Raw genomic sequence first — 1153433 nt, 5'->3', positions numbered from 1 at the left:
CGCAGCGACTGGCAGGAGCCCGCGGGCTCGGCGGCGCCTTCGCCAGGCTCCCTGCTACGGGCTCGCGGTCGCCCGCGCTGCGGCAGCGGCGGCGGCGGCGGCGGCGGCGGACTGCTGCGGCGGCGGACTGCTGCGGCAGCGGCGGCGCTGCTGCGGTGACTGGGCATCGCGCGGTGCGGGCGCAGCCGCCGCCGCCGCCGCCGCCCCCGGAGCGGGAGGCGGGGATGTGGGAGCCGAGGCGCTGGAAGGAGGGAGGGACAGGCGCACCGAGGGAGGGCGGGGGCCTCCCCGGCTAGTGTTTCGCAGCCGCCTCGGGGGATAGAGTTGTCCCCTGTCTCGAGTTCCGTACCATCCCCCTTCCTCGGGCCGCAGTAGCCCGAGCTAGCCCCTAAATGATTGATGTGGGGGCAAAGGCAGCGCCAGCGACTCGGCTGAGCGCACCAAGGGCCAGGGTCGACGCCCGGGTTCGAAACCCGACAGCCACTCCGGCGTTCCAGAGGACACTGGGGAGCAGTGTTCTCGGGGGGTGGGGGGGAGCTGGGGCCGCGGGGTTGGGGGGAGGGTGCCTGGAGTTCCAGAGCCTGGGGTGGGCGGAGAGATGCGCTAACAGTAATCTTCGGAGGTGGCGGGGGCAGGGAGCTCCGGAAATCGGGGGCCTTTGAGACCGTGTCTCGATCAGAGCCGTGTCATTGTCAGATACCTGAGACTGCCCCTCTCTTTTCTTGTATGTGGCGTGTGTGCGCGCGCGCTTGCGCGCGGGCGCGCGGGTCCCTTAATCTACACGATAAAAGCCTTAGTTTATTCCTTTTCGTCTAGCGGACTTATTCAGGTGCGTCACTAACCTCCTTTCCTTCGTCCGCATCCTGTCCAAACGAACCGTTCCTAAACCGGCCTCCGGTCGCGCTCACCAACCCTCCGGGGCCGCGGCTCACCCAACCTCGTGTTCTTGTGTCTTTAACTGGGAGTCTGGTTTGGAGCCAAAGTCCAACAACTCAGGGCGGGCTGCTCAAACTCCACGTTTTATTGAAAAATTTCAGATGAAGACCTGCCGATTCAGAAAGCCTCTAACCATCTGAAGCATTTATTGAACAAGGGTTCCCAAGCAGAGCTGTGCCCGAGTCAAGGGCTGATCATAGCATAGCGGAGGGTGTTGATGAGGCAGGACTTAAAGAGAGGAGGTGCGTTCTAGCGCGAAATGGAAAGAGAACTAAGACGAATTCGTAGAGACTGGCAGGGGGTGGCTTGGAAAAAGCTGATGCATAATTAACCAGAAGTACCTGGCAGGCTAGGTTGGGTGGATGGAGGCCAGAAGAAAGGAAGTCTGAAGAATCGAAAGACGGTTGTGATGCACTGCGGTGTGAAAGAAAATTTGCCCTTGAGTTTTGTAAAAAGGGGCTTTAAAGCCTGTCTGCTGTAAAATGTTTACCATTTCACAGAAGTTTCTCTTAGTGATGCCTTGGGGGTGTGACTGAGTCTAACTTGAATCACTGACCTGCAATATAGTGTTATGGCAACAAGAGCTAATTTTAAAGGGACCACCCACTGTTCTAAGTGCTTTACGGTTTTCAAATCTTTTAGGTGTTATTTTTCCCCCCTTTGCAGCCTGGGAAATGGAGGCACCACGACCGTAAATAACATGCCCAATTGGTAAAAGGGAGATTTGAACCCAGGCAATCTGCTTCTAGATCTCATGCACTTAAACCAGAACATCCGACGACTTGCTTTGCGCAAAGAAAACTAGGAGGGAAGGACAGTTTGATTTAGGAAAAGGCTTTCATTTTCATTTTATAAATGAAAGGCTACCTTCATGGTTACAGCAAATCCTTTAAGTAGGTCAAGGAAGATTTACTTAGTGGCTCAAGAAGAACTTAAATTATTGATAAGAATTATTTATAACTGAGATATCATTCAATGCTTTAAATTTCTAAAATTACTTAAAGGTATTAGAACATTCTCTATAGAAGTTTCAGCCTTCTCTCTTTTTAAAAAAATGTTTTCTGCTAGTAACTGACTTAGCAAACTCTTACACAACTAGGCTAAAGGTACATTTTGGTCTTGTATCTTTATTGAGCAATCACCAATTCCTGATTAATGAATTTCAAATAAATGAGATTTTGCTGTAGTTACTCAACTAGTGTTTTGTTTTAGTATTTTTTATTTTTCCACTGTAGTCTTATTGTTTTAAAGCAAATTTAAATTTAAAACAATTTAAAGCAAATTTCCTTTAACATCTGGACTAAAGACCCATGCTAATTTGTAAAAGGGATTAAGATTTAGACATTTATAAATCAATCCTGGGATTATAATTCAATCCTGGGAATGAATAACTTGAATCTGGGGCAGGGTAGGAAAAATAATTTCATACTTTCTTTGTACTCCACAAACAACCTAAGCTGTTACCAATCTTTTAGTTGCATAATCAGCTCACTTAATTGGGGAAAATATAATAGTTCACACTGAGTGAAATAATGGAATTGACTATAAATGAATGTGTGAAAACTCTAGTTAGAGAAAATCATATTTATTTTATGAGTGAGGGTGGTGAGACTGGCTATAATAAACTATGATATTCACTAAAACACTCAGTTTTACAAAGTCAAAACATCTGAAACCTAACTTTCAGAAAGCCTTTATGATTTCTGCTTTTCTCTTTTCTCTTCCGTCTTCGACTCCACATGAGGCACAAGATCAACTGATGCCATGGACTGGTGTCATCAAAGCTCTTTGGTTCCAACCCAGACATCTGTCTTTGCTATACCTTGACAAAGTCAAGTAAAAAAGATCTAAGGAGTCAGCAAAACTGACCTAACTTATTAAAAAAAACAAACCGAACCAAACCCAGTATAATGACTTTTCCGTAATTACTACCAATCTTTAGAAATAATTTTCCATAAGTTTTTTTTTTGAGATATCAAAATGTGTACCCCAAACCCTACCCAGGCTAGGTTTTGTGGTTTAACTCCAGTCAGCTAACTGCCTCTTGTCAGTGAGAACCACTCTCACACCCCATGGGCTTGGCTAAACAGATAGAAGCAGCCGGCTGACTGCCATTCCCTAAAGGTTCACTGGGAGATAAGGCATCTCTAAGGTAACCAGAACTGACTACCGAGTTCTTGATGAGAGGAATCACCAAGTATTACATTGGAATGCCAGTGCCAGCGTTTAGAGGCAGAACACAGCCAGTTCTCCCAACTGAAAGCTTATCAAACCAAGACCACAAATGTTTTTTTGTAGTTCTGTAGAGGCTATGTACATTTGGGTGCTGAGTGGTCCCCACTGCAGAATGCAATCATATACAGGAACTGTAGCAAACTGGACAACTGTTTTTTCCCCATGTGGTTGCTTTGGTGATGTTTTTAAAGACCAATTTATAGGCTTATTTGTGTTTCTCTCTACAGTCATAAGATGAAGCATATATAAAAAAATCCACAGCAAATTTGATGTTCCCTAGTAGGGACAGTGAGCTTTTTGTAAAGCCTGCAGAAAAACAACAACAACAACAACAACAACAACAACAACCATATGCTATGATATTTGCTAATTATATATCTGTTTTTGCAGGAAATAATTTTTTTCCTAGTCTAATTTTTAACCCAAACTAATCAACTGACCAAACAAAACCCACTGTGGACCCAGTACCCAGGATTCTGTATAAAAAGAACTCTGTAAAGTTCAGTCCTTCTCCTCATAATATACAGTCTAAGCAAAGTGCTTCCCTTCCCTCAAATTGAAAATAGTCATAGTGTTGTCATCCAAACTCATCCAGGTCAGATACAGTCACTACCAGATTATAGAGTCTGAACTTCCTAATGGTGGAAAACCTTCTGGCAGTGGCATCAGATGTAACTATGGCAACCTTGGAAGAAAAGTGCAATCTGCAGGCCAGGCAGAAGTCTGGAAGCTAGAGTGAGAGTGGTGGGGACACTGAGTTCTTATCTGGCACTATTCCTGCCTATTCACTGACATGGTGACAAAGTTCTCTTTTGAAGAAAAGCGGTGGGAGACTTGTAGAGGGTGTGTTTCCCCTTTGAGCTTCTATGCAGGGAATGACAACTCCATACTCCCCTTTCTCCCACAAGTTCACCTGTTCTGTATTACTGGTCTCCAAAGTGGGATGCCCAAGAAGACTGATTAAGGTGAAGAATAAAATATTACAACTTCTGTTTCAAAATCCTTTTCAATGTCTCTACTCTGTGAAGGTTTATGATATACTTACTATGTCGTACATGGAAGTGATTTGTAAATAACATGTTGGGGCAGGTGGACAAGTCAAGACACTTTGGCCAATAAGGGTACGCCATCCATGCTATTGACCCCACACTGTAGAGTCCATGCCTCTTGTTTGTCTAACTTGCTTCCATCCATTCTCCCAGGTCTAGGATGGACTCCCTTTTCTTGCCTCTCAGGTCACTGGAAAAGGTGTTTGGAGGTCCTCATCTGTCACCCAGTAGCCCCTAAGCTGTGAACAGACCTACCCAAGCCTTCATTCAGCCCTCCCACAGCTTCCCTAAGCTAGGATGGCAGTCTCCATTTGAGGGTTATTTCTCCCAATTCTGCCCTTCCTGTTTCCTTGTCTTTCTATAAAGGCATTATATTTACACGTTCTATTCATCTAAATTCAGAGTTATCCTTTGGGTAGGAGACTAACATAGGCTGTTGGCTTGCTTTTGATAGGGCCTTTTAGGTAGCATTCATTAATTTAACCTTAGAAGCAGTTATACAAGTGTGTAAGATAGATCATTGAGTTCCTGCTCCTAATAACTTATGAACAGTTTTCTTTGAAACACAGTGCTTTGCACATGCTAAGCACACACCACATATTTGTAGGTGGAGAAATTATTGTCAGTACTGTAAGCCTTTAAAAGATTAGAATTTAGGGTCCTAGAATCTTAGAATAGGGATGTCACATATCCTTGTGAGTCATCTAGTCCAACTGTCTTCCCATTTATAATAGTCTGAATACAGTATTCAGATTATCTTTAAAATTTTCAGAATACACTTTGCAAGGTGAATATGAACTACTTCCATTTTCAGACAAGAACTGAGAGGCTCAGAGATGTTCAGCAGCTGGGTAGCAAAGCCAGAGTCAAACTTTACTAATTCCAAACTCCCCACTCTTTCCTTTACAGGGCACCTCTTCCTGAGTGGTTATTGTATAGCTAGGCTTGAACGTCTCCAGTAAAGGTGACTTATTATTTCATATAGTCTCTCCTTCTACTTTCAGTTTTTTAACTTGTTTGAAAACGTTGCAAATAATTAAATGAGCACAACTGATGAGAATAAAGCACAGTTGTATCGCGGCTCAAAGCTCAACCATAATTATTATTGAATGTGGTTACCAATTGGATCTGGTTAGAAAGTCCCTGAAAAGAATGATGCCAAATAAAGCATGTGTGCATGCACTGTGTGACAGCTGGATATTGATCAGGCATGGCTGGAAGGTACATTTCATATAAAGAGCATTTTCCTGTAAACAAATAACATCTGATGTTACCAGGGGGCTTGCCATACCCTAGATCTCTGCAAAGAGGCAAATAGCCAGTTCCATGATTCATAGATGATCCCTGCATTTAGCACAATAGTATTGATTACAGCAATATGTTAATATGGAAAGGAAAATATTCTGCTATATTACTGCATACTTAACATCAAAGAGAAAGCATCTCAATCATTGGACTCTGGGCCTTGAGCTCACCCGCCATTAGGTTCCATTTTGGTTTTGTTCCTCTTAAAAACTAAAACAAAATTTTTATTGACGTATAACTGATATTAGTTTCAGGTGTAAAATATAATGATTTGTTATTTGTACATATTGGGAAATAAATCTTCTTAACATTTGTCATCATATATAGTTATAAAATTTTTTTTTCTTGTGATGAGGACTTTTAAGATTGACTCTTAGAAACTTGCAGATATGCAATACAGTATTCACTATAGTTACCATACTGCATATTACATCCCCATGACTTATTTATTTTACAACTGAAAGTTTGTACCTTGGACCCTCTTTACCCATTTTGCCCACCCTCTACCTCCTGCCTCTGTCAACCACCAATTCGTTCTTTGTATCTGTGAGCTTGGTTTTTGTTTGGCTTGGTTTGGTTTTAAATTCCACATATAAGTGAGGGCTTATCCTATTTGCCTTCCTCTGTCTGACTTATTTCACTCAGCATCATGCCCTTAACTTCTATCCATCTTGTTGTAAATGGCAAGATTTCATTCTTTTTTATGACTGAGTAGTATTTCATATATATATATATACCACATTTTATTTATCCATTCATCTGTCAGTGGACACTTAGGTTATTCACATGTCTTGGTTATTGTCAATAATGCTGCAATGAATATGGGAGTGCAGGTAACTTTTCAAGTTAGTGTTTTTGTTTTCTTCAGATAAATAGGCAGAAATGGAATTGCTGAAACATACAACATTTCTATTTTTAATTTCTTTAAAATTTATTTATTTATTTGTTTGTTTTTTTATTTGTTTATTTATTTATTTTAATTTACATCCAAATTAGTTAGCATATAGTGCAACACTGATTGCAGGGGTAGATTCTTTAATGCCCCTTACCCATTTAGCCCATTCCCCCTCCTGCACCCTCGCCTGTAACCCTCTGTTTGTTCTCCCTGTTTAAGAGTCTCTTCTATTTTGTCCCCCTCCCTGTTTTTATATTATTTTTGCTTCCTTTCCCTTATGTTCATCTGTTCTGTGTCTTAAAGTCCTCATATGAGTGAAGTTATATGATGTTTGTCTTTCTCTGACTAATTTTGCTTAGCATAATACCCTCTAGTTCCATCCACGTAGTTGCAAATGGCAAGATTTAATTCTTTTTGATTGCTGAGTAGTATTCCATTGTGTGTGTATATATATATATATATATATATATATATATATATATATATACCACATCTTCTTTATCCATTCATCCATTGATGGACATTTGGGCTCTTTCCATACTTTGGCTATTGTGGATAGTGCTGCTATAAACATTGGGGTGCATGTGTCCCTTCGAAACAGCATACCTGTATCCCTTGAATAAATACCTAGTAGTGCAATTGCTGGGTCATAGTGTAGTTCTATTTTTAGTTTTTTGAGGAACCTCCATACTGTTTTCCACAGTGGCTGCACCAGCTTGCATTCCCATCTATTTTTAATTTTTTGAGGAACTTCCATATAGTTTTCCACAGTGGTTGCACCAATTTACATTCCCACCAACAGAACATAAGCGTTGCTTTTTCTCCCAGCGTCACCATTATTTGTTATTTCTTATCTTTTTGATAACAGGTGTGAGATAATATCTCATTGTGGTTTTGATTTGCATTTCCCTGATGATGAGTGATGTTGATATCTTTTCATATACATGTACATTTAGTTTTTTAATGTAATGATTTTTATTTTCTTTGAGGTATAATTTCTTTTTGTTGAAAATATTTATCAGCATAATGTTCCAGGTGCCAAACACTAAACTGATTGAAGGATATCATACATATATATATATGATATATATATCTAAGAGAGACAGAGAGAGGGAGAAAGGGAGATCATATATATGATATATATCAGATATATATCATATATATACAGAGAGAGAGAGAGATAATTTCAGTGATCTTATGTCCATTCTTGTACCTCAGTCATGTGAAAACCACAAGAATTAAACTATGTGGGTCCACTTATAGGTGGGTTTTTTTGGATACAGTTCAGAACTGTGAATGCATTTCTCTTACAATTTTCTTAATAACATTTTCTTTTCTTTAGCTTAGTTTATTGTAAGAATACAATATATAATATGGAGTTATCAATAGATTCTTTTCAGCACACTTAATTTATTTCTAAAAAGTGAACAAGGAGCATTGTCTAGGAACATGGTTATTCTCATGGTCACCCATTGGCACGTTTCCTTTGAGCCTTGTGTTCTGAGAGTTCCATGGTCAAAATGCATTAGTTTTGTTTTATTCTTGATCCCTGCCTGGCTCCTCCAACCTCCATCCTTCCTCCCAAGAGTCTCAATTCTGTATTTTCACACACACTTAGCTCACTGTCTAGAGAGACTTCCCAGTACTGCATAAGGATTATTGAATACATCTACAGTGAGCATTCTGGAGACACTCCTGAATATATATTTAACCAGCAGTAATAAACATCACCTATGTACAAAGCTGGTACTAGATGCACAGGGCATGGAAGAGCAGAGGAGCAAGTTGGAGCACAACAAAGGGAAATCAGAATCATCCCTGCTTTCAGTTACTTGGGAAATATGTCTACAATGTTTTACAAGGAACATTTCAAAGCTGTTTCAAACACCATTAAGCTTTCAGTGTTTTTACTTCTGAGTAATGTGTTAGACACCTGCACCCCAGCCTTGATCCCCATCCCACCGAGGTCAGGGCTGGAGGGAGGGTTAGGCACCATCTGGCAAGCAAACCATGTAAAACTAAGAGTCTTGGGTCAACCACACTTGTTCATCTCAAAGAGAACTGTCGATCCTGCATTATTTGTTGTCTGTCCCTTGGCTTGCATCACACTTTCCTGATTTCTTCTTTACCATAACAATGCCCATGATCTTTTACTTTTAATTAACAAAAAGGTTTGAGTGCTGGATAGAATGGAACTTCTTTTGTTTTCCATTGTAAATCATATGAATGGCTACTCATGTATTTTGGAGGCTTCCTGATTATACTGACCTTGTTTAATTGGGTCTATGTTGGGAAGGAAGTGGAGTGGGAATGGAATGGCTTTGCGGGCTACAATTCTATCTCATATTCCCAGCTCCAGACTGCATTGGAAAGTCTCAAATTAACATTTCTAATAGGTCCTTCAGCAATGTATAAACATTTTATCTCTTGTCCTCAAACTTCATTGTAATAGCCACTTAGGGGAGACAGGCTAATCTGGGTCTAGCAGATGTCAACACAATACAACACAACACTTTTTTTTCTCAAATAGTTAAGAAAAATTAAAACAACATCGAGTATAATCAGATATGGGCTTGTCAAACAATAGATTTGTAAAGCATTTTATAAACAATTTAGAAATAAAGTAGAAAATGAACGTCTCCCATAAGGGAGTTAGAGATGGAAGAAGGGGTGAAGAAAGTCTATTTTACTTGTTTGTTTTTTATGTAATTTAAAGAATATTCGTGACTTACACTTATGCCAAGGCTCTTTTGACTTTGCTGTGCAAAATGTCTTGCCTCAAAGAAGACAAGAATGATACAAATGCTGTAAAGACAGGAATAAAAAGAGGGGAGGGAGGAGAGAATTTCTCTGTCTGAGATGGGCATGGAAAGAGCCAGCTTTAATTTCCAAATTGGAATGGTATTTTCTTTAGGTCTGATGTGGTTCTTAAATTCTGCATCAGCCTCATTGTTGATGGCAAAAAATCATCACCGCAACAGGAGATGAAGAAGTGCCCAGTGAAAGAGCTGCTCCCAAATCCTATCCCATGTAGTTGTGGTTAGTTCACATAACCAAGGGATTTTTATCCTAAATCATTAATCTTTTAAGACTGAGGTTGCTAGTTATCATTCTCCCTTATGATACCCTTTCTCCTCTCCAACTTGACCAGCCTTCCTGCTGTTCCTCTAAGTCCCAAGCATGTACCAGTGGGAGAGTCTCCGTGTGGCTTCTCTGCACAACAATGACCTGTCTCGGGGGGTAGGGAGGTCTGAGAAGCAGCCCATGATCTGGCTCCCATGTTCTAAGCCTGGGCATGGACTGTTTGCTCAGAAGAAGAGGTGTCTTTTCCTGATTCACTGGTGGGCTGACACCTGCCCCTGGGCCCTTGCACTTGTTTCTTTCTACCTGCCTCTGCCTCAAATTCTTCCCACCCTGACACTCTCCATTCAGTTCTCTGTTCAACATCACCACTTCTCAGAAAACTCTGTCACCCATCGTATCTAAAATGACACCCTCCCCATCACTCTCTGCCTCCTCACCGTGCTTTATTTTCTTCATATTTTATTATTGGACATTATATAATATATGGCATAATATATACTTCTTCATTTTTTTCTTCCCTACTGAAATATGAGCTCTGTGAGGGCAGGGGCTTTGGTCACTGCTCTATCCCCAGTCCTATGAGAGTGCCTGGCACACAGTAGGCACTTAAACATTTGTGGAATGTTTAAAAAATACCCATCCCCAAGGCTTTCTAAGCCCAGCGTTAGGCTCAACTCCGAATATTTGTATTGACCCTGCTCAGGCAGAATCTTCTCCAATTAACTGGCCTCCACAACCTAGAAAAGCTAAACCAAAAATAGAAAACACAAAAGCTGTTGGCTGTGAACTTCAGTGACCAGGGCAGTGGTTTCTGCACTTCAGAATCAATCACCCAGGGATCTTAAACAACAAAACAACACCAAAAAGTGACACGTAGCGCCCCACCCCCCCACCCCCACTCGGCTGAGCTTCTAGAAGTTTGACTTGGTGGACAAGTAATTTATTGGGAAAGAAACAACATGGGCTATTATGATAGGAAAGATTTACAATGCTTTGAATTTTAAAGGTCAATTCTAACAAAGTAGTTTCTATCAAAGAGAATTCCTCAAATCTCTTCTATTAATAGCATCATTTAGCACCCCTGCAGCTCAGCAGAGACTGCTTGGGACTCTGTCTCACCATGGTTTCACCTTAACTGAGAGCGAAGCAAATGTCAGTGTGGATATAGTGCCGTAGAGGTATAAAAAATTTACACCCTCTTTGGCTACGGCTTAAGCTTTTAGAACCTAACGGATCCTCCTCCTGAAAGTCTGGTTTAAAAATACTTGGAGTTTTGCAAATGTCATAAGAGCTTTTGAGACTGCCGCACACGAATTTCTGACCCACCACTGAGAGCACGGCCAAGCAGGCAGCTGCAGAGAGGAACAGGTTTACACCGAAGCCCCAGCCCCAGCCCCGGCACTGGCACCCAGGTGACCTGTCTCACTGGCACACACATGGCCCCACAGCCAGCTCCCTTTGGGAAGAACAGGGGCAGCAGTCAAGCTTCGCTGCCTGCCATCTGGTTTGTTGAGCGCCTTCTCCATGTGCCCTCTTCTGGACATGGCAGCTCCTGCAGGGGCCAAGTGCCCTAACAGCCTCCTGCGGAGATTGAGGCTAACAGCCCAGCGCTGGCTGCAGAAGGAAAACAACTCTGGGACATCAGTGCATGAGAGGTGGATGAGGATTGGAGTTCAACATTAATCCCTGATGGGTTGAAGCTGAACTTGAAATGCCTTCCAGCTTGACTGAGGTTGGCTTTCATTTCATCTGATGTGCTTAATAAGACACTGAGGAAACTTAGGAAAGTATAGCCTTGTATTTTCAAGAGGGGTGATTATATATTTGTATATGATGGCCCAGGAAGGTTGCACCTGGTGATAGCTCCTGGGAAAAGAACAGTTTTGTACCCTATTGCCTGACATTTTCAGGGGGAGGGGGATTCCTATTGTAATGCTTCTTCTCGTTTGTATTCTGTATGTTTTCTTCGATGACAGAGCCTGTGATGATGCTATTACTTAGCCCTGAGTGCAAATAACACAGCTGCCTGTACTTCTTCCTTCCAAACCCCTTTCTGCAATTTAAGAGTGTGTCCCAAGAGGACTTCCTCACTGCTAATCCTGCACCCGGGTGGTGTCAGTAACATTTCCACCAGGACTTTCCCCCACTTATATGGGAAACTATTTATATTCCAGGGCTTAAAATTGCCAGCTAAGAGCGCCCTGTCAGAAAAGATTCTCTTTCGAAATGTGTAAGGAGTCCTGTGTTTGTTTCTTCACGTGACAGCTGAGGAAAATTCGACTGTGGTGACCACCCTTGGCCCTTTCTCCTCTTCTCCCCAGTGCTTGGATAGCTGCTTGGAATCGTGAATCTACGACAATCTACGGTGGTCTCAGGGGTGAAATGGGAAAGATGGGCCTTTGGAGACCCTTTTGGCCATTTTCCTAGCCCCTTCTTTTCCTTCCTACTGGGCAGCTTTTTAAGCCCAGCTCCCTCATTTTACAGATGAGGGAACCAGAGCCTAGAGAAATGGAGTCTTGCACAAGTCCACACAGCTAGGTTTTGGACTCTCAGCCCTGTCTGTGCTTTCTCTGACACTACTTCGGGTACACACCGTGAGGTGGTTGAAAGACCCCTGGCTTTCGAGTCAGATGGGCCTAAGAGCTTGAAGTCCGACTTTATCATGGATCAGCAGTGTGAGCTTGGACAAGCTGTTTAACCTCTCTGATTTGCAAACGGAAACCATAATGCTTTCCTGCAAGGTTGTTGTGAAGATTGATGTATAAAAAGTGCTAGATACAAACAGATGTGCCAATAGAAGGTAGTTGTTAGTGTTATTCCTATCCCCCCGCCTCACTCAAAAGAAAATCAAACCCAGCCACGATATTACACAACACTGGCTTAAGATAGTACAACTTTCAAGGATATTTATCTTTTAGTAGAGATTCTTGAAAATGAAAAGCCATTGAGATACATAGCAATGAACTTTAGTAATAGGACATTTGGGCACAATGCAGCTACATGCAGTGTGTTGGATAAGTGATACAGGAACAGCTCCACTGAAGATGCTGGGAAGCAGCCCATGTGAGGAGGACACAAGAGGTGTGGAGACAGACATGATGGTGTTCCAGGAAGGCGGCCTCAGGGGAGGTAGCCAAATGCAGGTAATGCTACCTAATTAGACTGATGAGGGACAGAGTACAGCAGCCAGAAACCCAGAGGAGTTGAGATGCATGCTCTAGGTCTGAGCAGCTGACATCAGGGTGATCTGTTAGGAGGTGGTGGGGTCTCAGAACCTGGTCTTCTGTTCAGGATCTGGAGAGGTTGGAGGTGGGACAGACGAGCAAATCCTAACATGCAGACAACTGCTTCTGCTCTTCCCCTTTAAGCCTGGCCTGAATAGCTTGTGTCTATTGATATCTCAGTTGCCATTCGTTCTAATTTGCATAAAAGAATGGTTGTTGTTGTTTTTTAAATAGAGAATTCTAGGGAAAAAACTAATTAAATTCTAAGCCATTGGCAATATTCAAAATTCTCTTCTAATCTTCTCTGATATATATACAGATGTTTCATATAATTATAATCTATGTGTGAATTCCATCTTATGTTCTGTTCTAAATGTAGATATTTCCATGAATTAACTTAGTATACATCCTTTCCGTTTTTAATGCCTCTGTAATGTTTCATCCAGATTATATTATAGTTCTCTGATGGCAGTATTTGGGATGCTAAGAATTTATCATGATTACCAATTGCAATTATGAAAATATCTTGGGACTTTTTTTCTCTTAGATCATTTCCTTGCCGTAAATTCCCCAAAATAGAATTATGAGATCAAAATATATGGACGGTTTGGTGGCTCCTGTTATGATCAACAAATTTCTTACTTAAAAAAAAAAAAAGAGATGTTTCCACTCACTACTTTGTCAACCCAAATCCCACCTGGGTCTCACACCCCATATTCCGCAGAGAGGTGCCCACCTTTGTCCTGGACCTTGGATACACACACTGCATGTGTGTATCAAGGTTTTAGCAAGGCCATCCTAGAGGCAGAGGTGCAAGTCTGTGCTGTCCAAGTTGACTTTTGCTGGACTCTACCCCAGGCTGACTTCAGCCCCAGAGAGGAGATGCTGTTGCCCCTTCTGCCCTTCTGCTTAGAGAGAGCACATGGGGGGGGGGGGGGGAAGGGAGGCAGGAGAGGCAGGAGACGGGAGCAGGGTAGAGAACTGCACTGGCAAAGGGCTTTCCTATGTGTGGCATTCAGAGTCACTGTGGTGTACTGATGTCAGGTCTTTTCATAATGAAAGACACAATTTGTTCAGTTAGAAGTGGAGATAACCAATTCTTAATTCACCCATTGCTCTCCATTTTCCTGTTCTAGAGGAAAGCGGTGGGTCAGGAACAACTTCTGTGGAGCACCATCCTCAGCCCACTAATCGGTCAGGTCCTTGAGGGAAGGGACCTGTCTGGTTGTGCTGCCTGCCACTCTACCCCCAGCACCTGGTACAGCACCTGGCATGTAGTAAATATTTGGGATAGCCGTTAATGAGTGCATGTATTCCTAGAAATAGGAAACTTCCAATAAAACGGACAACCCAGTGCTTTCTCTCCAGGGACTTTCTGTCCACACTACACGTGACAGTTTTGCGTTTTATTAATAGTTAACACTGACAAAACAATGCTTAGCTGACTTAAAGTGAACATCAGCCGTGCCCTTGATGTAAAGACCAACCCAAACAAAAGGAAATTAATTTTAGAAATTCTCACAGTAATTTTCAGGGAAACTCCAGGATTATTTTGAATTCGGTCGGTGCACTTGTTCTCTTTGAGGGAATGAAGATCTGATGAGTCAGACAAGCCTTTGGTGCTTTATCTCCAAATGGTCTGGCATGAATTAATCATTAGAAACCATGCAGGGTTCCACCCATGTTTACTTTCCATTTTCAAGATTATGTTTCACAAATCCCCAAATAACACGGAAAATAATTTTTTCGGGGCCTCTGGGCAGCTCAGTCAGTTGAGCCTCTGACTTAAGCGCAGGTCATGATCTGGCAGTTTGTGAGTTTGAGCCCTGCATCAGGCTCACTGCTGTCAGTGCAGAGCCTGCTTTGGATCTTCTGTCCCTCTCTCTCTCTGCCCCTTCCCTGCTCATGTGCACTCTCTCTCTCTCTCAAAAATAAATAAACATTAAAAAAAGGAAATTTTTTCCAAAAATTCTGTTAAAAAATAGAACTATGGTATGAGTAGGATATTTTTCTTTCATTTTCAGTTCTAACTGGTTGTTGTGAGTGTATAGGAAAACTATTATTAATGTTTGATATTATTGGTTTGTGATGTGCAGCCATTTTTTTCAAATTCCTTTAGTATTTTTGTTGTTGTTGAATCTCTTGGGACTTCTAACTATACCCTCATATCATTTGCTATCATTCTTTTATTTAAAAAAAATTTTTTTTAACGTTTATTTATTTTTGAGACAGAGAGAGACAGAGCATGAATGGGGGAGGGTCACAGAGAGAGGGAGACACAGGATCCGAAGCAGGCTCCAGGCTCTGAGCTGTCAGCACAGAGCCCGACGTGGGGCTCGAACTCACGGACTGTGAGATCATGACCTGAGCTGAAGTCGGAGGCTCAACCAACGGGGCCACCCAGGCGCCCCGTTAACTAAGTTTTCTAATAAAAATTACAAATGTCATAGGAACAGAAGGAAACTACTTACTTGCTAAAGACTAAGGATTGCAATCAGTAACATCATATTATTGAGTGAAAAATTAAAGCTACAGCCATTAAAATCAGGAACAAAGCTGGGATATCCACTCTTACCACTATTCAATATGGTTTTTGTTTGTTTGTTTTTGTTTTTGTTTTTGTTTTTGTTTTTGTTTTAGAGAGAGAAAGAGAGCATGAGTCAGGAGAGAGGCAGAGGGAGAGAGAGAGAGAAAATCTTAATCAGGTGCCATACTCAGCATGGAGCCAGACTCAGGGCTCGATCCCATGACCCTGGGATCACGACCTGAGCCGAAATTGAGAGTTGGGTGCTCAACCGACTGAGTCACCCAGGAGTCCCTATTTTTTTTTTAAGTTTTAACTAATGCAATAAGACTCTTCTTCCATAAATTTAGCAAGTGGTATAAATATTGGAAAAGAGGAATATATTATTTTACAGTGGCGTGACTTTATATCTAGAAAGTGAAAGAACTCAATTAAAAAAGAATTAGAACAATTGGAGAGTATAGCTCAATTGCTCAGTACCCGATGAATATGCCCAAATCATTGGTTTCTTACATATTACAACTGCCTGTTAGATATGGGAAAAAAATATTCCATTCACACCAGTGACAAAAATTATAAAATAACTGAGAACAGATTCAATAATAAAGGTACAAGAATTATATTTTTAAAAAGTCTAACATTTTATAGAAGTACCTAAATAAACAGAGCATTATAGCATATTCATGGATAGATTCAATATATAAATATCAATTCCTAAATTAATAGGCACACTTAATGCAATCCAAATCAAATGTGAAGACATATTTGCTTTGAAATTGGACAAATGATTTAAATGTTTGTATGGAGTAAAAATATTTTAAAGTTTATGGATAAATTTGGAAGAATAGTGAGGGAGCACTTGCCTCTATATCAGAGGGGGAGAACTTAATAGTAAGTTAAAAACTTACTATAAACTACTAAACTCAAAACAATATAGTTGTGATAAAACTACAATAGAATCCGGACATAGATCTACTGTATTTGAAAACTTGTATCATGAAAATTTTTTCTATTAAGTGGGAAAGTATGTTTATTAAATAGGGTTGGCATAATTAGCTGTTCATATGGATATTTAGCATATAAGGTTCTGAGTGAGATTGCTTGAGTTCTAGCCCCAGCTTTATGTCTTAGTAGCCATATAAACTTGACTGGTTCCTTAACTTTTCTACTCCTCAGTTTTCTTATCTATGTGAAATGCACAAGATGCTTACAGAGCATCTGGCATGTAGAAATTGTTCATTAAATTATGTTATTGTTACTCTTATTATTTTTTTTTCACACTATATAAAAATAAATCCCAAGCAGTTAGACAACAAAAAGAAATAAAATAAATCCAAATCAGTAAGGAAGAAGTAAAACTTTCACTATTTGCAGATGACATGTTACTATATATAGAAAACCTGAAAGACTTCACCAAAAAAACTGCTAGAACTGGTAAACAAATTCAATAAAGTTGCAGGATATAAAATCAATGTACAAAAATCTGTTACATATCTATACACTAATAAGGAAGCAGCAGAAAAAGAAATTAAGAAAACAACCTCATTTATAATTGCACCCCAAAATAATAAGATACCTAGCAATAAAACTAACCAAAGAGGTGAAAGACTTATATGCTAAAAACTATAAAACATTGATGAAAGTAATTGAAGACAACACAGAGAAATGGAAAGACAGTCCATGCCCATAGACTGGAATAACAAATATTGTTAAAATGTCTATACTACCCAAAGCATTCTACATATTTATTGCAGTTCCTACCAAAATACCAACAGCGCTTTTCACAGAACTAGAACAAAGAATCCTAAGATTTGTCTGGAACTACAAAAGACCCCAAATAGCCAGAGCTATCTTGAAAAGGAAAGTAAAGCTGGAGGCATCACAATTCTGCACTTTAAGTCATATTACAAAGCTGTAATAATCAAAACAGTATGGGACTGGCACAAAAAATAGACACATAGATCAATGGAATAGAAATGAAAACCCAGAAATAAACCCACAAGTATTTGGTCAATTAACCTGTGACAAAGCAGAAAAGAATATCAAATGGAAAAAGGACAGTCTCTTCAACAAATGGTGTTGGGGAAAAATGGACAGCAACATGCAGAAGAATAAAACTGGACCACTGTCTTACACCATACACAAAAATAAATTCAAAATAGATTAAAAACCTAAATGTGAGATTTGAAACCATAAAAATTCTAGAAGAGAACACAGCAACTCCTTTGACATCAGCCATAGCAACATTTTTATAGATATCTCCTGAGGAAAGGGAAACAAAAGCAAAAATAAACTATTGAGACTACATCAAAATAAAAAGCTTCTGCACAACAAGGAAACAATCCACAAAACTAAAAAGCAACTGATGGAATGGGAGAAGATATTTGGAAACCACATATCTGATAAAGAACCCTAGGCAACTCAACACCCAGAAAACAAAAGTCCAATTAAAAACTGGACAGAAGGGGTGCCTGGGTGGCTCAGTTGTTTGAGCGTCGGGCTTCAGCTCAGGTCATGATCTCACGGTTTGTGAGTTCAAGCCCCGCATTGGGCTCTGTGCTGACAGCTCAGAGCCTGGAGCCTGTTTCAGATTCTGTGTCTCCCTCTCTGCCCCTCCCCTGCTTGTGCTCTGTCTGTCTGTCTCTCTCTCTCAAAAATAAATAAACATTAAAAAAACAACTGGACAGAAGACATGAACAGGCATTTCTCCAAGGAAGACATATAGATGGCCAGCAAACACATGAAAAGATGCTCAATATCACTGATCATCATGGAAATGCAAATCAAAACTATAATGAGATATCACTTCACACCTGTCACAGTGGCTAAATCAACAACACAAGAAACAGCAGATGTTGGCAAGGATGTGGAGAAAAAGGAACCCTTGTGCACTGTTGGTGGGAATGCAAACTTGTGCAGCCACTGTGGAAAGCAGTATGAAGGTTCCTCAAAATGTTAAAAATAGAACTACCCTATGATCCAGCAATTGCACTACTGGGTATTTACCAAAAGAATACAAGAACACTAATTCAAAGAGATACATCCACTCCCATGTTCATAGTAGCATTATTTACAATAGCCAAGATATGGCAGCAGCCTAAGTGTTCATCAATAGATGAATGGATTAAGAAGATGTGATAGTATGTGTGTGTGTGTGTGTGTGTGTACACACACACACACACACACATAAATATATATATATATATACATATAAATATAATTCAGTCATAAAAATCAATAAAATCTTGCTGTTTGCAACTACATGGATGGAGCTAAAGAGTATAATGCTAAGCAAAATAGGTCAGTCAGAGAAAGACAAATAGCATACGATTTCACTCATATGTGGAATTTAAGAAACAAAACAAGCAAAGAGAAAAAATGAGAGAGAGAGAGAGAGAGAGAGAGAGAGAGAGAGAGAGAAATCAAGAAACAGAGCAAACTGATGGTTACCAGAGGGGAGGTGGATGGGGGAATGGGGAAATGAGTGATGGGGATTAAGGAGTGCACTTGTTGTGATAAGCACAAGGTGACATATGGAAGTGTTGAATATTGTACACCTGAAACTAATATAAGTCTGTATGTTAACTAACTGGGATTAAAATAAAAACTTAAAAAAATTTTAATTAAAAAAATGAGAATGTCATAAAAAATAAAAATAAATAAATAAAAATAATTCCCAGATGGATTAAAGAACTAAATTTGAAACCTGAAATGGTAAAAATAACATAAGGATATATAGTAGACTATTTGTATAATCTCAGTTTGAAGGAGACCTAGCCTATAGCAAGAAAAGAAACTCAGCAACCATAAAAGAAAAATCTGGTGAGTTCAGCAACATAAAAATTAGAAACTTCTGCCTAGCAAACAATGGTAATCACAGTCAGTATACAACAGACAAGAAATTAATGTCTTTAAAATACAAAGAACTCTTACAATCTGATAAGACAGAAAAAGAAAAATGGGCAGAGAATATGAATAATTATCTTACAAGTGAAGAACTTCAAATAGCTTAAAGATGTATAACAAGATGTTCAACTATACTAGGCCAGGGAAAAGCAAATTACAATAGTAGTGAACTATCCTTTTCTTAATTCATCAGACTGACAACAATTTATAAATTTATTGATTTATAAGACTGATAATATCCAACTTTGGCTGAAGAATAAAGAAATAGGCAGGTCCTTAGCATTGCTGGTCAGAGTTCATCTGCTACAATCCTTAAAAATTTCAATCAGTTGGTGAATCAATTAAAATTAAACTTGCACTTACCTTTTCATCCAGCAAAGTCATTTTTGAAAATTTAACATATAGAAATAAAAACTTCAATAATTAAAGGATAAGTGTATAAAGAAATTTCTTGCATCATTTTTGGTAGACCACTCAATCAAAAAACCCCACAAAAACCTGAAAATAATCTGAAGGTTTCTTTTGTTTTCTTTTTTTAAATTTTCATGTAAATTATAGTTAACATACAGTGCAATCTTAGATTCAGGAGTAGAATTCAGTGATTCATCACTTACATACAACACCCAGTGCTCATCACAAGTGCCCTCCTTAATACCCATCATCCATCTAGCTCATCCCCCACCCACCTCCCTCCATCACCCCTCAGTTTGTCCTCTATTGTTAAAAGTCTCTTGTGATTTGTTTCCCTCTCTCCTCTTCCCCCAACTCCCATATGTTCACCTGTTTTGTTTCTTAAATTCCACATATGAGTGAAATCATATGGTATTTGTCATTCTCTGATTGGAATATTTTTTTTAGTATAATACATTCTAGCACTATCCACATCATTGCAAATGGCAAGATTTCATTCTTTTTGATGGCTGAGTAATATTCCACTGTGTATATATGTATATATCTCTCTCACATTTTTATTCATTCATCAGTCAATGAACATTTGGGCTGTCTCCATAGTTTGCCTATGTTGATAATGCTGCTATAAATATTGGGGTGTGTGTACCCCTTCGAATTTGTACTTTTGTGCAAATGACCTTTGGGTCAATACCTGTAGTGCAATTGCTAGATTGTAAGGTAGTTCTATTTTTAGTTTTTTGAGGAAACTCCACACTGTTTTCCAGAGTGGTTGCACCAGTTTGCATTTCCCCCAACAGTGCAAGAGGGTTCCCCTTTCTCCACATCTTGCCAATACATGCTGTTTCTTCTGTTGTTAATTTTAGCCATTCTGACAGGTGTGAAATGGTATCCCATTGTGGTTCTGATTTGTATTTCCTTGAGGATGAGTGATGTTGAGCATCTTTTCATGTGTCTGTTAGCTATCTGGATGTCTTCTTTGGAAAAGTGTCCATTCATGTCTTCTGCCTATTTCCTAACCAGGTATTTGTTTTTTGGGTGTTGAGTTTGATAAGTTCTTTATAGATGTTGGATACTCTTTATCAGATATGTCATTTGCAAATGTCTTCTCCCATTCTGTAGGTAGCCTTTTAGTTTTATTGATTGTTTCCTTCACTGTGCAGAAGCTTTTTATTTTGATGAAGTCCCTATAGTTTATTTTTGCTTTTATTTCCCTTGCCTCTGGTGATGTGTCTAGTAAGAAGTTGCTATGGCTGAGGTCAAAGAGGTTGCTGCCTGTGTTCTCCTCTAGGATTTTTATGGTTTCAAATCTCACATTTAGGTCTTTAATCCATTTTGAATTTATTTTTGTGTAGGATGTAAGAAAGTAGTCCAGTTTTCACAAAAACATGCACACAGACCAATAGAATAGAATAGAGAATGCAGAATTGGACCCACAAATGTATGGCCAACTAATCTTTGACAAAGCAGGAAAGAGTATCCAATAGAAAAAAGACAGTCTTTTTAGCAGATGATGCCAGGAGAACTGGCATGCAGAAGAATGAAACTGGACCACTTGCTTACACCATATGCAAAAATAAACTCAAAATGGATGAAACACCTAAATGTGAGACAGGAAACCATCAAAACCCTAGAGGAGAAAAAAGGCAACAACTTCTTTGACCTCAGCCACAGCAACAGGAGGGCACTTGTTGGGATGGGCACTGGGTGTTGTATGTAAGCAATGAATCATGGGAAAACTCCATTCTTTGGCTATTCCCAAAGCCAACAGCACACTGTATACACTGTATGTTAGCTAACTTGATAATAAATAATTATATTTAAATATATATATATATTTTTTTTTCCACCTCTTTGGTTAGGTTTGTTCTAGGTATTTTATGTTTTTTGGTGCAATTGTAAATGGGATCGATTCCTTGATTTCTCTTTCTGCTGCTTCATTATTGGTGTATAGAAATGTCACAGATTTCTGCATGTTGATTTTATATCCTGCAACTTTGCTGAATTCATGTATTAGTTCTAACAATTTTTTGGTGGAGTCTTTCAGGTTTTATGCATAGAGTATCATGTCGTCTGCAAATAATGAAAGTTTGGCTTCTTCCTTCCTGGTTTTTTTTAAAAAAATTTTTTTAACATTTTTTTATTTTTGAGACAGAGAAGACAGAGCATGAACAGGGGAGGGGCAGAGAGAGAGACACACACAGAATCTGAAACAGGCTCCAGGCTCTGAGCTGTCAGCACAGAGCCCCACATGGGGCTTGAACTCGCGGACCACGAGATCATAACCTGAGCCAAAGTCGGATGCTTAACCGACCAAGCCACCCAGGCACCCCATCTTCCTTCCTGATTTTGATGCCTTTTATTTCTTTTTGTTGCCTAATTGCTGAGGCTAAGACTTCCAGGACTACGTTAAATAGCAATGGTGAGAGTGGACATCCTTGTCTTGTTCCTAATTGTAGGGGAAAGACTCTCAGTTTTTCCCAATTGAGCAGGATTTTAGCTGTGGGGCTTTCATATATGGCCTTTACGATGTTGAGGTGTGTTCCATTTATCCCTACTTTGTTGAGGATTTTTATCAAGAATGGATGCTATATTTTGCAAATGCTTTTTCTGCATCCATTGACAGGATCATATGGTTCTTATCCTTTCTTTTATTAACATGGTGTATCACATTGATTGATTTGCGAATATTGAACCAGCCCTGCAAGCCCAGGAATAAATTCCACTTGATCATGGTGAATAATACTTTTAATGTACAGTTAAATGTGATTTGCTAGTATTTTATTGAGAATTTTTGCATCCATGTTCATCAGGGATATTGGCCTGTAATTCTCCTTTTTGGTGGGGTCTTTGGTGCTGGAATCAAGGTAAGCTGGCTTCATAGAATGAGTTTGGAAGCTTTCCTTCCATTTCTATGTTTTGGAACAGTTTGAGAAAAATAGGTATTAACTCTTTTTTAAATGTCTAGTAGAATTCCCGTGACAAGTTATCTGGCCCAGGACTCTTGTTTGTTGGGAGATTTTTGATTACTGATTCAATTTCCTTGCTGTATGGATCTGTTAAAATTTTCTATTTCTTCCTGTTTCAGTTTTGGTAGTTTATAAGTTTCTAGGAATTTGTTCATTTCTTCCAGATTGCCCTTTGTTGGCATATAATTTTTCATAATATTCCTTGTATTTCTGTGATCTCTCCTCTTTCATTTGCAATTTTATCTACTTGGGTCCTTTGTCTTTTGTTTATGATAAGCTTGACTAGGGGGCTATCAATTTTTTTTTAATTCTTCAAAGAACCAACTCTTAGTATCATTTATCTGTTCTGGGTTTTTTTGTTTGTTTCTATATCATTTATTTCTGCTCTAATCTTTATTATTTCCCTTCTTATTCTGGTTTTAGGCTTTATTTGCTATTCCTTTTCTAGCTCCTTTAGGTTGTATATTTGAGACCTTTCTTGCTTCTTGAGATAGGCCTGTATCTAAATAAGAAAACAGATGAATAAGTTATAGAATATTATTTACTTCTACAAAATAATAAGTTACATGTAGATGTATTGATCTGGACTAACAAAAGCAAGTTCTGCAGTAATGATATAATAGTTAACATTTTATTGATCACTTACAATGTGCTAAGCCATTTACATGGGATAAAACATTAAACATCATTGCTAAGGGGATCGCTCAGGATTCGTCTGCATCCTCCTTCCTGTTGTATTTTGTCTGTTGGGTTTTGTCTTTTTCTGCTTTGTTTCACCTGATTTGTCTTCCAGAGATGATCATCTATTTGTGACTTCCTCACCTGTTCTCCCATTTAATATTACTTCCCCCCCAACCCCATTAAAAGTTTTGTATACAGTGATGGTCTCTGGAACAAGAGGAGGCAAATGTGTATGTGTGGTCCACTCTCTTGAATCAGAGGCCTTTAATTTCATGTTTTCAAACAAGAAATGGGGGTGGGGGAGAACTGGCTTGCATATGTATGCGTTGATTTGTAAAGATTGGTATGAGGGCAGTGGAAAGCATGAGAACGTACACACAAGAGTTAACATTTGGTTTGAAACCTTAGCAATCTATTTTCCTTGAGTGGAAAGGTCCACTGATTTTGTAAATAACATCATTTCATTTTGAAACTGTGAATATGACCTGGATTAACAAGGTACTATATCTATTATCATCATGTTACTTCGTGGGTTTAGAATTATTTACTCATAAAGAAGGAATACCCAGTAACTGCCAAAACAAATCATCTTAAGTAAGTCTTCCAAGCCAAAGAAAGTCCTCCAATAGCCAGGAATAACTCATATTGTTTCAGAATTTAAGAGCAATATCCATTAGATTTCTATTTTAAATGTGAAAAAAATCTATAGAGAAAAACTTATAGGAACAGGAAATTATATTTAAGAGCAACTCTGTGATATGTTCTGAGAACATAAGGAGATTTAAAAACTGCCTTAGTCTTTTTAACATGTATGCATTTGTAAAATTATTTTCTTTGCCTTTCTGCTAGACAGTGGAGTATGCTCATTAAAAGTCACTGGAACAGCATGTTCCATTATCAGTGCACTAAACCACAGGATTAACGAATATTCTAGTAAAAGCAATCACATTTATTAATGTCCCCATGGAACTGTGGTTTAAAACAATAAACTTAACTATAATAATTTGGTATCCATTAACCAAATAAATTAATTCCTCCATCTATTGTTTCTAGTATATTTTAAACTCCCTGATAATAAAAGGGGGTAGAGGGAAAAATATTTTATTTATTTTTAAACAGGATAACTTTGGAAAAAGAATAAACCCAAAGCAGTGCAAACAATTCATTTGCATTACTTAGAAGTTTATGATTCTGACAAATCCATGTGCAAAGAGTTAATGAGCTGTATTGACTCCACTGGTAAGCACATTCTGTAGTTGGAAGGGACGGCAGGAATTTAGAACCAAGATGATTGCCTGGAAAGGCCGACAGGGGCACAGGAAGACAGATGGCAGAGAAAGGGGAATGTTTTTTTCCATTCATTCACCAAATATAATTAAGTACCTCCTTTTCCAGTGTTAGGTGCTTTTCAAAACTGATCTCATTCAATCCTCGCACTAAGCCTTAGAGATGAAGAAATCAGATAAGAGAGAGAGAGAGACTTCAACAAAGTAAGAGCTAATAAGTGGGAAAGCAGAATTTCCATTGAATACAGAGCCAACTGACATTCAAAGCCACTGCTCTATTTTCTATCGGACTGTTGTCCACACATGAAATTATTTGCTTCATCTCCATAAGAAGAAGCTCCTTGAGGGCAGAAGCTGTGGCTACCTTGTGGCTCTCTGTGTCCCTCATCACACTTTAGAGATTGCACTGTTGTGAGCAGGACACTTCCTATTCCGTATACTTCCCGTTTGTTGCAACTTGCTAAGGATTTATTCCATTCACTTGGCCAGGACTCTGGTGCCCATTCTTACATTCATCATTGCCTGGTCTCTTGCTTCTACTCTTTCCCTCAAAACCATTTCCAAGCAGCAGCCAGAATGAGCTTTTAAAATGTTCATCATATCATCTTGATCTCAGAATAGAATCCAAAGCCTTACCAATGGCTTCCATGGCCCTATTACAGCTGCTGCCCACATCTGCCCTGAGGTCTCCACCGTGGCCCTTGTGCTCCAGCCACGCAGGCTCTCTCCCTATTTCTTACACTCTGAGCTCCCTTCTACCTTGGATCCTTGACACAACTGCTTCTTTTGGTCTGTTTTTTCTTTAATTATCCTAGATATATATATATATATATATATATATATATATATATATATATTCAAAGAAGCACATGCAAGGATGTTTATTGCAGCATTTTTGTAATACAACCATTGAAAACAACCTGATGTCCTGCATCAGTAGGCAGGACCTAACACTATGATGTATAGCCTTTGAAATATTATGCAGCAGTTAAAAACTCTGAGCTGTGCACTGATGGGAGTACGAGTTGGCATAGTGTCTGTGGAAGGCAATTTGGCAATATTTATCAAAATTAGCAATTCAAATACCATTTGTGCAATTTCCCTTTTGGAAATTCAGTTCATCCTACAGATATATTTCCACACATGGAAAGTGACATAAGTACAAAGTTCTTTATTGTAGCACTGGTTGTAATAGTAATTATTGAAGACAATCCAAGGCCTCATCAACAGGGACCTGCTTAATTATTGTATAGCCATATAATAGAATAATACCACAGCATGGACAAACGAATGAAGGTGCTCTCTGTGTACTGATATGGAAAGGCACTTCATGGTACAGAGCAGTGTATAAAATATGCATCAAATGGGAGTAAAATGGGAGGGAAATAAGATTCCATATCTTAGAAATAAGATGCATATTTCTACGCATGAACAATAGCTAGTTGCAATAAGAAATTATCAGTAGTTATCTATGAAATAGATGGTTTCATAGTTATTTATTAAACTGGTGTAAGAATGGTATAGAAGAAGGACAAGAATGGGGAGGGAGACTTCATTTGTACCTCTTTTTTGTACTTCTTGGGCCTTAACTATGTGAATATAGTACCTCTCCCCTGCCCTCATATGCACATAACAAGGAAGATATGGATCTATGTGTTCTGACATGAAAAGATCCACAAGACATATTATTAAGAAAAAAAAGCAAGTTGCAGAACAGTATGCACACACTTCCCAAGTTTAGAAATACAAGAGAGAGGAGGTTGGGAGAAAGGCTCAAGAAGAAACCCGAAATCAGGAGTGGGCTGGCCAATGGGGACTTTCCCTTTAGCTGTATGGTTCAGTTGTTGCTGTTTTCCAGGAAAAGTGTAGTATGTATCACTTGTTCATTAATTATAAATAAAGGAACAAAAAATCTTTCTGGGGTAGAGTAGTGCTAGGTGAAGCATGTTCTGGGAGTAGGTGACTGAAATAGAGTGAAGGTGAGGTTGGAGTTAAGAAGGTACAAGAACTGTTCAACAAAGCTATTACCTAGAGGTACACAGATGCTACGAAGCCCACGTAATACTGGGAGCTGGGGTAGAGCACCATGGGGCATTCTAAAGGCTATGAAGAATGAGAACCCTCAAAATGTCTTAATCAAGAGAGGCAGTTCTGTGACTTCACCGAGGGCATGGCTGGAGGTTAGAGCTGCATGGCAAAAGTCTCCATGGAGAGGGGGCTTTATTCAATGATGGAAGAGAAATAGTCTAGGCCTCTGATGTGCAACACAATGACCAATGGCCACGTGTGGCTACTGAGCACTTGAAATGTGGTTAGTACAACTGAGAAATTGAAATTATTTAAATTAATTTAAATTTACATAGCTACGTGTTTATTTATGTTTATCATATTGGACAGCAGAGATCTGGAGTGAAGCTTGAATGAGGAGCTGGTTCTGGTGGTTTGGGAGACAGAAGAGTAAGTGGGCTCCACTAGAAATGCCCAAGGTGGTGCAGTGACCTTGGAGAGTCTGGACAAGGGAAAAAGTGCTCTGGAGAATGAAATGACTATGTAGGAGGGTAAAGGGTATTTATGCGAACAAGGATCTAACATTTCTATTATTGCATAAAGTTCTATTTGGCAATGCTGGTCAAGCCACATGCTGCTATTGAGCCCTAGAAATGTGGCTGGTCCCAAATGAGATGTGGTGTGAGTGTAAATACACACTGGATTACAAAGACTTAGTACAAAAAGAAGAATGTGAAATATTAATAGTTTTTCATATTGATTATACATGTTGAAATGATAATGCTTTGGATATATTATATTAAATAAAAATATTAGTGCAAGCCATTACAACTATTTCTACATTTTTAAAATGTAGCTCCTAGAAAAATTTTAAGTTACATACGAAGTTTGAATTATATTTCAATTGGACAGTTAGTCTAAAAAGTGCAAGGGAAAAGGTTGAACAGGGGAATAGGCCAGAGCAGTGCTGAGGATTATGAAGATGAGAGGCATTTGGTTCATTTTGGTCCCAAGTGGTGTCTGATCTGATCTCGGTTTGATGGGAAGGGCTCCTATGAGATATGCAGAAGGGCTAGGGTCCCTGCATAGTACAGGCCTGAGTAGAGGGGGTTGCAGGGTGATGCTGAGGGTTTTCTTTTTAGGGCCAGTTCAGGACTTTCCCAGATTCTCTTTTCCCTATGAAAATGTACTCCCCTCTGGTCTTAACTTGCCTGATAATACCCCAACATGCTACTTCTTTATATAGTAGATAGTGCCCTGTTTAAGACCAGCCTTTCTCTTAAATATGCAAAAAGATGCTCAACTCACTTATATTAAGAGAAACACAAAGCCAAATACAAGGAGATACTGTCTTTCACCTAACAGATTGGCCGAAAGGAAAAAATAAGTAAATACAAACTCTGTGGGCAAGGTAGGGGAAAACAGGATGGTGGTGGGAATTTGGCTAGCCTGCCTTCGTAGAAGACACACTGACAGTGACTACCAAAACTTTAATTATGCACATCCTCTGACTCAATCCTAGTATTTATTCAACATACATAAAAATGGCATACATAAAAGGGTATTCCTTGCAGTAGTGTTAATTTTAAAAAGTTCTTTGCAGTAGTTAGTGTTCATTTAAGAAAGAACCTAAATGTCTATTAATAGAGAGTGATTAAATAAATGATGGGTATAATTTAAACAAAATTATAAAGTAATAATGTAACTTCAATAGCAGGCAGCCACTAAAAATAAGACAGAAATAAGGCAGATCTATATGTACAGAGATGTATCCCTGAGATAAGTTAAAAAAAAAAAAAGGAAGCAAAGTCATGATGTAATGAACGGTGACTATAGTTAATAATACTGTATTGCATATTTGAAAGTAGCTAGGATCTTGACAGTTCTTTTTTCTTTAATTTTCTTAATGTTTATTTATTTTTGAGAGAGAGAGAGAGTGTGAGCAGGGAAGGGGAAGAGAGAGAGGGAAACACAGAATCCGAAGCAGGATCCAGGCTCTGAGCTGTCACCACAGAAGGCGATCCAGAGCTTGAACCCACAAACTGCAAGATGATGACCTGAGCCCAACTCAGATGCTTAACCCAGGTGCCCCAGTTCTTTTTTGTTTGTTTGTTTGTTATTTATTTTGAGAGAGAGAGAGATCACGAGCAGGGCAGGGACAGAGAGATGGAGAAAGAGAGAATCCCAAGCAGGCTCTGCACTGTCAGTGCAGAGCCTGATTGAGGGCTCGAACTCACCCACTGTGAGATTATGACCTGAGCCATAAATCAGGAGTTGGACACTTAACCAACTAAGCCACCCAGGTGCTCTTTTTTTTTTTTTTTAATTTCTTTCTCTCTTTCTTTCTTTCTTTCTTTCTTTCTTTCTTTCTTTCTTTCACAGTTCTTATCACAGGAATAACCCCTGTAACTATGTATGTGGTGGATGTTAACCAAACTTATTTTGGTGATCATTTTACAATATATACAAAATCAAATCCTTATGTTGTAATGTTGTATGCCTGAAACTGATAAATCAATTATGCCTCAAAAAATGTAAAATTAAAAAAAAAAATGAAGCAAAGTGAGAACAGTGTATGTACCACACTGTCATTTCTATGCAGGTAAAAACTCAATATATTTGCTCAGTTGTATGCTTGTAAATGTATACATTTGTTTTTGAAGGATATATAAAAGCCAGTAGTAATGGTGGCCTCCAAGGAGAGCAACTGTGTATTGTGGGAAGGGAGACTTTTCCTTTCACTCTACATATTCTGTACCTTTAAATTTTTTAATGATATACATATATTGCCTATTCAATAATACTAAATACAACATCTGATGACTTCTGTTGAAGTACAGAATTTCCTCTCTTCACAGCCCATAGGGCATCTTTTGTGTACACTTCATACCATAGTTCTTCTCTCGTGCTGCAACTCTCTCTTTGTCTCCCTAGAGAGCCAGAGTTATCCACTTTTCACTTAAGAACTGAAGAGAACAATTTGTGTATTTATTCATTTGATTGTCAATTACAGTATCTGGATTTATCAGTTTTTAAGTTTTAAGGATTTTGATTTTTTCCCCTCTATTTTGTCCCTGTCTTCATACTTAGTCATTTATTATTTAGTGAATGAAGGTTTTTAAAAAATCATTTACATTGAAAAATCAAAGTTCTCTTATCCTTTCTCTTATTCGTTGATATTCTTTTAAAATACACATTTAAGGGGCGCCTGGGTGGCTCAGTTGGTTGAGCGTCTGACTTCGGCTCAGGTCAGGATCTCGCGGTCCGTGAGTTTGAGCTCCGCGTCAGGCTCTGGGCTGATGGCTCAGAGCCTGGAGCCTGCTTCCGATTCTGTGTCTCCCTCTCTCTCTGCCCCTCCCCCGTTCATGCTCTGTCTCTCTCTGTCTCAAAAATAAATAAATGTTAAAAAAAAAAATTTTTTTTTAAATACACATTTAAGTGGTGCCTGGGTGGTCAGTTGGTTGAGCATTGCGCTTGGGCTCAGGTCATGATTCATGGTTTTCACAAACCCATTTGAGCCCTGTGTCAGGTTCTCTGCTGTCAGCTCACCTAGAGCCTGCTTTGGATTCTATGTCTCCCCCTCTCTCTGCCCCTCTCTCATTTGTGTGCGCATGCACTCTCTCTCTCTCTCTCTCTCTCTCAAAAATAAATAAATAAATAAATAAATAAATAAATAAATAAATAAACTTAAAAAGAAAAGACATTCAAATTATATAGAATTGGGACAAAAAAAATCCAAAATATCTGTTGCAATGTGCCCTCTAGTGGTTAAAGAAAACAAACTATTCTTTTACCAGCCCCCCTTTTTTTTAAAAAATCAAGGACTTCTGTGTTTTACAAATCTGAGTGAAAACTCTAAGTGCTAATGTAAAAAGCAAAAAGCCATGAGAAACATAAACGTTCAGACTGCTATAACACAAACACCAGTGACTGGGCGGCTTAAACAAAAATCATTTATTTTTCACAGTTTTGGAAGCTGGAAAGCTGTGGGACCCAAGGAATTTAACAAAAACCCCCTACCCCTGGACAAGCAGAGCAAGACTAACTCCATTTTGTGCTACACCCACCATCTCATGTATAACCCCCACATGACCTACTTATTGCTTAAGACACTCCCCCACCCTAGTCAAGCCGCTGAGCACACCCTACTGGAAACCGGCTCATATAGCAATGTGGAACCCCTAACCGCCAAAGAATGTAAACCCCCCCTTTTGCCCGCCAAACTTGTGCGCCAATTCTGACCAGAGTGATAGGCTAGTTCAAACAGTTACTATAGGGTAAATTGTAATTCAATTGGCCACCTGTGTGTGGACTGACATGAGTATGCAACTTTATGTGTGTGTTACAATCTCATTGGCCACTGGCCCCTATAAAACTGCTATGCCTCTTAACCTAGGGGTCCAAGTCCCTGCTCCACTGTGTCGGGTATACTTGGGCCCAAGCTCGAGCTTGCAAATAAACCCTTGTGCGTTTGCATCGGTATTGGCTCCTTGGTGGTCTCTTGGATTCGAAATTGGGGGCATTACAAAGCAAGATCAGGGTGCTGGCAGATTTGGTGTCTGGTGAAAACTTGCTTCCTGGTTCATAGATAGCTGTTTTGTCACTGTGTCCTCATATGGCAGAAGGGGTAAGAGAGATCTCTGGGGCCTCTTCTATAAGGGCGCTAATTCCATTCATAAGGGCTTCACACTCATGCCCTAATCATCTCCCAAAGGCCCCACTTCCTGATACCATTGCACTGAGAGTTGGGATTTCAACATATGAATTTGGGCTGGGGTGGGGGTTGGGTGGAGGGAGCACAAACATTCAGCCCATTACAACGGATACCTTTCTTAAGCCAGAAATAAATAGTCACTAACAAAGAGAATGATTGAAAACGTATTTAATTTGCTTTAATATCCAATTTTCTGAAGCCAAATACACAGCTCAAATGTGACTTTCAAAGTCTAGATTTAGTTATATGGATAATTGAATTGGAAGTAAAAAACTAAAGTGACCATAGCTTTAATTTACCCATGAAAGGCACTTGTACCCCAATGTTTATAGCAGCACTCTCAACAATAGCCAAATTGTGGAAAAAGCCTAAATGTCCATCAACTGATGAATGGATAAAGAAATTGTGGTTTATATACACAATGGAATACTACTTGGCAATGAGAAAGAATGAAATATGACCCTTTGTAGCAACGTGGATGGAACTGGAGAGTGTGATGCTAAGTGAAATAAGCCATACAGAGAAAGACAGATACCGTATGTTTTCATTCTTATGTGGATCCTGAGAAACTTAACAGGAACCCATGGGGGAGGGGAAGGAAAAAAAAAAAAAGAGAGAGAGAGGTTAGAGTGGGAGAGAGCCAAAGCATAAGGGACTCTTAAAAACTGAGAACAAACTGAGGGTTGATGGGGGGTAGGAGGGAAGGGAGGGTAGGTGATGGGCATTGAAGAGGGCATCTTTTGGGATGAGCACTGGGTGTTGTATGGAAACTAATTTGACAATAAATTTCATAAAATAATAAAAAAAATTTACCCATGAAAGAAACAAAGGATGCAGCATTAAGTAAATAGTCACTGGAATTGGTAAATGAAAGAATGTTTGACTTCTAGTGAATGATCTAAAAACAAAATTCATAGACATTTTTAAGAGTGTGATGGTCAATGTCCTTTGTTTGCAAAGTGCCCTTGGGCCTGGTCATAGTAAACCAGGACCTCTTTGAAGAGGCCTGGAAGCCTATGGAGAGTTGGCGTTTGGTTTTCTGAAAGTACTTTTTTCCAACAGGGAGTTCAGCTCAGAGTAGTTGTGGCCATCCTGATGAAGGTGACCAATAATTCCCCTCAGGTCAGTGGTAGGAAAACAGAATAGGCACTGAGTACTTTTCAAGGAAGAACATCCAGTTTCTGTGCCTGTTGCCCTCGGACTCTAGCAAAAATGCCCAGGATATTACCAGGCCACATTTTCTTGAATTTACCACCTGTGAAAGTGGCCCTTACACAGAGATGTGACCCTTACGTAGGACTTTGTCCCTGGGCCAGCCCTTCCCCTTCGTTGGCTCTTGTTATTTCTGAGGTTGACAATTCTTTAATGTTTTATGATGAAAAGGAACTCTTGTGCAAGAAGGGATGGAAGAGATGAAGCAGCCATCTGCTCTTTTTCTTCCTGGACCTCCTATGCAGAGGTTTCAAATTTCAGGGTACAATTGTCATTGTTGGTCTGCTGGGCAGGGCTCCTCTTGTCATTGATTTATTAATTAAATAATTTATTATCTTCCTTTCCCTTATCTGCTTCCCTTTAAGACTTCCCCCAAAGGCAACCATTATAATGTGTTTAATGTGTATCTGCATGTTTCTTGCAAAATGTATATTGTTTTGTGTACATGTATTTTTAGTTGAATGGTACTGTACTATATATCTCATTCTGTTTGTTTTCTTTTCCTTTAGCATATATCTTTGAGATCTCTGTATATTGCTATGTATACTTTTAATGTATTGTTTTTAATTGTTGCGTAATACTCCTTGGTGTATATCCACCACTTTAACAATTTACTCACCAAGTGATGTATATCTGATTATCTCTAACTCCCTGCTACCACAATTAATGTAGTCTTTTAATGAACTTGAGTGAGAATATATCTTTGGAATATGTATTCAGGGAGGAAATTGCCGGGCTATAGAATATAAATGTATTTAGGGGTGCCTGGGTAGCTCAGTTGGTTAAGTGTCCGACTCTTTTTTTTTTAATATTTATTTACTTTTGAGAGAAAGAGAGGGAGAGACAGAGGCGTGAGCAGGGGAAAGGCAGAGAGAGGGAGACACAGAATCGGAAGCAGGCTCCAGGCTCTGAGCTGTCAGCACAGAGCCCAATGTGGGGCTCGAACTCACAGACTGAGGGACCATGACTTGAGCTGAAGTCGGACGCTCACCCAGCGGAGCCACCCAGAGGCCCCAGTGTCTGACTCCTGATTTTGGCTCAGGTCATGATGTCATGGTTTATGGGCTTGAGCCCTGCATGGGGCTCTATGCTGTCAGTGTGGGGGTTTCTCTCTCCCTCTCTCATACCCCTTCCCCTCTCTCTCTCAAAATAAATAAATAAACTTAAAAAAAAAGAATATAAATATTTAATTTGACTGTAACGCCAGATTGTTCTCCAGAATGTATGAACTAATGCACACATCCTATACCAGAGGGCAAAACAAACAAACAAACAAACAAACCTTCACACATTCTTTTTACCAACTCCCATCAAAAGGTAGAACCTACTCTCCTCTCCCTTGAATCTGGTTTGACCTTGTGATTTGCTTAGTAGAAGGTGGCAGAAAATGTTTGTGTTCTGACCCTAGACCTCAAGAGATCCCACAAATCCTGCTGTTGAGCTGAGAGCCTTTCAATCATCATACCATCAAGCCCAGGCTAGCCTGCTGGAGGATGAGACCATGTGGAGAGAGGACCCAGGTCCTCAGCCACCTTAGCTGAGGCCCCAGACATGTAAATGAGTGGAGAACATTTGGACCAGAAGACTTGGCTACCTAGTAGAACCCGGTCCAAATTGAAAACCCATAGAATTGCTAGCTAAATAAAGTAGTTGTTGTTTTAAGCCACTAAGTTTTGGATGTTTTGTTATGCACTTAATAGATAAGTGGGAAAAAACATAGATAAGTGCTGACTCCTGATCACAGGGCATGATACATCTCACATCCCCACCAACACTTTGTATCATTCAGCTTTCTAATTTTTGCCTTATAGATATAAAATATCTTGTTTTATTTGGATTTCTTTAGGATTACTAATAAAATTGAATACTTCTTTATGCGTTTGGTAGACTTTGGGCTTCCTTTTCTTAAATTGCCTGTTCGTATCCTTTGCCCATTTTTCTTACGAAGTTGGTGTTTTTTCTTGATGATTGGTAGTTCTTGTATACTCTAGATATTAATACCTTTTAATTTTTATGCAACAAAAATATTTTCTAATATTCTGTACTCCATTATTTTTATTTATGATGGCCTTTGTTGATTCCAATTCCTTAATTTTTTTATGTAATCAAATGCATCCTTTTTTTTTTTTTTTTTAAGTAGGCTGCATGCCCATTGTGGGGCTTGAACTCACAACCCTGAGATTGAGAGTTGCATGCTCCACCAACTGAGCCAGCCAGGCACCCCTTTTAAAGATTTTATTTTTTTTAAGTGATCTTGACACCCACCATGGGGCTAGAACTTATAGCATAGAGATCAAGAGTCACAATCTCTACCAACTGAGCCAATCAGGCACCCCTTAAATGCATCAGCTTTTTGTCTTACAGTATGTGCTTGGGAAATTTTGTTTAGGAAGTGATTCCCAACTCCTAGGGTTAAAAAGACACCCTACTATACTTTCTTCCATCAACATTAGAGTTATTTCTTAGACAATTAGGTCCTTTATTCATCTTGAAACCATACTGCTAGTTTGGAAAGTGAAAAGGAACTTTTGCACTAGAGTCCCATGAACCTGCTTTGAGGCATGGTGTTAGATGGGGACCACATTTTCCTTTTCTTCATAGTGAGTCACTTTTCCCACCACCATTTGCTGGGAAATTCATCCTTTCCCCCATTGATTTGTGGTGACACCTTTGTTGTATATTCATTTCCCTTGTGGAAATGGGTCTATGTTAGAGATCTCTCTTCTATTCCATTTTGTTAGTTACAATTTGTTAGTTCTTGTGCTATGATAACACTGTTTTTTGTTCGTTTTGTTTTTCCTATAATAGGTTTGATATTTTTATTCTTATGTTCTAGGCATTCTGCCATATGCTTTTTATTTCAGATATTTACTTAATCCTTTCAGAAACCTGCAAGGTTTGTATTATTATCTCTGTTTTACACAAAAGGAAAGAGAGGAATAGAGAAAATGTAATGTCATTGCCTAAATTTCATGTGATATTAAGTAGTGGAGCTAGGATTTAAACTAAGTCAGTCCAGCTAGAGAGCCTGTGTGTCCTATTCTATAACATGCCCAGTTTGTCAGCTCCTGGTCTGGTTGCTCTTTAAGCTCTCCAAAGAGTTCTGGCCAATTTGGAAAGGGAGAAAAAGTCATCATCTCAGTCCCTTGGCAAACACCAGCATGGTCCTAGGTTTAACTGCCCCACTTTTCTCACTCAGACCCCATTGTATCTTTCCCAAACAGTAAGACTAGTAGGACCAATGCTAAAGTTTAAAAAATCCATATTTTGGGCTGGATTTAGGTCATATGTGTGGTACTTTTAAAAATAGATCTCCAGGTGCTGGGCGTGATGAAGTGTTTTCTAATTATAATAAATGCAATTTAGCACAATAGTGAAAAAAAAAAAAACCAGGTCCTCACAATATAGAAGACAGCGTTGTTGTTACCCACCCCCTTCCTTCTTTTTAGCAGAACCCAGATTTTATGCAGATAACGCATGGCCTAGTCAGCCAGGTACTCCATGTAAACTGATCATGATCATCTATCTTACTCCCCTTGCCATCAGATAGATAAGACAGGGGTGTCAACTCTTTTATGGCCAATGAAACATGGAGGACAAGTCTGCTGGAGTGGCTTCTAGGATTTTTTTCCCTCAGTCTTAAAACAAAAGAGCTACCCATGCTTTCAGGAAGAAAGGAACACTTCTGGTGTGATGTTGGGAGCTGTGGTAGCCATCCTGTGAATAGAGGGGGGAATTAGCCTGAGGTACAGGCTTACCCACTGAAGATGGCAGAGCAGAAAGATGGAAAGGACCTGGGTCTTTGATGAGACTGAGCTGCTAAACTAATAAATCCTGGGGCAGTCTCACCTCTGAACTTCTTGATAGGTGAAATAAAATCTCCTTACAGTTTAAGCTACATAAGTGAAGAAGCTTCTGTCAACTGCAACTAAAGGTATTCTATACATGCATCTTAAGGGTTAGATGCATGTGTACGTCTTCAAATATGTCTTGTGAATTTGTGTCAGGAATGTAAGCAACCTCTATGTGAGCTAAACATATCCACTTCTACTTCTCTAGTTTGGATTATGCACTGGGAATGGATAAGTAAAAAGGGCATGTTGTACCACAGTTCCCATATCCCTGCCTTCTATAACTTGCCTTCCCATCTCCATGGAGCTTACCAACTAGTAGGCAAGACAGAAAAATGACAGTACATGGGTGAATAGCTATCTTGGACTATGTAAAATAAGGGACAGCCAAAGGAGTGAGGGACCAATGCATCTGGGGAGCATAGCCAGAAACACAATTGCTGGATGAGGGAGTTGGCAAGAGCTGGGGTGGGACAGGAGTGGGCTGTGGGTGTGAGAGGAGGAGCCTGGAGTTGAGTCTTGTATTTTGTATAGTAATTAGTCAGGGAAGGGGCCTTGGAGGAAAAGTATTCCAAATTGAGAGGAGGTGTGAGTTAAGGGAGAGAGACTGGGAAAAACAGAGCCTAATGCAGGAACCAGAATCTTAGTGTGGCTGGAGCACAGGGGAGTCAGGCCAGGAGGGGCTGACAAGGAGGTTGAAAAGAAGGCATTTTCCCCATGACTCCAAAAAAGTGTGAAAGGAAAGAGTCTCTTTTTAATGTGACGTGATGTGATATGTGCCCAGGTTAAAGAAGTATGAACAACGTCTTTGTGAGTATCTAATGTATGTAGATATAGGAAAAAAAAATTTGTATGAGAATTTTTGAAATGGGCCTTTGGAATTATCACTTATTGGAGGATATTAAGTGTTATCATTTGTCTCTGTTTGTTGAATAAACAGTATATTCAAATATACTAAAGGGCATACGGTAAAAAGTAAGTTTCCTCCTACCTTTTATCCCCAGAATTTTACATTTCCTCCACAGGGGCAAGTGCAGCGGCCAATTTTTTTTAAGTTAATTTATTTATTTTGAGGTGGGGGAGGGAGAGAGAAAGAGAGAGAGAGAGAGAATCCCAAGTAGGCTCTGCACTGTTAGCACAGAACCCGACACAGGGTTCAAACTCACGAGCAATGAGATCATGACCTGAGCTGAAATCAAGAGTTGGAGGCTTAATTGACTGAGCTACCCAGGCACTCCCACAGTGGCCAATTTTTATTTTATTATTTATTTATTTATTTATTTATTTATTTTTAACGTTTATTTATTTTTGAGACAGAGAGAAACACAGCATGAACGGGGGAGGGGCAGAGAGAGAGGGAGACACAGAATCGGAAGCAGGCTCCAGGCTCTGAGCCATCAGCCCAGAGCCCGATGCGGGGCTCGAACTCGTGGACCGTGAGATCGTGACCTGAGCTGAAGTCGGACGCCCAACCGACTGAGCCACCCAGGCGCCCCCAGTGGCCAATTTTTAAAGAAATATATTGTATATATGCTTGAACCCACATTACATCTTGTATTAGTTATCTACTGCTGTGCAACAAATTACCCCCAAACTTAGTGGATTCAAACAATGAACATTTATTATACCACATAATCTGTGGTCAGGAATCCTGTGGCTTAGCGGGGCCTCTGGCTCAGGGTCTCTTACAAGCTCGTGGCTGAGCTGTTAGGGGGGCCTGTAGTCATGTCATAGCTCCACTCAGGAGGATCTGCTTTCAAGTTCATTCAAAGGGTTGTTGGCAGGATTGAGTTTGTCAGAGGCTGTTGGGCTGATGGCCTGATTTCTTCACTAGTTTTTGGCCTGAGGCTTCCCTCAGTTTCTTGCCCCATGGGCTTCTTCTGCAGAGGGCACCTTACAGCATGGCAGTTGGCTTGATCAGAGCAAACAGCTAAGAAGAAGCAGAAAAGTCTATGAAGACAAGAAGCCAAAGTTTTTGTTTATAACCAAGCGTCAGCAGTGACATCCTCTCACTTTTGCTGTTCATTAGAAGCACATCACTCACTAGGTTGAACCCAATCTCATGGGAAGGGGATTACATAGGGAGGTCATTGTTACTGGGGGTTGGAGATCATTAGGGTCAACTTAGAAGCTGCTTAGGCACATGTGTGTACTATATTTCTACCTAAAGAAGTCTTTGTTTTTAAGCACAAAAATGTTTCCTGCCTTGCTTTTGTCATGCAATAGTGTATTTGAAGCAATTTCCAAGTCAGTCCATAAAGATCTCCTTCATTCTAGCAACGGCATAGCATTTCAGTCCTGACTCTATACTGAATATATTTTGGATGTACCATACTTTTATTAAACAACCCTTTATTGATGGGCTGTCTTTGATCTTTTGCTGCACACATTCTTTACCAGTGTGAGAATGCATCTGGAGGTAAATTCCTAGAAGTGGAATTGCTGGGTCAAAGGGGATGTACATTTCACGTTGATAACTATGGCCAAATTGCCCTCCAGGGGAGCTTGTACCTATTTATTCTCCAGCCCCGAAGTATGAGAATTGCCTACTTCTCCCCAGCTTCTTGAGGCATTTTTCCCACAAGTTTTTTTTTTTTAATGTTTTATTTATTTTTGAGAGAGTGAAAGCGGGGGAGGGGCAGAGAGAGGCAGACAGAGGATCTGAAGTGGGCTCTGCACTGACAGCAGTGAGCCCAATGTGGGGCTCGAACTCATGAACTGTGAGATCATGACCTGAGCAGAAGTCAGATGCCCAACCAACGGAGCCACCCAGGTGCCCACCCCCCCCCCCCACAAGTTTTAATGAAAACCAAAAAGAGAAATCATGGAAGAAAAACTAAAAACCGATGTTTAATGAACAGAACAAATTGGAGTCACTGATTTTTATTGAATGAAAATGTAACAAGGCTCTGCTATTTGTTTAATTTGATCTGGATTTACCACGGTATTTTCCCAGTATATTATACAAAAAGGGCAGGGACTCCTGGTTTAGGTCTCAGTGTCCCTGATAATCTGTTCTGGCTCCTGTCACTATAATCTCAGATAATGTCCTCCTCAAAGATTATGTGGATTTCTGAAAGCACTCAACAGTTAGCTTATCAGATTCAAACTTCATCTGGAGGACATGACACCAATAACTATCAAACCAAGTATACAGTGAATAATTATTTACTTTGGCAACTCCACAGCTTTGGTCACTTTCGTCTTTTCTGCTGATGTTTCAAGCATTAGAAAGACAGAGAATGTAGGGGTATTAAGATGCCTTAGAGCCCAGATATAACTCTCCTTCAACCTCCTCCTCCTTTCTACAATCGATCAGCTTCTGTCTGTGTATTTTCACAGAGAAATGTTTGTTATTTCATTAAGGTAGATTGTTCCATTGTTCAACAGTTATAGAAATTAAAGATTATTTTGAACACGGAGTTGGAAGTCAGAAATCTTTTGTTCTGTGCCTCTCTGTTCAGTGCTTCCTTATCTGCCTTAAGGAGCAAAGGGGAAAAGTCTTTGTTCATTGTAAACAGTTCTGATAGCTTCCTTAAGTCTGCTCTTCTCCTGGCTGGTGACTGTTTTGCATCATTCCTTCTTCTCTGCAGTTGCTTTTCAGATGTACCACCACACTGATTCCTCTCCTCTTTACATACTCCTGCTCTAAGATTCTAAAGTTATCAAGCATGAATATACTCACAGTGCCAGTTTTTCTGCTGATCCCCACATGGTAGTCCGTGTACTTTTAGGACCACTGATTGAGAGTAAGCATAATGACAAAGAGCTGTTGTGAATTTAAGAATGCTTTGACAATCTTTATAGCAGCATTATACACGATACCCAAACACTGGAAACAATCCAAATGTCCCTCAACGGATGAACGGCCAAATTGTTGTCTAGACATATAATGGAATATTATTCAGCCTTGAGAAGGAAGGAACTTCTGACACATGCTACATCACAGATGAACCTTGAAGACATTGTGCTAAGTGAAATAAGCCTGTCACAAAAGGACCAGTACTGTATGATTTCACTTCTATGAGGTACCTAGAGTAGTCAAATTTATAGAGACAGAAATAGAATGGTGGTTTCCTGCGGTACGGGGAGGAATGATTGTGGAGTTATTATTTAATGGATACAGAGTTTCAGTTTGGGAAGATGAAAACGTTCTGAAGATGGATGGTGGTGATAGTTTGCCCACTGTGAATGTACTTAATGCCACTAAATTGTACACTTAAAAATGGTTAAATTGGCAAGTTTTATGTTATGTGTATTTGACCACAGTAAAGCAAATTGTGTCCTGTCAATTACAGCAGCATCTCCAAACACCTGAAAAATAATTGTGTATTTATTTGACACCTATTATTCATACACAGTAAACTTTGGCTCACACATCCCCCCCCCCCCCCCGCCAACCTCCAGATCTTTTTTTAAAAAATATTTATTTATTTATTTACTTATTTACTTATTTATTTCGAGAGAGATAGCATGCACTCAAAGGGAAGGGGCAGAGAGAGAGGAGAGTGAGAATCCAAAGCAAGCTCTGTGCTGTCAGTCTAGAGCCCGATGCAGGGCTTGATCTCACCTACTGTGAGATCATGACCTGAGCTGAAATAAAGATTCAGGATGCGGGGCACCTGGGTGGCTCAGTCAGCTGGGTGACTGACTTCACTCAGGTCATGATCTCACAGATCGTGATTTTGAGCCCAGCGTTGGGTTCTGTGCTGACAGCTTGGAGCCTGGAGCCTGCTTCGGATTCTGTCTCCCTTTCTCTGCCCTTTCCCTGCTCACGTTCTGTCTCTCTTTATCTCCCTCAAAAATAAACATTAAAAAAATAATTAAAAAAAAAAGTCAGGATGCTCAACTGACTGAGCCATCCAGGTGCTCCTCTCTCCTCCAAATCTTCATTCATCCCATGGTAAGTCTCTGGGAGCCATTTGTCTTTTGTGGCATGATTTTCCTTAGCATAGTTGATTAACCAAAATGAGCAGCTAACCTGAGCTGAACTATTCAGAAACTCATTGCTGTAATTTTAGAATTTGGTTTCAGGAACTTTTTGTTGGTATCTATGCAGGGGTAAAACTGAGAGGATGGATATGGGGTTGGGAGCTATATAAGGTGGCCATCTTTCATGTTTATTTATTATTTATTCGACAAATATATATTGTTTGCCTACTGTGTGCCAAGCATGAAAATAGGTGTTGGGATTCAGCCCTGCTCCTGCCTTCCTAGAGAAGCAGAGCAAACCTCACTGTAAAGATATTATCTCTAATGTTGTCTCTAATATTTTTGTTATCTCTAATATCTAGTGAACGGTTCTCCCCCAAATAACACAGTATACCATGGTTTTATCACATTTAACTTCCCCTTCTAAATTATTTTTTAGCACATTTTTTAGCAACAGCACTAGCACAATTGTTCAGTGAAAGCTTGGTGGACCACAACAGGGTATTAGAAAGATTTTTCATTGTAACAACAAATGTGACAAGAACACCAATATTACAGAGGTTCCCTATATGTTCACGGGATACCTACAAAGGATGGTGGGTATTTTGTTTATCGGCTGCAGCAGCGCCACCAGGTGGCAAAACAGTAAATGATGTTCATAGTCCATTGAGCCTGCCTGTGTAGAAATCACACAATTCTTGAAAATTGTTTTTCAATTGGGGATGAGAGGAGAGTTGTATTATTTCAAAATTTGTACATGAAGGGAGACTTTTAAGTCTGATCAAATAATAAAATTTTCATTTTCTTAAAATAAGACAACATTGGGGCGCCTGGGTGGCTCAGTCGGTTAAGCGGCCAACTTCGGCTCAGGTCATGATCTCACGGTCTGTGAGTTCGAGCCCCGCGTGGGGCTCTGTGCTGACAGCTCAGAGCCTGGAGCCTGTTTCAGATTCTGTGTCTCCGTCTCTCTGATCCTCCCCCGTTCATGCTCTGTCTCTCTCTGTCTCAAAAATAAGTAAACGTTAAAAAAAATTAAAAAAAAAAAATAAGACAACATTTTGTTAAGGTCCTCATTCTCCTCTCTGAGCAACTTCTAGTTAACTCCTGGGAGTTTGTCCCAGAGTTGAAGTGTTGAAATTGAGACAGATGCACCCAAAAGTGTACAGCACCCTTCATGAGGTCTTCCCTCTCCTTTTCTGCAGTGCCAATCTTCTAAGCTCTCCTAAACCACCTCTGATAAAGATTTCATTCATTAACAAATACTCAGTGAGTACCTGCATGGTGCTTACTCTGTTCTAGGCACTGCAGATATAGCAGCAAATACAACAGGGTAAAATTTCAGTCCTCACGTATGACATTCCTATTGTGACACATTTGTCCCCTTTATGCCCTGTTAAGTCCTTGACAATAGAGACCTGTCTTACCCTTCTTCGCTGGAACCATACCCACTGAATTCCCCAGTAACAATTTCAGAACTCAGTTGGTTTGAGATGACTGTATTTATTATGACCCTTCCCATGGGATCTGATGGAATCAAAGCTGTGCCTGCCAGCCAGGGGACAAAATACAGAAGCAGAAAGTTCACTTTAGATCCTGTGGTGGACTGAATAATAACCCTCCAAAGAGGGTTGCATCCTAATTCCCAGAATCTGCAAAAGCATGTTAAATTACATGGTAAACGGACTTGTGGATGTGATCAAGTTAAGGCTGTTGAGATGGGGAGATTATACTGGATTGTCATCGCAGGCCCAGAGTGATCACAAGGGACCTTATAACAGGGAGGCAGTAGAATTAGAGTCGGACAGAAGATAACAAGGATGGAAGCAGAGGTCAGAGAGGAGAAAAGATGTTATGCTGCTGGCTTTGAAGATGGAGAAGAAGGCCAGGGAATGTAGGTGAAGTCTAGAAGCTGGAAAAGGCAAGGAAAAGGATTCTCTAGAGTCTCCAAATGAACACAGGCCTACAGGCACATTTTAGACTTCTGACCTCCAGAACCATAAGATAATACATTTGTGTTGCTGCTATAAGCCACTAAATTTGTGGTAATTTGTTACATCAGCAACAGGAAACTAACATAGATTTCTACATGTCCTCCCTCCAGTTTGCCCTCCTGGCTGCTCATTCTTTCTGCTGCACAGAGCAGAACATTTCTACTTTGTTCCCTTATTTTTCTAAGTCATTGAGATGTGCTGGATTTTCTTAACACAAGCCTATAAGTGTTTCTCTAACCATCTTGTCTCACCATTGGCATTGTTTAGCATATCCTCAGAGTCCTCAGCTTTTCTATGAGAATTTAAAATTCTGTATTTTCAGTTCCATGGTTAGCTAAAAAAATTGTATAGAATTCAACTCACAACCCAAAAGTTAGCCTCTTCCTGATAAGAACACTAAAAGCATTCTCATTAAAGTCAGGAACCAGACAAGGATATCCATTAGCGCCACTCTTACCTTATTATTCTGGAGGTACTGGCTGTTATTACACAAGAGAAAAACAAAAAGATGGGGGGAGGGAAGGGACAAGAGGAGGTAAACTTGCAATTATTTACAAATGATATGATTGTATACCTAAAAGAGTAAGACAGAAAAACTATACAAATAATAAAGGAATTCAGCAAAGTGACTGGACACAACATTTATGTATGGTAATCACCATATGAATAACGATTACTTAGGACATATATACATAATGGAAAAACAATCTATTTGCAGTAACAACAGAAAAGATAAAACAAATTAGAATAAAATAATAAGAAATATACAAAGCGGGTATGAAGGAAACAGAACAAAACTTGAAAAAGAAGAAAAGTATGCCATATTCTTTGATAGAAGACTTACCATGGTAACAATAAAGCCTTTCGTGTTTAAGACCACTACAGTTGGACTTCTGTTATTGGCAATCAAGTGAAATTGATAAGGGAAATAATCTTGTTTCATTTTCTCTTCATAACTTCATTCTTCACTCAATCTTTATATTACTTGGTGTTGTCTTTAGGATTTCAGTCTTCGTGGGGATATGTAGGCTTCCCCCCAGCAGAAGGCAGGTCATAAGTTGAAGCCTGATCTCCCTGTGTTCCAAGCCAACGCCACCTTTAGACTACCAGGTCATAGTCAGTGAGGACTCCCTGGAGATGTTGCCCTTTGCTAGTTGTCTCAACTTGCCATGGGCACCGTCAGTACAGTTTTGCCACAAACACCCATGTACACACATATGCAGTCACTCACTGAGGAACACCATTTCCAAGATACCCCATCTAGATCATCTTAGGTTTTCTTGTTGATAAAACAATTGTCACATGGTAGCATGCTAATGGTAATCTTCTCACCAGGATCATAGCTAAAATAGCAATTTTTATTATCTTGTAAGTGTCACGAGCCCATTCTTGGGCTGTATGCTTGTTGACACCATTTATACATATCTCTTATTTCTTAGGCATTTTTAGTTAAAAAAAAATTTTTTTTTTGATGTTTATTTATTTTTGAGAGAAAGAGAGTGCATGAGCAAGGGGCAGAGAGAGATGGAGACACAGAATCTGAACAGCCTTCAAGCTCTAAGCTGTCAGCAGAACCTGATGCGGGGCTCAAACTCACAAACTCACCCAGGCGCCCCAGGCATTTTTAGTTTAAAAAAACATGCCACTGCTAAAAAAAAAAAAAAAAAAAAAAAAAAAGCCACTGCTAATTACTATTGTCAAAAGAATTCTAGATACCATCAGTAAGTAAGTTGGTGGGGGAGGGTAGAAAAGGGAGAACCTGCTATTACCACTGAAATCTTGTCAGGCTAGCATGCTCAAGTGGGGCAGACAATCAAGTTTATCAGAAAGAATCTTTAATTTCACACAGAACACACCCTCCTTGAAGGCTATTCCCTGACTATTCCTAGAAGCAGCTGGGATGTCTCTTAACAGAAGAGCTACGTCTGATTTTAGCTGTTCTTTTCTCCCTCTTATCTTCTTTTTTCAAAGCCTGGCACATGCTGGAAATTCAATAACTGCCAAATAAACAAATGGATGGGATTGTGTTTTCATCCGACTCTATCCTGAAGTCTAGACAGGAGGGAGAAGCTGCTTGAAAAATTCCGGAGAATGAAAGTGCCACTAAGTAGGAGCAGTCCACTGGCACCCTACGGCAGATTTTGGCTTTGGGGCAATCGTTTGTAAGATCTCTGTCTTTCATTGTGTGCAGTGGTAAATGCTGCTTTTGTTTCAGCCTCTCCAATCTACGCCACACCCCCCCTTGTTTTAAAAGAAATTTAACATTTGGGAGGTCCTAGGCACTGAGCCTTTTGTACTTAATGGATAAGTCATTCTCATTGGTGCTGGGGGAGGGAGTATTAAATGTTTTGTTTATCACCACTAGTAAGACTTAAATTGTGCATGAGGATTAGAAAACTCAAATGCCTACAAGCAGGTCAGGTGTGGGGCATTTGTCTACAGTGTGTGTGTGTGTGCGCGTGTGTATATGTGTGTGTGTGTGGTGAAGGCATGGTGAATTACAGTGTGCAGCTCCCTTCCCAGAAGGCCCTTGTGGCTCACCTCCACTGAATTGTTGCCAGACTCCCATTTTTCAAGAAAAGCCGGAAACCCTGAGTATAAAAGAATAAAATCTCCCAATTTGAAAATGCTAGCTCAAATTTCAAAGAAAAAATCTCCTTGGTTGAACCAAATAAAACACCTCTGTGGATGGCATCTGGCACTATTTTGGAATCTCTGTTGAACACAGCTGCAGGGAGAACAGATGACAGGTGTGGGACTAGAGACCCAACACAACAGCCAGAGACAAAGAGCCTGGTTTTAGTGTGATTGTAAAAAAGTAGTACTAATTGTAGTAAATTCTATGATTTTCTTACCAGTTATGTGTTGTCCCTTGGCAATAGTAATTGTGAATCTAAAAATTTCAGATTCTGTAAAATTCTATTTGTATGATTCATGCTGTCATCCTCTTTAATTTGTGGTTTGAGTAATAGGGCCAATTTCATGACGTATATGTGTGGAGGACAACTTTGCTCATAACCATGATTGTGAGTTTTTTAAAGTGTACTTAATTAGGCCTTAATAAAGGCCTATGTATTACTTCCTGTCAGGTCACATTTGTCTGGCTTCCTCTGGGATCTTACTGTATGAAAAAGAAGAGAAGGAGGAGGTCTGTGTTCCCTTACTTCTAACTCTTTAGGAGTAGAAATTTGGCAAAAATTATTTTTGTGAGAAGTAGAACTTTGAGGATTTTAATGAACAGCATGCAGTTATTCACTTTATAGTGATAAAGTCAGCCTGCAGCATGTCAGAACATGATGAGGTACAGCCAATTCCAATCCTTCTTTCATTTCAGCTGATTTCACTTTCTAACCCTAGACTGTAACCAATTAAGTGTGATGAGCATTTGGGGTGGGAAAGTATAGATTCCTATGGAAACAGAAGCAGAGTCTCTATCTTAGGCTTGATGGGGAAGGGAGGTCTGTGAGACTTCTTGGAGGAAGTGACATCTTTAGTAAGAGTGTAAAATTGATTCACTTTCAATTAGAGGCCAGGGTGAGGGTGGGGGAAGTAGAAGCCCAGAATTAAAAAAGTGTGACAAAACCCGAGATTGGAAATAAATTCAATTGGACTGGAGGTTGCAAATCATTCCAATTTAATTTCAAGGCATAGCACTTTTCACTTTCTGATCATGTCTTGTTTGCTCATTTATTTACTGTGTGTTCTGCCACCCCCATTCACCCACCCAGAACAGGAGCTCTAGCCTGCTGATCCCTCAGTGCCCAGCTATACGACAGTTAATCTTTCCTGAGGCCTGCCATGGGTCAGATCCTGTTCTCAGTGCTTCCCTCATGCACCCTACCAACCTCCCTTCCCTCTCCCCCCAACACCAACCAGCAGACAAAATTTTACTTCTTCAGAGTTGGCTCAAATGTTCCCTTCTTTGTGAAACCTCCCCATCTCTTTACAGCACCCTTACTCTCAGAATTACTGCTTTCAAAGTTCCCACAACTATTGATCCTTCCTTGTGGCATCAGTTTAATTCTGCTCTTTCTCTCTCCCATTCGTCATTAAGTTTTAAAATCATATGAAGACAGTGATTTTTACTTGTCTCTTTAAACCTCTCAAAACTTTGGGCAGGATTTTGTACACAAAATTGGGCTCAAAAGTATTTCAAGTAAATGAATTAAGGAGAGAAAGTGATGACTCCTTCCCTTCCTGCAGTCCTAAGAGCAATTTTTTAAAACTAAAAATCTGACACCACAGCCCTACCTAACCCTATTGAAGCCCACTCTTCATCTTCAGACTAGAATTCTAACTCCTAAGCATGCTGCTCGCTTCAGGGCCCTATGTGAAATTGCTCCCACCCATCTCTCCAGCCACAACCCTCTCTATACCTCTTCTAATAAAACTTGACTGCTTATGGTGGCTACACAACAGGCTGTACTGATTCATGTCACCAGGCTTTTATTTCAACTACTCCCTCTGCCTGGAATGCCCTTTCCATTTTTCTTGACTGGCTGGGTTCAGGCATGACCTTCTCAAGCAAGTTTTCCTTCTTTGAATACAGATCCTATTAAGAACTTAAAGAAAGGAGGCGCGTGGGTGGTGGAGTCCGTTAAGCATCCTACTCTTGATTTCTGTTCAGGTCATGATCTCACGGTTTGTGAGTTCGAGGCCCGCATCAGCTTCCGTGCTAATGGTGTAGAGCCTGCTTGGGAGTCTCTCTTTCTCTTTCTCTCTCTCTCCCCCTTCCCCGCTTGTGCACACACGCTCTTTCAAAGTAAATAAATAAACTTAAAAAAAAAAAAAGAACTTTAAAAAGATATTAAGTACAGAAAAGTTTATGGTCTCCTCTCCATTTGTGATTAAAAAGGAAAAGAATACTAAACCATGAAATATTTTATTTTTAATTTTTTTTGAAGTTTATTTATTTTGAGGGGGGCAGAGAGAGTGGGAGACAGAGAATCCCAAGCAGGCTCTTGCTGTCAGCGCAGAGCTACTCGGGCTTGAACTTGCAAAACCCCCAAATCATGACCTGAGCCAAAGAAACCAAGTCGTGTCCTTAACGGACTGAACCACCCAGGCGCCCCCATGAAATGTAATTTTAAATGACACACAGCTTACATGTATGCTAGATTTAGAATACTGTCTACTTATGCTTTTCTCTCACTTTGCCTTTGTCTGCATGTACCCAATTGTAGATACCTCCAACAGTCTATGGGATAACTCCACTGTCAGATTCTCAGTTTGAGTCAAATGCTCTTTTTCTTCGCTTTCCAGGCACCGTTCTATCTGAACGCAACGTGCAAATTCCAAGTTTGCCTTTCGCACTGTGGTGTAAGCTCCAGAGGTGGCGCAAACACCGTCTTTGGCCAAGGAATGCGAGACCCCCCTGGCCCCCCAGTCAGCTCCCTAGCTGACCAGTGCACATCTTCTTTAAGGAGCCGTTCCCTCCTCACCCACGAAATTCAACTGGCTCGCACCTACTAAGGGCTGGCGCCTGGAAGACAAATGAAATATCAGCCAGCCCTGAAAGTTAAAAAAAGGAGATTCTCTAGATTCCTGGACCGTGATATACAACAGGCAACCGAAACTCACAAAATTCAGCGGAGTGGGCGGGGCCGGGGAAATTACTGACACCGGAAGTCAGGTGGCACAGCTCCGCCCGAATTCCCTATCTCGGCAGTCGACTATTCAGCCTTGAAGGCGCCTCTGGCGGGCTCCGCTGAGATCCACTGTTTCGGCGTTCGACTCGCCCGTGCTGCTGCGGCCGCCGAAGGAGGGGCAAAACTCAAGATGGCGGACAAAACGCCAGGCGGATCTCAGAAGGCCAGTTCGAAGGTAATTTCTTAGAGGACTTCATAAGTCAGTGAGTTTATCACTGTCATCTGGGGCCTACAGACTCTTCTGGCCAGCGGGAGGAGATTGGGGTGGGAGTCCGCGTTCTGGTCACTACGGTAGGCCCGGGCGCCGACGCACTGTGGTGCGCAGGTTGAGAGGCCTGGTGTCTCCCCTTAGTCCTAGCCTGGATTTGGTTGGAGGCTGGCGGGCCCACGGCGGGTGGCGTGAGTAGTTCGGCCTGCGTTTGGCACTGGAGGGAAATCCGGGATTGAAACTGAGGTCTGAAGCCGTGAAAAAGCGCCCCTGTATCCCTGTTTGTGGCGCTCTAAGGCCGCCGGACAGCACCTGGGAGAGGCGGGAATCTCTTCCCGGTGCTTAAGTGTTTGCCTCTCTGTCCTCGGTTCTTTGGTCCTAGATTTCACACGCTTCCGGCTTCCTTCAGTTTACCTCAAACCCTCTCCAGGGAATAAATAACATCTAGGGCTGCAAGTTGTGAGGGGAGGACCAATGGTGGAAGGACGCGGGGTGGGAAGTGCAGAGGCGGGAGCAGTTCTCCTTTGCAGAGCTGCCTCACCAAGGTTAACGCTACGCTCTACACGTGGTCTTGTATCACTTACGAGGAAGTATAAAATGAGCGCTCCTTTTGAGGGTTCACTTTCAAGAGCTCGGGATCCCCTGCATCTCCATGTTGTGTGTTCTTCCTTCCATAGACTTGGAAGCCACTTTAGATTATTAAATTGATTTTGAGTTAACAGGGAAACGTGTGCACATACTGTGAAACCATTGAGCTGTACAAGTAGTTTAGCAGCAGTTAGGTGGTGGTTACCATCAGGTCTTAGTTGCCGTCTTGGGCCGATCACTGATTGTTTTTTTGCTTTGAGTTTCTCAAGTCCAACACGATATTAAAAGTAGTAAGTACTGCCTGAAGTAGTTCTTAAGCTTTTGATGCCAATACAATAAGTTGTGTAACAACACTTAAAGGTTCTAGGGACTGTTAAATCTTGCAGACGTGTATGATTATAAGTTGGTTATTAGGAAATTAAATTTACGGTAGACGGGGCGAGCCTTAGTTCTGAGAAACATAACCAGCACATTTTATACCTGCTTTATCAGTTTCTAATAAATAGAATCTTTGTGCCATTTTGTGGATGATGTTTGTAATTAGCTCGTAACTAGTAATGGCTTTAACGGTCAGCCTTTAATTTTGTAGAAACTATGGTTAGAGGGCCAGTTTTGGCTGTTTTACATCCCACTTTTACTCCTTGTCAGTTTCTTCCTTCCCAGTACGTTTCCTGTCGGTGTGGAGGGGAATAGTTGGGTACATCACTCGGGCCACTTAACAGATTCACAAAAACAGGCCTGCTGTTAGGGAACTATTGGGATAGTTCGAGCATAAGCTTCATGATTTTAGTTTGTTTTCAAAGTCGTATTTTAAGTATCTCCTATTTGAGGTTTTGGATACATTGAAAACATTTTAATGTGTATGTTCAGGCTTCCTCCTAAAATAGCACTTCTCATGGTTGTGAGGGAGTAGCTGTTTCTATAAGTAAATTGTTGGATCTTCCAGTAATAAATCTTTTCAGTTTATATATTGCTTTAGGTTATCATTAGTTCATGCTATTACGAGATTCTCTACCAATGTCTGTGAAAGGAATCAGGGTATCTCAGGACTCAAAGTATATCGGTGTAAATTTCCCCATTAGTATGGAGGGCTGTACGATGCAGTTAAAGATTATGGATTTTGATGACAAGCAAAAGACCTTTGGGTTCAAATCATGACTTCGTAATTAATTGTACTTGTCTTATTAAGGCAAATTGCTTAAACTCTTGCACTTCATTTTTCTCATTTGTAATATGGATGTAAATCTATTTTTTACAGAGTTGATGTAAGGATTAAGTGAATTACTGTCAATAAAGTACATAATAAACCTTAGTTCCTTTTTCCCCTCTCCTTTTTGTCCTTAGAGGAAATAGAAAGTACTTACTTTTCAAAATGTTGTATAAATTCGAATCCTAAGATTTTAGAATCTAAGTCATCAACTATCATATAATGATGCCCAGATTGCTGCTTTCTATTTCTCACACAAGTGCTGAATTTATTGGAGAGAGTATCAGATCATTTTGGCTAATACTATAGTATTTGGAATTTCTAGTCTTGATCTCTGTGGTTTGGTTTTCCTTCCTCTGGCAGAGCAGATGAGTGACCCATTCTACAGTACAAATGGAACGTACAGCTTCTTCTGTTTCTTGCTCATTCTTTGGTAGTTAAATTCCCATTGATATAGTTCAGGATGCCTGTTAATCATGTTTCTACACATCGAGGAGAGTGTTAATTCAGATATGTACAAGGGAACGGAATGTACAGCATGGTAACTATGGTTAATACTGTATTGCATATTTGAAAGTTTCTAAGAGTAGATCTTGAAAGTTCTCATCACAAGAAAAATTATGCATGGTAACATGTTAACTAGGCTTATTGTGGTTATTAAGTTGTATATCTGAAAATAATATGATGCATGTCAATTGTACTTTAATAAAAATAAATTAAAATGTACGATATGCAGGATTTTGATGGCAAATTATTTGATGTATCTTAATTGTTTCCTATGCATTTATTTCTGTTTATCACCAGATGAAAATACTGCTTTAAAGGAGAGGGGTGTTGGTGCCATGTTGTAGCTTGATTTTGGGAGGAGAGACCATAATCGTTTCCTTAGAAAATTGTTAGACGCGTTTCCTAGGACTTTAGTTTACAAAAATTAGTGTATTATTTTGATTTTAAGGATTTTGTTTGCTTGTTCAGCAAAATGAGGATAGGCAGAGAATGCGGTATTTTCTTTCCTTCTGCATTTCCTGTGCTGGTTACACTTGCTAATATAGTGCAATTATGCACCCTTTTATTTCCCTCTGTGACAGGTTTTTTTTTTTTTTTTTTTTTTTTTTTTGCCATAGTGTAAAAAATTGGGTTAGGTAAATTGAGCAGGTAGAGCATACTTCCTTGGACTTCCTTGGCTTCCTTCGACGTTTACTGCTGAATTGTTTAGAAAACTGTTAGGATTGCTGATTAACAAAAGTATTTTACTTCTTTTTTTTTTTAAACTTCTTTTTTTTCTTTAATTTTTTTAAAAATTTATTTATTTATTTTGAGAGAGACAGACCACATGAGTGGTGGATGGCTAGAGAGAGAGAGAGACGGGGAGAGAGAGTCCCAAGCAAGTGTCCACACTGTCAGAGCAGAGCCCGATGTAGGCTCGAACTCACAACTCACAAAACAGTGAAATCATGACCTGAGCCGAAATCGAGAGTTCGACACTTAACCAACTGAGCCTCCCAGGTGCCCCAAAAGTATTTTGCTTCTAAGAAATGAGTAAAATGAGGTTACATTCAAGGCTTGTGACCCTTAGATATTTATTACTGTCTGTGTTCCTTTTTTTTTTTTTTTTTTTTTAACACTCTTTTTGAGAGAGAGAGTACACGTGCGAGCCAGGGAGGGGCAGAGAGAGAGGGAGACAGAATCCCAAGGAGGCTCCAGGCTCTGAGCTGTCAGCACAGAGCCCGACATGGGGCTTGAACTTGTGAAGGGTGAGATCATGACCTGAGCCAAAGTCGGATGCTTAACTGACTGGGGCGCCCCATGTGTACATTCTTTTGATGGTATCTGAAAATATGTAAGGTTTCGATATGGTGAAACATTCTAAACAAAACACAAACCTTGAAAATTATGTTCTTCATGGTTTGCCATTTTTAGTTTAGAGTGAAACTTTATTATGTTATGATTGTAACTTTATCTTAAAATATAAGGTGGATAGTTCAGTGAGTGGAAGGTTGTCTTTTTGAGGGGAGAGTGGAATTATGAACTTCCATTTTCTTGGTTGGTGCTCTTTAGAAACTTGAGTATTTGCAGCTCTGGTGCTTGAATATGACTCGATATGGCTTTTAAAAATTCTCATCGGATTGATTTCTGAAAGTCCAGTTTTAATTTTCTTTTGGTTTTTATTCCTGAAGCTTTATTCTTCCTGGAATGTAAACTTATGGAAGATACTCATTTGCCTTAGAAAGAGAGGCTCATTTGGTATGCAAGTTGAAGACTCCTGCCTCTCTACCACTTTTTTACAAAGAGCATCATTTTTTAAAAATAAAAACAAAAACTTGCTACAGGATATTAAACTTGAAAACACTAATGTTATAGATAACTTGTCTCTTATACTATCATTAAGCTTTAACATTTTATTGCAGACCAGCCGTGTGTTAGATATTTTGCTGAAATAACTTTTCAAAAAGGAAGATGGTATTTGCCAGTAGCATTTGATGCTGTTTGGTCCTGTTAGATGTCTCTTCCTTGAGGAGTTAAAATTTTTTACTGGCCTTTCCTCAGTTTGGCCTGATTACAGGACATTCAAAATGTTCTTAAAACTTTTCATGTATTGATATGGTTTTGGATGTAATTTTAAAGATCATTTCATGGGGTACCTAAGTGATCCAATCCGTTAAGCCTCTGACTTCAGCTCAGGTCATGATATCACGGTTTGTGGGTTCAAGCCCTGTGTCAGGCTCTGCGCTGACAGCTCAGAGCCTAGAGCCTGCTTCTGATTCTGGGTCTCCCTGTCTCTCTGTCCCTCCCCCACTTGCGCTCTGTCTCTCTCAAAAGTAAATAAACATTAAAAAAATTGTTTTTTTTAAATAGAGATAATTTCAGGTTTGTTATTTAACTTTATCATATGTGGTACATGTCTCAGTGATCTTATAAAGTGTTTTTTGAGAGGTAGACCTTAGTTTAGTTAGCCTTGGGAGAGTGATATTAAAATAGGTACTTGCTACACTTGTTAGTGAGTGGACAGCATAGTATGTTGACAGTGGAGTGTAACTTAATTTTGTTGGGTACGTACTTGTTCCTGCAGGTTAGGTCAACAGGTATATTGAGGCTCTGTCACTTGGCAGATCTTGTGCTTGACTTTGAGGAAGAAAACTTTAAGTAAGACTATACAAACTGGGGAGCATGCTGTTTAGTGAAAAAAAGTCAACACATAATAGTACAAAGCAGAAGTACCTAAAAGTTTAGAGACAGAAGTGACTGCTGGTTAAATGGAGGGTGGCAAGGAGGAGACTTGAAGAATAGAAGAATTTGTGTTCTTTTGAACAATAAGCAGAGGTTATAAAGAGATGGGTAAGGTAAAGAAAAATCCAGGAAATAGATTCGTAAATAGTCTCTTATTTAGCCAGTGCATAGGGCACTTGCATAGGGAATAAAAGTTGCTGAGATGCAAAGGTAGGTTTGAGATAAATAGTGGAGATTTTGAATGCTATGAGTAAAATTGGAAAGCCATGGAAAATTTGAGGCAGGAAAGAGATTATTGGGACAGACTTTAACAAGGATCTGGGAGTGAGGAGGACCAGTTTAAAGATTATTGCAGTGCTCCTGATAAATTTTGAGGATTGTTTCAGAAATCTCACCTCAGATCTTCTCTGGGAAGCTTTTCCTAACAACTTCGCCACTCCCATTAAGATTTACCTTGCCCCCCTGTGCTTTTGTGGCCATTGTTTTACTTGACTCTTTTATTAGCTCCTTAAGACAGGAAGTATGTCTTATTTTACTTTATAATATCTCTACTGTAAGACATAGTACCAGGAGATAGTTGAATTAAGGGAAGATCTAGACCATAATGGTGTGTTTAGAAAAGAAGAGTCCCCATGGGAGAGCTGTATTAGAAGTGGGATGAACAGAATTTGACTCACGTGATTATGAGGGGATAAAGGAGTCCAGGATGATTCTGTTATAGGGCTGTTGCTGGCCAACACTTATTGAACAGTTATGCACCAGGCACTGTTCTAAGTATGTACTTTACCTGTTTTTGTCCTTCACAACAATCCTGTGAGGCAGGGTGCTCCTCATTTTACAGATGAAGGAAGTAGGGCCAAGGTTACAAAACTGGTAAGTGTTAAAACCAGGAAGTCTTATTCCAGAAACTGCTCTTAAAAACATTTTACTACTTCCATATTATGAGTGATTGAGAGATACAATCCAGTATCAGACATAAGGCTGATAGGAGAAGCTAGTTTGGAAGGAATTTTAAATATATTGGGTTTGAGGAGCTTGCAGACATTCAGGTGAAAATAACCAGGAGGTAGTTTGAGAACAGATTGGAATCCACCCGAGGTACTAAGGTCAAAAATAAGGAATTAGAAGTCATCTCAGTGCAATAAAGGTGTTGATATGCCACCTATGGAGAGATTGTTAAACTTGTGGAGATGCAAGTTGTTGCTTTAGAAGATGAGAGGAGAAAAGACATTTTAGGAGTCAGTAAAGGGAATGGAAAGCTCAAGGGGCAGAATGGCAGTGTTGGAGGAGTGTTGCTGTGGCTAGCCTGCTGAGTTGAACCAAGTTTTTATTCTCAGCCACTAGGATGTAGTGCCATATGGTATAGAATAGTTAGTTTCACCTTTTAACTCCTTAGCAATCATGAGAACAAATGATCCTTTTTACTTTTGGGTGTTCTTGCTGTCTTTCATCACATCTGTACTATCTGCTTTCTCTATCCTGAGATAAATTTCTCCTGTGTCTGCTTCTTTATTGTCTCAAGCTTCCCTTATTCCCTTTGATTTCTTGCTTTTGGGTCTTTTTCATTTGGATGAAGAATTGTGCTGTAGACCTCGGAAGATCTTGAAGCATCATTAATTTGTTGTTTTTCAGTTAAAAAACATAAAAACCAAACTCAGGACAAATGGTAGTCAGTTCTAGGTTAGGAAGAGGGAAGGTCAGCTTCTGTAGTAGCATTACATTTACTGTTTACTAGGACCATTAGCTTTAGAAGTTGGTTATTCTTTTTAAAATCTTATTAAGTACTGTTTGTATATCTCTAACTCTTCTTAAGTCTAAAGAAGTTCCATTCTGAATGCAGTGTAGTTATAGCTCCATATCAGTGGGAAATATCTGGTTTGCAGTAAATGTGACCAATGCCATCTTAGGTTAATTGAAATCAGCTAATGCATCTTCCTAAGCCATGCTGTTATTTTTAAGTCCTAGAAATGATTTGAATATGGTGGCATAGAAGTTTAAATAGCGCTGTCTTATAAGGTCTTGAGTGTTTACTTATGTGGGTGAACTTTAGAATTATTTTTGGTAACTTTGTCCCAATGCAAAGATTTCCCTTTGGGGTATTGAGCTGTTGAAATTGCATTGAATATATAAATAAATTTGGTTATAATTGACATTGTCTTAATAATGTTTATTCCCATCCAGGAATATAATGAGTCTTTTCAAAAGGTAACTTGAATAATTGAAGCCTTCTATAAAGTTTGTGTTTTCTTCACCTGGGTTGTGTACATTTCTTTAGTTGGTTTCTAGGCGTTTTCTGCTTATTGTTACTATTGTGATTAGGATACTATTTTTGTTACCTACTAGGTTAATATAGTATATTGGCAAGCAGTTAAATTTTTTTTTTAAATGTTTATTTATTTTGAGAGAGAGAGAGAGGGAGAGCTAACATGCATGCTCTCACATACCCTTCTGACTCTGCAAGGGCCAGAGAGAGGGAGAGGGAGTCCCAGACAGGCTCCTACTCAGCACAGAGCCTGATGTGGGGTGTGATCTCATGACCATGAGATCGTGACCTGAGCCAAAATCAAGAGTCAGATGCTTAACTGACTGAGCCACCCAGGTGCCCCTCTTGGTTTCACTTTAAGCGTTTAAATATATATAGAAATAAGTCAAATCTCATTACCTAATACCTCGCAAAATAAAAACAGCTCAGTGACAGAGTTAAATTCTGGGACTCCTAGTAAAAATTTCAGACAGATATCACATGTTATTTAGTTAATAGTCTTGCAGCTTGGCTTTTTTGTCTTTAGATGCATAGTGGAAAAAAATAATATTGTATGCTGTATATAATTTGATCTGTAGATCAGTTAGGAAAAATATGAAATTTTACCAGTTGCCATTGTCAGGAAGTGCCATTATTTGAAGACTGAACTCCTGTGCAACAATCAGCAACAGTGGCATGCCGAATTAGGAGCAGCCCCCATAAAACAAGTTGTAAATGGTGGCCAATTGTGGATTTGATAATAGGGTTTTCTTTTTCTTGAACTATTTGTGCAGTAGCATTTGTACCTTTTACATTCAGGGTTTATGTGTGGATTTTCTTGTTATTAGAATCTGCTCCTTAAATGACTGGGTAGTTGGAAGGAGGGGAAGTTTCTTTGCTGTATAGCAAGATGTTGCTGTTCTGTCAGTGTTGTGGCAGTAAACAGTGTATCTTATGACTTGGGAAGAGCTTTTACACAAAAATTCTGTTGTAAAATAGTGGTTAGTTTTCCAGTCTACAGTTTAAAAGGTTTAACTATGCTTCAGAGATATCCCACTCTCATTTACATATTTTGGCCTATATGCTTCCTCAATTTTAAAGAATTGACTTGCACATTCATTTTGGGTCACAACCTTTTTATAAGTCATAGATTGCCTTTGGTTTTATTAGCTGAGGAGAAATTGCTACAAGTTTGGGAAGATTAAGTCTGTATAACCTGAGGCACCCTTGTTTTGTTAGCATAATATATTTTAGGATCATTTAAATACTGACTTTCTTTTGTAATAATTGCAGACCAGATCATCAGATGTTCATTCATCTGGATCTTCAGATGCACACGTAAGTGTAAAAGGTGATCTTTGTCTTCTTTCTCTTTTCCTTCCTTCCTCCCTTCTTTTTTTCTCTTCCTCCTTTCTTCCTTCCTTCCAGCTCTATACCCAATGTGGGGCTCAAACTCATGACCCCCAGATTAAGAGGTACATGCTCCACCAGCTGAGCTAGCCAGGTGCCCCTTGTCTTTTTTGTTAACATTTAATTTCTCTCTGTGTATATTCCTACGTTTATGATTTTTTTTGATAAATAGATAACAATTATATTCTATGTGTCCTTTTCTATCATGTTTTTAGCTAGGTGCACTCTTTTTTGTGTGTTCTATTTGCACAAGTTGGCCCCCACAGACCATGTTAGAAACCAAGTATATATTGCACAAGTATGTATATGTGCTTATAAAGTTCTGTACATATACAAATGTGTGTACTTGTACATTGACTATGGTTTGCATTATACACACTTGTTCTTTTCTCACTGCACAATAAATATACCTATTGGAAATCCCCGCAAGTCAGCAGTCACAGCTCTAATCTGCTGGCATCATTCCATAGGGGAAGGTACAAATTATTAAGCTGTTTCTCTATTGATGAGCATATACCTGTTGAAAAGCTTTTTGATATTTTGAATAATTCCTCAGTAAACATTCCTTTACATGTTATTACAGCAGTGCTCAAAATCTGGTTTCAGACCCTTGGGGGTTACTGAGAATTTTCCAGGGGCTTTGTGAGTTCAACTATTTTAAATAATACAAAGATAATATTTGCCTTTTTCATCATGTTGACATTTGCATTAATGGTACAAAAGCAATTGATGGATAAACTGTTGGCATCTTAGCATGAATCAAGCCAGTGTTGTCAAAGTGGACCAGTAGTCATTGTATTCTTCCCCACCTGGCACAGTAAAAGTAGAAATATGCTAGTTTCACTTAAGAATGTTCTTGATGAAGCAGTAAAAATTATTAATATTTTGTCCTTGCCTATGGGTCTCTGTAATGTTCTGTATGATGAAATGGGAAGTACGTATAAGGCACTACTGCTTATCAGAGTGTGATGTTTGTCTTGAGGAAAAGATAATTGCCAGATTATTTAAGTTGAGAAATGAAAACTGGCTCCTTTTTTCATGGAATACCGTTTTTACTTGAAGGAACAACTGACAAACTGGTTAATCAGACTTGGGGGTTTGGCAGATATTTTCTTGAAAACTTAAGGGAACAGATCTGTTACTTCAAAGAAAATAATTATTTGTTGCTGATACAAAATTTGAGCTTTTGGGTCTAAGTTAGAATTTTTGGAAACTTTTAAGGACTTTTCTGATAAAATCAATAGTGATATTAAGGGATGAGAGTTTTGATAGTGTATAGTGAAATTTGTCACTATTTGGACATTTGGGTTATTTGTACTTTTAGTACTACATATGTGATTTTTAAAAACTCGTTTTACTTTTCCTGAAGATGGATGCATCGGGACCCTCAGATAGTGACATGCCAAGTCGCACACGACCTAAGAGTCCAAGAAAACATAATTATAGGAATGAGAGTGCCCGTGAAAGCCTTTGTGATTCTCCTCATCAGAATCTCTCAAGAGTAAGTGTTGATAAAGATGAGAAAAGATTAATGATTTTAATCTGTCTTGATCAAATTTGGTAGTTGAATATTTTGGTACTGGTTGTTTCATCTTGCACTATTTGGAAATAGCATTCTTTGTTGTGTTTGGGTTAATGATAAACAAGTTCATGTAAGGAAATGTTTTTTGTAGCTAATATGTGAGCTAGATTTCACTTAAAATTTAAAATTTTATTGAAAAAACCAAGGAGTGTTTTTGATATAAAATGGTTAATAGTCAGATTTATTGTTCCTCCCTTATAACATTTACTGAACCAAGTGCCACATGACAGTCACTGGAAATAAACAGATGATTAAAACACAGTTCTTGCTCTTGGAGAGCAAATAGTCTTGCCCTGGGAAGTAAACAGGAACAGGTACTGTTCACTCTGGTTAGTGTAGTGCCCAGGGCAATATGAGAACCCAGAGAAGGAACTTCTTTACCATATGTATCTGCAAAGTGTTCTCACGCTCTTAGTCTTTTCTATTTCAAATAATTTTTCTTGTGATTAAATTTGGGATGCTAATATATTAATAAAAATAAAATTTGGAAATATAATAAGACAGTTATCACCAGCCAATATTAAAATTCGTAACACTTAATTTTTCTTGTTTAATGTTTCTAAGCATAAATATATTTTCATGGATGATTGTATTTCTTTGTGTAAACATTCCATAATTTCCTTAACTATTTTTCTGTTAAGTGTGTAAATTTAGCTCTTAGGATATAAATAAAATTGGAACCCTTCCAATTTTTTTTTTTGTAAAATTATGGTTTTCATTGAATTTGTATGTAATTTTGCTGTTTGAACTTCTTTTTAAATGTTTATTTATTTTGAGGGGAGTGAGAGAGCGTGAGCAGGGGAGGGGCAGAGAGAGAAGGAGATAGAGAATCCCAAGCAGGCTCACTATTGTCAGTGCAGAGTCTGATGTGGGTCATGAACTATGAGATCATGACCTGAGCTGAAATCAAGAGTTGGACACACTTAACTGACTGAGCCACCCATGCACCCAGCCATTTTGTGTAAACTTTTGAAGTTAAAACCATAGATGCTGGGGTACCTGGTTGGCTCAGTTGGTTCAGTATCCAACTCCTGATTTTGGCCCAGATCATGATCCTAGGATCCTGGGATCAAGTCCTGTGTCAGGCTCCACACTGAGCATGGAGCCTGCTATGGATTCTCTCTCTCCCTCCCTCCCTCCTGTCCTCCCTCCCTCTCTCTCCCTGTCTCTCCTTGTCTCTCCCTCTCTCTCTCTTCCCCCTGCCAAAAAATTAATAAATTTTTAAAAAGTGCCAAAAAGTCCCCAAACAAATCCAGAGATGTTGAATGATGAGCAAACATTTTTCTTTCTACTTTGGGGAAAAAAATTAGTTTGAATCTATTACTGAAACCTCATTTTGACTTTGGGGTTATAAACGGTTTTATTTTTTTCAGTGACTTTAACTTTAAAATAGTTTATAACATTTTACTCTTCCATTTTGCTTCTCTCAAGGTCAAGCCTATTTAATAATCAGGAATTTGATAAAGTCTAATTTGTTATTGGTTAACTTGTCATTTTGGTAGGCAAGAGTGAAACCTTTGGATTTTAGTTACAGATTGATATTTTAGGTTGTATTTAATAGACATTCCTCTTAAGTTCATGAATCAAAGTCTAACATTCAAATGAATAACTGAACAGCTAAAGGTCAACAACAGTTTTACTTCTGAAATCTGAAATTCTGTGATTATGTTTATAAAAACAGTGTTGTTGATGAAGAATGAGTTAATTTACTGAATTATAAAAGGAAGTGATGTGATGTAGTACCTGAAATGGGGGTTATGGATGGTATTTAGATTCTTGCTACTGAACTTTGGAAATACATGCTGCCTTCTCCCTATTTGAATGTCTGTTTTCCATCACTACTTCTTTTCCTCAGAATCATCTGTACTTTTTCTCAAGTGCTTTTCCAGCAAGTAGGTTGACTGAGTAGTAAGCCTTGGCGTCTCCCTCTCTGCTTTATTTTACCTTTTTAAAAGAAAATGGCTTTTGTGTGTTACTGACCTTGAGTTAGCCAATGAAGACATACTTTAAGGAATACTTTACATCAGAATCTAGCCCAATGGAGCCACTTGATGCTTAAGAGTAGCCTCAGCTTTTCTGCTTTACGGTGAAATTTCTTTTTTAAAAGTCATCTAATCTGAAGACTTGATTACCACTTGAGAGCTGTATCAGTTGAGTTATAGGTAGCATTAAGAAATGTGTATGTAGTAAATGTATGCTTTTTACTTCTTTTCACAGCCTCTTCTAGAAAACAAACTTAAAGCATTCAGTATTGGAAAAATGAGTACAGCTAAGAGAACTTTAAGTAAGAAGGAGCAAGAAGAATTAAAGAAAAAGGTAATGTTTAAATTGCATTTTGAGTTATCCTTGGAAATGTGTCTAAATAAGTGCATGTACAAATAGAGAAATGCTTTTGAAAGTTTCTTGACCTCAGGGTATTCTCAGTTCCCACCACCAAGTCAAGTCTGTAACACAGGGTACATTCAGAGGAGTCTAGTTTGTATCCCTGTCCCCTCCACCATTTCTTATATGTAAGTTTTGGTTATTCTCTGGTCTGTTCTTTTTGTATAAGTAACTCTGTATAAATATATACTGTACTCCTCTTTCCTAGACGATCAATAATATGCTATATACAGTGTACTTTCTGCATTTTGCTTTTTTCACTTAACATATCTCAGAGGTTACTGCAGGTATATTGAAATAACCTTTTTAAAAAAAATTGTTTTTAATGTTTTTATTTATTTTTTGAGAGAGAGACAGAGTGTGAGTGGGGGAGGGCATAGAAAGAGAGGGAGGCACAGAATCCCAAGCAGGCTCCAGGCTCCGAGCTGTCAGCACAGAACCCGATGCGGGGCTCAAACTCAAAAGCTGTGAGATCATGACCTGAGCCAAAGTCAGATGCTTAACTGACTGAGCCATCCAGGTACACGCCCCACCCCCCACCCCCCCCTTTTTTTAATAATACCTGTGTAGACATACATTAGTTTATTCATTAAAATTCTGTTGAGGGCATTTTTATTTTGGTCTTTTGCCATTACAAATAGTGCTGTTAATGGATACTGTTATGCATGTGGTTTTTTTTTGCTAGTTTATCTTTGGGGTATATACGTTTAAAGTTCATATATTTTGAGAGAGAGAGAGGGAGCGTGCGCATGCACACTGAATGGGAAGGGGCAGAGAGAGAGGGAGAGAGAATCCCAAGCGGGCTCTCTGCTGTCAGCATGGACTCTGTGGGGCTTGATCTCATGAACCATGACATCATGACCTGAGCCAAAATCAAGTGTCTAACACGTAACCAGCTGAGCCACCCAGGCGCCCCATTGGGATATATTTCTATAAGTGAGGTTACTGGGTTGAATGGTAAATGCCTAAATGTAGCTCTGTTGGGTATTGTCAGATTGCTCTCTCTAAGGGCAGAGCCATTTTGCATCTCTGTCCGTAATGTATGAGAGGTTGTGTCCCTATAGCCTTGCCAACAGAGGATGTTTTTGAAATTTTGCCAATCTGCTAGGTGAAAAATGTTATCTCAGTGTAGTTTTAAATTTTTATTTCTCTTGTGTAAGTAAGGTTGAACAGCTTTTGTGTTTGTATCTGTGAACTATCTGCCTGTATCTCAACCAGTCTTTCCAGAGATTTGTAGGTCATCTCTGTTTTAAAAACTTCACATATTGAGTATATTAACAGTTCGTGACACAGGTGCAGTGTTTTTTTTCCCAGTCAATTGTCTCTTTATTTTGTTTCTGGTGTTTTTCGGTGTAGAAACTGTTTATTGTTAGGTAATCAGATTTATCAATCTTCCCTTATGATTTCTAGTATTCCATTATTGTTCTCACTCCTAGCTTATAAAGGAATTTCCTCATTTTTTAAATACTGTATATATAGTTTCATTAAAAAAACTTAAATCTGATTCATTTGCAGTTTCTCCTAGTATGTGTTGTGAAGAATTGGCTCATTTTTATCTTTCTTTTTCAAATAGTTATCAAGTTATCCCAATATCATTCATTGAAAAGTCCATCTGTTCTCCCTTGAGTTGAGCTATTCCTTTTATTGAATACTAAATTTCCGACTGTTATTGGATTTATTTCTTTGTTTTCTATTCTCTGCCATTGGCCTTTGATGCATACATATTTTGGGGACATTGTGAAGAGTAATAACTGCAATTGTCAAGGTTCTTTTGAGATTTTTTTTTTAAATGCCGGCTATGGAGATATTGCTACTTCAGCTTGTAATACTCATGTCTTTGGTGGTTTGTAAAGGAAATCTTTATAATCACTGAATTAAATCATCGTGCTTTGGAAATGTTAAAAACATTAATAGAGTAATATATTTTATATAGTTGTCATACAGTTTGAGTCCTGCTGTCTCTTTTTTAATTTTTTTTTTTTAACATTCATTTATTTTTGAGACAGAGAGACAAAGCATGAACAGGGGAGGGGCAGAGAGAGAGGGAGACACAGAATCTGAAACTGGCTCCAGGCTCTGAGCTGTCAGCACAGAGCCCAACGCAGGGCTCGAACTCACGGACCGTGAGATCATGACCTAAGCTGAAGTCGGACGCTTAACCGACCGAGCCACCCAGGCGCCCCTGACTCCTGCTGTCTCTAAACAGATTTACTTAGGGGGTCTTTTTCTGGTTCCACAAATTGCCAGTAAAGGATCAAAGTCTCTTTCAGTTTCAATGTTAATATCTAATACCTACTAAAGATTAGTAGGTGTTATTACTTATTGGGACTGCCTAACCTGCTTTTCCCAGTGAAGGGAAAGGTTTTGTTTACATTATTACTTGATGAGTCTTACCCTGTGTACAATAATTTTCATATTAAGTGATACTATTTTCATGTATATTTAGGAAGATGAAAAGGCAGCAGCTGAGATTTATGAGGAATTTCTTGCTGCTTTTGAAGGAAGTGATGGTAATAAAGTGAAGACATTTGTGCGTGGAGGTGTTGTTAATGCAGCTAAAGGTTAGTATGAATATTACAGTCCTTGAGCAAATCCAAAATGTCCTAGTAGAATGACTGTAGGTAATTATGAAAGATGTTTGTTGTCTTTAGAATTTCACATTTTCTTTCTATCAGCACCCTCTAGTGTTGATATTAATCGTTAATTAGCAAAATAAATGGCCAGATATGGGTTAGAGAAATTGGAGCCAGAGAAGTTTTAAAAATATTTAGTGCCTTTCAAGGTTGAAGACAGCAGTGCACTTTGCAAAAATTTTAATGTATTTCATAGTTTCACTATAAAATGATTAAATTAGTATTTTGTTGGAGAGTAAGGTGGTAATAAGAACTTAACTTCATATTTTGTCACTAGTATATCAGTGCTAAACACATTTTCCTAATTTTTGTTTATTTTTAACTAAAAATAATAAAAGATCAAATAATATGAAATTATTTTTGAAAATTAGTTTTGAAGCTTAGTATTTTAAATTTCAGAAGAACATGAAACAGATGAAAAAAGAGGTAAAATCTATAAGCCGTCTTCAAGATTTGCAGATCAAAAAAATCCTCCAAATCAGTCATCCAATGAAAGACCACCATCTCTTCTTGTCATAGAAACCAAAAAACCTGTAAGTCATAATCAAATAAGTGGCTTTATATGTTCAGAGATGACACTGCCAATGATATTTCAGTACTTCCATTGTAAGCAGGACTTTGGTTTCTTGTTTATAATTATTTTTGGAATAGATGTTGAGTTTTGTTGCTTAATCTTTCTAGAGAAGAGATAATAAATTAGAGTAGGACATTTAGACGATATTCTTATGTTCTTTGAGCGATAAACATTTGGTGTTACTGTACTCATTGCATACTGCAAGTAAAAAGTTGACTGTATTTTATTTATTTTTAAAATTTTTTTAATGTTTATTTATTTTTGATAGAGACAGAGCATGAATGGGGGAGAGGTAGAGAGAGAGGGAGACACAGAATCTGGAACAGGCTCCAGGTTCTGAGCTGTCAGCACAGAGCCCGACGCGGGTCTCGAACTCACGGAGTGAGAGATCATGACCTGAGCTGAAGTCAGACGCTCAACCGACTGAGCCACCCAGGCACCCCAAAAGTTGACTGTATTTTAAATAAAAAGTAATGGGATTTTTGTTTTTAAACAGTTCTAAACTGAGGTATTTAAATAATACCAGCATGTGTAGTGGCAGTTAACTTTGGAAAACTTACGTATTCCAATAATGTATCTTTTGCCTAGAACATTTTTGGTATTTATTTGGAAATACTGTCAACCTAGTGGCACTTTCTTTTAAGTATTCTTGGTATTAGAAAAATTTTTATTTTTCGATGAATTTTTCATGGTAGTTGGTATATAGATATGGGTCACGTCATTTGGAACCATACTTGGTGCAGAAATATGATTACATTGAAAGGTGACACTGACTTTCCTTGCATGACTAAAATAGCTCTGGATGCAAAGGAAAAAAAGCAGTTTAATTGAGATATAATTCACATACCATAAAATTTACCCTTTTAAATTATTGTTTTTTTTTAAATTATATTCACAATTGTGCAAAAATCACTAATTTCTAATTGCAGAACATTTTTATTATCCCAGAAAGAAACCTTATACCTATTTTAGTCATCCCCAACCCCTGGCAATTACTAATCTCCTTTTTATCTGTTTGGATTTGCCTGTTTAAGACATTTCATGCAGATGGAATCATACAACATGTAGCCTTTTGTTTCTGGCTTCTTAGCATAATATTTCAAGGTTCATCTGTATGTTCTGGCACATGTTAGTACCTTATTCCTTTTTATGGTTGAATAATATTTTATGGATATAGCACATACTGTTTATGCATCTATCACTTGACATTTGGGTTGTCTCCACTTTTTGGTTATTGTGGATAATGTTGCTATAAACATTTGTGGGTAGGCTTTTTTTGTGGACTTACATATTCAGTTCTCAAGTATATGATATATGTATTTTATATCCCTGCATACACATACACCTAGGAATGGAATTCTGGGTTGTATGGTAACTATTTGTTTAATCTTTTGAGAAACTGCCAAAACTGTTTTCCAGATTAGCTGTATCATTTTATAATCCCATCAGCAATGTATGAGGGTTCTAATTTTTCCACATCTTTACCAACGCTTGTTAAAATTGTCTATTTTTAAAATTTATTTTAGTCATCTTAGTGGGTGTGAAGTTGTAGCTAATTGTGATTTTGATTTTCACTTCCCTGATGATGAACATCTTTTTATGTGTTTATCATCCATTTGTAGTCTTCTGTGGAGAAATGTCTTTTTAGCTCCTTGGCCCATTTTGTAATTGGGCTTCTTGTTGTCTTTTTACTGTTAAGTTGTAAGAGTATTTTACACTTCCTGGAGTCCAGTCTCTTATCAGCTATTTGAATTGCACATGTTTTCTCCCATTCTGTGAGTTGTCTTTGCATTTTATTGATAGTGTCCTTTGAAGCCCAAAGTTTTTAATTTTGATGAAGTTTAGTTTATCTGTTTGTTTTGTATGTTGCTTTTGCTTTCGATGTCATATCTAAGAAATCATTGCCTTATTCAAAGTCATGAAGTCATGAAGATTTATTCCTATGTTTTTCTCTTAGAGTTTTATAGTTTTAGTGCTTCAGTTTAGTTTCTGTGAGTCATTTGAGTGAATTTTTGTGTATGGCATGAAGAAGTTCAACTTCACTTTTTCTTGCATATGGATATTCTAGCACTATTTGTGAAAAAAGGCTATTTTTCTCCATTGTGTTATTTTGGCACTTCTAAGAGAGGGATTTCAAAAGCAGTTTTAAAAGAGGAATTCCAAAGATGTTACTCATTGTTTTACTAATTCATAGTCCTCCTACAGTGATTGTTTTGAAGAAGGGCATATTTTTGGTAGTTGTTCATGGTACTTTAGTTGGCAGTTCAGTTACTTTATGTTCATTAGTTTTGCTTCCTGTTATTCTCTAACAATATTCAGGCCTAATTATCCCAGGCTTTTAGGGGATAAAGTTAGCGAGTCCTTTACTTTAAGACTGTAGTTTGTTATTTTCTTTAATTGCTTTAATAATTGTTAAATTCTTAGTTCAAGAGAACAGGAAGGAAGTGCAGTGAAAACAGAAGTAATTTAAATAATTAGAACATAATTGGCACTAAAATAAAAATTATTTAAAACGATCTGATTATTGAACCATTCGTTTTGTTTAATCTTGTTTTGTATGAAGTATAACTTGTTATATCCTTCATAGCCACTGAAGAAAGGGGAGAAAGAAAAGAAAAAAAGCAATTTGGAACTCTTCAAAGAAGAATTGAAACAGTAAGTTTTATAGTGTGGAGAACAGCTATCATAGGTATTTTGCATTATTGGCTTAGAGATGCAGGTATGAAGAATGTAGTTTACTGATTAGTTACCACTAAACTGGCTTACCTACTATGAGGTTGTTTTAGATACTATAGTGATTTTTTTTAGGATATGTTTGAAAGTGAATTAGCATTTCATCCAGCACCTGGGCTGGTTACATCATGTAGATGCAGTTCAATTGATAGTATCTAAGTATTTAATGTCCAGAGTCCTGTTTGCAGTGGAAACAATGTAGTCACTGAGATATGGGTGAGGAGTGAGCAAACTTAACCAAGAAAGAACAAATTCTGTGGTCTTGATGTTGAATTTCCACCTTGGAAGTGGGCTTTGTATTCTAATGCTTGTTTGACATAGCAGAAATTTGCTCATGGCTTATAGCTATGGGACTCACTGATCTCGGTTGTTAGTACTGGCATTTAATTATTCACAAATATTTCAAGTTCTGTGAACATGGTACCTGGGTAAGTTGTATTCTTAACAGATGTGAACGAACAAATTTTGGCTCATTGTTAGTGATTATAAATGTTTTCAACAGAATTCAGGAAGAGCGTGATGAGAGACATAAAACAAAAGGCAGGTTAAGCCGATTTGAGCCTCCTCAGTCAGATTCTGATGGTCAGCGTCGTTCTAGTAAGTGACATTTTTTTTAATGTTTATAGTTGTGATTAACTATTCTAAAAACTAAGAATTGTTTTCTTTTCCCCTTTTAAAGTGGATGCGCCTTCAAGAAGAAATAGATCATCTGGTGGTAATACAGTTTTTTGCTTTTTTTAACTAATAAAAATTGTCCATACTTTGTATTTTGCAGGTTATAATTTTTTTTTCCTCTTTGTCCTAGTTCTTGATGATTATGCACCTGGCTCACATGATGTAGGAGATCCAAGCACTACTAATTTATACCTTGGAAACATTAATCCACAGGTAATATTAGAAAGTTAGATGAATGTTGACTTGTATTCTTTATAATTATGGAAGAAAACTGCTTTATCAATAAAATAAAGTCAAGAATCTAAAATAAGAAAATTTGATGGACCTTAGGGACTATTGAAGTCTCTAAAATTACCTTATAAAATTAAGTCTTAACTGGTATGGGCTGAATTATCTTGCTGCAGTTCTTAAGGGTTTACCTCGTACTCTTTCTGTAACTGGACTATCTGAATTTGAAATGTCTTACTATGTGCTGATTTTATTATTTATCAAAATAGGATATGACCAGTGCTAGACAATGTTCTTTTGAGACTACCCCCTTCTGATGCATAGCTTGCTTCCTTAATAATGTATTTCCTTTTTCTTTCTTCATAATAGCAAACTAGTGATTTGTGCCTGTCTTTTATATTTTAATTCTTTTCCTCATTTTAGTGTTACTTGTGTTATGAGGAATGTAGTGGTTGTAATAAATAACATGCTCTTTTTAAAAGTTACATCTGTTTGGACCTCATTGTGTATTTACCATTTTCTCTTTTCTCTAGCAATTACATAGGGTGCTGGAAAAAGAAAAAGTGATTAGATTTTTTTTTTTCTTTTATCACCAACATATATTTTCTCCTTTTCTTAAATGCGATAATCACTGCTGCCTGAAAAACATTGCTAAATGCCTAAAGAAATCACTGCCGAAAAACAGCTTATTTTATTTTATTTTTTTATTTATTTTTTAACGTTTATTTATTTTTTGAGACAGAGAGAGACAGAGCATGAACCGGGGAGGGTCAGAGAGAAAGAGGGAGACACAGAATCTGAAACAGGCCCCAGGCTCTGAGCTGTCAGCACAGAGCCCGACACGGGGCTCGAACCCACGAACCGCAAGATCATGACCTAAGCCGAAGTCAGACGCTTAACTGACTGAGCCACCCAGGCGCACCCCCCCCCCTTTTTTTTTTAAATTTTAAAACAGCTTATTTTAGATGCAGGATCTTAAAAGGAGCAAGAGGGGATGTAGAGGTGTACTTCTGATTTCTTTAGCCATCGGCCTCTTCACCCTGACCACTTATTTGTGTTTCTGGTATGAAAAGATTTGTGAATGTCCCATGAGGGCAAGATTTTACCTGTATAGATAGAGGTCCTAGTACTTGAATGGAAAATTGTAGCATTAAAATGTCTTTTTGTTAAGTTTGCAACGATTACTTTGCTTTCTGTTGCATAGAATTTCCCTTTTTTCGCATACCAAAAAACTCTCAATCTTTTTAATAGATGAATGAAGAAATGCTGTGTCAAGAATTTGGAAGATTTGGACCATTAGCCAGTGTGAAAATTATGTGGCCTAGAACTGATGAAGAAAGAGCAAGAGAGAGAAACTGTGGCTTTGTGGCCTTTATGAATAGAAGAGATGCTGAAAGAGCTTTAAAAAATTTAAATGGTAAGAAAGTTTTTATTGTCTCTTAATAGAATTCAGACTTTTTCTCGTTCTGGAAATACTTACGAAAACTCTAGGGGAAAAATAGACCAGAAATGGAAAGGTTAAAATTAATTCAAATTATCAGTCATCTTTTATTTTCTTTTGAGAGTTACCAGGGTGACCTTTCTTTTCTTTTTTTGTAGGAAAGATGATTATGTCTTTTGAAATGAAGCTAGGTTGGGGTAAAGCTGTGCCTATTCCTCCACATCCAATATACATTCCGCCTTCTATGATGGAACATACGCTTCCCCCACCTCCATCAGGACTGCCTTTTAATGCGCAGCCTAGAGAGAGGTTAAAAAACCCCAATGCTCCAATGTTACCGCCACCTAAAAACAAGGAGGATTTTGAGAAGGTAATTTAAAAAATGTACATAGGGCCGCATCTAATTTGTAAATACTAAATCTGTGGTAGTATTTCTTTTCAATAATTTTATAGAAAATGTGTGTGTAATTTTGTTTGGCAACTCTTAAAGAAATAAGTAGATGTGTTCCCTGCCTTAGCCCATGGAAACCCTGTATTGAAATACTAGGTCATATTTTTATTTGTGGCTACCATTCCTTTTTTGACCACTTAAGTTTTTTTTTCCTTTGTCCACTATTGTATCCAGGTTTGCTTAAGTGCAATATCTAAATTAACTTTGTTCTGAGAAAGTGATACTTTGTATTTGGTTAAGTGACTTTTCAATTAGAAAGACCTAAATAGTTAAACTGTTTGGATGGCTGCTAGCTAATTTAATTCTCAAGGTCTGAGGCATTAGAGTATTTGAGAGCATATGTGGTTTTTTTTTAAAAAAACAGTTAACTACTCTAGTAAAAGCAAAGGGTGAGTATTTTCTTTTTATTAAACATAAAACCAACTTAATTTCAAGTTTATAAGAATTTGTTGGTTCTATTATGAAATAATTACACTTAAAATGACAGGGCTGGTTTTAAAGGCTTGGGAACAAAGTAGCAAACTGTATGGTCAGAGGCAAACAGTTAATTATTTCACAAATTAAAATCTTTATCTGATAATTCTCAGTGTAGTACCTATTTCAGTGCATTGATGTGCATTCTGGCAGGAATGTTCTGATTCTTTGCATTTGGTGAACATTTATTGTTCACTGAACACATCCATTTGCATTTATGTAATTGCTTAGTGTATAATTACTTCAAATGCAGTCATTGCCTGCAAAACTTGTGATTAGATGTGTAGTGTTTTCAATGCATTATGTATATTTTTGCTTGTTACTTGTTAACAATACTCACATATTCTATGTTTATTATCTGATGTGACTTCATATACAGACTCTGTCGCAAGCCATAGTCAAAGTGGTTATCCCAACAGAAAGGTACATGTTTTTCTTTATTATTACTGATCTAAATATAGACAATATCCCCTTCTGAATTAAAAAAAAATGGTGTTGAGGAAAAGGTAATATCTTGACTGAGCAATGGTTCCTTCCCAGTACTTTTTTGGGGGGGATATGTGACTAACTTTAGTGTACTTTGCAATTTTATGTCCTTATCTTTTTGTTTTTATTGTTACCAATGTAGGGGATTTTATAGCTTTAGTAGTTAGAAGGTGTTCAATAGATTTAATATGGAGTTGTTAGTCTAATAATATTAGACTATTGTGATGGGAAAATAGTATTTTAAATGTATCTTAAATTGTGTATAATGTTACATTTTGACCCATCTGTTTTTTTTTCTCTTTGTTCCTGAATGATCTGTGTTTACGCAACTTTAGTTTGAGTTCTCCTTACTGAAGGGCATAGCTTTGGTTTTTTTCTAATTGATTAGGAATTACTACCAATTCATTTCATGAACACTGAACATACTAGAAACTTTTTTTCATGGTAACAAAGGTATTTGGAATTCTTTTATTTTCCTTTCTTCCTTTTTTTCATTTTCAACATAATGATAAAGCAGAAGAATTCATGCTCTAGGTATGCTCTTGCTCAGTCAAGCTAAGCCTTTTCCCAAACACAGGAACACAACACTGGTTGAATAATAAATGAACACAAAAGAATACCAAATTCTCTTTGACATTGGCCTTGGTGAGCAACACCAGCTGAACTGTCTGCGGCAGCGGGGGACCAGGAAAACATCATGGGATGGATTGGGAAAGTATACAGTTTTTGACCAGACATTGGTACGATCGACTCCAATAAATGTGGTTTTATTATAACTGAGAGACAATTTTTTGGTTTTTTTTTTTTTTTTTTTGGTTGTTATTGCCCAGAGTAAGATAATTGCCATTTTAAAATAAAATAATGCACTTTAAAATATATCCTCTTTTTGTACTACACTGTTTCATTCTGATAGAAAAGTCACCCTTTTAAAAATGATGTTAAATACACAATCTTTAAGGAAAAAGCTGTGTGATTACAATTCTTTAATAATCTCGAATTCGGGTTAGCAACAAACTAATTGTCAGATTTTGATTTTAAATAATCACATGAAATGTTTAAATATTTTTAAACTTTAAATTTTCTAAAATAGATTTTATCAGTTTACAAGCCTATTTAAAACTATAGTGGGTTTTTTTTCCACTGATAAAAAAGCACTCACAGGAAAGTATTTTTGTAGCATTTAAAAAGCATATATCCAGTAGTAGCTTTACATGTGGCTCAGCTTATTTCAAAACTAAATTTTGAGGAAATATTTTGTTGAAAAGTCTTAACTCACCATTACAGTGAATCCTTTGTTTTAAACTTGCTAAACCATTTTTCATCTATAATATTCAAGTCAAGTTGCATTTGACTTAATTCGTATAAGTTTCTGGATGTATAGCATTTGTCCCCCTAGTAATTGATTTTATATATTATGATATTCACATAAAATTTCCCTCCACTTCAATTTGGCACATACCAGTGGGAGTTTTGGAACTGAATCATAACTTTACATTATCTCCCTTCCCTCAAAATGATATCATTAGCTGTATGGATGCCAAGAATACATTCTTATTTGGATGTCAAGAACGGCATATTTGCAGAACTATTAATACTAGTTTTTAGATTTAAAATTGATGCTTTTGGTTTTTTGTTTTAACAATTTTGAGGTTGAATGAATAGTTTTAAATATAGTTTCCCCTTTATTAAAGATTTAAACTTTCATATAATTTTTTTGATCTAAAAAGGTCAAAAAAATTAATTTTTTTCACTATGTTGAAATTTTAGTGTCCATTTAAGTAGTTTTGTTTGAAAACTGTAAGAAAATAATTATAATGACCATGAGATAAATTATTTTACTGTTTATGTACTCTGAAGCAGTGCTTTATAGAGCCAAAAAAATCTGTCTTATTCTATAACTCTATTCATATTCTAGCAATTATATGAACTTAATTTGAGCTGGGAATGCTAAAGGTGTAATTTAGTGTGTGCCTTGTACCAAGAGCCAATATCCTTTTGCTTTTCCCAATTATTATTTGCCAACTCTGTATGTTTGGGGGACTGGTGAAGTGAGAAATCAAAAGCAGCTTATAATAAGCTGAGTCATTTTTGCTTGATGCTGTAATCAATGTCTAAAATAGTGTTATATATCACATGATTTTAGGACCTAGAGTTTGAAAATAAAGATTTTCTATGAGCCCAACCAATAAAATGTACTAAAAAGTTACAAGTTTCTTTTTGGCTTAGATATTGGAAAGTAATTGTTTTGAAAAGTGGGAAAAGCATCTCACCATGTCCCTGTTTTTGGAATATTTTGGAAAGCGGACTCCATTTAAGTCTTTGGCAATATAATTGCTTCATTGAGTCATAATATGCAGGCAGAATTATACATGTCATGAGTGGTGTGAACTAGTTTAAAGTGTGATCCAAAGGGATGTTGCCTCATTAAAGGTCAGATTCAATAAAAACTCCATCTGCTATATGTGTACCAGAAAAGCACAGGAGTTGGATGGATTTTTTATTAAATCAGGCCTTAAACTTGTTAAATAGTTCTGCTTTTTTATAAATTATAGTTATGTATATAACGTTTCAATACCACCACAAAAGTGCTTGGTTTAGGAATATTTTCTTTTAAAACTGAGATAGTATGTAAGTTTTTAGATGGCTATGATAACATGTAAGCTCTGAGTTTACTGATTTTATATATTTGCAGCTTTCCAATTAGTTGTGATTCATAATTTAATGTTTTGCATTTTGAAAATAAAATTAAGTGGCATTTAAAAAATTAAAACTTTATTGCTAAGAAGCTGTGTTGTGGTTTCCCACCCTCCCTTCTCCTTTCCTTCCCCTCCAACTCCCCTGTCCCCATTATCCCGCTCCCTCTTAATGCACAAGGAAGGCATTAACATATGCTCCAGGTTATTTTTTTGGTATAAAATTTTGTATTAGTCAGCAGAATAATCTTTTTCTGCACAATTATAGTAACTTAGGACAAGTATAGTTTTATGTAGTGGTAGGTCTGAATCCATTTTCTTTAACTGTGTTGTTGTTGTAGGAATTTACTCGCCCTGATACATCGAATGATAGAGTTTGTTGTACGTGAAGGGCCAATGTTTGAAGCTATGATTATGAACAGAGAAATCAACAATCCTATGTTCAGGTGTGCTTTTTTTCTTTTAAAAAAATTTTTTTTACTGTGGTAAAATATACATATAACAAAATGTATCATTTTTGCCATTTTTACGTGTATAGTTGAATGGCGTTAAGTACATTCATATTGTGCAGACTACCTTGTATAAGTGGAATCATTCAGTATTTGTTGAGACTTGCTTATTTCATTTAGCATAATGTCTTCAAGGTTCATTCATGTTGTAGCATGTGTCAGAATTTCCTTACCTTTAAAGCTGAATAATAGTCCATTGCCTGTATAAACCACATTTTGTTTGTCCTCAGGTGTGCGTTTAAAAAAAAACTTTTAGGGGCACCTGGGTGGCTCAGTCGGTTAAGCGGCTGACTTCAGCTCAGGTCATGATATCGCAGTCTGTGAGTTTGAGCCCCGCATTGGTCTATGTACTGACAGCTGAGAGCCTGGAGCCTACTTCAGATTCTGTGTCTCCCTCTCTCTCTGCCCTTCCCCTGCTCATGCTCTGTCTCTCTCTCCCTCTCCCTCTCTCTCAAAAGTAAACATTTAAAAAAAAAAAAACAAAAAACCTTTGTTTTTTGGAATTAAAAATATTTCCAAGAATAAAGTTCTAGAAGTTTGGGGTTATTTTTGTCGTAGGATGAGAAGACAGTTATAGTGAATAGGATGCACTTGGATCAGTTTTCCATCTGATTTTGATTTAGTTAACTGCGTAACATTGTTTTTTAGCAGTCTCTAGGAGGAAAATACTCTGTGCTTTTCAATGAAAGTCCTTCATAAGTGAGATATAGTAGAATAATGAAGATTTATAGAAAATTGCTTATCTTCTGAATAGCTGTGGTATCTAAGGCATTCATTTAACACTCTTAAGTCTTTAAAATACACTGCTTTTGAAATTTCTGTTTTTGGAAAATCTCTCCACTGCCAGATACAATAGCCTACATGTAAGCGTTCAATAAAATTGATTGTAAGATGTATACATACCTTCTGAGTACTAACATTAGTCACAAAGGCTGTCTGGGGGCTAGGGTGAGGAAGGGGATAGATGGCAGAAGGCAATGGGTAAGTATTTTTCTTCAGGGATCTTTGCTTTTGGTTTTTATTTTAAATGAAATAGGCAAGTAGTAGTTCTGATTTGTTTATATTTACTTGACACTTAATATGATTAATTTTTGTTTTTTGTGTTTGTTTTGTTTTAGATTCTTATTTGAAAACCAGACACCAGCCCATGTTTACTATAGGTGGAAGCTTTATTCTATTCTGCAGGCAAGTGGAATCAATCGCTTTGTTAATTTTGACTCTGAATATTTCACCGTTCTAATAACATTCTGTACATTTATTAGGGAGATTCTCCGACTAAGTGGCGGACGGAAGATTTTCGTATGTTCAAAAATGGATCTTTTTGGAGGCCACCACCATTAAATCCATACCTGCATGGGATGTCAGAAGAACAAGAAACAGAAGCTTTTGTAGAGGAGCCTAGTAAAAAGGGAGCACTTAAGGAAGAGTAAGAATTTTTTTCCTTTTCTGTTAACATATTCAGAAAAGTCACTTTAATAATTGCTTTAATTTATATCTTATTAAGATGTTAACTCTAAAATGTGAATTGTTTCTTTTACTTGTGAATGTTTAGAATACCAACATTGTATTGCTTTGTAATTTTAAATATCTCGGTAAGTATAAGTATGTATTCTATTGACCTTTGTCTCTTCCTACTGATGAAGAGTAGTGATGGTCTCTTAAGCAATGATTCTCTAGCAATGGAATACTTGTGGTTTTTAGAGAAATTATATTGGGACCCTTAGAATTCTTGCCTCTCTGAATGCAACATTAAAGAGGAAAAATTACTGTAGAGCTTTGTGAAATCATATGGTTGACTATTCAAAGCCTTTCCACAAGAGTTTACAATGTGTGGCCACCATGGAAACATATTTATCAGTGCTCAGTCATTATGGGTACAGTGAAGTTAGACTGGTTTAAGAAGCAGAAACAAATACAGCTATTAAATATTAAGAGGAGGTCCTCATGGAAGAAAATTGGCTAAGAGGTTATGGCATATAGGAGTATATACTCAACTGTGTAGAGTAAATCTTAATGCTAGCTGCATTGATTCATTGTTTGTGAAAGCATTTGCTAATGGAGAGCTATATATTTTTGAAGCCTATTTGCTTCTTAAGATGTATTTTCATCATTTTTTCCAGGGATCTGCAAACTCAGCCTATAGGCTAAATCTGGCTGCCTCCTGTTTTTGTAAATAAAGTTTTATTAGAACACAATCATGCCCTCTCCCCTCCTTTTTTTTTTTCTTTTTATTTCATTTTAACTTGTTGTCTATGGTTGCTTTGGTGTTAATAGCAGTGGAGTCGAGTAACTACTAGAGAGACTATATGATCTGCATTGCCTGAAATATTTATTATCTGATCCTTTACAGACAGTTTGTCATCCCCTGCTTTTAGCCTATTGTGATCTGATGCAGAAGTGCTAAAGTAACTGACTTCCTTCAAAAGAAAGTGAAGAACATGAAGGCTTTTTTCCATTGTAATGGGATAATGGGACTGGGACACTCACAAACACTTCTTGCAAATAAATGCCCATAATTTAAAATTTACTTTATTTGAAAACTAAAAATCACTGAATTATTTATTTATGAGAAAGTATTCTTCCCCCATGTAAGTTCTTCAAAGAAATGTAATGTATTTGGGGGACTCAAATCAGACTTAACACAATTTAGTCTTCAGAATTTTATCTGAGTGGGTTTTAAAGAAATTAGTTTGTGAGCAGAAACTATAATGGCATTTGAAATTTATGTCTATAAATATTTATGTTAAAAACATTTGTATTCAGACAGAGGGACAAATTAGAAGAAATCCTGAGGGGGTTAACTCCAAGGAAAAATGATATTGGAGATGCAATGGTTTTTTGTCTTAATAATGCTGAAGCTGCTGAAGAAATAGTGGATTGCATTACTGAGTCATTGTCCATCTTAAAAACACCCCTCCCTAAAAAGGTATGGGCATAATTTCTCTTTATGGAACATTAAGTAAAAGAGAAATAATAGTTGACTTCATTTTGGATTGAAATTGGTTTCCTTTTTACATGAAGAACTTGACTGAAGAAATCTTTCCTATGCAGTCTTATTTTCCTTCTGTCTGGGAAACTTGTTATGTTAATTGATGTGCAGATTATCAACCGGTTGAAATAGAAATGAGTTACATATTTTATCCCTGCCAAAGTAGTGGCTTCAGGAATGTTGAATTTCTTATAACCCTTCTAATTAGCTGTGAGTGTTATAGCTAAACATTAGCCTTATGCCACTAATTGCAAAAAATTTCAATATGGATTTTTTTCTAGCTATATTATTTGCTGCTCGTTTTTATTTTTAATCTCATTTATGTTATCTTTTGGTATTCTAGATTGCCAGATTATATTTGGTTTCTGATGTTTTGTATAACTCTTCAGCCAAAGTTGCCAATGCTTCATATTATAGAAAATTGTAAGTATAATGTTGTAAGCTGATATTCCTGAAATAATATTTAAGGGTAAGGAATTCAGAAGAGAGAATTATTTTGTTAATGTTAATTAATTTGAATTTCTTTATAGTTCATAGAATTTTCTAAAAAATCAGGTTGCATTCATTAATCCACTTTAAGCTAAGTGTTTTCAAAGTTTTCATATTTTTTGATAAATTACACTAGAACAAATAAGCGTTAAAAAATAACTTTATATTTCTATTGCATATTTAGCCAGTTGTGTAGTAAATAAACAGAAACAATAGAAATAATGGAAGGCATAAAGGAAGAGACCAAAGACAGAACATGAACTGTTTTAATCTAGCTGTTCAATCTAACAGTTTTTTTTTGCCTTGGACAAGTCACTTAACTTTTCCTAATATAAAACAGAGGTCAGTTTAGGTAACTTAATGTATCATAAATGTAAAGTTCCTTGTTTATCAAGGAAACTAATTCTTGCCATAACCATACAGAATAAGGAGTTCAGTGTTAAGAGTTTAGACATCTAGTTATTGATTTTTGAAGAGTTACTTGATTAATCTATGAGGTTTTTTTTTCTTTTTTTGAGTTTAAGAGTTTTTTTCATTTGCTAGCATGCTGAAGTAGAATGGGGGTTTTTAAATAAATTCTATCATAAATCTATATTCTTTGAATTTCAGTTTTGAAACAAAGTTATGTCAGATATTTTCAGACCTCAATGCTACCTATCGTACAATTCAAGGCCATTTACAGTCTGAAAACTTTAAGGTATGTTTATTTTATTTTTTTCCCTAGTGTTAAGCAGGGGGTAGGGGCTGGCAAGCACATTGGAGGGCTAGAGAAGTACATAGGACAAGTATAGGACATGATGTGCATCTTTCAGAAATTATTGTTTTAAGATTTACTGCCATTTTATCTTCAGTATCAGAAATATCTGAAATTTTGAAATATTTTATCTAGTGTTGTTTTGTTCGGTATTAAGTTTGAAGTATTTTATTTAAATGTTTTACATATTAGTCTTTCCACAAAAAATTCAGAATATCACTTGTTTTAGAATGGTATATATAATTTGGCTGGAATAGGAACATAATTTTGGTTATTCATGCTTAGAAAATGTATTCAGTTACTTTTTATAACCTCTTTCTTTGTAGGTCAGTGTTAAGAAAGCCAAACAAAAAATCTTGCTTATAATGGAATAAATAGATATTACTTTCATGGGAGGAAGACTTTTCATGGAATGAAATTTTTAGCTCTGGGAGGGTGCCTGGGTGTGGCTCAGTAGGTTAAGTGTCTGACTCTTGATTTCAGCTCAGGTCATGATCTCACAGGTGTGTGGATTCCAGCCCCGTGTTGGGCTCTGCGCTGACAGTTTGGAGCCTGCTTGGAATTCTTTCTCTCCTTCTCTCTCTGCCCCTCCCTGGTGCTCTCTCTCAAAATAAATGAACTTAAAAAAAAAACCAACTTTTTTTTTTCTTTCCTTTTTGTTTTTAGGAAATTTTTAACTTGGGAAGATGCCCAGTGACCCTACCAATTAGGGAATTTAAACAACTACATTTAAAAATTTTGACTATAAATTAGAGCTTGTAGAAAGGTTTAGGGATGGGAAGAGAAAAGTATATCCAGAATCAAGAAAGTACTTCATTGGACCATAAAGGAATTCGGGTCAAAACTTGGCTACCCTGGTATCTAACTGTCATAAATTTCTAAGTTATTCCCAGATTGTGGCCTCGTGTACCACTTGTGGTATGGGGCATTGATCTTAGATGGTCAAGAACAAAATAGTTACTGTTTCTTTTTCATTATTTTTATTTCTAATTCCCTTTTAGTTAGAAGGTGACATTGATTTTTTAAAGATATAATGATAGTTAAATTATTTTTTATCAAGAATCTTGGTTTAAAGGAAATACAGCAAATCGTGATGGTCATTTTCATGAGATGAAGTTTGAGACATTGCCCTAAAATAATAATTTGTTGTCTTTTTCCTGTTTATTTAGCAACGGGTAATGACCTGTTTCAGAGCATGGGAGGATTGGGCAATTTATCCAGAACCATTTTTGATCAAACTACAAAATATTTTCTTAGGACTTGTAAATATTATTGAAGAAAAGGAAACAGAGGTAGGTACTCAATGTATTTGTCTGATTATTTTAGAATTGATTTCTGGGGATGCTGTATGTTACAGATGTGAATAGTATTTCTTTGTGAAAAATACCTAGTATTTACCACTAACTTGTGGATTTTTGTTCCTGGAATTGCTGGAGCCCAGGAGAGGAAATTATGTATAATAGTAATTCTCTGTTTTGTTTCCTTATGTGAAAATTGGGTAACTGGGCACCTCCACATTTTTTTTTTTTTTTTTTTTGGTAATTATTGAGTATAGTTGACATACAATGTTATATTAGTTTCAGGTGTACAGTATAGTGATTCAGCAATTCTATACATTACTTGATGCTCACCATGATAAGTGTAGTTACCATACAATGTTATTACGATATTATGATGTTCCTCATGCTATACTTTTCATCTCTGTGACTTATTTATTTTATAATTGGAAGTTTGTACATCTTAATCTCTTTTTGCTTCCTTTTTGCAACTACCAGTTCTCTGTGTTTAAGAGTCTATTTTGTTTTTGTTTTTTCATTCCGTATATAAATGAAATCGTATGGTATTTGTGTTTCTCTGAATTATTTCACTTAGCATAATACTCTCTAGGTCTATCTCTGTTGTCACAAATGGCAAGAATCCATTCTTTTTATGAGTAGTGTGTGTGTACATGTGTATACCACATCCATTCATTTGTCAGTAGATACTTTGGTTATTTCCATATCTTGGCTATTGTAAATAATGCTGAAATAAAAATAGGGGTGCATATATGTTTTTGAATTAGTGTTTTTGGGGTTTTTTGGGTAAATATCCAGCAGTGGAGTTACTGGATCATACGGTATTTGTTTTTAATTTTTTGGGGCATCTTCATACTGTTTTCTACAGTAGTTTCACCAGTTTACATTCCTACCAGTAGTACATTATGGTTCCCTTTTCTCCACATCCTTGCCAACACTTGTTATTTCTTGTCCTTTTGATACCTGCCATTCTTACTGGTGTGAGGTGATATGTCTCCTTGTGGTTTTGATTTGCATTTCCCTGATGCTTAATGATCTACTTTCATGTTGAGCCTACTTTCATGTGTCTGTTGAGCAATTTGTATATCTTTTTTTTTTTTTTTTTTTTTTTTAAGTGTATGTCAGGTTCTTTTTTGCCCACTTACCGGATTGTTTCATTTTGGTGTTGAGTTGTATAAGTTCTTTATATATTTTGGATATTAATACCTTATTGAATATATCATGTGGAAACACCACCTCCCTCTGGTAGGTTGCCTGTTTGATTTGTTGAGTTTCCTTTTCTGTGCAAAAGCTTTTTGTTTTAGTGTAGTTCCAGTAGTTGATTTTTGCTTTTGTTTTCCTTGCCTGAGACCTATCTGTAAATACGTTGCTAAGGCCAGTGCCCAAGAGATTACTGCCTGTTTTATGGAGTTTTATGGTTTTGGGTCTCATATTTAGGTCTCTAATCCATCTTGAATTGATTTTGTGTATGATGTAAGAAAGTGGTCCATTTTGGTTTTTTCATGTAGCTGTTCAGTTTTTCCAGCATTTATTGAAGAGACCGTCTTTTCTTCATTAAATATTCTTGCCTCCTTTGTTGTAGATTAACTCTGTAGGTGTGGGTTTATTTTTGGGTATTCTGTTCTGTTGATCATGTGTTTATTTTTGGACCAGTACCATGGTTTTGATTACTGTAGCTTTGTAGGTATCTTGAAATTTGGGATCGTCCTACCTCTGTCTTGTTCTTATTTTATTTGGCTGTTTGAGGTCTTTTGTGGTTGCATACAAATTTTAGGATTATTTGTTCTAGTTCTATGAAAAATGCTATTGGTTATTTTGATAGGGATTGCACTGAATCCATAGACTGCTTTGGGTAGTATGGATATTTTAACAATATTAATTCTTCCAGTCCGTGAGTACGGAATATCTTTTCATTGGTTTTTGTCATCTTTGGTTTTTTCCATCAGTTTTTATAGATTCCAGAATATAAGTATTTTACCTCCTTGGTTAAATTTATTCCTAGGTAGTTTTTGCTTTTGGTGCAGTTGTAATTGGGAATGTTTTTGTAAGCACTCTTTCTACTACTTTGTAATTAGTGTATAGACATGTAACAGATTTCTGTATATTTTATATCCTACAACTTTACTGCATTCATTTATTCTAAGAGTTTTTTTCGTGGAGTCTTTAAGGTTTTCTATGTATAGTATTGTGTCATCTGCAAATAGTTTTATTTTTCCCTACCTATTGAGATGCCTTTTATTTCTTACCTCATTGCTGTGGCTAGGATTTCCAGTGCTATGTTGAATAGAAGTGTTGAGAGTGAACATCCTTGTCTTATTCCTGTTCTTAGAGGAAAAGCTTTCAGTTTTTCACTATTGAATATGATGTTAGCCTGTGGGTTTTCATATATGTCCTTCATTATGTTAAGGTATGTTCCCTCTAAAACCCACTTTGCTGAGTTTTTATCACGAATGAATATAGTATTTTGTTAGATGCTTCTTCTGCCCCCGCTGAGATGATCATGTGGTTTTTGTCCTTTTTTGAATGTGATGTATCACATTGATTGATGAGTGTTGAACAATCCTGACATCCCAGGAGTAAATCCCACTTGATTATGGTGAATGATTGTTTTAATGTATTGTTGGATTTGGTTTGCTAATACTTTGTTGAGGTTTTTTGCATCTGTGTTCAACAGGGTTATTGGCCTGTAGTTTTCTTTTTTTAATGTCTTTATCCGATTTTGGTGTCAGAATAATGCTGGTCTTACAGAATGAATTTGAAAGTTTTCCTTCTTCTATTTTTTGGGATAGTTTGAGAAGAATAGGTTTTGACTCTTTTAATTGTTTGGTAGAATTCACCTGGAAAGCCATCTGGTCCTGGATTTTAATTTGGATTTTTATTTTGATTACTGATTCCAGTTTTGGAGATTGAATGTTTTTGGGAAGTTATCCATTTCTTCTATGTTGTTCAGTTTGTTGGCATATGATTTTTTTCATACTATTTTCTTATAATTCTTTGTATTTCTGGGGTATTGGTTGTTATTTCTCCTTCATTTTTTATTTTATTTATTTGAATCTTCTTTTTTCTAGATGAGTCTGGCTAAAGGTTTATCAATTTTATTTATCTTTTCAAAGAACCAGCACTTGGTTTCATTGATTTTTAAAAAAAAAATTTTTTAGTTTCTATTTTGTTTGTGTCTGCTCATCTGTTTTAGTCCTACTAGCTTTGACCTTTGTTCTTTTTTTAATTCCTTTACATGTAAGGTTAGAGTGTTTGATATTTTTCTTGTTTCTTGAGGTAGGCCTATATTGATATAAACTTCCCTCTTAGAACTGCTTTTGCTATGTCCCATAGATTTTGGACTTTTTTTTTTTTTTTTTTCCATTTTCATTTGTCTCCATGTGGTTTTTGATTTCTGATGACTTTTTAAAAATGCTTATTTATTTATTTTGAAAGAGAGAAACCACAGGGAGGGGCAGAGAGAGGGAGAGAGAGAGAATCCCAAGTGGGCTCCGTGCTGTCAACGCAGAGCTCAATGTGGGGTTTGATATCATGAACCATGAGGTCATGACCTGAGCCAAAATCAATAGTTAGGCGCTTAACTGAGCCACCTAGGTGCCCCCTGATCACTGTTGTTTTGGTTTTTTTTTTAATTTGATGACATGAAAAGATACATGATGCATTAGTTGAAAAAAGGAACTAATAAAGCAATATATATTGCATGATTTAATTTTATTAAACTAAAGTAGCTATATAAGTAAATATGCACATGAAGAGATGCACCACAATGGTAGCAGATTCTGTTCATCACGATTCTGTTGCTTTTCACCTCATCATTGTTTCATGAATCCTTTGTCTCAGTTCTACCATCCTCATCCAGTTATCTTTTCACTTTCATTCCTATGAGATTCTAATTAGCCCCCCTGTTCCAAGCACATGGTCCTTGTTTCAGTTTCTTAAGTATACGTTTCCTTCTACCATAAACCTTTGTAAATATTCTTGCCTCTCTCTGAAACATCTCCTGTTTACCTGAGATCCTTCAGATGTCAATTTAAGACTCAGTATCATTGAGTCTTCTCAGACCGCTTTAGGTGAAACCTACTTATACATTTGAATAGTATGATATGCCTCTTTGTTGTAGCAGTCATTATAGTCACAGTTCTTTGAATATTGTGATTTTATGATTGCCTGCTTCCTCCTACCCCCTGGTCTCCCAGAAAATTCTAGTAAGACCTATTACTTGAGGGACCAAAGGAACAAACTTGTTTTTGTTTATTATTGTATCCTCAGTGCCTTACATGGTACCTGGCATCAAGAAATACTTGGTAGATATTTCTTAAATAATGAAAGAATGACTGCTTCTTTGTCAGACAGGAGGATGAAGTATATCCTAGTTATAGCAATATGACTTTAGTAAAGGAAAATGTTACAGCAAGTACGTATGTTTCTGTAGGATGTACCAGATGACCTCGATGGTGCCCCCATTGAGGAAGAGCTTGATGGTGCACCTCTAGAAGATGTGGATGGAATTCCTATTGATGCTACTCCCATTGATGATCTTGACGGAGTCCCTATAAAGAGTCTTGATGATGATCTTGATGGAGTGCCTTGTAAGTTCAAATTTCAAACTGATGAGCTAATAAGTTTGATTCCAAAACTTTAATTTCCACACATGTGGATATGGAAAAAGTTTAAGGTATCAGTCTTTAATTTGTCTTTTATTTCTGACTTTTCAAAATTCAAATACCAATAATACATTTGACTCTGCCAAGAAAAAGGTTTTCTTTCTAGTCACATATCTTTATTGGGATAGTCTCGTATAAGTAAGTTTCTCTTTTTGTCTTAATTGTCATGAAAACTATAGGCACAATCTTGTTCTCAGTTATATTCATAATCCTAGATGCCTTGTTTTGTCAGTTCTGTTTTTATTCATAATTTATGGGTTCATGTTTCTTAGATGCCTAAAGTCACTTTTGGCCATAGGATGTATACAGAATCTGTAGTATATTTGAATTGTATGAAAATATTAAACAGTATAAGAATTGTATAGTTTAAATAGTGATTAGGTAAAGACCTTAAAGATTTTTTTACTGCCCCAACTTCTCCATTTGCTTGAAATCATAATAACTTGTATATTTTGTATTGATGTATTTGTGTTTAAACATCGGACCTCAGGTGTAGAGAATTAGATTAGTCATAATCCTTGTTCTTGACACTAGCATTATTAGTCCATATGTGGCCTTATTTTACTTTTTAATAATAGAATGAATACCCGTGAACTCTTTAAGTCATCTAGTAGTAGGGGTTAATGGCTTATCCTTCCTCATTAGTGGATGCAACTGAAGACTCCAAGAAGAATGAGCCCATATTTAAAGTTGCCCCATCAAAATGGGAAGCTGTAGATGAATCTGAATTAGAAGCACAGGGTGAGTAAAAGTACAATAAATATTAAGCTTTAGAAAATTGAGTACTTAAAATCAATTATTGGTGTGTGTGTGTGTATGTTTTCTTTTTATGTTTTACAACATTTCAACTTTAAGACCCGGAGTTACTATATTTTATGTCTAGTGGCTAAGTTTTCATTATGGTTGTTGTTACAATTTTCGTACATCTTTCAGTTTGGATGCTTTGCGAGTAATCAAAGAAATCACTAATACCTTTCAGGGTAAGGCATTTCAGTAGAAAATGTAGATGGAAGTTACACCTATTTGGAAATCTACTTAGAGGTCAGTTTCAGAGAAACCAGGCTTTGATCCTCCCATAATGCTTGACTTTTTAGACGCAGTTTAGACCTGCCTTTCATACTTACTTGGATTCGTGTCCTTAAGTGCTTATAATATGTAATTGTTAATATTTGTAGGTTCTAATGAATAAATCTTAACCATTCAGCACACAAATAAAAATGATAACATTATTTGTCACCTCATGAATTTGAATAAAATTATAGCATAGGTGTGAGGAAAGAAATATAGCACATAGAAATGGTTTTCAAAGAAGAGATAATTGGCAGATAATTTCTGTAATATAAACTTTGAATTCTAGAGCTGGGCTTCTACTATACTACTGCAAATGCTAATTTACCTTAATGGAATTACATCCTTTTCCTTCCCTTTAGCTGTAACAACTTCTAAATGGGAGTTATTTGACCAGCATGAAGAATCAGAAGAAGAAGAAAATCAAAAGTAAGAATCTAAGTTTTGAACTTACTCAGTTTCTTATTACATATAAGCTCCCTTTTTCATTAAGAGGTATGCTTGAAATAATAGTGAAGAGGAAAATTTCACTCTTTAAAACCTTGTTGGGAGGATCATTTTTAGTTCTTCATTGTTTTTCCAGTGAATAAAGAGCTTTTGGTTTCTGGTCTGATGTACCTCATTTCACTTTGCTTCTGAGTTGATTTTTCAATGCTAGGTTTATATATTCTCACTTGGTAGTTACTAAATGGTCAGCTGCATTTATTTCAAATCTTTGTCATGAAATACTGTTTTGGCTTTACAGAAAGTGATTTTTAAAATGTGAATGGGAAGTTATGCTGCTTTTTATTTGGATTGTACATTGCTAAGAAAAGCAGTGCATTATGGCTATTCTGTTATGTTATTTAAGTGTAAACAGGGGTGCCTGGGTGGCTTATTTGGTTAAAAGTTCCACTCTTGGTTTTGGCTCAGGTCGTGATCTCACTGTCCTGAGATCAAGCCCCGAGTCCTGTGTTGGCTCTGCACTGGGTGTGGAGCCTGCTTGGGATTCTCTTCTTTTCTCTCTCTGCCCCTCCCCTGGTTGCATGAGCTTTCTCGTTCTCTCTCCTAAAATAAATAAACATAAAAAAAAAAAAAATGTAAACATCTCAGAAGAACTAAGAATGAATTAAAAAAAGCTTTCCTTTAACATGTAGAGAAATTATAATTTCAAATTTTGCTTTTTGGTAATCACCTCAAGATTGTTTTTGCATACTGAATGCGATTATAGGAATCTTGCTCCCATATTCTCCAGCAAGTTTGTATTGGTAGATTTTAGGTAGAACCTGACAGCTTTTTAAATCATTGCAAAGGAAATTAATTCTTTTTAAATAGGAGAACAGATGACCTCAAGAACACAAAGCAGAGGTTTCTGCTTAAAAAAAACAAAAAAGAAAGAAAAAAATCTTTGTTCTTTTATCCTTCTCAAATGGAAGAGTGAACAAAGGGAAAAAGTCCCTTTTGTGTCCCAGCACAGTTTGGGCATTGTATGGATTCAGTAAATGGATATTAGTAGCATTTAGATTGTTGTTAAAGAAATGTGATTGTGGGAACACAGTTTGATATACTGAGGAAAACTTCGCATCAGTGATGTCTTTCCAGAAACATTGGTGTGATCAGAACAAGTCAGCAATGATGATGATGGAATATTAACAAAATATAGATGTGGTTTGCTGATGGAAATACCTCTCCAAGGCTGTTGAAGAATACAGGAATTGGGATAGTCCAGTTTGCTTTAAAATAGTGCTTTAACCTTTTTAATGTCTACAGTACCACATTATTAACATCTCTGACTATTGTAGCATCACTGGCTTAAAATACATGTGTTAATTCATGAGATAATTAATTTAGGGGAAAGGAAGGGTATAAAAGGCCATTGCAGAACTCAAATGTTTCTTCAGTTTGTTTTGTTTCTATAGGTATTAACTTGTTTTGTGTAAATTTGATATTAGTGTTAATGTTTGGATTATGACTGCATTTCAGTGTTGAAAGTAAAATAATCAGTGAGAATAGAGTCAGTAGAATACAGTGAGGCATGGATCACTGGAAATGTAATTTTTATTTTCCTTAAGAGCTCTAAATAAATCACGGTAACATAAAAATAGCTTTATGGAAGTATAAAGCAAGGCAAAGATAATTTTCACATACAACTTTCTGGTCCTTGAAATTTTTTTATGCCTCACTACTGCTCTCTAGTGGCTGAATCCAAAATGCTTTTTTGAAACTAGTAATTACTTTTTATGGCAGAAAAGTGATTAAAAAAATACATAGCACTACTCTTTGTAGAAAACTTCCAAATAGTAATTTAATTTCATTTATGATGAATTCTGTATGGTTTTATAGACTTGAATTTCCATTTCTTTAAAAGAATAAGTCCTGGTTACCTAGAACTGGTAACTAAGAGCTAAAATCAAAACCAGTTAGAATGGACTGCTCAGGGACTGCAAAATTAAAATAGAAATCATAAAATAAATATGTGTCTCAAATTATCAAGTATAACTTATTTTAAAAGTAAATAATATGGTTAATGTTTGGTATCTAGTCATCTAGATCCTTTCTCTATATATAGAAAACATATAAACAAGACCAACTTTTACAATAGTTGCCTGCCTCTTTGTACTGTATTGCTCTGGAAGGATAGGAGAATTTTTCCTCTTTGTATCCTTACCATGGTAGTCCCTTAGTTTTTCATTTTCTTCTTATCTGACATAGATTCTAACAGTATAATTTTCAGAATCAACTATGATATTGAGTACTAATATATGATAATATTTAAAATTTACACATTTATTCCTGGGATTATGTACTAATCAGATAAGGTCTTTACCTACTACCTTGTTTCTTAACTATGTATGACACAGACTCATGTATTTTCTAGTGTATAGGCTCTGCTGAAAAAAGGGTAAACATTTGGCCTTTTTAACATGAAGTGTTCTGAAATCACTCTGAACTGGAAAGTATGGGGAATCATTGATTATTCATTTGACTTAACACTGCAAGGAAAGTTGTAGAATGTTGTAGGTAACATAGAAGTTGTTTTTAAATGATTATGTTGAAGCTCAAACTTTTTATGTGGAAGAAACAGAAGAGTTTTATAGAATTCTCTATTTGATAAAATATTTTATAAAAACGTTTTAGTGATGAATTGTCCTGTTTTGTTAACACTATTTACAGACTAAGACAGTGAAAAATAAAAAAAGCCAAACTGTAAAATGTAACATTTTTTTCTGTCTTGACATACGATATATTCTGCTTATTTCCAAAGTCAAGAAGAAGAAAGTGAGGATGAAGAAGATACTCAGAGTTCCAAATCAGAAGAACATCATTTGTACTCTAATCCAATCAAAGAAGAAATGACGGAGTCTAAGTTTTCTAAGTACTCTGAAATGAGTGAGGAAAAACGAGCTAAACTTCGTGAAATTGAGGTCAGTATTTCAGTGAAGTTGAAACTATTTCACTGGCCTTCTTTCACTTTTCCGCTGACCTAGGCTCCCTCTTGGCATCATTCCTTTGTGCATTTTCTCGGTGCCTAGAAACCTTCATACCAGCTGACTTCCTACAGACCTCTTAGTTCAAGCATTTCTTCTCTCCTGCTATCCTTTTCTTACACTTGTGCATTTGCTTACTTCTCCCTATTTACCTCTCTCGTTATTTTACATGTACTGTGGTGTGTGTTTTATTTTGTTTTAGCTTGCTTGTTTAATGTTTCGAGTCCCTACTAGGTGCTGATTTACATGAGGGGAAAGAACCATGTCTGTTGTCTGTTCATCATCATAAATCCAGTGCCTGGCACATGGGAGATCTTTTGAAGATATTGATTTTAAGAATAGATTACACTGGCATTATAAAATTATTACATTTGAGTGTACATAGTATGTAACGAGGAAAAGCGAGCTATTTTCTGGCACCTTTAGGTTATATCTGCATTTTATTTCAGTGGGGAGAGCAGACATTAAGTGAGACTTAGCAGTAAGAAGGGGGAAAAACTTATGGGAATGAGTCCAAACTGTCTCAACCTGACTTTTCCCTCCCTCGGTCCCCTGTCCTTTTTAATACCTTTTTTTTTTTTTTTTTTTTTTTAATTACCAAAAGGAGACCTATCAGAGGGAAGGGTATTGTTGTAATGGGAACCTTCCTTATTCCTTGTTGCAAAGTGATGAAACATTCCCAGTAGTAAATGTTAGTGTAGCAGTCAGTCCAGAGTCTCAGAAGTATATCTGAGAGTGTATTTTAATACTTTGTCCATTGATTTAACAGTATTTTGGATGTCTGCTATGTATCAGCACTGTTCCTCTTACTAATTTATAATTCCCACCATAGTAATTACCTTATTTCCAGTTCTCTCATCACTGTTGGGCTGGTACAAGTTTTTGCCCAACTCTTTCTCAGATATCATTAAGCCAAAGTAACTGTTAACAGGGAAAGTATTTCATTTTAACCTTACACAGAATCAGTATACTGTCTGTAATAAGTGAAGAGGAGGGATTTTCAGAGTTAACGTGTTGGATATATTTTTTTATATACAATCCTTACCAATTAAAAAAAATTATTTCTTTTACTCAGGGGATGGTGGGGAGTTCAAGCAGGGGAGAGACAGAGGAAGGGAGAGAATCCCAAGTAGGCACTGCACTGTCATTGTGGAGCCCAGTGTGGGGCTTGAACTCATGAACTGTGAGCCGAAATGAAGAGCTGGATGTTTAACCAATTGAGTCAGCTAGGGCGCCCTTGTTGACAAATTTTTTAGGGGACTATATCAGTGACCTCACTCCACCTGTGGATTTTTTTTTTCCAAGTTGCACATGCCCCTTCTTAACTCTCAGAACTCCTCCCAAGCTTACTGAACTCTGCCTGTCTGGAGTTAAATAAAAATATATTTTCTTGATAATGAAGTTATACCGTTTAAATGCCAAAACAGACTACTGGATAGTTTTAAGATGTTCTATTTACCCTGATAGAAAAAGGGCAAAAATTGGGGAATTTATGAGAAATGTTCATGAAGTCAAAAATAGTGAAAATAATACTTTGAGTGGAAGAAAGTTTTTGTAGTTTGTTCCCATTCTATGGGAAAGCCTCATAATATTTATAGTAGTATTTAGTTCATTTAAAGGACCTATCAGTGCTCAGTAAAATAGGTTAAGATGTTTGCATATACAATAATCCTGTCAGGCCGGAGTGTTTTCTTCCCTTCTTCGGATGACATAGGGTGGGCAGGTTTGACGCTGCAACGGGTGGATCCATGTGCTTTCCATTTCCCCCTCCAACAGCCTGAGTCCTCATGTGTTTCATCTTACTTGTTCTCCCTTCATTTAATAAGGTTATATATAGATATCTTTATGTAATAAAACATTTTTATATATGTGTACATACAAATATATATGTATTACTGTATAACTGTATTAACATAATTAAAGTGTGGAATATATATTATACGTACACACAATGCTGTATTGGATGTTTTATACAAATGGTTTTCTGCTTGTGTATAAATTAAAAGAAATGGAAGTGTTTCTGAGTTTTTTTATTAGTACATATTCTTACTACCTTAAGTATATTCTGATATGATTTAACCTTTCCTTGATGTCTTGATATTCAGTGATTACATTGTACTATAAATAGAGTGAAACATTCAAATTCTGTAGTTCTGTGTTTGGTCCTACATGAACTGTAAAGAATGCTTTAAAAAAAATATCTTGTGTCCTGCTGGCTGTCATATCTTGTTGGAAGTATGCTTGCCTGTATAGCACCCTTGCCTCTCACATTTGGGGAGCCAGATAGCAAATTCATTATCGTTGTGTTGAGATAATAAGTAAGTTCTTAAGGGTCTGAACTATATATAGTTCATGGTTTTTGAGTCCTCTCATGTGGCTGTGCAGAGAGCCTGTGGGCCCATGCCTGATTGCTTGAATCCTGCATGGTTGGGCTTGTCTGCCAAATGGTCTTCAGATAAGGGGGAGCTTTATGTTGATGTTATATTTTGACTGAGTCCCAATCAGATATTGCTTTGCTGTGTTTATATTTTTCCTTTTTACACATTTATTTCAAAGGAAAAAGGAATTTTTTAAAGGACCAAAGCACTGCTTGAAAGCTATAATGATGAAAAGATTTATTTTTAAAATGTCTTATTTCACAGCTCAAAGTTATGAAGTTTCAGGATGAATTGGAATCTGGAAAAAGACCTAAAAAACCAGGCCAGAGCTTTCAGGAGCAAGTAGAACACTACAGAGATAAACTTCTTCAACGAGTAAGGAATAAGTGTACTCAATAATGCGTATTTTCCGAAGTAATTTGTTTGACTACCTAGAATTTTGGTATATTAGTACACTAAAGGAAAAGTATATCTCAAATTATATCCTTTGATGTGCAAATGCTGAATACTGGTAGACAGGAACATTAGAAATTTGATGTTTTACAATCATTTCAACTTGGGAAAGGGTCTGAAAGCAATAGCGCACCATTTTATTCTGGATATACTTTCTACCTGTGGACTAGAAATTCCATGCTTTCAAAGCTGGAAGACTTTATATGAAGTGCCAACATTTGTGACAGTAAAACACCAACAACCCCCTGAGAAGTGGCACAGAGATAAAGATGGACTTAGAATTTGGGACGTTCATTTAGGACTCCTTTTCCATTGTTTACAAAGAAGGACACCAAGGGGTAACATACTTCATTGGTGAACTCGAGTACATAAAAAATTTGTGGCGATATACAGAGAATTTAGAACAAGAAAGCCCATTTGTTAATTGTTGAAAGAACCCAGGAATTTTATTGGGACTGCTATTAAGTTTTACCTTGATTGTCATTGTAGAAAAGACTATATAGAGAGAAAGAAAAGAAAAGGCTAGACTAGAACACTAGAACTTAGACTCACTAAAGCTATTAATGGTGTAGAACCAGTGAGAGGAGCAGCACTATGGTAAAGTAGCTTCGGTGCCACACAGACCTGTGCACTCCTGGGGCTGCCTTTTGCCGTGTGCTCCCAGGCAAGTCCCGGAGGCCTGCTTTTCTCTGTGAAACTAGGTTGATAGTCCCAATTTTGCAGGACTGTGAGATAATCGCTACTTTTTAAATTGGATTTTAATTACTTTTTTATTGGATTAAATTGTTCAAAATATTTTAAGTATTTCAATCAGGAAAATATATCCTACAGATTACCAGATGAAGACAGTGTCCTTGGCATCGCTATCTATCTATTTATTCATTTTCTAATTTTTTAAAATCTTTATTTATTTTTGAGAGAGAGAGAGACAGAGAGAGAGAGAGAGACAGAGTGCAGGTAGGGGAGGAACAGAGAGAGAGAGAGACACACACAGAATCCAAAGCAGGCTCCAGGTCTCAGCTGTCAACACAGAGCCCGACGTGGGGCTCGAACCCATGAACTGTGAGTTCATGATCTGAGCTGAAGGTGGATGCTTTACCAACTGAGCCACCCAGGCTCCCCCTCAGCATCACTTTTTAAATCTGTACTCTAGTTGTATTTTGAAAAAAGAAAAATGAGATTTTTAAAAAGATGTATCTGTACCCCAAGAGTCCCTTTGGAGTTGGTGGCAGGGATTTGATCTGCATTTAAGACTATACTTTGAGATACTCACTGGTCCTGATGGTAGTAATACCTGTATTACATTTTACTCTCTGCATTCTATGATTGTAATTGGAGAGAAGGATGTGTTTCTTGAAGGTATATACTGAGGGTCAGCAGACTCATCACCTCATCATAAATCAGCTTGTTGGAACACATCCATGCCCCTTCAAGCTTTTGGACTATCATGACAGAGTTGAATACTTGGGTCAGAGATCCTGTGTGGCCCATAGAGCAGAAAATACTCACTCTATGACTCTTTACAGAAAATGTTTGCAACATCTGGTATAGGCATTTTATCAGTTACCAGGTAGCTTTCTTGATGCATACAAATCGTAGAGAGATTCAATTCCTGGTAATGAAGACCTAAGTTGGCTTTGTGGGTTCATTGTTTGTAGCCACTCCCTTAATTATTTTATCAACAGAAGTCATAATTTCAAGTAAGAAGTGGCAGTAGTAGCAGTGGGGATAAGCAGATAGGTCATCTTTCTGGTTTATATAAAGTCATATAGTCATTTTGTACTTGTAGAAGTTAGGATTTAAAATTTCCAATACAAATGGTACTTGTTACTAATTAAGATTTTTTGATGGATGATTATTGTGAATAGCTGTATTTCCTTTTAAGCCTTTTGCTTGGAAAGAGCTCTCCTTTGATTAAATCAACTTGCTGTAGGAATGCTGCTGACTATTGTAGTCTAAGATAGAAAGGCCAGTCTCTTTTTCCTTGTTTTTTTTGTTTTTTGTTTTTTTTTTAAGTGGAGGGACAGAGGGAGTAGTTAAGAGCACTGGCTGTAGAGCTTAGACTCAGATCCTGACTTCTCCATCCATTATGACTATGAGCATGGTACTTAACCTTTCTGAGTGTCATTTTTCATCTCTAGAATGAGGGTAATAGCAAATTTCTATTTTCTGTTTTGAAGTGTTACATGAAATGGTATATGGCAAGTTGTTTAGTAATTGGTCTGTGGTAGGGATTCAACCGTTTAGCTGCTGTCACTGGTATTAGTATTTTCACTCAGTGTAAGAAGAAATGACTACTTTTCCTGGAAGAGTAGGTATTTTTTAAAAAATGGCATTGTACCTTCAGTAGTGATTTTAAAAAGTGGTTAAAATATTGTTGCATAAATGAGATTAACCCAGATTGGTATTTTTTAATGACTATTCTTTCTTTAAAAAAAAATAAAACAGGAGAAAGAGAAAGAATTAGAAAGAGAACGAGAAAGAGATAAAAAGGATAAAGAAAAATTGGAATCTCGATCCAAAGACAAGAAGGAGAAAGATGAATGTACTCCAACAAGGAAAGAAAGGTATAACATTTCTCACTCAGTTCCTATGCTGGTTTCAAGTTTTGAAATGATGTTTCATTTTGTAATGTTTTCATCACTGATGCCAACAAACTAGAAAAGTATTTTTTCATGATAGATGTGTTTGGCTCCTGCCTGCAGGAGGTGGAATTAGCTGAGAAATGGGGCAGTTAGCTGGCACTTGGCTTAGCTAACTGGGACATCATCCCTCTACGTGGGTCGTATGGTACCTTAGCCTTAGTTAAGTGCAAGAATTCAGTTACCGTATTAGGTATCAGACCTGAGGCTTAAATAACTAAACAGCTTGCTATATCTTGCTTGTTGTCTCTGGTATAAGCATTTCTTCTGAGTTGAGGCTGCTGCCTTTGAAAACTTGAATCTCCCAATCCTATCTAAAAGGAGTTTGTATACATGGACCATAGGGACTTGCTCCTCATTTTAAGTCTTCATTCTAATCAAAATCACTTCTTTTTTAGTTTTTATTTTACTTTCAGTTCCTAAATGTCTCATTTAATAGAGAAAATTGCTTTAGTAACAGAACTGAGATTTTCCTAATAAAAACCAAGTGAATGCAAATTAAAAAAATTCTGGCTTAGTTACTCTACAGATAGTTACAAATAACATAGGTATACTAATTGGTTAAATGCTAAATTTACCATTTGTTTGTCTTGTATTTATTTTTTTGATACATTTTTTGATTCATAGAAAAGTTGCAAGGATAGTATAAAGAATTCCCAGATATCCTTCACGCACACTCTCCAAATGTTGAAATATTTCTACTTTTGCTTTATTTTTTTTCCCCTTCCTTTCCCCTCCTCCCAACCATTTAAGAGTAACTTGCCGGGGTTCCTGGATGGCTCAGTCGGTTGAACATCCAACTTCGGCTCAGGTCATGATCTTGCGGCTTGTGAGTTCGAGCCCCACATCCGTCTCTGTGCTGACAGCTCAGAGCCTGGAGCCTGCTTTGGATTCTGTGTCTCCCTCTCTCTGCCCCTTCCCCAGCTCTTGCTCTGTCTCTGTCTCTCTCTCTCTCTGTCTCTCTCTCTCAAAAATAAATTAACATTTAAAAAAAAAAGTAACTTGCCAACATGATGCCCCATTTTCTTACATAACCATAATAAGTTTCAAGATTGGAGAACTAACATTAAAAACAAAACAAAACACTATTATTTGGGGCACCTGGTGGCTCATTCGGTTAAGTGTCTGATTCTTAGTTTTGGCTCAGGTAATGATCTCATGGTTTGTGGGTTCAAGCCCTGCTCAAAATAAATAAACTTTAAAAATGAATGAATGAATAAATAAGTAAAGTGTTTAAAAAACACCTCATCAGAGACCTTAATGAAATTTTATTCATTGTTCCAGTGTCTCATAGAAAAAGAAAATTGAACTTAGTTGAGTTCAGTATGTTTTGATCAACCTATATTTAATTAATTATTTTATAATTTTATTTAAATCTACGCTGATTAACATATAGTGCAATAATGGTTTCAGGAGCAGAATTTAGTGATTCATCCCTTATATCTAACACCCAGGGTTCATCCCAACAAGTGCCCTCCTTAATGCTCATCACCCATTTTAGCCCATCTGCCCCCACCTCCCCTCTAGCAACCCTCAGTTCTCTGTATTTAAGAGTCTCTTATGATTTGCCTCCCTCTCTGTTTTTATCTTGTTTTTCCTTCCTTTCCCCAATGTTCATCTGTTTTGTTTCTTAAATTCCACATGAGTGAAATCACATGACATTTATCTTTCTCTGACTGATTTTGCTTAGCATAATACACCCTAGTTCCATCCATGTTGATGAATCTATCTTTAAGATATTCTTGGGGCGCCTGGGTGGCGCAGTCGGTTAAGCGTCCGACTTCAGCCAGGTCACGATCTCGCGGTCCGTGAGTTCGAGCCCCGCATCAGGCTCTGGGCTGATGGCTCGGAGCCTGGAGCCTGTTTCCGATTCTGTGTCTCCCTCTCTCTCTGCCCCTCCCCCATTCATGCTCTGTCTCTCTCTGTCCCAAAAATAAAAAAATAAAAAAAATAAAAAAAAAAAAATAAGATATTCTTTATAAAGGGCTTTGAATGTTGTTGGAAAATAATAAGGTTAAGTGAAAATAAAGTTAGTATAAACTGATAGGAATAAATCGCTAATTCAGTAGAAGGAAAATGAATACTTGATCCTTTGCTCACTTATGTAATGTTTTGGGGGCTTTGTTCCATAGGAAGAGGCGACACAGCACATCCCCTAGCCCATCTCGAAGTAGCAGTGGTAGACGAGTGAAATCCCCTTCACCCAAATCGGAGCGATCAGAGCGTTCAGAAAGATCTCATAAAGAGAGCTCACGGTCCAGGTCATCTCACAAAGATTCTCCTAGAGATGTTAGCAAAAAGGCCAAAAGGTAAATGCAGTTATTTTTTTGGTAATATTTCAAATGCCAGTTTCCTTGTCATTTTACCAGCTTTTGAAAATAATTTGGCTGGCAGCCATTTTTTTAAAGGGTGTTAGAGAACCAGAGAAGTATACTTTCATTTTAGATTATTCCTTCCCACCTCCCCACCCCAGTCTCAGAATGACTTAAAGCATAAGAAGGCTTCCAACAAGTAAAGACCAGCCAAGAATTTTAAACATTACATCCAGTGTTCTCTGTGGACTAGGGATAGCTGCTTTACTTTTCATTTTGTTCTTCAGTTTCTATAGAATATTCTTTGGTTTTGTCAAGGCTGAAAGAAAAATACATTACCCCCTTCCTCCTGCCCCTGCATCTTATTAGCAAGTTCTTGGGTAGAGACTTGTGGAATTAAATACCATTCTTCAGTGTGTAGTTTTAGTGTGTTACATACTTCTTTTCCTTGTAGTTCTAGAAAAATGGTTAAGAAATGTTTTATTCATCTGGTGTTACATAGTGGAATTTTCCTGTGAACTAAAACTGCTTTATGTCCTAAAACTTTATTATTGTAACCATTTTTAGTAAATTCTTTATAAAAGAGAGATGTTTCTCCTTTTCTAAGTGGTACTTAGATATATATATATATAAAGTATATTTATTAGTTTTGGTAATCTTCATGAACTGCGTGCGTACAGAATTATGGTGTCTTAAATGATTTCCTTAACGATATGCAGTAGTTGGTGCTTTTCCTTCAAGAAGATAGGCTGCAGAGCTGCTATGCTTTAAAAATCATGTGAATGATTTTAGATGCCATTTTGAACTTTATCTTGTAGATTTAGAGTTTCAGACTTTGGGGGTATATTAGTAACCTGGGGAGCTTGTTAAAAATGCAAATTCCCAGTCCTTACCTCTTGGGATTTTGATTAAATAGAACAGTGGTGGGGCTCAAGATTTTGTCTTCGTAAGCAAGCGCACCACTGATAATCATGGGTGCTGCACACCGGAGGTGCAAACTTGTGTGTATGTGTGTTTCTGTAAAGTAGGCAAAGTGTAAATTTGGGAAGTTTACAACCTGTTTTATTTCTGACTTTGTGCTCTGTTAAAGATTTTAGGTAATTGAAGGATGGTCCATTTTGATCACATGAGTACTTTGATAAATTGTTTTCATTTGTTTCCACAGATCACCATCTGGTTCCAGGACACCTAAACGGTCTAGGCGATCACGGTCTAGATCCCCTAAAAAGTCAGGGAAGAAATCCAGATCTCAGTCCCGATCTCCACACAGGTCTCATAAAAAGTCAAAGAAAAACAAACACTGACATAAATCTTTAAGATGCTGTCACTTATCGGAAATGCAATTTTGTTTTGTGCCTGAATGGTCTGTTTTTTTAAAAAAAAAAAAACAAAAAATCAAATGAAAGAGCATTCCTGGATTTTTTGTTTATTTGTTTGTGAATGCATGTGTAAACTCATGAGTAACTACATCTGTAGACCTGTCATTGTTTTATATTGTATAAATTACTTTCATTGTGGCTGTTTCTCAAGATGAAATTTTTATTGTGCTAATGAATTTCATCAGAAATGTGTATAATGGATCTGCTGGCAGTAGTAGTATTTTGTTTTAGGATGTTGTGACTTAGCAAAAATAATACAGATGTCTTCCCCCCTTTTGTAGCTTTGACAATTTGAATTAGATTTCAAATAAAATCTGAACAGAAAACTATAATGTTGTTTTTTTGCCCCATTGGTGACATCAAGTCCCTTAAAGTCCTACTGAGTTTAGCACTTCTGTTGTGTTTCTTATACTTAATGCACTTTATAAGCTCCATTGTTCAAGTAGCTAAAGTTTTATATTTACTAAGATGACTATGAAAATTAAGGGACCTGAGACTCCTATTTGGTAGGGTGCCAACCAACTTTGATGAGGTTATCTTGGATAATACTAGTACCCAGAGATCAAAAGACTAGGTAAAGGTGGCATGGTCTTTTTTGTTAATGGAATGCCTGGCTACAATATTTTTTCTGTTTTCAAAGAAGCAATACGATTTCAGTATACTCAGCCTATGTCCTGAGCAACTACTTATTTTTAGGGGAAAATTAAATCTCCGTCTTTTGACTCATCTTCTATCATGAAAGAAGTTTATTTATAAAAGAAATTTTCTAACAAGAGTTGGCCATAGAAGTTTTTTGTATGATAAATGCCCTTTTATATAGCCCTCTGTAGATTACCTTTCAAACGCTTGTATTCATGTACTTCTACAAAGTTCTGTTTAAAGCACCTTAGTTTTTTGTTTTGTTTTTTTAAGAATTGAATTTTAGGTTTTAGCTTTAGGTAAAACTTAAAAGTAAAATAGTTTTCAGGAAACTTAACATCCAATAGTTTGTAAATTCATTGTGCAAAGTTGATTTAAGCAATTTGCAGAGTTAAAATCTATATACAATGGGAATAATTGCTGCAGTATGAGGAAGAAATAAGGAAACTTGTGTAATGTTGATCATAATATTGCTATAAATATGTAATAAAGGGTTATGTAGACTTGAACTGACACTACTACAATTTGTGAATTTTTCAGTTTTTTATTTAGACACTTTATGCAGTGGTTTGATATTTTCCCCCCTTCATAGAGTAGAAAACTGTTCTAATAATGGATTGTTTTGAGTTAGATTTTAAAACTGTATTTTCCAGTTGTTTTACTTACTGTTGCCTAGTTATAAAATAAGCTATACCAATGGTTTGAGGAGTAGGTATATTAGCTGAGCAGTGAGGTATGCTGTTTCCAAACTGGGCAACCTTAAAATACAGCTTTAGAAAAGAGCCAATCACATTGTTTTACTTAATGGTTCTTGTCAACATGCAATATTGCTTGAAAGTTACTCCCTTACTGTTCACTTCACTCTTTTGTTTGTCCATAATGTTAGGGAGTGTTAATTCCTAAATGTTGCTCAGAATAATTAAACATGAACATTTGGTGCTGGTTTTTAAAAACCTACAAATATAGCCATTTTAAAAGCAACACATTTTTTCTCCTCTGTTCATTGCCTGGGAGAAGGGAAATTTATATATTGCTTTTTTCTGCAAATATAACAATAATGTTGAGTTGCTAGTGATTTGGGCATTCCATTATTAGTTGGTATCTAGTATAGTTTTATAAGTAATTGGTCAGGTTATGATTTTCCCAGCCAAGTTACAAGGAGTGCTTATTTTTTTCTATTTAAAAAAAAAAATACCCTGGGGAAGGAGGAGTGAGTAGAAATTGTTACGTCAGTTTTGGGTGCTTATTTGTAGTAGTTTTCCTACTGCAATGGAAGTTTGCAGTCCCTTTAATTTGGATCCAGATACAGCAGATATTCTTTTGGGTGTGTTGGGGGAGGGGATTGCTTAGGCTTGATAGAATATGTATTCTGTAAGTTAGCTAAATGTGTGTATTGGATTGGATTGGATTTTTTTTTCCTGGAATTGCAAATGGTATTGTTACATAGGTTATTTCCAATTTTACTTAATGAGAAAATATCTAGAGTAAGCCTGTTTAATTCTTCATGGATTCTATGAAAGTTTAATAGGATCATAAATTGGTAAATTCTTAGTGGGGGAGATAGTTTACCATTTTTTAAATAGCATATTATTCATCTGTTTCCTATCTAAAGAACACTCTTCATTAGACAGCAAAATTTCCACAGGTTAACTAAAATGTTTGTAGGGTGGCTTTCTATACAAGTTACAGGAAATACACTGTTCCCACTCTGTAATAGATGGTTATGATGCTCTGTCATCGCTACAAGTAAGAGTTACCTACTCTTTTTATAAAGAAGATCCTACTCTTCTTATAAAGGCTTAATCTCTTTACCTTCGATCCTAATAACATTTATACACGGGGATTTCTTACCAGTTTAATACCATTTAATCTCCTTCTCCTACCCTGAGAGAAAACACACAAATAAATGGTGGTCTGTTTCTTACCAAAGAGAGACCTATGATTGAAAAGTATCATGTTTGTGAATCTTTTCTTTGACATTGTATTTCCTTATTACCATTAGCAAGCATATGGGCATTTCTAAACTGTAAATGTTGAGAAGTTAGAGATTAAAGACTAAAACAACAAAAAGCTCTTTTATGATGCTTAGAATGTTTTTGGCTTTTCTGCTAAAGTTTGCAGAGATTACGCTGACCTAATTTTTCTTTGTTACAGACCATTCGTGAGCTAACCCTGAGATTTTTATCCCAATTAAAGAATCTTAGAAGAAATACTTGCTTATGACTTCTGTATTTTATCCCCAAAATTTAATATTCTTGAAAATATTTTTAAGAAGTTCCAATCGATTTAAGTATATTAGACATGTTCTCTACACATTTGCCTTCATGATCATATAGATTATGAAAAGTTTTATGGCCATAATAGTCTATCATTATGATTCTTAAAAAAATGAGAGCAAATAAATCGCTGTATTGCCAGAGTGACCTCGGCTATTCTGATGACCACATCAGTGTGATTTCTTCAACAGAGAAGGTTGTTTTAAAAATAAATAGTAACGCTATTCTAAGACTGTACATTTACAAAATAAGAGCTTTTTTTCTTTGTTGTTTTCCTCTTTCACTTTAATGGAAAAACTAATTACAGGAAATTCAGCACAGATACTAATGAAGACACTAGTACAAGTTTAAAAGAACACGTGACTAAAAACTCACAAAGTGCTTGATTTCTTCATATTTCACATGTAGATTTTAGGCAAAGTTTAGGGGGTATTTCATTTCTTGTCATTTTGCTTTTTTTCTTTATTTTTGTTGTGAACTTCCCGGGACTCAGAAAATACACAGATACAAATCCCAGGGGAAGTGTTGTGATGCTAGACTAAAAGGTGGGAATGTGCTGCTGTTCAGAGTGAGCCATGTTCCATTGTTGAAAATTCAACGCCTCAGTGTTTATTCAGTACCACCTCATGGAGCTTCAGTGTAAATGGGTTATGTGTATAACTGATTATTTATATAGTTTTGTAGATCTATAGATAAAATGCCCTCATTCATTTTCACATGTAATTGTGCTTGGAATATTTGTTTTATCCTTTTACTTCAACAGGCTCTTGTACGTTACATCTCTGCTGATTTGAAATATCAGGAAAGACAATTTTTCAGGAATGAGAATAATCTAGTTGAAATCAGCTCAGCTGAAATATTTTATAGCAAGACCTTTTCTTTTGGGTGAACTGATTCCATAATTTAGTTACTCTTGATGTAAGGATTAAGTTTATTGTGGAGCTGCTTTCCAGACTGTCACTTTATAGTTTTTCTACATAAAGATTATATAGTTGCAAAGGTTGTGGAATTTCCCTTTGTTGTTGTTTTTTGACTTTTAATTACTTTAATAAAAAAACATTGTTTTCATAGCAAACATTAGCCTGTTCATGTAATTTTCTCCATGTAGTTTTTCTAATGCAAGCTCAGTAAACCATAGCTGGTTTTCAGCAGCTTTCTTTCAAGTGAAATAAGTGATGTGTCACATTTATCAGTTGTAGCTAAAATGTTACATCTTACATGTTTAAACTATAATAAAATATTTTTATGATAGATGATTCTCTTGATTAGGAAATTTTATTGTTCCCCTTCTTTGAAGAGTTATTTTGTTGATTTTATTTCACGGGGGGGGAAAGGTTTCAAACATACAAAATTGTAGAATGAACATCCCAAGTATCACCTTGTTAGTATGTATCTCTGACTGAATGTTTTGTTTTTAAAACAACGTAGTCACAATATCATCATTACACTAAAAATAATCCATTGGTTTCTTTTAAGACTTAAAAATGTTTTAATTGTGGTAAAATACTCATAACAAAATTTACCATCTTAACTATTTTTAGGTGTATAATCCAGTCGTGTTCAGTGTATTCACATTGTGCAAGCAGTCTCCATAACTTCATTTTACAAAATTGAAAATCGAACAATTAACTCATGTCCTCCCCATCCCCTATTTTCTTTTTATTTCTGGGAGTATCACTAACTACTCCAGATACCTCAAATAAGTGGAATCATAACAGTATTTGTCTTTCTGTGACTGGCATAATTCACTTAGTATAATGTCCTCAAGGTTCATCCATGTGGTAGCTTGTGCATTGGTTCTTTTTTTAAAACCTACTTTTTCTTTAAAGTTTCTCTATTTCCTTACAGAATTTGAAAAGGATTTTCCCCAAATGGCACATTAGCATTTTCTATTTTGAGTAAAAACTTCAAAAGAAAACAAGTAATACCAAGTATATATGCCAGCTATTTCCGTATCACTTTCTTTACCATTTTTACCACTTTTTGTGCTGTGTTCTCTTTAATGGTTATGTATAATTTCACATCAACATTTCATAGCATGGGGTACAAAGTATGCTTTCAAAGCAAGCCATGTGATTTTGAAATTGTAGTGTATTAATAGTAATTACCATACTCAAATGCTTTTTTTTTTTTCTTACTGCCTGCTGAAAAGGAAACTAAAACTTTGGCATGTAGTAAACGCAGTTTTTGGATTGGATATTCATTTGCCACAAAGGAAAGAAGAAAAACTCTATTCTCATTTCTTTTATTTGGCCCTAAGAAAATGCAGAGCTTCAAACTGTTTACAGTAAGGAACTTGCTTTTTGATTTTTAAATGAGATGTGGCAAGGCCTAGTGTGGAAGGGGAGGAAGAGCCTGGGCTGTGGAGTCCTATTTGGACTGGAATTCCCAGCTATTCACCATTACTAGCTGTGTGATATTTCGGAATCTAATTTTCTCACAAAATGGGTACTGACCTTGGGTGTTTATTGTAAACGTGAAATCACATGTAAATCACTGACACATAGTTATACAGTGGTATTTAAAATTAATAACCGTATTTGAAAACTAATGATGGGAACATCTTTTAACTAAAAATAGAGTTATACTATAATTCCATAGCACTGTAATACGTTTTATAAACTTACATTGGGGGTATACATTGTTTTATTGCACACTGAATATCCGTATATATTCTGTCCCAGTCTTACAGGTGGCATTTAATTCTTAATATTTTTATTTTTATTTTATTTTTTTCTGTTACAGCAGCTTTTTTTTTTTTTAGTTTAATTTAACTTTTTAAATTTACATCCAAGTTAGTTAGCTAGCACATGGTGCACAATGATTTCAGTAGATTTCTTAATGCCCCTTACCCATTAAGCCAATTCCCCCTCCTACAACCCCTCCAGTAACCCTCTGTTTGTTCTCCATGTTTAAGAGTCTCTTATGTTTTGTCCGCCTCCCTGTTTTTATATTATTTTTGCTTCCCTGTCCTTATGCTCACCTGTTCTGTCTTAAAGTCCTCATATGAGCGAAGTCATAGGATATTTGTCTTTATCTGACTAATTTTGCATAGCATAATACCCTCTAGTTCCATCCACGTAGTTGCAAATGGTAAGATTTCATTCTTTTTGATTGCCGAGTACTACTCCATTAGGTATATATACCACATCTCTTTATCCATTCATCCATCAATGGACATTTGGGCTCTTTGCATACTTTGGCTACTGTTGATAGTGCTGCTATAAACATTGGGGTGCATGTGCCCCTTCAAAACAGCATACCTGTATCTCTTGGATAAATGCCTAGTAGTGCAATTGCTGGGTCATAGGGTAGTTCTATTTTTAATTTTTTGAGGAAGCTCCATACTGTTTTCCACAGTGACTGCACCAGCTTGCATTCCCACCAGCAATGCAAGAGATCCTCTTTGTCCACATCCTCACCAACACCTGTTGTTGCCTGAGTTGTTAATGTTAGCTATTGTGACAGGTGTGAGGTGGTATCTCTTTGTGGTTTTGATTTGTATTTCCCTGATGAGTGATGCTGCACATTTTTTCATGTGTCAGTTGGCCATCTGGATGTCTCCTTTGGAGAAGTGTCTATTCATGTCTTTTGCCCATTTTTTCACTGGTTTACTTGTTTTTTGGGTGTTGAGTTTGATAAGTTCTTTACAGATTTTGGATACTAACCCTTTATCTAATTTGTCGTTTACAAATATCTTCTCCCATTCTGTCGGTTGCCTTTTAGTTTTCCTGATTGTTTCCTTCACTGTGCAGAAGCTTTTTATTTTGATGAGGTCCCAATAGTTCATTTTTGCTTTTGTTTCCCTTGCCTCTGGAGATGTGTTGAGTAAGAAGTTGCTGCGGCCAAGATCAAAGAGTTTTTTGCCTGCTTTCTCCTCGAGGATTTTGATGGCTTACTGTCTTACATTGAGGTGTTCATCCATTTTGAGTTTATTTTTGTGTATGGTGTAAGAAAGTGGTCCAGTTTCATTCTTCTGCATGTTGCTGTCCAGTTTTCCCAGAACCCCTTGCTGAAGAGACTCTTCATTCCATTGGGTAGTCTTTCCTGCTTTGTCAAAGATTAGTTGGCCATATATTTGTGGGTCCATTTCTGGGTTCTCTATTGTGTTCCACTGATCTGAGTATCTGTTTTTGTGCCAGTACCATATTGTCTTGCTGATTACAGCTTTTTTAAAAAAATTTTTTTAATTTTTAATTTTTTTTTTTAACGTTTATTTATTTTTGAGACAGAGACAGAGCATGAACGGGGGAGGGTCAGAGAGAGGGAGACACAGAATCTGAAACAGGCTCCAGGGTCTGAGCTGTCAGCACAGAGCCCGACACGGGGCTGGATCACGACCTGAGCCGAAGTCGGATGCTTAACCGACTGAGCCACCCAGGTGCCCCAGATTACAGCTTTGTAGTACAGTTTGAAGTCCGGGATTGTGATGCCTTCCGCTTTGGTTTTCTTTTTTCAAGATTGCTTTGGCTATTCGGGGTCTTTTCTGGTTCCATACAAATTTTAGGATTATTTGTTCTAGCTCTGTGAAGAATGCTGGTGTTACTTTGATAGGGATTGCATTGAATATGTAGATTGCTTTGGATAGTATTGACATTTTAACAATATTTGTTCTTCCTATCCAGGTGCATGGAATATTTTTCCACTTTTTTGTGTCTTCAATTTCTTTTATAAGCTTTCTAAAGTTTTCAGTGTATAGATTTTTTACCTCTTTGGTTAGATTTATTCCTGGATATCTTACGGTTTTTGGTGCAATTGTAAATGGGATCGATTCCTTGATTTCTCTTTCTGTGGCTTCATTGTTGGTGTATAGGAATGCAACTGATTCCTGTGCGTTGATTTTATGTCCTGCAACTTTGCTGAATTCATGACTCAGTTCTAGCAGTTTTTTTGTGGAATCTTTTGGAGTTTCCATATAGACTATCGTGTCATCTACGAAGAGTGAAAGTTTGACCTCGTCCTGGCTGATTTGGATGCCTTTTATTTCTTTGTGTTGTCAGATTGCAGAGGCTAAGACTTCCAATACTATGTTGAATAATGTGACAAGAGTGGACATCCCTGTCTTGTTCCTGACCTTAGGGGAAAGCTCTCAGTTTTTCCCCATTGAGGATGATATTGGTGTTGGGTCATTCATATATGGCTTTTATGATCTTGAGGTATGCTCCTTCTATCCCCACTTTCTTGAGAGTTTTTATCAAGAAAGGATGCTGTATTTTGTCAAGTGCTTTCTCTGCATCTACTGAGAGGATCATATGGTTCTTGTCCTTTCTTTTATTGATGTGGTGAATCACGCTGATTGTTTTGCAGATATTGAAGCAGCCCTGCATCCCAGGTATAAATCCCACTTCGTTGTGGTGAAATAATTTTTTAAATGTATTGTTGGATCCGGTTGGTTAATATCTTATTGAGGATTTTTGCATCCATGTTCATCAGGGAAATTGGTCTATAGTTCTCCTTTTTAGTGGGGTCTCTGTCTGGTTTTGGAATCAAGGTAATGCTGGCTTCATAGAAAGATTTTGGAAGTTTTCCTTCCATTTCTACTTTTTGGAACAGCTTCAAGAGAATAGGTGTTAAGTCTTCCTGAAATGTTTGGTAGAATTCCCCTGGAAAGCCACCTGGCCCTGGACTCTTGTTTTTTGGGAGATTTTTGATTACTAATTCAATTTCCTTACTGGTTATGGGTCTGTTCAAATTTTCTATTTCTTCCTGTTTCAGTTTTGGTAGTGTATGTGTTTCTAGGAATTTTTCCATTTCTTCCAGATTACCCATTTTGTTGGCATATAATTGCTCATAATATTCTCTTATTATTGTTTTTACTTCTGCTGTGTTGGTTGTGATCTCTCCTCTTTCATTCTTCATTTTATTTATTTGGGTCCTTTCCTTTTTCTTTTTGATCACACTGACTAGTGGCTTATCAATTTTGTTAATTCTTTCAAAGAACCAGCTTCTGGTTTCATTGATCTGTTCTGTTTTTGTTTTTTTTTTTTTTTTTTTTTTTTTTTATGATTTCAATAGCATTAATTTCTGCCCTACTCTTTATTACTTTTTGTCTTCTGGTTTTGGGTTTTATTTGCTATTCTTTTACCAGCTCCTTAAGGCGTAAGATTAGGTTGTGTATCAGATCTTTCTTCCTTCTTTAGGAAGGCCTGAAAGACCTCCTTTGCTGCGTCCCAGAGGTTTTGGGTTGTGGTGTTATCATTTTCATTGGCTTCCATGAACTTTTTAATTTCCTCTTTAACTTTTTGGTTAGCCCATTCATTCTTTAGTAGGATGTTCTTCAGTCTCCAAGTATTTGTTACCTTTCCAAATTTTTTCTTGTGGTTGATTTTGAGTTTCATAGCGTTGTGGGCTGAAAATATGCACGGTAAGATCTCGACCTTTTTGTACTCATTGAGGGCTGATTTGTGGCCCAGTATGTGGCCTGTTCTGGAGAACGTACCATGTGCACTGGAGAAGAATGTATATTCCGCTGCTTTAGGGTGAAATGTTCTGAATATATCTGTTAAGTCCATCTGGTCCAGTGTGTCATTCAAAGCCATTGTTTCCTTGTTGATTAGTTGATTAGATGATCTGTCCATTGCTGTGAGTGGGGTGGTGAAGTCCGCTACTATTATGGTATTACTATTGATGAGTTTCTTTATGTTTGTGATTAATTGATTTACATATTTGGGTGCTGTCACATTTGGTGCATAAACGTTTCCAATTGTTAGGTCTTCTTGGTAGATAGACCCCTTAATATTGATACAATGCCCTTCTTCATCTCGTTAACAGTCTTTATTTTAAAGTCTAGATTGTCTGATACAAGTATGGCTACTTGGCTTTGTTGGCCGATAGCATGATAGATGGTTCTCCATCCCCTTACTTTCAATCTGAAGTTGTCGTTAGGTCTAAAGTGGGTCTCTTGTAAACAGCATATAGGTGGATCTTGTTTTCTTATCCATTCTGTTACCCTAGGTCTTTTGATAGGAGCATTGAGTCCATTGACGATTAAAGTAAGTACTAAAAGATACGAATTTATTGCCGTTATGTTGCTTGCAGAGTTGGAGTTTCTGGTGGTATTTCTCTTCCTTTCTAGTCTTTGTTGCTTTTGGTCTTTATTTGTTTGTTTGTTTTTTTCTTTCATCTTTTCTCCCCTCAGAGAGTCCCCCTTAAAATTTCTTGCAGGGTTCGTTTAGTGATCATAAACTCCTTTAATTTTTGTTTGTCTGGGAAACTTTTTCTCTCTCCTTCTATTTTGAATGACAGCCTTGCTGGAGAAAGAATTCTTGGTTACATATTTTTCTGATTCAGCACATTGAATATATCCTGCCACTCCTTTCTGGCCTGCCAAGTTTCTGTGCATGGGTCTGCTGCAAACCTGATCTGTCTTCCCTTGTAGGTTAGGGACTTTTTTTCCCTTGCTGCTTTCATGACTCTCTCCTTGCCTGAGTATTTTGTGAATTTGACTATGATATGCCTTGTTGATGGTCAGTTTTTGTTGAACCTAATGGGGGTCCTCTGTGCTTCCTGGATTTTGATGTCTGTGTCTTTCCCCAGGTTAGGAAAGTTTTCTGCTATGATTTATTCACATAACCCTCTACCCCTATTTCTCTCTCTTCCTCTTCTGGGACCCCTATGATTCTGATGTTCCTTTTTAATGAGTCACTGATTTCTCTAATTCTTAAATCGTGCTCTTTTGCCTTCATCTCCCTCTTTTTTTGTGCTTCATTATTCTCTATAAGTTTGTCCTCTGTATTACTGATTGTCTGTTCCACCTCATCCATCCTTGCTGCCACGGCATCCATCCGTGATTGCAGCTCAGTTACAGCATTTTTAATTTCATTCTATTTTTTACTTCTTTTATCTCTGCAGAAAGGGATTCTAATCTATTTTCGACTCCAGCTAGTATTCTTATTATCGTGATTCTAAATTCTGGTTCAGACATCTTGCTTGTATCTGTGTTGGTTACGTCCCTGGCTGTCATTTCTTCCTGCTCTTTCTTTTGGGGTGAATTCCTTCATTTCATCATTTTGAAGGGAGAGAAGGAATTAATGAGGTAAAAAAAATTAAAATTAAAAAAATACTAAAATTAAAAAATTAAAAACACACACACATAAATTATGCTAGATCCTAGGTGTGTTTTGGTCTGGGTGTTGAAAGGGGCTTGATAGATTAGAGAAAAAAGAGGAAAGAAAAAAACGGAAATTGTCTGAAAATTTGAAAAAATGAGTACACCAAAGTAGAATAAAATGAAATGATGGAAGTAAAATAGTATTTGAAAAAATTTACACAAAAGTAAAAAAAATATATAGTAGAAAAATATTTAAAAATATTTTTAATACAAATTGAAAATAAAAATGAGTTTTTTATCTTTCTGTATTCATGGAAACAAAAAGAAACAAAAAAGAAAAAAGAAAAAAGAAAAACTGAATATATGGACTGGCAAACAGATTGAAATATGACTGAAATTACTTCGTTTTCCCCTAGAAGTCAAACTGGGAAACGCTTTATAGTCCATAAACTAAGCAGGTGGAGAGACTTGTGTTCCTGAAGAGCGAGGTTAGCCCAGTTGGGTGGGGCTTAGTGTAATGGCTCCATTCTCCACTAGATGGCGCTGCCTAGCTTATTGGGGTGGATTATTGCGGTGCTCGTTGGTGTCTGTGCGCGCACGCGCGTGCGCGTGTACGGCGAAAATGGAGTCACCCAGCTGTTCAAACTCTAGTATCAGAACTCTGTTCTTCCCAATCAGCAATCGCGTACCAGTCCTTTGTCTTCGGCTTCTGTCCACTCCCCGCTTTTACACTGTCTGTGACCAAGCGCCAGGCAGAACCTCCCTCCTGAGTTTTATCTCAGATGTGGCTGTTTTTCCTGACCCCTTATTTCTGAGGGACTATGGCTTTGACCCTTTCTGTCCCTCTGCTGGAAATGACCGGGTGCTGGCTGCGCCCAGGAACGTTTGCGAGACTATGCTGCTGCTGATGCCCAGAGCCTGAGACTGGGTGCCAGCCCGCCCCAGAAGAAGTTTACGCGGTCATGTAGCAGCAGCGTTTCAGAGATTATGGAAAATCACAACACGCATCTGGCACCAGGCTTCACCCTTAACGACCTTGTTCCAGCACCAGTGCATGTGGTTGTTCTCCCGGGTCCACTGGGGCCTTTGTCTTTGCGGGAATCACACAGCCTCTACCAGCTGTCCTCCCAGCAGGGGAACTGGCTCTCCCCGCAGCCCCAAGACCTCCAGACTTCACTCTGCTCCTGGGGATTCACCCTTGTCACCAGAGCACCGCCAGGTATCGAGCTATGGAGTTTCAGACTCTGTGATCCCCCTATTTATAGAGTCTTAATGGAATTTAAACCCTCTTCTTTCTCCTTTCTCCCTTTTTTGTTCAGTCCCTGCGGCTGTTTCCGCTTTTCCACTTTCTCTCAGCTGCTTTTGGGGGGGGGTGCTTTTCCCATTTCCCCACTTCCCCCCCATCTCAATCCTCTCTCTGCACGCAAAAACAGCTCCTTGCCCTCTGTGGCTTCTCTCTCCCCCAGTTCACATCTCCGTCCCGCGTACCTGCTGAATTGTGTGATTCAGGTGGTACAGATTGTCGTGTTAATCCTCAGATCAGTTTTCTAGTTGTGCAGGACGGTTTAGTGTTGGTCTGGCTGTATTTCATGGATGGGAGACATACAAAAAACTTCCATGCTATTCTGCCATGTTGGCTCCTCCCACCTTAATATTTTTATTAACTAGATTTTTAAAAATACTTTTTATTAGTTGTCATTTATTATTGTAGAGTTCCATGACAAAAGTTTCTGAGAGAAAGCCCATAAAGGAACATTTAATTGTGAACAACTTAAATAGGGTATATGGTGAAGGAACATAGAGAACAGTATGAAATATGATGAAGCACTAGAATTTTTGCCCAAGTTCAAAGTAAAAAAAAAAAAAAAATCACATTAACAGAACTGAGCTGCAATGTGGGAATTTTCACAAGATGAATGGGCAGAGAAGAGTATCCTGAGAGAAGACTAAGGTTAGTGATGTGAGGAGAATTGAACTCCTGTATTTTGTGTATATGTGTATGTTACAGTTGGTATTTTCAGATTATGCAGAAATAAGTAATGTACCCTAAAAATACCCTTTAGACTGGAGAACTGAAATGATAAAGAATTTGAAAAGGAAATGACACTTTAAATTCTGCTCAGAAATAATGGCTTTGTAGTAATGTCCTCAGGACATTTGTAAAACTCTTCAGAGTTCTTGCGACTTACACAAACATGAAGCCGGAAGAGCAAAACTTTGATTCAAAACACTGTTTGATCCTCCATAAAGCGGAAGCATTGAAATTGAAAAGAATAAGCACCTCACTATATGTTGGCTACCTTAGCAGCTAAATAGTCCTATTCCATGAAGTGCTATTAGATGATTTTTCTTGTTTCAGCATATTTTGTTTTATGGCATTGCAATAGCCAACGGGTGTGAGCGGTTTATTAAGAGCATTTAGGAAAATGAGTTTCAGATGGTTTTTGGCCATGCTAGCATTGTAGTAAAAGATCTGTCAAACTGTTCACTTACTTCTGGAAAAGTAAACTATTTGGGTCTAATATAGGTCTTCCTCACAGGGTATAGTGAGGTATCAAAACTCAAATGGTGATCTAAGTAGATTTTTTATCTATATTCTCCAATCACAACATTCAGCTAATGTGAATGTCAACTCTAAATTTCAAAATCACGTATTATGTGTACCCTCAGGTGCTATTTCATCGGGTGCTTAGCCACAACTTCTTATATATACCATCTTATTTTAAGAATGTGTCCTCCCTAGAAAAATCTACAGCATGTTCAGCTCTGTGCCAAGTACTGTATATGTGTAAGTGCCACCAAGCAGAAATATCACTCATCAAGTACTTCTTAAGAGGCATCAACTTCTAAAAATACTGGTTTAATTCTGCATTGATCTCTCTAAAAGCATGTTTTATTTTATTTAAATAGCAGGTGTACGTTAGAGAAAGTCTTTAAGCAGGGAATGATCTGTTTACCTGTTTGTTCTCCTGACTCAATGTAGAAATTGTCAAAACCTCTCAGAATATCCTTTATTTGCATATACTTTGTAATGAAACCTAGTATATTCTTAACTTTGTTGTATAATAAAGCCATGACTAACAATGTATGAAGGAGAGAAAGTTTTGGTGCTAAGATAAATAATTACTCTGTCTACTATATATTTCAGAGCTTATAATACTATTAGTGGTAAGGTGCAGAATTCACCTATCTAGATCTGTTTAGAACAGTTTATCATCTTATGTGGCACATACACTGATAATTGTCCTATCCAGTGAAGAGTGCAAATGATTCTCTTTAAGTGCCGTAGCCTATCACAGTGGAATTCAAAGTACTGAGCTACACAGATCACCACCTCCTCATAGCTTTGCTTGAACCTCATACAACCTTATATAACTTGGATTGTAGAAAAAAAAACCTTCAAGCTATTTTTAGTGCCTGAGTACACTAATGCCTACACCTCTTTGTGTCCTTACATGCACCCATTGGGGGTCCAAAGGTCCTTGACTTTGCAAAGCTTCTTGTGTCTGTGTGGCAGATGGTTTACCTCTATTGAAACAGGACCCCCCCCCCCATTAAAAAAAAAAAAAACTGTTTATTTTGAGAGAGAGAGAGAGAGAGAGAGCGCTAGCAGGGGAGGGACAGAGGAGAGAGAGAATCCCAAGCAGGCTCCTTAGGGCTTGAACTCATGAGCTGTGAGATCATGACCTGAGCAAAAGTCAAGAGTAAAATGCTTAACCGACTGAGCCACCTAGGTGCCCCAGAAACAGAACATTTTGATGAAAATGGAGGAGAATATAATATGCTTTTGGCAGAAATAGAGGACTTCCCCTGCCCTCCTTACCTCCTCTGATTGACCTCCCCACTTTCTGTGAAGCTTTTAGTTCTTTCCTTGCAGAATGTGTTGCAGACAACAAAGTAAATATGACAACATGCCTGATTTGGGCTAAAGTGACTTCTCTCTGATTAATTTGTACAGATCCTTACCTTTGACCAAACCACTGCCCAATACAAGAAGAAAGACTGGAGCAAGGGCATGAAATATTAGATGTAATCACTTCCATAATCTCCTGTATGAATGTGTCCAGTTGTCAAACCTTAGGACCTTAGAGTTCTTTGGATATTTTGGGTAGAATATGATTTCTAAAAATGAATTTCTAACCTTGATCATCTTTTTTTTATTTTTTAATTTTTTAAATTTTTTTATGTTTATTTATTTTTGAGGGACAGACAGAGACAGTGGATGAGCAGGGGAGGGACAAACTGAGGGTAAGACACAGAATCTGAAGCAGGCTCCAGGCTCTGAGCTGTCAGCACATAGCCCCATGTGGGGCTTGAACCCACAAACCATGAGACCATGACCCGAGCTGAAGTCGGACGCTCAACCAATTGAGCCACCCAGGCGCCCCTAACCTTGATCATATTTAATAAATCTAGATTATTTCCTATAGGGCTTGACAGGCACAAAGTTCACAGAAGGTGAGTGCTTCCTGGAAAACCTAGTTCTTTGTATTGTGTGGCCCAGCAGGACTTGGCCAGCCATACAACATAATAACTGGACTCCAAAGACTCTTTTCAGGCTACCGTCATTGCAAAGCATGGGTTCTGATCACTTTCCAGCTGTGTGGCCTTGGTCAAGATGCTTAACCAGGGCATTTTGAGCCCATTTCCTCATCTGCAGCATGAGTATGCCATCCAGGTTACAAGGGTCATCAACACACTGAGCATTTACTATGCACCAGGCACTGTTCTAGGTCCTGGGAATATAAGGTGATGAATAGCACAGACAAGGTCTTTTGGAATTTACATACTAGTGGGAGAGTCAGACCAAAAAAAAAAAAAAAAAAAGATAATTTCAGATGGTAAAATGGACTGAAAAACACAGTGGTGAGATAGAAAGTGGGTGAGAGGTACTTTCATAGATAGGGTAGTCAAAGAGGGCCTCCCAATGGCACTAACATTGGGAGCTGAGCTGAATAATAACATGGAGCTAGCTATGTGAAGATAAGGCACTGAGTGCTCTGGGCCAAGGGAGCTGCCAGTATGGAACTTTTAAGCGGGAACAATGTTGGTGTGTTGAGGAATGGAAAAGCACTTGAGGAAAGCAGTCAGCGTGGCTTGAGGGCAGTGAGGAAAGGAAGGTGTGGCATGAGATGAGGTTCAGTGGAACTTGACAGTTTAAGCAAGGGGGTGACCTGATGTCGTTTCAGAAGCTCACTCTGGTCACTGAGCAGGGAGAATGGGAGAGGAGCAAGGGGAGAAGCAGGGAGACCAGTTAGGAGGTTCTTGGCTGTGGAGATTAAATGGTCTTATAAGTAAAGTATCCAGCATCGCCCCAAGCAAACAGCAGCTCCCTGATAAATAATTCAGCCTCTCCTCTCATCATGTTCTTGGATCTTTGATTTCTTTTCCCCCAACAGAGGCTCAGTATTCACCGTAAGATTAACTTCACTTGGCCTCTCTTAAACCAAGCTGGCTACATCACAACAGAGCATCCCTGTCGCTCTTGGGCTGGTAGATGAGGAACTGATAACTTGTGAAGACTGCATAAGCATTCTTTCATATATTCGGTGTGCTGCCGGCCACTGCTCCTGCTACCTACTGCCCTGCACAGTGAAACTAGGTGTTACTTAGAAAAAAAGAGTCATGTGGTCAAGTAAATTGGAAACACTAGGCTAATAGGCTTTTTCAGCAGAACTTCTCATAAAGGACTGAGACTATGTACTCTGTATCCCCAGGCAGGAGACATTATGTCATATTTCCCTAACTTATCTGATCTCGGAAGGCTAAAGTTTTACTGGAAAGACTCTGGAAAACACTTTCAAGCTGTGATTGGGCAACTATTTTTCAGAGTCTGATGATCTGATTAATGGGTTAGTTAGATATGTCAGTGTCCTTTGGCACAAACAACAGAGGACATCTCTAGCGAAGTTAAGCAAAAAGGAATTCAGTGGAAGCCTATGGAATCTCTGAGAATTGACAGTGTAGCTGGTGAGCCAAATGTGGGAATCAGCAGGACAGGAGAAAGCAGTGGGCTGAGGGAGCCAGAATCCAGCGGTGGGCAATCTGGCCAGGCTACCCACCCAGACGATCACAGCTCCAGTGTTCTGCAGCTGCTTGGTGTTTCGGTTGGAGGTGTACATTCCAGGAAGGGAGCACCACATGGACCTTGCTTTGCAGGTTATCAACTTTTAGAAAATATGACTTTAGTGGCCACAAACAATCCTTTACTGTAGTTTGCCAAGGCCCTGTTGTTAGAAACTTGAGTTGTTGCTTTTTCTATTCTCAGTAATGCTGTGATGAATATCACTATGCATAATACTTTTGTTTTCATTCCTTCAAAATTTTTTTGGATTATTCTCAGATATGGAATTATTGGGTCAGAGAACATAAACACTTTAAAGCTCATATTGCCAACTGTCTTTCCAAAAATGTACCATTATAGAGTTTCTGTGATGTGGGGGATGGGTATGTCACCACACCTTTGCCAACACTGGGAGTTTGTGACATACTACTTTAAAAAGAAATTCAAATTGGATGAAATTACTTGCTCCCAGCTGGGGAGATTTCTGGAATCTATAAAACAGAGGGTGATTTTGGCAGGCTGTATAGATGAGTGAGGTAACTAGTCTAGTCATCTGAAGAAATGTGTGGGTCTAAAGCAATCCTACTTGCATCAACCATACTGAGTGATAGCTATGTCCTTAGATCCACACTGATTTCCTCTGACAGGTCAGGCAAAAGGCCAAAGACTCCCAATATGAATCTATCGATTATAACTTAGTTTTTTAAAAAAATCACTATTTTTATACTATGTTTAGAAGAGAGAAATTATTTAATAACTCAAATGTAAGTTTTTTGGGTGATGTTAGCTGTTTTCATTTTTTTACATGTGATTTTTCAGGTTAGTTTTTCACGTGTGTAAGTGTATGAGTGTGGTCCTGTGTTGTGTGATGAGGATTGGGGGTGATAGAGAGGAGTATATTTCTGGTACATTAAAAGATCAAGCCAAGCAATGCTGTCTCCTTCCACCCGCCCTCCCCCCGCCCCCCAAACAAGGGACACCTAGATGGGTATCTTTTTTTTCCCTACTATATCTTGACATATTTAGTTAGGGGAAACCTTCTCCTCCCTGATGATTTTTGAGATGGAATGCTGTAAAGTCTTCCTGCACTAAGAGTTAAAAAATTGGACCTGCATGTTCTTAATACTCCAAATCTTATCTTGTGTTTGATTAGAACAGTAGCAATATTGAACATCCAATATGGTAGCAAGGTAGGGGAGTGAGACATATCTCCCCTAAACTTCCTACCCTACATCATCAGGGGTGATGAGACGTCTCCAGCTTCTGCACCAGGGAGAACCCAGCACTTTTGGTGTGGGTTTGCCCCTTTAACAACAGAGGTCAGATTAGGAGTGAACCTCCCTTAAGCCTCTGCCCCCCAACAGCAAAGGTCAAGAAGAAGTCCTCATTTTGGGGTCAGTTGGTTAAGTGTCTGACTCTTGATCTTGGCTCAAGTCATGGTCTCATGGTTGGTGAGATCGAGCCCCAAGTTGGGCTCTGTGCTGACAGCATGGAGCCTGCTTGGGATTCTCTGTCTCCCTCTCTCCCTGACCCTCTTCTGAACACTCTCTCTTTCTCTCTCAAAATAAATAAATATACATTAAAAAAAAGAAGTCCTCACATTAAACAGTGGTCAGGAGAAGACCACAGACACCTCTCCTTTCCCTCCTCACAACTTCTCACAACCACTCCTACCATTATTTTTCCTTAACCTGCCAAGACTGAATTTATCCAATTCCTTATCCCAGGTTAGGTCAGCTATCATGAGAAGCCCCAGACTCCTATGCCACCTCTAACATTTAATACCTGTCAGGCTGAATATCTCCCTTTCTGTTCAGGATTCACAGTCCAACAGAAGCAGTATTCCCTATGTCCTCAACCTCCGTTCTGAATGTTCTGTTGCCGTCTGGTTTCCATTTAGAAAAGAGGTTGAAGATAGAGGGGATTTTGCAACTACTGGACTGCGAATCCTGAAGGACAGCAAGGGAAAATTTGTGATCTCCATGTATAATCTCATTCAGAAATAACATTGGAGATCTTAAGTTTGTGTTCCTATGTGCAGGTGTGGCTCAAAAGTCCCCCCTCCATTTTTGTGATAGACACTGAGATCTCATGGATAACCCCATGGGACTATGATTTCAAAGAGATAAAAGATCCTAGGTAACTCCCAGAGTGCCTTCTGAACACAATGTGTTCAAACCAGGCCAAAACATCATGCTGCCCAAGAGGGGAGCACATTCTGGATCTAGGGTATTTGTATTCAAGAGGCTACCTATCATCTTGGAAAGGATCTTGGGCAAGATTTAAGAAACTTGCGTTCTTCCATGAACTAGTTATGTGAGCTTGGGCAAGAAATGTACTGTCATTGTACCTCAGTTTCCTTATGAGTCAAATCACTGTTTCCTAGACACTAGTCCCCAGACCAGCTACGTCAGAATCACATGGGGGCTCTCAGAACTCAGATGCCAGCTTCTTGTATCTGAGATCCTGGTTCAGCAAGTCTGGGGTAGGGCCTAGGACCTGATATATACGTACTTTTTTTTAATTATGGAAAGTTCAAACCTATGCAAAAGTAGAGAAGGTAGTATAATGAACCCTCTTGAATATATCACCGAGCTTTAACAATTATCCTTTAATTAATTATATGTGTTTTAGTAGGTTTCTCTACAAGATACAGACTTTAAAATATTCACAATACCATTGTACACCAGAAAAAAATAGCAGTAGTCTTTTAACATTATCAAAACTCTTGTCAATGTTCACAAATCCACAATTGTCCGATGAAAAATGGTTTCTTTTTGTTTGTTTGAATTGAAATCCAAATAAGGATCGTACAATATGATTGGTTCATATACCTCTTAAGTAACTTTTAATCCATTGGTGTTCCTCAATTTAATTTTTTTCTCCTTTAAACCTTTTGTTGAAAAAAAACTGGGTTGTTTGTCCTGAAGACTTTCCCATAGTCTGGATTTTGCTGATTGCATCCTTACCTCCCATGTTTATTTTCTGTAAAACAGAAATTTGACCTAGAGGTTTGATCTGACTTAGGTTCAAAAGTTTTGGCAAGAATACTTCATAAGAGGTACTGTGCATTTTCATTAGGGTCACATAATGTCTGGTTGTGTCTCTTTTTGTAACATTAGCAGCCATTTATGGTCATTGCCTGTGTCCATTAATTCATTATGGTTGCAAATGATGATATCCTAACCCCAGCATTCCTTTTTCACTTATTAGGTGGAATAATATAGAGAAACTTGCCCTCATCTACTACTTACTGATTTCGCAGTACAGTTCAGTAGGAAACATACCCTAAATTCTTTCATTTTCCAGTTTTCAAAGTCATTTTGATGCTGAGATATTACTATGATCCTCCAAAGTGAGCATTGAAGTTTCATTATTATTTTTAGTATCATTCTAACCTCATGGATTTTTAACATATTTGATGTGATCTGGTCTACTGCAATTCTTATTCTTAGAATTCCTCTCTTTGGCCAGTGGCAGCTTCTTCAAGTTTTCTCTTGAGTGCTTTGGACACATGGCATTGGTCTTTGATAGTTTCCTTGTTTTCTGAAAATGACAAGTTCTCCAGGCTCATCTTGTACATTATTTACTCCAGACTTAAAATATTGCTCAAGCTTTAGTGGAATTCATTAAGACTCTTAATTCATCAATTAAGACTCTTCAGTTAATTCTGATGGGCAGCCAAGTTTGGGAACCACTGGGCTAAATCTGAGTTTCCTTTCAACTCCAAAACACTGCTTTGTTTTATTTTTTCTTATTAAAGTAGCAAAAATTTATTTGGAATGATTTTTAAATATTTATATGAAATAAACATATATTTTGACAACCGATATTCTTAGCTGCACTTTCAAATGTATCTCTCCTGAAATATCTTCATACACTTTGACCCAGAAATGCCACTTTTGGAAATCTGATCTAAGGAAATAATTTTAAAAATGGAAAATGCATTCATCACCAAAGCTTTATTTGCAAACTGTAAAAAGTTAGACATAGCTCAAACATCCAAAAATAGGAGAGTAGTTAGGTAGATTGCAGAGAATTTACTGGAAGGGATATCATGAGGCCATTAAATGATGCCTAGGAGGACTATGCAGCCAGATGCAAAATTGTATTTATGACATTATGTTAAAATATGCATATGAAAGTGTTTAAAATGGAATATGCCAAAATGATAGCAGTTGGTTAGTAACCTAATGGGTGATTTCTCTCTACCCTCCCCCTTTTCCGATTTTTTCCCCCAACTTAGTTATACATGTATTTGGAAATTCTACAAGTCTGTGATATTACATGATTGACTGACATGCAGTCCCTTATCATTTAGAAACAACAGGTTTAGGGAAAAGGAGCACAAAACGTAAGATAGAACCCAGAGTTTGGGGCGTTATCTGGGGAGTGGTGGGGGAGATATGAGCACCAGGCTGAGAAGGGCCAGGGTTGGGGGGTGACAGTGGACATGACAGTGCCCCCCCTTTAGTCTTACCTGATCATTGTCTTCATTAAGCTCACAAATAGTTCACCTATGAGCATGAGGAATCTTTAAAAGCTCTTTAGTCTCCCTGTTGACTATCTCTGGCATGTCTTCATTGGAGAGCACTGTGGATAGTTTTCATACCAAGGGCTTCGAAGAACGTGGCTTGATGGTGAGGATGACTGTCCAGCCTGTCTGGACAGTCTGTCCAACATGACTGGCATGTTGATGAATTTGGCTTCAACATATTCAGGTAACCAAGGGAGTATCCATCAAAGTTTGTTTGGGGCTTGCCCTCTTCATTGCTTGGCCTTCTGACAAGCTCCTTTAGGTTGTATGTATTGATAGGTGAGGCATATTTTCTCAACTCCTACCTCCCCAGCACCTGGAAGGTCCTGCCCTGGCTTTCTCTCTCTTGACAGGAGGTGGAAGCTGAGGGTGAGGAAGCGGATAAGAGCCGGCTAACCAGGCTTCTTTAACCCCCATCTCTTGACATCTACTCACGGGCACTTATCAGTACTTCCCCCGCCTGGGAGAGGAGACCTTGTGAGGGAAAAGGTGGAAAGGCAGGTAGGAGCCACATTACAGAGGACTTGGAGGGCTGGGCTGAGAAATTTAGATTTTCTCCTTTAGAAATTACAGGGGTTTTTGAGCAAGGGAGTGATGCCATCTGACCTATAATTCAAGAGAACCACTCTGGCGGCTGCGTAGGAGAGGGCATGAGGTAAAATCATTGGGAGGGCAGCCAAAACCACACAGGTCAGGTGAAGAAAGGCCACAGGAGCTTGAACAGAGGTGGCAGCGGCAGGAAGGATGGATTTACCTACCCATGAAAAAGATTCTGTCGCCTTTTCCTCCTTAGCACACAGCACACTTGTATTTGTCCCATTGCCACTATAACGAATTGCCACAAACTAGGTGGCTTAAAACAATACAAACTGGTTCTCTTGTAATCCGGGATGTCAGAACGGTGTTGGCAGGGCTTTGTTCCATCTGCGGGTTTCTGGGGAGAATGTATTTACTTGCCTTTTCCAGCTCCTAGAGGCCACCTGTGTTCCTTGGCTTGGGCTCCTCCCTCAGTCTTCAAGGACATCACTCCAAGCTGCTTGCACCCTTGCAGCCCTTTTTCCGACTTTGGCCCTCTGCCTCTCTCTTATGAGGACACTGGGATTACATTGGTCCCACCCATATAATCCAGGGCAGCCTCCTCATCTCAGGATTCTTAATGACATCTGCAAAGTCCTTTTTGGCTAGGAACATATAACACAAGTTCTAGGGACATCTTTGGGGGCCATTCTTCTGTCTGCCACATTGCTCATGCTGGTCTCCCACACGGTTAAAAGAGTTATGAAGCCAAATTCTGGCCAATGGAATGTGACCAGAGAAATATGATTTTTACTCTTCCCTCCCAGGCCTGGCCCATAAAATCTCCCTTGTATTCCTCATGCTCTGTCCCTTTCCCTGCACTGGGGACACAAAGGAGGGCAGAGTCAGAAGGTGGAAGCACCTGGGACCCTCGAGGATGAACCAGAATGCTGTCTGCCACTGGAGCATCCATAATGAGCGGAGTGAAAAACAAACCTCTGTGTTAAGCCACCAAACTTGGGAGTTTGTTGTTAGCTAGCATTGCTTACCCTAGTATCTCAACTAAACTGATTATTGTTCGAGACTGAGAGTGAGGAACAGGATGGTTTAGAGCCTCAGGAAGTGGGCAGGCTGGAGGCTATTAGTCAAGATACAAATTCAACTTGGAAATAAGAATAAATAAGAATCCATTACCTCAGAGTAAAAACGAAGTAAGGCAATAGATCTAAAGATGTTTCATAAATGCTTCTCTTTTCTATATTTTTATTAGGATTTCACAGGAGCCCGTTCTGGGGAGGACTGAATATATTTAGATGAGCAGATTCATTTGTGGTCTTGCTTTGATCAGATACCTGAGAGGCTTCATAGCAACAGGGATGAAGAGTTACAGGAATGGGCCATGTCCCAGTGCAGGAGGGACAGGGCTGGAAGGACAAGGGGCTGGGGGAGAGATAGTAGCCCTGGCCGGTGGTCAAGGTTTCTGGCTGAGACCAGTTTTGGTGGAAGTCTTAAGCATTTTTTTTTGTTCTACGTATACTTAGAAGTAATAAAAGAAATAATAAAACATTTTAAAATTTAAAGTGAATATGCTATAAAGTGAACATTTCCAGTGGTAATAGCTAACAACTTGTTTAGATTACCTGGGTGTTTCTCTATTCTTGCGCTAACACACACACACACACACACACACACACACACACACACTTTCAACTTTCTTTTTATACTTGGTATATCTTGAATAGACTTCCTAATCATTACCTATAAATATTCCTTATGCTGTAACTATTATTGATAGACATTAAGTTGTTTCCATTTTTTTTCTGATTACAAATACTGTTTCAGTGAACATCCTTTGAGCACTTTAAGAGCACTTTACAGAGTCTATCCACTGGAGGACAAATAAATTCCTGGGAGTGGAATTGCTGTATTAAAGAGTAAGAATATTTTATAATTTTTAAAAGTTTATTTATTTATTTTTGAAAGAGAGAGCACAAGTAAAGGAGGGGCAGAGGGAGAGAAGGAGAGATGATCCCAAGCAGGCTCCACGCTGGCAGTGCAGACCCCCATGTGGGGCTTGAACCCACAAACCGTGAGATAATGAGCTGGGTTGAGATCAAGAGCCAGATGCTTAAGCAACTGAGCCACCCGGGTGCCCCAGGAATCTTTCATAATCTTGACAGGGATTTAAATTTCCCTCCAAACATATACCAATGCCCTCGTTTTGAGGGACTGAAGTTGTGGAGTCAAGGAGGTGGGGTCTGGTGCAGAGGAAGGATGGATTCTTGTGTGAAGACATGATGAGGACAGGAGGGTGGGGTGAGCAAGAGTCGTAACTCTCTGGTCTGAATCGTGCGGGGCCAGAGACAAGGCCTTGGGAAGAAAGGCACATGCTGAGCTTAATGCTCTTCTGTCAGTGTATTAATACTATTATTATTAAGTCTTACTACTATTTAAGCAAAGGGCCCCAAATTTCCATTTCCATTAGACCCCACAAATTATGTAGCCGGTTCCCACAGGGGGAAAACTTGTCCCTGTGGTGAGGGAGTTGCTACGTGGGTAGCACTTGGCCCTGAAATCGAAGGGAACAGGCCTGGCGCCAGTCCAGGGAGATCTGGACCTCTGAGGAGAGGGGTCACAGGGGCCTGAAAGCCAGGGGCCTGAAGAGCAGCTGGATTGGGGCATCCATGAAAGCCTGTGTTCACTGGCTCCCTTAGAGTGTCCTAAAGCAGTGCCCCATCTTGTATCTCCAGTGATCCTAGAGTGTGGTCCCCACAGCAGCAGCAGCAGCTCTGGGAACTGGTTAGAAATGCAGATTCTTGGCCCCCCTTTCCCCCCCGAGCCCCAAACATCAGCACAGCCAGAAATTCTGGTGGGGCCCAGCAATCTGTGCTTCAGCCAGTCTTCCAGGTGATTCTGACAGGTGCTCAAGTCTGAGAACGGCTGTCTAAACCAACTCTGAATCCACAGGAGACCTCTCAGAGTTGTTTTCCAGAAGAGTGTACACCATCTGGCCTCTCGAGGGCAGAAGTGAGCCCTACGAGAGAAGACCCTGGAGCCTGCCGGTTTCCTTGCCCAGGCTGGGGCTTCTTCCTCCCGTTTCAGCTTGACAGAAATGCTTAGGACCATTATAAGTCTCTTGGGGGTGTTAACTTACTTTTTCTCCGTCTCTATCATGACTATAATCTACTGGGCTAATAAAATGCCATGCAGGCTTCATTTCTGTGGTCCCCTGGTGGATCCAGCATATAATCTATAATAAGTCCTCCTCACCTTGGGGGATAAAAGAAAGCTTGGCAAAGATGGATATCCTAAAAGACTTATTAATGATGTGAGTTCTGTTTTGAAGAAGCTAAAAGTCACCGTGTTAGCAAATGCTTTATGATCATAGTTTGGACTCCTGGAAGCCACACATATCTAAGGTAAACATCTTTGTCAGGGAAGGGCCCTCTTGGGATGCACAGAATATGAGAATATTAGAATTGGAAAGGGCAGCTAGAGATGGTAATAAAGCTGTATCTTATCTAGCAATAATATTGAAAAATGCTAACAAATTGTTTAAACACCCTGAAGAGTCGGTTCTTTGTGCTGTGGCCAGTAAAATGGGTTGTGGATACACTGTAGAATGGATATTACAGGGACCTGTTGGGCACTGTGGTTGAGTCCAGGTCTACACCACTGTCCTCCACTTCCCTGCAGTCTGGGACTAGAAAAGGATGAAGCCACTTGAACTTGCAGTGGCTGAAACTCAAAGTGCATACACTTTGGAACCGTGCAAAGGAAATGTCCATCTCTGATTGAGTGTCCTGGGTGAGGGGCATGGCAGCCTGAGGGCAAGCCTGGGGTGCCCAATGTCCCCTACCCTGGGAGCTGGATGGAGCATCCCAGCCCTTCCCCTCCCGCCCCCCCTCCTCCCCCCCAAGTCCTGAACCTAACCTGTGGGACCCAGATCTGTCTGGTCACTTGTGTGCTGTAGGGAGGGATCAGAGCTGGTACTTTGTGAGTGCCTCTGTATTTGGGCTTGCCCTTTGGGAGGGCGAAAGGATGAAAGAACTCAGCCTCAAGAGCTGGAGAGCAGTCATCCTCTCCCTGCCCTCTGGGGCCATATAAGCGGCATTTGGTTCTGTGGAGACAGCAGAAGTCTGCAGGTCTCCCTTATGTGCACCCAGACTTTGACATTCTCTTGGTAGCACCTTCCCCTAAAAGGAATCTCTGTGTTTGCCTTAGGCCAGCTGGCTGCAGCCGGATCTGCGCCTGTTGGAGACATGCCGAGGGCGGCCTGGTGACAGACTGATTCATAGAATTTTCTCTAAGCTGCAGGTGTGAAAAGAAGATGGGTTTAGGGTGTCATAACTGATGAAAAGGCTCAGTGGAATAGAATTGACTTTCCAAGTCGTTGACACCGGCAGGAAAATGTTAACTCGTCCAAGCCGCTTGTTCTGGTCTGATACCCCGCAGTCCCCGGAGGCTCTGCTCTTTCCCATGGTGGTCGCCCAGGGGCTGACTGTTGTTCATCTTCTCCAGCATGTTTGTAGTGAGAGGGGACACGATGCTGTTGGCTGGATTTGCAAACAAGAGTGTGTGATATTCTCTAAAGGGTGTGGTGCCCTGACTTTATAGGATTAAAAAGTAAGTCTTAATGCAGGAATATTCATCAGATGCTCTGCTTTCAATTTTCTTTTTTCTTTTCCCTTGTAAGTGACCTTTTGTTCTAAGAATGGGCTTCTGACTAGCAGGGTTTCCTTGTGTTGGCTGCTTTTTCCCTTTCTGGGCTCATTCTTTGTGACACGATTACCATGTCCCTAGCCTCTATGTTGGATGCTACGATTGGAGGTTACACTGGTGAGAAGAAAAAGGCTCAAATAGATGAATTCTTAGGAGACCAAGGTCTTGTATTTATCTCGTTGCTTGAAAAAGATACAGAGTAGAGAAACACACAGAAGCTGTGACACACAGGTGGAATTATGGCTACATGGAATGCTTTTCAAAGCGTTAGATGGCATTGTTAGGTCCGTGAAGAAACTCTTCTCCTGGGAGGCTCCATAAATTCTGAAATTCAGTCAGGCCGCCGTGCAGGCTGGATTTCCACTCATTGCCTGAAGGAACTGGAATTTGTATATGGAACAGCATTTCCGCACAGTCTTCTCTCTCTCTCTCTCTCTCTCTCTCTCTCTGTCTCTGTCTCTCTCACTCTCTCTCTTCTGGCTTTGAAATTTGCATTCCTTTTAGTAAAATTTGTTGGTTCCAAAACATGTACACATACTTGTTTGTCCATGCCACTTAATCCCTAAGAAATTTGGAATTTTACAAGCTTTTCTTGCTAAGAATTCAGTGAAACAGAAGCTGCTGTTGGCAGCTCCCTATTTTAGGTGAGAAACTGAGGCACATTTGAGGTCTGGCACCTTGTGCAACCACAGTGTCCCCACATTCCTGATTTGGTACTGAAAGAGTCAGGGTTCTTAGCTGCATGAGGTCACAAGCCTGGATGCTTCATGTAGAGTCTGGGAATGCATGTGTTAGCCCTTTTGGCTTCTCTATGGGGATGGAGTCATGCTGGGGAAGTTTCCAAATTTAGGAAAGGGATTTGATTGCCAGTGAAGTGTCTGTTCATATCTTTTGCTCATTTCTTTATTGAGTTGATAACTCATCAAAACATTCTTTCTGGGAAGCCTGCGTGGCTCAGTTGGTTGAGCATCCAACTCTTGATTTCAGCTCAGGTCATGATTCCAGGGCCGTGGGATCGAGCTCCCTGTCGGGCTCCGTGCTGAGTGTGGAGCCTGCTTATGATCCTCTCTCTCTCTCTCTCTGCCTCTCTCCCTGGCTTATGCACTCTGTCTCTAAAATTGAGTTAAATTAAATTAAAATAAAATAAGTTAAAAAAAATTAAAACATTCTTTCTGAAAAGCCCTTCTTTAACATCTGTATTTGGGAAAAGTCTGGGAAACAATAAAACGCTTAGAGGCTGAGAACCGGCTTATCCCTAAACCATAAATTTAAAATTAAATGTATTTATTTCTCAGATTAAAATACTTATTGTTAGCAGTGTATTATATAGGGTTATTTGGGAATGTTTGGTGGGCAGAATTAATAAGGAGCCCTGGGATACTTTGATCTCTCATTTTTATAGCTATCAGGCATATGACCAGAGCTGAATGTTTAAAATAATTAAACAAGTGAAGAAAAAAATCGTATTTGTTGTGTTTTTGATTATCAGAAAAGGTAATTCCCTAAAGCCATAACCTCAGAAAACCTAGGAACAATTTATTTTGAGCCCATTATTTGAATACCTTAGTTCTTCCATAACTATAATAAGACATTTAACCCAGAGTACATTGATCTGCTAGAATTTCATACCACTTGCTTTAAATTGTACAATCCATTCTTCCTACCACATCTATTAACATGTATTGAACACTCAGTACAACCTATCATTTAGGAGATGTAGAACTAATCTTGAAGCATTTACCAATTAGGAGAAGTGGGTCTGTTCCCTGTGAGAGCACTGCATTTAGCTACTACATTTCGTGAAGGAGCAGGGCTGCTTAACCTCCCAACCTCCGGGGAAGTCAGGCAAGGACACTTCACCACCTGATTTCTGACTTGATGATCTTGATGGTCAGGATATTTTACAGGCCTTGCTAAGATTTACATCTTGGGATCTCCCTGCTGCCTGGGTCCACACCTTTCTGGGGCTCCATTTTCTCCTCTATCTAGATCCTTTCCAGAGGTACACATACTTGACACATACCTGTAACACATACCTGCCAGTCACAGGGCAGTGGCCTCTGTCAGCAAATTTTATGAGAAAAGGGAAGGAGTTCTCCAGACCTTACCTCCACAGACCAATGCAAAACAAGGGAAATCTTGGAGAGCTCCTAGATCAAGAAAACAAAATCCAAAGACCCTTAGGGAGAGTTGAGGCATCTGGGTAGAGTGGCGTTCTGCTAGATTTAGAACAGTTCTATGGTCCAATAGCAGGTAAAAGCTTTCATTTACTTTGGCGATAAGGTTTCTTATGGAAATCATGTAGACTGGCATGCAGGGATCCAGGACTAACACTGTGTAAAGAATTGATCCCTATGATCTAAAGTCTGAGTGTTAAGACTGAGTTTATGGAACTGATGTGTTCCAAGACTAGGAGTCCTGAGCACTCACAAGAAACACTTACTCTCCCCTCTTGTCTTTGGTTCCATACAACCTCTCTCTCCCTTCACTTCTCCCCATAGAAGCGGGGGGGGGGGGGGGGGAGGAAAATGTTCTCATTTTGCTAAAGGCTTTTTCTAGAACCTCTTCACCTCAATCCTTAAAACCTTTGAGATGGTATGGAGCCAAGGACTGTAATTTTGGAGCCCCTCTTTTGAGTCTATGTGGATGGCGTAGTACTAATGTGTGACATGTGGGAATACCTGACACCTATTGATTTGTTTGTGGCCATGTGGAGTTTTGACCACAACAGAGCCTGAAAGAGGCTCACCTTAACAGCCTGGGGTGTGTGTGTGTGTGTGTGTGTGTGTGTGTGTGTGTGTGTTCTTCCTCCTCATCATTACATCTCCCAACTTGTTATCCATCATATTTAAGGTCTCTTTCACGGATATAAAAAACAAACAAAACTGGCACGCCTGGGTGGCTCAGTTGGTTAAGCATTCGACTTAGGCTCAGGTCCTGATCTCATGGTTTGTGAGTTCTAGCCCTGTGTTGGGCTCTGTGCTGACAGCTTGGAGCCTGAAGCCTGCTTTGGATTCTGTATCTCCCTCTCTCTCTGCCCCTCCCCCACTCGTGCTGTCTCTCTCCCTCTCTCTCAAAAAAAAAAAAAAAACATTAAAAAAAATCAAAACCCCAATACTCATAAAAGAAAGTAGGTGGAGCTGAGAAGGGGTGATGGAAAAAGAAAAATAAGTATAAATATGGAGGGTGGCTAAAAACCACGCATTTTACTATCAGTGGGCCAGCAGTTGGTTTAGAGCTTTCTAGTCGATCTAGGAGAAGCCCAGCTGGTCTTAGATTATGAGCCAGAAGGAATTTCTTTTGGGTCAAGTTAATCAGTAGATAACAATGATTAAAGTACTTTTAATCCATTTAAATCAGATTTACTTTTAAAAGCCAGACAATTTGGGGGTGGCTAGGTGGCTCAGTTGGTTGGGCATCTTGATTTCTGCTCAGGTCATGATCCCAGGGTCATGGGATCAGGCCCCGAGTTGGGCTGAGCATGGAGCCTACTTGGCATTCTCTCTCTCTCTCCTCTCTCTTTGTCCCTCTCCCCCACTCATGCTCTCTTTCTCTAAAAAAAAAAATAAATGAAAATAAAAGCTAGACGGTTTTAGTGCTATCAATATCCTTTGCCCACCCTTCCTCCTAAAAAGCTCCAACATCAAACAAGTTAATGAGATAAAAATCCCTGAAAGGAACCAAATCTGATTAAAAGACACAACATTATTTCTACCTTCAGTGAGAAGCTGGGGAAATACTCTGCCCACGAATAATGTGGCAGAGTCAGTTTTCAGTGAAGAAGGAAATGAGCAGAGAGCGGTCTTTGGGTGTGGCAGCATCCACTGTATAGTTGCACCTGAGCCAATAGCCATGAGGTGAGCAAGAGACCCAAGTAGGCCCATGGGAATTCCCTTCCTGGGGATTTGACTCACAGCATGACTTAGAGGCTGAAGATGCTTGGTTGTCATTCACTATGATGTGGGTGTCTGGATGGGGCTTGAGCCCAGTTTCCTGGATATCCCACCCCTGACGAGACCTACTGGTCCAGTCCTTTGTGAGACTCTTCACATCCCCGCCCTCTGATGTCCCCAAAGATTCCAATAAAATATATTTTAATTTATGGTGGTCAGACTCAGTTCCTGTTTCTTGCAACCCAAGTATTCTGACATACTGTCAATATGGCTCCAGAGTGAAATACAGTCAGTGGGATCATTTGAGGTGGTACCAAGGAGCATTTAGAATTTTCAGTTATGTGATTATTTTAATGCATATTGGGGAAAATGGTAAACAGCACATCAAACCCACAATGTTATGGGTATTACTGCTTAGAGTGAGGATACAATTATTTAGGTCAGGAAGTGAGTTGTTCTAAAGACAAGCACTAAGTGATAGCATAGGTGTCTGTGGCTATGGGAAACAAAATTCTAAAAGGTGGTGTCTGAATCGCTGGTGGAGGCCATGGGGACCTGTCACATTTTTTCAGGAAAGGGGACACCAGATCTGTGTTTTGAAAAGTTCCCTCTGTGCCATTGTGGCGGCAGAGAGAGGAGAGGCCAGAGACAGCGAGAAGTCTTGTACCAAGGGCCCAGGGAGAGGGCCCCAGGGGTAGCAGCACACATGGCCAAGTGGGGTTGGAGAGGAGGGGCTGAGAAACACTTTGAGACCACCATGTGATCCTTCATCTCCCCTCTTTCTGGTTGCAGGTAGAGAGGTCAGCTGAGACAGACCTCTCTTTCCTCCCTTTTTTCCTCCCCTTGTCATTTCAGTGTGGCCTAACCACCCCCATCCCCAACTCAGACCTGTCTGGCTTCCAGGGCTGCTTGTCTCCAACAAAGGGATGAAGGTAGATCATAACTCCAATTCTGCAACCTCTCAGCTGAGGCTCAGGTCATCAGGAGGGGCCCCTAGATGCTTTCTGCTGTTTCTCCCATTTGCCACTCTCTAAGCTTAGGCTCCACGATTAAGGTGGGAAAACTGCCAGCATCTCAGTTATCTCATCTAAAAAATAGGGATGCTAATAATAACACCTACTTCATAGGATTAGATGGATGTTGAGTAACACATTCATTGAGAATATTTAGACAGTTGCAAAGTAAGTGTGCCATACATGTTAGGTATTCCCATGAAGATTTCCAGTGTCCATTTAGACAATAGTACTTGGAAATCCAGAACCACCACTGGGAATACTTTTTGTCTTACAGTAACTACAGAGGACACTCAGATGTTTTCCCTCACTCCCAACTAAAAGACAACACTGTATTTTTCTACCAAAAATTCTTTTTTTTAAAGTTTATTTATTTTGAGAGAGAGAGAGAGAGCACAGTGGGGAGAGGGGTAGAGAGAGAGAGGGAGAGAGAGAATCCCAAGCAGGTTCCATGCTGTCAATGCAGAGCCCGATGTAAGACTTGATCTCATGAACCATGAGATCATGACCTGAGCCGAATTCAAGAGTTGGACGCTTAACTGAGCAAGCCACCCAGGCACCCCTCTAATAGCAATTCTAACATTGAATTTGTTCTCTCACCACATGTAGACCCATTGTCAAGGGAGTTACTGAGATTTTTAAAAAATTTTCCGATGGATGGTCTGAACCGTATGACTTTCTCCCCAGCTCCAGGTTGCAGCTACCTTCTGATACCATAAATCTGGGTTGGGGAGCAACAGGTATACCTTCAGCTTTTGGGCCAGGACTTCTGTTCCAGAGCTGAGATTTTAAAGGCCTTGAAACTGTCTGACACCAGAGAGAGAAAGAACCTTTCTTATAATGTAGCAAGACAATACATTTTTATTGCTGTTTTACAAAGATGCTGAGGTTTTAATGGTGATCTGAAGAGAGAAACAGTTTCTAATGATTTTAGCAAAAGAAACATGGAAAAGGGACTTCTGATTTTGTTTGCTAAGATCCTAGAAGTCACAGGGGTTTCGGATTTCCTTAGGGCTTCTCCTTAGTCTCCAGCTCTCTCATCCAACCCCATTAAGTGTATCTATCTATCTATCTATCTATCTATATCTATATCTATATCTATATCTATATCTATATCTATATACACACACACACACACTCACATTTATATGTATATATATATATATACACACACATATATATGTATATATATATAAGGATATATATATACACACATATATATGTAAATATATATATGTAAATATATATACATATACATGTAAATATATATATACATATATATGTATATATATGTCATTGTCATCATCACCATCGTCAAGCTTTTGAAGAACTTATTCAGAAGGATAGAAAGAGGAAACATTGCACGTTTTTCCTTAATATTGGCATGAAATATTTGGGGGCAATAGTTTTGGAGCTATAGGTTTATAAATTAGTCTAAAAGTGTGTGTGTGTGTGTGTGTGTGTGTGTGTGTGTGTGTGTGCATGTTTAGAGTTCTCATACAGACAGCTACTCATTTTGTCTCTTAAGAGAAAAAAAGAAAAAAGTATCTTTAACATTCAGCTAAATAAAGTTCTTTAAAGATAAGTGGATTTTGAAATCTTGTGAAAGGCATGAAGCTATTCAATTCAGTATGTTCTTACTAACTGCATGAAGAGCAAAAAAATGGAATTAAAAATCTCCCTCAACCACCAGGGCCCATCCCCAGAGGTAACCACCGTCAATAGTTTCTATCATAAATTCTTCTGGCACTTACTGTCATCACTTTATGTAATATGCTCATCCCCCTATTTCTTGATTTATTATTTTTAAGTGGAATCTTTTAACTTCCTGCCATCTGGAAAGAAGGCTTTAGCTCATTCATGTTTCTGTCCACCTCCTGCCCTCCACACTGGCTACCTGCTGCCTATAATTTTAACTACTTCTTCTAGTGGTTGCCTACATCAGCCAAGAGAATCCCTACAGATGACCCACTTACTCCTCCTTCCATCTTTTCTTGTCTCTCTCTGACCTCTTTCACTACCTCCCATCGTATGCTTGTTACAGTTACAATGTCACTGTTTGACACCTTCTGCATTCTGTTCATGTCAGTACAGATTTTCCTCCACTCAGGATGGGGTTACATCCCGATAAACCCAGGGCAAATTGCAAATACCATTAAGTAGAAAATGCATTTAATACTCCTAATCTACCAAATATCATAGCTTAGCCTAGCCGACCCTAAACGTGCTCAGAACCCTTGTGTCAGCGTACCATTGGGCAAAATCATCTAATACAAAGCCTATTTTATAATACAGTGTTGAACGTCTCACTAATTTATTGAATACTGTACTGAAAGTGAGAAACAGGGTGGTTGTTGGGGAACACAATGGTTGTTTGTGTATCAATTGATCACTCTTGAGATGGCGTGGCTGCCTGGGAGCTGTGGCTGCTGCTCAGCGACACGAGAGGGGACCGCACCACATATTGCTGGCCTGGGAGGAGATCCAAATTCAAAATCTGAAGTATGGTTTCTACTGAAAGGTGTATCATTTTCACACCATCATAAAGTCAAAAGGTCCTAAGTTGAACCATTGTGAGTCTGGACCATCTCTGTATAACTAAGGCTCCCATCCTGTCTTTAGGTTAATTCTAAAAACTGAAAACCTATTAACAGCATTTACAATAATGTCAGTAGGTAGGTGTTGGTCATTGTAGAGCCAACTATGATTTGAGCCATATAGTTGAAATTGTAATCCTTTTTTTAAGGTTTATTTATTTTAAGAGAGAGAGAGAGAGAGAGAGGTTTGTTTATTTATTTTAAGAGAGAGCGCGAGAGAGAGCATGCAGCAGGGAAGGGATAGAGAGAGGGGGAGACAGAGAATCCCCAGGCTCTGCATTATTGGTGTGGCTTGAAGTCACAAACCATGAGATCATGACCTGAGCTGAAATCAAGAGTCGGTCACTCAATCAACTGAGTCGCCCAAGTGCCCTGTAATCCTTTTTTTTTTTTTTTTTTTAATCTTTGCTCATCGAAAAATTTTGTAAGCATCTCATCCCAGTGGATTTTCCCTTAAATTTTTCTACTTTCCTTCACTTCTATGAAATCATTATTGCCTAATATAGATTTATTTTGCTTCATTTAATCTTGCTTTAGTTTTTTCCTATAGGGTATGTGTGTGATAAATCTTTTGGTAATTGTTTGGTACTTACTTTACTGGAAATATTTTTTTTTTTTGATTGGGAATATTTTTCTTTTACTCTAATGTTTAATTCAATTTGTGAGGGCATAAAATTCTTCGTAGAAACTGACTTTTTTTAATTTAATTTTTTATTTTTTAAAATTTACATCCAAGTTAGTTAGCATATAGTGCAACAATGATTTCAGGAGTAGATTCCTTAGTGCCCCTTACCCATTGAGCCCATCCGCCCTCCCACAACCCCTCCAGTAACCCTCCATTTGTTCTCCATATTTAAGACTCTCTTATGTTTTTGTCCCCCTCTCTGTTTTTATATTATTTTTGTTTCCCTTCCTTTATGTTCATCTGTTTTGTCTCTTAAAGTCCTCATATGAGTGAAGTCACATGATTTTTGTCTTTCTCTGACTAATTTCACTTAACATAATCCCCTTCAGTTCCATCCACATAGTTGCAAATGGCAAGATTTCATTCTTTTTGATTGCCGAGTAATACTCCATTGTATATATATACATATACATGTATATGTATATATATACCACATCTTCTTTATCCATTCATCCATCGATGGACATTTGGGCTCTTTCCATACTGTGGCTATTGTCGATAGTGCTGCTATAAACATGGGGGTGCATGTGTCTCTTCGAAACAGCACACCTGTATCCCTTGGATGAATGGCTAGTAGTGCAATTGCTGGGTTGTAGGGTAGTTCTGTTTTTAGTTTTTTGAGGAACCTCCATACTGTTTTCCAGAGTGGCTGCACCAGCTTGCATTCCCACCAACAATGCAAAAGAGATCCTCTTTCTCCACATCCTCGCCAACATCTGTTGTTGCCTGAGTTGTTAATGTAAGGGAAACTGATTTTTCGACTATTAAATATATTGCACGACTGTCCTCAGAATCCAATGTTGCTTAAGGAAAGTCTGATTTATGTTCCTTTTTGGTAATCTCATTTTTTTTTTCCTGGAAGCTTTTAAGATTTTTCTCTTTATCCTTGGGGTCAGGAGATGTTAGCAGAATATGTCTTGATGAGGATCATTTAATCTTGTTTGGAACTTGGTGAGCCCTTTTGGTCTGAAAAGTCACATCTTTCTTCAGGGGCATCTTTTTTTTTTTTAATGTTTATTTTTGAAAGAGAGAGAGAGAGAGAGAGAGAGAGAGAGAGAGAGAGAGTGAGAACATGAGTGGGGGAAGGGCAGAGAGAGGGGGAGACACAGAATCTGAAGCAGGCTCCAGGCTCCAAGCTGCCAGCACAGAGCCCGATGCAGGGTTCGAACTCACAAACCGTGATTCATGACCTGAGCTAAAGTCAGATGCTTAACTGGCTGAGCCACCCAGACATCCCAGAGTCATCTTCTTTTAATATAATTTTGATTATTTTTTCTCTTCAGCTATGAGTGTACACTCTTACTGGAATTACTGTTAGATGTAAATCAAACTGCCTGAATATATTCTCCTTCTCCACTCTTCTGTCATATTTTCTATTTCTTTGCCTTTTTACTCTGTATATTCTGGGAGAGTCTGACTTTGCCTTTAAAATCATCAACTCATTCTTCTATCTTTCCCTCTCTTCCTTCATTTTTTATATCGAAGATTACATTTTTTAATTAATCAAAATCTTTGCATTTTTTTTTTCAAATTGACCATTTTCCATAGCCCCCAGCAGCTGACATGAATTTCCTTTAGAGGTGTGTGGGTCTGAGTTTTCCCGGAGCAGGAGCCTGGTGCTTTTGTCTAAGTGGGTGGGGCACGTTGAAAGGCCCACCGTGTAGGTATGTTGCCAAGTCAAGTTGGCGGGTGGCCGTGGGACACGCACACTTGCCCGCATCAGGAGGTCTCCTCTTTGAGTGGAGTGCTTCAGTGTGGCGGGCTTGCTGTGGCTCCGTATCCTCAGTGCCTTCCTTCTCTGCAACCCCGTGATTTGCTCCAGGACAGTCCTTTGTGTCTGGTGGAACCTGCTACCTCTCCAGGCCTCCCTTGGGCAGACCTGCACCCTATACTCTTGTCTACTATCTGGCGGTGCCTTTTTCTCTGCTCTGTCTCCCTCAGTCCCAGGCCATTTGTCAGGGATTCCTTAAGACTTCCGTCTGCTGATGCCACCTTTCCTGGTGGCTGGGGAGGGAGATGAGATAGCCCTGGGCCCTCAGCCCAGGCAACACCAGGAGCCAGAAGCTGCAAAGTTTTTATCTTGAGTTGTTCAAAATTCTGCTCTAAAAGCCCCCCACATGGAATGCACAAAGAATCTATCAAGTTTATCTGTATGCTAGATTTCTGAGGTAGCTAATATGCCTTGCGTCTGTATGCCCAATTAGCAACAAGAAGATGAGTTCCTGCACATTCTTTGGTTAATTAGATTGGCTATGAAATCACTCATTTGATGACCACCCTAATGAAGCTAATAAAAGCCTCTTCTGAAGCAGTCTATTCTTCGTACCTTAAGTACTGTACCTCGCTCAGCTACACTGTCTATTTTCACGCTCCGTTGATTTCATTAGATACAAAATAAAATCACTACCTATTAAAATTGCATTAAAGTACTAACTTAAACTGACAAAGGCTTAGAAACTTAGAGCCTGAGCTGTTGTTCAGCCTCCTGTATATGGGAAATTCCTGCATTAGGCAGACAGTGGATTGGGCATGGTCCCGTGCTTTATCACCTAAACATTCTGCATTTCCCCAGGCTGGGTGGGGAGTCAGGAGTGCAAGCTGCCAATGAAATTACTTGGTTTCTCATCAATCAGTGGTTCAACAGCATTTTAATGGTTCAGTGGTTATTTTCTGATTTCCAGAATCAGATGCGGCAAATGTGATGATGAGAAGAGAGACACTTTTTACATGGCCAGCGTAGTGCCTTCAGAAAAGATCACCCATGGAGACATTTTCACTGTTGATGGTTTGGAGCTGCTAATGCAGAGGCCAAGGCCAGTAGAATGGCTATATACTTCCAGCATCACATGTAATCAGTGTTACCTGATTTTTAAAAAACAAAAATTATCAAAAAAACCCCACCTTGGTTCTTACAAAAATAGGAACAGATAGCTTCCCAAAACCAATATGTGACCTGACTATATCCAGGGAGAGTGAGGCAGAATGGGAATCTGGGGGCAGGTTTTGGAAGTACGTAGCTGGCAGGTGCACAGAGAAAAAGGTATTGGCTGAGAAAAGAACTCTGTTCCTGGCCCAGATCTGGGTTAACTTGTGACCTTCAGCGCGTTACTTCGTGGACTTCAGCTTCCTCATCTGTAAAATGAGGCTGTCATGCCATATATTACTATTGCTCTCACCAAGCAATTCAGTGTGTGTGTGTGTGTGTGTGTGTGTGTGTGTGTGCACGCGCATGCACGTGCGTATGCGTGTTGGTGCAAGCCTGTGTGTGAGATTTTTAAAAACTGCCCTCAAAAAATTGCCCCTCTCCAAATTGAGTGCCACTGTTCTAATCCAAGCTTCCTGCTGCTGCCAGGTAATGTTCCCTTTGGGCCCCACATTAAGAATTTTGTTCTGATCACTTTGAGACTGTAGTTCTGACAGCTTCTGAATCTGTGCTCAGGAGAATGGGATGGTCTGTGCTCACAGCCTTCAGAGGAGGGAAGACTCTGCCATTTCTTTCCTTCCATCTTCCCACACTTCCTCACCCCCTCTATGGACTCTTATTAGCTGACCCCTGAGGTCGGGTCCTCAAGGCAGGAATCCAGAAGGTGACAGGACACTGTCCCTGACGCACATACTGAGATCCTAGCACTTGCACAGCAGCTTTCTAGGTGCCACAGCATTCTAAAGAAAGCGTCATGTAGATGAAGAGTATGACACAAAGATGTAAGGAAAAACTGACATAAAAATCAGTTTATTAACTACTTGCTCTGTATAAGGCATTGTGCAAAATCCCTAAATAATTGTCTTGAATCCTTACAACAGTCTAGTAAAGTAAACATTATTCTCCCATATTACAGATGAGAACACTGAGACCCAAGTGGTTAAGTAATTTGCCTAGGGCCTCAGAGCTCCTTAAGTGGCTGATCCAGGACTGGAGATAAGCAGAGCTCCCTGCCACATGGCCAGACAAGGAAGAATCATGGAGCAGACTGCTTTTTGGACTGTGGGTTGTAAACCATTAATGGGATATGAAAATCAGTGTGAAATCAGGGTTTAAGAACAGCATGAAGAAAATAGAACAGACTAGAGAGTATCAATTACATCTCATGTTTTGTGAATTGTGTATGAGTGTGTACATGGTTATAACATAAAATCAGTTTCCTGTGTTGTGATTAGAAATAGTTCTAAAACTCTGGCTTGGAGAAGTTAATGAATGAGAGGGAGTGAGAAGGGCTCTGCTTTGGGGAGCCTAGGCTTTTCCCTCCAGAAATCGACCATGACCTGGTTTTGTCATTTTAAACACCCTCTTTACATCCTGATCTCCTTTCCTCATGGTTCTTTCCAGCTCTGAAATTCTGTGATTGTTTGAGAAGCACAGACAATTTGTGTCCTAGGAATTTAGGGGACAACAAGGTTGCTGGCACTGAGGAGCTTCATGGGGATGTTGTCGCCTGAATGGAGACAGGAGGCTGGTGTTTCTGGGCAGGGGGACCAGCCTGAGCAAAAACATGGAAGTGGACTCCAGGGGTACAGGAGTGGAGGGGTAACTCGCAAGTGGGGTGGGAATGCAGCACTTCCCATGCTGGGCTGAAGAGGCTGGGCAAGGTCTTGTTGGCCGTGGGGAGTGAATGAAATCTTTGGGTCAGAAGAATGGGTTGATACAAGTGCATTGAATTCTGGAGTTGCAAATTCCTCAGACGCCAGTCAGATGCCATGAGAGAATGCAGTGGACCAGGTGGGGACTCGGGAGCTATCCATCTCATGGCCCCTCTGAGGGGGCAGCTACCAATGATCTCTGGAAGATCATCTTACAAGATTCAGGTCCAGTGTTGCTAAAATTCAGATTTTTCAACAGAAATCTGAATTTTTAAAATTATTTATTTATTTGGAGAGAGACAGAGGGAATGTGAGCAGGGGAGGGGCAGAGAGAGAGAGAGAGAGAGAGAGAGAGAGAGAAAGAGAGATAAGGGGGAATCCTAAGCAGGCTCCGTGCAGTCTGCACAAAGCCTAAGGAGGGGCTTAGACCCACAAACTGTGAGACCATGACCTGAGCTGAAGCTGGATGCTTAACCGGAAGTCAGATGCTTAACTGACTGAGCCACCCAGGCGCCCCCAGAAATCTGAATTTTTATGTGAAACTCCTGAATTGTAATGTAGGTAACTAAAAGGCAAGACTGCTGTAACAAATACACTTGAAGATGCAGTGCCTTTAAGAAGATGGACCGTGGTTGGTTTGGGGGGGCCAGCTGTGCTCCACCTGGTCACTGAGGGACCAATGCTCCCTCCATCTTGCACTGCTCCGCTTTACGGTATTGTACGCTGGGTCACAGGCCCGTCCCTGCTCCAGCGGCTATTTGCAGCTGAGGCCAACCTCAGAGTAGCTGGAGGCTGGGGGAAGTCTGCCAGCCACACTCCCTATAGCTGGGTGGCAAGTCCTTCCACAAACCGGTATTTGGGCAGAGCGTCTCCATATTTACCACATGCCATGATCCACCACGGCAGTGAATATATTTCTGTAACACTATTTGTTAAGTTACATGGACTTTGATAATGCCAATATATTGTATCATATGGGGACACACACATCTGATTCCTCATTTTGGGACTTTTAGACTGTTTCCCATATTTGAAATTAGAAACAATGTCATAATGAACATTCTTAACTAAAACTTTAGACACATCCTCAGTATTTTTAATGCCCGAATTTCTAAAGTAAGATGTCAGTCAGAGAGTGTGTATTGATCTTTCTGCCTCCGATCTCATTTCCTCCCTCCCTCACTCCTACTTTCCTTTCTTCCTTCCTTTGTTCTTTCCTGGATTTGTCTTCCTTCATTCTCCTTTTATTTACTTTTATCTTATAAAATACACCACACCTAAGGAAAGTACATAGATGTACATTATAATTAATATGGAAAAGATGAATATTCATACCACCAAGTCAAGAAATATAGTGTCACGAGTCTCCCTATAGCACTTCCATATGCCTTCTCCACAGAGGTGACCCCATCTGACTTTTGTGAAGGCAGTTCCTTGATTTTTAAAAAACATAATTTTGTCACCTATGTATATACTACAGTGTAATTTCACCTGCTCTTGGACAGGTATTATAGTATTATATGGTATAGTATTACAAATAATGTAGGCCTTGCTCCTTTTACTCAGCAGTGTATATAAGATTCATCATGTTTTTGTTTATACCCTGGTTCATCTCTTTTCATTTAATATTCCATTGTTTGACAATGCAACTTATTTGTCTCTTTTGGTGTTTTGGATTTTATAAACAGTGTTGTTTTGAAGACTCTGGTCTCCTGGTGGCCATGTCCACAGATTCTTCAGTACATAGGCCCTATGAGTAGAATTGCTGGGTCACAAGGTTGAGCATTTCAAGTTTAGTAGATAATGCCAAGACCTTTTTCATACAGTATCAATAATTGGTGATTTTCACTAGCAGTAGATGAGAGTTCCCCTCCTTACCAACAGTTGATGTTGCCAGATTTTTTTATTTCTTTAGCAATTTGGGGTTGTGTTTCATTGTGGTTTGTGGTTTAAAAAATTTTTTTTAATGTTTATTTATTTTTGAGAGAGAGAGGAGAGAGAGACAGAGCGTGAGCTGGGGAGGGGCAGAGAGACTGGGAGACACAGAATCTGAACCAGTTCTGGCTCCAAGCTGTCGGTATAGATCCTGACATGGGGCTTGAACTCACAAACCATGAGATCAGTTTCATTGTGGTTTTTAATCGCATCTCCTTGATTACTAATGAGACCGAGCACCTTTTCATGTATATTAGTAATTTCAATTTATTCCTTTGTGAAGAGCCTAAATAAAATCTTCTGGAGTTTTTTTCTATTAGGTTACCTGCCTTTTTCTTACTGATCTGTGGAAAGTCTTTGTCATGTGGTTAGAAGTCCTTTGTCACTTATGTGTGTTGCCATATCTTCTCCCATTCCATTTGTTTTTTAGTTTATGTTCTTTTTTGATGAACAGAAGCCCTTATTTTTTAAAAAAAATTTTTAATATTTATTCATTTTTGAGAGACACAGAGAGTGAATGGGGGAAGGGCAGAGAAAGAGGGAGGCACAGAATCCAAAACAGGATCCAAAACAGGATCCAGGCACTGAGCTATCAGTGCAGAGCCCAGTGTGGGGCTTGAACTCATGTACCGTGAGTTCATGACCTGAGCCAAAGTCATATGCTTAACCAACTGAGCCACCCAGGCACTCACAGAAGCCCCTATTTTTAATGTAGTTACATACATATATTTTTTTTTCTTTCATGGTTAGGGCTTTTGTGTTATATTCCACCCCCCCCCCCAACCTCCTCCCCCCCCCCCCCCCGGGATCATTAAGCTGTTCTACATTATTTCTAAAAGCATTACTGTGTTTACCTTTAACATTCAGAATTGTAATTGAGCTGGACTTGAGTTTTATATATAGTATGAGGTAGGTGTCTTTCCATTGTCATTTTTTCCCCATATGAACATCTACTTGTCCAAGCATCATTTATTGAAAGACTATCTCTGTCTTATCCTTTTGCAATGGCAGCTTGTCACAGCTCAGGGTCCATAAATGCATGAGTCTGTGATGGAGTCTGTGATGGTCTATTCTGGTCCATGGTCTATTTTTCTGTCCCTGTACTAATATCATACTGTCTTCATAATGAGAGATTTCTACCAAGTTTTTAATATCTGTAAGAGGAAGTCTTCCTATTTGTTCTCCTCTGAGCTTTTGTTGGCTTTTTCTTGACCCTCCACGTTATATATCCATCAATTTTTGTAGTTAGTTAGTGGGGGTGTTGATCTGAATAACCACAATTGTTATTAGCAGAAGCAGTACTTTCTGGGTAGAACATTTGAATTTGGATTTATATATGTCACAGAGATATGTCACTCTGCAAAAGGTGAGATACTAATGTACACTCCCACAAGTGGGTCATAACAAGATTTGGAATGAAAAAAATGCTATCTATAAGGTTTGAGATTTAATTTGGGTGGGGATATAGTGTTGACATCATGCCTCTTGTAGCTGCTCAAAAAGTCTGTGCTGAACATATGAATCTTTTGGATGATAAAAATGCCAGTTGTAAAGAGAAGCAGTATGGGTTTTCCCTTATCATTGTAACTGCATGTGTGGTACCCATGTTTGAAAATGATTGATTATATACTATCCTGAAAAGAAGGCCTAGAGACACTTACAGGCAAAGTGAGTGTTTTAAAAAACCCTTTGTTACCTAATAACCTTAACGGCAAGCGCAAACTATGTGTATGTATATAGTTTACAGAAGCATTCGGAAGACTTCGCAGATCTTGGGTGCGTGGAATTGGCTAGCACCTTTGCAGTGCTCTTGAGCCAGCAATGAAAATATTTACCATTGAGTTAATCAGGAAATAGCATGACGAGGTTGTTCAGTGAGCTGGATCCAGGGCTGCAGGTTGAGTGAGACCGCTTTAGGTGCACGGGCATGATCATAAACCCCTAGCAACAGGGAAGCTGGCAACTAAAGGGTTAATATTAGACACCCACTCCTGAACCAAAATCCAAACATAAAAACCAACCCATGGCTCCAATAAACTGTGTGGTTCATGACCTAACATAGATGAAAGGGGTGATAGGGCACACAAGATGGAAAGTGTAATAAACAAACAAACACACAAGCAAAAAAGCCTCCGTTAATGAGCATTCTGACCACGATCAAATCACATGCAAATTGGGAGCTGTCTATTTGAATTGTGTAATTGGAACTCATCACATGGGGGAAGAAATTCATAGGGTAGAATTTGGATTGTACTAGGGAGACACTGAACTGAACCACTAAAGGTTAATGGAGCAGTTAAGCTGAGGAAAGTTGCAAAATCAATTTTACAGCCAGGATGTTTGTACATTCTTTCATTCATTCACTCAACAAATATTTGCTCAGTGTGCTCAGTGTACTCCATATGCAAAGCACTCATACTAAGTCCTAAAGCAGTTTTAAAGATGGGCATGACAGTAGTATAAAACGTTCACACTGATTTCTTTAAGTGGCAACATGTCTGCCTTTGAGTTGTTATGTTTCCCACAAATTATGGTCTTTGTCTTAAGAAACTTATTTTCTGGGACGTTTCTGAAAGACTGGAACCCTACCATTCATGGTATGTCAGATAGTTTTCTTTATTTTGTTTTTTTATTTGAGAGAGAGAGAGAGAGAGACAGACAGGGAGGGAGAGGGGCAGAGGAAAAAGAGAATCTTAAGCAGGCTCCACACTCAGTGCAGAGCCCAATATGGGGCTTGATTCCATGACCCTGGAATCATGACCTGAGCCAAAATCAAGAGTTGGTGCCCAATAGTTTTCAGAAGAATGAAGGATGATTTTTAATTTTAGTCTGGGATTGGTCTGTCTTTAACACTTTTTAATACTTGCTAATCTTCCTCTCCTTTAAAAACAAAACAAAACAGAGATCACGTCTAAACCTTTTATAGGCGATAATCTAACTAGAATTTAATAACTTTCTTTTGGTTTTTGGTTACCTTTCAGTTTTGGAACATGATGGTTTTCCATACCATTTTTATTTATATAATTTTTATTTAAAATAAACACAGGTCAGGTCTGGAGCAAGGAGTCAGATGAAAGAAAATAGTGGATAAATAATAGAACAATATGTGCATGTGGCAAGAAAGAGGGGAAGTAGCAGTGGAAAGAGCGAAATTTGGGAACCTTACGAGGAGAAGTGAGGCGTGCTTCGCTCAGCTAACTCAGTGGTTCAAGCAGGAGCCGCAGAACACGCTAGGCATTGGCTGCCTCTTCCTTCTGTGGTAATTATGGAAGCTCCCAGAAGGAGGCTTTTCTGCCTGTCGTTCTGTGGATGGAGACTGGCATTGGAGCAAGGGGCCTTCCAAGTGGGGAAATGACTGTGGAAGCCTGAGAGTCAAGGTGTGTGCTACAGTTGACGGTGGTGCCCCAACTGAAGTATGCATCAGAATCAGCAGGAGGGCTTTTCCAGGTACTGTTGGAAATGCTGGAGGTAATATCCAGTGACTGGGGGAAAGGGAGTGTTTAAACCTCACCTGGAGAAGGTTGTTGAAGGCCATGTGAAAAGGCCTGTGAATCTGGAGAATAAACACAGAACTGGAGGTCTGGCCGCTGAGCTTGGAGTGTGCATCCTTTTGTGGTTATGGACTTGCAATACCACCAGGTGCTTCTGTTTCCTCAGTTCTTCCCAGCAGTCAGTGACTAAACTCTGTTTTAGCACATTTATGTATCTCTCCCATTGCCCATGAGACCTCCTTGCATATTAGCCCCAGTTGGGTGTACTTTCGTGGGAGAGATTGGGAGGAGAATGCTTGGATGTGGGAGGACGGAGAGATCTTCTGATCTGGATTCTCTGTTCTTGCTTTGTATCGAAGCTGAGTACCGGGTTAGGCTTTCAGTAATCCTTGGGGGACACCATGAAGTCAGGAAGCTAAAATTCTACTGGAACTAGTTATTCATGGGCAAAATTAGTGCCTCATTTCCAGTCCTCTTGAAATATCTATCCTTCTCTGGTGAGCGATTATAAGGATGAACATCTGTAAATTGCTTTGAAAGTGAACCATGGTTGTGCCAGGAGATGACATTATCTACCTTCTCTTGACGGCAAGAAACAGCAATATGGGGGGTCTTGTAGGTAAATAAAGACTTTTTGAATCAGGAGGAATCATGGGATTAAACTAAATGTGAGCCCCAAATGCACACAGTGCATATTCAGCACTTTGCCTTGAACTACCAGATGGATAATAATCTGTTAGGGGATATTCTGTGTGGGTTATTTAAAAGGATATAAAAGATTGCTGACCCTGACTGGGACTGTATGCAAGCTGTGGGCTCATCTGCAGCGATTGTACACATATTTCTAAGGGTTTCCAGCAAAACATAAGTAAACAATTGCCTGCCTGAGTGATATGGGAGTTTCATAAGGGCCATAAACACCCAAGCTGATGGCCAACATGGTTGGACAAATCCAGCTGTTTACAGAAACAAGGCCATTCAGCCAAAAACATACCAAATGGCACCATCTTTCATGGGTTCTTTTCCAACATGCCATGCCAAGCAGAAGGGTAAAATCTGAGAGATGGATGCCCAAGTGTTCTGACCTGGTGACACCAGCAAAAATGCTGCAAACATGTGAAGATATCGTGGCCTTCACATCATTATGGACAGAATTAAACAAGCCAGGGATCCAAAAGCCTCCAGAGCAGTGCCATGCATATTAATTGAGAACAATTAGTTTTCACTGGAGAGGCCTTCTTTCTGTCATTAGTGACTGTTATTCCCACTTTGTCGGCACTGCTATTCTGTCAAACCCGATATTATGTGTTACGATGCTGCACATCCAATCTTCATTCTCTAGGTTCAGAGTCCAGGCCATGGCAATGGCTGAACATTGGTTTTCCATAATAGGTGTTAAGGGATGAACTGAACCAGTAGGGCTAAAGCCCAACAGTCTCTTATGTTCTGTGCAGAGGAGGTTTGGGGGAAAAAACCCAAAATATCCACCATTAAAATAACAGTGGAAAAATAAATTTGAATGAACCCAGGTATTTGTCATAAAAATCACAGCAAATATCTCAGTACAATAAATTCCTAATTTCTTATGTTTTCCTGGAATTTCATCAACTCGATTAGATCCTGAAATAAATGACAAATGGGGCATTGGCTGGAAATGAAGAAAGCAATGCATTTTCATATAAAGGCTAGGAGTTTAGATATGTATTGGATTGGAATTTGACCTATGGCATTAAAATGCAGATTGTCTCCCAAAAACTGTAAGTGGGACACAGACCTGCAGATGAGACTTTTTTGCATAATAAGTTGTGTCCTAACAATGAAATCTTGCATAAAAATAGACAGCTAACAAGGCAAAGGAAAAGAAACAGTTCAACAAATCAACAAAACATTTTGTGCTCTAGAAATGAGTGTGACAGAAACCGAGCTCAAGCCGAAAGGTTGCTCCTTTGAAGTGAGTCAAACCACATGTTGTGTCGTGACTGAGAAAAGAGGAATCTGAAGAAGGACAAGGATATATCATCTGAAAACTAATGAGACGTTACATTTTAAGCCAAAGTTGCATCCAACTTTTTAGCATGTAACTAGGCAAGATCTGAGTCAGAGGATAAAGAGTTGACATAAAACTTTGGGGATTCAGAATTCAGACACTACCACAGAAAAGGAAAGGGGGAAAGGACAATCTATAGAGCTGAGAAGATGCAGAATGAAACAATCCAGGCTGAGAACTACTTTCTATCTCCAATTTTTCCCTCTGAGGGATTTGCTATCTTGTGACTGCCAAAACAATGCATGTATGAGACCGTACATTCCACTTTGTTCACCAATACATTTTAGAAATTATGCAGCATACATTAAGCACAGAGGTCACCTAAGGAAAGTTGCTGTTTCTGCATAACAGTTTGTCTATAAGTTACAAGAATAGAGAGATAGCATTGCCTAGAATGGAATCTGCTTTTGTGTGTGGCAACGTGTACCATGAGACTCATGACATGCCCCAAACACTCATTCTTCTGCAGAAAGAACCGATGTGACAGTATGTTGCTATTGTAATTAAGTGCTGCCACGATTTCTTTTTCTTTCTGTTTAATGCAAGCAAAGGAGGTATTTCTGTTGCTTTCGGCAAATACAAAAGTTGAGAATAATGGACTAGTTCTGGGAATTGTGAGCATTATTTTACTTATTTTTGTGCTAAGAACAAAATATTCTTATATGGTTGTGCAAGTTGTGTACTGCACAAAGGCTCCAGCATCTGCTCATTAGCTGTGAACCCTGACAAGGGGCTGTACCTGGGGCAGGGAAGAGGGTAGGGAGGCATCTCTTTTTAATTTGCACTGCTCCAGGAGAATCCTCTATGAACCACCTGGTAATCTTATGTAGCCCAGAGGCAGGAATGGAGGGGACCAGTCCACCCACCTGCATGGCCCTGAGTAATTTATTGTAGGTGTTTACCCATCATTAAACATCAAAGTGGCTGCTACTTTGCTTCTTACACTCTAATGTGTGGACCAGTCACACAGGAATCTTGCTAAACGGCAGACACTGATGCAAGATGTCTTGGGCCTGAGATTTTGCATTCTAACAAGCTCTCAAGTGACCTCGTTCAGCTGATCCACTGACCACACTTTGGGTAGCAAGGCCCAGGGGACATCAAGGCCATCAAGACACACAGGTCAACTCCAGCTGTGATGGGCTCCATCCTCCCTGCTGTTTGAATACTTCTCCCCATCTTTCTGCACCCTTCCAATGTCAACCAGAACCCTTCCTGCCTGAAAAGAAGCCCTCACCAAACCAAATCCCCAAATATCCCTAACAGAAGAGGAGGAAAGAAAGTGATAGGACATCCTTCTTTCTTGTAGATCCTAAGTTCTTTCAACTTGCTTCATTCCTCCCTTAAGAGAAAAGACCCTTCATGTGGGGTGGGGGCAGGAATTACTAAGGGCTCCATGCCATGCTGTGTGCTTTACCTCTGAACCCTCCCTGGCCTTTTCTGTCTATTCTAGGAGACAGATATTATTATCCTATTTACAGATGGGAAACTGAAGCTCAAAGAGATTTCATATCTTGGCTAAGAACATTGAACTTGTAAGTAAACTTGTAGGGAATTAAATCCAGAGCTGATTCCAAATTCTGTACATGGGCCACTATCTGTTTTTAAATCTCAAAGAACTTAATTCTTTCTGTTAATAAAGAGACGGTTTTCCAATTGACCGCCTATTATCAGATACTGTGGTACCTGAGGTAGAAGTCACATTGAAGGCCTGAGGGTGTTACAGCAGACATCCCTTTATTTGTTTTAAACAGAATTCTATTAGTGCAGAGGCGTGTGGATGTCCCATGGAATTTCTGCCAATGTGATGTTATCTCTTCATCCTCATGACTGTTGATTTGGGTGACTGCTTAATTGTTTTTAAAGCATTTCTGATCAGGGACTGAAACTTCAGTGTCAAAGCTTCTCATCTTTTCAAATGTCATATTTCAAAATACTCTTGAGAGTTATCTCTCCTGACTGATCAGGATGGATGGGGGCGGGGGGGCAGAGATGGGCCTAGATGGTCCACAGAGAGGGGGATGGCTGCCTCTCAGCAGATACAGGGAGGCCTGGCCTCTGAGCATCTGTTAGGGTACAGACCTTCTGTGGAGAGAACAGGCTTACTCCAAGGAGGGATTCCTGTGAACTGGAGCTCCACACTGGGGATGAGAGGCAATAATCAGAGCAAAGCACTCTGCACACTCCCAGCTTCAACCCTGTTCAGTGTGTTCATAACTCGCAAGTCCTGACCAACTGAGGGAGAAAGCCAGGGAAATGAAATGATTTTCAAAGTGCTTCAAGACCACTGTCTAGCTGAGGATAGCAGAAGACACAGCTTTTACTGCCACTGGGCGATGTTTGGCATGGAGATGTGGAAAGAGATGACAGAAGCCGGGTCTCTTGTTTCCAGGTAATAGTTTCTCCAAGAAGCCTTGTCCTAGAAGTTATTCATCCTTACATGCTTCAGCATGATAAATAGCTTCATTCAGCACGCTGAGATGACCCAGCAGCCTAGCGCATCAGAGGGGTAGATGTGGCCCACACTAAATTGCCTTTAGTGAACTGAGCATTGACATTATGCCATTGGATTGCATTGACTGGTCTTATAAGAACCAGCACTTTCTGCCCCAACTCTATAGTCGTTTTTATTGTAGATTACAGAGACACATTTAAGGACTTAGTCTACTTTCTATACTGCATAATTCTTTTATGAGGACCCACAGCAAATCGACCAATAAGCATTTATCGAACACTTACATGCCAGATACTATGCTAGTATTGGGAAAAGAGTAGTAAACAAAGAAATCACATAAATGAGGCTTACAATAGAGGGAAGATAGAAAATTTTTTTCTTAGTTTTCTGTGTCAGGTAAGGCTGTTGGTCTCCTGACCAATTTTCTTTCTTTACACTGGCTACTGGGAAGCTCAGAACCAATTTTTTTTTTTTTTTTTTTTGGCTCACCTCTAATAATTGAATAAGACCTCATGGAATGAATCGCTATATAGAAGCACACCCTTGGCTTCATGTTATTTTCCATTTGATCACTTTTCTTGTATTTATCTTTGTGGGCAATCTCACATCCCTACTATCTCTCTCTCTCTCTCTCTCTCTCTCTCTTTTTTATAGGGGGCTGTAATTAAATAATAATCAAAGAGCCCAGTAGGTCCTTGGAAGCAGAGGTCAGGAAATACTGATGATTAGATGTGGTTTCTGGGAGTAAATCTGACTAAAAAGGCATGCTAATTAGTGTGATAGCAGTCCTGGCTGTGTGGCTGAGGGGGCAGGGATTACAAGTGCGCAGCCCAGCCAGTGTTGGTGATAAATAAGGCCAGGGGAAGGTGTGAGTGGTGAGGTCACTGATGCCCATGTGGGGGCTGGGCTGCATGGAGATCCTATGATCACTGTCTGGCTAGATACTGGAATGTAAATGTGGGAACTCAGAAGAGAAAGCACTGCTTTAAGGGCAGGTGGAGAATAAGGCACAAAGATGAAGCATGAATGAAACCAAAGCTGCAATTAGGCAGTAAGCCATCACGTTGATTAGGAGTTTTTGGTTGTAAGTAACAAAAATGGACTCTGACAAACTTAATGGGGAGGAGGGAGAATTTGTGGATGCATTTGGAGTAGCTCACAGGATCTAAAAAATAAATCCTCCAGGTTAATAGGCTTAAAGACAGGGCCCCTCTGAAAGGTTAATGGAGCATCTCTCTAGGGCCCCACTGATGGGAGGAGGAGGCTGCAACTGTTTTCTGTTTTTCAGTCTGTCTGATGAAGATTCAGACTGTCTGGCACGTACAAGGAGTTCAATACACATAGATTGAATGAATGAATGGAACTTTCATGAAGAGAACACTTAACTTGCTAAGTCTGGGTCCCACATATGCCCCTTGGGAGGAGAAGAGGAGTGCTTCGGCCAAAGTTCCCATCAAAGCCACAGTCAATGGGGTGGGGTGGTTCAGACACTGTGCCTGAAGAGAGGAAGAACGGAAGGGCAGGCCAACCCCAGAAGGGTGCCTGATGCAGGCAGCAGAGAAATGGCTGGTGGACTAGTTGTGGCAGGGGGACATCTCCTTGTCCAGTTAGCTTGTCCCTAATGTCTGGTAGGAAAAACTGTGCAAAGAGACTCCAAGGCTTTGTTCCCAATCTTCTGTCTTTATTCCCACACTCAGATGTGTCTTGCTAGTATTTATTTAAGAGTTTTGTGTGTATATTAACCAACGCAAAGGACCTATTTCCTCCTCTGAAATCCTCCTCTAGTTATTATCCCCTTAGAATGAGTTGGGGTAAGTATTCACTCTTCTTCTGTTCTCTGGAAGAGTTTGTAGAAGATAGGAATTATTTACCCCTTGAAAGTCTGGTAGAAAGCCTGATAAAGCCCTCTGGGCCTGTTGTTTTTCTTTTGGAAATATTTTAAATGACTGCTTCATTTCCTTATAATCATAAGACTGTACAGGCTATTTCTTTGTTTGACAATTAAGGCAAGTTTTTTTTTTTCCTCTTGGAACAACCATTTCATTAAAAAATTTTAAGTAAATTAAGTAGAGCGTTTATCTCTGGAGGTTTTTGGGCTCTGTAAAGGGCTCGTGAGTATTCATTATCTTATTTAAAATCATACGAAATAGAAGAGAGCCACCCTTGGACTGATGATGGTGTGTTTTAAATCAAGGATTATGATTAATCCAATTCTGTGCATTTAAGTTCCACTGAAAATGCGTATTTGTTGCAAATATGAGTGAGCCAATCTATCTTGGTGTCCAGGGGTGAATCTGGCAGGCCCCCACTGACACTGACAAGCTTGGCTGGAAATTGTCCAGATACCCTTGACTTACATTTTTTTCCAAATCCTGATCATGGAGGAAGGTCTTGGAAGATTTTGATGCCATGGGCTGGGGTACTGGGCTGACAGCACCCCGGAATGTTAGGCCGCTATTTGTCAGGGATTAGGCAAAGGTCACAGCCAATGTCCAACAGCGTTCCTTTTCCCCATCACAGGGGTCCAAGAAGAGATACTGAAGGAGCATCCTGGAAAAGGATGTTCTATGCATTGCATGAACTGAATTGCAATGAACTAAACAGTGAGCTGAAATTAAGGACAGCCTATGGCATGACTGGCTCCTCTGCCAATGAAATTATTAGGTGACTTATTATATGTCTGGGTCATTACCATGCTAGAAGAATAAGTGGATTCAAATGAAAAGAATTTCTGAACACATGTGGGAAGAAAGGCATTGTTAGCAAGTCTTTGGAGGTCATGACTTGTGACAAAGTTTGGAATTAATAATGACACCATGCAAAATGGTAAAATTTTTGCCAGCAAGGAGAGGGTGGAGATGCCGGAACCTGTAAATTTATGCCAGCTGAGCACTCGCTGTGGGGGCGTGTGGCAAATGGATTTACTATTTTGCCGACTCTAGTGAAGTGTTAGAAAATTGCAACAAAATTTTTCCTATGCAAACAATTGTTTAAAAAAGGGTCTTCCCTCAAATAACTGCAATTCATGGTGCTTTCTGAGTAACCACAAAGCCAGAGACTAAATTAAAAATACTAGAAATTATTTTTCTTGGAATCATGCTGAATATGAAAATGGAGATTTTCTTTCCTCCACAACACCCTCTCTCTTTAATCAGGCTTTCAGTGAGCCAATATAACTTATTTATTTTTATGGGGAAAAGGTAGAGGGAAGAGGGAACAGGGACTTTTGAGACAGCAGCGGAAGAGAGGTGGGTGGGTCCAGAAATGGAGAGATGAGAAGTCACACAATTAAACTCTACCGCCTTCCTCTGTAAACAGGGATTAAGGGCGTCTGTCCTGACCCGTTCCTAGAGGGGATGCTTGCTACTTGAGAAAGCTGCACACAAAACTCTACTCTGTCCTAGAAACGTCTCATCCTTACACTTTATCAGAACGACAGGGGGAAAAGTTATTTGAACTCACTCAGGGCGTTATGGGTTTTTCTGGAAAACGGGGGAAAGTCTAGTTCTTTGAACATTTTTCTATCCTGAAAACCCACGTGAATTAGGTCACTTTTCAAGAGTCCTTGCACTCCTGAGATTCTATAAAACTCACTGAAGAATAATGGCGCAAACAGCAACATTTTAAATTTAGAACAGTCCTTTGGCTGAGAGAGGCTACCCAAAATAGCACAAATGTAATTCTGCAGTAACTGTCAAACTTCCAAAAACTTCATCGGGCAGGAGGTAACAGAACACCTCCAGCAGATCCGCGCTCTGTTTACCCGCAGCCCGTGAGCTTCAAGACTCCTAGTGATTCGCTGCTACTCAGGCAAGGCCTCCAGTAGGGTTCGATCATCTGGGCATCTAACACCCAATCACCGCTGAATTACTGGATGCTATTATAAGTGTCCCCATTTTACGGATGCAATTGAGGGTATGGCTTAGTCGTCTCTCTTACTCTCAGGAGCGAGCGATTTTTCATCTTTTTGAAAAGAAAGCAACTCAAAATGACTTCTTCCAACGACCGTGTTTCCTTTAGTCGAATCATTTGAGCTCCTCTGTAAAAGCAAGAAGCAAGGCAAGTTGTTTTGTCTTTTTTTTTTTTTTTCTTTTTTTTAACTGCAAACTACAACAACAAAGAGGCACTACTCCCCGACCCTCCACCACCCCGGTTCCCGAGGATGTCAGTCACCCTGGAAGCGTCACCGAAAGCGGAGGTCGGGAGAGCATTTTCGGGCGGCAGCCCGAGCGGCCCTGTCCGTAGGTGGAGTAAAGCGGGAGGCAAGACGCCCCGCCTGCACACTCCTCCCGAAAACTGATGCGTCTTCTTTGACCCGGGGGTCAGAAAGATTTATTACTTCCTCAGTGAGGGAGAAACCCCAGACCAGCTGGAATGCGTGAGCCGGGAGTAGAAAGCCTGCAAGCGGCGCTCGGCGTCCTCGGAGCGCTCCCGGGAGCGGCTGTGTCCCCGGTTCCCGGAGGAGCCGGGCGGTGCAGACGCCGAGGGAAGAGCAGAGTGGGCGGCCGCTGAGGGATTTCTGTTCAAACTTTATCACCAACTCTTTCTGAGAGCAAAAATATGCGGCTGAGCCTGGCAGCGGCAAGGAGACTCCCAAGTTTCTCAGAGCCCCCGACGCCCGATCGCTCCGAACCCCGCGCTCGCGCCCAGGCTTTATGCGCACGGATTGTTACGGCCTCTGCCGTGCGGCTGGCGGCCCGGGCTGCGTCGCCGTGAATCGAGTCCCGCATCTCCAGCCCCCAAGGCGGCGGCGGCTGGAGCCCGACTCTGGGAGGAGGGCGGGCGCGGGACGGGCGGAGGAGGAGGGCAGCGCGGCGAAGGGGAGGAGCCGCAGCGACAGACGGCGGCGCGCACCAACCCGGCGCCGGCTGGCAGGAGCCGCGCAGAGGCTGGCCCGAGCGTGTTGCAGCCGCTCCGCGTAGGGGGAGTCGGGTAGCAGCATCCTCCCGGGCGCCGCTTTCGCGCGGCGGCAGCGGCGGGGGCTTTCTCTGCCCGGATACCTCTTTGGCCAGAACTGGTCGGTGCCAGGGGGCGGGCCGACAAGAGAGCGCTGCAGACTCGGGCCCCTTGGCCGATTGTTGTGTGTGTAGGGTCCTCCCCGGCCAGTCGGAGGCTGCGGAGCGGCGGGCGCTGCCGGCAATGCCGGCCCGGGCATCCTCCGAGTGATGGAAGAAGCAGCTGCTGCCGCTGCAGGGTCTCGCTGCGCCCCATCCACCGCCGCCAGAGAGATGGGAAGGTTCGGGGCGCGGAGGCCGAGAGCGAGAAAGGCGGAGCCGCTTTGCCGGGAGCTGGGTCCTGTATAAGCCCCCTCCCCCAGCCGGCTTCGCCCCCCAAAGCGAGGAAGGAAGCTGCGGTCTCGAGAGGGCGGCGGAGACGCCGCTGGAGCTGGGCACGCCGGCCTCAGCGGAGCGCAGAGCAGGGTTCCAGGCCCGGTGAAAGTTTCCCTTCCCAAGCCGCAGGGCGCCTGCCGCCCGGAAACTGCCCAGGGCTTGCGGTGCTGAGTCCCGCGGACCCCTCTGAGGCGCGGGGACTCCCGCGGAAGACAGAGAAATCGAGGAACGAGTGACAGCAGGACAGACCGCCCGGCCGTGAACCCGGGCGGCTCTGGGGTGCGCCCGCGGCTCCAGGTGAGCGGGGGAGCCTGGCAGACCCGAGGGTGGGCGTTACTTAGGTGGAGGAGGCGGATGGGGAGGAGGATTGGGGCGCATCGGCTTACTCTGCTTCCCCTCGCAGGTCTTTCTCGGAGCCGCTGCCATGGGAGAGCCAGCTTTGGGCGTCGGGGACCAGCCGCCGCTGCTGCCGCGCCTGCCTCGGAGCCGCGGCCCCAGTCCCCGCGCCCGAAGTCGGCCCGCTGCGTCCCCCTCTCGGGCTGCAGGGCCGCCTCCGCCGCGTCGCCGGCCCCGGCTGTGCCTGTGATGAGCCGCAGCCCGCTGCGAGCCCTGCCCCCGGGCGCGCTCCCCCGGTTGCTCCCGGCCGCGCCTGCCGCCGCGCCGCGCGCCCTGCTCCCGCCGTGGCCCCGGCGCCCGGGCCGTCGTTGGCCCGCGTCCCCGCTCGGAATGAAGGTGTTCCGCAGGAAGGCGCTGGTGCTGTGCGCGGGCTACGCGCTGCTGCTGGTGCTCACCATGCTCAACCTCCTGGACTACAAGTGGCACAAGGAGCCGCTGCAGCAGTGCAGCCCCGACGGGCAGCTGGGTGCCGCGGCGGGGGCGGCTGGCGGCGGCTGGGGGCGCCCGGGGCCGCCGCCAGCAGTGCCGCCCCGCGTACACACCCGCCTGGACCCCCGCACGCCGTACCGCCCTCCCGCCGCCGCCGCCGCCGCAGCCGCCGCCGCCGTCGTTGGGGCGGCCCCCGCCGCCGCAGCAGGGGTGGCGGGGGCCGTAGCCACTCCCCGCAATGGCACTCGGGGCACCGGGGGTAGCGGAGAGAAGCGGCAGTTGGTGTATGTGTTCACCACGTGGCGCTCGGGCTCATCTTTCTTCGGTGAGCTCTTCAACCAGAACCCCGAGGTGTTCTTTCTGTACGAGCCAGTGTGGCACGTGTGGCAAAAACTGTACCCAGGGGACGCTGTTTCCCTGCAAGGGGCTGCGCGGGACATGCTGAGCGCTCTGTATCGCTGCGACCTCTCCGTCTTCCAGCTGTACAGCCCCGCGGGCAGCGGGGGGCGCAACCTCACCACGCTGGGCATTTTTGGTGCGGCCACCAACAAAGTGGTGTGCTCCTCGCCACTCTGCCCCGCCTACCGCAAGGAGGTCGTGGGGCTGGTGGACGATCGTGTGTGCAAGAAGTGCCCACCGCAGCGCCTGGCGCGCTTTGAGGAGGAGTGCCGCAAGTATCGCACGCTGGTCATCAAGGGCGTGCGTGTCTTCGACGTGGCCGTGTTGGCGCCGCTGCTGCGCGACCCCGCCCTGGACCTCAAGGTCATCCACCTAGTGCGCGATCCTCGTGCTGTGGCCAGCTCACGCATCCGCTCGCGCCACGGTCTCATCCGCGAGAGCCTGCAGGTAGTGCGCAGCCGGGACCCGAGAGCCCACCGCATGCCCTTCCTGGAGGCCGCTGGCCACAAGCTCGGTGTCAAGAAGGAGGGTGTGGGCGGCCCGGCAGACTACCACGCGCTTGGCGCTATGGAGGTCATTTGCAACAGCATGGCCAAGACACTGCAGACGGCCCTGCAGCCCCCGGACTGGCTGCAAGGCCACTACCTGGTGGTGCGGTACGAGGACCTGGTGGGAGACCCCGTCAAGACCCTACGGAGGGTGTACGACTTTGTGGGGCTGCTAGTGAGCCCCGAAATGGAACAGTTTGCCCTCAACATGACCAGTGGCTCAGGCTCCTCCTCTAAGCCTTTTGTGGTGTCCGCTCGCAACGCCACGCAGGCCGCCAACGCCTGGCGGACGGCCCTCACCTTCCAGCAGATCAAACAGGTGGAGGAGTTTTGCTACCAGCCCATGGCCGTGCTGGGCTATGAGCGGGTCAATAGCCCCGAAGAGGTCAAAGACCTCAGTAAGACCCTGCTCCGGAAGCCCCGGCTCTGAGAGGGTTTTCTGGGAGACTTGATTCCTTGTAGAGACACCCACGGGAGGATTGTGGTGTATTTAAACAAAAACAGCCCAGACCCAAACTGAGGAAGCCCACGTATTCTATTATAGATATATAATATAAATAACCACACAGGCACTTGCTGTCAATGTTTTGAGTCATTGAATTTCAAGGAACAGCCACAATACACACACGTCTCAGAAAAGGCAAGACTTGAAAGCTCTGACCAGCTCCCTTCCTCTCCTCTCCCCTACCTTTTTTCTCCCTTCCTTTTTCTCCCAGTTCTTACCCTCTCTCCTACCTGCCTTGTGTTTTGAAGTGGGATGTTGATTAAATCAAGGTCCAGTATCTTAAATCTTGTTTACAAAATTTTCGTCGCATCTGTGAACACGTAAAAGAGTCATTTGGATGTGGGGTGGGGTGGGGTGGAGAAAGGGGAAGTTGTCCAGGAGCACAAAGCTCTGTTGGACAAACCAAGGAGGCATTCTTCTAAAAGTAGACTTGTGTAAAAGGCAAAGGTTATAAAGTGAGTATTAATTAAAAAAAGGTAATAAATAATATTCTTTTTAATATCTGCCTCCATTACTTTGGATTTACCTGTGCTACTTGTCCTGTGTAGCTTCGGACGGAATTTGCTTCCCCTCCCCCCACCCCATTTTCCCAGTCTGTTTCCTAGAAAACTGCTAGGACGGGTGGCAGCAGCTTCTGACTCCTTGATAAGAACCTTGGAGTTGTTTTCTCACACGTAAATCACAGCCTGTCAGGTGCCCAGGAATGGGAACAAACCTTGAAATTCTAAAGGCAAAAACCAAGCAAGGCACTGGAGGAGAAGGCCCACTCTACTTTCCTGTTCCACTGTGGGCACAGAAAGGAAGAAGCAACCCCGTGAGGATTTGACGGCATTCGGTTTTGATTATTGTTGGGTTAAGACTGGGGAAACTTGACGCAGAGACGTGTTTTGGTGCTGAGGTTAGTTCAGAAAAAGGATTTTGTTTTTTGAAGAAAAGTGTGTAATTAAAATTTCTGAGGATTAAAACATAGACCTCGAAAATTAGTGTGAACACATTGTTGACAATGGTAGCAACTTCTTTAGAAAAATGAAAGAAGTATATGTGTCTGGAGTGTTTTTCTGCCTGTGACATAGTACATGGAGGCATTTGAAAAGGGGAAGTTTTTATCTGAGAACCATAAGGGTACGCACAGGCTTTTCCTTTTCTTTCTTGGTTCCTATTTAAATTAGTGCAAACAATATGAATTTATAATGGCTTACTTGGGATGCCCATGAGGCTACATGGCTTTTCCTTACTGTGTTTCCTAAAAGTAAAATTGCAAAGAAGTTATAACATGTTGCAGACAGTATAAGGCTTCAGCCAAGAGCTTCTTTTAGATATGAAAATGAATTATGGGAAAGAGGAAATGAAATGAATTATGAGTAAGCGTGTTGGATTTTGAGATTTGGTATTTTCCAGGGAGAAAACCATTCCAATTTTCCTGCAATGGTAATGGTGTTGCTGCTGTTCTGAGCCCATTTGTACTGAAACATTCTACAGAATGTCATATTACAATAAGAAGTTATGAAGCCTGAATAGGAACAAGAGACAGTGTAGTTCTGTGTTTCATTAAATACGGTACAAGTTCAATATCATCATGACTTTATTTTCTGTAATTTATTGTGAAATCTCTGCAGGCCAAGCTGTGTTGGTTAAATGCCGAGGATTTTAAGGAAAATGTGATGAAAAATAATACATACATGGGAAATATTTAACACAAGATGATTCTTAAGTATAATTTTCATTACAAGGTGAAATCTCACCACGCTGTTAAGCATTCAAGATAAAGAAGCACAGAAGTTAAAAAGAAAAGTTGTATTTAGCAGTGGATTTTATAACATATTCTAGAATGATTAGTTCCTGACTTACTAAAATAGTTTATAGTGTTGTGTTTATTAAACCAGATTGTAGCTATAACATATCGATCCTGTTTTCTATGGTGTTTTCATGGTAGCGCCTATGCTGAAGTATCATGGCCAATAGTGGAATATTTGCAATAGCTTTAATTTAAGAAGACTTTAAAATTAAATGAACAAAATTAATATGAATGTGGGATGACTATAGATGACACAGGTTTAACAGGAAATCAAGGCAGCATCATTAAAAAGCAACCATTCTGAATAAAATAACCACTTAAAAACAAATTTCATACGGCATGAGAATCAGCTGTCGCTTAATCACAGTAGGATTCATGCTTGGTTTTTGAGTGAAGGAGTTTTAAACAGTTGAATTCATTCTCCTCTCAGTATATCTAAGGACTTTGTGTTGAAGTGGAATTATGCTGTTTTTGGATTTTGTATTAAAAAAAATATTAGATGCTGTATAGAGCCTTTGCAGCCTGCAGAGCATTGTGGCCTCTGCTCAGATGAAATTTTAAGCGTAAACACAGAACATTTGTCCCCTGTGCTGTGTCTGAACGTGGTTTCCGCCCGAAATACCCTTGTTTTGTAGCAATGCATTCTCTCCACTCTGCCACTCTGTAATTTGAAAGGTGAATTGTCGCTCCTGGAGATTTGTTCCTAGCTGCATTCTAGGAAAGCAAGACAAGTGTAGTTCCCACTCACGGCCGACATAGTCATATCAGTGGCATCCAGCTTCCACGGGTTTGAGAAGGAGAGACGCATTTTTTTGGTGTTAATAAGCTTCTGTCAGCCCCTGGTGCAAGCAGACCTGTGTCCCAACAAATTGCAACAGAACCTGTGACGATTTCTGAGGCAGCAAACGTAAAAGAGATCCTTTCACATTTCCCAACTTGGCAGGATATCCATCAGCAGGAGGAAATATTCTTCAGAGCAGGTTATCTGAGTGATTTTTATTTTCAGATTCTGCTTAGCTGATAGCACGCCTGACTTACTCCTTTGACTTTGGAATGCCTTTGTTAATTAGAAAGCTCTATTTAGAAAATGTAGCCTACCCAGTGCATTTAGTCAACAAATATGAGTTTAGAACAAGGCAGCGGCACTGGCTGGGTGCTTGAATTTCAGGGAGCTCAGAGGCACTCAAAGGCCTGATTCAGTCTGACCTGTGGGCACCTTGCAGGCAGGGACTGGGGCAAATCCTGTACCCTTCAGTGTCCATAGAGTGAGTACTTGACAAACACTTGCTAAGTACCTCCACGAAATCTAGAACTATCAAAATTTGAAAGTCCTCAGAAGGGCAAGAGTGGAAGAATGTGTTACCTGTTTGGAGAAACTGCCAAGCTGTTCACCAAAGTTTGCTGAAGGAAAGGGGGCCTTAGGCTCCTATGTTGATGTGGGGAATGGGCAATAGGAACATCTTCAGGATTTCCAGGGTGACTGTACATAGGCTAGTATTTCCCACAGATGAAGTAGAAACAAAAACTCAGAATTTCTGAATGTGGACAAGTAAAAATTTCCAAATGAGGAATTTGATGTTTATTCTTTGTTTTCCCAATTGCATTAACAAGATAAAGGCAGAACTCAAAACATCCCTGCAGAAGAAATGAACTCTCTGAGGGAGAGCTATGAGGTTGTTCATTATTGCAGAAGCCATGTAATATTTATTTATTATTTTGAGTGCTTTGGATGTGCAGTTTAAAGGACTTTGAGGTGGATTTCACCCAGGCATAGGAATAGTTACTTTCGGGAAGTTTGGCCTATTGTGGATGCTGAATGAGACAATGGCTGCCTGTTCCCATGCATCTCTGCCTGGCCATGGCCAGTTCTGTCCAGGATTTCTGTTGCACACAGTATAGTTGCGGCTGGATTATGCTATCGGTTTGAAATTAATGTGAATCTGAGTGAGGCTGTTAATTAACATTCCCTGGGTCTGAGCAATGAAATAAAGATCATGTTTGAAACCTCGTCTCTAGAGATGACTTCAGAAAGACCAAGAGGGAAATAAAAAGGCATGTTTTATCTGTAGTTGCGAATAAGGATGAGGTGTCACTTTACCACCCTCCCCCAACTTTCTTCCCTCCCCACACATGACACCCATGCGCGTCTGCACATGCATTTGAGTTCCTGTGTTGTCTTCAGTCTGGAAAAGAGAACGTTTTGACACCAGCTAACAGGTATGTGGGGAGGGGTACTTTCGATTTCAGGTGAAATTGGGAGAGTGAGTGGCCAATGATTCTATCAGAACCTATGACTGTTCTGTGTCAGGATCCAGTGTGGACAGGTAGAAAATGACAGTTGCAAAGTGAGGAATGGCTTGAACTGTGTAATGGGCTGTCTTGAGGTAAATGCACACGTTACAGACCCCTCTTGTCATTCACCTTGAGGAGGGCCCCTTCAAATCTGTCACGGTGAAGAACGTAATTTGTTTATGTCCTTCCCCCCCTTTCTGGACTTGAGCTGCTACTTTTGCGGTTCAAATGCATGCCACTGAGCCGGCTCAGGTACAGGCTCTCGTACGAGTGTTTAATAATTTAAATTACAGGGCTTGACTTTTATTACATCTGATGCAATTCTGCACACAAGTATGCTGAGGAAATTGTTAAATTCTGAATAACACATTAAGCTTATAGAATGGGAAACTTTATGAACCAGTGCTTGGATGTGGTATTGTTTGTAAACTTGAAGGGGCCTTGAGGGAGTAGGAGCCTATCCTATACTTGGCAGGATGGTAAAGGATGATCAAGTGTGGCTAAGGCCAAAGCTTAACTTTTGGTTGAACCAGTTACTTGTAATCAGAGATCAAAAAGTGTTTGGGGACTGCTTGAACTTGCAGGTTTGTGATAGTCACCCTGCCAAGTGAATAGCGGTGAAAACGATCACCAAAGTGGCTCCCATCCCAAAGTGCACAGGCAGGGCTTGGCAGAAATTCACCTTGAAGCAGTTAATCCTCTAGACAGGACCAGCTAAATAATTTGTGGAGCGCAGTACAGAATGAAGGTGTGGAACCCCTTGTTAAAAAAAATTATGAAGCATTTCAGTTGAGCAACAGCAAAGAGTTAAACCAAACGTGGTGTCCTTCTGGCTGCGGGGCCTGCAAACTGCACAGGCTGTGTGCCGTGGAGGCAGTCCTGCATCGGATGCAGGGACTGAAATGCCTGACTATAGGAGAGAGCAAATAATGGTGGCATTCAAGTTCCTGGGAAATCAGTGCAAAGGTAGAAGCTATTGTGTGCAACTATAATTAAAGCAAAGACATACCAGTGAGACAAATGTACTTTGCATGATGGAATTCTAAGGAGGTGGATGTGCACATGACAAATAATCCTTAGTAATTGCAGCCAGTGATTGACAAGGCCTTCTGAGTCATCAGTTGGGCTTGAGGGCACTTGGGACTGAGTGTTCTGAGGACTGGTCGGACAGAGACAGCCTATGCTGTTGCAGGAATCCTCACAAGAACAGGATAGACGTCTTCCAGGAGGACAGAGAGCACACTCTCCTTGTCCTCAGCAAGTGGATCCTGGTGCGTGCCGCTAATGATAAAGTTACCTTCCTTCTGGAACTACTGTGGGGCTCTGCGTTTGCTTCTTGTGTAATAGAGAGGGAAAGTCTATGTATGGAAGAGCAAAAGGTCAAGTGACAATAAACTCAAGGAGTAAAGGTGCAAGATGTACTAAGCCGACTGGTGTGTCTCTTCATTGTGCTAAGTATAGTTGGCTCGGTCTATTTTTATTGCAGGTGTGATATGTCCCATTTTCCTCCAGGTAGCAGTTCTCCACCCTCTGTCCCTGTCTCCTGCCTCCCATTTCTTCTCTGCTTTGTGGATTCCTACTCATTAGTGAAGATCCTGGATCCTTCGGAAGGTTTCATTTATTGGCCCTGCTCCAAGATGCGGAACTGTCTTTCTGTTCCCTACTTCCCCTTGTTCCTTTTGCATTGATCTATTGGTGTCAGTCACTGCAGATTGAGCTTCTTTGTTCACAGCCTCCTTCCTTTCCTAGTCTGGGCGCTTCAGGAAGGGTGGGACTGGATCCATGTGTGTATCTCCCCCACGCTGAAGCAGTGTCTCGCTCACAGGTCTTTAATAAGTGAGTGATAAATAAAAGATGTAGCCCAAGAAGACATTTGCTGAAGAGCCTTTAGAGTTAGTATGCTACATTCCATAGTGTCTTGGGCTTTGTACGTGTGGCAGACAGGAGCTGAGAAAGAAGGCGAATGAATGTGGACGAAAGGAATACCAAATAATGCCGGTGGAAGGCCTCAGATGTGATCCTTCCATATTAATGCCACCCCCCACCCCCCACCCCGCAATAAAAGTAACAAATGAACTTCAGTCAAACAGAAATGATGCAAGTTTTTAAGAGCCCAGAAGGAAAATGTATTATTGTAAAGGAGGCAGAGGCTGTGTATTTGTTTTTCACACATGGATCTCACCTCCACTGTGATTCTCTTTCAACCTCTCTGGGGACTAGAAATTTTCAAGAAGCAACATGGAGGTCTAAATATTACATTTCCATTTTCAGGTGTCCCAGTTACTCTGGCAAACTCTTCTTCTCTCTAGGGCTGAATGAGCTCCTGGGAGGAATTAAAATATTTGATGTTCTTATATTGGTGCTCAGTATCTTTAGATGAAGGACGGTGTTACGTTATTCTTTTTTAAAAGAAAAATATAAATGAAACACATTTTCTTTCTGAAATAATGGCCCTCACATTTATAGTTTTTAGTCCTGTTATTTAACCAGCCCTACTTGCTGGTGAGACCAGTAACCTTCCCAGGACGTGAGTTCCAAGTGTACTTTATTTAGGGTAAGTCTCAGTTGCACATAGTTTTTCATTTGTATTTCCACATTTCCCAAGTGACTTCTTGATGTGCTGTGCTCTTTATAACTTGCTATCACCATTTTCATTTCACTTGCAAGTGCCCTAAGTGGCAGTAATGATGGTAATAATCGTAATACTATCATTTACCCTTTGTAAATCATTTGTTTTGTGCCGGTCACTGTGCAAAGCACTTTGAATTATGATCCTATTTTATTCTCGCAACAATCCTATGGATAAGTATTATTATTGTCCCCATTTTACAGAAGAACAATTTAGGTTTAGATGGGTAATTTTCCGAAGATCCCATAGCTAGGACGTGGCAAAGCCTCTTTCTTTTTGCTTGGTAGATCAGAGATCACACTGTTTCCACTAAGGGATACCAACAAGGCAGCAAATCTTTTTGTCCCAGCCAAGTGCTTTCTGAGAAATTCTTGAATGCTTGTTTCTGAATGCTTGAGGCATGATGCCTTCAGCCAAAGAGGAGGTGTTACCTATATCTTTAGAGATGCATTTTTATGCAGCAGGAAGAAAAAGGTCACTGTTGGTTTGAGTGCTGTTGGATGAAATTCCTCTTGGAATGACCCCTGTTAGCCAAACAAGTCACGGGGCCATTTGGGTGGTGGGAAGAAGCTCTTTGTGACACCTGGACAGGAAATTTGGGAGTTGGGAGAAAGAGAGTGAAAGGAGAGGGGTGTGGTAAAGGGAGGAATAACAGGGGACAAGTAATAGGACAGGGGGCTCAGGATGCTGGGGCCCGAGGAGGGGACACTGACGTGGTGCTCCCCAGAAGAGAATGGCCAGTGGCAGGAAGACTGATGTTCAGCTGGGCATTGTTTGCCCTACTGAGCTGCACTATAGTTGCCATTGTTGCCCAAACCTCCAGTAAAGGCTGTTACATGCCTCACATTGGGTGGGTGGTGCTTTGCAGGTGGAAGGGATCAGAGTAGTGTCAGCCAGGAAGACGTGGAACAAGAAACCAGGAGAGGTGAAATGCATTGAAGCAAATGCAAATTCTGTAGTTGACCTTGGAACTGTTGGTTTAGCCCTTGAGTCCCTGGGGGAGTTTGAGAGGGAGGGGAATTTCTCTCCTACTGTGAGCTGGGGCTTCTAGGCAATCTTATTTGAATTATAAAGGACAAGGTAGCCTGAGTGAAGCTCAAGGAGGGGGCTTGTCAGCAGGCTTATATTTGTTCCAGGGTTAGGAACTCACTGAGCAAGTGGAGACCTAGCAAAGTCAGGAAGTGTTGGTATGTCATAAAAACTGAAGTGACAGAGTCAGCTCAGGCATTTGCAAGTGTCAAGTGAGGTGCAGAAAGGCTGTGAGATGTACTCTGTGTCCCTAGTTTAGAGGAGGAGCACAAACTAGAAATCCCAGCTCCTGATTCCCTGTTGGAGTCTCTCTGACATTTTCTCATCCTAGGACTTTTTATTTTCTTGGTTCCTACCAGTCTTTTGGCCACTCCAGTATTGCTCAATGTCTCTATACTATGTCTGGGGATCAGAAGAGTGCCCTTTGGGATTCTGGTTAAGCTTTAGTAAGAGATGAGGTTGAAACCAAAGCAGACAGCTGAGTTTCTGTTCTGGGTGGTCTGAAAATGTCATTCTGTTGGGCATCTGTCAAGGTTTTTTGGTTGCAAATCTGACTCAATTACAATGAGAAAAATAAGTAATGAACTAGAAAGGTTGTGGGGAGCCACAGAATTGAAGAATAGCTAAGGAGCAACGCTGGACACCTGGCTTTCTTCTCTTCCCAGCCCTGCCCTCCCTTCCCCTCTCTCCCTTTACCTTCCCCTCTCCTCTCTTTTTCTCGAACTCTCCTTCTCTTCTCTTCTCTTCTCTTCTCTTCTCTTCTCTTCTCTTCTCTTCTCTTCCCTTCCCTTCTCTTCTCTCCCTCCCTGCTTCCTTCCTTCCTTCCTTCCTTCCTTTCTTTTTTCCTCTCTTCCTCTGCCATCTCTCTCTCCCTCTCTCCCTTCATCCCTCCCTCCTTCCCTCCTTCCCTCCTTTCTTTGCCTTGCTTCACACATTCAAAATTCAAAGTGCTGGATGAGAGAGTTGCATTGGCTGAGGTTGGGTCAGGTATCTGTTCCTTGGCACCTGAGCAGAACACCTTGCCACCAGTGGGTGCCACCAGTCCCACCCACCAGCATCGATGTGGGGAAGTAGTTTCCCCGTAACAAAATCAGAATGCAATTATCAAAAGTAGGGGGATGAATGCCAGGTGGCCTTAAACTAATAAATATCTTTTATAGTCATTTACACACTTATTATTCTCCTGTTATCTTGAATAGTTGGAGGCTATTTAGAGGCCACTGCACACAAGGTGGTTAACTCCACATTGTTATGTTAAAATGAGGCAGAGATGTGCCTCATTAGTTAATTGGGCCACCATGCCTGTTGGACATAAAGAAGATCATCCACTTATTTACCCTTAAGTAATGTGGATGAAGGAGACTCCAGATGGAATGAGTGTGGTGAAATTCATGTAAATGCCATATTTTGTGACGTGTTTTCCTTCAGGTTTTAATTATAATGCCACCCTATACTGCCATAATGCTTTGTAATCTGCCAAGGGTGGCAGATATTACCGGTTTCCCACCCACTAACCATTCTTGTGTCTTACTCCCAGAACCTTACTTTTGTTCAAGGAGGCAGTATGCTCCGCTAAAAATATTTCCCAGTCTCCTTGGTAGGTAGGAATGATCATGTGATAGTCGATGAGTTGTAAATGGAAATCTGCTAGGGGTTTTGGGGCAAGTGTTATGTTTCTGATAGACAGTTTTTTGTTTTTTGTTTTTTGTTTTTCTTGCCTGTTTTGTTTTCTTCCTCCCTCCCCTTCTTTCTGTCTTTCCTGCAGATTGAGTCTGGGAGTGGGGCCTCTATTTCAGAACTGAAAGGCAGCCATGAAGGTAAAAGCAGCTTGCAGAAAGACAGAAGCTGGGGACACTGAAGCTGGGGATACTGATGACATTGTGCAGCCACTGCATAGCCTTGGACAACCAGCCTTCAAAATGTCCTGTGATGTGGGAAAAATAAACACCTAATTGTTTAAACGGTTGCTGCCAATTTTAATTGGCATAATCTTAATGAATACACCAAATACTTTCACTAAGGCAGATACAAGATTATGATCCACCTTTTACAGGAGAAGAACCTGGTAGTCAGGCTGAGTTGTTTGCTCAAGGTCTCAAAGTGTAGGAAGTGACAATTTTGATGTTCAAATTAGTGCTCTTTTCACTCAGCCAGGGGCACTCAGCTGGGTGTGGAACTGTTCCTGCAATCTGGCTGGGGGCGGGGGGTGGATTGGGGGCCGTGTGTGTGTGTGTGTGTGTGTGTGTGTGTGTGTGTGTGTTTTGCCATGACTGGGGAGTAATGGTGAATGTTTTACTATGCACAGGACAGGCCTATGTAATGAACAATTGTTCTGCTAGAAATGCCAAGAGTGGTTCCATTGAAAAACACTGAGCTAAATTAAGCCAAAGAGAATTATGTACTTACTGACTCAAAATCAACAATAAGGTTGGTTCATAATGATATTCAATAAATGTTAAATGATAATGATATCACTATTGTCATAGCATCATTATCATCGCTATTCTGGGATTTGTGGCTATCATGAATTTAAAAGTTGCATGTGTCTCTAGCTACATTCTGCTGTTTTAGGTGAGATGTGGAGAAGATCGCTGACTGGATGATGGGTAATGGATAGGGAAAAATAGGAGAAATACTGGCTTGAGGCTGTCAATGAGATCAAAGATTTGAGATTTTCTATAAATAAAAATAAAATCAAATAATATAAATAATTCTGGCAGAATAAAATATAGAACGTTGGTCAGGAATTCTTGAAAACTACATGTCTGCAGTTGTTACTAGTCAAGGGCTAAGGTATTTGGTATTTGTGTTGGATTGGAGGGGGAGATGTTGAGAAGCTGAAGGGCTGAGATGTTAGATGGGTTTCCAACACAAATACTGAAGTCACGGATAATGGTGGTGGAGACCATGGTGGACAGGAGGTCATGGATCTGGGTGCTCATATCTTGCAGGTATCTCTGGTTTCTTTCTTTCTTTTTTAAAATTAATTAATTAGTTTAGTTTTTAATTTATATCCAAGTTAGTGTATAGTGCAACAATGATTTCAGGAGTGTATTCCTTAATGCCCCTTACCCATTTAGCCCATCCACCTTCCCACATCCCCTCCAGCAACCCTCTATTTGTTCTCCATATTTAAGAATCTCTTATGTTTTGTCTCCCTCCCTGTTTTTATATTGTTTTTGTTCCCCTTCCCTTATGCTCATCTGTTTTGTATCTTAAATTCCTCATATGAGTGAAGTCATATGATTTTTGTCTTTCTTTGACTGACTAATTTTGCTTAGCATAATAACTTCCAGTTCCATCCACATAGTGGCAAATGGCGAAGATTTCATTCTTTTTGATTGCCAAGTAATAGTCCATTGTATATATTCATTCATACATCGATGGACATTTGGCTATTGTCGATACTTTGGCTATTGGCTATTGTCGATAGCACTGCTATAAACATTGGGGTGCATGTGTCCCTTTGAAACAGCACACCTGTATCCCTTGGATAAATACCTAGTAGGGCAATTGCTGGGTTGGAGGGTAGTTCTATTTTTAATTTTTTGAGGAACCTCCATACTGTTTTCCAGAGTGTCTGCACCAGCTTTCATTGCCACCAGCAATGCAAGAGATCCTCTTTGTCCACATCCTCACCAACACCTGTTGTTGCCTGAGTTGTTAATGTTAGCCATTCTGACAGGTGTGAGGTGGTATCTCGTTGTGGTTTTGATTTGTATTTCCCTGATGATGAGTGATGTTGAGCATTTTTTCATGTGTCGGTTGGCCATCTGGGTGTCTTCTTTGGAAAAGTCTATTCGTGTCTTTTGCCCATTTCTTCACTGGATTACTTGTTTTTTGGGTGCTGAGTTTGATAGCAGGTATACCTGGTTTCTGAAGATGACACTGTCTTTGCCCACTACTTGTTTGGTCTCATCACATTCCAATGCACAAACCAGCATCTGCATATTTGTGCCTTGTGGAAACTTCTGTTCCGGTTCACACAAATGCCTTTTTCCTTTGATCACAAATTAGCACTCATCTGCATAATATTTATACTGGCTTTAAAATGTGATGTGTTTCAATCTAGTCTACAGTCCAACTTAATCCTAATCTCAGGAGCAATTTAACCACACTTTTTGTTTCTTGTCCCCTGCACAGAAAGTAGTGTAATGAAATATTTCTGGAGTGACTGAATCACACCACAGCTGAGGCAGAGGTGGGGCAGTATTGTGTCAAAGACCTCCAAAGCCAATCAGTGCCCAGTCCTTTCCAAACTTTGTGTGCTTTGCACTGTGGCTGGTCCATCTGCCTCCCTCCACATGGTTGTTGATAGTATTTATCAAGTGTCAGTGCTTTTCTCCATGCTTTCACTGTCCCCTGTATGTGCTTCTATCATGTATTTGGAGTGGTAACTGTGGGCTTTTGGCTCCTTAGCATCCAACCCTTGATTTTCTTTTGGGAATCCATGTGTCCTGCTCCCTTGGTACACGGGGTTCTGCTGGAGCTGACTCTACCCCAAACTCCAGGGTTTGCCAGGAGCAAAGTCTGACTTCTTAGCACACAGTGATAGGTTAAGGGCTGAACACATGACCCAGTTAGGACCAATAGGATACCTTGAATTTTTCCTGAGACATCTGGGATTGGCAGGCACTCTTATTAAGAGAGGGCATATGGATGGGGCGCCTGGGTGGCGCAGTCCGTTAAGCGTCCGATTTCAGCCAGGTCATGATCTCGCGGTGCGTGAGTTCGAGCCCCGCGACGATCTCGCGGTACGTGAGTTCGAGCCCCGCGTCAGGCTCTGGGCTGATGGCTCGGAGCCTGGAGCCTGTTTCAGATTCTGTGTCTCCCTCTCTCTCTGACCCTCCCCCGTTCATGCTCTGTCTCTCTCTGTCCCAAAAATAAATAAAAAACGTTGAAAAAAAAAATTAAAAAAAAAAAAAAAAAAAGAGAGGGCATATGGGAGGTTCAGTCGGTTAAGTGTGGGACTTCAGCTCAGGTCATGATGTCACTCTTGGTGAGGTGAGCCCCGTATCTGGCTCTGTGCTGACAGCTCAGAGCTTGCTTCAGATTCTCTTTCTGTCTCTTTTTCTCTCTCTGTCCCCTACCCTGGCTCTCTCTCTCAAAAATAAACATTAAGAGAGAGAGAGAGAGAGAGAAAGAGGACATATGGACTGGCCAACCCATGTTGCCTCCAGGAGAAAGAAGTCAAATCACAGAAAGCAGAGCAAAGAGATGGAGAGAGAGAAACTACGTATTGGAGGAGAAAGGGGAACTAGGTATTGGTGACATCATTTTAGCCCTGCTTTGAAGTGGACCTGAAGTTGGCCTTACCAGGGTTTTGCAAACACAGGAGTCAATTACATTCCTTTTTTGACTTGAGCCATTTTGGATGAGCTTTTTCTTTCTTGTAATACAAAGAATCTCAATGAATACTGAATTTACCCGGGGTGTTATAAGCTGTCTCTCCTATTACATGGCCTGTCCCTCTAAGGCAGAGCCCTTGTCTTATCATCTTTGTGTTTTCTGTAGAAGGCACAGTGCTTGGCACCTGGGATGCCTCCAAATTATGTTTATTTAATTGTGAATGGAATGATCTTGAGCTCACTTTACAACTTTGCTGCTCAAAGTGGGGTCCTCAGACCAGCAGCACCAGTGCCTCATTATCCTGCCATATGGAGTCTGCATTTTAATAGGATCCCCACACGATCAATGTGCATGTTAAGGTTTGGGAAGGGCTGCCCTGCAGACCTATAGACAACTTCGGTTTGCAAACATCCAGCTCGGAGTGGCTGTACACACAAAGCAGCACCTCTGCCAATTCTGGCTGCATTTCCGGCCTCTTCAGTGGGCATCTTGCCCATGGGGCTCCATAAACGTATAGATAAAGATGCTCAGAAAGCCAGCAGTGGCATCCACAGCTGGTCCAGTCCCACAGGGTGAGGGAAGTGAACGACCCTCATGGCTTCCCCATAGATGCCTGGATCCCTCCCTGGCACCACGTCCTGGCAGCCTGCCAAGAGACTGAGCATTTGTTTATTTATGAATATGTTAACAACCCACTAGATTCTTTTTGGTTTGGGGAGCCTGGAGAAGGCTAATTGAAACCTGAATTCTGTCACAGTCTAGAGAATACCATACATTAAAATGAATTCTGGGCTCCCATCCTGCAGCATTTTAGCCATGAGGCTGACTCAAGAATGTGATTTTTAGGAGTCTTTTTGAGCATACATTATCAGGAGAGGTAAAGGCAAATGAGCATCATGTAAATAGAAAAGACGAGGATCACTCTCATTTCTTATCTTCAGGTGGTGGGAAAGTTTGGTTGCCACACCCCTAAAAATCGAACGTTTGCCTTAAAGGACAATGTTGATTCCTGCCCACACCCTGACTTCTGCTCACTCCGTTTGCGAATACATTTTACCATAGGAGTTTTACACCCAGCCATAACACATGAAGTCTGAACCAGTTTAGAAAAACAGAGTCTCATGGAAGGATCACATTTGCATGTATTTATACATATGTACATGTGACCTAAATGATCTGCACAATGTTTGAATAACACAGGGCAGAAGGAATGAGTCATTTCTCTTCTGTAACTTAAGAATTTGTTTAAAAATGGCTGTTAGGAGACTTGAAGCTGGGGGCAGAAGAGGGACACACTCACATCCTCTAACTGTGGTTTGCTGTTCTGCAAGTGGGACCTGGACTGACTCAGCATTGTCCCCACGGGGACGTGGTTCTGGTGTGGCCATTGGCAATTGCTCTTCCAGGCTTCTCAAAACACCTGAAGTAATTCAGAACTTTGGCCATCATTTCTTCCAGCCTCCAGTCCACAACTGTGGGTCAGTTGTGGATCAGCCCTGTGGGTTGCAGTCATTTTCTGATGATGCTGTCAGAGGACTTCTGTGAGCTCTTAATTGTTAATAGGTTGTGACCTTACCACTCTGATAAAAATATCCCAGTGTGGGATACTTGCATTTTAATATCCAGCATGTTACTCATCCTTTGTTTCTAAGTGCCTTCATGTACACAAGTTTTGACAACCAACATAGTTTGCAATTCCAGTAAGTGGGAGAAAGCAAAACCACACTGACGAAACAAGACACATAGTGGAGCACATTCAACTAGGGGTAGCCTGGAGAAGCACTCCTTGGGCAAGAGTTCTGTACAGCCAGCCAAGCTGACTCTCACCAGCAAAGGCTCAGGACAGCCCTGAGTGTAGGGCAAAATCAAGAGGGTGGCAATACATGGTTCTGTATACATTGTATCCCTCTATCTGTGTAGATAGTATGGATTTTAAAGGAAACGATTTTATAGACAAATAGCGTTTTAACATATCAGAGCTGAAAAAGGTGGGGCTAAACACCCCACTTTGGGCTTGAGTGCATCTAACAGGTGGTATCTAATCTAACAGGTCCCTAACCTAACAGCCAGCTGGTGCAGATAATGCCTTCTTCCTCCAGAACAGATGCCAGCCCTGTTAGATTTGCCAAGCTAGTGGTTGGTTAACTTTTCAAACGCAGTTTATATTTGCAAAGAATGGGTACAAAAGATTCTTCTTCCTTTGACTTCAGGAATTACTATCAGAGGATGATAACAATTTGCCTACCTTGATTGAGGGTACTGTTCTAGCCACTGTGCTGTGAATATATTTAATCCTCACTCTGACCCTCTGAGGCAGCCACTACTCATACCCGTTTACAGATGTGGCTGAAAGAGGTGGAGATGGGGCACCTGGGTGACTCTTGATTTCAGCTCAGGTCATGATCCTGTGGTTCATGAGTTCGAGCCCACATCGGGCCCTGTGCTGACAGCATGGAGCCTGCTTGTGATTCTCTCTCTTCCTCTCTCTCTCTGCCCCTCCTCCAACTGGCTTCATGCTTAGAAGAGGTGGAGTAACCTGCCGGGTGTTGCACATTTATAATCACAGGGCCATCCCCCTCAGCCCAGAGCCCAAGCCCTTACTAGTCAAATTCCCCCCCCCCCACCCCCCAGTTAAAGTGTTTGTAATTGTTCTCATCCCAGACTAACATGGCTACTTCTGTCAAGTTAAAACCCTAGACTAGGCCTGACTGTTTGCCAACAAGAGGAAAACATCACACAACTCCTTCCTCACCTGGGCGTAATGACTGAGGAATTTTTGTTTTTCATTTTTTCAGGTTTTTATTTTTTTAAGAAAACTTTTAAATTTTATATAAAACTATCTAATCCAGAGTCCCAATTAGGATCCAATTTCTGATTTGAATCATCATCATGTATTACCCATATTTTGAATTGAATGGTTTTAATGCGAAGTCCAATCTGGGTGCACGAGGAGAGCAATTATTTCTGTTTTGGTGTTATATAGAGTCAGCCAACATGAAATGATTTAGGAGGACTTATTTATGTGTTTTCTTAATCAGAATTGCAAGCAGGGGACCTCAGTGACCTCACTGTTAATAAAGATGCACATGTAAAACATAGTCACACGTGGATATTGTTTTTTTCAGGACTGGGTCCTCAAGGCGTTATGAAGATATCGTATGATGTTCTGAGTAGGCTGAAAACAAAATCCATGGGGTGCCTGGGCGGCTCAGTTGGTTAAGTGTCCGACTTCAGCTCAGGTCATGATCTCATGGTTCGTGAGTTTGAGTTCAGTGCTGACAGCTTAGAGCCTGGAGCCTGCTTCAGATTCTATGTCTCCCTATCTCCCTGTCCCTCCCTCCACTCACACTCTGTCTCTCTCTTAAGACTAAATAAACATTAAAAAAAAAAAAAGAACAGGAAAGAAAATCCACAGTATTTTGTGCTTAAAAATAAGGATAAAGACATTATGTGTGTGTGTGTATGTATGTGTATGTATGTGTGTGTATGTGTAGGTGTGTGTGTCTGTGTGTATATGTGTATGTGTGTGTGTGTATGTGTGTATATGTGTATTTGTGTGTGTGTGTGTGTGTGTGTGTGACAACCACTATTATTTCATGTCATAGCTCTTTGCTCACTGACACAGGAGGCAGCTGCAGAGCACAGATTTAGTTATCCAGAAAATACACACAAATCACTCTGGACCAGTAAACAACCAGTAAGAGGCAAAAAGTCAGGGATTGACTAAAAGTGATGTTATCAACTGATAACATCACAGACTAGTTTGGGCAAAGGACCCAGAATGATCCATGCTTTTTTACTTTGTCATGAAAGAGTTCTGGGATTCCCCTTAACTTTCCCTGAATATTCAGAGAAACATTGTATCTTTGCTTTCTTTTTCCAGGTGGTGGTCTCTGATAAAAAGATACTGTCCTTTCATTGTCTGGGGACCATGCTAAACCCTGTTTTATTACTGATTTTATATAGTTGGCAAGAAAGTTAGGTGAGATGAAACTCCTAGCAGAGCACAACACTTTGAGTGCTTGATGGTCTGATATTGAAGGAATGCTTCCTTAAACAAAAGCAAACCCTCAATCTTGACAGTTATGTTTAAAACTCTGATTTGGAAGTGAGGGAAGGGTGAGGCAGGAATTCTAAACACAGTAATAGTGAGTTAGGGTTAAGTTTCAAATTAGGTTTCATTGAGGGGCACCTGAGTGGCTCAGTCAGTTAAGCGTCTGACTTCAGCTCAGTCATGATCTCCCGGTTTGTGAGTTCAAGCCCTGCTTCAGGCTCTGTGCTGACAGCTCAGAGCCTGGAGCCTGCTTCGGATTCTGTGTCTCCCTCTCTCTCTGCCCCTCTCCTGCTTGTGCTCCCTGTCTCTCTCTCTCTTAAAAATAAATAGATATAAAAAAAAAATTAGGTGTCGTTGATATGGCATCTTTAGCAATGGTAACTTCTCTTTGTTCTTCCATCTGAGCTTGGTATTTTTCTGTCTTCCCCTTTATTGAAAACTTGGGCAACAAAACAGCCTAAAACCATTCCTTCGCCTCCCTTCCTCAAACAAACAAAACTAACCCAGGATCCACAAACATATATTTAAGACTCTGACTTGGAACTCACGGAAATGGTATTAAGCAAGGAAATTTAGTGTTTTGGTTGAAATGCCCCTTCTCCTTGGCTCATATACTTTTGCTTACAGCTTGCAGGGCTCTGAAAGAATTCATCTGGAAAAAAAAAATCAAAGGCTTTTAACATTAAACAGCCTTTTCATGTTCATAAGCCATCTGTGCTGTGACTTCAACCAGCATAGTGTCGATGTTGCCACACTAAGTCTCCTTGCCCAGGAAGTGAGCATGTGCTGTCTCGAGTCCAAAGACAGCCCCCAGTCCAGCTGATTTCACTTAGGGAGGCATTGGCGACGGGTCTCTGTCCTACTCCAGCTCAGTCGGATGTAAACATAAGTGAGGAATATGACAGGCATCCCCAGGGTCCTGTGGAGCCCACAGCATCTGGATTCCCTTCTGTCTTAAGCAGTGGGTCTGATTTCACTCATACATTCTCTACAACCTGCCTGGGTCTGGGGTGGGTTGGTCATATTTATGCCAAGAATATTTTTCCATAGGGCAAAACAACAGTAGGTTGGAAATTGCCATGTCGATTCTCAAAAGTATGTACTTAATAATTCAGCAGAAATTTAAAGAATTGTAAGGTGCAAGGGACACAGGTGGTCATATTCTCTCTCCTCTTGGAGTGTATCCTGGAGTAGGAGAGATGGACACTGCCAGTGTAGGACAAGTGCAGGGAAGAAGGAAAACTTCCTTGGATGGAGGAAGAGCTAATCCATACTGGGTGGTGGTGGTGGTCTTGCTCAGAAAGGTTTCAAAGAGGAAGTAATGCCTCTCCAGGGGTCTGGGAGGCGAAATAGGAATTCTCTGGAGGGGTGGGGTTAAGGCCAGGTTAGGGTATCTGGCAGAGGGAGCAGAGCCTGGGAGAAGAGCGGTGGGGTTGGCGTCGGAGAATATGAATGATGAGCTGGAGAGACAGGCAGGACTGCTGGTTGCTTCCCAACAGCATTATCCCTCCACCTATCCTCTTCATCAGAACCACCACATTTTATGGAGGCACCCAGTATAAAGACTACATTTCCCTGCCCCCTTTGCAGGGGTGTGGTCCCTGTCTAAGTTCTGTGAGGAGGAAATAGAGTGATGTGTATATCCTCTTGGCTGTGCCCTTAAAGAGTGTGTCCTTCCTCCTTGCCTTTCCTGCTTCCTGAGGGCTGGAATGTGGATGAGATCAGAAATGTTCTGGGGATGGCCCTGCCCTAAGAAAGGGTCTGGGACCTTACAGTCATGGACTGCTCATGCTCAGATGGTTATATGAAAGAAAAATAAACTTCTGTCTTATTTAAGTTACTGGTAATTGGGGTTTCTCTTATAGCCGCTATATTTATGTTCATAATGATTCAAGAGGTAAGGGGCCAGATGTTTCTTTCCTCCATCTGAATAGCATGCTCACCGAGTGCCTCTTCTCTGGAGGACTGTGTGACAGGCGGGGGTTATAGTGGTGACCAGGCTGGGTGGAGTGCCCACTCCCATGCAGCTAGAGTCTAGTGAGCCAGTGTGTAGGGCTTTGTAAGCAAAGGGATAATAATAATGATGATGAAAAAGATGATGATGATTAGAGCAGCTGACATTTATCAAGAGCTTTCTCTTGGCTACACGTCATGTGGAGTACTTGTCACATTACTTCATGTAGTACTTACAGCAGCCCAGTGACTTTACTTTTGTGTCCCCATTTTATAGAAGAAGAATGAAGAGATTAAGTAATTCGTCTCAAGTCCCATGAAGAAGTTTATTCTTCATTTTTTATTTTATTATATTATTTCTTAATTTATTTTGAGAGAGACAGAGAGAGACAGAGAGAGACAGAGAGAGACAGAGAGAGGGAGGGAGAGAATCTCAACCAAGCAGGCTCTGTGCTGTCAGCTCATGAACCGTGAGATCATGACCTGAGCTGAAATCAAGAGTTGGACACTTAACCCACCGAGCCACCGAGGCCACCCAAGAAGTTTGTTCTCATTTTCGCAGCAGCTGGAAGCAGGGTGGGGTCTAAAACACCTGTGGGTATAAATAGGTAGGCGTGGCCAAAAAATGGGCTAAGGTTAGTGTAGGGTTTGTTTGAACTTTTGCACTTTCAGGTCACTGCTGCCACCTGTTGTTGGCTGACTTCTTAGTTCTCTGACAGACCACACAATCTGGTTTCTACAAAGCTGGTTCTAATCACACCCTGCCCCCTCCTTGCTAACTCCAGCCACTCCCCAACCAGAACCATCAGAAACGTTTTATTTTTTTAATGCTTGATTTTGAAATAATTTCAGATTTACAAAATATCGCAGGAATAGTACAGAAGACGTTCGGAGCCCCTTCACCCAGATTCCTCACATGTTAACGAATCTCACACACACACACAGCTGCAGTGAAATGATAAAAATCAGAAATTGAACATTGATGTGATACTGTTGTATAACCTAGAGACCTTATTCACATTTCTCCCATTGTCCACCTAACATCCCTTTTCTGGTCCAGGATCCTGAGGTTAACACGTTGCATTTAGTTGTTACGGCTCCTTAGTTTCCTTTAATTTGTGACAACTTGCTCCTCAGTCTTTGTACTTCATGACCTTGATGTTTTTTAAGAGTATTGGCCAATTATTTTGTGGAATGTCCCTTAAATAGGGTTTGTCCAGTTTTCATGATGATTAAGTTCACATTATGCTTTTTTGACAAGAACGCCACAGAAATGATAATTGTGTTCTTGTGCAACATATCAGGAGGCACATGAGATTGACCTGTTCCATAACTGGTGACATTAACTTTGATAGCTTGGCTAAAGTGACGACTGACAGATCCTTCCAATGGGCAGTTACTATTTTCCCCTTTGCAATTAATAATGACTTTATGGAAGATACTCTGAGACCCGTGTAAATATCTTGTTTCTTATGGCATATGTCAAATGGTAATTCAGATAGGAGCTTTCCATTCCCTCTCATTTATTTGTTTAGTCAATTATTTACATTGGTATGGGTTAATGAATTTTGTTTTATTCTATGGGCAATTACCTATTACTACCACTGTTTATCTTATTGCTATAATTGTCCCACATTTGGTCAATTGGTTTCTGTGTCATTTTGACATATCCCCATCATTTTTTGAGCATGTCTTACTTTTGCTCTAAATGTAGAGCTTGAACTCACGACCCCAAGATCAAGAGTCACATACTCTACTGACTGAGCCAGCCAGGCACCTCTGAGCATGTCTTACTTTTTGGCATCATAAGATGACATAGCCTCACCTTTTATTTTTCTTCCCTGGGCTGGAATCAGCCATTTCTCCAAGGTTCCTCTTTATTGAAGAATGCTGTTTAGAAATTAAGATCTGGGTGCTAGATCTGGTCATAAACCAGAATAATTTAAGCCTCAATGCAAAGGGGCTTGGCTGTGTGTTGCCATTTTTCATTCTTTCCTGCTCAGTCACTTCTTTATCATCCACTTATTTTTGACCTGTGAGGTGTCATAATATAAGCTATTGTTCTGATAGTGACAGAAATATCAGTGTAGATATTTATTTTTATTTACTATGTTTCAGCAAATATTTATGGAACACTTACTATTCTAACAATTCATCTTTTTACTTGTGAGCACCAAAATTTATTGCTACTATAGCCAAAAAGAGAGCAGATTACGGATAATCTAAGTCTGATCATATACTTATGCTTTGGTGTGAATAGATTGTATCTATTTAACTCCTAATCAGTTGGTTAACTCGAACCATTTGCTCAAGCTACTGTTCAATTTAGTGGAGCAAAGTCATCTTGACTAGCTGTTTGGCATTGTTAGATACTAATTAACTAACACATTTTTCATTTTTTTAAAACAATTGTGCTGTGGTGTAGATATGACGCTGGTTAGAAATTCAATTTCCCAGTTTGTAATGCATTTGTCAAAATGGTTGAATCATATCAAACCTCAGCATAGCTGATATGCTGGAACACCTATTTCCCTGAAGGATATCAGAGAATTATATACGTAGTCAACAGGTAATTTATGAACTCCAAGGCCAAATATCCCAGTGCAAAAGCTAATCTATTCTGTTTTGGTGAAGGATGTCTCTATTTCATTTGCTATGGATTCCTCATCAAATTCACTCTATCGCTCAAACAAGAGTGCAGCGAGCAAACCCTCAGAACATGATTTAATCATGTTGATTTAGTCCACAATTTCCCACATGGGTAATGCAGTTAGAGCAATCATATAAATCAAAATACCTGATTCTTCTCTAGAAAGTCAAAGACTTTTCTACATTGTATTTGATGTATCTGGTGCCAAATGATAGATTAAGAAGGAAAGATGCAAGATTTGAAGAGAGAAGTTAGAAGGGATTCTATATATTCTTTTTATAAAAATGCATTTTTGTTGTTGCTGTTGCCAGAGCCAGTCCCCCCAAAACTTGAGCAGTTCCTGGTATGATCACACATGGGTTGTCATTGTAAAAGTCATCGCTGTTCAAGATATGCATCTGAGTATAGGATGTTTACCAGACTTGATGATGGCACTGTCCTTGCAAAGAGAAGAGGATCCCCAACCATCTTGGAAAGGTCATCCAGATATCTCTACTACTTCCTAGGTGCCTCAAGAGACTAGTTCAACAGAAGGTGCTTCATCTGAGTAGTTCTTCCCTTATCATTGTTTTCTGAAAAACTAAGGTCCATTCAACCTCCATCCTAGCCTCTCAAGACATAATATGACACCATTTTGAAGCCACTTGGGAGCATCATTTCTTCATCCAGAGCTCCTGATGTAGAAATAGTCAATGTCTCTCTTCTCAGCACACAGAGACTCATCTTCCTGCTGCCCAGCTGATAATCCTCGATTTCAATTCTCCTTCGCAGACTATCCCTAGCAGCAGGTATTGTTGTCATCATGAGAATTGTGGGACAGAGGAAAACTCATGACTGACCCAGATCAGCCAACTTGGCAACAGAGTATGTTATCCCTCAGTATTTGTTAAAAACCTAACAAACGGCCTGGTGTTTGCCAAACACCTTTTCAGCATCCCCATTCTCCCCACTCTATCCCAGGCCTTTTGATTCCGTGTGTTGTTGCTGCTGGTAATTGCCATAGAGGGTTCAGAGGGAGTTCTGTAAACTAGTTCTTGCACCCAGAAAACAGCAATTATATTTTCCTACTCTCTTGGGATTCTGTATTGATCCCCTATTACTACATTCATTCTTTCAATAAGGTGGTCATTTTCTGTATGAGAATGTTCTACCTGTTCTACCTTGGAGTGATAGGCCAATCTGTTTAAGACATGCTGCAGTGAGAAGATCTGACCTAACATGACTTGCTTTGATGGTGAAAGAAAGAGAACATAGTGCAGACTCACCCCAGGGCCTTTGTACTCGCAGTACCTTCAGTTTGGAATGTTATTTCCTGAGATCTTTGCATGGCTGTTCCTCTCTTGCCATTCAGGTCTCAGCTTAAATATGCTTTCCTCAGAGAGACTCCCCTTACCACACAAGGCACTCTCTTTCCTGTCTTCCAGTTTTATTTTCTTCATAGCACTTATCATCTGATATCATTTTGTTGGTTGATTTGTTTACTTGACACCCAGGGGCTAGAATGGGAACCCCTTGAAAGCAGTGACCTTGTCTGTTCTGGTTGTAAGCGTATCCCCAGAGTTTAGAACAGGAAAGGTGAAATCTCTCTTATAACAGGTCCGGGACGCCTGTGTCAGCTCATAGGTAGAGCTATCAACGTCACCCAGAAGAAACAAGTCCTTGCACCTCCTTCATTGGTATGCTGTGTCTCAGGTATATCACCAAATTGTAACTCCGCCTGCTCCCGTAGCTGTCTGTCTCTTGGAATTTCATGATTATGATTGCCTTCTTTGTAGAGATTAGAAAAGATGGATTTTGGTGGCAAGTGAGGAGTCATTTGCCTCTTACTTACTTTCAAGCCTTCTTCCCCAGCTGAAAATTACATAAATTAAGCGGTTGTGGTGTCCAAGCCAGCGAGCTGTCAACTGTGTGTGGAGTATAGTTCACACTGTAAGTCATTTCATAAGCAGGGGTGCAGATAGGATTTGCTTCGCCATGACATTTGGGGCTGGCTGCTGCTTCTGAGGGGCCGAGGGGAGACTGTGCCACCAGGCCACCTGACCGTGCGCGCCAGGACTGAGTCCTGCCGTCTGACGTCTCTCCCCTAGCTCGCCTCTCCCCACGCCAATTAATATTACGAAAGGGCAATGTTTATGCAAAACCACATGCCGAGAGGCCTTTTGCTCCTAATTTAAACTATTAAAATGCCATTAAGAATTGCACAGCACATTTCGGCACTGTTTTCCTTCATTATTTCTTGTTGAAGAACAACCATGTGGAAAGGAATGCATTTTGTTTCTGTGCAAAGTGGAGCTCATTTTTTCAGGAGGGTTTATGGTGCCCGTTGGTGGAATTCATCTCCCCAGACCCAACCCCTCTATCTGGACATAGAGTTGGCAGATACGATTTCTGTCAGTGAAAATAAGCACAGTTCATACAAACATACCAAGGCATTTATTTTAAACATTTGGCTGAATAAAACATTGTGGCCACTGCACTGGAGACAACCTTCATTTCAACCATGGAATGTTTTGGAGGCCATGATATTTCTATTGTTTGCTTGTTCCTTTTCGATAAAGCATCAACATTGATTGTACCATGGCTAATACCTCATCAGAAGTTACATCTGCTGCTCAGAGGCAAAACTGGTTATCGGAAGACCAGTTCATATGTCATGGGAAACTTTTCGTGAATATATAGTCTACCTGCAGGGCTTGTTATTTTTGAAATTTTTGCCCAATTTACATTTTTTTGGAGATTAAAACACACTCAGTTTGATCCCAGCTTTGACCTTTTAAATTGCTACAAGTTAATCTTTGGCTAAAAGCATGGAGAGCAGGAGTAATTATATTTTGTGAAAGAAGCAGGTTATGTGCACAGAGGGTGACCGCAGTTATGGTAATGTGTCTCTTAGACAACGTTTCGTTGCTAGAAATGGTATAAACAAAGAAAAACAGTATTTTCATGCATTTTTATTGAAAAAGTGTACCTAGATTCTGGATGGTTGCTTTGCAAACAAGCTGCTCCTGGGTATTTTCCTTCGCCTTGCTTTTCTCCATGAGCGATGGTGTTCCTTGGCAAACATTGCCCACGGACTGCCATGACATGGGGTGGGGATGCTTCCTGGCTCACGCATGCTGAGTGATTCATTTGGGGAAGCCAGTGTGGTTCAGTCTGAAGTCTGAGTCCCCTTAGGCAATGTCCTGTTGACCTTTGAAGAAAGAGTAGTTTTTGCTTTTTGCCTCCTCTGCCCTGTTAACCTCCCACAGCTGGCCACAGAAGTGGCTCCTCTGGGCCCCTCTACTTCCTGCCGGAAGGAACAGAAAAAATAACGGAACTTGTTCAGTGTCAACATTATCAGCATTATGGTCAAGGCTTGGCATCCATGAACTTTTCTAGCCCTCACGCCCACCCCTGGAGAATGTACCATCTAACCCCATTTTATTGGTGGGAGAAACTGAAGTTATTCACCTGGGAGGTGGCAGAGATGGGAGTTGGATCCAGGAGTCAGACTGCAGAGCCCTTGGAAGGCTCTAAACCATCACAACAGGTGGCCTGCCATCTAAAGGGCCCAGAAGTCCTTCAATCATACCATTTGCTTGACTGAGGAAATGAGCAGAAATTCTAGAAATCTCCAAGCCCCAATGTCTAGGGGAATACATTTTACACAGAGAGCCTGATGCTGTTGTCTCTGTGGGGACAAGTACCACCAAGGCTTCACATAATGAGATCGTGTGAGTTGGGACTCAACACATGTAGATACAATGTCCTCCAAAGTCAAAATCTAAGCCAGATTGGCTTATTCCAAAGATGCTTATTCCAACATGTTCTGTTCCTCTTTCTCCTTGTCCTCTATATCCTGTGCTGGACAATGAAGCTCCTCTTAGAAATGGAGGAAAAGCACAGGGTTTAGTGTCATCCATTGGAAGTTCAAGCCTGGGCTGCACTGACAACAAAATAAATGACCTCAATTTACTCAATTTACTCAAACTCTTGACTCTTGACTTCCTCCTTTGTAAAATGGAGATAATTACAACCTCATCATCATCTCCAGGGATGCACCAGTCTTTATCCTTTGAGTATTGGTTTGATCTTTGGAATAAAGCCAAAAAAACCTTTGCAGGAAGGAGCTGTGAATAGGTGGGCTCTCTGGGAATAGCTGTGCAGAGAAGATGAGACTGCCCTGCCATGATGCTCCTTTCCTCAGGTGACCTGTGAACTGACTCTGAGGTAATTTCAGAAATGGCGTCCTCTTGGCACAATTGTGGGAAGAAGAGTAGCACCTTCCTCCCGTTGGGATGGAAAAGTTCAGTTTGCTAAACTCACTTGTGGATCATATGATGCCTTATGGATCTTTATTTCCTTAGAGACCATGGTTGAATGTTTACCGCTTCATAAATTTTCTTTGCGAGGACCTCAGGCCTGGGTAGGTACTTAATTCTTTCACAAAATGGTGAAACCTGGTGAGTGGGAATAGCCATCTACCACTTATTCTTTATGACACAAACTTAGACAATTAATTGAAACTCTTGAAGCTTCTGTTTCTCAACTCAAAAATGGGACATTGTTGTGTCTTTGAAGGATTGTTGAAAGGATTAGAAATAATGTATGAAAAGCATTAGCATACTGCTGGTGTGAAGTAGGTACTCAATAAATTATATCTGCCATCACTGAAATTCCTTGAGCAGAAAAGGATAATCATATTCACAGCTGGCTTTAAAATGTATGTTACTTCCAACAAACTATGGCTCTCCCAAGTATTTAAGGACCTTAATACTGGTTTTAATACACATTTACCAGTGCCTATGTTTGTGCCCAATTAATGAAGTATTAACGGAGATCTGGGGTCACCTCAAGTGTGGGGAAAGCGACAACAGAGAAGGGAGAAAAAACCCTGCAGAACTGAATGAGGTCCCCATGTTACTGTGTTGGCCACGGTGGACAGGTGCTGCTATAGCCCAGCCTGCTGTGTTGTGGAGCCACGATGTGGAGGCAGAATAGGGTAGTGGCTAACATCATGGCTCTGCAGTCACCATCTGTCTTTGAATCTCAGTTCTGCCGTTTACTGTGCAACCTTAACCTCTCTGAGCTGCAGTGTTCTCATCTGAAAAATGGGATGACAGCATTTACTTTATAGGGTTGTATAAAGTTTAAATGAATTAGTATATGTAGAACACTTAAAATCATGGCTAGGCATACTCAATAAATGTTTGCTTCCAGATTATTGCACTGACACTTATTGAGCACCTCCTCTATGCCAGGCACTGCTCTAGGTGCAGGAGAGAGTATGGGCAGAGTGCGTGCCCTCATGGAGCTCTTAGACAAGTAAGCAACATAGGTAGACTAGAAGCACTGTGAGGGAAAGTGAAGGAGAGCAAGGAAATACCTCATGAGTTAGGGAGGGTGGCCAGGGAAGGCCTCTCTGAGAGGAAGACATTTGACATGAAGATGGTGGATGCCTGGTGAGTTTAGAGCCTATATGAAGAGTTGAAGGTAGAGAAACACTAACTTTCAAGAGGGTTTCAGAGCTGTGACGTGGTCCTGTGGTCAGGAACTCCCTGAGAGATATTATGTTGTTCCATGACCCCATGAGCCGGCAGTGGCCTCACAGCAGGGTCATCCACACAGAGTGGAGTGCATTCAACCAGGAATTCTCCGGAAGATGCCACAATGCACAGTGGCAGCCCATGCCCTCCCTGTCAGAGGGCTCATTGTCTTCGGGAGGTGTAGATGGAGGAAGTGGCGCCCAGAGAGAGACCATGGCTGAGAAACTTTGATTCTCCAGGTCACTCCATAGCTGATAACAGGTCCAACGTGAGCAGCCCTCCGGCCTGGTGTCGCCCCCTAGCGACCAAGAGCCTCTCTGGGGAGCCCTGGCTGCGGGACCTGGGCCCAGAGAGGCTTCTGTCTCCTCTCTCCATCACCCACCCTCTGCCCTCGCTGTCCTCTCTTCCCTCCACCTCTGCCTGGAAATGCCCAGAGCTGGCAGCAGTAGAGGTGGGGATTCAGGAATTCTGACAATATGACCCGAAGATCTACGTGATCCATGCCCCCTCTCTTAACAGCAGCAATTATAAAGGCAGACTTTCATTAAGCAGCTTAGGGGCTTTTAATGGAATTGGAAATTGGGTAATTATGAAAACAAATAATCACAAATGGAAGATTCTATGCAGCTGAGCAGAAAACTAAATCAAATGCACGTTTCACACCAGGTAATTCCAACGTGCTTAGACCCACTTTATAGATGTGGAAAAGCGAGCTATTAAGACTACTCCATATCCAAACTTCTCAGCATTATACATTTGTACATTAATATAAAACGCAAGTGTTCTTCACATCTGAACTCAGCAGATTACAATACTTGCACTAAATGACAGACCTGCTAATTATCTGGGCTCGTGCTTGTGGTTGTGCAAGATACACTTAGCCCAACTGTTGCGGTGGCCCTGCTGGTTGCCTATCCAACGTATACTTTCACTTTTACCAGGATGGTAATTTTGATAGGGGTTGGTGATATGTCCAGTAAAATGCACACCTCTCAGACTCCCTTGCTGCTATGAGCGGCTATGCGAATGTCATGATGACACTCATTGCTTACACTGAGTTGTAAGCAACATGCTGCTAAGTGATTTTTGGGAAAACATGTGCTTTCTGGATGCAAATTCTTCCCGTTTCTATTTCTTTATCTCCTTCCTGCTGGAATGTAGATGTGATGATTGAAGGTACTGCAGCTATTTTGGAACCATGAGGCAACAAGCATGAGGGATAGAAGGCTTGTGGGGCAGAAGAAGAACAGAGCCTGGGATCCTGATGCCGGTGTTACCTTTCTGAGCTATTGCTAGGCTGCTGACCCCCCGGACTGCTTCTCGAAGAAGACCTATAAATCCTTATCTATTTAAGTCCTTGGTAGTCAGGTTTTCTGTTGTTTGCAACTGCACACATTTCTAACTGGTACAAATAGCTTCCATAACAATGGGCTAGCAGACATAAATAAATTTCCCCTTTCTGAAATGGGCACTAGATTTTGTGTGAAAACAGAGGGCATATGAATGGATAATGGAAACAATAGATAGTTTAGTTCTCTGCAGGAGAATTGGCCTATCTAGCTATTGCTTTGTCTTAAATTATGGCATCTGGCCTCCTATGTCTTTTGTTCCTTAAAAAAATTTAAATGGAAGCATTCCTTTGTGAAGACACTGACAGGCCACTGGGTTTCCAGATCTGGCTGGACTTTGTTCTGTTCCTGTTTAGCCTGCTCCATTTACCGCACGAATACTGCTCTCCCTGCAGTTGTGATTTCAGAGTTCTTGCCCTTTCATGTTGACCAGGAGTGACTTGATGTAAAGCCAAAAGAAGGGCCAGGGAGACACCAGCCTTGGTCCCATTTGCTTTTCTTGGCCCTTTAGAAAAAAATTCAACAACATTCCTAGTTAATTGTATCTTCTCTCCCTTTTATTTTGGCCACTGGTCCACTGGATGAGAAAGAGAAATGTGGTTTTAGGCAAGGGGCTTCCGGTGTGCAGTTACAGTTTGGAGTCTGGTGCTCCCCCTCACTCCTCCGTGTGGCTTAGTAAAAGCAAGAGAGTGCTGGAAACATTTGCACGTTCCTTCAAGCCATCGGCACACAGGGGACTCTGATGCATGCCAAGATGTGGCCTAGCCTCCAGACCCTTCTTTGTTTGTGTCCACATCTGCCCAGGGATTTCCCAGAGAGAAAAAAATTCACATACTTCCTTTCTCAGAATGCTGAGGGTCATGTAGAGAGCCTGGGGTGAAAAGCAGAAGCGAGCATGGCATTTATGGTTCTTACATGTGGGAAATAATCACCCTCTGAGCCCTTCCTTTTCCAGCAAACATATAATTGCATCCCAAATCGAGAAGTGCCAATACCACATACCTGCGAATGCCAAAACTGGTAAAAAAGATTAAAATGAAATGGGCGTCTCCAAAGAGGCTTTGCTCTCCTGTGTGCTCTGGCAACTACCACCTGCTGCAGGCTGGCTCCTCATCCAAACTCCTTGTTGTGCAAAAGAGGTGTTTTGTTTTGTTTTGCTTTGTCCTACTGTCTAATTTCATTTCCCTTACCCCTTTGTCCTTGTGTTATTTATGGGACAAGGCTGAGGAGTGAGTTGCTGAGGCACTTTTCAGCATATGCTTCATAAGTTTTATGAACCTCAATTGGATTTGCTTTTTTGTCTCCATGTCTAGGCTGAATGACTTCTTTCTGGAATATAACCTATCAGCCTGCTAAAGGCCATGAGTACAACGCCCCTCCCCCCACCCGGTGCCGCCCCGAACCTTCCCAGCCAGCCAGCCTAGACTCTTTCCAATCATTTGCTTCATTTCCTGATGCGATGGGGCACCTGAAATGGGGCACACAGCTTCAGCTGTGGCCTGTGGGACAGGCCATCAGTCACCTCCCCTGCTCCTCGGCTCAATAAATATACGTCTCATGGATGCTGTTAACTGATGCACATTTCAGAAGTGAGGCTCCCTTTTCTCTGTGGAACCTTCTTCCTTCATGTGGTTTGTAAAGTGCTAAGCTAACTCGAAGTGCTCAGAAGTCAGAAGCAAATGAATTTGCTAGACCTAGGCACTTGAATAGGCAGGTGGGGTCTCAGATCAATAATCAGGCAAAATTTTCAGTCAAACGTGGCTGACACCTATCACTGTCGGCCTTCTCAGCATCAGAGCATCCTTCTTACTGGAGACTCATCTTTCCTTGAGGGGTCTTAGAGAGGGCGAGGACCCAGATGCCCTCAATAAAACCAAGGAGGGTGACAGATACTCCTTGTTTGCTTGGCAAATAAGACACTTCCTCTGAACTTGGCATTTTCAGGGAGTGATGCAGAGGATGAAGAGGCCATTGGAGATAAGTTGTAGCAGGTGGAGTGGGGTGGCGTTGGCTCTGGTTGGGGCCGGCCTGACAGCACCCTGCCTGGATCGGAGCTTGTCTGTGTTCCTGGGATGCTCGGCTTCCCCTCTTCTATTTTCCAAGCCTAGATCTCCAGTCTTCCCAATGACTCAGCATGCCCCTATTCTTTCAATATGTTGCTTTTCATACAGCCTAACTGGCATCCAATGGAAACATGAACTTTCCCACCCCTCTGCGCACCTCACAAGCCACTAGAGAAAAATCAGGAGACACTGGCTTGACCCTCCATTTCGGTCATCGTTTTTACTGGAGATGGACCACAGTTCATTTTTATCTAAGAGGAATGACCCTACTCACCCACCCCTATCATGATCTGAATTAAGGCCAGGCTTGTTTGCTTTATTGCATTTTAGGGAGAAGTTCAGAGGAGGTGACCAATGACTGGTGTTTTTAGCACACAGGTAGTGCACCAATGTGTGCTTTTCATAAAAGGTTCAAAGAATGCCAGAATATTTAGAGGAAAACACCATAGCCTTCTTGGCCGGTGCCCCAATCGCTCTTGCCTCCTCCTGTCCCACATGGCAGGAATGGTGAACACTGCTTTGCATTTGTTTGGTCCATATACCTTAAAACACAGAATTGGGACATACTATGAGTTTTGCTTTGTTACTTGTTACAGATAATAACTTGTCTGGGATATCTATTTTTAAAAAAATGTTTATTTGTTTACTTTTGAGAGAGAGAGAGAGAGAGAGAGACAGTGGGGGAGGGGCAGAGAGAGAGAGAGAGAGAGAGAGAGGGAGGGAGACAGAGAATCCCAAGCCTGATGTGGGGCTCGAACTCATGAACCATGAGATCATGGCCTGAGCCGAAACCAAGAGTCAGATGCTTAACCAACTGAGCCACCCAGGAGCCCCTGGGATATCTTTTTATAAAGTTTCCATATATTCTTTTAACACACACACACACATACACACACACACACAATATTCTATATCATACTTTATTTACCCTTTCCCATTTAGGAGTTTCTAATTTTTCACTAGTAGAAAAAAATGCTCCCATGAACAGTCTTGTGTATTTATCTTTGTGTTCATATGTAAATATCTTTTCCAGAATAGATTTTTCTGGAATTGAATTTTTTCTACAATGGCATTCCTGGCTCAAACATTATATATATTTAGTTTTGATAGGTGCCATCCAACAGCTTTCCAAAAAGCCTCCACTGATTTGCGGTGCCTCTTATAGAACAGCCCAGAGCTCAGTCCTCTAGCTCTTTCAGATTCTATAGGCGCTTAATTCTCTCTCCACTTAACATTGCCACGGTGGTTTTGATTTCCTGCAACAGAATCCTGCCTGAGATCCCATGCTATGATCACACGTCTCCTCTGCTTTAAACACTTCTGTGGCTACCAAATACAGTTCAAACTAAAACATTATATGCTTCCCTTGAGCCCCACTTTTACTCATGGCCCAGTCACAGCTTCTCTTGCCTCTGGCATCAAGAACAGCCCGCCTTTCAGGTTCCCCAGAATCCGACTCCATTCCCTCATTAGTCAATATGGTTTTGCTGTTTTCCTACAACTCACCCTGTGCTCTCGATGTTTTGAATGAGTGTATCTCCTACTGGTCTGCTTTAATCTGCAAGGTGGAAATAAATACCTGGCACCCACTCAGAGGGACTCCTGTCTTTAGGCTTTTGCTTTTTCCCTCTAGGCTCAATTGTCGTTCCCAGCTTTCCCTTATCTGTGCACACCACTCAGGACAATCCCATCCTCTTGAAAACTGCCAGGGGGATGATGCTTGCTTTTGTGTGGGTTCTGCTCTGGTGCACAACCCCTCCCCCCACCCTCCCCACCCCCCACCAATTGAACTCAACATTCGATTTTATCAGGGTGTAAAGCTGTTCTTTGGTAATTGGTGCACACATGTGTATGTTTTGTCTCAGTTTAGATGGTAAGGCCTCCATGTAACAGCTACCGCATCTTGTTTTCCTTTTGTATTCCAAAATGTTCAAAACAAGAGAAAAGAAAGGATTTTTACTGACTACCAATTATGGATAAAATGCTTTCTTTGCATGACCTCATTCAATTTCCACAATAACCCTGGAAAGATATTTTTACCTTTTGGAGATATGAAGCAACTTTCCCCAGGCAAATTCCCCAAATTTAAATTTAGATCTGTCTCACCACAGCACCATAGTGCTCCTAAATCTGTTGCCTGACCAAGTGCCCCCTAGTTTTTTATACTCCTGGGGAGGGGGAGGGATGGTGACTCCTACTATGAGTAACCAATTCATGGAACATGAAAATGGGCCTTCTTTGTCTAGACAGTGTTTCAGGATTTTCAAAGTATTTACTCTGTGTGCTTTTATTTTCTTCTAGATATTTAAAAAACTTTTTATTTTGAGATAATTTACTTACAAGGAAGTTGCCAAAACAGCACAGGGAATTCTCCAGTATACCCTTTACGAAGCTCTCCCTAATGTTAAACCCTTATATAAATATAATTACAATAACTAAGAAATTAACATTGGCCCAGTGTTAGTAATTACGGATGATGGTAGAATTTTTCCAGTTTTCCTACCGATGTTCTGTTCCAGAATCCAATCCAGGAAGCCACATTGCATATAAGCATCATGTCTCCTCGGCCCCCTCCGTTCTAGGACAGTTCCTCAGTCTTTCCTTGCTTTTCATGACTTTGATAGTTTTGAAGAATACTGATCAGGTATTTTGTAGAATGCTCTTCAATTTGGGTTTGTCTGGATTTCTCAGGATTATATGAGTTATGGATTTGGGGGAGGAATACCACAGTGGTGACTTGTCTGCCCTTCTCAGTGGATCAGATCAGGTGGTACGTGCCATCATAACATCACTAGCAATGTTGGCCCTCATCAGTTGGCATGGGTGATTTCTCTGCTGTAAAATAACCATTTCTTACCTTTAAATGAATAGATACTTATTGGGGGGGAGGATAATAGTTTGAGATTATGGAAATATCTTGTTTCTTCTTACATTTTATCCACTAATTTCAATATCTCTCTGTGGGTTATGCCTCCAAAAGGTGTTACTGTGGTGTTCTAATAGTGATTTTCTATTTTTCTCATTCCATCCACATTTATAAATTGGAATTCTTGTGTAAGGAAGTGTTGTACTTTTTCTCCTATGTATGTATGTATATATGTATGTATGTATGTATTCAATTGTTTGTTTACCCACTGTGGACTCAGGGATATTTACTTTATTTTTTGGGTTATAATCCAATAGGATTGCTATTTATTTTATTGCCCAGATTTCTCCAGCTTCAGTCATTGGGAGCTCTTTCAGGTTGAACCCTGTGCCTTTTAACATGTTTCTTTTTTCTTATTTTTAATAATGTCTTCTTTTTTATAGTCGTCTTTTTACTTTTTACCACCATGAGACACTTCCAATTCCTCTTGGATTTTTCCTGCTCCAGCCCTGGGGTCAACTATTTCTCCAAGGAGCACTGGTTCCTTTCATTGGAGCGTGGTATTAGAAACCAAGATCAGGGCACTAGGTGTATTCATTGCTACCGGGCTATTACTACTTCTAGGCTCTCAGTGGACAGACTGAGTTAGAACACACATGTGTGTATCTTTACATATCTATCTATCTATCTATCTATCTATCATCTGTTTATCTATCTATTATCTATCATCATCTACCTATTGCCTAAAATAACCATGAGACTTGATATCAAAGCCAAAGACTATGATATCAGAACAGTGGGACAATGAGGAGTTATTGTTTAATGGGTACAGAGTTTCAGTTTGGGACAATGGAAAAGTTGTGGAGATGAATAGTGGCAATGGTTGCACCACAATGTGAATGTACTTAAGGACACTGACTTACCCATCTAAAAAGGGTTAAAATATTAAGATTTTATGTTACATATATTTGATCACAATAAAAAAAAGTAGCCATAAGTTCACGCTGCTCCCTCCCATACCCATAAAGCCCTGCAGGGTTTCTACTAGTTTTCCTCTTGCCTTATTTGTAACTTCTTTCTCTAACAGTAAGAAACTTGGTTCTCATTATCCACAATATATTTTCTTATATGTTCCGTACTGGCATACATATAAAGTAATTTCAGAATTGTTAACCAATACCCTTGTGAGAAATAAATTTACCAACTAGAGTACAGTGTTTATGTACTTTCTTTTTTGTCCCTAGCCTTAGAGTACCCAGTCAAGATACTGTTTTCCAAAGTTACTTAGCTCAGTTCCTTTCCTCCTCATCCTCTTCGATGTGGTCATGTCACTCATTTGTAATACACTTGGATTCATTTGTCACAAGTGCTTGCTTGATGGCCAATGAGATAATGCATGCAAAGTGCCTAATGCACTACCTGGCATGAAACAGAGTCTTGAGAAATATGAGCTGAACCTGAATTTGTGGCAGTGATTAGTGTTGTCCATCAGCTTCATTACTCCAGCCCTACGAAATGTCAAAAGAGCTTGCATCAGGTTTCAAGGGCCATTCTTGTCTGTGACTCAGAACCAGGGTAACCAGCCCACAGAAATTGAGTCAGAAGAGCTGCCCTCGTTAACATCGTGCTTTACACGGCTGAGCTGCTTCTCCCAGGACAGTAAGTCTGTAGGTTTAAATGATGAGTAACAGTGAAAGGTGTGAATCATGTAAGGCATAGAAGACTCCACGAGTGTAAAACTATACAGAAACACAACAGAATGTCTCAAAACAGCCCTCATTTCACCTCTCATTCACTTTTCCATATCAGCCAGTCACCTCTATATCTCGGCAGAGGAATCTCAGAGATTCCAGTCTCCCCTTGGTCAGCTGGAGATGAAGTCAGGATTTTAGAGTTGCAGGCAACAGAAACCAGCTAACTTGAGCAGAACAGGAATGTGTGGGAGGATATATGGTGGATGACAGGACTGAAGAGAAACCTGCTGGACCTTGTTTCAGAACAACAGGGACTCAGAAACTCTGGGAAGCTTGGTGGCAGGAGCCAATTGTCAGTGTGCCCTCATGGCTGCCAGAATGAACCAATTGCAGAATTCTCTCTGCATCTTTCCACTCAAGACTCGATTTAGGGGAGGGTTCCATGGATCTAGCCTGGGTCACATGCCCACTCCTGGCTTGAGGGAAGGCAGAGAACCTTGCATAGAGACCCACTAATGGGGACAAGGTGGTAGATGGCAGGCAGCAGATGTCCACTACTTTCTGGGATGTACGCATCTTCCTTCCATCTGTTGTGAGCTCTGAGTTAATTTACCAATAAAAAAAAAATCAAAGAAATAAGCTCCTTTTCTGCACATTCCCTACATGTATTTACTTAAATTTTAAATAGTTACATACCCACTGCCAGGGCAGGTGTGAATTAGGCTGTGACATGTGGTTGGCTCTGCTATTGTCCAAGTGGTTAGTGTTCTAGGCCATCCTTCAGGTCAGTGCGAAGTTCATGGTCAGGACAGGTCACTCAGACTTCTATCCAGCTTCTTTTGAGACAGCTCTTTACTGTGGAGTTTGGGTATTGGTTTGAAGCCCATGGAGTTTCCCTGATTTCACATTGTATGAAATCCTCAAATAAAATCCAAAAAGAAGTTACGTTGGGTGTGCAAGTCAATTTAATACAACATCAAGTTTAAAAGCATGGAAACTTGGAATTAGAAAGACTGGAATTCTGGGGCACCTGGGTGGCTCAGTCAGTTAAACGTCCCACTCTTGGTTTCGGCTCAGGTCATGATCTCAGTGTTCGTGAGTTCAAGCCCCGCATCAGGCTCTGCACTGATGGCATGGAGTCTGCTTGGGATTCTCTCTCTCCACCTGTCTCTGCCCTTCCCCTGCTCTCTCTCTCTCTCTCTCTCTCTCTCTCTCTCAATAAACGTTTTTTTTTTTTGTTTTTTTTTAAAGAAAGACTGGAATTCAAATTCTGATGTGACCGCTCATCTTCTGTGTGTTCTTTGGTGGTATCAACTTCCTTAGGGCTCAGTTTCCCCTTCTGTAAAATGTATAAAGGGTCTAGTTGGTAAAGATACAAGCAATGAGATGAGACCCTTGAGTTGATTCTCCAGTCCAGACTCAATAGCTGCATGACCATGGGAAAGTCACTTGATGTCTTTCATATCTTTTCTTATCTGTAAAATAGAAATAATGGTAGTGCTTCCCTCCAAGGCTTGATCTGAGAACTAAATGAAATAATTTACAGAAGTCACCAATGTTATTACTGGCACAGAGTTTTCTTGAAGATTAAATTCCTATAGGTGAGGTCCATGGTGTAGGGCCTGCCCTACCGTGGTAAACCTTCAATAATGGTGACCATTGATAATCCATGTCTTAGTGGCCGTTTGTGAATTTTCTGTGCTTCCTTTTATTTGTGTGGGTAATTGAGTTTCTGTGTATGTACCTATATTTTCAGCAAATTGCCTTATATCTGGTGAGAGACTTGCTGTTGCTGTTTTTATCTTCAGAGAATTCTAAAAGATTGCAAAGACCCGAGGAGGCTTTGGAAAAGTGTTTAATAAACTGATTTGACTCAACACTCTAACTTCCTCTTGAGTTACTGAGGTGGTGAGACTCATCCTTAACTGCAAGTTTCTATTTGTAGAGCTCTAAAGGTAGAGCTGAAAATATATTCTAAATGTAGTCAAATATAGATGAAGAAAACAACAGGCAGTCCTATTTCAAAAAGTCTGAATTCTTTGTCCCCAGTTTCCTGGAGATTTGCTGAATTCTCTACTTAACTTTGTGGAGACTGAAATGTCTGACTGTGTCCCAATATTAGGGGAGGCCCACAGATCCCATGGAAGGGGCTTTAAAGCTAAATTTCTTGCTGGCTTCTGCATGAAGAGTGTTTTCCTTTCTACGACCTAGATTTCATATCTTTATCACGAGTTCTACTATTCTGCTTTTCCATTCCTTTTGAATTCTTGGACACTGCCCTTCTGTCTTCATGATTTATCACCTCTCTGTTTCTCTAGAGGCTGCCTGATTTCTTCCCTGGAGACCTCAGTGTCTGTCACAGTCATCCCGTGATTTCATGCTGACAATGTTCTTGGGATGGAAACCACTCCATCAACTCCTCTAAGGGACAGGCTGTTCTGAAAAATTAATTTAACTTCTCAGTAACCACGTCACCCCTGGATCAGCCCCTGACCCATGGCTTCTCTGACTCCCAGACACCCCTGCCTATGAGGGGGCTGCTTTTTAGTTGGGTTTCTTGGTGTCCTTTGAGTTTCCAGCGTGGGCCTCTGGGGACTACAGCTCCGCTCAATAACCTGGCATCTTCTGGTGAGATGTGTCTTTTAAATTCTTCAAAACAACTTTCTCAGGATGGCTCCCAAGCCCCTCCATCCCACAGTGACCATGATTCAGTCTTCAATCCCTTTTGTGATTCCTTTGCATCTAGTAGCACAGACAAGAGTCACATTTATGACAAAGCTATGGTTTTGGGGGGACTTTGAAGGGGGTTGCACTATTACTTTCAAAGTCTCGCTTTATTTAATTGCTAATTTCCCGTTTCTTAATTTCCAAGTTCTACATAGGTGAGTTCTCCCACTACAACTGTAAATTTTGCAAGATAAGTTCAGGGTTAGACTTCTATCCGGGATCTCTCCGAATAGTAAACTGTGAATGGGCTTTGGGAAAGAAATGTGTTGTGGTGAAAAGTCATTGTATTCATCAAAATATTAAGAACTTTAGTTTTGCTTATGAATTTTTTTGGGGCATTTAGAAAACTTTTGAAATGAATTCGTGTTTAATTTCAAAACCCATCATTCTTTTGCTAATCTGTAGCATCATCACCCGCTTAACTGGAGGCATAAATAACTCGGGGGGGAGACTTGGGGAGTGAGCCAATGAGGAGTCTTCCCTGCTGCCTCTTCTGAATCTCTGCATGTGAGGTGTGAGGGCAGCGACACCATTTGTGTCTGGGTGAACTGATGCAGGATCTGGTGACATCATATGAAATTCAAAGTGTCTTGAACAAGGTAGGATGGGCACAGGGCTCCACTTTTCAAATGAACTCATTTTTCCACTTTGGGAAAGTATTTATTGAGCACTTACTATATACCCAACATCGTGCTTGGCAATATAGGAGGCATAATCAAATTAAAGACCTGGCTTCTGCTAACTTCAAAACACTATTGGTGGAAAGAGGGGCACCTGGGTGGCTCAGTCAGTTAAGCATCCAACTCTTGATCTTGGCTCAGGTCATGATTTCCTGGTTTGTGGGATCGAGCTCTGTGTCGGGCTCTTTGCTAACAGTGCAGAGCCTGCTTGGGGTTCTCTCTCTCTCCCTCTTCCTCTGCCCCTCCCCCGCTCTCTCTCTCTCTCTCAATAAATAAATAAACTTAAACAATATTGTTAGAAAAAGAGGTACAGATTTTGGGAACTGACATAGATATCAATTAGAAAATGGTGCACATCAGTAGAACAACTACCATGAGTGTAATTAAATTCATACGCTAAGTGCAACTGGAGTTTACAAACGTGAGAGAGATTACAACTGTTGGGAGGTCTTCCTGGGGGAAGTGGGCTTTGAGTGGGTCTTTGAAGGAAGGAGGCTATATCTGCTGGTGTCCAGATATGTTGCCTTATAGACAGGCAGAAATGGGTATGAATCACATGCCTCATTTCAGAGGTTGTGTGACATTGGGTAAGTTATCTCATCTTTCTGAGCTTCAGTTTCCTAATCTGTAAAATACAGAAAACACATCACAGTGTTATGAAGATTATATATGATAACGTGGTAATTGATAGAGGGGCAAAGTTGTTTCAATGGGAGAAAAGAAAAACTTTTCAACAAATGGTGCAGGAAAAATGGATATCCATATGGGGAGAAAATGAGCTTAGGCCCCTACAATGATCCATGTAAAAAAGTTAATTTGAGATTGTTGATAAATGCAATACATAAAATCAGATCCACAAATCTAAAAGAAAGCATAGGAGACTATCTTAGTCACCTTGAGGGTAGGCAAAGACTTCTATGTCAGGACATGGAGAGCACTCATCATAAAAGATAAATTCATAAATTAGACTATATCAGAATTAAGAATTTCTACTTTTTGAAAGATATTGTTAAGAAAATAAAGACAAGACACAGACTGGGAGAAAATATTTATAATACATATACCTGACAAAATACATATCCAGAAAATACCAAGCACTCTTACAACTCAACAATAAGAAGACAACTCAATAAAAACATGGGCAAAAGATTTGAACAGAACATTCAAAAAAGAAGATATATAGGTAATAAATACATGAAGAAGATAATCAATATTTTTACCCATTCAGAAGATGCAGTGTAAAGCCAGAATAAGATACCACTAGATATCTATTAAAATGAGTAAAATTAAAACAAGTATAATACCAAGTTGTAGAAGAACTGCAACATTCACACCCTGCTGAGGAATTTAAGTGCATAACACCACGGAGAATGTTTGCCAATTTCTTACAAAGTTAAACGTACATGTATGCTATGACTTAGCAATTAAACGTACAGATATTTATCCAAGAGATGTTGAAACTTATGTCCACACATACAAAAAAAAGATTTGTGCCAGAATGTTCAGAGCAGTCTCATTCATAAGAGCCAGAAATTAGAAACCTACATGTTCATCACTATGAAAAGATAAGAAAACTATGGGATATCCATTGTAATTGAATACTACTCAGCAATAAGAACAATGACTAACACATAACAACGTGGGTAAACCTCATTATGCTGAGTGAAAGAAATCAGACACAAAGGAGTATTTACAGCATGATTCCATTTATGCTAAATTCTATAACAGACAAGATGAATCTATAGTAATAGAAATCAAACAATTGCTGTTTTTGTGGGAGGGAACTGAATGGAAAGTGGCACAAAGGAATGTTGTAAGATAATGGACATGATCTCTATCTCTACTGGACTCATGGTTACACAAATGTGTACAATTGTCAAAACTCATTGTATAATCATCAAAACTCTAATGTATGGAATTGTTGAATCATTATATTGTATACTTGAAACTAATACAACATTTTATGTTAGTTATACTTCAATGAAAAATAAACATTAAAATACCCTCATTGAGCTGAACATTTAAGACCTGTGCATTTTACTGTACACAAATTATTCCTAAATACAAAAGGACAGCATGGTAAAGTGCTCAGTATGTGGTAATTCTCAGGAATGGTGGCTATGAGTATTACAGGTGTGGACAACAATATCAGGGGTTTTAGTTTTGATCTCCTGCCCAATAAGCCAGTGGCTTGGTCAGCCATCTGCTTTGCCAGCAGGGTCTTGTGGGACTCAGATGAAACTCTTGGCAGATGCTAGAATGTTCTTACTGTACCCATAAAAATGCACCTGAATTCTGTGTGAACACAGATACTCCTTCTCTCTCCTCAATGCTCTCTCTCTCTCTCTCTCTCTCACACAAACACAAAATTATGGACCTTCCTTCCTTCTTTCCTTCCTTTCCTCCTTCCTTCCTTCCCTCCCTTCCCTCCCTTCCCTTCCTTTCTTCTTTTCCTTCCTTCCTTCCTTCCTTCCTTCCTTCCTTCCTTCCTTCCCTCCCTCCTATCATCTATCATCTTTATGCCACCTCATTCCAAAGTCACTTTAATGTGGATTATAAAATACATGTCAGGGGCACCTGGGTGACTCAGTCGGTTGAGCGTCCAACTTTGCCTCAGGTCATGATCTCACGATCTGTGAGTTTGAGCCCTGCATGGGGCTCTGTGCTGACAGCTCAGAGCCCGGAGCCTGCTTCAGATTCTGTGTCTCCCTCTCTCTCTCTGCCCCTCCCCCACTCGTGCTGTGTCTCTGTCTCTCTCTGTCAAAAATAAATAAACGTTAAAAAAAAATTTTAAAATACATGTCAGCCACTGGATAAATGGTGTAGGAAATAAATGAAAAACCAAAGCCACAAAGAAATAGACACCATTTGGTCCTGAACCCCTGCTAGAAGCAGGTTACAGATAGATTTGACTCTGAGCTTCCTAGTCAGAACAACAAGAAGAGAAACATGATTAGTTACTAAACAGCCCACAGAGCAGATTAACTTGATCATAAAGCAGCGTCTTGGGCTGAGGTCTGTTGTTCAGAGCCCCAGGTTTCCAATTTGTTTGCCTGAGTGGTGGATTAGTGGTGAGGGGAGAAGGAACCAGAGAGTTTTTCACTCTTGGCTCGATTTTCCTGGCAGGGAGACGCTCAGAGTTTCCTTTTGGAAGTGAGTGGAGCTGGGGCACTCCCTGCAGTGGAGACAGCATGATTTGTATTCCTAGTCTCTGTGGTCATCGTCTGTGTGCTCAGCCTGTCCTCACTGCACAGTTCATCCTCACGCTGTTTTTCTGTGATTTCAGTTTTGATGTTGACACCTTTTCTCGAGTTAAATTCTGGCAAGACAAACTTGTTGCTGAATGGTGCATCCCAGCAGTGGTCCCTTTCATTCATCTTAGCTGTGTTTCTTTGATTACGGTAGACTTCTATTTTTCCTTCCCCTTCTCAGAGTCATTTTAGACTTTAAAACCTCTTAGGGCTTTGGCTGGAGCTATCAAGTGCATGGATACAGGCATTTTTTAGATGGAGAGCACTCTTCCATTGACCCTCTTAAGAATGAGCTTCCTAAGTGGAGGCAGTCATTGGTCTTGCAATAGAGTAAAATCCATCTTCCTCTTGTCCTAAAATGTTACTACCCCTAAGAATCTGCCATTTGGTTGCTTGAAATGAGATTTTCAGGCTGGTCTCTGGACTTAAATCTTGATTTCCAAGAATGGGGAGCTTGTAAGTGTCAAGCCACCAGACTGGGTGTTGGGGGATATAGATTTTAGGTTAACTTCTGGGGCTGATGTTAGGCAGGTGACATAACCTTTCCAGAAATGCTTTCCTCAAAGTGCAGTGGAGGAAATAGGCTCAGAAAGTTGTTCTAAAGGTCAAGTAAGATATAACTCTTGAAAGTGCTTTGAAAATCTGAGTGTTTTAAATTCTCAGTCTGGGGGTGCCTGGGTGGCTCTAATGTACTGGTTAAGCATCCAACTTTGGCTCAGGTCATGATCTCATGGTTTGTGAGTTCGAGCTCCGCGTTGGGTTCTGTGCTGACAACTCAGAGCCTGGAATTTGCTTTGGATTCTGTCTGTCTGTCTGTCTGTCTCTCTCTGCCCCTCCCCCACTAGTGCTCTGTCTCTCAAAAATAAAAAAAATGTAAAAAAAAATTAAATTTTAAAAAAAATTCTCAGTCTGTAAGGGAGAAGAAAAGAAGGAAATATATTTTCACCAGGATTGAATTTGCAGGTTGTATTCAGTGCCTTGGCAGGAGGACAAAAGAATTAGGAAGCATATTTCCTGTCCTGAAGAGTTTTAGAGTTTGAAGGATGTACATAAAATGCAAAACATTTACTCTTGAAACTCTGTCTGAAGTCTTTTTTTTTTTTTTTTTTGTCTGAAGATTTTGGGGCCAGACTTGTTTCTTTTTGTTTCCTTCTTTAAATATTTAACTTCTTCCTCCTGACATTGATATTTAGGTATCACAAGAATATCTCTTACTTCTCTTGAGAGGTATGTTTCAGATAATGAGAGTTTCATAATGCATCTTGTTTCTCTTATTGCTTTGGCTACCAGGAACCTCAAGGCTACAATTATTGCTTAATCTAAATAACCATGATATCCAATGTGCTTGAGCCATTTCCTTTTGCTTCCTCTTTTTCTTACCTGATGTCTTATTTTTCTTTTGCATTTGAATAGTCTTACTGAATATCTCTCTGCTGGTGCAAGTTGTTGCAGATATTTTTTGGAATTAGAAATAATTTATATAAATTAATTTGGAAGTATAAATAATGCCAATACATAACAACACCTAACAAACACTGTTCTATGAGAAAAATGCATTCTGAGTTCTAATTCAACATCTTTCCTCCAGTCTTAGTGGTTGAAGAGCAGCCTGTGTTGAATTCTAAAGCAGCTCTAACAGCCAATGGCCACCATTGAAGAAATTAAGTACCAGGTGTGAGGCACTGACCACTTGAGAATTCTCTAGATTGGTGGAGGAACAGGACAACTTCAGGCCAGTTCTTTCTCAGCAGCTCTTAAAAGGGTCTGCTCAAGCAGATCTCCTTCCTGGTCCCCATTTGCACATTTACATATAGTCAGTGCTTGATACTCAGAATATTTTTCTCATACTTTAACATGCTTGTGAGGGGAGCCTGGGTGGCTCAGTCGGTTAAGCGTCCGACTTCAGCTCAGGTCATGATCTCACGGTCCGTGAGTTCAAGCCCTGCATCGGGCTCTGTGCTGACAGCTCAGAGCCTGGAGCCTGTTTCTGATTCTGTGTCTCCCTCTCTGTCTGACCCTCCCCCGTTCATGCTCTGTCTCTCTCTGTCTCAAAAATAAATAAATGTTAAAAAAAAATTAAAAAAAAAACATGCTTGTGAGTCCCCTGGACATCTTGTTAAAATTCAGGTTCTGATTCAGTATTTGTTGGATGGGGCATGAAAGTCTGCATTTTTAATGAGTTCTCAGGTGATACTGATATTGTTAGTCTGGGGAACATGCTTTGAGTATGGAGGACTTAGAAGTCATTTAAACCTGATCTGTTGAATGGACAAATCTGCCTTGTGTATGAAACATACTTCCCAACATTAGAACTGGCTATATTGCTAGACATGCTTTCTTTTAAGAATCCTAATTCTTCATAGTTCCTAGTTTTTATCAGTTGAGCATCTTCTGTTAGAAATTTATTATCTCTTCCACCTCTTGGTGAGTTTCTTCTTTCTTCCTTCACCTCCTGACCCACATCACACTCTGAAGTCCATACCTAAAGAAAATATGTTGTGAGCTGTAGTGTCACTGGATAAAGGTCCAGGCTCTCTGGTCTCAGGGGTAGACTGGCTTGTAATTTTTTCTCAGAACTGGGGGTCCTGCAGGGCCTCGCACCTAGTCGGTCCTTCTTAGATGTTTGTTGCTTGATTGGCCTGCGATTCTAAATATTTTTGATAACTGAGGAGAAAAGATCAACAGAAAAATTTATCAACATCTCTCTGCGCATCAAAAGCAGAGGCTAATGCACACTGCATTGGTTTCAGAAATTACCGGGAAGATGATGGCCCTACTCTGCAAAATTAGGAATGATGATGGGTATTGGTGTCCATGTACTGGTTGCATTTGCTCAGGTTTTCAGACAGCTCCTATAATGCTGGTTCACTTCACATCAGGCCACAGAGACCAAAGGTATTCACAAACCAGTGGCTAGAAAACTCTACAAAGTATGCTGTGGAGGCTGCATGTATGCATCTATGCCACATGCTCTCTGCCATGTTCCTTCTCCATTCTTGATTCTCCATCACTTTCCTCCTTGCCTCAGTCAGAGAGGTGAATCAGGGATGCCAAGTGACATCTCAGAACTTATACATCTGCATAAACACACCTTTTTCTACTGAGTTCCTCACCTTGGAATAAGCTTGTAGTTGCCCCAGTAAAGGAAGGGTTCCATTCATGTTGCAAAACATCAATCATGCTGTGTGTCAAAACAAATTTTTTATTGGCTATGCTTAAAGCATCCAAGTTTGTTCATAAAATATATAAAAAATAAATTAGGGTGTATTAAGGAGTTACTGTTTAATAATTTAATTCTCACTGATTTGCATTGATATGATTTTGTGAGTGGAAGAAGAATGTTTTGTTACAATTAGTGAGTGGTAAGTCGCATACACATCAGATATTGAATGGCACTTCTGCTATCTTGAAAAATTTAGCTAAAGTCCCAAAGCCAATAATTGGATAATAATTCCTAAGGAATTGCTGCTAGACGTGTTCTTGCAGCACCTTTAATGAAGTGGCCACACCAGCCCAGTGATCTTCAGCCTAATAACCACCTGCAGCCTACATGAGGAGAACACTCGAAGTTCAAGGGGGATCATTAAGGAAATGAATCACGGGTCTTTGGCTTTTCCTTACAAGCCTGGGGCAGGGGTGGGTCCTCCAGGGCACCAACAATGTATCACAAAAGCATCAATGAGGGAGAACGTAAGTCCACTTTGTACCGTCTCCTTTTTCCCTGCTCTTACACTGGAAGAGAGATGGGTAGAGATGGAGAAGGTGTGGAAGGGCAGGGAAGTACAGACCACTCTCCACCCACATGCAGATCAGGACTAAGGTGGAAGAGAGGGTGATCAAGTTGTTCAGGGAGAGGTGGTTAAGATCAATATTTTGACTGAGATTGGACCAAGCCAGAGAGAGCCTTGATTATCAAAATGAGGCTTGTTCTTAGACATGGCAGTGATTGCAAAGTTATGAGATCTGTCAAGTGTGGTCAAGGGATAGAAAAGGGAGATCTGACAGGGCAGGTGTGAAGGCAGTGGCTGAGGAAAACAAAGCTGTTTCCCTTTTCTTTTTTAATTTTTAAAAAGTTATTTATTTATTTATTTAAATTTTATTTAAATCCAAGTTAGTTAACATAGAGTATAATAATGGTTTCAGAAGTAGAATTTAGTGACTCATAAGCTGTTTCCTATTTGAACCCCACTTGATCCAGGCCAGTCAAAGCCCGTGTTTCACATAAGCCTGGGGGCACCCAAGGGAGTACATCATGTCAGTGATCATTGTCTGTCCTGGGTGTTTCAGGGAAGAAAGGGTAGAGAACCTTTGAGTTATACTTTATATTTTAGCCTCAAGAAATACCATCCTGGTGCTCAAGGGGTGAGGCCCTGTCCCATGCTGCATTCCTTGTAGATATTATCTCATTTGGCTTCTATTTCTTTGGATTAACAAACACTTTTTTTTGCCTTTAAAAAGTTTTTAATTGAAATATAAATATTTCAGGTGGCACAGTCAGCACAATATTTCTGGGTGGCTCAGTTGGTTAAGTGTCCAACTCTTGATTTCGGCTCAGGTATGATCTCACAGTTTGTGAGTTTGAGCCCCACGTCAGGCTCTGTGCTGACAGTGCAGAGCCTGCTTGGGATCCTCTCTTTCCCTCTCTCTCTGCCCCTATCCCACTGGTGCTCTCTCTGTGTCTTTCAAAATAAATAAATAAACTTAAAAAAATAGAAATATCTCTAGGAGGGCAGCACCTGAAGTAGTATTAGTCAGTGACTTTGGTGGAATGTCTGATGGGATCAAGTCCCCATCCCTGCTCAGGAACCTTCAGTGGCTCCCCAAGGCCTGTGTAATTGAGCCTGAACAATCTAGCCTGGCACACAGTCCCTCCAGGAACTGGTTTCAGACTGCTCTTCTGGATTGGATTCCTAAATCCTCCCATCTTTTCCCACAGGTTGATATAACTCTACTGGATTCCATGCCTCCTCTTGAACATGCTACTGCCTTTTCTCCCTTATCCCCATCATAGGGAATAATTCTCTCCATCATTGTCTTTAAAAAGTCTACCCACCTGGCTGGGTTAAGAGGCCACCTTCTATATAAAGACCTCCTCTTACCTCTCAATTGATTTCTCTCTCCCTTAGTGACCCTTAATGCAGAAACCAGCCCCTGCTTTGATAAGAGGATGTTATACATCAGGAGTTAGAGAAAGAGAGCTACAGTTTCAGCAAAATGACAACTTATGGTAACTTTGTTGGGCAGACACTGGGACTTCCTTCAAGCATATGTCATCAGTACCCCTCCTTCTTTTTAGATTTATTTTTAATTTTTTTACAGCTCTAAGGTTTACTCTTCTCTCTCATATTGAATCTTTTATTTTAAATATAATTTATTGTCTGGGGCGCCTGGGTGGCTCAGTCGGTTAAGCGTCCGACTTCGACTCAGGTCATGATCTCACGGTCCGTGAGTTCGAGCCCCACGTCGGGCTCTGTGCTGACAGCTCAGAGCCTGGAGCCTGTTTCAGATTCTGTGTCTCCCTCTCTCTCTGCCCCTCCCCCGTTCATGCTCTGTCTCTCTCTGTCTCAAAAATAAATAAACGTTAAAAAAAAAGTTAAAAAAAATAAACAAATATAATTTATTGTCAAATTGACTAACATACAGTGTATACAGTGTGCTCTTGGTTTTGGGGGTAGATTCCCTTGATTCATCGCTTCCATACAACACTCAGTGCTCATCCCAATCTCATATTGAATCTAATGAGACCTCCTCTCCCTCAAGGGTCATCCAGGTTCCTTCCCCTGCTGATCACATGGCAATTCTCAGAGGAGTTCCTTGTAAATTCTATGTGTTAAGGAACTGACTGATGAATACTCCCCTCCTATCTACCATGCAGCTCTTAGTGGAGGACAAATCTTTAAAAAGTTTTCTGTATCCAGGGGCACTTGTGTGGCTCAGTCAGTTAAGCATCCAACTCTTGAGGTCGGCTTAAGTGATGATCTCAGGGTTCTTGTGATGGAGCCCCCACGTGTGGCTCTGCAGTGACAGCACAGACCTTGCTTGGGATTCTCTCTCTCTCTGGCCCTCCCCCACTTGCTCTCTTTCTCAAAATAAATAAGTAAACATTAAAAATTTTCTGTATCTGTAGATTTATTGTTTACATCATCCTATAGTGTTGTCTGTACACAAAGTCCTTAACTATATTGTCTTGCTATTTTTAGTTTCTTTAATAACTTGTCTTTTATTTGCTTCAGAGCTCATCTCTACCATTGCTTCCTTGCTTCTTGTCACATGAGGCAGTTGAACACGTAGGAAGAAGTCGGTGATTGTTAATTGTTTTACTCTCTAATTAGACCCACTAGGGAGTAGATACTACAGGGTATTGATTTTTAGGGGTGTAGGAAAGTAATTTGGGACAGTCATTTCTAAAGACCAAATGTGTAAATATTAACTGAGTTTGCCTCTCTCTAGTCCTCAGGGGACTTGAAGCAGATCAACAGACTTTTCAAGAAATAAACCACAAGTAGCTGAAAAACACCGAAGTTCAAACTGTATCCGGTGTAAGTCTGTGAGAGAGTTTCTGCAGCAGAAGGAAGTTTGTTGTTCTTGACCTGAACCTTAATATTCTATGATACTACTGGGGCTGCAAAAATGCTTCTAATCTCACTGACAAAGTTACGTTCTTATCCATAAATCATATCTGGAATTAGAGGAACTGACTGACTGATAGAGAAAAATTTCCCCAGTGACAGTAGACAATGTATGTGTGTGTGTATATATATATATGTATTTAAATAAATGTAATTGGTTAATATTATGAAAATATTATTTCAGTTTTAAGTGGTGTTTTTCTGAATTTGATGTGTGTTATTTTAAAAATACGATACAGACATAGCTTTTAAACCACCCCCCATCCCATGCCTCTGACATTATTCATACTGAAGCTTTCAACCAGCCAACTTGGAAAGCACTTTCAACTACAACTCACATCATTAGTGTTTTTGCTGTCTAAGCAGAAAAAATTGGGATGCAGCTTAGCAAAGGCTGAGGAAAACATAAAAGAAGACGGGTAATAGATCTGTTTCTCAAATAGTTTTCCTGTGTAATGAGCATCCTAATGATGTTTTTCAATTAATATATTTTCATTTATCTCAAGATGAGAAACCCAAGAATATTTTGTTAGGATAATCTGTATTTACCAAGATGTGTGCACTTTGGAGTCATTGGTCTTTACTCAGCTCTTGCTCTGCCAGACTTCCCCTTCTGGGCCCTCACAGCTTGGTGTCAGCTCCTGATCTTGCTTCTGGGCTCCAGGCTGGACTTTCCAACTCCTTGATAAACATTTGAGAGAAGTATGATTGATATTTCTAACTAAACAGGCTAAGGTAACCTTACAATATATCCCCTAGCAATATTTGCATTTATGCCATTGATATCCCTCTGCACACCTGAATCACCTTCGACTTATTTTTTTGGTTTCCTGTAATCAATGGCAGCCAATTCCTGTTGATTCAGACTTTAAAATATTTAGAGAGTACTTTCTCAGGTTTCTATTTCTATTTCTTCTGTCCTAGTTCAGGTCACATCCTCTTGTGCTTGCCTAGGTCATGGCAACTAATGATGGTCTAATTGGTCTCATGAGCTACTGTGATTCTCTCTCAAAAACACACTTCATGTTACCTCCACAGTGCTCTTCTTAAGGAATTACTTAGATGACGCCCTTCTCCTGCTACAAGCCTTGTGGTGGATCCCCACTGCCGACTGAATCTGCTTCTTTTTTTTTTTTTTCCTTTTAATGATTTTTAAATTTATTTTTGAAAGAGAGAGATAGAGCATGAGCAGGGGAGGAGCAGAAAGAGAGGGAGACACAGAATCTGAAGCAGGCTCCAGGCTCAGAGCTGTCAGCACAGAGCCCAATGTAGGTCTTTTTTTTCAACGTTTTTTATTTATTTTTGGGACAGAGAGAGACAGAGCATGAACGGGGGAGGGGCAGAGAGAGAGGGAGACACAGAATCGGAAACAGGCTCCAGGCTCCGAGCCATCAGCCCAGAGCCTGACGCGGGGCTCGAACTCACGGACCGCGAGATCGTGACCTGGCTGAAGTCGGACGCTTAACCGACTGCGCCATCCAGGCGCCCCCCAATGTAGGTCTTGAACCCACAAACCATGAGATCATGACCTGAGTGGAAGTCCGACGCTTCACCAACTGAGCCACCCAGACACCCTGACTGAATCTGTTCCTAATCTAACTTTCCAGCTTCATTTTCTGTAACTCCCTCCCATCTCCCTGCTCTGAACTGCAAGCAAACAGCCCACTATTGTTCAACGAGATACTTAATCACGTTCACCCCCTGTTCTTTGCTTGGGTTGTTTTCACCCCTAGATCCTCCAGCAAGACAACATACACTGTCCTGCAACTTCCCCTAGTCCCTCACCCCTGCCTGTCCCAAGCATTACTCTTCTTTTCAGGTTGAGAAAAACAATCCTTCCTGGTAGGTTTTATGGAGACCATGTTTACATTTCTGTCTCTTCTGCACATCAACTTGAGCTTCTGGAAAGTAGGGACTGTGTTTTATTTTATTTTATTTTTAAAAAATCATTATTATTATTATTATTATTATTATTATTTTTAAGATTCAACTTAGTTATGTTATTAAGTGCTCAGTGAATTCTTCTTGTTGATAAATGAATTGTTGCCCTCTTTACGAATCTTTATCTGATCCCTGGAAGCAAGATTATTCTCTTCTTTATGTAACTATACTAATTTGTATATACCTCCAAGGTTTTTCTCTTTGCATTTGGTTTTTAATGATGTGGGTTAGTATGTTTTTCTTTGTATTTATCCTGCTTGGGGCTTGAGGGACTTTCTGAATCTGTGGCTTGACGTATTCTGTCAGCTTTGGAAAATTCTTGGTCATTATTTCTTCATATATTGTTCTGCCTCCCTTTTTTTCCTGCTTCTCTTTGGGACTCTACGTCCATATAATTCTGCTGGGCCTCCTGTGTTTCTTTCTGTATTTTACATCCCCCTTCTCAGTGCTTCACTCTGGATAATTCCCACTCTTCTATCTTCCAGATTACTAGTCCCTTTTCCAGCTGTGTCTAATTTTCTATCAAATCTATTTGTTGAGTTCTCAATTTCTGATATGAGTTTTATAATTTATATGTGATTCTTTTTTATAGATTATAATTATCTTACTTTTTATTTTCATTAATCTATACATCATAGGGGTTTTAAAGTATTTAAATAAATCTCTGGAGGGTCTGTTTCTATTGTCTTTTTTTTTTGTGCCTCTTTTTCATCTCTTTTGGATATCTGGTAACATTTTATTAAATTCTGGACAGGTATATGAAAAACCACAGAGGTTATAGATGGTACTTTCTTCCTCCAGCACCGAGACGCTGCGGGCAGCTCTGCTCAGCTTCCCGTGGTCTTAGAGGCCATTGTCTACCTCTTCATAGCTGCTCCTTCTGAACCAGCAAATGCCACAAAGGGAAATGCTGCTCCGATTGTTGGGTTCCTCCCTCTGGGGTCCCTTCTTTTCCTGGATCTTGGCCCTTTAATTCCTGGTTGTCTTGCTGGCTCTGAACTCCAAGTTTTGTCTCCATATTTCTGTGAGGAGATGAAAGTGCTGCTTAGCTCTTTTGCCCCTTAGCAGTTGCTTTCTGCTTGGCTTCTCCACCTTTCTGTATATGCCATGCCCTGAGGAGATACGAGGTATGGAATGCTGGGCTCACCTCAGTGAGTTTCTCTTTTCTCTGGGCTCCTGGCCATACAAAGCCTGACTTTCCTGAAAATTCCCAGTGTCTTCAAACAGATGTATCACACTTTTGTAGCTTGTTCAGTGGGATGATTGCTCTGCTATATGATAGTCTGCTATAGCTGAAAGCAGGGCTCTATGTTCTATTACAGCACTTTCTTCTACTATAAATTTCTAGGTGTGTTTCTTTCCCTCATTTATAAGTTACTTGAGAGCAGGAACCACATCTTATTCCATTTATCTCTGGTAAAATGCCAATTCATTCATTAATTCATTCGATAGTATTTTTTGAGCACCCACTATGGGCTAAGTGTGGAAAGATTCATCAGTGAATAAAACAGACAAGGTCTCAGCCTGTAGTCCTTGTAGTGGAGCTTATTTGCTAGTGGGAGAGAAGGCACACGAACAAAGAAAATGCAAAAATACCAAATAGTAACATGTGTTAGTGTAGTATTAAATTAGAATGCTGGAATGGAAGGCGGGTGGCCACTTAAAGCACTCTCTACGTGGGTCATCATTAGGTTGAGGTCTAAATGACAAAAAAAAAAAAAAAAAAAATCAGGCATGAAGAGCCCTGGAGTAGATCCAGGTATAGGGAGGAACAGTGGCAAGGGACCTGGGGTGTTTGCTAAAGTGGATTAATGTGTGAGATTCTAAATTCAAAATGTCAATGTAAACTTTTTTTTTTTTTCTTAAGAGAACATTACATGTCTTGAAATGGCTTCTAATTATAAGTTGTAAATGTATCTGAGGTACTTCAGTCATTTAGGAATCTTGAATATTACTTATGGCTCCTGGAAGAACTAAGACATCTGTAACAGGCATACTTCACTGCAGGAGGGTCCCTTGCCCGCCAGGGTGGCAAAGCTGAGTGGAAACAATAACTGATTTTTCCTTACCTTTGAGGCTATCTGAATTTGAAATATGCTATTTTTGTTTAACAATCATATTAATAATTATTTATATATGGGGCGCCTGGGTGGCTCAGTCGGTTAAGCGTCCGACTTCAGCTCAGGTCATGATCTCGAGGTCTGTGAGTTCGAGCCCTGCGTTGGGCTCTGTGCTGACCTCTCAGAGCCTGGAGCCTATTTCAGATTCTGTGTCTCCCTCTCTCTCTGACCCTCCCCCGTTCATGCTCTGTCTCTCTCTGTCTCAAAAATAAATAAACGTTAAAAAAAATAATTATTTACATAAAACAATTATATTTTTATCAGGGCTCTCTATCAGTCAGGAGCTTAGCAACCAACAAATTCCGATTCATATAGTTCAAGAGACTGCAAATAAGAGGCTGCTTACAGGGGTGTAGACAGGGCGAAGGGAACAAGCAGGGATGGTGAGGGATTAGCAATGGTGGGAGCCAATACTGTCCTAGGCCTGAAGGGACAAGGGGTGCCACAAAGTCCATTACTTCAGTCCAGTGTAAGCTGAAGTCAGGGAAGGGTGCAGCTCAAAAAATATGGCCCAGAGCAGGAAAGGAGCAGGAAAGAAATGCCCTGTCTTCTCTTTCCTTCTGCCTCATCTTGAGGTGCCTCCTTTGGCCAAACCCACCCAAGAGCCAGCTGGCAGTGGAGCCTGGTTGATGCAATGCGGCCCGCAGAAGTTGGTCCCCAGAGCTCAGAGCTGCATGGACAGAGGCCAAGGATGGACCCAGGGCGAGGAAGAAAATAAGCCACAATGCACACATCCTCACTTTTGAAATAACAAGCAATAATAGGTCTGAAGAGAGTTTGTAGGTTTCTTTTGGAGCTTCAGCCTCACTAGGACCTGTGTGATACAAAGTGCCTTTCCCCAGCTAAGGATAGAGAACCTGAGGGGTTTTCAGTCATGTCTTTAAGCATAGGAAATTATTTGAAAAGAAGTTGAAATTAGCTCGGGGGACTCTGAGAATGGAATTCGCAGTGGAGTTTTTAAGGCTTGTTTTAAGGCCAAGTCTTGTGTTTGTGCTTGTGGGAGAAAGGGATAGACCAGGAAAGAGTAGGTATGAAGGTGCAGGATTAGGGGTCTGGGAAGAAGAGCCCTGTGGCCGACATGGATTTCTCAATGTATAATCATTGATACCCACAGAAATTCTTGAAATCTAATCATATGCTGAAAATGTGTTGGCTAATGAAAGGTTCTTGACATTGATACGAGCATAGTTTTATGACGCACAAATACTTACATTTTCAATTCAGCAATTTAAAGTAGCCAAAATCTTCAACTGTCATTGCTCGGCATATACAAAATGCCCGTGCATACTTGTCTGTGTATTCTCCTACATAAAATATCAATGCTCCCAGGCTCAGATACTTGGTGGATTTAGGCTAAGTCATATTTAGACCATATCTGATATTTTGTCTAAAATTTCCCGAACTGAACAACCTCTTATTCTACATCCAAATATTGTGTAATATTTCAGTCAATAATTTTTTGTTAATGTCGAACTTAGATTTCCATTGTTTCTCTTTCATGTGGAAAATAGAACAGTTCCTAGATGGGGAAGGCCATGGGATATAACTTATTGGATCAAAGGGTATGCATACCGTTTTGTTCTTGAGCACTTGAAATGATTTATGTCACATATTCCCTTCCAAAAGCTTAGTATTTACCATTCTAACTATTTTATAAATTGTTTACTCATTAAATTTCAAGCATTTCTGTGAAGTAGGTACTATTATTATTATGATGCTCATTACACATATGGGGGAGCTGAGAATGGTGGCATGGAGGGGTTAAGTACCTAACACAAGGCTGCACGGTTAATAAATGGAATTAAAACTGAGATTTAAACAGGAAATCTGGCTCCACAGTCTGTGGCCTGCACTGCTATACCAGGCTGTCTGCATTCAATGGTGGCTTGAGTTTTATGATAATTCCACTATTGTAGGGTTGAGATTTCCATATTATGAATCGAAGTGTGTACCAAACATTTAAACCAACATTTTCAAAAGCACCCAGTACATCAGCCCTCACATTAAAAATACTGCTAATTAGAATATTACCATAGCATCTTAAATACAGAGAACAAACTGAGGGTTTCTGGAGGGGAGGTGGGTAGGGAGATGGGCTAAATGGGTGAGGGATATTAAGAAGGGCACTTGTTGAGATGAGCACTGGGTGTTAATATGTAAGTGATGAATCACTGGGTTCTACTCCTGAAAGCAATACCATGCTGTATGTTAACAAACTTGAATTTAAATAAATAAATTAAAAAAAAGGATATTACCAAAATAGAATCCATTAATGTTTCTTTGGGCCAATAAAAGGAAAAGATTTAACAAGCATTCCTTAAAATTCACTGCAGGAATGCCGCTATAGGATGTCCCCCGTAGAAAGGTTTCTCTCAACGAGTAAGTTTGGAGAACATCATGTGTTATATCCATGTATTTGAGATTCACGACCCACATAGTAAAAGTTCAATGAAGTCCTCACTAAAGACACCTGTTTAACTTTTTTTTAGCCCAGAATTTACCAAGTTAAGTTGACAAAAATTATTTTTTCACAAAACACTTATTATCAGACCGAAGGGCCAGTGTTGTACAATTTTGAGCTGGTCCCTTAAAATTAAAGCCTTGGCTCTGAGATTTCTTGAAGGCAAGCAAAAAGTGGGGAGGGGCTGAAGAAAATGACCAGCAAGCGAAATGATTCAGGCTGGCATCTTTGTGTCAGCACTGTCCAAATTCTCCTGTTAAGGTCTACAACAATGTGCTAAAAGGGTATTTCCTATCACTGAATAGCGTCGTCTGTTAGATTTCTTTCTGATCTGAGGCAGCTCTTGCTGCAAATTTGGGAAGAGTAGCGGTGAATCTCACTTGCCTTTCCTGTGTGTGCTGTAGATATCTCCTCAAATAGCCTTGCTTTGTTTGACATTTTAGAGTGATTTCTGAATGTTCAAAAAGGGCAGATTCTAAATCCAGATCTGGTGAGAAATGCTGTTACTTATCTGAGAAGAGCAGCAATGGAGTGCACACACAGATGTGAAAGGAGATCTTTTTAAAACAGAAATAAGAGAGGAGAGAGATAGAGAAGAACTTGATGTAGGAATTTGATATTATTGAAGGCCCTGCAGTTATGGTAGGCACCTCATGCTGTAATTTCTCTTCATTTGGGCTGGGATTCCCAGCCACATTCTAAGAATATGATTAAGAACATTGTATTCTCTGTACTGTAACTCTCTCTCCCTCTCTCACTCTCGCTTTCTCTCGATTTCTCAACACCAGTCAGGTTTGGGCTTATTGTATTTTTGGACAACTGGTTCTGACTCTGGCTTTGTCCTCTCTTCCCATGTCTTCCCCATGGTAGTGACCCCCCCCCCCCCATCTTTTGGTCCCTCTGGACAAGTCAACACTCCCCAGGGCAAGATGGAGAACAACTTCGCTTTCTTACAGTCATCATTGCTTTTCCTGTTTCTCCCCATCAACTGGCTCCCAAGGCCCAGGACTATCGGGAACCACTGTTGTGTGGACCCTCCACGCTGCGCTTCTATTTTCCATTAGTCTTGGGCCTACGCCGGCAGGGAGGAAACTGCTCTCTGGAAGTAAACTTGTGACCTGTGCAAAATGAATTCACTTTTCGATGGCACCAGAGGACCATTTAGTAAATTACTTTCATTGTACAGAATACCACCCTGGTGTCCTGGAAGATGGAATTGGTGTCACATGGGTGAGCTATTTTCTCCCTGAGAAAAAGTATACTTCCATAAAGGGCTCTGGCAGGTGTGTGATGAGTCTGGTCGGGGGACGGTGGGAGGGGGGTCTGGCAGGACAGGGCAAGCATGGCGATAGAGTTTGGTCCCTAACACTTCTAGAAGTGGGTCAGGAGGGTTTTCTGGGGACACTAAAAATAATTCTTCACTGCAGTTTGTGGCAGTAACGTTGACTGATGGAAACAACAACAATGGCAACAAGTGTTTACTTAGCTCCTGTCAAACTCCGGCACAGTGGAAGATACTTCACGCATATTATGTCATTTAATTTAGCAAAAACAGTAAGAGATAGGTATTTTGATATCGCTGTTTCATGGAAATGAGACTATAGAGAATTTAAGCCTCATATTAAGGTCAGGCACATAGAATGTGTTGACATGAGAGTACAAATTCATTCATTCATTCAACAAATATTTATGTTACAGAGACCCTTCTGGGTGCCAGGGATATAGCAGGCAACAAACCCCCCAAATGAGAATATAGTATATTAGACAATGAAAAGTGTAATGGAGAAAAATAAAGCAGGATAAGGAGATGGAAAGCCTTTGTGTGGATGACTGTTCTATGTTATGTGAGCAGGGGTCAAGGAAGTTGTCTCTGATAAGGTGACATTTAAGTAGAATTGAAAGGAAGGCAGAAGTGAGTCATGTACATACTTCAGAGAGCAGGAAACAGTAGGAGCAAGGGCCCTGTGATGAAAATGTGCTTGGCGTGGGCAAAGACAGGAGATCAATGTGACTGGAGCAGAAAGGGGGAGGGGCAGGGGTAAGAAATGAGGGTAAATGCCCTTATCAAAGAGACCTCTGAGAGCTTCCTCGCCTCTTTTGCCACGTGAGTACACAGTGAGGACTGCGGCTATCTACAAACCAGGAAGTAATCTTTCATCAGACACTGAATCTATTGGTGCCTTCATCTGGGATTTCCCAGCCTCCAGAACTGCGAGAAAGTTTTTTTTTTAATTTTAATTTTTTAATGTTTATTTATATGAAAGAGAGAGAGAAAGAGAGAGAAATTGAGCGGGGGAGGGGCAGAGAGACAGAGACAGAATCTGAAGCAGGCTTCAGGCTCTGAGCTGTTAGTACAGAGCCTGATGTGGGGCTCGAACTCACGAACCATGAGATCATGACCTGAGCTGAAGTTGGACACTTAACCGACTGAGCTACCCAGGATCCCCAGAGAAATAAATGTTTTTAAGCCACCCAGTCTATGGTATTTTTGTTAGAGGAGCTCAAATGGGCTAATTCACACTATAAAGGCTAGTAAGGGTTCTTCCTTTTGCCGTGGGAGATGTCAAGCCCCTGGTACTCTTTAATTGCCCAGAGTCAGGAGGCCCAGCCTCTATGCCCCAGGAGAGGATAGTCACCCTTTGGGGTTCCATGAATGGATCACAGATGGATGCTGTAATTCTTCACTCTTCCAGCTAGGTATAGAGGAGAACAATACCCTTTTCACCTTCACCATCTCTGTACTTTTCGAAACTTGCATGGGGAAGTGAGTTGCCCAGCAGAACAACTCTGAGGAGGCCCCTGCCACCCTCTAGACCCACATACCACTTTGAGTCACAAGAATGGACAAATAGCTTCGGGTTTTCCCACATTTCTTCCTGAGAGATTTCCTGGGCCAACTCCATGCTGAATATGTCGTGAATATATTTTCTTTAATCCCTAATCGCCATCCGATAAGCCCTCCCTGAATGTTCCCCTATCCCCACGCTACTCTGTACATGCTGAAATCTGACCCTTCTTCCATTTCTCTTCATCTGTCCAACCCTCCCTCTATGCCCTTTGGAGCTTTTGGTTGTCATTCTGTCATCAGCACACACATTCTCATCCTCTTCCCTGGATGTGCCCTTTACCCTCTCACTCCAGCTGGACCCTGGCTCTCCCTGAGGACACTGCTTCTTCTGCAGTCTTCTCAAGGAGAGACTTTTGATTTCATACCCCATGGACCTTAAAGCCTGGAAAAAAGGGAAAGTCTCTTCCTGACTTGCCTTTGCTACTTCTAATTAATCATTGCTCTTGCTTCCAACTTCAAAGCTCTCAGCCCCTTTGAAGCACATCATCTGATGTTACCACCTGCTACCCCACCTTGTTGTCATTCACTGACCTTAGTCCTTGTGCCTCCAGCACCTGCTTTGCTGTCTTTATCTCTACTGCCAACGATAATGATAGTGACAGCGCTCACTGAGTTTTCTCTCTTCTCCTGGAACTCTTCTAAACACCCCAAAAGCTTTATCTTATTTAATTCCTTTAATGCTATGAGATAGCTATTGTTACCACCCTCATTGTATAGATGAGCAAATTGAGGTGCAGAGAGTAATACACTTTACCTAGCATCACACACAGTTAGTGACAGAGTCAGGACTGGAAATGCAGTCTGGCTCCTGAGCATGCGCACTTAAACACTATATAAAGCTGTTTCCTTGTCAATGTTCTTGGCAAACTTAACAGCTATGCAGATGACCCGTTTGACACCCTGGTCTCTCCGTTCCTTGATCTCCTTGGTTCCTCTACTCTACCACAACTACCCACACCTACAGTCACATCCATGGCCTTGTCATCAGTGATAACAGCATTACCTCAAAATGTTGATTTTGAGTTTTGCACTCTTTGTGTCTTTCTAACCCTCTACAGTAGTAGTCCCAATTCAGAAATCCCTCAACCTTGGGAAAGCCTCAATTCCAACAAATGGTATTAATATATCCCGTACCCCCTGCCCCAAATCTTCATATCCTTTCAGTGGACTATGGCAACAAGTTGAGGGAGCACTTCCTGATTTATCTAAGGCTGTATAACAAATCACCACAGAGCTTAGTGGCTCAAGACAGCAAACTTTATTTGCTCACAATTCTGTAGGCCAGAAATTTGAGCAACACTTGACTGGATGGCTCTTCTGTTCCATGTGGCTTCAGCTGGAGTCCCTCATGAGGCTGGAGTCAGATGACAGCTGAGATTGGAGTGTCCACGACAGCCTATCTCAGGTCTGGAACCTCGGTGGTGATGGCTGGGATCTCTCTCTTGCTCTCTCTCACTCACTCTCAGTTCATGCAGGGCTGCCTCCAGGGTCTGTCTTGGGCTTCCTTACATGACAGCTGGATGGCAAGAGTGAGTATTTTAATTGGCAAAGCTCGAAGCTGCAGAAACTTTGCACACAGCACACAGCACTTTGGCTGCATTCTCTTAGTCAAAACAAAATATACAGTGAGCCCCAATCCAAAGGGAGGGGAAATAGACTCCCCCTTTTGGTGGGTGAGTGGCAGGATCATACCGCAAAAGAGCATGTGCATGGGGGGTATTGTTGTAGCCGTCTTTGGAAATACATTTTAACCGTGACATAGCACTTCAATTTCCTATTACCTGTCTCATCCTCTCCCCTTTCCTCCTTGCCTGACAATATTCCTGACCTGGTCAAACCCAACTATCAATCCACTCCATGCTTGCATTTGAGTAGATGAATGTTTCTGGAGAAAAATCATGCAACTTTCTGAATTTTTAATAGAAACGTTCTAACTTTCTAACTTTGCTTCCAACCAGCTGGCCTTCTTTCAAATTTGCATGCCATGCTCCTTCCAGTCTCTGGCCCCTGAATGTGACACTCCCCCAAACATTTGCATGGCTGTTGTCAACCATTCACATCTCATCTCCTCCCAGAGGCCTCTGAACACCTTAGTCAGGAAGATTTCACTTGCCCTCTTGTAGACACCCCATATCACATTACTTCATTTTCTTCATAGCAGTCACCCTCTAAAATTTGCTTATTCATCAGATGGTTTCTGTGTTTAGTGTTAATTCCCTCACCAGAATGCTAGCTTTTTGAGGGCAAGACTTTATCTTGTGATTCATAGAGTCTAGACAAGGCCTAGCACAGAGTATGTTCTCTGTGGATATTTATTAACTCGCTGAACCAATGTTTTTTGATTTACTGAATCATATAAGTAATTCAAGCATATGAGAAAAATTTCAAATAACATCAAGGCATAAAATAAAAAGTAAAATTATCCTTCTGCCTTCTCCAGGTCCTGCTCCTAAAAAGTAAGTTGGTTTGGGAAGTTGTGGAATTTAGCACATGAACATCATCCCTCTCTCTCTTTTTTTTTTGAAAGTTATATTGTTGTTTAGAATGTCTTCTTTTGTTTCCTTTGTAACTATATACCTTCTTTTGGTTATACTTTATCACTATTTCTTGGGTCCCCTTTATGTGATAAGAGAAAATGTACCATAGCCTCTCCCTTCCCCTTGTCTCTATCCCCTCTGCCCTCAACATGGGTTATTACTGTTATGTGATCAAGGTTTATTACATTTATATTCTGATCTGTAATATAATTACGTCTTCTGTGCTTTTACGATAGGTTAGTTTCTTAAAATCAAAAACCATTATATGGCAATTGGAAATTATAATTATGTAAATATTATTCAGTGGAGAACCAAGTAGTTTGATTAGAGTTGTAGAGAAAGAAAAATAATCCTAAATTACCAAACTTATGGCACTCAAAGGAGAAAAGACCCAATCTTCAAGGTCAAATGAGTTCTCTGTTTTCCACTTCATATTACTTTACTTGCTAAAATCATGCTGCAGTTTAATTTGCTTTGATTTGACATATGACATTTCTTGACAGCTTTCTTTATCTTTTCTAAAATCTCTAATTGCCTCTCTTTTTTTCTTGTTGATATGAATATTATAATAATAAAATAAATCTTTTATAGCAGTTACTCAAGGTCAGGCACTAAATACTGTGCATGCATTATTTCATTTAATACCCACAATGACCCTAGGAAGTAGAAATTATTTTTATACCCATTTTTAAACCAGAAAAGTGAGCCAAGGGGAATTTAAGTAATTGCTCAAGGTCACATACTTAGTTTGTAATTTGAACCAAGCAGTCTGATTTTGGAGATGGAGATTTTAATCACGTGATTTATTCATCTAATTAGTAGGTATATCAAGCTTCTATAATTACACTGTTGTCGAAATAAATCGATTTTTTTAATTGATGGACTTTATGGGGTGCAGGGGGCATTCCCAACTTCCTGTTTCAGTGTGAGTTTTAGGTTTTAGTATTGCTGCATAGCCGTCATCTTGACATTTTTTTTGTTGCACTTCTGGTTTGATCCACACATCTTCCTGTTTCTTTCGTTTCATTTAAATTTTTGCTGGCATACATATAAGTCTTTCAGAAAGTGTAACTAGAAAGCCAAATTTCTGAATCCTTGCATGTTTAAAAAGTTCTCGCACTTGATTGATGGTTTGCTTAGCTATAGAATTTAGGTTGAAAATAATCTACCAGAACTTTGCTGGGATTGTGCCACTATCTCCCAGGATCCAGAATAATTGATAAGAAGTCTGATGCCCATTCTTTTGTAGATATTTCCCCCATCCCCCCCCTTAAGGTTTTTGTTCTTCTCCTTAACTTTGATGTTTCAAAATTTCATAATTAGGTGTGGGCCTTTTTGTTCAGTAATTGGTGCATCCAAGACTTGTGTTTCCTTCTGCTCTAGGAAATTTTCTTCAATGATTTATTTAATTTTCTTCCTTCCAGTTCTTATTTTTTTCTCTCCTGGAACTCCTGTGGGATTGGTGGTAGAATTCCTAGATGGAAGTTAGAGCTACCATTTTGCTTAAGTTTTTCTCCTCTTTTCCTTTAAAAATTTCCTCCTTTCCTTTCTTCTTTCTTCCTTCTTTTAAATCTCAGTCTTTTCTGTGACTTTGTCTTCTGGCCCTTCTATTGATTTTTCTTTTGACAATTATGTACTTAATTTCCAAAGCATTGCAGTTGTTCTCTGTACTATGTTCAAGTATCCTGTTCAATTTTGATGGATACAGTCTCTTTTCAAACCTGTACATGCACTTGAGTAATCAGTTCCTTTGTTTACCTTCGAGATTCTTTCATGCTGTTGGTTTTCTTAAAATGTTTGCTGAGACTTGGTGGCTTGTTCCTGTTTGTAATAGAAAGATTAGATTTTTAAATGTGGGCCACTAAGGTAAATTCCTTTTGGAGCCGAGGAGATCTCTTTTTACAGCAGATATCACCATCCTTCTTTTCCAAAAAGATGTCTCTGGGCTATTCATACTCTGGGGGCAGTTCACACTGCTTGCTCCCCATATATAACCTGGTATGTTTTTATCCAACTAAAACCAGAATAAAGTGAGTGCCATGGGAAGGCTTAGGGAGAAAGAAGGGGAGTCTGTCTTATAGGTGGTGGTTCTGCCACAGGTTAGTATTTTAAGTGGCTCATTGTGTACAATGGAACCCTAGAAGGTTTTTGTTTTTGTTTTATTATTATTGTTATTGTTATTATTTTATTTTATTTTTTTTAGCAAGAGCAGGGGAGAGGGCAGAGGAGAGAGTGAATCTTAAGCAAGCTCCATGCCCAGTGTGGAGCCTCATATGGGGCTTGGTCCCACGACCATGAGATCATGACCTGAGCTGAAATCAAGACTCAGATGCTTAACTGACTGAGCCACCCCGGAGTCCCTGTTTTTGTTTTTTTAAAATGAAGACTTTATTTTTGTAGAGCAGTTTAAGGTTCATAGTGAAGTTAAAAGGGAGGTACAGAGGTTTCCCTTATACCCCCTTCTTCCACACACGCATAGCCTCCCCCACAATGGATATTCCACAACAGAGGGGTACATTTGTTACAACTGATGAACCTACACTGACACATCCTGATTACCCCAAGTCTATAGTTTACATTAAGGTTCACTCTTGATGTACAAACGTATGATGACACGTATCCATTACTATATTATGCAAAGCATTTTCACTGCTCAAAAAGTCCTCTGTGCACTTCCTGTTGCCCCTTCCCTCCCCCTGCCCCCAACCCCTGGCAACCATGGATCTTTTTATTGTCTCCATAGTTTTGCCTTTTCTAAAATGTCATATCCAGAATGTCATATTATTGGAATCGTATAATATGCAGCCTTTTCAGATTTGCTTCTTTCACTTAGTAATATGCATTTAAGTTTTCTCTCCAAGTCCTGATAGTTCACTTCTTTTTATTGCTAAATAATATTCCTTTGTCTGGATGGACCACAGTTTATTTACCCATTCATCTACTGAAGGACATCTTGGTTGCTTCCAATTTAAAGTGTTTTTTAATGGTGGTGAGTTTTTTGTCCTTGTCTCAAAACCCATTGATCAGAACGATCTCCTCCAGCCCCGCATTATCTTACAAAGTCACTGCCCTGCTGTAACCACTGGCAACACAGCCAACTTCCAGGACTCAGAATATGGAGCAACTGTTTAAATCTCTGTTGTCTAAGAAGGGGCTCGGTAGGTTACCCTTGGGCCAGCCCTGGCCTCTTCCTAACTTCTTATTTCGTGCCTATTTTACCACGAATATATCTTTTTTTCCCTCGTGAATATGAGATCATTGTGAAAATTCGAAAAGTTCTTAAGTTGGAATATTAACTATCACTCAATATTATACCACTCAGTAAACAGGTGAAAAGGTAAGTAGCACATGATGTATACAGTTTTTAGTTGACTTAAAAAATTTTATAGCTCGTGTTTTTTTTGGTAAGTTTATTTATTTTTGAGAGAGACAGAGACAGTGTGAGTGGGGGGAGGGGCAGAGAGAGAGAGAGAGAGAGAGAGGGAGAGGGAATCCCAAGCAGGCTCCGTGCAGTCAGCACAGAGCCGGATGCAGGGCTCAAACTGAGGAAACTGTAAGATCATGACCTGAGCCGAAACCCAAAGTCGGATCCCTAACCAACTGAGTCACTCAGGCGCCCCTATAGCTCGTGTTTTTAAACATTCTTCAAAACATGATCCCTGATTGTTGCATGGTATTTATCACATGGGTATACTACAGTTCAATTTTTCTCTACTTTTGAAGTTTGGGATATTTCTAGTTTTTTGTTTTTGTTTTTGTTTTTATCATGAATGCTACTATGAGAAATAAACTCATTCGTAAGGTTTTGCTTTGTTTTGTTTTCACACATTTCTTAGTTCCTTGGATTAATTCTTAGAATGCAGATAATAGACAAAAGTGTCTCAACACATTCTAGAGCTTTTGTTACATACTGCCCAATTGTCCATCTGATGGTGAAAAATGGCTATCCTTTTTGCTAGTATGTAAAAATTCCCTTTTGACTGAACTAACATCTAAACTTGATATCGTTTTAAAAAAGAGAGACACTGGGGAAACAAAGAGTTTCTATCAGTATGATAAGAGAAAATATTTTTAGGCGTTTTTTTCTCTTGCATTTTTAAAAAATCCTTAGTGAGATTAAATATGTCTGGTATCCCATTTGCATTTCTTCTTTAGCAATTTTTCCTTTCAGATCTTTTGCCTTTTATTGTGCTAGTGTGCTTCTCTTTTATTAATTTATTTGTAAGCCTTTTATAAATTAAGAATTTTTCACACATTTATATGGACGTATGCATATCTATATCTACAAAATCAAACAATTTACTTAAATATTGTTTATTTAAATCTTGCTATTGTTGCGTTTCTATAGCAGGGGTGAGATGTGAGCCCTCCATGGAAGGGTTGGGCCTCCTCTCGGAGGCACAGAGCCCACAGAGCCGTCAGCGCTGTTACCATTTTGCAAAGCTCCAGGGAAGCAAAACAAAAGAAACAGGGCAGCTTTGAAGGTCCCTGCCAAACTCTTTAGAGCAACAGGATTAGGAGGAAAATGAGGCTTCTAAGAGCATGACTAAACATTTAATACCCCCTCGGAACCCACAAAACAAAAACACAATCATCTTCATCTCACAATTAGAAAGAAATCACGAAGGACAGTGGCTTTGCTGATCTCCTTAAATGCATTATAAACCTTAGATGGAAATTTTTTTTTTTTTTTTGCAACAAAGTGGCCAAAGCTTTATGGCCAGGACAGGATAACTCAGAGCAGATCTTCAGGTACCCAAGACTTTTCATCCCTAGAAACATGGGGCTTAATTTCTACATCATACGTGGTTTTAGTCTGCATAAATTTACTACTGCTTTTGAAATAATTCAATTTCAAGAACAATGGAAGCTCGAAACCACTTTGGTGGTAGCCATTAATAGCTCTTGTTTGATGAATAATTCTGAAAACTCTTTTTTTCTTGTTGTCACAAAAAATGAACTGGTGATGCATATGCTAGCATTAAGAAAGAGCTTAATATATTGGCAGATAAAAACACAGCACACACTGAAGGAATGTATTATGGACATAAGCCATAAAAATGTTTTCAATTTCTTTTGGTGTTAAGATACAGCGTAAGAAACTAGTCAATTTCTGGAGAGTCACTTGAGGCAATTTGCATATAGAATGTTTATGGCAGATGTGACTGAATAAATGGAGCCAGTTCCTGTGAATTTTGCCTCCCATCTTTGTCCAGGCTACCAGCATCTGGAAATTGTGGCCATGCTGCATTAAGAAAAATGATTACAGGGATCGAAGACAATATTAGGTCTTCCCAAAAAAGTTTATATGATTTTAACTGAATTTGCAGCTAACTGATGTAGTACTATTAGAGGTTTCTGTGAAGTGAGCAACTTAAGGAACTCTTTCAACGGCAAGAGAAATAAATATTTTTCTCCCAGTCCCCAAAACTTTTTTCTTTTCTTTTCTTTCCTTTCGTTTTCTTTTCTTTTCTCTTTTCTTTTCTTTTCTCTTTTCTTTTCTTTTTTTTCTTTTTCTTTCCTTTCCTTTCCTTTCCTTTCCTTTCCTTTCCTTTCCTTTTCTTCCCTCCCCTCCCCTCCCCTCCTCTCTCTCCTCTCTCTCCTCTCCTCCTCTCCTCTCCTCTCCTCTCCTCTCCTCTCCTCTCCTCTTTCCTCTCCTCTCCCCTCTCCTCTCCTCTCCTCTCCTCTCCTCTCCTCTCCTCTCCTCTCCTCTCCCCTCTCCTCTCTTCTTTCTCTCCTCTCCTGTCCTCTCCTCTTTTCTCTCCTTTCCTCTCCTCTCCTCTCTTCTCCTCTCTTCTCTTCTCTTCTCCTCTCTTCCCCTCCCCTCCCCTCCCCTCTCCCTCCCTTTTTCTCTTCTCTTCTCTTCTTTTTTTCAATGGTGTAACATGAATTCACTCTGTTTGTACGCACTGACATCCTTTTGCATTTCATCCTGGAAGAGAGCTTACTGCAAAGCCTCCTTTACCGCCAGATTCTGGGGAAGCATTTATTTACCTACCAAGGGAGGGGCACTTCATGTGGATAAAAAGTGATGAAAAGGCTATGAAAAGTGACACCACTGAAAGAGAGGATCATTCGCCAAATTACAAAATGCAACAGACAATTTTCTTTGACTCCATTCCAGATGTGAGAAACAGGTAACGTAAGGCAATCATCCTGCCAACAGGACCGGTTTCCTTGGGGCCCTGGCAGAGACAAGGAGGGGCACAGTGAGTGCCACAGATTGCAGCTCATCATGGACTTCTCAGCCCAGATGCAATGGTGAAAATAGATAGCCTCCACTTTCTGTTTGGTTACCTTCAGGGGTCAGGTCCCAGTGCATGTCACAAGTTCTGCTGGCCCGCCTCTTTCCCAGCCACCCTCCACTGGCTCCAGGGTCTTCTCAAGAGCAAATGTCACCAACTCAGGTTGGTCTTCCGTGACCTGCCCATTTAAGTTACATCTCACAGTCACAGACACTCATGGCCTCCTGTGGTGTTCCTTCATGGCTCCCACCGTCATCTGTAAATGCTCATTCAATTGTGTGCTTACCGGTTTCTCCGGCCAGGCTGTGGTCAGGGCTCTCTGCTGCTCCCCTGCACCTGTAGAAAAGGTGCCCAGTAAACCTTGGTGGCAAACGTGGGAGATTTGTGGTTTTCTGAGGGTGACTGGTGTCCATTCTCCTGCCTTGTCCAGGCAAAATTCTCCAACAGCTTGATTTCCATCTGTTTCCTTTTTCACTTTCTCTTTCCTTTTCTCTGTCCTCCCCCCTTTCCCCCTGTTCATTTGTAACAACTTTATTGGTTTCCTTGTTTTTTTCTCCTGTGTTTCTCTAGAAGGAAGCAGATGGGTAGAGGATTTCAGATGAATACTGAATATCACATCCCCATTGATGAGATCATTTCAGAATATTCTAAAATTATTCTTCATGGTTCCATGGCCGGGGAGAAAATATCCCTGGGTTTTTGAGAGTCAGGATGCTGCTGCTGCCAGGTTTAAATCATTATTAAAGAGACAAAGGCTCACCAGGATAAAGCTGCTGGAAAGTTTTCTTCAGCAGTAGAGTATATTCAATAAATACCACTCACCTGGAGGTGTGCTGGGTGAGAGCTCCTTCTTTTGTGTGTATGTACATAATTACTTGTTACTGTACCTAAATGCCACATCTGGGGGGAGCTTACCTTTCTTTAGAACTTTAAGATAGCATCCACCCCGGGACTACCGATAGGAGATGGCTTGGCCCTGGAAAGAATTTTTTTTTTAATTTAATTTAATTTTTTTTTCAATATATGAAATTTATTGTCAAATTGGTGGAAAGAATTTTTAAAAAATTTTTTAATGTTTACATTTGAGAGAGAGAAGGAGAGGGAGAGAGTGCAATCGGGGGAGGGGCAGAGAGAGAGGGAGACACAGAATCCAAAGCAGGCTCCAGGTTCCGAGCTGTCAGCACAGAGCCCACCGCAGGGCTTGAACCCATGAACTGTGAGATCATGACCTGAGCCATAGTCAGACGCTCAACCGACTGAGCCACTGAGGTGCCCCTGGAAAGAATATTTAAAAAAAAAATTTTTTTTTGCATTTATTTATTTTTGAGAGACAGAGTGAGACAGAGCACGAGCAGGGGAGGGGCAGAGAGAGAGGGAGACACAGAATCCAAAGCAGGCTCCAGGCTCCAAGCTGTCAGCAGAGCCCGCTGCGGGGCTCGAACTAATGAACCATGAGATCATGACCTGCGCCGAAGTCGGTCGCTCAACCGACTAAGCCACCGAGGCGCCCCTGGAAAGAATATTTTTAATGGTACTATATTAATGGCCTGAAATTTCCCACCCCTCCTCTTATAAAAGCAATGTGGGCAACTGTGTCAGAAGGGCGATGTCATGCCTTGAGACATGAGAATATGACACGTGTTCCAGGTAGTAGTGCCTACTTGCCACATTTGATCATCTCACTCCTTACTCTCTGGAAAATAAAGGACACATGGACGTGGCTCCTTTAGAGAAGCAATCTGAACTTTGTAAGGATTAAGCCCATCAGTTGGGTGTTGAGCCATCTCTAGCTGAGTCGTTGGATTCCAAGAGCAAGCAGACCCAGCCATGTTACCTGAAAGGTAAACACCCTCCCTGCCCAGCGGTGTCCACGACAGTTGACTCAGGTCAACTGCCTCTTTCTCTCACCTTCAGCTCAGTCCGGGAAAGGCTGCCCTGGTGCAAAGCTCTAGAAAGGCTCAACATCTCATGCAGGCAGGCAGATCTGTCAGTAACCTAGCAACGTGGCAACAAAAGCATTCTCATGCTGTTCAGCTTTTCAAATAATGAAATGATAGTCACAACATTTTGCATTTAAACTGCATCGTCTCCAAGGATCTTAAAATCTGTTGTGAATAGAGAAAAGGAGTCCCAGGAACTTGCTCCTCCCGGGATGGCTAGCTCCATTTTACAGATGGCTAAACCAGGGCAAACAGAGCAAGGAGGTCCATTTCACACGAGTGGCAGAACTAGCTGGGCATCCTACAGAAAGGACTTCTAACCAATAGAAAAAAACTGAAGAAAAGGAGCTGTAAACCAGCCCATTTTTTCTCATTAAACTTTACAACTCCTACGGAGCAGAGAATATGTTGATCATATATTTTGAAAAGTCTCAGCTTTACTGATTGCTAAATTATAGATGAAATCAATGGGTAGGTGGTCTGTCTTACAGCCACACTGCTGAATAGAGAATCAGCTCTAGGAAAAGTTTGCAAGACATGGTTAGTTTTCTAAAAATGTGATTATACCGTGATTGTTTTCTCAAGATGTAGTTCATTTCTGATCTGAAGGCAGATACTGTTGTTTGTCTCTGCCTTCTTTTTTGTTAGCAATGGTGGTTTGAAAAACATCGCTACAAATTTTTTGATATTCCTTCCAGTGAGAGATAGGGTCTTTGTAATCTCCCCTGAGTCTGGGTGGGTTTATGACTGATCCAATCAACAGAGTATTGTAGAAGTTATGTTATATAGCTTCCTAGGCTGAATCCTATAAGGTAATACAGTTTCTTCCTTACTCACTGACATTGGGAGCCCCAGGAGGCCATGTAAGGAGTCTGACTACCGTGAGGCTGGCACGCTGTGTAGAAATCCAAGCCACACTGTCAGGCTATGTGTGGGTACTCTAGTTAACCATCCCAGCTGAGCTCAGCCTTTGAGTCATTCCCACCCAGGCACCAGACATTTGAGTGAAGAAGTCTCTAGATAATCATTCTGCCCCCCGCCCACCGCCCAGTCATTCTAAATGTCCCACCTGAATCCTCTGACATCATGAAACAGATACTAGCTATCCTTTCTGTGCCGTTTTCCAAATTATCTGCAAGAATCATTAAATCGTTGTTTGATGCCACTAAGTTTTGTAACCAAACCCATTTGTACGCCCAATGTGCGGTGCGGTCAGTCACTGAGGCATTGAGTATGCGTCAAGGAAAGGGTTTATTTGAGAGATAGCCAACCAACGAGGGCAAGGCAAGCCTCAAATCCACCTCCCCAAGGGTTGGGGTTGTATTTATTTAAGGGTGACTGCTCAGGATGTCATGGGGGATGTAGGCTGAATGCAATATGCTTATTAGATATAGGGACAAAGGAGTGTGTCCTCCTTTCTGAGCATGAGCAGTCAGGAATCCTGTCTCTTCATGGGACATGTGTTCATTAAATGGCAGCATACGCATGACAAACAGGGGAACATCCCGGGTGTGTCCTCACAGAGTTTACTTTCGTTTCCTCTTCTGTGCATCTGCAAGAATTCTTCCTGGTTTGATCTAATCTTAACTAGTCTCATTGGTGGTCGGTAGGCTTCTGCAAGACAAGCTCGTAAATCAGTCAGATCAGCCAGTGTTTCCTCAGGGTAGGATGGTAAAGCATTTGTTAATGTGTTGGTTTCAGTTTAAGGACATTTCTTGACTAGCAACAATAACTAGAACACTAACAAAACCCCAGTGGTTCACCCTCCTCTGCATATTTATGTTCTGGAGGAGAGGCTGTGGCCCTTTGTCAACCGCTGAGGATGAATATTTATTTGTCTAAGAGAATTATGGTCATTTCGTTTCTTTTACTACATGTTTAGATTGAGTATGGCCCAGAGATTCAATCCTGGCCAATAAGGAGAGTGGAGAAGTTTGCTGGGGCTCTGCTCTCAGGACATTTCCCTTTCTTCTCAATGAGATTTGCAGGGCAGAGTGGTTCTCAGTGCTACCTTTGGGTGCTGTTGTCTGTACATGATGCCTACTCCTGTGCTACCCGTCCTGGGACTAGGAGGAGAACCGAGAGCCCACGAGGACGAGCCACACGCTGAAGGTGATAGGTCAAAGAGACAAGGATGGAGAAGCTATGTCCTTGGTTAAGCACCACATTGGTGATGCTCGATCCTGGAACCACCACCACCACCATTTCCTCATTGTTTAAGCCTGTGTGTGTTGGGCCTTCTGAGACCTGCAGCCAAAGCTTCCTAGTGGCTCCCTGATATTTCAGAGCATAGGTTTTGATCCTAAAGCTCTAGGTTCAAATCTCAGCTCTGTCACTTACTTGCTGTGAAACTTTCAGTTGTTCTGACTCTGTTTCTTCATCTGTAAAATGAGGATAAACACGTTTTCATCACTGAATTTTTATGAAGATATAATGATTCACTCAGTAAATACTTATCGAGTGCCTGACTCCCAGATCAAAGAGGCAGAGAAATTCTTTCCAAAGACGGCCTGCTTCGAATCCCCATCATCGACAGAACCTCGTCGCCCTTTTTTTTTTTGCACTTTTATTTCTCTATGAACACATCCAACTACTCTTTTCTTGTTTTCTGCCTCCCTAATATTCATGGCCTGTCAATGAAGATCGTGCTTAAGAGCGGTCTTGATGTCCACTCACACCTGCAGCTGAGAGACGTGGTTGAGGGGCTCTTTCCTGTGTGGCTGGAAGCATCACATATGCTGTGTGCTGCCTTGCCCCTGTTTATCCCGAGGAATTGCCCCGTCTCACATTTTAGCTCTCTGGGCCTGGTTGGAATTCTGTCTGCCTGGCTGCCTAGGCAGCCCTTCAACCCTGAGTGAGGTCTTCAAGTGCTGCTGTCAAGCCCCTGGGGGAGAGAAACAAGTCACGTCCGCCCAGCCTGGCTCTGGGCTGCTGGGCCCCGGAAAACTGCAGCCGTAGAGCCATCGTGTCATGAGTGATGGGCCATGACCTCTCAGCTGTGCAGAACCTCCCCTCCAAAAATGCACATGCGTCCCTTTCCTTTTTCTGTGCACTTGCATCTGCTCACTGAGGCATCTCCCTGGAGCTCAGGATGCTGCATGGTTTTTAGGGTTTTTATGGGTTTGTCAGTTCCAAGTTCTTCTTGCAGTCTTGCAAAGGAAACCTGCTGAATCACCACGGGTGGCCAAATACTGTGGCCAGAACTGGCATTTGATGGGGTTTCTGAGGAGGAGGCCACTGGCCGTTCAATCCTTACGGATTTGTGAGGGGGTGTGGTGGTCTCATTAGGAAGGGAGCAGGAAAGTAGTTGCCTTTTGGGGTCCTACCTCTCATCCCGACTTTTTTACCTCCTTCTTTTGGTTATAGAGAAAACACCTCGCCTCTTAAGTCAGACAGATCTAGACTTGAAAGCTGAACTTGCTGATTAGACACTATTTGTTCTTAGGTAAGTTACTTAACCTCTCTGAGTCTGTTTTTTTTTGAAAAAAGATAATGCTTAACTCATAGGGTTGTTGGAAGGATTAGATGAGCTCACTATGCTTAGTGTAGGGCTCAAGAAATGTCTCATTTTAGATGTCCTTTTTGAAAACACAAGTGCACATCGAGGATTCCTATAATACAGTAAGTGCTTACCAATGAGCACTCCTTCATCACTTAATGATAATTAAAGCAAGGATCAACAGGAGTTAAGTAGAGAGGGTCAAAGGAGAGAGACAGAATCTTGTAGGAAATGGGTGATAGTACCAAAGACATTGATTTTCTCACCTTGTGGCTTTCCCTGGAGTTGGGCCTTTTAGGGGAAATGACTATATATATATATATATATATATATATATATATATATATATATATATATTTTTTTTTTTTTTTTAACGTTTATTTATTTTTGAGACAGAGAGAGACAGAGCATGAGCAGGGGAGGGGCAGAGAGAGAGAGAGACACAGAATCCGAAACAGGCTCCAGGCTCTGAGCTGTCAGCACAGAGCCTGACGCGGGGCTCGAACTCACGGACCGTGAGATCACGACCTGAGCCGAAGTCGGATGCTCAACCGACCGAGCCACCCAGGTGCCCCTATATATATATATTTTTAAATTAGTTCTAAGGTATATACTTTTTTCACAGTTTAACATCTCTGAATTTTGAATTCATCTGACAGTTTGTGGCATTTATAATTACAACTTTTTAAATGATACATGAAGTAAGCTATAATTGAGGGCATCTTAGTTTTGATGAATATGGTAATACTTTTTATAAACAACAATAGTGCCAGGGATCTGGGGCTTTCACTGGGATCTCTTAGAACTGCACCTCCAGACAAAGTAGCCACTATCACCATGTGGATTTTCAGAACTTGAAATGTGGTGAGTCCCCCCACCGTGACATGGTGTAGTGCAAAACACTTACCAGATTCTGAAGATGTAGTATGGAAAAAAATAATGCTAAAATATCTCCTGAACACTTTTTTTTTTAACTGATTACATGTCAAAATAATTATACTTTGGATATAGTGGGTTACCTAAACTACATGACTAAAATTGATTTCATCTTTTTACTTTTTTAAATGAAATTTTTAAAAATGTTTACTCATTTTTGAGAGAGGGAGGGAGAGAGAGAGAGAGGGAGAGAGAGGGAGAGAGAGAGAGAGAGAGAGAGAGACAGAGCATGAGCAGGGGAGGGGCAGAGAGAGAGGGAGACACAGAATCTGAGGCAGGCTCCAGGCTCTGAGCTGTCAGCACAAAGCCTGACATGTGGCTCAGACTTACAAATCTTTGAAATCATGGCCTGAGTGGAAGTTGGCTGCTTAAATGACTGAGCCACCCAGGCACCTCTCATCTTTTTACTTTTTTAAAGTGGCTACTAGAAAGTTTAAATTCCCACGTGCAGCTCGCATTACATTTCTCCTGGACAGCATTACTTTGGAAAAAGACCAGACATTGTCTGTTGTGACCACCCTATAGACGCTGGATGGACTATAGCCCCAAATTTGGTTTAGATTATAGCATATATCAAAAGGATAGGAAAAGGCTTATTATCACATAATGATGCTTTTTAGGGGAGGGTGGAGTGGATCCCAGGCAGGTCCAAAGATGGCTGGAGAGAGGAGGGAAAGGAGACTGGTTAGAGGATGGGACTGAGGTTAGCGTTCCCACCCCCAGAGATTTATCTGACCTAAAACTCCCTCAAGGGAACACCTGGGCTTCCCCCCCCGCCCCCCGCCCCCAGCTTTCCCAGATGTGGGACAGAAAGGGAAGATGAAAGGGGAAGGTCAAAAGTGTCAGTTCCAAGTGCTGATAATAAAGGAGCCATTAGCGAGGGAGAGAGGGAAGATGGCGGCGTAGGAGGATGCTGGGCTCATCGCGGGTCCTGCTGATCACTTAGATTCCACCTACACCTGCCTAAAGAACCCAGAAAACCACCAGAGGATTAGCAGAACGGAGTCTCTGGAGCCAAGCGCAGACGAGAGGCCCACGGAAGAGGGTAGGAAGGGCGGCGAGGTGGTGCGCGCTCCACGGACTGGCGGGAGGGAACCGGGGCGGAGGGGCGGCTCGCCGGCCAAGCAGAGCCCCCGAGTCTGGCTGGCAAAAGCGGAGGGGCCGGAGGGACTGTGTTCCGACAGCAAGCGCGACTTAGCATCTGGGAGGTCATAAGTTAACAGCTCTGCTCAGAAAGCGGGAAGGCTGGAGGACAAAGGGAGGGAGAGCTGCTGAGCCCCCGGAGGGCAGAGCTCAGCTTGGTGGGGAACAAAGGAGCTCACCAGCGCCATCTCCCCCGCCCATCCCCCAGCCAAAATCCCAAAGGGAACAAGTTCCCGCCAGGGAACTTTCTCGCTCCGCGCAAACACCCAACTCTGTGCTCCTGCGGAGCCAAACCTCCGGCAGCGGATCTGACTCCCTCGCTGCCACAGGGCCCCTCCTGAAGTGGATCACCTAAGGAGAAGCGAGCTAAGCCTACCCCTCCTGCCCCCGTGCACCTCGCCTACCCACCCCAGCTAATACGCCAGATCCCCAGCACCACAAGCCTGGCAGTGTGCACGTAGCCCAGACGGGCCACGCCACCCCACAGTGAATCCCGCCCCTAGGAGAGGGGAAGAGAAGGCACACACCAGTCTGACTGTGTCCCCAGCGGTGGGCTGGGGGCAGACATCAGGTCGGACTGTGGCCCCGCCCACCAACTCCAGTTATACACCACAGCACAGGGGAAGTGCCCTGCAGGTCCTCACCACTCCAGGGACTATCCAAAATGACCAAACGGAAGAATTCCCCCCAGAAGAATCTCCAGGAAATAACAACAGCTAATGAACTGATCAAAAAGGATTTAAATAATATAACAGAAAGTGAATTTAGAATAATAGTCATAAAATTAATCGCTGGGCTTGAAAACAGTATAGAGGACAGCAGAGAATCTCTTGCTACAGAGATCAAGGGACTAAGGAACAGTCACGAGGAGCTGAAAAGCGCTTTAAACGAAATGCAAAACAAAATGGAAACGACGACAGCTCGGATTGAAGAGGCAGAGGAGAGAATAGGTGAACTAGAAGATAAAGTTATGGAAAAAGAGGAAGCTGAGAGAAAGAGAGATAAAAAAATCCAGGAGTATGAGGGGAAAATTAGAGAACTAAGTGATACACTAAAAAGAAATAATATACGCATAATTGGTATCCCAGAGGAGGAAGAGAGAGGGAAAGGTGCTGAAGGGGTACTTGAAGAAATTATAGCTGAGAACTTCCCTGAACTGGGGAAGGAAAAAGGCATTGAAATCCAAGAGGCACAGAGAACTCCCTTCAGACGTAACTTGAATCGATCTTCTGCACGACATATCATAGTGAAACTGGCAAAATACAAGGATAAAGAGAAAATTCTGAAAGCAGCAAGGGATAAACGTGCCCTCACATATAAAGGGAGACCTATAAGACTCGTGACTGATCTCTCTTTTGAAACTTGGCAGGCCAGAAAGGCTTGGCACGAGATCTTCAGTGTGCTAAACAGAAAAAATATGCAGCTGAGAATCCTTTATCCAGCAAGTCTGTCATTTAGAATAGAAGGAGAGATAAAGGTCTTCCCAAACAAACAAAAACTGAAGGAATTTGTCACCACTAAACCAGCCCTACAAGAGATCCTAAGGGGGATCCTGTGAGACAAAATACCAGAGACATCACTACAAGCATAAAACATACAGACATCACAATGACTCTAAACCCGTATCTTTCTATAATAACACTGAATGTAAATGGATTAAATGCGCCAACCAAAAGACATAGGCTATCAGAATGGATAAAAAAAACAAGACCCATCTATTTGCTGTCTACAAGAGACTCATTTTAGATCTGAGGACACCTTTAGATTGAGAGTGAGGGGATGGAGAACTATTTATCATGCTATTGGAAGCCAAAAGAAAGCTGGAGTAGCCATACTTATATCAGACAAACTAGACTTTAAATTAAAGGCTGTAACAAGAGATGAAGAAGGGCATTATATAATAATTACAGGGTCTATCCATCAGGAAGAGCTAACAATTACAAATGTATGCGCCAAATACAGGAGCCCCCAAATATATAAAACAATTACTCATAAACATAAGCAACCTTATTGATAAGAATGTGGTAATTGCAGGGGACTTTAACATCCCACTTACAGAAATGGATAGATCATCTAGACACACGGTCAATAAAGAAACAAGGGCCCTGAATGATACATTGGATCAGATGGACTTAACAGATCTATTTAGAACTCTGCATCCCAAAGCAACAGAATATACTTTCTTCTCGAGTGCACATGGAACATTCTCCAAGATAGATCATATACTGGGTCACAAAACAGCCCTTCATAAGTTTACAAGAATTGAAATTATACCATGCATACTTTCAGACCACAGTGTTATGAAGCTTGAAATCAACCACAGGAAAAAGTCTGGAAAACCTCCAAAAGCATGGAGGTTAAAGAACACCCTACTAACGAATGAGTGGGTCAACCAGGCAATTAGAGAAGAAATTAAAACATATATGGAAACAAACGAAAATGAAAATACAACAATCCAAACGCTTTGGGACGCAGCGAAGGCAGTCCTGAGAGGAAAATACATTGCAATCCAGGCCTATCTCAAGAAACAAGAAAAATCCCAAATACAAAATCTAACAGCACACCTAAAGGAAATAGAAGCAGAACAGCAAAGGCAGCCTAAACCCAGCAGAAGAAGAGAAATAATAAAGATCAGAGCAGAAATAAACAATATAGAATCTAAAAAAACTGTAGAGCAGATCAACGAAACCAAGAGTTGGTTTTTTGAAAAAATAAACAAAATTGACAAACCTCTAGCCAGGCTTCTCAAAAAGAAAAGGGAGATGACCCAAATAGGTAAAATCATGAATGAAAATGGAATTATTACAACCAATCCCTCAGAGATACAAGCAATTATCAGGGAATACTATGAAAAATTATATGCCAACAAATTGGACAACCTGGAAGAAATGGACAAATTCCTAAACACCCACACTCTTCCAAAACTCAATCAGGAGGAAATAGAAAGCTTGAACAGACCCATAACCAGTGAAGAAATTGAATCGGTTATCAAAAATCTCCCAACAAATAAGAGTCCAGGACCAGATGGCTTCCCAGGGGAGTTCTACCAGACGTTTAAAGCAGAGATAATACCTATCCTTCTCAAGCTATTCCAAGAAATAGAAAGGGAAGGAAAACTTCCAGACTCATTCTATGAAGCCAGTATTACTTTGATTCCTAAACCAGACAGAGACCCAGTAAAAAAAGAGAACTACAGGCCAATATCCCTGATGAATATGGATGCAAAAATTCTCAATAAGATACCAGCAAATCGAATTCAACGGCATATAAAAAGAATTATTCACCATGATCGAGTGGGATTCATTCCTGGGATGCAGGGCTGGCTCAACATTTGCAAATCAATCAACGTGATACATCACATTAACAAAAAAAAAGAGAAGAACCATATGATCCTGCCAATCGATGCAGAAAAGGCCTTTGACAAAATCCAGCACCCTTTCTTAATAAAAACCCTTGAGAAAGTCGGGATAGAAGGAACATACTTAAAGATCATAAAAGCCATTTATGAAAAGCCCACAGCTAACATCATCCTCAATGGGGAAAAACTGAGAGCTTTTTCCCTGAGATCAGGAACACGACAGGGATGCCCACTCTCACTGCTGTTGTTTAACATAGTGCTGGAAGTTCTAGCTTCAGCAGTCAGACAACAAAAGGAAATCAAAGGCATCCAAATTGGCAAAGATGAAGTCAAGCTTTCGCTTTTTGCAGATGACATGATATTATACGTGGAAAATCCGATAGACTTCACCAAAAGTCTGCTAGAACTGATACATGAATTCAGCAAAGTTGCAGGATACAAAATCAATGTACAGAAATCAGTTGCATTCTTATACACTAACAACGAAGCAACAGAAAGACAAATAAAGAAACTGATCCCATTCACAATTGCACCAAGAAGCATAAAATACCTACAGATAAATCTAACCAAAGATGTAAAAGATCTGTATGCTGAAAACTATAGAAAGCTTATGAAGGAAATTGAAGAAGATATAAAGAAATGGAAAGACATTCTCTGCTCATGGATTGGAAGAATAAATATTGTCAAAATGTCAATACTACCCAAAGCTATCTACACATTCAATGCAATCCCAATCAAAATTGCACCAGCATTCTTCTCGAAACTAGAACAAGCAATCCTAAAATTCATATGGAACCACAAAAGGCCCCAAATAGCCAAAGTAATTTTGAAGAAGAAGACCAAAGCAGGAGGCATCACAATCCCAGACTTTAGCCTCTACTACAAAGCTGTCATCATCAAGACAGCATGGTATTGGCACAAAAACAGACACATAGACCAATGGAATAGAATAGAAACCCCAGAAATAGACCCACAAACGTATGGCCAACTCATCTTTGACAAAGCAGGAAAGAACATCCAATGGAAAAAAGACAGTCTCTTTAACAAATGGTGCTGGGAGAACTGGACAGCAACATGCAGAAGGTTGAAACTAGACCACTTTCTCACACCATTCACAAAAATAAACTCAAAATGGATAAAGGACCTGAATGTGAGACAGGAAACCATCAAAACCCTAGAGGAGAAAGCAGGAAAAGACCTCTCTGACCTCAGCCGTAGCAATCTCTTACTCGGCACATCCCCAAAGGCAAGGGAATTAAAAGCAAAAGTGAATTACTGGGACCTTATGAAGATAAAAAGCTTCTGCACAGCAAAGGAAACAACGAACAAAACTAAAAGGCAACCAACGGAATGGGAAAAGATATTTGCAAATGACATATTGGACAAAGGGCTAGTATCCAAAATCTATAAAGAGCTCACCAAACTCCACACCCGAAAAACAAATAACCCAGTGAAGAAATGGGCAGAAAACATGAATAGACACTTCTCTAAAGAAGACATCTGGATGGCCAACAGGCACATGAAAAGATGTTCAACGTCGCTCCTTATCAGGGAAATACAAATCAAAACCACACTCAGATATCACCTCACGCCAGTCAGAGTGACCAAAATGAACAAATCAGGACACTGTAGATGCTGGAGAGGATGTGGAGAAACGGGAACCCTCTTGCACTGTTGGTGGGAATGCAAATTGGTGCAGCCAGTCTGGAAAGCAGTGTGGAGGTTCCTCAGAAAATTAAAAATAGACCTACCCTATGACCCAGCAATAGCACTGCTAGGAATTTATCCAAGGGATACAGGAGTACTGATGCATAGGGGCACTTGTACCCCAATGTTTATAGCAGCACTCTCAACAATAGCCAAATTATGGAAAGAGCCTAAATGTCCATCAACTGATGAATGGATAAAGAAATTGTGGTTTATATACACAATGGAATACTACGTGGCAATGAGAAAGAATGAAATATGGCCTTTTGTAGCAACGTGGATGGAACTGGAGAGTGTGATGCTAAGTGAAATAAGCCATACAGAGAAAGACAGATACCATATGGTTTCACTCTTATGTGGATCCTGAGAAACGTAGCAGAAACCCATGGGGGAGGGGAAGGAAAAAAAAAAAAAAAGAGGTTAGAGTGGGAGGGAGCCAAAGCATAAGAGACTGTTAAAAACTGAGAACAAACTGAGGGTTGATGGGGGGTGGGAGGGAGGGTAGGGTGGGTGATGGGTATTGAGGAGGGCACCTTTTGGGATGAGCACTGGGTGTTGTATGGAAACCAATTTGACAATAAATTTCATATATTAAAAAAAAATAAATTAAAAAAAAATAAACGAGCCATTAGCTAATCCTGCACCCTCATTTTACCAGTGAAGACTCAGACGTAGAAAGGGGAGGTGACTTGCCCGATGTCACACAGCCAGCTAGTGGCAGTGCTGTCACTGGGGAGACCAGAGATGTTTTCCCTTCTGTTTCACGGCTCCTCTTGGAAAGCTACCTTGGAGGACAAGAGAATCCTTTGTCCAGGGATGGTCTCCATGTTTTGTGGCTCTGTTGGGAAGGAGGAGAGGCTGAAGGGTAGTGGTCAGGCGTGGCAACAGCCCCCAGGAACTCTCTTGCCAGGGCAGAGGGAGGCCAATTTGGCTGATGTTTGCTGACAGGCTGGCTCAGGAAAATGATTTGAAAAGTTAATACTCACCATAAAATGAAAAGGAAATCAAGAATCCTGAAAAAAACAAACAAAAAACAAAAAATCCCAAACACAAATAAATCCATGAGGATGGCGTGGGCATTGTGTGTACACTTTTTCTCAACATTAAAGTGGCTTTGAATCAGACCAGGAAGCCCTCACACCTACATTTTGCTTGAGGATTAAAAACTTCCAAGAGAGGTTACTAGTCCAGGGACAGAGGTCTCCCCTTGCAGGTGCACGGCTTAAATGCTTTGCAAAGAAAAGAAAATAAACTCATCGGGATTTGTTTTAAAACTTCCAGGAGAGTTGTCTTGACTGTACAGCATGAATTTTGGAAGCCCAGGTACTTAAAAAGATACTTGTGAAGAGACTGATTTTAAAATCTGAAACTTTGCCTAGTTCTTGGCTTCCCTGAAGTGCTTAGTGGCACTTCGGTGTTTTCTGTTGATTGTAGCATGCACAAATGCATCTGCATTTGTTTTGACTTGTCTGATTTTCTTCCATCCTGGAAGTAGAGCAGACTTCTCTTGGAAATGACATGGGGTAAAGTCTCAAATAATTACCAATTCCAGCTGACACTTGGTGGGACCCTGGAGCATGCTTCTATCTCCTACCTTCTTGAAAGAATATAGGATAGAAGAAATTGATTGAGAACCAGACAAAGAGCTCCTTGTAGACTGTGGCCAGTCAAGAGAATTTCAAGAATATTTGCACGTCGAGTCAGTCCACGGTTGCCTGGTGAGTGGGACGTGATGGATATAAACAGGTAAAAGCTGTGGTCAATACCCAATTAACTATATTTAGCTTTGAAATGTCTTTTGTTTGGTACTGTCTTCTGAATATGAGGGATTTTATGTTTGAAACAATACCCACCTATACCAAGTATATATTCTGTGCCAAACCTGGGGTAAAGCGATTTCACACTGGGGATAGCCTGTCTATTGACTCTATGATTTACTGTCTGAGGGGCTCTTTTCCTTGGAGAGGAACATTCACTACTATCTATCTTTTTACTGATGCTCAATTTGTTAATTTTTTAGATTTTATGAAACAGTAGACAGCTTTTTAATAATTAAACAGTTAATACTCCTCAGAATATTTGTACCTACTTACCATGACTAATCAGTCAAAATTTAGGAGTTTGATATTTTCCCACTCAAACTCAGAAACTTATTTGATTAAACTATTTTAAACAGTTAACTTTCCCAAGTCCAAGGTATCAGAGTCTTTTAAATGCTCTAAAAACCTTAAGAAGGAGATAAAACATGTGGAATACTATGAAGATTACAGACCTTATTCTTGCAATTACAGTACAGATTCCAATGTTTTATTGTTTCTATCCATACCTGTACCCTCATTATCACTCTAATTTCTTATGCCTTCCCAAGGTAGCAGTAATTTTACCAGAGAAACTTACATGGCAGAATAAACCAGCAGAATTTTGGGTCTGGGCATGGTACCCATTTTCCAAGTTCAGGATGCTTTAAACCAGAGTCTGGTCAGTGGCCCTGACTGTGTCTGCTTTTTTTTTTTTTTTTAATTGTTAAAAAAGTTTTGAGAGAGAGAGAGAGACAGAGCAGGAGTGGGGGAGGAGCGGAGAGAGAGAGGGAGACACAGAATCTGAAGCAGGCTCCAGGCTCCACGCTGTCAGCACAGAGCCTGACGTGGGGTTCGAACTCACGAACTGTGAGATCATGACCTGAGCCGAAGTTGGACGCTCAACTGACTGAGCCACCCAGGCACCCCTGCATCTGCTTTTTAATTTGTTTCTCTCACTAATCATGAGATTGTAGGATTTTAAGGCTTTCAGACTTTTGATGTATGCTGTTTTTTCACTGTCGTGGTGTATATTGGCCTGGCCAAGTCTTTAAGTAAACATGGAAATATAGTTACAATTTCCTAACATCTCATTATTATTAATAAGTGCATGGAGATGGTTAGCTTCATGTTGTACATTCTCCTCTTTGGGCTACAAGGTGGATGCTGAGATATATACCTTCTAGGTCCCTCCCTGAGGACTCAGGCACTCATTCCCCCAGAGGGCAGGCATGTTGCCTGCTGATGGCTCATAGCAAGGTCCACCCTCAGAAACTGATCTTAGACAAAGGAAGCTGCCTTTCTCCAAGGACATGTTGACGTGGTGGTGCAAATGATTGTGCCCCTTGCCTCAGTATGGGATATGTCTGAAAAGCCATTCCAGTTTGAGAGCTCCCCACGGGATTGGCTTAGACTTTGGCTGCCACCGCATCACATTTCAACACTCCCCTCTGCCCCTTCCTGCCCACTTGCTTTCAGCAGTTGTTCCCAACAGGACACCCCAATAAACTTCCATCTCAAAGTTTGTTTCCGTGAAGCCCATCTGTGAAGGTTGGTGCCAGGTGTAGTCCTAGGAAATAGGATCTGGGTGATGATGCCACCAACCAAGTGGCAGTGAGGACCCCATCACCAGTTGTGGCCCCCTGGTGTGCGATATGGTGCAATTGCTAAAATATGGTGGACTGAGATGGGATACTGGCAGAGTGGAATTTACCAGCAGATGCAATATTTCAGTATTTGAGACGTCAGGAAAAGTAAACATTTTTAGGATTATGAAATTGGATGGTAGTTGGTTGGGGGTACCAAGGCACTGAGAAAATGAAAGACTGAGGGTGATTAATCACCAATTTAAGGTGAAGTGTGAAACGCAGAGGGCCTCCTTGGCAGCACATAAAGAGACTCTCATTTCCTGTAGCCAAAGGGCAGAAAATGCTCAGCATTAGGTTTAGGACTTAATTATAAGGGTGATGGACCTCCAGAAGAGGTTGAATTCTCAAACCTGGCAAGTCTGCTACTCCAAGGTCAGGGTCCTGATGAGAAAGGTGTGGGACTCTGAGACTTGAGATGGGGTCATCTGGGTTAATGTAATTGAAAATTTTAATTCCTACAGTCCCCTGAGCCCTCTAGGCCTGTGGAATGCCATAGTTCTCACTAATAAAGGCTAGTTCACCCTTTTCTTGAAGACCAGACAGAGGTACTCATCCTGGCCCCCTCCAGGATCCATCTGTATCTCTTCCCCAGACCAATGACTAGAGTTGAGTCACAACGTAACCTGGCCAGAGAAGTGCTGGGCCTGTAAAGGAAAAAAGGAAGTAGCAGTCCTTAGTGAATATGTGGTATCCTGATCGGGAAGAGCTGGGTGGGATGCTGGATCGAGTGGTGGTGAAAGTGAAGGGAAATAGAGTGTTGCCTAAAGGAGAGGTTACTGATATGGGGACACTCTCCCAGGACACATAATCTGACACCTTGGAAAGAACCTTGGGGGATGGTGCCGATATGCTGCTGGCACATTGCTCTTATACGTTTGAAAAAGTAATGGTCTGTGCTAACTGAAGGAGAAATGCCACAACTGTGTAGCAGATGGTATAGGGATCAAAGAGTCAGAAAAGTGAATGTGCTAGAGATAATATACCAAGTAAGGGTAAAACAAAACAGAACAAAACAAAACAACACTCCCCGCCCCCCCAAACAACTAACTGCATTCCAAGGGAAAGCCAGAAGAATCATCTACTTCACACACACACACACACACGCGCGCACGCACACACACACACACACACACACACACACACACACACACGGCAATGAGCTGGCAAGAAGGACGTTCACATCATTGAGAAGTTTGGAGGTGGTGGTGTTCTGCAGGTGCCAGGGCTGACAGCAGACAATGCTGTTAGAGCAATGAGTTCAGCAATGGGGCTGCTAGGATTCACGTGCTGGCACTCAGCTATCAGGAAAAAGTGGAGCACCATCTTCATAATTAATGGCAAGGTCAAGGTGTCAGCCGGAAACCTTGACCCACCGAGAGCTGGAGAGATGGTTAGTAAAATACAGTATCCCTACAGGTGAGAGAGAGTGGCAGCCATCAAAGGATTGCTCCATCCATGCAACCAAAAGGTATTGAGGATAGATTATCAGGAGTTTGAGGGAACTACTCCGGTAAAAATTCATGATGTCTCGTGTCCAGTTTCCAGACCTGAGACAGTTTTGGACTCGAAACCTGTTTACTGAAGGAGAGGCAGAGTAATCAGGAGGAAGAAATCTGCAACACCATGGCAGGTGAATATGGTGATAATTCCTCTGGGTAATAATTCATCCAAGGGCCTCCAGTGGTTTTCTCAGCCAACTGTGCACTGGATAAGGGGGCATACCCAAACATTTCAGATACTGTTGGCCGCAGAGTCTGAATTGATGTTAATACCTGGGATCCCTCCCTCTTAGGCAGTCCAGGCCCAACTCACAGTATACACTGGGCTCATCCAGAGGTCATTTTCCTGGAACAGCCATACTTGGTAGTTTGCAGAAGTGTCATACTTGTTCCTTAGCCTCTAAGCTAAGAGATAGTGCGGTGGAAAAAGCCAAGTGGAAGCCTTTGGAGCTGCTGTCCTCCAAATGACCAAATAGACAGTAACTCTGGTGACCCTCAATGAACTATGCCTCCCAATGTTTACACCTTTGTGTAGTCCCCTCCAACATTGACTCTGAACTTGGGAAAATGGATATGAGTAGGCATGGTACAAGCAAAGGCTTAATAAGAGGTTGCACAGAGGGGCTTGTCCTGGAATGCTTGCTCTTAGAATCCGGCTGCCATATGGAGAAGCTCTAGGTAGCTGCATGACGAGACTACATGGGAAGAGAGGCTCCAGCCTGCCAGCCATCTCTGCCAAGGTGCCAGCCATGTGAGTGTGGCTATCTTGACATTCCAGTTCCAGCTGCCTTCTGACTGCATTTGCATGAGATGCTCCAAGCAAGAACAACAGAAGAATGATCCAATTAAGCCCCTGAATCATGCTAAATAATAAAATAGTTGCTGTATTAAGCCACCACATTTTGTGGTAATTTGTTATTCAGCAACGAGTAAACATAAAGAATATAATGGGGAATGGCGGAGGTTAGTATAACTGATAAAGACCTAAAGCCTCTCAAAGTGCAGAATTTTGAGTGGTGCATTTACTTGTATACTCTCATGGGAAGACAAGTGGTTCAAGGTAAGAATATGAATGAACTCTAGGTGCTTGTGAATGGGTTGACTGGTTGGTCAGAAGCCTGGCAGGAGAAAGATCAGAATGCTGGGGGTAGGAAGGCCTGGGAAAGAGACATGTGGATGGATCTATGGGAGTGGCCACAAAGTGTATCCTGTGAATACTGGAGAACATTTTATTTCCCTGTTCTCACTGGTTCACCTCCATGCTGTATGCGGGAAGTACCATTCTTAAATTTAATGTTGCTCTCTTTTCCTGAGCTTGTTTTTGTCCTGGCTTATACCTTCCTAGGAGCAGGTAAACCATTTATGTCTAAGATGGAAATGACTTTCCTGGTAGCGGGTCTGAGTGTGGTGAGAAAACCCCAAACCTCCCTTCCTATGGGCTGGGGTAGTGTTCAGATGATTACGCAATACATTTTCTGATGTATTGGTTCAAATGCTAAGGTTTGCACATATTGTTGACAAGACTGCTGCAGTCATTAGAATCAATCCTTAACTGTGAAATCTGAACCTTTAATCTAGGAAACATATCCAGAGATGGCCATGGCAGTTCGTATTATTTGAGGTAGAATATCTTATCCTTCCTTTATTAAGAGACTTGAGTAGGTACTTGATGTTGTCTTTAACTGGATTAGGTACTTGGCTGTCTTCCCAGTCCACAATAACATGCTTTCTTAGAGAAGTACACCTTCATTCCCACGGATGCGGTTCTAGAAGCCAGGTTTGTGCTACCTGACGCCTGCCTCTCTGGTCACAGCGGTTTGGACCAGAGGTGGGCACCTGACCCAAGTTGAACCAACCAGACTTTTCTCCTGGGGACTTGGAATTGAGAGTATGGCCCAGGCAGTTTGTGCTGGTCTTTTGCTGAGAGAGGACAGAATCTCGGGAGCTGGGGCACACTCACCTTCTGCTCACACGTGCATGGGGAAGCATCAAAGGCTTGTCTTCAGAGGGAAAAGAGAAACAGATGTTAACAGCTCCAGAGAGCTTTCTTCTTTTGGGGCTTCCACCCTTTTCTGATCCTACCTTTCTTTTGCCTTCTGAGATACTCCTATCTCTTTATAAAGCCTCCTCCTCCCTTTAAGCTAACTTGAGTTATTTTATGTTACTTACAACCGAAGAGACTTAATCAACAGAGGCCGTTTTGCCTGAACATTCTGCTGGTGCCTGCACATTGCTGCACAGCTCTTCCTGTCTCCTTCTTCCCCTCTCTCCATCCTGCCTCCACTCTCTTTTTGTTTTTGCTTTTAATTCTTCCCCCCAATTTTACTTCCCCCCAAATTTACTGCATTATGATTGTAAATTAAGGTTACAGAGGATCCCTGTTCCAACCCAAAGCCATTTTCTTGCCAGGAATCCCAGAGCTACAAACCCTCAGCTTTGAAGGGTAAATTAAGCTGAAGGGTATACCTCTCAGAATATAGTTCACAATCTCTTATCTAAAGAAAATATGCAAGGTCATTGTCTTCCCTAAAGGCAGCCTCCTCCTAGTTAAGTACCTATGTCTGGTTCTGTTTGTGTGATCACCAACAGCTCCTTTCAGTGAGAAGGAATAATGGGCACCCAGCAGACAAGGGAAGACAAGAGGGTGTTGTGGCCTTTTACATGAGTTTTTTCATCTTTCTTTATGATTGTTTGATATAAAAGAAGAGAGACTTCATAGTCCCTCCACCTGTCAGTCAATGAAAATCAAAATGTGACTCATTTGTTTAAATATATTTGATAAGTTTCCTCCAAATTCAAGTACTCTTGCTTGTGTGGCAGAGGGAAAACAACAAAAACCTAGAAATAACAATGATTTTCAGAAATAGGAGAGTGGTTGGATAACTATAACATAGCCACCTTTCAGAAAATTGAGTATTTATTTAAAAAAAAATGATTCAGAGCAGCATGTATAATAGTAAGAGCTCTATCTGGGGCAAAGGCTGCTAGTTCCTACCACCATCCTCCAAATAAGTCTACCCCTTTCTGAGACTTTTTAGCTTGGACACATAGTTGCCCAGGGGAAGACTACACTTCCCGGCTTCCCTTGCAGCAAAGTATAGCCGTGTGACCAAGTCCTGGTTAATAAGAAGTGAGGGGATGTTAGGTGGCCAACTTCTGTGTTGTTCTGAAAAGAAGGAAGGGGGTGGGAAAGATCCTTTTTTCCCCTCTTTCCTCCACCATATTTCCTGGAATGTGGCCATTTTCTGGAATGTGGCTATTTCCTGGAATGTGGCTATTTCCTGGAATGTGGTTAACAGGCCATGTGGATGAATGATACTGCTTGGGGAGGACAGACAACAAGATAGAAAAGGCTTGAATGCCTGGCTCACTGTGTGCAGCAGAGTTCCAGAAGGCCCCTGGACCATCTACCTAGGGACTCTGAAGGCAGGAAGAAATGTCTGTCTTCTTAATTTGGATCTGTTATCTGCAGCCAGACTTATAGCCCAATTAATATCTTATCTAAGTAGGAAAATAAATTCAGTTATAATGTGCACAGCATGATGTCATTTAAAAGTGTGAGTGAAAGACTCTATCTTGTACACAGATGCATATATGCTTGTAAATGTTTAAATGATTATAAAGAAAGGTGGGAAAGTAAGTGGCCAAGCTTCTAACTTTGATTTCCTAAGAGGTGGGGTGGGGAGAAAGTATTTAAACTTTTCTTTAACATCTTTTTTTTTTAACTTATAACAAAAAAATTTTTTTAATCTACAGAAGAAATTATTTCAAGTTTTCCTGAAATCAGCATGGCTAATGCGGAAGTATTTATTTAAACCATGCAGTTGAAGGCTTTTGTGGTAAAGGCTCAGGGTCAGAAGCCCAGCCTGTCCTTCTGCTATGGTAGGGCACTCTATCTGAGTGAGAGATTTATGGTTGTGGGTCATTCTTACAAACTTGTTTCTAGGTAGAGGTGCTGCCAGCTCTTTTTATGTATTCGAAAAGGGGAAATGTTGTGTTTTGTATACAGTTGTCTCTCGATTTGCTGCCACTGTGGAGCACTTAGAGGAAGAGATGGACAGAATGAGTGAGGAAAATAATTAAGCTGTGGAAAGTCATGTCCCTAGTAACTTCTAACCAGCTGACCACATGGTCAAAGCTCAGGGTGAGAAGGGGAGTCAGATAGCCCCGAGTTACTGCTTACAACGTACCTACAACAAGTAGTGAGATTTATACATTTGCTGATATGGGCTCAGTTGGAAATGAAAATTGGGAAATCACACGCTTCAGAGTCAGTAACCAACAGCAAAAGCTTTCAAATACCTTTTCCAAGCATTTGTTTAAAAAAAAGAATTGGTTTTTTTTGTATTCCACCAAACCTTCCTATTTCTCTAAGCGTGAATGCCACAAGACTACATACAGTTTGACAAAGGTTGAAACTCTGCTATTTATTGAGCATAGGAGCTAATTAAATTTTTCCACTTGGGGGACCTAGGTGCCTCAGTCGGTTAAGTGGCTAACTTCAGCTCGGGTCTTGATCTCATGGTTCATGAGTGTAAGCCCCACATTGGGCTCTCTGCTGTCAGTCTGGAGCCTGCTTTGGATCCTCTGTTCTTCTCTCTCTCTCGCCTCTCTCCACTCTCTCTTTCTCAAAAATAAATAAACATTAAAAAAAAATTTTTTTTTTCCATTTGACCAAGGACAGGGAAACCAAGGGTTTTTCATCCCTTGGTAAAGTGGAAAAAAAAAATCAGTGAAAACAGAAGGATGTGATGTACATACATTCGGAAAGGCATCTTTTCCAGGACAAAAATGAAGACTATCAAAAAAGTACTAAATAAATTCCAAATGGCATAAACTTAAAAGGCATAAAATTCTTAATTAGACATAGGTGAAGGTTGCCTGGCATAGTAGGAAGAACATGGACTTTGGAATCAGGTAGGTGTGTATTCAAATCATTGATTTTACACTTATATCAGTGTCATAAGATATTAAAATAAAACACTTTTGGTGAGGCTTCAAGACCACGGGATTAACTTATATTTCAAGGTAAGGAGACCATCGTGATGACCTGCAATAAAGTGTTTGAAACCAGTTTTGGGTCCCTTATCCCCTCAGCCATCAAGGGTTTGAAAAGGTTGAATAGAGATTTAAAAAAGATTTTTGTTTGGAAGGGTGGAGCACTGTTCTTTTACCTCAAGCCTGGGGAGAAGGTCTTCAATGGAACCACCAGTGAGTTCGATGTTTGTCCCAATGAACCAATGTCTGAGTCATGCCTGAGACAGCAGAAAGGTAGACTGTTGTGGCTTTGCTTTGCTGAGAGAGGAGTGAAAAGGTATTGCTGCAAAGAAGGGGAATTTCACTCCCAAGTTGTCTGGGGCAAAGAATATATGTTTTCTTTTCACCAGGTATTGTTCAGGGCTATTAGAAGACTGGGGAGGGTTGTCTTCGATACCAATCAAGAAGACTGCCTTGAAGGGCAAGGTGACCCAAACAGAGAGTGGTGTTGGGTATCACCGGACCAAGTTTGATGGGAGAAACCAGGGTTGGCGGGGGGCGGGGGGGGGGGTCCTCTGAAGAACCCACAAAAGTGCTCCTCAGAAGAAAGAGTCAGTTGTATACAGCTGCCAGTCCTAGGAAGCACTGGTGTCAGGTGCACCAATGGTGGCAGGTGGGGTATAATTGCTAAAGAAGACTCAAGGTCACCAATGTCAGTGCTGACAAATCTATAGTTTATTGCAAGAGAGGATAAAATATAGCACCAGCATTAAAGCAGATATATACATTTCAGCCACAGGTTGTGTCACAGTAAGGAATCAGGAGAGACCAGGAGCAAGCTCTAACTGTCTTCCTTCTGTAAAGGCCATGGCAAGATGCGCTAACTCTCTCAGAGAGGAACCACTATTGTATGCACAGAATACATAGGAATCGGGGAGCCCAAAGTAGTCTCAACCAGAATTTCTTTTCTTTTTTGTGTGTTTTTTTATTTTCATTTTTTAAAATTTACATTAGTTAGCATATAGTGCAACAATGATTTCAGGAGTAGATTCCTTAGTGCGCCTTACCCATTTAGCCCATCCTCCCTCCCTCAACCTCTCCAGTAACCCTCTGTTTGTTCTCCATATTTAAGAGCCTCTTATGTTTTGTCCCCTTCCCTGTTTTTGTATTATTTCTGCTTCTCTTCCCTATGTTCACCTGTTTTGTATCTTAAAGTCCTTATATGGGTGAAGTCATATGATATTTGTCTTTCTCTGACTAATTTCGCTTACCATAATACCCTCTAGTTCCATCCACATAGTTGCAAATGGCAAGATTTCATTCTTTTTGATTGCTGAGTTATACTCCATTGTATATATATACCACATCTTCTTTATCCATTCATCTATCGATGGACATTTGGGCTCTTTCCATACTTTGGCTATTGTGGATAGTGCTGCTATAAACATAGGGGTGCATGTGCCCCTTCAAAACAGCATACCTGTATCCCTTGGATAAATGCCTAGTAGTGCAATTGCTGGGTCATAGGGTGGTTCTATTTTTAATTTTTTGAGGAATTTCCATACTGTTTTCCAGAGTGGCTGCACCAGCTTGCATTCCCACCAACAATGCAGAAGAGATCTCTTTCTCTGCATCCTTGCCAACATCTGTTGTTGCCTGAATTGTTAATGTTAACCATTCTGACTGGTGTGAGATGGTAGCTCATTATGGTTTTGATTTGTATTTCCCTGATGATGAGTGATGCTGTGCATTTTTTCATGTGTCGGTTGGCCATCTGAATGTCTTCTTTGGAGAAGTGTCTATTCATATCTGTTGCCCGTTTCTTCACCAGATTATTTGTTTTTTGGGTGTTGAGTTTGATAAGTTCTTTATAGATTTTGGATACTAACCCTTTATCTGATATGTCATTTGCAAATATCTTCTCCCATTCTGTCAGTTGCCTTTTAGTTTTGCTGATTGTTTCCTTCGTTGTGCAGAAGCTTTTTATTTTGATGAGGTCCCAATAGTTCATTTTTTCTTTTGTTTCCCTTGCCTCTGGAGATGTGTTGAGTAAGAAGTTGCTGCGGCCAAGATCAAAGAGGTTTTTGCCTGCTTTCTCCTCGAGGATTTTGATGGCTTCCTGTCTTACATTGAGGTCTTTCATCCATTTTGAGTTTATCTTTGTGTCTGGTGTAAGAAAGTGGTCCAGTTTCATTCTTCTGCATGTCGCTGTCCAGTTTTCTCAGCACCACTTGCTGAAGAGACTGTCTTTATTCCATTGGATATTCTTCCCTGCTTTGTCAAATATTAGGTGGCCATACATTTGTGGGTCCATTTCTGAGTTCTCTATTCTGTTCCATTGATCTGAGTGTCTGTTTTTGTACCAGTACCATACTGTCTTGATGATTACAGCTTTGTAGTATAGCTTGAAGTCTGGGATTGTGATGCCTCCTGCTTTGGTTTCCTTTTTCAAGATTGCTTTGGCTATTCGGTTGGCCATAGTTTCTTATAATCTGCTGGTCATGTAGGTATATTTTGGTATGCAACCAGCTCCAATGGCTGAGACTTTTGGGGGTCTCACTAGGACCAGGTGCAAATCATCAACCTCATTCTTATTAAACAATGCTGACAAGTTGGTACCAACCAGCCCAAAACTTGGACACATGGCTATAAAGTGACTATTAACTGTGCCTTGACCAGGATTCAATGCCATGCTGGTGTATATTTCTTTTTTGAGTAAAACAGCTCAGGTGTATTCCAGGCTTGCTGGAATTAATCTTTGTTGTGCACCAACTCATGACAGTACCTGTCTAGTAAGAATGTTTCCACTGCTTATCTCTCCCTACACGCTAAGCCTAGAAGAGGTAGAGAATAGCGGAGGAGAACAGAAGCCCAAGATGAAGAAATAGAAAGAGTAGATCACACCTATTTCCTTCTCAAAGCATGTCTGTCTAAGGGACAGGTAAAAGAGTTCATTCTAAATGGAGTTGAATATTACAACTATTACCTAGGACTAGATATTTTAATTATTGAACTGAGAACATTTTCATGACTACAAGTACCTAAAACGCTTTTTTTTTTAAATTGGTGATGATTGACCATAAACCCATGAGACTTGCCTTAAATTTCATCTTGTGGGCAGGGAAAAAAATTAGCCCCTCAGAATGGGTTTGAATAAGTAGGAGGAGAAAATGATCAAGCCATTTGTTATTATATCACATGAGTTTGGTTCTTTTAACATATTGGTTATATGGGAATATCAGGGGTGCCTGAGTGGCTCAGTCGGTTAAGCCTCCAACTTTGGCTCAGGTCATGATCTCACGGTTCATGAGTTTGAGCCCCACGTCGGGCTCTGGGCTGACAGCTCAGAGCCTGGAGCCTGCTTCGGATTCTGTGTCTCCCTCTGTCTGCCCCTCTGCTGCTTGCACTCTGTCTCTTGCATTGTCTCAAAAATAAGTAAACATTAAAAAGTTTTTTAAAAAATATGGGAATATCAAAGGTAAAATTGGACAAGTGCCAAGGAATGTCCAAGAAAAATAATCAAATAGATACGTATTTCCCACTCCAAACCCAACTAGAGACAAGGAGTGGAGTGTTTTTGCTTTCCTTATGAAGCACAAGGTTTACTTACATCATTTGGTTTTGTGATGAAGATAAAGGTACCAGTTTTGAGTTTAAGAGCTTGGTTTGCAGGATTAAGAGATATCTGGAACAGCTGGGAAGGTTGCAGGGTTGGTGTGTGAAACTGCTCTTCTAGGCTGTTAAGGCATGTGGCCAGAAGCAAAATGAAAGTGCCTTTTCCCTGCCCTCCCCCCTTCCCTGCCTTAGGGTTGGTTTGATTGGGTTCTGTGACTGGATTCTGGTCATCTGATGAGGGCAGAAGTGATATACTACTTGCAGAGCTGGCTCTTAAAAACCAAGTGGATGCTCCAGATTTCTCTTTCTCTGCTGCTGTGATGTTTAAAGATAATGCTTTCTAGATGGAGACAGGACAGAGGAAGTTTTCCTGACCTGTTCAGGGCTTTGTGGGAGCAAGTTCAGCCACAGAAATGTTGGGTTAAACCATAGGTTAAATTATCCTGACTAATACATGGGAAAAGAACTGTGAAGAAAGGAAGGAGCGGATACGTGAAGCAGTTTTCACAGACAGAGATCTAAAGGTGGAATCAATATTTCTTTTAGATCAATATTTGTTGAAGAGAACAGGGAATAAGGAAAGAAGAAATGACACAAAATAACTCTATCTCGTGGTTGCATTAAAAAAACTTAAAATATATACAGAAATGTACAAACATCATACAGTTTTTGCAAACTGAATGTGCCTGGCATATGAATACAAACAACCCCAAACATCCAGAGCATTACCAGGATCCCAGAAGCTTTCCTCCTGGACCTTCTCAGTCACAAGCTCGCAGGAGCACCTGCAGGCCTGACCTCTAATGCTGTGGCTACACCTTGACTTCCACTTCACCATGTGACCTGAAAAGGATCTCCCGCCCCAGCCTACTTAAGTTTCCATATTACCCAGAAACTCTAGGCTTCTTGAAATTTCTTAATTTTCTAGTTTTCATAACTACTAGAAAAAAAATAAAGACAATGGGGAATTGAATGAAAAAAATTATCAAACTGATTTTAATTCTTGGTGGACTTTAGTTTAATTAATATCAGTTTAATTTTCTTCAAATGAGTATTATACATTTTTGTATGTCCATACAAACTTAAAAAATTAGCTACATATGTTACAAAAAGGATACCTTTTTACATTTTATTTCTTCTTCTTATTTTTTAAATGCTTATTTATATTTTGAGAGAGTGAGTGTGAGTAGGGGAGGGACAGAGAAAAAGGGATACAGAGAATCCAAAGCAGGCTCCACATTGTCAGCACAGAGTCTGATGTGGGGCTCGAACCCATGAACCATGGGATCATGACCTGAGCCAAAGTCAGACGCTCAACGGACTGAGCCACCTAGGCACCCTTCCTTATTATATTTTAAAAGAGATTTTACAACACAAGTTGTATAGTCATAATCCAGTATAATTAAAAATAAATACTGGTGAAAACAAAACAACACAAGAAAGCAAATACTGGAGAGTAACCAAAATATTGCTACGTGGAGAATAAGAATAAACAGAAAATACTTGGTGCAATCAAAAGTAAAAACTGTAATTTACAATCTATGTAAAAGCAAAAAAAAAAAATAGCTTTATACTTAGACCTCATTTCAAAAGATGTTTTCATAGAAAAAGTCACAGCCTCAAGTATCTTCATTAATACAGAAGGACTAAAAATAAACATATTACCTCTCTTTAAAAAGGGGGAACCCCCCCAATTAACCTAAATAAACCAGGAAGTGAGAATTACCATATTTCATGGTTTCTAAGACCCATTTTATTTTTTCTTTTGACATCTTGGAAATCAGAGTGCGTCCTCAATTTCTGTTGACCATGTAGCAGGGTGACCTTGTTATTGCTCGTGCATGTAAGAACTTGGCTGTTCTTTCTGGTAGCATGATGGCAATCCCTTGGTGTGTCAGTCAAAAAACCATTTAAACACTATTTGAGGAAGGGATATGAATACTGTTTCATGACTGAATATTTTGAATGACACTTTCAGTAACAGAGAACTACAGCAAAACTTGTAGAACAAGTATCAGCAATTTGGGAGATCACTCTTTTAAAAAATGCAGTGTCATCAGCACAGAGGACAGTATTGTATGGGAAAATGGTAACATTAATGAGTGAGTGGATAGTGATTTAAAAGAGTTGGGTTCTCGGGGAGAAGACATCTTAGAAATCTCTTAAGCAATTCTGTATTTTCCTTTTATGGATACACAAGAGAAATATGATTAAAATTTATGCCTCATGAGTTTCAAAAACTCTTCCAATAAGTACGAAATAATATTCTAAGTGATAAGAAGGCCTTATGTCCTAAATTATGTGAAAGTGTTTTATTTTTCTTAGTGGTGTCCAAAATAATGATGAAATGTGGTAACACAGCCAATAGAAAATCAAAAGAGTAGAATGTACAAATAAATATAAAAACTAGATTTTTGGGCGCCTGGGTGGCTCAGTCAGTTAAGTGTCAGACTTTGGCTCAGTCATGATCTCAATGGTTTGTGAGTTTGAGTCCTGCATTGGGCTCTGTGCTGACAGCTCAGTGCCTGGAGCCTGCTTCGGATTCTGTGTCTCCCTCTCTCTCTCTGCCCCTCCCTCACTCATGCACTGTCTCTCTCTCTCAAGAATAATAAACATTAAAAAAAAATTAAAAAGACTAGATTTTTGAAAAGATTAATAATGTTTACATAAACTCTTCATGAGCCTGATTAAGAAAAAAAGTGTGAGAGCAAAAATATATAAGATCAGGAGTAAGAAAAGGGACAGGGTTACAGACAATGCAGATTAAAACGGTAAGAGAATGGCATATGCAACTCATCAGCAAACAATGTGAAAATCAAGAAAAGGGGCTGGTGAACTTTTTCTACAGAAGGCTAGGCAGTAAATATTTTAGGCTTTCCAAGTGAAGAGGTAAATCAAGGGTATTATGTAGGTATTTAAATAACCATTTAAAAATTTATAAACCATTCTTAGCTCAATGACTGTAGAAAAATAGATGGCGGGCCAGATTTGGCCCATGAACATTATTTGCTGACCTGAACTAGAAGAAAATGATGGTTTCCCAGACAAATACAATTTCCAAATACGACCCAAAAAAGATTGGGTAATTTGAACAGAACAATTATTGTGGAAGAAATTAGAACAACACTTAAAGATCTACTAATATAAAAGACACCAGGGTCGGATGATTTCAACAGTTGAAAAATATTTAACCTTTAAAGAACAATAATGCCAAGGTTATTTCTGACCATAGAAAACTGTTACAGATCATACATAGAAAAGAGATGGAAATCTCCCAAATTCATTTAGTGAAGTCACCATAGTGGTAATATCAAACTCAGTTTTTTAAAAATTTTACTTATTTTTTATTTAAAAATTTTTTTTTTAATGTTTATTTACTTTTGAGAGAGAGAAAGAGAGAGCGTGAGTTAGGGAGGGGCAGAGAGAGAGAGGGAGACACAGAATCTGAAGCAGGCTCCAGGCTCTGAGTTGTCAGCACAGAGTCCCATGCAGGACACCAACCTATGAACCGTGAGATCATGACCTAAGCCGAAGTGTGATGCTTAACCAACTGAGCCACCCAGGCACCCAGAAACTCAGTTGTTGCGCAGCTAGTATGCAAAACATATAGACAAACAGTACTTACAGATATAGCTGAGAAAATCAAAAATGAAATATTAGCAAAAGAATACAGCAAAGTATCAAATGAATGGCATATTTCAACCAAGTAGGAAAGGCAAGGGTAGTTAGATATCAGGAAATCTATCAGTATAATTTATCAGATCAACAAATTAAGAGGAAAACCATGTGATCAGAGCAATAGATGCTAAAAGGACATTTTCTAAAGAGTATTTTAAAAGGGTTTCCAAAAAAAGAAAAAAAAAACCCACCAAAAACCAAAAAAACAAAACAAACCAGCAGTTATTCCTACAAAAACACTCTAAATAAATGGCAATAAAAGGAGGATTTTATCATTTAGTTATGATTAAGACTATTTTTCAAACCAAGATAGGAAATGGGGCACCTGGGTGGCTCAGTTGGTTAAACGTCTGACTCTTGATTTCAGCTCAGGTCATGATCTCAGGGTTCAAGAGATCAAGCCCTGTGTGGGGCTGCCTGCTGAGTGTGGAGCCTGCTTGGGATGCTCTCTCTCCCTCTCTCTGCCCCTCCCCATGCTTGGACTCTCTGAAAACAAACAAAAAAAATAAACATTTAGAATTATATTTCTAAAAAACAGAAACAAAAGAAAACAAAAACAAAAGAGGAAACATCGTTCTAAGTCCCGAAATGATAAAGCCAAGTCAATGAAATTCAGAAACAAGATGCCAAATCTTACCTTTATTATTGAATATTATTTTGGAAATTGTATTGGATGTACTAAGATAAAATAATATGTTTAAATATTGGAGAAAAAAGAACTAAATTGATCATATTATTTCAAACCTAAAAAACTAAGAAATTCTAGTTTTAAAAATTTCTAGAACAAATAAGAGCATTTGGTAATGCTGGACACAAGCTTTTTTTTATTCCAGAAATAAGAACCTAGAAATGGAAATGAGAAAACATTCTGTTTATAACACTAACAAAAAATTTAAAATATGGATAAGAAAAGGACAGAATCTATGTACATGGAATAAATGACAATGTGAGATGGAAGGATATAAATTAGCTGAATAAATGAAAAAACACATCATGTTCTTGGATGGAAGAGTTAGTATCATATAAAATCAATTATGTCACTATTAATATATCAGTGCAATTCGAATTAGAATTCCAATGAAGGCTTTTGGGAGGAAAATTGATTACAATGATCTTAAATTTCATATGGAGGAAAAAAGTGCCTATGAATAGCCAATAAAAGTGTACAGGGAAGCAGAGCAGGGCGGCATCTATTTTACTAGGTATTAAAACACGAAAAAGCCACCATAATAAATCAATATGATACAAGCAACAGGACAGCTGTATAGATCAGAGCACAGATGGACAATTCAGAAATAGATCCTATTTTAAATGAGAATTTTATATATGAAAATGTGGTATTTCAACATAGTGGAAGAAGAGAGATTGATTTAATAAATAACGTGAGCACAACAGGCTATCTGTCTGGAAGAAAATTAAAGAGGACTCTCATCTAGTATCTTTTATAAAAATAAATTCCAAATAGGTTAAAGGAATGAGGTTTGTAGGGTCTCTTTAAACTGATGGATCTCACTGTTGGAAATCATGCTTTGGCTACCCCATCTCTGTCGCCCTGTCCAAAATCCTCTCAGGATGAAGGGAAGCTGGGGGCCGAGGTGGGGCCTCTGTTGCAGCTGCCTTGTTGCGAGGGAGCTTGGAGGTGAGGCTTTAGACACGATGCAGGAAGACAAGGAGAACAGATATTGAGTTGGAGCTAGTGTGTCTGTCCACTTAAGAAAACCAGTTGGGGGAGTGGAGAGAGAGAGAGCGCGCAAGAGAGTGTTAGTTTATGTTGGTGTGTGTAACCCTCCAAGCTTTCTAGAATAGCTTTTACACAGGAAGAAAAAAAACGTAATTACTGCTGCCTCTTTCTTCATACTTAAGTACTTTGGAAAAAATAAGGAATGAAAGCCAGAAAAGTAAGCAGAAGGCTGACTGCTTTCTTCACTCATTAAAAAAAAAAATTTTTTTTAATGTTTATTTTTGAAGGAGAGCGAGAGAGGGGTGGGGAGGAGAGAGAGGGAGACACAGAATCTGAAGCAGGCTCCAGGCTCTGAGCTGTTAGCACACAGCTTGGTGTGGGACTCGAACTCAACAACTGTGAGATCATGACCTGAGCCGAAACCAAAAGTTGCACACTTAACCGACTGAGCCACCGAGGCACCCCTCTTCACTCATTTTTAAGGGACACCAAAGACAGGTGTGGGGGTCATTCAGCATTTCCCCAGCAGCCTGCAGAGGAGGACCCTTGGGTAGGGGTGCTTGGAAGTAAGCATTTAAGGCCCAGTGGATAATTGCTCTTGAAGGAAATCCTATTCCCAGTGCTTCTGGCATCCCGGCCTGAGAGACAGCCAGGCACAGAGGTCACCTTAGAAAAGCAGTGGGCTTAGGGAGGAGAGAGGACAAGACGCTGCCTGAGCAACACCATCAGGGAGAGGCCGGTTGTGGCCCCTGATGACACAGAGGGAGGAAAGACTTCTCTGCTGTGCTGGCCAGGGATGTGAAGGACATTTAAGCTTGGAGCCCAAGGTGAAGCACTGTTGTAGCCACAGCTATCGTCTGAAGGACTTGGAGGGGTTGGGGAGGACAGGGATAGGAGGGGTCCCCAGATTCCAGATAACTCTACCCTAGGCCAGAGAGGTGTTTATGTAAGGGCTGGTACGTGAACACAGAGACAAAGCACATTTAGCACTGTCGGGGTTCTCTGCCAAAGCCAGTGCCTGGGTGGGGACCCTGTCCCCAGGTAGTGACAGAGAGGCAGAGCATGAACAGCACAGCCCCTTGTCTCTGGCTCTCACCTACCATGCCATCTTGGAGAGCTTCCCAAATATGAAGTGGTCAGGGCTAGCAGGCCCCCAGGAATGGTATCAGAAGGAAGGGGTATGGTTTTGGGCTTGAATCCCAAGTGACCTGCTCTCTAACTGGCCATCTGGTCATGGGCAGGTGGCCAGGTGCTCTGAGCCTTGGTTTCATTGCTGTTAACATGAGAACTAAGGGACATGATGGGGCTGTCAGGAGGTTCAACAGAAATGAATTAGATAGCACTTTGCATAGTCTGCCATAAAGTAGGCACTTAATAAGAATTTTCTTCATTCTCTCTGAGGAAGCAATCGTGGCCTCCCATGGTATGATGGAGGCCTCTCTTTAGTCAGGTCGCCTGGCCCTGCCTCAGAAGGGTGGGGTGAGTGTGGTTTAGTGAGCTGTTTCAAGGTATATTGTTATCTGCTGGTTTATCTAACTTGTTTGCTATTGCATCCCTTTGTCTAGAACAGTGCCTGGCACATGGTGGATGGTCAATACAAGTGTTCAGTGAGCGAATTAATTTGTTTCTTTTATCATTAGGCTACTTTGAACGAAACCCTAGAAATTCCATAATTTTCACCCAGACCATTTTTGTCGCCTGGGGATCTATCTTCCTTTCAGTTAGTTTTTCACAAAGAACTGACACTTTCTTTTTTAAAAAATGTTTTATTTATCTTTGAGAGAGAGCGAGAGACCACAAGCAGGGGAGGAGCAGGGAGAGACGAGAGAGAGAGAGAGGGAGAGAGAAAGAAAGAGACAGAGGATACGAAGTGGGCTCTGTGCTGACAGGAGCAAGCCCAATGCGGGGCTCAAACTTATGAACTGTGAGATCATGACCTGAGCTAATGGATGCTCAGTCGACTGAGCCACCCATGCGCCCCAGAACTGACACTTTCTATGGTCAGTACCAGGTCTCAGATCTCACATAACATTACATGTATTAATATATACCCCAACCAAAGTCTGCATTAAAAAATAAATATTTTACTGGTATATTAATAAAAAGATTTCTGCCTGATGTTTTAGAAATTACTGGGTACTGGAAACATACTTAATTTACTAGGATTTCTTTGCAATCATTATGCCTACTCAGGAGTTTTTGCAAGGTGAGCAAAACTCACTTACAAGTGGTTTTTTGATGTGATGAAATTTTTATGAATGCTAGACTCAACAATTAATGAGATTAAAATAATATTGTATTTTGGCAATAAACATTTATTTATTTATATTTTGCTGGCTTCTTTTCATATTTGGGAGCCCGTGATTTTACATTCTGGCCTCAAACATTTTTGTAGATCTCTGAAGAACTTACAGGACACAGGCCCTGGACCTAGAGTGCCTGATGGAGAAGATGGTCTCATAGGATCATAGACTCTGCACATTTGTAACTTATCAGGAGTGGGTCTAGGTGCTGTCTGAAAGAGACAAAGGACATTTTAGGAGATTGTCTTTTAGCTCTGGCCTCCACTCCATTCAGCCCTGATTCTCCTTTTAATGTCTCATCCCCCCTACCCGCCCCATCTTCTTTTGGTTTTCACTGTCTGCACTCATTGAAACCTGTCAGTTGCATCACCTGCCCTCAAGGCCACAATTCCTGGCTAATTGGGCACAATGATCTGCATTATTTTTTTAATGTTTTTTTTTTTTTAATTTATTTTTGAGACAGGGAGAGACAGAACATGAACAGGGGAGGGTCAGAGAGAGGGAGACACAGAATCTGAAACAGGCTCCAGGCTCTGAGCTGTCAGCACAGAGCCTGACGCGGGGCTCGAACTCACGGACCTCAAGATCATGACCTGAGCCGAAGTCGGCCGCTTAACCGACTGAGCCACCCAGGTGCCCCAATGATCTGCATTATTAAATAGTTGCAGTGCTGGGCTAAGTCATTCATTTTTGTACTCCTTCACAAAGGAGGGTTAGCAAATGTGAGTTGAAGGTAAGAAATGGTGGATGGGTTCTTTGCAGTAACTAGAAGGCATCTTCCCTTCCCAGGTAACATGGCTAGTTACAAGGCCTTCTGGTGAAGGTGCTCCTGTATGGAAATTCCTTCAGTGTCTCTCCTCCAGTCTTGTCCCTATTCAGAGAGTGGACAATAGAATGAGGGGGAGAGGAATGAAGATCACACATCTGAGATCTGATTATACAACTGCCTTTTCAGTCTTGCCACTCAGATTATGCTTTGAGGATAAGCAGCATCTGTATCACCCGGGGGCTTGTTTGAAATACAGAACCCCAGGCTCCACCACAGGCCTGCTGAGTCAGAAGCTGCATTTGAACAGTCTCTAGGTAAGTTTGTGTGAACATTAAGGTTTGAGAAGCCCTGTACCAGACATCATCACCTGGATGTCCCTTAAGTACTCAGTGTCCACTGGTATGAATCGAACCCGCTCATCTGCCCCCACAACTTGTCTTGCTCTTGACGTTTCTTTCTTTATCTGGCTTTATGGGGTATCTTAAATATAATTTCATCACAGGACTTGTGTATTGTGTATTATGTTTTATTTTTACTGCATTCTCCCTGTTATATTATAAGCTTCTTGAAGACAGGTATTAAGTCTATTCAGTTTCTATCACCAGCAACTTTCAGTGAGACTGAAGCAAGCATTGACTTCTCTATACCTCAGTTTCCTCATCTGTATGCAGGGTCTTCATCTCAAAGAGTCCTTCCAACCCTAACATTCTGTGATTGCATGATGTGCCTAAAAGAATCAGAAGTGCGAGGTTGAAGCACCTTGAAAGTCACCTAACTCAACAACTTCCTTTCCCTATCTTGCCCCATGATACTCTTGCTAAAGGTAAGCCCCTCAGCCACATCTGCCTCAAGAGATGGTCCAGCTTAAGCATAGCCATCTCTAGTAACAGAGAATTTAGGACCTCCGCATCAGTATATTCTATTTTCAGAAGACTCTACATTTTTAGAAACGTATTCTTATATTTTTGACACTTCATAGTTAAACTAAAAGAGAATGGATATTGGGATAAGATAGAACTGGTCTCCAGTTCCATGAGAGCCACTAACTAACCGTGTAAGTTGGACAGACTCTAAGATGACTTTGTGACCTCTGCCTTCTGGTGTTCATGTCCCTGTGTAATTCTCTTCCCTTGAGTATAGGTGAGTCCTGTGACTTAGTTCTAGCCAATAGAATACAATAGAATTACACTATGTGGCAAAGGTGATGTCACTCCCACAATTATAAAAGATTCCATGTCCCTAACAGACTGTCTTGCTATCTCCAAGGCTGGCTTTGAAGAAGCAAGCTGTCATTAATTTTATAGCCAAGGAAACAAATTCTGCCATCAGCCTGAGGGAAATTGGAAGGGGAAACTTCTCCAGTTGAGCCTCTACATGAGAACCCACCTCTGACTGACACCTTGATTTTAGCTTTGCAGCGGACCCAGTAGGCCTTTCTTGGCCTCTTGACTCTCAGAAGATGTGCAATAATAAATATGTGTTGCTTTAAGCTGTTATTCATATTTCAAGAAGTGTGGAAGGGAGGGAGGTATCATGGCAGTAGTAGGGAAGTAGGGGTGGATCAATTATGTGACTTTGGGTGCAAGTGATAGAAGATTCAACTACTGACAGTGGATTGAATAATAAAGATGTTTAATATCCCATATAAGCAGTGAAACTAGACAGAAACCAGTCTTTAGGCTTGCTTAAGAAAGTAGTTCAGTGATGTCATCAAGGATTTATGCCGTCTCCATCTTCTGTCTCTGTCATCTTCAGTGTGTGTCTTTGTCTCTCAGTTGCTTCCTCATGGTTGCAAGATGGCTGCAGTAGTTCCAGGCATCACCAAGCCCAGAGTTGGAAAAGACACCTTATTTTTTCCTTCTCATGCATCTTTGTTTTTAAGATCCCACCCTCCCTCTTCCCTTCCTTCATACCTCATTGGCCGAAACTGTATTACATGCCACCCCTAAAATAACCAATGGGAAAGAGAAGAGACCATCATGTTGTGATTGGTTAATGAAAATTCTCTGGGGTAGAGGAGAACCAGGTCTCCTCTGAAGTACAAGTCTCCCTAATCCTTGAATCAACTCAGGGTTCTGTTAGCAGGGGAAATAGGGTATGAGATGGCAACTGATGACATCTGCAATAGGGTGGGTGATGCCTTTGGGTACTGAGGCCTAGCTCTGTTTCAAATCCAAGTCTGAAAGTGGCTACTGTTTCTTGGATGTAGACTGACCCTTTACAAATTCTCAGGCACTTTAATGGGTAGCTGTGGGTTTTATTGGTTGAAAGTTATTCTGGACATACTAGATTTCATCAGACCTAAGAAACCACACAGTATAAGATTCACCATTATTTTATGAATTTCTAAGATTAAAAAAGTGGTTTTAAACTCTGACATAATGTCCTAGAAGTAGTTGTATGTGGCCCTTGCATCTGTAACACTAGCCCTTTGCTACTCTGAAATTTCTTTAGTCTCTTCCAAGGGATTCTGCTGTTACTACTGCTTTCAGTTGCATTGTTGGTGTGGGGCAAATATAACTGCTTCATTTCTCGTGGATTTCTTCTTTTTTTAGGTCTTGAAAGCAGTTGGTTGTTGCTTTGGGAGAAAGTATGGAATTGCAGTTGTTCCTATAACAACAAATATTTGCTTCACAAATGTCAATTTACACCCCACTCCTCTGTTTCTTTATGCACACACAATAGCTCATTATTTGAATGCCAAAATGTAGGATAATCTTTTGAGAGACTTTTAAATGGCATTGAACCTCAACACCCGTCCTTGCAACCACATATTGAACTCAGCTGAAATTCAGATGACAATATAAACAGCTGTGACCAAGTTTGCCATGCAGAGGCAATGACAACTATACCATGATTGCCTTGATTCTGAGGCACATTTTGATTTGAAAGATGCTAAAACGTGGGAGGAAAAAGGCATGTCTTAGAATGGATGAAATATGGTACATCTAAATAGTGCAATAGTCTTTGGCTTAATCAAAACTATTGATGGCTTCATGTTCCTCATTAACGTCCAAGAGAGTGCAGGCTCTGCAATATACTAAAAATGCAGGGAAAAGCTGGTCAGTCGTGGCTTGAATGGTTCTAATTACATCGGAGAGATGTGGAGCAAGGCTCTTTGCTGAGCTGGCTGTTCAACATGAGTGGTCACCACCGGTGCTTATGATTTTCTCATTGCTAATTGGACAAATGCTTGTGTCGTCTGTCACTTCCTGAATCTGTTTTCTGCTTCACTGCACTCTTCACCAAGGCAATAAGATACTGCTAGAAATGAAGAGTGAAGAGGCGTATGTGTGCACGGACACACACACACACACACACACACACACACAAGAGTGACAGAGACAGACGAGAGAGGCAGAGAAAGAGACAGAGAGAGGAGCTTGCCAGTCTTGAGTTTAGTGAAGAAAATCACTCGCTGTAAAAGGTTGGTTCCTGAAATGCCGAGACCCAGTCAGCCATGTGAAATCAGAAAGAAACCACAGCCCTTAGTGGGACTCTGTGGATGGGGCTTCTGGGCATAGTCTCCCTCAAGGACCCTCTCTCGAGATGAGTGTGGGCTCCTGCTGTGCCTGCATCTGAACGCTGCAAATCCTGGAAAACAAAACCAGGTTCAAGACCAGACTGCTCTGCGTGCAGATACAGGTTTCCAGAGGAAAAACAAAGAAAGAAGAAAAAAAAAAGTGTGAGAACCATCTTATCTGATGTCAAACAAGTGAACAGCACTTTCTTTTTTGTTGGTTTGCTGCAGAAAAGAACACTTTTTTGGCAAAACTCCACTCTGCCTTGAAGTTGGCTGTTCTTCAGAATCCTGGTCCCTGGCCCACCCACCCTGCATGACTATTTGCTGCATTGCACGAACTATACTAAAATGGCAGCATGTGCTTGTCAGATGCAGGAAGGGAGGACTGGAGTCACAAACATCTCTCTGATCCCCGTGGTCCCCTTTTGTCCCCAGCACAGGCAAGTTGAGGCTGAGGCAGTGGTGATGTGATTTTAGTAAACCCCATCTTTCTTCATGCTTCTCCTAGCCCTGAAATCATTGCTTATTCTTCTAACGTTTGTGCTTTTTAAATTTTACCTCTTGCCTTGGTAGAGTGGAGGAAAAGAAAACTTCTTTTTTGCGAATAGTGTGTGGTATTAGACCACCACACATTAGTGAGAGGTTCGAATCTGAGAACGAGGTTCAAAACCTGGCTCCTTCACATACTGATGTATTACCCAGGGTGAGATTGTTAACTTCTATAAATCCAGGCCTGCTTATCTGAAAAATGAAGGTCATAATGCGAAACACCTCCCTGATTGTTTGAGGATGAAATGAGATCCCTCGTGCACAGTCATGGCTGCCTGGCACCTGCTAAGTGTCCGAGAAATGGTAGCCAACACTGCTGTGTTCTGTTTATGCATTTTGAGGGGGTTTAAGTTCATTATTAGCCTTTACCAATTCCATTACTGTCAACCCCTATGTTCCCAAAGGGAGGATCTGGCCCTTGACCTTGTTTGGTTCTCACAACACTCTTTCTATGGGCGATTGATTGCACCTCCCTCCATCTTGTGTCTTCTAGTTCTCTGTTTCTCCTGTTGGTCAAGCCTCTCTTCCCAGCCCCAGATGTCCCCAGTCTCCGGCTGGCAAGACCCAGCTTGCAACTAATACTGAAACTGAACTCAGTGTCTTCTCCCCAAATGTGCTTTTCCTCTGAGGTTTCTCTCTCCCACTGGCTCCCAGGCGCCCCACACAGAACTGCAGCTCATCCCAGCCCCACTTTCTCTCTGACTCTTCACTTCCAGGGATTCACCAACACTCCTCTGCCCCCTATGCTCCGTCCCCTCATTCTTGTCCCAGTGCCCGTGGACTTCTGTAGTTTTACTGTGATAAGCATTCCTAACAGGCCTTGTTTCCATTTTCTCCATCTACCAATCCATCCTTCCCTCTGTTGCTCTTATCTATTTACATTCCTCTTTAAAAACCTTTTGTGGTTCCACGCCATCCTCGGTGTAAAATCCAAACTCCTTAACAGGGCCTGCAAAACCCTTCCTGATTTGATCCACCCCTCTTATTCCTACAAAGGGACTTTTCCCTTTGTTTTCAAATTCCTCACACTCCAGCCATATGGGAATGCTTGGAACACTCTTCCTTTTTTTTTTTTTTTTTTTTTAAGTTTATTTATTTATTTTGAGAGAGAGACAGAGACTGTGTGTGCATGCTTGCCTGAGAGCAGGGGAGAGGCAGAGGGAGAGAGAATCTTAAGCAGGCTCCATCCAAGCCCAGCACAGAGCCCGACATGGGGCTCGACCCCATGAACCCTGAGATCATGACCTGAGCTGAAACTAAGAATTGGACACTTAGACTCAGCCACCCAGGCACCCCTTGAATAATTTTTCTGATCAATGGGAATCTCCTGAACTTTGCATAAATTCTTCCCTCTGTCTGGAATGCAATCTTCCTAATTTTTTCTTTGGGTTATTAATTTCATTGGGTGATTCATTTCAGCTCAGTTGACTCCCATAAAGCCCTTCTTGACTGTACTCTCAAATATGGGTTAGGTTCCCTTCCATTGCACTTCATTCCTTATGCATTCCTTAATCGTAACTCTTACCACACTCCTTAAATGAAGGGAATTTATTTTTAAGCTCTGTATCCACCATACTTAGCATTAAGCCTAGCACATGATAGAAATACAGTATGTTTTCTGAAAGAGTGAATAGAAGAAGGAAGGAAGGAATAGATCATTTTGATGGTAATAAATCTAGAAAGTACACGGTCCTTTGAGACTCGATGCAACATCTCAGTACTTGCCACAGAAGACTTTATATTGGGATATAAATTGCCTGTGTTCCCTCTCAGTTGTCTGCACATGAACAGAACCCCACTGTGCTCTCCAGAATCAAATATCATTACCTTCTAGGGCCAGGTTCCGGGCGTGGGAGGGATGAATCAGCCGGCTTGCAAGTTCTGTCCTTCTGACAATGGAGGTCACATAAAGAGTTTAAGTCCACCTTAGCCACTTGACCTAGAAGTACTGAAGACTCTGAGAGAATAAATGCCAAGATGCATCAGTACATCAGTCCTGATTCCAGCCTTTCTCATTGGATACTGTTCAGTTTTTATTTTCAAGCGGCCTTCTAATGGTTAATAACCTCTCTTCTGTCTCACTTTCTATCATTATTTCCTGTTTCTCTGTAACAAAAGAGAGATTTTGACAACACATGAATATATCTGTAGATCTGGGGTGCTCTTTTAAAGCTTGTGGGTTTTTATGTTTTTCATCAGATTGTCGAGACTTCTGAATCTCTAATTTACCCTGAATGTATGCCAGTTCTGAGCGGCTCTGATCAACTTAATTTTCAAAGCGTTTATCTTCCACACACGGAAGGGGTTTGAACAGTTCCGTTACTGGTCTGTGCACTTTTGGTACTTTTGTCCCTTATTTCTGGGAATAGTGGACTAAAGGGATAGGGAGCCGGCAAAGTTGCAATTTATTAGGAGGACTTGCCCCTCTCTAGATCATTAACAACTTCTATGAAAAAGAAGTCATTAAACGAAAAACTTCCTGTTTTTTTTTTTGTTGTTGTTCAGCCATTACAGATCAAAAGCTGATTTCAGATGAGGGCTAATGCCTTTTATTTCTATATAAAGGATCTTTTAAGTGCCAAGAAGGCCATGCCCATTCCTCAAGTGGGTAAACTTGACAAGGGAGGTTACTAGATTGAGCCAAGGTCACACAGCAAGTTAAGTGTCAGAGTCTGGGAAGAATAAACACCCAGGCCCTGACATGCTGTCACTGCAAAATTTTGCCAAGTATACCCTAATGGTCTGATATTTTATAGCTTAGGTGACAAACTTCCTTTATCAGTTACTGTCTTCCTTTGTGACTAGACAGTTTTTTTTTTTTTTTTCTCATAAGCCCAGGAGATTTGGCCTCCTTTAAAGCTGACCTCAGGATCCTTTAATTCACAAGCTTGTCATCCTCAGGTACTCAAGACACAATGAATGGGACACACAGTTCCTAGGAGGCTTGCAGACGTCTTTTCCCAGGTGACACCAGCCTGCGGACGAATCAGAAATGATGTCCTGGACTGATGCCCTGAGAATCCCACCATCCTCCCTGCTGTATAGTTCTTGGCTGCACGTTTAAAAGACAATCCCAGAACGTAGGCCCCAACCTCAGAGATTTGTATTTAATTGGTTTGGGATGAGGCTCAGGCATGGTTATTTAAAAAAGAAATCTCTTTGAATGATTTTAATGTATGACCAGGGTGAAGAACCAATATTCTTGTCTACCTTGCTGATTTGGTGCAGAATCACTTCATCCTTAAAAGCAGGCTTTGTAGAGCCATGGCCAAACAGGTCAGAACTACACTCTATTTTTAATTTAAGCCACATTTACTGTACTCTGCAGATGCTGAAGAAAGCTGGCTTATCCTAGCGAGTCACAGGCTAATGATATAACTTCTCTGTAAGGCGGCCCAGACAAATGAAGCAAACTCAATCTCTCATCTTCTAAAGCAGCTGGATGGGTAGAGCATGAATGGAACAGGCTGGCATGCCTTTGGAGTGAGGAAAATTGTGTCTCTTGAACCTGTCAGAAGTTCTTGAAATAAAGCAGTGGATAAAAGGGACCAGTGGCTATAATTTATTTAGTGTTTTTTTTTTTTTTTTTTTTTTTTTTTCTTCAGAAGCCTTTGATAAGTTCTTCATAAGAAGAACTTACAGCTTGTTCTGGTAACTGGGGAGCTTGTAACTGGGGAGGAAACTAGAAAACTGCCAGGGACTGAGGACTGATCAGGAGATGAGACAGCCCAAATTAGGAACAAATGGCCATTTTTCAGTGTAGCCAACTTTGGCAGGAACCTGCACAGTGATCTGATGAACAAACCTTGTGAGTTTTAAAGTTCTTTTTTGTTTTCATTACCCAATTTCATAGAACCCTTTGAGAAACAAGGCTCCTTAAGCAAATGGGGTTAATAAACCAGCTTTCTGCCCTCCTTCTTGTCCATGACGGCTTGTCCAAAACAGAGCAGCAAGGTTGGGTGGCTATTTGCCTGGCTTTAACCTCAGTTCTTGGTTTATATTATGAAAATGTAAGATCTTCTAAAATGTTGTAAAGAAAATGAATCATAGTCATTCTAGAGACTGTCTTGAAAGGCTAATGTAATGGGTTGTGGTAATCACTTGGTGATAAGCAGATAGGGCTAGAGCTCTAAGAGGGTGATTTACTTAGACTTTACACACCAGTTCCTCCCATTTTTAGGGCCTGCTACACTGGCCTGGAGACCTCCTGTTGCCCAGGTGACCGAGGCCTTCCTATCTTGGATCCTGTGGAAGATTTTGCTTCTCTACCATCTACTCCTGCCTTTTAAAAAAATCTTAGCACTGTGTTTTTGTTGTTGTTGTTGTTGTTGTTGATAAACTACTTATCACTCACTCAATTCATGGAATTCAGGTGGGACCTGTTACTGACCTGCCTGCCCAGCATCCATATATCTTAGCTCCAAGGTGGATATGTCCCCTTGGCCTGGCCAGTTAGCACCCTCCATCCCTTTGTCCTCAGCGACTGAGTGTTGGTCACCTTGCTCAAGTTGGTCTAATGAACTCTGGCCAAGGGATTTTCTTGGAGCTATTGAGAAAGAAGTTCCTTCTGTCTGTTGCATTTGTGAAGCTGGTTACCAAGGGTCACCACGAAGAGCCAAGAGATGGAACATGACACATTTCCTGACAATGTCTTTTGAGTATCTGGATCCAGTCATATTCACCAGATATGCCCACTGGACTTTTCTGTTATATTAGTCAACAAATACCCCCTCCAATGTGTCTTTCCTCCAGTTGGTTAAAGCTGTGTCTCTTTCATTCATACGATCCTTTCCTAAGAGGTTCCTAGTGAATACTTTCCTATACACACTAGTGTCCCATCCAATTAAAATGAGTCTGTCTCATCTCCTTGGGGCAGTCGTGCATGGTGAGCTTACCTAAGAAATGAGTCTGTGCTCCTGAGCCATTGGGAGGGGGATGTGGGGGAGGGTGTTGTCTCAGGAAAAAGTTGACATTCTCCAGTTTTCTGGAGCCAACAGTTCTTCTTTTTTGGTGAACCCAACAGAATAGATATGAGGAAGGAGGGGTTAGGAATGAATCGTTACTGATTCAGTTCTCTGTGCTGGGTATGGTGTCAGCCGCTTCACACACATTACCTCAATTCTTATACAGATCTTATGTATATTAGTATCCCTGTTTTACAGATCAGAAAATAATATCAATAGCAATAATAGCTACTATTTATTGAGTGCTATGTTCTTTTTTTAATTTTATTTTTAATTTAAAAAAATTTACATCCAAATTAGTTAGCATATATTGCAACAATGATTTCAGGGATAGATTCCTTAGTGCCCCTTACCCATTTAGCCCATCCCATCGCCCACAACCCCTCTAGTAACCCCCTGTTTGTTCTCCATATTTAAGAGCCTCTTATGTTTTGTCCCCCTCCCCGTTTTTATATTATTTTTGCTTCCCTTCCCTTATGTTCATCTGTTTTGTCTCTTAAAGTCCTCATGTGAGTGAAGTCAAATGATATTTGTCTTTCTCTGACTAATTTCACTTAGCATAATACCCTCTAGTTCCATCCACATAGTTGCAAATGGCAAGATTTCATTCTTTTTGATTGCTGAGTTATACTCCATTGTATATATATATGCCACGTCTTCTTTATCCATTCATCCATCGATGGACATTTGGGCTCTTTCCATACTTTGGCTATTGTGGATAGTGATGCTATAAACATGGGGGTGCATGTGTCCCTTTGAAACAGCATACCTGTATCCCTTAGATAAATGCCTAGTAGTGCAATTGCTGGGTCGTAGGGTAGTTCTATTTGTAGTTTTTTGAGGAACCTCCATACTATTTTCCAGAGTGGCTGCACCAGCTTGCATTCCCACCAACAATGCAAAAGAGACCCTCTTTCTCTGCATCCCTGCCAACATCTATTGTTGCCTGAATTGTTAATGTTAGCCATTTTGACAGGTTTAAGGTGGTATCTTATTGTGGTTTTGATTTGTATTTCCCTGATGATGAGTGATGTTGAGCATTTTTTCATGTGTCGGTTGGCCATCTGGATGCCTTCTTTGGAGAGTGTCTATTCATGTCTTTTGCCCATTTCTTCACTGGATAATTTGTTTTTTGGGTGTTGAGTTTGATAAGTTCTTTATAGATTTTGGATACTAACCCTTTGTCTGATATGTCATTTGCAAATATCTTCTCCTATTCTGTTGGTTGCCTTTTAGTTTTGCTGATTGTTTCCTTTGCTGTGCAGAAGCTTTTTATTTTGATGAGGTCCCAGTAGTTCATTTTTGCCTTTGTTTCCCTTGCCTCGGGAGATGTGTTGAGTAAGAAGTTGCTGTGGCCAAGATCAAAGAAGTTTTTGCCTGCTTTCTCCTCGAGGATTTTGATGGCTTCCTATCTTACATTGAGGTCTTTCATCCATTTTGAGTTTATCTTTGTGTCTGGTGTAAGAAAGTGGTCCAGGTTCATTCTTTGGCATGTCGCTGTCTAGTTCCCAGAACCACTTGCTGAAGAGACTGTCTTTATTCCATTGGATATTCTTTCCTGCTTTGTCAAAGGTTAGGTGGCCATACATTTGTGGGTCCATTTCTGAGTTCTCTAGTCTGTTTCATTGATCTGAGTGTCTGTTCTTGTGCCAGTACCATACTGTCTTGATGATTATAGCTTTGTAGTATAGCTTGAAGTCAGATTGTGATGCCTTCTGCTTTGGTTTCCTTTTTCAAGATTGCTTTGGCTATTCAGGGTCTTTTCTGGTTCCATACAAATTTTAGGATTATTCTAGCTCTGTGAAGAATGCTGGTGTTATTTTGATAGGGATTGCATTGAATATGTAGATTGCTTTGGGTAGTATTGACATTTTAACAATATTTGTTCTTCCTACCCAGGAGCATGGAATCTTTTTCCATTTTTTTTGTGTCTTCTTCAATTTCTTTCATAAGCTTTCTATAGTTTTCAGTGTATAGATTTCTCACCTCTTTGGTTAGAGTTATTCCTAGGTATTGTATGGTTTTTTGTGCAACTGTAAATGGGATCAATTCCTTGATTGCTCTTTCTGTCGCTTCATTGTTAGTTTATAGGAATGCAACCGATTTCTGTGCGTTGATTTTATATCCTGCAACTTTGTTGAATTCATGAATCAATTCTAGCAGTTTTTTGTGGAATCTTTTGGGTTTTCCATACAGAGTATTATGTCATCTGCGAAGAGTGAAAGTTTGAACTCCTCCTGGCCATTTTGGATGCCTTTTATTTCTTTGTGTTGTCTGACTGCAGAGGCTAAGACTTCCAATACTATGTTGAATAACAGTGGTGAGAGTGGACATCCCTGTCTTGTTCCTGACCTTAGGGGGAAAGCTCTCAGTTTTTCCCCATTGAGGATGATATTGGTGTTGGGTTGTTCATATATGGTTTTAAGATCATGAGGTATGCTCCTTCTATCCCTACTTTTTTGAGGCTTTTTGTCAAGAAAGGATGGTGTATTTTGTCAAATTCTTTCTCTGCACCTATCGAGAAGATCGTATGGTTCTTGTCCTTTCTTTTATTGATGTGATGGATCATGTTAATTGTTTTGCGGATATTGAAGCAGCCCCGCATCCCAGGTATAAACCCCACTTAGTCGTGGTGAATAATTTTTTTAATGTATTGTTGGATCCGGTTGGCTAATATCTTGTTGAGGATATTTGCATCTATGTTCATCAGGGAAATTGGTCTATAGTTCTCCTTTTTAGTGGGGTCTCTGCCTGGTTTTGGAATCAAAGTAATGCTGGCTTCATAGAAAGAGTTTGGAATTTTTCCTTCCATTTGTATTTTTTGGAACACCTTCAAGAGAATGGGTGTTAACTCTTCCTTAAATATTTGGTAGAATTCCCCTGGAAAGCCATCTGGCCCTGGACTCTTGTTTTTTGGGAGATTTTTGATTATTAATTCAATTTACTTACTGGTTATGGTTCAAATTTTCTATTTCTTCCTGTTTCAGTTTTGGTAGTGTATGTGTTTCTAGGAATTTGTCAATTTCTTCCAGATTGCCCATTTTATTGGCATATAATTGCTTATAATATTCTCTTATTTTTGTTTTTATTTCTGCTGTGTTGGTTGTGATCTCTCCTCTTTCATTCTTGATTTTATTTATTTGGGTCCTTCCCTTTTTCCTTTTGATCAAACTGTTAACTCTTTCAAAGAACCAGCTTCTGGTTTCATTGACCTGTTCTACCAGTTTGTTTGTTTGTTTGGTTTTGATAGCTTTAATTTCTGCTCTGATCTTTATTATTTCCTGTCTTCTTTTGGTTTTTGGTTTTATTTGCTGTTATTTTTCCAGCTTCTTAAGGCATAAGGTTAGGTTGTGTATGTGAGATCTTTCTTCCTTCTTTAGGGAGGCCTGGATTGCTATATACTTTCCTCTTATGATCGCCTTTCCTATGTCCCAGAGGTTTTGGGTTGTGGTGTTATCATTTTCATTGGTTTCCATATACTTTTTAATTTCCTCTTTAACTTCTTGGTTAGCCCATTCATTCTTTAGTAGGATGTTCTTCAGTCTCCAAGTATTTGTTACCTTTCCAAATTTTTTCTTGTGGTTGATTTTGAGTTTCATAGCGTTGTGATCTGAAAATATGCACAGTATGATCTCGACCTTTTTGTACTCATTGAGGGATGATTTGTGTCCCAGTGTATGGTCTATTCTGGAGAACGTTCCATGTGCACTGGATAAGAATGTATATTCTGCTGCTTTAGGATGAAATGTTCTGAATATATCTGTTAAGTCCATCTGGTCCAGTGTGTCATTCAAAGCCATTGTTTCCTTGTTGGTTTTTTGATTACATGATCTCTCCATTGCTGTGAGTGGGGTGTTGAAGTCGGCTACTATTATGGCATTACTATTGATGAGTCTCTTTATGTTTGTGATTAATTGATTTACATATTTGGGTGTTGTCACATTTGGTGCATAAATGTTTCCAATTGTTAGGTCTTCTTGGTGGATAGACCCTTTGATTATGATATAATGCCCTTCTGCATCTCTTGATACAGTCTTTATTTTAAAGTCTAGATTGTCTGACTTTCTAATGTCAGAGTATGGCTGCTCTGGCTTTCTTTGGTTGACCATTAGCACGATAGATGGTTCTCCATTCCCTTACTTTCAACCTGAAGGTGTCTTTAGGTCTAAAGTGGGTCTCTTGTAAACAGCATATCGATGGATCTCGTTTTCTTATCTATTCTGTTACCCCATGTCTTTTGATTGGAGCATTGAGTCCATTGATGTTTAGAGTGAATACTGAAAGATATGAATTTATTGTCATTATGATTCTTGTAGAGTTGGAATTTCTGGTGGTGTTCTCTGGTCCTTTCTAATCTTTGTTGCTTTTGGTATTTTTTTGTTTGTTTGTTTATTTATTTATGTATGTATTTATTTATTTATTTATATTTTAATCTTTTCTCCCCTCAGAGAGTCCCCCTCAAAATTTCTTGCAGGGCTGCTTTAGTGGTCACAAACTCCTTTAATTTTTGTTTATCTGGGAAACTTTTTATCTCTCCTTCTATTTTGAATGACAGCCTTGCTGGAGAAAGAATTCTTGGCTGCATATTTTTCTGATTCAGCACACTGAATATATCCTGCCACTCCTTTCTGGTCTGCCAAGTTTCTGTGCATGGGTCTGCTGCAAACCTGATCTGTCTTCCCTTGTAGGTTAGGGACTTTTTTTCCCTTGCTGCTTTCATGATTCTCTCCTTGCCTGAGTATTTTGTGAATTTGACTATGATATGCCTTGTTGATGGTCAGTTTTTGTTGAATCTAATGGGGGTCCTCTGTGCTTCCTGGATTTTGATGTCTGTGTCTTTCCCCAGGTTAGGAAAGTTTTCTGTTATGATTTGTTCACATAACCCTTCTACCTCTATTTCTCTCTCTTCCTTTTCTGGGACCTCTATGATTCTGATGTTGTTCCTTTTTAATGAGTTTTGATTTCTGTAATTCTTAAATAATGCTCTTTTGCCTTAATCTCCCTCTTTTTTTCTGCTTCATTATTCTCCATAAGTTTGTCCTCTATATTGCTGATTGTTCTGCCTCATCCATCCTTGCCGCTGCTGCATCCATCCGTGATTGCACCTCAGTTATAGCATTTTTAATATCATTCTGGTTATTTTTTACTTCTTTTATCTTTGCAGAAAGGGATTCTAATCTATTTTCAACTCCAGCTAGTATTCTTATTATCGTGATTCTGAATTCTGGTTCAGACATCTTGCTTGTATCTGTGTTGGTTAAATCCCTGGCTGTCATTTCTTTGTGCTCGTTTCTTTTTTGGGTGAATTCCTTCATTTTGTCATTTTGAAGGGAGAAAAGGAATTAATGAAGTAGAAAAATTGAAATTAAAAAAATTAAAATTAAAAAATATTAAAATTAAAAAATTAAACACACACACACATCAAATAAATGATGCTAGATCCTAGGTGTGTTTTGGTCTGGGTGTTGAAAGTGGTTTGACAGATTAGAGAAAAAAAGGGGGGAAGGAAAAAAAAAGGAAACGTTTGAGAATTTGAAAAAATGAATACACTGAAGTAGACTTAAATGAGATGATGGGAGTAAAATAGAATTTGAAAAAATATACATAAAAGTAAAGGATATAGTAGAAAAATATTAAAGAAAAATATTTTTAATAAAAATTAAAAATAAATATGAATTTTTCTGTGTTCAAGAAAAAGAGAAGAAATGAAAAAGAGAAAAAAGATAAAAAAAGGAAATCGTTTGAAAATATGAAAAAGTGAATACAGTGTAGTAGACTAAAATAAAATGCAAGTAAAACAGAATTTGAAAAAATTTACATAAAACCAAAAAATATATTAAAAAATTTAAACAAAAACATTTTTAATAGAAATTGAAAGTAAAAATGAAGTTTTTCTCTTTCTGCATTCAAGAAAAAGAAAAGAAATGAAAAAGAGAAAAAAAGAAAAAAGAAAGGAAAAAATGGAAATTGTTTTAAAATTTGAAAAGGTGAATACACTGAAGTAGACTAAAATAAAATTATGGAAGTAAAATAGAATTTGAAAAAATTTACACAAAAGTAAAAAATATAGTAATAAAAATTAAAGAAAAATATTTTTAATAAAAATTGAAAATAAATATGAAAAATGAATTAATTTAAATAAAAATAAAATGAATTTTTTCTCTTGCTGTATTCAAGAAAAAGAAAAGAAATGTAAAACAGGAAAAAAAAGAGAGAAAATTGAATAGCTGGCCTGCTAACTGATTGAAGTAGGACTGAAATTACTTCGTTTCCCCTAGAAGTCAGGCTATGAAGCGCTTCATAGTCTGTAAACTAAGTAGGCGGTGAGACTTGTGTTCTAGAAGAGCGAGGTTGGCCCAGGTGGGCGGGGCTCAGTGTAACGGCCCTGCTCTCCACTAGATGGCGCTGCTAGCCATTGGGGTGGATTGTTGCAGCGCTCGTAGGTCCATATGCGCCTGCGCAGGAGCGGTGAAAATGCGCCACCCAGCTACCCAGTCTGTTTTCCCCTATCAGCAATCATGCGCCTGTCCTCTGTCTTCAGCTTTTGTCCACTCCTCGTTTTTCACTCTTTGTGACCAGGACCCAGGCAGTACCTCTCTCCTGAGTTTTGTCTCAGATGCGGCTACTTTCCCCGGCCGCTTACTTCTGAAGGACGGCAGCTTTGACCTGTTCCACCCCTCTGCGGGAGGGTCTCAGCGAGCAATGGCTGAATGAGCAATGGCCGAACGTCGGCTGCACCCAGGAGTTCTTGCTGGACCTTGCTGCTGTCGGTGCCCGGAGACTGCGGCCAGGTGCCTGCCCGCCCCAGAAAAAGTTCGCGAGATAGTGTAGCAGCACCTTTTCAGGGATTACGGAAAATCACAACACACATCTAGCACCAGGCTTCACCCTTAAGGACCTTGTTCCAGCACCAGCGAATGTGGCCGCTTTCTGGGGTCTGCGGGGACCAGGTGGCTTCAACAGTCTCTACCAAATGTCCTTCCAGCAGTGAAACCGCTTTTCCCTGTGTGGCCTGAGAACCTCCCGGACCCCACTCTGTTCCTGGGGATTCACCCTTCCCACCAGAGCACTGCCAGGTATGGAGCTGCGGAGTTGCAGCCTTTGCACTCCCCTTGTTTACAGTCTTAATGGAATTTAAACCCTCTCCTTTCTCCTTTCTCCCTTTTTAGTTTAGTCCCTGCGGCTGTTTCCAATTTTCTGCTTTCTCTCCAACTGCTTTGGGGGAGGGGTGCCTTTCCCGTATTCTCCCCCCACCATCTGTCTCCGTCCTCTCTCCGCCTGCAAAAGCACCTCCCTTCCCGCGACTTCTCGCTCCCCAAGTTCGCCTCTCCGCGCCGCATACCTGCTGAATTCTGTGGTTCAGGTGGTGCAGATTGTTGTGTTAATCCTCAGATCAGTTTTCTAGGTGTGCAGGATGGTTTAGTGTTGGTCTGACTGTATTTCACAGACGCGAGACACACAAAAAACTTCCATGCTGTTCCGCCATCTTGGCTCCTCAAGTGCTATGTTCTAATGTTGACTACAATTCTACTCTATCCATTAGAATCATAATAACCTGCAAGGTAGAGATTATAATCTATATTTTATAGATGATGAAACCAAGGTTCAGAAAGGTTAAGTTCACCATTATGCAGCTAAAATGAGGAGAAATCTGCATTCAGGCAGACCTAATTTGAAAGCCAAGCTTGTTGTGAAACAGATCTTCATTAATAGGTTTGTGATGGGTCTGATCAGGTATATACTTAGGGCTAAGGAGGGCCTCTCAGCATGCCTGATATTGGAAGGGAAGAAGAGTCAATAGGAATAAATCACATATGGTGCTGCCCACCTTGGGCCCTGGCATAGTGACCACCAGTTTTAGTTGGGACCTCTGGTCAGGTTACTTGCTTAACAAGATCTAAAGGAGATCTCCAATAAAAAGGAAAAAAATGGGGAGTGCCTGCATGGCTCAGTTAAGTGTCTGACTCTCGATTTCGGCTCAGGTCATGATCTCATAATTCATGGGTTCGAGTCCTGCGTCGGGCTCTGTGTTGACATGGGCAAAGCCTGCTTGGGATTCTCTTTCTCCCTCTCTCTCTGCATCTTGCCTGCATGCGTGTGCGTGCTCTCTCTTAAGATAAATAAATAAACATTAAAGAAAAATAAAGGGAGTTCTTTACCCAGGACTTTAGAAAGACAACAAGAAGGAATAATTAAGACCACAATGTAGATCACAGCTCTCATCCAGCCTATATGTTGTAAAATAAACCCACACAGATCCAACACATACTGGATGCTCCTTATATTTGAGCATCTGGTGTTAATTACTAGTTGATAAAATGTGGAGCTGGCTGGGATTAGGGGTTGTTTGCCAGGGCCTATTAGTATTCTTCCCTTATGTTGTGCCAGTCCTGTTGATCTGTGCTAATGTCCTGTGGTGATTTGTGTCCCACATTGGTCCATGCCAGCCCACTTCAGATGCGTACTCTTCTTTTTGGGTCAGAGTCCAGATCCAAGTTACAAAGTGTTCTTTTTTAGAACGCACACCCTTGGAGCACAGTGTTAAAGGTTTATCAATTGCATTTTAGTTGTGCCATGTACTCCTGTTCCAATTGTTAAATTAATTAAACAAAAAGGTCATTAGACTGAGGTGTCTCTAATGCTATGGCTGCCTATGTAAGGAAACCAAAATCTAAGCCTGTAAATGCTTCAAGATTATAAAATCGAAATGCTAAAGATGACCAATCACAGCCAACTAGGCTTTAAGCTGTAGCCAATCAAATACTTTCTTGGTTTTCATACCTTCTCCTTATAGGTCTTTTCTCTTAGCACTTATCAGCAGAGTGCTCTTAACCACTTCTGGTTTGGGGTGGCTCAGTAGAATAGATTTTTGTTCAAATAAAATAAAAAATTTTAATATGTCGCAGTTTATCTTTTAGCTGTATGCTAAAATATGGCTGTATGCTTATGGTACACTGAAAATGGCTGCCAGAGACGTTCATGTTCTAGTCCCTGAAACCTGTGAATATGTAACCTTACATGGTGAAAGGTACTTTGCAGATGTGATTAAGTTCAGGATTTTGAGAGGGGGAGATTATCCGGATTATCCAAGTGGACCCAATGTAATTACAAGGTCTTTATAAGAGGGAGGATCAGGAGGATCAGGCGGCTCAGCGTCAGTAGAAGGAAATACGATAGCGGAAGCAAGGAAGTGGTGATGAGCCCTGCTCTGCAGCAGCCTCCAAAAGCAGAAAAAGGCAAGCGGCCTCTCCCCATGAGCCTCCAGGAGGAGCTTCTATCCTGACACCTGGACTTTAGACCAATGGGCCTGATTTGAATTTCTGACCTCTAGCACTGCAAGATAATAAATGTGTGTTGTCTTAAGCAACTAAATTTGTGGTGATTTGTGACAGCAGCAATGCTCCAGACCAAAGCTGAGGTGTTGGAAGGATTTTTTTTTCCCTCCAGCAAATGCCTTCTGCCAATATATGCCACATGGTACTTTAGTGATGTGCTTATGAAGGTGTACACATGACTTCCCCCGATCCTTCTAGATGGGTTTCGTGAGTTCCTCTGGCTTTAAGAGGGAAAAGAGTAACTTCTGATTTGTGTGCATCCTGAAAAACATTCCCCCTCCTTGGCAAGGCCCTTATTCTCCACTTACTTCCTGTGTCCCACTAGCAATCGGTCCCCTTGCCACAGCAGCAGCCAGTAAAAACTGTCTACTTGCTCTGTCACTGGGTTTACTGTGATAGAACAGTGCTTGTCAGTTAACTAATACAAAGTTAACCATTTAATTCACACTTGGATGTTGTAATTTGAAGACTGCAGTGGAATGCCAGTTTCCACTGGGTTACTGAGGGACTTGAGGATGGTGACTGCATCCCTGGACTGGACTCAGCTGGATAGGAGGATGACTCAACTTGGAATAGGACTTATGGGCTGTGTGAGCCAGTTAAACTCAGAAGATACTGGGGACTAAACTTGTTTTTATACATCCATCTTCTCTTTAGTAGGGAACAATGATTATCAGAAGCTTGCTTAGCATCTACGAAGTCACCGCAAAGGGAAGTGTTAATATATGAAAGTTTTGAGGATATTTAATTCAGGAGAGCTGTTTAAAAGCAGGGAATTAAAAAAAAATGCTTGGTGAAGTCTAATATGTGAAAGTATCAAGGGAGAGCTATTCTGGGTGCGTCGGGGTGGGAGTTCCTCCTCTGTGGTGGCCCCTGAAGGTCCTTGGAGAGCCACCGTGGACCTGCCAGCGAGAGGCCTGGTACATCAGCCCTGTGCCATGCAGAATACACCTTGTTGATGCCAGCTGTGGAATCTCTCCCATCCAAACTGATGGGGCAGGACAAATGCTCCATGATGGGGTCTCCAAGCTTCCCCCTGTGTGCTCCAGGCCAACCACACCCCCTTGTGTGCCAGAGTCTGTTCTTAAACTGGGTACAATACAATTGATTAGGATTTATTTTTCTAAATTACAATTACAGTTCAGTTTTGTTTCTTTGAAATAACACCCTGGTTCCCTTGATTGGTGTTTTGAATGTTCCCAATCTCTTCAGTCATACATTTACAATCTTTTGGCTTATTTCTACAGATGGCTAAATTCATGCATTATGTATGGGTTTTACAGGTGGTGTCTCAGAGGGCAAATTTATTCCTGAATATTTGTTGAGTATTATGGTCACTCTGTGTGCCACATAGGTGGTGATGGTCTCAGTTTGAGCGGAGCTGTCTACTCTCCTCATGGGAAGCCCGCTCACTAGCATGGCAAAGAATGCCTGTGAGGGGGTTGGACAGAGAACATGTTTCCTTCTTTCCCCCCAAATTTCTGAATGCGGAGGGTATCCTAAGTGTGGAAGTTGGATTAGAACTGTCAAAATTGTATAAACTCAGCTTTAAAGCTTGAGAACCTCAAGTCATGGTTCTCTTTGTTCTACAATAATGCAAAATCCCTGTTTGTCACCAGTCTAGAACAGAATGACAGTTTGAACAATCAGGCAGAAACAACTCAACTGATAATGACACTTCAGTCCCAGCATCCCTATCTTCACTGAGACTGTGCTAACTCAGCTCTGCTTGGTTTAGGACTCATAGCTTTACTCTCCTTTAATGAATTAGTATCTCAGTTGAGGTTGGTTGTGACTTCTTTCTTATAATTGTGTCTAATTAACATTGAAGTCAAAACAATAGCTTTCTTCCCCCACCCGGCATCCTTCAGCGGCTTATATAGGAGCTTCTGGTCTTCCTCTCTGCTCTAGCTTTCTCTCACTGCTGCCAGCTCAGCTCTCACCCAGCTCTGAATTTCTGTGAAAGTTGGAAGAGGGGGGACGATGACCCTGGCGCATACCAATCATATGCTTCCTGTCCTCTCCACCCCCAACACTTCCGTCACATGCCAGCCATATGGTTCAACTATTGTCCTGTCTCCAGGGGCATCAGTATTTTTGTTCAGAGACCCTCAGGCCCCATCTCATCTCCACAGAGGGCTTTCTCATGTTACACAGCTGTGCTATGTGTCTTCATCACTTGAACTTGACCCACTAATGCCGCTCTCCAGGGGATCCACACAGTGTGGGAGATGCATCACTGAGATAATTACATGAGATGGAGAAAAGTTTATCCCTCAGAGCAGGAACTCTTTTGAGGTTAAAGCCACCATAAGTGCTTGTGAAAGTGCTGATGCCTGGAGAGAAAGAGCTCATAATTGCCATGTGGTTCCAGGCCACCCGAGAAAGCCAAGCCTAGTGGGTATTGGAGGGAGGATGTGTCACTGTAACAAGTGTGATGGCTAGAGGTCGTCTTAATTGAGCTGCTAAATGGAGTTGTGTGTATTTTTTCCTTTTAAATGTGGACGGGTCACAGTTTTTATGGCTGCACTTGTTTCATCTTTCTTATAACTGGCTTGGCTTTATTGGCACAGCTGGGTGTTGTGGACTGAAAATTATTAGGAGTAATTACTTTTCCCTTCAAATGGAAAGCCTTCTTTACCTCTTCCTAGGTTATCTGTCAAAAGTACTTAGTATAACCTGACCTGTGGTAGGTGACTGAATCGGATTTGCTTGCAGCTTCTTGGCATGTGTTTCTCAAAACGTTAGCATATGATGATACTAGCAGGCATTTGATACACCTACAGGCCACCATTTTCATAGGAAAAAAAAAAAAAGATGTAACACAATTTTTAACAAAGTAAAATGAAAACTGCATTCAGAATTGAAAACAACAGTTTTGTTTTGTTTCTGTGAGAGACACGATAGAGTTTACCATCCTTCACTAACGAATCCATATGTGTATACAGACCCTATAATCTCTGTCTGGTGGTGGAGAGTCTGAGCCACAGATGAATTTCTCTATCTAGCCTATTGCTTTTTAGTTTGAATTTCTCCCAAATTTTAAAAATCTGAATTCATAATTTGTCTTCGGTAATGGAGGGACATGTAGGGTGTCTCTGTCAGATAGTTCTGGGTATCTGAATATAAACCCCAAATTACTGAGTGCTTTCTCGTTATTGTCTTGGTGCCCAGAAGCCCCTCTTTCAATTAGCATGTCTGACTGTGGAAATAGAAATGTTTCAACAAGGAAGATGATAGTGAATGGAGACCTTATTTATTTTTTGGCTGTATTTGTAAGTCTTCTCCATATTCTTTTGTAGCATTTAGATATGGCTTTTAAAGTACTTATTAAATATTTGTTGAATAAATAAAGGTCAAGAGATATATTGGTGACCACTGAGGTTCTCTCTGAATAATGCAGTGTGTGGATGGACATTTTTATTTGCCTCTCAAAGGGCTCCCTGGGTACCCTAACAGTATTTTGTCAGTATGACCCTAACACACCTTTTCTAGTCTACCTGATGAGGCATGAAACAATCATTGTCAAAATGGAAAGTCTTTTCTGTAGCAAGGGCTTTCAAGTAACAAAGGAAACGAAAAGTTATAGGGCATTTCATTTATTTATCTCACATAAGCCAAGAGTTGATTTATACTCGATTCATAGGTGGTATTGTCCACCTGAAACGTGAAATACCAACTAACAAACATACATGATCATAAAGGCTTTTCACCTTGAAAATTGTGGGCTAAAGTTTACTCTTGTTTCTCCTGTAAGCATATTTATAATGAAACTGGTTTAACAAACATTTTGACAAAAGCATAGCCTGACCCATTTTGCTGTTAGGCATTCAACTTTGAATGAGGTGCCTGTGGCTTATGACTCTTCAACTTTGGGCCAGATCTATCAATTTTGTACAGGAATGTATTATTTTGTACTTGTTTTGGACAGATTCAAGGGTCTTATTACAGAAAAGAAGAGCTCTTTGAGCTCTAAGGATGAAGGGAAAGCTTTTTACCCTCCTCTGACAAGTTTCGTACCAAATGATGTCCTGCAAGGGGTCAGCGGTGAGGTGATTGCTGCTGAGCCACAGCCCATGTTCTCACTCGAGTCTTGTTTGCTACCTATGTGCATACCATTTTGAATCATAGTATTTCCATTACTGTTTCTGTCTCTGCTTTAACACTCCATTGAGCTCCTTTTGAATCACTGATCCATTTTTATCAATTGTGATGACATGATACTAACAACCAAAATGCATATTTGCCTAATGTAGAGACTTATGCCCAAATAAGGAGTAAACATGTTATTCCAGATAAGCTGCATCCTGTTAACTGAAGACTAGCTAACTGGAGAGCTGCTGGGGCAAACTACCCAATACGATGCTCATCTGTCATGGACCGACTTTAAAAGTAGAAGGATTTTTGTGAAAAATCACAGTTAATATTACATTTAAAGTGAGTGATCTGGCTGTGAAATAAATGGTTCTGTCCCTTTATTTTTAAAACTGCCAACCTGCCTGTACACCCCTTGAAAGATAGTTAAAGACCACCTGTTAACCAAGTCCCAAGCCTGAGAAACACAGCTCTGGCCTCAGCTACTCAAAGTGTGGTCCAGGGACCAGCCGGTCAGCATCACCCGAGAGCTGGCTAGAAATGCAGAAGCTTGGGTCCTGACCCAGACCTTCGAATCAGAATCTGTGTTTTAATAAGGTCCTCATGGCATTCAAATGCACATTAAAGTCTGAGAAGCTATTCTAGACCTCTCTTTCTAAGATGGGTGTCAGGAGGGTGTATTTACCCTCTTAATAAAGAACGGCAGCATCGCAGCCTTTAAGGATGTCAATCCACACCCACTGAATTGTCAATTGAAGAGGAGCAGAATATGCCACCCCCGGAATGTGCCACTTTGGCCATATGGATCATTTTGAGTGGAAAACTCTGGGCTCTTCAGACTCAAGAAGAGCTTTTTACCTCCCTCTTAACTGCCTAAAAGAATTGACATAGCCTCTTCTTGCTCCCCACCCCCCCAAGAGAACTACCACCAGAGATAACTTTTTATATCACAAGGACATTTCTGTATGGCATAGAAAAGTTTATCAACATTTGCTCTTCCCATCTTGCTGTGAATTGCCTTCCTTCCCTTTGAAGCCCCAGAGACACTACCCCTTCCTCCTTAGCTCAGGATGGTGTATCAGCCTCAATGACCTGACTGCCGGGGAGTCTCATATTTTTATGGGGCTCCTGTATGTACAGAATTTGTTTTTCTCTTGTTAATCTGTCTTATATCAATTTAATTATTAAATCATCCAAAGAACCTAGAAGGGAAGAATGAAAATATTTTTCACCTCTATGCAATCCCTGACTGACCCAATAATCATCTCTTCATTTCTGGCTGGTGCATACTGTGGGGTGAGGGGGGTGCATGGGTGGCTCTTGGTCAAGGTTTCACCAGGGAAAGGATGCACTTGGAGACCCATAGCCAAAGTTGAGTGAGCCAAGGTTGGGCCAAATTCTGATGCAGTTCTCATCTTTGGAGCCAGTGTTATGAAAAGGAGCAATTTGAAGTGATTTGGCAGATGATGTTGCATGGTCACGGCTTGGAGGGAGCAGTTATTTTTTCCTCTTTTGTTCAGGCAGCAGCTGTGGCTCCCTATAAATGATATCCCAAATGTGTTGTATGCCAGGGATTTAGAACTTGATGATTCACAGGTTTTGTGAGTTGGTGCTTTTGTAGCTGGACAGTGGTCTCAGAAATACATGTAGTTATAGTCTGAGGGTTGAGAATTGGCATCCTCAGCACCTCTCAGTTACTTTCTAGCCAATGAGCTCCTTGCTCAAGGAAATGTGATACCACTGGACAGGCCCTCTGCCCCTCCCGACACAGCTTCCTCCCATCCTTATTTTTCGTTAGATTGTCCTCACCACGTTCCTAGCTTTTGCAGCCCATTCTAACCACCACTTCCTCTAGGAAGCCTTTGATGACTTTCTGCAACTGGATCATGTCTCTCCTTCCTAGAAAGTCCTTGTAATCTAGTGGTTCTCAACCTTGGATGCAAATTTGAGTCATCTGGGAAGCTTCAAGAACTCTTGTTGTTCAGGCCAAAGCCCAGACCAGTGAAGTCAGAACCACTGGGCTTGAGACTCAGGCACCAGTAGATTGTAAATCTCTCCCAGTCAGTCCAGTGTGAAGCTAGAGTGGAGGAGCAGGACCATAATTCTTTTTCCTTTAAAGTTCCTCTTTAAATTTTTATTTAACTTTTTTTTAAGTAGGCTTCACACCCAACACAGAGCCTAACACAGGGCTTGAAATCACGACTCTGAGATCAAGGTCTGAGCTTAGATCAAGAGTCAGATGCTTTACAGGTGTGCTGTGTCGAAGGGACATCGACCCAATGTTTATAGCGGCACTATCCACAATAGCCCAAGTATGGAAAGAGCCCAAATGTCCATCGACGGATAAATGGATACAGAGATGTGGTATATACATATATACAATGGAGTGTTACTCAGCAATCAAAAAGAATGAAATCTTGCCATTTATAACTACATAGATGGAACTAGAGGGTATTATGCTAAGTGAAATTTCTCAGTCAGAGAAAGACAAAAATCGTATGACTTCACTCATGAGGACTTTACGAGACAAAGCAGATGAACATAAGGGAAGCAAAAACAATATAAAAACAGGGAGGGGGACAAAACATAAGAGACTCTTAAATATGGAGGACAAACAGAGGGTTACTGGAGGAGTTGTCGGAGGGGGGATGGGCTAAAATGGGAAGGGGCACTAAAGAATCTACTCCTGAAATCATTGTTGCACTATATGCTAACTTACTTAGATGTGAATTAAAAAAATAAAAAGATAAAAAAAATAGAGTCAGATGCTTAATTGACTGAGCCACTTAGGCGCTCCCTCTCCCCCCTTTAAAGTTCTTCTTAAACCTCATTCTGCTATGGATCATACAAGAGACCACTGTTTTCACTTTATTCCTGTGCCCAGATTAGAAGCTCCCAGAAATCAGGGGCAGAGTTTTCTCATCTCTGTGTCCCTTGATAGCATCTAGCACATAGCTCAGTGAACTTGCACATTGTTTCTCCTGCTAGTCATTCACCCTGCCTTGGGTGACCACTGACCATGATCAGAGAGGGTGTGGGTACTGTGATTTCTGTGGTCATCATCACTTCCATTTCTGGATTCAAGGTTTGGAGGTGGGGAAGTCAGATATGTGTGTGCTGAGATATGCCAAAAGTTCTGGTATTCCAGGACCTTTATCCATTAAACAAAGAATTATATTCTGCTAGAAAAAAATGTGCTTAAAGGTGTAGATGACTAGACTTCTTTCTGTCTGCTCAGAGTCATCTCTGAGATGCTCATTTGAGTCATCTTTGCAGCATAACAAACTAGTGGCTTAAAACCACAGTAAACATTTACTGTCTTACATAGTCTCTGTGGACCAGGAATCTGAGAGTGGCTTAACTGGGGCGGGGTTCTGGCTTAGGGTTTCTCATGAAGTTGCAGTCAAGTTGTCAACTAGAGCTTTGGTCATATGAAGGCCCGAATGGGGTGAAGGATTCACTTCTAAGGTGGCTCATGCATATGACTGACAAGTTGGTGCCAATTGTTGGCAAGAGGCCTCAATTCCTTGCCACATGTTTTCCACAGGACTACTTGAGTATCTTTAGAACATGGTAATTTATTTCCCCTCAGAGTGTTCCAAGAGAACAAGGCATAAGCTGAAATGCCTTCTTTAATTATGTACTATTATGTCCACAATATCATATTGGATATACAGGTCAATGTGGGTGGGGACAACACAAAGGACTTTGCTTTTTCTTTAGGCAGGAGCAGTCATTTAAATGATTCTGCTTGATCCTGTATAGGATGAGCATATGATGTAGGCTGGCCAACTGGATAACTCTGTCCCTTTGGTGATAGGATGAGCATATGATGTAGGCTGGCCAACTGGATAACTCTATCCCTTGGGTGAATATTATTGGTATAAAGGTGGGCATGTGTAGACACAAACTAGGCCAACCACTGTCATTCCTAGGATTTTGCTAGAGCATTTGAGCGAAAAGATGTCCTCTTGGTTTGGAGCTGCTGGCAGACATCTTTGCAGCTGTTGGTCCTGGCGAGAACAAGGTAAAAATGGAGAAGACCAGAGTAAGGAGAGAGAGAGAAAGGAAGCATGTTGATGGCCTGGTTTGTGCCCCAATATTTAGCTAACTTCCTCTCCTGGGCTTCTAAGTTATACAAGTGAAGACATTTTTTCTTCAGCTAGATTGACCTAGATTGTGACCTCTTGGTACCAAATCAGTTCCGACTAATCCAGGGTCTGGAAGCCTGGGGCCTCCCAGCTTGTTCTGGTTCACTCTGCCCTTTACGTGGTCATTCTCCAGTCTCTGGTCTCTCTACTGCTTTTTTTAAATTATTAAATATTTTATTTATTTTTGAGAGAGAGAGACAGAGACAGAGACAGAGCATGAGTGGGGGAGGGGCAGAGAAAGAGGGAGAGAGACACAGAATCTGAAGTAGGCTCCAGGCTCTGAGCTGTCAGCACAGAGCCGGATGCAGGACTCAAACTCATGAACAGTGAGATCATGACCTGGGCTGAAGTCAGATGTTTAACCAACTGAGCCACCCAGGTGCCCCTGGTCTTTCCACTGTAAACCCCAGGAAGCTGAGGTATATTTGTGTAGTCTCCTGTCTCCAGTGTTGGGGCATCAAAGGTTCCTAGTGCATACCGACAGACTTGTGCTAATTCCTTCTGCAGCCTGGTATATGGGAAATAATCATGATCTTTGAAGCTATACAGTTCTGGATTCAAAACTCCCATCTGCCCTTAATCAACTGTGTGATCTTAGGCCAAGGGCTTACCATCTCTGTCTCCAAGGTCCCTGCACATAAAGCAGGGCTTGAAATGTGATGTTCCCAGGGCTCTCATGAGGATGAAATGAGATATCACACATGGAAAAGTGAGGCCCATATCAAAGGGCCATTTTTTTCTTTTTTCCTTCTAGACATAGTGCCAGGTACAATAGAGCCCTACCTAGCCAGGATTTAATTCAGTTCAGTTCTGTTAAATTAGCATATCCTGAATGCTTGCATCAGCAAGATGATGAGTGGACAATGAGGTTTCAGGAGAGTGACCTGGTAATTTTGCTTAACTGAGGGCTGAGTTTCACTGTATGATCACATTGCCTTAGGCCACGTTATGAAGTAGAGGGTATTTGAATCTGATCTCTTGCACTAAATCCTTGCTGAAGCACTCCCCTCCCACTGACCAGGATGGGGAGTATTAGGGAGGATGCTGGCATTCAGAGAAGCTGATCCCTGTGGTGTGGTTCAGATGGTCCATTCCCCTCCTTCACCTACAGGCTGGCTTGTTGGAGCTCCCCTCTCCTCCCCATTCATCGCTAAAACTAATCAATCTGTGTGATGAGGTGAGCCAAGATGTCTCTGAATTGATGTGCTTCCTGGACTCTATCATTGCTCATCTGTTCCATCTTTATTTATCCCATTAATGATGCTGACATTGGCAATTCCTAACCTTGATTATCAGCAGTACATTGTAAAGGTTTAATAAATGTTTGTCAAACTGAATGAGTGACAGGTTGATGGACAATATTTGGGAGATATATGGAACCTTCCACAGGTAAGTTTCTTACTCCTTGCAACCTCCCCCACACCTAGTCTAACAGCTGCCCTGCTCTGAATAACAAACATCTGAAAGCTTCTTTGCTAATCTCACAAGTACTTTAAGATTTTGCTTCAGGGCCATCTTATGAACATTAGTTATCCTTGAACTGTGGTACAGATGGAGAAGGGGTAGGAGACCAGATCAACACTCTGAGTAAATCAGAATATAGCAGGTAATGTATATTTTAGAAACAAATCCCTAAAGTGCTCCTTTCAAACACATTTGAATTCAGCAAATAATCTACCTGTTTCCTTAATTTTGTGTGAGCATTCCTCTTACAACCTTTGTCCTTCTGTTCCAGTCAAGAGGGAGATGGAGAGGGAGGGGAGGGAGATTAGATGAGGGAAGTAAAATCTCAGCTCAGGGCAGACCTTCAGAATGGGCAGTCTGGAGGTCTCTGGTATGAGCTGAAACTACAGTTCAAAGGCAGAATTTCTCCTTCTTCCCAGAAGCCTCAATTCTGCTCTTACAGCCTTTCAGTGGATTCAATCAGGCACACCCAGATTATCTAACATAATCTCCTTTACTTAAAGTCAACCAATTATGAATGTTAATTACACCTACAACACACACATGCATAGGAACACCTAGATTAGTATTTGATTGAATAATTGGGGATTATATGCCAGCCAAGTAGACAGGTGAAATTGGCCATTACAGTTGAGGAGAGGTAGGGCAGTTGTATAAGGCCAAAAACACAGTAACAGTAGAAATCAACATTTTTTCTGCATCTAACCCTTGTCCCATGGGAATGCCAGATCTCCCTATAAGGGATTCTCCAAGGTTTATTTCACAGGTGCATACTCTGTCCACCCACTGGATTTTGCACTCCTCAGTTCTCCATTCTGTTCCCTCTTTCTTCTTCTTGTCAGTGGTTTACCCAGGGTTTGAATGAAAATAATCTATGATGCCTTTTGAAGAAAAATATGCTCATCCACGCAGAGATTCTGGCATCGTCTTTTCGTGGGGAGGGCATACTGGAATTTCTTTGCAGGAATTAGAGAAAGGTGAGGAAGTTGTGGCATTTGAAAAACTCTTTGGTAAAGCTGTGATGCAAACCTCATCCTTCCAAATACACATCTTTAGGCTAGACCTTTTCCTTAAACTTCAGATCTGTGTAAACAACATCTGGACATTTCCATGCAGCTCTCCCTAAGAACCTCAGGCTCAACATGTCCAGAGTTGAATCTGTTGGCTTTTCCCCAAATCTGTTCCTCTTCCCAATACCCTCAATGACTGGAACCATCCACCTGCCGTCATGTAAGCCTTAAACTTGGGGTCATTCTGGGCTCTTCCAGCTTCCTCACTTTCCATGTCCAATCAGTTATCAACATTGTAGATTCTAGCTCTGAAACTTACCTGGAACCTCTCCTTTAGTCCGTTCTTCCTGATTCTGCCTTATTTAAGTTTCTCATCGTCTCTCTCCTGGGCTATTGAAATAGCCTCTTGACTGGGCTATTATGCCTTCCCTAGGCTTACTTGTACTCCATATCCCCACAATCTATGTAATTATCTTTCCTGTTTAAAATATTTCAATAGCTCCCCATTCTCACAGGATCATGGCTCAGACTCCTTAGTTTGATCCGTACCTCCAGAATTATCTCTTATACTCCCATTCCTACCTGCAAACAAAAACAACCTATATGGTAGCCATGTGGACTAAATTATATGTAGTTCCTCTAATGTGCCAGGCTGCCTCACGCCCCTTTGTCCATGCTGTTTCTTTTAACTGGCAGGTTCTTCCCATATTCTAGTGATCAGTCTTACCTCCTGCCCCACAGACCAGCACCAATCATATCTGCTTGGTCAAACCCTCTCATCTTTCAAGATCTCACATGTAACTTCTTCTTTAAAGCCTTTCTTGACCATGCCCCCTCCCACACCCCTATCTTGAAGCCACTTTCAGAACTGACCATACGTGAATATGGTATCATTATAAAAACTAAAAATAAGGTGGATAAACCAAAGGCTCTCTTGATTCAGCCCTTGTAATTGCACTCCCCTCTTGGTTATCAGTCTGTCATGGATCTTTCCAGACTGTTTTTCACTAACAATTTATCTTGGAAATATTTCCATGTGAGTGCATGCATATGGACCCATTCTACACAGAGTGTAATTGCTGCAGAGAATTCCCTAGTATGAGAATATTGTGGTTCCCTTATGCTATTGATGGATATTCTCCTCCCCAATATTTTGCAATAACAGTGCCACAATGAATATCATTTTGTCTGCTTCTTTATGCATAAATGCTAAGTATTTGTTTTCTACACAGATGCCTAAAAGTAGAAGTCTGGATAGAAGGTATACATATTTGATTCTGCATATTCTTCCCATATTTTTATGTCTGGTTGAATGTTTTAATTTTTCATGCATTGGTAAGAGTTCTTTGTGTATTTTGAACAATAATCCTTAGTCTGATATACACATAGACACACACACAAACGAAAGTATGTGCGCATGTGTGTGTGTGTATTTTTCCAAGTTTGTTTCAAATTTTGCTTATTGTCTTTGTCATAAGAAATTTTGTGTTTTTATGCAAATTTATCACTCTTTGTTTTGGGTTTGTGTCTTTCTCATGAAAACTGTTCATATGCCAAGGTTATTTACATATTCTTTTTTAATTTTGTTATCCTATAGGTTTTTTTTTTTTTTTAACACTTAGCTGTTTAAATTACTTGCAATTTAGTTTTTTATGTTGTAGGGTATTACCTGATATTTTTCTTTTTCCAAATTGAAAGTCAATTTGTCTGCATTACTTACTGTGTAATAGCCCATTTATTCTCAGCCCAAATTTAAATGCCATTTTTTAGTAACTAAATTTCTAACTATATTCATGAACCTGCTTCTGTACTTTGTAGTAGATTTTCTTGACCTCTTTCCTTATTTCTAGGTCATTACCACACAGTTTTGGCTACCGTAGCTTTATTGTATGTTTTGGTATCTTATAAGGAACCTATCATTTTTTAGCAGTCTGTCTTCTCCTACCAGATGTTTGATGGATGGGATGGAGTCATATTTGTCTTTGAATTTTAAGGACCTTTTATGTAGTTTGCATCCATGTTTGTTGGATCGTGCAAATGACTAAACCCAGAAGCTGTTGGTACTATTGATGCTACACTTTATATTCTCAAGGTCTCAAAGATCATGGTGAGAAATAACAAATTTTTTAGTTTTTATTCCACTTCCTATTGTAGTTCAGTACTTCGATGAGTTATTCATAGGACTCTTATTATTATTTAATTTGTTTTTGAATAAATAATTCGTCCATAGTGTACAAAACCCCAAAGGCACAAAAGTGATAAATTAAGTCTCCCCTCAGTTCTTAAGAGGAAATTATACTACCAATTTCTTCTTTAACCTTCCAAAATGGCAGCATACCATCTACTCTGTTCTGCACTTTGCTATTTTCATTTAACAATACATCCTAGAGATCATTCCATACCAGTACATGTGATACTGTCTCATGAGATGGCTGTGCTGTGTTTTATTTAACCAGCAATTCATTTGTTCCAATAAATATCCTTTGTATGTATAATATTCTCAAATATCTAGAATAAAAGATCTGCACATGAAATCGGTGGGTCGAATGGTATTTGAATTTTCAGCTTTGATTTATACCATTAAATTGCTCTCCAAACAGTTTCTAGAAACTTCATGAATGAAGACCTTAATGACACTTCCCATCAGGCTTCTGACTTGCTCAGGCGTGTACTGAGTACCACGGGGACCCTACAGAGGGTCTAGCTGGGAGACTGACAGTGAGTGGAACTGTGTGTGTGTGTGTGTGATGTATACTTGGTAAGAAGCTCAAGGAAAAACCATAAATCAATTAATTAATTAGAGTCCTGTTTAAAGCTCTAATAATGAGTGCAAGCATTAGTGGTTTGAATAAATCTCCTTTGCCTTTATTATTCATTAGAAACTGGCAGTAAATAATAGGTTTGAATTTCACAGTCCTCATACTGCTAATCAAAGCACAGAGATCTTAAGATCATAAATTATTATCCCTCACAACAGGACAATAAAGGAAATTTGGTTTTATGAATTTCTAACTGGGACACTGGCTAGCCTCTCTCTGGGTCTTGGGCTGATTCAGAGGGAAGGAGGCTGGTAATCACATCTTGAAACTGGAACACTGTCTTATAGATCAGGTGGGGCACAATTTCCTCAAACTCATGATATTTTACTTACCTGGAGTCAGGGGGACGAGTGGTCTGACCCAGATTAAACAGCCCCTTATTCTCCTTGTTGGCCGTGGTTCATGATGGTCAGCTGGAAAGGGTATTTTTCTAAGCAGGAAGAAGGCTTTCCTGTGGGCAGGAGGCTGTTTTTGCTGTGCCCTCTTAGGGAGTTGGTGCTGGGTTTAGATTGCGTGCCTTCCTCTCCCCACTCCTTCTCATTTCCATCTCATATGTCATTTTTCTCTCTACTCCTGCCTCCACTAATGTTAGTCTGTTTTGAGAGGATCTTCTCTTTCCCTGGTGTGTCTTTCTCCATGCAAAGCAGCAAAACACCAGGTTCTTATCTCTTCTTTTCATAGGATGAGGACAGAAAGAAGATGAATCCTTATCTTCTGACTTGCCTTTTTATTCCTCCCCCCATTTTTGAGGCTTTTCACGATTGTGTGTGTATGAAAGTGTGAAAGGAGGAGGCTGTTCCACTCTGCCTGCCTTAGCTCTCCCTTCTCTGGCTGGCACACCCTCCCAGCCCACCAGTGTTCTCTTCTTTCTTTCAGTGGCTTGTGTGCCAGTTCCTATGGCTTTTCCTGGGCCACAGGACCCTTGCATCTCCCTTACGTTACCTTTCAGTGCCTACTTCACCTGGCATTTCAAGTATAAAGGCTTAGAACTGCCAATTAGCATGAGCAGAGAAAATGTCTTTATCTATCATGTATCTATCTATCTATCTATCTATCTACCATCTATAATCTATTTTAGGGGGGGGAGAGAGAGAGAGAGAGAGAGAGAAAGAGAAAGAACACTAGAAAGTGAGCATGTGAGTGGGAGAGGGGCAGAGGAAGAGAGACAGAATCTCAAGCAGGTTCCACATTCAGTGCACAGCCTGTTAGAGGGCTCAATCCCATGACCCTGGGATCATGACCTGAGCCAAAATCAAGAGTCAGAAGCTCAGCTGACTGAGCCACCAGGTGCCCGAAAATGTCTTTAAATAAAGCATTGGCCAACACAATCATACTTTATAACAAAAGTTTATTAGGATTAGGTCAAATAGAAAACTTCATGCTTTGCCATTTGCATATTTACCCGGAATGACCAGATTATACTTAGCTGAGTATAAAACAGTTTGTGCCCCTGGATCCTACTGTTTGGAAGAAAATCAATATATGTAGCCGTGTGTCTGACACCACCATGGTTAATAGCCTAACAACTGGTTAGCAAAGCATATGCTATTTTCAAGCTTTGGGCCTGAGGAAGACATCATTCCCTACCTCCTTCAGAAACAGACCCATCATAGCCTGGGCACCTAAGACTAGAGCCTGCTTTTTCGGAGTCTAATATTACCATCTGTATTTCAAGAGAAGCTAGGCTTGAGGTATCTTTATGGCTTAAAAGGCACAGATCATGCAGCTGAATTAAAAGCTATTGTGTTGGTCTGTCTGTCATGGGCTATGAGCCATATCTTGTAAGAGGAGTCCCTAGGCTGCATCCTTGAGTCTTCAGTATGGTCTATGCATCATTGGCTCTGCTCCTCTAGCTTCTGCTCTTGCTAATCAGCTGTGGGTGTTGGGTTTGGAGGACGGGTTGGGACTCCTGCACTGTCTCCTGCCACGTGGAGAACAACCTGTGCTGTGGAATCTCATTACCCAGCGTACAGAGGGGACCTGCCACAGGGCTAAGGAGTGACTCAAATGCAAGCAAGGACAGGGAGCCTTGTTCTTCAGGTAAAATATAGTATGGAGAAAAGAAAACTGCTCTTCCTGGAAGGGTCCTACCAAGTTGGAAAACAGAGCTGCATTTAGCGCAGGGTGCACCCAGCTGGAACTAACCCTTTGATTCATTCCATGGGAGAAGCAGCTTGACAAGAATGCCCATGAGAACAGTGGGTGGCCACACGGCACAGCTTCTGTGAGGCCATCAGCAGTGGTATCGATCCCTTGTCTGGGCTTTGCAAATAGCCCTGAGGTCATTAAGGGCACGTGGGAGTCTAGGTCTTTATAATATACAAATGATCAGGTACTAAATAACTTAGCATAACCTCCAGCTTAGGAGCCAGATCTTTATGCTCAGAAACTTTTTTCCTTATTTTTAAACTCTCCCTAATGAAGGGAATGAAATCCAAAATTGAAGCGAAGGCCTGGAGAGCTGCCTACTGAACGGAAACCCCTCAGACACAAGGGTATCTGTTCCTCCCTTAACAGCAGCGAGACTCCTGACTCCCTCGCTTCTCTGCCCTTCCCACCCCACCCAAGTCGCTAATAAAAATGGCTGCTGTCAAAAACTTAAATTCAGTTGCATAATAGAGAGGGGTGATAATAAATTCTCATTTCTTTAGGCACTAGAGGATACTTGTGACAAGGTTTTGGTTCTCTTCAATTTGTGCTCTTACTGCATTTTCCAGCTTCTATTCCCCATGCTGCCTCCCCAGCTTGGCTTGTATCTCTCAGTGAGCCTGGCATTACTTGTGATTACGTCTGCACTGTTCACCACTAATTCAGCTGGGACTGACCCGGAGTCTGCTCAAGCTTGAGTTCGTAGCCTCCTAGGCCGAGATCCCCCTCGTAAATGTTGTCTTTGCTTGGAGTCTGCGGTGAACTCCCTGCAGGAGGACTGCAGGGCGAGGTGGCTTGCTCCTGGTAACTCATGGCCAGTTCGTCCTGATTCACAATGCATTCTACATCTTCCTCTTTTAGCTGCTCCTGGATTTTGGGAAGAGAGAGGAGTCACTTCATGATGAAGAAAGCAAGAGCAGTCCGACAGTGTTAGAAAGTAGGGTGTTTGTTTTCCTTTCTTAATGGCCCTGTCTTGCCTTGGCTGAGGTACCTGCTGCAGGCAGGTGTCGCGTTTCCATGTCCGTGGGCATGGTGGAGCATTTCCCCTGGAAGGCCTGGAGGCATAACGCAGTCATATGGGGCCTCCAGGCCTAAGGTGAGAATTGGTAGAGAGCGCGTGCTAACCGAGTGCTCCTTGGGTTAAGGGAGTTAAAATAAAATTCAGTGGATTTCTTGAACTGGTACATAACTAGGTTGAGAGGAGTCAGGAGTTAGGAGAATCTTGGCACCTCAGAGTACGGAACGATTCTCAGTGTTGGTTTTGGAACACTCCTGCCTATCACGAAATTCTCAAAAGGCAGTTTCTGTTACATTTTATTTGAAAAGTGTGTCCTCACAGCATGCTTCTTGGGATGAGTATCACAAAGCTAAAGATGGTTGGAAGTCACCATAGTAGATAATGGCAGAAACTAACTAGATCTGACCAACGTAGTTTTCCTCAGACAGAGCTTTCCTTGAAGGAAAGAATTAAGATTTCAACTCTTCCTTCATTGGCTTTGGGAAGACCATACAAAATCACTCATAGAATGAGCCCTGGCTAGGTGACTGAGGTCAGTGGTTTCCAACGTTAGGCCGCTGAATCCCTTGGAAGGCTCATGGAAGCACAGATACTGGGCCCCAAGCTCAGAGTTCTGAGGTGGGGGGGGTTGCTAATAATTTGTATTTCTAGCAAGTTCCCAAGTGATACTGAGGCTGCTGGTCTGGGGACACACTTTGAGAACCACTGCCTTAGGCCATTGTGTCCTGAGCACATCTGAGACACATTTTTCTCTGTTTATGCAAGGGAGTGCATAAACCTCCAGCTGGACAACCTCCAGGGGTGCCACACACTCCAAGGCTTTGCTCCTCTCCAATCCCTGATGCTGGTTTGTTTGTAATGATTCTAATTGCTTTTCAGCATTTTTTATTCCACTCCCTTGAGCTATAAAGCACAGGCCTAATATTCAAAACCTCAAAACACAGCAGTTTGTGGGGACATGTTACTTCTTTTATGTTTTCTAAATTCATTTTATGGTTAAAAATATTGATAAAAAAAATTGTATTCTTAAAAGAAGAATGAGCCCACATCAGCAACATCTGAAAGGAAAAGAGAAATGCTTCTTGGTGCAGTGAATTTTAAAACGCTTTTAAACGCTGGGAAGTAATAGCCCTGAGGTTCCTGGGCTCATCGGTATTCACCAAGCCCGGCCCACTCCGGGCAGTTACTCACCCCATAGGCCTGCGGACTGGTGAGCAGCCGGGAAATTGGCCCGCACCATTCAGGTAACGTGGTGGTCAATGGAGGACCAGAGTGGGTTAAAATTGGTTTCAGATATCTGTAAGGCCTGTTAAGGAATACTTGCCAAAAGGAAGTTAGAATTTAGTTTCTCACACAGCACAAACCTTTGCATGCAGTGAAAGAGACAGTTATGTTCACCTTTAAATCCCCTACTCCCTCATTTAGGAGGCAATTTGGCCTGCAAAAATTGCTGTTTATAATCTTTGCTCCACACACTTTTCCAGCCCTCCTGGAGGTCTTTAATCATGAAGAAATGGGGACTGGGCCAGCCAACATCAGAGAGAGGGGTGAATGTTCCTCTTCTCCTCCCCTCCCCCCACCAATGTCTCATCTGCTTAGAGAATGCATTCTTAAGAATTATCTTAAAACAATAGCATAAAAGATTGTGTTTTCTTAAAACTGCACACATAGCTTAAACCGCCAGTAATTTTCACAAAGAAGCAAGAGGTATTTCATAAAATGTTCAGTCACTTTAGGACTGGGTAGTGAACATTGATTGTTTTCCAAAATACTTTATTTTCACTATTCAACACAGGCACTTTATACTTCATACATCAATGCGCTTCTATACAAAATTATGTAAATAAGCTGGTGCCAAGTTCATTCTATTGTCTAGCACCTGTCTTTCTTATCTCTTCATCCCAAAGTGCTCTAACAAGTTAAAAGAAAACCCTGTTCATCTAAAGCTATTATATTTCCCTCCAATCTAGCAATAGTAAAACCCCTAGAGGCTGCCTCAGGTTGCCTTATTATTTCTTTTTTTTGCTCAAAGGAAAGTAGTGGAATTATTTCCCCATTCCATCAGACACAACTTTTAAGCTTTATATTATTTCCTCTGCTGGAGAATATTTCACCTCATCAACTTTCTGAAAAGCTATAATAAATAGAGAAAAGGAAAAAATGGAAAGCGGTTAACTTCGTTTGGCTTGTGAAAATCTGAAGTCATCCCCAGGCACTAAGGATGTGAGAGGACCTTGGAGATGGCTCTCCTGGAACCCATCTATATCTGGACACCACTCTGTCCTTCCTGTGATGCCTGAGCATGTGACAGCAGAGGGAGATGCAGCCTACAGAGGCCAGGAATCTTGTTGCCTCTGGCTTCAAATCCTTCCCCATCAAAGTGGTGATGAAACAGGAGATACTCATGAACACAGTCTAGTTATGATGCAAGGAGAGCTGCTTAAGAGCATCTATAATTCCAACTGAAAATGGAAAACTTGACAATTCCTTTCACACGGGCAGCTGTTGTGCTCAGTGAAGGACCAGGGAAGATGTCAAAGTTCAGAGCCTGGCATTCCCTGTAACATTTTTTGAGTATGTCTGTGACTCTGGAAAGCCTGTGATGGTCTTCCATTAATTTTCATTACAAATTGTTATTTCCTTCATTGTATGGATGAATGAATGGAAGCCTAGAGATATAATGATATTAAGTAATCCAAAAGCTCCCATTGCTATTTGAATCTGCCACCATCATCACTAGCAAAAGATAAATGAGCAGGGCAGAATCATGCATGTGACCAGCTGGTTCTCTAGAGAGAAACGCTTGCAGACCTTATCCCTGCTGATGAGCTGTAGACCTTCTCACATAGGGGCACGTGAGGATACATGGTCTTATTAGGGTTTATGGTGTGAACAGGTGAGCAAAAAATACTTTTGTAGGGAGGTGAGATGGGTAAGATAGATGTATAACTGTAATGTAAATCAGGGAAAATCCAGCCAATTTTATTTCAAGATGGAAAAGTGACAGTAAGTATGCAACATTTTTAGAGATGTCATATTAAAAACAAAAACAAAGGGGCGCCTGGGTGGCTCAGTCGGTTGAGCGGCTGACTTCGGCTCAGGTCATGATCTCATGGTCCGTGAGTTTGAGCCCCACCTAGGGCTCTGTGCTGACAGCTTGGAGCCTGGAGCCTGTTTTGGATTCTGTCTCCCTTTCTTGACCCTCCCCCGTTCATGCTCTGTCTCTCTCTGTCTCAAAAATAAATAAACGTTAAAAAAAATTTAAAAACAAAAACAAAAAAAACCTGAAGAGATTTGTCAAGGCTTTAATTGTTTCAGAGGCCTGGGCAACTTTCTCTATTTGAGGTTCTCAGAATATTGAAAAATTAAATTATATAACACCAAAATAATGTTACAAAAGTAAGGCACAAATTTAGAATTGTGTAATGGACATTTTCTTCTTTTAATCCTGATGAGGTATCTCTTTAAGTCTATGGGTAATGTTACTGGAGCTAACACTTACAGGTGAAATTTTAGCTTTTTGTGAATGTGAGGCCTGGACCCCAGGGGGTACCATTTGGCCTCTTTTGGATAGGTTCTGGGATTTTTGACTCTCAATGCCTTGGCATAACTGTCGTCTCTGCCACTTTCTGACTGTGTGAACTGTGGTCTAGTTATTTACCTCTGTGAGCCTCAAGTATTGTTGTGAATATTAATGGGAAATAACATTATGCAAAAATGTTTTTAAACTCTATGTGCTATTCACATGCTATTTATTTTGTTTTAAGTAATTATTTTCTAAGCAATGCTTCTGAGAAACTTTTGTCTTGATCATTGTTCAGATAATAGTGGGGAGATGGAACTGAGGGTAGAGAGGAGAAAATGGCACTCCAGGCATTTGGTGTGGCCTTGGGGGTCACAGGCTAGTTAGCAGGTGGGACATTTAAGGTACCCCTGCATCAAAAATGTCTATTTGGGTCAAATTTTGTTGTATAGTGTGAGGTGGTAGGTGACAGGTGGGCAGAATTTATTGATGTATGACTCTTCTAGGAAACTGATGATGTTGTTTTTGCTGCTCTGATGTCTCAGTAGCTGTGAGTTCAAAGGAATGAGGCATACCCTGTGTGGCAGTGAGCGGAATGTGCAAAGCACCACCCCTAGCCATGGTGCACGTGCAGCAGAATCTATGTCAAACATCTTGGTTTGCCCAGTGCTTATCATATATCCTGTGCTCAGTGGATGTTTGTTGAATTTCTGATATAGGAAACTATTCTGGGGTGGTATGAGTGATGGAAGTAGATCCTGGGTAACTGTGACAAGAGAAGATGAAGGGGGCAGATAATAGCCAACGAACGAGGTTTTTCTGAGGATAAGAGGCTAAGAAAGGTTACGTTGAAGTTGGACCTCTTGGGCCTGAGTTATTAGACTGAGGGGACCATGAAAAAAGACTGGTAATGGCATGAACTGAAGTGGTTAAAAAATAATCTGGTTTCTTACTCATTCATTTGCTCCTTCATACGCTCACGTTTTTGTTTTATGTGCCAAACTGGTGAGGCATCCACACAAGGACATGGACAATTAATTGCATTATAAAATGGAAAGCTCCCTGGTGTCCACACTGTGGTTTCCTTGAGGGCAGGCCTGTTCTGTTCACCTGGATACAGTGCTTCGCACATTTTAGATGTTCAAGAAATAGCTGTTGAATTAATGAAGACAACAGGCTCAGAGAGGGGAAAAGAATTGCTCAATGGAACCCAGCCAGATAGTTAATGGCAGCGCTGGGCCTGTGATCAAGGACATTTCCATCATACAGGGCATCTTTCTTCTGCTACAGAGACACTGAATGACAGGTCTCATCTGATTGGACAGCTGATTTGGAATTGAGGAATCCATGATTTTCCGAGTTCTTTATTGCTGAGCACTGTCTGGAAAGTGGCTGGATCTCCAGGGTTACCTTAATTATTAAAGAGTAAGAAAACTCTTCTGATCTACAAAAAAAAACCCATGCTGCTGATTTCGCAAAATGTGTTATTTTTTTCATCAAGTTCTAGTATATGTTTGGGGAGGGAGATTCCCTGTTGGGTATTTTTGGTACAGCTAGTTTTGCTTCTCTAATAAGCTAGAAATGTATCGAGATGAAATGTGAAGCTCTGGGGGGAAGAAAACAATGACTTTTCCCATCTAAAGGGCATAGGTTTGGGAATAGCAGTTTGGTTCAGGAGATGTAAGTAAAAGCTGGAATTCCATCCAGAGTTAACACACATGCAATAAGGAAGACAATTAACAGATGCCCTTTTCTTTTTTGGCCTGAGCTATCAGAAGGTCCAGAGCTAAATTTAATGCTTAACTGAACTAACATCTAAAATACCCGGCAACACTGATTTCTTTCTCTTTTTTGTTTGTTTGTTTTTAATTATTTTAAATCCTCATGTTTTACCCATTGTAAGTTGCCAAAACTAATGAGTGTACAGCCTGCTCATATGCTTCATATGACATGGTCTTACCTAGACTAGTGAGATGCAAAACCCCAAGCAAAGATGCAGCTCTACAAATGAGTATCTGCCCCTTTGAGGAGACTAAGCCCCGTTGCCCCCTACCATGGACTGAATGTCTGCATTCTTCCCAAATCCATATGTTGAAGTCCTAACCTTCAATGTGATTGTTTTTGGAGATGTTCTTTAGGAAGTAACTAGGGTTAGATGAGGCCATGAGGGTGGCCTCCATGATGGGATTACTGCCCTAATAAGAAGAAATACCAGCGTTTATTTGCTCTCACTCTAAATGTCCACAAAGAAGAGGTCATGTGAGCATAAGTGAGATGGTGACCATCTGCAAGCCCAGAAGAGAGTTCTTACCAGAACCTAATCATGCTGGCACCCTGATCTCAGACTTCTAGCCTCTAGAACTGTGAGAAAATAAATGTCTGTTGTGTAAGCCACCCAGTCTATGGTATGTTGTTATGACAGCCTGGGCAGACTAACACACTCCCTCTCTCTGGACCTCTTTAAAAATCTCTGAGAGTCCTGAAGACCTATGTTCTATCCTGGCTTTCTCTAAACTTGCCTCATCATGAAGATCATCTTGGACATTTGTTAAGAATTCAGATATCCCAGGGGCACCTGGATGGCTCATTTGGTTAAGCGTCCGACTTTGGTTCAGGTCATGATCTCACAGTTTGTGAGTTTGACCCCTGCATCAGGCTTTGTGCTGACAGCTCAGAGCCTAGAGCCTGCTTTGGATTCTGTGTCTCCCTCTCTTTCTGCTCCTCCCCAACTCATTCTCTCTCTCTCTCTCTCTCTCTCTCTCTCTCTCTCTCTCTCTCTCTCTCAAAAATAAATAAACATTAAAAAAAATTTAAGAGTTCAGGTTTCCAAGTCCTGCCCTGGAGATTCTGATTTGTCAGGTCTAGGAAGTGGCCTGGGACTCTGTATTTTACAGATAGTCTATATTTTAAGCGCCCCAGATGACTGGTGATTAGGCAAGGTTGGAACGCGATTCTCTCTGGAGTGTTACCCTCCATAGGAGATTCAAATTTTAAATAGGAAGAAAAAGAACATAGTGTCTTACATCTACAAAGCCATCATTTTTAGGGTGAAGATAGTTATGAGGTAAGCCCATTTGGCCCAGAACCCAGGCTTACCTAATGTAATGACCTTTGCCATTTGTTCCATCTTGTCTGGGGGATGGGTCGGATAGTTGGCTCAAAAAGATGAAGACTTGATGATGTTACACCTGAGACTGAATTAATGAAGTGTCATGTCTGAGCTTGTGTAGGAAGACTTTGTGTATATTGGGAGCATTTGCATGTGCTTGTATGTATAAGTTTGACAAATGGTCTTGCTATCTGAATAAAATACTCATCACTGCACAGCTGTGTCAAGAACAAAAGCGCATTTAGCTCTCTATAGGCTTTTCAAGAATATACTCTGTGCTCTTTCATTTATAAAACATTTCCATATGTCTTATTTTCTCCTTACAACTGTAGGTAGGAGCTGTAGTCCCATTTTACAGATCAAGAAATGTATAAACAGATGGTTTTTCAATTCTCTTCTAATCTATTCTTACCTCCTTTTCCAGGGTGCATTTAGCTTCCAGTTCTGGCTTGCCATCAGATAGTCAGGGATCAATGACAGGTGGGTGGGGAAAGATAAGTACATCCTGTAGTGGAAGCCAACCTTGCCCTCTAAGCCCATACATGCCTGCAGAAAACCAGGTCCTACTTACTATTGACTTTCTGAGTCCCACACTGTTATTTGAGTCCCACGCAGCATCCATGAACAAAGCTAGTAGAGGATACACAAAATTTTACATATCCTATCACTCTTTGCTTCTAATATACAAATTACACCCCTTCTGCTTTGTTTCCCAGGAAATATGGCCTAACAAATTGACTGTGTTTTCCTTCTTTCCTTTGCATATATCACATTTCACAATTGAACACTCACTGTCTTGCCATTTTGGGTGAGTCTGCGATGAGCCATTCTGCAGAGAGCTGGCTGGAGGTTCAGGTTGGAGGAAGGCTCTAAGAGCCCAAAAAAGAAGACTTCTTCTCTGAGCTATTTCATCTCTCTGTTCTCTCTACCTCGAGGGAGGACTTCCAATTTTGTACCAGGCACTTTCAGAGAACATAGGAGTAAGATCCTGTCTTTGCAGCAGTCACTCTATTTCAAGAACAAGCTATCAAGATGGCACCTTCTACTAGGCTATTCATGAAGTTATGGTTTTAAAATAAAAGGCAGAAACCCTCTTTCTCTACACAGATGAACATATACTTCTTTGGTTGACAATTCTAACCTTTACCATCTTAAAGGAAATTGCTCTAGACAACTGCTGGGGCAGAAAGAAAGCAGCAAATGCTAGAATAAACACCTGATGCATAAGCAGAATTGCCTGCAAGAAGCCAGCAAGGAGTGACTGTATCCCCCTTCGGCCTGGTCTCTGAGCTCTGCTACTCATATGTCTAATTGGTGAATGGCTCTCCTTTCAAGGCCAAGCTGGTATGTCCCTTTCTCCCAGCAACTTTCTCAGACATGCCATGCTGAGCTGCCTCAGTTCCATGGCTGTTCTGTAGCACTGTGTATCTATCTCTCTGGGAGCATTTATCACATTGTCTGGAAGCTAATTGTTTACATCTCCATCTTCCTCTAAGCTCCTTGAGGGCAGGAACTTTATTATTATGTAACAAAATATTTATATTGTAGAATGGAAAAGGGATACATCAAACCTCACCAATCCAATATATAGCCTAATGGATCATTATAAAGCAAGGAAATCACCCAGACCAGGAAACAGAATTTTGTTACCCAGACCTGAGGCCCCTTCCAGGTATCTCATCCTAATGCAAACTCCATTCTCTCCCTACAAAGAACTACAATCCTGATTTGTACACTAATCACTTCCTTGAGCTTTTTTTCCCCTTTAATGTTTATTTATTTTTGAGAGAGAGGGAGAGACAGAGCATGAGCAGGGGAGGGGCAGAGAGAGAGGGAGACACAGAATCCAAAGTAGGCTCCAGGCTCTGAGCTGTCAGCACAGAGCCCGATGCGGGACTCGAACTCACGAACCGAGAGATCATGACCTGAGCTGAAGTCAGACACTCAGCCGACTGAGCCACCCAGGCGCCCCATTAAATGTGTTATTTCTTTTAATCTGTAGATTCCTCCTCCACCCTTTTAACTTCTTTAAAATGTATCTGCTGAAGAACCTAGGCAATTTGACCTGTGGACTTCCCATAGTCTGAATTTTGCTGATTGCAAACTCAGGTGCTGCCCAGCATGTTCCTCTGCCATTGGTACTTCCTGTAAGTTCCTAGCTGGATCCAGAGATTGGATTCAGATTCTCTTCCATCCCGTTGGCAAGACTAAGAAAGGCACCTCATATCTGGTTGTGCCTCTTTGTGTGATTTGAGCAGCCTCTAATGTGTAATACCTATATCTATTTGCTCACTGGGGATTGCAAATAGTGAAATTCTAATTATATATTTTTTATTATTTTATTAGTAGAATCCTTTTATAAAGAGACATTTTTCATTTATTCTATTCAGATATTCAGTGAATAGTCAAAATAGGAAAGACAAGATAAATGCTTGATTTATTCCATCTATTTATCAGTTTTCCAGATGTTTGGTTATCATCCTCTGAAAAGGACTGATTCTTTGTTTAAATATCATTATAAAGTAATGAATTTAAATGAATTTGATTGCAATTATTATCATTGTTGAAATGCAAACTGACCCATAGTTGGTCAATGGGAGTCTTTTCAAACTGACTGCTGAGTCCTATTGACATGATGCCAGTATCTTTGATAGATAGCTTCTTTCTCATCTGTATGACAACTTGTTCTAGGCTCATCTTGAACATTGCTTGTTTCTGACCTCAAACCAACCATTTCTCCAAAATTCTCTGATTTCTTTTAGTGAGAAATGGTATTTTAACAGCAAAATCTGGGTGCCAAGGGTTACAATTTATAGTGAGGTACTGTTAAGTGTTCAACAACTGACTCTTTTTTTTTTAAAGCTAGATTTGTAGCATTTCCCAGTTTCCATGGTATAAACACTCCCATTATGGCTGATTTCAATATGTCAACATGAAGTCCCTGAATGTGGAGTTGGGACAAGATGTGTACAATCTGTTCTCACCAGTTAGTGCAGACCAGCTTCAACATGCCACTGGTTATATATCTCATGAGTTACTATGGATACGTCCAATTCCAGTTCAAGATTCAAGTTCTGATTGTCAAGGACATAAGGAATGGTAGAATTAGAATAGTCCTCAATTACTCATTTGTTTTATCCTTTATTAAATATATAGTAGTCTCAGAATAATAATAATATTGATAGAACCACCATAAAAATTACATGATACTTTAAAAAACTTCTGCATATCCTCCCTATATTCTAACCTCTCATTTAAAAAAAAAAAACCCTATTGTGCAACTATTATGTAGTTATACTATATCTACATTCTCAGATCATATAGCCATTACATCTACACCCTCTCTCTTAGCTCTTGTTTAGTCCTAGCTCCCTGGGTAACTATATACTTAATGCTCACCTTCCTGCCTTATGTCAATGTTTTTCTAGTCATTTTGATTGTTTGAAGCTTGTTTTTTATTAGATTCCTCAGGAAGAACTCATGGAAAAATTCTTGAGTTCTTGAATACTGATACCAAATTGTGCCTTTTATATTTTGAAACTCTGTTTTTCTGGAAACAAAATGATTGGCTTATCACTTTCCTTATTTGATTATCTTACATATGTTTCTAGTTTTTTTTTTTTTTTTTGACATAAGTAGTTGCTACTGAAAAACATAATGCAAATACAATTTTCTTTTCTTTATAAACCACACGGGCTTTTTTCTAGATGCCAAAAAGACATTTAATTTAAAGTTCATTAATTTTAGTAAATTTTTTCTGATGTTGGTTGTTCTAGGTTGATAGTCTCAGGTACATGGTGTGATCTTTAAAATAGGTAGTTCCAAATGTTTTAAATGTGTTGTATTTCAGCAAAGTTATCCTGCATTAATACTTGTTCTGTTTCTTTGCTTTGCTTTTTTTTCCTCAGAGACTCCTATTTTCTGGATGTTTAATCTTTGGCTATCTTCGATATTTGTCACTTTCCCTTGAATCCTTTTTACCTTTTTCTTCATTTCTGTTTGATGTAAAATTTTTTTCTTTCTTTTAACCTACTATTAAGGTATTATCTGTTTTGTTTATTTACTTTTTTATTTCTTCTAATTTACTATTCATTTCTGATATGAGCTTTTTCTTCATTTTAAATTACTTTCAGGGTTTTTTTCTAATTCTGATTCATGTTGTTCCTTTATGTCATCATTTTCTTAATGTTTTAACTTGTTTTATTATAGCATATTATAGTTTTGATCTAGTTGTGGCATGTCCCTCTGGCATGCTTTGACTGTCAATAGGGATATTATTCTGTTATCTCCTTTTTTTCTTACAATAACTCTCTATGGGATTTGACTTCTGTACTTTTTTGTTGTTGTTTTTTTTAATCTAAAATTAGTTTTCCTTAACTTATAGAAGGAGGCAGTATTCAGGAAAGCTTTTTCAACTTCATAGGGCTCTCTCCTCTGTTGTTCTTATATAGTGGTAAGCATGAGATTTTCTCATCTGTTTTCCTCCTCAGCTGATCTGGACCTTGTCTTTCCTTCGTCACTATTGTCTTTGTCCAGCTCAATTTTGATTTTACTCCGGGTAGCTACTCTTGAGTGCAGGACCCTGATCTTGAAGGGCACCCTGGTGGATCCATTTTGAGAGCTCCTGACTGCTCCAGCCCTTCAGTCCTTCTTACTGGGACCTTTCATTTACTCCTGGTAGAGAGGGCAATACCCCCACCCCCACTCCCACTCCAGTTTCAGAGATGTTTATCAAATTAGCCCAGCTACCCTCTTCAGGAAATACTATTGACTATTTAGGAGTTCTTCTGTTTTCAGGTCCATCACATACTACCCTAATTGCTTCCTTTTCCCCATTTCACAGACACTTGTGTTAATGGTGGTTTGTCTCTACTCACTTGTAACTTGGGCTTTGTGAGAAAACTTGTTTTCTCAAAACTAGTTTTGATTTGAATGTGTCCATGGATTTTTGGTTTTATTATCTAATTATTCTGCCTATTTTTATGTAGGCATTTGGAGGGATTGAAAGACTGCTGTTGATGCTTCCCAGAATGGAGAAGTGGTTCTTCACCTTCCTGGCCTTGGACTGAGAGCTTTGAAAATTTGCCCACATGCTCATCATTTGCATACAATTTCACATGACATTTCAAAGTGTTCCCAGAGGTCTTGAAATGCATCCATGCTCCCCTAGAGGTCCTGAGCTAGGAAACTCTGGTCAGGAGCAATTAAGTATTAAGAATGAGGACAGACTAAAGGCTGATAAAGTGGGGTACTTTTCACACTATTTGTATTGGAAGTTGGTTTTCTCAGTGATATCTCTAAGATCTACCTATCAAATGTTAAGATAATTCTATTTGGTTCTTTGGTTCCAGACAGACAATCCAGAGACAGAAAAAGGGCGGTGGAGTTTGTGGAAAGTTTAAAGGAAAGACAAGAGTGGTAGGATGCCGAAGCAACCAACATAAGTAGGGCAAGTGGACATCAGATAAACAAGGGGAATGTTGGAATCATGAGGCTGGAGATAAACCTGAGAGCTCATTTGATCCACAGTCTTAGTTCTTAATAGAAAAGAAAAGTCTAAACCTGGGGTTTCTCCAAGTGTGGTTACTTGACCATTTGCACCGGAATTTCCTATTTTGCTTGTTAAAATGCAGATTCCCAGGTCCTTGAATATGACCTGCTTGGGTGGGAGTTCTACTAATCTGCATTTTACCAATCCCCTAAAAACCACTGGTCTAAGTGATGCAGAGAAGAATGGCATCTGGTCTCATGAAGGACTCTGGATGTGGAGGTGCCACATCTATGAACTGCACAGTATAATAATAGTAATAATAATAATAATAATAATAATATTTATATCACCTTTACTCTATTATTGTTTTTTTCCCCTACTATTGTGTCCTCAAGAATTTTCTCTTTGGACACAGGAGATCAACAGAATTCAGTGATTTTTTCTGACTGTCACATGCATTTGAAATCCACTGTGCCACACGGAATGCTACATTTGGCTCAAGTTGTTTTGAGAGAAAAGAGTTCTGGAGTAAAATGTTGCTGCTATTCACATGGAGTAGGTCTTGGCTTTTAGTGGCCTCTGGTTAAAGGAACTGCCACCCAGATCCAGACCCCCTCTGTCAGCTCACAATGATTTGACAACAGACCTTTATGGGTCACCTCCCTGGCGGTGTGTCAGAGAACTGGGCTTTGAGAAGTAATTCTACTCCAGCATTCCAAGTCTTCACTCTGGTTTGGAGGGAAATTTCTACTTGATTTCTTCCTCCAGCATTGATTGCATATGGTTTTATGAATGTTGGAGCCTCAGCTGGCTACCCCAGAATTCACATTTAAGACATAGGTGGCCAGTCCCGCCCTAGCCCTCTCTCAAGTCCCAGAAGAGTGTGTGTCTGAGGGGGACTGGTCTCCATGTAAGCATGGACAGGGATTCCTTGGGAATGCATAACTGTTCTCATCTTCTACCCCTGGGGAAATAGGAACAGTCCATTCTGTATCGGCAAGTGGAGCCTATGGGTCACGACTCTCAGAGCATGAAGTTAAAGTAAAAACTACCTTCAATACTTTCATGGAAAGGGAGATAGCAGACACCAAATACAGATGGCTGAGGTTCTGGCTGCTGTGATTGTTTCTCAATTCGAGCAAAAGTCTCCAACTCTTTATGCCTTGATTTTCTCATTTCTAATAAGACACATGGTGCTATGTTAGGTGTTGGTTGGGTAACTATTTAGCGATTGCAATTACCTTGTGTATTTGTTTCCCAGGATGCCATAGCAAAATACCACAAACCACGTGGCTTAAACAACAGAAATGTATTGTTTCACAGTTCTGGAGGCTGGAAGTCTGAGATCAAGGTATTGGCAGGCTTGGTGCTGTCTGAGGGCTCTGTCCCATGCCTCTCTCCCTGGTTAGGGCCAGCAATTCTTGGTGCTTGTTGGCTTGTAGATGGGTTACTCCCATCTCTAACTTCATCTTCCCATGTTGTTTTCCCTGTCACTTCGCATGATTGAAGTTTTCTTATAAGCAAACTGGACCCATCCCATTCCAGTATGACTTCACCTTAATTAATTACATCTACAATAAACCTATTTCCAAATTAGGTTACATTTCAAGGTACGAGGGGTTAGGACTTCAATATATCTTTTTTTTTTTAGGAGTAATTTGGCCCATAACATCCTGCTTCTTCTGAAAAATCCCAAGTCTTCGGTTCATTTTTAATTTTTTTCATAGTAGTTAAAAAGACAGGCTGGGTGTGAATCAGAGCTTTGCTACTTATTATCTATGAGTGGGAAAATTTCCTAAACTCTTTGAGCCTCATTTTTGTCATCCCTAAAATGAAAATAGCTTACAATAGTGACCTCACAGGGAAGAAGATTAAGTGAGATGAAAATAGATACAATTTTTAGCACAGTTTAGGGCACATAATAAGCACTCAATAAATATTAGTTAACATTATTGTTATTCTTTCACTGTATCCCTTAAGGAGTTTTGTGAGTATTAGTAATATATTTCAAACATCCCCAAGTCAATTTACTCATGAAACACCCACCACATATCCTGCAGAGTTCATAATATTTCTTGTGCTGGCTGCTGGAGCCCTGAGACAAATATTGCAAACTTTCTCTCAGAAGATTCCCTTCTATTCTTGGAGCAGTGCCCCCACACAGGGTGCCCAGGGAGGCATTGCTCGTTGTTTCCTGACAGCAGGATTTCTGTGGAGCATTTACATTGTGAGGGTCCTAATAGGACCCTAACAGTACAGGAATGACCTGTCTGTAAGAACGAGGCGCTTGCTCAGAATGTGCTTGCTTTAAGATCACCTTAGAGAAGCTCTTTCTCATCATCACATTTGTTTCTCTGGGCCCTGGTTGTCCTTGAGGCCATTCTAACCTTCCCATACTCTAAGGACACCTTCTCTGACCTTTTAGCCGACTCAGTAGAATGCATGTCCTGTGGAAGGTACTTTGGGTTACCTAAAGTACCTAGTACTTTGAGGAAGACAAAACCTTTTCTTTCTCTCTCCCTCCCTCTCCCATCCCTACCCCAGAAATTCTGGCTGCTGTAACCCACTGAGTTTGTTATAGGTATGGGCATCAGGGTATGTGACATTAGGTTATTTTTGAGCTATAAAATGAAGCCCGTTCAGGAGACATTAGAAGCTTTATTTCCTTTGACTGAGGAGATACAAGAGGATAGCTCTTTGTTGTTACAGGGTCACGTGTCATAAATAATCTCATTCTCCTCTCCAGGCACATTTTTCTCTCAGATGCAATCACTTTCAATTTTTTTTTTTCTTTACCTCCACCCCCTACCTGGAAATACATTTTACAATTGCCACTCAGTACATGCCCTAACATCTGCTCAATCATACATATATAGCACTAAAAATACTTCTACGATGCACTTGGATCTATTCCTATTCCTTATCCAATCCTATCCCCTACCCTGTTCTATCCTACCCCATTCCATTCCATCTGTCTTCTGTTATGCTTATACTAGATATGGCTAGTGTGCACCAATATCCAATCCTCCTCCTTTTTCAGGTACCTGAAGTAGGTATATCAGCTTCCTTGAAGGAGGGGTGGGGGTAGCTATAGGACTAATTTTAGCCGATGTGTATGGTTCTAAGTGACTAGTGTCACTTTTACATGGAAACATAGACTGAAGACCTCTATTTCGATCAAGCCATAATTCTGTAGGGCCTGCATGCAACCTTGTTGACTTCTTCCCTGCTACCATGACCCAAGGAGGCCTCAGGCTGAGATAGTGGAGCCACAGATCAAAGCTGCTTGGATCACTGAATTGTCATGTGGAGGATAGTGGCTGTAAAGAGTCATCCACATCCTTCGTGGCCTTTAAGTGAGAGAGAAATAAACTGCTTGATGGGCCACTGAGATTTGGAAAATGTTTGTTACCATGGTATAGTCTATCCTGTTCTGACTAATACACTGCTTCTCTTCCATTTCATTTGTTGTTTAGAAATGCTGGTTCCAACCCGTTACGGGTAGCCTTGTACAGTTTGCAAATCATTTTCCCAAAGCATCTGCCACATCGATAACCCCAAAATAGAGACGGAGAGAGGGCTCTCCATAGTGGAGGGAGAACATAGACGACCACTGTCTGTCCTCAGGGTCCTAATTTCTGGAGTTGGTGGACTTCAGGAATAAGGGCTAAGTGGTTGTGTGACTAGGGTCCTAGAGAGTTAGGTTACAGTTGCTTCGGTGGGGGAGGCACCAGAGACTAGGTCCAAAGGTGACTGAGTAATGGACTTACCTTTTCTGTGTGATTTTGCCTTTGAGATGTACATGGCTCCAGACTCAGGTCTCATATATTCTTGACGCTTGAACTTCATTGCCCTCTGTTGATCTCATCCCACTTACTTTTCCAATCTTATTCCCCACACTCTTTCACAAACCTTAGCTCCTGATAAATAAAATAAAGCAACGATTCCCATTTATGTATCACTATGTTTCTGGGCCTTTGCATATGCTGTTCCCTCCATTTGAACAACTTTTCTTTTCAGCTGGCACTTGGAAATCTTAAATCCGTTCTGACACAGCTCAACTGTCACTGCCTCTGAAATCCCATTTATCTTTTATTTACGTCTCTTCTAGCATTTACCATTCTCTCCCCTATGGTTATTATAGTTCTCCTCCGATCTCATCTTGAGCTAAGCTGCTTCTCTTTTAGTTTTTCCACAGAAGTCCATCCAGATAAAAGGGTTCCTATGAACAATAACCACAGTACATACCCAAAATTAGAAAATCCACTGACTTAAAAAAACAACAACAACGAAACAAGGTTGATTTACTAAGGTTGACACGGAAGGCCTTTCTAGGCTGCCACAATTCCCATATCCACCAAATACTTTACAGATTTTTATCTTTGAATGTTCTACTTCCACTACTGAGGATGTCCTTCCTTACTTTGTCTTTCAGGGAGACCTGTTTATTCTTTAAATCCTGTGGAATAGATTGCTAGTATTTGCCTAGCCAATATCCAGTCTCCCTTTCCTCCTTACAACAGAAGGAGGTTCTATTTCCTCAGCAGATTGAATGGCCAATGAAATGGAAAAAGTTTGTTGGGTAGAATTTCTAGAGAAGCTCCTTAAAGACAGCATGAAATTTGATGTTTCTCCATTCTTGCCTGGAACTTAAATGAGCTGTCTGGAGTTCCAGCAGCCATATAGAAGCTATAAGGTACACTTGAGGGCAGAAGCTGTATACTCAGGACTATAAAGGAGAAGGATAGAAGGACCAGAGAAATACTGATGACATCATGGAAATCTATTACCAGCTTTATATTGTTTAATGCTGGACTTCTTTTACATGAGATGAAAACTTCTATTTTGATTAAGCCATGGTTATTTAGATTTTTCTGTTATATGCAGCCAAACACAGTCCTAATGGGCATACAGCTCAATGCAAATAGTTCCTCTTTGTGTATATCCCTGTATTCTAACTAGAGGATTTTTTTCACTGGGGCTCCCACAGGCTTTCACTCAGACCTCTCTGATTACATTGATGATAATATATCAGGATTTTTTGACTATACATCTCCTCTCCTGTTAGACTGTGAGCTCCTTGAGGGAGGAACATTTTCTCATTCCTTTTTGTATCTGCAGTGATTAATGCCCCATAAGCAGAAATGAGCCTTCCTAATCGATGTTTACTGAATTTTACTGAGACTTGAAAAGCCTTTAGAGTTTTCCGTTAACATGTAAATTATTTTGGGAAAGGTATTATCTAAAGCCTAAACTTTATTTGGGATTTAGTTGGCAAGAAATAAAGTCATGGGAAATGACACTGGATGGGAGTCCTAGGGATGGGGTGAGAGAGATGAGTAGGGTTGGACTGGCCCCTGGAAGGAAAGGTGGGAAAAACTGCAGCCAGAGATTCCAGTCTGCCTGGATCTCCCAAGGCGGCTCTCCTTTGCTGTTATGTTTTCCAGTATACAAAACCTCACTCCCCTGGAAAGCCCTGAGAGGAGACGGCCTGCCTTAGGAATGCTTTACATTACCCCTCCTGCCTCTCTGAAAGGCAAAGCTTCTCTCCTGAGACTGGGTATCACAGATAACTGGCTCCTTGGGCATACTTGCAAGTCCCTTCTGTGTGCCCCAACTCTGTCCCTTTGGTCTTCCTGAACCACTTTGGAAGGGTCCGTCACTCTTGAGTTGCAAGATTAAATGAATGCATGTTTGGATAAGATGCTTTTGGGCCCTAGATCAAAGTCTTCACTGTTCAGGATCTAGACCTCTTTCAGAGCAAGTATAAAACCTGCCTTCCCCTTCTAGTGAATTATGGGTGCAAAAGGAAAGAAGTACTGCCCATATCTGCCATATCAATACATCTTCTCGGGAGTGGAGCTCAGATGGCGTACTCAGAAACCAATGTACTGAGAAAATGGAAAGACATACTTTCTATTAAAACCACTCAGAAATTTTATTGGCCTGGACAAATATGATCCTTTGGCTAGGAAAATCCACTGGAGAGCAAGTTAAACCATGTCTCATAATATGGTTATTCTCCCCTTGTAAAAATAATAAAAAATGTTTTGGTAGGTTTGTTCTGTGTGTTTGTGTGTCTGCTTTAACAAACAGTTCCAGGGCCTTTTTTTTTTTTTTTTTTTTTTTTTGTAAGTCACAGATCTGGATGTATGCCAAACCGGTGGCAGGCGCTGTCCCGCTTGCCACAGAAAAGGAAGAGAAAGCACTGAGTCGTTATACAATCTCACTCTCCTAAATCAAACCTTCCATTTGCCATGATTATTTACCATTGCTTTGTAATTGTGAGCAGACAGCTGAGTGGAGCTGGAAGTCTATTCATTCTTTAAAGTGACATAAAGTGGCACTTGGAGTCCCAAACGATAATTGTTCTTTTCTCCTTGTTAATATCTAACCGCTGCTAGGAGTTCTGTGCAAGATTCATTTAATGCCAGCTCCAGAAATTTCTGTGGGATTTGGCTCTTGGCCTCTTTTTGAAACCCAATTTGAAATCACCCCGAGGAACTGGGAAGGCTGAATTGATTGTGACCTTCAGCCAGAATTCCTCTCTAAATATTTTAGCAGTATGGAGAGTTTTCCCTCATTTACATTCCTCTGCTACTCAGTAGTGGTCATGGGTAGGAAGTATTGGCTGTTTCTCAGAAATGCGATTACTTTGAGGGCATTTCCAGCTCAACCTGAATCTTAGGAATCAGAATCTGGTAAGGAAACTAGGTCTTTGGAGATTTCCATCTTAGTGTTTAGACAAAAATTTGAAGCCCATGAAAACCACTCTGCAATGGTGGACGGGTCCTTGCTTTCAGGGCTTCCCCCACCCCACACTGAAGTGATCATTTGTGGGTGAGCTGCCAAACCTACTAAAACTTTCTGTTGATCACATGAGTGAGATACAGACAGTCACATCCTTTGGCTGTATGTGAGGTTTCAAATATCCTTGCAATCCCTGCTGATTAACTACAAAAAGGGATAGGAAAATAAATATATGCTGATGTTAATGGGCCTTTCTTTTTTTTCAAGCTTTTATTTATTTTTGAGAGAGACAGAGCGTGCGAATGCGGGAGGGGTTAAGACAGAAGGAGACAGAGAATCCCCAGCAGGCCCCACGCTGCCAGCACAGAGCCTGATGCAGGGCATGAAACTGAGATCATGACCTGAGCTGAAACCAAGAGTCGGACGCTCAACTGATTGAGCCACGCAGGCGCTCCTCAATGGGCCTTTCTATAGTATAGAGGAGTACCTGCTATTCTTACCTCCTGATTTCAAATTCTATGTAACGTAGTTGAGTTTCTGACCTGAGCTAGAATAAAAAGCAGTAAATTTACCCCTCTTTGACCCTCTGGCTCAGAATTGCAGTGTTAATGGTGTCTAGCATTTATTAAACACTAAGTATGTTGAAAGTTCTGTGTTAAGCACTTTACATGAATGATCTCCTTTAATCCTAGGGGGTACCTCTTTCATTATTCCCATTTTATGGGTGAGGAAACTGAGGCACAGGGAGACAAAGGAGCCATCCCACGGCCACACAGCTAGGTAGTGGTAAAGCCAGGAGGTGAACTCAGGCTGCTGTACTGCCAGCTTGACTCTCTATCTCTTTGATTCTGGAGCTCAATGGACTTGAAAAGAGTCATGAGAGGTGACTCGTAGGAGGTCTTAGAAAAGACCTGCACTTTTCTGAATTCTCTGAGGCTTCTTCGGCACCATTCACACCTGAGGCCATCACGCCAATAGGTGACTGTAGCCCAGAAACTTTGTGCCAAGACTCACGGGCTTGGGTTGGGAGAATTGCCCACCATTTGGTATTTGCCATGAGAGAATTTCCTGGAGATTTCTATTTGCAAAGGTTGGATTTTTAACATTTTGTCCCATGTATCACTGGTTGTTTGAGGAAAAGGAAAGGAAAATAGGGATGCTGTAGAAGAGGAACTGAGGTCTCTCACCATCCCCAGTTTCTCTTATAGTTTTGAGTTTCCATTCATAAGCAGTAGTGTTTCAAGCATTTTAGGAATTGGATACACAGTTGAGAGAGTATGAGATGTGGCTTGTAGCCCAGAACCCAGGAGAGTTTCGAATATAGAGGTTAGTAATGCAAGCAGAACTGAAAGATTCTTTTCTCTTTCATCCAACAAAAGAGAGGTCAAGGGCTTTCAAAATTGGTGACTGTGGAAGCTTGGAGAATTTTCATATTACACATGCCATCTGCTGACTGAATAACAGTTGTAATTTTCTCCTAATTGAATTTCTTTTTTTGTTGCCAATTTTAAGAGTGTTTGCAAAGAAAGGTGTGTGTGTGTACTCTGGAGGTGGTCGTGGTAGAGAAGGCGTGAGGGTCTCAATAAACCTTCCTAGCACCTGCCTGGGAGCTAAGGCAAGGCCCTGGGCCCATGTGCACGGCGCCGCCAGACATAGAAGCTCTGTGGCCTTCTTGAGAATTTGGAGGAGGCCAATCCAAGCGTTCCAGGACTCTTTCTGTTGATTTCTGTGGGGCCGCGGGACTCCTGACACCATTCAGAGCCCTCTGAGTAAATCTAAAATTTTGAAAGGAAGCTAAGGCGTTGTCAGTACAGGCCGTGCCCAAGGTCCCCACTGATCACTGAAGTTTACCACTTGGTAACATCCCCTCCAGCTCCCAAACTTCCTTTCAGCTGGAGACTCACAGAGTGTTCTTGCTCAGGGTAAGGTTATATTGTTTTGCAGTGTGGAGTGATATTCTTTATCTCCCATTGGTATTTCTCAGTTTAGGGATGCAGTTCTAGATTTAAGTGGAGCTGGAAAGCCACCACAGCAGATTTCAATGACTGCATATAACCATCAGAATGGTATCTTCTGGTGTCCCCCCGTGCTCCCCGCCCCCCCCACATCAGGAAGCAAATAACTCAGATTAACTCCAAACTCTTCAGAATCAAACTGCATAGTGTCTGACAGACTGTGAAAGCCGGGGCCAGTGCAGGTCACCTTTGAGTCATTATAACCCACATCATTAGAAGTCTTAAAGCAAAATGTGGCTCCCCTATTTCTGGACCTCACAAGGTGTGGGTCACCATCTCCATCTCTCAGGTCCTTCTCTGTCCTGATAGCTGGGCTGGCGTGAGATGGGGATAATTGCTGGCAAGCAGGGAAGGCCCTAGAACTCACAGCAAGGTAGCTCTCGATGGGCAGTTGGTGTTGACTCGGAAGAGGTGGCAAGGCTGACATTTCTTCTTCGGTGCTTGACCTTTGACTTGGCCAGCTCATACTTCGGGCACAAAATTTTTCTTTGCCGATTTAGGAGACTGCTAATAAAGCAAACTGATTTATTTGAGGACTAAAAAAATAGCCTTTCAAGGGGCAGACATCAAAGGGTGCTACAGATTGAGAGGAAAAATTCTTTCACCCCTTCTTTATACTCTGGGAATTCTTTTCCTGTGCTTCCCATTGCTAGCTTCTGGTGTGAGTTTTGTGTTTCATTTTTATGATTCACAGGTTCCTGAAGTTGAAAGAACCTGGAGCAGATTGTCCATTGTTTTGAGTTATCCTTGCAAATTTTCTCTCTTGGCCTACACAATGAAGGAACTGACTCTATAGCTGTTCCCTCAGGGTTTGGAATAATTCCCATTGCTGCTATTCCTACAGGCCAGTACAATCATTTCCTCATTTTCTGTTCAGCACCTTGTCCCTCAGTGGTAATGGAATAATAGTGAGTTTATAGAATCATTGCATTTATGGACGTTTGCACTTTAATTAGAAATGGCCTGGGTTAAGAGAATTGCATGACGGGGACCCCAAAGGGGATTTTAGAGATTAAAACATTCCAAGAGAAAACAATTTGGGTTTTCCAGGAGGGCTCAAAATTATATGAAGTGCTTACTTTTAAGTATAACTAGGATGGTGTTCACAAGTAGATTTTTGCCTGTACCAAAAAAATGCCTTCTTGGAAGAAAAACAAATTTAGGCTTTTGATCGATTTGTTTTTATTCAGAAAATCTGAAATGGAATTAATTTTATGTGTGGAGAACTGGTCATTGCTTCTACTGTGGACAGTACTACAATAGGAAAAAAAGGAACATTTCCTTCTGAAGAGAATTGTAGTGAATTGAGAACTAAAGAGCTTATGGAAAATAGCTTTCAAATGATTATTTTTGTTTGCTTAAATGCTTGATTATGATGATTGTAATTCCAGCTATACACAGAGAGAGCATGGACTAAAAAGCTAAGCCTAGACTCCCATTATAACAAAACCCAAAGAACACATCACACTTTATAAAATCCAAATGCCCACAGGTTTCCTGGGTCTGCTGAATGAAATAGAAATACACAGTTCAGGTCCTACTGATGTGCATTTTCAGGGCCAGGAATTCTTTCCAGGCGTCCTTTAAAGGATGTTCCTTGGCCCTGGGTCACTGTAACAACTTAAGAAATGAGACCTGAATTCGGAATTTTCTTGCTTGCATGCAAAGGTTGGCCCTCTGGATTCCGGCAGGAAGCCTCTGGGGTGGGGGTGGGGGGTGAGTAATACATCTGCAGATGGCTCAGGGTTCCAGACAATAAGCTCATTCCAGTCCCTGAACCAGACGGTTTTGAGTGAGATGATTTCATCACTGCTCTAGACGGGATGCCTCCTGCTACTGCGTCACTGCTGAGCAGAGTCCTGTTGCCAGTGACGTTCCATGAAGCAATTCTTGTTCTTTGTGTGGAAAGAGTAGAATCATTACACACATGCAGTCATTTTAACTTCTCAGACCATAACCCACATGACTAATACCAATACACTTTGAGCCAAGAGCCTAAAGCCACAATGGCGAGACAATCAAGTAGAGAATTTTAAATGACTTTGGAAGATCCAAGGGCTGTCATGGCAATTTAAAGCTCTGATCCTTTCTGGCCAAAAGCAAACCAAATACCCTTGCTTCTGCCCTCATCCAACTTGCATCATGCCCCCAGAGATGGCGAGGATGTGGTTGCAAGAGAACTGCCACTGCTGGTGGAAGGCTCAGAGGTCTGGTAAATGGCTTGGAGAGCGTTCCATTGTCAGAATGTGAGCCTGCCTCAGCCTGAAGAAGGACTAGGGCCACTTGATAGCTGCTGGTCTGCTCAGCTGGGTTGTCAGTGGTAGCACAGGCTGGAGGCAGAGGGTTCTGTATGAAGGGTGGATGGAGGGATGCTTCTACACCTGCTCTGTTGTAGGGCCAAACAGAAGAGCTTGGTGTTGGAGGCTTAATTTTACTGCCTCCCAAACAACAGCAGCCAGTGATATGTCGTGCCAGTAACAAGGCTGCTCTGGTACCCTTTGACTTGGCTTTTTGTTTTATTCAGTTTCAAGAATGTTTCTGAATATTTTTAAAAAATGTTCCTTTGTCTTCACCCTATCAGCTCTGAAGCTCTGGAAAAAAAGGCCAAGACACAGCAAGGGCACCTCACATTTGTTCTGACCGAAATTGACTTCCTTGTCTCCATCTCCCCAAGACCTGTTCTTCCCCCCATGCTCCCTGTCTCATTAAAAGCTCCATCATGCACTGTCATGCTCAAGCTCAAGCATGGGTCTGACCTTCAACTCTGTTTTCTCACTTCTACATCACAATTGATCAATCAGTTACCAAGTTCTGTCTATTCCACCTGCCAAAGACTTCCCTGTCCGTCCGTCCATCCATCCATCCATCCATCCATCCACTTCTCTCTAGCCCACAACTTGCTGCTGTCACCCAGGCTGTCAGCCCCTCTCTTCTCAGTGGCTGCAACAGTCTCCTCACTGGTATTGGGGTTCTGCTGAGCAGCCCCAGCTCACTGCCTGCCTCCATTCGCAGCCAGAGTGGTTCTTCTGCAATGTTAACTAGATTATGGTACTTCCCTACCTACAACCCTATTGAAAGCTTCCTGTGGCCCTGAGGAGTCTAAACTGGACCCTTTGAGACCCATCTCCTGCCTCTTGAAATGTAATTGCATGTGCTGAGTCCTGTCTTCTCTTATTCTTTGCACTTCTGTTTCCTCCACCTGAGTGCTGAGTCTTCCACTGTCCCTGGCTAGTTCTTCCTCCTCAGTTACTCAGGACTCAACTCAGGTGTCAAGGCCTCTGAGAAGCTCACTGTGACTCTCCCTCCTCTGGACTTCTACATCCTGAACCCACTATAACTAGGGGGGCTGTGTAATCTATTGTCAAAGCTAGGACACTCATGGGAGTAAAAGGGGGCACCTGTACATATTATGCATGGACAACAGGTGTAAATTGGGACTCACCCAGGCAAACCAGGATGTATGGTCACCCTGATTATGGCATTTATCACACCTTCAAATTGCCTGTCAACTGGTCAGTCCTCCCCTCCCCCTACCAGGTAGTCTGCAAGTTCTCAGATGACAGAGAATACACAGTTTCAATGTAGTTACTTCCATAAAAGGTTCTCAGTACATATATTTTTTTTGTTAAATGAGCAAAGGGACAAATATGGCTGAAACAAGTTGGAGTCTAGTCACCCGGTCCCAGTCTCCAGAGTCAGATGGGAAAACATTAGTCCTCAAACCCTGCTGGCAGGCATGGATGTCTAATGGAGCTAGATATTCTCTGTTTCCTCTCTGAAGAAGTCTTCAGTCATCACAAATTGCATAGAGAGGGGGGTGTACTAGTTTACCTTGATAACACCCCCAAATTCTGAATTCTAAGGCACATCTAGCTGAAACGAAGCAGATGGGTTGGGTCCCAAAGTATGTTTCATGGCAGATTAAGCACCTTATGATGTTAAGACACATTACATGATAAATGGATTCTGGGTCTAAATAAGTCACGAAATTAAGCACATCTCTTTATGGCTGAGACCCTTCTACACTGTAAAGTAAGCAGTGTTTCTCAAATTTAGATAGGACCTATCCTCCTTACCTCTTCTCTCTCCTAGACTTCTGTCTCCTAGACTCCTAGACCCACTTTGGGAATTAATAAAATCATATTGCCCAGACATCTTTAGGCAGGTGAAAGCTTTGAGTCCCTCAGGGTAAGGGCTGTGCTTTATTTATGTCTTCCCATTGCCTAGACTGGGACCTGACACAAAATCAATGCTCAAAAAATGTTTGTTGCATGTGGACTAGAATGCCATGGATTCAACTGAGGACACAAGAGCTTGGGGTTGAGGGAATCCGGGTAACCCTGCCCTGCAGCATCACAGGTACCTTAGCAATAGGGAGGGTGCTGACTTGCCTAAAGATGACCAGTGAGGCTGGTGGAGCTTATCTTTCGCTCCCTGTCACCCTCCTTTTGAGCAGTGCCCTCCTTGGCCTCACACCCTGTTTCCATCACACCCTCCCAGCGTCCACTCCCACAGGATTTGACTGTCAGTGTCTGTTCACCAAAATGCTAAGCTGATGAGGCTTAGTCTTACTTGGTGATGTTTGCTTAGATGGTTCCTGCTGACTAACACTCTCCTGGTCTCAAAGCGATGCAGCTTGTGTGGCAGAAGCCCAGGTGGCAGGGCTTACGTTGAGCAGGACCTTGCCCCCTCTACTACACATTATATTTCTCACTGGACTCACTCGTGAGCTGTCCTCGATGGTGTACCAAAGCCAGGTGTTCTCTCCAGCACTGGAAGGAAACCTTATGGGTCAGCATTCAGAAAGGAAAAGGCTGAGGATCTTGGCTTTGAGACATCAGGAAAGAAAAGCACAAACTAACTTAAAACTACCCAGTAATGGAGAGAAAAATACAGCAATCACAAGTTCACAAGTGCAACCCAGCTCCCACAGCACAGGTTTAAAAAGTCTCTCTTGAAGCGTTTTTTTGCAGTGTAACTTTGATTTTTTTTTTCTTTTGAGATACTATTCCTTCTTTCAAATTTATTATTTATTACAGAATGAAAAAATTCCATGAAGCTACAAGCCTCTTTTTCCACTTTCCTTTCTGAAAGGGGGAAAAAAAAATCAAGAAATGCCACAGTGAAATTTTGTAGTTGAGCCAGTATGAGCTGCAAAGCGAGTCCAGCTGAAGAGACTGTCACCCGCACCTCTGCTCTGAGCCAGGGAGGGTAGGGCTTGAGGGGACTCTCACATAGGTTCCTTTGCTCTCACAAACAAGGGTCATCCTCTGGGCTCCTTCCTGGCCTAACCTGCTATTCCAACTGGAACAGCAGGCAAGAGCCAGGAGTTTCAAAGCAGCAGAAGCCCCTCCATTGAGCACACGGAGAACACAGAGCCAGAGGCCTTCTGTTTGGCTTAGAATCCCCTGTACCAGGCCCTGGCATGGTGCTTGGCTGCCATGGAATAAATAAGGATGATATGTAGCCTTGTCACTTTAGGTTAGATTTTACCTCTGATTAAGTTCAGTCTCGGCTGACTTTGCTATCACATGGATTAGGAAGCACTTTGGATTTCAGGGCAGTTTGGATTTCTGAACTACTGGTGACAACTGGTAGACTTACACTGTCATTTCCATGTATAGCTGAGTAAACCAGATCAGAAAGGTTAGGGAATTTGGCTTAATGCCTTCATCTGTGACTGGAACCCAACTTGGCCTAGTTCCAGAGCCCCTGTGCTTTCTGCTATATCCTGCCTCCTCCTGGCCACACGAAGATCCTCTGTGCTTTCCTGTGTTTGTGGAACAGCCCTTGTAGCTGGAGGACATCCTAGAGCTGTAAGATGAGGGGTGTGGATTAGATGATCTTGAAGGTTCTTCCTGACCTCACATTTTGTGATGAAGCAAATGTATGTTCCACTGTCTCAAATGGGGTTCACACCTAAGTAAACACCTAGGAAGAGAAATCTGTCCCCTTCAGGATCCTTTTCCCAAATTGCAAGACCCTGGTGCCTTTTGGACCAAGTGGCATATGTGAGTCCCCAGATCCCTCTGTGCTTGAGGTCACTGCTGTGGCTACAGCAAAGGTGATCTTAACTGAGACAGGAGCCTGGGGCTGGTTAATGTTACATCTCCTGGGGGACAAAATAGAAGCCACTAACCACATTATAGGCCCCAGAGCTGTAATTAGAGCTCTGATTTCTTTCTTTCCTTTATGGTTTTTTTTTTTTTTTTGGAGGGGTTGGAGATGGAGAACCTCCCCCCCCCCCCCCATTAAATTGGTGAATGTGTGGGTATGCATTTCTCTTCTCATCTGTCTTTATTTTGGAGTGTGTTTAAGGATACATATTATGTGCATTCCTCTCCCCATATATCTCTATGCTTATATCAATTCATAAATAAAATATATAGCTGCTTGGCTAAAATGTATCACTTGTCTGCAAGATTCCTCCTGCAGGTTAATGTCTCCTGCCAGGGGAGCTGCCCCGGTTTGCATTGACTTTCAATGACCTACTTGTATGCACTGGTTCAGGCAGAGTTTAACAAGTGGCCTGGCAGATATGTGTATCTGCATGTATTCCTCATTCTTATACTTGTTTTAGTATTATTTGACTTCATTCTGCCAAAAATCAATAGTATGTGCATAAAGTTAGCTTTGCCATCACACCTTTAGATAGGTCATGAATAGATATTTTTAGAAATGGCTGAGAAGGGGAGGCTAATTCATGCTGTTTATAATTCTATGGCTGTTCTGTTATTGGCATAATTGACATTTTCCTGATAATTGCCTTCAGTATCCTCAGTGCTTATGGGAAAAAGGATCTTCAAGATGGAATCCACCTGAGGACTGGGCATCGTGCAAGTTCGCTTTGTGTTGTTGAATGTGATCTGAGACCGAGGTTGGTGGTTGTGAATTTTAGTAGGTTAGTGTCAATCACGAGAGCTTATCTGAGTCATATTTGGCCTGGAATTGTAAATTCCTGAACAATGTGACACTCAAGCACTGGGTAGTCTCAGAATTGGAAGTTGGTTTAATCCCCATGATCAGATTTTAAAATACGATTCCTACAGTATTTACTCATACTGAAGAATTTTATCTTTTAGCAAAAGTCAATGTCTTAAATTTCTCTGTTACCCTTGCAGGAGGTATTTATTGTTCAAATCAAGCATTCAACTGGGACCGGAGTAAAAAAAAAAAAAAAAAAATTTTATAAACTTATTTGCTTATACACATGTGTAAAAACAAACAGAACAAATAAGATGGGATGATAAAACATAAATTCCTATAAAATATTGTAGAATACACTCAGCCAAGTCAAGTTCTTGGTGTATTGAGAATAATTGTTTCTTGTAAACTAAATCACAAAGTTGGATAAAAAAATCAATGGACTATTATTTATATTTCATTTAATCTAGATGCTTTAATAATGTCTATTTGGCCAAATACAGTATTGATTTTTCATTGCTGTGGGATTCACTTAACCTCAGGTAAAACTAAAAAAAAAACTAAACCCAAATTGCCTACCTTCTCTTGTAATTGTTGGTGTTTACAGTGGGAAAGAACACGCTGAATGTAGGCAACTGATGGAGGAAGGGGGAGAGAATGTAGGAGTTTGGTTTTCTGCCTGCTTTCAACTGGCAAATGCCTATAGTAGGTGTGAGATAATAGAAAATATGTACGTTGGTCTCTGTCTCCTCCCCACTCCTCACTGGGCTCCTGACCCAGGGCTCCTGATACTTTGTATCTTCCTAAGTGATCAGAGTTGTAGGAGTACCACTTGTCCTAATATTTGTCTTTGCCCTGGCCCTGACCCAGGGCTCCTAAAACTCTTGTAAATTCCTAAGTGATAAGAGTGCTAGGAACATTTCTTGTTCTAATGAGGCAACTCTGGGTAGGCTCCCTGATGGGGGCTGGTCACCAGAAAGACCAAGCCATGATTAGAAGCTTGGAATTTTCAGCTCCACCCTTCACTCTCCAGAGTGGGGAGAGGGGCTCAAAATGGAGCTAATAATTGGTCATGTCTATGTGAGGAAGCCTCCATAAAATCCCAATAGCAGGGGGTTTGGAGAGCTTCCAAGTTGGTGAACACATCCACATGGGGAGGGTGACGTACCCCAGCTCCACGGGAATAAAAGCTTCTGTGCTCGGGTTCTGTGCTCCAAGAACTCGCCCTATGTACCTTTCATCTGTCTATTCATCTGTATCCTTTACCAAAACCTTTAACAAACTGGTAAACCTATGTTAAGTGTTTTCCTGAGTTCTGTGAACCTTTCTAGCAAATGCATTGAACCTGAGGAGGGGTCATTGGAATCTCTGATCTGTAGCTGGTTGGTTAGAAACGCGGGTGACTGCTTGGACTTGTGACTGGTGTCTGAAGGTGGGGGGCAGTCTTGTGGGACTGAGCCCTTCCCTGTGGGATCTGATGCTATCTCTGGGTACATAGTGTCATTTTAACTGTCGGATATCCAGCTGGTGTCTGAGACTTGCTTGTTGTTGTGGAAAAACCAGCACACATGTGGTGACCAGAAGTATCAGAAGTGGTGTGCTATGTGAGTAGTAAAAGGGGCTCACAAGAATGAAACACAGTAGGGAAGAACTGGGTTTTTCCCACTCAGGAAAGAAAACAATCTGGGTTTTTCCTCTAGAGTCAGGTAAGCCTCACTCACATCCTTACAGTGCATTTTCGAATCTTGACAAGGCAAGACTATTGCCCAACAAGGTACTTAGTAAGTGTGTGACAAGGAAGCAGAGAAATCTAGTGGAGGAGTCTGTATCAGATAAAATTAGAAATTCCAGCTTCTATTTTACATGAACTTTATAAGGAAATTGGCTGGATTCTAAATGGGCTGTCCAAATACTAAAAGAAAAGAAATTCAGAGACAAGGCTGGGTGGAGGGGAGAAGGATGGGCAGTAGCAATCGTGAAGGCCTTGACCAACAGGCCTTATATACTATAACTTCTAATAATTGCCTTATTTTATTATTTTTAAATTTTATTTGAGAGGCAGAGAGAGAGAGAGAGAGAGAGAGAGAGAGAGAGAGAACGTGAGCAGGGGAGAGGGGCAGAGGGAGAGAGAATCTCAAGCAGGCTCCACACTCAGGGTGGAGCTCTACGTGGGGGGCTCGATCCTACTACCTTGGGATCATGACCTGAGCCAAAATTAACAGTTGAATGCTCAACCCACTGAGCCACCCAGGCACCCCTAATAATTGCCTTAATTAATTCTTATGGATTTGTAATTTACATGCCATGTTTCCATTTTGCACATGAAGAAATTGGGTGCTCAGAGCAGTTAAGTTACTTGTGTAAGGTCACACAGCTCCTATTTAGCAGGACTGGATTCCAGGCTTTGTGGGACAACATGCTGTGCTCTTTCTGCACATGGCCCATGTGGGAAATGGAATTATGTCTAAAATAACATTATCATTAAGATTATTATTTACAATTTCAGTTTGTGCTTATGACTTGTAACATTTTCATCTGCACAGTAGAGGAGCTGATCAGAAGATCACTGAGGTCCTACGTATGCCAAAATTTAATGATTTGATATTATTGGTTTAGAAAAAGCTTGAGATTACCTCTGGCAGTCCAGGAGCTGAATTTGGTTTGCAGATAGGTTTTGTTTTTCCTGTTGATGGAACAGGCAAACGTCTGATGTTTAAGATTTTTTTGAGCTAACATTAAAACAAACAAAAGCTTATCTAAAAATCTGACTTCCAGCTTTTCTTGAACAATCAGCAGATCTGGCAGTTGAGTCTGCACTCCTGAAAGGTAACAGTCCCTTGCTTCTGAGTCCCAGCTGTTCACTTTAGATGTTGTCTATATTTCTCCACTTTGCCATAGCCCCCACCAACCTGATGAAGCCACATATCGATTGCTTTTACTTCCCCCCCCCCCAAATCTGGTAGCTCCCCTTATCTGTACTGCCTGCCTTGTCCCTGTAGGCACCTTTAGGTGGGTTTCATGATACAGAGAACAGTAGCAGCTCGAAGAGTACAGACTTGCATTCAAGAAACTACCATGTCACTGATCAGTTCTGTGATCTCCGGCTAGCCCATTAACCATTCTGAACCTCAGATTCCTCTTCTGTTGTGTGGGAATGATGAATGGTTTGGGGAAGGTTAAATAAAATAGTCCATGATATTATGCTCTATATATGTTAACTGACCCTAAGGCAGTGTTGAAAACCTTCTTTAAAGAAATTCTGCTTCCCCCTACCACTCCACAGAGGATGCTATAACAGACAATGTAGCCACAACCTCTCATATCCATCTTCACAGCTAACCTAGCCACCTATACCCTTTTCTAGACCATTTCCCCCTCCCTTTCATGCTTTCTTTAGCCAAGTGATTTTTGATTGTGCTTCAGACCATTTCCAACACTATTATAATTACATAGCAACGTCTTTTCATAATGTGAAGAGGAACAATTGAGCAAAATTTGCAAGGGCTCCTGTCCTCCACCCCCAACACTCCTTCTCGCAGCTGCTGTTGGCACCTTTCTTTCCCTACTGAGAAGTGAGGCCCCTGGCTTTCAGGCATTTGGCTACTATTGTGGGTCATTCCATTGTCCCTCCGGTTTCAAGGGCCTGAAATAATATGGCATTGCCCATCATGTCTGAATCACTTTTTTCTTGATTTTAATCAAGTGTCAGCTATGGTGGCGGTACATGCACTTGGAATGGGAAATGAGGAGTGGATCCTGGAGTCCCAATAGTGGCAAGTAAATAGTAACCTTTGGGCTTTGAAAACCTTTGGTTTTCAAAGAGTCCCAGGCCTGACTCAGCCTCAAACAAGAGGGAACGCGGTCCGTGGGGGCCTTTATAGAAGTAACCTGCATTTCAGCAAAAGCATGAAGTTCAATCAAAATTACTCAGAGTGGAGAATGGCTTTCTCCTTGCATGAATGAGAAAGGTGAGACACAACTTTTGTTTTGCCTGCTGAGTTCTCTGCAGGGTTTATCTGTTTGGACCAAGTGTTGAAGCCTCATCGCACTGTGTGTCCACCTTGTGGATGAACAGGACTAGAAAGTGGGTGTTTAGAGCTTATGCTGGGCAGGTACTGGGCAAACAGGGAAGGGAGTCTGTATGGATTTACAGCCCAACGCTGGTCCTTCCCCAGGTGTCTGTTTGCTTCTGTGCTTGAGTTAGTCAGTGTCCTTTTTGCTCTACTTATTGGATTATAGCTCCGAGCCTTGTTGCATTTCGTAGCAGGAACATGAGCTCTTACTGGGGAGGTGGAGAGGATGTGGCTCACTAGCACTATCTTCGTGTGTTTCTTTCTCTTGGGGATTCATTTCCCAAGTTCAGGATGTGGCAAAGAGCTTCCCTGGCCTTCTGAAGAGCCAAACTCAAGGCTGCTAGCAGGGCATTGGCAACAGAGGACCTGCTGCCTTGGGACAGATGCTGCCAGTTAGGAATAAATTTCTTTTCTTTTTAAAAATAAGTTAATGTTTATTTATTTTTGAGAGAGAGACAGAGAGAGAGAGAAAGAGAGAGAAAACACAAGTAGGGGAAGGGCAGAGAGAGGGAGACAGAATCCTAAGCAGGCTCCAGGTTCTGAAGTATCATTACAGAGCCCGAAGTGGGGTTTGAACCCACAAACCGTGAGATCGTGACCTGAGCCAAAGTAGGAGGCTCGATGACTGAGCCACACAGGTGTCCTGAGGAATAAATTTCTAAGTGTTTCAGGGTGCTCAAGCACGGCTGAATGAATTCCTTGGCTGGTTTATTCTTACACTTTGAGAGCAGCTTCCATAGTGCAGTGAAAACACAGAATGCAGGAAAATGCTGTTAAGTTAGGCATCCTGGGGGGCTCTGAGTAGATGGATCCGTTTTGGGAGCTTGCTCTGAGAAATTTGGAAACCAATTGTTGCAGGTAATGCGTGTGTCCTAAACTCTTTACCTTTCTTGCTGGAGGGCAAGAACACAGGAGCATGGGCAGTGAGACAAACCCTGGGGCTGCCATTGCTACTTTATAATCTTAGGCAAGTCACTTCATCTCTCTGAGCCTCAGTTTCCCTATTTTTTTTAGACAGGGATCACTGCATTCATTGAGATGATGCATGCTTGTATCACTGTATGCCTGATGCTTAGCACACAGTATGTGTTCAAGGAATGTCAGTTTCATTCTCCGTTTCCGATGGCCATGTATTTGCTGTCCTAGCAGAAAGTGGGTTGAAGGCATGGAAAGAGTGTTTAATATTTTATCTGTTATCCATCATTTACTTTCTCTTTTCTAAAGCATTACAGCTCTTTTCTGAGAGGTAAAGAAGGCCCTAAGAAGATTAAATCAGCATGTAAATTTCAGCTTAGTTCAAAGCTAAGCCCCTTTCGAAATCTTTATTTTGCAGAGAAGCTGCAGCTGTAGCAGGGACTCAAGCACAGGAGCTGCAAGCCCGCACACTGGCAAGGCCATCGGGGCTGCTTGCCTTAGCACACTGGTTCTCAAACAGGCAGACAGCAGGATCGCCTGGAGGGCTTACTAAGACAGCTTGCTGTGTGGGACCTGAACTTTTGCATTTCTTATGATTCCCAGAAGATGGTGACGTTCCTGGTCTGGGGACCACAGCTGAAGAAGAAACACCACTTAGTGGGAGGAGGCATGCAGGCAGTGGAGACTCCTGGGCCCTGGGCCTGTAGTGTTTTTAAGTAGCTGCATGACCGTAGGCAAGTCAGTTACTTGAGCCCTAGGAGACACAGCTTCTTTGTTGGACAAGACACAAAAAGTATAATTTGGAAAAAGTGTAATTTAGAGCAGAGTTTCCTAATCTTTTTTCTCTAGTGGGTGGCCACCCCAGGCCCTGCTGGGCTGATAGGGGCCGCTGAGGGGATCAATATCATGGTACATCTGTAACATATCCAGAGTGTTTGGCATACAGGCTGGGAAAGTCTGACCAAGTGGTTAAGAGCATGTGCTTTCGTGTTCCGGAAATCTTGGGTTAAGTACTCCTTCTGCCTTTCCATGTGGTCTTGCAGCTGTTCACTAAGGAGTCAGCCTCAGTTTGGTCAGCTGTGAAATTGGCACAGGGCTTGTATCTATATCATAGTTTTGTGGTGGATATCAAATGAATGCATTATTATTTCCATCTCTAAAATTCTGCGATTCACTCTTTGGGCCTATCCTGTACCTTATTGGAAGAAGGGGATAAACCTTCCCTGTTTAGAAATGTAAAAAGTTAAAAAAAAATTTTTTTTGAAGTGGGGAGCGCTCTAAAAGCATGCTTCTCAATCTCTAATATGCATCCAGATCACCTGAGGGAGGACCTTGTTAAAATGCAGACTCTATTTCCTCTGGTCTGGGCTGGGGCCTGAGATTCTGCATTTCTTTTCTTTTTAATTTTTTAATGTTTATTTATTTTTGAGAGAGCATGTGTGTGCATGTGCAGTGTGGGGAGAGGGCAGGGAGAGAGGGAGAGAAAGTATCTAAACTGGTGCTGTGCTGACAGCACAGAGCCCAATGCAGAGCCTGGGCTCGTGAGCTGAAGTTGTATATGTAACCGACTGAGCCACCCCCGAGATTTTGCATTTCTAGACAGCTCTCAAATGATACCTGGTCCACAGAGCTACACTCTGAGTAGCAGGACTCTTGAACAGCCGTTCCCGAACTGGTTTGCATATTGGAACCATTCGGTGATCTTTCAACAACCCCAGGCCATTCTCCAAAGCAATTAAACCACAGTCTCTGGGGACAGGGTACAATGGTTGAGGCTTCCCAGGTGATCCCAAGGTGCAGCTTCTCAAAGTTGGCTGTGTATTGGAGAATTAAAAAAAAAATGATGTTTGGGTCCTGCTTCCAGAGATTCTGACTTGGTCTGGATGAAGTCTGAGCATTAGGGTTTTTAAAAGCTCTCATCTTATAAGCAGCAAAGTTTGAGAACCTCTCTCTGAAGTCTAAAGCACTCTTTAGTAAGGCACAGGGAGAAATGGGAGTGATTCATATTCCAGAAGCTTCAAATAATTAATTTCCCTTCACATGGATCCCCCTCTTCCCTAGGAGATTTGCACTGAAATATGGCCAAAATAAGAACATGTTTTACTCTTATTTTAAAGGCAAAAACCTGTTTAACATCTGCATTCAGGAAGCTGTGTTGTCTAGTAGCTCAGAAATAGGCCCGAGAGAGCATTCAGCTCCTAATCCCTTTCACCACTGCCTTCAGTGTGACCTTGGGAAATCTTTTCATGTTCATTTTCCATATTTCCTCCTTTGCAAAACCTGGCTAATCCCACACAGTGACCACAGGACCGGTTTATGGTCAGATGTGACTTCAAAAACATTCCTGCTGCACGTCTCCTAAATTGTTGTGATTTGCTGACTAACTTTGGACATTTATGCAAATGCACATTTGTGAGTCTTGAAAAATCTGTCCCATTTGAACTATAGTTTTCTATGTGTTCCCTCTTTTAATGGTACCAACTACTTCCTGTTCTATTCACACAAGGTTTAGGCTTAACATACCCCAGAAATTCATAGAAATCAGCAAGAAAGCAGAAATGGTTTTTTAAAGCTATGCTGAGAAGGCTGGCTGTACCCAGTTAGTGTTCTTCTCAATCCCCCAGTGAAAACGTCCCTCACTTGTCTGCGTGGTCCACCTGGTGGCCCAGCCCATGCTTCTGGATGATTGTCTGAACTCCGGCTTAATGAAATGGGCTCATGAATCGTTGTTTCATCAGCACTTAGTGCACTGCCCTTACGTGCTTAAGAGGTGCCTTTCGGACAAGTGAATGAAGCAGTAGAAAGAAAGAAAATAAGATAGTACAGAAGGGCCAACGGCTTCCAGAAAACAGGAAGAAAACAATATTAAAGGCAAAAAGGAGAAAATAAGGAATTGATACTAATAAAGAGTAAAGGGAATGAAGTAAAGGGCTGAAAAAGCCCAATGAAGGAGATGTGGGAAAGGCCTGGATGTCTGAGGGAGGTGTGTGTAGAGTGGGGAGAGTAAGAAGGCCCCTGAAACAGCCAGAGAAAGAGTGAAAAATGACAGAGAGAAAGAAATAAGGATAGTGAGAGGAGGGCCTAAGGGAAGCTGAAGGTAGAGGGACAGGAGCAGAAGCTGGGAAGAAGGGGTGGGGAGAGAGGGAGTGCTGTCACAGGGGACAGGACCTCCAGGGGACAGGAGTCTTTCTCTGTACTGAGGACAGCCCACTGTGGCTCTGGCCTGAGAGAGGCCTGGAGGGAAAAGCCAAACTGGTACAAGTGAAGTGGGTCACTATCAGGGATTATCACGTTTTCTGGAATTGGATGTTCAAATTGCATAATACTCCTTGTTCTCAATTATCCTCCACAAGAGAGCAGAGTCCCTCCCATGGTACAAATGCACCTCAGCTGAGCCCCAGACAGCCACTACTAACACCACAGACAACCCCTTGGCAGCCTTTCCTGCCCTTCCTTTCTACCATATCCTGCCCTTCCCCCACAGAGCCACAACTGCATATCCAGGCATTTCCCTTCCTGACTTCTGCGCACGGCCATCTAGGCTACCTTCCTGTTCCTCCAGGGCCTCTGCCAGCCCATTCACAGCCTTTGTGCAGATTAGAAAAAGGGGCCCATGAGGGTCATGGGCAGATGAATTAGAGAAGGGTACAGGTAAGAGCAAACAAGACAAGTATCACAGAGCCCGAGATTCCAAGGAGAAGCTCTCTGTGTGTGCTGGGGGTGGGTGTGTGGGTAGAGCAGTGTTTGGGGAAAGTTTTTCATAGAAAGTGATATTGGAACTGACTTTTCAAAGATGAGCAAAATTTCCCCTGTTCCAGGTGTTCTTTTTAGGCGGGGAAAAGTGGAATGAAGGGAGAGGCCTTCTGCAGGGACGGGAATAGCAGGTGCAAAGGAGCAGAGGTGGGGAAAGTTAAGATACACAGTATTTTTGGAATGCTTGTGTAAAAGGCAGTCAAGAGGGGCTGAGTGATGGAAATAAGGTTAGAACAGGTAAGAAGGGCCATGTCATGAAGGAACTTGAATGCCAGGCTCAGAACCAGATGTCACCTTCTATGAAATAGGGAGTGTCTGGTTTTAAGCAGGGATAAGACATGAGCTCTGAATTTGAGAACGATTACTCTGGAAAGGTATGATTCATTGCTTTTTATATATGAGCAAACTCATCCTCAAAGGTGTATTTATAACTGAACTGTTCTGTGTCCCACAGTTAATGACAGAACCAGAATTTGACTCCATTTTGTTGTGTTAAACCACACCTCAGGTCTGAGTGACCTCCGTGAGATTCTCCTTACAGAACTTGCGAGGCTCATCTCACCTCACTCAGAAGCCAAAAAGGACTAGATTCAAGGCTAGCCTTGATAGTGCTCTTTGGGCTTCCAAAAATATGATTTAAAAAAAACCTAGTTCTTTCATTTCTTAGCAGAAGGACTTTATTCATGTCAGATTAGTCTTTAGAAAGCTAAACCAAAATGCTCCATTGGGCATTTATTGGCACTGAGTTCCAGAAAACATGTCTATTGTCAGCTGAAAGGAGAAAAGGGGGAAAATCGGGGGGAAGAGGGCTGAACTGTCTCTAAGATCCCCATGGGAAGACCGTAGCCACGTCAATTCTTAGTGGCCCACTGCTATGGCAGACTTGGAAGCCAAGTTGTATCTACTTGTTTTGGTCTGTTCCTTCAACATAACTTCATACCAGGTTTGTTTATGATAACAAAATCGACATTCTTCAATGTTTTTATCCTTTTCTTGTCTCATACACAAGTGAAAATTCTACTAAACTGAGATGGCCTCAGGGAGAAAAGAGAAAGGGCCTTGAAAATCCCTTTGATGAGGTTGATCTTGTGAATCTCTGGTTGCTGGAGCCATTCAAGGAAACAGCTTCCCCATCCCCCTTTTAATGCCCATACCTGGGAAGTGACTTTGTTTTAACTCCAGCAGCAAGAAACACTTGGGTGAACAGGGGATGTACCATGAGTCTAAGCCACAAAACCGAGAGGAACCCAAAGTCTGCTAATCATCTGGAGTTTTATAAGAGAGGCACTTGGGATAAGGGGATGTTGGTGCCTTTTGCACTTGGCTTCAATTTGAAGACATGCAGGCCTCAGTCAAGAACTTGGTTTCAAGTTGATAGACTTGATAGAAGTCCAGCCAAGGCTGTCTCATAATGAGATATCCAACGTCTGTCTTCAGAGAAGCCAATAAATTACTCTTATCACTGCTGATAAGGCTGAGACTCTTTGAGGCTTCTCTCAATAAAGAAAATGTGAATAATAATGACTCTTCCCCAAATGTTCCCTGAGACATTTAAAATCCATTGTCTATTAGTAATTTTTAAAAAGGTTGGTTTAATATCCTCCCCTTCTTTAAGTCTGGTGGCTTAAACACCTTAGTTTTAACACACAGATCTTTCCAAAGGTTGACTGTGTACCTGCAAGCCAAAGTGAAAATTATCCCCACCCTTAGGTCACAATTCCAGCCCCACAAATTCCCCCTTACACACACACACACACACACACACACACACACACACACACACACACACACACACACACACACACTGGCCTTCTAGCTCCTCCTGCTGGTGACTGCTCAGCTCTGCTTTTAACTTTATAACTGGGTCAACTAATTGATTTATGTCTGTGAATAATAACTTTCAAGAATATTTTATATTTTGATATCTGATCCTGGACCAGATGTCAAAATTAAAATCTGGGGATTAGGAAAAATATTCCCCTTTCCTTCGCACAGGCAGTGACCAGGCAAAATCACAGCTTTTATATCAATATCTACGTGCTTGCGATTCCTAAGTGCCAACTGATGTGTGCCCTTTGGGTAGGGTGGGAAAGGGAGAGATCTGAGGGCAATTGTTTGAGAAGCTCCATGAGGCATTTCTCCTGCTGCTTCTCACCATGTTCTAGAAGGTGGTGTCTGGTCCTTCTCCTAAACCTCTTATTGAATCACAATTATTTTGTGAGGCTGCAGCAGCGACTGGTGGTGATGATGACAACACTAGAAGTACTGAGTGCTAAGCACTTTATATTCTTTACCTCATGTATTCCTCTTGACAACCATATGAGGTAGGCAACACCATTTTACAGCTGAGAAACTGAGGTTCAGAGAAGTTAAGTATATCTCATAAGTGCTGAAACGAGAATCTGAACCAGGTCTATGTGATCTTAAAGTACTGAAGGCAATTTTTGTTGCTTTGGTAAAAGTTCACAACTGCTTGGGTTTCACTCTCTTTACGACAGGGGTGCTGGGGGAGAGCAAACTGATAGGAAGAGAAAGTCTAGGGAAGAGGCAGCCAATGAAAATATAAATACTCTACATAGGGTAGAAAGCTCTCAAGGAAATGCTTTGGCAAATTTGACACAACTGGTTAGTGAAGGTCAATTCTATTTTAAAGCCCCTGATCAAAACTAACTGCCCATCACCTCATTAAAAAATAAATATGTGAAGATAAAAAGTATGTCTTTAACCAGAAGTGGGCTGGCAGGAGTCACAGTTCAAGTCACACAAGTGCCTCCTCATCTCTTTTCCTGGCCTGTCTCACTTTCTCAGATGTCAAGTGCTGGAGAAGAATGTTTGCTGTTTGTCAAATTCATATTTATCTGAGAATAGACAAAGCAGTCTCAGAAAACCTCCTTTTGTGCTATATTCTAATCAGCAATTTAATCAGATTATGAACATTTGTTTTTTTTCTCTTTGTGCATATGATCAAAAAATCATAAAAATGGAATTCCTTAGAATAACATCCTAAAATGTGACCATGAGAAATATGGACATTGTTTTCCTTACTGTCTCACTCTAGCCTCACTTTCTTCCTGAAGGATTCAAATGCACCTTGGAAGCACCACGGGGGGTTTTGGGGTCATAGTAGGAGCGCTGAACAGGAAAGCAGTGGTTTGTTGGCAGAAGGCTGAGGGCTCCCCAGAGGACCTGGCCCCCTTTTGCCATCACGTCAGCATCCACCTGCTTCCAGCTAAAAAACCTCAGGACACCAGCATCTTCTGCTTGGGGTATTGCCATGGCCTGCTCTGCCTGCTTGCCCTTTGTCCCTCAACACATTCCCTACACTTCAGTCAGAGTGATGATTCTCAAGTATGGCTTCCTTAGCATAAAACCCAGCACTGGAACCTGGTGAACTTGGCTCCTACACTGTCTGGTCTCTGCTCCTCCCCACCTTGTCTTTCCCTGTTCCAGACCTTTCTCAAATATGCTTGCCTCTTTCTTCCTCTCTTTTCTCCTGACCTGCAAGCATCCTGACTCCTTCCCCTGGTTATATCTCAGAAGGAATCTTACTTCCTCAAGGGGGTCCTCCCTACTCTCTATCCAAAGTTATGTTGACCTGCTTCCCCCTTTCCTCTTCTATAATAATTATGGGTAGTTTGTTCTTTATAATAACAAGTAACTCAGGGCTCTGCTGGGACAGGCTCCCTAGAGCAGATTAAGCACTCTTCCCAACTCTGTATTCAGTGACCTCACGTTAGTAGACTGACATCAACCAACGGTGGGAGGATTTTTACCTTATAAATTAGCATATGCTATAAAGCAGTTTTTAACTTTTCCCCCAGAGAGCTGGTTGTTAAACATTTATGAGCACACCACTGGTTATTCCCATAAGAACTGAAGGTATCCCAGTTCTGCCCACAGAGCCTGGCTCATAATAGGGTTCTATAAATATTTATGAAATTAAACAAACATAAATTGAGACTTTCAGTGTGGCCATACTGAATTGTATTTTATAAATATATATAAATATATATATGTGTGTGTGTATATATATATACATACATATATATAAAATCTCTATCTTGACAATGATCTCATGAAGCTAGTATTGCGTCCCTTATGTTTTGAATGAGGACATTTATATTCAGCAAAGTAAGTGATGTGCCCATTGTCATAGAGTGAGTTAGCTGACGATCCCTTGAGCCTGTACCCTGGGGCATTGCTCCAGCCCATTGCCTTCTGCTCTTGGCTGTCTGCACCCATGCTGTCTTCAGCCTGGCTTGGGTCTCTAAATACAAACTGCAGCTTGTCTTTTCCCGAGCGGACTTGTCTTTCTGTATTCATTTGCCTGGTCCCAGTCTCACCATCATAGCCAGTTGACTGCCCACACTCTGCCTGATCAAGGTCTCTAGTCTGTCCTCCGGATGGGCCCTGCCTTTGGACACCTGCATGTGGCCCAGAAGGCACAGGACATGGCATAACAGATGAAGGCTGGGAAGCTTCTGGAGCCCCATGCCTGGGACTCAGCAGTAGGGTAATCAACTCATCCTGGTTTACCCAAAACTTTCCCAATTTTAGCACTGAAAATCCCACGTCCTGGAAATCCCCCAGCTGGTATGGTTGGTCACCCTGCTCAGAGCACAGAGAGATCTGAGGCCATTAGAGGAAGGGAAATCCCAAAAGAGTTCTGAAAGCACAGCATCCATATAGACTTCCTTAGGTCCACCTTCATACTGCCTGCTGACTTTATGTGTCTGCATCCCCATCTTTGAGAGTGACTAGCACCAAGAGCAAGTCATTTAATTTCTCTAAGCCTCTGTTGGTTGATGTATCTACAACATAGAGATAATGAAGACTAGCTACATAATTTGTGGGACTCAGTATAAAATGAAAATGTGGGGTCCCTTGTTCAAAAATTACTAAGAATTTCAAGATGGTGTACACAGAGCACGGAGCCCTTCTGAATGGGGGTCTCTCTGTGGCTCCAATCCTCTCAAGCCTGTGAAGCTGGGCCTGGAAGTAGATGATCACACCTCTCATTCAAAGTTGTGAGGATTCAATGGCCCAAAGCATCAACAGCACTGGGCACGATGCCTGTTTCAGGAATAATGTTCAGAAGATGGTGGTAATTGTTTCTGAGGTCTGATCCTGTTTCCCACTCACTTGCTCAGCCTCTCCCAGAACAGACACCTGAATTCTTACCTTGACAGTAACGTGAATTCAGTAATCTTTTGTAAGTCACTTCAGCTTCTCTAGGCTCAGAGTTTTCCCTCTATAAAACATGGGGATTGCGGGAAATCTCTAAAGAGCTTACCAGCTCTAAATTTGTTTCGGCCAACTCCGTGACATTTATACATATGAGCAAGGTCTTAATGTTCTTTGGAAAGCAGTTTCTTCCTCCCTGGGTTTTCTGAGATTCTATTTGGCCTTCAAGTTCCATTCTTATCAAAGAATCTCTCTCCCTCCAACCCTGAATAAATCAAGGGTTCTTAGAATATTTCTAAAGTTCTTTTAATTCAAAAGTCAACCCATTTTATACCTGAGCAGTCTAAGGCTTGGGGCAGCTGAACACCTCACTTGAAGCCATAATGAGTTGGAGAAGTGTGGGAATCAAACCCAGATCCTCCACAGTAATATACTGTTTCTATCTTGCCTAGGGAAACACCAGAGAGTACCTTTATAATTGTACTTTGCAATTATTCTTTCCTAAAAATTTTCTTATAAAAATAAAGAGGAAGTAGAAAAGAAAAAAAAAACCTTTCCATTTGGGCTCACTCGATGAATTTTTTTTTTCAAGTATGTCCCCATTTTCCTCAAACCTTAGGACATCTGACCTAGTTCATGATTTCTCTAGTATTTTCTATTTACTAAGGACAAGGGTTTCCTCTCTTCCCATTTGAGTGTAGGATTCTCAGACCCTCTCAGCATGTTTCTGTGCTCTAGAGAGAATTAGCAGATGTTCCTTTAATGGCACATCTTCTTAACCTTTTGTTACCTCCTATCACAACTGGTCTCTAGGGGATATCTAATTCCCATAAAATAAAAGGTTGGACAGAGGGAAAGAATGTTCTCAGCCATTTCTTGGGCCTGGTCCATGTGAACTCCTACTAGACCTCTCCATGGGCATCTGGTCATGTGCCTGGTGGTTGGAAATTTTTGAGCTTTTCCCAAGGATAAGAATTAAAAAAAAGTCTCTGTCTCTGAAAATCCTGTTGCTTCCTAAAATCATGCCTACCCTTGTCTGTGCTGGTCCTTTCACCAAGGATCCTCAGCTGGACAATGGATCCAGCTTGCTTTTTGAGTAATTTATTTTTTAATATAATTTGTACTTTTCACACAAATTGGCTGAGGGCCAGACAAAACATGTATTGTTTTAATGGGAGTGAAGACTGTAATTTTATGTTCTTCTCTTAGTTTAATCCAACCTTCTTCTGCTGCAATGTTACTGAACTGACAGATGTTCCAAAGCAACTGGAAGGAGTTTTTTGGTGCCACCCTTGGCATTCATTAAGATTTAGGGCAATATGCCATTTTCTCCATTTCAAACAGCTTAGAAAGGAAGTCCAAAGGCTTAAATTCTAAGGAACTATGATTTGCCAACCAATGCCTGAGAATAATGTTTGTAAACTAAGAACAATTTCCAGTGAGTACTTTCTTCCTTTTCCATAAGGTTGTGTAATAATCTCTTTTCTAGAATAAATTCACATATATCTGGGGTTGCTATGAATTTTCAATAGGTATCAGGTCAACATGAGAGCTTCAAGAAGCTTGGAGTGAAATGCAGGGGTGGAGAGGCCTTTACAAATAAAACCAGAAAGTCTTACGCTTCAAAAAAAATCTCAGTTTAGAATCTGGGTTTGCATCTACTTCAGAATTGGATACTTTCTGCTTCTTGCCCACTATCCTGGCACGGGGATGCTTCCTAGAGACTGCAGAGACTGTAGAGTTGCAGAGATGGAGTTGTAGTTGTGTAGGTGGATGGAACATTCCTTAGAAGGCCAAGAAAGCTAGTGGGCATAATCCTGTGTGTGCAGAGAGGGCAGTGATGAGAATTGGTATATCCAGAAGAATTTGTGCCATGGGGACCCTCATATGCTCATGAGATTGTGTGAACACTAATAACACAGGCGACCATAATTTTCATGGATAGAAAATCAGAATGAAAATTTAAGTTCTAGAGAAAATTTTCTGGGCCTAAAATTCTTCAGGGCTAAGAACATCCTTAAGTCAAACTGGATTGTTTATTCGGGAGGATGTCGGATGTCCTTAGGCCTCTTATTTTAGAGATCAGGAAATGGGTGCCCAGAAAGGTTAAGTGAGCTGCCGAGGTTGTAAAAGGGAAGACTCTCTGTATAAACAACTTGATATCCAGAGAACCTTTCCCATCCAGTTCAGCCAAGACTGAAAGTGGCTTCTTACCTGCCCCATAAAGTCAGTGGGAAATGGTGGTCTTTTCTTTAAAAACAAGTCTCTCTTCTTAGCTGCCCAGCATCTTTGTCTTGTGTAGGAGGGTTTATACTTTCTCCAGAAAGGGAAGAATGTCTCAGTGAGCAGAAAAGACAGTGAAGTACCCCTGATAGCCAGAAACCAAAATGAATATGCCTTGACAGTCCATGTTTTGATAATTTGGGTCCATCTAGGGAAGACCTTACATGACTGGTGAAATATCACGGCATATTATTTTTGGCATGGGATCAAATATATTCTGCATTAATAAACTAATGTGTTTGCGTTTCCTAGTGGTTATGACCCTCTGTTTTGGTTAGCCTGGAACTTTAATGGAATAAAACCATTGAAATATCATGCTTTATCATACATTTGTGTAGCACTTAGTTACTGAGAACACATCACCTCATCTATCGCAAATGTCTGCTGTGTGAGGCATGTGTTCTTATTTTTACAGATAGAGAAATTAAAAGCACTGGGAAGAATGACCTTCTCAAGGGCAGACAAAGAAGTGGCAGGTGTAAGGGCTTGACCCTGGGACTTCTTATTCTGATTCAAAATTCTCTTTCTACCATATCATAATTAAATTTTTTCAGGTGGTGATAAATTCTTCTGTAGGACTCAGGTGAAAGCAGACTTTACTCCCGGGCAGGTTAAGTGCTTCTTGTACCGATAACTACACATGTTACCTTGCAGAACTAAACAACAGTAATGAGGAGGATTAGGACTAAGTAAAGTTGTATTAGAAGCAGGTGACATGGCAGATCTGATTACATAAAATAAAAATAATGGGAAAAATGTCTTTTCTGATTGTGTTGACAATGGCGGGGAAAGAAACAATGTTCTGAATGTTCTTTTGTCTCTACCTATGGCTCTGGATGAGTTTGCTCCCCTGTGTACTGAATACCATCCCTGAACATTGTGAGACTGAAAAGTGACGATCGCCATTCCATATTTTCGTTTCTTTGAGATCTTTCCAAGTTCGGCTTTTGAAAATATGTTGAAAATATATCACACTTCTTTACCTGATGGGGAAAAACTAAATGAGCTAGTACTTTTGAGGGATGAGACATATTCTATTTGTCTACCGGAAGGTGAAACAAAGTATTAAGTTCCAATCTTTCTTTTTTTAAGCTCCAATCTTCAGCGGGGAACAAAGTCTGAATACTGACACTTTGGTCTGTTAAATCTTTTTTAAGTTACAGAGAATCACACCCCAGGAAAATACTCAATTGCCCTCTCACAATGTCAGAGGATATGGTGTAATCTACTTCTGTCATTTGCTGAACAAGAAGTGATGTGTCGATGCGTGGGTATGGGGATGGTGGATGGTTGAAAATGCAGTGTAGCAAGGCTCCATCAAGTAGCAAATCAAAGGAGCAGGAATAAACTTTGGAGGAAAACTGAAGTGGTTGCCAAAAAGTTGACCCTCAGTTGTAATGTCACCAAAGCACTCCTACAAAAGGTCTGGCCTCACCGTTTCCAGCAACATGAGCACTTGTCTGGAAAGAGGCTCTCCTTAAATCTTTGCTCCAGTCTCCATGTGACTATCTCTGAATCTGTCCCAAAGACAAGAAGCAGGTAAGCTGCTTGATGTCACACCAGTACAGTAAGCGTGGCCTTTCCAAATTGGACACTAGCTCACCAGCCCAAAGAAGTCATCTGTTCCCTCATCCTGCTTTTCTTTCTAGTAGGTGAAAACCCATCCTGTCTTACACAGCTGACAGAGAAGTATATTCTACACCTTCCTTTGGACAATTCATTCTTTGGAATAGCAACCCCAGGTTCCTAGAAATTTTTCTCAGTCTTGAAACTGAGTCCTTCATATTGCATCTTACTTCAGTGTAGCTGGTCACTACTTTCTAATAATATCAGGCATTTGGAGACTGACATCCTCCTCCTCATACTTCTGACCATTGCTCAGACCAAGATGGCAGCTCACACTCTGTGATAACCCCTGCTGTATGATGCTGACTCAAAGACTTTCCCAATCTTCTGTCCCAGAGAACATGCTTTCTTCAAATACCCTCCTTTGGGTCATTCTCTGGGCAAGAGAGCTAACTAATTCATCTTATTCTTTGATGAAGCTAGTGATATTACCCAAGAAACAGAACAAAGGCCAAGGAGGTTAAAAAAACTAAAAAGCTATAATTAATTAAGCTTCTACTGTGGACCAAGCACCATACCAAAGTCTTCTACATGAACCCTCACAGGTGAGCCTCAGGAAGGCCCTTCAAGGTAGGTTTGGGTGTTGCTGCTTTTGTAGTTGAGGAATTGGAGCCTTGGATCCATTGTGAATGGAAGAACTGCAGTTCAGTGTCTTGCTGATTCTAAGGCCACACAGCTTCTCACAGAGGACAGGGGCTCATTGATGGTGAAGGGTTCCAACCCAAAGCTTAAATCCTATCCGTACTTCTTTTTTTTCTTTTAATGTTTGTTGCTCCCCCTACAGCCATAGGAAAATAGCTCCACATGTGATTCACAGAACACACCCAGTAAGCAGCTAGTTTGAGATTGAAAAAGTCATCTAAGCCATAGCCCTGCTCAATCCTGGCAGCCACAATGATCAGAAATCAGGAGCACCTGCGTGGCTCAGTCAGTTGAGCATCGGACTTCGGCTCAGGTCACAGCTCATAGGTTCTAGCCTCGCATCAGGCTCTGTGCTGATGGCTCGGAGCCTGGAGCCTGCCTGGGATTCTCTGTCTCCCTCTTTCTCTGCCCCTCTCTAATTTGCACTCTTTCTCTCTCTCTCAAATAAATGAATGAATGAATTAAAACAAACAAACACAACAACAATGGCCAGAAACCATAAGATTTCTTCAGGCTGTCTCACCAGCATGTCAATAGTTCTATTTTCTCCCTGGATTCTCCCAAAATGTTCCAAGTGTTATTCCCATTCTACAGATAGAGAAACCCTCGTCCTGAGAGCAATGAAGTAGTGAAAGTTCACAATTTTTTGACTGCTTGGCTTTTAGGGAACACGTGGGTCTTTCTTCTTGTTCCCTTCTGGGTAGAGAGGCAAGACAGCATGTCTCTCTTCCCCTAGACTGTCCTACAGAAAGGCCTTGGCTGCTATGGTGGCTTTCAAAGTGGGAAGTGCTGCAGCACAGAGCAGGGGGGCAGAGGGGAGCACATTCCCCCTTGATTCCACATGGGCGGAGCCCATCCCCAGGGGGTGACCAGGCCAGGCCCAGGTGTGGAGCTGACAATGCTGCCAGGACCTGCCTCTTTGTGGGACCAAGAATGGGGGGTGTGCATGGGTGGAGTGGAGGGGGAATTCAGTCATCTTGTCCTTATGCCCACTTCCATCATAGCAATTAATTCCCTCAGTTATGACTTTGAAAGTCTCTGTCTCCCCACTGGACCATGAGCTTCTTGAGAACAGGGTCTGCCTCTTCCCATTTCCATCCTTAGCAGGCAGCATAGTTTGTTAGCACAGAGTAACTTTTCAGTAAGGATATATTGGACAAATGGAGGGAGAAACGTGGCTATCATATGAAGATCACCCTTCTTTCCCCTGCTGCTGAGATCATGAATTGCTCTATTTCACTATATGTTGGGATCCCACGCTCCCTCCTGCTCACCAGCCTCTCCTCACATTGTGCTGGCCCTTCTCCCTCTGGCCTGTCCCCACACAGGGCTGACCCCAGGGAATAGAAATAAGGAACCTGGCAGACGGAGCCATATGAATGAGCATTATGAGTTAGTTTGGGGGTGGGGAGAGACTGGTTTGAATTATAGTTTTCCGGGGCTGGAAGTGGGGACTGTGTGAGTGACACACAGCAGCTGTTTCCACTTAAAACTGATTAGCAAGTATCACTACAAATGAACTCAGAATTTAAAACAAAACACCATGGAAATGAATCATTCTAAATCATTCTAAACTGGTCGAAGGAAAGACTTTCTCCAGCTGAAGACCAAAAAGATCTCCTTTAGTTCTGCTTTTCCCCACTGGCCAGCCCTCCTGGAAGCTATAGTTCCCCACATCACTGAGATGAAATGCATACCAATTCTTTCCTGCTGGCTGCTTGTCACTAGTTTTAACTGGCCTCGAGCAAATGCCCTGGCACTGTCTGCAAAACTGGAAGTAAAATGCCGCCCGAGACAGAGGCAGCCAGGCTAGCTTTCCCCTGCTTTCGGGCAGGAGCCACATTCTCAGAGCAGCCCTGGGGGCTCTCAGAACTGGTCTATTATGACACTCAAAAGTGAGTAGCTGATAGGCTCGTGGACAGTGCTATTTCCATTAGCCTTAAAAGGTGCTAAAGCACCTGGAAAGTTAAACATAAAGTACTGTTTGGTTTTCCAAAATGTTCTCATTAGAGAATTAAGAGTTTAATTCGCAGAAACAAATAACCCCAAGGTGTGATACTCAAGGAAATTTCAGAGAGTCCTGTGGTTATTAATGACCATACAATGAGCAGTCTTAGTAGAAAGCCTGATAGGGGAGGCAAATCAAATAAAGAAAATCAATTTCTGAGAATAAATTAAATTTAAAATGCGTCAGCTATAGGCCTCAGCAAAGACAAGTTATAGTACATCTTCTGGTCATCTAACTAATGGAAGTCACATTTTATTCCCATTATACTGGGCACATATTACCAAGCTCTGATCTCTCTAAAATTAGATCTTTGCAAAGATATAGTTGGCTCATCCTGACAGGGCTGATGGGTGGTGAGAGCCTCTAGCAGCAGCACACTCCATCTGGGAAGATTCTGTTCTGTTCAGCTCTATAAAGCATCTTTGTGTTTCAAGAGTTGATGGATTGCTACATGGCACAAAACAAACCTTAGTGGCCCGTTGTCTTTCCACTGCTGCTTAGCACACAGAGTAAGTACATGGCTGGCCCTAGCCAAACATCCATGTCACTCCCCGACAAGAATTGGAAGATGCCACTTAGTCACTTTCCTACCTAGTTTTGTTTAAAACCATGTGTAAGAATCATGGTTCGGGAACCGTAAGATAAAAAAGACCTAGGGGTTGCCTGTCCTTTGGCCAAGGAGACATGATGACACTTACTTATTGTCTATACCAAGTTTAGGCTTTTACATTATCTTTTTTAATTGGAAGAATTCCCACTTGAGCAGAGTTAAACTGAGTGTTTAATGCTTCCCTGGGGTAATGCTAAAGTATGTATTAATTGTGCACTGGTAGAATGAACGTGATCCCTTGGCCCTGTTTTGTGGAAGGTACTGGAAGAGATGGAGTGTGGGATCTAGACAGAGAGAAAAGACCTCCAAATAGTAGCCAGGAAGGGTCTTCAACTGGTGAAAAGAAATCAGGAGGCAGAAAGGGGAAGATAACACCGAGATGTCCCCTTGCCCAAAGCTTCATCTAGAGGGTTCTAAAATATGTATTTGAGTTTCTGAGTAGACAAGGTTGGATTATTCTTGGCTGAGGAAGTCAAGATAGAGGGGTATTGGGTTTGGGGAGTTGGAGGGTTTACAGTTAAGATATGAGGAGGAAATGATGAAATCACACAGGTGAAAACATCCCTCCCCCAACCCCCAATCTTTAGATATTGAAAACCACTTGCCACTCACAAGATGGCAAATTTGACCACACGGGAAAATTTTATTTTGTTTCATTGTTTCAACCACCCAACATTTATGATGTGCAATTACTACATGTCAAGAAGTCTGTTAGCCAATGGGGATATAACCTTAATTATAACATAGTCTTTGCCTTCAAACTTGCTCCTATTCTAGTGTGGGAGACAGAAAGTAAACAGGCAACTTTGTTCACCTTGTTCAGAGCCCCTTGTGTTCAGTGCTCTGAGGGGGGCTAATGAGAATCTCTGGGAGTGTACGGGATGGGCAGTTATTACTAAACTTGGTGGCAAAAGGACCTCGCCTACATTGCGGGACTTCTGAGAAGAGCTGGTCTGCAACAAAGTGCCAAGCAGACAATATCCATGCAGTGACTGCCTTGGAGGTGTACTTTTAAACCTGCACTGACACTGATAGGCACAGTGCTAAGAAAATACTTGGTTTCCCTCCTCTGCCCACGTAACCCTGTCTTCTCTCTGCCTCAGCCTTATATCCAGGCAGTAGGTCTGGGTTCCCTCCCTGGGTCGCTGAGAGAGGTGTCTTTCTTCAGAAAACCTTTGGGATTTGGATTTTCTCAGGAAGATGGAGGAATGAACACCCACTCTTGGGTCTAATCCTTCCCCTTGATCCAAAACTTCCCAGAAAAATGTCTCAAAAAAGCCTTCCTGAGACTTAAGCCTTCTGCCCTACCCACTAATTGCCACTTCTCCAAGACTGGAGTAGGGCAAATAATGGGGCATATTCGAGGGGGCATTTTTTATCAGACATATATGGAGTCAGGAGATAGCCACCTTCATGTACCGCTCTGTGCAAAGAGGAATAAAATAGATTTCTTTTCCAAAAAAAAAAAAAAAAGAAAAAAGAAAATAACTGGTTGACCCCATATCAGGCTTATAAATATATAGTGATGCATTCCAGACATTTGCTAAAATCCTGACTATCTCATAAGGATCAAAAATAGAAGAGTTGAGGAAAATCAGTTCTGCTGGAATCAGCAACACAGAATGGACACACCAGGGAAGGAGTAGAGAAGGATGATATTGACAATATTAAGACAAAATTCATGTTGAGCACTTAAAACTGTTTGCAAATGTTACTTCATGTGATTCCCCCAACAACCCTCCCAGGAAGGAGCTATCATTATATCCATTTCACAGATGAGCAAACTGAGGCTCAGAGAGATTAAGTAGCTTGCATGGGCACAGTAACACAGAAATACTAAATGGTGGGTACAGGATTCAATCTTAGTTCTGATCCTAGGATTGTTGTGAGGACTAAATAAGTTAATACCTGCAAAGTGCCAGCAACAGGGCCTGAAACAGAGCCAACATTCAATAAGCATTCACCATTATAACTAATGCAGATAAATCTCTCCTGCAGATTTCTTCCAAGAGAAAAACAAATGATCTCCCTTCAAATTACCAACCTAATGCAGATCCCTCAGTGATTAAAGTCACTAATTATCTGCCTCTGAAGGAGAAAAGAAATAAGGCAGGAATTTGCCCACTCCCTCTGTCCAGTCAGGTATTGGGCATGCAGTGAGATGAGAACACGGTGTGCATTGCTCGGGCAGCCCTTCTCAGAGCTGGGCTCCCGCCTGAGGAGCTTGCTGCCCATGCACATGTCAGTGAGGCTCTTCCTGAGCCCGTGGCAGGGAGAACTCCTACCCCATTTGCCTTTTGCTTTTCTCTCAGATTGGGTATCTCAGTGTTACCCAGATCAAAAGACTTTCCTTAGTCACAATCCTCCTGATTCCCATACCAGCAGGAGGGTGTGAGGTCTTTTAGGGGGTTGATAGATGAGATTTGCTGAACCACACTTCCCACCAGTTTTTTTCCAAGATATAACACTCTGGGAACTGGAGAAAACAGACATCTATTTTCCTTCTTTGAAAGAAAGCAGTATGTACAAAATTTATTATTTATTTCTAGAGATTTGAAATGTTCTGTGTTCCATTTTCTTCCTTCTTGCTCCATCCCAGTATCTTTGTAGGTCTTTGCCACCCAAAGGGATTTGTAAGATTGTTACAACCATCAGCAGTGCAGTGAGATGTTGATATATAGTTGCCTGTTTTTTTTGTTTGTTTTTATTTTTGTTTTTTTACTTTTTCTCAATCTACTTTCAAAAACTATACCTAAGGTTGTTTCGCCATTAACTAATAAATGCTCCTAATGAATTTCACCCTTCTTTCAACAAATCAAGACTGGGTTTTTCAAAGGGAACATGAGAAATAAATTAAAACTGTATTAGGAAGAAGCTGTCATCACTGTAATTTTTAGAATAAGATAAGCAAGCAATTTTGTGTTATTTCTTTGAGGAACTCAAAGTAACAATCAATTAACCCTGTGAAGTAAATATGAGAGAAATGTGATTAGGTACATTTTTCTCATGAGAAAACAAACATGGAGAGGAAAAGCAGTTTGCTAGTTCAGAATTCACAGTGCAGTCAAGCAGGACTTGTAACTACACCCAGACCTTAGCCAGTAAGTGTTAAGAGTCAACCATCTAGAAGTAGCCATTGGATCAAATAAAACAAAACAATTGTCAGTTGCAAGCAGCTGCCCTTCATGGGGTACAAACTCTGGACTTGCCAGAGTCCCCGCCAGTTCTCCCTGAAAAGGGGTAGCATCTCAGTTGTCATTCCTGTCTTTATTCAGCCTGCGATACTCAGTTATGCCATCTGCCTGAGGATAAGGTATAAGACGCCCCATCTACCCAAGTGCAGTTGTCACCATAATTGTTTTTAAAGTTTATTTATTTTGAGAGAGAGAGGAGCAGAGAGATAGGGAGAGAGAATTCCAAACAGGCCCACTGTTAGCGCAGAGCCCAATGCAGAGCTTGAATTCATGAACCAAAGATCATCACCTGAGCCGAGATCAAGAGTTGGACTCTTAACCAACTGAGCCATCCAGGCACCCCTATTCTTGCCAGGATTCTTGAAACTAGTTGCATAGGACAGAGGCAGGACAAAGGGAGTTAGAGACACGGGGAGATGCTAATGTGAATTGAAGTCTTTTTGGGAGAGAGGGACATGATTTTGACCTTGCTAGAGAGGGACTGGCAAGCTAGAGAAGGGAGTGGGAAGGTGGGGGAGAAGGCATAGATTGTGATGCCACTAAATAAAGGAGTTAGTACAGTAAGGCTGGTTTTCAGTTGTCTTCTGGTTTCATATGTCACTTGCTCTGGGTCTCTGGGAAGGTCTCTTATCTTGACCTCAGTTTCTTATAATACATAAATTTGATTTCTTATAATTGTCAAACTAAAATAAAGTATCCACTATGTAAAGGTAATGGAAATTGTCATAAATTGGTCCTCCTGAAATGGCACCTGATAAAACGGGAGCTTACTCATTGCAGACCCGATCGATGCCTAGGCATGCTGGAACTCACGTGCCTTTTACATGAATTGATGGAGAAGATGAGGGGCAGTTTAATAGCAGTTTGAGAATGTATGCAAAACAGAGGCTCTGGTCCCCGGGGTGGGTTCTGGGCAGCCCAGGGCAGAGGCTTCCTTGGATCTCACTTCAGGTGTCCCACAAATTCTCTTTTTGACCTTGTCAAAACCACTTTGGCTGTTGCCTCATGTTTCCCATCTACAAACAGTAGCTAATGAATGATACCTACCCACAGGTTGTAGGTAGATTAATTAGTTAACGTTTGCCAAGTACCTTGAAGATCAGAGCTCTACCTATTGTAAAAGCTTTTTCCTGCTTGTCCTGAGAAGTCTAATCCCTTAGAAAAAGAGGCCATTTCACAGGGCAGTGGCTGCCCTGATCTAACTGATGGGATAAGATCTTCCCCCATGTTTTTATCTGTCAGAAGAAAGGAGTTTGTTTAATTAGCAGGCAATGCTTTTCTGGAAACAGCTTCTGTGAATTCGCAAAGAGGCTACAACTCCCAGTGTATTATTATCACTTATCTTTCCCCCCCAGCTGACATTTGCAGCCTGTTGCAAGTCACAAATTCCTAAAGGATGGACGTAGTGGAGAGAAAGCTAAGTGGCAACGGTGACAAGCCACTAAGGATTTCTGCTGAAATCGAAATTTGAAACCTTGCAAGAAATATCTGCAAGATTCTCAGGGCAAAATGGTAGCAGAGAGAGTGTAGGCCTAGAGGGACTATGGGCAAATGCCTTCCCATTTTGTGATTCTATTTTCCTGACTCTGAAATGGGTTGGAAGTCCTTGGCTATTCCTTTGCTTTTCTGGCATATTGTATGGGCTGGTGCTGTCACCTGGGTCCAGTGCTTCAAGATTTTTACCACAGCATGCCCTATACACATGAGCTATTTGTCTATTGGAGGTCCACTTAGTTCTCTGCTACCCGGATGGCCACATTGGAGCAGCTGGGATGACGGTTCTCATCACTCTCCAAATTTATTCTGCTTCTTTGTTAGTTCATACTCTGCTTCTCTCCACTGCACTGTGAGCTCCAGGAGGCCAGCCAGGCACCTTGTTCCCCTTATTCAGTGCGGTATCCTCAGTGCCTGGGACTGGCCTGGTGCACAGTAGTTGCTCAGTGAATATTGCTTGAGCGACTTATTGCCCATCCTCTATACACTACCACTCCATGGCAACAAACACCTGTTTGGAAGAAGAGGAAGTTTCACAATTCACAACCTGAATTGTTGTGGGTTTAATTGTGTCCCCCCCAAAAGATACATTCAAGTTCTAACCCCTGGTACTTGTGAATGTGACCTTATCTGGAAATAGGTTCTTTGCAGATGTCATCAAGTTAAGATGAGGTCATACTGGATTAGGGTGGGCCCTAATTATGACGACTGACATGTCTGTAAGAAGAGGGATGTTTGTACACAGAGACACAGGCAAACAGGGCAAAGATGACGTGAAGACAAAGACAGAGACTGGAGTGAAGCATCTGCAAGTCAAAGAATACCAAAGATTATCTGACAGTAACCACCAGAAGCTAGAAGAGGCAAGGAAGAATTTTTCCTTGGAGCCTTTGGAGGGAGCATGACCCTGCTGATGCCTTGTTTTCAAACACTGGGCTTTCAGAACTGTGAAAGAATACACTTTTGTTGTTTTAAGCCACCCAGTTTGTGGTACTTTGTTACAAAAACCCTAGGAAGCTAATGTGTGAATGTTATTACAGATCAAAGAGACCCTTTAGGGAATGAGATGAGAAGACTTCTTACCTTTGCTTAAAAGTTTAGTTTACTTATGGCTTCCACAGAAGAGCAAAGCAGTGTGTTTTTAATCATAGCAGATTTGTCAGAGAGGTAACGGATAAAGATGGGAAGAGAGGGAAGTGTGTGCAATCTACAGAGGCTTTCCCTTTGTGCCAAAGAGCCTCCTGATCCTTGTCTGTCTATCTGGTCTTCGAATATGGCCACCCAAAGTCCTTCACATCCCACGGTTAGCTTCACTCAGCAGGTCTAACTCTTTGTTCTTTGGTTGCCCTTCACTTTGGAGCTTTAAGTTCTTACTTTGTGTGCCCTAGATTTTCTGTTTCCAGAGAGACAAAGGGGTCTGCCAGAGGTACTGTGGTCTGTGTGTCAGGTATGTGTTAGGACAATTCCCCTCACATTAATTTTAATCACTAAGGCCCAAAGAGTCAGCTGAAATAGTACATACATTGTTCTGAAGTATATTTCTTCTTGTAAGGAATATTTACAAATTCAATTCAAATATTTTTGGAATGTCAATGGTTCTTGATTCTGAATTTTAGATCCTTAATAAGACTCTACTCACTCTGGAGCAGTGATTCTTAGACTTGTTTAGGTGACAGATCCTTTGATGGTCTGATGATGTTATGGAGTCTCTCCCCAGGCAGGTGAACATCCACACAACATCTTGATGATGCCTTTAGGCCCTGGATTCCACATTAGGAAACTATGCTCTGCTCTAGGTGGATCAACTTCTCCCCCATCCCAGCTGTCAAAAGGGAAATCCACTTGATCCTTCCACTGACTTCTCAGAAGAGAAAGGGGGTGCAAAGGAGTCCTGGCCTCCAGCTTTTGGGAACACAGTAGATCTGACCTTTTGGTAGATCTCATCTGACTCTTTTTCCTTAATTTACATAGTTTACCAGTGTGATGGTTAATTTTATGTGTCAACTTGACTGGGCTATAAGGTGTTGTGTTATCTGGTCAAACATGATATTGGGTATGTCCGTGAGAGTGTTTCTGGATGACATTAACATTTGAATATGTAGAATGAATAAAGTAGAATGCCCTACCCAATGTGGATGGGCTCCAACCAACCAGTTGAAAGCCTAAATAGGACAAAAAGCTGAACCTCCCAGAAATAAGAGGGAATTCCTCCTGCCTGGCTGGCTTTGAGCTGGCCTTTTGGTGACTTTGGACTTGAACTGAAACATTGACTCTTCCTGCGTCTTGATCCTAGTGGCCTCCAGACTGGAATTTATACCATCATCTCTCCTGGGTCTCCAGCATGCTGACTGTGGATTTTGAGACTTCTCAACCTCCATAACCATGTGAGCCAATACCTTAAAATAATTTTTTTTTTTTTTTTTTTTTTAGCGTTTATTTATTTTTGAGACAGAGAGAGACAAAGCATGAACGGGGGAGGGTCAGAGAGAGGGAGACACAGAATCTGAAACAGGCTCCAGGCTCTGAGCTGTCAGCACAGAGCCCGACATGGGGCTCGAACTCACGGACCGCGAGATCGTGACCTGGGCCGAAGTCGGCTGCTTAACCGAGCCACCCAGGCGTCCCAAATATTTTTATATATAGTCTATTTATTCTGTTTCTCTGAAGATCCTTGACTAATACAGCCAGGGAAAGAGGAGGCAAGACCTGTACCTCTTTTTGCTTGTGAACTAGTTCTTCCTCAGTGGATCTAGGCCTTCCTTTTTTTGTGTGTCTTCAAGCCAGAAATTCTAAGGGTTACTTTTAAGGTGTTTATTAGGACAAAATAGAATACCTATAGATTAAAAGAAAAAAAGTCAATCAGACCAGTGTCTGGCATGTTGTATACAATGGTAATCATAAAAGACGGTTACATTTGCTTTGTTTCTGGCATATGGCTCCATTTGTAATACATATATACACCTTGAGCATACGAATATTTTAAAAATGGTTTCTTGAAGTTGGCTTATGTCAGTCTTCAGTTTGTCAGGCTAAGAAAATGAATGGTTACCTAATTTTCTAATTATTTAATTAGAAAATATACTTGGTCCCGATGTCTCCATTTTTCTTTGCATTACATTTATCAGTCTGCTCTTGCTGGTAGAGGTGACAATCCAGGTGAAAGCTACTTCCCTTTGCTGTCCTTTGTTGTTATCATCACCTTTCTCCCTTGCTCAACTTAAAACTCCTGCTCTCCTGGGTGGGGGCAGAGATGAGGGCAGGAGAACAGCATCAGTCTTCCTTGAATAAGACCTAACAAGTGGGAGCACCATAGGTTCACTGCACTGCTTCTCAGGCAACATGTAAACCTGGTCTAAATCTTCCTTCCCATCCTCACGGCCTGCTTGGGTCCTTGAAGCTCCAACAACACAGCCCCTGAGAAAGCACTGTCCAGGCAGACCAACCTGGGCTCCAGCTGCATTCAGGGGCCTTCCTCTTACTGGTGTGTGACTCCCATTGGGTGGGTTCCTCCACTTCTGGAAGCAATACCTGCATATCACGGTTTCGAGGAGTGCATAGATGTAAAGGACTAGGGCTGTGATGATACAGTGTGGATGCTCGGTAAATGGTAGCTGCATCTCTGTTAGTCTGCATTAAGACTCTCACTGTAGCCTCTGAAAGGCTGTTTTTCCCACCTTGTCCACTACTGTCAGCTTAATCTTAAACTAATGTCACTTCTTCCATTAAAAACCTTTGGAAAATAAGCAAAAATTCCCCAGATCTTTTACTCTGGTTGGTCAGATTATAGGCGACTTGCTATTTTCTTTCTTGTGTATTTCTGTCTCTTCTCACTGACCAGTAAAAGAAATAAAAAACAAGCCTCCATTTTATCCACAATGGTGAGAACAGTTCTGAGCCTGCTCTCCATCGGCTCTGGTTAAATTTGTCCTCATTGGTCATGTCATTGTGTCAATTAACCTGCCCCAACTCCAGATTCTCCTCACCTATAAGAAGTACTTTGTGTAAGGATTAAATGGGAAAATACATGTGAAATAACTAACACAGTGCTTAAGTAATCAGAGCTTTGAGTTCCAGAAAATACCTGAAATACTGGCTTTGGTAGGTATTTGTTAATAGATCTGTGGAACATAGTCAACCATGTCTCTGATTTCCTCACCCTCTATAACCTAAAACCTTGTCCTTGGCCTCAGTTCAGGCAGAGCTTACTGTCAGGTCAGGTTTTCCTCTGGCAAGGTCAACCTGGCTGTCCTTTTGATCTTCTGTCTCAGACCGCAGGCTCCCAAGGCTGGACCCTGTCTTACATGTCACATATGCAAGTCAGCATAAAAGTCTTCCTTAACTTTGCTAAGGGCAGAGATGCCATGGGCAGGAGAAATGGAGCAGCACAGACACTCCTGGAAGGTCTTGGCCAGTTCCATAAGACACAACATGCCCTTGGGCTCTGTGGTGGTTTCAAACCTTTGGAAGCCCACAGCCTAATGGCAGTGCCATCTGTGGCAGCACTAAAAGGGACAGTTGCAGAAGATCTATTGGTGCCTTGTCAGTAACTGTTTAAAGTGAATCCTGCAGACCTGATCTCTGCCTATAGGATCAGCTTGGGGCAAACAAACACAGGACATATCAGCCATCACTTGTGCATGTTCTGGAATGTACAGATATGCCCTCAATCAGTTCTTAGGAGTCAAAATGCATTTTGGTTTAATGTATTGCTTTAAGAAGGAATAATCTGTTTTCTTTTTTCTTTTTTTTTTTTAATTTTTTTTTAACGTTTATTTATTTTTGAGACAGAGAGAGACGGAGCATGAATGGGGGAGGGTCAGAGACAGAGGGAGACACAGAGTCCGAAACAGGCTCCAGGCTCTGAGCCGTCAGCCCAGAGCCCGACGCGGGGCTCGAACTCACGGACCGCGAGATCGTGACCTGAGCCGAAGTCGGACGCTTAACCGACCAAGCCACCCAGGCGCCCCAGGAATAATCTGTTTTCTTATGGTTGAAGCCCTGATACCACTTGGTATTGGTTTTTCTGTTCGTGTGTGCAACTTCTCTGTGTGCCTTTATGTATGTGTATGTGAATATTCACAAAAATTCAATAAAAAGTTGTTAGCAATAATGGAAAGAAAAAAATGTATAAATCTTGGATGTGTAGTGAAAGGAGATTTTGACTATGTTTGGACTCAATTATTGGAGAAATGACTACTTTGAAGGGTATAGGGAAAAAAAAAAAGAAATCCCTCCCTACATGTGTTTCATATTCTATCAGCACTTGCTGGCTATCTCTTATTCCCAGGCACCTGTGTAGTGTTTGGGTTTCATTTCAGGGAGAGATTCTAGTCCTGGTAGGCATTGCTGAAGCCACCTAATGTTAGCGCCTGAACAGGGACACATTTTCTGGCAAGTAAAAGGACTTTTCCTGGAAGAAGCAAGAATGATCCTCTTCTGGACAGCATTGGAGAAAATTGTTCAACTGAGTCATGGTAACAAACCTCAACTGGGTACTTAACCCTGCCAGATACCCAATTATCTGTGTGTGTGTGTGTGTGTGTGTGTGTGTGTGTGTGTGTGTGTGTTTAGAAGACTTGCTTTTCCTCCCTTAAAATGACTTGCTTTTCTCTCCTCTAGTCTGTTCTATCCTTGTTGTCAGCCAATGATCTCACCGCATACTCTATTGCAAAAAAAGGGGAGCCATCAGCTGTAACAGAAGGGAACCACCGCATCTCCCCCTCCCCAACCCCCTATCATACTCCCACCTGTCTGGGCTGCAAGCTCTATTTGTCTTTCTTCCATGTGTTTGACAACACCCCCCACAAAAGCCAGCAACTCCTCATGGGATCTGGATTGTATCCTCTGACACACTTTCAGGGAATTCCTTTTTTATTCACTCTTTATCACTGATATCTTCCTTTCTACTGAATCATTTCCATCAGCTACATACAAACATGATCTAGTATCTCCCGTATTTCACTTCCCTCTTCACCTTGCCCCATCTATTTACTTCCTTTTAGAGCTCCCTCAAAAAGTTAATTTATGTTTATTGTCTCTTTTTCCTCATTTTTATTCACTCCTCAATCTACCCCCACTATCTGTTGCACCTGCCACTCCACTGATTTTGTGAAGATCAATGACATCTGTGTTGCCAAGTCCAAAGGACTCCTCTCTGTATCCCTCAGCCCTACCAGCACACTGTACATTCTTCTCCACACACTTCCCTACCTGACTTCTCAGGACCTTGCTTCCACCTCCCTATTCATGGGCCTCTCCTTTGCAATCTTCTTTGCTGAATCCCATCCCTCTCTCTAGGTCTAAATAGTGGTGTCCCTGGAGGGTCTGTCCTGACAATTTCTCTCTTCCCCAAAACACCATCTCTCTAGCTGATCTCATCCATGGCTTTCAATAGCACCTAGAGGTTAAAAAATCATATGTATGTGTATAGATACATATCCATATATTTTCATATTTTTTTCTGAGCTCTAGACTTATATATCCAACGGGCTACCTACCATCTCCATTGGCTAATCTCAAACTTAACATGTCTGAAATGAATTCTCAAGTCTTCCCTGCCTCCAGCCAGTCCTTCCTATCTCTGTAACTGGGACCACCACGTGGTTGCTCAGGTCAGAAACATGGAAGTCAATCTTTTCCTTTTCCCTCACCCTACTCCCCATACCAAATGCATGAAAGTCCTGTGATTCTACTTCCAGGCTACATCTCAAAGCATCACAATTCCTTGCGTCTAGGCCACCCTTGTCTCTTGCTGCACCAGTGTAAACAGCCTTCTGACCTTCAGATGCCATGCTCACCGTCCTACAATTCTCCATAGCACAACAGGAGTGAGCTGTACAAAAGTAAATTAGATCACATTGCTTCCCTGCTTAAAACCCTTTGATGGATGCCTACTTCACTTAGAATGAAATATATACAACTTAGTCTGGCCGACAGGACCTGCATGATCTATCTTCCCTCACTGGCTTTCCCTGCTTTCGCATATGGTGTTCCTTCTGCCTGGAACCCTCTTCTATCAGTTCAAGCGAGCTCATTTTCAGTTTCAGAAAGCCTTTCCCTGACATGACAAACAATGACCAATTGTGTAATTATTCCACCTGCTTGATTTGATTTTTGTTTTTCACCTTGCTAGATTTTAGGCTGTAAGCTATGTGACAACAGGGGCCATGTGTTCTATCCTCACACCTAGTACAGTGCCTGGCACTTAGTAGGTACTAAATAAATATTGTAGGGTCAATGAGGTAGTATATCTTGGTGCACTTAAAATCAATGGTCACATGTCTCTCCTTCAGGGGCCCATTTTCTCTTGCTTTGTGCTCACAGTTCTTACAAATGGTGATAGAGGCACTCATCTATCTTGCAGTAAAATAAAAATTTTTTTCCTCAGCAGTAACGATCTTCTTGAATCTGTCAGCAGACACACATTCAGAAATAAGTCTTAGGATAATTCCAGTTGAAAAAGCTCAGAAATGGTCCTTGCAAGTATTCTGAGAGTTCAGTGGGGAACTGGAAACATATTCCCCTAGAATTTCAACCAGAACTCAACTTGTGGAGGCTCTTTCAGACAGAACAGAAAGAAGGAAGTTTAAATTCTCCAGAAATGGCAGATGATAAATCCAAATGAGTGCTAAAATTCCTCTCTTAAAAAATCACCGCCTCCTACAGTTAAAGAAAAAAACTCATAAAAGCAGACTTGGGCAATGGTAGTAAAGGAGGGTGAGAAAACTTTTAAAATGTGGGGGGAAAAGCCAACCTAGACACTAGATCAGACAGTGCAAAAGAAGACCTTTAGCATGGTGCCATGTGGGATAAATACGAATTTTAATTCAAGAGGATAAGGAGACATAGCTTTTGTCTGTTTTATTTTCCCATCTCCTCTTATTACTACTAGTGGATTGATTCTATTTTTTGTGCCCTGAGGCATTTATTGTTTCCTATCATTTGAACTTAGAAGTATTTTCTCTGCCCCCCATCCTGTGCCCCCTCTCCCCTTCACTATTCTTAGTTCTTCCACAAACATCTTCCATCTATGGCCAGCTACTCAAGATATAGAAATACCCTCTAACATCTTTCCTGTTCAGTGTACTTGGGGATAATACTCTGATTGTAAATTAGGATGAACAAAACATTCTGACCCCAAAAGTTTGGTGTTCCCACACCGTTCTGCAATGTGGTAGTGACTAGATTTCCCAGGCTACCTAGGGAAAAAATCAAGCACACACAGTAACTTTTGTGGGTAGCCATGTCAATTCTTCTAAATTTGTTCTAAACTCTTTGAGCGCTACCTAGCCCTGTCCCCAACTTACATGTTCCACTAAAAGTTGCAAACCTGGGTGAGCTATTCTTACTGAGAAAAGATGGGTTCTGAAAGCCTCCTCTCTTCTCGTGGAATGCATGTCAACAGGGTGAGTTTTTCTCTTTGAATATTTCTGCTGTATGTACAAGTACTATTTTCCCTGCCTACATGGATCTTAATTAACCAAGAGTAGATAGATACCAAGAAATCTGAGCTTTTGTTAAAAAATAAACTAGTACATATGGTACTATGACATGGTGGATCCATGTCATTATATATTAGTCTAAACCCATAGAGTAAAACCCAAAGACTCTATTTTTTGTGTCCTGAGGCTTTTCCTGTTTCCTATCATTTGAACTGAGAAGTATTTTCCCCTGATCCCCTCATTTGCCTTTGTACAACACAGAGAATGAACCCAATGTAAACTGTAAGCTTTAGTTAATAATAGCGCACCAATATTGGCTCATGAACGGTAACAAATGTACCACACTAACACAAAATGTTAACAATAGGGGAAACTGTGCAGAGATGCAGTATATGCGAACTCTGTACTTTCTGCTCAAAACTCTGTAAACCTAAAACTCTGAAAAATAAAGCCTAGGGGCACCTGGGTGGCTCAGTTGGTTAAGCATCCAACTTCGGCTCAGGTCATGATCACATGGTTTGTGAGTTTGAGCCTTGTTGTTGGGATCTCTGGTGCAGAGCCCACTTCAGACCCTCTGTCTCCCTCTCTCTCTGCCCCTCTCCCACTAGTGCTTTCTTTCTCTGTCAAAAATAAATAAACATTAAAAAAATAAAGTCTGGTAAATTACAAAAAAAAAAATACAAAGTAGTTTATCATCCCTATGGTCTTAAGATATTTGCTGATATTGAAGATTATTCTGCTTAATTATTTTGAACAGCCTGAAAAAATTACAACAGTGAACCATAAAGAAACAGGAGAAATTCTCCTGCCATCTTAATGGGATGCCGATATAACACTGGAGTCTAGATGTCCCTGATCATGCTTCACACATTCCCCTTCCTCCAGCTCCTTGATTCAAAGCCCTACACAGTATTCAAAACCCAGTTCCCTGTGATCTCCTTATCAGAACTTCCAACTCTCCACCTGGAAATAATTTTATCATTCTTGAACCTGGAGGTAATTTGCTTGAACTTTCCTAGCTTCTGGATGTTATACATAGGACCTCTCCATTTTTTGTTGTTGTTGTTCTTGTTTTGTTTTGTTTTTAAATCACAAGTTATCTTTAGCTGCTGGAGCATTTTTGGGTTGTTGTCCCTGATTAACTTGATCCATTCTCCTATCTGCTATGGACACAAAGGATTGCTACAACACTACATGGGTTTCTCCTCTTGGTGACACTGTTCTTGCCTGCCTGACAGTATGTAGGCCTGTTTCATGCTGTTCCATATCTGCATCAACTTTGCTTGACCACATTTGACCCTTTAAGTATATTGTTAAGGAGCCTTGAAAATATAACCTTATTGCCTCATGTAGGCTCCAAACTTTCCACTGAAGTTGACCTTTGCATGTGGCATTTGTTCTAAAAGTGTCAGGTAGACAAACAGCTGACTTTCAAGTATCCAGCCACTTAAGAACAGGGAGCGGTTTCTGAGCCTCAGTGCAGCCATAACCCAAACGGACACTGCTCTATAATACAGTAAATTCTGTGATATGAGGAATGTTCCCTATTTAAGACAGCCTTACAGATCTGGTAATTTACTGTCCCTTGAAAATGTGTGTGTGTGCGTGCGTGCGCGCGCGCTTGCGGTGGAAGTGGTAGTAAGGAAGTTGATGGGTGAATAAGGAAAGGTGAGAACCTGATACCAGGGCCAGAACAGGGAACTCGGTAGAGCCACGAGGAATAAAATAGCCAAAATGAAAAATAAGTAACTTGTAGAAGACGTAAAGGGGGTTTCCTTTATGGGTGTTGGTGGCACAGATCTCTATTGACAGGAAATTTGAAATCACTGATTAGCAAAAGCAGTTTTGATTTCCCATCAAGTTCTTGGCATGTGCGTGTGGATGATATAGGTGAATCTGGCTCGCAACTACCCGTGGCGCTCACACTGCAGGCGTGCTGGACACCTGTGCGTCCATCTCACTCTGCTCCAGTGGACTCACTGGCCTGGCAGGCGGCTCCTCTCGCCTCGGGGTCAACTCGCTTGCCCCTCGGAAGGAGCCCCATTCCCGTTCCATCCCCATTTCTGAGTGCCCAGCCGTCCCCCCTCTTGGAAATGCCCTTCTCTTCGGCAGGGACATTGGGGTCCTCATTGGCAGGGCCTCGGGGCCCCGGTCTCGGTCCCTGGGCTTGGTACCTGCCGGGTCTCAGAGGCTCACTGGTCCCCCAGCTTTTCTTCCACACCTGCACTGCCCGCAGGCCTGGCTCTGTGTTTTTTCTCCAGAATACAGGGGGGAGGGTAATTAAGAGAAAATCCCGAGAAAGAGCCTTCAAAATACTTGTGAAACGCTGTAGGTGCAATTCGTGGGAAGCAGAATGTGGCCAGGCTTTGAACTCCAGGGTGTGGGAGACAGAGACAGTAAAGTGAGACACGGCAAGCCTCTGGACAGGCCAGAATCATCCGCAAGAGCGCTGATGTGCTGGGAACCGCCCAGCTGCATTTTAAACCAACGTGGACTTTAGAGCAGGAGAATAAAAAGATAAAGCTCATAAATGGGAAGTCAAGCCGTTTGTGAATGGAATGCGCTCAGTCTTTTTATTTTAAATTCAGTGCCAAGTGGCAGGGAGGGGACTTTATTAGCTTCAAATCTCACATTCAACACTGGGGACAGCTAGCTTATCAGAAGCTAAGAGGGACAGGCTTCAGGCAGTCTTTGGCCATTTCTGAGGAATGTGCCCAACAGCCAAGTAGTAAGATCCAAAATGTGGAATAAATGGCACTGGGAAATATCTCTTTCTCATTAATTTTCATTTATAAGTAGACAGAGAAGTGGTTGGATATTATTTTGAGAATGTCTCTTTAAGCAAAAATTTATTATTAATGGCAAATATTTTAGGACATGGTTAGTTGCACCTTCTTGGGTGTCAAGCACATGCTGTTTCCTGAAAATCATAAAATATTGTCCTTCTGTTCCTAGCAGGAGGCACATATCCCATTGTCTTGTTTCCACAATGCTTAACTGTGTTACAGCAAATGTCAATAGTGAATTAACTATCCCTTCGAACGTTTCAAAAGTGACTTTTAATTAAGCGTATTAACCTGATGTATCATCATTTGAGCAGCAAGTAAAATAAGATTATAGGCATTTTCAGCTTTTGGATGCCTGCAGAACATGAAAAGCATTTTATGAGGCTTGGATTAATGCATATTTCATTATAATGTAATTCTATATTAGATATTCCATTTATGCATAGAGCTAAAATAGTTTCTGCTCTGTAGCGATGCCGATTTAAATGAGTAAACCACACGGAATGGAGAAAGCTTAACTCTTTGTGCATCTCAGCATTATGCTTACAGAAGAAATCTTTAAGGGCAGAATTTCACCTTCAGTAGAGACAGAGTATAACACTTCTGCTTCAGGTGGGATGGGGCGAGAAAGAACAGACGTAACATTTCTTCTGCACAACATTACCTGATCAGGGATAATTCTGAGCATACCCTGAGCATTTTCCCTTTATTCCACACATAGCCAGCTGATAGGTTTAGATGCACTGAGCAGTCCACAAGACCGAGTTGCACATGAGAGACTTGTGAGGGCTGGTGGGCTGCCTTGACCATTTGGATAAGTAGAGCAAGCACAACATAAATGTAAACAGAAACCCTGGGAACTAGGTGCATGGCCCTCTGCAGGGCTGCCATGAAGTATCCTGCGCAATATTACTAATAGACCTTTTACAATTTTTATAGCTTCCCGAGTTATTTTTGAGTCAGTGCTAGCATTCAATTATTTCCTGTTGAATAAGGAACAAAACAGGCCTAAAGACTGAAAGGAAAGGCTGCTGCAGGGAGCGATCTCTCCAGATGGAAGTTTTCTGGCAGATTGTGATTTGTGACTCAGAATGAGCCCAGATCACTGTGCCATATGGGTGGCAGCAGAGCCTGTAGACACTGACTCAGTGAAGTCACTCAGCAACCCCTGAATTCCTACTATGTGTCAGTTACTAGCAGGGCACCAGGAAACAAACATGAGTAAGTGATAGTATCTGCAGTAAAGGAGTCCATTCGTTCATTCATTCATTCACTCATCAACATTTACTGAACATTAACAACGTGCATCATATATTCAGGGACTTGAATATGTAAACATAGAGTAAATCACCATATGGTATTATGACAAAGTCAGTTATAAAGATAGGAGGAAAATGCTTCACAAGCATGGAGATGGAGAGAGAGACTAATTATATCTGGCATATTCATAGAAATTCTCCCAGAAAAGGTGACATTCAGCCTGAATCTTGAAGAAGGATTAGGGGATTACGTGAGGAGGAAAGAAGGACAAGGCCATTCCTAGCAAAGGAATAGTGCGAGCCAAGTCATGGAGTTAAGGATTCGTGTTTGGGAGGAAAAATAAGAAATCAACTGTGAATATAGCTTGTGGCCTCATAGGCAGGAAATGCAGCTAGAGAAATAGCATGTGCAAGATCTTCTATGCCATGTTAGAGTTGTAGCTGTATTCCATACATTGGGGATGGCAAATCCCAGAATTCTGCATTTTCTATCCTCATGACAGATGTTCTCAATCTGCCATGAATGGTGTTCTTTTCTGCTGAGCCCAGGACAACCCGTACAATCCTTCTCTACAAAAGACCGTGGAAGCCACCACCAACCTACTGGAACTGGTCCGTAAGAGAAGAAATATATTCACCATCTTTGCTACAGGCAAAGGAAGCTAACTAAGGGTTTTAAATATAGGAATGACAAGATTGGATTTGCTTGTTGGAGAGACTCTTTTACTAAGTACACTAGAGCATAAATTGGAGTGGGGAGACTCTTGAATCAGGAAAACTAATAATAAGCTATTTAATAGTTTAAGCCATTGGTTTTCAACCCAGATGCACATTGAAATACTCACGTGCTTGTTAAAAATATCTTTTACTTATTTTGCTTTAAGTCAGTCAGAGAAAGACAGATATGTGATTTCACTCATATGTGGAATTTGAGAAACTCAACAGATGAACAGAGGGGAAGGAAAGAAAAATAAGATAAAAACAGAGAGGGAGGTAAACCGTAAGAGACTCTTAAATGCAGAGAACAAAATGAGGGCTTCTGGAACGGGGGTGGGTAAAGGGATGGGTTAAATGGGTGATGGGCATTAAGGAGGGCACTCTTCAGGATGAGCACTGGGTGTCATATGTAAGAGATGAATCACTGGGTTCTACTCCTGAAGCCAAGACTACACTGTATGCTTAACTCACTTGAATTTAAATAAAAAGATAGATGGGGAAGCAAACCATAAGAGACTCTTGAATTACAGAGAACTAACTGGGGGCTGCTAGAGGGGAGGTGGGAGGGGGGATGGACTAAATGGGTGTTGGGCATTAAGGAGAGCACTTGCTGGGATGAGCACTAGGTGTTGTACGTAAATGATGAATCACTGGGTTCAATTCCTGATACCAATACTACACTGTATGTTAACTAACTTGAATTAAAAAAAATAAATTTATATTAAAAAAAGATATCTGTTGAAAAAAAGGTAAAAAATTCTCTCTCTCCCTCTGCCCCCTCCCCCACTCATGCTCTCTCTCTAAAAAATAAAAAAAAATTTTAAAAATTAATAAAATATCTGATACTTAGGTCCCACCCCAAACCAATGAATCCAAGTGATTCATGTGTGCCCAAGGGTTAAGATATCTTGTCTGGGTATTAGTTAATGAGAATATTTATTAAACAAAAGAGGCTTTATTCTCTTTCAGTATGAGCTTGGACAGGAGAGAAGATGATTTGGGGAAGATAGGAAAGGATTTACCATTGTTTGGTCTTTACTCAAATACTACTAATAAAAACTGTGCTTTCTTGGTGTCTTCTGTCTATTGACTTATATATAGATATATCATTTCCTTTAATCCCCACATTAATCCTCTCAGTATGTGTTTATTATCCTCAATTTACAGCTGAGGTAACCAAGTCTCAGAGACTTTAGGTAACTTAAGATCATAAGGCAATCTGATGCCAAAAGTTATATTCTTTTTACTCCTTCTTATTACTATCAGGTCTTTTATTTAAATCACATATAAAACACAGCAAATATATTAGAAGAAATAATAGCAGTTGGGGAGTGTGTTGTTACTTTTGGGTATGATCAAATTCATGTTCAGAAACTAAAACTTGAGTACTTTTGCTGTGAAGCAGGCTGGGCTGGCCCTTTGGCCCAGGAAATAGGTGATTTTACACCTACTGAAGTCTTGGGGGGAAGACTGTTAGGAACATAAGCATTTCTCTCTGGATCAGGATATGGTCATTCCCACCCATCAGGAAAAGTGCTTTCACTTTGTGTTCTATTTGGCTCAAATTCTACTTGTATACACATCACGTCATAGGCCTGACTAGGTGCATTTGTGTGGTTGTGATTCCTGTGTACAAACAGTACAAAGACACATCTAAAATTAAGAGATATACCCGCCCATTTTAAATGTCCTTTCACAAGTATCTATAAAATTTGGGTTTTACCAATTGTTATTTAGCAACCAAATAATGCTCAATGTCTGCCTAATTATTTGGGTCATTTCAGTACTAAGAAGCAGGAAACTAGTGGTAGTATTCATGGTAAACATTAAGTTCTTACTTGGTTTGAAACTTCAATTCTAGAATCTCTACAAAACCAATGCAGCTATATAGCCAGCACCCATGATGTGTGTCTAATTAAACAATCTGTATCTCATCTACAAGCCGGCAGGCTGCTTCCTGGCTTGGGTGATAAGCCATGAAGGTTGGGCTCAGAGAGGGGCATGTCACTCAGCCAGGCCCATGGCTTGCCTTGATAGTATAGATGCCAGCAGTGGAACGTACGACAGAGTGCAGAATTCCTAACCCCAAGTCTAATGCCTTCATCTGTCAGATCAGACTAATTCATAGCGACGGAGCCAAGGAAGGGGTATTTTATGTATGTGTTATGATTTATTCTGTTGGCAAAATCTTATACATTTCATTAACATTTGCTTTTTTATCATTGGAAGGAGACCCTAGGACCTTGACTTCTCAGCGATGTTCTGTGGATCACCCAGATTCCTTGGTGGGTAAGAGGGGACCTAAGTGGAGGTCATGAGGAGGAGACGAAGATGGAAGAGGGAATTGGACTTTAGACTTTAGGATATTCATTCCATTTTCAACCAGAGAAGTTTTGCTTTTATTAATTTCATTTGAAAAATAAAGGCTATAATTGGTGTGAAGAGCACTAGATCTAAGGAATCTCTGGGTAAAACATTTGCATATGTCAATCATTTGGACTACTTTCAGTTTTAATCAACCAGAAATCCAATTTTGATCCTGCACATGTTTAGAAAAAGTGGCCTGAACATAGCTGAAAAGAGTTGTCACAAAGCCCATGAACTCGATTCTCAGGAGAGGTCTGGATCTACCTGCAGGTCCTTACGTGATGGCCAGTGGACTTCAAATGGCTTTAAAGATAAGGTTTATGATTTAACAATCCTGGTTACTACATTTCAACAGCATATATCAGCAGAGAGCTATTGGAAGCTGACATGCTGCAAAGTCATAGATGCCACGGCAGAGGAACTGTGTTAAGACTTAGTCACCTGCTGCACTGGAAGGACTATCTCATAGTGGGGTGAAATATGGAGTCTAGACTCTGACAGGTTTGGGTTCATGACCGAGTTTGGCCCCTTACTTGCTTTATGACTTTGAGTCTCAGTGTTATTGTCTGTAAAATGGGCATAGTAGTCAAGTTGTACTTAAATCTGACAGGACAGCTCTTTCACAGAACTTCTGGACTTTCCCAGAGCTTTCCTGTCAGCCTGCTACAGAAGAATCCCCTTGGCTGGTGGTTAAACATATAGATCCTTCTACCCCCAGGCTGCCCGAATCTGAATTATCAGGGGAAGGGCCAGTGATATGACCATATAACCGAAGCCCCAGTGGATTCTGAGCTGCCCCCACTTTAGAGGTAGCTTGATAAACCCCAATAAAGGTTCCTGGGGAACTAAAGAATGGGGAATTCCCAGCCTATGGTGACCCTGGCCCCATGTCCCTTTCTTCCTAAACCTGTGTCCTCTCTATTGGTAGAGGAGCATCTTCCTTGGTGCTTTGAAAGTCACAACTCATTACTGCTTCTTGTCAGGGCCAGAGTGCAACGAGTCAAAACCCCGTGAAGGTGAGTCACATGGTTTTTTTTTTTTTCTTTCCGTACTTAAGGGAAAGGCTAAAAGAAGCAACTGAATGCCAATTAAGTGACTTTTATATCTAAGAGACCAGCATGGATGTCCCTTTAAATAAATAGTTTTATTAAAATGTACACTCATGTGTATTTGAAGATGAGTGATTGTGTACTTCTTGCACCAGGCTGAAAAGGGGCTACGTTATCTTAGTGGTCTTGGAGGGCTTCAAAGAAGAAAAGAGCTCTCATTTTGATTGCAGTGTCAAAGTGTTATGGCTGTCAACCCAGTTATGCCTAAATACATTTTAACAGGCTTCATTATCGATAAAACTGAATCCTGTTTTCTGTAATATTTCTGTTTGCAGAAGGCATGTGGCATAGAGAAGGCTATTGTAAACATCTTTGACCCCATTTGGCCTGTGTGTTTTTCTGCATCAGACTGAAAATCCTGACTGGCAGACAGGGCAGTGTCATATTTAACAAACACTTTTGTGAAACCCATAGAGAGAGGGAGAAAGGAAGCAAGTAGGAGCCAGTCAACTCTGTTTAATCGTTTCTTTTTGGTTTAACTCATTTCCAGCCCGAATTGTGTGTGTAAATCTTGGGACATACATACATATATTTTTAAAGAGGTCTTTAAAAATAATGATACACCAGACTACATCTCAAAACCAGATGATGGTTTTACAGGTGCCTGCTTCCACTCACAGCAACCATGGGGTAGAAGACAAGAATTAGAAAGGCCCAGGGCAATCAGTCACCTTTATGTTTAAAAAAAAACAGTCTGAGGGTTGCATGTCTAGTCTTCCAAGTTATTAAAATAATCACGAATGAGGGCATGGTGCTTGGCACTTTACCATTATAACAACAGCTTCGTCCAATTTTGAAGATTAGGAAGCAGAGATTTGAAAAAGTTAAGTGACTTGCCCAGGTGACTCAGTTGTAAGTGAAAGAGACTGGGGTCTGAACCCATTGTTTTAAATCCAAAGACCTAAGTTCTGCAATGTTACACCACCTCTACTTTATACCATAAAATAAGGCCATGTGATCTGAAAATGTCCTCACCTCTCTTCTCAATTCTTGGCTGGAATTATAGCCAAGGAGTGGTTGAGAATGCTGGAAACCTTCAGACTCCATGATTTGAGTCTTACTGATGCCTCCCACATGAGACAGCCGAAGGGATGGAATTTTGGCTTCCCCATGCCACTATCTGCCACCAGTGGTTTCACTGTTAATCATCATGAATAATCATTTGTGAGTCACTTGGAATTCCACCTTGCTCTATCTCACAGCCTTCTCAGGGCTCCCTCCTGGTGTGAAGGTTCATCACGAGGCTCCTTGGACAGGTGCCCTCAGCCTCCTTCACTGTTCGTATATATCGGCTGCCATCTCTCTCTTCTGTGATTAATTACAATTAGCACAGCTGCATATGAGCAGAGCGTTTGGGGGAAAGAAATGCAGTTTCTAGCTCTCTTGCTCACCTATTCAGTTCAAGCCCTGGGTGAGGATCTTCTGTTTGAGTCCCCAGTTGCTTAATTTTTGCTCAATGCACGTTTTCCTTTTTCGTCTTTCTTTATGTCCACTCCCCCCTTCTACACTGACATAGGACTCTGTTTCTAACATGAATAAATTACTCTTCAGATCCTTTTTACTGATGTCTTAAGACTTTCCATCACATGATATTGCCACATTGTTGAAAGCTGTTGCTGTGCCTGGTGAACAATAGTTATTAGTAAAAGTGCAGATTGTTGAGGTGCACTCTGGAGTTCTCAGCAATCACATCTACTCTGATGATTTCTATTCCTGTTCCAAAGCTGATCTTCAGTGTATTCAGTTCTGATCATTAGGTTCGGGTTAACGACTGTTGCTCAATTCACTGTTCTTACAATTACGATTATGAATCCGGGACTGACAACTTCTTCTGTCAAGGGATGTGCTGCCTGAATTAGGGACTGTGCTACATACAATTATAGCTCCCAAAAAGGTGTTAACTGACATGGAAAAAAACCCAACCATGTCAAAGACTAATACATAGGCGAAATCTCAAAAGCATTAAGGATACAACATGAAAACTTTTGCATCATGACATTGTAAACAAAATAATAAGTGACCTGGAATCATGGTTGATTAAATTCATGTTAGAAGCCCTCAGTACTATTGTATCATGCTTAGTCTCTTGGGCACCCTGGCGCATTGTCAGCCACAAACTATAATTTCATGCTTGACTAGCCTAATACGGTCTTAGGTTCCAGATTCTGTGCACAACCACAGCGAGCCACAAAAATTAAGTGAAAAGCAAATCAATGAATAAAAGAGTGGGCAGAAATCAAAAGACAGTGCTGAACACCAACCTGAAATAGAGCAAACTTCTCAGTGGAATACATCAGTGTTTTTACTATCATTTAACTAAAGGGCCTTTTTGATTACCTGATGATTCAACATTTACTAGACATATACTAGAACACCTGCTATGTGCCAGGTGCTGTGGTAAGCCTTGGGTGGTCGGAATTTTTCAATGGAAAGCCAGAGGAGCCCCCATCTCAACTACTCTCTAGCTAGTCAAGTCTTCAAAGAGACTCTCTCAAAAGGGTTTTGGTTTGTGTCTTTGGCAGCTTTCCCAGTGCTCCCTGTTTGCATCTTCAAGATTTCTGCAGGAAAGGGGGCATCGATCCTTTCTCAGATGCAATTTATAATAATTATTGACTTGACGCTTAATGTATTCATCTGTTTACGTTTCAGAACATACTCAGAAAAGGTCTTCTGCTCAGACCTTCCTTCATTCACTAAAGATTCTCATAAGGTCCAAAAACCTGTTAGCAGGCATCCCTTCATTTCTTCTTTCCTAGATGGTACTATGAATGGATCAGTATGAGGAAAGTAAAAAAGAGATGGAAAGTTTATTGTAACTTGTTAGTCATCAGCACAAAAGTTTGTGTTAATTTCTATATGTTTTGTGCAGTTAAGTTCATTTGAATGTTATCATTCTTGCTGGTAGCAGAATCATAATTAAAGCTGAAAAGGGTACTGAATTCTAGGGAAATTCTTTAAGAAATCCCTAAAAAAATTCTACAAACTAACCCTCCCATCATCTTCCTTTAGGCTGAATAAAATCTGTCCAAATGTCTTTTGGAACTTACATTGAATACAATCAGTTCTTTTCTCTGAGTTTATCTCAGGGTAGCATTAATTTGGTATCATTGGGAGGGGATTTTCCTTAATTAGGATTAACTAGGATTTTTTTCACTGTTCTTTTATGCTTCTGTTATGCAGGCCTTTTGGAGCTGAGGGCTTACAGGTGCCTAGTTCCCATGAACTTGGTTATGAGAATGTACATCTGAGATGTGACCAGTTTGGGAGCCTTCAATGCCTAAAGTTAAAGACTTTAAAGGGCGGTTTGGTGGCTGCAGAATAGGGTTTAAAAGCAATCATCAATCCATAACTGCACTGTGTTGCAAAGGAGGGCAAGAGAATCATTCTAGGTCAGTCGTAGCTGTGCAATACAAATTTGTATTGAAGAATTAAAGGTATTGGAGGATATCCTGTAAAAACCATTATTGGGCATCTGTGAATTAAACACACTTTTCAGGAGGTGGCAAGTTTCTTGCCATGGTATTATGAGCAGGAGAAATGGTGCAAAATGGTTGGGAAGAGATGTGGAGAGGAATAACATCTTCAGGTACCAAATTGAAAATTAAACTTCTTGAGGAATTTTTGAATCCTGGTCAAGTAAATTAACAATATATTCTTTTACTAGAACTAATCCAATAAGCAAATGCAGAAAATGGTGCCATATGAATGCTAGAGATTGAAATCTTTCACAGTGATATAATATATTGTAATACTTAATATTACCGTGAGACCATATATTCATCATGTTTTCTTTATCATGCTTATCCACATAGACAGGACTGGATCCAGATTTTGTATAGCCTGAAGGATACCCACCCCTTCTTAATATAAAGGATATAAACTTCCGAAAATAAAATCAGGACAAATCTTTTACAAAGGGGCTCCTTTAAGTGAAGGACCCTGAAAACTCAGTGATATTAATTCCTGGTGAATCTACTTCTGAATGTTTAGAGCTATGTTATGGGAACCTATGTCATGGGCAGGGCCTAGCTCTCCTGTCATCTCGGAAGAAGGCAGGCAAAGGTAAATATGAAAACTATATTTCCAAGGTTCACACTTAGTACATTTGAGTGCTTTGCTGACCATCTTTGAAGCTGCTGTTGACCCCTTTGGAAGGGACCGCTCAATGAAACAAACACCAGGACTTCTGCTTCTTTATGACCAGTGGGCCCTGATCCAGTATTTACTGGATTTTCTTCTCATGAGGCCACTTACCAAGTTATTGCTGATGTATTTCTGTTTATTAGATTTAAAATACCCCACCCAATGCTACTGCCTATGTAGCAACCAGAGCAATATCTACAAATAAAATAATTTTCAAGGCCAAACAAGTGCCAGGACCTAGATTTGTCAAGATTAACTCAAAAAAGTTGTTAAAATCAGGCAATTCTTGTAAATATCATAACACATCACCTTATTTCAAAAAAGCAAGCAAACTGAAAATTAGCTTCCTTTCCTACCTACTGGGTGATCTATTTAATCTCTCAGGCTGGGTAGGGTGTATCTAGCGCATGTTCAAGCACACATGCATGCACACACACACACACACACACACACACACACACACTTGCGCACACGCACACACACACGTTTTTTCTTCGTGAAAAGATAATTTCTTCTTTCTATTTTATCTCTCTTTGAACAAATTGTAAAAAAACAATCTTCAAATATTAGCTAATGTAATCTTCAAATGCTAGTAATATAAAAATGACTGTAATAATAAAGTGGTAGTATTGCCATCCACAGCACTGGCACTTCTGTTTCTCAAATCTGCAACTACCCTATTTTCTAGTCTTTATTCATTTATTCACTGAAATGACTGATGTGGGTAGTCTAGACACCCAGAGGAGGAGATTATGATTTTGACCTTAATAGATGGTTTGACTGTGCAGAGTATCCCTTGGACTTAATACCAAAAGAAGTTATGGCTTTTTTCCCCCCACTTGGCTCTTTTCCTCTTTATTATGAAGGAGACTAATTGTGTGATCATGAGCACATGTGTGACAGGAAATATTAAATTCCTTTTGATTTTAACTTTTTAAAAAGTTTACTTATTTTTGAGAGAGAGAGAGAGCACATGATCAGGGAGAGGAGGGGCAGAGAGAGACAGAGAGAAAGACAGAGAATCCAAAGCAGGCTCTCAGCTGTCAGCGCAGTGGATGTGGGGCTCAAACTTACAAACTGTGAGATTGTGATCTGAGACAAAGTTGGACACTTAACGGACTGAGCCACCCAGGAGCCCCACCTTTTGATTTTTCCTTTTGTGGTGATAGGAACAGAAGGGTATTCTTTTAAAATTCTTTTTTTTTTCTAGGCATAGCGGGGGAATAGACAGCAAGAGTAAGTCAGTTCTCAGAATGAGATATTCTAGCAAGATGTAAAGAATGAAAAGTAATTTTCGAAAGCTAGGAGAGAGCTGCCACAGGTGGTAGTTGATCAAATCAGTGACATGGCTTCATAATGTGGTCTCAGAGTCAGCAAGAAAATGAATTTAGAGGGTCTTCTGGAAGTTGGAGGGCCGTGAAGGTGGCATGTCTACTAAGACGGTATCAAAGGCGATTCATGCTTATGTATAAAAGAAAGCACTTTTGTCTGTATTTTCACCAAGGTCATTTACCCAACAGTGCTGGCTTGGAAGCATGGTTCTACGTCCTATGAGTTCCCATTTAAGGAGTTTGTCTATGATCTGAGCTCTGAGCAAGGTCCTGAGCCAAATACCTGAGCAATATTATATCTAAACTAACAGCCAGGTGTAGTGATCAATGATCTGAACAGCTTGCAAGTTATGGCTAAAAGAATGGCTTACCCATCAAAACCAATAACTCCCAGAATAATTATGATTCTAGCTTTTGGGCTGAAAATTATTTAAATGAAAGAGTATTTACAAAAGGAACAGCAGGGAGAAGAATCATGTAAATTAGATTCACTAAATGGACAGATTCATTCACAGTTCATTTTGGGATAATTTATGCCAGTTTTCTCTGATGTCATCTGTTGTTCAGGTTCATAATTAGTCATGCTCATTATTAACTGATGGAGGTTGTTTTGTATTTTGGCAGAAGGAGGCATATTATCTGGGAAATCTATGGATATTAAGCTTTCAATATAGGTGCAACATTTATTTGCAAAAATGCAACTCTTATATTTTCCCCAATAATTCACTATCCTGATGCATTTATCCTGATGAATTCTGTATCCTTATGAGGCTTTACAGAAGAATCTCTCTCTTTACTAGTATATAATCTAGAATAGGATAAAATGCTCATTCGAACTCTTAGTGTTTTCTACTTAGAATAATTTTAAGATATATTAAGAGACATCTATTTTATAGGCCAAGTTACAGATCTCCTGAAAAATCCAGTAAGATGATGATGCCCATTTACAAGATTTTATGATCAGAAAATTCATTTTAAAGCTGTTTTATAACTCTTCCAAATGTAAGCAATATATGTATCTAAGAGGGTAAGTCACTAATCCATTTAGACCCTTTGAAATTCTTGGTGTAGCTTGCAGTCCTTTATGTGTCTCAGTTCTATGAGTTTAGTGACTCTAACCTTGAGAAAGTAACAAGAATGATGCCCACTGTTAATGTTTCTCTTTTAAAAAACAAAATGTTTCCTAGCATGTGATTGTTTTTTTCAAAAAATAGTTGACTCTGCAGTATTGTACTTAGATCATTTCCCATTTATAATTCTTTCTTGTTTCAGTGTGTCGGACGGAAAAAAAAAGGTGTTATGTAGCTCTTAAAAAATTCAACCAAACGATAACAATCAGAACATTCTAAAGGGTTTATCTTGAGCGTAACTTCTGAAAGTAGTAAAAGTGGTGAAGGATGATTTACATAATAGCTGGATGAAAGAGAGAGTATTCAGGAAAACACTTGAGTTTTTTGTTTCCATTAACAGAATAGAGGAGACACTGGATGGGGATTAGGTTTGGAGGGGATTCTTGAGTTTGGTTTTGGGTATACTGACAGTGATGAGTCTTTAAGGCATACAAATGGAGATATCAAGTAAATTGAATTTATGTGTCTGGAGTTTGACGGTTATAAATCTGTGACTCACCTCTGTTTTCATGTTATTTTAATTTAAGCGTGTAGATGGAATCATTTAGGGATAGAGAAGAGGGCCTTGGATGGAATCTTGATTAACTCCAGTATTAATGAACAGAGAAAGATGAGTCTAGAAATAACTGGCCAGAGAAGTAGGAAAAAAAAACTCAAAGAGAGTGTTGAGTCAGGGAAGACAAGGCAAAGAAAGAGTATTACAATAGGAAGGGAGCGACCAACGGTATCACATGCTGCTAAGAAGACATGTCAAAAGAAAACTGAAAAATATCCATCTAATTTAGGGATATGCTGGTCGTTGTTTATGTAACAAGCTGCTTTAGTAAAGCGGATGAGGTGAAAGCCAGATCTAAGTGGTCTGAGGTGTGAACAGAAGGAGCGCAAAAGGAGACACTGGGTATAGTCAACTTTTCTGAGAAGTTTGACTGTGAAAGGGAAGGTGATAGAAGATCATTGACATAGGGGTTATGGGGTTACTGGAAGCTTTTATTTATGTTGCTGTTAAATGATTAAGACGTAAGCATGCTTAAAAGCCATTTCAAAGGCTTTAGTTGAGAAGGAATTGGTTGATGTTATAAGAAAAGAGAAAGTATAGAAGTAGGTTAGTTTTAATGTTTGATACATGGATGAGAGTTCTCACCTAATGGCGTCTATATTCTCTGTGGAGTAGGGGGTGAGCTCATTTGTTGAGAGATGGGAAGTTGGAGAGTTGAAGTTTGAGGAGAGCAGATTAGGTATGAAAAGTAATTAAAGATAAAAATTATGACAGACGTGAGGTAAAATAGTTGGGCAGTACGGGTCTGTTTGAGGTGGGTGATCAATAATTTATAAGGGAAACAGTCCTCCCAGGTATGTAACTATAACAGGGCTCAGCTACTCATATGTGGTCGCCCCAGAAGCAGAGAGTTGGGTTCATCACTGCTTGGGGTTTTGTCAGATGGATATGCCAAAAAGAATGGGCAGGGGACTCTAGAAGTGCTTGCAAAGGTGTTACTGAAGTGATGGAGCATGGATTCCAATGTAGGAAATATAGAGAAAAGGGAGATCTTTAGTGAACTGGAATCTCTATCATGTCGAAGAAGGAGATTATCTATTCATATGTTCCCTTAATAGTTTGTCTATAGAAGAAGAAAAAATAATGTCTTGTTTAAAGTTATGTATCTTTAAAGTCACTGATTATAAAGAATTTCTTTTTGATTATACCAGAGGGCAAAAGAGAACTAAGTATAATTTAACTGCTTCCCCTCCCCTCAAATTTGTAGGAGGGCCCAAGCACAGACAAAACAAATTTCAAAGACAAGCACAGGCTTGTATATATTCTTATCTGAATATAGATTTCCCCCTATCTGGCAGTTAAAACTCTCTCTGCATAATAAATTTGTGGGAAAAATACTCTCTTCATTTGTTAAAGTTAAAGGAACAATATCGTGTACACAAAGTTGTAGTCCAGATGAGGAAAAAAAAATGGAGAGAGAAGATAAAAACCAGAACTTTACTCAAAGGCGAACCTCATTTAATTTTCCCATTATTTTCAGTAAAATGAATGCTGAGCTAATTGTTAGAGAAAACTGATACGTGGTGTTGTAAAAAATATACTTAAAAATAATCATCCAAAGCCTCATTTTTTTTCTGTACTGTGTGGCTTTTTAAAATATATTGTTTTTATTAAAACCTTTAGATGAAAGGGAAAGAAATAAAACACTAGCTATTAGAACACAAGAGAAACACAGTGAGAAAGAACTTTATATTCAAACTCCACAAAAATGTTCAGATGACTGTTGTCAATTTCCTTCACTACATAATAGGTGATATCACAGCCAAGGGCAAGTCTAACTTTTCGTTTTTTCCAGAAAGGAAAATGACTAGTTATTCCGGAAAAGCAAATGAAAGGAAATGGAATTTTCTCCTCACCTCAAATAAACCTCAAATAAACAAAAAGCATCGAAGAGTTCAAGGACCTGAACTTGGACCTCGTAGAAGACCTATACTGAAGCAATTGCTAGAACTCTAGAATGTGCCAATCTGTGAGCCTAAGAGATGATGGATAAGATTTATCTCAGCAAGGCACACCAAAGGTATATTCTGTCATTGACTTTGGTCATGTACTGGCTTAGGAACTTTCACAAGCATGGCAACCAAAAGTTTAGAGTTTTAATGGAAAAGGGGCTTTATGTATGGTTTAATCAGATGGTAATGTGAGAAAGGAGCAGGAATAGTTTTGTCTGTGTTAACAAATGGAGGTGTGAGAAATCGAAAAGGGGAAATCAAGAAGATCACTCAGATAAGTGAAGGAGTAAAAATAAAATTCCTCCAAAGAAAATTTGCTATAAGAAATTATAGGCTTTTTTGGCTAAACCAAAATCAAATGGAACCTACTTCCAATTGAGGTCTAGAGTTATAAAGCACAAGATAGGGAAGGGGCCCCTGGATGGGGATTTCCCATGCCCTCAACTTTGCCGAGCCTCCGTTTCCCCACCTGAAAAGAGAGAAAAATGCCTCCTGGTCTGTGCTAAAACAAAAAAGGCCACCAGAGTTGTCACCTGCCACCCTTATCTATAGCCACCTTATTTAACTGAGGAGAGCTGGCTTTTCAACACTTCTTCCCAACACTTGGGATGTATTTTATAGATAACCTGTGAGTGAGCAGCTATTTCTAATTGAAAGGATTACTCCAAAACCAGCATGATGAAGAAGATCCAGTTAGAAAAAAATATTTGTAAAGTGACAATTTAAGGAGCCATTTAAAAAAGATGCGTTCATGGCTTGTCAGGAGCAATGTAAGATTGCTTTCTTTGTTTCTGTCAGAAATGAGGTAAAATCAGGCCATTCTGGAAGCTAGATGAGAGGGTAAGCAGCTATTGGCGGTGGCATATTGGATTTTATTCCATTTATCTCTTCCATTTTCATGTATGCTTCCTGTGATTGAATCATAGGAAGTTAATATGTCTATTATTTACTTCCTCAGAGTCTAAGAAAGTACCTTTATTAACCATATGCCATCAAAATGGGCTATTACATTCTGTTGAGTTTGTAAGAAAAAAAACATGACGAGTATGCCCTATTTCTGGAAAACAGATTCCAAGTGTGCAACAGAGAACCAGGCATCTCTTTCCTTTCTTCACACAATACCACGAAAGAATATACACTCTTTTTCATAAAAGTGGCTTTTGTTAGGCCAAATTCTCAATGAAGGATTGTTTTAAGCACTTGCATTGTGCAATATGGTTGAAAGCATAAATAGACATACAAGACTGAAAAGCGAGCTCTAATTTCCAAGCCCATTAAAAAACGTGGAGGATACTCTGTGGGAATTATGAGTGGTCAAGGCCTCAGGGATTCCTGAACTTGTGTGCAGACTGCTATGTATTAGGGGAGTTTTTCTCATTGTTAAAGCATAGGAAGTACATTCCATGTACTGTACAGATGGGGAAACTGAGTCTTGGTGTGGTTTGTTTAAAAAACCCCAGCAAAACCAGGGTCCAAAACCAGGACTTCTGACTCATAATCTTGCTACTTTGTGACCCCTGGGGCCTGACGGCATGCTCACTGAATATGGTTTCTGGCTTAGCTAGAGAATACCTGACTTTTCTCACAAGGAATACTCTATTAACTGAAAGTGATGCTTGAGTGTAATGCTTGCCATCATATTTTATGATGGAAAAACAGGCAATTTCATGGCCAGATGGGATCTCCAACCATCCTCTTGACCATGGGGCAGGAGGAAGCCAGCTGCCCCAGGTCTCAGCTGACTGCAGCCAGGGGACTCCATCTTCCCCTGCTCTGAATGCCTTGCTCCTGGCTACTGGGAGACCAGGGTGAAAACACATGCAGTAGTCCTACCTCCATGTGTTTACTCCCAGTGAGGGACACGTGGCATATTCAGACCAACCACCGTTGAGCTGGAACAAAGTTGTTTTGCCTGAAAAGCCTGTAGGTGGGCTTAAAGGTGTTTACTTGAGAAGAGAGGAGCTGTGAGAGCCTTTTTGCTCCTACAGAGGCAGGCGTTTCAAGGTCACCCTGGAAGCTCCTCTCCTTGGGCAGAACCTGGGCAAGCCTCATCCCCTGGAACTAGGGAAAAGCCATAGTGTGTGATCATGAAGGAGGGTGGAACACATTAATTGATGCCATTAAGTAATAATAATGATAGCAGCCCTTTATTGAGGGCCTATTTTTTTTCTAAGCTCTGTATTAGGTATAATTACTAAGTCTGACGTCACGAATCTTACAACAATCCTGAAAGATAGGTATTATCATGATCATCATCCCCATTTTAAAGATTAGGAAATCAAAGTTCAGAGAGTTCAATAACTTCCTCAGTATCACACAGCTAGTAATTGGCAAAGATTTAAACCTACTTATTTGACTCCATGCTGCTCCAGACCAATAAGTTTGAACTTCACTTGGTTGGATGTAGTATCAGTGATGTATTCATAACATAAGTTAACCTGAAGGTTAATTTAAGCAAAGTCTACAAACAGAAGACAGGTTGATGTGACTGAATTTTTATGAAATACTAAAATAAGCATTCTGCCTCTTTTTGAGTAGGATATTAATGGCAGAGCATCTCACTAAGGGGGAGTAGCTCAGAAGAAAAAATGAGTTCACTCAGAGGTCTAGAGAACTCCATTTATGAGGCAAGGCTGGGTGAGTGGCTTGTTTATCCCAAAGAATAGGCTCAGCAAGAAGACAGAGCAGGCTCATATAAATAAGTTTCCACCTGGGGCGAACGAACTGCTTGTCTTCTCCATTGGAGCAGTCTGCCTGCCTTCACTCTTTCTGTGACTGGCAGAAGCAAATGTACAGTGAGGAGGGCTGGACTACTCCCCCCGCCCCAGCCACTCAGAGCCCCCCACCTCCTTGTAACTACACCTCCCTGGCCCTTCTCTCTGCAGCCTCGATACCCTTAGTAACACAGCATTGGGTTCTGTGAATTTGGGGCTAGAATTTTCTAGAATCTATCTCTTTCCTCTCTAGTCTTATCACAACAACCATCACTTAGGCCTTTGTGACTTCTCCCTAATCAATGCTGTTAGATCAGTCTTTCTAAAACAAGACTCTGTGTCACTCCTATGTCTACAAATCATCAGATTCCCCCTTATCTACGGAATCAAATCCAGACACCTTCATCTGATACTCAAAATCTTTACGGCGTTCCATAAACACGGCTTTTTAGTCCCTTCTCTAATACCCAACGCTAAGTGTACCACGCTGTCATCCTCACTTTATCCCAAGCATACATAATACTTCCCCACATTCTCACCTTTGCTTTGCTTAAAAAACTTATAAGCATTAGCTAGTGTTTGTTTGATACTTCATAGTTTTCAAAATGGTTTCACTTAACCTTTTTCCATTTAAAAATTATGGTTGCTGAGTGGGGTAGATACAATTATACTCATTTCACAGATTAGAAAATGTTGGTTCTGAGCAGGTCTAGAACCTGAGGTTCCATAGCTGAGGGTCCAAAGCAGGTCTAGGGGCCAGATCTTCAAATTTGCTCTATTTTATAGTTCTGTGATGCTTTTCTCTCTCCTGCATCTGGCCTTTCCTTTGCTTCCCTCCAACTGCTACTTGTCAATTCTACCATTTCCTCAAAGTCCAGCTCAGACCCACTGACTCCATGAACTCTTCCAAAATAATCCAGGAGAGTTATGGCTCTCTCTCCTCTGAGCTCTTCACAGCTCCTCCAACCTTGCCTGGCACTTAAAGCAATTAGGTGAGGAGGCCTGGGAGTTCCTGGATAAGGGCCTGAGGTCAGCTTAGATCAAGTAGTAAAACTTTTTGATCATGACTCCAGTTAAGAAACACATTATATATCACAAAGCAGTGCGTACGTCATGCGTGTGTGAGCATGCACACACACACACACACACACATACACACCTATGAAACAAATTTCATGAAATAGTATTAACTTCTAATTTTGCAATACACCCTCAGATTTTCTCTAGTGTGCTTTCGTTTATTAAAAGTGCTGGTTAGGAACCTGCCAAATTGATTTTGAGAACCATTAGTGAGTTCTGATCAGCAGTTTGGGAAACTCTGGTTTAAATCTAATCTGTTTCTTCCAAATGATCTAGACAGCATTTTCAAAGATTTGCAAGAGACTGAGCAAGCAAGAGAGCTATGTTCATCAGGGATTTAATCAGTAATTCCTAACAGGAACACAAAGAGCTCTCACAATGGCCAAGTCAGGAAGGAAGAGCACCAGCTTCTACTTGCTGGAAGGTCAAGGATAGGGATTATTTCCACCGCCCCCCCCCCCCCCCCCAGCTTTACTGAGGTACAGTTGACAAATAAAAATTGTATACATTTAAGATGTACAAAATGATGTTTAGATGTATGAATACATTATGAAATGATTACCACATCAAGCTAAGTAACAAATCCATCACCTTAGATAGTTACTATTTGTGTGTGTGTGTGTGTGTGTGTGTGTGTGTGTGTGTGTGTGTGGTGAGAATATATAAGGCCAACTATCTTATTAGAACATTTTAAGTATATGATTTAGTATTATTAACTATAGTCACCATGCTGCACATTAGATTTTCATAACTGACTCATCCTGCATAAGTGAAACTTAATAACCTTTGACCAACATCTTCCTATTTTCCCTAAATCTCAGCCCCTGGTAACCACCATTATACTTTCTACTTTCATGAGCTTGAACTTTTTAGGTTTCACATGTAAGTGAGGTTTGCAAGATTAGGGATTCTTTTCTTAAATTGTAGTTGACATACAATTTTATATAAATTTCGGGCATATAGTGTAGTGATTCAACATTTCTATTTATTACTCAATGCTCACTACAATAAATGTAGTCACCATACAACATTACTACAATAGTATTGACTATATTCCCTGTGCTGTACTTTTCATCTCCGTTAGTTTGTACCTCTTAATACCCTTTACCTATTTTACCCATCTCATCACCCACCTTCCCTCTGGCAACCACAATTTTTTTTTCTCTGTATTTAAGAGTGGGTTTTTTGTTTGCTCATTTGCTTTGTTTTCTAGATTCCACATTTAAGTGAAATCCTGTAGCATTTGTCTTTCTCTGACTTATTTCACTTATCATATAATACCCTCTAGGTCTATCCATGTCATCACAAATGGCAAAATTTCATTCTTTTTTATGGCTGAGTAATATTCCACTGTATATATATACCACATCTTCCTTATCCACTTATCTATTGATGGACACTTGGATTGCTTCCATATCTTGGCTATTGGAGATAATGATACAGTAAACATTGGGGTGCATATATCTTTCCAAATTAGTGTTTTCACTTTCTGAAGGTAATTACCCAGTAGTGGAATTAATGGATCATATGGTATTTCTATTTCCTTTTTAAAAAAGTTTATTAATTTATTTATTTTGAGAGAGAGAGAGAGAGAGAGAGAGAGAGAGAGAGAGAGATGGATGCAGACAGAGGAGAGAGAGAATCCCAAGCATGCTCCATGCTGTCAGCACAGAGCCCGATGCGGGGCTCAATCTCATGAACCGTGAGACCATGACCTGAGCCAAGATCAAGAGTTGGTTGCTTAATTGACCGAGCCACCAAGGTGCCCCAGTATTTCTATTTTCAATTTTTTGAGGGACCTCTATATTGTTTTCCACAGAGGTTGTACTAATATATGTTCCCTCCAACAGTACATGAGGATTCCCCTTCTTCCACATCCTCACCAACACTTGTTATTTCTTGTCTTTTTGATTCTAGACATTCTGACAGATATGAGGTGATATCTCATTGTGGTTTTGATTTACATTTCCCTGGTGATTAGTGATGTTGAGCATCTTTTCATGTGTCTGTTGGCAATCTACATGTGTTCTTTGGAAAAATGTCTATTCAGGTCCTCTGCTCATTTTTTAATTAGATTTTTTTTTTGGTGTTGAGTTGTACAAGCTCTTTATATATTTTGAATATTAACCCCTTATTGGATATATTATTTGCAAATATTTTCTTCCATTCCGTAAGTTGCTTTTTTGTTTTGTTGATAGTTTCCTTTGTTGTGCAAAAGCTTTTCATTTTGATATAGTCCCAATAGTTTATTTTTGCTTTTGTTTCCTTTGCCTGAGGAGACGTATCCATAAATATGTTGCTAAGGCCAATATCCAAGAGATTACTGCCTATGTTTTCTGTTAGGAATTTTATGGTTTCAGGTTTCACATTTAGGGCTTTAATTCATTTTGAGTTTATTTTTGTATATGGTGTAAAAAAGTGGTCTCGTTTCATTCTTTTGCATGGAGCTGTCATGTTTTCCCAACATCATTTATTGAAGAAGCAATCTTTTCCCCATTGTATATTCTTACCCCTGGTGTTATCGATTCATTGACAATACAGGCATGGGGTTGTTTCTGGACTCTCTATCCTTTTCCATTGATCTATGTGTCTCGTTTGGTGCCAGTACCATACTATTGTTTATTACTACAGCTTTGTAGAACATCTTATAATCCCAAATTATGATACCTCCAGCTTTGTTCTTCTTTCTCAAGATTGCTTTGGTTATTTGAGGTCTTTTGTGGTTCCATACAAATTTTAGGATTGTTTGTTCTAGTTCTGTGAAAAATGCTATTGGTATTTTCATAGGGATTGCATTGAATCTATAGATTGCTTTGGGTAATATGGACATTTAAACAATATTAATTCCTCTGATCCATGAGCATGGTGTATCTTTCCATTTGTTTGTGTCATCTTCAATTTCTATCATTAGTGTCTTAAAGTTTTCAGAGTACAGGTAATTCACCTCCTTGATTAAATTTATTTCTAGATGTGTTACTCTTTTTGGTGCAATTGTAAATGGAATTATTTTCTTAATTTTTCCTTCTACTATTTATTATTAGTGTGTATACACACAACAGATTTCTGTATATTAATTTGGTATCCTGCAACTTTACTGAATTCTTCATTAGTTCTGATAGGTTTTTGTTGGAGTCTTCAGAGTATTCTCTATACAGTATCATGTCATCTGCAAATAATGACAGTTTTACTTATTTCTTACCAATTTGGATGCCTTTTGTTTCCATTTCTTGTATTATGGCTATATAGGGCTAGGAATTCCAGTACTTTGTTGAATAAAAGGGGTGAGAGTGGACATCCTTGTCTTGTTCCTGACCTTATAGGGAATGCTTTCAGTTTTTCACTATTGAGTATGATGTTAGCTGTGAGGTTTTCATACATGGCCTTTATTATGTTATTTGTTTCTTCTAAATGTACTTTGTTGAGAGTTTTTATCATGTTGTATTTTGTCAAATGTTTTTTCTGCATCTACTGAGATGGTCATATGGTTTTTATCTTTCTTCTTTTTTTTTATTTAAAAAAAATTTTTTTAACGTTTATTTTTGAGACAGAGAGAGACAGAGCATGAATGGGGGAGGGTCAGAGAGAGAGAGACACAGAATCTGAAACAGGCTCCAGGCTCTGAGCAGTCAGCACAGAGCCCGACCCGGGGCTCGAACTCACGGACCGCGAGATCGTGACCTGAGCCGAAGTCAGACGCTTAACCGACTGAGCCACCCAGGTGCCCTATCTTTCCTCTTTTTAATGTGATGTATCACACTGATTGATCTGTAAATATTGAACTACCATTACATCCCTAGAATAAATCCCTCTTGATCATGGCAAATGATTCTTTTAATATATTGTTGGATTTGATTGCTAATATTTAGTGAGGATTTTTGCATCTATATTCATCAAGGATATTGTCCTGTAGTTTTCTTTTTTTTGTAATGTCTTTTTCTGTTTCTGGTATCAGGGTATTGCTGACCTCATAGAATGAATTTGAGAAGTTTTCCTTCTTCTTGTATTTATTGGAATAGTTTGAGAAGAATAGGTATTAATTCTTCTTTAAATAATTGGTAGAATTCACCTGTGAAGCCGTCTGGTCCTGGACTTTTGTTTGTTGGGAGTTTTTTGATTACTGATTCAATTTTGTTACTAATAACTGTTTTGTTCAAATTTTTCTACGTCTTCATGGTTGAGTTTGCTTCTAGGAATTTAAAGGATAGAGATTCTTAATGGGCTAATTAATGGAGGCATGGGGTACATTGATTACACAGTGCGTCATCTTCAAGGGATTTGTGGGTGCCAGAGAGTTGGGGAGGAAGATTTCTTAATAAGACATATCTGCAGACTGAGAGGAGACTTATGTGCTCATCATAATCTTGAATATCATAGGAAGTTAGCTAGAATTTAAAAATAATAAAAATGTAATAAAATTGTTTATATCTGCATAGTGGGTCTGAGGGCCTTCAGGCCTATAAACCTGTCATTGAATTTAGTATCATTTCAACTTTATGAAGCACTTGATGTTTGCAAAGTGCTTGTACAATTACCAATTATCATAATGTTCATATTCTAAACATTTTAGTTCAGAGAAGGCCTGAAGACTTCAATCTAATAATTTAAAAAAAAAATGGAAAAATAATTGGTTAAGCTAAAACCTAGGCTTCTGAGCTTGTGCTGCTGAAGCTGTTTCAATGTGGGGCACCTGCTTCTGAACTGGGGTCCCCTCTTCCTTTTGGCACCTGGAGTCTTCAGTGCATGCAGCTAGCCTGGGGCAGCCACTCCTCCTGACAGACACTGGCACGCTGCTTTTGGGAGCTCCAAGCATGGTCTGTGTCCACGTGAAGCGCACCTGCAATCCCAGCACTAGGCACCAGTGCAGGATGTGGGGAGAGGGGTGCTTGCTTTCTGGGAAAGAGCAGTGAGGAAAGGAGAAGCAGTTACCCTCTTTCCTGTTCCTTGTATTAACCACATAATAAATGATTAGAGGTAGACTTGCTTAGGAGCCTGTACATACATACAAGCTGGAAATAAGCTCTGGCCATGTTTACAGTGAACAGGTCAGTGAAACCCAACACACTGGTGGATTTCAAGAAATTCCAAGGAAATGGTTTCAAGAAATATAAAAAGTAATCGTTTGAGGACGTGTCTGTTTCCTTTGGAAAAAGGTTAGCTCTCCCCTGCTGCTTCTCCTACATTTAAAAGCCCATAGCATTGGCTACCACTGGCAAGTAGCTGTCCCAAAAAACTTCTGTCAGAAATTCTCCCATTTCTGACCATGGATTGGTAACTGAAATATGAGAAGCTGAGATGAAAGACTGAGTTGGCTTTTTAAATTAGGAAACATTTAGAGACAAAAAAACCAGACTCTTAAATACATAGAACAAACTAACAAACTGGTGGTTGCCAGAGGGGAGGTGGGTGGGAGGATAGGTGAAATAGATAAATGGGATCAAGAGTACAGTTATCTTGATGAGCACTGAGTAATATATCAAATTGTTGAATCATTATATAATACACCTGAAACTAATATAACACTGTATGTTAGTTAAACTTCAATAAGAAAGAGAAATAAATAAAAATGGTTAAAATGGCACATTTTATGTAATGTGTATTTCGCCACAATAAAAAAATTGCCCAAAGAACTTGATAGAAAATGCAAGATGCTTCCAGGAACCTCTTTAAGGTGCAGCATTCACATATCTTATTACCATTGCAGCGTGGAGTTAATTCTTACAATCCCCGGGGGAAAGTACTGAGATGACCAACTGTCCCATTGTGCCTAGGACGGAGGGGCTTCTCAGGAAGCAGGACTTTCAGTGCCAAAACAGGAAACCAGAAAAAAAGTTGGTCACCTTAACAGTAGCCAGCAAAGGCGCATCTTCAAGAAAGACAAGATGGCAAGATTGCTACTGGTGGAGGACAAGGTGAGGTAGTGCGTAGCGAGGCAGTCTTCAGATGGCAAAGCAGGCCCAATCAAGACTTCTTGCACTTACCACAATGGAAATGTTTTTTGTTTTTTTGTTTTTTGCTTTGCACTTTTATCTAAAACTGGATTGCCTTGGCTTCTTTAATTTACCTTTTTGATGACCAGTGGACAATTTGAATAAGGAAACCGTGCGGACCTGGCCTACATAGGGCTGGAGGTGCTGACAAAGAATACGCTGATGGACATAATGCAGAATGCAGAGACTGTCTGTTCTGTAAGCATTCAAGTTAAGCCCCTTGGGTCTTCTGGAGAATAAACAAACAACTGAAATGGCTTCCTCTGATGAGCCACTTGGCTGCTCAAGGGCAGAATCCCCTGATCGACTTTTTTGCTGGCTGCCAGCTACTCAGCATTGTACCCCAAGTATGAATATCAAAATTTGTGTTCCCAAGTGACTTTTCTTTTGCCTGCTCTACTTCTCTCTCTCATATTTAAATCCTGTTTGATTTTTTTTTTTGCCTTTGTTAGAGGAAATCAGTCTATTATTTCCCCTTACATACAAATCAATAGCTTGTTAATAATTTAAAAAGTAAACCAGAAAATATTTTGGTAGACTCTAACAATTATACCACTGGATCATTTTCGTTAGTGAAACTTAAACACCAATCTCTTACTGAAATAATGTTTATCTTTAAATACATTTGTATTTTGAAACACATCCTCAGTGTTCCAAAGCATCTTTCAAAGAAGAATGAAAACATTCCTGTCCTCATTTTTACCCACATAGGAAACTGGTGGGTGTTTTCATTAGCAACTATCCAGAATCATTTTAATTTTTCTGCTCTCCCCATTGCACCACTTTCCAGATGGCCACGAGTTCTCTTCATTATAATAGATTGGACTGTGTGACTCCGTGCTTAAGGTGCTGCATTGGTTTCCTGCACTCATTAGGATAAAATCCATTTTCTTGACCATCACACAGGTGGTTCTGCCCCATGTGTCCACACGGTAACTCTCCAGTTTTGCTTCCCATTGATCCAGTCACACTGAAACTCTCACCATTTTCCAAACACCTCACACCCTGTTTGTGTCTTTGCCTGAGCTGCTTCCATTGCCAGGAAGTGCCTCACACCCTCAGCCCAGCTCCTTACAGTCTTACTTTTTTCCCCCACCCAGTTCAAAAGTTACTCTGTGTGGCTTCCCTGATTCTCCATAGCTGGTTAGTTGGCTATACCAGCCGCTGGCTTCCACAACACTTTGCTCATAACTTTAATATAGTTCTTACTCATTGCTGCTGTCTCCACCTCATTAGGATGCTGATATCTTGAGGGCAACCAGTATTTCTTACTATCTCACCATTTCTTATTTCGTGACCTCAAAAGATGCTCGAAGACATACTTACATTTGTTCTTAGAGAAGAAGCATTAAAACTAAATTCAGTTAAGACAATGGAAGAATATTTAAACAAAATACTTATTTTTTTTTTTTCAGGAGGAATAAATATTAAAACCAAATCTAATTCTGGAAGCATTAAATGTGTAGGTACCCTATCAATGACTGTCACACAGATGAATCAGATTTGTGACAGAAAGGAAACTTCAAGGCCCTTCAGCCTATGATACATTGCTCTACCCTTAGCTACCTGATTTGTTAAACAAAAATATAAAATTAATACTAATAAGAGAGAATTCTGATAACACAAAGTGTAGGGTATAAGAGTGTCATCCTCTACTTCAAAGGCTGAAAGCACTGTTCTCTGGAGACTACCTCCTTTCTCGTCTTTCTTCCAATTCTGTGCCTTGCAGGCAGATCCATTCAGGCTCCTTTCGGCTACGCATGCCACACCTACACGAGTTCTCCACAGCATTCCCTTTGCCCAGTATGCTCTTCCTCCCTTCCCATTGTTTCATTTCATGTTAGGAAATCCCAATTCCCCACAGACTCTTTGCCACATGATTAAAAGAACAGTATTTGTTTCTCCAACAATCTCTTCATCCTCTAACCACCAGGACACTGATCTCTTTGCCCACTTTTATTTATGAGTTGATTTGACGTACGTCGAGAATCTGTCATCATCATCTACCTGGGGAAGTGAACTTTAATTAGGCAGAGCCATGTCTGCCCACATGCATTGTGTTGTGTCTATCACAACTTCACACGCAGACAAGGGCTGAATAGTGTGGTCCCCAGAACAGACCCGGTCTCTGTCTCCCTGTCAGGTGAGAATATGTGAGGCTGGTGGCAATGGCTCATCCTAATAATGTGTTTCTGGTAGCTCATGAATGTGTTGGCAGCCTGTAAATGCGTTGGCTCCTACAGTTGAGAAGGAGTGAGCAAGTAACAGTTGAAGAAAATTTAAGCAAAATACTCTTTCCCATAGGGAAGAAATATTAAACCTAAATTCAAATCTGGCAACATTAAGGTAATACATATACTTTTGTCAGTCTCAACATTTTTCCTTCTTCTTTTTTTTCCAAATAAAATGATTCAATGCTGACCCAGAAATCTTCAAATATAACATCTTATAGCTAATGACAAAACACCACCTGAAAGGTGCAATTGAAAGATTTTATCATGAGAAGGTACAAGAGGAATAATTATCATCAAAGGCTTGTATTGCTTTCATTGTGGAACAGCAAAATTGCTGCCCTTCTCTATCAAGTCAAAATTGTTATCTATGTTGTAATTTCCAGAAAAATAACTATGGGACGATGGACTATAACTTAGAAAAATCATAAATGAAGCAATTGCATGTGCAGAACAGAGGACACAAGGAAACTGCCTAACACCACTATATCCATTGACTCAAGATCAAATAAGAAGAATTTTATATGATTTATAGTGTAAGTGGAAGCTTTCGTTTACGTGGCAACTGAAGACTTTCCTATGGTAGTAAAATATGGCTGTTGCAACTGAAACTTGCAAGCATACAAAATAATGGATACTTTGGTCACTCAGAGATAATAAATGATGGTGAATATGAAGCAATTACATGACGTCTCCATTTAAGGGATGTAGCCATCAACAGGTAGTCATGATAATATAATGAAGCTAACATTATTAAGTACTTATCTAAGTGCTTTGTGTTAACTCATTTAATTCCCAAAACAATTCTTGGAGGTGGGAACTTCCAGTATTTCCACTTTGCAATTTAGAGACTGGGCACGGAGATGGTGCCCAGTCTTTCCCAAATTTACACAGCTAGTAAGCAGGCAGGTTACAACAGCAAATCAATATATCCTGATCTGTGAGCCAGACTTTCCTCAATTTGATAAAAACCAAGAGTGGAATGTCTAAGTGTATCTTTCTTTATACCACAGTCATGTTCCTGCAAAGACATCTGTAAATCAGAAATTTAAAAACAGAGCCAGAGTAGAATGTAAACTTTGTGAGAATTTGTCAGTGGCTGTGTTCCTAGTGCCAGGATAGTGCCTGAGTCATGGTAGGCTCTTGGTAAACATGTAACAAGTAAGTGAATAAACAGCGAAATGAGGAGAATCTAATAGGGTACTTTGCAATGAGAAAGTGTTCAATAGATTTGTTTTTAATGGGATTTAAAGGAATTTACTTTATGAATTCATTCGAGAAGAGGAGTCTGATTTTTTATATGCATAAATCCAGATTTTCATATCATTTGCTTAAAGATGAAATGGGAAAGCATTTTCATTTAATAGAATATTCTTAAAATTTTTATAGAAGGCAAAAAAAAATCAAGGATGTCAAAATTCTTGTAGAGTCCTAAGATTATTGTAGAAAGCTCAGTTATCATCTCAGGACCTATAACTTTTCACATTCACGGTGGGAGATCCAACATTTTCAGCCAACAATTCACAAAGTCATACTTGTAGTCACTTCTCAGGCCTCCAGAAGAGTTTTTAGTCCAACTATGGAATACTGCAACGTATTTAGGCTATAGAATCTTGAGAAACCTGCACCCACTTAACTGTCTTAATCATGTTTTGGCTCTGAGAGGTAAATGAAAAAGTTTCCAGTAGTAAAGAAAAAAAAAACAAAATCAAAACTAATAACTCACCAACTTTTCTCATAGATTTAGCCAAAATAGAGGACAGTAATGAGAATACCCATTATATGGAATAAGAAATCATGGAAGCCCTAAGTCAGGACCTGGACAAAAGACAGTCTGTGTTTCCATCCAGGTACCATTAACATTCCCCTACATTGGTTCTTACCAACAAGTTGTGGGAACACAAGGGCCCAGTAACCTAGTGGTTTTTTATTTATTTGTTTTTTATCTATTTTTTAGTAAATTTTAATTTCATTTCACTTAGGTGCTATATCAAGGGCTATCTATAAGATCTTTCTACACCAGCACCTATGAGGACAAGGTTGACCAAAGTCAAGCTGAATACCCAATGAATTACCCACCTGGATAAGAGTGGTAGCTGCCCTGCTGCCTGGTGCAAACTTAGCTCCTCCCTACATCCAGCTTCTCAGGGGCAAACAGTTACAATGTCCCGTGTACCATATGCAGAGACAGTCTTTACAAAGCTGATTACTATATTTCCAATATTTCAAAATCCACTTTCTGAAACCACTTACGGAGTCACCTGTTTCCATTTTGCAAAGTTAAGGTTATAAATAATTTTAATTTATGGCTTTTCCAGAGAGGTCTCTCCTTCCCCACTCCTCCATTAAACTCTGGAGATGCCAGGGTCTCTCCTTCCTATGCTAAGGACCACCTGCCATTTGAAAGGGTCCTCAGAACCTAGCATATTGCCTGGCGCATAGTAGGCACTAAATAAAATTGAATGAAAGATATCTTCCTTATATCCTCTGCCTGCAAACTAGTGAAGCTTTTGATGAGCCACCAAAGAGGCTATCATATACAACTGCCAACTGTATGCCAGACACACTTGCAAACAATAATGTCACACATATATTTACGCTACCAAAACTCAGTGGATGGACCACCAGAGCCAGGACCCTTGGATTCCTTAGGTGGACACAGCCCGCTCTTTGTTGATTATGAATGCTGGCTCCAAGTCCGTCAGTAACCTTGGATATGCTTTTTCTCTCCTTTGGGCTCTGTTGCCTCATTTATAAAATGGGGATCATAGAGCTAACATTCCTTGCTCCTCTGAGAATTTTTTGTGAAGTAAACTCAAGTCATTCACAAGGCCACAGTACTACCCCAATAAATAATTCATGGATGCTTCTGCTAGTCAGAATAAGTAAAACTGCAATGCAGTGATCATCATTTAAAATGGAAATTGCTGCTCACAATATTCATACCTACGATTTAAAATAAGTACGACTGTGTGGGATATAATGAATCCTGTCAGGTTTTAGGAGGGGAAGGGCTTTTTTTCTCCCTCCTTTTTTTTGTTAAGACTATAATGCAATTACATTTAAATCCATTAAATACTTGGTTCCAAGTGTCATTTTGGATGATCCTGAGGTTTGCCTTGACTTTCCTGGAATGCAGCCCCAGCCTGTCACACTTCAGTAGAGGAGGGGGTCTGGTATCTGCCACTTCTCTTGCCAGACTCTTTAATGGGAAACTCAAGAGCTGCAGCTTCCACACGTCTGCCGTGGGCCTTTCATTTTGTTGGTAATACCTCAGTGCACTCTTCATTCCAAACCAGTGATGGGAAGGAAGTCTCCATCCATGTTGTTTTCTGTCATTCTGTTACTGTGTCAACTTGCCAATCCATTGTTATCTTTGCACTTTCTTACATTTATGTAAAAGGTTGGCAACCACATAATAACTCCTTATTTTCAGCTGATGTCGATATACAGGAAGTGCTAAAAATGATTTTGGCTGCCCTTTTTACTTTGGAAAAGGTCATTCTTATCCTGTGTCATTCACAATTGTAAAACTAATATATACACATGCTTAAGCACTAAAATACACATATCTCTTAAGGAGAGACATGATAAATGATAGAATGGAAAGAGACTGTAGGAAACAGACAGTTGAACAGGATCATTAGTCACCTATGAATAAGGCAACCTAAGATTCCCACTCCGGCTGTAACACTGTGGATCTGAGCAAATCATTTTACCCGATGCCTTAAAGATATGAATAAGGGGGTATTACTTTCTGTTTCTAACCTCCTTGTTATAAGAGATCGTTAGTGAGGATGATAGATGGCTCTAAAATTTTGAGCTCTGTAATCTAATACTAAAATCCACACACAATAGGTGAGATAAGATGTGTTCAAAGTTACCCAGACAGAGAGTGGGTTCTAAGCTTGATCCAGGCTTGCGTGTAGCAGATGAGGTGTACTAATTAAGCCTAAGGAAGGATGAACCAACGATAGGAAGGAGGTCAGTGAGGAAACAAAGATCCATGTCTGCTGTGGTGGCTGTCCCTGCTTGGGGAGAGGGACACTGAGTCTTGGGGGTGTAGATGTTGTTTGGATACCAAATGGAAGTCTGGGTGAAAACCCAAAATTATCTATTCTGCCTTGCCCTGGTTTCAAACTCAGCAACCTACAAATAACTATTTGGGGGCGCCTGGGTGGCTCAGTTGGTTAAGTGTCTGACTTTGGCCCAGGTCATGATCTTGTGGTCCATGGGTTTGAGCCCCATGTCGGGCTCTGTGCTGACAGCTTGGAGCCTGGAGCCTGCTTTGGATTCTGTGTCTCCCTTTCTCTCTACTCGTCCCCCACTCACACTCTGTCTCTCTGTCTCTCTCTCAAAAATAAATATTAAAAAAATAATAATTATTTGGATTTTCCTGCTACATCAATGTCTGTCTAGAATGAAGATGCCCTGAATAGAAAATACTGCTTGCTTGCTTGCTTTATTCATTCATTCATTTATTCATTCATTCCATAAATATTTACTGAGTGTCCACTATGTGGTAGGCACTGTTTTATGCCCTGAGAACACACTAGTGAGTAAGAACAGACCCAAATACCTGTTTCAAGAAAGCACATAACCTGGTTGGAGGAGACTATTGAAACAAATGAATAAAATACATACTGTGTCAGATGGTGATAAGTGTTACGGTGAAAAATGAAACAAATAAGGGATGACGGAGTGCTCCTGTTGGGATTGCTAATTTAAATATGGAGCCAGAAAGTCTCACTGACAATTTGAATGAAAGAGTGAAGGAGGGAAGCATATGAATGTCTGAGGGAAGACTCAGTGCAAAGGCCTGGGAGCAGGAATGTGCTCGATGCATCTCAGGAAGGCCAGAGTGGCTGGAGCATAGTGAGCCAGGGAGCAAGAGTAAGAGGTGGGTCCAGAGGGCCACTAGAAACCAGATTGTGACTTGAACCTTTCCACAGCTGGGAAAGGACATTTCTCCCCATGAGGATACAGATCATGACTTAGCAATTTGGTGTCTGGCTCTTGTACCTCCTTTGAACTTGGCTAAGGTGCATCCATTTCTATGAACCTAAACCATTCTTGGAGTTTTTGGCATATTTAACGTTCTGCCCCTGAAAAGTTGAAGACCTGACCCAGAAACCGGGGGACTCCTTTATGGTGCTGTTCTTAGGGTGACCAATCAAGGTTCCTAACTTTATCATCGCATGTATCTTCAACAGGTATTTGAGATGTGAGCTCTGTACTACATCATGTATTCATCACTTTAATAGTGACTTAATGAACATATTTAGATGGGGTTTTACATGTAAAGTGAGGGATCTAATGGATACAGAGTTGTCAATGAGAAAGTTCACATAAGTATATTGATGGACCTGATGGTGAGAGATCTGGGCTTGAATCATGGAACCAACACTACCTATGGAAGCTTAACAAAGTTTTTTTAAGTTCTCTGAGACTTTGTTTCTTCCACTTCCAAAAGGGTGGTTGTAAGAATGAAATAAAATGAAATGGGTGGTTAGGAGGATTAAATGAAATAATGTACACACTGGCAAATCATCTGTGGTCAGTAACATCCTTTCCTTTTTCATCTCCCCCTTCTCAAATTCTCCTTTGCACTGCGTGATTCAGAATTGCTGCCCACCTTGAATCACAAAGAAATCTTAATTACCCATCAATTTTGGCACCATAGGCTTCCCATAACGCTCTTGAACAAAGGAGCCCAGGTTGTTTCAGTGAAGGCCAACACAATCAGCAATCCATTTGGTTTGCACCATACTCTCTAGACCCTTCCAACCTCCTACAGAGCTGTGGAGGTGGAATGGTATTATAAATGTAAGGCACCCAACACAATGTTTGGCCATTATTTGTCCTCACTCAATGTTAATTTTTATTATTTTTATTCCCCTGTAGTTTTTTTTTGGAAAATGTTATGGAAATGTATATGTGTATGAATTATGCTATGAAAAAGTAAAAATAGAAAACAAAACTATGAGCAACTGGGGCTTGTTTTACTGATACCAATAGTACATTAAGAGGGTCTTTCTAGGGTCTGAATTATGGGTATAAATTGAATGTGAATTGAGTACTGTGATGCTTGGTTTTATTTACTACCCCAAAATTGGTTTTTCTACTACCCAATTATTCAGTGGATATGGGTCACTATCTCAGTCACCGATCAGTTGACTTTAAGGAGATAATCCTCAGTAATGTGAGTGAGCCTCATGTAGACAGTTGGATGACCATAAGAGCAAAACTGAGGCTTCCTTAAGGAACAAAGAATTCTGCCTCAAGACCGCACCATTAGCTCCCACCGGAGAGTTTCCAGACTGAGAGCCTGCCCTACAAATTTTAGACTTGCATCCCCCACATTCACAGTAGCCAATTCCTTGACATAAATCTATGTATGTGTGTGTGTGTGTGTGTGTGTGTGTGTGTGTGTGTGTATGTATGTGTATGTATATGTTTGTATATATTTATATGTATGTGTATGTACATATATATCTATGCATGTGTGTGTGTGCGTGCACATGTGTGTATACTCCTATCGGTTCTGTTTCTGTCTCTCTGGAGAGTCCTGATACAGGTGCATATGAAGGCTTATTTATTCTTCTTTTCCTTTTATCAGTAATTCTTTATGATGCCTAATTTGCATGATGCAATTTTACTGAAATGAAACTCGAGCAACTCTAAACTGCATAGTCAGTTTCTTTCAGCCTGTCAACAATTTCTTTTTGGCCTAGGCCAGGCCACTTGACCCTGGGGTGGGGGATCATCCCTACACTGATGGTGGCTGGCACAGCCTACCTATGAGATTTAAAGGGCACATCACCTGTGTTCTAGGTGAAAAGCAGAAAAAACATAAATGCCAGGTGGATGATTTGTTTCGGAAATACAGATGTCTCAAGAGGTCACGAGGTGGAAACTGGTTGGTTTGCTACTCTCTGGGTATGAATTCAGAGCATAACTAGGATATAAAAACTTTGTTGTCTAAGTGAAAATACATTTGTGCAGTGGTGGTAGCACTGCAATTTGTAGAATGAATGCACAGGAGGACATATTACCATGAGAAGAGATGCTACTGACAGGGTAAATCTGCTTTCAGTTTTTGCAAGTCTGTCCGCAATCATATGGAAATAAACCCCTGGTGAAAAGTGAGATAAAAACTGTGACGTCATCTGAATTTAGTGTCACCGCTCTAAGCTAAAATTTTGGGTGAGTCTCTGCTTTCATTTCTGGTCTCCAAGTTATTTTTCCCACTTTACTCCTTTTCTTCATTATAAAGCATTCCTCACAGCACTGTCAGAATTTGAACAAAAACATCTTATATCTCATTTCCGATTTGTCATTTTGTGTTATTATGATTTATAATAAGACATATATATATATAGCCTTTAAGAATTTATATATAAGACATATATATGTCTTATATATACGAAGAATTTCATATATATAAGACAAATTCATATAAGAATTTATAATAAGACATATATATATTTGGCCTTTAAGAATTTCCTAAGTGATTACAGCAACAATGGTATCCTTTGTTATGTTAATGAGGTGGCATTTGGACCCCACATAAGGATGGGGGCTGCTTGCCAGGAGAACCAATCTGTGATCTGAGGGCTGGATATTTCAGTTTCCCTCTCCTTCACCTCTGGGGGGCGGGGAGAGGGGCTAGAGATGGAGTTCAATCACCAATGGCCAGTGATTTGATCAGTCATGCCTATATAATGAAGCCTCCATAAACACCCAAAGGACAGGGTTCAGAGAGCTTCTGGGTTGGTGAACATGTGGGGATTTGGGGAAAGTGGTGCACTTTGAGAGGGCATGAAAGCTAGGTAACCTTTCCCACATACCTTGCCCTCTGCATCTCTTATCCTTTTATAATAAACTGGTGATACTTACTAGCTAGTAAAATGTTTCTCTAAGTTCCATGAGCCACTCCAGCAAATTAGTTGAACCCAAGGAGGAGGTCATGGGAACCTCCAATCTGTAGCCAGTGAGTCAGAGGCATGACTTGAAAATTGGGTCCAGGAACCCAAAAAGACATTTTCTTACTTTATACGTTTCATAATCAAGCAGCCTTTTGTGTATTCTTTAGTCAAATTTTTATAACTTCCTAAAAATTTGGTTATCAGATACTGTAAACAATGGCAGGGGAAAACTGTATTTCCAGATGAGAAATCAACCTGGAACATAAACCCGCATAACTTGCTAAGAACCAGCTTGCCTGAGAGAGACCAGGAAGGCTTTACGTAGTTAATGAGATTCCAGAACCTCCAAGAGGAAGTTAATGGCCAAGACGAGTGCTTTTAAAGTGGTGGAAACCTACACTGTCCATAAAGGCTCAAGATTGATCAAGGCAAGGTATCTGTCCCGAGAGAGAAGGGCTGTGGGAAAACAAAACTGTAGGCTCAAAAAACCTCTACTTTGCACATGTCCATTTTGTAATTCTTGGAATGTTCTACTTTTGCAGAATTGCTTTTTAAAATCTCACCTGTTTTACTTTTGCTTATATCTGCAATCTTCAATTGGCTTCTCTTCATTCTTACATAATTTTTTTTCTTACATAGCCATTCCTCCAATTTGCCTTCCTTCCCTCCCTGCTGTGAATTTCCTGTATTTCTTTTGCCTCCTCTCCCATTTCCATTTTACCTCTTCTGCACCTTACTCTTTGAATTTCTTTTGGCTGTTCTTAATTCTTCCTCCTCTCCCACTGATCTGTTGTGGTTTTAATCATTGCTTAGGTGCTTTAAAATCACCCAGTGACTGACATTTTCTCCCTGAAAGGAGAAGGATTTGTGACTGTGGAAAACTAACTACAAAGACCCAACACATTCAATTTTCAGTGCAGTTCTTTCCTTTCTTCCGTGGTGCTTTTGCTTGGGATTAGAGATGGACCACTTACTGCAATTCACAATGGCAAAGCCCTTCAGGCCTCACTTCTCAGCCCTGTCAGTCACAAGGCAAGGTGTATTGGAGCCACTATGTTTACACTGATTGATAGAATGTTAAAATTGGCCTTCATGAAGAAAAGCTTACTCAAATCTGCCTGGAAAACAAACTTTTCCATTATTTTATAATGTGGTGATCAGACTCATTCTTCCTCTCAGACCACTCGTTCTCTTTGCCCCCTGCCCCACCCCATGTTTTTGCCTCATGAAACAAGAGCACACAAATGGGTTTCTGGGAGAAGGGTGAAGGATTTTTGTTGTTACTCTGGCCAACTGACAAGAAGTAAGATCTTTGCAAAGGGAAGAAAGTAAAATTAGTTCAACAGATCAGTCCTCAGGACTATACGATTTTATCATCTGGCATTTAGGGAAATATTAGGTTGCCACGAATACACTAAATTCGTTTGACTCTGAGAGATTTCACTTCAGCTCTTTGTAACACTTAAGTATAGACTAATTCAGCTTTTCACTTTTAGATAAATTTGGTCGTGAATTCACTTTACCTTTCTGTGTTTCTTGAAGAGCAGGAACATATATCTCAACGACTAAGTGCTTGAAGTTAATGTCTGGCAGGCAGCAGGATCTGGGAGATCATCATTATCAAAGGATACTTGTGGTCAAAGCTGTACCACATTCTGAAGAGCCAAGCACTCTCTGTTTTGGTTGTGTTTTTATCCAAGTTATTTGCTTCCTGGAGAAAGACAATAGAAAAAGGTATAGGATAAATAATCAATATAAAATATTGACATATACGATCAACATTAATATAGAATATATTCACATATTTTCACTATAAAAATACATGTCAAACAAATTTAACCACATTAAAATTTTTTTCTGGGTTGTGAGCATTTTTTAAAAATATTTTTAATTTTATTTTTTGAGAGAGCACAAGCAGGGGAGGGGCAGAGAGAGAGTGAGACACAGAATCAAAAGCAAGCTCCACGATCTGAGCTGTCAACACAGATTCTGATGCAGGGCTTGAACACAGGAACATGAGATCATGACCTGAGCTGAAGTCAGATACTCAACCAACTGAGCCACCCAGGGGCCCCTGGGCTGTAGGCGTTTTTATCTAAATGGTGAAACAGCTGCCAAGCAAATGAGCTCATAGATCTTGCCATGTGGATGACACTCTTGTGGCATAATTCAACATTTACTTTTCCTCGTAATCCCTACTTTATTAAACATCTAAGAAATGCCACTTTTTTGACATCAATAAAAGTGATATTTCTGTCAGATTGCTGTTGTGTGATTTTTCCAGTTTACTTCTGTCAAATTTGGATGGTATTTATTTATGACTTACCAAAAGGTCAAGTCTAAAGGGATGATAACAATCTAATAATTGTTAAGCTAGTTTTCATTCATTTTCTTTTTGATCATTACCAAATGCTATGGTTAATTTTTGATATCTTTCTATTTTGATTTTAAGAGTTTTGAAGTACATATTCCTTATAGAAAGCCTGTAATAATCGAATGTGCTTGTCTATTTTTTTTTTTTTTTTCAAAATGGTCAAAGTGGGAGGGAAGAAGATAAGGAATTAAAAAGGGAAAGCATTTGGCCTTTCAGACAGCCATGGTCAACCCCACCAAGTTCTTCGACATTGCCGTCGACATTAGCATCTCCTTCTAGTTGTTTACAGACAAAGTTCCAAAGACAGTAGAAAACTTTCATGCTCTGGGGAGAAAGGGATTGGGGAGAAAGGATTTGGTTATAAATGTTCCTGCTTCTACAGGATTCTTTCAGGATTTATGTGCCAGGTGACCTGACTTCATAATCCATAATGGCAAATCCATCTATGGGGAGAAATTTGATGATGAGAATTTCATCCTGAAGCACATGGGTCCTGGCATTTTGTCCATGTCAAATGCTGGACCCAACACAAACAGTTCCCAGTTTTTCATCTGCACTGCCAAGACTGAGTGGTTGGATGTTCGGCATGTGGTCTTTGGCAAAGTGAAAGAAGGCATGAATATTGTGGAAGTATGGATTGCTTTGGGTTCAGGAACGGCAAGACCAGCAAGATCACCATTGCTGACTATGGACAAATAAATTTGACTTGTGTTTTATCTTAACTACCAGACTATTCCTTCTGAGGCTCAGGAGGGCCCCCCTTTACCCCCATTTGCTCAAAATATCCTATAATCTTTGTGCTCTCACTGAAGTTCATGAGTTCCATACTTTCCTTACTCTCCTCCAAGTCTAGCTCAAATGCAGAGGTAAGTTTATGATTATGAAATAAAAACTAAACAACAAAAAAGAAAAAAAGAAGAGAAAGCATTTGATGGGTGTTTATGTGAGACTAGAGGATGAAGTGTGAGAAAAAGGAAAGAAGGTAAAAAATGTGAACCTTAGAGACAGATGATAATGAATATTGCAGTGTGGTAGGAAGGAGATTCAGTGGCATTTTTACTGCTTTTGTGTATCCGATTTTGCATATTAAGAAAAGAGATTTATTTCTAGGCTTCAATCTGTTGTAACTTTCTCCATCAATAAAAGCATTTATATATCTTGACATGGACTTTATTGCTTTGTTCCATTGCTTTGTTCGGACCCACAGTTTTAATCCCCAAATTGTAACATTTGTTCACAGTCCAGTAACGATGTGAATATTCTCAAGAAATGATGATGTGTGGAAGACAATTGCAACCCACGGGCTGTTCCAAAGTCAGCCCATAGATGAACCCAAGTAGATTTGCTTTCATTTATTTTATTTACTTTTTTCCCCATTCCCAGACAGTTCCACTGATAGTGAATGATAAAGAGCTGTGTTCTGCTCTCTGAAACATGTGTAGCAGCAGATGCTATAGTTCCACCCCCACAAATAAAATGGGAATACAAGAAAGCAAAATGTGGTCCATTTCTAGTTCATATCTTTTGTCTAAAATGGTTGAAGCAGAGACTCACAATAAAATTAAAACCCAATCTGGCAGCAAACCTTGTATAAATTCTTGAATGGTGTTCCCTAGAAAGCCACTGTCCTACATGGTGCTGATAGAAATTTTGTGTTAATTGTTTAGGACAAGACAGGTCTGATAGTGTTGGAAAGGTCTCTTATATACGGACTTCTCAGAGGCTTTCATTTATAAATGAGCATTGTAAAATCTTCAAGAGGGAAGTGTTTCTCAAACTTGGAACCGTAGAACCCATTCATCATTCCCAAGCCCCACGGTGAAACATCTATGACCTTTTCAGGGACATTAGGTTTAAAAAATCTGTTTTCTTATAAACCTGAGTTCCATGCCTTGTTATCTAGAGTTAGACTTTATTCATCATATCCCCCTCAAAAGGAAACCAATGTCAATTTAATTTCTGTCCTTCCCCTGAGTCTTTCTATAGCCGTTTCTATCTCAACAAAGGTGTCAGATTTGCAAAATCACAGCTGCACATAGTGTTTTCTTTATTATTTTGTAACATCTGCAAACTGTTTCTGAGTCACCATTTCTCCAACAGGCACAGCTTTTGGAGTTCAGCTGGCAGAGTAAAACTACTCACCCTAAAGCAAATTAGTTAGAAAAATTGGGGGCCAACAGTAGAGAGTTGTCTATCTATCTCTCCATTTTCCTTTTCTTTAAGAACAATAAAGGACTTACAAAATCTTATCCATCAGCAGGCACAGGTAATTTTTGTTAGCTCTAACATCTACTGATGACAAGATAGTCATTGAAGAAAACTGATAGAAATTAGTGTAAGCAAATCACAGTTTGGGTTTGACTGTTCGTTTTTAAGTATAGGTGGTCTGTGTGGTGGTGAGCTCTCCCAGCCTCTAGCACCCTCTCTGCAGCAGTCCCACTGAATGACGTTTGCAACAACGACACTGAATGCTCATTAATTCCTTGGCAGCATGCTAGTCCCATTATTCAGTCATTAACTTTTTTTTTAGTCATTAGTTTTCAGCTTTCAAAACACTCAATCTATCAGGGTAGTTGTGTTTACACCTATTGTATAGGTGAGGACCTAGAGAAGCCCAGAGAAGGGAAGAGATGAGCCCAAAGTCACACAGCAAGCGCAAGCAACAGATCTGGAATTTGATTGTAGGACTGCTGGACTCCAAAGGTGATGTTCTTTTTGCCAGTATCTCACTTAGTCTTTAAGCTTTTAGAAAGTACAAACATTAAATAAGTTATTGGGCTGCAGCTTCCTAGCCTGAAAAACTAATTGAAGAAATTGGATTGGCTGGTCTCCAAGGTCCTAATCATATGGAAAATATTATATTTATATATAAATGACAACAACAACAATCACAGCTGATACTTCTTGAAAACTTACCATATGCCAGACAGTATTCTAAGTGCTCTTCATAGATTAACTCTTTTAATTATTATAGCAGCTGAAGTATGTTCTACTATCATTCCTATTCTACTGATGAGGAAACTGAGGCAACTGAGGCACAGAGAGGCTTCCAAACACATTTGGGACCTCTCAACAGCCAAGATTCCTCTCATCCAGGTGAGGCCCCAAGTTATAAGTGGGGAGTAAACTAGGGCAAAAGAATATTTGAATGGGGGGGCACCTGGGTGGCTCAGTCAGTTAAGCATCTGACTTTGGCTCAGGTCATGATTTCACAATTTGTAGGTTCGAGTCCTGCATCAGGTTCCGTGCTGACAGCTCAGAGCCTAGAGCCTGCTTCAGATTCTGTGTCTCCCTCTCTCTCTGCCCCTTCCGGCTTGCACTCTGTCCCTCTGTCTCTCAAAAATAAATAAACATTAAAAAAAAAAAAGAATATTTGAATAGGGCGATGAGGTCAGGATTCTGGGGTGATCATGTAAGTTAAGACAGAGCTGCTACCTACATCCCCAAACATAATGAAAATGCATGGCTCCCATCAGCTGGGTAAAGTGCTGAAGGCTTTGAAAGTGTCCCTATAGAAATTTAACATCATTGTTAGGAATTTCCCTAGACTCCTAGATACTGGTTTCAAGGGTTTTTCAAGGTCTTAGAAAAACCTTTTCTGGCTTTCTTTCCTCCTTCCCTATCCTTTTTATTTTATTTCCTGAGGGGAATATACTAGAACTCACAAGCACTAGTGAAATATCTTATACTCTATTTCTGGCAAGACTTTCAGAGATTTTTTTTTGACAGTTGATAAGAGCAGCACATATTAGGTAGCACTTTGGAAAATGTTAACAAATGTAAATTTTTTTCAACTTTATTTTACTTGAGAGATTGGAGATGTTATTTATTTTACTAGTTTATAAAGAAATTGACTGGGTTCTAATTAGAATAAAACATAGACCATATTTTCCCAGGTGAGGGAAATGCCACTGATGACCCAGCATTGACTTTTCTGCTGATCACAGATAAAATTTTCAGTGGGTATCTTAAATATCTGTTGGCCCAGTTCTGGATCCATTCATTTATTTTTCTGAAGTTATTGATGACTTAATAACTCGGTTATGAAAGGCCATCAATAAATGAGTAGAAATAAATGAGTTAGTCTACTCTGTGCTCTGCTTGTTCACTGGGGGTTGAAGATAAATGTGCCCAGGGAAGGCCAGCCTTTGCAGTCACCCTGGAACAGGAAAGGTATCTGATGAGGCAGCACTGAGGGCAAGCCTCTGGGAGGGTCCAGATGGGCAGAGGACAGCAGGTAGCATTAATTTACCTAGATTACTCTGAAGCAGAGATCAACTCACACCCAAGGACAATGGATGTGACCAGTCATTAGAAGTAGAATCTGGAATTTGATGGTATTTTCTTTATCACTAGCAGTATTTCTTTTCTTCTGAGTTCCTTGTCTTACAGGGGAAGTGGTGTGCATGTTGGAACACACAGAGGATACAGAAACTGAAAACCAAGATTTGAGTTCTGACTCTCTACCGTTTACCATTTAATAACAATACACTTATCAACTCTGAGCCTCATGTTTCATGGTTGTAAATGGAAACCAGAGATTCAAGAGCATTGAATCCTAACTTTTATTTGCCCTTGATACTTCTAAGAAGCAGAGTGCTTGATATATGTGCAATTTCTGGTTCCTTTATTATCTTCTATTTCTGGGAAAAGGGACATTAGATATCTTTCTTTTTCCTCCTTAGACAAAGGAATAAACCAGAGGTTGGGAAGTGACTGAGCATAGAAGGGAGTGAGTCCTTACCTTTTAAGTGATGCTCTCACCCTTAGCACCACCCCAGAGAGGAAGCAATAGGAAAATTGTGAAGGTGTTCTTTGTTTTTTGCTTATTTAGACCTCTGGGAGAAAACAAAAGGCTCAGGCCAGAAATCTGTGAAATCCAGACAGTGAAGCAAGAAGGGTCTGTTTGTTATATTAACCTTAATGAAAAAGAACTAAGCAAATGCAAATACATTCCTCTATCAATATTCAAATGTGGGGCCTTTGTTAAGTGAACTGGATGAACTCTGCTCTGGGATAATCATGTGGGATTGCTCCTCATTTCAGGGGGATTCCATGGATTAGGAGACAGAGATTTTCCTTTCTATTTTTTGAGATTTCATATCCAATATTAATGTCAGTGGAAGTTGCACAGAATTATAATAAAGACAAATAATTATCATAACAAGCCCGTAGAGCTCCTTATGGGTTCCAGAGCATTTTTACAAGTTGTACCTTTGAATAAAATTTGATAGCAGTACTTTTGATCTGCCATTTCCCCACAATTTGAAATGTATTTATGTAATAATTTCAAGTTTATTGCCTTGATTTTCTAATTTCCAAGGAGAGGGCCAGATTCTGTGCCCCTAAGGAGAAAAAATTCTGGATTTTGAGGAAGGAGCATAATACAATTGAAGGTCAACAGGAAATTTTTCCAAATTTACATTTTGAAATGTATATCATTAATTCTTAGCTTCCACATAGAAACTACTTTATACAAATCTTCTCACCATCCCCATGCCGTGATGAATTCATAAATATTCTCTAGAAGGTATAGTCAGAAAACACATGCTTAGGGAAGAAAAAATGAAGGAAAGAGCTAGTCAAGGATGGATAAAACTGTTATGGTGACATGTAGACAAAGATAAACTACCAGATGGGCTACACTCATGGTTTAGCTACAAAGAAAGGGCTTGTTCAAATAGCTTTTCTGTATAGGAGATCCAAGTTAATCCGGGGGAAAATAAATTATTTGGTTCAGATAAATATAATATAATATTGCAGTGGTTTAAAAATGTATACCCATAGATTCTTTGGCACTTTTTCCTTTAAAAGATGGAGATTGATTTCCCTTCCTACTGAATGTGGATTGTACTTAGTGACTCATTTTTAATCATTAGAATGGAGCAGAAGTGATGGTGTGCCATATCTAAGACTAGGTCATAAAAAGACATTGTGGCTTCCTCCTTGCTATCTGGTGTTAGACCATGTGAAGAAAGTCAGGGGCCATATTGTGAGGACACTCAAGTAGCTCTATGGAGGGAGAGATACATGTGGTAAGGAAATGAGTCTTCTTGACGATAGTCAGCAGTAAACTGGTGGCCTTCTGCCATCATGGAAGTAGATCCCCCAGCCCCAGTCAAGCCTGCAGATGACTGTAGTTCTAGCTGACATTCTGAATGCAACTTCATGAGAGACCTCAAGTTAGAAACATTCAGCTAAGTTGCTTTCAAATTCCTGACCCATAGAAACTGTGAGATAATACATATTTGCTGTTTTAAGCCACTAATTTTTGGGATAATTTGTTATGCATCAATAGAAAGCTAATACAACTATATACTAGAATCATCAGTTCCCAGTGTAAAAGGCATTGGAGTGGGAATTGGGAAGAGATAATAAGATGATACGTCACAACTCTGTAGTTTACAAAGTGTATTCACAAAGGTAACATATTTGGGGTATAGAAGATATATTTCCCCCTTAAGAGTATATCAAAACTTATCCTAGATCTAGTATACCATGTTAGGGATTTAGGACTGAATATAAGGCATAAAATGATGGACGAATTTACAGGCAGGAGGAGATTCACATCATTTCACTATACTTCGTACTATTCTTAACTAATGCCTGATTTATATCGCAATTTAGTTGGTGTGCTCTTTTATATGCATGTACACACACACACACACACACACACACACACACACACACTTACATCCATGTACACACATCATAATGGAAAATGCACCTTGGAGTATCTTACTCATTATGTCCCCCAGTGATGGTGTCCCAAACCACAAACACCAAAGCAAAGAGTCTCATATTGAGACTTGTGATTGGAATATATAGTATTATATATTTGAAAATAAAACAAAACAATGTATTCCCTTATAAACCTACTTCTAAAATATGTAATGGTTGACAATCATAGAATAACTGGTTTCATAAGAATATGTTAGAATTTAGGTATTAGATGACAGGCAGCAAAAGCCTGTGATTCTCAAGAGAAGGACAACGAATGAGGTGAGCCTATATTCTCCTGGACCCTGCCTGGAGGCCCTATTCCCATTGCAGTGCAAGAAGGTAGAGTCCATGCTGAGAACAGTCCAAGCAGAGAGCTGCCATCTCACTGAATCAAGGAACTAAGGACTAGAGTTTGGGTGTTGCTGAAGTGTCTGGAATTTGTTGTTGTGGTGGTGGTCTTGGGAAAGTTCTTTTAATTCTTTGAATTTCAATTTCGTAATTTATAAACTAGGGGTGATAACAGGTGTTTTGATTGGCCACGGTAAAGAAAAGTGGGTATACACATGGCACCTAATATATAAAAAGTGCTCACTAAATGGTAGTTGCCATCTTCTTCCACTTCCTCTTTCTCATTATCATTCCTGCTTTCTAGAATCTGCAATGATTGAATGTATAGGTAAGAGAAATATATGGAATTTAGTCCTATGCAGTAAAAATTAGTTGGAGGAAATACACTTTTGGATGTATAAAACAAAAGTAATTATAACCCAAATAAAGTCAGTATTACCAAGGGAAAACCTAGGATATTTGCTGTGAAAAATCCCTTTTATTTTTCTCAAAATTCTACTAGTTACAATGCAACATAAAAACCCCTCATCTGGGTCAGGTCAATTTTATAGAGCTTAGTATTCTATTTCTGAAATATTTGTGGAGGTATAGTATGGAATTTATATTCTTATGAGGTCAATTCCAACAGTATAGGGGCAAGTTTGGAAAAATGTTAATTGTTAAATCTGGGGTGTGTGTGTGTGTGTGTGTGTGTGTATATATATATATATATATACACACATGGAAATATTTATTCTGTTTTCTATAAGTTTATTAGGACATTTGAAAATATTCACAGGGAAAAATTAATTTTTTCATATATATTTTTCATATATATATGAATATTTATTCTGTTTCCTATATGTTAATTAGGATATTAGATTTGAGAATTCACAGGAAAAAATTAATTTTTATTTCAAGATGAGATGATACCAGCATCTGCTAATTAATCTCTTCTCCTCTTGAACCTACTTATATTTCCAGCCCTTGCAACTCTAGATGACCATGAGAAATAAGCATCAATTGCAGAAGAACATACCCTTTTATTCTTCCTCAAATGAGCTCTTTCAGATTTTAGGGGTATTCCAGGTTACGGTTTTCTGGGAATTGGCAAACAAGACTTCATTCACCTTACTCACACTCTTCATATTTTTATAGATACTTTATTGTATTCCTTCTTAGTGCTAATCTTTCTGCAGGAGAAATAGTAATCCTTTTAATCTCCCTCTGCTAAGTTATTGAAGTTGCCCTTCTCTGGATCTTTCTCAGCTCTGCTCTTTCTTGAGCTGCAGTGACCAGAACTGATCCACACAGGTTACACAGAAGCATAAGTGACAACCAAAACTAGAATTTCAATGAAGAAACTATGGGAACAAAAAAAAAATATTGGAAGTTAGCATTAAGAGAGCACATAGAGAAGCATAGTGTTAAAAAAAATAAAAATTATGTTAGAAAAGATAAAAATTAACCTCATTGTAATAGTTGGCAGAGTACAGATGGGAGAAAAATGAGCTCTTAAAAAGGGTTGATTCCATTACTTCCAAGCTCCAAACCTTTAGGGGTTTTTCCTCCATCACACGTAGAATAAAACCACACTTATCACCTTGGCCAATGATTTGGCTGCTCTCTGTTTCTCCCAGTTCATGTCCATCTCTCCTAACTTGTTCACCAATTCACAGCCACACTGGCCTTCCTGCTACTCATGGAGCACACCATAACCCATTGTGACTCTACAGCTTTCATCCTTGCAGTACCCTTTTTCTGGACTGTTTTTTCTCCAGATCCCACACGGCTCACTTCTGCACATCATTCAGACCTCTGATCAAATGCCACTTCCTTAGAAAGGTCTACCCTGGGGCATCTGGGTGGCTCAATTGGTTAGGTGTCCGACTTCTGCTCAGGTCATGATCTCATGGCTTGTGAGTTCGAGCCCTGTGTTGGCCTCTGTGCTCAGAGCCTGGAGCCTGCTTTGGATTCTCTGTCTCCGTCTTTCTCGGCCCCTCCCTCGCTTGTGCTCTGTCTCTCTGTCTCTCTGTCTCTTTCTCTCTCTCAAAAATAAATAAACATTAAAAAATAAAATAAAATAAAAACAAAGGCCCGCCCTGATGAGGCAATAGCCTCTCCTCCATTGTTCACCATCCTCTTATCTGCTGTACTCACATCATTTACCTTTTTTCTCATCAGCATCGTCCATTAGAACAAAAGCTCTGTGAGTGAAAACTTTGAACTGGTAACTGCTGCATCCTCTTCACATGTAGACTAGTCTCTGACATGGTGGATTGTATGGATGAATGAATGAATGCATGAAAGCATACCATTTCAGAGTGGAAGTTCTGGAACCAGATTGTCTAGATTAACACTCCACCTCTTCTTGCTATGTACCCTTGGACCAGCTATTTAACTTATCTGTATAGAGTTTCCTCATTTGTAATATGGGGATAACAATGGTATCTGCTCATAGGGATAGGGTTATCTTGGAAATTGAATTAATACAGACAAGGTGCTTAGAAGTGTTAACAATAGTCTGCACTCAACAAATGTTAGAATGATTATGAGAAAAATGGCAAAAAGGGAAAAAGAAGCAACAGTGGTGAGCCTTCTTGGGCAGCAGGAATTTCTATTAATATATTAAGGCAAGTGTGATGCTCCAGTGATTCTCAACTTCTGTGCAGTGCTGTGTTTTCTAAAACTCAGCATCAATTATAAGGAAAACCTCTTATGGTGGGAGTAGGGGAGGGGGTGGGAGTCTCAGAGTTCTTTTGTTTTTGCTTTTAAATTTAAGAGACATAAAATTCACAACTGTACTATCTCCCATTTCTCAAAGAAGCACATTTGCATAGAGTACATATTTAAACTTTAATACCTGTATGTAGAACATGCTTTCTAAAGCTTTTGGGTCTGGTACAAGCAGAAGTATAATACCATTCACACTCTAAAGCTGTTGCAAGGCAAAAAGGAAAATCGTGACATTGCTGGTTAGTGACAGTTAGAAGTTCGCATTTCCCAAAGGCTGTTTTACTGTCCACCAACTGAGAAAGAAGAAGTTCCTTAAAAAATATAATAACGTGTGTTTGTTACTGATTTTGAGAGTATACAATCAGTAATTGCCATAACTGTAAAATTTTTAGCTTTTGGTAAAAATAGTCTTCCTCTTTTTCTTCTACTTTTAGAAGTTGACTGGTGCGAAAATCATCTTATTTGTTAACACAAGCCCAACTGAATACATGCAAACCAAGTGGAAACATGCAATCTTCCTAAGAATGAGGGTTTATGCTCTTCAGTCCTCCAGAGCAACAGATGCTGATAATAAGCAAAGAGATGTCAGGCAAAATGAGGGCAAAGAGGTTCTTGACACATGGTTTGGAAAGTACCAAAAAAAACACCAAAAGCAAAAACAAAAAAACTGTCCAGGTCAGGTGGCAGCGGCATGGACACTGTTTTTTTTTTTTGTTTTTTTTTTTAATTTCTAGCTCAATGCCACTGTTTCCTGTACTTGACATGGAAGATAAGAATTATTCCAAGGTTTGGAGAAAATCTCTTTCTGAAATGTAGCTACCTTGGTAGTCAAATATTATTATGAATAGGAACACTTCCAGGACACCTCTTAAAAACAAAATTATTTGAAGGAGCAGAAGTTCAGTAGGAACCGTGTAATTTATAATAAGATTAGTTAGCTAACATTTGTACAGCTCTTTATGTGTCCTGTACAGGAAGCCCCAAGTGAGAAATATCTTTTAAAACGGTGGCCTGCGAAGTTTTGTACTGCTTGAGGAGAGAGTACACTTTTTCCCTCTAATGATAATAATTTAGTATATTAGTGATTATTTTTTCCTCTTTTCCCCCCTTGGCTACCAAAGTTCACTTGTGGCTTGACTAAGCAAGTATATAGGACCTCATGATCTGCTTATTCTTGATTCTCTTTATCCCTCTGGTTTTGACTTTCTGCTGTTAGTAATATTATTTATTGAATTTTAAAATTCTCTTAAAATATTTTACTATTATTTTATTCTATGGGTAAGCTGTCACAAATCCTTCATAAGATGAGAAGGGTTTAACTAAATTAAGTTTTGTAGTTTTCATAAATATAATTTCACTTGATCGTTATACCAATCTGGAGAAGTAGACATTATTATCAACCACACTTTACACATAGGGAAACTGAGACTCAAAGAGGTAAAACAACTGTTGGAGATTCAAATACAATGCAGTTTTCACTGGACCTAGTTGCCCTATCTCATGTCTCTAACAACAACAACAACAACAACAACAACTACTTTCTACTGGTTTAAGTATCTTCAGGTAGGAGTTATTACTGAATTAACAATGGTGTGAATGAGCTAAAATAAAATGTCTAAATTGTAAAAGGAAGGAGTTAGGCTCCTAGGTAATCTTCCTAATAATTATATGTGATTTCAAAATATTAGGCAGCTAGAGAAAGATGAAGAATTTGCTTTGATGCATTTTCTTATTCTATCTCTTTTAAAGAAAAAGATAGAAGAGAAAGATAGAATTTAGATAAAAGTTTTGCTTGAAGGTAGGAGGATGGATTAGTTGACCTATATGAGATGAAAATGCTTTTCAAAAATCAGCCACCATGGCACCTTACTAACTACTCATTACAGCCCATGAGTATAAGGAGATGGGCTTTATTCTCCCTTCTCAGGTCACCAAGCTGGCCCCAATCCCAGTGTGCTGGCACACCTGCTGTGCTCACTCCTGCAGTGAGGTGTGTTTCCTGGGCTATGGAGTCTGAGAAAACAGCACCAGCCTGGCCTTGAAACACATGTACAAAAAAAAATTGAAAGTACAATAAGCCAGGATCATCACCAACTTAATTTTCCAGGCCTTTTTATAGAGCACAGGATCCTTCCTTCTTTATGTCTATGTAAACGAGGAAAGTAGCAACATTTTACCCAGGAGCACTAACCAGCTGTGCCTCATTGATGGCATTATAGAAAAAAAAAAATCACAAAATAAAAGGGATGGATCCTCTTTAAATCCAGGTATGATCATAACACGAGTCATTAAGCAACATCACTTATTTATATTATACTATTGTGTCTATCTGCTTACAATTTCAACAAAAGGTGCAACATTCCTACACAATTGTTTTAAGTACTGAATTAGAAATGGCTAATGCAAAATTGCCAATGGCAGATTCTACTGCGATGTCAGGTTCAAGTTCAGAGTTTGGGGCATACATTTCCTGTACTTGAGGGAACAGCACATTATTTTGAACAAATTTCCCTAAGGATTTTCAGGTCTCTGCAGCGAATGGTTGTGTGGTTAAGTTAGGAATGGATCACCTAGACAGTTTTGCTGTGCTTTTGCAAATTTTCAATATTTCAATATCTCTATACACCTAGACCTGATTAATGAGAAGCTGTGCAGGAGAAACAGGTCCATTTGGGCATGTGTGCCCAACATGCATTGGACATGCACTGAATAAATTTCACTGAGATTACCTAGCTAGCAAGTCCCTAGGCAGAGGATTTGAACTCCAGGCTACCTCATTCCAAGAACCATGCTCTTGCTTCTATACTGTAGAGTTTCCAGCTTCTTGTTGCCACAGAGAGGGTGCAAGTGCATTCTAGTTCTAAGCATTCTAAAGGTTATACAAAGGTTATCGATTCCCAGGTATTTTATAGCCATTGGGTGTGTTTTATCAGTGGAGGCAGTGCCCTTTAGGTTGAGCCCCTTGGCCACATGCTGGACAAGCATGGAAGATTCCATGGAACAGAACATTTTATATTTCTATACTCTATGAATTGGCCTCTTTGACTTGCCTGGTGTGAGGTGGGCTCCTTCAGATCTTCATCCAGATCCACACCAACTCTGTTAAAGAAATGAGAAAACTGGTAAGGGCCTTGCTGCAGATGAGACGCAACAGTTTTGTGTGGCAGATCACTAGAACCAAATATGATACAGATCAAAGGAAAGGTTTGGTAGAAAACCATCCTACCTCTCCCTGAATCAAAAGAACCTCAAATGCATTCGTGTCAAAATGAGAACTTGTACAGCTGGGCCTCAGCACAGCTAGTGAGATTGAGCACCAACTCTTGTTCCTCACTGCTGTCTCTCGATAACAGTAGGAGCCTGAGAATGTCCACAGCCCTGAAAATAGAGATCCTGGAGGAAAGGCCACCTGCTATCCCTGCAGGACTCATGACCAAACTGCTCCCGGAATGTGGGGGCTGGGTTGGAGCAGGCTCCTGGAGACAGAAAAGAACAGGCCTTTGTCCAGATGCTCACCAAAGCTGCCAGTAGAGAGGATTCAGGGTTCTGGGGCCTGAGGCTGAAACAATTTGACCTGGGGGCCTCTTTTTAAAAGAGCCTGTAATACGGTGTGTCTGGGTGGCTCAGTCGGTTGAGCGTCTGACTTCGGCTCAGGTCAAGATCTCATGGTTTGTGGGTTCGAGCCCCATGATGGGTTCTGTGCTGACAGCTTGGAGCCTAGAGCCTACTTTGGATTCTGTGTCTCCCCTTCTCTCTGCCCCTCCCCTGCTCATGCTCTTTCTGTCTCTCAAAATAGATAAACAGTAAAAAAATAAAAAAGAAAAAAAAATTAATACAAAAATATGACCACAAAATTAGGTATGGAAATGACTTTTGGGAAAGAAAAAGTAAATTACAAAACGTTTCATGATTTAAAAATCTGGCAAATGCAACAGATGTTTCGAAATCCATAAAAATAATTAATATTCGAATTAACTGCCTAACACACTTTTAAAATAACTTTTTCCTCTGTAAGTTTTGCCTCCATACTTTGATACTTTCTTTATATGGCAATGATTTTGTACAAGAGAGAATAGGAAGATAAGGTAGTCTTTCCTCTAACAAGATCGATCGAAATTATTGATAATTGGGAGGCACTAAAGCATGCCTGCTTACAGACATGCCAGCTGTGTGCAGTGCTGCTACACATTAATGCCCTGAAAACACAAGATATCTGATAAATTTCATTTTGTGCAATTCCCATAAACAAAGCACAGTGGGCTTGTCAGTGTATATACTGCGTCATCGAATATATTCCTGAATTCTGTTTTGATGGGGGCACCAATGAGAACGGAATCCTCCACTTGGAATTTTACACATCTCATGATTGGAAGAATTTTCCACAGACTAGCTTCAGGCTCAGGACATTTCAAGCCTTGTTTTTCTACAACTGCCCACAGACTTCTGAAGCCTGGCGCTGTAGGACGTATTCAACTTTGATTCAGCCTTGTGGCACTATTCTTATAAGCCATTCCGGCACTGGGATGGCCAGCCATAACTTGCCCATGCACAGAAGTGACTGCAGACCACACAAACATATCCTACTAAATATAAACTAAATGCATTCCCAACTCAGCTTCCCCTGAGTCGGATCCCCCAAATGCCCACTCCAGGGCCAATAGACCAGAGGAGAGGTATGACTGAGGGGAAACTGTAGTGGAAAGAGTCATCAAACCCCACTGTGGTTAAAATATATTCCTTTTGCAAATCTTGCAAAAAACATAGGACCATGGGAACACAATGCTGGGTTTCTTCCCAGGGCCTCAAAAGGGCCAGAGCAGTTGAGGGTCCTGGAGTTTGAACTTCCTCTGCTCCAGAGTGGGCCTCTGTCTGTCTGGAGGCAGGCTGGGAAGACTAGGGGAGGACTAGGAGGAGCAGCTCAGGGCCTCAGACATCCCACCCAAGCTCCACCAGCACCTGTTCTGTGAATGCCTCAATTCCTAGAGCTTTGGGGTCTTCCCTTTAACTCCTACCCCTGCAAACACTTCTTTAGCCCCCTTGCCATTCTGTTCTCCAGGTGGAGGAGGGGAAAGCAGGGTGAGGAGCCAGCAGCTGGCAGGTGTGCTGTCCAGTGAAAGGAAAGCAGCGCAGAGACAGCTTATTTAAAATACTTCTGATGCTTCAAAAAAATCACTGTCTTCTGGCAATGAATAGCCTCTTCTTTCTAAACCAGGGAGCGAAATGGGTAGCTATTTATTGTATGTGAACTGAGAAGAGCCTCTGGTAGGGACTAACCTTTGATTTTCTTAGAGTAGAAAGATCTCTTTTATCTATTTGAAGTCAGATGGAGAGAAGGAATGAGAAAAGAGGGAATGAGAAAGGAGGGAGGGAAAGGGGTCAGGGAGGAGAGACAAGTAGGGATGAGGAAAGAGGAGAGGGAGAGTTACCCTGTGGCCTAATGGGTAAGGCACTGGCTTCCCAAAGAAAGAAGGGAGGAAGGAGGCAGTGCACGGGGAGGGAGGCAGGGGGAGAGAAGTCCTGGGGAGGAGAGGAGCAGGAGAAGGGGCAAGGAGGGTGGAAGGCTAGGAGAGGTGAGAGACAGGGAGGAAATGAGGAAGGGGTAGGGAGAAAGAGTGAAGGGGGAGCTAGGGCCTGGCCTTCCAAGGTGGGTCCAGGCAGTGACGCTGTGGTGCAGATGGCCTGGGTCCAACCTCTTTGACCAGTGAGGGACAGGTGTGGAGACACCCTGGCCCCCCGCCTCATGATGCCGGGCCACATTCAAAGCTCTGATGGCTCTGAGCTCTCTGGCTGATGCTGAGGACCCCTAGGAGGCTTTATTTCTGGGTAAGCCTAGATCCCCCTTCTCCCTGTCCCCCTCCTCAATGGACTACCTGGCACCTATCTAGGCTATGAATTGAACTGGGGGTCCCAAAGTTCCCATTGCCGCATCTATTTAGGGCCTTTTTCTGGTTCCCTGTCTAGAAAACTCAAGAGGACAGAAATCGAATTTCACAAGAAACCGAATAAGGTTTCTTGTTTGAGGCAGTACTAAGGTTTTCCACGAAAACTTAAGTTTTCCTTTCCAGCAGCAATCAAAGCAGACGTTTCTCGTTTCAATTATTCCAGCAGCCAGATGGAGCTGAGGAATGATGGCAGCAGATTAAGTTCTTTGGTTTTATGTGAGACTCAGTGAGAAGCATCTCAGAGGCCTGAGAAATGCTGTTCTACTGGGAGCAAGAACAATGCTTCCTCCCTCCTCCCATTTCATGGAAGGCCAAAGTCTGCTCCTGGGGCCAGGCCTGTGGCCCTTCTTGGCCTTGAGCAGACTAAACATCTCCCGTGGCTTGAGGAGAGAGAAACTCTACGTAAGTTCTTTCTTCCCTCCTGGGGCAGCTGTGGCCCTGTCCTCAGAGAGTGTGCAGTTTGGCAGGTTTAATTAGAAAAATCTAAAACATTTACTATAATTTATGTGTTATGAAGGGAAGTCACATAAGAACAGTATCTTCCTCTCTTGATTTTACCTCATTTGATAAAAACCCTGCTAAAATACATTACCTGGCTCCCTGCCTCCTTAAACAGAATGTGATGGGGATACTTGGATCTTTCCTGGAAGTCCCAGCACCACCACCGGCCCCATAAAGTGTAATACTCGCTGTGTTATGATGATTTCCAAGCACTATATGAACCTCTTTATGCCCACATTAAATGGTCTCTGGCTACTATTCTTTCTCTTTTAAAAATTCTTATATCTGCCAGTTAGATTGCCTAGATTTCCTGCCTGCAACAATATATTAGCAGATGGTCTCTGTGCTCCCTTCTACCTTTTAATTTAGTACGGGACTGATTGCTTGATAGTCAAATTTAATACATTTTTTCAAGTTTACAACACACAGATATGCACACATACACAACAAAACAATAAAACTGAAATGTTATAGAAGCGATTACAGTAAAACACAGTTGTTCCCTGCCCCACTCTCTGCCCTACTTCCACAGACCAAGTCCCCATTGCCTCTGAGGGCAATTTTCTACCTTTTCTCTACTGAGATAAATATACTGATATCAGCACGTGTGGCACGTTCACACAGCATCCCCAGGGTTACACAAACATGCCAGCTGCATCTGTGTCTTTTACTCTCTTGTTCAAGAGAGCAAGTCAGAGTGTGAAAGTGACATTCTGTTAGGGTTAACCTTGAATCCACTCACTTTTAGGTATAAAAGATCATTTACACACTATGGGTTTGAGAAACTAATAGAAAGAAGACACCATAGGGGCGCCTGGGTGGCTCAGTCGGTTGAGCGTCTGACTTCGGCTCAGGTCATGATCTCACGGTCTGTGAGTTCAAGCCCCGCGTCGGGCTCTGTGCTGACAGCTCAGAGCCTGGAGCCTGCTTTGGATTCTGTGTCTCCCTCTCTCTCTCCCCCTGCCCTGCTCATGATTTGTCTCTCTCTGTCTCAAAAATAAATAAAAACATTAAAAAAATTAAAAAAAAAAAGAAAGAAGACACCATGGCACACAGCTTGTAGTGCTATGTGTGTTTATAGCAGCTCCCCAGGTGAGAGATCACAGGTGTATGGCACGCATCTTTCCTGTGGTATTAAGCCCCCTTTCTGTTCATCTGATCCGGATACAGTGCCCCAGGGTTGGTAACCGGACCTGTCCTTATTTCTGAGCATTACCCAAAATGGTCCCTGAGCTGTGGCCCCACCAGATCTGCCAGTGCGTCTCCAATCGATTGAATCCCCTCCCTCTAAACTCCAGCGTGGCAACCACTGGGTACCTGTCATGCACTACCTCCTTTCCTGAATGTTCCACTACAGTCCCTAATCTTCTGATCACCACCATGAACCATCCATCTTGTTGCCCTACCTTGTTTCAGATTCCCCATCACTGTCTGCTTTCACTGACTTGGACTGTAAGTAGCTTTGTACCTCCAACTCTGATCTCTGCTCGCAGACTGAACCCTTTCTGTAGCACCTGTGATCATCTTGCTCTGGCTACTGTAACCCTGGCCCACCTTGTGTTCACCTGTCTGGTTCTACCTGCCAGTGCTCTTCATGATATATCAGCCCTAGCTGGAATCCCAGGAATCACAACTACCCTGTGGTTGCTGAGGTGTCACTGAAGCCTAGCTATTAAGAGCCTCTCACTGCTGTGTGACCTGCATCACTCACTGTGCTCTGGTTTCCTCATTACAATGGGGATAATAACAGAACATGCTCCCCAGAGTTCTGGTGAGGATTCAATGAGAAAATATTTATAAAAGTGGTTAGCTTAGGACCTGGTACCTTAGGACCTGGTACCTGTTCTCAAGAAATGTTAGCAGCTATTGTCCATGTTATTGTTTTCATTATTATCAGTACTTAAAAAAATCCCTGAGGCCAATGCTCACTGCCATGCTCACTGCTCACTAATTTCAAGATCAAACCTTCTAGTCTCCAGCTCTGCAATGGACAACCCTTGAATATATTAGAGTAATACCTACAGTTGAGCCACAGAGATTTCAGAGGAAAATATTATTTTCATTTAAGGGGGGGCCAAACTTCCCAGATTGGAATTTGTTTCAAATTTACTGGTAGGCTGTTGGAGTCAGAGGTCAAAGAAGGAAAGGAAGGTGTCTGAAGAGCAATGAGAAGAGAGGGTATGGGTAGAGCCAAGCAGAAAGAGCAGAGAGAAACAAGGTGAAAAAGGAAGCACAATGTGATTACAAAGATTAGGTACAGGTGGTGGATACCTAACTGTAAAGGTGCATGCAACTGTAGAAAAGGGAAGCCAGGGGTGGATGATGAACAACCACACAGCCCCCAAAACATTTATGAAAATACAGTACAGAAAAATAAAGAACCAATAAGAGATTAAAAAGCAACTAAAAAGACTGACTGGTTAAAATTTTATACAATGTTTTGCATTCTTGATGTACCTTTTAATTTTAAGCAAGTTGAGTGCTGCCTCTATGGCATTCAAATGAAAATGAAAGTGAGCTTTGCACATATTCCCAGCTGTGCTCTCAAACATCTCACTCCGGGTTCCTCATTTTCAATGAGCATCCAGCTCCATTTTCAGAGCAAAACACATCTCTGTACTACCATAATGCACTTCCCCTCCTATCGCGCCTCCATTCTTTGGCGAATTTTATTAGACATATTGAAATCTCAGGATGCTCCCATATCCAATCATGGTCCAAAAGAATGCTCCAAAGTTGGGTTTTTCTTGGAGGGGAAGCAAGGTGAGTAACTAACAAAAGGCTCACTTTTCCCATTAAAGTCAACAAAATCCATTCTGATCCTTATCACTTAGCACCTCCAGAAAGGCAGTGAAATATTACTAGGGCTTAGTCTTATTGTGTGAATCCCAATGGTCCTAGGTGCAGTTTTGGTTCTTTTGAACCTCCTGTTGACAGGGGCTGGGTGGTGGGGGAGGAGATACGATTTTCTCTAAGAATTGTGTTTGATGACTAAGTGTAAAAAATGACATTTTCAGTAAGGGAAGAGTGACTGGGACAATGGAGGAGTCTTCAAGACACCCCCAGAGGTTTGGGGACTATTGTGTAGCTGGAAGAACATCACACAGGGGCCAAAATCTGGTACCACCCAGAATCACCACCCCCATCCTATATCACTTGAGTAAATATTAGTGGAGCTTGTGTATGACCCAAATTAATCTAATTAATCACTCATACATTTTATATTTGTTTTGGGGAAATAAGAAAATGAACTAAAGTAAATGAAAAAACTCACCTTGGTTCATTTTGCTATTTCAATGTGGCACAATAGTTAGGAGTTGGGAGTGTGGAGCCAGGCTATATGAGTTCAAATCTCATTTCTATCATTTACTAATTTATAACTTAGGGACAAATAACCCCTCTAAATCTCAGTTTTCTTGGTTATGGAGATAAGTATATATCTACACTATGGACTAATATAAGGATAAAATGAGTTAATACATATAAAGTGTGTAAAATATTGACTGCTACCTACAAAGCTCTCATGAAACATAAGCTAATGTTCTTATTGTTCTTGTTATTAATAGGAAAAAAATTGATGTATCCTACATTGAATGATAAATATAATATAGGTTAGGGTTGAGAATAGGTATCCTATAAATGACATATGCTAGGATATAAGGGTGAATGACAGGATTCCTGCTATCAGCGGTCCAAGATCTAATAGGGAGACAGACACTGGAAACAAAGAGCTATGGTACAGTGAAATAAGCATTGTACACAGAGTTATTTGAACACACAACAAATAGCCCAACCAAGACAGGATATAGAGAGGTTGGGTACATTTCACAGAAGAGTAGGGTATTGAAAAGTGAATGCTATATAAGTGCCTGACACTAAGCTTTTTGACTGTAGTGTGAGTGACTGACATCAAGCTTTTGTTTGCTGAGGCATCCATTTCAAAGTATATCCATCTTGAATAAACATACTGCCAGCTGTATGATACAGCTACTAGCTAAACAACCAGATAGGGAATTCAGCTGTCCCACTCATAAAATTTCCTCTTTCAGAAAAGCCCTGGGTAACCTAGATGACTGACCACTTGAGTGATCCCACTTGTGATTTCCCACACCCTAATTCCTGCTCTTTGCTTTACATTAGCCACTAAAGAGTGAACAAGTGAACATCTAGATACCCCACCCTTGGACCTTAATAAAGGCAGAGGTCCAGGTCCATGCTCTTTCTCTCTGTGTGCCTACAACCTTGCTGCATGGCCCCAAGCATGCCAAGTATATACTGTCCAGGACTCATGATAATAAATCTCATTCCTCAAAGTTCCCTGATGGTTTTTGCTGAAGTGTAGGCATCTTGTAATCATGATGAAAACCACAAGGGCTGGTCCAGCCACAACATTGGCCCTGGTGGAGAAAATGTCTGTGGGATCTTCTCTATGAGTAATACAGCCAGGTGTGTGCCTCAGGCATTCCTAGCCCATAGCATCACTATCAATAGGCTTGGACCAACACAACAGAAAGGATAAGTTTAATGGTAAGAGAAAAGGAATTTGGGAGAGGGCACTCCAGGCTGAGGGCACAGCATGGACAAAGGCATAGAAGTTTAAAAGTACCAAGTAGGTTTGAGACATGGTAAATAGCACTGTATGGCTACACTACAAGCATTACCTGTGATGAGGTGGGCAGGTGAGGTCAGAAAGTAATTTCAGGACAATTAAAAAGGGCCTTGAATGCTATGCTAAGAAAGTGGTTTGTTGTTGTTGTTGTTTTTGCTTTTGTTTTTGTTTCCTATAGGCAGTAGAGGTTGAAATAGATTCATGTTCTAGAAAAATCACTAGTGGCAAAATTGTGAGATTAAGAAACTGGAGGCATGAAGGTCATTTAGTAGTAGACTACTGAAATAGTCCACCCAAGAGTCCATTAGAGTCTAAAGGGAGAGAGTGTGGTGGAGAAGAGGTAGATTTGACAGATGTGTACTTGGAGGGGTGGTGGTAGCACGTGAAAAACTGTGTAGTGAAGGAGAGGAAAGTATTGAAATATTTCTGAGTTTCCTCTCAGGACACCAGAACTGTTTACCCCTAATGTTAACCATATTACAGGAGAAGTAGGAGAGGGAATTTTCCCTGAGGTGCATCCTGTTAGAAAGTTGAAACAAGCTCAGAGTCAGTAGGGCCTGAGCAGATCTATTGTGAGTGAAGCAAGGTTAGCTCTATATATTGTTACCAGCTCAAAAAAAAAAAAAAAAAAAAAAAAAAAAAAAAAAATAGCCCCTCCCCTTTAAGAGTTTTGGCTGTTTGCTGTCTGAAGTGGAGGTTGAGACCAAACAGTAAAGTCCAAGGAATAAAGGAGGTATAACGGGTTTCAAGGTCAAGATCAGTGGACTAGGAATGTGAATGGAAGCTGGAGAAGGGTGTGTCACGTTTGGTATCTGCAGACAGTTTGGGCATCTTATTTACAGAGAGGCTGGTAGGAAAGAGGCTCAGGAGAGTAATTTATCATAACCTTGGAAAGAAGTGAACACTTTCTGAATGAAGTTTGTGGCAATAGATGTAGAAAATTTCGGTGTGGATTAATATGCACTACATGGGACAGTCCCATATGGGAGATGCCCAAATGTAGTCAATGCGGGCTCAGTATCAGGAAAAATAACAGCCCTTCACTCCTTGTTTGCTTTCAGACAAATTATGAGGAATTATATCAGAGGTGTAATAGAGACTCTCTTGGCCAAAGACTGGGTAGATGATTTTATACATCAGAAGAGTGGTTTTAGAATACAAAGGTTAATGTGTACTGGGAGGCAACTGGAATTTTAAATTTGGGAAGTGACAAGATGACATATCTGCCAGTGAAGTGAAGGAAGAAAAGGAAGTTCCCCAGTTTGGGGACACGAAGCATGTGATATGACTGTGAACCCCTATTGAAGAGTAAGCTTCAAGCCTGGGGATGCTGCTGAGAGCGGAGCTGCCCCTCTGGGTTTCCACCAGTGCATGGACACACTGTCATCTGTTGGTTCCCTGTATGTTCTCCTAGGTTGCATTTTCCCACACCTGGGACATGTCTGATTACCAAATTGAAAATGGCTAGATCAAGGGTTCATGTGACATTGCTGTCTTGGTGTCCAGAGGTTGCCCACATGACTTTTATTTTCTCCCAGAGATTATGGATGGGTCTTTATCAGGCTGACCAGAGTAAAGAAGGGTCTGGTCTCTCTTTAACTTTTTGCTGACACAGTTTACTGAAAATACTGGGTAACAGCTAACTAGAGGCTTATAGCATAATCACCAGGAGTTAGATGCCCTGACTAGCTAGTTCCACCATTTACTCTGTGACTGTAGCCAAGAAGCTATGCCCCAGTTTCCTTTTCCATAAAATGGAATATGAATAGTAACTATTCCAGCGTGCTTGTGAGAAAATGCACTCAAGGGGCTCAGCACAGGACTATAACTAGAAAGTACTCAGGAGCAGTAGCTGCTACTGTTGTTGAGGTAATTGTTGATGTTGTTGTCATTGCTACTTAGGCCCTCTGGATGAAGATGTAACTGAATAACTCCAGCATCACAGTTATGTTTTACCTTTCCTCACCTGAGCTTAAAGTAGGTTTTCCTTGTGATTCGGGTTCCAGTGAAGGCTTATTTACAGTGTAAAGACAGATTAGAGTAGGTGTGCTCTGGATGTGTGGATGAGCTGTGGGGCCAGTGTTTGTAATGTCTGACAATTTAGAAATACATTTGGGAATATGTAAGTATGCTGGAAAAATTATGTTCTTTGAGAAATAAACACCAATAAACAAGTATATGTCACAGACACAAATGCAGATCTACATCCTGTTCTTTAAGTTTGGCAAGACTTCCTCTGAGCTTGGAGTACTTAGTTCTGCCAAGATGTAAGCTAATTTCAGGCTACAGATAACAGTCAACCATAACCTGGATTGAGACTGAATCCTCAGACTAATTTCTTTTGACCTAAACCACAAGCACACTGACATCCTTTGGTGGGAAGATAGATACAATAGCTTATCAAGTCATCTGGACTTCCTGCCCTAAGGCTTCACTTCAGGGTGCCCTGCTTGGGCAATTAGGGATTTATCAGAGCCAAGGGCACATTCCCCAGAAGAGCTATCCTTTCAAGTGGATTAGCTTATTTAAATTCTCATGTGTTACCGGGTGGAGCATCTTCTTGATGTCAAACTGAAGACTATGGGGAAAACAAGACATTTTATTACTGAATATGAGGTTGTTACAGGAGTCTGCTTTCTACGTTGGTGTGAAACTAAAAGTGGTTGAAAATAAATCCCAGACTGTTAAGGGTCTGAATGAGAAGCAGAAAACTTAAAACCTAGAAACTGATGTGGTTTTGGAGTGATGGGGATTTGGAGATGAGGGTCAAGAAAGAATTCTTGAGACATCTTTTGGTGCAAAAAAAGGTGATTTTATTAAAGCACAGTACAGGACCTGTGGGCAGAAAGAGCTGCCCCGGGACTGTGAAGAGAGACTGATCACATACTTGGGAAATGGGAATGGTAAAGTCAAAGGGAAGTTTCCAAAGGGACTTTCATATGCTAAAGAAGACTCAAGGATACTGGAGGCCTAGCTAGCCTCAAGCAGAAGGTTGTTTTTCCACCTAGCAAAGCATTAACATGAAGACAGTAGGAAGTTTTCCTGGAGAAATGTTATACTCAGCCAGCCTCAAGTATTTGTCAGTGGGCTGCAGGTTATAAGGAAATTTAATTTTATCTGCCATCTCCTTGTGCCTCTGTTGCCCACATCATAAACTGTTGTGGTTACTTCTCAAACGGCTCATGTGACAGTATCAAAAGTGCATCTCCTTGTCTCACTCAACACCATCCCAAGCTATTAAGAACTCCAGGTGTTCCCTATCAAAATAACACCAGCATTCTTCACAGAGCTAGAACAAATAATCCTAAAATTTGTATGGAACCAGAAAAGACCCGGAATAGCCAAAGCAATCTTGAAAAAGAAAACCAAAGCAGGAGGCATCACAATCCCAGACTTCAAGCTATACTACAAAGCTGTAATCATCAAGACAGTATGGTACTGGCACAAGAACAGACACTCAGTTCAATGGAACAGAATAGAGAACCCAGAAATGGACCCACGAATGTATGGCCAACTGATCTTTGACAAAGCAGGAAAGAATATCCAATGGAATAAAGACAGTCTCTTCAGCAAGTGGTGCCAGGAAAACTGGACAGTGACATGCCGAAGAATGATCCTGGACCACTTTCTTACACCAGACACAAAGATAAACTCAAAATGGATGAAAGACCTAAATGTAAGACAGGAAGCCATCAAAATCCTCGAGGAGAAAGCAGGCAAAAACCTCTTTGATCTTGGCCGCAGCAACTTCTTACTCAACACGTCTCCGGAGACAAGGGGAAAAAAAAGCAAAAATGAACTATTGGGACCTCATCAAAATAAAAAGCTTTTGCACAGCGAAGGAAACAATCAGCAAAACTAAAAGGCAACCGACAGAATAGGAGAAGATATTTGCAAATGACATATCAGATAAAGGGTTAGTATCCAAAATCTATAAAGAACTGATAAAACTCAATCCCCAAAAAACAAATAACCCAGTGAAGAAATGGGCAACAGACATGCATAGACACCTCTCCAAAGAAGACATCCAGATGGCCAACCGACACATGAAAAAATACTCCACATCACTCATCATCAGGGAAATACAAATCAAAACCACAATAAGATACCACCTTACACCTGTCAGAATGGCTAACATTAACAACTCAGGCAACAACAGATGTTGGCCAGGATGTGGAGAAAGAGGATCTCTTTTGCATTGTTGGTGGCAATGCAAGCTGGTGCAGCCACTCTGGAAAACAGTAGGGAGGTTCCTCAAAAAACTAAAAATAGAACTACCCTATGACCCAGCAATTGCACTACTAGGCATTTATCCAAGGGATACAGGTGTGCTGTTTCAAAGGGACACATGCACCCCCATGTTTATAGCAGCACTATCAACAATAGCCAAAGTATGGAAAGAGCCCAAACGTCCATCGATGGATGAATGGATAATGAAGATGTGGTATATATGTACAATGGAGTATTACTCGGCAATGAAAAAGAATGAAATCTTGCCATTTGTAACTATGTGGATGGAACTGGAAGGCATTATGCTAAGTGAAATTAGTCAGAGAAAGACAAAAATCATATGACTTCACTCATATGAGGACTTTAAGAGACAAAACAGATGAACATAAGGGAAGGGAAACAAAAATAATATAAAAACAGGGTGGGAGACAAAACAGAAGAGACTCATACATATGGAGAACAAACTAAGGGTTACTGGAGGGGTTGTGGGAGGGGGGATGGGCTAAATGGGTAAGGGCACTAAGGAATCTACTCCTGAAAGCATTGTTGCACTGTATGGTAACTAATTTGGATGTAAATTTAAAAAAATAAAAAATTAAATTAAAAAAAAAAAAAAAAGAACTCCAGGTGTAACGGTGGCCTGATCCCAGCTCTCCATTAAAGAGCATCCCTGGTGTGCAATGTTGATCTGAAGTGCCGTCATTTTTTTTTTAATATGAAATTTATTGTCAAACTGGTTTCCATACAACACCCAGTGCTCATCCCAACAGGTGCCCTCCTCAATGCCCATCACCCACCCTTACCTCCCTCCCACGCCCCATCAATCCTCAGTTTATTCTCAGTTTTTTTTAAATTTTTTTTTAACGTTTATTTATTTTTGAGACAGAGAGAGACAGAGCATGAACGGGAGAGGGTCAGAGAGAGAGGGAGACACAGAATCCGAAACAGGTTCGAGGCTCTGAGCTGTCAGCACAGAGCCCGACGCGGGGCTCGAACTCACAGACCGGGAGATCATGACCTGAGCCGAAGTCGGACGCCCAACCGACTGAGCCACCCAGGCGCCCCATCAGTTTTTAAGAGTCTCTTATGGTTTGGCTCTCTCCCTAAATTTTTTTCCCCTTCCCCTTCCCCATGGTCTTCTGTTAAGTTTCTCAGGATCCACATAAGAGTAAAAACATATGGTATCTAGTTTTTCACATGTTCTGGCTTCAGTGGGAAGGGGCCTGGATGGGAATGTGTTATCTGGATGCAAGGAACGTATTCTCTCCATGAGACATCATCTACAAAAACCAAGAATGAACTTTGACAATGAAAGTAAACACATGGAACGTACATTTAAGGAAACATAAAATTCTCTATGCAATCATTCAGGAGCAAAGGCGACTCAGCCAAAGTGAATGATGACTAGGAGACATTTAGGTGGAATAATGTCCTGGAGATAATCCTAAAAGGGTAACAAAACTTTGCAAAACCTATGGATGTTTATCCACAGCACAAGTGATGAGAAAGGTACAATTCCAATAGTTGGTTCTGAACTCTTCATCCCCAAATGACTTTACTTGTTAGTAGGGCAGGTAATCTACAAGTTGTTTTGAGAAGGCTACCTCCCCACATCATGACCTTCTATAATTTCTAATGCCTAAATTTCCTTAGCACTGGATAAAGCTCTTCATTCCCCATCGAAGATTAGACCTAAAGGCAAAAAACTTGGGAGATGTAATATTCAGGGTTGTATTCATACAAGATGCAAGGGAGTAGATCAGATTTATTCCTGAGAACAGAAAGAGGTGAGAACAAAATCCCAATGGCAAAAGGGCACCAAGAGTCTGAGAGAAGGCACCATGGAGCATGGAAGTTAGGGAGGCAGAAGGTAAAAAGGCAGCTGGAGATGTAAAATTATAATAGTAGCAGCCAACATGTAGTGAATGCTTATGGAGTGTTATAATATGCAGTAGGTAATATTCATGTATTATCTAAAGCATATGGAGGTTGGGAAGAAGATCTGAAGTTGTCAATGTAACACTATACATTTTAGTAATTAAAAATAAAAAATATATTACCCATTTGTGTAAGTTAGTCATTAAAAAGCACTTGCAACTGGGTTCTGCAATAATTTTTTACCAGTAAGTCTGTTGCTTCTGGCTATCTATCACCAACATCCTACAGATGGTAGAGAATTATTAACCACGTATACTTAACATGAAAAAATAGCCAAAGAAGATTGTTTCACCAACACTAATAAATCATTAAAATAGAAATTGAAATAGCTTTGGGATAAATAATGGTTGCCCAAACCATTACTTTAGCCCACATTTGGAAATAGATTGTGATCCATAACCTCTACAAACAACTGAAATCTTACTCTCCTTTGGGGTGGGGGTGCTTACTTATCACTTTGGAAGGCCGTGTGATGGCCTTTGGAAGGTTAACATGTGATGCTGTTAACAGTTAGTGCCCAACTTTGTCATAGACACCTATTTACTTTGTAAATAAAAACATCTTTTGTTTATTCCAAGAAAAGTTAAACCAGAAACACTAGTCTTAATGTTGCATTATCTTGCTTTTTGCTAAAAATGAATAAATATCTTATTTTTAAAAGGGAAATTGACAGGGAGAGATAATGGGTAAGCTAGGAAGCTGATATTGCATGACTCATCAAAAGAGAAGAAAATAATTTTAGTTTCTTGCTGAGAGGGATTAAAGTACATCACTAGAAAAATAATGTTCTTTTCTGACCAAACCAGCTGCTATTAACAATGAGGCTGAGGCACAGGCTTGCATTCAGGCCTGTGTTGAAATGAAATTAAATGTTTAAACTCTAAAAAGGAAAAGAATTCATGGTTACTGCTATGCATCGAAAAATTGCACTTTTATTTCACAATGAAAAGGTTAAAATCAGGGGTGTGAGGGAAGAATGAATGAAAGTGCCATTGGGAAGAAGTTGTCTTAGAGCAGATGAGAAAGAGGAAGACTAAAGGAATGGGTAAAGATCTGCTATAAAACTGGTTTTCAAATTACCATGAAGATTGCAGAAAGTGCACAGCATGGGAACAGAATTAGCATCAATTTGGCAGAAAATGAAATAATGAGAGTTAAGTGAATGCTCATGGCCAATGCAACATTCAGGCCTTTCCAGTCTATCATTCTGCAAGATCATGATGACAGCTTAAACAACTATTGCATATGAACTGATATTTTTCTTGACACCACACTCTCTAAGCCCTAAAAGTATGTATCAACTAGGATGGGTGAACCCTTTCATTAACTCCTTTCTTCCCTGACTTCTTTCATTCGTTCATGAAATCATGTTTGAAGATATATCATGACCATTATTACATGCTAGATATTGTGATAGATATAAAAAATGTGTTAAACTGGATACATCCTCAAAGTACTTACACTGAATTTCATCGAATCAAAGGTGCCATCAATTATAAAGCACACTATTACTTTATGTGTTTCTAAGAAGAAACATGCTGCTAATTGTATTTCTGACACCATTGACTACAAGACACATCTTGACTTTAGATATGTTAAGACGTGAAAAAATGTACCGTTGGAATCAATGACACACCTGCACAAAATAATTTAAAAAATCCATCACTCAATAACAGTGCCAGACCATTAAGCACATCAGCCTCTGGGCATTCATGTATGAGTAGGATGTTATCTGCCCCTTCCTTGGAAAAGGCCCAAACAGGTATTTTTAAATCTTTTAACAAAATGTTTTTCTCTGCTTACAGATTAAAAGATAATACATTCCCGTTCTTAATTCTATGGCAAACAACTCCAAGTCTCTAGGTGAAATCAGAGCTGGGACTAGGTGACATGAGGCACCCTCTCTCCATGGGCTATGCAAGGGCTGACTGAGCATTTGTCTGATCTTGAGAGTGTAGATTTTGCATCTTAGGTACTATGTTTGCCTCACCCTCATCCTGACCTTGGGTGAAGTAACCTCACAATTGTTTGGATTGCCCACCTGCCCCCCACCCTGCATCTTTAGGAGTTGTAGGACTTTTTCCATTTGTTCCTCTAGATCTATTCTCCCTCCTTCACTACACTGTTCTGGGCTCCAAGATGCTCAGGGATGTGGATAGCATTTACTGCATTCTCTTGTCCTTCAAACCCTGGATTGGTTTGGGCAGAAGGGGAGCAATGGCAGGATATCAGAAGGAGGGAGGAGAACAAAGACAGGATATTTATTCCTCAGGCTACCTCTCTGCCAGGTCACCATGGTTGTCTGTGTCCCTCTCCCAAAGCTTCAGCTCCTAATTGGCAGCCTTTTTTATACAGCTACTCTCTATGGTTCTGGTCAATACTCCTTCCTGTCCTTTTCAGTATACAGTGGTAACTACCCTCCACAGACTCCAGCTCTGGAGTACTGCACTAACCCTCAATGGTTTCCTAAAACCAGCCTGTGTCTTTGTAAATGTTCCCTTTATGAATTTTCTTTAAATGATGCAGTTTGAATGTACTACTTGTTTCCTTCCCGTATATAGAAAATTTCACATCCATAAGCATGCAGCTACATGAAAGGTCTCACTTGAACTGGGAGCTTTTAAATTTGACATTTCTTAAGAAACTCTTGAATATTATAAATTTAAAGAGTTTTGTTTCTAGCCTTAAAGTTACAATGGTGGTTTTTAACTGTTTCTCTAGGGTGCCTGAATAGTCATGTCCAATTTGGTATACACTGATCCAAAACCTAGGCAGGATCAGGTTTTCACAGGGAATTTATATAGAAGTTGTGGCATCTGCCAGTTGCAGATGTGAGGAGTGCAGATCATACCATAAGGCACAGTAGGACCTAAACAGGAGCGCTGAAAATGTTCCAGAACAGAATCCAGTTATTATACTCAATGGTGAATGTGCTTTATTAAATGTTCCAACTTAAACTACTGAATTCTGTAGAAATGTTAAGCACTCTCAGAAGTCTTTCTAGAAACTGAAATTGTACCCTAGTGAAGAGTGAGGTAGAGCTCTCTAGCTCAGACTGAGCAATCTGGATCCTGCTGACCTTCCTAATGGTGAGCTTGGTGAAAACAGTTCCCATCAGGCTCAGAATTATAAGCGTAAGGGACCTCAGATCATCTCATCCTACCACATTAAAAAAATTGTTTTTTAACATTTTATTTATTTTTGAGAGAGAAAGAGACAGAGTACGAGCAGGGGAGAGGCAGAGAGGGACACAGAATCCACAAAGCAGGTTCCAGGCTCTGAGTTGTCAGCACAGAGTCTGATGCGGGGTTCGTGAACCACAAGATCATGACCTGAGCCGAAGTTGGACATTTAACCGACTGAGCCACCCAGGCACCCCTCATCCTACCACATTTTAAAGATAAAAATGCTAAGATCCACACAGAACACTTGGCAAAAGTTGTGAGGTAGTAAGTAACAGAAGCAAGGCTTTAACCAGTTTTTAAATTTAGGCTGTTTCCTTTCAACTTTGTATGCTGCCTACCTGAAATAAACAAATGAATAAGGATGAAGGAGAATATGAAACCTTTTTTAAACACTTCAGTGAGAAGTGTTTAAACTATTAGGAGAGGGAAAGATTAAACTATTTAGGAGAGGGAAAGATTAAAATGTGTAAATTAGTGGAAGAGACTTATGTCCCAAATGTCAGCATACAACAATACTGAGTGAATTTGAAATTTGCAAGACATATGGCTTGTGTGTTATGATGTGGAATTTCTCAAACTCTAATAATTCACGTAGCAAGTTTGTGATTTTTTATGTAATTGAAAACTATTTCTATCCTTATTTCTTCAATATTTTTCTTTAACTTTTCTTTCTTCTATTCTGCCAGTTTGCTTCATGTAATTTTGGGTCTTCTTGCTATGAACATGTGTTCATAATTATTATATATTTCTGATGCACTGTCATAACATATTATCATTATAAAAGGGTCCTTAGTAACATGTATGTGTGTCACAGTCCATTTTGTCTGCTATTAGCATACTATTCTGGTTCTTCTACAGTTACTGTTTTCACGGTATATCTTTTTCCAACTTTTGCCTTTTAGCCTATTTGTTTCTTTGAATCTAGTTGTATCTTGTTTATTTTTGTATTTTTAAATCTAGTCTGATAATCTTTGCCTTTAATTAGATTGTTTAGTTGATTCACACTTAATGTTTCTATTAATATAGTCAGATTTACTTCTGCCATTTTACTAGTGGTTTTCTATATGTCTCATGTATTTTTTATTCCTCTGCTCTTCCTTTACTGCTTTCTTTCATATTAGATATTTTCTATGTTCTTTTTTAATTCCTCTAACGACTTCCAAGTTATATTTTTTGACTTCTTTTCTGAGTGGTTGCTTAAGGGATTACACTATATATCTTAACTTATCAAATTCTATTTCAGATTTATTCTATGTTAATTCCAGTGAGATATACAAAATTTGCTCCATTCTATTCTCTCCCCCTTCCTTTGTACGTTTAGTGTTATATATATCACATTTATATATGTTACAGATATAACACTATAGTGTTGTAATTGTTGATTTACATAATTTTATACCTTTTTAAGAAACTAAGAAGAAACCAGAAAACTATACAAAGTTTTTGTATTAATCTTCTTATATCATTTTTGGTACTTTTCATTTCTTCCTGTAGACTCAAGTTACCATCTCATGTCACTTCCTTGCTTGCTCCTTTCCTCTTTGTATTATTATTGTCAAATATATGTCTCTATATGCTGTAGGACCCACAATTCAATTTTATAAATATTGCTTTATCCTGTTGTTTTAAAATTAATTTCAAAAAGAAGGGAAAAGACGTATGTAATTATGCTGTCTTTTATAGTTAATGCTTAATTTTCTTTGCCAGCATTTTTTGTTTTTTTCATATGGATTAAATTACAATCTAGTGTCATTTCCTTGCACCTTAAAGAATTCCTTTAGAATTTTTTTTTAAGGTAGGTCTGCTAGCTACACATTCTCTGTCTTTCTTTATCTTAGAGTATCTTTATGTGCTCTTCATTTTTGAAAGATAGTTTTGCTGGTTAGAGTGTTCTTGGCTAACAAATTTTTTTGAAGCACTTTAAATATGTTATCTACTATCATTTGAACTCCATTCTTTCTGATAAGAAGTTAGTTGTTCATGTTATTGGAATTCTCTTCTATGTGATAAATCATTTTTATTCATTACTTTCAAGGTTTTCTCTTTGACTTTCAACAGTTTTACTGTGATATATTTAGATATGACTCTATTTTGGTTTTCCTACTTGGAGTTCATTGAACTTGGGAGATATAGATTAATATTTTCCATATTTGGGAAATTTCAGTCATTATTTCTTGAACACTTTTTCCCCTTTCTTTCCTTTCCTTCTGGTGCTCTCATTATATGCATGTTGGTGTGCTTAATAGTATCTCAGAAGATCTGTTTATTTTTCCTTTTTTTTCATTAGTTCTTCAGATTGAATAATTTTTAATGACTTATCATCAAGTTCATTGATTCTTTCTTCTTCTCATATCTATAGTTGAGCCCCTCTAGTGAATTTTCCATTTTATCTATTGTACTTTTCAACTTCAGAATTTCCATTTTTAATATAATTTTTATCTCCTTATTTATATTCCTTATTTGATGAGTCATTGTCATCATACTTTCCTTTAATTAGTAAGCATGGTTAAGTTAGTTGTTTGAAGATATTTATAATAGCTGCTTTGAAGTCTTTGTTGCCTTCATCTAGGCCATCTAAATGTAGTTTTATTACTTGGTTGTGGTTGTTGTTTTTCTGTACAAGGGTCACACTATCCTGTTTCTGTCCATGTTTCATAATATTTTGTCAAAACTGGACATTATGGATATATATATTGTAACAATTCTGAATTCTGATTAGCCCCCTCTCCCGCCCCCAGGGCAAGTTGATGTTGCCATTTTTGGTTAGTTTAGTTTTTTAGTGGCTTGCCTGGACAAATTATGTGAAGCCATTTCCATTTTGGAAGTCCTGATCAACTGATGTTTTACAAGTTTAATTTATCTTAAATAATATTTATGAAATCATGGTTTGCTATGATAGCTGTATATTTAATATTCTTTAATCCTCAGTATACCATCAGGACTCATTGGACCTAATTTTAGTTTTTGAGTTTATTTTTTGAGTTCTATTTATAAGTATTGATTTTTCATGTCTTTTAAAATTATTTCTTATAAACCTTCCAAAATACAAAGAGAGGTCTTACTTATTTAGGCAAATAAAATACTATTTTTTCCTTATAATTACTACATAGGTCCACTGGATTCTTTTAAAAATCTAAGATATATTATAAACTGATAATGATCTTATTTCCCATCTCTTGAAAAATTTTTCTGTTTTATCATCCAAAAAATTATGTCAGCATTACTCATTATTCTCAGTGATGCTAAACAATACTAGATTAATAAGAAGACAAGAAGACTGATACGATACCTAGATATAATGTGAAATGAGTCATCATTATTTTATTATCTTTCAATTATCTTATTATGTTACATCTGTCAAAAAGGTGTAAAAGAAGACAGGAGACAAGTTCTGGGGAAAATGGCAGAGTAGGAAGATCCTAAGCTCATCTTATCCCACAGATACAACTAGTTAACACTCACATTAGTGTAAATAACCCAGAAAATGACCTGAAGATTAGCAGAACACTCTCCACAGCCAGTACCCTGACCACAGACAAGACCCTTCCCTAGAGAATCAGACTGGGTCTGAGCCATAGGGGTCTCTGAAGTGTGGGGTTTTGAAACACAGCCATGTCTGAAATAAAACTCTGGAGGGAGGTGCCACCTGGCAGGTGGACAGCTGGGAAACAGAGTGAAGGTGGGAAGCTGACTGAAGCCTGAGACACAGGAGGGGTGATTGATCATGTGTTTGTGAAGGTACAAACTTCCTGCTCCAACTAGACAGCAGGGTGATGCCATTTTCACCATTAGCCCACCAACACTCATGGACCCCAGTGAGTCCAGTGAGTAACCAGCGTCACCAAGTGGAAAATGGAGAGTTTACACCAATCCCGGCCCCCCTGTACCTTCTGGGCACATCTCCACTACGGCAAGTCAGCCTGAGAATCAGAGCAATAAGCCCCTCCCACAGAAGACCAGCACAAATCCCTTCCATGCACTTAATCTACTGCTCATAGAGTGCTGCAAATTTTCAGGGTTAGGGGAAACTCGATCTAACTTCATTTATTTATTTGTTTGGTTTTGTTGTTGTTGCTGTTGTTGTTTTATTTTGGGTTTTTTTTTGCTTCTGATTTTGTTGTTTTTTCTTTTTGGATACAGAAAGAGCAAATTTTTTAATTTAATTTTATTATTATTTTTTAAAAAATTTTTAATTCTTTTTTTCTTTTTTCTGTCGAGACTCTCCTTACAAGAAGACCAAAGCACCCCGGTACCTAGCTTCCTTTATTTAATTTTCTTAAATTAAAAAAATTTTATTTAAAGAAAGAAAGAAAGAAAGAACAGGAAGAAATGATGGTCAGAGATTTAATCAATACAGATATAAGTAAGAAGTCTGAACTAGAATTTAATACAACAATTATAAGGATACTAGCAGGAATTAACATAGTATAAATCTGAAACAGCATCTGATAAGTTAAGATATATAGTGTAATCCCTTCAACAACCACTCAGAAAAGAAGTCAAAAAATATAATTTAGAAGGCATTAGAGGAATTAAAAAAGAACATAGAAGATATCTAATATGAAAGAAAGCAGTAAAGGAAGAGCAGAGGAATAAAAAATACACAGATGACATGATATTATATATAGAAAACTCTACATATTCCACCAAAAAGCTACTAGAACTGATAAATGTATTTCATAAGGTCACAGGATACAAGATAATGAGGCAACAGAAAGAGAAGTTAACAGAACAATTATGATTGCACCAAAAATAATAAAACACCTAGGAATAAACTTAACCAAGGAGGTAAAAGACTTGTAATCTAAAAACTGTAAAACATTGTTGAAAGAAGTTTAAGATAACACAAAGAAATGGAAAGATATTCCATGCTCATGGATTGGAAGAAAAAATATTGTTAAAATATTCATAATACCAAAAGCAATTTACAGGTTGAATGCAATCCCTATCAAAACACTAACAGCACTTTTCACAGAACTAGAACAAATAATACTGAAATTTGTGTGGACTCATGAAAGACCCCAAATAGCCAAAGCAATCTTGAGAAAGAAGAACAAAACTAGAGGAGGCATCACAATCCCAGATTTCAAGGTATACTACAAAGCTGTCATGATCAAAACAGTATGACATCAGCACAAAAATAGACATATAGATCAATGGAACAGAACGGAAATCCCAGAAATAAATGCATGCCTAAATGGTCAATTAATCTTTGACAAAGCAGGAAAGAATATGCGATGGGGAAAAGATAGTCTTTTCAGCAAATGGTGCTGGGAAAACTGGACAGCTACATGCAAAAGAACAAAACTGGACCAACTTCTTACACCATATATAAAAATAAATTCAAAATGGATTAAGGACCTTAAAGGACATTAAATGTGAGACTTGAAACCATAAAAGTCCTAGAAGAGAACACACGCAGTAATTTCTCTGACATTGGATGTAGCAATCTTTTTCTTCATATGTCTCCCAAGGCAAGGGAAACAAAAGCAAAAACAAACTATTGGGACTACATCAAAATAAAACCTTCTGTATAGTAAAGGAAACACTTGACAAACCTAAACGACAACATATTGAACGGGAAAAAGATACTTGCAAATGATATATCTGATGAAAGGTTAGTATCCAAAATATATAAAAAATGTATACATTTATATACATAATTTATTGTCAAGTCAGCTAACATAAAAAAATTGGAAAAAAAAGAATGTATACAACTCAATACCAAGTAAACAGATAATCCAATTAAAAATGGGCAGAAGATATGAACAGACATTTCTCTAAAGAAGACATACAGATAGCCACAGACATATGAAAAGACGCTCAGCATCACTAACCATCAGGGAAATGCATATCAAAACCACAATGAGATATCACCTCACACCTGTCAGAATGGCTAAAATCAAAACACAAGAAACAACAAGTGTTGGTGAGGATGTCGAGAAAAAGGAACCCTGGTGCTCTGCTGGTGGGAATATAAACTGGTGCAGCCACTGTGGAAAACAGTATGGAAATTCCACAAAAATTTAAAAGTAGAAGTTAAGTTTAAGAAACAAGACAATGGATAAAGAAAAAAGGAGATAAATCAGGAAATAGACTCTTAATTATAGAGAATAAACTGATGGTTACCAGAGGGGTGGTGGGAGGAAATGGGTGAAATAAGTGAAGGGGATTAAAATTACACTTATAGTGATGAGTCCTGAGTAACGTATAGAATTGTTGAATTGCTATATTGTACACCAGAAACAAATATAACACTGTATGTTAGTTATATTGGAATTAAAATTTAAAAAATTAAAAAAAATAAATAGATATTAAAAAGAGAAGACTGGAGAAATTTTGTCATCTTCTTTTAGCTTTCACTGGATGCAATTGAGAATTGAGAACTTTTCAATTTTTTTCACCCATAATGACAAAAAAATTTACAATGAAAGGTATTTTACAGCTCTTAGACAAATGAGAAGTCAAATGCAAAGGGCTACCCAAAGTCTATACTCTAAGTATGATGGTTGAGTTGACTGTATTAGCAAAATCTTACACCATAACTCTTCAGATAACAATATCCTATATGAATTGTTTTAAACTCAAGAATTCATTAATGATGAATGTAATTCTAAGAGCACAAAGGAAATACGACATTCTCATTCATTTAGTCATTGAACATAAAAAACTTTATCATGTAATATTTTACAACAAGAACTCAGATTATTCCATGTTTCAAAAGGACATATCCATTACTCTTTCATCTTTTATGATGTTTTTATGCCAAAATTACTCGACATGATTTGTAAGTGGACAAATGCTGAATCAGGAATGTATACAAAGATGAGTGGAAGGAAATTAAAATAATTTAATAGATTCATTATTCTAATTGCTGTTTGTAAATCTAAAATGGACATGTTTTGTAGTGTGGAATTTAAAATATGGCCTTCTTCTCTTCAACAAAATTATGATTAACCAAAAGTTCCCCGCAAATCTTTAATTTTTTCACTTTGATAATGTTAAGTACAAGAAAAAGATCCATAAATAATGATAAACTACAACTTCTTAGTTATGTATTTGAAATCTGTAATAAGTATTCACAAATTAAATATTTTCCAGGTGCATGTATGACAGTTGATGAGCAAATAGTTGTACTCAGAGGATGTTGTCCATTTCAGATTTCTCTTTCTCTCTTTCACAAAAAACTGTTTGATGTGTTTATATTCTTTACCAAAATTTCCAATAAAGTTGTTTTTCACTATCCTTTTATTCTTCTGAAAATTATTTGTAAAATGTCTTAAAATGTAAACAATAAAGTGCATTGGATGGCAAATGATGGTGAATATTTCTCCTATGATACTAGTGGTTAATCATAAATGTACAGTTAAAAATATTTAAAGTTCATCTTCTACCACCTAAAATACTGCATTCATGTAAATGACACTTTAGGCACAGGGATGTGCTAGAATACCTAATAGGTTTGGAACCAAAATGACTCAGTTTTAATTTTGGTCCCACATATTTTGGCTGGGTAACCATGGACAAGAATCCTCCCTTCTGTGAATCCTCATTTATTAACTTATAAGAAGAGGGTAATAGAGCTTGCTTTGCAGAATTAGCATCATATTCAGTGATGAAGACAAGGCACCCAGCATACTTAGTAGGAAACAGCAGGTGCTCAATAAATGTTTGCTTCCTCGTTTTTTTTCTCTTTAGTATTGATAATTTTTGTTGAGGCAGATGCATGACTAGATTATGACTAATAGAAAAATAGGTGTGGGTCAAAATAAACATTACAAATAGAGGAATGGCACTTTGTGTGTGTGTGTGTGTGTGTGTGTGTGTAGGCATGTGTGCATATATGCATGAACATGTGTTTAAAGGCATACAATTAAGTGAAAATAAACAAATCTTAGTGGAAAAATGAGATGAAGAGTGTTTATACATGAATGAAAGAGAAGTGGAAGGATTATATTAGGGGAGTATTATACAAATTTCCAGGCCTGATAGAGACCTTGATGTGCTCTCTTAATGTTATGTACACACCAAGAGAGAGAAAGCAAGAGCACCTATTCTTGGGTCTTCAGTGCTCCAGATATCTTTTGAAATGTAACTCTCTCTCTCTCTCTTTAAAATTTTTTTTAACGTTCATTTATTATTGAGAGACAGAAAGAGACAGAGCATGAGCATGGGAGAGGCAGAGAGGGGGGGAGACACAGAATCTGAAGCAGACTCCAGCCTCTGAGCTGTGGGCACAGAGCCCGACGTGGGGCTCGAACTCACAAACTGTGAGATCATGACCTGAGCTGAAGTCAGATACTTAACTGGCTGAGCCACCCAGGCACCCTTCTCTCTCTCTTTTTTAAACGAAGTGAATCTGATTGTTTCTTAGTTTTCCCTGTTGACAATTTCATTACTATTATTCAGAAGAAAATGGAAGCAACAAAAGGGATTGATATTGCTTTCATTATTGACCAAGAAAGCAGAACAGCGATAACAAAGAAGGAATGGGAGGTTGCCATGTCATCTTGGGATTTATTAATGTGAGAAACAGAAATAGTAGACTCAGTCAGGTATATTCTTTGGCATTAGGAAGGCATACCTCATAATATTTAGGAAAAATATGGCAAAACTGTCAGTGATATTAGGAATCACTACATCTCTTTTGGAGAAAAAATTAGGCAATATATAAAAGTCATACACTATTTGGCACCAAAAGTCTATTTCTGGGAAATAATTCTGAAATTAAGCCATCCAACTGGCCATTAAAGTAAAACCCAAATTACAAGCATCATCATGTGTATCTACGGTCCAAAAACCCATCTGAAACAATTAGGATATTTTGTCTCCTCACCTCCATTCCAATTACCCTAGAATAGCAGTCAGCAAATGTTTGATATAAAGGGCCAGTAGTAACTATTTGGGGCCATACTCTATTGCAACTACTCAGCTCTGTGGTTGTAGCACAAAACCATCCATAGACAATATGTAAACAAATGAGCATGGTTATGTTCTAATATTTTATTGTGAACTTTGAAATCTAAATTTCCTACAATTTTTACATATCAAGAAATATTATTCTCTAAAAAAGTTATCTGAAAAATGTTGCTTCACCCATTAAAAATATAAAAATCATGGGGCACCTGGCTGGCTCAGTTGGTTGAGCCTCTGACTCTTGATTTTGGCTCAGATCATGATTGCTTATGGTTGTGAGATTGAGCCCTGCATTGGGCTCTGCAATGAGCTTGGAGCTTGCTTGTGATTCTCTCTCCCTCTCTCTCTGCCCCTCCCCTGCTTGTGCTCACCCTCTCTCTCTCAAAATAAATAAATAACTTTTAAAAAATGTAAAAATCATTATTAGTTCACATACCATACAAAAACAGGTGGCAAACTTGACTTAGGATGTTCTTAGGACCTTTCTTCCCTCTCACTCCACAATTGGGTCTGGATTTTTATAGTATCAGCCCATAGAAAATGTGTATTTCTTCTCTATTTCTCACCTTGGATGCCAATCCCTATTTGTAATGTTCTTTTTAAGACACAGTTTTCCATTAATCGTGTTGTGGTTATGCATCCTACCTCACCAAATATTATTGATACCAAGGAGAAAGGAAAGAAGAAACAAGTATTTATTGATCACCTTCTATGGTGAAAAAACATAGGTTTTCGGAAAGGGAGTAATGGTGTTCCAAACAACATTGTCTTGTAAACTTGATGGAACACCAAATAGATTGAAGAGCAGATTGAAGAGCAGGCCAATGCCACAGATAAAAGTAAATGTGCAACTGGTTTAGTTTTGAACCATTCAATCCCTAGTGACTCTTATAGAATACTCCTGCAAAAGGAGTGTAACTTTCTAGGCTTATAGATGCATAGGGTTTTTCAAGGAGCATCTCTCCCCTCATAACCACAGCCTACGGGTTCTCTCCATTTCAGAGACTGGTTGGCAAATTGAGGCTGACCAGGATCTTTTGAGTCACAGAGTCAGGACCCAACCAAGCCTAAGGCTCATTTAAAAGTCCATCCCAATCCATAGTTCAAGTTCTTTCCACAGAAAAATGACAAATTAAATGAATTTAAATAATGTCATGATCAAGGTTAACTAAAGCAGTGTGTTTCTTATAATATGCATATTTATCACCCAAGGATTTTGTTAGCATGAAGAATCTGATTCAGCAGATGTCTTAGTCAGCTTGGGCTTCCAGGACAAAATACCATAGACTGGGTGGTTCAAACAACAGACATTTATTTCTTCCAGTACTGGAGGCTGGGAAGTCCAAGATCAGAGTGCTGGCTAATTTGCTTACTAGTGAGAGCTCTCAGATTGCAGATGGCTGCCTTCTCACTGTGTGTTCACATGATCTCTTCTTTGTGTGTGTCTGGAGAAATAAAGAGCACTAACTCTCTGGTACATCTTCTTATAAGGACACTAATCCTACTGGATCCAACCCTTGTGACCTCATTTAACCTTAATTACCTCCAAATAGCCTCTATCTCCAAATACAGTCATATTGGGAGTTAGAGCTTCAACATATGAATTTGAGGGGGAGGACACAAAGCAATCTGTAGCAGTAGGTGAGTGTGGCACCTGAGATTCTGCATTTCTAATAACTTCTCAGGTGATGTGGAGGCTGCTGGCCTTTGGACCACATTTTGGGTATCAAGGAATGAAAGTCTAAGGTCCCAAGTCCTGCTTTAGGAAAGAGTGAGGGTGATCAATGATGAATGGGATGACATATAGTTAATCATATTAATAAGGTTTGTTCAGGAATGATGCTGATGACACTAACAGCACTGCATCCTGTTTGTATGTAAGAGGTCATCAAAGAAAGCACAAGACATGAAGAGATGCACGAAGAATGATGGCCTAGTCTTCAACAAATGACTCCAATTAGAATTGTCTTGAACGGTATCTTTGAGATTTCTGGACTTTTCCTAAGACATGTGAAATTCTCCAGATCAAAAGCTTCATGCCTCTAAATCTAAAAGTCTTACCAAAGACTGTGTCTCTGAAACATTATTAAAAGTTCATTCTCAACTAATGTGAAGAGATGAGAAAAAGAGTGCCATATGAGAAAAATAATCTTAGCATATAAAGAGGAAAGAAAACCCTGTCTTAGTTTCCAAACTCATACTTCTATTCACTCTGCAGAGATAGGTGCAGCTTGAAGGAAGATGAAGAAAGAGGCCATTTTGCCATAATTTTATTTGGACCTCCAATTTGTACATCACTGGCCAGGAGAAATGAGGACTGACTTTACAAAAGATCTGATAAAAAGAAAAAGAAAAAGAGAATGCCTTCCCAGACATATTTTGACAATTTCCTACAAATGAGGCTAGTTAATTCTGGGCTCAGGAATACCAGTTTTCTCTAGTGATATGTTGGTGGTTCTCAGAACTATTTTGGATATTTGTGTCATTCTTTCTCTTGAGCATGAAGTGGGCTCATTTGGATGTGAGGTCAGGCCACTGTACCCATGTTCAGTTACTGGTATTAACTGAAAGTAAAACTTTGGAAGCTTCAATTGTAAATGATGTGATGTCCTTCTATTTCTTTTGACTGAAAAGTGACAAGCATAAAAAATAATTATCTGACCTTCCATGGCCTGACTTTGGAAGAACGCTTTTTTGGGATACTGGACATTTCAGACTCTGGTTCATGGCACAAGGACCAACACTGTGAGCATCCCTGGAAGCCTAAAATAATGGTTTAACCTCTCAGTCCTTTTTTTTTTTTTTTTTTTGCACAGCCTTGAACAGAGCAACAGAAAGGTCTGATTAAAATCAGCTGACAGTATTCAACATTCCCATTTCATTCACAGTTTAAACCTTCTCACCAAGGACTAAGTTAACATGGCAGAAATCAGTGGCAAAGGATTAAGCAAATATACTTTGCCTGAAGCTATCCCTCTGCATCAAAGAATCAAGTCAAGCTGGCCTAAGTGGAGGCACAGGATGGAAGAGAGTTTTTCTAGGAGGCTCTCTGCTTGGCTCTTTTTTTTCCAAGTGAAAATCTGGATTGACCTGCTGCTTTTCCTTGAAGCCAGGCATGAAGACTGATTTGGATGGAATCCAGAATATTAACAGATTTGTTTGAAAGAGTTTATCTGAATATTAAGAGATCTTTACCAGCAATTCTTTTGATTCCCCAGATCTAAATTTTTCGGTGATAGGTTGCTGGGGTTCTGGGCTGCAAGGGGTGGAGGGAAGAAAGACAAAAACCATAAATAGAGCTGAAGTGCTAAAGTTGTATCTAATAATCATTGAGTTTACAGTGTGAGGTTGTGTTTAATTACTTTCGGGACAAGTCTTTTAAGAAGCTCACTTGTTTCCTTAATAGGGTGTTTAGGTTGAATAATGGGGTCCAATTGAGGAAATGCTGTCCCCCACCCTTCATTTTCTATCTCCAAGGCAGTCCCTTTGACCTGCAGCAGAAGAGAGTGTTGGAGAGGGTGGAGCCTTCTTCTCCCTCACTTCAGAGCCTGGGCTGGACATTTCTAAGATCAGCCTTTATTAAACATATACTTTTTGGCTTATTTGTCACATTAATATGTTAACTGCAGCCCTGGACTGGTGACAAAGGAATCTGGGGTGAGCAGGGGGTATATGCAGATTTGTAATGAGTATGGTGCCTCATACAGTGCCTTGACCATTTCAGGCACCTCAAACTTTATATATTTGAAATGGAAGTTTGTGTCTTTCCTTTCAAACTTATTCTTCCTTCTCCATTTTCTGCCTTGCTAGTAGTATTTATTACCTTCACCTAGTTACCCAATCTCAAACTCTTACTCATCTTTAACTCTTCTCACTTCCTATTCTCCACTTCCAGATGCCAGCATCTTTCTACTTCCAGAACGGCTTCTCAATTTGGCTCTTCTTTTTGATCCTGCTGCATCTGTATTTTAGGCTTTTATCACTTTACTGTAGAATTATTTTCACCCTTTATCCCAGGGCATTGCTGCTGGAATTGTCTTCTTTTGCACTCTATTCCTTTTCTAATTTTTTAAAGCTGAATAGGCATATTTTATTTATTTTCACTATTTTTTTTTTTAATTTTTCTAATATACTGAAAGCACTTAAAGCTATACATTTTCCTTTGAACACAGCTTTAGCTGTGTCCTATCCTCTTTGGTATGAAGTATTTTCTTTTTTATTAGTCTCTAGATAATGATAAATTTTAGCTAGAGCTTGCCTATTATACCAAAGATAATTCAAAAGAATGTTTCTTAATTTGCAACAAATCAAAAATTTTTGGTAATCATTTATTGTTGATTTACAATGTTACTGGATTATAATTAGAGAATGGAGCCTATCATATTACTCTTTCTTTTCTCTTTTGGATGAATGATACTTTGGCTGGATAGGATTTTAGGATCATGATCTGTTTCTATTAATAATCCTTCTTTCTTTCTATATGTGCTAATTCAGTATTCTTTAGATTCTAGTACTCCAGATGATGTATAATCTGTTCTTTCTGTCAGAAGGTCTGTAAGATTTGCTTCCTACCTTTGAAATGTAGGAATCTCACCAGAGTAAGTCTTAGGATTTTGTTGTTGCTTTCCCTCTTAATTCATCCTCTCTAGGATTCAGCAGGGACTGTAATCTGAAGAACCCAGTATTTTTTCAGTTAGGGAATATTTTCTTCCATTATTTGCTTAGTACTTTCCATGCATTTAGTACTTCCCATGCACTTGTTACTTCATATCCTCTGGCATTTCCATTGTTAACATGGTAAATCCTCTGGATTGGTCTTCTGAGTCTCTTTTCTTGTTCCACATATTTTTACTTTGGGGGGGTAGTTCTCTGTGTCTTGAAATGTTTCTTTAACTTGATCTTCCAGAACACAAATTCTATTCTCAGCAGTGAACATTCATTTTTTCAAATTGTCTAGTGAACTTTTAAAATTCAGAAATATCGTTCTTAGTTCCGGAAAGGCTTTTCTGTGCTCCAATTACATCTTTGTTCTAATTACTTTTATTAATGTCCTCTCTCTCTCTCTCTCTCTCTCTCTGTCTTCTATTAGTTCTACTATAAATGAAGCTGCCAGCTCTACTTGCTCAGTGTAGTCTTTTTCCCTCTAGTTACAGAATCCCCTTAAGTGGGCTGTAATTTTTCATTACCTACTCATTTTGTGTGCTCTCTCAATATCTGTACCGACCAGACTGTTAGGGTGTTCTATCAGTGATGGCAGAACAGGGGGCAGGAGGCATGCCAGTGTCCATTTTTGTGGCCTGGTAGCCAGCAATAAAGCAAACTGATAACTTTTGCTGAGGTGCTGATTGAATCCTTTTTCAAAATAACACACAGATCAGTCTGGCTCATCAGAGAAACCCCATGTAGGTGCAAGAGTGTGAGTATGATCTGGTGATCTCTTTGCATTCCATACCTGTAGTCAGGAGCAACATAGCCCCTCTTCTAAGAGACAGACATCTGCCACATGGGCTTCTTCCGGGAGCCACAAAATGCAAGGCCTTCCCTTTCAGGCTCCTTCTCTGCTGTTGGGCAGCAGGTCTTGCTGAACACCATGGAACCAGAAGTCCCCAATATGCTCTCCCCTTGAAGTGTCCTCTGGACTCTGCCTCTAATCTCACTTTTGACTCCAGAGAAGGGATTGAAAAGGGCAGAGAACAAGGACCATGCTTTTTCTCTGGCAGCCACTTTCTCTGATTCCAAGTTATCTTTTTAAAGTCCAGGCATGATAATCCCAGTACATCCAGAGCCTCCCCATTTCCTGTAGCACAATGTCCAAACCCTAAGTCCTTTGAGCCCTCCTCAAGCTGGATGCATTGAACCAGGCCACGTATCCTATATTCTATGTTTTCTGTCATACTAGACTTCACGTTCTCCAAACCCATGCCATGTATTCTCCTTCTGTGTTGATGTACCTATTCTCTTCATCTGGAAGTCCTTCCACTTTCCCCATCTTTGACTTTTGGCATCCTTCTCATTCTCTAATTCAGGTACCACCTTTTACAAGAAGCTTCAGTTGGAATCTATTCCTCACTCCCCAATGCTCCTGTTTCTCCTATTTGTCCTCAGTGACAGCACTTAACACAGCTTGCCTTTTCTTAGATAATCTGTGTACTTTTCTCCCTCTCCCACCCCAAACCCTAAATAATGTGAAGGCAAGTTCCAGGTCTATTCCATTCTATCTCTTCCTGTAGTGTCTTACATGAAATAAGTGCCCAATCTTTGTAGGGTTGAATTGATAATGGAAAACATTTAAACTGGAAATTGGTAGATCAATCCTGACCTTTTCTTACCATAGGTGAGAGATACAGCTATAAAGATCTGCTGAAGTTTAATGGAAGAAATGAAGCCTGAGCAGCAGTTTACAGGCTTCCAACTTCATAAAAGCCCTCTGAATCCCACAGAAAGGACTTCCAATTATTTTATTCCATCCCATTGAGGCATTACTGTACAAAGAGCAATGGAATGTGGAGTAACAGGGACCATGGTCAGTCATAGCCACTGAATTTCATGCAGAGCCTTATCCTCAAGCACGAAAGGTTAGTCAAGTAAAAGATGGCTGGCTTTAGCAGCACATCCTAGAAGTTTGTGCTTTCCAGAAGGCATGTTGTACATGAACCATTAAAGAGATGAACTTTGAAGGGGAAATGCCTCTGATACTGCAGGAAGTTTGAAAACAAGCATCATGTAAAGAAGTAGAAAGATTAGACAGGCAAGTAAGGGGTAGTCCTATGAAGTGCACAAGAAAAGACTTTTCTTATCAAAGGCATTTTCAAAGGTGACTCATTACAATGAAGCAAGACTCGCCCTACTCGTCCCAGTGGCAAACTCCCACTCAGACAGAAGCTGGACACTCTCCTGAGTAGGAGCCCCTGTGCAGAAGGAGGGTGTGCTATGGAAGGAGAGAAGAACAGGAACTTACCAGACCTCTGTGTGACTTGGGAATGAGCAAAGAAAAGGCTGTTGGATGAGCAACAGTCTAATCTTGACCTAGTCTAACCATTTCTCTGCTTGGGGGCTCCTTGAAGTAGCTAATCTCTGGTGCCATATTTTTGCTGTTGCTCTGGAAGCCATGTTGAAGGCATTAAAATACAGAGACCAGTATTATTAACTGTGTGTCTGTGTGTGTTTATTGTAAAGATGTGTTAGCATGCTCCAAGCAGTTTTCCTTGGGTGAGAATATACTGCAGCTCTTCCTGGAGAGGAGCCTATTGTCCCCTTTAAGAATTCCATTAAAGTACGCTGTTGCTTTAAATAGACCATTTAAAGGTAAGGGCCAGTGCCTTACCCAGGGCCAGACACATAGCAGCCTCTTGAAAAATGTGCTGAAATTGAATAGTCAGTATTCAGTAAAAAGGCAGAGATTCAGTCTGATATTTTCTTCCTTTTGGAACTTCATACCATTTATTTTTACAATTGTATTCCAGTTCTTTTTTTCCTCTTCACAACCCCTTCAAGACTATCTGTGTATTTTTGCATGTGTTTGTATGTGTATGTATATATGTGCTTTTGTGTGAAGCGTGTATGTCTTTATACTTGTGTGTATATGTGTATATCTTTATAGACATCTGTGTATGTGTGAGTATATTTGTGTGTATATCTGTCAATAAGTGTGTTTGCATCTTTTAATTGTGTGTACATGTGTAGCCATGTCTGCTTACGTGTGTACACCCATATGTATATATATTTGTATATGTGTGTATAACTCCATATATATGCATTATGTGTGTGGGTATGTGTGTATATGTGTGCATGTGTAAATTTTATGTGTATATATTAGACACCCACTACAGCCTAGTGATAAAGTAATTTCTTCATAGAAACTAGTTGAAAAGAGTCTAAATGCCATTTTGCTTGGGTTCATTCTCTGAGTCTTGTAGCATTACAAGCAGGATGGGGGAAGGTAATGAAGACAGAGTTACTTTAGTGGAATGGGGTGTGGGAGAACACTTTGGGATGTTGACAGCCATCCAATCTAAAGAGAGATATTGATGGTGCAGGAGATGGGGAGGGGAGAGCTGAGGGAGGAAAAATCTGAGAAATGACAGAGGATGGAATACAGAGCTCAGGGAAGGGTTACCATAGAAAAGAGAAGGGACAAGTCTTTTACTGGGTTAGGAAGCTCTTTCCAAACCAGGTGACCTTGTTTCACTGCTCTCAGGGAAGAAGCAATGATGACAGCAGACTTGAAATACTCCTTGCTATGGACTAGATTATGTTCCCCTAACATTCATATATTGAAGTCCTAACCCCCAATATGATTGTATTTGGAAATAAGACTTTTAGGAGGTAATTAAGACTATGGAGGACATAAGAATGAGGACTTAATCCTATAGCATTGGTGGAAGGAGAAGGAGAAGGAGAAGGAGAGGAAGAGGAAGAGGAGGAAGAAGAAGAAGGAGGAGGAGGAGGAGGAGGAGGAGGAGGAGGAGGAGGAGGAGGAGGAGGAGGAAGGGGAGGGGGAGGAGGAAGGGGAGGGGGAGGAGGAAGAGGAGGAGGAGGAGGAGGAGGAGGAGGAGGAGGAGGAGGAGGAGGAGGAGGAGGAGGAGTGGTGGAAGTGACCTCTCCACTTGCATACACTGAGCAAAAGCCATGTGATGATATAGTCAGAAGAAGGTCATCTGCAAGGCAGTCCTCACCAGGAACTGAATCTGCTGGGACTTCCCAGCTTCCAGAATTGTGAGAAATAAATTTCTAGGGTTAAGGCCATCCAGTCTGTGGTATTTTGTTACAGGAGCCCAAGCGGACTAAGACACCCCTCAAGAACTCTGCATGTGCAGCCACTAACCTGTGGGAGAGTAGCCTCCAAGGCCCAGAGGGACTCTAACTTTGGGAAAAGCACATCCTTGCTTGATGTGATAGTCGCAGAGGCTGGGACAATGGGAGGCCTTCAGAAGAAGGGGTGTTGGGATTCTGTAGTCTCTTCTCAGTCAAAGGAGCTTCATAACATGGTAGAGGTGTGCCTCTACCATGACATTCTATTTGGCTAATTCCTACTCAGTTCCCCCAAGAAGGAAGCTGACCCAGGAGGAGGTCCTGTTCTGAGCATCAAAAGGTCATAAAAATTCATGATTTATTATCTCTTCTTCCCATATCTGCTACCCAGTCTTCTTGGTAAGCCTGTACTGGGTTAAGAATTCAGTGTCTGAATTCTTCACTTACTGGTATTGTGACCTAGGGCAGGTTGTTTAACCACTCTGTGCCTTTGTTATCTAATCCATCTACCTTGTAGGCTTGCTGTGGAGAATCAAGAAAGTTAATGTATGCATTAAAAAAAAATCTTAGCATGGGGTAAAGACTCAATGTTGGCTGTTACTATCTTTTGCCAACCCTCTTCCTCAAATTCAGCACAGGACTTGTGGAAGTTCCTGCAGCAGATGCATGGGCAGCTCAGGCCTAGGCACATACTTCTAAAGGAAAATACTGTTGATTGTATCAGGAGAAGAAGATGGGCGCAAGCAAAGTTGGGATGGCAGGTTTGGTAGTTGAAGGTGAAGGGGTTCATGCCTGTTGGCTTCTGTTTTCTCAATGAAGTGTGAACCAAGGTCATCAGTTGATAAGTGCAGGGCGGAAGGGCTGTGTTGTGTTTGTGAGAGATGGAGAAGGAATGAATTAGATGTCTAAAGGAGGGGGAAAATGAACCTTCTAGAGAAATCTAGTAAGCTTGCTAAGCAATGTTGAGTGCCAATTTGAGTCTTGAGATCATGAATTTAAAGTGAAAACAGAGGCTTGATTGTGTGAATTTCTTCCAACATCCAGCAGCCCGGTGTTGGCAGGGAGAAAGCACGGAGAAAGTAGGGAGTTGCTTTCTGATCGATTGCCCTCATTTGTGGGGGGGTGTGTCCACTGTACACTAAAGTATGCTTTTATAGACAACAATTGTGCCAATTTTTTTTCCCGTAACACATTGTGTTAATGATAAAGGGCAATATATTAGAGTCTTCTCACCTTGGTGCAACTTCATTTTTATTCCCTTGTTCCTTTCCCCTGAGACTACATGTTTAAATTACCAGTTTATGGTAATTTAATTTGTGGAATGCTTTGGACAAAGAACTCATTTTGTTAGTTTATGTGGCTTTGGGTCCTATATTTTCTTTTCATTATCCTTTTGGAGCTTAATTTCTGCCAAAGCAACAAAGGCACAGGGCACTAACAAAGGCTCCTATTTATAAAGCACTTACTAGGTACCAGCCACTGTTCTAAGCACTCTGCATATATGAACTCACTCATTTTTCACAACAGTCCCATTTTACAGATAGGGCATAAATAACTTGCATGGGGTCACACAGTGAGTATGTATCAGAGCTAGTGTTCAATCCAGGCAGCCTTGCTCTGGAGTCCATGCTCTGCACTTCTCTAATGCACCCTTGAAAATAAGTTAGTAAGTTAAATATTTGTGTCTTTCTAAAAGATTGACTTTCTGAAAAATTTATAGATCTACCTGCCTCTAACTGTACCATTTCCTTAGCTTCCTATCATGCTGTATTTATCTTCCCACTCCCCACTCATTAAGGATAAAGTTACGAGTATCATCTGTCAAGCTGGCCAATATATGTTTATGAAAGGCCTACCGCATTTTAGTGCAAATGAGATAAAGATGACCAAAGCACCCGTAGACACAAGAGCTGATTGAAAAACAAGCTATGTAAAGAAAAAGAACAGGTTTATTTTAACCTCAGTGGGAGCCTTTTTAGCTCCTGAGCAGATGCCAACTGGTCTGGTTGTGTTGGAGAATTACTCTGGCAACAAGATGCCAAAGGACTCTAGTCACTGAGCTCTTGAATTTCCGAGTATAGAATGCTAGGAACTAGAGGTGATGTTCTGAGTTCAGTGTTAGCAACTTTAATTTGTCTCTTTGACCAAATGGGATATGGCTGGAGCTCCAAGCATCAACCAGACAAGGTCACATCCTAGTAGTGTTTCTCATGATGGGTAAGGCGACAGTTGGCTGAATGGAGAGAAGGCAAGTTTGGAGCCCCTAATACATAGGACCTAGTCTGGACCCAGTTGTTTACTGGTGGTGCTGCCTCAGGGAGGACATTTAAGCTTTCCAAACTGCAGTTTTCTAATTTACAAAAGGAGGAAGTAATACCTTCCTTGCAGGGATGTTGTAGGGATTAGCAATCAGTTTGTAAACTTCCTAGTATAATATACATTTAATTAACTAAAGCCATCATTATTCATTATTACACAGAGTTAAACATGGCAGTTAAAACTCTCTAGAAGAATTTTCTTAAATATATCCTTCATTGCCTGAGCAGTCACCTATTCCTCCTAGTTCTAGGTCACCTTGGGGATATTCAGAGAGGGTGAAAAGGCCATAAAAATGCAACTTATTATACTCATTTGTTATTTTAGAAAGTTTTCACTAGATGGCACTTAAGAAATTACATGATCATTTTAACTTGTGTTGGGCTTTCTATTACTGTATATATATAATTATGGCATTTATTATTGTTATTATTATTACTTAACACTGTGGTGAGGAGAAAGGTGAAAGAATTATTTATTGTTTCTATTGACCAGGCACTGTGCCAAGTTGTTCTGCATACATTTAAATATCACAACAACTTGGGAAATTTAGTGGCAGCATTATTTACATTAAAGATAAAAAAAAAACAAGGCTCAGAGAAGTTGAGTCACTTTTTGCAAAGTCACACAGCTAGCGAGTGTCAGAGCCAGTTTGGCCCCAGCCTCTCTGCTCTGACCTCCAACCTGTGTGACTTCCTGAAATGGATACTTATGGTCATAGCTGTTTGATGGTAGCAGTTAAGTGACTTGTTCAAGGCCGTACAGCTATTGAAGAGGAGACACAAGACTGAGTCCCAGTTTTTCTCATCTTTAGTCCAGTTTTCCTCTTTTTCCTTGACTGTCTGGGGGTAGATAATATAGAATGTTTGAGAACATGGACTATTAGGTTTCTTACTGTCAAAAATATGGAAAGAGAAAAACTAAAATGGTGTTGGACTAGAACTGAAGGTATTGGTGTGAACTCTCTATGTACAAATGAACATATATAGAAATGAACATTGTGTGTCTCTTTTTTCACACACATATAAGTTCCTAATCCTTTCCACCTATAGAGCCAGACTTGAAGCAGCAATGAGCACACCAAACACCAGATCTTGCTTTCTAAATACCATTGTTCACTAAAAGGATTGAAGAGTCCTTGGAGGAGTGGAGGTTGGAGTAGGGAGGGTGCAAGATAAGCCTGGTATATCTCATTGTGCCAATTCACAAGGAAGTGCTCTAAAAATGATGGAAAAATATCAAAAAGCCAGAGCAGACAGGTTGAAGGGATTCCCAATAGGCAAACTGGAAACAATCTGAGCACAGACATAAATAATAGTAGTAACACATTATAATCCATTGAATAAAATAGAAAAGCACAAGTCATTCGCTGATATAAATAAATGACTTCAAAGTTTGTAAGGTCTGGAATATTTACCAGCTTCAAAGTGCCTTCCCACAGAACACTTATTAATTATGGAGGGCAAAAAGAGTAACTTCACAGTGGAGAAACCTAGTTGACATCATTTCTATTAGGTGATCAAAGTGAGTATCACCAACAATGTGACAAGCCTAAATCATGTGCCCCTTGAGAGCATGTAATGAGAAGAACTCAGGATCACTTCTGAGATATTCATGCTAAACACGCAACACCTGAATCTAATCATGAGGGACTATCGGATACCCCCAAAATGAAAGATCCCTACAAAATATTTGGTTTGAAATCTTCAAAAGTATCAAGGTCATTAAAGCTAAAAGATTGAGGAACTGCTCCCAATTAAAAGGGACCAGTGGGACGTGACAAGTAAACACAACACATGAGTTTGAACTGCAGCCTTCTGCTTCAAAGGGCATTACTAGGAGAATTGGTAAAACTTGAGTGGGGTGTGAGAAATAGATGGAAGAAATGTTTTGAATGTTAAATTCCTGATCTCGGTGTTTGTATTGTGGTTATGTAGGAGAATATTTGGTTTGTTGGAACTATATGCTAATGTACTTCAAGGTGATGATGTATCCGGTGAACAATTTACCCTCAAATGGCTCAGTAAAAAAAGGTATATGTATTGTACTTGCAACTGGTTTTAAGTTTGACATTTTTTAAAAAAAATTATCTTCTGAAACAATAAAAACCTCAAAACAAAAACAATAATAAAAAAGGAACATGGGTGCTGCATGCAGGGTTTATAGTAAAGTGGTTAAAAACACAGCCTCCAGATTTGAATAAGCTTTGCCACTTACTAGCTATGTGAACTTCAGTTATTTGTGACTTACTTTCTTGGTGTGTAAAATGGGGATAATAAAAGCACCAATATTGGATCCTTGTGGATTTAAATGCATTGGGAACTGAAAAGTACTTAATATCAGGGCTTAATACTGTTTGTTGTTTTTATTACATATTGGCAACAACATGATTCTCTGGGATCCATTGTCCCCTCAGGGCACATGCCCGGGAGAAAGATCTGATGTGTCCCTTCTGATTTCTTCAGCTACAAAGATAATTCAGCTAGAAAACATTTGCTTATATGGTCAATTGTATTATTCAGGCAGATGGCTAGAGGTTTTATAGACTGAGGAAATTTAAAATAACACCAATATGTTTATAATCTTTGGATATACACTTAGTTTTGATGTGGGGCCTAATGGGGATTAGGGTTTGTTTGTTTGTTTGTTTGTTTGTTTGTTTTGACTATACATAATCATTGTATCAGGCCCAAATATTGTGTTGGGAATAATATAGGCATTAGTATGAAGACAAAGTGATTATCACATTGACAAGGTGTCTCTTAAGCAATTTAAACATATACATGCATTGCTATTACAAAGGATTAAAGTATATCCACTACTAAAAATGGCTAATTCAATTAAAAATGCAAATTTAAAAACTGAAATGAAAACAATGTTCTGGTTGGAAAGGAAATATAGATAGCGTTTTAATGTTGATTCTTTGAACTTATTTCTTTTCTGCCTTTTGGATATTTAATTTCAAGCCATAATAGTGCAATACAAAGAGTTGAATTTGGGGATGGGGAGTAAGGCTAGTATTTTGCAAGCCTCTTTCGGTGTATATTTTTTGGTTCATCTCCACTAATGAAATTCAGTTTAAGAGCCCTGAGTTCTTTTCCTGTCAGCTTTGGTTGACACGAGAGCAGATGGCCTCTGACAAAGCCTCTTCAATTTCTCATTTAGTAGTCTTTCAAAATGTTACTTTAAAATACTTTAGAAGTTCACAATGACCATTGCTAATATGACAAGATGGGTTCTACTCCACCTCACAGAAAAGAGTGAAAAACTCCAACGGGGCTGAACTCTAACTTTGACCCTGGGATGCCCACTTGAATATGCCCCTGGTCCTAACTAAATAGCCACACTGGATTTTTTTTTCCCCCGAAAAAGGCAGAGCATTTTTGATGCACCTTCAAGATTCCATTTATATCAGTGACATAATGGTGTCAGCTCTTTGAAGGAAGAAAGAACAGGCAGCAATGGGTATTGTATTGTTAAGTGCCCAAGAATCAATTACATCCTTGCTGAGACAAGAGGCAATTTTCCCATTTAAACTTCACAGATGTACGGACTGGCAAATTATTGTTGGGTTGTTGCTTCTTTTATTATAATTAACAATTAAAAAACACACGTTATAACGTAATTAGCTGTTTACTGACTATTACTGGCTCAGGTCGTAGTGGAGACTTTACTTTCAAGGATATGAACTACTAAAAAAGTATTTTAATCAACCCTTTTATATTCACTCACTAGTGTGGAACCACTTTGGCCCCTCCCAATTAAGCCACTGGAAATTTCCAAGCTGATATGGGTTTATAAGAAGCATCTTGTGGAAACCTATCAGTTTCCTTTCTTAAAATAACCTGCTCAGCGTTCATTGATTCTCCATTTCTGGGAAATGTGGCAGCAATATTCTTGCATACCCCCCCATTCCAACCACCCTTGTTGCTCTTATTCATCCCTAAATAAACTATTTTATCTCAGTGTAGGCTCAGATTCTTAATATTTTGCAAACACACACACATGTAGTACGCATAAGAAACTATTTTCACTCAAGGTCAGCTAGACTTTTTGTGATCACCCTTATGTGGACAACCTATTCGAAGGAAGCTAATAATTTAGATAATAAGCAATGCCTTGTTGGAAAAAGGCACTAGAAATGGAAATTATTAAGTTTTAACAATAGATGACTGTTCATAGTTATAAGAGCTAACATTTGTAAGGTACTTATTAGGTACTAGGCACTTTTTTAAGTACTGTCTATGCTGTCCACATAGAAACTCACTTAACTCAGCCAAGAGACTGTACTCAGTCTCTTAGGCCATGGCTACAGAACTTGAAAGTGATGGTGCTGGAATTCAAATCCAGGCAGGTGACCCCAGAGCCTGTGCTTTTATCACTATAGTCTACTTGTATCTACAAAACATGATGACTTTTAAGCAAGGTCAAGTCAATTTTTGATTTAAAGAAAAATCCATAGAAATGAAGTAAAAGAGGCTTGAAAAGCAATTTCTTCATATCCTGATTGACAATCAATGCTGATGAGATTCCTAGTGAATGTTTCATTTGCTAACTCTGTGCCAGACTAAGGCATGAAATGGGTTAAATGCCCAGAAAACATCCATGGAAATAATGGCAAAACTTATGCCTGTGTAATGCATTCATGCATATAACAGATTATTGAAGTTGCCTATATACCTCCTTATGTGGCCTCAGACACTAAATCTAAGAAAAGAAACTGCCATATTTTGCCACATAATTAAATTATGTGGCATAATAATAATTAATAATTATTATTATTTAGATATTTAGGCTACTTTTTAAGTATTTAAAATTATACTTAGAGGGCTCCTGGCTGGCTCAGTTGGAAGAGCATATGACTCTTGATCTTGGGGTCATGGGTTGGCTGTAGAGATTATTAAATAAAAAATAAGGGGCGCCTGCGTGGCTCAGTCGGTTGAGCGTCCAACTTTAGCTCAGGTCATGATGTCACAGTTTGTGGGTTCGAGCCCCGGATCGGGCTCTGTGCTGACAGCTTGGAGCCTGAGTCTGCCTCAGATTCTGCGTCGCCCTCTCTCTCTGCCCCTCCCCTGCTCACACTCTGTCTCTCTCTCTCCTTCAAAAATAAGTAAACATTAAAAAAAATTTAAAAAAATAAAGACAAAATAAACTTAAAAAAATAAAGTAAATCCCTTTAAAATAAAACAAGGTATTCTTGGATCTTCTTCCTGTTGCATCAGGGCATCTTGTGTAGAGGAGTAAATGGCCTTTAGCAATTATCAAGTAAGGTACTTCTTACTTGTACCCTAACCTGTTAGAAAATAGGGCTAGAGGCAACTTAGGATAGTAGGTCAAGTAGCTGAACAGGGACAGGTGCTATGTGATGAAAAGGGAATGGGGTGGTGTGTGAGGGGTGGGTAGAAACGCTGGTTTCAGAAAATTCAGGGCTTAGACGTAGTTATTACAACTGAGCCCAGCACAAGGCAACAGTGGAACAGTGAAATGTGTTTTGGCTTCTGAGATTTCATCTTTTATCCTTGTCCCCTGCCCGGCTGCTGGCACTTAATGCTGATATTTCTCTCAGGCATGTCTCCTGCGGCTCCTTCCCCCCAGGGTCTCTTAGCTGGCTGTCAGCTCATCTCTTAGAAGCCACAGCTTGATATAGGCTTGAGAAACTACCTCTCCCAGGAGAGCTGGGGTAGAATAAATGAGAGGACTTGGAAAACTTGAAAAGGTGTTACAAGTATTTATTGTTATTATTAATGGGACATTTGAAACAGTAATACCTTTAAACTATGAAACTGAATCAAATGATAACTTAGGCAGTTATGTAGATTGTGAAGATGTTTGGATAATGTTTGAGGTGAGGGGCCCAACTTGGGACTCATAATATGACTGTGTGTAAAGACTTTGCCTTGTATGAGGGAGAGAGGAAGGGAGAAAGCAGGTGAAGGTAGAAGGCAAAGCCCCACTGAGTCTATTTGCCAGGAGAGGAGGGGAGGGGAGAGGAGGGGAAGGGAGGGAAGGGAGGGGAGGGGAGGGGAGGGGAGGGGAGGGGAGGGGAGGGGAAGGGAGAGGAGGGGAGGGGAGGGGAGGGGAGGGGAGGGGAGGGGAGGGGAGGGGAGGGGAAGGGAGAGGAGGGGAGGGGAGGGGAGGGGAGGGGAGGGGAGGGGAGGGGAGGGGAGGGGAGGGGAGGGGAGGGGAGGGGAGAGGAGAGGAGAGGAGAGGAGAGGAGGAGAGGAGAGGAGGAGAGGAGAGGAGGAGAGGAGGAGAGGAGAGGAGAGGAGGGGAGGAGGGGAGGAGGAGAGGAGAGGAGAGGAGGGGAGGAGGGGAGGAGGGGAGGAGAGGAGGAGAGGAGGAGAGGAGGAGAGGAGAGGAGAGGAGAGGAGAGGAGAGGAGAGGAGAGGAGAGGAGAGGAGAGGAGAGGAGAGGTCTCCCCTTGCTACCATTCTAAACACAGTGAGAGCACTTCACCTTTACAAACATTTCTTGACTGCCTGCCATGTGCCATCACTGTGCTAGATGCCAGATGAAGTACCATGGTGACCCAGACATGTCCCTACCCTCAATTAGCTGATGGCCCAGTGAATGACACCAACAGGCAGATCCTCTCCATGGCTATCCAAACCCAGACACCCACTTTTAGAAAGTCAGGCAAAGGTCTGGGAGGAAGGATGAGACACCTGGAAAGAGATCGCCTCCACAGAGGGAGAGGCAGAGTGCGTGGCGTCCTGGTCATCACAGAGTGTGTAGGACAAAGCCTCTGTATCAGTTACACCCATGATGGCAGCTAAGTGCCAGCCAAGGCCAGAGTCACAGAGTATCCTATGTTCATGCCAGAATGTATAGATCTTAGAGGTAATCTTTTCCAAATCTGTTATTTTACAGATAAGGAAATTAAAGCCCAAAGATGTGCTGATTCATGAGGCAGTGAGAGGCAGAGCTAGGCACAGAAACCAAGTACTCTCATGCCACACTTAGGCCTGCGCCACAGGGCCTTGGCAGCTATTAAAATGAGGACACACCTAGGGGAGGGGGCATTTTCAGTCTTATGAGTCATTTGCACTTCAGGGTTAATGACTTCATCAGAGCCTTTTGGAGAATGGATTTGGGAAGAGGGTGATGCGAGATGGGAGTAGGCACCTCAGGTGAAGGAGAGCAGATTGAGGCCACCGAATCAAGCTTCGCTGACTCACAATGTGGCTCGATCACACAGCCATGGGTCTCCCCACACATGTGCCTTCATGCTTTATCATTTAGGCTGACAAGGCAGAAACCTCTTATAACAGAAGTGAGCCCTGCAGTCTCAGGGAAGTGCTGAGTGTCATGTACACTCCTGCATCCTTTTTCTCCACAGAGGCAGATTCCAAAGCTGGTGCAGGGGCCGACCCCACTGTTGAATCCGTGATACTCGCAGACATGCACAAAAGGCAGGATACGGACGCCCCAGCTGGCCCACCAAGGGCCCATGTGGAGGAGGCATGGCAATCGCAGCCAAGCTCCAAGAGGTGGGGAGGCCGTGCAACTGCATGTGGCCTTCTGGGGAAGCATCCTGTTTACTTGCATCAGCTGCATTAAGAACTCATGGCAGTCAGTAACTGTCAGTCACTGACATACCTGGTCCACCAGCCCTTCTGTCCAGCCATCTTTCCGGTCGGGATGATCACATGACCCAGCTGGGCCAAAGATAAGGAAGCACAATTCTGTTGGGTAGGGTTTTTAGGAGATTTGCTTTCCTGATTAAAAAAAGGGTGACAGACTTGTGGGTTATGCATGCTCTCTTCCTTCTTCTTCTTCCTGGAACACGGATCTGTGTCAGACTCTTATGACCATGACAAACTAACACAACAAGGATGATGGAAAGAGCCTGTTATCACTGTCATCATTGATTTTCTGTACTCGTTCTGGACTGCTTCCTCCACATATCTTAATGCGTGAGACAAATAAGGCCCTATTTGTTTAAGCTGTATGGTTGAATATTTTCCTGGTTTCATAACAAGCAATGATCCTGAGACTTAAGACCTTTCACAATCTGATACCACAAAACCTCTCCTGTCTCACCTCCCGCCACCTTTCTCCCTTCTCCAAACCACTTTTCTCCAATTCAAAAGTTGTAGCCCTGAGAAGTCTCCCCTGGGAGAACTGCTTGCACACTCTCCCCTGTGTTCTTGCCTTGTACACACCACTAATGACAGCATGTAAAACCATGTATTATTCATTGATTTGCTAAGATTCTTTCCATTGTCTCTGAACTTGATTCCTAGCCTCCATCTTTGCCTCCTACAGTGTATTCTCAAACAGCAGATGGAGGGGCTCCTTTAAAACACCAGTCAGACTCCAACCCTCCTCTCTGCAAAACTGTCCACTGCCTCCTCATTTTTTTCAAAGTAAAAGGTGAAATCCTTATAATGGCCTCTAAGGGCCCGTACGATCTTTTTGTCCCCATTAATTCTCCAACCTCCGCTCCTGCCAGTCTCCTACTCTCTAGCTCTTTGGCCACACTGGCCCACTTTATCTTCCTCCAGTGTGCCAGGCACACTCTCATCTTCCGGTTTTTGCATAAGCTGTTCCCTCTGTTAATACGCTTTTCCTCCTTCCCCACCTTCAAGTCTTTGTTTAAGAGATTCCTTCTTATTAGGCCTCCCTGGATAGTCTAATTCAACTTGCAATCCAACCCAGTTCTCTATACCCAGGCTTCCACTCCCCCTTTATTCCACTCTAATTTTCCTATCTCTATACCCAGGCTTCCACTCCCCCTTTATTCCACTCTAATTTTCCTATAGCACTTATCACCTTCTAATATACTGTATGACTGACTTATTTATTATGTTAATTGCTTATGGTTTATTTCCTCTTACCAGAATACAAACTCCTTGAGGGCAGGAATTTTTGTCTTTTTGTTAGCTAATTTATTTTAAATGCCTAGAATAGTGCTTGACACAGAAATATTTGAGTGTATGAAAAAACTGATTCATGTAAGATCACCAAGGCACTGAGGACTTACTATGCACCAAACCCTCTCAGCTTCTGGGGATGTGGTGGGAATGAGATGTTACCCTGGCCCCCAAAAGTCTGCCGTTACCCCACCTAGACTAGTCTCGTTAATAAGCAGATTATATTTAGCATATAAAGGAAAAACAGGAATTTAAACACTGATTTCTGGAGGGCTACTTGATTACAGCCACATCTATAATTCATACAGAAAAGGGAAACAGATGACTCCAGATTTTGGAGAACTTTATAATGAAAGATGCTACAGTGAGCCAGCTACCCAGGAATCAGTATTTAAAGGGTTCTCTTCCCCTGAGAATGGAGGCCAGCAGGCTGATCTTGCCCACATTGTATCCCAACTGAAGTCACTTCTCACTCTTTTGACTATGACTGAGGAATCAGAATCCAAGACATGACCTGACTGGACCAACAATATCAACCAACTCCCCTGGATATTAAGTTATGGCTCTAGTAACTTTCTTTGAACCTAACAACAACAGGGAGAATTTAAATAGAGCTCTTGAAGGAACCTGGGTGGCTCAGTCGCTTAAAGGTCTAACTTCAGCTCAGGTCATGGTCTCATGGCTTGTGGGTTTGAGCCCCAGGTTGGGTTCTGTGCTAACAGCTCAGAATCTGGATCCTGCTTCAGATTCTGTGTCTCCCTCTCTCTGCCCCTGCTCCACTCACACACATTCCCCCCACCCTCTCAAAAATAAACAGTAAAAAAAAAAAATTAAATACAGCCCTTGGGCCAGCATTCCTTTTCATGAAATCTCACTGGACTCGATCATAAGATTTAAACTTGATAAGTTTGCTCTTGATTTTATGTAAAAATGGACGGTTGATGTAGTAGCTGCAGAGATTTCTTCCTTTTGCTCAAATATGTTAGGGCAATAAGGGCTCCTCTTGATTTTAACTTTTTTGGCTTTTTGTTTAAAGGGATGGTCACTTGGGCCTTTTGAGGAGTCTTCCACAAGCAGCATGGAGATTTATTTACTTTATTCAAAAAAATTGTGGTGAATAATTTTTATTGTGTGTTTCAACTCTCCTTATTCCTTTGATAGAAAAGTACTTTATAACTGATAGGCATTTTAGCAGATCAAGGAGATTCATTACCCTGGCAGTTTTTCATTTTCAGATAGAAATGAGTAAAAATTATCCAATTTCTCTCTTTTATAATAACGTCCAATACATTTAGTGTCCAATTTCACACTGTCCCTTGATTTATAGCGTTTGCCAGATTAATCAAGATCTGCTGATATTATAAAAGTTTGGATGTCTCTTAACTCTACAAACCTCAGGAGGGAGGCACAGAGAACAATACAAAGGATAAATCTGTTTGACTCTCAAACACATTCTAGAAAGTAAAAGAATCTATATTCTATTTATTCATGTGTTTCTATCTTGTCCTACCCTGTCCCAAATCTGGAGGAAATGAACAGATTCTTGGCAGCAGAAGGGATCTCTTGGAAACCTTTGTTAAAATCAACTGGAAAGTAAAGAAAGTGGGAGGTACATATCAAACCTTTAGAGTTTCGATAGTCTACATCTTCTGTATCTTTGCACGTCAAGTTTTCATCTAAGATGCCTTTCTACCTGGTATCTCACTAAAGCGTGATGTGCTGCAGATGACCTTTGGGTTAGACTTTCCCAGGTCTGCCACTAACTGGCTGTGTGACTTTGAACAAGTCACTTAATCTCTCCTGGCTTCATTTTCTTATCTTTAAAATGGGCACAAAAACAAGATAAGAAGTCAAGTATACGGCACATAAAAGCAAGATACTATAATCCCCATCTTCCTCCCCTACACACATCATTTCCCCTAATTTAAGCAACGACTCAAACTCACTTCAAGTCCTAGCACCTTTTTCAAGGTAGCCTTCATTGTGAACTGTGGTATATGATGCCATATATATGTGGATGCAGTTCTATCTCCATAAATACATTGAGAGGCATTTGAAGACAGGGATTAGGTATTGAACTGTGTTCTCCTTGTTTCCTACACAGTGTAACTGCTTCATAGATGTTAGTGACTGATCACAAGAAAGAAAGAAAGAAAGAAAGAAAGAAAGAAAGAAAGAGGAAAGGAAAAAGAGAAAGGGTTATCTCTTTTTGCTTATGTAGAAATCTCATGTTTAGTTTTCTGTGTGCTGACATCTCCTGCAGCTCCTCAGAGCTGAAGACGTCTTCATGAAAGAAAATCCTGTAATTTTCCTTTCCAGCCTCTGCATTGTGCTGTAATTTTCCTTTCCAGCGTTCTATTGCAACTACTAACCACCTTAACCTCTTTTTGTAGGCCCTGTCCAGTTTGAGGGCACAGGTCAAAAGAAAAATCCTCTCTAGTGCTTACTTCTCCAGAAACTGCTGATTTTCCCTCTGAAATGCTTTCTGTGCCTGCCCGGTCTCCCCATCCCTATGGCTCTTGCCCTAGGTCAGGTGCTCTTCTTCTCTCACCTGGATTCAGTTCCATCAATTTCCATCTTCCCCTGTTCGATCCGTAACCTCTGCTGTGGGGCCAATTTGACTCAGGTAGAGCTCCTACCATCTCAGTGGCCCTACCCACAGAATCAAATCCCTCAGCCCCACCCCCAGCATCCTCCATGACCTCTCCACACTTAGCTCTTCCATTTCTTCATGTCCTCTGGGCTTCATTCTAACCACACTCATGTGGTCCATCCCATGAGCCCCTTCTGATCTCTCTGTTACTACTTGTTAATCTTTCCCTGGCCACCCAATGCTGCCCTTGCCTATAGCTCTGGATCCCTGTTTTTTTGTTTTGTTTTGTTTTGTTTTGTTTTTTTAGGCATGGTACCTGTGCCTGTCTGTCATCAAGCCTTCCCATCCCTCAGCTAGAGTAAACCCCTTCTCCTGGAATCCCTTGGACCCTATGAAGACCCGTATAAAACATTTATTCCTCTCAATCCTGTCTTATATTTAATAATATATTTTGTATTACAAAAATTTCTAGTTTTGGATATCTTTTCTCTATTTGATTTTCTTGTAAGCATTTTGAAGAGAGAATGCATGACTGATATGTATTTGCTTTTTAAAGAAGTTTTTTTGTTTTCCCATTATAAATACAATGCACCTTACTTCTCTGAGTTGGAGGAAAGGCATTTGTAGATAGATAGTGAGAGAGCTTGAGTCCAATAGCCTTGTGTTTTCTTGGTGAAGAAGATAGCAAAGTCAAGGTTTTAATGTGAGAATTTCAAGAAAACTTCTTAAAAAACTAATACTATTTTTTAAAAACAATATTTATTTATTTTTGAGAGAGAGAGAGAGAAAGAGACAAAGAGAGAGCACTAGCAGGGGAGGGGCAGAGAGAGAGGGAGAGAGAATCCCAAGCAGGCTCTGGCACTGTCATTGCAGAGTGGGACCCAGGGCTCCAACCCATGAACTGTGAGATCATGACTTGAGCCAAAAATCAAGAGCCAGATGCTTAACTGACTGAGCTGCCCAGGTGCTCTTATTTCTCTAATACTATTAACAATGCTTAGCTTATTTATTTCCACTTCCAAATATAATTTTATAGAAAACTCTATTGTCTAAAAACATTTGCCAACTACAAAATATTTGGAAAATTCAGAAGTTGGAGCAAGGGAGGAGGTCTTCACCTTGAGTCTAACACATTGCCTAGTACATTAGACTTTCTCTAAATTAATTATCTTGAAGGAACAAATCAATGAAATAAAGCTTTTCAGAAGATATGAGACTTTGGAATGAAGATAAGGGCCATGTAAGTCTGGGACAGGTGTCCAGAGCAGCTTGTAGAGTGGCAGGATTTGAGGGGGGAAAGGAAGCCCCATTTAGGTCTTTCCCGAAGGTTCCCCGCTTGAATGTCACTCAGTCCAAAATGGCACATGAGAATACCTCTCTCTGTTCCTCTCAAACCACTAATAGACCTGGAGGGCAAACACAATTATACACAAAATAGGATTACTTGGCACTTTTTACACCCTTTCCTCTTTGGAGGGACCTACTTGGGCCAGAGGTAGGACCAGGAGAACTCGTGTAGAAAGGGAAGTGATATATTATGAGCAATTATATGCTAATAAAATGGGCAATCTGGAAGAAGTGGACAAATTCCTAGAAACATACACACTACCAAAACTGAAACAGGAAGAAATAGAAAATTTGAACAGACCCAGAACCAGTAAGGAAATCAAATTAGTCATAAAAAATCTCCCAAAAAACAAGATTCCAGGGCCAGATGGCTTTCCAGGGGAATTCTACCAAACATTTAAGGAAGAGTTAACACCTATTCTCTTGAAGCTGTTCCAAAAATAGAAATGGAAGGAAAACTTTCAAACTCTGTCTATGAAGCCAGCATTACCTTGATTCCAAAACCAGACAGAGACCCCACTAAAAAGGAGAACTATAGACCATTTTCCCTGATTAACATGGATGCAAAAATCCTCAAGATATTAGCCAACCGGCTCCAACAATACATTAAAAAAATTATTCACCACGACCAAGTGGGATTTATACCTGGGATGCAGGGCTGGTTCAATATCCGCAAAACAATTAACATGATTCATCACATCAAAAAAGAAAGGACAAGAACCATATGATCCTCTCAATAGATGTAGAGAAAGCATTTGACAAAATACAGCATCCTTTTTTGATAAAAAGGGAAGTGATAGACATTGGCAACAAACCTTTAAGATGATTGCACACCTTTTCTTTCTTTTTTCTTTTATTTAATGTTTATTTAATTTTGAGAGGGAGACAGAGCATAAGTGGGAGAGAGGCAGAAAGACACGGAGACACAGAACCTGAAGCAGGCCCCAGGCTCTGAGCTGTCAGCACAGAGCCCGATGTGGGGCTCAAACCCATGAACGGTTAAGATCATTACCTGAGCTGAAGTCTGATGCTTAACTGAATGAGCCACCCAGGTCCCCTGCACCAGCTTTTATCTCTAACCAGTATCCAAGTCCCAACCCACGTGTACTTCCTCTGCTCCTCAGGACAGCACCTTTGTGTTTACCTCCAGTTTCTCTCTCTGCCCTTCTCTTGTGCTAAATTCCTGTCAGTCAGCCCTCACAGTACCTCTCCAAGTACCAGGACTGTGGGGGCTACCCCTGGCATGGGGAGAGGTGGGTTCCAGCCTGCCTGAGGCTCTGGCTCAGTGTCTGTGGGGAGAGTCCTGCTGTCAGGCTCAGCACCCGGCTGCCTTCCCGGTGTGCCCCTCCCTCACTCCAGCTGGCTAATGAGCCAGAGTCTGGCCTGTGAAAATGTATTATGAGAGCATTTAGTATTAGCATGAGGCCCTGTTGCCCATCACTGCTCAAAAAACATTTTGAGGCCTTCAGGTGGAAAGTGCTATAAATGCAAAACAGCTTCAGCTAGGTCTTGTTCAGGCCATCAGCAAATGATAGGTGAGTAACTGTCCTGTTCCAATGAGTCCCTTCCACTTTGTGGATGATGATTTTTGAAAATCACAGCAGAAGCAAGGTCCTCTCCTCTCCCTTGCTTTCTTCATGGTGCAGATGGAAGAGGAAACAGTAAAAGTACAGCTGCCCTGGTTCTTGGTCTAATGCAGCAAAATAAGACATTTCCTCTTCATGGACTGTAATTTGTGGCTAATTAGGTATAAATGCATTCTGGCTTACCATCTCTGATCCAGAGGTCAGCTGGTGTGTTTCCTAATGGATCAACAAGAGAGAAGGCAAATGCTCATCACAGGGAAATGAGCATCCTCAGCTGAGATGTGCTGACCATATCTGTGTGAGCATTGGTTCTCTGTCTGGAGGGAGTCTGCCTGGGGGCCATCTTCCTTCTAGTTAACACATCTTTAATGAGAACACTTAAACATTACTCCCTTCTAAAGGCTTTCCCCCACTCCCTGGATTATACATAGCCAGGCTGGAGCTAGATCTCCCTGTGATGTTTCATGGTACTATGTGCCATTCATGCATAGCTCTTGCCAGAATATTATCATCTCACAATTGATTCAACCTGTTTCTCCCACTAGACTCATAAGGTCCACGATGGCAGGATTAGGTCTGCCTCAGTTCCCCACTACTGCTCCAGCCACAGTGTCTTCCACTTAGCAGCTGCTCACTATGTTTTGAATGAAAGAATCATAGACCATTAGCACTGGAAGGGACACTGAAGCCACCAGACATGACACAATTTGCCCAAAGACACACTGCTCCTTGCAGCAAATCATATTTTCCTGATTCTTAGTCCCACATTCCTTTCTACAGTCACTTGTGAGTCCCCTCCCCTCAGAATGAAACAGTCACTCCAGAACCACTCTGGTCGGTGGCCTCAGCTCAGATTCCAGAATGGTGATCAGTGGATACAGGGTTGTTGGAGGGAAGGGACACCCGGTGACAGCCCTATCATATCCAGCTCCCTCAGACTGTTAATGTATCCTTCTTCCTTTGAGGCACTGGGACATTGTATTGAGTTCAAGATCTAAGACTTAACCCAGAAAACAGCTGATCTCTACTAGAAGAACATTTGAGGCCTGAGGCAGCTCAGTAGGCAGAAAAGTAGGTCAAGTTAAATTGTATAAGCAGGGGAAATCCCTGGTTAAATGATGGGAGGCATGTTGTGATCCCACTGACAGGGTCTTGGGGACAGAAAGATTTCCCACCCCCACCCCCCCCAACTGGAGGTAGAAACAATTAAAGGACTTTACTTACCAGAAACATCTATTCTGTTCAGGGAAGAAAAATAGCTCTTAAGAGTATTCATGAAATAATTGCAATCAAGAGCAAAGCTATAAACATAACAGCATGAATGGTACAGAAAGATATAAAGAGCCAGGTGAACCAGAAAACACACTGTCTTTAAGTTAAATGGCTGAGTTCTCTCTTATGGTCACTATGAAATTATAGAGGGGAGTTGTTAGCTTGGCATTTCCTTTTTCAATAGTAAATCAATGGATCCTTCATTTTCACTAAATTGTTTTCCTGCCCTCCAGGGAAAATATGACACAAGCATAATGCAGATCCGGAAAGGAAAGGCCAGCCTGGGACAAAACATTTAATTAAATCCCCTTTTATAAAACAACCTTCCTTCAGCTTGACAAATGGATGAAGCAAAATGTGCTTATACAGGCAAAACAATTAACCAGGTTCATAACAGTTTATAACTAGCATGGATCAATCGCAGGTGGCAATTCATTCCATTGCACGTCACATGTGTGCTGGGGAAGGGTGAGGGGCAGAGAGGCCCAGTCTCCTCAGAGTGGTAGCTTCTGAGCGACTCACTCCCTCATGGAGCAGAGATTTGTGGGGGGTTGGCAGTGCCCAGGGTTCTGTGTTTAAGGAGCAGGGTAGAAATGGGTTCTATGGAATATGCCCCTGGTGTATGTGCATGTGTGAGTGCAGGGAGTTGTACAAAAGAAGGACAGCCCAGTGGCCCAAGCTGCTGAACTCAGGCCTCTTGGTCTGCCCAGGGCCGTTGCTACAATAAGAGGCTGCTTCCTATGTCCTTACTAAAGTGCATTCATTTGTTAAGTCATTTGTGCAATTGCTCGATTTGTATAGCATGAAACTTGTGTGATTGCCCACTCTGTGCTACTCACAGCTGCAGGTGATGGGGATATAAAGACAAATGATCAGTGTCTGTACCTTGGGGAATCACACAGCCTAACAGCAGTAATAACACATAACACTCATAGAAACTGATCACATGATAGGCACCATTCTAAGCCTTTTCTATTAGTTAATTCCCCACAATAACCCCAAGTGGTAAGTGCTCTTGTTCCCATTCTGCAGATGATGAAACAGAGACGCAGAAAAGGCAAAATAACTTGCCTCAAGTCACACAGCTAAAGAGATCCAGATTAGTACTCCAGTAGGTGGGCCTCTGAACCCACCTTCCTGTACACTACCTCCAGCTGCTTCCTGCTAAGACTGCTATACCTTCAGAGTTCAGTGGGGGCACAGGGACCAAGGGGTCATTTGTCTGTGGGATCAGGAAATGTTCATAGAAGAGAAGTAGCTATGATGCAGCACCAGGTGGAAGATGAGTAAGAAAGAGAATTGCGGCAAGAAAGGCAGCCTGAGCCATGGAGGTTTCAGAGGCAAAGGCTGGAGGGACCTCACAGTAGGTTACCTGTCACACCGTGGCTTGTGGAGTCATGTAGCTTTCACTCTGTCCCCTAGTCAAGGGCCAAATTTTGGGATCATGCCATTCTTTTCTGTGTCCCCCATTCCCTTCCCCAGAGCTCCCGATAAATATGAGGTGAATGGAAAAGAAAGTGTGGGGCAGAGAACACAGAGACTTGGGCTCTGAGAGGAGGCTGAGTGGTCTATTATGGCCCTGGTAGGTGGAGGGGCGGCAGTTCAGGGGGATGTGGCCGCAAGCACAGCACAAAGCTGAAGCTGGTTATGCTGGGGGCAGAGGTGGCTTTTCTAAAGCTCTGTCACCTAAGTCTGGGTTTTAGGGATGCCTGTGTGGCTCAGGCAGTTAAGCATCTGACTCTTGATTTTGGCTCAGGTCATGATTTCATAGTTGTGAGTTTGAGCCCCACATCAGGCTCTGACAGTGTGAAGCCTGCTTAGTATTCTCTCTCTCTCTCTCTCTCTCTTTCTCAATAAACAAACAAACAAACTGAAAAAAAAAGTTAAGCCCACATTGGCTCCAGTTAAGGAGTTCAGAGGCTACCCTGGTGCCAGATTCAGTGTGCTTTGACATTGTGGGCTTTCCAGGGCAGCAGAATTAGCCAATGCAAGTTGCATTGTCTTCATGCTCACTTAAGCCACATTCATACTGTGTTTACAGCAGGAAAGGGACAGTTAAGATGGAGTGAATGGTGCAGGAAACAAGGGAAACACATGCTGATGACAGCTGAGAATGTATTTGACTTTCATTTGCCACTTTCCTCTGCAGGGGAGACCCACCTCAGGATTTTACAAGCTCTGAAAACACGGAATTTCATAATGTTTCCTGTAGGAAATCAAAAGGGCCTTTAAGGCATTCTAATGATTTCTTTAATTGCCACTAAGCTCATGCTGCTTGAATTCTGGGAGTTTTCCCCATTGTTTATTGTTAGCAGAGTGGGAACACACCCCATTGGGTACATGAAGATATTTATGAAATGAGCCATAGGAACCTGGAGGAGTTCTCTGAGGGCCTAAGCAAGACTTTACTTCTCAAGGCAGGGTCTTTACTGAATATAGTGATTCTTTCTTTCTGATGTGAAATTCCAGGGGGCTTTGTGGTAGAAAATCACTTGAACAGTGCACCCTCAAAAGGATTTTGGCTGGCAAAATTGAAGCTGTGTAAGTATGTTCATATAGAAGAGGCTTTAAGACAAGCCTGGCATAACTTTTTTTTTAAGTTTATTTTTAAGTTTATAGAGAGAGAGAGAGAGAGAGAGGGAGGTGCAGGGAGGGGCAGCAAGAGAGGGAGAGAGAATCCCAAGCAGGCTCTGCACTGTCAGTGCAGAGCCTGATGTGGGGCTCAAACTCACAACTGTGAGATCATGACCTGAGCCAAAACCAAAAGTCGGATGCTTAACCAACTGAGCCACCCAGGCACCCTACGCCTGGCATAAATTTTGTGAGTTACTATTTACAGAGCTTGGTCTAGATTTAAAGATGCTGTTCTTGGGAATTCTAGTTACTGAACTGGAATTGCCTCCATTCCGTGCTGTCAGAAGTCTGTCCATTCTTGGGCTGTACCCTTCCAGACAGGCTTACTCTTCTCCAAGATCTTACTCTGCTGATAATAGATATTCTTGCTCATACAGTGTTTTCTTTTTATCTTTCTCATTTTTCTATTCCCTCCCTTATATCAAAACTCACATATGCTAAGTCTCATTTTCTCCGGAGTCTACTTTCTGTTTGCCCAAGTGGTAAACAGTAACTGATAATCTCATCTATATTCATGAGTAAATGGGATATACTAGAATCCCTCTAAATTCTTCTCCTAACCCCTTTTTCCACTCTGTGGTAGAACACCTGTTTAATAAGTGCTCTTTGGGGCTTTAAAGAGTATTGCAGTCCACATGAAAAAGTGTGGAGCGATGCTAGGGAAATTGAAAGGTGTATTTGTACATAAGATGGTACCCTCACAGAAAACCTTGGATGAAAAATTTTAGCATCAAACTATGAGTCCATTCCTACTGTGTCAGATACCTTAGCATATACTCACAGCCACTTTCTTGTAGCCATCGGTTTCTCTAACTTTCCTAAAGAAACCACAAGTTAGTCAAAGGCATCCTGGCAGGTAAACAGGTATATCTCTCAAGCATTTAGGACACCCCAACACTGCAATTGCTAATTTCATGTGGACTAATATCTGTACATTTTATTTTTAAAAGAAAACCTTTCATCTTTCAATGTAAAGAGTTATATTGAAGTGGGCTTTGTGTGTCCAAGATGGCCTGTGCAGAAAGAAAGTCTTTTCTATGCCAGCTTTTTTGTGGGTCCTTTTCCCAGAATTCCTTACCTTGGCCTTCCCAGAATTCCTATACCCTATGTTTAGCTATATATAAAGTGTTCTTTAAAATATCCTGTAGGCAGCAGGTCATTTATTTATCCATCCATCTATCCATCTATCCATCCACCCACCCACCCACCAACCCACCCATCCTTTTATTGAATCAGGTCACTTGTCATTCCCTTGCTCAAAATTTTTCAATAGTTTGCCATCACCCTCATGATAAATCTGACTCCTTGCCATGGCTACCCACCCCTTGCCTATCCTTCCTATGACTGCACATTTCTCCCTTCACAAGCAATACAGACTTCCTCATGTTCCTTGAAGGCCTTTTTGGTCACTATTCCTTCTGCTCAGAACCTGCTTCACTGAGACACTTAACACCATTCAGGTCTCTGATCAAAAGTTACTTTCTCAAAAGGTTTTCCTTTCTACAATAGAGACCCTTGACCCCATAGCGTCCCTTTTCCCTGATTTAGTTTTTATCCCAACACTTACTTAAGATTATCATCATATAAGATCACAGATACTTATTTGTTTTCTACTTGTCACTCTTCCTACACTATAAGCTCCAGGAGAGTAGGATCTTAGTCTTTTCTCCTCTTTGCTCTATACCAAGACACTAGAGAAACACTTAACAATAGTTGGCAGTCCATACGTATTCATTGAATAAACGAATGATTGTCTGAGGTAAGTACTACGTTATCCCCTTTTTAAGGTGGGGCAATTGAGACTTAGGTGACACACAGGAAGTGGTGGATCTAGGATCCAAATCTAGTTTTAAATCCAGGTCCAATTCTCTTTAACCCCTAAACTCAACTGTATGCTATAGCCATACTATTTGTTGGATCCCCAGAGACAAATGGGACATAATTATTGCCTTCTGTGAATTCACAGGTAATAGTAACAGACAGAAATAGATTACATTAAGGAAGAGTGACTACCTGGATAAGCCACAGAAAGGGAAATGTTTAACTCCATACAAATCTAGTTGGAATGGAAAATATTTACTAGTCAAAAGGGAGAGGTCATTATTGGTAGGAAAAACAACATGTTGCAAAAGCACTGAGACTTGAAGTGTTGGGGGGTGAGGGTGAGCACCCTGAGCCGTCTGGCCTTGCTGGAGTGGTAGAGGGTGAGAAGGTGGAGTGAACCAGGGCTTCACAGGCGGGTACTGGCACGACAGAATTCTACCCTGTAAGTCTGATGGCGACACATACATGTAGATGTACATACTGACCAAAATGAGCGTACAGGGACAATTTTATACAAACAAAAACATGCGTGTCCCATACTTTCTTAAAGGATACTTTCTGAAAGGACTCAGTATATTGTTACAGAGCAGCATCTCAGGAAGATATGCCCCCATTTCATACAACAGAGAATATAGTTTCAGCTACCCAGTTCAGAAGGCTCACCAAGCTCTCTATGCTTAAAAACCAGTGCTATCAGCTTCTGTAAATTGCTTGCTACCCGTATAAATTTGAATTTTTAAAACCCACAGGTTTCAAGTAATTTTTATTAACATGATAAAGTGAAACAGAGCTGGTGAGGCCAGTTAGGAGAGACTAACAGAGGCACGTTTAGGTTTGCTACAGGACGGAAGGGTACACATGTAGTATAAAGAAACTATGTGGGTCCATGGGCCTGGTCTGGCTGGATCTGGGGATGAAAGACAAGGATTTTCCTACTTCTTTTGGAAGAATGTTCTCCAGCGTTATGATCCATTGACTGTTTCCAGTACTTCAATATGACTGACGGCCATTTAAGCCATATAAAGTATGACTAAGGACTCTAGTTACAACCTCTGGGAAAGAGAGAGGTTTTTGAATCCTCTGTAACCCTTTCTGACTAAACAAACACAGGAGAGCACGGTATACAACAAGCCATCCCTAGAGGTTAGCAGAGCAGGGCAGAGGTAGGGAAGGTTGGAAAATTATATTTTTGAGGCAAGGTTTAGAGTAATTTGTGTCACATCATGCTTTTCCATGTAGGATTTCTCAAAACTACCACAGAGTCTCCTGCACTACTTATACATGCACCTGCTATACTGATGAGATGGGCATTGTTTTAAGGTTTTAAACATAATAGTATTTTAAGACATAACCTCATTTGCTGCTCTTTTAATTGCTGCTTTGTAATGCTTTATCTATTTTAATTACTGTTTTAATGTACTGCTTGTACCCTGAGGTGCTTTCTGTGAATGGTACCATTTTAAGAAATGAAGAATTAAATAAATAACTTCACAGGTGAGAAATCACATTAGTCAAACCTGTGTCTAAAAGAGCATTTGTTATTTGCCTGATATGGAGTGTTAATAAGCAGTAGTCTCTCTTTCAAGCATAAGGACTGAGCTGTGATGTCCAAGGTCAGACACAGAGCATGGGTAAAACTGGGAATGGAAGGCAAGATTCCCAAGGGTTCGTTTAGTTTCCAATAACTAGAATTCAAGGTATCATGTTTAAGTTTGATCTTATGTTCTCAACAAGTCTTTATGAGTAACAATAGCTCTAATGAAGGCAAAAGTATATATTTTCCACTTAACTCCAGCAGCAATTGAATTGTAGTTCTCTTGGCCAGGAAACAAATTCCATAGACCCAGTTCTTAACCTGAGTCATGTTACCCTTAGTCACACACTCGATAGCATTCCTTGGCTTAATAAAGTAGGAAATGGACCGCTGGCTTGGAGTTTCCTGACTTGAACTAGGTGCTGTAATGACATAACTCCCCTCTACACCCCCACAGCCACACTGAGCTTTTTATTTCCGTATTTAAAGCACAGGCAAGGTCAAAACAATAGATGAAATTTCATAAAACAGTAGTAGTTACGCCTAGATGTTTTTACTAACTTCCTAAAAACACTTTGGAATCAGCTCCAACTGCGTTTATAAATGAAAAAGGAAATGAAGCACAACACCCCAGCCACAAAATTCTTTGGTCTTGAATTGGCCAGATGTCTAGATTTCCTTTACGTAAACAGGGTCAAATGTGAGGCCAACCATTTGTAAACTCCCAGATCCTCATGGGCAAGGATGCTAATGAAGTTGTCTAGTTTCCACAAAACTGTGATGCAACTTCTTAGGATGGAGAAACCAGGCAGATGGATGCAGTCGGCCCAGGGCCTAGCCCGGAGGCCTACATGGAGTAGGCCATTACTCATGGAGTAAATGTGGCTCATGGAGTGCAAAAGAAAAGAACTTTTTCACACCTCCCCTCGGCCCCAACATACACATATGTACACACTTGCTTCTACAGACTCCTATGACTTTTTATTAATCTCAGACAGCTTACAAGAGTCCTCTGGTCACTTGTAATCACAGAAGTGGTCTCAGTTCAGTAATAACTATGTTTAGTTACATGAATAACACCAGAATGTGAATTTCATTCAGAGTGAGACCCCAGTTTGGGCCTGCTGCAAGGGTCAAGTCCTTCTTTCTATCCTCCTTTTATTTCCCACCCTACTCCTACTTACAGGCTGGTCTCTCTCTCCAAGGATAAGGAACATGAGAAGGAGGAGGGGCAAATGGGGAAGAAAGGTTATGTCTGTGTGGCATAACTATGGCATTGTTTCCCTTTGGTTATGGCAGATATCGGAAGCGTTTGTCAGGGCTCTTCAGAGGCCCATCCATGGCTGGGACTAATTTGTGAGTTCCTGACATGGATTGTGTTTCATCCACTTCTTCCTTGGCCCTGAACATCTGACTGTACAGACCTGGCTTTCTTCTGCTGTGACTTCCTCACCTCTCCAGGTGACATTCTAGGGCAGGGTCTAAGAGACAACTCCATATAGGCTTTCTCTATTACATCACACAATTAATAAGAAACGTACTCCTTAGGTATGTTTTTGGTGGGAATGTATCAAATTCCCAAACTGTGGATCTCACTCTGTTCCAGGCTACTTTAGCCAGCTTCTGAATTTCTCAGACCCAGGTCTGCCCCTTGAATCTTTCAGTCTTCTGGGGACATGCAGCAGTCCTGCCGATGGTCTCACTGAACTCCATCTCATGGGCTTATGATGAGGGACAAACCTTCTCTGTGTTATTCCTTTCTCACAGGAAATGGGACTCACAGATCTACCTTGGCCAATGGCATGTGAATAGATATGATACACACCATGAGCAAGTAGAAGTTTTTAGAAACTTTGGGAGTTTCAGCTCCTTGCTCCTTTCCTTTTCCACGAGAGAACAGCATGTTCCAGGTAGGGCTGCTCCCTTAGTCTGGGTCTTAGAATGAGAAAACAGATGGCAGAGCCCCAGCCAACCTACAGTCAAGAGGAGTTGAGCCAACCTGAGCCACAGATGAGAGCCCAGTAGAGATAAGCATCCCTCTAGCTGACCCCTAGCCTTTACACAATTTGAAAAAGAAACATATCTTTGTGAATGCAAATCATTTAGATATTTGGGCTATTATTTTTGCAGTGAAAACTTGACTTACACACTAGCCAAGTATTGGCCAGGAAGGTATTAGGGAAATTAGAGGGAATATGTCCTGGAGTCCAAGTGAAGACTGAGGTTTCAAGTAAGATGGAGAGGCAATTGAATTCAATATTGTTGACAGTCCAATAAAAATTAAAAATGAGGCTTGACCATTGCATTTAGCAATATGGGGGGCATAAAGACTAATAAGAATAGTTTTGGGGGCAGAATGATGGGGGCTACTACCTATTCATAGTAGGTTCAAGAGAGATTGAAAGGAGAGGAGTTGTAGACACTGTGAGCTGAAACTATTTTGAGAGGTTTTGCCTTAAAGGACAGCAAGGAATGAGGCTGTGGCTGGAGAGGGATGTGCAAGCAAGAAAGGTTTTTTATTTTTATTATGAAAGATGAAAGTAATTAAACTAGGTTTTAAAATTGTTCATTGAAGAGGACAAAATGATATGAGAGAGAAGAGAGACAACATTGGAGTGATGTCTTCCAATAAGTGAGGGAGGATGTGACTACCACATGAATAGAAGGATGGGCCTTAACTGGAGTAAGGTCAGTTTGTTCCTCTTGATATAATGGAAGGTGGAACTTAAGGACACTGATGCTGGAAGGTAGGTTTATGGAGAACTTGTGGAAGCTATCTTTTTATTGCTTCTATTCTCTTAGTGAATGGGGGAGATCATCAGCTGAAAGAGAAAGCTGGGGAAAAGGTAACAGGTGCTTGACAGAAGGGGAGGAGACAAGGTGAGAATGAAATTATCTGGTAGAATTGGAATGTTGACGGGCTAGGGAATTTTAGGATAATTGCTGGGCAGCCCCCAAAGTCCCTGAAAGCCTACTGCATATGAAGTGTTATGCTCAGAGCTGGGAGACAAAGGGAAGAAGAGACCCAGACATTGCCCTCAGTGGTCTCACACTCTAAGGTAGAGAGCTGTCATTCAGATATATCAGTGAATCATGAGTTACTTCTGCGAGGTATGGTCTATTAGGAAAGGAAGTATGGCGACTGTGGGGAGCAGGGAAGAACCTAGTTTACCTGGGTGGTAGGATGCTGCTGATGAGACATTCTCATCATTCTCAGAGGGGATGACTGACTCTTAGTCTAAGGCATGAAAGGCACATAGTACTCAATTAGGTAATGAGAGGGGAAGGCTGTCCTGGTAGAGAGAGAAGCCCTATACAGAGGAGGTAGTGTGGCCTGTTTAGGGGAAATAGAAGTATTTCAATATGGCTGAACTCTGTGTGTGTGTGTATGAATGTGCACAAGTACATTGGTGTATGGACTCACATGCATGTATATTTGGAGGAGGGGTGTATTTGTGACCAAGTGACTCCTAGAGATACATGTGTTGAATGTCATGATCAGCAACAGTCTGCCTTCCTATTTCCATTTGATGTGTGTCACTTGAAAGTATCTCCCCCCAAAACCCACCTATTATTGCAAATACTCTTGGAAGAAGCCAAAATTATGATGATGTTTTTTATTTTTATAGCATGTATTAGAAGTAATAGGACACAATGAATAGCACAATGAGAAGTTCGTTGTAAGATATAAATATAGGCCAGATTTCCATTTCACCTTGGTGTCCTGAGTTACACAGACTAGGGATTCGGCTCAGTGACTGAAACAAAACAAAACAAAACAACACAATCCTAGCCAAATGTTTGTGTTGAGGATTGGAGGTAGAAATATTAAGTAAAACAAAAAAATCAAAACTATACTATCAACATACAGCAATACCTCCTACAGCTTTGTGTTTTTTTGTTGCCAACAAAAAAATTCTCCAAAAACCATCACCTCAGAGTTTACCTTGAAAAAGGAAACAGCGAAAGTCATAGTTTACAAATGCCCTGTGTGACTTCTGTTTAAAATGGCTTCCAATTAGTAGTCCCTAATGGTGCCTCTGCTAAATTCCTACTCAAATGCTTTTGAATGCCCAGAAAAGGCAAACAATTCCAATACCATTGAAAACCCAAAATAATGGGCAAGTGAATGTTACAATATCCTAAGAGTTTTTAATAATCATAAGGCTTATAGAGCTATTTTGTGGAAAACAACCAGCATCCTATCCCCACTTCATGGAATATCACATCCTTGCTTGCCTGCAAGACAGCAGAAATATATTTTGTTCTTAGTCCCCCCAAAAACCTATGGCAAAGTGTCATAGGGCAGTAGTAGAAGGTGGGAGTTGAGACTGTTGTGTCAGCTACACAGAGGCAGGGACTTTTGTCTCTTCTGTTCTATGTCTTACTGGTTGCTGGCACAGAGTAGAAGCTCAATAAATATTTGTTGAATGAATGTGAATGAATGAAGGAAAAGATGGGGGACAGAAATCGGTATTTCCAATAGCACATTGCATTCTGTGGAGAGTATATGTCCCATATGTAGAGTTGTAGCCAAGGATGAAGGTAAAGAGATGCCAGGAATACAGTATGCTACATTGGCTCAAAGGGCCTGAAAACCAACAGTGAGGACAACAGAGAATTCTTCACACATATGGCATAGCTTCAAAGATGAATATTTGCTTGATCCTAGGGCCTGGGTTATAAATGTTGCAAATTGACTTGCTAGCTATGGCTCCAAGAAAAGAATGTGATGAACAACCAGATGGACATTGTGGGAGCCAAGGGCAATTCACACACCTGTCTGTTGGCAAATATTGAGTCTAGAGAGATTTCTCCTTATTAAAATACTAGCAAAGACAAGAAAAGTAGCAGTTTATCAAGAAATTCTATACAATAAAGAAAAAGAAACATCTTCCTGAAGACCTAGAAGAAAGGAGTTTCTGGAATTACAACAAAGTTTTAGAAATCTGTTAGGCATCTTCAAAAACATCCAATAATTCTGGACTATAAGAAACAGGACAGAAAGTCACCAAGAAAAGAACAAATTACGTTGCCAGTGTTTAACTCACTCTTACTAGAAAGCAATTAGGCAAAATACATTTTAAACTTTGAAAAATATTCTACCCCTTGACTCTTTAATCCCATGTTTAAGGATCTACTCTAAGAAAATAATCAGAAATACAAACAAGTATATATGTATGTAATAATCATAGTATAATTTATGATAGTTTAAGATAATTCTAATTTAATTCTAATTTAATATATTCTAAAACCAATTTAGATAAATAATTGTGGTATATTCATATGGTTTTATTATTCAGTCATTTAAAATAAAATTTCAACAGATATATAATAAAATTAGAAAGCTATCATGCTGTATTTTTAAGTTAAAAAGTAACAGACCTGAATTTTGTAAAAAAGATCGATTGCCAAAAATGTCTTTGGAAATGTACTAAAATGTTAACAGTAATCATCTCTGTGTAAAAAGACATCAAGTGAATTTTATTTTTTAAACAATTTTTTAGTTTTTAAATTTTATATAGTAAGCACATATTAGTTTATACTCATAAAATTAAACACCTGCTTAAATTTCTGGTATTGGCTAATGAAAAATAAAATTACTATTTTGAACATATTTAGAATAAAACCTTGGTTTCAGAGCATAATTTGTTCTGGAAACATGCTTGTAATCCAAAGTGCTTGTTTATCAAAGCGAATTTCATTTACCATTGGCTCAGTTGTGATCATGTGACATTTGGCATCACGTACTACTCCTATTGCAAGACATCGATCATTTATCAAGTTAAAATTTATTAGAAATGTCCTCTTGTCTTGCAAAACACTCTCAGAACAAGTTACTCATAATTGAAAGTTTTACTGCACTTTCTCCCTTTCTTTGAGAATCCCACCGAAATAACAAGACTGCTGTACAAACATAAATAGACCCATAAAGACAATATATTAAAGAAAGAAAAGGATGAGATTATTTTGATGACTAGACTGTAATAAACTACAACCTGCATGGACAATACTGCAGGCCACACTACTCTGTGGCAGAACCTTGGGAGAGCCACACCGGAGGGGCAGGTGGCCCCAGAATGGGCTGAACATATCCATTTCCAGCATTTCAGCTGCAGTTTTCCAAACTAAGGGATAGTTTGCTTGGTGGGAACTCATGTGTGGGTGCTGTGCTTGAGGAGAAATAGAGATAAAGAGGCTCAAGGGGACATCAGGTGACCCTTAATGTACAAATTGAAGCTTGGAAAATATAAGAAAAAAGTAGCCAGTGTCACTGAAAAGCCAGCTGTTGAGATGCTTTTGTACCATCATCTCCAAATATGGGTGCTGCCTCACTACAGGCCAATTATATTTTACTTTACAAACCCAGCACTAGGTTGGGTGGAACACTCTACCCATTAAAAAAAAAAAAAAAAAAAAAAGCTAATGTTTTTCCAAACATTCCTTGTACTCAGTACAATGAAACCTGCATTGAAGCATATTTTGCCTCTAATGGGCAATTCCCTGTCTTAAGCAATTTCTTCAGAGTGATTCTGTATGATACAATCTGGCAATTATTTTTAAAATCTCCAGCTAAAATCCCATATTTTGGCTATGCAACTGATCTTTAGGGTGGATGCAAAATGGGAGTTTTATTGCAACTCTGGATTGTACACAGTAATTTTTCTTAAACCATTTCATTAAGGTTTAAAATGCATACTAGCAGGTAAAAGATTATAATAGATTAAAAAAAAAAAAAACTAAGACTTTATTTTCTGAAGAGAAGTTAAGGACCCCGGGGAATTAAATTATGTTGATTAAAACATGGAAATCTATTTCAAGCAACACTAGCTCACTGCTCACTTATAACCAAAATAAAATGGGGGGAAAGAGAGGAAGTCCCACTGTTCAGTGCTTATAAAAATGACTTTTCTATATTGCTTTCACTCTTTATTTTAGGATTCTACATTACCAGGACTAGAAGAAAGAAAAGGAGCATGAACATGTTAAGAAGGATATGAGGATTTTAAGTTTTATTTCTGGGATGAGAAAAATATAGCAATTTGAAGATTTTTTTTTATTATTATTTTTTTTTTTTAACGTTTATTTATTTTTGAGACAGAGAGAGACAGAACATGAACGGGGGAGGGTCAGAGAGAGAGAGACACAGAATCCGAAACAGGCTCCAGGCTCTGAGCTGTCAGCACAGAGCCCGATGCGGGGCTCGAACTCACGGACCGCGAGATCATGACCTGAGCCGAAGTCGGACACTCAACCGACCGAGCCACCCAGGCGCCCCAATTTGAAGATTTTTTAACTGTCATAAAATGATATATCACACACATCAGATACACATAAAAGACTAGAGAAAATAAGAATGCAAGACCTTGATTACAAATAAAATTATAGCGGGAAATCTAATTTACCTTATTCAGAATCTGACATCTAGTAAAAATATAGGTAAGATTATAGAGAATTTGAGTAACATAATCAATAAACTCAATTTAATAGACACACGAAATTATACTGGGAAATCTAACGTACCTTATTTGGAATATGACATCTATTAAAAATACAGGTAAGGATATAGAGAATTTGAGTAACATAATCAATAAACTCAATACACACACACACACACACACACACATAAATTTTTTCCTCAAAAGTAGCAAAATACATTTTTTTCATGTCCATGGAACATACACCCCAATCAGTTATGTGCTTGATCACAAAGAAAATCTTATATTTCAAAAGTAGAATCACTACAGTTCACAGCCTCATAATTTGATAAATTAGGAATAAATAAAAAGGTAACCAAAAATTTTAATTGTTGGGTAAACTAAGAAACTTTCAAAAAATTATCTATCAAAGAGAAACAAAAACTGAATCACCTCAAATATAATCATTGATTCGGGCAAGGATCATTGACAGATGTTAAAAACAGTAGGTAAAAGATTGCTGGAAACAAGATATTCACACAGTGGTCAAGTAATACCCCATAGGTTAAAAACTAGTTACAAAGGTAAAACTGTACCTTTACAGTAGACGTTACCACCATAACCATATGAACAAACTTGGTATCACCAATAGTGGGACGGTCTGACCTTATATGTCTGCTGACATGAAATACACACTATTGAGCATGTAACGTCACCCATGAATATTCTTGCCAAAAATGTTCAACCTGAATTTCAGGCCTGAACATAATTTCCAGTTTACGGTAAATGTAGCAGAGAGAAAAATACATTAACTGATGCTATGTAGAAACAAACAAGTCCAGAATGTGGAATAGTGTACATAACAATTGACCTGGTTTCTTCTAAAAATCAATGTCATGAAAAATAAAAAAGAAGCTGATTTAAAGAAACTACAAAAATTTTTTTAACCAAATGCAGTGTATAACTTTGATTGGATCTTGAATTTAAAAATATCTATGCAGTATTTATTTTCTTGCAATAACTGGGGATATCTGAATATATATTGACATGATAAAAACTATTCATTGTTTTTTTTAATAAGTATTTTTAAGCATAGTAATGGTATTTTGGTTAAGAGAATGTCAAATATGTATGCTTCAGTATTTGGGTAAGAGGTGTATGATGGCTGTCCTTACATCCCATTCAGTGAAAAAATAAAAGAATAAATAAAAAGCACTTACATATTTATATATGTGATCTATATGTACATGCAGAGAAGTATGAAAAAACAAGATGGAAAAATTATTAATGTGTAAAACTAGCTGAAAAATATATGGATATTTATTTTACTATTCGTTGAACCATGTAAAATCACCAATACTTTACCATTTTTGAACTACAAAATGATAATTTTACATTTGAATATACCAATTACCAGAGGAGACCCTGGAAACGTGATTATAGACCTACTATTAAAATGACTCCAGGAACCAGATGGTTTTACAGCTGACTCCTAACTAGTCTTTAACGACTTGACCATTTTTGGGGTGCCTGGGTGGCTCAGTTGTTTAAGCCTCCGACTTTGGCTCAGGTCATGATCTCACTGTTCGTGATTTTCAGCCCTGCATCAGGCTCTGTGCTGACAGCTCAGAGCCTGGAGTCTACTTTGGATTCTGTGTCTCCCTCTCTCTCTGCCCCTCCCCTGCTCATGCCCTGTCTCTTTCTCTCAAAAAGAAACAAACATTAAAAAAAATTTTTTTTAAGATTTGATCATTTTAATGTTATTTTAGACCATAAAAAATAGAAAAGTCTTCAGTTAATGTCATAAATATACCACAGTCTTATTAATATCTAAACCTAATAAAGACAGTCTTCTCTCCCCCAAAGAGAAAAACTATAGATTAATTTCAGTAATTATTATAGATATAAAATTGTAGAAAAAACAGCTTTTCTGAGAATATAAGGATTTTTAATTATCAGAATATCTATCAATATGTTTCATCACATCAATAAAATAGAAGAAAAAACTTTGGACAGAATTCGGCAGTTATGCGGCGCGGAGAGGTGAGCTCGGGGAGCGAGAGAAGCTGCGGGAAGGGAGGTGCTTTTGCAGGCAGAGAGAGGATGGAGACGGCGGCGGGGGAAGAATATGGGAAAAGCACCCCTCACCAAAAGCAGCTGGAGAGAAAGTGGAAAATTGGAAACAGCCGCAGGGACCAAACTAAAAAGGGAGAAAGGAGAAAGGAGAGGGTTTAAATTCCATTAAGACGGTAAACAAGGGGAGTGCAAAGTCTGCAACTCCGCAGCTCAATACCTGGCGGTGCTCTGGTGGGAAAGGCGAATCCCCAAGAAGAGTGGGGTCCAGGAGTTTCTCGGCCACATGGGGAAAGCGGTTCCACTGCTGGAAGGACATTTGGTAGAGGCTGTGAGGCAACCTGGGCCCAGCAGACCCCAGAAAATGGCCACATTCGCTGGTGCTGGAACAAGGTCATTAAGGGTGAAGTCTGGTGGCAGATGTGTGTTGTGATTTTCCATAATCCCTGAAAAGCTGCTGCTACACTATCTCGCGAACTTTTTCTGGGGCGGGCAGGCACCTGGCCGCAGTCTCGGAGCACCGACAGCAGCAAGGTCCAGCAAGAACTCCTGGGTGCAGCTGACATTCAGCCATTGCTCATTTGGCCATTGCTCGGTGAGACTCTCCCACAGAGGGGCAGAATGGGTCAAAGAAGCAGTTCTTTAAAAGTAAGGGGCCAGGGAAAATAGCCACATCTGAGGCAAGACTCGGGAAAGAGGTACTGCCTGGGGCCTAGTTACGGAGAGTGAAAAAGCGGGTAGTGGATGAAACCTGAAGACAGAGGACGGGTGCAGGATTGCTGATCGTGGAGAACTGCGATTGCTGATCAGGTAGATGAGTGACGCCATTTTCACCTTTGCTGCGCATGCGTGCGCGCGCACACACACCTACAAGCACCACCACAATCCACCTCAGTAGGCTAGCAGCGCCATCTAGTGGAGAGTGGGGCCGTTACACTGAGCCCCGCCCACCTGGGCCAACCTCCCTCTTCAAGAACACAAGTCTCACCGCCTACTTAGTTTATGGACTATGAAGTGCTTCATAGCCTGACTTCTAGGGGAAAACGAAGTAATTTCAGTCCTATTTCAATCTGATAGCAAGTCCATCTATTCAATTTTCCTTTTTTTCTCTCTTTTTCACTTCTTTTTTCTTGAACACAGAAGAGAAAAAAAATCATTTTTATTTTCAATTTTTATTAAAAATATTTTTATTTAATTTTTTACTATATTTTTTACTTTGGTGTAACTTTTTCAAATATACTTCCATCACTTTATTTTGGTCTACTTAGTGTATTCACTTTTTCAAATTTTAAAACCATTTCCTTTTTTCCTTTTTATTTTTTCTCTTCTTAGTTTCTTTTCTTTTTCTTGAATGCAGAAAGAGAAAAACTTCATTTTTACTTTCCATTTCTATTAAAAATATATTTAATTTTTTTTACTACATATTTTGCTTTTATGTAAATTTTCTCAAATTCTATTTCATGTCCATCATTTTATTTTAGTCTACGACAGTGTATTCACTTATACAAATTTTCAAATGATTTACTTCCTTTTTTCCTCTTTTTTTCTTTTTCATTTCTTTTCTTTTTCTTGAATACAGAAAAATTCATTTTTAGTTTTAATTTTTATTAAAAATATTTTTCTTTAATTTTTTCTACTATATTATTTACTTTTGTATAATTTCTTTCAAATTCTATTTTACTCCCATAACCTTATTTTAGTCTACTTCAGTGTATTCATTTTTTGAAATTTTCAAACAATTTCCTTTTTTTCTCCCTCCCCCTTTTTTTCCTCTGTCAAACCACTTTCAACACCCAGACCAAAACACACCTAGGATCTAGCATCATTTATTTGATTTTGTGTGTGTGTGTGTGTATTTTTCATTTTAATATTTTTTAAATTTTAATTTTTTTTAATTTTAATTTTTCTACCTCATTAATTCCCTTTCTCCCTTCAAAATTACAAAACTAAGGAATTCACTCCAAAAGAAAGAGCACAAGAAACAACAGCCAGGGATTTAACCAATACAGATACAAGCCAGATGTCTGAACCAGAATTTAGAATCACGACATAAGAATACTAGCTGGAGTCAAAAATAGATTAGAATCCCTTTTTTCAGAGATAAAAGAAGTAAAAAAATAGCCAGAATGAAATTAAAAATGCTATAACGGAGATGCAATCATGGATGGATGCCACGGCGGCAAGGATGTATGAGGCAGAACAGAGAATCAGCAATATAGAGGACAAACTTATAGAAAATAATGAAGCACAAAAAAAGAGGGAGATGAAGGCAAAAGAGCATAATTTAAGAATTAAAAAAATCGTGACTTGTTAAAAAGAACAACATCTGAATCATAGGGGTCCCGGAAGAGAGAGAAATAGGGGTAGAAGGGTTATGTGGGCAAATCATAGTGGAAAACTTTCCTAACCTGGGAAAAGACACAGACATCAAAATCCAAGAACCACAGAGGACCCCCATTAGGTTCAACAAAAACTGACCATCAACAAGGCATACCATAGTCAAATTCACAAGATACTCAGGCAAGGAGAGAATCATGAAAGCAGCAAGGGAAAAAAAGTCCCTAACCTACAAAGGAAGACAGATCAGGTTTGCAGCAAACCCATGCACAGAAACTTGGCAGGCCAGAAAGGAGTGGCAGGATATATTCAATGTGCTGAATCAGAAAAATATGCAGCCAAGAATTCTTTCTCCAGCAAGGCTGTCATTCAAAATAGAAGGAGAGATAAAAAGTTTCCCAGACAAACAGAAATTAAAGGAGTTTGTGACCACTGAACCAGCCCTGCAAGAACTTTTAAGGGGGGGCTCTCTGAGGGGAGAAAAGATGAAAATATAAATAACTAACTAAACAAACAAACAAATAAATAAATACCAAAAGCAACAAAGATTAGAAAGGACCAGAGAACACCACCAGAAACTCCAACTCTACATGAATCATTAAGGCAATGATTTCATATCTTTCAGTACTCACTCTAAATGTCAATGGACTCAATGCTCCAATCAAAAGACATAGGGTAACAGAATGGATAAGAAAACAAGATCCATCTATATGCTGTTTACAAGAGACCCACTTGAGACCTAAAGACACCTTCAGATTGAAAATAAGGGGATGGAGAACCATCTATCATGCTAATGGTCAACAAAAGAAAGCCGGAGTAGCCATACTTATATCAGACAATCTAGACTTTAAAATAAAGGCTGTATCAAGAGATGCAGAAGGGCATTATATCATAATCAAGGGGTCTATCCACCAAGAAGACCTAACAATGGGAAACATTTATGCACCAAATGTGAAAGCACCCAAATATATAAATCAAACACAATATATAATCACAAGCATGAAGAAACTCATTGATAGTAATACCATAATAGTAGGAGACTTCAACACCCCACTCACAGCAATGGACAGATCATCTAATCAACAAGGAAACAATGGCTTTGAATGACACACTGGACCAGATGGACTTAACAGATATATTCAGAACATTTCATCCTAAAGCAGCAGAATATACATTCTTATCCAGTGCACATGGTACGTTCTACAGAACAGGCCACATACTGGGACACAAATCAGCCCTCAATGAGTACAAAAAGGTCAAGATCATACTGTGCATATTTTCATACCACAACGCTATGAAACTTGAAATCAGCCACAAGAAAAAATTTGGAAAGGTAACAAATACTTGGAGACTGAAGAACATCCTACTAAAGAATGAACGAGCTAACCAACAGTTAAAGAGGAAATTAAAAAGTATATGGAAGCCAATGAAAATGATAATTCCACAATCCAAAACCTCTGGGATGCAGCAAAGATGGTCATAAGAGGAAAGTATATAGCAATCCAGGCCTTCCTAAAGAAGGAAGAAAGATCTCAGGTACACAACCTAACCTTATGCCTTAAAGAGCTGGAAAAAAAAACAGCAAATAAAACCCCAAAACAGAAGAAGACAGGAAATAATAAAGATTAGGGCAGAAACTAATGCTATCAAAACAAACAAACAAACAAACAAAAACACAGAACAGATCAATGAAACCAGAAGCTGGTTCTTTGAAAGAATTAACAAAATTGATAAGCCACTAGCCAGTGTGATCAAAAAGAAAAAGGAGGGGCGCCTGGGTGGCGCAGTCGGTTAAGCGTCCGACTTCAGCCAGGTCACGATGTCGCGGTCCGTGAGTTCGAGCCCCGCGTCAGGCTCTGGGCTGATGGCTCGGAGCCTGGAGCCTGTTTCCGATTCTGTGTCTCCCTCTCTCTCTGCCCCTCCCCCGTTCATGCTCTGTCTCTCTCTGTCCCAAAAATAAATAAAAAACGTTGAAAAAAAAAAATTAAAAAAAAAAAAAAAAAAAAAAAAAAAAAGAAAAAGGAAAGGACCCAAATAAATAAAATCAAGAATGAAAGAGGAGAGATCACAACCAACACAGCAGAAATAAAAACAATAATAAGAGAATATTATCAGCAATTATATGCCAATAAAATGGGCAATCTGGAAGAAATGGACAAATTCCTAGAAACATACACTACCAAAACTGAAACAGGAAGAAATAGAATATTTGAACAGACCCAGAACCAGTAAGGAAATCGAATTAGTAATCAAACATCTGCCAAAAAAACAAGAGTCCAGGCCCAGATGGCTTTCCAGGGGAATTCTACCAAACACTTAAGGAAGAGTTAACACTAATTCTCTTGAAGCTTGTTCCAAAAAATAGAAATGGAAGGACAACTTCCAAACTCTGTCTATGAAGCCAGCATTACTCTGATTCCAAAACCAGACAGAGACCCCACTAAAAAGGAGAACTATAGACCAATTTCCCTTATGACCATGGATGCAAAAATCTTCAACAAGATATTAGCCAACCAGCTCCAACAATATATTAAAAAAATTATTCACCACAACCAAATGGGATTTATACCTGGGATGCAGGGCTGGTTCAATATCCACAAAAGAATTAATGTGATTCATCCCATCAATAAAAGAAAGGATAAGAACCATATGATCCTCTCAATAGATGCAGAGAAAGCATTTGACAAAATACACCATCCTTTCTTGATAAAAAGCCTCAAGAAAGTAAGGATAGAAGGAGCATACCTCGAGATCATAAAAGCCATATATGAAGGACCCAACTATCCTCAATGGGGAAAAACTCCTCCCCCTAAGGTCAGGAACAAGACAGGGATGTCCACTCTCACCACTGTTATTCACCATAGTATTTGACGTCTTAGCCTCTGCAATCAGACAACACAAAGAAATAAAAAGCATCCAAATCGGCCAGGAGGAGGTCAAACTTTCACTCTTCACGGATGACATGATACTCTGTATGGAAAACCCAAAAGATTTCACCGAAAAACTGCTAGAATTGATTCATAAATTCAGCAAAGTTGCAGGATATAAAATCAACGCACAGAAATCGGTTGCATTCCTATAAACCAACGATGAAGCGACAGCAAGAGAAATCAAGGAATTGATCCCGTTTACAGTTGCACCAAAAACCATAATATACCTAGGAATAAATCTAACCAAAGAGGTGAAAAATCTATACATTGAAAACTACAGAAAGCTTATGAAAGAAATTGAAGGAGACACAAGAAAATGGAAAAAGATTCCATGCTCCTGGATAGGAAGAACAAATATTGTTAAAATGTCAATACTACCCAAAGCAATCTACATATTCAATGCAATCCCTATCAAAATAACACCAGCATTCTTCACAGAGCTAGAATAATCCTAAAATTTGTATGGAACCAGAAAAGACCCTGAATAGCCAAAGCAATCTTGAAAAAGAAAACCAAAGTTGGAGGCATGACAATCCCAGACTTCAAGCTATACTATACAAGCTGTAATCATCAAGACAAAATGGTACTGGCACAAGAACAGACAGTCAGATCAATGGAACAGAATAGAGAAGCCAGAAATGGATCCACAAACAAAGCAGGAAAGAATATACAGTGGAATAAAGACAGTCTCTTCAACAAGTGGTGCTGGAAAAACTGGACAGCGACATGCAGAAGAATGAACCTGGACCACTTTCTTACACCAGACACAAAAAAAACCTCAAAATGTCTGAAAGACCTCAATGTAAGACAAGAAGCCATCAAAATCCTCGAGGAGAAAGCAGGCAAAAACCTCTTTGATCTTGGCCGCAGCAACTTCTTACTCAACACGTCTCCAGAGACAAGGGAAAAAAAAAGCAAAAATGAACTATTGGGACCTCATCAAAATAAAAAGCTTCTGCACAGCAAAGGAAACAATCAGCAAAACTAAAAGGCAACCTACAGAATAGGAGAAGATATTTGCAAATGACATATCAGACAAAGGGTTAGTATCCAAAATCTATAAAGAACTGATAAAACTCAATCCCCAAAAAACAAATAACCCAGTGAAGAAATGGGCAACAGACATGCATAGACACCTCTCCAAAGAAGACATCCAGATGGCCAACCGACACATGAAAAAATACTCCACATCACTCATCATCAGGGAAATACAAATCAAAACCACAACGAGATACCACCTTACACCTGTCAGAACGGCTAACATTAACAACTCAGGCAACAACATATGTTGGCAAGGATGCGGAGAAAGAGGATCTCTCTTGCATTCTTGGTGGCAATGCAAGCTGGTGCAGCCACTCTGGAAAATAGTATGGAGGTTCCTCAAAAAACTAAAAATAGAACTACTCTACAACCCAGCAATGGCACTACTAGGTATTTATCCAAGGGATACAGGTGTGCTGTTTCAAAGGGACACATGCACCCCTGCACCCCCATGTTTATAGCAGCACTATTAACAATAGCCAAAGTATGGAGAGAGCCCAAACGTCCATCGATGGATGAATGGATAAAGAAGAAGTGGTATATATATACAATGGAGTATTACTCGGCAATCAAAAAGAATGAAATCTTGCCATTTGCAACTACGTGGATGGAACTAGAGGGTATTATGCTAAGTGAAATTAGTCAGAGAAAGACAAATACCATATTACTTCACTCACATGAGGACTTTAAGAGACAAAACAGATGAACATAAGGGAATGGAAGCAAAAATAACATAAAAACAGGGAGGGGGACAAAACATAAGAGACTCATAAATATGGAGAACAAACAGGGTTACTAGAGGGGTTCTGGGAGGGGGGATGGGCTAAATGGGTAAGGGGCAGTAAGGAATCTACTCCTGAAATCATTGTTGCACTATATGCTAATTAATTTGGATGTAAATTAAAAAACAAAAAACGGGCGCCTGGGTGGCTCAGTTGGTTAAGCGGCCGACTTCGGCTCAGGTCACGATCTCACGATCCGTGAGTTCGAGCCCCGCGTCGGGCTCTGTGCTGACAGCTCAGAGCCTGGAGCCCGTTTCAGATTCTGTGTCTCCCTCTCTCTCTGCCCCTCCCCTGTTCATGCTCTGTCTCTCTCTGTCTCAAAAATAAATAAACATTAAAAAAAAAAAACCAAAAAAAACAAAAAACAAAAAACTCTTTAAAGCCCCCCCAAAAGCTAATTGGCAGAAGTCAGAATTGAAACTCAGTTGTCTCATCCCCCCCCCAAAAAAACAAAAACAAAAAAACAAAATAAAAGCCTTTGTGATTATTTCAACATATGCTAAAAATGCTATTAAAATTCATCTGACATTTTTAATAAAAGCTGTGATTAAAGCAGGGTTATTCAATGAGTGCTAGGTTCTGCTCAAAGGATATTAGCATGTATTTTGTTATTTAAAGTTCACATATTTAATCTTCGGAGGCAAATGCTGTTATCCCCATTTTATTCTCTAGGGCAAATGTCTAGAAGGGGTATCCTGAGTCATATGGTGATTGTATATTTAACTTTATAAGAATCTGCTGCAGTGATTTACAAGTTGGCCATACCATTTTGCATTCCCACCAGCAATGTTCCAAGTAATGTTCTAGCAATGTCCCACCAGCAATTCTTTTCAAATCTGTAACTTGTATTTTCATTCTCTTAACAATGTCTTTTGCAAAGCAAAATATATTTCAATTCAATGAAGTCAAATTTATCTTTTTCTTTTATGCATGATGTTAGTATTATAGCTAAGAATCCTTTGCCTCATTCAAGGTCATGAAGATTTTCTATTACACCTTCTAGAAGTTTTATATTTTACATTTTGATCTATCGTCCATTTTGAGTTAATTTTTGTATAAAGTTTGAAGGTTAAGTCAAGATTCATTTTTTTAGTGTTTGGATATTATATTAAGTTTCTATTGCTGTGTAACAAATTACCACAACCTTAGAGGCCGAAAATAACACCTATTTATTAGTTCACAGTTCCGTAGATCAGATGTCTGGCACGGTGTGACTGGATCTTCTGCTCAGGGTATCATAAGACTAAAATCAACATATGAGCTGGGCTGAATTCTTGTCTGGAGGCTCTGGAGTAAACTCTGCTTCCAAGTTCATTCTTGGTGGTGGTGGAATTCAGTACTTTGTGGTTGTATGCCTATGGACGTCTTTTTTGTCAGGAATATGCTCAGAACTTAGAGGCTGCCCACATGCCTTGCATTCCTTACTACCATCTTCAAGCAGCAGCAGTGCATCAAATCCTTCTTGTGTTCTAACTCTCTGAATTCCTCTTCTGTGACCAGAGAACATGCTGTACATGTAGAAAGGCTCATGTAAACACTCCCCAGATAATCTACCTATTTTAAAGTCAACTGTAGCATATAATATAAACTAAGCCTAGGAATAAAATCCATCATATTAGCAGTTCCAGTAATTATGCAAGGCATGTACATCAGAGTGAGAAGGGACAGGAAATGTTGGGAGGCATTTTAGAATTCTTCCTACCACAAATACTCAATTACTCCAATACCATGTGTAGAAAATACTATCCCTACTTCATTGAATTGCCTTTGTACTTTGCTAAATCAATGAGTCATATTCGTGTGAGTCTATTTTTGGACGTTTTTCTGTGTAGTTGACTTGCTTGTTTCTTTCATCAGTACCACATTACTTGGTTACAGCAGTTTTATAGTAGGTCTTAAAATCAAGCAGTGGGAGTTTACATCTTAATTCTTCTTTTTCAAATTTGGTTTAGTTATTCTAGTCCCTTTGCCTTTCTTTCTAAACTCAAAAATAATTTATCTGTATCTACAAAATAGTCACCTGGAATTTTGATTAGGTTTGCATTAAATTTATGGACCAATTTATGGGGAATTCATAACTGTATTGAGTCCTTCAATCCATGAACATAGTATGGCTCTCCATTTATTTAGGTCTTTCTTGATTTCTTTCCTTGGCATTTTGTAGTTTTCAGTATACAGATCCTGGATGTGGATTGTTAGCTCTTTTTACTAAATATTTAAAATTTTTAGAGCTATTGTTAGTATTTAAAAAATTTGTTTCCAATTGCTCACACACACACACACATATATATATGTATATATATATGCACATACACATGTATATGTGCATATATATATACATATATATATGCATATATATATATATATATATATATATATATATATATATATATATATTGATACAGAGTTTTTGGGTATTGATCTTGTATCCTAGAACCTTGTTACATACTCGTTTATTATTTCTAAAAGATTTTTTTTTTGCAAATTCTTTCATTCTTCATAGATGATTATACTGTCTGCAACTGGGTGGTTATATTTCTTCCTTTCCAATCTTTATGAATCTTGCTGATTTTTATTGCCTTATTTCATCAAGTAGGATTACCAATATAATGTTGAATAGAAGTGGTGAGTGGATGTTCTTGACACATTCCTGATATTCAGAAGAAAGTATTCAGTCTTTCACTATTAAATATGATGTTAGCTATGAGTTTTGGTAGATGAATCTTAATCAGTTTAAGGATGTTTCCTTCTATTCATAGTTGTCTAGGAATTGTTTTTTTTTTTAACATGAGTGAAAATTGTTTTCTGCCAAATGCTTTGCCTGCATCAATTGATATGATCATGTTTTTCTTTAACCTATTAATATGATAGGTTTCATTGATTGACATTAGAATTTTGGACCTGTTTTTCATTCCTAGGGTCAATCTCATATAGTTGAGATGTTTAGTTTTTTTTTTCACATATTGCTGGATTTGATTTGCTAATATTTTGTTGCAAACTTTCGCATCTATGGTCATGTAAGATTTTGGTCTATAATTTAACTTTCTTGTGATGTTATTGCCTGGCTTTGATATTTGAGTAATCCTGGCCTCTTAAAATAAATTGGAAAAAGTTTCTTCCTCTTCTATCTTGGAAGAGATTATTTAGAATTACTGTTATATCCTCTTCCAAAGAAGAATTTGCCAGTGAAACCATCTGGGCCTGTAGTTTTCTTTTTTAGAAGGTTTTAAACTATGAATTCTATTTCTTTAATGGATACAGGATAGATCAGTGTATTTCTTCCAGAATAGTTTTTGGAAGGTTGTCAATGATTGTTACATTTCACCTATTTTGTTGAATTTATGTTCAGAGAGTTGTTCATAGTATTCTCTAAATATTCTTTAAGGTCTGTCATGATATTCTCCTTTCGTTTTTGATATTGGTGATTTGCATCTTTTCTCTTTCTTTTTGTTAGACTGGCTAAAAATTTATCAATGTTACTTATCTTTTCAAAGAACCAGATTTTGGTTACTGATTTTTCTCTATTCTTCTACTATCAATTTCTTTGATTTCTGCACAAATCTTTTATTATCCTTCCTTTTCCTTGCTTTGGGTTTAGTTTGCTCTCTTAATCTTCTAATTATGAGAGATTAAATTGTTGATTTGAGAACTTCCTTGTCTTCTAATATCAGCATTTAGTGCAACAAATTTATTTTTGAGCACTATTTTAGCTGCATCCCACAAGTTTTGGTATGTTGTATTTTTATTTTCCTTTACTTCAAGATATTTTTTAATTTCCCTTGAGTTTTTGTCTTTGAACCATAGATTGTTTAGAACTGTGTTGTTTAATTTCTAAGTGTTTGAAAACTTCCAGTTATTTTTTTTTTAAATTAATGTTTATTTCTTTATTTTGAGAAAGAGAGAGAGAGAGAACGAGAGGGAGAGGGGCAGAGAGAGAGGGAGACAGAGATTCCCAAGCAGGCTCCGCACCATGTGTCAAGTGCTGTGCACTTGAAAAGAATATGTATTGTTCTGCTGTTGGGTGGAGTGTTCTATAAATGTCAGTTAAATTCAGTGGTTAATGGTATTGTTCAGTTCTTCTATTTTATTGTTGATTATCTACTTGTTATACCAATTACTTAGGGAGGAGTATTGCAGTTTTCAACTAAGTGTGGATTTGCCTATTTTTCCTTTTGGAGGTACTTGCTTTTGCTTCATGTATTTTAAGGCTATGTTATTAGGTGCATACACATTTTATATAGTCATCTTCTTGGTAAGTTGACTCTTTTACGATTTTGTAATGTCTTCTTTATCCTTGAGAAATTTTCTTGTTCTGAAGACAATTTTGTCTGAGATTAATATGACCACTCCAGCTGTAGTTTGGTGTTTGCCTAGTACATATTTTTTAGCATATTTTCCACTTTTTAAATATTTGACCTACTTATATTTTTATACTTAAAGTGTGTTTCCTATAGACAGCATATCAGCATATAGTTGAGCCTAATTTTTATCCACTTTGATGATCTCTTTTTTTTAATTGATGTCTTCATACCATTTAAATTGAATATAATTACTGATATGTGAAGATTTAGATCTACCATCTTATTACTAGTTTTCTTTTTGTTCCTTTTTTCCTTCTTGTTCTCCTGCTTTCTTTGGAGCAACTCAAACAAATTTGAATTTGTTGTGTACGCCACATCATATATTTAATTTTTTACTGTATCTCTTTGTTTAGATTTTTTTAGTGGTTGATCTAGAAATTATAATATAAAATCTTTCACAGTCTACTTTGAACTAATATTTTATTATTTGAGGTGGAATAGAAAAAACTTACCACCTTTCAGGTCCCTGTACCCACTCCCCTTTTTTAAAACTCCGTAAGACAATGTTAAAATTTTTCTTATAACAATCATGTATATTTGAAATATATTAAGAGGAAAAATATTTTCTATTATATTAAAGAGATATTTACCATTTTTGTTGCTCTTTCTTCATTTCTATTGTTCGAAGTTTCCCTCTAATATAATTTCCCTTCCATCTGAAGCAATCTCTTTGGCTTTTTTTGTAAGAGCAAGTCCGGTGGTGAAAAATTTTATTCTCATTTTTGTACAAATTGGATAATTTCTAATAATCTACAAGTTCACAGACTCTTTCATCTGTCATCCTTTATTTTGCTGTTAATCCAATCCAGTGAATGTTTCATTTTGTTATTGTGTTTTCAGGTCTAAAGTTTACATTTCTCTCTTTCCTGTACCTTCTATTTCTCTGCTGATTTTTTTTTCTCCATTTTTCCATTTGTTTCCATTGTGTTTGCTCTTCCTGAAGCCTGGTAGAGTAGCTGCTTTAAAGTCTTGATCCGTTCATTCCAAATTCTGTGTGATCTTGGGATTAGTATCTGTTGATTGTCTTTTCCCTTGTGAGATATTATGATTTTTCTGTTTTACATATGTTGAGTAATTTTGGATTTATCCTGGAAGTTTTGAATATTATGTTAAGTGACCCTGGATCTAGATACGTTACGTGACATAGGATTCTCCTATGGAGAATGTTGATACTGTGTTTTACCAGTCAATGAACCACATTAGGTCCGAGACACAAGCCTTACCAGCCTTCTGTTGCTGGTGCTTTCAATGTCAGTTGTTTCAAAGTCTTTGCAGTGTAATCAGATCTGTCCTGCATGTGCTAGGCACTGGATCTGTGCCATCCAGTGTCCAGTCTGGAATCTGAGTGATTCTCTACGTTGTAGCTCATTTCTCAAAGCCTTTGGTGTGCTATTTAGGGTCAGATATATGCATACACAACTTGGAGATAAGCTCTAAAATTTACACATGATTTTATTGGATCACTTTCTTGTACTCTCTCCACTCTACAATTTCTTCCACAGGGCTTTAATTTCCCTATATTACATGTTTCCCATAATTTTCCCCATAATATTGTGCCTACATCAGAGCTCAAGCAGTGAGAGGATTAAGAGAGAAAAAAATTCAATGGGAATTCTTCCCAAGGTCTCAGTACCTCAGTTTTTCTATTTGGAATTTTAGGGGTCTGTCCAACTGCTACTGTCATCACCACCACTGCTGCTTCAGAATTGCTTGGCATTGGGGTGAGACAGAATGAAATAAACAACAAAAACAAACCCATGGGATTTCCCCCATTCTTCTGACCCACAGGGGTCTCCTTCTCTGTTCCTTGTGCCCAGAAAAGAGCATTTCTCTTGCAGTTCTTCTTCCTTGTTGCATAATTCTTATCTTTGTACTGCTTTTGAGTCTAGGTCAAGATATTCCAGAGAAGAAAAAAAAATAGGAAATTCACTGCTGGTTTGATAGTACATACTCTGAATTCTGTTTGTCTTCCTCAAACTGTCTGCTACTATTTACTTTTAAGAGCCCTTAGATAACTGCTACATGCATTCTGTTCAGGGCTTTTAGTACATTTAGTGAAAGACACATGAGGGAGTAAATATTATTACTCAATCTTGACCAGAACTGGGACCCCCTCCACAGACTTTTGAATAGCAAGATTCATCTATTAAATTTAAAATCACTTTTTTTCAGACTTACTTAAAGTAAGATAACTTTATTGGATCATACTTTATGATAACAGGCTAATAAATTCTTTCCAACAGAGCAGAATGTTCATTGTTTGGTAAACTTAATAAATAGGTGAAGTTTATTGATACTGATGTTCTCAAGAGCATTTGGAAAAGATAAACAAGCACATGTCTAATGGAGGATAGCTGGCAGTGTGACGATAAAGCTGTTATCTCTGGAACCAGGAAGATTCTATACACAGAAAGAAAGCATATTAACCCAGATGATGGGGCGCCTGGGTGGCTCAGTTGGTTAAGCATCTGACTTCGGCTCAGGGCATGATCTCATGGTTTATGGGTTTGAGCCCCACCTCAGGCTTTGTGCTGACAACTCAGAGCCTGGAGCCTTCTTTGGATTCTGTGTCTCCCTCTCTCTCTGACTCTCCCCACTCATGCTCTCTCTCTCTCAAAAATAAATGAACATTAAAAAAATTTTAAAAATTATAAAGAACCCTGACAGCATTTAAAGCAAATTTAGGAGCTTCTAGGAGCTTCTAGTTCATATACTTGTTAGAAACCTAGGATATTTTTAGATCAACAACAATAGGTTGTGACTATTATCCAATATCTTTAATAGAATATGTCAAACTAGATTGATTTGAGCAATAAATATCTGGAGTTGTGGAACAGTTTTTAGAAGAAGCTACAGAAAAAAAGAACATAATTTTAAATGGGGGTTAAGGGTCAGAAATACAAAGTATAAGTCTACATTCAAATGAGTAAATTGGTTTTCCATGTTTCATGAAGGAAGGTATTTCTGAGGTCTGTCATGATGGAAGGTATTTCTGAGGTCTGTCAATTGATACAAATTAATATAAAATATTTAAATTAGTAAAAAATCAATGTAAAATAAATTTTATACAAATTGATAAGACAGTACAAATTAAGTATCAGGTAAGATTGTAAGCAAAGCTTATGTTAAGAAGAAAATAGATGCATGCTCTAGAAATAAACTTTCTGAGCTGTTGGATAATGGTAATGATTTTTGTGAGCATTTTTCTTTAAGAGGTTTATCATTTTGAATGCATAAATAGGAGCTGCCTACAAAATTGATTAATCTAGTTACTACTTAAAATGAACTAAGGTCCTGGGGCGCCTGGGTGGCTCAGTCAATTAAGCATCCATCTTCGGCCCAGGTCATGATCTCACAGTTTGTGAGTTCGAGCCCCGTGTTCTCTGTGCTGACAGCTGGGAGACTAGAGCCTGCTTTGGATTCTGTGTCTCCCTCTCTCTCTGCCCCTCCCCTGGTTGCACTCTGTCACTCTCACAAAAATAAGTAAACATTAAAAATTTTTTTAAAAAACTGAACTAAGTTCTCCAGAGACTATTTTTTTTTTGTTTCCCATGTAAACTATGCTTTCACAAATACAATTAATTAATAATATTTATATGTATGTATGTGTGTGTATACATATGCCACAAGCAGTAAAAGAATGTTTGGATAGTAAAAGGCTCATAGTTGGTCATGTGGGTATTGCTATAGGAACATTTGTTGAGCACTTACTGTGTGCCCTAAATTCTTTATACCTGCATCATTTAATACTTATAACAATCCACAGAGGTAGGTATTCTTATTCCACTTTTACAGATAAAATTGAGGCATAGAGAGGCTGACTCTATTGCTCAGAATCCCACAGCTAGTAAGAGAAGGAGGCAAGGTTGGTACCCACACTGTCTTATCTCCAGTTTATGTGAACTGACTTACTACATTAGTATACCAGTGAGGCAAATTGGTAAACATGCATGAGACTTTGGATACTAGAAAGGAAACCCACCAGAACACAACTAGGTACTGAGGAGACTTAATTATCTGAATTCCTCCATTATATTATATGGACATTTTCTTAACTCAGTAATAAAGAAAGTCTGTGAGCAGGTGTATTTAACTCTGTTATTGTTTAAAATTAAAAAATGCTCCTAAGGATAGTTCTCTCATTATATCTGTGTGTATTCCTACGATAGTTGTTATTAAAAATGTTATAGTCAGTGGGTATAAATGACAAAGAAAGCATTCTAGCATGGCATAAAATGGGATGGGTCATAAACCAAAAATATAAGTTAAAATTTTAACAAAAATAGTAATAGTGGAGACATTGTGCTGTTATTTACTCTGCAAGGGACACAGGTTAGTGTGTTAATTTTTTGTGTGATATGTGGAAGAGGCTGACAAAAGGCTGACTTGGGATCCTCGAATGGGGTTGGGAGATAGGTGACAAATTCCTACAATTCCAAATTCCTATAGTTGAGGAAGACAAGCTTCCTCACTTGGCTACTTTGGACCAGGGTTTAACCTTGTTTACCTTTAACTGTTCTAGGTCAAAGAGAAAATCTGCACCAAGAAGTTTCTGTGCTGCATAAGCAAGTCAACACACTCATGATGGATGAAGATTTCCTGTGTTTGTTTTTAACAGGCCTGTCTTGGTTATAAAAGCACATCTCTTTTTCCCCAGAGGACCTGTTAATCAAGGCAGATTGCAGGCATCAGGAATAAGCTAATTTATTTAGGGCCAGAGAAGAATATGCTACTTGAGCATACAGGCCTTGGGCTTAGGCTGCCTGGCCTGGCGTCTGGCTCTGCAACCCAACAGCCCAACCCTAGGCCAGTTTGCCAGGACTTTCTCACCCTCGGAGGTAGCTACTATTATTATCCCATTTTATACATCAAAAACTGAGCCACAGGGAGGTTATATGACTTGCATTTTGTTAAATAGTATCTGGCACAGATTAAGTACTCAATAAAAGCTGACTATTATTGTTTGGAATGTTAGCAGCCAAAATCTGGAAGCTGTAGAAATCACCTTGCTGAGGGCACTTTCTAATGCTGTCTGGAATACAAGTTCTGTATTGCTCTGGTGTGTAAAGCTTTCTGTACTGTGGTTGAGATATTTTGAAGCATTCTTATATGGGGGGAGCCCAGGAAAGGTTTGCACTGGGGTATAGGTTCCATTATCATGTGCTTTGTTAGTGCCATACCCTAAACCTAGGATGGGGCTACCAATCCAAAACTGTTACTACTGCCAGAGAGTTCTGCCCTGTTGGTCTCCAAGGTTTTATTTGTAAGCTACATGTGTGGTCATTTGGTGGATAATCCTGTTTACTGGCTTCTGTAGGGCAAAGCCTGATACGTTTGATCTCTTTTGTTTCCTGGCTAACAGCAAAGCTAATCCTTGGAGTCTGAGGGTTGGGTTTTCCTCACCACCAATATTAATGTATTCTGCAAAAAGGAGGAGATCTTGATTCTAGTCAAGAAACCATTCTTCTTTCTTTTACATGGAAACCTCCAAAATAATCCTGCAGGAGTCTATTCTTTTTCTCTAGAATTTTGAGAAACAAAGTTCTGTGATTTATTTCAAATACTGCATTAAGAATATTTTATTGTTTTTTAACGGAAAATAAAATAGCTTTAGGACAAGAAGTTTGAATGTGCTTAAGACAAGACTTTATGAAGAATTTGTTTCATATATAAAGATCATTCTGAATTTCTCTAAGCACAGGATCCTTGCTGTTTTAAAGTCATTTCCATCAAAGTGCAATTCATATTAATACTGTCAATTGTTACCTGATATAAAACATTTTATCTGCATCCTACTGTGGTAGTTTGAGGCTAAATGGAAAATTTTATAGGGGTAAAAACTAACTCAAGTACATACCTAATAATTTAAAAGAAAAGATGTAGAATTAAAGGAAATCAAGAGAGAAAGGTAATGTGAAGTGTATAAATACATTATATACCAAATGAGGATGTCTGAGTGTATTCAATATCACATTTGCATTCCTGTTTCTTGGGCTTTCCATTCTTGTCATTTTATTAAAGCTCCAATTTACTTACATTCTGGTATTTTATGGAAAAAGTCTGACATGAAAGTTGGTTAATGAGACGTTGCTCTGTAAACAAGCAAAGCTTTGAAAAATACAGTCTAAATAATGGACCACTATCATTTAAAAGCTATGATGGAACTGAAGATTTCTTTGATAACATTGTAAATCATGACAGGGAAGTGAAGCGTATGATGATGGTATCACTAACACATGACTGAACCAAATCTATGTTATACTTGTGTGTCCATTTGTACACGCATTAACTTATGTTCCTATTCTTTAATGTTTATTCTATTATATTCTATTTCCCTCCCACTAATCAATGCACTGTGACTCTTCCTTCTCAAGTTAGGTCCGGCCTTCCTCCAGTACAGGTGTAAATAGTTTAAACCGAAGGCTTAGGTGTGCCTGGCCCTGGGCAACCCCAGTCAAATCTGGCAATATTTATTATCAGCCTCATCTTCACTTGGGGTTAGGAAGTCTAGACCAGTGGTTCTCAAGATGTGACCTTGGAACCAGCAGCATTAGCATTGCCTAGAATATGGTAAAATGCAAATTCTTAGGCCCTGGTCCAGACATATTAGGTCAGAAATCTGGGGGTTAATGAGTCCTCTGGGTGATTCTGATACTCACTCAAGTTTGAGAGTCTCATCTTGGTCTTGTTGTATCCTGTCCCTGGGTTGACTTCCTGGGTACTCACATATGTATGAATTTCGGTTTTCCTTCTTTGATTTCCTCATGACTGCATCTCTGATCTCTCTGGCTGGATTTCTGCCAATTCCAGATTTAACAGTCTAGTTCCCAGCTGAGATTTCCACCTTGCCTATTATACTGAAGCCCTGCCAGTTTCTTTCCCTAAATACATCACAGCCCTCCCTATAACCCTCTCCACCTGGCCGGTGGCCAAATCTGGCCTTGAATTGGGCCATTTGGAGCTAATTCCCTCTGGGGCCTCTCCATGATCTGACCGCATGCTGTGCCCCTCAGCAGGCCATAATAATGCTGGCTTAAGCTGACCTCCAGACCCCTCACCTGTGGATGCTATGGTTGACATCACGATCCTTCCTTATGAGGCTTTGTTGTATATAACCTCGGTAACCATTCTAACCTGCCTAAAGACCCATTATTAAACTCCCCTCTCCCTGCTGTTCTGGATATCAAGAGAGTGCATAAGCTATGACATCTATTCAAAATCAACGGATACCTTTGGAAAACACTATAGGAGAGTTAGGTAAACACTTTAGGGATAAAACATGCTCCTGATTTAGGGATGATTTCTTCAGGGTAAAGAAAGACAATATTAGAAAATAAGTTACATTTGAATTACTTTAGGAAAATGTTGATATCACTACTTCATGTTCTAATTATTCTAATTTACCTGATGGGGTAGTTAATACTTTTATCTTGTGGAGATTAGTATCCTCTAACTTTTCTTTTCCAAGCCCTAATATTTCCATGCCTGGATCCACCTACTTAAATTTATTTTCTAGAAACCTGAACACACCACTATCTTGATAACAGTTCACAGGGGACCCAGTGCTGTAGAGTTTAATGCAATATGTGTGCTCATCCCTAGGAGCCTACAGGTAGCTACTACTGTGAAGGAAATTGCAGGTCACATTTATATGCCTAGAAAATAATTCAACAAGCATTTCAAAACACTCTCCATTCACCTTTGGTCAAAAGCCCTTTTATGTGTTTAGCAAGAGTCACAGTACTTACTTCAAGGAGTTCTTTATTTCCTTGAATTTGTTTTAATGCATGGCCACTTGGCCCAGTTTAAGCCTAAGCCCTCTTGTACTAAAACTGTGAGTCCTGTTTCTGCTTCCTCTTTGTCAAATGGATAGAAAATTATCAGTAAGTGCTTAACAAAAGGTAATTTACATTGTGGTTATATTCATTTAATGTTTCATGTAGCAATTATTTATTTAATACTGTATTGGTGCTAGAATAAGAATCTTTGAAAGAATCCTCTTGGAAGTCATTTGATAGTCAGATGGATCTTTTCCTATTAGATGTGACTGTATGGAATTGCCTTATAGAGATTGGGTGAGGACCAGGGAGGGGTTGCATGATCATCAAGATATACAGCATTGAGAAATAAAATGTGATTTACCTAAAGCACTGTTACATCCTGGGATATGACAGGATATAACAGAACCTAGGTCAAAAATATACTTAAATAAAGACACTAACATTTTAAAATAGATTTATCATTTTTACAATTGGCACAAGCTATTCATTTTAATCAAATTTCAACCTTGTCTACTATACCAGAGCCCTGTCAGCTCCCTAAATACATCACAGCCCTGCCTTTAACCATCCCTCGCCTCATGGTGGCCAAGTCTGGCCTGGAATCAGTTGTAGTTAATTCCCTCTGGGTCATCTCCATGATCTGACAACCCCATGCTGTGCCACCCAGGAGGCCATAATGATGCTGGGCCTAAGCTGACCTCCAGACTCCTCACCTATCAATGGATGCCACTATCTACTATCAACAAATCAGTGGATGCCACTACCCATCCACTATCTATATACTTTAGGTTTATAGTGATCTTCTTCCAGGCACTTATTGGAGGCTCTGTGACTGAAGCTTCATTGCCTTTTCCTTTGAGAAACCATCTAACTCGTGTCTACATAGGATCCCTCTGACTAAACATATGGTTCACTAATCAAATATATTTAAGTATTTCCTGTGTCCCCAATTCTATCCTAAGTGCTTTGAAGAATTAAAAACAAAACAAATATACTTTCTCCTTGGTATTACAGTTTTTCTGTATAAATCCTATTGAATTATGAATATCTTGAGAACAAGACCTGTGTATTTCTCATTTTTGTACTCCAGAGAATACTACATTGTCTTCAATAAATACTGCTGAATGGAAGAATTCATAGATAAATAAATTCCTTTCTAGAGACAGACTGTAAGCAGACATCACCCTGAGAATTCTAGGCCTCTTAGAAAAGTCAGTTCAGTTGGTAATAGGTCTAGGAGAGGGCAGACTGTTTCACCTTGTGAATGAAAGTCAACTTTACCCTAGGGAAAGTTAACATACAGACCTGCCATTGTACTCCTGACCAAATCAGCAACACCACAAATGAGACAGTGAAGCCATGCCTCGTAGTGACATCCTTTGCTGAATGGAGCCACTCACCTGATCTGAAGCCAAGTCAGCATGGGGGTTGTTCCTCCTCCAAAGACCCAGACTGTGAAGAACACGAGGAGCAGCGTGGTGGTAAACATCATTTGTTTGGGCTGAGATTCTGTGTCCCGAATAGCTAAGGCAAATGCTATTGCTCCTCTCAAACCTTACGGGAGGAACCAAGAAAGCATAAGAGAAAATGAACATCTGCATGAAACTCATTCTCATTTTACTAAATTTATCTTTTTGATTTTCTAACAAACGCAATTACTTTTTTAAATTAAACTTTTTGAGATAACTATAGATTCACATGCTGTCCTGAGAATAGAGACTTATCGTGTGCTCTCTCCCACTTTCTCCCCAATGAAAACATCTTGCTAAACAAGTACAATATCACAACCAGAATTTTGATGTTGATTCGGGTCAAGATAAGGCACATTCCCAGCACACTAACATCCCTCATGTTGCCCTTTTATAACCACATCTACTTCCCTCCCACACACTCCCTCCTTAACTTCTGGCAACCAGTAATCAAATCTCCATTTCTATAACTTTGCCATTTCAAGAATCAAATGGAATCATGAAGTGTGTAGTTTTTTTGGAATTGGCCTTTTTCACTCAGAATAATTCTCTGGATATTCCTCCAGTTTCTGAACATATCAGAAGTTTGTTCCTTTTTATTGTTGAGTAGTATTCCACGGTATGGATGTGCCATAGTTTGTTTAGTCATCTATCTGGGGAAGGACATCTGGGCTGTTTCCAGTTTTATGGCTATTCCAAAAAAGGCTGCTGTATATATAACATAAGTGTTCATTGCTCTGAGGTAAATGCCCAGGAGTGTAATCACTGACTGCATAGTTTTAAAAGAAATTACTAAAATGCTTGCCAGAATGGCTACATACCATTTATATTCCCACCAGAAATGTATAGGTCATGCAGTTTCTCTGCATCCTAACCAGCATTTAATGTTGTCACCATTTTTTAACTTTAGTCATTCTAATAGGTGAGTGGTAGTAGCTTTATTGAGTTTATAATTTGCAGTTTTCTTATTTAAAAATTATTTATTTAGTTTTTTGGAGGGTACAAAATTCTTGTACCCTCCAAAGAGGGGGACAGAGGATCTGAAGTGAGCTCTGTGCTGACATGCTGACAGCAGTGAGACTGCTGTGGGGCTTGAAGCAGTGAGGCTGATGTGGGGCTTGAACTCACGAACGGCGAGATCATGATCTGAGCTGAAGTCGGATGCTCAACCGACTGAGCCACCCAGGTGCCCCAATAATTTGCATTTTGCTAATAACTAATGGTGTTGAATATTTTTTAATGTGCCTAGTTGTTATCTTTATACCCTCTCAGATGAAATGGCTCTTCATGTCTTTATCTCATTTTCTAATTGAGTTGTTGGATTTTTGAGTGTTGAGTTTTGAGAGTTCTTTATATATTCCAGTTTTTTAAAAAAATTTCTTTTTAATGTTTATTTTTGAGAGAGAGACAGAATGCAAGTGAGGGAGGGGCAGAGAGAGAGGGAGACACAGAATCTGAAGCAGGTTCCAGGCTTTGAGCTATCCCCACAGAGTCTGACTCAGGGCTTGAACCCACGAACTGCAAAATCGTGACCTGAGCTGAAGTTGGCCACTTAACCCAATGAGCCACTCAGGTGCCCCTATATATTCTAGATACTATCCTTTGTTGGGTGTATATTTTGCAAATATTTCCTCCCACTTTGTAGCTTTTTACTGATTAAGTCTAATCTGTAGATTTTCCTTTTAGGAATCATGTGTTTGGAGTCAAGTCTAAGACTTCTTTGCTTAGCTCTAGGTCCCAAAGATTTTTCCTTATGTTTTTAAAATTTGTTTGCAAAAGTTGTATAGCTTTACATATTACACTTAAGTCCATGATCATTTGAATCAATTTTTGTATAAGGTATGAAATTTAGGTTGAGGTTTTATTATTATTATTATTATTTTTTGCCTGTGAATGTTTAATTTTTTCATTGAATTGCTTTTGCAATTTTGCTAAAAATCAGCTGGGTATTTTGTGTGGATCAATTCCTGGATTCTCTATTCTGTCCCATTTATCTCTGTATCTTTCCCTTATCTAATAGCACTCCAACTTGATTACTGTAAATATATAGCAGGCCTTAATATTGGGTATAATGATTCTTATATTTTGTTTCTGCAACTGTTTTAACTATTCTAAGTTTTTTGCTTTTCCATAAAGTTTTAGAATAATATTGCCTATATCTACAAAAAAATCTTTCTGGGCACAATTACTTTCAAAAAATCAAATGTGTGAGATAATAAGAAAAACCAAGCCTATGGACCACTGAAATTAATAAATAATTAAAAACTGTTTAAGAATTACGTTAGCCTGAGTACATACTATTATACTGTCTATAATCTAAACAACCTAATAAACCTGCTTTTTCTTGTTTTTTTTCTTCTTTAATAATAGTAAGTTAAGTGAATTTTTATGAATCCACATTAAACATATTTCCAAGAGGTATGTTAAAATTTCAAATCGGAGTATGATGATACAAGTAAAAACAGAGATGAAGGCTTTGAAAAAGAAGTAAAAGCACACATAGTAAAGTAAAAAAGTTAAAATGGAAGATCTCTCTTGGGTAACACAAGACTTGTGAGACATTTATGGGCCTTGTTATATCAAGTAACAGGTCAAATAAACATTTATAAGGACAACAAGAATAAGTCTAACAGGTAGGGATTTGGCTGTTTTTATACGAAGGTTTGAATCACATACATAAGATTTCAATGGTCTATTTATTATAACATTTACTGCATCTAAATTTCCAAATTTTTATTCACACATTAAGAGAATTTTAGAAGTTAGACGCAGTGGGGGTGCCTGGGTGGCTCAGGCGGTTAAGTGCCTGACTCAGGTTTTGGCTTAGGTCATGATCAAACAGTTCATGAGTTTGAGTCCTGCATCGGGCTCTGTGCTGACAGCATGGAGTCTGCTTGAGATTCTCTTTCCCTTTCTCTATGTTCCTCCTCTGTTCACGCTGTCCCTGTGTCTCTCAAAATAAATAAATAAACTTAAAAAAAAAAGAAAAAGAAACCGGACACAGGATAGAATGAAGAAAACTATAGCCTGGTTTATATCCCTGGCTTTCCAACTTAGATATGATGTTCCTTTCTTATCTCCACACCACGAATATACAAGAGACAAGTGGCATAACACAAGATTCAGAGGGTTAGGCTAGAGAGACTTAACATATTTTGCCTGAAACGAGGAAGCCTCAAAAGAGAGAGGAACATGTACTCCGATTATAAAATACCTTCAAGGAACAAAATGTAATGGAGGAAGGAAATTATTCTAAATTTCCATGTAGACAAGGAAATGGCCTGAAGATAAGGGAGATAACATTTGAAGTAGATATTAATATAAAAAATTCTTATACATCAGAAATTCTGAACACTTGAGATGCCTGTACTTGAGAAGAAAAGTCCTCCATTAGAGATGTTCCTGCACTCAGACCCAGCTGGGAACAAAAGAGTAGGGATATTAATAACCCTTAATACTGGGGAATATTTTCATAATGTCCTCTCCAGGAAATACAAATGGTGTCATTAGGGAACAAAAACTAAAAGAAACTCTTGCAACAGACTTCTGTATCAGAGGAGAGAATTTATAGGTCAAGGTAAAGCTCCTCACAGTGTTTAATCACAGTACAAGATTAGAGATAGAAGGTAATCTTTTCATTTTCTCTTCTCTTCAAGCTCGCATTGCTAGAAACAAAGCAGCATTTCCCCAATTAGGTGGTGAGAATTAGAAATATTAAGTGATGACACTTTAAGTATTTCTTATTTTATTGAATATGTGTGTGTGTGTGTGTCTCAACTTTGAATTTTTGTGAGAAAGAAGAGAGTAAAGACTGGAATAACAGAAAAAAATTGTTACATCATGCTTATTGTAAACTCTTTCAAGTTAAGTACCAAGGGCAAGAAAGTATACAATCATTTCTTTTCCTAAATATGTTTAATAATGTGTTATGTTAAACTAGTGTAACTATGCTCTTAAATCTAAATTATCTATACACGAGCTGTTCTTGGTTTAAAACTATACTCAAAAGATAGCTGTTATCTGACTTCATAAGACATATCCTTTATATAAAACTTTCTATTTACAGGAGATTCAGTGTAAAGATCTTTGAAGAAATAAAAAAAGGAAAAGTTCAGCCACTGCCTTTTACTTCTGGCAGGTTTGAGATACATTGCTAAAAGAGCCAAACTCCAAAATGTTGACAAGAGGATGCTTTCTCCATGTGATGATCATCTGACAAACCACAGAAACAGGATATTTTTAGACAGGGGATCATCTGTCTGTAGCCCTGGTCAAATGTGCCACATACGGCACATGCCACTTGTGAGACAGTCTGGCACCATGGGAAGCATGGAACTGAGACAGGTGAGGTTATAAGTGGACAAAGGTAGGCTATTTTAGAACTCCAGATAAAAACTAGTGCCTATATTCCACTCATCCTTTATGATTCTGAAGTAACTTATCACACATTTTCACCCTAGACTATTGCCAAACCAATGGCCATTCATTGCTTCATTCAATATACATGTGTCTTAGTTTGCCATAACAAAATACCAGATGGGCTGCCGTAGCAAAATACCATAGACTGCAGAGCTGCAGTAGCAGAAATTTATTTTTCACAGTTCTGGAGGTGGGGATGGCCAAGATCAGGGTGCCAGCATGGTGGATTCTGGTGAGAGTTCTCTTCCTGGCTTTCAGAAGGCTACCTTCTTGTGCAAAAGCAAGCTCTGTATGGTGTCTCTTCTTATAAGGGCAGTAATGCCATCACAGGAGCCCCACCCTCATAACATCATCTAAACCTAATTATCTCCCACAAACTCCATCCCCAAATACCATCATGTTGGATTAGGACTTCAACATATGAATTTGAGGGGACACAATTCAGTCCATGTGCTTTGTGGAGATTCTGTGTACACCTATCCTATCTACTTACCATGGATTTGGGAAACAGAGGGCTTTAGGATTGAAATAAATTACTTCACCTATCAGCAAAATACTAGAAATGAAAAATTAATTTTGACTTAGGAGTTTCTTTTAGCAAAACACTATTTCTAAAGAATATGTCCATTTTGCTTGGAAACTCAGAAAATCCAGAATTCATTGTCAAAACTTGTGTTTTGTTTTGTCTTATGGGTACACTGACCCTTTGGACTTACCTTTCTTTTTCTCTTTGCTTTCATCAACTAATGGAAATGATTCTATACCTTTGGGGGTTGATAGACTATACTATTACATTTTAGATGGGTTTACTTTGCAGAGATATGACATATTTCACATATTCGGTTGGAAAGTTAGCCTGATTTGGGGAATAAAAGAATTACCTGCAATTAAATGTGGTTTCATTTAAAATTGGCCTCTAAGGGATTCTTATGTTAATTATATTGATGTTCTATTCATAACAATAGAAGACTATTGAACTAAGGAAAGCTTCCTAGCAAGGACCCCTGCTGCAGAAAATATGCAGCTTCCTGTTTATCTTTAAAGAGCAAAACTGAAACTTAATCTGCTATAAATTTGCAAATGCGTTCTGAATGGTTGAAGGTCAGATACAGCTACATTTAAATCACAGGAATATAAGTACTCCCAAAGGCACTTTTACTAAAGGTACAAAACAACAGTCAAAAACTAAATTACTGAGCATTCACTATGTGCTATACATTACCCAAGACACAGTGGGTATATGCAATAGTGAGGAAGTTGGGGCTCCTCTCTTGCAGGGCCCATCGTCCTTCAAATAGGACTCTCTTAACAGGTAAATGGAGATAAGGTACATTAGAGGTGTAAAGTGTATATTTGCATGTACAGTCTGATGAAGAAAAAGATAAGATTTCTAAACCTCATGAGGGTCCAAATCAAAACCATTGTCAACAGATATGTAATGTTTAAGGAGCTGTAATCAATGGTGGGACACAAGAAGTCTTTGCATACATGGTTTTCTATACCTGAGTCATTTTCTCCTATCCAAATTCTCTCCACTTCTTTCTTTTTACAACTCTCACCTAGACTTCACCTAATTCCAACTAATCTTCAGAGCTCAAATGAGCCACTGATTTCTCTATGAAGCCTCCTCAGAGGTCTGGGCCTGGGTTGGACTAATTTATGTGCCTAGTACAACCTGTGCTTCCCTTATCAGGGGACTTATGACATTACATTGCAATTGGCCAGTTATTGTTTATCCACAACACTTATAGCAATGCCAAGCACATAATAGGTGCTCAATAAATATTTATTGATCAATGAATGCATGAATGTTCTCTGTTTTTGATTCCAGATTACATATAGAAAAACAATTGATACCTTCTAGTTTAATGAAATGGTTGAGTAATTGTTTCTGCAAGTTCAGTTTCTGCCCTTTTATTATTTATTGAGACTCTTAAAACCTTATATTGAGAATCAAGAGACCTGGGATCTGTTCTCAGGCCTGCTCCTAATATGTTGTTTGGTCATAGGCAGGTTGCGTTATTGGGATCTGTGTTGTCTCATATCTAAACGGAGGTTTTAAGATGAAACTTACGGTCTTTAAGTAGTAGTACCCATCAGAATCAGCTTGGAACTTAAAAATATATGTAGCTATTGATGCTAGTGTCCTGACTCTAGAGATTTGGATTCAGTGGAGAATGGGTTACATGATATCTCAGGCTCCTCTCACTTCTCACTGTACCACCTAGGTCCAAGGCCCATTACCTTAGACCCTGACTATGCTGCTGGCCAACACTCTGGTACCTTGGCCTCACAGCCTCCATCCTCTCCTCCTTCCAGACTATATTCCTCTGAACAGTTACTTTAAAACCTAGCTTTATCAGGTTCTGATCAGACCCAGCAACTGTAAGTGGCTTCCCACAGCCCACAGAAACCTTTGAATCAGAACCTTACTCCACTTTTCCCTCCTCTTCTCCCACTGAGAATTTTCATACCAACAAGATGCTCTTCATCTCTTCCCATAAACAGTTGCTGTCCTTACCTCTGTGCCATGCCCCCACTGTCAATCCCTTTCACTTCTTTCTGCATATATTCTACCCCATGAAATTTCCCCAGAATACTCCAGTCCACAATGTTCTCTCTTTCCTAGAAATCCTTAGAAATCCTCTTTCTTTCTTAGAAATAAAACATATTGTCATGCCACTTGTATTAGTAAATGATATTCTGAAATGAATCAGTGGTTTAATTTGTCATTTACTCTCAACTCTTAGTCTTTTATAGGTTGGAATTACATCTTCCTTATGCGCACAGTACTCAAAACATGAAACTCAGTATATACTTATAAATTGAATAACTGTGTTTAGGGTGGTTAGGAAAGTCACTCTGGCTGGGTGATTTTTGAGCAGAGACTGTAATAGAATGAGGAGAAAAAAAAAATAGAATGAGGAGAGATCATGTGGGTATCTGGGAAAAAAAGCATTCCATGCTACGGGAACAGTAGATGCAAAGTCCTTGAGGTAAGGATATGTCTGGTATGTTCAAGTAGCAGCAAAGGGGCTGGCATGGCTGGAATGGAATGAATGTGGCAGGGGGTAGGGAGTGGAAAGAGATAATGCCAAAGAGGTAACAGAGCCAGATCATTCTGGGCTCTTGAATAGCAAGGTTTTTGAAATTTTTATTTTCTTAAAATTTATTTTATTTATTTTGAGAGAGAGAGAGGGAGTGTGAGCAGGGGAGGGGCAGAGAGAGTAAGGGAGAGAGAGAATCCCAAGCAAGCTCTGTGCTGCCAGAGCAGATACCAATTGCAGGGATGGATTCCACAAACTGCAAGATCATGACATGGGCTGAAGTCAAAAGTCTGACACTTAACTGACTGCGACACCCAGGCACACTGACTGAATTTTTTTTTTTTTTTTTTGAGATGGAAAATTTCAGGAAGGTTTATGGCAGGGTAATGATATGATCTATTCTACTTAAAAGCATCACTCTGGCCCTGCTATCAAAAACTGATATTGGGGCACCTGGGTGGCTCAGTTGGTTGAGCGTTCGACTTCGCCCCAGGTCATGATCCTGCACTTTGTGGGTTCAAGTCCCGTATCGGGCTCTGTGCTGACAGCTTGGAGCCTGGAGCCTGATTCAGATTCTGTGTCTCCCTCTCTCTCTGCCCCTGCACTGCTTGCACTCTGTCTCTCTGTTTCCCCCAAATAAATAAACATTAAAAAAAAACCTGATATCAAGACTGGAGGTAGGAGGTCAGTCAGGAGGCTGCTGCATTAGTCTGGGTAAGAAATGAAAGAGAATCAGACTAGAGTGGAAGCATGGCAGATGCCTGACTAATTCAAAGGTTGACAATATTTGCTGATGGGTTGGATGAAGGGTATGAGAAGAAGACAGAACTCCAAGAACTTAAGGCCTGAGCCACTAGAAGAATTGGGGAAAACTGTGGGAAATGCATGTTGGTGTAGGAGGGATATCAAGGATACTGATCTGGCTATTTGAAATCCAAGATGCCTGTTGGTCATCCAAATGAAGAGATTGAGTGGGTAGTTGGATCTAAGAGTCTGGAGTTCAAAGGAGAGGTTAGTCTTTTTACTGGGGAGAGTGGGAAGATGGGAGGGAAGTTTGGAGCTTGAAAAGTGTAGGAAGATACAGTTTATTTTAAACCAAGTCTGTTCTTGCCTCAAGGCCTTTGTACTTGCTGCTCCTCCTGCCTCCACCTCCTCCCAGACTGCCCCTTGGCTGTTCTTCCTCATCTCAGTCCTCAGAAAGGCTGCTCTGACCATGCCATCCAAGTATCCTCCAGTTTCACCCAGGTCTTCTTTGCCTGTCTTTTATTGCACTTACCAACATCTGAAATAAATTATCATGCTTATTTTTCAATCTTTAAGATCCATGTCCCTTCACAAGAAAGCAAGCATGGTGAAAGCATATCTAGTGCTACTGGATGAATCCATGAATGAATGGAGGAGGGAAAGGTCATATTTGCATTTGGAACATGCTGGAACCCAAAAGAAAATGAGCAGTAGATGGACACAGAAACTGACCCATCCCTTAAAAGAAAGATCTCTAAGATGAGTTATTCTGCTGATTTTCTTTCCATTTGGGATATAATCAATTGCGATCCTTTTTTTCCTTTCATTTAGAGTACTGTTAGGGGGTTGATTTCAAAGATTTTACACTTTCTTATCATTAATCTGATAAATCAAACCCTACAGTGGACCTACAATTGAATTATGTATTGCTTTTACCCTTGTGGAAGTCCCATGACCTTGCAAAGGGTAAGTAACCACTTTCAGCAAAAATGTCAGTCTGGTTTCAAAATACATTTTCCAGGATAGTACAACCTTGCTACACAGTTCCATTTTCAGTTCAACATCATTTTATCACATGGAAGCGATACCAACAGATTGTTTCAGTGGAAAAGCCTTCCACTGAATTCAAAATAAATGGAGTTTTTTTTTTAAACTAAATCTGTATTAGACAAGCAGAACTTTCTTTCCTTCATCTCTCTTCCTGAACTTGAATCATTTAAACTTAAGGTCACTGAGAAGGAATGCAACATAACTTTGGTATATTTTTGCATAAAATGAAGTTTGTTTTTGGATGCCTTGAGCAGCCAGGAAGGGTACTGTAAATAGGATTAGCTCTGGCTCTGAGTCAACATGCATAGATGCCTCTGGCTTTGGAAGTTTATCTTTATGTAAGTAAGGTGGATGTGGTAGTAAACTGTGGAATAATCCTTGCCACTAGCTGAAATCTTCAACAGAGTTTCAAAAGAAAGGCTAACAGATCAGAAGAAAGCCAATATTTGGTAAGTAGTACCCAGCTTATGGCCAGGTTGCATTTCAAAAGTCAACTTATAAGTTTTCTGTTCAAACAAGTGGTTCTCAACTTCGGTGATTTTTGTCCCCTCAGGGAATATTTGGCAATGTCTGGAGACATTTGTGATTGTCTACAACTAGGGGGCAGAGGACACTACTGTTAATCTTGTAGGTAGAGACCAGGGGTCTCTGCTTAACATCCTATAATGTACAAGACAGCCCCCACAGAAAAGAATGATCTGGCCCCAAATGTCAATAGTTTGCTGGGGTTGAGAAATCCTAGTGTAGACACTGGATTGCTTTTTCCCATAGGAGCAATGTTATAAATGGTGATAGTGTTCCTACTGTGGAAGGCTATTTTGGCAAAGATGGCTATTTAACCTATTCTTATCATTCATGGTATGCTACTGTAACTGCATAAACCACATTTCCTAGCATCTCTTGCAGCTAGGTATAGACAGATGGGAGGTTCTTACAGTGAAACAAGAGCAAAAGTGACAGATGTCACTACCGGGCCAAGGCTTCTATGAAGTGGATGTTCCTACTCCAGTCTCTCTTTCCTCTTTCATTGGCCAGTTATAAATCACAGGGAGTCCCTGTAGCAGTGATTCCCACACTTTAGCTACATCAGAATCACCTGGAAGACTTGTTCAACCTCAGATTGCTGACATTCAGCCCCAGAGTATCTAATTCCGTGGGTCTATGGTGGGGCCCAAGAATGTATATTTCAAATAAGTTCCTAGGTGGTGTTGATACTGCTGGTCCAGGGACCACACTTTTAGAATTCTTGACTTAGGGAATTATGATGCTACAATGTGGAAAGAGCCTGGTGATGTTTGAGTCACCATCTAGAGGAGAGGCATCATTTTCCCTGCTTCCATGTCAATATCAACCCTGGCCTGTAACACGAACCAGAGAGGATTTACTACTATGGTTCAACCAGGGAATTTTGAGAGTCTCTGAATTCCAGCAGCTTAGCTTATCCTAAAGCTCTCTACCTTAACTCTCTCTTTCTCCTACATGTCCCTGTAGCATCACAGAATACTTTTTCAACTGGTGAGAAAATAGAGGCTAGGAGTGGCCAAGGTTACATAATAAATATTTGGCTGGTTATCAATCTGTTTCATCCCCCCTTTTGAATATTTAACTCACAACAAAGATAAAAGAATCATGGTTATCTTAAATTTGAGTTTTAAGGAAAAATGCAAAAAAGAAAATTTTCTTCCCCTCTCCTAAGCAGAAGATCAATCTGAGGTAACATTTTAAAATAGCTATTTTCCCTTTTGCTCCTCCTCCCCTACTCTTTCTGCACGACTTCTTATTTTCTCTTTCTTTCTCTTTCTCCTATTCTCAGCATCAGTCTCCCCTAATCCAGAATGACCCATTTTAGACTCTCCTGTCAAAACCCCCATTTCCTTTTGCAGCCAAAATTAGCTTCCTGCCAGGAAAAAAAAACAATTGAAAACAATCAGAAGGAAGAAATCTGTTGAGGAAGGATAGCACACAATCCTCCTGAATGGCATGCATTTAAAAATACTTGTTAACATGCATACTTTCACGTTTACTTGTGGAATTTAAAAAACAGCTTCAGGAAAGTCCAGTGACACTTTTCAGACGCTAAGGGAAGTGGGTGGTGAGTGGGATGAGGATCCTATAAAGGGAGGGCAAGGCTGTCATTCACAGGCAGGGCACCTGCCTTTGTGTCTGTTTCTTTCCTCGTGTGGAACCATGGGTTTCTAAAGTAGTTCCTGGTGCTTTAGGAAGGAAGATTTCTAGGCAAAAGCAGAGAAGACTGGGCAGTGGGCCTGAGACCCAGCCCTAGTCACAGAGGTTTGGTCTATCTGTGAAAGACTTGGTTGCTCAAATAGCATTTGAATCCTTCTAATATATCAGAGCTAACGCTAAAAATTCCTAAATTACTTAATGGCTCTCTGGACATTTAGCACCGGCATTTTTGAAAGTAACTGCTTCTTTCTCATTTGTGCATATAACTTGAGTCAATCTTTAGTGACTTCTTTCAAACTCTATCCATAGAACCTGAGGGCAGAATTAGAGGGATTGGTGCTTGCCACAGACAGACATACTTTTTGAACTCAGTTCATGTGTGTTGATAGTTTTCTAAGGTTATGCCTACATTATAACCAACAAGCAAGCAGTTAGTAAGCAAATTCAGGCAGAAAATGGGGGAAAATAAAGTAGATTATTTGTTTGCCTCAATGGACAGGTTAATTTGGTTAAAATTATCAGATATTTGTGATATTTCTGAATTCTGGACATCCTGAAAAACTGAAACGTACACAGAAATTTCCTGAATTAAATGATAAAATTATTTCTTTTTCTGTATCCTAGAATCTTATCCTTGAAACAGGGAAAGGTGACAGGCACTCTGGATTGTCTCCTTTCATCACTCAGTGGCTTTCAGGGGCTGGCATGCTCCTGTTGGCTGCACTCTCTCACTAGATAGGATGATTGGGTTACCTACAAGATCTTGCCTCTTTCGCACACTCAATAAATGTCTAAGTAGACTGTGACATTATGCATGGGTCAGTTTGTCCCAGAGTGGGCTACACCACATTTTTCACATAAAAACTGGTACATGGAGTTATAGCATTTGACTTATGTATTTAGTGCCAGGAGTGAGTCACTGCTAGAAAGAAAGGCAGAATGTCAACAACTGTCCTTAAATGAAGGGAAGGAAGGAAAGAGGAGTCCTTGTCTTCCATGAGTGTGTCACTAACACTTCACACTGGCCTGAGATGGTATCTTTGGCAGCGATATGATAGTCAAGCCTATTTTCTGGAATGAAAACCTCAGTCTCTGATAGGAGGTTTTCCAGAGAGCAGTTGTGAGTTTATATGAATCATGTCTCTGTAAAGCACTAATGGCTGTCTCATCTGTGGTAGTTAAAGAAAGTGATAGAAACTCCCACCCGTTGAGTATTTCCTAGGTGGCAGTTCCATGCCAGGCATTTTAAATATATTTTCTAGTTCTATTTTCAACATTGAACATCTAAGGTAAGTATTATTATCCTATTTTACAGCCAAGGGAGCCGAAATTTGGAGAGGGTTAATCATATAGCTCTGTGTGGCTGAGCCTGCTTGAAAGCCTGAGCTCAGTGCACTTCACCAAAACAGCAGTTTATATTCAGAAAATATTGTGGTGTGCCAAATGGCAGAATCTAATTTGTTGCTTAAAATTCAAGAGCTGGTAATTTTTATTATAAATTTATTTTGGAGCTAAGTGAAGAATGATAACGTTTTGACCTAATAATAGGAGAAAACAACTCTATGGGGCTGGCCACAGGTCTAAACTAGTTCTCAGATGTTCTGAATTTATCATAACCAAAATAAACGCTTCTCAGCCTTTGAAGCTATGAGGATTTAATGACATCTGAAATTCATATGGGCCTACTATATCTGTCTACTCTGTCACAGCAATGGTGCTCATGGTTATTTCTTATTCAAGGTGACTTTTTCTGTGACTGCTTGATACACTGGTTAAAACACTTTTCATGTCTCATTTCCTGCATAAGCTGGTTAATTCTGTCCCATTTGAAGACCTCAGAAGACCTATGTCAGTTGTCTACTTTGCTCACTAATGCCTACCCCAGGCCACAGTGAGAGATGAGGGCTCAGTGGAAGTTCATCTCCTCTAATGAAGAAAAAGTTATGAGCCTATGCTGCAGATAGTTAATTCCATACACTGGTAAGGGAGAAATAGTGGCCTAATTAATTGCACAAGAAATGGCCAGGGAAGGAAAGATATATAGCATGGGACGGTGAGAGAACACGACTCTGAGTGAGGGGACTGCAAAGAGGTAGGCCTGGCAAGGAATGCTTGACCACATCCAGTCTGTCTCTCTGGAATTATGAAGAAGGGAAGAGGCAAGGTAAGAAAGAGCCTGTTGCTTAGATGGCTCAGACTCTCAAATAATCCTTGTATACGCATTTAAAGAAATCTTTTCCCAAGCTGAAGTTAGAGTCAGCCTGATCTTGATTCAAATCACCTGGCTCATGTAAGTCTCAGGGTTTTTAATGAGATCTTATTTTATTTTATTTTTCATTTAAAACAATTCTCTTTAAAAAATGTTTATTTTTGAGAAAGAGATAGAGCATGAGCGGGGGAGGGACAGAGAGAGAGGGAGACACAGAATCAGAAGTGGGCTCCAGGCTCCGAGCTGTCGGCACAGAGCCTGATGTGGGACTTGAACTCATGAACTGCAAGATCATGACGTGAGCCAAAGTCCAACTCTCAACTAGCTGAGCCACCCAGGTGTCCTGAAAGATCTAAGTTTTTTAATGGAAAAACAAACACATCCCTCCAACATAAAGCAGGCAAAGATTTGAAAAATACTCTCAGATCCAAACGGTACTTTTGTGAAGTATTAACAATGTTTACTGTTATCAACACTCAGTGAAGGGTGAAAGTATTTTCTTTCATTTAAAAAACGAAACGTTTTAGTTGTTGATCTCGTTGCTTGGCTCCTACCTGTGGAACCAGGTAAGCTTGGTCTGAGAGGTTCCTATGGACCAATTCTGGAATTAGGAGTTCCTAGGGCTGACAGAACAGGAATGGATAGTCCTTAAGTGGTCATTTTAGTGTAATGTACAATTTTAGTTGGGTAGAACATGTTGTAGGTTGTTCATTTATTTGCTTATTTATCTACCAATTATTTGTGGAGGGGTACTCCATTTCATCTAATGTGCTGAGTGCTGATGTGGGTTTATAAACCTTCTAGCATAGAAGGGATTGCAAACAGGCAAGCAAAAATTCATGATAGAATGTGAAGGGTACCAGGAGAGGAGAAGTATTGGGTGCTCTGGAAACAGATGAGAGGGACCAACCCAGATGGAGTTATCGAGGCTTCCTATAGCAAGTGACGTCTAAGTCAAGATCTGAAGAAAAAAAGAAATTAGTTGAATAAAAGAGTGAAGGTGCATGGGTATGGCAAGGGTTTTGAGCAGAGGGAAAGCCTGAGTGAGTAGGGGGAAAGACTTCAGCAAGCTCAAGGAAGTGGAAGAAACTCAGTAACTGGGTAAACATTGTTAATGCTGATCAGACGGCAAAAGGAAGAACGAGAAGACTGGCATCTAGGAGGGTCTAAGGCAAAACAGAATAAGGTAGAAGGAATAGATTGAAGAAAGAGGTTCAGAACAGAAAACCATGAATTGTGATTATGTTCTGGGATGTGCTACTCAAACTTTCACATGCACATGACCTACCTGGAGATCTTATTAGAAGGCAGGTTTGGCCTCAGTATTTCTAAGGAACTCTCTAGTGATGTTAACGCTGGTCTGAGGAGTGCACTTTTGGTTATCAAGGATCAAGAACATGGGAGTGTCCCTTTACACGGTGGCTGTTAATTGTCGTGAGGCAGTCCTGGTAGCTTAATGGAGTTCCATTAGCTCGGGTAGTAACAGACACAGATTCTTGTTCCTAAGCATTGCTGAGACAATGACTTTTGCTCTTTACTTTCATGAATTCCTCTTGTTTTCTTCCTGGCTGCAGTTGATATGTCAGCTGGGTAAGGCCACTTCTGAGTCAGTCTCAAATTGGCTCTGACCATGGCATGACTGACTAATGGTTCACCAAAACGACATGGGGAAAGGTGGTCTTCTCCACCTCGCCAGTGGTTCTTAAGTTGTCCTTCTGTAGAATACTGCTGTTCTGTGAGCTGCTGGCCATAGTGTTCCCTAACACTTGAATAACAGTGGCGGTCTTTTTACCATTGAGGCGGAAAGATGAATGCTAATGGAAAAATTTTCTTAATTTAAGTTTTTCTTCCATGACTTTCTCTTAATCCTTTGATGCCGGCAGCCATTCGGAGGCTAATAAAGAGTGCTGGTGGACAACCAAATGAGCAACAACAACATTAAGCAGCAGAGCCTGGGGATGCTAGTGCTGCTGTCTTCATGGCAGTATGAGCTTATGGAAGAGGTTTTATATTATATCGGTACACTCTGGCCACACTGTCCTGGTTAAAATTCTTCCTAGTTTATGCAGTAACGCACATCAGGGTTCCAACGTCTCTCCCAAGAGGAGCAGAAATGGACAAACGAGAAGCATGTTCTCTGACCTGTTGTCAGGCTCCTTCACCCTGCTCAGGCACTTCCAGGCCTTCCTCCCATTCAGACGAGCACAGCGGCTCTGCACAGAGGCTCTGCAGCCCAGCAGGCCACAGTCTCCAAGTCAGTGGTTTCAGGAGGGCTGCCAGGGCTCACTTGGGCTTGGCATTTCCCCTCCTTCCAGCAACTCCCGGCTCTTATTTAGTTTTAAATTAAATAAAAATTGTAGCACATGGATTTGAATTAAAACAAGAGGCCTGATCTTTGTAATATGCACCACATCAATAGGAAAGCTAATTTGTGCGAAGCACATCTCCTCCTTTAATTTAAACCACAGAACTCTGCCTCTTTGGTTTCAAGGGAACTGAGAGCTGGGGCGGGGCAGCTCACTCCTGGCATTAACTAGGGCTGTGCTCCAGGGCACCAGGAACAGTTTCAGGAGAGCTTAGTGTTCCTCTTAAGCCCTTTGTGCTGGGTGTCACACGATACACCAAAGCAGTTCCGAACTCCTGGCCTTGAATTTAAAGAAGGCCTTAAAAATGTCTCAGGGTAAATTTCCTCCAATTGACTCTAAACTGCAACCTAGCTACCAGAAAGAGAATCTGCATCACTGAAAGCTTTCCAAGGCAGAGAGACCACTACTGAACTTGAGGCTATTCCTCATTTTCAGGTTCCAAGTCTTTGTGTGTGTAGATTACTAGTCTGTGCCAGGTGAGGAATTCAATCTGGGTTCTGACAGTTGTTTCACTCAGTTTCACTGGCTGTAGTGGCAAAAGGTGGAGGCTGGGGTGGAGACGGCAGTAGCACTGTCACCCATGAACAATGTGAGCTTTACTCAAAAACACTGCAATCTACTCGGCACCAAGCCCTTGTTTCAATGCTCACTGCAGGCCCCACTCACTGCCAGGAGATGGGTGATAAATAGTGGGATCCCTTTGTAAACTTTCACCTCCAGGGGAAATTTATATATCTGGGGCACCCTCTTTAAGAAAAATAATACAAAAAAAAAATCTTTTACCAACTTTATATACCATCAGATACACTTCCAGGGCCCCTCCAGGATCTTGGAAGGGGCCCGTGTGAATGAGGAAGCCTGAGGCATAAGCTTCCTTGGCTTTACAAGTGAATCCACTTCTGTTAGGCAGGCATTGCCAGCTATCCTCCTGCCCAGTGCCAAAAGGGTATGCATAAGGTGAGGGTAAAGATGATAGAAGAGATTTATTAGATGATAGGTGTAATCAATTAAGACAAAGTTCTTGTTCTGATCTGACTGGGTTTTGAATATATTTTAAGTTTATTTATTTATTTGGAGAGAGAGAGAGCATGAGCAGGGGTAGGGACAGAGAGAGAGAGAGAGAGAGTAGAGAGAGAGAGAATCCCAAGCAGGCTCTGCGCCGTCAGCACAGAGCTCGATATGGGACTTGAACTCACAAACTGCGAGATCATTACCTGAGGCAAAATCAAGAGTCGGATACTTAATTGACTGAGCCACCCAGGTGCCCCTTGACTGAGTTTTGAACCACCTGAGGTGCACTGTCTTAGTGAACCAAATTTAGTCCACACAAAGCCAAGCTCTCTCTAGGCTGCAAGTCTCTTAAGGGCAGGGTCCATATCTCTGTGTTTGTTCCTAAATACCTACCCAAGAATGTGTCATTGAATGTCTGCTGAATGAATAGTTGGAGACTGTGAATGAGTAAATGTGTAAATAAATCCACACCCCATTTTAGATAAAGGGTCATTGTTTACAATCTCTACAGGACTCTGAAAAATGTTTTGAACTATGTAAAGAAAGGCTCCAAATAAATGTATTTTTGGAGTATGGACAACTGGATTCTGCCAGAGGGCTACTAAAGCCATACTTCTTATTGGGTAACTCAAACTACTCTAGGCATAGTTAAGAACATTAGGCTATATTATAAAGCAAATATTTTTAAATTTTTTTATTATTTTATTTTTTGAGAGAGAGAGAGAGAGAGAGCAGGGGAGGGCAAGAGAGAGAGGGAGTGAGAGATTCCCAAGCAGGCTCCACAATCAGTGTGCAGAGCCTGATGTGGGGCTCAGTCTCACAAACCTTGAGATCATGATCTGAGCTGAAATCAAGAGTCAGATGCTTAACTGACTGAGCCATCCAGGTTCCCCTAAAGCAAATATTCTTTAAAGGGACTGGCTTTTTCTTCTGGTTTCTGGGTGTTGTTGTCATATGCCCCCAAAATGCTAGACAGTGTGTTACATGATCTGCTTCTTTACCTCCTCCTCTGGCTTATGTTACCTTAAGTTGACCTCTTAAATTATTTATTTCCTGGCAAATATATTTAAAATGTTAGATCCTGAGTGAAGGCAGAACATGTCAAAATTCACACAGAAAATCAAAGCTGAGTCTGGAACATTCTTTTCTGAAGACAAATACTGCCCTGCACATGGTGAACTCACCTGATGCTTCCTACACTCCAATGGGGGTCAGTAGGCACAGTGTACAACTTGAACTGATGGTTGGGAAGGGTGTCACCCAAATGTTTGATTTGTTGTAAAATGGTCAATGACTGGGTTTGCATGAGAGACATGTTAGACATGTTGGGATTGGCCTATGTTAGGAAGGGCCTGGTTTCAATTCTCTTGAACTTGAGGGTAAATCTGAAGTAGTGTCATGCGGGTGAGAAGGCTCTAAATTTGAAGTCAAGAGGCTTGGGTTCAAGTCTCATTTTCATCTCTAATTGGTTGTGAGATTGTGGGCAAGATAACCAATCTCTCTATGTCTCACTCACTCTGTCTCTCTCTCTTTTTAATCTGCAAGAGACTAATAATGCCTATCCTACCTTGGTCTATATCTGAGTCTCAACTCATTGCTCCTAAAAGGTCTTAGAAAGGTTAGAGTGACTTTTTAAAAAATGTTTGTATTTATTTTTGAGAGAGAAAGAGAGTGAGAGAAGAGAGAGAAAGACAGCACATGAGTGGGGGAGGGGTGGAGAAAGATGGAGTCAGAGGATCCGAAGCGAGTTATGCACTGAGAGCAGAGAGCCCAATGTGAGGCTCGAACTCACAAACTTGTGAGGTCACGACCTGAATCAAAGTCAGACCTACTAAGCCATCCAGGCACCCTTACAGTGACTTTTGAGTTGAATATCTATGATTCCATTATGTAACCATATAACATTGCAATTTCTTCATTTTAAAGCTAGGAAGATAGCTTTTAGTGGAAAATCCAATGTTTTTCCCATCATATTGGGAATATCATCAATATTATTAACTTATAATTAAAATGGCATTAAAAATAGAATAAGTAACCCAATCTCTTTGTTGTTCAGATTCACTTCAATGTGAACAGCATACAAAACAAAAATCTAGTCAAATTTATAAAAAGAAGCCCACTTTGACTTTGAGGTCAAGCTGCTGAACTGCTAACAGTGAGTGACTGATGCCCAGCAGATGACACAGATGCTCAGTGTGGAAGACAATGGGTGTCAGTCTCTGGATTATAATCATGTACAGTAAGTGTCCTAAAAATTTGGCATGATAGTCTTTTTGATAATTGGAACTAGCTGATTGGCATTCTCCTGAATTAAACTAATAATATCAACTCCCTTTATGTCATGGGGGTTATTGTTGTCCCCCTAGAGGGTGAAGATGCTTTAGAACAAGGCCAGATAGTAAATATTTTATGTTTTGTGGGCCATGCGGTTTCTGTGGCAACAAGTCAACTCTGCCTTTATAATGCAAAAACAGACAAGACAGTATATAAACAAAAAAGTGTAGCTGTGTTTCAACTTTATTTACAAAATTGGTGTGGGCTAGCTTTGGTTCAAAGGTCATAGTTTGCTGACTCCTGGCCTTAGAATATCATAAAGATACCATCAAATTCTGGGCCTCCTAGGAGGGCCTGGGTGGTTCAGTCGGTTAAGTGTCCGACTTTGGCTTAGGTCATGATCTCAAGGTCCATGGGTTCAAGCCCTGCATCAGGCTCTGTGCTGACAGAACAGAGCCTGGAGTTTGCTTTGGATTCTGTGTCTCCCTCTCTCTCTGCCCCTCCCCTGCTCATGCTCTTTCAGGGTATCTATCTCTCTCTCAAAAATAAGCATTAAAAAAATTAAAACAAAAGAGTTTTAAAAAAAATTCTGGGCCTACCCACATCTCTGGGTCATACATACTGCTGGCCTCAGTTTTTAGCACAGCTTTACTCCTGAAGCTAAGCAAACACAGAAGGTACCAAACCCTGGAGGAATCATCAAGCCAGGTGGCCATTTGGGCAGGTGCTTCACACCCTGACATGGCTATCCCAAACCTCACACCTTTCTCAGAAGTGATCTTTGTAAAATAAAGCATTGTTTAAAATATAATACTTGAGATTTAAAAATAAGCCAAAGTAGTTATTCTCTGGAGTAAAACTACGGATGTTTTGATGGGAAGGAAGGAAAAGTGCTTTCCAGCTCCAGAATTGGGTTGCAAAAGTGCAGCTCAGTGCTGACTTCCTATTTACAAATGATCAAACTTGCCTTTGTTTACCCATAATAGAAGTCAACTCATTTCCAAAGTTCATTGCTGTTCTAAGTCAAAGATCACCTGTCAGTTGAACTTATTCTCTTTATGACTCTTTCACTTTGGCATATCTGGAAATGGAGCGAAGCATGGTCAGAGGCCCACACAAGGGCAATTTTAAACTCTGGGTCTTCATTTTTTTTCCATACTTGATTAAATAACTCCTTCTCAACCTGGGAACTACCCACCCCTTACTGTGTGGAACAGGCTACAAGGGAACTGAAGGTGAAACAAGCCTTTTATTCCTAGTACTACTTCTGAAAATGTGGATTTTGAGACACTTGGGTGGGTTCAAAGTGGAGTCTCACAGACCTGGATTTAGGAATGCTTTGTTCCTTGGCCAAGTTACACAACCTGTGTGAGGTTCTGAACTTCAGTTTCTCCATCTACAAAGTGGTTTAATATATACTTCATAGAACTGATCTATAGTGAGCGGCAGATAGTAGATATTCAATAAATGATAGTTTCCCTCAGTTTTTCCATATCCCCTTGTATGCCCCAAATTCTATTTGTTTGCTCTATTCTGAGAGTGTTTATTATACTCTCACATATATTCCCACGAACTGCCTCTGAGGGTAATGTAAGTGTATTCATACATAGAAGGCATGTAAGGAAAAAGCTTTCTGAATAAGGAAAGACTGCTGGTAGGAAAATTGATTGAACAGAAAGAAATCACCATTCCCAGAGTAGTTCAGGGTCAGAAAATTCATTTGGTTTATTTTCTTTTGGAATAAGGTACTTTCAGGTATGGTTTAAATAAGTAGAACATAGCTTTTTGAGAGCAGAGAGCTTGTCAGTTAATACACCCGTGTTTAGAACTGCTCTGGGCAATAGGTAAGTGCACAATTAATACCTGTTTTCTCAACTAATAACTGAACATACTTAGATATGAGTTACTTGTGTATTAACTATGGGAAGTTCCTGGAGTTTTGCATAGGTAAGGAACAGGGATTTTAAGGAGAAGTCTTTTTTTTTTTTTTAATGTTTATTTTTGAGAGAGAGAGAGAGAGCAAGAGAGCAGGGGAGGGAAAGAGACACAGGGAGACACAGAATCCAAAGCAGGTACCAGGCTCTGAGCTGTCAGCACACAGCCAAATGAGGAGCTTGAAGGCACGAACTATGAGATCATGACCTGAGCCGAAGTCAGACACTTAACCTACTGAGCCACCCAGCGACCCTCTAAGGAGAAGTCTTAACACTGGACAAATGTGGCACCATTTACATACTGTTTACCTTCAAGTATGCAATTTGTGAAATGACTATGCAAATTCTCTGATATGAAAATTGATCTGAAATAAGTTAGGGGAATGTCTAATACCCATTCTAGGCCAGTTTCTGGCAGATACTTCAGTTTTATTTTCCTTCTGGAAAGAGAAATCCCCCTGTTGCTCATGGAGTACCAGCATGGCACTAGGTAATGATGGGGTAAAGAGTAGTAGATGCCATGGGGGTAAGAGAATCAGGAGGTCTCTACGTCTCCTGCTTTCCAGGTGCTGCAAAAGTATGAGAAAACAGTAGTGCTAACACACAACAGTTCACATACCTGAAAACATCATCATGTGCTGAAAATTCCAGGGGATCTTCTGTTTTCGGCCCAGATTCAGGAGGAAGGAGAGGGGGTATATGTTGCAGGCTCTGGCCAGAAAAATTGCCAGCTATAGATAAGCACGGAAAAACATTGAGGAAAATGCTACAATTGAGGGTGCCAGTTCTTGAGCTGTCACTGTTACGTTCTTAAGCTTCTCTACTTTATGACCCAGAAAACAGGGACAAATATGTCAATACGTGTTTGTCCAACTTGCTGCCAAAACTCATCTTTAACTGTCAACTCCTTTCCAGAAATAATAGAGAACTCTGCTTTTCTTTGAATATCTACTTGGTTTAGAATTGTTAGCCCCATACCATTTCAGTCACTGGAAATTTTCTCATCACATTTATGTTGCTGATGACTGACTCTTTGCTCAACTCTGCCACCAAATGTGAGGCAGAGACCGTTCAGAGGCTGTGGCATTATCTTCTCAAGCAGCACTTTAGAAAGGATAAATGTACTTCTGCTCATGATTGCCATCTTACTTTCCATCAGTTTATACTCCCTGTATCTAGCAAGCTTCACTTCCGTTTTTCTTTTAGTTGATTTGACTTTAAGAGGAATTGCTTGTCTAGATGTATAATACAGCTGCTGCTTTAGGAGGTATTGTGCTGAAGTCCAAGCTTTGTAGGTTAAAATCTAGGAAAATATTGATGGGAGTCATCTCTCCCCTTTTGTCACCCAGGACTCCTGCCCTGATAGTCTGTCTATCCCAGTTTGTCCTTAAATAGGATGCAGTTATTTGGGAAGAGGGAGCTACCGTCTACGATGTAGGGTTGGATGAGATTGGAGAGTTCAGCTGAATGTTCAGTGAAAAGAGGACAAGAGGCAAACGCAGGTGCTTAGCTGGAGCAGGGCTTACAGAAGTGCGGTCAGCTCTCCTGGCTGTCAAGATCACCTGCCTGTGATCTGATAGGACATCTGCCTCGTTCCTAAGTGGAAAGAAGGACAACAGTTGCTGACTGTCCTTGGAGACACCCCCAGCACCTCACTATCCTTTCAGACAGACATCCATTCCTACTGGGGAATGCTTATTACCCCAGGCCTAGAGCTCCCAAAGTCCTCTGCATTAAAAGTAAGGCCTACATTTTATGTTATTTTACTTATAGGAAAGGGCTATCTTATTAAAATAGACTTACATGTACACAATGATTAAGACATTGAAAGCACATCCATAATGCCAATTTCATCTGATTTTTACTCTGTGTATCCTATTTTCAAAGTCTTCGCTGGAGAAAAGATTTTACCATCTTCTAATGAAAATATTTCTAAAGCTTAGTAATCTTGGCTATATTCTGACACATTCTACTGCAGATTAAGTATATTTCTCTGTAAAGAGTGGATTGACATATTTTTATGTAAATGATTTATAATTTAAAAACATACTCTGAATATTCAGAAAATAAGTATCTTTTGAATATTTATTTTTGAGTATTCTATTCTCCTTTAGTTTTCCTCGTTTATTTCTCTCAGTATTTTCCAAACTTCTTATCTTGAACCATAAGCACTTAATAAAGGTCTGAATTTCTTAGCATCTTTTCTCTCCTAACTAGAAATTACGTATCTGCCAGAAATTTGAGGCTTGCAGTAAACTTGAGGAAATTACTTTAACAATTTAACAGAATGAGTAAAAGTAAGTAGTTTATTCTTTTCCCTCATCACTCCATGTTCTGTATTTCAAAGGATACAAAGGCTCCGAGTATAAAAAGAGCATTAAAGATATGATTCTGGAACGTGAACAGCGCCAGGCCCATGTAACAGAAGATGACATTCTCAGCCAGGAAGTTCATAAATTCAAACAGCTGAAAACAAAACAGAAACCAAAAACCATTAATTATGACTCAGGTTTGAATCCACTTAATATCTTGTGACTGTTTTGGTGAGTGGATGGTTCTCTTTTATCTGTGTGTGCAGCTTCTGGAGGGGTGGGTGCAGGCCCCCTGACTACCCTGTCAGGCCCTCTAACTCTACCCTGGCTCTCTACCCAGGGACAGATGTGGCAGCCATGTCAACATCCCATCTTCCTTTCCAGCTACAAGGCAGCCAGAGATATACCTGGGTATATTAACCATCATGATCCTTCATAGAACAGTTCCTACAAGGATGAAAGACTATTCCTTGCTCTAAAACTGAAACTCAGTGACTGCTTAAGGTGTACTTTAGGAAAGGTTGCAAGGATGGTGTGGCTGCTTCTGACATTACTCAGTAGATGCACTTGAGTTCCTAGGCCCTGAAAACTGTTCAAAAAAAGTTTTAGCTAGATTGCCTTCCTCAGGAAGGCAGGAGGGACAAACTTGGAAAACTTGAAAACTTGGAATAAGAATGAATGTCAGTTATATTTCAATATCAGGATGATCAGTATATTTCAAACCCGAGACAATGAGACTCATTAAATTGACTGATGTAGGTATATCCATTAAATGTCTACAATTTCTAGCTGGTAAAAAGAAAATGATTAATCCCAGGGATCAGTTTATGCAATGAGAACACAATAGATACATCAAATTCAGTCAAAGGAATGGAGTAATAACATGCTATGCAGAAGGATGCTCCCAAGAGTTATTCTTAGATCATTAACTAAACAATTTAAGTTGAACATGAAAAACGTTCTCCAGCTTCCACATTAGATGTAAAAGGGAAATGTGTCCAGAGGCTACAACAAACACATATTTGGAAGAGACTTTAGCTTATGTTCCAGAATTTTCATTTGGAAGTTTCTGAAACTTCATTCTCAGACCTACATAAATCACCGTGTTAGGTAAATGTCTCTGGAGGCATTTCTCTTGACTTTTTAAGGACTCATTATTTTTTCATGTAATGTATTTACGGCCTCACAAATAATGCCCAATACCTGCTTACCGACAGTTGACAGAAAGAAAAGCAGAATCTTGTCAGAAACATTATTTAAAGCCAGTAATAGAAATAAAGGATTAAAAAAGACACAGCTCCTGTGGTACAAGATGGTCTTTCTTCAGTGGTAGTGATCATCAATTATCCTGAGGACTCATTTCACATTCTAGGCCTGCTCATCTTAATAAACACTGTCACCCAAATAACCACCAAAAACTTAAAACCATGGGAGAAAATAAAGGGGATGGGGAGCACTTTGCTACTTCATCATATCTTTACTTTTGCAGAAACTGAGATTTGGCCACTGTCTTCATTTGCTCAGTCTGTCATAGCAAAATACAATACTGGGTGGTTAAAACAACAGAAATTTATTTCTCACAGTTCTGGAGGTTGAAAAGTCCAAGATCAAAGTGCCAGCCAGTTAGGTTCTGGTGAGAACTCTCTCTGGTTTGCAAATAGCAGCCTGCTTGCTGTGTCTTCACATGGTAGAAAAAGAGATCATCTCTCTCATGTCTCTTCTTGTAAGGGCATGCATGAATCTCATTCATGAAGGTTCCACCCTCATGACCTAATCAGCTCCCCAAGCCCCACCAGTACATACCACCACACTAGGGGGTAGGACTTCAACATATGAATTTGGATGGGGGGGGGGCGCAAACATTCAGTTCATAGCAGCTATCCAGTTTCTAACATTAATAAGCACATGCAAGATTAAATTCATAGAGCCTCTTCTCCTGTCCCCATCCCAAGTACTGTAGAGAGGACATTTCGCCATCTAGCATCCATTTGGCTTCTTCTTGGTGGTCACACCCCGATTTCCCTGGGATCCCTCTTCTTCCCCACTCTCAGATCACATGCTGACACTTCCATACTCAGATATAGAATATATGATTTAGGACTAAACCACTCAAATCAACACATTTCTCTAGTCAGCATGTTTGGTGCAGAAATAGGTGTGGTGCATTCAGAGCCAAAGAAGTACAGTGAGATCTTGGCAGGAAATGCTGGGACAAACACCCCCACCTTTTCACTGTGTGAGAAAGTAGGATGCAGGCCAGGAGCTGCTGTTAGTCACCTTGTGATTAAGGGGAAATAGCTCTCTGAAAGAGAAGCCATGTCCTGATGACACTGCTTAATCTGTGTTCGACCTCTCCCAAAGCAAAATCTATCCTTGGACTTTTGAATTAAAAAGACAGATGAACATAGGGGAACAGAAAGAAAAATAAGATAAAAACAGAGAGGGAGTCAAACCATAAGAGACTCTTAAAGACAGAGAACAAACTGAGGGTGGCTGGAGAGGTGTTGGGTGGGGGAATGGGCTAAATGGGTGATGGGCACTATGGAGGACATTTGTTGGGATGAGCACTGGGTGTTATATGCAAGTGATGAATCACTAAATTCTACTCCTCAAATCATTATTACACTATATGTCAACTAGCACTTAAATTTAAAAAAAGATATGACAAATTAATTTGTAGATCAATGTTTAATGAAACAAAAAAATAAAAATTTATTACCAATTTTCTGCAACATGCCAGTTTAAACATGATTTTTTCCCTGTATTTTCAGTACCTGAAGTAGACAATTTTAAGGTTTTCTAAGTAGACAGAGATAACATATACATATAAACAATGAGAATTTGTTTCTTTCTTTCCAGTTCCTATATGTTGTTTCTTTTACTCTTTCAAATTTTACTGGCTAGAACATACATCATAATGAAGTACTGATGGTAAAAAAAAAAAAAAAAACCCCAAAAACAAACAAACAAACAAACAAACAAACAAACAAACAAGGGATGCCTGGGTGACTCAGTTCGTTAAGCATCCGACTCTTGATTTCAGCTCAGGTGATGCATGATCTCAAGGTTTATGAGTTCAACCCTCACATCAGGCTGTGTTGACAGTGCTGAGCCTGTGGGATTCTCTCTCTCTCTCTCTCTTTCTGCCCTTCCCCAACTTGTGCATGCTCTTTCATTCTCAAAAATAAAGAAATAAACTTAAAAAAAAGACCAAGAAATCACTTTTTGGTTTGAGGTAAGGTTTCTATCACTTAAAATGATATGTATATTCCTTTACAATCCCGTACCAGTTTAACAAAACACCTCTCTGACTCAATATACAAAGTAAAGGGTGTGATCAACTTTTTGATTTTTTTCAGATAGCAACAAAATCAGTTATCCCTGCCCACCCCTCCTCCCTGCTCCCACCCCCAACTTTAATCTATTCCTCACATGTAAAGGAAAAAAAAGTATTTGGTAAGTCAGTTTTTTTCTTTTTCTGTTGGTTGTTGAGACATAATGGGAATTTGCCCTATACATTTTACATGGAGACTCATGGTATTAATTGTTTTGGAGATTTGCTTCTGTTGGAAAACTCAGGATTTTAACATGATTTAGTCACTCAGTTTATTGAAATCTAGCACTGACCAAAATTAGAAGTAACTGTTTATATACACATTATACAGAAGTTCCATTTTCCATTTAGGTCCATTTCTAGGTCTGCTCTTTGTTTTTATTGTTATCTATTCCTCTACTAATACCATCTCTTTTTAATTAATGTAGATCCATAATACATTGTAATATTCTATAGATCTAGATTTTTCCCATATTTTACCTTCTTCAGAATCTTCCTGATTATTTTTGCATGTTAAAAAATGTTTTTTATGCTTAATCACTTAGAAGTGTATAAATGACATATTTACAATTTAAGATTAAAGAAGAGAATATTACCAGCACCCCAGAATTACTCAATTCCCTTCCCACTTATACTCCACACCCCAATGCACTGCTATCAGCACTTCTGTCATTGCACATGACCTTTCCTTCAGTTTCACGTGAATGGAATCAGACAATATATATTCTTTTGTATTTGTTTGTCCTCTTTTACTCCACATCACGTCTGTGAGACTCTTCATGTTGTTGCGTATAGAAGTAGCTCATTTTTTTAATGATATGAATATGCCACAGTTTATTTATTCATTCTACTACTGATAGACATGTGGGTTGTTTTCCGTTTCAGGCTATGATGAATTTTGCTGTTGTACATCCATGTTTGCATTCCTATGGGATTGTCAGGACACAGCACCAAGCAGTTTTCCAGGTTGGTAGTTCCAATTTGCACCTCCCATCAGCAGTCCTTGTTGGCTCACGTTCTTGTCAACACCTGGCTTTTGTTGCTTTGTTTTTGAATTAATACTTTTGCCTGCTCACATTGCCATCTGAACTTATTGGGGATCAACTCGTCCATTTCCGCAACAATAACCCACTGGCATTTTAGTTGGAATTGGATTAAATGTATAGAGAAATTTGGAGAGAATGCACATGTTTAGAATATTGAAACCTAAATCCATGAACATCACATATCCTTATAAGCATTTTGTTTTTCTTTCATTTCTCTCAGTAATTTCTGCATAAAGATTTTTACATATTATTGGTTAGATTTATTCCTAGATTTTTTTTGTTACTGTTGTAAATGATACCCCTTTCAAAGTTCATTTTCTAACTGTTGGTTGCTAGATACATGTATACAATTAATTTTTTACCAATCTTGTATTCAGGGCCTTACTAAATTTATTCAATAATTCTCATAGCTTTTTGGTAGATTCTTTTGGATTTCCACAATTATGTTGTTTTCAAATAAGCATATTTTTTTTTCTCCTTTCCATTTGTTATACATTTTGCATCTTTTTTTCTTGTCTGATTATACTTGTCAGGACATCCAGTTCAGTGCAGAATAAAAGTGGTGATGGAACATCTTTGTCTTATTCCCAGTCTTAAAGGAAAAACTTTCAAGATTTCTCTACTAAATTCATAGAAACCCTTTAAACAGATTAAATAAATTCCTTCTATTCTATCTATTAGGAATAGATATTTTTAAAAAATCAAATGCTTTTTCTTCATCTATTAAGATGATCATACAGTATTTTTTTTCATTTTTTAATGTTTATTTATTTATTCTGAGACAGAGAGAAAGAGAATGTGTGAAAGGGGGAAGGGTAGAAGAGGGAGACAGAAGATCTGAAGCAGCACAATATCCCTTTGGGATATGGCTTGGATATGGATTTGGATTGTGCTAATGGCAGCACAATATCCCTTTGTATTTTCCTAACAAATTTTATTTCACTGTACCCATTATTGGACATTCGGTTGTTTCCAGATTGTTCCCCTTTAGACAATGCTGCATTGAGTACCTTTGTACAATAGCTCTCCCCAGTTGAGTGATTACTCCTTTGGTAATTCCTAGACATGAGCTACTTCTGTTGAAGGGTATACGTTAATTTTTCTTTTTCAACGTAATACCAGTCTGCTCTTCAGAAAGAATATACCAGTTTGCATCTCTAATAATGATGCAGAGGGTGCCCTTTCCCCACATACTTGCCAAAAGTAGTTTTTATCAATTTAAAAAAAACCTTGACAATCTAATAGACTCACTTATTTTAAATTGTAGATAGTTATTAGCATTTTTAAAAAGATTCCTTTCATAGCAGTGTAGCAGCATTGATTAGCACTCCTTTGTCTATTTATATCATGTGGCAACATTCCTCTGAATGAACAGGCTTCATAATTTCCTTCTTGGGGCACTTAATGAAAACGTGTGGGTGAATTCAATTTTATTTCACACGAAAAATCTCCTGAAGGCATTTCAAAAGGAGAATCTATGGTAAGACCATGCTGACAGAAGCAACCAATTTGACCATTAGGACATCATTGCCTGAGTCTGGATGGGAGTAGTTAATTATTGAGGAAATAGATTTATTGGTCAATTTTGGAGGGGGAAAAAACCCCCAAAAAACCAAAACCCAAACTCCATTTCCAAACTAACAACAACAACAACAACAACAACAACAACAACAACAGTCAACCTAGTCATTTCATGACTCAGTATTCACTATGAATAACCTCAAATGTACTTTGTCCTCACTCAGGGTCAATGAAAAAACAAAACAAACAAACCTTAACTCAACATTTTATTTATCCAGTACAGTAAACAACATTTGTTTTATTTCCATTAATTCTCAGTTGTGTGCTTTTGGAGAGGATCCAACTTAAGTTAGCTTTGCTTAGGAAAGCTTTTCTTCAGGAAAATAAAAAGCAAGTTAATACCACAAAGACTAGGGAAATATTGAAACTACATAAGAGGGCAATCAGTATTTAAAAACTCTGAAGGTTCATGGTAACCATTCATATGTTAATTAAACAACTTAAAAAATTTAGCAAATGATGTTCTCTGAAGGCTTCCTAGACGTTAAATTTTTTAGTATGAGATACTTACTATACTTAGAAAGTAAAAAAAAAAGTCATACTTATTTTATAAAATCACATCACTAATTCTGATGGGCATTTTTCTCCTATTGGTAAAAGAATGAAACTTTACCATATTACCCTGGTTCGCACAGAGAAATATTACAGTGGTGCCCTGTACCGCATTCTGCTTACCTAATACCAATTAAATTCACATGGATTCCTCAACACAACTTTTATTTGGCATAGTATAGTTTGACACCATTTACTTACTTGCCTCTACTTCTCCACGTAATATGCTGAAATCCATTTTATTTGGGATGTGAAAGGAGCTACAAAACTAATAAAAATGAAAGAGAAGGAAGAACTAAAAATGTCCTTTTATTTTCTCCATAATTTTGGCCCAGGATTAATTTTTTGTTTGTTTGTTTTAAAATTTGTCTTTCTTCCTAACTGGGACCTTTCGTTAGAGAATATCTCAGATTTCATTTTTTATATACTATTGGGTATACCTATATTTTGAACAAGCTGGAGTATAAGCGAATAATTTTTATTCCTGCATTGGAGGATTTGAAAGCAAACATTATAATATATTTTACTGGAATTATAAACTTTTCCTCCTGAGATTCTAATATTTGCTTAGCTCCAGTCCTGAGGAAATTTGTTAATGGTGAACCCAATAATTCCTATGGGCTTTTAGAGGTAGCATAGGAGTTGAATGATACTGAAGACCTGTGATCTTTACCACTAGGATGTAAACGATCTAAAGGGTTTACTTCCAGTCATGGTCTTGGTTCCCAGAGTGTAGCCTCTCTTATGAAGCTAAAGATTTATAATTACATATAAGTACAACTGCAAACCTTTGAGATTCTTCTAAATTTAGGACATTGTAATAAAAGCAGTTTTACTACTTCTAAAATAGTAATAATACTAAGGGACTAATTTTTTTAGGATTTAAATTATGCTAGGGAATGTGTTAAAGACTTTTATGTACTTTAAAATGTTTTAACAGTTTTTTTATAACGACAACAAAACTCATAAAGTGATAATCTTATTTCCATTTCACAGTTGGGGAAGCTGTACTCAATGGCATTAATGTACTTGCCCACATAAAACACAACAAAGGGAAAAATTGAGCTATCTTAAGTTTTCTTCAAGGCCCACACCACTTTTGCCAGACTAGGCTGTCTCTCCATTATGTGAGTTTCAGGTTTGGGGGAAGCAAGATGTTTGTTAACAATAGTATTGGTGAACATTTATAACAGCTTAGAGTTTTCAAAGCATATTTAATATATACTTTTTTCTTGGATCATCAGAGCAACTCTGGGGGTTGGCAAGGAAGGTATCTGTGACTCTGACCACATTTTTTTTAAGTAAAGAAACCTGAAAGGTAAATTTCTTTGTATCCAACTAGTGGAAACAATAGGGGGTAACTTGAGGTGGTGGATACTTATCCTCTCCCAATGTCTACTACCATCCGGTCACCTGAACCAATCCCACCAAAAAAATCAAAAAGTGAAAACAAAACTTTTGCCCTGCAGTTGTAATGTTAAGGCAAAACTCCTTTCCAATCCTAGAGAAATTTGCATGTAATGATTATATATACACATATATACATATATGTATGTATATACACACACATACATATACATACACATATACACATATATGTATGTATATACACACATACATATACATACACATATACACATATATGTATGTATATACACACACATACATATACATACATATATACACATATATGTATGTATACACACATACATATACATACATATATACACATATATGTATGTATATACACACACATACATATACATACATATACATACATATATGTATGTATATATATGTATATATATACATACATATATACATATATATACATGTATGTATATATGTGTGTGTATATATATATATATATTAGTTTTTTTTAAGCTTATTTATTTTTGATAGAGATAGAGAGAGAGCACTTAAGTGGGGTAGGGGCAGAGAGAGAGAGAGAGAGAGAGAGAGGGAAAGAGAGAACCCCAAGCAGGCTCCATATTGTCCGTGCAGAGCCTGATAGGGGGCTCAAACTCATGAACCATGAGATCATGATGTGAGCTGAAGTCAGACGCTTAACCAACTGAGCCACTCAGGTGCCCCTCCAAGATCAGATTCTTTAAGTTTAGGACTATAAAGTCTCTGAAGTGGAGGAGGTATACCACTTAAGTGTTCAGAGAGTTTCTAATTTGTCATAAATTTCTTTGAGAATTCTTGGGCTCCCTTTGCACTCTGGGCTGGTACCCAGCCCTCTCCCATACCCTGAATTTCATTCTTCTTTTAAACTTAATTTGACTTTTTAAAAACATGAGAATTTCAGAAGCACAGCCTATAAAAACACAACAAAACACATTTTAGGAAGATGAATAGGCATCATTAAGTAAGTAAAGTTAATATAGGAAATAAATGTAGTTACAGCTACAAGGAATTCAGCTTCATTAAACTGAATAAATACTGTAGCCAGATTTTCTTGAAATCCTTGAGCTTATAACTTAAGGGGAAGGTTATTTTCTATGAACTTGTTAAATTACTTTAGCCAGTAAATACTGATAATAGTATTCTTATTTCTGGAGGTTTTCCATTTTTGATTCTTTTTCTTTTTTGTGGGGGATGGTAATTAAAGTGAAAGTACTGAGTTTGTAAGGTTTTATTTAAGTCAATACACTACTAAGTTAAGAATAGCTCCTCTAGTATGCAACTTCGCAGAGTGATTATCATGATATTGATCAGAAATACTGGCCCCCAAATAAGATTGGGCTTAGATCTATTTTGATGAATTGCGCACAGGCGCGTGCACGTGCACACACACACACACCCCACAATATAGGATTACAAGATTTCAAGGATAAAGTCACCTTATAATATATGTGCAGACATCTGGCCAATGCTTGATTGCTCCAACATTCTTGTCAAGGGGCTGCTCAGCATGTAACTGAATACTGCCAAAAGCAGAAACCTCACTACTTTCCAAGGAAGCAAATGGCATTTTTAGACATCTATAACTGTTAGAAAATCCTTCCTTATGTTGAGCTGAAATGTGGTTCTCTATCACTTTCAACTACTTCTTCCACTTCTACTTCTTGGGTTCATAGAAAAAAAGTCAAATACAGTATTATTTATTGCATACTGTTTTGCTCTAGCAGCAGAAAGGGGATTTCTATCAGAATCGTTGCAGTGGTAGGCAATTCTACAGTTTAGGCAGCAACTGCCAGTTTTCATTCCACAGTCTTGTTAGTCTTGAAAATAAACATTTTGCTGGGAGTTTGTGGTTGGCATATAGGACCCCGAGTGTAGAATAACTGCAAAGACTGGGCTGGGGGCTACATAACCAGAATTATGTTCAAAGGATCAAAGGAGTGTTCTCTAGAAGGATCGTCTCAGGAAATCTAACAGTACTGGCCCTTAGGAAAAAAAATTAAAATCGTGGCATAACATAATTAGTTTCCCTGTTGTTTTGCCAATAAATACTAGCTAAAGAAAATTAGCTGAAACAATATATTTTCTGGGCAGAAATTAAAACCACGGTGAAAAAATTCTCTTAATGAATAAACCAAGAGAAACATTGCTATTAATATTAGGTACTGGTATGAAAAATTCACACATTATCAACATTTTTTAAAGGTTAATTTCCATTTCTTTAACTTTTTTCATTTAGCTATGATGAATTTCCTTTCTTATTCATCTTGTGTGTCCTTTTATCGTTTGTAATTAGCCAATGCTAATTTTTTTCTTGAGTGGGAGTATGAAGAATGTACACACAAAAAGGGAAGATTTCTAATGATGTCATTTTTTTAGGTCTCTGAGTTGTGTACCAATTTCCCAGGTCTTGCTAGTGATCTAAGCGATAGCCTCCCACGACATGGCTGTGGATACACCTCTGCATCCACCATGAGAACAATGTGCTCTTACTATATGAAGATTTACCACTGGAAGCATACAGAAGGACTACTGAGCCCCACATGTCATGAGCTGTGTTTGATTTTTCCATGCCACTCCATTTTCTTGATGAAAGTGTTGCAAACAAAAATACTTAGGATCAAGGACATTATTAAGTGCTGCTTTTTATCAGCTATTTCAGAGAAAGATGCATTAAAATACTACTAGATATTTATCCAAAAGATACAAAAAATGCTGATTTGAAGGAGCATATGGACCCCAATGTTTTTGGCAGTGCTATCAATAGCCAAATTATGGAAAGAGCCCAAATGTCCATTGACTGATGAATGGATAGAGAGGATGTGGAGTGTGTGTGTGTGTGTGTGTGTGTGTGTGTGTATACATATATATACGTATATACGTGTGTGTGTGTGTGTGTGTATATGTGCATGCAATGGAATCCTACTCAGCAATCAAAAAGAATGAAATCTTGCCATTTGCAACAACATGGATGGAATTAGAATGTATTATGCTAAGTGAAATAAGTTAAGCAGAGAAAGGAGAAATATATGGTTTCACTCATATGTGAATTTAAGAAACAAAACAGATGAACATAGGGGAAGGGAAGGAAAAATAAGATAAAAACAGAGAGGGAGGCAAGTCATAAAAGACTCTTAAATACAGAGAAAAAAGTGGGGGTTGTTAGAAGGGAGGTGGGTGGGGGGATGGGCTAAATGGGAGGTAGGTATTAAGGAGGGTACTTGTTGGGATGAGCACTGGGTTTTTTTTTTTTTTAATTTTTTTTAACGTTTATTTATTTTTGAGACAGAGAGAGACAGAGCATGAATGGGGGAGGGTCAGAGAGAGGGAGACACAGAATCCAAAACAGGCTCCAGGCTCTGAGCTGTCAGCACAGAGCCCAACGCGGGGCTCGAACCCACAGACCGCGAGATCATGACCTGAGCCGAAGTTGGCCGCTTAACTGACTGAGCCACCCAGGCACCCCGAGCACTGGGTGTTTTATGTAAATGATGAATCACTGAGTTCTACTTCTGAAACCAATACCACACTGTATGTTAACTAAGTTGAATTTAAATAAATTAATTAAAAAAAAGAAGAACATCAGGACAAATGCAAAAAGCTAGAATCAAATAAGTATTCATTGAAAAAAGCTTTCCTTCACTATTTTAGAGTCAGAAGTAGAAACGTGCGTTTGGAATAACACTTAGTAGTATCACTAGCTTGAAAGTTTCAAGAGCCTCTTTGCTTCATGGTACGTTTTTCCTAATAAGCACTGTCATTTATACTAGTGCATTGACCACACTCAAATTCCTTTGACAAACTTTCTAAATTAGCTAATTTTGAATATACTACTGTGTGTAAGGGTATAGCAGTAATCATAAGTTTTCAGAAAAATTTTTTACCATCCTTCCCCCATTTCATATTTTTGAGGGAAAATAACTTGAACACTAATTTTTTTTTTTGGAACAATGCATGGGAGTAGATATTTTATTAATTTAGAAGGTAAATAGATACGGATTTTTTACTTGTGTGTTTCAATATGATTTTAAGTCTAATGCATATACAACTAAGGGTTAAAAATCATTTTCATTATGCAAAAGAGTTTGAATTCAATTTTTGAACTATGGTGGAGTAGAATATGGAAAGGCATTCAATAGAAGGCTTTCATTGAATGAAAAGCATTCAATGAAGTTTAGAGTAGAATATTGATTCTGCTGAACATGATGAGAAACTGGAGAGTGTGAAAGGGTCTTTATAAATCAGAGAAATCAATGAAAATGAAAGACAAAAAGCATATGACATTTGAATAATGCCATTCAATTGGATAACAGCTATCAAATGATTTTTATGAAGGCACGAATATCAATAAATCATTATTTGATGAAAATTAAGTTTGCTTGACTTGCTTCTTTGTAATAGACAGTTAAAATATAGTGGATATAGATTGTCAGTACTTACACTGAACTCGAGAAAACTCTTATTGTACACTGATAAACTTCGTTGAGTTTTCTTTTTCAGTAAGATTTATAAAGCCCTTCTCCTTAAAGCCTCTTTGTATTGAAACTATCGCACATCCTTGACAATATAGGTAACGTCAAAAATTATGAATTATCACGGTACAAGAATGCATTTCTCTTTGCTTCAAGGAAGACACTTATATTTTCACATAAAAACCATGCATGCATAAATCAATCTGAATGAGAGCTTTAGCTTTGACTTATTTTGGTGGTTTGGAGCTAAGTTTATTCTTGTTCTGAACTGTTTAGGTACTTCAAAGTAACCCACAAAGATCCCTCAGAAAGTTTTCTTGGGCTATATATGTATTTTTGATGATATTCGGGATGAGTTGCTATGCAAAAAAAAATATACATATATAGAGGGAAAGACTCTATTATAGATGTGCACTAAAAGCTCTTCATCAGTTGCCACTCTGTAGTTTAACCCTCCATTCCTTCTGTAAAGCACAATGATCTATGCCTTCTGCACACTAAGTGCTGATGGCTACTGAGTTACTCTCCAGGATGCCCAGGTCACTTCTATCCCCACCATGTGAATTTTAGGCTTAACAAGGGTCAATCCCACTTATTTCAAAGTCAATTTATCTCTGCTTTAAATGTGTATTTGTATATATGTAATATATATATAAAGTATATATAATTTAACTATATAGATTCATTAAGTATGAATATGAAAGAAAGAGTTGATATTTTTCAAAAAAAACTAAGTTAAATGTGTAGAAAATACTTGGTAAAATTTAGTTGCTTAGAAAACCTTACTAACTGAGTAGGGAGCAGGACAACTGTAAAATGTTGCAAAAATATATATCTAAATATAGAAGGGTTCTTAGCTTATATTGCCTTGCCAATGTTTTTGAATTCTTGCTCTGAACTAAAGACACAGAAATAGAAACTAGAAGTTCTGGTAGGTACATTTTAGGTGTGTGTGTGTGTGTGTGTGTGTGTGTGTGTGCGCGCGCGCGCGCGCGCAAGAAAGACAACCTAGAACTCTCAGATTCAAAGAAAACACATTGACTTTATCAAAAGATTGGCAAACATGCATTTATATCAGTGATAATTAAATGCTGGAGGTATTTGTGTCATTTTTTTATATGATTCCTTTCTTTGACTTTTCCATTAAGTGATACTGGATCAAAGTAGTGTCTTTTCCTTCTCTATTTCAACTTCTTTTTTTATTTAAAAAACCTTTGTTACCATTTATTCATTTTTGAGAGACAGAGACAGAGCATGAGTGCAGAGGGGCAGAGAGAGAAGGAGACATAGAATCTGAAGCATGCTCCAGGCTCCGAGCTGTCAGCACAGAGCCCTTACACAGGGCTCAAATTCATAGACTGCAAGATCATGACCTAAGCTCAAGTTGGACGCTTAACCGACGGAGCCATCTAGGCAACACTCAACTTTTTTTTTTTTTATATTTGGTATTTCCATTTGGTTCTTTCTACAACTTCCTGTGCTTGCTTCATGTTACTAATATCCTTTATCTCTTTAAGGATTCTAATTATGCCTTTTTAAAATTCTTGGTCTGTCCCAATAATTTTGCTTCATGTGGCCTATGTCATCCAGATTTTGGTCTCTGTTTTATAGTAGTTGCATTTATAGGGTATCTTGTTATTTTAGCCTATAATCTCATATCTTCTCAGGGTCAATCTTATTTGCCAACATTATAAAGAAAAGCCCATATGCACACTAGAATGTCCAGTGATTTTTAGGAGATGGGAGGAGATGAGAGGAGATGAGTTCTTGGGTCAAGAACACCCACAGCATCATCAAATTTTAATCACCCCCCAAAATTGATTTGGGTTCACTCCTCTGGCTATTTCTTTGTCAGGGATTTACCCCTAAATCTTTAGAATGAAGCAACACTGGGAAGAGGTGATCTCTCTAGGTTATCTTCAATCAACCTGGGGATTTGGAGACACAGGAGATGGAGAAAAGGATGCCCAAGAGCAGAGCACCTAGTCATCCTGCACTTGCATCAACTTCTTTACTGCCTACATGCTACCCCTGACACTACAGAGGATGCTCTAGATGGTTGCAATGAGGCAACTCTTCAAGAGAAGAGTTGAATGTACAAGTTAAAAATCTCTAACTGATCTTTCTTCCCACTCCTGCTTCTGGCTCTTGTCCAGGTGTGATCATCCTCCATACCACTTCATGACCACCTCTGGCCTCTCCAGGTATTCTTAAAATTTTTGTAACTTGCTCAGGTCTATGTTTCCTCTCTATTATGTAGTTTCTCCAGATTTGACTTGGGACGAAGGAGCCAGCAGTTGAAGCTAGTTTGCTATCTTATTAGCATTGAGTTTTGTATTATTTTTTAAAGTTAAAGTTGCTGGTTGAGAATGATAAATGGTATTGAGGGTTCTCCTCTATAGGGGTTTCTGAGTTTAATTTGAGTCCATTTATAGCCCAGATCAAAATTACTGCAGGGTCTGCTCAAGGAATAACTAGGGAAATGATGTAGTCTGTGGCTTATGCCCTTCAGTCTCTCTGTATATAGCACTTCCTCCACTTTCCATGGGTGAAGAAGTCATATGTTTCAAAGTTTTGGGGACTGACCTATATTCACATGCTTTTTCTTTTGTCCCATCTAAGTACAATTGTGCTTTTCCACCATGTGTTCTATTTTTGATTTGGAAAACAGTTACTCTATGAAAAAGATCTAATTCCTTGAACTCCTTATCCTCCAGATTCTGAATATCCTAGAATCTTGTCTTCCAGTCAGCCAAACCAATTATTTAGAAAAGTGAGTAAAGTCATGCACAGGAAATTTCTTAAAGAAGATGCACAGATGACCCCAAAACTCATCTGTAAGGTCTGGAAGGATACTGACCACATTTGTGGTGTTTGTCACTGAACACCAACTCCCAGCATAGACTTTAGCATATCATAATGCTTAATAAATACCTGTGGAATGAATAAAATCGATAAAAGGGGGGAATTCCCAGTGCTTTGTGTCACTGTAAGTTTGCACATTTTTTTCTACATGAAAATTTAGGGAAGTATAATAAAATTTATGGTTCATAAAACCTTGATTGGAGCAATTCCACTTCTGGGAATTTATCCTAAAGAACTAACATGACAAGTATACATAGATTTATATCAGGATGTTCACTGCTTAAAATAAAAAATATGGAAAACGACCAAAACATATATTCTCTAAAAGGAGAATCTTAAATGATATAAAAGGGATGACACATCTAAAGTTTCACCACCATGTATGATGTTGTCTACAGGTTTTTACAAGGTATGTTCTATCAGATAAAGGAAGTCCTTCCCTTCTATACTTTGCCAAGAATTTTTATAATTAATAAGTGTTGAATCTTTTATATTCAATGTTTTTTCTATATCTACTGAGATTTTTTCCTTTGGTTAACGTGTTAAATTATACTTACAATATTGTAATATTAAGAGTATCCTTGAATTGCTAGGATAAACCCAGTTCAGTCAGAATGTATTTTTTTTCCACACTGATGAATTTGGCTTGATAATATTTTGTTCATAACCTTCATATCTATGTTTATAAGTAAGACTGGCATGTATGTTTCATTTTTTATTACTGCCACTGACAACTTTTGATTTCAGGAATATTATAGTAGTTTCATGAAATGATTTGAGAGACCATTCCTCTGTCTTTTTTCTTGACAGGTTTGTATAAAATCGAGTGATCCATTTCTTGAAAATCAGATAGAACTCACCTATAAAACAATCTGGGCCAGAAACAACCAGATCTACCAAGGATTTCTCTGTGCTACTTTAACCCTGTCCCATGGATCTACCTAAACTATGATACAATCTTGCCACTTCACACCATTATATTCACCATATTAGAAATCTATAAGGATATAAGAAAGGATATGAGGATATAAGAAAGTGTAAGTGGAAATATGCTTAAAATTTCAGTAAAACACCCTTAAACATTGTCCTGAAAAATGGAAAAAAAGGTAAAAGAAGAGGAAGAGTCTGTTTAACTTCTCATTAGGAATATTGCCTTACCCTCATTACACACACCTCCTGATTCTCATTAGGCCTCCTCAGATTTCATTTAGTTTTCATGTCATTGCTTATTTTATATGAGGGCTACATAACAGGTTCTCTTCCAGTCCCAGAATTCCATGGAGAGTAAAAGAGAAGATGGCAATCATTAATGAGCTATCAAGGAGACACATCTTCAGCACCTCCTGAATCATGTAGAAATCCCTAGTCCACAGGTCTTAGGAATGACTAGCAAAAAGCCAGTATTTTAGTTTTCTAAATATATTTCCACAAAATAATGCTCATCTTTGCTTTCAAGGTGCATGATTTTGTGAGGTAGGAAAAAATGACTTGTAAATTGAAATGAAAAATATAGATAAGAGTGTCTTATTTTTACCTTTTATAAAACTTCTAAACTTTGAAGAACTTCATATTTTTCTTAGTTTTTAGAAAAACAAATGAACAGATTTAAAAAGCTATATAATTGATTTTATCAAAACTCAAAGCTAACCCCAGTAATTACCCCTCTTTGTAATATTTAAACCTTCTGGCAAACATGAAGGGCTCAATGAAGGATAACTCTTATTATATTTGTCTATAATCCCCTCGATGTCTAGCATATTCTCAATTGTTAATTGTTGAAAGACAATGAATTATGATAACATTGTGTATACTGAAGGTAAGCAGGTAAGGAGATAGGAATGAAATTTTGGTGGCATACATGTTTATTTTTACTTCTGCCCCATAAGCTATATAAAAAGAAGAAAGACTTGAATGTCTTTTACCCAAGTCAAGCAATGAAATCCAATGGTAATGTTTTATTTTTTTGCTATGCTGAAAGGACATGATTTTGGTGTCCTTTTTGAATGTAAATTTTAATGCTGTAGCAGAACAGATGGAAGACTGAGAAGGGAAGACCAGAAAGTAGGAGGGAGATCAGGAAGGGACTGACTGTCTCAGAGAAACCAAGTGAAGAGGAGGTTTGAAGAATGTATCCATTGTCTACAGTGAAAAACTGGGCTGTGGAAGGGACTGAGCGGTTGAAGATACAAAGGGGAGAGAAGATGACCCAAGTCCTTGCTAACACAGGAGAGGAAAAGGATAGAGGCTGAAATGAGATGGGGGGTCAAGGTTAACAGAGTCCCCATCCAACTGATGGCCTCACTGTCTCAGTCAAGCTTAAGGCAGGGAGGGTGAGATTGCAGAACACACAGAAAGAGGAAAAAGGGATCAGCTTTAATAAGCAGGGAAGAACGTGCAGTGACCATGTAGTTTCTTTACACGTAAATAGTTGTTTTGAAAATGCTTGAGAGGACTAGAAACAGTTTATGCACATATATTTTGAACTAAGTCCCCCAAATTGTATCTACACCAACTGCATGGACTTTCCAGAGTGCCTACCATTATGACCAATTCATGGAATTAGATCTCTTAAGAATCTACCTCTGTACTTGACAGAGATGAACACGTATGCTGAATACCATACAGATGTCAGAAGAAATTGTCAGCCTGGGCAAAATATGGGCTACTTACTTTATAAAGTGCTAGCCAAAAGAGGATGCAGTTAATTAAGGAACTGGTTCTCACATTTGTAAGGCTTTTGGAAATATAATTTTTTTTTATAAACTATCATTTAGATGAACACAGATTCATTATGAAAAGACCTCTTCTTGAATCATAAGGACAGAGTTCTAGCAAGCATCAATGATACGCTAAACAGTGTCCCTGTGTGAGCTAAATATTATTTCTCCCATTTTGCAGATGAGGCCTCTGTGGCTCGGGGAGGTTCACATACTCAAGATGCCACAGCGAACAAGTGACAGGCGAGGACTCTGGCTCTATCAGCTTATTGATAGATGCTTTCTCTAGAATGCTGAAGTAGCATATAAGTCTTATCTTCTAAATCTTCCCACAATCTTCTCTTTGCCCTGTGAGTCTCCTAGGGAAACATTTCTTCATTTACTCTAGGAATTAGAATTCAAATATCAACACATCCTTACAGCATATTTCTGTGTCTGTGACTACTGAGGAATAGTGTACCCCTTTAAAATGTACTTTTTCACTTAGATTGTACAGATGAGTTGTTGTGGAACCAGATTTAAAATGATGCATAAATAAGATAGAATGAAACGATAAAAATCCACAGGTTGTAAGAGAAGTAAAGTTTGGCCAGTTATGACAAAAGAAAGAAGAATTAGAACTGAAGGCAAATGTTGGGGTTACAACTGTCAAGCAAACAGTGCAGGATACAAATTTGTCCACACACAGTTTTATCCTTGACAAAATTAAAATAGCTCAGAAAGATGGAAGGAAAAATGCCAAAATATTAGTAATTACACTGGTTGCTTTTAGGCAGCAGGGTTTTCTATTAGCTCATTATTCTGTTTCATATTTACCAATTTACTACAAAAATTATGCAGTTTTTATAAATAGAAAAAAAATAATGAAGTCATAGCCATCACTGAAACCTTGCAGCAGGTAGCTTTGATGGTTGTTTTAAACCCACGGTGGTGGTGGGGGGGGCTGGGGGGGGGGGACTACACCAAGCCCTCCAAACACAAATCCCTGCTTGTTTGGGGCAGGGAGTAAGTAGGCAAAGCAGTTGCCAGAAACACCACAAGGAAAAGTCTCTTGGGTTTGTTCTCTCATTTCAAGGGAAAAACTGAAATGCACCTCTGCACAGGATTGTTTCAATTCACTTGTGTCATAGCAGTGAGGAGTGGCCGCCCAGGAAGGCTCAGGAGCAGGCTGCTCTGTGGGCATGCGGTAATAAAAGAAAAGAGGCAGTAATTGCCCAGCAATTCCAGTTGTCTTTAATGTAACTCCAAGCTAATATACTTACTTCCTGTATTTTAGCATCCACACCAGGTTTAGAGAAACAGACCTGCCAATAATTTTTAGAGAACAAAGGCCCCTCTCAGCTCGCACATCCCCCTCCCCAGCATTGCACCCTGCCTCCTCACAGCAGCGCTCCCCTCCAGCAATCAATTCCATTTCTAAGGAGACAGAGAACAATTTATTCAGCTTCAATTTGCTGAGAGGAAAACCTCCTATTCTCTAATATTAATTCTTGAAGCAGATTCAAAAACAATTTTTCTTCTTTGCCAGGGTTTGTGGCTTTGAAAGATATTAATGTAGACAGTCTTTGAAATATTAGGACTTGGCAGCCATTGTAAGGATCTTGAACTTATCAAGGCATAAAAGGAAGTCTGAGGGCAAAGTATATGTTATTTTATGTGTTGAAATATATATCAAGCTTCTGGTCAGGGAGGGGCTTGGGCACCCCTGGGGTAGCATGGACATATGCATACATAACTGTTGTATTCACTTAAACACAAATCTTCCTGGTAATAAGGATCAGGATTATTTGAGGCAATATTTTCTTATTTTAAAGTAGGTTTTCTTAAATTTTTTTTAATGTTTATTCATTTTTGAGAGACAGAGACAGAGTGCAAGTGGGGGAGGGGCAGAGAGAGAGACAGACACAGAATCCAAAGCAGGCTCTAGGCTCTGAGCTGTCAGCACAGAGCCTGAGGCGGGGCTCGAACTTACAAACTGTGAGATCATGATCTGAGCCAGAGTGGGATGCTTAACCAAGTGAGCCACCCAGGCACCCCTAAAGTAGGTTTTTATATGTCTAGTTCTGAAACTATGTCCGTGAGATTTTATACAAATCCACAAGCATATAGTGAACAGTGATAAGATAGCTTGATAACAAATTTCAGCACCTGTATTTCTCTTTCATAGATTTAATATTGCCATTTTTAAACCATTTTTCACAGATAACATGTAATGTGTTCCAGCTGCTTCTTTCTAGTCTTTACCATTAGATTAATAAACTATCATTTTAACTAAACACATTTGCTGTATTGGAGTATAGTAAGCTCCAACACATGACTAAAATGTTTAATTGATGGGTGACTGTGTGTGTGTGTGTGTGTGTGTGTGTGTGTGTGTGTGGCTAGAGTTTTCTATTGGTTCATAAAAGTAAAAATCAGAAAACATCACAAAGCTGAAGTAACTAGATTAGGTTGATTTTTTTCCACTTAATTTGAGTAGATGTCTTGGTGCCACACAGTATGTGTTTAGCAGTACTGACTCAGAATTGACAAATATAAGCTCTCATGTAATAAAGACAATCCCATGGACTCCCTGCGTCAGTCCATCTTCCATCTTATCTTTCTAAAACACAGATGTAGTCATGTCACAGCTTATGAACCTTAGCTGGGTTCTTATTGTCTATCAAATAAAAACCAAACCGCTTCCTTCGCGTGACATTCAAGACTCAAGACCTTCTAAGATCTAGCAACATGCCCACCTCCCAATTCTTAACTTTTTGCCTCTCTGGACCTCCAGTGAGGGCAGAACCAAGGAATGGAGGGGGCCATAGATGAAATTGTTTTGTGGGGAGTTGTGGTCCAGGCACCATAGGTCTAGCCTGTGGGACAGGCTTAGCAGGAAAGAGAATGGCACCTCATGTCAAGAGCTGGGCAGTGTGTACCTGGAACAAGGGGAGAGGAATGTCACCAGGCTGGGGCCAGGCTGAGGCATGGCCAAGGCTAACTGGCTACAACAAAGCTAGATACTCAGGGCATGGGAGCAGGAGGAGAAGGAAGAAGACTAAAGCCAGAGAGAGATAGAGAAAACTATTTCCATTTCTTTTCCTTCAGGATCATGTCCATGGGCAGGCTTTGTAGGAAATATAGACACTCAAGGAAGGGGAGAGTTAGTATTCCTCTTTTGACCACTAATTTAGACCCAGGTTCCTTTTGTTCATCTTCCTTCTCTGTGCTGTAGGCTCTGTGACCTTGGTCAGTTTACTTTGCTTTTCTTGCTCCTTTTAATCTCCACTGGTAAAATGGAGACAGATTAGTACCTACCTCATAGAATTAATTATTGGAAGAATTAAACAAATTAATTCAGGTGTCTGCACATGGTAGGTCTTCTATAAATCTTACTAGTTATTATATTATTATGATGTTTAAGACATTTTTTCTTTATGCATTTAAGAAATAATAAAGCATAGAAAGCAGAATTTTACTACCATGTAATTAAGAGGGTGACCAACTAGTATCACTTTTCTGGGATCTTTTTCTGTTTTAGCACTGAAAGTCCCATATCCTAGGATCCCCTTATTACTGGGAAAACTGTTGGCTGATTACCCTACTAACGAGTGTGAGAACTCTTTACAAATAGAACATCCACTGCTTAGCAGCACAATATTGATTTAATCATATGAATTGGCCATTTTTGTAGGCCCAAACCATCAACTAGTAGCAATTTCATACGATCTAACTTTGTAGAAAGTCCTAAATGGCTATAAAGGGGCTAAGTAGTATAAGGCGACTTCTATACTTTAACTTCCCTCTAGATTTTTTTTTTGTCCCTCCAGATCAAAAGAAAGAAAAGACAACAAATATTTCTTAAGCAGACTGTGTACCAGGCATTGGACTATTTCATAAATAAGGAGTTTATTAACTTTACTTTGGTTGATCTTTATGACTCATAAGTCAGGAGAATCAACAAGACAGAAATATGAAGCCAGCAAGAACCTTAACTCTAAAGAAAACGAAAGAAAGAAAAAAAGCCCGAAGGAGAACATATGCGTCTTAAAGATGAGAAGGAGCAAGCCAAGACCATGGAGGGAGGAGACAGACTTTGGAAACGAGGTGCACAGACTCCTGGATAATCTAACTCGTTGAGGTTCAGAGACTCAGCCAAGCTTCTTGAGCAGGAATCACAGCATCTTATTTTAGGGTGGCAAATGCCTTTCTGGAAAGAAGTTAGCATCTTATGGCCTGAACCACAACACTGAGATAGTTAAAAAACAAACAAATACACACACACACACACACACACACACACACATCATAAATGAAAAAATTTTATTGTATAAAAACACAAGAAGGAGATGCAGTCCAAATTCATCTTGGCTTTTGAAAAAGACAGAGAATTTCTTAATTCATCTGAAGCATTTTGGCCCCATTTTTACTAAAAAGAAGTTTTAATTGTTTTTGACATGTCAGCCTCCTCAGAGGTTTAGACAAAACAAGGGCATTATGACCTTTTGTTTGTTTTGTTTAGGGAGTATCATCCTATGACAAGATCTGTGAATGGATTTTGTTAGTATCCAATGCTGTTGTTGGATACTTTTATATTTGGGTGAGATGAACACATTAGAGCAGGGATATTTAACTCCTAAGAAAAGTTAAAGTAAACTTTAACTAAGAGAAGAAGACAGAAGTCATAGCCTTCAATTCCAAGGACTCTGAGACCTACGAATGTTACTGGTTTCTAGGGAGAGACTGAAAAATCATAGCATTTTATAAAGCACTTTATATTCAGATAAAATTGTATGGTATTTATAAAGTACTACACTACATAAAGTTGTTGATATGTAGATTAAAAAGTGAAGACTTCACAAGCAGGAGACTAGAAAGATTGTAAACTATACCTGATGCCGTATTTCTAGGAATTTGGCAAAAGAAAAGTCTGTCCAAGGTGTGCCCTACTTTGTTTTGACTTGCCAATAAGGGGAAAAGATGACTGCCCATCGCCCAACTCCAGGATAGAGGAGTGTAAACCTGGAGTCATGCTTGCCTGCAGTCTAACTGGAACATCACCTAATCTTAGAACTCAGAAAGGCAGCTGCACTTCAGATTTATGGTGCATTGCAGTCTGTGTTTATTGAGTTGGTAACATGAACTGTGTGAGTGGAAGAGAATAAATACCTGCCTTCAAGGAATTGAGAAAGTTGAGGCTAATAAACTACAAGTGGTGAATAAGCTAGTGAATTATCATGATTAGTAAAATATTCAAGTTATATTATCTAGTCAAGCCTTCTCCTTAATGACCAGATGAAAAAGTGCTCACACATTTCCTCAAGTCCACCAAAAATCTCAAAAACGCTATCCAAATAGTTGTTGCAATGCATAAAAAAGGGACAGAAGAATCAGACCAGATAGCTGTCTAAAGGGCAGAGCTGGCTTCTCATTACTCCATTAAGAAGAGTGTTATTCACTATATGTTTTCTCATCTAACCACCTTCAGTTTGGTAGCTACTCTAACTAAATTCATTGAAAAATTACCATAACGTGATTCAGGATTTGCCTAGGTCAACCTGTCTTCTTTTAGCATTTTAAATTTGATTTAATGGAATAAGATAATCCCATTGTAGACCAGAAGCTTAAGCTGCAAGATGTAATTATAAGCCCCAATTCTAGCACTCAAAAACAAAACAAAACAAAACAAAACAAAACAAAACAAAATAAAACAACCAAAACAAAACCTAACATGCATATAGTGCCACAAACACCCTGTAAAAACAAATGGGTACAAGCTAATTTGATCCTCACAACAATCCTATTCATTCATCAATAGCTATTTGGTGAGTACTGTTACGGTATGAGTACTATTATCCCGGTGTTGTGAAGTAGAAGCTAAAATTACCTCCATTCACGAATGAACTTGATTCACCTGAACCTCATGCCTCCCCTTGGGCATCCTGGTCCCACTCAGCTCTTGAGATTTTGAATGCTCTCTTGGCAAGAAAGCAAACCACAATCCCCAAACTTCTTCTTTCCTGGTCTCTGCCCCTAACACTCTAGAGCCTGTAGTGAATTCCGCTGAGTTTTATTTATTTGAGTTATCCTCAAAAGAGTACTAAGAGCACCTGTTCATGCCTTTGGGGACAGGGACTCAGATGAGGATATGCAGGAGCTGAAACCAGAGGATATAGAGGAGCTGAAACCACAAACAGTCCACAGTCCATCCTCTTGCTGGAAGGCGCACTAAACCAGGGAAGACATCATATGTGGGAAGCTTGTCTACACAAACCTTTCTTTACTGAGTCCTTCTCATCTCCTCTTTATAGCCTAACTCTATAAAATACAGTGTGTGGGTGTAAATGATGAGAAATGGTAGGAAAAACAAGACCAAATGATGTAGGTTGTTGTTAGCATATACCAAAGAGTTTCATTTTAATGCAGTATATCTATATCATGGCTTGGAAAATCACCTATGACATAGTAAATTTAAAAAAAAAAGCTTTAAAGGGACGACGGGGTGGCTCAGGCAGTTGAGTGTCTGACTTTGGCTCAGGTCATGATCTCAAGGTTCCTGAGTTCAAGCCCCGTGTCAGGCTCTGTTGACAGCTCTGAGCCTGAAGCCTGTTTTGGATTCTGTGTCTGCCCCTCCCCTACTCATGCTCTCTCTTTCTTTCTCTCTCTCTGTCTGTCTCTCAAAAAAATAAACACTAAAAAGTTTTTTTAATAAAATTAAAAAAAAGCTTTAAAATAGTAAAAAGTAAAAGAGAAGAATCTTTTGTGTAGGAAAACAGCACAAGTGCAGAAGCAGACCGAAGCTGAGAGCCCATGTCCCGTTCTTGTCCACTACCTGCCCTTACTTCCCAGGTGCCAAGGTTGTGTATAGACTGACCTCGAGATACACAGGATAATTTGGCACTTTTATTTTCTCACTTCTGGACAGCATTGTGCCAGGTGTTAATAATTCAAAAAAGTCAGGGATCCAACCCAGCAGAAGATGCTTTGAAAAGGACAAATACACTGAAATCTGGGAAAAGGCAGTGAGTGAGGCTAATCAGATAGAAGTAGATGTATGAGCACACCATATGCAAAACATAGCAAAGCTGACCTTTGTTGTGTTACTGATGCATAACCATGAAGAAAAAACCTTGCATCTTTAAATACCATATATCTTTGAATCTTTTGGAGGTAGAGGCATTTAAAAAATGTATCCAAGAGAGGGAGAAAAAGAATTCAAACAGACCATTTGCAGCAAATGTGCCTCTGTCAGGGAAAGGTCTTTGTAGCTAACGGGAAATGGCATTTCTTTGTTAATGAGGTGAACATTTATGAAGAGCTATTATGCATATTTTTCAAAAATAATAATGTAGATCTCTCCTGCAATGCAATAAATGTCTGGGTTTAGTCCACCTAACCTATTGTCTAAAATATAATGCAATTCCTAACATAAGCAGCTATGAAGAAAGTGAGTCATATACTGCTAGTTGTAACAATTCTCAAAGCTGTGGCAAAAGCTTTTGTTATTAAAGATTTCACACAGTAAAAAGTGAGTGTAATAATTGCCTTGCCCAGATTTCACCTGAAAAAAACAAACAAAACAGTTCTGTTCATGGAGAAAAAAGCCCATATTTTACACATTGAAAATTAAATCAGCTATCAGATAATTTTGAAACACAACACCAAAGCTCATAGTAATTAAAAGATGGTAATATTTCAAGAATCAGGTAAATCTGGAAGTCAAAGGAACACAAAAATTACTTATTGGTGCTTTTAAAGTTTTTAAATTCTAAAATTATTTTTTTTTAAAAAAGTTTATTTATTTTGAGAGAGAGAGAGAGTGAGCCAGCAGGGAAGATACAGAGAGAAGGACAAAGAAAGAATCCCAAGCAGGCTCCTTGCTGTCAGCACAGAGCCCGATGCGGGTCTCAAACCCACCAATGCACCAACTCTGAGCCGAAACTCAGAACTGGACATTTAACAGACTGAGCCACCTAGGCACCCCCTCAAATGATTTTTAAATGGTGTGTAACTTCTGTCCAGCAGAGCCACAAATCAAATCATCTCTATGTTCATCAAGGTCAAAATGTGAAAGGTAAAGTGTGACTTTATGAACTTTGACTATAAAAATGTGAATTGTATATACTGGTTTTCTCAGCACGGCCACCATGAAGTCTCATATTCCTGTGGCAATCACTCTCTCCCAGAGCCTACTGCATTAGGCACTTCTTACAGAACCATGGAAATGCTCCTCCCCAGGGTCAGGCATTGATGCTTTTGAATGCAAGTGGTGGGCCTGATTTAATAGGTAGACCATTGGCTCATGTTAAGCTTCAGGGCATTCAGAGGCCCCAGACTCTTTTGGTCCACAAAGCTTGGGTTTATACTCACAAGGTGGTGGCAGGGCAGAGCTGGGGGGCCTGGCACCCTCCTAAGTCTTGTGTGCTGACCAACATAGTACATATAAGTGTTTTTTTATCGACCCTAGCAGTTGCTTGGCTTGACATCTGGAAATTGGTAGAAGAGTTTGAATGGATCAGAAAATCCATCAGTTTGTATGGATCAGAAAAACATACTTGGCTTATGGTTCTCTTTGAATTGCAACCCGTTTCACTGAGAAACTAACAGTATACCTAACATTTTACTTAAAAAAAAAAAAAAAGCTTATAAATCAGTCATTTTTTGTGTCCTGTAGCATAAGCTGAAGCTTCTGATGTAATTTAAAATCAAGCATTTTCTTTTCAAATAGAATTCCTAGGTTGAGGCCTTTTAAAATAGTGATAAAAAAGTACCTTTGATCACATAAATCATTAGAATATTTGGGTGAACAATAGAAATGAAACTGTGTCTCTTTTCAAAGCAGATCTGAAGCCTAAATCCTGAAGGTTACCACTTAAATCGTAATAATAAATCATAAGCAAGGAAAATATTTAGAAAAGAATAACTTAAAAGCACTTAAAGTGCTGAGAAGGCATATATATATATATATATACATTCAAGTCAAAGTAAAATTAAGCTATTGATAAACATACAGACTGGAGCATTTCTTAGACAGTTGAAAACACTTCAGCATTTTGTTATGGAAATTGGGATACTTTCTACATCACAAAATCCATGAGTACATATTGTTTCTGAACAAAAAGATTCATGTTAAAAGCAGAAACCTAGAGTCTAGTTCAATTCTATCACTTCCTGCCATTGATTCCGGGTGGTATATTTTCATGTCCAGTTGAACACTGTCAGTGAATTTACATCTATTTTTCTGTTTAACTCTGAAAAACATTGCATTACTTGCTTAAAATTAAGTATTAACATATGCTTTTGGATACAGGATTTTCTGTTTTTCTAAGTAGTTGAATATGTTCCTCGTGGTGATGTGAGGTTTTGAAGCACTTATGACTTATGATGCAAATGTGTTCTTTGGGGAGGGATTCAGTGAATAGAATAAGGTGTTCTAAGTTGAAAGCTTTTGAGAATATAAAAGAATCTGAAATTTCTAATACAAACATGTGTAACATTTACACATAGATTATAACTTTACACACATATTTGATTCTTCTCTACACATTTATTATGTAGAAACATTTCACTTTTCTTTTGCACAATTCTGAAAAATTGTCAGAGTGCCTTAGCCATAATTCTGGGGAACAGACATGGTAAGTGTTCTTCTAATTTATACTCAATAGTGTACATTAATTAGAATCATTGACAGTTAAGAAACACCACCTCCTCAGCTGATGAAGTTAGAGATTGATTTTAGACTCTTAGACTCAAGAGCATTGAGTCTAAGAAGATGTTTTTTTATTGGCGCTCCAAACAATTTTAGGTGGAGAAAAAGTGGGAAAAATTTCTCTTTCCTAGAATTACCTGTAGTAGAGGATAGTATAGGTAAGTCCAGATTTATATAGATCCTATACTTAGAAATTTTCCAAATGTATTTTATGAAATTCATCCTATAATAATTGTCATGTGAAACTGAAACTGGTAAATGAGAACTAAGTTGTGAGATACTTTTAAGTCAGTAACTAGAGATGGAAGAAAGGAAGTTTGGAGAGGTGAGAAAGGAACTAGGTTTGAAGTGTGTACCACTCTCATTTTCCCCATCCCTACCTATTTGCTCTGTGATCCCACGTATGTTACTTACCCCCTCTGTGTCCTAGTTTCCTGCTCAGTAAAATAGCTGCTAATAAGACCTAACTCACTAGTTGTTGTCATGAAGATTAAATGTAATCATTTTCACCAAACTGCTTTAGATTGGCAGCTATTAGATATTCAATAAGTACTAATTAACTCTGCATTCTACTAAGTTAAGGATTGAATAAGTGGAAGTAGAAACCCTTAACTCATTCCGGTTGGAGTTCCATTTTTTATGCAGTGTAACAGTTTTATATGCTGTGATTGCTATAATGAGTCTGAATCTTAAAGTGAAACCTCCATTTGTTTGCTTCAGATGGGTGAGCAAGTCACCCTATCAGAGAATCTGTCAGTTGGTCTTTTTAATTTGGGCAGTGTGACTGCCTACTGAGATCTATGAACTGTGGAAACACTTATTTGGGTGACATCTCCAAAACGTCCTACTTGCAAATATGAAGTTATTTATACAGACATACAAATTTTGATGTCCCTAAGCCTCTACATCCTCACACAGAATATAAAATCCCTTCCAGAGTTTCCTTTTCTCTTAAATATTTATGGGAATCCCAAACAGGAGTTTCATGGGTGACTTCAATGTCCCCTAGGTCACTGGTTCTTAAGTATGGCTGCAAATTAGAAGCAGCCAAGGAGGTTTGAACATTTCAGCTGCCCAGGCTGCACCCCATGCCAATTAAGTCATTATCCCTGGGGGAGGCATCATGATTTTGACAACTCCCTGGGTGATTCTAGTGTGCAGCCTGGTTGGAGAATCAGTGCCCCAGGCCCAGCAGCATGTGGTTCACACATGTCGCCACTTGGGTGGCTCCAATCTGCTGGATCAAAACCCTCACCTGTCAAATGACAGAACCTCAGTCCTACTGTATCCAGTATCTTTCCAGGCTCTTAATTTTGGCCACTCATTAGAATCACTTAGGTAGAATTTTAAAAATATTGCAACTCAGGCCCCACCACAGGGTAAGTAAGTCAGAACTCTTGGGCATGGGGATCAGGCATCTGGGATTTTTGAAATCTCCTTAGTGATTCCGATGGGCAACAGAATTGAGAATTACTTCTCTGGGAGCTTCTAACAGGAGGGAGCAGGGGTGGTTCATAGGATCAGAGTCTAGAGCTTACCATGCCTCAGCTCTGGCTGCCCATATGGTTTTTCTACTAAGCCATCCTGACACTACTTACACTGACCTATTCTTGCTTTATTCCAAGCTGCTGACCATTCTCTCCACTGCTGCCCACATTGCACCACCTGTAGTCTGCAAGTCTAGGACTGCCTCACTCCTTGCGGCACCTGACAGTGGTACACCTTAAGCTCTATTCCTGCCTGATTCCTAGTCTCTGCCCCTTACTTCTCTCTCCAATCAGTAGAAGAGGACTTCATTTTCCTATGCCTACTTCTTCTAGAGATGGTCTAGTAGACTTGCTTGGATACCTGCTTAAATTATTTCTAGTTTGCCACTCAACATTCTGAACAAAGAGGAGGATCCCAGCAGTAAAACAGTGTTGCCACCCCCCATTTTACAATTAGTGCTCTCCCCCTCAGAGTGCAGGCATGCCAGCAGGTGAGTGGCTTTGGAGGGCCACGTTTATTTCTACAGGGTTGCACAAGAAGATGCTGACCCTCAGGATATATCAGATGCCTTCTTTATTAAAGGTTTACTTATTTCTCTCTATGTTTAACTTCTTTCTTTATCCTTTTCCTCACATATATATCACTACATGCCTAAATTCCAATTACAGATAAAGTTCAAGCTCCTTCCCTTGGATTGCCTGGATCTTGGGCAAATTAAAACCAGGGCTAAACACGTGTGTTAGTGCCTAAAAACATTCTAGAGCCTTTAATAAAGTGTTTTCTTCCGGGAAAATAGGGAATACCCTCCATGAATGTTTTTGCCTTATTCCACAGGCCCATGTATCTAAGTCCTGGCAATAGTCCAACCATTACATGAAACATTCAGTAAGGCCAAATGGGGAAGAAAGGTTCCCTTTAAAATCAGACTACTTTTCCCTGGAAGGTTAGATGACCTAAAACTCTTTTAGTCTCTAAAATACTTGGATGAAACAAAAGACTCCTGTACACCACCTGTCCCAACTTGGTACTATAAAAGCAAGCCCCAAACCAAACAATAAATCAGCACAAAGGGAATAATAGTGGTGTTTTCCCTAAGAGGGCAGTATAAATTATTAATTTATGCTAGAAATGAGTACAGGCACTGTCATAAAACTGAATTATTATAACACCAGCCTGCAGACCACCATTTGAGAACACCTGCATAAGGACATAAAAAGTTAAGCTATAAGTTTGCTTTGTGGCCCTAGGGAAGACCCTGGGGGGCTACTCACAGAACTTTACATTAACCATCCAGAAACCTGCTGTGTCAGAAGTCAGAATTCTGAAACTCACTGGTTCTGGTTCTTGTCCCGCTCACACTAGCTGCGAGCCCCTCTCTGTCTCTCTGTTTCTGGTTGGCCCAAGAGATCTTCTACCTTGGCTGGCCCTATGTTACCATCAGAATAACATCTTTAGAATGGAAAAATAAGATGCAGGATGATAAATGCTGAGGTATGAAGCCATAGTCCTAGAAACCAAAAATAACATTGTCTCCAGATCTGAGTCCCAACGACCACATTTTCACAGATCTCTGGGAAAGAGAAGAGTTGTGCAAATCCAGTTACCTGCAATGACTGAGAAAAGATTAGATATTCTCTCCCAACAGAATAATTCCTTTAGTTTTGATCAATATCTTTGTCCCTCAAATTTGCCCTTGAAATTTTAATTTGAATGGAGCAAAGCACATAAAAAAAGGGAAAATAAATATGTTATAAAGCATAATTTTTTAACTGCCTGGAACCAGTGGACAAATACATCAGAAATAACTTGTTACCTGGATGTTCACTGCTAAAGCAGGTCCATTATAAGGGACATTCTCTTCTTCCTTAAGAACAGATTGGTCACTGCTGATTCCAATCAAGTTCTTTCTCAATATAACCCAGAACAATTGTGTTAAGTGACTTTCCTAAAACCAAATTCTTATTATCATTTATTAGGTTTCCCTTTCAGGTACCTTAATCAAGGTTCTATATCATATCTCCACTGATGGAATTTTTTTGGATTTTTGAGCTGTGCCTCCAGAAGCAATTCAATTTCTCTTCTGAAGGAATTGCACAAAGACTTAACATTTTATTAAATCCATTTGCTGCATCTTTCAAGACCATCAAGGAAATGGCATCCTTAAATTTGGCAACATTCTTTAGCAAACACACACTCCAGCACACATATTCAGCCTTGATGTTTTCTGTGCTGCATCAATAAAATTTAATTAAAATGAGTAGAAAAATTACAGTAATTTCCATTTATCATCCCAAAATGCCATTATGAGACTGAAACCCTTCATACCTGTACCTATCAAGCAGGGTAATAAAACTATAATGGGCTATTCAAGGGGGTAATGCCATTGCAATCCTTAGAAATTTTAAGGTAATAATGAGCAACCATCTGTCTTGAATGTCATTAAAGCAAGGACCAAGCCAGCTGATCTTTTAAATCCTATTCAGATAAATTTTTCCATGATGCATTGAATCAGACCCATACATAGAAGGACATGGATCATATATATTTATATGTTGATATTTGAGTAATAATGATGGTATTTGGTTTTGTTTTCTAAAGGTAAAAGAATGAGAGAGAAAAAAAGAGTGAGACAAAGAGAAAGAATGAGAACAAGAGAGAGGGAGAGAGGATTATCTCTCTGAGGAGCTAAGCCTCCACATAATGAAAAATAATACAAAGCCATTAGTTTGGGGAAAATGTAATAAAGAAAGTTAAATTTTAGGAAAAAGCTGAATGAAATAAATATATTTTCTTGGAGTTTTGGAAGTTGAGAAAGACAAAGTGTAAGAAAGCTTTGAAATCTTGTTGGCAAGAAATTTAAAGGCAAATTAATATGGCCACAAAGATACTGCCTGTTGGGTAAAGATAAAGATAGTCCTGGTAGATGAATCTAATACAGAGCCTTTCACAATGATGATGAAGAAGCAGAAGAAAATAACTAACAATACCCAATTACTCTTAGCTACATGGAATACTGATGAATCTTTTTTTAAAAATTTTTATTCATTTATGAGAGATAGAGAGAGACAGAGCATGAGCAGAGAGAGGGAGACACAGAATCTGAAACAGGCTCCAGGCTCTGAGCTGTCAGCACAGAGTCTGACACAGGGCTCGAAGTCACGAACTGCAAGATCCTGACCTGAGCCCAAGTCAGACACTCAACTGACTGAGCCACCCAGGTGCCCCCTGATGAATCTTCAAAAAAGAGAAAACCAACAGTAGCAAAATGGCATAAAATATCTGTCACAAGATAAAGAGTAGAATAGGATAGAAGAAGTGATAGCACCAACACTTTGGTGGAAAATGAAAAAACTTTCTTGGTTCTACCTATTAAGACCCTCTCAAGGCAGTGTTAAAGCTGAGAAAGGAAAAGAAGAGCAACGAGAGGAATGGTGGGTCAGCAGGAAAAAGTTTACTTAGGTTCATAGTCCTCTATTAAAGGAAAGAGGGAAGAAGAGAAGCCCAAGGAGAGGCAAGACAATGATAGTGATAAAGGAGAAAAGAATGAATTAGAGGAAACAATAGTGGAATGGATAAGTAAATCCAAGAGCTGTTTCTTAAAATGATTGGTATAATATGCAGTTTCATAAATTAAAAAAGGAGGAAAAAACATACACGTCATTTTCTATAGGAAAGTTACATGATCAGATGTATTAAAACAATATTAAAAAATAATGGGCTATGATGCACAACTCTATTCTTTGCAAAATCTGACTAAGAGTGGTATTTACCCCATGGATCTTTCAGTGAATATTAATTGGGATAATTGATATGAGAAATGTATTTATAGTACCTTGCACAATAGAGTTCAAGAACTGTTATTAACAATTTTGAAAATCTGGAGAGGACAAATGGTTTATTAGGAAAGTAAAGTTGACTGAAGAAGTAGAAAAATTCAGCCACATAAGAAATTGAAACCATTATCAAAATATGGCTTCCAAAAATGTCATCAGGCACCATGGTAGTTTTAAAATATGTCCACAATGCTTTCATACACCTCCCTTCAAGAGGTGGAGCTTACTTCCCCTTCCATTGAGTGTGTACTGGTCTTAGTGACTTGTTTCTAACAAACAGATTATGGTAAAAGTGACAGTGTGTGACTTCGGAGGATAGTTAATCAAAGTCATTTCTACTTTTTGTTCTCTCTCTTCCCCTCTCTCCCCCTCTCTCTATCAGGGAAAAGTAAGCTTCTATATCATGGAGGACACCCAAACAGCCCTCTGGATGACACAGTGAAGAACTGAAACCTTTTACCAACAGCCATGTGAGTAAGCCATCTCATAGTGGGTCCTCCAGACCCAGTCAACTGTTAGATGCTTCAGTTTTGGCCAACAGCTTGTCTACAACCTCATGACAGACTGGTAGCTACAACTACCCAGATAGATGGATGCTCCTGGACTCAGAGCCCTCAGAAACTACATGAAATAATAAAAGTTTGTTGTCCTAAGTTTCTAAATTTTAGGGTGATTTGTTACACAGCAGTAGAAAACTAATACACCAAAAGTTGCTTTTAGAGGTAAGTGCTAGGTATTTTTAGCTTGCAGCGCATGTCCCTTGAGCTCAGATTCATGTCCAGGTTGGCTCCTGGGTTGGAGAACTGACTCTACCTCTCCAAGTCATAGAACTTTCTTGGGATTCAGTTTCCTCTAATAAAATTCTGGGTTTAAAGGCTTATCTTTATAATCTCACCTCACTCTGAACTTCTTGGATTTTATGACTTAAAAAATTCAACTGCAATTATATACCATGATAAACAAACACAGATGTGTGGTTAAAAGAGTTGGTAAGATTTAATTGAGAGGTTACAGTACAATTATAGCTTTATCAAAGAAAAAAAATTACATGAAAGGTTTTCAAGGGAAAGCACAGTTCATGTCTTACTTAGCTTTATTTCTCCCTGAGCCTCAGTACCTGGCATACAGAAGGTACCCACTACTAAAGGTGCCGAATGGTCATTTGTGACCTCTACTATAATGCACATTGATGTGGAGTAAGGCTTCTTAACTAGGGGTTCACAGATAATAATTCTTTCTGGGCACTGAAAGTACAGCGTGTTCTTGCCATGATGTAGGAGCTCCACTCTCATTAGCATTTAAAAAAGAACACTTATTAGCTGAACTACTAAGTGTCCTTTATACAATATAATGAGTTTCATTGAAAAGAATCACCAGCTTAGCTAAGGAGAAATTTAAACACTTTGCCATCATTTATAAATTCAACCCTTCTAGGATGGTATTTTTAAAAGTACTTTGAATGAAGGGAAGAAGAAAAGTGGTAGAAATCTTGACAAAAGAAAGGTAATTAGAGTAAAAAAATAAAAAAGGCAATTCTATGCTTTATGAAGATATCTTTGATCTTACTTCTCAGAAGCCAGGGAAGCAGGGGCATTGTTGCCTATGACATTCTCTCTCTCCCTCTCTCTCCACTGTGACTTGGAACAGGTAACTGGGATGGAACGTGCCTGCTTTTGTTAAAAGTGACGGAGAAAAATTGCATAAAACCATAATCAAAAACCACTGTAATGCAAATCAAAAAGGTGGAGGCACACTCCATGAAATTCACACAAGTAATGGAATTGTACTTGATCTTTCTTTCAATATCTCAGGATTACCCTAGACATTTGCTTTATGCCTACAACTCATTACATTTAAATTAATGCATCATATCAGAATTAAATAAAACCATTAATTAGCATATATTGTTTCCCCTCTTTATTTTTTATCTTGGAATGTTAATGGTCATAATTCATTCATTCATTCATTTATTAATTCGGCAAGAATTTAATGAACTCCTAAGTTCAAAGCAAAAATCAAATGGTAAATTTCCATAATGTTTCATATAGACCACAACATCCGAAGAGGTTAGACGGGACAAAAATATGTCTAGAGCTACAGAAGGTTAAGATAAATTTAGATGTTATATATATAAGCAGTTTATCAAAAGGAAGTGTGGTGAGCAGTGAGATGGATGTCATAGATTGATGTCATGTCCTCCATGATGCTACCTTCATTATCTTTGTAAGGCACAGATCTGATTTTTATCATCATCTCCATGCTTAAAAGCCTTGAGCAATTATTTGCCTTATAGGATATAGTTCTCTTAAATGTAGCACAGACACTAAAAGGTCTGCCTGAAATCACCTCTCCATTTTAATTCTCAGTTCTCTCTCATAACCTTTCCTTTCTGCTCCCTGCCTTATACCAGCAGCCTCAACACACTTCTACCTACTTCCCCAAGGCAACTCCAGTCACAGTGCACTACCTCTTTGTTTCTGGGACTTGTCAAGCTCTTCCTTAAGTTTACGGTTTTGCCTACTCTTTTCTCTTTGCTTTCATACCCCATGAAATCTGCATGATAATCTTCTAATTACCCAAACATCCAACCCACAATCAGCTTCCCATGAACACCTTGCCTCCAGGAAACAATTCCATCCTCTGGTTCCCATGACATGTTGCACATCCCTCTGTGTTAACATTTGTCACATGGAGTTGTTTGTGCATGTGTTTGCTAGCATGTGTACACACACATGTGTACGTGTGCATGTGTGTGTCCCTGCTATATTAGGAACCCCTAAGGATGAGAATTGGGTCTTATCTGCCTTTGTCTCTCTGGTGTCTAGCATGGTGTCTGCCACACAATCATGCGGTGCATAGTTCACTGTCAGTCCATGCTTGAATTGAAAAGCCGGAAAGCCCTTCAGTAAGATCTTGAGACTCAGCAGTAGCAAGGTAAACTCTGTACTCTCCACCTCAGGGATATAGACAGTCTTAAAAAACCCATTACAATCACTTTCCAGGAAAAGATACACAGCCCTCCATGAAACTTTTCACTCCAGTATGAACCAGGGACTTCGGTTTTTGATCACTTCATCCTTGAATTTGATTCAACAATTTATTAAACATGGTCTACCCAATGATTTGTCTTCAAGATCAATGGCAAACTCTGATCTCTCCTCTCATCTCCATGCATTGCAGTCTGTAAGCAAGTGATCTCTGCCCACTCTTAGAAAGAAGGAACAAGATGCATATCTTACGTTCTAGGTCAAGTCACAGAATATTATTAGGTTTAGAGCATGATCCTTAAAACCCAGTCTGGGGCGCCTGGGTGGCTCAGTCGGTTAAGCGTCCGACTTCGGCTCAGGTCATGATCTCGTGGTCCGTGAGTTCGAGCCCCACGTCGGGCTCTGTGCTGACAGCTCAGAGCCTGGAGCCTATTTCAGATTCTGTGTCTCCCTCTCTTTCTGACCTTCCCCCATTCATGCTCTGTCTCTGTCTGTCTCAAAAATGAATAAACGTTAAAAAAAAAATTAAAAAACAATCCCAGTCATATAGTTCAATCATCCATTTTACAAACGAGAAAACTGAAGCTCACAGGTATTCAATTAATTATCCAAAGCCTCCACCATTAGTCATAGAGATGAGGGGCAAACTCCAGCATTCTGGACTCTCAGTCTCCTTTCTACCATATCATCTGGCTTCTCCCACATTCTAAATCTTTTTCTTGAGTTTTCTTACAAAGTCATACACAGCACATCCAATTTGGCATCATTGGTTTTTTTTTTTTTTAATTGGAAATTTAAATTTGGATTTGCATTGCTGCCTTTCCATTCAATGGTGATAAACACTCAAAAGATCATCTGGGGGTAATGGAAATAAAATAAGCATCTGGAAAGAATGTGCTATAATGAATATGTCATTGTTTGCTCATAAATGCTAGACAAAGAATCTGGTTTTCAAAAATAAATGCATGGGAAAATCTATGTCAACCCCAACCTGTACTTTAGTAATAAATAAATAAATAAATAAATAAATAAATAAACAAACAAACAAACAAATAAAAATACACTAAAATTGCTAGATTTACAAAGATTATAGAATTAAATATAAGACTGGGGCACCTGGGTGGCTCAGTTGGTTAGGCGTCCAATTCTTGGTTATGGCTCAGGTCATTATCTCACAGTTTTGTGAGTTTGAGCCCTGCATCAGGCTCTGTGCTGGCAGTGTGGAGGCTGCTTGGGATTTTCTCTCTCCCTCTTTCTCTCTGCCCCTACCCCATTCATGCTGTCTCTGTCTCTCTCAAAAATAAATAAACTTTAAAAAAAATAAAAGAAGAATTAAATATAAATGACTCATTACCTGAATTAGCTGAAAGTGTAATAAAGATTACCAAACATTCATGCATTCATTCATTCATTCATCTATCCATCCATTCAAGGTTTACCGAATAAATGATACTAAGCCCCACAGTTGCTGCTATCACAGCTATTATTCAAAGAATATTTAGTAATAGGCAAAATAGTTTGAACTACAAGTCAAAAGATATAAGTTCAAAGTTTGCCTCTTCCACTCAGTCTTTTCTGTGTTATTCCTTAATTTTTTTTAATGCTTATTTATTTTTGAGAGAGAGAGAGTGAGCAGGGGAGGAGCAGAGAGAGAGGAAGACTCCAGGCTCTGAGCTGTCAGCCCAGAGCCCAGTGTGGGGCTTGAACTGATGAACTGTGAGATCATGACCTGAGCTGAAGTCACAGGCTTAACCAACTGAGCCACCCAGGTGCCCCTTCTGTGTTATTCCTATCAGCATATAAAAGTACTGTATTTTTCCACCTTAAAAATAAAAAGATTTTTCTTTTGGCGTCATGTTTCTCTTCAGGTATCATCTCATTTCTCTGTTCCCTTTCACAGCAAAACTCCTTTGAAAAACAAGTCTGTACATGCAGTTTCCAATTTCTTTCCTTCCATCCTCTTTTGAACCTATTATAATTAGGCTTTCACCCTGACACTCTACCAATATGACTCTTATCAATGTCCTCAATGACATTCATTCTCTTCATCTTAATTGGCCATTCAGCAAAATTTGGCTGAATTCATCATGCTCCTTTTTGAGACACTCTCTTCATCTGATTTCCAGGACACCATACTTTTCTTGATTTTTCCTTCTCCATACTGGCTACTATCTCTCAATCTCCTTTACTGGTTCCCAATGTCTTACCATTGGAGTGCCTCAAGACTTGGTTTCTGATCTTTCCTCTATTTCTCTCTTAGACATCTCATCTAAGAGTTATAACCAGTCTCATGTTTTTAATATCATCTCTATACTGATGACATCGAAAATTATACTTCTCACCCAGACTTCTCTCCCAAACTCCAGAATTCTGGGTCCAACAAGGTACTCAATAGCTCCATTTTATTGACCAATATACATCTCAAATGTAACAAGTCAACATCCAATTGTCTCTCAAACCTGCTATCTTGAAGTGCTCCTTGGCTAATAAATGACACCTCCATTCTTTTAAAATTTAAATATTATCATGCCATGACTTTACTTAACAACCTCCAGTGTTTCCTTGCCTTGTATAGGCTCTCCATGACCTGTTCCTTGTCACTGCTTTGCTACTGTCTTTCATATTTTCCCCTGGTCCACTTTACCTCAGCCACATTGGTCAATTTGACCCAGGTGGCCTTTGTATTTGTTGTTCTCAGTTCCTGGACAGCTCCATTCCAAATGTCCATGTAACTCTCTCTTTTTCTTCTTTCAGGTTTTGCTTTCTTATTGCAACCTTCCCTGACCACCCTATCTAAAATTGCAACCCTGTTTTCCCATACATGCACTCCTAACTCCCTTGTCTGCTTTATTATTGGCCTATGACTTGTCATAAGCACACTATATATTTAGCTTGTTTATTCTGATTATAACAAAATCTCCCCTACTAGAAATTCTTTTTTGTTCACTCTTGTACCCCATCACCTTGAACAGGGGCTGGCACAAAATAGGCCCTCAGAAAATATTACTTGAATGAATGAAGGTAGTCAGTGATAATAAAATAAGCTACCTTTTAGGTAAAAAGGTAAGTAGAAAGTAAATGAGGGAAGTATGTCATACATGTTAATGCATAATACATGTTAATTATTCCAATTAATACTATATCTCTTGTGTATCTGTTGAAAATAATTTTTATGTGGGAACTGCAGGAAAGGAAGGAGAAATTCTAGTTAAAAGGGAGTGGTATGGAAGTATATGGTTTTGCAAGTTAGCCTCAGGCAAAGTAAAGAGAGCTTTGGAAACACCCTGGAGTTTGGCCCAGATCACCAGCTCCCAGGTCTGCTTAGCAAGTGAGGACATGAAGGAGGAAAGGGCTGGGAGGCAGGCTGGGATTTGTATGGGTAGTGTCATAGGGTCTGTACGCAGTCTTCTGGATGGTTCAGGGTGAGACCTCGAGGCTCACAGACTTCTATGTGCTCATGTCCATCTTGAGCATCTCTAGCAGTTTTCAGTTTCTAGGGCAAGAGTCCAGGCTTATAGTATTTGTCTATCTCTAGGGCTAGGTGTGCATACCTTAAAGGAAGTGCTTTGCTATGGAAATATAAATCTTTATGGTGGGTAACAGCAACGATGTCTCTATTATGCTGCTTTGTGCCTAACACATAGAGATGTTACATGTGTTTTTCATAGGTTGGAGTGAAAATTAATTTGCAAAACATATTTTAAAGTGAAAATGCTTAAAAACTGAGAACAAACTGAGGGTTGATGGGGGGTGGGAGGGAGGGGAGGGTGGGTGATGGGTATTGAGGAGGGCACCTTTTGGGATGAGCACTGGGTGTTGTATGGAAACCAATTTGACAATAAACTTCATATATTGAAAAATAAGAAAGAAAATGAAAAAAAAAAATAAAGTGAAAATGCAATTTTAAAAAGGCACTATAATTTTTGAAGCTATAAAGGATATATAATTCTTAAAAGTCTTTGTATCCAGATATAGCTATTTGATTAGCTGATATAGCCACAGTTCATGAATACAATTCCTTTATAAATCATATCACCTTTGCATTTTATAATAAAAAGTTGATTTTCACAGATTGTCCCTAGACTTTACTAATTAACTTCCCTTGTTCCCATTAAACAGTCCTGGGGACAGAGGCACAGAGCCTGTGCAACTTCTATTTTTCCCACTGACAGTGAGAATAGTGTGGGGAGATACAAAGAGATATTATTCTCTGTAACCATGTATTATCATATAATATTTTACAAATTTTTCCCTGTTTCAGAAAGGAAATAGTGGTAACCTCTATAATACCTGCCTCAGCCTTTCTTTACAATTTGTAATTGGTTTCCCACATGGAGTTTGAACTTCGCTTGCTACACTGCTACAGATGTAGCCAAGAACTTCTTATCTGTGAAGTTAATTAAAGAACTTCTTATCTGTGAAGTTAATTTCTTTCAAAGTGGTGACCTCAGACTGTACACTAGGGTGGAGAATATGTGCGCGTGTGCATGCATGTATGTTCAAAATATGTACATATGCTAGATATGCATATATTATGATAGAAAAATAAGTAGAAAATGACAAATCCTGAGAGAAAAGCAATGAAGAAAGGTATGAGAAGGGAAGGGAAGGCATTCATTAAGTTTCTACTATGAATCAGGCACCCAGGAAAGGAGGTAAAGGGGGAAACAAAGATGGAGGGATGCAATTACCTGGATGTTAAAGAATGAACTTGTAAAAATCCCCTTTCTTAAAGAAGAGTACTGTAAGAAAGGATGTTGGCAGTCCATCAGGGAGTGCTTGTCAAGTCATTCAGAGGAGAACAGAAGTCTGTGGGGCACTGATTTTGGCTTTGTCTCCCCTAGGTGCTGGGTTGCTGTCTCGCCATGGGATGAGTTAACTTTGAAGTTCTGCTGAGCAGTCTAGATAGCATGACTTAAAAGTGCGAGTCCCTAACCAGAGTTCAGTTCCCCAGAATACAAATGCTCAGATAACCAGACAAGGTCAGAAAAACCAGCCCAAGGCATTTCCCTTTAAACCCTAGGGAATGCAGTAGTCTCTATAATTAAAAGGATTCCTATACTGGAAGTTTCTAGGTATTGGTATCATTTTTTTTTTTTTCATTTTTAAAAACTGTGGGTCCTTAAAATGTCTCTAATTGTATCTTTATGATTCCTCTGATTGTAAGAGGGGGAAGGGTGACCTTGCAGAGTCCCTGGGGAGGCAGGAGATAGGGTCAGGTCCAGCTGAGCTTGGGACATGAAAAGAGAAAGAGAAGAAAACAATTAACTATTTTTTTTTTTTTTAAATTTTTTTTTCAACGTTTTTTATTTATTTTTGGGACAGAGAGAGACAGAGCATGAATGGGGGAGGGGCAGAGAGAGAGGGAGACACAGAATCGGAAACAGGCTCCAGGCTCCGAGCCATCAGCCCAGAGCCTGATGCGGGGCTCGAACTCACGGACCGCGCGAGATCGTGACCTGGCTGAAGTCGGACGCTTAACCGACTGCGCCACCCAGGCGCCCCAACAATTAACTATTTTAGAGAGCTTTAAGGTAAGTCTTCAAAAACTCCTATTTAGGTTTTGCTAAGATGTCACTTTGGCTTCCCCACTCCCACTGCGCCAATATCACATCAGATATCTTCAGCACTGATGAGCTTATTATAGAAGATTCTCTGCCTCCATTTGCATTTTGGGGTAGATTATACTTTGGTCCAATTCTTCATTATTCTCTATATCCATACTCCTTACCATATAACCTTGCAGTGCTTTCCCACTGTGGGCTGGTGACCTGCTCAGTCTCTTGACCTTGGGCTCAGGCATGTGATTTTCTTTGGCCAGTAGGATGTGGAAATGTGATGCAAGCAGAGGCTTGAAATGAACTTGCACATTGGGGCTTGTTCTTCTGCTAGGAGAAGAATGACAGACAGGTGGCACTGGAACATGCCCCAGCCAAGCCCACCTTAGACTTAAATCCTGCAGATGTGTGCAAAATAAATGTTTCTTTTTGAATGCCACTGAAATTAGGTTGTATGGTTGTTTGTTACACAGCAAAAGGTAACTAATACAAATGCTATTTGATCCATGCTCCTCTTCTTTGCCAGAGTGATGTTTCTAAAATGGAACACCACTTATCCTAAAATTACTTTGCTTAAGATACATTAGTGACTTCTTGTTATGGGCTGAATCCCATCCCCCACCCCCCCAACACCAACTCCCTACCCTTCGTCAAATTCATATGTTGAAGTCCTAACCCCCAATATCTCAGAAAATGACCTTATTTGGAAATAGGGTCATTTAAAATATAATTAGTTGAGTTAAAATGAGGTTATACCAGAATAAAGTGGGCCTCTAATCTAATGTGACTGGTGTCCTTATAAAAAGGGGAAATTTGGAGACAGACATACTCTTAGGAAAAATGTCATGTGAACATGAAGGTAGGGATCAAGATGATGTGTCTACAAGTTAAAGAATAACAAAGATTGCCAGAAAACCACCAGAAGCTAAGAGAGAGGAATAGAACAGATTCTCCTTTACGGCCCTTAGAAGGAAATAATCCTGCTGGCACCTTGATCTTAGACTTCTACATTTCTCAGACAATACTTTTCTGTTGTTTAAGCCACTCCCCATTACCTCTAGGATAAAGTCAAAACACTCTTTCACAAGGTATGAAAGTCCTTTCATAAACTTGTCTCTGGCTTTATCTATGGTTTCAACCCTCACTGTAGCCTTACCCCATTCCCTAGCCACACAGAACTAGTTACAGTGCTTTGATCAGCTGCTTCAGAGATTTTGTCCACCCTCAACTTTGGTTTCAAATGCCCTTCATACTGCCTTCCCACCCCCTACTAGGTTCCACATGATTACCTAATTAACTTCTATCTGTACTTCAAGCTTAAGATCAGATATCATCTCTGGAAACTTTCTCTTCACCTTCCCAATTCTAGCTACAAGACGATGCCCTATTGAATGCTCCCCAAACACACTATACAGATATTTCTATCACAGTCCATATCACACTGTGGATAATTAGTTGTTCATTACACGTCCTTACCCTCATCAACAGACTTGATAATGAACATCTTAAAGACAAGGTCATATCCCACGTCCTTTTATTCCTAGTACCTAGCATAGTGCTTGGCACAGAGGGGCTGTGCAGCACATATTTGTGTAAGGAATCTATATCCAAACACATGTGTTTTTGGCATATGGAAGCTACATTCCGCTAGTGTGACAACTGGCAGCTGAGTTTACGGAGTAGTGAAAGCACCCAATTAAAGACCAAACATTACTTCCTTATTCTTCTTCATTTCCTTCTCTCTGTATAACTACCCAATCTCACATGCTTTATAATGCTTTTAGATGTAAGTGACTGTGAATTATTACCGACTGTGGGCCTTTCATCTTCAAGACTGACAGTCTATGTTCCACATTTCTCAGGAGGGAGAGACTATTATAACTATATTTTTGCTTACCAAGAGAATTGTTAATGGTTATCCTGGAGGAAAAAAAAATCTATAAATATCCAACCTATAATGAAGCCTTAAGCGTACTTTCTTCCTTCGCTAATGAAATTCTTTCCAAGTGCATTGGCAGACTTGCTACATAACCATTACACTGTGAAAAGAGACAAAGCCTGTAGTGAATTTTTTCTTTTACCTGTTTAGTCCTCGTTTTGGAATCCAATGACAGATTGTTGTAGGTATAATGTGCCTGGGTGACTCCACAGAAAAGAACAGCGACTATTCCTGAAATTCAAAAACATACTGGTCAAAATCAATTTTCTCTGCCATCTAAGCCAAAGGGTAGGGCCACCTCAGCTAGACGAAGATGGACTAGGTGTCAGTAGAGCTACTTCTAACAATTACCATGACGTAATAGTCTCTAAAATTAAAAGGATCCTATATTGGGGTATACCTTGCTACTTGTTTTAAACATGGGTCTTACAGGATTAACCTAAAGAAAAGTATTAAGAAGTACCTTCTTCTCTTGTCATGAGTTAAAAAAGTTATGCTTGGAGAAACATGAACAAAAGACTATATAATCAACTCTGGGCTTCTCCTAGCCAGTGCCAACTGCTTTTTTTGCATTTTATACTAAATGCTGGCATATTTGCTCAAACATTGGCTTTTCACTGGGTACCCTGATGAACCTGAAGAGGTTCCCATCATACACAGTATTAAAAACCATGAATCACAGATCTAAGAAATCCACAAGGGTTTTGTTGCTCATGCTGATGCCTCTACTTGCCAAGCACAAGAGAAAGGTCCTTGTTTGCCCCTATGCCTCCTTGACAGAGCTGGGAGTTCTGTTAATGCTGCTGAAGAATCACATGAGCACATCCAAGGCACACACTCCTTGCAGGTAAGCTGGTCTGTTCTTGTGTGTTTCCAATCCACAGTGGGCTCTCAGCTGCTTCTAGGCTAGCGGCAGGATTTATTTCTTAAGCCATCAGTATACCTAGCTTTTTTTTTTTTTTTAATTTTTTAAAATTTATTTTTGAGAGAGAGAGAGAGAGACTGACTGAGCACAAGCAGGGTAGGGGCAGAGAAAGAGGGAGACACAGGATCCAAAGCAGGCCCCAGGCTCTGAGCTGTCAGCACAGAGCCCAAGGCAGGGTTCGAACTCATGAACCATGAGATCATGACCTGAGCCAAAGTCGGCTGTTCAACTGACTGAACCATCCAGGCGCCCCCAGTATACCCAGCTTTAAATGATACATGAAACCATACATACATTAGATGTTTCCTGGGGACAGAGGAGTAGCAACCCTGAGACAGATGTGTCATTTGTCTCTGGGCTGTTATTCTCTGTTATCCCTCCTGAGCTGGGGTATGGAAGTGGTGGGGGTGGCATTCTACTTTGGATTAAATATTCTATTAATTATGGGAAATTGAGCATAGAGGAGGGCTTTGGGAAAAACACAAGATGTAAGTATTCCTCAAGTCAGACCAAGGGGATTGAATTGAATTTCAAGCAGCAGAATCTTTCCAACTAAAAACACTCATAAATTAAATGCTGATGATTCTTAAGAGTATAGAGATATGTGAACTGAATACTGACATCGCAAATGAATCTGCAATAAAGAATTTTAAAGAACCAAGCATTTTTTAAAATGTTTAGACTGGATGCTTCTATTTATACATCGGTTATTTCTTGGATTGGCTTTGGATAAAATATTGCTATGGCACATTTACCTAGTACAAGTGCACAAACATTTATATTACTTATTTTCTTTTAATATGCTTCAAAATTTTAGGCAAAAGGATAAAAATGACTAGGAAATTTTGCCAAGAAATATATATGCAGTAAGCATTCTATAGATTTTTGGGTAACTTTTCAGTTTCTTAGCCTCTCCTCAGAAATACTAAGAAAAGGATGCTTACAAAATATTATATGTCACTCTTCACAAATATTCTATTAAAAAACAACCAATACCAGAGAAACTTTTAGGGTACTGAAGCACTTTAGGTACTTGAGGCACTAGGAAGATTGCCATGCATGTTATTTTGTTATCAAATATTTTTCTTTCTTTATTTAAAAACATAATTTATCTCTCTCTGCTGATTCTGTAGTCTGTTGGAGATTTTTCTGGGTGAGGTTTAGCTGACCCTCCCACTGATGTGGAAATGTTTTGATTATACATATTGATTTGTGGAGAAGTGGTGAATAAAAAGGGTGGGAGTACGTGTGGGTAGTGCCTAAATGTATTCTGAGAACAAGTGGTAACAAAGAAGTGTTATAAAGGATAGGGAGGGGATTTAAGATCTGCTGAATGCCTACAGTGAACCAAGAATGCACCATTTTGTAAAAATCATCTTATTTATTGCATTGATTTATTACCTCCCAACAGGCTTAGTACTATTAATCAGCTCTTCCTACTGTCTTCCCCTTTCCAGTAACAGCATCTCCATCCTTCTTGCTGTTCAGGCCAAAACTCTGGGATCACCCTTTACTTTTCCTCTCTCTGTAAGTCAGTGATTTTGTTGGCTGGTCCTTTGAAACTTACCTGAACCCAGCCACTTCTCAACGCTTCCTCCCCTAATACTCTTTTCCAGGCCACCATCACTTTTTTTTCCCCCCTAGATTACAGATTCCTGATTGGTCCCCCTGTGTCCACTGTTGGACTCTCACAGTCTAGCTTCCACATAGCCAGAGTGATTCTTTGGACAATTCAGATCATGTCAATCCTCTGTTCTAAACTTTGTAATGGATCCCCATGATGAAAAGGCCCTGTAGGATCTAGTCCTGCCTCCTTTTCCCCTTCCTACAGATCTCTGAGCTCATCTCCCACTATCCTCACCCCTTGCTGTACACTATATCCTTGCTAAGCACGTTCTACTGCAGTGTCTTGAGCTTCTGGTTCCCACTGTTTGGAAAGCTGTTCTTCATATATCCACATGGTTCCCTCCCTCCCTTAAGATGTTACATTATCAGACAGGCCTTCTCTATGCATTCTATAAAAATGGTCCTTCTCATCATTCTCTACTTGCCTATCTTGCTTTATTTTTGTATATTATTCACTGCCACCTAACATTTTCTATATTCATGTGTTTATTTTCTGCTTTCCAGCATTGCAAAGGAAAGCTCATGGAGTGCACAGGGATTCATTGGTCCCTAACCCTTTGAGCAAAGCCAGGAACATGGTAGGCATTCAGCCAGTGTTTGTTGAATAAGTTAATGAATATCCCTATTCCCATGTAACAAGTAAGAAACAAAAGTAATTTACTCCAGGTCACCTTGAAAGTGGCAGAGCTGAGATTCACAATTTCACAAACTCCCTGTGCTTTTCTGCCTATATTAGACTATCTGTGAATGTTTTAAGGTAATCTTAAACCATCTGAAAAAATATCATTTCTGATGTCCCAGGGAAATAGAGATATGAGGATTACATATCTGAGGTGGCTGGATATCTTGTTTTCCCTAGTAGCTTCATTGGTTTTCCTTTCTTCGCCTCCATTAGACTACTAACAGGCAGTGTTTCTGCTAATCCTTTTTTTGTTGTTGTTGTTGTTTTTTTTGTTTTTTTTTTTAGCTCTGTGTATAGATACGTCACACAAACAATGAAAAGTGTACCTATCTGACCAGATGCTTGGTGTTGTAATTAAAACAACTGAGTTGATCTTGAACCCTTAGTATTAGCTACATAATCATAATTCTATACCTTAGTAATTAATTAACTCACATAAATTACTGTAATTAGTATGACTTTTACAAGCCAAAACATATTTTGAAAATGTCTCATCTAAATAAACCTATTATCTATAAATTCTCTGCCATGTAAGCAAATTCAGAGTTGAGAGTTTTCTACCTTACAGAAGTATATTTTAATTGTCATTATATTTTTGCATACCTCTGCCTGTTAGCACTAGTTGTACTACTGTTGTGTGGGGCCCTAGACAACTCTCTTACATGCTCTGCAACTCAGATTCTCAGCTGTACGAGGAGAGGGAGGGGCACCAAGTGCTCTTTGTGCGGGTCAGTAAACTAGTGTCTCAGCTCCAAACCCAGTCTCTTGTGCTTGCCCTGTGATATGGGCCTGGGACCATGCAGACCACGTCTTCCTTTGCCACAGCCTGTTGAGCTCTGCTAATATGAGTTCCAGAGGGAGGCTAGGATGTGAGAAGGGGAAAGGCCTTGCTCCCTTCCTGTTTGCTTGCTGCTCCTGTCAGTTGCATCTCAGCCATGGTTCTTCTCAATAGCTTTTTGAAGTTGGTTCAAGCCTCATAGGCCCCACTCAGAAGTCTGGTTCCCAGCTTCAGCAGTTACCTCTTAGGAAATTCTAGATTCTCTTCCCTTTGCTTCTCCTGGCCCAGGGTTTACACTTGCTTCCTGTAATTACTACCTGTGTTGCCTCAGTGCCCCCGTTCTATTTTTTCAGGTCTCTATCATCTGTATACTCAATCTCCTGCATTAAACTCTGGGCATAGCTAGTTGGTTTCTCTTTTCCTGATGAATCCTGACAAGTCCTCACTTGTGGGTCCCTTCTCATTGTAAACTTTGATGGTTCTCTGAAACCAGTGAAGCCATGTCATCTGGAAATAAGATCCAACCTGTATCCTCCTGTTATGACTGGGACAACAGGGGATGTCAATGGCAGCTGTGATGCCATGCCAAGTTCCATTCCTACTTATGGAAGGAATTGACATTTTTAAAAAGTGATGGGAGTTTGAGCCAGTAGATTAGAACAAGAGGCTTGGGGGAAGGGAGTAAGTTAGGCCTAGAACTACTAGAGAGGCATGGGCTATACTTGGACTTGTGTCTTCTGATTTCCAGTCACATGATCTTTCCAAAATATGAGCACTATCCTACAAAGAAGTGACTGCCTTGAAGTGTGAGAAGTTTCCTATGATCTGAAATGTTTGGGTTGAATGATTATCTGCCAGAGCTGCTGTGGAAAAAATTTCTTTTCCTAAAGTTTGGATATCCTCCAATTGTGTGGGTCTGTCATTTTCCTATATATTACTTTATTAATTCACTAGGATTAGCACCTCAATTTAGTCTTTTTTTGTTTTTTGTTTTTGAATTTTTATTTATTTTGAGAGAGTGTGGGGAGGGGTGCACAAGTGGGAGAGGAGCAGAGAAAGGGAGACAGAGAGAATCCCAAGCAGGCTCTGCAGTGCCAGCACAGATCTTGATATGGGGCTCCATGCCATGAACCATGAGATCATGACCTTAGCCAAAACCAAAAGTCAGACACTGAACCTACTGAGCCACCCAGGTGCCCCCCCTGACCCTTTTTTAAAGTTTAGGACAAGGAACTAATACTGATTCCAAATGAATCAGACATTTTTAGTAGAGGCAGCCCAACTTTCTCAAAAGGTAAAGACAAGATAAATTTATAGATTTTCAAATATCCTTTTAAGTTTACACAGGCAATTCTTCTAAAGTAAAATTTTAAAACATATCATTATCATACCTGCTAATCATAAAAATTTTTTCAAGAGCTATGAGGTTTAAAGATAAACTCAGGAAGTCTCCTGGGTATAGAAAAAAAAAGTGTTTCTAAATCTTTAGACCACAAACTTTCAGGTCAAAGGACGCTGAAAATGGTGAATTCCAAAGTCTGTGTCTAAGTGACAGACACAGCTCACCTCAGAGGAACCCACTTCCTTTCTTTTCTCTTACTGCTGTTTCTTAACCCTCTGTTTTGCTTGTCCCTCTCATGCCCAGCCTGTGCTTAATTTACAGCGACCCTACTATCCTTCCCATATATCAGAAGCTTCTTGGGGGAGCCTGGGTGGCTCCCTTGGTTGAGTTTCTGACTCCTAATTTCAGCTCAGATCATGATCCCAGGGTCATGGATGGAGCCCCAAGTCGGACTCTGTGCTGGCAATGTGGAGCCTACTTAAGATTCCCTCTCTTTCTCTCTCTGTCTCTGTCTCTCTCTCCCTAAGCTCCTTTCCCCTACTCACCCTGTCTCTTGCTCTCTCAAAAAAAAAAAAAAAAAGAAAAAGGAAAAAAAAAAGAAAAAAAAAAGAAAGAAAAGAAAAGAAAAGAAAAGAAAAGAAAAAAGAAAAAAGGAGCTTCTTGATCCCACCTGAAAGCTCAGGTGGCCTGAGCATCTGTGGCCTGAAGCATCTGAATTTGGCAAGAGAGATTTCAGAACTTTACCTAATGCCTCTGGAATGTTAATCTACATTTGAATCGCCTGGAAATATTGTTGAAATGCAGATTCTGGGTGTGCCTGGGTGGCTCAGTCCTTAAGTGTCTGATTCTAGATTTCAGCTCAGGTCAGGATCTCACTGTGTCTGAGATCCAGCCGCACATCAGGCTCTGAGCTGACAGTGTGGAGCCTGCTTGGGATTCTCTTCCCCCCACCCTCTCTGCCACTCCCTCACTTGTGTGCACACTCTTTCTCAAAATTAATAAATAAACATTTAAAAAATGCAGATGCTGCTTCAATAGGCTGGGAGTAGAGCCCATGATTCTGCATTTTATACTACCAGGGATGTCTGTGCTACTGGTCCTAGCATTGCATTTTGAGAAGCAAATCTCTGACCAACACTTTGGCATTAAGTATCAATTAATTTACTTTTGTTGTGGCTTGGTTTTGACCTTGTACCATCCAAAATGTCTTTTGCTAACTATAAAAAAAGTTTTAAAATTCCATATCTGTATTTTAGTCTCCATTTTTATTCACATAACTTTCTAGAATTGACATGATTCTATGAAGTAATTTCAGTTTCATGGACATTTGAGGAGTTTAAAATTTTTTCATTTTGGGATTATTTATTTTTAATCCCAGCAATACTAGAATGTGAAAAGAAATTACTTGCATGGAATAAAATTGATAGTATATTTTACTATCAATAGTTCAATAAATCTTCCCCCCTCAAAGAAAAAGCAAACAAATCAAATTCTTTGATCACAATGTTATAAAATTGGAAGTTAACAAAACCATACCTTAAAAAATGTATCCATTAGGGCTTTTTAACTATATTCTCCTAGATGAAATTGAAGATGAAATCAAATTTGAAATTTTAGCTCATGTAAAATAAACAGCAATAAGTGTAGAGTAAATTCTTTATCAACACCAATGAGATAAAACCAGATTACTCAGAGGAAAGTTTACAGTCTTACATGCTTTCCATTAGGAAAAAGAAAAGGAAAGGAAAGGAAAGGAAAGGAAAGGAAAGGAAAGAAAAGAAAAGAAAAGAAAAGGAGAAAAAATGGACTGTTTACCTCAAGAAGCTAGATAAGAGACATAAAAATGGACCCAAAGAAAGTAGAATTAAAAACCTAAAAAAAAAAAAAAAAGAAAAAAAAAGGAAAAAAGAAATAGTCAAAGAGAACATACAAAAACTAGATTTGGTCAGTAAAATTAAGAATTCTAGGGGTGCCTGGGTGGCTCAGTCAGTTAAGTGTCTGACTCTTGATTTTGGCTCAGGTCATGATCTCAAAGTTTTGTGAGTTTGAGCCCAGCATCAGTCTCTATGCTGATGGTGCAGAGCCTGCTTGGGATTCTCTCTCTCCCTCTCTCTCTCTGCCTCTCCCCTACTTGTGCTCTCTCTCTCAAAATAAATAAATAAACTTAAAAAAAAAAGGAGTTTTAAAGTAACAGTATGGTTCATGCCCCTCAGGGCTTGGGGTCCATCAGGGCTTTATCCTGCCCAGGTACCACTCACTCTCTGTTCATGGCTGCAGATAGAAAAAGAGTAATGTTGGCCAATGGCTTCACTCATCTAAGAGACAATTTTTCTTATTTGGATAGCACCCATCTGTCTTACAGGTCTGTTCTGAGTATAAAGCCATATGATGGATATTAACATGCTTCATAAATTAAACATTAATAAGTAAGTACATGTAAGGTTTTACTACAATTACTAGAAGTAGATGAAAGGAAGAAGACATGAAAAGAAGGAATAACTTAGAGAAGCTCATTCCATGGATAGACACAACAATACTTCTGGTTTAATAAACTGCTGGGGGAAGAAGTCCAAAGCCTCTAGTACATGTCTTGCATATTCTATGCCCTTAATCATTATTTATTACCATCTCTTCCACAGTAACTCCTGCATCAAGGAAAAACAAGTGAAAATGCACTCCTTATTCCTAGTAATCCAAACTTAGACAATTCTCAGTAATACTACAGTGAAGGTACCAGATTTTTGCAAGTTACCTTGGGTGTCTGCTATCATCTACTCAAATTCTATTAGTCTACTGAGGTCATTCAATGAGCAAAGCACAGGTTATGGCTACGGGGGACACAAGGATGAATAAACCTGGTCTGACATCCCAAGCAGCTTTTTATCTCCTAACAGAGACAACATGTACACAAAGACATCTAATAGCAGGTATAATGTAGTAGGAGACAGGAAAACAGAAATCCTGAGACGGTGTGATTTCTTTTGGGCTGTGGTAGGTGGAAGAGACATGGGGAAAATTTCCCTAAAAGATGCAGAGGCATTAGGGCTTTGAAAGATAGAAAGAGTTTGATGATGCAGGGTCAGAAGTAAAGAAATCAAGTGAGTGAAGAGGGTGAGGTAGGAGACCGTGGAGCATGTATGAGAAGCATGCAGCTTACCTGCACACTTAGGTTTTACTCCATCATAGGTTAGGAAATAAATACAAATTGAGTTTATTAATTATATTTTTCTAAATAAAAAATACAATAAAAGAAACCGTTATTACACTGTTTTCTTAAAATGGTCAAACTAATTACTATAAGCATAAAAGCATTTCATTTACATGTTTCATTAGTCCTGGCATCCATAAAAATGTGAAGCCTCCAGTATGCCCATCCTGTGCAGGCAAGTATTATTTCATTTTCCTTTGCAACAAAAGTAAAAACAGGTCATTCTATTTCCATCTCTGCTGCAAAAACAAGCAGTCACTAAATGCAACTGCTATGTTGCATGCCTAAGATCTTGGATTCAAGTTCTATTTACGGGGTCCTGTTGCAACGATGAATGGAATTAAGTACATATATCTGGGTCCACAGGGGGTGGAACATGCTCAAAAAATATCTGGGATCTAAAATAAAAAGGAATTCCGAAAGAAATCAAGAAGTGGCCTAGAGAAAATAATAATACTTTCTGACTCATGTGTATACACAAGATTGCCTTTCACTGTCTGCACGGTGAGACTACAGTGGTGTACAAGATCCCTAAAGGGCTGGCTGCAGGGGCTCATTTATGCAATTTTAAACAAGAACTAGAACCAATACTTTATGACACTAGCTAAAAGAGCTGTTTGAGAAACCACTAAGAGGTACACAGTTAAATTCAAATTAATTGGCAAGCAAAGAAATTTAGGGAACAGCATGAGGAGGTCTGTAATTCTCTGGGAAAAATAATGATTCTGCTGGCAAGTAAATTCTTTCCATTGAGATCAGTTTTCATAGGACAATTAACACTTTCTGGTTAATGGAGTGATGTGTACACTGTTCCCCTTGATCCCCACTCTTGGACCCTTTCAGAGAGCATTAGTCCTACTAAATATTGTATATGTATATGTATACATGTACACATAAAACATATGCTCACCTGAGCAAGATTCAGTGTGTGGTTGTAAATCATATAAGGAAAAATGTACTGGGTTGGACATCAAGAGACCTGGGATGTGGTCACAGTTCATCCACTTAACTAGGTGGCTGACTTGTGCAATTTAAATTCATTGCCTGGTCCATTGTCTTCTTCTCAATGAATTCAAGAAGATGGTATTCACCAAATTGGAGTATATAAGAAAACACATTGAAATATGGGAGAAAATATAAAAACTTCATAGTTTTTAATTAGAATTTTTGTGTATTCTCAAGTATGTAAGTACCTTTGTGGGCAAACAATTATGCTTGTGTGCAGACAGGTGCATGATAAAGCTATTTTATTTTATTTTTTTGCCAATAAGGGTCAAGAAACGCTGACAAACTCTGCTCTAGATGACCTCTAAGCACTTTCTGGTCTTAAATATCTGTGATCTGAGTGGTTCAGCTTTTACATTTGCTTCAAGGTCTGTGTATACGGATTGAAGAACTACTGGGGCTCCAGAGCTTCACTGTGACTTCCTGTCAACTAGATTACTGGGTGTCTCCCTAGATCTCAAGAACTCGGTCTACACTCCCTCTTTGTATCACCCCCAAACTCCCATAACAGTGTCCACAGACATCAGGCACAGAAATGTAGCTTGGTCAGAAGAAAGAATCTCTGTTTCAAAAAACATTTATCTGCTTTGAAAAGAGAATCAAGAGAAAGTAGTTTTTGATCCTCACATACAAATAGATGTTTTTCTAGACTTATTAGTGGCAGGTCCATTTTCTTCTAATATTTAAATTTTCTTATTCAAGAGTATCTTCACCTATAGTCTCTGTTACTGATAACATTATTCAGTAGTTCTTTTTTCATTAAAAGTTGATGAAGCCCTCAGACACAAAAGCAGAAAAACAAACGTCTGTCACAAGGAGCACGATTTTCTTTGACATTAAATGCAGACTTGAGGGGTTTCTAAGAGTGAAGAATATTGCATTTTTGGACAGGAAATATTGATTATATTATCAGAACAGAGAAAGAGAGTGAGAGAGAGAAAAAATGTGTCTTGCTCTCAGATGGTACTCTGAGGGGCTTTAAAGTTGATGGGTTATTTTTCCATGCCATACCTTTATTTGTTTTTGATCTAGTAAAAAGAGACATTTCTGACAGGTTTCCTACCACCACTGCTGAATGTGAACCTGGAACTGAGAAGTCAAAGATTTAACGAAATGGAAAACTCCTTCAGGGAATATGAAAGATTCCAAGTTTCCAAAGAGTACGATTACTGTCTAGTTCACCATATTTGGCAACACCACAGTTGGCAGATTAATCATGAGTCTGTGGAATACAAGGACATCAATACAGAAAACAGCACGAATCTACGTTCTTATTTCTGTTTTTTTCCAATGCAGTATAGGCATGCATTTAAGAGTTACTTCCTGTCTATGTTGCAAGGTTTATAAATTTCCATTTAAAACAAAAATATCCTTCAAAATGTAGCAAATTAAACTGAGGTCTGGAGAAGAAGAAAAACACTTTTTCACTTATATCTCTGGCATTCCATCTCAAGCATTGGTGTTCATCAAGCTTACCCTCTTTTCAGTTTTCATTTCCTTCCTTGGAATCAGCTAGCACATTTGCACCAAAGTCACTTATCTCTAATGAACAATGTCACTCAAGATTTCCATGTCCAGTTGCCCACTATACCCTTCTATGTAGTTTCCACATTTCTGTAGCATCTAGGAGACTTTTGAATGAAGTAATTTTTGTTTGTCTCTTTCTGTTGCATGTATATTCCCCATTTTGGTGAAATGAACCATTGATCCAGTTGATTTAGGGACTTGGAGTTATCCTTGACTCTTCTTTCTCCTTCACCTACATGTTACATATTTGTGCCATCTATTTTGTGACAATTTTCTACATGCCTATGAAGAAAATGGGTTTTGTAAAAGAACTTTCTTTTTTTTCCCCTATGCCTCCTGGGGTCATGAGGAGACATTAAACATTGACTGAAAACATTTACAGTGAAGAAAGCAGGGGTAAATTTGTCCACTATTCAAGTTACATGTGCAAGGTTGTTTGAATATTGAAATGATGAGCTATTCAGTTCAAGAAAGTGCAGCTGTGAGTTAATGAGTTATTATGCGAGGAGATGCACTTTACACCTGTGTTTATTGAGATGGCAACATTGCGTGTTTGCCCTTGGTTCAGTGTGGTTAACTAAGCCCCTTGAGAATTTTGGGTGCCTATTACTACAGTTTGAATGCCTAATATTCTGAGCCTCCAGGTTTTATTTTTTGGCTTGGAAAACACTCATTTGTTTTTAGTGCACCTCATTTGTTAGTGAATTGTTGGCTAATTAAATGGATTCATGTGGTTCTGTCAATATGAAAGCATGAGCAGTTTTAAGCAAAGAGATGTCAGCTAATGACATGTCCTTAGAAGCAAAAACTGGCCAGATATGTTTCAAGAAACAATTCACACCAAGTCCCCTCCCAGTGATTTGTTTTATTTACTGAGATCCAGAAATATATTTTCCACCAATTCATGCAATGCATCACTGGCAAGCCAAATGGAACACATCCACCTCTAAGCTAAAGCCTTCTTAAGAGTTTCAGACAAATTTTTGCCAAGCTGAGAGAGGATGGAGGTAAGAAGTAATGAGCCAACTTACTTAGATCAAGTAAAGTCTCAACACGTCCAGTAACAGTCACTTCATTTGGTAATCTTTCTTCCTTGTCTATTGTAAATGAGAAAGACTTTCCCAAGTTCTCCTTTTCCTGACTACTTACCCTATAAAAGCCTTTCAAGAACTGACCTGACAGATAAGCAGAACCTTAGCTTCCAAGCTTCAACTTTTCCTTATCATGACGATGTAATTAGGCCCTTGTCATTTGAGACCAACAAGAGAACATGCCTGGGTGATGGGCTTGAGATGAATTAACTGTTTATGTTGTGCCTGATGTTTTTGTGTGTTGAGTGCTGCCTTCAGACATCCTGGTTAATCCCTTCGTAAATGTGCCAGAGCATCATTTGTTTTCACCCTTCTACATTTAAAAAGTTTTTCAGAGTTTCTTACTCTCTAAAATCAGACTGCAAAGCCCAATAGCATTACTTAGTAATCAGGAGTTGTTTTTTTTTTCTTTCAGATTTTTACATGTTTTTTTTTTGTTTGTTTTTTGTTTTTTTTTGTAGATGGAGATGATTCTAAGGTGAGTAAACAGCAAACTATACCGTTTAACTTTTTGTATGAGAAAATGAGGTGTGCCAGTGGCCTTCCTCCCCCTCCTTTGCCTTCAGTGGATATAAAATATGCCTTAGGAATCTAAAAATGGAACCTGCTTTTATTACAGCAGTGCCTGGAAGCAGAGAAATCATTAGACATGGTGTCAATGTTGCCATTAGAAATCATACTCTTCGTGTGTTTAATGACAGTCCCTGTAAGTTTGCTTCTGGCAAAAACCTGACCCCCAAAGCCTCAGCTGGGAAACAGATTATAAAAATGAATTCTCAAACAACCTGTCCAGCTGTGCTTTTTGGTTATCTTTATAAACTGAAAAGCAGCTTCCATCACAGGATTCAATTCCATTAGAGATTATGCTATAAATAATACTGCCAAATTATTTTCAATATTCAATTTAAAATAATGGCTCAGTAACCTAATGACTTTTAGAAAATAGAACTCTACACAAGAAAAATTCTACCTGATCAGAAATTAGGTATGCATGTGTACCGGGTACCTCATAGAGAGAACACCTTGGGGTCATGTATTTACTCAAAAGCCACATTTTGTACCTGTACAATGTCTTTCCATTACAAAATAATAAAATCCTTTTACTTTAGCAGTAAAGAAAATTGAGATACCAGTGGATAGGATGACTTATCCTAATCCCTCAGCAAGTGAGCCAAAGAGCCAGAAACCAGAGACATATCCCTAAGTGGCTGATTTTGTAAGTTGAGTGGGCACATCCATATACATTCTCTTCTTTCTATGCTCTCCTGGCTTGAAAGAACTCCCTAAAGTCCATTTCTATCTACATACTCTCATCCTCTAGGAAGACTTCTTCCTTGCATTTGACATTTTGCCCAGTCTTCCCAAATAAAAGTTTTCTCAAACTACACTTGTATATTTCCAACAGCAGAGAACCAAACTTCTGGCTAACAGAAATCAGAACATTCATTTGCATGTCTAAAAGCCACTTGTTTCTATAAAACTAAGTTCTTCTATATGACTATTGAACATTTGCAGGTGCAATTTCCAAGTGACTGAGATGAGGCGGCTGCAAATGTGGCCCTTGAAGTAAAAGATAATCAAAATAAATCAAATGATCATCATCAAATTAGTAACAACTGAAAGTGAAAGCAGAAGATGTGGTAATGAGCAAGCTCCCCTCACACTGGAGTGTTCATAATGAATCTTATAAGAAGCTGAATCGAAAATGATAATGAACACTGTGCAAACTGTCTTTAAAAGCTTGATCCTTTTTGTTTGCCTATGACTGTGCATCTGGCATAAGAGGGTCCCAAGTGTCCTAGCCTAGAGGCTGCGCTGTCTTTGAGTCTCTTTCCCTTCTGATCTGTCACCAAGTTATTCAGTTTCTTTTGTGGAAATACATCATGGATAATTCCTTCCCTTGTACCATTTAGGTTTCTTTGTTTGCAAGCAATAAACACTGATTCTGGCTACTGTCATCAGAAAAGAATTTATTGGAGGGAAGAGTGATAGCTCTGAGAAAAAATGTACAAAGGCAGCCCCAGGAATCTTTGTCAGGAATAAATAGGGGGTTTCAACAGGGCTTTGCTGTTGGAAAGAACAGGTGCCAACAATCATACATCCTTCTATCTCCCTTAAAGGATCACATCCTAGGCAGAGAGTGTCTGATTGACCTTGCTTCAGATGTCCCTATTCTCTTTGGTAGGGGAGGCTGGGACACTTTGATCAACAAGATGGTATCTGAGGAAGGAGGGGTAGTTTTCTAAGCAACAACAGGATGCTATTACCAGTGAAGAGGAGAATGGGTGATGGGTAGCCCAAATCAATGTATGTCTATTATATTCCTCTCAACTAGGCTCTTGTTTCCTCAGGTCTATGTATCTGTATTTTAACTTAATAGTGAAGCAAATGAAATTTCTGATTAGTGTGATTTCTGATATATTCTTTAGTTGATGTATAAATCTGCTCTGGAGTATACTGACCAGTGGACATATATAATCTTTAAGAATGTTATCAGGCACAGGTCACTCATTACCTTATAAAGCAATCTGTTATTCAGATTTTGGAAATTTTTCCTCTTGTTGAGCTAAAATCATTCATTCAATTGCTGAAAAGATAGTGAGTGCCCAGAAGGCTTCAGTCATACTTTTGGTGCTAATACAGCCCTCACAGATCTGACAGTCTGATGTAACTTTGGCCTATCAATCCTAATTCTACCCATCAGCTCTAGTTCTAGATTTCAGAACTACAGGGAATAGATTGAATAGCCTATGAAGTCTAGATGCACATAAACAAACAGTAGCCAGTTAAAAACTATAATGGAAGAAGTTTTGATTCATCCGCATACCCTCCAATATAAGATAGTTTAAAAAGTACTTAAGAAGAAATTTGTAGTTGGAGTGTGACGACAACTATAAAAATTTACTAAGGATCATAAAAGATGACTTGAATAAATGGAGAGACGTAACATATTCCTGGGTGGGAAGACTCAGCATTGTAAAAACACCACTTCTCAAATTAATCTAAAAATTTAATGCAACCACAATCATAATCCCAAAGTTATTTTCTGCTTGAAACTTAACAGTTACTTTCAAGTCCATCTGGAATAATAAAGATGTGAGTATAGCAAAGAAGCTCTCGGAAATGAGGAAAGGGGGTGAGGGATGGAGCTACTAGATAGTAAAATGAACAATGAATCTGTAAAGGGTAAATTTTTTAAGTTTCTGTTTTTACGTTTATTTTGAGAGAGCGTGCGCGTGCGAGAGAGAGAGAGAGAGAGAGAGAGAGAGCTTGCACCACTGGGGGAGGGGCAGAGAGAAGGAGACACAAAATCCCAAGCAGGCTTCAGGCCATCAGCACAGAGCCCAATTCAGGGCTTGAACTCACGAACTGTGAGATAATAACCTGAGCCAAGATCTAGAGTTGGACGCTTACCTGACTGAGTCACCCAGGCACCCCTGAAATTATCAAAACAGTGAAGACCAAAATCTCAGTGGTACAATAGAAAGCCCAGAACCTGCATACATATTTATGTAACTACAGACATGGACATTATATCATAAATACATAGGTTACACTTGAAGGGTGTTAGGGTGAATGGATAACCTTCTAGGAAGATGATCAAGTCCCTACTATATCCTGTACTACATATCAAAACAAATTTCAGTTGGATTCCAATGCAAAAATAAAATTATTAAAAGAAAGTACATATTATCATTAGTAAACACTTGGGCTTTCCATGCAAAAATTAATAAAATCTTAGGCTTTCTAAGGAGGAGATAAAATTAACCACATAAACTTAAAAATGTCCATACTATCTTTTTCCTTTACTAAGCAAACAAAATATAACATATTTAAAAGATAAAACCACAAATTGGAGAATATTTATAGCTTATGTGATAGTCAAAAGGTTAATTTTTTAAAGAAATAAAAAGCTTCTAAAATTCAATGTGACAACCATAAGCATCTCAGTAGGAAAAAGGACTAAGGGCAGAAATAGGTAGTTCACCAAAGGAGAAATATAAACTGCCCATGACATGAAACTAAAATGCTTTCTTGGGTACAAATATAATAAATGTAAATCACAATGAAATGGAGGCTGATTATCAAATTAGCAAGGATGGGTAAGATTTCGTATGGTAAAGATGTAAGTAAATGAGGTCTCTTTCATTGTTTGTGGAAGTATAAAGGGTTACAAAATTTCTGGAAGATAATTTGGATGAATTTTTCCAAGACATTAAGATTTTGGCCTTCCTTTTAACCCAGTAATAGAAATGAATACATCAGTCTATAAGGATGATCATGGCAATCATATGTATAATACTGAAAAGTATAAACAATCAAAAGGAGGGGAGAATAACTATGGCAAGTTGATAGGATATCCTATTAAGCATCCATTAAATAATAGAGAAGAATGTCATGAAAAATAGTCACTATAAATTCTTGAGTGTAAAAAGCAAGTTACTTCAAACTTAAAAAGTATAATTATATTATGCATGAATGTATATATTTAATTAAATGTATGTATATGCATATAATTAGATGCATATAATTAGATGTATATTAACCAATAGTTATTGAGTAAGAAAACAGGTAATTCAAATATCATGTCCTTCTGTGAATCTATACTTTCTAAATTTTCTATAATGTTTATGTATTAATTAGGTAGAAAAACAGACATACTTTGTTTAAAGTAACAGAAATCCTTTTTTCAAATGAAATCTTATGTGAAAACCCAATTGATGGAACCAATAAAAGGGATAGTGTAGGGATGGCAAGCCTAGCACCCTGCTCACTTGGTGGGCATCCTTGAGCACCACTTTGAAATGTCAGGGTTGGGGGTATTCTGCTGAGAAACCAGTGCATGTAAGCACCATCCCTAGGACCTACATGATGGGTTGTTCATGAATGCAGACAAGGCCCCAGGATTGCTGGTTACCTCCATGGTTATTCATCAACTGTTTATAATAGCTTATTCCACTTAGTTCCTTATATTTGTTGTCACATATCCATTTGTTATACACTTTTTAGAAAGTTTTCTAGATTTTAGCTTTGCAATATCTTAGTTTACTTGTGGATTAGAACTAAAAGAATTGTATCATTACCAGAAATAACATTAGATAATTATGTTTTTATTATTATTATTTTAATGTTTATTTATTTTTGAGAGAGAGAGAGAGACAGACAAAGCATGAGCAGGGGAGAGGTAGAGAGAGAAGGAGACACAGAATCTGAAGCAGGCTTCAGGCTCCAAGCTGTCAGCACAGAGCCTGGAGTGGGCTCGAACTCACGAACTATGAGATCATGACCTGAGCCAAAGTCAGACACCTAACTGATTGAGCCACCCGGTGCCCACCCTTAGATAATTATAATTTGATGCCACTCTCTCAGATTTTCTTTGAAGTTGATCTGAGAAATTACTACATAAAGAATACATGTTCATCTTCCCTAAACTATTATTAAAAATATTGTCCCCTATGGTGTTCAAAGGTCCCTTATACAGGGATACATGTGATAAATTCTCCTAAAATTTTAGTACTGGAAAAAAGTTTGCCCATTTTTACAAATAAATATGATTTCCTTTTATAATGTTGTATTATTCCTGTATAACTCATCATCTTTCCCTTTTGGCTTTGGCTGCCAGAAGGCTCAGAGTTATTATTTATTGCCAAACCACAGCAATGAACAGCTGTCTAATTTTGCAGAAAAACTCTATCCCAAAGCACTTGAGTATTTACTCTCAACTAAATGGTCCCATGATATGCATGGCTCATGTTATGAACTGTCTCAAATCCAATCTGGAAACAGGCAAGGATTAAATAATAAACAAACAAACAAACAAACAAACAAACAGACAGACACATTAGTAATTTAGACTAACCGGGCTTGGTATTTGGCAGTAGAAAATGCTTACACCTAGAGTTTGGTTTGTATCAAATACTTGTTAGGCACATTGCTTAATCTGGAGTACTTCTCTGACGTGCGTGTGTTCTTGGGTGCAGCTGTGGACATTTGGGTCTTTCCACTACCATGGCCCACACATACATTCACCCATCCCATGAGGTGGTCTGTGTGGCATCCAATAAGGATATCAGGTAGAAAAGGGTGGCAAAAGAGAAATGGACAGGTAAACCAGCAATCTGTACAAGGACTATAATCTTTTAAGTAGTTACTAGAACAAGATCTTGCTGAAATGGATCAGAAACTAGAAAGACAATTTTCACACATAAAAACAAACAATTTTTAGGTATTGGTGTGTGTGTTTATTACAATGTTCAAAAGTAGACTTAAAAATAGCAGGTGAGTTAAGAGATTTCTTTACCTTTCTAGAAGGTCAAATATGTATTCTTATTGTTAACCTTGCTTACCTTTTACAACATGTTGAGTAGTGAAAAGGGCATAGAAACTGGAGAAAAGGGAACCAGAATTATTTTGAATGGCTGATGTAAATTTTTTACCTTCATTATTTTAAGGGACACAATTGATCTTTTTCTCTGGAATGAATAAGCTCTTTAGCAACCTCCCTACCAACAGTGGAAGGCACTAACATAACATTGTGTTGTGATGATTTGGATATAAGGGCCGGTAGGGTGGACTCTGGTAATGTAGCCTTGGTATATAGTACCCTAAGAACTGGCAGGGTGGCTGTCTGCATCAGCAACAGACACCTTCAAAGTTGTGGGGAATAGCTTGGCCCCTGTGACTCTGCAGTAAGTTGGGTCAGCTGTCCAGAACAACAGGTTATCATTACAAGAAAGATGTGCCAAGCATTTCACAGGGGAGCCAAAACCAATCTATGACCAAGTGGACCAGGCAGGCTCCTGAGACACCAAATATCTTCCTTCTCATGAGGGCTTGCCTGATATTCCACAGATGGAATTTCATTCAAGATAGCAACGCTTCATGCCCAAGAGCCTAACTGTGGAATCAAATCTCCTAGTTTTAAATCTCAGCTCCATCACTTACTGTTGGCTGAGTGGCCTGGGTGTAGGCCCTAACTTTGAGTCCTGTGAATGAGCAAGGATGTGCATGAAAGGCAGTTAGCTAGCACTTGGCTCATGGTACACCTTCAGTATATGTCAACTTTTATTATTATTTAGACTTAAACTACCACCTAATAAAATGCAAATAGCCAGAGAGGCATACCTTGTTACCAGCGAATACTTGGAGTGGGGTGAAGAATCTCACCACTTGAATGTCAATTAAGATGACAACAGTAGGGAACAGCAAGGGATCAAGGGCTGAAACCTGGGAGAAGCAGGGAACTAGGCCAAAGGAGAGAAACAGCTTTGACATTTTGCTCAGAGCCACAGCGATTCTTCTACACGGAAAGGCACCCAATGGTTGCAGCTATCCAAGTGCAAATCCTTGCTGTTGCAGAAAGGCAATCTAATTGCCGAATCCAGATCACAGGATCCATGGCCCTTGGGACATTAGGGGCTGCCCCTTTCTCTATTAACTGCTCTGCCTCAGAGGATTCTATATATAAACTTTCTATGGTAAGAGATATTAAATTGTAGAACCGCCACGTTAGCTCTTTGTTTTCTGTATGCAAAGATTCTCAACACTGGCGTGGGTGGAAATGTGCACGCCCTGGGCCGGCTGCCTCTACTGCCTACTTGCTGTTAGCAGCCAATGGAAAACCACCACCCTTTTCTATAAAGCACTTGTGCACCCCTTCACGTTGTGAGTAGACTTCCATTTGTAAAGTCGTCCATCACCTCTATAAATCAGTCATTTGTAGATTTTAACATACCCTCCTGACCAGTGACAGAGAAGAGGAAATAGCAATTTGGAGGCTTTCCGTTAAGTTTTTGCATACAAAATGGATGTTATTATCCTCCCCCCTCCCCCAGGGTACCGAGCAAAGGCTGATTCAGACACAAACCCATCTTGGAGAGAGTCCATCGCACCTCCTGCTGGGTCAGGCAGGCTTACGCATGGGAGCACATACACATATCACACATCCAGTTTGCTGTGCAGAATGCAGCACTGACCTGTCAGGCCGGCAGCCTCAGCAGACAGGAAGGCGCTCCAAGACAGGAGGAAAAACAGGCCTGTTTCCAGCATAGGGAACTCACACAGCTTGGTAAATTTGGTCAAGTGACAAAGACACGTTAAGGGAAACAACAAACGCTTTGAAAGCAAAATCTCCTCCTTGGCTGAGGAAAACTAATCTCATTGTGATCAGTTTCGAAGAAGAGCACTGATTTTCAGACTTGACTGGGAGGCTGTAGGTCTCACTGGGACTGCTTTGAAGGCCAGCATGAGTTTCATGCCTCACTGGGGGCTGAACACTCCAATAAAAATGCAAACCTGTGTTCCAATTTAAAAAAAGGTGTCTTACTAAGAAGATAAAATCACCTAACTGTGGGTACAAAACCTCCTGAATTTGGCCGTGGTCCTTGGGGTGTGCCTCTCGGGAGCCTGCAGCAGATGAGGCGAAACAAAGCCATGGAGAGTAAAGCAGGGTGAGGTGCTTCAAATACGTCAGCACCAAAGGAGGTCACTGCTCCCTGGAGAGCCATAAGCCGTGGACAGATCACCTTAAAGACTCCTCTCCTGGGGATGGAAATAGGATCAGAGCAACATTCACATTCAGTGATAGGGAAGATACCCATGCCATCTTAGTATAAGTAGGCTAGGGGAAAAGGTATATCATTTCTAGGTCAGGCAAGAAGCCCTTTGGCAGGCGATGGTTCATTCTGGCTGAGATGACACTTGGTCAATAAATAGCCTATAAATTACATATAGAGCAAAGGCATAGTGACCCAAATCATGCAGGGAAGGGATTATAGGAAGATGATTAGGAATAGGTGATCGATGGAAAAGGGTCACGTCGCAACTATGCCTACAGTTAGGCAAAAAAAAAAAAAAAAAAAAAAAAAGAGCCCTCACAAATAAGGATATGTTATGTGGCATTTTTATGCTTCAAGAAAAAAAAATCTGAAGAGATTCTACATTAAGAGATGTTTAGCAGTAGGGCAGGGAAGCGAAAAGCATGACCCCTGGGGCAGAAGATCAAGGTCTGAGTCTTGGCTTTGCTAGTTGCTGGCTGTGTGATTTCTGAGCAATATGTTAACCTCTCTGAGCCTCATTTCTATCCTATGTGAATTATCTGCACCAAGTGTGCAGAGTAAAATGAGATGAATATTTAAAATGTTTTTGCAAAGTTTTAGAAAGCACAAAATGCCAAGGATAAGCAAAATAACACCAGGCTGGGAGTGTAGCCTCTGGAAGCCAACTCCACTTCACTGTATCAGCTTCTTCGCCCTGCTCCATAGCCATTTTGTGTCTTGGTTTCCCTGACTGAAAATGGGGATAATCATGCAACCTACCTCCTAGGTGTATAAACCAGCATTATGCGTTAAGAGTGCTTGGTATGCAACAAGGAATATATAAATTTTTCTATTAGTGTGATTTAAATTAATTCGTTCTGTAAAACATCTTTCCTGGAATCAGATTCAGTAAACATCTAGGAGCAATTCTTTATCTGGAAGAAAACATGGGCTGGACCTTTTTCCAGCAATCCTTCTTGTGACTTGGAGGGCAGGCTTTGTTTTTAACGGGGTTTGTTCTTCTGAATTCCCTCTTTTACGTTATTGTAGAGAAGGCTTAGGCCACTTTGAGTAACGGTATATCAAATGGACATAGGACATTCTTCTCTTTCAACCTTGTCCAGAAAGTAATTCAGTTCTGGGTCAAGACCCAAGCTTGCATAGAGCCCAGGGACCTATGCCCTGAGGAGCACTGCCTCATTATGGACAATGTATCAAGTTTATGATGATGGAGGGGATGGTTGCACACCTGTCTCCTCTGCAGCCTGAATTTGTGAGAGGCAAGGCCATTGATGCTGCGTGACAGATCCTCCCACTGAGACTGAGCCCCTGTCCCTTCCATCTCTCCACCATTTTTTCCAGATCTGATCCAATCTCATGGAAGACTCCCAAACTCCAGGAATTTTTTCCCTTCCCTTACCACCTTATTTACTTATGTGTCCATACATTGCCTTCATGCCAGGTGGAGAAGAGTTCCAATTTCAGCTCTTCCACCTAGGGCAGGCTCTGGAGCCAAAAGACATGGGTTTAAATCCTGGCCCTGAAATCTCCTAGCTTCAGACAAGGTGTTTAACCTTTATGTGTCAGTTTCTTTAGCTGTAAAATGGAGATAATAACTGTATCTCCTTCCCAGTGTTATTATAAAAGCTATATGAGAAAATCCATTAGCAAAATGCTAATGACAATGGCTGGCAAATGGTAAAGTTCTCAACAAATGTTACAATAATAATAATAATAATAATAATAATAATTGTGTCCACTATTATTGATATGTGACCCAGAGGAGCTACTTAACCTCCTTGAGCCTCAGTTTCCTCATGTGTAAAATGAGGATAATAACAGCCTATCTTACAGGGTTGATTCAAATGAAGAGAGATATATATATATATATATATAAAGTCCTTGGCACATGCTAGACATTCATTAAATGTTGCTATCACCATTGCCATTACTTATTCAAAACAACATGTGGCCTCCATCATAATTCCACTTAATAATCAAGAGGCAATAGGGATTAGTGATAAAGAGTATGGTCTGTCTCTGGGTCTGTCTCTTGGTTTCAATCTTGGGTTTGAATTTTGTCTCCAATTCTTACAAGCAGCAGGACACTGGGTATTACCTTAACCTTTCTAAGCTTCAGTGTCCAATAAAATTAAAATATCTGCATGATATCATCATTGTCAGGGTAAAGGAGGTATAGTGTGTAAAACAAATAAACGCTTTACATATCATAAGTACTGATATTAATCATTAGATTATTATCATTATTTTTATTAGGAATCAGCCCTACTTTTTCTGAGTTACTTTATTTCTTTGTCAATGGAATTGATACTCTCTAGGATTTCTGGGACAAAACTTGGGAGTGGCCTTTGAGTCTCTCCTCTTCCAATCATTAAGTCCTAGAGACTCTTTTAAACATTAGTCTCCTTCTTGATGATTCTAATCTTCTTTTTCTGATTTGTCCTGTGAACCTGTTTCTTATTTATTGTTTAAAAATGGGACTTTCAATACATCACTCTCCTGAGCAGAAACCTTCAGTGGCTAACTGTAGACTATAGAATGAAGCTCAGATTTCTCTGAATAACACTCCAAGATACTCCACAAGGTGATTCCAACCCATTTATGTATCATCTTCCACTGCTCACCAGCCTGAGCCCTGTGGTCCTCTCAGGCACGTCTGCATGTACCACATTAGCCCCATCCCCATACCTTAATGAATGCTGGTTTTCTCCTGAATCACTTATCACATAGCCTTGTTTATATCCTACCTATATTTCAGGCTCAGCCTACACTGCCATCTGCATGTAAATACTGCTTTTAAAATTATTTTTCAGAATTATAAGGTTGGCCAAGAGTCTTTTGGACTATTCAAGAAACAATGGACCCATCCACATCTGAATTTTTAGCATCCTAATAAGTTGGCTGTGGCTTTGCAACTCACCTTCTAAACAACTCTTATTGCAGCCCTTGTCCTTCCAAGTTTGTTACTAATTGAAGGCAGAGTCTGTATTTTATTCATCTTCTGACTCATGTTAGAAACCCTTAGTAGGACCTAACCTTTTAGCAGCTGCTCAGTGAAACTCTGCTCTGGGTCAGTCCCCGTAAAAAAGAACCTAACATTTTGCTTTCTTTGCTAGAGACTTGACCCTTCTTGCACCCTTCTTCTTTCTCTTTTCCCCAACATCTTTGGTCTTTGATCCTTTGTCCTGCCTCTTTGGATGGCTTCTGCTAGGCCCTCATACTTGACATCAGCTTTCTGGCTTTCTTCCTCAACTCTAACTTACTTTTGTCCCATCCAACTGCTCTGACTGAACCTCTCACTAGACCAGCTTCAATCTCTGGCTCAAGTCCTCTAGGAACTCTACCCATTCTCCTACCTTACTACTGCATAAGAGGGAATGAGACATGACACAATTGCCCATATATGGCAAACATGTCATTTCTGCCTTCCTTGCAGGTCTTCTTCTGTAAAATAGCCAGAAATGCTTCTTTAAATATACAGTGATCTTTGCCTTGGCCAGCCCTGTGATCTACTGATTGACAGAAGTTTGAAAAGGAAGAAGAAGATACCCAGTTAATCACCCCTGGTCAATCCTGTCTTGTTCTTGACTTTGAATTTTCAGCTCTTTCTCTTGGCCCTAATATAGCCAATCCAGATCATGTCCAACTATTTTCCTAGGTGACAGTTTTTTAGGACTGTTGCTATCCTAGGGTCAGACAGTATCAGCGGTGCTAGAACAGGCCTTGGACAAGAAAAGAGCCTGGGCCTCTGTGCTGCTGGTACCAAACTGTGCCTCAAGGATGACTCAGAACTAAGATGGCCCCAGTGGAATTGTATCACACTTGAACCAGACTATCTAGCCATTCATAGCCTAGAGATTGTCCATCCTCAGAAACATTCCAGGGACACTGACAGCTCTTAACAGTCCCCAGCTTTGCACACACACACACAAAGGATATCAGTGCTGTGACAACAGCATACGCAGACCCCATTGCAAACGAGCCGGCGAAGATCCCCAGGAAATTCCCCACGGACTGGAAGAATGCTGCAGCATCAAATGCATTTGGATTCTCCTTGGGACTGTAAATGGATATAGAACTGAAAAGAAAAGAGGGTGAAGATTAGTCAGTGACTTCCCTCTTATAGCCCAAATACCAGAAGTCAGAAGTTATCACCCACATTTCAGGAGGGCACCTTCTTCTGTGAGGTTAGGTGATGGCTGGAAGAGTTCAGAAGAAACAAATGAGAACAGGGAGAGGTGGAGAAAGTAGAAAGCTTTCCTTTTCCTTACAGCCCAATCCCATGGTATCAATATATTGTTGCCAGTCAGTAAACATTTTTATATTGGAAGGGTCATAAAGAATATTGTTTTTGAGCAAACTAGGCATTAAAACATGGTAGGTGTATAAGGAATCTGCTGAGGAGATAGATAACTGTGAATTATTTAGTGGCCATATGTCTTCAGTGCTGTTATATATTCACAAATGCTCCTGATAAAAAGTGCACTTTTATGGCCTGTGCACAAATGGGCAATACAAATCACAGCGTGCACAAAATATTCTGCTGTGATCTTGTCATAAACCACAAAGCATTCCTCCTCTCCAGTGTAACCCTTCAGAAACAGAGCCCAGACGATGCTTAGAGCATCACAGTATTAACCCCTGGGGAGAGACAAAACCCTCATTTTCCCACTGAAACAAATGGCAGCAGCTGCCCGAGGTCATCTTTTAGACCCCAATTCTGGTGGCTGCCGACAGATTTATTTCCATAGAGAAAAATCAATCCGCCAATAGGCAGTCTGCTCACTTAAATATTTTTGAGGATGCTGCATTTGCTATTTTTTTTTTAACCAGGGCCTCAAATCCCAGAGTGTTAATATGAAGGACAAGGTGCATCCTATTTTAGGAAATATGAACTCTGTATTGTAGCATTAAAATGAACAGACGTGCTAGAACCAGTAGTTTTGGGGAGACAAATAAAGTAGTATTTCAGGATTTTTTTACAGTTTTTATTTTAATTATGAGGTCTTTAAAACTAATCAGGAAAATCAAGAGTTTTGCAATAGGTACTGTTAGGGATTTTGTAGCAGTATAGAAAGCAAAAAGTACACTAGACATGCTGACTTGAGATTAGATTGGATTTTACAGAGATGTAACTGACGCTTTATGGTTTGGATGATTAGAACATGTTAACTTTCTGATTTGACTTTTTGTATCTAGAGACTAGCTAAGTGGGGGTGGGGGGTGGGAGGTGTGTGGGGAGGGTGGAATGGATTCCATTTCTTCTACAGGAAGATGTGTGGCTTAAAAAAGGTAGTTTTAAATGTTCTTACTTTTTCCCCCGGATGTCTTTAAAGCATTAAAGTAGGCCAAACACTTCTACTTTGATCATGTAATTGGATAAGGAAGATGAATGTGGATCTCAAATGGAACCCTGAAATGTATGCAAGAAAAGGATTGCCTTTGATGTGTTTTCTTTTTGTAAAGTGTTGTGCTTTGCAGGAAAAAAAAAAATGGAAAAGCAAACCCATATTAAGGTCCTTTGTATCTGACAGTCTAGAGAATGGGTGTAAAACCCCATGACCATTATGAAACTTGGTGGCCAATGCTGCAAAGCTTGATGTGTGAGTTGACATTCACCATATTTCTTCATTCCAATGAAGGAACAATAGTGATGAGAAAACATTCTATTTGCATTCTGCCCTTTCAACAAAGAGCTTTGCATAGTAATACAGTTGTGTAAATAATTCTGTTAATTCCTGGGGCTACCAATAGACCTGGTCCATAAACAGGTACCTCTTCACTCTCATCTCCAGCTCTGCACTCCTAAAAGTATTTGTCTGTCCTTATGCTTCCTAACCTTGGAGCACCATCATCACATCTTTTGGCCATATCGTCTACCATTATTTATGTAATGTTTTTCTTTAAATAAACTCATTTTTATTCACATGCAAGAGCATTTATTAAAGAATGTTTACGAAGTCATAGGTTTGATGTGCTAATTTTATCTCTTCTTACTATATACGAGATTATGTAACTATTACATTTGATAAAAAGTTCACCTTTGTGTCACCTAAAATCATCTGGGTAACCCCACTGTTCTCAGTCTGCATTTTGGGAGACATTATCTTCCTGGGCCCTGATGCTCCACCCAGTACAGGCAAATTTCATATAGTTCCTTGTGATGTTTGATTTAACTTAAAGGTAAAGGCTAACTCCCCTTGACTTATGAAGACTTGTACGTTGAATTTGCTGCCCCTAAAGCTCCACAGGATGTATACATTGGGTACCTACTAAATGCCAGGTGGTGCATTAGGTGCAGGGTGTCAGGGGACAGGCAGGAAAGGGCATAGAGAAGAGAAGCAGAATTTGAGTCAAAAAACATTTTATTGAAGATATACAAGGCATATATATGGAGGCGGAGAGGCTAAGATGTAGATGACCTTAGCTCTAGTCATGGTGCTAAGTGTGATTTTGTGAGAGATACACAACATTTAATGGTGCAGATGAGGCGAGAGTCACTATTTCAGATTAGAGGAGATGGCATTTGATCAAGGAAGCAAGTCAACAGACAGTGATGGGAAGAGGGCACTTGAGGACAAAGAAAAAGTGTAAGCAAAGGCAGGAAGGCAGATGAGATGAGGGCATTTCAAAGCAGAACCGTATAGTTATGGCTGGAACACAGGGACCATGTATGTGGGCACCTACGGAGAGGGACAGATAGGTAGATGGTGTCACTCAGCTTTAAATTTCACGTTACAAATATACAAAAGCCCTCACGTTTACGTAACATTTTGTCCCCCTTATGCCTTAATTACAACTTCATCTGATCCTATAGCATTCCTGCCAAGTAAACATGGCAGATATTGTTATCCCTCCTTTTCTTTCTTTTCTTCTTTTTTTTATAAAGCAAAGAAACTAAGTCAGAGAAATTAAGACCATAGAGCTATTGTGTTCAAAATGTAGATTTTTTTGGTTTCTCCCTTAAAAAAGTGACTTTGGGAGGAAAACATGAACTCACATCAGTATAGTTGAATGAGTGCTGCACTGACTATAAATACAGTAGAAGTTCAAGTACTAGAACCTTTAATTTCATCCCTGTATGGAAGATGGGCAGCCCTTTCCTATATGCAAGGACAGAGCAGAGTGCACTGTATGGGACAATAGTACCCTCTTCCCCATCTAATTAGATGGCAAGACTCGGGGCTTCTCATGGGAACCTGCTTTCAGGCTTGGCTCCTGGACCTAAGCTTTGCTGGGCCTGGCCTGGATCTTTTTCCTCTTTCTATGCCCAGGACACAGACTGGTGCCTGGCACATGGCAGGCCAAAAAAAGGCTAACAGAATAAAGGTAGGATGATTGGAAAGTAGAAAGGAAAGAAAGAAGAAATACAGGAAAGAAGCAGGTTTACAGAAGCTAGTCTTGAAATGAACCATCATCTATGAGATTTGTTTTTATTAAGCAATGACTTTATATAGTTACATTGTGGGTACTTTTACATTCATTAACCCAAACTGAAGATGACACTTGAGACTCTTAAGCCTCAAAGGTCTGACCCTTATTGGCTATATGGTTTGGGGCAAGTTATTTCATCATGCTCAGACTCAGTTTCAAAGTCTGTATAATGGAAATTTAATTATATTATCTCCCAGAAATGCATGAAGATATGAGGTACATTTAAATCCTGTATATTTATCTTGTTGATTGCAGGGCCATTCACTGGGTGCTGATTATGTTCATGAGAAATAAACACTCACTGAATGTTGACTATCATCATCACCATCATCATCATCATTCTGCCAAGAACTTCCACAAGCCTGACAATGACAGAGAAGAGAGTGCTGTGGCTGAACCTGGACTCAGCTCCTACTGCAGGGAGATGGGGTGAGGCTCCCCTCCTGGCATGCTGGGCTTCCAGGTTGTTGCAAGGAACTAGGCACTTTTACATGGGAATAGACAGGTCTCTGGGGGGAAGAAATGGCAGTAGAAGTGAGGCTAAGAAACTGTCATGTTTGTTGCACAGCTTTTCATTCCATGGATCCAAAATGAAGGGAGCATCCTCAGCAGTCTGGGCAGGGATCTGTCTCAGGATAAGAACAGGCGAGGAAACTGAGCTTGAGTTGGGTCACCCCTAGGTAAGTGGCACTCCTGGTGGATTCCTAGTAGACATTCTGCAGGCCCTCTGGCTTCTGGTGAGGAGTGATGTAAAGAAAAGTCAGGGAGGATGCATCTCTCTTGACTGCCAGGATTTTAGGAAGCTGTTCCCCCAGGCTCTAAATCCTGGTGAAGGAGGCATCTCTTTGGGCTCTGGTTTTCAGCTGCAACACTAAGCCTATGGATTGTAGAGCAACAGCTGCAGAAGGTGCATTCTGGAAACAAACAAGGGTTTGGGTAGCATATTCCAACTTCCACCCAAGAGAGGAAGAAATACCATGTTCCAGCAGTTTCAGCCCTTTGGACTTAAAAAGAAAACCATTTCCTCCCCCATACTGAGGGGGCTGCTTGGACAATTCGCCAATGCAAATATTGGAATGGAGAGAGGAGGAGAAGAGGAATTAGACTTTCTGTTAACCTGTGTGTGCTTGTTCTCTGGGGGCACTACTCTGAAGAGGCACTGTTTATAGCACAAGCTGGTGAAGATAGATCTACAATCCCCACATTTCTGGAAAGAATATTTAAGTTAGATGAAACCAATATCCTTGAAAATGATATGAGCAGAAACACATAGTGGTGTTTAAATATTCATCTCATAAATTGGAAATAAGTCCAGGTTATTGATTCATTCTGTTCAGTAATAGATTATTCAGCAAAAACTAGTTTGATGATAGTATATTGTATCCGTTCTCAGAAATAAATGTGTGCAGCATCTTTTATTCACAAATTTTTGAAATGGATGAGATATCCTAAATTCCTTTGATGAAAGCAACATGAATAAGGATCATGTTGCTCACTGTATCATTTAAGATTCACAGACAGCATCACAACTCCAACGACCCATTTTTTTTCCCCATCTTTATGATGTTTCTTCAGGGAACTCACCTGGCAGCTTAGGTAGTGTTAAGAGCATAGAAACTGAATCTGGCATCTGGGTTCAAGTCTCAGCTCTACCACTTACTGCATGTGTGACCTTGAGCAAGTTACTTAAATTACATGCACCTCAGTTTCCTATAAAATGAGGATGATAAGAGTAGTAACTATCATATAAGTTGCTACAAGAATTCAATGAATTAATGTTTATAAGGCACTTAATATGGTACCTGGATCACAGGAAGAACTGGACAAGTATTTCTTAAGTAAATCTTACTTCTTCAAATAACCCATTCCTCCTCCTGCTCCTCCTCCTTCCTTTCTCTCTCTTTTTTCTCTCTTTTGAACTGAGAATTTGCTTTACTTCTAAAAAAAAAAGTATCTCAAATTAGGTGTCCAATTAGCACTTCAACTGAAACAGAACTGAGGTGTCATCACACGTCTCTCTTACACTCTGACTCACTGGTCCCTGGTCTAGGATCTCTGGGTGTCAGGGATCATTTGATCTTAGAAATTGTTTTTTGTGGAATGGTGTATGATATGTATGCTCAATAAATGCTAGTGATGAAGAAGAAGAAGGACAGAGCAAAAAGTAAGAAGAAAAGGAGAAAGAAGAGAAGAAGGTACTACAATTATGCTGGAAGTGAAAATGATAAAATGTAGGGAAAGTAATCTATAAATGGTACCACCATCACTACCACCAGTGCTATCCCCTCTGTGACTCTGGTCTCCTTACCATTCTGGATCCTATTGAATCCTCTCTCTCCTGGTTTTTACAGTCTTTCTTAAGATCACCTGGTTTCTAATACCGTCCACTTTGTTAATTTTCACTGCTACTGCTAAAATATTTTGCCTCACATTGGCTTGCTTAAACTACTCAACAATGCCAAGCTCCTGGGCAGTTATTCTTTCATTATGATACTGTCTTCTGACTGGCCCTCCCAGCTCCCACAGTCTACTCATGGTCCTGGGTGCCTGACGGGGAAAACCTACTTCTCCTAGCCCTAAGTCTAGTCTATTAACATGAGATCAATGTCACTCAAAGACCTTCAAAAGTAAAATATTAAAAAAACACATTGTATCCCTGCCAGAATTTTTATGAACATAATCATTAAAGAAAAAAATGAGAAAATCATTGCTATACCCAAAGATATACAAAGGACTTACCATTTTCTCTGAAAAATCTTTAATCCCTAACAAAAATATTTCTAACTGCTGACACTAGTTTATTATAGAGTTCCTGATTGGTTGGGATACATATATCTATGTGTGTGCACACACACACACACACACACACACACACACACACACGAAGTGGTTTATTATTTTTTTTCAATTATTTATTCCAACTGTACTATATCAAATCCTTCTTTGTGCGGGTATGTAGTTCCATTAATGATGCCTTAGCCAAATTCCACTATTCAGTTTGTTTTAGTTATTAAGACTTGGTACAGTCTAGCTTAAAACCTAAATTGTCAAAGCAGTATTCTTCTCCTCCCTACAGAATGTTCTACAGCAGCAAGCAAGATGACTTGGAAGCAAGGAGAGGCAGAAGAGGTGTTCCTCCAATTCTCTTCTAGGCACCAATGTTCCCTGCTGTTGGAGGCACAGAGGAGGGATGGGGAGCCAAACTTGTTCCTGCTTGATCCCTCTCTTAGAGGCCTCTGCTGACATGGTAGCAACTCCATTTTACTGAGAATCCCCTCACAGGCACCACTTGATCTTCCATCTGTCCTGCCAGCTATGTACATTCCCAGCCCTTTTCTATGGCTTGGATCAGGGACCATTTGGACAGCTTGGTGCCTCTCACCTTTCGTTTGACCTCCAATCCCCTTTAGTGGGCCATGGACTGCTGTGCCAAGTGGGCTCACCTTGCCTACTCCCTAAACACCCCAAACCAGGGAGCCTTCAGGTCCTGCTGACATGGAATGTTCATGCTAACTCCTTTTAGAAATCTCTAGGTCAGTCCCCATGTTTTTGTGTACTCCCATTCCATGAAACCATATCCAAGAAACCCCTTTCTTTGTTCTATTTTGAGAGAGCCTTAGACCTTTTGCAGTTTTCTCCAATGGGGAATGAGCTGGCAAGGCCTCTTCTGGCAGGTAGCCTCAACCTATTGGATGATTCCTTCCAGTGGAGGCCCTTCCACTTGACTTAGGATGGAGGAAGCACCCCCATGGACAGAGCTAACAGCTTCACATCTCAGACACTGCAGTCTCTCCAAGGATGACCCCATCCTTCCCTAACCCTTCATACACCAATTTGAAGCAAAGGAGATGGTGGGGAGATTGAAGGAAATGAGACTGATTCTGTTGCCAATTAAACCAGTTGGGAGGCCTGTGGCCTTAACTGCTGGGGAGAGCTGCTGTTTTTTTTAGTATGGAGCCATTTATTAGCTTTTGTTTTCATCTTTGCTCCCTAAATGCAATTTGGAAAACAGGAAAAGGCCCACAGGAGGATAAAGTTGTGACCTTTATGTCAGGGTGCGCCTAGTTTCTTTTCTCACTATCTTTTGTCATTCTGCTCTTAAAGATTCATGTTAAGGAGAAGCACAACATAGAGGGGCAATGAAAATTTGTAAAAGCTCCTCTGTTTAGTTGGTCCTAAGTGTCACAGGTAAGAAACAAAGTAGAAGAAAAACTAATTACAGTGCTATGTTGTGGTTAAATTTTTTGTCCTTAAAAAAAAAAAGAAACAAGTGGATCCTTATCTATTATTTATCTTTTAATAACTGTACCAACCTGCCCTTTCTCAAGAAGTTGCTTAATTATGAATAAGGAATTGATTTTTATGGGGCCAAGAATTGTGTGTACACATTGGAATTCATTCTGGCATCTGCCTGCCCATTATTCTGGCTTATGTTTTGCCAAAGGCCAATGAAGCTCTGTCAAGAGGACCTGCTGTAAAACATAATGACTTCAGGAATTGGGGGCATTCCAGGCACCCTGGGAGGTTAGAAGAGCTGCCTGTTAATAATAAGAGGCTCTAGCCAGAAGTTTGCTGAGTTTGAGTTAGAACCACTGGGTTTCACCTTCCCAAGGGCCAACAACCCTGTAGGGTGGAAAGCCATATTTGCCGAGGGCACATTAATAACTCTTTCAGCTTCTGGAGGACCATTTAGTTAATGACTGTTCCCTGAGAATCCAAATTCATACCAAGGTGTGATTTTCCAAATCCTTGTCAAATATCATTTTGCCATTTTGACATCTGGCACAAAAGAAAAAGATGAGGGGAATTCTGTGGGAAGTATGAGTTAATGTGTCATAGCTGCCCCCAGAATAATACAGTCTCAAGCTATATCAACTGATTCATTCCATCCATAAATATTTATTAAGCACTTACGTTGTGCAGATATTGTTCTAGGCACTAAAGATCTAGCAGGGAACACAACAAAGCTTCTGACCTCATGTTTCTTACATTCTAGTGGAGAAAACAACATAAAAAGTAGCTAAGCAGATAAACATATGATTTAATGACAGAGGCTGAAGAGCAAAATAAAGTAGCATGAGAGGATGGGATAGAGTGATAGGGAAACTGCTTTAGTTAGGGTGGTAAGGAAAGACTTTTCTGAGAAAGATTATTAAGTGGAGTCCTGAATAAAAAGAAGTGGAGAGAGAGACCTTTCTAAGTCCCTGAAGCAGAGCTTGCTCAGTGGGTCTGAGTTGCCACAAGGAGGCCATGTGGCTGGAAGGAAATGAGTGAGGGGAGAGTGGTGGGAGACCAGGCTGGAGATGGGGCTGGGGCCAGGCCTTGTGGAAACTTTCAGGCCATTTTTAGGTCTTAGGATAGTCTTCTAGGGATTAAAGGGCAGCCACTGGAGGGTTTGGGGTCGGAGAGAGCTACAGTATGGAATATTTCAGATGAAGGCTATGTCAATATCAGAAGAAGTTGGTCCCATTGTACTCCTCAATGGCTGGAGCACACCAGGCCTCTCTTCATCAGTCCAGATGCTGCCGTCATCTGAATGAGACCCCACAAACCACAGCAGACCACAGGAGAAGGAGTAAGGTGGTGAAGAGGAAGATGGAAGGAAGGAGGAGAGCTTAAAGGATAGATGAATTTAGTAGCAACAGCTTCAGTGAACATCTGAAATGTGGTCATGCAGAGGAAGGACTGGACTCATTCTTTGGGTTTCAAGAGGCAAGATACAGTCCAAAAGTAAAAATGTCAAAGGGAGAAAGATTTTAGCTTTATATTCTATTCCCAAATTTCCTAATTCTTATATCTGATGCAAAAGGAAATGGGCTCAATAAAAGGATAGTGAGTTCTCTGTTGTTGCAGATACTTAAACACAGAATGGAAGAGTTACTTGTAGGATGGTATGGAGCAAAATTCATGCACTAGATGTGGGATAATGTGGCCTCTAGGAACCTCTCACCCCCAGAGTTATTGATTCACTATCTATTTTCAAGCTTCTTCCAGGAATACTAGGAGAGGGATGTAGGGTGCTTGGCTTTCTGTGCTAACCCCAATCCCGCCGTTGGAAATGGCTGAGCACTGTACTGCAACAGGGATGCAATGAAGGCACCAATGATTTAGGTTGGAGCTGGGTTGATAATGACATCAAGAACAGTTACAAATTTCAACATGGAATAAAGCCTTTGACAGATTCCTAAGTGGCTCTGCTCCATTAAGTTCCAACTTTAAGGTGACAAAGAGAGCCCTAAGTTTAAAATTGGTTAAAAGGGAAGAAGAGTTAAAGGAGGTTTGTTATGAATTATGTGTGCATTTTCTTTGAAAGGAGATCTTAAATTACTTTGCAATTTAGTCTGAAAAGTCTTGTCAGAATTGAATTATTAGTCTGTGGGCTTTGAGAAATTTTCTCTTACACCTAATATTGAGAGGAAAGTGAATTTGAGATAGTCTTTAAGATAAAAGTAACTTGCAAATACTCTTCTTTTATTTTGTTTTCTTTCTTCCTTTTATGAGGCAGAAACAGGAGTTTGAATCCCACTACTGTGAGCCTATTTAAAAAAGAGAGAGAGGGACTAATTCTTACCATCTAATGGGAATTTCAACCCTTTCTCCTACTTTTCACTTCCTTTAATCCTCACTAATGAAATCTTAGCTCCAAAGAGTACTGTGGTATGTGAAACTTTTAGTCATAATAGATATTAAAAGATATAGAAAAGTAGGTTAATAGCCACTAAAGATGGAAATCTAGTTAAAATTAAAATATAATCATTAACAGGTTGAAGCAGGACCAAGTATTAATCCCCAAGGTTGAAATGGAGAAGGGGGTCAGGTGCTTCAACATTTATTCAGCACTCAAAATACTATTTCTTGTATTCATAGCATGGATCATTCAGCAAGGATCAAGCACTATGGTAAGCATTTTTATAAACATTATCCCATTCAGCCATCACAGGACCCCCTGAAGTAGGTGCCATTGTGATTTCCATTTTACAGATGAGGAAATTATGGCTTAGAGAGATTAAGTAACTTCATATATTTCACCTCATTCAATCCTTCCAACAATCTAATGAAGAAAGCATTGCATTTTAGAGATAAACAGACTCAGGGAAGGTAAATCATTTGCCCACAGCAACTTACTAGTAAATCGAACAGGAGGTATTTAACTCAGATCTCACCAACTGAAAGCCTGTGTACAATGCAGACTAGAAAGAGGTAGCATAGGGATCTGGCACCTGAGTGTGACCACAGATAAATAACTCAACAAATGCTTCACCTTCATAGGAACGAAGAAAAGACCACTCTGGGAGTTTAAGGTTTTAGGACATCTAGTTGTGATTTGTAAGAAAAAGCGTTGCATTAGTTAATATATCCATCTCAATATGAGGAGTCTTTGCTGACAACCTAGTGTTGCTTATAGGCCAGGATTTCCTCATGGAGACCTCTTTTCCATATTGAATGGTTTTAATATCTTGGCGTTCATACCAACATCAACCCACGTTGTTCAGCCTGTGCTTCCACATGGTGATTTCTATCTCTTTATAGTAATTACTTATCTGTGTCTCAGGATCCTCATCTGAAAAATGGTGATGATAACAATTATGCCTCCTACTTAGAGTACTTAGAGTAGGGATTAGCTGTATCAACATGTGTACAGTGCTCCTCCCTGGGACACAGAAAGCACTCCATAAATGTTAGCTGTTATTGTTGTTACTGTTATTTGTATGGATATTATTGGAATGATCGCTATATCTTTCACCATTTGCTCAAAAGAAATCAATAAAAACTGAGCTCTATTTCTAAGAATATGGAGGCATTTAGGAATTCCAATTAATGTGTCAGAATATTATAAGAATCTTCTGGGGGTGAAATGAGCAGTATGTTTAGAGTTAGATCAAATACTGAATTCATCTTTTTCTTAATGAGGCCTGTAGAGCAGAAGGCTACTGGGATAGTATCAAACAAGGAGATGCATATAAATTGTTAACAATACCTAAGCACAAAAGATCCATGGTTGTCTTGCAAATCCAATGGAGCTGAACTTCTAGCAGCTTTGCCGGAGAAGGGGACACAAAGGTAAACATACCACAGAAATCCTGTTGCTTTACCTAAGGCAAAAAGTGTTCATGAACAGAGGGTGTCTAATGAAGTTGTGTGGGATTGCTGATTAGCAACAATCAAGGAAAAATCATGAAACCAATGGAGTTTGCTTTTATGGAGATCACCAATTCACAGCTCACCACATGCTACATAGAGATAAAGAAGAATCTAAAAACAGGCATTTGCTTGCATTTGGGCCTGCAATGTTTCAGACATGCTGTGTGCTGAGGACAGAGATGAGTGGCTGAATGAAATGCTAGTTTCCTCTGGCTGGTCAAAGGACTTTTCATAGACAATGGGCTGCCTTCCTAATGTAAATGCCTTTCATTCCCATATTAGACAAATCCCACTCTCATTATAAGAGATTCCTGAGACAGCCTGAGTTTTACCTGATGACAAGCAAGTTCCTGGAAAATATCTGCACTGATCAGCTCATTCCCCCAGACTCTTTCCCTACTCTTCCATTTATTAACAATTAAGTGAGTATCTGGGCCCCAAATCACAAATTAATTTAATTAAGAATCTGCATCCATCTTTTTAGAGTTGAAGATAATTTCGCTTGAGTTCAAGGTTATCTTTGGGGGCAAAGCACACAGTTATCTTCTTAAGTTAATGTATTTTACCAAGATAGTTGCCTCACTGCCACAGATTTCAATTTTGTGCTTGAAGCATGGGACCTACAGACCAACAAATTATACCAAACAGAGTTTTGCTTCTACATGATGTTTTTATATTACATTATATGTGTCTAGCAGTCATTATCAAGTGGATATTGTAGAATGCTTAAGTTTCACAGAAGAGTCATCTCTGATAGTAGGTCTTGAAGACACAACTTCATCTGGGATAAAAATGTGGACTTTGAGGTATATTTGAATCTCAAGCCAATACATCTTGTAAGAATTACGAGATTCCTCACTCAAGCAATTAATAGGCCTTTCCTACCCCATGCAGTAAAGACAGTTACTAAGATATGGAGGCAGAAGCCAAGCACAAAGATGAACACTTCATTTACTAAGGCCATCGCTGAGCTTTGGAGGAGTACAAGCTACCACTGGGTGCCAGGAGCTAGAGCCCTGGGCCATGAAGCAGTAGAGAATGGATTTTGCACATCTAGGCAGGCAGTAGCTCAGAGGCTGGGGGAACATGCAAGTTGGATGTCTCAGTTGGGGACTGGGGTGGAAGGAGGTCAGTGGAAGGCTTTACATCAGAACCAGGTTAGCAAACCAAAATGAGTACGTAAATAACCAGTGAGGGGGCCAGGAAATCAATGATTCAAGGAGTCCAGGGATGGATGTGAACCCAACATAAATCTACACATGCACGTCTGGGAAGGGGATTCCTTAATTTTCATCACCTTTTCCATTTAGTTCATGACCTCAAAAAGATTAAAAACCACTGAAGCATGGGTACAAGTATACTGATAATAGAACAAGGAGGGAGTGGTTAAAAGCTGAGGCAAACAGTGATCTGCAGAAGGTGAGACAAGAGGTAGAATCAGATAACCACTGCAAGACACAGGAAACAGGAGCACCTTGGTAATGGAGGAAAACTTGTGCCTAAGTCATGACCTTTTTTCACACACATCCTGCTGGGGCAGGGATTGTATGTGGCTGATCTGGGAGAGCAGACAATGTACACAGGAACATAAGTGAATAGTGACAGGTTAGAAAGAGTGGCAATTCCTGACATTTAAGTATATCTGGATAGAAAGTTGAGGTTTTGAGAGTTATATTTGCACAGAAGTAAATGACAGAGTTAGGAAGTATATAGCAGGTAACACCATGAAGCATACATTAACGTGTGGCCTGGGTCAATCCTACTCTCTATACATGGTTTAGCTTATGTCAACTCTATTGATACAACACATCCAAAGACCCATGTCAAGACTTACTATCATCACCACTATTGGACTTGGCTTTCTGTAGGCCAACCAGAACATGTGAGACACAGCAGCTCCCAGGCTTGATTCATTGTGCCCATAACGTGATATTCAAAGGATCTTGTCTTTGTTTATACGTTATGAGAAAAAATAGGCTGATGCTCCCCCCGAAATTTGGAGGGAAATGTCCCTTGAGGGTTACATTATGAAATAAATAGCACAATGGTAATATCATTAGGGATGCAGACATCTATTTCTTTTTTTTTTTTTTTCCAGATGAAATCAAGCATTTTATTTAATTATAGCAAGCAAGCACTCACTTATTTTCTACTAAATGTCATACTTACGCCAAAGTAATATTCTGGCCTATACGGAGACCACCAACTTGATAGCTTACAGATTATTCACCACTCAATATGCAACATGTTGCGATTAAAAAAAATCACGTTTGGCAGTGCACCACAAGATTCTAAGTAAACAGGACTTCACCCATACATTTTGAATTTCTTGATTATCTTGTCATGTTTCCTGTCATCCATTGGAACGATTAGTTCAGCTTCCTCAACCTCGTAACCTAAGCCCGGCGCTTCCCGGATGTAAAAGCCAGACATCTATTTCTTTAATTTTTTTTTTTTTTAACGTTTTATTTATTTTTGAGACAGAGAGAGACAGAGCATGAACGGGGGAGGGGCAGAGACAGAGGGAGACACAGAATCGGAAGCAGGCTCCAGGCTCCGAGCCGTCAGCCCAGAGCCCGATGCGGGGCTCGAACTCACGGACCGCGAGATCATGACCTGAGCCGAAGTCGGATGCTTAACCGACTGAGCCACCCAGGCGCCCCCAGACATCTATTTCTAAAATGGGTTAAAACTAGTGAATTTTTCCTATAATTTGTGAGGGAAGAAGCAGGTGGCCAGGGTGGGTCTGAAGGAGAATAGAATTATTCTTCTATCCATTTAATGGGTATGCTACTAACTGGTGTTGAACTTTACTTCTTGGGATTAAGGTTATATAGAGATTGCAAACTCTTTGAGAGACAGGGCAGAATTCATTGATTATACCACACTGTCTCCTCTGGATTAAGTGCATTCATTAGATTTTTATTCAAACGTATTACCACCTTCTTGGTAAATTCCAGTTTTTAAAAAATGCCTCAGGGCCATTGTTAGAAAGTATCCAAATGAAAACAGAGGTGAGCCAGTGATAGGAGAATGCCATTTAGTTGAAAATAATAAAGGATTGTGGCTGCTTTCATATTCATTAACTGTGCGTGTGTATGTGTGTGTGCATGTGTGTGTGTGTGTGTGTGTGTGTGTGTGAGTGTGAGTGAAAGAGAGAGAGAAGCTCCACAAAAAAATCTTATGCTAAGAAATAGCAAAATCCCTATTTTTGTGTGTGAAAAGTCTGCTTTAGCACTTAATGCTAATGAAACTTTATCAGGAGGAGGTCAGTGCACAATTAGAGATTATAGCACTGTAAATTCTTATGAAATGTGATGGAGAAGGCCTAGGTAACTTCATCACAGGAAAAGTATGATAATCCCTGCAAGCCTAATGCCAGCATTTGGGGTCTATAATGAAATGGAAGGGTAGGAAAACCGGACAAGTGCTTCTGCCATTTTGCCTACTGACTTGGAATTGCATGACAATTCTTGGCTCTGAGACCGAACAGTCTGTGTAGGTGGCAGTGGAAAGGAAGGAGGGCATTGGTTCTGTTAAATTATTTACACTGAAAATGTTCAGGCTTTAAAATTCTGGATTAAAAAAAAAAAGAACTTAAGCTGTAAATTACCAAAATGATGAGATAGAGAAAAAATAATTTCTGGCTTTCAAACCATAATAGAATTAACTAGTAAGATATAAAAAGACAGTTTGTTGGTAAATTGAGTGATCAGTCTGTGCAATGCCAGCTTAATTTTAGAGTCTTAAATACTGAATTTGGAGAGCCTGTATGGTCTGTTTCTGCAATATGTTCCATGTTAAAATTCTTTTGGACTTTGTGCTTTCTACATTGCAATGTTAATAGCTGCCAGTTATTGAGGGTCTCTTGCAAGCCAAACATGCATTTTGTATATACTATTTGTAATCTTCACAATAATCCCATAGGAGACATAACAGTATCTATGTATTAAAAGGAAGAATTGAGGAAATTGAGGAAGGTTAAGCTACGTGACCAAAGTCATGTGGTGAGTAAGTGGTAGGACTGGCATTAGAACCCAGTTCCAAGCCTTCTATGTTGCCCTCTCCCTCTCAGCTACCAATAAACTGTATGTTGGCAAGTTCGTGTATCAACAAAAGATTAGTTATATTTGGTGGTTTCAGTGGGTAAGTGCTTTCTTTAGGTAGTCTCTACTGGTGAGGTCTTTAAATTATCTACTTTAACTTGTATCTGTGTATTTCCTTAGTTCTTTCTTCATGTATTTATTTAATAGTAAACCAGAAAAAAAAAAAAAAACTGGCCCCAAGAGCTACTGAAACTGAAATAGAATAGGGTTGTTCTACTCCAGACTTTCCCCTAGGCTTAACAAAATGTTTATGTTTGAAAGGTAGGATGTTTTGTTTGTGATCTGGCAAGAAGTCACATATCTGTTCTTGGCTGCTACTAAATTTTACAAATGATTAAAACATTATTTTTCTATCACAGTGGAATGTATTACCAAATGGAGACTCCTCTTGGGGCAACATGATGGAAACCTACACCACAAAAGCAAACTTGGAGACATCTGGACTGGATGTCACCAAGAAATGGGAGCCTCAATAAGTTCTCTTTGAGCTTATTTGTTCTTCAAAATACACAAGGGTTTGGGGCAGTAGTCCCTTGCGATGTAGGCATACCAACAAAAGTTTAAAATGGAGCTGGTAGACCTGATGGTTCTTACAAATCCAAGATCCTCCCCAAAGAACCATATTCCTTTGGCTTCAGAGGTGGTTCAGCAAAAATGGAAACATTTTTTAAATGAGAAATTAATTATACTGAGATGCATCCTATACCAGATGATGATCTCTTCTCTACCAACGACTCTTATCAAACATCTGCCTAAGGCTACCATAGCCAGGAAAAGGTACTACTGACTTCTTCTGAAGAGACTGATTATCTCCTTTCTTCATTGCTGCATTCTTTTAGAAGCTTCCCTTCCTGCATCAGAATTTAAATCAGCACATCCTTCATTCTTGCCTAGTTTAGTGAGAATAAAATTGTTAGAATTACTTTCCTTTTGAGTCTCTCAACTAAGATGCAATGCCATACCATGAATAAATTGAATATGGTGGTGTGGCTAACATGTAGAAATGAGAGAGATAGGGGTGCCTGGGTGGCTCAGTCAGTTAAGCATCTGACTTTGGCTCAGGTCATGATCTCATGGTTCATGGGTTCAGGCCCAGCATTTGGCTCTGTGCTGACAGCTCAGAGCCTGGAGCCTGCTTTGGATTCTATATCTTCCTCTCTCTCTGCCCCTCCTCTGCTGGCGTTCTCTGTCTCTCAAAAATGAATAAACGTTAAAAAAATTTAAAAAAAAGAAAAAGAAATGAGAGAGAGAGAGAGAGACACACACAGACATGTCTTATGAGCACTGAACTGAAACTCATACTTGCCCTGATTGCCAAGGCAAGCGATATGTGGAATAAATGTGGGCAATGAAGACTTCTCTGGAAAAATTCCATCAAGTGGTATTCTAATCCCAAATTCTGGCTTATTTGTGTGTAACACTTTCTCGGTTGGCTTAAATGGGAAACAAACCTGGCAGCAGAAAGGAGAGAGATGGGATATACTGCTCACTGTACAATAGATTCTAATATGCTACCTTGTCCTTTAGTAAAAGTAAAACAATCCCTTGTGGCTGAGCTTAAAGGGAGAAGGTTTTTTGTTTTTTGTTTTTTCAGTCATTTTCTGGAATAGGATGAGATGGAGCCTTCTGCAATACCTTCACTGTAGCCCAGATCAAAAACTTTCTCCATGGGCTTCTCTGCTTCTTCTGAGTGATGGGAGGAGAACAAACCAGGGCACAAAATGGTTCGGCAAAGTTGGGATGAAATATAATTTAATTTCATATAATATATAAATATAATTTATAAATTAAATATATATTTAATATATATATATATATAAATATAATTTATAAATTAAATATATATATTTAATATATATATATAATTTATAATTAAAGTACCTCATAGTCAGGTACTTCTTGTTGAGTTATCTGGCTGTTTCCATCAAGGACATGGTTTATGAGATCAATAAAATGATGTGACATCATGCTAAGGGAATATGAAAAACTCATTCAAAACTCAGTGTACAGAAACTCCCCCAACAATGCATAAAGTTTTGAGCACATGTCACGGCAAAATCTTTCTTTGCTTGTCTTCCTATTTACTTTCCTTCTTAAACCTCAGCAAAAAGAAAGTGCCAGAACTTTTAGCATGAGCCCATGAAAGACATGATTAATCTCAGAACTGAGTTAAAAGGAAACTGAAGCTTACTCTTAAACTATTTCACACTTACTGACTGAGATAGAAGCAAATTTAGAGGTTCCTCAAAGCTCAGAGAAAGGTATGGTGCTGAAAGAAGCAGAAGAAAAACGCAGCTTTGATGAATTCTAATCATAACTGTTATTGCTATGAAGCAATTCTATTCAGAGTGGCATATTAGGGGGGGCTAAAAAATGAGTGCTGTCCTCCCTAGAATCCTAGTATTGAGAGCTAGTAACAAACAGTTGGATTTTAACTCAGGGGCCACAGATAAAAGGCTCCATTTCTGCCTATCAACTCCCTGAGCTTTCCAGTCCCCTAGGAAATTTCTTTTGAACATATTCTCATACCTTTTTTTTTTTTTTTAATGGAAATGTTAGTGGGAAAAATCCACTTAATTGTAAGGGACACATTATTCTGAGAGCATAGCTTCCCTCACAAATATCAGCGTCACTTCCACTGCTCTGTAATAAGTGGCTGCAGCTGTTGCCATGGCAATTTTCATTTTTAAAAAACTGTATCCACACAAAGACAAGCAACGCAGCTGTTTCCATGAGGCATCATAAAACAACCCCAGATGTAATGACGCTTGTGCCTTTTGCCAGAATGAAGGGAACATGTCTGTAAATCCAAGCAGAACCAAAGATGGGGCTGTGGCTCTGCTCTGATAGGGTCTTCTTGGAGGGTCACTTAGAGCTGATGAGAGTTCAGCTTCTATCCATTTTTCTCAGGCAGATATTTAGCATCAGGTCATCACTGGTTATGCTGTTTACATAACTTGCTCCAATAGCTGTCTTTGAAAAAGACACCCTCATCCCCTAAATCTCCACATGCTACCCCAGAACATTCCAGAAGCAAGCTCTATTGACAGCACTAGCCCAGGACTTGTTTATCTGAAGTTCCATGCCCCCCTACCTACACGCTATGAAAATGCTACCAGAAAGTCAACACAGCATGTTTAAAATCATTTTCCATTTTCCTGTTAGGAAGGTGGGCTGCCTGCTGTTGTCCTTGCTCCTCAATAGGGAAGGCATTTGGTTTTCTCTGTGTGGGGTCCTGTAGGCACCAATAATACAAAGACAAAAAGATACCTGTGGAGCTGCCATTTCTTGAACAATGGAATTCTCTTAGGGAGCAGGAATCTTTTGTTTGTTTTGTTTTTTTGTTTTCAGGGTCTTGATTTGCTTGGCAAATCTGATGCTGAAAATTATGTGAGGAGAACTCACAGCTTCAAAATGTTGGTGGCCTCAATCCTTTATTTTGAACAAGATTCAAACTAGCTACCCTCCCATTGACCTGGGGCGATAGTTCTTGCTGTCACACAGGTGCAGAGGGACTGTGACAGCAGATTAAGTTGGAAAAGAAAGTCTAGGATGTGCTTCATGGGGAAAGGTTTGAAAAGAAATTATATTCCCTGTCATTCTTCCTCCCCCAGCTCATATTACTATTTAACTCTCAAAAAAACATAATTATGTTTCTGGATTTCTCTACAGTTTATTAAACAGTCAGTTCCAGCTCTTTTGTTGTTATTATGAGCATTGAAATATGAACAGTATAAATCACCAAATGCCCAGGAATCTAATAATAAAAGGACTTTACTTGGAAGGCATAAGTGGTTCTATTATTCCACGAGGAGGGCCTTTGTTTGCAAAGAAATATGGCTGTTCTTAACATTTGAGTAATCAGCAATCTTTGTGGTGGCTGTTGCTATTAAAGGTAAGGTTGAGATGTGGCCTACAAATAAACCTCAGGAAACTGTGGGCTTCATGAGCTAAACAACGGCCTGGCCTGTGTTTGATCCTAACTTGCCACGGACACTCTCTGTGACCCAGCAAAATACGACTTCTCTCTCTCATGCTATTGCAATGCAAATGGCACTACAGGAGAAACAAAGAATCCAAATTCCTTCACAGTGCCTTAGGTGTTAAAATGTCACACATAATAAAGTATATGATGAAATGGAAATAATTAAAAGAAACAAACACCTTATGGATCCCTCCATAAGAAATCGGCCTATCAAAATATTTCATCTGTCTCTTGTCATCTCTCAAAGTAAGAAATCAATCAATGGCTCTTCCCATATTTTTTTTAAACTCAGAAACCAAAGGAAATATGGAGGATGATGTCGCTTGTCTGAGGTCACACAGCTAATCAATAACTGTTCTATTATTTTCTGGCCTCTTCCCTACCAGCCCATTGTTGCTTCCAGATATTCTGTTATCCTGAAAGGCAGCAACAACTGAGAAATTCCCTCTGGGTGGACTATAAGTGTGTGAAAAATATTCAAGAGTAGTACTCAATAATTTATCAGATTTAAATATTAACACGGCTAGGTCAATCCTTAAAGCTAATAACTCTACTATTTTTTAATATTAATGATGTACAAAGATTAGTGACATTCTTGTTCCTCCAATGGGTTTGATATCACCCTCCTGAAACCCAACTCACAGTAATCAGAAAAAGTGATCAGTATGAAAACATCCGTGTTGGTCAGCAACCATGGCTAAGGAAAGAATTGAGAAATTCTCTCCTTAGAGAGGAGCTAAGATAATGAAATATAGGAGATACAGATTGTTAAAAAGACCATAAAGCTGAAATATTTTCTCCACAAATGCTTTAGACTATTTCAAATCCTCTTTTTCACTGTGCCCCAAGGCTGAGAGGAGAGACCCACTGGGCTGCCTGCCTCTCTCCTTCTTGGCAGGGCTTGCTAAAGATCAGAAAACAATGTGGGAAGGAAGCTCTGTGTGATTTATTTTAACTGATCATAAGAAAGTGGCAAAAGAGAATGTAAGCAGAAATGCTGCAAGTGTATTTAAGCACACATTTCATTTCCCTTAAACACAGGAAGCTGAGGGGGAAACAGTCTGAATAATGACAGTAGGCGAGTTATTTTTCCAAAATATATTCTCTTACTCTCAAATATAGAGAACAAACTGAAGGTTGATGGGGTGTGGGGGAGAGGGGAAAGTGGGTAATGGGCATTAAGGAGGGCGCTTGTTGGGATGAGCACTGGGCGTTGTATGGAAGCCAGTTTGACAATAAATTATATTAAAAGAAATATCTTCTCTTTGATGAAATTCCGATATGATTACTTCTATTAGGATTCATATTTATTCATTCAATGACTATTTACCGAGTACCTATTAAGTATCTAGCACTACTATAGATTCTGGGGATATCTAGGTGAATATGGGAGGTGGAAAGGCAGAGACAGTCAACAGATACGTAAACCAACAATCAGTCTTTTGAGATGGGGAATGAGCTGTGATCCTCCCCACACAAAGATTTAAAATAATTTAGATTTAAAAATTAGAAAGTGACTTCATAGACAATATCTGAGTTTTATCATATTCTAATGAAATAAATTTTGTGGTGAGCTCCATTTTGTAGATTTGGGAACTGAATTTCAGCAAAGTTAAGTGATTTGGCCAAATCCATCTCAACAGTAAACGGGGGAGCCAGGATTTAAATTCAGGACATCTTTCTTCAAAATCTCTGCTCTTCACCATATCATATCGCCTTCATAGATTGTTTTTAAAATGTGTGTACCTATGTAGAGTTTCCAGATCCAGCATTAAACAATTCTCCAGATTCACGTTATTTAACCCTTCCACCCTTACTGCTAATTTATAGTACTGCAGAATTCAGATTTAACCACTGTGTTCGAATTTCACTGTGGAGAGGTAGGAGAACTGGTGTTAGACCCTTTGGATCTGAAAGAGTTCTGTCACCCATGGAAGCAGCAATTTACCGGGCAAGTCACTCAATCTCTCTAAGTGTGGTAACTTCCAAGGCTGCTATAAAGATTCAGTGGGTAAGTGGCGATGTAGAGCATACCCAACAGGACAGCCACATATGCAACCCTGAGGAATCACTACTTTGCCTCTGTTGCCCAATTGGTAAAGAAGGAACAAAAATAATGTTAGTTTACCTTATTTATCTCTTAGAGTTGTCATAAGAACAGATGTGAGAAGACACTGTGAATGATGAAGTAAAATTATTACTAAAAGAGTCCTCTAAAACAGATGCTTGATGGAAGACACATAGCTAGACTAGGCTTCTCATTTCACTCACAAAGAGAGCCCAAGTATTCTGCTGCAATTTGGGGTCACTGCCATGGTGTCAGCAGACCTTTAGCTAACAGATCAGGTGGTTCACTTCCTAGGTTCTTGTGCCCAGAGGCCTATGAAGCACACTGTTAGGGGGCTATTTATTGAGCCCATTTTGTAGCTGTTTTGTAGAACCACTCAGAAGGAAGGCCCAGTTCCATATATTTTAATAAGTGCCTATATCACATGGAATATGTCCATATGTTTACACAAGAATTCTGCTCCCTTTCAGACTCTTCTGGAGGAAACACCTTTGCCGGGCCCAAGACCCTCTCAGTCTTCCCTTCCCTGCATCCATGTTTTTCCCCCTTTCTGTGTCAGCTCTCCCTCACTACCCCAAGCCCATCCCTCCTCCAGTGCTCTGTGCCTGCCAAGCCCCCACCATCCCTCCCTGCCTTCACTCTGTCTTGACTAAGACTGAAAGCCCTGCTGTTTTGCATTTTCAGTTTATGTGCCATAGTCTTCCCTTGTCCTCTTCCCTATTTGTTTTAAATTCTTAGGTAATGCCTTTCTTCAACTTTTAAAAACTTATTACTCCTACAGGTTTGATTTGTCATTAACACTATCATATAAAAAATTAACTTTGGGGTTGTATTACTTAATGTTTCAAAGCAGCCAACAGTCAGGGGAGAGAGGAGGTCTATTGGACCATTTTGCTTTGACAAATCTCTGGCTTGCTCACTATGGGACCAGCAGCACGTAGCCGGCCCACAGCCACCAGCCTCCTTCCTGTGAATGCTCCTGACCCAAGCTGGACACTCTGGCTCAGGTCCAAGGACTCTAGGTCAACATGGCTCAAGATCTCAACAGTGAGATCTTAGCTAGAGTCCGCTCTTTCAGAAGTTCTGCCCAAGTGAGGAAAGGCAGCTGTATGAGGTCAGTTGCTCCAAACATTTACTAGAGGCCTATAAAGGGACTTAGTTAAATTTTAGCAATACTTTTACCCTCTAGAAATTCTTAATACTTAAATACATTACTTAATAGCAGTTCTGTGCTTCTTTTAATTAATAGTTCATTCATTTTTAATGTTCTAATATTTCCTTTTAAAAGGCTACAGGAAATACAGAAATGGGTGGGGTAATTCTGCATGTAGTCTAAGATGAGAGAGCCTAAAGTGTTTTTCCACATTGAATATGATATCTTATGCTTAGCTCTGTGATACTGGGTAAATTACTTAATCCAACTGTACAATATAGATGATGGTAGTATCTGACTTTCTCCAAAGGAGTCCCCCCAATATTGTAAGACTATTTCCTTCTTTCAGTTTTAGCTCTGTCCCTGAGGACCATGTAAAATGCAGTAACTACTAAAAGGCATTTGAAATGGCATTTCCCAGACTTGTGGCTGAGAATGCCTCTGACCACATGTGAGTGTAAAGGTTTTAAACACAAGAGCTTCTCTTCTATATTCTATGTGCAGAAATCTATTTAAGTCCTTGAGCACATTCAGATTTCTTTTGAGAAAAATGTTGACTTTATCCCTGCAGAGATGGGAAAAAATATGCACATTAGGCCTGCACATTTTCACACTGTACCAAGTACATTTGTCTTCTGGGATTAGAAGTATATACACATCTGTCATTAATCAATAACATAAACATTGACTTCCAGCCATAGACATAAATGCTGAATAGTGTTCATGCAATACTGAAAAGTGCTCTCATGTCTGAGATTCAAGGAAGACCATCTAAAGTATATGAGCACCAAACAGTTTTCTGGTTACTATGGCAACCATCCTTTGAGATGGCCCCCAATGATCCCTGACACTTGCTATCTGCACCCATGTGTGGTCCCTCTCACACTGTACCAGCATTGGTATGTGTGACCAACAGAATGTAGTTGAAGTGATCGTATGTCACATCCAGGAGTAGATTTAAAAAGTCACTGTGGCTTCCATTTTGGTTGCTTTCTCATTCTCTCATATGCGCTATATCACGATTTTTCTCTTGGACTGCTCTCTCCAGAGTATGCCAAGTTTCGCCCAGCCCTACAGAGCAGTCTGTGTGGCAGGGAAATAGAGCATTCTGCCAACAGCTATGTGAATGAGCTTCAAAGTGTATCCTTCAGTCCCAGTTGAGTTTTCAGAGACTGCAGAGCTGGCTAACAGATTGGCTGTAACCTCATGAGACACCCTGCAGGACAACTCAGCCTAAATAGACCTTCAGAAACTGTGAGATACATGTTTGCCATATTAAACAGCAAAGTTTGAGGTAATTAGTTATACAGAAATATACAACTAATAGTTACTTAGGTTCTAACTTTGTTTCACATCAGATCATCAGTAAACAACTTTAAAGAACTATTATAGTAGCAGTTTTATTCAGCTATAGATTGTTGCTTTACTTTTAGCCTATATAGAGGGTGGATTTTAGAAGACCAACTTGAAAAATACCTCTGTCTTTTATAAGACTAATCAAGGACATTGCCTAATATGCCACTCTATGCCCTATTTTTCGTAGAGTTTAATAACAAAACTACACTGGTGAATGATATGTGTGCTATTTAACTGACTTAGAGAACTACATAAAACTTAAGTATTTCCCTCTCCACTTTGTTGCCAGGAGTCTCTGAATGAAATTTAGTGCTAATTAAGAACCTGATTTGTGCCAGATACCCGTGTTCTTGTTTCTTTTAAGAGATGTCTTATCATCTTTTACATTTACTTATCCTTTTTGAAAATAAACATTCCTTAGCCCTATAAACTAACTCAAGTCCTTTGTGAAAATTAAGTTGAATTCAAAATATTGTAAGTTTTTTGAGTGTTTGTTAGGTGATAAGCAGAGTGCTAGGATCTAGAAATGCAAAGATGAACAAGACAAGAGGTAGGGCTTCCTCTTAAGAAGGTCAAAAGCTAAATGAATGAATGAATGAATGAATGAGTAAATAAATAAATAGGTCAAAACTTAGTGATAAACAGTTATGTGAGGAACCAAGCATAAAACCAGGTGACAGCCATGCTCTTCACGGAGTGAGTAAAGCAGGATGAAGGTGTCAGTGAGAGAAATAACTTCTGACTTGAGAGAGCAACCAGTACTGGCTCTGAGGAAGAAGAGGCTGACATTATGTCTCGGGGAGAATAAGAGTCATTTAGGACATTTAGGACATCTAGAAGTTTAGTATGGCTAAAGCAAGGGATGGAATGGAGATAGAAGTGCATGGGGTACAAATCAAAAGCAATTAATGTGCTTCTCAGTATCTGGGAACACAATTTATATGGAAGAGATTGCAACATAATAAAGGCTATTTTTTCCACATTAGTATGGACCAAATTAATAAATAGCTAACCTACCAAGGAATAATAAAGCTATTTAATAACAATTTACAGTACTCCTACTCAGCTGTGATACTGCTGAGTTCTTGTAGGACTAGAAAGAAGAAATAATTTAGAATTGGAAGCATGTCCAATTCTTCTTAATTACCCACAGATTCTGTCAAGTTTCCAACAAGGGGCCCCCTGGTTGAGACAAGAGTTAGAGAGAGTACTGGAGTCTCTGCTTCCAAAGAAACCCCTAAACCCCACAAAGATACAAATGCACCAATACAAAGCATAAATGAAAGCCTCTTTTCCTCTTGTCTAAACCACACCAGAAGCAATTATGTTCCTATTACTGCAGTTAATGTATATATTTCCTTTACAAGACCTTGGATTTCTCCCCAAAATAAATATGCTTCCATTGGAGCATATCAAAAAAAGCAGGATCAGAGTTCTGACTTTAATGAGTTAAAGGAGTGTCTACACACTAAAGCACTCAGCAGTGAGCTAGCTTAATTAGCCCTTTACACATTTATTAGGATCTAAATGGTAGTTTATTTGATGGCAATCCATGAACTCTTTAGCTTCTTTAGACCAGAAATTGCAAACTCAGGTGCTTGCCAGGCCATGCCTACAATGTAAAGGAACAAAGGAAAGTGGTGAGAACACTAACACTTGAGCCAGTGGCTGTTAGTACTGGCACAGGGATGCAGGAAGAACTGTGTTTTCCTGGTCATTTTTGTTTGCTTGTTTGTTTTTAAGAGACACTAAAAACCTTAACTATTATGCATAATTAGCCAATTTTTAAATATTGGAAACTAACATAAAATATTTAAACATGGCGTGGACAAAACAACAGATGGAATCTGGCTGGAGGACTACATGTTTATAACTTCAGCTTAAGACAATTATATTAGCAGATATTATCTTTGGCACATATTAAAGGAATTTAACAGAAACCACTTTTAAGACCTCTATTTGTTTTCAATGACCTCATGACATCACTGAGTGTTGACAGGAGTAGAGAGCAGTGTTAAGCAAGTTAAGTGTCTTCAGAAAGACATTAATAGGTTGTTCTAGCAACCAGTAGAACTAAACTAATGCAGAATTCCCTCCTGTATTAGTGTACATAAGTTTATATGTAAATTATAACAACATTTTAAACACTTAGCTGAACTCAAAATAAAGAAATGGGAATCGCCAGGAGTAAGAAACAAAGTAAAACTCAAAGCAAGAATGATAAACCCTATGTGATGTTTTTAAAAGAAAAAACTGCAGCAGATGAGTTTGTATGCTTTCTTTAGCTGAACTGAAGAACAATATAAACCAATCTCTCTCTTTTCATTAAAACCTTGTTTCACAAAAAATAAAAGTAAAAAAATATATGCGTAATATAGAAATACCACGATGAGAGGAAGGCAGAAAAAAAAATTAAAGGAAAGAGCTACTACCATAAGAAATGAAAACAACTGCATAATTTAAAAGATTGAAAATGATTAATGATTATGATACCTTAAAAATAAATAAAATGATAATGATTAATGATATCTTAAAAATAAGTATAAAACATTATGAAAGAATATAGCCAATTTGAAAAAGAAACAGACCAAAATTTAAAAAGAAAACCATGGGCAATAAAATTAAAAAGTCAATTGGCACAGCTTAAAAGAGAATTAGAAGAGGATCTGAGGAAATTGTCCAGGACACAGGCAAATAAAGACGGCAAAAATATAAAAGAATATTGAGAGCCATGCACAATAAATTAAAAAAATTCATCAGAGTAATTTACTGCTAAATTCCTACTACTGAGATAAGTCACTAATCACATATCTTTAGTAAAAGAATCACTAAAGGAACAGCTTCAGAAAGAAGAAAACTGGACCCAGAGGAAGAATATGTACATTATGCAATGTGAAGCAAAGAAACTATTAAACATATAGATAAACCAAAATAAGCACTGATTGTAAAAATACCCATGATTATTGAATAGTTAAAAATAAGGTGGAATAAAATGCTAGGCAATTAATTACATGAGTGATGGAAAGAGTGAAGGGATGATGCCAGAGACATTTATTTATTTCAGACTTTGTTGATAATGTATGTTATGTGAATTATGCATTTGGATAATGACTAAAATAATAAAAGGAACTAAAATGAATCACTTCACAGTGGTAAAACAACAACATGAACAAAGAACTCAATAGTCTAAATGAAAGCAGAAAAAGTAAAAACAGGAAGCATACAAAAAGCATTTACACTGAAAGCACAAAATAAGGTATGTGTGCATGTGAATGTGTGATCAGGGATGAAAATGATGTTACCTCTCATCCTATTCTACCGCATATATGCATATATCTCTCGTCCTATTCTACCATACACACACACACACACACACACTATATATATATATATATATATATATATATATATATATATATATATATATATATGATATTATAAAATAAATGCATTGTATGTTATACTATTATGCAACATATATGTATTATATACATAAAATTCTCACAAAGAGACATATACAAGGATATTCACATGGCATTTTTGTAACAATGAAAATGTAGCAACAACTTACAGGTTCATCAACAGGAAAATGCACAAATAAATGGATATATTTATATAACAGAATATTACACAGCAATTAATATTAGTGGATTATATCTTGAATTTTCAATATGGTTAAGTTGCAAAAAATATAATGGCAAATGGAGAAAGGAAGTTGTAAAAGAATAACAGAATATATCATGACCAATAACCTAAAAGTCATTAATAGCCCCATTTTCATAGTGATTTTTTCTACTAAGGAAGCAGAAAAACTAAAATATTCAATATCTTGCCCTGTCTTGCAGCAAGTGGTGTATCAGTTGTAGCAAATGAGATGTAGTAATATCTTTGGGTGTCTTTTCCTTCCCAAATAAAAAGACAAAACTTAAGGAAAAAGGCTTTTGGCCATTTACTCCCCTCTTTTTCCTTCCCGGAATGTGAACTCCTGAGGTTTTGTAGGTCGCAGGTAAAAAGCCACACACCAGGATAGTGCAATAGGATGATAGATAATGTCACTATTGTCTCTGATGACACGGCTAAGCCACTGAATCACCACTGAACCACCTTTCCTTAGATTTTTTGTTATTTAATACTTTGTAGAGGAGTTTTCTGTTACTTGTAGCTGAATTCAATCTAATTGAAACAAGTAAGTACAACACACTACCATTTATGTAAATTTTTTAGAAGAAAGAAAGGTGTTATATGTTGTTTATAGCTACATATAGACATAGGGCATATAAAAATTGTCAGGAAGAATACACACTGACTTCAGGGTAATGGTTACCCTCAAGGGGAAGGGAGTTAGGGAAAGAAAGATAATAGGAAGAGGGCTACAACAGTAGCTGTATTTTTATTCCTGTAAAAAGAATTCTGAAATGATATTCTTTTTAAAAATTCTGGGTGATGAGTACATTTTTTTTTGGCTGTATATTTGTATATAGCTGAATGATTTAAAAAGTTTTCTCTAGAAGAAAAGAAATGTGAAATTATGTAAATTCTCTAGGTACCTATGATGGGTCATGGTCTGTTGTGTCCTTTGTGGGTAGTGTTCTATGACTCCATTACATGATCTATGTCCCCACTCCAGTGAGTTAAAGCAGGGGTGAAGATGAGTCTTTTCTGGGTCAGACTGTTCTAGGCACAGATCTGCTGCAACTATAGCAAATGACCTGGGAGAACAGATATCTGTTCAGCAAGGTAAGTAAATAAAAATTCTGGAGACAGTGATCTAAGAACTTTAGATGACTGGCTCTAAAGCAAGCAAGCAGGAAAACATGATGATAGGCAGTTGGAGTTGGTGAGGGCAAAGATATGGTATGATGACAAGCCTGAAGAAATAAATCCCAGCTCATGGGCCAATTTGCTATGGGGGAGGCCAGCCCAGAATCAATATTTTTTCAATTACATTTAAAAACTATTTCACAATCTAGTATTTGGACAGCAAGCTAGCAATGTTGTAGTTATTAATTTTTAACAAAAGTTTAGCTATATGAGATATGTATTCTCATGGGAAAAAATGAAAAAAAATCAAAGAGTAAAGAGGGCATAAAATGAAATGTAAGAGTCTTTCTCTCCCTTCCCAGTCCCCAATTCCCACTCCCAGGAGTACTATTAATATTTCTTATGCTTCTAGACCTTTTTTATGCATAGATTAGCAAACAGATATCCTCTCTTTTCCAGAACAAATATGAGATAATATCATAAACATTATTCAGCAAATTACTTCTTAAGTCATGTATTAGATGTCTTCCAAAGCAGCCACACAGAACTATTTCATTCTTTTGAACAGTTGCAAATGTTGCATGAAGTTATCATGTTTATTAAACAAGTTCCATATTGGTGAACACTTAGGTTGTTTTTAATTTTTTTGCTTTCATAAACAACATTGCAATGAATATACTGTTATAATTCATCTTTTCCCTACAAGATATAAAAATCCACTTTTATCATATTCAAAATACCCACATGTGTTTATCTGAAATTTTTTTCTGACTCAATCTTCCACAAAGCTGCCAGCCTTTTCCCTCACAAGCACCAAACTTTGATGGCTGAGTTTCAGAATACATTTTAGTATCTGGTAGAGCTCATTCCTCAGCATTACTCAGGACTTTCAGAATTTTACCTGTTATTCTTGAATGTTTTTGTTTCCAGGTAAACTTTAACATTGTTTTGTTAAGTTTAGAATAACCAATCTCTTTCTCTGAGCAGCTTGTCATTATCACATACCCCACTTCATGAGGATTTTCTTTCTTCAGAGACTGAATCAGGAATGCTATGGATTGGGGACAACAGGCACAGAGGAGGAAGAGTGGCATGAAGAACTGAACAGAGGTGGGTTAAGCAAAAGTCCACATAATGACCTGTAAGAACTCTCAGACCCTTTTCCATACTGGGCTCCCAGGATGTTGGCAATTGACTTATACCTCCTGTTAGAGGAATTATTTAGAGAAACTGGTTCACAGATACTTAGATTTGGAGGGGCCCTCGAGTAAACACCAGTTTCCTCAATTACCCTTCAATGAGGCTCACTGGTTGACAGGCCCAGAACTTGCCCGTAGCTCATTTCCAGTGTCTTCTTAGGCCTCCTCTCTCCCCTTTCTCTTAAATATGGGTATTCAGTTAAGCCTCTCTAAAGTGGTGAGGAAAAACAGAACAGAATGAAAAGGTAGAAAAAAAGAATTTGTAGAAAGCGGACCCAATTTAAGGCACTGAAAAAAATATCTTGAAATCTATTATCAATATTCTGAGGCAAGAGAAGATATTGCATTCATGAAATAAGAACAGGGGTCTAGATTAAGAAACAACCTAAAAATAAGAAGAGGATTTTCTAAATAAAAAAAAATACAAGAGTTGAAATGAAAATTTCAAAATTGGAATGAAAGTTGAGTAAATCACCTAGAAAATGTTTATATTAATAGATGGGAAGATGTTTAAATAGATATAAGGTGAAGAATTGAAAAGTAGAAAAGATGAGAAAATGAGATGATCAGGTCAGTGGGTTCAACATCTTATTAAATGGATTCTATAAAAAGAGAAGAGAGAAAAGAGCAGATGAAATTATCAGACAAATGGTATGAGAAAATCTCCCAGACTGCATGATATAAATTTCTAAATTGTAGGGCTCACCAAATATGAAGCACAGCGAATGGAAAAGAACATTATACCAGGCACATTATTGTGCTGTTTGAAACAAAAAAAAAATAAAGAGAAAAAAAATTTAAATAATTCCTTGAGATATAAAAAATAAATCACAAAGGGATGAAAGTCATACACCACTGGACTTTTGAAAGTAGCACTGGAAGCTGGAAGACAAGGAAACATGTCTTGAAATTTTTGAGGTACCCCGATTTCTAACCTAAAGTTCTATAGCAGCCAAAGTATCATTCTAAGCACGAGAGGAGAATAAAGCCATGTTCACCATCCAGTATCTCAAAAGAACTGATCTTTATGTTCTCTTTGTGGAAACCTATATTCATGAAAATATAGGGGCTAGGTGAAATAAGGAGTGGCTTGAAATTATGAGAATAGATAAGTTGTTGAAGGGCATAGAAGTTGAAGGGCCAAGAGAGAAACTCAGGTGAGGACAGATTCTTAAGGCTCATTAACTATAGTGATCAGGAGAGAGATGCAGTTAAGACAAAACAGCAGTGGCTCCAGGGAAAGACAGCTAGAGAGCCAGGTTAGTGCAGTGTAGGGAATGGATGGACACGGGGCGAGTACTCAAAGGCAGGTAGTTGAACAGTTTTTGATGTTTCAGAGAAGAAAAAAGCATGAGTTCTTGGAAACGGCACTTTGAATAGAATAAAAGAAATGGAGAAGCAGGTTTGGTTGAGTCAATGGGAAGAAAGCCAATTTATAGGGCTTAAGGGGGGAGATAAGAAAGCAGAGTAGTAAAACTCATTCACTAGTTTTGGTGATGGAAGAACAATACATTAATAGTAAAAGTAGATAGTAGCGGCAAGCAGAAGTACCGCTTAAGAAGGGGAAAATAGGAGCTTATCTGAAAAGAAATAAAGGTGATGATACAGAAGAAAACATACAACGTAACAGAGGCAGAGATTAATTTAGAAATAAAATCTTAAAATTGACACAAAGGGATGAGGATCTAAGTGAAGGGATTCACTATAACAAGAAAGAAGTATAATTTATCTGAAAGTAGTGAAAAGATTAAGGAGATAAAGGTAGAAACAATTTGTGTTATGCTAAGGTCTGATTGATTGTGTAAGAGTCAATTTAGAAGCAATGATTTGGGTATTCCTGTAAATCAAAACCTTTAGGAGAAACTTAGAAGGATAGTAGAAGAACAGCAGGTTGAAGGGGCAAGAAATAGATCTGAAATATGTTAAATGGATAGAACACCTGGGGCTCAGAAAGTGGTTCTTTCTCACGAGAGCCATATGCTTGAAGCAAAATCTTTAATGGGATCCAATAAAGGGACTTGGTAGTAGATCATAATTAGTTCACAAGAAATTTGTTGGATAAGATTATTTAGTCAGAAGAATAAATTGCTTAAAATAATTATGAACAATACATTTTTTTTCATGAATAGGTAACTTGGGTGCTCAGTCTGATGTTTAGCTTTTAGATATTTTTGTCAATTTCTAGAATAATTTTCTGTACTTTCCTCTCTTAAATTTTCAATTTCTATTTTCACTAATTATTATTATACCTTTTTGTAATAGTAAAAAATTGCCAACACACATACACACAGTAAAATAAAACTAATATCCAACAATAGATGATGGGTTAAATGTTCTCAAACACTTCATGTGGCATCATACAATTTCTAAATATGGTATAGGCATACTTGTTTTATTGTGTTTTACTTTATTATGCTTTGTAGATATTGTAATTTTTTTTTTTTTTTTTTTTTTACAAAGTGAAGGTTTGTGGTAACCCTGTACCCAGCAAGTCTGTTGGCACCATTTTTCCAATAGCATTTGCTTACTCTGTGTCTTTGTGTCACATTTTGGTAATTCTTCCAATAATTCAAACTACTTCATCATTATCATATTTGTTATGGTGGTCTGTGATCAGTGGTCTTTGATGTTACTTTTGTAATTGTTTGGGGGTACCATGAGCCACACCCATATAAAAGAGAGAAATTAATCGATAAATATTGTGTGTGTTCTGACTGCTCCACCAACTAGCCTTTCCCATTTCTTACCCTCTCCTTGGGCCTCCCTATTCTCAGAGACACAACCATATTGGAATTAGGACAATTAATAACCCTGCAGTGGCCTCTAAGTGTTCACGTGAAAGGAAGAGTGCATGTCTCTCATTTTAAATCAAAAGCTAGAAATTATTAACCTTGGTGAAGAAGGCATGTTGAAAGCTGAGATAGGCTGAAAGGTATGCATCTTGTGCCAAATAGTTAGCCAAGTTGTGAATGTAAAGGAAAAGTTCTTGAAGGAAATTAAAAGAGCTACTCCAGTGAACACATGAATGATAAGAACACAAAACAGTCTCATTGCTGATATGGAGAAAGTTTAGCCTGGAGAGAAGATCAAACCAGCCACAACATTCCCTTAAGCCAAACCTAATCCAGAGCAAGGCCCTGACTCTCCTTAATTCTATGAGGACTGAGAGAAGTGAGGATGCTATTTTCAAAAGAAAAGTTTGAAGCCAGCAGAGGTTCGTTCATGAGATTTGAGGAAAGAAGCCATCTCCATCACATAGAAGTACAAAGTGAAGCAACAAGTGATGATGTAGTAGCTTCAGCAAACTCTGCAGAGGATCTAGCTAAGATAATTAATGAAGGTGGCTACACCAAACAGCAGATTTTCAATGCAGACAAAACAGCCTTAATTGGAAGATGCCATCTAGGGCTTTCATAGCTAGAGAGGAGAAGTCAATGCTTGGCCTCAAAGCTTCAAAAGACAGGCTTACCTTCTTGTCAAGGGTTAATGCAACTGGTAACTTTAACTTGAACCTAATATTCACTTCCATTCAAAAAATCTTAGGGTTCTTAAGAATGATGCTATATTTACTCTGCCTGTGTTCTATAAATGCAACAACAAAGCCAGGATGACAGCACATCTGTTTACAACATGGCTTACTGAATATTTTAAGCCCACTGTTGAGACCTATTGCTCAGAAAAAAGATTCCTTTCAAAATATTACTGCTCATTGGCAATGCACCTGGTCACCCAAGAGCTCTGATGGGGATTAATATTATTTTAATGACTGCTAACACAACATCCATTTTGCAGCCCATGGATCAAGGAGTAATTTCAGTTTTCAAGTCTTATTATTTAAGAAATACATTTCATAAGGTTATAGCTGCCACAGACAGTGTGATTCCTCTGATGGATTTGGGCAAAGTAAGTTGAAAACTTCTGGAAAGGATTCATCATTCTATAGATATTTTTTAATGTTTATTTATTTTTGAGAGACAGAGTGTGAGCAGGGGAGGGACAGAGAGAGAGGGAGACACAGAATCTGAAGCAGGCTCCAGGCTCTGAGTGGTCAGCACAGAGCCCCATGTGGGGCTTGAGATCACAAATTGTGAGATCATGACCTGAGCCGAAGTTGGATGCTTAACTGACTGAGCCACCAGGCACGTCAAAGATTCATCATTCTAGATGCTTTTAAGAATATTCATGATTCATGGGAAGAGGTCAAAATACAATATTAACAGGAATTTCTTCAGGAAATTAACAGGAAAGACTTCTTCAGTGGAGGAGATAAATATAGATGTGGAAATAGCAAGAGAACGAGAATTAGAAGTGAAGCCTGAAGATGTGACTGAATTACTACAATTTCATGAGAAAAGTTTAATGAATGAGGAATTGCTTCTATGGATGAGCAAAGAAGCAGTTTCTTGAGATGAAATCTACTGGTGAAGATGCCATGACGATTGTTGAAATGACAACAAAGGATGTGAAGTATTACATAAACTTGCTTGATAAAGTAGCAGCAGGGTTTGAAAGCATTGACTCCAATTTTGAAAGAAGTTCTACTGTGGGTAAAATGCTCTCAAGCAGCATCACATCATGTGCTAGAAACAAAATGTTAATGAAAGGAAGAGTCAACTGCTGTAGCAAACTTCATTGTTGTCTTAAAAAATTGCACAGCCACCCGACCATCAAGCAACCAACCATCTTGATTAGTCAGCAGCCATCAACATCGAGGCATGACCCCCTGATCAGCAAAAACATTATGACTTCTTGAAAGCTCACTTGCTGGTTAGCATTTTTTAACAATATAGTATTTTTAAAAATTAAGATATGTACATTATTTTAGACATAATGCTATTGTACACTTAATAGGCTACCATATAGTATAAATAAACATAACTCTTATACCCACTGGTCATATCCTTTGGTTTTGGGAAACCAAAAAAAAATTTATTTGACTTAACTTTATTGTGATATTCACTCTATTGCAATATTCGCTTTATTGCACAGTCTGGAACCAAATGCACAATATCTCTGAGGTATGCCTGTACATATGTGTATATTATGTATATGTATAAGCAAAGAAATGGTATATATATAATGATGGTTGTCTTTAAGTAGGTTGGATTATGGCAGGGGTTCTAATGTACGTATTTTTGCTTGCCTACAATTTGTTACTTTTTTCTGAAGTATCTAATTTCATTTAAAGGTGGGAAAGCAATAAAAACACACCAAAAAGACAAATACTAAAATTTTTCAGACTTGGGTTTTCAGATTTTTTCTTTAATTAATTAACTAACTTACTTTTGAGAGAGAGAGAGAGAGAGAGAGAGAGCAAGCATGAGGTGAGGAGGGGCTAAAGGAGAGGAAGAGAGGCAATCTTAAGCAGACTCCATGCCCAGTGTGGAGCCCCATACAGGGCTCGATTTCATGATTGTGAGATCATGACTTGAGCTGAAACAGAGTTGGACAGGTTTGCAGGAGGAACCTGGGAGTTAAGATGTTAAACAGCCAACATGAATGCCCAACTGAAAGCAGAGGTAAATAATTGCTTCTTGGATGGTTAACTGACTGAGCCACCCAGGTGCCCCTTTTCTCTTTAATTTATAAAGTTTACGTTAGTCCTTAGTTAAGTTACTTAGTTAAGTATGTCTCTTCAGCTATTAGGTTTGTTCTGTGTTCTCCTTTTATACCACTTCATATCCGTTATATGAAAAGTTATCAAATCATGACACAGTGAAGGGAAACAATCATTTTTAACCAATTTTTACTCTCAATCTGTTAAAAACTTTTCCAAACAATTATAGCAGGCATAGCTCCAAATGTTGATTATTTAGGTTTTTTCAAATGAATACATTTTTTGAACATTTAGTTTCCCTTGTTTTCTGGAGACAGAGATGTGAGTGGGTGGAGGAAACAGCAAAAAACAAACAAACAAAAAAGAGATACTCAAGAAAGAAAACAAAGTAGTATAAACCTGATCTGTGGCACTTCAAAAATCAAAATGATGCATGAAAAAAATGGAAAAAATTTTGAGGGATCACTTTGCAGCCAATTGGTCTCCAAAGTTGTTTTAAATTATATTCTTTCCTGTAAGGTGACTAAGAACTATTCTAGGGCCCGAGAGCATGAGTGAAAAATCACACAGCAAATTAACTTAGAATGGATCTTCAATGGAAAGTCAAGAGGTCAAGGACAATGATATTATAGAGGTCAATGTGAAGCAATTAGAGATCAAAGAAGGGGACACTTTTAAGTTGAAAGTTTGGGTCAATCATTAATGTTAGAAGCATCTAAAAGACAGTGCTGGCCTTTCTCCAAGACAGCATCCCAGCTTGCCCCACAGGGGGTGGGTCACTTCAGAGTTGCACTGGCCTTGTCTCCATGTAGGCAGTAACTGCCATTGGTAGCATCAAGCTTGCAGAGAAGTAGATATCACTGTACATGACAGAACAACAGTTAAACTTTGTTCTTTCAGCCTGTTTCAGAGTCTCAAATCCTGAATCCACATGAAATTGTACACATGCAGCCCTTTTAAATGGGATATTGTCTTCAAAGTAGAACCATGCTCTGTGTGATCCTATTGCCTTCAGACAATCCCTCTCACTCATGAGATAATATTTCGTGAGTAAGCAAGGAGGTGACTTCACTTCCAGTCATAATCGACCTTCAGGGTGGTGCCCTTGTGCTCTGACAGGTTTGCAAGAAGAACCTGAGTCAGGATGCCAGACTGCCAACATGGATGCCCAGTTGAAAGCAGAGGTAAATAATTGCTTCTTTGAGGTGATTTCAAGGTTTCCCAACAGAACTGTGTATTTATCAAACCTCTATTTCATAGTATCCGTTTGTTTGTAGCCAAAAAGACAAAAATACCTACAACAGTCTGAGCTGATTTGAAATGACATGCATGGGAAGTCCCAGCTGATTTGTACCAAGTTACATTTTCATACATCCCTGAGGGCAAACTCTATGACACCTCTCACTGAAATGTTCCAGCCTGCCACATAGAGGGGAGTACTGTTATTTCAACTTGCATATTACACATAAACAAAAGGAATTACCTCAATAGCAACTTACTTAAAGAACTGCCTTAGAAACCCGAAGCACTTTAAGAAAGCTAAATCAGAGCAATATGGATTTTCCCTCCTAATGTAGGGAAAAAAAAACCCAGAAAGAAAACAGCAGGGGCTGAAATATGTGACAAACAATTTGGAAACAGCTGTGCTGATTGCAATAGTCTCCCAATAATATACTGCTTGTATTCTCTTCTCAGTTTGATTCCTTGACTCCAGGAACTACTGAAAAGATACAAAACATTTTCTTATGGCAAGCTGCTTTTACTGTGATCAATTACCTTCCTCCTGTATGCTGTGCTGTAGTTGAGAGTCACATGATTAATGTCTAACTCAGGGGGGTCTGAGGTATATTTGGTTGCTTTTTCTTTTCAAAAACCATCTTAGAGTTGAAAAGTGTAGAAAAGGAATTCCAAGTATCAATAGAAAATGATTAATTTTCTGGCAGTTATCGACCATACTAAAAAGAAAATTAACTATAGAATCATGTAGAATTTGTGAAATGTTCTGTAATTCTAATATGTTTGAAGCCCTGGCAACCAGTTTTCAGAATATATATCAAAACTTCTCAAATTTTGCAGTTAAATCTTTTTCTTTTTTTTTGATCACATCTAATGACCACTAAATCTTTCACAAATACTTATTAAGTGCTACCAGGTAATATTAAGTAGTAGTAGTAACCCTAATTTTTTTTGTGATTTATGAATTTTTTACCTCTAAAAATATCGTCTGGTATTTGTTTTCACATAAGTCATGATGGTGAGGTTAAAACATACTTTCTATTTTGTCTTTTTCTAATTGGCCAGCTAACTGGCCTCACTTCATCTCCTTTCTCATTTTTCACTAAACTGTGATGCTAGTGTAAACATATAACACACATGCATGCATGCCCACTGACACACAGCTATTTATTTCTGGGTGGTGTATTTTATTCATTTGACCTGTCTATTCCTGTACTGCTGCCAACCTGCAATAATTATAGTAATTGTATCATTCTATTATTCTTTTTTTTCTTCAGAATTGCTTTAGACATTATTGTAACTCCCTTATTCTTCCATATGAAATGTTAATAATTTTGTCCAATTTTAGAAAAACAGTGGTCCTATTATTTTGGATAATTGCATTACATTTTAAAATTTATTTGTGGAGAAGTAGCATTTTTAGTATTGAACTTGCCTATGCAAGAATATAGTATATCTCTCCCCTATTAAAATTTTATATTTCCTTTCCTACAGGTTCTGAGCAGTACCTGTGTGTGTGTTTTCAGTTGCCCACCTGCTCCAGAGCAACAATCAGTTGCTTGAATGAGTCTGGGTTCTTCCTTTGTTTCCTATGGGAGTCTTCAACAAGCCATGTGATGAGTACACCATCTCTGAGAGTTAAGATTAGTGTTTCCTGGGCTCAATTTCATGGTCCTGCTTCTGGTTAGCTCTCTAAACAAGTTCCTTTACTCATTTGTGGTATGCCTGTATCAATTTCTGATCCCATTTTCCCCTCTCACCCTTGCTACGCATCGTTTGGTAAGCTGTATATTTAGTTCTTTGATCAGTCTTTCTGGCTCTCAATCATTTCTGCCTCTCTTTTCTAATGAGCCACAAAGCATATTCAGAGATACTTCCAGCCTGGGAGAAAATAGACTGTACAGAGCTCTCTTCCGATTCCAGGCACTTAATTCATAGTCCTCTAACAGACAATAGAGTACATCTTACTGATTGCCTAATAAAATGAGGAGAAATTGCTCTCTGAATGTGCTATAATTGGATCATGTCTTTGCTCACATGGCATTCAATAGGGATCCAGGGCGATTTAAGTTTTTCTGTCTCTTTATTAGAATGAAAAAGATATAAACCATAGTTAGGACATTGGAAACTTGCCACTCCTGTGATGAGTGGTAGAACTATCAATTCAGATTCCACATTTATGGGATCCTTTTACATGTCAGTTGGGGTACTTGGTGTTCTCACAGATACTATCTGACTATATAGCAATCTTAGTTTTTCAAAGAACAGCTATGAACCCAGGAATTTGAAATTAAAAAAAAAAAGCTATGAAAGCTTAAGTCCATGTATTAAAATTATCATAGGAAACCATTCAGAACCAATAATAAAATACATGTAGCAGGCATCATTTGCTGCGTTTTTATGTATTAGGCAATTGTAAACTGTAATTAGGCAAACTGTAAACAATTTATGATTGTTGACCTTTACAACAACTGCATGAGGTATGTATAATTATCCCCATTGTATAGATGAGGAAAACAGGTACTCAGAGCTATTAGGTACCTTTCCCAAGGGTGCACATTGTACTTGACAGAAGTAGAAATTGAATCTTTATCTGACTAAAGTTTGTTTTCTTTTCAGTACAGTATTCTGCCTCCATCCACCCTTACTTTCTATAGAAATCTAAGAAGTTTAGAGAAATTGGTTACCTGGTTTTATAATGTAAAACATATTAGAAATGGCAAAATTGAAAGAGATGAGAGACTTCTAGAGTGCAAAAACTTAGAATTGAAAATTTAGGAGAATAGAAAACTATTTAAAAAAACACATTTCGGGAAGACTGGGTTGCTCAGTCAGTTAAGTGACCAACTCTTGATTGTGGCTCAGATCATGATCTCAGGATCATGAGATCAAACCTTGCGTCAGACTCTGCACTGACCGTGGAGCCTGCTTAACATTCTCTCCCCCTCTTTCTTTGCCCCTCCCCTGCTCTCCTTGCTCTCTGTCTCTCTCTGCCTCTCTGTCTCTCTCTCTCTCAAAAACAAAAACAAACAAACAACAACAGAAAATAACAACAACAAAAAACTCCTGCCCCCCACCAAATGAATAATCTGGGGAAATTTGATGAAGAGAAAAATAATTCTGTATGTCCTCCAATAATTTCTGAAGTTATTACTGGATTATGTTATTACACAGGGTTAAGTTATATTCATTCTATTCTGTAAAAGTGTTGAGAAAATTTCCCAGAGAATTTTAGAGATAGAAGGGACATTTATGGATCATGATGTCAAGCTGACTTTACAGATATAAATAATTGAAGTCCATGAGGTTTTAGAGTTGACTTTGACAAGTCCTGGTCACTGGCAGAGCTAAGCAAAGACTTCAGTTTTCCTAACTCATGGCTCAGGAGGCTGACAATTCCTCCTTGCTTCTGCTCCTAAGAACACTTTGTAATACTTCCTAGGAAGCCTCTCCTAAATATGGATAAAGAAAATAAATCTCTTTGTTTGACATTGTTAAATTAGATGTCTAGCTTTTTCATATCTATTATATAAATTACTACTTTTTTTTAAGTTTATTTATTTATTTTGAGAGATAAAGCACAAGCCGGGGAGGGGCAAAGGGAGAGTGAGAGAGAGAGAGTCCCAAGCAGGCTCCATGCTCAGCTCAGAACCCGATGTGGGGCTTGATCCTATGAACATGATATCATGACCTGAGCCAAAATCAAGAGTCAGAAGCTTAACCGACTGAGCCACCCAGGTGCCCCTCAATCCCCCCTTTTTGTACAATAAATCAGACATTAGACAAATGCTGGCTTAAAAGATGATCATGGTCTCCTTAGACAAAGAAATAAGACAACAGAGAAAGTCAAGTATGGTAGAAAAAAATGTTCAAAGTAAAATGGGAACCCAGAGACCTCTAATGTAGTTGGGATTTAGAAATAATCCAGCATAGTTTCCAAGATAGGTGTTCTTGAGTTCAGTCTTAATGGGCCCCTGGGAGCCAGCCTGGCAGATGAAGGAGGAAATGGCATTCCATTTCAGGCAAAGAAATGTAATCTATCATCACATGGAGTCTGTAGAGAAATATCAGATAGCTTCATTTATTAGGTAGTAGTCAACAAACTACAGACAGCCTATCTAATCCAGCCTACTATTGTTTTTAAATAAAGTTTTATTGGAAGACAGCTATGTTCATTTGTTTACATGGTGTGTTTGGCTGCTTTTGTACTACAATGACAGAGTTAAATAGTTGCTGCAGAGACCATATGGGCTTGTAAAACCTAAAATATTTATCATCTGATGATTTATAGGAAAAAATTGCAGAACCTTGGATTACAATAGATGGAAGCAGAATGGCAGATTATATCCTGATGGCCCATGGGCTTCATCTGATTGCCATGTTTTATTTGGTCTGAACACTGTCCTTTTGTTTATTTAAAAGAAAACATGAAATGCTGTCAACATTTAAAAATTAAGAAATTTCACATAAAAATCCAGATTCCTTGCTTCTCTTGAAAAATCAGAAATGCTAACAATTCTGGACCTACTTGTCTGCATGACAAGAATTAGAGCTGAGTAGGAGCAGCTCCATTCAGATGGCCTGAGCTCCCCATTTTCCCATTGTCCTTTTACTCCCAGCCTACCTCACTCATCTGTCTACCTCAGCCCTTAGCAATCTAAGTTGACAAATTCCAGAAGAAGCTAGAGATAAAGGTAGAGGTGATTTAATGAAGATCTAGGAATGCTTTGTTGTAGAGTTTGGACTTGATCCTGACGTGTCAGGGAATCACTGAAGGGTTTGAAATAGCCCAGTGATCTCACAAGATTGGGCTTTTAAAGAACAAGGCTCTGATAGAAGCAGGAGAAATGGACTAATAGAGAGATCCAAGACAGTGAGGCTAGTTTAGAGGCTTTTAAGAAGTCTAGGAAAAGAGGGAGGAAGGACTTAACTTAGTGTCAGAGGGAAGGTAAAGAATAAATGAATAAATGAATAGGAATATTTGCATGGCAGCCAAGAGCACAACTAGGACTGAAATACAAGTAGTAGATATTAGATTGACAAAAGCTAGCTACTTTTGTTCTTGCTGGAATGGTGTGGGGGAAAAACATTAAATACCATTTCCTGAACCACTTGGATATTTCCAACAGAGTCTTAAAGTCAGGAAGATGTAGGGCCTACTTTGTGTGGCCTACTGATCAATCTGTATCAAGACAGCTTATGCAACTTTAGGAATGATAAATGTTGAAGTGGGGCAGAGAAGCTCTGGAAGAGACTATAAAAAGCATGAGGTCAATGGCCATGGCCTTGCATAATAGGTAGAGGCAGAACATCAGGGTGATTGTAGGGAGAAATAACTTTGTCGAGAGCCTTGGGGTCCAATGTGTATCCCGGATTTGGAAAGTCTGGTATATCGATATATAAAGCTCACAAGGGCTCAAAGACAGTACTGAATCCACATGCCTCCTCCCACTCTTTCATAAATCTGTCTCCATATTGGTGTTTCTGATGGTGAGAGAGAGGCTGCCTCAGGACCAACCTGGCACTGTAACAGGAGACATACCCATCTTAACCGCCTCCCTGAATCACTTCTTGTCTGCTAGAAAGATGCTTATGAGCCTTCCAATAAAGATCTATCCCCATATAATAGTAAGGAGTATCACTATAAGAACTGAAATGCTATTATCACTTATATATGGAAAGATAATCTCAAAACAATTATGTGACAGAAAAAAAACAAACAGAATTTCCTAGAGATTTTGGACTAATGTTCTTTAAATGGAGAATGAAAGACATGGAGGTTTTAGGCCATTTCTCTGATGAAAAGAGAAATGGCAGTTTTCAAAGGGACTCATACCACACTACCCTGCATTTTGAAAAGTATGATAGTTTCTCCGATGAAGTCCATCGTAACAGTGAAAAGAATCTTTACAGGAGGGAAAGGATTTTTCTTCAACAACTCACAAACCTCTATCTAGTTCATTCATCAGAGTTGTTGAGGCAATTTTCTAAGCCCTATATTTTATTAATATTATAGAGAGATGTTGAAGAATGCCCACAAGGAGTAACTGAAAGACAAGAGGAAAAGTAAGGAAATTAAAAAGGAAACCTAGAAAATGTTGTCACTGTAAAGATTATGGTTTCTGAAGCAAAGTCTCAGACAATAGTCAGTATTTGAGAGAACTTGTGATAAATGCTCTAAGGAGAGTAATTTTGTTTGTGTATGAAGAAAAAAGAAAGAAAACACATTTCCAAACAGTAACTAATATTTGGAAAGGAAGCTTACTTGAAGCAAACCAGAACCATTATGCTTGGTCTGATGAAAATGGGATTTTCAAATTAGCAAAAATTTGCATTTTATACATAATGCACATTTTCCATGCACAGTATTCAAATATTAAATTTTTTACAGAATCTTTTATTTAGTGTAATGCATGTATACAATATTTTGCATTGCCCCAGATAAAAATTCATCTCGTGGTGTCATGCTGTGTCAATCCCGAGGAAAGGCATACAAATCCTTATTTTACCAGGACAATAGCTTTGGGTAAGAGGATAAACTACTTCTCCTTAATCTCTACCACCCTCCAGCTGACTCCAGGGGCTACACCCATGGCCAGAGGCTTGGGGAAGAACTGAGGTGAAACACTTCTAAGAATGATCTTCTCTTTCCCAGTATCTCAGCAACCTCTGGTCCCATTAATAGAAGAAGCCAAATAATAAATAGCATTTTCATGGTATTTTACTGTTAACAAGGAGCCCATCTCATTAAGTTTTCACAAAAGTTGCACCTATATTTTGTGGATGACAGCAATGCAGGCCAAATAAGTCAAGTAACTTGTCTAGGATCATTAGGGAGGGGCAGTGGTGGGGCTTCAAACCAGGAAGTCTTTGGGCCACCTTATGCTCATCCCACTGAACCCCTTGCCATAGCTGTGAAACCCTTCTTTTCAGTGGTTCCTGGGTCTAGAATCTGGAAGTCATGACATAATCCTTTGGTTCATTTGCACAGGGATCCTTCTCTTGTAAGGTCTCTTTCTTTAGACATTTATTCTATCCATCTCACTTCAAATTTACCAAATATCTGAGCAGTGGCTCTTTTAGTAAGTACTGCCACTTTCTAGTTGAAGAGTCTTGGGCTAGCATATCTTTCTGAGCATTAGTTTTCTCATCTATTAAATGGGGATAAGAATTGTCTATTAAATAGTATTGTTGGTGGAATTAAATGTAATGGTGTATGTAAATCACTTAGTACATAACATAGTAAACACTCAATAGATATTCAAATTTAAAAAGAAATTAGTTGAAAGTGATAATGCACAAGCTCAGGTGAAGAACATTTACCCCTCCAGTTAAACTGAGCTGTCAGGAGAGCAGGCCATTATTTATTTAATGTATTTGTATTTTATATATTTTATTTATTTTATTTAATGTAGTCTGTATTCTACCCTGGGACTCCCTCGTAATATAGGTTAATCACTTCTACACATTACTTTCTTAGGAAAACACTATTTTCTCACTGTTTATGATACCTTAGAAGTAGCATGTTCTTGTTCACAATGTGAGAAACTAGGAAGAAGATGTTTCCCTAAAAAGATGGATGAGGATGGAAGGTTGAAATGATAAAAGGATAGAGAGAATACCATAATAATTCACTCTTTAATACTCACTGTTAGTGAGATGAACTGTAGAGAGCTATTTGAGTCACTTAAATTGATTATTTCTGTTAGTCCAATCATTTTCTGAACAGTGAAATTATTTTCTGAACTATACTTTGGAGGTAACAGTTACATGACATAAAATAGGAGTCATTTAGTCAACACTAATTTTACAGATGGCATTAATCAGGCCCAGACTATGTTCAAATATGTTGTTGAAATGTCATCGTCAAACTATTTTATTATTTTCCCCAAGATTATTATATTAAAAATTTCTTCTGTGCAATAAATAAATAAATAAATAAATAAAGCTCAGTTAAATGTATTTCTTTTGCCAAACAAGTTAAAACAGACACAAATAGCACCACCACAGGAGATTCACTATAAATATTTTACTAACTAAATATCTTTTGAGTAAATTCATGACTATTTCTGTTTTCCTCTGGATCATCTGCATGTAAAGAGGTCACTTTTTTAGAGATATCATAAAAGGAAAAGGTAATATTCTTTACATGTAACTGACTGCAATCAGTTACTACACGGGGGAAAACACTAAGAAATAAATGATCTGTCCACTCTCCTCATCAATTAATGGACAATCATTAATCAAGCATGGTAGCTCATCTGATCTTGAAACTACTCACTAAATATATATTGAGCATCTACTAGTGCAAGGAACTGTGCTGAATGGTGACAATATGTTGATGAGGAAAACATACATGGTCCCTGTCCCTATGGAGTTTACATAGTAGTAAAAGATAATAGACAATGAATGAGTAAATAAGTGAATATATAATTGCAAAGTATGATAAGTGGGGGTATAATATTAAGAATTGCCAGTATTAAACTGAAATATTCTTTCAAGTTAAATATTCTTATTGATCTAACACTCAGATTTAACTGGGTATTCTACATTTTTATTTGCTAAATCTGGCTACCCTACCAGTAGACCAGTATAGAAGATAACTCTGTGTGTGTGTGTGTGTGTGTGTGTGTGTGTGTGTTATGGGGGGAAGGCGAGAGATATACTAACTAGGATAGTCAGGCAAAGCTCACTTCAGATACTCTGTTTAAGTTGAGATTGGCCAGATGAGAGGGAGCCAGCCAGGAAAGGAAGAAGGCATGCTGGGATGTTGTTGCAGGTGGAGGTGGAGGTAAAGAATTCCAGACAAAAATAATAACATGTGCAAAGGCCCTAAGATGTTCATTCATTCAACAAATATTCACACAGTGTCTATTATAAGCCAGGCACCAGGCACTGAGAATACAATGGCGAACAGGACAGAAGCATTCTCTACCTTCATAGACCTGTAAGTCTAAGAAACCAGTTGAGGATGCTAGGACACAGCAACAGAAAAATCATATTTCACCAGGGGAGGAAAGATAATCCAACTATGTCACTGTTATTCCCTTAGCTGCTAATATGTGGCTCCTGAAAAAACAAAACCATGTATTTTTATTAAATTAAACCACCTTTTACCTTCAACTTGGCCAGGGGAAAAAAAAGAAAAAAAAAAGAAATTGATAAACAACTTTTGTTATTCTTTATAATAACTGTCTTTGGGTTACTCATCAATAAGATGTCTCACAGTCAATGAGAACTAAAATAAACTCTTTAGGGAGATATCAGACTCATTTAAATAACTCCCTAAACCAATCAATTCAAGTGGGGAGAAAAGGCAAAATGCACAAAACAACACAAAACAACCACTTAATTGATCCAGGGTGCCTGAAGAATAGCAGAGATGCTTTGTATGTGAGAAAGGAACAACAAAAAAAGAATAAATTCTAGAAATGTAGCCATCTTCATAAAGGTCCTGGATAACCACAAATACCTTATTCTCCAGGGAATTGTCTTTTTGCTCTGAACATCAGTTAATTTAGGGAAAGGTAGTTATTCTTATGGGTAAGAGCATAGAGCATTCCTCTTATCACAGAAGTTAAGATAAATTCTATCTTGATAATTACCATGAAAATTTTCAGATAACATTCATTGTATTAATTATAACACAGCTCATGGGGACAAATGATCTGAGATCAGCTTTCAGGCCATGAGTTGAGTTCATTATATGAAAATCTTAGAGGAAACAACGAAATTCTGATTTACAGCTCAATTTTTAATTTGGTCGTTGGAACACATTTTAAAAATAAATTCACATTCCAATGTATTTTCTGAATACAGACTTTGCTTTAAGTATATTTCTTTGGAAATGCTCTTACCTAGGTTATTCATCAGTTAATAGCCTAAAACAAAATCTGATAGGATGATTATGATATGATAATTAATAATTCAGAGTCTAGTGGTGTCAAACTAACCTTAACTACATGTGGTAGTCTATTTCTACAGCCTGTTGCTAGCTCCTGGATTCTGAATATTTTATTCAGTGTATTTGTTATACCTCTCTGATTCCTATCAATTGCAAATCTGACAAGCCTGCAATCTGTCCCTAGATCTCAGTCATTAATAAAAGTATTAAACAAAATAAGCTCATAAATAGGCCTCTTTGCCAAGCTACTAGAAATATTGACTTTTATTGCTACTCAAATCAATACCCAATTATTTAATTTTGCTTACATCTAAGTTCTCCATATTAGTCCCAAGTTTCTGATGAGAGGCCAAGTGCCTTGCATAAATCCTAACAAAATTTGGTAGGGATTAAAAATAATCTCCACATTTCGGTCAAAAATTCTAATGCACTTTTGAAAACATAGAAGTAAACTCATTCACAGGAGAGAAACTAGGATGACGAATGGAATCAGAACTAGGTCTTATACAGAACAGAAGTAGGGATTTGCAGAGGAGAAAACAAATTCCATCTGATAGTTTCATTTTTTCTGATATATAAATGGCTTTATTTTTTCTAACATATAAATGAAGAGTGCTCTTCCTCAATACTAAGGGTGGCAAATTTCCACAGAGGTTGGTCAGGCAATGTGAGTGAGAACAGCCTTACTCTTCTACTTTTCCTCCTCTGATAGAGACATAAGTGCAAGAAATAATGCTTTTCTTCTTAATTCTCCTATAAATGGCTACTGTGCAAATTCAGTAACCCATGATCAGTGATCCCTGCGCTCAGTTTAGAGGCAATATGGAGTGTTAGGAACTATGACTAACTGCAAGTGTCATGTCTGGGTTAAAGGGGAGGGGCAGCCATCTTAATGCTAGCTAATTGTTGCCTGGGGAGATGTTATCTATGTTCCCTGATATTAGCACATCTTACAGCTTTTTCAAAAGAAACCAGAAGTCTAGGTTTTTCTGTTACCTCTCTTGATTTTTAAATCTGGGCAATAAATTCAGATTTTTCTAAAAAAGAAAAAAAAAACCACACACACACGCACACACACACACTCACACACACACACAAACCCTTGCCAGTCAACACTGGGGAAGTCCAACAAAACCAGTCTGCTGGTTACTGTTTGATTCCTAGAGATTAGACCAGGACCATGGGCTTAAAGATATAGGGAATCAGGTAAGAGATAAGTAGAAGTAAGAACTCACTGTTCCTCAGAGTTGTCCTGATTTCCCAACAGATCACCACATCTGGGTGGATTGACTTCCTGCTGGTCATGCTGGAAGGCAGTTAGTTCTACTGCTACTGAATTGATTGATCTTTAGTTTTTTTTAAAGTTTATTTATTTATTTTGAGAGAGATAGAGACAGCATGGTCAGGGATGGGCAGAGAGAGAGGGAAAGAGAATTCCAAGCAGGCTCTGCACTGTCAGCATGGAACCTGATGCAGGGCTCGATCTCACGAAACCATGAAATCTTGACCCAAGCTGAAACCAAGAGTTGGGGCTTATCAGATTGAGCCACCCAGGTGCTCCTGATTGAGCCTTAATGCCTGCCTCACTCTGAGAATCCATGGTTTCAAATAAAGCTTTACCTGGGTTCAGGGAAGGGAATCTACGGTTGGAAGATTCCTGAGAATGTTTATTGGAGAGGTAGGATGTGATCTCCATTTTTGCAAAATGATTACCATTCAGAGACAGAAGTCTTGGGAAAGAAGTCCTGACTGATAAAACAATAAACACAAAAGAGTAAAGGTGGAAATGAGGGTGGCCTCAGATGGGGGTGGTAATGATAAGATTCTAATGGAATAGTTGGTCTATGGCAATTAAACCTGGTGTCTCAAACCAACTGCCTTCAGTTATGTTTGGCCATCACATTGTTTAAAATTAAAATTGAACCAAAAGTACTTTTGGAGGGCACCCTCCACTTAGCCACTGGTCCCTCCATTTCTTGTTGTCTTATATCCTGGTCTATCACAAATTCACATTACCTGTCCTGTCCCCAAAGTAGTTAGATCTCCCCCACCTCTCTTCCTCCAGCGATAACTCGTGAATTTTGTAAATATATTTTCCTGAGTCAAATACATGGTGCATAAATCTAATACTTCTTAAAAATTATTATATGGTTAGGAATTTGGAACTTCAAATAAAAAATCTAAATGGAATATAGAGGGTTTGATTTGAAGGTGGAGGAAAATTTCATTTTTATTTTTGGAAGTCCAAACATTGGATAACATATTTTATATTTAGCTGGTTTGATTAAGTTGTCCCCATGGTTTAGGGAACCTGGTGCACCTCTTCCACAAAGCTGGACACAACTCTCAGTATTAGGGCTCTATCAGGTCTGGCTGGGCCTATTCTGTTCTGAAACAGTAGATCAAGTCTCTAATGATCAGTCAAGTGGCTGGTTGGTTGGACAAAGATTTCAATTTTCAATGAATTGCTCTGGCATCAGAGACACACACTAAGGTCTGTCTCATAATTTAAGGTTTACTCTCATAATTTAAAATCAGGCTTTGCTGTGACACAAATACCTGTGATTATATATGCCTTTTATGAACATCCTCCCAATGGATCCTCTCTGCATACCTATTCATTCACTCATTAGACAGAGACCTACTAACAAAAGAAGGACAGCTATTATGCCAGTTGTAGGTGCTCAGAAATCTAGTGGTAAACACAACTTAAAATCTCTATTAGGTAAGCAGAGGAGATACTTTTATTTCTATTAAAAAGGTTTTTATTACTTAAATTATTTTTATTACAGAAGTAAAACAAAAATATACTCTCTGCATTAAAGATTAAGGCAATGCAAAAATATATAGAGTAAAATGCAAAAGACATTCCCTTATATGCATTTATATACAAATGTTATTTTTTGCATAAATGCTAGTATACAATATGTATTTTTCAGAAACATTATTCTGATTTTCAATGTTTATTTATTTTTTGAGAGAGAGAGAGAGAGAAAGAGAGAGACAGAGGTGAGTGAGGGAGGGGCAGAGAGAGAGAGGGAGACACAGAATCTGAAGCAGGCTCCAGGCTCTGAGCTGTCAGCACAGAGTCCCAAGCAGCGCTCAAACCCATGAACCCTGAGATCATGACCTGAGCTGAAGTCAGAAGCTCAACCAAGTGAGCCACACAGACAAGCCCAGATACATTATTTTGTAAATTAAATTGTCTTACAGATTTTTCTATGTCTTCTACTTTTTAAAGGCTCCAAAGTTTCCCCTAGTTTGTATATAGTATAATACATTTAATCTCTTCCCTATCAATCGGCATTTTGGCTGTTTACATTTTTGTCATTCTACTGATGCACTGTCTAGGTATCTTTCTCTGCATAAACAATTGTTTATTGAGGTATATTACTAGAAGTAGTTTTTCTGGGTACATTTAAAATTTTAGGTGATAGTGACAAAAAGTGTGTAAGAATGCTTGATTTTCTTCATTCTTGCCAACACTGATCTGAACACAAACTCTTTAAATCTTGCTAATTGGATGGATGAAAAATATCTCATTTTAATTTGCATTTTCTTATTTATAAATAAACACCATTTTACTTGGCTATATATTTTGCATATGTATATACACACAGAGAGAGATCTGTAAATTATTTTTTCATATTTTATCAAATTTTCTACTGTATTTTCTTTTTCACATCGATTTGTAGTTCTCTGTATTTAAAACTCTAATCATCTGAGGTGCCTGGGTGGCTCAGTTGGTTGAGCGTATTACTCTTGATTTTGGCTCAGGTAATGATGTCACAGTTTGTGAGTTCAAGCCCCTCGTTGGGCTCTGTGCTGACCCTGCCAAGCCTGCTTGGGATTCTCTCTCTTCCTCTCTCTCTGCCCCTCCCCTGCTTGTGCTCCCTCTGTCTCTCTCAAAATAAATAAATAAACTTTAAAAATTATTAAAAAATAAAACTCTAATTGTCACAAATGTTGCCATCATTTGTTTTCTAACTAGTTCTGCTGTTAATTACTTTTAAAATTTCTGTATAGTTAAGTTGGTTAATTTTTTACTTTATTGTTTTAAAATTTTGAACTTTATTTAGGAAGATCATTGACATCCAAAGCTATAGAAATTGCTCCTAATATTTTCATGTTTTTTTCCTAACATTTAACTCCAAAATCCATATACAATTTCTTTTTAGGAATGATGTGAATTAGGCATTTAACTTTTTCTCCCAAAGGAATAGCCCATTGCCCCATACTATTTATAAAAACATCCAGTCTGTTGCCTTTATGTCGGAAGGATAATTTGGCTTGGGTTTCACATTCTTTCCCTCATAAGTGAAAATGTGCTGCTTTTCCATCTTCTGAAATTGAATGTCACTGTGGTCAAGTCCAAGGCCAACCTGATTATTTCTGCTCTTATAAGAGACTTGGATTTTCTGCCTAGATGCCCCCATAATTCTTTCTTTAAACTTGAAATTCAGTAACTCTGCCAAATTATTTCATGGTGTTGATGATTCCAAATGAAATTTTCCTGGCATCCAGTGAGTTCTTTAAGTCTTTTAGTCCACAGATTATATCATTTTGGGAGAATATTGTTTTATCATGTTTTAAAATATTTTCCATGTGTTTTCTTCTTCAAAAACACCCAAATGTCTGCCATCCATTTCTATCATATTCTTTATAGTCATTACTACATCTTTGTTCTATTCTACTTTGTTTTGTGTTATTTCAAGTCTGTTTTTTATGGTTTTGACATGTTTTCAGAGAAGTTCATTCTATTTTTGTTGCTTGTAGAGTGTCTTTTATCTCTTAAGTGATTTTATTTATCTCTCCAGTTTTTCTCCTGAGCTCTGCCAGCACACTTTTAATCTCCCTTGATTATTTTATGTCTCTTCTTTTAAATCTTAAATTATATAATAGATACAGAGAGAATCTATATTGGCCTTTATGATAATGGAGAATTCTTTTGTCTAAGCTTTTCTGTAATTCTTTGGTAAATATATTTGGGGATTGTGGGCTCTTCTTTGGCTTAAATTTAAAAAAAGATTTTGTAGTTCTAATGAACATGGCCTCCTTTTTAGTTATTACTCATCTTGAAAAGAGACTGGATGTTTGTTAAAGAATAGTACAACGATACAAAGTAAGGGATGAAATAAAGTTGAATAAGCTGAGGCTGACTGCAGTTTTAATTTGGGTTTTGTTCTGTTTATCTATTGTTGTGTAACAAATCACCCCATACCTTAGTGGCTTAAGCCAACAATCAGTTATTTTGTTCACAAATTTGCAAATTGGACAGTACTCAGTAGGTTCAGCTTAATTCTGCTGCACCTGATATCAGCTGGGGCAGCTGGAATGGGGTTGGAGGGTCAACTTCAAGGATGGATCACCCACCCATCTGGCTAGTCTTCTTGGCTGTCATTCCCTCTTCAGATAGTACTCTCTGCAGACCTGCTTGACCATCTCACAGCAAGGTGGGTTCCAAGAGGGAGTGTCCCAAGGGACAGGAAGTGGAAGCTGATGGTTTCTTAAGGTCTGGGTTTGGAAACTGGCACAGCATCTCTTCCTCTGCCTTCTTTGAATCCAAGGGAAAGGAACATAGACTTCAACTCTCCATGAGAGGGGAGTCAAAGAATTTGGGGGCCATGTTTTAAAACTGCCATAAGTAACTTGTTTCAAGTATCTGTCACCAAATTTGTTCCCTTTTTCTTAGGAATACATCTTTTTGCAGTCCATGGCATTCAAATTGAGGTGGTATAGAGAAAAGACCCACAAGTTGCAGATAGATTGTTTTGATTTAGAAATCACTGCCCCCCACTCCAATGAAAATAGCCTCTTCAATGTCCAAGCTAGGAAACCAGACTGTGGGTCAGCATGATTTCTACTCATCTTTCATTTTGAAATGTCAGACTATTTCCCCCATTTCTCCCTTGGCCCACCTACCTGATCTTATCTGTTCTCTAAACAACGGAATATTGGCTGGTCCTTTCAGTAAGTGATCTGCTGTCAGATCTGAGAAAAACCAACTTGGCTTGGCATATTTCCATCTCTCATTCAAGATTTCACATTATTGACAGCAATATCTCGTACTTAAATCTTACACAGTTTATGATTTGGAATTGTGGCTATTTCTATTTCATGGGCTATGAAAAACTTCTATTTTTCAATGTTCTTCATCGTTTTAATTTGCTTTGAGGGAGACTTGCAAAATATTTTACCCTGCTATCTTAAGCAAAAGCTCCATGAACTTTAGAATCACCCTAAAAATATCTGTTGGGATTTTAAGAGGGAGATTAAACTGAAGGTATAGATTACTTGGCGGGAGAGTTGACTACTTTACAATATTGAATCTTCCAATCCTATTCATAGTAGGTCTCCTCATTTATTGAGGTGGTCTTTTTTTGTCCTTCACTGAAGTTACTATTTGTCTTCTCAGATATCTTGTAGGTTTATTTATTTAGGGCTATTCTAATGGGTTTAGATTTAAAAATGCTATTGTGAACAAAATAATTTTCCCATTTCATTTTATCATCAGTTATTGCTGATGTCTAGGAAAGCTGTTGGTTTTTGTGTGTCAGTCTTCTGTCCAGCCAAATTTCTGAGCTCTCTAATATTTTGCAATTTGAGTCTCATACTTTTAAGTAGACAATCATAATAGCTCATCTATTGAAAATTTTATTTTGATTTTCATATTTTCAATTTCTCTGATTTTACTTTTTAAATTTCATGTTTTATGGATATAAATAGTCTCTTGTATTAATCTTAGTAAATAATTAACATGTAGGTTTTGGTTTTCTACAGTTTTATTTCTTTATAACATTGGTCTTATCTGCTTTTATAATCTATGTTTTCTGTGCAATCTCACTTCTAAAATCCCAACAAATTTTTATTTTTTAAGATTAGGATAGGGGCGCCTGGGTGGCCCAGTCGGTTAAGCGTCCGACTTCAGCCAGGTCACAATCTCGCGGTCCGTGAGTTCGAGTCCCACGTCAGGCTCTGGGCTGATGGCTCGAAGCCTGGAGCCTGTTTCTGATTTTGTGTCTCCCTCTCTCTCTGCCCCTCCCCCGTTCATGCTCTGTCTCTCTCTGTCCCAAAAATAAATAAAAAACGTTGAAAAAAAAAATTAAAAAAAAAAAAAAGATTAGGATAGATAGGTATACTAAACCAGCCATCTTGATAAAATCAGAAAGTGGACTTAAAGGTGACTGACTTGCTCAACGGTATAAAGACAGCAAATGACAGAGTCATCATCTAGACTCTCACACCAGCTTTCACTCCCCCATAGAAAAGTAAAACACACTATCCACACGAGATATGTTCTAGATTAAAGTTTTCCACTAAAATATTTACCAGAATTACTAATAAAAAGAAAATTGAATAATACATATATATATTTCTCTACTTTTCATCACTTTTTCTTACAGACATGCTAATGAAAAGACTAAAAGTCAAAAGCTATAAGAACAATAGACAATGCCTGAAAATCTAAATGACAATAGTCACATAAGTATGAATTCACTCACCTAAAAAGATATTCTGATGTCCATAAAAACAAAATTAGCAGGTAAAGATGGGGATGAGGTTAAAGATAAAAAAGTATAAATTTCCAAACATATTAGAGTTAAACATTAAATCAAATTTTACCAATTAACTGCCATTCTGACAGTAGGCTATTTGGCACAGGCTTTGAATTTGACTTCCATATATTCAATTTGACTTAAGCACCTTGAGAAAAATCAGATTTAACTACATTATAATTCTGACACTACGGGATGATGCCAGAGAGTATATACTCTGGATTTTATGTGTTTGATTTCATATAAGAATTCCCTGGCACTCATTCCACTATCTTTTGAAATGAGAAACTTGTACTGTTAACCCATGAAAAGCAAACTAAATTGTGAAAAAATTTCTCCCTTTTCCTCTCAACACTGCATGTCATTCTGGCAATGAAAAAAAAAATGATGTATTTGAGGACCTCTGGGTCAGGAAAATTGATAAGAGCTCCCAACTTCTTTCTCATAAACAACCGATATTTTAAAGCTATTAACACAGGAGCTGGGCATTCAAAGACAGTTCATTTATCATCCAATAGCTGGCTAGGGTGTCAGGCCTTGCAGTCAGGCTCTGAAAAATGGGCCCTGAGTTCACCCTCTATAGCTGAACAGCTGCTCCTTCCCAAAGTTTTAATCAGATTCCCTGAGCATTACATGCCCCAGTAAGGCAGAGCCCACATAAAACTTGCAATAAGCCTGCCATGTAAATTCATTATGGAACTCAAGTAATATAAACAGATTATGTTCTTCAGGCCAAGAGAGCACTTTTAATTTAGACCAAAATTATGATTGCATATTGATTTGGCCCATTGTTCTCTGGAAAATTTTTTCTAGGAAAAAATTCAGAAATAATCACCTGAAATAAATGGTATTTTTTTGGTTGCTCAGAATGAAGCCAGGATTGAACACATTGGAAAGAAAATATACCTTAGGACAAAAAAAAAAAAAAAAGTCTCAACCCAGAGCTCCTGAAACTATTTATAAGTTTTGTCTTTTTGTTTAGATGCACTTCCCTCCAATCCCTTAGGTGAGAACCATAGGCTTCTTCAGACACTAAAGGAAGTTTATGACCACCCCACTAAAATTTAATGTGCAGTGTTTTAAATCATATTATTAACAGAAGCCAGTTTAACAACCTTTGGAAATTTAACCTCACCTGAGGCTGAAGTCATGATTGGTTCATGTCATAGACGGCTTCTCACAGATGGCTCTGATATCTAGTTACAAATTATTCTCTGTCACTAGGCTTAGGGATGTATGCCACTGGTCACAACATAGAGAAGAAGAGGGAATCACCATCAATCCCCCACCAGATATTAAAGGACATTAGAATAGAGACAAATGACATTTATGCATAGAGACAAAAGTGTAATGTGTCAATCAGAAGAAGGACTGGCTAGTCATGGAAGAATCTAGAAGAACTGTAGAATCAAACACTGTATGTGACCATCTCAGATTTATGTAAAGAGGAGAGAGAAAATTTCAGATATCCTCACAAACTATGAGTAGTTTTAAGTTATCGTAACTGTTGGTATGGATTCAGTGGGTGGTTTCCAAGCATTTCAAAATTTCAGGTTCCATGGGAAAAAAATACCTTTTGGGTGAAGGATGCATCTATCTGTCATCTTTTTCCATGATCACCATACAACCCTCTGGATATTATTTGCCTTTATATGCAGGTTTGCCTATGGGAAAGACTGCTTTTATCATATGATTTGGGGTACTTGAAATTCTGGTGAAAAGTAATTTCCTGTGGTGAATTAATAAAGCAGATGCTTATTATGATTCTGTTTCCTAAGTAGCTTGACTATGGATCTAAAATGAGCTGATCATGCCAGCATCTATATTCCAGTCATTGGGTCAGTCATTTCTTGGTGTTTATTATATCAGCACCCTGTCCACATCTGCATCAGATGTACTTTGCTTAGTATAAGTCACTGTCTTACTCCATGGGTGGTCATCCTGGGCCCAGACTAAAGAACATTACCAAGTTCTTCAATGTAAACAGCTAAAATTCAAATAGAGTCTAAAAGGATTAAGAAGCTACCCATGACTTAGTGACACTGTACAGCAGAAGACAGAAATAACTTCAACTCTCAAAACTGGTTTGTTGCCTAGAACATCAGTTCAAAGTTACCTGGGCATGTAAAGGACAATTTTTAAAACATCTACATCTTACAGCACATCAACAACCGGTATGGCAGAAAATATCTCCTGCTGTCCACCCATGGAGGTAACCTTTTCCAAGAAATTGGAGAGAACTGAAGAGATGGCTTCCTAATGTGGATCATAAATCTGACAATAAGGAAACATGAGGTAAGCAGATAGACAGTAAGAGAAACTAGGAAGATACGGTAAAGATAAAGGACAGCCTCCAGAGAGAGAATGTTATGAGTTCCACAGCTGGAAACACTACAGCTACAAAGGCGAGAGCCTAAAATCTTGAAGAAAAATGGAGTGACCCTAGGGAAGATACTTTACCAGATAGGAATCCTTTGCATGGTTTGAAATTATTGAAAATTATCTAGAATTTCATATGAATTGATTTCAACATTTCTAAGCCAAATTGAAACCTGTTTTCAGACTCTTGTGCACCATTTTGAGAAATATTTTGATGAACATGGCTACTTGAGTGAAAACTGGATTGTGTTAATAAGTAGGTCTTTTGCCATCTCCACTTTCTCTACATGATATAATATCTCCCTCCTGTATCATTTGGTGTTCACTGTTTTCGAATATTGTAGATGATAACAGAGTGCTTGGTTTTGCCTTCTTTTACATTTCTTCATTAATAATCATTATTGTTATTGTCACAGGCATTCCTAATTAAATTTATGGTTGTTTCAACATTTTTTTGCTCACCACTCCTTGTCTCCCACTTCTTTCTGAGCTGTTTCCTATTTCTATCACTGATTATCTATGAGTGGTAAATTCTGCCTACTTGAACATATCTTTATTCCATCCTTACCCTTGAATGATATTTCAGTTGAATTTAGAGTTTAGGTTTTTGGTTATTTTCTTTTGGCAATTTGTACATATTACTCCACTGTCCTCTGGCAGCTATTATCATTAATGAGAAAACTGGTGCCATCTAAATTGTTTTCGATTGTAAGTAATCCATGTTTCTTCTCTGGTTGCTTTTAAAATTGCCACTTTGTCTTTGATGATCTCATGTCTCTCTACAATGTATTTGGTTGTGAATTAGTTTTAATTTATCCAGCTCAGGTTATAATGTGATGTTTCAATTTCTCTCTTCAATTCTGAAAAATTATCATCTATTATATCATTAAATATTGCCACAGATTGATTTTCTTTAGTGCCCCCTTTAAAAATTCTTATTGATGTATTCTGAATTGTTTCATGTTATCCTCCATGTCTCTTAGCCAACTTTTTATATTTTTCTAATCTGTGCTGCATTCTGGGTCATTTGCCAACTTTATCTTCTGGCTCACCAGCTGGATTTAATATGACATTTGTCTCATTCAGTTTTAAAGCTAGTATCTGCATTTTTCTTTTTGAAAAGTTCCTCTGTTTTCTATTTCACTTATTTTACTATCCCTATTTTCCTTGCTCCTCCATTTATCTCTTCAGTGATTTTTAATATGCCCATTTTATAATTATTCTCAGATTTTTGTAATATTTGTTTAGTTCTTTAGGGTCCTTGTTCTTCTGATTCGCTTTTTTGTTGTTGTTTATCTCCTGGCTTTTCTTCATGATGGATTTTTTTCCCCCCTTTGTGGCCTATAAACTTTTACTGTGAGCTCATTTTCAGGAAAAATTATATATTTTTTTTCTGTGGGATTTCTATGTGCCTGGGTTAAGAAAAGATCAGTTCAGAGTAGTTTAGCATATTTGGAAATAAGGAAAGAGAAATGAGGCTAAGGCAGGCAATTCAATAGTAATGAAAACTTTTATATTAATTTTTTGGCTTCCATTTCTCTTATCACAACTGCCCAGAGCAGGGATTTGATTCAAATCCCAGATAGATGGCAAGTCTCCTCACCATTCCTTAAAGGCTGGTGAAAGAGTCTATGTGACTGAGGGAGCACTTTGGATTAGGCTTTATTCAAAAAGATTTGCTCAAGTTCCATTACCATGAATGAGTCTATCTATAGATAGGACTCTGACTTCCACATGGAAATAGGAATCCAGCCCCAAAACCTCTGGGTCTATATCCTTCACAAAATCCTGTGGCCACTGACTGTGATTTCTCTCTTGTTTCTCACACCTGGGGAATTTCCTTTTCTTTTATTCAGAATCAACTCTACATTTAAAGAAAAATTTTTGCCTTTTCAAACAAAGCATTTATTTCAGTTTGTAATGGCATAGAGCCTATCTGTTTCATTTTAATCTACCAGGTTCTGAATATTTTGTTATCATGAAATATGGTGGTTCTGGGATGCCTATTATACTTGCCCTCCACTTATTTTCTTCTTTAAAAAAAATCAATGTTTATTTATTTTGAGGGGGAAGGGCAGAGAAAGAGAGGGACAGAGGGAATCCCAAGCAGCCTCCATACTCAGTGCAGAGACCAATGAGGGGCTCGATCTTACAACCATGAGATCTTGACCTAGGCTGAGATCAAGAGTCTGTCACTTAACTGATTAAGCCACCCTCATGCCCCTCCACTCAATTTCTTCTGATAATAAGATTCCATGCTACTGGCCACAGGGATGGGGAAATGATTCAGATCTGGCCAATCATCATGTTTAATTCCTTTAAAATACAATGTGATTGGCCTAGGGGTGACCTTCTGATACAAGCATAGCCAATCTGAGTCCTTCTCTGTGTCTGATATATAAATATTGGGAGAATGAAATGTCACTTTGAGTTAGAACAACAGTATAAGCTTGGAGATTGCATTAGCCACTCTCTTCTACTTGTTAGAGTAAGTCATGTATCTGTATGGGAAAGAATGAAGCTAGCCCCAAGAGGAATTCAGAGCCAAGGAAGAACAAGGAAAGAGCAGACAATAGAAAAGAAAAAATAGACATGTGTGAATCTCTGAGTCCTGCCATGCCCAGAGTTAGCCCATCTAAGTTAGCCCAAAGTTTAGCCCTGCTAAAAAGGCCAATGAATTCTTTTTGTCTAAGCTAATTTGATTTAGGTTTCCTTCACTTACATCTGACTGATACACCAATAAATGAAAATACAACAGAATTAAGATAAGAAAGCATCAGTATGGACTTCTTTCATTTATTTATTTTTGGTAGGTCCATTTGTCATGCATGGCTTGACACGGAGAAAAGGAAGTTCTAAGTCACGGGGCTGAGTTCTGGAGAACCAGTGAGTGAACATCAGATCTAATCTGAGAGACCAGGGACAGAGTCACAGGATAAGCCAAGGTCACTTTCCAGTAATCTGAACAGAGACATTAAGAGCTAGGGTAGGGAGATGTCAGAGTCATAGCCAGGAAACAGGAACCAGGGATCATGAATAAGAAAAAACAAACACAGACACAGCAGCAGGCAGAGGTGTGGGCAGCAAGCACTGGGAGTTCTGACTTAAAACTGGAGGTCATCTGAGCTCTGCCTCCTAGCCACTTCTTAAAGATGCCAGGATGCCTTCCCATTCCTGCTAGGTGATGCCACCTGGTGTCCAAAAAATGAAGTTGGCATGGAATTGACTGCCAGGACAAGGAGTTTTTAAGCAAAAAGGCCTATAACTTCTTTCCTTAAATTATATATCACAGCAGTATGTAGAAAGGCATCAAAATAAATGCATTTCATGCTGATTATCAGCTTCCAAGGCAAATATCAAAGTGAATTACCTTCAGAAAAATGTCAAGATATAAGAACCTTGTTTTTAAGTTAAAAAGATTTGTGAGAAATATACTTTCTGGTTGTGATAATAGTTTTGGTTTATTCTTATCAAAAGGAGACACCTCATCACCCCTATGTTTACAACTATGGGTCAAATGAGAGAGGAAGTTGAGCTAATGAAGATAACTAACAAGCTTTTCAAATATTCGGAAGAAGCAGTATGAAGAATATTCAACCTCATCCTCTGGGAAAGATTTTAATGAGAGAATTAGTAAAATGTCTCTGCCTTCATCTGAAAGGCTATATTAAATGGCTCCTTCAGTAATTATTTGAGAACCTTCCAAATAATTAACTGTGTGTTGTGGGGGACAGAGAAAGGTAGAACTTGCTTTCAAGGAGCTTGCAATCTACTTAGAGATAATGGTACCAAGAGAAATAATGAATATCCTTAGTGATATATGTTTATAACCAAACCTACGCAGCTACTTTCTGGGATAATTGTTAGAGCAATGTTTGTGCACACATTAAATCCCATTATAGCTATTGTTTGCCTATTTCAGTGAGGAGTTGTTGAGGACAGGGATGGGTGACTGTACCTTTCCATCTATATCACCAATGTTCAGTGTAACGTTTGGCACATGTAGATCCTCAGTACATTTTTGTTGCATGAATGGATATCTCATTTCCTTAGTCACATGGTTCTTTGAGTCTCACTGCCATCCCATTAACTCCCATGTTAACTTTTCCTTAAGGTGCATGGAATACAAAGAGTGTGGTTTTTCAAAATGTCACTCAATCTAAGTGCCAAGCAATCACCGGCATCACTCTTTAAATGACATTTTCTAGTAAGAACCTCTAAGTAGCATAACACTCTTACTTAAAAAAGGAAAATTAGTATTCCATTTCTCCCTTTTTTTTAATCATCTACATTGAATTTCCTTAGAAGCATTTGCTTAATAGGGAAAAAAGGCACCTAGTACGTATTTATTGTCGTCTAAGAGCCAGCTGTTTAATGGGGTTCTTATTTTATCTCTAAGAAAAGCTGGAGGCATTTGCACACTGTGGAATTATTTCAAAAGTAGATGTTTCAGTACAATACCGGCAATATGTCTGTTTTCCAGATAAATGACTGAGAACACTCAACAACCTCTTTCTGCTCTTTCATGGGTGGAAAAAAAATTTAGACTTTAACCTTTATCGAATTTATATTTTTTAAAAAATTTTTCCTAATGTTTCTTTACTTTTCAGAGAGAGAGCGCGCGCGCAGGAGCCGGGGAGAGGGAGACGCAGAATCCGAAGCAGGCTCCAGGCTCTGAGCTGTCAGCACAGAGTCCTACACAGGGCTGGAACTCAGGAACCATGAGAATAGGACCTGAGCCTAAGCTGGAAGCTCAACCAACTAAGCCACTCGGGCGCTCTGGTAGAATTTGTATTTAAATGAAGATTGCTGGAGCGCCTGGGTGGCTCAGCTGGTTGAGTGTCAGATCAAGTTGTGATCTCAAGGTTCCTGGGTTCTAACCCCGCACTGGGCTCTGTCTGCATTGACAGCTCAGAGCCTGCTTCGGATTCTGTGTCTCCCTCTCTCTTTGCCTCTCCCCAGCTCATGCTCTTTCAGTCTCTCTCTCAAAAATAAATAAATAAACTTAAGAAAATAAAAATGAAGATTGCCTATTATTAAGCATGTTCATGGGGGATTCTTTGGACCAGAGCTGATCATGAGTAGCTTAATCTATTTCCAATAAATATGTATTTAGCCAAAAGAAGAAAATGAAAATCACCTTTGATCCTACCTTACACCTCGATTTTATCTATAAATTATTTTTACATTATAATTATACATGCACACACACACAAATTTGGCTGTGACTTTTTAACCAAAATAGATCTTACTGTATATTCCATTTAAACAGTTTCTTATTTTGTTTAAAAATGTATTGTGAACATCTTTTCACATCAATACATTCTCTCCATATATCATTTTTCTAATGACTGCATAAGGATTACATGATATTAATATATTATAATTTATTCAACCAACTAGTAACTTCTGTACAACTTCTTGCTCAAATCAATGCACTCATTTCCATGGAGAAATTGTTACACAGTCCCTTATTTGTTAAGATAAATTTCTAGAAATGAAATAGGTGGATCAAAGGATTAACAAATTCTAATGATTCTTAATAAATAATGCCAATTGCCTTTGTAAAAGTTCTATCACTTTTCTCTTTCACCAACAATGTAGAAGGGTTTTCACTTCCTCAAACTTCAATTTACCCAAAGTATAATTGTTCTTTCATGAGATCTGAGGATCTGAAGATTTGCTTGTCAAAAAATGATACTTATTATTGGTTTAATTTGCTTTGTTATTAGTGAAGCAGATCTTATTTCATGGTGTTATCAGCCATTTATGTTTCTTCTGTTCATTACCTACTTATGTCTTTTGCCCATTTTTCTATCATGTTTACCTTTTCCTTATTGGTGTTTGACAACAGTAGTAATATCAGCAGCTAATATCTAATGTTTATTGAGTGTTATAAGCCAGGCTCTGTTCTGGTATTCTATGTTTAATCTCATCTAATGAGGTGAGTGCTATTACCAGCCTTGTTTTATAACAAGGCATCTGAGGCACAGAAAGGTTAAGTAGTTTACCTAAAGTCACATAACTAATACATTTGGTACATTAAGGAGATTTACAATTTATCATGTATGTTATGAAGACCACCAACCTATCAACATTGTGTGTTGAAACTGCTTTCATGGTTTATCCTTCATCATTTAATTTTATTTGTGGTGACTCTTGCCTCCTAGAATTGTTCGACTGTATTGCCATCAAATAGATTGCTTTTCTTTCCTAGTTTCTGCTTTTGATACCTTGATCACCTAAAGAATATTTTAAATAAATATAATTCAAACAAATACAAACACTCAAAGAGTTAAATTACATTTGTCCCCTTTGCATAAATCATAGTTCTACATAGCAAAAGTATCTCCTTTTAACCATTTATGGTTTTAGTTCTTCTGATGGTTGCCCTGTGACTCTAAGTGATAGGCAGATACATCCATTTCTTGATTTGTCAACTCTACACAGTGTACATTAATTACTATGAGAGATGTGACATTTTCGTTAACTTATTCCTTCCTTCCCCTCTCCCCTCCTCCAACTAACTCCCATGAGTAATATCAATTTTCGCTGTGAGTGCCTTTATAACTTTAAGTAATATACTTCAACCTCTATTTCTTGATTTATCAACTTTAGACGGCATGCCTTAACTAAGTGGCTCACTCTTAATGGGGTAAACCACATGTGAAAATGGTTATTCTCTATATTCCTTGGATCATAAAATGTCGTATTTATGAAGGAATGCTTCACTAGAAGCAGGTCTATCCTTAGTCATTTTAATGAAATGAAAGAGATCTGTGTAAGTAGAATGAAGGATCTTGATATAAATGGTTATATAAATTATAAGTATATATCTTTATATAGCATCAATTATATAGAATTATAGTCTTTCCAACTATATTGCTTTATCTCTCAGAACAATTTTGTAAAGTATATAGATATAGGCAAGGAAACAAGCATGGAGAGCTCACAGCTGTATGGAGTCACTGTCATGGCTTCTAGTTTTGGTTTTCTTTAGTTTCTGTGCACCATCCACTTCTTTTTTTGTGGCAATATCACTCTGAGCAATAATCCTACCTTTTCCCAGTCTTAGTTTATGTACTTCCTGGTGAAAATGAGCACAGTTTTAAACTCCTGACGCATATGCCTTAGAGCTGAGCCAATAAACGCAGGACATTTCCCTGGCCACAAGAGGGTCTGAAATGGCGTCACAATCTGTCAGGTGTACTAAGATTTGGACTGGGACTAATGGGACAGAGATTCTTGCTCTATTCTCCTGAAGAAAGATATAGTCCTAGGAGATGGTGGCAGCCAACTTGGGACCAGGTGAGGGAGCTAACCCTGAAGAAGCTGAGTGAGGGGAAAAAAAGGAGTCCTGCTCACTTCACTGGCTCCTTTGCTGCCATTGTAGTCTACTCCTGCCATTCAGTCAACACAGCCAACACAAATTCCCTTTTTGCTTACTCCAATTTGGGTTGGTTTCCTGTCAACTGTAATAACTGCACCGCTAATTCATGGCAAGCCTGACATCGGCTCTTTTGACTTTCTATTCTACCATATTGACTCTGAAAGTAATGTCTTTGTTCAAGATTTAAAAACACACGTCCCTCTCCAGTATGTCTTTTGCCTTTCTTCATAGACTATTACACAATCTTTAGAAGTGCAGAACCATCATGTGGAATTCATTTATGAACCAGTCCACATACTACACTTTGGGCACGACACTCCGTACATACTTAAAATGACAGTATGGGTAAGAGAGGCTAATTTCAAAAATTTTTGTTAAATAAAGTTACTTTTATTTTAAGATGAACACTTCTGGACAGCCTCTTTTTGAGCTCTCGGGACACCATCCACCACCTGCTGCTGTGTACAATAGTTGTGGTCATCAAATTTAATTATACATTAGTTGTCTGAAATTCAGAGCACATTTAACCTAAGAAACAGTATTATAATTTGCCACGTGCTTCTTAGACTAGCACAGAAAAGCTGACTTAATCTAAAATGTGGCTAAATTACTATATATTTGAATGAAATGCTAGAGTACAGCACTGTAAATTTTAAAAATTTAAATTTTTAAATTAAAATTTAAAAAATACTAAAACTGAAAAGGATAGTTCTTAAACAAGGACATTTGGTGGTGGGAGATGGGAAAGTAAATGAAAGTATGTGGCCATTCCAAAGGAGCTCTGGAGGTAGTGCCAAGGGCCAAAGTGGTCAATGATTTGAGTTCTTTATTATACTCGACTTCACATCAAAATGTGTAACTTCTCTTCTCGATGGCACAAGAAGAGCTGTATCACTATTCTTAAACTTCAAAACTACACAAAGATGGAACTAAGAAGAGGAAAAAACAAAAGTTTTATTTGTTCTTTTAATATGCATTTCAAGCACATAGATTCACTCTTCCAAAAGTCACTATCTAAAAAGGCAAATATAAGTTCAAACCCAAGATTGCCCTGCTGTGCTGGAAGGGAATTGACCAAGGTTCATGCAGGGCTGGAGTAGGAGCTTAGCATGTGGGCTAGTGGTTCCCGAAGGAGACTGAGGTAAGTGCTGAAAGACTTGATTAGGAAGAAACAGAAGCTGGGAAGGAGTGAACTCTGTGCATGTAAAGGCATGAGTTACCAGCCAGAGAGTTGTGTCAGGGTGCTGTGCACGGTTTAATGTGAAGGAAGAGAAAAGTGAAGAAACAAATGTTTGAACTTCTGGTCTGAAAGTCATGCAAAACTTTTAAATAGGGAGCAGGAAGATAGTTGGAAGAGACAGTGTGGGGATGAGGCATTAAAAGGAAAGGGAATATGTGTGTGTAAGCAGGTATATAAAAAGAGATGGTCATATGTGCTGTAATGTAAGTGTAAAAAGCAAGTAAGCAAGTGAGCAAAGTGAAGAGGACACCACTGTGGAAAACTGCAAAGAGTGGAGGGTGTGGTCAGCAACAGATGGCACTGGTGGCCAAACAGTTTGGATCCCAGGCAGCGTAAGGGCATTCTACTCAGTAGAGCTCAGAAAGAGGCCAGTGGGGTCCAGGTGCACCAGGTAGAAGAGCCTGCAGGTCTGAAAGTGTGGAGGTTTCCATGTCAAGTATTCCTAATTTAGTTTTACTTTTACTTTAAAGGTGGAACTCATTGGGTTCACTCTGCATGACACCTAAATTGCCAAACCTGTGAAACCTAAGATTTTGGCTAGAATGGCAAGTGTCCCGTGCCTAGAAAAAAAAAAGGAAAGAGATCTTGCTACGGTGGGAAACACTTTAGAAGACATGCAACACATGGGTAGATGAGTAGAAAAGGCAGTGCCAGTAATAACCATGTATTGACCTAAAGAGATAATAAATAGATTGTTTCAAATGCCCCTGGGCTTGTGCACAACAGCATCAACATTCATCCCTGGAGTCTGCATTTTAAATGGAAAACTACTGTGAATGGTAGGGCTGAAAGTGGAAAGGCCAAACCTTCCTTTGGTTGTAGCTGCATGGTTCTTTCCCAAGTGCATTTGTGCTTTGGTGGTTTCGCTTCACTTGGCCTTTTACAACTTGGCAGCCCAGGACACAAAAATGAGGAACGCAGCAGATTTAAAAAAAATTATTCCAAATGTTCCTTTAATACTAGTATTTCTTGGACAGAGATTCCTGATGTCCTAATTAATTGTTCTCAGTGTTTCTTTAAAAGCATCCTAATTTAGCATTTGTGAATCTGCCATGGCTTTTGCTCTTAATTTGCACTCACTGGTATTTTCCTTTAATGCAGGAGAGGCACTCTCAATGGCCAGGTGAAATAACAGTTTATCTGGAGACACTTGCTTAAAATTTGCTGAGCTCAGTGACAACTTTGGGTGGTAGCCTTAAGAAATGTCAGCTGGCAGAAGAGTCGTTCTGCTCTGTGATTTCCTACTTCCCTCCGTGAGATCTGACTTTTAAAAATCCTTTGTTACTTCACAATACATTTTCAAATGCATTTGAAGTAATTAACACCCTGAATTGAATCCTGTTGTCACATTTAATTATCAGATAGCTGTTTTCCTTTGGGTTATTTGACAGTCGCCCAAAATGTTGGTCTCAATCGAAAACCAAGAAGAGACCTTTGACATAGTGAAAGCCACCGAAGTGGCATTTACTAAATATAAATGGTAAGTGTCTAAAGGGAAGGTGAGGAAAGAGCACTAGTTTTCATCTCGAATGGAAAATTCTTCCAGGATCAAGGGAAAATTATGTTAGCGCTTAGCTGAAGCTCCATTAGTTTCACATGTGACACGATGATTTTAAGATGTGTGTACTCCTATAACACATTACATTTGCATTGAGAAATAGAGTATTCTGACTCTCAAGTTCTATCTCCAATTTGTCAAACTTACTATAAATACAATAGTTAGCATTAGTCCATTATCTGGAAAATGGCATGTATAAAGAAAAAAAGTAAATGGTGTTGATTTGAAATGAAGGAAGCTCATTTACATGCATTTTAGGAACTCTAAGTGAATCAGCTAAATATAGGCACCTGGGGAAAAAACAGTTACCCTCTGGGTGGTACCTTGTAATAGGTTAGAAACATGAAACTCATTAATAGTGTTAAAAATTAGGTACCTAATGAATTGTACCCATTATTAGAGATCTTCTGTGGTAACAATTCCTTAAAAACTAGAAATTGCCACACCTCTTTGACATAAGAGAAAAGATACTATTAAAGCCACTGGGAATTATCACCAAGCAGAAGCATATTTCACATGATCAAAAAAAAACAGAGGCCCAGTTCTGGTACTTACTATGTAAGGACAATGGCCACTGCATCATTCAACACACTCTCCCCAAACAGGAGTGTGTATAGGTCAGGGTCGACGTGCAGTTCATGGAAAATAGCCAGCACAGTCACTAGGAGGAAACACACACAAATATACAGGGTTAGCTGAAGCATAGCCATGTATTTATCCTTGGGTGTGGTCACCTCTGAAAAGAATTCATTAAATGCTCATTTTCTCAAATCAATCCTCTGTACCCACACTAGATCTTTATTAAAAAAAATAAAAACAACTAATGAGTCATTCCCCCCTTAGAGATTTCTCAGGGCTTCTCACTGCTTATAGAGAAAGTTTGAGCTCCTTGGTACAAGTCTTCTATAATCTGCACCTTGTTTACCTTCCAGCATCTCCCCCTGTATCCCCTGTCAACCCTTTGCTGCCTGCCTCAAGCCATACTGAACTTGCTACAATCTCCCCAGATCATGTAGTTTTTTTAAATTAACTTTGCATTTTGGTTCACTTTACCAAGGCAGAGATTTCTTTCCCATCCATGAGCTACCATTCCCCCCTTCTTTACACACACACACACACACACACACACACACACACACCCCCCTTCTTACTCCAACATAAAGCTTTCTTCAATCTTTAAAAGCCTCTCAAGTGTTCCCCAGGACCCTGATCCCTCAGCAGAAATCTGGCTCACTCCTTTTTGATCCCAGCATTTGAATCAAATCACAAAACCTATCAGAGAAAACACTGTGAGCTCCCTGGGGATAGGGCACATCTTTGCAACACAGGGTACTTGGCAAACTCTCAATAAGTGTTTGATGCATGAATGAGTGAATGAATACATTAATGTATGAATGTTGTTTCATGGCCCACTCCTGTGAAGGGAGAGGTGGCCAGCACCTGGCTCATTCTCTCTTGAGATTATACTTATCTATAAAGATGAACCCGATGTTTCTAAGAGCAAGACCTAAGGACTTGTTTCTGGCAGACTGCTGCATGGCTACTGTATGCCACATATCATACAGAGGCTCTCAGAGTACATCAGGACAGTAAATAATCACTTACTGATTATCTGTGTTCACCAAAACCATTCAGTGTCTTGATACTTTAAACAGTTTTGCAAAGTGTGAACAGCAATCATTAGGAAAATGATCTGCTGAGTTGATGGCCAAAGGGGTAAAGAGGATGGTTGGGAATGCTACTGATGGTAAATTTTTAAGGCAGAGTGGGCATTTTCATTTCTGTTCTTTCCTTTCCTATTTCATGGGCTGTGAGGTTAGTAACTATGTTGTATAAAAGAATAGTGCTATGGGGAACAAAAGCTGAGTTGGAAGGTTTTGTAAGTAGAGTGAAGAAATTTGGCACTTGTTCTGCTGCAGTAGGGAGCCAGGAAAGGAATTTAGTCAGAAGAGTGACAATCTGATTTCAGTTCTGAAAATAAAGCACAGGCAGAAGGGCAGAGGGCAGAATGGACATATGGCTGGAGGCTTTCCCAAATGTTCTAGCAAGAGATGGTTGTACTAGAAGAGTCCTAGATTCAGACTCACAAACTCCTGAACATCCTGCTCCACCCTATACGTCCACCATTCTGGGTTCTGATAGGTCAATGACCACAGTGCTTTGTATTTCACTTATTCATTGATTCTCATCTTCCCTGAATGTCAGTAGCCCTTAGGACAGTGCTACAATATAGTAAGCCTTTAATGAGTGAATAAGTAAAAGGCAATGGCAGAGGGGACACAGCAGAAGACACTGTATGTCCAAGATATTTGGGATAGAGAATTGGTGAGTCTTGGTGTTTGAGAGGCAGCAGGGAGTGATTCTGGGTTTTAATCCTGGACAATTAGTAGATGAGGTTGCATAAGAGAAATTAGTTTGTAGATAGGGGAATCCACTAAGTTTGGTTTTGGACATGCTGACTTAAATAGTCAGGTGGAATTTCAAGTGGCAATTTTAATAAGAAATCTGGAAATAAAAGGTTTGAACTCTACAGAGTTGAGGCAGAAGAAAGAATTTGGGGGTTAATAAACACATAGATAAAACATAAAGCCATAAGAATAACCGAGTCCCTGGGCAAAGTATATAGACAAAGAAGAGAGTTCATAGGAGATTCTTGGGGGACATTTACATTTAAGGGATGAGTGGAGAAAAAGAAACATAAAAAACACCTATGGTATATTTGCCAAACATAACTCTAAGCATGAACAAATCAGCTGGAAACTATCCATCATGAATTTCTGTAAATGGATTTTTATTTACTAAAAATTATCCTAGAGGAAGGAGTATTGAACTCAACAACCAGCTTTGAGGTAGAAGAGACAAGAGAAATAAAATGTCATGAATTGGCATGACAATTAGCCAGATTCCATTTTACCAGGCATATAGTCAATTTCATTATTCTAGCTGCATAGGTCCTTAATTATGACAGGTAAAAGGCAGAGATGTATTCTCTAGTAGTTGGTAGCTATTCACATTTGCTACAACCCTTAGCCTTTTCAGGTAGTGGTAGTAAGGAGAGGTAGCAATTACCTCTGCTAAGAAAAAGTACCTCTTTCTTCTTTTTGGGTAAAGACCCTCATCAAAACAAAGAGGCTTCAGTTAGGGGTTTTAAATAAGAACATTTTCCTTTTGCTAGGATCTTGTGGAACAAAAGTAAAGTTACTCCTAAACTACAAAATTCTATCATGGCAGCTCTGTTGTTGACTTTAGTCTCTGTAGTTATTTGTATTTCTAAGCTCTGAAGATGACTTGCAGCTCATCTACACTCCCACAGCATTTCCTAGGCTCACAAATAGGGACGAAGGTGGGGATTCCACTCCCCACCTCCCCAGTTATAGGGTCTCCTCTGTGCTAACAGGGACTCCTCATCTTTCCAGTGAGAACTTAGGGCATTTGAAGGGAAAGGATTTTAACTGAACATGCAATTTTGTTCAAAACTGTTCTGACATTCCCACAATTCCTTTTGCACAAAGAACTGAACTCTACTTCATAAGCGATATCCCACACAAAAGAGAAAAGCTATTACTTTGCACATTCCTATCAACCCTGTGAAGAAATGGAATAGCTTCGAAATAAAGCCAGGCAGTGTGTCCTACAAGAGGGAATATTTGCTGGGACCACAAGTGAGTTGAATAGGTGAGTCAGGAAATTAGCAACCCACTCTTGCTTCTAAGCTTGGAGCTCTTAAACAACTCATTTAATTAGCTTGCTGGCAGGGCTCAATCTTACACAGAACGTCCAAGACTCGTATGCACCTTCCCAGGAGACCATCTCTTGCAACAATGGAGGACACACTCACACCAGCTCTGCCTACACCTGGCTGGGTTTGTAAGGACAACCTGGGCTCAAGGCTGGCCAAAAACCAATGCCTATTTAGATGAGCCTTCTCGTGATAGTATGAGGAGAACACACTGGACAGACACCATGTAGATAGGAAGGGGAGGAGACACAATCCAATTTCTTAAACCTCTGACTTTGGTCATATTTATCTTGGTCACACTTTAGTTCCACTTATATCTTAGTGGCAAGTTCCAGCACCCCTTTTGGGGTTTGGGGCCACCTTCTCCCTACCTGACCTTTTAGCTAGAGGAAAAACCCACTTTGTCCGTCAAGTAAGGGACATAAATAATAGATATCACACAAGTAAGCACATATAACCTCATGTGTAAATAGATCAACACACACACACACACACACACACACACACACACACACACACACACACACCTATTCCAGGTAAGAGTAGTGGATGATTAAGAAATGTCATTGAACAATTAGAGATATCTGAGAAAATAATTGTAGCAGTCAAACACCAAGGGGTAGCAGGGGGCATGAATGATGAGGAGTGACGTGGAATGCACTTCTCAGAAGCTGGTGATAAGGGATGGAAAGAGAAAAAAATAGTAGCCTATGGAGTATAAAGCCAAGTGAAGATTTCTCTTAGATTTCTAATTCATAGGCTGCGCAGAATAAGCCAGAGGAAAGAGGCTGAAGACAGAGGAAAAAGAAGGGAAATGGCTGGATCAAGGTCTAGAGAAGGCAGAGAACAATTGAGGGGTTGAAATAAAGTTGTCTTCTCAGGAAAGCAAGATCTTGCTAAGAGCAAGGAGACAAAGATATAAATTAGAGGCTAAAAGAGGGTTGAAAATGTCTGCTGGTTGGGGGCGGGATGATTCAAGTTTTATGAAAAACTGTTAAGGTCATATATAATTCTCATTCTTCAAGAGAAAAGCTCTAACAGTGAAGTAATATGATATTTGGATTAATTTCTTCATCATACCAAGAGTCTTGTCTCCTACTACAACCTTATTACCTTATTAGATCATCAAAACTAGTATTTTATCATCTCAAATATAATAAACATACCTGGGAATAAAAATATAGATGGTGACTGCCTGACCCCATCAATGCCTCCGTGTGCTGACTCTTAAAAGATGTTTTGCTTTTTTGCCTTTTTTTTTTTTTTTACTTCTAGCATTTTAACTGACCACTTTTCTAATGCTCTTGCTCTTTCAGTCACTTCGAAGTCTTCAGGGTTATTTAGTGACAGTCCTTTCCCTAGGATCTCCATTAGTAGCTTTCTGACCCATATTTTTTGGTTTTTTTACAAGGAATTTAAATTTCAAATTATATTTTAATGTGGCAGCTCTCAACGACCTGGCACAAGATCTGCCTGGGTCTATGGGCAATTCCACACAATAGTTCCTACCCCTGTTGTTCTAAGTCATCACTCAGCCTTGTCAAAATGCTGGCTTTCCCTGGAGAGTGCTCTCTCTGGTTGTCTGTGCAAATCAGTATGTATGACACTTGTCCCCAACACATGGAGAATCAAATATCTCAGGCTTGTGCAGCTGAATTGCGTCAGGCCTGACAGGTGGAGAACCCTGGAATTCTCATAAACAAGGTAGCATTTTTCCTTTCTAAAAGTGAGTATTGTGAAAATGCGTTTTCTTTTCTCAGAGGGATGATGGAGGAGGAAATTTTCCTGTAACTTTCCCCACTTTTCTGAAATACTGTACATAGTGAGATTATAAGGAGAAGCTTCCAGAAAAATTGAGGTATGAAATACTGGAACTCTTTGAGTCTAATCCTTCTCAGTGGAGAATCAGCAGCAGAATCAGTACACAGATTGGTTTTGCCAGTCAAGCTCTGCTAATCATAACCCAGAAATACAACTAGAAAACCTCACCCTTCTGAAACAGGACAGAGAAGTGATACTAGATCTAGAAAGTTAATCACTAGAAGTTACTTCATTGAAGTAATTCTAAATTAGAAGTTATACAAGACATCATGAATGATTTAGCCTTAAAACATTGTAATCTTATTTTGGCCATCAGTATGATATATCATTTTGGTACAGAGTTAGTAGTGGAGAAAATACTATATGCAACCACACTATTATAGTCTTCTTCATCAGGGATCCTTAGGAGAAATAAGTTCTATTGCCTGAAGGCAATGTCTTCAAAGTATCATCTAGGGACTCCTGGAGCTTCCTGAGACCTACACAGGAAGATCCCCAAGGTCAAAACCATTTTCAGAATAATATGAAAATGTCACTTGCATTTTTCATTCTTAGTCTTTCATCTGTGTACAGTGGAATTTTCCAGGGGCTATATGATGTGGGATAGTGCAAGTGAATGCAGAGGCAGATGTGAGAATCCAGCTGTCTTCTATTACAACACATATTTAAAAATATAAAACAATGTTACTCTTCTCAGTAAATTTTTTTTGTTTTGGAAATTTATTTTTCATAAAAGTATGTTATTTAAGATGTAAATAGTTTATTATTATAATTTTAAATTAATAAAATATGTTTAAAATTTTTTACATTCTAATATGGTACATATTGATAGATATAATACACATAAACTCCTTGAGGTCTTCCCTAATTTTGAAGAGTTATACAGGGGTTGTGACAACAAAAAGCTTGAGAAGCATTGTCCTAAGCCATTTGTTTATTTAATGGATTAGCTTATATTCTATGCATTAAGGGTGATACTAGCTAAGCATCACCTTGTAAAGAAATGAAAAAAAAAGTCCTCAAATCATTTTCTATAGAGCTTAATTCTTTTCTTGGATTCCTATTGAGCAAGGCTCCCTAGATCTTAGTATCTTTTGTCATGCAATAATGAGCTAATTCTTTCAGCATACATGAAGAGGATTTCTAATAACTTTTTTGCAGGGGAAGGGCAGAGGGAGAGAGAAAGAGACTCCTAAGCAGGCTCCATGCTCAGCACGGAGCCAGAGGTAGGACTTAATCTCAAGACCTTGAGATGATGACCTGAGCCAAAATCAAGAGTCGGACGCTTACCTTACTGAGCCACCCAGGCATCCCTCCAATAACTCTTAAACGAGGAAAATTATTCTTTTCACATTAACTCCACTAGCACACTTCTGGAATCACATTTCTGTCATTATTATTTGTATTTGTTTAAGTGCTTTTTTTGGAATGTATGTGCTTTGTGGACAGAGATTGTTTCTTCAATATGTAGATGCATAATAAAAACACTGATAATCACACATCTTTTCCTGGACTTCAAATATGGCTGAATGGTGTTCCAGAATAATCTACTTCCTCTTGTGCTTAAAAGCCAAAAATATGGTCCTTAGAAGTCACTAAGAGTATAAGAGGGTAATCTGAAGATCATGAGGTTTGACATTAAGGAGAGAAAAATAAATAAGACACATAAAAATTGAAAAGACAGAAACATGAGAATAAATCTGGGGTTTGGGGGTGGTGTTTTTTAGATCCTGTATTTGGGAATTTATCGGCTGAAATATGCTGGCACTTTAGCTAGTACTTTAAAATTTTTCCCAAAGGTACCTAAAATGGGAATATTCTATATTTAACATTAGCACAGAACATAAACATTTAACAAAGACCCAATTTTCTCACCAATGGTGTTTAATGAGCCATGGTGCAGTTTAATGGGGAATTTTGCAGTATGCCCAATATCTGAGTGAGGATGACTCATCCTGTTGTACAAGGATTCTCCAATCAGAATTATTACTTAAGCATTTTGCCATTTTAAAAATGAGCATGGTAGGCAAGGGTTTACCTACAAATCATGAAATAAATTCAGAGAAAAGCTCAGTGGAGCCGTAAAGCAGCCAAAATTTGGATGAGTCCCAAGAAATCAACACTTGGAGGTAAAGATATCATTGTGGCCCATTAAATGCAACTACTGTAAGGAAAGAGGTAATTGTGTTAGTCATGATCACAGTACACATAAAATAAGTGAGCCTCACAAACAAATGTTTCTCTTGATACAAAAAGTTATAAAAACAAATAGTGTCTTATATTATCATGTCTCAACCTGTGGCTCAAGACCCTAAGGACAGTAGAGGAAGGTTTTAAAAGGACGGATGAATATTCCTGTTTTCTAAGAAGATTAGCAAAACTGTTAAGAGTGAACAAAAATAATATTGAGAAGAGTCAACACTCAATGTGTGAGAGAAAGGGAAAAAAAGATATGAGGAGAGAAATCATATCATGAATCCACTCATTCCTGTCATCACTTTGTGTGGTAGGCTGAATAATGCCCCCCAAAGATGTCCATACACTAATGTCTGGAAGCTGTGCATTGATTACTTTATATGGCAAAAGGGTCTGTGCAGGTGTAATTAAGGTTACCTTAAAACACGTAGATTACATTGGATTATATGGTTGGATCCAAACTAGTCACATAAGACCTTAAATGCAGAGAAACTTCTTTGCCTGGAGTCAGAGAGACGCGGCTGAAGAGAAGACAGAAAGGAGACTCAAACAAAAACAAAAACAAAAACAAAAACCCAAGGATATCAGGAAGATTTCACATGTGAGAAAGATAGCATACACCATTGCTGACTCTGAGGTGGAGGAGATCACCTGAAAGGGCCAAAGAGAGATCTAGGAGGCAAGGGTGTCCCCAGTTTTCAGTCAGCAAGGGAACAGGGACTCCAGTCCCACAACTGCAAGGAACAGATTCTGCTAACCACCTGAATGAGCCTCGAAGTGGATTCTTCCCACAGCTTTCCTGTAAGAGCCCAGCCAATGAACACTTTGATTTTGGCCCTGTGAGACCCAGAGTAGAGAACCCAGTTGAGTCAACCTGGACTACTGACCTATATAAGTGTAAGACAATAAATTTGCATTGTCCTAAGCTGTTTGTGGTAATTTGTTATGGCATCCTAGCAAACCAGTACACTCTGATCCCCTCTCACAAGAGGAAGTACAAAATGATGGGCAGGTTAAGCGCCCAGGCATTTGACTTTTTAATACATGAGTTACTGAACAAGGATATGGCTGGAATGACCTCTCATAAGCACAGTCCTTCCTGCCCCAACCCCACCACTGGTAGAAAAGAAGTCACTTAGACACATCTATGTTTTAGATCATGCTTAGCAAAGAAAAACCCAGACCAATGAGAAGGTTGTGGGTTTGTAGATGTGTGCCTATGGGGCCCTTTGTGCTGCTTAATTATCCATGTGTGTCACCCTCAGTATGATCATCACGTACAACAGATCACTCATTTACTCAGAATGTATTATTTTATAGTTCATCAAATCATTTTATTTTCCAGTGTATATCCTGTCTGGAATATACTGTCACGCAAAGTCAGTATGAGGAATTGGTGCTGAGGTGGGAATAACAAAGTCTAAACCAGGATGGAAGGTCAGCACAACTGGGCAAACCAAACCTGAGGAGAGCAAGCCAAAAGTTAGAAAGCATCTCTCATGATAAAAGCAAGCAATGGCCATTTTAATTTTTCTTCTTTGAACTTTGTTTTATAAATTTTATAAATTTACTATAATAAGCTACTTTTAGATCAGAAAGGACAAAAGTCATTTTTAAAACTGACAAAACTTAATGAGGAGATAAAACATGGAACTCGGGAGTCTCTTCCCACATCCCAGGATACCATACATGAGGACCCCTACCCTCCCCACTCCTTCTCAGGACTTCCTCCCTGGGCTTCCAAACTGCCAAGCCCTCTGTGTATCATGGCACTGTAGATTACTGTCTCTCCAAGTGCTCTCTTTCTTTATACTGGGAGACTAGCCTCTCTTAGCTTCCCTTCAGCTCATCCAGCCTCTCTTTCTCTCCTTTGTGAACCTGTTCCTTTAATACAAATGCTCCCCAGGAATACCTCCTCCGTTCCCTTCTCACTTTACCAACTCATCCTGGGAAATCTCATCCACACCCAGTCATCTTAACTTCCAGCCCATCCCCTTCTCTGTCAACTACAGACTCCAATATCTAACCACTGCCAAGACAACTCCACCTGGAGTCCTTCTACTGGAATAAAAACTTAGTAAGTACCAACTGTGTGTCTGACCCTGGGTGTGGGTGTTCCCCACCCCCAAGCCAGCCCCAGTTAATCTGCTGCTCTTGCTCCTGAATGACTCAGAAATGGCATCACCACCAAGAAGCTGTTTGTTTGTGTTAAAAAAAATGTTGTGAGTTATCTTGTTTGAAATGGGAAGATCTCTGGACTTTAGAGGATATGATATCAAGAAGCAAGCCACACTTTGCAGTTCAGTAGTTTACAAGGTCAATCAAGGAAAGAAAAAGAAAACAGTTCCAGAGGTGCTATACTACATCAGATACTGCAGCATGAACTAGCTTTGTCATATCTGAAAATTTAGCCCTCTATGGTAATCCTTCCTGGACTGGAAAATAATATAAGAATGCAGAAGTTCAACTGTAGATAAATGCATTTTCTTATGTGAAAGCAGCACTTAAAACAAATAACCTCCTGAGAAACAGCTTACAAGCATTTTAACTTCTCTTTGAATTGGTCCTCTTGGATAAAAAGTTCATCACCACTGGTTATCGATTGTTCATCTACACATTCACCAATGCCTTTTATAGTTTCTGGAGTGCAGTAGACAATTAATTCTGTTGATTAAATGAGTGAATGAATGAATGACTCTTGAAGGTCATGCACCGTGTAGCTAACTCCTTGAGCAGACCAGCTCCAGCCTCTCTTGTATTTTCCCACTGTGATCAGTCACTTCGTTGCCCACTCTCTGACCTGGCAGCACTTGTTACAAAAAGCTGTCTCCATTTCAGCTCAAAATAATAAATTGAACAACACAATGCTTTTTATCTGTAGTATCCAGGTAAAAGGTCAGCCTCTGTCCTTTCTTGGCTGTGTTCTAGGAGGGAAGTTGCTTTGCAAGGAATTCTAAAGCAAGGGGCCTCTGACAGGCAACGCAGGGCAAGAGGACCCAATCCCAGTTTGCTACTAGTGGGTGCTCTCCTGGCTCCTCTAGGCAACTCATTTTTAAGGAGGCACTCACTCTCAAAGTTGTGTAGGTGTGGGCTCTGCACTTACAGCAGCCTGAGAGTAAGTGCCATCTTCAACTTGACTCTTCAATTGCCTTACTGTTCCATGGTTTTGACCTTAGGCAGCCAAGCTGAGCCCTAGAGGGAGCCAAACAGCCTCTTATCCAAGGAAATACTCTTAAGAAATTTCCATCCAACTTGCCACAATGTGCAATATCTTCGTTCGCACCTAAATGGAATGTGTGGGCTGGATGCTGACTTTCAAAACTTCTGTCCTGCAGGTCTGCCTTTGAGTATCGCTGAGAATGAACTGCTTTCATTTAAACAGAGCCATTCTGTTCCCCAAAGCAGTGAGCCAGAGAGGTCTGTCAGCCACAGCTGTTTCCCAGCTGTCCACAGAGCTGTTGAATTGCTTCAAACGGTTTTTCAGTGTGTTCTTGGAATCCCATCCTCAGAACACCTGGAGTCTTGCTTTATCTGCTTTCAATATCCTGAAGCATTTATATAGTTGGTTGTCATCTATTATCTTCTCCAGTTATGTTCCGTGGAGCTGATTTTCCATACCTGGGTTTCTAATATCTGAAGAGAGACCTTTGTGCCAAGACCTTGCTATTTACAACTCTGTCCCAATATAGAGATAATGATTGGGAACTTGGCTCCAAACTAAAACCAACCTGCAATCAGATACTAGCTGTGATGCAAATAAACTTGGTGATCTTGAGCCAGTTACTTAACCTCACTAAGCTTTCAGTAACCTTTGTCAGTACAGTGGAGATAAAAATATTCCCTCCCTTGTAAGTGTTTTGGATAACAGTTATGTGGGATAATTCATGTAAAGTATCTGGTATATCGTAGCTCAGTTAAGGATGGGTATGATTACTGTTATTATTCATGTCATCAAAACCATCAGAGGGGGTTTGTCCATTATAAAATGGAATGATACCTTCTACCTATGTGTTTCTCCTTTGACACTCAAAAATTACTTCAAGGGAAAAAAATGATATTGTCAAGCAGAGAAGCAATGGAAACTCTTCTCTACTTCCCTCTCTCACAAATTACCCCTTAAATTTCTGCACTTGGAAAGAGTACCTAATTCTTGTTCAGTGGGCATTTACTTTCTCTCTCAGAGCCTCAGGTACTGTCTAAAAATGCAGTTGAGTGAGGTTGTCTTTAAGGTCCTTCCAGAGCTAAAATTCTGTGGCTCTCAGACTCAAACTCCAAGCCAAAGTCTCCACATGTAGAGTGTACATGTTTTCCTAATTATGCTGATGGAGCCTGGGTGCAGCATTGAAATCAGGAGTTAAACAGCAACTATAGAATAGTGTCCTGGACAAATGACTGTAAATTTGATTCTTGTCTGCATGAGTGAGGAGACAGTTATAATAGCAAGTGCATATGCCCTCCTTGCCTTGACCCTGACCCCCAGGATTATCAACTCAGGACACCCCCAAAGGTGTCTGAGCCCAGGGAGACCTTACTAAGTTTGAGCAGGTCATGTTGTCTGTGGCCCTATATGGGAATGAAAAACCTCTATCCATAGGGCCATCTCTTATAGGAGAGAAACATGGTTCATGTGTCTTTCAAATGACATGTTATCTTCCTCAATCAGGCAAAATATTGGCTTGAGGTGAGGGAAGCTTTAAGCCTTCCCAGATACCCTCCCCACAGGAGTGGTACCGGGGTCCATATCCCCTTCTTCTGTGCTTACAAAGCTGCCTGGACTACCAACTTGTTGTTGGTACCAAACTTGTATCTACATCCCCCTTTAGAGAGGAGCTTCTTGAGGGCAGGAGCTATGTCTGGTTTATTACCCCTTCCCTCAACCACTTCTACAGTGCCTACTACATAGCAGGTGCTGCATAAATGTTTGCTAAGTGAAATTAATCATAAAAGGAGAACTTGACTGTCGGGTTTCATTTTGTGCTAAGCCTAATTGGCACATCACTGTTCTATTTTGAGAAGTAGCAGTGGTATAGAACAAAGAATATTGGACATGCTTTGTCTCTCATCTCTGGCACTTATGAGCCTTGTAAATTTAAATAAACCACTTATGCATTTAGAACCTCAGTTTATTAGAATGGAGATAATTAACTGTGGTGATGATCAAATTAGATGATATATGTGTACACACTCAGTTAATGGTTGTTATCACTAGATGACATACTCCGAAGCAAAAAATTCAGATGGAGCTTTTCATTTGCTGCCAATTGGTAGCTTTGGGTTGCTTCTAAATATTGACTCAAGTGCACCATTGCTTTGATGGGTAGAATAAAGATGTTACTGATTTTAGAACTAGCTGAAAATTAGCTAAAGTCAATAAAATATTTTGATCACATGGCTGTTAGTAACTTACAAAAACATAGTCTACTTATCTAAGGAAATAGAAGTTCTGGTTTTTGTATCAGTCTTTCTTCACTTACTGTAAAATCTTGAGAAAATTTTAAAAAATCTTCTGCACCCAATTGTTTCACTTAAATGCACGCATCCTCCCTACCCAGGAAAACTATGTGAGAATAACTGAAGTGCTGGGTATGAAGCTATTTGAGTTCTTTGAAAAAGATACACAATATAAATCTAAGCTGTTATTTTTATTTCTGAGTAAATTTGTTCAAGAATAGAATCTGAGTTTATATGATGGTGTTTTATAGACCTAGGTTTATGTAGAGGCTTTTAAACTGATACTATCCCAGTGTGTTTAATATGGAATTGGATAGACACAGAAAATGCAGTAGAGTACTGTTAAATGACACCGTATGCAGGTTTGAAACACAATGCATAGTGAAAATGGCTGGTCTCTCTGCATTCTCCAGAAGCCTGCTGCCTTCCGTGGGAAGTACGCCGATTTAATATCCTCTGACTTCCTCAGAGGTGTAATTTTTTCCCCCTGGAATTCAATGAAAGCATAAGAAAGGGCCCTGAATACTCCCTCACTGTTTGCCTTCTCCCACAGCAATAACAATACAATACTTCTCTCCAAATATTAGATACTATAAGTAGAGTCACCCAAGTTTCTCCCCAAAGAATTTGGGCAAATGGTTCAAGGACATGAACCTTAAACTGTATGTGAGTGTTTTGTTTTTGTTTTTGTTTTTTTTTTTCAGAATGTAGGCATAAAACCATCTCAGTCTCTTCGATGCTGCTTAGAAGATATTAAATGAATGTCGTCTCTGTTCTCTAAGCCAGCTTGGAAGTGAAGGAACTACTTTGTACATTTCATCTTATTTTTGACTACAAGTAGAAAGTTATTCAGCTTTCTCTTGAATTCCTGTGTAGAATATTGATAACACCAGTGATGAGAAATCACAAACTTACTGTAGTCTAAAACTCTGAAATGCATAGGCAGAGTGGGCCAGAGGTGAAAAAAGAACAATATATACGACTTTAAAAAGAAGACATGATCCAAACAAAAGAAATAAATGAAGACCGCAAATAAATATTGAAAAACAACAGTGAAAGGAGAGTGTCGACTAAAGGGACTGAAGGAAAATAAAGCTAAAAAATAAAAACTCTTCTGATTATGGCAGTTGGTAATCACTTCTCCTACGTTAAGAAAATGAACCCAAAATTCTAACCAGAAAATTCAATGACGAATGAAAAAAATATCAGACAGCCCCATTAAGTCACCCTTACTGGAAAGGCATTTCTCCAAAAATAACAGTTCTACTTTTAATTATAGGTTCTTGGGTTTGTTAATCAGCCATCTTCCTCAAGGCTAAGCTCGGTGCAAATAACAGACAAGGATTCAGCAAAATGCCCTGTTTAATTAAAAAGAATTTAATTAAAAATATTTTTAAACACATGACCAATCACCATTATTTATGCAGATGTTCCTTCATGGTTCTTTGGAAAGGCTTTTTCTTTTCTTTTTCTTTGTTTCTTTTTTTTTTTTTTTTTAAATATGCTGTTCTTCTGCAAGAACTGCTGTGAAATGAGAAGCACTATGACTGGTAGTTAATACCTATTTTTATCAAAACAGCAGTGCAGCTCACACATCGCCGGTGCAGCCGTAACCATAGTAACCCCAAGTAGAAAGGGTCTTCAGATTATCAACACGATCAAAGGTAAGATAGTTCATGTGCCTCTGGAATAGTTACACTGCGGCAAACTTTAAAGGATAAAGATGGATTTCCTCCTCCCCCAACCCCATAACCTAAATGTTGAATGAAAATAGTGACTTGCAAGTACAGTGTATAAAAACATCTCTCATTTTAGAAGACTCTTATTTCCTCAAAGTGTTAATAGAAAAGATGAAAACTCAGTGCTATGCATTTGTCCCGTGCTTCTTCCTGATTATGCCAAGGAGACAATAATAGTCATTTTGTCGAGTTGGAGAATTTGCTAGAGGGAAAACCTCACCCTCAACTGCCCTGAAGGATGAGAAGCCATATTTTGTGTCCATGTGTTTGGAGGATGGCTATGGTCAGTGGTGACTGTAGGGCACATGGGAGAAGCTATATACGGTGATGCAGGGTGTGGACTGGCGGTCCACTTATGAGGAAAAGGAGCTTTTCATTAGAGAAACAGTGGAACCGGTTTTAAAAAGCAGTGTAATACCAACCCAAAAACAGACCTGAATGTGGCTTTATAATTTGTGGTTGGGACAGGATGGAGTGGGGACAAAGCAGGGAATAAAAAGCTAGAGTACTCATGATCAGTTATTTTATCAGAGGAACTATGATTTATATAATTCAAATAGAGGCTAGCTAGTAGGCAAGTTAGTATACAAGCCTTTATACAACATTTTGTAATGTCTTATATGACCACAGGAGCAGCATCTGGAAACACAGGGAAACTACTTGGAATTTTAAGTACCCAAATGTATAGCAGATATTACAAAAAGTAGAGAATCCACATGAAGATAAATATAATTCAATTATTTTTCTTCTTTAAACCTCTTTATATTGGAGATAGACTATGAAAGTGGGTGAACAAGTAATGAAATATAAGAAAATAATTATTTCATCATGGCTACTTAAGAAAAGAATGGTTATCTGGCAATTTTATATTCAATTGTAAACAAATAAGAATGCTATGATAGTATTATCTAAAAAGCCAATAAAGTGCCTTAGAAGAACTCATGGCTAGTAAACATTTATTTAATAAGTTAGCAATTTGCAAATAATTTTCCATAAAGCATTTCATTTGATCTTATAGTAATTCTGTGAAGAAACTGGAGGTACTTTCTGTTTTGTTTTGCTTTTATAGTATTTATTTTAAGCATGGGAAGTGAGGTTCAGAGAAGTTAAAGCACTAAAACATAGTGCTCCATTCACCCATGACACTAATCTTGCCTTAATGAACAGACACTTTCAATATCCAGGATAATTCAGCCACTAGAAGACCCTATTCTTACTTCATTTTTAGGTAACTCTCCTACCCCATCACATGTCTATTTTATTTTTAGTGGCAGTTCGTTTCTCTTGGGATTGAAAGTTTATGATCCATCCCTAACTGTGATCATTTTATGCAGATAATTTTCTAGGAGCTCTCTTAGATCTTTAACCCACAGACAAAGGAGCTGGCACCATATTCCTCAGTGCCCTAGCTCACACCTCCCCTTGGGACCAATTTGCACCAGAATTACAGCGACACCTACCTGTGATTTTAGGTAGCACATACTGGGAATGTTGGATAATGGACACTGCCAGGAGACAGCTTGGCTGGTGGCATCTCAGAAGGGAGGTCACTAATCTGAGAGGTGGATGTCTCAGAGATCAGTACTCAGCCCACTTCACTCTATAACTCACCAGTTTACTCAGAAATACAAATATTTCACTCATCAATTCCTATATTCATTAGGTCTCTGGACTGGCATCATTAGCAACAACTGGACACTTAGAATTGCAGTTTTGGAACCCACCTCAGACCTACTGAATAAGAGTATCTGGAGACAGAGCCCAGTAATAAGCATATTAACAAATTCTCCAAGTGAGTTTTAAGTACACTCAAGTTGGAGAACCACTAAGTAGAGCAAGAATTATCTCAGCAATTATCTAAGTCCTCTTGGAATTTATGAGGAAATTAAACCTAAAAAGGTAAAGTGGCCACCTGATTTGCTCTGTGAGTCAGTAGCAGGCACTAAACTAGACCTCAGATCTCCCAACTCCCAGTAATAAAAATAGCATGGTGCTATGACACTTGTCAAGTAGAGGCTGGTTGGGCTCAACATTAGCAAAGCAGAGACTTTGACTCTGTATCTATATTCCTCTTGCCTTCTAATTTCAATAAATTAATTATCATCCATGCATTTAATTTAAGTTCCAGACAGGATAATGCCAGAGTGAATTTTCTAAATTCAATTAACAAGAGCCAGTAGTCTCCTTATGAAAGCCAACATCCAGTACTCAGGGCTTCATCAAGCACTTGGGATTCTTAGCACACGTTAGCTGCCAGAGCAAGTCAAGATGTGTGACATACATGTAATACACAAAGTCATTGAATTTTTTTTTTTTTTTTTACTTCACGGCATGTGCAGTAATACCATATTGAGTTGGAAGATTTTCCCTTAAGATCTCCTCATCACATTTCACAGTAATTTACTAACATGATATAAAAAATGATTGGTTAACTTTCTCACTTCTATGAAATTTTGAAGAGTTCTTTTTTACATACATAGATCTGCTTCAACATAAATGCATAAATGTGATCACATTGTACATATGCTGTTTATGTGTTTACTTTGTTTTAATTATCTTTTTTTCTTTTTAACACGTCTCCCCTTTTCCCATCTCTTCCTTGCCTAAACGTGTATCTTTCCTCCTCCTAAATAACCCTATTTATACTCTAATATATGTCCACCAAATATCTTTATATTAAAATTATCTTTGTAATAATCACATACACACATTTGTAACAGGTGTTAAATCAGAAGTTTAAGGAACAAAGAAAAAAATAACATGTTCTGCAGTGAGATGCACAATTTTAAAATATATATCAAAAAAAATGAGAAAATCTCTCCCTCTAGACTCTAACCTAGAGGTGAAGACTTGTGAAGAGAGTTGTTTTCCTGCATGTGAGCTGTGAATATCACACAGGGGTGTTTGACCCTCATCTCAAGCCTAGGGGAAGGGACTGTGGCGAGGCCATCAGACAGCTTACGATGTGACTAGAGTTTGGGGACACAGTGAAACACTCTATGATTCTCAAATAAGAAATCTAATGGGCTATGGCTATCCAGTTGCTCTGATGGTAGCTAATTATCAATCAAATAAAACATTTCCTTACCACATCTCTGGCTCTACCCTTGTAGAAACTGCATCCAGTAAAGGGTAGATGTGACATATGAGAAAGAATAAAGAACCCAGCCACACCTGTTCTCCAAAAGGTAGGCAACCTACCTTCAACAGGCTAGGGCAGATAGCATGAAGTATTAAATTAAGTTGAAAACTTGGGATATTACACAGGATTGGACATGTTCACTGCTGAATTGAGACTCCAACTGCAACTTAAATAGGTTTTTATCCAGCGGGTGGAAAAAAAATTTAACCTCACTGAATACTTTTAAAGGAGCATGGGAGACACTGGAATAGAATAGAGCCCAGAAATAAACCCATGATTATATGATCAATTAATCTATGACAAAGGAGATGGGGATATGCAATGGAGAAAATACAGTCTCTTCAACAAACAGTGCTGGGAAAACTGCATAGCAAGATGCAAAACAAGGAAATGGGACCACGTTCTTACATGATACACAAAAGTAAAGGATTTCTTTTAGGATTAAGGACCTAAACATGAGACCTGAAACCATAAAACTCCTAGAAGAAAACACAGGCAGCAATTTCTCTGACATCATCCATAGAAACATTTTTCTAGACATATCTCCTTGGGAAAGGGCAACAAAAGCAAAATTAAAGTATTGGGACTACATCAAAATAAAAAGCTTCTTCACAACAAAGGAAAAAAAAATCAATAAAACAAAAAGACAATCTAGTGAATGGGAGAAGATACTGGCAAATGACATATCCAATAAGGGGCTGGCATCCCAAATATTTAAAGAACTTACACAACTCAACACAAAGACCACCAATAACTCTATTAAAAATGGGCAGAAGACATGAACAGACATTTCCCAAAGAAGACATACAGATGACCAATAAACACAGGAAAAGATGCTCAGTATCATTCATCATCAGGGAAATGCAAATCAAAACCGCAATGAGATATCACCTTATATCTGCCAGAATGGCTGAATCAAAAACACAAGAAACAAGTGTTGGTGAGGATGTGGAGAAAAATGAACCCTTGTGCACTGTGGGTAGGAAGGCAAATTGGTACATCCACTGTGGAAAACAGTATGGAAGTTCCTCAAAAAATTAAATGATCCAGTGACTCCACTATTGGGTATTTACCCAAGGAATACAAAAACACCGACTTGAAGATATATTCACCCCTATGCTTGTTGCAGCATTACTTACAATAGCCAAATTACGGAAACAATCCAAGTGTCCATTGATAGATGAATGAAGAACCCAAGGGTCCATCAATAGATGAATGGGTAGATACACAGTGGAATATTACTTAGCCGTAAAAAATAATGAGATTTTTGCCATTTGCAACAACATGGATGGATCTACAGGCAATAATGCTGAATAAAATACATCAGTCAGAGAAAGAGAAATATCATATGATTTCACTCATGTGGAATTTAAGAAACAAAACAAAGAAAAATGAGACAAACCAAAACCAAACAAACAACAAACAAACAAACAAACAAACAAAAAACCACCAGATTCTTAACTATAGAGAAAAACTGATGGTTACCACAGGGGAGGTGGATAGAGAGATGGGTGAAATAAGTGGAGGGGATTAAGTGTACACTTACTGTGATGAGCCTTAAGTAATGTATGGAATTGATGAATCACTATATCGTACACCTGAAACTAATATATCAGTGTATGTTAGTTTTACTGGGAAATTTTTAAAAATTTTTAAAAATTAAAAAATTAAAAATAAAGAAGCAGTGGGAGAAAAAAGCCTTGCTTTATATATACATATACATTTGTATATATGTATTAAACATTGGGATCATTTTTTATGTACACTTTTCTACATCTTGCTTTACATAGTCAATAATGCCTCCTGGAAAACTCTCAAGTCAGCTGGAAGACCACTAATTTAACCTCTTTAATGGTTACATGATATGGTGTAGATGTTCTACAACCTTCCAATAATTTCCCTTGTTGATAGGATTCACTTTGCTCCTTATTGTTTTTTTTTTTTCTCTACTTAAAAAAGATGTTGCAATAAATATCTTTTGTCCATATATCCTTAGGAACCCAGTATTTTTACTTCTGTGGGACAGACTCCCAGAAGTCAGATTACTAGGCCAGAAGGAACTATATACTTTCCATTCTAATACTTTTTGCCAAATTGCTTCCCAAAGGTCTGTTAATGATTTAAACTTTCACTAGCAGTATATAGCAGTCTACTTTTTGCTGCCTCCCTGTCAGCAATGACTGTTATTTGGCATTACAATTGTTGCCAAACTGCTACAGGTAAAATGATATGCTGTTACTTTATTTTACATTTCTATGACTTCTGGTGAGTGCACAACTTTTCACATTTGAACCCCAAGTGAATTTGCTCTTCTATGAATCACTTCTTCATAGTCTTTGTCCATTTTTCTGTTATTTATTGCTAGATTGTCATTTTAAAGTGTATTTCTTTACACTTTAGGGAAATAGTAATATCTATCCTCTACATTTAAATGCTTTTCAGGGGCGCCTGGGTGGCTCAGTCGGTTAAGCGGCCGACTTCGGCTCAGGTCATGATCTCACGGTCCGTGAGTTCGAGCCCCGCTTCGGGCTCTGTGCTGACAGCTCAGAGCCTGGAGCCTGTTTCAGATTCTGTGTCTCCCTCTCTCTCTGACCCTCCCCTGCTCATGCTCTGTCTCTCTCTGTCTCAAAAATAAATAAACGTTAAAAAAAAATTAAAAAAAATGCTTTTCCCCCAAAATGTTGTCTATTTGTTGACTTTTTAATGGTATCTTTTGTTATTTAAATATGTTTTTATATAGTCAAATACGTCTATTCTTTATTTATAGATTCTGGGTTTCCATTCTTTGTTAAGAAGAATTTTCCTATTTATAATTGGCAAATAAAGATATACATATTTTCTTACAGTTCTTTTACTTCATTTTGTCATTTACATTTTAATTCTTCTAAGCATATTTTTATAAATGGTTAGATAATTCCAATTTTATTATCTTCTAAATGGCTAGCCAGTTAATTGTGCAAGTACCATTTGTTAAATAAATCATTCTTTCCCACTGGATTGAAATACCTGTTAGCTGAATATGTTTGTCAAATTCTCATTTATACTGAGATGTGTTTCTGGATCCTCTATTCTTTTCCACTGGTCTGTGTAATCCTAAGCCAATACCATATTGATCTGATTATAATAGTTTTGTAGTAGATTCTTATATCTGGTTAGGCAGTTCCCCTAATGCTATTATTTTAATTCATAAATATTAATATAATTTTATTCAGTTCATATTTTTAAAGTGTTATATTTTCATGAGTGTGGCATTGAATTTTTATTTAATTTAGAGACAAGTGGCATTTTTATTACATCATTCTTCTCATTCACATCGAGCTAACAGAGGCTACTGGCTTCCTCCCCCAAATCAAAGATAGAGAAAGTACACAGAGAAAAATGGAATTGAGATTAACAAATCACAATAATAATACCAAAAAAAGCCTGGAAATTGCCAGGGAGAAGTAAGGCTGTTTTGGATTGCTGGCTAGTAGAAGGAAGGTGAGGGAAGTGGAAAGGTGCAACTTTCAAAGGGCAGCTACTCACAGCAGTGCAAAGACAAATTAAAAAAAAAAAAAAAGTTTAAGATCCACCCTTTAGGCTCAACTTGCATTTCCATGAAGTAATTATTGCTCAGCTCCTTACCGCACAAGGCACACATAATTGGCTAGACACTAAGACAGGTGTTCAATGGGGGGGTGGTAATAACAGGGCATTACAAAAGATCTCCTGGGGTAAGAAGTTGATGAAACTGTGGCATTCTCTTTCCCTACAAATCCTGGGGCTGGTGGATTACCATTATAATTTCTCCCTAAAGGTCTTAATTAACCCTAACGTGAACAATTGGGTAATGCAGGTTTCTCAATCTTGGCACTACTGACATTTTGGGCCATATGATTATCTGCTGTGGAGGGCAGATTGGTCCATTCTCTTTAATTTATCTATTCAGTTCTTTACTTGGAAAATCATGAGTTTTATCTGCCCTTGACCATCCTAAGATTTATTACCAGGTTTTTGTTCAAATTGTCTTCTGACAACTTCAGGAATTTATTCCATGTGTGTACGTTCTGTTTGTTCTGACTGATCTTCCTCTCTCAAGCTGCTGAAAAGTCATGTTGCATTTTTATGCTTCTCTGTTGGCTAATTGAGTATTATGTTAAGACTGTTTGTTGGGCTATCTTCCAGGATAGCAGTCCTGTAAGTACCATCAAGTAGACCAGTTGTATAGAAACGCTTCAGGCACTTGGAGGAGGCCACCCCCTTAACAGAGACACCAAGTTCAGTCAAGCAGGTCACCCTTTTCCATTACCAAAATCCACATATTCCTACAACTCATCTGATTTTAGCAAAATCAGATAATTGGACTCTATGTTTTTAGCAAAATCAGGTAGATTGGAGAGGGTAATAAAAGGCAAAGTAGCCAAGTTAAGGTCACCCCTTCCCTGGAAGCTACTGTTAACCTTCATGAATTTTTTAGTGACCATATGTTTACATTACGACCAAGTGATTCATCTCTAAACCTTAGTTTACTCTTTTGTAAAATAAGGGTGTTAGATTAATTCCTAAAGTCTCTTTCTGCAAAAATATCCTACCATTTTATTATTTAAAATCACTCCTTATATCATCTGAAGAAATGTGTAGAAAATTGGATCCGTGGCTAAATAAGATGGCTATAAAAATTTTATAGGGGCACCTGGGTGGCTCAGTCGGTTAAGTGTCCAACTTTGGCTTAGGTCATGATTTTATGGTTCATGGGTTGGAGCCCTGCATTGGGCTCTGTGCTAATGGCTCAGAGCCTGGAGCCTGCTTCAGATTCTGTGTCTCCCTGTCTCTCTGATTCTTCCCCACTCACTCTCTCTCTCTCAAAAATAAACAAACATTAAAAATAAGTTAAAAAATTATGAGACAATTTGGAAAATTTACACACACACACACACACACACACACACACACACACACTGGAATATTATTCAGCCATAAAAAAAGAATGAAATCCTGCCATTTGTGAAAACATGGATGGACAGAGAGGTATTATGAAAAGTGAAGCAAGTCAGACAGAGAAACACAAAAACCATATGATTTCACTTATATGTGCAATCTCAAAAACAAGACAAATGAACAAAAAAGAAATGCAGAAACAGACCCACAAATACAGAGGAAAAACCAGTGGTTGCTAGAGGTGAGATGGTGAAGTGATGGGCAAAATGGGTGAAGGAAAGGGGGAGGTACAGGATTCCATGTGGAATGAATAAGTCATGGAGATGAAAGGTACACCATAGGGATATAGTCAATAGCACTGTAATAGCATTGAATGGTAACAGATGGTAGTTACACCTGTGGTGAGCATAGCATAATGTATAGAATTGTTGAATCACTATGTCGTACATCTAAAATGAATGTAACATTGTGTGTCAACTATACTTTAATAAAAAGAAAATTAGAGAAATTTGAATGTGGACTAGGTATTAGATGATACCAAAAGACTAAGGAAAATTTTGTAGGTTTGATAATGGCTTCATGGTTACATAAGAACAATGCCCATAACTGTAGAGATGTATATCAAAATACATGTGGATAAAATGACAAAACCTGAGATTTGCTTTCACATATTCCTATCTCCTGCCTATGAAGTTAAATATAAAGTATATTTGTGTTTTATAAAAGTAAAATTACTACATTACACATATTATGCTCCTAACTTTAACCAAGCAAGTCACAAATGAATTTAGTTGGTCAAGGGAGCGTTCTACTAACCAACTAGGTAGATTCATGGAAATCCATTACTATTACCAGGAAAATAGGCAAAAATGTGCATGTTGTATTTGCTGATGGTAAAATACCATCCTCATTTTAGTATATCATAAAAATAACAATATAATAATAATAATAATAATAATAATAATAAACATCTCATTTAATCCTCACAAATAACATTTAAAATAAGTCTTACTATCTTCATTTTATATATGGAGAAACTGAGGCTCAAATAGGTCTGACAGAATATGAATTTAAACACAGGCCTATCCCACTCCATGGACAATATTCTTAATCAATAGTCAATGACTGTTCTATTTATTCAGTAAATATTTACTATGCCCTGTGCAAACCTCAACAGGATTCTTGTATTTTGAGATCTGTAAATGCTTTCTTAAAGATCTGGTCATTAAATGTTATTTAACACTGATGATGATAAAGACAAAAAAATGGATCCTATTAAGTACTATATGTGTTTTGACTTGCTTAATTGGTGAATTAAACTAATAATTTACATTAACTAGATTTTTAAATTCTAAACTTAACGAAAAGAATTATAAACTGTATTTTCCCACATAGCTACACAGGTAGTTTCTATTTACTCCTTTGAGGTAAATATTTATTTCTCATATCCAGTCTTCCCAATTTAGGGCCATCAAATGTGTCAACATACTTTGAAACAGGGGTAACATAATATAAATGTCAAGTTTCTTGGAACTGTAATAATCTACATAAAACAAAACAATAATGGACATTAAAAAAACAGCTCAGAATGTCAGACTTTAGGAATATGTGATTTATGTTTCTACTAAGGAAAAAAAAACAAGTTGAGACATTTGACAGGAATTTATTTAATCTGTTTCTCTCAAGCCAGAGGTTGCAGTATTTATAGTTCTGAATGGCACATACATGATATGAAAATCATACAGAGCTTCACTCTTGTTTCTCTTTGCTTTGTTTCTGAAGTACGGATGAAACTAGTTTACAGGTTCTTATGTATTGAAGCATAAAAATAAGACTGGAAAAAGAGACTTTAGAAAAAAAAAATTCAGACATTAGTTCAAAATCATAGGAATAAAGTGCCTGTATTTCACCAAAATGCCATAATCTGTGCAGTGCACTGTATCTGCACTTAATTCTTCTACTTGATTTAAAATATTTCTGTGGTATTTTTATTAAGGATCATATTTTTGTGTGGAGTCATAAAATGCTGAACTCATTGTAATAGAGACTAGAATGTTGGTGGCCAGGGGCTGGGAGTGGGGGCAATGGGGAGATGTTGGTTAAAGAATATCAACTTCCAACTATAAGATGAATAAGTTTAGAGCTCCACAATACAGAATATTAATACAGTTAACAAAACTATAATGTATACTTGAAAGTTGTTAAAAGAGTAGAACATGAATGTTACCACCACCACACACCCACCCACACGCACACACACACACACACAGAAAGGGAATTATATGTGGGGATAGAGATGTTGACTAACTTTATTGTGGTAATCATTTTGCGATATATATGATTATCAAATGATCACATTGTACACCTTAAATGTACATATGTTATATGTCAAAAATATCCCAATAAAGCTGGAAAAAAGGATTATATTTTTTGGTTTCACCACTTCCATATCTATATTGCTCTAAAATAGTGCTGCCCCACAAAAACATAACATAAACCACATATGTAATTTAAAATTTTCTAGTAACCACATTAAAAAAATAGAAATGGATAAAATTAATTTTGGTAGTACATTTTTATTTAACTAAATATTAAATGAATCTTGTAATTTCAAAATGTAATCAATATAAAAGTTATCAATGGGAGATTGTGCTTTTTTTCATATGTCTTTGAATCTAGGGTGTATTTTACACTTAGAGCCCATCAATTTGGTCTAGCCACATTTAAGGTAGCAATATGCGGCTTGTAGCCCTTATAATGGACAGAGCAATTCTTGAGTAAGCCCTGTCTGAAGTTACGTAAATCAGGACAACCTGAAATAATTTTCTTGGAAAAAAACAGGACAAGTATATGAGTAAGAATTATTTTCTAGTTTTAAATACTGGACTAATACTTCTGGAGTTCAAAATAGTACAGCTGTATTTGAGTCTCAATGCAGCTGCATTATATAAAATGAAGACATTTTATTCCAAATAGGAAACAGAGAAATTGATGAAGTGAGAAAATGCACAGCCCAAATGCACTTGAATGAGTGGCTTCCTGCAGACCTTGAAAGAAATGTCAGTCCTGTAAATACCAGGATGAGTTTCTGGCATCTTCTGAGTGATTAATACTTAATGTAATGGGCTGAATTTTTCCTTTTCCTAAAGGAAGCTCCTATTGTGGACATCTTCCAACCTAAACAGTAACAATAACAACAACAACAAGGACCTACACTATTATAAGTGCTTCTGCAAGTCTACAATCTATGGCCTGGTGCTTTCTGGAAAATTTTAAGCTACTGACCAACTGGTGAACAGGGAGAAAGAAATATTGGCTGTAATACTGGACAAGAATAAAGACACATATTTTTGTGTTAGTTGAATATATCCTTTTTGGAGGACAGAAACCAATATTGCCACTCAGGTGGAAGTTTAGCTATGTGCTGGGAGTTCCACCCTTATCTTAAGTCACTGTCCCTCTTGTGGTCATGAGACTCCTTATCTCCGAGAGTGATCTGGAAAGCCAGATCAACTGCTTCACATTCCATATTTAAGAAGAGATCCTCTTTCAAGCTCCACACTGTGCTCTAGCAGTTTCTTTTACAAATATATTAATTCATTAATTTAATAAGTATAAATTAAAAACTACATACTAAAACGGAAAATGGGGGAAACCAGAAAAAAAATCCTTCCTCATAGGGGACAAAAAACATAAGGAAATAAATAGTAGATTAATAGTGATTAGTGCTATACAAGAATGTAAGGCAAGGAAGGGGGTTGATGAGCATCATGATTTGTGGGAAATTTTGTGGCAGGGGAGATGGGGTTCAATTTTTGATAGGATGATTAGGGAAGGTCTCATTGAGGTGATATTTGAGCAAAGACCAGAAGAAGGCAAGGAGGGAGAAACAACAAATGCAAATGTGCTGAGGCAGTAACAATACTGATGTGTTCAGGAACAGCACATGGGTACACTGGGACTCCCAAGTGTCTTTATGCACCTTAAAGACCTCTCTATCTCACTCACTCCATGTAAAGGGACATTTCATACTTATTAATAAAAATCTACTATACTAAATAGTCAAATTTACTAAACTGGGACCCAAGTCAATGATGAATGAGACAGGAGGATAGTATGAGGTCAGAGAGTTCCCTTACGGGCTTTGGACATTTGTAAATTGAGGGATATTAACTAAAGCATCTATTTCCAGTTGTTGTCATATTGTCTTTCCAGTTGTTGTCATTTATCTTTCCTCTCTTCCATCTCCCTACTTTTCCTTATCTAAACACACCTGAAGACAAGCTGGCTGATTGATCAAGTCCTCTAAGTATGTCTCTCCTCCCCTATCCTGCCATTTACCATACATGATCTCTTTGGGGGCTCTGTCTTTAATCATCCACTTTCTGTTAAGTGTTGCTGCTGACCTTTACATCATCAGCAGGATCTTAGTGAGAAAAAGAGGAAATTAAATTAAACAATAGTCAAATTGTCTTAACTGGAGGTAAACTGAAAATTGGCCAAGGAGAGTCAGAAACATTCAGGAGGAATTAGATTTAAGTCTAAATATGTATCTATAAAGAAAAATATGAATAGTTAATAACACCTGCCTAAGATATAACTAAGGCTAAATGGAAAAGAATTAATTTAAAGAAGGCCAAGAAGAGCCAAACCTGGAGAGCATAGGTTCTTTTTCATAAATTAGGGAGTCACAATAATTTAGGCAATAAATGAATAATTGTAAGGTAAGATTAACTAGGTGTTTTAAGGTTGTTGAAGATCTTAAATTGCACCAATTTGGCAGAGTAGGTTCAGTGTGTTTTAATATAACAATTAGTTCCCAGTAAAGGAAGAAAGCTTAAGTATTCCTTTTCACATGTGGATCTCTACTATGTAAGATCTCTAACATGTGCTGAATCAGGGTTTGAGCCCAAGAATGTCTAGGTGGGGGGACTTTGGGTTGACTTTTAACTTTCTTTAAAACAAAAGCGTGTTTAAAAATGAAAACCAATCTTACAGAAATAAGAAACAGGGAATGTTAAAGCTGCAAAGAATTCTAGTCGAAACTTTTCATTTTACAGATGGAAAGTCAGTTTCTTCATCTGTAAAATGAAAGGTTTAGGAGAAATGAGATTGAATATCTTCCACATCCAAGAATGCATAAAATCTAGAAAGGCTAAATGGTGCCCAAAGTTGCACAGCTGGTCTGTGCCAGACTTGGAAAGTAGATTTGGTTCCCGGGATTCTCTTTATGGCTGTGAGTCAATTCTGTATTTTATTTATTTATTTATGTTTTTAAAAAAAATTTTTTCTTTTTTGATAGAGACAGAGCATGAGTGGGGGAGGGGCAGAGAGAGAGGGAGACACAGAATCCGAAGCTGCCTCCAGGCTCTGAGCTTTCAGCACAGAGTCTGACGCGGGGCTCAAACTCACAAACCGCGAGATCGTGACCTGAGCTGAAGTTGGACGCTTAACCGACTGGACACCATCCAGGCACCCCCAATTCTGTATTTTAAAAAGTTTAGTCAGCCCAACTGTTTGACACAATGCAGATAAATATCCATCTTACCAAGTTGGTTTATTTTTCTATTTCAGTCAGTTTTCCTGTGTCCTGGGATATCACCAGCCACAGAAGGAGCAAAGGTTTAACACAACACAATTGTGCTTGGAGCTGGCTGAATCACTCAACAGAATGCAACAAACTTGGCCTTTAGTGTTGGGACCAGGGAACAATGGATGCACTGCTTTTAGGCATGCAGATTTGTGCAAAAATGACATGAAATGGGACCTGACTGTTAAAAGCAAAATGTCCATATATAGACAAAAGAGAACAGCCCTAAGTAGCTAGAAATCACTGATGGGTTGAAAATATTTCATCCTGAGTTCATGCTTCCCATGGCTACCAAGGAACTCCTCCATTTCCTTGGGGCTGTGAGAGTATAGCATGAAATCTTCCAGCAATGACTAGTGGCTAGGTCATCTTCAACCATGAAGGTGGAGCAGTCTGTCCCTATACACTGCTCTGGCGCTCTGGTGCTGTAATCTACACCGAGAGTTCCTAATCTGAGACCTCCTTTTATTTCATCTTCTTCCAGGAAGTAAGTCAATATCATGCATTAAAAAATTATTTTTTCCTACCTCATACCATAAACAAAATAAAGCAGGTAAAAAAGTTGGAAAAATATTCGTACCTTATATTATAGACAAAGGTTAATATCCCTAATACATTAAGGGTTCTAAAACTTGAAAAATAAAGACTAACAACCCTACTGGAAAAAAAAATCTTATAAACAGATCATTTTCAGGAAAAAAATACAGATGTCCCTTAAACATATGAACAAATTTTTAACCTTACTCATAATAAAAGAAGTACTAAGTCAAACCAGAGGGAGACAAAAATCTTTACCTACTATAAGTAAATAACCAAAACTGTGACAGAATTCTGCATTGACAAAGTGGTGAAGAATACATACTGTCATATGTATCTGGTGTGAATGGAAAATAGTGCAAACTTTATGGAGAGGAATTTGGCATCTAAGAAAATTACAAATGCATTTACCTTTTAACCGGTTTCTAAAACCTATGCCAAAGAAACACTAGCAAAAAGCGACAGGGTATTTATTTTAATATTATTAGTTGCAACACCATTCATAATTGCAAAGGACAAGAAAAAACTAAATGTCCACAAATAGACAATGGGTTGAATCATCTGTGGAGTACTCTGCAGTTATAAAAGAGAAAGAGATCTTTACATTTTGCAATGGAGGACTCACCAAAACATTGTTAAAGAAGAGTAAGGTGAAGAACCATGTGTATAGTAGCATATAGTAGAGTATGTGTATATTTGTGTATTTACTTAGATTAAAAATAGAAGGATAAATGAAAAACTAACCAAAATGGTTGGAAAATTAAGGTAGAGGGGACAGGGATAGAAACTAGATGTCTCTTCTTTGTTCCCATGGTTTTCATTTTGGAATTCTCTAGCTATTTAATCTAATTTCATAACGAAATTATAAAAGTTTTTAACTAAAATAAAACAAATGAACAGTATTGCATATTCACAATATACAATCTACAGAGGAATTATTTCAAGGCTCTTAAAACAGTAATTTTTAACTGTTCATCAATAGTGAGATACTCAAAAGTTAAAAAAGAACCACAGTGAAATCTTAAGCAGTTTTCAATAATCATATTTTTAATAATGTATACTAAAATTTTGAAAATATTTATTTTAAGGAAATAAATTATATTAATGTAATAATAAGAAAAAGTAGGCAGAAGAAAAATAAAAATAAAAATTTAAGGTGGTTAATTAAAATTTCTGTAATCCTAAATTTGGGCTGAAAATATTAATATAAGTTTGTGATATTGTTTCTCCTTTAAAACAAATACAAATATTTAGAAACAATGACCAATCCAGTAGCAATGAAACCCCCTAGTGCCCAAAATTTTGGTCTATAAATAAATTTCCCTCTTTTCTTTTTTAAATTTTTTTAACTGTTTACTTATTTTTGAGAGAGAGAGAGACAGAACATGGGCAGGGAAGGGGCAGAGAGAAATGGAGACACAGAATTCAAAGTAGGCTCCAGGCTCTGAGCTGTCAGAATAAAGCCCAATGTGGGGCTCAAACTCATGAACTGTGAGACTGTGACCTGAGCCGAAGCCGGACAGGTGCCCCAGTAAATTTCTCTCTTATAAAGAACCAAGGCTTCTTGGGGAAATGGCTGGTTCCAAGTCAGGGTACAAGAAACACACAAACTAAGGTTGGAACATCTAGTCCTACTCAAAGACAGGAAACCTATGTAAGACCATTGGGGTCATGATAAAAGGATATAGGAGAAACTTGAAGAAGCAACCAGTTGTCAAGTAGGAGTATTCTGAACGTCAAAGAGAATGACAGCAATAGATAAAAACACATCAACCATATTAAAATCCATGTGTTGATATAATACTTTAAAAAAGAAAAATCTCTGTGGTCATATGTGGAGGATGCTAAGGAAACAAGTTATTATTTTGAAAATTAGTAAATAAAGGAAAAGAACAAATCATTTATCCTGCTTCCTTGTTCAAATGATATCATGGGGTACTACATAGTTGACCTGGAAAGCTGCTTATTTATAAGAGAGTACCAGCTAATAAATACAAAAGGTAGGATACAATTAGCATACCACCAGTTTGTAACCCCTAATTAATATTGGACTAATTAAGCAGTAACCATCAATGGATACTAAAGGCATTAGCCAAAATGGGGAATGCTAAAAGGTAATGCTTCTCAAATCTTAATGTGCATATGAATCACTTTAGGATACTGCTGAATTCTAGAATCCAATTCAGTAGATCTGAGGTTGAGCCTGAGGTTCTGCATTTGTAATAAGCAAACATATGGTGCCAATACCACTGGTCAGATGGCTATTCTCAAAAAAGACAAAACAGCCCCTGACATTCAGGAGCTGGTCTACTATTATTATCATTGGGGCTTTGGTGTTCTCCTGCGGAACGTAAAGAATTTCACAGAACAACATCAGACAAGGTCACTCTGTGACCACAATGAATCAAGACAAAAACAGAAATATTGCAGAACAGAGCCACCTGGGTGGCTCAGTTGGTTGAGCATCCAACTCTTGATTTTGGGTCAGACCATGATCCCAGGGTCGTTAGATCAAGCCTGTGGTGGGCTCCATGCTGAGCTTAAGATTCTCTCTTTCTCTCTCTCTCTCTCTCTCTCCCTCTGCTCCTCTCCCCCACTCATATATGTGCATTCTCTCTCTAAAACAAAACCCCAAAACAAAAGTAAATGAATAAATAAAACAAAACAATCCAACGACAACAAAACAATAATTTATAATCATGTCTCAACAGAAATAATGAACACTCTCCAAACTAAAAAACTGACCAAACATCTTCCTATCTTAGCTATTCTAAGTGACCACTACTTCTTTACCAATTTTAACTTTAGGCTCAATCCAGTCTTTCCTGATTTTAGATAAGACTTATTAAAATGCCCTCTTGCTTCCTGACAGCATCTTATCCAGAGCAAAGCTCCAATTCCTTAAGCCCTCCCTCAAGTCACCAAACATATTATGCCTGAGCCTATAACAAGTCTTTTCTAATACCCACTGAGAGGTCCCATGTTTCCTCTGGTGTGAATTTTCTCTCATTATAACATGTAATAAACACATCTTTTTAGCTACAGGTGTGTTCTGGTGGGTTTTGTTGGAATAGCTGTACAACAGTGTGATGAGTCAAGTTGACAGCTGAGTCACTATCACTACGTGATATTTTGCTATAGAAACTCGCAACACCACCTACAAAGTAATCTTGCCAAAAAAGATGAACGTGAATCTCATTAAGCCTCTAGATTTAACCATCAGATTTACAAGAAATATGTGCTATAGAGGTATATTTTAAGGAGCCATATTCAATCCAACCACAAGACAAATTGCCTATTTTCCCCCCAACAAATAACTGATGAAAATAAAAGATGGAAGAAGAACATACAAATTAAAAGAGACTCGATACTCAACGCTAATCACTTGTAACATGTAGCCCTTATTTGGCCCTAATTTGTATAAACTATTACACAAACTAATAATGATAATTACAAAAAAGCAATTGGGGATATTTGAAGAGAGACTAGCTCTTTGATAAAATTAAAAAATAATTATAGGGGCACCTGTGTGCCTCAGTCGGTTGAGTGTCTGACTTTGGCTCAGGTCATGATCTCACGGTCTGTGAGTTCGAGCCCTGCTTCGGGCTCTGTGCTGACAGCTCAGAGCCTGGAGCCTGCTTCAGATTCTGTGTCTCCCTCTCTCTCTGCCCCTCCCCCACTCATGCTTTCTCTCTCTCTCTCTCTCTCTCTCTCTCTCTCTCTGTCAAAAATAAATAGTAAAATAATATTTTTAAAAAAGAATAATTATAAATATTTTTAGGTTTCATAATGACAATACCATTACAAATATTTACAAATAAATGATACAGTATCTGAGGTTTGCTTTAACATAATCCAGTCATTATGAGAGGGAGTGTAGGGGGGGTGTAGACAAAAATATTGACCATATTTGGTAACTGCTGAAGGGTATATGACAGTTCTTTTTATTATTCTCCCTACTCTTAATATGTTTGAAAAGTTCCATAGTAAACAATTTTTTTGAAAATATTTTTTACTTTTAAATTCAATAGGTCATTTTTGAAAGAAGACAAGTTGGAGAAAAAAATAACTCCTATAGCTCAAAATGGCTATATATCCTAGAAAAATAAGCTATAATGAATTTTAAATTCTGAAATTCCTACTACTGAAATTGCTTTCAGATCCATTTTTTGAAAGCTATTAGAATATTCGCCTGTTTCTTTTCTTTCTTTTTCTTCTTTTTTTTTTTTTTAAATGACTTACAGATATGTCAACTACAATTTAAAAGGAATAGGAATTATTATGATGTAGACTTGGGTGAAGGACTTTAGAGAAACATTTAATATAAATGTTTGATTCATAAAACGAAAACACACACACACACACAACATACGATTTGAGCAATTACCTGGATCTGTAGCAGACATCAGTGAACCAAAAAACAAACAGTCGGTGAAATGGAAGTCTCCATTTTTCAACTGGCCAGCATATACCATAGCTCTCACAAAGCCATACATAATTAACCTGTTGAAGAGAAAAATAAGATCTTCAAACATCAAGCTGAATCCTGTGCAAACCCACGCTATCATTGCTAACCTTCTAATGTGCTTCCTGAATAAACATCATTCACAAATTACTACCATTCTGCCAATTCATGGTCATGCTAGCTCTCAGTACATTGCTGAGATTTCTTGACTATGAAAGACACTTTTACCAAATATCCCCACTCATTCACCTGGCAAAAGGTAACAATATTTTCTAGTATATTTCAATGAAAATAAATAAATCTCAAGAATATAAAAAATAATCTGTCAAATATGTCATAGCAAATTATGCCCACAAATACAGCAGCTGGATTAACATCTGCACATGGATTGCTTTTCAGTTTTCATTGTTTTATGTGGTAGGGGTGTCTGAAAAGTGTTCAAATTTCAAGTCTGTCACTGGAATGAGAAGGATATTGGTCACACACAGCACACTCAGTCCAGCCAGTTACTCTATAATATATGGGTCTCTACTAGTGCTAGTGTCAGGACACTTCCACACTGGGTAGAAAAATCACTGTTATGTTGGAGCTCTTGTAACCTCAATACACTGTTGAGAAATGAATCCTGAAAGGTTTATGTTTTGATCTTCCAAGGATAGTCATTCTTTTCATGAGATTATAAAAGGTTTATAAGTTTACCAAACCCATACCATGGAAAAGAGATTGTCTATATTGGTCATCATTTGCCACCCCATAATTTTTAAATTGTATTTAATTACTTAACTGACTGATTTTTTCCAACATCATTCTAGAGGAAATACAGAGATTGGTGAACTGGGCCACAGTAAAATCACAGTAAGTGACTCTGAGAGTCCTTAGAAACTATATACCCTTACACTAACAGATGGATGTTTAAATATTCACATGCATTGAAAGTTAATTTCTTGAAAATGTTCTAAGGTTGTGAGCATGGCTAAAAAGCCTAGAAATCAGATATCAGAAATTATGTTAATGAGAATGCAGATCTTTCAAAATATTTTAAGAAAAAAATTCTTCATTAGAAAATATTTCAGACACATCTGCATTTGAATCCAGTTTCAACCACTCACTAGCTGTATGGTTTTAGGACATTAATAAAACTTTCTGAGCCTTAATATCCTTACTAATGAATTTGTGGTAACAATAATAGTTGGCCCATAGAATTGTTTTAAGAATTACCTGAGATAATATACATTTGGTTTCTGGCACAGAGCAAATTCCCAATGAGGTTATTATTACTGCCAATAATATTTATCAAAATATATAATATTTACTTACTATTTCTATTTTTTCACATGCTTTAACTAATTTAATCCACACATTAGTCCTATAAGGAAGGTACGTACTATTTGCATTTTACAGATAAGAAAACTGAACACAGTATCATCAGGTAACTTGCTCAAAGTGACACAGGAATTAAGTTTTGCAACCTAGAAGCGAACTGTGTGGAATTGGCTCCTGAGTCTATAATAATATTGGTTAAATGAACAGATATATATTTTACTTTATATATTATCCCATATAATATATTCGCAATTACCCTATTAGGTGGTTGTTCTAGGTTGTATGAAGGCACAACAATGGAATATCCCTAAGAACTTGAAAATAAGTTGAACTAGTAAGACAACTCATAATGGGTTTGAACAGAGAAGGCCAATATTACTGTGAAGAGTGTGGACTGCAGTAGGGAAGGCTGAAGGCATTAACATATCTGAGACAGGCTATGTCATGGGACATAGCAATGGTTGCTGGAAAGAAGCAAATCCAAGAGGTCTCAATCATGGCAGCTTACTCACACTTATGCTGGGAAGGGTATTCTGCCAGTTACTAGGGCATGCAGTCTCTTAACATATAGGGTAGCTTCATTCAGTTTGTTTGTTTAATAGACATTTATTATTTAACCCCTACTATGTGTCAGGTTTCATGCTAGGTGCTTAAGATACATCAGTGAATGAAACAAATATCCCTGCCCTTATGAAGCATACATTTTAGCAGGATAGACAGTAATAAAAAAATAATAATAAATTCAAATTATATTTGTTAATTATATCACTCTCTGAATTGGAATCTACAAGTGTGATCAACCTGGGACATTCTAGACAGTTACAACATTCATGGGAATGCTCTTCAATAGTCATCCCTTCAACCTCTTCTGGTGTTCACCCAACTTCACCACCCTTTCTCATTGGAGCTATACTTCAAATATTGAGCATCAAAAGGCTCTAGAATACTGTAAACTTCATGACCTGTGACTATATTTCTAAATCCTGTGCCCATTAGTTAATTTTACAGGTTGGAAATCTAGGTTTAGAATTAAAATAACTTGTCTCATATTGCATAGAAGCCATTAGATTAGGTAAAATAAAAAATATATGCTACACAGACTTGGCAATATTACATAGAAACTAGAAGCCTCATATACTATTGATTGAAATGAATAAAAGTCTTAACTAAAGTATTAATTTTTTATATTCTATAGCTTATTAAATTGTTTCCTACAAATTTATGCCCAAATTAATCAAATATATACCAAAGGTGTATATTCAGATTATTTCAGATTTCTGTTATTTGTAAGAGTAAAAACTTCAAAGCATCCTAACTGTCCAGTCACTAATTACAAAACACATATATTTGAGTTAACATGCGAATGATAATACTATGTACAAGACTAAATATTGACATATAAAAGTAAATTGATAAAGTAAATTATAAAGTGGTAATAAATAATGTCTAATTTTATAAAAATTGAACATACTTAGGCATACATATAAACAAAAAAAGACCAGAATTATATAGACTAGAATGTTAATAGTAGTTATATAATGGAATTAAATGTGACTACTTTTCTTTTTGCTTTTCTGTATTCTTCCAGTTCTTTTAAAAAATAGTAATAATAAAAATAAATAGCAACAGGGGCGCCTGGGTGGCTCAGTCGGTTAGGTGTCTGACTTCGGCTCAGGTCATGATCTCTCGGTCCGTGAGTTTGAGCCCCGCGTCGGGCTCTGGGCTGACAGCTCAGAGCCTGGAGCCTGTTTCAGATTCTGTGTCTCCCTATCTCTCTGGCCCTCCCCCATTCATGCTCTGTCTCTCTCTGTCTCAAAAATAAATAAACGTTAAAAAAAATTTAAAAAAAATAGCAACATACATTAGTGAGTGCTATTATGTAACATAATACACATTCATTTGTCATTTAATCCTCAAAATTTTATGAATTAGGTGCTGTGGTTATTCTTTTTTACAAATGGGAAAATTAGGTCAGAGAAGTTAAAAAGCTTGCCTAAGTTCACAGAAGTTAGCTCTCGAGAGACCTGGATTTGAACCCAGGCAGTTGGATGCCAAAGCCTACATCCTTAGCTACCATCTTTATAAAGCTTTTGAATTGCTTTGAAATCAGGAGAGACACACATAACTGTTCACACACCCACCCTCCCCACCTCCACACACACCCTTACACACATGATTCGTTTATTTACTCCAAATCAATTCTGGGACATAAAGTAACTATAATTCTAATAGCTTACTTGAGATAACACCAAAAAAGGAGAGAAATAAAGTCCAGTTCAGTACAAGCTCGATACTAATAACAATGGTCATCATTGCTGGTAATTATAACAATCCAATAACTAGTGTGCATATACTATTGCCACACCCTCCTTTATAAATGGGAGCTATTGTCATTGTTGCTACATTATTATTAATAAAAAGTAGTTACAACTATATTAATTGGGAAGCTAAAAAAAAAATGAAACCATTAGCAACCACCATGTTCTCACAGGATGTTGTATTCTATCAGCACTTCACAGGAAGTATTTCAGATGGTTCAGGATACAGGAGAGATGTGGTTTGATGGGAAGAGAGAATCTGTTAAAGTCCAATGCATACAGTGCTGTGAAGATGGGAGACCTGAGTAAGATGTTCCCCAGGGGTCAATCTGTGGTTAGTGACAGCCTGGGTTACAGGGATGGGCAGAAGCAGAAGTGCTTCATAAAAACCAGAAATGTTGATAATTTGATTTTAACAAATAATCCACTTAGCGCTACTATTCTTTGAAATGCAAAGTGCTTGTGCTATGAAGGATACAATGGTAGAAGTCCATAATCTGCTCTCAAAGAGTACAGTATTACAGGATGGCAGCCATGTCACTGATACTCATAGAAAGCATTGGGCAAAAGAAAATTTGGGGAAATGCCCAGCATAATACCCCACACACTCACTTTATTATTTATGACGTGTGTATTGGTTTAAAATTTCATAAGCCTATTTTATACTATTAAATTTCCACACCTATAGATGTGTGAAAACGTTTCAAAACAAAAAGTTCCAGAAGGCTCAATTGCTGTGATGACTTATAACTGGAAGTTTGTACCTTTTAATCATCTCCACTCACTTCTTCCACCCCCGACTCCCTGCTCCTGGCAACCACCAATCTGCTGTTTCTATGAAGAGAATGAATAATTTCTTAATGCTAGGCTACATGGGGTTGGGAGGATATTCTAGCCAAATTCATTTATTCATTCACCCATGCATTCATTAATTTGCTCATTGACTCATTCATAAAACAAAAAAATTATCCAAAGATATAATTCCTCCTCTGAGGGAGCTTACATTTTATTAGAAGAGCCAGACATTTAATAGCTAATTTATAATTATTTTATTAGTATTGTGCCTAAGTCTTATGGGAAGAAGTATAGTTTGCACATGTGCACATTTCTGTAGCTGTGGAACATAACAGGGGGACGTTGTTTTATGGAAGAGATCACAGGTTCAACTTTAGAAATGTTGAAATTAAGCAGCCAGTGAGACTGGTACACAGGTTTGGATCTCAACAAGGGATTGGCTCAGGACACAGATTTGAGAGCAGACACAGTGTGGTGTATGTTACTGCAGCCGTGGGTGTGCATGAAAGTCCAAAGAGAACATAAAGTGGAAGAGGTATACGATGGATGTGTGGGTCCAGCCTTTGAAGATGAGATAGAGACAATGAAGCAGCCAGCAGAGGACAAGGATAAGTCAGAGATGTGAATGGAAATCTAGTAGAGTGTCATAGGAGTCAAGAGAAGAAAGTGTTTCAAGAAGAGCATTGATAAATAGGGTTGAATGCTGCCAACGGGACCATTTATTTAGTGTCATTAGGAGTGTGGAAGCTCATGGGAGATTTGAATGGGTTGAAAAGCCTATGGAAAATGAGCAATTAAGACAGGCAACATACTCCACTCTTCTGAGAAGTTTGACTACAAGTGAAGCCAGGTCTGTCTCCAGACAGAGAAGGGGTTTGCAGTGAGACTTGATCATAAACAGGTGAGGAAGAAGTTGTGAAGAAGCTCACATCTCATGGTGGCTCACAAACAGGGGACACAAAACAGCAATTCTGCTTTGTCAAGATTATTGGCATGAGGTGATGAGCCTGACTTTGGGTGGAATTATATGGGCTTTAGAGAGTCTGTAGGACGGTAGGCTCCTATAGGTGTCAAACAGATGATTCTCCTCTTCTGTCACTGTTTTGTCATTTTACCAAGTCCTATGAGAAATGCAAAGATAAGCCAGACATTATTTCCATCCTCAGGAAAAAGACACAGGTCACCTGCATAAGCAGAGCACAGAGTTCCTGGAAGAGATGCAGATCAAGTGCATTGAGTTCATAGAGGAGAAGAAGCTGTCTTTACTTGGGGACTCAGGATAGGCTTTGAGAGGAAAGTAGCATATCTGCTGAACCTGAAATATACATTCAAGTAACGAAACTACCAGCAGTGTTTCATCAATATGTGGGATGCCCCGACTACTTATTTTTTTCCCCAGAATGCAAAACATTTACCACTGAAGGTGGTTTGTTCTTTAATCAGTACAGAATGCAGTGTGCAAACAAATGAAGCCCTTCCTTTGGAAATCCAGGGAACCATCTGCCATCTGTCACTCACTGTAGAAAAGAGTGGAAAAGGCCTGTCCTGACTAAGCTGTGACTCCACCTCTGGTTTTCACTTTAGAATTCAGTACAGGCTGCTCTGCTTCAAGAAGCCCTTGAAACCTGCAGCTCTGTTGTAACTGAAGCAGGTACTCAGATCTCACAGTGCTATATGGCCCCTTTGGCCCATTCCACTTTCCCCACCAATCTCAAGACTTTGTTCCTTCTGTTTCATTGAAGGTTGGGGAGAAGAAGAAATGAAAAAGTAACTTCAGTGGCTTGTGGGCATATTAAAAGTGCCTGCCCTTAATCCCTTCTTCTCTCAAAGGGTTGGAAGGAGACAGGTTTTAGAGGAAGAGGAAGCCTGCATTCAATTTTTCTGTGCCTAAGTGGAAAGAGGAAGCTGGTTAGGTAATGGGATGGTGGTTGAGGGAAGGAGAGCAATGAGGGGAGGGCTCATTGTCAGGAGCACAAGTGTGTGTGTTGAGGTTGGGAAATTCTATACTTAGGACATCTGGCCACTCAAAAATTTTGTTTACAACAGCCATCACCAGAACAACCACACTCCTACAGTTTTTTTTCCTACCTCTGGCCTCTATTCTCTTCTTAGCTGCCACACACCCCATGAAAACTTGACTTTTCTCAAGTCACCTATTTGCCATTGAATAGTGGGCTCTCTGGCCCCGAGATTTTAATAAGACTTTGGTAGGAATACAAAGTGGAGAAGGAAAGAGGGAACAAATATCTGAATACTTGTTGAGTACCTACTCTATGCCAGGCCCCATGTTAGTGCATTTTATATATTTTTCAACACACACACACACACACACACACACACACACCAGCTAGGCAGCCATCATGATTCTTAATTTATAAACAAGAAAACCCAACAAGTAATAGAAGTGAAATTTAAATACCAGTTCCTTTCTACTTTTTACTATTGGATACTAAGTAGAAAATTTAAGATATATTTGCCTTGGCTTCACAAATTTAACAAGTTAGTTACTATATATTCTTTGTTCCTGATAGAATGCCTTTGACATAATATTATATTGGGAGTAGCTCTTTAAGAGTTAGGAGTGGCCCAGGAGACCTTCCTTTTAGGCATTTAGTCAGGCTGTAAAAGGGTATGGAAAGCATGTGCTTTCCGTGATTTTTCCTTTAAGCCAGTTCTATATCTGGCTCCCTGTGAGCCTGAAGTGGCCACCACATTTTTTCAAGAATGGAAAGACTGCAGAGAAGAGGTTGTGATGAACTACACTGCTCTTTAACCATGGCTAAGGATATTGGATCTTGGGTCCCTTGAAGCAAAATCAAGTGAGTTCATTTCCCAAATTCTCCACTGTCCATCTGCCTGTCAACTTGCCACCTTACTGGGCCTTTCCTGGAGGATTCACTCACCCATGAATTTTTGTGACAATTTCTGCTCCCATAGCAACTTATACAATTGCCTGCAGAGAATCAATTCCCCCTTCTGTAAAGTACTTCAAGATTCACAGAAGAAGTGTGATATAAATCCCAAACTTGAATGTGGAATGGGCATAAATTGCAATGTTGACCTGTACTAACAGGTAGAAATCTACTGAAAGATGAACGAAACACAGGTGAGAGCTTAACTGTGCATCCTGATTGTGTATCTACTCATATCTACTATCTGGGAGTATGCTGGCTCATTCAGGGGTGAAAGGGGATCACTTTTGAGAAAATCTGAAAGGAGCAATGAGGGCTGTGCAGAACTTAGCCACACTTACTCAATGACAGCCTGCACCAGCAATCTGGGATATGTAGCAGAATTCTCTGAGTGACTTGAGTTCCTCACTTCTCTCTACTCCCAGGTTATCCAGCCTTCTTTCAGAAAACCATGATTAGTGCCCCCTGGATATAATCACTGCTCTCTTTCCTCTATTCTTCTATCAACTTGTATCCACTGTTCCTCTGGTGTGATTTACCAGGCTCTCTCCTTTATTTCATTAAGGTCGTAAATTCTAGCCATGCATTCTTTGTGTGTCCACCTTACCTGAATAATTTGAAGAGAACACATCCAGGCTGTTCTGCCTTTTTCCCTCTCTGTTCCAAGCTCCATTCTACACACACATTACCCAGCCTTGCTAGATCCCAAAAGTTACAAGGATGAATCAGATGTGGCTTCTGCCCTCTAGGAGCTCACAGCTCAGGAGGAGGAATAAGTCATGTGTATAAATGGCTGGACTACTATGTGAAAAACTGCAGATTCAGTAAGAAAGCTAAAGGTACAGTGAAATGGATTTCAAAAGAGGAAGGGAGAAGATGGTCTGGGGGAAGAAGGTATTGGAGGTAAATATTTCTTGAAAGGCAGATGGAGTCAGACCTGAGTTGTGGTAGAAGAAAGAGGGATAGTCACCACAGGAAAAGGTAACATGGGCCAACAAAACAAGTAGTAACACACGAGGTATTCACAGTGAAGGTTGGATAATTCAATGTGATGAATTCTTCCACTATGTATTGTTATATGGTCTAATTCAATGGTTCTCAAATTTTGCTACATATCAGAATTACATAGAAAGCTTTGAAAATCATGATGCCCAGGATATATCCCAACCAAGTATATCAGAATCTCTGTGGATGGAACCCATGCATCCATATTTTTAAAAGTTCTTCCATTGTTCTGATAAGTAGCTAGGATGGAGAACAAGTATTCTAAATCACTACATCTTGTCTCTAATGTCCAGACCAATCATCTGGGGATCAGCAGGTCTGCAGTAGGATCTGGGATTCTGCATTTTTAATGAGCTCCTAGATGGAGTCAATGCTGCTGGTCCCAGGCCATGCTTTGAGTAGGCAGCTCTAAATGAGAACCCTGTTAACTAAGTAAAATATCTCAGCCATCTCTGTGCATTCTGGCTCTGATGGTAAACTCCTTAATATAGCAGCACTTTGAATTCATCAATAGAGTTTGTCTGAGATGCAGTTAGATTACAGGTCCACATACAGAAAGCACATAATACCTACTGCTTGGTGGCTTGGTATCCCTGTTATGTATGGATGAAAGACAAGGATTACTGGATAGCATGTGAGGATTCAAGGGGCTATTAGTTCTCGGCTCCAATTTGGAACTCCTTGTAGAAGAAAATGAAAATGGGATAGGGGCCAGAGAGTGAAAGGATGTCTTACCCACTAAAATGTAAAATTTAACAGACCTTTATTATGCCTGTGATCTGTAGCTCCACAGAGACTTTTTTCCCTAGGTACAGAGATCCACCTTTCCCTGCCACAGGGAAAGTGCCATGATTGTTTTGGTCTCATCTGAGGCTGGTAACTGCAAAGTCCTACCAAGTTTTCAAAAGTGGTGAAGGGAATACTCAACCTTTTCTTTTTAAATATTTTTTAAAAATTCTAGCATAAATTGCATATTTGTTATGAGCAGTTATTTTGCTGGTTATATAAAACAACAGGTTTCTTTGCTTTGGGATGAACTATATCAACTCAGAAGTTCTGACTGGCAGTACAAAGGTGTGTATATACACACGTACATACATATAATTTTTATTAATAACAAGAAGCTTGCACAAAATATCTCAAAGTATAAAACTCATCCAGTCTGAAGTAGCAAGAGAGGCGCTTGTTGCCTTGCACATGTGGGCTCTTGGCCACTACTTTTCACTTGAAAGACACAAGTACAATTGTTCCCTCATTTGCTCTCACCTTTCCTGAAAGGTGGATAAAATCAAGGTCCATTATTCTCCTTTCACAGATGAAGAACTGCCCCAAGGACCTTAGAGGCCTACCTACCACCTTATAGCCTTTGCTCTGTTGTTTTTCCTCAAGTGTGAAACTGAAACGCTGGTTGGAATCAGTTGTTTAAATCAGGGGGAAGAAAACTAAAAAATTATTTAACACAGAATACCTATTTCAAAATCTAGAAACCAAGGGGCACCTGGGTGGCTTAGTTGGTTAAGTGACCAACTTTTTGATTTTGGTGCAGGTCATGACCTCATTGTTTGTGAGCTTGAGTCCCACGTCAAGCTCTGAACTGACAGAATAGAGCCTGCTTGGGATTCTCTCTCTCTCTCTCTCTCTCTCTCTCTCTCACCCTTCCCACCTCAAAATAAATATATAAAATTGAAAAAAAAGTCATTAAAAAATACGCAAACCATGATCCATCCAAGTTAATGACTTGGTAAAAATTATATTGAACTTGGCTGGTAGCAAGACAGGACTGGAATGCCAATTTTCTTCTAAAGAGATTTTGCCAAAACTGGTAATTTTCACAGATTCTCTGCTGCCTGGAATTTTAGCAAAGGGAATAAAACTTGTGATTTGAATGTAACTTGCTAATCTATAATTCCCAGAAAATTTCCCATCCCTTTTCATATTCCTTAAAGCATGTTTATGTTCTTCAATTCTACCATTTGGAACCCTAAAGCCAATGGCTGGTTGTAATAAAATGTAAATAACAAGAAAATGCAACTCTCTGGATTCTTCCCCATTCAGATCAATTTTCCAGCAAGTAGAAAGCTCATAAATAATGCAGATGTTTAAAACATATTTAGCTCAAATTAAGATGTTACACTACTTACTGTTTGATGACTTTAAGATATATTATCATTATTGATGACAAGATAGAATGAAGAACTTATCTTCTGAGTGATGAAAATCAAATATTAATTCCTTGCTCTGATTCTTCTTTTTCAATCATTTCAATACATTTTCAATAACTTTTTGATCTAGAATGGAAATCTAAAATGGCCTGTTTTGCTTATGATGCATGTAAGACAATTTATTACTTGAAATTCCTTTGTAGTTGTAAAGTGAACTTCTTTTGTAACATTTCGAATAACTTTTCAGAGCAGACAGACTGTTCTTATGGGCTTCTCTTCCAATAACAGGGTTTACCCACTATTTAAATATAGAAGAAATTACCAAAATTCTCTTTAGAGAACAAAATAATAAAATATTTACTACCATAGTTATTCCCTCATAGATCCTGAGCTTTGAGACCATTGCTCCAGCAACACCACCCAGCAACACAAGTATCTGCTAAAGAAGGTCATTTGGTTTATTAAATCTTATTACTCTCGAGTGTCCCTGACATAATATTAACTGACGATACTCCAGGGCTATATGTACATGGGGTCATCCTTACCAATCTATGCAAACATTTCTGACAATCACTCAGTCATCTGATCTATACAACACCAGAAAATTAGTATAACTTACTCTTCACCTGTGCCCTTACTTCCTATCTACTAATTCCCATCCACTTGACCTATGGACTGGCTTTACACTACTATATATTAAACTGAAATGTAGACAGTTCTTCATGTCCCCATGTGATTTGAGTTGAATGGACTTTGAATTTAGCTGTAAGACAGAAGCTGGTGGAGTGAACCATCTGTAGATGAGGGCCAGGTAAATTGGCCAATAGTTAATGATTTCATTTCTTAACAACTTTATTCCTCTGGAGAACAAAGCACCTGTTATTACCAAGTATGATTTCATCTTTAAGGACATAACACAGAAGGAATATGTGTCTTCTTGTTTGTAAAAATGAGGTTCAGAGGAAGAGGATGTAATCAAGTTGATTTAGTCAGCCATACAATATATTTTTAATTAGTGCCTACTATATGCCCAGCACCTGATAGGGTTCTGTGTATAAAATGGAAAAACAGGTAATGGGCAGCCTGCTCAGGTATGTAGACATAAAACAGACTGTTAAAATCTAGCATGGTAAGTGCCTCTGCCAATTTCTAGCTCTTTGACCAGAGGCAAGTTCCCTATTTCATCATTTCCTCAGTTTCCTTGTCCATAAAGTGAGCATAACAATAGTCATTGTGTCATTACCACTGCTGAATGATCCAAGGGGTTCCTTAGTTCTTCCAGCTATCATTTTTGTTGGTAAACACAAAAGGCCATTTAGCATTAACCTCTGTTTCAGAGAACCAGTGAATTGAGAAAGGCTCGAATTTGGAGCTTTCAAGAGAAGCCTTTAATAAATTGTTTTCAACATAGAAACATATGTTTTCATCTAGTTCACTATAGAAAGTTGATGCAACATAATTGGAAAGAGATTATCCTTTAAATAATTCTTGATACTTGATCTATTGTGGCACGCATCAAAGAGACCACCTTCATGGCAACTATGGTTAATGAAGGTGTACTGCACATTTGAAAGTTGCTAAGAGAGTAGATATTAAAAATTCTCATCACAAGAAAAAAAGTTGGTATCCATGTATGGTGATGAATGTTAAGTAGACTTATTGTGGTAATAATTTTACAATATATGCAAATATTGAATCATTATGTTGTAATGAAATTAATATTATATGTTAATTATACCTCAGAAAAAGAAGACAGAAGATGGCAGCAAAACAAAAGCAAGAAAGAAAAAGACAAAAACAAAAAACACCCCAAAAGACAAAAAAAACCCAATGACACCAATTTTTCTAATACTACAACATCTAATCTCAGGTCTCCTTGAAGAAAGTAGTCAAGGAACCAAGCAGAAGGTGGTGAAGGCAAATTTTCCAGGAAGTCACAAATAGCTTACTTGGTGTAGTCACCCGCATACTAAAAATATTCAAACAAATATTACTAAATTCCCGACCCAGTGAAGTGAAAAGAGAAAATAATAAAAAGACAGATCTATGGCAAAATAAGTAGTAGAGATAAGAGACCTGGATCAATGGAAGCATATTTTGCAGACTTTGAGACATACTAATTCCACTCTATTCAACATTGGACAGATCTCAGCTAAAATAGTTTCTCATTCAAAACAACCATTTGGAAAAACAAAAACAAAACAAAAACCAACCAACCAACCAAACAAACAAACAAAAAAACAACCATTTGGAAAATGCCTCCTATCATACTAAGGGGTTAGAAATATGTTAGATGGATTAGAGGTGTAGAGCTGGGTTTGGTACCTGACAGAAGGCCAACAAGCAACATGGCACCCAGAGTTCAGAACTGGAAGGTGGTCAGGGCACCTGAATGGCTCAGTTGGTTAAATGTCTGACTCTTGATTTAGGCTCAGGTCATGATCTCGTGGTTTATGGGTTCAAGCCCCACATCAGGCTCCATGCTGACAGTGCAGAGCCTGCTTGGGATTCTGTCTCCCCCTCTCTCTATCCCTCCCCCACTCTCTCTGTATCTATCCTTCAAAATAAATAAATAAACATTAAAAAAATAACTGGAAGGTGGTCATAAGGGAGAAAGAGGACTTAATATGTTCCCCCAGAAAGCCAGGGGGAAAAAAAAGGAGGGAGTGGAGAGTGGACATTACAAAGAGTTAGATCAGCCTACTGAAAAACTGTCCAAAGAATAGTTGGAAATGCACTATTGGAGGTGGTTAGTTTCCTTCCCCGGAGGAATTTAATCATCCCTTAAGTGTTCTATAAAAAGAATAATGGTTTACGCTATTAAAAAAATACAGGTATACTTGAGGGACTGAACTTGGGGGAATGGAACTAAATGACTTTTAAGGTGATTTCAAACTTTAAAACTTTATGATTTTGTAAAAATCTGAAGGACAAAATCAAAGCAAAGACCAAGAGACAAGATGAGAAACTTTGTAATTGACAATATTTTCTACAATTTAGTCAGTTATCAAAGTAAAAATAAAGACAGTTTGACAGGACCTAAAACTGGTGTCAGGAACTGATTATATTAACCAGCACTCCTTTCCTAACTTGACAGTAGTTTCTTCACAAATGCTTGGTTTGGGATTAGAGTGAGAATGGATGAAGCTATCCCTGCCTATGTCAAATACCTCAACCTTCTCAGGAGATAGGAAGAGGAATTCATAAAACTCCTTTAAGCTCCTCAAGACTGGGAAACAACTCATTTTGCTCCCCAGATAACACTAAACATGATGTCTAGCAGCCTCTCTATCATATATAATACCTAGACTCCTATTCTGGCCCATAGGCACCTCAAAAATCACCAGCTCTGAGCCCGAACGTAGGATCTTATCCAGAATCCAGATGTTATTCCAGTGTCTCTTTTCTTAGCTAAGGCATCAATTCCCACTCAGAAAACTGTAGGTCATCATGGACACATCTCTACCTTCTCACTGCCCTCCTCCCCATATGCGGTCCATCACTAAACTATTTTATCTCTTGATATGGTTTCAAATACATCCACTATCTAGTCCAGGCTAACAGCACATCTCCTCTAGATATTTCTATGTCTGCTAAAATTGTGTCATTGTATCCCTTCACTTTCCACCAAAGTGTAGCCAGAGTAACTTAAAAATACAAATCTGACCATGTATCTCCATGCTCCAAACTTTTTCACGACTTCCCAATTGCTCTTAGATTATTGCCAAAATCCTTATGGGTGATTATTCTTTTCCAGATCCATTCTCCATCCTTTCCACCCTGCTCTGTGTCTCAAGAGGCTGATTTGTATGGACTGCTTCAATGGGCTCCCTTATTCCCTGGTTTTTGGTTAAATTTGACAATGTAGGTGAAAAGACACTGACTGGAGATCAAGAGTGGGTGATAAGATTAAGTTTGGGGTATGTATTTTTTTATTATTTAAGTTCCCTCCCTTCAGGGTCTATATGGGCTCTAGATGTCCTTCCGTCAAAGGTCACAGCTCCATTAAGTTGGTCCTGTACACACAGCTCTCTTTTCAGGTTTTAGTACCACTTCATCCCTTTCCCCTTCACATAATGGTGCCCCACTGTTACTAACCATGGGGAAATGGATGACCCTTTATGGTTTTTCTTTGTCCTGCCCATATCTTTTAACTAGTCTTCACACATCACTCTTTCAAGGAAACTATTCTGCAAAAACTATTCCTGCAAAAGTCGTATTTGTTCAGTAGAATCTTTTGTAATGGCTATACTTCCTCATAGCACTTACTACAGAATTAATGAATTAGTTGTATAATTGATTATCTAATGTCTATATTTCCTGCCAGGATGAAGGCAGGGGCCATTTCTGTCTTAACCTATCCCCAAGTCCCTAGAGCACTTACACATAGGTGCTCAATAGCTATTTATCAAATAAAAGGGATGGTGAGAGTGAAGACGAGAAAAGATAGGGAAACCAGGGCAAGAGTGAAAGGGCCCTGGTCAGAATGACCAGAATCATCACAAACCAAGGACTCCCACACTGCAAGGTCAAGAAGTAAGGGAAGTATAGACTGTCCCCTCACTGTCACAGAAAATCTGGGGAAGTCATGACATCAAAAAATTGTTTGGCAGGATACATCTTACAAGGGGATCATCTATCAAAGAGGGTATCTTCAATTAAATGCATTTTCAAAATGTGAGAGGTTTATATCCAAAAGAGTAAGTCGTTTTCTTTTTTTTTGCCTCAAAATGAAAGTATTTTTATTTGTATATGCCAATTATACTAAGTATTAATTTACTTTATCCAAACTCCTTGGTTTTCAGAGGTAAATTCTCAGAAGTTTTTCAGAATATGACTTACTAAACCAAACTAAGGATTTTTCTTTTTTGACTTATTTTTATATGTGGTCTAGTGTTTTAAGCTGCATGATCATTGCTAGAATATTTATGCTTGGAAACTTATATGGGTGAGATGGTGTAAATGTTTTTTAAGTGTTTTTGTTGATTACTTATAATTTAAAGGCACATTTTTTCCCCTTAAGATTAAAGTGTCTTCAGTGACAAGTGGACTCCCCACTGTAAAAAAAGAAAGTATAATTTTTTTTTCCAAATGGACAACTAGACAGTGAGGAATAATAAATTGACTATTACTTAAATGAGGCTAAGAGATGATTTAATGATTCTGGTGTCACTACTTTACTATTCTGTACAGTGTACCTAGTACCTGACAGACTGTGAGTCATTTATTAACCTGTACAGATGGATTTACATCCAGGAAATTCTAACATGACTGCCTCAGTTTGAGACAGGCTGTGGCAAATACCTGAATAGTTGGAAGGAAGATTGGCCTTGAAGAAAGTAGCCTCTGACAATTTGTAATTCCCTTTCTACCAAATTTTCATTATGGAACCTCAGAATAAACAGTCCTCTGAGGACTTCTCTGTGGCCAGATTTTCTTTTTTTTTTAAATTTTATTTAAATCCAATTTAGTTAACATATAGTGCAATAATGGTTTCAGGAATAGAATTTAACAATTCATCACTTACATATAACAGCCAGTGCTCATCCCAAGTGTCCTCCTTAATGCCCATCACCCATTTACCCCCTGCCAACCTCCCCTCCAGCAACCCTCAGTTTTCTCTCTGTATTTAAGAGTCTCTTATGGTTTGCCTCCCTCTCTGTTTTTATATTTTTCCTTCCCTTCCCCTAAGTTCATTTGTTTTGTTTCTTAAATTCCACATGAGTGAAATCATACAATATTTATCTTTCTCTGATTTGTTTAGCTTAGCATAATACATTGTAGTTCCATCCATGTTGTTGCAAATGGCAAGATTTCATTCTTTTTCATTGCTGAGTAGTATTCCATTGTGTATATATATATATATATATATATATATATATATATATATGTGTGTGTGTGTGTGTGTGTGTGTGTGTGTGTATCATATCTTCTTTACCATATCCATTCTTCAGTTGATGGACATTTGGGCTTTTTCCATAATTTAGCTACTATGGGTGGTACTGCTATAAACATTGGGGTGCATGTGTCTCTTTAAATCAACGTTTCTGGATGCTTTGGATAAATACCCAGTGGTTCAATTACTGGGTCATAGGGTAGGCTCTATTTTTAATTTTTTGAGGAACCTCCATACTGCTTTCCAGAGTGGCCGCACCAGTTTGCCTTCTCACCAACAGTGTAAGAGGGTTCCCCTTTCTCTGCATCCTTGCCATCATCTTTTGCTTCTTTAGTTGTTAATTTTAGCCATTCTGACAAGTGTGAAGTGGTATCTCATTGTGTTTTTGATCTGTATTTCCCTGATAATGAGCGATATGGAGCATCTTTTCATGTGTCTGTTAGCCTTCGGGATGTCTTCTTTTGAAAAATGTCTGTTCATGTCTTTTGCCCATTTCTTCACTGGATTATTTGGTTTTTGGGTGTTGAGTTTGATAAGTTCTTTATAGATTTTGGATACTAACCCTTTATCCGATATGTCATTCACAAATATCTTCTCCCATTCCATCAATTGTCTTTTAGTTTTGCTGATTGTTTCCTTCACATTGCAGAAGCTTTTTATCTTGATGAGGTCCTGATAGTTCATTTTTGCTTTAGTTTTCCTTGCCTCAAAAGACAGGTCTAGTAAGTTACTATAGTTGAGGTCAAAGAGGTTGCTCCCTGTATTCTCTCCTACAGGATTTTGATGGTTTCCTGTCTTACATTTAGGTCTTTCATCCATTTTGAGTTTATTTTTGTGTATTGTGTAAGAAAGTGGTCTAGGTTCATTCTTCTGTATGTCACTGTCCAGTTTTTGCAACACCATTCATTTGCTGAAGATACTGTCTTTTTTTCCAATGGATATTCTTTCTTGCTTTGTTTAAGATTAGTTGGCCATACATTTGTGGGTCCAGTTCTGGGTTCTCTATCCTTTTTTTTAATATTTATTTATTTTTGAGAGATAGAGACAGAGCGCAAGCGGGGGGGGGGGGGCGAGAGAGAGAGAGAGAGAGAGAGAAAGAGACAGTTGGAGACACAAAATATGAGGCAGGCTCCAGGCTCTGAGATGTAAGCACAGAGCCCAAGTTGGGGATTGAACCCATAAGCCATGAGATCATGAGAACACTCGACCTACAGAGCCATCCAAGTGCTCCTGGATTCTATTATTTTCCATTGATCTATGTGTCTGTTTTTGTGCCAGTACCATACTGTCTTAATGATTGCACATTTGTAATACAGCTTGAAGTCCAGAAATGTGATGCCTCCAGCTTTTTTTTTTTTTTTTTTTTTCATTATTGCTTTGGCTATTCAGAGTCTTTTCTGGTTCCACACAAATTTTAGGATTGTTTGTTCTAGCTCTGTGAAGAATGCTGCTGTTAATTTGGTAGGGATTGCATTGAATGTGTAGATTGTTTTGGGTAGTATTAACATTGTAACAATATTTGTTCTCTGGATCCATAAGCATGAAATGTTTTTCCATTTCTTTGTGTCTTCTTCAATTTCTTTCATAAGCTTTCTATAGTTTTTAGTATACAGATCTTTTACCTCTTTGGTTAGGTTTATTCCTAGGTATTTTATGGGTTTTGGTGTGTAAGTAATTTTCTATCTTACTAAGTTACCACAGTCCATAGCAACTTTGCTAGGTTTCACATTAGTGTTACCTTGAGCTATTTTCAAAAGAGGAATGGTATTTTATTTCCTTCAAGACTCAAATGTCCATATTTTTTAGAAAAGATACTTAATTTCCAATTAAGTATTATCTGTTAATTATCTGTTCACATCAAAGGGGAGATTAAAGTATCTCATTCCAGACTCCTGACAGGTAGAGAAGAGTGGCCACCATTGGCTTGGGAGCCTGTGCAGGGCAGGACTCAGGTAAGTCTCTCCTGTTATGAAGTTGTAAGAATCAAGAGGAGGAAGAACACTCAGAAAAAACATCCTAAGGGAGGACAAGATCAAATTCAGAAAATCAGTCCATAATGGGGTTGCCAGTTCACATGGTGATGCACAGGGCTGAGATAAAACAAAACAAAAAGATTAAACAAACAAAAATAAGCAAGATGATGATCAAGGGGGAGATGGTGAGGGGAGATGGGGGAGAGATAATTCTAGAGTGCAAATCTAGGAAATTTCTACAGCCCTTTATGTGGTTCTTTTGCTGTTGGCTTGGATGTCTGGGAGGTCCATGGAAGGCAACAGTAATATTTTCATTGACCACAAATGGTGAGACCAAGAATGGGCAGAGGGGTACAAGCAAGAGAGGAGAGACAGAAGACTACAAATGAACCATAGCCTTCAGCTGCTTTATAATCTGTAGCTCCTAGAGATAAATCATTCTTTGGTGCCTCCTAGGGTGAGCATACCATGGTGAAGCTCCCCTCCAGAGCATCAGGAATGTCCTTACACTAAGCATGACCTTATACAAGTATCAGTGCTTCTCATATTCTGAGATGCAGACCAATCACTTAGGGATCTTGTTAAAATGGAGAATCAGTAGGTCTGAGGAGGGGCCTATATTCTGAATTCTAAGTCATCCTCTTGTGATATAAATATTACTGGTCAATGGACCACACTTTAAGTAGCAAAGTCCTAACAACATAGAAGGTACTCATTTTCCAATAAATGGCGCTATCTGAGCATGGCTTCTCTCTTGCATTCCTCACCTACCAAAGAGCTTGTAATCTGCTGCCAGCAGCAATTGACTGCTTTCAAAAGTGTTAGGATTGCTAGCTAACAGTAAAAAATTATACATAAGAATTCAGACTCTGATAAAAAAAAATTTTACTCTTGTAAAACAAGATCTAGCAATGTTAGACCATTTTTTCCTCATGGAAATGACCCATTGGAGCTGAGTGGTGGCTGCCTGTTTAAGATGAGGTGTTTACTTTCTACCTTGCAACAGTCTGAATTGCTCTTACATCTAGGTGGCTTCAATCTTTTGCATCCCCTACTTTATCCCTCTTTGCATTTGTGTTTGTGAATTCTGATATACTAGTTTGAACCAAGATGCACCCCATTTGTTATAAGATCACTTTGCTTCTAATAAAGCCTTTTCAGTTGTCCACACAACTTTTGAAGAGCTATGTCACTGGTATTGTGGATGGAAACAGTCCACAAATAACACATTTACTGTTGCAGGTTGGGCCTTATATATTTGCATATAAGGAAAGAAAAAGTGACCAGTTGAACAGACACTGGTAGGGTTAGTAGGTCTACACTTTATAATGTGGATGCAACATCATGAAGTGTTTAATGCTGAAAACATTGAGAACAAAAAAGAAACATTCAGGGAAAACAACATAAAGCTGAAATAACTCCTTTTTCTTCCTGCAGTCTGGATATGCAAGCTCGCCTACTGGTTTGATTTGCACTGTTTACTTACATTTTTCTGTTCTTCTTACATATTTCTCTCCCCCACTCACAAGATTTGAGAAGAAACTCAGGAGGAAATGTTTTCCTGGCATATTTTTTAAATGTTTTCATTGAAACACCAACAGAGTCCTTGCAGAGTGAATATTTTTGCCCTTGCTATGGAACCAAGGTTTGAATGAAACGTATAAGCAGCAATGTGCTGGATCAGGCTTAGTGATGTTTGTGCTCTGCCAGCCCCTCTTATCTGGAGCTGAATCCCTTCTGGAGTGAAATGCCTGGGTTCTAACACCTTTCCTGCCCATTTCTACAACCACCTGGACAGGCAGGTTCTGCTGTTTCCCTTGATCTCTTCATAGCACCCCTACAGGTAGCTCGGCCCCGTTCTGCAGCAGCTCACCTGGAATAGCCTACCAAGATGGTATCTCATGGATAGAAAATTTCCTTTTCCTCAATCCTTTTTGTCAAAAATTATTATGAAATATCCACTGCCTAATGAATGGATAAAGATGTGGTGTGTATATACAATGGAATGTTACTTGGTAATCAAAAAGAATTCAATCTTGCCATTTGCAACAATGTGGATGGAACTAGAGTATATTATGCTAAGCGAAATAAGTCAGTAAGTCGCTAAGCGAAAGATAAATATCATATGATTTCACTCATATGTGGAATTTAAGATACAAAGCAGATGAACAGATAAGGGAAGGGAAGCAAAAATAATATAAAAACAGAGAGGGAGACAAACCATAAGAGACTCTTAAATACTGAGAACAAACTGAGAGTTACTACTGGAGTGTTTGGAGGAGGCTTAAAGGGTGGGAGGCATTAAGAAGGACATTTGTTGGGATGAGCACTGAGTGTTTTAGGTAAGTGATGAATCACTAAATTTTATTCCTAAAGTTATTATTACATTATCTGTTAACTACTTTGGATTTAAGTTTAAAAAATAATAGAAAAAAACATTTAAAGATTATTAATTATGACTTCCATTCCTTTAGGACTCTGCTTTCTGAATTTCTTTTTAAATCTTTTTTTTTTTAACATTTATTTATTTTTGAGACAGAGAGAGAGCATGAACAGGGGAGGGTCAGAGAAAGAGGGAGACACAGAATCTGAAACAGGCTCCAGGCTCTGAGCTGTCAGCACAGAGCCCGACGCGGGGCTTGAACCCACGGACCACGAGATCATGACCTGAGCCGAAGTCAGACGCCCAACCGACTGAGCCACCCAGACGCCCCTGCTTTCTGAATTTTAAAGTGACAACTGAATACAGTGCAAAGAACATTTACAGTCAGAAATTCTGGGTTCAACTCCAAGCACTGATATTTGTAGTTATTTAATAGGACAACTTAGCTTCTCAGATTATCAATCTCCTTCTCTGTACAATGAGGATAACAATACTTACCTGGAAGACTATTAGGATAACACGCAGTAAGTAGGTCAAAAAATGACTGTTGAATCTTAAACAGATTTTAAAAATTCATGCTGGGGTGCCAGGGTGGCTCAGATAGGTGTCTCCCTATCTCTGCCCCTCTCCCACTCATGCTCTGTCTCTCTCTGTCTCTCTCTCTCTCTGAAAAATAAACATTAAACAAAATTTTAAAAATTCACGCTAATGTGTTCATGGACATTAATTTCTTAATGTGTCCTTTCAGTTCACATTTGCTTCTTTACAGAACTCAACTCACCATTACTGAGAGGCTATAACTGTGGGCATTTGTATTCCACTGCAGATAAAGAGCTCAGAATTTCCTCATGCAGACAGGTGACTTACCATTTTCTAATATATAAGATCTTTGGGACAAGACTTGTAACTCCCTCAAGGCCCCTCCATTCTTATGGGGAGACATCTGGGCTATAGCAGTCCATGGGCACCAGACGGCACAGGCATGATGCTTAATGATAAAGTAAATTATAAATTTAAACAGTTTTCACTTGGGGAGAAAAGTCTCCTTTTCTTGTGTCTTTAATAAAAAAAAAAAAAAAAAAAAACCGTATGAAGCCATGCAACCACAACATAATCTTTAGCATTCAAGTAAGCTCTTTCAGGAATGGGAGAAATTAGTTTTAAAAAAATAGAGCTTTGGGTCTTCAGCTTTTAATTAATTAATTAATTAACCTAGTCACTATTTTATTTGAATATTCCTTTGTTTTTTCAAACAGGGAGATGGTACGAGTCTTAACAATATGGGAGATGGTGGTCTGGAAAAATACCAGAGTCCATATTTTTATCTGAAAATAAAATACATGCAAATATATGTGTGATGTTCCTTGTTGTAAAATCATGTAGGGCTAATAAAACCACACCTTGGTACCTGCTGTTGTCTTCAAGTGGAATACCTTTTGCCTCTACTACTCTTACCTTTTGATATCTACCTGAAATAGTCCTACTCAAATTTCAAGTCTCAATTCAGAGGGTGCTATCTTTGGGAAGCCATCTTGATCTGCTCACTATTTGCCCTGAATCTTCCAAGATAGTAGTATGTATTGTCTCCTTCCTTCTCCTATCCATAATTCCACAGTAGATATAGCTTATCATGTTGTTTTGTAACATTTGCTTACTTGCTGTAACTAAGCTGTAGGTGCCCCAGGACAGGTACCGTATGTTATTCTTCTCATCTTCAACACCTAACACAGTGCCTGGAATTTAAGGGATGCTGAACAATTACTTGTTGAAAACAGTTATGATTAATTTAAAAAAAGCAATATTATGGTAGTAGTAGTGGATTTTCCCTACTCCTGCTCCTGTGTAGGTCTTCTTCTCATTCTGGAATATCACAGTCCATTTTTCACTCATCAACACAGATGTATGTAGGTTGAACGTGGTAATACTTTTTGTAGGCCAACTTTTCAATCAGAAAATCAGAAGCCCTCCTATATGAACACTCTTTAAAGATTCCTCCTGAAACACTGCTTCTACTGTTGCTCCTACTATTGAGTACATGCCTAATAATTATTCAATTAAATAACTAATCTACTTGTTCTCTCCTACTTGGCTGTAATTCCTAACCCTAATAGCTGGCAGCACTTTTCAAAAAGCTTCCAAATGAATGTTCTAAATTAAGCCCAGTTGATATTTGTAAAGATTTTGATACACACACACACACACACACACACACACACACTACGCTTGGGTTCTTTACTGGAATTTTGAGGCAAATATTTCAAGAGTTCTATCTATATAGCTATACACATGACAAATAACTTGGGAAAAAAACCCAACAAGACAGATTTCTACCTAGGCCCACAGTTTTTCTTTACTGTTCTTTTCTTGGCAATCAAAATCAGGACTCGCTGTAGGGCTCAAGGCCACCTGAGGAGGACACATTTGGTTGCCAATGCCTTTGGACCTCACTTGCAGAGGAAAGAACAAATGAGGACGTGCAGAGTTTTATTATTTTTATTCAAACCAGACATAAAGAGGTGTTAGGAAGCAGGCTCTCCTGCCAGTAAAAGCCTCCTCAAAATGTCTCCTAGGCCTGCAGGTGTTCTGACACACCCTTTATAACTGCAAAGAGCCAGCATTCCTTTCCACTTCCACCCTCTGTGGCTTCGAACAGTCCCTCAGCTTCCCGCTACTTTCTACCCTCCATCTACCTGTCCCTGAGGAATATATGTAGCCTTCAACAGGAAAATAGACAAAGCATTGAAAAGTACCTTCTTAGGTTTTTATGTTCAAATCTCTTTTCTAGGACCAGTTGAGAAAAGCATAAGAATGGATAAATGAAAATGTTGGCTGTCTAAGTACAGGAGAGCCAATTTAATGTTCTGAAGTTATAACCTATGTATAGCTCAGTCCTTAAGTATTTTCCTTAAGCCTTATCTTAATTAAAAGAACAAAGTCCAGGTCATCGGATATAATTTTTGTACCCTAAAAAGGTTCAAAACTCCTTAAAATACCCCCTTGTATCTCCTACCTACTGCAATCACATGCCACATCCTCAGAGTGTGTGGGAGAGAGTTATATGAGAGGACCAAGTCTGAACCCCCCCACCCCCCCACCCCCCCTTAGGCAGACAGGAGGAGGAACGCTGGGGATTTCTTAGTCCGTTTTGTGGCATGATATAAAGCAACACTTAGATGTGATGAGTTTCCACTCCCTAAACCTGGGATACTTTGAAGGTTCAGAGATGGAATATCTGGAAAAGAGGCAATTAATAAAAAGGGAGTGGAGGGGAAGAGCTAGAAGTATGCCACAATAATCCATCCTGGCTCCCAGGGAGGAGAACTAATATAAGGGCTGGGGAGGTAGGTAACTTCCCCATAACCCCATCCCCTTAACTTCTTCCAGCAGCCTGGGCTTTACAGAATCCCTTACAACTATCTTGGGCAGAAGTAAAGCACAGAATCAGAAAGGCAGTGATTATAGGCAGTGGTGCAAACAGAGGAGAGGAGAGGAGGGAGAGATATCCCCACAAAGTAGAAGCTAAGCACAAGGAGAGAAAGTGGGGGCCTTTTCTGAAGTGGCCTTTAATAAGGCGGGTTGGATGGACATCAGACAAAAGCAAATGACCAAGAGTCTACCAAGCATTATATTTTTTTTTAAACAGGAGGTTTTTCTTTTATATCTCAGCAATCTGACTGTCCTTATCTAAAATAAAAGTATTATTGAAAAGATAGCCTTTAAGAAGATTGTTGTAAGCCAAAACAATTATTTTAAGTGAATGAAAGGCAGCAGTATGATGTTAAGTTTTAAGGAATTTGATGAATGAAGGGGTGGGGTTAAGAGGGGGAAATAAACTGCTTTTTCGACAGATGTAAATCTGGTAGTAGTCTCCTTCCTCCTACATTCAACAGTTTTCTGGCAAGCTAAAGTGACTCATCATCATTAATAAAAATTGATGGCACACACTATGGTCAAGTCAGTGTACCAAAGCTCTGCTTTCCCTGAGTCCCACACCAACTGCAGAATCACATACGACTCAGGCTTCCCTCCTTCTATGCTTAATCAAAAATCCTCTGGCCTTAACTTTCTTTTCTGGGAAAAGCAATTTCTTTTCACTCCCAGACTCCTTTTGAATTTTCTTCTGAGTTTTAGTCAATTTGGTTTCAGTGGCCACTAATTACTCTCTGTGCTACATTTTCCAGGACCAATTTCTGTTAACTTACCCATTTTTTATTTCTAAGAGTCAATTATTTTAAATAATTAGTACTTTAATATTTTCCGAGTACAAAAAGGACTCAGAACAACAATACCTTGGCTATCTCATAACTGTCTATTTCATTTAAAACTGAATTCCCATGTAATCCCTATCCCATATCATCAGTTCTAGCTAGTGCTGATGCCACCTATTCTTTGTGTACAACTTTCAAATTGTAATTTTTTCCCTCAGTCCCTAACTATAGCTTGATGATTACTCTCCACTTCAGTCTTCCCTAAGTCAACCCAACTGGCTGATTGAGCTCTGGTACCCCTACAGATAAACAAACCCAGCGACATATAAATCTGCTCTGAGTTTCAGCATCTGCCTTCTTCAGGTGATAAAAATATGTCTTCCTGGGTATGTGATTGATGGAACAAAGATTGCTTTTAGAAATCAACAGACCAATAAGCAGAAAAGAAAAAAACAAAAAACAAAACTGTGTTCCTGAAAAGCAAGATCAAGACAAAAATTTTGTCAGGTTCCTACATACATAGAGTTAGATGCTAAACTCCAAAACCAGGTGTTCTGGGTAGAAGGTACCCAAATCTGTCATTGCTTCAAGTGTAAGTCCATCAGGAGGCCAGGATGGTGATGGATGAGACTTCTATATCTGGTATAGCAGTGTCTGGGGATTTGAGGCAGGAAATTATTTTCATACTTTTCATGTTAATCCAAAGGATGAAACAATGTCTAGTGAGCAGGCTAGGCTAGCTCAAATGACACTTCAATACTGTCAGAGTGTTGACTCTACTGGACTCAACACACAGGAAACGTATTTCCCAATAAGCTGACATTTCCTAACTATGCACTTTTTATAAGATAAAGAATTGAAGGTGAGTGGTCAGTAGATTAGTGATCCAGATAAGGCAAGTCGTCTAACACCTCACCACTCCAATCACCATTCCAAGTGTGTACCTGGTCTAGGACCATCTGTATCACCTAGGAGTGTGTTAGAAATGCAGAATCTCAGGACCCACCCCAGACTTACTGACTTGGAAACTGCATTTTAACAAGATTCCCAAGTGAATAGAGTTTCAGAAGTTAACTTTGAGAAGCATTGCCTACTGAAAAAAAAAAAAAACAAAAACAAAAACCAATGGACAGAGATGCTAGAACAATGTGTAGATAATTGCCAAATTATTAATTTGACTTCTGGAGATGGAAGCTTTGCCATTACTGGAATTAAAGCCCATTGTGGAGACCTCTTTTTCTATGTCTTCAATCCCTATCTCATTCCCTTTGTGGAAAACCACCTTTGGATGAAGAAGACTGACCAACAGGGGAGATGATAGACAGTTGAGGACAGTCTCTTGCACCTAATTCCTAGCTAGAGAACAGCATTTAACATATTTCTCAAAACTTAACCAAAAAAATAGCTCCTTCAAATTATTTCAAATTATGTAAATAGACTTAAATAAAACTCCATTGATTGCTTCTGATGAGAAGAGCCTAATATAAAAAGCATTTACAAAATTAACTTTTATGAAAATGTATTTGGTGAGTGAAGACAGCTATTTAACCTACCACAGAGTAATTAAAGACTTCCATACCAATGGCATTCCTAGGGACCAGAGCATTCACTCCTCACAGGTAAAACACAGAGGTACAATGCAAAAAAGGCCATTAGAGGTCAGATGGCTCGAGGTCCTTGTGTTATAAGTGGGAAAATCAAGACAGGGAGTTAGAAATAGATGATATGAAATCAAAGCCCAGTCCTTGTCTTGGTGAATCCAGGTGTCCACCCACCCCAGGGAGGTTGTGACTGAACTCCCATGATTTGATCTTCATAATTGAGCATATCACTATTTTGCTGATAAATTTCTTTGGTGTTCATTTTTCCCTCTTCTAGTATTGTATAAAGGCTTTGAAGTCATGAGATGTGTCTCATCCTTTATTCTGCCCAGTGACTATGATAAAGTTAGGAACACAATTCCAATCAGTGGTTGCCTATGGGGAGGATGAGGGCAACTGGGGCACCAAGGAAACTTTGGGGATGATGGAAATTCTCTCTGTATCAACTGAGATGGTATTTAAATGGTGCATGTATTTGTTAAAACTCATCTAACTATACTTAAAATGAATGCCTTTCATTCTATGAAAATTACATGCTGATAAAATTTATATTAACAGGTGTATAAAATAATTACCACATATATTGTTAAGTTTTTGTCTCCTAACACATCATTAGATTTCTGCTTGTCCCTGAACATTCTACATAGAGTCTGTGATACATCTCTTCAGTGGATAATGTTTCTCTATGAATAAGCTATAATATAAATATGTTCATATTAAGAGGAATGGAGAGGTACATGTGCATTTCATGGTCAGGGTTTTAAAAAGTATTGACCCAGTTAATTAAATAATGTCTTCATATACTGGGAAAAAAGTCCATCTCCTTTCTCAAATGCCTGAGGGAAATACTCTGGGAGGATATGGGTGATTGGAAATATAGTAACCAAGATAGTGGTTATCTTTTCTTAATTCTTGAGAAATCCGTCATTGCAAAAGCACGCAGCATAAAGTTTAAAAGATTCATCCCAGTGCCTCTAAGATTGTATTTACTGCATCTGTGGGATTTCTTAATAATCACTTGAGGATTGAGATGAATCATAAAAGATTTTGAAAGTAAGAGATCCCAACACCACAAAAATCATGAGTAATTGGAAAAAAACAAAATGAATAGTAAGAAAAGAAGCTGTCTTCCTAATTATAGGATAAACAAACAATAAAAGCCTAAAGTTTTAACATTGACAAAGAAGAAACAAACTTTAATTCACACTGTCTGGCACACAACAGATATTCAATAAATATTTGTTGACTGGTAAGTAGAAATAAAAAGAAGTTTCCGAGTGCTTTGAGAAGAAGAGGATACAACTGTCTAAAATCTTATCATTATTTCTAACCAAGTAGCTCACATATAAGATTATACTTCCAACTATAAAAGGTGAACAATAAAGAAAATCTGCATTAATAAATACTTTCTCTAAAAATGCTACTTGGGGCATCGGTGAAACCATTGTTACCTTTTAAGAATCAACTCAAATGACCTTATGTATTATGCCATTTGATTTATAAACATTTGAATTATAAACATTTAGAATTAAAATGTATCCCTATCTACACTGCATTAGTCTTATGGGGACCAAAAATTCCCGGCCATCTTTAGGCTTGACACTTCTTTCTCTCACTATTATTAGATTACTCTTCAGTGAATCATATTCTATTTACTACTAAGGGAAAAGACTTCTGCCTCTATCCTGCCAGAACTGTATGGCTAGCAGGGCTCAACTTTGACAACACAGGGCATCTTGGCTTTAAATATGTATAGTAAAGAAAAAAAGACAGCTAAGCAAATAAAACATATTAACTCACTGAGTGCTCTCCCTTCATAGATGCAGAAAATTCTTTTGACAGTGACCCATCTTGGGCTATTACTTTTGCTTGTCACTATGGAATCTGTTACTATTGAATTATTTGTCTATGTCAACAGACTCAATCATTTAGCTAACATTAGTTTATGTGATAAATATTAGTTGATGCCTATTTTGTGCCAGGCAGTATCCAGAGTGGTCACCATGTCCCCATGCCTGCTAATCAAAGTTATCACCATGTTTCCCCTTCCTGCACAGATTTTATTTCTTCTCCATCTTATATTGTCCCTTAAAGTTGTTTTTAGGCCTCCAGTTGTCAGTAGGTGGAGCTACTTTAATTTGTTATTAAACAATTAACAAAAGACAACCACATTTCTAGGGACTGTGGCTATTGTGGGCTAGACACTGAGGGTAGAGTGTGAACAAAACAACATGGTGCTGCTCTCTTGGGAAGAGACAGAAGAGACAGACACTTAATGAGCAAACACATGGTGACTACTTATGGTAAAGATTCTAAGAAAATGACAATATCAGTGACAGATAACAAATTGGAGTGGGATGGAGAGAACTAGAAGGAAGAAGCAAGCAAAGCATCATTTAAACTGAAATCTGCAGGATGGAAAGGATAAAGTCAAGTGAAGATCTGGAAGAGGATCACTGCAGGCAGGGATAGAAGCATGGACAAAGACCTCAAGGCAAGAAGTATAGTATATTCAAGCTTCCATAAGGAAGTAGAACAAAATGGATGGAAGGGAGAGATGGGTGAGGTGAGCTTGGAGAGGAAGGTAGAGCCATGCTAGCCATGTAAAGTATTTGGATTTCATCTGAAATATAAGAGAGGCCACAGAAGGATTTCAAGCAGGGATGGGGAGGTATGTAGCCTGATATATATATATATATATTTCCTGAGTTATATTTTTAGAAGATTTTTATAGCTGCCTTCAAGTAAAAGTTCAGAAGTCACAAAGGAGGCTCTTACTTGTATTCAGGGGGAGAATAATTTGCTTGGACTTGGAGAGTAACAGTGAGGATAGAGGGAGGAGCATATTAGAGACATATTTAGAATGAAAAAATAACCTCACTGAAATAAATCTTGATTCATTGATTAAGGGAGTGGGGCATGGAAAAATCAAGGGTGACTCTCAAGGAAGGTCTAGTTTTAACAACTTTTGGTTCTGATAACTGATGATGGTGGAGATATTTTGCAGGGACCCGGTAACAGTTAAATTGTTGAAATGCCTTTTGGTAAGTTAGGATTGACAAAGTCTGATCATCCCCTCGTAGTAGCAGAGCCATCTGCAATCTCGTACTAGTTTACATATTTAGACTCACCTCCTTGCCTTCTTGCCTCATGATGTATGCTGAATATCAACACCTAATTCCCTCTACCATCAGGCAGTTCCCTATCTCCACACTCCTGCACATGCTATTCCTTCTACCTAGAATGCCCTCCCTCCATTACCTGGCCAACTCATTCTCATTTTTAAAATTTAGATTATGGGTAATCTCCCTAAGGAAGGCTTCCTTGACCCCCAGGCTGAGATAAGTATCACTTCACTGAGTTTCCAAACTTTCACATTATTCTGTTGGCCCTGGAATCTGATGGACCTGGGTTTGAATTAAAACTCCGATATTTTAGTTATGAGGTCTTGGAAAAGTTACTTGACCTCTCTACACCTCAGTTCCTCATCTGTAAAAACAGCATAATAGTATCTACTTCATGGGATGTTGCAAGGAATACACGATATAATCTAGATAGAGTGCTGGCACAAGGTCAGGGCTCTATAAATGTTAGCTCTTCTTACTCCTATCCAGGTGTCTGTCTCCTCTGCTGGTCTAGGCCTCCTTGAGAGCAGGGATTATGCCTTGTGTTTGTTTCTGTGAATTGAAACAGTTCTTGGCACATGGGAAATATTTAACACATACATAATAAATGAAATCTAGATTCCTCAGGATGGCATATAATGCTTTGATCCACAAAGCCCCTCCCATCCTGTAACCTCAGTCTCTTCTCCATCCACTCCTCTGTGCCAACCTCTCTCCCAACTCATCTCATTGTGACTTCTTGCCCTTGGATTTTGACCTTGGGTGCCCTCTTTTTTGGCATCCAACATGAAAATCTCTTCCCTGTTTTTGTTGGTTCCTTGTTTTTGTTGTTTCTTCTATCTGGAAGGCCTTCCCTAGTCTGAAAACTCCTACTATTACTTATCAACTAGAATCAATGAAAATATAATCTACTCTCTGTACCTGGCCAATTTCCCCCCACTGTATCCATCAAGGAGTTCACCTGTGTACTTATTTTATTATAATGTATCCTATTGTATGGTAGGTACTAGTTATGTGTTTTCTCTCTTTTTCTTTTTAACATTTATTTATTTTTGAGACAGAGAGAGACAGAGCATGAACAGGGGAGGGGCAGAGAGAGAGAGGGAGACACAGAATCTGAAACAGGCTGTAGGCTCTGAGTGGTCAGCACAGAGCCCGACGCGGGGCTCGCACTCACGGACCGTGAGATCATGACCTGAGCTGAAGGCGGACGCTTAACCGACCAAGCCACCCAGGCGCCCCATGTGTTTTCTCTTTTATCCTGTGAGTTCCTCAGGTACAATGTCTGGTATTTTATCCCTGTATCTTATTCTCTAAATTGTATCATATATAGTAGGTAGTTTGTTGTAGTTTATTACATAAATGTTTGAGGAACTGAAGTGCCCATATCAAGGCCAAGTGGGGTAGAAAGAAATACTTACCTGATTCTGGCAATCAGAACCAGAAAGGGGCTCATGAAGACTTCAAAGAGCGTGCTCGTGGAGGGTGGGTGATGGATATTGAGGAGGGCACCTTTTGGGATGAGCACTGGGTGTTGTATGGAAACCAATTTGACAATAAATGTAAAAAAAAAAAAAGAGCGTGCTCTCTTCTTGGACCCCCCCTCCCCTTTGAAAGGAAGTATTTTGGAGACTTTGGCATGACTGGGTAACTCAAGAGCAAGTATTCATCTTATAACCCATCTCCCCTACTTCCTCAAACCTACTTTCTCCCTCTTGCAGTATTAAAACAAACTGACCTATTTTCTGTTATTGTTCACCATTCTTTGGACTTCCCTTATGATGCAGACTGTCTATTTCCATATAGCCTGCTTTTCTTCAAGGATTGACATTAAGGGATGAAACAACTGGGATTCCTGTACTGCTTCTGTTTGCTTCTATAGTCCCTACTCCTCAGAACGTACTTTTTGCTGGGCAAGTTCTCTGTATGTCCTTCTCTACATCTGACCTGGAGATAAGAACTCATCACTCACTACTCTCAACTAACAAGACATTTTGTACATTCCTATGCTCCTATCATATTATCATCTGTTAACAGAGTTGTGAGTACTACAAGACCAAGAACTATTTCCAATTCATATTCATATCTTTAATGCTCATCTAAATGCCTGGAATACTGTAAGCACATAATAAATGATGTATAGATAGGTGGATGGACAAAAGCAAAAGATAATGCTTTGTGGACTAAGCCACCTCCTTTCCCCCATGTTTATTAAGCTTTCTGAAGTCAGCATGACTTTTTTTTTTTTTTAATATAACCAGTTAAGATGCTACAGGCTGCAAGTGACAAAAATATCCTTGGCTCATATTGGTAATTTCCAGCTCTGTCATTTTCACCTGATCAACATAGACTGGTTCCTTTGTGGTCATAAAATGGCTGCAACTCTTGTTCCAGCCATGATATGTAGACACAACAACCTTTAAAAATGAAAGGCTATCTCCCCTTAGGAGAGAGGAAACCTTTCCCAGAGGCCTCCCAGAGACTCCCCCAACCCCAAACCTCATTGGTCAGAACTAGCCCAACTAATCTCTGGCAGGGAACCTAATCATACCTATAGGGATTTACTCTTGAACTAGGGAAGAAATCACCATTCTCATAGTCATGTGGATAATGGGTGGATGCCTAAACAAAATAGGAATTCTGGTAGCAAGGGGGAGGAAGAGAGGATGCTGGGTAAGTATCTGTTCCTCAGGTCTAAGTTCCCAACTGATTCTCTTATTCAGTGTAAATATCCAAATAAGGTTGGGTTTGAGTTCTGCTCCTTCCTGGGCCTGTACAGGGTCAATAAAGGGATGAGGACATTCCTCCTGCTTGTTATCAGCCTCACTTCATTACCTCTATCTCTTAATTCTCCTTCTCCATAGCTTGTTTGCATTTGTCTTCCCACTTGTGGGCTCAACCTTATAAGGTCTCCTCAGCCATACCTCTGAGCTAGAAAGACACCTGTCCCCCTCTAATATCAAGTATTGTTACTGTTAAGACAATCTTGGGTACAATGCCCCACGATAAACATGTGACTCTTAAGATGTGACAAAGTCATCCTTGCTACATTTATGACCCAGAATATGTCTTTGGTACCCTAATTGTAGTCACACCTCCAAATTCACTGCCATTTTATGAGCAGATCCCACTATATCTTTTGCCAAAGTTATATTTGAACCAAATCATTCCTTTCCAAGTAGTAATATATCCCCATGATCTGTTTGTTTCTATCACTCTCCAACTGTCAAAGGATGTGAGACATCACTTGAAATTGTGCTCCAGTGGCTCCTTTAAGCACTTCTCTTGCCTGCCATCTGTTCAGCTACAGCAATATGTCCAGGAATTGCCTTGATGTCTTTGTCTGGTTCGTTTTCAATGCATGACCTACCCAACAGAGTTTATTTACATGGCTTCTGCTCCTGAGGATTGGATCTGCTCCAAGAACCCTGTGCTGGTTAGTGACTAGGAGCTGTCACTTGATGTTTATTGGAGCATGTGTCATTGATTCAGAAGATGAACTTGATGACAACAGAAGGCCCAGATCTCACACGTCAAAAGATAAGCACATTATGCCACGAATTTAAAATATTTCACTTTGTCTAAAATTTGGTGGCAGTTTATGCTTCTGTCAAAAATACGCAATCCCCTAACTTATCCTGCTAAGTCCTGTTTTGTATTTCCATCTGTAAACATCTTAGTTTGTGTTTAATCTGTGATCTGGTCATGGACAAAGTAGAGATTCTACCAGGAAAAGTCAGAGCAACTCTTTATTGGTCTGTCCCCATGTGGCAGAGATACCTCAAGCAACATTAATAACCCTTTTTATCATACATGAAAGTGTGTGTTTATGCTGTTAACCTCAAAGAAAGAGCTTTATACAACATAGCCTTTAGCTGCATGTGTGAATGTCTCAAAGAGACCTATGGGAATTGTGAATGAGGATTTGAGGACAGCCTCTGACCACTTTGACTTTAACTTCTCATTAACAAAACCATCACTTAAATGTTTAATGTCCAATTTTACAATAGACAAATCCACGCTTCAGTAGACTCCATCTAAATACTTCATTAACCTCTTCCCCAGTGATACCTCCTGGGAATCCAAGTTATCACTGAGCTATCTTCTCTAAAGGCACTTTCCTTACTTACAGAAATAACAGTGACCAGTTTATGAACTCCAGAGAAAGGGTATTTGGGTCAGAGAAACAAAAAGTGGTAAAATACAACATGATTATCACTAGAACAAGTTTAACCAGAACCCACGGCTGTCTCAGACTGAATATGGTGAATAATAACTAACACTTAGAATGGTCAAACTTAGGCCAAAAATTGTCAAAAACATCACCTGACCTGCATATCAGTGAGTAAAGACTATTTTGCCTTATTCTCTACATCAACTGGATATTTGACTTTTCCCCCAAATAGTCTGTTCCATGAACTATCATTACTTCTTTTTGGTTTTAGCTCAGCTCAGCTTTTGGCTTTAAAATTCTCAGGTTTTGAACTTTAAAATATACAAAGGTTGAAGAGAAAATGGCTTTGAGTTTTTCTCAAAAACTTAGGTTTTGAATGTCAAAAGCAAAGGCCTTGAAGGACTCAGGCCATAGTGAATATATATATGGAAGAATAAGATTTTGGTCATAGTTAGGTTTTCCAGTCCCTCTACCATCAGCACCAAATCCAGATAAGAAACAGCTTTCCAGGCTAGGAGAGAGAAGAAATGGAAGGGATGGAACGAAGGCAAAGACAGATTTTACACATTGGTGTGTCCCTGGGCTGCAGGTTGGAAGTAGGGATGGAGGGATAGATACCACTCTTCAGAGAGACCTGGAGCAATTTGAGAGCATGGAATTTATGCATTTTTTTTCCCTAGCTAGGCCCCAGTGAGGGTGCCCACCTTACCTGGGTCAATGATGGAGTTGAGTAGAAATGGGTCTTAGGTGCCCATGTAAATGAACCTATGGAGACTTTCCCCAAACACCTTGCTGTGATTCCTGGTACAGAGATACGTAAGACAGCCCAGCAGACCCAAGAAGCCTTGCCATACAAACAAGGAGGACACAGTGGTCATCTACTTGGACCAAATACGAGAAACTACCCAGGATGCAGATCTGTCATAGATTGTGGACAGAGGACAATGAAATACCAGATGTCCCCACTTTCAATCAACACTATGACTCCTAGAGAGTCCCCAAGAAAAAAGAAAGAGAACACCATGAGCTGACTGAAGATAACTTGGATCAACTATTAAAACCTTGAATTGATTGAGGTTAGTGTAACTAGTCAAAATTTTGTTTTTGCCCCTAGGTATAATGGTGATTTGAATTATAAAAAATCAAGTTACATGGCTTATATACCCAAGTTTGTTTTTGTTGACAGATTATGTGTGTGGGTGTGTGTATACACATATGTATAATTTATGGAAAAAGGAAATAAATATATAAAAACCTCAGAATTATATCTTTATTTCTTCTCTATATACTTATAAATTTTTAACCATTTTCCAAGAGGTATGTGGACTTTAATATTAGAAATAAAACTATTAGCTACTAAAGGAAGACGAATTCAATGTAAGTAACCAGTTTATGTGCCTCAGAGAAATGAAACATCAATAAGAGAAGATCTTATCTAAGCCCTTCCCATTCTGCAGGCTGATGTGAGCACTTCTGCGGCAGGATGTAGCAGGAATTTTTGGTTGCTCATCCTAGGCCCTTTCCTTTCCTTCTTTCTGGTCGGCACAACTTTGAGTTTGTTCAGGTAGCCACCCTCAGTACACTCCAGGTGAGAGAAGACCCATGCCCAGCTCAGGAGTGAAGCATGACAATCTCTGCCAATGAAACATCAGAGGAAATATGCTAAAGAATAGGGTATTGTGGAAAATGTTTCTTAGCTCTTAAAAGGAGACTCAAGATAAAGATAACCCTTTCAGCTTCTGGATGTCTGTAAGAAATAGCTGCTGGGAAATGTGTCAGTTCCTGTCCAACTGTGAGGAGGGGAGTTAACTTGATGGGAAGAGACTGGAGACAGCAAAGCAAAAAGATGAGAGGAAACTGGCCTGAATTTAAGTTGCTCAGCTAACCAACTGTGAGACCTCCAGCTGTCTGGTTATTTGAGATAGTAAATCTACTTACTGTTCAAAGCATTTTGAATTGTTCTTGTTTGTTTTTTACTTGTAGCATTGCTACACAGTATACACACTTAGCATATGGTACAATCAATGATGACTGATTTACTTGTTTGCTACCCACCTTCCACGAGTCCTTCTTTCATCCTGCTCTGCATCATGAACTTCTTGAGAGCACAGAACATGTGTTATTTGTTTATGAGTGTATAGCTAACCCAGGGCTGTGAAAATGTAGATACTCAATGGACTTATGCTGAACAAAAAGTAGCTAACCGTAAAGAGGAGTGAAGTTTTCACATATGATACATACAACATAGATGAGATTTGAAAACATTATATTAAGCAAAATAAGCCAGATACCAAAGAGACATAAGGTATAAGTTATTACGGAACTATGATAAACACATACCTCTTCAACTTGGATATAAAATTTTATCAAGATAGTTGGAGTCCCCTCTTCAGTCCCATCTCTAATCTCTTTATTTCACCAGATAGAAGAGTTTTTCAACCGTCTTTGTAATAAATCAATGTTTTAGAAACATAAATATTAGGAAATTAGTCTACATTTGCTCATAAATTCATTTATGCTTTCATTCAACTACTATATCAAGAATCTAGTGTGTGCAAGCATTATGAGAACAGCTTACCTAACCCCTACTCCCCATTCTATATTGTACATTCCAATTTTCCTAATTTGTATTCAGTTAAATAGCAAACAGCTGATTGCCATCTTTATAACAATCTTCATCTTGCTCAACACCTCTAATAAATGATTTTTCTCCTTCTCATCTCTAAATCATGAACTTTTAGTCTCTATAATCTTACATCCAAAACTCATTCTTCAACCTTCTAATTAATCTTCTCTTTTTTTCCAATGTTCTCATGTCCTCCTATGCATATTTGCTAATACACTAATGAATACAGTATGGCTTCTAGATAATAATATCAACACTTAGCACTTACTGAGGACTTCTGATGTGTGGTTACTGTACATACAGGTACTGTCCCTAATCCCCATAAATAGCCTGTTTCAGAGGCACATGGATAAGTTACGGAGGGATCTAATGTGTTCAAAGTCACAAATGTGACAGAGTTGGGTGGGTGGGTGGTGAACTAAGGTCAAATAATGGCCATGCACTTTTCTGCACTCTCATTCTCTAGATGGCCAAAGAAAATTCCAGTTGAAGTATCTTATGGCTAACTCATAATAAAGATGATCAGATTGTGAATTGTGTTGTTTCCTGGACTTCGGTCAAGGTGCACTATTTAATCTGGTTACGGCCCAATCATATCCATTTAACAAATGACAGTAACTAGCATACGCAGAATCAAACATTTGCTTTGGGTAGAAGGAAGAGTCTATTCACTAGGACACAAAATGAAATTAATGACAAAATCAGTGTTCATACATATGAGAGCCACACTTCTTGTCCTGTTGGTAAAATAAAAATTAAATTCTCCTCTTTTTCCCTATTCTCCAAAGAGAAAGCAATCATTGGGATAGCTTTTGAGAACCGACTGCCTAAATGAAAATCTTAATAATGATTAAAGCTTCTTCAATAATGTAAAGCAGAAAATATACAATAGACCCCTAAAGTCCTCAAATAAAAGGACTCTTGCCTTTTGGGGAACTCAAGTAATATTTTATTCAGCCATGGAATCCTAGACTTAAAAACATATGCTATTTGTTTTGTTTCGTTCTTAATTTTTTTAATGTTTATTTTTGAGAGAGAGAAAGGCAGAGCATGAGCAGTGGAGGGATAGAGAGAAAGAGGGAGACACAGAATCTGAAGCAGGCTCCAGGCTCTGAGCTGTCAGCACAGAGCCTGATGCGGGGCTTGAACTCACGAACCGCGAGATCATGAATTGAGCCAAAGTTGGATGCCCAACGGACTGAACCACCCAGGTGCCCCCAAAACATATGCTATTTGTAAAATTAGATTTGCATTAACACCCCAGTGAGTCTGGGAAACAAAAGTTGGAGATTAAGACTTTTCTTATTGTCTGCCCAACAATCTCAGGGCAAGGAATGTTGTGAATCAATACTCAACACAGTGCCTGGCTTCATGAGCTAGGAACTGCTGACTAAAAGAATGAATCAATAAATCTAAGGGAAGCTAAAGGAAAAGTAGGATTATATAAAAGCATTCAAACTATAAGCCTCCTTTTTGTCAGATTTCATGGACACTATATAAGTTTTTGAATAAATAATTTGATTTCTCAGGTTTAATGACTCAAGAAAGAATAAACTGAGTAGATGCCTCACAAATCCTGCCAACATTACAGTGTTAGTGTGTAAAACTATGGGTTATAGAGTAAGAAAGACATGAGTTCAAATCTCTGCTTTCCCATTTGCTACTTGTGCTACATTGAGCAAGTTACTTAGCCTCCTTAAGCTTTATTTAGTGTTTCAATAATGATTTTAATGTACCACTTTCAGATTTTCTTTTCAACCCTGTTCTTTACCATGTGCTGTCATTTCTTTTTTTGGAAATCATAACTATCAAACCTAAAACATTTTTGAGTTATGCAAACAACTTCTCTTCTTATATTTTTAATAGGCGGTGCTCTTCCATGAATCTATACCTTTATATATGTTGTGTTCCTTTTCTGGACCTTCTATTTGGCTTGCTGAGTTACCAACAATTCTTTAAAATCTATGTGTCTCCATCCCTGGGAATTTTGCTCTGCCCCTATCCCAACCCTCCACCTCCTCCCAATACCAAATTTAGTCCCTCCTTGTCTCATATTCTTCCTTATACCTGTATTATAATAGCTCATTATTATTATATGTGTATTATAATAATTCACCTATATCTATTTGTGTGTCTGCTTATTTTCTGGCCTGAGAGTTCCCTATAGGCAAGAACCATGTTCTCTTTGCCATTATACACAAGCATCATGTCAAATATTCATTTGATCATTAAACAGGCATGTTTATTTAGCATCTACTACATGCCAGGCACCATTCTCAGCATTTTGATTCCAAGGTAAACAAAACAAAATCCTGCCTTGTTCGCATTTATGTTCTAATGAAATGTTGTACAAACACAGAGCTCACCCTAAATAGAGGGCTCTATGAAAGTAACTATTTACTCCCTCTTTCAATTTCTACCTAAATTTCTGGGATATTTTTAAATCCAACAGTCAGAAGCTTGAACACTGAGACATCTTTACTCTATTTGCTCTTAGTTCTCATGATATTCAGAATAAATAACTATGGTAGGTGACATCTGTAAAAGATAAACACACAATTCTGTGTTCCTGCACACTAAGGAGAGGGTAGTTAATTGGCTCACTAATCAGTTCTTGAGCAAAGGGCTAACACAATAATGGGCCAGTAATGAGACAACTCGTCCAAGCCAGGCTACTGGCTAATCACATCTGGTTTGTAAAGTATTCATCAGCTCTGAGTCAGTGGGTAGGGAACATTAAGAATGCGGTTACTTCCTAAATAAATTATTTTCCACTTACTCTGACAATCATAATTGTTGCTTTTGAAAGAATTATTTTAACACACTTAGAGCAAAGCTCAGATACTGAGTCACTCTACTAATATTCTTTGATTAAAATACCAAGTTATAATATTTTATATTATTAAAAATTTATGGTAATAATAACTCAATAGATTTCATGCCACATTAAAAATGTCAAGGCAGTGTGTCGCATTTTAACATTTGTTCTGGAAGGATAATGCTTTTTGGGTCTTTTATATCATTTCATGATGAAAACAACATTATCTGCCTCAATATTTTAATTAGTCTTTTAACTGGAATTGTCTAGACGGGTTCACTGAAAAATTAGCTCTTTTCATTTTCCTATTACTCTTTATGTTCTAGGTATACTGAATGTTCTTCCTGTTAGTCATTTGCCTTTTCCAATTTTTCCCAAGATGTTCTCACAAAATTGGAAGCATTTTTATTTTTGGAAGACAGCAGGTAGAATAATTAAGTTTGAATCACAGAAGTAAGGCTTGAATCAGAATTCACTCAATATCTAAAATAAGAACCCTACTAAAAAGTTTTTTAAAACTCTCATGAACGGCAAAGCTAGCAAGAACTGTGCTGATGATACATATCAATCTCAAGTTTCTAACATGTGCAGAATGAAGGTCTACGTACTTGGCTTGTGCAGAAAATGTATTTTGCTTCTGAGTTGATATTACAATTTCTTCTAATATCCTATTATATACTAATGTTTTACATGCACCTACAGAAAACATGATTTCCTAGCATTCATGTTGGTATTTACTTAATTTTCTTCTAAGTACATAAAGAAGTTTTACTGTAGAAAATTTAAAAGTGTGGGAAAAATATACAGCAAGACAGATTATCCATGGTGTCCATTACCCATTAAGACCTTACCATCATCATCATCATCATCATCATCATCAAAAATGCTTACAGTAAATAAATACATAAAATGTGTCCATATGTTCTGTTAGTACTTTAGATGCATTTCTTACTTAAACCTCATAAAAGCCCTATGAAATAGTATGGTGGATTTTAAATATCATTTTTGAAGGATTAGCTTTTATTCCTACTTGTGTGTGTGTGTGTGCTTTTCCCTTTATCACGGAAGTTGGAAGATGGATAATTACATGTCCTAGACTCACTTAAGGTCTGCATGCAATTTACATTTTGCCAGTTAGTAAAATACTCTAGCATTAGATTTGGGAGACAACCAGAATCCATTCTTCTTCTAGCAGACATGTAGGCTTCAGCAGAAATTACTCTTTCAATGGTCTCTGAGTCCCCTTCCAGCTACATACTATGGGGCTTAGGCATAACTAGAACAATGTATATAGTCTTCTATAGTTCTTAAGACTGGATGGTCTCTGTAATTCCCCCCTCTCTGAAACACAGCTGTAAAATCTAATGACCACTTTCTTGACTTTCCTCTCCAGCCCTTCCAACAGTTTTTTAAGCCCCCAAATATTATTACTTCCTTTTTGGTTGAAATACCTACTTTCCCAACTGAACTAATAATGTTACAGCTAAATAATAATATGACTCTTAGGATATTTTACAACACCAAGAACAAATTCTCCAATTCTCCAGACACCAACCAGGTGTCCAACAATTTAATTCAATTCTGACACTATCTACCTGGAGTTAACATCAGATCTCTTAAGATAAAGGCACAGGACTGCCCCAATTCAGATGCCAGTTGCAAGTCCTTGGGCCCCCTGTAGTTCTGACCAACCACCTATATATTAGGAGTTCCCCAAACCATCTCTCAGTTCAATAATTAGCTAGAATGGTTCAGAGAATACTGGAAAACTGTTTACTATTACCAATTTATTATAAAAGATACAAATTAAGAACATCCAAATGGAAGAGAAGTACAAAGCAAAGTATGGGGCTGAGTGGGAGGCACAGAGTTTCCAAGTCCTCTCTAGGCACATCATCCTCCCATGACCTTGATGTCTTCACCAACCTGGAAGCTCTTTGAACCCCATCATTTAGATTTTTTTTTTTTGTTTTTTGTTTTTTGTTGTTTTTTTTTTTTTTATGGAAGTTCTATTACATAGGCATGATTGATTAAATCATTGGCCATTGGTTACTAAACTTAATCTCCAGCCCCTCTCTCCTCCCTGGAAGTTGGAGAGTGGGGCTGAGTGTAACCATGTTTTGGACTTTCTGGTCACCAGCCCCCATCCTGAAGCTATGTAGAGATCCAAAAGAGTCACCTTATAAGAATAAACTTGGGTATATGGTTGAAAGGAACTTGTTATAAATAATGAAAGACACTCCTATCACTCCAAAAAGTCCAAAAGTTTTACACAGTGTCAGGAACCCAGGACAAAGGCCAAATATGTATATCCCACTGTACCACAACTGACATCTCACAGTGGAGAACAAAAAGAAATTAATAAATTCATTTAAGGTCACATGGAAGAAAGTATTAGGACTTAGGTTTATGTCCATTGGGTCTGTATTCAGAGGCAGCACTTTTGACCCTTATGATAAACTATATATCATTTTGACATGTTTTACATCAGGATAATTTTTATTTATTTAACCCATTTGTGACCCATGCCATTTATAAAATATATCAATTTGCAATTTTTTACATGATGTCAAGAATTTCTTTGTCATTTGCACATTTGACTAATAGAGAACTACACAACATTCAATTTTATTTAACAATATATTTAAACAGTCCCTTAATATTGGACAGCAGGGTGAATTCTAATTTTAATTCTTAAATAATGCCAAAATGATCATCTTTGTTCCCAAACTTTGCTTACATTTCATATTGTACCATAAAGAGAGATTTTTCAAAACTGGGTTACTAGATCTCAGGTTATGAATTTAAGATTTTTATACTTATATTTTAAGATACACTTAAATGAGCAAATGAAAAATGAAACAAATTTAATGTATGTTTTAAAACTAACAAAGTAAAATATAATTGAAAAATTTTCCTTCTTGCCCCAACTACTTATTCCTATCAACCACTATTCCTAAAAAAACAAAAAGTCCCTGATTTTAAAAAAGTCAAACCCAAATAGAGTTTTTATTTAATATTTACTAAAAATCTGAGGCTTTTTGCTATGAAAGGGAAAGAATTATGATAAAGCTGATGATGTTGATAATTGTCACTTTTATTAAATTAACAGGTTGATATTTCCTTACTAAGATTATTGATCTCATGATTAACAATCACAATAAAATTAAGGAAACTCCAAGGTTCACATTTAATTTCATTTAGATAACTAAAATTTCATTTGAAGATTTTGCCTTCAAGCAATGATATTTTTTCTATAATAACATAGGCAGGGTTAATCTGTCCTTTTGCTTTCTTTAAGTCACTGCCTGAACAACTAGACTAATGGTTGTCACAGTATGGTCTCTCCCTATCCCCAAAACTTCAGTATCTCCTAGGAATTTCTTAGAAGTGCAAATTCCTGAGCCCTACCTAGACCTACTGAATTAGAAATTCTGGAGAAGCAGCCCAGCAATCTGTATTTTTATAAATCCTCCAAGATTTATTTTTGTCTTTTTTTTTTTAATCTTTATCTTCATCCATGTCAAGGTATCTTGGTCCCATCTATGTGTCATTCAAGATGCTATTTCTTTCAATTAGGTTTTTATTTGGTGACTCAGAGCATTAGCGTTGCCAAGAGGACTATCTTATTTAGGATTCTGATAAAGTGCATCTTCTTCAACTTGGAGATCCAAGAATTCTCCAGATTATGCTATTTGAAGAAGCTGCCAACTCAATGAGAAGCCGGCCAAATTTACAGAATGACTGTTACCTCAGGTAGTATAAAATTATATGAGACTAGATCAGAAAGAACAGCATTGCTACTTTAGACAAAAAAAATTAAGAGATAGATCATGTATATTTGAATATTATTATCTGTATACCAGATTGCTGTTTTGAACTATCAAGCATGTCATAGGTTGGGGAATCTGAAGCTATGTGGGGAATAAGCTTAGGAATTTCCTGAGCTTACACCGATGGGTTAACAAGGCATAAAGAATTAGAGGGGTGCCTGGGTGGCTCAGTCAGTTGAGTGTCCCACTTTAGCTCAGGTTACGAGCTTGCGGTTTGTGAGTTCAAGCCCCACGTTGGGCTCTGTGCTGATGGCTCGGAGCCTGGAGCTGCTTCAGATTCTGTGTCTCCTTCTTTCTCTGCCCCTCCCCAACTTGTGCTCTGTCTCTCTCTGTCTCTCAAAAAATAAATAAACATAAAAAAAAAATAGAAAGCCATAGGATGTACACACCCAAGTTTGGGTAAACAAGATTAGGTAAAAAAAGATCAGGTAAATGGGGCAAAGGCCCCCGGTATAGGACAAATTGGGCAAAGGCTCCCAGTATAGGACAAAGGTATAGGAATAGGGAATTTCAGGATGAAAACATCCAGGATGAAGTAAACAAGATTAGGTATGCAGGGCAAAAGTGCCCCCCAACTTAGTACAGTAGCAGAAAGCTGCTTTCATAGGAAGGAAGGACCAAATTAGGTAAACAGGTAAATAGGGCTATAGTTCACAATGGGGCCAAGTTGCCCAGAGTGTAGCTAATTAGCAAAAGAAAGGTGCCTTGTTGACTCTGAAGTAGCATGCTCTGTGTTTCTTGTCCCCTAGACCAATTTAGGTAAACAGAGGTATGGCCTCATGTCTGTTGTAAACAACCTTCCACCCAGCGCCAGGATTTTGTTTTGTATTGACCTAACCCCCCCCCCCCTTTCTCTCATGCTCATGAGTTAATCCTCATGATTCATTGTCTCTTTGTGCATGTCCATCACCACGTTTGCAAGCCTCTGATCCTAATAAAAATGGAGCCTGACTCTTATCTCCTCCCAGATATGGATAAGATGTACCATGATGTAGATGGGTCTTGTGCATAAATTAGTTTTCCCCAAACTTCAGTCATTCCCCTGTCACTATCAATTTTCATTAATATGATTCAGTTTTAAAATTAAATATATTTATTTCCATCTTAATCAATAATAGTTGTAAAATTATAGTTTCTTTAGAAGTCATATACTTTTTTCTAGTACAAATTAAAATAAATACATATCTGTTAAAATAAAGAAATCTATTTAAACAGCATCTTGCAGCAGGAAATAACAGATGTTGGTGAGGATGTGGAGAAAGGGGAACCCTTCTGCACTATTGCTGGGAATGCAAACTGGTGTAGCCACTCTAGAAAACACTATGAAAGTCCCTCAAAAAATTAAATAGAATGACCCTATGACCCAGTGATTGCACTACCAGGTATTTATCCAAATGATACAAAAATGCTGATTTGAAGGGGCACATGCACCCTAATGTTTATAGCAGTACTATTAACAACAGCCAAATTATGGAAAGAACCCAAATGTTCATTGACTGATGAATGGATAAAGAAGATGTGGTATATGTATACACACACACACACACACACACACATATATATATGTATATATACATATATATATATATACACACACACACACATGCATACATACACTCAGTGATGAAAAAGAATGAAATCTTGCCTTTTGTAACAACGTGAATGGAACTAGAGTGTATTATGCTAAAGGAAATAAGTCAGTCGGAGAAAGACAAATATTATAGGATATTATACGATTTCACTCATATGCGGAATTTAAGAAACAAAAAACAGATGGGGGTGCCTGGGTGGCTCAGTCAATTAAGCGTCCCACTTCAGCTCAGGTCATGATCTCACAGCTTGGGAGTTCAAGCCCTGCATTGGGCTCTGGGCTGACAGCTCAGAGCGTGGAGCCTGCTTCTGATTCCGTGTCTCCCTCTCTCTCTCTGCTCCTTCCACACTCGCTCTCTCTCTCTCTCAAAAATAAGAACATTAAAAAAAAAAAGAAACAAAACAGATTAACATAGGGAAGGGAAGGAAAAATAAGATAAAAACAGAGGGAGGCAAACCACATGAGACTCTTAAATACAGAGAACAAACTGAGAGTTGCTGGAGTTGAGGGGGGTCATGGGCTAAATGGGTGATGGGCATTAAGGAGGGCATTTGCTGGGATGAGAACCGGGTGTTATATGGTAAGTGATGAATCACTGAGTTCTGCTCCTGAAACCAATACTACACTATATGTTAACTAACTTGACTTTAAATAAATAAATACATAATAAATAAATAGCAAGCATTTTGTGAGGTACCTGGGTGGCTCAATTGGTTGAACACGTGAGTTTTGATTTCGGCTCAGGTCATGATATCACGGTTTGTGGGATTGAGCCCCATGTAGGACTCTGTGCTGACAGCACAGATTCTGCTTGGGATTCTCTCTCTCCCTCTCTCTCTACCCCTCCCACTTGTGCTCACTTTCTTTTTCTCTTTCTCTCTCTCAAAATGAATAAATAAACATTTTAAAAAGAAAGCATCTTGCTTACCATTAAGATATATTTGGCAAACATTAAATTATTTATTAAAATATCACATCTCTTCATTAAGGAATCCCAGTTAAGAATGAAAACTGTGACAAGAGAATCTAGCTATATTACAAATATATAAAACAACCTCACTAAAGGGGTATGGGAAAAGGACTGTCCTAAAACTAGAGGTAAAAGAACTGCACATACATACTGTTCTCCACAGGGATATGGCTTAAAAATTCTGATGCTGATATATATGTATTCTAGAATTAAATAATTAAGTAAATGGTTTCTTCCTATTGGGGAGAAAATTTATAGATCAGCAAGGGGAGAAGGTTAGCAAGATCCATGTGGTAATGGACCAGAGTTTGTGACATTATTGGTAAGAACTTACATTTAAGTTAATAATGTTACAGATGGTTACATATAGAGATACTTATAGATAGATGTGTGTATATGTGTGTGTGTGTATATATATATATATATATATATATATATATATATATATATATATATAAATAATCTATCTATCTATCTATCTATCTATATAGCATACCTGCATACATTTCTTTGCTCTGTCAGCTGACACTGCCTAAAAGAACTGACCCCAGTAGTAATGAGTATGCCCAGCACTCAGATCTTGGTTTCTCATAATCTAATCATTCTCAGTAGAAGGAACCAGTACTCCTTGGGAAAATGGTTAATTCTAGCACTGATCAAGAAATACATAACATGAGTCTGGAGCATCTTGTAGGGGCAGAAAATAAGGAAGTGACCCACCTCCATAAAAACTTCACAGTGATGAAGGTATGTCAATAGAGCATAGGAACCAAATGAAAGAGTTCCCAGTGGCCAAAGCCAATCGTCAAATTATTTCAATAATTTGAGCAACAAAATAAAGTAGTATCATATTAGAGACCAAGGTATAAAATAAATATCTGTGAGCCCATATTAAAATAAATAATAATTGAATAAATTAATAAATGGGGAGAAGAGACAAATCTCTTCATGTAGATGAATTCCAAAACAAATTATGGAGATGCTTTACTGAAAGGAAGGGGAACATAACTCTCTACCCCTTAAGTGTGGGCTTCCCATAGTGACTTCCTTCCAAAAACCACAATAAGGAAGGGGATGGAGAGGAGTAACTTTATAATGGAGAAACCTGAAAAATAAACACTAAATCAGCCAGGTGATCAAAGTCAACATTAATAGTCATAGATCATGTTGAAAGTTTGTATCTTGATATGATGTGATGAAAATGGCCCTTTACTTCTTGATTTTCTTTCTCCAAACCCATAACTCCAGTATTCACTTGATCTTAGCCAAAAGGCCGAGAAGCTACTCCAGTCTTAATCATGAGAAAAATATCAGACAAATTCCAGTAAAAGGACATTCTATCATATATTTGATCAGTGCTCAAAACTGTCAGTCATGAAAAACAAGAAAAGTCTGAGAAACAATCAAGAATTGCTTAAGGAGATATGGTAACTAAATGTAATGTGATATTCTGGATGGGATCCTGGAACAGAAAAAGGACACCAGGTAAAAACTAGTGTAAAACTTGAGTTAAATAAAGCATGAATTTGAGTTAATAATAACATATTGGTATTGGTTCATTAGTTATAACAAACATACCAAACTAATGTAAAGTGTTAATTATAAGAGTAACTACATGGTGTGGGGGTGGGAAGAGATGTCTCAGGAACTCTGTACTACTTGCTTGATTTTTCTGGTAAATCTATAACTGTTCTAAATATAGCCTATTATTTTTTAAAAATTAAAATAAATATATTGCACCTCTCTAAGGGAACCTGCTGCCTGTTTCCAGGAGGTTATCTTCAGCCCCTCTAATTGCACTGCTCTGTAGGGTTGTGTCAATTTATGCCAGTTTAGTAGGGTGATTTTAAAGCTAAAATCCAATCCCCACTCTGCTTCATACCCATCAAAGACATCCCTCATGGCACCTCTTGACTGGAGAAACCAACTCTTTAACAGGCTCAGTATGTGGCTCCCTCATCATGGGCCTCAAGAAAGTGTTAATTGGAGATGACAGTTACCTGCATAGTCTATTCTCACACAGGTGTCCCTAACTTAAAACCCCTTCAGAGCTGAGCCACAATAATAGATAACTTGTCCCCCTTCTCCCCAGGGCCTCATCTCCACTCATTCACCAGTCTGCCCAGGTTCTGCATGTGTTCCTCTAACCATTAAAAGTACTTCCTGATTCTTTCTTTCTCCCCTGTCTTATTTAGATAATAATTAGAATTCGCCATTTTATAGTCTAATGGTTTTAACAGACTTCAAAAATCTCTACTGGTCTAGTAGCTTTTTTAGTCAAAATGATTAAGTGAAAAACAACTTTAAATGTTTCCTGAATTAGGCAAATGAATAATGATTAAGCCTGATTAAGTGAAGAATCAGAGGAAAGGGGGGTGAGCCAGAGGTAGCTTTTTATACCAGGTATTTACCACGCCAACGTCCAAAGGAAGTTTTTAATGAGAAAGGATTTAGATGATACTTATCTAAAGTGAGCCCACTAAGGGGGAACTACCTTACATATGGTGGATACCCAGAACGCAGAGTTAAACATTCATTTTTTTAATCAGTCCAAGTCTAATGGCCAATTAAGGCCCATTTGTTCAACCTCACCATCCTCTTTTGCTGTTTACTGCTTCAACTTTGAATGCCAGAAGCTTTTTAAAGAAAGCTTGACCTTTACACAAAGGAGCTTTTTCCGTTTAACTTCTAATGTAATAAGACTGGCAAACAAAATATACTAGCTTGATGCTCAGGCAATAACCCAAAGGAAAAAGAGATGAGGCTTCCAGACAACACACACCACAGCAACTGACAAGTGAAAAATACTAACCAATGAGCATTTTTAAGCAACCAAAATACATTTTTATAATAAGCTTCTCTGGTTGCAAACCACTTACAAATATGTTTATTGTTGAAGTACAGGAAAGAAGACCCCAGAGAAAGAGACTTTCAAATAACTACTTCAAATTACCACAGTTTTATCTCTTGAACTATTCTCATTTTAAAGCAATACTGTATTTTTTAAAGTTGTCTTACTCCTTATCATAATTCTAGCTCAATGACTAGCCTAGGAGTCTAGAAAGAACACTAAAATCATCCTTCATGAAAACTTGACAGCTGTCCACTGCAGCCTTTATGGGATTGACTCATAAGCCTACTTATAGGCTTGCAGTAATAACATCACCAATGCCTAGAACACTAGGGCTGCTGTATATTTTTCTGGGAGTTCTTTTCATTAGGGCCCTGAATTTGGGCAGTATACATTTTGAATTTTTATATCAATGGCAAGTGCTAAAATTTCTATCTATTGTGTGACAAGCAATGGAGATAAGATGTTGTAGAAGATTGACAAGGTCCCTGCCTCAAGGAAATTATATTTCAGTTGAAAAGGAAGAAAATAAATAAACACAGGGATCACTTTCGGAAATTGATACCTACTATGGAAAAAAAAAAAAAACACATTAGATGCCTAGTCAGATGAGTTCCTCTGCAAGTGGAAGACCTGAGCAGAGACTGGATAAAAAGAAGGAACTAAGGTAGAACTAGGGAAAAGGAAAGAACAAAGGCCCTGAGGCAGGAATGAGCTCAGAGACTCTAGCAAGAGAAAGAAGGCCTGTGTGGCCTTGAACATAAATAACAGTCAAAAGATGAACAGGGGATACATCATGTTACCTAGTAGGCCATGGCAAGTAGATGGAATCTTATTTCCAATATGGTAGGAAACAATTAAAGGATTTTGGTCAGAGAAGACATGGATTTCCTATATGGAGAATAGATTTGGGGAATGAGAGTGGCAACAGGGGACGAGTTTGGAGGCTATTAGAGTGGCTCAGGCAAGAGAAGATGATAGCTCAAACTCACAGTGGGATGGGGGAGGTGTTAGGGAGGAAAGGGAAGTGGTCCATTCATTCAAATATTTATTGAGTGCTCCTTGAGTGTCAGATATTTTCCTAGGTTCTCTTTTTTTCTCCTTTTGGAACTTCATCCCCAGCACTTCAATCATACCCCTCTCACAACACTTAACACCTTGTATTTTTATTTTCTTGTTTGTGTTTGTGACTCTCTCACATGAAAAATCGCGAGATCTTAGAGACCATGTCTGGGATACAATTTTTCTATTCCCAAAGCTCAGTGTTTGGCATCCAGTGGTCTCTCAATAAATGTTTTTGAGTTTAATTGAAATGTTGAATTGAATTCAAGACTCCCATCTCAAATTCTCAGGAAAAAAAAGCTTGTCATCAGCCCTGCCTATTTGTGTACATTCGTCTTTTTTAAAGTGCTCAAATAATTCCTTTCCAACATGGTGTGGTTTGCCACCTGCCCAATCCAAAAATAGCACCGATTAATGTAAACAAAATTAGAAAACAGTTGGCTAGAAACTCTTGCTTTCTCAGTCATCTGCTCTCAGTTTTCCTCCCTTACCATAGAAAAAGACAACCAAATAGAAAATTTTTGTCATCACTGGTGATGGTCTTTACAATATCCAAGATTAAAATATTTCTCTCTCCATATTAAACTATGTGCCAAGTCTAATTGCTTTTTCTTTCAAAGTACTATTTTTTTAAATCCCTTTTTGATCAGATGTTACAATGTGAATCATCAGATAATGACAATACTGTGGCAAGCTGAACAACTGGCCCACAAAATATTTAGTCCTAATCCCTAGAACCTATAAATGTTGCCTTGTACGAAAACAGGGACTTGGTAGGTATGATTCAATTAAAAATATCGAGGCAGAAAATTTATCCTGGATTTTTCAAATGGGCCATAAATGCAACTACATATATCCTTATAAGACAGAGGAAGAGAGAGATCTGAACACACAGAGAGAAGGGGATGTGAAGATGGAACACAGAGAGATTTGAAGATGTTGGCCTTGAAGGCTGGAGTGATGTAGCCACAAGCCAAAGAATTCCAGAAGCACCAGAAGCTGGTAGAAGCAAAGAACCAACTCTCCCTAGAACCTCTGGAGGAAAAGCAACCCTGCTGAAACCTTGATTTCTGCCCAGTGATAGTGATTTCAGACTTTGGCCCCCAGAAGTGTGAAAGAATACATTTCTGTTGTTTTATGCTTCCATGATTGTGATAATTTGTTACAGCAGCCATGGGAAAGTAATACAGCAATGCTATGCTTTATTTTATTTTATTTTTTAAAACTTCATCTTAGGGATTTGGTCTGCCTTCTGTCCTCGGTAGCTTCCCGGTTCACATCTCAACTTACTGGAAGCAGCATTGCTCTGAGATCTGGTGAAATGACCATCAGTCCAAGGTCCTGTGCTTTAGAAACCCAACTATTGACCTTGCCCAGAGGTGCCCTCCCCACAGGGTGAAGAGTGTATGGAGCCAAGGACATGGGGTTACCCTATAAACCTACAACCCTTTTGTCCAAGCCACATTCCAGTGTCTGACATTCTGGGGTCCCCTGCCATTAATGCTTCCTCCTGAGACTCTATGGGTCCTCTTCCTTAGTCTGAGATGGAGCCATAGTAGGCTGGCAGCCAGAGATCAGAGTCCCATTATCTCACTGCATCTATGTTCTGGCAGTGAACCTGGAGTCTTGGGAATTCCAAATTGGAACAGGCCTTCCAGGTAATTATTAAGGTATTTTAATCAAAGTAGAAGTATGAACATATTTATTTAGTAGTCTTCCAGCTTGACTTTTAACTTTAAATATTTAGGCACATGGTATGTAGATGTCCATCAATGCTCTGGTCTTGAGCCTCATGAATGTTAAAGACTCATGGACAGGACTGCCCTTACCAAGATGATATTATGTGACTTCCTCTGACCTGGTGTCTGATAGCTAGTTTGAAGAGCATTCCATGTTCCAAAACTGCTTGATCAGACTTCTTATATAAGTTTCTTGCACATTACTGTAACCAACAGGGAATGGGACCCAATAATAAGAAGAATAGGGCTTTGGCTGATGAACATGGATGCAAAAATCCTCAACAAATTATTAGCCAACTGGATCCAACAATACATTAAAAAAATTATTCGCCACGACCAAGTGAGATTTATACCTGGGATGCAGGGCTGGTTCGATATCTGCAAAACAATTAACGTGATTCATCACATCAATAAAAGAAAGGACAAGAACCATATGATCCTCTCAGTAGATGCAGAGAAAGCATTTGACAAAATACAGCATCCTTTCTTGATAAAAACCCGCAAGAAAGTAGGGATAGAAGGAGCATATCTCGAGATCATAAAAGCCATATATGAACAACCCAACACTAATATCATCCTTAATGGGGAAAAACTGAGAGCTTTCCCCCTAAGGTCAGGAAAAAGACAGAGATGCCCACTCCCACCACTGTTACTCAACATAGTATTGGAAGTCTTAGCCTCTGCAATCAGGCAACACAAAGAAATAAAAGGCATCCAAATCAGCCAGGAGGAGGTCAAACTTTCACTCTTCGCAGATGACATGATACTCTATATGGAAAACCCAAAAGATTCCACCAAAAAACTGCTAGAACTGATTCATGAATTCAGCAAAGTTGCAGGATATAAAACCAATGCAAAGAAATTAGTTGCATTCCTATACACCAACACTGAAGCAACAGAAAGAGAAATCAAGAAATCAATCCCACTTACAGTTGCACAAAAACCCATAAAATACCTAGGAATAAATCTAACCAAAGATGTGAAAAATCTACACACTGAAAACTATAGAAAGTTTATGGAAGAAATTGAAGAAGACACAAAAACATGGAAAAAGATGCCATGCTCCTGGATAGCAAAAACAAATACTGTTAAAATGTTGATACTACCCAAAGCAATCTACATATTCAATGCAATCCCTATCAAAATAACACCAGCATTCTTCACAGAGCTAGAACAAATAATCCTAAAATTTGTATGGAACCAGAAAAGTCCCCAAATAGCCAAAGCAATCTTGAAAAAGAAAACCAAAGTGGGAGGCATCACAATTCTGGACTTCAAGCTATACTACAAAGCTGTAATCATCAAGACACTATGGTACTGGCACAAGAACAGACACTCAGATCAATGGAACAGAATAGAGAACCCAGAAATGGACCCACAAACATATGACCAACTAATCTTTGACAAAGCAGGAAAGACTATCTAATGGAGTAAAGACAGTCTCTTCAGCAGGTGGTGCTGGGAAAACTGGAGAGTGACATGCAGAAGAATGAACCTGGACCACTTTCTTGCAAAAATAAAGTCAAAATGGATGAAAGACCTAAATGTAAGACAGGAAGCCATCAAAATCCTCAAGGATGAAGCAGGCAAAAACCTCTTTGATCTTGGCCACAGCAACTTCTTACTCAACATGTCTCCGGAGGCAAGGGAAACAAAAGCAAAAATGAACTACTGGGACCTCATCAAAATAAAAAGCTTTGCACAGTGAAGCAAACAATCAGCAAAACTAAAAGGCAACTGATAGAATGGGAGAAGATATTTGCAAATGACATATCAGATAAAGGGTTAGTATCCAAAATCTATAAAGAACTTATCAAACTCAACACCCAAAAAACAAATTATCCAGTGAAGAAATGAGAAAAAGACATGAATAGACACTTCTCCAAAGAAGACACCCAGATGGCCAACCGACACACGAAAAAATGCTCAACATCACTGTCATCAGGGAAATACAAATCCAAAGCACCGTGAGATACCACCTTACACCTGTCAGAATGGCTAACATTAACAACTCAGGCAACAACAGATGTTGGCAAGGATGTGGAGAAAGAGGATCTCTTTTGCATTGTTGGTGGGAATGCAAGCTGGTGCAGCCACTCTGGAAAACAGTATGGAGGTTCCTCAAAAAACTAAAAATAGAAGTACCCTATGACCCAGCAATTGCACTACTAAGCATTTATCCACGGGATACAGGTGTGCTGTTTTGAAGGGACACATGCACCCCCATGTTTATAGCAGCACTATCAACAATAGCCAAAGTATGGAAAGAGCCCAGATGTCCATCAATGGATGAATGGATAAAGAAGAGGTGGTATATATATACAATGGAGTATTACTCGGCAATCAAAAAGAATGAAATCTTGCCATTTGCAACTACGTGGATGGAACTGGAGGGTATTATGCTAAGTGAAATAATGACTTCACTCATATGAGGACGTTAAAAGACAAAACAGATGAACATAAGGGAAGGGAAACAAAAATAATATAAAAACAGGGAGGGGGACAAAACAGAAGAGACTCATAAATATGGAGAACAGACAGGGTTACTGGAAGGGTTTTGGGAGGGAGGGATGGGCTCAATGGTTAAGGAGCACTAAGGAATCTACTCCTGAAATCATTGTTGCACTATATGCTAACTAATTTGGATGTAAATTTAAAAAAAGAAAAGAAAAAAGAAAAAAAGAAGAATGGGGCTTTGGAATAAGAGTTGGCATTAAATCTGTGCTTCACTACTGGTGGCCCATTCTTTAAGTTCATGGAACCTCAGCTGCCTGTTACCTGCCTCACAGCGATAACTTGAGTCTCTACTCTTGCCTACCCCACACTCAATCCCTTTCCCACCCAGCAGCTTAAAGTAATCTTTTTAACAAGATAATCTGATCTTGTCACTGACAAAGACTCTCACCTTGACTAAACTTTAGTCAGGTTTCTTCCCTTTTTTGACTAGGTCCTGTCCTTGGGTATTGTCCTTAAGAGCAAGAATCCTACATCAGTTTATTAAGAATCTCTACGCTCAATATCTAATCACCTTGACCTGCCTTCAGCAAGAAATCTGTTGAATTAGTTTAGCCAGAATCCACCCTCATCCCTGATGTCTCCTCTAAAAATTTTCCATCCACTGACCTCACACCCTGCTCCTTGGCTATAATTCCTCTTTTCTTTGTATTCAGAATTGCATCCAGTTCTAAACTGAGGTCTCTTTATCCCTATTGCAATAGTTTCCAATTCATATTGGTTTTGACCACTTTAACTACTTTGCAGCTCTGGTTTCTCTTTTTTTTTAATTTTTTTTTAACGTTTATTTATTTTTGATACAGAGAGAGACAGAGCATGAATGGGGGAGGGACAGAGAGAGAGGGAGACACAGAATGGGAAGCAGGCTCCAGGCTCTGAGCCATCAGCCCAGAGCCCGACACGGGGCTCGAACTCACGGACCGCGAGATCGTGACCTGAGCTGAAGTCAGACGCTTAACCGACTGAGCCACCCAGGCGCCCCGCTCTGGTTTCTCTTTGACATAATTTCTCTGCAGAAAATTATCCAAGTACTTCCCATCACACGTAGAAGAAGAACCAAACTCTCCACCACAGCCCAGGGTCTGAGTCTGGCTTCTCTCTGACTTCCTCTCCTCCCTGCTTCTTCCCTGCTTACCTTTCTCTAGATCCACCTTCCTTCCTTTTGTTCCTTGAAGACATAATGTTCATTTCCATTTGGGGGTCCTTTCTATCTAGTTGGAATGATCTACCCTTAGATCTCCTCAGGACTGATGCCTTCTTCCAAGTACCTCCCAGCTCAACTATTACTTCCCGATGCCCCACTGCCTGGCTCACTCCATCACATCACTTCCCACTGGAACCACTGTATTTACTTATTGACTGTCTCTCTCTCCTAGTTGAGTGGAAGCCCCCATGTGGGCAGGAATTTGCTGACTGGTTCCCTACTGTATTCTCAGTACCGAGCATAGCTCTTGCTCTATAACTATTGCCTGAATGAACACTTGTCATAGGGTTGGTCTGAGGGTTAAATGAGTGGGTCACCTATCTCACACGAGGCCTTTAATAAATGCTGGTCCTCCTTACCCCCTCCCTCTGATAGGATGTGTGAGTCATGGCCTTCTGGCCTCACTGCCTCTTGCTACAGGAATGTTCATGCTTTATCTGATACTGCAACACTTCTTTTTCCCCTCATAAAAATGAGGGGTCACATCTTAACAATCATTTCTTTCTCACAAGTGAGAAATACATCCAATAACCCCAATGAATATGTATGTTCAATAATACATTTAATACATATAAAATCTAACAAGAGATTTCTTCCTGATTTTATTTATTCATTCAAGTACAGCTGTATAAGAGGTGCAGGGCCATATATGTCTATATAGTTTTAAAAATGTCTTTGTTTATTTACTTGCTTGCTAGCACTATCCTTCTTCCCAAACACACATACATGCACACACACATACATACACACGCTTAATTCACAGAAAAAGATTTCAGAAGTTTAAAGGGGAAATGTAAAAACAAAAGATTTCTTTAAACTATATAAAATATTGAAATTGGGGTAAAAGAAGATATAAGAATAAGGATAGTACTAACTGAAGACAGGAATAAAGCTAAAATTGCAGAGCAAAAAAAGCCTCAAACATAATAAAGGTGAACATAACATTTTATAAGTAAATGAGTAATAAAAGTATTATTTTTAACAGAAAATAGTTAAATATGGCATATTGATTTTCTAACTGAACTTAATTTTTTTAAGTCTTGATTTTGTAGACGTACATTCACTTCGTGAATACAAATGTGGACTATTAAAGAAATTTTTTTTGGACAGAGAGTGAGTGAGGTGTGTGCATGCACACATGAGTAGGGAAGGGGCAGAAGGAGAGAGAGAATCTCAAGCAGGCTCCACTCTCAGCATGGAGCCCAAAAGGGGCTCGATCTCACGACTGTGAGATCATGACCTGAGCTGAAATCAAGAGTTGGATTCCCAAACCCCTAAGGGTTTAATAGGCACCCCTATTAAAGAAATTTTAAAGCACTCAGTTATTATAAATACTGTAAACACATAGTTTTACTTATTTGTTTGTTATTTTAAATTAATTTTCAAATACTACACATATCTGTTTACCTTATTTGGGGGCGATAGGGTTCAGGATACACTGCTCCAGAATGTAGATTTGGCATGTGGATTACTTCAAGCTGAAAACAAACGAGGCCCAAGAGAGTTGAGAAATGTTTTTTACCTCTCCCTTAATTGCCTGAAAGAATTTAGATAAGGGGCCAGGAATGGAGCTATCACCAGAAATAACTTTTCACATCAGAAAGACTTATGTGCATGGCACAGAAAAAATTTACAAAACATTTGTTTTTCGCATCTTCCTGTCAACTGTCTTCCTTCCCTTTGAATCTCCCACTACTCCATTCTTAGCTCAGAATGGCATACAAGCCTCAATTGCCTGACTGTTGAGGAGCCTCATGTCTTCAGGTTTTCTGTATGTATAAAATTAAATTTGTTTTTATCCTCCTGTTAGTCTGTCTTATGTTAATTTAATAATTAGACAAGCCAAGGGGCACCTGGGTGGCTCAGTCAGCTAAGCATCCAACTCTTGATCTCGGCTCAGGTCATGATCTCACGGTTTGTGAGTTCAAGCCCCGCAACAGACTCTGTGCTGATGGCATGGAGCATGCTTGGGATTCTGTCTCTCCTTCTCTCTGCCCCTCACCTGCTTGTGCTCTCGCTCTCTCTCTCTCAAAATAAATAAATAAACTTAAAAAATAATTAGATCAGACAAATAACCTAGAAGGGAAGAAGGGAAAAGTTTTGTCCCTTACAGGGTCACTGCCACTCTTGTGACATTGAAAACAGAGAGTTATGGTGTTCTTCTTTAGCATACACAATCAACATGTTTTCTTCATTTATTCTTTGTTTTCTTCCTTTCTGAAAAAAATATATCTATGTTTAAAGTTAAGAAGAAAGTTAGCTGTAAAATCACATTTCAGAAATACTACAGCAATTTGAAAGAGTCACAACCCACAGCAAAATGCTACAGCATCAAAGAGCTAGGCTAAGAATTCCATGTGTGAAGAGTTAGATGGCATTCCTTCTCTCCCACTCAGGAAAACATCCCCAGATGCCAAAGATTAAGCATGCTACTTTATAAGACTAATGTTAAATGCTTTCTACTTCATTCAAAAGAAAAAAGCAAATCATTCATAAAATTCAACATTTTAGCAGTAGCCTAATATTTGTGTCACATCTTACAGGTAGAGTTGAGGAGAAAGGCTAGTTAGGCTAACACTTTTGCTCTTTAATTTCCAGGCCTAAATGGTTCAAGAGTTGATTTACTTCTTATTACAATTCTCAGTCAAAATTGCCCTCGAAGATCCCTTAATTGGCCCATGAGGTACAACTATACTGGTTTCAAGAGCATATTCCTGCACAGTAATCTTTGAGCAAACCATTAATGTTTGAGAAACACTAGATAGACTAAAGTAAGGAACATCTATATGTAGATGTTTATGCATCTAAATTACTCTGCCTTTCAGATGTGATTACACCCTAGCAATGAGTAGGGTAAGAAATCTAAATTATGCAGGCTTTCCTGTAATATTAAGCCTCCATGATCTTAATATTTGTTAGTAGTAGACTTATCATCTAGTTAGTAGACTTATCATCATAAGCATAAAATTTCATTGTAGTGAGAGAGAGAGACTCTCAAGTCAGCATCTTAGTTGAATGCATGATACCATATTGTCTTGTTATTGCAGTTAAAAGTGGCCCAAAATTCAAATGGAAGACAACTGATGCATCGAAAGAGTATTACTTACAATCCTATCTTCAGTTATAATCATTTATTTTGAACTTTGTTCTAACTTTCAATGGAGGCTTTAAGAGCTTTAGTAAATTACAATGTGCTTGAATTTTTTCTGAATTTTCTATTCTCACAAACCACATTTCTTCAAAGAGGCCCAACCTTCGTGGCATTGTATTTTTTATAATACCTGTAATCAAGGCTTTAACCTAGGTCCTAGGCAAAGCTAACAAATAATTATTGTTCACAATAGAGCTAAAAACAGAAGTCTAATTAATTAAAGAACTAATTGAACTTCCCTACTACTGATACATTAGTTCCTGCTCTGACATAAACATTAATCAAAGTCATTGAATAATTCAGCTTTCTACTTCCCTCACCTGTGTAGACAAATCCACCCACTATCCAGTGGGGGTAATGTTGAAGAAATGTTTCATGATGCTATTTGATAATATCTTTATTAAATATCAGGAACTGATAACCATTCTATGGGAAAATGAGAAGAAAGGTATAGGAGAAAAGCAAAATGCAATTATGTACATATATATAATTAAATATATATTCCCTACATATTATAAAGAATACAAAAATATGAAACATATAAACTATATTATAAAGATTTCTTTTCAAAAAATTTTTTTAATGTTTATTTTTGTGAGAGAGATGGAGCTAGAATATGAGCTGGGGAGGGGCAGAGAGGGAGACACACACACAGAATCTGAAGCAGGCTCTAGGCTCTGAGCTGTCAGCACAGAGCCTGATGTGGGGCTCAAACTCACAAACTGAGAGATTATGACCTGAGCTGAAGTCGGACACTTAACCAACTGAGACACCCAGGCGCCCCTCTAAATTTATATTATATATAAATCTAAATATGTTTCCTCTTTGAAAAAATAATCTACGGACAAAAGAGCCTTTTGAGGGAACAGTTTAAAGTATTTTACAAAAACTTTTGCATTTTAATGAAGTGGGCAATTTAGATTGCAACTGTACAGGGACAGTGGATTTCCTTTAATTATGTGATTAGATAAATATTTATATATTTTTTCTCTGTTGAAATCCAGGCTTCCTGTTGAGTCTAAATGCTGGCTCTCTCCCCTCCAGTTGGCAGAATCAGTTTCCAGGCCTGCTGGAGAGGATTCACATCAGATGCTGCCTCGATGAGAAAGAAAGTCATCATTAATGGGCAGTTCTGTTTTTGAAGCCAGGCTAATGGGGACCTTGTTTGGCATTGCAGGGTGAGGCAATGTTGCTGTTCTTACCACTACTCTATCAGGTTCAAGCTGTGTAGAAAGGAGATTGCACACTCTTGGAGGGCATCCTCCAAAGAATCTATCACCTTAAATTCATAGTAAGATATTCCAAGAAGGCCCCTACATGGAGACCATTGTAGATGATACAGTGCATGGCTTTAATCTCTCTTCAGAAATGCAAGAATTATTTCCCTGAGGCTGAAAGAAAACCCTCGGCTGTCAGCCCCTATACAGATTGCCTTGGTTGCAATCTGCAATGTGATTGCTTTGGTTGAAGAGACTCACCTTGTTCAAGGGCATACTTCCTTTCAAGGACAGCCTGCATTCAATGATTTAAAAGGATAAAGATCTGGCCTTCTTATGTCAATTTAGGACAACTCTGAACAGCCATCCTGGCTCCAGGGTCTCCATTCCCCTGGGGTCAGCCGGGCCTTTGTTGGGACTACATTGTAGCTCTACTTCTTCCTCTGCCCCATTCTACCTCCTTCTACAAGTCTTCATCACAAGAGCACCTCCCAGTCTCTGCACATTAACCTTTGCTTCAGAGCAGACTTCCTGGGGAACTGACCCATGACGGAGATGACAGGACGTTCCATTCCAGAAGAAGTAAATACTGTGATACTGATCAAGATCAGAGTAACAAGGTGGGCATGGCATCAATAGGCAAATAGTAAAAGGAGGTACAGGGGGAGAACTAGGCCGCACTGAATACTAAAACGAAGTAGGCAATGTTTCCCTTCTCCTCAGACTGTGTTGAGTCAAGCAGTTTCTGGACCAGAGCCTGGGGCATCCTCAATGAGTCTGACTGTCAAAAAATCCATTCTCTCCAATATGGCCTGCTATCAAGAGGAAAGGACAACTGGGGTTGGGAGGAGGGGGCTATTCCTCCATCCAGTCTTTTTAATCACCTCCTAGACACTCATCAAACTCTTCAGAAAACAGCTTCAGAGTTACTTCAAAGAAGCCTTACTTCAAAGTGATGCTCAGAGATTTTAAAATAAACTCCAGAGTTCTCAGAAATCTCCTCAGCAGCAGCAGCAGAGTGGGCACCACCCCTGCTCTTATTGTGGAAGGAAAATGGCATTCTGGGGATCTATCTCATTAGCAGAGAGAATAGCAGCCCATCTTTAGCACTGCCCATATGGAAACAAGCTATTCACAGAGTTCTAGCAGAATCTGGCCACCATCCTGTCCATTCTGAATTCTTTTTATCACTTGCACCACAGGAGGTCTGGTGGATCTCCAGATGAGACCATAAATTTTAGACACCACTGCCTGATGAAGGTGAGACATGATTTAATACAGGAGATCTTCACCGGGCTTTACTGACCAACAGGCAAAGAAAAAACCATCACAGCTGACAGTGTACACCTGCCCATCTAAGGGGCGTGGGGGTAGGTATTCTAAGAAAGGCAGAAGATAAAGGCAAAAGTGTGGTGGCAACTTTAAAGAATAAGTGTAGACCTAATACTTGGTGATGTCTTTGTCCCCAAAAGCCATTTCAGGCCTGCTGTCTGCACACAGCCCCAGCTCATAAAAGGGCACCAGGAGAGCTGTGTGAAAAGGTTCCTTTTCTTTTTTTAAAAGTTATCTGCTAGATGCTCTGAAAAGAGCTTTTTGTGTTGAGCTTAAGGCAGCTCAGTTTAACTAGCAGTAGGCAGAGCATTGTTAAAACGGATAAAAATGGGAGATAAGCTTTGCTCCCACAATCTGCTTCCAAAGGATACAGAAAAAAAAAGAAGTGGCTCCTTGGAGGCACATTGTTGCTGCACTTCGTGGGCTCAGAGGCCTTCCTCTGGAATTAATATTTACCTCCAATTACAGTTTCCTGGGGTAAAGAGTCCCCACCAATGACTCTGTTCTAAAAAGCTTTGATTTATTGAAGGGTTAGGCAAATCCACTCACTTAGGTACCCCCTCACAGAAAGCAGTCAACAAAAAGATTAAAATCAGAGCAGAAGGAATGTTCTATTTACATTTCTTTGAAGTTCAGACCTTTGTTCCTTTTCTTATCCCACTCCCCTTAGCAAAACGACACTTAAGAAGTTTTCTCTGCTTTTAGAAAGCTCACATCTTCCCCTAGGCTGTAGCTTTGCCTTGTATTTTGCCACATTTGGAAGGCTTTTCTGCTTCCTTGAAACTAGGATTTGGCCTATGTGAAAAAAAGTAGAGATGTATCACTTTGCTCATTCCAAATGCATGCAAGTTGGGGAGCAGCAGACTAGCTCAATCTTGAAGCACGACACCAAACACTGACTGAAAGCTCTACTTTCTTTTTCCCGGTCTCCTGTTGATTGCAGCCACAGAGAGTTCCAACCCCTTCTTTGGATGAGTGAGAGAACAGGGTAGTATTTTTCCTCCAAGAAAGGAAAGGAAAGGAAGCCAACAAGAGCTGTCTCCTGGGGCCTGATGCAGCACCAGACTTTTGTTCTTTCCTGGTATCCTTCAGGACCCTCACTGGTTATCACAAATTGAGTTTCAGAATGGGGATTACCCATGGCAACCTCAGACAGTTTCCAGGGGGTGGATGCTGTCTTCTCCTGTAGTAATTCCTGGAGCTTGGTGAGACCATGATGGCCCCTCACTATAGACAGACATGCCTGGGTGGAGAGGGATTTAGTCCTCCCATGCCTTCAGCTCAGTCATCCCCAGCCTAGTTGGGGTCACTTGCACACCAACACTGCCCAGAGGGTGTATAATAACAGATATAAGAAAAGGTCTTGAAACTTATTTTCTAATTCTTTATGTGGAAAGAAGAAGGAAAAGGAGATGTAAAAGAATAAAACTTTTTAATAAAGAGAAAAACAGTGAAGTCAACAAAGTAAATAGATAAATTTCCAGAAATTTCCTGTTGACAGGAGACAGACCTACACATGTGCTGAATCTTTCCCTATAATTGGGCATGTCTGGTTGTATCAGGATTTCCCCTCCTAGTAGTCAAGAGTTGGGCTTAAAGTCCAACCAGCCTCCATAGTTTGACCACCTTTCAGACAGAGATCATGTCAGAGAGTCTCTAGACAAAACTATGAAGATTTGACAACGAGCTGGCAGAATTAATCACCTGAATTCACAACAGTGGAAGAGTGAGACCAAAGGAATAGAAAAACAAACACATAAACACTTAGATGACAAAATAAGGGGAAGTGTTCTTATAGCCTCTCTCTCTGTAAAAGTTAGTTCCAAAATGGTAACTTCAGGGTCAGGTTATGATGCTTTGGGACTTTTTCCTGTTCTTATCCCTCTGAACAGAAGTAAGCAGTCTGGCCAGGAAGCTCCTGCCAGTGAATATTTTCTATTCTTCTTTTGTCAGGGTTTTCCTTTTCAAGCTCCCAACAAGATCATTTTGCCAACAGAGCATTTTCTTCTGTATGAAGGGTTTCAGGGATTGTTTGTTCTGAAAAGCATCTGCAGACAATAATTGGGAAATGTGTTAAACCTGCCATCAATTTGTTTTATTGACATGGAAGCCTCAGTGGGTCCCTGAGCAGAACAGACTTTTCCCCATGTGAGCCAGTTACTGAAAAGGCTGAGCCACTGAAAAGGCAGAGTCAGAAAGAGGCAGACACCAGGAGAGGAAAGTGACAGTGGGAATACAGAAGGGTAGAAGCTGAGCCAGAAGTCCTGAGACAAACCCCTTGATGAAAATAAAATCTTTTTGGGGCGCCTGGGTAGCTGAGGCAGTTAAGTGTTCGAATCTTGGTTTCAGCTCAGGTTATGATCTCATGGTTCATGGGTTCGAGTCCTGCATTGTGTTCCGTGCCGACAGTGCAGAGCCTACACGGCGGGTTCTCTCTCTTCTTCTCTCTCTGCAGCCCACCCCCCCCCCCAGTTCATCCTCTCTCTCTCTCTCTCAAAAACTAAATAAATATAAAATGAAATGAAATAAAATGAAATAAAAGAAGAGAAAAAAGAAAATCTTGAGATATTCACAAGGAAAGCTGGTCATCACAGAAGTATCTCCAAAAAAAGAATATTCAGGGGTTAAGACAAAGGTAGGTGTTGAGGAAAGATGAGAGTATGTGTATATATATTTTTTTTAACGTTTATTTATTTTTGAGACAGAGAGAGACAGAGCATGAACGGGGGAGGGTCAGAGAGAGGGAGACACAGAATCTGAAACAGGCTCCAGGCTCTGAGCTGTCAGCACAGAGCCCGACGTGGGGCTCGAACTCACGGACCGCGAGATCATGACCCGAGCTGAAGTCGGCCGCTTAACCGACTGAGCCACCCAGGCGCCCCGAGAGTATGTGTATTAAAAGTGCCCCATCTGGGTGGCATGGTTTCTGTCTGTTAATCTGTTTAGTCTTAATAAACAGTCTCTCCCCTTCCCCTTAAAATATTGCATTTCATTCTGCCATAGAGAAAACCAAAGTTGCTCAACTTGGTTTATGGTACTTGGACAAATGGTAATTTTCAGCTTGTAATTCCCTTGAGGGGAGTTGATGTTTCAATAAATTATAAAAGGTGGGTTTGACTGGTTTTACAGCACCATCAAACCTTGGTATGGATATATAATCTTATGAAGTGAATAGGTGGATTTGCACAATGGGTGGTATTAGGAGCCTTCAGATGTTGTCAGAGAGCACATGGGGCTGGTGACTCTCCCCAGCTGTCCCCAAGCCGCCTCAGAATGGAAAGACACTTCCCTCTCAGGAGGATGCCAAGGCTCACTGACTTAGCTTCTCCAAGGCGAACATATTTGGATCTGCACTGGTATACTCATCTGTAAGACTTAGTGATCTCCCAAAATAGTGACTTCCAGAATGACAGGTGTGTTTTCAAGTGTTTGTCATGTTCACAGGCATCTCAGAGCAAAGAAGAGTTTTACACATTACATCCAAGGGCATGGGGAAAGAGGGAGTCCCTAAATCATTATGGAATCTTGGTCAAGATAATTTAATATTAAAATGTATAATTCTGGTTTTAAAACATGTTAGAGCCCTATTAAAAGCAATAAGGCTCAACATATTTTAAAAGCTATTTATTGTGAGGCTCTTATGTAGCCATATAGAAATGTCTTGTTAAGCAGTCAGGTGGAAGATAAAGAGAAACATGGCAGTATTGATAAAGAAACACTAAGAACAAATATCATGATTCATTATTTGTCTAATTTATTTGTAATAGGTACCCCTCCAATTTCCAAAGAGAGTCTGAAGTCACTTAAAATAAGTGTCATAGACTATGTCAAATATTTTAATATATACTTGCAAATATGTATGTTTGTGTGTATGTGTAATTTTAAAAATGTATCAGGGGAAGAATGCAAGAGAATTATGTTGGATATCAAGAATTAATGGCGACTTCCCTGACTCCTCTCTCTCTCTCCCCCTGAGTCACAGAAACTCGCCCAAGACCTTAGCTCCCAAATAGGGCCTTTGACTGCTAAAATTTTTTAGCCTCTGACTCTGTCTTTACCCTGCCTTACGCCTGACCCTAACAGAGAGGATGAGCAGGGTTGGTCACAACATAGGCCAGAAAAATTCCATGGTATTAAGGAGGTCAGGCTACAGTCGTTCCCTGCTTCCTCGGGGCTGGAAGAATATCTGTGGTTCCATTTCCCACAAAGGCCTTTGGGCATGAACCCTCTGGGTAGGTTTCAAGCCTAAGGAGAAGGAAGGGGAAAGGAGGCTGAGATCACCTAATTGACAAGTTGGGTTTTCTTTCCTCTTCTTCATCCTTTTAATTTCCAAAGCTCGGACTTTACCCCAAAGCCATTGTCAGATGATAAAACAATTTCTCCTAAGCCATTCATTTCTTACTCCTTTTCACCTTCCCAGCCTTTTCAAACACAAAGTGTTTCTACAGTTCTTTAAACAAACAAACCAAAAAAAAAAAAAAAAAAAAAAAGAATTAAGTTAAAGTTGCTTGACTCTAAATTTCTCTTTGAGGTTCATAGAAGAAGAAAATAAATGAAAAGGGAAGGAAAGAAAAAAGAAAAGATGATGGACACCATATAGCTGTTGGGGAAATTGAGGTTCTGATAAGAAACTTGCTCAGTGGCATGTCTTAGGTAATGCAATGGCAGCTCCAGGGACAAAGTCTCTGTGAACACCATGGTAGTTATTACCATGGCATTTCTTAGCAATCAGGTCTTCTTCCTATACCTACACACAGTCTCTGTACCCACACAAAGTCAAACAAATCACTTTTCATCCATCACACTGTCTCATAAAGTGAAAATATCTAGAGGCCTTTCAGTGTCTGTCATCACAAAACAAGAAGGACACAATCCCATAATTAGACCTCAAAATTCAGGAAAGAAAAGCTCTTTTCCAAGAACACTGGCAGTCCTAAGGACTTATAAAACCTTGGAATTAAGTAATTAAAGCCATTGATGCACCAGGCAAGGGCCATACTATGAAAAAGGTTATCTATTATCATTTCCACATGATACTAAATTCAGTACCATATTTTTAGTGTGCTCTCTTAATAACATCTATGCTTCAAATTGCCTGACAAACTTTAACACAAACATCCATTTGCCTTATAATCTTTGCCCGATGTTAAATATTAAGCACCCACAGATTTTTCAAAGGAATTATTTTCAAAAGCATTTATTGGATCTCCAAACATTTGCACATCAGAAACCATGGCACTCAAGAGAGTGTTGGTTTGTTAGATGGATAACCCATTTTTATAGCAGTAAATACAGATAGCCTGAAAATGCTAATAGGAATAGTAACATTAGAAGAATTTGTGAATTAAGGGGTGTCTGGGTGGCTCAGTCAGTTGACTGTTAGATTCTTGATTTTGGCTCAGGTCATGATCTCACTGTTTGTGGGATTGAGCCCTGTGTCAGGCTCCACACTGCCAGCATGGAGCCTACTTGGGATTCTCTCTCCCTCCCTCTCTGCTCCTCCCCTGCATATTTGCGTGTGCAATCTCTTTCTCTCTCTCTCTCTGTCTCAAAATAAGTAAATAAACATAAAAAAAAGAAATTGCACATTGAAATATTTTCAGACTTCAAAAGAAGATCAAAAAAATCTGTCTCTCTGAACAAAGGTGTATGCTTCCCTTAACTGGGCAATGAGTATTACATAATCCATTTTTTGGTTTGTCTAAGGAAGCACAGAGTTAAATTAAATGTTTGAGGTAACAAATTAATACTGGTAGTTTGATTCTTTTAACTGATATCTTAAATGGTTCTGTTTGTATTTTTAATTGTCCTGTTACTATAAGCTGCCTTAAAGCCTTTTTAAAAAGCAATAAATCATGTATAAATAAATATATGAAAATAAAAATACTTTGTACAGGGACTGAGGTAAATTGTAGGATGAACCCTAGATCAGGGCACAAGGGAGGTAAGAGAATAAATGCTCTCACTTTTGATATAACAGGAACTGTCCCTTGGAAACAATGCTCGACAGGGCCAAACAGTTTCCAAATCCCAAGAGAAGAAACACCAAGCCAATAAAAAGGAGAATTCAATACTTTATTTTCTTTTCAATAATATAGATTTGTGCACCTAAATAAAAATCAATGGACAGATTCAAAGGCCTTCAAGTTCCAAGTAGATAGTATAAATGCACAAAGTGATGAAAATTACAGGGAGCTGGGTCTTATGGGTAAATGGAGAATACACCTCCCCACCATTCAAGTTTAAATTTTTATAAAACATGCTTCAAGAAAAAATACATCTCTTGACCACATTTGTTGGCTCATTTTGTGACGACTGATCTAAATAATCAATGAACTTCATTCCACTAAAGTGTCTCAACAGCAGAACCACTGGCACTTGGAATGGAACAATTTTTCACTGAATGGGACTTTGCTGTGCATTGTAAATCAATGAACATCCGAGTCTCCCAAGAACCAAGCAATTAAAAGTGTTCCCCCCAACCCTACACATTTCAAATATGTGTCTCCTGCCCCTCAAGGTGAGAACCACAGTGTCTAGTTTTATGGCTAACCTATTCTATCTCTTGACATTTTCTTATCTCACCTTGTATTTTTCCTCCGTCACAATAAAGGTATAACATGATTTTCAGGACTGAAGAGGGACAGTATAATGGCAAACCCTTTCCTTTGTCTTACATCAAATTAGAAAGGATATGGTGAAGGGGTTGGCAGGAAATATGAAGATAATGAGATGAGGAGGAGGAAATGATCAAAGGACGAATCAATGCAGTCACTAGGCAAAGGAAACAGCAGGGAAAGTATGTGGGGATGGAGGCTGGACTAGTGATTTTTTATTATTGCTACCACTACACAGTTTTTCAAAGCTGCTCTCTTTTATCCTCTTCCATCATCTTGGAACGTCCCCAGAATATTCAATTTGAGAAACTTTGCATTTGTATCTTTGGCCCCTAAATAAAGGTAGAATCCTGTCTAATGAGTACCATTTATAACATCCAGTTCTACATAATGAGGCCATTGCCAACTCATGGTCAACAGCCACACTAACTGAAGGTTGCTGTTATGGATATAATTAGCTTCCTTAAATGGAAAACTCATGTAGAACAGATGTATTCTCAAGTCATTGTTCATTTACCAGTCAACCTAGTTAATAATCTATTGAGATACAGTGTTACATTCAAAACTAGAAATTACTTTTGGATGAATGCATGTTATATCCTTTGTAATCTGGCATCAGATTTACAGATTTCTCAAAGTAGGGTTCTTTTACTTCCTTTGAGTGGAGAATGTTGTAACCTATGGGGACTTAATGGCTGTAGGGTTTCCCCCTGGTAGAGTAATGACCCTCACATTTTTAAAGAAAGTAAGAAGGTCTTAGGGATATGAAGACCTGAAGATGTTTGGAATAAAGCTGTTAATAGAAAACACAGTAATGAACCAAGGTAAGGGGTGGGAATATTGGTGTCAGACAATTTCAAACATTCAAATAGAGAGTCAGAGAAAGGTAAAACAGAGTATAAGATCCAGGGCAAGAAAAGTTCAGGAAGTATAAATGACACTAAGCTTGGTTCTAGCAGAAACTAGCAGACCTAGGCAGTGGAGGGGAGAGACAGAAGAAACAGGGGCAGGAGGAAGATGAAGGGGCCAGCTAAGACTGCATAAAACTGAGCTCTTAAATATAATGTCTGTTTATTGACAACGAAGGGAAGGTTACAAAATAAGAGGTTATGAACAAGTTTCTACAGCCTCAGAAACTGATTCAAAATAACCCCAGACATTTTTTAAAGCATCTATACATTTTAATAATTATAAAAATATCCACAACAAATATTCATTAGTTATGATGTAGGCAATGTGCTATCCACTTTACATGGATTGACTCTTTTCATCTCAACACTATTGGTAACCTCAATTTAAAGTTGAAGAAACTAAGGTGGAGAGGATTAAATAACTCCCCCAACTTAGTCGCATGGGTACTAAGGTTTCAAATCCCTTCTCTTAACCTTTAACTGACACTGCCTCCTTTCATGTATGACACTGCTATTCTCTGGACGACAAACCCGAGAACTATGGTTACATCCCTATAGTGGGCCCCAGAAACCCTGTGTGCACCATCCCCTCCCCAGTACAGAATTGTTCAAATCAAGGTGGACACCTGGTTTCATCTCAGATTCTACCCACCATCCCCCCCCTGCCCTTAAATAATTTGGATTTAGAATAGAAATAACCAGTCAGCGTGGATTGGTCTTATTTGCTGAGGAAACCATCAATGTAGGGGCTATGGGATGTCTACCTTTCTCCCTCCAGCTCCACTGAGAGGCAGAAGGAGGGGAAAGTGGCACAACACAGAAAAGAAGTAGAAAGTGAGCACTTCCTCAGTTCTTAGTGGGTGTCCATCTCCTTATTTCAGGCCCTTCCTGGGGCCAACTCCTTTCCTGCCATCAGATTCAATGATATGGCCTCTGTTTTCATTATAAATACTAGTTTTTTGCTTAACTTGTCCTGAATTGATTTCTGTCATTTAAACCAAAGAGTTACAACTAAAGTGACATAGAGAAAACTGAAATCTGTGGTTTCTATTTCCTCTTATGTATTTTACTGTCTTAAGCACTCCTCCCTTTTATCAATAGCATATTCTTTCAGATGAGGGGGCCCTTTCCTAAGTCCCACTGGGTTTTAGTCTTAGTAAAATAATATCGTAGCAACAAGAGGACCTCCATCTCCTACTGGAAAGACTGGAAACAAAGTAACCCAATCAAACCTGGTGGCTTGGATCTCCATGCCCAAATCTCCCACATTTTATTATGGACATTCGTAGAATGCCTACATAGCAACTGGGCAAACAGATATACGCAGACTCATACTCTAACATGCCTTTCTTTGAAATTCCCCAAATAGCCCTCTTTAGACATTATCTCCTGATGAGTTTGATGTTGTAAATATAGAGAGGACAGTACACATTTGCATCATGGAAATGGTTTAAAAATAATAATAATAACTACCACCACCATCACATCTACTGTCATCAATGCTATTTTTATTTGTAAAGTGGATTTTAACTTTAATAGTATTTTGATATTTTGGTATTTTAATTTTAATGAGCTATTTTGATAGCCTACTGATTTCATTAAAATGAAATTCTATTGCAGTCCTTAAGAAATAATTAAAATAGTCCCTGATGGAAGCTCAACTTCTATCTTCCCAAATAAAAATTTGCAGTTGGTTGTTTTATTAGTGTGATGATCCTCAAAGCAACTTTCCCACATGAACTATGTTTTTATTAGGGACATGGAGGCAAGGGTAATACCTGTGATTATTTTCTCAAGTTGACCTGAACCAGTCTGAGCAATTAATATGCTTGTGGATGAACACAGATAGAATAAGGAGATTGTCTTCTCCATCTTTCTCATTTTACAGATAAGGATGCTAAGGCCTAAAGAGCAAGGTCATACAATTTAGTAGCCAGGTTAGCACTAGATCCTGAGTCTGCTGATATTCCTGACTTAAAGCTCTTTACATTTCACCTCTCTGAGAAGGCTTTAGGGATGACTTTTAGAATTTCATAACCTTCAGAGTTGAGGAACTCGAGATCAATTCAGGTGAGAAGCAGCCAGCACAATGCTGGACACTGGGAACTGGGAGTTCCAGGCTCTGCCTTTTACAGAGTTGTACTTTTTGGTTCTATTTGTAAAAAAAAAAGAGAAATTATTGGTTCCAAGGGCTTCTTGACATCCTGGAGAATCCTTAGATGCCTCTTGAAGAGCTGGCTAGTCCTCCTCTGGGACTCGGCTGCAGCTTCTACTGGCTTTCCTAAAGACTGGGCAGAACCAGAAACTCACATGCTCTTCTTGTAAGCCAAGGAAGTTCCCCCTTCCCTCTACCTTCAGAACCCAGGTAAGGTACATGGGATACAATCAACCCACAGTAATATTCAGCTATCTGTGTTAGTCACTAAAATAAGAGTCAGGTAGTTCACAAGACTTGGAAATTTATAACCTTCTTTTTTTCATCTTGACTTTAGCTTACTAGACTCTGAACAACAAAATTTTGAGTTGAAAGAATCCAGTCATCTGAGTATAAATAGATCAGTTCAAATAATTGATGTGTGATTTGGTCATTGTGGTTCTAAAGAAATGTACAAACCTCTGTATGTCTCTTGTATAATAAAATACCATCATGGATTTTATACTCCTGGTTTCTGGTATCAATTCAGCCTCCTATGATAGGTGTTACTAAAAACCTTTGAAGTGCTTGTTTGTACATGCCAGATTTTTTTTAATATGCTAACTGATAAATAATTCTACTCTGCAATCTTTCAAAAGAAAAAAAAATTGCCAAAAAAAGACAATAATGCCATGAAAAATGAAGTAAAAAGCAAAATAATTTTTTTCATATTTATTTTTTATAAAGCACATAGAAATATGGCTCAGGATCTCCACCTAGTGGAATCTTTAAGGGGATAACTTGTTAAACCACTAAAACAAGAAACGGGAATGGGGCCATTAATTCAGATGAGTGATTTTCTTTTTTCTTTTTTTTCTATATAACATGTATTTATTGAAAGTCTGATATCATAAGCCAATATTGCTCCTTTTTAACTGGGATGGTTCACATTTCCTAGGTTATTATTAAGAGATCTCCACTAAGATCTCTGACTCTTGAGAGCTATCTTTTGTCATTGCAGGCAGGAGACCTGGGTTCTTCCTCCATTCCTTTGCCAGGTCCATATTAAAGGATTCCACTACTTTTAAAAAATTTCATTCTGGCTTGATAGGGAAAGGAACTATTGTTCAGGAAAGGTCATTTTTATCCTAATTATTGTCATCAAAAGTTTGATGGAGGAATTTGACAATAAATTTCATGTTAAAAAAAAATAAAGAACCAAAATTTTAAAAAATCTAAAAAAAACTAAAAAAAAAGTTTGATGGAGGAAGTCACTAATAGTATCTAATAAGTGATATAAGTGGTCTCAGCAGGTTAAAAAGATATAATAAATCATGGGGCTTTCATTTACTTTGAGGGTGAATACAGACTCTTTCTGTGCAGCCAACTGGAGAAATTTCAACGATACCATGTCATTTTCCAGACAGACAACTTCTGGTCCTTTTTCCCCATGAAAGGTAAAACATATGCAATTCAAGTCACACTAACTGCTGCCCTCAGACTAATTTCTGAAGACGCTTAAGGTGCATAGCCACCTCATGTGGCCAGTCCAGAGATATGGAAAAGCTAAGGATTTCCTTGCTAAATCTTCCATCTTCTTTTTATTATGTTGGTATTTTGTTTTAGGCACCTGAGTCCATCACCAATGATCCCCAAGAGATCACTAAATCAAGAGAAACCCCTGTTTTCTAACTCCTCAGGATCAGACTCTATGAGTCTGTCATCACACTGTCTATATGCTGCCTAGAAAGATGAGGGGCATTAGGGTTCAATAAGCATCTAGTTATAATTATACCATTCAGTAGACTAATTATTTATTTATTACTAGTATATCATATTTGGTAAACAAATGCTTATTAAATTGAATTAAATAGCATTTAATTTACATGATAATTGTTCTTTACTACCAAAAAAAAAAAAGTGTCAGTTGTTAGTTGGTACTAAAGATTGCTGTCTATAAAAGGTGTAAATCTGTAATCACTGATATAAATCATTGATATAAAGCTGTGCTTCATAGTCACCCTGGGCTCTATTTAGCCAAATCCAATATTACTTTCAAGTTAGATTTGAGTTTTTATTTAGGATGAATGATGGGATAACTGCACTAATGGCTAAAACTTCATCCTTCCATCCCTTTGCTATCCCTTTTCAGTGCCTTCTCACTCTGCCTGTGGTCTCAGCCATATGACTTGTTGGCCAGTGGGATATTAGCAGACTTGACTCAAAGAGAGGCCTGACAAGGCACTTGCACATTTCTGCTTCCTCTCTCACACCTCTGTCATCACCATGAAAACATGTCCACGTTGGCCTGCTGCAAGATGAGAGGCAGGTGGCCAAATTACTTTTGTCACTTCAGCCAAATATCAGACATGTGAGTAAGACCACTTGACACAGGAAGAACCAGCCAGCAGAGCAAAGCCTGAATTGGGGACCTGCAAACTCTTGAGCTATTAATACCTTAAGCCAATGAGTTTTGTGGTGGTTTGTTATGCAGCATTACTGAGGCAATAGATAACTGATCGAGGATGCACACTAAGTTTGGGAATGGCTTACGAGCTAACCAGAGGAATTTCTTATTGGAAGACAGTAATCTGCGAGCAAAGAAGAATTATAGTTTGGGACACTGAAAGATGAGTGCCAGAGGGGCAAAAGTGAGAAAGTTCTTCATGGGGAGGATAATTGACATTTTAAGAAAGTTGAAAAGGATATAATATCAGACAAGGCCAGAATCAATATAACCATACTTAGCTAATATGTATGGAAGAAAGGGACTCTGATGGAGGAGGGTGGCTATCACACAAGATTTACCCTCATCACGGATTTAAAAGTAATGTGTTTATTTTAAAAATTGCAAATTGATAATTTCTACAACTGAGTCTTGGGGTTTTTTTTAGCTGTAAATGGGGGGATATACTAGAAGAGCTCCAAAGTTCCTTCCACATGTCCCATAATTTTATTACTTTAGTAAACCTATTCATTGTTTTGCAAAACAATCCTTAAAAAGCATTGTAGTCACCCCACAATTGCTGTATGCAGTCAGATAGTAGTATTTATAGCATTAAGACCACTAGGATCCAGTGTGCCTAAGCTGAAGAAAACCTCATGAGAATTATGCTAATAATATGGTTAGGGAGTTTAGAACATGGGTCTCATTTAGGAGGCATGCCTCTTAATTGGATCTCCAGATATTTCTGCAGGGGACAGAATGAAAGAACCAAGGTTTGTCTAGAATAACATGGGCAAACTTCATGCCTGCTATTCATGTAGGGTATCTTCAGGGTATCTTCAGACAGGTCTGGGTAACAAGAGCTTTCAATAGGTGAATGATCTCTCACCTACATGTAATTTCCCATACTGAGTAAATTTATTTACTTCTTCCCCATGATATACACATATGAAATGGCACTGCCCTTAAGATGGTTTGGTTACTGGAGTAAAAAGCATGTATATGTGTGTGTGTATGTGTGTGCATGTGTAAAGTGGAAAAACAAATTAATTTCAAGGGCTGCATTAACTGACTATTGTGTTTTGGGAGAAGAAGGATAGTTTCATGGGAAATCTCTCATTAGTCTCAACTAGAAAGCTCCCTGTGGCTGGGGACCCATCTCATTAAAAAAAAAAAAAATTTAATGTTTGTTTATTTTTTAGGGAGAGAGACAGAGCACGAGTGGGGGAGGGACACAGAGAGAGGGAGACACAGAATCTGAAGCAGGCTCCAGGCTCTGAGCTGTCAGAACAGAACCTCAACATGGGGCTCAAACCCACGAGCTGTGAGATCATGACCTGAGCCAAAGTTGGACACTTAACTGACTGAGCCACCCAGGTGCCCCATCTCATTTTTATACACCTGTAGCATACAAGCCCATTGTAATGAGCACTGTAGACCCTCAGCAAATACGTTCTATTGTTTCTCCTCTTTTGTGGTAAAGAACTTTTAGTGCAGCCTTGCTTTTATAGAGGTGAGAGGGTTTAGAATTTCTTCAACAGTAAGTATGATTCGACTCTTCCTTCATCCTTTACAGTATGAATTTTAAAAAATTCAATGAAGGTTTAGAAATAACAACCTATTTCCTTAATGAAATGGCCTTGCAGATAGATGTCTAGTTTCCCAATTATCTTTATCATTTCATGTGTTTCTATGACACTTCTCCATCTTATAACTAAAGAGGATAAAGGGGAAGTCTAATGATTTAGAATTAACTATACAGACAGTAATTATATGTTTCCAGTCTTTCACTCCCTCAGAATTTTTTAATGATCACAGTATATTCACTTGAAGAGAGCTGTTATGAATTCTAATGTGTGCTCTGTTTGTTGCAAAGTTTGTACCAGGCAATTAAAGATAAATAGATAACAGCGATAGAGATATGCTCTATAACCATCCCATTTGTCCCTCTAACTGGGCTTTTCCATCTTCATTTCCATTCCCTTCTTATTCTTCATACCACTTCCTCTGCATCCAACTTTCACACGACATTCATACACTGCTTTCATACAACATTCACTGGCTGATTATACACACATGAAGGGCTCTTCTCTCAATGATTCTCTTTTAGAAGAGAAAAAACATATAAACATTTCTACCCATAAATAATAGTGATGACTGTGGTAATAAGCAATCAGAATACCACTATGTTTGGATTTTTCCCAAGAATTTCACATATATTAATCATTTAATCTTCACTACAACCTGTGCTGTATTTTATCCTCAAGTTATAGATGTTGAAAAAGGTTGTTCAATTTTTTTTAAGAAAATGAAAGATTGTTCTCTTAGAATCAGATGTACCACATTCCCCTGAGCATGTTTATAGAACACTGTGTAAAAGGTATTAGACCTGGATGGAGTGCATCTCATCTAAACATAGGGGGAACTGGTTTAAGATATGAAAGGGCTTTATGTAAAAAGAACTCCTACTCAGACAAATAAAAAGACACATAGATTCTACATAGTGTAGCTGTATTACATTGAGATGTGCAATGCTATGTACATGATAGGCGCTTTAAAAGTAATTGTTGAATGAATGGCACACCATATCAATGCTCTATGAACGTGTTTTCATTCAGCAAAATGTGGAAGCTAATGAAGAGAAGTCGAATTTCTTAGTAAAGTTTCCAATTCTAACATACTAATGTTATTTTACTTAAAACAAGATTAGATTCGTACCTCTGTGCAAAACTTAATATAAATGTTTACAGGTTATCACTTTGAAAAAATGTTTCAGATTAAATTTGATGAGTTTTAAAAAATAAGGTCTTTTAGTTTGTTATAAAATGTTAAGCCTAGCTTACTGGTTAAAGAGTTTAAGTATCCATTCAGTTTCCCCCATTTGCTGTCTGTGTGACTTTGGTCAAATTACTTAACTTTTTTAAACCTTGATCTCCTCATCTGTAGAGAAGGAAGAAACAACATGATAGAGTTACCAGATTAAAGGAGAAAATATATGTAAAATACTTAGCAACGGACAAGTAGAGGATAGTAAATATTGTTACTACTAGCAATTAGAGATGAAACAAGGAGTTGCCAAAGTAATGAAAACAAAATTGTGCTTTATAATCTTAAAAATACAGAAGTGGTATCTTCAGCTCTGATGGCCTGAACTTGCTTTGGACGCTACACAGCATCATGCTTTTTCTACACTCAGAGACCCAAGCGTCTCTTTACTCCCTTGCATGGATTTATATAATCCTTACCCATGTTAACATTAGTGAAAACAAGCCCACGTTGAATTCAGTTGCTGATACCAGCCTAGTCTATTTAATGTTTTATTCTTCAGTCCCAAAGGTATTCTGAAACAAAAGCAAAACCAGTTGAAAACACTAGAAAACGTGAGAACGGTTTCTTTTCCACACTATATAACAAATAGTCTCTTTTGCTATTTTCCAAGAATAGTCTTGTAGCCCCCAAACCTCCAGGAAGCTATGCTAACTTGTAATTCTGTGTTAGCTAAAGAATAAAAAGTACATACAAGCATATAAAAATGTAAAAAAATACAGCAGCAAGTTAGGCCAATAGTGAAATGAAAAGGTAGTACTCCAGGAAAAGGTCAATAAAACATAGCAATCTGTGTTAGATAAATAAGAGCATATGCTCTGGCTGCAATTCAAAACTTCCCCCCCCTCCCCAATATGACATAGAGATGGATGGTGTTTACATGCAGAATACACTCCTTTGAGTGCAGAGATAAGATATGCCAAGAGCTGTGTGGAATCCCTAGGGAGCTAGCTGCAACTGTGGTCCCTTTTTCTCCAATTCAAGAGAAGGTGTATATAAATGCAAGTAAGTATTATAGGGTGGTAGGGTGGAATTCATTCTAACTATATGAAGAATATAAATGTTTATCTCTCATTGATAATGATTATCATTCATAATAAATTGCAACACGTCATGTATCTTGAAGAGGAGGATTCAACCTCATGGATACATGTTATATCTCTAACATGCTATTCTATAAATGTAATGTTATCCCAGTGAAAGCATCTAATTCTAGATTTTGAATCGAGATCAAACAGGTGATTTGTAAGTTAATATTAAAAATAAGCAAGCAAGGGGCGCCTGGGTGGCTCAGTCGGTTAAGGGTCTGACTTCGGCTCAGGTCATGATCTCACAGTTCATGAGTTCGAGCCCCGTGTCGGGCTCTGTGCTGACAGCTCAGAGCCTGGAGCTTGCTTCGGATTCTGTGTCTCCCTCTCTCTCTGCCCCTTCCCTGCTCATGCTCCGTCTCTCTCTGTCTCAAAAATAAAATAAACATTAAAAAAAAAATAAAAAAAAATAAGCAAGCAAAAATAGTCAGAAAAATTCTGTGAAAAAAAGAAGACAGTAGGTCTATCACATATTAAAACCTATTGTATAGCCATAATAATTAAGACAGTGAGGTAATGATGCTTAAAAGTAAAGACAATAAATAAAATGTATTGTTTAGGAATAGACCCAAATATATTTGTGAGTATGGTATAGGATAAAAATCATATCTCAAATAGATGTGTAGAAGATGCATTGTTGAACAAATGCTATAGGAACAAATGAATAAATATCTTGTGTGTGAGTTTGGAAGGAGGATGGATAAAGTTAGAACCTTATATCACAATATTTGTACCAGAAATTGGAGATAGACTAAATAATTAATCCAAACACAAACCAACAGATATGAAAGCACTTAAAGAAAACAAGGGAAAAAATCTTTTAGTAAAATTTAGACTGGAAAATATCTTTGTAAGAATGACCCTAAACTCCACAAAATCAAATACTGGTACCTAACACCAATTTTATAAAAAAGGATATTCCTGGGAGGAAAATAAACCTTCATCATAAGCAAATGACAAATTGGAAAAAAATATTTGCAACTCACATCAGAATGGACTAATCTCACTGATATGTAAAAAGTTCTACAACTCATAAAGAAAAAGACAAAATAAAATAGACAAAAGATATGAAGGTTATTCACCAAAAGGAAGTATAAATGGCTCTTAAATAAATGTAAAGATGATCAGCTTTACAATAAAAGAAATGAAAATGAAAACTCTAAGTTATTATTTTACACCTATCAAAATAACAAAGATCAGATCAAAAGGTTTGTGGAAGAAAAAAATGCTTCTCCTATAATACTATACTCCTATAATACTCTACTTGGATCCTTGATTGCAAGTACACATTATATTATATTCCAGGTTCGGCTGCCATGATAAAATACCACAGACTGGGGGGCCTAAACAGCAGACATTTATTTCTCATAGTTCTGGAGGCTGGAAAGACTAAGATCAAGGTGCTAGCCAATCCTGTTCCTGGTTGAGAGCCTTCTTCCTGGCTTGCAGATAGTTGCTTCCTCACTGTGTCCTCACAAAGTAAAGAGAGAGCTCTGATCACTCTTCCTTTTCTTGTAAAGACATTAATCCCCATCATGGGGACCTCACCTACAGGACCTCATCTAAATTTATTACTTCCCCAAAGGCCCAACCTCCAAATGCCATCATACTAGGGGTTAGGGCTTCAACATTATCAACTGGGGGGCTGGGGAGGACACAGACATTCAGTCCATAACAATATAACAATGCAAGAAGCAAGGGAATCTTCTAACAGGCCTGAATTACAATGGCTGATAAGAGTAACCATAGGGAACAGGAAGAGGAGTGTTCTCTATACAGAACCAATACTCACTGAATGCCAACCATGTGAAGACAGCATTATTCTTTGTGATATTTATTTTGTTTTTGTGACATTTTGGGTAGGATTCTGATTCAATTACGTGTAGTGCATGGTGTGTACAAAAGAAGGGAAGTAATGGAGAGACTAGACTGAGTGAAGCTTGCCTTTCCAGATTAATAATATCCTTATTAGTCACACACACATCACAGAGGCACACACCCTGAACTTGCAGAGAATAGATGCTGTGGGGAAAGGCTGAGATCGCAAGCTCAAGGATAGCTAAAGATACTAAATCAGAATTTATTTTTTACACTGAACTGTCCCATTTAGGCCTAATTTGTAATTGGAACTTTAGGAAAATCCTTAATCATAGCCAGGAATTGTATTGACATTGGGGTGGAAGCAGTTAATAAGACATTATGATTTCCTTTCTACTCCAGCTGCCAGTCCTTGTACTTTTTGCCATGAAATAGAAACAACTCAGACTTTTTCCTCCTTTTGTCCTTACTTGGAGTCAGCCAGCAAAGGACTTCACTTCTTTTCACTTACCAGGGGAGAGAGAAGTGACTATATCTCATTCCTGAATTGATAGAAAGGAAGAAACAGCTTCCTTTCCAGACTACCCTCCAGGCTGGGCAGCATAAATGGAAGAAGAAGTGTTCAAGGATGGCCAGATGGTCTGCTGAGCCACAGCTGGGCCTCCAACCTAAGCAGATGGGCCCAAGGCAGCCTGGGAGGAACCTGGGATTTTGTGTGTGTGTGTGTGTGTGTGTGTGTGTGTGTGGTGTTGGGGGGTGGGGGATAGCATAATGTTTCCCATGGGTCCCAGAATGGAATGGCACACGCATGACTCACGCTGCTGGCAGCCCTGATGAGATTTTGCTGCCAGGACAAGGAAGGGTATAAGAAATGGAACATGGGGCGCCTGGGTGGCGCAGTCGGTTAAGCGTCCGACTTCAGCCAGGTCACGATCTCGCGGTCCGTGAGTTCGAGCCCCGCGTCAGGCTCTGGGCTGATGGCTCGGAGCCTGGAGCCTGTTTCCGATTCTGTGTCTCCCTCTCTCTCTGCCCCTCCCCCGTTCATGCTCTGTCTCTCTCTGTCCCAAAAATAAAAAAAAAAAAAAAAAAAAAAAAAAAAAAAAAAAACGTTGAAAAAAAAAAAAAAAAAAAAGAAATGGAACATGTGGACCAATGCCTGAAGTCCAGACTATGGTGTCTCTGGGAATGTCGGCATGCCCAGATAACATCCAGGAAGCGCCTGCCCCCGAGACCCCGGTGCTCTAAAATCTTCTAGTATTGGACACAATCCCACGGAGACAAATTTAGTTTCGCCACCCAGAATACTAGGGCCTCAAAAGAGAAAACAATTTTAGTTATAGAAAAGAAAATTTTATTTCTGGCACACTAAAGCTTATGGATTAAAAAACAGTCAGTACAATCAAGTATAGATATTTGAGAAGGAAGGTTCTAGTTAAAAGGACCTCAAATTCCAGGTTAAGTGACGTGTAGTTTATTCTATAAGTCTGGAAGCTCTGTGGTTATTTCTGAGCATTTTCTCTGCCTAGTTGTTATCTGAAGTGAAAAGCAGGTCCTGGAAAGAACCGTAGCACTTTAAACCCTACTAGTTAAATACTTCAAAAGGCTTTTTCAACTCAATATGATAGTATTCACCACTATTGTGACATGGTAATTAGCAAGCTGACTGGTTGCTCCAAAGGCCGGTTTGTAGAAAACTGCCAGATCATCAAACTGTGGCTGGAAACAGTGGATCCAACTGTCGTCTCCAAGAGGTCCCACCCAACTGATTCCAATTTCAGAGGCATGGCATCAGCTCTGTATTTCCATTTAAAAATTCCAGAGACTTACGGAAATAGAGTTGATTTTAATGATGTTAAAGGGTTATACTTTAAAATTACAATTGTTAGAGATCATGGTGAGTTTGGGTGTCTGTTTTATTCAGTTTTTTTTTTTTTTTTTAAATTTTTGAGTGTATATACTGCTCGAATCACTAGTTACATTAGACCAAGAATTTTTTTTTTTTTTGAGTATAGATTGTACTGAACCTTCACTGTAATTAATGGTGTGCTGCTAAATGTTTGACAACTGGCTCTTTGGGGGTAAACCCCTGATTTGTGTAAGTGCACAGTGACCAATTTCAGGCTACCCATGGGAGGTCTTGGAAGTAGAGTTGGGAAGAAATGCACAATCATCCCTAGTACATACTTCCACTGTATTTCCACAAAACAGATATGCTTGTAAATAACCTCAAGAACATGAATAATATAGCAAAAAATTAGAAAGTGCAAAGTTTTTAGTCTTTACTTTGTTTATAATGTAATTTATGTATTTGTATACTTTTATTTATTTTTTCATAATGGTTGTATATGACAACTGGCTCACAAAAATCCTGAAACATTAACTGTTGGCTCTCATTAGCCCAGTATAAGCTACACCAGTGTACCACTGATTGTTACCCTATTCCTGGCATGGTGATTGCCACCTAGTAGGTGTTTTATATATGTTGTGTGAGTGAATTAGTTCATTAGTTAATAAGTATCAGAGCCCAAAAAAGTTTTCCAAATGCAAATGCAATATAAGACCAAAGTTTGGAGGCACGTGGGTGGCTCAGTCGGTTGAGCGACTGACTTTGGCTCAGATCATGATCTTGCAGTTCATGAGTTCGAGCCCCGTGTCGGGCTCTGTGCTGACAGCTCAGAGCCTGGAGCCTGCTTTGGATTCTGTGTCTCCCTCTCTCTGACCCTTCCCCACTCATGCTCTGTCTCTCTCTGTCTCTCAAAAATGAATAAACGTTAAAAAAAAAAAAAAGACCAAAGTTTGTTTAAAATCACGTAAGGAGTAATCCCTACAAGTAAAGCAAAATGATGTGTAAGGCAGAATTTTGTTTTCTTGGCCTCAATAAATAATAAATCAACTAGTAAACTTCTACCTTTGTTACTACATAGCATTCATATAACTTAACAGTTGGATTTTAAACTTGGTAAGATAGTAACCAATTGTGGCCCCATCATTTTAGTCTTTAGTTATCTGGGGGCCTTCACTAGTAACAGCGATGTCTTTTATTTCATAAGTTGAATTAAAGGTTTATTAATGTTTGATTTTTTATTATGCTTTCAGAACATCAGATAGGCATAGAGTATTTGTTGGGAGCACAGGTTGAGGCCAGAAGACTTAGGTTCAGATCTCAGTTCCTTATACTTACTGTCCATGTGACATCTGCCATGGTACTTATTCCCTCTGGTCTGCAGTCGCCTTATCAGCAAGTTGAGGACAACAGTACCCGCTTCATGGGATATGTGTGAGGACTGAATACATTAAGATATAAGAAGTGCTTAGAACAAATACAGAAAAGGCAGCCTCTAAGTGTTAACTATCATATTATTATGTGAATCATGTGTCGTATTATGAAGAAGAAAAATAAAAGACAATTTTTAAAAAAACAGAAGTTGAACTACATATTTTTGCAGCATTTTCTAATCAAAAAAATTCTACCCTCATTTGCTCATTCTGAGACTTTCAAATTGATCTAGTACATATGGACAAGCCCACCCCAAGGCTAAATGAATATCCTCCAGTGTGTTCCCATCCCCTTCTAGGACCTAGTCAGTCTCCGGTCACTTGCCTTCTTGGTTCATTTTCTTCTCAGCTTTCCTGGCTTTACAAAACCCACTGCAGCTCTTCACCAGGACCTTTGTCTCTACCTGGCCTAGAATAGGTGGCCTAGAATTAAATTTCTCATTCTCACTATGATTTGTGTGAAGGACCCCAGGTCTCACTAGCCTGAGAGATTAGCAGCACCTCCTAGAACCCAGCCCTACCAGTCTTGATCCTACCTGAAGGGGGACAGGAATCAAATAACATTTAAAGCCTGTATCTGCAAGTATGAATAGACTGGAGATGTAATTTTAGCCCTGGGAAGACCTTAAGGTAACAGGGAAACGAAAAGGAAAAGCATTGGACTAAATTCAGAGTTAATGAGGTCAAATGAAATGATGCTTATACAGTGTCTGGCACTTAAGAGGTATTCAATAATTAATACCTTCCCTGGGACACATGAGAACTGAATAATAAATAACTCACTTCTTTCAAGCCTGAGTAAATAATTTATCACCTCCAGGTAAAATTGGGAGGTTAGATTAGTTGATACTTAAAGCAACTCTGCCTCAAAAAGTCATTACATATTTCCCCCCAGGCTAACGTTTGATTACACTTAAAGCCCAGGAATAAGAAACAACAAGCCTTGTTGAGTCAATTCAAAACACATAAAATTGTGATTTATAAATTTTGCCACCAGAGGGCACAATATAAAAGCCAATGGCTGCTGAGTTACAGCTGGTGCAGCATTTTACCGTCTATAATTATTTCATTCTGTTGATTTTGGAATAGAGTTTCAGCTTCGTAGGTGGTGATAGTTGCCCCCTCCTGTTTAACATCCATTTTAATATAATCCACAATCCATTCTTCGTATGTTTAGGGTTTGCCTGAGTCTGAAATCTGCAAATAATTTTACCAAAATGGCTATTCACATCTGCTTACTGAAACAGACCTTTTTTAAACTTCCAATTTTTCTTTCCAATAGGCAAGAGATTGTAACTTTGAAGTGATCTTGAAATCTAAACTTACAATAACACATGGTGGTGCTTTTAAAGACTGCTTAAAATCAAACTTTGACTTTGTGTGGGTGTTAGTGGTTAAAAAGTATGGGTGTAGTTTTACCAATTTGTTGTGTGCTCTAAATCTAGTTTATATGCAAATCCTTGGGACACTGAAGAAATGTGCGTGTCCTTACAATGTTCTAAGAAAATCTATCACCTTCAAACTTTTAATGTGTGTTCTTTAAATCTAAAACACCACATTCTTTAACTAATTTACTATTCACTTCTGCTTTCTAAAATGTTTTTATTTAAAATACTGTTAGTTTGAAATGGTTTTAATGTATATTACAGCAGACTATGTATTATTCCCATCCTTTGAAGGAAATGGGTATAAAGACAATTATTAAAAGTCCTTTTAGTCTTTGTGCTAGTGGAATTTTCCCTCTCTCTATTCATACCAAATTTTGTTAGGGGCATTTTCCCCCTAGTATGAAATGCTCTTTATAGTGATTTAATGGACTTACACAGTGGAGCTGTAGACTAGTGACAAAGCATGAAATCTGAACAGTAAGGAAGGTGTTGAAAATGAACCTTAAAGCATTATAAAGTCAACTTTTCTATTCTAAGGAATATAATTTGTTATATTTTCTCCCCCCACCTTTTGAAAGGGATAGAACAGGCAATATGCCATTTAAAATATATATAATATTTATATATTATATAATTATAGTATATAAGAGCTATTTTTCATAACTGTAACATCTACAGACTCATGGATTTTTATAAACTATGTAAACAGAGCAAAAAAGACTAAAATTCAAATTAATAAAACAAAAGGTATCATAAATATTATTAGATATTAAAATAAAAAACTCTGAGGGGTGCCTGGGTGGCTCAGTCGGTTCGGCTCAGGTCATGATCTCATAGTTCATGGGTTGGAGTCCCGCATCGGGCTCTGTGCTAAGTGCATGGAACCTGGAGCCTGCTTCAGATTCTGTGTCTCCCTCTCTCTCTGACCCTCCCCACTCACATTCTGTGTGTGTGTCTCTCTCTCAAAAATGAATAAACATTAAAAAAAAAGACAAAAAAATAAATAAAAAATAAAAAACTCTGAGAGAATCTATAAAGTGTGGGGGGGTATTTTTCTAGATCAGAATTCATTTCAATCGTAAGTAATCTCTGAAAGCAACATTTTATTTCCCTTTCAAAATGAATGAATTTCACACCATGGTAGGAATGCTGCTTCAACTAAGGAAAATCTATCCCACATAAGTTTGTTATTTTAGAAAGATTGCCAACTGTGAACACCTCCCATCATAAGAATTTTATAAAATCACTTAAGGAGTATTAAAATATGTCCTCGATATAAAAATTATCTTTTGGGAAAGCAACTCACCACGTTTAGGAACTTAATATCTATCTGGTGAAAAATTAATTTAGTTTTTTGCAGGTACCGAGGATGCCACTAATGGGCATTTTTGTCATCTTTTCCCTGGCTATCTCTCAGACATGCCAGGCTGGTGTTGGTGCACCCATCACAGAGATCATGCCTGAAGCTCAACTCTACTGGGGCCTTCCTGGAAAACATCTATTTTCACTGAAAACTAGACAATCAGAGTTACTTTGAAGCTCAGCTGCCTCAAACCAACGTACTCCATATGGAAAACTCAAGACAGGAAAGAATGTAGTTAACCCAGATTTCAAGTATCCAACTGAACTGCTTCCTTCTTCTCCCCGGCTCCAATAAAAGAAAATCTGAAGCAAAGTTAGAGTCAGAATTTTTTTTAAAATAAAGCATCTTCTAGAAAAAAAACTCAAAAACACCATCCCTTAAAAATGCTTAATTTTCTGATGAACTTTAATGAAATCAGGATTTGTTCTGAGAAACTAATTATCTACCTAGTGAACTTTAACCAAACTTTTTTTAAAAAAAAACACAACTTAAAAATGATTTTCTAACCATTTTATTTTTCTGTATGAAATGCCCCTACCATGAGAAATATCTTTGAATTGACCTCCCTGAGTACTACTTCTCAAACTCCCTGTGATGAAGGAACAGTAATTAACTAATTTTTACTACTGTTATTTCCAAACTATTGTCACTGATACTTTTATAAAATATAATAAAAATGAAATGCTGGATAAATGGTATTTTTACATTATGTAAAATACAAGCCCAGATATTTTATAATTAAATTAAGCAGATACAAAAGGATTCTCTTAAAGCACTGAGGACATGGCTAAATGCTTATTCCGAGTTTTTGTACATATTCCTCCCTATCTTGTAGTGCTTAATGTATAGAGCATCTCAGGTCTATAGACAGCACTTCCAATAGGATTATTTTAATGGCCTTTCCTCTTATAGCGAAGTTGTAAAACACTTGATGTGTCCTAATTACATTGTCTGAAGAGTACTAACACTATTTAAACCATGTTTCAAAGTATCATCTAAATAGATATGAACAACTCAAGGTTTATGTAAAGTCCCTTTCATCTTGTGAAACTTTAAAACAAAGATCTCATAACTGTCACTGAATACTGAAATTCTTGAATATGGGAGAAATGAAATAAGAAAAGACTTTTGGAACTATATATTAATGTCTAAGTATGTCCCTTGTAAACTTATCCATTTGGGAGGCAGAAAGGAAGAGAAAAAGGAGGCTTAGAAATGTACATAAGAAAATATCTTTAAAAATAGCTATATTTTCCTAATCGGATATATGGAAAGTTAGTTAAGTTTAGAAGGCAAAAGAGAAAAATCTTTGGGGGGACTTCTGTACTTTTTTTTTTGTCCAACAGGAAAACCAATTTCCTTACAAAAAGTTATTCTTTGGAAGTAGCCAGGCTGAACTGCACATCAATCGAAGTAATAGATCAGTTGAGTCTAAGAAAAGATTAGAGACACAACTCCCAAAAAGTATAATTTGGGCTGCAATTGAGTGAGTTAATGCTGGTTGACTTGCAGGCTCTGTGTGTGAAATTTCCTCTAGAGATTACCTAAATACAGTTTTCCAAACTTCTGTGAACATAGCACTATTACCAGTGTAGTGCTCTTACAGTGACATCAAGCTATGCTTCCAGTGTCCCTAAACAATTTCACTGGATTTATATTCATTTCTAGTACATCTGGCTCAGGGATGTGTTTGGGGGAAATCTCATATCACAGCTGACTTGATGTGCAACTGAAATAATAGATGTAGAAAAACAGTTCATTAAAAATTGAAAGTGGTACGTTTATGTGTGTGTGTTGGTATGTTTAGGTGTATATATACAGTATAGGTAACATACCGTTATTATTTATCTCATTTATCATAAGTCTCAAACATCACTTGTTGTATTGAGTGATTAAAATGACTATAGGTTTCAAAGGATGATTATGAAAAGCATTTGCAGAGATCTAGGAAGTAGAAAAAATAGACACCATGCCCAGTTTTGACAAATACTAATGAACAGTACATGAGAAAGTAATTTAACTTCTTCAACACTCAGTTTTCTTATCCATTAAATAGGATAATTTCTGTGGTTACCTACCTTATATGCTTAATGAAATACAAATGAAAAAACTTTGTGCTGAGGAGGAAGAACTGTGAAAATAGTATATTTTGCCTATATTTCTAACACTAGAGTATCCTTCTTATATAAACAGGCCATTCTGAAATTCTTTCCTAAAGCATGGGACATCCACAGTAACCACTTTCATTCTTCAAAATGAGTCTCCATTTACTTTCCACTCTTAGAGGATCATGTTTACCTTTTCCTACATTCTTAATTTCTCTCTGTTGGGATAAGATTGTAATTGTATTTAGCCCTGTGAAGCACAGTGGGTAACTTATCAAGTAATCTGGGTATTGATTTCTGTAGAGGCCTTAAATTTGTAATCTAGAATAAATACCCTTTTTGTTACAAATTAAAAGCAACACTTTGATAATCATGTAAGCAATTTATCTACATATGCTAGAAGCCATTATTATCATGGCAATGGAGAAAACGATCGAGAAATGTGATTATTGAATCACGGTCAACTAATTTGACAATACATTATGATCTTTTCAAGAAAAGCTCTTATTCAATCATGACTTTGTCAATAGGATAGTTTGGACACTTAAAGAGAACAGGCAAGGCCTTCAAGAGGGCTAATATCTATTCTGTAAAATAGAAAAAATAAAGTTTAACTTGGGCAACTAAGAAAGTTTTGGTCTCACAACACCTATGCTAAGGGATTAAGAAGGAGGCCACCATACAGGTAAGGCTAACCAGAGGAAGTTTCCCTCTAGCCATAAGAGTCAGCTCCTCGTGCTATTCTTCAGACCCCTGATACAGTTATAGAGATGAAGTGTAGTAGAGCCATTGCCAAACTGGTCAACCAAGGTACTACCACTGATATAGGCCCGGTGGACTTTGGGAATTCAGGAGAATTCTAGGTTTAAGGAAGAACTGAAAATCTCTAGTTTTCATCCAGTATTAGACCACTGGGGATATAGGAAATACCTGGTACATTCTATTTGCCATCAAAGAAAGAGGTTTTGTTAAAGATTTATCATGTAGGCATTCTTTTCTTTTTTTTTTTTTAAATAACTGATTTTATTTTTTGAGTAGATTCAATTCACATAAAGATTAAGTGGAAAGTTCTCAAAATCTCAAAATATGTACCCATATAATTCTTCAGTCCCACCCCCCAGTCTCCAATTGTTAGCCAATATTGATACATCATTATTAATTAAAGCCCATAGTTTACATTAGGATTCACTCTTTGTCTTTGTGGACATTCTTTCTTAAGAACCCTAAGCTTCTACTATAAATTAACAAAATATTCAGTAAGAGTTGATGCTATAAATAAGAATACTTATGAAAATGTTTTGCTAAACTCTTTAGCATTCTAAAGAAAAATAAGAAATTGTTTTAATAAAGAAAATGTGGTAAATTTTATTATACATATAAATATATTATTATGATAAAAATTTTAATGAGGAGTTGGGCTAATGAATGAGCTTAATGCAATATAAAGCACATGGTAGTGAATTGCACAAAGTAAAAATCAATAAATGCAAGCAATTGTCATCACTATAGTCAATACTTCTTATAATTGTAGAACTTTTTTAAAGAGGGGACCAAGTGATATGAGGAAAAGATTGTGTAATCTACTTCACAAAGTACTGGAACAGAGGTTCCAAAAAAAAAAAAAATCCAGTCAAAATCAGGTCAAATTCATATAGATGTTAAAATCACACTTACAAATTGGTAAAAGGAAATGCAACCACAGGAAAAATAGTCAAGAATCATATGAATATAAAGATTGTAGGTACCTATCATCCAGTAGCAATGACCTTCAAGATTACACTTGCTCATTGAAGCTCAAACCATGATGTCATCATTCATATTCATGATTCTGTTGATAATGTAGCTTGCCTATTGGAAACCTTTATAGCTACCTCTCATGCAGTGGGAATTAGTAAGTAAGGGAGAAATAGAGCAATAAAGCATCTCAGAACTGTAGTTAAGATTGACTTCTATTCTTTTATTGGGGCCATTTCATTTTAATGACATCAGAGTGTAATTGCTAAATCAGGTTGAGCACCTCCCACACTGGTAGTGCTAAAATCCTTAGACCAGAACATTGGGAATTTCTCACTGTGATGGCTCTGTGTGCCTGACTAACAGTATTCTACTAATTATCTTCTACATAATACACATACAATATTTGACCCAGACATGTGCACAGGCACAGATTACCATATAAATCTGGTGGATATAAATTGTAAAATTAATTGATGTAGTTTAGTTTCAAAGATGCTTGAATAATATGGATTAAATGCAATTTAAAGTTATCTTGATTCTTGTAAGTAAGTCTGTCCTTACTAAATCCTAAGTAAAGTATTAAATCTCTCTACCAGTTTGGGAGTGTAGCATAGCAAGTTCACCTAGGGGTTTTGTTAATATGCAGATTAGGATTCAAGAGGTCTGGGGTGAGACCTAAGACTACATTTCTAACAATTTCTACATTTCTTCAGGTGTTACTGATGCTCCTGCATGTCCAAGGATGCAATTTAAGTTGCAACGCTGAGTATAGCACACAAGCTCTGGAGTGTGTCACACCCTGGAAGTTACTTAAGCAATCTGAGCTTCAGACTTCTCACTTAAATGAAGGGAACAATAGAAGTATCTATTTCTATTCTTTGTTGTGAAGATTACATGATATAATAAATGCAGGATGGTAAGTTCAAGGCCAGGAACATAGAAAATAGATTTTAAAATGCTAGCTCTTGTTGTAACTTTTGTTGTTTCTATTAACCCCTTGTCAGTGAAAAGATATATATTTCTTAAATCTTTTCATAATTCATTGATTCACTTGGCAACACATTAACTCTTATTGACTCTTACTAAAAAGGTGAGGGCATGATAACTAAGAGGTTATATCTACTAGGGAACATAAGACAAGGATGGAAGGCAATAGCACATGAAGTCCAAACTATACTAGATTTGATAGTCAAATGCACAGTGAGCTTATGGTTAAAGCAAAAAAAATTGATAGCCACTTAGACTGGCCTTTATTTCTCTAATCTATTCAATATCCATGGTTTGTCAGTTCCATCTTCCAATCTTCTCTCAGATCCAACCAAACAGTCTCTGGTTTTAAACTAATATCTCCTCCTAACTGCTCTGTTGCATCTTGCCTTGACCCCCTCTCATCCATTTTTATATTCTAGTAAGAGTGACCTTTTAAAAGAATATCTCCCCCATTTAGCACTCCACAGCCTATAGAACGATGTCCAAATTCCTGAATAAAGGTTTCAAGTACCTGGGCTGACTTCCCCCTCCACCATCTTTATCTCCTACTATTATCTGTCCATGCTCTGGCCTCCCTAGACAAGAGGCACATTCTATCCTCTCTGCCTGAAATCTGGTTTCTACCAGATTTTTGCCTAGCTACCTCCTTTGAAATCAATATAAGATCTCAGGTTAGCAATCATTTCTTCAGAAGCCTCTTCTGATGCCCTCAGTGTGCTCCCACAGCCTCTTCCACCTACCTCGTCATAGTTCTTATCACACCAGACTCAACCCTCAAGCAGATGCTCCACATCTATTATGATCTCTTTGTACCATTTACTTCTTGTTCATACTCACTGAAGTTGTGCTTTTCTGTGTGTTTGTGTGACTCCTTCATGAATGCTTGCCTCCCTCATAGACTATAAACTCTAGGCTAGCTGGAACTGGGCCATTTTTTTACTCATCAAGACTGCTAGAGGCACCTGGGTGGCTCAGTCGGTTAAGCGGCCGACTTCGGCTCAGGTCATGATCTCTCAGTCCGTGAGTTCGAGCCCCGCGTCGGGCTCTGTGCTGACAGCTCAGAGCCTGGAGCCTGTTTCAGATTCTGTGTCTCCCTCTCTCTGACCCTCCCCTGTTCATGCTCTGTCTCTCACTGTCTCAAAAATAAAACGTTAAAAAAAAATTTAAAAAAAAGACTGCTAAATTGCAACACTCAGAAAATAAAATGTTGAAAATGAAACTACTTATAATATAATACAACATTCTTAGGACTAAATTGAATAAAAGTTGTGCCTGATTCTTAGAGTGAAGACTTTCAATCTTTATTGAAAGACTTAAAAGAAAACAAAAAAAGAGGTATCAGATTTAAGAACAAAAAAACAGTATCATATATATGTTAGTTTTCCCTAAACTCATCTCTGGATTTGATGTAGTTCTAATCAAAATACAAACACAGTGAGTCAAAAACTTAGATAAGATGGTTCTAAATTTTTTACAATAAAAGAAAAAGATCCAAATAGTTATGATACTTATAAAGAATAATGTAGGGGAGGTGGTAATATTTATCCTATTAGATATCAAGAGTTAATTGCTAAAAGGTATTAATAATTAAAATAGTGTGGTATTGTCACAGCACTAGAGAAACTGATCATGAAGAAATCTGACAATGGTAAGCATTAATGAGGATGTGGTGTGATGGAAACACACCTACTGGTGGGGATACCACTTGGAAAAACAATTTGATATTGCACATCCCACTCCAGGTTCATTGCTTAAAGAATCTTTTACATGGGCCCCAGGGTTCTTGGACAAGCAATTCTGTTCATAGGAGAATAGGTACAGTGTGGAAAATTCACGTATTTGCATATGATCAATAAAAGTGAATGAATTATTGCTGAAAACCATAACATTGGTGAATTTTAGAAAAAACATGAGTGCACAAAGAATCAAAGTTTAGAAAAACCATGACAACAGAGAGTATGATACTATTTTTTATAAAAAATATATAACATGGGAAAACTATAAATAAAATTCAGGATAAGATTTACCCCTGGGGATGGGATAGAGTGGAGAATATGAAAGAACATACAGGTAAGTTCAACAGTTTGGGTAATGTGGTTTATAGCTTGGTGAAGAATTCATGGGGCTTCCATTTTTAAGAAACTCTTCAAGACCCTGGAAGGGTGCAATAAAATCCATGTGGCATACTTCCTTAACCTTATTTCTTCTTAAACTGTTCAAGCAAAGTGAATAAGCTGCCAAGACCAAGCTTTTGCCATCTCCAAAGCTATCTCCGTTCCCAAAGCACCATCGTCAGCCAGATGAATGTAGATGCAAACCTGACTTGACACTGACAGCCTTTGACAAGGGAAGTGCTATGGAAGAAAACCCCTCAGCAGAGATGCTGTTTCATTTATAGCTGATATGGCCACACTTCCACCTCCACATTCTCTGCATCACTGGTGGTAAAAAGAGCAACTGAAGTTCTCAAATTAAATAAAACTTCTCCATAATTGCCGGCTTTAGCTGATCAAGGGCCAATTTTCCAGGAATCTCCTCTGCTTTAATAACATAAAATCTTAGTGAGCCATGCTCTCTACCTTATCTTTTGTGAGATTTATTTATTTTTTTAAATTTTTTAACGTTTATTTATTTTTGAGACAGAGAGAGACAGAGCATGAACGGGGGAAGGTCAGAGAGAGGGAGACACAGAATCTGAAACAGGCTCCAGGCTCTGAGCTGTCAGCACAGAGCCCGACGCGGGGCTCAAACTCACGGACCGAGAGATCATGACCTGAGCCGAAGTCAGCCGCTTAACCGACTGAGCCACCCAGGCGCCCCTCTTTTGTGAATTTATATACATATCTTTCCATAAAAAAATTATATCCAAACATAGAGTATTATAAGATACTTCTTAGTAAGTCATTTAAGTCATCAGGCTAGGAATTCACTCTTACTGGTTCTGGAATATCAGGAAGTCTAATTAATAGAGGAAGCCAATGAGTTAGGCCCTCTATAGTTGACTTGATTTTCCATCATGTTTTCCTTTTGTAGCCACAGGTTTTATTCCAGGTTCTGAATCCCATTTGCTAGTATAATATCTTGCTTTGAAATCTCTGAAGATATTTTATAATTACTTCCTGTGGCACTTTATTTGCAAATATGACCACAATAATTCTTCCCATCCCTATATGCATACACCTTTGTGATGTGACTTCATCAGACCTTCCATCAAGAGCTGAAGCCTATTTCCACATGTCTTGAATCTTGCCTGCTCTTGTGATAATCTGACCAATACAACATGGTGAAAGTGATATTGTGTGACTTCTGGGTCTGGGCCTTAAGAAGTCTTGCATTTCTGCTCCTATCATCTTGAAATGCTTCCCTGAAACCATCATGGGAAAAAGCCAGGGCTAGCCTACTGGGAGATGAGAGGGTACATAGAACAGAGGTGAGTCCCCAGACCAACCAGCCGATAGTCAGAATCAGCCACCAGACATTTGAATGAACCCATCTTAGACCAGCCAATTCTAGTCAAGCCCTAGATGACTGTGATCACATGAAAGACCCCAGATGAGAACCACAGAACTGCCCAGCTGAGTCCAACCTAAATGGTTGAGCCACAAAATTATGAATAAAATGGTTGTATTGAGCCACTAAGTTTGAGGAGTGGTTTGTTACAAAGCAATAGGTAACAGATATACTTCCCTTATTTTTTTTATCTTTTATCCAAATGAGGTGTGGTGGTAGTGGTGGTGGGTGGTGGTGGTGTGTGTATAAAAGCTGAGCTCTTCGATCAGAGTTTGGACACATTAAGGAAAATGTTTGAATCTGTGCTTGAGGGTACTGAAGAATGACTGTAAACTGGGTAATTCCAAGACTTGAATATTTCATTTAAAAGGAATCCTATAGGCAGAATCTTTTAGTATGGATTGCTTAATAATGAGACTTCTCAGATATATTCTTTTTCAGAAAGAATATATTTCCACTATTCTTATACATTTTTCTTTCGTCAGTAGCCATTTCTTATTTCACATCAACAATCTAACATGTTGTTTTTTTTTTTCCTTCTACATGGCATTCAACATTTCTCTTCCTAATTTGGAGTTAGGTTTTATTTTCTTTCCTCTTTGATTCTTTCACAGTTTATTTTTCTCTGTCCTGTTCTGTCATTCTTATCCCTGACATCTTCTAAGGGTGTAATAGAAGAACTGGATTGGTGACTAACACAAAGATCCATATGGCTCTGACAACTCCTTTACCTCCAAGCTACTTTTCTGATGTTCTCCACAGTCCCTCTGTCCTACCTTTTGTTTCTTTTCGTCAAAAACTTCACTCTCCTCTCTGCTGCCAGAAATACAGCCTATGCATGCTGTGATATGGATATGAGAAACCACACTGCTAAGCAGCTCAGGCTATACTTGACAGATTAGAGATTATTTTTTCCTATTTGGCTGTGTCAGGGAAGCAGTATATTTATTTTTCTCTTTGACACCAGTGACAGCTATTACTGTGCCAGCTCCGAATCCAGAGAATAAATGAATGCACAGAGGAGGCATGGGGCCTTCCAGTCTGTTTTGCAGCCTACTGCAAATGGAGTCTCAGAGAGCAGCAGCCCAGACACTGTCTCATGGGATGGTGAGAAAAACATGTTTGGGAGGCAGGAGAAGAGACAGAGGAGAAGGAAGAGAGAGGTGGAGTACAGAAGAGAGAAGAGAGGAGAAACATAGGACTTTGTGGTTGATAAGCATTAACCAGGGGGATACTGGCAGATACACTCTTGGCACTTTTGCCTCCCTGCTACTGCCTGCCAAACTGAGTTGTTCTTATTAAAATACACAAAGAGAAACAATAAAAGAATCAGAGTTTCCCAGAAATGGAAGTAAGCAGTATAATCAAGCAGAGTTTTCTACTTGTTCGCTCTTTTATTTTCTTTTTAACATAATTGATACATGCAAGAGAATATATTGAAAATATACGCAAGTTATATTGAATACCTGCAAACACACTCCACTCCAAGAGCCAGAATATTACCAATAACCTCTCTCTTCTATGTGTTTCTTTCTATCTCATTCTTTTCCCTCTCCCCCAGAAATTACCACTTCCCTGAATTATGTCTTTTAATTCCCCCTCCTTACTACACATATGCATATATGCCTTCTCATACAGAATCATGCATGCTTAAACAATACTGATTAATCTTGGTCATTTATAAATGTTGTCATGCTACATAAAGTCTTGGGACTTGATTTATTGATCTTACATGAAGTTTCTGAGTTCATCCACACTGTCATAAGCAAGTTGATTTCATCCTTTTTTTTTTTAAATTTCTTAACGTTTATTCATTTTAGAGAGACAGAGAGAGATAGACCGTGAGTGGGAGAGGGGCAGAGAGACAGAGGGAGACACAGAATCCAAAGCACGCTCCAGCTGTCAGCACAGAAACTGAGTAGGCCTCGAACTCACAAACTGTGAGATAATGACCTGAGCCAAGTCAGGTGCTTAACCTACTGAGCCAACCAGGCACCCCTATTTCATAGTTTTTTACAGCTGGGTAATATCATGTTATACAAATTTACTTGCCTACTCTCCTTTTTTTTTTAATGTTTTTTTATTTATTTTTGAGAGGGAGCACAAGCAGGGGAGGGGCAGAGAGAGGGAGACAGAGGATCTGAAGCAGGCTCTGCGCTGACAGCAGAGAGCCTAATGTGGCGCTCAAACTCACAAACCATGAGATCATGACCTGAGCCAAAAAAAGACACTCAATCGACTGAATCACCCAGGAACCTACCCATTCTTCTTTTAATGAAAAGTAAGTTGTTCCCAAGTTTTTGCTAATGTGAACAATGCTGCTACAAATATTTTTATACATGTCTCCTAGTATACATGTGCAAGTGGGTCCCTAAGGAAAATACTAAGAAACAGAGTTATAAGGCATACCAACATGTACAAAGTATATAAGAATATAATAATAAATTTTAAAATTATATGCTCATAGATATATACATTGGAGTAAACTTATAAAAATTAAAAATAACAGGTAATCCTGAAGAAGAGTATCTTTTTTGCCTTATCCTGTTAAGATACAAAGACTTATAATGAAGCTGTAGCAATTAAGAAAGTGATATATTGGGGCAGAGATGGATTATAGACCAATAAAATAGAATTAAGGGTGTAGAAACAGAAACCCCAGTACATAGTACAGAAAACATAGTAGATCCTGGGGAACAGTAGAACTAGACAATAAGTGATGTGAGAATAATTGGTTATGCATCTGAGGGAGAAAAATTGGTTGTCTATTTTGTAGCATATACAAAAAATCAGTTCTAGAAAATGAACTTACAGTAAAAGGCAAAACTTAAAACACTTTATAAGAAAATAGGTTTCTGATTCTGGAGTAGGAAAGATTTATTAAACAAAACACAAAAACACAAAATGCTAACCATAAAAGAAAAAAATAATAAATTTGACTATATTAAATTTAAGAACTTCTTTTTTTAATGTTTATTTTAGAGAAAGAGAGAACAAACAAGTGGGGAAGCGGGGGGGGGGGTGGGGGGGTGGAGAGAGAGAGAGAGAATCTTAAGCTAAGCATGGAGCCTGATGCAGGTCTTGATCCCATGACCCTGGAATCATGACCTGAGCTGAAATCAAGAGTCAGATCCTCAACCAACTGAGCCACCCAGGTGCCCACAGAACTGCTGTTCAATAAAAGACATCATGAACAGGGGCACCTGGGTGGCTCAGTCGGTTAAGTGTCCAACTTCAGCTCAGGTCATGATGTCACAGTTTGTGGATTCGAACCCCTACATCGGGCTCTGTGCTGACAGCTCAGAGCCTGAAGCCTGCTTCAGATTCTGTGTCTCCACCCCCACTCTGCTCCACTCCCACTCATACTCTGTCTCTCAAAAATAAACATTAAAAAAAAAAGACATCATGAGCAAAGTAAAAGCACAAGACAACAAAAACTAGGAGAAGATATATGCAACATATATTGCTGAATATGGATTAACATATAAAGAAACAGGGCAAATCAATGAAATATTAAACATATAAAGAAATGTGGTAACTTAATGAAAATATGACAAAACAACTCAGCAGGAAAATGTAGAAAAAACTTGAATAGGTATCATATGAAACTGTAATCAACTTCACTAAGAATCAGGGAGGTATAAATACAATATAATTTTACTACTATTAGATTGCCAAAAATTAACAGGAAAAAATGTACAACCACTTTGGAAAATGATCTAAATTATTTTGTAAAAATGAATGTTCATTTGTAGACTCTATCATCTGGCACTTGCATATATATATATATATGATGGCCACCAAGTCTAGGAACACACACAAATACATAATAACTGGTTTACTGTTATTATAATGATAAAATAAGAGCATGCATATTTCTAGATTTTATGACCACCCTGAATGCAGCCTAGAGGCTTCTTCAGCTCTAATTAAATATGGATATATATAAAATCCTTCCTGTCCCAACTATCTCTGCTCAGGCTCTTGAAAAACATACTAGTTCTTTGTATTTGTAGATTGCAGTTCCCTAGGAAATCTGAGTAAACAGTGAAATCTATGTGGACTCTCTTGCATGAAAAATTTGTGGAGAGTTTAAAGGGGTTCATTGCCTCCCTAAAGTCCTTCTATACCATTTCAGGATCTGTGTTTTCGGATTAAGAACTCTCTTCTGAGTCATTCTCTTTCCAGAGCTAGAGTTCAAGGAACTGAGGTATGGCTTGGCCTCCATCTAGGAACTATACTCCTTCAGGTTTTGATTTGAGACTAGTAAATGTGTTCCATCTTCCAGATTTAGGAGTCAGCATTTTGAGAATACTCACTCATCATAATTTATCCTAGTCAAGAAAAGAGTAGCAGTGGGGGGCCTGGGTGGCTCAGTTGGTTAAGCATCTGACTCTTGATTTCAGATCAAGTCATGATCTCACAGTCATGAGATCAAGCCTGGTTTTGAGCTCTATGCTGAATGTAGAGCCTGCTTGGGATTCTCTCTCTCCTTCTCTCTCTGCCCCTACCCCCATTCCCAAAATAAATAAACTTAAACAAAAAAAAAAAAAAAAAAAAAAGAAAAGAAAAAGAAAAGAAAAGAGCAGCAATTCCAGAACCAGTGCTAAGGGCAATTAGGCCTAAAGATCCCCAGGTCAGTAGGCATGATGACACCAGAAGGTGGAGCAAGACCTTCCACAAGGCCCCTTCACCCATATGCCTGATGGACAGGTGGACAGAGCGTCAGGCACAGCTTCTGTGGTGTGCATATAAGAAGTCCAACAGGAAAACCAATACTTCAGAGGAATGTTGATAAGAATAATAGACACATCCTCACATTTATGAATTCAGGTTTTCTAGAGTGAGTTACCCAGAGTCCAGGAATTCTAACCAAGTTAAATGAATAATATCATCCCTTCAACCACTTGCATTAGGAAAACACAGGTATCATTTCTACTTTGCAATTATATTTATAGCTTATTCTTAAATATTCAGATTTTTCATAATTGTTAACTATTGTGATAAATGTAAGAATGTGAAATTATTGAGGGCCTGGTTTGTCTGACAGATATAGTTATTAATTGCAAAACACTAGAGAAATATAAAGTATCATATTAGGAAAAAGAGCAGGATAAGGAGATTCTAAGAGTGTTTTGAAGTCAGACTGACTCCGCCATTTACTACCATTTACTTATCGGGCAATCTTGTGCAAATCTCAACTTCAGCATCCTTCTATGTAAAATAAGAATAATAACAGTACCTATCTCACAGGAGCACTGTGGGAATAAAATGAGACAGTGTCTATAGAAAGCAAAGGCACATGGGATGAGATTTTAAAAAGTAAGCTATTTTTAAAATTAACACCCCATTCTTCACATTTAGATCCATGTCCCTTTCTCCCAATATTTTTGAAATTATGGAATTTGTTTTAATTCCTCACTAACAGAAAAACTAAAAGAGTATTACTTTTATTATTCTTAAGAAAGCACTTCATGGAAACCAAAGAATTCTAAGGACAAAATGTATGTGCTGACAGAAAGCATTAGGTAGGTTGTCATTGTGATGATACATCTGTATCATACATAAGGGTAGAGACATAGGGCCAAAGACAAAGGAATAGTCTCTAAAGATGAAGGAGATGAACAGAGAAAGATTCCAAATACATGGGGTTTATTCAAAAACAGAGGTGTATTTAAGATTTTTCTTATATGATAAGATGAGGAAAGGACTATAAAAGGTGGTTCAATTCTTTAAGAACATTAAAAAAATTAAAATTAATTTTTTAAGTTTCTCTGATTTTACTGCAGAATAGATTTATTAAACTTTCTCATAAATATAAAAGATGGTTTACATCTAATTTCTGAAACATGAATTAATAAAACTTAATTAAGAATTCTTCTCACTCACATGGATTCAGTGATATCAATTCCTATAAAGCATCTGAGTCCATCTAAAACCAACCTGTAGTTTGATTAGATCCAGTCATTATCTACATAAGACCATGGTCCACCAGCTCAGTTTTCATTCATGGCCCATAATCACTCTTCACAGAATTTACATTCTCATAAATTTCTGATCCCAGACTTCATTGTCCTGTGGCAGCTGACTCTCTAGCATTTCAGTTCCCACCCTCTCTTGCACAGCTCTAAGAAATCTGCCTTCCAACTTTGAATCTTATGTAATACTCCCTACACCCACCAGGACTAATGTACTTGATGGCATGGAGAAACCAGGTACCTCATCCCTCACCATTAAATGACTCCCCAGAATCTATCTCTTCTATGAAATTATTCTCAGAGTCCAATCTATGACTGTCCTAAATCTCTCTTTCTGCCCATTTCATGCAAGTCTGTGTATATGCATAAACCTAGGCATTCTTCCTTCCTCTTACAAATGTGAATTCCTTTTGAATGGGATTCCCAACTAAAAATCTTTCATATCTGTGAGAACTCCTGTGGCACTAATGAAGAAACAGGTGGCATGTTAGTGAATATTGACTAGTTCATTTAATTTTATTTTTAGTTTAATATTTTAAATTTTATTTTTGAGTAATGATAATAAATAGAAGTAAAGCACATTTTTGGCATTAAGAATTTTACTCTGGAACCAAACTATTTCCTTATTAATGCCAGCTCTATTTCTTACACTGTGTGCTCTCTAAACCTCAGCTGTTTCAAATGTTAAATGAGGGCAATAATAGTATCCACTTAATAGGATTATTTTAAGGATTAAATTAAATAATCCATGTAAAGTACTTTTAAAAAGGGCATACTACATATCAAGTACTTGATGAATGTTGTGTTGTTCTTATTACTTTAGATTATCAGGAAAGTATAACCAGTCATTTTCTAAGGTTTGAGTGTACATTTGAATCACTCATATAATGAGAGTCACTAAATTATATAAGTGTCAGTTAAGTCTTAATTCAAGTTTGTACCTTCCCTTCAGAAGTTTTGAAATTGTATCTGGTGATCAACAGCATAAAAATAAATTGTTTCTTATCATGCAGCACCCAAAACAATTGGACTTGCCAATACTCTCTTTATTTCTGCCCTTAGGACAAGTGTGAAGTCATCTATCACCTCCTAGAGGTTTAATCCATTAGATACTCCAATTGCTGTCCCATCTGACTTCCTATTATTAGACACTGTCTACCCTCCCTTTCCCTATTCCTTTGACTTCCAGACACATGTCCTGCTTGTTTCCTTCCTATATCTTCCCAATACTTCTTAGTCTTTTGTGGTTTTCTCTTCCCTTTCTTCAGATAATTTTTTGCCCAGGTAACCTCCTTTCTCACTCCTAACACTTGCCTTGGATTACCCCATTATCTCTCAAGATTTCAACATATTGATGACTCCATGTCCATCTGTACTGCCACTGTCTGAGGCCAGGCCCTCATCGCTTCCAATTTAGCTTATGAAAAGTGCCTCTTAAATGGCCTCCTGAATGCCATCTTTTCCCTGCTTTAAGATTTCTCCTTCACATAACCACCAGAATGACCTTCCTGAAATGTAATCTGACTTTGTCCTCCTCAAGCTAAAGCTCCTTTCCCTTGCTGGATAAGACCTTAAGAAGGAACCCTAATTGGGGGCACCTGGGTAGTTCAGTTGGTTAAACATCCAACTTCGGCTCAGGGCATGATCTCACAGTTCGTGAGTTCAACCCCTGCGTTGGGCTCTGTGCTGACAGTTCAGAGCCTGGAGCCTACTTCCGATTCTGTGTCTCCCTCTCTCTCTGCCTTTCCCCCATTTGTACTTTGACTCTCTCTCTCTCTCAAAATAAGTAAATATAAAAAAAAAAATTAAGAAGGAACCCTAATTGTTGTTCAGATTATGCCTCGTTCAAGCAAAAGCCCATGGTTCTAAAAGTTTCCCCGGGGCTGTATTTTTTTATTCAAATCACTTTCCAGCACAAATCATTGATTGCAGCCTTAAAATCAGAAGAGGTTATCAATTCCAATAAATGAATTTTACCAGATCTCCTAAACTGAAATTTTTTAGAAAAGTCAATTATATATATACACACACACAGTACATTGTTTTTCTTTTTGAAAAAGAGATTATAGAGTTTTCATGATGGTGAAAGCATATAATATAAATACATACACTTAAATATACTTAAAATCAGTTAGACAAAGAAAATGGGGTAATAATGAAAACTGACTACTCCATAATTTAACAACATTTTCCATAAGTATAGATTTAGATCTATTATACATTGTAGATCCTCATATTATAGAACTGCTAACTATCAATCTTTGCTAGAAAGTGATGAACACTGTTAAGAGTCCACACATCTCAGAGCCTTCTGTCAATGTATATGAACAATGTAGAGGAATGTATAGGAATTCCAAGAGAAATTGCTAAACAAAGAGGGGATGATAGTAAGACCTGCTGAGTCAGAAGCCAAAGTCTGGATTCTGTCCTGTCTATGGCCCTACTTCATAAGACAACTAATTAGACTTTTAAGATACTACTTTTTTCATCTTCAGAATAGGGGCTTTAATTGCACAAATCTTTAAGGCCCTTGTCAGCTTTGAAATTTGAATATTAGCTGCTATGGCTTATCCACAGAATAGAACAACTCTCCTCTAAACATGCTTTGAGAAGGATAAAATCTATATTTGCCCCTTAGTCACAGTTTAAAGATCTCTTAGGTGTCCAGACTTAATGAGGTTCCTCAATCTATATTCCTGTAAGCCTCCACTTTCAGGTGCTAAAATCTTTAGCTTCTTCATCTAACTATGCTGGACATTTTCCTATAATGTAGCCTGAATTGTTCTAGGCTTGAATCAATAAAAATTTAACAGAGAACTCAACATAACCCACACCCCCTGCTTTCAGGTCCAAGTAACGATACCTCCATAGTCTTCCAGTGACACACACTAAATACTTCACAAGGAAAGAGCTGGATAAGTAATTAGTGTGTGTGTTTTAGCTCCAGTTTCTTGCATTAGGGTTATAACATCTGTATGCAGTGAAGTTAAAGGGTAGAGTTGGCTCCATGAGACAATTTCAGACATCCACACCATCATGGTCATAGAAGCTGACATGTTTTTTGCAGTGGAGATTTAATGTATTGGATAGGATTATAAGTGAATTGGATTGGCTTCGCCATTTTGTATCATATTTTGCTTTATGATGAGCTGTAAGCCAGAGTCTATATAGTTAGACTTGGGGGCTTAGTAACATAACCAATAAAATATAGTGAGGAAAAAACAAGGCAGCATTCTAGAGTATATCAAATGAAAAGCCATCCCAGCATTAAAAATTCTGCTGATATTTGGAGATGTCTGTCTCAGACTGCTCTCTTATAAATTTTCCCTTAGAAAGCACACCCTTGCCATATAGCTACTACTATACTCTGTCAAATACAGGTAGGGTCCTGCAAACAAGATGAAAAAAGAATGCAGTGTGCTTACCTGAATTATTCAAGCAAAAATAAAGGAATGCAATGTGCTTCACTTAACTCAAGCCATGATCTCTACATTCCCTAAATCAGAGGTCCAATACTCACAGAGAAAATTCAGCAATCTGATTACAGTTTGCTTTGATTTGTAGCCTTGTAAGCTTGGAATGGAATCAGAAAATATATACACCTTGGAATGGAATCAGAAAAATGTGTAAAGATGTGATATACAGAAAAAGGTAGACAATTCACCCTGTCAGTGTGAGTCCAGAAGTGTGAGATTCCTCCCACAGATGACTGGCCCCACGGCCACCTGTAACTTGAGCTCCAAAAGTCACTTACCCTATGACGATACAGGAGATGGCAGTTCCCAAGAAGGCATATGTTAAAATAGATCCTAAGTTTTGAAAAAAGTGTCTCTGGGGAGAAAAGAATAGATTTCATATAGTATGTCCATATTTTTTCTTAGTGTAACAGTAAATAAAAATAAATGTATGCATTTTTACAGGCCCTCCCTTCCCTCACTGTTTAGGCAAATTCTGGTTTTGGAACCTTAATTCCTGGCCTTATTGCACAAATAAGGTTGAACTGATTTACACTGCAAAGGACAGAGGTTTCTCAAAGAAAGGAGGAAAGATGCATCTAGAAAATGACAGGGTAGAGATGAGAGAAACGACTGCCAGAACTGGCTGGACCTGAGAGAGACAGTAAAGGATTGGGCCAATGTCCATGTAGAACTCTGGCATGATTAACAGAAAATGAAGTTTTTAGGAAATGTTGTTGCCAGTGAAACCCCTTTAATATTTTAAAAATACTATCCTGAAATATTTTAATTGCCTTTTGACTTATTGGATCTCTGACTTCTATTTCTTCTGAATGCAATGAAACAAAACCTTAATCATCTACAACAATTTATTTTAATTAGTCATACAAATGATGCCTAGTATTAGGACTGGGGATAAGGAAGGATGAGGTGAGTAAAACCAGCCTTCTAAGTCTTCTCAAAGGTTGGCTTGGGAAAACTCCCTTCCAGTTGTGTAGTTGGGAGCTGAGCAGTTAGAAGTGACAGCAAGAGGGAGCCTGGAGTACACAAGAAAATAGGGTCTGTACTGCAAAAGCCGCCTGGCTGCAGGCACTGACAGGCCAAAGGGAGACTCCCCCTGGAGTCTCTGGGGTGGGGAGCAGGGAGCAGAAAAGCAGCTGCACTACCTCTGCATCTTGAAACCCACACAGGCCAGAGCCTCAATCTGCTAGCACTTAAACTATCAAGGGAATTACTAACCTGTGAAATGTGCACATTCAGGTGATACTTAAATAATGTCAGGCGAAAGCACAGAAGCAACAAAACTGGATTTCCTCTCTATGAGCATCAACAGCTGAGTATTAGCAAGGCACCTTGAGTTTTTACCCTAATTGATAAGCCCAACGTCTATCCCAATTAATAGCTAACTCTGGTTACAATCATCTAGAATGATATTGTTAATAGAAATATAATACAAACCATGCATGTCATTTAAAATTTTTCTAGTAGGCACATTATAATAATTTTTAAAAAGGCAAAATGAATTTTGATAATATATGTCTTATTTAACCCAATATATCTGAAACATTATCATTTCTACATGAAATCGGTATCAAACATAATGGAGGTATTTTTTGTTCTTTTTTTAAGTTCATTGAAATCCAATGTGCATTTTATACTTAAATCATGTCTTCATTCAGACTAGCCACATTTCAAGGCTTAATAGCTGCATGTGCCCAATGGCTAGTGTATTGTATAGAGCAGATTTAGAAGAATTATAAGCATGTCAGATTTGAATCTGTATCACAGGTATCTAAGATAATGATATCCTTACAAAATAAATAAACCCATAAAATAATTGCTTTTTCATTAGCACTGGTAAAATTCTCTGCTAAATGATAAAAGAAGAAAACAACCACTGTATATTTACCTTCTTCAGGCTATATCCTGCATGAAATATAATTGGTGGCAGTAAAACATTGAAGAAGATTTCTGGATCAAATGTCATCTGCCAGAAAAGATAAAAGTATAATTACAAAGATGATCCTTTGGGTCACTAAAAATGTGCTTTAAAAATACAGTTATAGTCACCTTTGGTAAGGTTGTATGAGGTATATTAACATGCTATTAAATTAGCACAGATGAAAATTGGAAAAAATGCAAACAGAAATTCATAAATGCAATATAACTATGAAGTAACATTTTCAATGTACAACCTATACTCCATTCTATAGCTAGCAATAATAACAACAACAATTCAATAAAACCCTTCTAGGCAAAGAAAACTCTTATCATTGATTTTGATTAGTTATCCATTCTTCATATATTAAATATCTTTATTATACATATATATATTTATTTATTTTCTGGTCAAATACATTTTCTGGTAATGCTCAAGCATTTTAGCTTCTGACAAGAACTTATTTGAACTTTCCCCAAATAAAACATTTTTTAAAAGTTTGCTCTTAGTTTTTCCTACTTTATTCCATTCCAGAGTTTAAAATATTTTCCAAACTTTATGTAAAAATATATTTGAAAGTGAAAATGTATTTTTCTAGTGTTTGTTTATTGGCTTTTACTTAAGTGTTAACATAAAGTTGGCCAGAAAAAAAAAAAAAAAAACTTATTTGGTGTCAAATACAATGAAATGAAATAAAGAGACTCTTGAATCTAAACCTACTATTTGTTGGGAAATCTGAAGATGAAACTCTTTTAATCTTTAAAGTCTTACTTAGACTTATTTTCTTCTTTCTCTACCCCATTCCCCAAATACACAATGTCGTTCATTATTTACCACTAAGGCCTTTTACCATTACAATATTCATCAAAATCTTTCACATATAGTTTTCACAATTATAATATCCAATTTCCCCTCCCTTTTTTTGCCTTAATTCTAACTCATCTCTAGAGCTGGATCTCAGAAGCTACTCTTCTCTGAAGTCCACTTTGATTTCCCTAGTTTCTTAGGTGTTTTTTTCCTTTATTTAAAAAAAAATTTTAACGTTTATTTATTATTGAGAGACAGAGAGAGACAGAGCATGAGCATGGGAGGGGTGGAGAGAGGGAAAGACACAGAATATGAAGCAGGCTCCAGGCTCTGAGCTGTCAGTACAGGGCCCGAGGCAGGACTGGAGCTCACAAACTGCGAGATCATGATCTGAGCCCAAGTCGGACGCTTGACCTTAATCGACTGAGCCACCCAGGTGCCTCTCTTCTGTGTTCTTTTAGCACTTTGGATCCTCCTTCTCCTTTTCCATAATAGCCCCTCAATTCTACTCATGTAACATTTGGGAAGGAGTAGGTGGGACTCAGCCGGGTCTCAGAAACTTAATTCATCCATTGATATTATAACATCTTGTATCAATGAAGATTCAGGTAGATCAACTATGGGCCATTCATAGCTCTCTGTGCCTCAGTTTCTTCATCTTTAGAATGAAGATAATAGGAAGCGTGGGTGGCTCAGTCGGTTAAGCATCTGACTCTTGGTTTCATCTCAGGTCATGATCTCACAGTCACGGATAGAGCCCTGCATCAGTCTCTATGCTGAGCTTGGAGCCTGCTTGGGATTCTCTGGCTCCCTCTCTCTTTGCCCCTACCAGGCTTGCTCACTTTCAAAATAAACAAATAAACATTTATAATAAAAAAAAAGAAAATACAATGAAAATAATAAGATGATACCTAATTCTAAGGTGGTTATAAAAATTAAATCAATTAATATTTGTAAAGCCTTTGCAGCATTACCTAACATCTAGTAAGCACTTGTAAGTACTTATCCCTAAAGAAAATAAAATATATGAATAAATATTTTCCGGTTATACTATTTGAAGAAACTGCTCTGTTGTTAGGAACTCTTGAAGGTTACAGCTGTGTAAAATCTGGGCAAAGAAATTATGAATCCTTCTAAGTTTGCTCTTTTTTCAAATATTATCTGATACACCATTATTGATCTATTTTTATGAGGCCTCTTTGAAAGTATATCAATTGCATATTTGAAAGTTTTTAGCAAAGAGATGTGTTTCTGAGTGCTGGGGGAATGAAGCAATGCAGCTGTGATCATCTGGAAGAAAAAAACACAGTGGCACAAACATTTTGGACAGCAAATCCCTTGCCTCAGCAGTTTTTCTGCAAAAATCAGGTTAATCACTCAACCAGAACATTTCAATAATCAGAATGCCCCATTCCCTGCATGCAGGTTAACTAATGTACTATTGAATTATATTTTCTGGAGCAGCCAGATGAAACTGGCAGGCTGAGAATGGCATGCAGCATACGAGGATTTATTTGTATATACAAAACAGATTTGTGTTCCTTTCAGACTTGCTATAAGCTTAGGAACTGCTAAATCAGAGTTCTGGGAGTAACTCCAAACCCAGACAATTTCTCAGAAATGGCTAGATCTGCTGCTGCACCAATCTCCAGATGGCGATTCCACATTTCATTTTCCTCAGATTTTGTGTTCAAATCATGGCCTTAGAGGTGAGACTGTTTCTAAGGCCCAAACAATTAAAATTTTTCAATATATAGTGAGGGGGAAAACATCTAAGACAAGTGAGTGGGAAAAACAGAAAGCTAAAAAGATTTCAGCTCAAGACATTAGTCTTTTACGATATAAAGAATAAAGGCCAGCCCTATCCAACAGAACTTCCTGTGATAATGGAAATAGACTACAATTGTACTGTCCAATATGGTAGCCACTACCCACATGAGCTATTAAGCAATTGAATTTTTTCAGGCTAGCGCAACTGAGGGACTGAATCTTTTATTTTCACATCTCCTGAGTAGTAGCTGGCAAAGGCAATTATCCTCATTTTCCAGAGACAGGAGAAGAAATGAATGGCATGCTCAGTGTTAATCAGTGTGACAGGGATATCACTAAGAATTGGGCATATATGCATGGGCAAACTAAATGTGTAGTTTCTGAGGGAACATCAGGCTAACATAATTACTTAGGGCAAGATTTAGGAATGTTTAAGAAGAGTTGGGACTCAGATATGATTTTACTATTTTGGTAATTCCCGATTCCTTTGGAAAAGTGGAAGTGGGTAACACAATAATGTGTTCAATCATTTTCAATGATTTTTTTTCATTAAAATTTTAACAAGTCTCTGCTACAAAGTACTTAAAGATATATTGATAGATATATTGAACCCATGAAGGCTACAGTCAAAGGAAGGAAAGATGATATTCAAGCACAGTAAAAGGAACGGGGCTAGGCTGTAATTCAGAGTTCTCTAGGACAGAAACACCAAAACACCATTCTGGGCTGGCTGACCCTGCAGGGAGGCTTGATGTTCAAGCAGCATATAAGCTGGGCTTTAAAGGATGGATAGGAGCCTATCCATGGGGCACCACCATGTAGAACATGCTCCTTTGTCTACCCTGGGGGCAGTGGGCCAGGGTTCACCAAGCCACAGAGCAAATTGGTAGCTTCCTGGAGTTTCGGTTATACTCAATAGCAAGTGATTTGAAACATTTTAAGTATTCAAATAAATGAAGATTTATTAAAAATCTCAAAAAAAATCTGTATGCACTTTTCCTATAAATAGGAGACTTCAAAGAAAACTTGGCTCACTCAGGGCAGGCAGCTTTCGGGCATACCTAGAGACACCTCAAGGGTGTCCATTTCCTTTCCTCTGCTCTAAGTTATGCTTTAGATAGAAGGCACCAGACACACTTGGGAAATAACAATAGATAATGCAGGGCTCCTGAGGGATGGAGAATGAGGTTAATGCAGGTGCTGTGTTGATGGGTTGCAGGGGTGCCATGACATATCAATCCCTTCATCTTTGGTCTAAGGGATGGTCAGAGGCCCAAGTCTAATCCTTTCAGCCCTGAGTAGTCTCATCAGGACCCTAATTTTCCTACAGTTTACCCCCATTGACCCGATACAATCATTTTCTGTGTCATGATGGGGATAATGCTGGCATGCACTTCTTTAAGCAAAGGTTATCTCTGTAGTTATAGATATGAAGCCAGAATAAAGATAATCACCTCCTCACTAAGTATACAGAAAATCCTTCTTCCAACTTCCACCTTTCCTTTCTGCCACCACTTTCTCTCTTTGACCACCTAGAGATGGATTTAAACTACATTCATTCAACCATGGAGAAAAGTAGAAATGTTTTACACAAGTAAGATTAAACAATAAAATGGCCAGTGGGAGTATAAATTTGTATATCCTCTTAATAGGGTAATTTGGCAATAGATATTCAAATGTTAAATGTCCGTACCATTTGATTCAGCAATATCTCATCCAAGAATTCATCCTGCAGATGTGCCTATACATGTATGGAATGGCCGTGAGGACAGGAGCATTCATTGCAAATGAAAGAATTGGAAAAAAAAAAATGTTGGGGATGATTAAACCATGAACTGGTTAAATAAATTATGGTGTAATCCATAAAATTGAATACTATATAACTTTTTTAAAGGCCGAGGAAAGTGTATATGCATTGAAATGGTCACTTTCTATAATTTGTTGTCAAGTCAAACGAGCAAGGTATAAAAGCATGTCTGGTGTATATAAAAAAATTGCTATGGGCTCACCAAACCCATTTCATTTTTGTCCTGGTCAGACACTGACTTCATTTCCTTGTAGTCAGGTGGGGCCATATGACAGAGATCTGGCCAAATAAATATGGACAAAAGTAATATAAATTATTTCCAAGCCTGGTCCCTAAAAACCCCTTAGATCGTCCATGCTCTATTCCTTTCTTTGTTAGTTCATCATAAAGAGCATTTGGCAGAGGTCCCAAATCCCTAGGGACTGGCAGAGCCACTAGATTAAAGGAAGTTGGGATGATTAATTGCTACTGGAGAAGACTAGTACTCCCTTTACTGGCCCAAAGGCCACACTGGATTGGGACATGAGCAATAAGTAAACCATTATTGCCTTAAATCATGGAGATTTGGGGGTAGCTGGTTAAAGCATTTTGCTTATTCAAGGAGATGCAAAAAAGGGGATGCAGAATATTTACATACATATATATGCATACACACACATAAACTATTGGTTGTCTCCAGTGAGACTAGGAAAGAGAAGCTGCCTTAGAGGTCACCCAATCTCGGGGTCTGCAATCTCTGCCAATCCTGGGGCTGCGTGGAGGGGGCAGGTTGATGGGAAATGGGGACAACTGCTCTGGCATCTGTCCTGGATCTGCCCTCTCGTTTCTGCCTGAGCAGTTTTGGTTTTTTACACACTGTGAAGCAGGGTCAGATTTTCTTTGAATGTATCGTTCTGCTACTAAAAAATGTTTGAAGCCCTGACCTAATACTGTCCCCCAGAAAGTTCAAGAAACATGTGGAAGGCCAATGGGCCAGTGAGAGGCAGCAGTGAGCTTAAAAATCCTAAACCACAGTTGTTTCTCTTTTATGACATTCATATTGTTAATTTTGCTTCAAATGTCTTAAATGATGTCTCAGAATTAAAATCTCTCCCTCCACCCCTCCCTGGAGGTAACTAATACCCTGAAGTTAGAAAGTGTTTTTCTTTCCATGAGTATGTTCATGTACTTAACATATATGTGTCTGTAAGCAATAATTAATATTATTTTTACTATAGAATACTATATGTAATCAGTGTATTTTAAAATTTTACAGGGGAGCCTGGGTGGCTCAGTCAGTTAAGCGTCCGACTTCAACTCAGGTCACAATCTCGCAGTCCGTGAGTTCGAGCCCCACGTCAGGCTCTGGGCTGATGGCTCAGAGCCTGGAGCCTGCTTCGGATTCTGTATCTCCCTCTCTCTCTGCCCCTCCCCCATTCATACTCTGTCTGTCTCTGTCTCAAAAATAAACGTTAAAAAAAATTTTTTTTTAATTTTACAGAAACTTAATATACATATAACTAGCATATTACATTTGGTGTATTTTAAAATTTTATAGAAATTTAACCATAAATATTCTTTTGTATTCTTTTTACATTCAATATTATTGAATTGTGGTTACATTATTGAAAGTGGTTATACCAATTTACATTCCCACGTAAGAGTATAAAAGTTTTTTTCCCGCATTCTAGTAAACACTTAGTATTGACAAATTTCTAATTTTTGCTATTTGGATAAGTATGAGCTGTTATCACATTATCGTTTACTTTGCATTTCCCTTTACTAATGAAATGAGCATAATTTTCTTGTTTATTGACCTTCTGTGATACCTCTTTAGTGAATTGTTGATCATATCTTTTACCCAGTATGATTTTTTCTTGCTGATTAGTTCATCATACAATTTTGTTATTATTTTGTTTTGGTTACTTATAGTTCAAATATATTCTTCTGTTATCTCCTTAAACTTTTCACCTTTGTCTTTTAACTATGTTTATTGGGGTCTTTTTCAAGGAGAAATTTTTTATTTTAATGTAGCAAAATTTACTCCATTTTTACCTGTGATTTCTGCTTTTGGTAACTTATTTTTTAAAAAAATCTTTCCCTGTCCTAATGTCATATATTTTCTCCTAAAGTTTAATAATTGGCTGTTAATAATTAAGTCTTTAATGCATCCCAAGTTTATTTATTATATGATGTGAAATAGGAATCCACTTTTATTTTCTTCTATATGGATAACTAATCATCTCGGGACTATGCATAGGTGTTTGGTAGTTCATCCTTTTCTCACTGATTTTGGTTGGCTTTCTGTCCAGTGCTTTTCAAAGATCCATAAGACATTCATTCTAATAAATACTTGATATCTATTATCCAATAGCTTATTTAATAGTTGAAATATAAGAACAGTATAAGAATATGCATAGGTATTCACTGAAGCATTATTTACAGTAGTGAAAATTTAGAAGCAATTCAAAAATCAAGCACATTTACTTCCATTACCCTGAATTTTTCTGTTAACACATTAACAGAAAGTGTTAGGTTATGATAATAAATAAAGCAAGTTAACAAAGTTTTAGAAACCATCTGACTTAAACCACATAGGAAAAAATGTATGTAAAAATACTGGATAGAAAACTATTTAGCAAAATTTACAGTGGCTGCATAATGTTGTAGGATTAATTGGGATTTTCCTTAAGGAAAAAAAAACACCTTTACAGTCTTAACCAAATGAACATCTTATAAAGTTATCATTTAGAATTATGAACATTTGAAATAGACCTGAACCTTTAAAAATATTAAGGGATAATAAAAGGTGATAAATAATATATAAAAGAAAATTAAAAACTGACCCAGATTTGTTAGGATTTTCAGGGGGATAAAATATCTCAAAGGGCCTAATATAGAATCAGGCAAATGAGCAATAAGTGCTCATTAAATAGTTAACCCATATGATGTCCAAATTTATTGAGTTATTTTCATTCTTTTCAAAACTTACTGGAAGGATAAGAATAGTTCCCTCCCATATAATACCTAATATGAATTTTTAAAAATGGTGGACCACTGAAATATAAGCATTCTGCAATGCAATTTGTAGAAGCAGAACTAAATTACAGAGAAATGGCAAAAGGAGAACTTTTAATAGAAGAGAATTTTAATAATCATAAATTATAATTGACAAATTATGAGACTATTATACCACAAAACTACATTCACTTTTGAAGTAAGTAAAATTCTAGAAGTTAGAAATACACTATGAACATTACGCATGCAAAAATGACAGATATAAACACTGGTATTTCTCTTTTTTAAAAATATTTATTTATTTATTTATTCATTCATTCATTCATTCAGTGCATGAGCAGGGGAGGGGCAGAGAGAGAGGGTGAGAGAGAGAGAATCCCAGGCAGGCTCCATGCTACCAGAGTTGGGCCTGACGCAGGGCTCGATGTGGGACTCAAACTCAATAAACTGTGAGATCATGACCTGAGCTGAAATCAAGCATGGGATGCTTAACCAACTGAGCCACTCAGGTGCTTCGATGCTGGTATTTCATTGGAAGTAGGTAATGTCTACAACTCCAGGCAAAATTAGGTGGAAAATTGGGAACAAAACATTTTTATAATTCTAAATATTTAACTTAGCAGCAGGGAGTTTTGCAAAGAACATTGAACTCTGAGTCCTAAAAACAGTTCTGCAACAGATCAATCTTGATCAAGTCACATAAGCTTTCAGAACCTCAGTTTCCTACTATGAAGCATGGGTGCAATACCTGTCCACCTCATGGAATAACATTGAGATTGAAATAACAATAAGAAAAGCAAATCAACTCCTTGGAAGAGGTAATGCATGGTCATTATAATTTAGGCAGGGCTAAAGTTCAGAATCTGCTTTCCTCATAGACTGGTTCATTTATCACTTATTAGTCCTAATAATTAATAATAAAAATAACAACTCACATTTCCATAATGCCATTACAGGTTGAGAAAGTGCCTTCATACATAGTATCTCATTTTTTTTCTTCACAGCAACCCTTTGAAAGTATGGTAAACACCCCATTTTTTACAGAGGTGAAAACAAGTCTCAGAGAGTTAGTTAAGTAACTTATCCAAAGTCATATACCTTGTAAGTAGCAAGACTGACTCAAATCCTACTTTCTAATAATGAGTCCATTGTTTTACTGATAACAATGCTGACAACAAAACTAATAGTTATTATACTTTGAATACTTACTATGAGCCAAGCATTATTCCTTTTTTTTAATTGAAGTACAGTAGATGCAATATTACATTAGTTTCAGGTGTACAACATAGTGACTGGACAACTCTATACACTATGCTGTGCTCACTACCAGTGTAGCTACCATCTGTCACCATACAACACTACGACAATTTCATTGACTATATTCCCTATGCGTACCTTTCATCCCAATGACTTACTCATTCCATAACTGGAAGCCTGTACCTCCTACTCCCTTTCACCAATTTTTCCCAGCTCCCCACTAACCTCCCCTCTGGCAACCATCAATTTTTCACTATATTTATGGATCTGTTTCTACATGTTTATTTGTTCATTAGCTTTGTTTTTTAGATTTCACATAAAAGTGGAATATGGTATTTGTTTTTTTCTGTCTGACTTATTTCACTTAGCATATACCCTCTAGATCCATTTATGTTGAATAGCAAGATCTCACTCTTTTTATGGCTGAGTAGTATTCCATCCTATCTCTATAGATACCACATCACATCTTCATCCATTCATCTATCAACGAACACTTAGATTGCTTCCATATCTTAGCTATTATAAATAATGCTGCAATGAATATATGGATGCATATATCTTTGTGAATTAGTGTTTTTGTTTTGTTTGGGTAAATATCCACCAATGAAATTACTGGATCATATGGTATTTCCGTTTTTAATTTTTTAAGGAACCTCCATACTATTTTCCACAGCAGTTGTACCAATTTACATTCCCACCAACAGTGTATGAGGGTTGCTTTTTCTCCACATCCTTGCCAACACTTGCTATTTCTTGTCTTTTTGATTCTGGCAACTATAAGGTGATTATCTCCTGGTGGTTTTGGTATGCATTTCCCTGATGATTAGTGATATTGAGCATGTTTTCATGTGTCTGTTAGTCATTCATATGTCTTCTTTGGAAAAATTGTCTATTCAAGTCTACTACCCATTTGTTCATTAGGTTATTGGGTTTTTGGTGTTGAGTTGTATAAGTTCTTTACATATTTTGGATATTAACCACTTATCACATATATCATTTGCAAATACCTTCTTCCACCCAGTAGATTGCTTTTAAATTTTGTTGACTGTTTTCTTCAAAGTGCAAAAGCTTTTTATTTTGGTGTAGGTCCTAATAGTTGATCTTTGCTTTAATTTCCCTTACCTGAAGAGACATATCTAGAAAAATGTTGCTAAGGCTAATGTCAAAGAGATTACTGTCTATATTTTCTTCTAGTAGTTTTATGGTTTCAGGTCTCACACTTAGATCTTTAATCCATTTAAAAAATTTTGTATATAGTGTAAGAAAATGGTCCAGTTTCAGTCTTTTGCAGGTAGCTGGCCAATTTCCCCAGCACCATTTACTGAAGAGACTGTCTTCCTCATTGCCTGTTCCTGCCTACTTTGTCATGGATTAATTGACCATTTAACTGTGGATTTATTTCTGGGCTCTCTATTCTGTTCTATTGATCTATGTGTCTATTTTTGTGCCAGAACCACATTGTTTTAATTATTATAGCTTTGTAGTATATCCTGAAATCTGAAATTATGATACGTACAGCTTAGTTCTTCCTTCTCAAGACTGCTTTGACTATTCAGGATTTTTTGTGGTTCCATAAAAATTACAGAATTATTTGTTATAATTTTGTGAAAAATGCTGTTGGTATTTTGGTAGGAATTTCATTGAATCTGTAGATTGTTTTGGGTAGCATGGGCATTTTAACAGTATTACTTATGCCAATCCATGAGCATAGTATGTCTTTCCATTTGTTTGTGTCATCTTCAATTTTTTTCATCAATGTTCTATAGTTTTCAGAGTACAGGTCTTTTACCTCCTTGGTTAAGTTTATTCCTAGATAATTTATTCTTCTTGGTGCAAATGTAAATTTTTTTCTTAATTTCTCTTTATGCTACATTTTTTGTGTATAGAAATGCAGAAGATTTCTGTATATTAATTTTGTATCCTGCAACTTTACTGAATTCATTTATTACTTCTAATAGATTTTTGGTGGAATCTTTAGGGTTTTCTATGTACAGTATCTTGTCATCTACAAACAGTGACAGTTTTACTTCTTCCTTATATATTTGGATGCCTTTTATTTCTTTTTCTTATCTGATTGTTGTGGCTAGGATTTCCAGCACTATTTTGAATAAGATTGGCAAGTGTGGACATCCTGGTCTTTTTCCTGATCTTCGAGGAAAAGTTCCACATTTTTGATTATTGAGTATGATGTGGCTTTGTCATATATGACCTTTATTATGTTGAGATATGTTTCCTCTAATCCTAACCTTGTTAAAAGTTTTTTAATCATTAATCGATATTGTACTTTGTCAAATGCTTTTTTGGCATCTATTGAAATGATATAATTTTTATCCTTCATTTTGTTTATGTGGTGTATCACGTAGATTTATTTGAAAATATTAAGCCATCCATGCATCCCCAGAATAAATCCCACTTGAACATTATGAATAATCCTTTTAACGTATTGTTGAATTCATTTTGCTAATATTCTGTTGAGGATTTTACATATATGTTCATTAGGGATATTGGCCTGTAGTTTTCTTTTTTCTGTAGTATCTTTAGCCAGGCACTATTCTAAGTGCTTTACATGTACTTTCTTGTTTGCAACTCACAATGACCCTATAGAGTGGTTAGGATTGTCCCATTTTATAAATAGGTAAGTTGAAGCATAGGGACATTAGTTATCTCACCCAACGTCACACACTGGTAAGTGGCATTTAAACCAAGTAACATGGCTCTAGAAGCTACTCTCTTAACTACAATATTCCATTTACCATCCTCCTAGATTCAGGTTACCCATTCCACTGTTGGATATGTCCTCATTAGCTGCAAATACATAAAGCCTACCTAGGTTTTCCAGATTATTGCCATAGCACCTAGTCACAGATGATCAGAAAGTCTCATATGGTTCTGCATAAGATTCTTTTTAAAAAAATTTTTTTAATTTTTATTTATTTTTGAGAGCGAGAAGGAGACACAGGATCCAAAGCAGGCTCCAGGCTCTGAGGGGTCAGCACAGAGCCTGACGCAGGGCTCGAACCCACGATCAGTAAATTCATGACCTGAGCCGAAGTTGGACACTCAAGAGACTGAACCACCCACCCAGGAGCCCCTGTTTCTGCCTAAGATTCTTAACACATAAACTTACCTCTGTTACCTCTCTGACTCTTTACTAAGGTAACCATTCATTCTGGTTTGACCAGAACACTTCCAGGTAATGCCTGTTGTCCTGGCCTAATTACTCATTGTGCCCCCACTTCACTCTCAAAAGTTTCAGTTTGAAAGATAAATTATGGTTTCCTACTCCTGATCCCAGATGCCCAGATTCCTGGCCTTTTCACAAACTACACATAACTTGGATTGCCTGCTGGTCCCTTCTGGGCCTGTTCTTCATTGTGTTGGTTGCCTATCTCCCCAACTAGCTGTGACACTGACATGACAGTGGAACTCCATTCTAAGACTGACTTCATAACAGCAGGGGGAGGAAAAATAATAGGTGGGTGTGAGAAGGGCCTGGTATTCCATCTCAAGTATTCATTCCTTAGTACCCAGGTGAGAATTACAAAAGAAAAGATATCCAACACAACTGAAAATTTACACATCAAGATTGATTCTTCCCACCCCTGGAACTGATCCTAATCTTGGCCAATCTTTATTTATAGGCAAAAGAAATTATGCTTTTTAATCCTCTGAATACATAGGAGCATTGCAGTCTCACAGAGTTTTCATTTTTGCCCTATAATTTTTCTCAGTGTGAATAATCTTTTTAGGCCTTTGCTTTAAAGTGTGTTTACAGCTTCCCTATCACAAGACCTCACCAGGGAACAACTGGCCTGGGGAAGCCAGACAGGGAAGGGCTGAGTCAGCAAGGACCAGTCGTAGTAGGCATGCTTGAGAAGGTATGGGGAGAGGTGGAGGCGCTGAAATCAGCAGAAAGTAGATGCCAAACAGCTTGATTTAAAATTAAAATAATGTGTTTCTCAAATGGTGCATTCATCTTAAAAATGGTGTATTAAAAAACAACATTAAACTTCCTCCATCATGCCCACCTCAAACTTCATCCCAAGGAGGAAACCCATGCCTGCCCATCAAGGGAAGATGTTAAGAAAGCAGAGCAATATTTACAGCATGCTTAACACTAAATTTTTTTTTCATTTTTGAAAAGCAACCCTATGAAGTGGGTATCACTAATCCCTGTTGGTTTTTTAAGAATTTTTTTTTTTTTAGAGAGAGAGAGAGAACACGAGTAGGGGAGAAGGATGGAGGGAGAGAGAGAGAGAAAGAGAGGGAGAGAATATCCTAAGTAGACTCCAAGCTCAGCATGGAGCCTGATGCAGGAATCGATCCCATGACCCTGGAATCATGACCTGAGCCAAAATCAAGATTCAGGCACTCAAATGACAGAGCCACCCAGGTGCCCCATTAATCCCTGTTTTATAGATTTTATAGATAAACAAAAATATGAGAAGTTAACTTGTCCAAGGTTTCAATGCTGCAAGTGGCAGAGATAAGATTCAGCCTAATAGCAAAACCATAATGGACTGAATATTTGTGTTTCCTCAAAATTCATATGTTGAAATTCAACCCCCAAGTAGTTGGTTTTAAGAGGTGCGGACTTCAGGGGGCACATGGGTGGTTCAGTCAGTTGAGCATCCAACTTCAGCTCAGGTCATGATCTTACAGTTTGTGGGTTCAAGTCCCGCATCAGGCCTGTGCCGATGGCTCGTAGCCTGGAGCCTGCTTTAGATTCTGTGTCTCCCTCTCTGCCCCTCCCCCACTTGTCCCCTGTCTCTCAAAAATAAAAAAGAGAGGAGCCAAGATGGCAGAACAGCATGGAAGTTTTTTGTGTGTCTCGCACCCATGAAATACAGACAGACCAACTAAACCATCCTACACACCTAGAAAACTGATTGGAGGATTAACACAACAATCTGCACAACCTGAACCACAGAATTCAGCAGGTACGTGGCGTGGAGAGGTTAATTTGGGGAGCGAGAAGCCACAGAGGGTAGGGAGCCACTTTTGCAGGTGGAGAGAGGACAGAGACTGGGGAGGGGGAGAGAATATGGGAAAAGTACCCCTCCCTCAAAGCAGCTGGAGAGAAAGAGGAAAATTGGAAACAGCCACAGAGACTAAACTAAAAAGGGAGAAAGGAGAAAGGAGAAGGTTTAAATTCCATTAAGACTGTAAACAAGGGGGGCACAGGGTCACCCAACTTTGCAGCTTGATGCCTGGCGGTGCTCTGGTGGGAAGGGCGAATCCCCAGGAACAGAGTGGGGTCCGGGAGGTTCTCAGGCCACACGGGGAGAAGCGGTTCCACTGCTGGAAGGACATTTGGTAGAGACTGTTGAAGCCACCTGGTCCCAGCAGACCCCAGAAAATGGCCACATTCGCTGCTGCTGGAACAAGGTCGTTAAGGGTGAAGCCTGGTGCCAGATGTGTGTTGTGATTTTCCATAATCCCTGAAATGCTGCTGCTACACTATCTCGTGAACTTTTCCTGGGTCGGCTGGCACCTGGCTGCAGTCTCAGGGCACCGGCAGCAGCAGGGTCCAGCAAGCGTTCCTGGGTGCAGCTGACATTCGGCCATTGCTCGGTGAGATCCTCCCACAGAGGGGCAGAATGGGTCAGAGCCGCAGTACTTCAGAAGTAAGGGGCCAGGGAAAAGAGATGCATCTGAGACAAAACTCAGGAGAGAGGTACTGCGTGGGGCACGGAGAACGAAAAAGCAGGGAGTGGACGAAAAGCTGAAGACAGAGGACGGGTGCGCGATTGCTGATCCAGGAGATCAGACTGGGTAGCCAGGTGGCGCCATTTTCACCGCTCCCACGCATGCCGATATGCACCTACCATGCACTGCAGCAATCCACCCCAATAGGCTAGCAGCGCCATCTAGTGGAGAGCAGAGGCGTTACACGGAGCCCTGCCCAACAGGGCCAACTTCCACTTCAAAACACAAGTCACCGCCTACTTAGTTTATGGACTATAAAGCACCAGATAGACTGACTTCTAGGGGAAAACGAAGTAATTTCAGTCCTACTTCAATCTGTTAGCAGGTCAGTCTATTCAATTTTCTTTCTTTTCTTTTCTCTCTTACCTTTCTTTTCTTTTTCTTGAATACAGAAAGAGAAATAATTCATTTTATCTTTATTTAAAATAATTCATTTTTCATATTTATTTCCAATTTTTATTAAAAATATTTTTCTTTAATTTTTATTACTGTATTTTGTACTTCTGTGTAATTTTTTTCAAATTCTATTTTACTTCCACCATTTTATTTTAGTCTACATCAGTGTATTCACCTTTTCGAATTTTCAATTTCCTTTTTCTCATTCCTCTTTTTTGTTTCTTTTCTTTTTCTTGAATGCAGAAAGAGAAAAACTTCATTTTTACTTTCAATTTCTATTAAAAATAGTTTTCTTTAATATTATTACTATATTTTTTGCTTTTATGTAAATGTATTCAAATTCTATTTTACTACCACCATTTTATTTTAGTGTACTACAACGTATTCACTTTTTCAAATATTCAAACGATTTCCTTTTTTTTTCTTTTTTTAATCTTTATTCTTTTTGGTTTCTTTTTCTTGAATACATAAAAAGAAAAATTCATATTTATTTTTAACTTTTATTAAAAATAGTTTTCTTTAATTTTTTCCTATTATATTCTTTACTTTTGTGTAAATTTTTTCAAATTCTATTTTATTCCCATCATCTCATTTTAGTCTACTTCAGTGTATTCATTTTTTCAAATTCTCAAACCATTTAATTTTTTTTCCTTCCCCCCCTTTTTTTCTCTAATCTGTCAAGCCACTTTCAACGCCCAGACCAACACACCTAGGATCTAGCATCATTTATTCTATTTGTGTGTGTTTAATTTTTTAAATTTAATAATTTTTTAATTTTGATTTTTTTAATTTCAATTTTTCTACCTCATTAATTCCTTTTCTCCCTTCAAAATGACAAAATGAAGGAATTTACCCCTAAAGAAAGAGCACAAATAAATTACAGCCAGGGATTTAACCAACACAGATACAAGCAAGATGTCTGAACCAGAATTCAGAATTGCGATAATAAGAATACTAGCTGGAGTCGAAAATAGATTAGAATTCCTGTCTGCAGACATAAAAGAAGTAAAAAATAGCCAGAATGAAATTAAAAATGTTATAACGGAGCTGCAATCATGGATGGATGCCACGGCGGCAAAGATGGATGAGGCAGAACAGAGAATTAGCGATATAGAGGACAAACTTACAGAGAATAATGAAGCAGAAAAAAAGAGGGAGATGAGGCAAAAGAGCACAATTTAAGAATTAGAGAAATCAGTGATTCATTAAAAAGGAACAACATCAGAATCATAGGGGGTCCCAGAAGAGGCAGAGAGAGAGATAGGGGTAGAAGAGGTGAACAAATCATAACGGAAAAATGTCCTAACAAGGGGAAAGACACAGACATCAAAATCCAGGAAGCACAGAGGACCCCCATTAGGTTCAACAAAAAACAACCATCAACAAGGCATATCACAGTCAAATTCACAAAATACTCAGGCAAGGAGAGAATCATGAAAGCAGCAAGGGAAAAAAAAGTCCCTAACCTACAAGGGAAGACAGATCAGGTTTGCAGCAGACCTAACCACAGAAACTTGGCAGGCCATAAAGGAGAGGCAGGATATATTCAGTGTGCTGAATCAGAAAAATATGCAGCCAAGAATTCTTTATCCAGCAAGGCTGTCATTCAAAATAGAAGGAGAGATAAAAAGTTTCCCAAACAGAAATTAAAGGAGTTTGTGACCACTGAACCAGCCCTGCAAGAAATTTTAAGGGGGGTCTCTCTGAGGGGAGAAAAGATGAAAAAATACATACATACATACATACATACATACATACCAAAAGCAACAAAGATTAGAAAGGACCAGAGAACACCACCAGAAACTCCAACTCTACAAGCATCATAAAGGCAAAAAATTCATATCTTTCAGTACTCACTGTAAACATCAATGGACTCAATGCTTCAATCAAAAGACATAGGGTAACAGAATGGATAAGAAAACAAGATCCATCTATATTCTATTTACAAGAGACCCACTTGAGACCTAAAGACACCTTCAGATTGAAAATAAGGGGATGGAGAACCATCTATCATGCTAATGGTCAACAAAAGAAAGCCAGAGTAGCAATACTTAGAGCAGACAATCTAGACTTTAAAATAAAGACTGTATCAAGAGATGCAGAAGGGAATTATATCACAATCAAGGGGTCTATCCACCAAGAAGACCTAACAATTGGAAACATTTATGCGACAAATCTGACAGCACCCAAATATATAAATCAATTAATCACAAACATAAAGAAACTCATTGATAGTAATACCATAATAGTAGGAGACTTCAACACCCCACTCACAGCAATGGACAGATCATCTAATCAACAAACTAACAAGGAAACAATGGCTGTGAATGACACACTGGACCAGAGGGACTTAACAGATATATTCAGAACATTTCATCCTAAAGCAGCAGAATATACATTCTTCTCCAGTGAACATGGAACATTCTCCAGAATAGACCACATACTGGGATACAAAGCAGCCCTCGGCAAGTACAAAATGATCGAGATCATACTGTGCATATTTTCATACCACAACACTGTGAAACTCAAAATCAACCACAAGAAAAAATTTGGAAAGGTAACAAATACTTGGAGACTGAAGAACATCCTACTAAAGAATGAATGGGCTAACCAAGAAGTTAAAGAGGCAATTAAAAAGTATATGGAAGTCAATGAAAATGATAACACCACAGCCCAAAACTTTGGGATGCAGCAAAGGCGGTCATAAGAGGAAAGTATATAGCAATCCAGGCCTTCCCAAAGAAGGAAGAAAGATCTCAGATATACAACCTAACCTTACGCCTTAAAGAGCTGGAAAAAGAATAGCAAATACAACTCCAAACCAGCAGAAGACAGGAAAAAATAAAGATTAGAGCATAAATTAATGCTACCAAAACCAAAAAAAAACAGTAGAACAGATCAATGAAACCTGAAGCTGGTTCTTAGAAAGAATTAACAAAATTGATAAACCACTAGCCAGTTTGATCCAAAAGAAAAAGGAAAGGACCCAAATAAATAAAATCAAGAGTGAAAGAGGAGAGATCACAACCAACACAACAGAAATGAAAACAATAATAAGAGAATAGTATGCCAATAAAATGGGCAGTCTGGAAGAAATGGACAAATTCCTAGAAACATATACACTACCAAAACTGAAACAAGAAGAAATAGAAAATTTGAACAGACCCATAACCAATAAGGAAATCGAATTAGTAATCAAAAAGCTCCCAAAAATCAAGAGTCCAGGGCCAGATGGCTTTCCAGGGGAATTCCACCAAACATTTAAAGAAGAGTTAACACCTATTCTCTTGAAGCTGTTCCAAAAAATAAAAATGGAAGGAAAACTTCCAAACTCTTTCTATGAAGTCACCATTACCCTGATTCCAAAACCAGAGATCCCACTAAAAAGGAGAACTATAGACCAATTTCCCTGATGGACACGGATGCAAAATCCTCAAAAAGATATTAGCCAACTGGCTCCAACAATACATTAAAAAAATTATTCACCATGACCAAGTGGGATTTATACCTGGGATGCAGGGCTGGTTCAATATCTGCAAAACAATTAACGTGATCCATCACATCAATAAAAGAAAGGACGAGAACCATATGATCCTCTCAATAGATGCAGAGAAAGCATTTGATAAAATACAGCATCGTTTCTTGATAAAAACTCTGAAGAAAGTAGGGATAGAGGGAGCATACCTCAAGATCATAAAAGCCATTGATGAACAACCCAACACCAATATCATCCTCAACGGGGAAAAAATGAGAGCTTTCCCCTAAGGTCAGTAAAAAGACAGGGATGTCCACTCTTGCCACTGTTACTCAACATAGTATTGGAAGTCGTAGCCTCTGCAATCAGGCAACACAAAGAAATAAAAGACATCCAAATCAGCCAGGAGGAGGTCAAACTTTCACTCTTTGCAGGTGACATGATACTCTATATGGAAAACCCAAAAGATTCCACCAAAAGAACTGCTAGAACTGATTCATGAATTCAGCTAAGTTGCAGGATATAAAATCAATGCAAAGAAATTAGTTGCATTCCTATACACCAACACTGAAGCAACAGAAAGAGAAATCAAGGAATCGATCCCATTTACAGTTGCTCAAAAACCCATAAAATACCTAGGAATAAATCTAACCAAAGATGTGAAAAATCTATATGCTGAAAACTATAGAAAGCTTATGAAAGAAACTGAAGAAGACAAAAAAGAGTGGAAAAAGATTCCATGCTCCTGGACAGGAAGAACACATATTGTTAAAATGTCGATACTACCCAAAGCAATCTACATATTCAATGCAATCCCTATCAAAATAACACCAGCATTCTTCACAGAGCTAGAACAAATAATCCTAAAATTTGTATGGAACCAGGAAAGTCCCCAAATAGCCAAAGCAATCTTGAAAAAGAAAACCAAAGCGGGAGGCATCACAATTCTGGACTTCAAGCTATACTACAAAGCTGTAATCATCAAGACACTATGGTACTGGCACAAGAATAGACACTCAGATCAATGGAACAGAATAGAGAACCCGGAAATGGACCCACAAACATATGGCCAACTAATCTTTGACAAAGCAGGAAAGAATATCCAATGGAATAAACATAGTGTCTTCAGCAAGTGGTGCTGGGAAAACTGGACAGCGACATGCAGAAGAATGAACCTGGACCACTTACTTACAAAAATAAATTCAAAATGGATGAAAGACCTAAATGTAAGACAGGAAGCCATCAAAATCCTCAAGGATGAAGCAGGCAAAAACCTCTTTGATCTTGGCCGCAGCAACTTCTTACTCAACACGTCTCCGGAGGCAAGGGAAACAAAAGCAAAAATGAACTACTGGGACCTCATCAAAATAAAAAGCTTCTGCACAGTGAAGGAAACAATCAGTAAAACTAAAAGGCAACCAACAGAATGGGAGAAGATATTTGCAAATGATGTATCAGATAAAGGGTTAGTATCCAAAATCTATAAAGAACTTATCAAACTCAACACCCAAAAAACAAATTATCCAGTGAAGAAATGAGAAAAAGACATGAATAGACACTTCTCCAAAGAAGACACCCAGATGGCCAACCGACACACGAAAAAATGCTCAACATCACTGTCATCAGGGAAATACAAATCCAAAGCACCGTGAGATACCACCTTACACCTGTCAGAATGGCTAACATTAACAACTCAGGCAACAACAGATGTTGGCAAGGATGTGGAGAAAGAGGATCTCTTTTGCATTGTTGGTGGGAATGCAAGCTGGTGCAGCCACTCTGGAAAACAGTATGGAGGTTCCTCAAAAAACTAAAAATAGAAGTACCCTATGACCCAGCAATTGCACTACTAAGCATTTATCCACGGGATACAGGTGTGCTGTTTTGAAGGGACACATGCACCCCCATGTTTATAGCAGCACTATCAACAATAGCCAAAGTATGGAAAGAGCCCAGATGTCCATCAATGGATGAATGGATAAAGAAGAGGTGGTATATATATACAATGGAGTATTACTCGGCAATCAAAAAGAATGAAATCTTGCCATTTGCAACTACGTGGATGGAACTGGAGGGTATTATGCTAAGTGAAATAATGACTTCACTCATATGAGGACGTTAAAAGACAAAACAGATGAACATAAGGGAAGGGAAACAAAAATAATATAAAAACAGGGAGGGGGACAAAACAGAAGAGACTCATAAATATGGAGAACTGAGGGTTACTGGAGGGGTTGTGGGAGGGAGGGATGGGCTCATTGGGTAAGGGGCACTAATGAACCTAGTCCTGAAATCATTGTTGCACCATATGCTAATGAATTTGGATGTAAATTTAAAAATGAATAAATAAATAAATAAATAAATAAAATAAAGAAAAAAATAATTAAAAAAAAAGAGGTGGGGCCTTCAGGGGTGATTAAGTCATGAAGGTAGAACCCTTCTGAATGGGATTAATGCCCTTACAAAAGAGATACAAGAGAGTTTTCAATTTCTACCATGTAAGGACCCAATGGAACAACAGCCATGTAGGAAACAAAAAGCTTGCCCTCACCAAACACAGAATCTGCTGGTGCCTCAATTTTAGAGTTCCCAGACTTTAGAACTGTGAGAAAACAAATTTATTGTTTAAGTCCCCCAGGCTATAGCATTTTTGTTACAGCTGCCCAGGCAGACTAAGACAAAAAATCTTATGCACTTCCCTATATCACTTTGAAAGCCGTCAAAGTTTAAGCTGACAATATAAACCTCAAATAGTAGAATTTTGTGACAATCACCTTGTGGGAAAGGACTTTTTGGTGAGGTAAAAAATGAGGTGTTTGGATATTTCCAATTCTCCTAAAAATGAAATTATATAGGAATATATTCAATGGTGTGCTGGTAAACCATCTCTATGGATGAAAAAAAAAAAAAAAAGCCCACAAGCCTTGACAATTTCTGTCATGTAAACAAATATTCCTACCATGGCCCATTTCAATCTACAAATGTTTGAGCAACTGGCATATAAAATACTTGGATATTTAATAAATAATCAGCTCTCAAAATCCAGGACAACCCTACTCTAGTACTCTACTGTGTCATTTTATTTCAGCTATATGTTAACTCTTTAAGTACCATTCTTGAGCACAACATCTATATAAGATCCTAGCCTATGGGAAGTATAGGAAATCAGGATATGCTCCCCCTACTTGCCCCCTCCTCCAGAAGAAAAGTCCTTTGACCATAAGAATTATTTTGTACTGATTATTTTGAAGAGAAGCTCTGAAGCTCTGAAGACAGACTAGAAGTTATCCTTTTATAAGGAAAATTTACACTAAGGAAATCTCCATTTGTAAGGAAGCCTGTCTCCTTCTTAGTACCAAGAAGAGAAGTATGACTCTAACTCATAAGAAATGTATCAATGGAGAAGGCATAGACTTAAATCTGCATAACAACCTTACTCTTGTTTATATTAATTTTCCTGGTCACCTTCTTAAAACTTGCCTTCTTTCTTCTTTTTTTTTTTTTTTTTCCAAAAATGGCACTTTAGCCTGAATTCTAAGCCCTAAGTGTCCCTAGTCAAGAACTTAGACAAATAGAAGAAAAGATTTTTTCCTCCCCTATGTGGGTCAGTATGTTGGATACTGGGATTCTCCTTCAGTGAAGGACTTGTCCCTGCTGCTAGAAGTGCTGTCAGCCCCTCCAGGGATTGTCAAGACTGCAAAAAGCCACCTCATCCAAGGTCAGCCCTTTTTCAGTGTAGCCCATATCCAAAGATAGAATGATTTGGTATTTTAGAGCCCAGGCCATCTCAGTCCAACTGGGTATAAGGCTGAAGAGCCATCCTAACTCCAGAGCTTCCCATGGGGTTAGCTAAACTTGTTGGGCTTGCATCATAGCTTAACTTCTCCCTTGGCCCACTCAGGCTTATTTATTTTTCCATTCATAAGGTGTTGATCTCAAGGGCATTTAACCATCCCACTTATAAACTCCACCTCAGAGTCTACTTCTTTGGGAACCCAATGTGCAACAGTGAGAAATAAAGGTGAAGATCACCTAAACATGCTGGACATTTTTGCTCCACACACCCTCACCTGAGGCAGACCTCCCTAAATCAGACAGTGTCCAGTTAGTCTTGTAATCAGAAATGGGAGCAGCTGAGACCCCTGACTCTTGCTTAAATAGCAACAGGAGACAAGCCATTTAAATGCAGAGTTTCCTTATGGTTCCCATCCTTCTTGATGGTTTCCACCCCTCCTGTGCTACAGATGTAGTTCCTACCCTCAGACTGTATAAGCCACTAATGAGCAGCTTCTTACGGACCTTAGGGAAAAAAAAACAGGAAATACAGTGGGATGGAACCTTATTTAACTACTCACTAGAGGCCAGAGATGATAAGTGTGCATTCTTTCCACAGTTTAATGTTTTAAAAGGAACAAAGCAAAGGGGGAAAGAATTGGAAGATCCATTTTAAGTTTTATCTACTCAGCCTAAAAGTCTGATGGGAAATCTCTCTTTCTCCCTCCCTCCCTCCCCTCTTTATCCTGTGCCCAGCCTCCTTTTCTCTGTCTCCCTCCATTCCAACTTGATTATTTGAAGATGAGATTTGTAACAATTCCACCATCTGAGTAACAAACAACCAATCAGAGAGCCCTGGTTCTTCACTCTGAGAGGAAATCCATGACAGATATTGGGTGTAAAATGGCTAGCAAGTAGGACAGTGCAGAGTAGAATGAAAAATAGCCATTGACCACAGGAGAATGATACATTATTATCTCATCGACTCAGGACACACAAAGCATCTACCATGTGCCAGGCATCCTGCCTTGAACTGGGAATACAGTATAACCACAGATAGGCCTTGTCCCTGCCCTCTTAGAGTTTTATAGTCTAGTGAAGAGATAGACATCAATGTAAACATCACATATATAAATATTAATTTATAACTCAGCTAAGATACTAGTGGGAGAACAATAGGTGGAACTATGAAACAAAAGAATTGGATACTGGTGTAAAACAGCATGGAATCACTTAGAGTGAGGACAAGTATTTCCACAAAGCTGGTCAATCCCTAAGAACACCCTTATCTCAGGCCAAGAGCCCAATGTATATAGTGATGCTGATGAGACTTGTAATATAGTATTTAAGAGTTCAGAAAATAGCAGAATTTTTGAAGAAAGATATCCAAAACAGCTAAAATAAAAAAAATTAATAAAATATGACCTAATATCTCTAAGTTGCAGTGTGCATATGCTAGCGAGTGAACAAGATGATCCCTTTGGGTGTGAAAAGAACCTTTCATATTTTATTTTTATCGCATCCTTTTAAAAGTTCTAATTTGAGGGGCACCTGGATGGCTCAGTCAGTTAAGCGTCCAACTTCAACACAGGCCATGATCTTGCGGTTCATGAATTCAAGCCCCATGTCGGGCTCTGCACTGACAGCTCAGAGCCTGAAGCCTGCTTCGGATTCTGTGTCTCCCTCTCTCTCTGCCGTTCTGCCACTTGCACTCTTATCTCTCAAAAAACAAACATTAAAAAAATTAATAAAATCACTTTAAAAAATAAAAAATAGAAGTTCTAATTTGATACTGCTTTATAATGTACATAGTATGTTGGTATAGTAATAATGTACAAAATATATTACTACTTGCATTTCATATGTATAAATAGGCATATATTAGATACATACACTCAAGAGTGTTTTACTGATGGGGTACACAATCAAAAGTTTTGAAAACAGTGTTTTAAAAGTACTTAGCAGTTAGCTGGTACATAATAATAATAATTAATATTTACCAAGAATTTACTACATGCCTGGCATATTAGCCTTTTATATGAATAATTTCATTTATCCCTCATAATAACATTTTGAGGTTGGAACTAGTATTGCCTCACTTGATAAAACTAATGCACTGAGGGTTAGGTTACATGCTGAAGATCACCCAGCTGATTAAAGGTAGACATGGTGTTTGAACCCAGGTATTCTGAGTGGAGTGGGATTCTAACTATGATATTGTGTGGCCTTATACATGCCAGATTCCTAACACATTATGTGTTGATGTTTAAAACAATAATATTTTGGAGTTTTTTGGGAAGGTTACTTAGGAATATTTTGGAAATGACACATAATAAATACAGGGCTCATCAATAAGTACAGAAAATAGTATCAAATAACAAGTTATGAGTCATATTTTTTAAATATCAGTGTCTCATGGAAGGTAATTCACCATGATCTTTAACTGAGTAGGATAGAGAAATGGGGAGGAGAGCTTCAAAGCCCCCAGCCACCCACTCTACCCCAAAACAGTGTGAAAACCTGTCCTTTAGTACCTAAGTGGGTAGCAGCTACTCAGCATCCCAAAGGATTGGTCTAGGGCATGTTCTGCTATGCTAGCTACCATAGCTCCTAGAAGATGTGTCTGTGCTACCACTGTAAGTCATTTCTGGCACTAGACAAATAGATGCTCAGATGGATGAAACCCTGGGTTTCTTTTCACGGCCAAAGCTGCAGAGGCCCAAGGACTACTATCATGTCCTTGGTGACTTAAGACGGCCCAAAACCAGCCAAAGGTCAGAAGGCAGAGATGATTGGGAGATGAGTGGGGATCCCAATTGTTTCTTCCCATTGTTGTCTGGAATATTTTCTAGGGCTTGAAGCCAGAAATTTGAGAAGCCGTTGACTTCTAGACACTCACCTCTTACCAAATTTTATCATATTAGAAAGAACACTAACCCCAGTGATAAAGATACCTATACACTTTCACATAAATGCTTTCTTTTCACAACTAGGACTGAGTGTGAGACTTTGGTCTCGGATCACATGGCACTCCAAGAGCTCACTGGCACCAACAGCCTTTACATTATTTTGAGTAGCTAGGATTTTTAAGAGATAAAATTAAACAGCTATTTGGAATGTACCCCCTGTCTCCAAATAAATGTTTCAGTGGTTAGTTTCCTCAGAACATAAGTCCTGAGTGGGGCGCCTGGGTGGCTCAGTTGGTTAAGCATCTGTCTCTTGATTTCAGCTCAGGTCATGATCTCATGGTTCACGAGTTTGAGCCCCACTTCAGGCTCTGTGCTGACACTGTGGAGCCTGCTTGGGATTCTCTCTCTCCCCCTCTCTCTCTGCCCCTCCCATATTCATGCTTGTTCTCTCTGTCTCTCTCTGTCCCTGCCTCTGTCTCTCTCTCTCAAAAATAAATAAATTAAAAAAAATAATACTTAAAAAAAAGAACATAAAGAACGTAAGTGCTGAGTGATGATTTGAGAAGAAGAAAAAAGTCCTCTATCTAGAGGTCAGAAGAGTTCCTGAGTGCCTTATCCATAGCCCTGTATCAGAAATCTAAGCTATATTCCAGGTGGCAAGGGCTTACCCCAAACTCTCCCAAACATATCTGGTAAGGAATGCTGTCTAGGATACTTCTTAATCCTGCAATTTGGGGTGTTCTCAGATACAAAGTGTAGTAAAACAACTCCTTGGTGTTTAGGTTCTGCGTTCTAAAGGGAAGCCTGGCTAGAGTGCCATGCAGAGCCTGCCAGGCTTCCTGTTAATTCTGCATTTTGTTCATTTTCACTCCCCATCCCAAGTTGATGTCTCTTTTCTCCTCCACCCTTCTTTACCCCAACAAATAGAATTTTTCCAGGATTTTTGGTATAGACAAAATGGTCTTGAATATTGATGAAAAATATAGCAAAGGCCCGGTAAGGGAAAACATGACTTCCAGAAAGCTAAGGCATTTAATGTTATTTAGTTTTGCCCCCTGCTTTGAAATTCTCTTCTTCCAGATCTCTGCATGGCTCACTCCCAACTTCATTCAGATCTTAGCTCCAACTTCACCTCCTCAGTGAGGCCTTCCCTGCAGGACACACTTAAATATACTTCGCTCCCCATCCTCTTATTTTGCTAACTTTTCTACATAGCACATGTCTCTACCTGACATTACATTATAAATGATTGTGCTAAACTGTCCTTTGTCTATCTCTACCCTGGAATCTAGGCTCCATGAAAGCAAGGCCTGGCATATGATGAGTCCAACAAATAAATATTTGTTCAATGACTAAATGAATGAAGAAAATCTATTCAATTACTAAATTAAAACCAAATGAAACTAATCCTCAGGGAAATATAAACCAAAACTACAATGAGATACCATGTCCTACCTGTTAGAAAAACTATTATCAATAAGACAAGATATAAGTGTTGGTGAGAAATGTGAAGAAAAGGAATACTTGTGCACTGTTGGTGGGAATGTAAACTGGTGCAGCCACTATGGAAAATAGTATGGAGGTTCCTCAAAAAAATTAAAATTAGAAATACCAAATGGTCCAGCAATCCACCTCAGGGTATTTACCAACAGAATTGAAATTATGAGACTGACTCAGGACCAGAATTGAAATTAAGATCCCCACAAGATATCTGCCCTCTCATGTTCATGACAGTATTATTTACAATATTATTATTTATAATTATTTACAAGAGCTAAGATATGAAAACAAAGTGTCCATAAATGAATGAATAGATAAAGTAATGTGGTACACACACACACCCACACCCACACCCACACACACACACACACACACACACACACACACAAATACACACATGGTTATTATTCAGCCATAAAAAAGAAGGAAATCCTGACATTTGCAACAACAGGATTGACCTTGTGGACACTATGCTAAGTGAAATAAGGTAAAAAAAATACAAATACTGTAATACCTCACTTATTTCAAATCTAAAAAAATGAACTTGGAACAGAACAGATTGGTGGTTGCGAGAGGTGAGAGGTGAAGGGTCAGGGAAATGGGTGAAGGTGGTTACAAGATACAAACTTACAGTTATAAGATAAATAAGTCTTGGGGATTTAATGTACAGCATGGTGACTATAGTTAATAGTATTGGATTGTATATTTGAAAGTTGCTAAAGAAGTAGAACTTAAAAGTTTTATCACACAAAAAAATTATAACTATGTGAAGTAATGGATGGTAACTAAACTTATTGTGATAATCATTTCATAATACCTACATATATCAAATCATTATATATCTTAAACTAACACATTCTTATATGTTGATTATATCTCAATAAAACTAGAAAAAATAAGAATTAAATAAATAAAAATACTTTCACAGCAAAAAAAAAAAAAAAAAAAGACAAAAATAAAAACAAACCCAAATGGAAAAATCTTAGAATCTTGAGACATTTCTGAAATCATCTCTCAGGCTAACTTTTTGCAAAGAAAATTGGACAAAGGTGGAAGAAAACAGCTAAAATGAAAAAAAAAAAAAACCAACTGCTAAGTTTTTTAATAACAATAGAGATCTTAACTATCCATCCTTAACTGAGGTTTAGGATGACAGTAGCTAAGTCTATTCCACTCACTGCCAAGTTTGAGAATCCCCCTTGGTACTTCTCATGTTGTATTATCCAAGACTTGTCACGATAGCAAAACATAAATCATGAATCCCTGTTCTCTACAGGATGGAGGAATAATTGATAATATCCTACAAATGTTTCTCCAAACTCCAAGTGCTGATTTATCATGATGCTTGCTTCTCTCAGTGTGCCGAGAACAATTTTAGAGGAGATTTCTTTCCTGTCTTTTCTTATTCTTTCCAAAGTGTCCTAGCATTAACTGGACATATTTATCTCATGGTCCAGTGACTCTTTCTGGTCAAGCTTTTCCTGTTACCAGAAGAGGTCTGTTCTCTGGCCTCTGGAACCAGAATAATCAAGCAAAGAGAAAGACTGGAAAAAACAAAAATCGTTCACAAGTAAATATATAAGAATTAAGAATGAACCACAAAAAGTCTAAATTACCATTAGAAAAAGTTGGACAGTGAGAGTAAAAATAAGACACTGATGTTTTAATGCTGCAAATACAAAATTATTTATTAAAGTCACATGATTAGCTGTTGCTATAAAGGCTTCCTTAAAATATCTCAAAAATATACAGTATTACCAACATAATTGATAATAGCTTCAGTGTGACCTATTTGCAGCCTTGCAATTTTCCTTATTAAAACAACAGAGAGAACTGATTACTCAGCAGGGTAACCTTCTCTAAAATAACTTCCTTGACAAAATGGATAGTGTCACTTGTCACACAGGAAGTGAAGACTTGGCAGAATTTTCTCTGGGTAGTTTCCTTTGACTTTTCACATTACAGTCAACTGATTTACGAATAATAGGAAGTATAAATTTAACTGTGCTGACAACTCTTTGGAAGTGTACTAGATCTGCAAGACCTTTCCAGCCAAATGGTCTCCTGACCCCTCCAACTCAATATGGCAAAAACATAATGTGTTAAATCAATAATAAATTAGTTATGAAATGGATTAATTCATTCATTAATTTTAAACCATACATGTGAAGTTCCCCTAACCTGCTGTTTCCCTTAACTTCTAACTTCCCCATTTCTGCCGTACCACCTCTATGAACCCATAAGACCTAGGTAGCAGAGTAAGCCATTCTCTCTTCTCATGTCCAGTGGGTCCAAATTCTGCAGCATCTTCCTTCCTTGCTTCTCTTCCATTCACCCCTTGATTACCATCCAAGTTTAGGCCTCATTTGTCAGCTTGCTTTCACTCTCTACCCTCTACATGACAGGCAAACTATCCCTTTGATTTTATCAACATAACACCCTTCCACTGACTACAAATAGAGAGTGCATTACTCAGCTTAGCATTCAAGGGCTTCTGTAATCAAGCTCTGCCATTATTTCTAACCCTACATTTTATCGGTCTTTCATACACCAGCAAACTGAAACTGTTTTTCTTAGAATATTGTCTTTTTTTCCACTTCCATATCATGTTTTTGCCTTTGCTTATAATGACACCCCCACTTCCAAACATTATATACACCACCACTACCAAAGTTAGTTAACTTTTCTTTCTTTGAAAGCTTTCCTATCACCTTAGTAAGAAATAATATTGTTTTTCCCGAGTGCCTGTGGTACTTGGCCTACTCCCTTAATACCAAGCTTTGTGGTATATTTATTCATTTATTCATTTACTGTGTTTTCCCCTGATTTATTAATAAACTCCTTGCAAGCATTCATTACTTTAGAATTGAAACTGATGGGACTCACTCAGTTCACCTGTATTGAAAGAATGAATAAATGAGTGATAAAGTTCTTTTATAATCTGCTTTTCAAAAGCAAGTTTTAAACTCTCTATTGATATGAAATTCAGAAATTTTTAGTAGACATTTGGTAGTTTAAATATTACATAACAAATTAATATAAAATCATCATGTAAAAGAATATAGGCCTCACTCAGCTAAAACTAGTTAAAGATTATATATATATGAGGGGGGGCGCCCATGAAGAGGGGAGAAGGGCAGGGTGGGGAGAAGGAGAGAGAGAAAGAGAGAGAGAGAGAGAAAGAGAATCTTAAGCACACTCCAAGCTCAGTGCAGAGCCCAACATGGGGCTCAATCCTATGACCTTGGGATCATGACCTGAGCCACAATCAAGAGTTGGATGCTCAACTGACTGAGCCACCCAGGCACCGCTATGTATTATATATTGATCTTTTCTCCCCAACAAATGTTAAATGAGTGAAAAAAGCATGCACACACATGTCCTTAATCCCTGGCATTTATTAAGCATTCCAAAATTATCTTGTAGCAGCAATGATAGCATTGGTGTTAGAGGTAGTGCAGTGGTGACGATACTGGTGGTGGTATTAGAAGTGATAATGGTCATATGATATTTTATGACTTCACTCATATGAGGACTCTAAGATACAAAACAGATGACCATGAGGGAAGGGAAACAAAAAGTAATATAAAAACAGGGAGGGGGACAAAACATAAGAGACTCTTAAATATGAAGAACAAACAGAGGGTTGCTGGAGGGGTTGTGGGGGGGAGATGAGTTAAACTGGTAAGGGGCACTAAGGAATCTATTCCTGAAATCATTGTTGCACTATATGCTAACTTGGATGTAAATTTAAAAAATAAAACAAAAAACAAACAAAACAAAAAACAGCTGCATCTTAAACTCACCAAGTTGTGCACACTAAATACGTATAGCTTTTTGTACGTCAATCAATTGTCAATAAAGTGGTTTAAAAAAAAGAGTGGTAGTGGTAATAGCAGTAAAGACAGTAATAGTAGTACAATGTAAAGGGCCTCATAGTAGCCAGACACATTAGATACATCATCTCATTTAAACATTAAAACAACTCTACAAAATAGCTCTAATCTCCTCATTTCACAAATAAGAAAGTTGGAGTTAAAGGAACTTATTAAGGATATATGGAAGATCTATCTGGTGCTGAATTTTTGCGGGTCTTGAATTTTTTCCCCCAGTACTCCATGTTACATCCTTACCAGTCATCCAATGAATGGAATCCTGTTGCTTCTGACAAAAATTGATTGAATAATTGATTGATAATGCATAGTTGTGTGCAGTAGAGAATTCCCAGTAAGAAAGACAGACTGTGGATTTTTTATTTTCACTAACTATGCCCCCCACTAGCATTGGCACATAAGAAACAAATGTGCATTAAAATACGGTCTGGCCATTTATAACAAGGTCCTTTCCACTTAAAGTCATCTAATATGGTAAGTATACCGGTGGATGCCTCTTTCTCCACCAGCAATGAGGGGAGGACTTACTCTGGATACTGAATTGCCTACTGCCAACTTTGGATGCCTGGAGGAACAAATACTAATTATGACAAATAATTCACATAATTTAGACATTAATCTAGGAAATACTTGAGCTATTCAAGGTGAATTAAACTTTTTATATACAGAATTCATAATCCATCCAATTAAAAATCCAAGAAAACCCCAGTGACTTGGACATTTTCTCCAAGTCTTGCCTTAGTTTTTCAAAAGCAAACACTGGAACTGACTGATGATAAATGAATCAACATGTCAACAATACAGCAACAAAATTTCTGATCAATTAGTGGCAATCCTGCTGGAAAAAAAAATTGTTATAGTAACAGGTAACTATCAGCATTTGGGGGGTCAACCTGTTTGGTGAAATAGTGCTGCTAAGAAATGAAGATAAAAATAAGTAGAGAGTGAAGAGATAAATACTTAATTTATGTCCAGGTGCTAACTAGAGGTAAAAATGAAGAGTGTGTTTTAAATAAAACCCTATGCTGCCAACAAAGTCATTTGAATTATTTTTTATTTCAGGGTAGATAATTTTCTATTATCCACATGAATAGAAAGAATCATATGGAAGAGATCATCCAAAACAACAGAAATTAAGAAAATAGTTAAGATGGTGAAGGAGTAAGGGGACCCTAAGTTTGCCTTCAACACAGCTGGATAAATATCAAACGTTCTGAACACCTAAATAATTGATCTGAAGACTGAAAGAACAAACTGCATATCTAGAGGTAGAAAAATGGCCACATCATGGAAAGTAGAAGCTGCAGAGAGATGATTTGGGGGACAAAAGAACTGAGGTGAGGGACCTCTGATCACAGAGAAAGGAGCGAGAGAGATAGAAAGAGTGAAGACAGCACACAGGGGGATTGCACAAGAAAAACTCTTCCCCAAAAGCATTGGCTGGGAAAAGGAGAGGGGCTGACTACCACAAGCTTTTATAAGCAGTGGAGCTCAAAGGCAGAAGTTTAAGAAGTCTGCACCATTGCAAGGGTCATGTTTAATGGGCTTAGTGCTGCTCCTGTGGGGAAAGAGAGTGAAGCCCTAGGAGCAGACAGTGCAGTCTGAGGATTCCCTGGGTCACACAGGAGACAGAGTTCCCCTTCTTCAAGTGCATTTGGGATAGGTGGCATGGCCTCTCCAGGTACAAAAGAGCTCGCAGGTGCCAATGTGCTGCCCTGTTCATTAGCATAGGAACAGAGACACTTGCTGAGGGCAGCAAACCTTGGTGCCAGCTTTTTGCTGTGCTTTACCATAAAATAAAATTCAAACCACTGTGTGGTCATGTGACTGCTTTTCTGGGACAAATGACCACAGTGTAGTGAGACCCTCCCTAAAGGATCAGCGCTGATCCCCCCATGCCGGGTTTTTAAAATTTGTAGTTCTGAAGCCCTGACATGTGCCTGAGATAAAACACAGGAGTACTGTGCTTCCTGGCAGGCAGACAGAATGGACAAAGACAGGCTGAAGGCAGGGATCTGATGGAAACTGGGGGACACAAGAGGGAAGACTGCTTACTCTTCTGTGAGGGCTTTCTGAAGAGTGGCAAGTGCGAACTCCCCACTCTGGGGACGAAAGAGTGAGGTGATGCCTTTTCCTCCCAGCCCATCAGCACTAATGACTTCAGTGAGCAACACAATGCCCCCCAAGTGGTGGCTGGAGCCTCTTACACTAAGCCCCATGCCCCTGTGTCCTGCAGGTGCATCTTCACTAGGGCAAGTCAGCCTGAGAATCAGAACAGCAGGCCAGAAGACCAGCACAAACCCCTCATATGCACCAAGTCTACTGATCATAGAGTGCTGCAAAGCTTCAGCTCTAGAGGAAATAGGATCTAGCTATTTTCAACAAGCAGACCAAAACACGCTTACTTAAAATTTGCCACAGAATAGGCAAGGTCCAAACACCCGCCACTGAAGGCAAGGAGAAACTCTGCAGAGGACTGACTTGAGGGAAGGAATCGCCAAAACACAATAGTAGAATTCACACTCTGAAATACTTCCTGAAGCACCAGGCCCAAGACAGTATAGAACCTCTCCTTAATATAGCCATTACTCTCAGGAACAGGAATATTACAGGCTTTCCTAACAATCACACACACACACACACACACACATACACACACAGTGACCTAGACAAAATGATAAGACAGGAAATTCACCACAAAAGAATGGGAAGAAGTAACAGCCAGGGATTTAATAAAAATAGATATAAGTAATATGCCTCAAGCAGAACTTAAAATAACAATCATAAGGATACGAGCTGGGCTTGAGAAAAGCATAGAAGACACCAAAGAATCCTTTCCTGCAGAGATAAAAGAACTAAATCTAGACAGGTGAAAATAAAAAAAAATGCTATAACAGATGCCAAACCGACTGGATGCAATGACAATGAGGATGGATGAAACAAAGAAATGAATCAGTGATGCAGAAGATAAAATTATGGAAAATAATGTAGCTGAAAAATATTGGATCACACATGTAGGTTTAGTGAACTCAGCAACTCCATAAAATGTAATACCATTCATATCGTATCATTCTCCCCAAGAAGAAGAGAAGGAGAAAGGGGCAGAGTTTACTTTATCAAATTATAGCTGAAAACTTCCCTAATCTGGAGAATGAAACAGACATCAAAATCCAAGAGGCACAGATAACTCCCATTAAATTCAACAAAAGCTGGCCTATACATTTCATAGTCAAATTCATGAAATACAGACCAGGAAAGAATCCTGAAAGCAACAAGGGAAAAAAAATCCTTAACCTACAAGGGAAGACAAATCAGGTTTACAGATCTGTCCACAGAAACTTGGCAGGCCATAAGGGAATGGAATGATGTATTCAATGTGCTGAATGGGAAAAATATGCAGCCAAGAAAATGCTATCTGGCAAGGCTGTCATTCAGAATAGGAGGAGAGATGAAGAGCTTCTGGGAAAAATAAAAACTAAAGAAACTCATGACCACTAAATGAGCCCTGCAAGGAATATTAAATATTAAAGGGGACTCTTTGAGTGGGGAAAAAATAGACCAAAAGCAACAAAGACTAGAAAGGAACAGAGAACATCATAAGAAACACCAACGTTCTGGGTAATACAATGGCTTTAAATTCATATCTATCAATAATAACTCTGAATGTAAATGGACAAAATGATCCAATCAAAAGACATGGGGTATCAGAATGGATTAAAAAACAAAACAAAACAAAACTCATGTATATGCTACCTACAAGAGATTCATTTTAGACCTAAAGACATCTGCAGATTGAAAGTGAGGGGATGAAGAACTATACATCATGCTAATGGACATCAAAAGAAAGCTGGAATAGCCATACTTATATCAAACTATATTTTATATTTTATATTTTTTTAAGTTTATTTATTTATTTTTAGAAAGAGAGAGAGTGCAGCATAAGCAGAGGAGGGCAGAGAAAAGGAGAGAGAGATAAGCAGGCTCCATGCTGTCAGGACACAGAATCCAATGTGGGGCTTGATCCTACAAACTGCAAGATCATGACCCGAGCTGAAATCAAGAGTCAGATGCTTAACTGACCGAGCCACCCGGGCACCCCCAGACAAACTAGATTTTATGTATGTATGTATGTATGTATGTATGTATGTATAAATATTTATTTTTGAGGGGGGGGGGAGGGGAAAAGAGGGAAGAGGAAAGAGGATCTGAAGCAAGCTCCATGCTGACACCAGAGAGCCTGACACAGGCTTGAACTCATAAACTGTGAAATCGTGACCTCAGCTGAAGCCAGACACTTAACTGACTGAGCCACGTAGGTGCCCCCAAGTTAGATTTTAAACCAAAGACTGTAACAAGATATCAAGAAGGGCATTATATCATAATTAAGGGGTCTATCCATCAAGAAGTTGTAACAATTGTAAATAGTTATGCCCCAAACTTGAAAGAACCCAAATATATAAATCAATTAATAATAAACATAAAGAAACTCATAATAATACAATAATAGTGGGGGATTTTACAGCACTGGATGGATCATCTAAGCAGAAAATCAACAAGGAAACAAGGGCTTTGAGTGACACACTGGACCAATGGTCTTAAGAATGGACCAGATAGACTTAACATATTCAGAACATTCCATTCTAAAGTAGCAAAATATACATTCTTTTCAAGTGCACATGGAACATTCTCCAGAATAGATCACACATTGGGTCACAAATCAGGCCACAACCAGTATAAAAAGACTGAGATTATGCTATACATATTTTCAGACCACAGCCTTATGAAACTTGAAGTGAACCACAAGAAAAAATTTGGAAAGACCACAAATACATGGAGGTTAAAGAACGTCCTACTAAAGAATTAATGAGTTAACAGGAAATTAAAGAAGAAATTTAAAAAGACACGGAAACAAATGAAAATGAAAACATGACAATCCAAAACCTTTGAGGCAGCAAAGGTGGCCATAAGAGGAAGTATACTGAAACACAAGCAAGAAAGGTCTCAAATACACAACATAACCTTACACCTAAAGAGCTAGAAAAGGAACAGCAAATAAAGACTTAAGCCAGCAAAAAGAAGGGAAATAATAAAGATTAAAGCAGAAATAAATGATACAGAAATAAAACAAAACAAAACAAACAAACAACAACAACAAACAAATAGAAGAGATCAAAAAAACTAAGAGCTGGTTCTTCAAAAGAATTAATAACATTGATAAACCCCTAGCCAGGCTTATCAAAAAGAAAAGAGAAAGGAACCAAATAAATAAAATCATGAATGAAAGAGGAGAAATCACAACCATTACCACAGAAATACAAACTATTATAAGAGAGTATTATTAAAAATTATGCCAACAAAGTGGGCAATCAGAAGAAAGTGATAGATAAATTCCTAGAAACATACAAACTACCAAAACTGAAACAGGAAGGTATAGAAAATTTAAACAGACCCATAGCAGCAAAGAAATTAAATCAGTAATCAAAAATCTCCCAACAAAAGTGCAGGGCCAGATGACATCCCAGGGGGATTCTACTGGACATTTAAAGAAGAGTGAATACCTATCCTCTAACTGTTGCAAAAAATAGAAATGGAAGGAAAACTTCCAAATTCATTCTATAAAGCTAGCATTATCTTGATTCAAAAACCAGAGAAAGACCCCACTAAAAAGAAGAGTTATAGGCCAGTATCTCTGATGAACATGGAAGTAAAAATTTTCAACAAGATACTAGCAAATCCAATTCAATAGTACATTCGAAGAAATATTCACCATGATCAAGTGGGATTTATTCCTGGGCTGCAGGGCTGATTCAATATTCACAAATCAATCAATGTGATATACTACATTAATAAAAGAAAGGATAAGCATCATATGATCCTGTCAATAGATGCAGAAAAAGTGTTTGATAAAATACAGAATCCATTCTTGATAAAAACTCTGAACAAAGTAGGGATACATGGAACATACCTCAATATCATTAAGGCCATATATGAAAGACTCACAGATAATATTGTCCTCAATGGGGGAAATCTGAGAGCTTTTCCTCTACTGTTGGGTACAAGACAGAGATATCCACTCTCCCCATTACTATTCAACATAGAACTGGAAGTCTTAGCCTCAGCAGTCAAACAACAAAAAGAAATAAAAGGCATCCAATGGGCAAGGAAGAAGTCAAACTTTCACTATTTGCAGATGACATGATACTCTATGTAGAAAACCTGAAAGACTCCAGCAAAAAATTTCTAGAACTAATACATGAGTTCATCAAAGTCTCAAGATATAAAATCAATATACAGAAATCTGTTGCATCTCTATACACCAATAATGAGGCAGCAGAAAAAAAATCAAGGAGTTGTTCCCATTTACAATTGCACCTAAAACCATAAGATACCTAGGATTAAACCTAACCAAAGAGGTAAAATATCTGTATTCTGAAAACTAAAGAACACTTGTGAAAGAAATTGAAGAGGACACAAAGAAATGGAAAAGCATTCCATGCTCATGGATTGGAAGAACAATGTTAAAATGTCTATACTACCCAAAGCTATCAGCACATTTCATGTAATTCCTACCAAAATGCCGCCAGAATTTTCACAGAGTTAGAATAAACAATCCTAAAATTTGTATAGAACCACAACAGACACCGAATAACCAAAGCAATCCTGAAAAGGAAAAGCAAAGCAAGAGGCATCATAATTCTGGACTTCAAGCTATGTTACAAAGCTGTAGTCATCAAGACAGTATGGTAATGGCACAGAAACAGACACATAGATCAGTGAAATGGAGAACCCAGAAATGGACACACAACTATATGGTCAACTCATCTTTGAGAAAGCAGGAAAGAATATCCAGTGAAAACAAGACAGTCTCTTTAGCAAATGGTGTTGGAAAAACTGGACAGCAACACACAGAAGAATAAAACTGGATCACTTTCTTACACCTTACATATAAGTAAATTCAAAATATATGAAAGACTTAAATGTGACATAGGAAACCATCAAAATCCTAGAGGAGAAAATAGGGAACATCTTCTTTGACCTTGGCCATAGCAACTTCTTACAAGACACATATCTGGAGGCAAAGGAAACAACAGCAAAAATGAACTATTGGGACTTCCTCAAGATAAAAAGCTTCTGCACAGCCAAGGAAACAATCAACAAAACTAAAAGGCAGCCTATGGAATGGGGAAAAAATATGTGCAAATGACCTATTGGATATAGGGTTAGTATCCAAAATCTATAAAGAAGTTATCAAATTCAACCCACAAAATTAAATAATCCAGTGAAGAAATAGGCAGAAGACATGAACAGACATTTTTCGAAAGAGAATATACATATGGCTAACAGACACAGGAAAAGCTGCTCAACATCACTCATCATCAGGGTAATGCAAGTCAAAACCACAATGAGATAGCACCTCAGGCCATTCAGAATGGCTATGATTAACAACACAAGAAGCAACACATGTTGGGGAGGATGCCGAGAAAGGAGAACCCTCTTATACTGTTGGTGGGAATGCAAACTGGTGCAGTCACTCTGGAAAATAGTATGGAGGTTTCTCGAAAAGCTGAAAATATAACTACTTAATGATCCAGCAATTGCAGTACTAGGTATGTACCCAAAGAATAAAAAAATACAGATTCAAAAGGGGTACATGCACCATGATATTTATAGCAGCATTATCAACAATAGCTAAATTATGGAAAGAGCCCAAATGTCTCTCCACTGATGAATGGATGAAGAAGATGTGGCATATATATATGATGGAATATTATTCAGCCATCAAAATACATAAAATCTTGCCATTTTCAACAATGTGGATGGAGCTATAGTGTCTTATGCTAAACAAAATAAGTCAGTCAGAGAAAGACAAATACCATATGATTTCACTCATAGGTGGAATTTAAGAAACAAAACAGATGAACATATGGGAAGGGAGAAAAACAAGAGAGAGAGGGAAGCAAACCATAAGAGACTCTTAACAATAGAGAGCAAACTGAAGGTTGGTGGAGGAGGATGGGCTAAATGGGTGATGGGTATTAAGAAGGGCACTTGTTATGATGAGCACTGGGTATTACATGTAAGTGATGAATCATTAAATTCTACTCCTAAAACAAATATTACACTACATTAGCTAACTAGAATTTAAACAACATTTTGAAGAAATAAAATATGTAAAAAACAGTAATATAAATATACTAAGAAAACCAGAAAAAAATCCAGGATATGGGACATCGTACAAATGACTTGGACACTTCAAAAAGTTCAATGTTGTGGGAGAAAAGGACTTTTCCAGATTAAAATGTGGGCAAAAACCTTGATTAGATCCTGGATCTATATTTAAATTATGTCCTAGATGAGGACACAGTTTAAAAAGACATTCTGGGACATTAGGGGAAATTTATCTCATACAAATAGATTATATTAGATGCTATTGAGTTATTGTTAATTGTCTCAAGTATGACAATGGCATAATGGCATTGTCCTTTCAGCTTTTAAATATATTTTAAATTCTTGATCTTCATCAATACTATTAGCATAAATTCATCTCTTCTATGAACTTCTGAAAATACAAAATTATAATCAATTTAAAAAAACAGCAGAAGATTTAGAAGTTGTTCCTATTTATTTCAGAAATATTATTCAATTTGTGTTTTGCATGCTTCAATTTACTTTTCTAAGTTTGATTTAGGCTCATATTATAATTAGTTTTACTTTCCTGAGCCCTCACCAAGTGCTAGGAGGAAGTTAATCTAGAAATGTGCTAGTGGAAAATAATGTGAAAAAAACACTAAAAATTATCCATCTTGAGTGAGGAAAAATGACAGACCAAGTATGTCCCTTCTTACCCCAAATCTCTCAAAATAGAAACAAATGTGTGTGTGTGTGTGTGTGTGTGTGTGTGTGTGTGTGTGTGTGTGTGTATTAAAAGAAAACTAAATCCGTACGGGTGAAAGTGATAAAATAAATTTCCATCAAGGAAGCTCTCAGGTCTAACTCAGAAAGTTCTGTCATGAGTCACATAAGATCCTGGTTCCTGGGGCACCTGGGTGGCTCAGTGGGTTAAGCATCCGACTTTGACTTGGGTCATGATCTCACTGTTGGTGAGTTTGAACCCCATGTCAGGCTCTGTGCTGACAGCTCAGAGCCTGTAGCCTGCTTCAGATTCTATGTCTCCCTCTTTCTCTGCCCCACCCCTGCTTACACTCTATCTTTCTCTCTCTCAAAAATAAATAAACATTAAAAAAAAAAAGATCCTGGTTCTTAGCGTGTACTTATAATATTAAACACAAATTCACTTATTCTTTATTCCAAAGACTAATCCAGAATTCATAATACACTACAAGAGGTAATCTTACCTGTTTTCTGACCCATAGTCCTGAGAACAGAAGGAAGTTTCCTTTCAATAACTGAAGCAGTTCACAAATTTGTAATAATAAGACCATTTTTAAAAGATGGTCTTACACTGCTGGTGAGAATGCAAATTGGTACAGTCACTTTGGAAAATAGTATGGAGTTTTCTCAAAAAGTCAAAAATAGAACTATCCAACAATTGCTGGATACAAAAATACTGATCTGAAGGGATGCATGTACACCAATGTTTATAGCAGCATTGTCAACAATAGCCAAATTATGGAAAAGCTCAAATGTCCATTGACTGATGAACGTATAAGACAGATGTGGTGTGTGTGTGTATATATATGTATGTATATATGTGTGTGTGTATATATACATACATATACGTACACATGTACATACACACACACAATGGAATATTACTCAGTCATCAAAAAAATGAAATCTTGCCATTTGCAATGACGTGGATGGAGCTAGAGAGTATTATGCCAAGTAAAATAAGTCAGAGAAAGACAAATACCATATGATTTGATGCATATGTGGAATTTAAGAAACAAAACAGATGAACATGGGGGAAAAAAGGAGAGAGAGGCAAAACATAAAACATTCTTAACTATAGGGAAAAAACTGAAGGTTGCTGGAGGAGAAATGGGAGGAGGGATAGGTTAAATGGGTGACAGGGACTAAAAAGGACATTTATTGTGATGAGCACTGGATATTGTATATAAGTGATGAATCACTGAATTCTACTCCTGAAGCTAATATTATACTATATGTTAACTAACTGGATGTTAAATAAAAACTTGAAACAAAGAAACAAAGATGGGTTACTTTACAATTTTTCTTTTTTCTACCTAAGATTTCTAACTAAACTGGTGGAATCAAGGTCTCTTGAGATTGACTGTGTGTCAGTATATTTATAAACAGCCAAGTGGCCAGTGTTCTGTGTTGGCAGCCAAAAGCTAGTCACCTTAAATCAAGATTTACAAGCGCAAAATTTTTTATTCCCCTCCATTTTCCTTTTGACTTAAGGAATATTTGATCTGAGTAGCCAGCTGTCAATATATATAATGACACATGAACACGTGTGTAAATATTTGAAACAAGTATCATGACAGGCAGAGTCAGAATTATCTGTTTATCGAATGCATCAATGCTTTGCAAAACAATTATATTAAAAACCATTCTTTTGCAACTTCTAGGAAAAAATACAAACAACTAAACTTACAATAAGAATGTATCAAGGCATTAACCCCTCAGTCAACTAAATTGGCCCAACAGTGTGCTGTTTAAAAAGAACATATACACGTGTATTAATGTATTACATATGATGGTTCAATTTTTTTATACTTGAAAACAAAAATATATCACCAGCTGGAATCCTTACCTTTTCAAGTATAGCATTGCCTTGGTGAGGATTGATGTTATGTTGGCTTATTTCTCTCTTGTATTTATATTCATAAACTTGGTCAGTGATATTAATCAGCAGAGTTGATGGACTGAAGGCCAGTTTTCCACAATCATAAACAGTTCCACTTTCAATATCAGTTGGTGCTGTAGCATATCGTATGATTAATCCCATTATTAGCCCTAAAATAAAGAATAAACAATTGCACTGGAGGAACTGAATCTAAAATGTTCACTACTGGGTGCTTTTAAATATATGATTCTAAACTTGTAGAAGTGGCAGAAGAAAAGGTTATACATTGCCTGGTTTAGAAATTGCTCACTATTCCATAGATACCGGTTCAATAGATTGACTGTACTAAGATATTTGTGGTGTGGACACTATTGTTCAAATATCCAACACATATTTCCCCCCTTCTTTCTTTCCTAATGGAGCCACAAATTTTGGAGGGAAAAGCTACCCGCTTCTTCAATCTAACAAAGTGATTCAAGAAAACCTTTGCCCTGTAAAATATTGAGTAATCTAATAATCAGTCAGGAGATAAAATTTCCCAGAAAGTTTTTGGTTCACAAATTAGCACATGTATAAGACAGACTCATCAAACTAAAAGGAAGCACTTATATACCATGGTTGGGAGAGCGGTGTTCTTGTTTTCTCCCTTGGGACATGACCAAGACAATTTATTTCTCCATTTTTTTGCTGAAAGATATTTTGTGACCTTAAGGGGATCCAGTCCAAGGACATAGGCAATATACTGAGAATGGTAGGGCCATGGTACAGACAGAACTCAGTTCCTGATGACTTCACTGAACAAATGGATCAACCTATTCTGGAGCTACCCTACTGCTAGACATAATATATTCTTTAATTTTTCAAAGAACTTTGAATCAAGTTTCTGTTTATCTGTAGCAAATGCATTCTAAAGACACAACATTCCTTTCAGTGGAGGTTGAATTCAAGTAATAATCCTTGACTTTTAAGTTTACATACTCTGTTAGGATGCTCACGGTAATCTGGTAACTGTAAACTTTCCTAATATTATGGATATATTAACAAATAGCAAAGAAACTTCAGAGGCCTTTACATTCCTCAATTTAAAATTAGGACTGATACATGCGTTTTAGGGTAAATCCACAATTTACTCTTTAAACATCAAATGTGGGAGGTTTTACAACTCTTGTGAATCCAGTCATCTAATGGACTTTCATTTATTTATTAATAATTTGTTGGGTACATATTTTGTACAAGACATTTCTAGATTTAAAATAAAAACAGTCCTGGTCCTATAGCTCAAGTTTGTAAAATGCAAACCCTTAAGCAAACAATCATAATACAATGTGACATGTGCTATGACAGTTAGTAAGCCCTCTGTGTTATATGAGTATAGAGAGAAAATGCTCTAAAGCCCTTTGAATGATGCAAAGCTTTAGATGAATCTTAAAAGGTCATGTAAGATTTTCTCAGATAAGCTGAATCAGGGAATAAGTTGGGATCCAGGTTGCACATGTGGGTGGCAGTACATAACAGCAGAGCTAGCTAAAACTTCCCCAGGAATTGGAAGGATATATTCAATGTGTTGAATCAGAAAAATATGCAGCCCAGAATTCTTTATCCAGCAAGGCTGTCATTCAAAATAGAAGGAGAAATAAATTGTTTCCTAGACAAACAAAAACTAAAGGAGTTCATGACCACTAAACCAGCCCTGCAAGCAATTTTAAGGGTGATGGATACTTTGAGTGGAGAAAAGATGAAACAAAACAAAAAAGACCAAAAACAACAAAGACTAGAAAGGACCAGAGAACATCACCAGAAACTCTAACTCTATAGGCAAGACAATGGTAATAAATTCATACCTTTCAGTACTCACTCAAAATGTCAATGGACTAAAAGCTCCAATCAAAAGACATAGGGTACCAAAATGGATAAGAAAACAAGACCCATCTATGTGCTGCTTACAAGAGACCCATTTTAGACCTAAAGATATTTACAGATTGAAACTAAGGGGATGGAGAACCATCTATCATGCTAATTGTCATCAAAAGAAAGCTGGAGTAGCCATACTTATATTAGACAAACTAGATTTTAAAATAAAGACTGTAACAAGAGATGAAGAAGGGCATTATATCATAATTAAGGAGTCTACTCACCAAGATCTAACAATTGTAAATATTTATGCCCCCAATGTGAAAGCGCCAAAATATATAAATTGATTAATCACAAAGAAACTCATTGATAATAATACCATAATAGTAGAGGACTTTAACACCCACTTATAACAATGGGCATATCATCTAAGCAGAAAATCAACAAGGAAACGATGGCTTTTAATGATACACTGGACCAGATGGACTTAATAGATATATTCAGAACATTTCATCCTAAAGCATCAGAATATACATTTTTCTTGAGTGCACATGGAACATTATCCAGACACAAACCTGCCCTCAACAAGTACAAAAAGATCAAGATCATACCTTGTGTATTTTGAGACCACAACACTATGAAACTCGAAATTAACCATAAGAAAAAAATTTGGAAAGACCATGAATACTTGGAGATTAGATGAACATCCTACTAAACAATGAATGGGTTAACCAAGAAATTAAAGAGGAAATTAAAAAGTACATGGACCTCAATGAAAATGAAAACATGACAACCCAAAATCTTGGGGTGCAGCAAAGGTGGTCATAAGAGGGAATTATATAGCAATTCAGGCCTTCCTGAATTGCTTCCTGAATTCCTAAAGAAGGAAGAAAAGTCTAAAATATACAACCTAACCTTACACCTAAAAGAGCTGGAAAAAGAACAGCAAATAAAGCCCAATACCAGTAGAAGAAGGAAATAATAAAGATTAGAAAAGAAATCAATGATATTGAAAAAAAAAAACAGTTGAACAAATCAATGAAACCAGGAGCTGGTTCTTCAAAAGAATTAACAGTATTGATAAACCACTAGCCAGATTGATCAAAAACAGAAAGGAAAGGAGCCAAATAAGTAAAATCACAAATGAAAGAGGAGATCACAACCAACATTGGCAGAAACACAAACAATACGGGCGCCTGGGTGACTAAGGTGGTTAAGCCTCTAACTTCGGCTCAGGTCATGATCTCATGGTTTGTGGGTTAGAGTCCTGCAGCGGGCTCTGTGCTGACAGCTCAGAGGCTGGAGCCTGCTTCAGATTCTGTGTCTCCCACTCTCTCTGCCCCTCCTCTGCTCATTCTCTGCCTCTCTCTTTCAAAAATAAATAAACATAAGAAATACAAACAATAATAAGAGAATATTATGAGCAATTATTGCCAATAAATTGGGCAATCTTGAAGAAATGGACAAATTCATACAAATATATAAACTACCAAAACTGAAACAGGAAGAAATAGAAAATTTGAAAAGACTATAATCACTAAAGAAATTGAATCAGTAATCAAAAATCTCCCAAGAAACAAGAGTCCAAGGCCAGATGGCTTTCCAGGGGAATTCTATCAAACATTTAAAAAAGAATTATAACCTATTCTTTTGAAGTTGTTCCAAAAAATAGAAATGGACAGAAAATTTCCAAATTCAGTCTACAAGGCCAGAATTATCTTGATTCCAAGACCAGACAAAGACCCCACTAAAAGGGAGAACTACAGACCTATTTCCCTGATGAACATGGATTCAAAAATTATCAACTAGATACTAGCAAACCACAACCAACAATAAATTTAAAGAATTATTCACCATGACCAAGTGGGATTTATTCCTGGGATATAGGGCTGGTTCAATATCTGCAAATCAATCAAAGTGATACATCACATTAATAAAAGGATAAGAACCACATGATCCTCTCAATAGAACCAGAGAAAGCATGTGACAAAATATAGCATCCTTTCTTGATACAAGCCCTCAAGAAATTAGGGATAAAAGGACCATACCTTAAGATCATGAAAGCCATATAAAAACACCCACCACTAATATCATCCTCAATGGGAACAACTGAGACCTTTCCCCCTAAGGCCAGGAACATGACAAGGATGTCCACTCCCACCAATGTTATTCAACATAGTGTTGGAAGTCCTAGCCTCAGTAATCAGACAACATAAAGAAATAAAAGGCATCCAAATTGGCAAGGAGGAAGTCAAACTTTCACTCTTTGCAGATGACATGATACTACTCTATGTTGAAAACCCAAAAGACCCCACCAAAAAGCTGCTAGAACTAATACATGAGTTCAGCAAAGTTGCAGGATATAAAATCAATGTACAGGAATCAGTAGCATTTCTATACACCAATAATGAAGCAATGGAAAGGGAAATCAAGGAATTGATCCCATTTACAATTGCACCAAAAACCATAAAATATCTAGGGATAAACATAACCAGAGCTTGAAAAATCTATAGACTGAAAACTATAGAAAATTTATGAAAGAAATTGAAGAAGACACACAAAAAAATCGAAAAACATTCCATGATCATGGATTGGAAGAACAAATTGTTAAAATGTCTATACTGCCCAAAGAAATCTACATATTCAGTGAAATCTCTATCAAAATAACACCAGCACTCTTCACAGAGCTAGAACAAACAATCCTAAAATTTGTTTGGAACCACAAAAGACCCTGAATAGCCAAAGCAATCTTGAAAAAGAAAACCAAAGTGGGAGGCATCACAATCCCAGATTTAGCCTCTACTACAAAGCTGTAATCATCAAGACAGTATGGTACTGGCACAGAAACAGACACATAGGTCAATGGAACAGAATAGAGAACCCAGAAATGGACTCAGAAATGTACGGTCAATTAATCTGTGACAAAGCAGGAAAGAATATCCAATGGAAAAAAGACCGTCTCTTCAGTAAATGGTATTGGGAAAACTGGACAGCGACATGCAGAAGAATGAACCGGACCACTTTCTTACACCATACAAAATAAACTCAAAATGGATGAAAGACCTAAACATAAGACAAGAAGACATCAAAATCCTAGAGAAGAAAATAGGCAACAACCTCTTTGACCTCAGCCACAGCAATCTCTTACTTGACATGTCTCCAGAGGCAAGGGAAACAAAAGCAAAAATGAACTATCAAGACCTCATCAAGATAAAAACTTCTGTATAGCGAAGGAAACAAGCAGCAAAGCTAAAAGGCAAGTGATGGAATGGGAGAAGATATTTGCAAATGACATAACAGATAAAGGGTTAGTATCCAAAATCTATAAAGAACTTATCAAATAATCCAGAGAAGAAATGGGCAAAAGACTTGAATAGACACTTTTCCAAAGACATCCAGATGGTTAACAGATACATGAATAGATGCTCAACATCACTCATCACCATGGAAATACAAATCAATACCACAATGAGATACCACCTCACATCTTTCAGAATGGCTAAAATTAACAACTCAGGAAACAACAGATATTGGCAAGGATGTGGAGGAAGGAGAGCCCTTTTGCACTGCTGGTGGGAATGTAAACAGGTACAGCCATTCTGGAAAATGGTATGGAGTTTCCTCAAAAAATTAAAAATAGAGCTACCTTATGACCCAGCAATCACACTACTAGGTATTTATCCAAAGAATAGAGGAGTGCTGATTAGAAAGGACACATGTACCCCAATATTTATAGCAGCACTATCAACAATAGTCAAAGTATGGAAAGAGCCCAAATGTCAATCGACTGATGAATGGGTAAAAAAGATGTGGTATATATATACAATGGAATATTATTCAGTGACCAAAAAGAATAAAATCTTGCCATTTGCAACAACACTGATGAAACTAGAGTGTATTATGCTAAGCAAAATTAGGAAAAGAGAGAGAACAAGAGAACACTAGGACTGCAGACCATAGGCAGAGACCAAGCCATATGACTTCATTCATATGTGGAATTTAAGACACAAAACAGATGAACATAAGGGAAGAGAAGCAAAAATAATATAAAAACAGAGAGGGAGATAAACTATAAGAGACTCTTAAACACAGAGAAAAAACTGAGGGTTGCTGGAGGAGTGTTCAGTGGGGGGATGGGCTAAATGAGCAAGGGGCCTTAAGGAGGACATTTGTTGGGATGAGCCCTGGGTGTTATATGTAAGTGATGAATCACTAAATTCTATTCTTGAATCATTATTACACTATATGTTATCTAACCTAGATTTAACTTTTTAAAATGAATGAATGAATGAATAAGTGAATAAATGAATAAAAGTTCCTCAGGATTTATGTTTACCAATGTGTAGCATAGTTGTTGGGAAAGTTGGTGCTCAGCTAGAGATTGTATTTCTTGGCTATCTTGTCTCTGGTTGGGTCCTCACCAACAGAATACAAGCAAAAATAATATGTGCCACTTCTGGAACACAGCTTTGAATGGGTAGGTGAGTTTTCCTCTTCTCTTTCCCATATATCTGATAGATGGAAACAAAGGCCCTATAGGTAGACAGAGCCACCAGACTGAAGAAGCCTGGGTCCCCAAGATACCAGGAGGGAGAAAGTCATCTGCCAACCAGGAACACCTACATTGGACTGCTATGTGAATGAAAAGTTAACTTCTGTTGTGTAGTCACTAAAATTGTAGTATTTTTGTGTTAACTGCCAACAGGATAACCTACTGAAGATTATGTATAAATACATGACTTAAGAAATCTGGTGGATTTAGAGAGTTAGTAGTGGTGTAAGAGGGAAAGAGAGATGAGAGATGAGAGATGAGAGATGAGAGAGAGAGAGAGAGAGAGAGAGAGAGAGAGAGAGAGAGAGAGGAGAGAAGGAGAGAACTCTAGGACAGCAGACCATAGGCAGAAGCCAAGTCATAAAGAAGTTCCTGGGTATGCTAAAAAAGTTTTTATTTTTAACCCAATTGTAATGTAAAACTATTGAAAGATTTTAGGCAGGAGTGTAAAACAATAAAATTTCTATGTAAGAGCTATCACTTTGACAACAGTGTGGAGAATTAAACAGAATGATGGGGGAGAATAAAAACATATTTCTTTCAAGAATATTTTTACCTCATTCCAGCTTCAGTGTTTGGCCCACTCCTCCAATAACAGTGAGAAACATTGTATCCTAACCTTTGTTAGCAAGAGAAAGTAAGTGATGGATATGTAACCACTATGAATGCTTGATCCACCATAGAACAGTTGGCAGCCTTTCATGTTCCATGCTAATTGATTACAATAAAACTAGTCAGGAAAGAGAAGGGAAGACACATTATGCACACTGCCAGTAGTTTAGGGTACCTGTGAAGAACATCATTTTTCCAACACTCTTTGAGTAGGAAGGATTCATTTTCTAAGTTATTCAGCAGGTACCATGAGTGATACTATGACCTCTGCTTGCTATTCAAGTGGGATATAAATAAGGAAAGCACAAGACACTAACTTCATGGGGCCTGAATAGAGAGAACCTGTATCAATACCATTTAAAGTTCCCAGAAGGTGAGCCAATTATTTTTGCAATATGCTTTCAGTGCAATAACAAGAAGTAAACATGAAGTGTCCACTGTTTTTCCCCAAGCAGGGAACTCAATTATTTGTTATAGTGAATGCCTAGTACTTGGGTCCTTGTGGTTAAATTCATACAACGTCCCCAAAACCTAAACGGCCCTGCCTGAACCTTTGCACCAGCTCTAGTCCCAGCTTTCAACAAGAGCACGTTGGAGTAAATAGAGTAAGCTGCTTGCCACCAGAGGTGATCAGATGTAATGGCCATGACAGTGCATCTCTCAGACAGATCTCCTACTACGAGGACTGCAGTTGACCAATGGTCTCAGCTACTGTGCTCTGGAATCCATGACCAAATTCACTGAGGCCAGACAATGACTGAGTTCAGTAGGGGTACTAAGGCAGGGAGGCGGGGCTCCTCTGAAGGGTCACTATGGCTTAAGGATGCCCCATGAGCCTCACTAAACCTTTCTTAGAATTGTGCCATAGCCTGGGGCACCTGGGTGGCTTAGTCGGGTAAGCATCCAACTTTGGCTCAGGTCATGATCTCGCAGCTCATGGGTTCTAGTCCTGGGTCAGGCTCTGTGCTGACAGCTCAGAGCATGCAGTCTGCTTCAGATTCTGTGTCTCCCTCTCTGTCTTCCCCTCCCCCACTTGTGCTCTGTCTCTCTCTCTCTCTCTCAAAAATAAACATTTTTTAAAAATTAAAAAAATAAAGAAAGAATTGTGCCATAGCCTAAGCATTTTACTACATAGCCTTCCTTCCTTCCCCACCTCCACAGAGTATGCAGCTGCACCAGGGTCTGGCAGTTGTCCCAGAATTCAAAACTCCCTCCCCATTTTCCATCAAAAAAGTTTTTCCAATAGATCTTTCACACAACTAATCTCTTCCCAGATTCTCCTTCTTGGAGGACCCAAATTAATACACTTGACAAAAGGCTCTAGCCCTGCTTCTCTTCAACCCCAAGTCTTGAGAGGAAGCAACATCTTGACACAGTGTAAAGGCCAGTGTGCATACTGCAGCTGAAAGTGTGCTCAGTTAACAAACACATACACCCATTTGTACACCCCCACTGCAGTAGCAGCAGCTGGAAAATCCTTAATATCCGAGGCCAGACACCTGCCTGTAGAGCCTGATAATGCATCTGACAGCCAAACGTCCACTCATTGCTTTAGCTGTATGTTGAAATAAATATGGAGTGTTGAATTAATGCACTTCCAGCACAGTATTGTTTGAAAGCAGGTGAGAGATAAAGTATGATATCTGGTAGGAATAAAATGCTAATGAAAGGGGTTGTTTGTATACCCCCACAAAGACAAAGGATAAAGAAAGCAACAACCACCTGTGCACAGAGGGAAACAAGAGACTGTCTGCTACAGTTCCATGGACACAAACCACCGTTCTCATTGGTAACCCATGAACTACGACCTTACCCTCCCAGGAGAAAAAGAGGCAGCTTGTCCCAGCAAAGCAATACCATGCAGCACATGTGTGCACAGGCCTGGTTCCAGATTATATCCTCACAAGCATGACACTTACCTGAGCTTTGCCCCCTAGCCAGCTGATGGTATCACCCCTTCTCCAAGTAAAAACTCCAGTCCAGATGCATCCCCTGCCCCTACAAGTTTAGGCATTTGGGCAACTAAGGCAAACGTTGTATATATGTGCTCTTCAGGGAACCCTGACTTCTCCCGAACAGCATACAAGCCCTAGGTTGAAGCTCGGACAACATATTTTATCTCTAAGGCACTCACAGTCCTACAAATTCTATCTCAAGTCCCACCTATGGAGGACCATGCTCTGATGCAGCCTGTGCTCAATGAGTTCCCTCATCTTTGAGTTCTTATAGCATTCATAGTTTAAACCACACCCTTTGTGGGCCAATTTAATAAAGGCTTACATTGTTCAGCATTGCTTTGTAGACCTTGGCTTTGTCTCCCCCACTAGACAATGAGACTGTTTACGACAGAGACTCTGTGCTATTTTTCATCTCTTTTTCCTTTAAAAAGCTACACTTTAGGCAGAATTGTAACCCAACTTTCCCTAAGTCCACAAACTCCCTTGGAGTCAAGAAGAAAATGATCCTCCAAGTTTATGTAATTGGTCAGTGACCAACATCTTAAAATGTAAAGAACATCACACCAAATGCTGTGATGTTCCTGTTCTGGCTGAGCTTGCAATATACCTCCCATAGGCAGATGCCTGAAAGGCAAGTGACACAATGATGTTTGCAAGAGAAGGAAGGAAGGAAGAAGGAAGGAGGAAAGAGGCTCATGGGCACTCAAAATGAGAAACATTTAGAAATATGAGCCTTGTCTTTCTGGACTGGCTTTCACTTCATTCTCCACATTGAAAATACAAGAAAACCCCACTCCTTCCTCCCTCATTCTGCTTTCATGCCACAGACACACAAGGCATTGCTCTGAGACTTGAATTATAAAATGAATAAGATATGGCCCTGACCCTAAAATATTAAAATATTTTAATCTTACAGGGCCTTTTCCTCTTGTCCAATATTGTGATCCTGATTTCCAGTGAGAATAAAGTACAAATGTTTTCCAAGGCTCTTCTCATATTAAGCCTGTATTTCATAGACAATCTGCCTGCATCTTGTTGATGATCATTCTACATGATGCTGAAGCATTTCCCAAAGGGGCTTTTTTAAGAGGAACATGGATGGGAATTTACTTGCATATATAATGATTATATTTATGTACAATGGAACAGATTACAGAATGGTTTTGAAAACAGTACTAAAATCTCTCTGTGATCAGACCTATGGTTGTGTTTATACACTATCACACACACACTGCCAACTGCATGGCAGCACACCGTAGGAGGCTCCCTTCAGAGTCTTTTTCTGGAGGAGTGGTGCTCCTCTGACATCACACAATGCAACAAGCCCATCTATACACGTGTCTAATCAGACTAGTCCATAGGTATATATTTAAATGCTACATGATACTGGAGAGAATTTAGGAGCCTAAAGCAAAGGTACATAGTTACTATATGAAGATTGTAGAAGAAATGAGTTTTGTAAGTTCTTTCATTCTGTATGCATTGAATGGCTACCAAGAATAATCTAGATAAATGAGGCATTGCCCCTTACTAAAACAAGAAGATAAATCATTAAACTATATAATACTATATATCAACTTGATTAGTGTATCAGATACTATTGATTGTCAACCCAGCATCCATCCTGCCTCTTTCCCAAAAAAGCCCTGATTTGTACAGCTAGCCACCCCTCCTCCCACAGCTATATACTCAGGATAAGTTGACCTTTCCCTCAGCTCCAAGGGAGTTCCCTTTCCCCTTGCTGATAATCGGTACTACAATGGCCATGTGACTCTATTCTGGTCAATAAAAAGTGGAGGGAAGCTAGCTAGGGAACTTCTTAGAAAAGCTTTGATATCCTAAGAGAGAAACAGAAGAACAATGAGCTCTCTTATTCCTCAGAATATTATTGGGCCTGGTTAAGATACCAGGAACTTCCATACCCACGTTACTCCTCACCTGATGTTAAAGTCAGACTGGGAATAGCAGAGCAGAGCAAAGGAAAGAACCTGGGTCCTTGATAACAATAATGAGCTGCTGAATCAACCGGCCTTGCAGACTGTTCTCTGGAGTTCTAGTCATGGGAGCAATAAATGTCCTTATTGCTTAAGTCTGTTTCAGTCAAGGTTTCTGTTATTAGCAACTGCATGCATCTTAATATATATAAACTTTTCTTTTAAACAAGTTCTAACAAAGTTCTAAGGAATCCTAAAGAAGAGACCAACTAACTCCTTTCCCCAAAGTATTAGGGAAAGCTTTACATAGGAGATTCTTTTTTTAAATTATTTTTTAATGTTTATTATTTATTTTTGAGAGAGAGAGGCAGAGTGCAACCAGGGGAGGGTCCGAAAGAGAGGGAGACACTGAATCCGAAGCAGGCTCCAGGCTCTGAGCTGTCAGCACAGAGCCCGATGTGGGGCTCGAACTCACGAACCACAAGATCATGACCTGAGCCGAAGTCAGACGCTTAACCGACTAAGCCACCCAGGTGCCCCTAGGAGATTCTTAAGGATTTATAGGAAATCTCCAGGTAGAGTAGAGGACAAGGACTTTCTAGAAAGAGGAATTCATAAATCAGTGACCACAGTGCTAACCAGGTATATCAAGCAGTTTGGGAAGGCTGACTAGGGCAACTGAAATCAGGGGCTGTAGCACACCTGAGAAATAACAGAGGGTGTTCAAGAAAGAGAGATGATTGGCAAAAAAGTCTTGAGAAAGAACCATGAGAGATTCTTGTTGGAAGAGAGATTTGCCGTGGTTTCCAGAAGAGGTAACAGCTTTGGAGACAATCATCTTAAGGGAGAAAAGAAAATTAAGGTATGGTAGGGACATGGAGAGGAAGTTAACATCAGAATTTGTCTTATATTTCTGTGAGGAAGAATTTAGCAAAGAAATTTGAGTACAGGAATGTCAAGATGACAGTAATAAAATTAAGCCCAAGGAAGAGTATTGTTTACCATTATTAGTACTTTTTATTATAGTGTGAGACTCTTTAAGGCAGGGAATCTGGGATACTATTTCAGTCACCCAGATTCAAAAAATATGAACTAGGGATTCAAAATGTGGAAATAAAGAAGAAAAGGGTCTGACAAATATTCTAAGGAAGCCAAATCAGTGGACACCATTTAACTGTGTGCAAGATAGTATTCACATATATTAAAGTGTCATCTCCACAACTTTTACATTTTTACTTTATAGTTATGTATCTCACCCCTACTCAGTCTTATCAGAATTGTTATCAGAACACTGGTTTAGAGAAATGATATGGGTTTGCATATCAAATACTGCATGCATTTCCTTTTAGCAGTTTAGTTTTACACTGAGATTAATCATAGATAGAACCAAAAGTAAAAATATGCAATGCCTTCTGATTATTTAGGGATTTCATTCCTTCTCTGCCCTCCCACCAATCTTCTAAATTCAAAGGACTTAAGGAAAGTGTGGGTGTTGCTAAAAGGGACACAATTTATTGCTTTGGGATGGTTCACTATCAACTTGCTTTGGTGAAGAAAAAAAAAATCCTATAAGGGTTTCAGAACAGGTCTGAGGCAAGAGTAAAAAAAGTAAGAGTACCCAATAAGAGTACCCCATGATGTTTCAAGGTGGGAGGGGTCCATGAACTGTCCTACCTTAGGAAGCCTCATTCAAAGTTCTGTCTTCTCACAGGTTAGAGTCACATGGGAAATGACAAAAAGACACAACCACCAGATCTTCTACCACAGCAAAGTGTCCAATGTTTTTCTCCATCCTTGGTTTATACCAATAATGCAATAGGCACACACACATGCACACAACATACACAGAGATACACACTACATATTTCACAGCACTCTGGGGTTCTCAACATAGGATTATAGACAACTTTTCTCTAGAAACTATCTCAGCCACCAGCTTATATATAGCTCAAACCTTTTGCTGCAAGCATCTTAGGAGATTTACAGAAGAAATATAGATATGTAACTAGCCACATACTAAAACAAAATTATTTATAATGTTTACACAAAACAGTCTATTTTGTTTTGTTTTTGTTTTCTGTAAAACCAGAAGGGGAAACATTATAAACAGATATAAATAGTGAAAAAGCAGAGGGGGGTGGGGAACTCTCTAATAAGTGAAGATTTTCTCCCAGCCCTCCTTTTCATCACAGGATAGTAATGTAGTGAGGAAGAGAAAAGAGAAGAAAGTAAAGGATACAAAACTAGGAACCACATACTGAACTTTATTTTCCTAGTTCTGAAACTTTAGTGTATCAGAAGTCTCTGGAAGCTTTGTTAAACACAGACTGCTAGACTCTGCCCCAAGTTTCCTACTCAGTAGTGGGTCTGGGTTGAGGCCCACATTCTTGCATTTCTAAAAAGTTCTCAGGTGATGCTGATGCTGTGAGAAGCACTGTAGTATAAGACAACAAATAATTCCCACCATTATGAGTGCCATCACAGTCCTAGAACTCTGTCAAAGTCCAAACCACCTCATGCTCATGCACACAGGTTTCATAGAGCATAGAGAGCCCAGAGGCATAATTAAAGATTCTACCTTCAGTCTCTTCCAAAAATTCAAGTCAATTAAACTAACATATGATGAAAGCCATTTTGTATGATTCATATGAATAAGGCACTTACAGAAACTTTCCCCATCCATTCTGACAACCACAGATATTTAAAACAAGCATAAGTGTGGACTTGCAACACTGCTTTCCCTGATGCTGGGGCAGGTGTTTCCAAGTCAGCCTCATCACTCTCTGTGGGACAGTTTAACCCAGCTTCTTGGCATGGATGTACTTTCACAATATTGCTCCCATTGAATTTCCCATGCTGGGCTTTATGCTATGACAGGATAACATTTCTGAGGCCTTAAGGTAAAAGAAAAACTTAACTACTTGCCTCATTTCCCCACTCCTGACTACTTATCAACAGCAGAAGCTTTCAAGGTGGTGTTTTTGCCAATTATTCTGTGCAGCCTTAGCCAAAGTTGTAAATTTTTGGAATTTCTTTTCCCTTATATGCAAACTGAATGAAGATCATTGTATTTTGCATGGATGTCCTGAGGATTAGCAATAATATTTATACTTAAGATACCTCAGTCTCTATCTTTCTGCTGTAAACTTTCTAAGATACCATCACCTGGCACAGAGTAGACATTTATTAAATAATAGAAACTCTGGGGCGGGGGGGGGGGGGCAAGACGATGGAACAGCATGGAAGTTTTTTGTGTGTCTCGTATCCGTGATATACAGCCAGACCAACACTAAACCATCCTACACGCCTAGAAAACTGATTGGAGGATTAACACAACAATCTGCACAACCGGAACCACAGAATTCAGGAGGTATGCGGCACAGAGAGGTGAACTTGGGGAGCAAGAAGCCACGGTGGGGAGGGAGCCACTTTTGGGGGCGGAGAGAGAATGGAGATGGGGGTGGGGAGAGAATATGTGAAAAGCACCCCTCCCCCAAAGCAGCTGGAGAGAAAGTGGAAAATTGGAAACAGCCGCAGGGACTAAACTAAAAAGGGAGAAAGGAGAGGGTTTAAATTCCATTAAGACTGTAAACAAGGGGAGCACAAAGTCACCCAACTCTGCAGCTCGATACCTGGCAGTGCTCTGGTGGGAAGGGCAAATCCCCAGGAACAGAGTGGGGTCCGGGAGGTTCTGGGGCCACATGGGAAAAAGCAATTCCACTGCAGGAAGTACATTTGATAGAGGCTGTGAGGCAACCTGGGCCCAGCAGACCCCAGAAAATGGCCACATTCATGGTGCTGGAACAAGGTCGTTAAGGGTGAAGGCTGGTGCCAGATGTGTGTTGTGATTTTCCATAATCCTGAAACACTGCTGCTACACTATCTCGTGAACTTTTTCTGGGGCAGGCTGGCACCTGGCCGCAGACCCGGGGCACCGACAGCAGCAGGGTCCAGCAGGCGATCCTGGGTGCAGCAAGCATTCAGCCATTGCTCATTTGGCTATTGCTCGGTGAGACCCTCCCACAGAGGGGTCGATGGGGTCAAAGCTGCAGTCTTTCAGAAGTAAGGGGCTGGGGAAAATAGCCGCATCTGAGACAAAACTGGGGAGAGAGGTACTGCCTGGGGCCTGGTCACGGACAGTGAAAAAGCGGGGAGTGGACCACAGCTGAAGACAGAGGATGGGTGCACGATTGTTGACGGGGGAAACAGAGTTCCAATACTAGAGACTGGGCAGCTGGGTGACGTCATTTTCACCACTCCTGCGCATGCGTATACGCACCTACGTGCACCACAACAATCCACCTCAGCAGGCTAGCAGCGCCATGTAGTGGAGAATGGAGCCATTATACTAAGCCCCGCCCAACTGGGCCAACCTGGCGCTTCAAGAAAACAAGTCTCACTGCCTACTTAGTTTATGGACTATAAAGCACTTTATAGTCTAACTTTTAGGGGAAGACGAAGTAATTTCAGTCCTATTTCAGTCTGTTAGCAGGTCTATCTATTCACTTTTTTTCTCTTTTTCACTTCTTTTTCTTGAATACGGAAGCAGAAAAAAATCATTTTTATTTTCAATTTTTATTAAAAATATTTTTCTTTAATGTTTTACCATATTTTAAACTTTTTTGTAAATTTTGCAAATTCTATTTTACTTCCATCATTTTATTTTAGTCTCCTTCAGTGTATTCACTTTTTCAAATTTTCAAATGATTTTTTTCTTTTTCTTTTTTTCATTTCTTTTCTTTTTCTTGAACACAGAGAGAAAAAATACATTTTTATTTTTAATTTTTATTAAAAATATTTTTCTTTGCACTTTTTCTACTATATTCTTTACTTTTGTGTAAATTTTTTCAAATTCTATTTTACTTCCATCATTTCATTTTTGTCTATGTCAGTGTATTCATTTTTTCAAAGTCTCAAACGATTTCCTTTTATTTTCTTTCTTTTTCTTTTTCCCCCTTTTTTCTCTAATCTATCAAACCACTTTCAACACCCAGACCAAAACACACCTAGGATCTAGCATCATTTACTCGATATTTTTCTGTGTGTGTTTTTAATTTTTAATTTTAATATTTTTTAAAATTTAATTTTTTTTAATTTTAATTTTTCTAACTCATTAATTCATTTTCTCCCTTAAAAATGACAAAACGAAGTAATTCACCCCAAAAGAAACAGCACAAAGAAACGACAGCCAGGGATTTAACCAACACAGATACAAGCAAAATGTCTGAACCAGAGTTTAGAATCACGATAATAAGAATACTAGCTGGTGTCAAAAATAGATTAGAGTCCCTTTCTGCAGAGATAAAAGAAAAAAAACTAGTCAGGATGAAATAAAAAATGCTATAACTGAGCTGCAATTACAGGTGGATGCTGCAGTGGGAAGGATGGATGAGGCAGAACAGAGAATCAGCAATATAGAGGACAAACTTATGGAGAATAGTGAAGCAGAAAAAAAGAGGGAGATTAAGGCAAAAGAGCATGATTTAAGAATTAGAGAAATCAGTGACTCATTAAAAAGGAACAACATCAGAATCACAGGGGTCCCAAGAGAAGAAGAGAAATAGGGGTAGAAGGGTTATGTGAACAAATCATAGCGGAAAACTTTCCTAACCTGGGGAAAGACACAGACATCAAAATCCAAGAACCACAGAGGACCCCCATTAGAGTCAACAAAAACTGACCATCAACAAGGCATATCATAGTCAAATTCACAAAATACTCAGGCAAGGAGAGAATCATGAAAGCAGTAAGGGGAAAAAAGTCCCTAACCTACAAGGGAAGACAGATCAGGTTTGCAGCAGACCTATCCACAGAAACTTGGCAGGCCAGAAAGGAGTGGCAGGATATATTCAGTGTGTTGAATCAGAAAAATAAGCAGCCAATAATTCTTTCTCCAGCAAGGCTGCCATTCAAAATAGAAGGAGAGAGAAAAAGTTTCCCAAACAGAAATTAAAGGAGTTTGTGACCACTAAACCAGCTCTGCAAGAAATTTTAAGGGGGGGGGGGCTCTCTGAGGGGAGAAGAGATGAAAATATAAATAAACAAACAAACAAACACCAAAAGCAACAAAGATTAGAAAGGACCAGAGAACACCACCAGAAACTCCAACTCTACAAGAATCATTAAGGCAAAAAAATCATATCTTTCAGTACTCACTGTAAACATCAATGGGCTCAATGCTTCAATCAAAAGACATAGGGTAACAGAATGGATAAGAAAACAAGATCCATCTATATGTTGTTTACAAGAGACCCACTTGAGACCTAAAGACACCTTCAGATTGAAAATAAGGGGATGGAGAACCATCTATCATGCTAATGGTCAACAAAAGAAAGCCAGAGTAGCCATACTTATAGCAGACAATCTAGACTTTAAAATAAAGACTGTTTCAAGAGATGTAGAAGGGAATTATATCATAATCAAGGGGTCTATCCACCAAGAAGACCTAACAATTGGAAACATTTATGCGACAAATCTGACAGCACCCAAATATATAAATCAATTAATCACAAGCATTAAGAAACTCATCGATAGTAATACCATAATAGTAGGAGACTTCAACACCCCACTCACAGCAATTTGTTGATCATCCAATCAACAAATCACCAAGGAAACAATGGCTGTGAATGACACACTGGACCAGAGGGACTTAACAGATATATTCAGAACATTTCATCCTAAAGCAGAATATACATTCTTCTCCAGTGAACATGGAACATTCTCCAGAATAGACCACATACTGGGATACAAAGCAGCCCTCGGCAAGTACAAAAAGATCGAGATCATACCATGCATATTTTCAGACCACAATGCTATGAAACTCAAAATCAACCACAAGAAAAAATTTGGAAAGGTAACAAATACTTGGAGACTAAAGAACATCCTACTAAAGAATGAATGGGCTAACCAAGAAGTTAAAGAGGCAATTAAAAAGTATATGGAAGCCAATGAAAATGATAACACCACAACCCAAAACCTCTGGGATGAAGGAAAGGTGGTCATAAGAGGAAGTATATAGCAATCCAGGCATTCCTAAAGATGGAAGAAAGATCTCAGATACACAACCTAACCTTATACCTTAAGGAGCTGGAAAAAGAACAGTAAATAAAAGCCAAAAACAGAAGAGACAGGAAATAATAAAGATTAGGGCAGAAATTAATGCTATCAAAACAAAAACAAAAACAAAAACAAAAACAAAACACAGAGCAGGTTAATGAAACCAGAAGCTGGTTCTTAGAAAGAATTAACAAAATTGATAAACTACTAGGCAGTTTGATCAAAAAGAAAAAAGAAAGGACCCAAATAAATAAAATCAAGAGTGAAAGAGGAGAGATCACAACCAACACAACAGAAATGAAAACAATAATAAGAGAATGTTATGAGCAATTATATGCCAATAAAATGGGCAGTCTAGAAGAAATGAACAAATTCCTAGAAACATATACACTACCAAAACTGAAATAGGAAGAAATAGAAAATTTGAACAGACCCATAACCAGTAAGGAAATCAAATTAGTAATCAAAAATCTCCCAAAAAAACAACAGTCCAGGGCCATATGGCTTTCCAGGGGAATTCTACCAAACATTTAAGGAAGAGTTAACACCTATTCTCTTGAAGCTGTTCCAAAAAATAAAAATGGAAGGAAAACTTCCAAACTCTTTCTATGAAGCCAGCATTACCTTGATTCCACAACCAGACAGAGACCCCGCTAGAAACAAGAACTGTAGACCAATTTCCTTGATGAACATGGATGCAAAAATACTCAACAAGATATTAGCCAACTGGCTCTAACAATACATTATAAAAATTATTCACCACAACCAAGTGGGATTTATACCTGGGATGCAAGGCTGGTTCAATATCCACAAAACAATTAACGTGATCCATCACATCAATAAAAGAAAGGACAAGAACCATATGATCCTTTCAAGAGATGCAGAGGAAGCATTAGACAAAATACAGTATCCTTTCTTGATAAAAACCCTCAAGAAAGTAGGGATAGAGGGAGCATACTTCGAGATCATAAAAGCCATATATGAATGACCCAACGCTAATATCATCCTCAATGGGGAAAAACTGACAGCTTTCCCCTTAAGGTCGGGAACAAGACAGGGATGTCCACTCTCGCCACTGTTATTCAACATAATATTGGAAGTCTTAGCCTCTGCAATCAGGCAACACAAAGAAATAAAAGGCATCCACATCAGCCAGGAGGAGGTCAAACTTTCACTCTTTGCAGATGACATAATATTCCATATGGAAAACCCAAAAGATTCCACCAAAAAACTGCTAGAATTGATTCATGAATTCAGCAAAGTTTCAGGATATAAAATCAATGCACAGAAATAGGTTGCATTCCTATATACCAACAATGAACCCACAGAAAGAGAATTCAAGGAATTGATCCCGTTTACAGTTGCACCAAAACCCATAAAATACCTAGGAATAAATCTAACCAAAGAGGTGAAAAATATATATGCTGAAAACTATAGAAAGCTTATGAAAGAAACTGAAGAAGACACACACACAAAAAATGGATAAAGATTCCATACTCCTGGATAGGAAGAACACATATTGTTAAAATGTCGATATTACCCAAAGCAATCTACATATTGAATGCAATCCCTATCAAAATAACACCAGCATTCTTCACAGAGATAGAACAAATAATCCGAAAATTTGTATGGAACCAGAAAAGACCCCAAATAGCCAAAGCAATCTGGAAAAAGAAAACCAAAATGGGAGGCATCACAATTCCGGACTTCAAGCTGTACTACAAAGTTGTAATCATCAAGACAGTATGGTACTGGCACAAGAACAGACACTTAGCTCAATGGAACAGAATAGAGAACCCAGAAATGGACCCACAAACCTATGGCCAACTAACCTTTGACAAAGCGGGAAAGAATATCCAATGGAATAAACACAGTCTCTTCAGCAGGTGGTGCTGGGAAAACTGGACAGCAACATACAGAAGAATGAACCTGGACTACATTCTTACACCAGACACAAAAATAAAATCAAAATGGATGACAGACCTAAATGTAAGACAGGAAGCCATCAAAATCCTCTAGGAGAAAGCAGGCAAAAACCTCTTTGATCTTGGCCACAGCAACTTCTTACTCAACACATCTCCGGAGGCAAGGGAAACAAAAGCAAAAATGAACTACTGGGACCTCATCAAAATAAAAAGCTTCTGCACATCAAAGGAAATAATCAGCAAAACCAAAAGGCAACCAATGGAATGGGAGAAGATATTTGCAAATGATGTATCAGATAAAGGGTTAGTATAAAAAATCTATAAAGAACTTATCAAACTTTACACCCAGAAAGCAATCCAGTGAAGAAACAGGCAATAGACATGAATAGACACTTCTCCAAAGAAGACATCCAGATGGCCAACGGACACATGAAAAAATGCTCAACATCACTCATCATCCAGGAAATACAAATCAAAACCACAATGCGATACCATCTTACACCTGTCTGAATGACTAACATTAACAATTCAGGCAACAACAAATGTTGGTGAGGATGTGGAGAAAGAGGATCTCTTTTGCATTGTTGGTGGGAATGTAAGCTGGTGCAGCCACTCTGGAAAACAGTATGGAGGTTCCTCAAAAAACTAAAAATAAAGTACCCTACGATCCAGCAATTGCACTACTAAGCATTTATCCAAGGGATACAGGTATGCTGTTTTGAAGGGACATATGAATCCTCCAATGTTTATAGCAGCACTATCAACAATAGCCAAAGTATGGAAAGAGCCCAAATGTCCATCAATGGATGAATGGATAAAGAAGATGTGGTATATATGTACAATGGAGTATTACTCGGCAGTCAAAAAGAATGAAATCTTGCCATTTGGAACTACATGGATGGAACTGGAGGGTATTATGCTAAGTGAAATTAGTTAGAGAAAGACAAATATCATATGACTTCACTCATATGAGGACATTAAGAGACAAAACAGATGAACATAAGGGAAGGGAAACAAAAATAATATAAAAACGGAGGGGGACAAAACATAAGAGACTCATAAATACGGAGAACAAACTGAGGGTTACTGGAGGGGTTATGGAAGGGGGGATGGGCTCAATGGATAAGAGGCACTAAAGAATCTACTCCTGAAATCATTGTTGCACTATATACTAATTTGTATGTAAATTAAAAACAATTAAAATGAAATTCAAATAAATAATAAATAAATAAATAAATAAATAAATAAATAAATAAATAAAGGAAGCCTTCTAGAGCTAAATGTGTGAAAGAGTATGGGTTTTATGGTCCTGGGCTTAAAGAAGCTCAGCTTGCTGTTGGTTCCCACCAAGTCACTTCATGTCTCTATGTGCCAGTTTCCTTATATGTTCTTTTCTCTTTGCTTTGCTTTTCTTTCCTTTTCTCTTCTCTCCTTTCCTTCTTTTCTTTCTTTCTTTTCTTTCTTTCCTTCTTTCTTTCTTTCTTTCTTTCTTTCTTTCTTTCTTTCTTTCTTTTTTCAAGAGAGAGCATGAGCAGGGAAAGGAACAGTGTGAGAGAGAGAGAGAATCTCAAGCTGAGCATGAGAGAGAGAGAATCTCAAGCTGAGCATGGGACCCGACATGGGGCTCAATCCCATGATCCTGAAATCATGACCTGAGCCAAAATCAAGAGTCAGAGGCTTAATTGCTTGAGCCATCCAGGAACCTCAGTTTCCTCATTTGTAACATGAAAATGTTATACCTCCTCCCCAACACACACACATGCACATACAAACACACCCAGGTTTGTGATACCCAGTGGTCGCATGGAGCCAAACTACCAAGGTTTGAGTCCTGGCTATGGCATATCATAGGTATGTGATCTTTGACAAGTTATTGATTTTTGTTGTCTCAGTTTCTGCATCTAAAAAAAGGCTGTTGTGAGGATTAAATGAGTAAACACATGTAAAGCCCTTATGACAAAATAGTTCACATAGTAAATGCTATTTGTGTTAGCTATTTTCACTATTATATTTTGATGTAATAGATGTTTAACAAATGTTGGTTCTTGATATTTCCACTTCTTTAACCATATAATTTTAATTCAATTTAGACTATAATAATATCTCTGTAAACAGTTTGAATCATAGATTCATTTTCTTGATGTGTACACTCATTACCTTTTAATACCCTGAGAGGGGAATCTTTTGAGGAATCATAATAGTTTGCACTCAGGGCTTCCTCTGTAGCTCCTTAGAGATCCAGAAGCACAACAGAATGTATAGGAGGTTATTTTCTTAAAATCAACTTTTGAAAACCTACAGAGAGCAATATGCCTTGAATTTTTTCATTTTTTCAACGTTTATTTGGCTAACACTTTACCGCACAGAAAATCTTGCCCTGATCTCTGAAGCTTCTTAAAGTCAACCTTTTTACACTAAAGGGAAAACAAGTTTAGTTCACTGGGCTCTTAACCCTAATTGCCTTTCCTACAGATCCCTTCAAATTAAACCAGAACCACTCTGATTTTCACATGACATGCATCCATAAGCCCCTGAATCTCAACCTGCTCTCCCTGTACTGATGGTATAACTTGCTCTCCTTACCTTTCTGACGGGAATTCAATAGCATTTAATGAGCACTCCTTACAAAATCAGAGCAGGACTAAAAGAACTAAGAGTGGTAAAATAACACTAACTAAAATCCTGTCTGGAAGAAAGGCCTGAATATCATTATAGGCTGGTAGGGTTCTGGAAAGAAAGCTACTGGTTTGGTTGGAGTGACTGAGAGATGCCTGACGGCTGAAGCTAGTCTTTGCCTAAATTTTGAAGGACTTTCGAAGCTGGAAGGGAGCTTTCATTTTTTCCTCTTTTTACAGATATGAAAAACAAGGCCAGAGATTAAGTCACTTGGCCAAAGTAATGCATCTAGCTACTGGGGAAAAAAAAAAAAGTCATCAAGATTGAAAAACCCAAATCCCCAAGAGAGAATCAAATGCTTTCTCCATTAAAGCATACCACATTTGAGTAAGTACAAAACCTCAGAAGAGCCTTCCAGGCAGGGGGAGGAGGGCAAAGTGGGCAAAGTGGCAGTAAACAACTCCTATGGGCCTGGCAGTCAAGGAGTCAGTGCAAAATGGATCAGTAGGGTGGAGCCCCATCATGTTCAGCAGCACAATTTTATCCTGAGGAACTTCCAACCAGTGCCCTATGATTTTTTAAGAAAGATAGCTTTTAAAACCTTAGTGATTCACATGTAACTGTATTATCTTTAAATTTCAAACAAACAAACAAAAAAGCTATTGAGTAAATTATTTAACCTTATTGTATTGCTAAGTATACTGTTAGATGATAAGACATAGTTTACATAGTTTAATATGGCATAGTTTGATGAAATAAAAATCTAAACTTTGTGGCTTGGAATTTCTTGGAATTTCTCTTCTGTCTGCTAAATAGTGAGCAAATTTCCACATGAGTTCAGAGACTGTCCCTTATATTGGAAGGCCATAAATCAAAGATAGACTTCTAAGAGGTTTGAATTGTTCTGTCCCTAAGCTTAGATCCCAACCCTCAAAGGTATAGCATTATGAATGTCCTATAAAGTATGAGAGCCTCCAGTGATGTGTAATGAAATTCTTAATGCTATCGGGGAATAAGGAGAGATTTTTCTTTTACGAACTATAAGCATGGGATGCAGGGCCCTAAGTGAGCAGCACTAAGTGCACCAGCTGCTGTCAGTCAATATTTTGGCCATTAATAGTCATTTAAGCTATTAGTCCAATTTAAATGACTATCATCATGGCTTAAGATATAAACCAGTTATAGATTTCAATCCTTAAATTTTGAAATAATGAGAGCGCAGAATGTCATGAAACACAATTACCCATTACTGTTCCTCATAAAGCAAAAATATGGTTATAACGCTGTTACTGATTTTTAAAAGCATCCTAGGACCCTTAATGTCAAAAAAAGAAGATATTTTTCATATAATAGATTATTTGTAGTTGGGAGTATCAGACTGATCTCCAATGAACACAGAATCAAACTGAACACTACACATGATTTTTCTTGGCCTCCACAACCCCTCATAGGATATTTTAAGGTTAACAACTTGGAAATTGTTTCTATCAATAACTATAAGAGAGCAATTAAATGTTCTATTTGATAACTTTTCCCCTCATTTTTCTTGAACTGCTCATTTCCTAAGCCCCTGCTCCTTAGAATTTTTAAGTTGGATTCCTGATCTACTGATAAAATGCATTAACATCTAATCTTTCTTCTAAAGGATATTTGACACATTTCAGCAGAATAACCAGCAGAAAGGCAGAATGTCTTAGTAGAGATGGAGGTTGAATCCCAACTCAGCAGCTAATTACATGACCTTCACCTAGCTAAGTTTTCCTTTCCTTGCCTGTGAATTAAGATGTTGGAATTATGATCTCTAAGACTCCTTCCCAACTTGTGAATTTCAAATTCATTTATAGGCATTGGGTACTTCATTCACTTGGCATTTCCTTTCCCCTTCTCATTTAAACGTGTTTATTAGAATGTCCAATCTTGTTCCTCTGTTGTAGTTTCAGACTATTTTATCACTGATAGAAAGTCCCCAATAAACAGTTTAGATATAATGATGAACAGGAGCCAACTTTATAGACATGTGTATGTATAAAAGCACATGGACCTTGCTATGAATGACTGTTCAGTTTTGGGGAAGTTAGTTCACTGCTCTGAGATTTAGTTTCTTCCTCTGTATAATGAGGGGGCTGGAGAAGATAACCTCTATGATCCCCTTAAATTTCAACAATTATAATTCTTTACCAACAACAAAAAAATAACACTAAAATGAAAGTATTTTCATTCATTTATATAGTTTAAGATAACTCAAGGATACTCAAAATTTTAGTAAAGGAATAGTTATGCATACATATGCATGTTTTCATAATTTTTATAATCATTTTACTTTGCATTGTTTCAGAATTCGCTTTCAATAACTTACATATAAAAAATTCAGAGGAAAGGAAATCAGACAACTTAATCCCACTCTTATAAACCACAAGCCTTAAGAATAGCAATTTAAAGAAACGCTATCTGAACCATTCTGCAATACACTAATATTTTATGATTTCAACCTCAACTTGAAAGTATTTCATGAAGTTTTTAAGAAGTAAAGGTAATCTGGGACTTTTTCAGGCTCAAAAGTAAAAGTTGCACTTATATATTATGAGTACAAACTATGGTTGAATTTTAATAAATCATCAAAATTTAATCAAATGTTTACAAAAGAATGTATCCATCATGGATTAGCTGAAATTGGTAAAATGAGTCATAGTTTAACCGTATTCAGTGCCATGAAGAAATCTTCTAATAAAGGTTTATAATTTAAAAATCTGTGTTGTTATGCAAAACCATATATAGCCCTTTAATTTAATGCCAAGAATTACATTGTTTCTGGCTTCTCAGATTACATCCCATATCCTCTTTGGTTATTTATTAGCCAAGTCAAGAGAAAGATCATGGTTCACTGTTGATGGAGAAAAGCAAATGACTGGTACCTCGGGCTTTACACCTGACAGAACCACTTCCTTTCTGTTTGACATTTTCTTCAACCTGATTGTGTTTTCCCCTCAAATGAAAGTTTTGTTTTTTGCTTTAAGACCCTCAGTACAAAAGAATTTAACTCTGTGCTCGGAAGGGATCAGCACATCAGTCTCCTGAAAGAAAATATACTGCTTAGCCTATAACTTTTAGTTCCTAGCTCAAGTATCTCACCATGGAATCTAGTTTAGGCATAGAATTTCTTACAGTCTCAAATCATGACTGTACATTATTATCATCACAACATCACATGGTTAGCATATAAAATTGATCCTGTGCCCTGAACCTCAGGGATATAAAAGGCTTTAAGACTTCCAAAATGAGGGAAGAAAAATATAAAAGTACATTTTTTGCTATGAATTATAGCAATGCTTCACTTGTTTTCATTGTGTTCAAAGTTCCTATCCATTACCAAGCTGAGATAAGAATAGTATAGCAAGTTTTAGAACTACTGGTGTCTTGCATTGTACTTTCAAAGATGAGAGTACAGCATGGATAATCTCTGCACATTTTACTAAACTTTCTGAAAGGAATGACACGGTAAATTGTACAGAAAGAGCAATACTTCAGGAGTTTAAAATATTAAATGCTTTTCCAGATCTTTCCCCCTACTCCCCGCCAAAGGCACATAGCATATAATATTAAAAATGACAGTAATTATAAATTAGAAAGTGTAAAATCAGGCTAAGAAATTAAAAGTATTGCATAAGGAAACTTTTGTATAAGAAAATAAAACATTGCCCATATAATTAAAATGGGTTTGGATACAGTTTTTCCAATAGCAGTGGTGGGGTATGTTTCTGCCAGTTTCCTTCTTGAAACTAGTTGACATAAGACGATTCATTCCATACAGTTTTAAATAATGCTATTTCCAGAACGTTATAAAACTCATCAGTCCCTCCTGTGAAAGATTGCTGCTCTTTGTGACTGCAGAGTCCTGACTTCCCAATATCTATCATTACAAAAACAAACAGTTTGCTCGGTTGGACTCCCCACATGACAATGGACCCGCATCTGTCAACAGACTCGCATTATGTGCCGCCTGAGAACACGACTATGACATTTACTCTTGTGACAGGGCAAATTTCAGCAGCTCATCTGGAAAGAGATGAGCATTCATTATGCTGCAGCACCTTTCATCAAGCTAATGACATTTCAATCAGCACATTTTCTCCAGTTTCAATACTTTGCCATCTGAGCACAAGTCTCTAATTACGCCCAAGCAACAAGTTTCACATCAATCCTACAATTTCTGCACTCACCATACACCATTGCTCCTCCGGTTTCATGCAAGAAGCGAAATCGATGATTTTTAAATAACCAGATTGTCAAAATGGTAAGGATGAGCAAAAAATTAAAGACAAGCAGCTCCACTGCTCCCTGATGTTGAAACTGATACTCATCCTTCTCTGACATAAACCTTTGCTGTCTCTCCATTCTCTGGTCTTCTCGTAATTCCTTAGACAAAAACCTGGATAAGGACTATTTTATCCAGATTTGCCTGAAACAGTCTAGCTGCCTGAAGATTTCAGAATAAACACTGCCACTTAAGTTGCTACTTCATGAGCGTTCTGCCTTAGTATTCAGATGGCTTCTCGTTACAACTTCCTGTTTCTCTTAAAGCAGCCCTGTCTCTTTTCAAACTCCAGAGTGTAGTTTCATCATGGACTCTTACGGTCTTGAAACAATCCATTCCACGAAATTATCTCTCATGTTGGACAAACCTGCAAGCCATCATTCTGAGATCTTGAGTCATGATTCTTATTGTTTCAAACAAGCTCCTTAAACTGCATAACTGGTGAACTGTAGATTAAGAATAAAACAGATCACCTTTCATCAGCAACATTTTCTAAGTTCAAAAAGCTAATTCCGAATCATAACCTCAATCACACGCCAGATTTCACCTCTCCAACCAAAGTCTACCAATGTGACAGGGTTTAATTGATGGCTCTGATTTGACCTAAGATGATTTCACAGGAATTTTGTTTTAAGGTGAGAATGAAAAAAGAATTTAGTATATGACTCCCCCTCCTTCTCTATGGCTTTATATAACTGGTAGTCACAAGTGCAGCATTTAAACTGCTCCCTTTTACCAAGAATAAATGAAAGCAAAAGACACAGAGAAAATCCTGTCCCCATCTCTACAGCTGTGCTGTTTGGATATGTTAAGTCAAAAAAGAAAAGACACTAAACACATATCTTTGAAGGAAGAAACCATATAGCCATCCTCAGCAATACTACATACATGGACTTCTCTTTATGGAGCTTCTGGTCCAGACATCCAGGACCCACAGAAATCTGCCATAGATCACAAACTTCCTCTGTCCTGTGGCAAAACAATGTGGTGAGGTCACTGAGGAATAGTCTGCCACCAGCAACAAAGGCTCCAAAAATCACAAGACTTAGACCATAACAGTGATGATTCTTCAGCTCACCTTCCATTTGGCAGGCCGTTTCTGTTTGAATTCATATTTTTATGCTTTTTGGAAAAGTTCAAGACAATATTACTACCAGGGGCTCTGCTGATTTTTCAGCAACTGCTATGATTTGTTGGCCTTATTGGTTCTATAGTGCAATTAGATACATCCAAGGGTTCAGTGACTTTTTTTCTCATTTCATGGGTTAAGTGAGTTTTTTCTCATTTCATGGTACTATTGTAACAGAGGAGTATAAATCATTTAGTATGCCCACATTCAACAGAATTGGCATTCAGTGTGTAGAGTGTAAATGATTTCTTGAGTAGAGAAAGTCCAAATATATCCTCCAAAGCTCTTGTCACCAAAAGCTAGAGGTCAAACATATAATATATTGGAAATTAGCTCCTCAATAACAGTTTCACCCACAGGAAAGTCTCTCAACCACTTACTGTAAAACTGCTGTTTCAGCTTCTTTGCCTTCTGCAACTTTTGAAGCTGATTTCCTCTCTGAGTTTAACTCAGTGGGGGGTATTTATGTGGGCTGCAGATGTTCTTTTAACACACTACCCTTTTTGGCAGGCATATATGTGATGACTAATATTCGCACTGTTTTGAAATCTGTCAGCTAACGCTTGTGAGAATTTCATGAAGCCTTAGCTAGCAGGTTCTACCTTTACAATTTTGCAATCCCACAGGTTTAGTCTTGAGTTGTTAGATTTACAAGATAACCCGAATTCAAAGTCTAGCAATTCCCTTTTCTTTTTTTCTGTTTTGATCATCATTTAATTACTTTGGTTTCCTTTTAATAATGGTAATTACTCCATCTGGATAGAATAAACTTTCTTTGGTTGTCTTATTATGACATCCAATTGCATTCTCTTACCCAATAACACAGCTCAATGAGAGGATTAAAGTCCCTGAAATGTTTTGATTGGCTAATACATTGTTTTTAAAAGTCCTAAATTTGATGTCAACATACTCAAATAAGTATATTTCACATTGAAAACTATATATATGGCTTCTCTAGAAAAAAAAACAAAAACAAACAAAACTGGTAAGATCTGGCCCACTGGGCTCTCCTTCCCATGTGGCCACAATCTGTTAGTGCCTGTTTGCCACAAATCCCATTCATCCCATTTCACTCATTCATGTTCCCTGTGTGGCCCCTGCAGTCATTTGGAAGTGTGGCCCCTGGTTCACTCTAGGAATGGAATATATTCACTGTTCTGCTGTTCAATATCATTTTATTTTCTGTTGCACCAATAAAAGTACAAAAAAATGAAATAGAAAAACATATTAATATGGCACCTACCATGGACAGGAAATATTTTAGGAAATTTAATTTAGTCTAAATTAATGTTCATAAAAACTCTTCTTTCTACAGCTGAGGGATTTAAGGCTCAGAGTTGACAACATATGCAAGGGTGCATAACTAGTGGAAGTTAAATTTCTGTCTGGGGTTTAATGGCCTTAGGATGACATTTCTACGGTGATTAACTCATCTTGGTTTGTCAGGGACTTTCCTGGTTTTAGCACTGAAAGTCCCGTATCCCAGGAAACTCCTTAGTCACAGGCAAACCGATCATCCTAACAGACAAGGTTTCCAAAATGTGAAAATCCTCTTCTGTCAATAATAACTATTCTTTCTGACATTCCTGAGGGGTAATTCACACAAAGAAGAATATCAATTAAAAATTAAGGCACTGTTTTATTAGCTGGTGACAATAATCCTTAGTGCCAGGTTCTCTGATGAAGTTGGAATGGAACCCAAAATTTAGGCACAAGGCTCAAAGAAACATTCTTGATTGTTCCTTAATCCCACTCTTAGAACCTGCTGGCCAGTGAGTCAAAAATTCTTGCTGCAAGATGCAACATGCAGGTGAGAGGAAGTAAAGAGAAAAACAAGATGGCACAGCCCATTTCAGTGAGTATGCCCTGCCTTAGCTTGCCTATCCAGCACCATGGAAGGAAAGACTTGAAGAGAGGAGTCTCCCAGGCCCGGTAACCTTGTATTGCATGGTAATACCACTACTAGTGAACATGACCAGTTAGAATGCATATACTGAGTTTCAGAATCTAACCAATCACTTGAGAGTTCCTTATTCTTGGAGAGGACAGTGGAGATTGTGGGCTCAGAGGATCAAGAAGGGAGATTTTCCTAGGGTTGAGGAGAGATGCTGAGAGTTCCCTTTCCTCAATCACTAGAGTCCCACCCTGCTAACTTCTCCCTCAACCACTGTGTTTAACAGAAAATACTTAAGCCAACCCAGTGCTTCATTCACTTGGCCTATCTCCCAATATTCATCCCTCTCTGAGACCGGTGAAGTGGGGCTATATATTTTGCCCCCAAAATTTCTGAAATGGGCCAGGACAGGACTGTAATTAAGTTTACTTAAGGAGTATACCATGTCCTGAACCAAAAATTCATGACCCATCCCCCATTCTATTGTCAAATTCATCATAAATCCATCCATTAAAGTAATGAAATAAGGAGACTATTAGGCTGGGGTGGCTCTAATGCCTTGGTAGCCTATGCAAACAAACCAAATCTAAGCCACAGTCAATGCACTCAAATCTAAGAGTGAAACTTAAGAACAATCAATTACAAACAGCCATCTAGACTTTCCCAAATAAGGCAATCACTTAAGTGATACCCAATCAAATAATTTCCGAGACTCACTTCCACATCTTTTCTATAAATACTTCTCTCTTAGCTCCTGTTGGTAGAGTACTCCTAAACACTTTCAGTTTAATGCTGCCCCAGTTTAAATGGATATATACTCCCAAATAAACTTTTACAAATTTTAATGTGCCTTAGTTTACCTTTTAACACATCTCAGCTTCCCTACCCTCCAAAAAAGTCACATTAGCACAAAAATGTCCCGAATTTGAAGAATATGTGCCCCTCCCATTAATAGACTCTACAGAAAAATAAGAGTTCAAAAATTTCACAAGGAAGTTAAATTGCAATAAACACTTAAACAATATTAACTTCCCCAAAACTTACTACCCAATACCTGGTTTTTCTTTGTCTGCCTCTGTAGAGCCTTGGGTCTCTGGAATCCAGGGCCAAAAACCCTCAGTGGGGGAAAAACACATTTTGGAACAATGCTGGAGCCTCTGACCACAGCAAACCCCCTCGGGCATAATGTCCCTCTTAAGAATGTAACAGATACCACCTACTCCCCCTCAGGTTCCCCTCAGGAATTGGACAATCAAAATACCTAAGGAAACTAAGTAAACCATAAAACTTATGTTATCTGAGGGACAGTAAGGCCATGTCTGACTCTTCACACAATGGAATGGAGCCAATCAGAAATGGACAACCCAGCATCTAGAGTTATCCAGTCAGTAAGGGTAGAACCTGAGAAGGAATGAGGGGGAAGGGAAGAGGGTACTGAACAGAACCTTATGAAACAAAGACCCTTGCCTATAGTCATGGGTATTCACCCTCAAATGCCTCCTCTCTGTAAAGAAAGCTTTCATACTACTCTTATTTTCTAATCTTATACTCTAATAAACGTTTGCCTGCTGCTCATTTTGTGTCCAGTTCTTCATTCTTCGAAGCAGCAAGACAACAAATCCCCAGTACGGAGGTAAAAAATCCTGCAACATTTCTATTCAACAACTCAGGTACAGAAACATGTTTGGCATAAATGAGGATCTCTTCTTTCTTCTACCCTACAAGGTGTGTTCCTTCAGTGCTCTGAAGTGGGAAAACCGGGACATAGACCTCACTGTTTTTTCCCAGGTGACAATTTATCTCTGGATTGTTGATCTTTGATGGCCAGGAGTACATAAGAAGTTTCCCTATTCAGGGATAACCAGAAAGAAAGTGAATCCCCTTCCACTTGCACTGGATGCCACTTACTGGCCTTGCCCCAGAAAACATATACGAGATTCCACTTTTTATTTAGGCATTTATTCATTGAAGAATTCCCAAAGCTGTACAGAGTGGAAGAAAAGCAAATTTGGCATTGTGCTTGTAATCTAGCCACATCGGCCCTATGCCATTTAAGGGCAGTGGCTTCACAGCTAAAGCCTCAAGAGTGAGGAGGGTCCCAGATGGATAGCCCTGGATTCTTAATTCAGCCTCTTCTCTCCTTTCGTCTCCAGCTTTGTCCTGGCAACACATCACCACTTTTCTTTTGTAGAGAGAAACAATAAATGTTACATATCAATTATATCTCAATTTGAAAAGGTTAAGAAAAAAGAAATAAAAGCTTTGGTCCATTGATCCCCTCATCTGTCTTGCACATATTGAAGAGTCAGGCATGAGAAACTCATTGGCTTTTTATTGTATTTAATCTGTCAGCTTTTCACAAGGTAAGGTAAATGCAAGCTGGCCACAGTGGCTTCCCCCAACCTAGGAAGGAAGTTTCAGAGATGAAGGGAAGTATGAGCTCTGGAGCCAAGGACAGGGAGGACAAAATGGAAAATTGCCACTGGAAGCTGCAGCTTATTTTAATGAAAATTTCCTGCAATCAAAGACCTGAGAAAATGCATTTCTTTGATTTCCTATTAACTGTCCACATGATAAATTAACATTCTTCTTAGGATATAACTTCTATTCTACGTCTTAAAAACTAGTAAGTCTGACCTCATTAGCTAAAAGACATTTTGCCCTATCACTTCTGTTAAGTTATAAAATGTTTATATGAACTAAAAAGAAAGGCCCCATGCCCTTCATCTCTCCCTAATTTCTACATTTTTTTCCAGTGAGAGAAAGGGACAAAAGAGAAGGGAAAGCAGAATTTTCAAAAAGGTGACACTGAATAATCTTAAAAATATTTTTCTGAAATGAAGTATGTAAATGGCAAGCAGGTTTTGACAGAAATACCTCTAGTGTCTCTTAAATCTATTAAAAATCCAGCCTTTGAGGCAGGCTTTGTTGTCTCAATGTGGGTTCCCTCAAAAGCAGAGCCTAAGACAAGGACTTAGGTGCAGCTAGTTTATTTAGATAATCCCAGGAATCACAAGTGAGGAAGTGTGCATAAAGACCAGGAAATACCATTATTCAGAAATAAAATTATAAGCCTCATTGGAGCCATTCCCCATTTCATCCATATCTTTACAGGGTCTGTGTACTTTGAAACTTTCATTTATAGGTATGCTGAAAACATTCCTTAAGCAGCACCTAAGATTAATTTTATTTATGCTTGAGGCAACTAAATTACATAATAAATTCCATGACAAACAACATGGGTCTCTTGGATAAGAAGGGAAATCATGCCCTATGGCCAGCAGAGTTAAAGTCCCATATCACCTGTGGAGAGGAAATTCTATATGCTTTGAAATGTTATTTTATGATGGTTATGTCATATCTAAAGTTTATGCTTTAAATTAAAAGTTTAAAACTATCCTGGGACTCTTTGAAGACTACTAGCAGATTTGGAGTCTGTTGAGAATCCATTTCCTGGTTCATATATAGACAGTTATATTCTAGCTGTTACATACAACTACATACAACCCCAGGTTGTATGTAAAATTACATACAACCCCAGGATTGTACTCCAAATAAAGTTTAAATTAACAATAGGTGGTTAAATATTCATTTTAATCCAGCATTGAAAGTTTTAAGGGATTTCATAGGAAAGTGTGATTTTAGTTCTATAAAAATGTCCTACATTACTGTGGAAGAAAACGACAAATTCACAAAGCTTTTCAATGGCATTTCTTTTGTGTGTTCTTATTACATTAGATATTAGATCCAAGAAAGTTTCTTCATTACCTAGACTAAGTATGGATATGCAAATAACAATTATATTATTCAGTTAGAAGATATAAGTAAGTAATCCATTCTCATTTCTAAGCTCTAGTTGAATGTATATGCTCCCTCCCATTCATATGCTGAAACCTGATCCTTACTATGATAATATTTGGAGGTTGGTCTTTTGGGATATAATTAGGGACTAGTGCCCTTATAAAAAGGACCCCAGAGAATCCCCTTGGCCCTTCTATCATGTGAGGACACAGCTAGAATATAACTGTCTATATATGAACCAGGAAATGGATTCTCAACAGACTCCAAATCTGCTAGCATCTTGATTTTGGGCTCCCCAGCCTCCAGAACTGTGAGAAATAGATGTTGTATAAGCCACTCAGATTATGGTAATTTTGATATAACAGCCCAGACAGACTAAGACACTAGGTAGGGGAAAGAATATTCCTCAAAATACTATCAGGACATATAAATCTCAATTGAAGCTGTAACAGAGAACATTGTATTATAGCAGCTGTCAGAAAGGCTCTTCAAGTTTCTCAGATTCCTTAACAAAATTCTTGAAAAGACAAGACAATTATGAATATTTACTCACTCTTTGTATTCTCTCTACAAAAATAGTTTTTCTATAGCACATTTGGGCTCCACAACTGAGGGACTATAAACAATATACAGTTTGTAAATGTTAAGTGAAGAATCTTTTTTTAAAAAACAAAAATGTCTTCCTATCTCTACTTTGAACATACTTTGAACCTTGTCTGTTAATGCACTATAATCTTGAGAAATGTTAAATTTAGAAAGAGCAGAATCAATTGATTGCCAGAAATTTAAAATTGAGACAGTGCTGAATTCCACCAAAACTTACTCTTACAACTAATTTATATCCATGTGAAAAATGGAATTGTTCTATTAGGATTCAGCACTTTAACCTCAGTTCCTCCCTTTCACTATCTTAACAAAAGAAGAAGATACACAAAATAAAAACTGAGCAAGAACACAGTTATACCCGAAGTATAAGGCTTTTGGTGAACTATGTTTGACAATCTGGCTTAGACCAGAGGCCTCCCACCCCACCCAAAAGCTACATGGGAAAGTAAGGAGGACACATTCAGAGACACACCTCCTGAGGTAAGACCAGATCTGCAGGGCAGACTCCACATCCATGCACTTAGCCTGTTTTAAGAAGGGAGGTCTCCTGCAGAGACAGCAGGAAAGAGAAAGAAAAAAAAAAAATGTTAGTGCTGTACCCACCCCTCAACCTTCAGGGCTCACTTCAACTGCAATGATCAAAGAAGGAGATAAAATGTTCAACCTTCTCTGCTCCCAAGCACTGGAAACTCACCTCCAGTAAGGTGTAGCCCAACTGATATGAGAGTGGGATCACCCACTGAACATTCCTGTTCCAAGGGATCAAGAGAGAGGCAGAAGCTCCCTCATGGCACCTCCAAAAGGTTAGATGTATTGGTAGAAGTTTCCTCCTGCATGGACCACTGCAAAATGTGGGGATAGTAGCAGAAGGATTGCCCATTAAGTCTCCTCAGGTATTTGTGCTTTAAACCTGTTGCATTTAACTGTCAAGCCTGTTAGGCTGTCAGGCTGACCCACTCCAGAGAGGAAACCAGCAATGTGTCTAAGCAATTCTCCTGTATTCAAGAGGATGCTTCTTTTGAATCCTCCTGAGACCAGTGTGTTAAGTGATCTAACTGTTGCTCCCTTCGAGAAAGGATAAACATTTATAAATTTGCCTTCACTCCACCTCACACCAAAGGACGAAGAATTATTCCTATTCAACTTTTTTGTGTGTAAATTGTGTTGATCCATATCGTGCAACCAGTTTTTTTAAAAAGTAAACAAGCTCCATGTGCTAGCATAAAAATACTCAAAAAATGCTCAAAAAATAAAACAATAAACATCCCAGACTTGACACTGATTATTTGATTATTAAGTTGAAAGAGTAAGCGCTAAAATTCTAAATCAAATTCCCTTTCCCCTTGTAAACTAAATTCATTTTTTTCTGTATACTTTCTGATTTTGTTGGATTGGTCTCATTCTGATGGGGCCAGATTTCCTTCAGCAGCTGTAGTACTTTAGACCATCTCTGAAGCACTGAGATGACTATAGCTTCTTCAGCAACTACAAAGTTGAATTAATCCAGCCATAAATATTCATTCTGGTGTGCTAAAGAAAAGGACACCTGAGAATCACAGCACCAGACTTACTCTAATAAGTTAAGAAAACACAAGCAAGCAATTCCCATGCCACTTAGAGCATCATCCCAATCAAAATTATCTGTCCCCATTTTTGTAATTAGTACAACCCAGGTCTATATTTTTGTCATCATTCATGGAACATTGCTGAGAGTTTTTACCACTGGGAAATGCAGGCATGTGAAGAAAACACAAAGTTACAGGTAAAATATTTTGTTATCAGGCTGACCAACACAAACGTCCATATGGGCATGTGGGCCAGAGGAATTTAAACCCACAAGGGAGGAAGTGCCCATTCACTGGCACATTGTGTTTCCTACACTAATAGGGAAATTCACTTGGATATACTGCACTGTCTCGCCATTAGAGAGAAACATTCAAAATACTATCTTCTTTTTTTAAAAAAAAATTTATTTTGAGAGAGTGAGAGGGTGAGAGTGGGGGAGGTGCAGAGAGAGAGGGAGAAAGAGAATTCCCAAGTGTCAGAATCTGCACAGACAGTGCAGAGCCGATGCAGGGCTCCAAATGACAAACCATGAGATCATGACCTGAGCTGAAATCAAGAGCTGGATGCTTAACCCACAGGGCCACCCAGGTGCCTCAATACTATCTTCTTTTAAAACCATAAAATGTGCAGTGATGACACCTCTAGTCCAGTTCTCCAATAAATTTAAATTTATTGGCCGCCCTGTGTTTGTCCTGCATGTTGAAAACCTCTTAATTATTAATGAAATGACAAACATCTAGACCTTTAACATACTCCACTATAAAATCATGTGAGGGAATTGTTATGATATGAATGGCAACAGTTTTATGGTTTGTTGGGGCTGCATGATGAATATTGTTTTATTTCCTCTACTTTCATGTGAGCTGAAAATCTCCATAATAACCTTTTTTTTCAAATGAATTTTTATGTCTCTCTTGATTGCTGCATTATGCTTTTTTTTCATGTGATTTTCCCTAAAACCTTGACGTTCCTTGGCTTTTGGACTTTCCAATCCTTAAACACATTTTTCCCACATAATCAGTGATGCAACTATTCCTTCAGATACATCTTTTCTTACAGCAGTTTGATAATCCCCTAATACTCCATTCCCTTCTGTTCTTCCATGAATCCTACAAGATCAGCAGGGCCTTGAATGTTTTTTCCTCCTGGGTAGCATTGATAGCTGGATTAGAATGCCTGACGTCTTCTTTCTTTAAGACAAGACAGTTGTTCTAGGGTCCCCCATACAAAATTAATGAGTTCCAGAGCAATCAAATGTGTTCACTGTTTAAAAATATCCAGTCACCTTCTTCATCCTAAATTGTATAATTCTACCCGTAAGTTGTCTTCCATCTGCCCAGCAGCTAACCCTGGCTTGTAAATTATCTCTTTTGAATTATTGGGCTACTTTTACAGTGACTTATCGTCCCTAAACCCTTGTTCAGAGTCCTAACTATGAATTTCCTGGACATCTTCCCCCAAACCATGGCCATATGAGTTTTGCAAGCTAAAGCGATGGTGTCACCTTAAAACTTATCAAACAATGTTTAATGTATTCTCTGCTAATCTTCCAGCCCTTTTATCAAATATTTTCCATTCTTTTCTGAAAACACCATGCAACATTTCCACAAAATTTATATGTATATGCAGATACATAAGGGGAGTATTTTCAGGTTTACAAAAAAATTAAGAGACAGATACAGAGATTTCCCTCATATCCTTTGCCCACACATGTAGAGCCTCCTCATTACCAGAATCATTCATAAGAATGGCACATTTTTTTTTTTACCAAGAACAAACTTACATTGATAGATCATAATTGCCCAAAGTTCATAAAGTTCTCTTGTGGTGTTGTACATTCTATGGGTTTGGAAAAATGTATAATGACATATGCCCATCATTATAATATCATACAGAATATTTTCACTGCTCTAAAAAAACTTCTGTGCTTGGCCAATTCATCTCCCCACTGTCTCCACCTGCCCCTGGCAATGACTGATCTTCTCATCTCCATAGTTTTGCTTTTACCAGAATGTCATATAGTTGGGATCAAATAATAGTAATGTAGCCTTTTCATATTATTTTCTTTCCCTTAGTAACATGTATTTAATGTTCTTCCATGTGTTCTCTACCTGGGCCTTCACTGGGGGAGTTAACTCAGTTAGCTTTCTCCATCTTACTGTTTTTGTTTGTTCTCTTGAGCTCTCCAAAGTCCTTGATTGGGTAACACTAAAATATTTCCCTTTTTGCTAGTCCCATCTTTTTTCAAGAATTCAATCTTATTTCACCTCTATTTCAAAACATATGACTTCATTTTACTTTCAGTTTTCCTCATTGATGCTCTGATTGCAAGATCAAACCTCTTTCCAAAGAGTTTTCTGTCCTTGATATATCACTAAACAAACCAAATTCCTAATGTCAGAGTGTTCTGGGTAAAAATCTTAAAATTGTTCCTCTTTAGCCTTTGGTTCATAATAAGGATGGTTTTGTTTTGCCCTCTACTTCCACTTAAAAATGTGATATAGCCACTATAGGAGAAGGCCAACATTCCTCTTTCTTTCTTCCACTACCCTTATGTGGTTAAAACTAGTTGCAGTTTCTGAAATGTACACCCATGAGCAGAATTCTAAACATATCCAATTCAGAGCCAATATATGACTGGAGGCACAGGTCGGGGTATTTCCAGAACCCTCTGCAGTAGCCTCATGAGCCCTAGAAATTATTTGTCTCTTGATGTAGTTTAAAACAAAGTAAAGCAGTCAGAATTTGGAACAAGTGCTCTAGAGTTGCTACTGAGGCCTGATGCTGAAAAACTAGAGGATGAAATGAACACAGTAGTACCCAGTGCCCCATGGGAAACTTAACTTACAGACCTAGCTGAGAAGCACTATGTGGGGGAAAAAAAAAGATGCCATGAAAATGATAATCATTCTTTCCACAAATGTCTAAAAAGGCCTTGAATAGTGAAGATCACCTGCTTTGAGGTGGAACTCTATAACTGGAACTCTGCTTCTGAGCATCCTTGTGTCTGATGTACCAGCTGTGGACATGCTATAAGCCACTATGAGCTGTCCCAGCCTAAGCTAGCCACCAAGTCCCACCCTAAGATTGTCAGTCTCCTTAGATTTCCTTATAGTGACCAAATGCCCATCTTGCATATCTACTTGTTTCCCAGCCCGTATTTTTGAGGTATTTTAGGTTAAAATTTTCTCTTGCTCACCTCCAGGGTGCTGACTGATGAAGTGAATATAGCCAACTGTATTAATGCCTTAGCAGTGCTTCTGCTGAAGCATATTGGAGAATGGAGCTTGGATCTTAGAATTAGAATCTGCACATTCACAATGGGGCTGTGTCCAGGCTGCAGACAAGACTGTGTAGCCACTTACCGAGCCAGCTTCAGGGACAAGCCTACATTGGGCTCGGTCTCAAATAGGTACTGCTGCCTGTAGAAGGACATGACCCCGGTGGGCTACTGCATTGCCACAGAAGTGAAGGTGAGCCTGTTTGCATCTGAGAGCTCAGGGGGTCACAGAAAGAGAGAAAAGTGGTCTCTTCCTCTGTTACAAGCATAATCCTCCAGGGTTAAATATAGCTTAAGTATCGCTCTGCTTGAGGAGGGTGGGAGGAGGGGCACAAGCCTCTTAGCCAGGACTATTCCAGAAGGACAGAAGAGTTGGTGAATGTGTCTTTCCTTCTGGGCCAAGATGGACTCATGTGAAGGAGAGAAATTTTCTACCCTAACTCTTCTAAGTTTTAGTTTTTAAAACTGAAGAGACCACAATGGGGGAGGCCAGACCTTCAGATGAGTCATCTAATCAGAGAAAGTCACAAATTCAGAAGCTTTCCCTATGAAACATCACCGAACTCTGATTTTAGTATTCATATGATAATATAATTGATAACTTTGTATTGTAATGCTTCTAACAAAGTTTTTCTAAACTCTAAAAATTCCACCCTTGAAATACAACCTTGTATTTCAATATCTCTTCAGTAATAGTAACTTCACTCAGGAGGAACACTCTTTTATTGGTCAAATATTGTGGCTCTCAAAGCAAGGTCTGGACCAGCAGCATTAGCATCACCTGGAAACTTGTTAGAAATGCAGATTATTCCACCTCAGCTCACTGCGTATGAAACCCTGGTGGGGTGAAACCCAGAAACCTGTGTTTAACAAGCCCTCCAAATGATTCCAATGCTCACTAATGTTTGAGAACTACTGGTCCAAGACATGCCTTGATAGACAGATGCTTCAGTGGAGAAATAAATGACTCATGTCAAAAAGTGAAAGGATCTAATACACAAATGAAAAAGTGCTCAGGTCTGGTTTAAAAATACAGATTGAGAGGTGTCTGGGTGGCTCAGTTGGTTAAGCTTCTGAGTCTTGATTTCAGCTCTGGTCATGCTCTCATGGTTCGTGGGTTCTGAGCTCTGCATTGGGCTCTGCATGGAAAGTGTGGAGGCTGCTTGGGATTCTCTCTCCCCCTCTGTCTCTCTGCCCCTCCTCTGCTTGCACTGTCTCTGTCTCTCTCAAAATAAACTTTATTAAAAAATACAGATTGAAATAATTATTGTATAAAATCACATGTAAACAATACCACACATGCAAAACCTCAAGGTGATACCAATTATCCCACTCACAGATAAATTGAATGCCAACGCACTGTTATTTAAGGAACAGTTGTATGTGACCAGTGCTGTATTTTTTTCTTTTTCCTTTTCTTTTTCTTTTTTAAGTGTACGAAAGGACAGTAAACATCCTGTTCATTCTCCCAGGCATTGCATCACTTCCATTCCCAAGGGGTCGGCATCAGCTCCTGTCTGCAATGTCCCACAGGCTTGGCCTCCTCTCTCCTCCTTCATCATTTATCTGATTCCCCTTCCTCCTTATACGTTTTGCCTCCATAAAAAGGTATATTGCTGTTTTGAAATAATATTCGACATGGTTCTGCCTACATTGCCACTAAGAGTGTTGACACAGTAGACACAAAGATGATTATTATGCAGACATCTAGGATAACAAATAGTGTTTTCTTATCCTTTGTCCCTTTTTTTCTCCTATCTCTCTAACTCCTCTACTCTAAGGAAGCTCCTCCAGATATGATGTCCCTTTCCTCCTTTTATGCATTGGGTGCTAGCTCCACACTGCAGTCCCAGCTGTCTAGTGACATCTTTGTGAGTCCATGCTTGTCCCGTCATGCTTTCTTTTCTTTCTTCCTTTTATATTATCTCATTTTCTTCCTTCTTTTGCATTCTCTTTCCTTTCTCTCTAATTTCCCCTACTCCTTCTGTATTCCCCTGTCTTCTCTCCCTCACCCTTCTTTCATCTTATTTCCCCTTTCAGCCCAACTTAGGAGACGCTGAGCCAACTGGGAGGCAAACAGGAAACATGCAAGGTACTTTGGGGACACTGAGAACACTTGATGCTCTGAGGGTGAAGGGTCCAGTCCTGTGCTGGGTGTCCCTGGCCATAACAATATCTAGAAGCCAGGATTGGCGTGGCATTTACATTCTATGCACATTTTCCCCCTGGAGTTCACCCTACTAAATTATTCCAGTTTCAAGAACTTACTTTCTTTGGCCTCAGTTTCCTATCTCTCTCCCCCAATTCCAACTTCACTACACCTTGGGAATATCTGTTATAAAAAATAGGCAAGAATGTTTTCTTACTACCCTGTTCTTATTAGTATAAAACTATTGCAGAAGAGGTAGTTAACAAACAAAATGTACATATGCCACAGCCTTAAATCACAAGGTAACAGAGATTTAAACATCTCACGGAATTCTCATTCTCCCAAGGTGTGTACTATTCCTATAAACTCCTAAGTTTTTTTTCTATTTTTTTAAAATATAATTTATTGCCAAATTGGTTTCCATACAACACCCAGTGCTCATCCCAACAGGTGCCCTCCTCAATGCCCATCACCCACTTTCTCCTCTTCCCCACTCCCCCCATCAACCCTCAGTTTGTTCTCAGTGTTTAAGAGTCTCTTATGGTTTGCGTCCCTCCCTTTCTGTAACTTTTTTTTTCCCCTTCCCCTCCCCCATGGTCTTCTGATAAGTTTCTCAAGATACACAAAGTCATAAATTCCTAAGTTTTAACAAGAAATCCAGAGGGCATGTTAGAGTTCTACTGGTCTGGCTCTCTGGAAAGCACATTTCTGGGCAGCCATTTGCTCCTTGCTGTGACAAGCAATAATTCTTCAATAATTTTTGATAATTTTCTTCTGTTAACAGTGGATTTCTATTCAGGAACACCTCTGATTTCTTGTTGAACACCACCCTCTACATCTCTCAAATTCAAATGTGTCCCCCCTCCCCTGCCTCAATGTCCAGTAACTATTGTTGCCTTTAAGGATGGCAGAACCGAACCAATGTGTGCTCTGTGTCACCTCTCAACAATCTGCTCTTTAGTATTTGACACAGGTCCTGCAAGAGGCATGTTAACGAGTCGAGAGAACAGATCTAAATAATAATCATTTAAACTCCCAAAATGCAGAGATGCAGCAGTGCTACCCTGGAAGTCAAATCTACCTTCATTGCCACTCCAACCAGGCTAGAAGTTTAGACAACTTTTATAGTATTTGTCTTACGTTCCCATTTCTTAGTTTTGGCATAGTTTGGGTTTTTACAGATAGTAATAACAGCTAACATTACTGTCACCATAGGAATTCATACAATCAGCTCAATCACCCAATGAAATAGGTACTATCACTATGCTCATTTACAATAAGAGGAAACTAAATGCAGAGGAAAGGCACTTGTCCAAAGTCCTACAGCTAGGAAGTAGTACAGCTGGGACAGGACATCACCTTATCATTCATCTTTGGATTTGAAAATAATGATAGTGAAAATATAGACTTAATTAAGACCTTTTTGTATTTCTATTTGAGTTCTTTCTTCTTTTTCCCGTTTTTGATCTCATATCACACAAATCCTCCTAAGTCAGAATTTGGATAAAAGGCCTTGAAATGCATAAATTTGTTCTGAAAAATAACACCATTAATTAAAAGTGAACTTTCTGTTTCATCAGAAAAAAACATGATTAAAATTGCCAGAACATTTTCTTGGGTTGAGAGTGGAAGAGGATTCTGACCACCACACTTCTGAAGGAGCTTTTAATTACTATTCATTGCTTCCATTTTTAAGGGTGAACATGAAACCACTTCATGCTTAGGCATTTAGATATCTGACTTTATTTTGCCCCTGTTTTTTTTCAACATGTAATATTGAAAAGAATTGTTTTACTGCTTATAACGACGTACATCAAGAAAATAATGCCTCATTTATTTTATGTCAGGATTGGATAAGGCTCTTGGTGTGTGTCTCAGTCAATTTGAGCAGCTATCACAAATTACCACAGATTGGGTGACTTATAAACAACAGAAATTTATTTCTCATAAGGTGGGAAGCCCACTTCCTGTTTCACAGACAGATGTCTTCTAGCTGTCTTCACATGGTGGAAGGGACAAGGAAGCTCTCAGGGATCTCTCTCTCTCTTTTTAATGTTTATTTATTTTGAGAGAGAGAGAGAGAGAATGCAACCAGGGGAGGGACAGAGAGAGAGGTGAGAGAGCATCCCAAGCAGGCTCCACATTGTCAGCTCAGAGCCTGATGCGGGGCTTGAACTCACAAACCATGAGATCCTGACCTGAGCCAAAACCAAGAGTCAGACACTTAACTGACTGAGCCACCCAGGTGCCCCAGGTGATTAGAGTTTTAAATACACAGAGAACTACAAATCAGTGTGAAAAAGAAAATGCAGGAAAAAATTCTATAAAATATGAATAAATAATTTACAGATCTGTGTATATACAAACTATAGTCAAGTAAAATGGGGTTCATTTAATAACAAGAAAATGCAAATTAAAATGAGATATTTTTCATTTTTCATCCATCCAATTAGCAAAATTTAAAGAGTTTATTCATGTTCAGATCAGTGTTGGCAAGAAAGAAGAAAAGCAAACATTCTTACACACACTGGGATCTCTCTTATAAAGGTACTACTCCCATTGGGTGGAGCACTAATGACCTACTTACCCCCTAAAGGCTCTACCTTATAATACCATTACATTGGGGATTAGGTTTCAACATATGAATTTGGTGGGGGGAGACACAAAACTATTACACAATTTATAGTAGTACAACAAGTAGACTTAAGTTCATTACTGGTAAAATATATTCTTTCCTTGCCCTTTTCCAATGTTGTACATAAGGGCAGTTTATTCTCAAGTACAAGCAGTCTCATAGGTTAGCTGGACTTTATTTTGAATATACATATAAGATATAACTTTAAATGCTTAGGGCTTCCTTTCATGGGCTGTGTCACACCCTGCGTATCAAACTTACACGAGAAAGCCAATTACACACTGGACTGTTAGATTCTTTGATTTTTAATTCTGAGTCTGCCACAGGCATATGTCTCTGAGAAAGTCTTTGAAAAACCTTGTTTTCACTTCTTTCCTTATAAAATGAGATTTTACAATCTGCTAGAGAAATTCTGAGGATTACATATCAAATGATGGCAAAGCACTTTGAAAGTACTAAATGGGATTATTAATAATTTAAGAGAGAAGCAAGCCTTCATCTGAGTTGTTGAAAGAAATATGTGGCATATTTATTTCAATCATTTATCATTTCACTGAAATTTCCTCTACCTTGAGCTACTCAGAAAACACCTGATTCTTTTTAAAATGGGACTTTAAAACTGGTTCTCTTTTTATAGTTTTTCAAAGTACTTTCATACCAGTTACCTTATTGGAACCTCACAAAAACCCCAGGAGGTATAAATAACATATTATGTAGGAATGAGGCTGCAAGAAATAGAATATCCTAAAAATATTCATTTGAACAAATAGCGTTTATTATCCTTGCTTTAAGGAAAAGACCAGGGTTAAGAAGTTCAGGGCAGATCAAGAGACTCAGTGGTGTCATCAAAGATTTAGACTTTTGTCTTTTCCCTCTGCTATCTTTGCTGAGTTGGCTCTTCACTTCATGTTCACAAAATGGCTGCTATGGCTCCCGAAAAAATTTATTTTCAAGGTAGAAGGACACCACACTAACCACATCTGTTCCTTTACAAGTAAAACAAAAGCTTTTCTAGAAGCTACCCCTGGCAGAATTACTCTAAAACTAGATCATATGACCCTTGCCAGGGCAAGAAAAGGGAAGGCAGTGAGTGTATGGTTTTTTATGTTCTGTAGAGAAAGACGGAAGGGAAGGAATAAGGGGGCTGAGAACAACTCTGAGAACCCAATGCCAGTATTGATGAAGAATGGGAAGCATTAAAAAGTAATTTTTTCCAGATGGCACAGCAAAGAAGATTAAAACAGATCTGAATTTTTCTGCTTAAGTGGAAATATCTAACAATAAATTATAAAGTCAACTGAAATTTTTTAAGGGGTGACCATGCTGAGGCCTACTTCAGCTACTCTTACTAACATATACTCATACATGTATGACCCCAGGTACCTCCATAACAGTGCTGAAGCAGAAGAATGACTTTCCTCCTGTGCACATGATCAACTTGTTAGTTTTTGAGGAATCACCTTTTACCAGCAGTCCAACATACAGCCTGCTCTCCTTTTCTTGTTCTCCACTATAAAGGGAAATTCAGCAAGGCCATACTGAATAAGTTGGAAAAGGTAATCATTTGAAAGAGGACAGCAACAGGGAAGACAACTTCTGTGTCTCCCTGTCTGAATCAGTCATAGTTTGTGGGCAAGAAAAAGAGCTTAAAAAATACAATGCAGGGAATTGTGTGCTTAGGTGTGTTGGAGACAATAGAGGAGTAAGGTACAGAAATGACTCCCAGTCAACATCATACAACATGCTTGTCAGGAGAACTGCTACCTCTGACATATTCAGAGATGTGGGACTTCAGAAGGTGACTTTTGGGTTGGGTGACCTCAAAACTCATTGCCAATTCTGTGATGCAGGGTCCAGGAAGCTGCAGTCACCTCCCTTCCCATCACAGCTGCTCCTTGACACACCTATCTGGTTATCAACACACTAGACTTTTGCTCCAAAAAAAACCCAAAGTCTTCATAATTATGTTTGCCAGTAGAAAGACCCAAAGCAAGATGGCACCCATCTCATATCTACCTTAAAGGCTCTGCATAAGTGCATTCAATTAGAGTCTAATTTGCATCCAGAACACCAACTTTGTGGGAGTTTAGGAAAGGTAGGATTTAGTACGCCAGTCTCTGCATGATTCTACACACACATGGAAGTTAGAACTGATGCTGAGGGCCGTCATGTCCATAACACTGCTGCCCCTTTCAAACACAGATGGAAGACAAGGACCAAAGGGTTAACAGTAGAAAAGAGTTTTCCATTAGTGTCTGCCTTTTGGCCAGGACTTGCTCATGATGTATGAATTTAACTTGGTCATAAGTTCCAGTGACAAAGGCTTAATTTAGCATAAATTCCGCAGGATATCAGATCTGCTGTCTGGTATATAAAAAGCAACAGTCATTATTTACTGAGGACTTATTTTGTGCCAGACTGTATTATTAATGCTTACATATAATTTATTAAAACTCACAATAACTCTGTGTGGTAGGAAACGTTATTAGAGCCAATGTTCAGATGATGAAATTGAGGAACAGAGTCCTGAATGTTGTAGAGATACCAGTGGTGGAGCCACATTTAGCAGAGCAGTCTGACTCCAGAGTCCAGGTTCCAAATAACTATAATGTATCGCTGCTCCATAAAATTAGTTTAATATAAAGCTATACTGGAGGAATTTGCCCTTCACGATCTCCCTTTTGATTTACCATTAGGATTCTGCTGGCTCCCTGATCAATCAATTTTGATAACTTTTATAGAAATAATCCAAGATGGTACAGTTATAAGCATTCCTGTTCAGCTAATCCTATTTGCCACTGGTATCTATCATAAAATTAGATCTGTATTTTGCTTGAGATTTTTTCTGAGATTTAAACTCACATTGAAAGAAATTTATCATTTTCCTAAGAGTTCCCCCAAAATCGAAAGGGAGGACCACTCATTTTACACTTTTCTCATATCAGAAAAAAAGGCCTTAATTCTTCAGAGGAGGCTTGGGGGGCCAAATGTTATAGGACTCTCCCCTTAGGCACACTTGATTAGTCTAAGGTTTTTCACAGGATACTGAATCCTGTAACTAAGAAAAGAGCCTTAATTCTTCTTAGGGGGCCAAGCTGTGAACTGGGAATTAGAAACACATACCATGAAAATGAAGCCAGATGACCTGAAAAAATGATACATGGGAAAAGAGAAGTACCAACGACCAACAGATAGGGGGAAACTAATATAGAGAGGGTTAATTGTGGAAGTGATCAATCTGATTATAGCTGTGCCTGACTGACACCAAGCTGCATCCCCTGTCTTTATTTCATGACAGTACTCGAGAGGTCTTCTCAAAAACTTCCAATAATTTCCCCTCTATTTCACTCATTCATTCCTATTTAACAACAAACCATCCCAAAACTTTGTGGCCCCAAACAACGTTATCATTTATTTTGCTTATAAGTCTGCAGTTTGGGCAGAGCTGGGAGGCAGCAGTTTGCCTCTGCTCCAGTCAGCACCAGCTAGGATGGCTTGTAGGTTGAGGACTACAGGAGTCTGAAGGCTGGCTCATTCACTCCCAAGCCTGGCAGCTGATACTGGCTGTCAACGGGGACCTCACTTGGAGCTGGGGTGGGAACACCTTCACGAATTTCTTCAGTCAGAGGGGCTACCTGACTTCCTTACAACAAGGTAGCTAGATTCCAAAGGCAAGCATCCCTGGAGAGGAAGAGAGTTGGGGCAGGTATATCAGCTTTCATATAACCATGAAATTAAAAAATGGTCACCTCCACATAGTCACAGGCCCACCCAGATTTATGTGGAATGTCAGCATCATATTGTAAGAAGAGCTTGTGGTGTGTACTACATTGATGTGGATATCTTTGGAAAATATGATCTGCCACATCCTCTGTAAGGTGATATAGTGCTATTGTGATGATATTTATTATCTATGTATTTATAATATAATCAAGTGCGTGTGTGTGTGTGTGTGTGTGTGTGTGTGTGTGTGTGTGTTAGTCTTTGTTTCTGACTTCTGGCACATAACTCCTAAAACCCTTGGAATCTCTGGAGTGACAGTGTCTCTTATATTCTAATGAGATGACTGCTGGCTGAGGATCCCTAGGCAGCGTCAGGATGGGGGCTGGTTGCCAGAAAAACCATGGCATGAATAGAGGGTTGGAACTTTGAACCTCACCCCCTGACCTACAGGAGAAGAGCCAGTGATAGAGTTAATCACCAATGGCCAATGATTTAATCAGTAATGCTTGCATAATGAAACTTCCATTCTAACCCCTGAACAACAGTAGAGTTTCATCAGCCTCCAGGTTGATAAACACAATGAGGTGCAGAGAGGCTGGCAGGCCCAGAGAGGACATGAAAGCTCTACACACCCTCCCTCCCCATACCTTGACCTATGCATCTCCTCCATTTGGTTGTTACTGAGTTGAACCCTTTATAATGAACCTGAAATTGTTAAGTAAAGTGTTTTCCTGAGTTCTGTAAGATGTTCTAGCAAATTATCAAAACTGAGGAGGGAGTCATGGGAATCCTCAATTTATGGAGGCCTGGGAGTTGAAATTGGTATCTGAAGTGGTGGCAGTCTTGTGGGAGTAAGCTCTTAATCTATGGGGTCTGTGCTAACTCTGGGTAGTTAGTGTCAGAATTGAATTGAACTGTAGAACACCCACCCCCAGTTGATGGTTGAAGAGTTGGAAAATTTGTTGGTATTGGGAAAACACCACACATTTGGTATCAGAAGTGTTGTGAGTAGAAACAGCTCAAAGTTATTTAAAAGTGTTTTCTACTTACAAACAAGTGTGTTTAAGTTTTAAATAGATTATATATTTGTAGGGTACACAAAAAATAATTTGTGTGTGTATGTATATAGATAGAAATATAATGAAAACTGTCACTCCCTCCCTACCTCCCAGCCCTCCAGTTTCCTTCTGTAGGGGCAAGACATGTTATCAGTTTCCTGTAAGTCTTTCAAGAGTTATTTTTTGCTGCTATAAGAAAATATACATAGACCTCTCCTTCAACTATTCCATGCAAATGGTATCCCCTTTCAGCACTTCATTCTTTCAGTTATAGAGATGACTATGTATATGTATATTTTTTCTCAGCCTTTTAAAGGGTACTTAGTATGCCAATATAAGGATGTACTATAATTTATGTAACCAGTAACTTATTAATAAACGTTTAAGGTTGTTTCCAATAAAGCTTTTACAAACAACTCTGCAATAAACAACCTTCTATATCTCTCCCTTTGCATGTATATGAGTATATTTATAGGATAAATTTACTGGAAATACGACTTATGAGTTAACAATTATAAGCCTTGGCAATTTTGTTAGATTTTGCAAAATCCCAGTACCAACTCTGAATACTCGTTTCCAACATGTTCCCTAACACAATATATTATCAGAATTTCTGATCTTTGTCAATCTATCGGGTGAAAAATAGTATACCTGAGTAATATGTGTTTCTCTCTATGAATGGTGGTGAGCATCTGTGTAAGATTTTCTTTGAACTGTCTTTTCATATCCTTTGTTCCTGAAGGACCATTTTAACAAGCCTGGCAGATATCTGCAACCATTGCCTAAATGCCTCTGCCAACGCAGAGGTTTAAAGCCAGGACAGAGATAGGACCTAAGACGGGGAGAATCTTAAAACTATGTACATCAGAGAAGAAATATCTTTTCAAAAAAGGGTTTTCTTTTTTAATTTCATGACTTACATATATTTTTTAAAATGTTTATTTATTTATTGTTAGAGAGAATACATGCATGCACTAGTGGGAGAAGAGCAGAGACAGGCAGAGAGAGAATCCCAAGCAGACTCCACACTCAGCACAGAGGCTGACACGGGGCTCCATCCCACAACCTTGAGATCATGACCATCTTAAAGTATCTCTGAGCAAACAGGGTAACTTTCTTTATTTTCAGCAACTTAAGGAATCAAGTACATGACAATATCCAAGGGAGGAAGAAGGGAGAAGACCATTAAATACTAACTTAGGTGAACTTCCAACTTCTAGAACTTTGACTCTAGGGAAGGACAAGATTTCCTGAAAGGTCGTTCCTCCCCTTAGTTGAGCCTTTTAAAACAAGAAAGAAATGAATTTCACAGGAGTGTGGACTGTTAACTAAATTTTCAGGCCAGATTGTTTTGATTAAAATTATCGTGGTAACAATACCTGAGTGAAAAGTGGTTCTTCTGTTTATTTTTATTCCACTATAAGCACAATCTGTGGGTTTTGTTTGCTCGTTTGTTCCCTTTTACTCACCTAATTGCATTTCCAAGCTGGAAAATATACATTTAGTTACAGAATAGGATTCTCTGGGTTTCTTATTATCAGCTAAAAATGTAACTGAGGATGAGGATCCTGTTCAGCTGCAGTTTGGGGGTGCTTTGTGGCAGTTAACATGGGAGGAGAAGGGTAAGTTGACAGTCCACCGAAATGGAAGGGCTGATAAGGAAGTCTCCTCACCAGGCTGTGATGCAACTGGTCTGGACATGCCAAACTTTGGATTTTCCATGGTACCGAGGTTAGTAGGAGAGAATAGGAAGTGGACATCATGGCAAATACAAAGAGGACAAAAGAGCATTTTTCCATTACCTCAAGCCTTTCCCAGATACCTTATAAGTAACACAGATGAATAACTGGATTCCCTCCTTCCTTGCTTTGCCATACTCTTGGGGAGTCTTACAAGGGAGTAGGGACCCAGATAAACCTCGAACTGGTAGTCTACATTCGTTGTGTCTTATAATCTTTCCAGTCCAATAGGTGGTGGGGGGTGTGAACCAAACTTACTGTATATATCTTAATCTCAAAGTAGAAATAGCAGCCTTGAGTTTTGGAAGTAGAACAGAGTGATAATGTGAGTCCGAATGTTTTGATATAAAAAGGGAGTGTTGATTATTTCCCCTGCATGAGGTAAACATCACCTGGAATCTAGATGTGTGGACAAAATGAAAGATACCAACTAAGACTCGTTATCATTAGCCTTGTGACTCCAATAGACAAACTAAACATTCCCTTTGTGCAATGAGAACAGTGATAATAGAAAGAAGAGGGTAGCCTGGGCAAAATGCTGATGCTCTCTGTGGGCTTCCTCTCTGAGTCCTTTTTCCCACTCTCACTTGTCACACACACAAGCTAATTGTAGCTACGATGTCAGTTTCAAAGTTTAAGGTTTGACTTTCACAACCGTGACATTTAAGTAAGGGTCCTTTGAAGCCCAAGAGTTTTCCAAATGTGGATGTGAACAGCTGAACTTAGATACTAATAGCTCTTGCATGTGGGTTGGCAGAAGGATGGAGGCAGGACCACTAAGACAGGAAGGTGGGGATGGCCAGGCTAGCATGGATCTGTCAGGGTTAATGAGTATAAGGAGCAGAGTAATGTTTTCAAATACCACCCAATATCTTTTCTGTGCAATGCAGGTGGGTTCCTCCCCCGCCCCTTTTTAGCTTTTCGCTATAAAGACCAATTGATGAAAGCAACAAACTGAAGTAATATCTAAAGAAAACTTGTTTGAACTTTTTTTCTAGTGAGACTCTTTTTTTCTCCTGATAACCTAACTTTTCAATGGTTTTCTTAAATATCCCATAACTGAGTTTTCACACATCAAGATCTAAAGCTTGAAGATCAGATAAGGAGGGGAAAGGACAAAGTTCAGAAGGAAAAATCTCATCCAGAGTCTAGAGGAAGAGAACTAGTAATAAAGCAAGTCTCCTGGAAGTCTGCAGAAGAGCAGGCTCTGGAAAATTGAAGTCAGTGGGACAAATTATCTTCTTTCCCTGTGAGAAACTTCCAGCCTGCCAATCCTGCCTCCAGTCCAGCCTGGGCAAGGTAAGGGAGCAGTAGTTGGGGAATTAAGATACAGTCATCTCAGAACAGCTTCATAGATCCCAACCATTCCACTAGCCTTTGGAAAAGCAGTCAGGTGTTCTTGAAACCTTGAGGAAGGGGTCCCAAGAAGACCTGCAGTCAATTGAGAAGGCTACATTGTGAGAAGAGCTGACAATTGAGGGCAGTAGCAAGGTTCATGAACATGCTAAATTTGACCTTACGGGCTCTGGGCAAGGCATTCAGTCTCTCTGAGCCTCAGTTTCCTTATCTGTATACATCACACAGAGCTGAGATGGGAATTACACATGCTAATGCACTTCAAGTTCATAGAACAATGCCCTTTCACATGGTATGTGCTCAATAAAGGCTTGTTGTCATCAACATCAGTTGTAAACACTGCTCCTAACACCAAGTGAGACCAGCTTCGCTCCTGTGGTTGACAGACCAAGACCCTAGTCATTAAGAGGCAAAAGACATTGTGGCAGATGTGGCAAGTGGCAAAATAAAGTGAGATACTGTAACCAGGGTCAACAACTCATGAACCGTGCCCCCAGATTTACATCAATCAGATAAGGAAAAGATGGAATAACACAGACTAATTACTCACAATACACTATTTTAAACTGGATGAGATGGAAACAATTCACTCGACAAATCAAGTATTTTTTTTTTTAAACATTTATTTTTAAGAGAGTGCAAGCAGGGGAGGGGCAGAGAGAGGGGACAGAGGATCTGAAGCAGGCTCTGCACTGACAGCAACCAATCTGATGTGGGGCCTGAACTCACAAACTACAAGATCATGACCCTAGCCAAAGTCAGATGTTCAACTTACTGAACCACCCAGGTGCCCTCAAATATTTTCTGTGGTCAAGAGGCTTGTAAGAAGGTAGAGGAATACGGGAACAGATATAAAAAAAATAAAGGCAGTTCCTTTTCATGCACATTTTATAAGAGTACATTAAATTCTGTCATATGGTTCTCTGGCCTTGTTTTTAAGGAAGTTAATTTAATTTCATGCACATTTGATTCATGCTCATTTGATTCATGTTCATACTGGCCTACACTTGTCTATGGAAGTGCTAAGGACTGCCAGCATTCATTGATCAGTAGTTTCTCTGGCAATTGAATAATTTTTAACATAAATTTTATATACTTGATTCTAAACATAATAAAATTTGAAATTTAAACAAAGTATAAAGAAGAAAATTTCAATCACTAGTTATTACACAAACCAGAATGAACTATAGTGAACACTGTAAGAATTTTCTCCAATTTTTCATTTATGCATAAATTTTTAAAATTACAGTTATATGATATCTAAAATTTTGTATTTGTTTTTTTTTACTGAGCATTATATAGTGTACATTTTCCTGGAATTACCCAGAAGTAAAATTTGTTTGGAAATCATTTTAATATCTATATAATATTCCATCATGTGAGTAAATAAAAATGTGTTAAATTTTTCCTTTATTGTTTGACATTTAAATTGTTTCCAATTTTTCATTATGATTAATAATGCTATATTGAAATCCTTTTACCTAAATTAATTGGTAGGTCATATTCTGGATTTCTAGAAGAGAAACCACTAAATCCGTAAAATGATATCAACTTCATATACTTTACATTCTTATTTCCAAATTTTTTCCCAAAAATGTCTAAATTTATATTTCTTTAAGCAGTATATGAGAGTGCCCTTATCAACTAGTCGGTGATGAATCCTTTGTTTAAATAAACTCTATATTTCACTAGTGTTTTTCTTCTAGTCATCCATCCATTAACTCATTTATTCAACAAAAATTCAGTGAATGCCTGCCCTGGCTAAATATAGTTCTAAGTGCTGAGTGATAGCCATAAACAAAATCCCTGCTCTCACAAAGGGGTAGGTTGTAAATAAGGTCAGAAATGCAGCCAGCACCCGATGGCCTAGCGCCTTCGGTGCCACAGTATGTAAGGACTTTGAATTAAATTTTATATGTAACGGAAAGCCATAAAGAAAGTTCAGACAGAGCAATGACATGATCTTGTTTACATGTTTAAAGGATCATTCTGACTGTTGGTGGTGAAAAGAACATAAGGAGGTATGAGAGGCATCCATTACCCTAAATTCCTATTCTTCCAGGCCAGGAAATTGGTAAGAGGGCTAGGATAGAGAGGTAGGGTGCAGGTGGTGAAATATGGAATCTAGATGATTATTTATAAAAGATTTTTTTACATAATTATGGTAATCTGCCTTTTATTTGTTATCTTGTTGAAAATATATTGCTGGTTATCATTTAACTTTTAAATTTGTATATGCTTTTTGACATATGATTTTTGATTTAACATTTCTATGTATCAAATCAGTTCTTCTCATCCTCTCTTGCCCTGAAATTTATTTTTTGTGGTTAATGGGTTTATGAAACATGATTTTAAACTCTAATTCTTTCTGTCACATTTTTGTCGGAGGCCTAAAAAGGTTGTGACAAAAACAAATGGGTGGCAGGTGCTCCCACATTCCCAAATGTCTCAACATCACTAGCAAATGAGTAACAAACATCAGAGTGTGACCCTTAGCCAAACCATAGAAAATGGCCTAAAAGGACTAACAATGAAAAAGCCAAAGGAGGGTGGCTTTTTATTTTATTTTATTTTATTTTTAATTTTATTTTCTTAATTTTTTTTTATGTTTATTTATTTTTGAGACAGAGAGAGACAGAGCATGAGTGGCAGACGGGCAGAGAGAGAGAGACACAGAATCAGAAGCAGGGTCCAGACTCTGAGCTGTCAGCACAGAGCCCGACACGGGGCTCAAACTCACAAACCGTGAGATCATGACCTGAGCCAAAGTCGGTCGCTCAACCGACTGAGCCACCCAGGCGCCCCGAGGGTGGCTTTTTAGAGAGAATACTTGGTGTAGGTTTCATACCTACCCTGAGAGGACAATTAGAAACTTTTCCTCTTCATCTCAAGCCCAGTTGGGGGCTTCTAGGAGGCCATCCTTGGAGCATGGTATGTGGTTCCCTGGCATTTGGGGACTCATGGGACTAGAGTGACTCAAGCCACTTGCCAGTCTCCAGGGACGTATTAGCCAAAGTGACCCATGGCAGCAGAAGGCTGCATTTAGGTAGTGATAGTGGGTCAAAGTGCTTATTTCTCTGGAGGCAGATGTGAACAAGCATGGTGGTGCAGAGGTATTATTTAATAGGAAACTTCTATAGTGACTAACCCTCTGATTTGTCTAGGACCGTCCCAGTGTTAGTACTAAAAGTCTCACATCCTGGGAAACTCTTCCATCTCAGGTAAATCAGGGTAGTTGGTCATCCTACACCTTAACCAAAAAGTCATGAAAAAAGGGAGATAGAGGCTCAGTGGGCACAGAGGCAAGAATTAGCCCATGAAAAGCTCTGCGGTAGAAGGGGCTACCAGGGGACCCTTCCAGTAGTCCCCCCAGAAAACCCCTGCATGATAAAGAGTCAGTTTTAAACATCTGTGAGAGTCAGGGAGAGCAGGCTCAGAGTACCTTACTAGCTGTCAGAACTTTCTGCTCCTCACCACTCCTACTTTTATGACTGAATGTAACTTGAGAGACTTAATACCTAAAAGGGTTGGATAGATGATGGGACCTATGTGCGCAGGGCAGTACCCAGGTACAAGGGAAGAAAGATGCTGATGTGGCAGATTCACAAGGATGGCAGCGAGAAAGTATGAAACTACCTGATGTTGCCTCCCCTCTTTCAATGTCAGTCACAGTGTCATGAAGGGAGATGAGGGTATCACTGGATTCTTACCCAGAAGCCAGTTTTCCAAGGGTACATTTGTCAAGTTCTATCTCTTTTTCACTAGGTTTATATGTTAAACTCTGTTTAAGGCTATCCTTGATTCTTTGTTGGTTCTTACAAAAATATGGTATTTCCATATTTACATATTATAAAATACAATTTCTATATTTCAGTTATTAGAGTTTTACAGTATGTAGTCATTCACTTTTCAAGATACACTTTAAGAAAAATCTCACAAATTCTCAATACTCAGCACATCAGGATTTTAATTTGGATTATAATAAAATATATTAATCTGGCAAGCCTTAACATTTTAAAAAGTATAGTCTTTCTAGACCGTCTGTGTTTGAATGATGACTTTGCCACTTGTGAGCTCTGTGGTCATGGGCAAGTTTCCTCATTTATAAAATGAGGCTAATAATCATATTTACTTCAGATAGTTGTAGTGAGGTGTAGAATGAGTTAACAAACGAAAAATACTTAGAAAGGTGTCTACCATGTAGCACATGCTATGTGTTTGCTATTATACTATTATTATTATCGAGAGACATGGTATGCATGGTTGCTTTATACAGGGTGAACATAGCAAATCTGGAACTATGCTCTTTACACTTTCCTCTCCTATGTGGTTCCGGTTAGGGTTGGCCACAGAAGAAATGTAGACAAGAGTTAAGGGAGGAAATGAAGGACTAATTGGGCCTACAGCTCCTCCAGTTAATGTCAGACTTCCTTCTTCAGCTCTCTGAATCTGAGTCAAGTTTATGCTGCAGGCTCACACTGGGTAAGGGTGTCAGCTTGTTCTGCAAGAGACCTGCATCATTGGAGTTGGAGGCGATGAAAGAAAAACACAATTTCCAGTCTTTCCCTGCTCTCCCCCACTTAAGACCACTTTTTTTTCCCATTTGCCAACTCTGTTGACACAAGGCCAGCACACTAGATGCAAAAACAACTGCCTTAAAAATAATAATAAATAATAATAGGGGCACCTGGGTGGCTCAGTCAGTTAAACGTCTGGCTTCAGCTCAGGTCATGATCTCATGGTTTGTGGGTTCAAGCCCCATGCCGGGCTCTTTGCTGACAGCTCAGAGCCTGAAGCCTGCTTCACATTCTGTCTCCCTCTCTCTCTGACCCTCCCTCCCTCACACTCTGTCTCTGTCTCTCTCCCCATCTCAAAAATAAAAAAAGGAAGGAAGGAAGGAAGGAAGGACGGAAGGAAGGAAGGAAAGAGAGAGAGAGAGAGAGAGAGAGAGAAAGAAAGAAAGAAAAACATAAAAAAAACCCACAAACAACTGCCTTACATTGATTTCTCAACTTGTTCCCACAGTTGTAAGGTCTAATTCTTTAATAAATCCCTTACTCTCCATCACTCATAATGGTTTTGCTTCACTGACAGAACCCTAATACAATTTCTCTCCATTTATTCATTTATTTTATTTGTACTTGTCAGTAAATGTAATTTTCACCATGTATGTTTTGTACATTTCTTAATAGGCTCAATTCTTATTCTATTTTATGTCTTTGGCTGACATTGAGAATGGGATACTGTGTTTCCCTTACCATGTCTTCTAATAGGTAAATTTAGAGAAACTACTGATTTTTGTATATTTTATACTGTATTCTGGGCACTATAGCAAACTCCCTTATCAGTTCTAGAAGTTTTTACAGGTACCCTTTATATCACTTAGGAAAGGAGAAAGTATTGGGAGCACAATACTGTTACTTTCCTTCTTTTTAGGCATGTCTCAGCCTTTCGAATAATAACCGTTTTTGTTCTCCTCCATTCTTCCTTCCTTTCACCCTGGTAAAGGGTAGTTTTCCTTAGTTCTTGAGCAGAAATTTCAAGCTTCTTTCAGTTGTTCTTTGGAAAATAGTGTTTGTGAAACTCTTCTATGATATTCCACTGCTAAGAAATAAATGGAAAGCAACTATCCTCCAGACTCCCAATTTCTTCCAATTTTACTGCAGCCCTTAGGATGGGTTATCCAGTTCAATCCACATAATAAAGCTCTTAGTGTTTCTTTTCAGCCAGTGATAATCAGATCAAATTGCAGGCTTGAAATGTAAATGACCCAGAATCTGAAACAACTCACCACTGGTGAAATATCAGCCCCACAGAAAATTGGGTCTGCTTTACTCTGAAAATCTAGTACTAAGCCAAAAAAAGCCAAGAAGCCTGAAAAGAGGGACAAAGATTAAATAAGCAAATCATAAACACTTTAGAAAAAGAATAATTTTCCTCAGTCCATGAGCCTATTAAATATTCAGTTCTTAATGACCAGAACATAACATGATTGCTTACATAAAAAGGACTATTCTTCATCCACAGCTCTTCTTAGCTGAATCACTGGTATTATCCAACACAAATCATACTTTAAAATGTTGTAAGTTTAAAAAAAAAGAATAAATGCTTTCACTAAATGAAAATACCGTGCTTCTTCTGAAACAGATGGAAGCAAAAAGCTTTCTGTTCACTGCGAGCATGCACCAAATCATGCCCACAACCTCTATTATATGAGCTGCAGGCTAAGTAATGACTTTTCTTTTATGTTTTTAATTTTTGAAAAACATCAAATGAATATATTTTGTAATATATTGAAATTACATGAAGGTTAAATTTCAATGCTGCTAAAAGGTAAACTGAGGCATATTAAAAATGTTTTTTAATTTATTTGAGCATAAATCTACTGCAATGGAGCATCACCAAATTCAAAGTGATGGCAGAGCTCCGCTGACAAGGAGCTCAGGGAGAGACTTTCACACAGAAAAGGGGGAAGCAAAGTAAGGAAATTATTAATTGGCTATAACTTAAAGCCGAGTTGGCTATTTGTGATTGGTTGTCCTTAGGTTTCATTTTCATAAATCTGAGTCATTTATAGGCTAGGATTTTAGTTTGCTAATGTAGTCCACCATTGCAACAGAGCTACCTCAACCTAATGGCCTCCTGGTTTAATTAATTTAACAATTTAACAGGGTCCATCAAGAAAATTTTATTGAAACACATACATGCTCATTTGCTGACACGTTGTCCACAGCTAGTTTCACATTACAACCTGAGTAGAGTTGTTGCAAAGGAGTATGACCTAAATGCTTACTATCCATTCCTTTGCAGAAACAGTTTGCTCACCCCTAGGTAGACCAGTTTGAAAACCTTGGCATTATTGATATTTTGGACCACTTCCCATCCACCCTTAACAAAAATGTCTCCAGATTGAGAACCACAGTTCCAGATGATGAGAATAGCACCCCTGCAATCTTCACAAGGACCTAAGGACAATCCAGGTTGCTGAAAGGTAAGAAAGAGGAAAGGAAAGGAAAAGAAAATACTACAAATACTATTTGTATTTAATTTTAAAACTCCCCACGGGGCACCTGGGTGACTTAGTCAGTTGAGTGTCCCACTCTTGCTTTCAGCTCAGGTCATGAACTCATGGTTCATGAGTGTGAGCCCCATGTCTGGCTCTGTGCTGCCAGTGGAGAGCCTGCCTGGGATTCTCTCTCTCTCCCCCTGCCTCAAAATAAATAAATAAACTTAAAAAAAAAAAACCAAAAAACTCCCAAGCATAAAGTATATGATGGTATCAAAAACTGCAATTCACATGGATCCTAGGTATGTAGGGAACATGAAGTTACTTTTGGTTCTTAAGACATCAGTCTTCCTCTTAGCAGTATAATGTAATGTAGCACCTCCTACTTGCAAGGATTCCTTACATGTTAATTTTCTGATAAACTCTTAATTGTATGCTAAAGATGCTATCTATACATTTAGTTTGCTACAGGCTGTGGGACTTATTTCTTTAGGTTCCAGAAAGTTCTCTGATAAAAGAGAATTTCCTTAGTTCCCAGAAGATTCACTCTGGGGAGGGAAGTTTTCCCCTCACAATTTTTTTGTTTGTTGGATCTTGTTGAACCTTTTCTGACCTCAGTCCCCTTGACTTTACTCTTGCCATGACTCTGAAGACCGGCTTCTCACCAGTCTCTAGAAGTCCCAGTTTGAGTTTAGCCTGGGATTCAGACATGTCTGACATTTCTAGGAATTGTGCAGTGAGCTCAGTAGCAGCTTGTTTTCCCAAGAACCTCCTAAGGGAAAATTCATCCTGAGGGAAATAGGTGCCAAGCACAAGGGGCTTAGCCCAGAAACATCTGAAGGGAGAGAAGACTGTGAACATAGTAAATTGTCTGATATGTACATTCGTCTCTGGGTCTAGTCCCTACTGTGCTGGGACTCACGTCCCTAAAATAAACCCGGGAGAACTACTGCCCTAAAAACACCTTTAAGACATCAAGCATTTGTCTACCTACATAACAAATTTTGACATTCAAAAAGTATTGAACTATTTTAATTTTCAAAAAGTTAAAAACATAACTTTCACACAAATATAGTGAGCACGTATCAAATATTTATTTAATTCAGTAATGAAGGAACTAACAGAGTCTGGTTTAAAAAAGAATATAAGAAACAATTATTCACAGATTTGTATTTGTAAACTTGTCTACTCACTAAAATTTAATTGTAACCCCAAATCAATACTCGTGGCACTTTTGCACTCATTCACGAAGGCTTTGTGCAGAGGTGTGGTGCAGAAAAGTAAAAAAATTGAATTTCCCAACATCTAAGTTGCCAGCTGCCAGCAAAGAGGAAGGAGCTCTGCCTTCTTACTTCAGCTCTCATGCTGTAAATGAGTATCCTTTTTGACGTCTATTTATTGCCACATTTTACAAAATTTTTGTCTTTTTCTTGGTGAATCTACTGTTCAAAATGACTCCCACACAAAGTGTTGGGATGCCATCTATTGTTTTTAAGCTCAAGAAAGTTGTGATATGCCTTACAGAGAAAATATGTGTATTAGATAAGCTTCCTTCAGACATGAGTTATGTGCAGTTGGCTGGGAGTTCAACATAAAGGAATCAACAATATATAGTAAATAAGGTGTCTTTAAAAGAAACACATAAAAATCAAGGTTATGTGTTGATTAATTGATGAAAATGTGATGAGAAGCTTGAAGGAATCTAACCATATCTTTCCTCAGTAAAAGTTTTGTACTAGACAGAAATCTTGTGTAGCTTATCAATTTTCTAGAAGGTAACATCCAACTTTACCGAGCAGAAACCTAATGGTTCATTATTCACTAATTCAGTGTTCACAGTGACTTTATAGAATGTAACTGCCACAAACACTGAGCATCAACTATATATAAATTCAGAGAAGAAAAGAATTTTGGAATAGAACTGCAAAGTTAGATTTAAAAAAAAACTGGTCAATGACTACCATTAGTAGTATGATAAAATTTTGTACTAGATAGAAATCATTGGCAGCTTATCAATCTTCTAGAAGTTGACATACAACTTTACATCGTGGAAAAATAATCAATAGTAAGTAGAAAGTCAAACCTGCAGTCTGCTAGAGCATCAGCTGACTCTTAATCAGGTTTGGAAGACAATGCTCTAGTACAGGTTTCTTGACTTCACTACTCTTGACACTCTGGGCTGGATAATTTAGATCACCATTGCTGGAGGTTGTCCTATGGGTTGTATGATGTCCTGCAGCACCTCTGCCTCTATTCACTGGACACCAGTAGCACCTTACCTCCCAATCTTAACAATTAAAATTGTTTCCAGATTTAAATAAACAACCACTAGGGGTCAAAATTGCCCCTGGTTAAGAACCACTAGTTAGTATGATTTTAAAAGAGCACATGGTTATATTTTACTTTTTTCTAAGTTTTGGATGTTTTTTTCTTAATACACTCATAAAAGGGGAAGAAAGATGTCTTTTGCCCTCTGCAACATACATGGACACATGCAGCATAATTTGGAATCCTGTGTATATTTTATTTTTCACTTGTTTATAGTCTATCTCAAACACAGAAAACATTCAATAAATATTTCCTGTAGGAAGCCATAAAGCTTGAAGTTTCCAGAGTCTCAGTCTAGGGTGAGGCATTGGGACGGGGGATGGAGAGGGCAGGTGCCTGAGGAGAAATATGTTATGGAAGCTGAATCATTGCTGCCCATAGGAGATATCTGCCTACCTTCTCCCAGAAGGACTGGAGGGCTACACTTTATAAGGGATGAGGCCCTAAATGATGAGGAAAAGAGATGTCCAGTTGGAACTGTGACTCCATTTGTAGACACAAGCTGCTAAGGCCTGGGGAATTAAGTGATACTGACATCAGCCAGTGACATTATCACAAAGATGGCTCCATAAGAGTAGTATGGCCTCTAAGGGATTAGAAAGGGTATAATTCCTGGCTCCCCCACTGATTAGCTTAACTTCTCAGAGCTTCAATTTCTCTATAAAATGGATATAATAGTAGTACTGTTATGAATTGAACTGCATCCTTCAAAATTCATATGTTGATGTCCTAATGTTCAATGTGATGTTATTTGGAGATGAGGTCTTTGGGAGATAATTAGGTTTAGATGAAGTCATAAGGGTGTTGGGATCAGTGCCCTTATAAGAAGAGACACAAGAGAACTTGCTATTTCCATCCAAAAGAATTCACTCTCTCTCTCCATCCAAAAACACCAACGAAAATTCATGTAAGGACACAGTGAGAAGGTGGTAGTCTAATACCCAAGAAGAGAGCTCTCATCAGGTACGAACCCTTATGGTACCTTGACCTTGGATTTACAGGCTCCAGAACTGTGAGAAATAAACTTTTGTTATTTGAGCCACCCAATCTATTGTATTTTCTTATGGCAGCCTGAGCTAAAACAAGTACTAGCCTCACAGAATTACTGGAGGGATTAAATGAGAAATATATATACATCTCCTAGCATAATATCTAAGAACTCCTTATATCTTAACCAAATGACACATATAAGAACTCCCTACATTTTAACCAAAAAAGACAGAACCCTCAGCTGACTTATAAGTGCCCCATTATACACTGCAGTTTTCTTGTTGCTGAAAATTTTGGATCCCATGATGCTCTTACTGGAGAAGCTGCTATTTTTACTAATTTATTCTGAATTTAGAACTGTGAAGTAATACCAGTCCCCATACCAGTCTCCATAGCAGAGTATGCAGTTTGATTATTTTTATAGCTACAAAAATGTATTGGGTCTAAACTATAAGAGTAGATAAATAATGATTCAGTGTTGCCTTTTTGAAGGGTTGTTGCATGTTGTGTTCCATTTACGCCAAACCCAATAGAACCATATAATATGCCACCTGAAAGAGTTCATCTACATGTGGAAAGTAAGGATTTGCAGCCTCTATACAAATCATGTAAAGTTTAGTCTCATACTAAACTTGGAAAGTTCTGTATCAAATAGTTGTAGGCTCTGTACACAGCAAATATGAATTAATGAATGATGCAGTATGAACACCAGGCTTTTATAATAGAGACATTTTCCACTTTTTTTTCTAGTAGCATGTGTCACTGTCAGTACCTGATGAATATTGAAACCTTATTTACATCACCCTCTCTTTCCATTGTCAGCTCCTTTAAATATAGTGACCATCTCTTTCCATGTTTTTGTGAAATGGCCAAAAAATAATTCAGAAAACAGACATTATCCTTGGCTATCCTTAGAACTTCAGTCAATAAAGAATAGGCCAAAGCCAAAGTGAATGGTAATTTTGAAAGGACAGAAAAAAGCATTAGATGATACATTCCAGATATTTTGGAGATTTCCCTGATACATGTTTCCCAGAAGAAACTTTATCCCAGAAAACACTTTATTTGGGTAAGTACATGGCAAATGGAAAAGTGTCTTTGCTTACAATATTGGGATAGTACACATTTCTGACTTAGAACCCTGTTTTAAATATCTTGGCATATATAAAACGGCCTTTTATTTCAGAGAATTGGGAAATGATTATAATTTTTGCAAAAGGTTTCTACCTGTTGCTTAAATGTAAAAGTATTTATAGATGTATGGCAGAGAGTGTAGCCCTCAGGTCTAGAGCAAATGAGGGGCTGCTGAACCAGGGTACCAGGTCACCTCCCTTATAATCTCAGAATACCTGTGCTGGCTGGATGAGCAGAGGGTCAGGATCCTGGTTACAGGCTCAGGAAGTATTCCTCTTGCCCCAGTCCTCTTTCAGATCTAAATCACAGGGCATGTAAGTAATCTTTTGAGGTACTCTCCCTGTGGCCTTAGAAAGATTTACAGGTATAAAGAGAAGGGTTAGTGCCTTAAGCAAATTCCTGACTAGCAACCTAGTCAGTGAAGCATATAACAATTTTACCCTACAGATCCAGATGTGCAAGAATGTCATGTTTCCTTACTCAAATCAAATTCAATCTCAGTCTATGTCTTGATTGTCCAGAGCTATTGGGAAATTGAACTTCAGGATTATTAGGCTTGCTCATGAGGGTTACAGGAAGGCCCTGGGGGCCTTCCACAGAGGAAAACACTTGGAAGGGTGAGAAGCATCGAGTAGTTCAGTCCTGATAAATGCAGATTATCAGGCCCTACCTACTGAACTGAATCTCTGAGTTAGGGACCCAGCAGGGTTTGTTTTAACAAACCCTCCATGTGACTCTGATGCAAGGCTAATTTTGAGAAAGACTGACCTAATACATTCCATTCAATTAACTCATGTTTTTGAAAGCAAGAGCATCAGTCAACTCCTGTTTTCCAGGCTCCAGTATAGCTCCCTTATCTTAATTCAATGCAAGGGAAGGAAGAGCCCTGGCTACATAATCAGAAAATAAACACAAAATGCAAAACATAAGCATCTCACACAGCAAAGGATCTGAACAGATATTTCTCCAAAAAAGACACACAGATAGCCAACATATATATGGAAATATGCTCAACATCACTAATCATCAGGGAAATGCCAATCAAAACCACAATGAGATAGCACCTCACATATCTCAGACTGGCTATAATAAAAAAAAAAAAAAAGACAAGAAATAACAGGTGTTGTAAGGATGTAGAGAAAGGAAACTTTTCTGCACTGTTGGTGGGAATGTTCATTGGAAGACCCACTATGAAAAATAGTATGGAGTTCCTCAAAAAATTAAAAATAAAACTATCAGAAATTCCACTTCTGAGTATTTATCCAAAAAGCAAAACAAAAACAAAAACACCAGTTCAAAGAGTTATATGTACCCTTATGTTCATTTGCAACATTATTTACAATAGCCAAGATATGGAAACAACCTATGTGTCCATCAATGGACGAATGGATAAAGAAAATGTTTTGTATATATACACAATGGAATATTACTCAGCCATAGCAAATAATGAAATCTTGCCATTTGTGGCAACATGGATGAACCTAGAGGATATTATGCTAAGTGAAATAAGTCAGACATAAAAAAGACAAATACTGTATGATTTCACTTATATGTGAAATCTAAAAAATAAAACAAATGAACCAACAAAAAAACAGAAACATATTCATAGTTACAGGGAACTGGTGTTTATGAGTGGGGAGGAGTGGGGAGGAGTTGGGGGACAGGCCAAATAGGTAAAGGGGATTAAGAAGTCTAAATTAGTCATGGAGATGTAATGTACAGCATAGGGAATATAGTCAATAATACTATAGTAACTTTGTGACAGATGGTAACCAAACTTATTGTGGGGGTCATTTTATATTACATAAAAATATTTGGGTCCCTGGGTGGTTCAGCCAGTTAAGTGTCCAACTCTTGATTCCAGCTTGGGTCACAATCTCGGGGTTCGTGAGTTCAAGTCCCGCATCAGGCTCTATGCTGATGGCACAGAGCTGGGTTGGGATTTTCTCGCTCGCCCTCTCTCTCTCTGCCCCTTCTCCACTTGCACTCTTTCTCTCTCTCCAAATAAAAAACTTTAAAAAAATATTGAATCGCTACAATGTATACCCGAAGCTAATAGGATATTGTATGTCAATTATACTTCAATTTAAAAAAATAAGGGAAAAAAAGTGAGGCTTCAGAATGGCTTTAAGGTGATGATTGAAAAAAAGGCAATGACTTAAACTGCTCAAAAGACAAAGTGCTAAGGAGTCCTGAGTGTCCTGAGGCTGTGAAAGACAATTTCCATCTTCCCTTCTTGTGTGCAAATGTAGAAGGACCTGCACAGGTAGGCACTTAGCTAGGGACTGCGAGGCCCCAGGCCCCTTTACTTCTAGGTGGGGCAATGGAGTGTGAACAGAAGTATTGTGTGTCACTCTAGGCTTGGGCTTTAAAAAAATGTACATGCAGCTTCCATCCTACTTTTCCTTTCTGTGAACTGAAACAGAGAAGTGCTTGTGACCCACCTTTTACCCTTGACATAAGGGTACCAACCTACAGCAGAAGCAAGAGAGAAGCTACACATCCTGGACCACTACATGAGAGGAATTACATTTCTTAATCCACTGGTTTGTTGGGTTCTTTGTTATACAACTTAGATTTTCATGTTACTAATCTAAAAACAAAGGGACCATCTGAAAGATCAAAGCAATGCTTACAATTCACTGAAGTCCAAATAGCACCAAAGCTCCCACAGCACCTGGCACACAGCAGGTGCTTTATAAATAGTTATTAAATGAAGGAGTGCAGCAACATTAGAAAGTATTGGGATACATTAGGAAGTAAGGGATTCCCAGTTGTCTCATAAAATAATCTGCCTGAACGTAAATCTAAGTGGTGTGTTGCAATCTACAATGAGAAAAGTTAACAGCACACAAATAGCAACAATGGGTTAAAATCAAATGGGAATCTTTGTGTGTACGATGTAGAAATGATTGTTAATTATACAGCAGTCATTTAAATGATTTGCAGATAGTAATCACAGTCACTGTCATTTTCCAAAACAAAAGACCTATACATGCACAGACGTATACAGACAGGTAAATTCTTCTTTTAACAAGCTTGATGAGACATCAAGCTTGCTATGCTGTACATGGTCTGTAAGAAAATGAAAATCCATTGCTACAATATTTAAAGTGAATACAAAGTAGCTTTTTATTTACCCTGTAAAAAGCAGTTTGGGGTAGCATATGGTATATGACTCTAATGCCATTTGCTAAACATTTTTGAGGGTCTACTATGTGACAAGTATTAAACACAGTGAAAAATTCAAAGATAACAGGCATAAAGATATTGAAGGGAGAGAGTGTTACATAAAGCAGAGGTTTGAGTTTCTAAGAAATGGTAATTAAAGGATATCTAAACAGTTCTGACTATGTTGAAACTTTCTGTAGTGTCTCTATTTGATGCCTATGACAAAAGTTATTCTAGAGCTTAAACAAAATAACATACATAAAGCACATGGTTTATTCAGTGACCCCCAGAAAATGCTAGTTCTTTTCTTCATACCTTGTAGTATAGTGTCTTAAAATTTGAAAAAAAAAAATTCAAAATATTTCATTGGTAATTTGTTCTAAAGCCATAAAGATTATATTTGCCTATCCCAAGTCCCACATGTACGTATGTGCTCACACATACCCTTCATCCAGAGCATGTAAAGAGTACTGCATTTTGTAAACCAAAGGATAATTGGCTATAATGAAGATCAGGGGTTTCAGATACAAGCAAGAAAATTCCACTCTATTTTTGCTGAAAGCTGATTTATTGGAAAGAAATTCAGTAGCTTACAGAATCCATAGAAAGCTCAAAAATGATTGCCTGTTTCCATTTTTCACTAGCATGGAGACAGTTGTTGTAATGACAGTGTTGCAAATACCAGATACTTCCTCCAGGGTTGTGAATAATAAATGTCTCTATTTCATTTTCTCTTGTGGTCTGTTGTTGAACTGCAGATCACCATCTGGCACCTTGTGCTCGACCTAACAAATGTTAATTTAACAAAATCGTAACTTAAGTATATTAGACCAATTTCCTGGCAGAAATAAGTAAGGGGTACCGAAGAATGGGTACTTTTTAATTTTTACAAGGGTGCCAGAAGAATTAGCAGCAGCTCTATCCAGCCAGTTTCCTCTGAACTCAGAACTTCTCTGGGCACATTGGAAGGTGCCCCTACTGCTCCTAACTAAGTTGCTTTGTCCTGAGTGGATACCACCATTCACTACCATTCAATAGCCAAAGTTCAACTGAATCTAGGCTAGAGTGTTTAATATAATTGGAGGCTAGGAGTTTACAGAGGAAATTAAAATAGAAACAAGGGAAAGTAAAGCTCTGTCAATGTTTTTACCTTACCTTGGGCTTATCTGCTACCTAACTATCTCTTTAGCCCCCAGATAGATCCCATGTTTTATAGCCAGCCTACTGCCCAGATATAGAAGTGCCTTTGACAATGTCACAAGGGTTGAGAAATATTATTTCTTTCCACCAACCTATCTTCAGCCTGATGTCCATTCAGTGTTATGATAATCTCCATAAACAACAACAACAACACAGGGGCGCCTGGGTGGTTCAGTTAGTTAAGCATCTGACTTAGGTCAGGTCATGATCTTGCGGTTCGTGAGTTTGAGCACCGTGTCGGGCTCTGGGCTGACAGCTCAGAGCCTGGAGCCTGCTTTTGATTCTGTGTCTCTCTCTCAAACTCTCTGCCCCTCCCCCACTCATTCTCTCTCTCTCTCTCTCTCTCTCTCTCTCTCTCTCTCTCTCTCAAAAATAAATAGTAAAAAAAATTAAAAACCAAAAACCAACCAACCAACCCACCAAACAAAAAAAACCCCACTCTGACCAAAGTGAAGACAATCTACTGTGTGTGCTAATGCAGCTCATTTTACTTTCTCTATGTCCTGCCTGGGACATTCTGGAACTGAATTTTTCTTTACCTTTGCATAACAAAAGGCCCATTAATAGATTTTCTTTCTTGGGATAGCTGGATGGCTCAGTCGATTCAGTGTCCAACTTCTGCTTGGGTCATGATCTCACGGTTCATGGTTTGAGCCCTGTGTTGGGTTCTGTTCTAACAGTTAGGACCCTGGAGCCTGCTTCAGATTCTGTGTCTCCCTCTCTCTCTGCCCCTGCCCTGCTCGTTCGCTCGCTCTCTCTCTCTTTCAAAAATAAAATAAAAATTAAAAAAAGAAAGAAAATCTATTTTTTTTTTAAATTTTTGAATGTTAATTTTGAGAGAGAGAGAGAGACAGAGTGTGAGCAGGAGAGGGGCAGAGAAAGGGGGAGACAGAGACTCTGAAGCAGGATCCAGGCTCCAAGCAGTCAGCACAGAGCCCGACGCAGGGCTCATACCACTCAGATAGTGACCTGAGCTGAAGTTGGACGCTTAACCGACTGAGCCACCCAGGGGCCCCTACCCATTAATAGATTTTCTTAAAATAAATTCCATATGCCCCTTAGCTAAAATAACAAATTACCTACATTTCCTGCAATCACTCCTTCAGAATCATTAGGGTTCAGCACTGAAGCATCTTACTACACAATGAAATATTTAAGGAGCTCTTTTTTAGAAGCCAGACCCTGGACTAAGCAGTAAGAATATCAATCAGGTGTGGTTATATTCCAGCTTGGAGAAATTGGCAGGTAAATAAATAGGTTCAAGAAATTGGCAAAGGAGTGACCATAAAAAAATGTTCAGGTTCAAACAGTAGCATGAAAGAGGAAATGGCTCTTTTCAACTGAAGTGGGAGGGGAAGGATTACAAAAGTTTCAAAAAGGAGATAGTCACAAACCGTGGGCATGGTAAATAAAAGATGAAAAAGACGTTCCTATTAGGGTAGCATGTGCAAAGATGTTTTTAGAAAACCTGAAGCAAGTAAGAATGTCAGAGTGTAGGGATATGAGGAAATCCCTACCAAGAGACAGAACTAAAAATCCAAAAAGCATGTAGATGATGGAGGGCCCTTTATGCCATACTAGGAAATTTTGACCTCAAAAACACCTAAGACTGAGGTAGAATAGGTTTTCTATTTTTTTCTCTTTTTTAAATGAGGTATAATTTACATGTAATATCCTATTAGTTTCAGGTGTACATCATTGTGATTCAATATTTGTATACATTATAAATGTTTTAATGATTAGAGAGCTATGATTTTAGTGCAGCCATTTGGGGAATTGATTAGTCGAAGACACCAATTGTTAGTGTCATGGTGGTCCAGGTGAAAGATCATGATGACCATCACCTGGCAACCCCAGAGCATTCCAGCAGCTGAAATGAATGGATATGGAATGTGTCATGAATTGGAATTCAGTTGAACTTTGTAATTTTTTAAGAGTTGTCCAGGTAAAAGTGAGAAAGAGATGAGTCTGTGGGCATACTGCATTTTGGGGTGAGGAAGAAGGTGTTTTATAGTATTTTGCTGAGGCAGAAAACAAAAAAGGAGGTAAGTGTGGACTTCAGGGGGAAGGGAAATTTAAATAAAATTAAAGCAGTGCAGGTTCTAAAATTATCATCATGCCCATATTTTGTGCACCTGAATCCCTCTGGATATGCCCCATTCTCTGCCTAAGGAACTCGATCAAATCTTCCCAAGTGCAGGCAGTTGGAGCAGGGAATTGCTCCAGCCTTCACTTTCCTACTTCAGGATGAGCAACATGCTAATGCATTTATCACGTCAAGTCTGGATTCTCTTGGCTTCCCATCTCAGCTGGTACTCCTCATCAGGGCACTCACTGGACATTCTGTCTCATGATGTGCAATCAAAGACTCCAGATATACCACCAGCAGACACCCAATAAAGAGCAAGTACACAGTACCTAACTTGGAATAAATTAAATTAGTTAGTAAGGTGTGATATGCATCCATCTGACTATGAAACTACGGTTTATGCTCTAGAATCAATTGCTACCTCCACAGACAGCACATCTTAAATAGTAGGTGATAATGCCAAAGAGAGCATCAGGAGTGGCCATGCACCCCACTGCGTGCAGGTCTCCAGGAGCACCCTGGTTGTATGGGGGGATCAGCCCAGCAGAGAGCAAAGAAATAGGGATCTCGAGACATGCAGAAAAAGTTAGACCCTATTTTTACCCAATCTTGGAAATCTAAAGAAAATCAGATAAGTATATATCAAGGAAAACCCCAAAGCCTCCTTTACCTTAGTAGAGGTTAAAGATTTTCTATTTCTTGGAATAAAATGCATTCAGAAATTTCATCTTAAAGCCAGTAAGAGTCATAGCTATTTCTTTTTCTCTGTAGTTTCTGTGGGTTAGTTTAGAGGTTCTCTTAAAAAAAAATGTTCCAGCAGGGGTCTCTCTTTGCACATGGTACAAAAAATTCTTAGAAGTTGCAATGGAACATTTTTGTTTTGCTTATCCATCTTACAATGTAAATGGATGTGGCTGCAAAATATGTCAGGCTCTTTTCTTACACTATTAGAAAACCATGGGAAAGCTATAATATAATGTTTCATATCATGGTTTGGGTGATGATTAAACTAGTGTGTTCACTACAACATAATGCGTCAAGCAACACATTTATAATCTTTAGTCACTTTTTTGTTTATATATTATACTTCAAAACAAGTTTACTTTTGTGAAGGTATAATCCTCAATTTGACGTCTGTTTGCATGTTTCCTCACTTCTTTGTTTCATGTTTCAAGTAACTAGAACACCAGGAATTGACAATTTTATTTACATATTGCATTCAGTTTTATACATGTTTTATAAATAATGACATTTTTGTGTGTGTTGGCAGAAAAAATTAAAACATAACTGCAATATTCAAAAGAAAAATGAAACTTGTTTGTGAGGATTATACACTACAAAGCTTTGCATGGTTTTCAAACCATGAACTTTCGGAAGGAGGTATCATTATTGGTATCCAAGTCTTGGGGATGGATCCAAAGAGAAGATGGATATTTGTGCTGTGATATCTCTGGAGCTTTTACTTCTGGTGGGAGCAGGTCAGCAAAGGGCCTCTGGCCACTGAAAATTTGGGCCTTCTTAAAGAGGTTTGTTCATCCTTACTGTCAACCAGTTGATTTATCCTGAACAGAACAGAAATGGCCACAAACCACCCCTTTCCAAGTTAGTAAATGACACCTAAAATACAGTGCTTGAGAGAAATGCTTGCCATTAAAAAATTTTAAACTAGGGAAAGAAATTAAATCCTGTTAAAATCCTTGGGACCAAATTTCTGCAAACCACCCAGACTGTTGGTTTTATTTTTGTGGTTTAATCTCAAGCTTCATTCTTTTTATTTTGCTTTAGTTAAGACTACAACTATCACTTCTTTCTTTGCCTCTCTTTCAATTCCCTCTGCAATCTCTCATTTCTTTTTTTAAAAAAATTTTTAACATTTATTTATATTTTAGAGAGAGAGACAGAGAGACAGAGTGTGAACAGGGGAGGGGCAGAGAGAGAGGGAGACACAGAATCCAAAGCAGGCTCCAGAGCTGTCAGCACAGAGCCCAATGCGGGGTTAGAACTCATGAACTGCGAGATCACGACCTGAGCTTCAGTCGGATGCTTAACCGACTGAGCCACCTAGGTGCCCCTGCAATCTCTCATTTCTGAAAATAATTTCTTAAAAAAAGTATCAACATTTTAGTAACACCTTTTAATAAAGTACACATTTCTCTTCACAAAAATTAATATTGGGCCATAAAAACTTTTGATCTATCTGACCACTAATAAAACAGAAAATATTAAGTGAAAGTGTTTTATTCCAAATGACATTGCCACCTACTTTTTAATAGTATTAGAATAATCATCTTAATTCTCTCTTGGAAAGAAAAATCCATTAAGATCCTTTAATGAAGGAAATATATATTTATAATGGACCAAATGGCAACATGCCTTTGTCTAAAGCAATCATACTGCCCAATAAAGGAAGATCCACATTTAAATGTGGTGCCTCTGAACACCAAATATTACAAGAATTCCTAGTCAGCAGGATGCTATGCCAAAAGCACTCCACAGATTGGTTTACTCCTTTTTACTATCCTGTTGCCTCATTCTCAATATTTCTTTAATATTAATAATAGCATGCTGGATTGTTCCAACAGCATAGACCTTAACATCCTATGCTCATTTATCTCTGGATCTCAGAGCTATTCAAATCAATAAATATTACAAATCCTTCTCACTGGAAACATTTTTTCACTATTTTATGTTTACATGTTTCTTCCTGCCTTCCTCTTTCCTATGCAAGCCACATCTCTGCCCTCTGTTTTGCTTATTGTTTCCTTTCTCTCTTGTTTGTTCAGCTCTGTACAATCATTTCTCTTTGCTCTGGCCTTTGCTCCAGCCTCATGTTCATTTCAGCCTCCACCTTTTTTCCCTTCACAAACCTCTTTGATTCTAGTTGACAGTTTAAGATTTTTTCTTTTACTTTCCAGAGGCGCCTGTTGCCATAGTGACACATGACGATGATAAAGACCATGACTGCTTCCTCTGGCACTCCAGTTGCTATAACAATGCCAGTTAGCTGAAAATTCTGTGGAAACTTGTGAGAAGGATGCTAGTTCACACCTTTTTGTGGGACAGTCTGCCAGAAAATGCTTCTTAGTTAATGGTTGTTTGTACCAGTAAAACTTGAGTCCATTAACTTAAGGGTAGCCCATACTTCAATAACTAAAAAACTGAAACACCATTATTTTACCTCTTTATACCCTAGAGGTATCTCCTTTATCTCCCTTCCCTGTCTTTGTTTGACTCCCTTCCTATTTTATTTATTTTTATATTAAAAACATACCTGATGTAGACTGAATTGTGTCCCTCCAAAATTCATATATTGAATTCTAACCTTCAGTATGACTGTACTTCGATACAGGGCTTTTGGGAGGTAACTAAGTTTAAATGAGGTTATAAGGGTTGGGCCCAAATCTGATCGGATTGGTAGCCCCAGGAAAAAAGGAAGAGAGGTAGAGATACCTTGTCTCTCTCAACCAAATGAGAACGCAGCAAGATAGGCATCTACAATTCAGGAAGAGAGTCCTTACCAGGAACTGAATCTATCTGCACCTTGACCTTGGACTTCCCAGTCTCCAGAACTGTGGGAAAATAAATTTCTATTGTTTAAGTCACGCAAGCTTATGGAATTATCCATATTATTATATTATGCATATTATCAAGCTTATGGAAGCTTGAGCTAATACAATACCTTAATATTAATATTGCTGGATCTTGTTAAGTGCTTTTGATTTTCAAAACATCAATTTCTGGAAATGTACCCAAATAAGGTAATTATAAAATATTGTAATGTTCCTTATCAATATTTCATCATTGAATACTAGATGAACTAAGAGAAAAAGATGAAAACATTCATTGATATTTTTGTGTCCTTTGTGTTCTTGTTACAGCTGTCTTATCCTCAAGAAAATATAAAGAAATGTGTAATTATCTTCAACTTTATAGTTACTAGAACTCACTCATCAAAAGATAGACAAAACTTTTACTTTGTTGCAATTGTGTCACCTCCCTAGGATGTAAATCTAAGCAGTTTGCAACCGCTGGTACTGGTCTCCTTTGTGCCAACTCACATGGAGGAAGGGAGCAGCTAGATGATCAAATCTTGCTTAGGACTGATGTCAGAAGACCTAAAACTGCTTTTAAAAAATAAAGACTAGGGGCACCTGGGTGGCTCAGTTGATTAAGCATCTAACTTCAGCTCAGGTCAGGATCTCACAGTCCATGAGTTGGAGCCCTGCATTGGGCTCCGGGCTGACAGCTCAGAACCTGGAGCCTGCTTCAGATTCCGTGTCTCCCTCTCTCTCTGCCCCTCCCACACTCACGGTCTGTCTCTCTCTCTCTCTCAAAAATAAATAAACACAAAAAAAATTTTTAAAGTCCATTTTTTTAAAAGTATCTGTCTAGTGACACAGTTCTAGTATTACAAAATGTCAGAAGACAGTTAAAAGCAACCATGCACAACCAGAAAGGAAGAAGAAAAACTTGGTACATCTCAAAGAGTGTTAAAGTAAGGAACATCAGAATACAGAGTTTTGCTAGAGAAGATATTATGAATTGGCTTATTCAATGGCTCCTACATTTACTTCTACCAAAGATGTTAATCAACATGACATTAATTTATCTGAGTAGATGTAAGACTTCATCATGTTGAAAAAAAGTGTCAATATGCTGTATTTTCAGTGCATAAGTTTACAGATAATTTTGAAGTGTAAAGACCCTGAAATCGTTTGAGAATTCCTAGGGAATTTTAAGGAAAATGAAGGTTATCCTTATACAATGATACTTAAAGTAGTTTCCAGTTACACAGACAGTCCCCAACTTATGATGGTTCAACTTACAATTTTTCAACTTTACAATGGTGTGAAAGTGATAGGCATTCAGAAGAAACTGTACTTCAAATTCTGAATTTTGATCTTTTCCTGGGCTAGTGCTATGCAGTACCATACTCTTCCATGATTCTGGGCAGCAGCATCAAGCTGCAGCTTCTAGTCAGCCACGTGATCATGAAGATAAACAAACGATAACACTTAAAACCATTCTCTGCCTACACGACCATTCTGTTTTCTACTTTTGGTACAATATTCAACAAATAACATGAGAAAGTCAACACTTTATTATAAAATAGGCTTTGTGATAATTTTGCCCAACTGTAGGCTAAGTGTTCTAAGCACATTTAAGGTAGGTTAGGCTAAGCTATAGTTTCTAGTAGGTAAGGAGTATTAAAAGCAATTTGTACTTAAAATATTTTCAACCTATGATGGTGTTATTGGGACACAACCCTATAACTCCATAAATTGAGGAAGATCTGTATAATTGTTCTAATTGTATTATAAAACTACCTGATTTTTCTTATTATGGTAGAATAAGATCCTCTGTGCTATTATCAGTAATAAGAATAAATAAAAGGGCGTCTGGGTGGCTCAGTTGGTTACGCATCTGACTTCAGCTAAGGTCATGATCTCGCATTCCTGGATTCGAGCCCCACATCCAGCTCTGTGCTGACAGCTCAGAGCCTGGAGCCTGCTTTGGAGTCTGTGTTTCCCTGTCTCTCTGCCCCTTCCTGACTCCCACTCTGTCTTTGTCTCTGTCTCTCTCAAAAATAAATCAACATTAAAAAAATTTTAAAAGAATAACAGTAACTTCCTATTATGTGCCAGGCACTATTCTAAGTGATTCACATCCATTATTTCTACTTTTCATTACAAACTTGAAAGGTGAGAAACTAATACATGGAAAAACAGGTTGTGGGAAGTAAGATAACTTATCTAACTTGGTCACAGTTCCAATATTTCCCTTAAGGTTCAAGAATTTAAACTAACACCACAGGCCAAAACATGATCAGTCAAAGGAGCATACCAGGAACCCCAAGGTTGGCCCTATATTCAGTTGCATAAATTCTGGAATCACAACTGCATCAAATTGGCTGGATAATTGCTATATATGTATATTACCTTTAATGCCACCTAGTTTATTTATTGAACTATCTAGACATTAACTCCAATTTCTTTTCCTCACCACTCCGCCTTGATGAACCAGGTAGAATATAGCTTGAAAAAAGCAAATGAGATTTATGAAAACTTAAGTGGTTCCAGAATGGGTTTAATTATTCAAGAGACCTTCAAACCTGGAAATGTAGAATTTGATTTCCAAATTGCTCCAGCTTTCAGTGATTGAGGTGTTCTGTGTGTGTGTGTGTGTGTGTGTGTGTGTGTGTGTGTGTGTATGTGTGTGTAGAGAAACAGTGAATGTGTGAGCCAGAATGGGAGTGGACTGACTCAAAAGGAATCACGTCTGTCACTATATTTTGTAATTTCATTGGTCACTTTAAGAGCAATAGATTAGAAATTGTTGCAATATGTAACCACAACCAATTTTAGGACACCTATATATTGCTAATTGACATACAATATAAATAAATCACCCTTCAGAGTGTTGTAATTTTGCACACACTTTAGTCCCTGGAAACCCCAAAGTATGAATGATTCCATCTAATATCCAGACTCTCAGTCCAAACCTTTCTGGTTTCTTAAGGGGGAAAAAATCCCATCAATAAAATGTCTTCAAAGAACTGTCTTCTTTTTGAAAATGTTCATATTATACTGAGCTGCTCGACAAAAATATGAGGATTTTATTTCTGAGAGATGTTCCCACCGAAAGGAGAAGAGAGACTGGAATTAAAAGAATAGCCTGGAGGAGGACAGACTAACACTGTGGGCAGTGAAGCAAAGGCTTGTGGACTTCTGGACTTCTGATCTCTCTAGTCTCTCAGCTCTCAACTCCCTTTCCTGTGCTAACCCCAGAGTAGGGTATTATTAGTTTTTAAGTCTTGGGTCATCCTGAGCACATCCTCCAGGTTTAGAAGTATTTAGAATATAAATCACTTGTAATGAGAAGTAAGGGTCCTCCTTGATTAATTCCTAGAAATAAGCAAATTGGTAAGTGCAGTAAGAAAGCAATTAAGAGTTTTGCCTTTTTATCCTAGCCTTCTCACTCCCTGAGTAACTTTGGGCCAGTTATTATTTCTGGCCTCAGTTTCTTCCAAAAATTTAGGGGTATTATAGTATCTCCATAATTAATACTATGGCTAATAAACTGAGGAATAACCTGTATGCATTTCAGCTCTTCAGACAAGAATGATGTACAATTGTTCCCTGGTAACAATGATGCCATAACACATTCAAGGGAGGAAAGGTAGAGGACTAGATGAAATAAGTCTCTGGTGCTTTAGGCTAAGATCCTGCAATATTGAGAAATTTATCCCCCTTGTTACAAAAAGTATTTGAGGTGACCTACAAAGATACATGACAAGCAGAATAAAATAAACTGATGAGGTAAAATTGGAGTAAAAGAAAAACAAGTTTAGTCTAATACAAGCACATCACATAGAAACAGAAAATTTGGAAAATTTGTTTTTGACTATTCTGATAGGTGAATTAAAGAGAAAAATATGGTCATTTCTAAAATTCACTGTCTTTTAAGTCCTATGTTGCTGGTAGTTGGAGGGTAGATAGAAATGGGGTGATTTGCTCAGAACAGTTGTTCCTAGAACTGAAGTAAGAGAGATGTTTTTCATGGTTCCTTATAAAGGAGGAATATGTGATGTACTATAGTGATTTTCAGCTGGGATATGCAACAGAAGAGGACCTTTGTTAACATATGCAATTATATGTTAACATATAGAATCATATCCCTGGGACTCAGTCTCAGATTTATGATTATCTTTGCATCTAAGCATTTGACAAGACTTCAAGTGCTTTTGATCTAGTCAGGTCTATAAACATGCTTTAAAGACCCACCCCTGCAATAAGGATAATGGTGAGTTTCAAGTGCTGTTTTTTCAATACATTCTTCAATAGAGGCAGGTGGCATAATGACAAAGCACAATTAAATAAAAGTAATTTTATGAGGACCAAAAAATATAGTCTGGGTACATAGCTCTCTCCAAAATCTATGTCTGATATACAATGTTAAAATTTTAAACATCAAGAGGGATTCAAAAATAGGTAACTCCCTATTGTGTTTCCCTTTAAAGTGAATGGAAGCTGGTCCCAAACAACCTCACTGTCTGTTAGAAAAGCATAATGGAGAAAGTCTAGAAGCATGTGCAAAATTGTCTCCTCCTTTTATTCAAAATGATTATTCCAATTCCTACATAATTCACAGGGAGACTGAGATTCAGGATTGGCTTCTTGACTTTCATTTGTCTATAGTTCCTTAGAAACTTGAAGCTTAATTTTTAAACTACGAAGGTACCCCTATGTGAATTTTCCTCTGAGGTTGGAGGTTGGAGGATGGCCAGGAAACTCCTCCCCTTTCAATCTTCTCTGCCTCCTCTCCTCCTTCCACCCCTTCATCATTTTACTCTTGGTTTGCCTCACCCTATTTTTTTTAAAAACAACTTTACTGAGATACATTTACAAACCAGAAAGTTCAAAGAACATACTTCTATAGTTTCTAGCATATTCACAGACCAGTATGACCATAACCACAATCAACTTAAGACACTCCAAAGAAAAACCCTTACTCCTCAGTTGTTATTACCTGTGGCCCTTCCTCCCAGTCTCTGGCTACCATTAATTTATTTTCTGGTCTCTATAGATTTGCCTGTTCTGGACACTACATATAAATGGAATCATATAATTTTGTCTTCACGGTCTTTTAGAGTCCACTCTCTTCTTCCTCTGGTTCAGCCTTTTGTGCTAGATTATTTCTAAGCTAGACAAGGTGAGGGATGGGAAGAGCTTCTAATGTTATATTAGGAGGTATATGCAAGGTAATCACACTACCTGTTTAAGATCTTTTTTGGTTAGGCCTTTCAACCAGCTTTATCATCCTCACCTCAGGAAGTGACTAGGTCCGAGGAGGATGAGGAAGGCACAGGGAGGGAAATAAAACCTTTTTAAAAACTGATTTTTTTAAATTAATAAACCTCATTTTTTAGAGCAGTTTTAAGTTCACAGCAAAATTGAATGGAAAGTTCAGAGAGCTCCCATGTACTTCCTGTCCCCCTACACATATAATCTCCCTAATTATAAATATCCCCCACCAGAGTGGTACATTTGTTACAACCCATAAACCTACACTGACATATGTATCAATCAAAGTCTACAGTTTCCATTAAGGTTCACTCCTGCTGTTGTACATTCTATGGATTTTGACAAATGTATAATGACATGTATCCACCAATGTAGTATCTTACAGAATGGTTACACTATCCTAAAAATCCTCTGTGTTCTACCAATAAATTCCCCACCCCTCATCCCCAACTCCTAAAAATTACAGATCATTTTACTGTTCCCATAGTTTTGTCATTTTCAGAGAGTTACATAGTTGGAATCATACTGTATGTAGCTTTTTTAGAGTGACTTCTTTCATTTAGTGATATGCATTTAAGGTTCTTCCATGTCTTTTCATGGTTTGATCATTTCTTTTTTAGCACTGAATAATATTCCATTGTCTGGATATACCAGTATATTTATCGATTCGCCTACTGAAGAACATCTTGGTGTCTTCTAAGTTTTGGCAATTATGAATAAAACTATTATAAGCATCCATATGCAGATTTTTGTATGGACATAAGTTTTCAACTCCTTTGAAAAAATACCAAGGAGTATAATTGCTAGATCATATAGTAAGAGTGTATTTAGTTTTAAAATAAACTGCCAACCTGTCTTCCAAAGTGGCTGTTTCATTTTGCATTCCTACCAGCAATGAATGAGAGCGCTGTTGCTTCATATCCTCACCAGTATTTTGTGTTGTCAGGGTTTTGGATTTTGGCCATTATAATAGGTACGTAGTGATACATTATTGTTGTTTTAATATGCAATTCCCTAATGAGATATTTTCATATACTTATTTGCCATCTGTATATTTTCTTTGGTGAGGTATCTGTTCAAATCTTCTGCCCATTTTTAATTGGTTTGTTTGTTTATTGCTGAATATTTGGGAATTCTTTGTATATTTTGGATAATAATCCTGTATCAGATGTGTTTTTAGAAAAAAGAAAAAAAAGATGTGTCTTTTGCAAATATTTTAACCCAGTCCTGATTTGTCTTATTTTCTAGACATTGTCTTTCACAGGTCAGAAGTTTTAGGTTTTTTTCTTCTCCTCTGTACTTTACTTTTTTTTTCCAGTTTGATTGAGAAATAATTGATATAATCACTGTGTAAGTTTAAGGCATACAGGAAAATGGTTGGCCTTACATATATCATGAAAGGATTACTACAATAGGTTCAGCTATCATTCATCATCTCATATAAACACAAAAAAAGAAAAAAAGTAAAAAAAAAAAAAGAAAAAATTGTTGCTTGTCATCTGATGAGAACTCTTAGCTACCCTCTTAACTTTCCTATATATCGAACAGCAGTACTAACTATGGTCATCATGTTGTATATTACATGCCTACGTTTTCTTTAGCTTATAACTGAAAGTTTATAACTTTTGACCACCTTCCTCTAATTTCCCCTTCCCCCATCCTCCACTTCTGGTAATCTAATCTCTCTTTCTATACGGTTCTTTTTTTTTAGATTCCACATATAAGTGAGATCATACAGTTTTTGTTTGATTTATTTCACTTAGCATAATGCTAAGTGGACTTCAGGATCCATCCATGTTGCTGCAAAAGGTAGGATTTCCTCATTTTTTATGGCTGAATAATACTCCGATGTGTGTGTGTGTATGTGTGTGTGTGTATGTGTGTGTGTGTGTGTGTGTGTGTGTGTGTGTATCATTATTTTTGTATCCATTTTGATGGATACATCAATAGACACTTAGGTTGTTTCCATATCTTGGCCATTGTACATAATACTGCTAGAAACCTGAGGGTGCAGACACCTTTTCAATTTAGTGCTTTCATTTCCTTTTCACTTCCCAGAGGTGGGATTGCTGAATCATATGGTAGTTTTATTTTTAATTTCTTGAGGCTTCTCTATATTGTTTTCTATAGTGGCTACACCAATTTACAATCCCACCATGAGTACACAAAATTTCCCTTTTCTCCACATCCACATCAACATTTATTATTGCTTGCCTTTTTGATAATGGCCATTCTAACATGTATGAAGTGATATCTCATTGTGGTTGCAATCTGAATTTCCATAATGACTAGTAATGTTGAGCATGTTTGATGTACCTCTTGGCCTTTCATATATCTTCTTTGAAAAAATGTCTATTCAGGTCTTGTACCTATTTTTAAAGTAAGCTATTTGAGGGGATTTTTTGTTTTTGCCATTGAGTTGTAGGAGTTCTTTATATACTTTGAATAATAACCCCCTATTAGATACAAGGTTTTGCAAATATTTTTTTCTTATTCCATACGTTGTCTTTTCACTTTGTTGATGGTTTATTTTGCTGTACTGAAGCTTTTTTAGTTTGATGTAGTCCCACTCATTTATTATTTTTTTTATTTAGTTGATTGTGATTTAGGCGTCATATCCATCAGGGAAATGTAAATCAAAACTACACTGAGATATCACCTCACACCTGTCAGAATGGCTAAAATCAACAATGTAAGAAACGACATGTATTGGTAAGGATGTGGAGAAAAAGGAACTCTCATGCAGTATTGGTGGGAATGCAAACTGGTGCAGCCACTCTGGAAAACAGTATAGAGGTTCCTCAAAAAGTTAAAAATAGAACTACCTTATGATCCAGTAATCTCCCTACTGGTATTTACCCAAGTATCCAAAAACACTGATTCAAAGGGATACATGCACTCCTATATTTATAGCAGCATGACTTGTAATAGCCAAATTATGGAAGGAATCTAAGTGTCCATCAGTAGATGAATGAATAAAAAAGATGTGGTATATATATACATATGCATATATATACATATGCATATATATACATATATTATATACATATATATATATATATATGCCCACCCACATTATATACCCACATATACACATATGCACAATGGGATATTATTTAGCCATAAAAAAGAATGAAATACACCATTTGCAATGACATCAATGGAGTGAGAGTATAATGCTAAGTGAAATAAGTCAGAGAAAGACAACACCATATGATTTCACTTATATGTGGAATTTGAGAAACAAAACAAATGAGCAAAGGAAAAAAAGAGAGAGAGAAACCAATAAACAGACTCTTAACTATAAAGAACAAACTCATAGTTACCAGAGGGGAGGTGAAGGGGATGGGTGAAATAGGTGATGGGGATTAAGAAGCGTACTTGCTGTGATGAGCACTGGGTGATGTATGGGACTGGTGAATTGCTATTTATGCACCTGAAAATAATATAACACTGTATTTTAACTATACTGGAATTTTAAATTAAATTAAATTCAAAAACAAAATATCATTACCAAGATCCAGGTCAAGAAGTTTTATTCCTATGTTTTCTTCTAGGACTTTCATAGTTTCAGGTATTATATTTAAGTTCTTAATCCATTTCAAGATAACTTTTGTGAGTAGCGTCAGATTGGGGTCCAGTTTCATTCTTTTGAATATCCAATTATCCCTGCACTATTTATTGAAGAGACTGTCTTTTCGCCATCAAGTATTCTTGGTTCCCATGTCAAATATTAGTTGACTATATATGCTCGGGTTTATTTCTGGGTTTTTTATTCTATTCCACTGGTCTATGTGTCTGTTTACATGCCAGTATAATTGTTTTGTTGTTGTTGTTGTTGTTATATTATAGCTTTATAGTATAGCTTGAAATAAAAAGTGTTATGCCTCCTGCATTGTTCTTTCTCAGGATTTCTTTGGCTATTTGGGATCTATAAGTTCCATAAAAATTTTAGTGTGAATTTCCTCTACTTCTGTAAAAAATTCCATTGGAATCCTAATAGAGATTGCATTGAATCTACAAATGGCTTTGGTCAGTATTAACATTTTAACAATATTAATTAATTAATATCAATTCTTCCAATCCATGAACATGAAATACCTTTCCATTTATTTGTGTTCTTTGATTTCTTTCACAAGTGTCTTATAGTTTTCAGAGTAGAGAATTGTCACCTCCTTGATTACTTTTTTCCTGATTTTTTAACTGTTTTTGATGGCTAGTGTAAAGAGGATCAATTTAATTCTTTTTCAGATTTTTGTATGTTATTTTTTTATCTTGCAACTTTAATGAATTCATTGATTAAATCTAACGGTTGAGGCTTTAGGATTTTCTATATGCAATATGTCATCTGCAAATAAAGATAATTTTACTTCTTCCTTTCCCATTATGATTGTTTTATTTATTTTTCTTGCCTGATTGCTCTAGCTAGGAATGCCAGTACTATTTTGACTAGAAATGGTGACAGTGAGCATCCTTGTCTTGTTCCTGATCTCAGAGGAAAAGCTTTTAAACTTTAACCATTGAATATGATGTTAGTTGTGGGCTTGTCATATATGGACTTTACTATGCTGAGATATGTTCCTTCTATGTGTAATTTGTTAAGAGTTTTTATCATGAACGTATGTTAAATTTTCTAAAAATGCTTTTTCTGAATCCATTGAGATGATCATACTTAGGTTTTTTTTTTCTTCAATTAATGTGATGTATCACATGAATTGATTTGTGTATGTTGAACCATCCTTACATCCCAGGAAATAATCCTATTTGATTATGGTGAATGAACCTTTTTTGAAGTGCTTCTGAATTTGGTTTGCTAGTATTTTATTGGGAGTTTTTTCATCTATATTCATCAGGGATACCTTTTCTGGCTTTGGATAACGCTGACCTCTTAAAATAAATTTGGGTATGTTCACTCCTCTTTGGTTTCTTTTTTTCTGAAGATTTTGACAAAGACTGGTGTTAATTCTTCTTTAATTGTTTGGTAAAATTCACCAGTGAAGTTTTGAATTCCTGGCCTTTTCTTTGTTGGGAAATTTTTGATTAGCAATTTGATAACCTTACTACTAACTGATCTATTCAGATTTTCTACTTTTTCCCAGTTCAGTCTTGGTAAGTTATATATTTCTAAGAATTTTTCAATTCTCCTAGGTGTCTAATATGTTGGTATACAGTTGTTCATAGTGCATTTTTATGATTCTTTGTATTTCCGGGGTATCGGCTGTAATGTCTCCTTTTTCATTTCCAATTTTGTTGATTTGGATCCTGTTTTTTCATTAGTCTAGGTAAGGATTTGTCAGTTTTGTTCATCTTTTCAAAAAAACAACTCTTAGTTTGGTTAATCTTTTCTATTGATTTTCTGTTCTTGACTTCACTTATTTCTGTGCTAATCTTTACTATTTCCTTTCTCCTACTAACTTCAGGCTCAGCCTTTTCTTCTTTTTTTAGTTCCTTAAGGCATAGAGCTAGGTTGCTTATTTGAAATTTTTATTGCTTCTTAATATAGATGTTTATTGTTATGACCTTCTCTCTTTAAAATACCTTTGGTGCATCCCATGAGTTCTGGTATATTGTGTTTCCATTTTCATCTGTTTCTAGAAACTTGTTTATCCCTCTTTAATTTCTTTGATCCATTGGTTTTTAAGGGGAGTGTTTAATTCCCATGTATTTATGAATTGTCCAGTTTTCCTCCTGTTACCAATTTATAGTTTTATGCTATTACGGTCAGAGAGGATATTTGGTATGATTTCAATCTTCTTGAATTTTCTAAGACTTGTCTTCTGGTCTAATATATGGTTATCTTAGAAATTTTTCCATGTACACTTGAGAAGAAGGCATATTCCGCTGCTGTTAGGTAGAATATTATGTATGTCTGTTAAGTCCACTTGGTCAATAATTTGTTCGAATCTGCTCTTTCTTCATTGATTCTGTCTGGATGGTCTATCCATTGTATAGTGTGAAGAATTAAAGTACTCTACTATTATCATTTCTCTTTTTGGTTAGTTTTGCCTTATAAACTTAGGTGCTCAGGTTTTGGGCACATATATATTTACAATTGTTATATCCTCTTGATGAACTGACCACTTTATTATCATGTAATGATCTTGTCTCTTTTTACTATTTTTAGTTTAAAATCTATTTTATCTGATATAACTACCCCTGCCTTTTTTTTTTTTTTTTTGGTTACCATTTGCTTGAACAACTTTTCTCATTCCTTCACTCTCAGTCTATGTCTGTCTTTAAGGCTAAAGTGAAGCAACACCCAGGAGCCCAAGAATAGGAACAGGATGCAATGACAGCTGGCACCACTGAAAGTCTGCACATACCAACCTTCCCTCCAACTGCAAACAATACCAACCACCTCACCTGCAGGGCCCTCATTTCCTTCCAAAGAGAAAAATACAGGAGACACAAGACCACCACTCTCTCAAGAAAGCTCACACCTTTTGGAGAAATAATGGATCCACTATGGCTGCAAATGTGCCACAGGCCAGAATTCTAGACAAGATATTGCATGCTCCCACTATGATTTGATGAGAACAGTCATCCCTGTGGTCTTCTACCTGAAAGCCCAGAACCTTATCTTACATCAAATAGACCTTGAATGAGGCTCACTGACAAACTCTGACAGCCCTGAGCAGGTTCAGAACTGCGACATGTAAGGTAGGCCTGGTTGGACCAGACCTGAGAAGGATGCCTGGGGGATAAAGCCTTGCATCAGGCAATGGACCAATGCTGCTTCCATAGTTTGGGCAAAAGTACTGTGGAAACCTGAGATGCTGGCATAAGCAGGAACTGAGCAAGGAGTACAGGAGCCCTCTGCACCATCTCTGCAACTTCTCTGTAAACCGAGAATCACTTAAAAGTAAAAAAATATATATTAAAAAATAATAATGAAAATAAAGTGAATCTCTTGTAAGTAGTATTTCATTGGATATTGTTTTTTGTCCATTCACCCATTCTATGTCTTTTGATTAGAGAATTTAATCTATTTATTAAATAATTATTTAAAATAATTATTGATAGGTAAAGACTACTACTGCCATTTTGTTAATTGTTTTCTGGTTATTTTGTATATCCATTGTTCAATGTTCCTTATCCTGCTATCTTTGTTCATGTTTTGATGTCCTTTGGTATCCATATGCTTTGATTTCTTCTCCTTCTCTTTCTCCATCTTTTTCTTCCTTCTTTTTAAAAATCTATCATTGTTATAGGTTTTTCCCTTGTGATGACCATGAGGCTTACATAAAATATCTTAAAATTATAATACTTCATCGTATACTTTATACTTTTACTTCTCCCTCTCACATTTTAGGCTATTGTTGTTACAACTTACATATTTTTGTAGTGTATAATTAATAAGAGATTATTCCAGTTATGGACATTTTTATTATATTTATTTTCTTAACTTTAAACCATTGTTGTAAGTAAATTACATACCACAATTACAAATTACAGAATCTACCCTTGACTATATATTCCATAACCAGTGACCTTTACACTAATTTTTTATGTTTTTATGATGTTAGCTAGCCTCTTTTTATTTCCATTCAAAGAACTCCTTTTAGCATTTCTTGTATGGCAGGTCTAGTGGTAATGAACTCCGTCAGCTTTTGGTTTTCTGGGAAAGTCTTTATCCCTCCTTCATTTCTGTAGAATAGCTTCACTGGGTATAGTATTCTTGGTTGACAGGTTTTTTTTTTTTTTCCTTTTAACATTTTGAATATGTCATCCCATTCTCTCCTGGCCTCAAATATTTCCGTTGAAAAATTTACTAATAGCTTTATCGGGATTCCCTTGTAGATAATTCTCCTTTCTATTGATGCTTTAAAAATTTTTTTTTGTTGTTGTTCTGGATCAAACATTTTTATTTATTTGTCTGCCAAACACAAAAGCTGATTTCTATCTATAATTATTTTTTTAAGATAAGAAACAGTGAGTCAACTGAAGAAACAACTGTGGCCTAACTGTGAAGACTATGGCGCTCACCATGAGGCTGTAGGGAGAAATGGTAATGACATTAGCAGGCTTTCTCCAAGAAGGCTCTGTAGCACTTCACACACTGCTAGTAGATAGTCTCAAAGTCAGACTCATTCCCATAATAAATAATAAATTGTTTCAATAATAAATTGTTTTTGTGGATAACTCTCAAGTAGTTCAATTTTAGATTTGCATTTCTTTTCCTATTCAAGTATCTCAGATTGCTTTCATCCATATGTAGTATATAATCAGATGTAGCAAAGTCTTCTTTGGTAACCTGCCAGGCAATGTTAACCCCACAGACTGATGGGAATAATATGCTTTTTTATTTAATTGTGCGCTCCATAATTGGGAGGGTTTGCTATTTCATATATAGATGTCACTGCATTTTCTATCCTCCAATTATCTGAAAGCTTTTGATCAGTTACAAGTTTTCTGAAAACTTATTCTGCAATGGGTGACTGACATGTTACCCAGACACAAAGAGCATAGACTTGGATACCTGCTCAGCCATCTTCCCATGCACCAGTATTATATTTTTCAGCTCTAGAATTTTTTTTTCTTTCTTTCTTTCTTTTTCTTTTTTCTTGCTTTCCTTCTTTCTTTCAATTCTATTGCTTAGTCAAACTTTTCATTTTGTTCATGCTTTGTTTTCCTAATTTTGTTTAGTTGTCTGTGTGTTCTTGGAATTCACTAGACTTCTTTAAGAAAATTATTCGGAATTCTTTGTCTTATAGTCCATATATCTCCATTTCTTTAAAATCATCTATTAGAGCTTTATTAGTTTATTTTGTTGGTGTCATATTTACCTACTTTTTGTGATCCTTGATTCCTTATGTTGCTATCTGTGTATTTAAGTAATCCGGTTCCTCTTCCAGACTTTACAGGTTTGTTTTGGCAGAGACAGGTCTCCAAACAGTCAAATTCAAACAGTCAACAGTTTGAGTTTCTGGACATGTATACTGGTAATGTTCTTGGGTAGGTGGGGCCTGCAATTATGATTTATTTTGGGGTGAGGCAACTGTGCAAGTTCTGAGGCCAGGGATGGAGATGGTAGTGCCATTGGGTGAGAACAGTTGAATAGGGCTGCTTTTTTGGTTCACTACCCAAGTGAGGTTGTAGGATGGGTTCCATGACTGCCTAGATTCTCTGTTCACACTTACTAGATGGTTAGGTCTGGGTACTATATTCATTAATAGATGAGGCTATGAATTATCTTTCCTTCCCTGACTGGTCAGCAGGATGGGACTTAGGGCTTGTACAGCTCATTGTTTGGGGACCCAAATCAGGCAAAAGTGTGCACTAAATTTGCTTGTCAGCTGAGGCCACCAATTCTTCTTTGCAGACAGGGAAAGTCACAGATGGCTCTCTGTTCAAGTGTCACTGTAAGCAGGGCTATTGGATAGACTCTACAGCTTACCGTGTGCTCTGGTTGGGTTCCTTGGTTAGGCAGGCTTGAGGCTATATGCAGCGATAACTGGGGCTACAATTTAGTTTCTCTATATGGGCATAGTGGGAGAAGCAGCTGTAAAACTGGCAAAGCTCTTTGTTGTCTTAACTCAAGCCAACCTATGCCCCAAATTCCCTGGCTGGAAAGGGCCACTGGCTTTGCTCTGAAAACTATTGGTTCTGCCTACCTATGTCTCAGCTTAAGCACTACTGCAGCACACAGCTCCCAGGCATCCTTGCCAGCTCTTCTGGTCAGGTGGGACAGGGAGCCACAGCAGGTAGGCCTATGTTCCAGCTCCCTTGTCTGGAACAAGGAAAGGGGAAGGGTCACTCCAGGCAACTCTCAATTTCCCAGACTATCTAGCTGGGAGGGGTTGGGAGCTACCCTCAGCTTTGGCTATGAATTAATCCTTCTGCCTATGTATAGCACAGAAATCTTCCTGTGCCTGGTACTGGCTTTGCTCTGGAGGTGATAAACTCTACCTACCCACCTCTCAGTTTGAGCACTACTGTTCTACACAGCTTGTAGGTGTTCCTCTGGCCAGTAGATGTGACCAGGAGATACTCACCATAGTGGGCAGGACCATTATTCAGCTCCTTGCCTGAGCACGGGCAAACAAGGCTCTAGGGCTAGCAATACCCTTCATTTAAAAATTCAAATCAGGCAGATCTGTACCCCAATGAGTTCCCTAGTCAGACTGCATTACCAATATGGTTCTTCAGATGAGCAAAACCATTGGTTGGGATTACTACTTTATCATTGCAGGTATAAACTTGATCTGCCAAGATCCATGTGCTTGTTGTTATAAGATCCTCCCTGCTTCTCCATCATAAGTCAGATTCCCAGTGGTCAAGCCCCCAAGGTTCCCCTGAAATCCCCATGGAGTGAGATGAGAGTAGAGGTTCCCACAAAGCAACCCCAATGGTCAGTGGGGAAGACTGGTTTTCTCCCCCTGGGTTCTCTTTTTGTCTTACTGGAGGACCTAATGGCTCAAGGAAAACCTCTCCATATAGTGTTGCACTGGCCTGAGGGAAGTGAAAAAAAGTCATTAGGTAGTCACTTCTCTTACCCTTCTAATGCAATCTGTCTTGTCTCTGTGATGTAGGGGGTGATTTAGACTCACCCTCATGTTCTAGAATTCTTTCAGTGAAGTTCTCATCTTGAATAGTTGCTAGCTGTCCTTCTTGTGATGGGGAGCAAAGTCAGGAATGATCTATGTTACCATCTTGGTGAAGTCTAGTTTTAATGAAGTCCAGCTTATCAATTGCCTCTTTCATGAACAATACCTTTGTTGTTGTATCTAAAAGTAGTCACCATATCCAAGATCACCCAGATTTCTCCTGTTATTTCCTATGAGTTTTATAGCCTTTTGTTTTGTATTTGGAACTCTGACTCATTTTGAATTAACTTTTGTAAGGAATGGTCTATGTCTAGATTTATATTTTTGCATGTGGTATCCATTTTTTCCAGCACCATTTCCTCAAAAGACTATCTTTGCTTCATTTTATTGTCTTTGCTCTTGTGTTAAAGATAAGTTGACTATACTTATGCTGGTCTATTTCTGAATTCTCTATTCTGTTCCAATGAACTACTTTTCTATTCTTTCAGCAATACCACAGTTTTTTGAATACTGTAGCTTTATAGTAAGTTTTGAAGCTGGGTAGTATAGTTCTCTGAATTTGCTCTTGTCCCTCAATATTGAGTTAACTATTCTGGGTCCTTTGCGTCTCCCATGTAAACTTTAGAATCAATTTGTTGATATCCACAAGATAGGTTGCCAAGATTTTGATTGGGATTGCATTGATTCTCTATAGATAAAGTGGGAAGAACTAATATCTTGACAATATTGAGACTTTCTATCCATGAACATGGAATGTGTATGTATGTATGTATGCATGCATGTATTTAATATCTTTCATCAGAGATTTGTAGTTCTCTTTACATAGATCTTGTGCATATTTTGTTAAATTTACACCTACATATTTAAATGTGGGGGGTATTAATGTAAATGGTAATATGTGTTTAATTTTAAATTTACTTATTAAATGCTGGTATATAAGAAATTGATTGACTTTTACTTAGTCCCCATTAAAGTGTACTGAGGGCTCTGCAACTGTACTAGTTACAGGGCATGTATAATAATAACTAGTTATAGTTATCAACCTCAAGGAGTTAGGGGGAGGCAAAAGAGAAGGAAACATGTAATCACATTTTTAGAAAAGAAAAAGCTATCCCAATCCCAGTCTGAGAAAAAAAAACAAACATGTTTTGAGTGATATAATTTATTATGTTCTTTTGGGAGAAAGCATTACTCCTAACTAATTTTTTAACAATTTCCCTACAGTGCAAGAGGGTTCCTGTTTCTCCACATCCTCTCCAGCATCTATAGTCTCCTGATTTCTTCATTTTGGCCACTCTGACTGGCGTGAGGTGGTATCTGAGTGTGGTTTTGATTTGTATTTCCCTGATAAGGAGCGATGTTGAACATCTTTTCATGTGCCTGTTGGCCATCCGGATGTCTTCTTTAGAGAAGTGTCTACTCATGTTTTGTGCCCATTTCTTCACTGGGTTATTTGTTTTTCGGGTGTGGAGTTTGATGAGCTCTTTATAGATTTTGGATACTAGCCCTTTGTCCGATGTGTCATTTGCAAATATCTTTTCCCATTCCGTTGGTTGCCTTTTAGTTTTGTTGGTTGTTTCCTTTGCTGTGCAGAAGCTTTTTATCTTCATAAGGTCCCAGTAATTCACTTTTGCTTTTAATTCCCTTGCCTTTGGGGATGTGCCGAGTAAGAGATTGCTACGGCTGAGGTCAGAGAGGTCTTTTCCTGCTTTCTCCTCTAAGGTTTTGATGGTTTCCTGTCTCACATTCAGGTCCTTTATCCATTTTGAGTTTATTTTTGTGAATGGTGTGAGAAAGTGGTCTAGTTTCAACCTTCTGCATGTTGCTGTCCAGTTCTCCCAGCACCATTTGTTAAAGAGACTGTCTTTTTTCCATTGGATGTTCTTTCCTGCTTTGTCAAAGATGAGTTGGCCATACGTTTGTGGGTCTAGTTCTGGGGTTTCTATTCTATTCCATTGGTCTATGTGTCTGTTTTTATGCCAATACCATGCTGTCTTGATGATGACAGCTTTGTAGTAGAGGCTAAAGTCTGGGATTGTGATGCCTCCTGCTTTGGTCTTCTTCTTCAAAATTACTTTGGCTATTCGGGGCCTTTTGTGGTTCCATATGAATTTTAGGATTGCTTGTTCTAGTTTCGAGAAGAATGCTGGTGCAATTTTGATTGGGATTGCATTGAATGTGTAGATAGCTTTGGGTAGTATTGACATTTTGACAATATTTATTCTTCCAATCCATGAGCAGGGAATGTCTTTCCATTTCTTTATATCTTCTTCAATTACCTGCATAAGCTTTCTATAGTTTTCAGCATACAGATCTTTTACATCTTTGGTTAGATTTATTCCTAGGTATTTTATGCTTCTTGGTGCAATTGTGAATGGGATCAGTTTCTTCATTTGTCTTTCTGTTGCTTCATTGTTAGTGTATAAGAATGCAACTGATTTCTGCACATTGATTTTGTATCCTGCAACTTTGCTGAATTCATGTATCAGTTCTAGCAGACTTTTGGTGGAGTCTATCGGATTTTCCATGTATAATATCATGTCATCTGCAAAAAGCGAAAGCTTGACTTCATCTTTGCCAATTTTGATGCCTTTGATTTCCTTTTGTTGTCTGATTGCTGATGCTAGAACTTCCAGCACTATATTAAACAGCAGCGGTGACAGTGGGCATCCCTGTCGTGTTCCCGATCTCAGGGAAAAAGCTCTCAGTTTTTCCCCGTTGAGGATGATGTTAGCTGTGGGCTTTTCATAAATGGCCTTTATGATCTTTAAGTATGTTCCTTCTATCCCGACTTTCTCAAGTGTTTTTATTAAGAAAGGGTGCTGGATTTTGTCAAAGGCCTTTTCTGCATCGATTGACAGGATCATATGGTTCTTCTCTTTTTTTTTGTTAATGTGATGTATCACGTTGATCGATTTGCGAATGTTGAACCAGCCCTGCATCCCAGGAATGAATCCCACTTGATCATGGTGAATAATTCTTTTTATATGCTGTTGAATTCGATTTGCTAGTATCTTATTAAGAATTTTTGCATCCATATTCATCAGGGATATTGGCCTGTAGTTCTCTTTTTTTACTGGGTCTCTGTCTGGTTTAGGAATCAAAGTAATACTGGCTTCATAGAATGAGTCTGGAAGTTTTCCTTCCCTTTCTATTTCTTGGAATAGCTTGAGAAGGATAGGTATTATCTCTGTTTTAAATGTCTGGTAGAACTCCCCTGGGAAGCCATCTGGTCCTGGACTCTTATTTGTTGGGAGATTTTTGATAACCGATTCAATTTCTTCGCTGGTTATGGGTCTGTTCAAGCTTTCTATTTCCTCCTGATTGAGTTTTGGAAGAGTGTGGGTGTTTAGAAATTTGTCCATTTCTTCCAGGTTGTCCAATTTGCTGGCATATAATTTTTCATAGTATTCCCTGATAATTGTTTGTATCTCTGAGGGATTGGTTGTAATCATTCCATTTTCATTCATGATTTTATCTATTTGGGTCATCTCCCTTTTCTTTTTGAGAAGCCTGGCTAGAGGTTTGTCAGTTTTGTTGGTGGGAATGCAAATTGGTGCAGCCGCTCTGGAAAGCAGTGTGGAGGTTCCTCAGAAAATTAAAAATAGACCTACCCTATGACCCAGCAATAGCACTGCTAGGAATTTATCCAAGGGATACAGGAGTACTGATGCATAGGGGCACCTGTACCCCAATGTTTATAGCGGCACTCTCAACAATAGCCAAATTATGGAAAGAGCCTAAATGTCCATCAACTGATGAATGGATAAAGAAATTGTGGTTTATATACACAATGGAATACTACGTGGCAATGAGAAAAAATGAAATATGGCCTTTTGTAGCAACATGGATGGAACTGGAGAGTGTGATGCTAAGTGAAATAAGCTATACAGAGAAAGACAGATACCATATGGTTTCACTCTTATGTGGATCCTGAGAAACATAACAGAAACCCATGGGGGAGGGGAAGGAAAAAAAAAAAAAAAAGAGGTTAGAGTGGGAGAGAGCCAAAGCATTAGAGACTGTTAAAAACTGAGAACAAACTGAGGGTTGATGGGGGGTGGGAGGGAGGGCAGGGTGGGTGATGGGTATTGAGGAGGGCACCTTTTGGGATGAGCACTGGGTGTTGTATGGAAACCAATTTGACAGTAAATTTCATATATTAAAAAATAAAAAAAAAATAAAAAAAAATAAAAAAAGAATCACGGTAATAATTTTAAAAAGCCATACATGTGAAATTGTAAATAAATTACTATTTTGGTTGAAAAAAAAAAAAAAAAAAAAACAATTTCCCTACAGATTTTAATAGATGAAAATTTGCTTTGGGGAATCAAGTGACTGGTTACCCTGATGACTGCCAATCAAGAATCTGATGATCTTTTTTTAAAAAATTTTCTAAGCCTATTTAATTATTTTGAGAGATTGCATGCACGAGCAGGGGGTAGGGGTTGGATGTGGGGGAGGGGCAGAGAGAGAGGCAGAGAAAGAATCCCAAGTAAGCTCCACACTTGGCATGGAGCCTGACATGGGGCTTAATCCCATGAACCATGAGATCATGACCTGAGCCAAGACCTAAGAGTTGGACACTTAACCAACTGAACCACTCAGTTACCCCTAGAATCTGGTGATCTTTAACCAAACATTCTTTCTTCTTTTTTATATCTGATTCAACAATAATTATGTAATCATTCTTCTAACTACAAAATTTCTTACAAGAAAGCATCTTTCAGTTGGCTAATATACACTTTTTCAGGTCTTTACCTTGCAGCAAAGTTCTAATAAACCTCGACACATGCTCATAACTAAATTGCCTGAAAAGCTTTATTTAACATTGTAATAGAAAATTAGAGTTGTAATAGAAGTTATCACAAGGATGTGGGGAGCACTTGAATTTTGGATGTATGAGTGGGTGGGGGTGGAGGAGGAAGGCATTCATTCAGAAGTGACATCTAAATTGAATACTACAGAATGAGTAGAACAAAGGGCAGTAGAGAGATGGGAGGAGTCTGAGACAGTAGCTAAGAAAAAGACCTAGAAGGGAAAAAGTATTATCTGTGTAGCAGGTGGCTACCCTGCCCATGTACATTGGGCTTGAAAATGTCCTGTTCTCCAGAGCACATTCACCTTGCCTGTATCTGCATCTAAACCTGAGATTTCCCCCAGGAAGCAGAAGGGCATTCTTCCCTTTTTTGGGAAATGCTGGTAAAAAACCTGGAAGGAATATAACATCCCCAAGGGTTGTCCTCAACCAATGACAGAGTGGTGTAGCTGATACATAAATTCCCCCATTTATTCTCCCCTTGGATGGGATAATTCTAAATATGTTTCACAGTGTTTCCCAGAATTTCCCCAGGGATTTGGCGCCAGTCCAACTGTGGGCACTGGGTTCCTTTTCCTGTGTCACTGCCCCACTCCCCACCAGTATGTTCTGAGCTTCCCAAATAAAGTGCTTTGCACACCAGGCCTTGTCATAGGGTCTGTTCTGGGGAATTCAGACTGAACAGCCTGTTTGGGATAATTGCAAGCAGTTAAGCAACAGAGAGAACTTGTGATATGCAAAAAGGTAAAAGCAAGGTTGGGCTAGAGTATGTAAGGCCCTGATTTGCCATATTCAGCAGATAAAAATCACGATGCCCAATTAACCTTTAATTTCAGATAAACAACAAATAACTTTTTAAAATAAGTATGAATCGGGCATAGTTATACTAAAAAATACTGTTTACCTAAATTAAATTTACTGGGTATCATGTATTTTATCTGGCATTGCTATGGGATCTAAAAACGATTTGGAGCTTTATCAGTAGGACACTTTGGTTCCAGTGTGGAACATGGGTTTGAGAAAGGCTGGAGAAACCAGTGAGAAGACATAACCACTGCCCAGAGATGAGGCCTGGGTCTGGGGCTTTCAGGGAGATGGGAGAAGTAGATGGAAGGCATAAGGGAAAGTTATCTGCACTTAAACTAGCTGCCAGGGCAAAATAACTATCTCATTAGACAGGATGGGAAAAGACTACCAAAAATGAGTGCAAAGTCCTGAAAATGCCCCCAGAGTGTTCAGAAAAAGACATCAAACTATCAATGCAAGGCCTCCCTTCCTTTCCTCCTTGATGTGCTCATGCCCATGGAGTAGAATGCCCTTTTTCAGGCCAAAGCACCTTGCCCCCTGAATCAAACTACAGGAGTAACTATAGGCCTGAGCACTCCTCCTGAAGCTCTCTGATGACCTAAATTACAATGGGCTCAGCTCAGCCCTGTCCCCAGATGAGCCCTTGACCAGAGCCTCTGGAAATTACCAGATGTACATGGCAAGGGACACTAAGGAAAAGCAAATTCTCTTTAGCTTATTTTCTCTTTGTTGGTGTTGTTCCCTGAGATGGACCTTGCCCTATACGATAACCCCAGCCATGGTGCACACATTCCTCAGAATGATGTCACAGAAAATCCAGTCTCAACATGGAAAGGGATAGGAAGCACATTTGGAATCACACGGTGTTCTCTGTGTGAAGAGCTCTTCAGTTTCATTTCAACTTTCATGAAGGAAATTCTATTCCTGTGGGAAACCACTTCAAAAACAATATATTGAAAAAGAAAGAAGAAAAATGAACTCCATTATACCAATGGTACATTCCTTTCTTCTGTTTTGCTCTGTTTCTCCCACTTGTAAAATGCACACCAAAGACTATTAGAGAATATAATTTGAACTGCTTCATTCCAAAGTTAAAGTGTTGAGAGATTAAAAAAAAAAAACTACAGTGAAATAAAAACAGGTCTCCATTCTTTAACACTTGAATTTGATTATAACTTTCAGTTCTGAAATTTGAAATTGTACAGGGCTATTTCCTCAAACTAAATTATACATACTCTTATCAGACACTAAAAAGCATGAGTAGTTATCTGGAAATTATGTGTTTTCTACCCACATTCACATACGCACACAGAGACTGTAGTATAAGCAATTTGTATAAGACAAGCTATTGATCACACATTCATCTACCCCATAATAGTCAAGTTGGCATCCCAGGGTCTCTGGGTCTACTCTGTGCCAAAGATCATTTTGATTGTTTACATATAGTATATATATAATTCTCATAAAAACCTCATAGGGTGGATATTCCTCTCCCCACTTTACAATGTAGAAATTGAGGCTCAGAAGGGTTAAATAACTTTCCCAAGGTCACACAGTGTATAAGTGACATGTATGGGGTGAATTGTGTCCCTTACAAAATTCATATGTTGAAGTCCTACCCTTCAGTACCTGAGAATGTAATTGTATTTGGAGATATGGTATTTAAGAAATAATTAGGTTAAAATGAAGTCATTAGTATGGACCCTAATTCAATATGATTGTGGTCCTTATAAGAAGAGAGAGACATTGTGGAAAGACCATGTGAGGACACTGAGAAAGCAATCATCTACAAGCCAAGCAGAGAGGCCTGAGGAGAAACTGACCTAGCCAACTCCTCAATCTTGGACTTCTAGCCTCCAGAATTATAAGAAAATTAATTTCTATTGTTTAAGCCACCCAGTGTATGTTACCTTGTAATGACAGTCCTATAGCAGCCAACCCAGAATTACCATCTGATTTGCAATTTTCCTGAAATCATCATTTTTCACCAGAGAATCAGGTCTGGGAGAAAATGGGGTTAAGGGAGAATTAATTTTACTTAATATTCAATGTGCCAAGGCAAACTAGGGTTTAGCTCAAGGTAACCAAATTACCCAAGATGGCCCAATGTGGGGGTTGTGGTGGTAAATGTGGTGATGTTGGGAGTTCTAGGGAGGAAGGGCAGTAATAACTCAAGCCCAGAAGAGCTAGTGATAGCATTTTTCCTTCAGGTAATCAGTTTATTAAATCAGACCTCAGACGATGACCAGGATCTCAGATGCAGGATCCAGGCCCTGTCATGTAACCCAGCACGGGGAATTGGAAAAAGTTTAGTAAGGGTCCCCAAGTCACCCTCTCTCCCACCAATTTTCCATATATTGCACTGAAGCCTTGATGACTAAGTTATTAGGCCCCTCTTCTGGTCCAACATGGATCTGCTGGGGTAAGGGAGGGCAGAGCAGAAACTGGGCCCATGCCTGGTGACCCAGACAAGCTCCCCAAAATGCTGAAGGGGGCCAATTCTCCTCCTCATGATGAATTTTTCCTTCTCAGAATTTCCTCCCAAAGGAGAGAAAGGGAGCACAATTATCTATGGAATCCAGTTTGCTTAGATGTCACTTTAAATGAATAGGAGCCAGCTTCAAATAAAACAACTACTCCCTCTTTCTGGTTTCCCGGGGCAGAGTCTGTGATTTTCTCCACCTACTCTTCCCCACTCTCCTACCACTATTACAGGTGAGGGTTCTCAGCCCTGCATCTTCTGGCCTTGATGGATACCCAGTTCAGCTCATAAATCCCTCTCTTACAAATCTCATTTTTTTCTATCAGTTACCAAACTTCCCCCAAAAATATTCTCAAGTCTTTGTAATTTGATATCTGTGATATGCAAGCTGCCCAAAACCCAAGGCTTGGGCAAGAGCTGTTTCTTCCCAGACTTAAGGGCTGTACTAGGCTTTATAGTTCCCTAGAGAACTGGAATGCTGAACAGAAAACTGAGGCAGAAACAGTACTGGCCTTCATCAATCTCTTGGGGCAGGTACTTATCAGCATGGAACTCCTGAGTTTTTAATATACAGGGCCCCAAGGCTTGCTAAATACTGAACCTGAAACTGTACTCCACTTTACCTCTCACTGTCCCCCCACTGGCAAGATGAAAGCTCTAATGCTCCTGTTTGGTCCTACTATGGTCAGAGTCAGCCAGAATAGGACTCTGCAGATCCATCTTTACTTCACCTTTTCTTGAGTAGACAATGAAGTAACTTTATTTAAAAACTTGACTAATGTTTAACTCTTGGCATTTTGAACCTTTTATTCAGTGATGTATAAAAGAGTTTATTAATTTATTTGGGGCCTGACAGATATAAGGGAGACTTCCCTACTTTTAGCCAAATATTCACCTAAAGTATTCTAGAAGAAAAATAAGAAGTAGGGGGAGATGAGGAAGAAGGAAACAAGGAAAGGGAGGTGTAGGGAAGAGGAAGGAAGGGAAAATTTCCAGCTCTTTGGATCTAATGGACTAATCTGCTTCTCTTGCCTGTTAGGGGTGAGTGGTCTGTTTAACTTCAGTTCTGTCTAGATAATGAGCAGATAACAGCATACCTACCCCTTGCATAGAATCTCATGATGTCTGCTATATCCTAGGGCTTCATTATCCTTGGCATGGGTCTCTCTAGGCCTGTAGCCTTTCACTGTGTGATTCCTTAGAAGGACCTTGTGAAAAGGTGAGCAAGTAGTGCCTGATCCCCAGGTATTCTCAGCCAAAATCCAAAGGTGGATCTGACTTCTTTCTTTTGAGCCCTTAACAGAACTCCAGTTTCTTGGTATTACTTGGCTCAGAATAGTATTATAAGAACTACACTTATCAAGTTGGCCCTCCTGGATTTCCCTGGCATAGTAAAAATAGATATGGCTTCCCTGTGTCTAGGTTCAGATTTGCTGATGTGACTGTCAGCCCTTCTTGGGTCAAGAGTTCAAGATATACAGATGTAATCAACTGAATGTTTGTGTCCCCACAAAACTGATATATTAAAGCCCTATCCCCTAATGTGATTATATTTGGGAATAGGGCTTTTATAGAAATAATTAAGGTTAAATTAGGTCATTAGGGTAGGGTACTAATCCAATAGGATTAGTGTACTTGTAAGAAACATACCAGAGCTTTCACTCTCTCCCCTGTGAAGGTACAGTGAGAAGAGAGCTGTCTATGAGCCAGAGAGAAAGCCATTACTAGAAACAAAACCTTGCCAGACACTGATGTTGGACTTTCCAGCTTCCAGAACTTTTAAGAAAATAATTTTCTGCTGTTTAAACCATGTGGTCTGTTGTATTTTGCTATGGAAGCCTGAGAAGACTAAAACAAAAGAGTAAAACATATGCCTCAGTTTTCCAGGGAAAATATAAAGGGAACTTTGATTTCCATGTGTATATGATTAGACAATCTACAAAGGTTGTCACAATCATTATTTTAAAAGTTTCTAACTGCAGACCTAAATGGTACATTATGATACTCATTTTACAAAAGGGAAAACAGGATAGAAGAAGGAAGGTGATTCGTGCAGTGTCAAATGTAAGGGAGGGGGTCAAAATCGGAACTCATACCGAGACCGCTGTTCTCTGCACAAAACTAAGCTGCTCTATAACAATCAATCTTCACACCATGATGTCATCTGCAAATTTGATAAGAAGGTTTCAATGTCTTCACACAAACAATAAAAGTATTTAACGGGGGAGTTGTTACTTACACTTTCTAACCTGAAGACGACAAATGGGTTTCATCTTGCAAGCCAATTGATTTTTTGGCAGTGGCTGCCAATCCTGTGTATTGACAAGGGTTGTGAGGTCATGTTAGGAAAGAAAATCTGGATTATCTATCAACATTGGTCACAGGCACAGTGAGTGTGAAGCATGTAAACCTGGGATTACACATGCTACTCCAACCCCCAAGACAACATGGAGTCCTCATGGATGAACAAAAATGCTTTCCAGCATGAAGAACAAAAATATATTAACAAGGTCAGCCAAGGATAATTTTTTTTCTTAGAATTATTTTTTGAGTTACGTCTCTCTGATCGCTTCTCCCTCAATTTTCATTCTTCTCTGTCAGAATCGAAAGCTGGGGCCTTGAAACTAAATTTCAAAATAAATTTCTTACATGAAATTTTGTGTAGGAGATAACTAGTGTCTAAGAGACAAGTTCTTCAAGATTTTACAATAAACACAGAAGCAGATTTCATGAAGGACTGAGAAGGAGGAAAAAAATGGTTCTCAAGAACATTCATAGCAACTGTTTCATGGTTGGTAGAACAATTGGATATATAATCAGGGAGTAAACAACTTTGATTATAGTGGATTATACCAAGAGACATAATAATATGGCTGTAATTATATATCAGCAGTTGTGCCTCAAATTCTTTTGGAAAATAGCTACTACAAGTTTTACAGAAATAGATTCAAGATAACAAGAAACATAAAGATCACAGTAAAAGCCCTTTGAGACTAAAAAAGTGGCATTTTGCCTCTCCCCATTCTTCAAATCTTAAATATTTTCAGAAATAAATCCTTACTGTATATGACAGTAAACTACAAAGCATGTCCAGCTAATTTTCCCCCTAATTATTCAGTCCTGCATAAGCTAGATGCATGCTTTCAAAACAGATACATGCTTAAAATTATTTAAGAAATAAAATGGCTCAAATAAGACTAACTTATCAATACTTAATAACAGAAGCAACTTCATATAACTACTTTTCTTACCAAAGCTTATCAAATGCCACTTTCATTGACCAAAACTGATAAAAGCTGTTTTTATTATAGAAACTAGAGATACATAAAGATCTTAGAAAAAAATTAGAACCTGTTTTAATTCCATCTTGTTGATTTTTTAAGAATAACTTCTGATTCTTGAAGATAAAGCTTTTCCCATTAATTTTGAAAAGTAATACTCCTAAAGGTTTTATCGGAGCCTTCCACAACTTGGGTTCTATGACCTAGATGTTCTCTACTCCTAGTATTTATGTTCCTGAGAAAACCTCGCTGGTAACGTAAATAATGAAGTCAAACTTCTGATCTTTTTGTAAAATAAAAGTAAATTATAAAATTGGTACACAGAAAAATTGAGAAAGTGTGAAGCTCTAGCAAAAGCACTTAAATTTCATGTAAAAACTAAGGAAGAAGATCCAAACCCACTTAGTGACAGGTTTGATTTCAGAAAAATGAGACACTCTTCTTATTTCACAAAGTACTTATTTTCAAATTTTCAAATACTCTTTCTCTGAAAATAGGGCTCAAATGAGGTAAGAGAAAATAAACCTGAGTTCTAAAAATACACAAAGGCCTCAAACAATACATTTTCTTAAAGTCATAGAATTGGACACTTAAAATACTCCATTGGGTTTGTATCAGAAGTAGTTAACTTTTTGATACAAGTTATTGGACAGAAAGTAATAATAATATCTTAACTTTGTTAAGTGCGTTAGTGCTCCCAATTCACGCATGTCATTGGTGCCCCCTTCCTGCTTGGTCTGGGGGAGACTGACCTGACCTCTGCTTGGTGAAAGCTCTGAGCTTTCCTCAAATTTCCCACAGGTACAAATTTCCCACAGGAACAGAGAATATTCCATACTCTTAAGGTCACTTTGGCTTCCAGGCTATTTCTGCCCAATTCCAGTGTTAACTCAGATGCAAGATATCCCCTTTCTTGAGTTCCACAAAAATTCTACTCTCAGAAAGCTTGTGAAAGTGTGCAGAATTTCTGAAGATCTGGGGCGTCATGAGAGACTTGGAAGGGGTTTATATTGCAGCACATAGGTAATCTCAGATGAACAGATTCATCTCTATTCTTTTCCTGTGGTTCAGTTTCTTCAACACTGGGAATGTACACCTGCCCATCTCCCTATACTTACGGGTGACTATAGCCTCCCTGCCTCCCTCACTTCTTGCCCCCTACACTTAGGAGCAAACCAACTCCTCTTTTCGTCTAGAGCCACAAATTCTCCAACAAAATATCCATCAGGATACCATCTGTGCCTGAATATAAGAGATCCAAGAATGCATTTTCCAAAAGAGAAGATCCCCTTTAAAAAGTTTCTGGCCAACATTAAATGATTGATATAGGAGAAATAGTCAAATGTCTTTTTACGGTATTGAGTTTATCAATTGAATCACACAATCATATTTAAAAACACACATGAACCTATACCGCTTTATAAAATACTGGGTTTTTATCCTCATTCTCACAGTTCATGAAAATTCTTCACAACTGACATGAGTGTCTTTGCCATCAATAGAGCCATTGTTAAGTCATCTGACACAGTTCCTCCAAACACATCAAGTTCGTTTCTTTCTAACTAGTTGGAAGTACAGCATTTTTAATCCTGCCAGACTGCTTAAACTGAAATTTTATCCCAGGTCGTAAGAATCAACTTGTTATTTATGTTCTCCATAATGTAACCATTTAATTTATTGCTTTTTAAAGTGACACTTAAGCCTTATTTACAATGACATTCAACACTTACAATTCAGAGGTCACCCTAGGGAATAATGATTATAGTAGCGGGGTTAAATTTCTTTGCCTTCTTTTTTTTTTTTTTTTTTTTTTTTTAATAACCAAGAATCTCAGGTGACCTTTATAAATAACTGAAATTAAAACTGATTGAAGCTGTTTCAGACATATACTCCCTAAATAGTTATTTGTTGCCCAACTATTGAAAGAATGATGTATGAGACTTGAATTTAAGGTTGCTCTCTTTTTTGGAGGGATAATTTTGAGGGGGAAAAAAACTGCAAACTCTCACCTTATAACCTAGCACATAGGCAACTGTCCCTTAACTTCTTCCCTAGAAGGACTGTGGGGCCAATTGTTAAAATTTTCCTTATTATCCATACACTAACTATATCATTTAATATTTGTAACAGGGCAAATATTAATCCTATGTTACAGATGAAGAAACTAAAGTTCAAAGAAACATAATGACTTGCCTAGTGTCAGATCACTTGACAGTGGGTGAAGACTAGTCAAGTGGTTTTCCTTAGAATAAAATAAAAACAAAACACAATAACCTTTCAAAGTTGCTAAGACAGTAAATCTTAAATGCTATCACCACAGAAAAGAAACTGTAATTATGTGAAGTGATGGCAGTGTTAGCTAATGTTCTGGGATGATCATTTTGCAATACATAAGTGCATAAAATCAACATAGTGTACACTTTAACATACATGATGTTGTATGTCAATTATATCTCATTAAAGCTGGGGGAGAAAACGTGTATAATGACCTCATAGTACTGTTGTAATAATAGAAAAATGAAAGACCACCAAATTAATGATTAAAAAAATAATAATGCAATAACCTGGATAATGGTCTGTGATGAAGAGGAATGCTTTTCCAGCAATTGACTTTGTAGTCTAAAAAATAAATATAATTCTTTATGTATTCTTTCATTGCCTGATATTTTAAAACATCCCTTGGAATTCTTTTCAAGGCCTTTCTGGTTTTACCTGTAATTGGATCATTTACTACCAAATTCAAAGGTTTAAATAATTATTTTCTTTTGCTTTAATTTTCACATTTTTTAAAGAATTTGTGACTATGTTAAATAAGAAATCATCCAACTGATACTTGTTTATTTTTAAAACTAAAATGACACATTATTTCAGTCTTTCCAAGGAAGTTTTTGTTCTCATTGCTAGACTGATGTAATGGATTTTTTTTTCTTAAGAATCTCGGGGACAATTCAACAGGAGGAGGGCATTCAGAGATAAGACTGCTCTTCTCAGGGGAGAACAGGCCTGATGGTAGGCAGGACTTTGATAGGGGTAGGGTTTGGGCTGAGGACTGTGAAATTTGGGGTGTGTGTGTGTAAGAAAGAGCACCACCTGCAAAGAAAAAGGGGTGGGGAGACAGGTTGATTTTTAAACAGCTACTCCAAGGATGAAAACATTGAGGAGAGCTGCTGTTAGATCTACGGGAGCCTTGCTGTACAATGCACAATGTGAAATGACTGTGCCACCCCTATGAAAAACACAGCAAAGTCCAAGTTTCTTTGCTCTTTCATACAGACACGAAAATACTTTGTGCTTTGTGTACAAATCCCTTTTGGGGTAAACGAGAGAGCACAAAGAAGAGGTAGCCAAGCTAAATTCTTTAAACAGAGGCTGAGTGGAGCCCAGGACCCGGGACTGCTAAATTCTGGATTCAGACCAAACTTTTAACATTTTTAAATGCCAAATACTTTGCTTTTGTCCTCATTCAGGAAACATAAGACCTGAGCAATTTTCATGGTTTCTAAAATGAATCCAAACTGAAAGAAGACATCAGTTCATGCATAACAAAAACTCTGTCTCATAGATTGGAGTGCCTACATCTTTACCATGGTCACCTCCTCAGCTTGAACTCCAAACATCATCAGAAACCACCTAATTAGTTCACTGTAAGAAACCACTACCTCGGGAATTACAAAGGACCCAAATTCATATAATCAGTATATTTTTCTTCTTGTAGGTGAACACAACCGAGCAACCAAATCAGGAGGAGGCCCCTTGCTCAGAAGGCCCTTTGGTGGGATGAAATCAGAGCAAGCAAAAACACTACACTGAAACTCAGAATGAGGAAAGTCTTATTTGAAAACAAAACAAAACAAAACAAAACAAAACAAAACAAACACTCTCAAAAGTCCATTGGGAATACCCTCTGGATCCATAACTACACTGGAACTCATCTGAGGTCAAATACTCTGAAGTCTTAGCAGCTAGGAAAACTGTGCTGCTTGACTGAGTAGCCCTCACCTTATTAACAACAGTCTTTCTTTGGACATAATGATTCATTCAATCTGGGGACAGCTCAGACTGTCTTTCCAGTGACTTTGCATACCTATGCAATTATCTTCTCTGTTTTGACCTTCAAGTTTAACTGTCAATAAGAAATCTTATTTCTTTCATTTCTTGCTGAAGCCCACACTGCAGGTTTCTGAGAAAATACTACCATTCTCTCCAAAATAACAGGGCTATAATTTCTGTATAAGAAACCATACTGTCACTCGTCCCTTTTTAAAAAGAATTGTTCTTTAAATATCTATTTCTCCTTTTTTACTTAATTCTAAAGACTCTAAGAAACCTGTAGAAACTTAAAGGTATAAAGTCTTGCAAGGATTTTTTAACGACACTTGTTCTTAAAGGTTTAGATTTTGAACATTAGAAGATGTGTCTTTGTAAGTATCCTTGTCAGCACCTCATTTCGCTCCCTTTCAACATGTTTAGATTCAATAGCAAATTCTTACCTAATTGCCTCTTCATCGTTAAGTCCAAATGGAATTCTAGTATATCAACTACTTATGTGGTTTACTTGTTTGTTTTTAATTTTGTGTTCTTCAGTAAAGCTAAAGCAACAACAACAAAAACAACAACAATTCTGGAATGCATTTCAGAGGGCTTTGTGCTTTCTGGGACCATCTAGTATCACAGCAACCACTAAAAGTCTAAGTGTCCTAAAAAATAAAAATAAAAACAGGTCTGGAAAATGTTACTTGGCCTATTTATATATTGGGCCTATTTCCATGGCATTCCAAGATTTAAATAATGCATGGAGCCCTTCCCTACCCATTCTGATTAATTATTCATTCACAAATATTTATTGAGCATATCTACTTTGTGTCAAGGACTATATTAGGTATGAGCCATACAACAGAGAACAATGAGCTTTATATCTAGAGTCAGTGTCTACAACCTTTTTAATTTGATCCATGCTCTTAGAAAAAAAGGCACTATACTCATTAAAAAAAATTTATTTATAAATCACATAAATGTGTTCCCATTACTGATATCTTATAGATTATGGGAATTCATAAAAAAAAACCTATTTTAAATAGATGAGATTTTCAAAAGTTAACAAGAAATATGTGTTCTAATGTTTTCTTGCCACATATCCCCTGGTTCAATTTGCATAGCAACTAAGGTGTGTGCATGTCTCACTTTGAAGACCACTGAATCTGTTGTCCAATGTTTAATGCATCTGTCGTTGATATTTAAATAGTGAATTTGTAAAGTGCAAGTGTATTCATTGAACTATTTCACAGATGAATACACCTCTTTCAAAATGTAATGTGAATTCAAGAATTACATGTCAGTGTAGGAAAACAACTTAAGAATATGTATATTTTTTTGTTAAACTTATGCAATTTCCCAGACACCAAATTATGTCATGATCTTAGATTGGTAACTTATACAATATATGACATGAAATAAATACTCAAGCTTGAAAATTCTGACAGAGACTATAAATATTTCATTTTATAGTTCTATTTCTTTATCTTTGCACTAATCAATATGAATTAAATTTAATGGCATGCCAATACAATATACAAGATAGTCATTACATAGGGTCTATAATGTAATTGATAAAACATTGATTAATAGTTATCATTCTTTAGTAAATTTTTCTTTAATGAATAATGAAGGTATTGTTTATTATTATAATTCATCTTATTATTATACAAACAATTCTTTAAGAGAGCTCTTTGGAAGATGAACGAAAAAGGCAACAGCCATTGACAGACCTGGTTTCTAGGGTCTGTCATTTTTAAAGATACTAAAATCTTAAAATTTAAAAGCATATACATATTTATAAATAAATGAGCTTGTGTGTGTGTGTCTATCTATAAACCATAGGGTCTGAAAAGAAGTAATACTATAATGAAAATTCCCTTCATAGGAGAGCAAACTTTTGAGATTAAGGATGAAAATAAAATATTGGTGGTCAAAAGGGGAGAAAATAGCTTCTTGGGAAACTTCAGTAATGATTCCCAAAGCTTTTAGAAGCCTCACTTTAGATCTAATGTGGAATCAGAATATTTTAAATGGAAAAAAAAAGACTTTAAGTGAAAATTATCAGCTGGACTACTATAAAAAAGGGGATGGCTATATTTGAGATATCTTGATCTCAAGGAAACTTAAATAGATATTACTAAGTGAAACAAGCTTACCTGAAAAGTTATACACTGTATGATTCCAGCTATATGACATTCTGGAAAAGGCAAAGCTATGTAGAGAGTGAAAAGATCAATGGTTGCCAGGAATAGGATGATTTTAGGGCAGTGAAACTATTCTGTATGATACTGTGGATCATACAGTACTGTATAATATTGGTGAATACGTGTCATTACACATTTGTCAAAACCCATAGGATGTACAACACCAAGAGTGAACCCTAATATAAATATGGAGTCTGGGTGATTATGATGTGTCAATGCAGGTTCATCAATTGTAACAAGTGTACCACTCTGATGGGAATGTTGATAATGAAGGTGGCTGAGCATGTGTGGGAGCAATGAAGTATAGAAGAACTCTCTGTACTTTCCTCTCAATTTTGCTGTGAATCTAATACTGCTTTAAAAAACAGTCTATTTGGGGTGCTTGGGTGGTTCAGTCAGTTGGGTGTCCGACTTCTGCTCAGGTCATGATCTCACAGTCTGTGAATTCGAGCCCCGTGTCAGGCTCTGTGCTGACAGCTCAGAGCCTGGAGCCTGCTTCAGATTCTGTGTCTCCCTCTCTCTCTGCCCCTCCCCCACTCACGCTCTGTCTGTCTCTCTCAAAAATAAATAAACATTAAAAAATTTTAAGAAAAAAAGTATATTAAAAAGCCTATATGCTCTGGTATGCTGCTATTTTTTAATAAGAAGTAAAATATTTTTTCAAATAAAATTGTAACATCATTTCTTTAGGTTTTTTTTTTTTTTTAATTTTTTTTTTCAACGTTTTTTATTTATTTTTGGGACAGAGAGAGACAGAGCATGAACGGGGGAGGGGCAGAGAGAGAGGGAGACACAGAATCGGAAACAGGCTCCAGGCTCCGAGCCATCAGCCCAGAGCCTGACGCGGGGCTCGAACTCACGGACCGCGAGATCGTGACCTGGCTGAAGTCGGACGCTTAACCGACTGCGCCACCCAGGCGCCCCTCATTTCTTTAGGTTTTTAACTAACACATTCCATTATGCAATTTTACAGGGAAATTATATGACTAAAATGAGCCATTTACACATAGATGGCACAATGAGTATAATAAATATTGACCAAGTTTTGGTTGGTTGAAGTACTTTTATATAAATGCCATTGACTATTTCTGTAGGCTCATTTAAACAGGTAAAAGTAATGATTAATTGGAAAACATTTTTAGTTTTGCATGTGCTCAGAAAGACAATGATTCAACATATTCAATAAAAGGCCATTCTGGAGACTATACTTTGAAGTAAAGCAGGGGATTGAATGGAAAGCAGTTAATAGATCAGGATAGAGACAATTGTGAGACAACAGGTCAAAGGAAAATTACTGAACTTCCCCAGGAAACTTCTAATGATTTAAATCTGCCTTACTAATAATGTTGGAAGAAACAGTTCCTTTCAATTGCAATTTTTACCCTTAAGGAAAGATATAGGGGGGAAAATGCTTCATTTTTTTGGTTTCTATAGTACTTATCTCATTATATACAAATGTTAACATGAATGTCTCCTCTTATGTCTCAGAACTTTTGATGTTATAAGGAACAGAAAAAACTTAAGCTGTGTGACAGGTTGCTAAAGCTATCTCCTAAATCTATTTTCCCCTTCTTACTCAGTAATCAAGTTTTAGAAAGGCATGCAGGTAGAGACTCCATTTCCCTGTCAGCTTTGTAGTTTGGTATGGCCAGGTAATGAAACTTAGAACCAATGATATGTGAATAGAAGTAATGTTTCCCATTTCTAGGCTTTGGCCTTAAAATATTGGGGATACAATTCCCTAACCCCTCTTTCTTCTTTTCCTATAGGGTGGGCTATAGACCAGGCAGTGACCCAGCTTCAACCATCCCCAAAAGGAGATCATCCTAGTGGCAGCAGAGTAATAATATGGATGACTCTAACTCCCTGGATGACCTCATTTAACAAAGCTGCTCCTTCAGGCTTAGTGAAGTCAAACTATTATGCCAGAAATAAACTATCATCTTATTTTAGCAATCAGTTTATGTTGTTTCTTTGTTAATCAGCTTAACATTTACTGTAAAATAAAACAAATTTAAAAACAAAAGAGATTTATTGACTAATGTAACTGGAAAGTCTAGGTCTTCAGTGGGCTTCATGATTGGTTTGATCAAAGACTCATTCCTTTCCAGGTCTCTGTCCTCTATGTATTAACCTGGCTTACTTATTATGGTGGTGCAGCCATTAACCAATCATTGAGATCAGAACATGATAATATGTTTTCTATCTTAGACCTAAGCTTCCTCCCCTACCCTAGAGCCAGAGGTGCATAAAGTAGTTGTGGCTACCAAAATGAAAGTTCAGGAAGGTTTCTAAAAAGAGACAAATAGATGCTGGGGAAACAGCCACACCACAATATTTACATGTGTTTCTCAACATTCCTAGTACAGTGGGATTTTTTTTTTTTTAAGAAAAGAAGGGGCACCTGAGTGGCTAAGTTGGTTAAGGTCTGACTTTGGCTAAGGTCATGATCTCACGGTTTGTGAGCTGGAGCCCCACATGGAGCTCTGTGCTGACAGCTCAGAGCCTGGAGCCTGCATCGGATTCTGTGTCTCCCTCACTCTCTGCCCCTCCCCCACTAGCACTCTGTCTCTCTCTCTCTCTCTGTCTCTCTGTCTCTCTCTCTCTCTCTCAAAAAAATGAACATTAAAAAAATTTTTTAAAGAAAGGAAAAAATGTTCCCAGATCTACCCCTTCTCTCTGACGTCAGCTCCTCTGAGAACGTCTGCCTTACAAACTGTGATCTTATTTGTTGTTGCTTCCCCAGGACTTAGGATATGTGTCAAGCATATAACAGAAGCCAAAAGAAATTTTTTTAAGTGAATTCATTTAAATTAAGTTTAAAAAGAATACTTAAGAGAAAAAAATCATATCTAGGCAAAATTCTAGGTGTACATTTTTAACTTGAATTTTAAGTTTGGGATATTGAGGGAACTAGATTGAATCAAATATCTTTGAAAAAAACAGAATTTTTTTAGATGGAGTAATAATTTAAAAAATTAAAGGGAAGATACAGAAATCATTATCATTTCTTTTATAAGGCTTTTGTTACACTCAATCAGGGAAATAGAGGAGTAAGGTGGGGTTGGGATATTGACCAGAAATAGCAGCAACCAGCATAGAATATTGCATGAAGAGATTAAAACTATAGAGGGTCTACTCGATCTTTAGCCTGAACCCCAGCTGATAATTATAGACAGAATTCTAGTGTTCAGAGTTGGGCAGCAGGCCAGAAAAGCAGCACCCAAAGAATTCTGTCTTGAGGAGCTTATTTCATTCACATTGTGCTCCTTCTCAAAACCAGCTTGGGAAGCAGGAAAACTCAAGACCATACAAAGTATAATTATTATCATTCCAGCCTCTGAAGTCCATCTTGTCTATGCAGACACATTGTGGAAAATCACGCCCTTTAGGTTTTTCCCAGAAACCATGTGTTCAGGGCCTACAAAGTTCCATTTGAGCAAGAGCATCTGGCTTTGTGGCTACATCTCTGTGGTCCATCGCCAAAGGAAAGATCTTTTATTTTTCTTTTTACTAGGCTGATGTAACCATAGGGTAAGAGTTGTGGAGAACCAGATTCCAATCCTAGACTGGCTTTAAACATACCAGTTAGGAGAGAAAGCCTAATAAAACAAATAAGGGTGAATGATGAAAGGCATATAAGATCTACAGATATTAGATTATAAAATTCTTGACAGAAGTACATTTGTCTCACCTGTACTCTTAGTCCTCTAATAATGGACTCAAAGAACATAAAAAATTTATTCATACAGAAACAGTCATGAGTTTAACTGAACTGTAGGCAAAGCATGCATAAAATTGGTAGCTACTGACAACTCCTAAAGTCTTGGCAAATATTTTAGAAATCACTTTGATAAAGTATGCCTGGGTGCCTGTAAGTACAACCTAATCATTATTGTTATTAAATATATAACCACTATTCTCTTTTTTATATTAATTTGCCCCAAACTAGTACCCAAGCAGTAATTTTTCCTTTTTATACATTTGTTAACAACAATAAAAACACATTGTTAAAAATATGTATTTTACAGGCAAAATTAATTTATGGTGGTAGAAGTCAAAACAGTGCTATGGGATAGATGGGTATCAATGGGGAAGGAGTAGAAGAGAACTTTCTGGCAAGGTGGGAATGTCTACTTCTTGCTCTGTTGATGGTTATAGAGGTTTTATATGTATATAAAAATTCATCCAACTTTACTTTTAACATTTGTGTATATTACTATATGTAAAATATATCTTTATTTAAAATACTTTTAAAATATGCATTTTGCTTAGGTAAAATTCTAGATTTAATGCCTTTGGCTTCAAAGAATTATTTCATTTATAACAACATGAACATAAATGATAAGTACCACATGTGCAGGCAGTATTTTCTTCATGGGTGGTCAAAAACTTGTATTGAAATTCTCATCACATTCTACATAATAAATTATTCATGAAGTTCGATAATATCTCTGGAAATTAATGGCCTTTTAAGATAAATTTTCTAAATGGGAAATTAATGAAATTCTGCTACTCCAGCTAATTTTGCTGTAGTTTTGTGGCAGTGTAAGTATGTCTTTGTCTGTAGTCCAACCACCACAAAATCCTATACCCCTGAAATTATAATTTGTGGCTATGATTATAGCACTGGTTTCAATATAATTTTCACTATATTTAAAATTTGAGAATAAATATAAAATTAGAAAGAAAAAATAATATATGGTATAGCCAAAGCTCTAAACACAAAATTCAGGGTTAGGATCAACTCAAAATATTTTTTCTTTTTCTTTTTCTTTTTCTTCAAGTTTATTTATTTTGAGAGAGAGAGACAGAAAGAGAGAGAGAGAGATAGTACAAGTGGGGAAGGGGCAGAGAGAAGGAGAGAGAGGGAATCCCAGGCAGGCTCCATACTCAGCGCAGAACCTGATGTGGGTTTTGAACTCCCAAACAGTGAGATAATGACCAGAGCCAAAAATCAAGAGTCAGAATGCTTAACCGATTGAGCTAACATGGCACCCCAACTCAAAATATTTCCTTATATTTTTCATTCCTTTTAGACACTCCCATGACCACCCTACTTTGCCCACTGCTCAAAACACAAAGCCTGTTTAGGACATTAATCCCTCCACATACAATTACAAATCCTAATACTTGGAGGCAGGCAAAAGCTGTGTTTACCAGACATTTAAGGAAATATCTTATTATATTTTCTTTTTAAATATTTTCAAAGATGATAATTTTAAATAACAAATGTTCAAATCAACTAATAGATGCCAAAAATAATTGAATGAAATAGCGGCAGTTTTCCTAGTGACTAAAACCAGATATTTTAATACCTTTTACCAGCATTTCTCAAAATAAAGTCTATGAAGTGTTAATAAATCACATTCAAAAAAGGTTTCATGGTTAAGTAGGCTGGGGAAATATTTTGTGAAGAAACTTAAACAGGTTAGTTACTGTAATACCTCCCAGAGCCTTTAATCTGCTCCTGTGCATCGCCATCCTTTAAGAGCAGGCTATAGTTAGCCTTTGAATACTCCTTTACAGAGACTCATAAGATTAGTGCTCCAAGAAGTGCATTTCAGGAAATACATATGAACAAATGGTTCATTAACAGAGTTTTAAAGTGATTTTTTTTTTCAACAGCAGATTCTTTGCATACACATACCTAGTCAAACCAGTAACATCTCTAATTGTCATTAAGATAACATAAAAAAAATTACCACTTGAGTTCTATTTCATCATCTCTCAATTATATCATGGTAGCATAACACCTGACAATTTAGACTAATTAAAAAATATATACAGAATATTAAAGTGGTATCAAAGATGAATAAACATTACACCACTTGTTTTAAAAGACCTAATGGGTATTTGGTGAGGTGATTCAAAAATACCTGGGTCCCCAAATCTTGGTTTGTTACTAGTATCAAGGTTGACCTTATGGATAATGAATTTTCTCTAAGGTAGGAGTTACCAGAATGGCTTTTTAGCCCCACCGTGTTCCCCAGGGTAGCTGTCAGCCCCATCTTCATAAATTCCTTATTTACTTTTTAAGGCATATCTTGAAATCCTCTAATAAAGAGAAGTCCCTCCCTGAGGGTTAGTTTACACTCAGCAGATTGATCAGGTATTTTCTAAGTGAGAATCAGCAGGAAGCTTACCCTGAGAGAACAGAGAAGCAATACACTTTAGTTTGAGAGAGGAAAGATTTGTGCCCAGTGTGGATTTCCCTTAGGACCCACCAGTTCAGGTTGGGAAGGCAGTGAAATATCTATGTCTGAGTGAGTCACTCCAGAGTTATAAGAATTTTTCTCTTTTAGCATATGTCACTCAAAAGTCTGAGGGTGATTCAGTCTGTTAAGGTCAACCTCCTGTGAGACAAAGGAGGTTAGAGAAGGGGGAGTAAGAAGGTGGGAGCAAATGAAGTATAACCATTACATCTCCAAGGGCAACTGGATAGTGATAGATGCTACTATTTAAAAATTTCTTCTCCCTAACTTATGTTGGCAAATTTTTACTTATTATGCAAAATAGAATATATCTGGTATCTTCAGCATGGTTACACCAAGGCCAATCAAATGCAGCCCACTACTGCTTGTTTTGTAAATAAAATTTTACTGAAATCCAGCCATGCCTATCAAGTCTAGTAAAGGCAGAGTTGTGTACTTTCAAGAGTGACCATGTGAGTGACAAAGCCTAAAATATTTACAGCCTGGTTTTTGACAGAAAAGCTTTGTCAACTCCTGATTTAAACAGTCCTTCTTTTCCTTTCCATTCTAATTTTCTAAAATATTTTCAAAGCGACTTAAAGTTTATATTTTTGGAATCAGATTTTCCCTGTGAAAAGACTCAGGTTATTTTACACTAAGAGCAAATTATAGCTAAGTCAGTATAATAGCTAAGCTAGCACATGCAGCTGAAAAGTAGGGAAATAAAATGGTTGTTTTGAAAATATCCCTTTTTAAGATCACAAACATCTGGATATTTCCCAAGACATCTGGAACACCAACTGATTGACTTATTTATATTTAGCCACGTGCATTTTGTAAACACTTGAGGTAAAAACTAAACATTAGAAGTAAAAATAATAGTTTCATGTAACATCTTTGTTCAAAATACTTCTAATTTTAAATATCAGCTTTATTGCTCATTTAAAATGCACCAAAAAGTACAACAAAGTCTATAATTTTATCAGACATTTTGGAGAATTTAAAGAACATGATACTGCTTTCTTTCATTCTTTATTTGGTTATGCAATCTCTATCCTCATTGTCTGAATGATAAAAAATAGCATCATTATGATTTTTTTAAAATGCCTCAAAACTTAGAGTGAACAATGTATTTTTCAGTTACTCTATGGTAGAGAATCAGCAAAATAGTAGGAAGCATGTCCCATCTCTGAGCAATTGAATTGAAATAAAACATGTTTCTTGGTCTCTCAGTGTCCGCTCTCTTCATGTTGGAATGACCTGTGGTTAGAGCTAAGTAGATTGTCATGAAAGGATGTGGGGCATTGGAGCCAGACTAGGGTTCGACTGTTGGCCCAATTACCTTCTAGCCTATTTTGGCCCAAGTTTCTTCTCAATATAATGAGGATGATATTTTTATTGGAAATGCAGTATATATGGTACTTGAAAAAAAAATAATAATAAAACAATGGCTCCCATTGATTGACATGCTTACTGTGTGCCAGCCACTAAGCTCAGTGTATTATATACACCCTACATCACTTAATCTTCCCAAAAGCCTTAAAGGTAGTCAACTGTTATTAGCTCTAATTCAGAGATGAGTTCACTAAAGTGTTTACTTCCAGTTTACAAATTCTACCCTTAGAAGAGCAGCTACCAATCATCTAGTGCCAACTACATGCCCGAGACTTCACATATATTTTCTCAATTAGTACACAGTGCTAACAGGTAGCTGTTTTCATTATCTCATTTTCAAATGAGGAAATTAAGGTTTAGAGAGGTTAGTTTTGCCATAGCTACATAGCTATTAGGCAGAGCTGGGGTCAGAACACAGGAAGAAAAACTCCCAAGGCCTGTGCCTTTAACCTTAACTATACTACCTCAGCAAATAGCTATTATTATTGTTGTTGTTGTTGTTGTTGTTATTATTATTATTACCACCACCATAGGTATCCTGTTTAAAAAAAACCCATAGGGGTGTCTGGGTGGCTCAGTCAGTTAGGTGATGAGTTCAGCCCAGGTCATGATCTCACGGTTCGTGAGTTCAAGCCCCACGTTGGGCTCTGTGCTGACAGCTCAGAGCATGGAGCCTGCTTCCGATTCTGTGTCTCCCTCTGCACTTCCCCTGCTCATGCTCTGCCTCTCTCTGTCTCTCAAAAAATAAATAAATGTTAAAAAAAATTTTTTTTAAACCATAAAATTAGTACACTAAAAAAACACATGTATGCATATATATGTATGAAACTTGACAAACAGAGGGAATCAAATAGCTCTATGTATAATTTCTCAAATTGAGAGTATTCACCTTTGTACTGAATTGCAAAATAAATATGAGGATTACTGAAAGTCAAAATAAAGCTAAGTACTTCCCACCTGGATTCACTGCCCCAAGACAGTCTTTCTAAAAACAAAATTTGAAATTTTGTATTTCAAAGTTATGTAATGCTTACATCAGATATCTTAAATAGTGTGCCTTGCTGAAAATTTACAAAACCTACAATTATGTCATCTCAAGCTCTTAAAAACAGGCAGTAATGTTTATGAAAGAGCAGGGTGCCAGATATACCCCATGTCAGAAAAATCTATTTGAGTTATAATGCTCTTGTACCCTCACTGCAGATTGTCAGCCAGAGCAATATGCAGAAAATATATAGCTTGCCTGATGGTACCCTTATTATAATAGTCTCAGAATTATGGGATAGATGAATTAGAATTTATACCTGAATAGACCTTTTTCTCTTCTGAGCTTTTGGTTTTTTTTTTTTTTTTTTTTTTGTTTTTTTTTTTTTTTGTCCATCATTAGATTTAGGGATGGTTGCTTAAATGTCTAGAAAGAAATGGTATATAACCAGAAAAATTGCTGCAGAAGTATGATTTTTGTTACAACATTTGGGCAAGTTTTGAAGAAGAGGTCTTAAAACAATAAAAGACATTGTTCACAGAAAATCAATTTTTTTTTGACCATCTAATTCTCAGCAAGTCACTTCCAGCAAATTCTGCAGGAAGCATAGAATTAGTCCATACTGTGTAACCCCAATGGAGAATGAAAATGTTAGAAATGCGAATAGCTTTTCCTGTTTTGCCTTTTCACCATTCTATTCTTTCCATACTTATAATGAATAGAATTCATTCTAATACCATAATTAATACTTCTTTGGGTCACCCACCCAATGGAGAATTTCTGAACACATGAGTATGCCACCCACTGGTGGAAGGGTATTAATCTACATCTGCAAAAGGTGAGAACTTCTATGGATCCTTTAAGAAAATGGTAGTATCTTTGAGACTTCTGCTTGAATGACCAATTGTTCAACTGATTTGTTTCAATTATGCTGTTTTTCCATCATTAAGGTCAAGTTTTATTCACTATCACCATTTAATCTTAGTTTTAGCTGGTCAGTATTATATAGCTAGGAAGAAATAAAGGTCTATGGCCTGAAGAGTACCTGTCTTTCTCACACTTCATAGGAGTAGAAAGAGAATGCAAAATATAGTCCCTAATTCAGTGGTTATGCTGAAAAGTGTACTTCACAGGTCCTGAAAACACTTAGAATTTTATTTTTTTACTCTAGGTATAAGATTTGATAGTTCAAAAACAGATACTGAAGAATCTAAATTCTAAGCTCATTTGGAAAATCTATAATGCATAAGAACTCACCTCATTTTTATGACTGCTCTATTAATAGCTTAAAAAGACAAAATTAAATTCATTCCTAAGGATAATAGACTGTTTTATGGTACCTTTGTACAGCTGAAGATAGAGGATTAAATTACCACTTCAACAGTGAATTATTTTAAATATTTTAATAACATGCTGAATTTTACAAGAGAACAACCTTAACTGTTCCTTCATTAGTAACAAGTAGAGTTGCCACCTAAAATATAGGATGCCCACTTAAATTTAAATTTCAGGCAAGTAATGAATAAATTTTTTAGTATGTATATATTCCCTGAAATATTTAGGACATACATTGCTTTAAAAAAAGATCCTTCTTCATCTAAATTTCAAGTGTAACTAGGGATCCTATATGTTTATTTGCTAAATCTAGCAACTTTATTGGTAGGCCAAACCCTCTGAATGGTTTTCAAGCAGTGATCAGGAGTTCAGTTGGCTATCAACATCCTTTACATTCACCCATTCATTCACTAACTCACTCATTAATTAATTTAACAAGTATTGGAATACCTCCTTTACTGTTGTCAGTATCAGGAATAGTTTTGCAAAACCCCCTGCCTCATGGATCAGTGGTCCTCAAACTTGGTTGTCCATTATGATCAGCTGGGGAGATTTTTTTTTTTTATTAATGGAGTCCTAGATACAACCCTCAAAGATTCTGAATTACTTGTTCTGGGATCTGGCCTGGTTATCAGACTTTTACAACCTCCCCAGAAGATCCGAATATATGACCAAGGTTGAGAACCACTGCTGTAGATGGAGACAAATTATATATTCTTAGCCATTTTTTTTTTTTTTGCAATCCCTGCATCTGCCATAAGGCATGCCTATTAATGGTTGAGTCACTCAGCAGATCAACTCTTCAGAGAAGCAAATTGCAAATAATTTTAACTGAGCTTTTTCTAAAGCAATGTAACTATTAAGCTAGCATTATACATTATTAAATTAAACTATTTTGCCTCAATTTTAGAACTATGAATATTTAAATGAATGCATTCATCCATTCATTCAAAAATACCTAAATTTCTGTCCAAGCACTGGGCAATGAACCAGGCACTAGAGATGGAGCCATGAAAAAGGTAAAACTCCTATTCATGCAAGAGGGACAATTAGTGTGAAAGCAAAAATTAAACACTTCCTATGAAGAAAATGAATCAAGGAGTCAAAGGAATTAAGTAGTGGGGAGGGGTGCATTTTAGAGCAATCAGGAAAATTTTCTCAAGGAACATCTGACCAGACACCTGAATGATGTGAGGACAGAAATTATGCAAATATCTCCAGTGAAAGGTAAAAGAAATACCAAGGAGGTCTGAACAAGTTTGGTGTGTTCACAGGAAGAGCTGAAAAGACGGTGTGACTACAGCAGTGGTAGGAGGAGAGTGATACAAGATGAGGCCATACAGAAGTATAGGTAGCTCCTTAAACCAATATAAGGACATGGGACCATATTCTGGGCTGCAGAGTAAGAGATATGGTTTAATTTACATTGTTAAAAATATCACCCTGGCTTCCTTATGGAGACTTGCTGGTAGGGTGATGGTGCCATAAAAGAAGCAGATTACTGTAGTAGTCAGGGTGAGAGATGATGGTGACTTGGACTAGGGCAGTAGCAGTAGAGCTTTTAAGAAGTGGTTGGGATATAATTTGAAAGTAAATCCAACAGTTGTTTCAGATAGGTTGGATATAGGGTGTGAAGGAAAGAGGAAATAAGAATATCTTGGAATTCAGCTTCTACTAAGACGGAGATAAAGGACTGACACAAGAGTTCTGGAAAGACCAGGTTAAGTTTGAGGTGCATAATCATTATCCCAGTGGATAGGGTCATTATGGTAGGTATGTATATCTGGATCTCAGGGCTGCAGATATAAATTTAGATTATCATCTATATATAAAGGTGTACTTTTTTCCTCTATTAAGTTTAATACATTGGACTGGTTTAAACAAAGTGGGGCAGTCATTTCCTTTCAAAATGAATTACTTCCTTTGGGAGTTCTACCTATGACCTAAACACTGGCACTGATGAATTATAATCCTTTACTACAGAAAACATATATAAAAGGAAATATTGCCCCTACAACTTTTTAAATGTCCTTAGGATTGATACATGAAATAATTATGAAAATTATTTTGATGATGCATGAGGTCTTTTTAGGCTATGGCTAAAAAGAACTTCTCATGATCAAGAAATAATTTTCAGGGCTCCTGGGGGATCAGTCGGTTAAGCGTCCAACTCTTGATTTTGGCTCAGGTCACAATCTCACAATCATGAAATCGAGCCCTGTGTTCAGCTCCATGCTGAGTGTGGAGCCTGCTTGGGATTCTGTCTGTCTCTCTCTGCCCTCTCCCACTCACTTGTGTGCACAAACTTTCTCTCAAATTAAATAAACATTTAAAAAAAGAAATGATAATTTTCAGCTGTAACTTTTATTCTTAAAATTGTTTTATCATATGTCGGCAAGGATGCAGAGAAAGGGGAACACTTTTGCACTGTTGGTGGGAATGCAAAATGGTATAGCCACCCTGGAAAGTAGTATGGAGGTTCCTCAAAAAATTAAAAATATGGGGCGCCTGGGTGGCTCAGTCGGTTGAGCGTCCGACTTCAGCTCAGGTCACGATCTCGCGGTCCGTGAGTTCGAGCCCCGCATTGGGCTCTGGGCTGATGGCTCAGAGCCTGGAGCCTGCTTCCGATTCTGTGTCTCCCTTTCTCTCTGCCCCTCCCCTGTTCATGCTCTGTCTCCCTCTGTCTCAAAAATAAATTAAAAAACGTTAAAAAAATTTTTAAAAAAAATTAAAAATAGAACTACCCTATGACGCAGCAATCATACCTAGGTATTTATCCAAAGGATACAAAAATGGATTCAAAGGAGCACATGAACCCCAATGTTTATAGTAGCACTATCAACAATAGGCAAATTATGGAAAGAGCCCAAATGTCCATCGACTGATGAATGGAAAAAGAAGATGTGGTATATACATACAATGGAATACTTCTCAGCAATCAAAAAGAATGAAATCTTGCCATTTCCAACAATGTGGATGGAACTAGAGTATATTATGCTAAGTGAAATAAGTCAGAGGAAAGACAAATATCATGTGATTTCACTCATATGTGGAATTTTAGAAACAAAACAGATGGACATAAGGGAAGGGAAGGGAAGGAAGAATAAGATAAAAACAGAGGGAGGCGAACCATAAGAGACTCTTAAATACAGAGAACAAACAGGGTTGCTGGAGGGGTGTTTGGTGGGGGGATGGGTTGAATGGGAGATGAGCATTCCTTAATGCTGGGATGAGCACTGTGGGTTATATGTAAGTGATGAATTGTTAAAGTCCATTCCTGAACCCATTATTACACTATATGTTAACTAATTTGGATTCAGATAAAATTAAAAGATTTTTTAGAATTGTTCTATCATATAATTTAGTATTAAAACAATCCAGAAGTATTTTTTAAAGGTAAATGATGAATGAGGGGCACCTGGGTGACTCATTCAGTTCAGTGACCGACTCTTGATTTCAGCTCAGGTCATGACCTCATGGTTCATGAGTTTGAATCCTGATCAGGTTCTGTACAACAAAGCCTGCTTGGGAATCTCTGTCCCACTCTCTCTGCCCCTTTCTCTCTCTCTCTCTCTCAAAAATAAGAAAATCAATGTAAAAAGAATGGAGGCAAATGATGAATGAAAAGTAGATTTTTAATCTACTGTATTTTTTAGAATGAGGTTAATACAAGCAGCATTAGTTTCGAAAGGTTAAAAGGAGAATTTTAATACATTAAATAATCTCTATTTCAATATTTGCTAGAGTATTCCATTTGTAAAGTTTTTTTCAAACCTGAGTTGTACTAGGAAAAAAAAAGATTTGGAGCTTCATATTGCCACTAAACCAGTTATATGGTTGAACACAAACTGGTTAACTGCCTTGAACCTTAGTTTTCTTATTGTTAAAAAAGCTTTAAATCTACTTCAAAGGTCTTTTGTATAAATAACATATGTAAAAGTATTTCATAAATAAAATTACACACCAATGAGAGGTAAATAAGTCATGGCATAGTGTCCACATACTCTTCTATTGGTAAATATATATCCTGTACTCAAGAATTCAAAGCAAATGGCAATGATGTTAACCTCACTACAATAAACTAGTGAAAAAGTATTTCAACCTCAAGAACATAGAGTCAAAATTCTTGTCTCTTTATTATTTTTTTGACTTGTTTCTCTGGTGATATTTGTTTATTTTTTCTTGAGCTATTAAGGTGATTGGGTTTATCCTTTTCTCTCTCTCTTTGATGAAGATAAATGAGATATGTGACATGGTAAGAATAAGGAGTAACCACTGACAGATGGAAGAAAAAGAGAACTATAAAGCATTCAGATAAAGCGCAAATAAACAGCAACTCAACTCTCCTCTAAAATTTACAGTATACAGTAGTGTCAACAATAGCCAAATTATGGAAGGAGCCCAAATGTCCAACAACTGACAAATGGATAAAGACATGGTATACACACACACACACACACACACACACACACACAATGGAATTATTACTTGGCAATCAAAAAGAATGAAATCTTGCCATTTGCAACAACATGGATGGAACTAGAGTACATTCTGCTAAGTGAAATAAGTCAGTCAGAGAAACAAATATCGTATGATTTCCCTCATATGTGGAATTTTAGAAACAAAACAGATGAACACAGGGAAGGAAAGTAAAAATAAGACAAAAACAGAGATGGAGGCAGGGGCGCCTCTGTGGCAATTAAGCATCCGACTTTGGCTTAGGGCATGATCTCCCAGTTTTTGAGTTTGGCCCTGGTACGGCTCTGTGCTGACAGCTCGGAGCCTGGGGCCTGCTTCAGATTCTGTGTCTCCCTCTCTCTCTGCCCCTTGCACACTCGCGCTCTCTCTCTCTCTCAAAGATAAACATTTAAAAAAAATTTTTAAAAAATACAGAGAGGGAGGCAAACCATAAGAGACTCTTAAATACAGAGAACAAACTGAGGGTTGCTGGAGCGATGTTGGGTGGGGGGTGGATGGACTAAATGAGTGATTAAGGAGGGCACTTGTTGGGATGAGCACTGGGTGTTATATGTAAGTGATGAATCACTGAATTCTACTCCTGAAATCTTTATTACACTGTATGTTAACTAACTTGGATTTAAATAAAATTTAAAAATTAAAAAAATTACAGGGTAAGCAATATATAATTATGCACTTATATTAGTAATTATTTACTGCTGAAAGGTTTTTTTTCTTCTTTTAGAGAGTGAATTTTAACCAATCAGTAAAACACCATTATCAGTCAGCCTTTGGAGTACAGAAAAGAGTTGTATTAAATAGTAATAGGATTCACTCCCATTTCCCTAGTTCTACCCTTGATTCCTGGACCTGTGAATCTTGGTTATGGGAGAACCAATACTATATACTGGATGCTAATGTAAACATAAACAGCCTACTGGATGATATGGGAGTGACATCACTCATTGTTACTCTTAGTGTCCACCAACAATATTTTTTTTTTGCTTTCTGTACCCACAACCTTACACTCTGTTGGTCCAGATGTTTGAGTTTCAAAAGGAAGAATGCTTCTAGGAGACACAGGGAGAATACCACGTGAAGACAGAGTAATGCATCTGCAAGCCAAAGAATGCCAAAATTTGTTGGCAAACTACCAAAAGCTAGAATGATGTAATAGGGAGTATTGCCCTACAGGCCTCAGAGGAGCATAGGCCTGTAGACACCTGATTTTAGACTTTTAGCCTCCAGAACTTGAGACAATAGATTTTGGCTTCCTTTTTTTAAGCCACCTAAGCTTGAGAAAAGTAATACAAATACTATTTTAATAAATCCTTTGCATTTAACAAGGCCCAGTATTTGTTTAGGGATTTACTATTTTCTAGGAACTATTAGCTAATGGACTGTGTCTCCTGTTTTTCAGAAGCAGTTAAGGAGAAACAAGAAGGATAATTGTCAAGATGTAGCACAGTCTTTAAGTGAAAAAAATGTTTATGCTCTTCATAATAAAGCACCTTTTTATTTTCACTTTCGGAGAACAATAGGGTATTTTAGACATGGGAATAACATTGGCAAGTAGACTTGGAGAATATGAGCCAGTTTTTTAAGTGTAACAGAGGATGAATTAACATTCATTGATGTACTTTTAAACTTCACCAGAATCAAGGGTCTAAAAGACAAGGGAGGCCATTATGTTGCCCAAACTTCTAAAGTAATATTTGATTTCAGCCAAGGAAGTACAACACTACAGACAGATAGGGGAGGGGAAGCAGGGGGAATTTAAATTATCTCATAAGGAAACATTTAAAGGAGTATAACATCCATCATTTTGTCAACAGTGATTGGGTAAGGCTGAGATTTTAGAAGTTCAACAGGACTTTGAAATCTAAAATGTGTTATTTTACTGCTCAAATACATTTTAATACATTGATACAATTCAACACTTTATCACTAGTTATAATCACCAGATAATCTGCAAAAAATATCTATGTCATAGCCAGAAATTCTTTAGATCTTGAAGAGAAAAACCAGAAAATTCCACTTTGTGTGCAAGAAAATCATGGAATTGCAGATGGGTTAAAGGGGAGATTTCAAAAGTGGTTCCAGGAGATAGTAACAAGATATATTTACTGATGAAAGTGGTAACTAAAAGTTGGCAACTAGTTTATAGTTAAAAGATCAGCTGCCAGAAGAACCCCAAATCATAATCTTATGTCAAGAGTTAGTACACAGTACAGAAAAAGAAATTATCTAGACAAAGGGATGTGATAGGAATGAGATCATTCGCATTAAATGGTTGGACTGACCTGAAAATATTAATAGTTGTACAAGGCTTTGATGATTCATAACCTCTACATGAAATAAAGTAGATTAATGAAAATGGATTTTATTATTGCCTTACCCAGGAATATTTCAACATTACCTCTCACCTGAAGTTTCAGGATGTCTGGTAGTTGGTATTTAAGTAGACATAGGCCCTGGAATGAGGAAATCACCACTGAAGATGTCACCTTCTGGTGTGCAGGGCCATACTCTCTAGAGGAATAAGTATAATCTATCAACTATATATTGATATTTTGAAAAGAGCAACTTAGTTCAGGCCATCTTCTATAGCCCCCTCAGATTTTATGTTAAGTCTTTCGACTTAAGAAAAAGTGATAAGACTGCATGAAACATTTTATTATCAGGCCTGGAAGTGGGTGTATCTTGTCCATCAAGTTACTTTGGCTAGAATCCTGTCACAAGACCATATCCATATTGCAGTCTGGGCTGGGAAAGATAGTGACCCCATGTGGAAGAGGAAATGGAATTGATAAGCATCTAGGAATTAGGAAAAAACTGATACATATAAACATACACATAAGTTGAAAAAACATCTATTTCCCCTTATTCAAAGCAGCATTAGTGACAACAGCCAAGACATAGAAACAAACCTAAGTGTCCATTGAAAGATGAATGGATAAAGAAGTTGTGGTGTATATATACAATGGAATATTATTCAGCCATAAGAAAGAGGAAATCGTGCCATCTGCAACAACATAAATGGACCTAAATGCACTATATTAAGAGAGGTAAGTCAGACAAAGATAAAGACCGTATTATCTCACTTATTTGTGGAATCTAAAAACAAAGAACACCAAATTCATAGAAGAGATCATAATGGTGGATACCAGAGACAGGGGTGAGGAGAGGGGAATTGGAAGAAGGTGGTCAAAAAGGTACAAACTTCTAGTTATCTTATATTTACCTTATATTTATCTTTACCATATAAAGTAATAATATGGATGTAATATACAGCATAATGACTATAGTTAACACTGCTGTATGGTATGTAGGAAAGTTGTTAAGAGAGTAGAACCTAGGAGTTCTCATCACAAGGAGACATTGTTTTTTTTCTTTTTCTTTTTCTTGTATATATATGAGATGGTGGATGTTAACTGCTGTGGCAATAATTTTATAACATATGTAAATCAAACCATCATGCTGTACACCTTAAACTTATACAGTGATATATGTCAATTATTTCTTAATACAACTGGGGGGAAAACATGCACAAATATCCCCTATTTTCATTTTGTGGGCACTTGCAGCTATGTCTATACCCAACTATTAATTTTTAACCTTTCTGGATTAGATTGGATCTCATTAATCTACAATTTATACTTGGGTTTTGCACTGTGGTTCAATCTAAGAGTTTTCTTTACTAGGTAAGTTTATTCCATATAAATTTATTGATCTGAGAGATATATTTGACTTAATTCTGTCAAATTATTTTATGTTTTCTTCTTTTACTTTTTAAATGTTTACTACAAGTTTTTGGTTTTTCTTTGGTTTACTTTTAAGCTTCTTTATTTTCTTTATAATAATTTAAGTGGTTTCCTTTCTAAAAGCAATATAATATATCCTCTAATCTTTATAGGTTTGAAATGTCTGTTAGCTTAAACTTGTGCAATAATTGGTTTAGTATCAAATTCTTAGGATGTTCTTACTTTTCCTGAGGAAATGTAAATACTGTTTCATAGCCTTCTAGCACTGATTGTTTCTGGGATGAATTTCTATATAATTTTCTCTTCATTTTTGGAAAAAGGTAAATTGTTGGGTTATTTCTTGACATTGACTTGTGTAAATTCCTTCTAAAATAAGATGTGTGAAACTGCTAATTCATTTTCTAAAGTGTTATATAATTTTTCAATCCCACCAGCATTGTTTGAGTTTCTGTTGTTTCACATCCTTACCCATACTTGGTATGTCTAATCCTTTTCATCTTGGCCATATTAAGGGTATACAGTCATTTGTTCTTTTGACTCTCAGTTTGCATTTTTCTGATGACTATTGATAATGAACATTTTTTCAGTATTTATTTACCACTTACATATTATTTACATATGATTTTTATAAAATATAATTACAATATAAATGTATTATATATTATGTACATTATATAATTATATACATATATAATTTAATAGATATATGTACATAATTTTTTTCCCAATCTATGGGTTGCTTTTTCATTTTCTTAATGGGATATTTAAAAGAGAAGTTATCTTGAGAAAATAACAAAGTAGGAGGCATCACACCCTTCCTGATTTCAAGCTATATTATAAAAGTATGGTAATCAAAATAATATGATACTAGCATTAAAACATATTGACCAATGGAGCAGAGTCAAGAACCAGAAACAAACCCATGCTTATATAGTCACCAAAATTTGACAAGAGGGCCAAGAATAGTCAATGGACAAAAGACAGTCTATTCAATAAATGGTGCTAGAAAAATTGTAGATATTCCCATATAAAATAATTAAACTAAACACCTGTTTTATACCTCTCAGGAAAATGAACTCAAAATGGATTAAAGACTTAAGTATTAAGGTTGGAAGTCAAATAACTCCTAGAAGAAAACACAGAAACAAAGTTTGAAATGGTCTCTGCAATTTTTTGCATATGACACCTACCTAAAGCACAAGTAACAAAGTCAAGAATAAAGAAGTGAGTCTACATCATACTAACAAGCTCTACACAGAAAACAAAAACAAAAACAACAAAAAAATTGACTAAAGTGAAAATGGGGGAAAATACTTGCAAACTTCAAGATAGGAAAAAAATACTTGTAAACTATATATCTGATAAGGAGCTAATATCCAAAAATATAAAAAAAACAATTCATACAACTCAATAGCAGAGCCCCCAAATAATACAATTAAAAAAATGGGCAAAGGATCTGAATAGACTTTTTCCAAAGAAGATATACAAATGACCAACAAGTACATGAAAAGGTGTTCAACATCACTAATCATCAGGGAAATGCAAATTAAAACCACAATATCACCTCACATCTGTTAGAATGGCCATAATAAAAGAGATAAGAGATAACAAATGCTCATAAGGATGTGGAGAAAAGGAAACACTTGTGCATGGTTGGTAGGATGGTAAATTGGTACAGCTACTATGGAAAACAGTAAGGAGGTTCCTCCAAAACTTAAAATTAGAACTACCATATATCTGAAGGAAATGAAAACACTATGTGAAAAAGATAATCTGCACCCCTATGCTAATTAATGATAGCATTATTTACAATAGCTAAGACATGGAAACAACCTAAGTCTCCATACATGGATGAATAGATACAAAAGTTGTGATATATTGCAACTACATGGATGGAACTGGAGGGTATTATGCTAAGTGAAGTTAGAGAAAGACAAAAATCATATGACTTCACTCATATGAGGACTTTAAGAGACAAAACAGATGAACATAAGGGAAGGGAAACAAAAATAATATAAAAACAGGGAGGGGGACAAAACAGAAGAGACTCATAAATATGGAGAACAAACTGAGGGTTACTGGAGGGGTTGTGGGAGAGGGGATGGGCTAAACGGGTAAGGGGCACTAAGGAATCTACTCCTGAAATCATTGTTGCACTATATGCTAATTTGGATGTAAATTTAAAAAAAATAAAGAATAAAGTTTTTTTTAAAAAGTTGTGGTATATACATACACACATACATACATATAAACACACACACACACACACATATATACAATGGAATATTATTCAAAATAAAAAAGAACAAAATCTTGCCATTTGGGAAAACACAAATCGACCTTGAGGACATTATGTTAAGTGAAATAAAGACAAATACTGTATGATCTCACTTATATGTGGAATCTAAAGGAAACAAAAAACAAAAAAAAAAATAGGGTGCCTGAGTGATTCAGTCAGTTAAGTGTCTGACTTCGGCTCATGTCATGATCTTGTGGTTCATGAGTTCGAGCCTGCTTCAGATTCTGTGTCTCATCCTCTCTCTGCCCTTCCCCTGCTCACTCACACACACACACACCCCCTCTCTCTCTCTCTCAAAAATAAACATTAAAAAAAAATTAGGGGCACCTGGGTGGCTCAGTTGGTTAAGCGTCCGACTTCAGCTCAGGTCATGATTTCATGGTCCGTGAGTTCAAGCCCCGCGTCGGGCTCTGGGCTGATGGCCCAGAGCCTGGAGCCTGCTTCCGATTCTGTGTCTCCCTCTCTCTCTGCCCCTCCCCCCGTTCATGCTGTCTCTCTCCGTCTCAAAAATAAATACATGTTAAAAAAAAATTAAAAAACCAAAACCAAAACAAACAAACAAACAAACAAAAAAACCCTCCAAACTCATTAAAAAAAAAAAAAGATCAGATGTGTGGTTACCAGAGGCAGTCGGTGGAGGAGGGTGGAATCTGATGAAGGTGATCAAAAGTTACAAACTTTCAATTATAAGATAAATAGTACTACAGATGCAATATACATGATGACTATAGTTAACACTGCTGTATGGTATGTTTGCAAGTTGTTAAGAGAATAAATTCTAGGAGTTCTCATCACACAGAATAAAACATTTTCTTTTTCATTTTTTTTGTATCTATATGAGGTGATAAACATTAAACTCATCGTGGTAATCTCTTCACAAATATGTAAGTCAAACCATGCTGTACACCTTAAATTTATACAATATTGTATGTCAATTATATCTCAATACTTGGAAAAAATAAAACAAAGATACTGTTTTAAAACCTAAAGTGATAACAATAACATTTATTAAATCCACTCCAAAAGGAACTAAGACTGTACCTGTGTCAGAACAAAAACAATATAATACAGATTTACACGTAGGGAATGGATAATAAAACAATCCTGAGTGGGAAGCATGGAAGAAAAGAAGAAAGGCAGTTATCACTATGGGATCTTTCAGCACCTCTAAAGCATCAAGCAATGAAAAACAATTCAGTAAGGATAAGCTGGATGAGCACTGTAAACCAACAACAGCTGATAATTAAGAAGAAACTGAAAAGGAGAAAAGGAGTAGGAAAGTCAGAATCATTAAATGATTTTTACAAAAGAATATGAGATTTTACGTTAGTCCTATGACATATAGCTGTTTTTCGCATCCTACCTTGGGATGAAGTGTGGCCTTACCTTGACAGATAAATTTAAAGACTGAAGAGATTTCCTGGCATTGAGCATCACTTCAGGATGTCAACAGAATCAGGATGATCTCCGCATCGATGCCTGAAATTTATGTATTCAAACAATTATATCTCAAATCCCACATGTTCACTCAATAATCTTAACTTTTTTTTTTTTTTTTTTAAATTTTAGAGAGCAAGCACGAGTAAGGGAGAGGGGCAGAGGAGAGAGAGAATCACAAACAGGTTTCATGCTCAGCACATGGCCTGACTCGAGGTTTGATCTCAGAACCATGGGATCATGACCAGAGCCGAAATCAAGAATCAGATGCTCAACTGACTGAGCCACCCAGGTGCCCCTCTCTCAATAACTTTATAATCAGTGCCCCAGTCACTTTATTTCCTTATTTTATTAAATAACTTATTAAACTATAAAATTGACAAAAAAACATTTTAAAAATTAAAGAGTTTTTAATTTTAATAAGTAAATTTATCATTTTTTGCTTTTATGATGGGGCTTTTGGCATGTTATCTCAAAAATCTTTCTCTATCCCAGTTCTGTAATAATTTTGCCTTGGTTTTCTTCTAGAAGTGTCACAAAGTTTTTGCCTTTATGTTCAGATCTCTGATCCATTTCAAGTTAAATGTCTGTATTTTTTTTGAAAGTTAAATCAATTTTACATTTCTAGAATAAATACTACTTGGTAATGATATATTATTTTTATGTTTTGCTGGATTAGATTTATAATATTTTGATAAAAATTTTTTCATCAATGTTCATGAGGGATATTGATCTGTAGTTTTGTTTCCTTGCAATGTCTCTGTCTGGTTTTAGGGTATTAGGACAATGTTGGCCTCCTAAAATGAGTCGGAAGTATTTCATTCCCACTGTTTCCTCAAATCTATATAACATTAATGTCATTTTTCTTTTAATATTTTCTTAAATTTACTAGTCCTTCCACGTGGGAGTGATGTTTTTTTGTTTTAGAGGTGGGGAGTTTTTAAATAATAAATTTCATTTTTTTTAATAGGAGAATTTTTCATATATTTATTTTTTCCCTGTGTCAATTTTGTTCAACTCTCTTAGACATTTTCAATTTTATCAATTTTAAGTAATCCATTTTCCCATGAAATATGTCCTTTTATTCTTTTAATGTATATAAGCTCTATAGAGTTTTCTCCTTTTACATTCCTATCTTTGGCAATTTTTGTCTTCATTTTTTTCTGATCAGCCTAGCAAGGGGTTTATCGATTTTATTGATCTTTGTTCAACTGATTTTTTTTAACTTATTATTTTGATTCATTATTCTATTCCTTATTTCATTCCTTCTACTTATGTTGGGCTTAATTTTTTTTACCTTTCTAAATAGAAGCTTAGGGGCGCCTTGGTGGCTTGGTCGGTTAAGCGTCCGACTTCGGCTCAGGTCATGATCTCTCGGTCCGTGAGTTTGAGCCCCACGTCGGGCTCTGTGCTGACAGCTCAGAGCCTGGAGCCTGTTTCAGGTTCTGTGTCTCCCTCTCTCTCTGCTCCTCCCCTGTTCATGCTCTGTCTCTCTCTGTCTCAAAAATAAATAAACGTTAAAAAAATTTTTTTAAATAAAAAAAAATAAAAAAAATAGAAGCTTAGATCATTGATTTTTTAATTATTTTTTAAAAATATCAATAATAATAGATATTAATATCATTTAAAAAATATTTGCACTTAAAAGCTATAAATTTCTCTGTAGGCATCACTTTAGCTGCCCCTACAAATTTTAATGTGTTACTCTCACTTTAATTCAAAAATAATTTCATTTCATTTCATTTCAATATTTGTTTTCTAATTCACTATGTTATTTATTCATTGAATCTGGGTTATTTAAAACTGTATAGTTTAATTTTCAAATATTTAGGTATTTATTTACAGATAAATTTTATTTTTTTTAAATTTTATTTCATTATGGTCAGAGAATAATGCTGTATGTTTTGGGTTATTTTACGTTTATTAGATTTTTTTTGTGGCTCAACATAAAATCTATTTGATGAATATTTCCCACGCACTCAAAATGAGTATGTATTTTTTGTTAAATGTAGTTTTCTATATTTCAATTTAGGTCAAACATGATGATATTGTTGTTCATGTCTTCTATAAACTTAGTGATTTTCTGTAAATTTCCTTTATCAGTTACTGAATTGTGTTGAAATCTTCAACCACAATTACAGATTAATTTAATTTTCCTTTCAGTTCTCTTAGTTTTGGTTTCACGCATTTTGAAACTCAGTTATTAGGTGAATACAGGTTTAGGATTTTTATGCCCTCTCAATGAATTGATCCTTTAATTATTATAAGATGACATTCTTTACTTTGGTAATATCATTTCACTTTAAATTTATTTTGTCTGATATTAATATAACCACTTTAGCTTTTTTACAACTAAAGACCTACCATTGTCTTTATATTCAAAGTGATTATACGCACACCATCAAGTTTGCCTTGCTTTTTCATCTAGCCTGAAAATCTGTCTTTAATTGGATTATTAGAACAGTTGTGTAGAACCAAATTTCTATCTGGCATTATTTTTATTCAGTCTAAAATAACTTCCTTAATCATTTCTGATAGTGCTGGATTGATACATTTTCTTAGCTTTGTCTGAAAATGTCTTTGTCTTCATTTTTGAAGGATATTTTAACTAGATATAGAATCTGATTATAGATTTTTTTTCTTTCTGTCAGTACTTTCAAGATGTTTTTTCCATCACCCTCCAGCTTATATTGTTTCTAATGAAAAGTCAATATTAATTATTATCTTATTAATTGCACTACAAGTAAAATGCTTTTTTTTTGTCTTGGGTTCATTTAAAAAATTTTTTGTCACTAATTTTCAACAATTTAAGTCTGTTGGTATGATTTTCCTGGTGTTTACTCTGTTGGGAACTATCTAGACTTCAGGCTGTTGGGAATATATGATTTTCTTCAAATTTGAAAAATATTTGACTGCTGTATCATCAAAAAATTTTCCATTCCCCTTCCTTCTGGGACACTATCTGTACTTATGTTAGATCACTCGATATTGTCCACACTCACAGAGTCAATGTGTTCATTTACTTTTGGCCCTTTTGTTCTTTGTTCTGTAAACAGTTTGTGGTTGTTTGCTACATCTTCAGTTCATTTATCTTTTTAAGTTTATTTATTTATTTTGAGAGAGAGAGAGAGAGCAGGGGAGGAGCAGAGAGAGAGAATCCTAAGCAGACTCCACACTGTCAGTGCAGAGCCCAATGCAGGGCTCAAACTCATGAACTGTGAGATCATGACCTGAGCTGAGATCAAGAGTCGGACACTTAACAAACTGAGCCACTAAGGTGTCCCAGTTCATTAATCTTTTATTTTAGTGTACAGTCAGCTATTAAGCTCACTGTTGTTTTTGGGTTTTGTTTTTCTTAATTTTGAATACATTTTTTACATTTAAATGTTTCATTTTAGTTCTTTTTTCATATCTTTCATTTGTCTCACTTTCATGTTTCCTCTCTTTAAAAATATTTATAATTAGTATTTTAAAGAATGTGTCTGCTAATTTCATCATCTATTATATTTATTTCTATTAATTAATTGCATTCCTAGTTATTAGTTGCTTTTTCCTGCATGTATAGTAATTTTTTATTGAATACTGAATATGAGTTTTATGTTACAGAGTCTGGATTTTAGTCTTTCTTTAAAGAATGCTGAGTTTTTTGAACTATTGGGACCTCATGAAGATAAAAAGCTTCTGCACTGCAAAGGAAACAATCAACAAAACTAAAAGGCAACCAACGGAATGGGAAAAGATATTTGCAAATGACAATCAGACAAAGGGCTAGTATCCAAAATCTATAAAGAACTCACCAAACTCCACACCCGAAAAACAAATAATCCAGTGAAGAAATGGGCAGAAAACATGAATAGACACTTCTCTAAAGAAGACATTCAGATGGCCAACAGGCACATGAAAAGATTCTCAACGTTGCTCTTCATCAGGGAAATACAAATCAAAACCACACTCAGATATCACCTCACGCCAGTCAGAATGGCCAAAATGAACAAATCAGGAGACTATAGATGCTGGAGAGGATGTGGAGAAACGGGAACCCTCTTGCACTGTTGGTGGGAATGCAAACTGGTGCAGCCATTCTGGAAAACAGTGTGGAGATTCCTCAAAAAATTAAAAATAGACCTACCCTATGACCCAGCAATAGCACTGCTAGGAATTTACCCAAGGGATACAGGAGTGTTGATGCATAGGGGCACTTGTACCCCAATGTTTATAGCAGCACTTTCAACAATAGCCAAATTATGGAAAGAGCCTAATGTCCATCAACTGATGAATGGATAAAGAAATTGTGGTTTATATACACAATGGAATATTATTTGGCAATGATAAAGAATGAAATATGGCCTTTTGTAGCAACATGGATGGAAGTGGAGAGTGTTATGCTAAGTGAAATAAGTCATACAAAGACAGACACCATATGTTTTCACTCTTATGTGGATCCTGAGAAACTTAACAGAAGACCATGGGGGAGGGGAAGGAAAAAAAAAGTTAGAGAGGGAGGGAACCAAACCATAAGAGACCCTTAAAAACTGAGAATAAACTGAGGGTTGGTGGGGCATGGGAGAGAGGGGAAAGTGGTGATGGGCATTGAGAAGGGCACCTACTGGGATGAGCACTGGGTGTTGTATGGAAATCAATTTGACAATAAATTGCACATTAAAAAAAAAGAATAAACATTAAAAAAATAAAATAAAAATAAAAAATGAAAAAAAATGCTGAGTTTTGCTGTGGCATTGTTATTTCATCCATTCAAGGTTTTTTAAAAAGCTTTGTTCAGCTGATGACAGAATATTCTTAATATGGCCAAATTTAGCCCTATTACTAAAACGGGACCATTTTGGGATCTCTACGGAATGCCTTGATTGCTCAACAATGTTTCTCCATTCTGGCTGCTCTAAATTCAAATTATTTCCCAGGTGTGTTCATGCTCTCCTTTCCTGCTCTGCAGTCTGTAAACTGCCTCCAGTTAGAAAGTGGAATGATTGAGAGGCGCCTAGGTGGTTCAGTTGGTTGGGCAACCGACTTCGGCTCAGGTCATGATCCCACAGTTTGTGAGTTTGAGCCCTGCGTGGGGCTCTGTACTGACAGCTCAGAGCCTGGAGCCTGCTTCTGATTCTGTGTCTCCCTCTCTCTCTGCCCCTCCCCCACTCATGCTCTGTCTCTCTCTGTCTGAGAAATAAACATTAAAAAAAAAATTAAAAAAAAAAGAAAGTGGAATGATTGAATAACTTATTTCATTTGTTTCCCTTCTCTCTAGGATCACACTCTTCTACTGCCTGTTTTTCAAAATCTGAACACAGTTCTTCCCCACATTTTGTCCAATTTTTTAGTTGTTTATGGTGGAAGCACTAGTGTAGTATTTTTTACTTGTTTTATTTATTGTCTTTTTATTATAAGATAAAATCACAGAAAAACACACAAAAGAAAATGTAGCTTAGTGAATTACTATAAGGGTAAATACCTGTCTTGTTTTAAATGTTTGTGTCCCCCTCCTTCAAAATTCTTAAATTGAAATCCTAATCCCCAAAGGTGATGGTATTAGTAGGTGGAGACTTTGGGTTAGTTCTCTTATAAGAGGTTCCAGAGAACTCCCTGGCCCTTTCTGCCTACTGATAATACAAGAAGTCTGTGACTAAGAAGAGGGCCCTACCCAAGCATGCCAGTGCTATGATCTTAGACTTCCAGGCTTCAGAACTGTGAGAAATAAATTTGTGTTGTTTATAAGCAACCCAGTCTGTGGTATTTTGTTATAGCTACCCTAATGGTCTAAGAGAATACCCTTATAACCACCATCCTGGTCAAGAAATAGAAATTGGTTAACCATCCCAGAAGCCTCTCTGTGTGCCCTTTTGCACAGATAGCCCCCTCCCACCCATATACACTATTGCAACTTTTATGACACTCATTTCCTTGTTGTTTTTACGGCTTTTAATGATCCAAGTGGACATCCCTAGACATTATAGTTTAGTCTTACTCATTTTTCTTAACTTGAATTGTCTTTTAAGACTCCTTTTACATACAGGTGTTCCTGGTATCCCTTCTTTTCCTTACTATTTATTTGTTGAAGAAATGAGATGTTTGTCCAGTCTGGTTTCTCATAATCTGGATTTTTTTTATTACATACTTGTGATGTGATTCAACATGTTCTATTTTATTCTATTTCCTGCAAACTGTCTTCAGGATCTAGAAGTTTGATAAAATTACATTTTTATCCCCTTGGTAAGACTATAATCTTTCATCTGAAGGTACGCATAATTTGTTTTCTCTCAATTTTGATGCAGCAGCCATTTGTGCTCAATGTCTAAATCCCAATTCATTGGTATTTATAAAGTACCTATGATATGCTAATATTTTTATTGATTAGCTAGAATAAGTTAATAAGAAGACAATTCCTCATTTGATACTTACCAAGTGGTATACTTCATTTAGGAAAGGAGAAATGAATGCTTCCTTCTCTTTTTATTGTTTTTTTTTTTTTAAGATAATGATTTCTGACTGTATTAGTTTTTTTTCAGTTGCTGTAACAACCACAAACTTGGTGCCTTAAAACAACATCTATTTATTCTTTGATAGTTCTAAAGGCCATAAGCCTGAAATAAATCTTTTGCAGCTAAAATCAAGGTTTCAGCAGGACCACAATCACTACAAACGTTCTAGAGAATACTTTCCAGAGACCAGTGCTGTATGCCCTTGCATTCCTTTCCTCCCTTCCTCCATCTTCTTCCTCTATTTCTACCACATGACATTCTTTTTTGTCTGTAGTCAAATCTCCCACTGCCTCCCTTATAATAGTACTTGTTATTATATTTAAAAGTCAGAGGGTGAGAGAGAGAGAGTCCCTATCTCAATATCTGTAACTTAATCACATCTATGAAGATCCTTTTTCCACATATAGTAAAATTTCTAACAACTGAGCATCTTTAGAGGCCTGTCACAGTGACCAATGAAGTCTTCAAAAACTACTGTTTAATATTGTTATGAAATCACAAATTTTAACGTATTTGATTAGTTTAAATCCATTGTGATCTTTATATAATCTATGGCCAATGAGGGCCTCAATTTGACTTCTGAATCCTTTTGATTATTTCTCTGATATGCAGCATTTCAAGATGTTCTAGTACATTTTTTTTTGCATAAACCTGGAGTCAGTCATTTCTTGAAGCAGCCATGGTTTCCTTAAAAAAGGCAGTGGGGGGCAGGGGGAAATGTCAAAATGATAATCTGGAAACCAGGGCCACTATTTGCTTCTGGTTGGTAATTTGTTTTTTCTAGGATTTTACAAATTCAGGGTTTTTATACAGCCTTTTCAGTTTTTTAACTCTTCTCTTCCATAGTGATAATCTGCTTCTCAAGGTCACACAAATAGATTTAGAATATATAATTAGTCATTTGCTTTGTCCCATTTATGCCTTGTCGCATTTAAATATTTTAAATGTGTTATTCTGTTTTTTGGCATAAAGCATTGATGTTAAAAAAAATCCCGTGATAATATCACTTTGATGCCCTTATTAAACATGTGCTCTTTTCCCTAGATTCCCAGAGGATTTTTTTGTTTCTTTAAAGTCCAGTCATTTTATTAGAATATGTCTTGGTCTTGATTTTTTTGGGTTGATATTATCAGGTAATAGAGTGCTCTATTAACATATACTTTATAATAATACTTTCAGCAAGTTTTCAGTATTCTTTTTTTTAAGGAAGTTATTTCATATGTTGAATTTTCTTTTTGTATCTTCAGTATTTGTCATTTTCTCTCATATCCCTTTTATCTCTTCATTTTGTTTGATTTTTGTTTTAATTATCTTCTTTTAATCTACTATTCCTAACAAGAGATTACTTGAGTTTGGGGTGTATATTTTCTCTAGTTTATTAATCAGATCTGGTATAGTTTTCAATTATTTTTTGAGCTGTATCAACTAATTTCTGAGTTTTCCTAGTTCTGATTGTTTTTTCATATCTTGTATCTTTTCCTAATTTTTTATCTCATTTTGAAGTGGTATGTTTCCATTTGCATATATGTTGAATATATCTTTCTAGCATGTTTTCTTTGCCTATAGGTTTATTCTATTATTGTCATGTTTTCTTATAGTTATTTGTCTGGTATTTTATTTCAATAGTTTTCTAATGTTCATTTCTATGTTGATTTAGTTTTCATAACTTCTTAGAAGATTTAGTTCAGATAGCTTCTCTGCTTAGATTCTTTTTATATTATTTTCATATATTAGTAAAACTACAATGGCTTGCTTGGGGCAGATTCTAGCTGCTTCCTTTTCCCTTTTATCTGGACCACCTTTTTCCTTCATTTCAGTTGTTCCTAATCTAAACAATTTTGTTTCATCCCAGCAGTTTCTGTTCAGTATGAAGCCTTGTACATGGAGGAAGCCCTAGTGGGTCAGTTATGAAAACTTATAGGAACTAGCCAACTTATTGGTTATTGGAAAATGTTAAACCTCTTCCAGTTTTAGCTACTATTCTCCAATTGAATTGCTATGATTTCCAGTGAATAACTTTTACTTTATATGGGGTTCTTCAGTTCTCAGGTCATTCAGATACTCCATTACCTCTCTCTGCTTTTCCCTGAATAGACACTGACAAGATACAATGGCTTCTCCCTACCTACTTGTATTCTGAAGCTGCCAGAGTAAAACTTTATTAGGGTGATGCTAATAGAAATAAGATACAAATGGTAACAAAAAGAACAGTTTCTTTCTTCTTTGTCTTGTGACAACCCTTTATTGCCCCCTATTGCCAGAACTTAACAGGGAGTAAACTGACCAATCAGAAATGCAATTTTCAGAGTTCTAATTCCAGCATTACAAAGCAAAATATAGAACAGTAAATTTGAAGCTGAGAGATAAAACAATAAATTTGAAGCTGAGAGATAATACCTTAAAAACTGGCTTCTGTTAGTTATATGCTCTTTGTAAACCGTGCCTTTTGTCATTGTATAGTCTTTATTTAGAACTTTTAATCTTAATACATTTTATCTGATTTTGTATATGCAATTGCTTTTCTTTTATGCCATTGTTTTATTTTCAACATTTCTTCACTGCTCTGTTTAAACACTTTTTTTAAAAGAATATATTGATAGGTTTTAGTTTTGTTTTGTTTTTTTTCAACCCAATCTGAGAAGCTGTTTTATACACTGGGAAAGTTAATCATTCATGTTTTCTTCCTTTCATCCTACTTTGTTTGCATTTTTAAAAATATTTCCTTATTTTCCTTTAACTATTTCTCTTAGTTTTCCTGTTTGATCATTGCTAGTCTCTTTTCCTTGTTTTAATTATGAAATTCTATTGCACTTTTTCATGCAACTGGTGATTATATTTTCATACATTCAAAATTAAATCCATATGAAAGTAAGGGTTAAATGGAAATGAGATACCAACTATTCGTTTGCTAGGTGCTCTGTTCCTTCACTGGATGAGCCCTTTGGAACACTTTTATTTCCCCTCTCCCTGGCCCCAAACGCCTATGATTTGTTGATATATTTTAATTGCCTTTAGAGTCTATTATCAGGGTGCCTTTGCAGTATGCCACTTTCATTTCAAGAAGCATCAGTTAGTATTTATATTACACACACTCATTCACTCTCCATCTGTTTAGATATCTCTTTAAGGTAACAATTGTGTCAGAGCTCCTCATTCTTTCATTTACTCTATTTTCCCATGTCTGTAGATCTGTATTTTCTTTGTTGATTATAGTCCTTTCCTTTACTACTTCCTCAGTTGTGCTGCTGAGTAATATATTCTATCAATCTTCACATGTTTATAAACAACTTTCTTTGAAATTGACAATTAAATGATACCTTGATTGTATTAGAATCAATGGATCATATAGTCCTTTCCCTAGATATAAATTATACTAAATTCACTAGCTTCTAATATTGTAAATAAAGTGTTGGTTCATCTGATTCTTTTCTTTCATAATTATTCTTCCTCCATTAGCTAATTAGACTATTTTTTCTTTATCCTTGGGACTCAGAAATTTAACTAGATTATTTCTAACATGTCTATAGCAAGATAGCATTAGGTCAGTGTGTGGAAAAAAATGAAATCTCAACAAAATGACAGCTCCTTGAGATATTAATGATAGATTCCATGACCATTTCTAATTGTATGATATTAGCATCTCCTTTGGGTAACCATTTTGTTTGCTAATTTGTGACTACTGGTATTTCCTTTTTCATTAACTGTTACTGAGGTCCTATCTTTTCTATTGACTATAATGCAAATCTTGGAATTGGGGTTTGATTGCACCATTGTGTACAAATATACTATGATAATTTTGTTGTATTAAGAAATCAGTTTTTGGGGTGCCTGGGTGGCTCAGACGGTTAAATGTCGGACTTCGGCTCAGGTCATGATCTCACGGCTTGTGAGTTCGTGCCCCTTGTTGGACTCTGCTGACAGCTCAGAGCCTGCAGCCTGCTTCGGATTCTGTCTCCCTCTCTGCTCCTCCTCTGCTCACACTCTTTCTCTAAAATAAATAAACATTAAAAAAATCTTTAAAAAAAAAGAAAAAGAAATCGGTTATGATTGCTCTGCAATAGCTGATAGGAACTCTTCCTTTTCTGCAATGTCATTTTTAGTAAATAACTAAGTCTTTTTTAAGTGTTGAGCCTATGGTCTTCTTTTCCAAAGTAGTGTTTTTCTTCATCAATCCTGCCAGTGTGAGCTCTTTTATTCTGTGGACAAAGAGCTTTCTCAAGTTCAAGACATTTTTTTACTATAAAATACTTAATTATTGATGCTACTCCATCGTTATTCTTCCACCTTTTGGAACTCCTGTATTATTCACTATTGGGTCTTCTGTATGTGTCCTTCAGTTCTCTGATCTTTTCTTTCATACTTCCTGTCTGTTTATAATTTTGTTCTGTGCTTTCAGATATTCTTCCACTTGATCTTTCATGTTACTGATGTGTGATTCATGTGCTAGTTTTCAAGTATGAAAATCATGATTCAAATCCTTGGGTTGGGATAGCATGAGATGTGGATACTACTTACTGTTCTCTAAAATTTCCAGGCTAAAAACTGTGGTCTCAAACAAGCATATAACATCAGTGGAAATGAATCTGGTCTGAAATAAGCATGTAAAATCAAATAATAAATTCTGTTAGTTTGCTAGGGCTGCCATAACAAAATACCACAGACTGGGTGGCTTAAACAGCAGTAGTTTATTTTCTTAAAGTTCTAGAGGCTGAAAATCTAAGATTAATGTGCCAGCAGTGTTGATTTCCTCTGAAGTCTCTTTCCTTGGCTTGTAGATGGCTGTACATTTGCTGCCTATTCACATGGTCTTTTCCCTATGACACCTCTGGTATCTGTTTATGTATCCAAATTTCCTCTTTTTATGAAGACATCAGTCAGATTGGATCAGGACCCATCCTAATGGCCTCATCTAACTTAATCAAGTTCTCTAAAGAACTTGCCTCCAAATATGGTTACATTCTGAGGTGCTGGGGGTTAGGATTTCAACATATGAATGTGTGTGTGTGTGGGGGGGGGGATTACAAATCAATCATAACAACTGTCATTGTAAGAAGAGATTATTTGTTGACAATACACATTAAATAATTCTCATACCAACTGATGTGTAACCATTCAGCTCAATTCTTAACATCAAGCTCTACCAGTTTAAGAATTTAGTCCCTCAAGATTGCACCCACTTCAGAAGCTATGCAAATAGGGTGCCAAGGATACTTACAGTTCTGCTCAGCAAACTAAACATTCTTGAGTTCCTGTGACTGCCTCCCTAGGTTTGATAACTCACTAGAACAAATCACAGAACTCAGGAAAGCATTTTACTTGTGATTACCAGTTTAATATTAAAGACATAACTCAGGAACAGTCAAATGGAAGAAGTGCACTACCTACCTTGCACCTTAATGAGTTCAACTGGGAAATTCTCTGAATCCCATCAATTAGGGGTTTTTATAAAGATATTATTACATAGGCATGAAGTGATTAAATTGTTTCTCATTGGTGATTAACTCAATCTCCAGCCCCTCTCCCCTCCCTGGAAGTTTGGGGTGAGACTGAAAGTTCCAAGCTTTTAATCATGGATTGGTCTTTCTGGTGACCAGCCCCCATCCTGAAGCTACTAGAGGCCTGCCTTATCACTGAGGAAATTCCAAAGGTTTTAGGAGCTTTGTGTCAGGAACCAGGGACAAAGAAAAATATTTTATTATAGCGTATTTGTGCAAAAAGGTGACACACTGCTTTTAAACCCTTGATGAATACAGACCATAAAAAAGTCATTTAAAAGCTGTAGGTCTACCTTTTAAGAGATCAAATTTACCTTTAAAGCAGACTTTCTCTTCAAGAATGGCCTGTAAAGTGAATGCAAATCAATTTACTCTTACTCCTGGGAAAACTTCAGGTATCTTCAATGTAAGTATCTTAGAGAAGCTAAGCATTTTGTTTTGTAAACTGAATGTATCTAGGTGTTTGGTTTCTGCAGCATTTTTGGCTTCCTTGAAAGAAGTGTTTTTTTCTCTTTGGATTTGGATTGCCATGTGTATTATTGTTGCTGTTTTTCCTTGAATTTGTTGGAACCTTTCTTTTGCACCTTCCAGTCACTACATGGCTTTTGTATTTATTGCCTAAGAATAACTGCTAATGTGATGCCTAATTATTGATTTTGTACTTTATATAAATGGACTAATACAGAATGTACCATCTTGTCTGGTTTTTCCTCATTTTGTGAAATTTATCCATGTTGTTTAACACAGTTGTAAATTGTTTTATCATATATATTGCTATATCATATTCCATGGTGTGAATATACCACAATTTATTCTTTGTTAATGGACATTGGAATATTCTTCAGTTTTCTGCTATTACAGTATGGCAATAAATATGTCTGTTGGTGAATGAATCCATGAGTTTTCTCTTGGGTATAATCTTAGAAACAAAACTGCTAGGTCACAGGGTATGCATACGTTCACCTTTAGTAGACACAGCCAAACAGTTCTCCAAAGTACCAATTGACATTCCAACCAGTATTGTATAAGAGGTAGGATTTCTCCACATTTTTGTCAAGTCTAGTATTAAAGGTGAGATTTATTGTTTTTAAATGCCTTCTTAAGTCTTCTGCTTGTTGTCTCCCTCCCCCACCAACCATCATTGGGTTTTTTTCTGATTGATTTCTAGGAGTTCTTCACATAATCTGGATACCAGTCTTTGTCAAATATGTGTATTGAAAATACTTTCTCCTACTCTGGGTTACTTAATCATTCTCTTAATGAATACAAGTTCTTAATACAGACCGATTTATCATTTTACCTTTATGTTTAGAGCTTTTGGTATTTATTAAGAACTCTTTACTGATGTGTAACAAGATTAATCTTGTCCAAAGAAAGGTATGGCCCTCATCCCAGTAACTTAGTTACTGGGAGGTAACTGTAAGCCCTTGGAATGTCCTGCCTCAAAGGAGTGTCTTTGTTTACCTGGGGGCTTTAAACCATGCCAAGTAGTCTATACTAACAATGTGATTTATGGTGAGGGCCTTGTCCCATGTGGTATCACACTGACCTCTGGAGGAGCAGAAGACTAAGATCAGCAATATGGGAAGAGAGCCATGTCTATGTAACTTACCCCCAAAAAAACACCGGGCACCAAGGTTTGGTTGAGCTTCCCTGGTTGACAACACTCTGTCTGCATCACCACGTATCACTGTTGGGAGAAGCAAGCACTGTTCACACAATGCCACTGGGAGAGAACAACTAGAAACTCTCTATACCAGGTCTCTCCTGTACCCTGCCCTATGTACCTTTTCCTGCTGCTGATTTTAATCTGCATTTACCATGGTATAAACTGCAACCATGAGTATACCAGCTTTGCTGAGCTCTGTTATTCCCTGGGGGTGATCTTAGGGATTTCCTGAATCACAACCTATTATAAGTCAGACAGAAGTTCTCCTGTTACCTTTGAAAAGCTTTAGTATTTTATCATTCACATTTAGTTTGTAATTCCTAAAGGAATTACAATTGATTCTGGTATTTGGCATGTGAAGACAGATCAAGATGTACATGGTTTTTCATAATATTCACTTGATCTTGTATCATTTATTATAAAGACCACCTTGGGAACTACACTGTTTAATCACTTTTGTTGTAAGTCAGCTGACCACCTGTGTGTTTTTACTGTTTGTATTTACTAAGTACTCCAGTGTTTTGTTCTTTAAGAATAACTCGGTCATTCCTCATTCTTTGTAGATATGTCTGAGTTTTCAGCTTGTCAATTTAATTAAAAAAAAAAAAAACACACACAACTTGGGATTTTGATGGGGGTTATGCTGAATTATAAATTAACATCTTTATAATATTAAATCTACTAATCTTTCAACATGGTATATCACTCTCTCCATTTATTTAGAACTTTGTCTTTCAATGATTTGTAATTTCCAGTGTAGAGTTGGTGTCCATCTTTCTTTCTTTAGCATTATTCCTATCTTTAGACTTATTCCTAAAAAACATATTTTAAATGATGCTGCTGTAACTTATATATTTGGTATGTATAAAAAACCCAAAGAATCTACAAACTATAAGAATTAATGAGAAATATAGGGGCTTCTGGGTGACTTAATCAGTTGAGCGTGTCAGACTCTTGGTTTCAGCTCAGGTCATGATCCCAGTGTCACACTAGGCACTGAATGTGGAGCCTGCTTAGGATTCTCTCTCTCTCTCTCTCTCTCTCTCTCTCTCTGTGCCCCTCTCACATGTGTGCTCTCTCCCTCTCTCTCTCTTTCTCTCCCTCTCTCTCTCTCCCCCCCCAAAAAAGAAAGAAATGTAGACTTGTTGTTGTTATGAAGATAATAAAAATACTTTAGTTCTACATATAAGCAACAAATAGAAATCAAAATATAAAAAAGATAGGCTAATGTTTTATTAGAGAAAAATATTTCTCTTTATGGCTTTTACAAACTTAAGAGGAATTTGAGAATAATTTTTATTTTATTTTTAAATTTTTTAATGTTTATTCATTCTTTGAGAGAGATAGAGAGCATGAGCAGGGGAGAGGCAGAGACAGGGAGACACAGAATCCAAAGCAGGCTCCAGGCTCTGAGCTGGCAGCACAGAGCCCGATGAGGGGCTCAAACTCACGAACTGTGAAATCATGACTGAGTCAAAGTGGGACGCTTAACCGACTGAGCCACCCAGGTGCCCCAAGAGAGTAATTTTTAAAATAGAGCTTTTAAAATACTATCCCTGAAATTTCCTTTGCAATTATTTCCAGTTTTAAGAGAAAAAACAATGTAAGAAATGTAAGTCATTGGTAGTCATCTTGGTAGAAACATATATTCCAATAAATGAATAAACATTCATATTATAATTTAATGATTTTTATAGGAAAGTTTTTTACTATTTACTATTGGTTATCTCTTTGGTATTTGAGACAAACACTGAACTTTTTCTTTTTTAATGCAGATTACATTACTTTGCTTCAATGTCTTTCATTACATACAGTTCAAAAATTGAGTACTAGTATCTTAAAGACTTACAAATCAAAACTTAATAACAAAAACTAAAATCTGCTCTTATTTAGAGTTTAAAGCTTGCTTTTAGACAAATCCTAGGACTTCGATTACTGTATTTACTACTAAGTCGGCAAACTTATAACTGCAATTAGATTCTATTTTATTTTAGAATGATATATTATCTATAAAGACAAATTAATTATGACATTCCAGTTTAATCTACTAAGTTGCTATTTTTAATTTGTCAACAAGTTCTAATAATGGTCTTGTTACCTTGTGATTAGATTAGCACACCATATATTTATATATAATTATTTAAGTTCTAAGTATCAGGCTAATCTTCAAGGAAGCTTAATTATAATAAATAAATATGTACTATTTTGTGATTAATTCCTGGCTTCTCAAAAAAAAATAACTAGAACTCTATTTCCTAAGGGGGAAAAAAAGAGGAAAAAGTCCTGCATATCAATCCACTTTCTTTAGTAAGTACAAGGTAGCACAAGGACAGAAAGTAGAAGATGGTCTGTCAAATCAGACAGATCAGTGAATCAGTTACATTTCAAAGAAGGTAAATCTGTTGTGGACTAATAGTTCAATGGGCCACACTCTGGAATTAGATTACATTGGATGATATGACATCTCTACAGTTAGTTCCTGTGATAATATGATTTATGACAACCTTGGAATTTCCTGAGCATAAGAGCAATGGAAACATCGATTGTTATATTTTTTCTGTCTTCAGTTCCTGAAAGAACTTCAGAGCCATAAAGGTAAAATGAGTGTCTTGTTATTCATAACATGCCTCTTTCCACCACAACTGGGTTTACATTAATGGGTTACTTTTGAAAAGCACTGAAGGATGGGGGCTGGTTGCCAGGTGAACTAACCAGGAATAGAGGGTTAGAACTTTTAGTCTCACCCCTTGATAAGAACAGAGAAGAGGGAAGGGAGGAGCTAGAGGCTGATCAGTCACTAGCGGATGGTGATTTAATCAATCATACCTATGTAATAAAGCCTCTATAAAACCCCAAATAGATGTTTTGAGAACTTCCAAGTTGGTGAACACATGGTCAGGGAAAGTGGCACACTTGGGAGGGGCATGGAAGCTCCTAGTCCTTTTCCCATACCTTGCTGTATGCATCTCTTCCATCTGACTGTTCCTGAGTTACATCTTTTAAAAAAAATTTTTTTTCTAATGTTTATTTATTTTAGAGAGAGACAAAGCACAAGTGGGGGAGGAGCAGGGAGAGAGGGAGACACAATACAAAGCAGGCTTCAGGCTCTGAGCTATCAGCACAGAGCCCTACGCAAGGCTTGACCCCATGAACCGTGAGATTATGACCTGAGCCAAAGTTGAACGCTTAACCTACTGAGCTACCCAGGTGCCTCGAGTTACATCTTTTTGTAATTCATCAGTAATCTAATGAATAAAATGTTACTCTGAGTTTTGTGAGCCACTCTAGCAAATTAATCAAAACCAAGGAGAGGGTATGTGAGAGAAGATAGGTGATAACCTGGACTTGCTACTGGCATCTGAAGAGGAAGCACAGACAGTCTTGTAGGACTGAACTCTTAACCTGTGACACAAAGAAGGGGTCATGGGAATCTCTGATTTATAGCTGGTCATTCAGAAGCACAGGTAACTACCTGGTCTACCAGGTAGACAGTGTCAAAATTGAGTTAAATTGTAGGACACCCACTTGGTGTTGGGAGAATTGCTTGTTGATATGGGGAATCCCCCAACACAAACAAACACACACACACACACACACACACACACACACACACACATCCAATATGTTAGAATTGGTGGCCACAATCTTTAGTGTTCCAAATGGGAATTCTTAATGAATTACCTACAGGGTTTATAAGCCCTTTTGTAAGGAAAAACAAAAAAACATATCTCAACTATATAGTTTTGAATACTAAATACATATTATGTTTGATACCCAAGTACAAAACATAAATAGCGTTCTTCAGCTGTGGATCATCTTTACAACTGGCACAGCCATTAGGCTAAAGACTATGGCATGGCAGGTCTTTTACCTATACATGTGATTTCCATTAAGGGATCCAGTAAAGATACCTTGCTTAGAAGTCCAAGCTTTAGCTACTCAGAGGATGCTTTTGCTCTGTAAAGGGCAGCTGAGGCTCCTCTTCAAGCTTTCTGGCAGGCTTGCTTAGCCACAGCAGTGGGCTGTAGCTGCCTTCATTCACCAGCGGTGGCCAGTAGATTCATTCACCATCTACAAGCCAGTAGATGCAGAGAGGTAAGCCAGTAGATGCAGAGAGGTAAGAGACATAGGATGTAAGGCTTAAGAAAACAGGCTGTTAAAGGAGAAAGAAGCAAAATTATTTCAGTGCACACAACTTACTCTCCCAAAAGGAGTTCAATGCAAATATAATGTTGGTAACTTCAGGAATTTCTAACTTGTTTATGCTCCTTCAATATTGCTTAGACCTCACTATTTATCACAGACATATAATAAAGCTGGTATATATCTCTGTCTCATCCACTGGACTTGGAGAACCCATACCCTCAGATTCTTGAACTTGGGGTGGAACTGAATAAAGGGAACTTTCCATATGTATGCCAATCCATAAAATAGGTAATAATAATGTTAACTTACAAAGGTGTACACATTTTGGGTTAACTTTTCAAGAGATCTTAATAACTGGGTATGAAAGTAACCTCTCATTGAAATGGTGTTAATTTTTCTGTATTTTCACATATTATTTCTTTTGCTGAAACCATGTGGGAAAAAAACAGAAGTATTCAAAATTTACTACAAGAAAAACATGCCTCTCTGGATCAGCCTAGCCAATAACAATGAATATTAATTTGAATTAATATAAATCATGAATTAAAGGTTCCAGTTGCATTTGAGCTAAATTGCATTGTTTTGCACAAGTCAGAAAACTACATAATTCAATTATAACAAGCAAAGTCCTCTGGTGTTTATGAGTTTTATACATCCAATGGAGTCAACTGTTTGATGATAGTGAACCTGTCCTAAAAATTACCAACATCTAGTTTTTGATTTCAAATACAATAAAATGTGTTTAAAATACCATTAAAACACTGTACACAACCTGTCCTTAAAGTAATCAAATATATACCAATTAGATTATTAACATTACTTGGTAAAGAGTTACAACTAACGCTGTCAAGTGTTTGAACTGTAGGCAATGGAGTTAGAAACCAAGGAAAAGATCCTGTCATTTGTGGGAAAATGACTGTGTAAGTCTTTTAACTACACTGAGAGTAATATATTATTTACATTTTTATAGATAACTATAAGATAACTGTAAGATTCAACAGCTAACTTAAACTTAGAAACACAAATGTGGCACTAAAGAAAATGGACAGAGGGAATTGTATTTGTATCTGCCTCATTCTTTTCTTCTCAGTATCCCCATCTCAGCAAATAATAAATCTAGTGGGTTAGGATAAAAACCACACAGTGAGAGCTGTTGCTTCCCCTTCTTTCACATCCAAACCTTGAGTAAATTATGTTAGGTCTGTATTCAGAATATATCCAGAGTGTTCCCACCAGTGTCCTTGCTATCACCCATCCACCTATCCAGTAACTACTAGTAAACAACTTCTTAAAAAAATAATGTTTGAGGTACTTCAGTACACAGAGAATGGCCCTTTTGGCCTTTACAAAAGAAATAAACTTCTTACCTATCCTGAATCTCACTACAGTGCGTTGTTCCAGGACATAACTGCCAGGGCACCTAAAAGTCAATATTCAGAAAATTAATGGCTAGGTAAGATTCTAGCAATAAATAAATAATATTTGCCCATGAAAACTTAAACTAAATGATAAAAATCCCAATCGATTTCCCAATCCCAATCCCATTTCGATAAAGTATTACTTTCTATAATTATTCAAAATTATGATATTTATATGTTGGTCATCTGTATATTAGTAACAGTCACAATGATTAAAAAAATTTTCCTGGATTGACTTAATTTTAGAACATTAGGACCACAAGATATGGAATAAATATTAATATACACACATTTTTTTTTTGCTGCAGCAAAGAATGATAACCAGTAAGACTTTTATGCCTAAAACCATTCTATATAAGAATAGAATTCTGTAGGTCTGGGTTTCTTAGTAGCATACCACTACTGACATTTTGGGCTGGTTAATTCTTTGTTGTTCAGAGTTGCTTTGTGTAATGTAGAATGTTTCACAATATCCCTGGCCTCCTCCCACTAGATACCCAGTAGCCCCCACTCCCTAGTTATGATACCAAAAATGTCTCCAGATATTGCCAAATATACCATGGGAGGGAGGCAATAGTCCCTGAGAACTATTGCTGTGAATGTAAAGGACAGAACAGAAATATAATGTAATACTTATTCAAGCAAAGTGTTAGTTCACTTTTTAAAAATGGATGATGAGTATCAAAATACTATATTTAATTCCATTGCATATATTTAAAGGAGTGACTGCTACTGTAAAATGCCATTTTACAATGCACTGGAAATTACATTATTGGCCATTATTTAAACTTATGGGGAAGAGCTTTGGATGTTAGCTTATATTCCATTAGTCAAAAGCATCCTGTAATTTATAGGATAGGTGGGTAATGTACTGTATCACTCACTTACTGATCTTTCTTCAAACCCTAATATAGTACTCAGAACACTCTTGAGTTTCTCTCTTATAGCTCTAAGCCTTTTTGTTTTTTACCTTGAGAAATGTATTAAATTTTTGAACACTATCTTGATAAATGTCTAGAAAACTTAACTGAAGGTATCAAGGCTTTTACACAAATGTAAAATATTTAGAGACAAAGCAAGTATTTTCAAAATTCAATTTGTGTAGACTGGTAATCTTTTTTATTTCCACTCTTCAAATGACGCCTAGAGAAATCCAAGGATTTGGAGGCTGAGAATAGTTTAAGAACTCCCAAGATCTTGTCCACACATAGAAGCAATTCTCAAATCCTGTTACTAGTCACCTAACTAGTCTCTAAGTATGGTCCAATTCTCTCAGCTTAATCAGTTTACTGTCAAGGATGCTAATGGATTCATTCTAGCTATAAACATAAAAATGTATGGAGTGTTTTTGTTTTAAAGAATTTTCACATAAATTATCTGGTATTAATCAAACACATCTCCAGGACAGGTAAGAAAGATATCAGGGATAGGAAATTTTTAGTTTAGTGAATGACTTGCCTAGTTTACAATTCAGCAGTGGCAGTAGCAGCAGCAGAGTTGACATCTCCAGACTAATCACACCAAATGCTTTTCTTAGGAAATCCTCATTTGAGATTTTGCTCATAACTTCACATTGTATGGAGTTCTGGGATGCTTGAAGGCAAATTAAATAAAATTTAATTTTATTAATTAATTAATAAGGTGGCGGAAAGTCCTTAGCTGTAGAAGCCAAATTTCTTAATCATTTTATACAAGGCTCTGAAGACTAAATCTTCCAAGTTGTCTGTATTCAATGTAGTATCATTTAAAAATCCCTTCTATGTTGAATATTGAATTCTTATATCAGGAAGGACAATACATTAAACTCAACAGTACTTTGCAAGAGGATGGCTTCTTTTTTTGCAATCAAGTAACTGTTGAGGACGATACAGTGAAGTAAATTTGATAATCCAGAACAAAGGTTTCTTATTAAGCCCTTGTAGAGTTTATCTATACATGCCAGTTACCAGTGTCTTCTGAAAATCATTGTTCAATCCCTGAAGTGAATTCAGTAAAGCCTCAGATTTTTAATACCGTATCAGGAGCCACCTTTTTCTCAGAACTACTCCCCATGTTAACTATTCGAGCGCTTCAGCTAAAAAGGGTTATGTATTTTCAGCTACTGCTAAAGAGCCCGGGTCCCCTAAAACTTTTACCAAAACAAGGCGCTATAGTTCAGCATTTCCGAGTTAGTTTTGCAGTCGTGGCGTGAATCTGAGCCAAAGCGCCTGTGTGGAGCGCCAGACAGCCCCGAGTCCCCATGGCTACCGCCACAGCAACGCGTCGTAGACTGCGGGGCAGGCCCGGGCCCGGGGACGCGGCGGGGCGGAGCCGGGGGGATGGGTGGGCCTGAAGCACCAGCCTGCTCCTCACGGACGGCGCCGGGAAATTCACTTCTCTGAGCCGGAAAAAACGGCTTTAGGGCCGGGCTGTGAAAACAGGCGGGCAGCAAGGCAAACATGCCAACTGCTCATCCCCGCTTCTTCGCAGTAGTTAGGGCAGAACTCCCGGCGACACCAGGCCGCGTCGGTTCCCTCTCCATCACACTTTAACTTCATTTTTTCCGTACCCGCTTAGGAAATTTAAGATGCCTCCGCAGATAATAACAGACGCCAAAGACGCGGTCCCCAAACCCTCAGCCAACAACTCACGCCTTTCCCACGTTTTCACCGCAGGCCCGCCCCCGACCTAGAGCGCGCTAGCCTTAAGAGACGCGATCTCCCGCCAGGCGTACCTTGTCTCGCCCCGCCCCCAGGCGCGCTACCCACCCTTGTCAGAGGCGAGGAGCACGTTGCCCCGCCCCCTCTGCCTCCGCCCGGCGTGAGCAGTCCGGTGAGTGAGGGGGTGGCAATTCTGCAATTCGTTTTTTCTTTTGGCCCCTCTTACAGGACCGTTTCCATGATGGCAAAAGAGAGGCCCCAGTAAAACTCAACAATCACAAGAGGTTAACCGTTAACTAAAAGTCATTTTACCACCAGATCTCACCAGCTATCCCTCCTCCAAAAGCTCGAGCTCCGCCCCCAAGGAGCCGGCCCCCAAAGCCACCCCCGCGGGCCCGCGCTTACGCTTTCCGGGCGGCGCGCGACGCGCTCGCTCCGCCCCACCAGCCCCGCCCCCTGGCCCCCTCTCCCTCTCTGGAGAGCCGGCGCGTACGAATCGGGGCGTGAGGCGTCAGGGACGCGCGGGCACCTCATCCTTCCCACCTTCCTACACTGTTGCTACTTTTCGCTGTGAGACATTCCAGCTTCTCTTCCCCTTCCGTGAGTCCCTCCTTCCCTCTCCTCAGAGACCCCGCTCGCCCCACAGGCGGCCGCCGCCGCAGCTCTCGCGCCCCCGAGCGAACAGTGCGCGTGCGCGCGCGCGGACGCGCGGCCGTCGGGTCCCCGCGCTCCCTCCCCCTCCCGCTCCTCTATAACTTGGTTGGCGTGAAGGAGGCGCCGCCGGAGTCGGAGGGCGGGGAGCTCGGAGGAGGGAGCTCGAGAGTTGTGGAGTCTAGTGACTGGAAGAAGTCGCAGCCTGCTTTGGTCGGCTCCTTCCCGCTCCCCGTCTTTCTCTCTTACACACCTACTCCGCCTCCTGCCCCAGCCCGCGACCTCGCTCCTTCTCTCGCCCGGGGGCCCCAGCCGGTCGCTCTTCGGGTTTCGGCGCGGCGGGGGCGCCCACGGGGTGCCCTCGCCCTCCGGGTGCGTGTGGACGGGCGGCGGGCGGGATGTGGCGCCTGGTGCCCCCGAAGCTGGGCCGCCTGTCCCGCTCGCTGAAGCTGGCGGCGCTGGGCAGCCTGTTGGTGCTGATGGTGCTGCACTCGCCGTCGCTGCTCGCCTCCTGGCAGCGCAACGAGCTGGCCGACCGGCGCTTCCTGCAGCTCAATAAGTGCCCGGCGTGCTTCGGCACGAGCTGGTGCCGCCGCTTCCTCAACGGACAGGTGGTGTTCGAGGCGTGGGGCCGCTTGCGCCTGCTGGACTTCCTCAACGTGAAGAACGTCTACTTCGCGCAGTACGGCGAGCCCCGCGAGGGCGGCCGCCGCCGAGTGGTGCTCAAGCGCCTCGGCTCGCAGCGCGAGCTGGCGCAGCTCGACCAGAGCATCTGCAAACGGGCCACCGGCCGACCCCGCTGCGACCTGCTCCAGGCCATGCCCCGCACCGAGTTCGCGCGCCTCAACGGCGACGTGCGGCTGCTCACGCCGGAGGCGGTGGAGGGCTGGTCCGACCTGGTGCACTGCCCCTCGCAGCGCCTGCTCGATCGCCTGGTGCGCCGCTACGCGGAGACCAAGGACTCGGGCAGCTTCCTGCTGCGCAACCTCAAGGACTCGGAGCGTATGCAACTGCTGCTGACCCTGGCCTTCAACCCCGAGCCGCTGGTGCTACAGGTAGGCGCGGAGCCCGGGAGGGGGGCGTCCTGCCGGGAAGGGCCGCGCGGGCGAACTGGAGTCGGAGAAGTGGCTACACCCGCGCTCGTTGCCCAGTTTGGACCCGGCCCGGCTGGGCCAGCCTGCGGGCGTGGGAAGGGGGCGGCCCTGGGGGACCCTTGGGCACTGTGTCGGATTGCGGAGGGCGACCTGGCTGGTGGAGAGTCTGCTCTTGGCATCTAGACTCGAGCGCATCTTGGATTTGACTGCGGATCCTTTAAACACCAGAGGGAGCGCGTCTTGTACGTTCCCAAAATGTCTCTCCTGTGAGTTTCCTTGGGCTCTTCTCCCAGCCTTTCTGCTTTTATCAGCCGGGGTTTGCGCTTCCACGGCGCAGTCTGTTCATGAGCCCTTGGATCTTTCTTAGTTCTTCTCAAGTGTTTCTATACCGCGTTTGCTCTCCCCTTCAGTACTCTTTGTGGCTGGTCTAACTTCGCCCCCAAAGTCTTTGTTTTATTCTTTAACTCATTTATGTGGCAGCTAATTTGAGGAAAAGCTGGGGAATGGAGACTGCGGTCAGGGATGAGGTTAATCCATAAATCGTGCTTTGAGTGGGATTAGGAAGGGGAGAAAGTAAGGCATCTTTGGACTTGGACTGGGAGGGTTTGAGGCCAAGACCGACATTTTCATCCTGATTCTGTGACCTGCCGTATTCATGTAGTAATTTGACTGCAGGAAGAAGATGACATGTTAGGCCAGGGTGAGAAACAGGGGAAGGAGATTCTCACCTCTGGTCTAGTTGAGTTATTGGCTCTCACGCGACTTTATTTTGAAAACAAACGTACATTTTAGGGGCGAGTAGGTTGGCATCTTCTTACTGGTGACCGCAAAAAGAGAAAACAAAACCCGAAAAACTGTTGACCATTGGAGTAGTTCCTGAGTTTCTACACATTCCCACCCAGCTTCAGTGCGGTGTCCTTGGATAGTGGTGACTAATGTGGGATTGTGATCCCTCCTGTAATTGCAGGAAAGTTACCTTGCTCCTTTTCCATGCCTGTTTTGCTGTTTATCAAATACAGGGTGGGGAGGATAACTTAAAATTAATCACAAGTAACTTTGTTATGCTTCATTCTCTTTCTGTTCTGCTGAGAATGTCACTAGTGGGGGGTGTGGTTGTACAGGATTCTTGGTTTTCTTTTGTTTTTTTTAATCTGAAGAGCGTGAATAGGAATATATGGTATTCATTTATATTTCTTTTCTCAAGTTCTCCATCACCCAACTTAGCTAAGAGAAACCAGCTTCGTTTAATTAGTTCAGCCAAGTAATTTTAACACGAAGTAAATACTTTGCCTCAAGACTTTAGTGTGAGTGTTCGTAAATTTTAAGCTGTCATAGGATGTATGTAACGAGTCACATAGAAAGTACAGATTGTATATTAAACACTGCTCTCTTTAACGATGAATGGTATATAAAATTTAGAGGGTAAACTTCCCTGCAAGAAATTATTTTACCAAATAATTTCAATAAAAGCAGTCAGCCTGTGAAGCTTAAGTCCTCATTTATATACATTTGATTTGAAACTTTTTTTTCATTTATCTTTTTTCTTTGAGAAATAGATGTTTATATTAGGAAGGAGATGTTTATATTAGGAATGTTGGTCCTTGTAGAAAGCTTCAGCAGTGTATTTGCAGATAGTCTGTCAAGATTTAGTAAGGAGCTATCTTAGTACACATTTTCTCACTTGTAATATAGAGGGTGCCTGTTGAAAGATTTTTATCAGGTAATTATGAGTATTGATGTATTAGAATCAACAAATTCTAGGACTAATGTTTTAATAACATTATCCACTGCTTTATAAAAATATCTTGGCATTCATTTTGCTCTATGCTAAGTCTGCTTTATATGAGAAGCTTTTATATTTTTTGAATTTTGAAGTTGTCTTGACATTTTCAGTTTACTTTATAGTTGAGATAGCCAAGTGTGCTTGTATCTTGTTTTCTGATTAACTCTTCCCTCAAACTTAACTCTTTCTCTGTTTTCATCTTTAGCGATAAACAACTTTAAAAAAATCAGTTGTGTTCTTGTAATTTAAACTTAGTGACACGATTGCTCTGATCTGGTGGGTGGGTGAGAGATAGGTTATGGGATAAGAGTTTGTTTTTAGTATGTGAGGACATGTACTTATCAACATTGTTAATTTTGACTTTTGTATTTGCATTTTAAGTTCAGGCAACCTAGCTCTCTAACTATTGAGTGATATGAGAAATATAAATTTGAGGTCTTTAATACCAGTCATTCATATTGTTTTTTTTTTTTTTTTTTTTAACACAATGACAAGCAAGTTGAATAAGATTTATATTTAAATAAGAAATTTTCCTAGAGCTGCTACTTTCTTTATAGAACCCTTTCCTCTTTTGGAAAAAAATAGTGAGTTAAGAAGTATGAACAATGTAATTGAGGTTTGATAATGGTATAAAACCACTACAGTGAAAGGAATCTTAAAATTCTGTGATTAGGTACAAAGATTGTTACATACTAAGTCAAGTCAATGATGTTTAATTACTTTCTGTTAACTAGACAAACAAGTACAATTTTAGTATTTATATAGTTTCTATAAAACTTAACAGCCATTTATGATAGTATGTGGTATTAATAATGATAGAAAATTTGGCTGTATAGATGTACTTTTTGGTTCATGTATTTTAAAAAATATTTTAAAAGATCCAAGCATGTATTTTACAGCATAAAGAGGAGCTTACATTTTTTTTTTTTTTTTCCAGGAGAGGGAGCTACTTATTGAATTTTTGGACAGTTGGTCACAAATTAGATTTTTCTTATATTGTCCAAAAACTACTTTGGAGAAAAACAAGTATTTTGAACTGACTTCATCAAACTGCTCTTAACAAAAGTTCCAGTGTGGTAAACATGCTTCCAAAATAAATATTTGAACCAAAACATGTATGTAAATTTAGCCCATTAAAAATTGCCTCTTCTGATGTTAAGAAACAACAAATTGAATTTTCTATTATGCCTTGAAAGAAGACATGAAAGGTATTAAAAGTCTGTAAGACTTATTACACTCATACCTTATGTATGTAAGGCTATATAGATTTGTAACACAGCCTTCCCAGTATGAAATAGTATGAAAGTACAACTCCCTTCTTATTGTTGGATAGCTTTACTAGCCTTTACAGCAGCTTATCTAGTTCAAAGGAAGGTTGTTCAGCCATAGGATTATCATCTTCTAAAAAAATTTTATGAACGTCAAGTAACAAAATGCTAGGACCTTTATCTTCTACTCTGATACTTTTTCTTTTCACAGAAAAGAATGGAGAGAGGAAAAATGGAGAGTGGAAAAAAAATGGAGAGAGGGAATTATTTATTCTATATTTTTTTATTAATTTTTTTTAATGTTTATTTATTTTTGAGAGAGAAAGAGACAGAGCATGAGCAGGGGAGGGGCAGAGAGAGAGGGAGACACAGAATTGGAAGCAGGCTCCAGGCTCTAGGGTCTGAGCTGTCAGCACAGAGCCCGACGTGGGGCTGGAACCCACGAGCCTTCGAGCTGTGAGATCATGACCTGAGCCGAAGTCGGCCACCCAGGTGCCCCAGTTTATTCTATATTGTTAATAGCATTCTTGGAATATTGGAAAATCAAGATGTTAAAGTGTTTGGCAAGATGGCAAGATGTTTTCTGTTATTTTCTTGGTAAATTTTCTAACAATATTTGTAGTTCCCTATTCTTGAGTTTATAGAAGCTGTGTGTTTGTTAAAGAAAAATGCTGTCTGGATTTCCTGAAGCCCAAACTGTATATCTGACTTGACCTAGAGATAGTGATGATAGTCTTACTTACAGAAATAAAGAAAGCTCATGTTTGTATAGTATGAAGGAAATGGAAATTTGTTTCACTACATTTGTAGAACTTTTTCCTAAATTTCCTGCATCATGGGTTTAATAGGAGTTCCTTAATTTTTACAGTATGTAACTGTCACTTACAGTGTGGGTTTTTAACTTTTATTTCAATTCTTGTACATGATATAATACATGCGAAACACATTATATAGTGCCACATGCCTAGTAAGCACTCAATAAATATTAGACATTAAATAAGGTAAAAGTAACTGTATCTAGTGTATTTGACCAGTTGGTTTGAAGTTTGGTTGGAATATGGATCACTTTAAAGGTAGTTATTAGACTATAAGCCGTTACTTATTTATATTAATTTAGTCCATTCCTATATTACAGGATGAATTTTTACAGAAAACTTGGAGTGAATGTTATTTTGTCCTTAACAAATCCTTCTTAAAGGAAAAATATTTTTAATATGTACTACCTAATATACAGTTTTTGAAGTAAACAAAAGATTATGGTCATTTAACCAACTGTCTTACTTTGGACAAATTGATAAACTTTATGGGACTCGCTTACCTACAAAATGAGGCTATTGGAGTAGGTCCTTTTCCCTTTTAGCCTCAATAACTGTGAGACTCACACTCTTGATTTGAAAAATTACTCTTTTTCTACTTCTTTTCTAGGCTTGACTTTAACTGGTAATTTTAAACTTCTAAAAGAGGATTGGGGGTTTTGGTGCTCGGTCCCTTCCTGGTAAGAGGGTATGAGAAGACCAGGTTGGACAACCCTGTTTCAAGCTTGTCTTCCTCCCCAATTTTTACACAGCCACAATCAGTTTCAAACAAAATGAACAAAAACAAAGATTGCCTTTAAAGGGAAAAAATACGGAGCTAAATGTAGCCTAGTGTCTTGTGGGGCAGTAGCAAAGTTTTGAAAGGATGTTCCAGACTGTCTCGGGAGTTTCTTTGCCAAGTAATAGCTTAGGGAGCCACCTACTTCTCTCCCACCAGATACAATTGTGGTAACTGCATTCCCAGATTTAGTGTTCAGAGATGTTTCTGACTAGGTAGTTCTAAATAGAGCACTTTTTTATCTAATTCATAACCTTAAATCTAGAGGTTTTATTGTTTTTCTGCTTTTTTTTCTCAGAGGTTGCATCAACACTTGATGAAAAAAACTGAAATAATAAAATAATTCTGTCTACCTCTCATCCAAAAAGAGACTTTTATTTTGGAAAGCCCATAGAAACAGGCAGTCACTCTTAGGAAAGCACCACTTCCAGATCAGTGGAGCAAAATAATTTTGCTCCACTGGCCTATTTTCTGAATTTATTCATATCTTCTCACCATTATTAATTCTGAGGTCCTTTCTGTTCTTTTGTCTGATCTTCCAACTATTTCCCTTCATATTTCCACCACATGGATCAGCACATACTCCTCACACGTTAGGGAATAGATAAGCTTACTTTTTGGGTCTGCTTTCTAGGCATGGGTAGTCGGTTTCTCAGCAGATCATCAGACTGGTTTTTATTTTGTTTTTCTGGTTTATGGTCTCTGGCCTACTTCCTGTGTTGCAGTCATTACTGCTAACTTCACAGAATGCTGACATTTTTTCTTTCTTAACTTTCCATTCATTATGTATAAAACTACTACTACCTTAGAATATAAGCCCTGCATTTTCCCTGCACTTATAATGAACGTTAGTAAATGATTGTAAATTACTACTGTAAGATGTGGATGGTTACACATCCCAGTCATAGACCCTGAAAGGTTTGAAATTATGTAATCAAATCTCTTATCCAATTTGTATGTCCTTACTAAAATTGATTCTTGATAGGGAGTTATCTATGAAATGCCTGGAAGCTCTTTGGACTTGTAGAACTGGATTTTATTTGTTCATTTGGTAAATAGTCAGTTATAAGATATCTGGATTCAAAGGATCTGTCTAGGCAGCAGGTAACTTACTATGTAGGAGGTACATATATAAATGAATGTTATAATCACTATAGCATTATAAGCCCTACCAAAAAAAAAACAAAAAGGTGCCTGCACTCTGTCAAATGACTCGTTTAGGGAGGGACATCTTAACGTATCTTTATAGGAGTGAATACCAGGAAAAATTTCACAGAGGAATTGAGTTCTAAAGGATAAATGGGATTTAGCCTGTGGATGGGGTCAGGGGGGATGAGAGGAGTGGTAGGGGCAGTATTGTGATAGCATTCTCTACTACCTCAAAGCTATTGAATGGTCACTTAAAGTTTTAGAGCGTCGGTTTTTTAATCAAAAAAATAGGAATTATAACAGTTATCTAGCAAGATTGTTTTAAAGATTAAAGGCGATGCGACTATTCAGTAAAATACACAAAATGTCTTTAATTGTAAAGTTTTTTACAATATGTTACTACTTTGCAAATCAACTCATTTCATTTTTAGATAGGTGTAGTACTTGAAAAGTTCTTTAGTACGTTATGTTGATATCTTAGAAATACACATTTTACTCTTCCTTTGACACACCTTCAAAATGTTACCTTATTTGCATATATACATATCTTAAATACCTCTGTAGCAGCTTTAGGCTATAGGTTTTTTTTGAGTAGTAATTAAAAGGAGGGTTAGGGATTTGTCCCCGATGAAACAGAAAGACTGTTGTAAGAAATAGGGTTTAGATAAAGACACAGTAATATAAAGCAAAAGTTCACTTGTTCTCTGTAAGTTATTACAGGTTAATAATTCTAAATAGTACAGAAACTAAATGATAATTTTAGAAATAAAGGTTAGGTCTGGTCTAATTTCTTAGACTCTGAGAATCTTAAAAGATCCATCTATCATCATGGGGGCGCCTGGGTGGCTCAGTCAGTTAAGCGTCTGACTTTGGCTCAGGTCATGATCTTGGGGTTCGTGAGTTAGAGCCCTGTGTAGGGCTTCTGTGCTGACAGCTCAGAGCCTGCAGCCTGCTTTGTATTGTGTCTCCCTCTCTCCCTGCTCCTCCCCAGCTTGTGCTCTCTCTCAAAAATAAACATTAAAACAGATTTAAAAAAAAAAAGATCTATTATCTGAGGTAGGTATGTTGCCTCAGGGTCTCCATATTTTGCCTTTCTCATGCACACTTGGAGTTTTAACTATGAGGTGAAAAGATCTGGCAGGAATTCTGTGGCATTGCTCAGTAGTTCCAGGAACTGATCTATATACACTTAGGGTACAGTGAAGATAGCAGGCCAGGTCACAGTTTGTGCAGCCTTTGTGTTCTGGGGCACTAGGTGTAGACAGCAAACAAAAAACAAGGTAATTTCAGATTTTACATACTACAAAAATAAAGCAGACTCTTGTGATGGAGAATTGGATTGGGGATAGAATATTCTAAATTGGGTGGTCAGGAAAAATGACAGGTTAGCTGAGGTGTGAATAATGGGAGAAAAAGCCAGTGGTGCAAAGATCTGAGGGCAGTGTTTTTGAACAAGAGATATTGCAAATCCAGAGGAGTAAAGAGCATGGGAGTAGGAAAGCATGGTAGAATAGAAGATCATAGAGGGAGACAAGGATCTTATCCTATACAGCCTTGTAACCTTGCTAAATGAGTTTAGGATTTTATTTCAGAGCAATGTGAAACAATAGAAGTGTTTTGAGTAGGGCTTGGTTTGTGGAGAATGGGTTGTATGGGGTAAGAGAAATCTGAAAAGCTTTTGCACAAGTTTGGGGGAGAGCATGGTGGTTTGGATTAAGATGGTTGCGATGAAGGTTATAAAAATGACAGAACCGATATATTTTGGAGAAGTAGCTCAAATGACTTGCTGATATGTAAGGTGTGATGGAACAGAAAAATAAAGTCTATCTCCTGGGATTTTGGTCTGAGCAACTAACTAGAGAGTAATTCTTTATGATGATGAGGAACCCCAGGCTTTGGGGTAGGGGAACAAAGAGTTTTGTTTTCTTTATTGAGTTTAAGGCAACAACAGAAACACAAATCTAAAACCAGGCATTAGGTCTAACACATACTTTGCAACCAGAGGATATTTGAGGCTTTTTTGGAAGGGTGATGTTAATTCTGCTTACATTTTTAAGGAACCAGGGAAGTAAGTTACTACTTACTGTTCTACTTGGCAGACTGTTTAAAGAAATCAAGTCTTGACTGAAGAAAGCAAGGTAGCATTCTTAGGTTAGTGGGTCCAAAAGAAGCTTATTATATTCTTTTTCTTTCTTGGAAATTTTGTCTTATTAGAAGTCAGTGTTTGAGTATGGTGTTTATAGATACGTATTTCAACTTAGAAATGTGAATCACACTTTCTGATTGTGACAGTAGTTAAGAAAACATCAGTCGAAACTAGTAAATTTACGCATATTTAAAATATGTGGCCAAGTGGGTTTGGTTTTTTTTTTTGTTTTGTTTTGGTAAGGAGGGTGCATTTATTCATCTTAGACTATTAATTTCTTTTAAACTTATATAAATTTTTTGTTGATGCATTTTGACATTAGTTCCCAATTTTGGAAATAGCTGTTGACATGATATTCAGTGAAATAACATAACTTTGGTATTTTAAAGGCATTGCTTAATATTGTTGGAATTCGAGGTGGGTAGAAGATGGCATTCAGAAAATTATTTAGGGGTGCTTGGGTGGTTCAGTCAGTAAAGCATCCGACTGTTGATTTCGACTCAGGTAGTTAATGATCTCATGGTTCATGGGTTTGATCCCTGCATTAGACTCTGTGCTGAGATCGTGGAGCCTGCTTAGGGTCCTCTCTCTCCCTCTCACTCTGCCCCTCTCCCCGCCACATGCTCTCTTTCTCTCTCTCTCAAAATTAGTAAATAAAAACTTAAGGAAAAGTTACTTAATGAAGTAAATAGAACATATTCTTAACTTGAAAATCTTGAGATTATTAAGATTCTATACTATTTACAATGAAGTTTGGCCACTATTTGGCAGTATAAAATTAAGAAACTAAAGTCTCAGAGAAGTTTTAGCAAAAATTAGGTAACCATTAAATTATCCCAGTAATTTTACTATGTTCCCCCTCCAGACAGTTCACAAAACTGTGAACACATTAGTCTGTCACCAGTACAGTTGACTAATCTCTGTGAACAGCTGTTATAACATGCATTACTACAGTGGGATTTTGTTCAGATTTGGGCTTTTAAAAATAATTCGAAACAAATTGAATCTATTCTTTTGGTAACATTCATTTTCTATAAGCATTCCCAAGTTTAAATTTGTGTGTGTGCCGAAATGCCAGTCCTGTAGAAAACCTATAGATTTTAGATTGTATGTTTTGATAATAGATTTTTTTTCAAGTCAGTTTCTTTGTACTAGGGATTCTCTTCTTTACAAAGTGAATCTTGTAATACGTCTCCTCTTTAGGTAAACTTCAAAGTTACATTCCTTTTAATGGAATGTTGTGAGTTAGTAAATGTCATTAAAATAATTTATTTCCTGTATTAAAGGAAGTATAGTCTTTTAAATTTAGTACGCAAACCCTACTTTTGGTCATGTAAGGAGAAAGAAAAAGATAATAGATCACAAGTGCTAGAGTTAACTTTATTTTAATTTGTTTTATTTGTATGTTGTATGTGTTTTTAAAATAACTGTTCTGACAGTATAAAATGACCTTAGTAATCTGGTAGGACAGTGGTTGTTAAAGGGTATTGTGCTAATTGTAAAAACTTGTGTTTTTTTGTTTAATTGTAAAAACTTTTTGTTGTTGTTAAGAATAACATGTCACAGGATATTTAATTCCAGTATGTACAATGTTTCTGAATGTTAAGCCTTTTTTTGTTTGTTGTTGTTGTTGTTGTTGTTGTTGTTGTTTTCCAAAGCATATAGACCATGTTGAAGAGTTTGTGTTTTATTGTGTAAGTCCCAACATAATTTGATCCCTTCCTTCCTCTCCAGACTATTACCTGAAGCCATTTCCTCCTCATTTATTTTTCTGAAGGTGATTTGGCCTTTTTTTCAGTTCTGAGAAGATGGTTTCTGTCTGTACTGTGTGCCTCGAACTTTCTGACTGCCCCCTCCCCAGTCTATCTAATACTATTTTCATTCTTAGATTTCAGCATAAGTAGCACTTCCTTAGAGAGGCTGCCCTTTCTTTACCACACAGTCTGAAATAGGTCTCTACTCTTTCTCAGCTACTCTTACTTTGTAATTTGTAACAAATTGTGTAGTTTATAATTTATGTGTATTTAACAACCATCCTCCCAACTCTGGCTGAAAAAGCTTCCTGCGAATAGGGACTATGTTTTATTTACAACTGTTTACTTAGCATTTCATGATGGTGTTAGGCTAGATCTAGAATTTTTTAATACAAAATTTATATTCTCTTCATTCCACACTGAATCTCCTAACTCTCTTTTACTCCAGCTGCTTGAGTAGTCAGTGGAATGTGAGTTAACCTATAGTCCCTTACCTGCAATTCCAGTTTAAAAACTTGACAAAGGTTTTGTCAAATTAAAAACATATATATGAAAGCTCATGAGATAATTTATGTAATTTATCCCACTTAGAATGTATAATCTTACGTTATTTTCTCAGCATAATATGTCCCAGACTCTGCATAATAGGTGTATGTAATATATGCACTGTTACCTTTCCAAAATTTAGAAACTTCTGAAACAGGAGGATATTGGATTGAGGGGTTGTATCAGCCTTTTATCTCTGTGACTTTGGGCAAATCATTTAAACTGTGCTAATACGATTAAACTAGATTTACAACTCACATACATTCCAACTCTAGAATTCTTAGATTTCACATCTTCTTTATAAATCATATAAACTATCATGATGGTTGATTTTGATCAATAAATAGATGATGGATTACTTCAGCACTTAGAATTTATTCTGTGGTACTTAACTATTGTAAATGAAAAGTGAATTACAGTGTTGAGTTTATGTGTATATATGTTACCAAGTTTTAATTTTTTTTGTATTTTTGGTGTTTTTTTAGATGCCCTACACATTTTTCATTACTTAAAGTTTGGTGACTAATTAGTATATTTCATTGTAAATTAGAAACTACTAGAGGACAGTAACAATGCTTTTCTAGGTTGGTAGTTCTTGACTATATTTGGAAGATGTTCATTATTCCTAGATGCCTTTCAGTAAGTGATATGAAAATAAGGGTAACTCTTGATGAATATCTGGACTTCTTATTTAGCAGATTTATTTAGGAAGTATAAAATAAATAGGAAAAATGAAATATTTTGGTAAGCATTTCTTTATAAAGTAATATTAAATCTGCAAAGTATATTTTATACTATTTTTCTTTTGGTCCTTGGATTGCCTTGATGAATATATGTGGTGGTACAAATATTATTCCAGTTTTACAGAGGAATAGGCTAAAGCTCTAAGAAGTTTTGGCTTTGCCACAGTCACTGTTAGTGAGATGCAGAGTGAAGGTGGACCTTAAAGCTACTCTTATGATTTCAGTTCCATTATTCTACTTGTATATTATATTGTCTTTTAAGTATACAAATTTTATAAAATGTTATATACCATAAAGAGCATAAGATATCTACATTTTCTGATCTTTAATATCAAATATGTACATATAATGTCACCAGTGGTTTTGTTTACTTATTTTTGTAACTTTGGCTTTAGGCTACTGTCGATGCATGTAATATTGTTATTAGTAGTATTTGGGTTTTATCAGGTATCCAAGAGGTAACTTGCAGTTTTCTGTTACCAGAGAGAGAGAGAGAGAGAGAGAGATTTATCTTAGGTTTCATACTCAAAATACTTTGTATTTTATAAATTAACAGTGAAGGCATTTAATATTTATTTAAATCTTATCAGTCATGTGTATCTTAATACTTGGATATCCATTTTTAATTTCTACATTGCTAATAATACTCCTAGAAGTTTTCTTGGGTTCTCACCAACTTAATTTAAAAAAAATACAGTAATGGAAATACATAGTTTTATAACTATTTTGTAACTTTGTACATTTTTGAACTAATATTTAGTTTTAAAGACTTTATATGTTACACTTTGATGTAGGTTAAGACCTGATAAAAAACCATAAACAATTAATTGGAGTGCCTCCTGTCCAGTTAGAATTTAAATCATTCCAAGTTTAAAGACTCCTTCCTTCAAATGAAAAGTATTTGTACATATTTTTTCAATTGTAAATAACTTATTAAAATACACACATTTTATGTCAGGTTACTTTAAACTATGTGTCTGTTGTTCTAGGCAATTTGAAAATCTGATTTTAAGGTTTGTTTTAAAATAAAACCTGTGGACCTCAGCAATAAATTTCTTATTCTAGCTGCTGTGTGTGTGTGTGTGTGTGTGTGTGTGTGTGTGTGTGTGTGTGTGTGTTTGTTTTTGCCCTGTGGGAGTTTGGGAATCAGAGAGTAAGAACTTGTGTTTCTCATTGCTTGATACATTTAACAAGTCCAAGTCCACTCTGTAACATCTTAAAATTTTGTCTCTCAAACTCTGACCATGGAAATTTGATGCTAAGCCAGAATTGTTTTAAATAAAAATTATATTTCGGCTTCCTTTGAGCATTTTCTTTGTACGTAGTGTGTTCAATAGAATTCTTTTCTCATTAATGAAATCTGACTATTTTGATTATACAATGAAAAAATGTCATCTGAACTAGTAGCGTGAATTCATTTATTAAAGTTCTTCCAAAAGATTAGATAGCAAGCTATGTGAAAGAATTGTAGTGCACTTCTTAAAATGAGGCATAACAGGATTTTAGTTAACATTGTCAAAAATCATTGTATGAATATAAAATTGCTCACTGTGACATTTGTTAATATATTTTATCCTCTTCTATGAGGGCCTTGGGTAATGAAGTGTATATTTAACTGTCGTTTGCCAGTTGGAAAGTCTCCAAAAACAAGGAGGCATTTGTACATGTGCAGATGTTGGCAGGGTTCCCTTTTCTCCTGTTGTCAAAGACCATTTTATTTTCACAAAGATATGTTTGTATCTGTTTTACAGTATGGCATGTGAATAATATACCAATAGTGTATGAGGGAATTTTTTTGTTTTACTTTTTGCAGGACAAAAGTATATAATCTCCCATTTACCAATTTTTAGTGCTTTCCTTTTTTTTGTTAATGTCAGGTACTTTGTACATGGATACTTCTGGGAAACAGTTAAATCTTTTGTAATCATTTGTGTAAATTTTCAAGGTCATGGAGGTATTTTGAAATTGAGAAGAAAAAGTTGAAAATAACACATGGTTAGCAAACCGGATTTAGCAGTTCACTTCGGACATGAGTAGTCTGTCACTTTTCCCAGTATCCATAAGAAATAAAAAATTCTCAGATACAAGAGGAGAAGGGTGCTTCCCTCTAATTGCTAAAGAATCAGAGTAGATGTTGGATCTGAATTAAAATTGAATCAATTCATTTACTATATGTAAAGATTCATACTATCATATCTTTAATTTACATAATTAGTGTTTTATCACAAAACTGCAGATACTAAAACTTAAAAGAAAGTTACATACACAAAGAACAAGTACAGTTACTGTTCATTAATAGTTACAGTTGAAAGAAATCACAAATGAAAATAGGTAATTATGGATGAAGTTTAGTTCTAAGAACCTTTTGCTTTTAAGTTGACAAACATTTTAATGTTAAGGATATTATTGAATTTTTTCACTTTTATGAAAGTTCAGAGTTAAGTTAATATTATTTTTATAAGGGGTCCAAGAAGAAAGGCCTCATCTCCAGCTCTTTAAATGTACATAGATTGTTCAATTTTTAGCAATAGAAGTAAGCTGTATTTATATTCTGCAGTGTTTTCCTTTGTTTCCCCTGCAGTGTTTGTGTAAATACCATCTTACAATTTTTCCCCCAATTCAAGGAAAGATGCTAGGCTGAAGGAATGGCACATAACATAACTTCCTCTAGTCATGTTATCTTCCAAGGAGTTGTTTAAAACATTACTTCCCATCCTTTTGCACTACAATGCTCATTTTTGTAGTTGGGCATTTTAGCACTGGAAAGTATTTTAGATAAAGCCTGACATTTGAGTTGAAAATGACTTGTTCATCAATATGGAAGACTTTTGTTTTAGCCAGTTAATTTTCCCAGTGATTACAAAACCTAGAAAACCTTGCGAAGATTAAGATAATAAATAATTTTGAAGTTGAGCTAAAGGTGAACAGAAAATACAGTGGGAGTAGGAAGGGAAACAACTGACTTGGGACCAAAGGTACCTGGAGTGCAGGTTGCATCAATAGGATATCAGACTGCTTTTTACCACTCTTGGGGTATAGGTAAAGAGACACTTATGTGAATCCCTTACTAAATTCTACCCCTGCCCGCTTGTGGACTAGGTATAGCCTCTATTAAATGCTCCCTTAGGACCTACACTACTTCTTAATAACTGACATTTATTATACTCAAAATTACTTGCTTGCTATCTGTCTTCTCCTCTCAAATTTTTATTTTAGAGATTCTGTTTAGTTCATTCACTCTTCTTGCCAGTACAGCACAGTGTGTGCTGCCTGGTAAATACTTGCTGGCTAATAGGCCTGTAGTGCTGTTCATTCAAAAGAAAGGATGGTTGATTGTACTTAAACAAGTTAGAAAGATAAAGGAAAATGTAAATACTTCTAGATTTGGTAATAAGGAAGGTGGCTTATGTTTTGTTCATCAGTTTGGTTCTGAAATTTTGATAAGCAAGTCTTACTCTGTTTTAGCTTTATAATGTAAAGTTACCTATTTAAAAAGATTTTAGGTCCATAGTAATGTTATGAATTAGAAAAGAAATCAACTTTATTTCTCTTCAACTCCTGAATATAATAAGAAATATCAAGTGCATGCCTAGTAACAGTCTCTGCTAAGAGGATCGGGGGAGGTGGGGTACACCTAGGATATCTTCATCAGGATCTTTTGTAATATGAAGATAATTCTTTTGTAGAGTTTTCCATCTGATGAAGGTTGGCCATTTGCAAAATATCTTGGAGCTTGTGGAAGAATGGTGGCTGTAAATTACGTTGGAGAAGAACTGTGGAGTTACTTTAATGCACCATGGGAGAAACGAGTTGACCTCGCTTGGCAATTGATGGAAATAGCTGAGCAGCTTACAAACAATGACTTTGAATTTGCACTCTACCTCCTGGACGTCAGCTTTGACAATTTTGCAGTTGGTCCTAGAGATGGGAAGGTAATCATTGTGGATGCTGAAAATGTTTTGGTTGCCGACAAAAGGTTAATTAGACAAAGTAAGTATATAAATTTTAGATTTGCTTTTTGTACAGATTTTTTCTATGATAAAATAAAGTTTACATTTATATGAAACAAACCTTTAGTTTCCTTCTTAGATGGCAGCCTTGCCTCTTTGTTTTATTTGACCAGTGTCAGTAAACACATACTGGTTTATTGTACTTTTAGTCAGAGTTTCTCCATATTTAGTAAAATATCCTTTGAGTTCAAATGTCCAGGTATACTGTGTGTGTGTGTGTGTGTGTGTGTGTGTGTGTGTGTGTGTGTGTTTCATGTAGTCTGCTACAGTTTGTGGTTTAGGAGTGTAATGCAGAATTAAGTTTTTATATAGTGACAGACTACCAGAGTAAACATGGAGGTCTTATTTTCCTGTGGGATCTCTTACAGTGATGTTCTGTGTTCCATTGTTCTGTGGGGTTCCAACGGTGATTTTTTTGTTTGTTTGTTTAACCGTTAGATGATTTCTAGCACTGCAGATCCCTAACTTCGGTTTGACATTATTACATCTTACCCAAAACTTTCCTCTCCATTTATTTGTGAGCTTTTCATAGGATAGGTGGGCAGACTGTCTGAAGTGTTTTGAAGATTAAATGCCACAGGAATTTTAAAGTGTCAGAGACAAAGCCTGTAACTCTGTAATTAATCTACTTAGTAAAAGAAATTGAAAGATTGTTGCTCTATGGTGAATGTCTTATATTTTTAATCCCCTCTTCTCCTGTCTTATGAGGATTTTTTGATGAACTCAGACCAAAAATGTATGGCATCTGGGAAATGCAGAAAATTAACAAAAATTTATTAGTTTGACACTTAGGTTTTGCACGATCATCTCTTGATCCTGTTAAATACTTGGTTTTTCCCAGTACCTTGTTCTGATTGTATACTCACCAAACTGTTTTCTGATTATTTCTTGACTTGCTATGTAGATCCTCCCACAGGGAGTAAACAGCCTGCTAGAGTGCTTTATTCCCCACATAACTTCTTCCTGCATTTGGGAGTGTCGCATCGGATTCCATCATGCTTTTCTTTTTTAAATGTATAGTTCAGGGGTGCCTGGGTGGCTCAGTCCGTTAAGCGTCTGACTTTGGCTCAGGTCACGATCTCTGGTTTGAGTTCAAGCCCAGCGCCAGGCTCTGTGCTGACAGCTCAGAGCCTGGAGCCTGCTTCAGATTCTGTGTCTTATTCCCTCTGCCCCTCCCTGGCTCACACTCCATCTCTCTCTCAAAAATAAACATTAAATTGAAAAATAAAGTGTACGGTTCTGTGGATTTTAGTATGTTCACAAAGTTGTGCAACTTACCTCAGCTTTTAAAATTTTCATTCCAGTGTTTGTAAAAATAATTTCTTGTAATTTTTTTATCCAGACATTCTTGGAATACATGTCACAGTTTTATACCAACTAATTCCTAAGCTTGGATAAATACAACTACACAAGTGTGTTCATACAGTGACCATTGGTCCAGTGCTACTTTAGCTCTGGCCACTTTTGAAATGTCTCATTGAAGGGCTGTTTAATTTTTTTTTTTTTTAACGTTTATTGTTGAGAGAGAGAGAGAGCACGAGCAGGGGAGGGTCAGAGAGAGAGAGACACAGAATCCGAAGCAGGCTCCAGGCTCTGAGCTGTCAGCACAGAGCCCAACGCAGGGTTTGAACTCACGAACCCTCAGATCATGACCTGAACTGAAATTGGATGCTTAACTGACTGAGCCACCCAGGAAAGCTGTTTAAATATCTACTTTACAAAATGTCATATTTATTTATTTACCTTCTTTTCTGACCTCTTTCTGGGAAATCATCTTTATTTTTTCTTTCACAAGGACACTGAGGTTTTGCTGTGGCAACTCCCACAGTGTCCTTTCATTTATTATCTAAACTAGTAAAAACCATACACGTTAATTTCTCTATTTCAGAGTAGATCCTTCTCTGAGAACTCGTTGCGTTATTTATCTTCAGCTTCCCACTCCTTCCTTAAAATCCAATTTCTCTTCCCTCCCCATAAACAAATATGTCTAAGACTTTTCCAAGGCCCTGCGTTTTTCAACTGTTTTTAAATACATTGTTTACTCTTCCTGTTTCTACTCCCTCAGCCTCCATTCATGCCTCCACCCATTAGAACCTGACTTAAAATCCTGTATTACCATTAGCAACCACCTAATTGCCAAATTCGTGAAGTGACTGATAAGTAACAACTTCCTGCAATTCTTCCGTCCTTTGGTTTCCTTCTACTCACATAGTTTCTTTCTTAAAACATAAAGCTGATCTTATCACTCCCTCCCTCAATATTTTTAATGACTTCCCATTGTTCTTTAGGTAAAATTCAAACTCCTACTTAAATATCAACACCAAAAAAACAATCCTATTAAAAAATAAGCAGAAGACCTGAATAGACATTTTTCCAGAGAAGACATACAGATGGCCAACAGACATCTGAAAAGATGCTCAACATCACTGATCATAAGGGAATTGCAAATCAGAACTACAATGAGATATCACCTCACACCAGTCAGAATACCTAGTAACAAAAAGAGAAGAAGTAACAAGTGTTGGTGAGGATGTGGAGAAAAGGAAACCATCACGGACTATTGGTGGAAATGTAAATTAGTGCAACCATTGTGGAAGACAATATGGAGGTTCCTTAGAAAGTTAAAAATAGAAGCACCATATGGTCCAGTAATTTCACTACTGGGTATTTTCCAAAGAAAACAAAAACATCAATTTGAAAAGATGTATGCACCCCTATGTTTATGGTAGCATTATTTACAATAGCCAAGATATGGAAGCAACTTAAGGTGAATGGATAAAGAAGAAGTGTTGTGTGTGTGTGTGTGTGTGTGTATAAGGGAATATTAACCATAAAAAAGGACGAGATCTTATCATTTGCAAGATGGACTTAGAAGGCATTATGCTAAATGAAATAATTCAGGAAGAAAGAGACAAATACCATGATTTCACATGTGGAATGTAAAAAACAAAAAAACCAGACTCTTAAATACAGGGAACAAACTGATGGTTGTCAGAGGGGATATGGGAAGAATTGATAAAGAGGATTAAGAAATACAAACTTCCAGTTATAAGTCATAAGGATGAAAAGTATAGCATAAGGAATATAGTCAATAATATTGTAATAATATGGTGACAGTTGGTGACCACCTATCATAGTGAGCTTTGAATAATATATAGAAGAGTCAATATGTTTTGTACCTGAAACTAATAAAACAATGTATATTAATTATACTTCAATTTACAAAATAATGTAAGCGCTTAAAGTGAACCAATGTTTTATTTAAATTTTGTAACGTATTTGTAAACGTTTCAAGTGAAAGATTGAGTTATGTTCTCTGTGTACAAAAGAAACGTTAAAGAGACCTAAAGAAAAAAATAAAATCAAACTTCTTACCAGGGCCCAATCTGCATCACTTTTAATATCCCTCTGTCTACTGCCTTTGATGCTTCAGCTACAGTGGCCTTTTGGTTTCTTGAATGAACCTTTTACTTCTGGGCTTTCCCGTAATGCAGTGACCTCTGCCTAAAATGCCTCACCTCACCTCTTTCCTATAAATAGGTAGCTACTTGTCCTTTGAAGCTTAGCTTAAATGTTATACTTGACCACCGTATCTAATGGTAGGGAGGGTTGTTTCTTTCTTAAACCTTTCTACTGTTAAAAATGTTTGTTTCCTTCATAGCATTTTCCACTGTTTATGATAATGTTTATTTAATGACCATTTCACATACTTGATTGTAAGCCAGTGAAGGCAGGAACCATCTATTATTTTGTTTGCCAGTATATACCCTTGCCTGCCATAGAGTAGGCACTCAAATAATGATTTGCTGAATGAATTTTTTTCACTAATTTCTCCTCTACCAACCCCTTAAGTCCCAAAGGTTCTGCCCTTTGTTTCTTTCTTTGCTTTCAACACACTTTCCAATATAATTCAGTTCTTCTCTTGGCTCCATCAAGCATTCTTATGTTGATGCATTCTAAATATGTGTACTGTACCTCTGACTTCAAAGTACTAAGTTTCAGGGCACCTAGGTGGCTCAGTCGGTTGAGTCATGGTTTGTGAGGTCGGGCCCTGAGTCGGCCTCTGTGCTGACAGCTCAGAGCCTGGAACCTGCTTCAGATTCTGTGTCTCCCTCTCTTCTGCCCCTCCCCGGCTCGCGTGCGCGCGCTCTCTCTCTCTCTCTCTCTCTCTCTCTCAAAAATAAATAAACATTAAAAGTTAAAGTACTAAGTTTCAAGTCAATTTCTAATTGCACATATGATATGCCTACCTGAACACCTCGTAGGTACTTTATATTTATTCTCTCCATATGAAATGTTAACCCTGTTATGTAAATACTGTTGACCTTGTCATCCATTTAGAACCTTCAACTTAAACTTACCTGTTAATTTTTGTCTCTTATGTTTCTACAATGTGGCTTTTTTATCTGGACTATTAGTTGCTCTCATCATCTTAATCCCTCCCGTCTTCATTCTAGAGTCACCTTTTCTTTTTCTTTTAAGTGTATTTATTTTGAGAGAGAGAGAGAGAGAGAATCTGAAACAGTCTCCATACTGTCAGCGCAGAGCCTGATGCCAGGCCCAAACTCACGAATTGTGAGATCATGACCTAAGCAGAAATCAAGAGTCCGATGCTGAACCCACTGAGCCACTCATGAGCCCGCAGAGTTACCTTCCTGTAAAAGAAATCATGTTCATGACCACCCAAGTTTCAACCTATTTCTCTAGGCTCTTCTATACTTTCTCTCCAGGAGCTGTCTCACACTCTAGCCTCAGTGAACTACTTATCTCCTAAATCAGCTGGAACAATCCCTTAAGTCCTTGCCTTTGCACATACTATACTGAGCCTACACTACTGTTTTCCCTCATTTCTTTTCAGACTTAGCCTTTTGTTTTAAGACCTAAATCAGATATTCTCCCTGCAGCCTTCTGTAGCCCCAGGCAGGAGTACTGCTTCCTGTGTACTGTTGTAGCATTGTGTCCTACTTCTCTGTATGGTACTTCCTCTGTATGGTGGAAAGTTTCTATCCAGACTAAACTCTTTAAGTAGTAGGGGCCTTATCTGATCTTTCGGCCTGACGTTGGCTAACTCCTGATAAATGTTTCTATATAAGTTAATATATTTAAATGTTTAAAATTATAATACAACTGGAGCAAGAAATACTACTGTGGTAATTAGTGAAGTGTATTTTGGGAAGCAATGAAAACATTTTTAAAATGTATTTTTCTCTTTCTGCTTTTCCCCCTTTCACAGATAAACCTGAAAATTGGGATGTATGGTATGAAAGCAAATTTGATGACTGTGATAAGGAGGCTTGCTTATCATTTTCGAAAGAAATTCTTTGTGCTCGTGCAACTGTGGACCACAATTATTATGCTGTTTGTCAGAACCTCTTATCCAGACATGCCACCTGGCGTGGCACTTCTGGAGGACTCCTTCATGATCCACCAAGTGAAATTGCCAAAGATGGCCGACTAGAGGCCTTGCTGGATGAGTGTGCCAACCCAAAGAAACGCTATGGCAGATTCCAAGCTGCAAAAGAGCTGCGTGAATATCTAGCACAATTAAGTAACAATGTGAGGTAGTCTATGCTGAACTTTCCTTTTTCCATTTAAATAGCACTGGCTGAAACTAAACCACCAAAAACTATATGGCAAAATGAAATTTGGAAGTAATACATTCAGAAGATGATAAAGTTGCACTGATAGATCTTATGTTAACATCAAAATAAGACATTACTTCAAAAATTACATGACGCTTCTGCAAATAAGTTTGTTCTTACACTTTGGAGACTTGAGCTATCATTGACTGCTTCGCTCCCCTGAATGCCTGAGTGGATTAATGAATATCGTGAAGCTATTGGAAATGAGTCTGATAGTTACTTTGGCTTGTGTATCAAAGGGTACTTGGTATTTGACTTAGTTTGCATTACTATCATGATTTTGTGAATCTCTTGCATTTACTTTGAATGTCAAGTTAGATTGGCCTGTTTTATAGGCCACTTTTTCCTTCTGATGTGTAGGTGTTCCCCACCCCCATTTTTATGTTTTTTATTAAATTTTACACATTCAGGTTACTCTAGTTGTTTATTTAAATTTGAACTAGTTTTTGTTCAGTGCTATGCGGTACACATTTACTGTTAGGGCAAGATTCCCAAGTTTACTGTTTTTTCAGAGCTGAATATTTTATTGTGTAAATACTTTTCTCTCCACATTCTGTGGTTTCACCATTGCATGAAATCATTTAAGATTATTTAACAGTTACATCCCTCTATGCCTATAAGTGTACACTAAACATGAAGTTTGGCATATGTTGCAAAATGTCATCTTGTCCTTTAAAAGGCTTTAAGAAGAGTATGCTAGCAATCTTCACCTTAACATTAATTTTGATTGAGGGAAAAAAACAACACAGTATTTTTTAAATGCTAACTAGTCCAAGATAGTAATGCATATGCCAAAGAAATGTTAGATCTAGTATCATGGTTAGATTTTAAAATTGGTCACCTACTACTACTTCTTATCACACTTTCAATAATAGAACTCTGTCACTGTTACATTCAGATCTCCCTGGTTATTCTTTTATGTTCAAAAGTTAAGCTACTGCTTCCAAGCATATGTGACTTAAAGATATCCTACCTTATATTCATTGGTAGTTTCGCAGACATTAACATGGTAGTCATCATCTTAGTTTAATTGGGCGTTATAACATTATTTACTGATGGACTAGTAATTTTTATTGAAAAGCATAGTTTAGCCAGTCTGCCCAACTTGGTCTCCATTACCCCATTGTTAATCAAATTTAAGTATGTGGATAAAAAATTAATGTGTGAAATTTGTGGGCTATTCTAAAAAGTTACAATATGTAAATTGACTATCACTGACCTAGGTGATCCTTTTTTTGTTTATTTGTTTAGAATTATTGCTTTAGCTTACAGCAAAGTTTGGTGTAGTGTGCAGTAGTATTTAGTTCTAGACTGACCTTATTCTAAATCAGAAAGTGATTAAAATGTGCACAACCAAAGCCAAGTTTTTCTTTTCTTTTTCATTCATTCGGCAACTATTTATTGACCATCAACTCTGTGCCAGGCACATTACTAGCTGCTACACACTGTCTGAACATGACGTATGGTTAAGTAACTTTACAATGATTATCAAATACTTTAATGTAGATATTTAAGTTGAAATAGCATTGAGATAAGATGGTGCATTCATGTTATTTTACTGTTGTGATAGAAATTCTGCTTGTACCATCTATAACTGGGTTGCTACAAAAAAGCATGATGAAATCAATAATGTTAATCCCAGTATAAAAACTGGGAGAAGGGTAAGGTCTCTCCATTATAAAATAGATTGCATTATGTCAATTTTTATACATCCATATATTACAGGTATCAACTGGCCCTCAAAGAAACATTTAAGTGCTAGAAATTTTACTAAGCTGACTTTTTACAACTTCAGGAAACTTTTGAGGGGAGTAGGTAAAATGATTTGTCAAACATTCTCCACTTACTCAGAACTTAAATAAAGTACACATTTTCAAAAAAGCACCTTTTATATTTGATAAGTGTTCATTACAAACTTTAGAATGCCAGTCACAGAGGGTTGTCTTCATGTGGCTTAGCAAACGTTCATGTTACTTTGGAAAAGTGATTGTGATTGCAGAACAGGAAGTGAGAAAACACTGCCAGCAGTGATTGCTACTGGAGGTAGTTGTTACAACTACCATTTCCCCCATGAGATTATGTGGAAAGATTGAGAAGATAGTAAAAGAATTAGGAATTTTAAATTACAGGGAAAAATATGTATGTGAAAAGCAATAAATATTTTGTTCACTTTGCTATCAAGATGTTCACTATCAAATATTTATTATACAGCAGCAATTTATATTTTTAATCATTGCCCATTAATAGACACAGTAAAATATTTTTGAATCAGACATTTGGGGTTTGTATGTGCATTAAAATTGTCTTTTGTACTGTAAGTTACTGTTTAATTTGAATATTTTATCAGAACTGTCTCCCTGTGCCTTTATAATAATAAAGTTGTTTCTACAACTTTTAATGATCTTAATAAAGAATACTTTAAGAATCACACTTTTCATACTATCTCTTAACTTCAAATATCCAAAATTTTTTTAATGGAAAGTGAGGTTGTGTAATAAATCAGTTTTTTCCTCTTGCATGTATATTTTTTTCCTCTTGCATGATATCATTTTCAGAAACTATCTGGTTGGATATGAGCTGAACTTAAGTTTGTGTGCTTTCTCCTGGTTTTCTTTTGTAAACTTTTTTAATAATAGGTAACTTTTACTCTTGAAATGGGAGTTTTAAAACTTCATTATGGATTTTTTCAACTGTATACAACAGAATAATATAATGAACAATAGTTGACTATAGTTTTATACTAACTTCAAAAGTTAGCAACCTATGGCCAAACTTATTTTATCTATATCCCAGCCTACTTGCCCCCAGGTTATTTTGAGCAAATCTGAGAGATGTTATTTGATTTGACATAACACATTTCTCTTCCAACAAAATCATGGTACCATTTCACATCTAAAAATTAACAGTAATACCTATCAGTTCTCACCAAAGCAGGAAAGCTCTCAAATACCACCATCGTTTCTCAAAAGTAATTTGATAATCTCTGTATGGATAAGAGATTATGGATTATAACTACAGTGGACCAGAACAATTTAAATATGTAAATTATGCATTCCAAATGTTAATAGCAAACAAAGATAAACCAATTCAGTCACCTTTGGAGGGGTATTAAGGAGTTAATTCTGGAAACTGATTACTTGGAGACAAAGAAGCATTCATCCTGCCTTATCCTAGGGTAATCAAATAATTGAGTGGAAGAATTTATAAAATATGTAGAATTATTCCAGTTAATAAATGCAGGAGTGTTAGAATATCACCATTTCACAATTCCTAATCAGAGTTAGGCAATGGCCATCAATCACTCCTGAAGCCATTAATTGAAAAGCTGAGGAGGAACTTTGTGTGGGTACATCAAGATGACAAAAACTTGAACTCATTGGTCTAGTTTAATATCCCTCATACTATGACTCAAAAGAAAAAAAAAAAAAAAACTGATCAAGCCCCTAGTTCTATTAATAGGAAGTACATGACACAAGGAAACATGTTAAAAGCTACCATGGGCAAGCAGTCAACAAAATCTATAACGGGCAATTCTACAGGGTAACTGACTTGGTTTTGTTTCACAAATTGCAAAGAAAAAGAGAGGGACCCTTTACGTTAAAGAATCTTAATTAACACATAGAGTAAATGCAAATGCCACCTTTGAATCCTGACTTGAACAAAACAACTTTAAAACTGGAAACAAATTTAGACCACTGAACCATAAGGTCTTGGGTAACCTTACCTACTTTAATTTTGCACTTGCTCTAATATGTGGAAAAACCATAGAAGTCCTTATTTTAGACTGAGTTATAGTACAGACTATAACTCAGTCTATACTAGGTTAACTATTGTCTAAATCTTGGATAAGAATATTTTGCTTTTTCTTTTGAAAAATTATTTGCCCGTGGTCTCAAAAATAGTGGCAGAACAGGAACTCAACAATGATTTTCTGATTGACTTCCAACATTCTTCCTACTATACCATATTGCAACTCTTGAGAACCAGAAGCATATATATAGTTGAAGGAAAGATTAGATTATGTAAATGTAAAAAACATATGCATTTCCTCAATTATTATAAATTAGGAGAGGGGAAGATTTGTGAGGGCAAGGAGAGGTAGATCCTGAGTGAGATACAGATGTAAAAAAGAAGAGGAAGTCAGGGTTAAGAGAGATGAGGAAAAGGGTTTGAAAATGAGAAAGAAAATCTCAAAAGGGTAAAATCTTAAGGCTTCTATATTGATATTGACTTAGATTGCTATTCCCATCATGAATTTACTAGTATACTATCTCTAGGGGTCTACTAGCCTTTTTTTTTTTTTTTTTTTTTTTTTTTTTTTTACTTTCACCTTCTGTATCCTACAGATACTGTTTAACTGTATGCTATGTCTTGTACCTTAAGTTCTAAGAATATGGCCTTGTAAGATAGTCTACCTTGTAAGGTGACAGACCATTTAAAACTCAGCAGTTTGAGTTCAGTCAAGCATGGTTTTTTTGCTATTTTAGTTTTCCTATGTATATCTCATATGTTTAGGTAATTAAATACTGAAAGAAATTTCTTATAGGCTGTTAGATGAAGGTAGAGCTGGTGAAAGCAATGATCTTTCAGCATTCCATTTTAATCCTGAAACAAAGTCAATGGCCCTCCAATGCCATTAAATAGTCTCTTTAATTTTCTTTTTTCCTTTTTGTAGTTAAAGATCTTGTTACTGATTTTAGTTTCCTGTAATGTTTTCATCCATTTTTTTAGCTACCTAAATTACTTCATTATACTTGCAGTCTCCTAAGGACTTTTATGGAGGTTATCTTTCCATTTTTTGAATAATCAGTAATATGGGTTCGTGGGAAGGGAGTGGTGAGGAAAATAGACCCAGCCCAAATTATTTTCTGAGATTTGCTTTAAAATGTGTGTTTTTTTAACTGTGTTATCAACAATTCTAAAAGTCAACCTTTTGGATTTTTTAATCAATGCCTATATTTTTATAGTAATACCATCATGGGTTGAGTTTCTTTGATTTACTCACTTTTATTCGGACACTAATCTTTTGTGGTCCTTTTATGTAATGATTTTCAGACAACTTTCAAATGTTTAGGAAAGTAGGATAAGGTAAGAATTGAATCCTAGGCAGATTTTGGTCTTAATGAAACTAGTTAATGATAATTGGTGCACCCTTAGATATGATGAAGTTTTGAGGATAGTTCTTCCCTATCTTCCTCTACCTGTATTCTTTAAAAAGTCACTTGCTGTTGTTAAAGACATAAATAGGAATCTCTAACACTTAACACTTGTCTCCCATGGAAAAATAATGTTTCTCTTAAGTCATTTGAGAAAAGGCAATTAAAAAGAGGAAATACAGTCATCTTTGAACTGTTAAAAGTGTATACTTAGATGTTTCTGAGAGGCAGTCTGAATCTGTCCTTTGACAGTTGCCAGTTTTTAGCCTAGACAAATTATTTAACATCTCTGAGATAGTATTCAGATTAAAGAAACTCAGAATTTCCTGTTTGACTCTGACAAGTTTACTGGACAGATGGGGTAATGTATAGGAAAACTCTTTATAGCTGCAAAGTGCTATTACAAGTATATTGTAATAAATATAGATTGCTTGCCCAGAGAAAGAAGGAGCTTCATTCAAGAACTAAATAATTGGCTTTTTGCTAGCTATCAGTGAACAGCCACCATGGCTTTTACCTCTTTATAATTAAGATTAAATAGTTTTAGTAGTGGGAGAGGCAGCAGATATTTTCAGAAAACTTTTCGTGGTTTAGCTGAAATTGCCAAAAGATGTGATTCAGCATGATAATTTTAAGGGGCTCCAGTTTCTTGTGCTTGATGGGATAATAATTTATAATCAGGAAAAAAAATTAATCTTTTGGGGAAGGAGGGTTGTTCTCATTCTTGAAGCTTCATTTTTTTCATCTTCTGTTGAAATATCAAAAGTAAGAAAAAAAATGTCAGTTACCATGATACTTTAGGTATGTCTACTTGTCTTCAGCTCATGATTTCATTTAGAATTTTCTTTAGTTTATCTGATCAAATTTAAAAGGACCCAGTTTCTATAACTTAAGTCTTAAAATTCTCAAAAGAGGAAACACAGTGGAAAAAGACATGGCAAAATATGCAAGCTTACCACTGATAATAAACTACCTCATCTCAACCTTCTTCATTGGAAGGTGGCAGTACCAGTAAAAATGGTAGGATCAAATGAAGAGTTTTCCTCTCGGCTTGGCAGAACAGGAGTCTTAGGCAAGGATTTAGTGAAGGGACAGGGAGTGCTAGGAGGCAAGAGACATTCCTGGATAGAAACATACTTTCTTTGCTGCCTCCCCACACCCACCCTGTTCCTGTACCTTAGCCCTTCTTTTCCTCAATAAGTAACTGCTTAATGCTGTTTGTGTTAGATTGCATTACATACATATAATTTATATGGTGGAGATCATACTGTATAATAGGGATCATGTGAGTCTTCAGCTGTTTCTGTTCTAATTTTTTTTCATGATCAGCCTCGATCAGTCTAAATTTATTTCATTCTTCTAAATCAGGGTGGCAAACATTTTCTTTAAATATCAGATAGTAGGGATGCCTGGGTGGCTCAGTCGGTTAAGTGTCTGACTTCAGCTCAGGTCATGATCTCTCGGTCTGTGAGTTCGAGCCCCGCGTTGGGCTCTGTGCTGACAGCTCAGAGCCTGGAGCCTGTTTCAGATTCTGTGTCTCCCTCTCTCTGATCCTCCCCTGTTCATGCTCTGTCTCTCACTATCTCAAAAATAAATAAAACGTTAAAAAAAATAAAAAATAAAAATAAATATCAGATAGTAAATATTTTAGACTTTACAGGCTATGTAGTCTTTGTTGCAGTTACTAAATTCTACCATTGTATACCACAAAAGCAGCCACAGACAATACATAAATTCATAAGCATGGTTGTTTCAATAAAGCTTTATTTGTAAAAACAAGACAAGTTTGGCTCATAGTTTCAGTTTACCAACCCATCCTAAATTATTACATCATATTTCTGCATAAAAATAGTCATACTTTGGGGCCCCTGGATGGCTCAGTCGATTAAGCTTCCGACTCTTGATCTTGGCTCAGGTCATGATCTCAGGGTTTGTGAGTTAGAGCCCCCATGTAAGGCTCTGCACTGACAGAGCAGAGAGCTGAGCCTGCTTGGTATTCTATCTGTCCCTTTCTCTCTGACCCTCCCAACTCATGCTCTCTCTCTCCCTCTCAAAATAATTAAATAAATATTTAAAAACATAGGTTCTCTAGTTAACCATATTCGGTTTTTCACTATTAAACATTACCGTTATGAATATCCTTACACAAATAATCCTGTACATGTGTGAGTACTTTGTAGGAAGTGAAATTCACAGGTCAAAGATGTGTGTATTTAAGTATAAATAAGGCTTCTAAATTCTCCAAAGTCCTTTACTAGCTTATACTTCCGAAAACTATATAAGAATGGGCTTCTTATTGCCTCCCAACACTATTATTTTTAAAATTTTTACCAATATTATGTGCAAAATACTACTTCCTTGTTTTTATTTGCAACTGCTTAATAATTTGATGAAGCTTGAGAGAACCAGTAACACCCCTTTACCTTCCTGCATGATTTAGAATAAATTAAGAGGCATATGTAGGAGTGAAGATATAGACTATCACCTATGCTATTGATAAAGCTGTTGGACAGCTTGGCCTATATCTGTGATAACTATAGTTTTACAAATACAATATCCTAGAATTAATCTTCCCCACTTTTATCGCAGGAAGAATAGGAAAACAACAGACCTTCTGCCATTAGAAGTCTCTCTTTGGAAAAAAATACATGAAGAAACAGAATTTGTGATTCATGGGATAGTCATATCCTAGAAGGAAAGAGAGAAAGTGGCTGAACTGCACATGACAAGTTCCCTTTCCCAAACTTACCAGTTAGAAGAGTCACTGGGAAAGGGACGAAGACAGATCAGGAGTGGCACTTTTTAGGCAGTCCTTCCATCAGGAAAAATGAATAGGAAGTCAGTGTTTTCCCCCAACACTCCAGCCTTAGGCTGACCGTCTTTCCAATGAATTTGATGGCTATTTAGTTTTTTGTGAACTGCTTATTCTTATTCCTTGCCCATTTTTTTTTATTAAAAAATTTTTTTAACGTTTTATTTATTTTTGAGACAGAGAGAGACAGAGCATGAATGGGGGAGGGGCAGAGAGAGAGGGAGACACAGAATCTGAAGCAGGCTCCAGGCTCTGAGCCATCAGCCCAGAGCCCGATGCGGGGCTCGAACTCACGGACCGCGAGATCGTGACCTGAGCCGATGTCGGACGTTTAACGGACTGAGCCACCCAGGCGCCCCTATTCCTTGCCCATTTTTAAACCCTGACTTGTTTACATTTGTCTATAGCTTTGTAGGAGTACTCCGTTCTTATTAAAGATATTAGTCTTCGGTTATTCGTTGAAATTACTGTATTTATTGAAATCTAAGATGCTGTTGCTTATAAGACACTTTTATTTTATATACTTCTAAGGGGGAGGGGAGGTTTAAAAAAAACAGTTAAGTAAGCTGTCTCACAGTGAGTCTTCTCACTCAGAATTTTTGTATTAATTAAAACAGCTTGCTTAGACTTTTTTTGTATGTGTGTATTCTAAAAGAGAAAATATAAGCAAGATAGATTGACTAAGGTATTCACAGAACGTTTTATATTCAGAGTTCACCCACCCTCTTAACTCAGTTTTCTATTCAGAGCCCTTGCTGTACATGGTTTTCCACACTATATATCATCCTCTATGTCATCAAATGCATTGGTGCAGCCATATTTCTCAGAGCCATATTTCTTCATTACTGTCTTTAGAATTTTTTTTCAAGCCATAGCCACCAATTCTGTGGCTGGCACTTTCTTGAACTTACAAAAATAAGACAAAAAGAAAAAAAAAAAAACTAGGATTCATATTTTCCTCCTGAAACGGTTCTTGAATACTGTGTTGGGTGACGTGTTCAGAGGTTGTGCTTTTCCAATAATAATCTGAATAACCAACCAAATTTGAACCTGTGTGGTCAATGGCTCCACCTCACAACTACTGCCTGAAAGACAGCAAATGTAAGACACCATTGATTGTAAAACAAATGTCCATTTGAGATATGTTAAAATTCAAAGACATGTTTATGTTATAATTGATGACTTAGAGTTGCTCTTTTCCTATGTGTCATGAGGTTTTTTTTTTTCCTTTTCATGTTATGTGGTAAATCATATACAACAAAATTTATCATTTCACTATTTTTAGATGTACAACTCAGTAGTGTTAATTACATGCACAATGTTGTGCAAATATCACCACTATCATTTCCAAAATGTTTCATCACCTCAAACAAAACTCTATCCATTAAGTGATAAGTCTCCATTTCCCTTTTTTTCAGGCCCTGGTAGTTTCTGATCTCTAAGAAGCATCTTGTAATTTCTCATTTGATTCCAAATTTCTTCTTGTGATGCATACTTTTCTCAAGTACAGATTTTTCAGTTTTGATTCTGAGAAAATGATTTGTTCACTCTTAACTGAGTTAACTAAATTCTGAATTATAAGTATGCTGTTTGTTACCATCTCAAAAATCTAGATGAATCTTGGCAAATGGGGGGAAAAATGTTAAGTACTTTAGATCTTTAGCAACACTTTTGTTATTCTGACATGTTTTCCAGCCTGTCAAAAACATTTCTAGGTAATTTGGAACTTGAAGAAATATTTATTTATGTCATAAGTTTGCATGAAGAAACCTTTAAAAATAAACAATTCAATAGTTTGGATCCCATGTGAAATTCTTACTCCATAAGAGTTTTTACTAAACTAGCATTAGCTATTTTAATTAAGAAGCATTTACTTACTGCCTTTCTTGTGCATTCTATAGGGATAAAAAGAGTGATTTTAAAAACCATGAATTAATTCATGCCATCAGTTTTTTATTTACCCTTCATGTATGGTTTCAATAAAATTTCTAAATCTGAGTATTGACAGCTGCTAAAAGTAATGTTCATATCTGTTTTGTGTTTCTTTTTAAGATACTCTTAAGTACATGTTAGGAAATGACCCATCAGATGAGATTAGCTTTTAAGTTACATGGCACCTCAAGTTATATTTAGTGCTACTGGCAAAAAATTTTATGGGTTTGCAGATCTTTCAACTTTGTTCAAGGTTTTGGCAAGATTTTTCACTGTGTGTGATATTTGTTTCCTTTTGGCAAGTTTCTGACAACTTGATGCTTTTAAAAATATATGTTTGTGATGTGATCTTCAATACTTCCCTTGCACCATTTTATTTTTTGACACTAAAAAGTTAGTTTGTACCAGGCCTTGAGCTGAACAAAATATATGCTCATACGTGTTGCCACATTTTGAGAGGTAGTCCTTTCTTTGGAGGCCATTTCTATTTGTGGATGAATGTACTTGGAGTTATAAAAATGAGATACTAGAAAAAGAAGAAGAGTTGTGCCCACAGGAACTTATCCTTCATCCATTTGCCTCCTATCTCCAACAAGACTAACAAGAAATGCTCTAACAGTTTTCAACTATTTCCAAACAAGAGACTATTGAAAAATCATTCTTAAAGGAGGGAAAGGCCTAATCTAAAAAAGTGAGACACACTCATTAATTTTTTTCTGTCAATTTTCATTTGAAGTCTTTAGGAAAGCAATTTCATTTTTACTTTTATGTTTTTGAGAGAGAGAGAGAGAGAGCATGAGCAAGGGAGAGGGGCAAAGAGGGGGTGGGGGGGAGAGAGAGAGAGAGAGAGAGAGAGAGAGAGAGAGAGAGAGAGAATCTTAAGCAGGCTCCATGCTTAGTGCAGAGTCTGATGCAGCACTCAATCCCATGACCCTGGGATCATGAACTGAGCCAAAATGAAGAGTCGGATGCTCAACCAACTGAGCCACTCAAAAACCCTGAGCAAGTTTATTTTTATACTTTAAATGAGTTAAAATTATATCACTTTGGGCTGTCTTATCACATTTAATCATTAGGCTGTTAGTATACTGTATGTTAAAAGTTTCAGGAAATTCTGGGTTTCCCCCCTTATTCCTCTAAGCAACTGCCTTGTAAATAAATGTGCTTGCCTGGTCAATAGAGGGTTTGGCTGAAGGAAAGAGAGCATTTAGGACATTTCTTTGATCGCTACTCAGAAACAAAAAATTCCATTTGTATGCTTTACTCTGCAAGATACAAGGAGGCAGTCCTTGATGACATTGTCCAATGTGATTTCCATATGGACTCCAAGGTCTTAAAAGAACTCTCTCTAATCTTCTGTCTTATAATGTTCCAGATTTAAATTCCATCTATACCCACCTTTTAGCTCCTTTGCTGCCACCCCAGAGCTGAGTCACCATGAATAATCTCTCTTCGTCTTTGAGGCTGGGTCAAGCCTGAAGGATAACATGAGAAAGCACCTCATCCTTAAGGTTGAATTAGCTCTTTGGATTTCAGAATAGATGTTCTTTGCTAAGAGCTATTACAATGTCTACCTAAACATTTTCATCTTAGACAATGGTGCGGCAAGGTGAGGATAGCTGCAACCTCAAGGCAGAGGCTATGTTTACTTCCGTTAAACATGATTTGGCAGAGATTTAAATGCTGCTATTTTGTTATGATATAACTAGTGGTGCCTATGGATAAATTTAAGGACATGCATTCTCAGTATATTTAAGCATTTTAAGGATATTTTATACAATTCTTTAAAAAGATTCAGTTTGCTAAATAATTCAGAGTATTAAAATTTAAGATCGAGAGAATTTACTAAGTTTTAGAGAAAGAAGACATAATTTAGATGCCAGGATATTCATGATTGTCTTTACCACCAGTGAGCTGAATAATCTTGGGAAAATCACTTTGTTTCTTTGGTTGTCAACTTTCTCTTTTTAAAAGGAAGTAGGATTAAATTATTCCTAATGACATTTTCAGCTGCAGTTTCCTATAGTTTCAAGTTCATACAAATTTATTGTGGTCTTTAGAATACACTTAAACACCTTATTTTAAGAATTCTCAAAAATTGATATTCTAACATAATAACTATATTCTAAAATAATAAATACTATATCATTGGGTAAGTCATATTTAACAAGTTACTAAAGAGTTGTTAAATATTTTAAAGTATTCTTTTAATAGATATCTAAGCCTTTAACGAACTGTAGGTCTGTCAGGACAATGAGAAGTGAATTTTTTTTTTAATCCAAGTTAGTTAACATATAGTGTAATACCAGTTGTAAGAGTAGAATTTAGTGATTCATCACTTACCTATAACACCCAGTGCTTATCCCAACAAGTGGCCCCCTTATACCCATCACTCATTTAGCCCATCCCCCCACCCAACACCCCTCCAGCCACCTTGTTTGTTCTCTGCCGTTGAGAGTCTCTTATGGGAATGCCTGAGTGGCTCAGTGAAGCATCTGACTCTTGGTTTCAGCTTAGGTCATGATCTTACAGTTCATGAGTTCAAGCCCCACATGAGCTCTACTCTCACATAGAGGCTGTTTGGGATTCTCTCTCTCTTCCTCTCTTTCCCTGCACCTACCCGCCCCCCCCCCCCCCCAAGCTCATGCTCTCACTCTCAAAAATAAATTAAAAAAAAAAAAAAGAATATTTTATGGTTTGCCTCCCTCTCTGTTTTTATTCTTATTTTTCCTTCCCTTCCCCAATGTTCATCTGTTTTGTTTTTTTAAATTTCAGGAAGTGAACCTTTATAACTATAGTGTGAAGCAAGGTGACTTGTATTAAAAGCTTGCTGGAGGATAGATGTATTCTGTAAACTGTGGTGGGTCATAGCAAACTTTGTGTGAGAAGCATGTTGGTGCAGAAAGTAAGACCAAGGGATAAAGTTCTTCTTAGACATATTTTTCCATACTTTCCTGTGATTGATTTTAGTACCTAAGTGAAAAGTATTTGCTTTCATACACATTTGTGTATATGTGTGATGTGTTCTTTGTTGAGGGGGAACGTGGTGATGATGCAGATGATGCGGAGGATGATCTTGTTGCTAAATAAGTTCAATTCTCTAGAATTTGTAAGTCTTTTTTATTTATAGGAAGTGTTTTTAAAGCATTATAAAATAGTGTTTCCTTTGCACATTATTCTAAGTCTCTAAATAGCTGTTTATTCTATTAGATCCTAAACTCACTAAGGTTCTCATCAAATTTATCTCAAATATTTGTAAAATGAAATTATATTCACATTTGAAATAGAGCATTAATGCTTCCCTGTGGAAATGATTCATAGAATATGACTATGCCCTTTCCTTGGTTTATTTTTCTCCCTGGCTCTTTTTATCATCTATGTACTATACATTTCAGTCATTCATTTTTTCATTCCCACTTGCATAAATGACTGCCAAGATCTCAGCTCAGTCTGTTGAGGGACATTTGAAAGAGAATAAAATAAATGACTAATGAGCTGGTCTACACAATCTCACTTAGATATATATATTAGATTACTAGATTATTCCATTACACACCATTATGAGCTCCAAACCCTAAAATATGAACACATCACGTCTTCAATGTCTTCCTTTAGACACTTGACATTGGAGTTTCCATTAGATATCACTTGTTTAAATAAGGTTAATTTTTTTAATTAAGAATATGTATTGGCATAATTAAGTGATTGTAGATGGATTACTAAAATCATCTTAGAAAGGGTAAGAATCATTCATTTATACTAAGATTGGAAGTGACTTAAAAATCTGAATCTTTCTAACAACTGTTTGTTTCCAACAACTTTTTCTTCTGTTGAAATTGTTCATTATGAGGAGGAATGATAATGGCTATCATAAAAAGAGAATTTGTGTCCTTAAGAGACCTTGGCCTTACCAGAAACAGATTCTAAGTTTTTTTTTTTAATAGTTTCTAGTATCTCTTTTCCTGCAGTTTTATCATCTATTCCTAATTTTTTTTCACTATATTTACACATGAGATTAAAATTGATATAGTCTATAATACCTACCAAATATACTGAACTTAAATTAACAAGTGGGAAGGAAGCTGTGACATTTCTTTTACTTATTATTACTGATCAAAGAATATAGCATGGGTATTTTGCTCCAATAGAACTCACTTAGAAACTTTCAATGATATGAAGGCAAATATTATAAGAATGCTTGTTAAAATATTTATAGGGGGAAAAATAAGACTCTAATGTCAAAGTGAATATTAAGAAAAACATGAAAACATGACAGGACTAGGAAAATGAACACATTATATTATCAAAGGGTACAGCTATCAGGTGAAAAATATGATATAAATACCAGCTGGGCAATTTGAAGGTTAGATACTCGAAAACAGTACAAACCACTAGCATTTAAGAAATAAAAGACTGTCTATTGAAACTTCTCTACCATCAGGAAGAAAGTGCATGGGAAAGCTGACCAAATGTGGTCACTTACCATTACATTAAATCACTGGGTACATAGGTCATAGCTGGCATTAAAGAGAAACACTTGCAGGATAGAGGGAAAGTGGAGAGAATGTTATGGTTAATATTCTTTGACTGTAAGTAACAGAGTAACTCAAGCTACCTTATGTAAAAATAGATTTATGTTATATCATATTCTATTTTATTATGATATGATATGATATGATATGATATGATATGATATATTAGTGTCTCATAGGCCAACAACGTGAATGTGGCCAGGCTTTAGGAAGGGAGTGAATCCAGGGACTGGAAAACATCAGTTTCTCCCCATTTTTTGTCTCTTCTTCTTCCTGTAAGTGTGCTTTGAGTACAGGTCTAACTCCTGGCTGGGAAGACATACAAAGATCTTTTCTACATAGACTTGTAAGATAAAGCTGATGTGTTTGATAAAGTGTTGGTCAGTAGCAGAAGGTTGGCCTGGGATGGTGACTTTTCTGTTAGAGCTGGGAATCCTCAGGGCTTACATTGCCATGGGAGGAGTTTGGGGGTAGAACAGGTGTGTCATAGTAGGGCAGGTCAGAAAGTCAGTGTTCATAAGACTTGACGTCCAGGAGACAAAGATCCAGAAAAGGACTAAGGGCTTGGCTTGGGTCTTATAGGGCCTTACCTTGCCCTTCCTGCTCTTTTAATCGGGAGAGTGGTCTTACCTGGGCTCCTTGTATGGCTTGCATTCTATCTCAGCCCAAATGTCACCACACAGAGGCTTTCCCTTACCACTCTACTTAAAGAAACCTCCACACGACACTCAGATCACTCTTTTATAACTGTTTTGTCTCCTTTGAAGGGCTTATTTTTCCGAAATTATCTTATTTCTATACTTACCTATTTGTTTCTTCGTACCTTCTGCTGTTTCTGTTTTCCAGTACCTGGACTCACTCCCTTCACAGGCCTTTTCTGACTCGTTCTCCTTTGTGTCTCTATCATCTAACACAATGCCTAGCACATAGCAGATGCACAATAAATATCTGTTGGATAAATGACTAGGAGCATAGACTGCAACTGTAGAATTGGAGCTAAGAGCAGTATGCGGTTCTAGAAGCGAGGAGATTATTTTTGGTGCCTTGTTCTGGAGCAGACTGAAGGTCTTTCTAGTCCTATCAGAAGCAGGATCTACCCACCCCTTGTAAGTGGGGGACTTAAAGTACTTACTTATTATATCTATGTTTCAGTGAAATTAGGAAATCAAGACTTATCATCTAGTTTGGGGTCCAATATTAGTACGGGACAGGGGATTATGTGCTCAAAACGTAAAGGGTCCTGGGGCATGTCAGACACCTTTATGCTCTCTGAGGAAGTGTTCAGCCATCTGTTACAGATAATTGTTTCACAGCTGTTGCCAATCTCCCAGATTTAAAGGGAGATGAATAGAGTTTTTGAGAAGGAAAGAAGTGACTTGCAGCTATTTATTACACCAGATTTCTAACAGAGATTTTTTTTTTTTTTTTTTGGTTAATGAAGGAAGAATTATTTTAAATCGTCTCTATACATTTGAAAGACTTAAACTACATTATATGAAAAAATAAGATATCTGCAGTTAAGCCTGAATATTAGTGTTAGGACCTCATGGTTTTCTTTTCCTTATTATTTTTTTTAATGTTTATTCTTGAGAGAGAGAGAGAGACGGAGACAGAGAGAGACAGAGACAGAGACAAAGACAGAGTGGGGGAGGGGCATAAAGAGAGGGAGACACAGAATCTGAAGTAGGCTCCAGGCTCTGAGCTGTCAGCACAGAGTCCGACGTGGGGCTCAAGCTCACAAACAGCAAGATCATGACCCAAGCCAAAGTCAGACACTTAACCAACTGAGCCATCCAGGGGCCCCAGGACATCATGGTTTTCTAATGAAGTTTACTGCTGTCTTTCACATCATGGGAGTCAAGGTAATGTAAGTATACAGTTTTCCTTCTTTTCTCTTCATTTTTGGCTGTCTTCCTGAGGAATGAACTTCATGAAGATATAAGATATTTGTTCACTTAAACAGGAGGAGTTTCTCTGAAAGAGAAGCTGGGGTAATGTTTGGAAGAAGGCAGAGAAACTGGTCCATCACGAGCATTAACTTTTGCACTAGAACTTCAACTTGAATGTCAGGTTTTGGTAACACAGCATTAAAAATGTGCTGTAAGTTGGCCTATATTATACCCTGAAAATCATTTTTTCTGCAATGGTCATTTCTTGAATTGCTTTGCTCTAAGAGCAAACTTGCTTTTGCACAGCCAGAAAACATTGCACTCTAAAGGTCAAGTTTCAGCAATCTCAGACTAAACAAATAAGTCTAACTTTGGTAACTTGTGGCTTTCACTACAGTTTTTTCTCCTGATATTTATGAATTTAGTATGTATACCCTATTCTGGAGGTAATTAAATAATGCAATTAAGAGTGCTTATTCTACAATATGTAAGGAAAGGGGAGACTTGGGCATATGTTCCTCTTGAGTTCTCCCCTTAGAAGAATTTGCACCTTCAGATCACATGCACTTCTCAGATCTGGTGTGAAAATACATTTAAAAACCCAGGTCTTGGGATGCCTGGGTGGCATATCTGGTTAAATATCTGACTTTTGATACTGTCTCAGGTCATGTTCTCATGGTTTGTGAGTTCGAGTCCTGCATCTGGCTCTGCGCTGACAGTGCAGTCCTGCTTGAGACTCTCTGTCTCCGTCTCTCTCTCTCTGCCCCTCTCCTGCTTGCTGTCTCTCTCAAAATGAATAAACATTAAAAAATTAAAAAAAAAAAAAAACTCAAATCTTCAGAGAGCAATGTCAGGTCGTAATCTCAAGTCTCTATCCTTAGTTCCAAGCTTCTCTTGAAACTGTCCTGGTTGAATCTCCACTGACTTTTCAGAAAAACTCAGTTCTTATACAGAAGCATAGGATCCAGGTCCATTATCTATCACTTTTTTCCTAATGGTACATTTCCCTAAGGCTGAGGCATTCTGGGAGTCAGTGAATGTAGGGGTTAGGGAGACCAGGAAACTTAGTGGTGTCTAATGGAAGGCCAAATCCCACAGAAAAATTCCTTTCTCTTCTGACTGTATAATTTCCAAATCTAGTTTTCTTCAGGTTCTCACCAGACTTCTTCTTTTGGCCATGAGAGAATAACAGAGATTGAATTTATTCTTTTTCAGGAAACAAACAAGGAAACAAGACAAAATATATGATAAAATAATCTTTAAGGCCCTGGACATCAGGCAATGAAAGATAGTGATACTTAAAAGATGGGAAAACAGAGAACACATGAAGTTAGCCCTGTTATTGCCTGTTTTAGTGCCTGATAGAGTCTCCAGGCTGTGGTGCTGGGAAGAGAAACTAAGGCAGAGGACAATGGGCTCCCTGAGTTAAGGAGATGCTTCGGGGTGTCCAAAGAGATTATGATAACAAGTAGGGTTCACAAGGATGAGTGCTGAAAAGAGAGACCTACACAATGAGAAAACCTCAGAAATCTGCAGAGGGTCCCCTTCTAGGATTCAGGAGAGTCTTAATAAATCCATGCATGTGAGGAAACTATGTATGAGTTCAAGGAAACAACTATCCAAAAAATGATTAGAGGTAATAGAACATTCATACAGTGCCAACAAGGCCTGATTGCATCAACCACACTGGAAGAATCTCACAATTCACAGGGTGTTGAGTAGAGGGCTCAAAAGGGTCATGGTAGTGGACAATAGTTAATTAGCTCTAAACTAAATGCTACTCTAGTTCTACATAGCAAATCTTAAAAAAAAAATTCAAAAAGATTAAATTTTTCCCAAGTAACTTAGTTGTATTGAAAAGGAAAGCTTAAGAATATTTATACAAAAATATGCAGCCCTCAATAATATAAAATCAACAATGTCTGATATAAAAGGATTACCAGGCATTCAAAGAGGCTGGAATATAGGACTCATAATGATGAAGAAAAAAATCAAAGAAAGCTGACTCAGAATTGGGTTAAGATAAGTACATTAATACAGTTATTAAACTACATTCTGTATGTTCAAAAATCTAAAAAGAATAATTTTAAGAGACCCAAATTAAACTTCTCAAGTTGAGAGCCAGAATGACTGAGACCTTAAAATATACTGAATAGGTTAAACAGAAGATAAGACACTGAAGGGGGAAAAAAAAAGAAAAGATGAGGGGCGCCTGGGTGGCTCAGTCGGTTAAGCGTCCGACTTCAGCTCAGGTCACGATCTCACGGTCCGTGAGTTCGAGCCCCGCGTCGGGCTCTGGGCTGATGGCTCAGAGCCTGGAGCCTGTTTCAGATTCTGTGTCTCCCTCTCTCTCTGCCCCTCCCCCGTTCATGCTCTGTCTCTCTCTGTCTCAAAAATAAATAAACGTTAAAAAAAAAAAAAGAAAAGATGAGTACACTTGAAGACAAGTACAATTTATCCAAAATGAACCACCATGGGAGAAAGGAATAGAAAAGAGCATCATTGAGGTCTGGGAAAACTTCAAGCATCCTAGAATGTTTGTAATTGGAGTCTATGAATGAAGGCAGGTAGAGAAAAATACTTGAATAAATAATGGCTGAAAAAATTTCAGACTTGTTGAAATTTTAAACTCCACAGATTCAAGAAGCAATGGACTCCATGCACAAGAAACATGAAGAAAACTATACAAAGGTACATTATAATTAAATTACCTAGAAAGAATGACAAAAGGATAATCTTAAAAGCAGATGGAGAAAAGAAAAAAAAAATACAAAAACACACTATAGATGAATAAAAATAAGGTTCACGGCAGATTTGCTAGAAACAATGCAAGACATGGATGTTTGTTCTAGTATGGAGGTTTTTGCTTCCTACTTTGCCTTCTTTGACACTATGGCCAGAGAGAGTTGGAACACCTCATTATATCCTCACAAGGCTAGACTTCTAGGCTTTCCACTCATCCTTGGCTGGCATGGATGTGGATGGGGCCTTGCTTTTTTCTGTGATGTTTGGCGAGAGTATAATAATTGGCTAAAGGGTCCTGTTTTCGAAGTTGTTCTTTTCCTGGTCCTTTGGCTAGAGGGAGCAGGCTTTTGTTGGGCCTTTTTATTGTCTGCATCCATTGGCATTTATGGATCATTGGCTTCTTCAGCTCCAAGTCTGGGATATCTGAGACAAAAATAAAACCCACAGAACCCAATACTTGGCCATCCTTCAGGTCCCAAATTCCCTAGCCAGTCTGCCTTTTTCTCTCCATCTTTCAGAATCTTCTTATGTTTATTTTATATATAATGTTCAGAAATTTTAGTTGTACTTCATGGGAGAAATAGGAAAAGTACATTAGCTATTTTCTTGGTAGCAAATTCTGGACAACTGATTGCTCACAAATTGCCAAGGTGATTCAGTGGAGAAAAAAATAGTCTTTTCAACAAATGTTACTGGAATAGTTAGAAACTACATGCAGAAAAAAAGACTTGATTCATAACCATACAATATAATAAAATTAACCTTAAATAGAGTTTTAAGAATAAACTTTAAAACTATAAAACTTCTAGAAGAATGCATAAAAAAAATCTTTCTCATCTTAGGTTAGGGAAAGGGCTTCTAGATACAGTAGTGCCCCCCCCCGCCCCGTGGTTTTGCTTTCTGAGATTTCAGTTACCCACTGTCAACCATGGTCCAGAAGCAAATACTCCTCTTTCTGATACATCATCAGAAAGTCAATAGTAGGTCACAATACCTGCATCATTCACCTCACTTTGTCTCATCAGTTGGGCATTTTATCATCTCACATCATCACAAGAAGAAGAGTGAATATAGCACATTAAGATATTTAGAGAGATAGACCAGATTCACATAACGTAGGTTAAAAATAAATTGTTATAATTGTTCTATTTTATTATTGTTGTTAATCTCTTACTGTGCCTAATTTACTTATTAAACTTTATCCTAGGTATGTATGTATACATAGGAAAAAAGATGGTTATATATATAGGGTTTGATGCAATCCCCATTTCAGGCATCTCATAGGGGTCTTGGAACATAGCCCCTGTGGATAAGGGAGGACTCCTATATAACATAGGAGTATGGTCCCTGAAAGAGCAGACTGATAAACTGCACTTCATCAAATGCAAAAATTTTTGTCTTCAAAAGTCATGTCAAGAAAGTGAAAAGACAAGCCATAAGCTTGGAGGAAATATCTGCACAGCACACATCTGATAAAGTACTGACACCCAGAACATATATATAAAGTTCTCAATAGTTCATAAGAAAACAAGCCTCTGAATTTAAAAATGGGCAAAGGAGTTGAAAAGACAATTCACCAAGTAATAAAATGTAACCACACTGGCTCCTCATTCGTACATGGCAACAATCGTCTGGAGCTGAGTAGTAGTTGCTACCTTAGATTGGGCACTGGTTTTCTGGTTTTCTTCAGTCCCTACCTGTTACCTTCCTGGTCCTTGCAGGAACGTGAGTTACCTGATTGATCTCTGTTCTAAGTGAGGTTACTTCTGTCATTGTCAAGTTTGTGTTTCACATTAAAGTAGAGGCAATTCTTTTCCCCCCCTACTTGCTCTTCCCCCAGACTCAACTTTCACACTGGATCCCTCTCGGTTGGCTTGCAAAGCTACACAGTCTCCACGACGACTTTGAAATTATTGGTTGTAAGGACTTGATTAATTACTTCTTTTCCTATAAACCATTCTTCTCTCTATCTTTAACAGTTATAATAAAAAGAATGATCTAAAATAGCATGAACTCTATAAATAAAAATTTGCGTTAAACATAATTCATCAAATTCAAATTGATTTGAAATCCTAAAATTGTACTGAAAATGGAATTTATTCTATGTGTCCTTGTTTTAACATGATTGTCTCAGCCCCTACTGGGCATTAAGCCCTCAGTGTAATTTATGATATGGAATTAATTATTTTGCTCTCTAGTGCTGCAGACATCACACCCTTCACTTGCTGCATGAAAGCACAGGATCTGAGGCCTCTGAGGATAAGGTTCTGTGTTTGCTTATACAGCCTTCTCCTTTTTCTATATGTTTACTCTAAAATATACACCAAGAATGGTTGGTATACAAATATGTACTTCCCAGTAAATAATTCCTCTTTGTCATTTTTATTTGGCATTGAGACTTTCATTCTATCAATTGAAGATTGATAGAAATTAATTGAAATTAATCTAATATTCTTCAAATGGAATTTTTATAATACCAGGATATATAAATTCTCACAAAATACTAACTGCTAATCTATATTTCTAAAAAAATTTTTTTTTATTTAGAGAATTCTTAATGTCCCTGGGAAACTCCACTCAGAAGACAAGGCTGCAGTAAATCTTTGTGACAATTGTACTTCCATGGAATTTGTGTGGTGAGGTTGGATCGAAAATTTACATCCACATAAAAGCCTGCACATGGATGTTTATAGTAACTTTATTCACATTTGCCAAAACTTGGAAGCGACCAAGATGTCTTTCAGTAGGTGAATGAATACATAAACTGTGGTACATCCAGGCAATGGAATATCATCTAGTACTAAAAAGAAATGAGCTATAAAGCAATGAAAAGCCACCAAGGAACCTAAAAAAGCATATTGCTAAGTGAAAGAAGACAATTTGAGAAGGCTACATATGGTACTATTCCAGCTATCTGACATTCTGGAAAAGGCAAAATTATGGAGACAATAAAACAATCAGTGATTGCCGGGGTAGGGGGGCAGTAAGGATGAATAGGTAGGGCACAGGGGATTTTTAGAGTAGTGAAACTATTCTGTATGATACTACAATGGTGGGTACTTATATTACATCTGTGTCTAAACTCATAGAATGTACAACACCAAGAGTGAATCGCCTGCAACAAGTATAGCACTCTGATTGGGGGTACTGATAGTGAGGAAGGCCATGCATGTAGGGTGCATATGGGAACTCTGTACTTTTCACTCAGCTTCTGCTCAGCTTTGCTATGAATCTAAAATTGTAAAGAATGAAGTTTATTAATTTAAAAAGAATGTTGGATGGCATTTAGAATTGAGAAGTCATTTGACACATTGGAAGTAACACAGTCCTTGAATCAGAAAACACTATCTAAATTTGACTCTACCAATCATTTTGTGGTAACTTGGTGAGATTTAACTTCTCAGGGCCTTGGTTTTCTTGGGAATGAGTTAAATGAATAATATTTATTTTGCAGGATTGATATGGGGAGTAATTGCTGTACCTTCCTACTGGGGCCAAGGGATTTATCCTTCCCACCAGCAGCAGAATAAGGAGGAATGCCCATTGGTGTCATGTTCCCAGGGCCTGGAGGCCCTTAGAAGGAAATAGATGAAACTATACCTTTTTCAGGAGCAATATACAGGAGACAGAGGAAAGAGTAAATCCAACCAGTCTCAAGTATATTGTGTTTTTAAGTTTTTCCTTTTACTCTTGCTGTGATAATGTGAGATCTCCTTAGATAAACTGATGCTATTTTTAAAATACCACACATACTCCCATCCCTGAAAAAGAATTAGAAATGGTACTCAAAAAGCTTTCATGTCTTGATTAATTTTCCCTCCAAATATTAGGAATTTGACTAATATTTCCAAAAATATTTCCAAATATTATTCTTTCTGAAGAAAGAAAAATACCTACATGGAAAAATTACTAGGAAGAAGTAGTCCCAGTATAATGGATCCTAGTCACTAATCTCATTGAGAAATTAAACTTGTAATTAAGCACATAAATGGAGAGCAATGACAGGCAAAGTATCTTGAGAAATATGAAAAGAGAAAAATTAAGGCAATTGGGAAGAGTGGATAACCACAAGAACTGTCAAATGGGTTCTTTTCCATTTTCTCCTTTACCCCATCCCAAAAATCCTCACTTAAAAAACCAAAGTAGTGTCTAGTGGCAAACCAACAAACTCTACCACAGCATTCATTTCTTCCTTTTTCCTTTCTAACAGTTCCCCTCATTTTTTTTGTTGCTATATCTCTTTGCCCCTTCCAACCAATGGGCTTCAGGTAAAAAGACATTTTTCCCAGCTCTAGGGATTGGTGTCATTGACCTAAGATAATGCCTCTTCTTTGGCCAGTGATGGCTTTAGAAATGGGAATGTGATGTGACAGTTTGTGCTAGTGAGATGTGAAGACAGGTTTGTTGAGGGTTTCAGGGAAAGAAATTTCCTTGCGGTTAAAAAAGAGCCAATCAAAAAAGATAGTCTGTCTTTCTCTGGTCATAATGGTGATGCAGATAAAAAGCTCAGAATTGACACAGCTCCTTTTCGGTTATGCAGAAGCTAATCTTAGGATGAAATTAATTCACAGTGGAGGACTCGGTGGAGGGAATTATGGAGAAAAAGGACTGGAGTTATTGGCTTGTTCTAAAACTATACTATGCCTTCCCCTGGAATTCCAGGTATATAGGCCAATACATATCTTTATCTGAACTAGCTTAATTAGGTGTTTATTTGCAGCTGAAGGCATTCTAGCTAATATCAGCCAACTAATGAGGTATTAAAAATAGTTACTTTATTAACGCAGGCACAAACAAAGTTAACAAAGCTATGGTAAGATCTTCAGATCATGGCACAGGATAAAGAAAATGAGTTATTTGATACTGTGGGAAAGAATACTAAAAAGGCAGTTGACTTGCCTGTCTGAAGCTACCACCACTCATTTTTGAACGATTAAGACATTATGTTAATGTCTTTGCGATTCACTTTTTTTTGACAGCGTTTTGAATTGTTACGTGGTCTCATACTTATCTGAGTTTGAGACTTAGCAGAAACACCATGAATAACTATGTAAGAGAGTTGGAATAGACTCAATGGAACTTAATCATATCATGGATAATGGAAGCTGAGTAATATTGACAGTTATAACAAAGATGATGGCAGGGAATTTTTTATAAGGGGGTTTAATGCAACATTGAATCTAGATGCAATAGCATTTTAAGACTAGGTTTGATAACAGGTGTTTTCAAAAGGTTGGAATGTGCAATCAAACTGTGGAGATAGACTCACACTGATATTTCCCGTGATATGAAAAATCCCTTGACTTTTCGACATATAATTTCTAACATAGAAGAGGAGAGCACACATTCCCTAGATATTCTGAAATGACTCTCACTTGTCAACCTTCTTAATGGGGATGGGATTAGAATGTCATTGATTCAGAGTAAATGTAACAGGTCATTCATGATGAAAGAAAATGTTTATTTGTGGAAGAAAGGAAAGAAGGGAGGAAGGGAGGAAGGGAGGAAGGGAGGGAGGAAGCAATTTATTTCAATGACCACTTAAACTACTGGCCTATATAAGGAGTTCTATACTGTTAAGATGATGAATTCCACAAACCACTCATGAAACTCTTCACCTTACTTTACTGTTGGTTTCACTGTACACTCTGGGTCCAGATTCATCTTTCCAGATGCCTATAGAATACTTCCACATGCATGTCCCATTATCAGCTCAAATTTGGATATCCCAAATCAAGCCTCTGTCTCATCTGGAGCTTTTCCCCATCCTCCCACTTTCCCTGTATTTGGGGGCACACCTTTCTCCCAGTTACTAAGGGATGCATCAAGTCACTATTCATTTTCTTCCTCTCCATTATCTCTCTTATTGAATTAGCCCTAGAGTCTTGTTTACTCTTCTTTAAAGTGTCTCTGGTTTCTTAATCCAATGGTTACAAAACCTCAACTGACTCATTGTTGTTATAGACATGTTACTACTTTCCCAGGTTTTATTTACCCCCAGTTCAAATCACACCACACACTTCTGCCAGATTAATCTATCTAAAACATTGCTTTTATTGTGGCTTTCTTTGGCTTGAGAGCTCACAGTAACTATATATTGCTTGAAGTTTGAAATCCAGTTGAACTTGACTGTCATTCCAGGTCTTTTATCATTGGTCTAATATTATTTACAAAAATTGTCTTTTAAATCTCCTCACACTATACTCTTTGCTATAAATTGGTTTCTGGCATGTACTAGGTGCATTTCCCAAAGCCTTGCCTTTGCTTATATTGTCTCTGCCAGACGTGCCCATTTTCAAATCCTTCTCCAACTCAATCCTTTCCCTTGCTTTCTTACTTTCACCCTGACTCTCAATGCAAGTATCCATGCCAGGTTTTCTTCCCATTCAGCTAAGTCTTATCTATGTAAATATTTTTCACTATCTCAGTTCACAGTTATTCCTTTCTGAAGGAGCATCCCCCCAGGGTAAATTGCTTTAAGTTGTGTAAAGTTACCCAACTGGATGTCAGTATTATGCAGCTTTGAAGGGAATGAGCCTTTGATCCCATCTCTGGCTGGACCTGAACAAGAGCACTAGGATTATGATATTAGTCATAATGTAGCCTGGTGTTTATCTGCTAACCGTGGTCTTCCTCATCATGGCTTCCCTATTACAAATCTCTGTAATGGAAAATGACAATTAAATCCTTACTTAAAAAAAAATTCTTTCTTGGGGCTCCTAGGTGGCTGAGTTGGTTGGGCTTCTGACTTTGGCTCAGGTCATGATCCCACAGCTCCTGAGTTCAAGCCTCACATCAGTCTCTGTGCTGACAGCTCAGAGCCTGGAGCCTGCTTCAGATTCTGTGTCTCCCTCTTTCTCTGCCCCTACCCAGTTTGTGCTCTGTCTCTGTTTCTCTCTCTCTCTCAAAAATAAATAAACATTAAAAAAAAAAAAAGAATTATTTCTTTTTTTTCACAATGGTATTTTTCTTTTTAATTTACATTTTAATCACCCATTGCTCATCACAAGTGCACTCCTTAAGTCTCATCACCTATTTCACCCATCCCCCCACCCACCTCCTCTCTGGTAACCATCTGTTTGTTCTCTATAGTTAACAATCTGTCTCTTGCTTTGCCTCTCTCTCTCTCTTTTTTTCCCTTTGCTCTTTTGTTTCCTTTCTTAGATTCCACATATGAGTGAAATCATATGGCAATTTTCCTTTCTCTGACTTATTTCACTTAGCATTATACTCTCTAGCTCCATCCATGTCATTGCAAATGGTGAGATTTCGTTCTTTTTATGGCTGAATAATGTTCCATATCACATCTTATTTATCAACTCATATATTAATGGACACTTAGGTTATTCCATAATTTGGCTATTGTAAATCATGCTGCTATAAACACAGGGGTGGATATATCCCTTTGAATTAGTGTTTTTGTATTCTTGGGTATATGACCAGTAGGGCCATTACTGGAGAGTAGTTCTATTTTTAACTTTTTGAGGAAACTCTATACTGTTTTCTAGAGTGGCTGCAACAGTTTGCACTCCCACCAAGGGTATATGAGTTCTTTTTTTTTCCACATCCTTACCAACACCTGTTGTTTCTTGTGTTGCTGATTTTAGTCATTCTGACAGGTGTGAGGTGATAACTCATTGTAGTTTTAATTTGCATTTCCCTGAAGATAAGTGATGGTGAGCATCTTTTCATGTGTCTGTTGGCCATCTGTTTGTCTCCTTTGGAGAAATGTCTGTTCATGGCTTCGGCCCATTTTAAATTGGATTATTTGGTTTTTTTTGGGTGTTGAGTTTTATCAGTTCTTTGTATATTTTGGATACTAACCTTTTATCGAATATGTCATTTTTCCCCATTCATTTTTATTGAATATGTCATATTTTCCCCATTCCCTACATTGCCTTTTAGTTTAGTTCATTGTTTCCTTCACTGTGCAGAAGCTTTTTATTTTGATGTAGTCCCAATAATTTTATTTTGTTTTGTTTTGTTTGTTTGTTTGCTTTTGTTCCCCCTGCTTCAGGGGACCTGTCTAGAAAAAAATTGCCACAGACTATGTAAGAGAAATTACTGCTTATGCTCTTTTCTAGGATTTTTATGGTTTCATATCTCACATTTAGGACTTTAATCCATTTTTAAAAATTTTTATTTATTTATTTTGAGAGAGCATACACATGCATGAGTGGGGGAGGGGATGAGAGACAGGGAGAGAGAGAATCCCAAGCAGGCCCCACGCTGTTAGGGCAGAGCCCAACACAGGGCTGGATCCCAAGAACACTGAGATCATGATCTGAGCTGAAATAAAGAGTGACTTAATCAAGAGTGACATAACAGACTGAGCCACCCAGGTGCTCTAGTATTTAATCCATTTTGAATTTATTTTTGTGAATGGTGAAAGAAAGTGGTCCAATTTCATTTTTTTGCATGTTGCTGTCTAGTTTTCCCAGTACCATTTGTTGAAGACACTGACTGTCTTTTTCACATTGGATATTCTTGCCTGCTTTGTTAAAGATGAATGACCATGTAATTGTGGGTTTACCTCTGGGTTTTCTATTCTGTTCTTTGTTCTACGTGTCTATGTTTGTGCAAGTACTATAATGTTTTGATTACTACAGCTTTGTACTATAACTTGAAGTTTAGACCTGTGATATCTCCAGCTTTGCTTTTCATTTTCAAAATTGCTTTGGCTATTCAGGGTCTTTTGTGGTTTCATATAAATTTTAGGATTCTTTGCTCTAGTTCTGTGAAAAATGTTGGTATACTGATAGTGATTGCATTAAATGTGGAGATTGCTTTGGGTAGTATAGACATTTTAACAATGTTTGTTCTTCCAATCCATGAGCATGGAACGTCTTTCTATTTCTTTGTGTCTTCTTCGATTTCTTTAATCAATGTTTTGTAGTTTTCATAGTACAGGTCTTTTACCTCTTTGGTTAGGTTTATTTTTAGGTATCTTACTATGCCTAATTATATATTATATATATACACCTAATTATACCTAATATACCTAATATATACCTAATTATGTAATATATATATATATAATTATATATTAATCCCAATGATATATGGGATTATTTTCTTAATCTCTCTTTCTGCTACCTCATTATTGATGTATCAAAATGCAACAGAGTTCTTTATATTCATTTTGTATCTTGTGACTTTACTGAATTTGTTTATCAGTTCTAGTAGTTTTCTGGTAGAGTCTTTCAAGTTTTCTATATATACTATCATGTCATCTGCAAAGGGTGAAAGTTTTACATCTTCCTTTCCAATTTAGATGCCCTTTGCTTCTTTTTGTTGTCTGATTGCTATGGCTAGGCAAAATTCTTTCTTATGCTTAAGTGCACTGTGGTTGTAAAATCTACCCTGTGGTTAGAGAATCCATTAAAACAATTTAAAATATTTAGAAAAAGACTGTAATCCCTGGGCTCTATCACAATACAGAAAAAGGCAGAATAAAAACTTGTACATAATATCTTGAGTATATCAAAATATTTCTATTCTAAAAAATGCTGGAATATTAATATTAAGAGTGGTCATTTGGGGATGATAGCATTGAGTGACTTGCTATCTTTTAAAAGATGGATGTATTTTAATTTGTGTTGCAGAATAGTGGAATAAGGTCTACTCCTAAGTGTTCTGTAAAAGTTAACAAATTAAGGCCTAGAAACTTGTTGCTTTTTTTTTTTTTGAAAAGCATTAAAAAATATGAACAAATAGGAGATCAAATATTATTTGTTAGAACTTATAGGACAGGAAGATAGTTAAATGCAATATTGTTTTGAATATTTACAGTAAGAAAGGATGTAACAGAAGCAACTTAAAAAATAAATAGCTTTGTTTTGTTTTGTTTATTTATATTTATTATTATAAAAAATTTTAAACATACCCAAAAGTAGAGACAATACTATATATAAAATAATCCATATATCTACTACTTGGATTTTAAAATTGTTAAAACTTTTTCTGTATTTGCTTCATCTATTTTTTATAAAGTCTTTTAAGGTAAAATATCGACATCATGACATTTTATTCCTAAATACTTCATGGATTTCTTAGAAAATGAAAGCAGTTTCCCACATAACTACAAATCTGTTATCACAACTAAAAATATAACATAATTACCTTACACTATCTAGTACTGAGCCCATATTTAAATTTTAAATATTCTGTCCTGTCCCCAACATATCTTTTATAGCCAGTTATTGAAACCAGGATCCTAATGGAAGGACACATAGTACATTGATTTGTGATGTATTTTGACTGTTTTGATCTACAACACCTGCTTTTTCCTCACTCCCTCCTTTACTTCCCTCCTCTCCATGATATTAACTTGTTGATGAGACTGGGCCAGTTGTCTTGTAGAACAACCTACTTTTTAAATGTGTTTAATTGTTTTGTGGTGGTGCTGTGTTACCTTGTTCTTCCAGCTCCTGTTTTACTATAAACTAGAGGTTCAATCTTTAGGAGTGATGACATTCAGGTTGAACATTTAAGGCACAAATATTTTATGAGCGAAGCCACCTAGTTCCTAACACATCACATTAGGAAATGCATGATATATGGTTGCCCCTCCATCATCATGCCAAGACTGATCTCTGAGTCAAAGAGGCCCCAGGTAGATTCCTTCCCACAAAGCCATATTTCTCCCATTCAACCTACATTGATGCTTACTACCACGTAGCTGGATTTTAAGATTGATCACTTTTTTAAAAAAATAGAGTCCTCTGTATAAGTTCATACTTAAATATACTTAATTTTAGAAAGCCCTTGGATTATATGAAAACTGTTTTTGACTTTGAAATATGACCACACAAAAGCAATGTCCTATAATGAGCAATAAAACCATTGTATTAGACCAAATGATGTAATTTTTCTTCAGCTATAAGCTCAATTCCTTTAAAACTTTCCTGTGTGTTGTACTAAATACAAATTTTGATATGTTTCATTCATATGGCAGAACTTATGGTTTTTGCTGTATAAGTATCCAGGGGCCCTAACATTGCTTCTTTTCTGGTGCTCTCAGAACACAGAACACAAATGTGCTTTTGTGTGCTTTGTGGCTTGCCGTCTGCCAATCAAAACTGACCGTTCCCTCTGTGCCAGCCTCTTGCATGGTTCCTGGGTTTTTGCCAGTTCCTAAACCTGGCAATAGAACTTATGCTGCAAAAATTTGTGTTTCTACATTTCCTACTCACTTTAAATTCTGGGCAAAAATAAACTCTTTTTCTTTGGGAGGGTACTTAAATCTTCCTTTTTAACTTTGAACTCTGGGCACATGCACCATATGAAAGGTGCTAAAATTTATGCAATTTAAATAAAGATTTAAATGAACACCTATAGGGGCACACCTTTAAGGGTCCAACTTCGGCTCAGGTCATGACCTCTCGGTTCATGGGTTTGAGACCCACATGGGGATATGTGCTGACAGCTCAGAGCCTGGAGCTTGCTTTGGATTCTGCATCTAGCTCTCTCTCTGTCCCTATCCTGCTCATGCTCTGTCTCTTTCTTAAAAATAAATAAACATTGAAAAAAATTTAAAAAAATAAATGAATGCCTATAACCATGATCAACTGTGTATATTTGTTGTGATGGTCCCTAAGACATCATTTTCTTAATTAATGGAATATGGACTAGATTTGTTGATATTTTAGCAACATTTCAGAATGGCATCTAGAATGCGGCACCTAACTTGCTCTTCAATTTTATACTATTCTTAGTAGCATTTTCCTTGGAAGCCATGTGCTTAAAGTGAGTAGGGATTGATCACTTAACTTAGTGTTTAACTTAGCAGATTTAAATTTTAGGACGCTTTGTCCTTAGGTTGTTTTTGCATTAGCAAAAATATACCTGTTTAAATATGGGTTGTTGGAAACAATGTAAAAGTTAGAAATACTAGAAAGGTAGACGAAGAAGTAGGTAGAAATAGAAACATTTATTTTTCACAGTTATCAATAATCTGCTTTCCTTTTTAGAAATGGCTTTGACTGGGAGGGACTATATATTGTATGTTCTCCAAACTGTTATGTAAAATTTTATTTCTCCATAAGCTCTTAAGCTAGAAGCCAAAACAATGTTTTGGGGGGCCTAAGTGCATTGCTTGATCTTGCAAAGCCTATTTCATGGTCTGCTGGATTCTAATGGAGATAGTTGGTAATAAGATAATATTTATTTATATAGAAAATAAATTTATAACAGAGTGCAAAAAGCATGTAAGCAAGCAGTACCAGCTTTAAAAAATTTATAGTAAAACCATATGGATGTTTCTAGTTTCTCCAGGAAAACACTTTCCTCACACATATACTACAGATACCTCATGGACATACCTATAAACATATATACTTTCCTTTTACTCAAAGGTATATGTGTACCTTGAGGTGTCATTGTGGGGGATTCTTACTCTCTAATTTAAGCTTTAGGATTCTTCTATCCCAAGAGCTATTCATCAGCTTGCTGCTCCTTGAAATCGATTGATAGCAAATGTTGAATTTATTTGCTTAAAGCAAGTTCTGTGCACCAGTTAAGTGATTTATATATTTCACCATCTAAGAACAGTAAAAGAAACTTCTGTAGTGTCTTTTGCTGACCTTGATAGCTGATGTGTTAATAACATTTCAGACAGACGATTTGCAGCAGGCTTTTTGCCCAAAGCTCTGTAGTAAATTATTGCTGCATTGCAGATTACAATTTAATTCCTTAAAAAAAAAACAAAAACAAAAACAAAAAAAAACCTGTATTCTCAGATCCTTGTTTGGGCTGCAGAATCTAAAACCACACTCAGCCTGTGGCATCTTGGAAAAACCATCCTTGTAGATGGAACTTAATGTTATTCATAAATATGCTGTGTGCCAAAAAATGTATAGTGTGATACCTTGATTAGTGAAAACTCTGGGAACTGATCTCCTTTATAATGAAACTGGCAGTATTAAAACTGTGGGAAGTGAAGCTTTGTATGTGGTAAGGCTTGACAAATGACACTGCACAGTTTCCAATTGTTCCATCTAAATACAGGCAGACAGGGCTACAATGAGCAAAATTGTGAGGCTTTCAAAATATGTTTCACCTCCTTTTTACTTTACCCCCTTAAACCACTGGCTTCCTGCTGTCTTTACTCTGAGCTTTGCCCAAAGAGGAAGCATTTATAACTTTCACTTCTACCAGCTTGCCTAGTTGACTAAATACTTTTTGGTGAGCACTTGCAAAATGGCAATCTGTGTCCTGAGTTTGTCAGGCACAACTGCTTCCCCCCCCACCACAGTGTTTTGTTTTGTTGGCTTTTATGAGTTAGTTGCCAATGTTTGAAGATACAAACAGTTTTACAGAAAAATAGGGATCAGCATCTCTCTTGAAATATAAGAAGCTCTTGAAATATTTGTAACCACCCAGGCTTTCCCTTGGCCACCCTCAGTTGAAGCTGGATGACAACTGTCCACTGTTGACAGGGCGTGTCTTCTGCTTTAAGTATCCCCTCCCCCCACCTCAACTGCTTCACTTGCTGTCCCTTGTGGGCGTTTGTTTTGACTCTTGTATTTAACGACAGTTTTATCCTAACCAGCACTTATGTTTTATGAACATAAGTTTTATACCTAGTCATTCAAATTATCAAGGGAAAGACTATCTTAAAAGACTGTCTGACCTTGGGGAGCAAGTATGTGAGACTCAAGTCATGAGGTGTCTAGGTCATGAAAGTAAAGTTGAGTTATTCCTATCAGATACTTGGTTTTTTTTTTTGTTTTGTTTTCCTTAGAATACCACTTTCTTCCAGTCTCTCCCTTTCTTTCTACCTGCCCTGGGTCACCAGTGGCAGTTACAGAGATGGCTGCACCTAGATGAATTGTGTCCTTCATCACCGTGACCTGCTGAAACCTACACTGCCCTGCCCTTCAGCAGGTCACTCCGCGCACCTTTTCCAATCAACGTTTCCCCAAACCTTCCACCTGTCTTGACAACGGGGTTACTATTGGGTTTATTTACTAAAATCCAGTAGCATGATTTCTCCTCATTTACTTCTATCCTAAATCATAGGAGGCCTATTTCGTGTTTTCCAGCGGAATTGATGCTATTTTCTTTAGTATTTTGTCATATTTGTGTATTATATATCATACTTTTACCCTCCTGTATGGAGTTCTGAAGCTAACACCTCGATCTTTGGTATTTTTTTTTCTGTCTTGCTTATGAAATATCTGATGAATAAGTGTGTCATTGGAACACATTCTCTTCATTAATAGAGGTATTACTGCAAGCCTATGTTAATGTCCCACTGGAAATAAGCCTGCAGGAGCGCTCATATTTTCAACAGGTTTTATTTGCTGAATTTCTCCCTGGTGCATTCTTTCAGAATAAGGTAAGGAAATGCATTTTTATGCCTGACATTTGGGTTTTATTTTAATACTGCCCATTGTTTTCACATACAGTTGTAAACACTGCCGCCTAAGGCTGCTTTGTAAAATTGCTTGTCTTAGAAACCTGTTGATCATAAAAACCTAATTTTGGGCTTTTCTGTTCTGCCCTAAGTTGAGTGTGCTCAATAAATGTAGACAGACCAGCCTGAGTACATTCCTGCAAGTCTACTCAAGAAGGGATCATGTACAATGCTTTCTATTCTATCTACCTGGGATGTGTGGTGGTGGGATTTTAGTAATAAAATATTTGTCAGGGGCACTGGTAGTATTAAAATAATATCCTTAGACGGAGAATATTCCTTTCTCATATGAGCTTAGATACAAAGGCTTAGTTATCGAAGCATGACAGAATATAGCATGTTCAGAGTCAAGGTAGGACTTCTGTGCTCAGTGACTATAGAGACCTCAGTGTAGTTGAAGGAATATGAACTGGGAGATCAGGGAAAAGCATGTGTGAGACACCAGAGAGAAAGGACATGTGATGGGGAAGAGAGGAATAGCATGAGCTTTAATCAAAAACCTCAAAGGAAGTTCGAGGGATATTTCTTTAATCAGTCTGCTTTTCCCTCCCATTTTACCGACTTCCTAAATAAGTAGACATTCCCAAGAGTGTGCCTGTCAGTGGAAAACTAAGTTGGTTCAGTCAAGGCATTGGGTCCAAGAGTTCTGAGGGATCCATTTCAGTAAAATTTTCAATAGTATTGATTATGGTCATTAACTAGACAATTACATTTGAGGATCATTATGACACCAATAGAATTGCATTTGAGTAAAATTTAATTTTTAAGTTGCATTTTTTAAAACTGCAGAGAGGTCTCAATATGGCATGTTCAGAGTCAAGCTAGGACTTCTGTGCTCAGTGACTGTAGACACCTCAGTGTAGTTGAAGGAATGCCTATGATGTGACTGTAATTCATCTTTTCAGACTTGTCTCTTGTGATATTTGAATGCTGTGTGACATTGAACTGCTGCTTCTAGTCCTTCCCCTTGATGAAACAGCATGAAATAATAGAAAATATTTATTGGTCTCTGTCGCTGGTTATTGGAACTCCCAAAACCTTTGTAATTTCCTAAGTGATAAGAGCACTAGGAGCATCTTTTGTTCTAATATTTGGTCTTTGACCCTTGTTCTTGACACAGGGTTCCTAAATCCCTTGGAATTTCCTGGGTGATAGGAGTGTCTTTTGTTCTAATGAGGTGACCTTTGATTAGTTGAATGGGGGCTGGTCACTGGAAAGACCAAGCTGTGATTAAGAAGTTTGGAACTTTCAGCACTGTCTCCAGTGACATTGCCCCCCCCCCCCCCACCTCTCCCCGCCCATCCTCTAGAAAGGGAAGAGGAGCTGGAGACTGAGTTAATGATCAATCATGCCTACATGAAGAAGCCTTCATAAAAAATCTCAATAATTTTGGGTTTGAAGACATTTTGGATCTACATGCCTGGAGGGTGGCAAATCCCACTTCCACAGGGAGAGAAACTCCTGTACTTGGGACCCTTCCAGACCTCATTCCATATGTCTTTTCATTTGACTGATCATTCATACCCTCTATAGTATCCTTTATAATAAACCAGTGTTGCAGGATTTTTTACCTCAATACTCAGGGTTCATTGTCTTACTGCTTCGAAGAATGAAGAGGTGGACACAAAATAAGCAGCAGGCAAAAGTTTATTAGAGGATTTGATCAGAAGGTAAGAATACTAAGAAAGTTCTCTTTACAGAGAGGGGACATTTGAAAGTGAATGCCCATGACAATAGGCAAGGGTCTTTGTTTTATAAGGGTCTGGTCACCTCATCCCTTCCTTCCCCTTTGTTCCTTCTCAGGTCCTACCCTTCTTGGCTTGATAGCTCTAGATGCTGGGTTGTCCATTTCTGATTGGCTCTGTTCCATTGTATGAAGGGTGGTCTATGGCCATACCATTCCTTGGGGGGCATATGTTTTATGGTCTACCAGTTATTTTTAGTTAGGTCTGTTGTCAAATTCCTGAGGAAAACCTGAGGGGGAATAGGTGGCGTCTGTTACATTCTTGAGGAACCTTACGCCTGAGGGGGTTTTCTGTGATCAGATACTCCCAGCATTGTTCCAGAATATGTGTTTTTGCCCACCCAGGTACCTCAGGTCCTAATCTTTCTCTCTCTGCCCACTGAATCCTATCTTTAACTATCATACCAGTAAATGTAATTGTTTTCCTGACTTCTAGCAAATTCTAAAAAATCATTGAGCCCAAAGATGGGGTTGTGGGAACTCCAAATTATAGACAATAAATAGGTCAGAGGACAGGTGACTGCAATTGGTGTCTAAAATGGAGGCAGTCTTGTGGGACTGAAAACTTATGGGATGTGATGCTAACTTCAAATAGATAGTTTCAGAATTGAATTGAGTTACAGAGCAACCATCTGGTATTGTAGAGAATTGCTTGATGTTTGGAAAAACCCACATATCTGGCATCAGAAGTATTAAGTGTATGAGTAAAGGGAAACACAGAAGTGCTTTTCCTAGACAATGGAGAACTATCCTTCTATGCACTTCTGCTCTTTACATGCCACCCACATTTGAAGACCCAGCTCAAATGTCACCGACTCCATGAAGATTCCAACATCATCTCATCAGAAGTAATCTCTCCCCCACTATATTTGCCTTATATTTATAGTTGCTTGTGTTTCTGTCTTAATTCTCACAAGCGCATATATATGTGTGTGTGTATATATACATATATGTATATATATATGTGTGTATATATATATATATATATATATATATATATATACACATATATATCCATCTTCTCACTGTGTCCTCACATGGCTGAAGGAGCAGGGGAGCTCTTTGGGTTCCTTTTTTATAAGGGCACTAATCCCATTCATGAGTGCTCCACCCTCACGACCTGGTCACTTCCAAAGGCCCTACTTCCAAACACCATCACATTGGGGATTAGGTTTCAGCATATGAATTTGGGGGGGGAGGGGGGAATACATTCAGTCTAAAGAATGTAACATTGACATATAGTCACTATTAATATTTTGGCATTTTATTTCCAATCATATTTTTACATACACATATATAACACGCACACATAACACACATAAACACACATTTGGAGGGAGGAAAAATTCTCTCATTTAATATCAAGGCTCAGAAAGGGCAGATGCTCAAGGTCATTATTGATTTTTTAAAAGTTTTTTTATTATGAAAAATGTAAAAGTATACATAAAAGTATTCATAAAATTGTATAAATCTCCATCCTCAGCCTCGGTAATTATCTCATAACCGATCTTGTTGCATCTATGCCCTCACACATTTTTCTGCCTCCTGTATTATTTTGGAAGAAATCCCAGATACTAGTATGTGTTTCTAAAAGATAAGGATTCTTTTTTTTTTTTTAAAGCATAACCACAAAGCATTATCACAAATATAACTAACAATGTTCCTTCTTACCGTCAAAATCCAGTTAGCATTCAAATTTCCAAATGTCTCCAAAATGTCATAGTTTCTGTCTTTATTTGCATTTTTACCTGAATTTATTTAAATTATTTAAAATCAGGCCCACATATGATTAACATGATTTTAAGCCTCTCAGTCTATGCGTTTCATACCTTTTCTCTCTTTTTTCCCTTGTGATTTATTTGGTGAAGCAACCACATCATCTAGCCTGTACCTTCCTACAACAAATTCTCTATTAATTTTTATTCAAATAAAACCTCAGAGTTTATAGCTACCCTTGGTCTACTATGAGAGGGAAAGGAATTAGAATTTACGGGAAGATATAATTAGCAAGCCATGTATGGTGTCTGAAGGATAGCTTTTGTGTCCTGACATTTCATTGGCATTAAAATCATATCCATATGATCATGAAATTTCAAACTCAAAAGCATGAGCTTTTTCAGAAATTAATTTCTAAAAAGTGTCTAGTCCTTGCATAGCATTCCATATACTACTGTATCAAAACCCTAGAGGTGCTCGCTAAGAAAATCTAATGCCATGAGTTTAAAGTCAATAATAAACATAGTTTATTGTCCTTTTGTGTGTGGTAACATTGTATTAAGACAAAACAAAGCAGTATAAAAAAACACTAAAAAGAACATAAGTATTTTGAAAGTATAATTGAAAGCATTAGAAAAATGTAATTGTCAAACTCTCAAAGGTCTTGGACATTGTATTCTTGGTCTTTTGTTTGTTTGTTTTTCAAGAAACAAAGACACACTCAAGCTGACTCAGGTGAGAGGCATTGGTTGTCAGGATGCATGGGAAAGAGTGGAAGACCTGGAGCTGCCATCTGGTCAGGAATCACCGGGCATAGCAGCGGTCCTTCAGTTGGCCTGCAGCACTCCTTGAGACCCAGTGGAAGCTCTAAAAGCTATTCTCTTCAAAGCCAGTAACCTTACTCTGGAAGGGCTCCATATGACAATGACCCACAGGGCATCATCTCTGCTTCTATTCCTCTTGCCTCTATTGACTTGTCTCCATTTTCCTTCTCTTAGAGGCATGGGTTATTTTTGATGCTCTATGGCTTTTACCACCTCATAACTTTTGCAGATAGGTAAATACCTTCTTCTTCCTTCATTCATTCTGGGTGTCTCTCCGCCTCTGATTCTAATACTCCCTCCTATTTCTCTGTGTTTTGCATTTGCACACTACTTTGGGAGACTCTGAGTCAGTTCCTCCCCATTGTCCTTTTCTTGCAGAGCACGAGTACCAGGTATGTTTTTAGTTTTTACTGTCTGGTTATATTTATCTTTTTGTATACTCCCTAGCTTAGTTAGTGGAATCAATGATCCAAACCATGAACCTGGGAGTCTTCCTTTATCTCATCTTCACTAGCCAAATGGTCACCAGCTACCACTGATTCTACATCATGAAGTCCTCCCAGATCATCTTGATCTCCTTGGCTACTCCCTTATTATCTTCCATTAGGATTATTATAGCACTCTGGTGGGTCTTCCCATCTCTAATTTCTTCCTTTGCACTAACCTCCACGTTATCACCAGAGTGATCTTTGAAAACTACAATTTTTCAAAAGTGGTATTTGACTTGCTTTTAAACTTAAAAAAAATGCCTTATTGTCTATGGCATAAAATATAAACTCCCTAAAATGCCCTACAAGGTTCTTCACCAGTCATCCCCATACTCCTCTCCAGCTTCATTTCCCACCAGCATCCTCCCATGGGCACTGTTCTCCAGCCACTAAGAATTATCATCAGTACAACAAACAAATTATTGCTTATTATTCCTCTATGCCCTTTCTCGTGCTATTCCTCCTCCTTGAAATATCGACACCTTCTGCCTCCCTTCTGCGCCTATTAAAATTCTACTGCCCTTCAAGGCAAAACTAAAGGTCATTTCATCAGTGATTCCCCAGGATAATGGAGCTATTCACCTGCGGTGTTTCCGCAATATTTTATATGCTTGTGTCAGAACACGAATCACATCATCCTGTGGTTATTTACTCCCACGACTATTTCTACCATTGCTGTGGGGACTCTTTTAGGACATGTTCTATGATTTATCCTGCTGACCCCTGATGAGTGCAAGACCTGACACACAGTAGGCATTGACTAGCAAAAGTGGTTATTGTATAATAATAGCCATGAAATTATTCTTCTTGCTCTAGTGTTTACAGCTCTTTGTTTATATTAAGGACACAAAATTGTTAAGGCATCATTTGTGAAACATTATCTTCCTGAAATATGCACAAAATGAAGTTGCTGCCAGTGACAACTCTAGCTAAAAAGGAAATCTATTGTTACTAAACTTCACTAATTACCTTACCAGCAGCTATCACTAGAACTTCTGCTTGGGAAGAAAGATCTCTTTTTATTTTGTTTTGTTTTTTTTATGATTAAAAGTTATCTTTCTGATTAGAAAGCAAACAAAAAAAGTGCATAGGAATGTTATATTATTGTCTGAAAAGCATCATTCTGCTTTCTGTCCATATCTTTTGCTCTCATGTAGAACAGATAAAAGAGAGTCCCTGGGGGTCCTGAATCTGTGGGAAATGATTCAGCAGCAGGTCTTGAATGAGGAAAATCAAAAAAATTATTCTTTGACCTAAAATACTCATGTCCCGCAATGACCAGATCTTTCAAGGATTCCGGTGCAAAGTTATTCTGAAGTCTACTTCCAGAGCCTTTCCTTTCTAGGCCCATACCATATGCCCCCCACGTGATTGTCTCATTATGATTACCCTGAGGTGGGAAGAGGGGAGTTGATTTTAAAAACTGGCATTTTATTTTCTTTTATTTTTTTTTAATGTTTATTTATTTTTGAGACAGAGAGAGACAGAGCATGAACGGGGGAGGGTCAGGGAGAGAGGGAGACAGAATCTGAAGCAGGCTCCAGGCTCTGAGCTGTCAGCACAGAGCCCGATGTGGGGCTCGAACTCACAGACCGTGAGATCATGACCCGAGCCGAAGTCGGACGCTTAACCGACTGAGCCACCCAGGCGCCCCAAAAAACTGGCATTTTAAAAAAGTTTTAAGTTTTGAAAAAGTTGGCCTTTTATTTTATTTTTTCATGTAAAATTAAAATTTGGTCTTCAAATAGCTGACTTTATCATGTGACTTTTCTTGTATAACTACTAAAAACTCAAAAGCAAACAACAAACAGAAACTACACCATGATTAACTTTTTTTCATGAGAAATAGCTTTCTGTGGTTGTTAAGGAGTTATGGTGCTAAGTTTATATTTTAATGCTGTGTTTCAACTACCTGTGTGATCTTGGGCAAGTTACATGGCCTCTCTGTGCCTAAGTTTCCTCATCTGTAAAATAGAAATTATAAAGCTATCTACTTCTTTGGGAGTTGTGGATTAAACAAAATGTTGCTTACACATTGCTTAGAATGATGTCTAGAATATAGCAAGGGCAATATAGTGTTTGAAAATATATAAATATTCTCCTAAGAGTTAATAATGTATGTTAGTGTTGTCTGTTAAGTTGTGCACTTTGGTAGGAAAAAAAAGATTGAGAACTATAGCTTTACTTATTTGTTTTTAACTTTTGAAGCACTGTCCCATGTATTATCTTATTTGATCTTTACCACAATACCCTGGGAAAAAGGAATGATACATAAGGTATTAACATCTGAATGGCTTGCCCTAGGTAATCCAGAGAATCAATGGCAGGAAGAGAGGTGCAAGTAGGTCTCTTGGCTTTCTAGGGGCATATGCATTTTTACAAAATTGGACTATCTGATTAGTAATCAATATATATTATGTTTAAAATTTTTTTATTGACAAAATGACAAACTTTAGCCTGTTTATTTTTTAAGTGTTTATAAAGATAATTGAAAAATCACTTTGTCCAACATTATTGTACAAAATTCTGAATCCTGATTATTGATTTATTTTGATATTGTCAATAAAACTGTCAATATTTAATATAGTAAAATAGCCTGTGTTTATGACCAGAGCTGTTCAGCAATTGTTAGGTTCTTTCAATAAGTATTAGGAATTTCTGGTGATTCAAGATCCCACCACCAGGTACCAGGGATATATTAGAATCACAGTAAGTCTTAGGCAAATTCTATCAAGGAAACCATTACTTATCAGTAAAGAGGTACCATATAACCTATTCATGAACCTTCAACACCCTACCCTCTGTCATCAGACAATTAATCAATGAGATATTAGGTTTTATTCTCAGGTTCTACCATGGATATAGGAAAAGTAATTATAGACTCAAGCTTTTGAAAAGAAAGCTTTTGTTATTGGTGTAAGATTTACTTGCAGGAAGAAACAAGAGAGCATCTTTTAGTTAGGAATCAGACACTTCAATCCTCAGGGCATTAAAAATGACTCAAGTTTATATTTCAAAAATTGGAATAATAACAGTAAATTAGATCAAAATTGAATTAGGAAATTAAAATATACGAGGAAGACACAGTAAATAAAGTACATATAGATTTGAAAAGAAATTCAGATATACATTGACAAGAATGAGAGTCATGGTATTATTTTGGAAGAAGAAAAAGCAGTATGACATCGAAGGGCCCATGAAATTGGTTCCAGAGAGTAAAATTTAAGGGTTTTTTAAAATAAATTGAGATTTTAAATTCTAGAACATTTAATATATATTTCTGTTGATTATATAGGGACTGATTTTGTCATCATATTCTCTCCTTTTTGGACATAAAAATCCACACATTTATACCTATATATTTTTTAGCCTCAACTCTGCCTTTTTAATCACTCATATTGTTCACTGTAAGAAACACTTGAGGAAGGTGAAGAAGTGTAAGAAGTGGGTTAGAAGGAACCTCTTGGTAGGCAGCAGCGAACTACAACTGTAAAGGAGGTAAAGGCAGAATGAATCCTTATAGCCACTATTAGAGAGTGGCTTTTCAAATTCATAACACTGTTGTGGTTATTTGTCCTGTGTCTCCATGCACTTACTTCCAGACTTCCTTGTTGTAGTGTTGTATTGTCAATTATATGGAATTGACTCACACAATTATGGAGGCTGAGAAGTCCCACAGTTTGTCATCTGCAAGCTGGAGACCCAGGAAAACCATCAGTGTGGTCTGAGTACAAAGGCCTGAAACCAGAAAGACCAGTGGTGTAGGAGCCAGTCTGAAGGTTGAGGACTGGAGTGCCCAGAGTGTAAGTCCAAGTCTAAGGGCAGGGGAAGACTGGTTTCAGCTCAAACATTCAGGCAGAGAGAAGAAATTCTTCCCTCCTCTATATTTTTGTTGTATTCAGGTCCTCAACCAATTGGATGACGCCCACCTACATTGAGGAAGGCCATCTGCTTTACTTTCTCTTGGAAATGCCCTCACATACACATCCAGAAATAATGTTTACCAGATATCTAGGTACTCTGTGGCTCAGTCAAGCTGACACATAAAACTGTCACAAGTATATGTGGTCTTTCCAGCGATATACTGAGCCCCATTTATGATTGCTATTTCAATTTTTCTTACAACTTCAAGAGAGTGGTGATCGAATAGCCCACTCCTTCTGAATTCTATTTATTCTGAATGCCTAATTCTTCTTTGTAGCCACAGAATTCTGTAGCTCCCTCCCAAGTCAATCTCCTTCTTGCTCTGGTACCCTGGAAAATAGTCTTGGGATCTGATGGAACCTTGTATTCTTTTATATTCTTCAGATCATACAATTCTTAAAAATACCTAATATTATTTTAGTTAAAGGTATATATTTTATGTGGTTTTGTCTGACTCCAGGTCATGCCTTATGGAGTCTTTCTACTAATATTTTCCATGAATCAGAAAATGTCTTTTCACTGATGTATTTATATTTATATGTTACTATATTCTTCATGGATATAATAAATGATTCAGTAAGATCTGCTTGATTGAATACAAAACTGAATAGAAACTTTGTTTGTTTGATTATTTTTTGTTAGCCTTTTCTTTTCCATGTATCATTGTGGATTTATGGCTTTTCAGATTTAAAGTATGACAGTCAACTTGAGCCAACTTTCTCTGTTTGATGCTCAGATTATCATAATTTTGGCCAGTGGGACCCCCAATTTGATTGCCTCTGGTGTAATTTTGACATGACTCCATAAACTTTGAAAGCTTTCTTGCTTGTTGGTCAATAGGAAGATCTTCATTTGCCTTGTACCTTCCTGCCCCAGACATGGCATGTCATTTTTCTAGGAAACCTGGAAAAAAATAGCATTGGAGGCCATAAAACCTTGTGCTAGTTTTGAAAGTAACATTTTAGAAGTGACATTATAGAACTAGGGAAGAAAGTTGTGGGGGGGTTTCATTTGTTTTGTTTTTTAAATTGTGTAAAGATATAAGATAATTTTGCCTCATTTCCCATGGGAAATTTTCAATCCCATTCTGTCAGTAGGGTGTTCCTACCTTAATTCTTGATTTTAAAATATTACCTTCTTTCTTTTACACTATACAATATATACTACACTTTTATATATATCTTATTGAATTCTAGATTGCCAGCACAATCAACATAATTAGTTATTTACTAACAATATTAGAGTTCCACGGTAAAAATACAACATTAATACAAACCATAAAAGGACTAGACTAAAGTCTAAACATTTCTATGTATTTCCTTTAAATTTTAAACTGCATTACTCTAAGGATTTGCAGGTAATTGCTTTGTTCTAGAAATTATGTAGTTTTTGGGTGGCTATATAATTACTAAGTGATTGATAGTTTGGTTCAATTGTTTCCATTAGCTTTCCTTTTGAAGGCTTTGGCATATTATCAGCTGAAAATCCAAATGCTTAAAACAGTGGAAACTTTTAGCTGCTAGTTTTTTCTTGGTGGCTACTGTCAATGAGGAGAGAGAAGAGTCTGTTCTACTTGAGATTAAGTGAAACGCAAATAGCTCAATCTTTGAAATTCTGTACATCATCTGTAACACCATCATTCCTAATAAAAACATATAGTTAAACTATATTGAATTTCTAGAATATCAGAATCTATATATTTTATGTACTTACATATTTTTTATTTTATTATTTTTTAATTATTTTTAAAAATTTATTTATTTATTTTGAGTGAGAGAGCGTGAGTAGGGGATGGGGCAGAGAGTGAGGGAGAGAGAGAATCCCAAGCAAGCCCCATGCTGTCAGTGCAGAGCCTAACATGGGTCTCGATGTGGGGCTTAAACCCGTGAACGCTTGAGATCATGACCTGAGCAGAGATAAGAATCGGACACTTAATTGACCCTCCCCTGGTTATATATATTTTAAACTTTACTAAATCATCTTCTGATCTTTCAAGTTTTAAAATTTATTTTGCTTCTTTTTCTGAGCTACAAATTCTTTTTTATTTTATAATCTGTAACATCCCTTTAAAAACCCAGCATCTCATGACTTACATTGTTATACCAAGTTTAAAGTGTATCAATCTAAATCTCCCAATTAGGATCATATTAACCTAGTACAGTCAAAGTCTTTAATTTTGCTTCAGGAATATCAAGGCAAAAACTCATATTTACAACTCTTGCGATTATCAGAGAACAAAGCATGGATACATGGACTTTTACATATGGGTCACAACGAGTCAAAGTAATGGGTCAAAAACACTTTGTACATATTATTGGTGTCCTTGGTTTAAAAACAGGTCTAATAAACACAGTTATTTTTCAGAAGTCTTTAGATAAGTACAAATAGATATTTTCTTAAGACCTAAAAATTCAGAATTCTAAAATCCAACTAAGAATGCTATAAAAATATCAAGAGTATATCAAAATAAAATGCAGTCAATTTAAAAAATAAGTGGAAAATGTGGAAGATTTTATGCTCAAGTGGAAACTTTTCTATGGTTTCATATAATTTTCGGATCATCTGGGTTCTGTTCGAATTGTATTTGTAAAGAACGTGCGGGTTTGCAACTACAACACATTTCAGTTGCAATTCATTTCAAATGAAAGAAATATCATGTTTGACATAAAATGTTAGCTCTTTAGTTGTAGTGCAGAAATTCAAATTCTTAAATAGAAACAAATATGCTGTGCCCAAGATTTCCAATTTCATATCTTATGGTAATTGTACTTGTAGCTATAGTATACAATGTAAAATTGTATTTCTTAAAACTTTATGTAAACCAATAGAAATTTCATTTTTATTATGCAATATTTTTTAAAGTTAGAATTTTATTTTAGTTATATTATTATTTTATTTAGTTATATTTAGTTTAGTTATATTTTATTTAGTTATATTATATTAGTTTAGTTATATTATTATTTATTTTATTTTATTTTATTTTATTTTATTTTATTTTATTTTATTTTATTTTTTGAGGGAAAGATAGAGAGCATGCAAGTGCACATGAGCAGGGGAAGGGCAGAGGGAAAAGAAGAGAGAGAATTTTAGGTAGGCTCCACGAAATGTGAGATCATGACCTGAGCCGAAATCAAGAGTCAGATGCTGAATAGACTGAGCCACCCAGGCGCCCCTAAAATTAGAATTTTAGACTTTAAGTGAGCCAAATATATGTTTAACTCATTAAAGAGGGACCGAGCAGGATGGCAAAGTTGGATCAAAGGAGAATTAAAAACAGAATGCTAAAGTAAGAGTACCAAATTAGGTGCAAAATAGGACAATAAAGCTTTAATCTCTGGGGTTGTATTTTCTACAGGATAGAAATCATTTACATCTCTACCAGACCAAAATCATTTGCAACTTATCAATTTTCTACAAGTTAAAACCTAACTTCATGAGTCTGAACTTTAATCAATGGTAAATAGTAAGTTAAAAATATAATCCCCTAGGCAGCTGACTTATTAGCCAATGCCCTAGTATGTCAGTGAAAGGACACAGCCATCCTTTTGCCTTATTTCCATATATTGGATAAATTTTTCCTAACCAGGGGTATTTAAAACACCAGCAACAACAAAAACATCCTCAAACTTGTAATGAGTGTTTTAGAAATAAAAGTGAGATAAAATATGAGTATTTTATTAAAGAAAAGAGAGGTAATTAGGCCAACCCCTTCCCCAGTTTTCTAGAACAAGTGTTCCCTGTTTGCAGATTGTAAACTGATATCTTTTCTCCCTTTTCCTCTCTCTCTTTCTCTCTCTCTCTCTCTCTTTTTTTTTTTTTTTTAGTCTCTTTATTTATTTTTGAAAGAGACAGAGACAGTGTGAGCAGGGAAGGGACAGAGAGAGAGGGAGAGGGAGAGAGAGAGAATCCCAGCAGGCTCCACACTGTCAGCACAGAGCCCGATGTGGGGCTTGAACTCATGAAACCGCCCAGAGATCATGACCTGAGCTGAAACCTAGAGACAGAGGCTTAAGTGACTGAGCTACCCAGGTACCTCTCCCTCTCTTTTTATTTACTTTCAGAGGCAAACCTCAGGCACATGCCTATTATCAATCACTGGCATGTTGCTGGTCTTTTTTTTTTTTTTTTTCTTTTAAGTTTATATATTATTTTGAGAGAGAGAGAGAAAGAAAGGGGAAGGGACAGAAGAAGACAGAATCTTAAGCACTGTCAGTGCAGAGCCCAGTGAGATGCACAGTCTCATTAACTGTGAGATCTTGACCTGAGCCAAAATCAGGATTTGAGTGCTTAATGGACTGAGCCACCCAAGTGCCCCTTGTTGCTGGTCTTTACCAGGCCAAAGATAACTTTTTATTTTGGAGCTTAACATAATTTATTTTTTTATACACTCACTTTATGTGACATCCTGACTTTCTGGTTAAAAAATCAACTGTGATATTTAATCAAAATAACCTAATATATATCAACATATTTTATACTTTTTAACCATATATATTTAAAAATAGAAATTTTATACGGTAATGTATTTGGAGCACTCCTTCCCAAACAGTTCTTAAGATTCTTAAAAAAAAAAAATTTAATAAATTAATTAATTATTTTCAGGGTAACATATTCTTTCATCTATAAAAGAGAGATTACATTACAATATAAAGCAGAGTTACTTGCAGATATAGCTGTTTGGATGTCAACATCTATGCACTGTTTGCTGCTAGACTAATAATTTTCTATTTCACAGTCCTTTGTAATTCAGGCTTACTTGAGGAGAATGGTTATTTTGATCTACTTTCTATTACTTAAAAGTTAAGGAATAGACAGCAAAAGAATTAGTTTCTAAAAAATAGACTTTTTCTGGGGATCAGTCTTTGTTCCATTCACCGTGAAGCAGAGTGGCCACCGCTGGCCATTATTTCTAAGGTGTGACCTCTTCAGGGCTAAGCAACTTCAATAATAATGTTTTGAATACTTAATCTTATGTTGAAATAACTGTATAGAAACTTTTCTGGCATCTCTGAAGAAGGAAATCTGGAAGCTGGTAGGGGCCCACTGCATGGGTTGTTGTAAGTCTAGGAACAAAGTATAAAGGTTATTGGGGTTATAAGTTACTCTTTCATCAATACCAGGTGTTTCACAGGGATCCATATTCCTTAACATAGTCTGGTAGAGGAACCTGGGCCCGTACCCCTTTTAAGAAATAGAGAACAGGACTTTTGCTCCTGGGGCCTTTCAGCAGATAGTTTTACAAGGCTTGTCCCCAAATTCCTCTCTGCCTCTGTTCCTCTCTGTCTCTCTGCATTTCTCTCTCTGTACTCAGTAAAGTTTCCAGACTTTCCTGGATGTATGAAGAGTCAACTAAATTTTAGTTTTCTTTTGTATGCTTCTTTGTCCCATAGATACCAGACTTCATCTGGCCAGGATGAAATTTTTCTATTAGAAAAACAATTCTGTTTTCTCTTAGGTGATTCATGTCATGATGGTTCTGGAAGTCATCAAGGGAATACTTTGGGCCATCTCTGATACACCAAATTATGCAGAATAGAGTCCATTTGGTTGAAAATAACTGAGCAAGGGTGGAGTTTCAGTTTTCTGACTCTTAGAGAGAAGAGTGCCCATAAAAAGTGGGTCTTGCCTACACATGAAAATAGGCTAACTAGAAAAAATGATATATGAAATCTACAAAAATTTGTTAAGTGGTGGGAAACAATAACAGAGGAGAGACAGAACAAGCAAACACAGAGGAAGGGCTCATTATGAGCCCTACTTGAAATGATAAAAGTCTTTTGAACTGAAAACTGCTCAAGGAAGCAGTATTTGGAAGTGGTATTTTTTCATGAGATTTTTCAGTGAGATTTTTTTCATGAGATTTTTCCTGTAGCCGACCACTTCTTTGTCAGGATCTGTTCTGCCAGGACAGGTCAAGACTACACCAAAGTGTGGTGTGGAAAGACCAAGAATGGTATTTGTCACTTTGGAGGATGAAATGGTTAATCATTTTGTCCAGAGTCAATTGATTATCACACAATTGTTTTTAAACCAGCACTTTAAAAGCAATTAGAGTATTCATTTTGCCAACTTCAGAGATCCAGGTAAAAATGTCAAATACACATTTGAAAAAGATACTCGGACAAACATTTTAATAAAAAGGAGCATGACAGTAAACAAACATTTGATATAAAAGGGATTCAAATATTGCTTCAGAAGAACAGAGAACAGTATGACCGTGAAGGGGTCATGTCATGTCATGTAATATATTCAAGGCAGTCAGCCTTTTAAAGATATTTTTATTATTAGAGTTTCTAACTTTTAGAATACAGGACATAATAAAGTTCTATGGGTTAGGAGAGATTCTTTCATTCACATTACTTACTGGCAGTGAGACCTTCGGCAACTTGTGTAAACTCTCTGTGCCTCTGTTTCTTTATTTGTGGTATATAGCACTGCATATCTTAGAAAGTGTAGACAGATTGAATGAGTTTCTACATGTATGAGGTTTAGAACAGTGTCTGACACACAGTAGGTGATCAACAAATGTTAGCTTTTACTGTTTTGAAGATGCACTCTGACGTAGATACAAATGATGATCTGCCAGTCTATGGGACCAACGAGTGCTCTGGTGTGGTCAGGCTACAGGGTCATCTGGGAAGTGCGGAAGACCCAGAACCCAATGGAGCAATTGGCTTAGAGTGTTGAGTTTCCTGGATTTTTATATGTACTTCATCACTGGTGGTACGATCAGGTAAAATCAGGTACAATCAGGTATGATCAGGTTAAACACCATTGAACATCTTCTAGTTCACCCATAAAAATTATTTTCTAGACATACTATCTTAACTAACAGGTATTCTGATATAGATTTCGACAATGGCATTTGAAGTGGACTCCTCTGTCATGTAGATTTCTGAATGGGGGTCTTCCAACCACTAACAAGCCACTGTGGGGATACAGATTAAAATTAAGTTATACATATATCATACTGTTTATGCTTAAAGTAAATTACCACACAGATAATTTGACCTCTCAGTAAGTATGGAGTGAATTTTAAGTTTTAAGACACAAATCAACTCTGACCTTTTACTTTTTAGATTCCTCTGTCACATATGACTGTACAGGAATGTTTATAAAGCAAAACCTGCATTTAATATTTTTACCATTTTTCATCTTACCAATAAAGCTGCATTGATTCAACTTAGGTATCAGGGTAATATTCATAAAGTAAAATATTATGACAGAAGATAGTTTGTGTGATAGGAAATCAACCATGTGAGCCTTATGAAGAAATCTAAATCTCATTATAACAAAATTACAATTTTTCATATTTGTGTGGAAAATTCTCTTAAATGGAATGATTAAGTGAAGATTAAAGGAAATTGTGGTGTGACACATATAGAAGTACTTTTTTTCAGAAAAGGGACTTTGAGACTTGAGAAGGCAGCTTTGAAAATACAGAAGTATAAATTCACAGAAAATGCCTCCCTTGTTTTAAAATACTTTAAAGGTGAAACATAAATAAAAAAATTTTAAGAAATTCAAGTGAAAAAATAATGATGCAAAGAATAGAGATTCTTAAATCTAAAAAAATTAATAAACTGTTAAATTTTAAAACAGTTTTAGATTTATGGAAAAAATGTGAAGACAGTACAGAGAGTTCCAATGTATCCCACACCCAATTTCCCCTATTATTAACATCTTACATTAGTATGGTACATTTGTTATGAATAATGAACCAATTTTGATACTTTATTATTAATTAAAGCCCATACTGTATTCAGATTTCTGTAGTTTTTAACCTAATGTCCTTTTGTCTGCTCTAGGATACTACATTACATTTAGCCATCATGTCTCCTTTAGGATGTAACAATTTCCAAGAGTTTTATTGTTTTTGGTGACAGTGACAGTTCTGAGTAGCACAATTCAGGTTTTGTAGACTATCCCTCAATTTGGATTAGTCTGAAATTCTTCTCATTATGAGACTGGGACTGTGGGTTTTGGGGAGGAAGACCACAGGGATAAAGTGTCATTTCATCATATCATGACAAGGGTAACTGCAACCAACATGGGTTATCACTGTCGGTACTGACCTTAATCACTGGTTTGAGGTCGTATTTGTCATGTTTCTCTACTGCAAACTTACCCTTTATCCCCCTTTTCATTTTGGACTGTTTGCAAGGAAGTTATTAAGCACAACCTACACTTAAGGAGTGGGGAGAGAATCTCACACTTTTAAAACTATAAGAGTAATGCAGAAAACAAATGCCCATATGCATCCTTCAGTAGCTTACTTTTTTCACCTGTGAATATATTGTGAACATATTTTCATGCCAATAAATGTTTCCACAACATGATGGCAACAGCTGCAGTTATTCCATGGTGCTAATATACCATCATCCATTCAGCTGTCCACTGTTGGCTGTGTAACTAGACTCTCAGAATAGTAAATCCCAAGGACATGGGTGTGCAGAGCAACTTGGGAGAAGGATGTTTGTTGTCATTAATTTTTTGAGTCTTTATAGTGCCATGATGCAGAGAAAGTCACCTATTTCCTAATTCTATTCTCTTAATGGGGAAAAAATATAAGACCATATGGTAGAATGTATGTAATACATTTCAAGATATTTCAAAGATTCAGAGAAGATATAGGCTAATCTCCAATATTGTCAGGAAAATTATTTGAAACATTGAAATAGGTAAAAAAAAAAAAAAAGGATTATTGAATATTCTTCCCATGCGGTGCTGGGCTTCTACTGACTAAGCCATTTACAACTCTGTAGGACAGAGGTTAACTTGTAGATTTTTGTCAAGTAGATATGCAAATAATTTCTGTACAGTGGAACAGATAACCTCTGTTGTTGATCAGTAACCAGGTTTAAATCTAACCTGGTAATCTTATCCTAACATTTTCTCATTAAATTGTCTACCTACACCTTTTCAAATGCTCTTTGGGCCAGTTTTGGCATCTTACCAGTTTTCTCATTAAATTATCAGCACTACTTTAAGATCCTGAAATGTGTTATGATTATGATGCTTTGGCAGAATATTATTTGCTTCTAATGCAATTTTCTATATAACCTAATAGCACAATATTATGTGACACATTCTTGTTTAATGGATACTTATTCATTGAAAAACTGTTAACCTGATTATATACTTAATAAGAATTTTTTATTCCTTACCTATTTGTGAAAATATGGGTTTAGTATAATTAGAAAATGCAGTTGGAATAAATTCCAAATGCTAAAATCATTAGGTAAATCTTGATAACATTGTTGGATTTGATTTTTACACTGGGGTTTGGCTTTATTCAGGGGTTAGCATACTATGGTCTAGGGGTCAGAGCTGGCCTGTCACTTGTTTAGTTAATAAAGTTTTATTGGCTCACAGCCACATTCATTCTTCTTTGTATTGTGTTTGGCTGCTTTTTTGCTACAACTGCAGAGCTGGGTAGTTGCAACAGAGACTATGTGGCATGTGAAACCTAAAATATTTACTGTCTTGCTTCTAACAGAAAAAAATTTGTCGGCCCTGGGCTTTACCTGTTCTAGGGTATGGCTTCCCATATATTTGAGTAATGTTACTACCTTACTAACATAGAGGACATTGAACAGGAAAATGCCCTATAACAGCAACAGCTGTTTTTCTGTTTTGCAATGGAAATACTTTAAAAAAACCTAATCTACCTCTAATATTTTATTGATCAACATACATATTTATTATATTTATTAAATAAATATACTTTGGACTTCTCATTCATGAGCTAGTCCTATGTAATCAAGCTTTCTAAAATATTTGCGTTATACTGTTGACAATTGGTTCTGAGTCATAAAATATTTTAATAGTTCAGTCTGGCAAATAATTGCTTGCCTGAGGCATATAATGGCCTTTGCTGAGTGAGGAGTAAAGAATATTTCTGTCATTTTATTCTTGGCCTACTTCCTGATGAAGTGATATAAAATAATAAAGTTTTGGTAATATTTGTAAAACTGCATTTTGGTAAGTGTGTTTTCAAACAGAAGAGACCAAACTTCATGTTAGTACAAGAATAGAGGAAATACGTTTTCCTATATTGCATAGAGAACATTTTTTATTCCATGAGTTGGTAATTTTCAGAAAGCAAAAAACTTTAGGCATTCCATAATTAAGAGAAAGCAATTTCTGAAAATACGTCTTTGAAATCCAGATAATACTGATGATACCTTGATTAATTTCCAAACCCACTTAGCCAACTTCTGCCTGTAATTCTTTCTTCCAAAAATTTTTTTTTTTTTAATTTATAAGTGGATCCATTGGCTCTTGTCTTTCGATCTATTGAAATGTTCCCATTCTCAGTTCTGGGCTATGTGCCTTTCAACAGATGCTCACCAAGGGTTTCCTGGGGGCCATGGGGGTTGAGTGGTGTTTATAAAGTAAACAAGAGGATAACAGGGAAAGGACCTTGATGTACTCGTCTTTCTGTCTGACCGGACCCCTGACCCTGATAGACACCTAACGTGCATTTATTAAGGATGACAAAGGGCACTTGCCAGCACCTCTTGCTCCTGAGAGGCTGCTCCTGACTCTGGGATTGTGTTTCCCAGCTGCTAGGCAATCACGGTGGCTGCAGGCTTCCAGGGCTCTCCACCACAGCACTATCTCTCTACCCTCTGAGGTCACCGAGGAATCCATCACAATGGATTTCTAACTTCTGTTAGAGTCACTGTTTGTTTTTTTCATACCCCACAGAGGCTGCTGTTGGGAAGCTAAGAGGCCATCTCCGATGCTAGCTCTAAAATCTGAGATTTACAGAGTTGGTTGGATTTATATAACATCCCAGCACATGCTTGCTGCGTGTGCTCCACAACTAATGATTTCTTGCTTATTCCTTCCAAGCCAGAGCCCTGAAGTCAGCTGGGAGTTTTCTTGATAATTCAATCACATAGGTGATGGATTTTGTGAGATTTGAGCATGCCAGCTTTTTAAGGCTGTTTGTCTTCAGACATACTCAGAGGTACAGGAGGATCTTCACATTGCTCTCCCTTGCCCAGTGTATGCCATTTTAGACAGACACTTGTAGTTTCAACTTCTTTGTGCTCGGGGAGAAGGAACTGGGAAGTCCCCAAACTGGAAGTGCAGGAGACACTTCATGTGCCTTTAGAAGTTCACAAGAGGATATTTTGGTCTGTGCCTGTCAATGCTCTGTTCTGCTGCCCCTGGGATGTGGCTGAGTTCATCCTGCCTGATTTCTGTAAAATCAGATCCTATTTTTGTTGGCCTAATTGGGAATTGAAGCAATGCTTTTCTAAGTAATTGTTGAAAAAGTCATTAGGATAATTAAGATAATCTTTGTTTAAAGAAGCAAATATAGGAGCTGTAATCGGAATCATGCTAGTGGGTGAAGGGGGGAAACCTGAGACAAATATTCTCCTTTCTCTGATTCGAATTCTGGTAATCCTCTTACTTTTCATTGCCTAATGATATGGCTCGCTTATTGTCAACTTGATCAGTCCTTTGTGTCTACTAATGGCTAACCTATGAAAAAGACAGGGCACCTTCATCTAGTTCACGGAGGACTCAACTTTCAACTCTGCTTCAAAACATTACTCAGGAACAAATATATCCAAAATTGGGGCTTCTTCTGTGTTGTACAGAAACAGTTAATCTCGCAGTCTTTGAATTTTTCAATTTTAAAATCTCTTCTTTGTCTCGTTCATGGACATGTATGTTTATGGAAGTTAAAATAATGACAATAAAGGAATTTTAATGTTATGCTGTAAATGATACTTGAACTTGACAATAACAAAACCTAAATTACACAAGAAGCAAAAATGGAATGACAGGTAATTTTCTAAAGTCAATGATATAGACCAGCCCTAAATTGAAGGTTATTCAGATAAGGGGAAATTGGCAGGCTTGCAGACACTGTGTTTGAGTTTTGTTCCTGTCGGAGAACTCTCTGAAAGGTGCCAGGCTTAATGGAATTTAGATAAAGACATTCTCATTTCAGCCAAAAGTTGAACATTCTTCTGTGTCTGATTTATCCCTGTAATATTGCCAAGTCTGATAGGATTTCAGAAGCTCTTCAACCTTTCTAACAGTCTCAGTTCCTGAGTAAGCTGTCATGGCATCTCAACCCAGAGGTTAGGAGAAAATAAGGAGAATCATAGTCAGTCCAGCCGGGTGAACTTGAGAGGTGCCAAATAATGGAAATTTCCAGTTTAATGTCACGGAAGAGCGAAAGTGAATCAGCTGACACAGGTGAATTTAGGTAGTTTCAATGGGTTGGTGTTTAAGGAGTCCAGAAAAAGCCCCATATCCTAGCTCTAGAATCTTTCTCTCATTGCCCCTGGATCAGAGATTTCTAAAATAAAGCGTAGGTCAAAAAACAACTATTAACATTTTATGTGAGTCAGTTGACTAGCTTTCTCTTGCCATGTTGCAACATACTAAGGACAGGTGCCTATAACAACAATACAAAGGATGGATAAAGAGCAAGAAGGGGCTGGAGTGGGGCAGTTGATGGCAGGCAGGTTGGGCAGGTTACTGCAATAGTGGGTGCAGTGTTGGTGCTTTGGAGAAAAGAAATATGGAAAAAGCATCAGGGGAAGAGTTCAAAAGGCACACTGTCTGTACTCTTGGTGCTTGAAGTGTAATGTGTGTGGGCCAGCAGTAACAGAAGCACCCAGGTGCAAGTTAGAAATGCAAGACCCAGATCTGCTGACTCAGAATGGGTATTTAACCAGATCCCCAAGTAAGTCATAAGTACACTAAAGTTTGGCAAGTACTTGTCTGCATGCTTCTTTTGTCAAGGGTCTGTTCAAGCAAAATGGGGTTCTGTGTTCCTCCGAGGTCACTGGCAGACCTTCAGGATGCCCTTTCAAGCACATGGATTCACCGGCCAAGTGAAGAATTGGATTCACTTTTCAGCAATGTCATTTCTCTTAGCAGCTAGTCTAGCAGAGAGAAAAGAAATTAAAACTTATCTGTTGCTATGGATGAAGGTGTCTTTGAGTTGCCAGGAGGAAGAGTCAATACCTGTTACCACAAGCCGGCTTATGGTAAGTGCTATAATGGAAGATAATGAAAATTTTGTGCTTTATCAGAAGAAACAAAGGAGTGAAAGCAGAGTAGAAGTAATTGAAGTGGGGGTTGGAGGGGTTGGCCTCATGGTACTTGGGATATGTAATGTAGATTTATCTCAGTATTTGACCTCTTTTTGAGTGCTACAAGAACTTTCTAGTTAGCTACCCAATACCTATAAACAAATTGGCTTGCAAAAAACACCAGCTGCTGTACTATCAAAATTCCTCTTTTGCTTTGATTCCTTGTTGTGTCTTAGTTGCCAAGACTTAGTGGTGGTTTAATAATACGATTCATAAATGTTGGAATGCTTTGGATAATGTTTAATTTTAACATGATCGATGAAAATAAAAATGAGCAACTCTCCCTCTATACTGTACTTAGTTGATTAATTGGTTTGGGGTTCACTACTCTAAGTTGCCAATAGAAATAGTTGTTTGAGAGCAGAGCTGGCCTGTGGCAACTTTTAGAAATCAGTGAAACTTTATAGCCTCATCCCTATTCCTTGGGACTCATGCAGAGCCTCTAGATCCGCAAAGCCCCCTAAGCTCAGGTACTCCATTTTTATGAAGAATCCCTGACCCTTGCTTCATGTACATCTAGACTTTCTTATGCTACAATCCACAGCAGCCTTCTTAACTAGGCTCTTGTCCTTATCTCCATCATCAAAGCCTAGCTGTTTTGTGTTTCGTTTCTGTCAGTTTCAGACTAATTTTTTTCTGACTTTATAAGCTAAGGTAGTATGATAACTGCGATTATTAATCTTTTTCCTTTCAGATAGCATTATTACATTTAACTATCATGTATGCCTTTTATATCATTTATATCCTAAAGGAGGAAGTACAGTGGGAATTCAGATACTGCTTGAGAAAAGCTTTCAGCAAGTTACTTCATGTGTGGGTTTCTTTTTTTTTTTCTTTTTTATTCACCAGAGGAAGCAAAATGGTGGTTGGATAGGGGCCACAAACATTTTTTTGTTTGTTTGTTTGGTTGGTTTAGCCTTTAGTGTTTTGGGGTATTTTTTTAACCATTAGTAGCAAATATATATAAGTGTGAATTTCTAGCTTCTTTTGGTGAATCTAAAGTTGTGGTTCCACCTGGTCCATATTCTGTCCTGGCAAAAGTTAGCTGGTGCTGAGTGGCAGCTGCCTCCTTTCAGTGGGTCCTGCCCTCTTGCTGAGAAGTACAGTTCTACTTTTCTCATATTCTTTACCTTCTTGACCCTGCCTGGCATTTGTGTTTGGAAATCCTGGTCCAGTTGGTCTGTGTATGTGCCTGTCCTTAGATTTAGTAAAACTAACTAATAAATTAACTATTCTGCTTTGACATCAAACTAAAGTTTAAATATCAACCAGCTCTTGAATAATCAAAAAAAATTCTTTTTAAAAACATTAAAAAAATTTTTAATGCTTATTTATTTTTGATCTTTCTTTCTTTCTTTCTTTCTTCCTTTTTTTATTTTTGAGAGGGAGAGAGAGAGACAGAGTGTGAGTGGGAGAGGGGCAGAGAGAGTGAGGGAGACCCAGAATAGGAAGCAGGCTCCAGGATCTGAGCTGTCAGCCCAGAGCCCGATGCGGGGTTCGAACTCACAAGCCGTGAAATCACGACCTGAGCCGAAGTCAGAGGTTCAACCGACTGAGCCACACAGGCACCCCTAAAAACATTTTTTTAATGCTTATTTATTTTTGAGGGAGAGAGAGCACAATCAGGGGAGAGGGGCAGGGAGAGAGGGAGACACAGAATCTGAAGCAGGCTCCAGGCTCTGAGCTGTCAGCACAGAGCCCATGCGGAGCTCAAACCCATGAACCCCGAGATGGTGACCTGAGCAGAAGTTGGACGCTTAACTGAGCCACCCAGGCACTCTAGAAAAAAGTTCTTTTAGATTTAGTAAGTTGGCTAAATCTTTTAAAATCACAGGTAAGTTCTTGTATTACTACGGTCAAAATTAAGCATTATGCAGAAAATAAACAATTTTGTCTATTGAGCGGATTATCGTACTTTGCCGATATATTTTAGGGGCCTGTTGGTAACATAGTAATAAGAGGAAAAGGAGACGCCGAGTAAATCTCAACAAAGCTTCTGCTAATAGTTCACTTTGATGAAAACTTTGGAAAACCTAAAAGTTGAAAGTTTGTCAAAATGAAAGGTGGATATTTAATTTCTCTTAAGAACTAAGGCAGAAAGTTAAGTATAACTAAAAAATGATAGGCTTTTACTAGGAAGGGCAATAAAATTACTAAGCAAGATATTCTAACACATTACAAACTTAGCTGTGCTAATGTATGCTTTCCATTTAAAAAATGATTTTCCTTATTAGCCTTTATGATTGAAGTTATTACAAAACAGATGAACTTATAACTGAATTTTAAGTTCTTTGCTTCAGTGCAGAAGTTCTTTTGAAGCAAGTAAAGCAGATAATAAAAGATAACCTTAGTTTAAAGTAGATTGAAGTAGAACCAAGGGTTTTCTAGCTTACTAAGTAGTGCTGGAGAACTTTTGAGTGCATATGGTGGGGTGGAAGAGAAAAGTGCTTATGCAGGTGATCAGAAAGTGTGGTGTGTGTAAATCCTTCTGAATCGCAGAAGCAAAATAATTGCGTTTTCTCATCTCAAAGTTTGTTTTTATATACTTGCAGTAGATTTTGCCACAGGTTTTCAATGTTTCTTCAGTTGAGGAATGAAGAGGCAGACATATATATCTCTTTGAGGGGTGTATGTGTGGTTGTGTGTGGGAGGGTACAATGAAGATTTTTGCCTATTTTCTATAATTGTTTTACTATACAGGTTTTGAGGATTTTGTCGTTGTTGTGTGTTTGTTTGTTTTTGTGAGTAGGTATTGCCTTTATTACAAACTTCCAATTCTGATTTTGAAACACGTCAACCTTGTGAGAAATGGACTTTTTTTTTTTTGAAAAGCGGAGTGACTTTGCTCTAGGCCAGAAACTCAATGACCCGTTCAAAACCTTCTCTATTGCTCTTTTGTTTTTTAGCTGGAAGCTATTATCTAAATGTCTAAGCCTCCTCCCCAAAATGTCATTTTGATAGGCAATGGATTTGAACATTGGGTTTTGAAGCCAGAAGCTTAGATCAATTATTGTCCTTTTCTTTCTGCAGTTGTTTATTAGTTTAATTTATACTGTTAGAAAGAGATATAGAAATTTAACTCTTGATTGGGAGTTTCTGATTTCTTTTTCATTCAGTTAACAGTTTGGGCAGCAGAATCAGCTAAAGAAATAGAAATACAGGGGTCCTGTATTTGAGACATGAGGATTGCTTATTCAGTCTGCATCTCTATAATTTTTCCCAAGGCATTCGGAGATGTACAAGGGGCTGGCCTTCCTGAGCTTAGGGTTTGGTACTCGTAAGAAACCTGGGAGATCATTTCTTTTGTTGTGTTAAAAGGAGATAGTGCTAAACCCCAGGTCAGTAAACCAAGACTTAATACCTAACCTAAGTGCAGTTTCAAAACCGAAGGAATATAACCTTAAATCAATCAACATGGAATTGCCTGGTCAGCACTAGTGAGATACTCTATTCCATAGACCACTTCCATTCCCCTCAGAAAGGGGACTTAGTCTGAAACAACCTGTTCTTTGCTAGTAATATCCTTTTCATGTACCCTTTCCACCTTTAAACAGCTTTCTTTTTCCACACCTTGGTAGAGTTCCTTTATGTTGCTAGATCGGGTGTTGCCTGATTCATGAATTGTTGAAGACAGCCAATTTGATCTTTAAATTTACTCAGTTGCATTTTTGTTATTTAGTATTACAATTTGTCTTTGTCCCCTGGGTCATTCATTGTCTCCCCTATCTTTCCTAAAGCATAGGTTTATTTTAAGTGTTAAAATTAAATACGAAATGGAGACCAGACTTGAGAATTAATTCCCTGAAGCAGACAAAACCATTTAAGCCACATAAGCAAAACAAAGTAGCTTATTCCATGACACAAGCTAACCTTAAGTTGTAAATGCCTCTGACAATCATAAAATTTATGTCACCTTCCTAAAAATAGTATGAGATGATCACTTTTAACCAATCCCCTGCCTTCCAAAAACTTGAGTTGCAATGACTGATCATTGTAAAGGGTTAACAGCTTCCTCATTTTCCCTGTATAAGGCATCCTGTAACTTCATGTCCCTGAGTCTCATACCAGTCTTTGAATTTGAAAGCTCACAGTTCATGAACTGTTCTTACATGTGCAATAAACTCTTTCTAAATATTATTTATTGACTTGGTGGTTTTAACTTTGCTATTTCTGGATTTATTACACACTCAAAAAAATTTGTATCAATATTTTCCACATTTGTTATAAAAAGAACTGAATTTTTCAGACACATCATTTGAAGCTTATGTTTGAATTGTGAAAATTGGCTTTGATATCACTAACAACTGTAGGGAGCTCAGAAGTATATGGGCAGCCTCTTATTAAAATATGTATGTAACTTACAGTTTCTTCCCTATTAAAGTAACACAAAGTCACAATAGAAATATTGGAGAAAACTTTAAAAAACATTAAGGAAATAGAAATCATCCATAACTTTACACGGAGAGGAATCTGATCTATTTGCTTCAAATATATTTTATGTGTTATTTTACATTTGCATTTTTTGTTACAAAATTTAAAGTCATGCTATGTATTTTTGTATTCTGATTTTTAAAAATTAACATTTTTGGGGCACCTGGGTGGCTCAGTCAGTTAAGCATCTGACTTTGGCTCAGGTCATGATCTCTTAATGAATTCCAGCCCCAGGTTGGGCTCTGTGCTGGGAGTTTGGAGCCTGGAACCTACTTTGGATTCTGTGTCTCCCTGTCTCTCTGACCCTCCCCTTCTTGAGCTGTCTCTCTCTTCTGCTCAAAAATGAATAAATGTTAAAAAAATTTTTTTTAATTAAAAAAATTAACATTTTATCATGAAAATTTCCCTGTATACTTTTACATTCTTCAAAATCATTTTGTTTTCTTTGTTTTTTAAAGTTTATACATTTATTTTGAGGGAGGGGGAGGGATAGAGAGAGAGGGACAGAGAGAGAATCCCAAGCAGGCTCCACACTCTGCCAGGACCCAACTTGGGGCTTGAACTCAGGAACTGTGAAATCATGACCTGAGATGAAATCAAGAATTGACATTTAACCAAGTGAGCCACCCAGGCACCCCCCAAAAATATTTTGAATAGCTGAATAGTATTCTATTTATAGAAGGAACCTAATTTAATTAAGTACTTATTTTCACTCATTTACATCATTTCCAATAATTTCATATAAATGATTCTGTGACATCTTTTTACTTAAATGCTTTCTGTGGTCCTTTAATTACTTCCTTTGAATAACTTTCTAGAAGTAGAGTGATTGCAACTGTTTCACTAAAACACCAATGACCTCCAGGTTTCAAAATCCCAAGGACACTTTTTTCTTTGTATTATTCTGACTTCTCAGAAGTGTACCTGCAACACTTTTTTTTTCATCCATAATTCAGCAATTTCATCAGCAACATCCTTTTATCCCTCTACTCTTTTCTTAGCCTATTTTACCTACTCCCATGGCTTTAAATGTAAACTGCGTGTTGACAATTCACTAATTTCTATTTCCCATTAGATCTTTTTCCTGACCCGTCTTCACTTTCAGTGTCTCACAGGCATGGTACATCTAGCATCTTCAGACCCCATCTCCCTCTCCCCTTCCCAGCCTGTTCCATCTCTGAGGTTTGCCCCTATTAATGACTGAGCCACTGTCTACCCAGGTGCCTCTTGGTCCCTTGCTCATGCTAGGGACTTGTTCTTGACAAGAACAAGTTGAATTCTATGTCCAAAATAGATCTCAAGTCCATTTCCAGAGGGAGATAGAGAAAGAGACAGAATCTTAAGCCCAATGTGAGGCTTGGTCCCACAACTCTGGGATCATGACTGGAGCCAAAATCCAGAGTCTGTCGTTAACCAACTGAGCCACCCAGCTGTCCCTAAAGGTCTTTAATTTGCTCTAAAGTGTTACCCTTTCTTTCATCACCCAATATATGTTCATAGCTAATGTTGATTGATTAGGGATGGGGTGTGTGTGTGTGTGTGTGTGTGTGTGTGCGCGCGCGCGCGCGCGCATGTGTGTAAGAGAGAGAGAGCATTCTAATTCTTTCTGTCCTAAGTCCTTTACCATTGATTTGACCTTGTTAATGGAGTATGAATTCACATTTCCACTCTTCCTCTTTGCTGTATATTAAAAATTTACTGTAGCTGGAGGTAATAATCTTTATTTTGGGTAATGCTTCATAATGGTCAAAACACTTTTATGCCATTTTCTTATTAAAATCTCAAATAAGTCCTTGAGGTTGACAGAACGGGTATTATTAAACCCATTTTGTAGATGAAGAGATACGAGAGTTCATTTTACTTTAATTAGCACGACTAGTAGAGGGTGTGTCTCAGATTAGAATTTGGCTTTCTTTAATTCTCAGTCCAATATTATTATATTACTTGTGATTAAGATAGAACCTTGTAATAACAACCTGCTTTATTTTTGCTGTTGTTGTTGCTGTGTATTGTGAAATGAAATTGCTTACATTTCAAGTCCTGTTAATCTTGCATAATTGAAACATTTACTTTTAAAAAATGATGCTAATTTGAGATTGAGAGCACTAGTTAAATTTGTAGCAATGTGTAAAAGATGACTCTGGTTCCTCCAGAATAGACTCAATATTTTCCAAATTTATTTCCCTTCTTAGCATTATAACAAAATCAGATGGCTCTCACCATTCACCAAGAGCTACCTGGACCCACTGATCTTGGCTCAAAGTCTAGCAAGAGGTTAAAGCTTGAGATTTTGGCCCAGAAATCTGTACTTCAAACTGAATGTAGTCTTTCAAACAAATAAATTAGTCTTCTCAAAGAAAGGAAAATGATTTTATATTTCTAATAATGCTATTATTTCTTACACTTTAATGGCATTTTTGCTCCAAAGTTCTTGAATGGTAACCTTCATTTTTTCTGTATCTAGTGAATCTTTTAAACTGGAGTTCTATTTGAATGGTTGTTCAGGGTGTTGGCAAGAGTTATAAAGCATTTATATTTTATTCTTGACTGGATTCTGGTTGAGAAATCGAATGGCACAAATGTTGAAAGACTAGCTTGCTGTGGACATAATGAAGCAAGCAAAATGAAATCTCCCAAGGATAAAAGTGTAATGTCCTTTACTTTTTATCTTTTAGGTACAGGCTTGTGCCATATCTTACTTTCTTGCTGTGGGCAAAATGGAGTCAGGGTGAGGGGGCAGGTTCTTATGAAAAAGATCAAAAGGAAAAAAGAAAGTAGGGGTATGGTAGAAAGGGAACTGAAATACACTCGGGGCACAGATATCACTGCCCCTAAACTTTCTCTTTTGAATTGAATTTAAATATTCAATTGAGTTGGATTGAACTTAAACATCCCTCCAGCATTAATGAGCATTGGGAGTGTATTTATTCTTTTATTTAAAAGGGTAGTTTCTCATAGTTCACAGCACAATTTGTAGGGGTAAGTTTTCAAACCTGGTTTTAATAAGGAGACTTATGAAAACATTTACATAGAACTGTAGAAGGATGATTCAGATAATCTAGGAGATTCAACACTATATATGGATCTTTCTTGATTTTTTAAAAAAATAGTGATTCTTATTTTTATTTTCATTCCCATGGCAACACACTAAAAGAGTCTAGCCAAGGTCTCTGAAACTAGAAAATAATCTTTTCTTATCTGCTTCTAAGAGTTTATCTCTTTCTATCTATCTGTTACCTAACTTCAAAAAATAGAAATCTTGAGGGGGTGGGGAGCAGGGGTGGGGGCAGGGAAAATGGGTGATGGGCATTGAGGAGGGCATTTGTTAGGATGAGCACTGGATGTTGTATGTAAGTGATGAATCACAGGAATCTACTCATGATGCGAAGAGCACACTGTATACACTTTAGGTTGGCTAACTTGACAATAAATTATATAAAAAATAAATAAATATAAATTAAAAAAATAGAAATCTTGCTCATTACCAAAATGTTTATTGCATAAATTGGATAATTTACAAAAATGTAATGAAGAGAGTAAACATCGAAAGTAACTCAAAATTCTACCACTCAGAAATCAACATTCTTTTTTGTTGTTGTTTTCTTTTGGTCTTCTTTGTAAAAAATAAACAAATAAACAAACCAACAAAAAACCATTTAAAATATTTGGAGCAACCTAAAAATTTTAACTTTGTTTTCTTTCTCTTTGTACTATACAGTGTTTCTTTTTATATAATAACAAATATTCCTCTACAATATAAAAAGTGTACTGGACCAAGACCAAGTCATCAATATGTAATATAAAACCACAGAACCTTGGAAAACAACTATAACCAAGAAATTCTTTGTAGTATTCTTTCAGTTTTTCTATGGATCTTTGTATGTATAGGTGCTCAAAACATACATTAGTTGAATTAGTTGAATGGATGTTGAATTTCAATGAAAATAAGCTAAAGGAAAAAGGAGCATTATTTTTACCTCTTTTTCCCTATTTATTATTTTCAGTTCTTGGAAAAGCAGACACCAAGATGAGATTAGACTGCAAGAAACTGATTGGAGAAAACACCTGTGTTTTAGTCCATTTGGGTTATAACAGAGCATCATAGATAAGATGGTTTATAAACAACGAAAATTTAATTCTCAAAGTCCTGGGGCTGGTAAATCTTAGATCAAGGTGCTACAGATTCCATGTCTGGTGAGAACCTGCTTTTTGGTTCATAGATAGCTGTCTTCTTGCTGTGTCCTAACAGGGCTAAAGGGACAAGGGAGCTCTCTGGGGCCTAATCCCATTCATGAACGTTCCATCTTCATGACCTAATCATCTTCCAAAGTATCTGCCTCCTGATACATCATACTGGCAATTAAGATTTCAACATATCAATTTTGGGGAGATACAAACATTCCATCAATAGCTTTCCACCATTGTCCTGCCTCTAGTTCCTATCCATATTACATGCAAAATACATTCATTCCATCTCAGCAGCCCCAACAGTCCAGCATCAACTCAAAAGTATAAAGTTCAAAGTCTCATGTAAATACCATCTAAATTAGATATGGGTGACACTCAAAGTACAACTCATCCTGAGGCAAACTCTTCTCCAGCTGTGAGCCTGTGAAACCAAACAAATTATGTGCTTCCAAGATACAATGGTAGAATAGGCACAGAATAGACATTTCCATTCCAAAAGGGAGAAATAGGGAAGAAGAAAGGAGTTAACAGATCCCAAGCAAGTTCAAATACATGCAAACTCTATGAAATCTTAAAGACTTGTAAATAATCCTCTTTGATTCTCCTCTTCAGGCCCAATTGAGAAGGCAATGTCACTCCTAGGGCTCAATGGGACAGCCCTGAAGCAGCTTCCTGACTGGGCCTGGGGCTCTCCTGGGTTGGGGTCCTAAGCCAGAAGCTCTGTTGGAAAGCCTTGTCCCTTGAAATCCAAGTGAAGGCCTGCTTCCCAGGCTTACATGGAGGTTGCCAGAGTGTGCTGCCTACACCCTCTATGGAGGCGGCCAAAGTAGCCTGTGCTGCACCAGGGCCTCCAGATCTGTGCCATTGGAATGCAGAGAGTGGAGGCTGTGATGTGAGGCAGCACTGGGCAACTCATACACATTGAGGTCCCACAGGCATCAGTCTTTTGATTTTGAAATTACTCAGCTCCTCCTATCCCCCCACCTCTCATCCCCACTCTTACACTCTGGGCCCATGGTGGCTTTGGAAACTCTGATGCTCTCTGAATTGCCTTTGGAATCATTTTTCCATTTGTAGAATAGCACTTGGCTTCTGTTGAGATAGGGGACTAGGTCTGTGGTTCACACTTATCAAAAGTGGTTACTTGGCCACACCCTTAGTTTTCTCTTTCTGTCATGCTATCGCAAGTGTTTGCAATATCCATTGGCTGAGAATTTTCCAAATCTTTAAGTTTTAGTTCCTTTTTGGTTACCAATTCCATTTTTAAGTCATTTCTCCTTTCTCACATTTTACTATAAGCAGTCAGGGGGAGCCAAGCTGTACCTTCAACACTTTGCTTAAGAAATTGCTACAGCTAAATATCCAATTTCATTGCTCACAAATTCTACCTTCCCCCAAATACGGGAACACGAACACAATTCAGCCAAAGTCTTTACCACTTTATGACAATGATTACCTTTTATTTAAGAGAGAGAACAAATGGAGGGTTGATGGAGGGAGGTGGGTGGAGGATGGGCTAGATGGATGATGGGGATTAAGGAGGGCACTTGTTGTGATGAGCAATGGGTGTTATATATAAGTGATAAATCACTAAATTCTATACCTGAAACCAATATTGCACTGTATGTTAACTAGAATATTTTTTAAGTTTGTTTATTTATTGAGAGAGACAGAGAGAGAGAGAGAGAGAGAGAGAGAGAGAGAATTCCTGGCAGGCTCCATGCTGTCAGCTCATAGCTTGATATGGGGCTTGAACTCACGAACCGTGATATTATGACCAGAGCTGAAGTTGGACACTTAACCAACTGGGTCACCCAGGTCCCCCATTAACTAACTAGAATTGAAATAAAAATTTTAAAAGAAAAATAAAAAAGGATTCCCTTTTATCCATCCATATGTTCCTTATTTCTGTCTGAGACCTCATTAGAATGGCCTTTACTGTCCCCATTTCTGCCAACATTCTGTTCATGATTAGTTAGATATTCCCTAAGAGAGTGGATGTTGTCTGTCCAGCAGTCCTCTTTTCTTTGAGAGCTGTCACCACAATCACCTTTAACAGTCTATTCATAGCAATGTAGACTTTTTCTAGCATGCACCTGCAAGCTCTTCCAGGCTCTACCTGTTACCCAGTTCCAAATCCACCTCCACATTTGGGTATTTGTTACAGCAGCATCTCCAGTTCTCAGTACTGACTTCTTTCTTAGCATGGACTGCTGTAACAGAATACCATAGGTGGGGTGGCTTATGAACAACAGAGATTTATTTCTTATAATTCTGGTGGCTGGAAGTCTGAGATCAGGTTGTCAGCAGGTTGGATTCTGGTAAGGGGCTTCTTCTGGTTTGCAGATGTCCACCTTTCATTGTATTGTCATATGGAAGAAGGGGTGGGGAAGGTCTCGGGGGGGGTTTCATACAGGCACTAATTTCATTCATGAGGCTTCACCTTCTGATGTAATCACCCTCTAAAGGCCCTACCTCCTAACACCATCACATTAGGGGTTCCAATTTCAACATGTGAATTTGGGGGGAGGGGTGCACATAAACATTCAGTCATTAGCAACCAGTGAGGGAGAGCTGGGAGAGAGCTGGAAGAGGCTAGAAGAGGCTGAAAGAGCTACCAGCCCAATGCAGGTCTAACCTCTGTGGAGGAGAGATGGCAGGAAAAGGACTGGACAGGCTGAACCTCAGATTGCAGCACACTTCTAAGAAAGCTGCGGCAAGAAGTTCTTAAGTCAAATTTGCCTGTCAGAGGAGTTTCGCATATTGCAAGAAGGGGCCTGCCTTAGTATTCCTACCACATCAGTTATTGGCTGAGTCTGGGGGAAAGCACAGCCTTGGTGCTCACGCAGTGGGGGATTCAGAGCCCCTGGAGTCCTCAGTCATTCCTCTCCCTCAAGCAGGAGATCTCCCTACTGTACTTTCATGGACACTACATCCTAAATTTGTTTTTTATTGGTTTTTAGTATAAAGGTTAAAACTGATATCAGCATCTACCTATTCTCTCAACCTAGAAGTCTAAGCATCATAAGTGACTTTTCAAGTCTTTTTGACTTTTTCATTACTAACTTTCACAAACTTCTCTCCTTGTTCAGTTCAACCACTATCACAGTGTCAAGTTGTTGACAATTGTCGTGCAGGTTATTATAGCTGCCCTCCACTGGTTTCTGTGCCTCTAGTCACTGCCTCAACAGTGTACTTCACATGCCAGAAAACTATTCCTAAAACATGACTTGCTCTCTTGCTTACAAACACTTCATTTGCATTGTTCTCAGCTACCTTCAAGACAAATTTGGAATTCATTTACCAAATAGACAAAGCCCTTCCCAGCCTTAGCCCTTATCACTCCACACTTTGTATACTCATCTAGAACCATACCGGATTTCTTACGATTCCCTCAGTACAACATGCTTTTTAATGCTCCCATGCCTTGGATCACGCTCTTCTCTAACCTGGAGTTCCCTTCCTATGTTTTCCTCTGATGAACTTAAATTGATACCCTGCTCTCCTCTCACCACCTCCCCTTTCCCCACCAAGGATTAAGAAACGTTGATTTTGTCTTATTTTCTTCAGAAATTTTTATAGCTTTATTGAGATATAATTCACATAACACAAAATACACTCATTAAAGTATTCAATGGTTTTTTATTTATGTTCTTAATTAATTTTAGGATATTTTTATCACTCCAGAAGAAATCCTATGTTCATTAGCAGTTATTCTCCATTCCTCCCTTCCAGCAGCTCCTGGCTTCTTTCATTCTGCATAATATTTTAAAGGTTCATCCATATTTTATGAAAACTTTATTTTATTGCCAAATAATATTCCTTTGCATGGACATACCATATTTTATTTATCCAGTCATCAATTGTTGACCATTTGGATTGTTCCCATTTTTTGGCTTTTATTAATATTTGTGTATGAGTTTTTGTGTGGACATATGTTTTCATTTCTCTTTATATACTGATAAGTGAAATCACTGGGTCATATGGTAACTTCATGTTTAACTTTTTGAAGAACTGCCAAACTGTTTTCAAAAACATTTAAAATTTTAAATTCCCACCAGCAGTGTATGACGATTTCAATTTCTCCACATCCTCATCAACACTTGTTATAATATGTGTTTTTTATTCTAGTCATCCTAGTGGGTGTGAAGTGGTATCACATGTCTTCAAGTTACATTTGCTTTATGGCCTAAGATTTTTGTTAAAAATAAAACTCTTTATAATATTGTATTGCATATTTGAAAGTTACTGAGAGCAAATTTTAAAAGTTATTATCACATACAAGATAAACCAACCAACCAAATAAAAAACCTGAATATCTCTTCTCCTATTTTTTTTCTTTTTTGAGAGACAGAGAGAGACACACACACAGAAAGTGAGTAGGGGAGGGTCAGAGGGAGAGGGAGAGAGAATCCCCAGGAGGCTCCAGGCCCAGCACAGACCTCAACATGGGGTTTGATCTCACTATTGTGAGATCATCACCTGAACCAAAATCAAGAGTTGAACGCTTAAATGATAAGCCAGGTGTGCCCTCCCCCCACCCCAGATATCTTTGCTCTTAGGCCTTCTTTGATTGCCTGGATCACCCCCATTTCTTGTATTCTTGTGGTTCTCCATACATGTCACTATTACCCCAAGTATATTGGGCAGTCACTATTTGTTGTTGTGCAATTCCTGCCTAAACTTTGAGCTCCAAGGACAGAGATTGGTCATTTGTTCATTTTTCATTTCAACTGAGATCTCATTTCTCCACTGTGATTAAGAATAGACTGATACCAAACTATATAAGAATATATCCTTTATATTACCCATTATCTTTATGGCATAGATGTGTCCTTTTCATTTCTGCCAGGAAGTTCCCTAGTCATGGTGTGTGATGGGATATATGTTAGAAAGGCATTCTGCACAAAGTTAATATCTTCTATGTGCTTCTGAGTCTTCTCAGAACTATTCTTCTTGTATGACTCCATCTGCATGTGGGAAATTGAGGTAGTTTACCAGAATTACTTCTTTATTCTCTTACCACATTATCTTAATCTATTATTCATTCAATAAAATTATTATATTTATGCTTCTAGAAAACAAAAGAGGTTCTCTTAGATGTGTATATATTGATGAGATACCTTGTTGGCCATTCTGCTACTATCTTTCAAGATCCTATATCCTATCTTTCTAACTTTTGAAGGTAAAAACTTATTACTTCTTGTCTCTCCTATAGGCTCTTTAATGAAAACATAATATATCAAAATTATATTCACAAACATACATATTTACAGGGAAAATTCAGGGGCACTGAGTGGTTCAGTTGGTTAAGCATCCAACTTCAGCTCAGGTCATGATCTCGCAGTTTGTGAGTTCGAGCCCCGTGTCGGGCTCTGTGCTGACAGCTCAGAGTCTGGAGCTTGCTTCAAGTTCTGTTTCTCTCTCTCTCTCTCTCTCTCTGCCTCTCCCTTGCTCGTGCTCTGTCTCTCTGTCTCTCTGTATGTCTCAAAAATAAACATTAAAAAAATCAAAATCAAATAAAAGTTACAAATGAATGTTCAATTAAAAAATAAAGTAAAAATTCAAATGTATGTGTGTGTGCATCTTTGTGTTTGTAAGAGTGGAAAGGTTATTATTTTAACAGTTGCACAAATGTTCTTTGGAATGGAAATTTGTTTGGAGGGGAAAAAAAAACTCTCTATAAGCTTATTGAAGATAGAAACTAAGGTCCTGAGGGTGAAGTTTGGAAGACCTCTTCCCCTCCTCTTCCTTCCTTCTTTTCTTCCTTTTCTCCTTCTTCTCTCTGCCCTCCCTTCATTCCTCCCTCCCTTTCTCAAAAATATTTATTGACCTCTTGCTCTAAGGCACTATTCAGGGTAATGAGGATAATAATTAAATCTTAAAAATGAAATAGGTAAACACTTCAATATAAGAAAAAAAATAGGAATTTGGGGAAGTAGGGAAAAAGAAAAGAGTGCAAGAAGAGAAAGCAGAGAGAAGAGAGCAGACATGACATGCAGCTTGAGCCAGCTGAGATGGGTAGTCAGTAAGAAATCCTGGTGTATTGCCAGGAAGATGTTTATTTTATTTGAATACTGGCTGTATTTTAGTCATGGTGATACACATTGGGGATATAAAGCCCATTGTCCCTGCCATGTCTGGAGAGTTTTTATTTTTTATTTTTTTCAAGTATCCAGGTATAATTTATATAAGATAAAGTTCATTCATTTTAATGTATAGTTAAAAGAATTTTTTAAGTGGAACAGTCATGTAATCAACACTACAATCAAGATACAGAACAATTCTATCACCCCACCCTAACATTTCCTAGTACCTCCCTATAGTCTATTTCTCCTCCATCCCCAGCCCCTGAAAACTATTGATCTGTCCCTAGAGTTTTCCTTTTTCAAAGTGTCATGTAAATGGAATTAGAATGTGTAGACTCTTTAGCCTGACCTCTTTTGCCTAGCATAATACTTTTGAGATTTATCCATGTTATTGTATGTATCAGCAGATTGCTCCTTTTAATTGCTGAGTAGTGTTCCATGCTAAGGATATACTATAGTTTGTTCATCCATTTATAAGTGAAGGGCATTAGAATTTTTGGCAATTATGAATAGCTGTGAATAGAGTTTTGCTTAAAGATAGGCTTTCATTTCTCTTGGGTAAATATGTAAGAGTGAATTTAGGGGTTTCATTGGAAATGTTTGCTTAATCTTATATGAAGCTACCAAATGTTTTTCAAAAGTAGCTGTATCATTTTGCTCTCCTACTAGAGTTCTAATTACTCCACATCATTGGAGGTTTTTGAGACTAGGAATGTCTATCATCCTCTTTCTGGTTGTTTTCAGTGCTGCAATGTTATTTCATGTAGCTTCCCCAATTCTCAGTTATTTATGATATGCCTATTCAGCCCTACATGGTGGAGAACGATGAGGTACATGAAAATATTGGGAAATATGGCCTGTACCTGGTTCAGCTCACCATGGATACCCACACAGAGACTGTGCTTGTCTTTGAGGGGGATTAGTACCCAGGTACTCTAAAGGTCACCAGCAAACTATGGATCAGATTGGAGAGTGATAGAGATAAGATTTTGATGAGGAAAGACAAAGGCCAAATGAATGGCTCAGGAGTGGACATGATATCAACCCCTCTTCTTCCAGAGTCTAGTATATTTAGGCAGTTCTGCTGGATCCAGTTTGGACAAAGCTCATGGGAGACAGAAACCAATTCAGAACTGGGAACGGAGTGTAGGAAAGAATGTGAGGGTGACATTAATTATATATGATATAAAAGACTGTGTGATGGTACCCAATTTATGTATGACTTAAAAATTTTTTTCAATTTATTTTTGAGAGAGAGAGAGACAGTGCAAGCAGGAGAGGGACAGAGAATGAGGGAGACACAGAATGTGAAGCAGGCTCCAGGCTCTGAGCTAGCTGTCAGCACAGAGCCCAACGTGGGGTTTGAACTCACAAACTGTGAGATCGTGATCTGAGCTAAAGTCAGACGCTTAACCAGCTGAGCCACCTAGGTGCCCCTAGACTTTATTCCTAAAATTATACCAACCCCAGAATGAATAAATGAATAGGTAGGCTTTAGTTTTCAACAGCATCTGTATATAGCTTCAATGAAATGATTACATTAGTAACTTGAAAAGGTCTTTAGGAATGTAAATATGATTTTGTAATTACAGTGATCCTCTCCATATTATAATGGTGATATTTCCAGTATTTTAATGTAGCAATTCTCAACAATTCACTTAGCACACTGTCTTCAAGATTCACTCATGTCATATAATGTATAAAATTTACTTCATTTTTAAGGCTGAATAATATTCCATTGCATGTATATACCACAACCGTTCATCTGTTAATGGACATTTGGATTGTTTCTACCTTTTAGCTATTGTGAACATGCTGCTATGAACATGGGTATACAAAATCCATTTTGAGTCCCTGCTTTCAATTATTTTGGTTATGTACCTAGGAGTGAAATTTCTGGATCATATAGTAGTTCTTCAATTTTTTGAGAAACCACCATACTGATTTACACAGTGACTGTACCATTTTACATTCCCACCAGTAGTGCACAAGGGTTCCAATTTTTTCATATCCTTGTAAACACTTGTTATTTTCTGGTTTTCTTGGATAATAGCCATACTAATGGGTGAAAGCCATGCATTTCCCTTATAATTAGTGATGTTAAGCAACTTCCCATGTGCTTGTTGGAAATTTGTATATCTTCTTTGGAGAAATGTTTATTCAAGTTCTTTGTCTTTTTTTTTTTTTTGATAGGTGTAGTCACCATCTATCACCAATAATGTTATTACAATATTATTGACTATATCCCCTATGCTGTACTTTTAATCTCCATGGTTTATTTTATAACTGGAAGTTTGTACTTCTTAATCCCCTTTATCTATTTCACCTATCCCCCTGCACACCTCTCATCTGGCAACCACCAGTTTGTTCTGTGTATTTAAGAATCTGCTTTGTGTGTTTTTGTTTGTTCATTTGGTTTGCTTTTTGGATTCTACATATAGGTGAAATCATATGGTATTTATCTTTCTCTCTCTGACTTATTTCACTTAGCATAATACCCAGTAGTTCCATTTGTATGGTTGCAAATGGCAAGATATCATTCTTTTTTATGGATGAGTAAAATTTCATTGTAGATATATAAAACACATCTTCCTTATCCATTCATCTATCCGTGAACACTTAGGTTGTTTCTAGATCTTGGCTATTGTAAATAATGCTGCAATAAAATATAGGGTGCATATATCTTCTCAAATTAGAGTTTTTCTTTTTCTTTTCTTTCTTTTTAAAATTTTTAAAAGACATTTGTTAATTTTTGAGAGAGAGAGAGAGAGAGAGAGAGAGAGAGAGAGAGAGAGGAAGGGGCAGAGAGAGAGGGAGACACAGAATCCGCAGCTGCCTCCAGGCTCTGAGCTGTCAGTACAGAGCCCAACGTGGGGCTCCAACTCAGGAACTGTGAGATCATGACCTGTGCTGAAGTCAGACACTTAACTGACTGAGCCACCCAGGCGTCCCTAGAGTTTTTGTTTTCTTTAGGTAAATACCCAGTAGTGGAATTACTGGATCGTATGGTAGTTGCATTTTAATTTTCTGAGGAACATCCATTCTGTTCTCCACAGTTGCTGCACCAGCTTGCATTCCCACCAACAGTGCATGTGAGTTCCTCTTCCTCCACATCATCACCAAATGCTTATTATTTTTAAAAAATCAAGTTGTTTGCTTTTTTGTTGTTGAATGAGAATCATTTTTAATGGTTCTTTAAAACAGACATTCTCAATTTTTATTTTGAGAATCAGAGTGAGGTGCACTTCTAATAAAGTACAAAATTCTTATGTTCCTAAATTATGGCACTTACCACAAGCTGGTTTATACTATGACTAATTATCTTCACTTGAACAGCTGGAGGACAAGAAATGTTATTGATTCTCACCTGATAAGTCTTAAGTTCCTATGAAAGTGGGTAGTGAATCAAGTCCAAGAGAGTGAGTTAGGGTGCATGGATATTTCATAAAAACTCTCAAGTTTTTCAGGTTTCTATTTCTGTATAACAAACTACCCCACAGCTGAGTGGTTTTTAAAAAAGTGAACTATTTAATTTCTTATATTTCTGATGATTTTGTGGGTTTGTATAGTGGTTCTTCTACTAGTCTTCTCTGGGCCCCTCAGGTCATTGCGTTCAACTGGCATCTGGGCTGGATGGGAAGGTCCAAGATGGCCTCACCCACACTATCAGTTTGGGGGCCTTGATGAGGAAGGATGTCTAGAAGGCTGAGAAGATTTTTTTTAATGTTTATTTATTATTGAGAAATAAAGAGAGAGCACGAGCAGGGGAGGGGCAGAGAAAAGGGGAGACACAGAATTGGAAGCAGGCTCCAGGTTCTGAGCTGTCAACACAGAGCCCCACGCAGGGCTCGAACTCACAAACTGCGAGATCATGACTGGAGCCAAAGTCAGATGCTTAACCGACTGAGCCACCAGGCCCCCAAGGCTGAGAAAATTCTTACGGCCATTTGTCAGTCAGTAGTCTAGCCCTAGCTTCTTTACATAGTGTACTGGTTCCAAGAATGTTAAAACAGAAGTTGTAAGTTCTGTTAAGACATAGGTCCAAAACTCACAAAGCACCAAAGTCAAAGTAAGTCACAGGCCAGTCCAAACTTCAAGTGGAGGGAAAATAGACAACACATTTTGATAAGAGGAGGGTACAATCACATTTGTGAAAGGTCATGGGGGATGTGAGGGATTGTGCCATCATTTTGGGACATAGTCTATCACACCAGGTGATTCTGAGGTCTCCCCAGGAACATGACTCCTCTAGTTTGAGAATCACGTGTATGTAAACTCAACTACTTCAAAGACTGCTCTATTGTATTGTTCTCTTTCCTCTACTCTGCAAATGCTCTGATCCTACATTTATTCCTTACAGTCAGGAGGAATAAGACACAGAAAAGTAGGTATCTCTTGTGTGAATGCATGAAACTATAGCAACAGATTGGTAAACTCTGTATCGAGGCTGTGGGAACAGAAGGAGTCCTAAAGAATGAGAGTTTTTGAGTTGGCTATCTATAATATAATTTGTAAATACATTTTCCATGTGAGAAGATAGACCCCAACTGGAAGAGCATTAATTTTGAGTTGTTTTTATTCACTCACCCACAACCTTTCACTGATAGGCCTTGTGGCCCACAAAACACGTGTATGAGACAGCTGCCCGGATCAGGTACAGATGAGCTGAAAACCTGCACAAAATAAACTGATTCAATAAGGTTTGCATCCTCTACCTTCACTTAATGTGGAGCAGACCAGTGTGAAGAAGCAGAAAGAACCCAAGATCTAGACTTACCCTTACTGCTAAGTTTTGGTACAACCTTGGCTGGGTCAGCTAAGAGATCCTATGTTTCGGTGTCCTCATTTGTAAATTTATAATACATCTCTCAGTGTTGGGAAATTAACTAAAATGACCTAGGTAACAGGTGGCATTATCTGTTAGCTGATGTATAGCAACTAGCATCCAGAACAGTTAAACCAGTAATAGGGTTCTGCTGCTAAATTATGGTACACTGAGCTCTGATACTGGCCTATTACACCTATAAGCAATTTCCAGGTGCTTTTTCTGGTTGTATTTGGCTTCTACTCACTCTGATTAAGTCACGGCTGCAGCTGCTGCCATGGTTGCTCAAACAAGTCACATTTGGTTGTACTGGTAAATGCATGATTAAAATCAAAAGGAAATGGAAGAATGCCATTCAGTTTATAAAATTTTAGTGTTCACCACAAGCATATTGTATTATTACTTATCTTGTGTGTATATCCAGTTCCTAAATTAGATTGGTTAGTTTTTGAGGGCAGACTTTGGGCCCTCATGCTATTTGAATCTCTTGCATCTACATCAGCCTCTTCTTAATATTTGGTGATAATCAAGATCAATAACTTACTGCATAAAACGTGCACTGGTCCTCTTAAAATGTGCACAACATTTAGGTGGTAATGTCTGGTTACTGGTGGAATTGCATCCACTCCAAATTCATATGTTGAAGTCCTAACTCCAGTGTCTCAGAATGCAACCTTATTTGAAGATCAAATCTTTACAGAAGTAATCAAATTAAAATGAGGTCATTAGGGTGGGCCCTAAGCCAATATGACTAGTGTCCCAATAAAAAGGGAAAATTTGGACACAGAGATGCACACAGAGGTAAGACAAGGTGAAGAGAGACGGGGAGAGTCAGTCATCGATAAGCCAGGGAGAGAGGCCTGGAACAGACCCTTCCCTCACAGTCCTCGGAAGGAACAGAGCCTGATGACACCTTGAGTTTTGGATTTCTAGCCTCCGTAAGTGCGACAAAATACATCTTTGGTGTTTAAGCCACCCAGTCTGTAGTACTTCATCATGCGGTCCTAGCCTACTAACACAAGTCTTGGGGAAATGGGCGTGGCTCTGCCCAGCGTCATTTGTATCTTGTAGAGAGGAGTTGTGTATTGTCAGTGAACTCATCTGCAATAATGACAATGACAAATACAAATCAGGGAAATTCTGCAGCCCTCTTATGAGGCCTGTATGCCACCTTCTTTCTGATAATCCTGTTTGATACGTATCTGGAAGAGAAGTAATAAAGATACTTCTAAACTCATATCTTTCTCCAGAGAAAAATTGGAGACCGAGTTATGAGTCTTATTTCCAGTTTTGGATTGGATTGCGTTCCTTTCTGTAAGAATCTTTTTCAAGCACAGGGACAGCTTTTTAGCAAATGGATGAATTACATGTTTCTTCCTAAGAGCAAACATTCCTTGATGAGTTGGTATCAGGGTAGGTAATTTGCATCAGTGTTATTCTGCATGATAATAACATAATGAGTGGTGAAAATCCAGCATTAATTCATATGGGAACCTGTTAACCAGCTTGGGGAGAGCAACACAGCCTCTTAGCCAGGTAACTCTGAACCATAACAGTTGGGCCACACTGTGCATTTGGAGTAGATCTTAGTGTTATTTTACTTATGTTTGAGACTGAAGATATCTTATTCTAACCCTTTTTGCAGTGAATATCTATTATATGCCATGGAAATTTACGTTTAAGCTGGCTAAGGGCATGTTGAATGAGTACATATGAAACTTCCTGAGGCGAATTTCATTATCAAGTTCAGCGTCTAATGACTAGTTTGATTCTGTTTAAAGGCATAGATATAAGCACTGCCACCCACCCCTCTACGCTGCTTTTTTTCTGTATAATTATAAGTGTTGCTTTACTCACTAGTTTAAAAAAAATAAAATTGTGAGAAATTCAAAACTTAAGGAATCCCAGAGAAAATGATAAGCTCTTTTTGCCTGGGCTTGCATCTTCACCCGGTTTTAGTAAGGAAAGACATATTGCAGCTTTTCTAATACATAAATAAGAAAATAAAATGAGTGAGCATGTGCGTGTGTATGCACCTGTGTGTAGTATGTTGCATGCTGTGAGAAAGATGGAGAAACTCAGTTGATTGTGATTCTGCATTCTGCCCTAATTTTCTTTAAGGAAAAGGGTGAGGAGGCAGCAGAATCAGAATGGAAAGAAGCACTCCTTAGTGAAAAGCCACAGGGCTATAGGGATGGTTAGAGTTATATTCAACTAGAGCATACACTGTCCATCCTTCAGTTCTGTTTTTACTTAGGAAAATCCTTTTCTAAGGGTAAGATAATGAGATAAGTCTTTCTTTCCTCCTGCATCTTTGAATGAAGTAGCTTAGATAAAGCAGTCTTTGGAAACTATGACTAACCGTGAGATGTGGTAAGTAGATTTTGTAGAAAGATGTTGTAAGGAGTGGGATGATAGATATGGATACACTGTAAGTTCCTAAGGAGAAAGTTATTACTATAGTAAGAAGTGTTACTATTCACAATAGTCTTCGTTAGACATCTGGGTAATACATTTTTTTCTGGTTTTAAACTTTATGTATGTCCATGATTAATTATGGGATTGTGGCTTGGTTAGATTTGTTTTTAGAAGAAAAAAGTTGTGTTCCATTTGAAATGTTAAAAAATATCCACAACATAGAGTCAAATCGAGAATAAGGATTAATCTTGTATGAGACAACAGGGATACTTGGAAGAATTTCTGTTTTATTCCACCATTGCTTAGGTGAAAACAAAACTGGAGCATCCAGAATATCAGCAGGCTGTCCACATACTAGTATGATAGAGTGAGCTTTGGGATAAACAGACCTTGGACATTTGCTAGCTGTTTGGGTTTGGTCAAGTTATCGAATTCCTCTGAGCCTCAACTTACTCAGCTGTAGAAAGAGAACAATACTGGCTTATCCATGCTCAAGTGATGTACTGAAAGTTCTTGGCTGTTAGTAGGTACCGAATGTTGGCTTTGGGCAGTGGTACTCTTACATCTGTGGTAGGAGGCACTTTCACAGAATAGAAGAAAAGCAATTGAACTATTTCTGTGAAAAATGCAAGAATTTAGGAAAAGACTTTTCCCGTCTGCTTTTCCAAGAGTTTGTGCAGTGAGCAGCCTTTCTCACAGAGAACATTTGATTGTGGAGTTCCTTGAGTAAGAGAAAAAATTAAGGATTCTATTGTTGTGCTTGTGAATATACATTAATATTTACCCTCTTTTATTTTACCTATATTCTGCATGTGACTTTACATTCTGTCAAAGTAATAAACACGGGGAAGTCAGAGGCCTGCTTTGTGAAACTCTAGAGTATTTAAACTTTCTGTTTTGTATTGTGATTGCTTCAGTCTCTGATAAGAATGCTTGAAAGGCAACTAGATCTAATTCAAGAGATAAAGGGCAGATCTCTGACAGAAAATTGCTATTTGATGGAAGCATTTTCCATTTATACAGTGTAACTTATTTCAATCTTTCATATTAGTGTGGTTTTTGAAACATCAGTCTGATAAAACTCCAAGAGGCAATTTCTAGATAAGATGTGTGTCCAGTAGAATGATTTATATATGATATATTTAATTATATAAATAAATGTTATTTCTTCTGAAATGGAAATTTTCAGCTCTTCTAAGAGTCTCTCCTTCCCTGACCCCCACTCTCTTTTATTTGTCTTTCCCTATAATAGCATTTCTGTAATTTAATCAAGTTGCATCCATTCCTTGACCAGAAAGGAACAGACCAGCACAAATAAATTTATGACTTGGTTCTTATTGCATCACTCATTAGTTTTAATTTGATTGTGTTTATCTCTCCTTAGAGTCCACCAAATGGATAGGCTTCATAGGGGGACAGTATGGAATTTATAGACATTGGGTTTATGTGGGAGTCACTCAAGGATGGTGTCTCTTACAACACTTAGTATGTTTAGATCTAGCAGAACATCAAACCAAGTCACATCCTTACTCACCTCTAGACATCATTTGCTTATTTACCGAGGATTATGAAGAAGGAAGAATAGCTTTTGGATTTGTCTTTTCATTATTACACTAGTTCAAGTAACCTTTCAAGGAGTCATATAAATATTCAAGCATATACAATATAACTTTTCTTTTAGACAAAAGTCACAAGCATTCTCCTATTTAAATTGGTACAGCTGCAGAGTTACTCATAATGATTATTTTAAGCTTTTCTAATAAAAAAAGGGCGGGGGCTCAAAGGGCTGGAGTGACGTGTACAAAGGCATGAAGTTAGTCAGTGACAGAGCTGAAACTCAAATCTGAAAGTCTTGCTTCAGTGCTTTTTCCTATGAGCCATTCCGTCTTGAGTGGAGATTCGAGTGCCATGGTGTCAAGGCAGACTCATTTCATGGGGAAAAAAAAATCATATTATTTAGGGAAAGAGTGTAAGGTCTGATGTGTCCTTGGCAAAAGATATTATTTTGGAGTTAGAGAAGCACAATAAAGACTTGACTCTGATCTTATGTAAAAAAGTCAGCTCTGTCATTCATTGTTCATCTTAAAAGCTTCAATTCCATGCCTAGTATGGTTCAGCTCTTGAAGAGTCAGGTAAAGGCAAATGAGATATTTTTGAGGACCTTGAGGAGCTTATAATTCAACACTGGGCCCTAACTATCCTTCCTCCCACATTGAGGTGGAGGGAGAGATATTAAAATGTTTCTAAAAAATAAGAAAAACCTTTTGAAAAATATAGCATACAGATCAAAGTAGCCTGTGCTACTGATTTATAAATCAATATACTTATGTTGGAGATGAATATGCTAAATTTTTTGCTAATAGGGATGTGTGACCACAATGTTTGCAGATTCTGTATAAGGAGAGCAATAGGTAAGCCTAGTGAATTTGCAGATAGGTGTGGGGGAAGTAGTTTTTATAACTAGTTTTTATATTGTGAAGGATTGATTCTCTAATGGAAACGGGGGATATCCCCCAGTAATACATATCATAATTTTTAAAAGGAAGAGCATAGTTTGAAAAAAGTGATGCATTGTCCTGTAGCTTCAATTTGTTTTTGGAATGAAATACTTAATTTTCAATTTTGCTATGGGAGAGTGAGAATTTTTGTTTATCATGAAGAGTCATAGAACAAGAAAGAGTGAGATAGAACTATTAATTTTTTTAATGTTTGTTTATTTTTGAGAGAGAGAAACAGAGTACGAGCAGGGAAGGGCATAAAGAGAGGGAGACACAGAATCTGAAGCAGGCTCCAGGCTCTGAGCTGTCAGCGCAGAACCTGATGTGGGGCTTGAATTCAAGAACCTTGAGATCATGACCTGAGCCAAAGTCGGATGCTTAACCTACAGAGCCACCCAGGCACCCCGAGAAAGAGATTTTAAGGGAAGTTTAGAAGAAAAAATGTGGACATTGGAATCAATCATTAGGACATTCACATCTTTGCTGGCAACCCTGGTCAAATCCTTTAAACTGAGACTAACTCGGCTTCTTCATTGGTAAAGTGAATATAATAGTAACAATTTGGTAAGATTGTGGTGATAATTAAATTGAAATAAAGTATCTGGCCATGTCCATACAGTGCCTGATAGATGTTAGACAAAGCAATAGATATTAATGCTCTTCCTTTGAAATAAGAGATCTTAAGGGTTAAATACACATTAATGTTAAACATTAGCTTCTAAAGGTTAGCATTCCATATGAACCCTTCAGTTGTTTATAAGTGATTTTCACATTGCCTCGAGTTATTAACTGTGACTGTTGACATCTTGATAAGATCTTCATATTTGTTCCATAAAGAAGTACACGAAGAAACTGGCAGCATTGTAGTGAGACTTAAAATTCTATTATGGATTTAAAAACGAGTTGAGACATTAGTAAAACAAGGAAGTGAAAAAGGCAAGTCACAGCATGAAAAGAAATTAATTGTACAACATCCTCGCCTTCCTACACTGGGACTTGAAATGTTCATATTTTCAAAGACCTCTCTGACAAGCAGGGCTGAATGGTTAAGACAGTTAACAGAAGATAAATTATTTAGTCAAAGAAAAGATGAGAAAGGAGCTTTAAAGACTTCCAGAACATACTAAATAGATTAGATAATTGTGGAACAAACATAGTTAATTGAGCAAAATAAGAGCAGGTGAAATTCAACATAAGCAAATGTGAAGTAGGGCACGCTGAAGAATAGGATGTAAATTACCTGCACACAGTGTACATTCCTAATTGATTGTGAAACATCTGTGGAAAAGAATTAACAGGTATTGTGGGTTAAAGAAGCAACTTGCCTGGTACCTGAAACCTATCATAGGGTGAAAGAGCATTTTCTTATTAATGGCCTTATCTTAGTTCTCAAAAATATTATACAGTTGACCCTTAAACAACATGGGTTTGAACTGTGTGGCTCCACATACATGCAAATTTTTTTTTGCAATAAATACAGTACAATGCTATAAATGTATTTGCTCTTCCTTTTGATTTTCTTAATAACGTTATCTTTCTGTAGTTTATTTTACTGTAAGAATACAGTATATAATACATGAAACACACAAAACATGTTAATCAACTGTTTATGGTAGGCTTCTGGTATCCAGTAGGCTATTAGTACTTAAGTTTTGGGGGAGTCAAAAGTCATATGTAAATCTTTGACTATGTGGAGGTGGGAGCAGTCAGCACCCCTAATCCCTGCATTGTTCAAGGTCAAGTGTATTTGTATTCAGTGTAGAACATTGCAAAAAGGAATGGGAAGATTCTTGGAAAACAGCAAGTAGAACTGGAGTGGAGGGAAAGGAAAAGCACACACATAACATTTGTTGAATATCTAATAGGTACCAGGAACCTGGGTACCATAGTAAATTGCATTATTTTCCTCAATTTTTGCCATTGTCTGTATCTAAGCCCTTTGCTTCATGACTTTGCACTTTTCCCCTACCAGAGGTAGATATATTTCCATGGCCCATTAACATTGAGCTTTCCACGAGGCTTGTTTTAGTTAATCAAATGTCAGCAGACATGATACGAACAGATGCTCAAATGTGCTTTTGCATGCAATGGATGTTCTCATGTGTTTCTGCCATTGCTGGAGATGATATCTGGGAGAGCCAGTGGTCTAAGGAGAATGAATGTTCCTGGTAAATCACTAGAACTTTGTAGTGATGGGTAACTTCATGTGTCAACTTGACTGGGTCACAAGGTGCCCATTATTCCGGGTGTCTGTGAGGGTGTTTTTGGATGAAGCAAACATTTGAATCCAAAGACTGAGTGAAAGAAATTGCCCTTTCTAATGTGGGTGGGGTTCATGCAATCAGTTGAAGGCCTGAATCAAACACAAAGGCTAACCCTCCAGTGAGTAAGAGGAATCTCTTCCTCCCTGACTGCTTGAGCTAGAATATCAGTCTCTTCTTGCCTCCAATTCAACTGAAACATCAGCTCTCCTAGGGTCTGGATTCTGTCAGCTTTTGGAGTGGGACTTACATGATCCGCACTTCTGGGTCTCCAACTTATTCACTTCAGATCTTGGGACTTCTCAGCTTCCATTATCATGTAAGCTAATTCCTTATAATAAACCTCTCTCTTTGAGAGGAATTGTGGCTTTTCTAGATTTGTATTGAAAAGAAAAAGTTGCATTCAATTTGAAATATTAAAAAAATACCCACAATATATTGTATATATATTTATATGTATACATGTATGTGTGCACATGTGTGTGTATGAGAATATATATATATGTGTGTGTGTGTGTGTGTGTGTGTGTATGACCATTTGCTTCATTAGCATTAAGTTGATACATTTATAACATTTGTAAATTGCTATCTTACTTAATTCTCATGATTATCCCCTGTGGTAGAATTTCACCCCCTCTTTCATAGATGAAAAAACTCAGGTTCCAAGTGATTAAATGACAAGTATAGTGTCATACGATAAGGTGATTACATATGATAGCACTGAGATTTAAATCCAGGTCTCTTTAGTTCCAAAACTGATGTTCCTTGTAATGTGCTATGGTTGTTTTGAAAAACTCAAAAGGGATAACAAGCAGAGGATATTAGAAAGTCAACTATGGTGCAGTGTTTCTTTTTGAGAAATTATTTTAGGCTAGGTTCACTATCAAGCTGGACATCACTCTGGTGCTCCAGATATAGAACCAGTAGTCTAGACTGACCCAGTGATCACTCCCATTGGGCTAAGAAATTCTAGATGAGCACCTAGCTCTTGAGCTACTTCCTACATGAATATTACACAAGGAATGACTACTGTTTCTGCCACTATTTTCTTTATTCATTATATCACATGGGTCATTTATGTCTTTACCTATATACAAGTGGCTGTGGGAGAGTTGTCATTAGGAGAAATGAATGTCACAGACAAGTTGTTGTAACCCACATGGCTTCCTTTCAAATAGCTAGGAAGGGAAAATACTAACCAATTTCAGAGGAATCCAAGAATTTTGTGTCTTGTTGACTATCTATTGAATTCTACTCTAGCCTAATTATAGTTAATGTCAGCATCAATGTGAGTCTAAATAGACAAAACCAGTTTACTTATTTGTTTTTTATATACTTTCATTACATTTGACCTAACAAATTAGATTGCTTAATTCTAAATTTAATAAGAGTCTCCTTTAGAGCTTAAGACTTCACCTATACTTGTTACAGCTTTTATTTTTTTTGTCAGGAGTTATGGGACAAGATGTTTCCAACACATTTTAACCATAAAATTAAAATTGAATTTCAGTTAAAAATTTTTTTTACTGTTTATTCATTTTTGAGAGAGAGAAAGAGAGCGAGTGAGCATGTACAGGGGAAGGGCAGAAAGAGAGGGAGACACAGAATCCGAAGCAGGCTCCAGACTCTGAGCTGCCAGCACAGAGCCGGACATGGGACTCAAACCCACCAGCCATGAGATTATGACCTGAGCCAAAGTCAGACTCTTGACCAACTGAGCCACCCAGGTGCTCCTGAAGTTTCAGTTTTAATGCTTGATAATAGAGTTAATTTAATGGGGTGGTAATTTTTAAACACAGGTGTTCTATCTTGAAACTTAGTGTTACCTTTTCTCCCTCAGAGGTCTTCTCCATGTCTGGATATGTTTCTCTATCTCCTGTAAGTATACAGAAACCTGTTATGGAAGAAGACAGAATATGCTTGATTCTACTAGGAATGTAAGAATAAATAGCTCATTCTTTGTAACTGGAACTATGTAGACTTGAGATAATTGATTCTTACATTATGCCCCATTGGACTTTTTTTGAGTGTGATTTTTAGTCAGTATGAGTACTTATGAAACACACCTGCTTTTTCAGAGACATTTATGTTTAAATTTCTTTTTTTAAAGTGTTTGTTTATTCATTTTGAGAGAGAAAGTGTGGGCAGGGGAGGGGCAGAGAGAGAGAGAGAGGGAGAGAGAGACTCCCAAGCAGCCTCCATGCTCAGCGTGGAGCCTGATGCAGGGCTTGATCCCACAACTGTGAGATCATGATCTGAGCTGAAATCAAGAGTTGGATGCTTAACTGACTGAGCCACCCAGGCGCCTTGATGTTTAAAATGTCTTATCTAGATTTAATAGTGGCTTTATCATCACTTTATTTTTGAATTTTTAACTATTTCTCTTTTCTGTTTTTAAGAGTAATATATGTTTATCATGGAAACCTGGAAGAATACCAAAAGGGTATAAAGAATAAAAATTGCTCATATATTAATAATATGGACTGAATAACTGATAATAATTTGACTGTTTTATATTCATTGCCACCAAATATATATGTATAATAAATATAAATGTATATTATAAATATATATTATATATGTGTATATATATATATATATATATATATATATACACACACACACATATACATATATATATATTACTGAAAAAAATTTTCTGAGAATTTTCCTATGTCTCTGAAAACATTTATTTATTATTTTTTTATTTTCAATTTTCCCTTCTTAGGGGAAACTCCTTGCTGGACATTTTGACCTGGACAAACTTCCTCCCACTTCAACACAATAAGCCCTGGGGTGCCTGGGTGGTTCAGTCTGTTAAGCATCTGACTCTTGGTATCAGCTCAGGTCATGATCTCACAGCCCTGAGATTGAGCCCTGGGCTCTGTGCTGAGTGTGGAGCCTGCTTGGGAATCTCTCTGTCCCTCTCTCTCTCTCTCTCTCTGTCCCTCCCTTGCTCATGATCTCTCTCTTTCTCTCTCCAAATAAATAAAAATTAACTTAAGAAAAAAACTCAATAAGCCCCAAACTGTCCTCACTTCCTCCTTCAGAATATATATATATATATATATATATATATATATATATATATATATTTCCCAGGCTCTTAGTGAATGGTGCTAAAATTCTATTGGTAATATAAGATAACAATCTTTTAATCCTCTTGCATTTTTCTCTCTCCCATCCCCCTGTTTCCAATCACTCAGTATGACCCAATGACATCTTGGCAACGTCATTCATATTCTTCCTTCCTTCCTAATCCCATTTGAACAATTCTGTGAGTAAAGCCTGTAGCACAGAAGTGTGTGCCCCCTTACTATGGACACCACTGTCTTCTTCTATTGCCACCTCCGTAGTGTAGGCCACCTCTGGATTAGTGGTGACCTTCCTCTGGATTATTATGATACACTTTTAACCAGACAGCAGCTTAAGCCAAAGCAGGCTCAAAAGTCCTTGAGGAATTATAGAATATCAGGGATGAAGGAAGCTTTCATCTAGGAAGGGAAATGATGTTTGGAGAAATTGAGAAATGTCCTTGATGTTAAATAAATATAAGTGGCACTAGAACCAGGTGTCCTAATTCTTACTCTAGAATTCTTCAATTCCTTCACATCCTTTCTAGAGCTTTCTTAATGTGTGTCCTGCAAACACCAAAAATCCTTAGTCAATGATTCGAGGTCCTCTACAAACTGACTCCCAGTTCACACTTCCACCTTACCTCTCCTTGTCCTTTGGAGACTTCCCATCATTATACCCTTTTGTTCCTGCCATCCTCTGTGTAGTAACCTCTGTGCCTCCATCCTTTATCAGTTGAAAATATTCTTATGGAGGTGCCTGGGTGGCTCAGTCAGTTAAGCATCAGACTCTTGATTTTGGCTCAGGTCATGATCTCATGGTTCATGAGTTTGAGCCCTGCGTGGACCCCAAGTTGGGCTCCAAGCTGACAGTACAGACCCTGATTGGGATTCTCCCTGTCTCCCTGTCTTTCTTCCCCTCCTCCACTCAGGCTCACATGCTCTCTCTGTCTCTTAAAACAAATAAACCTAAAAAAAAAAAAGAAAAAAAAAAGAAAATCTTCTTATGATTCAGAGCCAAGATGTAACCTAGTCTATTTAGTCGAGTCTTTCTTGTAGATTCCTGTTGAGATGATCTTCTGTCTGCCCTCTAAACTTTAAAGCATTTGAATGGACTGTTGTTATCACTTCATAGTAATACGGATTTTACATAAAAGTGTAGATTTCAACATTCCTACAAATTCTATGCTTGTTAAGCGCAGGGAAAAGGAATTCTTAATCTTTATTTCACTCAAAGCATGTAGAATGCAGCTCTTTGTGCAGTTCAGGATCATGAAATATTTTTAGACAAATAAGTCATCTTATCTGTTTAGGTACAGGTATTAATTATAATTATACTCACAAAGAAGATGTCTAATAGTATGAAAATTTTGACAAAATAGCCAAATTACTTAATTTTTGATATCCTATGTTAGAGTGTTCACACCAAAGGGAGTGCATGATATTGGAGTATGAGATGAAAATGTTAGAACTTTTCTCTTGATCTTTTAAAAATTGCTATTTCTTGTGCAGGTTTTATAATGTATATAATTGATTACTAAAGAAATACATTTAGATAATTTACAAATGAATTCATTTGTAAATAGGAGGATATGAAGGATATGAAGTAAAAAACTTACACTGCTGGCGTGCAACCAGAAATGTATGAATGAGAGTTCCATTTCTGGCAGTGGCTGACAAGACTGTTCTGGACAAGCCACCCACTGCTTTAGAGTTTCTCCAAATAGCTTGCTATAACTAAAGTCAGGGGAGTTTCTCTTTGCCTAGTATTCAAAATAAGTGTTATGCATGCTCACCTACATTGTAGTCTTGATTCCCATGTCTAAGAAAGTTCCAGTCTCCTTAGTGATACAAGTGAAGCTTAGGGTTGATCTTTATTGAGGGTCAAGTCATATTTTTCTGGCTTTTGGTAGATGAACTAGTGGATAGGGAAATGTATTGTCACCTTTCCTGACCTGAAGGTTCTCTTTGTGAGTGGACTACATGGCTGCCACAGCAGCTGACTACAGGATACTGAAGTTTGGATGTCTACACATTATCGATTTCCAGATGTATAGTTTTATGAACCAATATCAACTACCCCATATGTATTGTTCCTAGGAACAGTCAATAATTTGTGAGCAAAAGACTGTTTTTTAAGTCAGAGGTTTATATATATATATATATATATATATATATATATATATATATATTTAAGGTTTATTTATTTATTTAGAGAAAGAGAGAGGGAGAGGTGCAGAGAGAGAGAGAGAGAGAGAGAGAGAGAGAATCCCAAGCAGAATCCACACTGCCAGCTCAGAGCCTCACAAACTGTGACATCATGACCTGAGCCAAAATCAAGAGTTGGATGCTTAACTGACTGAACCAACTAGGTGACCCATATTTTTATACTTTTTAAATGTAAAAAAACGTATCTTTCCTGGATAGAAATGTATATTCTGGGTTACTTTTTTTAACTTATGATGAATACTGGGAACATTTGGTAAGATAGGTATGAAGCAACCTTTTAAAATTTATAAAGCATCTATCATAACAAATTAAAAGTGTTTTATTTACATTTGCATAGGCAGTACATACATATAAATACTCAAAAAATAGAAAATAGTTTACAGTGAGAAAGACCTTTCTCCCAACTCTCCCCCAGTTGTCAAGTTCCCTTCCACATTGGTAATCAGTGTAACTTGTTTCTAAGCTATTTCTCCCTTTCTTGAGGAAATAGTACACTACAGGCATTCTTTTCCTGTGCTTCTTGGAGATATTTTCACCTTAGTATATGTATCATCACCTCAGTCTTTCTTTTTTCTTTGTGTCTCCTCAGATTTATAACCATTTCTGTACATATGCAGCCAAGTTTATATTTTTTTAACCAATCCCCTATTGATGAACACTTAGATTTTTCAGTATTTAAAAAACATAAATTTGTGATGAATTATCTTATTACCAAAGGTACATCTGCAGGATAATTCCCTAAAATTGGCCTTTCTGGGTCAGGGCATGTTCATTTGTGATTTGGAAAGCTACAGGCTAACTTATCCTCACTAGGAGTCTCCCCAGTCTCCAGTCCTGTTAGCAACACATGTGGTTCCTGGTGTTTGAAGTTTTGCCCATAGAAGGCATTACCAAACTTTTGGACCATTGCCAATCCAATGGGTAAAAAATGGCATCACAATGTAGCTCTAATGATCATTGCTCTCATTGTGACTAAGGGTGTATCATTTTCTTGTACTTAAAAATCATTTGTACTACTGGGTAGCTCAGTTGGTTAAGCGCCTGACTGTGACTCTTAATTTCAGCTCAGGTCATGATCTCATGGTTGTGAGATCAAACCCCATATCAGGCTCTGGGCTTGAAGTGTGGAGCCTCCTTGGGATTCTTTCCCTCCCTTTCTCTCACCCCCTTCCTCTCTCTCTCTCTCTCTCTTTCAATAAATAAATAGATAAATAAATAAATAAATTTTTTAAAAAAAGAATCATTTGTATTCTTTTAGGATATGTCTTTTCATAAACATTGCTCATTTTTAAATAATGTTTATTTATTTTAAGAGAGAGAGAGAGAGAGAGCGAGCATGGGTGGGGGAGGGGCAAATAGAGGAAGAGAGAGAATCCCAAGCAAGCTCCACTCTTGGTGCAGAGCCAGACACGGGGCTTAATCTCATGACCTTGGGATCATGGCCTGAGCCAAAATCAAGAGTTGGTTGCTTAACCAACTGAGCTACCCAGACACTCTAATTTGCCCATTTTTTAATGTTTTTTTTTTTCTTTCCAATTTGAAGGAGTTCTTTTTCTATTTTTTGCGCATATATATGAAATCAGCCCCTTCTCTGTATGTGGATTGCAGGATTGCAAATGTTTTTTTTTTTTTTTTACTAGTTTGTTTGCTGTTCATCACAATTTTCTCTGAAATCCTTTGCAACATTAAATCACTAATTTACTGAATTTCAGTCAGAATAAAAACAAGAAATACAACTAAACAGAAAAGTTTTGAAGAGAAAAATAAATTTTAATGTGGGATAATTAACAGTAAATTTCAAAGTAACATGTGGCTAATTCCACTTAGCTGAACAAACAAACAAAAGCAGAAACAGATCCATAAAACACAAAGAACAAACTGGTGGTTTCCAGATAGGAGATGAGTGGGGGGGAGTAAACAGAATAGGTGGAGGAGAGTAGGAGGTCCAGCTTTCCAGTCATGGAATGAATAAGTCACAGGGATGAAAGGTGAGCATAGGGAATGTAGTAGCGTTGTATGGTGACAGATTGTAGCTACACTTATGGTGAGCAGAGAATAATGTATAGGGTTTTTTTTTTTCAATATGTGAAGTTTACGGTCAAACTGGTTTCCATACAACACCCAGTGCTCATCCCAAAAGGTGCCCTCCTCAATATCCATCACCCCCCCTCCCCTCCCTCCCACCCCCCCCCCCCCCCATCAGCCCTCAGTTTATTCTCAGTTTTTAGGAGTCTCTTATGCTTTGGCTCTCTTCCACTCTAACCTCCTTTTTTTTTTTCCTTCCCCTCCCCCATGGGTTTCTGTTAAGTTTCTCAGGATCCACATAAGAGTGAAACCATATGGTATCTGTCTTTCTCTGTATGGCTTATTTCACTTAGCATAACACTCTCCAGTTCCATCCACGTTGCTACAAAGGGCCATATTTCATTCTTTCTCATGACCACGTAGTACTCCATTGTGTATATAAACCACAATTTCTTTATCCATTCATCAGTGGATGGACATTTAGGCTCTTTCCATAATTTAGCTATTGTTGAGAGTGCTGCTATAAACATTGGGGTATAAGTGCCCCTATGCATCAGTACTCCTATATCCCTTGGGTAAATTCCTAGCAGTGTGTATAGGGTTTTCAAATCTCTATGTTGTACACCTAAAACTAACATAACATAGTGTGTCAACTAGAGTAACAAAAAAAATTAAAAAGGAAAAAAAGTAACATGTGGAACTTATGAAATTCCTTCTTTTCAAATGAAGATATTGTGGCTCAGAGATGTTAACTGCCATACACAGTCATATAGTAACATAATGGTAGACTATACAGTAAGCATTGTTGGTTGTCAACCTAAGACCTTTCTTTCCTTAAAAAAGTTTTTATTTATTTATTAAAAATTTTTTTTGATGTTTATTTACTTTTGAGAGGCAGAGAGAGACAGAGCCTGAGTGGCGTTGGGGCAGAGAGAGAGAGAGGAAGACAAAGAATCTGAAGTAGGCTCCAGGCTCTGGGCTGTCAGCACAAGGCCTAATATGGGGCTTGAACTCACGAACCACGAGATCATGACCTGAGCCAAAGTCAGATGCTTAACCTACTGAGCTACCCAGTTGCCACCAACCTAAGACCTTTCATTCTTGGTAGCTGATTCTGATTTTTCAAGTGTCCACCGTTGTGTTACTGCCCCAGAGCTAATCCTGATTGGTCTCAGCCTTAAGAGGGGTCTTGTCAACTCATACTGGTAACTGGCCAAAGAATTGTTGAAGGGCTTCCAGTATAAGTTCTTTGGCTCAGGGCATCTGGGTGGCTCAGTTGGTTAAGCGCTGCCTCTGGATTTTGGCTCAGGTCATGATCTCATGGTTTGTGGGATCCAGACCCATGGCAGCGTGCTGTTAGCAAGGAGCCTGCTTGGGATTCTCTCTCTCCCTCTCTCTCTGCCCATCCCCAGTTCATGCTCTCTCTCTCTCTCACTCTCAAAGTAAATAAACATTAAAAAAATTTTTCTCTGGCTCATGCAAGTAAACACATACCCTCCTTTCTTTAGCTGCACATTGCTGAATGAGATTTGATGCCTAGAACTGAGGCAGCCATTTTGTCACCATGAAGGGCACTAGCCTAAAAGGGAACTGCATACTGAAGATGGCAAAGAAGAATGGAAACCTAGTGCATGTGCACGTGCATGTGAGAGTGGGTGATGGATGATGTTGTTGAGCTGCAGAATTAACTGGTTTCAGAAACTTTCTGCCGTGGATTCCTAGTTATACAAAACAGTAATCTTAATTGCTTAAGCTAATTGAGTTGTGTTCTTTTTTTCCTTCCTTCCTTCCTTCCTTCCTTCCTTCCTCTTTCCTCCCTCTTTCCTTCCTTCTTCCCTCCCTCTTTCCTCCCTTTCCTTCTCTTTCCTTCCCTTCCCTTCCCTTCCCTTCCCTTCCCTTCCCTTCCCTTCCCTTCCCTTCCCTCCCCTCCCCTCCCCTCTCCTCTTTTTTCCTTTCCTTTCCTTTCCTTTCTTTCTTTCTTTCTTTCTTTCTTCACTGGGAGCTCAAAGTTTTCTAACTGATACAATACAGAACCTAAATCTCCTACTCCAAGCTAAGTGAAGTTTCGAGTATGTTATGTTTTGTGCACACAGACATCAGATATGAAAATATTATAATTTTTATGGAGAAATATATTGAAAAACTTTTTTTCTAGGATAAAAGCAGGTATAGAATACATATTTACAAACCTAACTAAATGAAATGCATAGGTCTTTACCATTATTTCTCTTCAGTCAGGCGAAGTCACTTGTTCTTTATTGCAATTATTTTTCCAAACGGGTGGAAAGTTTTGTTTCTTTGTGACACTAAAGTCAGGGCTGATTCTTACTGTAAAAGATCACACTTGTGCATTTGTTTTAGCATTCTCTTTCTTGACAGTGGGGTGTAAAATATAAAATAAGAGCCTCTGTGTATCACTCAAGGCCCTCCAATTCCATCTTCAGCTTATCTCTCCAACCCAACTTTTCACCATATGTCTTGATTTATCCTTTGTGCCAGAAAACCTGAATTAATGTCCTCCTCACCACCACCCCCCCCCCCCGTCCCCCCTCCACCTCCCCAGTGAGCTCCTCACGTCCTTGCTGCTGTGTTTACCTCACATTGTTGTTTTCCTCTCTTTTCAGGGCATGGCTTTATGTCTGTGCTGGATGTCCAAATCCTGTCCCTCCCATCTTCAATCCCACCTTCCCTGTGAAATTTTCTATGATACTCCCTTTCTCTGCTCTCAACCCTGGTGGAAGTATTGCCTTTGATTCTGAATTCCCAGAGCGTTTCATCTTTGCCTTTTTAAATAAATTAATGCCTTGTATTTATCTTTATTTTTTTTTTTCTGTATTTTTCTTCTGGCTACTTTTCCTTGCTTTTTGAATATTTCCAAATTTGCAAGTATGACTTTAAAAAGGAAATATCTAAATAATTTTGAATAACCCAACTGGAGCCTAAGCTCCTTGAGGAAATGCATATTTGCTTCATTTTTATAACTCTCCAATAGCATAGCACTAACACTGAGCCTTGCCCACAAGGTGCAGCAAATATTTGTAAAATAAATAAATATGTTGGATATCTTGCCATATTTTTCTCAAATACTACTTTTATAGCTTGCTTATGTTTACTTGTATCAATTCAACTAGCCATCAATAAATCTCAAGAATGGTCTCTTGGTGTTGAAGAGTCAATTACACCCTATAATTCTTCAAAAAGGAAAGGATCTGAATAGTGTCTGGTACTGTTGGTCAGAGTAACCATAGCTACAGTTCTTGCTAGCCATGGTAGGATCTAATAATGAAAAGTTGGATTTTTTCTCTGAATTACTGCCCCACCTTCTCCCATTGTCCCTAGAACATATAGCACAGAAAGCAGGACAGAAAGACTCTAAGAAACGTATCTATTAAGTCATTAAACTTTATTAGCTTTTTGGGCGGTGGGTATTGAGCTATAATTGTTTTGCAGTGGACTGATCATAATGTGCTTTTAAATTTTACATGTTTCCATAGTAATATAATTTATATTACAGATTATGTATATATAATATAGATTTATATTATCTTCTAATTAGTGTTATATTCTAGATTATAAATTCCTTATGGGGGGACAATATTTTCTCTTTACGTCAGTGCAGGTCCTCCAGGAAGCAGAAACTAAAACAGTAAGAAGTACAGGAGACTTACTGGGGTGAAAGATAAAGGTGAGAGAGAACAGATGTAGGCAGGGAAAGCCTTTGGATGGGAGTATAGTACTCACACAGCAAGTCCTGTGACTTGGGAATAGGATGGAGGAAGGTATGGTCAGAGCCTCACACTGGTGCAGCCCCAAGAAAGTCTTGGCCAGACCAACAGAGAGCTCTGGTGCAATGACGGACCACAGAGAAGGACCACGTTGGGCAGAAATAGTTGGGCCCTCACATCCTCCATGCTCCGTCATCAGCTGGAATTGAAAACTGTAGTTGATGGACAGGGTGGCACACTTGGGTGCTTTCAGCTACCTGCACGTTTTGCAGCAAATTCTCCCTTGAAGGAAAAGCTCAGGGACTTCCTCCATGTTTAGTGCCACACTGAACATGATAAAACATATAGACTGGTAGAGAGCAGAACTTTAAGAAAATGAGTGTATAAATTGAAAGTATTTAGTTTTCTTCAGTGCTTCTAACAATGCACACACTATGGCCCATTTGTAGATGAGCAAGTCTTTCTGTGAAAGTTATTACTCAAAATTGGAGAATTAGCATAAGCTGTGACTGCATTTTTTCCAATATTTCCAAGTGCCTTTAAAGTTTGCTTAGAAATCATGGACTCTGAATGACTAAATCATGTTTTTCACTTGGACAGTGCTTAATTTGCCTTGGATTAAAGCTATGGCTAAATTTAAATATGGGTGGAAATATACACAGCCATATGTTAAAGCTAGTGGTAACTACTCCAACTTGCTGTCATGTCATGCTATGACTGTGTTTACACTTCACACATGAGTGTACATATTGATCCTTCACCTTGTAAGGAAGGTGTGATTATCTACGTTTTATAGACAAGGAAGTTGAAGCTCAATAGGGGAGATCTCCCAAGTGAGGTCACACATTTAGAAAGTGGCAGGGCTTGGAATGGAACCCAAGAGTCTCTCACTTCTCAGCCTGTTGGTTTTCTACTTGCTAGGATGCCTCACTTGATAGTTTTCACACAAACAATTATATACACAAGTTAAATCTCAAGGTCTGTGCAAGAAGATAGGAGGAAACTAAGTTTTGCTGAATTTTCTTTTACTATATCACTGTATTAATTCAAATATTTGAAAGGTGAAAATGGCAATCGCTTTAATTCATAGCACATACAATTTAACTGGAGAATATTAGCAAGATTTTATTACATGCCAATTATAGCAGTTCATGTGTGCACAAATGAAATGAATACGTACTACAAATTTTTGTGAAAAGCACTAGCTATATTTTTTTCTTCCAGTTGGCTAAACATTATGGCTATTTATCTCTTCCTTACCACTTTCCTATATTTTTGTTCACTGACAGGTTTCTAAATTCATATCAACAAAAGCATTTCTTTTTTTTTTTTTAACGTTTACTTATTTTTGAGACAGAGAGAGACAGAGCATGAACGGGGGAGGGGCAGAGAGAGAGGGAGACACAGAATTGGAAACAGGCTCCAGGCTCTGAGCCATCTGCCCAGAGCCCGACGCGGGGCTCAAACTCACGGACCGCGAGATAGTGACCTGAGCCGAAGTCGGACGCTTAACCGACTGAGCCACCCAGGCACCCCTCAACAAAAGCATTTCTTAAGAATCTGTAGGAGTGCCTGGGTGGCTCAGTTGGTTAAGCGTCTGACTTCGGCTCAGGTCACGGTCTCGCTGTTCCTGGGTTTGAGCCCCACATCAGGCTCAGTGCTGACATCTTAGAGCCTGGAGCTGTTTCAGATTCTGTGTCTCCTCTCTGCCCCTCCCCTGCTTGTGCTCTCTTTCTCATGCTTTCAAAAATAAATAAACATTAAAAGAAAAAAGACAACTATCATGTTCTTAAAAAAAAAAAAAAAGAACCTACAAGTATGTGGTGTTAGAATTTGTACTTAATGGAAATTAAAGATATTCAGAGTGAGCTAAATGGAAGTCATTTTACCAAGTCAGGAAACCACTTTACATGTATAAGATGCCCAAAATATGTTTTAGGAACAGATATTGGCCTTTTTGTGACAGCATTATTAGATTACTAGCAAATTCTTAATTTTTTATTTTGAAAATTCAAAGTATAACAAACAAGTGCAGTGAATAGCCAAAAGAACACCTGTGTCCCCATTGTATTGTTATGCCCCACCCCTTGCTTCACATTGTTTCTTTTTTATTTTTTAAAAACAAAAAAATGTTTACTTATTTTTGAGAGAGAGAGAGAGAGAGAGAGAAAGAGAGAGGGATTGTGAGTGGGGAAGGGGCAGAGAAAGACAGAGACACAGAATCTGAAGCAGGCTCCAGGCTCTGAGCTATCAGCACAGAGCCCAATGTGGGGTTCAAACTCATGAACTGTGAGATCATGACCTGAGCTGAAGTCAGACACTTAACCCACTGGACCACCCAGGTGCCCCTCATATTGTTTCTTAAAGTATCGCAGATATAGGTGAAGCACTTCTTGTCACACTCCCAGATCCCATTCCGTTCCCTCATGTATTAAGGATGACCTCTGTCATGAAATTGGTGTTTACCATTGTCATTCACATTTTTATTCTTAACTCCACTTACATATACATATATCCACACAACTCATGAGTAGTATATAACACTGTGTTGCATGTTTTCAAAGTTTGTGTAAATAGGATCAGACTACACATTGTTTCTGAGGTTTATCTATTTTGATACTTGTTATGTAATACACGCTCTAGAGGTCATTCATTATAGCTATTATGTAATAAACTATTAAATGAATATTGAATATATGACATGCTCAGAATCCATTCCCCTTGATAGGTAAGAGGTTGTTTCTAATTTTCACAAATTAGTGTTTTTCTACTCTTTTCTACTCTGGGGCAACAAAAATATTTTATATTTTTTCTCAATGTTTGAAATTTTTACTGCTTTACATTTAACTGTTTAATTCATCTAGTATTATTTCTTGGAGTGAAGTAAGTGGGGATCTAATTTTTTTTCATATAGATAATTATTTTTTCCAATATCACATTTACAATAGCTCTTATTCCACTGTGATGGTTAATTTTATATGTCAACTTGGCTAAAGTACCCAGAAATTTGGCCAAACAGTATTCTAGATGTTTCTGAGAAGGTACTTTTTAAATCTGAAATTAGTATTTAAATCAGTAGAATTTGAGTAAAGTTGATTACCTTCCATAATGTAGGTGGGTGGGCCTCGTCAAATCAGTTGAAGGCCTTAACAGAAAAAGACTGACTTCCCCAGAAGAGGAGGGAATTTTGTTAGCAGATTGCCATCAGACCTAAACTGTAACATCAACTCTTCCATGGGTCTCCAGCCCACTGGCCTACCTACTTACTAAGGTTTGGACTTGCCTGCCTCCACAACCATGTGAGCTAATTCCTTAAAGTCAATCTCTCTCTTTCTCAATAGAAATGCACATGTAGATATATAGGTGTATAGATCTACAGACATACGTGTGCACATGGATCCTATCGCTTCTGTTTCTCTGGAGAAACCTAACACACTCACTGATTTGTATGCTATGTTACTTCCTCACTGCCAGATACCAAGTTTCTGTGTATGCTCAGATCTTTTCCTGCCACTATATTGTCTATTTTTCTACTCCTTTTCAACTTACTTATTATTTAATATCTGGATACTTCTTTTATGACTCGCTTGATGATTTCTTTAAAAACCAGCTCAAATTTTCTTGAAGTTGCTTCGAATTTATTGATTAATATGGTGAGAATAAATTGTGTTACTGAGTCATTTTATCCACGGCTATGGTATATCTCTCTACTTATTCAAACTTTCTATTTCATTTCTTGATAATCTCTATCTTTGCCCAAAGACTTTTTGTGGCTGATTTTTGTATTTATTTTGTATTTTTGTATTTATTTATTATCAGTGGAAACTTTTTTTAATTACAGTTTTACTATTGTGTTTCTATCCATTTTCTGCCTATATCTATCTATCTATCTATCTATCTATCTATCTATCATCTATCTCTACCTATATCTATCTATCATCTATCTCTACCTATATCTATCTATCTATCTACCTATCTAAGTAGGGGATCTGCTGACTTAACTGGTAATAGGGTTGCCTGAAACAAAGACCACATTTCTCAGCTGCATTTGAAGTTGGGGTGGCCGTTTCACTAAGTTCCAGCCAATGGTATGCAAGTGAACATGTTCTGTGAGGTGTTGAGGAAGTGTACTTAAAGGAGGGGTCATTCTCCTCTTGCCCTTCCCGTTGGTGGTATAAGAACCTGGTGACTGAAGCTTTAGGCAAGTGGTTTAAGGACCTGTTTACGTGCACTTAATATATTCCCTGGATCTTACTATGGAATGGAGTTTCTGGTCAAGTTGGCAAAAACGGGAAGTTCCCTGATTTTTAAAAAGTTAGGGTTGTTTCCTTTGGCAAAAACCTGAAACTTTAAGACTGAATTAACGCTTCTCATTAATTTTTTAAAAACCGTGCTGAAAAAAAAAAACATACTGAATTTGATGTGCCATTATTTACTTAGTATTTTTGAATCTATGTTCATGAGACAGATATAAATTTTCTTTTATTATACTGTTACTATTCTGTGGTGGTATTGCGGTTATATTGGCATTCTGAAATGAGGTAAGTAGACTTCTTACATTTTCTGATCACTGCAACAGTTTCTGTAAGATTAATATCAGTTACTTGAAGTTTTTGTAAAACGGCCTACATAATTTTCTTAGCCTGATTTCTTTTGGTTGAGCAGACTTTGGCTCACTATTGTTTCTGCATTGGCTATTGTTTTATTTCAGTTTTCCTCATTTTTTAAAATGTTGATTTATTTTTGAGAGAGACAGAGCACAAGTGGGGGAGGGGCAGAGAGAGGGAGACACAGAATCCAAAGCAGGCTCCAGGCTCTGAGCTGTCAGCACAGAGCCTGACGCGAGGCTCAAAGCCACAAACTGTGAGATCATGACCTGAACTGAAGTCGGGTACGTAACCGACTGAGCCACCCAGGCGCCCCTCCTCCTGTTTTTAATATCTACCTTCTCCCACTCCTCACCTCCAGTGTTTCTCTGACCCATTGAGTCTCCCTGCCTTCCCTATATTTGCTGACTTCATGAACCTGTACCACTGATCACCTAGAATTTCACGATGGAATTCACTTGATAGTTTGCTGCTGCCTCCCTGCTGTGCTTGGAAAGAGATAGGAGCAAGCAGACCCTCTTCCTTCCTCTTTTCCACCCAGTATCATCAGTCTTACCACAACCGGCATCCTATACTCTGCCAATAGAAGTAATTTCTTTACTGGAAGACTAGCGCCATTATGTTTGCTTTTCTGCTGGTTCTCACAGGGCAAGCCCGATGAAGTCTGAGGTACTGTATACAACATATTGGGGGGTGTCTCTGGTGACACTTCCTTTTGCTTCTGACCTGACTCAGATTCTCCACTCCCATGCCCCAGCCACCCCTGTCCTCTTCTCGTTGTCTAAAAATACCTTCCTCAGAGTAAAAGATCTGGCCTCTTGCATCATTTCTCTCTTATTTAGTGAAATTTGCTGTTCTGCATATGGGAGAGGAGAGGTTTCAGTTCCAGTTTAAGTTTTCCTTTATGTGCTGTGAGTCATGGACTTATAAACTGTATGCCTAATAACGGAAGTTTAGTAAAATTTTAATGTTAGTGAAGGAGTCATTTTTTTTCCTTTTTGTTTTTCCTGAGAATTTGATTAATATTAAGGCCCTCGTTCTGCACCAGGAGACACAAGGAACACCTGTTTTCTTTCCTGCTCGCTCATCTCAGGGGCTGGCTGGTCTTAGGAAAAGAGCTTCACTAACTTTTAGTGACTGTTGTCTCCCACCCTGGAAAGTGTGACCTTTATTAAAATTATTTGGAATCAGCAGTTCACTTATGATGGGGAGAAAGAAGTAGGAGAGGGAGATGGAACAATTAGCAATTCCTTTCAGCCTACATCGCTCTGAGAAAATCACCTCTGTTTTCTGAATTTCCAGAAAGCATAAGGACAAATGATAATAACAGTAATGATGATAAATATGTGTTCAGTTCTTCCAGGCCTTGTGCCAAGGACTTTACATGCATTACTTTATTTAATTCTTACAACAACCTTGTAAGTTACAATAATTACCTCCGTTTTATGGATGGCAAAACTGGTTTAGATGATTAAGAAGCTTATCCAAGATCACACAGCTGTAAGTGATGGGACCAAATTGAGTGATAGGTCTGATTCCAGAGACCACATTCTTGGCCATGAATACAAGAAATAACATGTTATCCCTTGTGAGAGGGGAACCCTTCTCTTAAAATGAAAACTTGGCGGGGCGCCTGGGTGGCGCAGTCGGTTAAGCGTCCGACTTCAGCCAGGTCACGATCTCGCGGTCCGGTCCGTGAGTTCGAGCCCCGCGTCGGGCTCTGGGCTGACGGCTCGGAGCCTGGAGCCTGTTTCCGATTCTGTGTCTCCCTCTCTCTCTCTCTGCCCCTCCCCCGTTCATGCTCTGTCTCTCTCTGTCCCAAAAATAAATGAAAAACGTTGAAAAAAAAAATTAAAAAAAAAAAAAAATGAAAACTTGGCAGAGTCCCACTGGGGGAAACCGCCTCGTAGAGCAGCTCCAAGTCCATCACCTCCGAGGCACCCATGCAGCGACCCCGCCCCTACGTGCGGCTCTGGGTAGGTGGAGCCCTGTTTCCTCCAGAAAGTTTCACCACTGAGATAGACTGGCATGAAAAGACACAATTACTTTAGTCACTGCTGAGGGAGAACATGAGGAAAGTAAACCAAGAAAACACCCAGAGCGTAGAAATCATCCAGCTGGCAGTTTTATGATCCTATTCTTGCCTGTTTTCTCTCTGGGCTAGAGGTCTGTCCCCATCCTGGAAGGTGGTCCCAAAGGACTGCGACGTAGCTTCGCTCACCTTATCAGGGAGCCAGTTTCCAGTTTCAGCTGGCACCTTGCTTCCCTCCATCACGTGAGGCCGCTCCTTCCTCACTCAGTTTGCCCTGATCTCAGAGAGCTGGGCCTGCTGCCCACCAGGTGCCTGCTGCCACGTTGATCTTCCAGTCCCAGGAGCCTCCTCTTCCTCTAGCAGCTGACAAGACTCAGGTGGTTAATGCAAGAATGTGCTGTTCCTGTAGGTTCAGGCATTTGCCCTGAGCCTGGAGGCTAAGGGCAATCACAACACCTCCAGAACGCAACAGCACAAGCAGAAGTGACAAGGCCCGGGTGGTTTCACCACCATGCTCTGCTGTTCATCACCTGAGGTAAGCAGTTGTAGGGAGAAGCTCACGGCAGCTTGTTTGTTCAGCAAGTGAAATCGTTCTGTAGAGAGCTAAATGCAGCATAGCTCAAGTAGACCAGTGCACCCAGCACCCTCTGAGTGGGCTTTGCTGGTTCACTCCCTCTGATCCCCATCTTCACTCATCTGCATGGAGCCTCAACCCACGGAGGGTGGGGAAGAGACTGAGCTCGAGGGGGATGGGGATCGACTTCTAGCAGCCCCTGTGCCTACATCAAGGGGAAAAAAACATGCATCCTATATATCATTCTTGGCCTTCCTCATTCCTGTCCCTGAGATCTCTGCCAACCCTGACACCCGCCCTCGGAGAACATAAATTCAGCTGCAGAGCGAAGTCTCTTTCTTAGGGCAATTGTCCCAGTAAGTATCTCTTAACATATTTATTTTGGGTTCAGAGTAGGCCTTTAGAAACTCTTAGTTGTGATTTTTATTTATGGAAAAGATGTTGCTAAATTTGTATAATTCTAGCATTTCTCTCAGCAAGATGCTCAAGACTTTGGAATTCCATTCCCTTCTGAGTTGCTTTACAGCTTTTAGGGTGCCAATATTGTCTACACTAAAAAAACCCATTTTGCTGAGACCGAGGCTCACAGAAAATGAGTAACTTACAAAGAGGGCTCTGCTATGTATTGTCAAAATGTGGCCTTTTTCTTTGTTTGTTTTTAAATATCAAACAAACATTTTAGGGCCTATGAATTTAGCCAAGTATCACTAGATTTTAAGGAGTGGAGAAAATTCAGAAGCCCATCATAAAAGTAAATGTGGAAGATGGGAGCAAGTGTGTGAGGTCAGGAACCCTGTTTGGAGAGAACCATGCTTCCCCAGTCATGAATGGTATCTTTTTTCTTCTTCTTATGTCTCCAGAGAATCTTAGGCTCCAGCTTTTTCTCACATTTGATTCTTAGTCTTGTATAATTAACTGCTGAGTGTCAGGAAGAACTTGCTCTAGGTAGTCGTTTTCCAAGGAAGATGAAAGTCATCTGGGGTAGATCTGGTCCCAAAGTGCATTCTGGAGCCAACTCGCAGTCTGGAGCTGTCATGCTTGCCAAGCTAAATGGCATGTCCAAGAAAGACTGATGCTTATGTTGTAGTCCCCCGAGTTTGGGGATATTTTCTTATGCTGCATTATTGTGGCAGGAGCTGACTGATACATCATCCTTCTTTCTCCATTCTACTTTCTCTTGTGAAACAACACAATTCCTGCACCCCTGGCTCTGCCTCCATTTCTCTGGACCATTGGGACACAAGAGTCTAATGTCTCTTTTTCTCTTTTGGAACTCTGTGTTGAAGCTGGGAAACAACACAGTCTTTTTTCGGATATAAAATATTGTGAGCCTGAGGTTATAGGAAACTGAGTGTTGTCCGTGTGTAATCTCAGCTGTCAGGCTATAAAGCTAAAAAGTTTGCCCTGTGCTCTGAGAAGAATTTAATCATTCCTTCCACAATTGTTTCATGTTCTTTGGAAAATCAGAAATAATCACTGGTACATCTCAGGACAATTGTACAATGAATAGGTGGATTGCTTAGTGGTAAAACGGAGTGCTGCCTTTCCCCTCCAGAGGGCCAAATACTTCAGATGTGGCAGGATCCATTTAACCAGATCTTGCTAAAAAGAATCTTAGCTATACATACATTTTTATCTTTGAGTAGCTATCGAAATCAGTATGTGGCATTTTATAGTTTTCACTTCAGAATTTCCTAACTAGTAAGAGTAAAACAATGTGTTAAAGATGACCTAGCCTGGTCCATACATCTCCACTGTGAATTACCTAAGTGGCCTTGAAACGTTGTGATGGAACAAATGGCAACACAAGTAACTTCTATGGTACCTTTGTCCAAGAAATTATGAGGGACCATTTTATTCCAAGTAGGGCCTTGCATGGCTGTATTAGATTATGACAAGAGAAATCCATAATAATAGAGGTGAAAAATGGCATTACTCTGTGCAAGACCCCCAAGTTTAAAATTCATGCCTACATCTGAGTTGTAGCTTCATCTTCCCTCTGCTTTGGATGATTTCAGGCTCCTTTTTCAATCCACATTTTACTAGTTCTTCTTTGTCTATCCTAATTCCCACAATCCCTTATCTTTTCTGACTCATTTTGCTTTTTTAATTTAAAGCATGTAGGTCCTACATTCAGGGGGAGCTGCTTTATTATTCCAAGGTGTTCTAGAATCCATCTACACTTACAAGTATTTGCACAACCAGTAGAGGTTGAAAGTATAATCACAGTCATACAGTCATATACGTTCCCTTGCCCGACACACACACAGACACACACACACACAGATACACACACACACACACACACACACACACACACAAGGATCCTCACAGGGCTGTCACGTACAAATGTATAGCTTGTACACAATAAACTGTACGTGGCCCTAGATCCTCACGCTCAGGATGAAACTCATTTGTCTACACCACACATTTTAGTACTTGTGTTAGTGGTGTTCTCTAATTATTTTATATCCGTAAGGCTTGTCTCCATGACAAGGCAAAGTTCTTAAGGGCCAGTCCTCAAAAAGAACATCTTTAGAGCTGCCAGAATTCGACACATACCACTAGAAGCAAAATAAGCATGTCTTGTTCCATGTATTTTTCCAGCCATCCCACCCCTTTACCATACACCTGCACAGCCACTGTGTTCAGACTCCATCTCCTTCCTCTTCTTCAGGAAGGGGAGTTGGGAAGACACACGGTGCCCTTTTCTCCAAAGAGTAATTAGAATGCCTCTTATTTCAGTTACCAAAATAAGAAGACAACTCTATCATGAGTCCATACGAGTAAAATGTGTGGGTGGGGTGTGCATGCATGCATACATACACTTAGTCTTAGGATATGTAAGTCCAGAAAGACAAGATCATAAATCATCTACCTTTATTAAAACTCACATCGAATACTCTCACCACTTCAGCACTATCACGTCCAGCAGTAATGACCTGGACTAATGGATGGTAGGAAAGTCCTGGAATTGAGGGGATGGTTTTTTAACTTTTGCTTCTGCCACACACACAGGTGAGTGCGGAGGACAAGGACATGTGCTCAGGAGCTGACTGGGCTTAATTTGCATTCCTGCTTTTCTACTGCCTCTTGTGTCTGCTTGTGAGATCTTGACTAAACTCTGAGAGCCTTCTTCCCTCATTGGATCATAACTACCTTCCTTCCAGGGTTCTTGTGAACATTAAATGGGTTCACACATCTCAACACCAAGAGCAGTGCCAGTACAATGTAAATACTCAACTTAGTCTTAAATATTTTTGCATTATCTCCTTTTTCTGAGCTTCAGATCCCAGATGGTAAAACCTGTAGGATTCAAAAGATTAGATGAGGTAAATATGCAAAAGTGCTTTGCTATGTATAAAGAACTACACAAATACAAGGCATTAGTTCTTTCAAAGGGCCACCTTTAAACATAGTATTGATTTCTTTGCTTTTTCTTGGAAATTTCTCCTAAATTGATGAGTTCTTTGCTTATGTGATTTGAAAGCAGAATCATGTTGGCTATTATTTCAGACACTGTTGTTAAGTAAAAGATGTCAGACCATACTTCTAAAAGTTAATTCAAGGAACAAGGCGGAGTGTGAGGGAATGAAAGGAAGTGAGACTATGAAGGGAGCCATGGTGAAGGGGAAGTTATTGAAGGAGCAAACTGAGATGTGGCCAACTGCCTGGTGTACATGAATGCTCCTGTCATGAAACTGCTGTGAAACTCTTGAGTTTGCTGGTAGCTGAGTGATACAAGTTACAGGCACTACCCAGTTGCAGACAAAATCCCATGCTGCTTTCAGTGGTACATGCCACCCTTGACATCACTGCCTGTGGTTGCACAAGCTGTCAGGGGCCACCAGGAGAGTGCCCCACACATGTATGGGACCCTGTCATCTCATTTCACAAAGAGGCTTGTTCTGGTTCTCTGCCACTTGACTTCTAATTCAATGTGTTGATCCACGTCGATGTGTAGGTGGCCTTGCTACCTCTGTGTCACTTGAAATTGTTTAAAGCAGGGCACAACTATGTCCTTCTGGTGAATTACTTATACCTCAGTTCACTGCCTATCATTAAAATTGAGGTTAGGCTTAGGCAAACACTGGCACTTGAAGGAAGAAGGTGAAATTTAAGGGATGAAGGTCCCAGAGTGTCTGACTCCTAGCCTCTGCAGGCCTGTACATTATATAACTTTGTGTCCTTTTTTTTTAATGTTTGTTGTTGAGAGAGGGAGTGCAAGTGGGGGAGGGGCAGAGAGAGAGGTGGGGACAGAGGGTCTGAAGCATGCTCTGTGCTGACAGCAGAGAGCCCAATGCGGGGCTCAAACTCATGAACTATGAGACCTGAGCTGAAGTCAGATGGTTAAATGACTGAGCCACGCAGGTGCCCCTATAGTTTTGTGTTCTTAATCCCCACCTGCAAGTTCAGCCCTAGGCCCATGCATGTTAGTATGTCCTTCTTTCCTCTCTCCCTCCCTTCCTCCCTCCCTTCCTCCCTCCTTCCCTTTCTTTCTTCCCAAATATTTCTGAGTGCCAACTCCATGTCAGATAGCCAGGATTCACCAATGACTAAATCCCCATCCTCATGAAGTTTACATTCTAATTTTTAAGATAAAATCAGACTATAGAAAGTAGAGATTTCATTATTTTTATTAAAAAAAACTTTTAAGTATGGTTTTAAAATTACAGAGTAATTCATGCTTGTTATGGACTGAATGTTTGTGTCCTCCCAAATTGAAGCTCTCGTGGCCAGTGAGATAGTATTTAGAGATGAGATGGTGCTTTTGGCAAATCAGGGTTAGATGAGGTCATGAGGGTGGGGCCTCCATGATGGGATTAGTACCCTTATAAGAGGAGACCACCCCCCCCCCGCCCCCACTCAAGAGCTTGTTCCCTCTCCCTCCCCTTACATGCACAGAGGTCATATGAGCACACAGAGAATGTTGGCCACTACAAGCCAAAAGAAGAGGCTTCAGAAAGAAATCTTTCCAACACCTTTGTCTGGACTTTCCAACCTCCAGAAAGATAAGAAATAAATTTCTGTTAAGGCACCAACTCTATGGTTTTTGTTATGGCAGCAAGAGCTGACTAATACAAACGCTCACTATAACACATGCAACAAACAAGAAAGTATAAAGTTAAGATCACAGACTTAAGGGTCTAGAGGTGACATTAGACCTGAAGATGTATTTTGTTTGGCTCACTTGGTATTTTTTAAACAGTTTTGTTGAGATATAATTTACATACCATACAATTCATCCATTTATATAATGAGCAATTCAGTGGCTTTTAGTATATTCACAATGTTGTACATCCATCATCACAATCAATTGTAGAACATTTTCATTATGTCAGAAAGAAACTGTGAACCCGTTAGTAGTTACCTCACCTTTCTCCTCATTCCCTCCTCCCCCCCAACCCCTGGCAACCACTAATCTTCTTTCTGTCTCTATAGACCTATTCTGGGGATTTAATTAAAGTAGAATCATATAATATGTGGTCTTTTGAGACTGACTTCTTTCATTTAGTATAACGTTTTCAAGGTTTATCCATGTTGTTGCGTGTATCAGTACTTCATTCTGTTTTATTGCCAAATAATATTCCATTGTATGCATATACCCCATTTTGTTTTTTCACTAATTGGTTGATGGACATTTGGGAATTTTCTACTTTTTTGACTATTGCAAGTATATTTATATATATAATATTTTTTGAGGATGTTGGTTTTCTTATCTCTTGGGCATATACCTAGGAGTAGAATTGCTGGATCATCTGGTAAATCTACATGTTTAACCACTTTAGAAACTGCCAGACTATTTTCCAAAGCAGCTGCAGTGTGTGAGGGTCCCAATTTCTCCACATCCTCCCCAACACTTATCACTTGACTTTTTGGTTTTAGTTATTCTAGTGAGTGTAAAGCAGTGTCTTATATCAATTCGTGGTTTTAATTCATTTTTCCCTGATGGTTAATGATATCTCTTCATGTTGTTCAAGACCATCTGTATGTCTTTTTGGAGAAATGTTTGTTTAGATTATCTGGCCATTTTTTAAATTGGTTGATTTGTCATTTCAGTATTTTTTGAAAAATGAGCTATCACTTCAAGGCCAGAAGAGTTTATATACATACCTGAATCTCAGATGTCTGTGATAAAAATGTCCAGATCTGGTTCTTCTGGGCTGTAATTAAGGATTTGGGTAGAGTATTCTTTAACTATGAAAATTTGAAGCAAATATCTATACATTAATTTTAGGGAAGCTTATGTGAATTGAGGCAATCTGAATGCATTATACTAATATTCATAGCTTTTTAAAGTAAATTAGGCACATGTCTGGCAAAGCAATGCTCCTGCAAACTTTGTTGTTTCTCTCAAAGAAATTTCTTACATCAGCCTGATTCACTTGGTTTTGTCGCCTGCCTCGCCCTGTAGGTATTTATGATTTTGACCCCTGATGCTTCATTTGCCTGACACAACTACTGTTAATAGTTTGGTAGATATTCTTTCTGATTATATCTCTGTAAAATGAGGTGAGGACATTTATTATTTCCAAAATAGCCTTCACTTTGAGTAGATTAATCTAGGAGGGCAGAAACTGTTTTAGGGAGATACCTGCATATTAGTGGAAGAAGACAATAGTGGGTTGGTTTAATGACCATGAAAAGTAAAGATTCAGGGATTAGTTGAATGAGAGCACTTAAGACCCAGAAGAAACCAGAATTGTTGTGTGTTATGAAGTAGGTGTTGTTTTCCTGTTAGAGCTACATGAGCATGAGCGTGGGGTATATGTGATGAAGAGAGCCGCGGATATGGGAAAATGGGAGATGGGAGCTCAGGCCCATCAGTAAAAAGCTGATGAGGGAGTTTCATGGGGATGCTGGGAATTAGGAAGACTGCAAGTACCAGAAAGCCCGCCCTGTGCTTTTAGTGAGTGACGCCCAGCGCTCTTTTTCAAGTTGTTCTCTGTACTAAGTTGCAGTGACCTTCCATTATTCACAGATCTTCAGTGGAAGTGCACTACACAAAACAGCCTTTTCTTACTAGGTATAGAGGGAATGAAAAAGGGGATAGATAGTCCCTCCTTGTGCCCTGTGGTGGGGAATAGGACAGAATATGCTGGAGGGACGGCTGGCCAAGGGCTGACCAGGAAATTGGAATGAGAGTTGACAGGGGCAGTGTCTAAGAGAGGGTAAGCTTCCTCCCTAGAAATGTGCCCCTGCACAAAAAAAGTTAAAAGTGATTCCTTGAATACTTAAAGGAAAGGATAAAAACTGGAAAACTTGGGATAGCTAGGTAAAATTTAGATGAGATTGGACTATTCATACTATTTTGCACCCTTTTTAAAAAAATATAATATTTATCCTTCATATACTCAACAAATATCTATTGAACAACAACTACATGCCATGCTCTTTTTAGGCACCAGGGATAGAGCAGGGCATGATGGTGTAGACAAATTGCTTGCTCCTTGGACTTACAGTCAGAATATAGGTAAGCCACATCTTTTAAATAGTTGTGAAGTGTGTTACATTGTATGGCTGTTATCACAATTTATTTAACCAGTCACCTATTGATACACCTTTAAGTGTTTTCCCCCAGTTTTTTGCTATTGAAAAAGAATCTCGCAATGAATAGAGGGGAAGAGATTAAGGAATGCTGTGGAACTCAGATTCTCACTCTTTCTGCTTCTCTTTTGAGCATGACTTTTGTGTGCTGGTCTTTTTCTTGTTGGCTACCTGGGCTTCTGTGTTGTTTCTGTGCCTGAGTTTTCCTTCAGCTCCATTGAGTCTTTGCTGAACTCCACAGAGGAATAGAGTTTTCATTCTTGCCTGACTTGCCCTGGGACTGACTACTAGCCCTCCAGGCACTTGGCCTTGTTTAATGACTCAGATTAGCTTCTTGGGGCTCTGTCCCACCCCCACTGCTGGAACCTCTCTCCCTGCTCCCTAGCATCACCAGAAGTCTGGGATATTCACTGCCTTTGTGATCTTATGTTGGATTTCAAGCACTGGCAATGAGTACAGTCCTTTCCAAGGCCAAACTTTTTAATTTTTTATTAGTGGTTTTTATTTTGAAACATTCTCAAACTTTCCAAAAAGGTGCAAGTACAGTAAAAGAAACTTGTTTTTATGGAACTACTTTAGGGTAAATTGCTAACATGATGTTCTGTTACCTTTGCATATCTTAGTGTATAATTCCTAGAGGCAAGAACATTCTCAGAGAGAGTCGTAATACAACCATAAAAATCAAGAAGTTAACATCGGCACATTGTTAACATTTAATTCTGAGATCCCATTCAAGGTTCCTTAGGTTTTTTTAAATTTAGTTTTGTTTTTTGTTTTTATTTTTTTAGTAATATAGCTATAGCAAAGTATCCAGTCCAGAATCACGTGTTGCATTTAATTGTCATGTCTGTCACAGTTTCTCAGTCTTTCCTTGAGTTTCATGACTATTGTTTGAAGATTACATGCCAGTTATTTTGTAAAATGCCTCTCATGTGGGTTTTTTTGTTTGTTTGTTTGTTTTTTAAATGATAAGATTCAGGCATCTTTGTCAGTCCTGTCTCAGAAGTGATGGGCACTCTTCTCATTGCAATCCCATCAAGTGGCACCTGGTTGCGATATTTTCCATATCTGATGATATTCATTTTGATCACTTGATTAAGGTGGTGCCTGAGAGGTTTCTCTACCATGAAATCACTCTTTCTCTCTTGTGATTAGTAAGCAGTTTTTGCAAAGGTGATTTGAGGTAACTGTCTCTTACCAAAGTCTTCATTCATTCGTTTATTCATTTACTCATTCATTTATGTAAGTTTAGACTCATGGATTCCTATTTTATTTAATTGACTATTATCCATTCCTTTTATTATTTATTTAGAGACTCAAACTATCCCAGGAGAGATCAGCGGGAACCCCTTCAAGCTCAAAGCCAAAAACTCTTACCACCTACTTCATAGTGCCCTCTTCTTTCCAAGTGTAACAAATTCTCTACAAAGGTGATGTACTCTTCTACTATCCATTTGTTAGCTAAGGGAGGTTTCTCACCACTGAGAGCTTTTATTGATTTCCATCCCAGAAAACCTGGGTAGATTACTGTACCTAGACACTGAATATCAGTATATCAGAGGATCAAATTTTTGGCTCATGTCAATGTTTATTCTTGCTTTTTCTTCATTTATATACATTAAATTATTTTAAAAACAACTAAAAGTTATTCTCTGAGTACTAACATCCCTTAATTATGATGTAGTTTGCTATGAAATAATCAGCTTTTCATCTCTTGTTTCCCAGACTTAGAAATATTTACAATATTTATTTACATGCTTAATTCTAGCCACCTCAAAAAAGAAATACAGTGTCCCTGTAACATATGAAATAAGAGAGTTAATAAGAGTTAATAAGAATGTAGGAATAGAAATCATTACAAGAGGAGAATAAATGTGTCATTCCCCTCTTTCCATCCCCTGCCCTGAGCCTCTGGCAGCTACAAATCTATTCTTTGCTTCTATGATTCAGTTTTATTAGATTCCACATATATGTTAGATCATGCAGTATTTGTCTTTCTCGGTCTCCTTTCACTTAGTATAATGCCTTCAAGGTCCATCCATTTTGTCACAAATGGCGAGATTTCCTTCCCTTTTATGGTTGAATAATATTTCATTATATATACAATATTAATCCATTCATCTGTCAATGGACAAAGGTTGTTTTCATGTCTTGCCTATGGTAAATAATGCTGCAATGAATATAATGGTGCAGCTATCTCTTTGAGATTGTTTTTTTTTTTCTTTAAATACATACTCAGAAGTGGAATTGCTGGATCATATGGTAGTCCTATTTTTAATTTTTTGAGGAGCTCCCATACTGTTTCCCCTCATGGCTGTACCGATTTACAATTCTGCTAACAGTGTACATGGCTTCCCATTTCTCTACATCCTTGCTAACACTTGTTATCTCCTGTCTTTTTGATGATTGCCGGTTTAACAGATGTGAGATGATATCTCATTGTGGTTTTGCTTTGTATTTCCCTAATGATTATTGATGTTGAGCTCCTTTTAGTGTACCTGCTGGCCATTTGAACGTCTTCTTTAGAAAAATTTACATTTCTCACATGTTTCCATATGATGCTGGTATCGCCAGGAACCATACTTTGATAACCACTGCTCTAAACAAATTGTCAATTCTGTGTACCTAAAATAACAACAACAACAATAATGATATTATTATTATTACTATTATTAATTTTTAGCCATTGCCCCTTTCTGTCAATACTTTTTCTCCTACCTCCACCCATCAAGATTTAATGTTCCTTCCCTTTGTAGCTTATTTCCTATATGCTTCATCCATAAAGATCCTACCCCTCCTTTAAACATATGGGTTCTATCCTTCCCTGAGCCCCCATTACTGCTCTGATTGTAGAATATGCTTTCTTTATCACTCTGCCAGATACAATACTCCTTGATGAGAAAGGACAGATTCTTAATCTTTTGAAAAATCCTTTTAAATTGTTTTTCTAATTTAGCAGATCTCTTAAGTGGGATTCAAGTAGCATACAATTATATCTATGGTATGTTTTGGCTATTTCTTCTACCCTTGTTGTATAAAATCTAATATGAACTATAGCAAGACCCAGTATGTACATTTCCCACATTTTTCCATACTGGGAGCCAGGCTTGTATTTGACCTATTATATTAAAAGGGTTCTGTTTGTTCAGGGGTTTGTGAACCCCAAATCTCTTCTTTAGCTTTGTGTTTAATCCTTTCTAAAACAGTCTGTGACAGGAAAGGGAATGACTCTCAAATAATCCAAATTTAATTAGAAACACTGGATGCTTGTGTGTATGGTGGTGGGGAGGGGTGAGAGAGAGAAAAAGAGAGAAAGAGAGAGAGAGAGAGAGAGAGAGAGAGGGAGAGAAACTCTGTCCCATTTGTTCTGCAACTAGTTCTCAACCCCATGTCTCTTTCTGGCCATTTCTCTGTCCTCCATTAAATGCAGGGGCTAAATTCCCATAGCTTCATTTGTGTGTGTGTGTGTGTGTGTGTGTGTTAGCATGTGACTTCGGGCTGTTACACAGATATTTAATTACCAAAGAAGTCTAATAAGCTAATGACTGCCTGAGGCATTTGCTGGGAAGGGGCTTTGTTGACCCCCTCTCTGAAAGCTCTTTCTGCCAGTCACCTGCCTAGACACAGAGAGTCTTGCACTCACATAATTTCCCCAGAGAAGGGTAAACATGGGGGTTACCTTGGAGATGGCTTTTCCCAGAGTTTGAATACTTGCTTTTCCCACCCTTGTCCAGAGAGGCAGGTTGCCAGAACATTATACAGAGTTAGCCTTCTTGGTTATCTCATAAGAACAAATATTCTCCAGACTGTTACTGTGGGAAAATATTAAAAATAATATTTTTCAAACTCTGTTATAAAACTTTGTCACCTATATTTTTGCTAATTTTTGTAAGATGAGAAAAATATGCATTTTATTTGGAAGTTAGTCACATTTTTTTAAGAAAGAAAAATGAATTGTTTAAAATTGTTCCATAATTTATTTGCAGAATGATTAGTAATCTTTATTAGTTAATGCTCTCTCCCACCCCCAAGAAATCATCCTGAATGACAAGTCTTTTTCTTTGACATAGAAACTTGAATTGGCTTATTGTACGTTAAGCCTTTTGGACTTGAGCTGTGGCCTCATAAAAGTTTCCTGGTATCTGTAAGCCCAGTTTGGAAGGCCTCAGATGCCTTCCCAGTGTAGTAAGGTTATATCTGCCTATATTGGTGCCCAATATTTTTCAATCTCTTACCCTATTCTTCTATGATTAGGGTTTCTATATTCCAAGAAAATAAGGAAATAACATGGTCCAACTCTAAGAAGATTTAAAAAGTTGTTTCATATGCTATACAGTGCTTGTGTACAAAGACATAATGGAAATGGTCTACATATAAAACTGACTAATAATAATGAGCGTGATTTGGAAGCAAAAAAGGAGGTCTGAAAGGATGCACTCCCAAAGTGAGAAAAATATGTTATGGGATACATCACAGACCTGACCACCCTCTAGGGCTTAAACTTTCCAGTCCACACAATTTCCAACACAATGTTTAGGTTAGAACTTGAAAATGTAGTTAGAATGGGCCTTTAGGTATAGAGGCCAAAAGAAGAAAATATTTAAATACAACTCCTATAGTTCAAAAACTATAAAAAATGTGAATTACTTATCTATAAAGAAGAAACAGCTTCAACAAAAGTGATGTGGAAGAATATTGATGAAACACAAAGGTGGCAAGTCACTGGGTCAGCGCCCAGATACTAAGACCTGTGGGTGACACAGTAACCCAGAAACACATGATGTGGCTGCTGGGGACAGGCAGGAGAGGTGGGGTGGCAATGTGTAGTGGGTAATGTAATCCCAACACGGGCAGTGTATATGCTATGCTGGGTTGTGTTTTTACTGTGCCTCATGCCACTCCCTGGCGATGCTCTATTTAACTCGATCCCTTTTAGCCTTTCTAGGGTGACGGCTTGATGGGAGCAGCCTGACGAGATACGTTGGGTTCTTTCTTCTGATGAGGTCACACCAAGGTTCTACTAGCTGTTCGCTCATGAATTTGTAATGCAAACGGGTTCTCCTGGAGGCTATATAAACAGAAATGAAGCAGAAACATTCTGCTTTTTAAGGGGCAGACTAAGTATTAGATGTCACTGCTGGGATGCAAATTACAGTTCCAAGAACAGTTAAGTCGTGGGTACCTTGATTGGGGTGGATGGCTTTATAATTTTCTCCACTCTGCAGCTTGTTTGTTTATAATTTGTCCATCATGATCACTAATAGAATAATAATAATAATAATTTCTAAAGTAAGGTTCCCCTCCCCCTCCATTTTTTAAAACTCTTTAATGGAAATTTAGCAAAAAAACTTTAGGTGATTTAAGACTAACTTTCATGACCAGAAGAAGATTGAATTTGTATTAGAGGCAGCACATGAGAGTGAAAAAAGTGTGGATGTAGGAGCTAGGCAATTCTATAATTTAAAACCTGGTTTCTTCCTTGAGACCTGTGTGACCTTGGGCAAGTTAACTAAACGTGTTGACCTTCAGCTTCCTCATTTATAAAGTTGAGGTAATCACGTCTACCTCACAGAGTCATCCTCGGATTAAATGCAGCATGAATGCTCAGCATTGACACAGTGCCTGGTTCACAAACAGCTTGCAATCAATATTCATTTCTTTCCTCCTTGTATCAGTGGTAAAAGCTAAATGATTCATTTTTTCAGCTCCGGCTGTTAGGAGCACTATTAGTTGGTGTGTGTGTGTGTGTGTGTGTGTGTGTGTGTGTGTGACCACTTTCTTTCTTTCTGATGTTACAAGATGCTCCAGGTTTTATTTCTTGCCCTAGTCCAAGAATCAGCCATTTCTCCAAGGAGCCTTTGTTTTTAGAAACCAAGATCTGGGTGCTAGATGTACTCACATGTATTACTATCCCTTCAAATACATTTTATTTCCTACACGAGTTTTAGATTTACAGAAAAAAAATTGGAAAAGTAGTTCAAAAAGTACCCATATACTTGTTTCCTCTGTTGTTAATGTATTGTATTACTATGGTACGTTTATTACAGTTAATGAACCAATATTGATACATTATTATTTAAAAGAATTTTTTTAATGTTTACTTATTTTTGAGAGACAGAGACAGAATGTGAGCAGGGGAGGGGGCAGAGAGAGAGGGAGACACAGAATCCAAATCAGGCTCCAGGCTCCATGCTGTCAGCACAGAGCCCGACCCGGGGCTCAAACCCATGGACTATGAGATCATGACCTGAGTTGAAGTCAGACTCTTAACTGACTGAGCCACCCAGGTACCCCAATATTGATTTGTTATTAAGTAAAGTCCAAATTTTCTTAATGTCCTCTTTCTGTCCCAGAATTATATCTAGGATACTATATTACCTTTAGTCGTCACATGTCCTTAGGCTCCTCTTGACTATGACAGTTTCTCAGACTGGCATTGTTTTTGATGACCTTAAATGTTTTGAGGAACATTGGTCAGGTGTTTTGTAGGGTGCCCCTCTAATGGAATTGGTGTTTTTCTTATGTTTAGAATGGAGTTATGAGTTTTGGGGGGTAATATCCACAGGTGAGGTGTCATTCTCATCACATCATATTAGGAGTTCATACTGTCGTTATGAGTTATCACTGTTGGTATTGACCTTGATCACCTGACTGAGGTGGTGGTCGGGTTTCTCCACTGCAAAGTTACTTTCTTGTCCCCCTACTTCTGTGCTGTTTCTTTGGAAGAGAGTTCCTATGCTCAGTCCATATTTAAGCAGGTATTAGTTTCTCCCTCCTTAAACTTAGAGTATCTACATGAATTATTTGAAATTCTTTGCATGGGATCTTTAATCATTTTTTTGGTTTTGCTTTCTGATATCCATTTCACATTGGTGGAAGTGAAATGCCTGTTTATATTGGGCAAATATATGCTCTTGGACTTGCTAAATATTCAGAATTGATAATAGATAGGTATACTCTCAGTCCCACATTACTCATGTCTCATTTATTAAATCTGTGATAACATAGTGAGCCTTGTTCTGTTTTTCCTATTTGAATACCTGTTTCTTAAATAACACTATTTCAGCTTAAATCTATCAAAATATCACTACTAATTAAAAGTTGCTTTTTATTTTTAATATAGCTACTAATTTCTACATGGTGAAACATTGCTGAGTTCTCTGATGGCCAACCGGGGCAGATTAGGCTCCGAACTTATTTTGAAAAATAATTGGCCACTAAAAACATGAGGCAAACTAGACCTACTGTGAAGAGCACATTTCCCACAATAATTACTAGGTTGTTTTCTAATAAATGGCTGAGCTGTACAGCATCACATTTAGTATGAGAATACATAGAAGCTGAGAGGAGTTTAAGGTTAAAAGGAAAACAAAATACTCCCTGGGGTTTTAATCACTAATTACAGGTCTATAAATAACCAATTCTTGCATGCAGCAGGCATTTGGTCTCCTGGATATGATTTAGTTTGGCATATGGGCTTGCCAGGTTTTTTTTTTTTTTTTTTCCTTCTTCCTTTTGTGAACTGCTTGAAATGACTGGAGAGGTCAGACATGAAGACAGGTGGTGAAAATGTTCAGGGAAAAAAAAAATACAAAAAGTCATTGTCTGGAATTGCCAGCAGTTCTGTTTAGTGACCTAAAGGAGTTGACCCAGCACTATATTTAGATTTTGCAAGATGGTATACCGCAACACACTGTTTGGAGGCCTTCGTCTTTCTGAGTAACTATTGTGTTTTCATTGAAAAGATGTACACTGCTTTCTTGTAGCATCTGGCCTATGCAATGTATAAGGAAGGCACGCATAGTTGATGAGAAATGCTCGCTGAAAAAAAAATTTTTTCGAACCCCAGAGAAGTGTACTTATTTTCTCTCCTTTTGAACATAGATTTCTAAGCATTTCAAAGTAGCCCAAAACTTTAATATATTTACAATAATAAGCATGGTTCTTTAAAAAAAGTAGTATTTTAATTTTTAGAAAATGTTTATTTGTTTTTGAGAGAGAGAGAGAGAGAGAGCGAGCATGAGCGGGGTATGGGCAGAGAGAGGGAGGCACGGAATCCCAAGCAGGCTCCAGGCTCTGAGCTGCCAGCACAGAGCCCAATGCAGGCGTCAAACCCATGAACAGTGAGATTCTGACCCAAGCTGAAGTCCGACACTTAGCTGACTGAGCCATCCAGGCATCACGAGAAAAGTAATATTTTCAAATTGAACTTCCCATAACCTGAATAAAGCCTTGTATGGTTTACCTGCCAATATTTGTATTCCTTGTTTTATAGATCATTATTCTGTGTAATTTAGGATTATGTCTGTTTTTAAGGCCCTGCTGGCCCTGGGATTATTACCTATTTCCTAGTACATGAAGGAAAATTCACACCCAGATGCTAGTTTTGTCACCTATTTTGATAGAATCTATATTCACATAAAACATAATTAGGTTGGCTTTAAGGCACTTCCTAAGGAATCAGAAAATCTCATTTTGTACTTCAAAGAGATAGAAGATGGTTGAATGTGAGTTAAAAGTTACTCTCAATCAGAAAATAACACAGTTTCTTTATTTCATAAAGTTCAATTTTCCCCTCAAACTACTCCCTGTTTTACATATATTATTTCACATTTTTTGAAGGTGGACCAGGGTTTAACTTTGTATCTTTACATTATGTAGAAGAGCTTGGGGGATTGAGATGTTTTAAGTCACTGGGTTGGCCATAGACCAAGTATTTTGAATGTTAACCAAGGACTCATTCTACCAGGATCTCATACTAAGATTCTGAAACTACAATAATAGAGGTATGATAATAACCTTCCAGAAGATTCTCTTTACTTCTTTCTCCTTTTCTCCCAACACATTCTGGACCTTCAGGGAGGAACACTTCACGGTTCTAGGGCCTGGGCTGGGTGATTTTTAAAGTGAGTCTTACAAAGCAAGAAACTGGTTGAGATTCGATAGAGTTTATGACATAATAGCTTTGGATAGGTAGATACATCAAGGCAGTGCTTTATGCTGTTAGTTAGTCTTGTTGGGTAAGCTATTTAGCTGGTTCTACAATCTTGTGTTTAAGGATTTGTGTTTTCTCAAGCAATTAGCTATTTTATGCTTGTTCTCATTAGTGTTTAACATAGAGAAAAGAAAATATGCCCAGTCCCAAGTCAGGGACAGAGATTATGTTGGTTTCAGTCCCCAATATATACACATTCAAACTCTCAGCAACTCTTGCTGGCTTCATTTCCTTCAACCCTCCTGCTAAGACTGCAGCTTAAACATCATCATTTCTCACCTGGAATGCCTCAACAAATTTCAAATTCCTTCTGCTTTTCTTTTTATTGTTCTAAAATCCATTCTCTACACAGTTGCTAACTGAGCACTTTTGTCCCCTGCTTAAAATCTTTCAAAAGTTTTATATTGTACTTGCCGAGCAAGTGGCATCTGTTAACTACCAGCAGAAGTCAAGTCTGAACACTTCTGCCCAGTGCCTCTTAGTATCAGAGTTGCCAAGGAGAGCACAATGCAGTCAAGCACTGAATGGAGCAATGCTTTTACTCACACAGGGAAGAAACCGATAAGATGAGCTTCAGTGGTAGGTGTCAGTCCCCCATGGACAATGGGTCCCTCCATCACAGCTGATACAGGGCAGTTGGCCTACAAGTGCCCTTCTTGTGCTTCCTGTCCCCTCACTGCGTGGGACAGATATAGTAGTGGGGTTGACCAGCTGCCATATGGCCCACACACTTAAGCCGACCAAAAGAGTACACACTGAGTCTGAAACAGGGAAAGATAAACCCACACAAGGTGATAAGTCCAGCACAGACCGTGAGGCTGTGAGTGCTCTTTAGCTTTTGGTAGGGAAGGCCCAAGACCCATTTTTATGTAGCCAAAAGGGCATCAAAAGACTGCATGAATGAAATTACTTTCCCCAGCAGCACTCACAGTGAAACCAAAGGTTCTTACATTGACAGAAAGCCCCTGCTGTCCTCTCTGACTTTAACTTGAAATATTCTCTCCTTTGGTCCAGCACTGTGTTGTGGTCTTAGGGACCTTTCTTCTGTTCCCAGCTTGTGGCATATGGACAGTTCCCCCCCAGGCTTGTCTGGTAGATCTCTGCCTCCAGTTTTGGAATAATTATCTCTCTCTCTCTTTTTTTGTTTCTTTTTATGGAATTGAGATCTTATCTCAAGGATCATTTTATCAGAGAGAACTTCCTAGACTACTGAATCCAAAGCACTTCCTTTTGTCCAAATATATTATGTGATCTAACTCTACTTTTTCGTATGATTTACTATTATTTGAAATTATTCTATTCACTTACTCATTTACTTGTTTATTTCTGCCTTTTGTCCTGTGAAATGTAAGCCAGAACCTCTGCCTTCTTTAATGCTGTATTCCCAGTACCTAGAATGTTGCCTTGTACATAGTAAATATTTTTAAACATTTATTTCACTGTGTTTGTGGGGATTTAGGAGAATACTCTGATGCTATGCAAGTACAAGTGTAAATTGCTACAGTCCAGCAATATCTATTAATATTGGAAAATCAAAAATGCTCATATTTTTTGATGCATTTCTGTGTCTAAGTATTTACCCTACAGGTATACTTGCATATGTATGTGCAAACAGGTACGTGCTAAGATATTCATTATGCAGAAAAGGGTTAACATAGCAAGTCTGGGGCTGCTGTCTTAGAAGGGCTTGTTTACATGATTGGCTCTTGGTTGGCTTCTGATAACTTGGCTGGTAAACAGTTCCCTGTACTGATCTGAAATGTTGCCAAAGTGATAAGGCTGTTTTACCCAATTGGAGCACTAAACAACTACTTTTATAATGGAAATTGGGGGCTTTGGTAGTTGCTAAGCAGGGGGTACCTATGTGACCAGTCCCCAAGGAAAACCTTAGCAGTACGTCTCTAATGGGTTTCCCTGGGCAGAAATATCGAACGCGTGTTACTGCATGTTTTTGCTGCTGAAGGAAAGTGCACAGGCTGCATCCTCTCACTGGAGGGAAAGAACATAGGAAGCCTATGTTTGGATTTCTTCAGGCTCTACTTGTGTCTCTTCCGCTTGCTGACCCTCTTGCATAGCCTTTTACTGTAATAAACCTTAGCAGTGAGTACAACTATATTCTGAAAACTGAAAGTTCTTCTAATGAAATACATGAAATATATGGATGGTCTTGGGAATCTGTGAAACACTCATTATGAATTTTCTTCACAGAAAAATATTAAGGCAAGCAAAATGTGCTTGGATAGAGGACTAGTTGTGGCGCACACACACACACACACACACACACACACACACACTAAGGAATGCTCTGCAGTACTTCTGTGTGAGGCAATCTTCTATTCTGAAATGGAAATTATGACCCAGGGTTTTCAGGGAAAAACCAGAATTCAAAGTGGTTTGTGTAACTTGTATGGGGCTATTTGTGCACACACATATTTTACAGATATACAGAGTATCCCGGGAAATACGCTAAAGAATATGATAATAATGGATGCCTCTGAGAAGAACTTGATGGTTGAACAGAAACAAAAGAAAAGACGTTTTACTCTCTATCTTGCACTGCTATATTGGCCACCAGTCCCATGTGGCTGTTTAAATTTAACTCAACTAAAATTAACTACAATTAAAAAATTCATTTTCTCAGTTGTAGTAGCCATGTTTCTTGAAAGGCACATATGGATAGTGGCTACAATACTGGGCAGCACAGATACAGAATATTTCCATCACCGCAGAGTAATGTTTTGGATAGCACTGACTTATATCCTTTTGTTTACCATTTACTATTTATATTTTTTTTTCAAAAAGTGAATTAAAACAAAATAAAACAAAATATTAGTTGAATGGATGAATGATGAAAGTTGACTAAAAACTTCTCTACTAACAAACTCTTCTAGGAATCTCAACAAATACAATCAAATCACCCATTTTTATGCTAGAGGTTTACATCCAGTTAAAGTAGGTAAGATGAATGGCAGCTTAAATTCTTGGTACCTATCTATAAAAGCAAGTCATCAGCCTAGGGGTTGAAGTCAATTTCAGATCGTGGAAACCCTAGCAAATTCACCAGAGAGTGTGAAGGAGGACAGAGTGGGATTATTAGCCTCTCCCCTTCACCAGTTCCATCAACTTCCTCCATAGGTGTTTGGCTAGTTCCAACACACTAGTATGCAGAGTGAAACAGACCTCCTTGCTTTTCACTCTCTCACTCCCTCAGGAAATAGCTCTTGTAACTGTCCAAAAAGAAATTTCAATCAATTTTATATGCTTGAATTGAGAGATGTCAGTAATGGTACTATTAGTAATTTTACAGTTCAGCTCATTATTTATTAAGAGCCTACTGAATAATAAATGACTTTAATCCTTGAGATTCTTATGGTCTAGTATGGGAGATGGAAAAAGGGAACAGACTACATTGATACAATAACATTATTGGTGCCAGTGTACATGTTTGCTCAAGATGCAGTGAGACCTGGAGGAAGGCTGCCTGGTCCAGTCATGAAGGTTGTGTAAAGACGTTTTAGGCATGGAGAGTAGGAAGAGCACTCTAGGCAGAGGGACGTAACCTTGGCAGATATAAGAGAGTATGAAAGAGCATGTCCTGTCAGGTGTCCTACAGTCCTTGAGTACTGGCATCCAAAACTACAGGTGGAGACCAGAGCAAGAATAAACAACAAAGGCAAATAAGGGATAAGTGGTGGGAGGCTTTGTGCTGAATGCCAAGTAGTCTGGATTTATTTGGTGGGGGCTGGAAAGAGGAAGAGACTTGGAGCAGGGAGAGGGGTGTCATATTTGTGTAAATTTCCCTGAATGCATTTTGAGGGATAGATTTAGACAGGCAAAACCCAGGCCAGGTGACCGATTAGGAGATTGTTGTCACAGTTCAGAAGAAAACTGATGGCCTTTTTTATTAATGCCTTTTTATTGCCCTTTTCCTCTTCTCTGTCTCAGTTTTTTCTACTTCCCCACTTGTGCTCCTTGACATCATCTTTTGGATAAACTACTTGAACTCAAGTCCTATCTCAGGATCTGCTAGAGGGAGAATATAAAGTAAGAAAAGAAGCAAGTGGCCAGTAGAGTCAAATGCTGCATAGAGGACCAGTATGATAAGAAGTGAAAGTCTTCACAGCTTTCTAAATAAGGATGTAACATTGGTCACTTTTGTAAAAGCAGTTTCCATGCAACCATGGCAGCAGAATCCAGATTGCAGAGAACCAAGGAGTGGTTTTGAGGTGAGGAAGAAGGAAAATGAATATAGATGCAGCTTCCAAAAAGTGTGGCAAGGGATACTGTGATAGCTACAAGGAGACACAGACTCAAGGGTGGAATCTGCCAGAATAGGAGAGGTTTTTACAATGGACATGCCAGACAATCCTATAATCCTACTCCTCATGTAGTTGCCTCTCAAATAATCTTGCAGGGTCTGAAAAGACACCAACATAGTAAAAGAAGGACAGGGATAGAAAAAGGTAGATAATTGATAGCATAATTTGAGCTCCTGGATACAGTCATGCCTAAATTTTCCAGATTCCTCACCCTTTGCCACTGGACTCATGAGTTAAGTGAATTCTCCATTTTACCTGAGTCAGATTGAGTTAGGTTTCTGTAGCTTGAAAATCATAAGTAGTATTCAAGCCTTTCTTCTCAAAGGCTATATGGAATATGTTTCTATTTTTACAACACACACACACACACACACACACACACACACACACACACACACACACTTAAAAGTGCTGAAAGGTAGAGAGAACTAGTAGAGTGAGAAAGCAATAAAGTGGTATAAGACCAAATTTATGAAACAAGGCCCTTGAGAGGATGATAGCTGATGGAACCAAGAACTTGAGCGAAATGATTACTTACAAGTAATTTTTACAAAATTTTGGCGTGATGATTTTAAATATGCAGGGAGTGCATGGGGGGCTCAGTTGATTGAGTGTCTGACTCTAGATTTTGGCTCAGGTCATGATCCTAGGGTAGTGGGATCAAGCTTTGTGCGGGGTATGGAGCCTGCTTGAGATTCTCTCTTTCTCTCTCTCTCTCTCTCTCCCTCTCCCTCTCCCTCTCCTTCCCCCTCCCCCTCCCCCTCTGCCCATCTCCAGTGCTCATGCTCCCTCTTTCTCTCAAATAAAAATTAAGAAAATTAAAATAAAATAAAAATAGAATATGCAGAAAAGTTAAATAATTGTGAAGTTAGTAATCCTATATCTACCACTTGGATTCTACCATTAACATTTTGCATTTCCTATTTTTGCTTTATTACATATCTCATTTATCAATCCTTCTATCCATTCATCAAGGCATCTTATTTTTGATGCATTTTAAAAGAAGTTGCAGATATTAGTACACTTTATTCCTAAATATTTCAGCAATCATATCATTAACTTGATTTCTAAATCCATTTAAGGTGAAGTGCCTAACACTTTGAAAAAAATTACCCTTTGATCTTTGAAAATTCAAGCACTGTTATTAATTTGTTCTGTTATTATAATTTTAAAGGATATTTTCATGTTCCCATCAATTTCAGAGCATGACCCATTAGACAAATATCTGAAAAATATAAACTAAGCTTATTCAAGTAGGTTTCTAATATGTTGCTTTATGAAGGAGTCTGAAATAATCATGCATAAGGGTATGAGGTTTGATATATGTCTACTCTGGTCTAGAAAGTCAATTGCATGCTAGTAGCTCTTGCATTGCTACATTGCTAACAGCCTTGCGAATGACCATGAATGCCTAAGTTTCAATTACCATCTTCACTGATAGAATGTTGACTCTGAAAGGCCTTGTGAGCCTAGTTGAATATCTTTTTGAGAAAAAATAGAAATTTAAATATCCCATACAGATAAATATTTTGTATAAGCATCTACCTTGGTTCTTGTCCTAGCCTTTAACTGTATCTAAATACTTTGTTCTCTTTATATTGTAAATCTTTGCTCTTTGAGTTTGATTTCTGGATATATGTATATTTCTTGGCCTGGCATAATTTACTATTTTGTTGCTGAATCCTGCTGGCTGCTCATGAATCCATCATTGCCCCCTCTTCCTGACCTCACAAGGACTCTTTGAACAGTGGCTTCATGTGATTCTATTATGGACATCCAGAGGACTAGGGTAGAGCTGGCAGTATGGAGCTGAAAAGAAACTGCAATCCGGGTGCCTTCACTTTGCTCACAGTTGTGAGTTTTTAGTTAAGTCCTCTGTGTCATATATTCATATGTCTTGCTGTCCTCTTTTTCATGATCAAATTGAACAAAAGCGTTCTGTTGATTGAACATATATAAACAATTTGTCTGAAAAAGAGTATAGCAAAGAGTCTTTTGGAATCTGAAAGAGCTGCTCTGCTCTTTCATCCGTGGCTGATTCCCTCAGCTGAGCTCTGGATCTCAATTTGTCTCTCTTTTTTGTGGAGCTTCTGCCATCACATATACCCTTTGTCTCTGGAAGCTTCTATGTCACCCTCTCTATTGTCTATTTTTTATCATCACTCAATCATTACATATATCACCTTTTTAAACTTTTTTAAATGTTTGTTTGTTTGTTTGTTTGCTTAGAGAGCACAGGCTGGGGAGGGGCAGAGAGAGAGGAAGAGTGAGAATCCCAAGCAGGCTCCATGCTGTCAGCATGTGAGATCATGACCTGAGCTGAGATCAAGAGCCAGATGCTTAACTGACTGAGCCACCCAGGCGCCCCATAACATTTTTTAAAAGTCCTTCTTTGGCCTTGTATTTCCTTTTGGAAATGATTTTGCTTTTTATCCTTCTTTCTTCCAGGACTTATCCACATTTTCCAACTCTCCTTTGTCTCTTTCACTCCTCAGATCACTGCAATATGACTTTAGTTGTCTCCTTCCAATGTTAGAGTTGTTTTCCCCAAAGTCACTAAATTAATGGACATTTTCAGTCCTAATCCCATTTCATTTCCTTTGGAAACAGATAGCTAATATTTTTGAAGGCTTACTATGCATTAGGCATTAATGGAACTGCTGACCTCAAAATAATCTATAAGGTAAGTACTATTTTTTTAAGTGTATTTGTTTATTTTGAGAGAGAGAGAGGGAGAGAATGAGCAGGGGAGGGACAGAGAGAGAGGGAGAGAGAGAGAACCTCAGGCAGGCTCTGTGCTGTTAGTGCAGAGCCTGACTTGGGGATCAGTTCCACCAAGTGTGAGATCATGACCTGAGCCGAAACCAAGAGTTGGATGCTCAACTGACTGACTGAGCCCCCCAGGTGCCCCTGGTAAGTACTATTTTTATCCCCATTTGTTACATGAAGGAACTATTGCAAAAGAGGCTGGGAAATGTCTCCAAGGCCACCTAATAATAAGTGGTGCATCTAGAAACTGATGCCGGGCAAGTGAGCCCAGAGCCCCTAGGGGGATGTCCTTGACCATTCTTCCCTCCCTCTGACCTGTGGACATTCTCTTACTCTTTCTCTCAAACTGTTCGCTTTTCTCTACCTTACTACCACTATCCTGGTTTGGAAGACACTAGCTCACTAGGGTTATTTAAAATGCTTCCCAATCAGCCACTTTGCTTCCATTCTTGCCCTGTCCAATCCATTTCCTAGACCAGAGACAGAGTGACCTTGCTGGAGTTCAAGCACAATCACAGTACACACTCTGCTTAAAATCCTTCAATGGCTGCCTGGTTTTTAATCAAAAGTACAATTCCTTTTATGTGGTCTAAAAGGAACTTCAATATCTGAATCCTGTTAAATTTACCTCTTTGTTTTCATTTCTGGGCAGTCTCCATTGGCCTTTGAGGACCCCAAGCTACTGACCAATGGTCCACACTCTCTCTTCCTCCAGGTCTTTTTTAAGGTTCTCTCATTTTAGAACTACCTGGAAAGTTCTTGCTGTCAGCAACTTTAGTCTTGTCTCATTTTAGACACTACTACTTGGAAGCCTTCCCGTGACCCCACATCCTGGGTTACATGGCTCTCTGTGTGCCCCCACAGCTCTCACCCTGTACTTAAAGCCTAGGACTTACCACTGTGTCTTTTTAATCACGCAATGGTGCTTGTGTTACCCATTAGAGTATGTCTTGCTCACCTAGCCCAATGGCTGATACATGGTAGGTGCTCATTAAATATTTATTGAATGACCAATGAATGAAAGCATTTTAGAAGTTTTGAATAATACTAAAAAATGGATCCCCAAACGCATTTTTGCTGGCTTCATGATGCTTCTGGGAACCTCTTTCTTCACTTATGAAATGGCACTACCATAGATATCATCATTCTGATATACTTTCATACGGAAATCACACGACTTAAGGAGCGCAAATTCTATCTCAAAAGGTATACAGAATTTTTGTTATTAACAAGGAAAAGCAGAATTAAATGCTTTATAGACATTTATATCCTCCGTATTTTTATTTTTTAATCTCATATTTTTTTGAGAAATGAGCTATTTAGGATGAAAGATTAATTAGGTGGCAGTGTGTTCATTTTATGTGTGTAATAAAACCATGAGCCTATAGCTTTTCAATTGGTAACTCAAAGGAAGAAATGACGGTGGTGTCAGAACGATAGAATGGTACATTTATGTATAGAATAATAATCTCCAAAAATAAACAGATTATTTCCAAACGCTTATAAAAATAAATTATTCTAAGGGTGCCTGGGTAGTTCAGTTGGTTAAGTGTCGGCTCTTGATTTCAGCTCAGGTCATGATCTTATGATTCATGAGTTTGAGCCCTGTGAGGGGCTCTGCACTGACAGCATGGAGCCTGCTCGAGATGATCTGTCTCTGCACCAACCCCATGTGTGCTCTCTCTCTCTCTCTCAAAATGAATAAATAAACTTAAAAAGTAAATTATTCTATGAGCTATTTTTACTTTGCTTGAAGAACAGTAGGAAACATAAGGGGATTTGTATTTATTAGGTTTATGCATGTAGCTCTTGGCTCTTTCCTCTTCCTTTTCTTCCCCTTCCTCCTTTCCTCTTCCAGCAGATGTTCCCCCCCTGAAATCCATCAGTTCAAGTCTGCTTTGCTATCCTTTTTACATTCTTTTCTCACGCTTCTAGGTTTTTTATGTTTTTTATGGCTTTTTATGACTTTTATCATTTATATCTGATTTCTGAATGGCCAGTGAAAGCGTTATCTAGACTAATGTCCATTTGAAAGTAACTATATATACCAGTTAGGATATTGGATTATGCTGAGGTAATAAACAACTCCAAATATCTGAGACTTCAAATAACCAAGTTTTATTCCTCATCCAATAAAGTGTATTATGGATCCTCAAGAGGTCAGATTATCATAGCTCTTTAGGAACCCAGGTTGAGAGAATAGCTGCCCATCTTGAATGTGGCCAGGCACTTTGCATGAAGGATTTAAAAAAAGAAAAAGAAAAAGCTGAAGCATCTCCCACTGGCCATTTGATGCTGCAGCCTGGAAATGACATATACTTCATTTAAGCTTATGACTCATGAAGTAAAAATAGTCACATGGCTCTATCCACAGGGACACCTGGAAGTTCCTGGAAGATGGAGAACTGGGCATACGTGGCAGACTATGCTGATTACCTGAGTAGATACCTGTTATCTTCAATACCACTATAGCATGTCTTCCAACAGTGCTTTGTAAACAGGTTTCCTAGCATTTTCTAGGTGATCTTTATTAATACCATGCCAGATTTCAATCTGTTTATCTTATCCTCACTCTCTTTCTCTAATGTTCAACACAAAAGCACAGAGTCACTGTGCTGTGCATGAGCACGTCCTCTCCTTGTCTGGCTTCTGTAATCACTGCTGTACTGCCCTGTAGCTCTGACCTGGGACTTGTTTTTCTCTTTCTGAGCATCAAATTATCACTTCTGAATCACACACACTTCCTTCTCTCCCTCAAGAGCATCAGCATCTGAAAGAAATGCATAATGGTCACTTCCAGGGACTCTTTTTTTTCTTAATTCTTTTTTTTTTTTTTTACATTTATATATTTTTGAGAGACAGAGACAGAGCATAAGTCGGGGAGGGACAGAGAGAGGAGACACAGAATCCAAAGCAGGCTCCAGGCTTCGAGGTTTCAGCACAGAACCTGACGCAGGGCTGGAACTCACGAACTGTGAGATCATGACCTGAGAGGAAGTCAGATGCTGAGCCACCCAGGAGCCCCTCCAGGCGCTCTTGTAATGGAATTAGGATCATAGAATCCTAAATTACTTATATTACTTTAAAAAATGCCTAAGTCTGCCTCCCCATAACCTAAGATTCCAATTTGAAGGCAGCAAATGCCAGTGGAGCACAAAAAGAATGGCTTTGTAATGAGAACAGGACTCCAGAGGTTTACCACAGATCAAGGACCACCCAGGCCATACAGTGCACTGCATTTGTGTGTTTTCTTGTTTGTTTTTTTGTGACTATATGGCTGTATCAGCTGTGACCACCCTTTCATGGACAAAGATTTTAAGATTTTTTTTTGTTGTGGTCATCTTGGTTTTGTTTTTTGTTTTTTTTTTTCATTTATTTTATTCAGCACTTAACAGTGATAGTAGAAAAATGGATGTGTAGTTGGTAGTTTGGTTACCTGCAGTCGAAATGTGAATGGCAATTGACTTATCACAGGTGTATTTATTTGTTTGTTGATCTGTTTATTTATTTATTTTTGAAGTATCGTTGTCATACAAGATTATATTAGTTTTAGGTGTACAGCATAGTGATTTGACAGTTCTGTACATTACTCAATGTTCACCATGGTAAGTGTGTCACCATCTGTCACCATACAAAGTTATTACAGTATTGTTGACTATATTTCCTACGCTGTACTTTTCATCTCTGTGACTTATTTCTTTTATAACTGAAAGTTTGTACCTCTTAATCCCCTTTACCTATTCTGCTTGTCCACCCACCTCCTTCCCCTTTGGCTACCACCAGTTTGTTCTCTGTATTTATGAATCTGTCTCTATTATTTTATTTGTTTGTTCATTTGTTTTTGTTTTTGTTTTTTAGATTCCATGTATAAATGAAATCATATGGTATTTGTCTTTCTCTGCCTGACTCATTTCACTTAGCAAAATACCCTCTAGGTCCATCCACATTGCCATATTAGCAAGATATTATTATTATTATTATTATTATTATTATTATTATTATTATGGCTGAGTATCATCCCATTGTGTATGTGTGTGTGTGTGTGTGTGTGTGTGTGTGTGTATCTCACACCTCCTTCATTCATTCATTTGTTGATATATACTTAGGTTGTTTCCTTATCTTGGCTATTATAAATACTACTGCAATGAATATAGGGGTACATATATCTTTTCAATGAATATAGGGGTGCAATGAATATAGGGGTGCATAAATACTATTAAAATGCATAGTATTTTAATTTCTTTGGGTAAATACCCTGTAGTGTAGTTACTGGATTGTATGTTGTTTCTATTTTTAATTTTTTGAGGAAACTTCATGCTGTTTTTCACAGTGACTACACTGTTTTACATTCCGCAAACAGAGTGTGAGGGTTCCCTTTTTTTACATCCTCACCAGCACTTGTTATTTCTTGTCTTTTTGATACTGGCCACTCATTGCCAGAGCTTTCCCAAAAGGTTCCCTAATTAAGAGGACTTAGATAAACTATGGCTTTGCACAGTTTTGTACACATGTTTGATTGTAGGCACAACATTCAAAATTAAAGAGGAAAAAGCCTGATTTTCTAGGTCTTCCATGCTACTTTGGGGAATCTTATAATACAATAGTCTTTTCAGTGTCTTCTCCCTTGTTTTTGTTTTAATAATCATGACATGAATTTCAAAACTGTTTAATATCTCCCTGAGATACATACTACAATTTCTTTGCTTCCAGAAAATAATCGATTATAGCACCTATGTAATATAGGGATTTAATGAGAAGAAAAAAAATGACTCCAATAAGGGGCTGCTTTGGGTAAAGTCTTTACAAGGATTCTTTCTTTTTCTCCAAAGAGAACCTTAAAATAAATTTGGAGTGTGGAGCAGAGTATAATTGTGACAGCAGTGTGCCTGCTGCCTACCAAAAGTCGAATTCTGTGTCAGGAATGATAATTACTGGCTCTGAAGCAGAAAAACTATCTACTCTGTCCTGATTACTAATTAATCAGGTGCTAAAGGCATTTAAACCACTGACCTTATTTCAGTGATGGAAGTTACAAAGTGATGCTTAAGATTTAAAGGGACACCGGGTCCTTCTCTTAACCCCCTACACCTCCAAAGGTTAAATGCAGTATGAAAATAATTCTTCGTGTGTGTTTGTGTGTGTGTGTGTGTACGTGTGCACACTTGCACACACACACACAAGAGATTATTTGTCTTATTCTCATTGAAGCAGAACCAACAGAGAGAGTGTGGTTTTTCTGAAGGCTCAGTTTTCAACTATAGAATATCCTTGGAAGGGTCCCTGGAGATTTTAACATTCTACCTCCACATTGATAAATAACTCAGATTTATCTTAATAGATGCTTTGTTGGCATTTAAATTGTTTGGATTCTGTCTTTAGGTAATGCATGTGTATTGATAAAATTTTGAAAAATTATGGATAAGAAGAAAAAATACTTACAATGCTACTGCCTTACATTTTGTTATCTATTTTCCATGTATTTTTTTTTTTATTGATAGAACAATTTATTAAATGATGCTGTACCTTTCTTCTATAACCTGATATTTTTATTAACTACTTTGTAGCATGAAATTTACTTTGTCACATGACATGATTACTTGGTGGTAGTCGATGGAATAAATGTAAAAAATGTATTTACGCAATCCCTATTAATAGACATTTTAATGATTTCAACTCTTCACTCCTATAACACTGTATTTTGCACAATTATTGTTGTACATCTCCATTCCTTAGAATAAATGGTTAGAAGTTGAGTTAATAGGTCAAAGGACATAAACATTTTTATGACTTTTGACATATTACTAAATTGCTATTCAGAAAGTTTGCTGGTATTTCATCAATACCAGCAGCATGTAAAAGGACCCCTCTTGGTAACCCGCAGAAATACTGAGTATTAACATACTTATAAATCTTTATCAGTGGATAGGTGAATATGAAATGTTCTTGTTTAAATGTGCATTTCTTTGCTTTCTGTTAAGATTGAACATTTATCAAGAATTCCTTGGCTCAGTCGGTTAGGCGTCCGACTTCAACTCAGGTCACGATCTCATGGTCTGTGAGTTCGAGCCCCGTGTCGGGCTCTGGGCTGATGGCTCAGAGCCTGGAGCCTGCTTCCGATTCTGTGTCTCCCTCTCTCTCTGCCCCTCCCCCATTCATGCTCTGTCTCTCTCTGTCTCAAAAAAATAAATAAACGTTAAGAATTCCTATGGATACTTTTCTCAATTGTCTATGAATGTCCTTTCTATTTTTCCTTTGGTCTGTTAAACATTTTACTCATTGGTAGAAAAAACTTTCTAAGGTTATTAGCCTCTTTGTCTTATATAATGCAAATTTTTGTTCTAGGTTGTTTTTTACACTAGAATTTCTTTTGTCCTTTGAAATGAGAATATTGGTTTTTAGTTATAATATTTAAATATGTAACCTAGAGAAAGGAATTTATTTTTCTGGGACTCATTTATCTTGTCTGTAAAATGTGTGTAGGGGGGAGGGGGTGGGGAGGTGGGGGTGGGTGGGGAGGCAGAAACAAAAGAGATTGGATGAAATGATCTGTTACTACTCTTTCAGGCCTAAAACTCTATGATTCCATTACTTCCCAATTCTATCCTAATTACTGCATATAATCAAGCCATATGGTACTTTTTTGATCTTGTAAATTTGGGGCAAGCATTACCATTGCTTATTAAATCACGGCACTACAAATTCAGGGTTAATTTTCTTTTAATGAAGAAACTTCTGCATGACCCCAGGGCTTTTTTCTTCTGTTAAACTGTTATGAACCATTTCCATTTTAAAAACACCAATAGCTTTAATGAGTTGGGCCTGCCACTTTCATAAAATTGCAGTTAATGAATGACCTTGCAGACAGAAATGGGAGCACAATTAGAGTTACCAAAGTTTTCTTTCTGACTTTGAGCCTGTTTAACTTTTTCATTATGTACACGGACACACACATAGAGCCTCTGAAAATCAAGTGTACAATATAGTTGTGGCTGCAGTGTTAATCGAAGAGACAGTGTAGTTTATATCTGAAATTATTGGCAGTGACGTCTGCTTATTAGGAGACCCTGCAGATTGTTGGAGGGTGGTTTTCATGGTGATTTACAGCTAATAAGCTTGGAGATGTCTGTATTTCTAGATTCATCTATTGTATGGAATAGTCTCTATTTTTATGTTTTAGTTGGAGTAGCTTGGAGAAGTTCCAAAGCACTTTTTTTGTTTTTTTGTTTTTTTGGGTTTTTTTTTGTATTAGAACAGCATGGTTCTTCATGATATTGCACGGTGTTGAGTAGGAAAGTCTTGAATGTGTATGTGTGCTCTACCTTGTTAAATCACAGGAGGGCCCTACAAGGAGCTGAGTGATTCTCCTTTTTTTTAGGCTAGTTTTTTTTGGCATAATGTAAAAAAAATATATATATATATATTGATCATGAACTCTAGAAGTTGTCATTTCCTGTAAAAAATGTCTGTAAAGAACCCTGACACCAGATTGTATCTCATTAAGGTACTGCGTTTCCTGTTTTGTTCGTTATAGTTTTGAAAGATCCATCTTACAACCAATTTTGCTAGAAAATCTTAGTTTATAATTACCCAGAATCAGCACTTTATTTCTAGTTAAAATGTTCCCTTCTCCCTAAGAATCATTGGAAGAAGGCCTGGAGATATCTCTTCAGGAAATGACTTCCATGGGCTGACCTATCGTGGATTCCTGCTCCTTCTTTGAATCCCAGTCCCCAGACTAATAGAGTTGTTGTTACCTTTTTCCTTCTATTGCCGAGTATTTGAAGATGGTTCTTGCTATATTTTAGGTTACAAAGTAGCGCAGTGTGTATGATATTTTAGAAAGCTTCATGATTTAGTTCTCATTGTTAGTAAGTTCTCCTTCACTCCTTCACCATTGTCCCATACCCAACAAACCTGGAGCCTGGAAGAGGAAGATCTGGTGTATGGGAAAGAAGACAGGAGGAAAAAAGTAAGAGACAAGTTCCTGATAGCAGTTTGAGGATTATGGGGGAGGAAAAGGGTGAGAGGTGAGAGAGATAAGGTGAGACTGAGCCCTAGGTCATTTCTCTGGTTTTGGCCTGGGCATGGTGATTAGACAAGAAAAAGGGAATGATGCTCACAGAGTTTCCTTGATTCTTTTTGGGACTCTAGAAGACTTCCTCACACTTCACTCTCTACAAACCTGGAGCTGGTCGTAACTGAGAATGCTCCATGGCCTAACATAGCGAAGATCTGGATTTTCCTTTGGCAAGTGTGTGATCTAAATAGAATCTATAGGTTCTCACATGCTCCTGTGGGAGATATAGAAGTAAGTTGATTCTCTGGCTGGACACCTTCCTAGCACAACAATGATAACACTTATAGTAAACACTTATATAACACTTACATGTGTCAGATTCTTGCTCAAAATATTTTATCTTTATTAATTCATCCTCATAGCAATTCTGAGAGGTAGGTGGTATTATTACTATCCTCTCATTTTATAGATGTGGAAACTCAGACACAAGGATATTAAATAGCTTGCATAAGGTCTCAGAAAGGAAGCAGTGATCTGAAAACAGACAATCTGGTGTCTGAGTCTGGAGAATAATCATTGTTAAGAATGAAGTGGTCTTCTAACCAAGGCCTATAGTGAAGGCTGCCTGGGCCAGACCTCAGGATGCCCATACCATTATGAAGAGTAAACTAAAGCAGCCTGCGGAAGCATAGTTGAATGAAGAGGTAGATAAATGATGGACTAATCTTTCCTATTCAGTAACAGTTGTTAGAAGGCTCAGCGATGAGGAGAATTACACAAGAAACATAAATACATACATGCCCTTTGCCCACTGCTGCAACACCTGTCAATCTCTGTCATATACCTGCTGCCAACTTGGGAAAGGAAGGAATAAGGATAAAGAACAGCTTTTATCAAAAGACAACTGCGTGGCCTAAGTTGATGTTTCAGTGATGAGTTTGGCCTGGGAACACTCTATTGGACTAATTAGTCCTAGTTATTTTCTCTGCCACCATGTAGGTGGGACTCAGGAGGGTAGCGAAATCTTTATAGATAAGTCAAGGGACCAAGGTTTTCCCTGCACATGAGTATAATGTAAGTATCTCAAAGACTAGAAGTAATTTTCTTTTTCTGTGCCTTGAAGGTACTGGAGTATAGTTTTGTTACCATCCATAGGGGGACAAATAAGTTCTAGATGTATTATTATTATTATTATTAATTATTATTATTATTATTTTAATGTTTATTTTTGAGAGAGAGAGAGAGAGAGAAAGAGAGAGAGAGAGAGACAGCATGAGTGGGGGAGGGGCAGAGAGAGAGGGAGACATAATCTGAAGCAGGCTCCAGGCTCTGAGCTGTCAGTACAGAGCCCAACACGGGGCTTGAACCCATGAACCGCAAGATCATGACTTGCGCTGAAATCAGATGCTTAACCAACTGAGCTGCTCAGGCACCCCGAAATATGTTATTATCATTTTCCCTAACCAGAGTGAAGTATGACTAAACCAAAATCATCTAAGTGGTTTTTGTTTTGTTTTCTATGTAAACATTACTATAATTATATAACTCCTGAATTATTTAAGATTACTGCATCTTTCTTTTAAAATAACCATTAGAACACAAATCCCTTAGGGGCACCTGGGTGGCTCAGTCAGTTAGCGGCCGACTGTTGATTTTGGCTCAGGTCATGACCTTATAGTCATGAGATTGAGCCCCACATTGAGCTCTGCACTGAGTGTGGAGCCCGCTTGGGATTCTCTCTCTCTCTCTCTCTCTCTCTCTCTCTCTCTCTCTCTCAAAATAAATAAGTAAACTTAAGGAAAACAAAACAGAAAAACCACAAGTCCCTTCAGCCACACAATTTATTCTGATCAGGATGGTGTGAATGTCCAGAGGGCTTCCCAGGTAAACAGCAGTCTTCAACTACACTTTGGGTTTCTCAGGCAGAATCTAATGAAACCGCCTGGGAGCAGTTTAGGGCAAGACGGTCCTGGGATTAAGGTTTTGTTGCTAATTGGAATATGCCTGGGAAACTTTGGGGTTGGATGCAATCTTTCCTGGATTTCATAGAAGTTCCTATCTTTTTAGGGTGCTGTGCCCCAAACTTTAAGCATTAGAGGACTATCTTTACTATGACTACTCCTGGTGTCATTTATTTAATACTTTTGTTTACATTGATTCACTGTGTTCACTTAGATACATTTGTTTAAAAATGAAGCTTTGCACGATCATCATAAATGATTAAGAAAGAGACACATTTATAATAATTAGGAGGCCATAATAAATATAAATACTATTCTATTTTCTCCTTATGTAAAAGAGATTGAAAGAGAATTGAAATGATGCTGTGTAACTCTGTGTCCAAGTACCACTGACAACCATCTGCTATATTACTTAAAATCATCTCAGTGAATTTTTTTGATGACCATGGAAAACCAGTTTAGGAGAAAATGTGTGATTCTTCTGCCCAGGACAAGCTGGTCCCACCGGCACCAGCCAGAGACGCTCTGGGGCCCTGCTGGCACTGCCCTCCTAAGGGGGGGGGAGCTGGGAGCAAACAAGTGGTGGGCTTTCCATTGGAATTAGGTGGTGTAGGGTATAAAAATGCCTCCTAACCAACACAATCTGTGGTGTAGTGTATCACAAAGCACCCGGGGTTTTCTCCTTATATTGAGGTGAAAATTGCAGTGAAAGGGAAAACGAACACTTTTTTTGGGGGGGTACTCCAAACTTTTTTTTTTTTTTGCACTGGGTTTCATGAAATCGACAAGATGGCTGTATTTGTAGATATCAAAGGGCCTTGAAAAGAAGGTGGCCAATGTACCACGATGTGTGACATTGATGAAGTTGGGGAAAGTATTAGATTCCTGTAGCTGCTATAACAAATCACCATAAATTTAGTGGTTTAAAACAGCAGGAATGGATTCTCTCATAGCTGTGGGGGCCCAAATTTGAAATCAGTTTCATAGCCCCAGATTCAGGTGTCCCCAGGGCTGTGCTCTCTCTGGAGGCCCTGGAGAAGAATCACTCCTTGCCTCTTCCTGCTTCTGGTGGCTACTGGATCTCCTTGGCTCATGGCCACACCACTCCCCTCTCTGCTCATGTGGCTATTGTTGTCTCCTCTTCTGCATATGTACTCCCCTTTTGCCTTTCTTGTAATGATGCTTGTGATTAGATTTAAGACCCATACATATGCTCTAGAAAAATCTCCTCCTCTCAAAATCCTTAACGGTTTGAAAGTTTCTTCTTAGCAAATAATTTACATTCATAGGTTCCAGACATCAGAATATGGATACCTTTGGGAGGGTTTATTTTTTGTCATACTACAGGGAGGGAGGGTTATCTGATTTGAATGGAAAGGTAAGGTTCATTAAAACACCTTCTGAACCAGACATTGTGCTGAGTATTTTGTGTATTGTTTACTCCTGACAACAATCTCATAAGTTATTTTCCATATTTCACAGATGGGAAAACTGTTAAAAGGAGCTTTATGTGTCCAAGCTTGTAAAACTTGCAAGTGGCAGATGCTTTAACAAGCCTAGTTTTCAGCAACCATCACATTGTATTTATAATCTCACTGGTCTTATGTCATCAGGTGGACATGATCTGCTGTCCTGGATGCACTGGACCCATCTAGTGCCTGCTCAAGCTCCTTGTTTTCTGCTGAAGCACCTTTGTTATAAGCCAGAGTGAGGACATAATTCCAGACAACGCCCTGTATTCCTGATGGTACTGAATTCAGGGGTGAACATAGACTTCCTTAAATAAAGAGAGGGATGGGACCCACCCTGGTGGCTACAACACATCACATATCTTCTTATTTAACATCCAACCTGCTTCAGAGTTAGTCAAGTATTCAGTAGTTTTGTTGAGTTAATCAACCACAATGACAAGCTGGTTATCTTGCTCATTGGAGGCAGAAACTGTGCAACTGCTCACCCTCACACTCTGGCTTTGTGTGTCTCTATAAATTATTTTTAGCAGGTGCTGTAATTGCTGCTAAGAGTGGAGTTTACCAAAGCTCCCAAACATGAACCTGTCGAACAGCTTTACTGTGACAGAAGTTTCTCAAGGGCTATGAAACAAATATTCAGGCAGGAACAAACTTGCCTGGGACGCTTCATTCAAGGTCTAGGTTTGGGGAAAATTTTAACAGGACTTCCATGTGTCCTCATTCAATTCAGTTGAAATTAGAAAGCAAATTATGATGAAATCATTTACCACAATCTGGTTAAAGTGGAGTTCTCTAATTGTGTCATAGGCTAAACTTAAAGAGGAAGAGTGTCAGGGAACTACTTCCTTGTAGACAGGAGTCATGTTGACGCTGTTGAAAACTCCTGTCAGGGTCTGGTTTCCGAATTCCCAAATATAATGCCACTTTACAGGGAGAGTGGAAAAGAAGTGACCTAGGGCATCGGCTGTGGGGCTCTCTGTTGACCCAAGATGGAGGGACAGCTCTTGGGTGGGTTCACTTAAGAGAACATTAAGCATTTTGCGCCAAATATAAAACTTTAACAGTCATGTGTGTGTTTTTGCAGAGGTGAGTCTAAGACATACAAATAAACAGATTGTGGTCTTCGGTCACGTAGGAAAACCAGACTTCATACTTATGATTCAGAGCTGTTTGCTTTGGAATGCTGCATTTTCCCTTTGCAGGTTGGGTGAATCGAAGTTGTCTTTCCAGGTCTCCTTCCTCATACTTCCCAAACTTCCACCCCAGGCAGTTTCCCCGTGATACTGAACAGCTGCTCCTTTCCAATCACTACGGGTTTATGTCGTAGCTCTGTATTTATCTTGGATACTCCACTGGGTTGAGCTTATTATCTTATTGCGTTGCCACTGCAGAATTTATTGAATGAAAGGGGGCTGCTGCCGGCTGTGAGCTGAGTGGTAAGTCCAGAGTTTCAGAGCCCTTGTGAATTAGGGCACCAGATGCATAAGTAAGATAAACCTGTTACCCCTCTAGCCCTTGGGATGAGATTTCTCTCTTCTGAGTGCACCTTCTGCAGAGTTAACAATTTAGATTAAATTAGTTCAGAACACAAGAAGGCAATTTTCATTTGTAAAGGGATTAGTTTTTTTCTTTTTTTCCTAGGCTGGAACAACAATCTAAACACAAAGATAAATTGAAATGGGATTTCATTTTTAAATGGCTTTCACTAATACAAATAATAATATGAAAAGAAAGCTATTTGAGGGATGCTGAACAGCATCTGACCATGGCATTTTAATAACTGTAGGTAATAAATTTAAGGTTTTAATTTGTGATGCTGGTATTTTAACTGCTTTACCGAAATATATCAGTGTGGACTGACCAGGCCTATTAGGACCCTTCCTCTAGGAAGACTCATGGAGGTGTTGATCTCTCAGGTCCTAGGGTGATATCCTAGGGCTATAGAGAGGTGAACCAGGAAGGAAATCATCTTTGGCTTGGAATAATTTGCATTCCTAATGCACCTTAATCTGTAAAACATTTGGCTGAATGCTTTATACTGGGGAAACTACTATTCATTCATGCTATAAAACATAATCAAATGCATTTCATGGTAACAAACTACTCAGGTTTAATGAATTTTTCTTTAAATGTGGAGTTAATGTTCTATTTTAGAATTACTTTTGTCCGGTGAGTATTTAAGTGAGTGATTACTCACTTAAATATTCTATGGAGTCTTTCCCAGACCCCAGCAAAATGGAGATAAAATGTCAGTTCCTCATTTCCATTTGCCTAAAAAGTACAATTATTAAAAAATAAGCGCTATGGAGATTCTAACATGTTGAGACAGTCCCCACTTTTCTGTAGCTCTGGTGACTTCTGAAGGAAATCGTGCGGTCCTGGGTTGCCACCTGCTCCTCTGGTCATAGATTAATAACATCTGACCAAGCATGAAGGCATGCTGAGGCCATCTGCCGCCACACATAGCAGGACGTGTCTCAGCTTCCTCAAGTGGAGTTCTGACGAACGACATGGCTCCTCTGTCCGTCGACTGTCATCCTATTGAGCCACATGACCCACTTATTTTGATAGCAGGAATTCAGCCCTCATTTCGGTCAAACTAGAGCTACATAACCTGCTTGGTAGTGGTTGAGGTATTAGGCCACCTATATACTTTCAATGATAATGATGAGCTCTCTTTTCTGTTTATGTGGTTATAGGATGTCATAGAAGACCTTTGCATTTGTCCCTGCCCTTTGATGTGCACACAGCTGAGGAAAATAGGTACCCAGAACATCCACTTTTAAAATAAGTTGGGTTCTCTTTCCTCCACACCTCCTAACCACCTTCACCATCAGGGTCATTGTAACTGTGACCACTCTGCTTTCTGGAACCAAGGGATACTTATGCAATGGTCTTTTGGTTCCAAGGAGCTGAGAGCTGACTCTATAGACGATAGAAAAAGATGGAATTACAGAGAAGGATGAGAGAGAAGAATACCCCCCTAGCCTGGTATCCATACTATAAAGGTTCTTATGCATCAGTGATTCAACCCTTTCCTAACATGTCCCCTTCGGTGTATGGAGAGGTCCCCAGTGCCATCATTACTAGCATTCCAAAGGAAGCCCACTGAACAGCCAGAAAGTGGTGGGTGCAGGAGAGATGACATCAGCCCAAGGACTAGAAGGACTTATTCTTGTTCTAACTATAACAGCTGGGCCACCTAGGGCAAGCCATTTGATCTCGCAGTGTTTTAGTTTTTTTCACTGAAAAATGAGAGGACAAGAATTGATGGTTTGAAATTGTGTTATAAAATTTTAGAATGGTGTCTTTAGGACTGCTTGCCAGACCTCATACCCCCCTTCCCTCTTCATCCCATCTGGAATGAAAATCATTACCTGGCAGTGAAGCTACTACCTTGTGATCATGAGGACGAAGGCTGCACATTAAGATTTGTGGACCTGGGCCCCTGATGAGATCACATAGGTGCCATCCTGCCCTGGACTGCCTTTTCTCAACTTCTTGTGTAAAACAATGCACTCTTCTATAGGGAAGCTAGTCTTAGTTGGTTTTCTGTTGCAAAGAGCTAAATGCATTTCTAATGAATGCAGCTTTAAACAGTGCAGCTCACCAGGCAACATTGAGATCAATAACCATAGTTAGCATTCATTTGGTATTTTGTAACCATCTCCAGTATAAACCTTGTTTTCATCAGATACTTGAAGGATTTTTTATTTCTTTTAATGGGGGAGTTTTTAGCACCCCTGCAGATAATATCGCTTTAATGTTCTTTTGTAAATGTCTTGTTTTTATATGACAAATCTGAGCATAATATTTATACTCCACTCCTTCCTTATTATACCAATAACACAGAGAAGGTGATTCCACGAATCACAATATGAAATATTAAACCAGAGAATCTACTCCATTATTGACAACTAGTATAGTTAACTATGATTGTTTAGACTAAATGAGGGAATGGTTCTCTTATGCCCTAAATTAACTAACCTTTTGCTAATTTTCAAATAGGCAGACTTTTACTTCTTTTTTGCTTTTAATAAAACAAATGCAAAAATTTCCTTTAAAACTGAATGGCAATTTTAATTTTGAAATATAACTTGGATCTGAATTGCATTTCAGCAGTTCAACTGAGTTAAGTAAATATAATATCCTTAAAAAACTTGATTAAAATATTCTACTCTTCTATATGTTCACATCTTGATGAATATTAGTAGATTGCTAAAATAATTTGAAATGTAACTCTGGTCCTCAAATAAACACAAAAATCCTTTGGAATAAGATTCTGGCTTGAACTTTGAAAATGTTGAAGACGTATTTGGTTGAAAGATGTAGTGGAAACATGTTACCTAGGTTACATGAATTTATGACAAAAAATATAAAATGGATCTCTGAAAAACGTGTAATCCATCCTCCTCCAATTTAAATACATCTGAAGTCTGTTGCCAATTTAATGACTCTTGCTTTATAACATCACTTATATTTTTGATATCAAAGGGAAAACAAATTTCAAGAGGGTTCTATCCGCATTCCATAAAGTTACGGTAGTTTATTTATAATATGTCATTTTTATCATAGGTCACTAGAGACAGATATCAGGCTTTCTTTGAAAGAATTCAGAATGATAAAAGAAACCTTAGTTTGGATTTTGTATTAATATGTTAAATTTCTATAAAACAATTTACATTTTGGGGCGCCTGAGTGGCTCAGTCGGTTAAGCGTCCAACTTCAGCTCAGGTCACAATCTCACCGTCCGTGAGTTCGAGCCCCGCGTCGGGCTCTGGGCTGATGGCTCAGAGCCTGGAGCCTGCTTCCGATTCTGTGTCTCTCTCTCTCTCTCTGACCCTCCCCCATTCATGCTCTGTCTCTCTCTGTCTCAAAAATAAATAAATGTTAAAAAAAAATCTTAAAAAAAAACAATTTACATTTTGTATGGCAAAAGAGCAGTGAAAGGGATACAACCTTTGAGGTCAAACAGGCTTGTCCTGGAATCCTGGTTGTCCTAGTCTTTCTGTGGGAGACACTGGTTCAGCCCATCAAAGCCCAATTTCCAGCCTCCTCTGCTTTTCCCAGCTTCACACAGAGAGGCTGAGAAAGTAAGATTGTAGCTTCCCCAGTCTCCCCTCCAACGAGGCTGTGTGAACCACTTAGGTCCATTCAGCTATAAGGGAAAGCTCCTGGGGCATTTCTAGAAAATATTTTCCTGAAACAGGAGAGCACAACATGAGGAGAAAGTCATTTTCTTTTTGCCACTGCACTTACTTATTCCTAAACTGGAGCTATAAATGGATAAAATGGTCATAGTTATCTTCTGACCAAGAAGGCAGGCAACAAGAAGATGCCTGGGACCCTGACCTAGTGCCCCTACTTGGTTGAATTCATTGACCCAACCCTGGGGTTATTAGCTTTCTAATTCCTTGTAAGATGATTTTAAAAAATACTTTCATTGCTTATAGCATTCTTACTGACTTACAACATTTATTTCGATGGGCAAATATTTTAACTTCTCTGAGTTTCAATTTCCTTTTATTTTTTTATTTTATTTTTTTAACGTTTATTTATTTTTGAGACAGAGAGAGACACAGCATGAACGGGGGAGGGGCAGAGAGAGAGGGAGACACAGAATCGGAAGCAAGCTCCAGGCTCTGAGCCATCAGCCCAGAGCCCGACGCGGGGCTCGAACTCGCGGACCGCGAGATCGTGACCTGAGCCGAAGTCGGACGCTTAACCGACTGAGCCACCCAGGCGCCCCTCAATTTCCTTTTAAGTAAAATGGGAATAATAGTACCAGCTCACAGTTGTGGTGGTTATTTTGTAAGGATTCATGGAAATCTGCATTTAAACTGACCAACACATAGTAGAAGCTCCTTGGTTATGTTATCAGACTGCATTGCATTAGCGAACTTGAAGAAGACAAATTTAATAAGTCTCTACTAGTTTGCAAAAACTATACAATATGATCTAACTTATAATTTCTCACTTAATCTTTCCAACAAATCTACAAGGAGGACATGATTTTTTCACTTATAGATGAGGAAACTGAAGGTTAGAAATAGAGTTCCAAGGGCACACAATTTGAATGTGTCAGAGCTGGTGTTTATACCCTAAAGTTCACCCCACATGCATTAAGAGATAGGAGAACCCTGAACTGGGGCCACTGGAAGGCACCACCTTAGAGAAACATCAGGTTTCAAACTCAGAGAGGCTCACCATGAGCACCGAAGAATGATGCTGAGAGTTCTGGCATGTGTACTTGCATATCTAAGCATGCTAGTCAGAGGCGGAAGGGAAGACCTGGGCAGCAGCTGGGTTGGAGTGCAAGAGCTGTGGCCAAGAAACAGAAGCCAAGGATCAGGTCCAGAGAAAAGGATAAGTCTGGTGGCTGACTCACATGCCTTCATGAGCCAAGATGGTGACATGAATGTGTGACTCTGGTAGAAAGAAGCAAGACAAAAATGGATGAAGGGGGACTAGATGCTCAAAAGAGGGTGCATGCCCCATCAAAGGCATTTGAAAAAATTTAAACACTGTGCTGTTGAAATAAGACATGTCCTTGGAGAGTATTGGATTGCTGGCCACTGGTTTACAACCTGGAAAATAATGTAGCAGAATATAGAAGTCCAGGTTGCAAATTACTTCAAAGCCCAAGGTATTTTCCTTTCCTCTCCTTATTTTTTATTCATTGACTCCTTCATTCATTCATCGGTTTTACCAAGTAACAACATCATTTGGTTTCTTTGTTTCATGTGCACTGTGCTACGTGCTGGGGTTATTGAGACTCCAGAATGGAACAAAACACAGTCCCTGTCCTCAATAGAAAGAACGTCATATTGTAAATTGCAGAAGACCAAAACATGACTTCAGAAGAGATTTTTTGTAATGCCTTAGAGCGAGAAGGGCAGAGTAGCTGAATCTGCCAGGAGCCATCAAGGGAGGCTGCCCAGAGGAAGTAAGACTTGACTAACTTGTACAAATGAATAGGATTTTGTTTTTGCTGCAGGGTGTGCATGAGGTGACAGCAGTGGTTGGAGTGGGGAAGATTAAGAAGAAACTCTGCTTTGGTGAATAGAGAAGAACAACTTTACATGTCAAAGTTTCTGCCTTAAGTATTCCATTGCATGCAGAGGGAACAGCATATGCAAAAGTAAGCAGACATTAGAATGGGTGAAGGAGTTTTGCTTATCAAGGCTTAAAGCCTGGAAGGAGGGCCAGATAATAAAAGGTTTTTTTGACAAGTTAGGGCATTTAGATTTTATCCTGTAGGCCTTTGAAAGATTTTACTTAGTAAAATTCATCGGTATTAGCATTTAGCACTGGAGTCTCCATGGAGGGTGGATACCGAAGGAGCAAAATTAAAGACAGGGAGACTACACAGAGGGTTCTCCTGTAGTATGGATGACACATGGTAAGGGATTGGACTAAGATAGAGACAGAAGGATTGATATCAGAAATAGTAAGGGATGTACAGTGATGGGCTGCATTCACAGTTCGGAAAACACTGGAGAGAGAAGTGTAGGGTGGTCGCTCTCCACCTCCAGTGAGCAGTAGAAGTACCTAAAAGGCCCCCAGTAGTTCTGGACTGGGGCTTAATCTGCATTTCTAACAAATTCTCAGATGCTGCTGCTGTGGCTACTGGTCTGGGTTCCACCCTTTAAGAACCTCTGGATTAGGTAACATGCTTGACTCTGCCTTGGATAGGTGATGGTTTAAATCTACTCTTGCTTAAATTTTAGAAGTTGAGGCAAGTACGGGATTGGCAACTTATCTTATTAACAAGTTATAAACAACTTGTATCAAAATAAATGACCAGATAGGAAATTCATGATTTGTTAAGTCTCTGATTCTAATATGGACTAAGATCAAGCAGTTTTATTTTCCATGTGTGGTGTAGAAATTCAGGCATAAAGAAATGGAGGGAACTTCATTTTTTTAGGCTTCCATAATTAGGAATGTAAAATAATTTGGAGAGATGATTCCACAAAATCCCTTTGTTATATTTATCATAAGAACAACTTGTAAACAAGCAAGTAATAGAAAGATTGAAATAATAATTCATACCCTGTAGAAAATATCTTTTATGAGGAAATACAGGAAATGCTATTTGCTTAGAAGAGCATCCTATGAGTAAAGTTGGCTGGAAGATAATAAATGAGTCTATTATTTCCTGAGGCTTTTTATAGATTTCTACCATTCTCAATATCTCTTCAGTTCTTGGATTCCACTTTTCTGTGGGTTTTTCTAGGTACTGCAAACATATTTGGGTGTTTGATGGAGCAACTGTGGCTTTTGAGAGCAGAGCTTTAAAAATGTGGTCCCAGGACCTCTACCAAACGTTGACTGAAATCAGAATCTCAGGGGATCGAGCTCTAAATCTATATTAACAAACTCCCCAGGTGATTCACACAGTGAAGGCTGAGAGCCAACTGCATACATATTCAATTTCCAGACAATTCAATGTCTCTTATCTCAAGCGACATTCTTATGCTTATGTTGGTCTTCCTTGTAGTGACTCTCCACTGTTGTCTCTTTCTTCCCCTGGTTTTATTGAGATATAATTGACATATTGTGTAAGTTTAGGGTGTACAATGTGATAATTTGATATACGCATATGTTGTGACATGATTGCCACAATAAGGTTAGTTAACAGCTCCATCACCTCACATAATTGTGTGTGTGTGTGTGTGTGTGTGTGTGTGTGTGTTGTGTGTGTGGTGAGAACACTTAAGATCTATTCTCTTAGCAGCTTTCAAGTGCATAATACAATATTGTTGACATTGTCTCTTTACAAGAAATTGTAGTAGATATTCATCCTAGTCTACAAACTCTTGGGCTTAAGAAAACAGCTGTCTTTCCTTCCCCTCTCCTTCCCTCCTTCCCCTTTCCTTCATTCCATCTCTCTTTTCCTACCTTTGCTTCATTTTCCATTGCCTGACTGAAATGTGGTTACTTTCAGTGCAAAGGTTTGGGGAGAAGTATAGATTTCATTTTAAGCAAGCGGCACAAGTATTACACATATGACTTTCACTCATGTCCTGTGGGTGAGAACTCAGCCACATAGTGACTTTTGGGTGCAATGGACCCTGGGCAAAATCTTCTTGGCTGGATAACCTCATGCCCAGATCAGCTATCATAATTTGGAAGAAGGGAAGATTGGATTTTGGAGGAATAACGGGCAAGCTGCCACACTTCCTTTCTAGTTTTCTTTCCTCCTAATTTTTGTCAGCCACCTCTCTAGAGGTTTGCCTGAATATTGATATCAAGCATTTTCTTCCTCAAAGCTTGAGCAATATTATTTGAAGCCTATTTTCTTAAGAATTGAGGGGATGCCTCAGAAAGGACCTGTGTTTGTTGCCAAGTTGAAGAAACGTCTGGGCATAGGGGAACTGGTGAATGTCCTGACAGAAGTCTGTGTAGAGGGAAGGACCTCCCCAGGGAGATCTTTGGAAGCTCGTGCAGGCATGTGATTGTCACCTAACCACCACTGAGAGCACATTTGGGTCATTGGGAGGAGGAGCATTGTGTAACTAACACCCAAAATAATTTTCTTACCAAAACTTGTAACACTTTTGGACCCAAGACACACTGCTGTTGGGGACCATTCCAATAGTTTTTAGCATGAATAGGAGAGCCAGTTTCCTCCCATTGCATGATAATGAGCGTGCAGTTGGACACCTCACAGAGCCAGGAGTGCACCTGTGCAGGACTGTGGGGTCTGAGGGAGCTCCAGGGAGGAGGACCTTCCACGTGGAAGCAACACAAGGCAGCTTGAGCATTTGGTGGAACTGTCATTGGCATCATAGTGAGCACACTGCCTTGAAGGCACCTATCCCAGCTAAGGGAGAGATTGCCGTATCCAGATAAAGCACTGAGGAAGTTCTAAGAAGAGAAGCTGAGCAGATTAACAGCAGTGGCTGGGAAAGCAGCTTGGATAGTGGTGCACGCAAGCTGCTGGTTGAGCTCATGCGGAGACCTCCACGGCACCCCTCCGACAGGGAGTTTCCAGAATGCCAGAGCTCTTGCTTAAGTTGATGGGAGCCAGGGTCAGGGCAACTTAGATTCCTTCAGATAGAGACCTGTATGACTTAGGCCAGGTGCAGAACATTCCCCTGTACTGCTAAAAAGGGACTTCCACTTGATGACCTCCATATTTTAAAGCTCAGCCATTAAAATTTGAAAATATCTCACAATTTAAATTGTACTGATTTATACTAAAAAGTACTCTCCCTGACCCTGATCTGCATGCCTTAAGTGATTTGAGTCAGTGGGGAAGGGACAACTATTCAAGGTGAGACAGCACGAATTATATTACTGCTAACCCTAGAGAATACTAGCTGATAATCCTTGCTCCTTGGGCCCTTCCCACACTTTGCATTTCTCCTTCCCTTCTTTGCTGTCAGCCTTTTATTTTAAGTTGTTTAAGTTTTAGAAGCTGGAAAATACCTCTGACATTAGTTACAATCAGGGGCATGTGCAGCCAAGCTCAGAAGGAAAGGTTAAATGACTTGCTTAAGATCACACAGTTTCTTATTCCCTCTGTCAGATTATAATGTCCCTGAGGACAGGTGCTGCAGCACCAGCTGTGACATGCTCTGCAATGCCCAGTGCCTTGTCACTGATGGTGCATTAGGACTCAGCTGAAATGAGCTAAATTGAATCTTACTTATGTGTGATGAATTTTATCTTGGAAAATAGAAACAAAAGTACAATCTTGAGAGAAGCCATACTTGAATTTAAAGGCCCATTTCTATGTGAGAAGCTAGGACTTGGATGCATCCTCTATTGGATGAAACTGAAACAAAAAATGTATTTAACTCACACTTATGTAATTCTTCCCGTGTGCCAGGCATTGTTCCAAGTGCTTTCCAAATTTTAATTCCTTTGGTCTTCATAATAGTCCTAAGAGTTAGGTCCTCTGATCCTCAATTTACAGATAAGGAGAGTAAGGCATGGAGGGGCACACAACTTATGGAAGATCAGACGGTGAATAATAACAGACCCGGGATTCAAACCCAGTCAGCCTGGCTCCATGTGGTGTCTCCAAGGGTGTGGACCATGTTAAAACTTCTGGGCAATTTTCTCTCTTTTAAAATTGTTACTGCAGTGCAAGGCTTCCTTTGACGATTTCTGCAGCCTGGTCACAGGCACCATGTGAGGCTCGCCACTGACACAGCAGACACATTTTCAAGTCTGTGTCAGCACAGGACCCACCATAGCCAAACATGACACAACGGCCGAGGGGCTGAGACGGAAGTCCTGGCAGGATCCTGGGGCAGAGTCAGTGCACGGCACTCGTGTGGCTTTGCTGACACAGCTGGCCAGCCTCGAGTGGCTTCTGTGGTGGCCGGGGCGGTGTGGAAGGAAGTGAAAACATCAGCGGTTGTAACTTTCTTTCTGCGTCTTGCAGGGGTTGTAATTCATTCTGGCTAAAGCAATGGAACTTCAAGCGTTAGAACTGTGTCCTTGAATAACTTTTCTTATCCAAGAATTGAACAAAGTACAAAAGTGGTTAGGTTGTCGTTTAGACTTGCCAGAGAACAGAGAAGTGACTGGAACAACTTGCCATAAAAGGAAAAGTACTCATTTTCAAAGCCTTTACTGAAATGATTGCTTTACTCGAATTTCAGATTTTCCCTGTAAAGATACCAAACTGGCCAGAGGCTCTTGGTTCAAACTGAACTTGTTTTATCTTAATAATACATGGGATTTAATAGTAGAAAACTGGGGAGATTTTATACCTCAAATGTAACCTAGAGCTGGTATTTAGTGGGATAGTGGGAAATGGATTGAAAATAAGTTATGGGTGAATACCAAAACTTTAAAAAAAACTTTGAAATGTTCTTGGCTGTGATTGTCATACAGT

The 1153433-nt window shown here is 38.7% G+C and overlaps 5 protein-coding genes, 2 long non-coding RNA genes and 1 pseudogene across 29 annotated transcripts in view; 5 read left to right on the top strand and 3 right to left on the bottom strand.

Annotated features, from left to right (window-relative positions):
- Nucleotides 1–463, bottom strand: part of PAQR9 (progestin and adipoQ receptor family member 9) — a 2104-nt gene extending 1641 nt beyond the window's left edge. The window contains exon 1 of one of the 2 annotated variants that reach the window (XM_042956008.1): nt 268–463. The gene's annotated coding sequence lies outside the window, so the exon portion shown is untranslated. The remainder of the gene's footprint in view (nt 1–267) is intronic. The other variant, XM_042956009.1, reaches the window with a different exon arrangement.
- Nucleotides 464–48836: 48373 nt separating this feature from the next.
- Nucleotides 48837–102481, top strand: LOC122229476 (U2 snRNP associated SURP domain containing). 3 transcript variants are annotated; one of them, XM_042954640.1, is made up of 28 exons: nt 48837–49032; nt 57624–57668; nt 59110–59241; nt 61540–61638; nt 64151–64265; nt 64737–64870; nt 67499–67566; nt 68147–68241; nt 68324–68359; nt 68450–68532; nt 69799–69964; nt 70147–70358; nt 71293–71336; nt 74434–74538; nt 75720–75786; nt 75864–76027; nt 77365–77527; nt 77934–78013; nt 78689–78776; nt 80003–80125; nt 84561–84717; nt 85438–85533; nt 86223–86289; nt 89105–89264; nt 91970–92080; nt 94607–94725; nt 96933–97109; nt 98278–102481. In XM_042954640.1, the coding sequence occupies exons 1-28, from the start codon at nt 48988–48990 to the stop codon at nt 98414–98416; spliced, it is 3090 nt and encodes a 1029-aa protein (XP_042810574.1). In that variant the 5' UTR covers nt 48837–48987; the 3' UTR covers nt 98417–102481. The 3 variants fall into 3 exon arrangements, with proteins under 3 accessions (XP_042810574.1, XP_042810573.1, XP_042810575.1); XM_042954639.1 differs by having other exon boundaries at nt 48879–49032; nt 68324–68356; XM_042954641.1 differs by lacking the exons at nt 48837–49032; nt 57624–57668; nt 59110–59241; ... (7 more) ...; nt 69799–69964; nt 71293–71336 and having other exon boundaries at nt 70222–70358.
- Nucleotides 102482–151541: 49060 nt separating this feature from the next.
- On the top strand, nt 151542–156095 carry CHST2 (carbohydrate sulfotransferase 2). The gene has a single exon (XM_042955986.1). It carries the CDS (start codon nt 153674–153676, stop codon nt 155519–155521), a length of 1848 nt encoding a protein of 615 aa, XP_042811920.1. The 5' UTR covers nt 151542–153673; the 3' UTR covers nt 155522–156095.
- Nucleotides 156096–214819: 58724 nt separating this feature from the next.
- SLC9A9 (solute carrier family 9 member A9) lies at nt 214820–981195 on the bottom strand. 19 transcript variants are annotated; one of them, XM_042954872.1, is made up of 19 exons: nt 981140–981195; nt 979538–979779; nt 975570–975647; nt 961921–962013; nt 833423–833625; nt 792358–792435; nt 790748–790824; nt 687946–688061; nt 654982–655087; nt 587342–587480; nt 582821–582926; nt 562803–562891; nt 519231–519344; nt 517498–517609; nt 495572–495725; nt 406445–406493; nt 392866–392945; nt 293101–293206; nt 290087–291758 (listed from the first exon to the last, which is right to left on the bottom strand). In XM_042954872.1, the coding sequence occupies exons 5-19, from the start codon at nt 833615–833617 to the stop codon at nt 291549–291551; spliced, it is 1731 nt and encodes a 576-aa protein (XP_042810806.1). In that variant the 5' UTR covers nt 833618–833625; nt 961921–962013; nt 975570–975647; nt 979538–979779; nt 981140–981195; the 3' UTR covers nt 290087–291548. The 19 variants fall into 19 exon arrangements, 12 of the variants coding, with proteins under 12 accessions (XP_042810806.1, XP_042810807.1, XP_042810808.1 ...); XM_042954873.1 differs by having other exon boundaries at nt 979538–979697; XM_042954874.1 differs by lacking the exons at nt 961921–962013; nt 975570–975647; nt 979538–979779; nt 981140–981195 and adding exons at nt 906644–906694; nt 930013–930103; nt 932824–932852.
- Nucleotides 639530–648234, top strand: LOC122229597. Its single transcript, XR_006207072.1, has 3 exons — nt 639530–639756; nt 644020–644154; nt 647716–648234. It is a non-coding gene; the product is annotated as an uncharacterized LOC122229597 (long non-coding RNA).
- On the top strand, nt 884854–918836 carry LOC122229596. 2 transcript variants are annotated; one of them, XR_006207070.1, is made up of 3 exons: nt 884854–885150; nt 892018–892198; nt 918171–918836. It is a non-coding gene; the product is annotated as an uncharacterized LOC122229596 (long non-coding RNA). The 2 variants fall into 2 exon arrangements; XR_006207071.1 differs by lacking the exon at nt 918171–918836 and adding an exon at nt 906041–906255.
- Nucleotides 919532–920489, bottom strand: LOC122229595 (annotated as a pseudogene).
- Nucleotides 981196–984878: 3683 nt separating the features above from the next.
- On the top strand, nt 984879–1008636 carry DIPK2A (divergent protein kinase domain 2A). Its single transcript, XM_042954883.1, has 3 exons — nt 984879–985535; nt 1000243–1000546; nt 1005800–1008636. The coding sequence occupies exons 1-3, from the start codon at nt 984879–984881 to the stop codon at nt 1006129–1006131; spliced, it is 1293 nt and encodes a 430-aa protein (XP_042810817.1). The 3' UTR covers nt 1006132–1008636.
- Nucleotides 1008637–1153433: the final 144797 nt, after the last annotated feature.

This window comes from Panthera leo, chromosome C2 (assembly GCF_018350215.1).
Source record: "Panthera leo isolate Ple1 chromosome C2, P.leo_Ple1_pat1.1, whole genome shotgun sequence".
Taxonomy (NCBI): domain Eukaryota; kingdom Metazoa; phylum Chordata; class Mammalia; order Carnivora; family Felidae; genus Panthera; species Panthera leo.
Note: the sequence above shows the minus strand (reverse complement) of the source record. Positions and strands in the feature narration are given on the sequence as shown.

Excerpts from the sequence above, each read along its gene's own strand:
- SLC9A9 (XM_042954871.1), bottom strand. The coding sequence starts at position 860,351 with ATGGAGAGACAGCAAAGGTTTATGTCAGAGAAGGATGAGTATCAGTTT. Across the intron at positions 688,062-790,747 it reads ATCTCCTGTATCGTCATAGG|GTTAATTATGTATGGCTTTG; the intron begins GTAAGTGACTTT and ends TCTCTTCAACAG. Across the intron at positions 517,610-519,230 it reads TTTTTATACTCGGAGCCTTT|CTGGCAATTTTTCTGGCCAG; the intron begins GTATCCTTTGAA and ends GCTTATCTATAG.
- LOC122229476 (XM_042954640.1), top strand. The coding sequence starts at position 48,988 with ATGGCGGACAAAACGCCAGGCGGATCTCAGAAGGCCAGTTCGAAG. Across the intron at positions 70,359-71,292 it reads ACAAGGAGGATTTTGAGAAG|ACTCTGTCGCAAGCCATAGT; the intron begins GTAATTTAAAAA and ends CTTCATATACAG. Across the intron at positions 74,539-75,719 it reads ATCAACAATCCTATGTTCAG|ATTCTTATTTGAAAACCAGA; the intron begins GTGTGCTTTTTT and ends GTTTTGTTTTAG.
- CHST2 (XM_042955986.1), top strand. The coding sequence starts at position 153,674 with ATGGGGAGGAGGATTGGGGCGCATCGGCTTACTCTGCTTCCCCTCGCA.
- DIPK2A (XM_042954883.1), top strand. The coding sequence starts at position 984,879 with ATGTGGCGCCTGGTGCCCCCGAAGCTGGGCCGCCTGTCCCGCTCGCTG. Across the intron at positions 985,536-1,000,242 it reads CCGAGCCGCTGGTGCTACAG|AGTTTTCCATCTGATGAAGG; the intron begins GTAGGCGCGGAG and ends ATTCTTTTGTAG. Across the intron at positions 1,000,547-1,005,799 it reads CAAAAGGTTAATTAGACAAA|ATAAACCTGAAAATTGGGAT; the intron begins GTAAGTATATAA and ends CCCCTTTCACAG.